Here is a 975,175-nt window from a genome sequence, read left to right as displayed (position 1 = left end):
CTTCACTTGCAACATTTATGCTCAATGTGTGGCTGAACTCAGTTTCATTGTGTTCTAAATAGACAAAATGTCTATTGAAAATCAGTAATTCAAAAAGCAAAAAAGATTCACACTTCAAAGAACTACTTATCATCCATTCCGACTCCTGTTTTTTTAGATGCAATGTTACAATCCATATTTGCAAGAACTAAAATGGAATGCTTTAAATCCCAAGATGGACATACCTAGAATATTCCTCAGTATCATTCAGGGAAGTAACATGTTAATTACCTGATTTCTTTGTAACTCCAGATCCATCAACACAGTTGACGTGACTAAGTGGCGTCACTCAGTTGGAAGGACAATAAAAGATGAAGCACATGTTTACTTCTAAAAAAAATGAAAGCTTAAGGACTTTCTTTCACCAGAATGTACAATAAAAGATTCCCCAGTCTAATTACTGAAGTTCCACTTTATTTTTGTTTTAATTGTGTCCTTTCTTTTGAAAATTGCATACAATTTATGTTTATGCTCTCCTTGTGAATGCTATTTGTCTAAGTTTTTCATTTGCACAGGTACTTGGTGCAACAAAGGCAGAATGACAATAAACGCTACTTTGACTAGTTGAAAGATGAAAGTAATAAATCTCCAGGATACCTTAAAATATTTTATTTTTAGTACCAAGGACAAAATGAAAGACAGTTAAAGCTCTGAAGACGACTATGGATCCGAACTTTATTGGATACATCAGGTAAAGAAAATATATGCTGCTGTAGAATTCTTTTAACATGCTTTGCTATTGCTTGAAATCTCAAAGGCTTTATTAGCTCTGGCTCATCAGAGAATGTTACATATGTTGGGTCTTTATTCCTCATGCTGCCTGTAACATTGCCAAGTTCAACAGAAAATTATATTTTTATGTAACTAGTAAAATATGGTGTATTAGAGGAACACCAAAATTTAAAAATCTGGTCTCAAAGTGCCAAGGATGTCTGATAAAGTCAAGAAAATCTAGATGCTTGAAATCCAAGCAACACACACAAAACGCTGGAGGAACTCAGCAGGCCAGGCAGCGTCTATGTAAAAGAGCAAAATGTCATATTGCTATGGAAAAGAGGATGTCAGTTTTACCCATATAGAACCTTGAAAGATGCCCAGGGAGGGAAATGCAATAAGGCACTAGCTGGACTTGACTAGATCTCAAGACATAGGTGCAGAATTATGCCATGTGGCCCATCGATTCTGCTCCACCACTTAATCATGGGTGATTCTTTTCCCCCCCTCCTCAGCCTTCTCCCCATAACCTTTGATGCCCTGTTCAATCAAGAACCTAACAAGTTATGTCTTAAATACGTCTAATGACCCGGCCTTCACAGCTGCCTGATATTATAAATTCCACAAATTCACCACCCTCTGGCTAAAGAAATTTCTCCATACTTGTTTTAAATGGATGTCCCTCTATCCTGAAGCTGTGCCCTATTGTCCTCGACTTCCCCACCATGGGACACATCCTTTCCACATCTAATCTGTCTAGGCCTTTCAATATTTGTAAAGTTTCAATGAAATCCCCTCGCATCCTTCTAAATTTCAGCAAGTACAGACCCAGAACTATCAAACTTTCCTCATATGATAACCCTTTCATTCCTGGAATCATCCTTGTGAACCTCCTCTGAACCCTCTCCAATGCCAGCACATCTTTTCTTAGATGAGGAGCCCAAAACTGTTCACAATATTCAAAGTGAGGACTTACCATTGCCTTTTAGTGCTTCAGCATCACAACCCTGCTGTTGTATTCTAGAACTCTTGAAATGAATGCTAACATTGCATTGGGATTCCTCACCACCAACCTACAAATAAACCATTAGGGTGTTCTGCACAAGGACTCTGAAATCCCTTTGGATCTCAGATTTTTGGATTTTCTCCCTGTTTAGAAAATAGTCTGCACATTTTTTTCTACTACCAAAGTGCATGACCATGCATTTTCCAACATTATATTTCATTTGCCACTCTCTTGCCCATTCTCCTAATTTGTCCAAATCCTTCTGCAAATTTGGCAACAAAGGCATCTATTCCATTATCTAAATCATTGATATACGACATAAAAAGTGGTCCCAACACTGAACCCTGTGGAACACCACTAGTTACTGGCAGCCATCCAGAACTGGAAAGGATCCTTTTATTCCCACTCACTGCCTCCTACCAACCAACCAATGCTCTATGCCAGTAACTTTCCTGTAATTCCATGGGCTCTTAACTTGTTAAGCAGCCTCACGTGTGGTATGTTGTCAAAGGCTTTCTTAAAGTCCAAATATACAACATCCATTGCATCCCCTTTATCTATTCTATGTGTAATCTCCTCAAATGATTGCAACAGGTTTGTCAGGCAAGATTTTCTCTTACGTAAACCGACTTTGTTCTATCTTGTCCTTTGTCACCAAGTACTCCATAACCTCATCCTTAGCAATTGACTCCAACATCTTTCCAAATACTGAGGTCAGGTTAACTGGTCATAAATTTCTTTTCTGCTGCCTTCCTCCATTCTTAGAGAGTGGAGTAACATTTGCAATTTTCCAGTCCTCTGACACCATGCCAGAGTCCTTTTTGAAAGATCATTACTAATGCCTCCACAATCTCTACTGTTACCACTTTCAGAACACAAGGGTACAGTTCATCTGGTCTGGGTGACTTATGTATCCTTAGGCTTTTCAGCTGTTTGAGCACCTTCTCCCTTGTAATAGGAACTGCATTCAATTCTCTTCCCTTGCACCCTTCAATATCTGGCACACCGACTAATGTAAAACACTCATTTAGCTCATCTGCCATTGTTGTTTCTCTGGCCTAATTTTCTAGCTTTCATATTTCATCTTTTCCCTAGTGATTCTTCTAGCTGCTCTTTGTAGGGTTTTAAAAGCTTTCCAATCCTGTCTTCCCACATTTTGCATTTGTTTTGCTTTGCTGTATGCCCTCTCTTTTGCTTTTACATTAGCTTTGATGTCCCTCGTCAGCTACGGTTGTACTATTTTGCCATTTGAGTATTTGTTTTTGGAATACATTTATCTTGTACCTTCCTTATTTTTCCTATAAATTCATAACATTGCTGCGCTGCTGTCATCCTTCCACTTTGCTTTGGCCAACTCCTCTCTCAATAACACTGTAATTTCCCTTACTCCACTGAAATATTGCTGCATCAGACTTCACTTTCCCCCATTAAATTTCAAGTTGAACTCAATCATATTGTGATTACTGCCTTTCTAAGGTTTCTTTTACTTTAAGCTCCCTAACCACCTCTGGTTTATTACATAACACCCAATCCAGAAAAGCTGATCTCCTAGTAGGCTGAATAACAAGCTACTTTTAAAAAAAGCCATCTTGTCGACATTCAACAAACTCAACCTTGGGATTCATTTCCAAATCGACCTGCATGGTGAAATCTCACGACAATCATAACATTACTACTTTGACATGCCTTTCCTATTTCCTGTTGCAATCTGTGGTCCACGCCCCAGCTACTGTTAGGTGACCTGTCTATAACTGCCATCAGGGTCCTTTTACCCTTGCAGTTTCTTAACTCACAATTCAACATCTTCTAATCCTATGCCACATCTTTCTACAAATTTATGCCATTCTTTACCAGCAGAGCCATGCCACTCCCTCAGTCGACCTTCCTTTCCCTCCTATACAACATGTAACTTTGGACATTTCCCTCTCAACTCCATCCATGAAGTGATGGCCACATCATCATAATGAACAATCTGTATAAGTGCAACAAGATCATCCACCTATTTCTTACTCTTTAATTCTGCATCCATAAATGCACTGATATTCACCCTGCTGGCTGCAGTTATGTTCTATCAACGGCCTACCCTTTCTGGCAGTCTGACTGCATGCTATCTTTGCTTTTTTTTACCATTTGTCCTATCCCGAGTCCTTTCACTCTGGTTCTTAACCCCCTGCCAAATTAGTTTAAAACCTCTCCAACAGCTCTAACGAATCTGCCTGCAAGAATATTGGTTCCCCTTGTGTTCAAAAGTGACACATTGCATCTAAACAGGTCATACCTCCCCCAGAAGAGATCCCAATGATCCAAAAACATGAAGCCCTGCCCCCTGCACCAGTTTCACTGCCATACATTAATTTGCCAAGTCATCTTGTGTCTACACTCACTGGCCTGTGACACCAGCAGCAATCCAGAAATTACTACCTGGAAGATCCTGATTCTCAGCTTCGTACTTAGCTCTCTAAATTCACTCTTCAAGTCCTCTTTGTTTTTCCTTCCCATGTCATTGTTATCAATATGCACCAAGACATCTTTGGCTGCTCTCCAAAATGACTTAATTATTCTAGTCACTCTGAATGGATCAAGTTCATCTTGACTGCACAAGTCTTAAGCACCTAAAAAAAAATTGACAGATTCCCCTACCTGCAAAGAGCTAAAATCTTCTTTACTCACAAAGGATTGCGTCAAAAAGATTATTATAGCTAGATCTTAACTTCAACTCCATGGTCAACTACCAAGTAGCAGTTAAGTGTGTTGAAAGTAGATGCAGGTGTTCCAATGTAATTGTTGCACACTGAAATAATTTTTTTTATTGAAAAGATAGAGATCAATTATGGTGCTGTAAATGCTTAGACCCATCATCCCCAAATATTAATGGATTTGTTGATTTAGAAAGTAACCTACACCATTTGTCAAGCAGTCATTTCCTTGAACTTTTCCAACATGTCTATTCTGTGAAAAATTTCCCCGGACTTTGACAAAATAGTTTACAAAATTCCCCGTGAACGCAGAGCTGCAGTATACTGGCCAGATGGGGCGCACAGTGGAAACTCTCAACAAGGAGCACAGGAGGTGTATCCGTTTGGGTTATCCAGAGAAATCAATGATAGCAGAACAATGTGTTCGCAAAGGCCTTAGGATTGACATCGACAGCATAAAATTACTGTGCCACACCAATGACTTTTGGGACTGCCTGGTGAAGGAAGCCAATGAAATAAAACTAGAGAATAAGAATTTTAACAAAGACGAGGGTCTTGCTCTAAGAACTGGATTAGATTATAAACAAGGTGGGACAGTGGTTGAAAGCTAATCAATCATGACGGACAAGAGGAGTTTATTTGTCATATATGCCTGGAAAGCACCAGATCCTTTTTGACAAAATAATTACTTCCTCAAAGATAGATATAGTATTAAACGAGCAGATAATTCTTCCAACATTATTTATAAAACATTCCGGAGGCACAAGCTGAGAGGTGAAAAAGCAAAATGACTGATCATTTAGTGAAAAGTGAATTTTCAGAACAATTAAATAATAGTTTACAAGTTCATGGTTTTAGACTGGTGTGCATTTTCAGCAGGTAGTAAGGCAGTTACTTAAATTGTACAGCCATGGGAATGCAAATATCTATTGTCAGTAACCTGTCAACAAATAACAACCAAGTTTAATGTCCAAACTTGCACAAAAAGGCTAACACACAGTTTGGGTGGATGCAAGGCTCAATTATTTGGCTCCACAGCAGTAAATATTTTTTGCTGTGCACAATTAATCTGTGCCTGCAACCATGAGAGTTGCAACTACACAGTAGTTTTAAGATCCTACTGAATACAGGCCAGATGGCATTTTCAATGCAGCTACACATCCTACATCTTATCAGTTATAAAACACCGTAAAACCGTAATATCATAAATTATGCTCATGTTTAGGTGCCCGTTTAGCATGCCAAAAAGAAAATGTTTGGGATATCACTCTAGGACACAGCAATGTTTGTCTATTTCTTGTAACCTTTATAATAATGAGGGTGCTGACCATTTTCTCAATTGGTAAGCTGCTACTGAATTCTTCTAACAGTAATTGCCTTGGATTCCTTGACAACTCAACTCTGGCTTTCAATGAAAGAAACTGGCTTTTTGAAAAGGCTGTTGGGCCCAGAAAATTACACAATTTAAAGTCTCTTGCCTTCCTCCTCCCGCAATGAAATTACACTCATAACCCAAGTATGCCATGATTAATAAATCATAACTTTGATAATCTTCCAAGATTTATAGTAATTGAATCAAAAACTCAAAGACAAAAAGACATTTATTGACTGTAAATCATTTCAATGTGTTCTTATTTTCCTAAACAATCACAGCAAGCCATTTAAACTTCATGTTTGCATTAACTAATACAGTTATTTTTATAGATCAATACAATCAATTGCTGTACAGACTCCTGAGATGGTTGTAGTGTAGACTGTAGATTCAGATGAGACATAATGGTTTGAAGAACTGTTCAATTATTTTAGAAAGAGGCAAGATGCCACGAAATTTTAGTTGGATGCTTTTTAAAGCACTCCCTGAAGGTTGCAATATTTTACAATCAAATAATATTTGTTAATCAGTGGTACTTTAAAGTATTTGAAAACTGGACAACAAACGCACCCACCTTTGTCTGCAATGTGCAGCTTCTTCAGCATCGCTGGGAGAAAAGGATAACAACCATTTAAAGAGCTCATGGTTCAAATATAAAATGCTGAATTGAGAAATATACACAATATTTTAATTTCTTTCTGTCTAAATAAAGTGAAGTCAAGATTTCGTATTATATTCAGAGTTTGGAGATTGGAGAAAATATTGTGGGGAGGGAAAAATTCCAAGTAACACAAAGAAAATTGAAATAACCTACCTGTTAAATTTTTGCAGTTAATTATGGGGTAGATAAAATTAAAGTTTGCTCAATTTTTCCCCTTTAAGGTAACTAATATACAGAAAAGATTCCCAGAGAAGTTGGTTGTCTTGGAATCAACAAACATATTAAAACACAAACTAAATTGATCAATACATGTCACAAAAGGAAAATTATTTAAATCAGAGTTATTAACTGCATTTACCTACAGCATCCAATTAAATGACTTTAAAGTGACAATTAGCAGGTAATTCAAGATAGAAGTCCATAACAGAGTAAAACATGCAAGTGCTTTGGAGGTAGAGCTCTTGATAGTTCAAATGGGCTGCAAATATTTTTAACTCTTATTCAGGCCTTGAACAAGGTTTTGTCAACTTTAACTTCTTTGAAGAGAAAATGCAAACAAAAATCACTTCACATTATTTCATAAAAGAACCAATTGCACCGGATAGATGATGTTTTATTAAATGTACATTTTCCAGTGTGAAGCAATATTGGATGATAACCTATTATAAATGGTATCAAGTGACAAAAAAAAATCATCAGAATTCCAATAAATTAGAAACTACAAAGCCAAACTCTCATAGATGGGAATGATAAAATACTACAGAAAACATTAAAGTGTTTCCACAGCTGTAAACTCATTGCAAAGCTAAAATGAGATTCTCAAATTGGAACAAATAAAAGTGCAATCAACCAAGGTGCCTTGAAGAAAAACTGTATTACGTGAATGGCTGTCACTTCAAAACGTTTCCAAAAAGGATTTCATGAAACAATTCATCTCCCTTAACAGGCAACTCTTCATTTTTAGGAAGTGATTTTTCTAAAAATTAGAATTTATAAACCAAGAGCAAACTAGGCCATATACACAATTCTGAAATAAAAAAAGTTTAAATTGCTCCTTACAACAATTGGTCTCTAGGGAGGACAAGTGAAAATCAGACTTGCTAATTGGAACAGTTGAAATCACCATTTATTTCTTCTCAATTATATTTTCAAATACAAACACTTCCAATTGCCAAAACCAAAGATTTTCAAAGGGGTTTCTATTTTTCTTTAAAAAAGGGAGCAGCTCAGCTACTTACTACTGCACGCTTTCCCCATTAGGAAAGTAAGAAAGAAAGATTTTCAGGATACATACAATTAAATAAAAACAATTATTTAAATTATGCTTTCCTTTTACAGTTAAATTCAACATTTAAATTTAGCATGCTTTTACTGTTAAGTTATCACAATAACAGATGGTATTGATGCAACTTCAAATATGTAGAACACAAAAATACATCAAGGTCTGTTGCATCAATTGCTTAAGTTTTTAAAGACCAGTTTGGATTATACGACCAAACTTGCAATGTTGTGTGCATTGTCCAACATCAGTCCCAACAGTCTACACCAAACCAACAGAATAAAGAAAATTTTACAATGTAATTAAGTATGAATATTCCAATAAAAATTAATCATCGAATAAACAAATATAATTTGTAGTACAGATTAAAACTGCACAGAAGTCTAATACACAAGTGTTCACATATGATGAACAAATTCATTAGGAAGTCATGAAAGAAATGAAAATGAATCCAGCTTTATCTTTAAAAATACACAATGGCCTTCTAGAGTTCATTTGCTACTTTACCAACACTTCCCCATTCAAGGTCTCAAGTTTCTATTTACTGCCAGGGTGAACACTGAAATAAACTGCTACACCTAGAAGGGAAATGTTTTCTTTAAAAAAAAATTGTCTAATTACCAATCAACCTAAAGTTTTAGGCTTCCCTATAAATACAGATAAGAGTTTTAACTCCAAGCACCGATCATGACCCTAGTTTCGGGCTAAATATAGTCAAAATGTATTCACATTTTCTAGAACTCATCATAGCTTCCACAGTGGGATTGGTTACCTGGCTATGGTGAATCAGCTATGCATCAGCCTTTACTGTACACATGTATCAGAGATTAGTTGGGCACTAAATTCCTTCTGATAATGTTAAGAAAATTAAGCAAATAGTGATCTGCAGTATTAAAAAGGTAAATACTTTACTCTTTCTGAACATGGATGTTAGTGTTGAAATTTAACCCCAAAACATTCTTTGTAATACTACTCCTAGCTACTGAAGCCTCAATTAAAGACACTTCTTGATCCAGATTAATCTGCACTATACAATGCAGCAGTCCGATGCAAGGCCAAAGAATGCGCAGGAACAACTTTGATGAAATCCCAAGATAATTGATACAAGTTCCAAGGGAGTGCTGTTAGTGAGGCACCTTCAGTAATGCAGAGTAGCTTTGTTGCCAGAGAAATTAGAACTCAGATGCAGTCACATATCTACAATACAACCATGTGCAAAAACCAGATTTGTCCCAATTAGTTTCCATAGATGAAGTTCTGAACGATTTCTGAATCACTCCATAATTGTACGGTACAGAGAGGGCTCAACATAATCCCCACGATACCTGGAGTTCAAAACTCGCTGTCGCTTTGACACATGAGCAACTTCCTCTTCTGTAAATATTCCAGTGAATCGCATGTCTGATGCTACAGACTGCAAGACAAGCAACAAATATTTTTAGTGCATTAAAAGCTTTTACAACCATATTCCACAGACTTATGACTATTTGACAAAAGCATCAAAAATCTCATTAAGTGGGAACCAAGATGATGAAAAGTTTCACATCTGGAAAATTTCCATTTAATTAGAATGATGAATAGCAGACATGATGACACAATGCATGGACAATAAATTTTGCCCATGTATTCAACCCAAATACTGAGTTTTGCAAATTTGCAGTTTTCCTGGGGAGGATCCTGCATAGCTGCAATTCTTCTGTTGTGATATGGGCAGCATCCAACATAACTCCACATCCATCACCCCTTACCTTTGCAGCCTTTCAAAACGTGGCTGATAACACTTTCAAACTAGAGATTCTGCTACTTATGAGGAAAAGCATTGAACACAATGCATCTGAGATCTGTTTAATTCCCATATCAGTTTTTTTTTTTGTTTATTCTCAAAAGTGCAGAGGGTAAGTTTTTAAGCCATTTTAACCACATCTCCCAAAAGATAAAAAACTATCAATATCAGCTAATGAAACCATTAGACAGGAGGACCCAAACCTTAAGATCAATAACAGCATCTTCCCCACTGCTTTAAATTATTGAACCAAACCAAAAAAAGCTAATATCACCTCAGACTATATTTCCTTTTATACTCTCCTATAATTTACATCATTATGTTTATTGGTTGTGCAAGTTACATATAAATTATGTTCATTTAGGTTTGTAAGTCTGTGCTATACTGTCCTGCTGCTAAAAGCTAACTTTCATGGCATTTGTATCCTGGGAGTACATGCTGATGACAATAAACTTGAATTTTGACATGAAATACATTAATGCATATCACAAATAGATCAATTTCATGACATTTTTAAAGAGTTAGCTTATGCGAGTGATTTGGATAATTTCAAGGATAATCCTATCAGGGGTGACATATCTACAAAAAGGTCAAAACTTTGTCTTGTAGCACTAAAGCTCTGTACAGCAAACTTCTAAATCTACAGAATGTACTTTGCTTCTCAAATCCTCCGCTCATACATGCAAAATGCACTACTTTTACTGACCACACAAATGTACGTGGGTGAACAAGGAAATGAAATAGAATGCGATAGAATCTGACAAAAAAGTACTTGCATTCATTAGCTACTTTTTAAAAATAAAGTTGCCTCTTTTGAAAAAGGTAAATCTAGAAATCAAGACCATAGTTTTGGGATAAGGTCTCACTCATTAAAGGTAGACAAAGGAATGATTTATTCCCTTAAAATATAATGTACATTTGGAATTATGCATCACCTAAAGCTGTAGAAACAGAGGCATCAAATGTATTTTCAAGGCAGAACAAGTTCAAGGGCTACATATCTTTCCCTTAATTCTATTTTCATTTTATCAGTGATTTTCAGAAGCAATACTTACATAATCAAACAGAAAAAACAAGAAGTTATAACAATCAACTATACAGATTGCCATTTCAAACAATCTGTAGATTAACTGGTAAAATACTGTTTTTTTTCTATCATTGTCAAAATAAACAGTATAAACCATTTCAGTGGCAGGCATTACAGCACCATAAACTATGAACCATTACTCTTCCAGGAAGTCAACACCCAAGTCTTAAAATAACACACTGTATCATACAGGAAATCGCTACATACTTACCAGTCTAGATTTGACTTTTTTGGGAAGTTCCTCATTTAGAGTGTACACATCCTCCCTTTTAACCATTAGTTGAGAAGCATCTTCAAACTCCACCTGAAGGGATAAATAAAGCAATAAAGAAAACTCAATTTGAAACTTACCATTTACAAAGACAAGATTGATAGAAGTAACTTATTGTGCTTCTGATAGATTTGTACATTCTGCACCTATATTGTTAATTTTCCACGGACCAAGGACCAATAAATCAATTACTGAAAATATTAGAGAAATCTGTGCAATATGGTTAAAATTCTGAAATAATTAATCCAAAGTTAACAAAGCACAAAACTTAAAATCTGCTGGATATACAAATGATGCAGTGTGGGAAGAAACTTTAAAAAATATAAATGCACTGATGTTAAAAAGGAATCAGGGGAGAAATGTTTACAGCTATCAGTACCTACATAATCACTTGCTTGCATATCAAATGAGTTTTGCCGTTCAACCAGATAGCTATATAGTGCCGAATATGTACTGCCTCCCCTCTGAAGTTTTCGCGTTTTATTGTTTTACAACACTGAATCACAGTGGATTTAAATAGTTCTTTTGACATTGATCAACAGAAAAAAATAGTCCTTTGTGTCAAAGTTAAAACAGATCTCTACAAATTAAGATCTGGATGAAGTAGTACAGGGATTGGTTGTAAATTTGCCAATGATACAAAGGTTGGGGGGTGTTGTGGATAGTGTGGAGGGCTGTCAGATCAGAGGTTACAACAGGACATTGATAGGATGCAAAACTGGGCTGAGAAGTGGCAGATGCAGTTCAACCCAGATAAGTGTGAGGTGGTTCATTTTGGTAGGTCAAATACGATAGCAGAATATAGTATTAATGGTAAGATTCTTGGCAGTGTGGAGGACCAGAGGGATCTTGGGGTCCGAATTCATAGGATGCTCAAAAGCTATTGTGCAGGTTGACTGCACGGTTTAAAAAGGCATATGTTGTATTGGCCTTCATCAACCATGGGATTGAGTTCAAGAGCCAAGAGGTAATGTTACACCTATATAGGATCCTGGTCAGACCCCACTTGAAGTACTGTGCTCAGTTCTGGTCACCTCACTACAGGAAGGATGTGGAAGCCATAGAAAGGGTGCAGAGCAGATTTACAAGGATGTTGCCTGGAATGGGGGGCATGCCCTATGAGGATAAGTTGAGTGAACTCAGCCTTTTCTCCTTGGAGCAATGGAGGATTAGAGGTGACCTGATAGAGGTGTATAAGATGACGAGAGGCATTGATCGTGTGGAGAGTCAAAGGCTTTTTCGCAGGGCTGAAATGGCTAGCACAAGAGGGCATAGTTTTAGGGTCTTAGAAGTAGGTACAGAGGAGATGTTAGGGGAAAGATTTTTTTTTATGTAGAGAGTGGTGAGTGTGTGGACGGTCGGTGACGGTGGAGGAGGTGGATACAATAGGGTCTTTTAGGAGACTCTTGGATAGCCATGGAGCTTAGAAAATCAGAGGGCTATGGGTAACCACTGGCAATTTCTGAAGAACATGCTCAGCACAGCATTGTGCGCTGAAGAACCTGTATTGTGCTGTAGGTTTTCTATGTTTCTACAACACCAGAACTCCTGGCAAAAGTACTTTGTTTCCTACCTGGTAGAGCTGTATAACGTGTGATGCTACAAATTGGGCTCCATATACTAGTCCATCAGTCCATCTGACTTGTACCACTTCTCCTTCTGCAGGGGGTCCCAATCGAAGACAATCACGACTCTAAAAATTAGCATTACTTAGAAAAGTCAAAGATTTTTACTCTTTTTACACAATGCAATGTTCATCTTTAGAAGAATGCAAACAGAGATCAGATTCTACTTTCAGTGTTATATTCAATGAGCATTTTAGCCATGAAGTTTAGAAAAGTTGAGGGCAATGGGTAACCCTAGGCAATCTCCAAAGTAAGTACATGTTCAGCTGAAGGGTCTGTATTGTACTGTAGGTTTTCTATGTTTCTATTAACATAATGAACACAAAACATCTCCTGGAAAAGCAAACTTCATTACTTTTTAAAAAAAATCCATTATCTTGAAAACAGACAAATTATTTTTGGCTCTTGGACTTTATCTTTCTGTATAATGTATCAGTGTGTGTAGTTTTGTTCATTTTGCTTATATTAAAATAGTTTTACGGCAAACAGAACTTGTGGACGTTGAACCAACTTTAAGAAAACATTTATGCTTTTCGCTCAGGCAGGTTTTCCTGCGAGACTATTTAACAAATGTCGTTATCTTGATTTTGGAATCAAGGGCACACAATTTCAGTCACAAGCTATTTTACAATGTAACAAAAATCACAACCTACCACAATGTCCTCTGGATACAAGTTGTCACTGAAGGAACCATCATCGAAATTCACTTCATAGAAGGTTTCTTTACTCAATCCAACTACCTCACATTGGTAAAAGCGCCCATTTTTGTGTTTTGAGATGACCTTCTGCCCAACTTCAATCTCATTCAAAGCTGATTTAGAACGCTATGGAAAAATTAAAGAAAATCTTTATTTTATTTAGAGATACAGTGTGGAGTAGGCCCTTCTGGCCCTTCGAAATGCACCACCCCTGATTTCACCCCAACCTGGTCATGAGACAATTTACAATGACCAATTAACCTATGTAGTACGTCTTTAGACTATGGGAGGAAATCAAAGCACCTGGGGAAAACCCATGCATTCCATAGGGAGGATGCACAGGGAGACTCCTTACAGATAATGCTGGAATTGAACTCTGACACCCTGAGCTGTAATAACACAGTGGTAACCACTATACTGTGGTGCCCATCTTTTAAAAGTTCCATTGATCTCAATTGTCCAGCAAAGGAAGATAACAAAAAATTCATTTTGCACATGTTAATTAATGAACAGATGGTGGGCCAGTACCAAGACACTTAATAGTAGCTGCTATAGGTTAGATCTTCCCGGGGGTGGAGTTTCAAGATGGCGACGTAAGCATCTGCCTTTTAGGCGCTCTTTATTTTTTTAACTATAATCACCCTTTAATTAGATCTTTTCGAACTTAATCATATGAGTTGCTACCTTTGATTGACCCTTTTTTCCTAAAATAATAGTTGATCTAATCTTGTCAAACCTAAAATGGCTACAAGTAAGAAATCGGCTAAGGATCCTGTATCCATCGACGCAATTTCTGGTCTTTTGGACATTAAACTGGATGTTAAATTTGCGGGTATGGAAGGTAAATTGGACAATAAACTGGATGCTAAATTTGCGGGTCTGGAAGGCAGACTAGAAGGTAAATTGGACAGTAAACTGTTAAGTTTGGAAAGGAGGATTACTACGAAAATATCCGATTTTGAAGGAGTTGTTAAATCGCTTGAAACTAAGTTTCAGTCGCAGGCGTTAGTGGTTCAGCAGCTTGGAAATAAGATCACGACTCTTGAACAATCAATTTGTGAAAAAGCACGTACAATTGAAGTGTTAGAGAAGAAGATAGAGTCAACTGCTAAAACTTTAGATCAGTATAAGTTTAAAATTACTGATCTTGAAAATCGTTCTCGCAGACAGAATTTGCGCATCATCGGAATTCCCGAAAAAGTTGAGTCCGGTGATTTAACTGAATTTTTCTCTAAATTACTGTGGGAAATTTTCGGTGGTGAAGGTTTGAAAAATGAACCTGTTATCGACCGCGCTCACAGAGTTGCGAGGCTTTCGTCTGTGTCTGATAAACCACGAGCGGTGATTGTTCGCCTTCATTATCCTCGTGAGAAAGAGCTTCTAATTCGGTTAGCTCGTAAAAAAGGTATGATCTCCTACAAAAATTACTCATTTCGAATTGTTGAGGACTATTCGTATGAAGTAATGAAAGCCAGGATCGCTTTTAAACCAGTGATGGCAGAGATTCATTCGATTGGATTTAAACAAGCTTTAATGTATCCAGCGAAGCTTAGAATTGTGCTGCCCGACAACAGTCTACACTTTTTTAACACTCCTGAAGAAGCGAAGAAATTTGTTGAAGAATATCGATCCTCTAGTGCAACTTGAACAATGAGTTACATTGAAGATTTTTTTTGGAGAGAGGATGCCATTTCATTTTAAGTTTTAACCCTGGAAGTTGGGTTATAACTTTTTATTTTGAACTACGGGTCTGGGTCTTTTTTTTTTTACTACTATTATTATTGCTTATAGATGCTGTTTTAATTTTTATAATATCCTTTTTTATACACGTTTGTATTTTGTAATAATGAATTATTTTTTCAAAATGTCGTTTCTTCTTCCCATAAGTCTTTACTTTTTATAAGCGTTTATTTGCTTGCCTGTATTTAGAAATGGAACAAAGGTTTTGAATTCTTTTTTTTTAGTCTTTTTTTTATATATGTTGTAGTGTCTATTAAATCTTTTTTTTTAAAAAAATTCTATTTTGATAACTTTTTTTTTACTAAATTTTCTTATTAGATTGCTGAATTTATATTCATATTTTGTAATATGGCTTTCTCAAAATGTCGTTTCTTCTTCCCATAAGTCTTGGCTTGTGAAACGTCATCTTTGTATCTGAATATGGAATTTCTTTTTTAAAGGTGTATCACATTTTTAAACTTTAATGTTCATTTTTTTTTATTAATGATTTTTCTGGTTTTACTATTTTAGTTTTTTTTGACTTGTCTGATATGTGTGTGTATGTGTATGTATATATATATATGTAGGTATATATATATATATTTTTTTTGCAACTCTATATTTTAATTAGGGTGTTATATAGTTTTTTCTTAAAAAAATTTTCTTATGGAGCTGCCATCTTGAAATGGGGGTAATATTAGTATTAGTTTATGCGCCTGCCGCTTGGCTTTCTTTCAAAGGGTGGGGGGAGGGGGGAGGGATCTTTTTTCATGCTTTTGCTTTTTATTTTTTTGCTTTTAGTTTATGGGCTGACTTTAAATTGTTAATATTGTTGAGGTGTCAGGATCTCCGGTTGCTCCTGAATCAATTTTCCTTCTTCCTAAATTGTGGGTTATGTGTCTTTTTAACCTTTTATGATACACACAATTAATATTGGTATGATGGATAAATCTATTAACTTTATCTCGTGGAATACTAATGGTTTAAATCATCCGATTAAACGTAAAAAAATATTTAAAGTATTCCATAGATTGAACGCTAATATTATTTTTGCACAGGAGACCCATATTAGGAGGGAGGATAATCAACGTTTTTTTAGGTTCTGGAAAGGGCAACAATTTCACTCAAATTGTACCGCTAAAATTAGGGGTGTGTCTATTTTTATAGACGCCTCAATTTCGTTTACACATTATGAAATTATTTCTGATCCACAGGGTAGATTTTTGTTGATAACTGGTTCACTTTTTAATCGGAAAGTTGTTTTAGTTAATATTTATGCTCCAAACTTTGATTGTCCTGAATTTTTTAAACGTTTATTTACTTCTCTTCCTAATTTGAATGAATATATGTTGATTATGGGTGGAGACTTTAATTGTTGTTTGAATCCTTCGATGGATAGATCTAAACCTATTCGAACTCTTCCGAATAGATCAGCTTTACTTATTAATTCTTTTATGGTTGATTCTGGAATTACTGAAATATGGCGGTTTTTGAACCCTAAAGATAAAGAATTTTCATTTTTTTCACATGTATATCATAGTTATTCTAGAATTGATTATTTCCTTATTGATCATCGTTTATTAACAGATGTTATTGATTGTAAATACGATTCTATTGCTATTTCGGATCATGCGCCTTTGAAGTTATCTATTAAGATTCCGGACTCTTCTATCAATACTAGATCTTGGAGACTTAATGCTACTTTGCTTCAAGATCCAGAATTTATTACCTTCATAAAACAACAAATTGACTTATTTTTTTCAACAAACTATAATGAAGAGATTGACAAAGGAATACTTTGGGACTCTTTCAAGGCTTTTATTCGTGGACAAATTATTTCATATTCCGCTGGTAAAAGAAAACAAAGATATTCAGATATAGCTTTATTGGTGGATAAAATTAAAGAAATTGATAAGATTTATTCCGTTACTCCTACCAAAGAACTTTATAAGAAGAGAGTTGAGCTTCAAATGGAACATAGTTTATTATTATCTTCTTCAATTGAGAATCAATTAATTAAGACTAGGGCTCAATTTTATATTCATAGTGATCGAACTGGTAAATTGTTAGCTAATCAATTAAAAGCTATTTCGACTAAGCGACAAATTATTAAAATTCGTAAACAAGACGGTAATTTAACTACTGATTATAAAGAAATCAATAACACTTTTCAAGATTTTTATAAATCTTTATATCAATCAGAATTTGACGGTGACCGGTTTACGATGGATAATTTTTTTAATAACTTGAATATTCCTAAACTGATAGATGAAGATTGTAGCTTGCTTGATGCTCCTATTTCTATGGATGAAATAAGAGAGGCTATCTCATCAATGAATTCAGGGAAAGCTCCTGGTCCTGATGGTTTTATTGTAGAATTTTTTAAAACTTTTTCTTTATTGCTTTCTCCTTGGCTATGTGAAATCTTTAATGATGCGTTTGTTAAGAAGAGATTACCTCAATCGTTTTATGAAGCTACTATCTCTCTAATTCTTAAAAAAGATAAAGATCCTACTTTATGTGCATCTTATCGCCCTATATCATTATTAAATGTAGACTCTAAGATTCTTACAAAAATTTTAGCCATTAGATTAGAAAAGGTATTACCACAGATTATTTCAGAAGATCAAACTGGTTTTATTAGGAATCGGTATTCCTTTTTTAATATTAGAAAATTGATTAACATAATTTATACTTCATCACCTACAACCCCAGAATGTGTTATCTCATTAGATGCTGAAAAAGCCTTTGATAGAGTTGAATGGACATATTTATTTAATGCATTGAGAAACTTTAATTTTAGTCCTAATTTTATATCATGGATTAAATTAATATATTATAAACCTGTTGCTTCTGTTCTTACAAATAATTATAGATCCTCTTTTTTTCAATTATCTCGTGGTACGAGACAAGGTTGTCCTTTAAGTCCTTTATTATTTAATATTGCATTAGAACCTTTAGCTATTGCTATTCGTGAGTCTCCTAATATTTTTGGTATTACCCGTAATGAGAAGTTATACAAATTATCGCTTTATGCTGATGATTTGTTGTTATATATTTCTAATCCTAGTAGGTCTATTCCTGCTATTTTATCCTTGTTGGCTCAATTTGGTAGCTTTTCTGGTTATAAGTTAAACTTAGATAAGAGTGAGTTATTCCCTTTAAACGCGCAAACTTTATTGAGTGATAGGATGCCATTTAAAGTTGTTACTGACAACTTTATCTATTTAGGTATAAAAATCACCAAGAAATATAAAGATTTATTTGGACTGAATTTTTTACCTATGCTTCATCAAATTCAGCAACTTACTACAAGATGGTCTCCCTTATTTTTATCATTAGTTGGTCGGATTAATGCTATTAAAATGATGATTTTACCGAAATTTTTATATTTATTCCAAGCTTGACCAATTTTTATTCCTAAATCTTTTTTTGATAATATTGATTCAAAAATTTCCTCATTTGTGTGGCAAAATAAAAATCCTAGGTTAAGCAAAAGGCAATTACAAAAGTCTAAAAAAGATGGTGGTCTAGCTTTACCTAACTTTAGATTTTATTATTGGGCGAATAATATTCGTAACCTAATGTACTGGAAACTAGATTTGGATTCACCTGTGTGCCCACAGTGGGTAAATTTGGAATGTAGTGAGGTTAAGGGATATTCTATATTTTCCGTTCTTGGTTCTTTTCTTCCTATTGATTTAGCCAAATTCAATAAACAGATATCTAACCCTGTTGTTAAACATACACTACGAATTTGGTTTCAATTTCGCAAATTCTTTAATCTGAAAAACTTTGCTCTGGACAGCCCTATTTTATATAATTTTTTTTTTAAACCTTCATTGACAGATCAAGCTTTTAGTATATGGAAAAGGAAAGGTATAAAATGTTTTCGTGATCTTTTTTTTGAAGGTACTTTGATGTCTTTTGATCAACTATCCAACAAATTTGAATTACCTAAATCTAATTTTTTTAAGATACTTACAAATTAGAAATTTCTTACATAAAATTCTTCCATCTTTTCCTAATTCAACTCCATCGGATTTTTCAGATTTGATTTTTACTTTTAATCCTTGTCAGAAGGGATTAGTAGCTTTTATTTATAACATGATTATGAAGATACAGCCAGAAATATCGGATAGAATTAGACAAGAATGGGAAAAAGAACTTCGATGTAATATATCAACAGATAAATGGGAAAAAATTTTACAAATGGTTAATTCCTCCTCTATTTGTGCTAAACATGCTTTAATACAATTTAAAATTGTACATAGAGCTTATATGTCTAAAGATAAGCTTGCCCGATTTTATTCGCATATTAATCCTCAATGTGACAGATGTCACTTAGAAGTGGCTTCATTGACTCACATGTTTTGGACATGTCCCACTTTACATAACTATTGGAAGGACATTTTTGATGTCATTTCCTCAGTATGGAATATCGATTTACAACCCCATTTTATTACTGCAATTTTCGGTATACCAAATGAAGATGGCAATCAGCTTTCCCCTTCAATCAGACGAATGATTGCCTTTGTAACATTAATGGCCAGAAGGTCTATATTACAAAACTGGAAAGAAGTAAATCCTCCTACTACATTTCAGTGGTTCTCCCAAACTATTTCTTATTTGAGTTTGGAAAAAATCAGAAGCACTATCTTTGATTCTTCAATTAAATTTGAAGAAACCTGGGGACCATTTATTCGACACTTTCATATGAATTAATTTGGCCTATTTCAGATCCTTTTCTCTACTTATCCTTGTTCAGGTATGGAGTTCCGGAGTTCTTTTCTTGACACCTTCATATATTTATAAAGTACTATTATTGCCCATGTTAGTTATAGTTTAGTATTTTTTTTTCAATATATATTTTTTCTCATATATAATCTCAATTTTTTTTTCTTTTTTTGATGATTATTTTTGTTTTTTTTTCATATATATTTATATAGACTTGATTGATTTATGTACCTTTTGTTGATGGATGTTTTAATAGGATATTATTATCCTATTACTAATGTAATCTCAAGTTTATTGAATCTGTAATCTATTCATTATTATGTGTTGTTTTTTTTATATATGAAATTTAATAAAAAGATTGAAAAAGAAAGAAAGAAAGATCTTCCCTTTATAACTTAAAACATAATTTACTCACAAAGCTGCAGCCATGGAACAGGGCTTTTGGATCCAACAGGCAAGATACAAACTAACAAGATGGGCAAAATAAACAATAGCTAGAAAACTAGTGCATTAAATGCCAGAATTACATATATAAATGTCATTTTTATTAAGTGCAGATGCAGCTTAGACCAGGCCCTTCTGGCTGAATGAGCAACCCATCTATTTAACCCTAGCCTAATCACAGTATAATTTAAAATGACCAATTAACCTACTAACTAGGAAAGTGGGAGGATACCTGAGCATCTAGAGGAAATTAACACATTCACAGGGAGGAAGCACAAACTTTTTACAGACAGCGTTGGAATGGAACACTAAACTCCAACAATCCGTTGCTCTAACTGCTACACTACTATATAAAAATGAACACCAGAATTTAAGTACCTATGTCTCAGATCTCAGTGGTAGAGCAAATTGGTAATACGATTGCCGAAGTATTTGGGATCTTTGTCTTCATATATAGGGGAAGACCACAAAAAGCGTGCTATAAAATAATGGTTAAGCCTCAGGTACAGCATCTTGTTCTATTTAGGATCAGACATTAGGAAGTATTTCACAACCCTGGCGAAGGTAAAGAGGAAATTTAGTAGAATGGTACAAAGACAGGGAAATATGGAAGAACAGATTATTCTCCTTGGAACACCTGTCTTTAAAAAGATCAACTGAAAGATTTTCATGAATATTTAAAATTTAGTAGTTAGAAAGAAACTGCTTTCAGCAGCAATAGAATTGTCAACAATAGGTCACAAAATTAAAGCAACTGACACAAGGACATTTAAAAAAATTGGAATGCGTGCCCAGAAAAGGATGATGAAAATGATTTCAATGAAGTTAAGAGCATTAGATAAGCATACTGAGGTGTGTTTGGTCAAGGAGGAGAACGACAGAAAGATTTTAATATCAAAAGGTTGGTACTTTATTGATGGTTGCATGACCATCCTTCAAGCCACAACATTGTACAGCTGCAGTCAATAGCTTAAGGAGATACCTTGAAATATACAACACTCAAGCCCATCACCTGAAGTGTGGCTGTAAAGCTGTAGTCTTTCCTTTCATTGGCTTCACTGCAGGGCAGCAATATCAAAATTTCAGGAATAGAAATGATTCAAAACTTCTCAGTAAAGACTAACGAGACCGAGATGAATGGCTTCATTCACTCTTTTAACACTTGTAGAGGCACTGAAAACAGGGTTCAATGGAACAAAACAGATTTCTGATCAGCAACCATCAATACCAATACATTTCCAAGGTACCAAGCTAAATACCAAGGTACCCTTGTCCATAATCCTACAATTCTCTTGTAACAGCAATTAGTAAAACTAATTTATTTGACAAGTATGGGAATTCTGCCCAGCAGCAATAACCTACTGCTGTTAAATTGCACTTACCTCTGCTTGACTGGGTGTCTTGTGCCTACAGCAGGTGATGAAGACTACATACGGCCAGTCATCAGGTTGCATGATGACTCCAGCAGCATAGGCACAGGTCACATGAAAAGAAGTGGGGCAACGACCATGGGAGCACTGCACACAGCAACCACCAGTCTTTTTCATTCTCTTTTTACAGTAGAAGCATTTCTGTAAACGGATCAAAATCGTAAAGGAAAGTTGGCAAGTCAATAGCTGTTACAGTTCTCGCTCAACAATTGCAACACAGCAACCAACAACTACCGCAGCCTGCATGAACTGAACTGAACTTTATATTTCCACCTGACAATTCATTATCCCCTAAACAATGATAGAGCTTGTTTCGTATTGATTATTATTATACCCACACTTTTAGGTTTAGCATTGCTGACATATATTATGTGTATATTGGCATTGATATTATTTTTGTATATTTTGTACTAATAAATACTGTTGAAAATAGTATCACCAGACTCCAAGAGACACTTCTATCTTTGCTGGTAAGACACCCAGTTACGGGGTTCGTAACAGTAGATAAATAGAGCTACCAGGAGATCATACTGGATAAAATGGTATAGAGCTATTTATTGTGTTTTCTGGTAGTTATCTTATTGTAAATATATGCAGTTTATTTTTGCTATTTTCACTAATTTTTCATAAGTTTGATTTTTGACGTACCTAATAACATCTATGCACTATAATGCTAAGTGACTCCAGCAAATTTTTCCTTGGTTATAACTCACATATTGTAACAACATGTAAACTGGGGAAAAAAATCCAATTGAGAACTTAATCATGTCAGGCCTAATGATGCAGATTATCATCCATTTCCTGCAAAATAGATTGTTTGCCATGGATCCATGTTCTGGGAAGAGTGCATGCTTTCCTCTATTTGTCAAGGATAGCTTTGAATATCTCCATGGTCAAAAATGAACTCCGGGATTGACAGTAGCAGGACAAAATAGAGACTATTTGATGTGGGTAAGTGATCTAAATAGTAACACATATCTGGGTTTATAACTTGTAGCATTTACCAGTGGCACTTGGTTTAAGACACTAAGCACAACTCATACCAGCTTCCAGCGAAGTGGTGGTATTGGGCTGACATCCACAGGACTGCGTTCTGCGACATTCACAAACCGAACCTCCTGCACTGCAACAGCACACATTAGGTGTACCCACCTGTACAAAAAAATGTATATTTAAATAGATAACCCAATGATTGAACTGTGTTTATTCAAATCCCTTCAATGTATTCCAAAGATACTTACAATGTATATTTAAAAAATTCAATAGTACTGCCATCTTGGCCATTTACTTGTGTAAATTGCAGCAAAGCAAGGGTTAAATGTGTGCTAACAGAACAGAACACACTTTGTACAGCCTTTCTATGTGAAACTTAAACTAAGTCAATAGTAAAGGTGATAAACTGACAGTTTATAAAGTGTAGTCACTCAGTGTCTATGAAAGCCAAACTCTCTATAGACTTTCTGTTCAAGCCTAGGAACCAAGATCACCAAGCAGACCAAGATAAAGATGCAAACAACACTTACGATTGGGACAGTTATTTTACTAATTCTCTTAAACATTAACCTTTTAACAAATAGACTTAATTGATTAATAACACCTGAAATATGCATTGATTGCTATTTCAATATGAAAATAATGGATTCAGAAGTATATAAAGTTTCTATTGGATCAGTATTTGTTTACAACTAGTCAATTTCCAGATCAAATGTAAATTCATTGTTCAGACTTCACAGCAGTGTGGTGTCAGGGACCATGCTGATCTCTTTATACACAGTTGCCAGAGTCCAGTTCATCGTTGACAACTGTTAGCGGAGGTTCCATCAAGGTGTCTAACCCTGAAGTCTGTTGTACAGGAGAACAGAATTGTGCCCAGCAGGCTGATAAGTCCCAAATGCCACACAACTCATTAGAGCAAAGGAACAAATCTGCTGCTGGAACGCAGATTTCCTGCTGTGTGGAATCGTCAAGGTACACCATCACAATAGTCACCAACATATAAAAGGGAGTTGGTGGAGGAAAGCAGTTAAAAAAAAGGGAGTGCATCTGGTCGGGTTCAAGCTCCACAAGTGCACACTGGGTTGTGTCCCACAAAGGGAAAGGGTAGGGAAAAAAAAACAGGGGTGCTATGGTAGCATAGTGATTAGCACAATGCTTCACAGTACCAGTGATCCAGGTTCAATTCTCGCCGCTGCCTGTATGTTCTTCCCGAGACCATGTGGATTTCCTCTAGGTGCTCAGGTTTCCTCCCACAGTCCAAAGATGTACCAGTTGTTAAGTTAACTGGTCATTGTAAATTGTCCCGTGATTAGGCTAGGATTAATTCCAGAGGAGAATTGTTGGGCAACACGGCTCAAAAAGCCAGAGGGTCGATTCCACACTGTATTTCAATTTAAAAAAAACACAGAAAAGGGAATGTAGGGAGAAGGATTGTAGAGGGCAAGAATGGTTTTTTCTCTCTCCTGTGTGTGATGCGAGTAAGAAAAGGAATTTCAAAGTGTGGATAACTGTAAAAGTGTGAATGGTAGTGTGAGAGTCCTGTCTTGGACCCCTAATGAGACTTCAGTAAAGTGTATGTTTTTGCATTATGGACTAGAAAGTATTAACTGTGTTCAGGAGTGAATCAAAACTGTACAGTAATTAGTGTTTAAGCACTGGAGAAACGAGATGCAGAAACAGTTGGAAGAGTCTGGCAGGAAAACTGAGCTTGCGAACGAGAGCAAAGGTAAAAGCAACAGGAGTAGTCAAGGATGATAGGATTACTTCAGTGTTTAAAAACTAGTACCAGAGGCTGAGGATGAATGCAAATGTACCCTGAACTTACCCAACAAAAACTTAATGAAAGTATTTCCCCTCACACTGTAGATTGGCATAAGATGCACAGTGTCACGAAAACAGGCAATGATGTTAATACTTAGAACACATGCGTACTGTATTTCAGAAATATTTCAGGTTAACCCTTGATGAAGGGACGTTTGCCTAAATGTTATTGTAAATGGTTGCAATCTAGCTTAAGGGAAATGTATACCGTTTCTTGTATAGGATGAGAAAAGTCAAACAGAATTCTGAGTGTTTTGCAACATTGTCAGAACTAGTTAAACAAAAAAACAATTTTACTCCCTTTATTAAAATATTATACATATCATTTAAAATATATTACGATAGCTATTGCATATTGTTTGAAAGTTATCTGAAATTATAGCTCTATTTTCCATTTAGCTAAAGTAATAGTAATGCCAAGTTTTGGCTTATCACTATTTTTACAATTTCACTGTAAACTTAGTTTTAACATTACCGGCTTTATATGCATTTGATTTAAACAGTGTTCTTTACTATTTAGATAATGCTATTCCAAAGGTACAACTTTATAGTTCTTTGATACATGTCAATAAATTTATGGATGGGGTAGTAGATATTCTCGGATGCAGTGTTTGGGCAGAAAACATGAAAGCTGGTCAATAGCTTTCAAATAACAAACAAAAATGCATCATACATCACAAAAGCAGCAATTAAATATTTCTAAAAAGGTAGTTAATCATTTAAAACAATATACAACTTGAAGATATCCTTGATTAATCATAAAATATAGCTTAAAAATAAAGTAAAAACGATAGACAAGCCTACCTGGTTTTACACAAGTACATGCAATTATTTACATGCTAAATACTAATTTTATATCAGGAAGCAAGAATTCACCTTTGAACGATTACGGTGACCAAACAGTGAAGGTCAGTGATGGTACCATCACTCAGACAGAGGGATATTTCAAATATAGAATGGTTTTCTAAAAATTTTTTTTAAGTAATTCTTAAAAAAATTCTCAGTACAATAAATCCATGACCAAACAGGAAATTCTGAGGTCAGCAGAGATCCAGATGCCTGGGATTTGCATTTTAGTAAGAAAAAACTGGAAGCAGACCATAAAAAGTCAAAGTAAGCTGTACAGCATAAACTTATCCTATTAACCTTTAATGCAAATACGTATTAGTTTTCTGGCATTTAAGACCATAAGACATAGGAGCAGAATTAGGCGATTCAGCCCATTGAGTTTGCTCTGCCATTCCATCATGCCAGATCCTGGATCCCACTCAACCCCATACACCTGCCTTCTTGCCATATCCGTTCATGCCCTGACCAGTCAGAGAACTATCAATTTTTGCTTTAAATATACCCACAGTCTTGGCCTCCACAGCTGCCTGTGGCAGAGAACTCCACGGATTCACTAACCCCGGCGAAAAAAAAAATCCTCCTTACCTCTGTTCTAAAGGATCACCCCTCACTTTTGTGAGTGTGCCCTCTAGTTCTGGACATCCCCACCATAGGAAACATCCTTTCCACATTCAACCTTATCTAGGCCTTTCAACGTTCTGTAGGTTTCAATGAGATCCTCCCCCTGCATTTTTCTAAAGGTGACATTGCATTCCCCTTCCTTACCAAAGACTCAACCTGTACATTAACTTTCTGAGAGTCTTGCATGAGGATCTAAGACCCTCTGCACCTCTGATGTTTGAATTTTCTCTCCATTTAGGTAACAGTCTGCACTTTCGTTCCTTCTACCAAAATGCACTATTATATATCTCCCAATACTGTATTCAATCTGCCGCTTCTTTGCCCATTCTTCCAATTTGTCCAAGTCCTTCTGCAAATCGTATTGCTTCCTCAGCTCAGCACTACCTACCTCTTCACTTACCTTCGTATCATCTGCAAACTTTGCCACAAAACTATCAAATCCATTCTCTAAATCACTGATAAACAATGTAAAAAGTAGCAGTCCCAATACTGACTCCTGAGGAATACCACTAATTACTGGCAGCCAACTAGAAAAAGGTTGAAGAGTTTAAACTAGAGGTCATAGAAAGTCATAGGTAGAAAGAGGAGAGATTTAAAGTTGACCTGTGAGGCAATGTTTTTCTACATAGAGTAGCGGATGTCTAAAACAAGCTGTCAGGGAAAGTGTTAGAGTTGGGTTAATAGCAACATTTAAAGACGTTTGGATGTATACGGGTAGAAAAGGATGTGGGCCAAATAAGACTAGTTCAGTTAGGCACCTTAGTTAGTATGGACGAAATGAGTCGAATGGTCTGTTTACATGCCATGTAATTCTGTGACCAAGACTAACAGAGAAATGGATGGGGTAGGAATCCGTAACATTGGGAGCAAGCAGGGAGAAGCATCTGATCAAAGAAGGCATAAATGCTAAATATAAAGAACACACAGTCTTGAAATCACTCAGCTAAAAAATAAAATTCTACAAGTCCAGTTCACTTTACACCCAGGGGTATTATTGCCAGTATAGTCGACGTGTTCAGCAGACCGAGACACAGCAGCCTTTCTTATTCCACCTCTTCCTCTGCATTCCAGGCATTGTGTCATTACTGTGCACATGGCAGAGATGCACAACAGCTGCCTTATCATGCAAACTACATGCTCCAGCAGCTTATCACTGGGAACATCCACCCAGTCAGTGATAATCGTCTACACAGTAGCTGTGCCCCAGGAGAACAGAGCATCAAAAGGTCATCCACCATCACACTTGGGTTTGTCCTGGATGGACCTTCCTTCATTTTAAAATGGGTAATTTAAGATGGAGATCTGTCGAGAACATTTCTTTGCATAATGTTCTAAAATTAACAACTGACCTGTTGTCGGTGGTTTTCTGAAGAGCTCCTCCCCGAAGGGTACAGAGACAGCAATCCTGTATAAATGCAAAAGACACAAGAATATACTAGCTTGTGGTGCAATAGTATTATTTTCTTAACATAGTAGTCTTCGAAAACTTAAAGCACTTTGATAATCTTCAAAATTTTAAACCAGTTCAAATCTATATATATCCTCAGCTTTACAATTCACAAACTTCAATTTTTTTTTGTGTCTGATCAGCAAGACTGATTTCAAGTTCATGGAACTTGCACTACTAGAAATTTGATCAAAAGTACAGAAGTTAATTACATGGTTTCTCACCCATGCAATAGAACCTCAAATTATAATTCATCTATACATAGCTGAGTTTGTCATAATATTCACGTTCCCACGTTATTTCCACATCCTCTTCTAGCCTTTATAATTAAAACTCCTAGACCCAGCTTTAATTTTCTCAATACTTCAGCATCTGCAGCTAGAATTCTAAAGACTTCTCCTAAAATAAATCTCACTTTACCTCTAAATGAATATCCGCCCCCACCCCCATCTTGACACCCTGTCCTTGCCCCTACACTCTCCAGCTAGAAGACACAGCCACTTGGCATCAACCTGATGAGTCCTTTTCAGAACATTAAGTCAATGAAATCACCTTGTTTCTTGCCAATGCTGCTCAAACAAATTACTCCTTGGAGAACAATTCTGTCATTCCAAGGATCAATCAAGCTATTCTAAGCCAATTACATTGTTAAATAAAGTTTTCAAATTACAGCAAGGTGTCTTTGGTTTATAATACAAACCCATCAACAAAGATTAATATATAATTTGAATTTTGTACTGTTTACTGTATTTACATACTTACCTCATGAACTACCATGCCCTTGTACAGCTTCGCAGTCACTTTGTTTATGACTTTGATCACCTTGTATAACCTCACATTCTGCTTCATGTGCCATTACCTGGTTCATCCATTTATTTTCCAAACCTGAAGCAAAGTTATGACCCAAAATGTTGATGATCCCTTTACTTTTACTCAGTTCCTCCAGCAGTTTGAATTTTGCTCCCTTTTACATCTGCCTGAGTACATTCTCCACAGCTCTGGTTTCTAGCTAACTGTAATCAAATTTGGTGTTGAACTTACATAGGATCAAGAATGGATCAAGTTTTATATAGCTACAACATGCCTTTCTGACTTCTATACTCAATATCCAGACTAATGAAGGTAAGTATGACATACGCCTTCATTACCACCTATTTATTGCCTTGTCACCACTTTAAGGAATTTGTGGACTTGTGCCCCAAGATTCTTCTACACATCAATACACTGAAGGGTCTTGCCAATTGCTGTATGCTTTCATCTTGTGTTTGACTTCGCAAAATACAACTTCTCACAGCTATTCAGATTAAATCCATCTTTTCCAACTGGTCTCTATCCAGCTAAATCCTTTGAGAACCTTCTTTATTTTCTATGACTCCTCCTGAGTTGTCTGCAAACTGAAATCAACTCACCTACACCTCTGCCTAGATCATCAAATTTCTTTCTTTTCAAAAAGGATTATATTGATCAACTACACACATGCCATGATACTTACTTCTGATAAAGCATTAGCAGAACATCTTGAACAGATCCAGTCATCGGTTATTTTTTCAGGAGCGACTCCATAACAGCCTTGAAAGCAAAGAACATTTTTTCTGTTTTAGAAGTTTATAATCAAAACAGCTTTTCAACTCATGCAATTTATTGGAAAATGCAAATAATTAAACTTTTAATGTGTATGAACCCATTAAGATTATTCCTCAAATCCATAACGGGCTTATATTAGGGCTGTTGTTAGGGTCGCCCATGATGTTGGTGGCCCAGAAATGAATATCCACTCATTACTTCATTAAAAAATTTCTGCTCTTTTTACACGGCATATTTTAACTTAACTATTTTATAGACATACAATGCTCATAAAAAGTATACACTCCCCTTGGAAGTTATCATGTTTTATTTTACAACACTGAAATATGGTGGATATAATTTGGGTTTTTATTACACTAATCAACAGAAAAAAGTTTCTGTGTTAAAGACAGATCTCTACAAAGTGATCTAAATTAGTTACAAATATAAAACACAAAACAATTGATTGTGTTAGTATTCATCCCTTTAATATGAAACACCAAGCCATCACTGGTGCAGCAAATTGGTTTCCAAAGTCACATAATTAGATAAATGGAGACAATCATGTGCAGTCAAGATGTTTAAATTGAGTGCAATAAAAAATACACCTGCCATCTGGAAAGTCCAGTTTGTGAAGGTAGAGGGCTAAATGAATACAGCAAAATACTGGGAAAACCTGGAGGAAAACATGATGCAGACTGCAAAAGAACTGAGCCTTGGGAGATCTGTTTTCCAGCAAGACAATGACCCCAAGCATAAAGCCAAAGGTACACAGGAATGGCTTCAAAACAACAAAGTTAATGTTCTGGAGTGGCCCAGTCAGAGTCCAGACCTCAATCCAATTGAGATTGTGTGACTGGACTTAGAAAGGGCTGTTCACTCACAATCCCCATGCAATCTGACAGAGCTTGAGCAGTTTTGTACAGAAGAATGGGGAAAAATTGCAGTGTCCAGATGTGCAAAGCTGATTGGACACATATCCACATAGATTCAAGGCTGTAATTGCTGCTAAAGGTGCATCTACTAAATACTGACTTGAAAGGGGTGAGTAATTATGCAACCAATTATTTTGTGCTTTATATTTAATTAATTTAGACCACTTTTTCAATCAACGTCAAAAAAATTAAATCCACTGTGATTCAATACTGTAAAACAATAAAGCATGAGAACTTTCAAAGGGGAGTGAATACGTGCGCGCGTGTCTGCGTAGTTATTTTCCTCTACTTATCACATTTCATTGTACTGCTGCCATAAAATTAACAAATTTCATGCCATATGTTGATGATATTAAATCTGATTCTGATGTTTAGTGAGAGCAGTAAAAGGGGAAAGATGGTGTTGTACCCAATCACTATGAAAAAAAAAAATCGGGATCAAATATAACAGTGGAGGAGGCAGCCATTTAGTCTTTTGAGTCCATATCAAATTTTTGAAAGTGCAACGTAGCTAGTCCCATTACCCTGCCATTTTTCCATAAATCTGCATATTATTTTCCTGTCAAGGATCAATATAGTTCCCTTTTCACAATCAACACACTATGGGACAATGAATGGCAGGTATCAACCTTTCTAAACAAATGTCCCTTTTTTGACAGTACCCTGTTTTCAACCCTTCCACTAACTGGAACTGTTCTGCATCAACTGTTTACTTGGGCACTTATACCCCATCTTCTTTTAGCGTTCTGTACAAGGAGAACAATTAGAGTTTGTGCAGACTTTTGCTTCTAAAATATCCAATGCTGAACCATTCCAATACAGGCAAAACTTAAGGCACTTCAAGGCTGTCACATCCTTCCTACTATTCCAGCTGACTAAATTGGAGATAATTTCTTATGAAGAAGTAACCTCAATATCAAAGCGCAAAAACTGTAATAAAAGCAGTTTGAAGTTAGATCGAGTAGCATATGTGGATTGTGAAGTACAGTTAACAGTTCAATAACTAGTCAATAAACTTTTATCAGAACTCTCAGCTTAGATCTTCAACCTGAAACAGTTAAAACCATAAGCTAAAGGAGCAGAATTAGGCCATTCAGCCACTGAGTCTATCCTGTCTCATTTATTATCACTGTCAACTCCATTTTCCTGCCTTCTCCCCATAACCTCTGACACCTGACTAACAAGAACCCATTAACTGCCACTTAAAATATAGTCAATGACTTGGCCACCACAGCTGTTTGTGGCAACAAATTCCAGATTCACTACCCTCTAGCTAAAGAAATCCCTCCTCGTCTCTGTTCTAAATGGATGTCCCTCTATTTTGAGGCTGTGCCCTCTGGTCCTCGACTTACCCACCATAGGAATCATCCTTTCCACATCAACTCTATCTGAACCTTTTAGTATTCAATAGGTTTTAATGAGATCTCCCCTCATTCTTCTAAACTCCAGATTAACCCTTTCCTTCCTGGAATTATTCTCCTGAACCTCCTCTGTATCTTCCCTAATGGCAGAAAATCTTTTCTTAGATATGGAGCCCAAAGCTGCTCACAATATTCCAAGTGCAGTCTGACCATTAAGCCTCAGCATTACAGTCTTGCTCTTATATTCTAGTCCTCTTTAAATGAGTGCTAACATTGCATTTGCCTTCCTTACCACCAACTCAACCTGCAAGTTAAACTTTAGAGAACCTTATACGAGGACTCCCAAGTCCCTTTACACCTTTAATTTTTCAATTTTCTGCCATTTAGAAAACAGACCACACCCTTCATTCCTTCTATCAGAATGCAAGACCATACACTTCCTTACACTATAATCCATCAGTCATTTCTTTCCCCTTCTTCTGATTTGTCTGCAACCTCCCTGCTTCTTCAACACCACCTGCCCTTCCACGTATCTTCACATCATCTTCAAACTTGTCCACAAAGCCATCTATTCCACCTTCCAAATCATTGGCATATAACGTAAAAAGAAGTGGTCCCAACAACAAACCCTGTGGAACACCACTAGTCACTGGCAGCCTACCAGAAAAGGTTCTCTTTATTCCCATAATTGGCCTTCTGCCAATTAGACAATGTTCTATCCAATACTAGTATCTTTCCTATAATATCACAGGCTCTTACCTTGTTAAGCAACCTCATGTGTGGCACCTTGTCAAAGGCCTTCTGCAAATCTAAGTACACAAAATCCACCAATTCACCTTTGTCTATGCAGCTTGCTCTTTCCTCAAAGTATTCCAAAAGATTAGTGAGGGTGACTGGGGCCTATTTTATCATGTGCCTCCAAGTACCCTGAAGGCTCATTCTTAATAATGAACTGCAACATCTTCCCAACCAGTGAGGTCAGGCCAGATGGCCTATAATTTCATTTCTTCTGCTTCCCTCCCTTTTTAAAAGAGTGGAGTGATAATTTGTAATTTTCCAGTCCTCCAAAACCATTCCAGCATCTAGTGATACTTGAAAGATCATTACTAATGCCTCCACAATCTCTTCAGCTACCTTCTTTAGAACCCTGCGATATAGTCCCTCTAGTCCGGGTGACTAATCAACGTTCAGCTTCCCAAGCACTTTCTCCTTAGTAATAGCATCTACACTCACTTCTGCCCAGACTGTCTCATATTTCTGGTGTACGGTTTCTGCCTTCCACAGTGAAGACTGACACAAAATACTTAAGTCACCTGCCTTTTCTTTGTCCACCATTATTGCCTCTCTAGTGTCATTTTCTAGTGGTCCAATATCAACTTTCACCTTTTCCACTAATTTGTGCTATATTATGTGTCCTCCCTTTTCCTTTTCTGCTGTCTTTTGACTTCCCTTTGTTAGCCATAGTTGCTTCATCCTCCCTTTAGAATACTTCACCTTTGGGATGTATCTAACCCGCGCTTTCTAAAATTGCCCCAGAATCTCCACTCTCTGCTGTTCTGTCATTGTCCCTGCTGGTGTCCCCTTCTGATCAACTTTGGCCAGCTCCTGTCTCATACCTCTGTAATTCCCTTTACTCCACTGTAATACTGACACATCTGACCTTACTGCACAGTCCTGATTAAGGGTCTCAGCCCAAAACATCAACTGTTTATTCTTTTCCATAGACTCTGCCTGACCTGCTGAGTTCCTCCAGCATTTTGTGTGTTACCCAATCATCTATCTTTCCTCAAAGTCTCACTACACTCTATCGCCCTATCCTCAGCCACATCACTCCAGGTATCTCTTTCACACCCATAGGTTAGTCTTGCTTTTTTTAGCTTTCTATCTATACCTAACTCCCTATATTACTAACCTGGATGTTCTGCTTTTCAGCTTTCTACTCAACTCCTCCCTTTTCCTACCAATGTCTTAAGTACCAATTTGTACCACAACTTCCAGCTGCTCACACTCCCCCCTTTAGAATGCTTGGACCCGATCTGAGACTTCCCTGAAACAGGCACTTGGGAAGCAACATACTATCCATGTGTCTCTTTCACACCCACAGAATCTTCTGTCTGTTCCACTAATTATGGAATCCCCCATCACTACTGAAAGTCTCTTCCCCCACCCCACTCCCTCTAGAGCCACAGTGCTGGAGACCTGGTTGCTGCAGTTTCCTCTAGTAGATTGCTCCACTACCTCCAAAAACCCAGCAGTACCCAAAATGATATTATTGACAGGAGCAGCCAGAGGAGTACTCTACACTGGCGGTCTATTCCCCTTCCCTCTCCTAACGGTTACCCAGCTACCCGACTCCTGTAACTTGCGGGTGGCTACCTTCCTGTAACTCCTATCTATCACCTAATTTTCATTGATCTTCAGCTCCAGCTCCTTAACATGGTCTCTAAAGGAGCTGCAGCTCGATGTTCTTCATGTAAATGTTCTTTTGAGAGAGACCGGAGGGCTCCCAGAGTTCCCACCTCCCTAACAAAATAATACATATCTCAGTGCACTAACTATGTACTAATATACAAAGAAAGAAAAAAAAACTTACTAGAAACTTACTTAGAATATCTGCCTTCTTTTTATTGGCTCAAATAAAACTCATTCCTGATGAGACTTGTTTTTTTTCAAATGGCTCCTGGCCTGCAACAATGTCTCTCTCTCTCTCTCACTTGCTAATTCAAATGAAAGTTAACTTTCTCACCACAGATGTTGCTCGACTTGCAGAAACACTTATTTCACATGGATATAATCTTCTTTCATTACAAGCGCATTATATTTTAACCAACTGCAACTACTTCCATTAATTTATTTTCCCGCTCAGACATAAAATTGCTCAGCTTTAGGCCAAATCAACTTTTAACCTCAGATTTTGTTGCAGCCAGATAATTAAGGAAAATAAACACAAAAAATCTATACTTAATCAGTAGTTGCCTCAGGTTACTATCTGGAACAATAGGGAAAAATTATCACATCAGAAGAGTATTTTTACAGCATGTTTCCTGGTGAATGTTAGACGACGTAAATGTCAAAAGTGCTTTAACATGTAAAATTTCTGTGTGGCATTTTACACATTAAAGATGGAATATTTGAACATTAGTTAAATCCTTAGTACTACAGTTCCTTACAGTGTTAATTACAAACTGACATTCGCCTAGTATGTCTCTAACCCACAAAGGAAAATGACAGTTGTACAGATAAACAGAGTCCAGGTTGTGGATTGTTCAAATACCTGCACAGCTTCTTACACAAGTGAAAACTATTTGGCTGAGCAAGAGATTCAGAAATCAGTTGCCCTTTTCATATGCCAAATTAAAAAATTCTTGATTAAATCTTAATGACATTTTCCATGCTTGTGGCCACTATATTCCCACCTCCCCAATGTACAAAACATAAAACTTCAATTTTTTTCCCATTATTATGCAGTCACATGTAAGAAAGGTTTCAATATTGTCCAATTCCCTACAGCTAGGTCATTTTGGCACAACAAATGCATAGTATTTCATGAGGTAAAAATTAAATCCCCAATCTCCAGGATGCCTCAACTGCAAATCACTGTTTTCACAGAGGGAATGTAAATCTTTGGGACCAGCTGTGGAAGAATCCTAGCTTTAGTTAAAAGCAATTATAAAAATATTCAATATGCAAAAATCTCAAGTTTAATGTGCAAAGTCATGATTCATCAACATCTATATAAAATCAAGCTAAAGCAGCTTCTGGGTACTTGCAATTCCTCCATAACTGATGAAATACTTGAAAGGTTTTTCCTGTGGCAATACTCAGGAATGAATAAAAAGAAATTTGATGGTCACAGAGATGTACATATTATTTGCAGTTTGCAGATAACTATCTGGTGCTCATACAAAGCTTCCTTTTTTTATGCCACAAAAAGAGCCAATCTAACACTTACTTGCGTGAACACATACACAGCACTTTGCACATGTAATTAGGGTGCTTGTTCCATCTTCCTCAATGTAAGATGTGGGAAGGCTGAGATCAACGTGGTCACTTCCAGATGTGAAGCACATCTCCGGAACCAAAGGCTTAGTTTTCGCTTTGCTTCTGAGTACACTTGCATCCAAATGTTGGGTTTTGTTTCTGAAAGTATGACTCTCCTGACAGTCCACCTATTGAAAGAAAATAGAAATGGTAGATAAGGGGGAAAATAGTTAATTGCATCAAAACATTTAAGCAGAATCCAAAGGATGTTTTTGCTGCCCATGGTCAACAAGAAAATAGCAGCTATCAATGTTTCAAGAGCAGATATTTGGCAATGTTACATTTAATCACTGAATTTGCTGGAATCAAAGCAAATGTTAAAAGATCATAAATGTAAACTGTTCTATCAGCAATTCTTAAAGGTAATAAAAAATTGCATTCATCAGTTAAAATAGCTTAAGCTATCAAATAGTATTATTTGCTAAAACAGCAAATTGTGAGTACATGATACTTTTTTTAAAACCATAAATGATGCATGCTTCATTATGCCACAACATAATTCTGAAATTTTATATCAACTCACAGAAAGTAAAGTTGATGGCAATTGCCTAAAAAGTTCATTAAACACAATTCAGGTGATCATGCAATTGTCTCAATGCAAGTTTCCACAAAATAGAAACATTCCAGCAAGCAAAAATGCAACTGACCCTGACCCCCAAAACATTATGTAGATAATGCTCCACATAACAAGATCTCTTTGCTATTTTCTATGGAATAGGACAGATATAATTGAAAACAATGGAGAAATCATTCCTGAGGGAATGTTCTTGTGGAGAGGCTGAGTAGCTGGGAAGGGTTTGGGAGGAAGAGCTGGGAGTAGAAATTACAGCTGAAACATGGGAAGACATCTGTGATAATGCAAAGATGATTTCAGTTTGCAACAGAACTAAAGCATTGCAACTCAAAATTCTGCATAGAGCCCATCTGACTCCAGACCGTCTCTTGAAACTTGGGGGTTTCTCCAATGTGTTCTAAATGAAAAGTAAATACTGGAACTTTCACCCATTGTTTTTGGACTTTTCCCAAACTTCAGGCATGCTGGAGTGATATTTTGTGTGAAATGGAAAGGATTCTGAAGATGAAGCTTGAACTGGACCCAGTGTCTTTTTTCTTAGGCTTATCCAGCAGTCGTATTATTAATGCACATCAGAAAAAACTTTCTAACATCCTGACTTTTTGTGCGAGGAAGAAAATTTACTTCGTTGGATATTCGATAAGGCCCCCGAACTTTTTGGTTGGTGTAAATAATGGAATATATTCCTTTGGACTTTTTGACATGTATGGTACACTCTAAAACAAATAGCTTTCATAAAACATGGCAACCTTTTCTGCAGTATATAGATGCAAACCTATCTGCTATACTAATAAAGGCTTTTGTATAGGATGTTGTGGTGATGTCTATATTTTGATGGAAGTGTTCTGATACCTGATATCTGTGAGGGGAAGAAATGTAAATGTATCTGGAAATTGCAAGTTTTGTTATGCTGAGCAAAAAAAAATTAAAAGACACTAGAGAACTGCTCTAGAAGAACTACTAAAAATAGAATACAATACTAAAAGCATTGTTCTTCAGTTACAGAGGGCTTTGGTAAAAGTACATCCAGTTAAAGGCCAAATATCAACGTGCAGCATTAAGCAACACACACAAAATTCTGGAGGAACTCAGCAGGCCAGGCAGCATCTATGGAAAAGAGTACAGTCGCTGTTTCAGTCTGAGACCATTCTGAGAGCCATATGAATAGAGGAGGCCATAGCTTCTTGAATCTGCTCTGGCATTTAATAAGACAAATACCATGGCTGATCTACTGGTAACCACACAACCTGCTCTTCCAATCTATAATTCTTCATCTTCATGTTTACCAAGAATCTATCTACGTTTGCCATTAAAATGCTCATATGTTGCTTCCACCATCTTTGAGAAGTTCCAGAGTCATGATCTCTCAAACTGCACCTCATGCCATAAATGGATTGCTTTAATAAAAACCAAGTAACCTTTCTAGATTCTGCTACACAAGAAAACATCTTTTCCACATCCAAGATCACCATACTATTTGAAAAGCCATTGATTACAAGTGTAGCCTGTCCAACTCTATCTGAAGACATCCATACATTCCAGCTATTAAGTCTCACTCAGTGAAGGTTTACTATTTCCAGCATTATTAAGATCCTTTCTCAAATAAGGACACCAGTAGGATAAAAGTATTCTAGATGAACCTTCTCTCTATAACAGAAGAATAACACCACCCACCCACCAACATGACATTAATAATTTCCTGTCAGTCACCCATGGATAGATCGTCTGGCACTCAATGTCACTTTATGTACAATCATTTTATGTGTATAAGCTACCCTTATGTGCTTGAATTTATTGGTTTTTTTTTTAAAAGTGTTCTCTATGGTTATTTTGTTTTTTTAAAAAAATGGTACCTCGGATTCACAGTAAGAATCAGTTTGCTCTTTTAGACTTGTGTACTGAAGAATGACAATCTTGAATCTTTCTTAATTTGCTTTACTTAGCCTTCTTCAAATAATACACTAGTACAAACTCCCACAAACTCAAAGCTTTGCAAACCATTTATATTGAGTGCTTTTTTATTTCTATTCCCAGACAAAAATCAACAACTACCCATCTTTTCCCCATTAAATTTCATCTGCCAGATCTCTGCCCACTCACTCAACCCACTGCCTATGAAACCTTCTTTGGTTACCACCCATCTGTATAACAAGTTTTGCTACCGTATTTTTATTCACATTATACAAAAGTTGAGGCGCAGCACTGAACCCTTACTACCTCCCCATTTCTTGTCAGCTTGCTTGCTACTACATACCTTTTCACCCCAATAATTTCTACACAGAAATTTAATTTTCTCAAAAATATTACTGGGATCTTTCACATCAACCACAATGGGCAAGTGAAGTTGCAGTCCAATTTTTCACCTGGAAAGATGTCACTACTGACACAGCCACACTCAGTAGCAGCTCATTCCTGCTATCAGTTGAGACTCAATGGGCAGGAAACATTTTTCCCCAAATACTTCACTGTTCCTGTCAATGCTTAATAACATTCAATAGATATACAAATATAAGAAACTTCATAAAAATAAGGATAGCCAAAATGAAAAGACAGACTATTATTAATGGAAAAAGTAGTTGGCAGTGACTGATTCTTTAAACCAAATTGCCAGCAGAGGGGGAAAACAGTCACACAGAAAATCCCCACATCTTATCAACCAAGAAATTATGGATTTGTACATTCAGTCAAGAGTATCTCACAAATTTATAGTAAATAGAAAATCAATCACTGCAATTACACTCTTTTCCGATGGTGATACAACAGTGGCCTTTATCTAAGAAAAATACTTTACGACTTGAAAATATCTCACAAATTTAGAACGATTACTTTTTGCATAATCCATGGTTGTTTTTCAAACTTGAATTTGAGGAACTCAATTTTCCAATAAAACTAGTTATAATCTTCTATTTTCCAGTGTTAAATCTTTATAATAAAAGGAATCTATAATCTAAATCAAACACTGGAGAGGAAATGAAAAAATATTCCAACCTGGTTTAACTGGAAGAGGGCACAAATGGAACAGTGTGGTACAAGCTGTGCCAACGTACTGTTGTACTCTCGTTCTGCGAGAAAATTCTGGGGACGATTTTGCCAAAGATGAGCAAGTGGTTTAGCCCACGGTTCTGACTCCATTGGGTCATCTTCTACTGCCAACAGGTCTGGCATTTCTGTTACAAAAGGTTAACATCAAGTTAAAATCCACTATACAGGTTCTGAATTTTAAAAAGTACAAATCAAATACTTTTTTTTTGACAATCTGATGTCCTGAAGGCTTTCCTTGCTATTATTTCTTCCAAATCCCATTCATTCTCCAATTAGTTCCTAGTTTGAAGACAGAATAAAATACTAATGGTAAGACTCTTGGCTGTGTGGAAGATCAGTGAGATCTTAGGGTCTGTATCCATAGGACACTCAAAGCTGCTGAGCAGGTTGACAGTGTTGTTAAGAAGGTGCCTGGTGTGTTGGCCTTTGTCAACTGTGGGACTGAGTTCAAGAGTCATGAAGTAATGTTACAACTATATAAGACCTCAGTTAGACCCCACTTGGAGTAATGTGTTTAGTTCTGGTCACCTCACTACTACAGAGTGATGTGGATACTATAGAGAAAATGCAGGGGAGACTTACAAGGACGTTGCCTGGGTTGGAGAGTGTACCTTATGACAATAGGTTGAGTGAACTTGGCCTTTCCTCCTTGGAGTGACAGAGGATGAGAGGTGACCTGATAGCGGTGTACAAGACAATGAGAGGCATTGATCAAGTGGATAGTTTTAAGGTGCTCGGAAGTAGATACAAAGATGTCAGAGGTAAGTGTTTCATACAATGAGTGGTGGATGCATGGAATTCACTGCCAGTGAAGGTGGTAGAGGCGGATACAATAGGATCTTTTAAGAGAGTCTTAGATAGGTACCTGGAGCTTAGAAGGATAGATGGCTTTGTGATAGGGTATTTCTTGGCAGTGTCAGGTGTAGGTTATGTGGTGGGTACAACATTGTGGCCCAAAGGACCTGTAATGTGCTATGGATTTCTATGCTTCTATCTCCTAACTTGCACGTTACAATCAGAACTCATGGAAAGTTTCACATAACCAATTTTCCAGGTTGTCCCATCATAAATAGCCAATCTGAGGAAAGGTCAACCTACAATGTTAATCCATTTCTCTCCACAGATGCTGGCCTGACCTGCTGAGTTTTAGGCCTAATTTACTGGGTATTTTAGAGGATCTCTCCTGGGTGCAGCCCGTATCTACCATTACAAAACAACTCTACTTTCTTTGAAGTTTACAAAGATACATCATGCCATCTAAAACTTTTACAAAGTTCTATAAATATGCAGTGGAGAATATAATGATTGGTTGCACCATGGCCTGGTATGGAAACACCAATGATATTGAAAGGAAAAGCAAGTACAAAGTAGTGGATACAGATCAGTCTATCACAGGTAAACCCTCCCCAGCACCGAGTTCATCTACAAGGAGTGCTGTTGGAAGAAAGTAGCATCCACCATCAAGGACCCCCATGATCCAAACTATGCTCCTTTCTTGTTGCTGCCATCAGGAAGGAGGAATAGGAGCCTCGGGACCCACACCACCAGGATCAGAAACAGTTATTACCCTCATCTCTCAGGCAGAGGGGAAAACTTCACTCAACACTGAGTTGTTCCCACCAACCATGGACTCACTTTCAAAGCCTTTATCTCATGTTCTTGCTAATGGTAGCTTATTTATGATTATTTTCTTTTTTTTTTTACTTTTTACATTTGCACATGTTGTCTTTTATACATTGGTTGTTGTGTGCAGATTTTCATTGATTCTATTGTGTTCCTATATATTTCCTGAGAATGCCCACAAGAAAACGAATCTCAGGGTAGTACAATATATGGTGACATACATGTACTTCAATAATAAATTTATTTTGAACTTTGAATTACCACCATTACTTGTTTTTAACTTTAAGAATCTGGAAACTACAAGCCTTATCTTAACAGTTCCAACATCACTTTTTCTCCCCTCTTTTATACTTGTATCTCCTCCAGATTATTCACCTGCAAATAAGACCAGGAGCAGAATTAGGCCATTTGCCCATTGTCTGCTCTGCCATTCCATTATGTCTGATTTATTATCCCTCTCAATCCCAAAAATTAGAACCTTTGATCGTCTCCTAGCTGGCACCACTATTCACATCACACCCCCATTTTCCACTCCATCATAGACATTCCCTTTTCCCCTATTTTCCAACTTCTAATTTGGATTTAAAAAAATTATCAATCCATAATGCTAAAGTTACATTTGTTTGTATAAAAAAAACTAAATTTACAGTTCATATTTTGGTACAAACAAGCATAAGGCAACATGAAAGATCAAATGATGGCAAGAAGTTAAAATTTTACATTTCTTGGTAACAATTGTTTCTGTTACTGAATCCTAGAGTACGAATTAGTCTAATGCAGAGCCTCCTCCCTCACCACCATTCAAGACCCCAAGCAGTCCATTCAGTAAGTCTGTTATGTTCCTCAATTGTATCTGGTGCTTCCAGCTTGGCCTTCTCTACATTGGTGAGACCCAACAGAGATCAGAGGAGCACTTTGTTCATTACCTTCCGAGGATCTCCCAGTGCTATCTATTTCAATTCAACTTTCCATTCCCTTTATGACATACTTATCCATGACATCCCCTACTGCCACAAGGAGGAGCAACACCTCATATTCTTTCTGAGTAAGTTGATGGAACAAACATCGATTTCTCCAACTTTTGGAAATTTAAACTAACCCCTCTCCTCCCTTTTTCCTTTATCCATTCTGGTTACCTTTTCTCCTCATTTTCTTCTCTCCACACCTCCCCCCCCCCCCCACAACCCCACAAACTCCCCCTGGCTCCCCTCCTCCTTCCCTATCTTCCACTGTTGTCTATAGATTCCTTCTTCAGCCCTTTATCTCTTCCACCTAACCTGTCCCAGCTTCTTATTTCACCCACCACCTCATCTGGCATTTACTAGATTGTACTTCTCCTCCACTACCTTATTCTGGCTTCTGTCCCCTTTCTTCCCTGTCACGATGAAGGGTTTGGCCTGAAGCATTGACTATTTATCCTCCTCCATAGATGCTGCCTGACTTAGGAGTTCCTCCAACATTTTGTGGGTGTTGCTCAAATTCCAAAGACATGTTTTCAAAGCAAAGCCATTTATTTGACTGAGACTGCTAACCCTTTTTACAGACCTTCATCACTGACACAGTCCTTTACAACAGAAAGGGGATGGTGCCGTGGTGGTTTACTGAGAGGTTGACGTCGACTTTTCGCCTTCTTCTTGGATTTCATTTCCTTCATATATTGCTCTGCCATCTAGGAAATGAAGAAATGTGGAATTGTAACATTCCCTCAATTCAGAAGGTTAAATCGCAGCTGGAAAACCAGAACAATTTTGGTAACAATTATAATAATTGTCTGTCAACATGTCCTTTTTTGCACGTTTTCAGTTGGCAAATGATTTAAACAAAATTCAAATGGAAAACCCATGCATTCTATGGGAATTGTGGAAATGAGGTCACAATCCGGCAAGAATCCTGGCATGCAATCCATCTTCAGAGATACACTGGTATCTTTCAGAAAGAATCCAACAAGTGCTGATGATTACATGCATTTTTAGAGAGAAGGGACAGAAAACATTCAGCGCAGCAGATCCAAGCTGACACTTTGCACCCCACAGAAGGCTCCTCCAAATACTCATCTAGCTTCTCCACATTTCTCCCCCATTCTTCAACCACTTGTTGAGGTGACAAGTAGGTACAATTTAATAGCTCCACATTAGCAAAAAAGGCTTGGTCTGAATTCCATACTGGATTTATCAGAGTATTTTTGTACCACTAACTGTTAACTCTGATTTCTATAAAGGGGGTTTCTTTGTTTTGTTAAAAGCAGGAATGTTTCTTTGTTGGGAGAGAGTGCTGGAAGCTGGATTGGGTTAAAATTTACTGATAACAAGAATGGTATTCCTTTGTAAACCAAATGGGGATTAATGTTCTTTCTTCTGAGTCTGTAAGCTTTTGTTGATGGGCTTTTGGGCAGATCAGCACGAGGGGGTCGAGAGAGAGGACGCAATGCTGTAAGCTGGGCGAGGAACGGACCCCAAGTGGGGGTCCGAGGCCTGGAGGTACTGCGAGGAGGGGGGATGAAGCTAGAAGTGCTTGGTTGACCACTTCGGAGGGTCCTGAGCTGCGAGTCGAAGAGTTCGGAGGGGATCGAATAGTGGCCAGAAGACTTCAGTAATTGAGCTCCAACGGTTGTGCACGAAGTGGTTTGGACTTTGATAAGTTTGGCGCCTTTTCTTTATTTTTTCTCTTCATATATACTGTATCGTTATTAATCACCTAGTTATAGTAACCTTTATAAATTGTACTCATTTAATCGCTTATGGTGTACTGTCTGTTTTTGGGCGAGGCGGGGACATCACACAGCATCCACACCAGCTGATTACCCAGTTTGGCGGGGCCGAAGGCTGCTCCCCCTAGACGAGAATAAGTTGAGCTAGCCTGAGGTGACCCAGGGGGTTACACATCTTTTCCAAATTATTCCCAAAATTCCCTAAATTTTCAAACCCTTCCACGATGTTTTCTTGGAAAAGTAGTTCATAAAGTAGTTCATGCAGTAGTTCATCCATCACAAAATAAGAAGATTGCTTTTCAGTTCCAGTATCACCTTAGTTACAGCTTTCTAAAAACTATCTAGGAAACTGATTTTCATACAAGGCCAGAAGCATGCACAAAATTTTGAGAACTTGGTACATTCAAGATCAACTGAACTTTTAAAAAAAAGTCAACCCTCCAAAAATAGACAATGATTTACTTACTATTTTTGTTGATATTTTTACCTTCAGCTCCATTGCTGTACTGATTTGATGGCATCTAGAGCAAGCATTCCAGCTGATATTAATACCCAAGATGATTTATTATTTGGACTCAGTTGTGCAATTAGGTTATACAAATATCACAAGTGATATTTGTGATACAAGTGATAAGTGATATTTGCATCACAAGTCCAAGTGATGTCCCAGAATTGATCCTTCCAGGCAACTATTTCTTATTCTTTCTGGCAAAAAAGTAACTACATATTTTCTTAATCTGTTCTTAAATCTAAATTCTAAACTTTATCATGAATATATTCTATATTTTAAAGGATTAGATTATAACCCTTTGAAAGAAGAATAAAAGGTTGAATGTACATATAACATTCCAGAAACATTACTGAATGAAAATAATGTCACCTGGAACAACATTCATAATTGGACTCACAGTTATTCTGTGGGTCTTTTGAAAAGTTAATCAATTTAAAAATAACTCTTTACACAGATTACTTCAACCTTACTTTGATTCACTCAATGCATTCTTGAGTAATTTACTCCCTCAAAAACCAAGTTCACAAAAATATGTGTCAGTTTGATGCACATAATTTTGGATTAATTGCTTGAGATTTAGAGCAAAAGTGAAGTGCAATCAAGCAGTGATGAAATTACTATGTCTATGATTACCTCTGCAAGGTCTTGTTCATTGAGACTAGTTCCAACATTGGTTTTAGCTGGTTCACCCCAATCTGGACTATTATCAGAGTCTTCAGCAGCACTCTCTTGACTTGAGCTCTGACTGCTTGTGGTTTCGGAGTCGGATGAGCTGGAGTCTGAGGATTTCACAGAAGTGGAAGTATTTTGAGAATGAGCCGCCACAGAGAAGTTTAACACAGTAACAGCATTGTCTGCTGAGGAGGACAAAGTTGGCTTCAGTCTCAACTTCTCTTCTTGTGCAGCATTTTCAAGCTTAACTGCGGCAAATTCAAATAAAATGTATTAATAGTAAAAATATGATAAAGATGAAAGGAACACAAAAATAAAAATGTGCTCAGGTTCTACAAATGTGATATGAAAACCAATGCTTCACAGGCCATGGAGATGTGATGGAATTTAAAATGGTGATGTGTGAAATAACAATGCATCATTAGGTATGATCATGTCAGGGCAAGGGAGTAAATCACAAGTCCCAATATTTACATTTCTCATTGTTGGAGGTCAAATTCACACCCTGGCCATTTACCAAGGAACATTAACAGTAAGAACACTTCAACCTTGCTAATGAAGGATATGTAGGAAAAGTTAGAGCAGGAATGGAGAGCTGAGACTTGGGGACGAACTAGATGAACAATAAAAGAGGACAGGACAAGTTGCTCTCAAGACCTAGGGGAAGCCGAACTACAAAAAGGATTGGAAAAGTTACCTGGGGTGAAAACCTCGAATGCTGGGAAGCCTGTGCATCAGTGTTAAAATTGGACTTCTATTTAAGAGCTGTTTATGTCTGCAGAGTTGGGAGTTTTGAACTCACACATCCCTTCCCATTTTAACACCCAACTAATTTTATCCTAGCACTAGAGTGTAATATTTAGAGATGCTTGTACAGCACATAAATGGGCTTTTTAGCCCACAATGCAAACTGCAACTCTATTTCTGCCTTTCTATTCTAATCACACTTACCCAACACTAGATCAGTATCCTTCTATGCATTGCCTATTTAATCTATCTCCAACATCTTTTCTGGCTGTGAGTTTCAGGGCTCAACCACCATTTAAAAAAAAACCCACACCCCTCAAAACCCCTTTAACACTTATTCTTCTCACACTGAACCTATGCCCACACATTTGTGATACCCTTACCATGGGAGAAAAATTGTTACTACCCTAAATTGCCCCTCATAATTCAAGAAAGAAAACAGGAAAACTACATATTTTTTCCCTTTAATAACACACACAGCAACAGAAAAGGACACCATGAATATTTTACCTGGAATATTAGGACTGGCATCACTAGTTTTAAGTTCACAGTATTCCTCTTCCTTCTGCAGCTTCCCTTTATACTCTTCACTATTACCATGTATTACAGGATTAATGGCATCATCATCTTTGAGGATCGTAGCATTGTTATTCATCTCTTCTGGCAACTCCAGACAAACCTTGTGTCTCTTTGTTCCTATTCGATGCTTTATTGGGCTGGCAATGAAAAAACTGTGTTTATTATGCAAAAAAAAACACAATTAACAAAAGCAAGAAGCATTCCTCACTTTTCCCACACTACCTGGCCCCTTCACACCACTTGAGATACATAATACAGGGGTTTTCTAACTGTATTTTATCCTGAAGAAAGCAAATTCCCCAAAATTCTGATATCACATTTTATGGTTATTACCAAATCTGTATTAACAATGGTGAGCAGAATTAATTAATAGACTTTGCCAACATTTGCTCAATCAAATAAAACAGGAAAGCATTTTAAGAAGACAGCTTTTGTATAGATAGCTTGGCTACCTATGGAAAAAAAACAAAATATGCACAAATTCTAAGTATTCAGAGATCTAAATGGAAGTGTCTCTTCTCATTGCCATTCCATTCTATAAAGTTTTTTTCCCCTCTATTGTTGAAATTGTAGTCTTGAAATGATTTCAAGCTGCAGTGTCTAATACCCTACCACTTCCTAAAAAGCACCAAAGGCACAATATGGTAAATATTTCGAAATTTGTATGGATAAATATATATATATTTAACCTTTGCTTCAAGGAAAGTAACTTTTCTCTTCAGTTACTGCCCAATATGCTAAATGTGCCCATTTAAAATGTAAGTAATTCCAGCTCAGAATAATTTCAAACAAGATGGTGCCACAAACAGCAGCCGTGCTGCGAGCTCCGTATCAACTTTACAATGTACTACAAATTTCTGCAATTTCCTTCGCATTTCTTGTTCAAGATGCTGATAATCACAGTAGATATGATTGGTTGACTTTTCTGAACACTGGGAAGACGGCACTTACCCGCAATGTGCCCCCTGTCTACACTGGGAATCTCTGTCCATGGGAGGCTTATTTATTACACCACCCCTACCTCATAAATGATGCCGGAGGCAAGGGAGAAGGGCCGGCATCCTGATGAGGTTGAGACGGTATGCTGGCTGGCTGCCGCTCCCTAACTCATTCCTGGCTAGCGCTCCGTTACTGGGCAACAAGCTGTGTGAACTGAGAGCCAGAATCTCCGATCAGCAGAAAACAAAAGAGTGTAACATTTTGCGCTTCGTGGAAACCTGGTTGACAGAGGAGATACTGGATCACACCATCAAGCCCTCTGGGTACTCCCTGTTCCAGGCGGATAGGTCTAAAAAATCTCTTGGGAAGAGTAAAGTTGGGGTATCCTTCACGGTCAATAATGCTTGGTGCGACCCCCAGAATGTTCACACCCTCAAATTGTTTTGTTCCCTAGACCTGGAGAACCTTGTGCTGCTGTGTAGACTTTTTTGGCTGCCTAGAGAGTCCACTGCTGTTATTATTGCAGCTGTGTATATTCCCCCACAGATTGATAATGACCTAGCTCTCAAGGAACTGTACTAAACCATCAGCACCCTCGAGACTGTACACTCAGAGGCTGCTTTCAGTGTCGCCAGAGACTTCAATTGAGCATCCCTGACTAAAGTCTCTCCAAAAATTTGCAAACACATCCAGGTGAGTAAACAGGGAGATAGTATACTGGACCACTGCTGCCTTCCCTTCCGCAATGCTTACAAAGTGCTCCTCCGTCCACCGCTTGGAAAGTCTGATCACTCCTCCATCCTGCCTCAAGAAGGAGTTGAAACAAGAGGCGGTCATAGTTAAAACCGTCCACTGTTGGACTGACCAATCAGTCTTCATGCTACAGGACTGCTTTGATGACGTCAACTGGAACATCTTCCATGATGAGGATATATCCAAGTTCATGGAAGGGGTCACAAGCTTCAACCAGAAGGACGGAGGATGTTGTCCACCTGCCCCCCCCCCCAAAAAAAAATCAGTCAGAGTCCATCCAAACCAGAAACCCTGGATCAACAGTTCCGTGCAAGCTGCACTTACAGCATGAGACAGAGCGTTCACTGCTGGTAACCACCAGGAACTCAAGAAATGCAGCTATGATCATCAAGGCAGCAAAACAACAATACAGGATCAAGTTCCAGACACAGCTCTCCACCAACAACACCCACAGTCTATGGCATGGTGCGCACACCATCGGGGACTTCAAAGCTAAATGCAGTGATGCCACTAACATCACTTCCTCTCTCCCAGACAAGCTAAATCTTTTTTACACTTGGTTCGACGTCACCAAAAATGAGCCCCCGAGGAGAGCTGCCGATGTGACCTGCACCGTGGTCATCTCTGTGGCAGAAGTACGCAGGTGCTTCCAACGAGCAGACAGCCACAAGGCTGCAGGACCGGACGGCATCTCAGAGCAGATACTCGGAAAGCGCAAGGCACAACTGGCTGGCATGTTTGCAGACATTTTAATCTCTCCCTCTCCCAGTGTAAAGTGCCCTCCTGCTTCAAAACATCCACCACTGTCCCTCTACCTAAAAAAACCCAAGGTAACATAACTGAACAACTGGTGTCCTGTTATACAACTCAAGAATAAGCAAATGCTTTGACAGGCTGGTCAAGGACTACATCTGCAGCATGCTACCTAAACTGGACTCCCTACAATTCGCCTACTGACACAACTGATCAACAGATGACACAACAGCCACAGCTCTTCACAACATTCTTACATACCCGGAGAAGAAGGATGCTTATGTGAGAATGCTGCTCTTGGACTACAGTTCAACATTCAACACCATAATTCCCTGCAGGCTTGACAAGAAGCTCAAAGACCTTGGCCTTCACCCTGCCTTGTGCAGTCGATCCTAGACTTCTTGTCAGATCGCCAGCAGATGGTAAGAGTGGGCTCCCTCACCTCTGCCCCTCAGGGCTGTGTCTTAAGCCCCCTCCTTTAATTTCTGTATAACCACGACTATGTTGCCACCCACAGCCCCAATCTGCTAATTAAATTTGCTGACGACACAACAGGGATTGGCCTAATCTCAAATAGTAACAAGGTAGCTTACAGAGGAGGTCATCACCCTGACATAGTGGTGTCAAGAAAACACTTCTCTCTCAATGTTGCAAAATCAAAGGAGCTGGTTGTGGATCACAGGAGGAACAAAGACCAGCTTTCCCCTATTGACATCAATGGATCTGGGGTTGAGAGGGTGAACAGCTCTAAGTCCACAGTATACACATTACTGACGACCTCACTTGGTCTGTATATACTGGCTGTGTGGTGAAAAAAGCACAACAGCGCCTCCTTTACCTCAGATGGAGGAAGAAGTTTGGAATGAGTCTCCAAATCCTTAGGACTTTCTACAGAGGCACAATTGAGAGCACCCTGATGGGCTGTATCACTGCCTGGTATGGGAACTGTACTTTCCCTCAATCGCAGGACTCTGCAGAGAGTGGTGCGGACAGCCCAGCACATCTGTGGATGTGAACTTCCCACTATTCTGGACATTTACAGTGACAGGTGCATAAAAAGGGCCTGGAGGATCACTGGGGTCACCCCAATGACAAACTACTCCAACCGCAACCATCCAGGAAACGGTACAACAGCATTAAAGCTAAGACCAACAGGCTCCAGGGACAGCTTCCTCCACCAGGCCAGACTGATTAATTTACGCACTTGTATTTCTAAGCTATATTGTCTGTTCTGTTGTATACCTTACTGCACATACTATTTATTACAAATTACTATAATTAGCACATTGCACATTCAGAGACGCAACAAAGATTATTCCTCATCTATGTAAATGATGCAAGAGAGTCAATTTAATTCAAATGAATCATTATCTACTAATGCCTACCTTTTTGTTTCAGCAGTGTCTTTTTGTGTGATGCACACTTTTCTTTCCGTTTTATTCGCTTCTACTTCAGCTGCATCAGCATCTTCGTCATTCAAGGTCTTTGTGGCTGCGTTCTTTAATCCCTCATAAAATTCAACTGCTTCTCGAGTGGCTTGTGTGTGGTCAATACAAGTTGTGTCTTTACCCACTTTCCACAACTTGTACCTTTCAGGCTGAAACTTGCGCACAAAAACATCCATCGAAATCTTTACCATATCCTTCCTGCATGAGCACTGGAGAAAACATTCATAATTAGAATCTTTCCTTTTAAAAGTTGTCCAGCACAAGATAATTTTTCAATTGAAGTAAAATTTAGAGTTGAAATACTTTGTATTACAAGCTCACTTTTAGAAATTTAATATTTGACACAGAATTACAGCAAATTAAAAATAAAATCTTAAGTCATTTTGTTCCATTAATACTGCTTATTGATACTGTTCCACCAAATATTTATTGAGCTTGAACAAGGGGCTCTGATCTGAAGCGTTCCAAGGGTGGATAAGCCCTGAAATTATTGAATGGTGGTGCAAGCTCAATGGGCCAGATGGTCCTGCTCCTATTTCTAATGTTCTTGTTAACTCCTTCTCTTAGTAAAGATGCTCTTTCCAGCATTTCTTTGCATTTCAGATTTCCAACAGTTCTAGACATACAGATTTTTTACTTTCTAGCTCTCATTTTCATAAATAATACTTACACATAAATAAGCTGGATACACTATTGGATCTCATCTTGAGCTTTTACAAAGAACTTCACAAAATGGTTGTATGTATTTTTCCCCAAAATAAAATCAAGACCAAGACAAATTTGGCAAGTGAACTTCACTGTTGTACTTCAAAGTGGGATTACAGAAGAGCAGTAACAGTGAGACAGTCTCCCCCACCCCCCAAATGCACTACACTATACATTCCTTCTAAAGCAGATGTTTAATGAAACTCTATTCCAGTTCAGTTACTATTTTCTAGCTCTTAAGATAATAAAAATAGTGGAAGACTGCAGATTAATAGTTACCCTAATATTAGGAGCTGCATAACAACATTTTAATTTGTTTTCTCTTCCTAACTCAAGCAAGAGCTTTAATAAAAATACTTTTATTTTAATTCTGCCCTCAAGAAACAGAAAAATACCAGCACGTACCAAGACAGCATGCTTCCCATAATCTATCCATCGAAGCGACGCAAAGTTTGTAGATTCAGCGCAGTTAAAACCATGATTAAATCCTGCGTGGTAACCATAGGGGAACGTGATCATGAAATCCCCTGCCTCCTGGGTCACCTATGAATTAATGAAGACTGGTTAAAACTAATACATTTTCCTGAAATGAATTCATTCTACCATATCACCAACAAGTTACCAGACAAATGAAATCAAAAACAAAGTAACTGCACAACCAAAGTGGCAAAATGAGTAGTTTATCAAATCATTTTTCCTTCCCTCTACACCATTAACAGACCCAATATCACAACTGAAAAGCAATGCGATAATTGAAGTTTGACCTGTCTGTAGCATCCAGTGAACACCATTAACAATACCGGTAAAAGAACAGATCAACAGACATGTTAAATTAAGCTTATAGTGCAGAGCTTATTCCTAACCATAAGTCCGCACTAGAATAAAACACTATAAATTTGGGTTTGCCAAATGGTATTTACAATGCAAGTAGAAATGTGAAATATGCTACTATACTCTACTTGTAAATGAGTGACAACATTCATTTCACTGCTCTGATAAAACCACCAAAAATATAATCATTTCAGGCAGAAAGAAATGTAATGAGTCAAAAGGACAGCATCATAAAAGTAATAAGTACTTAAAACATAAAAAAAAGACAAACAAACTTCCATTTTTTTTTGTTCCTAAATAGATGACAAATGTATTTAAGGATATTCCACTAATACAGAAATTGGTACAAGGTTCTCAGCCTGAAAATGTTTTAAAAATATATCAACATGTGAAGAGGTATTATTGTGGAACGAGTTGATCACATGTAAGAAAATAGAATTCTAACAAGTATATCCCATTCCCCTAATCTGTTGGCTAAACTCAGTTTGCTCCGTGTACAAAAATATGTTGTTTTTTTTTTGTAAGGAATTTGTAGTACCAGTCAAAAGTTTTATATTTCCTAAATCAACTTTTAAAAAATCAGATACACTGCTTATTCTCTGCTACGGTATTGTTTACAATAACCCAACATCATGCATGGAAAAACAAAAACAACATGCTGGATACACTCTGGTTAGATTGTATTCACAAAAACATATGCTTCAAGTCAGAGAGTCTCTCTCCCCCCCCCCCCCCCCCATTAGAATGTCTTTTTGCTTTAGATTTCAAATCATATAGTGATGCTGGCTTGAAGGGCCAAATTGTCTATATATACTTTAAAAAAAAATCAGTATCATGTACATGCCCTGTCAAAGGGAATTCCATATTTCTTGAGTATAGAAGGAGATATCAGAGTCATCTTATGACGCAGAAATGCTTCACAGCTTTGAGCGCTTCCTGGGAAAAAGCCTGTTTAAAAAAAAGGAAATTTTCAACAATCCATCTTAAAACAATCAGGCAAAGCATTTTTTTCTTAATCACATAATTTCTCCAGTATTTCCAAGGCTTGTTCCAATTAAAATATTAACTGATAAATTATGCAAGAAGCATTTTCTGACATTGGTCTTCACTAATGTTATTCTATTGTTCCTAGTTGAGAGATGTTAATACTGTTTTTAGCATGGTATTTCCAGCTAATGTTCACCTTCTGGTCACTTCAGGGAATAACTGCATTTAAACAAAGATGATGCAAATTGGTCCAATTAACATTTTAAATGCATCAGTAAATGTGCTCTGATGGTTAAAACTCCAATTACAGCAATAAAACAGGCAGCATATTCAAAAAAAGAATTTAAACCCATTATTTGCAATTTCAACCCTCTAGCCAATAGTTTATAGTAGCAGACAAAGCAAACTGAAAATGCAAGTATGATTATGTTATGTAACATGCTATTTGACATTGCCTTGGATATGCAATACTCCATTTGAGAAAAGCAGTATTCATTTTTATTTTGAAATGCAACTGTTTTCTGGCCATTTTATACTTGAAGGCCACTATAGAGACTGCGTGGTTAAGACATAACATCATTGAAAAATAGTAATAATCCATGAGACGTGAAAGATATTGGCCATGCTTCCTTTATTGGGCGTTCTATTCAAGATGATAATCTTGTGCAAGTTTTGTGAAAAGCTTGTCTTCATGGTGATAATAGTTAAAACAATGAAATTCATGGTGAATACAAATAATTTGGAAGTGTCTAAGGATGCACTTAACATGCACACTATACTATTACCAATTATTTTCTTCCATGCAATTATGCATACAAGTGTTCTACTATATAATATAAAAAGACTCAAGAGCATCAAAATTTAAAATTGTGATGCCTTTCACATTATTCAACATATACTTGTCAACCATGTTTTCTACTAGCTTGGAAATGGAAGGGACAAAATATGAATCTTTGCCACTAAAAAATGTAACACATTAGATTTAGAAGCTGAAATAGAAAGCCTGTACTGATCAGTGAGTTGCTTTGCTTCCCAAAACACTACAAAGTAAACTGAAGAATGAATTCTCAATGGCCTTCTTCAGAAAAAATTGCACATTTAGTATTTTAAACAGCTTTTCCTCCCCCTTTTGAGAATTGCCTAGTGTCTACTATCAGGAAAATGAGATGTCCAAAGCCTACATTTTAAAAAGGAACAAGACACGAAGGACTGCTCTAGGCCTAAGGCCTTAATTAGTTGACAGGCAGGCTGTGTACTATAACCACAAAACACCAGCTTAAGAATTTCAAAAAATATACCAACTCATACTGCTATTCCACTATGTGCTCTCATCACTTTTGCCACCAGAAATACCAGAAAGTTCAGAATTCCAAAATGTGTTCAAAAATGCTTGGTGGTTGAAGTGCAAAACACCTGTGGTTGTCTTGAAGGGAATAGGCGATTGCAAGAATTCAGATGAGAACAGCATTGGAGTGCAAGAATTGCCTTTTAGTTTTAACCATCCCCTATTTTACATGCAGAATTTGAGTTACAGTTCTAAAATCTGAATCCCTTTCCATGTTATTAAAAGCATTCAGCCTTTGGGATCAATTTTAGATAGAGATAAATGAGAGAGAAATCCACTCCAGAGCAATAATTAAATAAGTGTTGTTTTAACAAGTCAATCTACATCATTGGATCTCAGTTGTTGCAATCACCACCACTGATCCAACAGAGCTGCTAACAATCATAGGGTGACAAAGTAACAAAAATAAAGTTATCTTACAGCTATCTGCTACAGTGAAGACAACAGTTGCTTGGAAAGAAATTTAACAAAACCTGTACATTTCTAACTTACAACTAAAAAAAACTCTTTACAACTTATCGTAGTTGAGTTATTTTTCCATTCAGGGAGTTAAGAAAAAAATGACAAAATTTATACCTTTAGCCAAGCGCTCCAGTCGCTTTCCATGTTCTGGAGGAACAGTATACCTTCAAGAATAGAATTAAAGAAATTATTAAATATGCCAAAAATATTAAAGTCCCTTCTGTGAACTTCACTATCCTGAATGACACCAACACACTCACAACTGTACAAGTCTACCACCAATGGGAGCCTTAAGTTGTCGATTCCCATATCTATGCCATTATTGAATAGAACTTCTTATGCTGATCATCTTTGAAACAATAGACCACACAACTGTCTATAGCATAGATTGCATCAGATCATGCTGTCTCATTTCATCCAGAAAACCAATTAAGTTCAAAAGTTAATGAATAGCTTTTTCTTCGTTAATCATTTGTACAGCTAGTTTTTTCAATGAAAATTCAGTACAACATATACTCAGCAGCCACTTTATTTGGTACATATGCTCATTAATGCAAATATCTAATCAGCCAATCACTGATAGCAACTCAATGCATGAAAGCGTGCAGACACAATAGACTCTTCAGAGTTCTCCGAGAATGGTGCAAAAAACAAAAAGTCAATTCAGTGAATGGCAGCTCTGGGCAAAAATGCCTTGTTAATAAGAGGTCAAGAGGAGAATAGGCAGACTGGTTTAAGCCGACAGGAAAGCTGCAGTAAGTCAAATACTGTAAGTTACAACAGTGGTGTGCAGAAGAACATCCATGATGTGCATGTTAAACCTTGAAGTGGATGGGCTACAGCAGCAGACCATCACACCATGTTCCACTCCTGTAGCTAATTAAGTGGCCACTGAGTTTAAGCATTTGTCACTAGCATTGATAACACCCATCCCTGTTAAGCACAATACTTAGAAATAAAGATAATGAATGCAAGCTAAATCTGAGCTTTTTACCAGGACTTCGGTTCACCAAAGTGCAGGTAGTTAATGCTGTAGAGATCCATGTCCTCTGTGTGCCAAGCAAAGGTGGTTTTCCACATTCCAAAATAAAGGTAAGGAGTATTGACACCTTCAATGGTGATGCCACTTTCTTTTTCTACTACATCCAGGATGGTGTTTAAATGCCCAATATTCCATTCAATCACATCCTAAACAAAGAAGAAATCACATTTAAACAAAATACTGTTGAACAAAGTCAATTTGGAAAATGTATCTGTTAAAACTCTTTCAACTACAAACAAATACAAAGATGTGTATTAACACAGGAATCCTGAGTGAATATGGGATTCTAGACTAATCCACACAAGATTATACCACCCTATACCATTCCTCATCTTAACAACATGCACTGGAAAATTAGATGCAGTGTACACAGCAACTATGTTAAAAATGATTTATATAATCCTCAGAAAGCTCCACTATATTATTTGTGTAGCCTCCATGCCCCCAGTTGACCCCTGTTCGCCTAGGGTGAACCACCATCACCCTGCCAGTAGTGAAATACTTCGGTGTAAATACAGTGTAATGCCCCCCCGTACACACTCGCAATAAAAATACCAGACAATGCCCAAAAGCAAGTAAATAATTGCAACTTTATAGTTATCTCTTAGTGATGGGTTACTACAAACCCATCACTGTTACTGGTACTGAGAACCCTACATTTGTCTGTGTCATATTTGTAATTCTTTAATCAGCATTCACTGATTTCAATAAGGTGGCCCTTTCACTTTCCAGCAGATGGTTAACTATATCAATTAGACAGAACTAAAGCACAGAACAGTGAGGTACAGGGAACACCACTTGGAGTTAACTGTTATTATTTTACTGATTGAAATGAAATCCTACAAAGACCAACATCCTTCTTCCCTTGACTTGAAAGGCATTTTTTTTCTTTACAGTGAGAAAGAATTGCTCTCACCGGAGATATTACTGCCAAAGAAGCCTCAGAAATACGAGACACCAGGTCTCACCCAGCAAGGATTGAGAAATTAAAGAGTAGTGCTCAGATGCTGGAGGTGTGTGTGAGAAAATGCCTAGAAATAGCTACAAAATACCAGCAGTCTTCTTGAAGAAAGCAGGGGATCAAGAGCTGTATCAGGATGAAGATAATTTAACCATTCCCACATAATATATGGATAAAGTGCTTCCTAAAATCTCAACCCCTTTCTAAAAGGTCACAAAAAGCATTCAGCAGTTGAGATGTAGGACTGGCACCATCAATTTGCATCAACCTTCAAATTAAAGGTACGGTTGAATAATGTTAAAGAATAGCCTATGAAGAGCAATTATGCTCCTGCAGTCAGTAACACAGAGCTAAGTACAAAACACACTGGAGGTCACAAAGACACATCTCAGCATTAAGTTTAGGAGCAGTTCCATAGTATACTGAATCATGGAACCATTTATATTTTGAATCCTATCCCTCACTTATACCACAACTGATCAATCAATGACAAACCCATTAATTTCAATGGAGCTGGCAGACCACTAATCCAAGTGGTTTGTTGTGTTGTTTCTATTAAAGTAAATTCACACGAGGTCAAATGCAGATTTAAGAATCAATTTTAAGTTTTATCATTTATAAACATCAAAGATATTTAGTGAAATTGGAAAAGGATTCTAACAGCATAGTCAGTCAGAAAGCATACAAAGTTGCCAAGAGTAGTGATAAACTGGAAGACTGGGAAAACTTTAATAAGCTACAAAAAAAACACTAAGTGAGCAATAACCAAAAGATTACGAAAATAAATTAGTACAAAATACAAAATTGGATAGACTTGGATAACTAAGGAAATAAAAGATAGCAAACTATGAAAATGTCGAATGAACAGTCCCCAGGTTTCTTCAAATTTAATTGAAAAATCAAAAATAGTGCTTCTAATTTTTTCCAAACTCAGATAGGAAATAGTTTGAGAGAACCACTGAGATGTGGTAGGAGGATTTACTTCTTTCCAGTTTTGTAATATAGACCTTCTGGCAATTAATGTTACAAAAGCAATCATTCGTCTGATTGAAGGGGAAAACTGATTACCATCTTCATTTGGTATACCGAAAATTGCAGTAATAAAATGGGGTTGTAAATCGATATTCCATACTGAGGAAATGACATCAAAAATGTCCTTCCAATAGTTATGTAAAGTGGGACATGCCCAAAACATGTGGGTCAATGAAGCCACTTCTAAGTGACATCTGTCACATTGAGGATTGATATGCGAGTAGAATCAAGCAAGCTTATCTTTAGACATATAAGCTCTATGTACAATTTTAAATTGTATTAAAGCATGTTGTATTAAAGCATGTCATTCGACATTTTCATATGAATTAATTTGGCCTATTTCAGATCCTTTTCTCTACTTATTCTTGTTCAGGTATGGAGTTCCGGAGTTTTTTCTTGACACTATCACATACTTATAAACTGTTATTATTGCCCATGTTAGTTTAGTTTAGTATTTTTTTTCAATATATATTTTCTTCTATATATTTTCAATTTTTTTTTCTCTTTTGATGATTATTTTTGTTTTTTTTCATATATATTTATATAGACTTGATTGATTTATGTACCTTTTGTTGATTGATGTTTAATGGGATATTATTATCCTATTACTAATGTAATTTCAAGTTTATTGAATTTGTAATCTATTCATTATCATGCTTTGTTTTTTTTATATATATATATATGAAATTTAATAAAAAGATTGAAAAAGAAAGAAAAGATAGCAAACTAAAAGTTTGTGCATACAAAGACGCCTAAAGTAATGGGAAACTGGAATATTGGGAAATCTTTAAAAAGCAGCAAAGAACCATTAAGCGTGCAATAAAGAAGGGGGAAGACATTATGAAAATAAACTAGCACAAAATATAAAAACGGATAGTAAAAGTTTTTATAATTACATAAAGTGGAAAAGGGTGGCTAAAGTGAACGTAGGTCCCTTGGAGGACGAGAAGGTGGAATTCATATTGGGTAATGAGGAAATGCAGAAGCATTGAATGACTATTTTGAGTCAGACTTCACAGTGGAGGACACATCTAACATGCCCGAGAGAGATATTATGGATGCGATAGGAGTTAAGGACCTCGAAACAATAGCTATCACTAAAGAGGTAGTGCTGCAAACTTGTGGGCCTGAAGATAGACAAGTCCACTGGTCCTGATGGAATGCATCCCAGGGTACGGAAAGAAATGGCATAAGTTATAGCAGAGGCTTTGGTGATTATTTACCAAAATTCGCTGGACTCTGAGAAGGTCCCGGTGGATTGGAAGACAGCAAATGCCACACCACTGTTCAAAAAAATAGGCAAAAGGCAAGTAACTATAGACCAACACACACAAAATGCTGGTAGAATGCAGAAGGCCAGGCAGCATCTATAAGAAGAAGTAGAGTCAACGTATCAGGCCAAGACCCTTCATCAAGTTCATTGGTCCTGATAGTCTTGGCCTGAAACGTCGACTGTACTTCTTCCTGTAGATGCTGCCTGGCCTACTGCATTCCACCAGCATTTTGTGTGTGTTGCTTGAATTTCCAGTATTTGCAGATTTCCTCGTGTTTACATAACAATAGACCAGTTAGTTTAACATCTGTAGTCGGGAAAATGCTTGAAGACTTCATTAAAAAAGGAACAGCAAGACATCTGGAAAGAAATGGACCATCAGGCAGATGCAACATGGATTCAGCAAAGGCAGGTCCTTTTTAACAAACTTACCTGAACTCTCTGGGGATATAACGAGCATAGTAGATAGAAGGGAACTGATGGACGTTATTTACTTGGATTTCCAGAAGGCGTTCGATAAGGACATAAAAGACTTATCCATAAAGATGCATAGAGATGGGGGTGATGTATTAAACATTGATAGAGGATTGGTTAACTAATACAAAGCAGAGAGCTGGGATACATGGGTGTTACTCTGGTTGGCACTCAGTGGTGAGTGGAGTGCCACAGGGGTCAGCTTCAGGCGCACAACTGTTCAGGATATAGACTAACAATCTGGAAGAAGGGTCCGAGTGTAGAGTATCTAGGTTTGTTGATGATATTAAATTCAGTGGAAAAGCAAATTGTGCAGAAGGTATGGAGAGTTTGCAGAGAGATATAGATTAACTGAGTGGGCAAAAGTCTGGGAGATGGTGTACAATTTTGGGAAAGGCAAGGTCATCCACTTACTGAAGCAAAAATGAAAGAGCAGATTATTATTTAAATGGTAAAAACTTGCAGCATGCTGCTGTGCAGAGGGACTTGGGAGTGCTTGTGTATGAATCACAAAAGGTTGGTTTGAAGGTGGAACAAGCTATCAAGAAAGCAAATAGAATGTTGGCATTCATTGCTAGAGGAACTGAATTTAAGAGCAGAAAGGTTATGTTGCAACTGTACAGGGTACTGGTGAGATTACACATGCAGTACTGCGTGCAGTTCTGGTCTCCTTACTTGAACTATATACTGGCTTTGGAGGCGGTTCACCAGGTTGATTCCAGAGATGAGGGGTATTAGAATGTGAGGAGAGATTAAGTCACCTGGGACTGTACTTGCTGGAATTCAGATGAATGAAAAGAGATCATTTAAAACTATGACAAGGATAGATGAGATAGAGGCAGGAAAGTTATTTCCAGTGATAGTTGAGAGTGGAACTAGGGGACATACCTCAAGATTCGGGGAGAAGATTTAGGATGGAGATGAGAAGGAACTGCTTTTCCTAGAGAGTGGTGAATCTGTAGAATTCTCCGTGCAATGAAGCAGTGGAGACCACCTCAGTAAATATATTTAAGACAAGGTTGGATAGATTTTTGCATATAGGGAGAATTACGGGTTATGGGAAAAAGGCAGGTAGGTGGAGATGAGTCCATCGCCAGATGGAATTATTGAATGGTGGAACAGGCTCGATGGGCTTGCTCCTATTTCTTATGTTTTAAAGCAAGGGTGGGCAAACTTTTTGACTTGTGGGCCACAAAGGGTTCTAAAATTTGACAACAGGGGGTCCGGACCAGGAGCAGATGGACGGAGTGTTTTGGTAATACACCTCATAAGAGAAAATAAAATATCATGGGATATGTAGAAAACATGTGCTTTAATTTCAATTGAAAATGAACAAATGCATTACAACAAAATATCTGTCTTTGAAGTCCCATGGTATTTAGCTATTTATTGAAATGACTTTTAAAACACTGAAAATTAAATGAATAAAATACAGCTTTTTTTAATAGTAACAGTTATTATTTTAAAACACTGAAAATTTTGTTATCCTTCAAGATATTATCATCATCACTCTCCTCCTGACTGTCTTTATTTCAAAAACGGTAGGAGATGCAGGTCTACTTGTCCTGCTCCTTCTTATTCAATTGTCCCCTGTGCCAAAACTCAACAACGACCAGCACAAGGACAGAACAGTGACAGCGCGCCAGTATGCGGAGCGCGTTATTTGATCTGGAGCGCATTTTTTATTTTGAGAACGTACGTGCACCTGCGCACTACTCATGTCCATCACTTAACAGAAATGACATGTAACATGTAAGGCTTATTGAAAAAAATATTTTCAAATGCATTTTTAAACACAACAAAGAAACTTATTTTTAATTTCAGTGGGAACAGTGTTGTTGGTCTCCCTTTTTAGCCAGCGCATCAAAGTCTGGATTTAGTTTTGTTGTGACGATCCTCAGGATAGATCTGAGGTGTTGGTCAGTTAACTTGGATCTGTGGCTGGCTTTGTTGATGTTCATGACGCTGAACGTCTGTTCACACAAATAGGTCGAGCCGAACAAAGAGTAAAGTGCAAATGTGGAGTAATACGCTACACCTCAACAAAGGTCAATGTATATAGAGTGCGTCATCTATTGGGAAAACGCCAGAATTGCGGGGAAAAAACGTTAACAAGGTTTATTAATATAATTTCATCAAGTTCTGCGGGCCGGATTAAAAAGCTTAACGGGCCGCATATGGCCCCCGGGCCGTAGTTTGCCCATGCCTGTTTTAAAGCCATCAGGGCAGCTTGGGCGAAGAGCTATAGTTTTGTCCATGACTGCAGTAAGTCTTGTTCAATGGTATACGCTGCATGTCCATAAAATTCAGACAGCTACAATTGTAGGCATCATTGAAACAGTTAAATGCAAAATTGGAACTAGATCTGATTTGATCTGGCTCACTATTCAAAAAGAAAGGTTTTATCCTACAGTTCTTGAGAATTAATTCATTATTCACTTTTCTGACCATCTGACCAGTATATTGGCATGTCCCTGAACAACCAAATGTCTATTTAAAAAAAAAATCAAGTTCAAACTTTCTAATCAAGGTTCCTAAAAATAAATTGTAATATTAAGCATACTAAAATCACAAGCCAACAGCTTCTAATTAGCAAAACACTCCCCAACCATTACTCTTAACCTACTGATTGTTGGAGTCCCAGTTTTGCTCAATGCCTAAGGATACATCTCATCAGGATCTGGATGTTCTTATTAGCTCGAGTATGCAGACATCATAATACCGAGTACGTAGTACAAAATGGCACTCCAAACAAGACAAAACAACATACCCCAGAAAATACAATGTAATCAAAAATCTGTGATTTATGAATTCCTCACCTCATCATATAGTGTACCATTGACATCTGCACCATAAATTGGTGGGTTGAATGTGAGATTTTTCCAATACTTTCGCTCAAGATCATCAAAGTCCGTATATCGAGGAGTGCAGTATCTGAAAAAAAGATAAAACAACAAATAAGGGTACAATTCCAACCAGAAATTCTATTCTGTTTTAAAATGAACCAAACTATACTTTACCAACTACACTGCAGAACAGTACAGCACTATCTGAATATTTTTAAAACTTTGCTGTGCTGGCAGGTCTAAACAAATTCTCTCTGCTCTCATTTTTTAAACTTTCATTCCCATATTAAGAAACACCAGAAGCAATACAACCATAGAATATCAGCAAGGGATCTAATACTAGACGAGGCCCTGGATAGACAGATAAAGCAGGATCTCCCAGTGGCCATATATTTTAATTCCACATCCCATTCTGATATGTCTATCCATGGCCTCCTCTACTGTCAAGATGAAGCCACACTCGGGTTGGAGGACCACCACCTTATATTCTGTCTGGATAGCCTCCAACTTGATGGCATGAACATTGATTTCTCTAACTTCCGTTAATGCCCCTCCTCCCCTTCTTACCCCATCCCTTATTTATCTCTCCCCCCTTTCCTTCTCTCTCTGCCAGTCTCGACCCGAACCGTTGACTGTACTACTTCTTATAGATGCTGCCTGGCCTACTGCGTTCCACCAGCATTTTGTGTGTGTTGCTTGAATTTCCAGCATCTGCAGATTCCCTCATGCTAGCTTGCATAATGATGCAATTCAGGACCACTAAACCAGGACTCAAAATAAGCTAATTTGAAAATCAAAATTACAATATTTGAAGCCTGAAATTAACACAGAAAATGCTAGAAACAGTTGGCCAGGGAGTATCTTCAGGTTAATGCTTCATGCTGGAAAGAAAGGGTCTTTGGCCAAAAACAGCAACTGCTTCTCTTTCCATAGATTAGTTTGAACATGCCACAATAAAACAAAATCATGGGCCAAACTATCCTCACTGTGAAGAGATCTTCACTCATTCTTGTTGTGTTAAATCCACTGGCTTGACTCTCGGCATTTAATTTAACTAATGATATACCGTGGTGCTAGAAAATTTGTGAACCCTGTAGAACTTTTGATATTTCTGCATAAATATGACCAGAAATGTGATCAGATCTTCATTCAAGTCATAAAGCTAGATAAAAAGAACCCAATTAAACAAGTAACACAAAAACATTATAGTTTTCATTTATATTTATTTATTGAGAAAAATGACCTAATATTATACATATTAGTTGAAAAAGTATGTGAACCTTTGCTTTCAGTTACTGGCATGACCTGCATCTGTACAGCACCTTCCACCTTTCCGGTAACTGTTGATCAGTCCTGCACATCGGCTTGGAGGAATTCTAGGCCATTCCTTCTTACAAAACTGATCCAACTCTGGGATGTTTGTAGGCTTCCTTGCATGAACTGCTTGCCTCAGGTCCTTCCACAACAATTCTATAGGATTAAGGTCAGGTTTTTGACGCGACCATTCCAAAATGTGAAATTTCTTCTGCTTAACCATTCTTTGGTAGAATGACTTGTATGTTTAGGGTCACTATCTTGCTACATGACCCACTTTCTCTTGAGCTTCAGTTCACGGACAGATACCCTGACAATTCCCTGTAGAATTTGCTGGTAGAGTTCAGAATTCATAGTTCTATCAAAGAAGGCAAACCATTCTGTTCCTGAGGAAGTAAAGCAGGCCCAAACCATGACACTGCCACCACGTTTCACAGATGGGGTGAGGTTCATAGTCTAGAATGCAGTACTTGCTTTTCACCAAACAAAACACTTCTCATTTAGCCGGAAAGTTCTATCTTGGACTCATCTGTCCACAGAACATTCTTCCAATAGCTTTCTGGCTTATCCATGTAGTCTTTAGGCAGCAACTTTCTTCTTGGAGAGCAGTGATTTTCTCCTTGTAAACCTGTCATGCACACCATTGTTGTTCAGTCTTTGCCTGATAGTAGATTTATGAACATTGATATTAGCTAATGTGAGAGAGCCTGTAGCTTCTTAGATGTTACCCTCGGGTTCTTTGTGACCTCCTGGAGTACGACATGCCTTGCTCTTGGTGTAATTTTTGTTGGTCAACCACTCCCAGGAAGAGTTATAACAACGTTGAATTGCCTCCAGTTGTACACCATCTGACTGATTTTGGATTACTCTTTAGGAATGGTTTTGCATCCTTTTCCAGCCTGGTGAGCATCAACAAACCTTTCCCCCCCCCGAGGTCCTCCAAAATCTCATTTGATAGAGGCATGGTGCACTTCCAAAAACCTGAGTGGTGAAGAATATCATACTTTGAAAGGAAAGGCCCAGATTTATGCTCTTCAAACAGGGCAGGGACTCCCACACTCACACCTGATTGTCATTCTATTGATTGATACAGCTGACTAATTTCCCCTTTAAATGAACTGATAATCCTAGCGGTTCATGTATTTTATCCAACAAATGCATGCAATATTGGATCATTTTTCTCAATAAATAAATGAAGTATGTCTGTGTGTTATTTATTGAATTGGGTTCTCTTTGTCTAGATTTGGGACATGTAAAAATCTGATCACATTTTAGGTCACATTTATGTAGATACAGAAAAACATTCTGAAGTAGCGGTCACCAATCTTTTTAAGCCCAAGATCCCCTACCTCGGCCTTCGTGAAAGGCAAGATCGACTCCAAATTGATTAGTTACACGCATGCGCACTGGGGCAGAAAGACCGGAAGTAAAACCCCACAACCCAGAAGTAGAAATAATGTAATAATGTATAAACACCAGGGGTACCCACCCTTTTTTGCACTGCGGACCAGTTTAATATTGACAATATTCTTGTGGACCGGCCGAATGGGGGGGGGTGTTAAACACGACCAGAATACAGCGATACTCGAAGCAGGTTCTTTATGTCCATTCTATTCCGCAATTTAGTTTTCATGGCTCTCAGCACTTAGCTGCTGTCCGGCTTGCTCACATTTTTTCCACTGAAAAACTCAGTGGCTTCGTCTTTAAGTGCAGGGTGCTTGGACTCAGGGTACCAAAGCAGTTTTGAGGGCTTCATTGCCTCATTAAACAGCCTCCCGGCCCGAACTCCAACCTCTGCTCGCCCGCAGCCAGACGCCCTGGCCAGGTGTGGCTGGTCATGGATGGGGTGAGAGGACAAGGTCAGGGCTGGAGGTCCCCGTACCTAGGCCACGGTGGTCGCAGTCCAGAGAGCGAGCCAGGAGAGTGACAAACCCACCCCCGCCCCCCCCTTGGAGGATCTATCGGCCAAGAAAAGTTTGTTTTAGCAGATCGCAGCGAGGTAGCTGCTCTGATACTTACGAAACCCTGAGCCTGAATTAGGTCATCTGCGACTATTTTAGCACCGGGTTCTCCACGAACATTCAGTGTGCTAAACAGGTTTAGAGGCAGCACCCATCTGTCCACACTCCGGGCCAGTAGCACCTGCACTTCCCGCTGGCCGCGTGAGGCGAACACTGGTGCGAGAGTTTCACTGCGGTTAGGCGACTGATGGCCTCACATGGGTTCAAGTTCAACAGTGTGCTGACAGGGAATGAGGAGGAGAGGTGCAGCTGACTCATATTGTTACCCCGTGGCCCGGTGGTTGGGGACCACTGAAGTACACTGTGTAGCGTGGGGGAGCTATGCGCATGCGCACTGGGCAGAAAGAACGGAACTAAAACCCTGCAACCCTGAAACAATCTCAACAGTATTTGTGTATTTTTTTTTCTTTTCGGGATCTACTGGGAAAGTCTCAAATATCCACCAGTCGATCGCAATCGACTGGTTGGCAACCACTATTCTAAAGGGTTCGCAAACTTTCTAGCACACTGTAAGTGACTGTAAATGTTGGAAGAATTCAGCGGGAAGGAATTGATGCAGAATGAATACAAGAAAGATCAACCAAGCCTTTCCCTCCACAGATGGTGCTTGCGCTGCTGAGTTCCTCCAGCAGTTTACTTTTTCCACTTGATTCAACTGATGTTGCATCAGCTTTAATAAGGTATATGGTAGCAACTTCAAGAAGTTTGTGAATGGTGGGGGGGGAAGATCGAAAATATATTTATATACAACTACTACGTCTTTAAGCATAGCCACTTTTTCAAATATAATTATACCTTGAATTTCAATAAGTTTTTTGAAAAGGTGCTACTTAAATCTTTCTACTTTTGAATGCCCACAGCCTGTATGCAAAGATAATCTTATTCTGGTGTTAGGAAAGCGAATCTGATTTAGTTGTCAAATTATACCCCATGGTTCTGATTATTTAAGCTTTTCAAAAACCCAGATACCCATGATATACTTACAGACATGAATAGATATTTGTCCCTTGGGTTCAAATGGTACCACCAGACAGAAAGTTGCATTCACCCTCTCTGCTACATTAATAAGGATAGGGAGTGAATAGGGGCCTTTAAGATGATGAACCAGTTTCACAAGTGGATAAAGAACATGCTGCTTCTTGCAAAGCAGCTGAAAACCAAGGACCATAAACAAGATGCTCTTAAAATTCAGTCAAAATGTTACCCAGAATTTGGCAGAACATGGAATTCACTGCAATGAAAAGGTAATGCAAAGATGCATATTAAAAGGGAAATTGAATAAGTAATAGGTATTTTAAGCAAGAAAGCAACAGAAGAACTTTTTGATTAATGCTCCTTGCTGCAAGTTCTATGCAACTGATATCCATGTTAAATATCAAAGAACAAAAAGAAAATGGACGATGAGAAGCAAATACGGAAATGGAGCAAAATTTCAAAAACATTGCAAATGTTTTAGATCACAATTTCGATTTCCAGTTTTATCAGTCTATTGTGCTAAAGTATGATACAGAGAGGTTCTCTTACTTGTCACTGTTAGCTATTTTTCGGAATTCCCGCACAGTGATTGGCTTCTTCTGAATATTGTACTGTGTAAAGAGGCCTGACTGGCCTGTTACCACTTGTTGAATAGGTGATGGAATCACCAGATCGTCAATGTCATCATAGCTTCTACAAGGCTTCCATTCTTTTGGTGGGACAACCTGTTAGGAATATGAATAATCAGCAGAGTAAATTCACAGCTCCTAGCTTCAAGATGTTTGAAATATTAAAGTACATCCTGGTTTAGTGCAGTAAACTGGGTCATGAGCTACAAGATGCTGACTTTACCCAAGTGTTTAAAGTCATTACTATTTATATTTATATCCAAATAAATGCAGACATATCTTGTTGAAAGATCAGCTGCATGCTATAATTTGTTCAACAGAAATCAATACAGAGCTCTGAACCCAATTTCATTAAAGCACATTTACATGAAAATAGATCTTGTGAATGTCCTCACTTCTTTTTGGGACCTCTGCCTGTCAGAGTTGATCATGAATATTGTCTCCAAGCTCTCAAGCCAGGGCAGTATGATATAGTGAGCAAACTGATACCATGTAGCAAGCTCCCCCTCTCCATGCATCTCATGAATTTAAAGGAATGGCACAGATTGATACCATTTGGTACCAGCATCGTTGCCGGAGTTGCCAGTCAGCATTGAACTCAATGTAGGATTGCCTTATGGACTCCAGCCCCAGATTTTTCCCCCTCAGGATTTACTCCTGAAGCCTTCCTTATGTGTGGGTATTGCCTCAAGGCAGTGGAGGTTTAAGATCAGAATTTTCCTTCTCCTAGATGAACTACCAACTATGGCTAATAAGCCCTATCTGCCCGAGGTGACTGTCTTAAGGCACCAGTAACGTGCCTTTGTCCCTTCTGTCAGTAGGAAGGCAGCCAGGTTTAGTAGCTAAGCCACACATGAAGGCAAGGAGCTGAACTTGGCTGTCAGAGGATATTTGAGGCACACGCCATTGTGAGCATCTAATAGGTGGTGGCAGTTTGCTATAAAAACCAAGTCAAAATATACCATAAATGAAGCACAGTTAACTTTTAAGTATCCAGAAGTCTCAATAAGGTACAGTTATATTATTTTATCAATATCAATTCACTAACCTCCCAAAATCCACTTTTCACAATGCTACAAGGAATAAAATGCTATCATTTGGATCCCTCAAAAATTTAATATCACAAATTGCTTCTAACTCACTTCAAAGCTGATATGTTTAATTGTTGTCTGTGAGATTTGAATATCAGTTTTCATTAGCCAACAGCCTCTGAGACTTGTCATGCAAACCATGAAGGTTAAGAACTATCACGGCTAACTATATCACAATAGAACACTATTACTTTTTTTTAAAAAATAACATTTACTGAACTCACCACATTTTTCATCTGGGTCTCTGTAACACCCATTAAGGAAACAACAGCCTAGAAAAAAAAGCTCTAAGTTGCAATTGTAGTAAGTTACCGGTTCAGGTTAATTTGAATGAAACTAGAGCTCTCTATACATTTGTCAGTGATAACGCAGTGATACTGCAGGAGGCTCAACATTCCCAAGCTGCAGGGAGCAGGTGGAAGAGGAAGTGAAGAATCATTAGCATTAGTTTGTGACGAAAATCCAATAATGCTTGGTTCAAGTGCCTCGTGCAAACTCATGACTTAAAAGTTAATATTCCCTTCATTAGAAAGCTAACAAACCTCTTTTTGGTGCACCAAAAGGCCAATTAGATAATGACCAGATAAGATCACAATATTTCATAAGGCTGTTAACTGTCACAATTGCTCAAGATGGTGGAAGTCTATTTTCTCAATTTGTAGATTCTGAAGGTACTGTTGTGTTACAGTTTCAGGATTTTGTCCAGTAGACAAAGAGGTGATAATAAATTTCCAAGTCAGAATCTTGAAGGATCTTGAAGGAAACTTGCAATTCATGGCTTTCACATCCACTGCTATCCCATTCTTTGAGGTGGTACAGATCTCAGCTTAATGAGGAGAGATCTACAAAGCATCTCTCATGAGGTATGCCATACTCTTGCTGTAGCACTGGCAGTGAACCTTTAGGGTAGTGGACAAGACAACAATCAAACAAGCTGCTTTGTCTTGAGACATTCTTCTTGAGTACTGTAGATGGAGCCATGCAGGAGTGCATTTCAGTGACTTTCGACAATAAAATGCCTACAGCGTGATGTGCCAAAGATCCCATGCAAAATACGCAACCTCTGATTAGTTTCCTTAAAGACACAATATTGAAGTGATTGAGCCAATTAATCTCTCAGCTGTCATCAATCAGCAGATATCAGCATCTGCTGAAGGGAAAGAGGAAAACTTATGGTACTCAAAACTCACAGCAATGACCTAAAGCTCACAACAAAACATTTATGTCATGATAGGAAATGTGACTTTTTAAAAAATTAGCTGTGTTATTATTTTGACCACATTTTTAGTGACCAAGAACATCAGTGAATGAGAAGTTTTAGGCAGATTAGCTAAAGCCCCATAGTTTTGCTTATAAACAGTTATTGCATTATAGCATCCATTTCACTGTACAGTTTGCATAAGAGACTGTACATGTTGAAATCTTAAGCAACAAACAAAACGCTGGAGAACTCAGTGGGTCAGGTAGCATCTATGGAGAGAAATAGATAGTTTACGTTATGGTCAAGATTGCTCATCTGCAATACTCTTGTTTTTGTGTTGCTCACTGGATGGCTTGCCAGATCAAAAGCTTGACAAATTTCAAGATTTAGCAGTTTTGTTTTGCCTCTTTTATGAATCATAGAAAAGTATAAAACAGGAAGTCTGTATTGTGTCCACGCAAGCCACAAATACATTTTACATTAATCCTTCTTGTGAGTTTTCCATTAATAACCTTGTAGGTTATGGATCAAGTGCTTATCCAGACACTCGAGAAGTGCACAGAGAACTTCTGCCTCTACCCATTCAGACAGTGTGTGCCGGACCCCCAGCACAGAGACTTTATTTTCTCAACTTCTGTTTATTTACCTTGCATCTATGCACCAGCCTGCCTCTACCATTATCGAAATCTCTAATTAAAGAGAGGTCAGCTGTCCACTTAACCTGTCTAATAATTAATCTTGTATAGCTTAATTAAATCTCATTGGTCTCCTTTGATCCAACACCTCTTCGCTATCATAGATCTCCAACTCCGATAATCTCAGATCTCCTGTCATGTCTCTAATGCTATTACATTTTGTGTATGTGGTGTAGGCTTGAAAAAGGAAAAGAAAAAAAAATACTATAAGCAATACAAGTGTTCTAAAGGACAGCAAAGGTTAAGATGTGCTTTTGACAATCTGTACTTCAATCTACCAGCGTTTCTGAGCATGGAAAAATTTGAGCATTTATAACCCAAGGTGGTGAGGTCAGATGAACCTTGCATATTATTAGTGAATATCCCCTTTTAATGGAAAATAGTTTTTATGCCCAAGTTGCACTTTGAAACTTTTGTCCAAACTCAATATTACTTGCTGAATGAACCCAGAATATACAGTAATCTCACTGAAATCCCCAAAGCCGATAGATCTGAGCAATTTTAGTGAATACCCGAGCAATATTCCATATGAACTACTGCAGTCTGTATTTCCCCTGAAATATTACTCTATTCATTGAACCACATGATACAAGAGCAACCTCAAAGAGAATACTAGCATATTTCTACAATGAAATGGATATTTTGATTGCTGAGAAAGTAAAATTTTTTTAAAAATCGGTATACTCTAATAGAAAAAAATCATAATCAGATTTATTATCACCAGCATGTGACATGAAATACGTTAACTTAGCAGCAGCATAATGCAATACATAATCTAGCAGAGAAAAAAATAAAATAATAAACAAATCAGTTATATATATTGAATAGGTTAAAAAAACATGCAAAACAGAAATACTGTATATGTAAAAAAAAAAGTGAGATCGTCTCCAAAGATTCAATGACCCTTTAGGAACTGGATGGTGGAAGGGAAGAAACTGTTCCTGAATCACTGAATGTGTGCCTTCTAGCTTCTGTACCTCCTACCTGATGGTAACAGTGAGAAAAGGGCATGCCCTGGGTGCTAGAGGTCCTTAATAATAGATGCTGCCTTTCTGAGACACCGCTCCATGAAGGTGTCATGGGTACTTCCGTAGGCTAGTACCCAAGATATAGCCGACTAGATTTACAACCTTCTGCAACTTTTTTTGGTCCTGTGCAATAGCCCTTCCATACCAGACAGTGACGCAGCATGTCAGAATGCTCTCCATGGTATGACAGCAGTTTTTGAGTGTACTTGTTGACATACCAAATCTCTTCTAATAAAGTATAGCTACTACCTAGCTTCTTTATAACTACATTGATATGTTGGGACCAGGTTAGATCCTCAGAGATCTTGGCACCCAGGAACTTGAAACTGCTCACTCTCTCCACTTCTGAACCCTCTGTGAGGATTGTTATGTGTTCCTTTGTTTTACCCTTCCTGAAGTCCACAATCAGCTCTTCCATCTTACTGATATTGAGTGCTAGGTTGTTGCTGTGGCACCAACCCACTAATTGGCATATCTCACTCTTGTACACCCTCATCACCACCTAAGATTCTACCAACAATGGTTGTATCGTCAGCAAATTTATAGATGGTACTTGAGCTATGCCTAGCCACACAGACGCGTATATAGAGAATACAGCAATGGGCTAAGCACACACCCAAGGTGTGTCAATGTTGCTCGTCTGCAAGGAGGATATATTAACACCAATCCACACAGATTGTGGTCTTCTGGTTAGGAAGTCAAGGATCCAATTGCAGAGGGAGGTACAGAAGCCCAGGTTTTGCAACTTCTCAATCAGGATTGTGGGAATGATGCTAATAAATGCTGAGCTACAGTCGATGAACAGCATCCAGACATTGGTGTTTGTGTTGTCCAGGTGGTCTAAAGCTGTGTGGAGAGCCATTGAGATTGGGTCTGCCGTTGACCTATGTGGCAATAGGGAAATTGCAATGGGTCCAGAAACTTGCTGAGGCAGGAGTTCAGTCTAGTCATAACCAACCTCTCAAAGCACTTCATCACTTCGATGTGAGTGCTACTGGGCAATAGTCATTAAGGCAGCCAGCCCGCATTATTCTTCTTAGGCACTGGTATAACTGTTGCCTTTTTGAAGCAAGTGGGAACTTACACCCGTAGTAATGAGAGGTTGAAAATGTTCTTGAATACTCTCGCTAGTTGATTGGCACAGGTTTTCAGAGCCTTACCAGGTACTCCATTGGGACATTCAGCCTTGTGAGGGTTCACTCTCGATAAAGAGAGCTTATCATCGGCCTCTGAGATGGAGACCACAGGGTTGTCAGGTGCAGCAGGGATCTTCACAGCTGTAGATGTGTTCTCCCTTTCAAAGCATGCATTGAATGTGTTGAGTTCATCTGGCAGTGAAGCATCACTGCCATTCATGCTATCGGATTTCGCCTTGTAGGAAGTAATGTCTTGCAGACCCTGCCAGAGTTGCCATGCATCGATGTTGCCTCTGCAAATCATACCTGGTTTTCTGGTACAGGCCTGGATTGCCAGACTTGAATGCCACAGATCTAGCCTTCACCAGAAGATGTACCTCATGGTTCATTCACGGCTTTTGATTTGAAAGTACAGTAAGTCTTTGTAGGCACACACTCATCCACACAGGTTTTAATGAAGTTGGTAGCAACTGCAGCATACTCATTCAGGTTCGAAGATGAATCCCTGAATACAGTCCAGTCCACCAATTCAAAGCAGTCCCGTGGGCACTCTTGTACTTCCCTTATCCATACCTTCTTTTCCTAACTGCTGGTGCTGCAGTCTTCAGTCTCTGCCTATACTCAGAGAGTAGAAGTACAGCCAGGTGATCAGTCTTTCCAAAGTGAGGGAGTGGAATAGCACGGTAGGCATTCTTGATGATGGTTTAGCAATGGTCCAGTGTGTTGTTTCCTCTGGTATTGCAAGGACGACACTTTACTGCTAAATGTTCCAGTTCTGGTGAGCAGAATTAGGACAGCAGTAATATATTTGTGCATCAAAAGGAATGGATCATGAGTCATACTCCGGCACCTCTGCTTTTGAGACTTGAGATCTATCCTGACTGTGTATAGTAACCCATCGATCTGGATCGCTGCAACTGGTATGGAAGGGGTTAACCAGAATTCCGTGAAACACATGTGGTCTTAATATCTCTCTGATTCAGCACCCTGGCTCTAAGATCATTGATTTTATTCACCCGATTGTCTTGCTGCACATTCACCAGCAAGATAATCAGTAAAGAGAGTTTAAAACTCCGTTTCCTTAAATGTACTTGTAATCCCGATCTACACCCACACTTCCTCTGTGGGCTCTTCCAACCACAACTGGTGTTGTTTCCGTTAGTTTTAAGCAGTGAAAGTTCATTTAAATGCATCAAGACATCTTTGTTGACTGTACTAACCTTGGAAGCAGTTGTGCTTTTTAGCTGTATCAGACTGAAACAGGAATATTTAACCCTATCCACTGAGACTTCTGTTGCCCCGGAAATAAAAATTTGTTGAAATGTGAAAAAAAAAGATGCTTTGAAAACAAGATAAATTTAAGGCACCAACATTTTCATTTAGACCTGGTTCTGTTTACAATATTATATTTGTAGATTTGTTATTTTAAATTGAAAAAGGATCTTGTACTTTCTCGTCATATATAAATAAGACTTTTCTCAGGCTTCCAGCCAGGTACAAGCATCAATTTTAACCAACATTTTGATGACAAAGTCTACCATCTTGGTATATTTGGTGCTATAATTTGGTAGGAATAATCAAAATAGCACATACATGGTAAATGGTAGGGCACTGAAGAATGAAGCAGAACAGAGTGATCTAGGAATAATATTGCATAGTTTCCTGAATCTCATGTGGATAGGGTGGTGAAGAAAGCTTTTGGTATGCTGGCCTTTATAAATCAGAGCATTGAGTATAGAAGTTGGGATGTAATGTTAAAATTGTACAAGGCATTGGTAAGGCCAAATTTGGAGTATTGTGTACAGTTCTGGTCACTGAATTATAGGAAAGATGTGAACAAAATAGAGAGAGTACAGAGAAGATTTACTAGAATGTTACCTGGGTTTCAGCACCTAAGTTACAGAGAAAGGTTGAACAAGTTAGGTCTTCATTCTTTGGAGCGTAGAAGGTTGAGTAGGGACTTGATAGAGATATTTAAAATTATGAGGGGGATAGATAGAATTGACGTGAATAGGCTTTTTCCATTGAGAGTAAGGGAGATTCAAACAAGAGGACATGAGTAGAGAGTTAGGGGGCAAAAGTTTAAAGGTAACACGAGGGAGAATTTCTTTACTCAGAGAGTGGTAGCTGTGTGGAACAAGCTTCCAGTAGAAGTGGTAGAGGCAGGTTCAATTTTGTCATTTAAAGTAAAACTGGATAGGTATATGGACAGGAAAGGAATGGAGGGTTATGGACTGAGTGCAGGTTGGTGGGACTAGGTGAGAGTAAGCATTCCGCATGGACTAGAAGGGCTGAGTTGGCCTGTTTCCACGCTGTAATTGTTATATGGTTGTACCTTCATCAGGGATGTTGCCTAGGCATGTCTAGTCCAGTGATATGTACCGATGGGATATGGGAGGAGTGGGCATATATACCACTAGACTAGATATGCCTAGGTATCATCCCTGATGAAGATGGCAAAATTTGTCATTGAAACGTTGGTTAAAATTGATAGCTGTATACCCGGCTGGAAGCTCGAGAAGAGTTTATTTACAGTGGTATGCAAAAGTTTGGGCACCCCCTGGTCAAAATTTCTGTTATTGTGTTTTACTGTTAAGCAAGTAAAAGATGACCTGATTTCCAAAAGGCATGAAGTTAAAGATGACACATTTCTTTAATATTTTAAGCAAGATTACTTTTTGATTTCCATCTTTTAGAGTTTCAAAATAACAAAAAAAAGGGCCCGAAGCAGAAGTTTGGGCACTCTGCTTGGTCAGTACTTAGTAACACCCCGTTTGGCAAGTATCACAGCTTGTAAATGCTTTCTGTAACCAGCTAAGAGTCTTTCAATTCTCGTTTGGGAGATTTTCACCCATTCTTCCTTGCAAAAGGCTTCTAGTTCTGTGAGATTCTTGGGCCGTCTTGCATGCACTGCTCTGGAGGTCTATCTACAGATTCTCGATGATGTTTAGGTCGGGGACTGTGAGGGCCATGGCAAAACCTTCAGCTTGTGCCTCTAGTCCATTATGGATTTTGAGGTGTGTTTAGGATCATTATCCTGTTGTCGAAGCCATCCTCTTTTCAGTTTCAGCTTTTTTTTAAACAGACGGATTGCTTCCAGAATTTGCTGATATTTAAATAAATTTAATCTTCCCTCAACCAGTGAAATGTTCCCTGTGCCACTGGCTACAACACAAGATCGATCCACCCCCATGCTTAACAGTTGGAGAGATATTCTTTTCATGAAATTCTGCACCCCTTTTCCTCCAAACATACCTTTTGCTCATTGCGGCCAAAATGTTCTATTTTAACTTCATCAGTCCACAGGACTTGTTTCCAAAATGCATCAGGCTTGTTTAGATGTTCCTTTGCAAACTTCTGAAGCTGAATTTTGTGGTGAGGATGCAGGAAAGGTTTTCTTCTGATGACTCTTCCACGAAGGTCATATTTGTGCAGGTGTCGCTGCACAGTAGAACAGTGCACCAGCACTCCAAAGTCTGCTCCATCTTCCTGAAGGTCTTTTGCAGTTAAAAGGTAAAAGATTGCCTTTCTAGCAATCCTACGAGCAGTTCTCTCAGAAAGTTTTCTTGGTCTTCTAGACCTCAACTTGACCTCCACCGTTCCTGTTAACTGCCATTTCTTAATTACATTATGAACTGAGGAAACGGCTACCTGAAAATGCTTTTCTATCTTCTTATAGCCTTCTCCTGCTTTGTGGGCATCATTTATTTTAAATTTCAGAGTGCTAGGCAGCTGCTTAGAGGAGCCCATGGCTGCTGATTGTTGGGACAAGGTTTGAGGAGTCAGGGTATTTATAAAGCTTTGAAATTTGCATCACCTGGTCTTTCCAAATGATGATTGTGAACAAGCCTTAGCCCTAACAAGCTAATTAAGGTCTGAGACCTTGGTAAGTTATCTGCGAGCTCAAATCTCTCGGGGTACCCAAACTTTTGCATTGTGCTCCTTTCCTTTTTCTCACTCTGAAATTGTACAAAGCAAAAATAATACACAAATCTTGGTTAAAATTTTGAAAAAAATGTTTCATCTTTAACTTTATGACTTTTGGAGATCAGTTAATCATCTACTCATTTAACTATTCACAGTATCAGAAATTATGACCAGGGTGCCCAAACTTCTGCATGCCATTGTATTTTTAAAATTTATCAGCAAATTGGAGAATGTTGCCTGCAAGAAACAAATTGTTTGCAAAGAAATTTCAGATCAGCTGATTGCCTTATTCAAGAAACAATCTGTACCTAGTGCCACAAGCACTACTCCAATACAATCTATTCCAAGATTTGTGAATGTAGAATATTATTCACTTAAAAAGTAAAACAACCATAATTATGTATATTTCTCGGGTTACCTTTGCAAGTCCAGCGCGATGAGCACCTTGCGTTTCTATATACGCAATATAACGGCTGAAGTTTTGGAATTCTTCCATTGTGGGATAAAAAGTCATTATCCGAGAATTAGGATTGGGCATTCCTGATTCTGATGCCATGTTTGCCAACTTCAATGATCTACAAACAAAATTTCGGGAAAATGATATTTTGTAAGCAATGTACATAATATTCTTAATGACCAATAACAGATGATGCTAAAGCAGGTTCAAGCTACTGCAACCATTCCACCACTGCCACTTAGCGTTTCCAGAGAGGAGAATAGCACTTAAGATGCTGCACCTCCAAAACATACAATTTTTCTTAATTCCGATATCTAAATGGATAGCCAAACGTTAAGTATGATGCTCAATATTTTCAGCAGCACTGCAAAATTAATTAAATACTAGCGGTTGAATTATAGCTCGCTCCAGGTGGCAGCCATTAATGAGTCAACACACAATTGCAGAAGTTAAATTAACAATAATAGTGAATGAATAGACGTCAGAGACTGGGACACAAGTGCATTTATTATGCCGGCAATAGGACGGTCGGGCGATATTGTCAAAGCTTGAATTGACCTGTGCAGAGACAAGCGCGATAATAATCATAATAAAAGCTCTCTGCAGCAACATCGGCGGCCTTAGAGCGCCGGAGACTAGTTCCGAATCCGTGACTGGGTACATCCCGTGTCAGCAAAGAGCGAGAGCGGACCCCACACTCATCGCCCGGCGGGTGATCAACCTCACCTCACCCCCACCACCACCCCTCAGCAGCGGGTGACAATGAACACAGACAGAGAGATGGGGGCTCGGCCTGTCCTTTTGTTTGTTGCGGGGCGTCCTCCGGATCACGCCTTTCATTTTCACTTTCGGCCCGGCACCGCACGCCCACTCCCCTCGGGCCCGAGGCGGGCGAACGTACCGCGACTCCGGCGCCCGGGGCTCTTTAACCCGCTTTGTGGCCGCGGCACTGGGGGCGGGGTGGACGGAGCGGACGGGCCCGCTGAGGGGGGAGGGGCGAGGAGCAGGCCCGTACGCGGCCCTCCTCCTATTGTTAGAAGCTGTCACCTCCCGCCGCGGCGGCTCGAGCACGGGGCCGTGATCCCGATCGCAGCCGAGTCCCAGGCCTCTCCCGCGGGCCCCGCTCCACCGAGAAGCAGCAAGCGGCCCCCCGCTTTTTTTCCCCCTCTGCCGTCCCCGATGGCACTTGGCGTCAAACAAACCTCCACACCGCTGTCCTCCCACCCCTTCCTTCCGCAGCGTCGGCCCTGGTTGGGGCCCACCGACACCCTGACCAAAACACACCGACATCACAGCAAGGCGATTGGCTCACTCTCCTGTCAGTCATGCCATTGCTAAGCAAGTTGCGATGCCTCAAGTTACGACAACCGGAAATTATTATTTTTGGGTGAAATGGAAATCATCGAGGTTTAAAGTACAAGCAGAAAGTTCCTTGATGTGCGAGCCAAACAAACTTACGTCTGGGATACAGAGTGTCCGGACCACCGTGGTTTTTTCGTGTCTTTTTTGCTAAACCCCCTTTGACATTTCGACCATCCCTTTCCCCCAAACAAGATCGCACAATCAACCAATCAACACAAACGTTCCGATTACCAGCCAATCAACACCATAGATTAGAAAGTTCTCCAATCAGCTCCGTTAGCCAATGAGTACAGCGACTCCCAATGGAAACTAACCAACAGCGCAATTCTCTTAGCATTACGTCTGCCAGGATCTAACCAATCAACACAACTACTCCGCGGCTTCCAGCCAATTATAGCCAGTTATTGATACAACTGACATATAGTCAGACAATGCCTGTTTGAAACTGGGAAACCAGATGCTCCACGATTCCCTAAAGCCATCAAACTGTGCAATCTCAAAAAAGTGAACGCGTAGCTAACATCACTTTGTTTGCATCAACCGACCAATAGACATCGGAGCAGTTCGCAGTCGGCCAATCGGCAGCTGCACGTCCGGACCAACCAGGAGAGTAGTGATTCCGCGTCCGTCCAATCGCTATGCAGACGGCGGCTTCCATTGGTCGCGTGCGAGTCTGCACATCCACCGCCTCGTGACTGACCTTCCGGGAGAAGTGCGGGTAGGGCGCAGTCAGCAACTGCGGAGATGGGAGCGTTGTGCATCTGACAGTCCGGGCAAAAATCATCAGGCTAAGTGTATTTACCTTTTTGTTGTCCATTTGAATGCCCGTTATCCTCAATAGCATAAAGTCACAGAGACAGGTCTTTCGGACCATTTAATCGACCTGCACCGGGACCTTAACCCTCCATACCCCTATCATCCAAGTACCAATCTTCTTTTAAATGTTGAAATCCAGCTGGCATGTACTTCTTGTGCTGGCAGCTTGTTCCACACTCAAACGACCCCTTAAACTTTCACCCTTTATCGTTGACCTCAGTGGGAAAAGCCTGCTTGCATTTACTGTAACTACACCGCTCATAATTTTATATACCTATATGAAATCTACATTCCAAGGAATAAAGTAGTAACCTAGTCAACATTTTTACTTAACTCAGGTCCTCCAGACCTGGCAGCATCCTTGTAAATTTTTCAACTTTTTTTACTACTTGTGCATCTTGAACTTGCATTGCACCTTCAGCACCAATATGTTTTTAACAGCAATGACGTTTAAATCCTGATGTACCACTATCTGACCTTTTTGGAAGACCTCATAGTTGTGCATCTGGCTCACCAAACTGTTCACAGTTTCCACTCCGGGGCCCAATTCCAATGCCCCTTTTAAACTCACTGCTTTTGTAGAACCTGCAGCAGATAGTGAGGTCAGCTGAGAAGATCATCTGGGTCTCTCTTCCCGCTATTAGAGACATTTACATTGCACCAGCAAAGCTAACGGTATTGTGAAGGACCCCACGCACCCCTCATACAAACTCTTCTCCCCACTGCTATCTGGGAAAAGGCACTGAAGGAAGCATTCAGGCTCTCACGACCAGACTGTGCAACAGTTTCTTCCCCCAAGCCATCAGACTCCTCAATACTCAAGAGTCCAGACTAGTATCTACATCATTTATTATTGTAATTTGTCCTCTACTGTGCTTATTGTCTTGTTCATTAATTATTGTACTGCCCTGCACTGCTTTGTGCACCTTATGTAGTCCCGTGTAGATTTGTGGTCTAGTGCAGTTTTTATGTTTTATGTAGTCTAGTGTAGCCTTGTGCTGTCTCACATAGTCTAGTGTAGTTTTGTGTTGTTTCATGTAGCACCAGGGTCCTGGAGGAACATTGTTTTGTTTTTCCTGTGTACTGTACCAGCAGTTTATGGTCGAAATGACAATAAATGACCTGACTTGACTTGGCTGCCATTCCCTGACATCTTCCTGCTTGTTTACTTATTGTCTTTTAAACCTGCTGGATTCATTGGAGTTTTACTATGTAATATAAAGTGAATTACAAGCAAGTCAAAGTGCTTAATTGACAATCCAACACCATTAAAATCTCAGCCATGTTGAATTAACAGTTTTTATAAATTAACAACATACCAACATGTCTTTATTAATAGTCTCACACAAAGGTCAATGGAGGCTAGGTTCAGAAGCCCATTGAAGAGAATGGTGGAGGTCTTAGATAAAGTTTTTAAAAATCAGGTGGGAAGATTGGAGCCTGGTTCTTATCAGAAGAGAAATTCAATGGATGACGGCTGGTCAGCAAAAATCATTTATCAATGGACCAAAGCAGTCAAAGAATTGGATGATCTTAGTCACAGAACAATGCCTTTTGGCCAATTCCATCTGGTTTGGTGTGTTGATTATGATTGGTGGGCAGAGTGCTGAAACCCAAGCTGGTGGAGACTGCGCTTCAACATTCAGAATCAAATTGCATGTACATTGAAACATGGAGTGAAATGCGTTGTTTGTGTTAACAACCAACACACCTAGGGATGTGCAGGGAGCAGCCTGCGAATGCTGCCACACACTCCAGCTCCCAAATAGCGTACAAGGGAAAATCTGCAGATGCTGGAAATCTGAGCAACACACACAAAATGCCGGAGGAGCTCAGCAGGCCAGGGAGCATGCCCACAGTGCTTGACAGAATAACAGGACCAAGCAAGCCCCTTGCCTCTCTCCCAGCTACACGTGCGAAGAGCCTTCCAACTCCCACTATAGATACTGCCTGATCTGCTGTGTTGCTCCAGCATTCTGTGTGCCTTACTTGGGCCTCGACTCTCAGCACTGACCCACGGATGAGCTGATGGCAGGATCCCAAATATTTTTGCTTCTCCTCACATGGACATCCACTGACCTGGGACAGCTGTAGTGCAGGCGTGGGTGTCCATCAAATATCACAAAGTAGGCCTGATGTCTAGTCCCTGTTCCTAAACCTTATTCTGACTTCTAACTCCCCACATCATTGTCCCTAAACTTTAAACATCCCCACAATCCCCAAAACAAAAACTAAGTCTGAACCACTGAAATCTCAACCCAGAAACTACAGCCAAATCTATAGTAGTAGTGGTGATGAGATGGTGTGACATAGGCTGGGGAGTTACAGGGTGCCATGCAAGTCAAGAGCAATGATGGTTGCTTTGAAGCCATGTTCTTCATCCCTTTGTCAGCTTATCACAAGTTGCTCTGTCTCTGAATTAGTTATGTGTTTTTTATATTAAGGTATTTTACGAGGTGTAAACACACCTCGTCCAACTACTATGCATTTGAATGCCAAGTTTTTAAGTTATTAACGGGTGCTCACCTTAAAGATTTGTGTATTTACACTCCAAGTCTGCTTATGCTTACAATTTAAAATTAAAATTAGCACTTAATTTACCCTCGCAAATTTTTAGCAAAAAAGTTTCTAGTTCCTTGGGTTAAATTTCATTTGCTGCATCTTTCCACCTTTTCTCTGTCTTGTATCATCTCAAGAGAAAGATGGAAAGAGGAAAAGGTCAAACAGAGAAGATCAGAAAAGATTGAAGCAGAAGGTAACAGAAGCACATAGGGTCACCTGGTTAGTGAAACACAATTGATTGAAACAATTGCACAATGAAGTAAATTCCTGACCGCATTCCTACATTTTCATTCAGGCTTCTAATTTTTTATATATACCTCTGAGGTGTTGCTGCCTAAGATTATTTGCTAATGAACCCCTCAGGGAACTGTACAGCTGTACACCCTTCGGCCTGCAGTCTGCGTGAATAAATGAGCATGCAATCACAATATACCTAAATTCCCATAATCACCATCTCCTCCTAGGTTCTATCATTCATATGGGCTAATTAACAAAGACCAATTAATATACCAACCCATTTGGGATATGGGAAGCACTCAGTTGTAGGGAGAACGCGTGAACTCCACACAGACAACACTGGAGACAGGTTTTGAATACAGGTCCTAGAAATATGCATTATTATCTCTAGTCTTGACAATTCTTAAAGTACTGACTTGCATCATTCCAGAAAAATGTTATCCTAAAGTATGATCTACGTCTAACCTGCAATAAGCATCATTCTCCATCACCCCATAGTATACTAAGTACTGTACATTGACTCTTTAAAATTATAGTCTTACTTTGTTTCTCATACATGTTCATGGTTTTGCTCTGTCCCATACCATTTTCTCTTCCAATTCTAGCCTCTGGAATATCTGCTTTCTATTTTGGCTTCCCTAACATTAATCATTCCTTCACTTTTAGTTGTTTTCGGCCGACAAGGCCCTGAGTTAAAAAAATACTCCCCTAAACCTTATCTACTTTATCTTTTAACTTTTAAATATCTGTAGTATGTCCTCATGTCTCTTGGTTCCTTAAGATTATCATAGCTGGGGGGGGGGGGGTGGTGTTGATGGGGATAAGCTCCCACCAGCTATTAAATGGTTGTCTCAAATAGCCTTGACAACCATGTCCAGCTGCTAAGCCTTCATCTGTAGCTTAGCTATCAATCCCAGCAGAAATGTTTCTACTGACAGGAGAAGTGGCAAACACAGGTTACCGGCACCTTAAAACCAGATGGGGCTTGTTAGCCGTGGTTGGCAGCTCATCTAAGAGAAAGAGAACTCTGATCTCAATCCTCCGCTGCCTTGCGGTTTTACCCACTCATGGGAGACTTCAGGAGTAAACCCCAGGGAAATATCCAGAGCTGGTGTTCCTCAGGCAGTCCTACATTGAGTTCAATGCTGACTGGCAGCTCCTCTGAGGCTGCTTGGAGAGGGGAAGCCAATAGAGTAACAGCTTGCTCTCCATATCATACTGCCCTGGCTTTTGTATTGACTGAACTTAGAAACCTAGAATACAACATCCATGGTTGATCCCAACCAACAGACTCTGTATCAAATTTCATTTACAGTTATTCTGGAACATTATGCTACTTCAGTGAAAACGATGCAGTATTCATTGGGCAAAAAAACTGATAAAATCTCTTCAAGTCTTATGGAAAGCTAATGGGCAACCTTTCATAGGAAAGTGGAATTGTGGGTCCTAGATGGCCATGTACTGGATCTAATGTACAAGTATGCCTTTTTCCTCACTCTTGAAAGTTTTCCCGTCTTTTTGATCAGCCATCTCAAACAACGTTATGGAAGCATGCATATGAACATTGTTGTTAATAATAGGCTGATGTTTGTGCCTTCCCTTGTTTTTGGCATCAGCATAGTAATTATGGTGAGACTTAATGGGTGAAAATGTCACCACTGAAGAAACTAGGGAGGGCATTGTAAATATAGGATCTGGGGTGGGGTCTGTTTGAAAATAATCAGGCTGCAGTTTAGGTTTGAAATTTATTTAGTGAATGATAATCATATGGCCCTGTATTTTCAGGCCCATTCAAAAATGGTACATGATCGTGCATTCAAATTACAATCTTCATTTTCTTCCTTGGTGGTTTATGCTCATATTGATCCACAGATACAGCAATCAAGTAAAATAGGAGTCTTCCGGCAAACCTCTTAACGTTATCAATTTTTTTGGGGCATCACACTGGAAATTAATCTGACTTTGGTATAAATTCATATGTAATTTCACTTGCCATATTAATCAATGGGAAGAGAGTCTATTGCCAAAGTTTGCTCATTTTCTTAGCAGATTGGTAATCCAACTTTAGTTCTTCATTGGAAGGCTCTCGCGTGTGGTTGAACTTGACTTCATTTGCTTACTCCAGGTCAACAGTGTAGCAGTGGGAACGTGCATGGGTGTCAGGTCAGCAATACTTGTCAGTGAATACTGGTTCCTGTTCCAGTTCTACAGGGACCCACTCAGTTTCATGTCTGCACTGGTGCTGCTTCTGCATTCATACGCAAATTAACACATTTCACTCTGCTGCCAATCTCCACCTAGCCGACACTTTGACATAGTCCACAATCAATGCATGTTTGCAGTTAACCTGTCCAGTTTTAATTCCACCTTAGTGGATAGGTTGATTACAAACATGCATTACAAAAGAACTATTTTGACACCACCTCTCCCACTCTATTTCCTGCAAGGACCATTCCAGTCTCCCAATATCTTTATCTCCATCACATTTACTCTAATGTTGAGACTTTCCACACCAGTATCCTTAGATGTTTTCCTCTTTTCTTAACCATGTTTTGTAAATATTTTTGTAAGTTCTTTGTTCATCAGGAACAAGGACAGGCCTACCTTTCACCCCATCAGCCTCCATGTTGAGTTGATGCATCATCTTCAATAATTTGCACTACCTCCAATCTGATTCCATCACCAGGCAAACCTTTCCCTCCTTTTTGCTGTTAGTATTCAGAAATGACTATTCCCTTTGTAACTGCATAGTCTATACTTGAATCTCCACCAATCATTCCCACTACAGGCATGAAGAATGCACCACCTTCCCTTTTACCTCTTGCCTTCGCACCAGCCAGAGACTCAAACAGTCCTTCCAGTATAACAGAGATTTACTTGCACTTTTTCCATTTTAGTGTACTGCACTTAGTAATCATGATATGGTCAACTCGACACTAAAGAAATGCAAACTGAGTTATGATCTGACACAGCACCTCCACTCAATCAGCAAAGGTGATCTAAGCTTTCAGTCACTTAATACTTTCATTCTCCACTCCATCCCACTCTGGCCTCTCATGAGGAATGGCTCCTCAACTTTTCTCTGACTACTTTGAATCCCTGGGCAATTTTAATTCTTAGGTACTTCACACTGAATTTTAACAATTTCCATACTCAATCCATTTTCTTCCAGACCAGATTTTATGAGTAATTAATGCAGAAAATCAGATAATTGCAAAGGGCTCACAAACCTGTTCTTGCAACTGTAGCTTTACACCTTTCTAAATCATATTTTCTCTTCTCTGTTTCCAAGCTCTGACGCTGACCTCACCAGGCTGAGTGGGAGGCAGCTAACCAGCTCAGAGGAGGAGGCTTTTTGAGAAAATTGCAGGATGAACCCCACCTTTGTCAAATGGGTTCTCACATCAAGAATGTGTTTCAGAGTTCCCCTGTGAAGAAAGTGAACATCCCATGACCAGTGTTCTGTGGCCAGCAGTACATACACCACATCACTGGAGGGTATGGTTGAAGTTGAGAACTTCAACAACCAACTGGAAATATTTTGAACTAGTAGCCAGAAGAATACAAACTTAAGTTCCTTGTGGTAAAGTATGCTTTCTTCCTTCCTTTCCTTCTCTGATTGGCAAACGGTTCGGGGGAGGGTGGAAGAGGGAAAGCAAGAAAGATTACATCCAGTAGAGTTACCTTCCTGGCGAATATTTGCAAAATACATTTTTGTCAGGGACAAATACAAGTTCTTAATGGCATCAACGTCTCAACCCAGGTGCAGGTACAGCTACCAATTAGATTATGTCATTCTCTGAGCAAGAGAAAGCAATATAATGAACAATTTGCTGGAGGTACTCAGTAGGTCGACAGTTCAATCCTTGAGTTCCTTCAGCATATAGTTTGCTGTTCCAGATTACAGCATGTGTAGTCAGTTATGTCTCCATGAGAATGCAATGGATGCCTGACAGGAATAAACCATGCCATTAACTCCAATCACACTGGCCCCAAAGGCAACAGGCATATTGATGTCGTAGGTCTCATGAAGTATGCTTGAATAGCTCCTCTCAGACAACACTACATAGGCACTTCCTATACTGTATTGGCTTTACCAAGAACTTCGGAACACACAGAACTGTAGTGGAAACAACTTAGTTCTCTCTTGACTATATCCTGTGATCCTTTCCACACCCATTGTTAAAAACACTGCTAAAAAGTGTTGTTGCAACTTTATCCTAGTGCGTAGTATAAAGTACCAAACAAAGACCGGAATAATATCAGACAATACCCAGTTCTGCTGGAAAGCAGCAGAATAATCGGATCTCATTTATTGATAAATTGTGTTCTATCATGATCAACTGTGATCTGTGGACATATGTTCAATGGGGTGGATAACACTGCCTTGAGTCATAGGATATAACATTGAAAATAGAATGTGGACAGGTTGATTACAAGCAAAATATATTTTTCAAATAATAAACAATTGTGATCCTTTACATATTTCATCTTTGCTAAAAAGGCTGAAGTTTCTGTCTAAATCCAACAAAGAGGAGAGGCATGAAAAGCATGGATTCCTTAACTGTGGAACAAACTATAGTAGGTCTTACGGAGTTGCGGGTCACCAACAGATTGGTTTCACACCATCTGGTAAAATGTCAACAGATTGCTAAGCAGTACTTTGCCTGAAACCGAATAAGATAGGTTTTACATAGAAAACCTACAGCATAATACAGGCCCTTTGGCCCACAAGGTTGTGCTGAACATGTCCCTACCTTAGAAATTACTAGGCTTACCCATAGTCCTCCATTTCTCTAAGGTCCATGTACCTATCCAAAAGTCTCTTAAAAGACCCTATCGTATCCGTCATTACATTAAAAGTAGAAATGATATATTTAACTAAAGCTATACTACCTTGATAATCACATGTGTTTAAGCAAATTAGTCACTGTTTATAAATTCAACAGTCAAACCTATTTAATGGCTTAATGTTTTGCAGTACTGTCCATTGCTCTACTGAATGAAGTCCAGAAGGGTTGAGGTTTCATTCCCAGTCTTTGCTGTGTAAGGTTGCATCATTTAGGAGTTACGATTTAGGGGAAAATAACAGGCATTTCTCCACCTGTGACTCTTTGATTAATGATGGGCAAAATAGAATGGTCTTAGTTGTTAGGGGAAATGGCCTACATTTGTGCTGTACACACCACTTGTATTTCCCACCATCTTGAATGTATTTGCTTCAAATCTGGAAAGCTAATATCCCTGGTTGAGACAGTCCTTAAGTAAAGCAAAGGGACTTTGGACAGCAGCAAATTGACAACAATGTAATTGGATAACTTGATGAACCAGACCAAAGCATGGTCATAATTATTTTTTGAAAATTTTTGGACTGTGAAGTTCCACAGTTTAGAATTCATTTAAGTCTAACATCCAACCTGCAATGTGTGGGAGTAAAAGTCTTTTTGTTATGACTCTGTTGCAATGTATGGACATGGGAATTTAAAAGTCTAATGGGTTGTAGAACAAAGCTGTCCCATAGCCTGTTGGTCCTGGCTTTAACACTGCAGTAGAGTTTGCCAGGTGGAAACAACTTATGGTTGGGGTGACTGGTGTCCCCAGCGGTCTTCCCGGCCTCCTTTCAATTTTCAATAATTTCACTAATCAATGCTTCTGAATGTCCAGCAGTCAGAAACTTTTAAAGACTAATAATGTATTGAAAGATTTTAAAAAATACTATACTAAAATGATGAAAAAGCAGTATTGCCCCAAAAACAATTAAAACATTACACCTGTACACAAGTAACAAAAGAAACAACTTACCTTTCTTTACTGGAACAGTATAATTTCTATGAAAATAACTGTGCTGTTGGATCTTTTCCCAGATATCACAGGATCCAAAAATCAAATTCCACTGTGTAAATACTGGTGAAATTGGTAGTGGATCTTGGCCAGTACTTTTGGGAGTGCTGCATTCATGAGTATAGGCATGCAGTTAAATATGGAACTGTCAAGATTTATCAGGGTCATTGTGTCAAAATGCTACTCATTGTTTTGAGCAAGCAAATGTAAAAAATTGGGAATGAGGCTATGGTGTAAGTAATGCTGTCAAAACTTAGATCTGTATCACAGGGAGAACTTTTTTGGTCACTAGAATTAAATGATTGTGATTGTATTGGTGATACTTCTAATGACCAACAATTGCTTCCATTGACTTTAATGTGAACGATCTTTGGGGGAGTGAGGCAAAGAATAGTTAATACTTTTGCAGCAGTTCATTGCTTGCAATCTAAGCCAAATATCCCTCCTGTGATTTCCAGAGACACAGAAAGTAAAATGCAGAACTGGGTGTAATAAGACAATATGTTGTGAGGTGATAACTGAAATAAATTGGGAGGGGGTAAGTTGGGGTGTTCATGCATCTCCAGACACACCATTTCCTTTGAGAACTTTGCCCCTGACTTGAATGACATAGATTTTAGATCCACATGATGGGGTATAACAATATTTACTTTCAATTAAGTCAATAATCTGTACAAATTGTGTTAATATAATAATCCACATGGAAATCAACTTGCCTCCCCAACAAATTTTTCTTCATGAATGATTTAACTATGTCTTCAGTAGCAGTGGTCTTTTGTTCCACTCTAACTGTTCCTGATAGTTACGTATTTAAATCTGCATTAAACCAAAATATTGGATTAAAGATGATTTAATTTTAATTTCCAAGAAAGAAAAAAATAAGTAAAAAATCCCCAATGAAGCCACATTGTATAAAACCCGATTACTGAACTTTATTAACATCAAGACTCTTCCAATGATGATATCATTTATCAACAAATAGAAAACAGACTGTGTATACAACAGAGTAACCCCTACAGCACTATGCATACACAAGGTAAAAATGAGCTTGTTCCAAACAATTTAATCCCTTCAAATCAGGTTACTGTCTATATCATTCTGACTGATTATATTTGGCATTCATCTACCACCTTTCCCTATTCCACACGCAGTCTCCCTACTGCATCAGCTCCGTAGATTACAAAAGATTATACCATCACAGAACATTGACCCTCCATAATAGCTCACTAGAAAGTTCAAGCTATTTGTCAGCAGTCTTGACTCCCACAGAATAATCAATATGAAACAAAGACCAACTGATCTGCTTGGTGAGGAATAGGGTTGTTGTCCCCAGCTCTTCTCTGGGTAGGTGATCGGAGGTTTGTACCAAGGTGCGTTGCAGTGTTTACATCAAGTTGGTTGAGTTCCAGTTTAAATTCATCTCCAACAGATTGAACAGAATGTTAGGTATTGAGTATTTTTCTAACTTTTTTTATTTGTTTTTTAAAACAAGGAAAGGATCAAATTGGTCATTTTAAGAAACTGTACAAAACCAAAATGTATCCTTGTTTTTTTTTATTAAATTCATCTAACAGCACCAGGCTCCTGCTTTATTCAATATTAATAGTTTTGTATTGTACGATATCCGAAGAGAAGACACTTTCATATAAGAGATTAAACTTCTGGTTGATTTGTCTATCCCTAGTAGGAGATCAGAAGCTATAATCAGAACAGTGGTTAAGATTCCAGTCACCAGGATTAAATACAGAGCTGCACTAAAATGGGCAGCTCTGTTGCAAACATAAGGTACTTTTAAATCAGCAGAAAGAATATAAAAACTTAACTGATTACAAAATAAAAAGGCATTTACAACATAAGGGATTCAATTTTGCCAGAAAAAAATGACCAATTTTAATAAAAAGATTTATAAAATGGCACCCCAGTTAAAACCCGAAAGTAAATTGATCCATTGTACTTGCGCTAAAATTATAATCAAAAAAGGGAATCTCATGCAAAATAGAATGGATTTGAAATTTGAAAAGTATCCCATTCATTTGGAATTAACGCAAGTCACCTTAGTTTTTGATCAGTCCGAGAATCATGAGAGAGTTTCAGAGTTGCTGATATGATTACATCTTTGACAATTCACTGTACAGGATAACTGAACAATGATTTAATATGATATGGCTCAAAAAATCATTTCTGGGTCCTGAAAGTCACATGTTCTGATTGGGTGCTAGAAGTTACGTTGCATAGTGATCAAAGCTTCCAAGGTACTCCAGTGCGGCTCGGTAACATAACTGGTACTGGTCCTGTGGAAAGATACAGAATGATGTTCAGTACAATATCTCCATTTATTACACTGTGAAAACCAATAAAAATTTATTAGAAGAATTAAATATTTATGGAAGTCAAACAGAATTCTATAAATTACATGGGATATTACTAAATGTACCTTAATAAAATACAGTGAAGTTAAAATATCATGGTCACATTCACTTCCAAAGAGATAGGAAAACAAATTCTCATTATTCCTAGCAATAATGGACAGCTTTCTGACTGTAATATTAAACTAAGATTCAACAGTGATGTAGCCCAGGCCTGTTAGGTAAAGATCTATTTGATGACTACCCTCCAATACTCTCACCAAGCTTCTCAAAAAACTGTAAGATGATCACGTTCTACAGTTTTGAAGCACAGAATAAATCTAAAAAGCAGTATCATAGAAGACAAATGTCCCTTGAAGTCAATGTTAATGTTGATTTAAAGTACTTTTTTTAAAGAAGGTGTTTTGCTTAACTGTAAATATTTTAACACAATAAAGAAATTAGTTTGAGCAAAAATGTTAATTTCTGTGGAAACGTGACAGATTAGATACAGTAACAGCCTTTTATTACTCCTACTAAAACCATACTTTTCAGTATATGCAATGAGTAATTGCACATAGTATAACCATTTTCTCAGTGACTGAAGCTCTTTTAACATGCAAGAGAATATGAGGAATACAAGATGAAGTGGGCCATTTAGCCTGACTTGCCTGCTCCACCTTTCAATAGTATCAGTGTTGATCACTTACTTAAGCATCACTTTCCTGCACTAACCCTACATTTCTCGATCCCTCAATAAACATAAAAATATAGATCCTTGTTTATAATATATTCAGCAAAGGAGATTCCACGGCCCTTCTGGATACAGAATTCTGAAGATGTCCTGTCTTCTGGTTGAAGAAATTTCTTCTTAACTCCAGTCCTGACCTCTGTCAAGCCCTTAAGAATTTTGCTTTTTTTCAGTAACTTAATCTCATTTTTTTAGAGATAATATAACCAGTCTGCTTAAGCTCTTCAAACAGGATAACGCGGCATTTAGCTTGGTGCAAAAGAAATTTCCTTCCTTCTGGGGAGATGCCAGGTCCAAACCCATTCCTCCGAATGTTGCCTCACTGTGGCCCTACGAAATTCCATAAGATATCTCTACTCTTGTACTCAAATATGCCTGAAATAAAGGCTGTACCTGCACATTAATTTTCAGTTATCAGTAACACTCACATCACTTTCAACCTCACTCCATCCAAAGTGGATGACTATGTTACATTTCCACCTACCATGTTGTCACTCATTCTTTGAAGCCCATCTAAAAACATGTATTTTCTGACAAGCCACACAGACGCCTCATTTGGTATCATAAGTATACATGGATATATTGCACATGGTCCATTCATCCAAATCAAAATATATTGTGAACAGCCAAATCTCCAGAAATCCCATGCATTATAACCTCCCAAGCTGAAAACTACCTGTTTATTCTGTTTCCTGTCTATGTAGCCTCTTTATTGAGTCATCTTGCCATTGATTTGCACTTATGTCTACAGCTATTCTTATATACGGCGGTATAACCATATATTATTTCTTGTATACGGTTTCTACAGCTTTTATCTGTATATTCTGCCATCCAAAAAAATTGAAAAGGAAAAATATACAAAAATATTTTGTGATTGGAGGGGAAAGGTGTTACACGGAGACAAGCAGTGGGAAGCAAACAGGAATCAGGTGGCTTTCTTGTGTTCTATTGCTGTCATTCTATAGAAATAACTCTTAATAGTCGTAAAATCAATTTTCCTCCCAATTCTGATTCTTCCTTTTCAAGTTCCCCAGTCTACACCTGCTTATTCCCCTCCACAGATGCTACCTGACTTTCTGAATTGCTCCAGTATTTTGTGTGTGTTGGACTTCAGTAAGATGTTTAGTGAGATTGCACGTGGTGGCTTGTTTAGAAGGTCAAGCCACATGGGATCTAAGGCAGGCTTGCTAAGGCTTCGTTTGTTCATAATATCCTTCAATACTCCCTTTTCAAGCAACCAACTACTTTTGAACAAATTTACAGATTCTCTATTGGGGGGGGGGGGTATAACAAACTAAAATGAAATAAATTGCTATAAATTCTATCAGGTAAATTGTTATTTGTGAAGGGTACTTTTGAAGAATTGGTTGCATATAGACTGCACCAGACTGATTAAGTCACGCTGATACAATTGTATTTCTATGCTATATTGACTGTCCTGATTTTCATACTATTTATAAAAAATTACTATAATTTGCTCATTTAGATGGAGACGTAATGTAGTGTATGTGAAGGATGCAAGAAATAGTCAATTCAATAACGGAGATTCTTACCTGATTTTATAATAGTTATCTTTGAGAAACAAATGATTTTCTACAGAAATGGTGACAGTTTTGGGCTAGATTGCTGTTATATGCCTTTTGTAACTATGAGGAAATTTGGGACATCTGGGCAAATGGGGAAGCCCTGAACTTAAGTGTAACAGGTTAATGTGAAATTCCTGATTCCAATCTGACATTGGACCCTATGGAGTCCAGCAGTGTTACAAGCTCCGTTCCAACTTTACAATATACTTTTAATTTCTGCAATTTCCTTTGCAGTTCTTCTTGAAGAAGCTGATAGTCACATCAGATACGATAGACTGACTCTCCTGAACGTCGGGCAGACGGCAGTTACCAACTATGTGCCGCCTTTCCGACACTGACATCTCCTGTTCGCGCGATCAATGGGAGACTCACCTCCTACATAGCTGTGACCTCGGAAGTGGCATCAGAGGCGAGGGAGAAGGGCCGGTGCTCTGGTGAGGTTGAGACAGCGAGCTAGTCGGCCGCTGCTCCCTACCATACTCCTGGCTAACGTTCAGTCCCTGGATGATAAACTGTGTGAACTGAGAGCCAGAATCTCCTGCCAGTGGGAAACAAAGGAATGTAATGTTTTGTGCTTCATGGAAACCTCACTGACGGAGGAGATACTGGATCATGCCATCAAGCCCTCTGGGTTCTCCCTGTTCCAGGCAGACAGGTATAAAAACCTCTCTGGGAAGAGTAAAGGAGATGGGGTATGCTTCCTGGTTAATAATGTACTTTGTACTTTGAGGCTGTACCTTCTGGTCCTAGACTCGCCCATTATGAGAAACATTATCCCTATGTCCACTCTATTCAGGCCTTTCAATATTTTCAATAGGTTTCAGTAAGATCCCTCCTCATTCTTTTAAACTCCAGTGAGTACAGACCCAGAACCATCAAAACCATTCATTCCTGGGATCATTCTCGTGAACCACTTTTGGACCCTCTCCAATATCAGCACATTAGATAAAAGGCCCAAATCTGCCCACAATACTTGATATGCAGTGTGACCAATGCCTTATAAAGCCCTTTAATTGTAAGGTTTTTCTTGAGTTTGTGCTTTAAGATGAAAAGAATCTGTTATTACTACAAACTGTAACAGATCATCAATATTTTTTAATAACAGAGACAAAGTTATTTTGACAGCTGTTTTGGTTTGGGACACCTCAGCATTTAGGTGGCAATTGATGATCAAAGATTCTGCCAGGCTGTGGAGAACGGATGGGAGCTGATTTCCTAAAATTCACTGCATAGGACCCATTCAAGATAAGAGGAACTTATGGGTGGGAAAGCAGCAGACTTGAGTGGCTTGCTGTTCAATATAAGAGGAGATATAGTACATTGATACTGCACAAATTTGAAGGAACAGACATGATTCAATAATCAACGCAGCCTAAATATCAACTTGGCTCAATGTCAGTGATGAATTGAAGGATAAAACTGGTCTTGAGCAAGCAGAAAAGGGATGGTCATTACTGTACATTTCCTGTAAGTGATCTATGTATATCCCAGTCTCTTCTTCAGATAGATAGGACAGTAATCCTGACAAAAGTCTAGCAAATTTAGTTACCACAATTCAGGATCTCAATGACATTGTATTTTCTATTATCTAACAACTAGACAGTTTATGAAATAAAATGATGATCACAGCAAGTTACATTTGCAAATTTTTCCATTTAATTGGGGAAATGGGTTGAAGCCATAATTTAATTTCCCACTCCTAACTGCTCATGGGAAGGCGGTGATAAGCTGCTGTTTGAAGTGCTTTAAGGGCTGGCATATGTACAATGCTGGACCTTGACCCGTTGATGGTAAAGGAAAGGCAATATATTTTCAAGATTATGTGTGGCATGGAGGACATTTCTAGATGGTAATGTACTCATGACTTTGGTGCCCTCGTCCTTCTCGGCAGTAAAGGTTATGGGTTTTGATGGTGCTGTCTACGGAGTCTTGGCGAGTTGCTACAGTGTATTCTATAGATAGTACAAACTGTTGCTGCTCTCCCATTCACAGTGGGGAGAGTGAATAGTTGTGGATGGGATGCCATCAAGAAGACCACTATGTCATATATGGTGTTGAGCTTTTTGAGTTTTGTTGAAGCTGTGCTCATCCATCTCATACCTGACCTGAGCCTTGTAGTTGGTGAACAGGTTTTTGGGAGTCAGGAGGTGAGTTACTTACCACAGGTTTCTCAGCACCTGACTGCAGCTATTTCAATTCAGTTTCCAGTCAATGATTCAGTAATTGTCATGCCATTCAATTAGATAATAGCATGGTACGGTTGATACATTTGAAGCACCTGTTATTTTCAAAGCATTTATTTACACTATACTTTTACAAGCAATGATTAAATACTCCACCTCTGTCTGAACCATGGCAGGCCGCTGTGTTCGTAAGGTCTTCACAGTTTGAAACATGTCCACAACACCTTCGTATCTCATTCGCTCCAGAACAATGCTTAGTGTAATGAATACTCCAGTTCGTCCCACACCAGCGCTAGAATACAGAAGAAACTTATTTCAGACTTCAGAGTTTTATCGATTGAATGCATCTTACTTGGGAGGTAATTCTGTATGGTCTCAGTGGAAAAATAGAAACAATTATACTGGAAACAATAAAATTCAGATCTGTCCTAAAATTGGATAAAGACAACATCTAAGAGACAACTTGAACAGGTACATGGGTAGAAACAGAATAAAAATTATTGTTACTAATATATGAGATGAAATCTAGTGCTTAGCAGCAACAGTAGAGTGCAAAGATGTAAACATTTATAAGAAGTAAATAAATACTGCAAAAATAATGGAAGAATGAGTTTCATGGACCATTCAGAAATCTGATGACAGCGAGGAAGAAGTTGTTCCTGAATCATTGAGTGTGGCTCTTTAGGCTCCAAAATGTCCTCCCTGGTGATAGTAACAAGGGCATGTCCTGGATGGTGATGTTTCTTAATGACGGATGCTATCTTTTTAAGGCACCGTCTCTTAAAGATGTCTTTGATGTTAGAGATGGTTGTACCCATATGATGAAACTACCTGAGTCTATAACCCTTTGCAGCTTCTTGCAATCCCGTGCTGTATCAGATTATGATACAGCTGTCAGAATGCTCCCCACTGTACATCTGTAGAAATTCTTAAGTGTCTTTGGTGACCTACCAAATCAATTCAAACACCTCATGAAATTTAGAGATGGGATCAAACATGGGTAAATAACTCTAGCTTTTGGTCAGGCACTCTGGTCAGCATAGACAAGTTAAACAATGACTCTGTGACCTTGACTCTATGCTCCATATTCCACTTGAGTAAAGTATGTATAATAGGAATGAAAATTTGGTCATTTACAATAGACTTATTAAAGTTCATTACAGTAAGTTGTGCAATTAAATTGTTGATTTATCTAAATAAAAGCACGAATATGTTCATCCTTACCTGCAGTGCACTGTAATGGGTCCATCCTGTCCAAATTGTTCTTTTGTCTTGTGTACTTGTCCAATAAAGTCAATGAATCCTTCTCCGGTTTTTGGCACTCCTTGTTCAGGCCAGTCAATGAAATGGAACTGTCGGATTGTTCGAGACTGTCCATCCTATGTTCAAAACAACGGTGTATACTTACAAACAGTGCAACTGGAGGCTGAGCCACATTTGAATAGAAAATGTGTTTAAACATAAAGTGTAGATAATGTATTTTCCCTCTCTTCTTGAGTACCCTCTCAAGATAGAAAGGAAGACTTAAATACTGTAAATCAGTAGATTCAGTTACTATCTGTACACTCAGAACATTTTTGCAGGGCTGCTGCGAAAGAGAGAAAACATACTTGGTAAAGACAAAATTAATACAAACATTAACCTGCCACCACGTTGCATTTCCCTATGACAGTCAATAATATTGAAATAATGTGAGGAAATGGAAGGATATGGATATTGTGTAGCAGAAAATATTAGTTTAGTGGCCATTTGATTACTAATTTAATTGGTTTGGCATATTGTGGACCAAAGGGTCTGTTCTATATTCTATAAGCCCAAAGTAATACACTAGATTAAAAGTTTCCAATACAATTTTCTGCCAAGGTGAAAATGCTCAAAACAGTTCTTTTCTAATTAATTAATGGGGTGGAACCTCTTTGAGGTAGGCTTGCTTGCAGGGCAGCCTTAGGCTATTCAAATAGGTGTAATAAGTGATTGTGATACATGAAGTGAGATACTAACAATGACAGCTAACACTGCACATATCCTATGGCCTCCAAATAGATAAACGGCCACCTCCCAAGAGAACTTAACTCCAAACTCTTAAAAGAACTCTGTGTGTGAACGGTTTTGTCCATTTCGTTGAGTGATTGGATTTTAGAAACCTGATATTGTGTAGCACATAGAAATGTTATGAGATGCAAACAAATTTCTTGGCCAAAGGATGACAACAACAAAATAAAACACAAAATACTGTGCTCATAAAACACTGACTTTTTAAAATAAAGTATCAAGAAAACAAGTACTAATACTTCACTACTGTATGAAACTAACCAATTATATGCACCATCATGACTATTAATTTTGATTGCATTGCCATTTCCAAATGGAATACAAGTTTCCATGGTCACATGATACTGTCAAACTATTTCAGCAAAAAATTACATTTGTCATTTCCTTATGGGCTACATGCTGTAAAGTACTGATAGCTAAATTTCCAAGTTTCAAAAAGTACATTATCATCATAGTGATAGCACACTTTTAAATGCTGACTGCAGTAGGAAACTCTGCAAAAATTAAGTTTTCCAATACATGCAAAGATTCATAAGTTGAATGCATTGCTCTCAGCCAAAAAAGTGGAATATAATAAACTAAAAAAGTCTACTGTAGACTAGAAAATAAACCAGAAAAGATGACAAGGGTTTGAGCTGAGCTCACAGACGGACCTACTAAGTACATTTTCAGCCTGTCATGTCAAGAATAATACAAATCTAAAGTCATCAAGGCTCTCCAATGTGCATTCTATATGCCACCTACATATTTTGAACCTAACACTGGTGAGACAATTCAGGAACACTTTGAAGATTTTTGCCTCAAATTTGATGGTAATCAGATTTGCAGTACCTATATATAAAAAACAGCCATTCAAGTAAAAATGGGAAAGGAAAACTGATTTTGAATGTCAATGTTTTGATTACAGACTGCACTGCAGTAAAGTTGAGAGAATTAGTTCTCCATTAATTTTTGGCTGAGATTGGAAACTCTGAAGGGACAACATAGCACAATACAAATAAGTATAAACTGACAGAATAAGCCTCATTTCAACAAAAGAACATTGATATGACTACAGTGCATACCTACCCTGGCATCTGTTACTTTGAACTCTCGCAGGATATACTGTGGCATGCTATATTCTGCCATTGGATCTACCACAAAGTATTGATACCGGGCAGAACGTTCTGCTGGCCAGTACTGGTGGCACTTTTCCTGGTGACAACAAAGCAACACATCAGCAAAACTGAGCACTCCTTATGTACATAAACACAAGATCTTTGGGAGATGCTGGCATTTTGAACACAAAGCACTGGAGGAACTCAGCAAGTCAGGCAGCATCTATGCAGAGAAACACTGATGAAGGGCCTTGACCCAAACTGTCAACCATAGCTGCTGCCTGACTTGCTGAGTTCCTCTTGTATAGTGTTTGTGTTGCCTCTTATGCATATCACTTTTAAAATAAAATTGTTTTCAAACAAGTGGCATTCCACATTTCATTTACTGCTCTTAAAACTATATTTAACATTTCATATTTTGGTTGGCTTATGATGAGTTAAGATTCACTGAAGTATTCTACTATTTCTGAGATAAACAAAGGGTCTTTGCAAGTATTTTCTACAAGAACATAAGTAATTTTCATCTTTGTTTGGAATAAACTTTAAGAAAGTGATCATATTCACAGGTAGTGAGGTCACAATAACTAAAAACATTTTAGCTGCTAATACCATCGGAACTGACTCTGTGTAAAAATTGATTAATCTGGAGAAGAACCACTTCCAAACTTCTTCCATTAAGCAATACACAGATTCTTTAAAAACTATGAGGGGCAAATTAATCAGATTGTCAATCCTGGTGAATTTTAAATGTAGTACTCACAGCTATTAACTACCAAATAGACAGCTAATCATCTCCCTCAATGTTTTGTGCAGTTCAATACACTATAAATGAGTATTACTTACTCGACCCATTTCTCGTAATTTTGTGAGCATTACAACAATTGTGGAATTGTGCTCCCATAACATACGCCAGAAATCTTCCGTGGTCTCTGCCAGAGGTCCCTGTGTGGCAATGTAGGCCTTTTGCTGCCTGTTTATTAAGGAAACAGACCAGTTAGAAACACATGGCATAGCATTTTCATCCCATTGAACATAAGCTAAGAAGTTTGCTGCTACTCCCAGCAAATTATTCAAATGCTACTGCAGTATAGTTCCAGCTAAGTCTCAAAGTATCTTAGCTGCCTGTTTTTATTAACTCGTTGTTGTCACAACCTATGCAATCTTTTGCAGATATAATTTTAAATGTTCATAATGTAGCATTTTCTATACATTGCATGATTTTAAAAAATATCCCCATTAATGTAAAATATAAAACCGTTCAGAAATGTAGTAATCATTCTTGTGCTAAAGAAATTTATTTGACAATAGATTAAATTTTATTTCACTTTAATATAATGTTGTACGCTTCTTTGCTAATTTTTAAGTAATTTCCCACATTTAAACAAACCAAATTGTTTACCACTTAATGTTAGGTTATTTCTAATAAACCATCAGACAGTTATCTGTTTTCTTTATATTTCTCTACCTTGAGAACATGAATTTTTCACTATGTAGCCAAAACTGAATGCATTTTTATGACCTTATCTTCCAAAGCACAGTAAGCATTTGAACATGATTTCCTTTGATGAATATGCTAGCATTGGTTGTGAAAACCAAATGTCACTTCATTGAGGGGTGTACGTGTCTCTCTCTCTGTGTCTTGGCTCATCTGACTCGATTGCCCCTATTTACATGTTTTAACCAGGTAATACTGCCCCTGCTCCTTAAGCACTCTCTCTGAATCAACTCACTTTTCAAGTATAGTGTAAAATGTAAATTGGACCAATACACTGAGTTTGAAGCTATTGAAGTCAATTCAAAACAATGGAAGATTAAAAATTGACCATGATACATCACACACTTCACTCTAAATCCAAATGTGACAGAACTTTTGAGTTTTTGCCTTTTTATGATTTCATATCCATTTCGAAATTTTTATCCTCCAATCAACTTGAGCTACTAAATGGAACTTTGTGATTTTGCATTTATAAGTCAAAGTGCTAAATCATTGAACTTTACACTTTTCCCATTAAAAACTGCAGGAAGGTTAGAAAAGGACATGATGGTATGTAACAGGAAGTTTAACTGGTTGAACTTCATGCATTATTCCACCAGATGGAGGCAGAACTCTAATAGAAGCATTGGTATCTTCCCAGCCTCCAATGTAACAAAAATCCTTTTTTTATAAATCATCCATAATTATCTGCTTTATTAAGTACATACTTCAAATGAGCATAATGTGCCTTTATAAAATCTAAATAATTAAAAAAGCTGTGACACACCTAAAATCAGTTGCAGCAAAGGCTGAGACAACTAGTTTAGGAAAGAGATTAAAATTCACTATAGACTAATTTTGCATGTGGGATCTAAAGCTCCTGTACTGAATTGAAATATATATTGTGACCATTAGATGGTCTAAAGCACTCAGGGAAGGAAGAATCAAAATGTCAGAATATTAGTTTGTGGTAAATATAAACATATTGAGTAGCAAGACATCTACCATAAACCTCTTAGTTGTCATGTTTTCTTTGTCAAACTATTAGCCCATGAATAACACTCAGTTGAATGCTTCTCCTTATTACATTGTACACTCCTGTGGTTTTACAAATGCATAAATATTTCCAGTACAACAGTATTTCTCCAAAGAACTAGATTATACAAGTAAAAACAACATACAAAACTTCATACGGCAAAGTACTGTACAATATTCCAAACAATATTTGAGTTGGCTTTCTTCTGTTCATAGAGTTACACTGAAGTTAAGGTTATCAATGTACAGTGCCTTGAAAATGTTTTCAGCCCCTACAACTATTTTCACATTTTACTCTCATTTTCTAAATTTAAAGTATTTTGAAGTAGGATTTTTTGAGCTAATCTACAAAACATTCTGAATCATGTCAAATCAAAAGAAAAATTCCAACACCTATCAACAACTTACCAAAAAGTAAAAACCAAAATTGTAAGGGTGACAAAGTATTCATTCACTTTATAATTAATATGCTAATTTTCCTCAGGTACAATGGTGGAGTATACCGACTCACCCAATTTCACGATGTAGAAAATTGGAGGATCACCTGTTTTCAAAGAACTTAAGGATAAATTATCTGTAATATTTCTCTGTAAGGTCCAATAGTGTGGTAAAATTTCAACAGACCAAATCAAAATGAAGACAAAAGAGCATTCAAGACAAGTCTGGAAAATGATAATAGAGAAGCACAAATATGGGGAAAGGTACAAGACCATCTCAAAAGCAGTGAGATCTGCAGTCAGAGCTCAGTGCAGTCCACCAGAAAAAAAAAGAGGAAAAAACATTCAACCATTTAATACTAATGTTTTAAGACATTAAAACATTGCTTAGGTCAGTCCGCCTCAAAACTTAGTTGCCAGTAAAGAATGGCACTTGCAAAATAGGCTACTGTAATGCCAACAGTCACTTTGTGTGAGCTGGAAAACTCCGTCACTACAACTGAAGATACAGTTCATGGCTCCACATCTCTAAATGGGTATTTATGCAAGAGTGGCAAAACAACAGCCTTGTTAAAATTAAAAAAAAAACATACCCTTATCTGTAAAGACTTTTTAAAGTGTTTAGAAGCTTTAGAAGATACTATAATGATGTGGAATGTCATGTGGTCAGGTGAGACTACAGTGGAACTTTTTGGCATTGGCACAAAGCAAGACATGTGGTGAAAATCTATAATACTTCACATCAACCAGGTAACACCATTCAAACAATAATGTCTGATGGAGGTAACATCGCACTATGAGGATGCTTTTCAGCAGCAGAGATGGGAAATCTGGTCAGAACTGATGGGAAGATGAATGCTGCTAAATACAGAGAGATCCTAGATGAAAGACCTGCCAGAAATCTTAAACTAAGGAGGAAATTTGTCTTTCAGCAGGACACCAACCCAAAGCCCACAGCCAGAGCAAGTCTGGAGTGGCTTCAAATGAAGAAAATTGATGTCCTAAGTGGCCCTGTAGAATCCTGACCTTAACCCGAACAAATGTCCCCAGCAAGGTCTTAAGATTGCTGTCCACCGCTGCTCCCCATCTAACCACAGCAATTTTGCAAGGTGGAATGGGCTAATCTTGTCCACCACATTGTGCAAAGCTAATAGTGACTTATCCAAAAAGACGACAGGCTGTACTAGCTGCGAGAGGTGGATCAACTAAGTACTCAGCCAAGGGTGATGAGTACTTCTGAACTGCTGACATACCAATTTTTTAATTTTTCATGCTTTACAATTTTCCCTGTTTTTTGGGCTGTAACATGAAGAAATGGAACATGTGATTCACAATAAAAATTCTCAGTTAAATTGATCAAAATCTCTGGTTGTAATATTTACTTATGTGAGCAAAACTGTTGGGGGCTGAGTACTTTTACAAGGCACTGTAATCAGACATAGCTCTGTTGAGCCCTGGTATTCAAAATAGAGAGTATCATTTCTGTGGCAGGACTTGAACCCTTAACCTTCTGTCATAGAAGTGAGAATGCTATCAGCATAATCACATTATATTCAGTGAATCCTAGTTAATTGGGACACACCAAGACCAGTACATTTTGGCCCAATTCAAAGGCTGCACTAATTAGCCAAAGTTTCATGGAAATAGCTCAAAACACTCAAAAAAAGACAAACTATTATTTAACTAACAAATAAAATACAGAATGAATTAGAACACAACCAAAACTACTACAGTACTATAAAACTGTGTATTAGATCCTAAATAGGTGGAGGAATTCATTCAGTGAACATTGGCATATTCCTTAAATTGAATGTAAATGAACACAATCAGTGAAGACACCTAGTGCAGATTGTGAACTACCTTGGAACAGTGCTTTCAACAAATACATTCTCAAATCTTCATTTTAATTGTAACATTCAAAATGATTGACTTTACCTTCAAATTCTTTGTAGTTCCTAACTTGTTGAAGAAGTGAAATAGTTTCATTTTCACTCCCAGCCGTTTCTGACATCTCCAAGCCAGAATGCTTGAATGGCAGTGAGGAAAAGAGTTCTAAATTGTCTTAATGTTTATTACTTATTAGTACAAAAATCACAGCTGTTTGAACACAAATATGCAAGCGACACTAGTTAGAAAATGTTTGATAAGAGTGCCCTGCCCCAATTAAGTACAATGTCCCACATAAAACGAAGGGAATCCTGGCTATTTTCTCGATTCATTTTGGGTTTTTTTTTTAAAAGAGTTGTTCCAAATAAGCAACTGTCCCAAGTAACCAGAATCCACTTATAGCTATAATTTTAGCACAGTCAACATTTTTATGGCCTTGAAGTAGTGTTTTACCTATTCAAGGTAGTTAAGTATAAAATGAGGGATTTCAGGTACTGAATTAGATAGGAGAAATTGTGTTTGGTTTTCTAGGGGGAATAAAAGAAAGATCATGCTAAATCAAGACAATTCTAGATATTGTAAATAAAAGGCAATTGTTTCAATAACAGCTGGTTCAATTTAATATTGTGGGGAGAACATTTTTATATTAAAATTATATACAAGGTCAGAATTCTGGGCAAGTAACAGAGACAGTTAATCAGCTTCCAAAAAAAAGGAATTGGTGGCAGAGATAATTAATTTTCACATCAATGGGGAAGGTGTGGGAAATGGGACTGATAGCATTGTTCCTACAGTCATGGACTTGATGTACTGAATGGTCTCATTCTGTGCATAATGGCTCTTTGGCCGAGGTTCAGAGAAGGTTTATTGAATGGTGTTGTAAACCAAGGCCTGTATGGTCTACTGCTAATTTACCTACGTGCTTATGATGTGAACAATCACCTAGCATGAGGAAATAAGTTTTCCCAAACATCCTGATCAAAATCTATTCCTTAAGCAGAAACACCAAAACAGATCTTTATTCATTTATTTCCATTTGTGATGTTGGGTACAGTAATTCCTTACTGTGTAACAGGAAATGCACTTCAAAGTGGGATTCGCTTCATTTATTTGGGACACCATGCTGTTTAATTAGGATAGGATACTGTTACCGAACAATTTTTAACTAGTGCAGGTCACATGCATGTTCGAAACTAGACCGTGCTTAGCTTGAAGCGTTTTAAAAATAGTGCCAGTTGCATGTGTCATGCCAAAATGACACGAAAAGATTTGACACTCTCTGAAGATACTACCCTACCGGACCAAATTAAAAGCTATTTGCCTAACACCGGTCATCATGCGCAGGCAGAGATAACTGGAGTGCCAAAATCTACAATTGCATACTTGATACATCAGCAAGATAAACTGCAAGAAGAATAAGCATTACGTGAGAGACAAAACGGAACATTCCAAAAATGAAAGCATGAAGGTAAGGGTTCATATGTTGAAGGGGACCTCAGTCAATGGCTTTCCATTGTAACCGGAAGAAGTGTGCATGTCTGAATGTTCAAAAATACAAGTCAGAGGGGCTAGCTAAATAGCTGGTCATGAAGATTTTAACCCAATGGATGGTTGATGGAAATGGTGGCACCACATTAAGTTCAAGAAAGCACATGGCAAGACAGATAGTGCTGACACTGTAAGTGCAGAAACATGGAAATCAACAAAACTTCCTGACTTGCATCAAAATTTTTGTGTACAATGCCAATGAAATAGGCCTTTTCTATTGTGCCACACTTAAGGGTTTTCTCGGCTACAAAAATGCAACGCTATCAGGTTCAAAGAAAATAAGATTGCATAATGGATTGATTACCTACATTAGGTGTCTGCTCTGACTTTCTTCATTTACAGTCAAAAGAATATGGCAGCGTATATTGGATGAATTTCTGTGTCAATAAATTTTAGGTACCAATACACAGTTTTATAACACTGTAGTAGTATTACTAGTGTCCGTTTTTCCAGTACGTAATTTGTTTACTGAGTTAAACAGGAGTTTGTCTTTTTTATACCTTATTAACCACTTCCATGAAATTTTGGCTAATTGGGGCAGACACTTAATTGGCTGAAGTGTTTGGTCCTGATGTATTCCAATTAACTGGAATCCACTGTAAAGCATTTCAATATATGCTAAGGTGGGAAATGAACTTTTATTATTGTTTCTTTTTTTCCCTCCTTAGAGTAAAAACAACAGAAAACGATAAACCCCTGATTTAGTTACAATTTTACAAGTGGGAGCAGTACCTGTATCCATCAATGAAGCTGGCATTTATGTAATCAGAGCCCTCAACTCCTCGGATTGGTTGCAAGCAGACTCGAGTGGATTCGTATGGCATGATGTTCACAAGACGGTTTTTAAATTTGTTACAAGGGAGATTGGCACTGATAAATCGTGAGGTATGTGCTTTGGAGTTTGCCAGGCGCTGCAAACAAACAATAAAATGGGTTAATCCAATATCTGGAGATGAGTGTGCATAACATTTACAAAAGCAGCCTATTCAGTTGATGTCAGTGTTTATGTTCTGGTTGAGTCACCAAAGTATTTCTTGTTAAATACAGTATGTAATGCAAACTTTAAATGACAACAAAATTTAATTGCTCTTGCCACAGTCCAGTTGGTTGTCTATTCAAGACCTACTCCAGACAAAAATCAAACCCAATTCTTAAATTGCAACAGTAAGGTAGTACTATGTTGTTGGAGGTGACTTATTTTGGATGAGATGTTAAACTTGTTGAAGTTTAAACATAGGCTCTTTCAGAGGGGTATAAAAAATCCTATGTATCTTTAAAAATAGTAGGGCGTTACCTCTACCTATATTTATCCTTTAACTAACACTGATAATTAATGTTTTATTAATATTTGCTTTAAGTAAGTTGACTGGCTCCTTTCATACATTAAATTAGTGACTTCAAAAATTTAGGTGTAGTTCACTGGTTCCTAAGCCATAGAAAGTCCCATATAAATCAAGGTCTTTTTTTCATTTTAATAAATATGAGGAAGTATAATTAATCAGAATGATAGAGAATGACAGTCATTCCCACTTTTTGAAATACGGTATAAAGATTTAATTAGATAACAGCTCTAGAATTTTGAAGTTCATTTTCCCACAAACATATTTCATGAGGCAATTACGTCAAATGAAAAATATCACTGGTCTAGTCCTTTTTGAAGTTAACACAACAGCAAGTTCCAAGAGACTGGAATCATACAGCAATCTTAAACATACACCACACTTTGATAGCTCAGCTGAGGGACCAACAGTCATATAAATTTAAAAGCTTAAGCAATAGTTCCAAAGAAAGCAGAGAATTCAAAAGCAGTATTAAATTAGATTTCACACACGGAAGTATATGTAATCCCACTGAGATGTGTTTGGTTGTCATGAAGACATTACATAAATATGATTGTTTTCAATATTTGAGTTTGTTTTCAATTAGTCTCTTTAATTATTATTCAAGATTATCAAACAGTTTAAAAGAAAAAAGTATTTGACTATTACATTGATAAATAGATATTATAAGTCAGAAACTGAATATTCAATCTACCAGGCCTACAAATGGAGGGCCTTCTCCCACCCATTTCATATCTGGGTCTTTTTCTCTCATTAGTTTAACTAGTTTTTTTCATAAATGAATCTTTGCAGTACTCATCGTAGATAATGAAATTTCTCCAGAATTCCACTCTGGATTCATTAGTGACTATTTTGTATTTATGATCCTTTGAGCAATTACAAGTCACAAGTAAAAGCAGTCTCTCTTTTTCAAAATCTTGAAGATGGTTCCCTGATTCCTCCTCAAGTCTTTTCTATCTTAAAGATAACTGTGACAGCCTGTTAAATCTTTCTGGTTGGTATAACACTCATTTTGTGAATCATACTGCTTCATAAATAACAGTATAAGCTTTTTATAATATCGATGTAGTATTTTAATAATGTTTATAGTAAGTTTTTAAACGTAAGACCTTACACACTTTAAAGCAGTGTTTCTCTACTGGGGTTTCGCAAGAGACTGTGATGAAAAAAAGATTGTTTTTTGAACTTCATGCTACGTACAATGCCTGTGCTCACAGTAGTGGGCAGTGACTGAGCAGACCTGTTAGTAATCTCATTAGAGGTCTCTCAATCAAGCATATTTGTCGCAGTAAGACCGTGTTTATTTGTTTGAGTCCATTCTCAGTTTCTGATGTGAGATGGGGAGGCCGTTGATAATTGCTGAGTGCTGCATTACAGGGAGGGGAGGACAGTAGGCTGATAATTGGTGAGTGCTGTATTGCACAGAGGGGAGGATGGTAGCTGATGAGGAGTATAGAAAATGTAGAAAACTGGAGGGAAATTTTCAATCTAAAGGAATTTTTACATGCCGTGACTCAGCTGCTGGCCTGCTGCTTTGCTGCTGTTGTAAACATTGCAAAAGGTGGATTGTGTAGAAGTGAATTGTATTATGAAATTTTTGTACTTTGATGCAGTATGAGAGATGAAAAATGAAATGAAAAAATGAAAACTTTTCGCTCTCAAATGATATATTGATGATGTGCACAATGATGCTGAAGAGGTTTGTGTGATAAACTGAAAAACCGCTTCTCTATCCAGGTTGATGAGTTAACAGATTTCACCAATAAATATGATGTAGCATTTGTAAGATTTGCAAATGATGGTGAAATTCAAGAAAACTTTTTCTATTACAAAGAGCTGCCCAAAACAAGGCCAAGATATACTTAATATTTTAACCATATAACAATTACAGCTCGGAAACAGGCCATCTCGGCCCTTCTAGTCCGTGCTGAATGCTTACTCTCACCTAGTCACACCGGCCTGCACTCAGCTCATAACCCTCCATTCCTTTCCTGTCCATATACCTATCCAATTTTTTTTTTAAATGACAAAATCGAACCTGCCTCTGCCACATTTACTGGAAGCTCGTTCCACACAGCTATCACTCTCTGAGTAAAGAAATTCCCCCTCGTGTTACCCCTAAACTTTTGCTCCTTAACTCTCAATTCATGTCCTCTTGTTTGAATCTCCCCAATTCTCAATGGAAAAAGCCTATCCACATCAACTCTATCTATCCCCTCATAATTTTAAATACCTCTATCAAGACGCCCCCTCAGCCTTCTACACTCTAAAGAATAAAGACCTAATTTGTTCAACCTTTCTCTGTAACTTAGGTGCTGAAACCCAGGTAACATTCTAGTAAATCTCCTCTGTACTCTATTTTGTTGACATCTTTCCTATAATTTGGTGACCAGAACTGTACACAATACTCCAAATTTGGCCTCATGAAAGCCTTGCACAATTTTAACTTTACATGCCAACTCCTATACTCAATGATTTATAAAGGCCTGCAAACCAAAAGCTTTCTTCACCACCTCATCCACATGAGATTCCACCTTCAGGGAACTATGAACCATTATTCCTAGATCACTCTGTTCTACTGCATTCCTCAATGCCCTACCATTTACCATGCATGTCCTATTCTGATCAGTCCTACCAGAATGTAGCACCTCACACTTACCAGTATTAAGCTCCATCTGCCATCTTTCTAACTGGCTTAAATCTCCCTGCAAGCTTTGAAAACCTACTTCATTATCCACAATGCCACCTATCTTCATATCATCTGTATACTTACTTATCCAATTTAGCACCCCATCATCCAGATCATTAATGTATATGACAAACAACACTGGACCCAGTACAGATCCCTGAGGCACACCACTAGTCACCAGCCTCCAACCTGACAAACAGTTATCCACTACTACTCTTTGGCATCTCCGATCCAGCCACTGTTGAATCCATTTTACTACTTCAATATTAATACCCAACGATTGAACCTTCCTAACTAACCTTCCTTCCGAGCAGAACCTTGTCAAAGGCCTTACTGAAGTCCATATAGACAATATCCACTGCTTTACCCTCGTCAACTTTCCTAGTAACCTCTTCAAAAAATTCAATAAGATTTGTCAAACATGACCTTCCACGCACAAATCCATGTTGACTGTTCCTAATCAAACCCTGTCTATCCAGATTATTATATATATCATCTCTAAGAATACTTTCCATTAATTTACCCACCACTGATGTCAAACTGACAGGCCTATAATTGCTAGGTTTACTCTTAGAACCCTTTTTAAACAATGGAACCACATGAGCAATACGCCAATCCTCCGGCACCATCCCTATTTCTAACGACATTTGAAATATTTCCGTCAGAGCCCCTGCTATTTCCACACTAACCTCCCTCAAGGTCCTAGGGAATATCCTGTCAGGACCCAGAGACTTATCTACTTTTATATTCTTTAAAAGCGCCAGTACTTCCTCTTCTTTAATCATCATAGTTTCCATAACTACCCCACTTGTTTCCCTTACCTTACACAATTCAATATCCTTCTCCTTAGTGAATACCGAAGAAAAGAAATTGTTCAAAATCTGCCCCATCTCTTTTGGCTCCGCACACAGCTGTCCACTCTGATTCTCTAAGGGACCAATTTTATCCCTTACTATCCTTTTACTATTAATATAACTGTAGAAACCCTCTGGATTTATTTTCACCTTACTTGCCAAAGCAACCTGATATCTTCTTTTAGCTTTTCTAATTTCTTTCTTAAGATTCTTTTAAAAATTCTTTATATTTCTCGAGCACCTCATTTACTCCATGCTGCCTATATTTATTGTAGATCCCTCTCTTTTCCCGAACCAAGTTTCCAATATCCCTTGAAAACCATGGCTCTCTCAAACTTTTAACCTTTCCTTTCAACCTAATAGGAACATAAAGATTCTGTACCCTCAAAATTTCACCTTTAAATGACCTCCATTTACATCCTTCCCATAAAACAAATGGTCCTAATCCACTCCTCCTAAATCCTTTCGCACCTCCTCAAAGTTAGCCTTTCTCCAATCAAAAATCACAACCCTGGGTCCAGTCCAATCCTTCTCCATAATTATACTGAAACTAACGGCATTGTGATCACTGGACCCGAAGTGCTCCCCAACACATATCTCCGTCACTCGACCTATCTCATTCCCTAACAGGAGATCTAACACTGTCTTTTGTCTTCATATCTGGAAACAAAAGGTTTGTCTTGGAGGAACTGTATTGGCATCTGTATTGACGGTGTCCCTTAAGAGGTTTAATTTTTCTTGAAAAAAGAAGAAAATCCTGATGTTGCCACAACATACCACTTTCTTCACAGAGAGGTGCTAATGTCAAAAACTCCTGGGGATGAAATGAAAACAATTCAGGATGATGCTACAAAAATGCTTAAATTTATTAAATAAAGACCAGTTCACTTGAGATTAAAAAAAAACTGAAATCCTGGGCAAAGAACTCTTGCTATACACAGAAATCCAACAGCTAAGCAGAAGATGAGTTTCAACAGGGTGTCTGAGCTGAAAGGTGAATTGCAGGAGTACTTTCGAGAAAACAGTAGGCTAGATTTTGCTGAGTGCTTTGAAGATGACGAATGGCTGCAGAAACTAGCCAACTAAGCACAGATTTTTCATCATATGATCCAATTAAACAAGTCTATGCAAGGCGCTGGAGAAAATGTTTTGACTTCAAGCGACAAGATTCTTGGATTTAAAAGGAAACAATCTCTGGAAAAATCATGTTGCAAAAGGAAATCTTGAAATGTTTCCATGGCTGTTTGGGCTTGAGAGCGAGGAAGGATATCAGAAAGTCTTGAGTCTTACTGAAACAGAAATTTCTTATGTTTGTCCTATGAGTTTTAAAAATTTATGAAAGGGAAAGAGATCAACTTCAAGGAGGGTAAGCAAAGCTTAACTACCTGTTTTTATTCAAGAAAGGTTGGCTAGAAATGCACTGTCTACTCAATTAAGCATTGACAATTATTTTTGGATTATTAAATCTACTACTTACAGATCACGCTAACGTACCACGAGCTGTTGATATAATGATTTTTACACAGGGATTCCCTGAGACCTGAAAATTTCAAGGATTCCTCCAGGGCAAAAAGGTTAAGAAAGGCTGCTTTTAAGTGTGAAGTGATTTAGGTTCCATGCAAATTTCACTGCACTTTCCTGCTTTTCAATTCTATTCTTCAAGATATTAATACCAGCATTCTTTTACGTTATGCAACTATTATGAGTGATTTGCATATTTCTCTACCTAATATAGACATTTAATTACAAAGCAGCATATGGTATCTTTGTTCTTATCAAAATGTATTAATGCACTATAAATTTGTCATCACACAAACATTCTGCTAAGTTTATTTGAAGGGATACTTCAAACTTGAACATTAAAAACACATGAAATAATTATAAAAAACATTATTGTTTAAATAAAGCAGAGTAGGGGGCCCTTTGACCTTTGTACTTACTCTGTTATTCTATAAAATCATAACTAATCTTCTTATGCAGTACTACTTTTTTACATTAACTCCACATCTGATTTTCTAACTATCCAATAATCTATTGATCTCTATCTTGAACTATGTATGATGCTGCAATCATTATAGAAAATTGACTGTTAGAGAAGGCAGAACTGACAACTCAACAACCCAAGCTTCTGATGTATCAGACAAGACAGAATTCAAAGTTCATAGAACTTTGTACAAGACCTCCCTTTAGCCAGTGGGTGACAGAAGATCAAACATATAGTCTTATAATGGATAGGTGTAAAAAGAACAGGCTTCTTGTTGTGGGTGATTTTCACTTATCCAACACTGATGGTGGGTCAGCTTCCTAAACTCCACATATGCTTTAATGCCAGGGGCTTAAATGGGGCAGAATTTATTAGGCATCACCAGAAGGGTTCCTCGACCTACTACATAGATAGCCTAACTGGAGTTGAGTTTGGCAAGGTGATTGGAGTTTCAGAACAGTGGACGTTGTTCCATTATGGTTTAAGATGGCTCTGAATAAAGATCAGGTTGGCACACAGGTGAGCCTGCTATACTGGGTAAAGGCAAATTAACAACAGTATTAGGCAAAAATAGGGGAAAGTAGATTGAAAGTGGTTTCTTCAGGTTATCTGACATGTGAAAGTTTTTTTTATACACTAGCAGGAAAGAATTCCGGATTACTATGTTTCTGTGAGGATGAAAGATAAGGATACTTCAGTTCAGGGACCTCGAAAGACAAGAAATATTGAACATTTTGTTAGAAAGGAAATGGAAGCATATGTAAGCTTTCAGAAGCTGAAATTTACCAAGGCCCACGAGGAACATAAGGAAGCAGGAAAGAATTTAAACAAGTGTAATGCCCTGGTTAAGATTTTTACTGTTACACTGTGGATATTTCATTTTAGCAGTTCTGTAACAGCAGCTTGTTCTGCTTTTAGCATGTTTGGGTTTGAGCTAAAGATTAAGGGCTATGTTGTTCAACATAAAAATGTTGTGTCAGCCAATCAGGATGGTGGAATTGGGAGAAGGTTCTAGATAATGCTGGACGGGGAGGTTTATGTAATGGACACTGGTACGTGTCGAGGTCTTTTTGGTTGTAGCTGGGAGGAGACAAGTGGGAAGATGGCTGAGGATGCCATCTCTGTGCACAAAGTTATCTGTGCAGATGAATAGCTTCCAGGAAGAAGGACCAATACTCTTGAGGGGGAGCCCATTGTTCAAGATGGACTTAGTGACATTTGGAAGGTGGTGTGTGCTTTCATGCAGACCATGGGTCCAACTTATGCTGACCCACATTTATGTACTCCAATTTACGTGCACATTTGGATTGGATTAACTGTAATGGCCCGTTTTTATTAGTTTTCTTTTCTTTTTCCTACTGTTCAATAAAACTGAAATTTGTAATTATACCCTATCCTCATTATATGCATCCAAAACTCAGTTAAGCAAGGAGCACTGCTTTCCCACCAATTCAAGTCATGTCCACATGCCTCACAGTCTCACTGTTGGGACGAGAAGCACTGCTTTCCCACCAATGGAAGTCAGGTGCACACGCCTCACGATCTCACTCCCGCCAGTCTCACATCGGTTTTGGCAAGGTGTGAATGTGCAATCACGCACTCTTAATCTTCTGTTAGTTTTACCTACGGTGCAGTGATTCTGTGCTTGAAATATTTAACTATGCCTCCTAAGCTTCCGATGTCATGTCCTGGGCCATCAGCCGAGCGGCAGAGAACCGCTTTCACACTTGAAAAAAAGTTGGAAATTATAAACAGTGTGGCATCAGGTGACGGTAACACAGCTCTGGGACGCTACTACTGGGAACAGAATCTTGCCTTATAATTTTTTTGTTGCTTGACAATGCACCAGCCCATCCTAAACATTTGGACAGCATTCATCCTAATATAACAGTGCATTTCCTGCCACCTAACACAACATCACTGATTCAACCACTCGACCAAGGTGTGATCCACATTCAAGGCGTATTTTTTTTAAATTTTTTCTCTCAGATGCTGCAAGCAACAGACGATTTTGAAAATCCTGGGAGTTTACCAATGGTGAGGGAATGGTGGAAGTCGGAACACTTGGCATAAATGGCGATGGACATGGACCCAAGTTCAGAACAGGGTCAGCATTTCAGTCATTCCCTGCCATCAACCCTTCTTCCCTACAAGCAAATTTATGCTGAAAAACAAAAAGCTGCCAAGCAAACAACCCTCAGCACTTTCTTTAAACCGGTGTCATCTCCTGCTGCCAACAGTTCTAAGAGTTCTGTGAGTCTTCCTTCACCCCTCACTGTGCTTGCTATGATCCTGAAGACCACAGCCATCCACCTTATCCACATAAAGCTGCCCGACACCACAACAACCACTCATCTCCCGGAGCGAAAACACTTGCCACTGTTGGTGAGTACTGTACACCTTAGTATGTTAACTTCCTATGATTTATTACATTGAATATTACCTTAAATTGATGAAATATAATACAAATGTTGCCCTGTGGTACTGCTTTAGTGTCGTATTGGTATGAAAATGTGAATAAATTACAGATAAAACATATTTAGGAAGCCCTCTGGATCGCAGCCCTATTTTCTCCGTTTAAATAATTATTCACATTATGCGATTTCACATTATGCATCGACTGCAAGGAATGTATCCCTCGCATATAACGAGGATAGGGCGTATACTTTCTTTATCATTGTATGCAGTGTATAATCTGTTATTTCTTGCCGATGGCAAATTGCATGGAGGCAGTATTCACACATTATTCGCACGACCGGGGTTTGGATGGTCGAGACATCCCAACTTCTCGGTTTTGGTGGGACCCAAGTCATACCGATTCTAGACATACGGAATTTGGGAAAGGTGGTCTTCACAACTGAGTCCATTGGCAGTTAGCAAGGGGCTAATGTGCCTCGTCTCTAGAGACGCCCAGTGAAAAGGGGCTTCACAAGGAAATAAGAGGGCTAAAAGGCACCATGAAGAGTCCTTGGTGGATTAAGGCGAATTTCAAGGTTTTCTTTTTACATACAATAGGTGCATGATGGTAGATAGCCAAAGGTTAAAGACAAAGGAGCTAAAGGAAATGAGTGAGGTTCTAAATGAGTACTTCGCATTGGTATTCACCAAGGCAAAGGACATGTCTGATAGTGAGATCAGTGAAGGGGAATGTTGATATTCTAGCATATGCTGTAACTGGGTAGAGAAGTTGGGTGTTTTGAAAAGATTAAAGTTAGATAAGTCTGTAGGGCATGATGTAATCCATATCAGGATATTGAAAGAGGCAAGGAAGGAGATTGCTGTGGCTTTGATAAGAGTTCTTTGTATCCCCTAATCACATGTGAGGTCACAGATGACTGGAGCCAATATTATTCCTTTGTTTAAGAAGGGCAAGGGGGATAATCTAGCATACTAGAGACCTGTGAGCCTTACGTTAGTGGTAGGGAAATTATTGGAAAAGATTCCAAAGGATAAGATTTACTCACATTTGGAAAAGCATGGATAATCAGCATAGCTTTGTGTATGGGAGGACCTGTCTCACAAACTTTGAGTACTTTGAGGAGATGATGAGGGTTCAGCAATAGATGCAACACGCACAAAATACAGGAGGAACTCAGCATGTTGGGCAGCATTTCTGGAAATAAATAGAGTCAACATTTCAGGCCAAGACTCTTCTTCAGGACTAGAAAGGAAGGGGAAAGAAACCAGAATAAGAAGGTGGGGAAAGGGGAAGGAGGACTAGCTAGAAGGTGCTGGGTGAAGCCAGGTGGGTGGAAAAGGCACAGAGTTGAAGAAGGAGGAATATGATAGGGGAGAAAAGTGGAACATGGGAGAACGGGAAGAAGGAGCCACACCTGGGGCAGGTGAGAAGAGGCAGGAGGCCAGAGTGGGGTATAGAATGGGGAACAAGGTGGGAAAAAATATACCAGAAGGATAAATTGATGTTCATGCCATTCAGGTTGGAGGCTACCTAGATCGAATATGAGGTGTTGCTCCTCCAACCTGAGAGTGGCCTCATTAAGGCAAAAGAGGAGGCCATGGACCGACACATCATAATGACAATGGAGATAGGAATTAAAATGGTTGGTCACTGGGAAATCCCACTTTTGGCTGATGGAGTGGAGCTGCTCGACAAGGTGGACTCCCAATTTACATCAGGTCTCACCAATGTAAAGGAGGCCACACCTGGAGCACTGGATACAATAGACCCCCAATAGATTCACAGGTGAAAAGTGCTGCCTCACCTGGAAGGACTATTTGGGGCCCTGAGTGGAAGAAAGGGAGGAGGCAAGTGGGTAACTGTAGCATATCTGTCACTTGCAAAGATATGTGCCAAGAGGGAGATTAGCAGGTAAGAATAAATGGACAAAGGAATATTGGAGGGAGTGATTCCCGCAGAAAGCAGAGAGTGGGGGGTGGGGATAAAGGTGTGCTTAGTGGTTGAATCCCATTGAAGGTGGCAGAAGTTACGGAGAATGATGTGTTAGATGTGGAGGCTATTGGGGTGGTTGGTGAGGACAAGAGGAACTCTATTCCTGCTAAGGTGATGGGAGGATGGAGTGAGTGTGTTTGTCCAGGAAATGAAGGAGAGGCAGCATCAGTGGTAGAGGAATGGATACACTGTTCTTTGGAGGAGGATGATTATTTCTGATGTCCTAGAAGGGATGGCCATATCCTGGGAATAGATGTAGCAAAGACAAAGGAATTGAGAAAAGTGGATAGCATTTTCACAAGAGACAGGATGAGAAGAGATATAGTCAAAATGGTTATGGGAATTAGTACTTAAGTTATAGCCATTATAGCCATAGAGCAATAGATGTTGTCTTCATCTGACAAGCATCCCCCATGATAGGCTGAACCAGAAGATTAACTCACATAGAATCCATAGAGAGTTGGTAAGTTGGATACAAAATTGACTCTGTCAAAGACACAATAGTGCTGAAAGTCTATGACCTGTGTTGTTCCCAGGAATCAGTGCTGGGATCTCTTTTGATTGTAACATATACAAATGACTTAGAGCAAAATATTGATGGGTTGCCAAATAAATCTGCAAGTAACTTGAAAATTGGTGAAGTGAGGAAGGTTGTCAAAGGATTCAGCATATACAGATCAGTTGGAAATTTGTGCTGAAAAATAGCAGATGGAGTTTAATCCAAACAAGTGTGAGATAATGCATTTTGGGAGATTAATTGCAAGAGGAAATTATACAGTGAGTAGTAGGACTTTTCAGGGATTTGTTTGATAGAGGCATCTTGGGGTACAAGTGGATAGCTCTCTGAAAGTGGTCAGGGTGGTAAAATAGTTTACTTGCCCTCATCCATTAGGGCACTGAATATACCTGTGAAATTTGGCAAGACATTGCGGCTATATAAACGTGGCTAGGCAACACGAGGTAATGTGTGCAGTTTCAGTTGTCACACCATAAGAAGGCTGGAGGCTTTGCAGTGGTGCAAAAAGGGGTTGCCTGAATTGGAGCAAATCAGCTACAAGGAGGAACTACAGAAACTTGGACTGGTTTTGCTGGAGGGTCAGAGGCTACAGGTGACCTGATAGAAGAAAACAAAATTATAAGAGGCTCAAATAGGGTAGATAGTCAGAATGGTTTTCTAAAGATGGAGGTATCAAATACTAGTGGGCATAAGTTTAAGATGAGAAAGGGAAAAGTTTAAAGGAGATTTACGAGTCAAGATCTCTGTTTACAAAGAACCTGAAATGCGCTGCCAGGGAAGTTACAATAGATACAAAAACACTGTTCAAGAGCCTTTTAAACAGGCATATAAATAGACACAGCTCTTTGCTCAACACTTTGCAGAAGAAGCATTGCTCTGACTCTTCAACTTTGATCAAAGCCATCAATTCAGCACCATTAAAACATATTAGCATAGTTACTGTTTAAAAACGCTAACTCTTCCTAATTAGTCCTGCAAATATAACAAAATACCCTATTGAAATTCTACCTCTAACTTCTCCAAACTACCGGTATGATGATCCAAAATCTTAAGTGTTACTTTATACATGTAAAAACATGGTTTTAAAGGGGCTAAACATGAAAATACAATGTAGATAACATGTTATGAAAATAATGGTATCTTCACAACAAACATGCTCTACTGAAATATGAGAAGTATCCATGTTGCTAATTTTTTTTTGTTCCTGGAAGTTTTAGATTCAGCTTGGAAAATTCCAACTTTGGGAAGCAAAATTCATGTAATTACTTGATACCAAGGTAAAAGGACTTAGACTATCAAGATTCGAAAATGCTATAGTGAGTGGATTACAGACTTTTAAGGGGGAAGAGTATTTATCATGTTCAAAAAGTTTGAATGGGAATGAAATATGAAGTTGCAAGAGATCTGGTTTGTGAATTACCAAGGGACATCAATTCAATTTGTAACAAAAACTGGAAGGTGGAGATTGGGTATTCTTTTTGCAGTTTTAAAAATGGGACACATTACCAGAAACTGAATCAAATGATGCAAATGTAAGGAGATTTGTGAAAATAAAATAAAGGGTTATTTGAAAATGCATAAAATCTAGTTCCAAGTAAATCAGTACAAATTGTGGCATAAAGTAGCCAGAATTTGTACTGATATTTCTGTGACACTACAATTATTTTCTTTTTGGAACTCTTTGATATATAAAGAAGAATGACACATCCGATAACAACTCTAGCACAGGATTGACCTAATTTTGTTATGTTCTTGGTTCTTTGTCATTGTCTTACCTTTTTGGCCGGCTTTGCCATCATAGAGGTGGTGCAAGGAAAGTGGGGAAGGAACTAATCTCAGAATGAACAAGGCTTTTCTAGCTAAACCCCAATTAGATATAACGTAAGGTAAAGTAAGGTAAAGTAAGGTAAGGTAAAATTGGATAGGTATATGGACAGGAAAGGAGTGGAGGGTTATGGGCTGAGTGCGGGTAGGTGGGACTAGGTGAGATTAAGGGTTCGGCACGGACTAGGAGGGCCAAGATGGCCTGTTTCCGTGCTGTGATTGTTATATGGTAAAAGAATACAACTTAAAAAACAGCATGTACTTAACATTGCCAATTCACATGAAAAGGTTCTACCAAATACACCTGAAGATTAAGGTTCCATACATAGACTGATCTAAATAAAGTCTGAAGCCTTCATGGTAGCTGCAGCACTCACCTTGAATTCTAATTCCATGGCTGTAACTGTCTCTGCTGGTGGAACCTGACCGAGTTTCTGTATGTGGGCAAAGAGACTTCTTGCTGGAACTTCTGTATTTCCACATGTTGCTGCCTCAAGGAGGGCCTCATGAATGAAGATATACTGATCTTCTGTCTGAACCATGTAATTTCGCTGTGCTCTCATGCAGGTGACATGACCATAGATATCCACTGTCTTTTCGTGTTTAATTCGTTCTAGCATGGCATCAATCACGACAAAGCAGCCTGTTCGACCCACCCCAGCACTATGAAAAGGGAGAAAAGTCAACATGAAATGATAAACTGTCATTAGCAGTTTTCATTCATTGAAAGTAGTCCAACATCTGTAAATAGTTCTAAAGAATATTCAGGATGTCAGCCTTGGTTCTTACTAGTATTTAATCTCAAGTAATGTTTGTTTTTAATAGAACCTTTAACTTAGGAAAATGCCTAGAGGCAACTCCAAGAAATGTTAGCAAACAAAATTTGACATCAAGCCACACACGAAGTCACTGGGGCAGACATTCAAAGGCATAGTCAAAGGGATGATATTAATAAGTGTCATGAAGGAGAAAGGAGGGACAGAGAGGTGCAGAGATTAAGGTAGAGAATTCCAGAGCTTCAGGCCTCGTTAGCTAAAGGCACACACAGCCAGCAATGGTAAAATAATTAAATTTAGTGACGATCAAAGGAGCACAGACATCCGAGAGCTGTCACGATAAGATTACAAAATAACAGGGAGAGGTTCAGTGATATTTAAAAACACAGGATGTGAATTTAATTGATGTACTGCTTATTTGGAAACCAGTAATGGTCAAAATACACAGGAAAAGGATAAAAGCAGCAGTTTTGGATGGCTTTAAGTTTCATGAATTTTTGAGGGTAGCTAGTAATTTTTCTGCAATAATCATGTCTTGAGTTAGAAAGGCATTGGTAGAACTTTGAACAACAGGTAAGCGATGCAAAGTTGAATATCATCTCATATTTAAAATATCTGTAAAAGATAAACAGAAAATGCTATAAAATCTCAGCTATTCAGATGGTATCTGTTGATGGGTTGACGGAAGCAGTTAAAGAAAAACTGAGAAAAGGAAAATAGATGTTTTGTCCTTGGGAAAGTGAGGACACAAAGGAACACAAATGTCAAGAAATTAAGAGCTGAAGAACTTAATTGGGCAGGTCAGGGTGTACTAATTCAGAGATTAAAACTTAGCTAATATTGTGGAGAGACTGACCATTACTGATACAGACAGTGAATTCTACTACTTCAGGTAATCTTCAATGTTAAATATCCCCACCATCTCTACAACTTAACACTAGTTTGTTTTCTCTCTAACCAATCTGTGGTTTCACTTTCAACAGATTCTCCCTGCCTAGATGAATGTTTTAAAAACTTTGTGTTTTTATTTCACATTTCCAGCAGCTGTAGTTTTTTTTAAAGTTTCCATTATTGAAGAAAGGTGGGCATCTTCATCAGTTCAGTTATGACATTAGATTTATAAGGGCTCTGTGGTGCCAAGCTCAGTTGTGTGCTACTTTGATGTCAGGAGCAGATGCACAGGATGTTTCAAAACACTTCAGCAAGAAATCCAAGAATTCAAAATTCAAAGAAAATTTATTATCAAAGTACATATACATCTCCACATACAACCCTGAGATTTGTTTCTTGTGGGTACATAGTCAATCCAAGAAACACAACAGAATCAATAAAAGACCATACCCAAAAGGACAAACAACCAATTTGCAAAGGTCAACAAACTGCAAATACGAAAAGAAAAAACAATAAATATCAAGAAGATGAGATGAAGAGTACTTGAAAGTCAGTCCATAGGTTGTGCGAACAGTTCAGCAATGGGGTGAATGAAGTTATCACACCTGATTCAAGAGTCTGATGGTTCAGGGGTAGTAAATGTTCCTGAACCTGGTCCTGAGGTTCCAGTATCTTCCTCCTGATGGCATCAGTGAGAAGAGAGCGTGACTTTGGTGGTGGGGGTCCTTGATGATGGATGCTGCTTTCCTGTGACAATGTTTCATATAGATGTGCTTAATGGTTGGGTGTGCTTTATTACTGGGCTGTATCTACTTTTTTTTGTAGGATTTTCCATTTGAAGACAATGGCATTTCCAGACCAGGCAGTGATGTAACCCAACCAATAAGCTCTCCACCACACATCAAAAAAAGTTTCGCAAAGTCTTAGATGTTATACCAAATCTTCGCAAACTTCTAAGTAGAGGTGCTGCCATGCTTTCTTTGTAATTGCACTTATGTGCTGAGCACAGGATAGGTCCTCTGAAATGATAACGTTTCTTCATCCTGATCCCCCAATGAGGACTGACTCTTGGACCTCCAGTTTCCTCCCCCGAAGTCATTTATCGGCTCTTTGGTCTTGCTGACATTGAGTGAGAGGTTGTTGTTGTGGCACCACTCAGCCAGATTTTTAATCTCCCTCCTATATGCTGATTTGGCCTATGCCAGTGGTGTCATCAGCAAACTTGAAAATGGCATCGGAGCTGTGCTTAGCCTCACATCAGTGTAAAGCGAGTCGGGCAGGGGGCTGCTGGTTCGGCTGTGCTGATGGAGATAATGGAGGAGGTGTTTTTTGCCAACTGAAACTGACGGGGTCTGCAAGTGAAGAAACTTAGAATCCCATTGCACGAGAGGTTATTGATGTTAAGTCTTGAAGCTTATTGATTTGATTTGAGGGGATGATACTGTGTTGAATGCTGAGCTATAGTCAATAAAGAGCTATGAATCTGTTGTGCTGGTAGGCATATTAGAGCAGATCCAAGTTGCTTCTCAGGTAGGAGTTGATATGTTTCATTCACCAATCTCTCAAAGCACTTCATCACAGTGGTTGCAAGTCCTACTGGAATTGGTGGCAGAATGTACCAACTTTCCAAACTTGCATGTCAAAAGGACAAACGCAGAAATTGAAAGAAAACGACTTGAAGAACAATGTCATTCTTCATTGCTATTGAGGAAATATTCTTGAATCTTCAATTTAACTGCATTGTAGGAAAACTTGCACAAGCCCAGCACCTTAACAAGAGACACCAAAATGATTAACAAATGCTAGATTTGCAAGCAGTGTACATTTTCTCAGAGTAGCTGAAAATACATATGCAATCTCCTTTATTTTAACAAAGGATTTCTAGCTATACATTAGTAAGCAGGAAAATTAACATGGAATTCATTTTCAGATGGCTTCAGGATGGGAATTCTATTTGTTTGAATATTTGCAAACAAATGTTTGGCATTTTAATAATTCTCCATTCCACCATCAAGAAGAATGCTAATTTTGTGATGAAACAAACTCCCAAGGACAGGAGAGAACATTTTATTTGTTTCTTCTATTTCTTTTTTTTTAAACAGCATGGAACCATTTTACCTAACTAGCTCTTCTCAACTTTGTTTTGACTTCCTCAATGTGCTATAGACCACTTTTTGATTATAACTGAAGCACTCTTATTCTCGAGATCACCTTTACAATTGGGACTTGCAGATACAATCAGGACTAACAGATACCATAGCACAGCCCTGGGTAAGTTGACTTTGTTTTTGCTCCCCCTCTAGGCGAACACCTAATTTCAACTCAATTATCAAAACTATAATGGAAATAAGTGATTAATTATCCCATTGCAGCAACATAAGGTTTGCCAGCAATAAATTTAAAAATAAAATTGCAGTATAGTACAGCTGAGTTAATTACTGATTGAATTTAGCATGCTCAATACCCAAAGATTAAAAGTTAAATGAAGACCTGAGGCTCTAAATGTCAAGGCTGTGACATAATTCAAAAAAACACAGAAAAATGTATCAAACAGATTTGCAATGAATTAATTTCTTTAGTACTTATTCCAAGAAGACAACACATCAAACTGGAAAACCAGTGAAAAAGATGAGCCGCTAGATGCCAATTTATAGCATACTGTAAAAAAAAGATTGTGACTTAAGCCGTAAGGATATAAAATTTTATTTCTCTCGCATTGGAGGAAAAAGTGGAAGGAATGAGAAAATTAAATACTGTAATCACAAACTTCATGCTACACTACGCTGTATAATTTTATGTAAAATTGTGTTTTGCAATTGACAGTTTTTTTATGTTAAAATAACGCAAAGTTACATTTGTATTTCAAAACAATAAAAATAGATTGTAACCACTCTACACCAATTCGGAGAAAAAAGGTACTTTTCACCCTTTCACACAAACATCTACCCAATGTGATCACCACCAAACCTCCAAATACTAATCCCGTGATCCCACCAAAGTTAACTCTGTATCGCAAAACATTACAGAGCCACTTTCTCTTGGTGGATTTTAACTTTTAGAACTTCCATTACCATTCTTTATTTTCTCCCTTTACCGTCATTTATTTCCCTACATTGTGCTTCCCTTTACTTGCGCCACACACTTGTGCTAAAAGGTTGGCTCGACTCTAATCCAAAAGATGATAATTCATCTTTGTGACATTTCAAAACTTTGATGGCTGAGATTACAGCCTGAGTATAATGTGTACAAGAGCTTCTGTTTACATTTATAATGATAAAATTATTACTAATTAAAGATCCAAGGTGGCGGCATGACGCAGCTTGCAGCAGCCACTCCGGAGCTTTTTATCTGTTATTTGTGAAGCGGGGTGCCGTGCGCAATCATAATCGGATGAAAAACGGACATGGGAGCATGGAGGAACATCTGGAAATCTCCAGGAAGACCTTCTTTGTTGCTGCTGCGGCTGTGAGGTCCGGGTCTCTGCTGGGAAGAACAGGCCTCCAGTCGGGGTCGCATTGCCGATGGCCATTGGTGGGGGTGTCTTAATACACTAGGCAGAGGATGATGCTCAGAGAAGCTGTGCCGGAGGGGATGGTTGGAGACTTGGAGGTTCGACGGACTCGGAGTCTTGGAGTCCACTGCGGTTGGAGCGCTTTCACTGTGTGCTGTGTCTGCGAGGCTGTTTGACGGAGTTTCATTCTGTGCTGCGTCTGCGAGGCTGAGTCGGGCGGCGCCGTGGAAGTCCATAGCAGGGGTATTCCCTTCTGCCGCCTGCATGGGATGACGAGTCTATCGGGACCCTGAGGACTTGTGGAAACTGTGTGGTGGTTTCTTTTGAACTTAGTCTTTTAACATCTTTGGACTATTTTTACTGTGCTCATGGTCTGTTTCTTTAATCAATTATGCTATTTTTGCACTGTTGTAACCATATAGTTTTGTGCAGGTCTTGTAGCTTTAGTTTTTGGTCTAGTTTTGTCTGGTGGGATTGGAGCTCCTTTCCGGGGAACGCGTAAGATGGTAGCGCAATATTAATACGCAGCAATCTCTCCGGACTCTGGATTGGGGATTGCCAAACGTTATGTGGATTTTCTGGTGTAGTCTGTTTTGTCATGTGCTTTTGTGATATCATTCTGGAGGAACGCTGTCTCATTTTTTAACTGCATTGCATTTGTGGTTTCTAAATGACAATAAACTCAATCTGAATTAGTATCCCCCATTGTCAATGTCTACTATTAGAGCATGGAGTAAAACTACAGAAAAAAATCTGTTCTGAGTACAAGATTGAAGGGCTGATTATTCTCAGAAAATGCTAAATTCCAAATAATTTAAGGTTACCATGAAATTCAAATAGCTAGCAATCCCATCTAGTTAAATGCAAGTTCACAAACATTCAACATCCATAATGTTCTCCTCATTTTATAACATTAAGAAAATTCTGTAACAATTTCAGGTTTGTGCACCTGCAGTGAACCACCATAGGACCGGCATCCGGTGGATTGCACGCTTTGACTCTCCTCAAGAAGGCCAATATTGGAGTAGGGTATTCTGGAACACCATGGTCTGGCCAAGCCATGAACTGGAACTGTCGCACTTCTCGCTTCTCACTTGAACCATTCTGTTAAAGAAAGAGGATTTCTAAGCTGAATTGTGAACAAAAGCTAAAAAAAACCTTAGTGTATCTTATGTTCAGAGACCGTAACCACACCATTTAATATACCTTTCTACATATGCATTACTTGAAAGCAAAAAGAGTAAGCATATCTATTTGGCTGCTGAATTGGCTATAAGGATTAGTTTTTCCTTTAAATCCTCATTAATCCATAATTCAAGTTCAATGAAGAGCAGATTAGGGGAAATACCCCTTGCTGATCACATCTAGCTTTGAACACATATAAAATCAAGATTCACATGGACAACATAAAAAAAAGCTGTTATACCTTATAAAGTGCAAATGTTCTGACAGAATACGTGGCTAGCTCCACTATATCCAAAAGGGTGACTTGAATCATTCCATAAGTCTCTGTCCCTCGACAAGGCCAATACTGATCACATTTCACCTATGAAAAAATATAATGACTGGTTAAGAATGTTTAAAGCACAGGAATCTGGAAGAAGCAAATAGTTACTAGTCAATGCAGCTTTCTATACTTAAAGGCAAAATTGCAATAGTTATTTGCCCATTGACATTTCATATAACCTAATAGTTTCTGTATATGAAAGCGCATAAGTACAATAGAAACACAAATTTTTGAGTGTAATTCATTGTCACTTATCTATTATATAGCAAGGACTACAAGGCCAATAAAGATTTTTTTGAAGCACAATTTAGTGTTACTAAAATTACATAACATTAATCCTTCAATGGAGTCCTCCTGAACAACTGAAATACAAAAAGCTCAAATCAAATGTCAGTATTTAAAAAAAAATCAATATGTAGCACTTTTTATTACCAAAGAGCTTAGTGACTATTTCTGTACAAGGCCACTGCTTTATGTACCAAACCCAGTGCCCAAATACCCACATCTGGCAAATTTAAAATTGCACTCACATTCAAAATTCTATAAGGGAAATACAACATAATCTGATATAACCAGAATAGAAGAAATCCACATACTACAGTAACAGAATGCAAGACCATAATGAAATTAGCCTGCTTCAGTTGCATAGCAATGTCTAGTCTAAGGAAGGGAAGAGACTATTTAAATCAAACTATTCCCTTTAGACAAAAAAAATAGAAAAGGAAGATCCAGGCAAGGAGCTCACTTAACTGGCAGCATACCAAGAGACTTGTACTTTGTTAAATGAGCTACAATTAAGGATGAGAAACAATCTCATTTCCTTTCATGTTCAGTAATGTGTTAATTCCAACAGATTCTGGAGATTTGCGAAGTGGCAGTTTTTGACACAATTCAAGTATGAACAAGATCTATTTGTCACAAGATGTAAATAGAATTAAACAAACTCAGCATTGGCAAACTTGAGAGGAAGTAAACAAGACTTAACTTCAAAATAAACTTTGAAATGTTTCTGCTTCCTCAAAACCGTACAAATAGGAATTCAACAAAACTAAATGTGAATAAATAAGAGACAAATACACAGCATTTTGTCTGTCTTTGCATATTTAATACATAAGAATAATTATATCTGTTTTATTTTATGTATCGGACTCAAAGATTTGTGTCCCAATCAGTTGTTTAGAGAATATAGCAAAGGGGCAATATTTCATTTGGCTCCTTGGGTGGTAAAATGGGTCTTTCAGTATTTAAAAAAAATATGTTCAGGGTATGTGTGTGTCACAGACAAGGGCTAGCATTAAACCATCCAAAGATGTTTGTGGAATGTAGCTACAATGTAATTTTGGTTTGGTTTTCTGTTACACAGATTATATTTTTTGTAGTAAGATTCCAGTTTTGTGCTCAACAACTGGAAAAGAGCTCCAAATTATAAAAAGGTGGGGGGGGGGGGGGGCCTATTCTTTCCATTTTTAATAAATATGAAGTATAACTTTACCAATTGCATTTCTTAAAAGGCCTCATACTTCTGAGAACTTCGTTGAATTGTCTTAGAACCTATACCAATTATGATTAGAATAATTTTACTGGCACTTCAGTAAATTGCAATTTTATAGTTGAAGGAAGTTTTTTAAAGATGGGAAGTATTTCATAATTAGTATTTTACAGTTCCACACTACCACTAATGACACATAAATTGATTTAAATTTGCTAGAAAAGCAAAAATTACTTTCTCAGAGGAATGATAATAGCTTTAAAATTGATTATGCTAATCCTAAAAGCACTTTATACCCTTGTAGATCAGAAAAACATACAACTCTGAAGCTACTTATGAAACTCCCCCTTTCACTGTGCATCTCTGGAAATGCCACCCATTAGCGTCTCTAGCAGCCATTGGATTCCACGGCGAGAAACCCACCTTTCTCAGGCTTCTTACACCTTGGGTGTATATGACCTAGGTCCTGCCAAATTTGCGAGGATGTGATGTCTCACCCACCCAAACCCTGGCTTGTGTGGATGCTGTGTGATTACAGCCCCCGGCAATTGTCCAACATCAAGAAATAACAGATTGTACACTGCATACAATTAACAAGTATATTTAAAAATGTTAACCAAACAGTTATTAAAAGAAAAGAAAGAAAAAAAAACAAAAAAGGCCCATTATACTTAAACAGTCACATGTGCACAGTGGAGCTTATCTTGAACTTGTCTTGTCTTTTCCCAGCTTCTGTCAACAAAGACCTCTGCTCCCTCAGCATTCTCTGGGACCTTCTCCAAATTCTACCATCTGATTGGCTGACATCACATTCCTAAGGTGAACAACAACGCCTCTCTTAACAGTATCCCAAACAAGCTAAAAGCAGAATAGACTGCTCTTACAGAACTGCCAAACTGAAATATGGGCAGCATAGCAGTAAAAGTGTGAAGCAGGGCGTTACACTTACAATTCTACTCCAAGAATAACACAAGTGGAAAATATTGTCTCCTGGAGATTTACAAGATATGGATGTATATACAAAATAGGATACCGGAATCACTGATGATCCCTTCTTGAAAACTCGCCAATTATAAATAATTAAAAATAAATGAATTTGATCATTTTAAGGTGACACACACTGAGCATAATCTTTTAATTTTCGATTTCAGAGAAATTCTTGTCACTTTGTCAGCCACGTGTGAGGCAGTAGAAGACCGGAGGAGAGGTCATTTCGTACCTTTGTTTAGAAGGGCAGGAGTGGTGAGCCAGGCAACTAGACAGGTGAATCTTACTTCAATGGTGGGAAAATCTTAGAATTCTACAGCATGGAAACAGGCCAAATCCCTACCAAACTATTATTTTCCCCAGACCTTTTGACCTGCACCTGAATCATAAACTTCCAAACTCCTTCCTATCCATGTACCTATCCAAATTTCCTTTAAAGATTGAAATCAAACATGCATCCACCACTCCTGCTGAAAGCTCGCTTCACACTTTCACCACCCTTAGAGTGAAGAAGTTTCCTCTCATATTCCCCTTAAACATTTATTTAAGTTATTGGAAGGAATTCTGACAGACAGGATTTATTTGTATTTGGAACGGCCCGGACTGATTAGGGATAATCAGCATGGCTTTGCACATGGAGAATCATGTATTATAAATATGACTGAAACTTTTTGAAAAGGTAACTGAAAAGATAGACAAAGGCTGGGTGGCAGATACTGACTACATGAACTTCGGCAAGGCCTTTGACAAGGTGATGAAAGGTCTCTTTCTGAAATGTCAACTGTTTATTAATTTCTATAGAAGCTGCCTGACCTGCTGAGTTCCTCCAGCTTTTTGTGTGTGTTGCTTTGACAAGGCTTTGCTTGGAAGGTTGGTCATGAAGGTTAGAACAAATGAGAGCCAGCTGAAAGGATATAAAACAGGCTTGATGGTGCAAGGTACGGGAAGGAATGGAGGATTGTTAATCTGACTGGGGGTGCCTGTAACTAGTACTGTGCCACGGGGATTGGTGCTGGATCCCTGCGTTGTTTGTTATGTACTATATATTAATGATTTGGGTGAGAATGTACATGGCATAATTAGCAAATTTACACATGATACATAAAAATGTAGGCAGTGAAAGAGAGTCTAAAGTTACAACAGGATCTGGATCAACTCAAGAGTGGGTAATGTTTCAGCAAACAGAATTTAACTCTTAGGCAAGTGCAATTTGATGCATTTTGTGCAGTAAAACCAAGACAGCAAATATCAGGGCCCTGGGAAGTACTGTTGAACAGAGTGATGTAAAGGTAAAAGCAAATTGTTCTCTAAATGGGTCATAGCCTTAAGATTTAGGGATGGAGATGAGGCAAAACTGCTTTTCTCGGAGAGCGGTGAATCCGTGAAATTCTCTGCCCCATGAAGCAGTGGAATTTAAGACAAGGTTGGATAGGTTTTTACACAGTAGGGGAATTAAGGGTTATGGGGAAAAGGTCAGTAAGTGGAGATGAGTCCATGGTCAAATCAACCATGATCTTATTGAATGGTGGAGCAGGCTCGACAGGCCAAATGGCCTACTCATGCTCTTATTTCTTTTTTTTTGTAATTTTTTTTATTGAAGTTCATCAAACAAACATTTCCATAAGATGTATTTCAGACATCATATATATCAAAAATCTCCACAAAGTAATTATCTGGGGTATACACTTATAGAAAAGAGTGGAAAGAAAAAACAAGCAAAAGGAAAGAACTATGTACAAGTAGGGAGTGATTTTTTTTTACAACTGATTCATTGATTTATGAGAATAAAATCAGGCCTATGAGGCATTATGTAGTTAAACCATTTTTCCCAGTATGAATCAAATTGTTCCAGCTTATGATTAACAGATGCTGTTATCTTCTCCATTTTGTAGATGTCCATTGTAATTTCTATCCATGTATTTAAAGTTGGGCTCCCCTGTGATAACCATTTCCTAGTAAGAGTCTTTTTACCAGCCACCAACAGTATATTCATTAAATATTTATCTCTTTTTGGTATATATCCAAAATATATGGTCTTACTCTCCAAGGGTATTTCACATTTAAAGATGTCTTGTAGGGCATTGTGTATCCCCCTCCAATAGTTTTTGATAACAGGGCAGTCCCAAAAAAAATGATAATGATTTGCATTTTGATTTCCACAATTTCTCCAGCAAACAGGGAGGTTACTATCATAATGGGATTTCTGAGAGGGTGTATTAAAATATCTTATCAAGTTTTTCCATGCAAACTCCCTCCATTTCTGTGAATTGGTACACTTCCATTGATATCTCCATATTGTTGTCCATTCTTCCTCAGATATAATTATCCCTCCTTCCTTCTCCCATTTTGTTTTAATGTATGAAGTCAAATGTGTTTTAAGATTTGACAACCCCTTATACAAGCTTGAAATGATTCTACTACCATTATCTGAATTATATGCTTTTCTAAAGAGCTCTATCAAGCATAATTTTGCCTTGGTTACATTTTTAAGCGTCTTATTAACATATTGTCGCATCTGTAAATACTGATAAAAAACTTGTTTTTCTAATAAGTGTTTCTCTTTAAGCATTTCAAAACTGAACAGTGTTCCTTCTTTCATTATGTTGCAAAGAACTGTTATTCCTTTAGCTGTCCAGTCCTTAAATCCAGCATCCAATTTATTTGGTGTAAAATCAGAGTCATATGCACACCATTTAAGAATAGCAATATCTCCCTCTAGATTATATTCTTTTATAGTAGTTTTCCATATGTTAAGAGTCAATTTCACCCATGGGTTATCAATAGTATTTATGTACCTTTGCAGGCTGTTATCAGCCAAAATTGCTTGTATGGGGATGGGAAGTACCCGCTCCTCAATGTTTTTCCATTGAGCATCATATGATGGGTTGCACCAACATATCATAGCTCTCAACTGTGCAGCAAAATAATAATCTCTAAAAGAAGGCAAGCCCCATCCCCCCCCTTTGCTAACTGCAAAGTTTTGAGACAAACTCGAGGCCTTTTACCCTGCCAAATATACTTTGATAGCATCTTGTTCCATTCATTGAATTGATTTTGATTAATCTTTATTGTTAGGGTCTGAAAGAGATATAACAGTCTGGGCAGTATATTCATTTTAATAGACTCAATCCTTGAACTGAGACTGAAAAAAGGAATTGGGCTCCATCTTGCTACATCTTCCTTAATTTTTTTATATAAAGGCTGATAATTACATTCTGATAATTTTGCCAAATCTTTTGGCATAATGATGCCCAAATATTTGAAAGACTCTGTGTGCCATGCCCAGGGATATCGACTTTCAATTTCTCTTGGTGGGCTATAGTAATATGAAAGTAATTGGGTTTTATCTATGTTGATCTTGTATCCTGATAATTGACCATATTGTTCAAAGGATTGCATCAATTTAGGTAAAGAGTATGTTGGTTGCCCTAGATAGATCACAATATCATCCACATAATAAGCCAATTTATGCTGTCCCTTTAATAGTAATTCCCCTGATATCTTCATTTTGTCTGATGTATTGAGCTAATGGTTCTAGATATAACGCGAAGAGTGGTGTTGACCATGACCTTGTGCCCCTTTCTAGGGTAAGACTATTTGATAAATATCCAATGATGTTAATCCTAGCAGTAGGATTGTCATACAGTGTCTGTATAATTTTAATAATTGTGTCTTGGAAACCAAATCTATGTAAAACTCTGTAAAGAAAATTCCAATTAACCGAATCAAATGCTTTTTCAGCATCCACATTTATCATTATTGCTTTGATTTTATTTTTTTGTATATGATCCATAATGTGAAGTGTCCTTTGTATATTGTCTTGAGTCTGGCGTTGCTGTATAAAACCTGTCTGATCATTACGCATCAGTATGGGTAGAAACTCCTCTAATCGTTTGGCCATGATGGAGGTAAATAACCTATAATCTACATTAAGAACGAATATTGGTCTAAATGACCTGCATTCCATTTTATCCTTGCCTTCTTTCAGTATAGCTGAGATTATCCATTCCTTCCAACTGGGTGGCATTTGTGCCTTTTTTAGAGCCCAGTTCAGTGTGGGAAGTAAAACAGGAATTAACTCATTTTAAAATTCTTTTTACCACTCTGCAATATACCCATCTGATCCTGGTGACTTGCTTAATTTAAGCCTACTAATTGCAGCTTTTAATTCAACTTCAGTTATGTCAGCCATCATCCTTCTATTTCGTTCTTCGCTTAAAATGGGTAACTCTAGAGAATTCAAGATGTCAATTTGGGTTATGCTTTGCCCTGGAACTTTGGAATATAGCGTTTTGTAAAACACTTCAAAAGCTTCTTGAATTTCACTTAGCTTATTTTTTATCATTTTCATTCTTATTTTTTTTTTTATCATTTTTGTTCTTGGGTCCATAATTCTATGAATTGCATTTTCTGCTATTTTTTTTTTCAGTTTCCACGCCAGTACCTTAATAGATTTCGATCTACTTTCATAATGTCTGTTTCAGAAACATTAAGTTTTTCCTGATTTCTTACGTAGCCAAATTATTTATTTCATTCCTAATTCTTTTCATTTCCCCTAATGTATCCTGTGCCAAATTCAATTTGTGTTTTTTCTCTAGTCCCTTCAGCCTGTTTTGTAATTCCTCCAATGTTTTATTCCTTTTTTCTTATATGAAGATATCACTGTAATTTTCCCTCTTAAGACCGCCTTCAGAATATTCCATAAAATGGGAGGTGAAACCTCTCCATCATCATCAAATTCTAAGTAGACCAATTTCTTTTTTAATTTGTTCCTTAAAGTCAGGATCATTGAGTAGACTTGAATTTAGTTTCCAAATAGTATTCTTTGGCTGTAAGTCAAAATCAACAGATAAATATATAGGTGCATGGTCACTTACATCTATTGTCCCAATTCCACAGGTGTCTATTTTGTCTTTATCTTTTCCAAATGTTATGAAATAGTCTATTCTTGTATATACAGAATGTGGAGCAGAATAATGAGTGTAACCCCTTCTGTCAGGGAAAAAGTCCTTCCATATATCAAATAAACCAACATCCTCAAAAAGTGTATTAACTTCCTTATGTAAAGATTTTGTTTCATAGGTTTTTCTATCGGAAGAGTCTAAGTTTGGTTGTAATTGTAAATTTAAGTCTCCCCCACGTATCAGGAGACCTTCTGTTTCTGTTACCATAATATCAGTAATTTTCTGAAAGAAACCAATATCACCTTCCCAGGGGTGCGTATATATTCAATAGAGTAACTGAATTGCTGTCTATATTCCCCCTTACCAGAATATATCTGCCTTCTTTATCTCCCATTTCGAATATTTTTTCAAAATTTAGCTTACTTGAGATAAGAATAGTGTTACGTACTCGTGACATGACAGTGGTACCCTTGTCACATGACTGGGGTTGAAGCTATACTGGACTTGAGGTAATGGTCTTGTGATGGTGGAGTGATGTCATTTTCCCACCAGTAGAGATCATGTGACAGGATTTTTTTTAAGTTATAAAAGGAAGACCCCACCCTGTGAGGAGGGGCAGTTCGTGGCTGGATTTGCCAAGTTGACTTCATGCCACTGTGTGATTTAATGTGATGACGCAGTTTAGTTGAAAGATGAAGTTTTATCTAATGCCTAAAGTTTAAAAGGTCATTGCCAGCAGGTTCTTTACAATACTACTAGTTTGAGAATCAGTGGAGAGTGAAGATCGGAGTTCCGGAGTTAAAGATCGAGGAGAATCTATTTTGACGGTGAAACGGGTTCGACCTATTAATTAATCTATTCTATTAATCCAGTTCAGGTATGGGGGAGACAGTCAGAGCAGTGGTGTGCTCCGTATGCAGTATGTGGGAGGTCAGGGTCAACACAGTTGTCCCTGATGACCACACCTGCAAAAGGTGCGTCCAGCTGCAGCTCCTATCAGACCGAGTTAGGGAGTTGGAGCAGGAGCTGGATGAACTACAGATCATTCGGGAGGTGGAGGCAGAGATAGATAGGAGTTATCAGGAGGTAGTCACACCAAAAAACCAAGAAGTAGGCAGATGGGTGACGGTCCAGAGAGGCAGGGGGAGCAGGCAGAGAGAGCAGAGCACCCCTGCGGCCATTCCCATTAACAATAAGTATACCGTACTGGATACTGTTGATGGGGATGACCTACCAGGAATGAGTTGTAGTGGTCCTGCCTCTGGCACAGAGGTTGAACCCTCAACTAGGAAGGGGAGGAGGGAAGAGAAGAGAGCGATAGTTTTAGGGGATTCTATAGTCAGGGGGGCAGATAGGAGATTTTGTGGGGCAGATCGGGAGTCTTGGATGGTATGTTGCCTCCCTGGTGTCAGGGTCCGGGACATCTCAGATCGGGTGCAGGCTATTCTTGAGAACGAGGGCATGAACCCAGATGTAGTGGTCCATGTAGGGACCAACGATGTAGGTAAGGTGAGTGAGGGGGTCCTGCTTAGAGAGTTCAGGGAGTTAGGAGTGAAGCTGAAAGGCAGGACCTCCAGGGTGACAATCTCGGGATTGCTACCTGTGCCATGTGCGAGTGAGGCGAAGAATAGAATGATTATGCACATTAATACGAGGCTGAGAGCATGGTGCAGGAAGGAAGGGTTCAGGTTTTTGGATAATCGGTCTTTGTTCCAGGGACATTGGGATCTGTTTCGAAGGGATGGTCTACATCTGAACCAGAGGGGTACTAACATTCTTGCAGGAGTATTTGCCAGTGCTGCTCGGGGGGGGTTTAAACTAGATGTGCAGGGGGCAGGGATCCAGATCCAGAGGGTTGGTCAGAAGGTGCATGGGGTTAAATGTGTACAAGGTTTGGGTGATCTTGAGAAGGTCATCAAAATTCAGGGTGCAATTTGCCCGATGGAAGTTCAAGGAGCTGGGTTAGGTACAGTAGACAGTGTTTTAAGCAAAGAGAGGAGGAATGGGCTAAGAATTCTATACTTGAATGCGCGTAGTGTCAGAAATAAGACAGATGAGCTTGAAGCTCAGATGAAAATGGGGAACTACGATATTGTTGGGATAACGGAGACATGGCTGCAAGGGGATCAGGCCTGGGAATTGAGTGTACCAGGGTATACGTGCTATCGTAGAGACAGAAATATGGGAAGAGGGGGTGGGGTGGCCCTGTTGGTGAGGAATGAGATTCAGTCCTTAGCAAGAGGTGACTTGGGAACAGGGGAAGTAGAGTCTGTGTGGATTGAGCTGAGGAACAGTAAGGGTAAAAAGACCCTAATGGGTGTTGTGTACAGGCCCCCAAACAGTAGCGTGGATATTGGGTACAAGTTGATTAGGGAGTTAACATTGGCATGTGCTAAAGGTAATGCAGTCGTTATGGGAGATTTCAACATGCAGGTGGACTGGGAGAATCAGGTAGGTGCTGGACCTCAGGATAGGGAGTTTGTGGAGTGTCTAAGGGATGTATTTTTGGAACAGCTTGTGCTTGAGCCAACCAGGAACGAGGCTATTTTGGACTTGGTGATGTGTAATGAACAGGAATTGATAAGTGATCTTGAAGTAAAGGAGCCATTAGGAAGTAGTGATCATAACATGATAAGTTTTTATCTACAATTTGAGAGGGATAGGGGCAGATCAGAGGTGTCAGTGTTGCAATTAAATAAAGGAGACTACGGTGCCACGAGGGAAGAGCTGGCCAAAGTTAAATGGGCGGATGCCCTGGCAGGAAAGACAGTGGATCAGCAGTGGCAGATATTCTTGGGCATAATACAAAAGATGCAAATGCAGTTCATTCCAATGAGAAGGAAGGATTCAAAGAGGGGGAAGGGGCCACAGTGGTTGACAAAGGAAGTCAGAGATTGTATAGCATTAAAGAAAAAGAAGTATGACAGGGCTAAGATGAGTGGGAATACAGATGATTGGGAAAGTTTTAAGGAACAGCAGATCTTAACTAAAAAAGCAATACGGAGAGAAAAAATCAGGTATGAGCTCAGTCTAGCCAGGAATATAAAAGGGGATAGCAAAAGCTTTTTTAGCTATATGAAGAGAAAGAAGATAGTTAAGAACAATGTTGGCCCCTTGAAGAATGAATTGGGAGAAATTGTTATGGGAAACAGGGAAATGGCAACAGAATTTAATGCATACTTTAGATCTGTCTTCACCAGGGAGGACACAAGCAATCTCCCAGATGTATGGATGGGCCAAGGTCATAAGATATCAAAGGAATTGAGACAGATTGACATTAGGAAAGAAACTGTGATGAGTAGACTGGTAGGACTGAAGGCTAATAAATCCCCGGGTCCAGATGGTCTGCATCCGAGGGTTCTAAAAGAGGTGGCTCAGGAAATTGCGGATGCATTGGTAATCATTTTCCAATGTTCCTTAGATTCAGGATCAGTTCCTGAAGATTGGAGAGTGGCTAATGTTGTCCCACTTTTCAAGAAGGGAGGGAAGGAGAAAACGGAGAACTATCGCCCTGTTAGCCTAACGTCAGTCGTGGGGAAGATGCTTGAGTCCATTATTAAGGACGAAATAGTGGCACATCTAGATGGCAGAAATAGGATTAGGCCGAGCCAGCATGGATTTACCAAGGGCAAATCATGCTTGACTAATCTGTTGGAGTTTTTTGAGGGTGTAACAAGGATGTTAGACGAGGGTAAGCCAGTGGATGTTGTGTACCTAGATTTTCAGAAGGCATTCGATAAGGTGCCACATAGGAGATTGGTGAGTAAAATCAGAGCTCATGGCAATGGGGGCAGGGTTTCAACATGGATAGAAAACTGGTTGGCAGATAGAAAGCAAAGGGTAGCAGTGAATGGGTGTTTCTCAGACAGGCTGGAGGTGACTAGTGGGGTACCACAGGGCTATGTATTGGGACCACAGCTCTTTACGATTTATGTCAATGATTTAGATGAGGGCATTGAAAACTATATCAGCAAGTTTGCTGACGATACTAAACTGGGTGGCAGTGTGACATGCGAAGAGGACGTTAGGAGAATACAGGGAGACTTGGATAGGCTGAGTAAGTGGGCAGATACTTGGCAGATGTCATTCAATGTGAATAAATGTGAAGTTATCCACTTTGGAAGCTGGAACAAGAGGGCAGAGTATTGTCTGAACGGTGTCGAGTTAGGTAAGGGAGAAATGCAAAGAGACCTAGGAGTCCTAGTTCACCAGTCAATGAAGGTGAATGAGCAAGTGCAACAGGCAGTGAAGAGGGCAAATGGAATGTTGGCCTTTGTTACAAGGGGAATTGTATACAAGAGCAAGGATGTTCTTTTGCATTTGTACAGGGCCCTGGTGAGACCACACCTGGAATATTGTGTACAGTTTTGGTCTCCAGGTTTAAGGAAGGACATTCTGGCAACTAGGTTGATTCCTGGGATGGCAGGGCTGTCTTACGCAGAGAGATTGGAGAGATTGGGCTTGTACACGCTGGAATTGAGGAGATTGAGAGGGGATCTGATTGAAACGTTTAAGATAATTAAAGGATTTGATAGGATTGAGGCAGGTAATATGTTCCAGATGTTGGGAGAGTCCAGTACCAGAGGGCATGGATTGAGAATAAGAGGTCAGTTATTTAAAACAGAGTTGAGGAAGAGCTTCTTCTCCCAGAGAGTTGTGGAGGTGTGGAATGCACTGCCTCGGAAGACGGTGGAGGCCAATTCTCTGGATGCTTTCAAGAAGGAGCTGGATAGATATCTGATGGATAGGGGAATCAAGGGATATGGGGACAAGGCAGGGACTGGGTATTGATAGTGAATGATCAGCCATGATCTCAGAATGGCGGTGCAGACTCGAGGGGCCGAATGGTCTACTTCTGCACCTATTGTCTATTGACCTTATTTAATCCTTATTCGGAAGGAATTCTTCGACTGTTCTCGTGTTAATCTCTGCAGGATAGCAGAAAATTGAGGACAGTGTGATAAAGGAAAGGTCAGTGCATTTAAGCCGTTTCGTTTCGTAAATACTTTTTGGTAAAAGTTCGACGTCGGGGACTGAAGCAAAGCGACGTGAGAGAGAATTTAAATCGTCTTAAAAAGTCTCGCCTTTAAATGGACTGTGAGCATTTCGAACTTTTGGCAGTACTACTTAAAAGAACTGTTTGAGCTGCCGCACAGCAGCTGATTTCCGGTTACGTTAATGTTTGTTTACTTTTGGGGGGGTTTGTTTTCAGTGTTTAATAAACGTGTTGTTTGTTATAAAAACCCTTGCCTAACTCATATATTTATTGTTGCCTGAATACGTAACAAATAGCAACTCCTCTCCTATGTCCTGATTATATGTGGAGAAAAACAGATTGGTGAAGTCCATTCTCTTTAGTTTATTATGCTCATTATCACTTAAATGAGTTTCCTGTAAATATACTACATGGGCTTGTTCTTTTTTCATTTTGGATAAAATTCTCTTACGTTTGATTGGATTTAATAGCCCATTTACATTAAAAGAAATGAATTTTACCTTGTCCTTATCCATCTGTATTTATCTGTCAATGTATCTTTGAACTTAGAATAAAACTTAATCGATCTACTCCCTGAACAAATAAGAACCAAGAAACTCATATAATAACAAAAAGGGCAATGAACGTGTAATTCCAAGGCTGAGGTCTCTAGTAAATGACCCTGCGTTGAACTGGAGGAAATGTCTAGCTGTGGGGGATAACCCTTCCTACTTGTGAGTTGAGGGCCCCCATTGCAGCACTCATAAAAGTCAGTGAACATTACACAGAAAAGATTTCCCACACATACATACACACACATAGATATACACACACATTACACACATACACATATATGCACACATATATATTTTCTCATTTTGATGGGGGAAAAAGGAGTAAGTGAGCGAATAAAGAATAACAACTAAGTAATATAAAATCCACATTATAATAAGAATTTCTCGAGATAGGTATATCACCGTGTACTTTTGCTTCTGTTTAGCATCTCAACATTTTTAACGTTAGCCAAACCCTATGGCTCTTCTGAAGGCAGTGAGGATTGTCATTGGGATACTCCCGGTCTCTTCCTGATATGTTTCTCTCGGCTTCCTCCCGTCTCCTACCTTTTCGTTTCTCGCACTATTTCCCAAGCCGAGCGGGACAACTCATCAGCCAGGCTTTCTTTCGTTTTGGTCATGCTGACGGGCAACCCTCTGGCCTTCATGTCTGTAGCCGCCTCTTCGACTGTCTGGTACAACCGCGTCCCGTTGTCATAAAACACTCGAAGTTTAGCAGGGTACGGAGTTTGAAATCTAATCTTATTTTGCTTTACTTCGGAGTTTTCTTTGCATTTCTGGAGGACCGCGGGGGGTAATCTTGGTCGAAATATATTAATTTATTCTCTAAAAACACTCTCTTCTTACCCCAGGCCCTTCGTAGAATCTCTGCCTTGGTGCTGTACTGAAGGAATTTAATTATTATCGAGCGTGGCTTTCTATCCTGGGTAGGTTTCGACTTCCAGCTCCATAGCGGGATAAGATCCAGCACGTCCCGCAGTAACTTTCCACCAAACTCTGTCACTCCGCTCCTTCGGGAACGTTGTAGATTCTGATATTTTTCCACCATGATCTTCCGTCCAGGTCAAGCAGTTTACCTTCTTGGTGATGTATTACTTTTATTGTCTTGCTCAGTATCCGCTCCACGTTTTCAACGCGATCTTCCACCTTCTCAATGCGAGTTTCTGCCACCACTATTTTTTGATTGACGCTGGTGAGCTCTGCCTTAATATCACGGAGCTGCTGCTTTATATCTTTCTGGACCTCCATTATTTCTTTCAGGATTTCGAAGACATTCGCCGCTTCGACCGAACGAGGTCCAGCAGCCGCCTCACTAGCATGCAGTCGGGTCGGAGAGCCGTCCGCTGCACTCCTCTCGGACACAGGCTCCACAGTGTCGCTTTTTTAATTTCCATTTCTTCTCCCCATTCTTGCCCCTCTTTTCAGTTCAAATATTTTTCGAAAAATATTCTATTTGACGGGTTAACGGGGCTTAATACGCATTTTTCCGGAGGAACTAGTGACTTAAGCTGCCATTCTCGATGACGACGTCACCAGAAACCCTGCTCCTATTTCTTATGTGGCAACATCGATAGACATTGTGTGAAGAAGCTAAAAGGCCTGTTTGTCTTCTTTGGCCAAAGAATTGAACATAATACAGTTCTATAAAACATTTGTTAGGCTGCACTTCTTTGGCAGGTGAGAGGAAACCGTAACACCCAGAAGAAATCAATGTGTTCACTCCTTACAGATGGCACCAGAATTGGCACCCCAAGCTGTAACAGTGTTGCACTAAGATTTATTACCATTGTCTTATATGACATAAAATTTATTGTTTTGATGCAGTAGCATTAATGAAAAAATATGAAGTTACTATAAGTTGCAAAATAAATAGTGTTAAAGAAAAAGAATAATGAGATCACGTTTATGGTTCATTTAGAAATCTGAAGGCAGAGGGGAAAGGACCTGTTTCTGAATCTTTCAGTCTGGGTCTTCAGGCTCTTGTACCTCCTCTCTGTTAGTAGTATTAAGTAGAGTGCATGTGTCCTGTGATAGTGAGGGTCCTTAGTGGTGCATGCTGCCTTTTTGAAACAGCTCCGCTTGAAGGCTTCCTTAAAAGGTGGGAGGGCTGTGTTCATGACGGAGTTGCCTGGGTCTACAGTCCTAAGCACGCTTTGCAATAGAGAATAAAATTCCATCTATGCAAATCCCTGCAGCATCCTGTGAACCTGTGATCTCTGTCTCAGAGCCAATGTCAGAATATCTTTCAAGATGGTGAACCCTTGCAAGGCACAGGCTGTGATAATGTACCTGGAAGGGCTCTGAAATCCTGTGCCAACTAACGGGCAGGACCATTCAAGGACACCTTCAATCTCTCACTGCCGCAGTTAGAGATTCCCACTTGCTTCAAAAAGGTGACAGTGATACCAGTGCCCAAAAGTAAGGTGAGCTGCCTCAACAACTATCCGCCAGCCCATCTACTAAGTGGTTTGAGAGGTTGGTCATGATTCTTCTGCTCAAGCAAGGACTTGGACCTGCTGCAATTTGCCAATCACCATAGTAGGTCTACAGTGGATATAATCTCACTGGCTCTCCACTCAGCCTTGGATCACCTGGACAATACTAATACTTACATCATGCTGCTGTTAATTATTGACTACAGCTTAGCGTTCAACACAATCAGATCCTTAGTTCCAATCAACAAGCTCCAAAACCAGGGCCTCTACCACAACTGGATCCTTTACTTCCTTATTGGGAGACCACGGTCTGTGCAGATCAGAAATAACATCTCCTCCTCATTGACAATCAACACCAGTGGACCTCAGGGATGCATGCTTACCCCACTGCTCTGCTCACTTTACACAACAATTTTTGACAGAAATTCAGATGGTGATGAGGAGGTGTAGAGGAGCACGATAGATCAGTTGATTGAGTAGTGTCACAGCAACAATCTTGTACTCAATGTCAGTAAGATTAAGGAAATGATCATAGACGTCTGGAAGAGGAAGCCAAGGGAACATGCACCAGTCCTCACCAAGGGATCAGAAGCGGAAAGGGTGAGCAGTTACAAGTTCCTGGGTGTCAACATCTCTAACAATCTATCCTGGGCCCAACACATTGATATAATTATAAAGAAGGAATGACAGTAGCTATATTGTATTTAGAGTTTGAGGAAAATTGGTATGCCAACAAAGACACATGCAAATTTCCACAGATGTACTGAGGAGAGCATTCTAACTGGTTGTATCACTGTTTGGTATGGAGGGGCCACAGCACAGGATGAAATAAAGCTGCAGAAAGCTGTAAACTCAGCCAGCTCCACCATGAGAACTATCCTCCCCAGCATCTACTTCAAAAGATGATGCCCCAAGGCGGCATCGATCAGGGACAGCTGTCATGCAGGACATGCCCTCTTCTCATTGCTACCAATGAGGTGGTGGTACAGGAGCCTGCAGACACACACTATGTTTCAAGAACAGCTTCTACCCCTCAGCCAGCAGATTTCTGAATGGACAATAAACTCATGAGCACTCCCTCAACTTTTCTTCCCTCTCTCTTTTTGCACCAATTATTTATTGCTTAAAACATATATCATATTTCTTATTGTAATATTTTTATTATATACAATATACTGTTTCTGCAAAACAACAAATTTCATGACATATGCCAGTAATATTAGACCTGATTCTGATTCTATACAGTCTCTTGCAATTCTATGTATTGAAGTCCCCATACTAGGCTGTGATGCCTATTGGCGACACCAATGTCCAGTTGCATATTGCCTATCCTTTAATGAGCAGGGCCACCCATTGACTGCTGCTAATTGGCTGCCATCTGATTTCTGATCATCCTTTCCACACCTCTACCCACCGAGTCCCAGCAGGTCTGTCATTCAAAACCTGCAACCTAGCTCACATCCTCAGACCTCTTACAGAAAACTTGGGGAGAATCTTCAGCTGCCCAGTGTGGCAGGATATTGACAGACTGTGGTCTCCTGCATGTGGCACATTGGCTGATTCTCCAATGAAAGTTCAAGTACAGCACCTCACCCTATTGCTAACAACCCTCAGCATATCATAAGAACTTGATATGTATAGTGCTCTGTCCCACATATGGTTTTCCAATTCAAATTATTCAGTTTTCCATGCTTTTAATACTGTTTCCAAAACAGTCAGCATCTGAAGAATATTCAAACATGATCACATAAAATTCATTAGGTTTTGCATTTCACTTCAAGTACTGAACATAGAGCTAAATGCACAATCAATAAACCTCCATTTCCTAATGGAAATGTAGTCCTGCCACGGAATTGTTGCTTGACTGCAGAGACAGTGGAAGAGGACGGACCTTGCAGCAAGGCATATCGCATTCGACTTTCCTTTACAGTACCGCCTCTCTATTCCCGCTGCTTTTTGAAAAAAAAAGATATAACTTTCAAATACTTGTTCAACCTTGAGAGACCCTAATGATAAAATTTTGAAGTAATTTCACATCTTCTGACAGACAAAATTAAGAAGAACACATCTGTAATATTTTACAGCCGGAATCAAAGTGACAAGATATGAGATTATTTAAATGCTGGATATCTGTCTATTCTTGGCAACATTTGGCCTAGAAAAAATTCTAATGCATGAGAGCACATGCAAAGGCGACACTGCTTAGCATACATGGAAATGATGTCATTTGCAGAGAATTTTTGTTTGCAAAGCTTGGCAAAGATACTTACAAGTATTTAAGAGATCCTAAATACATTTTCCTTCATCTGCGAAACTAGATTCCTGATTTTTTTTTGTGAATAGTTGTCTAAAGAATTTGTGTTGGATTCTAGCAAAAGGCTTGACAAAACATACATGTCTTTTGGCGCTGCAACTTGGATGCATGGAAATTGGTCATCAGTTGCTCACCTATAGAAATGATTGGCCTGCACTAAGCTGTCATTTACCAATATCCAGCCGAAGATTTCAATTTCCGACATTCAGAAGTTTTCTCTTTGCAACTTCCAATAATTTTCTTATTAATTTCTTCCACTTACACCTCTTCCAGATCAATCTTTTACTTCTTTGCAAATCTCTTTACCACTCTATTTCACTTTGCACTACCAAAAATTTTGACATTTAATGTCTCCTTCATAGTAGGGGATATAATTGGTCCCCTTGAAGATCAGAGTGGTCGGCTATGTATGGAACCAAAACAAATGGGGGAAATCTTAAATGTTTTTTTTTGCATCTGTATTTACTAAGGAAACTGGCATGGAGTCAATGGAAATAAGGCAAACAAGCAGTGAGGTCATGGAACCTATACAGATTGAAGAGGAGGTGGTTGCTATCCTGAGGCAAATCAGAGTAGATAAATCCCCAGGACCTGACAGGGTATTCCCTCGGACCTTGATGGAGGCTGGTGTTGAAATTGCAGGGGCCCTAGCAGATATACTTAAAACATCGGTATCTACGGGTGAGTTGGCACAGGATTGGAGGATCGCTCATGTCGTTCCATTGTTTAAAAAAGGCTCTAAAAGTAATCTGGGAAATTACAGGCCGGTAAGTTTGACGTCAGTAGTAGGTAAATTATTGGAAGGAGATAGAGACTTATTAGTGAGAATCAAAACAGCTTTATGTGATGAAGGGAAGGCAGTGGATGTTGTTTACATGGACTTCAGTAAGGCCTCCGACAAGATCTCGTATGGGAGGTTAGTTAGGAAGATTCAGTCGCTCGGTATACATGGTGAGGTAGTAAATTGGATTAGACTTTGGCTCAATGGAAGAAGTCAGAGAGTGGTAGTGGAGGATTGCTTCTCTGAGTGGAGGCCTGTGACTAGTGGTGTGCCACAGGGATCAGTGCTGGGTCCATTGTTATTTGTCATCTACATCAATGATCTAGATGATAATGTGGTAAATTGGATCAGCAAATTTGCTGATGATATAAAGATTGGAGGTGTAGTGGACAGTGAAGAAGGTTTTCAAAGCTTGCAGAGGGATTTAGACCAACTAGAAATACAGACAAGTGTGACGTATTGCACTTTGAAAGGAAAAACCAATGTAGAACATACAAGGTAAATGGTAGGACACTGAGGAGTGCAGTAGAACAGTGGGATCTGGGAGTACAGATAAATAATTCCCTAAAAGTGGCGTCACAGGTAGATAGGGTAGTAAAGAGAGCTTTGGGTACATTAGACTTTATAAATCAAAGTATTGAGTATAAGAGTTGGAATGTTATAGTGAGGTTGTATAAGGCATTGGTGAGGCCGAATTTGGAGTATTGTGAGCAGTTTTGGTCACCTAATTACAGGAAGGATATTAATAAGGTTGAAAAAGTGCAGAGAAGGTTTACAAGGATGTTGCTGGAACTTGAGAAACTGAGCTACAGCGAAAGGTTGAATAGGTTAGGATTTTATTCCCTGGAGTGTAGAAGAATGAGGGAAGATTTGATAGAGGTATATAAAATTATGATGGGTATAGATAGAGTGAATGCAAGCAGGCACTGAGGTTAGGGGAGAAAGAGGACATGGGTTAAGGGTGAAAGGGGAAAAGTTTAAAAGGGAACATTAGGGGGGCTTCTTCACACAGAGAGTGGTGGGAGCTGCCAGATGAAGTGGTAAATGCGAGTTCACTTTTAACATTTAAGAAAAACTTGGGACAGGTACATGGATGAGAGGTGTATGGAGGGATATGGTCCAGGTGCAGGTCAGTGGGACTAGGCAGAAAAATGGTTCGGCACAGCCAAGAAGGGCCAAAAGGCCTGTTTCTGTACTGTAATGTTCTATTGTTCTATGGTTCATAGCCTGCATTCAGAGACCTTAGATTTTCTTCATCCTTTCCCCTTTCATAGTTTTGTCGTAGAACTCTATCTCATCACATATACTGCCTAGCAGTGCAGAGCACTTCCAGTATTCAAAGCTTTCATTCAAACTTCCAGAAATTGCAGTGCTTTACTCTTGCATTAATAAACTCTGAAGTTTCTGGTAAAGAAATACTTTGCCTGACCTTATCAATCAAATTATGACATTTTAAACTCAATTGCAGCTACACTATTAAACCAGTAACGCAATGTTCCTGCTCGTCATGATGATCCAACTATAGTTATAACTTGGGGCTTATTTTGAAACTTCATTATTTGTATGAACAGCTAACCTTGAGATACAGAAAAAAGTGAAGTTATTCGTTAATCCTTTTATATCTGACAAAGAAACAGCAGAATTGAACATCAAGCTTTAGTGCTCTGATACATTTTGCAGCCAACACTGTGAGGAAAATCTGATCAATTTCTACACCTTGATTTGGAAAAGTTTCCAAAACTAAGGTAGTTAGCCAAGTTTTTTTTTGGGCATTCATGTGCAAACATTCTATTTCAATGCTGAATATTAACAATATACAATTTGATCATAGGTAATAATCTTGAAGCAAAAATGTGTTTGGCAATGTTGAAAATAAATTCATATGTTGCCATGGTTGTCTCCTAGAAACAATGCTACATTTCACATTAAAACTCACAAAGTATTCACTGATAAATTTGTATTGTCTTAAGTACTTCTGGGGCGCCAAGGCGTGACTCGAGTAGCAACAGTACTTTCAATGGATATGATTAAATATTCCCATTTCAGCTTGATACAGCTAAAAAGCAGAACTGTTTCCAAGATCAGTACAGTCAAGAAAGATGTCTTAACGCCCTTAGACGAACTATTGCTGCTTAAAAACGACAGAAACAATACCGATTGTGGTTGGAAGTACAGGTGTAGATCAGGATTACAAGTGTGTTTGAGGAAAAGGGGTTTTAAACTCCCTATACTGACAATCTTGCTGGTGAACGTGTAGTCTGTGATGAATAAAACTGATTATCTCAGAGCCAGGGTGCTGAATCAGAGGGACATTAGGACCGCTTGTGTCCTTTGTTTCGCCGAATCCTAGTTAACCACTTCCATAACGGATACAGCGATCCAGATCAACGGGCTAACCTTCAGGCTAGATCTATAGTCTCTCAAAAGCAGAGGTGGAAGAGTATACCTCATGATCAACTCTTCTTGGTGCACAAATATATCATTACTTTCCTAATTCAGCTCACCGGACCTGGAATATCTAGCAGTAAAGTGCTGTCCTTTTCAACTACCATGGGAATTCTTCGGGGTCATTTTAGTAGTAGTTTAACATTCCACCTCAGGCCAACATCAATCAGGCTTTAGATCTGAGCATTGGGATCAACATGCACAAAACAGCACACCCTAATGTCTTCACCATCATTTTGGGAGATTTTAATCAGACCAGTCTGGAAAAAATCACTAAGCAATTACCATCAACAGATCACTTGCAAAACCAGAGGAAACAACTCACTGGAACCATTGCTACACCACCATCAAGAATGCTAACTGCGCGATTCCAAGCCCTCACTTCGGGAAGTCTGATCACCTAGCTATAGTACTTCTACTCCTTGAGTATATGCAGAGACTGAAGACTGCAGCACCAGCAGTGAGGAACGAGAAGGTATGGACAAAGGAAGCAAAACAGCACCCACAGGAATGCTTTGAATCGGTGAACGGGACTGTATTCAGGGTTCATCTTCGAACCTGGATGAGTATGATGCATTTGTTACTGACCTCATTAAAACATGTGTGGATAGTGTGGGCCCACAAAGACTTACTGTACAAGACTACCAAACAAAAAGCCATGGATGAACCAGGAGGTATGTCGTCTGCTGAAGCCATTCAAGTCTGGTGACCCTGGCCTGTACCAGAAAACCAGGTATGATTTGTGGAGGGCTATTTCAAAGGTGAAGAAACAATTTTGAATGAGGTTGGAGGTGACATCAGATGCATGGCAACTCTGGCAGGGTCTGCAAGACACTACTTCCTACAAAGTGAAACCCAATAGCATGAATGGGAACAATGCTTCACCACCAGATGATCTCAATGCCTCCTAAGCACGCTTTGAAAGGGAGAACACAATTACAGCTGTGAAGATCCCTGCTGCACCTGATGACCCTGTGATCTCTGTCTCAGAGACAGATGATAGGCTGTCTTTATAGAGAGTGAACCTCGCAAGGCAGAAGGTCCCGATGGAATACTCTAGTGGGAAGTATTCAAGGATATTGTCAACCTCTTACTGCTATGCGCAGAAGTTCCCAATTGATTCGAAAAGGCAACAATTATACCAGTGCCTAAGACAAATAATGTGGGCTGCGTTAATAAATATCACCCAGGAGCACTCACATCGAAATGATGAAATGCTTTGAGAGGTTGGTCATGGCTAGACTGAACTCCTGCCTCAGCAAGGATCTGGCTCCATTGCAATTTGCCAATCGCCAAAATTGGTGAGTGGCAGATGCAATCGCAATGGCTTTCCACACAGCTTTAGACTACCTGGACAACACAACACCTATGTCAGGATGCTGTTCATTGACTGTAGCTCAGCATTTAATACCATCATTCCCACAATCCTGATTGAGAAGTTGCAGAACCTGGGCCTCTGTATCTACCTCTGCAATTGGATCCTCGACTTCTTAACTGGAAGACCATATTCTGTGCCGATTGGTGATAACATATCCTCCTCGCTGATTATCAACATTGGTGTACCTCAGGGGTGTGTGCTTAGTCCACTACTTTACTTGCTATGACTGTGTGGCTAAGCATAGCTCAAATACCATCTATAAATTTGCTGACGATACAACCATTGTTGGTAGAATCTTAGGTGGTGATGAGGGTGTACAAGAGTGAGATATGCCAACTAGTGGAATGGTGCCACAGCAACTACCTGGCACTCAACATCAGTAAGACAAAAGAGCTGATTGTGGACTTCAGAAAGGGTAAGAGACAGGAACACATACCAATCCTCATAGAAGGATCAGAAGTGGAGAGAGTGAGCAGCTTCAAGTTCCTGGGTGTCAAGATCTCTAAGGATCTAACCTGGTCCCAAGTTATTGATGTAGTTATAAAGAAGGCAAGACAGCAGCTAAATTTTATTTCGGAGTTTGAAGAGATTTGGCATGTCAATAAATACTCAAAAACTTTTATAGCTGTACCGTGGAGAGCATTCTGACAGGTTGCATCACTGTCTGGTATGGAGAGGCTACTGCACAGGACTAAAAGAAGTTGCAGAAGATTGTAAATCTAGTCTACTCCATCTTGGGCACTAGCCTACAAAGTAACCCAGGTCATCTTCAGGGAGCAGAGTCTCAGTAAGGCAGCGTCCATTATCAAGGACCTCTAGCACCCTGGGCATGCCCTTTTCTCACTTTTACCATCAAGTAGGGGGTACAGAAGCCTGAAGGCACACACTCAGCGATTCAGGAACAGCTTCTTCCCCTCTGCCATCCTATTCCTACATTGAATCTTCGGACACCACCTCATTTTTTAAAAGTATACAGTATTTCTGTTCTTGCATGTTTTTTTCAATCTATTCAATATACATTATTGTTTTATTTGTTTATCATTATTATTTTTCCTCTCTGCTAGATTATGTATTGCATTGTACTGCTGCTGCTAAGTTAACAAATATCATGACACATGCTGGTGATAATAAAATTGATTCTGATTTATATTAATTTTATTTTTTTAAAAACCCTTTTAACTTGCAAAGTAATGAATATTTGCTAAGGGATGTAAAATTATTTCAAAAAAATTATCATGCAATCTCAGCATTGATTTCTCCAAAAAAATTGTGTAATTTCTTTGTAACAATCTAAATAGAAGCTACAGTGTTATTTACTTCTTGCAATTATGCCTTCATCTATATGACTTCAAATAACTTTATTTGGTTACACTTTATCAAAATTTGGGTTGTCAATCTGCACCTCTACTTCCCCAAAATAAATACTTAAAGGATATAATTCTGAGGGAGGTGTAGATCAAAGATGTCTTTAACACTGGCAGCTGTTTTTGCAAGTATCTGAATTTCCAATAGCAGGTGCAGAAACCATTTAGTAGGATGGTTCTGGGAATGATGCATTTAATTTACAGTGGTAAAGAGACAGTAGTCATTCTCTTTAAAGGAACAGCGCACAACTTCATTCAAGGGAGAGCCAGATAGGCCACCTGAATCATTTCGGAGGACTAAGCACATGAAAAGTTACATCGTTGTATATTCAAGTACTGATATTTTTAGTTATGTACACAAAGACACATATTGCACAGCTTATTAATAGTGTTATTTTGCTTCAGCTTGCTAACAAAACGATAATAGTAATGATTTTGCTTTAATTGCAGAAAACTGTGATTGGTACTTTTTTGTGTTTGACAGCATAATTTGCTTGAAAACATTTTTAATGTTTGTGACTGTCCTAGGCTTTTCTTAGCTATTCGGGATTTTGTTTCATTCAGCACTTCATTATTAATTTTAAAATATAAACTGCTTTAAATACCGATCATTTTTAGGCAGCGTTTATTAAGTTCATAATGCATATTTCCGTTCTATAAAAACTCTTTTTGCATTCTTTATGTTTAGTCTCTCTCCGAGTTGTATTTAGGCTCTTGCATTTTTTTTATTGAAAAATCATCTGTCTTCATTTGAATTAGGATTAATTTTCTTTCATGGAAATCCATTTTCACATATTTAGAACAAGGGGCTAGAAAAAGATACTGATATTTTTAATTATGTTAAAACTTTCTACAAAACACCTGCGTTTTATTGCTTACTCTCAGATACCATGTACAAGCTGTATTTCAATGAATTCCAGTTAAGTGTTATATCTTAATATCCAACTCAGTCAGTTGGATATTGTCGCATTGTCGCACTCAAAATAATCTATTTCAACGTGCGTGTCTATATAGAGTGATGCAGTTTCTGACTGGACAAGTTTACTCACTCTTCCCACTCCCACTAGCTGCCACAACATCTATCATTCGAAATTGATTAGATTTTAGATAATCATACTTCTGGTTCTATAAGGGAAATTCAAACTGTTAATCATACATGGAGAAGTAATTTAGAACTGCTACAGGACTGGAAATTATTTAATTTACAGCTTTCTGTTACCTGCACTTCAGAGGCAACCAGTACTTTGAATTTTGTTGCATGCACGCTATCTCAATTGAGAAACAACTTTTTCTTTGGGGAGGAAAGGGGCCCTGATATTGGAAAGGAGCCTTAAAATAAAACCTGTTCCTTCTTGCCATCAATTCCACTTGTCTTCCATTTCACACTGGTTCTGTGTGCCTGGTGTTATCATTATTAGTGGTATGCAGGTATTGCCTTGTGGGACTCCACTTTAACTGAACTGAAAGAATGCAATGGAAATCTGTACTTGCAAATCTAGGTCTACACATGTTGAGAAGGAGATCCTGAATGGCCTCAAAATTACAGTTAATTGGGCTATTGGTTAACTTAGGCTGCTGCTTATTTGCGACCAACTTTAAAGAATAAAAAGTAATTGGAAAAAAAAATAGCCAGGATTCCCTTTGTATATTTGGGACACAATGCTGCTTAATTGTTACAGGAGACTGTTGCAAACAGTTTCTCACTAGCTTCAGACACTTGCACATGTATGGCCATTAACCACTACACTGTGCTTAAAGCAAACTTTTGAAATAGTCTCAGTTGTGGGTGTTTGTGTTCAAAGAGCAGTGATTTTGGTCACTGATAGTTGGCTAGAAGTAAGCAGTAAGATCATTCAGAACTGTTCTACTTGCTGCAGTTTCATGCATTCAAGCTTGGAGATGCCAGAAAAAGCCAGGAGTACAAATGAAACTATTTCACTGTTTCAACAATTTAGGAATTATGGAGATTTGAAGGTACCAGCAATCATCTAGAATGTTCCAATGAAAATGAAGATTGGAGAATGCAATTGTCAAAAGCATTGTATGAAGGAAGTTCATTTATCAACATTAGATATCTGCGTTGATTTTGTTCATTTGTGGTCAATCAAAAGAACCTGCCAGTATACACGCGATGAATTTCTCTGTTGATAACTATTAGGAGCTAATACAGCTTTATAGTACTCGAGCAGTATTGATAGTATTCTAATGCATTCTGTGTTTCATTTAAATACATAATTTGTTACTCAGATAAGTCTTTTTTATACCTTTTTAATTTTTCCATGAAACTTCAGCTAATTGGGAAAACTGCTTAATTAGACCAAAATGTACTGGTTCCCATGTAACCAGAATCAACTGCATTGTATTTAGTATCAACATTAAAATTGTTAAGATCCTAGTGTATATATTTTTTCAGAAGTACCAGATGACCACCAACCAAATGAGCTTAAAAAGTGATCTTCCTTTTGCAAACAGGTTGAGGACAAAATTAGTGTTTTGCTTCTGTATTGGTGAAGAACACCTAAACAAGTTATGTCAAAATGTGTTTCTGTAAATGATAACATCTTCAACAAGTTTTTTTGGGGGAAGGTGGAGACCAGGAAGTGAATGGTTCTTTTATGCCAGAGATAACTTTGAGCCTCCTATTCTCTCATTATAGATGAACCCTCAAGTTCATGTCAGAGACTGCCAAGCAGGCCAGAAAGATCTGTCTCACTCCTGTACACTGCCTTGTCACCATCTGAGATTCGGCTGAAAACAGTTGTGTCATCAGAGAGTTTATAGATGTAGTTACATCTAACCCCAGGATTCTGAGGTTAGATGTAACTACACCTAGGCATGGTGTGAATGCCATCTATAAATTCGTTGTTGTCAGCAGAATCTCAGATGCTGACAAGGCAGTGTACAGGAGTGAGACAGATCTGCTGGTTGAGTGCTGTTGCAAGAACAACCTTGTACTCAATGTCAGTAAGACAAAAGAATTCTTTGTAGACTTTAGGAAGGGGAAGTCAAGAAAACACACACCATCCCTCACTGAAGGGTCAGCAGTTTCAATTTCCCGGGTGTTAATGTCTCCGAAGATCTCTTCTGGGGTTCAACATATGGCAGAAGGAATTCAGTTAACCAGTAATGCAGTAATGAATTCAGTAACCAGGTTTTTCCTGAGAGCTTATTTATGCCAAATATCACTTTGGTCTGAAGATGGTGAGACAAAGGTTGAATAACTAATCGTTTTAAACTTAAAAAGTAGAGGAAAAAAATTAAAGCAAAACCTAATTTGAGCCAGTGAGAAACAGTTAAAAATGACAAAAAGAATGAGATATATAGTACAGGACAATCGATAATAAAATTCCTTCTCAACAAAATTACACTCCCTCCTGAAAAATCAGCACAGATGCAGTCAATTTTAAAAATTGTAAATATGACCCAACCGTGACAATACCAAACCAGTTCTTATCTACTTGTGATAAACCACTGAACAGAATTATGGACTTAATATTGCAAGCAACAAGCCATGTTCATCACTGAAACAGCAAAGATCTTCAGAGTAGCAAGATCCTGCCGATCAAGTGGTTACAATAGAGCAATCCTTGCCCATGAAGTTGGCTGAGAATAAAGTCATGAAAGCTAACAAAGCATGTGCCTTTCTATACAAACCAGTAGTTCATCACTGCATTGCCAGATCAACTGTAGGATAAGCTTTGAGTATTTCCTCAGCAAATCTGTTGGGAATTACAACCACTATACCGCATGTCATTTATGTCCAAACACTAAAATTCCTGATACTTAAATAGTTTACACAGATTAGCATGGATTACTGACACTTCCCAGAAAATTCTGGCTCTGTGATTTAATTACTACACTACTGATTTAAAGCATTACATTTGAATTACATTCTTCTCTAGGGATTTTCAATCAACTTAATTAACTTGAAAGGAATATATTAAGAACCACAGAGATTGCATTACAGTCAAAAGGCGAGGTAGTGAAACCTCTGCCACAAGAGACAGAATGCTCATTTTACCCCCATGATTCCTTCATTAAAGCTTCAAACAGAATAGGTAACATTATAAACTATGGTTGGTCTTTTCAGCAGAAGATATTCAATGGCACTATTAATTGTGCTGGGATTTCATAAAATGAGGAAATACATAGTCCAAGATGCCTAGGACCTGAATCAATCACACTTACCAGAATGAAACCAAAAGCACACAATACAGTACTGGATAACTAGCTACTGGATGAAAAATTCAATCTTGGTCATGCTTTCAATCTAACAATTTAATTTTGTTAGATAAATCAATAAATGCAGTAGATTCTGGATGTCCTGAGAGGAAGTTACAGGGATTGTGATTAAAAATCTTGTAACATATACAACGGTACCTCATATCAATACATCATTTACTACAGAACATCTGCTCTTTATTTTCTGATCATTACTTTGGCAAACAGGTCACATTTGTTTCCTTATCTGTGAAGATCAGCTTTAAATTAAGACATTTATTTCCAGAATAATTTCATCACTAAGTGACACCAGTGAAACATCTTTGCTTCATTCTGCTGTTGTTAATAAAGTGGCTGCAGGGACAGGCTGTAATAGGTTCTGGCATATGTTGCTGTATGAACTGGCTTTAACCCATTGCAGCACTATTGATCATGTTTACCCTAAACATGATTTGATCTGTAAAAATTCAGTAATGTGTGTGGGCGGATTTTATGAAAACAGCTGTTTCTTCTTTTACATTCTGTTCTTATCCCTTATAATGAGAACAAGCCATTAAAGAGTTAATGAATGTTACTATATTAAAAGAAACGTAGTGTGCAGGAGGAAAGCAAGGCCAGTTTGAGAATTCAGCAGAACTAAATATTTAATGGCCTTAAAACTCTCTTTGGATTTAATGGGATGTACTTAAGTTTGTTTGTACCGAACAGAATCAGACTTTGGAATGAGATATTCAACAAATCTGTTCATTTTGTAACATAAATTATAAGAAATTAGACACAAATGTCAAAGCTGTCTTTTTTAGTTCAAATTTGATTGGGTGATTGTTGCTTCAGTAAAAGTATTTACTTGTTTTCAATTTTCAGAAATTGTGGAGAAGATTATAGTATGTGGTAGCATGTTTCTACAATGTAGACAGACATTAAATAAGAAAACGTGCTAAGGAGCACACACAAATCATTACTGGATTACACACTCTGGGATTGCCTTTTTATTTCTAAAATGTATATTTGTGAGGAAAATGCCGGCAGTACTATTAAGTTGCTAAGGTACCAGAGATTTAAATCTTCAGTCAATTACAAGCCAAAAGACAACCATTGTGAGATAACCCAACTAGTTCATACAAGTGAATACAATAGTTTTGAATGTTGGAGTGTTATGGGATAAGCCATGTTGCACTGTATCTATCACAATTATGGCAATGAATTTCTGTAAAAAGCATGAATCCACTGAGTATACAATTGCTTACCCTTGATTTTTCTTCCAGTCTTGTCATCATCACTATGGTGACGGTTCTTTGCTCCCATACCATTCGCCAAAAGTCACTTAGTGTTTCTGGAAGAGGCCCCTGAGTGGCAATATAGGCATTCTGTTTTCTGTATCCATCAATATAATTGGCATTGATATAATCACTTCCTGGCACACCTGTAAGCATAGACAAGGCTTACTAAAACAATTTAAGGAGATGAAAGAAAACCTTTTACTGCAATGGAAACCAAATGGGCATTTTCTTCATCAACAGCATGACTACTGTAATTCCCTGCAATTGACAAATTCCCAATGCAGTAGTGCATTTTGTTTGTTCCCATTTTCCTTCCCTCTACTTTGAAAAACAGTGACAGTGGGATGCACAGAAAATGCTAGAGGAACTCAGCAAGTCAGGCAGCTTCTATGGAGAGGAATAAACAATTGACCATTTTGGGCCAAGACCCTTCATGAGGACTTTACCTGGTCTTGTTGGTGGGCTGTTCAGCAAGGGCATCATTAAATTCTGTCCTCAACCCTGTCTAAAAAAAAAGTATATCTACAGGGTGGATATATCCACTCTTCAAAGCCTCTACATCCTTCCTGTGATGAGGTGACTAGAGCTGCAGACAATACTTCAAATTTGGCATAACTAAATATTTATGCAGCTGCAACATGACCTGCTGCGATGAAGGTAAGCATGCCATACGTTTCTTTACCACCATATTTATTGTGCTACTTTACAATATCTCTCACTTGACTGGCTTAGACTCCATCTGCCATTCCTCTCCCAACATTTCCAACAGGTCTATATTTTGCCGATTCCTATTTTTTTAAAAGCCTTCTTCACTTTGTGTTGTCTGTTGACTTTTTAACCACTATATTTGTTTACGAGTTATAAGTAATAGGAGAAATCTTAAAAATTACTGGGCTGGAGCTTCTGATGATTGGCAAGCTGTCCAAATTTGCCCACCTGCAGTTAATTCTATTTCTTGCCATTACAATGAGAGTCTAATTTTAAAGTGATAGAATTACTATTCTGTATGTAGGGCAGAATGTGTGTTTGGCAAGAACTACAAAGAGATGAGTTTCATTCTAAGCAGCTGGGACAGTTAGTGCCTTTACCAAGGAGTGGAGAGCGAGTGACATGTGCAGTGGTCTACGCTGAGGTTCGCTATGTGCTTTTTGGGCTGTCCCCAGGGATGCATGATGAGACAAACATCAATACATGTTGTTGGTGAAAGCTAGGTGCTCATTGGTCACTTAGTACAAGGGGGTATCTGCAAGAAAATGCTGCTGATGGGGACATTCCAAGGAGCAGCAATAAGGTGCACTGAAATCCAGTGCCCCTGCTTAGGTTCCCTGAGAAAGGACTACTGTGCTGCGTTCTCCTACCAATAGACACTGTGGGGACTGAGCTCTGTATGTCAAATGAAGGAGAAGTCATGAGTGGTGCTGATGCATTGTAGGACGATGCATTAAATTAATGAGAATGAGTGTAAATTTTCCTTATTGAATATATGATTAATACCGTTTTTTTGGGGGGGAAAATATGGCATACTTCAGCCCCGAATGGCTTTGACAACTGATGACATCCTGCTCTGAGCTCACCAACAATTAAAGCTGCTAATCAATATCATGAGTGCTCCTACTCCTTTGACACAGTGCTTGTACTATTTTATAACTGGACACGTACAGTTGATGAGTACAAAAATATCAGCTGTGACAATGCCACTGGCCAGGACGTCAGATTTTCAGCATCGGCTATCAATTCATGGATTTGAACTCTCCCAGAAACCCCACAGACAAGGATGCATTTGAACATAGAAACTAGTATCCCCAATTGTGCATATAGCTATAAATTCGAGTATGGAATCAGACATCAGAGTAAATTATAACAGAAGTGCAGGAAATATTCAGCAGGTCAGGCAGCATCAATGGGAAAAACAAAATTTTTAAGTTTAGGGACTACGTCCAAGTTTGGAAAGAGAACTGTTTTAGCCTAATATGACAGGGACAGGTGGAGCACAAATTATGACTATTGCATGGGAAACAGTAAAGCTATAGCTCTGAAAATAATAAATCAAAATCAACACCAGGCATATGCAACAAATCACTTGGCCAATTCTGACATTTCAGTTTGAAAAATGGAAAATCAAAGTTTTAGAGTCAGTGTTGCTAAACTGATGTATGAATGCCTCACAAATAAACAAAAATTCATGAGAAACATCACGTCTTAATATTGGCTGTTTGACAAGTCTTTGTGTGTAGCTTTTCATTGATTCCATTGTATTTCTTTGTTTTATTGTATATTCCAGTTAAAAAAAACTGAATGTCAAGCTATATGGTGAAATATACAGTATATACATTGATAATAAATTTACTTCAAATTTTTACAGTTTTATCAGTTTTCTAAATTAATGTAGGAAATAGAAGCTCAATGACTCTGATCACAGAACTATCAATTTTAACACGATCTACATCCCAGACCTGTACTATATTTAAATATAAACGAGCTTATCAGCAAAGAATGGATGCAAACATTGTAAAAGATAAATGCAAGCTTGCAAATCAAAAGCATACTTTAGCAAATTCAGACTACAGAGAATGATCTGCTCTAAATAGGTTAATAAATTATATACTAAAATATAATTGTGAAGTGAGCACTACAAAAGCTTTCTCTCATAATAGTAGGCTGAAAAATGGAAGAAAAATTTTGTAGAACCCAACTCTTTCATAATACAAAGTAGTGGACATCAATCTGAATGGATGCAATTACACCCTCAGCAGCCCAAGTTTACTAAATGGTACTGCTGGTCACAGTCAACCTGCAAGCATCAACCACATCTTATTAGTGAGTTATGCAGATAATAACTAAAATAATGAAGCTAATCTACTGCTGAGATTAAAAAGCTGAGGCTAAAAATGATGACTTCCCACTTAACATATCCATCAACAGTTACACAGGGTGTGGTTTAAGACAGAACAACAAAAAAATAATAATTCTTTTGTTGGTTATATTGTTTATCAGTTTTTAACTGTGCTAATAAGACTGAATGGATACTATATTTAATTGAGTTTGATTTTATTGCAATTTGTTCATGTACAATTATTTTAAGAAAATCCTTGTGTCTGTCCATCAGAGGTTTAGGTCTTAATCTAAAATTCGATCACTCTGCCTTAATGTTGTCTGTTGTGTACATATATAAGATCCTGAGATTGTATATTATTTATAAGATCCTGAGATGATATAAATCTTTTTGTTTTGATCAGTGATATTTTCAGTTACTGGTAATTTACTTTTGGAGGTACCCAAAATGAGTAAAATTGTACATGATTGAATCAGAATCAAGCTGTAATGTTACACCAGAGGAAGGACTGGGGATTCAGACTTCTGAGTGGAGTTCTACTCAGCTTATCCATTCAAATAAAGATACAGTAAAATATGATTTCCAGTCACAGCCAATCCTAATCAATCACAGGAATTGCTGAAGCTTTCCAGACCGTTGCAATTACTCACAATATCCAGGGCAGAAGAAAGAAAAAAAACACTGCATATATTCAGTTTATAAAGAGCTGACTTATTTCTAGCAGTAGCTACCTTGTATTGAAGTTAGACAATTTGTGCTTCAGCTGTTTTGATTTACAGTACACATCATATCAAACTGATTTTTAAAAAAATGAAATTCAGTTTCATTTAGACACCACAATCATTAAATTTCCTGATTGCCTTTCAGATTTGGACCACTGATCATTTGATGAAAATATTCAAGAAAATCTTTTAAAATATATTTCTAAAATAGTGTAATTTTGTTTTTGGCCTCTGGCTAGGAATTGAAATGAAGGTGGTGATAGAACTTGTTTGATGCTAACAAACTGGATAAAATAACCGGTGAAGATCGACTGACTTATTCTGTAAATTTTTGCATACATTCCTGAAAATAGCAACAAACCAATTCTCCATAAAGGGCAACCAAAATTCAGTGCTTGGTTCTAAAAGGGCATTTCTTCTTCTCTAGGATAAAGTGATCTTCAAAGAACAAGCTATTTCAACTGCTGAATGACATTGCTCCCACACAAGCTATTTAATGTGAAAAACCTACAATATCAACATAGTTCTTCTGTAAATTAACAGACAAAATGTACAAAGGCATCACACAGCATTGATATGAAGACATACATTTATGAATTACTTTAAAACTTATAATTTTTGATTATTTACTATCATGTTTTCTACTATTGGTCTTGGTTGGACCATGTTAATTAACTGCATCACTCTTCAAAAATACCACCAATCACTGGAGATGCTGCTCCAATATCAGTAATATTTTCTTGAAACCTTGATGTTTCGGAACTCTTGACAGAGGTTCTAGCTAGACTTGAATCTCTCAATCAGATGAGAAAAACTTGGCACAGAATTAGAGCAAAGTTTATATTGAGGATGTATTCGTATTGCCGATTCACTCCTCCCAACACCTCTGAAACCCCTTTCTTTCCCCAACTCTCCACGGTCCTAAACTTGACAGATCTAAATAGGTGGGAATCACTAACTGTCTAAGTATCAGTAATATACACTATTTGGTGCTATAGGAAAACTCTAATTATCTGCTGTCTACCTGTCTAGAAATCCTGATGGTAATTACCAACTGGCTCAATTGATGCTTATTCCCCTGATGCTTATTCCATTTAAAACACCGCAGCTCTGGTCTTTTTCCTTGTCCTGGCTCCTGCAACACCATTAACATACCAGACATACAGCTTCTGCACTCCCTTTACACTCTCTGGTTCCTGTGCCTACACTTACTGACATTAAAGATTCAGTATTCTTCTTAAACTTGCTGGGTTTTCAGAAAAAAGTATCATACTACTGTGCAACATCTAACAAAAAAGTGAATTAGAAGTGTATTAAAATATTAACTAGAATGACAGCCACTAGTGTGCAAAGTCTATCAACCTGACACAGCCAATATCACAAGCACGTTGGATTTACAGAACTTTACTGTACTTTTTACTTGCAGACATCAATTTTGGTGAAATTGTATAATAAAATGCATTATAAGTAATCTCATCCATGCTGTTATTACTATTACTGTTGTTACTCAATCTATACAATCAATACCATTAATATATTGATCAACTACATTCATCATCATTATTATGTGTCATGCCGTATGATGTGGATGATTATGATCTCCATAACCATGATTGCTCTTGCCAAATTCTTCTACACAAGTGGTTTGCCATTGCCTCCTTCTGGGCAGCGTCTTCACAAGATGGTGACCCCAGCTGTTATCAATACTCTTTAGAGATTGTCTGCCTGGTGCCAGTGGATGCAAAACCAGGACTCGTGATATGCACCAGCTGCTCAGATGACCATCCACTACTTGCTCCTGTGACCTTGATTGGAAGGGCTAAGCAGGTGCTGCACATTACCCAAGGGTGTCCTGCAGGCTAGCGGAGGGAAGGAGCATCTTGCATCTCTTTTGGTAGAGACGTATCTCCACCATGCTGTCCATCAACTAAATATCGCAATCAAATTCTAATGGATAGTTACAATGATTTAATGATTTGCAGATATACTTACCGTCAACAGAGGTGAGAATAACTCTTGAATGATCATAGGCAATAACGTTGGCATAGCGATTTTTTGGTTTATTTACTTCCATGTTGGAATTCTCCCATGTGAACTGCTGGCCAGGATCTATTGACTAAAACAGAATAGAGGAGAGAATGACCACTCAAGAAAAGTTTACAATGGAATAACCGAATATGAGATAATATTTCTAATGAATTCAGATGGTAGAAAACAATACGACTAAATCAAAATAGGGGAGTCTCAAGCCACATTACCCATGAACCTTTGCTTTTCTGTACTTACAACACAATTAAAATTATGCATCAATTAAACTGGGCTTTTCAAAAGTGAATGCTGCAATAGACAACAAATACACAACTGCTGAATTGTTTTTCCAATATCCTTCAAATAAATTCAATAGGATAAAAGTCCTTTTAACCACAAAATTGCACATTGAGGTGATGTCCTGCAAAGGACTTGTGCCAAATTCAAATTAAGTCATAACTAGCAGCATTTTAATGCACATCACAATAATACTCAAGCCCTCTGCCCGCAGTCAAGATTTGCACCATTTACACACTCTACAATTTTGCTTCAATGATAATGACTGCATTGTACATTGATTGACATGCTCAGAGGCCTCCATTTGCAAATGCTTCACATGAATGCATTTTCTCTAAGTGCAAGTTACACATAGGCGATCTGCAGCAAATGGTTTTCAGGTGAAATTCCATCACAAAACAGGAAAAAAATTGCACTGAGCAATAGAATTTCTGGCCCAACATATTTACTTAATTGACAGCATGAAAACTAGGCAAGATTAACTACATGTAGCTACAGCATCACTTTGTCCTAGAAGAAACACTGGTTTATTTTTTAATTTAAAATTTGTCCTTGTAAAGTTGAAGCAGTTTTCTTTAAGTCTAAATTCCCACGTCATAAAAGAAACAGCAATAGCTATAATTTGTAGAACAGAGTGATCGAGGAATAATATTTCATAGTTCCCTGAAGGTGGAATCTCAAGTGGATAGGGTGGTGAAGAAGGCTTTTGGTATGCTGGCCTTTATAAATCAGAGCACTGAGTACAGGAGTTAGCATGCAATGTTAAAATCGTACAAGGCATTGGTAAGGCCAAACTTGGGAGTATTGTGTACAGTTCTGGTCACCGAAATATAGGAAAGATATCAACAAAATAGAGAGAGTACAGAGAAGATTTACTAGAATGTTATCTGGGTTTCAGCACCTAAGTTATAGAGAAAAGTTGAACGTTAGGTCTTTATTCTTTGGAGCGTAGAAGGTTGAGGGGGGACTTGATAGAGGTATTTAAAATTATGAGGGGGATAGATAGAGTTGACGTGGATAGGCTTTTTTCCATTGAAAGTAGGGGAGATTCAAACAAGAGGACATGAGTTGAGAGTTAGGGGGCAAAAGTATAAGGGTAACATGAGGGGGAATTTCTTTACTCAGAGAGTGGTAGCCATGTGGAATGAGCTTCCAGAAGTGGTAGAGGCAGGTTTGGTATTCTCATTTAAAGTAAAATTGGATAGGTATATGGAGAGGAAAGGAATGGAGGGTTATGGGCCGAGTGCAGGCCAGTGGGACTAGGTGAGAGTAAGCGTTTGGTACAGACTAGAAGAGCCAAGATGGCCTGTTTCTGTGCTGTAATTGTTATATGGTTAATTTGTTTTGCTATGAAATTCATTTCCAGGTTCTAGGATAGCATGATTCTGTTCTAATAGGAATATTTCATTAAATCTGCTTCTACTATTTTAATTTTTAAACATGAAGAATTCTCTAAAGAGACTTGGGCTTCTCAAAAATTTTGACCCTTAACCTGTGAATAAGAAAGCTTTTCAAATCAGCAGTTAACTCACTTGCTCAGTCCACTGTGTGATATGAATGGTCAATATTATTTAGTAAGTGTCTGAGATTGCAGAACAGCATGGAAACTGGAGTTGACAGAGCACTTCTTGCCTTTTTAATTATATGGCAGCTATGAGAAAGCTTTAATGAAAGAATACATAATGCAAAAAATAATGTTGTTGTGAAGAATGTGAGATAGGAACATGTGATGAGTTATTCATTAGCACAGTAGTGCTTGAAAATGGTAATAGGCATTCAGTGGGCAACTGTGTGGATCGACTGCAACCATTCATCATTCAACATCTAAGTGCAATAGAGAAGAAACAATGATGGGATTCATTACAAGATATCAATATGTTTCATCTACTTGCAATACCAGTTTGATTTGTGGATATATTGAAGGCTTAACCTATTATGCTCCACTAACTTTGTTTCCTTGGAATTCAGTAAGATTTACTTTTATGAATGATATTGACGCTAGATCAACCACATGTCAAACTGATGAGTAGAAGCAGATTCAAAAAAATACCTGGGAAGCCCCAGAAAAACCTTCACCAGTCAGAAAAAAAGAGGCTTCATAATAAAGAAAGATAAACAAATGCTTATGTCAAAACCTTTTGTAGGACACATGCAGACCTTAACTTAAATAGCTTTAGATAATGGTTATTTCACGAGAAATAAAACTAAAACCTAGCCGAGTATAATTTATTTTCCAACAGCATAAAACCAAAAGGTTACTGAAGACTGGCCAAGCAATTGTACAAGTAATTACCTATAAATGAGATACATATCAAGGCAGCATAAACAGAACCATTTAAAAAAAATAAAGATGACTGACATATACTTCCATCATTTCAAACTTTTAGTTTAGATTAACACTCATAAAATGCTGGAAGAACTCAGAACGTCAGGCAGCATATATTGAGGAAAATGAACAGTCAATATTTTGCAATGAGACCTTTTATCAGGACGAGAAAGGAAGGGAGCAGAAGCCAAAATTAAAAAAGTAGGTGGGGAGATGGGAGTTTGAGTAGCAGTTGTGCGTAGATCCTGATTTCCAGCATCTGTAGTCTCGTGTGTTATAGTAGAAACTTTCTACATCTGTAGGTTTCCTTCTGTTTCACTTGACCACTCCTATGAACACAGTCGGGCCTTATTTTGATTATTTCAGACACAAATAAACCTTAACCACAAGTAAACTGAACACTGTTGGTCATTATTCATGAGGGATGGGGCACTGACTACTAACTGATAATAAAATTACAGAAGCACAAAGCCCACTGACAATAGCAATTATGCTGCAATGCCACACAACAGCCATTTTATCCATGGATGCAATTTCCACGTAATCTTCATCTTAAAAGCTTCAGATGAATCAAACAAGCTGAAACAAGTAAATTACCCAAACTTTGGCAATGGAACTCAACGTTACTGACATTTTTGTATCCCTGTGTTCCTGTACAGATTCTGGCCACCTGCTGATTATTCACCACTTCCTACCAATAAGATGTGAAATGCAATCCATTTCATGGCAAATAGCATCACTGGACACAATGAGAGGGGACACCGGAGTAAAATATTGCTGACTCTAGAGCATGCAAGTCTGCAAGAAAGCGGTCTATTGATTCTTAGTTGCTCATCCCTATTCAAGAACTTTCTCGGCCTGTAACATCGACTGTTTATTCCCCTCTATTGATGCTGCCTGACTTGTGCATCTTGCTCGAGATTTCAAGCATCCGTAGGATCTCTTGTGCTTTGAAGAAAAATCTTTAAAAAAAAACACCTGAACTTGTGCTTCCAACAAGAACAGCAAAAAAAGTGGATTTACTTCATAACTCAGTGTTCGTTACATGGTAACAGTTCACATTCAAGCACTGGTAGAAACCAGGGACCTTCCTCTAGCCTATTATTGTTTAATGTGCAAAAGGGACAATTCAAAAGGAGAATACCAAAATAATGAGATGGGAAGAAATATTCCATCCAGCTCTATTAATTTTGAGTCTTTCATTTTCTAATTTCTGAAGGCATACACCTATTTCTCTTGAAATGTCAAGCTACCTTCAAAACACTGGAGAAGAGTTTTTACTCAAAAGATTACCAAACAGCCAGATTCAAGATTAGATAAAGTTCAGACCTGAACAAAAAAAAATCTTGAATAACAGGCAAACTAGAAACCACTTTCATTTGAATTTAAACTGTTTCTTCAGAAAGCATATTAAAAAAATCTCATTTTAATGTTATCCCAGAAATACTGAATTAAAAAAAAATCCTGATATTGAACATAATAGAGGGATATATTCTTTAATACAAATACAACACAATGGGAAATTTGAACAAAAAAAAAGGGAAAATGTTGGAAACAGGCAGGTGAGGCAACATGTTAAAATAGCTTAATGTCTGAATCACTCATAATAAACAAATATAGATTTACATCTTGCAAATGTATGTGACTAAAATATTGCTCTTGTAAATTACAACATAAATTCATAAATTCTGTGAGAGCCAATTTTATTCCACATCTTACTTTTTTGTGTAGAGATTTGTGGATTTTGTAAGGGGGAATACCCATAAAACCTGAATGACCTTTAATTATATTTCTGTTGTGTAATAATAATGTGTCAATACTCACATTGCCTTATCCACTCAATAACATTGCTATGTCCACTGCCAAATGAAACCATTTTCATGCAGCTCAGAACATTTGATGAGTTTAATATTAACTTAATGGCAACACAACATATGAATAAATACATTATGCTGTTGTAAAACACTTAGATGATATCATGTTTATAATCACAGTCCAGACATACAGGGGCAGAATTATTAAATAACTGATATGTTAGTCAGTTATCATATTTAGAAATTCCCATGTGAAACATCTGTTGGATGAAAACATAATGTTTGTTACAAAGCAAAAACCACTGAACAATTACATATCTTCTGTTTCACATCTCTTGAAATGATCTTTCCCTCATGTTAGCTTTGGTTCTTTTGCCAATCACCTTTATTCTACGTTCCCTGGTTCTTGCCCTTCATAGTTTTAAATCATTGTTGGATTCCTTTGCAACTTCCTTTCCCCCCCCCCCCACCCCAAAGAGAACAATCTCAGTTTCTCCTGCCTATCCACGTAACAGTACAAAATCCCCAGGTTGACTTTTTAAAAACCTATCTGCAGTCTCCCAAAAATCTGCAAATCGTTTCTAAGTTTTGCTGCCAAGAATTAGACACAATAAATATTCCAATAGTACCTGAACCAGTTTATTAGTTTGTCATGACTTCATTTTTCTTGTACACTGTTTCAAACTAACCTGAAAATTTCACTTAACTACGTATATATAGCACCACCCTTTTCCAGTTCTTAAACCCCTTTTAAAATTGGGCACTCTGGTTTATTTTGGCTCTACCCACTAATTGTAACACTTATCAGCCCTCAATCCCTTACCTGCAGCCTACCAAGAGCACATAGGAGTTCATCTATCTGCTGAATAGAGCCTAATCCCAATTGGATAAGCAGGGCAGCACTGTGAGGATTATGTCTTTCGATTTCTCTAGTGCCTTCAATACCATACAGCCCTCATTGCTGGGGTAAAGGCGCCGTTCAATGCAGGTTGACATTTCCATTGTGTCCTGGATAAAGGACCATCCGAATGGCAGACCACAGTTTGAGTGGCTTCAGAGCTGTGTGTCAGATGTGGCTGTAAGCAGCACTGGTGCTCCACTGGAGCCTGTATTGCCTTCCTTCCTGTTTACCTTGTAAACCTCCAATAGGTGTTTGGAGTGGTATTTTAATTTGGCCACATGCTTGAAAATCTAGCATAGATACTGTTTATCTGATTTAGGAATCCTTGAGTTGAAAGATGAATGCAAAGAAAAGCGCCTATTGATAAATGATAGTTTACAGTACTTTTATGAACAGAAACATGTTCATTTTGCAGAAACAAAATATTGTCTGGATAATTCTATGTTTCATCATAGGTTCAACCTACCTCATACTCCTGTGAGAACTTCAAATTATCATTGGCCTTTAATCTTTCAATGTTGTCAGCAAGATCAGTGATCGGAATTGGTGGATGATCTCTCATGCCTAACCAAATGAAAGTCAAAAAGTTAGTAAGATGACATGACATTTTCAAACAAATAAAAATGGAGTAGGTATTAAAAACATGTATGCATTATGCATGTAAAAAGGTTATGTGTGATTTTACCAAAACTTTACAATATCACATGCGTCAAAATCTGTGGATTTTTTTTATATAAGTAAATTTGCATGGTTGAAACTGTTCTCTAGCGAACATGCTCAGATGCAACAGTCACTGATCACATGGCACAGTTTCGAAGCAGCCCATATGTGGTTACATACAGAAAGTGATGACAAAGGCAGATTTGAATGAGAAAGACAGCTAAGGCTGTTAAAATGCAGCAACCCCTTTTTCTCACCTACACAGGGTAAGTTCGTAACCAAATCCATATCGCATGTTTCTGTTTCAAGAGTCAGAGAGGATAATCAATCTTGCAGGAGTACTCAAACAAAAATTTTACTCCTGACTTTCTCATGTCTCAATGAAAGGGAGGGGGAATGGAAAAAGAGGCTTTTTTGTTTACATGTTTCTCAGTTATTATAGTAAGTATTAGACATTGGAATTCACAATCCTCCGCAAAACCCACATTCTGTTTAGTAACTTTCTCTTATGTTATCACTTATGATGAAGGTAATCTGCTTTAAAGTGGGAATGCATTCAATGGTACATATTTGATTTTCATCGGCTTTTAAGAAGGTAAAATAGGTAAAATAAGACAGCTCAAAACAATTTTCAAATTTAGAGTAATGAATGCAACTTTACTAAAGTGTTTAAAGAATCAGAAGCAACTTAGTTACTTTATTCTGTGTTTATTATAACTCTTGAAATCACAGACTTAACTATTGTTAGTAATGCTATCTACGTTTAAATAAGATAAAATTTGGAAAATATCCTTGAGGAGGCGCATCACTTTTCACATACCAATATGAATGAGGAAGGTTTTAACATATATACCATTTTCTATGAGGAAAAATTTTATTGCTTAACAGTACTACATTTTCAGATACAAGTTCAGAGTGCTGGGGAGACTCATTATTACTTATGCTAATATGCAAGTCACTACTTTGTAATAAAATATTACAAAGAGTAAAAAGAAAGCTTTAAACCTCATGTTTCCATTGTGCTCATAAAACACATCTCTCAGGTATGTCTTTTATAGCATCCCTTTATCTTTTTCAGAAATAAAACAAAGGCTGCTTTAAAGGAAACCTGGTACTTGGTTGGTGTTAAGAACTAGTCCCGAGAAATTAGTTCCTAATCGGATTCCTGCATTTACTTTACAGAACATCACAAAATTGTGGAAGATAAAATTTGTACACTGATCTTTCAAAGTACCAGTCCACAGATATTTAACAGTTCTTTTTATATAAACATGTCAAACTTCATCATAACTACATATTTAGATTATGATTTCATATTGTCTTGTTGTCATGTAAGCAGCTTATACAATAAAATTCCCGAAAAACATAATATAATAGATGCTAACGAAATAAGATATTTTGTGCTTGAGGAGGAGAAGCTAGGACTATCTAGCTCAAGTTATTTGAAGCCTGAATAGTGTGAGGATTGAATGCCTTTGAAACAAATAAAAAAGCTGCAAAAGAATCTTTAAGATTAGAGCTAAGTTACAATGTTAAATCAAATGAGACACTGTAGCAGAATATTAACACTACACTAATATATTAGCAAATAATTATTTTGAAAGAATTTAGTAACAATATCAGTTTTTCCAAACCATTGGCTATAACTCTCTTAGCAGCCATTTGTAGGTCAGCACATTGATTACCAGAAGTTATTTAAGTTGAGATTTAATTTTCTTAAGTAAATGAAGCTAAAATGTTCAATTTGTCAGATTGGAACTGAAATTAGCTTTGCTTGTGCAACAATGAAAAGATGCAGTTCTTCAATGGATGCTTTAATAAAAGGTATTTTGAACATGCCTTACACTTAATTATTTTAAAACAAACACTCAGCACTGGTTTTTAAATTTTTAGACTATGTGCCGCATTCATTCTGAACATGCTCTGAATTAATTTAACACTGATGTTGGTTGCTTCTCACTCCCAATTTCATTGTAACCACATCTGTGTGTAATTCCTTTGTCTCCAAAATTGTATTATTAACCATATTCTAGTTTAAATAACTTTAAGAATTTTATATATAAAACTATCAGTTGAACTTTTACATTCCCTAGCACATTAGATAAAGAATAATGGTTTTAAATATCACAATTCAAAAGGTGAATTGCTTGGTGCTGCAAAAACATTTTCATTGGGAATACATAAATTTATTTTTATATAAGGAATGTAATAGCTCTCTGTCAGTATTAGTACTATTCTTAGTGATATTCTTTACATGTTTAAGAAACTGCAACAACCCACTTGTTAAACAGTAGGACTTTTACATACTTTAAAAAATCAAGTTCATAATTTTGTTTAAAGTTGCCTTAAGAGTGAATTTTTAATATATTTTATTAAAGTTTATTTTCTAGACCATGGGCAAGCTTTCTACTTGTAATAAGATGAAGTGATTGTGCTTAAGAATAAATACAGGTGTGGGAAAGGGTAAAGACAAGGAACTTAAATATTTTATGACAGTTAAGAGGATAAAACCATTTGCACCATGTCTCACAGCAGAAACTCATTACAGAATATAAACATAATTTGAGATCTGACAATTGGTATGCTTGCCAATTTTTTCCTCCAAACATTTTTGCATAGGTTAGTATTCTGAATAGAATATATACTTGTTTTTTAATTTAAACAGAATGTGAATATAACTTTAACTGAGCCTGTGTAGATAACAAAGGGGATACTGCTCAATTAGTCTGCCTGAAGTTGAGATTAAGTTCTTTTGAGCAAAAATAACCTTCATGACACAGCAAGAGGAAATGTACAGAAAAAAGTGCAGAAGAGACACAGGATAATTAAACTAACTTGAGTTGTTTGGGCAACTGGGGGCACTTGGACCTGTGGGAAGAAAATGGCGTAGAAATTTTGTTTTATAAGAAAAGAAAATAGTGAAGATTTAAAAAAAATATATACAAGGGAAGATAACATTTTATCTTAAACTAGAAAAGAGATCAGGGTCAACTATAACAATTGGAAAAGTAAAGTTATATTCTCAGGGGGGGAGGTTCACATGCCATTTAAGTATTTCCTTCAGTGAGCAGCTAATTTTCTGATTTAAAATACTTCCATCATACGAAGCTTAAAAGCTCAAATAGTGCAGTATTTAAAACAGTATATTAGCTATTCAGTTCTTTTGACATTCTGTACAAATTTTGCTTCACTGAAGTTTGTCCCCTCACTTCAGGAACTGTGCCAATTTTCTAGTTAAACCCCTGAGAATACCAAGCATCCACAAAAAGGTATATAAAAACAAGTATGAAATAAACATATTACACAGTTCTGTGTTGATTTTTCCATTTCATTGTTGTGTAAAATAGGCCTGGTTTCAACATAAAAAATTCCATTTAATCCACAATGATCACATGGACTCTATAAGCCCATACAAACACATTGTTCTGTTGAGAAGTTGATGCAAGGACAAGGGGACAGCAGAGGTTTAAATACATGTATACTATGGCATATTACTGGCAGTTTTTTCCATCTAGCAAGCAAGCACTCATGTCACCCTGCATCAGTCATAAACAAGCTTTAGCATCGAAGAAAATCAGTACTTATCAACAATTATATTTGGACAAGTTATAAAATAATAATTGAGCCATTAGAGAGGTTAGTCAGTAAAATACAAGTCTCCAGCTAGCAGGTATGTTTTATGATACTCCTTTTTTAAGTAAGTGTTGATCTGTTTACCTGATACAGGTACATTCATTAGATTTTTGATGGTGATGTGTGTTCTGAGGCTCCTGTACCTTCTGGCTGAAGGCAGCATTAAGAAGAGAGCAAGAACTGGGCAGTGGGAGTCTCTGATGATGGATGCTGATTTCTTGCAACAGCACTCTGTGCAGATGTACTCAATAGCAGGGAGGGCTTTACTTTTGATGGATTGGGCCGCTTCCAATAAATTTTGTGCGATTTTCCATTCAAAGGCATTGGCGCATCCATAACAGGCTGTGGTACAACCTGTCAATATACCCCCTACCATGCATCAATAGAAGTTTGACAAAGTTTTAAATGTCATGCCATATCTACACAAACGTCTAAGAGTAGAAGCGCTGCCATGCTTTCTTCATAATTGTACTTCCATGCTGTGCCCAGGACAGGTCCACTAAAATGATAACACCAAAGAATCTAAAGTTGCTGACCCTCTCCACCTCTGATCCGCAATGAGGACTGGCCCAAGGACCTCTGCTTTTCTCTCCTGAAGTCAATATTTATCTCCTTGGTCTTGCTGCCATTGAGTGAGAGGTTGTAGATATAGCACCACTTAGCCAGATTTTCAATCTCACTCCTATATACTGATTTGTCACCACCTTCGATTTGGCCAGCGACAGTAGTATTGTCAGCAAACTTAAATATGGCATTGTATCTGTGCTTAGCCACAGTCCATAGCATAAAGCAAGTAGAGCAGGGGGCTACGCACACAGCCTTGTGGTGCATTGTGCTGATGGGAGATCCTGGAAGAAATGCTGCCAATCCAAACTGACTGGGGTCTGCATGTGAAGAAACTGAGGATTTAATCACACAAGGAGGAATTGAGGCTAAGGTCTTGGAGCTTTTTGACTAGTTTTGAGGGGGAGCGAGTATTGAATGCCAAGTTGTAGTTGATAAAGAACATATTGATATATGCATCTTTGTTGTCCAGACATTTCAGGGTTGAGTGAAGAACCAGTGAAATGGCATCTGCTGTGGCTGTGTTGTGGCAGTAGGCAAATTGGATTGAATCCAAGTTGCATCTCAGGCAGGAGCTGAAATGTTTCATCACAACCTATTCTTAAAAACATCTTCAGCTTGCTGCTCAAGGCATCCTGGTAGATCTTGTGACTCCTTCAGCACTGCAGTATCGTTTTCTACCATAAACTCCCTTACTATCCACTTACTTCCCTCAGTATTTATCATCTTTCATCACTCTCAGATGTCGAACTATCTCTTGCTTTAGTACGTAGTGATGTTCCTTTATAAATTCCTTTATTTCCAGAGTCTGCTGCTATTGATCAAGCTATCACACATTGAAACAGATGATTTGTGCACTGTTATAATTGTGAGCTGAGATAGCAGCGGTGATATTCAAATTTACTGTTTTATAACAGATTCTGCTGATGTCAACCAAATAATTTATTTATCAGCTGTTCACATGAGATCCTTGGAACAATTATATAGTGAAAGATCCAGGTTGGAGGTGAAGTACTACTGAAACTTTAATTTGAACAGGATAATTACATGGCACTATGCTAAATTTAACTGGTATCATACTTATTTGCTAATTTCACTGCACAATGTTAATTTCACCTGTTATTGCTCTCATTTGCAAGATGATTATCTCTGATTGGCAATTATGCAGTCTTTTAGACTGTTGAAATATTTCTTTTGATTACCATCCCATGGTTTCATGCTGTGGCAATTTTTTTAATACCTAGACCCATTCTTATCTTTTGGTTATATGTCATAATACATACATATTGATATAAAGGAAACAACTTTGCACCATTCAACTAATCTTGTTTAGTTGATTTGACCTTGGAACCAATTGCATCTTTTGAGGCAAGGTAGTTAAGTCTGTTGGAGTATTCTCTTTTTACCTTCAATATTTTAACAGAAATTATTTTACTTTTAAAATTATAGAAACATAGAAACACAGAAACCTTACAGCATAACACTTTAGGCTCACAAACATGTCCCAACTTTAGAAATTACTAGGCTTACCCATAGCCCTCTACTTTCCTAAGCTCACTGTACCTACCCAAAAGTCTCTTAAAAGACCCTGTCGTATCCACCTCAACCAGCGTTGTCGGCAGCCCATTCCACGCACTCACCATTCTCTGAGTAAAAAAACCTACCCCTGACTTCTCCTCTGTACCTACTCCCTAGCACCTTAAATCTGTGTCCTCTTGTGGCAACCATTTCAGACATGGGAAAAAGTCTCTGACTATCCACACGATCAATGCCTCTCATCATCTTATAACACCTCTATCAGGTCACCTCTCATCCTCCATCGCTCCAAGGAGAGAAGGCTGAGTTCACTCAACCTATACTCATAAGGTATGCTCTCATCTACACCCTGTACCCTTTCTATAGTTTCCACGTCCTTCCTGTAGTGAGGTGACCAGAACTGAGCACAGTACTCCAAGAAGGGTCTGACCAGGGTCCGATACAGCTGCAACATTAACTCTCGGCTCCTAAATTCAATTCGATTGACAAAAGTCAATACACCGTATGCCTTCTGAACCACAGAGTCAACCTGCACAGCTGTTTTGAGCATCCTATGGACTTGGACCCCAAGATTCCTCTGATCCTCCACACTGCCAAGAGTCTTACATTAATACTATATTCTGCCATCATATTTGACCTACCAAACTGAAGCAACTCACACTTAATTAAAAACACAAAATGCTGGCAGAACTCAGCAGGCCAGACAGCACCTATGGGAGGAGGTAGTGATGACGTTTCCAGCCGAAACCCTTCATCAGGAGGGTTCATCAGGATAACTTCACACTTATCTGGATTGAACTCCATCTGCCAGTTCTCAGCCCAGTTTTGCATCCTATCAATATCCCACTGTAACCTCTGACAGTCCTCCACACTATCCACAACACCCCCAATCTCTGTGTCATCAGCAAACTTACTAACCCATCCCTCCACTTCCTCATCCAGGTCATTTATAAAAATCACGAAGAGTAAGGGTCCCAGAACAGATCCCTGAGGCTCACCACTGGTCACCGACCGCCATGCAGAATATGACCTGTCTACAACCTCCCTTTGCCTTCTGTGGGCAAGTCAGTTCTGGGTCCACAAAGCAATGTCACCTTGGATCTCATGCCTCTTTACTTTCTCAATGAGCCTTGCATGGGATACCTTATCAAACTGTCTTGCTGAAATCCATATACACTACATCTACTGCTCTACCTTCATCAATGTGTTTAGTCACATCCACAAAAAATTCAATCAGGCTCGTAAGTAAGGCACGACTTGCCCTTGACAAAGTCATGGTGACTATTGAGTCCTGATGAAGGGTCTCTGCCTGAAATACTGACTGTACTTCTTCCTATAGATGCTGCCTGGCCTGCTGTGTTCCACCAGCATTTTGTGTGTGTTGCCTGACTATTCCTAATCATATTATACCTCTCCAAATGTTCATAAATCCTGCATCTCAGGATCTTCTCCATCAACCTACCAACCCCACTGAAGTAAGACTCACTGGTCTATAATTCCCTGGGCTATCTCTACTTACTTTCTTGAATAAACAAACAAAATCCGCAACTCTCCAATCGTCCAGAACCTCTCCCGTCTCCATTGATGATTCAAGGATTATTGCCAGAGGTTCAGTAATCTCCTCCCTCACCTCCCACAGTAGCCTGGGGTACATCTCATCCGGTCCTGGCGACTTATCCAACTTGTTGTTTTCCAGAAGCTCCAGCACATCCTCTTTCTTAATATCTACATGCTCAAGTTTTTCAGTCTGCTGTAAGTCATTACCACAATCACCAACATCCTTTTCCATAGTGAATACTTAAGTATTCATTAAGTACCTCTGTTATTTCTTCTGGTTCCATACACACTTTTCCATTGTCACGCTTGATAGGTCCTTTTCTTTCATGTCTTATCCTCTTGCTCTTCACATACTTGTAGAATGCCTTGAGGTTTTCCTTAATCCTACCTGCTAAGGTCTTCTCATGGCCCCTTTTGGCTCTCCTAATTTCCTTCTTAAGCTCCTTCCCGTTAGTCTTATAATCTTCTAGATCTCTGACATTACCTAGCTCTCTGAAACTTTTGTAAGCTTTTCTTTTCTTCTTGACTAGATTTATTATAGCTGTTGTACACCATGGTTCCTGTACTCTACCATAACTTCCCTGTCTCATTGGAACGTACCTATGCAGAACTCCACACAAATATTCCCTGATTTGCCACATTTCTTCCGTACTTTTCACTGAGAACATGTGTTCCCAATTTAAGCTTCCAATTTCCTGCCTGATAGCCTCATAATTACACTTACTCCAATTAAACACATTTCTAACTTGTTTGTTCCTATCTCTCTCCAATGCTATTATAAAGGAGATAGAATTATGATCACTATCTCCAAAATGCTCTCCCACTGTGACCTAACCAGGTTCATTTCCCAATACTAAATCAAGTACAGTCTCTCCTTTTGTAGGCTTATCTACATATTGTGACAAGAAACCTTCCTGAACACATCTAACAAACTCCACCCCATCTAAACCCCTTGCTCTAGGGAGATGCCAATCGATATTTGGGAAATTAAAATCTCCCATCACGACAACTCTGTTATTATTACACCTTTCCAGGATCTGTTTTCCTATCTGCTCCTCAATATCCCTGTTACTATTGGGCGGCCTATAAAAAACACCCAGTAAAGTTATTGACCCCTTCCTGTTCCTAACCTCCACCCACAGAGACTCCATAGACAATCTCTCCACGACATCCACCTTTTCTTCAGCCATGACACTATCTCCGATCAACAGTGCCATGCCCCCATCTCTTCTGCCTCCCTCCCTGTCCTTTCTGAAACATCTATGTATTGATTTGATTCCTGACAAAAAGAACAAAGCCTGCATCTCTGTAATGAGAGGATTTAATTTAAGTATATGCTATTCTTATAATGGTCCTCCTATTTTTATAAAATAATAAACATCAGTGCTCCTCCAGACAATGCTGTGGAGACATATAGAAATGATCTCACATTCCTGTTTCACCATCGTGGTCTGTAAAAATTCCATTCTAAAATTTGTCATATTTCGTTTAAAAAAAGGAACAAACAGACTTCCAATCACTACATGAAATGACTGGAATGACCTAGCTACTTTGAGTCCATGAAGCATCCATAGAGAAGAAAATTCCTGACTGAAACAAGTAGTATATTTGGAGGAGTCTTAAGCTTATTTTCCCACACATATTAGAGGTCAAACGCAGTCAAAATCAACAAGACTGAAAACTAATTTATACCTTACATATCGCCAAAATCTTGAATTGCACACAAATAGGTTTATGACGTTTATTCTGATCACATTAACCATAGCTTTAGTCTATTCAAATTATTTTCGGCACTTTTGACATGCATTTAATGTACACGAAGAGCAAATGTACAAGTGAAAACATAACCAAGTCAACTGCTTAACTTATTAGATCAATAAGCTCTTCAAAATATGAGGGAATGCAAAAACAGGAAAGAAAAAAATATAATTGCCTTAAATTCCTGACTACAAGAAAATAAGAAACAGGAGTAGTGTGGAACAAGCTACCAGCACAACTGGTGAATTTGAGTTTGATTTCAATGTTTAGGAGAAGTTTGGATAGGTACATGGATGGTAGGGGTATGGACAGCTATGGACGGTCTCAGTGCAGGTCAGTGGGAATAGGCAGTTTAAATGGGTTGGCAAGGACTAGATGGGCCAAAGGCCTGTTTCTGTTCTGTTCTTTTCAATTACTCTATGAAGAGGGCGTCAGGCCCTTCAAGGCTTCTCTGCCTTTTAAAATGATCATTGCTAATCTATGCTGGCATCAGCTCCTCTTCTATACCATTTCTCCATAACTCTCTGTTCAACAATCTTGCAAATATTTGCCTTCTGTTTAAACACTACTAATGATCCAACATCCACGATCCAGCAGGAAGAGGATTCCAGATACTCAGCACCCTCTGCAAGAAGAAATTTCTGTTAATTCCAGTCTTAAATGACTGCTCCTTTTCTTGCAGTTATGTCTCCTGATTTGAGACTTTCACAATTCAGTAGTTCCCTATCAAGAGCCCTTAGGATTTTACATGTTTTGAGTAAGGTCAACTCTCATTCCTTTAAACTATACAAGCCTGAACTATTTAGCCTCTCTTGGTCAGACAATCAACAGTACAAGTGATAAAAGGATGCCAGTATTCGGCGAAGCTTAGGAAGACAATGGCATCTAACGGTGACTCCTTTGCCTGCATTTTCGGAAACAACTCTATTTCTATCTTTAGTATCTCTTTTTCTCATCCTTTTCAGGGTTCTTTTGAAGACCCTGACCTGGAGTTGCACGCTAACATCAGTCCTTTGTGGAAATGGGACCTGCGATTGGGGTCTCATGGCTAACCACTTTTCGATATGCCAAGGACGTGGCTTAGAAGACGAGCGTGCCTTCAGGGTGGCAGATTTTCGTGGCTCTAGAGGTGGGCAGACTCGACAGCAGCAAGCTGGCTGCTGGCCGGGTGCCCAGAGACCCAAGTTATTTGGGCACAGAGCGCGGAAAAAGCGACGTAACAGACTTTTAATACTATAAATTAGCGAGTTGCTTTGTTATGTCTCCCCTCTTGCTGTGATACAGGAACACCTCCTTTTCCTTTATTAGGGAGACAAAGAGAGCCTGTGGTATGTTGAATTACTGAATGAATGAGTAGCCTTTGGGGCACTGTAAGTTTGTGTCTTTATTGATGCTTTGCTGCATGCTTGAGTGTTTGGGGGGGGGGGGGGTGGTGCTGATGCTTTTTTGCTGGTGGTGGAGGGGGGGGTCATTATTTTGCTGCTGCTTATGTGTGGGGGGAGCTGGGGGTGCTTTGGGGTTCTAACAGTTAACTGTCATTTATTCTTTGGGGCACTCCTCTGTTTTCATGGATGTTTGTGAAGAAAAAGAATTTCAGGATGTATATTGTATACATTTTTCTGACAGTAAATGTATCTATTGAAACCAGTATTTTTAAATGTAGTTGCAAGTTATAAATTTGGGGCCAATAACCTATTCAATTACGAAATCATTGTATTGTTAGATTCTTCTTAAAGGAAAATAAATTTGTATGCCCAAATATCAGTGTTGTAAATCTCTAGATTTACACAGCATATCAAAATAGCCCTTGTACCTTACAGACTGAAAGTTCAAATTTATTATCAAGGTGTGCATACCATATACAACCTTGAGATTTATATTCTTGAAGAACGCATAAGACAAAGAAACTCAAGAGAATTCATGAAGAATCATATACAACAAAGATTCCCACACGTCACAGCTGCAGTTTCTAAGTAATTCTCAAATACAATGCTCCTTTCATGACACCACCTTAGAAACCATATTGTTGTTCTCCACCCTATTCCAATGAAGTTGTCAAATTACTTAAGTGCATGTTGATAGAGGGGGGAAATAACTGATTTCTCATTAACTTCTCATTATATCAAAACATGACAGGTATCTTTGTATCTTGGCAAAATGCCTTACAATGGAAAAAATATAAATTAAATACCTTGAGCTCATCAAGAGTCAGGGGAAGAGGTGTCTATACTGGCCATTACCAAGGAGTAATTACCGTGGAATCAAAAGGTCTGAAGCTCAATAAATTATCTGAACCAGACAGAGTACACCTCAAGTTCTGAAAGACGTAGCTGAACATATTGTTTGAGAAGGGAGGGAGTCAAAAGGCAGGAAATTGCAGGCTGGTTAGCCTGACCTCAATGGTTGGCAAAATTTTTAGAGTCCATTATTGAAGGTGAAATTTCAGAGTACTTGGAAATACAGGATAAAATAGGATGAAATCAGTGCTGTTTCATTAAGGGGAGATGTTGCCTGATAAATCATTACAATTCTTTGAGAAGATAACAAGTAGGATAGAAAATGTAAAGTCAGTGGATGTTTCTCAGAAGGCCTTTGACAAGGTGCAGCCATATGAGGCTATTAAACAAAACTGAAACCCAAAGTATTGAGAGGCAAGGTACTGGCATGGATATAAGATTGCCTGACTTGCAGAAGTCAAGACAATAGGAGATAAACAGGTCCTTTTCAACATGGCTGCTACAGGTTAGTAGAGTTCTGCAGCTGCCCACATTGGGGCTGCAAGTTTCACTTTTTACATCCAGTTAAAGGAACTGATGGCATTATGGTCTAATTTGCAAATAATATCATGAAGGGACAGGTATTGTTATAGAAGCAGTGAGTCTGCGAATGGACTTGGACAGGGTGAGAGAGTGAACAAAGAAGTGTAAGATGTGATACAATGCAAGGAAGAAGCATGAGATTATGCACTTTAGTCAGAAATGCAGACTATTTTCTAAATGGGAAGAGAGTTCAGAAATCAGAAGTGCAAAGGGACTTTGTAGTCCTAGTTCAGCATTCCCTTAAGGTTAACTTGAAGGTTGAGTCAGTCGCGAAAAAGGTATATGCAATGTTGGCATTCACTTTGAGAGGAATAGAACATAAAAACAAGGATGTACTGCCGAAGCTTTAAGGCATTGGGCAGGCCACATTTAGAATATTGTGAGCAATTTTGGACTCCATATCTAGGGAAAGATGTGCTGCCCTTGGAAAGGGTCCAAAGGAGGTTTAGAAGAATGATCCCAGGAATGAGAGGCTTGAAGCATGAATTGTGTTTGATGTCTCTGGGTCTGCACTGAGTTCAGAAGGACAAGGGAAGATCTCACTGAAACCTACCAAATACTGAAATGAATGGGTACAGTAGACATAGAGAGGTTATTTCAATAGCAGTAGGGTTTAAGGCATGGGTCAGAACTGAAGAGGAATTTCTTCAGTGAATTTGTTGCCATAGAGGGCATGAAGGCTGTTGTTGAGTACAGTTAAGCAGGGACTGATAGGTTCTGATTGAAAGGGAAAATCAAAGGGAAAAAGTGACAGAAATCTGTTGAAAGAAATAAATCAGCCATGACTGAATGACAAAGATGACTTGACGAGTCAAATGGCATAATACTGCTCCTACATCTCATGGTCTAATTTATTTATACATATTAATGTTGCCAACTAAATATCAGAAATATTCCTGACTGAAAATAACAGATTATGACATTATATAGATGGAGGAGGGGAGGTGGAAACAGAGAATTAAATGTTCGTCAGTTAGCTTGACTTTTCTTTGGCAGAGAAATATATTCAGTTAATGAGCCCAAAAGCACAAACCATAAAAAACGTTCCACCAAATGAACATGGAAAATAAACTGCAGATAAGGAATAAGAAATTTTCTTGCCTCGAATATTTCCACACAGTAAATGTGGATCAGCATAGTTCCCTTGACCAATTTAGTGAACAAGTTATGAAGTCAAAACCAAATATGTATCACGTATCAGCAGATTTTGCTATTAAATCTAAAAGTCTGCAAAACACTCTTCCAATGCGGCTATTTGGAACACACAAACTATTGTTTAAAACTAAGCTGGCATGTGATTACAAAGAGAATTATTATAAATCATGAGCTTAGGAAAGCCAATAGAAAACATTATATTCTGAAGTATAGTTGTAGCCAAACTCAGTTTCATTAGAAATGCAGAAGTCAAAAGGAACCTCTTCATGAAGTCTTTTAATTGCTTTCATCACAACTGAGATGCACAAAGAAAATATTTGGAACTTGATAACTAAGTATTTGGTAAACAGAAATAAAGAAGCAGTTACTTGCCAAGTGATAGCTCAGGCAGCATAAACAAAAAACTATTGGATGCTTTGATTACAAAAACCTTTTGTCTGAAATCTATATTGCCTTTAGTTCTATTGCTCTGCAAGCAAAAGAAATAAAAAGTTTGACGTTCCAGTATTTTTGAGTGAACAACAACTTCATTGTTAACATGCATTTTAAGACACAGATGTCAACATGAAACAGTCTACAAGATTTATTAAATGAGGGTTTTGCAGGCTATGCAGTACTAAGAACTGAACTACCATGGATTATCCCCTGGACTGCCAATGTACCAGAGATTTATTCGTTGTTAACATAGTCAAGAACCAGTATTTCAACTTTTGAACACAACATTATTTCCATTGTGAAACAATATAACTATTGAACACAAGACCATGTTAAACAGTGTATCCTGTTCAATTTAAACTTCTGAAATATGAAGATAATGTGATCCATACCAAATGAACGACTTGTACCTACAGCCACCAATAAAGTGAATGTCAAACAGTACAGCATAGATATAGGCCCTTTGGCCCATGATATCTGTTCCGACAATATTATCAATTTAAGCTCATTCCTGCATATGGTCTTTGTCTCTCCATCCCCGGCAGGTTCATGTGCCTATTTAAATACTACTTATATTTTGCTATCATGTCTGCTTCCACCACTTATCCTGGCAGTGTGCTCCATGCACCTACCACATTCTCTCTGTAAAAGATTTGCCTCATAAATCTCCTTTAAATGTACCCCCTCTCACCTTAACTCTATGCCATCTACTATGTGAGATATCCACATGAGGGTAATGTCTCTACCTACCCTTTCTATGCCCTCAATATTTTATACACTACTATTAAGTTGCTTCTTAGTCTCTGACATTCCAGGAAATCATCCAAGAATGTCCAACCACATCTTATAGCTCATACTCTAATCCAACAGCATCCTGGTTAAACTCGCCTGCACCCTCTCCGTGACCTCCACATCTTTTCCTCATGTGATGACCAGAACTGCACACAATACCATAGATGTGGCCTAAACAAAGTTTTACAGAGCTACAGGATGACTTGCCAACTTCTATAATCATCCTGAATGATGAAGGCAAATATACTGTCCACCTTCTCTGTCAAGGTAGAAGAGAAGAGAATAATTTACCAGGAAATAAGTGAGAGAATAAGCTTTCTCTGAAAGCTGACATGGACTTGATATTCAATATTAATTTTTGCTAAATCAAAAAATAAGAAATATTAAAATATGTTTACAAAGTTTAAAATGAGGGAACTGCGTTTGACCACGATAGTGAGAAATACTTTTCGTAGTGTTTATTATTTTTAATACTAAATAATGTCTTACGATACTTTTTCTTCCTCCCAATACAATGTCACATTTACAATGATCACAGTGCTACCTTGTATGTAATTTTGCTTTTTAAATAATTAAAGGTTTTTTGATAATAGATCATCTAGTTTTACTTGAATTCATATATGAAAAATACTGAAATACCGAAATGTCTTATCTTCTTTTATAAAAACATAGATGGGCATCACCTAATATGATCTAAAGTATATACAGCATACACTTACCAATACCTACATTAGCTCATATTCTTAGTTTTAAATACATTTACATTTATAAAGAAATCAATTTATTAACAATTTATTGCAGGCTTCAAATTTGATTCTGGTAAATCCACTGTATTTTCTAGGTAAATTAACGACAACATGTCTAAGTATATAAAATAGTTTCAGGAACTAGATATTTGCTGCTCTAAGTTACAAGCTGCTATAAAAGAAGAACATTGAGACAATGGATAAGTGGTTAGAATTACAAATAGACACCTTTGGCATTTCTTTAGAAGAGCTTCTGAGAAAGGGGATTCAGCAAAAGAAACATCAATTGCTAAAAATAAAAAGAGAAAATGCTGGAAATACTCTAGCAGTCAGACAGCATTTGTGAAGGAAGAGAGACACGGCCAATGTTTCAGGTCACTGAATTTTCATCAGTCACTGAAGAGTATTCCCAGGAATTTCATTTCCGATTTCTGGCTGCTGCAGGTTTTAGTCAAATTTTGATTAATATTCCGATACTATTTGTTAAATTTGAAGTTTGTTGTACATATAATCTAATACAAATTCTATTCAAATTGACAGAAGTTACTCAGGATTTTGAGGGATAAAATGGTTGCACATGAAATGAGCAGTAAATAAGCTGAATCACTCCATCTGGTAACCTCTGTTATAATGAGGATAGCTGCTTATAAAAATAATTTTAAACCCCACTGTGTCCTTGCATAGTTTTTTCTTCCTTAGCTTAATGGTATGAAGACATATTGATCCCCACCTGAACAAATGCTTTGTTTGTAATCATATTTTCCCTGCATGGTTTAGTCCCAGCTTGTATTGAACATGAGGCCATTTATCCACAAGCCTTAGTAGAAAAAGCATTTTCAGATGAACATAAAATATAAATTCAACACTGCCAGCAGGAAGTAACAATTTCATTGAGAACAGAAATTGTAAGGGAAGTAAACAAATAAGACATTTTAATGATTGATTGGTTGTTTAATAATTTTACATGGTTTAGCTCACAAATACAAATAACAAAGAACTCTTCAATTGGGATTTTAACAGCATGTATGTAGACTTTTAAAAATTCAAGAATAGTTTTCTAACTTATGTTTACCTGGAGTTTGGTAGTTTAATCGTCTCATTTCCACAGGATCTGAAGAGTGTGCCAACAGTGGGTCTTTTCCACCAGGAACGTCATCTTTTGCAGATGGAGAACTTGCTCGTTTCCTGAACCAACCAAATGCTATTATTATCTAAAACTGCAGAGATTTCCAGAAACTACTGTTACCCCTAAAATTGTAATCTACTGGCAGACTTTGTTGCTCTGCCTTTGTCAACTAAGGTACTGTACATGAATAAATTACTTTGTAAAATTCCTTTTAAGTAATTTCTGGCCTGATCGCATGCATTCCATCTATGTCTGAAGACACAAAGACCTTTTACAAGGCTGCAATATATGTAAAAAGTGCTGATTTCATTTGTGACCATTAGACATTTTGATGAAACATTTTGACATGGGAGTTCCACTTCAACCATTTTCTTTCAATCATTCAGTAGCAGATATGGACCTTCAACAGTTACTAATAAAGTTACCTTTGCATTTAATTTAATTATGTAAACTGAACCAGCGATATTTGCAGACTTTACTGCCTTTTGATACAAAGATTAATGTTTAACTAACTTGTTTAAGAAACTTGTTTTTGCTATCTTTTGGTATTTGTCAGGTTTCTCATAGTACAAAATAGAACATATAAGGTGACTTTTTGGACTTTCTGGAAAATGCTAAATAGTTGCAGGGATTAAGTCAGTGGCTACAATGCAATCCAGTGTCTGCGCTGGACAAATATAAGTTTAATAGAATTTACAGTTGTTTTTCATGTTTGTTCACAGCTTATTAAACGATAAGCAGAATTTATGGATATTACAGATAAAATAAGTTTTATTTTACAACTTAAATTAATATATTTTATTACTGATGTAGGGGTAAAGCCGTTTGTAGTTTAAACACAAAGATTTTCTAAAACTCAGGAAAAGGGGAAAGGTGAAGATGGTGTGAAGATGTTAGTGTAACATTCGCAATGATTTTTACAGTATAGCATTTACAACTACAAAAATAAAAGGATTTCATAATTTTTTTTTACAAAAGTTTACCATTTTCTTGCAAAACATGCTGCCAGAGAATAAACATTAGCATTCTGCTGATACCAATTCCCCATACCAAACTTGCCATGCTCAGCAGAGAAACACAATTACCTTCAAGCCATCTTCAAAGAAAGATATAAAAACTTCAATGATAGTTGACCTACATTGCAAGAGGTTAAAGGGCAAATTTTCTGCTGGTCTTCTTTGGCAGGTATGTGAGAACGTATGTGAATATTGCAACCAATTTCATTTTAAGGCAACATTTTACTAGAAAGAGTCTTACCTTTCCTGTTTACTGTGTCCACAAGATGGCAATAAACGGAAAAAATATCAGTAAGTGATTACTCCTTATTTTACCTATAATATTCCTTCTGTCTTCCTCAGTCAGATGGACTCTCATGAAAGGGCCAGAATACATGCCCAGCTCCCAGAGGTGCTGCCACATTCTCAGTTCTAACTCTCTTGGTTATTCTGTTATTCTCACTTTAGCATTTCTTTGCACTACTATAGATTATATGATTGGCTTAACACCATTCAGCTGTTTAGTGCTTATCACTAAATTTATTGAAGTGTTTATTAATACCATGTACACTGTTTCCTCTGTGAACTTCATGGAATCGAGCAATTTCATTGCACCCTAATAATAAACTAATCTGAATCTGAACTTATTTGCCACGGGACATTACAGATATTGCAAAAATTAAAAAAAAATAGCTACAAACAAAAGAAAATCTGCAGATGCTGGAAATCAAAGCAACGCACACAAAATGCTGGAGGAACCCAGCAGGCCAGGCAGCCAAATATGGAAAAGAGTAAACAGTTGATGTTTCGGGCTGAAATTTCTGCATCAGAATAGAACTTCATCAGGTTCTGATGAAGGGTCTCAGCCCAAATCATCGACTGTTTACTCTTTTCCATAGATGCTGCCTGGCCTGCTGAGTTCCTCCAGCATTTAGTGTGTGTCAAAAACACTACAGCTTGCAGTTACATTCCCATGGCATCAAGTTTGAATCAAATCCTAACAATCAATACTGAAATAGCCATTCAGATAATTCAGAACTATCTTGGTAACTCAATTTTCAAACCGACCACCCTTTGCACTTCTTTGTTTCACTTCTTGTCCCGTTAACTAGATAAACCATATTTCATAAACATTGTGGCCTTCAAAAGGCTTCATTTCAAAGATCGATAAATAAAGACACGTGTGCATATAAGCAAGCCTAAGAACCAGAGAGATAATCATGTCTTCTGAGAAAGATTGTGAAGAATCAAAGAATCACATTTGTAAATTAAGAGAGAAATATTTCTAGCAGTTTCCAAGTTGGTGCTTTCACTTAATGTACAGTTTGATCTTATTTTCAAGTTACTGTCCATAAGAAATTGTACTATGAAGTTAAATAGCCTCAGCATCCACCCTGAAGCCACAAGTAATTGTGATATTATCTCACCTTTTGAACAGAAGAATGGCAATGACAATGATGATGATTAACACAACGGCAAGCACTGGTCCCATCACCCACAACATCTCAGGATCATCTGGAGTATTTGAAGGCTTCACCTCCACTAGAATTCTATCAGAGTAGGGACTGGCAGCGTACATCTGCCCAGCAAAAGAAAAAGATATTACTGCATTAATTCATGACTTGCCTATTAAAGCTGTTGGTTACTTATTCTCAGCTTCAAGAGTGAAAGGTGTACTAATAATTAAACTGAAATAAATGAGAAAAAAGTAACAGTATGTTTTTTTTATACATATATATTTTTAATCGCCCATTTTCAAGAGTAAATATTTTATAGCAGAGTACGAGTTCACAAGCTATTAAATTATTTCTGAAAATTCGATATACTGAATGCAAGTACACTCAGACTCTGCATTACATTGATTTGTTACAGATTAGTTATTCAATTCTTTATTGAAATTTTAAAAAATGACTAAAATTCATTCTCAACAACACTTAAGAGCAGTTGCCATTACAATAATCAATCAGCCAATGAGAGCACTTCAAATAGGCTATGAGCCACTCACAGCCAATCACATATTAGTTCATGATCTGCCTCCATGGCAAATGTAAACATTCTTGCTCCCTTGCCAATTTATTCCATTTTATTCACCCATAAAAAGTGGTAGAGGCAGGTTTGATATTGTCATTTAAAATTGGATAGGTATATGGACAGGAAAGGAATGGAGGGTTATGGGCTGAGTGCAGGTAGGTGAGAGCAGGCGTTTGGCACGGACTAGAAGGGCCGAGGTGGCCTGTTTCCGTGCTGTAATTGTTATAGGGTTATATAATGTCTGGAAAACTCTATCAACTTCCAGTGACATGGTGATCAGAAGCTGGTGAATGTCAAGTTGATGTTAGAGCTTCTTTGAAATTTGCAATGTTCATTCTGTTACGAACCCCGTAACTGGGACACTTACCAGCAAAGATAGAGAGGTCTACTGAAGTCTGATGGTACTATTTTTAACAGTATTTATTAGTAAAAATACACAAAAATAATATCAATGCAAACATATAGATAATATGCATTGTCAATACTAAATCTAAAAGTGCGGGTATAATAATAATCAAGAAATAGCTCTATTGTTGTCTAGGGGATAAATGTATTGTACGATGGAAATATAAAAGTCACTCAGTTCATTCAGGCTGCAGCCTTTAGTTGGAGTCAAGAGAGAGATTTTTAGAAACTTGCCAGCTTTTCCTTTTTTATGATTTCGATCCTTCGAGAGTTCCGTTGGTGTGGCCGGTCACTTGTGGCCTCTCCTTTAGCTAAGCTATTCTTCCGTGGTGAGGCCCCAATCCCAGGCAAAGGGAAAGGACGCACACAAGCCCCCCCCCACCGGCTGTCGTTATTAAACGCTGTCACGGGGTTTCTAGCGTTTCTCCTGGTGCGTCCAAAGGGGTTGTTCCCCAGACCCTCTTTTATCCTTAACTCACAGGATCTCAGATGTCAATCAGGTTGGGATGATGCAATCCCTGAACCAGCCCACTCTGGTCATCCCTTGAGGGGCTTCAATGAATAGTACAGTACTCAATACACAATTCTGTCTCCAAGAGACAATAGCCGTTATCAGTGGTTCCGTTTCACTGAGGTCAGGACACATTCCAAACCCTGTGTATTCTGGACATCTCTCTCATTTCCTGGGTCCCAGACCTGAATTAATAGCGATCTTGCGATTCTCAAAAAGGAGGGGGGGGCGACTCTGTACCCTTCAACCCCTCAGCGTTGCTGCACATTCGTAACAATTGATAATGATCTTGACTGGGAGCAAAGAACTTAAGGCAAAGAAAGGAGTTCGACATTGAGAAGTGCATCATGAGAGAAAACGTAAGAAAAGGCAGCCAAGTCTTGTGCCTACTTGAAGAAGCCAAAGTTAGAGAAAGACCTCCTCTGAGATGTGACCACGACCAGTTGACCTGCTGCAATGTGTTGCTGCTCCACTGGCTACTTGCGTGTTTGTTATTCCATGAATTACTGTGTGTACTTAAAATAGTATATCATACATCTTGGGCTTCTTTTTTAAATCAGGCACACATGTCCACTTACGTCATGTTATAATGACCCCGCATAGTGCTGATTTACATAGTGCTCCATCTCCAAGGAATGCATCCTCAACATGAAGCAGGGTCTGTCTTGTGTGTACATGGAAGGAGAAAAAGTCCTAACATAATTTCCCCAAGAGATCAGTGGGTGAAAGTCAACTCGAGGAGTCTGACAGATCATTGGCCTGAAAAGGCAATGTAGCCTCAATAGTAACTACACTAATGGATAGGTAATGTGCAGTGAAGTGAAAGGGTTCATAAAGTAGTATAGCAATTGGACATGATAATTGTTGACAAGGATAAGCAATCAGTCTGCTTAATTATTAAGGACATAGCTTGAAAGGTATTGTTCTTTGAAAGCATGTATTGTAAAGACCTTAAAAGCTACCAAGGGCAAAATCTTGCCAGGCTCTCCTGTGCTGATGTAGACCTACCAACCTCAAATTTAGATATATTAATATATTTCTCCCTGATTTACCTGCAAACTGTTAGAGGCTCTGAATAAATTGCAACCCATTCTGTTTCTCTTCTCTCCATACTACAGAACTTGATCCAGGCATTGTATAATCTTAGTTAACATTAGGATTCAAATCACAACTCTTTCTTAATTACGAAGAAAACAGAAATTCATGTATTAGACATACTCGAAAAGGCAAAATAACTCATTGGCAATACTAAAGTAATAACAATATTTCCCTTGATAACAGTCGCTACATCTAACGTGCAATCTCGGTAAATAATAGGTGATTTTGCCTAGATTCAACATCTCATGATAATCAACAAATTCTCACACTACCAAATTACTTCAATGTTTGTAGGAATTTCAAAACTCATCAACTGATTTAGCATTTCCCTTGTATATAAACCTCAAGAGCCTGGTATATCCATTTTTCTTGTCATTACTTCACACTACATAACTAATTGCCTATGCAAGATAGTCTCTCCTGAAATATGACTGCATTAAACTGTAATTTAAAACAGGAGGAATGTTTTTTTCTTGCTGTCAGATAAATTCATTGTCCATTTTTTCCCTCAGTGCTGTGTGACCCTACATTGAAAGCATTCTGAGCAGATGAATAATGAATAGTTTGACCAGTCCTAATGACCCATTACAGGAAAATGGTCTTAGAGCTGAATGTCGATCAGTAAGAAATTTTGTGGAAAATTACTACCCAGATGTCTACATAAATGCTTTGTGTGGGTACTTATCAGGCATTTTCAACTGCAACAGGTATAACTTTGTAACTGTTAATATAAATCAAAATACTATCATCTTATTGTAATAGCTGCATAAGTGATTACTCAACATCTTTGCTACATGTTTTAGTAAAGCTGATACTGTTTGCTGAGAACTCAACAATTTCTATTTTTCAATATTATAATCATAAGAAAAATATTACAAAATAGTTCAGGCAGTTCTGACCACATACAGAAAATGTGTACACAACCACCTTGTCCAAGAAAAAACAAATAGCTCAATGAAGCATGATCCTGAGAAGTAAAATATTGTACAGAGATTTATCAACATACTGTACATTAGGATGAAATAATCATGAGGCTCAGTACCATTTCCGACAGCTCCCTTCACTATCCCCATCTCTCTGCCTCGATCTCAGGAGACAGTTTATCTATTGATATCTTTTATAAACCCACTGATTCTCACAGCTACCTCTAATGAGATGCCCTCCTTTTCCAAAGAAAGGGACTTTCTTTCCTCCACCATCAATGCTGCCCTCACTTGTACCTCTTCCATTTTGTGCACACCTACCGGTATATCACACACCCGCCACTCCACCAGGGATATATTTCCTCTTGTCCTTACATATCAACCCATCAGCCTCTGAGTCCAGCCCTAACTTCTGCCATCTCGAATAGGATTCCTCCAACTAGTACATCTTTCCTCCCCCACAATTTTCATTTTACACAGGGATCCCTCTGCACTGATCTCCCTCCTGGTACTTATTCTTGCAAGCAGAGCAAGTGCCACACCTGCTCCTACACCTCCCCCATCACTACCATTCAGAGCCCCAAACAGCCCTTCCAAGGGAGCCTGTTGGGGGTTATCTACACTATCTGGTACTCCTGGTGTGTCCTCCTGCATATTGGTAAGACGTGCTGTAGACTGGCAGACCACTTTGCCGAGCACCTACACGCCATCAGCCAGAAAAAGTGGGATTGCCACCCATTTTAATTCTGCTTCCCATTCCGGCATATCAGTCCATGGCCTCTTCTATGCCATGCTGAGGCCACACTCAGGCTGGAGGAGCACCTTATTCCATCTGGGTAGCCTGATGGCGTGAACATCGTTTTCTCAAACTTCTGGTAATATCCCCTCCTCTCCTTCACCATTCCCCATTCCCATTTCGCTCTCTCACCTTATCTCCTTACCTGCCCATCACCTCTCTCTGATATTCCTCGTCCTTCCCTTTCTTCTATGGTCTTCTACTCTCTCCTATCAGATTTCCCCTTATCCAGCCCTTTATCTCTTTCACCAATCAACTTCCCAAGTCTTTACCTACACCCTCTCCCGGTTTCATTTATCACCCACCACCTTGTACTTATTCCTCCCCACCCCCTTGTACTTACTGCCTTGTGTTTCTTCTGCCCCTCCCCCCACCTTCCTACTCTGACTTTTTTTTCCCCCAGTCCCGATGAAGGGTCCCGGCCTGAAATATCAACTGTTTACATTTTTGTGTGGATGCTGCCTGGCCTGCTGTGTTCCTCCAGCATTATTTGTGTGTTTCTCGTGTTCAGTATCATTTGTCCAAGTACTAAACTTGCCTTTGAATTCACCTCTTGTGGCATACCCACAACTCCACTTTTATGCCCGTATCCTTCTCCAACACGCACACTTGAGCTAGTTACAGTCTATATAAAATCACTGTCTAAACTTCACTTTTGCAAATTGAATAATCCAGCTCAGGGATTTCATTTAAGCAGTACAGGGCAATGAAAATATAACAGAAACAAAAGCTATTCTGACCATTAAGTTATTCACTTAAGCTAAGGACTTACTTCACTCTTTAAAATTGTTCTAAGGCTGTGCAAAGATAATGCTCCTTGCAAAGGAGGTGGTGAATATGGGTCTAAATAATTATAGATTGAAGAACTCTTGTAAGGACAGCTAACAGATCAGTTTTTCTATGATTTTAATTAAGATTAAGAGTTGTTGGGAAATAGCTTGTTTACTTTTATTCCAAATAATTTTCGGAAGTCATCACACCGAGTACAAGGTACACATTTGGTCTTAAATAGGTCCATGTTAAGGCAAAGTCCAGATTTTAGGAAATTGAAGATGGATGGCATAATTTATTTTGTAACAGAAACACATTTAAAAGGACACAAAATTTGGAGTGAACTATTTAAGATGACTTTGTTAGGCAGCATTTCAAAATCCCCAAAAAAACCCTAGCAATATTAATATTTGGGGCAGCACTGTAGCATTGCAGTTAGTACAACACTATCATGGCTCGACCTGCCTGAGTTTGGAGTTCAATCCCAGTTTCTTCTGTAAGAAGTTGTACACCTTCCTCGTGGAATGTTTCCTCCACAATCCAACAAAATCCTAACGAATGGGTTAATCGGTCATTGTAACTTGTCCCGTGATTAGGAAAGTGTTAGATTTCGGGTTGCTGGCAGCATGGCGCGAAGGGCCTATTCTGTGCTGTACCTATAAACTTACAATTAAATAAATATACTTACTGCATCTTTTTCTTCAAGAGCTGCCAAAACAAAGCACAGGTAACTGTGGTTGGGAGGGAGTGGCTTGTTGTAAAATCCTCCATAACTCTGCTCATCACCAAGCGTGAATGTATCTGGTAGCTTCTTTAGCTGGGCAGCAATGTATGGCTTCAGCCTCTCAGACTGCCGTCGACGTCGAATGCTGTGTTGCTGGCTTATCCCGTCAAACAGCTAAACATACAAATGCAATTTAGAAATTTTTCGTTTATCCACTATTCTAGTTAGTCACAATCAAAGACTACCCAGATTACATCATTGTATGTTATATAAGTACAGAGCTACTTCCCAGGGCCCTAGAAACAGTGGAATTAATTTTCCAATACTATGGACTCCAGATCAGTTCTTGCACATTGATGTGTGACTAGTTTTGGAATAAATGGGTCTTTTACAAAGTGGCAGACAATAACAGCTGGAGCACCACCAGGGTTCAGTGCTTGGATCACAACTATTTGTATGTATGGTAATGATTTAGATGAAGAATTTAAATGTGTTATCTACAGACTTGCAAGCATCACAAAGCTAGCTGTAATGAGCTGTGAGGAGAATGCAGGGAGGCCCTGGTGTACATAGAATGCGAGCTGCAGTATGATGTAAATAAATATGGTTAATCATTTTGGTAGCAAAAAGAGGAAAGGTACATGTCTTCCTGCTACTGCTGAAGATCTTGTGAGATCTCAACTTCAGTAGTATGTGCAGTTTATTCTCTTTAAATGAGCAATAAAGGGAGTGCAGTGAAAGTTCACAAGACTAATTGTTGGGGCAGCAAAGTTTAGCGTAAGTTCATTATATAAGTACATATATGTCATCATTTACAACCCTGAGATTCATTTTCTTGCAGGCATTCACAGTAAACACAAGAAGCACAATAGAATCAATGAAAGACCACACCCAACAGGACAGACAAACAACCAGTGTGCAAAAGACAACAGACTGCAAAAACAAAAAGTAAGAAAAAAATTGTAATTAGCCAATAAATATTGAGAACATGAGATGAAGAGCCCTTGAAATTGAGTCCATAGGTTGAGGGAACAGTTCAGTGGTGGGGCAAGTGACATTGAGTGAAGTTATCCCCTCTGGTTCAAGAGTCTGATGGCTGAGAGGTAATAACTGTTCCTTAACCTGGTGATGTGGGTCCTGAGGTTTCTGTGCCTTTTGGCTATGTTGCAACCAGCCAACATACTTTCTTCCACACATCTGTCGAAGTCTGTCAAAGCTTTAGATGACATGCTGAATGTTTGTAAACTTCTAAGAAATTAGAGACGCCACCATGTTTTCTTCATAATGGCAATTAAGTGCTGGATCCAGGACAGATCCTCTGAAATGATAACACTTGGAACAAAGCTGCTGACCCTCTCCACCTCTGATGAGGACTGGCTCGTGGATCTCCAGTTTCCTCCTCCTAAAATCAATAACATCTCCTTGGTCTTGCTAACATTGAGTGAGAGGTGGTTGTTGTTGCTGTGGCACCACTCAGGCAGATTTTCAATTGTCCCCCTATATGCTGATTCGTCATCATCTGTGATTCGACAAGTGGCAGTGGTGTCATCAGCAATCTTAAATAAGGCATTGGACCGGTGCTTGTTCCCACAGTCACAAGGCTAAAGTAAGTAGAGCAAGGGACTAAGCACACAGCCTTGCGGTGCACATGTGCTGACAGAGCGACATTTTTGCCAATCAAAACTGACTGGGGTCTGCAAATAAAGAAATCAAGGATCGAGCTACACAAAAAGATACTGAAGCACAAGTTTTAATCAGTTTTGAGGGGATGATAGTATTGAATGCCAAGCTGCAGTCAATTAATAGCATCCTGATGTACTCACCTTCACTATACGGATGTTCCAGGGTTGAGTGAACAGCCAATGTAACAACATCTATGTGGACTTGTTGTGCTAGTAGGCAAACTGGAGCAGGTACAAGTCATTTCTTAGGCAGGATTCGATATGTTTCATCAATGACCTCTCCAGGCACTTCATCATAGTGGATGTAAGTGCTGCTGGACGACAGTCATTGAGACAGGTTATGATGTTCCTCTTTGGAACCTGCTTCAAGTAGGCGGGCTTCTCAAACAGCTAAAGTGAGAGGTTAAGGATATCAGTGAATACTCCAGCCAGCTGATCAGCTCGATCTTTAGTTCTTGGCCAGATACCCTGTCTGGGCTGGATGCTTTCTGTGAGTGTACCATCTTGAAGGATTTTCTCGCATCAGCCTCAGAGACTGAAATCACAGACTGGTGGAGTTCATGATATGCCTCCATGTTTGGACAGTCAAAGCGAGCATAAAAGGCATTGAGCACATCTGGGAGTGAAGCCTTGTTGACACCCATGTCACTTGGTTTCACTTTGTAGGAGGTGATAGCATTCAAGCATTGCCACAGATGATGAAGATCCTTCAATGATTGAAGCTTTGTCTAAAGTTGACACTCCGCACATAAAAAGGCTTTCTGGAGATCATACTTGGATCTCATGGTTCATCCAGAGCTTCTGGTTGGGGAAGACTATATATGATTTTGCGAGGACACACTCGTTGACAACTGTTTTTATTAAGTCCATGACAATTGTGTTGTATTTGTTCATATCCTCTGATGAGTCCTTGAATGTGGCTCAGTCCACCAACTTGAAGCTGTCCTGTAGCTGCTACCACCTCATTTCTAGAACCTTGCTCTTTAGCCTCTCTTGTATGCATATAGGATGAGGACAGCCAGTGACCAAACTTTAGGAGTTACGTGATGAAGAAAGCTGGGGTTTATTGGGTTTTTATTTCACTGGCGCTTAGAATGAGTGGGTACCTCATTAAAGCTTATAAAAATTGGATGGGACCAGCTGAACTAGATGCATTTCTAATGCTGAGGAGGTGTTGAGTCAGGGGTCACATCCCCCAAAGGGGTAAGCTCTTTCGGGCTGAGATGAGTCTTCATAGAAAGTGTTACGAAACTGAAATTTTCTACCACAGAAGGCAATTTAGACTAAACAATTAAATATATTTCAGGAAGAATTAGGCGTTCGTCACATAATTCTTACTGATGAAGAACAACATACAAATGAGCTCCCACAGAGGAAAAACACAGCAAGTTGGAAAGAAAGTCCACTCGTGGACGTGCTTCTATAAGTCTACTATTGTCAAATATTATCTACCATTCTGTCATCTATAGGGAGAAAATACAATGGCACTACATACTGACCATCCAACATTGTAGTTTTCGTAGACAGGGGCCAACTCATGATTTCTATTCGATCCTCAAAGACCATTTTCTTTATACGGCTTTGTCTTCCCACAACATACCATTCTAAAATATTCCATAACTAACCAGAATAGGTGGTTGATGATCAGCACGGAGTTGGTGGGCAAAAGGACTTGTCTCTGTATCATATTGCTGTATGATTCAATCTGATAAGCATGAATCTGTGATCAAAGTCTACCTAACCAGTACAGACCATAAACAGATTTGCAGGCACCAAAGCAACATTCCACAAAATACAAGAAATAAATGAAATACTTTCACTTCTATAAAATTTGGACTGGATCAGAAACTCTGCAAATGGAAGAATTTATCCACAAGCTAATTATGCTGAGCACTTGAGATCTTCTTCCAAACTTTAGCAGGACTGCATTATGTTTACGTATTCTCCATAATGTAGACAAATTTTCCCATTTTTCTCTGTTAATAATACTTTGAAGGTATGAAGTGGTAATGGTTGAGAGAAAGGGAAGTTGAGAGTAAAATGAAGCATTTTTCTATTTATTATAAAGCATATACCTTTGATCTTACTGTAAAAATAAAATAACTGTGCAACTATTAAGTAACAGAATGTCACACAATATGTGAGGTATAGTTAACATGGTTCTGAAAACAAAGTCTTACATCATCAAGATCCATCTCCTCAGGATTTTGCAGTTTCTCTGCAACTGAACGTGCAGTTTTATCTAGAGGTACCACTACAATAAAATACCACCTGAAAGAGAAATTAAATAGTTAAAATCTAAAAAACTGGGAAATAACAAAATCTTAAAATCAAATGCATAAGCTGATTTTTCAATTCACCACTATGAGGCAGGCAGCCCATTTTACCTGTAAGCATAGTGAAGGCCTACATTATCTCAAAGTTTACGACTCTGTTTTGAAAATCGCTTCAAACGACCAGTTTCAATGACATGCAATGCCTCTTGTAATATGTCTTATGATAAGAAATGAGATTGGATGTATAAAATTTACTGGGCAATTTCAAACCATAGTGTATACAAAGTTCAAATCGAGAGAAACATATATCCATAATTAAAATACTTAATAATAATAACACACATTTTTAATACAGAAGTCATATTGGTTCTGCAAGTTACAGTGATACCATATCACAAAGATCAGTGGCGCTAGAGAAGGAGAGATTGATGTTGGTCAGTTAAACTGGCCCATTCATTACATTTCAAACTATATTGCAAGGTTGCTCAGATTCCTTGGAAGACCTGTATGCAGACCATCACACAGGCTATGCCACATGAAAATCTGAATAACTTATTGCTGGCTACCCCAGCACATCCCTAGGTCATGTTGGCTTTGTACACAAAGAGTGCATTTCACTGTATGCTTCAATATACACTTGATAAATAAATGAATCTGAAATCTGAATCTGCAAAGGAAAATAAAATTTTTTGTTTTGCTAATTCTGTGTTGCAGTTATGCTTTTGTGAACTTTATTTTTTTTTCTTAATTCCATGAATTATTTAAGTGACCTATGTTCCTTGGGGTTGTTCCCAACCAACAAAGTGAGTGGAACAGTTGAACCTACACAGGGGCTGACCTGGCTTAAGAATGGTTGACACATTTGTTTATAAATCTTCTAGAAAACTGAACAGAGTTATGCTCTACCACATATTTAAATGCAACTGCAATGATAACCTTCAGGACCAACATTCACCAAAGCTGTCCCTCAAACTATCAACCCCCAAAAAGGAGTTGTGATGACTAATATGAATATGAATAAACAATATTATCATAAACCTAAATATGCAAATGAAGTGGATTCATATCTTACTTGATAATGGCAGTGGTCTGAACCTTGGGCAAGTTGATGGGTAACTTGCCATCCTGGATGTTCTTGGTGTACACAATTGGCTTCGTTTTCAGCAAGTTAGGAGCAGTACGGATCGATACCACCTGCTGTAGTCCACCAGCACTATTCCCACGGTTGGTTAATACAAAAGAGTACTCAGTATCAGGCTGAAGCTTTGTAATAAGTTTTCGCATGGATTGTCCATCCACTTCTACACTTTGGCCATTATACAGGATCTGAGAGAGGAATAACAGAAACAGCTGAAACCTGATATATTACAACATTGCATTTAACTTCTCTCCCGTTTGCTATCAAAGGAATAATCAACATCCAAGCATACTGGAAAAATACATATTACAGATCAAAAGCACATAACCGGAGTTAGTTAGTAGATCAGGCAGTATAAATGGTGATTAACTAAGTGAATAGATCAGGTCAGTGGTTTATTACCAGGACTTAGAAAAGTTAGAGATTCCTATAAATGGTTTAACATGCCTCAGTTGGTATCTTGACTTAAGAAATTGTATGTTCAAGCCCAAGGCACAGCGGTGTTGCTAGTAAAGCTGCTTCCTCACAGCCTACGATCCAGTGTTGATCCTGAACTTCTACAGTATCTGTGTGGAATTTACACATGATCTCTGTGAACCTGTGGTTTTCCCCTCGATACTCCTGCATTCACAAGATGTACAATTTGGTAGGTAACTGGCCATTGCGAAGTGCTCTTTTGTAAGGGTATCTGCTTTCACATCTAAAATGTTGAAATTCTTAAAGAGATTCTTTCTGGCTAGAATTAACTCCTGCCTTTGGAAGGGCCAGGACCTCCTGCAATTCACTAACCTCCACAACAGATCTCTAGCCGTTGCAATCTCAAGGGCTCTCCACTCTACTTTGGAGCATGTAGTCAACAACAGAACACATGGCTATCTGTTTTCTAAACTTGATTACAGCTTGGCATTAATACCATTATCCCCTCAATATTGACACCAACCTTATACACATGGATTTCCATACCTCTCTCTGCAACTGAATCCATAACTTTCTCTTCAGAATTCCACGTCAGCACGGATCAGTAATAACATCTCCTTTCACTAACAATTAACACATAAGGATGCGTGCTTAGCCCACTGCTCTATTCTCTCTACAGTCATGACTGAGCACAGATCAGACACTTTCTATAAAATTGCAGATGACATCAGTGATGTCGGTAAAATCTGAGAAGGTGATAAGGAACCATATACAAGATAGATCGAGTGGTTGAGGAAGGGCAAGTCAGGAGAACACACACCAGTCCCATTGAGGGGTCAGCAGTGAAAAGGGTGAGGAGTAGCATAACAAATAAATGAATAATGAATTGGGAAAATCACAACCAACTGTTTCCAAATCACCTAGTAAACTGACTTCAAAGTTATTCCTTAGATCACAGTAAACACTGTGGGTATTGTGTTTAAATATAGTAGTTAAGTATTGACAATCAATACTATTCTCAATAGCTGGATCAGAATTTCATAAGTTTTTAGGTTTTTTGCCCACTTTCTGAAGAGGAAGGTGAAACAAATGCTTGAAATTCATACCGAAAAATGACACCTATTCATTTTTGGAGAAACCATGAATATTCAAGTACATGTAATAATCAGGGGAGAGACAAGGTGCACGGTACACAAGAAAATAAATTTACTGTAGTTTATAAAGATTGGTAAAAATCTCCCAAAAATTAGAACAATGAATTACATTCCAGACCAGTTCAGTGGATTACAAGAAAATGCAAGATTTAAATGTTCTTTTAATTGGGTGCTGAACATTTCCTGCTAAGATGTAGTTACTCGATATACATCTAATGAAAACCTACACAGGAATGTAAAATGTTGTAAAACCTTATCTCATATAGGGGGAAATGTTCAAAGGCAGAAAGTAGTTGGTATTGCTGTTTCTTTATAAATAGATAACAATAGGTTACACCAGGCTACATCATAACCTGAGGTCTATGGACCCCTTGCTTAATAGCATTGGTCAATGACATAAAAAAGGTTGGGAACCCCTGGGCTACACTTCAATATACATTTCAATTTCTGAATAAAGTATTTTGCTCTGTTATTAGGGTAAGAGTAGGTGATGCATTTTCTTTGAAGTTGGTGGATGGGGCTGAAGTAAATTAATATGCTGTTATGCTGCACTAACCTTGAAAGACACTCCTGGCTTATATGTTTCTGGCACTTCCCAGCTCAGCAACACTGATGTCTTCATTACTGCCTTCACCCGAAAATTCTTGGCAAACACTACAAGAAAATGTCATAAAGGTCATAAATTGGATGTACCTCAACATGGTTCTGCATCAACAGTAACTGAACAAACTAATATCTCACCACTACCTTTGACAGTGCACGATACCAAATTGTATGGATTTTAAATCAGATAATACTGCATAAGGTGACAGTGGACTCATATTGAATATGTACCCAAATTCTGGTTCAAAAGTCATATTTGGCCTTCCAGACTGGTTTATGTGAGGGTGAATCTGAGGGCATGATTGTTGGTAGTGAGGGAGCAATGAAGGAATAGAAATTACACAACCACCTTTTTAAACATATTTATTTAATAGGATATGAGCATCACCAGCCAGATTAGAATTTATGGACCATTCCCAAATTATTTCAAGGAGGCTTTGGTGAGTTACCTATTTGAACCGTGGCAGTTCTGTTGATGTAGATACTCTCACAAAGCTATTGGGTAGAAAGGTTCCAAGGTTAAATAGTATGAGACTTGGAAGGGAATCTATCAGTGGCAGTGATTCCGTTTATCTGACGCTCCCAACTTTCTTGGAGGTTTAGGACGAGTTTGGAAGGTACTTTCAGAGTCTCCATAACATGCTCATGCAGGAGGGAATGAACATGAAAAAGGTTAGTGGGGTGCCAATCAGATGGGCTACTTTGTACATTTCCTAGGTGTTGCTGAAACTGCATAGGTACAAGTGAAAAATGTTCCATGAGCTCTTGACATGTTTCTTGAAAAGTTGAGGAGATCCTCTGGGCTGTCAAATTGAGTCCCTTGTCACTGGAAAACCAGCTATTAATATACCTATGTAGCCACAACATTTATGTGGCTGATCCAGTTGAAGGATCCAGGATTTTGACGGTGGAAGACATTGCAATGGTAATGTTTTTGACTGAAGAGTAGGCATTTATATGCTCTTTTAATGGAATTAGTCATTGCCTTTTGCTTTTAGACTTTTATGACACAGCTATCATTTGCCATTTATCAATCATTACCGAACATTGCTTAGGGCAAGCATAGATAATTTCTTTGCTTATTCCCTCTCCTCCCAGTCAGATTAACTCCCTCTTCCCCTCATCTTACTAACCTCCACATTTAACAGATCCACCACAATTTCCAACAATCTTCAATGAGCTTTCACCACCAGACACGTCTTCTTCCCCCTTCCCTTCACTAATTATGTCTCTCTCCCACCCTGAACTATGTCTTTGGACCTCTTACTTGGTCTATCAACACAAGCTCAAGAAACAGAACCTGGGAGAGTTGCAGTTCTCAGACTTGGCACTGAGTTTCAGGTAATCAATCTCTCTCTCTCTCTCTCTCTCTCTCTCTCTCTCTCTCTGAGATGGCTGCACCTTTCTGGTTCATTTTGTCTCCTTTCCCCCTCTATTTCCCGTTTTTTAAAAATTGCTTCTTTGACAATTTTGGCCTGCATTCTATCAGTCAATCCCATTATTCTTTTCAATCCATCTGCACATCCCCCATGGCCAATACAACTTAAAACATGTTTATTTACCTTTAGTTTTTCAGCTCTGATCAAAGAACCTTGCCTGATTCTTCAACTTTGTTTTTTTTCTTACTGATCTTGCCTGGTTGCTAGATGTGCTCATCATATTTTGTCTTTGTTTTTGGAGTGGACTGTCTGAAGTTTTTTGCTCAGAAATAATAGATTGCCTTTTTCTTTTCTGACTTTCAAGTCCTTCATGTATGGTATTCAATACCTACTGCACTGTGAGGCTTTGTTCTGGCTGCCAGTGTAGTATAACTCCAAACATCAGTGTGAACTGGGAGGAGTGCAGCAGTCAGATGTTGACTACTTTTCTAAAGAAGCAATAAATGTGAAATTTTGGACCTATTACTGACTATTACCACCATTCATTTAAGCCAAGGCCATTACTCAATGTATAATTGTCCTTACCTTGGTCAACTGGCATTGTACGGGACTGAATGCTGGGACTATATGGACCAGGTCCTTTGGAAGTGTGAGCTCTCACTCGAATGTCATAGGTAGTGTCTGGTTTCAGGTTACTCAGTGTTATTTGAGTTTCATTTGTAGTATTGGTGAGGTCCTGCATACTGTTAATATCATGGTACATCACTGTGTAGAGTATCATCTTCCCATTCCTCTGTGGCATAAATGGTGGGTCCCATGAAAGATCAGTGGTGGATGTTGTTAGTCCCACAACATGTAGCTTCTGTGGAAAGCCATTTGGCACACCTTCCTGTGTTATTATTCTCTTCACCATCTCCTCACCAAATCCAGCTTTGTTTTTGGCACACAACCGAAAAGTGTATGTGGTCCCCTTGTACAAGTTCGTAACTGTGTGATGGTCATCATTTTTACTCAAGTCAATTATGATTGGCTCGTCTTCGTCAGCATGGCTGTACTGCAGTCGGAAACCCAGCAGTTCACCCACCATCTCTTGTGGTGGCTGCCACTGAATAAGGGCAGTGTTCATATGAGTGACACTGATAACCATTGCTGGCTTTCCAGGGACTAAAAATTAAAAAAAAAAGCACAATTATAATAAATTTGTGAGTATATTCTTATTTAGCTCACACAAATACCTTTCAAAATCATTAGTCTCACAGGGGCCAAATATTCCTATAACATTGAAAAGTAATGCAAGTAACTCAAACACATTTTCTCAGGGCTTGGGTTTTCTTCCTCTCTTCCAAAAGTCCTTAATGCGCGCACACTCAAAACTCAATCTACAGTTGCTTCTTTCTATATTAGTCTCAATGTATTGAGTAAACAGAATTCATATATTTAAACCAGTAAGTTACTGGTCTAATATTAAACATGCCCATAAAAGCAGGAATCTCACGTTTTGATTACTTTTATCCAACTTTCGCCAACAATCAACTCTCTTCCTCTGTTATAGTCTATTTTAAAAAAGAATTCCTAAAGAGCAGGTGAAAAATTGCACCAATGCAAGGCTCAATTATGTGGTTTGTGGTGTTCATTAGGGTAGATTACAACATTTTGAGAATCTGTGACAATCACCGGCAATCTGAAAAATCGAAACAGTAGCTTATCAATCAACAATATTTTTATCATCTTACTTAGTTAAATGTGCAATACCTTCAGATCTAGATAGCCATTCCATCACCATTACAGATGAGTCCAACTATGTTCATTCCCTTCAATGTTATAGAACTTTGGGAGGACTTAACTTATGGTTTATTCCTGACATTAATCAAACGGGATCTAACTCAGTTTAACAATTAATGCTGTAAAATTCTGAATTAGTAATTTTCATCTACAACTCTGCATGCATAACATATATAATTTGTTTAATCTCTAAATATTTCCATTTAATGCCGATGTTTAAGATTAAGTCTATTTAAAGGTAATCACTAATAACTCATGTCAATACCAAGATGAATAAAAAGTTCTTCCTAGGAATTCTACTTGTCAAAAGAACTACTCTTAGTATAAAAGCACAAGCAGACAAGGGCTACAGTACTTGAGATACTACCTACCAGCCCCCGAAGTAGTAACCAGTTTGGGCTTGCTACGAGCTCCATCCCCTCGAATGGTATATGCCGCTACTGTAATGGAATATGTTGTTTCAGGCATCAGTCCCCCAATGGAAGCTTCCTATTATTAAATGCACCAGAAATATATTTGTTACACAGAAACCAACATAACATATACACTAATAAAGCTCAATCAGGATTTGGCGAGAATCAAAGGACAGAGGCCTCGCTGGCATAGAATCTCAGGTATAAATTTGATTACTGTATAGGCGGCCATCTAGCTGTACCAAGGAGGCTTATCCAGCAACTGGACAAAAGGGAAGAACCATCTGAGGGTGGAGTAAGAAGTTGTTTTTCTTTCAAAAATATATCTCCAGAGCACATAACATCTTAATTTAAATGAACATAAACAAAATATGTATACATATTCTGTTGACTGTTTAAAGAAATTAACAATTAGAAATTTGTCAGGCTTTATACTACACTTCGTAAAAAATCATCACTGTATCAACATTTGTATCGAGGTAATTAAAAAATATTATTTGTGTAAACAATCCAGGTGAATTGATCACATCTGTTAGCTGTTACAGTTATTTCAGAGGTGTCAAACTCAATAATCCACAGAAACATACGAACATATGAATGATATAATGCAATAGAATTATCAAAGAGAATCAACCAAGGAAATAATTTATAGAAATCAAAAAGCAACAGCAAGTGCACTGTAAACCCCAAACATGCATACCAGTATAGACACACTGTCACCTCATCCCAATGCTGCAATCAATTACTTTAGATAATAATACTTTGATTCTTTCAGGTCATCTGGTAAAATTGATCTTTTGTGAGCAAACAGAAAAAAGGATCTCTGTACAGAAGCATATTATGAGTATTTTTTTCATCTGTGTGTAATACAACTGCAACATACTGTTAAATCGGATATGCGTATGCAGATTGTGTACAGATAACACAATTTATCATTTTATTTCCTTGGTTATTTGGGCATTAATAAAATCTGTACTATATCCTTTTCTAAAATTAGTAAGGAAATGCTGCACTTTATGACAAGAAAAATAGCGATTCTGTGTAAACAATTAAGTTTGCCTCTTTCGATGAATTGTGTCATTGCCTTGAAATAAGAGTTGTCTCAATTTCAGGACAATCTCGTGAGCTTTAATAACTGGGAATGGAAATTAATAATGTAAATATGTAAAGATGTATTTCTCTTTTCCTGCTGGTTGATCTGATGTCTACCGGAACCCAGATTCCCAAATGAGTGAATCAATAAACATTCAAACTGACACTCCAATGCCTCGATCAGTAAGTGAGAGTTTGCTGCCAACCTTAAACTAAATATGAATGGAGCTTTACAGGCAAAAGGGAAGGGAATAATATTAAGAGACATGAAATAAAACATGATAACAAAGCCTTCAAAGGGTCACAATTTGGGAGGGAACCATGGCATATCATTGAAGAGGGGGCAGGTGAACGCCCCACAGAAAACATCTGGCCCAGACAGGGTACCAGGCCACTAGAGACCTGTGATCAACTGGCAGAAATATTCACCGATACCTTTAACCTCTCACTTCGGCAGTCTGAGGTATCAAGCAGGCATCAATTATATTGGTACTGAAGAAGAAGGTGGTAGGTAACCTGCCTCAATGACTATATATCACATTTACATCCACAAAGTTCTTTGAGAAGTGATGAAACATATCAATTCCTGCTTGAGAAGTGACTTGGATCCACTCCAAATTTCCTACCCATTCTACAGGTCAACAGCGGATACTATTTCATTGGCTCTTCACACAACCCTGGAATATCGGGAGAGCAAAGATGCAAACAATGACTACATCTCTGCATTCAATACTCAAAGAATCAATAAGCTTCAAGAACATGACCTCAATACCTCCTTGTGCAACTAGATCCTCGATTTCCTCACTTACAGACGCTAGTCAGTTCAGGTTTGCAATGACATCTCCTCCTCAAACTCCATCAGCACATGTGCATCACAAGGCTGTGTGCTTAGCATTCTGCTTTACTTGCTTTATCTTTATAACTGTGAGGCTAAACACAGCTCCAAAGCCATATTTAAGTTTGCTGACAACACCACAGTCTGCATATAATAGGGAGATTGAAAATCTGGCTGTGTGAATCCACAACAACCACCTCCCACTCAGAGTCAGAAAAACCAAGGGGATGATTGCGGAGTTCAGCAGAAGGAAGCCGGAGGTCCATGAGCCAGTCCTTTCTGGAGGATCAGAGGCGGAGAAGGTCAAGCAACTTCAAATTCCTCGGTGTTATCATTTCAGAGGATCTGTCCTATCTCTGGCATGTATCCATTATGAAGAAAGCACAGCAGTACCTGTGTTTCCTCTGAAGTTCACCAAGATTCACATGTTAACTCAAACTCTGACAAACTTCTATATGTGTGTGGTGGAGAGTATATTGACTGGTTGCATCATGGACAAGTAAGAAAACACTAATGTCCTTGAACAGAAAAGCCCACAAAAGTAATGGATACAATCCAGTCCATCATTAGTGAAGCCCTCCCCACCATTGAGCACATCGATTTGGAGCACTGTTGCAAGAAAGCAGCATCCATCATCAAGGTCTCTCACCATCCAAGCCATGCTCTCTTCTTGTTGTTGCCATTAGGAAGGTGGTACAGGGGCCTTAGGACCCGCTACCAGGCTTACACACAGTTAGTACCCCTCAACCATCAGGCTCTTAAACCAGAGGGGATAACTTCACTCATCTTACCTCGCCCCATCACTGAACTATTTCCAAAAACTATTAATTCACTTTCAATGACTCTGCATTTTATGTTCTCAATATTTAATGCTTATTTATTTAGGATTATTATTTTTATCTTTTTGTATTTGCACAGCTTGCTGTCTTCTGCAAATTGTTTGTTTACTCGTCCTTTTGGGGGTGATCTTTCATTGATTCTATTGTGTTTACTTTGAAATTTCATATCACCAAGTTATATATTATTTTACCTCTGGCAGTCCAGAGACAAGATCAATACATGAATGAGATTATGGTAATGAAATGAATGAGAAACCTCAATCTCCACATGCATATATACGTGTTTACTATGGGCAGCAATAGGCCCATGAAAGGCATGGTAAGGGAAATTCAAGTTTGAGCAGCAAAGTGGAGAAGTCTTGGCTATTCAGTTTGCTCAATTTTCTTTCACATTCGTGCTTGCTGAGTTTTATCAACTTGCAATTTGGTTAAACAAATAATCCAATTGATAAAGTCCAGAACATCTTTTCCTGAGAAAGGTACTTAAAAATATCCTCAGTAGCCAGAAAATGAATTACTCACATATTCTCTATCTAGAATGTCAATACTAAGTTGACTGTGGGTTTGTTCTTTCTCACTGATCCTTTCCATTGTTTATCCTAAATCTTTCATGCTATGCTGAAAACAAGCTGATCTTGATCATGTTTTGTTGTGAAGACTGGAGATTTACCCAGATGAATTGTTCCAGCACCACTGCTTTTCATGAAGTCAGTACCAATGAAACAAACCTCGATTTGCAACACATCACACGAAAAAGCATGCATTGTGCCAGCACCATTAAAACAGAACAGTAGAATGCCCATGAGATACTCCCAGCAGGTATACTTCTCATGCAAATGTGCAGTTTAATGAACAGAGGAAGATCAATGCAAAACAGCAAGTGAGGGATGTCAAAGAGATTAACAAAGGTGTACACTCTCTCTTTTTCTCTCAATTTGTTTCTCAAGATTCAACAAGTACCTCTATTGTTCCTTTCAGTTTACCCATAAATCTCTACATTCTCACTCTATGCCGATTCATGCAAGCATAGCAATTTTCACTGTACCATGTTAACATGTTGTAAATATATGGTACTTTTTTTGGGAAAATTTTATCTTAATTGGTTACTTGAGCAGCATGGAAGCACAATGGTTGCTCTGCTGCCTCAAAGCTCCAGGGATCCAAATTCTCTACTGAAGTTAGTGTATTTGTGAAGCTTGAACTCTTTCCTATGATCACGCAGGTTTCCTCTAGCTGCTCTGGTTTCCTCCTACATCCAAAGACAAATTAATTGGATACTGTAATTCCCTTGTTGACGATGAAGAAAAATCAAAGAGGAGTTGATGAATATGCCTGAGAGAGAACAAATCTTAAGGGCAGGCAAATGGGACAAATGGGACTGCTTGTCAGGGAACCCGCCTGGATCTGGACAGAGAATCTTATTCATGGGGAGGCAGATTTGTTCAAAGAGGCTTTGAGAGCACACAGCTCCAAGGAACTAGGCTCTGTCCTGACCTCTGTCGAGTTCAGATTCTCTCTGTGAAGGGAAATGTCGAGATGTTTTGGGATTTCCTTTGCAGATCAGAAACAGTTATTAGTGTTAGGAAGACTAACGTTTTTTTGGATTGCAACATTGCACTTATCTCTTTCCAGCACTGGATTGTAAATAATAGCTGCCAAAATCTTTTACAAATATTTGCAGACAGTTCAATTATTAATAGAAACGTCTAAATCTCTACTCTATTTGTATCTGTTTTATGCTTTTGGAAGTGGACAAAAACTGAGGAAACTGCAAAATCTTATTATTCATTTAATCCCAGAAGCATTGTTTAGAGTCAAATAGAACCAGAAAAAAGTTGAATTTGTAAGGTAGATTATGTAAAAATGCATTTGATAGTGATTTTTTTATCATTGACCTAGACCATGCTTGCCACAAGGCATGACAGGTGTGGTCAGTACCACTATACAGTGCAGAGTGATTGCTACATTGAGTCATGGAATGGAACGTAGGCTTCCATAAATATAGAAACTCTCAACAAAAAATTATGGAACTAATAGTTTTTGAGACCCTACCTGTTTCTTTCTTACTTAAACCTGCTTTGTAACATTCACCTTTGACATCCCTCTAATGATTTGTGATTGAAGGCTCATGCCCAGAATTGCATGTTTATTACTCACATAATCCTGGGTGTCCTCAGACTCCCACTAAATGGATGGTTTGGGGGAAAATAAAGACAATCAGAAAGAAGGGATTAGAGGAAAGACAATTCAGACTAGATTAGTAAGGATACATGCTAACTATGAACAAAAAAAAACTACAGAACATACTAAAATATAAACTTTACCCTGGTTTGAATGGCAGGTTCATCTTCCAAACTGGAACAAGATTCAGCCACTGTATTTATAGTGGCAGTGTTTGTGACATGCTCGTTCAGTAGCTGTTGCTTACCCTTTGTTTAACCTTTTGTAGAGCATAGCCCTTAGTTGTCATACCACACTTCAGGTCATCAGAGATGAGACATATATTCCAGAAATGTTACACAAACACAAAGTAATACTGAACTACAAAATCAAGAACAGCATATATTCACATTACAGTCACCCTCAATTATCTTATAACTCATTTCACATCTTTTTACAGATCATCAGCTATTATCTGTGCAGCATTCAAGTACTCTACAGATACAAAAATATGTGATTAAAAAATTTCAGCAATGAATATAGGCAACAATTAAATCAACTGATTAATTTCCATTCAAAAACAAGGATATCATTCATTCCTATACAATATTTTGAGCAGTTTTGAATCTCTTATCTAAGAAGGGATGTTCCATCATTGGTGAGGGTTCAAAGGAGGTTCATGAAAATGATTCCAGGATTGAAAAGCTTATCATAAGAGGAGCATTTGATGGCTCTGGGCCTGCATTCACTAGAATTCAGAAGAACAAAGGTGGGGTGGGGGAGGTGATTTTAATTGAAACCTATTGAATGTTGAAAGGTCTCAATAGAGTGGAGAGGATGTTTCCTATGGTGGCAGAGTCCAAGAGCAGAGGACATGGCCTCAGAATAGAGGGACATCCATTTAGAACGGAGATGAGCAAGAATTTCTTTTGTGAGAGAGTGGTGATTCTGTGGAATTTGTTGCCAAAGGTGGCTGTGGAGGCCAAGTCATTGGGTATAGTTAAGGCAAAGGTTGACAAGATTCTTGATTAGTCAAGGTGCGAAGGGATATGGGGAGGGCGGACAATTGGGGCTTAGAGAGCAGACTCGATGGGACAAGTAGCCTAAACCTGCACCATTATCTTATGATCTATGATCTAATATGCTTGTTAGAACAAAGTTTATCAGTATTGGGATTAATGCAAGGTGCAAAATTTATATTCAAAGTTAACATCTATCACTAGGACAAGCCATAGCAAGTCATCCGGCAGTCCATTGTCTGAAAGTCCATGACTAAATCTACCAAGGGGTTATTCTGCTTCTAAAAACATCAGACCAACCTAATAATCACAGATTATTTAACTAATGACTTTCTATATCTGTTTGCTATACACACACACTGTCGAATCATTTTATCTTATCAAACTAGCAAATGAATAACCCAGAAACATTCGGACAGCAATTCAGTGCCTACACAAAACCTAATAAGAAATTCTTTGGAAGTGTTGAGCTGCTAAATTAAACTACTAAAAAAAGCAGAATTGTTTGCCACTATCGTTTGAAGATATTTGATAAAATGCACTTAAAAGCCTTTTTCAGAAAAGTAGAAGAGACAGCTATTAACTGGAATATTTTAAAAATAATGAATAGGAGGACATAATATTAAACACCACATTTCCTCACACACTATTCATGTCTCAACACTGGAAAACAACATATATAACTATCACACAAGGAGGAAGGTAGAAACATGAGACTAAAATTTAGTTTGCCTGACATGAAGAAAATGCTAGAATCCACGATCGAGGGAATAGCAAAAGGAAAATCAATCAAGCAGACTCAACATGACACTTTGAAAGCAAAATCATCCTTTTTGAGGGTATAATAAGCTAGGTAATTAAAGGGGAACTGATAGATATAGTATATTTGCCTTTCTAGATGACATTCAATAAGATGCTATATAAAAGATTACTGCGCAAGGTTGGAGGTCAAGGCATTGGTGGTATTTACATGACAAACAGCTAGCATAAATGAGCAAGTTTCAGGTTGTTAAGCAACTTGAGTTGCTGCAGTAATCTGAGCTGTTGTCCCAATTGATGATTAATTTCCACTCATGCAGAGATGAAGGAATTGAATGTGGTGTAGCCAAATTTAATGATGGTTCAAAGGCTCATGAGAAATAAGTTCTAAATACTTCTGCTGTATTTTATGTTTATTGAGAGGCTACCAGGCATTAAAAATTTGGTTTTACATACTCTATAAAGAAAAATCTGGATTTGGTGACAGAGAATGCAATTTCCAAGCTTGAGAACAATGCAAACCCTTGCATGCTGTGTTGAAAACAAAGTTTCAATTAGATTTGATAAACAAGCAAGACAGGTTGAAAATTGCAAGAAATAAAGAATGAAAAAAGAATACTTAAAAGTAGTAGAAATAGTATGACACCTACCATTACAACCTACTAAACATTACTGAAACCTGGAAGAAGCTGCAGAAAAGTCACACAAAAAAAACCTTTGCAATGTTTGCTAACATTCCTACCCATGACCTTGGGTATCTAACCAAGTACTAAAAATCTCAAAATTGTCTTATAGTGCATTCATCAGCTTTACTTTGATTCCAACTGGTTTCACACGAAGTAAAGAAAATAAGGCAATGATAGCTGCAACGAGCAATCAAATAATTTACCAGTTACATTCTTCAACCCAGGCACAAAGTCGTCAAAAAAAATCAAAAAATATTGATACCTATTACACAAAATACTTTAATACTTCAGCAACAAGTCAACAACTTTAATTGTGTGCATATCTTCACATTTTGTTTTAGTTATTTTACAAAATAAGTTGTATTTCCTACTTTTTTTGGAGGTAGGGAGCAGATCTAAACAATTATAAGAGTTTCCAAACAGTTCATTTTTCAATTCCAGCTCATGGTAAACTTTTACTATAGACCAATACACACACTTTTTTGTGCATGGTTGTATTTTACTGCTGTCTTATATAGACTATGTGTGCCTTGTGCTGTAGATGACTATTGGAAGTGTGTTTTGCACCTTGGCACCAGAGTAATGCTGTTCATTTGGCTCTATTACTGGATATTCCTGTATGGATGAATGACAATTCAAACTTGAACTTGAAATTGTGGTGTATTTCAAACACCATTTAAGGACCAAAAAGAAAAAGAAACACAATATATTTTTCATTCTCAAACCGAACAAGAAACCAAACTGAATGAAACATTATTATGGTTTCTACTTTAAGAATCCATCTGAGAAAACTTAGTCACATATTCTGCTTCATTTTAGCACTTGGTAAATGTATCTTATAGTATAATTCCTTTCTTCATCTCATGATTCAGAATTTCATCTACTGACTCTCACCTGTTCCTCTGATAACATCACATCTTTAATTACAGGATGTCCTTGTGGTTCTCCTTTCTCCATTCGCACGTAAGTTATTTGATATCCACGGATATGTCCATGGTGCTTGTTAGTCATTGGTGGCTTCCAGGTGACTTTGATTGCAGTTGAGTTCACACACTCAGCTTCCACTTTTCTAGGAGGTGCACTAGGCACTACAGTAAAAAATGAAATTATAATTTTTTTCAGGAATCATTTCAGAAATCCTAATGCTCATTCATTCATAATTGACAGTTACCATTTTCTTCTGCTCTCCATCATAAAGACATAACCATTTATTATATTTAAGCGAGTCATCTTTTTTTGAAGAAAATACATTCATTAACTAGGTAATAAAACAAAGCAGCATTTCAGGTTAGGCTGGAGATTCTGTGCTATGTTTCAAAATTAATTTGATAAAAAAAAATTGACCAGATTTACTAATTGCCTTCAGAAAATAAAACCCAAAATTATACAATGTGGGGTTAATTCTACAAAATTTCCAGGAGAAAAATAGTGATCACCCAGTCCAAATTTTCTGCACTTGATGGCTCCATATGGAGAGAAAACAAGTAGGATAACAGAACCAACTGTGGGATTACTCCTAACATATTTTAAAACTGACGATGAATAGAAATGTTATAAAATAATAGATGAATGCATTAAAATGATAACCTGATCTTTATGTGTGTTTAACTGTGATCACAGTCCAGGGAAGGAAAGCAAGATTATTATTTTAATGTTGCAGTTAAGCAATTTCTCTGATTTATGTACACTTAATGCAGCTTCTGATGCTTTCTATGATGTACACTGAGGGTAGATTGGAAGATCATTTAACTAATGGCTATCATTCTGAATCTAATTGTTGTCCTCAATTGAAATTCACATAGGTCTCCTTTCACCACTTTTCACTGCTAAGTGATTTGTGGACTATTTTTTTTCTTCTGGAGCCTAAGAACATCTATAGCCAACTAGCACACCTGCATCATTGCAACACGAACAGGGAAGTTATGATTCAGCAACAATTAATTGAGATTGACATAGCATCTTACAGCAATTTTAAAACAATTCCTGTATATGACATAATTTCTGTATAAGACATAAACCAATTAACATTAACTTCCAAGCAATTCGTGGCTCAACAAGAAAAAGATCAGGAGCATTTTCTATTTAGCACAAGACCAATATATTCTGAAACATTCCACTTGTGCAAAGAGTCTTCTGTTCATCAGGTTTCACAAAGACCATCTCTCCTTAGAAGATTGCTTGCCCCATAGAAAATGCGACTGAGCGATTAATAATGAAAAACAAGCTAGCAGATGAATTGAACAAATACTTTCATAAGGCTATACAAGAGAATAGTAAAAACCCAGAAATAAGTTATAAATTGAGAATTGGAAAGGAGGGAGGAAGTCAGGAAAATGAAATCACAATTGAAGCACTACTGAACACATTGTTGAAAGTTGACATGTCTCTGGACTTCAGCTCAGTCTTTGAAAAGCATCTAGTGAAACAGTTGGTGCATTAGTTTTAATTTTCCAAAATTTCCTGAATTTGTGGAGATTAGAAAGAGGCAAATTTAAATCATTTATTCAAAAATGGGAGGGGAACAGAAATCAGAAAACATCTGTGATATAAAATATTGAAACAGACATTGTAACAGGGAAATTAAAACAAAATTTAGGTAAAATTAGTGTGGTTTTATACAAGAGAAATCATGCTTACCAACTTATTAAGAACTGTAGTATGTAATTTATATAAATGATGTAAGTGAGTGACAATATCGTTAAAAATTTTGCTAATAACAAAAAGAAAGCAGAGTTTTGAACTTTGAAGGACAATACAAAGCTACAAAGGGATAGATAGGTTAGATGAGTGAACACTTTCAACAAAGATCTGGCAAACAGCTTAATGGGTGGGAAAATGTGAAGTTGTCCATTTAGCAGGAAAAGTAAATAAAACAAAGCATTCCATCTGGAAAGAGACATCTTAGATGCAGAGTAAACTTGATATATTAGTGCATGAAATGTGTCAGTAGGTATCAAGTATTTTTAGAAACTAACGGAATGGCATTGTTTATTGTAAGGGGAACTGAATATAAAAACCAGGAGTTTATATTTCAGTTATTTCTGATTGATGAGACCACATTTGAAGTATCATGCACAGTAATGGTCTCCTAACATAAGGAAAGTCGTTAATATATTGGACACATTCAGAGATAGTTAACTAGACCCATACATAGAGTTGCTGCTTTGTCCTATGTGGAAAATTGAACAGTCAAACATATGAAAGACCTTGTAGAGTCTTGACAGAGTGGATATGGAGAGGATGTTTTTCTTATGGGAGAATCTAAAACCAAAGTCACTTTTTTTTAAAAAACAGGGATATCTATTTAATGAAGAAAAGAGGCAAAAGTTCTTCTTTTCTGGGCTTTGGAAGGGTGGTAGAATCATTGTCCTTGAATATTTTTATATTGGAGGATAGACTCATCAAGTAGGGAAGTGAAAGGTTATCATGAGTAAATGGGAAGGGAGAAAGTGAATTTGAGGTTACGTTCAGAACAGCCACTTTATTAAAATGATGGAGAAAGCTCGAAGGATCTAGCCACCTAATTCTACTGCTAATTCACATCCTCATATCTGGATCAACAATTGATTAGCCGATGCTTTCTAACTGGATGCATATGAATCACAATGACCAATATCAGCATAAATAACTGTGCCTACTGTGATTAAAAACCATCTGCTATACACTCAAAGAACCTCTTTCAAATGCCTCTCTCCCAGACATCCTCCTCCTTTCAATATGTGGATCTCACTAATTTAATTCTAAATACCAATTCTTTTTTCAAAATTATACTCTTGGGAAGAGAAAGAGAAGGGAACTTTTAATATATCTATCTATATTTACTCAGCTTACTAAAATGACATGATAATTAACAAATAGTTCCTAGGTTTATTCATGGAACTTAGAACATTGTTTTGAGGAAAAGGTTAAATTAATCTTGAGTAGATTAATAAGACAGTACAACATCACTGGCCGAAGGGTCTGTTCTGTGCTGTAGTGCTCTATGTCCAATAAAGCTGTTCTCTAATTGACTTTGAGCATTGAGTGTTTTCTAAATTATCATGTGGAAATCCCAGCAGGTTACTTTGAGAAATAGAATTCACTATAATTATAGATCAAAAAGTTATTCTTCAGGCAGCAACAATACTGACTATTGGGATTTAAACTGCCTATTCAATTCACAGAATTATTGAAAGTTGAAAATAGCAATAGAAAACAAAAATTAAGAAAATACAAAATACTCTCTTTTCCTTTTGATGTGAAACAAAAACAGATTTGAACTTAAAATGACCTACAGCCTTGTAAGTGGGTGTGTGACTGATGTGTACACAAGATTTGTTAATAGAAGCTAAGAAACTGATCATAAGAGGTAGGGTAGAAAAATTAAAGTTGAAAAAGTAGCAGCAAAAGAAATTTCAAACATTTGTAAGAATGCATTGAGAGATTTTGGTTAAAGTTTCAAGGGTTTTCCTGTTTATTTTCCATCCATTCCATTTCAGGTTCTCAGCCACTGATTGTATTTTAGTAAGCTGCTGATTTCTTAGCTTGAGTCTGCAGTTGAGAGTTCAGTACTGAAGACTATTTTTCCACCAACTCACAATGAGCTCAATATAGCTCCAGTTCTCTACAGGAGCTGTTACTTCTGTATTTCAGTTATCTGGACTCCTACTTGGTTCTTTGTGTGATGGTCTTCCATCAGGTTTATCATTCTTTGTTGAATCACTCTCTGCTTATTCCCATCCTGGTATTGATTTTGCACAACTGCTCTCAAGACCTTAGGCTTTTCACTCAGCCACTGCTTCCTGGTGTCTCTGATTTCACTCATCCTCAAATGGAAAACATCTGGAATTTCCATTTTCTACAGATATGTTACTTTAACTCCCTCAAAAAACTACTGGGCTCACTTGTCTGTCTGTAACTATCATAAACTCTGGACATCAGTTTATCAGTACACCAAGCCAATTTTCAAACAAGGTTCTTACTATTGACACCCAACCTAAAATACAGCTTATAACTTGAACCAGAGTACAAGTCGGTCCCCCACCCGGTCTTTTGGAATTTCAATTTTAGACCTGAACATTCCTTGGGTTGAAAATACATTTAGATTTCCCTATATAAACTTTGGGTTAATAGTGGAAAAAATTAATTTAACCTTTGAAGTTTTATTTTATTCTATAAACAGTGCATATTTTCACTCATCTGTACCAGCCCCTTCCAAAAATATTCCACATGTAGACTGAAACATCAGGTTTTACTGTAATTGCAAATGCCTGCATTGCAGTATTGATGGCATTATACCCTTAAAGTAAACTTGGCTTAATGATGACAACCCCATCCACACTCCCCAGCCCCCAGTCCACTCCACCCCAACCCTTCCAAAGCTTGCTGTTGAATCCTCAATACCTACTATGGTGGCATGAACCACTTTTCACACCATCCCATTTTGGCCTATCTTCCTATCATTCCTGCATTTGTATGCTGTTCCCTTCATCTCCTGTTATACACACTTGTTCCACTCCTCCCACATCAATGTTAAAAGTCTTCAGTCCGTCTCACCAACTCTACCAGTAGCATCTGCAGAAATTCTCTGATGACTCAGCAGAAATTGGGTACAATCTTCTATGCCGTGCTGTGCTGTGCTGGGGCAATGGCATCAACTTGGGTGATGCCAAAACCTCAATAAACTGATTAGAAGGGCTGACTCTGTTACAGGAGTCAAACTAAACACACTGGAGGCTGTGAGAGAACAAAGGATCCTATGGAAAACCCTGGTAATTCTGGACAATGCTTCTCACCCTCTGCATGCCACCTTGGCTGAACAGAGGAGCACTTTTAGTAATAAACAAAGACAACTGCGCTACTCCAACCAGTGCTATATGAGGTCATTCTTAGCCTTGGCCATGAGAATCTATAATGAGTCAACCTATAGCTGGGGATGTGATGACCCCCTCTTGTTAGACTATTAGAGGTAACTTACATTTTATTCTTTCTTTCTTCTCTTCTAATATTTGTGTATCGGTGCACTTGTAATGCTACTGTGACACTAATTTCCTTTGGGATAAGTAATCTATCTAAATACCCTTATTGCTGTTCATGCACTCTGCACCAAGTGATTTCTCATCACTGGAGATTTCAATCTTCCTCTCAACTCACTTCTCTCTCGTTCCTCTTTTGGTACTTTGCTTCTTTGTCACAATTTGCTATTCACAAAACCTTGCATGTCACAGGTTATTGGATATGTCTGAGGTGTGGAAATGCTGAAAACACACTGACAAAGAAACCAGAATAAAGACTGCAGCTGACTGCAGGATAAAGCTTTTAGTGCCACTTTTCAGATTCTTTATTTCCTGGTGCTCCACAAGTGCAAAAGACAGGTGTAGATACAAAATAATACAACTAATTCCACATGTAATAAATCAGGGAGGAGTAAACAAATCAACAGGTCTTTTGGGGGCAACCACATGGCCATAGAGAAATTGCAATCTCTATGAAGTCAGGATCGAACTTGGGTCACTGGAGCTGTGAAACAGCACACTTTGTGGGGTGAACTTCATTCAGACAAATAAAAGATAAAAGATACATTTAGTGATTCACTATTTTATGACAGACTGAAGATAATTGGGGCAATTCTCCTGTTATCAAAGCCTAATGATTAGACTGTTTATGAACTGAGATTGACTTTATGCACTATTCATGACTCTTTTTAAAAAAAAACAAGCTACCTTTATTAAAAGAAGCTACTTGTGTTTCTCCTAGTCTTTCAACAGATCATCTTTACTAATTGAAGTAATTATGCATAGGGCAATTGCTGTGAGCCTAGACATATGGTCTGCTCCACCTTAATGGATGTCACAGCGTCATTAATCGATAATTCATACACAAATATTTCTTGAATAATTGAACTCTACAATTTCTTCTGGAGTAGCTCTTTGCTAATAGATTTGTTAATATTTACAGAAAATAATTTGGAATAAATCTTGCATATCAACATTTATTGTGGACTGCTATTACTCTTGCTTTTAGCTTCATGAAAAAAGGCAAACCATCTTATTTCTCAAGAACAGCCTGAGTGCAACATCAACCCATCTTGACAGTGAAGTTTTATACATTGAAATTAAAATGCACAATTACAGAAATTATTCCAATTTCTATCTAAATTTCACTTTCTTCATTAAATGTTGTGTGGGCTTAACTATCTTCGGAAATTTGGTGGAAGATGTACCACAATGTTAAATATATTTAAATTTACTTTTGAACAACCTACCATCCTCCTCTGTGCGGATAATCACAGGTGTACTCTTCGGACCCGGACCAACGTTCGTATGAGCCATAACCCACACCTGATATTCGGTCCACTTCTCCAAACCCTCAACTAGCGAGCTGGTTGCGTCTGCCTCAATGTTGTCCAAAACATGCTTCTTGTTGTTCTCACTATCCACAGCCTGATATATAATGGAGTATTTGGTAATGACTCCATTACGACTGTTTGCTGGCGGTGGACGCCAACTTACCCGAATGCTGGAGGAGCTGATGGCAACACCATGAACATCTTGAGGTGGGGCAGAGGGGGCTAGTGAATAAATGGAGGGGGTGAAAAATAATAAATAAAATGATAAAAAGACTAAACAGAAAATGTATACTAAAATTAAAAATGCATGCAGAGAACATGCAAATTAACATCAAATCTCTTTTCAAACACTTAAGAATGTTTAAACTTAGTAAATTCTATTTGCATTCAATCATGCGCAAATATGGTAAAACAACAGTATGGTGGGGTAAATAATACAGAAAATAAATACTGGACAATCATGCAGGTACCTACCTCAAAGTGTACAAAATGTATTTTGAATTATATTGTTACAACTAAAATAGCAGCATTTGATACACTTACTGAAAAGATTCTGTGCTGCCTGCGTGTGTACAACACTAACAGATAAGCATCTCCAATTTGACATCCTGGCTAATGAATAATCAGACAACATTTTAACATGATCCATATAAGAGGCATCATGCTGCAGCTAAGCCTGCATATTCAGAGCTACCACATACTCATGTAGGAGTAGAGCATGTGAGAAATTCAAGTTATTCCACTGAAATGGTAAACTATTAATTCTTCAAAAGTGAAAAACAGTCACTAGAAATCCAACACAAGGAGGAAAACATTAATCAGGTAGCACCTATTAATTAGAAACTACTTTCAGGTTGATGACCTTTCATCAGAATAAATATAACACATGGTTTTTTTAGAGAAAGTGAGTAAACAAGAACAGAAGGTAAATCTGTGATAATATGGCAGAGAGGAATCAGAATCATTATCACCCACGTGTGATGTGAAATTTGTTAACTTAGCAGCAGCAGTTCAATGTAATACGTTATCTAACAGAGAGAAAGAAATAATAAAATAAATAAACAAGTAAATCAATTACATATATTGAATAGATTTTTTTAAATGAGCTAAAACAGAAATCCTGTATATTTTTAAAAAAGTGAGGTTAAAAAAAAATCACAAAAGCTGTGCCAAAGAAGATGAGAAAGGAGAAGTAAACTAACAAAAGGAGGGCAGAGAAATAAAGTATTCTGCTCATTAACTCTTAGAACATTATTTCTTTATATCTCAGTCTGCCAGCAGCTAGACCAAGGATTCTGTTTTATTTTCAAATGAGAGTAAACTAGTTCCCAACACAACTACATTCCTTCACCTTTGTAAACTCGTTCTCAAATGAACATCATTTCCTTTAACTTTCTGCAGATAAGGAGGTTAATATGGGGTCCCTATCAAACCCTCTCCCTTTCTATTGTCCAGGCCATAACCGTATTTGTTACTTGTGTATTCAAGTATTTGTATTTACAGGATTGTGCAAAAGACTGAGGCACATATATTTTTGCACACTACTGTCTATTATGTCTTTCCAGTTACCAAATAACACAATGCTACTGCACTAATATTATTGCAAATGCTCCTAGTTTTTTTAAACAGCAAATATACAGTAACTAAAGGAAAAGCAAATTTTTCCCATGAGAATCCAAAGCAGGAGACAGAAATCCAGAATTACCCAGTTTTGGCAAATTTGCTAGACTAACTGGAAAAAAGAAGAGGATGATGTAGCATCATACAGATGTCACTCCACTCTTCAAGAGGGAGAGAAGCAGAAGAAAGGAAATCATAGATAGGACAGTTAGTCTGACCTCCAGTTGGGAAGATGTTAAAGTCAATTGTTAAGGATGTCATTTTAGGGTACTTGGTGGCACATGATAAAATAGGCTGTAGTCAGCATGGTTTACTTAAGGAAAAATCTTGCCTGACAAATCTGTTGGAATTCTTTGAAGAAGTAACAAGCAGGATAGACAAAGGAGAATTGGCTGATATTGTGTACTTGGTTTTTAAGAAAGCCTTTGACAAGGTGCCACACGAGTCTGCAGAACAAGCTATGAGCCCATGGCATTACAGGAAGAATTCTAGCATGAATAAAGCAGTGGCTGTTTAGAAGGAGGCAAAGAGCAGAAATAAATGGAGTCATTTTTATGGTTGGCTGCTGGTGACTAGTAGTATTCCAGAGGGGGCTGCATTGGGACCAATTCTTTTGATGTTATATGCTAACATTTGGATGATTGACTTGATAGCTTTGTTGCAAAGTTTGCAGATGGTATGAAGGTAAGTGGAAGGGGTAGGTAGTTTTGAAGAAGTAGAGAGGCTACAGAAGAACGGAGACAGATTAGGAGAATGGGCAAAGAAGTGGCAGATGGAATACAGTACCAGGAAGAGTATGGTCATGGATTTAGGGAGAAAAATGAAAGGGCTGACCATTTTCCAAATGGAAAGAACATGCACAAAATCTGAAGCACAAAGGGATTTGGGAGTCTTTCTGTAAGATTCCCAAAAGGTTAATTTCCAGGTTGAGTCTGCAGTGAGGAAGGCAAATGTGATCTTAGCATTCATTTTTTGAGGACTAGAATATAAAAGCAATGATGTAACGGAAAGCACTGGTGAGGGCTCAATTGGAGTATTGTGTAAAGTTTTGGGCTCCTTATCTTAGAATGGATGTGCTGAAACTGGTGAGGGTTCAAAAGAGGTTCATAAAAATTAAACGGCTTGTCATGTGAAGAGCGTTTGATGGCTCTGGGCCTGTATTCACTGGAATTTGGAAGAATGATGGGTAACCTAATTGCACCTATTGAATGGTGAAAAACCTTAGTCGAGTGGATGTTTCCTATGATGGGAGTGTTTAAAAATGATAGATTCTTGATTGGTCAGGGCAAGAAGAAATACAGGGAGAAGGTAGGAAACTAGGGTTGAGGGGGAAAATGATTCAGCCATGATGAAATAGCTGGGTAGACTCTAAGGGTCAAGATGGCCTAATTCTGCTCTTATATCTTATGGTCTTATACTTTTATTTGACAATTCTATTAAACTCATGTTCACCTGTTATCATATCAAATCTTCAGGTCAGTTTAAGAAGTACAAAGTAAAAATTAATTTTGATATGATAACAGGTGAACATGAGTTTAATAGATTTGTAGAGTAAAAGCAGATATTGACTAATGTGATAATATCTGATTGATATTAAAAAATTTGTTTGAGATTAGCAAGAGGTGGAAGAGGTGTATAGGATGATGACAATATGGAATTGTGTAACAATCAGATCAGTCATGACTAAATGACTTCCTAATTTGCACATTTGTGTGTCCATTTCCAATCAAAAATCGAATGTAAATGCTGGAAAACTGAAATAATAAAAATACTGGAAATGCATTGCTGAGGAACGAGTCAACCTTTCAGATTACATATCTTACATCACCCTTTTTCATTTTTCACTGATGCTATCTGAATTGCTGTATGTTTCCCATAGAATCTGCTTTATTTCCTGCTAAAATCTATTTATTCAGCTTAGTACTATAACCTCTAGTTCCCTTACTTTACAAGAATTTGTCAATCTCAATTCTGAAATTGACCTGGGCTCATAACCCTTTTATGGAAAGTGAATTAGAGTTTTCCAATTATTCTTGTGTGAAATACCTGATATGAAACCTGAACAGCTGAGCTCCAATTTTAAGTTTTGGTCTTGCTTGTTGAGTATCACAGCAGCTACAACTTCTGTTTATATGCCTTTAGGAAGGCCACTCTTCAAAAGGGATATAATGGCATTCCTCTGTGTAATGCTAATTAGCAAACATGACACTATGTTCCAGTACTTCAGAGATTTCCTACTTGTATTTTTTAAACTCAAAATGATGAGATTGAATCAAATCAAAATCATGAGATTGAATAAAATCAAAATCATGAGATTATTTATGCATATTACAAAATAGTATCACTAGGCTGAACAAAATACCTCAGTTAATACTGACGATAGCTCAATTTGTAATTTCTAGAAAGTGTTTCAAAACTTTCGATGAGATCGTAGATTCTTATTCTGAACAAAAGCATCTGCCCAAAAGGAAGCAATCCCAGTCTAAATTACTTCCAAGTAAGACATTACACTTTACAACTTCACTTCAAAAAGTATTAACATTAAAAATGCTGTCCTTCTATTTTAGACACCCACATATCATATTACATACTCAAATCAACATACATAGAATTTGCCAGAATTGATGAGCACCTGTTTAAATACTTCCCTATTAGCAGGCTTATGCTGGATAATTAAAAATAATATAAATTCCATTTCAATACCTGCAGAAGATTCTTTATACAATGGCTTACACAATATAAAATATAACTTCCTATTAAGAGAAGCGGGAGCGTACAAGTGGCAGTGACGCAGCATTCCTAGAAGAACTCAATGCCTATTTATGAAGTATTTGATAGGGAGAACCATCATACACCCACAAACACACACACATGATCTGCCACATTTCCAGATGACCCTGTAAATCTCAGTCTCTAAGGCTAACATCCAGGCGTCCTTCAAATGGAGGGATTCATGAAAGATGCCTGGTGCAGATGGCATACCTGGCCAAACACTAAAGATCTGTGAGGCACAACTGGTTGGAGTATTTATGGACATATTCAACTTCTCGCTTCTGCGATTTGATGCTTCCATCTGCTCCACAATGGCAACTAACGTACTGAAGGCGAAGAAGATTGTGATGACTCCCTCAATTACTACCATCTGGCAGCACTTACATCAAGCCTAACGAAGTGCTTTGAGAGGTTGATTATGGTGTGAATCAGCTCCTGCCTCAGACGTGAGTCTGACCTCAGTATCAAAGGATATTCCTTGTATCAAAAGAACAGGCAGGAAGGCATACGCAATGGTGTGGCTCTGTTGGCAAGGGTTGGGATTACATTTTTAGAAAGAGATGACATAGGGTCAGAGAATATTGAATCGTTGTGGGCACAGTTAAGAAACTGCAAGGGTGAAAAAAAAACACATTATGGGAATCATATATAGGCCTCCAAATAGTAGCCAAGATGTGGGGTTGAGATTGTAAAGGGAGCTGGAAAAGGCATGTAATAAGGATAATAACACAATTGTAATGGGGGACTTCATTATGTAAGGGGATTGGGAAAATCAGGATGGTGTCAGATATCAAGAGAGTGAACTTACTGATGACTGCCTATGAGATGGTTTTTTAGAGCAGCTCGTACTTGAGCCTACTAGGGAAAAGGCCAACTTAGTTGTTAGTTCTTAGCTGGGTTGTGTAAAAACCCAGATCTTATCAGGAAGCTTAATTTAAAGGAACCCTTAGGAGGCAGTGATCATTATATGATTGAATTCATACTGCAATCTGAGAGGAAGAGGAAGAAGTCACATGTATCAGTATTGCAAAGGAATAAAGGGAATTACAGAGGCATGAGAGAGGAGCTTACCCAGGTGGATTGGAGGAGGATACTGGCAGGGATGATGGCAGAACAGAGATGGTTGAAGTTTCTGGGAATAGTTCACAAGGCGCAGGATAGATATGTCCCACAGAAGTAGTAGTTCTCAAATGGCAGGGGTAGGCAACTGTGGCTGACAAGGGAAATTAAGGACTGCATAAAAGCCAAGGAAAGGGCATATAAGGTAGTAAAAGGGATTGGCAAGTTGGATGATCAGGAAACTTTTAAAATCCAACAAAAGGCAACTAAAAAATGCTATAAGGGTAAAGATGAAATATGAAGGCAAACTAGCCAATAATATAAAGCAGGATACTAAAAGTGTTTTTAATAATACGAAGAGTAAAAGGGAAGAAATAGTTGATATTGGATCACTGGAAAATGATGCTGGTGAGGTAGTAATGAGGGACAAAGAAATGGCCGATGAACTTATTAAGGACTTTGCATCAGTCTTCACTGTGGAAGACACTAGCAGTGTGCCAGAAGTCTGTGAGTGTCAGGGAGTGTCATTGCTATTGCTATTACAAAGGAAAAAGTGCTAGGCAAACTTAAAGGTCTTAAGGTGGATAAGTCACCTGGACCAGATGGACTATATGCCAGAATCCTGAGAGGTTGCTGAAGAAATAACAGATGCATTGGTCATGATCTTTCAAGAATCACTTGACTCTGCAGTGGTCCCGGAGGATTGAAAGATTACAAATGTCACTCCACTCTAAGGAAGGAAGGAATGCAAAAGAAGAGATTATAGGCCAGTTAGCCTCACTTTATACGTTGGGAAAATGATAAGAGTCTATTATTAAGGATGAGGTTTCAGGGTAATCCGGGTACTTGGAGACTATTAATAAAATTAGTCAAGTCAGCATTGTTTCTGTAAAGGGAAATCTTGCCTGATGAATCTGTTACATTCTTCGAGGAAGTAACAAGCAGGGTGGACAAAGGAGAGGAAGTGGATGACACTTACTTGGGATTTTCAGGGGCGTTTGATAAGGTGCCATAGATGAGGCTGCTTAACAAGATAAAATCCTATGGCATCACAGAAAAGACACTGGCATAGATAAAGGAATGGCTGACGGGCAGGATTTAGATCATGGGTGGGCAAACTTTTTGACTTGTGGGCCACAAAGGGTTCTAAAATTTGAGAGGGGGGCTGGACCAGGAGCAGATGGATGGAGTGTTTTTGTAATACACCTCATAAGAGAAAATAAAATATCATGGGATATGTAGAAAACATGTGCTTTAATTTCAATTGAAAATGAACAAATGCATTACAACAAAATATCTGTCTTTGAAGTCCCATGGTATTTAGCTATTTATTGAAATGACTTTTAAAACACTGAAAATTAAATGAATAAAATACAGCTTTTTTAATAGTAACAGTTATTATTTTAAAGCATTGAAAATTCTGTTATCCTTCAAGATATTATCATCATCACTTTCCTCCTGACTGTCTTTATTTCAAAAACGGTAGGAGATGCAGGTCTACTTGTCCTGCTCCTTCTTATTCAATTGTCCCCTGTGCCAAAACTCAACAACGACCAGCACAAGGACAGAACAGTGGCAGTGCGCCAGTACGCGGAGCCCGTTATTTGATCTGGAGCGCATTTTTTATTTTGAGAACGTACGTGCACCTGCGCACTACTCATGTCCATCACTTAACAGAAATGACATGTAACATGTAAGGCTTATTGAAAAAAATATTTTCAAATGCATTTTTTACATAACGCAACGAAGAAACTTATTTTTAATTTCAGTGGGAACAGTGTTGTTGGTCTCCCTTTTTAGCCAGCGCATCAAAGTTTGGATTTAGTTTTGTTGTGGCGATTCTCAGGATGGATCTGAGGTGTTGGTCAGTTAACTTGGATCTGTGGCTGGCTTTGTTGATGTTCATTACGCAGAACACCTGTTCACACAAATAGGTAGAGCCAAACAAAGAGTAAAGCGCAAATGTGGAGTAATACGCTGCACCTCAACAAAGGTCAATGTATATAGAGTGTGTCATCTATTGGGAAAACGCCAGAATTGCGGGGAAAAAACGTTAACAAGGTTTATTAATATAACTTCATCAAGTTCTGCGGGCCGGATTAAAAAGCTTAATGGGCCGCATATGGCCCGCGGGCCGTAGTTTGCCCATGCCTGATTTAGATAATGAATTTGATGGCTTTGTGGTAAAGTTTGCACATGATACAAAGATAGGTGGAGGGGTAGGTGGTGCTAAGGAAGCAATGCAATTGCAGGAGGACTTGGACAAATTGGAAGAATGGGTGAAAAAGTGACAGATGGAATACAGTGTTGGGAAATGTATGATCATGTATTTTGGTAAAAGAAACAAAAGTGTAGACTATTATCTAAATGGGGAGAAAATTCACACATCAGAGGTGCAGAGGGACTTAGGAGTCCTCATGCTAGACTCCCAGAAGCTTAACTTACAAGTTGAACCTATGGTAAAGAAAGCAAATGCAATATAATTATTTATTTTAAGAGGCATAGAATGTAAAAGCAAGGAGATAATGCTGAACCTTTATAAGACACTAGTCAGGCCACACTTAGAATATTGTCAACAGTTTTGGGCCCCATATCTCAAAAAAGATGTGTTCTCATTGGACAGAGTCCAGAGGAGGTTCATGAGGATGATTCCAGGAATGAAGGATTAAAATACGAGGAGCATTCAGTCTGTACTCACTGGAATTTAGAAGACTGCGTGGGGATCACAATGAAATCCACCAAATGTTGAAAGAAGTAGATAACGTGGATGTGGAGAGGATGTTTCCCATGGTGGATGTACTTAAAACTAGAGGGTACAGCTTCAAAATTGAGGGGTTATTTTAGAACAGAGGTAAGGAAGAATTTTTTTTTAGCCAGAGTAGTGAACTTGTGGAATGCTCTGTCACAGATTGTGGTGGCGGCCAAGTCCATGGGTACATTTAAAGCAGACGTTAATAGTTTCCTGATTGGTCAGGGCATCAAAGGATATGGCGAGAAGGCAGGTGTATGGGGTTCAGTGGGATGTGGAGTCAGCCATGATGGAATGGTAGAGCAGAATCGATGGAGCTGAGTGGCCTAAATCTCTCCCTATGTCTTATGGAATCAGAATAAGGTTTAATATCACCGGCAATTGTCATGAAATTCATTAACTTTACTGCAGCAGTACAATGAAATACAGGATAAATAAATAGAGAAAAAACATAATTACAGTAAGCATATATACGTCTTTTAAACAGTTAAAATTAGTGCAAAAAAAAACTTTAAAAAGTAGTTCATGGATTCAATGTCCATTTAGAAGTTGGATGGCAGAGAAGCTACAACCTGTATCCACTCCATTTTGCCTACTGACAACAAGTCAACAGCAAATGCAGTTTCTCTGGTTCCTCACTCTGCTCCAAACCATATGGAACTTGTAACTCAGAATACTGCTCATTGACTATAGCTCAGCGTTCTGCACAATTATCCCATCAAACCTCATCAGGACCTGGGCCTCTGTATCTCCCCCTGTAACTGGATAGTCAACTACCTCTTTGTCAGACCTGGTCAGTGGGGATTGGTGAAAACATCTCCTCACTGAGCATAAACACTGGTGTACTTCACGGCTGCATGCTTAGCCCCTTGCCCTACTCTCTATGCACACGACTGTGGCTAACCAACTCCAATATCAACTTCAAATTCACCATCAACACTACTGTTGTCCAACGAATGACAGCTGGCAATAAATCACCTACCAGGGATAGACAGGTCATCAGGCTGAGTGATGCCACAAAAACAACCGTTTGCTCAACCTCAGTGAAACTAGAACTGATTGTTGACTTTTGTAAGGTGAAGAAAAACATGCACCAGTCTACAATGTGGGATCAGTGGTGGAGTCAGTGACTTTAAATTCCTGAATGTTAACGTATCAAGTAAAGGAGCTGAAGCTAGCACATAGGATGTAATCATAAGGAACGTTACCAGCATCTTCACTTTCTTTAGAGGTTCAGGTTATCATCGAACACTAACAAACTTCTACACAATACATGTTGAAAATATTGTGACTAGTTGTATTGTGGTCTGGTATGGCAGCTTCAAAGCACAGAAACGTATGAAGCTGCAGAGAGTGGTAGACCCTGCCCAATACATCACAGGAGGCATTGCTCAGAAAAGGCAATATCTATCGTGAAAGATCCCACCAGCTGGCCCATGCCATCTTTTTGCAGCTATCATCAAACAGGAGGTACAGAAGCCTGAAGACCTGTATCACAAGGTTCAATAAAAGTTATTTTCCTTTAAACATTTCGTTCTTGAACCACCTCGCAAAACCCTAATCCTGAGTCTATCAACACTATACTACTCCGACCACCTTGTTGGTGTTGTGTTTTCTTTTAAAATTGTGTATAATTTATGATTAATTTATGTTTTTCTTGTGAATGTTGCTTATATGATCCTACATGCCTGTGGTTGCTAAAAGTAACATTTTCATTGCACCTGTACATGCATATGACAATAAACTCAGCTTATGCATTTTCAGCTGTTCAACCTTCTTAAATGCTAGCTGTGGCTCAGATTTCTCTCTAAGTTGTGGGTTTAAGTCCGATTCCAGATACGTAAACAAAAAATTCTACATTAGTGCTCCAAAATTTGGAGGAGATGTTACACAAAGGCCTGGTCTGGTACATCAATTGAAAATTAAAAATTATAAAAGAGCAGAGTTCACCAGCAGTGTTTTGGCCAATATCCCTCAATCAACATAAGTTACATTGATGACTTGGACTTTATCATATTTTTGCTTTTGAAAACTTGTGCAGTAACTGGCTGTTGCATTTTTCATTTGTATTTCATCATTGGCTGTTAAGCAATTTGGAGCAACTTAAAATCATGAAAGGCACATTATAAACTCAAAAATATTTTGCAAACTACAAAATGCACTCATCTATGGAGAAGCAGCATTTTAATGAAGCTTATTATTCCTTGTTTTTGAACTGAGAAAGATAGTTGCTTATTCCTTAATACTAACGTGCAGCTAAGGCAATCATTTTTCATGTTCTTTGCTGTATTTCTTCTATACAAAAACATATTAACAAAAATCAAAAAGGAATTTCACATAAAAATGTACATAATCTGTAAATCCAAGCTATGTTTTGCAGAAATTACATGTTTCACTGTCTTCTATATCCATACTCCTAATGTTTATATTGTAGCTACAGCTTACTGTCAAGGCAGATAAGCTCTCCCAAAATTGTTAGATTACTTTGAAAGCCAAACTCACATGATAAAGCCTTATTGTACACAATAAAACCAGCTGGTTTGGAATGCATCTTACTTAACAAATGAGTTTTAGAATGAATAAACATGTTATACAAAGCACTGAACTTGTTTTCAAAGGGATATGTTTCTATTGCAATGAAGTAGTTATCTGCAATAAGATTTTTCATTAATTATTATGATAAAATTGATATACAGATTAATTATGTTCTATTCTATAGAACGAAAGGTGCAATTCAGTTGAATAAACAAACACAGCTATACCATCAGCTAAACTTGTCTACCATTTTGGCCATGTTGCCTAGATTTCTATTAGCAATAGGCACAGACAAAAACAGAGAATTTAAAACTTACTGGATTGCATAGTCTTTGCAGAAATTATTTGTGTGAATGCTCCTAAACCATGCTCTGAGCGAGCTGCTAAACGGAAGTAGTAGGTTTTATCTGGCTTCAGTCCTTCCACAGTGTATGAAGATTTAGGGTCAAAGATTACATGTTCCTGCAAGGAAAATTCAGTGAGTCTCGAAAACATTAACTGTTTCTCTCTGTATTTTTCTTTGAACACTACCTATGTTGCACACTGTAAAGTATACGGCACAAGTAACAATTTGAGCTACATTAGATGCAGAGAATGAGAAGAATTTACATAATACAACAATTTATATTATTATTTACATAAATTACACGGCACCAAATTTAAATTCCTTAATCTTGGAAAAGAAGTAAATAAATGCCAAATCTAATGCAAGAGAAGTATGTAGTTATAAGGATCTATAAAAGATTAAAAGACAAAAGATTAGTATCAAAACAAAGTGAATTGCGTCGTTTGTGTCAAATCAAATCAGTGAGGATGTGCTGGGTAGCCTGCAAATATTGTCGCGCTTTTTGCCCACAACCTACTACCCTTACTAGTACATTTTTAGAATGTCAAGGAAACCAGAGTACCCCAAGGAACCCCATGTGGTCATGTGGAGAATGTATATAATTCCTTACATTAGCACTGAGAATTGAATTCCAACTGGGAACTGCTAGCGCTGCAAAGCAATGCACTAACTTCTATGCTACCACACTGCCCTAATTTCATATAGTTATTTACACAGTACAGTACTTGACACCTGCTATTGTAATTTCTTTGTTCTGCACTGTTAACTCTAAAATGTAAAATCTACTAAAAACATTTTTGAAGTTCAAATGTACATCCATTAAACTTGCTTTGGTTGACACATCCAATACTCCACTTCCCAGTTATTTTAGTCTTTTAACTGTCCTCACTTCTAAACAGCCTTTTAAAAAAAACATTTAAAAGTTTCTTACTACCAATTTATAATTTCATGACTGAAGGACCTTTTAAGACAAAGAAATGCTTGTTGTTTTCCAGACATTTTTAAACTCAGTGATGTGAGCTTACAAAAAAAATATTTAAAACTATGTCATACTCCTGCCCATGCTTCATTTGCACTTACAAGTTCAAATCCCAGTCTCCACTGAAGTATATAATTGGGTAACAATGTGCAAGGTACAATTTGTTTTATCATGCACAGAGAAACACATAGTTCTAACACCAAACCAAAGCCCCCTATTATCTGGCATATATTGCTTTCATTAAACTTCCAACTCCAAATTACACTGGAATTGCTAGTAAAGCCATAATCATTAAAGCCTTTGCACTGACTAACTCTGAGAACACTGCATCTTCCTTTCTATTTTCAGCCCCAAGAGATGTGGACACCATCATACCTCTTTGCCATCAATCTCCTCAGAATACATCAGTTCATATTTGAGTATTTTCTCTTGTTGACGCAACACCCAAGAGAGCACAATGCTGGTATCAGACTCTGCCTCAGCTTGGAACTCAGCAGGCTGAGCAGGAACTGTAGAAGAATAATGTTCAAAGTAAAGAGAACAATTAACATTCAACCCAAGTATATTCCTTTCAGACATACAACTTTACACATTAATTTTCTTGAATTTACCATGCGTCAGCATAAACTTCAAACAAACAGTCCTTTATTAAACTATTTCAATTACCTTATTTTATTAACTATTATTTTCAATACAGGAACTTATGCTGTGTTGACTACTGTAATTATTTGAACATGGAAGAAAAATCTGCTGGCTCGGAGGCAATTAACTGGGCAGTTACTTGGGACAGTTGAGAACCAGTTGAAATCTTGTCTTCATCCACTAATTCCACTTTGGGACACTTGCACTGTGCTTTAGTACTCCTCATGAAATTCAACAAGCAGTGTAAACTAATCAAAATTTCCAGCTGTTAAGCTGAGAAATCTGCCCATTGAATCAGTGGCAGGATAGCCTGGAATAAGTAGTGGGGTCCAATTGAAATTCGTGGGAAGAAACAGCTGTCATACTTCAGTAAATAGACATACAGTACTCAATTATTTGCATGTTCTTCATTGATGTTCACATTCAGTGTCAGTGTCAGTTTTGACATCATGCTTTCTGACGGTCAAAGTCATTCAGGGAGTGCAAGGCCTTGTTGATCCAGTGAAAGTTGACCACCTGAACGACCACACCAATGCTGGAAGAAACAGACAACTACCTATTTTCTTCACTGACACTGTATGATCCAGGCAATGTTCTTTTATTAGGATATCTGAAGCTACATAGAAGCAATGAAAGCAGATATCACTTCTGGTAAATACAAAAATCACATTTTAACAAGTTTAGCCATGCAAATCTGCAGGCATACTGCTACTACACAGCACATTTTTTGTGCAATGCCAATGCTACTTCACCTTTAAACAAGATGTTCCATATTCTTTTTTTTTAAATCGAGCCATAAATGCTGGAACAAATGTTTGAGCATAGGCAGCAAACATTCGTAGACATTTTTGGTTTGGAAAATTCACAATGAAATTTAATCTTGTTCTCAGATAATAATTGAACATGATCTTTCAGTTGTCACTGGCTAGCTTTAAGTAATGGGAATGTCTCAAAGTACATTATACAGAAGCCAATGGACATACTGTACTAGGAAAAGTATTAACTTAATGACCATACATGAGATCACCTGCGTTACCTAGTCAGTAGCACTCTTCTTTCTGGGGAAAACACATGGCTGTGATTACAATATATGTATGATATAAAAAATAAAAACAATTTTGCCCAATATAAATCAGATGATCCCGGCTGGGTGGCAAAATGAAAGCAATAGTTGCACTCAATATTGTTTGATTGACAGCTGTTGTGAAATACAAGTTTTTAGTTCACTGGCTGTGGATATCACTTAGTGCCCAACATTAATTATTCGTGAATTAAGTGGTTTAGTAGCCATTTTAGCTGAAAAATAATCACCAACACTGTGGCTCTGGAGAGCAACAGATTTCCTAATGAGAGACGTTGATAAACTGGATGTTTTTAAAAAAAAAAATGACAATCTAGCAGTATCACAATAATTGATGTCAGGTTTTAATCTCCAAATTTATTTAATTACTTGAGTTTAAATTCTCCATCTGTTGTAATGGGATTCAAAGTCATGTCTTGAAATCAATAATCCAAAGTCAATTGATTCTGGTTCAGTAGCTTAACCGCAATGCAATTGCACCCTTGAAAATATATTGAAAATGAGTCACCATTCTTTACAAAGGAAACTGCTTATTCATTTAACTTTATGACAAGAATCTGAGTATTGCACAGTAAAATCTTTCATCCAATCTGATAGTTCTAACAGCAAAATACATTGGACAATTTGTAGTAATTCAGATGTATACTACTGGAGAGTTAAAATAGGTATTTAGATGATAGAAACCAGTTGGCTTCAACACAGCATATAGTGTGTATGTGTATGCGTGTGCGTGTGTGTAAATGTATAAATAAAACAGGTTACTATCTACTAATGCTACCAAAATATTGCGGTCATGGAGATTAATCGTCATATATGCATTTAGTTTAAAAGTGAAATTTTTAAATAGCCATTAGTGGAAAAATTATGTGACTTACCTCCTTGTTGGGTTTTAACTTGTATTATATCAGATAGTGGTCCATTCCCCATTGAGGTGAATGCCAGTACCTGGATGCTGTACGTGGTGCCTGTTGTTAAGCCACTGATGGTGGTTAGGTGACTATCATCCAAGTTATGCTTGTTCCACATATTCAGGGACAACTTGGGTTCAGTTGTATAGTAGACCCGATAACCCCGAATCTGCCCATTGGGTTCTTCCGGCTCCTTCCACTGGATTAACATAGTACTGGCACTGAGCATACGTGCCTGAACTTTCAAAGGTGGGCTTGATGGAGCCTGTTCACCTGTCCGGGTTTCAACTATTTCACTAGGAGGTCCTCTGCCAATATTGTTTACTGCAATAATTCGAAATTCATATTCTGAGTATGGGCTCAGACCCCCAATGCTATATCGTGTAGTGGCAACCCCATCCACCTCTTGGAAAGGTCCTGCAGAGGATTTTGGTTTATACTGAATCACATAGAATGGTATCATTTCCATATTTCCTGATTCCCATGTCAGTGTAACACTGGTAGCTGTTGTCTCTGTAACACTTGCCATAGTTGGTGGCTTTGGTAAAGCTAGAATGCACAAACAGTTATACTTAGAAGTTACTTGAAGGTGCAAAATAAACATTTAGATGAGTGAAATAAATAAATGTCACTTTACTAACTCAACATATGGCTAATTACATTTTAAAACTAAATCAGTATCACAATGTAAGAAATCAGAGAAAAAAAGTCTTGAATATGAACTATACCTTAAACTGTACTGAAATAATTGCCTGACAAATTACCACCAACTGTTATGCTTCATTATGTCCGTGATGCAGAGATACAGGCCTTTCAGCCCATTATCTTTTCTTTGAGGACCCATTTACACTCATCCTATTTTTACTTTCCTCTCATTCCCATTATCTCTTCCCAGATTCTGCCATTCCCTGCACACTAGGGGTAATTTACAGTGGCCATCTAAGGAAGTGCTTAGGACATAGGAGAAAAATGGAGCAGCCAAAGGAAACCTGTGGTTACAGGAAGAACATGCAAATTCTACAAAGATAGCAAAAAGAGGAGAAGATTGTTGCCAGAGCTTGAGAGGCAACAGCTCAACAAGGTGTGCTGCAAGTGCAAACTTACTAATTTTTCTTAGAGAGAAATCCATGCACTGTAAAATGGAACATAGAACCATACAGCACAGGAATAGGCGCTTCAACCCACAATATTGTGCCAAACCAGTTAGAAATCAAATAGCCAACAAAACTAATCTCTTCTGCCTTCACATTGCCCATATTCTTCCATTTTCTTCACATTCATGTGCCTATCTAGACATCTTTTAAAAGTCCTTAACATATCAGCCTTTACCACCACCTAAAGCAGTGAATTCTAGGCACCCACCACTTGCCTCATGTAAAAACTTGCCCCGCACATCTACTTTGAAATTACTTCCTCCCATCTTAAATGCTTGCCATCTGGTATTAGACAGTACAACCCCAGTAAAAAAGCACTGGCTATATACTCTATTCATACCTCTCATAATGTTATAAACCTCTATCAGATCTCCCCACATCTGCCACCACTCCAGAGAAAACATCGTATCAATTTGTTCAGCTACTTTCGGAGAGCTATGAACTTGGACTCCCCCACCCACCTGCATTTTCATCCAGGTCGTTTATGGTATTTACATCACAAACAGCAGAGGTCCCAGTACAGATCCCTGCAAAACATCACCATTCACAAACCTTCAGCTAGAGAAAGTCCCTTCGACCAGTACCCTCTGTCTTCTATGAAGAAACCAGCTCTGAATCTGAATGGAAAACTCACTATGGATCCCATGCGTCCTAATCTCCTGGATGAGCTTCCCATGAGGCACCTTGTCAAACACCTTACTAAAATTTATGTAGACAACATCGACAGCTCTACCACCCTCATCATCTCATCAAGAAACTGAATCAAGTTAGGAAGATACAACTTGGCCCACACAGAGCCACGCTGTCTCTCCCTAATTAGGCTATGGTTTCCAAATGCTCAGAAATCCTATCCCTAAGAATTCTCTCCAGTACTTCCCCACCACTGATGTGAGACTCACTGGCTGCAGTTCCCAGGATTATCCCTGGTTGCCTTCTTGAACTAATGCTAGCAGGGAAGTTATTTTATCAAGTAAGATTAAACAAACAGCTGCGGCACATTTCACTTTTAGGTGAAGAACAGCATAAACCAGAAAGGAAAAGTTAAGTAGCACAATTCATCAAATAAGATGTACATCTAATTAATGAAGATCCTCTTGTACAATAAAATGGGACTTTTGAGCTCACAGTCTACTGCACTGATCCTGCACATTATCATTTACCTGCACTGCATTTTTTCAATAGCTTTTACATTATATTATGCTCTGTTATTACTTTACCATATTCTAGTTTAATGCCCTGGATTAGGATTTGAACTGTATGAACAGCATGCAAGACAACTTTTTCACTGTATCTTGGTACATGTAACAATAATAAACCAATAGTAGTGTTGATACTATAGGCATATTTTTATTGATTTACCTTTAACAGTTATTTGTGCTGTTGCCTCAATGACACCCAATGAAGACATGGCAACACAAGTGTAGCTCCCGGATTCCTTGATATTAACCAGTTCCAGAACATTCCGCCCAACAGGCATATCTTCTTCTGGTGTCAGTTCCACTGCTCCATTCACCCATTTCACATAGGGCATGGGTGACCCCACAGCTACACAAGTGAGGTTGACGCTGCCTCCTGGCATCACTTCATGGCTAGTGGGTGGGATAGAGAACCGCGGGGGGACACGGCGCACTGAAAAGGAAGATATTTCTGGTAGTAACACAAAATACCAACTCAGAAATATTACCACGCACTGAACACAAGCTCCATCCACCCACCACACCAAAGTTTCTTGGTAAAGACTGGTTGCTCCATTAAGAACATGAACTGCAGTAATAAAAAAGCTTGGAGCTTTTTAATAATAATACAAGCACCAGGCAACAATGTTTATAGTATACTGCAAATTAATCCTTTATGAAGAACAGAAAACTTCTACTCCATTTGGCATTTCTAATCGAGCAAGGAAAATATGCACTCCACTTGAATCAAAGGCAGTATTTGTAAATGAAATAATTTGGCTTAGAATGTAAAATTGTTATCATTTATTTAAATATCTATTTTAATTAAAAAGCAGCACTTGATAATAGTTTTAGTAATTTAAGATGCAACAGATCGTTTGGAAATTTAGTTCAGATTTCTGTTTCGGCTGCCTGGGTAGCATGCAGAAATAGCAAATTAATTCATGAGGTATTTTGAATTTCTTTATTTTTCAGGTCACCCTGCAGTACATGAAGAGGGAATGAACTAGCAAACAGGAAATACCAGAGTGATCCAGTGATTTATACTCCAATTTAGCTTTTCTATAGGGATGTATTCTGCTACACTACGTTTTGTAACTCTCATATCAGCAGTAACAATGAGCCCTACCATGTCATAAGCACAGCAGTATGTTAACTCCTCCTATTAACTTCACCTATAAGTTCTCTAAATAAGCGAAACATTATTAACATGCAATCACAAATGCAATAAGGAATCATTTTTTCAGAATCCAGAACACCTTGGTCCCTGGAGACAGATATCTATACTTGCGCTCCTTCTGTATTGTTCTTACAATCAAAATATGTGTGAGGATCCATATACAGTAGAAACAAGAATAACTGCTTAAAATATTGCATGCATTTGTTTCTTTTCAGAACTTAAAATATGGAAAGCTTAAAACTAAAAGATGCATCATTCATTTTTTTAAAGGAAAGGTATAATTTCAAGTGTTATTACTGCAGTTTCCAACAAAATATGTTTGTAGTGGGCTAGTAAATTGTACAAAAATGGCAGACTGCAGAACACCACATTTTATTTTCAACTCTTGAAACAAAATTAAATCTGTAAGATATTTGTAAAGGTACAAGCTTGTGCATTACATCAAGTAAATAGTAGGGAAATATGGTGATTTAAAAAAAATAATAATTTTGCACCTGAAATATGTCTTTGCAGATTTTCCGATAGAATAAGAACACTATAATTTCATCTGGTAAGAAGTCATTTAAGAGTAATGTAGTGGGGTTGCTCTAACTGACCACCAATCACCCTGTAAATACCAGGCCAAGATAACTGCTTGCCACACTGCTGGACATACTTGGCTTGATTACAGAGATAATAATCACCTAAAATTGGCTTTGTGTGATTAAGTTTCATTCCTAAGTGGTTCTCTCCATGTCTTGGTATAGGGGAAAATAAGGAAAAGAACTGTATCATTGTTGCCTATTCAAAAAGCTGTAAGTTGGGAATTAATCACCCATACTAGATCATCTTTCACTACAAGCTGCAAAGGGAGAAAAATCTTCAAATGTGGTGCACTTGCAACTACCAAATTTGCAAATTGGAATACCTTTGATAACATACTTTCTAAAAATTACAAAACTTCAGGTAAACCATCCTTCATAACACCCAATGTAATAGCTAACATACTGCAAGAAAAAATTCATAGCCGGTGGCTTCAAAACATTAAAATATTATTTAAATATAGATTCTCCAAGAAAAGTGTTCTTTGGTACACATCAACATCATTTTGCTAGAGTTACAGTGTCATGACCTTGGTCAATAGTAGGGCATTATCAATACTATTTTATCTGCTTAACACTATAATGACTGGCTTATATTAGCTGCAGTGTTATAGAGCTTGTCTGTTCTTCTCCATACTGACGTTTTGCTCCTGTTACTATTTAATGTGCAAGTAGTTACGGAGAACATCCCCGCCATTATTCATGGGAATGGAAATGGTTTCACGTGATGGCGATTTATCAAACTGAACATCTCCAGACTATTAAATGTTGATCACTGCAGTCTTGTTTAACAAAAATGAAACCGCTTTTGGATAATAACTTTAGAACAGATATTGGAAATGGGGAGTTCATTTTCACTGCACCAAAAATTGCAGTGACCAATTTACAAAAGCTTGCCACATAAGCTAAAAATGCAATGTGCTTACATTCAATCATCATGCATCAAGCCAACAGCTCCCATGCAGTTTAATGCAAGAAGTTAAAGAATCAAAATAAAAGGGAACAAAGAGCTAATTCAATGTGGAAATAAATGGTTTGTACGAAATTTCACAGACATGACACATCATGCACTCAAGTATGTCAGAATTTCACAGGGGCATATCTACATTATCAGATGTTTGCAATGGAACCATAAAGCTATAAAGAATAGATGTTAACTATCAGAACTGGGATGGATTCCTGATATCACTGAACAATTTCTTATTTTATACTGCACATTTGCCTGCATTTAGAAAGTTCCAAAAGCGTAGACCAAATGACACTTCAATAAAGATACCATGCTTAATTGTGCTAGCTTTGTGTTAAAACCATGAACAAACAACATGTCCAAATTCTTATTTCATAATATTCTATTTGTGGAACCAATTGTAGCAACTGGCCTGCTGAGTTCCTCCAGCATTTTGTGTGTGTTAACTGGAAATAATTTGAGTTAATTATATGAATTTCCACCACCAGAACTGAGCAATCAGAACAACATTATTTAAATGCAGAGAGCCTGCCAATGCAGAATTTATAACGCCTAATTTTATGAACCAGACGGCCCTATGACAGCAACCAATCTTATCTCTGATCTCTACAAATGTGATTCTACAATTACAATTGGGATGTAGAGGACGATCTACTCATGTTCTACCCAAAATAAATTAAACCAATAGAAACGAAAATATTAACTATTCCTATCTAACAATTTTTAGATAGAATTGAAGCCTCCACTATAACAGAAGTTTCTTATAAAGGCGGCTGCTAAAAATGAGACCATGATACAAAAGATCTGCTGTTAATAAATAAAACTGCCAGTAATAACACAAAAAAAACATAGGCATGGAAAAATCGGCAGCACGAAACAGGCAAAAAATTGCATCAAATAAACTAGTTAACATTCAAAATATTTAATGGATGATGATATCATTACTCTGGACCTGACACAGAAGTGGAATCTAGTTTGGGCAAGATGTCCAACACAACTATAGTCTCGGTGTACTAGTTTAATCTGCTAACAAGCCAAATTTTGTTCAATTTACACAAACTGACAATTCAAATTCAGCCTTCTCAATAACATCCATCCCAGTTCCAGTTGAAACCAGGGTTCAACTGATACTGATGTCAGCACTGGCCAATGCTAGGACATTATCTCATCTTGGCATGCTGTGCATAAGAGTACAGGAGGTACACTATTTTGAAAGTTTTCTAAAATTGGGGGGGAAATTGCTTAAAATTGTTTGTAAGCATAAATATTTTTAAAACTTGGTTTACAAATGAGATACTTCCAACTATAATTGATAACTTCATCATCACTAAGCTGTTGAAGCCTTTTAATTTTAATCCTTCATGTTTGCACTTTCCAACTTCTATTTAACCTTGTCACCTAGCATTGGTAGCAAGAACATTTCTGAATGGAGACTGCAGCATGATGCTTTTATTTGTTAGATGTAACATTTGTTGTTACATAAAGAACAAAATGCAGGCAGAATGTTGGCAGGCAGAACTACAAATATTTCAAGCAAGAATCTATTATATTAAGCACAAATTCACAGAGGAAAAATAAAGAGGGAGAAAATAATAATTCAACATGCACTGACAGATTCACATAACATTAGCATTGAGCATATATTGATTACTCTGTCACTTTCAAGCTGGTAGCTGATATGTTTAATGGCTTTAAATTAGGCCATTATTGGTTCTATAGAGACCTCAAATGATGCTGTCAGCCAAGAGACAATAAAAAAAGTTATGCAAACACTCTTTTAAAAAAGATTGACATTGTCTACACTTGGAATTAGATTTTAAAGTGATGACCAGAAGGGTGGAAAGCACTGATGTAGCCAACAGTGATATGATCCAGTTACAAGTCCAGTTTTTCTCCTTCGTTTTCACTCTCCAATAAAAAGGAAATAAATAGAAAGGAAAAAGAAAATCTAAACTACTAAGTATATCTAAACACCTGAATAACTAGGAGAAATAGATGTGCAGAAAAGAACTAAGTTTGAATCTTAGCTAGGGCATATTTAAGATGCTCTGAAAATTTTGTTACAATGGGTATTTTCACAACTTTGCAGTCACAGTTTCGTTATTTACGAAGATATGAAATAAATGGTTAATGATGAAGCAACAGGGGTTGCCACTTATCTCAAAGGTTACTGCCCACAAAGATCAGTAATCACTGTGGTGAGAGGTTCCTCTAAAAAATGTGACTGGCTGAGGTCCTGTAAGCAACATGAAAGACACCACCTAAATTTAAATCTGTTTTCTTAATACAACAAACTTAGATATTCTGAATACTTATAGTGGTATTGGTTTATTAATCATTCAAAACTCGTATTACTTTGAGGGATTTTCTTTTAATTCTTTGTGAAAGGCTGCCTGCAAAGCAGTTTGGCAGATGCACAAGGAGATACAACAGTCCTACAAATGCTTACTTTTCTTCTGCATTCTTGGGACGGTTCATATTAAGAGACAGATAGATATGGAGAAAGGGCTCCTCAGATTATTGTTGAAACACAACGGTGACCAATAGGAATACTCGGATGTAGAAAAAGAGCCCATTATCATCATTGTGTGTTACAGAGTTATTACAGAGACAATAAAGAAATGGAAGAAATGGGCCAAAGGTGGGAAGAAAAAATTGCTAGAGATAACAAGATACAACTGGTGTAACTGAGTGGATTGCTATGCCAATTAGGAGACAATAAAGAGGCAAATAAGTGCAAAAGAACTTCCAAAAATACAATAAATCAACTTCAGACTTTAGAAAGAATTAATTTACATTATAGGCATGAGAAACTCCACAGAAGCTGGAAATTTACATCACAGAATGCACTTCATGGCATAAGTACTTTCTAGAGGTTATCAACACTAATCAAGAAAACCTCATTTTTATTGACCAATTCGATTTCCTACAGAAAACATTACGCAAATAAGCCAAGATCTTTAATACATATGTTTCGGATTTGATATTTTAAGGCTCAACACTTCACCAAAATTTAAATGATCAAACCATGGTTGCATAATTAAATCAATGAATATTACTTAGAAAGTATGAGTAAAACCACTTTAGGGGGCTTTGCATTTTAACCTAATTCTGAGGTCTTTCCAAGCATGTTAAATATCTGTTTGATAAAGAACCTTTTGAAACCAATTAAAATCATAACATTGCCCTGATGTGTATATGTCTGCATTACAAAACCTGAGATGATGGAAAAAAAGGAGTTAAACTCCATATGAATCTATAAATTTGCCCAATTGTATACTATTTTAATCTATTAGAATATTTCAATCAAATTGCCATAGTATTTCACATCAAGGGAGCTACACAGAAATGATTGACTATTGTTAAAAAAAATTCCGGTGGATAAATGAAATCAGATTCAGAAACTTGTTTATTTGTAAGAAACTACAACATATCTTAAATAAAATCTCAGAACTTTTTTTTTTAAAAGAAGCCCCAACTGCTTGGTTTAACAAGGATAACATTTCAAATAATAATACTAACCCCACCATTGTAGCTGCTAGAAAACAGCAGGTGGTGTACAAGTAAAATCCCCAAGCTAGATATAGTGTTATTAGATATTAATGGGAAAATACTGCAGATGTAGTTCCACAGTTTTTCTCCCCACAAGTATAGCCTGATCTGAATATACCAATACTTTTGTTTTCTAAATTTACCAAGGTATGATTATTTCTGCTAGCATCTATATTTACAATTCATATTAACTTTTAATGCTCCAGAATACTAATTTAGGAAGTAGATTTGTTTGTGCTAATAGCAGTTCAATTTTTGAGCAAGCTGATACATGTATGAAATAATAGGATTTGGTATGATGAGAACATGAAATCTGAGCAAAAATATAAGAGCATTTTTAAAAGCTGATTTTCAATCTGGGCTTTGAGGATGACTGCTTCAAAATAATGCTCATGCAGCTACCAACTGTGAAAGAAGCAGAGCGCAAGCAGTTGAGATTCTCCTCGTGGCACATTGCAAAGCCAGTGACTAAGAACAGAAATCAACATTATCATGCAGCACACTGACACTTCCATAAGGTTTTAAAGACACTTAAGCAGAAAGTCATTAGATTCCAACAGGTAGGGCTGGGCTGTGACTGGCAAGGAACCAGAAACCCCAGCTCTCCTCTGTCTCACTACAGGACAATCCGTTTGGCGTGGCGTAGATGGATAAGAAGTGAAAGAGACCAACCTTCTCGCTGATCTGAGAGATGAAGGGTTTGATGGTAGAGTGCAATGAGGATGAGGAGGGAATAAAAAGACAAGGAAAAACACAGAGAGTAAAAACAGGCCAGGCTTCATCAATCCTCTCAGCACTGAAAAAATAAGACAAGACAATAGCATGGTGGTTTTCAGCTTCACACACGCATGCACGCACTCACACAGACACACACGCACCCACACAAAAAGCACAAGATTAATTGTTTTTGAATAATGATATCGTGTGTCACACACCTGAAAAAATTACCTCTGTACATGAGGATATTTAACTTTACAATTACATTTGCTGGAAGGGAAAGTAGTTATGAAATACATAAATAACACACAAATTAATTAATTCTGGGCTGGGAAGTGCCATGTCGACCTCGACAGTTTAAAAAAAACATGAGGCAACTACTTCAGCAAATGGGATTTACTTACAGCATATCAGGCAGCACACACACAGATCTTCCCAACTTGTAATATTATCCCTTGCTTTAAAAAGTAATAAAAAGTGATCATAAATAAATTTGACCATTTTTGTCACTAAATGGCACTATACCTTACAGGCCTTTAATCATGATTGGAATTTCAATTGTACTTGGAAATTTATCAAGTTTTGGCATTTTGACATGTTTCAATTCTCTTCATTTATTCTGTTTTACTCTGTACTTCACTTCCCAACCTTTCTCTTATTTGCAATACTTTAAAAGGAAAAGAAAGGAACAAAATACAATAATGTTGTCAAGAGTGCCCACCAAATTGTCTTTGTGTTCTAGTCAAATAACATGGATCGGAATATTGATAAGTGCAAAGAAATTAGTGATAACATTCACACACAGATGCATACATGCACAAACACGCAGCTGAAGTATCCTGTTCTTTGAAACTGGGTTACCTTAATTGTAGTCAGATGAGTTATATTAAAACTGAAATTTCAAGATAAAGGTTATGACACAGGTCTGTAAGCTTGAAATGGGTGCGAAAACAGGAAAAAATGCAATAAAACAAATATTTCAGTGTTCATTTAACAAGGATGATTAATACTTCATTCAGGACTTGGTTTTAACACAAACAGAATGGCTGAAATAGCACAGCATCACGAGTTTAAGTATTCAGGCAATGTTTACAACTGATTTTATTTGCAGATTCGATTATTTCTAAGCATTTTCTCAAAAATAAGACATTACTTATGCCCCTTTCAAATTAATGGGAATGCTGCTGAATGTCAATTTTCAATTCTCCTGGCACCAATGGTATGCCCCATGATTTACAAATTGATCAATTTCAATGAAGATCTGAGAATATAGGTTTTGAAACCTCTTCAGAATGTATTCCCATTGAACTATAGGGTGTGCTTAACAAATCTGATGTAATCCAATAATAAATCAACCGTTCTTCATCATTAATTCCCAGGCTTAATGTGAAAGAATCAGAAATATATTAAATAGGAAATCAAATCATCCACAGTGGCTTAACCAGTCAAAAAGACCTAGCCAGTTTTAGTCCATTTCCAGCACTTGGTGTGCAACATTTTAGTTTAAAAGGTGAGTTAAATAATACAAAGATTTCTGCATCTATAACTTTTTCAGCCATTGTATTATGGAAACTATATATCATTGGGGTTAAAATATTTTCAGCTTCTGTTCATCACACTAAAACGCTTTGTACCTGGTATTGACTCGGTTACAGAAATCTTACTGAGTCTCAAGAGAAATCTACTTATCCACTGTTTTGGCAAAACTTCTCAGTTTCCACTGCTATAAAGAAAACCTATTCAACTTTTCATTAGATGTTCTGTTTCATCCGTCCTGCCAAAGTCAATCATTCTCTTCTTTCTCATGCAAAATACTCTTTCTATATTGTGGCAATCAGAGAGTAGCAGTACTCTAGCTGCTGTTTGATCTGCATATCATGCTATTTACTGTATTTACTTTCTACAATTAAATTCATAAATAAAAGTATTCTGTGTGCCTTCTTACCTGCATCAACCATGTTTCTTGCTGCCTTCAGGAATCTACGGGTATTTCTACATTTAACTTACCTTATTTTTGCCTTGTTTGCTCTTCTCAAATGCATTACCTCACATTTCCCTAGACTGAATCTTACTATTGTCCTGCACACCTCATCAGCCCACTGATTTCTAGTCCACAGCTTTCTTTCTTACTTAGTGTCAGATGACAGAGAAATTTGCAAATAAACCAATGTGTGTAGTTCTCACAATTTTAAATAAGGATACTTCAGAATTACAAGATGAAAGTCTAGTCTCTTGTTATTTACCAAAATCCCTGGTCAGGACTTCTGCATAATACCAACCCCACAGATCTGACAACCCAGTAGAAGCAAGAAACGGTGAAAATGAGACAGGGTTATTGTGCCCTTTGGATGAACAGGTGATGACGTGCTTTGCTAGTAGATTACCCCTGAAGCCAGGTTGGGTTCATGTGACACTTAAAGATCATTATTTTGAGAGGCTCTTGGGATGTGATGGTCTATACTTAAGTTGTCCTTACACATCAAATGCAGAGACAGAGCTATGAAAACAGATCAGAATCAGGTTTATCACTGGCATGTGACTTGAAATTTGCTGACATTTTTAAAAAAAGTAGTGTTCAAGTGGAAATTATAGATGAACAAAATTGGATTAGGAGCAGAATTCTAAAAAAAAAGACAAGAAAAAAAATGCATGAGGAAAATCTGTGTGTAACTGACCAAAAACACAGGAGACAAGAGGAAATCAGAGGATCAAGACAGAGGTAGTTAAGCATATCAACACGTACAACAAGCTGGATGAACTCAGCAGGTCGGGCAGTATCCGTTGAAATAAGCAGTCAATGTTTCGGGTCATGTCCTGACGAAGGGTCTCGGCCCGAAACGTTGACCGCTCATTTCAACTGATGCTGCCCGACCTGCTGAGTTCATCCAGCTTGTTGTATGTGTTGATTTGACCACAGCATCTGCAGTGTACTTTGTGTTAGTTAAGCAAATAGTTGGTGATTTGAAAGTTGCTTATTTGGGTACCACAGCAGGACAAGTGAGAAAAAAGGAATAGCTGAGCAGAACGCAAAGAATGTTGGTTCTGAAATGAGAACCTGTAAGGTAAATTGAAAGTTCCGAAGGAGTTAGTGGGCACATATGTACTGGGACAAGCTATATACAATACAGGGAACCAGACTATGGATCTGACGAGGTCCATTTATATTACACTAAAAGTTAAGCAAGATAGTCCACAATTTCCAATCAAGTCCAATAAAGAAGCAAGAGATATTGATCAGGGTAGCGTGGTCAAATGTTTCAATGGCTATAATCAGCATGGGGAGAAGAGATGAGGAGACAAAATCTCAATCCATGGGATGTGCAGGAGTTTATGCTTTTAATGACGTTCTTGTGATATGGAGAAAGCCAAAGATGAAATTCTGACACAATCGTGATAATCCTGGAAGTTGACTGCTTTGGAAAGCAACAAGATATTCGAAGACTACAGAAAGGACTGAGGGTTTTGAAGTGTGGCTAATGACTGTGATTTTGAAAGCAAGGGTGGACAGCATCTGGAATCAGGGAAGTTTATAAGCTCAACTGGCATGGGATCAGCATAGCACTGATGTTTATTGCCACTAGCAATGGAAATGTATCATAAACCACTTTTCGATGAGAGAAGCTTTGAAATAGCATGGAGAGGTGAGAGATCAGAAAAATAGACTTCTAGGAATTGGCAGATGTAAATAAAAAAAACACCAAAATGAAGCCACTAGGACCTAAATCATAGTGACAAAGTCTATGCATTCTTTTACAAGTCTTGTTAAAAGCAACACAAACGACAATTGATAAGGAAAGTTGGCAGTGAAGGGAACAGAACTCAGGTGTCATCTCTGATTTCTGGCATCACCTTGGAATACTGGGGAGATGACAGCAAAACCTAACAGCAACCAGCAGATCATGTAGAAACACAAAAGATGCCATTCGTACCCTCACAGATGCTGCTTGACCCATTGAGTTATTCTGGTAGATTACTTCTTGCAATGGATGAGAGAAACTGTTCAGAATGCAAATTATTTTTTCTATATTCACAACTACTTCAGAATCCACATATTGTTTTGAGAATAGCTGCAATTAGCCCTTTATTTTGCATGTCAGTTTAAAACTGAACTTTTTCCATATCATCTTTTTCGAATACCCATCTACTGGCTAGGCATTTTTCTCTTGGAACAATCATTGAGTGAAACAGAAATGCTAACCCCTTTTTCCTTACCAAATGCTGTTTGACTGGCCAGTAATTCAACCTCACTCTAAGGTCCAGTGATGAATTCTGATGCAAGGTTTCAAACAAAATGTCAACAATTCCTCCCCCCACACCCCACAGAGATGCTATCTGAGCCACTGAGTTCTTCCATTATATTATTTGCTGCTCCAGATTCCAACACCTGCAGTTCCTCCTGTCCACTGTAATCCACTGTTTGCCAGTACATCAGTACAAATAAAATATCCCAATTTCCACTTGATCTTCAGGGCCTCAATAGAGTGAGCAGGTTTTATTTGACTTGGGTTTATATGGTCAGCTCTTCTTGTCAAATCATGGGATTTGCCAGAACCATTTAAAATGTCACTCTGCTTTCTCTCACTCACCGTTTAGAAATTTGCATCTGCACAAAGATGAAAACTGAAAGTCTCTACCAGCAAAAAACATTTATCAAAAACACAGCTGCTTCTGGAATCTGAAAAAGGAGTTCTGTAAAACACTGGTAATACTGAGGAGGTCAGGCAGAATCTAAGAGAAAGTTGAAACGTTAGAAATGAAGCAAGCTTTAAGTTACAGTGAAAAAGAGAAGAATGAAGGGCAGAGAGAATAAAAGTGAAAATGTAAACAGGTGAAGATCTTGAGAAGGTTAATGATTCAATCGGTGATAGTGCTGGCTAAAATAGGGTGGTAAAGGCAAATCAGAGAAAATGAATGAAACCAAAAAAGGAAGGAAAAAATACTGACTACTGTTGAAACACAACTGGAAAGGTTGTTTATCTAAAATTGTTGAAATCAATATTGAGCACTGTTTTGCGCCAGGGTGGAAGGTGAGAAGTTATGACCAGTGAACACATATTTTCCTCTCCACTGTTCCAATGAGACCATTTGTGTTCCACCACCAACATCCCCCTTTCATTGTCTTTCTATGTAACCTTGGAAATTGTTGTACCTGTTTTTTTTGGTCACCTGCAATCCTATCTTCCAAGTGAAGCAGCAATTTACTGCATTTGATGATGTTTTGCTTAACATTGGGAAACCAATGCAGATATTACTTTTCAGACCATTTCTCTTTAGTCTGTAAGGGTGACCATGAGCGTAACATTTTAATCTTCATCCTCTTCTTACTGTGATCCACCATTGGTCTCAAACAGATCAATGTATACTCAAGGGTCAGCATCTCATCTTCAGTCCTGGCACTTATGACCCAACATTGAATTCAACAATTTCAGATAACTTTACATACCTTTACAACTCTTTTTCAACTGGTTCCACTACACTTGTGTCATTCAATCTCCTCTGGTCTTCACCCTATTACAAACCTTCTCTGTTATTCTTTTTGCCCTTCTTCAAAATAATATTTGTATAGTATTTGCAACATACTTGACATCTTTCTTTCCCTGCTCTGATGAAAAATTATTAACCTGAAACACAAGCTATTTTCCCTCTTCACAGAAGCTGGATAACTGACCTTCTGGGAATTCCTTGCAGTTTCTGCTTTTATTTTACATATTTAGCTCCAATGAGATACTGACAGCAAGATTCAGAAGAGAGCTCAAGAGGAATTATAAAGTACATTTAAAGTAAGCAATAATGAAATGCCAAGAGTGCTATCTTCAGGACATGCACACAAGAACAAAAAGAATGGTCTGCCAACAGCAGAATAATGGACTTCCTCGGCACATTCATTACCAGCTAGCAAGGGATTTTCACATTTGACATCAAAACCTGTTAACTCTCAAGGCTTAGTGAGAGTCTTGACTCACAGGAGGCACTGTTGTCTCTGTCAGAAGACAATGGAATCACTTCAGAACATAATTAGGCTGACAGTTTATGCCTGTACTTAGGATATTAACATTAGTACTCTGCTGGTAATGCATAAGATTCCATCCCATTGTATGAACTGGAGCAAGAATGTTGCTTAATGCTTTGGCACACATTTTCCTCTCAACAAATACAATTAAGTTAGATTAACTAATCATTTAACTTATAATATTTATGGGACAATATACACAATAAACCATCTCTTTCTCTCTGAGATAATAGAATAAAGCAACAGCTACTGGTTGAAATTTCTATGATAACTTGTTAAATACTCTATGAAACAAACAGCACACCAGAGGTGAAATATTAAATATGATAAGGAAGTGACAATCATTAATTGCTGTCAGAAATAATATGACACAACCAGAACTGGTATGATTAACATCTATTTCAAAAGAAGACTGGTCATTTAGAATGTGCCTTCTGCACCGGCCTAATCAAAGACAATAAGCAGAGTTCCAATGTAGCTGCAAACTTGACAGGTGTGCTCATGGGCTTTATTCGGTACACTAGTGCTGTATTTTCATTTTCAAGCATGGCTGTAAAGAGTCTAAAATCAATGCTAATTTCTTCATTGTTGTGTCGTCTCATATGCTTGAAGCTTAGTTTTCCGACTGTGCCCCAGGACTGTGTGTCACAATGTAGTGAGAATGATAAAGGAAATGCAATGATGGTCACTTGAAGTGAAACTTATATGGTTCTATCTATATCAATAAGATTAAGTAACATAACAAGCATATTGAGTTAGGAAATATCCCCCAAAATTTCTACATGCTGTAAATAAATATGTGACAAATGCACTCACTTTGGAAGATTTAAATTCTTTAGGTGGAATTTACTCATCATTTACATTACCAACAAAAGTTTGGAGATCTTAATATGCTGGTATCCTAACCAAGCGTCCATTCATATCTTCCTTGGTTAAAACAGAACCTCAGGAGACAAGACAAAGCACAAAAAAAGAAAAGCAGCAACACTGCACTCTTAATTTAGGTACTCAGTACTCTGGTTACTAAGAAAAGAGAAAGCAAACTTTCACAGATGTTTTAGTAGATATTTCTAGAGCACATTTATGATTTTAAAATGTTACTAGTTCTCACCCATAAAATACACAATTACAATCTTGAATGATATCTTCATTATTGAATGCAAATGCAGTCCAGCCCAGAAAATTTCTTACTAAGCTCTACATTTACAGCAGAATGCTAGAACTGTAGGACAAGTAGATGAAATGCGCTTCTTACCTCTGACGTACAAGTTGGCTGGTGCAGAGTAACGTGTTCCAGCACTGTTAGTTGTTACACATTCATATTTGCCCTGGTCAGACTCTTCACTGTTCTCAATTTGCAAGGCACCTGTATAACAACACAGACAATGCGGGTCACTTCTGATCCATCAACAGGCTATCCATATTTGAGGCATTAATATGGTGCAGCATAATGGTGTACAAATGAAAAAGTTCAGGACTCCTTTTTGAGCTTCTCCCAACTTGTGGAAGAATGAAATGAACACATATTATTCATATCTGATTACACCCTTGGGCTCTGTCTTCAGTTTTTTAACTGGTGTGTACCTACAAAGATTTCAGCATATGTAGTGAGGAGAAAGCTAGGTTTTAAGAATTGATTTTTTTCCAATGATCACACTCCTTTAAAAGGTACAAATCTCCATTCATGAAACTGAAATGACTTTGAAATAGGACTCTGTCTCCACTAACCCTCCACCAGCTTCAGAATTCCATATTGTTGTAGTTCTTACCTGACTGAACAAACATGAATCAGTTTTATTAATATACCTTGTGTTTCAACCTTATTCTACACAAACAGCACATGGTGGAGTTGGTACTTCAATCCATACATGACAAATAAGTTAATGAAACATATAACACACACAAAATGCTGGTGGAACACAGCAGGCCGGACAGCATCTATAGGGAGAAGCGCTGTCGACGTTTCGGGTCGAGACCCTTCGTCAGGACTAACTGAAAGGGAAATAATGGAATGAAACATATGATAGATATTCCACTCCTTACTCAGCTACTGAGAAAGCTTGTATGATTATTCTAATGCAACAATCAGCAGTGTAACGACCAGTTTGTGTTCAATAATTTAATTGGATGCTGATTTTTTAAAAAGTTACCTTAAGAAAAATTTGCCTAAAAATACCTTCATGTCATGATGTATAATTTTCTATATGCTGTCATGTTTAATGTAAAGAAAAATATATTGAATAAAACTAAATATTCACAGTTTAAATCATCACAATCGAAAACATTTTAACTGCATCTACGTGGTCACATTTTTGTTTTTTTTAGAAAACAAAATATCAGCAAAACAAAACAAGGATAACCAATTTATTTACAAGATGCAGGCTTGCTCTGCTGAATGGGATTATAGTTCCTTATAATAATTTTTTAAAGAAAATGTAGCCAATATAACAAGTAAAATACTGAGTTTACTCATTAGAAATTTGGCTGAGTCAGACCCTGGGGATTGTCCAGACTTAATCAGCAGAAAGCAGTCACCATTTTAGATAGTTTTATGAGTTCTTTTGCACAAAATATGAAGGAATTTCAACATCTTATGACAATTTAAATTGTTTGATAGCAGTAAAAGGAAATTCTAATAGCTCATGGAGTTCTACTTCATGTGGGAAGATAACTCTGTTCTGGGATATTTCCCCAGGAGTAACTGCAATTTCTTATTTTAAAAATATATTACTTTATTACAAAATGTTTTGTGTGAAACTTTCTGGCTATGTAAGATAATTAAACTGGTAAATCTCTCAAATCAGCAGGCTAATCTTAATTATAATATTTTTAAAAGATCATTATAAAAAGATAAATAAAATGATCATTATTCACACTCCCTAAGCTGTGGAATCTTTTTTGAAGTTGTATTGTATGCGCTGAAAATTCAATCCTATTGTAATTTCTATCTTAACTGCAAACAAAAGTTTTGGGGTGTTTTTGTTTGGTTATGCACTTTAACCAAAGATAGGGAAGAGAAGAATGTGTAAGAAAAGCAATAGCAATATTATTTGTTTGCAGGAGAGGGCTGTGAAACTAAAATCTAGCATACAACTTGGTTACTTCCCTCCTTTTTTGAAATTTAGAGGTAAGTAATTAATTCAGAATAGAGTATCTTGCACAAACTGAAAGATAGTTGTTCTTGTGCAGTATGCTATCAAATGTTTTATTAGCAATGCAGATTGTTTTGTAGATTTTATAAACTGATATCAATTATTAGTCTTATTTAGTTTTAAAATAGAACAAAAAGGAATCTGTAGCTTTAGGAGATAAAATATATTCCAAATATTGGATATGTGCAAAATTAGTATGAAAATATAAGAAAATCTTTGTGAATACAAATTATTATGCCACTTCGGTTTGGTTGGTCTTAAATGTTTTGGAAAATCTAACCTCACAATTTTATAAATTCAAAACAGATAGGCAAATTGAGAGACATTGTAGTAAAACATATTTTTCTAACTGAATAGTGAAGTATAAGATACTACAGGTCTAAACTGACAGATGTTGACCAACAGAATGCTGCTAAGAGCTCCCTTACTGAACAAAGCTTAAAATAAAATGCAAATATTTCAAACAGATACCAATTTAGTAGGTCAGAACTGAATTAAGTAACATCTAGGAATCATTACAGAAACATATCTAAACATATTTTGCCTCAGGTTCATTTTTGACATCCCAATTTGACTTACAACTCAAAATATTTGGGAACATGTTGCAGTATCCAAAGGTAGTAACCTACAGGGTGTATTTACATAAAAGAAATCAAACTCTTCTAGAAAAGAGTAAGAAAGACCAAATCTGGGAAACAAACTTGACGCATCAGCATAAATAGTCTATCCATAACCAGATACATTACTTTGGATTCTTTCTCTGAATGTGCATTTAAGATTTTCTTTTTTAGTTTATATAATCCACCAACACCTCTGTTGTGGTTACCTTGTTAAAATAATTAAAACGTTCATACATCATGCACCCTCGGATGCACATAGAAAGTGTCATTTGAGCAATATATGATACTCGTGAGTTCACAGTAAATTAAGTATTTGTGATCAATGGGCCATTTTAATGGCCATCAAGGAATATGAAGCAAAGAGCTCTTTCTGTCTGCAGACAGGTTCAAAAATCATGGTAAAACAAATGCTGTTGCTGTTTAAAACATCAAATAGCATCAATGAGACAATAGTTCCCTAATTAACCACCTTACATTCAAAAGTTGCCAGAGTTTTAACCAATCTGCAATTTTTTGAGAAATGAATGCATGTGGATCTCAAATAATTGTACAGAGGATTTCTTAGCCACCAGTGATGGGAAGCTGTCATTTACAGAACTCTGGCTGGTTTAAATTTTAATTTAAAAGAATAAGAAAACCTGGTAAGAAATGAACTACTTCATTATCCCTCAATCTTTTCCCACTAAAGTTTAACCATACCCACACTGGAAAACAAACAAGATGCTGACATTCATTATCTTCCTGTTTAAATATTCTGAGCTTTTTAATGGGTAAATGCATGTTCAGGTATTAACAAGGAGAAAGTGGTGACATCCAGGATTAGGATTATTATTCCAATAAATTGGAATTAGAAACTTCAGACACTGTTTAGGCCTCCAGTCTCTTTGATTGCTACCTCTATGAGAAATGAATCTGGGTGCAGCTCCTCCCAGGCCTTGTTAGGGAACTGGAATTGAAGCTGGTCGACCTTCAGCTCATTTGGAATAGATAGCAGCTTCTGGGAGGTAAGCAGGTAGCTGACTGACTGTCAGATGAATGAAAGGGAATGGGCAAATAGCGTGAAGTAGCTCTGTGACCATTCCCTTCAATAACAAAAATGCCACTTTCCATGCTGTTGGGGGGGGGGGGGGGGGGGGGGGGAGAGAGAGACACTGCAGCAACCAGGTCTCAGGCATTGTGTCTGGCTATGTGGCTCAAAAGGGAAAGGACAGAGAAGAGCAAAGTAGTGGTGATATGGGATTCAAGTTAATTTTGAGCTCTATAAAAATTCTAAGTTAAACCATGCTTGGGATACTGCATTTGGTTATGGTCACCTCTGGATGGAAAGTAAGGGAAAAAAGGTGCAGATATTTACCAAGATGCTTCCTGGATTGGAGAGCATGTCTTATGAGGATAGGTTGAGCAAGCTAAGGCTTTTTACTTTGGAGCGAAGGAAGATGAGAGGTGACTTTATAAAGGTGCATAAGATGATAAGAGGAATAAATAGAGAAGACCACCAGAGATTGTTTATCAAGGGCGGAAATGGATAATACAAGAGGGCATAATTTTAAGGTGATGTCAGAAGCAGCAGTTTTACAGAAAATGGTGGGTGCGTGGAATGCATCACCAGGGATTGGTGGTAGAGGCAAACACACTAGGGACATTTAAGAGACTCTTGGATGGGCAGATGGATGAAAGAAAAATGCAGGAACATGTGGGAGGCAGGGGTTCATGCGATCTTAGAATAGGTTAAACGTTTTGCATGATATTATGGATTGAAGGGTTTGTACTGCACTGTACTATATCAAACACTACATTATAAGCAGAAAATCTTTACTAGTGGTTTGTCACTGCAATTAACATGAAATATTTGCTCTTCATAGAAATATGCACAATTATTATTTCTGCCTAAATCCATGTTCAACAAGAAAATTGGCTTAGTATCTGTGAGGTTATATAAAGCCACAAATACACCATACACAGTGGATTCTTGTTATTTGGGGCAGCCATTTATTTGGGCCAACTCAATCAAAGAACATAAATTAATTAAAAATTACCCAGAATTCCCTTTACTTACACGGGACATCATGCTGCTTAATTAGGAACAGGGCCTGGTGCCAAACAGCTTTTAACTAGGGCCAGTCACGTACACTTAGACACAACTTGTTTAGAGTGTACAGTTTTTAAATAGTGGCAGTCGCACATGCTTATGCCCAAAATGCAGTGATTTCTTTCATTTATAGTTGGTGAGAAATAAGCAGTAAGACAATTCAGAGCTGTTTTACTCAGTGCAGTTTCAAGCATTCAGGCCTGGAGATGCCAGAAACAGCCAAGAGTGAAAATGAAATGATTTTACTACTTCAACAAGTTAGGAATTACGAAGAATTTGAAGGTATCAGCAATCATCTTCAATGTTGCAATAAAAATGAAGATTTAGAGGATGCAATCATCAAAAGGATTATATGAAGGCAGTCCATTATCTGCACTAGGTGTCTGTACCAATTTTGTTCATTTACAGTCAATCAAAAGAACACGGCAGCATACATTGGATTAATTCCTCCACTGATTACTATTAGGAACTAATACATAGCTTTGTAATACTGTAGTAGTTAGTATTGATAGTGTCCAAATTTGTTCTGCAGTATCTTGTTTTTTTTTAAAAAATATACCTTTTTAACCGTTTCCATTAAATTTTGGCTAATTGGGGCAGCTGCTTTAATTGGGTCAAAATGTACTGGTCCCAATGTGTCCCAATTAACCAGCATCCACTCTAATTAGGTGTGTGATATTTTTGATTTGTTTTAAAGAACAGAACTACTGTACAACTTCTGAGATGTTATCCACTTTTTCTTTGCAAGGTTACTACATAAAGATACTGCAAATTCTAAAACAATGAAAGCAACTTTTAGGCATGTTAAAAGCACTGTTAAAGTACCTGCAAATTCACAGGAGAGTATTTGTCACTCTTAATTTATTTACTGGTACCATTTAGTTTTACAATAACACACTGTATAGCACATTAACAGTCTAGATTATTACTATGACAGTTCTACCAATACATTTCTTTATACTGTAATATTTCTTAATTGAAACAGAGCTACTCTTTTAATTCATATAAAGTATATATCAATGTATTAATAATATAAATAGTTTGATTTAAATGAAATGAATGATTTATTGGCAATGCTATGCAAATGATGGTTAAATGGCTCCAATGCCTAGATACTTTAATGTCACCAGGAGGTGGAACACTATTTCTTGACCTCAAAACTGTAGAATATGTATGAAGTAGGTCCTCCTCAGATATGCAGTTTTGTCCAGATGCTGCCTGGGGGTTACTGGAGCTGTGATATTCACATTACAATTTGGTACATAAACTTGCTGGCTGTATTTTTGCTGATATATGACAAATATTAGATATATTTTGGATGGGCAATCTATTATGAAACCATGTTAGCACAAGAATTATTGTAAACCAGTTAAACTGTGCCTTAATGAAGGTAGCTAAAAGCAATGATTTACAAACTGTGCAATTATTCACATTTAATTATAGAATGTGCTGGAAGCAAGGCGTTCATAAACATCGAAATGGTTTTAAAGCAGGACTTTGGTGCAAGGTGTGTGTGCGTGGGGGGTGGGGGGGGATTTCAAAAATTATTTTAGAAACTTAGTCAGTTCAAATATCTGTCCCACATTGTTAGCACTTGGAATGGCTTGTCCTCTTTTATACTGTCCTTTCAAAATGCTTGATTTTCAATTACTGATTAACATGCTTGCAATTATTATTCACTGTTTACCTCTCTGTCATCAGTGAATATACCATTTTATCAAGCCACTGCTTAAGAAAAAAAATCAAATCTCTAGTTATTCCTCTGATTAAGTTTTCAAATTTATGTTATATGTAAATATTGTTTTACTCTATACTTTATTTAGTTACAATAATTTGATTAACCCTTATTTAACAATGAAAACATTTCACTTCCTAATCACTTATCTCTTTATAGCTCTTTGGTTTGGTACAAGCCCTTTGAAGAATTCTTGGCATTCCTTTTAATAGTTTTTATCTTAAATACAGAAAGGCTACAATATTTATTTTATGCGCATCTACTGAAGAAGATCCATTGAAGCAATTGAGGAACAGCTTCTTCCCCTCTGCCATCTGATTCCTAAACGGACACTGAACCCTTGAACACTCCCTCACTTTTTAAATATATGTTATTTCTTTTTTTGCAATTTTTAATCTTTTCAATATACATATACCGTAATTGATTTATTTATTATTATTTCTTCTATATTATGTATTGCATCAAACTGCTGCTAAGTTAACAAATTTCATAACACATGCTGGTGATAATAAACCTGATTCTCATTCTCATTCTAACGTAGACAAAGGAAACTTGGAGATTCTAGTGGATTGCAGAAGCCAAGTTGTGTATGCATCATGTTAAATAAATGTCCCACGGTGAGCAATATGTAAATGAGTACAATAATAAAAACTGGATTATTTTAACTAATGGTCTCATTTAGTGCACTAGACTTGTAAAATATTTGTTCTCACAGATGGTGTAAATTGTGGAGCCTGGAGAGCTGTTGTCGGATGAAACAGTCTAGGTAAGTAATTTAAGGTAAAACCAAACTTTAGTTATTTTGTGTATACTTCAAAAAGTGAGTATACTAGCAAAACAGGTGTGACTCTCTTTATGACACAGATCTTATAATGCATGAACTATTAAACCATCAAGCTCTTAATTTCACAGTTAACATTATTGTTGCCACATTTTCAAAACTGACCATGTTCTTGAGTCTACTATAAATTACAAAATACAAGTGAAAAGATAAGACAAGTACCAATCCAGAAGGTAAAACAAAAGCTTCACCATCACGGTGATACCAAGCAGCAGATCTACTGTCACTTTTTTTATTAAAAAAAAACTCCGAGTGGAAAGACAGGCTCTTTTCTCAGATCTCAAATTAATTTAGTTCTGACTTATCAGTACTTTGAAACTAACAAATGGACCAACTTTAAAATCTGATATTAACATATGTAAGTTTACCTGTACCACACTGTTTTTGCATTAATCACTAAGAATAAAAATAAAGTTGAATTGGTAACACAAATTATTATTGATGTGAATTAGACAATGACATAACAGTTAGCCAATCAGAATGCAAATGTCACAGAAAAATGTTTTAAAACTGGGCCACTTAAGGCATAAAATGTTGCAGTTATTTGTTGAATTGCTTTTATTTCATAATGGTCAGTCCTCCTGGAGACATTAAGTTCCTACATACAAGAACAGTATTTGGTATTGTACATCTTCAAAATTAAAAACACATGTTCATCAGATTTTATTTGAGTGATTAAGTGGTTCTGACAAATGATAACTTATGTCCATTTTGTGTAAAAAGTATTAAAACAATAGGAAACAAAAGCCACTGCACACTGGAGTATAAACAGATGGGGTCAGGGTTTAAGAATGAGATAAGGGGAAGAATAGGCAAAAAGTAAAGTGTCGGGGCCAAGAGAATGCAAGGAAATGAGAACATTGGGGTAAGAGGGGAAATGGGGTGTGAATGATGATTCTGAGCACGTTCAGCATTCTTACCTCTGATTGGTGTACCACCTGGTGAGGTAATTTGAATGCAAATAAGATTAAAGAGAAATGTTAGTACACAGAGGAGAAAACAAAAAAAATAAAGAAAACTGGAAGAAACTGGAAAGAATTAGATTTTTTGTTATATATAGTAAATATATATATTTATTTCTCAGCGACAGAAAGGGTTGATGCAAAATAACAAGTCAGAGCAATTTCTTAGGAAGGTTAGTAAAGCTGTTCTCAACAGTGCAGCATCCATGTAAGTGCCTGGACTTCTCCAAGTTCTGAATTAACAATCAGTCTTCTGCTAGTTAACTCATACAGAGAGCAGTGTGCTGCAGGTGGAATAACGGGGAAAAGGTTCATGTTCTTTCATAATTTTTTATTAAAACACTTCAACCATTGCATAATTTTTAAACCTTTTCTTGGGCAGCAAGAACAATGTATCATTTGGTCAGGGCTCATTAGATAATATTTTATGTTATTACAAGGAGCTTGTTATGAGACATGGTAGGTGAATGTGTATGCCTCAGTTAGTAGAAGAATGCCATGCACCACTGCTTTTATGCAAACTGCATTCTGAACACCAAGCACTTACCAAAGGATTCTGAGAAGTTCAACTGAGAGACAGAAAACAGAATTAAATAGGACACACAGTGCCTTGTGAGCCTTTAAAGCTACTGATAGATAAGGATTTAATACAGGTGGTTCATAACTTTATATTGAATGCTTGGATCTCAACTCAAGATATACTTGTACGAATTTATTTGGCACAATGGATAATCAAAGCCCCTTTTTCTCAATCAAGTGCTATAAAAGTTAATGATCACATGGCCTTTACCAAGAAAAATGGCATTTTGCAGAAGTCTGCATATCAGTTACCTGCAGAGATTCAGTAAACTTAAAAGGACACAGTACAACATTTAAGTGCAATTCACAAATCACCAATTTCTAACTTTTTCTCCTATTGTGCACAAAACAATTTGAAACAACTTTACATAGCTGAAATAAATTGTTAGCATTTACAACAATTCACAGTTGTTCATTTTCAGGTTTCATTTCTAAGAATACTAATATTTAGTGTACAGCTGGTCACAGATAGATAGGGACTCTTTCTGAATTCTACAGTTTCAGATTACTGTTTTTTTTTGTTTGTATTTTAACCATCTAGTCCTGCTGTAGGACTATCCATCTTCATTATTAACACATTTGACTCTGTCCTCATCCACTGTTTAATCTGTTGGGTATTCCAATATACTCTCCTTTCAATTTCAGTTCTCCAAAATAGTTCCAACCTGCTTTGCATGGCTTTGACCTGCCCCCTTCTGTTTTCTCTCTCTAATTGCTATAATTAATCTTATCATCCAGGTGACTTTGTAAACAGCTTACTAAAGTGGAAAGCCCTGCCTCAGCCCCTAAGAGATATTCCCATTATTCATTCCAACTCACTTTGCCCAGTCCTCTGCAACTTAAACCTAACTTGTTTTCTCACATTTCCAGTTCTAATGAAGGATATTCAACCTACAGCAATAATTCTGTCTCTCTTTCCAAAGATATCTACTGAGTGATTTTGGCCATTATTTTTTGTTTCCATTTCCAATACTGCAGCAGTGATATAGCAAATCTGAATTTGGAGCTTCTCCATAAATTTTGTAAGGTCAAGTATTTGCATTAAAAATGCAGGGTACAACTTCAAATTCAGACACGAAACTTAGAGGTGAAGAGACCGATTCCCGAGAGCTAGCAAATAAACTGAAGTGTACGCTCTGTTCTTAATTCAAATCTCAGAGACCTGTCATCAGGATCCTTCCAGGATGTTTCTGCTAAAACGTGACACACACACCTTACATTTCATAAGTCAAGAATAGCTCTACCAGCAGAATGGGGAAACATTGATCTTGATACAGGGTTTCCAGAAATGTTGGCATTCACAGAAGTCATTGTGTCCTTATAGATGTCTCTCTGGCAGCCTTTTTCCAATTTTGAACAGTTTATTATTCATTTTTCATCTGATAATTAATGTGCGACTTTTCTTCCTGTAGGATTTCCTCTGGCACTTCTAGTTACAAATTTTTGAGAAGCAATTTTCTTGAAATCATCCAGGTGTGGAGACTGAATCCCAGTTTAGATCAGTCAACTTACTCAACATGCTAGCTGATATTTAAAGAAATAATGCTCCATTTTCTTTAAAAAAAAATTACTTTGAGTGTAAGCAGTATAAAAACTCTTGTTTTTGTGAAAGATCAGCATCAGTAATTTCAGACAAACGTGATTGAAATCTTGGGATCACTATCACCCTCCTATTTTTGTCGGACTAACTACAATAATGCAATTAGTAGGATGGGATATACAAATGTGTCAAAGCAAAGCCCATCCTCATTTAACAATCAATGTCAACTTACACAAAAACATGAGCAAAATTTATCAACGCGTGTTTTATCCGTAAGCCAATTTCCAGTGTTGTGCAAATGAATTTCAAAGCCTTCTTCTCCAGCTAGTGAAAAACTAACCATTAACTGGATGTCCTTGGAACAGTGGAGGATGAGAGGTGACCTGATAGAGGTGTGTAAGATGATGAGAGGCATTGATAGTCAGAAGCTTTTTCCCAGGGCTGAAATGGCTAATACAACAAGGTACAGTTTTAAGGTGCTTGGAAGTAGGTACAAGAGGAGGTATTGGGGTAAGTTTTTTTTTTAAACGCAGAGAATGGTGGTGCCAGTCACGGTGGTGGAGGTGGATACAATAGGGTCTTATAGGAGATTCTTGGATAGGTACATGGAGCTTAGGAAAATAGACGGCTACGGGTAACTCTAGGTAATTTCTACGTAAGTACGTGTTCAGCATAGCATTGTGGGCCGAAGGGCCTGTACTGTGCTATAGGTTTTCTATGTTTCTACATCTGGTGTGCATACTCACTTGGGATAAGACAGGGCTTTCTGTGACACATTATTAAGGAGCTTGGAAAGCATTACTATTCTTACTTTACAATTATTATTATCCAATCCATCAACTTGTAATTTATTTAAAAGGCCTTAAGGATATACACAAGATCTTATGACAATTTATGATCTGGTTCTCAACACTAAGACAGATTAAACATTTTGCTATCAAGTAATTTCAAACAACAATACATCTGACCAATCTGAAGAGAACTTCGATTACTTTCTGCCCCTAACATGTTAAAACAAATTGTTTGTAATTATCAATAATAATTGATGGCTGGTTTAACACACAGATATGACATTGCTCTATTGATTAACTGAAAATTACAATAAAGCCTTTAAGCCTTTAAGATTAGTGCCCAATGTTACAATTGCAGTTAACTTGAATAAGTCGAATACTTTTCTATAAAGGCGAAAATTCATCCTCTGCCCTCTGGAAACAGAAGTCAATACATCATGTAATCACATGAGCACAATATGCAGGAAACTGGTGCTTAACTTTAACTGTCAGATGAATCTGTCCATTTCATTTTTGGAGCTAATAACTGACTGTGATTGCTCAGGTTTCTCCTGGTAGTCCAAAGGTACTGACTATTCAAACAGGGCAGAGTGCATTCTCTATGTCTCTACAATACCAGACACTCAGAATGAGTAGTTAATTTACTTCACAGTTTTCAAAAATATTAAATATATCTAAATATTACAAGTTACTCCCAAACAAACCAAGAGTGATATAATGTAGTAATATAACAGATAGTTTAAAAGTAAGGAACTATTACCATCAATCCCACTACTTACTTTGGTTCCAATCTTTGGCAGTAACAAGGATGCTCAAAGCCAGTTAATGCATCTGAATTGGGTAAGATTTTCTTCCTCTCAAGAAAGCAGCTGTAACTAATCTTGAAGCACATAAGCTTTCAAATTATCACCTCTTCAAGAACTTCCTTTGTAGAAAATTATTTCTGTTTTTCAGCAACTGATCTGTTCGGCTTCACTAAATAATCTCCCCTTTATCAGCAACTCAGGAACTATGAGCTAATCTTCAAACTTTTTATTTTCACTTCAAGTTCATAATTACGCATAATCAAAATTATGAATTTCTATTAACTTCCAATGCGGGCACCATTTTTGCTAGCAAAACTCAAAAATCACAGGTTGAAATATTAAAAATCTGGTGGTTGTCACATTGTCCCATTTGATAGGATAATGATAAGCAAATTTTAAAATGCAATCCATGCTATTTTACATGTTCAGAATCAGAATTATTATCACCGGCATGTATCGTGAAATTCTTCTACAATAAGCATTTTTTTCTTACTCATAGTGCATATAATTGTATGAAAAGTATACTACCTAAATGTGTTACTTGAACAAACCAGTTCCTACTGATTGGATTGAGGAATAGTATTAGTCTCAGATGCCGTTACTTCTATTTAACAGAATTTCTTCAATGGCAGCAGAGTGGGAAACTTCTAGGGCTGGATGTTGCTTTAGAGACTGAGTATCCTATTGACTTTCAAGTGTGCGTATAAGAAGGTTTTTCTAATTCAGGGGTCTAAATTTTATTAATATTGTCAATTTGTACCTTGCATTCACTGGAAACATTATGTTTTAATCTACTCCAACGAACTTCGATAATTTTAAAAGTTTGTATTGAATTCCATTTAATCACCTATTTTGCAAATAAAAAGCACCATTCTTTTTGGTTTTCAAGTTGATACTTATTCATATGAGGCAATTTTTTATTGCTTTATCAGAGGGAAAACATTGTCAGGGAAAATGCAATGAATGTCAAGGTAAAGGAACAAAGACATCTTGAGTTAGAAATAGGTGTCGACAGATCCTTGAAGGTAAAAGAAGGTGATCAAGAAGGCATAAGGTATTCTTGCTATTCCGAGTTTGGCCAAGAATCTGGAAATTATACTACAGTTATATAAAAAGTTAGACAGAGAGAGAAAATATGTATATCGTATCATTCGATATAACATAGGAATGAAGGAACAACATTTCAGAGGTTGTTCAGATCTATGAACGTGTGAGCTGAAGAACTGTAGTGAGCAAGAGGGACTATGTTGGATTGTTTTTACGGTAACAAAGGAGACCAAAGAGAGATTAACTAAAATATACAGAATAATAAGTGACGTAGACAAGGCAAAGGAGATTTTTTCCCCATGATATGGAGGTCAATAATTAGAAAGCATTTCAACTCAGTTAAAAGGGGAGAGCAGAAAAAAACTTGCTTCAAGAGTTGGTCAGGTGTTGAACTGATTGCTTTAGGAAAATGTAGAGGATAAAACGCTAACCACATTTATATGATACCTGGATAATCTCTTCAACAGCTATAATCATTACATTAGGAATTGGGAGTAATGCAAATCAATCTTCAAATATCTGAATACACTAACAACTTTGCAATCAAAATTATGTACATGTCCAGTGCATAGATAGAGGCCAAGAGCAGTATGCTAATAAAGTTTTCAGTTTCTAAGCAATCAGCCAAACTATTCTCAATGTCATTTTACAATATCCTCTTTCCAAAATGTTAATTCAATTTTCACCTTTGTTCTAAATTTCTAAATGTTATTTTCTACAATAAAACTTCTCTGTAACTTATTAAAGTCTCTGTTAACATCATATGCATTGTTTTACTCGTATCTGTCGTATCTATTGCTTCCACAGAGAATTTTATTAGATTTGTTAAGCACAATTTCCTATTCTGAAAGTGGAAGTGGCCATTTCTAATTTATTAAAAACCCCCACTTGCTCTTTATTATTTTCACCAAAGCTTAAAGATGCTACCACTTTGTCTCTCTTCTTGAAATCAGATAATACAGTGGCTGCTATCAGTCATCTGGGGCCTGAATTACAGGGAGAGGCTGGCCAGGCTAAGTACTTATTCTTTGGAACATGGGAGATTGAGGGATGAACTTGTAGAGTTTAAAAACAAAAGACCCAACGCATTTTGTTCCTATGATATCACCCCATATTTAGTACTCATATTTAGTATATTTAGCATGATCTTTTCCTGTTACTATTTAAAGTTTCTGAGTCTGTCTCATTATCTCTTTTTGGTATCCTTCTTTAATGTTTTTTATAGTCAGGGAGTAATACAGCATAGAAATGTGCCCTTTCACACAACTTCATCCATGCCAACCATGGTGCCAATCTAAGTTAGTCAAATCTCTCCCCCCCCCCCCAAACCACTTCTATCCGAATACTCTTATCCAAATATCTTTTAAATGTTATTATTGTACCTGTCTCAATCACATCTCCAGCAGCTCATTCCAAATACATACCATCCTCTGTGTGAAGAAGCTGCCCTCAGGTCACTGTTAAATCTTTTACTTCTCACCTTAAATGCCCGAGGAAAAAGACTACGTGCATTCCCCCAATCTCTGTCCTCATGATTTTATACACATCTATAAGGTCACCCCTCAATTTCCCCATATTCCAAGAAATAAAGTCTTAACCTCGTCAAGCTCTCCCTGTAACTCATATGCTCAAGTGCTGGCGGCATCCTCATATCTTCTTTACAATCTTTCCAGTTTAATGATAACTTTCCTATAACAGGATGACCAAAATTATCTGCTGAAGATTTTTAGTATTGTAATTTACTCCATTTCCTTTGAAATTGTATTTTTATTTCTAAACAATTTACAGATCTTCATAACTTTTTAAAACTGCATTCATGCATATGTTCTGAAATCTTTGGATATAGAACTGAACAGCAGAAATTGGGTAAAACTTCTGTGAAACCAAGAAAAATATAGTGCATAATTTCTAGCCTGTATTAATGGAAAGGATACAGCAGCATTGGAGAAGGTGCAAAAAAGATTCACAAGGTTGATACTGGAACTGAGTGGATATATCAGGAAAGGCTGAAGCTCTTTTCTCTGGAAAAGAGAAGGTTGAGGGGTTTATGTAATTGAGTTCTATCAAATGATGTCAGATTGTGATAGGGTTGTTGTAGAGGAATTGAAAGTAGAGGTCAAAAACTTAAGGATGGATTCTGACAATTCCAGTATAGGAACTCAAGAGATACTTCTTCACCTGAGCCAATAATGTGAATTGCTCAACCACAAGAAGTAACCAAGGCAAATAGGATAGGAGCATTTTGGGGAAAGCTAGTTAACATGAAAGAGGAAAGAACAGAAGGATATGCTAATAGAATTAAAAGTACTATGACCAAAGGAAAATAGTGTGGATCAAAAATACTGGCAAAAACTAGCTGGCCAGAATGGTCAGTTTCAGTTATGAGTGGTTTTTCTAGAGTTCCCTCTTCCAATGTGAACTCAGCCTACTCTTAGGTCTTTTCAAATCGTACATTATTCCATCTGGCTGGGCCTGTGGTATTTAAGCAGCCTCCAATTTATAGAATTCATTGGGATTCCTAATCCCTAGTGTAATGAGGCATGATTGTAAAATATGATTCTGAAAGGATATGCCTAGCAATTAAGATTTGGAAGCAAGTCAGTTCTCTGTATTATTACTATTATCAGCACTGTGAATAATTGCTGATGATTGCCTTGCTGTACTGGCTTGCTAAGGGGATCCTTTACTGATTTTGTCAAACAGGTCTCCGAATTCTAAACTCAAAATTCCAAGAGGAAGAATGTGTGATTTACCATAGCTGATGGTAAACTGCAGCTTTTACAGATTAAAATTAAATACTATCCTCATGCAGACTCAGTTATGTGGGATTGTGGTATCAGAAAGTCACATCAACTTACACACAAACACTTCCCAGTAGGAACATTTCTTTATTCCACTTGGTGAAGTGAGCAAGTAGAATGCAGGAATATTCCAACATGGTGAGAGCATGCACATTTACAATGGTCCATAGATTTCTTAGCATCTTGTATATGTATTCAAACATGGTGATAAGACTTCCCACTGATACCCAAAATTGAATAGAATATGACTTATCTGTTATCTACCATTTCCTGTTTATACAATATTGGTTTTTATATGCAAAGTACAATGTAAATACCAACTGATAAAACAAACAATTCCTGATATCCAGACTCAATTAAAACAGTACTGATTACTACCATTTATTAGCTGGACCAGAGATAAACATACTTTACTCTTTTTTGGACATTTTTTACAGCTCACTTTTACTGTACACAAAATCAAATGACAGCAACTCTGTGTAGACCCTAATAGACTGTCTAGTAAACCAGTCTAGTTCACAGGCCGTAACAATAGATACGTTTTTTTTAAAAAAATCACAATATACCAGTAAACTGATTAAATACAATTACAAAAATAATATACCAATTCAGATGTTGCTAAAGCATGAACCTCCAAATTACTATGTTGCCTAAAATAAAGCTGATATTAAAAGCATCCTACCTGATCTGAGCTGTTTAATTCGCCCATTGCTGTTACTTGTGTCCACTGGTAGGAAGTCCTTGAACCATGTTATTTCTGGATCTGGGTTCCCACTGGCAGCACAGAGCATTGTAGCTGTGCGGGTCCGTTCCACTACTTTCAGCTGAGGGCCCATGTCAATAGTGGGGAAACCATGAGGCAGCTGATCCTCTGTAAAAATACAAAAGATATTTTCTATTAATCAGAACAAATTGTAGGCAGATTTTTCAACATTACCCCCTTTTCCATTTCTGTACGTTGGTAGATGCAGAAAAGCCCCTCAATGTTATGACTGTACCTTCATATATTGTAATGAATGGCATCAAATACACATAAAATTGGTAAAAAAAAATGATTACTGAAAGTGGAGAAAGAGGAATGAACTTTGATACATAGGCAGACTTTTTAATTTAATTGCATTATGGGATCTTGTTCTTATATGGGGCATTAAGTCTGTAAAATCAGGAATTCTTGGCCCAGGGACTGCCAGTACTCTTTTGTGGAGTCACAGAACTTGCACAGCATGGAAGGCAGCCTTCCAGCCCATAAAATCTATACTCTCCATCATGCCCGTGTACAACCGATTCCAATTGCTTCCACGAATTTAATTAGTCTCCATGCCTCACTCATTCAAAGACGTGTCCAGGTGCCTCTTAAGTTTTACTGTTCCTGCCTCTGTCACCTCCTCAAGCTTTTCTCCTCTCTTTCTCTTCCCTTTTATCTGGCCTCTCTGTGCTTTCTCCTCCCCATTCATCAAATCAAACTCTACTGCCATCCTTGTATTTCAAGAATGAAGTCTTTAAATTAACCTACTGTTTTCCCCCCACACTTTACTGGGTGCTCTCCAAATTGTTACCTCACATCCTAAGAATCAATTCAAATAATCTTTCCTCTTATTAAGTGAACTTGCCCAAAGGGAGCCAACCACAGTATTCAGATCACTACAATCAGAAACAATGGCCCCCCCCATGGATTTGGTCAAGTAAACTCATTTTCCAATTCTATCCACAATTCACTTGCAAACAAGAGTTTTACCTCTAGGAAATCCTTTCTGCATTACCTCTTAATGCCCTTGCTTTGAATGAAATCTGGTAATTGGATGACAGCATTTGACTCTTTACTGAAATACCGACTACACCTTACTCTGTATTTTCTAACCTTAATTTGATAATAAATGTACCTAAAGCTACCAACTTTTTGGCTGTTACAGAATTTTTACTTGCCAAAATGCTCAACTATCCCATTTTCTTGAGGATTTGTACACACACACACACACACACACACACACACACACACACACACACACAAAACTTCCAATCATCTTTGGTTCTTCAAATATAGAGTGTACATATTAATACATTGTTTAATTACTTTCAAAGCCAAAAATCTAGAACACATATTCTAACAGCATGTATACAACAGAGACTATTTGAAATACAGGAGATCAAGAATCAAGGTTGAAAAAGTGACTCCATCTTGAAATATCTATATATTCACAGCATCATTAAATAGTTAATATCTTTAAGTCTGCATAAATAAGAGATTAATTTTGATTTAGGATTCTTATTGAGAAATAATTTCTTTTCACGTATGATTCCTGTAGATGCAGAGCAGCAACTTCTCATTTATTTCTTTCTGTACGAGTGAAAGTGCCCTGGGACCGCCTTCTTGAAAAGCTGCAATCTCCCTGCTGATAATATTCTCACACTGCCATTGCACAGGGAGGTTCATAATTCGTACCAAGCAATGATGAAGGAACAGTGAACGATATATTCCAGCTGGCTGTTTTCCTATGCCCTCGTTCTTCTTAGTGAATTGTCTTGTGGATTCAGAATTTACTTTTACTGTTCTGTTGTGATGTTGTGATAGGCCAATCAAAATACAGGTGCAGCATGATCTGCCCCAAATGATGGAGAAATTTCTTTTTCATTTTCCTCCTGCATTTTGTGTTGCTCTGGGTTTCCTGCATCAGCAGAATCTCTTGTGGTTTTTTGTTTTCCCACCTGTCTTTCATGTATCCGCCATGGTCTATGTGGATGCAGTTCACCTTTCCAGAACTTATGTGGAAGAATGCCAGGGTCATTCTCTATCAGACTTCTGTTTGAACATCTCTTGGGGGCTTCCAGGAAGCTTGGTTTTCCAAAATTTCACAGAGATATATTTGGATCTGGAGGGGTTTGCACAACTTTGGCAAAGCCCTCAATTCACAGTTTGATAAGGTAATAATATTCGCCAACAGGGGCTGACAGGGGAATTTGAGTATTCTATTGATGACTAACACTGTGACATTCAGCAGAAAGGTCGCTGACCTGAATTCAGTCTATCCTGCTGAATACTATCGGAATTTAGATTTATTTTGGATTTCCAGATTTTCATGCTCTTCTCTCCACTCCCCCCCCCCCCAACATTTTCAGTAATTGTAGAATTTTGTTTCTACAGCAATGTGGATATTGAGTTTGTGTATAAACAAGTCAGCTACAACTGGAGTTGGTCCATTTCAGCATTCAAACAGGTTACTGCACATTCAAGGACTCTCGCCCACAGCTTACGTTTACAAATTCTGCATCATATTGACCACCTTATTTCATGAACTTTGAATGTTAGTCTGCAGTCCAGCATCATTCTGAGATAGAACAGACGTAAGTGATTTCTCACACTGTTGCTGCTTTCAGAGTGTTTCTGGCATCCTCATCATCAAGATGGAAAAAAATGACTGGTGTTTTCTAAGTGGGTTTTATCAGTTTCCAGAAACACTCCACCATTGTGTTTAGACCCTTCTGTAGTATGGTCTTGATATTATTAGGATTGCCTGCTTCCATGACCAATAGTAGATCATTCTGTATGCAAACCTGCGCTACCATTAAGAGCCTTGTCTTTACGTAGACATTAAAGAGCACTGGTGGGTACAGGTGAGTCCCAGCCTGGATGTCCTGCTCACCCAAGGAAAGTGAAGGCTATTGTGCCCACAGCAAATCCTTCACGTGGCATCCCTGTTCTTAATGAGTTTGCTATGTCATGGAATGACCAAGTGTCCCAGCCGTATAACTGGACGGGGCAGCCTTGGCTGGTACTCAGCCCAGGAGAAAGACAACTCTGATTCCAAAGACAGGCAGATGGGACTCATTAGCTTTGCCAGGCAGCGTGTCTAAAAGGAAAACTCTGATACTGTACTTAACCCACAGACTTACCACAGCTGCAAACATCACATACAGCTCACGATGCCATTGTGGAACATCCCCTGGCCTAAAGAGTGAAATAGGTCCATGTGCACTGATCCTCACTATAAACCTATGCAGCACAGGCAGGACGAAAAGTCTTACAGCAATGAAGAAGAGGTGAAACTCTGCACGTAGGCGGCTCAGACCCATGGGTTGTCCATCTATTGACCTGAGGCAACAACAGCATTCGTCAGTCCTTTGAGTGACCAAGCAACCCCATTCGGAGATAGCTCTACTTGCTCCAGATGGAGACTGAGGTAGAAAAGGTAGTCCAAAAAGAAAGGGTTGTTCACCGTGGCCAATGGGCATCTCACTCAAGCAGTAAGATGAAGGAGATAAATCAAATAAGGCAATTTATCTCAAAATCACGTGCTGGAATATACGCACACTGCAGTATTCTACTGCCCCCAAAAAGACGCTCTGCACTTGTGGCAAAAGACCTAGCTCAGCTGGACATTGACATTGTTGCTATAAGCGAAGTATGTTTTGCAGATCAAGGGTCTTTGATAGAGCATGGTGCAGGCTACACTCTTTTCTGGTCGGGCATTAGCAGCAACAAAAACAGACTCTCAAGGATGGGCTTCATGATCAGAAACACCATAGTCAATAAGCTTCAAAGCCTAATGGTCAGACACTCAGATCGACTTATGTCCCTGTGACTCCCACTGCAAAACAAGCAACCTGTCATCCTTGTCTATGCTCCCACACTGCATGCAAACCCTGCTGTCAGAGGCGTTCTCTTGGGAGCTGAAGTCCCGCCTATTGGAAACATCAAGGCATACAAGGTCATTGTCCTGGGCAATTTCAAAGCCAGGACAGGTAGGAATCTCAAGGTATGGCCAGGAGTCTTAGCTCATCATGGTGTCAGAAACTGCAACAACAATGGGAAGATGCTCCTGGAGCTCTGCGTGAAACTAGACCTGTTCTTGCTTGAACAAAAAACGTGCAAGAGCCCCATTGCCAAACCACTATATGCAGACTCCTGTGCTCCTCTCTCTCTCTCTCTCTCTCTCTCTCTCTCTCTCTCTCTCTCTCTCTCTCTCTCACACACACACACACACACTCACTCTACAGGTTGCAGTCACTCAGTTCACCAAGCCTGCAAGGGCTTTCAGGTTAACAGTTATTCTGAAGAAAACAACAATCCTTCATCAGAAGCCCTTTTTGTGGCATTTACAAACCACCTCAGATCACCACTGACGACCATAGTTGACCAGTTCACCTACTTGGGCAGCATCATCTCCAAGGATGCTACAGTAAGGAAGGAACTTTGACAACCTAATCAGCAGAGTCTTCGGATGCCTCCAGAAATGTGATGTGGAAAAAAATCCAGGTGAACGGGGCTGCTGTGGTCACAACACTGAGCAGTATGGCTACAAAGCCTGGGTCTTGTAGCACAAGCAACGCTTCTATCAACACTGCCTTAACTCCATCATGGGTATCATCTGGCAGGATCGTGTTTCTGACAATGAGGTCCTGCAGAAGGCTCAACTTCCAAGCAATAAAAGCACTTTGCTGCTTGAGCAGCTCCACTGGTCAGGTCATACGTCTTGCATGGAAAACTCTGGGCTAGTGAAAGCAGTACTCTACAGAGAGCTCTCACAGGACAAAAGGGATAGCAGTGCCCCAAGCAAGAGGAACTTAAGCAGCAATTCTCCGAAGCAAATATCAAGGTCAACAAGTGGCAGCAGTTGACTTGTGACAAGGACTGCTGATCCATGGAACAGCCAAGAATTTTGCAGAATCCAGAAAAGTGAATGGTGAAGGAAAAAAAAGGTGCAGGAAGGATCCTACTACTCAAGCACCCGCATCCCAAGAGTTCCCATGAAGCGACTGCTCCGGAGTCTGCAGATCCAGTATTGGCCTTGACAGTCACCAACAATAGTGCCTTCACTCCTGAAGACTCTCCTCAGCTCCACAAGCGAAGAATCAGCCATCACCCTCAAAGAGCTTTGGTGTTAATATTGAACCTATAATTGTCCACTATTAAAAAGCCTGGGTAACTTGCTCAGCCAGACATGGAAGTTACTGGTTACACATTATCTTCCACATTAGGCTTTGTGTCTTGAGGTAGTAAATAATCTTCGTGAGACTCAGCATGAGGCCTTTACTGGATTATAATTGCACAAATCATGTACGACTGCTGGGATGGATATTGAAGTATGTGTGAGTACCAAAACTTGATAACATCAGCTGTGCTTAAGCCAGAATCCTACTTGATCTTAGGCAGTCTCTGGCTTTAAAAAAGACCTAATTTTCTGGAATGACGCATTCCAGCAGTTTGTAGGTTGTGCACAATCATGAAATTGGTCTACAGCATTCTGGTTCTTTGGTTTGTTCTGCTGAACTGATTTATGATTTTTAGCCATTAAGGATGTTGTGACAGAATATGGTTCAAAGAACAAAAAAAGCATGCATCTCTGATTACAGATCTCTGAATCAGATTTCTAAATGGTCCAGTAACCTCACTTTCGCACTATTTATTTATTTATTCATTCATTCATTTATTCATCTTTCATCATTGTTTCAGGAAAAAATGGTGGAACAGTATGTTTTACCCAGAAGTCTTACTGCTAATTATAGTTACTGACATCTATTCTATCGAATGTTACAAAGCCAATGATATTGAAACAATGCAAATGAGTTATTGAATATAGATGCAATTCAAACATAATTCAAGAATCAAGATAACAAATATTCAGCTCTATTACAACTAAATCCAATGTTCCCATTATATCAGAACCATTAAATGAGAAAACCGGGAAACTAAACAATATTCAGAAAAGAATTTCTATGATATATTACAGCAGACTATCATTTGAGTTACTGTGACTATCTTTGCACGTTTGATTATTTTATACCAGTGTGTGCATCTCAATGTTGATCAATAGATGAAACAATGTGGGATATACACACACACACACACACACACACACACACAGAATTCCAAGACACATACGAGTGATGATAAACCTGATTTTGATACTGGTCTCTGTTGTTAACTGAGAGTGGGAAGGGGGCAGGGAGAGCAGAATCATGGTTGGGAAAAGGGGAATGGGAAAGGGGAGGGGAGCAAGCAAGAAGCAATAAACCAATTCTTCAGAATCAAATTACCCCTTCACTGCCACTTGTCCCACACCCCTCCATTGGTGCTTGAACCTCACCATTCCCAACATCCTTCTCTCCCGCCAGATTTACAAACTCGCTCTCTGACACACACACACACACACGCACACACAATTGCATGACAGGTTGGAAATAAATTCCACCTGCAATTTGGTTTGGAAGGTGCTCAGTTATCTTTTAAACCAATTAATTCTGACTTATTTGTACTTTAGTCCGACCAGAAGAAGGTGCCTCATTTTTAGAAGTCCCTCTAGTGTTTCGATTATGAAGATATTCCGTTTCCATGCTCAAGTGGGCAGCAAAGCACAGAAATAAAGTAGAAAACACTATGTTCTGATATACATGTGCCAAATAAAGTTCATCTTTATTACTTTAATCTAGCACACTCTCTGAAATGGCAATAAAGAATTTAAGACACGGAAGGGGAGAATTAGTAGTCATCTCAAGTGAAGTGAGGTAGGAGGTAGAAATTGGCAAGAAGAGGAAACTGCAAAGATACAGCCACTGGTGGTTGAGTAAAAAGCCAAGAAATGGTATCCAAGCTGAACAGAAATAAGGAATATTCCCTGGATCACAGAGAAACAACCACGCTATATCTATTAGTCAGGAAGTCAAAGCAGAAGTAATTCAAAAAGAGAATTTGCTCAACCAATTGGGGAAGGGTGGCAGATGGAGGTTTTGCTGAAGAAGTAGTGAAAGGCTTTCAGGCATGGGATAGAGGTGTAGATGGTAAGACAGTTGCCATCAAAAAATTCAAAATGAGTACTGGAAAGCAACAAACATGTAAGACTGGAAACAGACAGCGAAAGGAGAGAATGAAAACAGGAAAGGTAGGAAAAACTGTTGTGAAGAGCAGAATATGCTGAAACATTGGATCAATCAGGTAGGTTTGCTTGTGGATCTTGGAGAGGAGGAACAGTTGCTTGTGATGTGTTGAATGAACTATGAGATTGTAGGCTATGGAGAGAAGAACCCCAAAAGAAATCAACTCATGGATTATCTGGGAAAGAAAAATATCCTGCATTAAGGTCATGGCCGATGAAGCTAAAAGATAGCAGTAAAATCTGAAAACAACAACAGCACTACCCTCCTCAGATTTAATAGCACTTCTGGGGCTGATGCTTAGTACAGTGAATGCTGTCCATTGAAAAATTAAGTGGTAAATTTAAAGTGTCAATGTCATGCTGTTTGCAATGAAGAGACCTAGAGAAGATAAGGGATGAGGGGTGGGCAGGTAAAGCAAGAATTTTGCAGATAGGGGGTGGTGTTATATTATATGAAGACTTCAGACCAAATGAACATGAATATGAAGGCGACATCTAGAGAGGTCAGGCTTGGAATTCATTGAGATGGGAAGTGGAGTGAACCTGACAGATCAAATACACAATTTGAGAAGCAGTTACTATCTTAAAGGTATTTATTTAACCAAAACTGGAATGTGAAGTGTAGAGTTCCAGTCAGAATCCATGCAGAATAAGAGAGACCCAGAGACATTCATCGAAAAAAGAACAGTTGCTGTGAAAACAAGCTTTGACCAAGAGGGCAAAAGAAACCAAAAGGAGGTAAGCCATTAAAACCTAATGTTTTGGCCAGTAGCTGAATTCAAAATGTAAAAACTCTTGTACATTACTATATGGTAGTTAAGTTTTCCTTTGATGGTTGGACAATAACAATTCATAACTTTCTTCAATATGTTAAAAAACTATTTCAAGACAATATCTAATTTATTGCTCAAACTCAAATAACATGACAACCATGAATCAATTCTTAAGGACTTAAGGGTAGAAAATCAGCCCTTGAGACTGGATTTCTAATTTGGTCATGAGTGTTAAAGTGGAATACAAATACAAGACTTCCCGTTTATGAACAACTGACTGGACCTGACTGTATAAATAAACAGATGTGCAAAATTTTGACTTTATGAAAAACTTCCTAATGAATTTTTAAACACGTTTTTGAACAAGTTAAACTTCCATAACTTTATAACAGCTTCATAGGTGAAGGTGAATCAAGTGATCTGGCATTAGCCAGTATTGTTAGAGGCCAACTGTGCAGCTGTATGCTGCTGAGGCAAAGACTAGATGTGCAGTGGTTTTAGTGGTTTGAGCCACTGAGAGATCTACAAGGGAATAGATTTCCCAATTGCTGTGGAGTTACAGGCTGTTGTTTTTGAGATAGAGCTGGATGATTCCGTGGGTATTTTGAGAGACCAGTAAAATGTATCAGAATGTACTTGTTGGCTGTTGCGGGCATATTCTGCCAGGTGGAAATGGGGACTTTCCATGTGACTTCTCTCTTCAGCCACCCCCACTACCCCAACCCCGTTTGCCCTTCAACCAAGCCAAGCAGAGCTGACACCACTGAGTAGACACATTTTACATTTTGCATCACATTTCAAATAACTGCCAGTCAATCATACATGAATACCTATGAGCACAGCCAAACAAAATAGTGTTATTCTGAGGCCAAGGTGGAAAACACTGTACAACAGTCACACGTAACACAAGGGACATATAGCAAGATATCAGTAAAATCAAGTACACAAAAAAAACCCAAGACTCAGTGTCCATGAATTTTGCAGAAATCTGCCATTAGCCACAATATAGGTTGTCTTCTGCTAAGCAGCCACTGGGGGCAGTACAGACACTAGCTTGGATGCCATGCAACACTGCCTCCAGTGGAGCACACCAACTCCGCTAACTCTCTCGTTGGCGGCTGTAAAAAAAACAGGGCTTGAGGCTTAGTCCTTGCTGCGACCGAGATCAAACAGCTCCCCCGTCGTCCGCCAATAAGATTGGTGAATCGGACTTGTGGCATTCCACAACAACAACGTCCAACAGGGTCTTGCAATCACAAGTGACTAAGATGGTCACTCACTGTTAAAGACTACACAACTCCTTCGCACACCGACTCCCGATGCTTCTCTGATACAGGTAACAACATGATCCGCACAAGGTCCAGATCCTTCACTTTATCTGCCAATGATCAACTCAGAGATAGGGTAGACCCACAGTACTTTAAGTTATTTATCCAGCAAGGTCTTGCGATTGGTGAAAAAAATAAGTTTATAAAGGTTGATCCCATAGAAGTCGCTGTGATCGAACATGCCACCATCTTACCAGATACATTGCTGAATTACTGACAGTTAGTGATGCTGGCCGATGACCATTCTTCCTGCTCCTTTTGCTACCCCATCACACCCATTTCTGTGATCTTATGCCACTACTTCAGTTTATTTCTGACTTCAGGTAATTAATAGTTCTCAGGAAAGAAACCTTTCAGAACCCAAGGACTGCCTGTAAGGGAATATTTACACTTGTTTAAGGTGGAAACTGTATCTATCAGGCTCAGTACTGAATTGCACAGCTTCAGGTAACATGCTTTATGTTTCTGCTTTTCTGTTTGTTTTTTCCTTTCCATTAGTACAGATGTTACTGACAGGTATTTGACATCTTTTCATATTCCTCTGTTAGATTCTCATTCATTAAATGCCCTCCGATCACTACTCTTACTCTATCTTTCTTCTCTCCATTCAGCTATCGATTTGATTGTACTTACAACTTGTCCCCATAGGAAAGTTGGCCTTATTTATTAAGAGACAGGGATCTGTCGGGTTACAAATTACCTAACCTGGGAAACCCAACTTTACATAACTGTCCCACACATTTTTAAAAGTGTTTTTCAAGCTAGTAATAAAAAGTGTTTCTGGGTGCTCATTAATGATTTGGTACAGTATATATTCCAAATTCTCCCCAATAAATTAATTTGGCAGTAAATAATGGGCAAATACTTATAGCACTTAGTAATTTTTGTTCATTCAGTTATTGCTCTGCTTAGGAATACTAGTACAAGCAGAATCATCCCAGATTGAGGTAAGAGGGAAATAGTCAATCTGGGATTGATTATGTATAACATTCTGACTATTTAATAATGACTGCACTCTGGATCCACAACACGGTACCAATTTACTTCACTACCAGAGTATATACCAAATTATTTTTCAGTTTCCCCCTTGTTACATATTTCGAGATCTTCAAATGCATTTTTTTAAAACCTGTGTCTCTGGGCACCTTTCCCAATTCCACTCTTCTTGGGTCTGGCCTGTTAAAATGCAATTCTATGTAAAAAGATGTCTGGTTTTAGCACAAACCAAAGCCAAGTCTATAAATCTTACCCAGCCAGAAAAATCGCTAAAAGGTATTTTTTTAAAATAATCTATTTAGCCTTACCCAATTACCTCAGATCACATCCCAAAGCTATTGCTGTCATCAACTATAAAGACAGTCTCCACTCACTATTTCAACAATAATGAGGAAAGGTAAGATTTTATTAGCCCATTTCCCTCATTTCCTATCTCCATCTTTTTTTTTCTCCCTGAATAGCAACCTGTTAAACTGCTTGAACTCAAAATAATTAAGTAATGCCAATAGTAAATTGGCACTGTTTTGGTTGAGCATATATCACAACTGCTGCTTGGAATTCTGGACTTCCTGACCCTAAGACAAAAGGAATTATAACTAGCTCACTTTGTTTCAAGTAGATAATGAATATAGCTAATAATGAGCATTCAGCCAAACTTTAGATGGAGATACCACAACTTATCTCTTAACTAGAAAAGAGTTGGAAAAAAGCAAACATTCATGCTAATAACAAATTTTATAGAAGATATGTGAATAGCATTTCTTCCTCTATGCCCCTTATATGAAAATACATCAACTAAAAATCTGTAGACTGAAGCAATACTGCCATCCTCCGCTGCAAAGGGTAGTAACTCAAAGACTTCTATTTAATCGGTACATTTCCTCCCAGCCTAACACCTGGTTAGATAAGTAGATTTCAAAATGAAGAACAGAAAAGAACACAAATGAAAAAGGGCATTTTCCTTCTCCATATCAAAAATTATCCATGTCTTTCCAGTACCAGGAAATCTTACTCTCCAGATTTTAAATCTGTGGCAACACTGTCCAATGGAAATGTCCCAAGAAACAATAAGTTTTAAAGGGATGAGGAGGAAGAGCAGGTGGTGGACAGACAAATACATGACAGATGTGAAAAAAAAAGGTAATCCAGTTTGGGAGATAAAATTTTTAAAAAGCATGATTTTTTATTTCTAAATGATGAGCAGTTTAAAAGTTTTACATTTAGGAAGACTTAGTTGTCCTTGTCACTGAAAGTTAACATGAAGGTGCAGCAAGCAATTAAGAAAAAAAATCTGTCGTCTTTGATTGCAACTTGTTTTATCAGACCCCTACGCACTGACTGGAATATACAATCGCAAAAAGTTTCAATGTACTTAGAATGCATTAATGTCTTTTTTGTAGGTGGTCATCTGCAGCTTTTCCCATTAATTAAATGTGTTTTTCTGTGTTTCAACTCAGAATAGCTTTGGTCACTAAAATGCTGAAAGTTTAAAGTGATAATGGCAGAGCAAGAAAAGAAAATAGCATCTGGGACCAAAGGGACCTGAACAACTAACAGGAATTCTCTTTGATCAATAAGATTTAACATTGGGAATAAACACAGGAAGGATCATGGTGAAGAAAATGAGAGTAGGTGAATTCAATATAAATCAACTACAGAGTTCCGACAAGAAGAGAAAAACAGATAATAATAAACACGGTATCTCCAAAAGCAGTTGTAAAATACAAAGTTTGAAGAAATAAGGATTCAAAGTTATTAATTTTTAATGTCAGAGGGGTTGATTGCCAGACATTAGCACTTATGAAGTTAAAATATGTATGCTTGAAATGACTTATTGCAGTACAGTGAGTTTAATGGGCAATGGTCAATAAAGCACTGAGCTCTTTGAAAGCTGAAAGCTAAGATGCATTGGATTTATTCAACCAGCACTTCCCAAATCTACAAGCTCTACCAGCAAGAAGGACAAAGAGAGTGCATACATGGGAACATCACTGACTACAGATTTCCCTCCAAGTCACGCAGCATCATGACTTGGAAATAGATCATCCACACATCAATATCACAGGGTTTAAATCATGAAACATTTTTCACAACAGCCCTGTTTGAAAATCTCCAGAGGACTGCAGTGGTTCAAGAGAAAGTTTAAATGTTAATGGGAATGGGGAATAAATGCTGTTCTTTTGAGCTCCTTAAAATGAATGAACTAAAGTCCCACTCTGTTGCACTCTTGCTCACAATTAACAAATAAGGATCGAGTATTCTGGATACATCTGTTTGAACTGCAAAGCATTAACTAATTATTTTTGTGCTCAGGTCTGTAATTCATTTTATGCAAATAAATCTTAAGGTATGAATATATGTTTTTCATCTAGGACAGGTAATAATCACTGAGGTCCATAAGTGAACAGCACTAACAAACTATTACCTTTTTCTATAAGTGGGATCGACATGCTGATATACATAGTAAATTATCAATCTAATGAACAGTGTGATTGAAAATAACCACAAGCTGGCAGCAGAATTCTCTCAATCTCTGTACATCATTAAAAAGACCAGGAAGCCTCTAAAAGGGATGAGGATTGATGCGTGAATGAGAAGAGATGCAACCATGCCAACCTCTTGAATAAAAACAAATTGAAATACAAAGCAGCATTGCTGCACCAGTGACCATTGAAGAAAGAGACAGTGTTCAGTCCTTCAAAGAAAATGAAAGGGGCAACTGACACAGCAGAATCAGAATCAGGTTTACTATCACTGGCATTTAATCAGTGACCACTTTATTAGGTAAGGAGTGGAACCCAGAGTAGCCTTTTGCTGCTGTAGCTCAACCAATTCGACGTGTTGTCCATTCTAAGATGTGCTTCTGCACACCCCTGTTGTAATGTGCGGCTATTTAAGTTACCATCACCTTCCAGTCAGCTCAAATCAGTCTGGCCATTCTCCTCTGACATTTTTGCCCATAGAACTGCACTCACTCACTAGATGGTGTTTTTGCATCATTTTCTTTAAAAATTAGAGACTGGAAATAACACGGAAAATGTGTAGCTTGGGTAGTTGAAGGTTGGATTGAGTTGATCTCTGATCTTGGCAATTTATTTGCAAACGCTTTGTTACCTTACGAGGAGACTGATTGCATGTATGGCAAATTTTTTCTGCAGACAACTCTGTTACAATCGTGTTGACCTCCATCCCATTTATAAGCCAATGTGGACAAAATTCCAGACAACAAGAGTTCATCATGCAACCAATCAGCAGCGAGACCCCCCCTCCCTACATCACAATTAACTTTCCGAAATGACGACCAATCAACTGGTTGATATGTATATTAAAGCCTGGCATTTGGAGAACACACTACAAATGCAAAGCACAATGATCATGTTGAACCACTTGCAAATGGATTGCCAAGTTTGGAGAACAACTCAACCCAACCACTTCAGAGACAGTTGTACATGAAAATCCCAGAGGATCAGCATATTCTGAAATACTAAAAGCAGTCCTCTGGCACCAACAATCATTCAATAGTCAGCTACTTAAATTTTTTCCGCATTCTGATGTTTTTTCTAAATAATAGTCGGCCCTCCTTATTCGCCGGGGATTGGTTCTGAGACCCCCCCCCCCCGCAGATTGCAAAAAACGCGGATGCTCAATTCCCTTATTTAACCTGTCTCAGTGCAGTGGACTTTAGGACCCGGCAGTGCAGCTCTGAATCTGCAGTGTTTCTGTTCATGAAAATAATCACCATCACGATTGAAAATAAGGTGGAAGTAATAAGTAATAAAGTGATCGGAAAGAGGTAAAACGCCATCATTCATTGGAAAAGTGTTAGGCTGCATCGGTCAATGATTGGAACAATTTTAAAGTAGATGTGAAAGGCCCTGCCCCAATGAAAGCTACAATTATTACTAAGCAATGAATTACTGAAATACGTATGTTTCTTAAGGGTTTTATATGCATAGAAAGGTAAAATATGTACTATATACTAAGAAAAACCTCTGACTAACTGACTCTAAATAATACTGGATGTACCTGTTCCGACTTCAAATCCGCCTTAAAGACGGATTCAGGAACGGAACTCATTCATAACCCAGGGACTGCCTGTACATTTAAGTCATTTCTATATTACTTATAATACCTAATACAATGTACATGCTATGTAAATAGTTGTTATACTGTATTGTTTAGGGAATAATGGCAAGAAAAAGTAGTCTGTACATGCTCAAACAATGAGTGCAGGAGAGAGAACTTCCAGGTTTTCCTGATCTGCGGTTGGTTGAATCTGCACATGCGGAACCCGCGGATAAGGAGGGCCAACTGTAACTGAATCTCTTGTCTATGTCTGCATGCTTTTGTGCATCAAGAAGCTGCCACATGATTGGCTGATTAGTTATTTGCACTAATGAACAAGTGTACAGGTGCACCTAAAAAGAGAGGCCACTGATTGAATAGCTGCTGGTGTGCCTTCTTCGTAATTGCATCAAAATGCTGGGCCCACCTAGACATTGACGCCCAGTAACTTGTAGAGCCCACGCTTTCCACTACTGGTCCCTTGATGAGGACTGCTGCATGTTTCCTCTACTTTCTCTTCCTGTTCTTACAAATGTAGCATCAATGGTACTGAGAGCCCTCCACTAACTTTTTTGTTCTTACTAGTGTTGACTGCAAAGTTGTTGTTGCAACACCACTTTACCAGCTGATCCATATATCTCACCCCTCTATGCCTCCTTGTCACCATCTAAGATTCCGCTGACAAGAGTTGTACAATTCACAAATTTATAAATGGCATTTGTGCTGTGGCTAGCCACGCTGTCATGGGTATAGAGAAATTAGCAGACTCGGCATGGATCCTTGAGGTGCACTTGTGTTGACTGTCAGCAAGGAGATGATGTTGTTTCAGATCCTACTGACTGTGGTACCCCAATGAGAGAGTCAAAAATCCATTTGCAGAGTGACTACAGAGGCCCTGGTTTTGAAGCTTATTGATGAGTGCTGAGGATGATGGTGTTGAATGCTGAGCTGTAATCAATAAACAGCAGCCTGACATAGGCATTGCTATTGTCCAAGTGATTCAAAGCTGAGTGGAGAGCCAGTGAGATTGTACCTGCTGTAGACCTATTGTGGTGATAGGAAAACAGCAATGGGACCAGGTCCTTATTTAGGCAGGAGTTAATTTCTAACCACAATCAACCTCTCAAAGCGTTTCATCACAGTAGAAATGAGTGCAACTGGACAACAGTCACTGAGATAGCTAATCCTGCTCTTCTTGGACACTTCTGTGATTATCACCCTTTTGAAATGGGTGGGAACCTCTGACTGTAGCAGTGAGAGACTGAAGATGCCCTTGAATTGAACACTCAGCCAACTGGCTGGCACAGGTTTTCAGTGCCCTACCATGTATACCATCAGGGCCTGATGCCCTGCAATGGGTTGCATATCATCTCCCTCATACAAAAGCTAACTGATCACAGACGACATCATCAACACCACTGCAGCTCAAGTGACAAAATACAGTGGTTTTACTATTTTGAGGTCAGCTAGCTCCATGAATGATCAAAGGTAAAATCCTATTGCCTACAAAACAGAAAAACCTTTCCTCAAAGGTGCACAGTTGGACTCAATAGTCATTATGAATGCATGACTCACAACTGCGATAAGCTTTAGCACAATGGATGCATTTTGCAGCCATGATTCTCTTAAGTTTATCCCTAATGTTTTATCAAATTGTTCCAGAACCACTGGCTGTCACATTACTGAGACCCATTACATAATCACAGCTGTGTTTTACTCTTCTTAGATTACTTGTGTTTTCTGATTACAGCCATTCAGTGTGTACTTTAGTTCCCACTCACAATCAATCGCAAGCAAAAAAGAAAAGCAACAGAAGACTGAAGATTCATTCAAAGGCCCGATCATCTGGAATTCTTCTTAGCCATCTTGGGTTCATTCCAAGTTTTAATGAAGGGTATCCTAATTTCCAGATGCAGCCAGACCTGCTAAACATTTCATCATCAAAGACACCCACCATCCAGGCAACGCTCGTTTCTCTTCACCTACCATCAGGCAGGAGGCACAGAAGCCTTAGGTCCCATACTACAAGGCTCAAGAACAGCATTATCCTACAGTTGTAAGTCTTCTGAACACACTACAACTCTGAACTGATTCTATGATCTACAGACTCACTTTCAAGGATTTTTTTTTACAACTAATGTTCTCAGTATTACTTTTTTTATTTGTACAATTTGTCAGTCTTTGTTATGTATGATTTTTCATAGATTCTATTAGGTTTCTTTATTTTTCCAGTAAATGCCTGCTAGAAAATGAATCTCAAGATAAGTGTATGGTAACATATGTACTTTGGCAATAAATTTACTTCGAAATTTGAATTCAAACACTACTCTCTGCCTCCTAAAGTCAATTTACAATCCAGTTTACCGCTGCTCTTCTAGCTTTACCAATCTGCCTTAACCAATTCTTAGCATTAAAAAAATTCAAATCCTGCTGACTCCTCCCAATCTGAGTGTTTTCCTGCAGAGTATTGCTTGAATTGCAGGGTCTTCATCCAAAATGCTCACCACTTCTCTGCCTCCCCCAGATGCTGCTTTACCACCCAAGTTTCTCTGCGAGCACCTACATTTCCTTGAGTCTTGGTTGAAAGAAATTTGTTTAATTGCTGTTGTAGATCATACACAACAGGATTAACTGCAAAATATACTGCTAAAAAAGATAAACAGGCTTCTTTAGAAGGAATGGCAGCTGGGAACTGGAAACAGGGTATAGGGATGCTTTTGATAGAGGCAGAATTTTAAACAGAGTTTGAAACACAGCATAAACCCAATTAAATTTTTTGTCACAGTTTATCATATAGATGTAACTTTCTGCAATGTCATAAACAATATTGGTGGTGACACTTGCACGCCAACTAAGAATGGGTGACATATTTGTGGTCTCACATTATACCACCAAACTACATTGCATGACTAGTTACACAGTAAGTGCATGAATAAGCAGATTTCCTGATCTGCATGCAAAACTGATTATCCACCTGCCTGGACAGATAACTTGTATTACCTCATTTTAAATGAGCAAGTCTTGCACAGCAGCCCACAGGTAACCTTCAAATACGTAATTCAGACAATGTAAGATAAGAAACTTTGATACTCGATGTGTAGGAGTGAGCTTATACAATGGATTGATAATGTACTTGAATGATGAAAAATTGTTATCACCTTGTTCGTCATTTGCATCTAGTATAAATTAAAGATCATACTTTGTAATCCATCCAGCTTCATGTGTTTGATACCAAACTGTAAGAACAAAAAAGGCAGGTAGCGGAAGAGTAGGGTGTGCGCATGATGCAGCTTCAACTCCACTACACAACAATTCACTTAGTGATCAAAATAGTTAGTGGATATAAAACTGTACGGCTGTTAAAATGAACATAAACAATCTTTAAACATTCAGTGCTCTGAGTCATAAAATTGTGGTTCCAAGCTCTGTTAGTTGATCCTGACCAAATACTAACTGGTGGGAATTAATTACCCTGGACTTGTAGCAAAGAGTCCAAAATTCCACAACACCCTACTCCATAACTGCATAAACACGTCCACCACATCTATTTAGTTTGCAACACTTGTTACCTGGACCTTAAGCATGCAAGTATCAATCACTCAGCAGATACAGACATCATTTGTCTGTACAGGCAGTCCCCGGTTTACGTACGAGTTCCATTCCTGAGTCTGTCTTTTAAGTCGAATTTGTACGCAAGTTGGAACAAGTACATCCGGTATTATTTAGTGTCAGTTAGTCAAACGTTTGTCTTAGGATATAATATATATTTCTATGCATATAAAACACAAGAAATGTATGTATTCCAATAATTAAACCACTGTGATGCTTAGTAATAATTGTAGCTTTCATCAGGGCAGGGCTTTTCAAATGTTCTACTATTCTCACTTTATCCGTTATCCTTTAAAATTGTTCCAATTGTTGACCAACTGTAGCCTAATGCTTTTCCAATGACCTATGGTGTTTCACCTCTTTCCAAACACCATTATTTCCACTTTATTTTCAATCACGATCGCTTCCTGTCAATGGAACAGAAACACTGCGGGCAGTGGGTCCCAAGCTCTGCTGGCTCCTGAGGTCTGCTGGGTCCTAAGGACAACCGCACCCCATCAACGGAACAAAAACACTGCGGGTGGCGGGTCCCAAACTCTGCCGGCTCCTCAGGTCCGCTGGGTCCTAAGGACCACCACACTGAGACTGGCTAAATGGGACAAGTGGGGGTTGTGCTGGGTTTGAGTATTTGATCCTCCACAATATTCCGCCTGGGAATTTAAACTGGAGGCAGCAGTGTTTTTTTACGAGTTCAAGTTGCGAGCTCGACATCAACCCGGCACGGGAGAGGTCTGTCACTGGATTGAACTCAGAAATCTCTGTTCTCCAGCCCAGCGCTGATCTCACTGCACCATCAGCCGACTGGAACGGGGGAGGGGGCAGGGTCAGGGTGAATCTTACTAAGAAAATTTTAAGCCAAATAAAAAGTTAAACACAGTGTCAATGGCAATGACTTAAAATGGCGGGCGGTGTCGCGATCCAACTTAAAATGGCGGACGGTGTTCTCCTTCCTCGGTTCATAAGTACAAGTGTTCCGTAAGTCGGATGTTCGTAACTCGGGGACAACCTGTATACAATAGCTATATACTATAGTTGGAGGTTCCTGGTTTCAATGTACAGGCTTCCCCCACTGGCAAAAGGTAGAGCGCTCCTATGAAATGGTTCGTAAGCTAGAATGTCGTAAAGTGAAGAAGCAATTACCATTTATTTATATGGGGTAAATTAGTGAGCGTTCCCAGACCCAAAAAGTAACCTACCAAATCATGCCAAATAACACATAAAACCCAAAAGAACAATAACATATAGTAAAAGCAGGAAAATTATGATAAATACACAGCCTATATAAAGTAGAAATACTTTTCTTGAATCATTGCAGCACAGTACTGTCCACTGTAGCAAAAATCTCACTCAAGCGCTCTCGGCAGAAACATTCGGCGCAAGTGCACTTGGCAGCACTCTCGGCCGAAGCACTCTCCAGCAACCTTTAATCTATGAAGCTGCCAAATGAAACCAAATAAGAAATCAAACTTAAATAACACATAATATGCACAGCCTATGTAAAGAAGAAATAATACATGTACAGTGTAGTTTTACTTACTGGAATTGGGAAGACAGTGAGGACACTGATGATGGTGTATTAGGCTGAGTCGTTGGAGACTGGGGTGTCATCTCATCGTCATCTGTTTCCATCAGGGCAGGCAGGTCACCCTCTTCTATGTCTGCGTGCCTCGATGTCGAAGATCAAGTTTCAATGTCTGCTGTGGCTGATGTGGAAGGCTTGAAAAACGACAGTATGCTTGTCTGCTTAGCCTCGCGCATTTTTCTCTCGTACACTTCTTTGTAAGCACTCAAACCATCCTGCAAACATGCCCTAAACCTACATACCCTTTCAAAATTAAAGTCATACTTTTCTGCAATCATTGCAGCGTTGTCAATCGCAGCAAAAATCTCACACAATTGCTTCACGTTCATTTCCTGGGCGACTTCACTTTGGGGCCATTCGCTACTGCATTTGGTTTCGATTGTTATCCTTTCTCCTTGCAATTGATCAGCTCTTCATCTGTCAGTTCTTGGTCATGGGATGCCAAAACCTCTTTAACATCATCAACTTCCACAAACCCAGCCTCCTCAGCCAAACTCACAATTGCCGTATTTATTGTTGATGGTTCAAAGCCTTTAAAATTGTACACTGCTTCAGGACATAGTTTCCTCCAAATGCCATTTCTCACCGAGACTGTTCGTCTATTGAGAGCATCTCCAATGTTGGCAATTACCAGTTTTATATTGTACTCTTTCCAGATCTCTCGCAAAGATGTTTCGGAGTTGCCCTCTCTGTCAATGGCACTTACAATAAAATGCATCACATTTTGCGTATAGTAAGCCTTAATTGTGGCTATTAGGCCTTGGTCACAGGGCTCAGCAATAATGTCGTATTCGGCGGTAAGAACGCAACATGTTACCGCCAGACTCGGTAATGCCAGGTGGATGAGCAGCACAATTATCGACAATCACAAGACTCTTATTATTGAGGTTATTTTCTCTACAAGTCAGTATTTTTCAACAAAAAGACTAACGTATCCACTCATGTACTCAAAAAAAGCACTTGGGTATTCCAACCACTTGAATGTGAACAGAACACAACAGGAAGTTTTTTCTTATCAACACCATTAAGTGCCCTCCAATTTTCTGAATGGTACACCAGAAGAGGCTTAAGGACAGCATCACCAGTGGTGTTAATAACAGGCATTAGGGTAAACCTGTCCTTCGATGCCTTGTGTCTTGCTTTTCTTCTATTGAAATAAATGTCTTGCTCGGCAATTTTTTCCAATATATTGCAGGTTCGTCACAGTTAAACACTTGCTTATATGAATAACCACCTTCTGTAATTATTTTCTTCAGTTTTTCTGGGAACTTTTTGGCAGCTTCAGTATCAGCTGAAGCACTCTCTCCAGTAAACGTTAAACTATGAAGCTGCCCTTGCCTCAGAAACCGATCAAACCACCCATGACTGCCTTTAAATTCCACTTTCACAACACTTTCATCACCATCGTCCAGTGCTTTCTGTTTCAGCTTATTAAAAAGACTAACTGAGTTCTCCTTAAATATAAGATAACTTAACAGAACACCATGCTTTGTACACCCATCAATCCACTCAAGCAATAGACTTTCCATTTTATCCATTATTGAATGCCGACTAAGAAAGACCACTTTGCTACGGGCAGAACCAACAGTAACATCGGCAGCTTTCAAAATTCTTTCTCTCTGCATTTAAATAGTGCAAATGGTGGACACAGGCAAATTCAATGGGCAGACAATGTCCTTACTTCTTTCAACACGATCGAAACACTTAATTATGTCTAGTTTTATGTTAAGTGTAACACCCTTACGAGCTTTTTTAGGCTTTTCGAATACAGGTACCTTAGAACTCATCTTGCTAACAGATGCACAAAATAAATCGACATACGGTAAAGCTCAGATGTTCACAGGCACGTGTTTAAGCAATGGCGGCTAAATGCAGTTCTGGGGGAGGAGCTTGGCAGCTTTTTCCGCACGCTGCCTTTCCTCCTAACAGTGAAAACACCTTCTGTTAGCGAAAACAGGTAACTAATGTTGGTCTTTCGTAACAGCCAGTTGATGTAAAGTGAACGTTCGAAAAACGGGGGACACCTGTAACTGTATTCCAGCATGAAAGCAAAAACTTCACAACGGGAGTAAATGTAGGAATTGTACAAAGAGGCTGGCAGGATGTGGAAAACAAAAAGGATACCTATTTTATGAATCATGCAAAATGTTCTTAGCTTTTGCAATCACTACTGCAGTAAACATTGCATAATTCACAGATGTACAGCATCCTGTATATTGTTAACATGAGTTAAGGTGACAGGTACGTACATTTCATTAAAGTCATAAACACGAGAGATTCTGCAGATACTTAAAATCCAGAGCAACACATACAAAATGGCGAGGAACTCAACATGTCAGGCAGCATCTATGAAAGGGAATAAAGAGTCAACGATTCAGGCTGAGACTCTTCATCAGGACTGGGAAGGAAGGGGAAAAGACACCAGAATAAGACAGTGCAGAAGGGGTAGGTTCAATCGGGTGATGTGTAAAGCCAAGTGAGAAGGAAAGTGGAAGGTAGGTGGGTTGGGGAGGGGGATTTTCATTAAAGTCACCGGCGTGTAATGCACTTTTTTTGAAGCATCTACTGAGAGGCATCCATCCATCTCTCAATAAAACTAAAACACAGATTTTGGATAGAAATGTATTAAAAGATGGGAAAGTTTCTGCTGTCATGAAACAAGGATGTCTGCAGAAATATCAACTCACGTAACATTCCTGTATTTAATACTCAAAGCATAGTTGTCCAAACAGTAGATGGTCCAGCAATCTTAGATAACGGCATCACTATGCTTTACAATACCTTAATGACAACCTCAAATATTTAGTTTCTATAGGTTAGTAACCACAGATTACAATTAATTTATTTGTGGTACATTTCACTAAATGGTTCAGAAACACAGACGGAGATTTAAATGCTCCTGCACTAACATTTTAGAGTGCTTTCTGCATGCTATTAAGGGAGCAAATCTGTGCACTGTCCTCCAGGTATATCCTCACCAGTACTCCGTACAATTGTAACAATGTTTTCCATATTTTTAAACTCCAACCCTTTTCCAATAAAAGCCAATATTCCCACAGTCAATGACTGAGCCTGACGGGCCCTGAATGTGAAACACCCTCCCCCCACCAGCTCATGAAGCCCCGGGATCAGAGGTCCATGAGAGTCTGAATGTCAGGGCCCAAAAAGGTAAAAGTTCTGTGATCACTGAGTTCTGGGTTGAATACCTAGAGTCAACATCAAGAAGTCAGGGACCAAAGTCAGTGAATCTAGAGTTTGAGGCCCAAAGGTTGAACTTCCTGAATCAACTCATCAAGATCAGAGGTTTGCAAGTCTGGCCAGTGACTGGAGGTTAGACATCTGCAAGTCTGAGAGTTCAGGGCAGAGGACTGGCAGTCAGAGGCCCAAAAGTGGCCTACCCTGGGTGGGGTTAAGAATAGGATGGCATGGCTGAGGACCTGCTGCAGGGTGCAGGGTTTCAGATTTCTTTATCATCGGGATCTCCTCTCGGGGAAGGTATGACTGTACAAAACAAACATATTATATCTGAACCCAAGCAGGACCAATATCTAGGTTTGCTGGAGCTGTTGGGGAGGATATAAACTAATTTGGCAAGAGGATGAGAATCAGAGTTATAAAGCTGAGGATGGAGCAGTTGGTATCCAACTAAATGCAGTGTGCAGTAAGACAGACAGGATGGACAAGCAGGCAATAGGGCACATTTGCAGTCAGTGGGACGAGTTGCAAAAATCAAAAAGGGTGACAAATAAAAGACTGAAGGTGTTATATTAGAACACAGTATAGGGAACAAGGAAGGTGATCTTGTAGTGCAGTTAGATTGGTAGGTATGATGTTGTGAGCATCACTGAGTTGTGGCTGAAAGAAGATCATAATACGGAGCTTAACATCCAAGGATACACATTGTTATCAAAAGGACAGACAGGTAGGCAAGAGGGTGTGTGTGGCTCTGTTAGTAAAGAAATGAAATCAAATCCTAGAAAATGTTGACATAGATTGGGAAGATGCAGCATCCTTGTGGATAGAGTTTAGAAACTGCAGGATTAAAAAAAACCCTGAATGGAGTTAAATACAGGCCTCTGAACAGTAATGATGATATAGGCAACAAATTATAATGGAAGATAGAAAATGCATGTCAAAATCAAGTTAGTGTTGGATACAAAGAGAATAAATTTGTAAAATGCCAATGAGATGGGATCTTAAGAGTAACTTGTGGTTGGGCCCACTAGGGGAAAGGTTATTCTGGTGTAATGAACTGGATTTGATTAAGGAGCTTAAGGTAAAGAGATCCAACAGAGACAGTGATCATAATATGAAAGACTTCACCCTGCAATCTGTGAGGAAGAAGCTAAAGTCAGATATATCAGAATTACAGTAGAGTAAAGAGAATTAAAGAGGCTTGAGAGAGGAGCAGGTTAAAGTTGATTGGAAGGGGACACTAGCAGGGATGTTGGCAGAACAGCAATGGCTAGAGATTCTGGGAGCAATTTGGAAAGTGGAGAATAGATAAACCCCAAAGTAGTAGTATTCTAAAGGCTGGATAACACAACCATGATTGACAAAGGAAGTCAAAAACAATGTAAAAGCAAAAGAGAGAGCATACAATAGAGGAAAAAATTGTGGAAAGTTAGAGGAAAGGGAAGTTTCTAAAGACAGGCAACTAAAAAGCCACAAGGAGAGAAAAGATTAAACATGAAAGCAAACTTGCCAACAATATGAAAGAGGATACAAAGATGTTTTAGATCTATTAACAGTAAAAAGGAGAGAGTAGATATAAATCTGCCGGAAGATGATACTGGAGAGGTAGTAATGGAGGACACAGAAATGGTGGATGAACAGAATAAGTACATTGAATTGGACTTCCCTGTAAAGACACTAGCAATACGCCAGAAGTTTGAGAGTGTAAAGGGGCAGAAGTGAGTGTAAATTGTCATTATTAGGGAGAAGGTGCTTGGGAAGCTGAAAGGTCTGAAGGTAGATAAGTCACCTGGACCAGGTGGACTACATACCAGGTTGAGAAAGAGATAGCTGAGAGATTGTGGAGACATTAAGTAATGATCTTTCAAGAATCAACATATTCTGGCAAGGTTCTTGAGGACTGGAAAATTGCAAATCTGACACCACTCTTCAAGAAAGGAGGGAGGCAGAAGAAAGAAAATTTTAGGCCAGTTAGCCTCAGTGGTTGGGAAGATGTTAGAATCAATTGTTACTGAAAGCACATGATAAAATAGACTAAAGACAGCATGCTTTCCTTAAGGGAAATCTTGCCTAACTAATCTGCTGGAAATTCTTTAACGAAATAACAAGCAGGATAGTCAGACAAAGGAGGATCAGTGGACGTTGTGTACTTGAATTTTCAGGCAGCCTTTGACATGGTGCCACAAATTAAGAGTCCATGGTATTAAAGATACTAGCATGGATAGAGGATTGGCTGCCAGTAACTAGTGGTGTTCCAAAGAGGTTGGTGTTGGTACCGCTTCTGTTTACGATATATGTCAATTAAATGGATATCTGGAATATAAAAGCAAGGATGTAACATTGAGGCTTTATAAGGCATCAGTGAGGCATCACTTGGACTACTGTGAGTAGTTTTAGCCACTTATCTAAGAAAGGAGGTGATGACTTTGGAGAGAGTTCAGAGGTGGTTCACAAAAATGATTCAGGAATGAAAAGGTTATCGTTGAAGAGCATTGATGGTTCTCAGCCTGTGCTCGCTGGAATTTAGAATAAGGTGGTTGTCTCATTGAAACCTATTGAATGTTGAAAGGCCTAGATACAGTGGATGTGGACAATATGTTTCCAATAGTGTGGGAGGCTAGGGCCAGAAAGCACAGCCTCAGAATAGAGCTATGTCAACTTAAAAGAGAGTTTAAAAGGTATTTCCTTAGTAAGAGAGTGGTGAATTTGTGGAATTCATTGAACAGGTGGCTGTAGAGGCCAGGTCACTGGGTGAATGTGAGGTGCAGGTTGACATCTTTTTGATTAGTCAGAGCTTGAAAGGTTATGGGGAGAAGGTGTTGCCATGATGAAATGGGTCAGTCTTGATGAAATGGTGGAGCAGACTCAATGGGCCGAATGGCCCAATTCTGTTCCTATCTCTTATTTTATGTGTGTGTGCCTCCAGCACATTCTTAGATTGCATTGGTTTCTAATGCAGATGATTTATTTCACTGTATGTTCCGACGTACATGTGATAAATAAATGACTGTTTGCTATCTCAAGATGAAAATGTTAATTTAGTTGGTTAATCTGATGAAGCAGACGCTCTTGCTTTCTACAGACAATTGACAGAAGTGACCTGAACTACTCAAGATAATTATTTATAATCACACGCACACTGTCCCTAACCTTAGCTACACAGATTCATGGTGGTTTACTTAATGAACAAAATGTGGATAGATCTATAAAAACTAGTCATTTAAATGCATGAGAATTCAGCAATTCTTAAAACAATAGTATGCTTTCACTGCATTACAATTGTAATTAGTAACTACTTGCATCAATAATTTTGTCTGCTCTCATAGCACATTTGTTGTAGCTTCCTACAGTCTAGCTATCCTGCATTGTTTGCTGTTTTCAAAGTGACTTAAGAGAGGGCAGACAGCTCTCCTACCTAAATGAAGTTCATTCCCACATCCCAGTCTACTGAAGGACTGCAATCTAACGGGAAAATTTCATAAAGGAGTAACAAAATCTTTAAAAATGTACACTGGGATTTAAACATTTTCTCTCAGTCAAGTGTACGTTTTTAATGACTGGGCTTAGCATTTCACACCCACTGTCGTTTGGAACAAATCAGTTCAAAGGTAGAGTTATCCACATCGCCATGGGTCGGGAGTCAATTTTAAGCAAGATCAAGAAATAAGAGTCAATAACCTTCCCTGAAAGACATTAGCAAATTAGATGGGTTTTGTAACAATCACCATTAATAATACTAAGCTTTTCTAATGTCAGTTTATTTAACGAGCTGAAATACTCGCCATATGCTGCTTGGGATTTTCATTCATATCCAAAAAAATCATAAATTCAGCCCTCCAGATTATTAACTAAGTAATACAAACACTGCACTACAGTTCTCTGTGTACATTGGGCAAGTGTATATCACAATGGCTTTAAATCACGAATATTCCGTGCCCAAATGTTATGAGAATAAAATCCTATTATGAGAATAAAATCCATAGAGTATCAATTCTACTCTTCATTGAGCTAGAGTGTATTATAACTGAAGTAGGTTAGATCTACTGGAATCTGATTGACTTGACTGCTTTTCAATGTTTTATGTGAAACATTAATCTCAATATGAAGTCTGGAATTAATATAGAAAAATTGACTTGGATGTTACTCAACAAGATCTAGCAACAGTAGAATGAAAGTGATTAATGAATGGAAAGGACTGATATAGTTGCCACTCTGAAATTATTTTCTGCCACAAATGCTGTGAAGAACCATGTCCGTGATGCTGCATTAACCTCGCATAAGAGCTGCTTGTTTCTGCAGTTGCAACTTCAGGAGATAAATTTGAAGCTTCTGAACTGATATGCACATACAAACCCATATTAAGTCTTGTTGGCAACTAGTACTTTGTTGGAATTTATTACTTCATTCTAGCAGACAGTTCCTGCAGTACATAGATGCATTTCATATTGACTTTTCCATGCTAGGCCTTGTCCCTGACTTGCAATAAGTACTTCCCCTTTTCATTATTTATCACTGAAAACACCTTAGACTTTACTGATAATATACAGGAAGCACATAAAATTAACACAATCCAAATAGCTACAATCCCCAGATGTAGAAACATTCATATTCTGAATTTTGTTCAGCCAATGAATTTCATGTTGCAATAGTCGATTCAAGGTCAGAGACTTTCACCCTCAAACCTGCTGGTTTCTGAAATCTGTACAGATTTAATCTGCACCTTTGCGAAAACATTTTATCGGAATGATCTCTTTCAAAATTTATGCAACAGCAGGTGCATTGTGTAAACTTGCAAATATTATTCATAAGCAACAGTGCACACCTTTAATAGAATAAATATTGCCCAACACGAAAGGTAAACCGGTCACATGGAATTAATTGCATTCAATAGTCTAACTGATAATTATTTCAATGTCATGAGCGTGATGGTATATTGGGTGGTAACACGCAATATTTTTGAGTGCTATGCCTGCACAGACATGAATATGGGTGTATTTTTTTCTTGTAGTGGTATATTTTTTTTTCAAAACATCTGAGTCACATCTGTTTTATGTATGACACACAAGTTTTTACATAAAACGTTTGTATCTGAAAATGTGTTTTGCCTACCTGGTTTCAGAGAAACAAATCTTTCTAAGTGACTAAAAGGGAACCTGGAAACAAGAACCCATAGCAGCACCAACAACAAATAGAACAAGCCTAATAAAAAAAAACAGGAACTTCAGAGTATTAACGTCAGAATTAATATCCATATTGACACTGGGATAAACAATGAAGAACGCGAGTACCAGCAGAAGCATTAGTTTGAAAACTGAATCCATTTCAATTTCTGAAATACCAGAACCCAAACGCACACAGGTATTTATTATGCTGCAACCAAAAACTTCAATGAATCAAAAAACAGGAGAAAGGACTTAAATTGATTTGGTGAAACGGTATCATAGTAAAAGCTGGAGGAACTCAAATCAGGCAGTATTCTTGGAGGGAAATGGACCACTGACATGTTGGGTTGAGACCCATCATTGGGATCTGAAAGAAAGAAAGATGTAAAATCATGGGGAAAGGGTGGAGCATGGGCTTGCGGGCAAACCATGACACACTGGAAGACTTCTAAAAAATAATTTTAAACCAGGAGATCATTAGATTTCTGAATGAACAATACCTCAGTAGTTTTCCTCTTTTTGCACTGCTTATTTTTTAAAACTTCAAATTGTGATTTACTGTTTTTGTTAATATATATTGCAATGCACTGCTGCTGCTAAACAACAAACACTACGGCATATGCAGTGACATTAAACTTCATTCTGATTCTATGAGAAATTTTGCATTTGTAAGAGTTCTAAAGTTACCTTAAGCTTATTTACTTTTTTCAACCATGTAAACGCAAAGGTGCCAAAACATATACAAGAAAATCAATGAAGGATAAAAGAAGTAAATCCCCTGCAGTGGCTAGAAGGTGCGGATTAACCAAAGAGAATTAGAAACATCAATTACTGATGAATACAAGAGATCTTTATTTAAAGATTGATGACAACAAAAGATACTTGCCTCTTTTAATGTAACAAACAATAGTGAAATACTGACAGTGGAATTCTATTTGAGCAGCATGAGTAGTTATTTCTATCTCCCAGGCAGTCTACAGATTTTTTTGGATGCCATAGCAACAAAAGAAAAGCAAGGCAAGCTGAAACACTCATACACAACTGAAGAGGCAGTGGTAGGACGGACCTTCAGAAAACAAAACCAGCAGTGGTGGGGTTGGGGGGGGGGAGAGAATAGTGATAACTTTAATTCAGGAAGAAACACTTGAATTTCCATAGTATCTTCACGTTCTCAAGGTGCCCTAAAGTGCACCACAGCCACTAAATTACTTTGAACCAACAGTCACTTTGGAGAATAGATAAAGGCGAATATAGAAAGTTCAACACATAGCAAATGATATAAATGTCCAGGCTATTGTCAGTGTTGGTCCATTCAAGGGTGTCAACAAAAGTATTCAATAAAATAACTGCTCATGTTCTTTTTATTGACTGAAAAAGGCAAGGGACATTTCAACTGGAAGAGGGTGCAGTCAAAAATGTATTATTCATAGCAACAATATACAACCACACAGATATAGTTCTGAAGAATGTCAATTGCATTCAGTCTCTCCCCAAGAAATGAATAAACTCAATCCTACAGTGCTCCACTATTTAAGTTCCAACACCTGTAGCTACCTAATGCAATGACATGCAACATCTGCTTCCATTTTCATGTTATAAACCAATTTTCAGAATGGAGTCCAGATCCTGGTGTTGAAATTTAACATTTCAAGTTTGGGATTACATTTGTTTTTATTGAATCGGGGTATGAAATATATGAAGGCAATTGCTGGTGAAATTAAGTTATACTTAATGAATGGCCTGCTCCTATAATACCAAAACCTTTAGTAGAGCAAGCTTTAATTGCAACTTGACAAATTTGAAAGGTTTTAGTTAGGTACCTAAATAAAAGGTTGAAAAGGAAACAGGAATGATATATTTTTCACATGAATGGTAATTATAAAGCAAAATCCAGGGTTAGCAATGGGTTTTGCCTTTAATATGTTTTAGTCCACAGCATTCAGCCAAGTACACATCAAGGAGAAAATACTGGAAGGATTAAAAACTAACGTCAAAAGATCTTCATTTCTTCATTTTTGCTTGCTGTCTAACACTGTGTCCTCTGGTCCTAGACTCTCTGCCATAGGAAACATCCTCTCCAAATCCACTCTACCAAGGTCTATCATGTATCAGAAGTAATTTGTAGATCAGACAGCAATAGTAGAGTAGAGACTCATCCTTTTCTCATTGGGCGGAAGATAACAAAGGCCTGAAAGCATGTACCACCAGGCTCAAGGATGAAATGATAAAATGATAAAATGGTCTTTTGACTTCACAACCCATCTTGTTATAATCTTGCATCTTGCTGCCTATCTGCGCTGCACTTTCTCTATAGGTGTTTTATTTTATTCTGTATTCTGTTATTGTTTCATCTTATACTACCTCAATGCACTGCGTAATGAATTGATCTTTATGATCAATATGACCATAAGATATAGGAGCAGAATTAGGCCACTTTGCCCACTGAGTCTGCTCTGCCATTCCCTCATCTCTGATCCATTTTTCCTCTAAGCCCCAATCTTTTGCCTCCCCCCACACCCTCCACCCTGTGTCCCTTCATACCCTGACCAATCAAGAATCTATATATACATAAACACTTGGCATGTAGGAACATATCAGATTCAGATTCACCATTCTCTGGCTCAAAAAAAAGTCCCCCTTGCCTCCTTTCTAAAAGGATGCCCTCTATTCTGAGGCTGTGCCCTCTGATCCGAGACTCACCCACCATAGGAAACATCCTCTCCATATCCACTCTATCAAGGTCTTACAACATTCCATCAGGTCACTCCCCAATCTTCATATGACAAGCTGTTTAATCTGGGAATCATTTTTGTGAACCTTCTTTGAACCCTGTCAAGTGTCAGCACATCCTTTCACTGTACATGGATAAATGTGACAATAATAACAATTTTTCTGAAAAATTAATGCTGCATTATAGTACGTGCTGAGAATTTCTCCCCCCACTCCGGGTGTGGTCTGACATGCCTTCTTTCCCTCTCCAGACATAAAGGACAGAATTTCAATTGCCCTTTTAATTATTCTCTGTGCCACCCCAGGGATTTTTATGACTTATGCACATAAATTTTTTTAGGAACTTCACTGCTTCAAATTTTCATCCACTATGTTCTACTTTTATGGTTAAAAACTCAACACTAAAATGGAAGAACATAAGAAAACACCAGCAGGAGTAAGCACAGTGAGAAAATGTGCAGCTCTCAAGTTGTACAGAAGGCGGAAGGGAGGAGAAGACAAAGGCTATGTCTGTAATGCAGTCAAGACCAAGAGACTGAAGCAAGTGTCAACTTTTACAGCTACAACAGGGTGGTGAAGGCTCGTCGACTGCACCAAATCCAGTTGAAAGTTATGCAGATAGGAGATGAATGAAAGAGAAAAATGGATGGAGAGAAAAAAAATGGCTAGAACAGTGAGATACAGTGTACAGGATCCAGTGGAATTTTAAAATAAAGGAGAATACTGGAAGTAAATTCAACTAGCATGTGTGAACAGTAAAATAAACTGAGTTAACGTTATAGGTCAATATCAACAGACATGAATTGCTTTAATGATACTTCCTGTGATTAGTATTCATCCATACCAACTTCCCTAAAATGATGAAATTGAGAAAAAAGAATAATCTGTGTCACCTGTTACAGCCACGTTTCTAATATTTGTCTTATTTTTTCATTAAACCATAATTCTCCTATTCATTTAGATGACTTCACAGAGAGCCTTATGTCCAAATCTGAAGATGCATCGAATGGAATAAACAAGCATGGAAGCACCAAATTAGTAAGGTTTATTACTAATTTAAGAAAACACTCGAATCGTGCTGAAGCTCTGGAATTCTCTACTCAGAGGTGGGCCGGGGGAGTGCGGTGAATGGTATAGAGGCTAAATTTCTGAAAATGAGATACAGAAGTAGATCAGCTATGATCGTAATGACAAGCTAAGTGGATTATTCTTTCTTGTGTTCCTGGAATTCAATATTTGTTTTAAACTTTAACCCAAAAACAAGGATGGAATGGAGTTGATGAAAATCTAGAGACAATGAAGCCCAAAATTACTTTGGAATTTATGAACATATATCATTAAAATGCTTAAGATAGTACAACAATTAACATTACTATTGAAATACTTAGCTGTACAGTGCCTTGAAAATGTATCCAGTACCCACAACGATTTTCACAATTCACTGTCTCATTTTCTAAATTCAGAAATATTTTGAAGTCGGATTTTTTGAGCTAATTCACAAAATATTGTACATCATGTCAAGTCAAAAGAAAAATATCCAACACCTATCAACAAATTACTAAAAATTAAAAACAAAAATTGTGAGGCTTAGAAAGTACTCATCCTCTTTGTAATTTGCTTAGCTACAACACACTGGTATACTTTTACTAACTCAACAAATTTGTTGATGTAGAAACTTGGGAGGACCACCTTCTTTCAATGAGTTTGTAAGAATAAATCACCCTCTCTCTGTGAGTTCCAACAGTATGGTAGATTTTCAACAGAGCAAACCAAAATGAGGACAAAAGAGCATTCAAGACCAGTCAGGGAAATGATAATAGAGAAGTACAAATCTGGGGAAGGGTACAAGACTATCTCAAAGGCATTGAACATACCTCAGAGTTCAGAACAGTTCATTGAGGAAAATATGGAAAATATATGAAATCACAGCCGCACTGTCTAAGTTGGGCCATCTCTCTATACTTAATCTCCATTGAAGAATGGCACTTTTAAGAGTCGCCACTGTGATGCCAACAGTCATTCTTAAGAGCTGCAGAAGTCAGTCGCTGCAACTGGCGATGAAGTTCATGTCTCCAAGGCCTTGCACAAAGTGTATTTATGGAAGAGTGGCAAGGAAGAAGCCCTGGCTGAAAAAAATACACCCTTGCCTGTAAAGATTTCGCAAAGCATCACTTAGAAGATACTCTAAAGATGTGGATGGAGGTCTAGAGGTCGGAGGAAAGTAAAGTGTAAATTTTTGGCCTGAACACAAAGCGCTGTGTGGTGTAAATACAATACTATGCATCAATCAGGTAACATCATCCCTGCTGTAAAGTATGGTGAAGGTAGCATCAAGCTATACAGATGCTTTTCAGTGGCAGGAACTGGTTATCTGGTCAAGATTGATGGGAAGGTGAATGCTGTTAAATCCAGAGAGAGATTCTGGAGAAAAATTTGCTAGCCTCCCCCAGAAACCTTAAATGGGGAGAAAGTTTTCTTTCAGTAGGACAACTGCCCAAAATACACTGCTACAGCAATCATGGATTGGTTTCAAATGAAGAAAACTGATGTCCTTGAGTGGCCAGTAAGAGTCCTGACCATAACCCAATTGAACAGCTCTGGCAGGATTGCTGCCCACCACCACTCACCAACTAGCCTGGCACAGCTTGAGCAATTTTGCAAGGAAGAATGGGCAAAACTTGCTTCTTCAAACTGTGCAAAGCTAATAGGGATTTATCCAAAAGGACTACTGGCTATAATAGCTGTGAGAGGTGGTTTAATCAAGTACTCAGCAAAGGGAGATGAAAACACTGATATTACAGTTTTTTGAATGTTAGTTTTTCACACTTTACAACTTTCCCTTTTTTGGGGGCTCTACTGTGGGGGGAAAAGGAGCATGTGATACATAAAAAAAAATTTCCAGTTGTAATTTTCATTTATAGTGCCTATAAAAAGTATTTACCCTCTTCCCTTGAAAGTGTTCATGTTTTATTGTTTTACAACATTGAATGACACTGCATTTAATTTTTTTTACACACACTAATCAACAGAAAGACTCTTGTGTCAAAGTGAAAACAAATCTCTACAAAGTGATCTAAATTAATTACAAATATATAAAAAGAAACCAAATAAATGCTTCAAACAACACACACAAAATGCTGGTGGAACACAGCAGGCCAGGCAACATCTATAAGGAGAAGTACTGTCGACGTTTCAGGCCGAGACCCTTCGTCAGGACTAACTGAAAGGAAAGATAGTAAGAGATTTGAAAGTAGGAGGCGGAGGGGGAAATGCAAAATGATAGGAGAAGACCGGAGGGGGTGGGATGAAGCTAAGAGCTGGAAAGGTGATAGGCAAAAGGGATACAGAGCTGGAGAAGGGAAAGGATCATGGGACGGGAGGCCTATGGAGAAAGGGGGAGGGGAGCACCAGAGAGAGATGGAGAACAGGCAGAGTGATGGGCAGAAAGAGAGAAAAATAAATAAATAAATGGGGGGGGGGGCCTAAATATATCAGGGATGGGGTAAGAAGGGGAGGGGGGGCATTAACGGAAGTTAGAGAAGTCAATGTTCATGCCATCAGGTTGGAGGCTACCCAGCCGGTATATAAGGTGTTGTTCCTCCAACCTGAGTGTGGCTTCATCTTGACAGTAGAGGAGGCCATGGATAGACATATCAGAATGGGAATGGGACGTGGAATTAAAATGTGTGGCCACTGGGAGATCCTGCTTTCTCTGGCGGACAGAGCGTAGGTGTTCAGCGAGACGGTCCCCCAGTCTGTGTCGGGTCTCACCGATATATAAAAGGCCACACTGGGAGCACCGGATGCAGTATACCACACCAGCCGACTCACAGGTGAAGTGTCACCTCACCTGGAAGGACTGTCTGGGGCCCTGAAAGGTGGTGAGGGAGGAAGTGTAAGAACAGGTGTAGCACTTGTTCCGCTTACAAGGGTAAGTGCCAGGAGGGAGATTGGTGGGAAGGGATTGTGTGTGTGTGTGTGGGGGGGGGGGGGGGGGAGAGAGAACAAATGGACAAAGGAGTCAGGTAGGGAGCAATCCCTGCAGAAAGCAGAAAGGGGTGGGGGAGGGAAAGATGTGCTTGGTAGTGGGATCCCATTGGAGGTGCAACAGTGCTTCTCCTTATAGATGCTGCCTGGTCTGCTGTGTTCCACCAGCATTTTGCGTGTGTTGCTTGAATTTCCAGCATCTGCAGATTTCCTTGTGTTTGCTTTTCAAATAATTATTTGCATAGGTATTCACTCACTTCAAGTCTGTATTTGGTAGATACACCTTTGGTAGCAATTACAGCCTTCAGTCTGTTTGGATAGTTGTCTGTCAGTTTTGCTCATCTGGACACTGCAATTTTTCCCCATTCTTTACAATATTGCTCAAGCTCAGTCTGATTGCATGGGGATCATGAAGGAACACCCATTTTCAAGTCTAGCCACAAATTCTCAATTGGACTGAGGTCTGGACTCTGACTTGGCCACTCCAGGACATTAATTTTGTTGTTTTTAAGCCATTCCTGTGTAGTTTTAGCTTCATGCTTGGGGTCATTGTCTTGCTGGAAAACAAATCTTCTCCTAAGTCACAGTTCTCTTGCAAACATCTCCAGGTTTGCCGCCAGGATTTCCCTGTATTTTGCTGCATTCATTTTACCCTCTGCCTTGCAGGGCCTGCTGCAGTGAAGCATCCCCACAGCATGATGCACACACCACCATGGTTCACAGTAGGGATGATGTGTTATTAATGTTGTGCAAGTGTTTGTCTTACAGAAAACATAGCGCTTAGTTTGATCGCCAAAAAGCTCAATTTTGGTTTCATCAGACCACAGAAACTTCTTCTAGCCGACTTCAGAGTCTCCCACATGCCTTCTGGCAAACTCTAGCCTTGATTTCATGTGAGTTTTTCTTCTCCACAGTGGGCTTTCTCTTTGTCCCTGTCCCATAAAGCTGTGACTGGTAAAGCACCCAAGCAACAGTTTTTGTATGCGCAGTCTCTCCCATCTCAGCCACTGAAGCTTGTAGCTCCTCCAGAGATGTCATAGGTCTCTCGGTGGCCTCCCTCACTAGTCTCCTTCTTGTGAAGTCACTCAGTTTTTGGGGATAGGCTGTTCTAGGCAGATTTACAGCTGTACCATATTCTTTCTATTTCTTGATGATCGACTTAACTGTACTCCAAGGGATAATCAGTGACTTGGAAATTTCCTTATATCCATCTCCTGACTTGTGCTTTTCAATAACCTTTTCACAAAGTTGCCTGGGGTGTTCTTTTGTCTCCATGGTGTAGTTTTTGCCAGGATATTGACTCAGTAATTGTTGGACCTTCCAGATACAGATGTATTTTTTCTATAATCAATTGAAACACCTTGATTGCTCACAGGTGATCTCCATTTATCGAATTATGTGACTTCTAAAACCAATTGGCTGCACCAGTGATGATTTAGTGTGCCACATTAAAGGGAGTGAACACTTATGCAATCAATTATTTTGTTTTTAGTTTTTGTAAATAATTTAGGTCAGTTTGAAGAGATCCGTTTTCACTTTGACACAAAGGAGTCTTTTTCTGTTGATCAGTATCCAAAAAAAGCCAAAACCCACTGTGATTCAATGTTGTTAAATAATAAAATATGAAAACTGCCAAGTTTTCATGTTTTTTATAGGCACTGTACGTGAACAAAGGAGAGATCGTGAACAAAAATAAGCAATGACCTTGCCAGACCACACAGAATACAAGCAACTCAATGGACTGCAACATTGCTTTACCAGAATGATACCCAAATTCAAGGAGATTCATTATGAATCAAGATTACAAAGAATCTCTGGACTGTTGAAAGTTAGTTGTTAATTTGTTTGAACCTTTCAAGCTATAATTAAAAAAAGAGTGCAAAGAAAGAGAAACCCCATTGTTTACAGAATGTGCAATTAGAGAATTATGGTCAAAATTGGACAAGGAAAAAAAAGATGAATTTCTTTAAACATTAGGTTGTAAATACTTGGAATTCTCTAATGTGAAGGGTTATGGAAGCTTGAGTATATTTATTAATTTACCAATAGATTCTTGGATTGCAAGTGAGTTTAGGGAATAGGTCAAAATGGATGAGGAAGATTAAAGTCATTATCTCACTGATTTGCAGAGGAAATTTGCAGTTTCAGTACCAATTCCTCCTACTTTTCTTATGCTAAGTTCCAAGAAAAAAAATGTACTTCATAGATTTGTGATAGTCAGAAACTTTCCAGCAGAAATATTAATTGATGATTGCTCATCCCTCAATTTTAAATCTGAAAATGACAGATTATTTTCAAATAAAGGTATTAGGAATTTAACAAGTACAGCTATATGCAATTGGGTCTCAGTGATAAAATATATAAATATAAATTCAAGGTGAAAGAGGTACAAAATCCTACTTCATTTATTCTGTTTTCTCTCCTCTGATTTCGTGGACTCTTAATTATATTGACATCATCTTGAGCACCTTTGCAGTGTGTTCCTTAAGCTAAAATTGCAAGTAATTTTCCAAACTGCTGTTTTTTCCTCATCTTCCACCCCTGTAGCTTCATATTCAATGAAGCAACATACTCCTTTACTAGCAGAGTCAAACATCTTTCTTGTCCAATTCATTTTAGCATTCCAAAGGTATCACTGCTTTGCAACTACCCTTTATACCATTGTCCTTTCTTCAATCACCTCAATACCTAGTCTTACCTTTCTTAAGAACCAGCATGTTCACTGCACAAGTCTTTTCCTGTCCTATCTTCCCACTATTCCAAATTCTCAGATATAATTGCTCATATTTTTCAACATAAGTTTATGAAGAACAACAAATGAAGGTTATTTGTACTATTCAGCACAGAAATTAGAGCATATAAATCTTTCTTGTTACTTTCCATTGTTTTCATTATAATTCCTGTTCTTAAAAGCTCATGTATTTTCCTTATAACACAGAATTTTTTTATATCATTAAATGTGCACATCCCTTTATAGGTTGACAACTATACTCAAAATAAGATTTGATATTGCATCTATTAACAAAGTGCTACAATAAAAAGAGAGAAAAAAAAGATGACTACCTGATAGCACTGTTAACTTGGCACTTGTTGTTATCTCTCCAATACTATTTGTAGCTGTACATTCATAAATTGCTTCATCTCGTGGCGCCCTTAATGGTTGAATTCTTAACACTGACCCAGTGCCATCATCGAATTCTATAACCTGAAAAATCAATTAAAGAAGATATAATTGAATGCTGAAGTCGTGGAAGAGGTAAAGAATGAGAGTCCTAAAGATTTTTCTCCACTATTAATAATTCTTCACAACATCAGCAAGTAATCAGCAAAAACTAGCTTATTGGTTTTGTATGAGGAGCTACTCAGCAGATGTTTCTCTCACTCGTTACACAAATCTATAAAAGTTAGTTTCTCCCATTACTGGATATACAGATCTATAAAGGACAATTGGGAAAGGTGGTGTACAGTATAATAGTTTGCCATAAGGAACTGAGAGTGTCTGACTTTAGCAGCAGCATCTACAACCCCAGTATCAATCAGATACAAAACTTAGAAGTATTAATTAGATAAAAGGCAGTTTTGAAATTAATTGCTCTACACGCAGTCCCAAGTTGAGTAGTTTCTCAATAAATCAGAACATGCATTTTCTATAATGATCATTCTCGTATCACTTCATATACTCTTCCCATAATTCATTCACTTCATTGAATAATCAGCCTAACATCATCCACTAGACTACATACTGTACCCAGTCATTAATAAACAGTAAAAAAAACATTACTATTATTATTATAAACTTGAAAATGCTTTACAGTGTATGGGAGAATTTGTATAAAATTAGATTTCTGGAAGTCAGGTCATTCATAACTCAGGGAATCTCTGTTCTTGAATTGTAAACTTTTTACCTCAAAGCGCTGAGAACTGACTTTCTTCCCTTTCTTCATCCAGGTGATACGTGGTTTAGGCTCCGCCGCAGCTTGGCACACAAATGAAGCCACTCCTCCAGATATTCCAATCTGATCCACAGGGATTCGGGTAAAAGTTGGCAAAGCTGCAAAATGTCAAGGTGTTGCAGATTAGTTCAACAGCCTAAATTTCACTTTCAAACATGCGAAGTTCAAAAGCAATTAAATTTTGCAGAATTAAAATTATTATCATGGATAGAGTATTGGGTGATGGGCAGGAGGCAAAGAGTAGAAATAAAGGGCACCTTCCTAACTGGCTGACGGTGACTTGATCGGTGTTCCACAAGGGTTGGTGTTGGGACCACTTCTTTTTAGATTGTATGTCAATGACTTGGATGTCAGAATTGATGACTTTGTGACCAGGTTTGCAGATGATACGAAGATAGGTGGACAGGTTGAGAAACCAGGGGGGGCTGCAGAAGTACTTAAACGGATTAGGAGAATGGGCAAAGAAATGGTAGATGAAATCCCGTGTCAGGAAGCATCCGGTCATACACTTTGATAGAAGAAATAAAAGAACAGAACATTTTCTAAATGGGAGAAAATTCAAAACTCTGAGGTGCAAAAGGACTTGGGAGTCCTTGCATAGGGTTCCTTAGGATTTAATTTGCCAGTTGAGTTGATGGTGGACGACAAATGCAATGCTTTCATTTTGAGAACAGTAGAATATATACAGCAATGCTGAGACTTTATGAGGCACTGGTGAGGCCTCATTGTATTGGGAGTATTGTGAGCAGTGTTGGGCCCCTTTTTTATGAAAGGATGTGCTGACATTTTAGAGGGAATAGAGGAGGTTCATGAGAATGATTCTGCAAATAAAATGCTGATTGTATGAGGTGCACTTGATGTCTCTGGGCCTTTACTTGCTGGAATCTAGGAGAGTGAAGGGTGGAGGATCTCATTGAAAGCTATCAAATCTTGAAAGGGTGTTGGATGTGGAGAGGATGTTTCTTATGGTGAGTGAGTCTAGGACCGAGGGCACAGCTTCAAAATAGAGAAAATCCATTTAGAATCGAGGTGAGGAGGAATTTCTTTAACCAGAGGGTGGTGAATCTGTGGAATTCTTTGCCATATGTGGTTGTGAAGGCCAGGTTATTGGGTGTGTATAAGACAATTTGATAGGTTCTTGATTAGTCAGGGTATGAAAGGTTACAGGGACAAGACAGGAGAATGGGTCTGAGAAGGAAATAGATCAGCCATGATGAAATGACAGAGCAGGCTTGATGGGCCAAATGGCCTAATTCTGCTCCTATGTTTTAGGCTCTATTTTATGATATTTAAGATAGAATGAGCACCTTCAAAATAACACAATAAAAGATGTGTATACTCGGATTGTGAAATATAAATTGCAAAAGGTTAGGGCATAGCTTTTTCTGTTTGGTGTAAGTGGTACTATCCTTGCCTTGTCAGGGCTGATTGCAGGGATCAAGTTCAACATAGCTAATGTGGTAAACTCTGTTACAAAGTGATTGTACCATCCTTGCAGGTTAGATTAGAAAATTGTGGGTTCTGGAATTTTACCTCATAATCTATCATCAAAATTCAATTCAACAATGCTCCTTTTCCACGTTCTACCTTTTGGACGAGACATCAAATTAGCGGCTTATCTATTCTCTCAGAGGAGCTCATGAAAAGATTTGATGACATTAATCCAAAAAGCAAGGTCAATACAATTCAAGTATATAAAATTAAGCAAACACAGTTTCTTTAACTTCATACTAAACTGCTAAAATGCAGACACTAACTTCAAGAATTACCCCAAAGTCAATTTTAAATTTCAAAGTACATTAAACACACATATTCTTGGGCTTCTGAGATTTGTCATGCCCATAGCGCTTTCAGCAGCTCTTTAGAGTAGCTTCTACTATTTTTTTGACAAAAATTTAGTATAAATCTAACTGTTCACAATTTCAGGGTTAATTATATGTTGATTATTATGTTGAAAGCTCTGATGCACTGACTCAGTGTCAATTTTACCAAATACCAGTTGATTCATGCAAGGTTTTCATGATGAAATAAAAATATACATCTCATAAGTATGTAATTTAATCCCAACTGCAAAATTTGTTAATTACATAGCAATTTACACTACACTGCTTTCAGGATATACAAGAAAATAAGAGAAAAGTCTCCTTTCAAGTTCCACCATTTGGATGAGACATTAAATTGAGGCCCTGTTTATTCTCTTACAAGATTTAATGAAAAAAGCCCTAATCCAAAAAGCAAAACAATAATTTTGGAAACTGTTACTGTTAATAGGACTTTCTAATACCTTGTGGTCCTGCAAATCATTTAAAAAGTTTCTTCATGAACGCAGTATACAGTATATTGTTCTCCTGTCTTGTCCAATCATCTTTTCTCACTAAAAAATTGATATGCTTTGAAGTTACAATCTGGAAGACACCAGATTGTGTTAACCTTTCAACCTGTATCCAAGCAAGTACCTCTTGTGATTTTTTAATCTATATTTTTCTAGATCATTTTAGCCTCTTACCCAATGCAATATACTCTACATCCGAGTCCAGGTTCATAGGGCAATACAATAGCTACAAGGAAAAGGTTAGCTGGAGTAACCTTCCTGTTTAATATCTGAGCTTCTTAGCAATTTGAGAAACTGGCATTGTTTCTTGCTCAAAATTATTAACCCCAGGAAATGAATTTAACAGCCTTACAGTTCTACACTGTATCTCTGAACTCCTAAGTCTTGATCCAACCAACAATAGAAACACCTGGTCCTCTCTATTCAGTTCATGGCTAAATTGTTGAAAATATCTTACATTTTTAATTTCTGTATTTGCATGTAATATCTAATGCAAAATTTCCAATGTTTTCATGTCTTTCCCTGCACCTATAGTTCCTCATACCACTTGACTGTAGCTGTAATTCCACAATTAATGGTTACAGGTCTCTCTTCACTTATGAAGGAAAACATTTTAGTCTGTGAAAACTCATAAATTAATGTTAATTTATGTGTTTCCCACTAGCTTCACCATAAAAACTGTTTGTTTGCATTCCAGAGCTGTTTTGCTAAAGTCCCTTAAAGTACACAAGTGTCTTAAATTACCATAATTTTAAGGAAATATTATCGCCTCATCAGCTGAGACACATTGTCGCTCTCTCCTCTTCCCTTTCCCCATTTACAAGAGCATGTCAGACACACTCCAAACACTTGCTTTCTCTGTCAGCCCTCATCTACCCTTTCAAATAGGCCTTCGACCCCCAACCCCACCACATCCCCAGCTCTTCCAAACTCTTTCAGCTTCTTCCATTCCACAATTCCCACAAAATTAATTATTTTGGGCACTGCTGAGACCATACTGTTGCTGCATAACAAATTTCAAGTTGTACAAGACAGTGATAATAAATCCGATTCTGATTCTACACTTGGAATACTGTGTACAATATAGGTTTCCTTGTTTAAGAAAGGAAGGATATTAATGTTTTGGAAACTGTTCAGAAAGGTTTACCAACGGACATCTGAAACAGATAACTTTATCTCAAGAGAAAAGGTAGAGTGAGTGAGCTTTTGCTGGGATTTAGAAAAGTAGTAACAATTTGATTGAAACTTCCAAGATCTTGACAGTATGGATGACAGTGGAAGATTCAGGATGGCACTGGAAATATTCTGCTGACTGCTCACAGAACTGCCAGCTTTTCCACTAAATATACTTTTTCTGCACTACAATCACTGCAATCCACAGTCTGTAATTTAGCCTGTAAGAGGTGCGCTTTTGAACCATCTAAATAATCTAGTGATTTTGCTATCTCCTAAGGGACTCAGCTAACTGAACTATCGAGAATGCTGCTGCTACCTCCACTGCTGGAGTGGACTTAGGGCTGGATTGAAGTGGAGTGAAGCAGTGGGGCCTAGCCCCAAGAGCAAAAACGGAACTGATGCTTCGCCGATTTAAACCATAAGCCAGGTGAAAGAGGGCAGAGGACTAAATGGTGCTCAGCTCACTTCTATGTGTCAGCCAACACCCCCCCCCCCCCCCCCCAGCTAAGCCTGTCCCATCTGCCTGGGTCTGACCTGTCTCAGTCTCTTCTCGCTGCTGCCGTGGGACAGGTGGTGTAGGAATCTTGGGTTCCACAGAGCTAGGTTTGAGAGCAGTTGTTATCCTATAGCTGTCAGGCTACTGGACAGGCTTCACACACCTCTGCGTTGAACTGACTCTGCAGCTGTGGCCTGCACCGTCAGGTCCGGCGTCACCCGCAGCTCGTTTCCAGGAGGAAAACTACTATGACCTTTGGTTACCATGAAGCCAAGAAATGTTTTTTTGTGCCTCAAGATTAATATGCTTGAAGGAATTCTATTTTGAAAGAGGATGTTGTTTAGGGGGACAGACAATGATTCATCAATGATTCATATCAGCTTCTTTGGAAAACTTTATGCCGCCATGGTACTTGGACCTGCTGTCTCGCCTGCTTGATGGATTTTACGCAGGTTTGCATACTTCTTGACATGTTCGAACTGGCTCTGGACAACCTTCAACTTATCAATGTTTCCAGAAAACCATCACTCACCAAAATAATCGCACTTTCCCCTGAATCATTATTTAAGGCAGGGTCACGTGTCTCTGATCTCAACATATACTTAATCTCCATTCTATGATCATATCATTGTCCTTTGTTGCACATGATAAATTTCCACTAATACATCACTACAATCAATAGTTTTTCTTCCATTTTACAACAGTTTCCACAGCCAAGTACTGAACATCAATTAGCTGCTATTTCTTATATAAACAGCAAACATTTCAGAGCAAGTGTTAGAAAGGAATAGACGACAATCTGTATTGACAAAGATTTTCATACCTGGTTGAACTGCTGCTTATTGGTATATTAAGGGATATTCATTGTAATGCAAAAACATTTTGTAAATCAGGTAACATGTACCATAGAACACTACAACACAGTACAGGCCCTTCAGCCCTCTGTGTTGTGCCAACCCATATAATCCTTAAAAAAAGTACTAAACCCACACTACCCCATAACCCTCCATTTTTCTTTCATCCATGTGCCTGTCGAAGAGGCTCTTAAATACCCCTAATGTTTTAGCCTCCACCACTATCCCTGGCAAGTCACTCTAGACACTCACAATCCTCTGAGTAAAAAACTTACTCCTGATGTCTCCCCTAAACTTCCCTCCCTTAATTTTGTACATATGCCCTCTGGTGTTTGCTTTTGGTCCCCTGGGAAACAGGTACTGACTATCCACCCTATCTATGCCTCTCATAACCTTTGTAGACCTCTATCAAGTCCCCTCTCATTCTTCTACGCTCCAAAGAGAAAAGTCCCAGCTCTGCTAACCTTGCTTCGTATGACTTGTTCTCCAAACTAGGCAACATCCTGGTAAATCTCCTCTGTACCCTCTCCATAGCTTCCACATCCTTCCTATAATGAGGTGACCAGAATTGAACACAATACTCTAAGTAGCTTAAGTCTAAGTCACAATAGCCTAATGTAGTTTAAAGATTCCAAAGCAACACAGCAGAAGTATGTCTGATCTTAAATTGCTAATTTGAAGAACATTTGCATTTAAACAAATGGTCACCTGCAACTAATGAATATCGAAAGTGAATGTGGAGAACATGTTCCCTTTGGTGCCTAGGACTACAGGGTACAACTTCAGAATGCAAGTATATCCCTTTAAAAAGAGATAAGGAGGAATTTCTTTAGCCATAGGGTAATGAATCTGTGGAATTCAGTGCCACAGACAGCTGTGGAGGCCAGGTCATTGGGTGTATTTAAAGCAGAAGCTGGCAGGTTCTTGATTAATCAAGACATCAAAGGTTACAGGAAGAAGGCAGCAGAATGGGGTAAAGGGGGATAATAAATTATCTGTGATGGAATGGTGGAGCAGACTCAGTGGGCCAAATGGCCTAATTCTGCTCCTACGTCTTTTGTTCTTATACCCTGCCCCAATAATGCCACAAATCCATTCACAGCAAGAAATAGCACTGAGCGTCAGGAACTCTGGCTGATGTCACCAAGGACCTCACAGGGCATACTGCAGCATCTCTACTGTTCCTCTGCCTGAAATGAGCCACTCACGTCTTGGATCAACACACAAAAGTGCTGGAGAACCTTAGCAGTTCAGACAACATCAATAGAGGGTAATAAACAGCCCATGTATCAGGCAAAGATCAGAACTATCCATTTTGTGAGTGCATTGCTCGAGATTTACAGCATCAACTGAATCACTGATCAAGTGTGTGCTGGATTACATTAAATTTGACTGTTCTTTAAATTTCTGCAAATGGAAGTGATCAATTCAGCATCCCTGCTAGAAATTATCCAGAAAAGAAATATGGTAATTCAACATCTCTTGCTAGCTTGAAAAAGGCATTCAGCCAGTGCCTTTTGGCATAGATGGATTGCCAGCATGTTTCTCCCCAGGGTGGCAAAAGGCCAATACCAGAAAACATCCATTTAAGTTAAGACAAGTATAGGGAAGACATCAGAGGAATTTGTTTTAAACAGAGTTTTAAGTGCCCAGAATGTGCTGCCAGGGATGGTGGTAGAGGCAGATACATTAGGGGCATTTCAGAGACTTTTAGATAGACAAGTGGATGTACAGAAAATGGAGGGTTGTGGGCTGTGGGGGAAGGAAGGGTTAAGATTGACTGTTGAGTAGGTTATACAGGCCAGCACAACATTGTGGGCTAAAGGGCCTGTACTGTGCTGTACTGTTCTACTTAACCAGTTGCGTGCACAGAAGAATAGAATATATTAATGCATGTTCAACACAGCATAAGTTCTAAATACAAAATTATGGCAATGCTTTGCAAGTCAGCATATGTTCTGAACAAGGTCTTCAATCTTAAATATTCGCACCATTTCTCTTTCCATTGATGCTGCTATATTATAGCTATATCAAGAGCAAAGGGGTGGCTAGGAAGAGAGTACTTCTCCTCAGAGATCAGCAGAGCTGCCTGGGTCTCAAATCACACAAGAGTTGGTGGGAATTTTCATGAGCATTTCGTTGAGGTATATGAAGCATTTCACTGTATGTTTCGATATTTCAATGTATGAGTGACAAATAAAGCTAATCTTTATCTTTAAATTTAAACATTATTCTGGAGGATATCTGTATTACCGGGGAAGGTAGTTGAAGCCTTACTTTAATCCCCAGGGCTGACCAAATGCAGCCCTGGATTGTGTGGGGTACCAGAGAAGAAATTGCAGAGGCTCTTGAGAAAATTAATTGCTTCATCATTAGCCATAGGTGAGGTTTCCGAAGATGGGAAGGTAACTAATGTTGTTCCATTGTTTAAAGGTAGCAATAACAAGCCAGGGTACTACAGCGCTGTCAGCCTGACATCACTACTGAGGAGGTCATTTGGAGGCAATTCTGACAGAAATGATCTGCCAGCATTTGGATAGTCGAGTATGATTGGGGAGGGCGGGGGGAGACAGTGGATGTTGTCTATTTGGACTTTAACAAGGCCTTAGATGGGCTAGGCTGGTCTGGAAGGTGAGGTCCCATGGAAACCAAGGAGGTGAATTCAAAATCAGCTTGGAGAAAGGAAGCAGAAGGTTGTGGTTTAAAGTTTCTTTTTGAATAGAGGGCATTGACTAATGATCAGTTGTAAGGGTTGGTATTGGGACCCTTGAAATTTGTTATTCACACAAGACTAGATCAGTAAGTTTGCAGATGACGGGGATATTGATCAATTATCGGAAGTAGGCCAAGGAGTGGCAAATGGATTCCAATTTAGACAAATGTGAAGTGATGCAATTTGATAAGTCACCAGTGTAGGGTATACACAAGGAATGGTAGGGCAGTAGGGAGTGTAATGGGATATGGGGAGCTAGGAGTACAAGTACAGAGCTGGTTGAAAGCAGAGTTACAAAAGACAGGCGTTATGTACAACTATCTTAAATCCGTTCTAATGTAACTCAAGTCACTACTTGCTAAACAGCAAAACACCTCAAACATGAACCTTTGTTTTATAATTAATACAAGAACAGATTTAATTATCAGATGGTAAACGTTAAAGCATGTATAGCCCCTTTTAAGAAACCCTTAACACATCAAAGAAATCACTTGTTCCAAACTCTACATTCAAAAACATTAAAAGGTTTTGAAACATGAGAACCACACCAATAAATACAAATAAGTAAATTAAAAGTTTCCTAAAATATTACAATTGATTCTGGAAAAGTTGTGCAATGATTGGATAACATTGAATACCTACGGGACTACATAAAATAATTAAAGCAATGTACAGTCTCATTTTAACATGTCCATTCTGCCTGAAACCAGATAATTCTAAAAGTCTTTGTTTCTCACATATTGTGCACACTCTTAGTAACACTGAAAAAATATCTTCTCTGAAGTAACACTAGAACTTGAAGACTTTGATGATAGTTTATAAAACTTTGCATATTCATCGTTAGTTTTGAAAATCAATCTGCCCTGAAGAATAGAAAATGAAAGGCCTAATACCTCTCTCTGGGAATTGCTGCCCATGATATCTCCCTGACAAAAAAACATCTAGGACACTCATATTTCCTTACAACATATAAGGACAACCATTTTAGGCCACTGACTCCATGCCAGTCCACAGAATAATTCCAAGGATATTTGCAGTTAACTAACCAATCCATATTTCTTTGGAATGTGTGGAGGAGAAGCTGGGAGAAATTCATGTAGTCAAGGAAAGAATGTGCAACCGTCACCAAACAGCTGTGGAGTCCAGGTTGCTGAAGCTGTGATGCTTACTAGAGGTAATGGTCTGAATGATGACAGTGACTTTAGCAATGAGGAAGCTTTGACATTCAGTAAAGCATCAGTCCCAGCTTTGTCCTCCGTGCAATTTATTGGCAATGGTCTCTGACATTTATGAATAATTAAAATGTAAATAAATTGAAAATTTACAATATCATTAAAATTTTAAAAAGTAAATTGTTCTGTTCCTCATCTTGCGCTTTTGAAAACAAGTAGATAAATTTGAAATAAAATACATTAGGGATAGAATAACAACTGGAATACCTGCCACAGCAATAATTTCAGTCAATGTTTGAATTGGATAGGCATTTATTATGTGGGTAAAACTGCTTTATTTAACTCAAACTGCAATTATAGGACAAAAAGAACACAAGTGTAAAGCTAAAGCAAGATTACAAAGAAATACTCTCCATGCAATGCTGACATTACCACTATTCTTCTTAAAGATATTCAGATGCATGCTCACACTGAAATCATTGGAGATGGATAAAAAAAATCGTAGTTGAAAAGCCACTGATGTAATGCCTGAGTCAATAAGAACATAATGATAATATAATAGCAGGTGAAGACCATTAACTGCCTCATACTTCCTCTGCTATTCAATAGCATTATGGCTTATCTTCCACCTCAGTGCCACCATCCTGCATTAACCCCATATCTTTTTATTCATTTAATATCTAAAATTGTATTGATCTCTTCCTTGGTTTGAACCTAAGGTTTCATCAAATCCAGTATTTCAAATGTGCCCTTCAGTGGATTTCCTTTCATGCCTGGGGGGGAGGGGGGGGGGTGAAAGAGATAAGAACATTAACTGTTTATACAATATCTAGTAATGAAGGATCCAGAATTATCTTTAATTAAGCAATCGTAATGCTAAAGCCATTAATCTCAGCCATGTCACAAATTGCTGCAGAATCCATCTCCCTCCTTTGCCACTTTTTAAAACCTTAGTACCTTAATTTACCAAGCTGAATAACTGATTTCAAATCTCTGTGCGACAAAAAAACTGCCTGCCTATTTCCATCTTATCATCTGTCTCAGCCATCTGCTGCTGAAACCCTCATTCATAGATCTGTCACTGTATCAAAGTGCAGTAGTCCTCTGGCAGGCTTTCTATTTTCCTCTTTCAGCAATTTTTTATTCAAGTAATTTTTATTCAAGATTGTTTAATGCCACTTCCAGTACACAAGGGTAAAGGAGAACAAAATTGTTACTCCAGATCGTATGCAGCTCAAAAAAAAGATATAGAACACTTTAATAATTAATAAAAACACAATAGTTACAAATACATAGGATAGCTTCTATAGACTAATTGTATGTCCATAAAGTGAAGCGAGACGGATAAGTGTCTGTAGATGCAGCGTGTAGTGAGATTATAAGGAGGACGGTCAGATGAAGGACAAAATTGCACTTTATTAGGAATTTCAGAAGACCACTGACAAGTTGACGCACATGAGGCTGCTTAACAAGACAACCCATAGTACGACACGAAAGATGGATAGACAATTTGCTGACTAGCAAGGGGCAAAGAGAGGGAACACAGGGGTCCTTTTCGAGTTGGCTCTACTAGTCACTAGTCCAGTGACTAGCGGTGTTTCGCAGAGATCGGTGCTGGGACTGTTTTTTTTCATGTTATATGTCAACGATTTGCATAACAGATTTGATGGCTTTGTGGTCAAGTTTGTGGACGACATGAAGATGGGGGAGAGGAAGGTAGAGTTGAGGAAGCAAGGAGTCTGCAGATGTATTTAGACATATTGGAAGAATGGGCAAAGAAGTGGCAGATGGAATAAAGTGTAGGGAAGTGTATGGTCATGCGTTTTTATACACTATTTTCTAAACAGGAAGAAAATTCAAAAATCAGAGGTGCAAAGGTACTTGAGAGCCCTTGTGCAGGATTCACTAAAGGTTAACTTGCAAGTTGAGTTTGTGGTAAGGAAGGCAACTGAAATGTTAGCATTCAGTTCGAGAGTACTAGAATATGAACAAGGATGTAATGCAGAGGGTTTATAGGCAATGGTCGACCATGCTTGGAAGTATTGTGAGCAGTTTTGAAGAGGGCCAGAGGTGGTTTACGAGAATGATTCTGGGAATGAAAGGGTTAACTTATTAGGAGCATTTGCTGGTTCTGGGTCTGTACTCGCTGGAGTTTAGAAGAACTGGAGGGGGTTGGTGGGGGGGATATCTCATTGAAACCTAATGAATACTGAAAGGCATAGATACAGTGGATGTGGAGACGATGTTTCTTATAGTGGGTGAGTTTAAGTTCCTGATGAGTCGTGGTGTCAAAGGTTACAGGGAAAAGCCTGGAGAATGGATCAAGAAGGATAATAATTCAGCTAAGATGAATAGGCTTCATTGTCCAAAATGAATAATTCTGCACCTGTGTCTTACAGTCTTGCCAATGGTGACTGACAGGAAATGATATAGTAGTGTTGGGTGGGGGTGTGGAAGGGTGGGAGGTGGTTTTGATCAACCTTATTCCTTGAGGAATGTAGCTGTTTTGGAGTCTGGTGGTCCTAGTGTGGATGCTACGTGACTCCTCCCTGATGGGAGTGGGACAAACAATCTATGAGCAGGGTAAATGGGATCTTTCATGATGCTACTGGCCCTTTTCCAGCACCCTTAAGTATACATTTTCTTGATGGTGTGTAGGCTGGTGCCAGTTATGCATTAGACAGCTTTGACTGTCCATTGTAAAGCCTTCCTGCCTGCTACACTGCAGCTTTTGTACTATGCAGTGATGTACCTTGTGCTCTCTACTGCACATCATGAGCTGAGTATACATGTGCATAGAAGAGCTGCCTATAGCCTCCTCAGAAAGCAGAGCGTTGGTGAGCTGTCCTGATTGTGTAGAATATGTTCTGGGACTATTAGAGGTTGTGCACTCCCAGGAGTTTGAAACTCATTATGCCACCGATGAAAAGAAGAGCATGAGTGATGCCAGCTCTCCTGAAGTCAACAATCATCATATTTGTCTTGCCGACATCAAGGAAGAAGTTATATGCCTGGCACCAGGCCATCTAAAACATCTCAAATTCTACAGTTACATGTCCTAAAAAGCTGACCATCACTTCAATGTTCTCCAGGCCAATACTTAGTTGCTAAAATTTTCATCTAATGGTCCCTTTTCCCAGCAAATATTTCCTCAATTCATCTGCCCAATAGTGTATACTTATACATGGCTACAAACATCCCAAGAACTCTATTCTTCCAGCTTTAACCACTCATGCATTCCCCACTTCTTTTGCTCCTCTATTTACAGTCATGCCATAGCCTGGAATTCTCAATATCCCCATCTCCACTGTATAAAATAGACCAGGGAGCTACTAGGCAAGTGTGAAACCCCTGCAGGATGACACAGAGGAACTGTTAACAGGAACAAGGAAATGGCAGATGAATTAAACCAATACACAGCATGAATATTCACAGTGAAAAGCAAACCACCCCAAGATAATAGATGTGGTCATTAAAAAAAAGATCACATCTATTGAGTTATTTTCAAAACTTTTGATTTGTTGTAAAAGTACAGATGGTGGCTAATAATATATTTTATTATATACCGTTCCCTCCCCCCCCCCCATTTTTCTTGCTTTTCCTAACAGCTCTGACTTTGGTATTGTGTTTAGATTTTTTTCCTGTATAACAAAATTATTATATTTCAATATTATGATTTAATTTTTATGAATACAGGATATTGTGATTGTAACTGTAGTTTTAATACAATGTATTTGGTATTATTTTATTTTTTTCTTTTGACTTATAATATATACCTTCTTGTACTCTGTATTCCTTTATGCAGAAACTAATAGAAATATTGAAAGAGAAAAAATGAAGAAAGAACTTGTAACAATCTCTATCATGAAAAACAAGATATCAGAAAAACTAATGTGACTAAAGGCAAACCAGTTACCAGGAGCTAATGGCCTGCACCCAAAGGCTGCAGCAATAAACTATGGTGAAAAGTTTTCAAAACTTACCAAGTTCAAGGAGGGCAACATCAGAATGAGACTCACTTTTTCAAGAAGGCTTAAAGTTAAACAGTATGAAACTATTTGTCTGTTAGCTTAATGGCTATTTTTAGTAATATGCTGGAATCAATAATCAAGGAAGAAAAAGCTAGTCATTAAGAAAAACCTTAAAGTGATCAAACCAAGTCAAAATGGTGTTATCACACTGGACAAATTTAAAGAATTCTTCAAAGAGATAACAAATAGAACCAACAGAAGGCATTTGATGGGTGCTACATGTAAGGCCGATACATAGAGATGTTGGCACAGACTGAATGGGCAGAAGGGCATGTTTCTGTGCCGTAGTGTTCTATACAGTAAGAAGTCAAGAAATGTGTTAGCATGGTCTGAAAACTAGCTATTGCATCACACCAGGTCATGAATATAAATAGCAAAATAATTGAAAGCCAAGAGCCATTACTTGAGAGACTCCACAGGTCAGATCCTTTCTTCCTGCAAATGACCCCTTTACATAGTGGCTATTTTATTAGGTACACCTGCTTGTTAATACAAATATTTAATCAGCCAATCATGGGTCTGATTCTGATATTGCCCTCTGACCACATTCATTTTTAAGGCACTTTCACTCACAGAACTGCTGCTCATTGGATTTTTTTTTTGCTGTTTCTCTGTAAGCCCTAGAGTGCTGTGCATGAAAATCCCAGAGATCAGCCGTTTCTGCGAGACTCAATAGTCCCCATCTGACACCAACAGTCATTCTACAGTCAACAAACAAGAGAAAATCTGCAGATGCAGGAAATCCAAGCAACACACACAAAGTGCTACAAGAGCTCAGCAGTCAGGCCAGCATCTATGGAAAAGAGTACAGTTGACATTTCAGGCCAAGACCTTTCATGAATCCTAATGAAGGGTCTCGTCCTGAAATGTCAACTGTTTACTCGTTTCCGTAGATGCTGCCTGGCCTGCTGAGTTTCTTCAGCATTTTGTGTGTGTTGATTCTATGGTCAAAGTCACTTGGACCACATTTCTTCCCCATCCTGATGTTTGGTCTGAACAACTGAACCTCTTGACTGTATCTTCATATCTGTATGCATTGAATTGCTACCATGATTTGCAGATTAGATACAGTTGGCCCTCCTTATCCGCAAGGGATTGGTTCCGGGATCCCTCACGGATACCAAAAAACGCGGATGCTCAAGTCCCTTATTCAACCTGACTCAATGCGGTGGATCTTAAGACCCACAGAAACGCCAGACCTTATTTAACCTGTCTCAGTGCAGTGGACATTAGGATCCGGCGGCAAACTCTGAATCCACAGTGTTTCTGTTCATGAAAATAATCACGATTACGATTGAAAGTAAGGTGGAAATAATAAAGCGATCGGAAAGAGGTGAAATGCCATCGGTCATTGGAAAAGCGTTAGGCTACATTGGTCAACGATCGGAACAATTTTAAAGGATAAAGTGAGAAAGGCTCTGCCCCAATGAAAACTACAATTATTACTAAGCAATGCAGTGGTTTAATTATTGGGTTTTGGGTTTTTGATCCTCCACATCAACCCAGCACGGTGGAGAGCACACTCGGGAGCGGTCTGTCACTGGATCGAACTCGGGAGCTTCTGTTCCTGAGCCCGACGCTGAAACATATGTTTTTAAATGTTTTATATGCATAGAAAGGTAAAATATATACTATATACTAAGACAAAAGTTTGACTAACTGATGCTAAATAATACAGGAGGTACCTGTTCCAACTTACTTAGTAAGAGAACTGGGGATATTTTTCGATCCTGATCCACCATAACCCACGCATATCCTCCCGTATACTTTAAATCATCTCTAAATTACTTATAATACCCAATACAATGTAAATGCTATGTAAAATAGTTGTTATACCGCATTGTTTGGGGAATAATGACAAGAAAAAAAAGTCTGTACATGCTCGAACAACAAGTGCTGGAAGAGCTCTTCCGGGTTTTCGTGATTTGCAGTTGGTTGAATTCGCGCATGCAGAATTTGCAGATAAGGAGGGCCGACTGTATTACATTACAAACAAGAGAAAAATCTGCAGATGCTGGACATCAAAGTAATACACACAAAATACTGGAGGAAACCAGCAGGACAGGCAGCACAGATGGAAAAGAGCAAGCAGCTGACATTTCAGGCTCAGACCCTTGATCAAGACTCGATATTTGCATAACAAGCAGGTGTAAAGGTGTACCTGATAAAATGGCCACCGAGTGTATACAGCACGGGATTCTGGTCACGTTAATAGTGGAGAAGGTAATCATGGGTAATGGCAGAAGGAACCTTCGTATGTGTGGGTGATGCATTTTGAGAAGACTAAAATTGGTGGAATATATGCAGGCAATGAAAGGACATAAAAATACCATAGAGACCTTGGTGTACTAATTCAAGGATCTTTGAAGATGGCAGTTTTGGTAAATAAGGTGATTTGCCTTCCAACTTGTTGTACTTAACTTGTGAGTCATGCACAAGAACATGACGATCCAACTGTACTGTTCTGATTTGCAACTTCTCCGCATTTAAATAATCTCCGTTTAGATTCCTTGTGCTGCAGAGCATGACCTCACACTTTCTCACATTGAACTCTGCTTGCCAAGTTTTCACCCACTCGCTCATTCTATCCATATCCTGTTGCAGAGTTCAAATATGCTCATTGTAATATGCCCTCCCAATTATTTGTGTGACATAGGCAGATTTGGATAACTTATACTCTGTACCTACATCCAGGTCATGAATATAAATAGCAAAATAATTGAAAGCCAAGAGCCATTACTTGAGAGACTCCACAGGTCAGATCCTTTCTTCCTGCAAATGACCCCTTTACATAGTGGCTATGTTATTAGGTACACCTGCTTGTTAATACAAATATTTAATCAGCCAATCATGTGGCAGCAACTCAATGCATAAAAATATGTAGACATGGTCAAGAGGTTCAGTTGTTGCTCAGACCAAAAATCAGATTGGGGAAGAAATATGATCTAAATGAATTTGACCATGGAATTATTGATGATGCCAGATGGGGTGGCTTTGAGTATCTGAGAAACTAATGATCTCTGGCAATTTTAACTCACTACGGTCTGTAGTTTATAGAAAATGGCATGGAAAAACAAAAAATAATCCAGTGAGCAGTAATTCTATGGCTTTGTTAATGAGTGAGGTCAGAGGAGAATGGACAGGCTGAGAAATGCCACATTTGGACCATAGTTCACTTACAATACTGACCAAGGCCTGGATTTGATTATAATGAAAAAATGTAATTATGCAATCAAACATCTTGAATGAATATGCTTTGCAGATATGAAATGTAGTCTATCCCTGATAATTTGCAGCCTCTGATAATCTTATTAACATACCTCAAAATGAGAGCCTGAGTATGAATTGTTCAGCATTCACTTACCTGATAAATTCACTTCATTATAAATGAACAATAAGAATGGGGATTAGGTCTTATGTGACCCAGGTTTCTGGCTAGAAAGATCACAAGTGAACAGCCTGAAATTTTCTTCTTTGCAGCTTGAGTTTTAGCCAAACATATGTTTTTCCAAGGGAAAATCAAAAAATTCCCTAGAAAAATCTGTTTCCCATACACCAAGTTACTCTAAGAAATAGGAGCAGAATTAGGCCAGCTTTTTGTGTGTGTTGTTAGCAGAATTAGTCCATTAGGCCCATCAAATCTTCTTCAACATTCCATCATGGCAGATGTATTGTTCCCCTCAAACCCATTCTCATGCCTTCTCCCTGTACTCTTTAACAGCCTAGTTCACCAGGAACCTATCAAACTCTGAAACATGCACAATGACTTGCCCTGCACAGCTGTCAGTGGCAAGAAATGCCACAGATTCACCACCCTCTGGCTAAACAATGTTTTCCTCATCCCTGTTCTAAATGGACATCCCTCTATTCTGAGGCTCTGCTCTCTGCTCCTCGACTCCCCCTTCACAGGAAACATCCTCTCCACATCCACTCTAGTTAGGCTTTCAATATTCAATAGATTTCAATGAGATTACTTCTCATTCTTCCAAACCCTAGCAAGTACAGGCCCAGAGTCAAATGCTCCCCGTATGTTAGCCGTTTCATTTCCCAAATCGTTCTTGTGAACCTTCTCTGGACCCTCTCCAATGCCAACACATCTCCTCTGAGATAAGGTGACCAAAACTGATCAGAATACTCCAAGTGCAGCCTGGCTAATTCCTTATAAATCTGCAGTATGACATCCATGCTTTTGTACTATAGTCTTCTCAAAATGAGCGCTAACGTTACATTTGCCTTCCTCACCACAGACTCAAGCTCCAAGTCAACCTTTAGGGAATCTTACATTATGATTCCCAAATCCCTTTGGACATCAGCACAGGTGCACCACAAGGCTATGTTCTATGAAGGGGATAACTTCACTTGCCCCATTATCATAAAGATCCCACAACCTATGGATTCACTTTCAAGGACTCTTCATCTCATGTTCATTTTTTTTTGTTTGCTTGTTTGTTTGTTGTTTATTTATTTATTATTTCTTTCTTTTTGTATTTGTCATTTGTTGTCTTTTGTACACTGGATGAATAAAAGACAAATCGTCTTTTATTATGGTTATTACACTATTATGGATTTATTGAGTATGCCTGCAAGAAAATGAATCTCAAGAGTTGTGTATGGTGACATATATGTACTTCGATAATAAATTTACTTTGAACATCTGTATTTTGAATATTTTCTCGCCATTTAGAAAATAGTCCATGTCTTTATTCCTTCTACCTAAGTGCATGACCCTGCACTTTCCTGCACGGCATTCCATCTGCCACTTCTTTGCCCATTCTCCCAATCTGGCTAAGTCCTTCTGCAAACAACCACCCTGGAGCTCCTGCTTTTCAGCTTTCTAACCTAATTCCCTATTTTCTCTCTTTAGGATATTCTCCCTCTTCCTACCAATATCATTTGTATCAATATGTACCATGACTTCTGGTTGCTCACCGACCTAATCTGAGACATCCCTGACCTCGGCACCTGGGAGACATCATACTATCTGGGCAGTTCTGTCACATCCACAGAATCTCCTGTCTGCTGCTCTAACCATGGAACCTCCTATCACTACTGCATTCCTTTTCTCCCCACTTCCTTTCTGAGCCACAGGGCCAGACCTGGTGCCAGAAAGCTGGTCGCTGTGGCTTTCCCTGCTAGGTTGTTCTCCAGCCCACTTCACAGCATACAAAACGGTATACATATTGAAGGGAATGGCCAGAGGGGTATTCTTCATTAGCTACCTACCCCCATTCTCGATCCTGACTATCACACAAGTACCTGCCTCCTGCAACTGAGGGGTGACTATCTCTCTGTAGCTTCCATCACCTTCTCATTTTTCCGTATGAGCCAAAGGTCATCCAGCTGCAGCTCCCGTTCCTTAAGATGGTCTCTAAGGAGTTGCAATTCAGTGCACTTCATACAGATGAAGTTATCAGGGAGACTGGGGTCTCCCAAAGTTCCCACATCTCACACAAGGAATATAACACAAATTCTGAACTCATTCTCAGCACACTAGCAACGTACTAACAGAAAACAAGAGCTTACTAGAAACGTACTTAGAATCTTCACCCTGCTTGCCCAAGCCTGTTGAGCCATAGCTTGGCCAGTCTAACATAAGTCTATTCCACAATGGCTGCTCTTCTTACACCTCACTTCTTTTCATTGGCCCCTGCCATATGCCTAACTAGGTAGTTATCCTGCTCTTATAACTAACTTCAATCTATTAAGACTTAGAGTGGTGCTTAATCAATATTATAGAATTATCTGGAACACCTCAACTGCAAATCAGATTCATACAGTGAACAATCAAATCATGCAGATCAGGTGAACCTCAGATTCAATTCCTCGCCTGATACAATGCAGCAGAGGGTACTCTAGATGTCACCCTTCACTCAGGGCAACCTTTATTCTTTGTGAGGAAATCTGGTTTTCTTGGTAGATGTACAATTTCAAATGAGGGCTGGGGATTTCATCTAATGTCATATCCAGCATTTTCTATAGTTATACACAAAGTATATTACCAGATTAAATAGCCACTGCTTCTTTGCCACACCCACAACTGAGCAAGTAGTTGAAATTTATTTTGAGATTATCTAACTAATCGAAGAAACCAGTCAGATTGCTACAGGAGTAAGTAAATAAACAGCAAGGGGTCACCACTGTAATTCTAACCCAGACCCCACAATAGGTGTATTTATACTGAGCTAAAATAGAAATGGAAGTTTATCCATCGTGTCACCTTGGATCCAAAGGCAGCTCATGCGCGACATAGGATTGAAACTTCTACCACAAATTCATGTTTTGTATTGCCACTGGTTCAAGTTAATCAGGGTTAATTATTTTGTTAAACCGTATTTTCTTAGACCTCTCCTGGGCTGATCTTATTTTTGTTTCCCCACAATGTTTCCACTTTCTACCTTTCTTACCTAAAAGCCAGGCTTTTTCCAATACTCTATGTGACATACAGAAATAAACCAGAGCCTATAGAGAAAGGAAAAGAGGGAAGCAAGAGAGAGGAGGGTGAAGCAGGAATGAGCCCAAGGAAAATGAAAAGACCAGAGAACAGAACGATGAAAGAATAGAGAACAGTTAGAGGAGGGTACCCAGACAAAATAACATGTAAAGAAGACTACATAAAATGCAGTACCAGAAAACAAAATCCAGAGAAGAGTTAACTTGAACCAGAGATGTGCATCCACGTACATTTAAATGTACACCTATGATTATACTGGAGATTGGGTGGGGGTGGGGGAGAAGTAAACCATGAATCATCTATAGAAGAAAATAAAATGGAAGAATGACAGATCACAAGGAGTTATAGATAACAAAGGCAAGAAGCCAAGAGAAACACACTGTCATATGCTAGGGGAAAATAAAAGGATGCAAAGCTGAGCTGGAGACACAGAAGTGGGAGTAAACAAATGCATATTTTTGGAAGGAAACATTTGTAATGGAACAGCAGAAAGTCAGAACAAATACAAGAACATAAGAAATATGAAATGCAAGAGGCCGGGTGGCCTTTCATGCTTACTCTGCTATTCAGTAATGCAAAAGCTCAACAATGAACTTAAAGCCAGTAACCTGTACTGCCCCACACATCACAACCCCCTTTAATACCTAAATCAGTTACTGAGTTTCACAACTAGGTTCCGAAACTTCATTTCTGTTAGAAATGCCTGGCAGGAGGCAAAGAGTCAGAATAAAAGGGGCCTGTACTAGTTGGCTGCCAATGACAAATGGGGTTCCGAAGGGGTCAATATCAGAACTGCTTTTCACATTATACATCAACGATTTGGTTGGCTTTGTGGCCAAATTTTCATGTGGTACAAAAATAGGTGGAGGGCAGGCTGTGTTGAAAAAGCAGGGAGTCGACTTGGACATTGGGAGAATGGGGAAAGAAGCGGCAGATGGAATATAGTGTAGGGAATTGTATGGCCATGCACTTTGGTAGAAGGAATTAAGGCAATGAATATTTTCTAAATAGGGAGAAAATTCAAAACTCAGAGGTGCAGAGGGTCTTGGGAATCCTCGTGCAGGATACTCTGAAGGTTAACTTGCAGGTTGAGTCAGTGATAAAAGGAAGGCAAATGCTATGTTAGCATATATTTTGAGAAGACAAGAACGCAAGAGCAAGGATGTAATGCTGAAGCTTTTTAAGGCATCAGTCAGACTGCAAAGGGTATTGTGAGCAGTTTTGGGCCCCTTATGTGAGAAAAAATATGCTGGCATTGGAAAAGATCCAGAGGCTGTTCATGAGAATGATTCTGGGAATGAAAGGTTTAATATGTCTTTGATAGCTCTAGCCCTGTATTCACTAGTTTATAAGAATGGTGGGGAGGGGGGGAATCTCATTGAAACCCACCAAATACTGAAAGGCCTAGAGCAGGGGTCAGCAACCTTTACCACTGAAAGAGCCACTTGGACCCGTTTCCCACAGAAAAGAAAACACTGGGAGCCGCAAAACCCGTTTGACATTTAAAATGAAATAACACTGCATACAACGTTTTGTTTTGCCTTTATGCTATGTATAAACAAACTATAATGTGTTGCATTTATGAAATTGATGAACTCCTGCAGAGAAAACGAAATTACATTTCTGCATGCAACAAAAACATTTTGAACTCCGAAAAAAAGACGTTGGGTTGAAGGTTACTTTTAAGTAAAATACTCAACGTCTATTTGAGTCCTTCTTGTATTTATGAAAAACGCCAAACTTAAATGCCAGCAGCAAACCAAAAATAACGTCAGCCAGCTGTCAACCTGAAAAATAAAAGGACTATTTCACTGAACAATGAAAACATATGAATATACGTAAAATAATAGGCAATTAAAATATTTATCATACTTGGTCAGGTTGACTCACACCTGACAATGCAGTCGTATTCAGTAGGGATGGATCGATGCTTAGGGGAGTGACCGGGAAGGATAATGTGTTTTTTTCCTCTCTGAACTCACAGAAGCGTTTCCCAAACGATGTTTGCATTGCGATGATTGCAGAATGTAAATACTCCGAATTTATCATGTCGTGACCTTGTTTGAACTCTCTCAAATTGGGGAAGTGAGACAATGTGCCTTTCTGTAAATCTCTGGCAAGCAACGTCAACTTGTGCTCGAATGCCAAAACATCCTCCAACATGTGCAGGGCTGTACGTCCTTACCCCTGAAGAGCTGTGTTCAGCGTGTTCAGGTGCGCTGTCATGTCTACCATGAAGTGTAGCTTTTCCAGCCACTCTGGCTGTTCCAGCTCAGGAAAGGTGAGCCCTTTGCTGCCCAGGAAAGTTTTCACTTCTTCCAGACACGCGACAAAGCGTTTCAGCACCTCCCCTCTGGACAGCCAGCGATAAAAACACGTTGTAGCGGTGTGCTACACGCAGTCAGTAAACTGCAGTCAAAGATAGCTTTATTCGAACTAAACAGCCTTGCTTTTAAGCCTCCCTCAACCCGCCCCCCATGGGCGCGGATGCTCCAAAAGACACGTACTCACAAACCCCCGTAGGCTATCTCCCTTAGCCTGAACGCTGGCTAATTGTGAGCCGGTTCGGATGTGTCAGGAAATGGGTCGCCACAACGTCTTATTTAGATTGTACAAGATCACCATAATCTTCAAATTTAGATTTACATTTCAAAAACTAACAAACTAACATAAAATACATTTTAATTAAATACTGACCATGTAGCGGTGTGCTACACGCAGCGCTAAAATTACGACACGGAGTCGGTAACTGCAGTCGAAGGAAAAAACTTTATTCGAAATCTTCAGCCTCACTTTTAAGCCTCCCTCAACCTGCCCCCCATGGCGCAGAGGCTCCAAAGCTCTGTGCTCGCAAACCCCCGTAGGCTATCTAATTGTGAGTCGGTTCGGATGTGCCAGGAAAAGGGTCACCACAACCAATTATTTCCAAAAGCAACAGGGAGCCGCAGCACAGATGTAAAAGAGCCACATGTGGCTCCGGAGCCGTGGGTTGCCGACCCCCGGCCTAGACAGAGTGAATATGGAGAGAGTATTTGCTAGTGGGTGAATCTCGAAACAGAGGGCACAACCTCAGAATAGAGGTCTATTTAGAACTGTGATGAGGAGGAATTTCTTTAGCCAAAGGGTGTTAAATCTGTGGAATTCGCTGCCACAGACAGCTGTGGAGGCCAAGTCATTGATGCCGTGACTAACCAAGAAAGAATCAAACTCTGTTTTAAATATACTCAAAGGTTATAGGCAGAAGGCAGGAGAATAGGGCTGAGATAGTAGAAAATTACCCATGACAGAATGCCACAGCAAACTCAATGGGCTGAGTGGCCTAATTCTGCTCCTATGCCTCACTCTGTAAATTGAATACACAAGTAAAGATTGTAAATGACATTCTAACACTTCACTGGAGCATTTTGAGGAATGATGGGTTTGTCTTATGAGGAAATTTAGAATAGAGCAGGCCTCTATTCTCTAGAATTAAAAGAACCTCTCTATTAAGCTTTAATAAATCTGACAGAGTGATATTGAGAAGCTCTGGACCAGGGGGTACAGTCTCAGAATAGGGGTTGAATAGAAAGAAATTCCTTCATGGAATAGTCTTGAACCTCTGGATTTCTGTGTCTCCAGATACTATGGAGGCTCAATCACTGAGTTCATTCAAAAGAGATTAACAGATTGCTGGATATTGAAGAAATTTTGGGATATAGACTTTATAATAGCTTTATTGAGTCATAGAGAGGGGAAATAGGCATATTAACTTTCAGTGATGTGTGTGTAAGGATTCCCTCACCAATCAACGATATAATCTCTCACCATTTAAAAAAGTGGAGACACAAGTGATTGCAGCTGTCGGACTACAGTGAAAGAAATTGATTAAAAAAAAACTTTCTACTTCTTGTGATCAAAATGTACAACATTACTAAAGGGCCAGGCAGAATAATTATCTTCCCTGACCACAACCCCCCCCCCCCCTTCCGCTCACATTTTTAAAACATTGCTGAAAGATGATGGAAAACTAACATTCACAAAAGGAAGGTATGAGTTTAAGGACTGGACTAAATTAGTGGATAATTACCCTATTACAAAAGGCTTGAAAGTGCAATTTAGTTTGTCCCTTCCCTATGTCAGGAAATGCAGGTGTGTGACCTTTACCAAGGATGCATTAAAACAAAACACAATAAGCATCTATGTAAATAGGCAGAAACATGCAGATATTCTTACAACACAGCAAGGCCTGTATGCAAAAATACCAAGAACAGTTAAAAATGTTTCTTTCATATTCACATTTGGAAAGTTAATATTTGGGATGTCCTTCCCTTTCTATGGATCATAATGCAGGTGAATCATACATTCATAATGATTTTCAAATTTGAACTGAGATTCTCCAAGTCTTGACATACTTTCAAGGTTTTCAATTCTGAAATATTTTCATCTGAACAAAAAGATAAAATGTTAATTATGGTGAATCTTTATTTTGCTTTAATATTCAACAAGTCAACATTCACAGAAAATGATAAACATGTTGAGATTGCCCATGGCCAAAAATAACAAAGTAATTTGAATATTAAGAGCTGATTGTTGACTTCAGGAAGGGTAAGACAAAGGAACACATACCAATCCTCATTGAGGGATCAGAAGTGGAGAGAGTAAGCAGCTTCAAGCTCCTGGGTGTCAGGATCTCTGAGGATCTAACTTGGTCCCAACATATCAACGTAGTTGTAAAGAAGGCAAGACAGCAGCTAATACTTCACTAGGAGTTTGAAGAGATTTGGCATGTGAACAAATACACTCAAAAACTTCTATAGTTGTACCATGGAAAGCATTCCGACAGGCTGCATCACTGTCTGGTATGGGCGGGCTACTGCACAGGACCAAAAGCGTCTGAAGAAGGTTGTAGCCTACAAAGTACCCAAGACATTTTTTTTAGGGAGCCCATTATTAAGAACCACCAGCACCCAGGGCATGCCCTTTTCTCACTGTTACAAACAGGTAAGAAGTACAGAAGCTTGAAGGAACATGGTCAGCAATTCAGTAACAGCTTCTTCCCCTCTGCCATCCGATTCCTAAATGAACATTGAATCTTTGGACACTACCTCACTTTTTAAAAAATATACAGTATTTCCGTTTTTGCATTTTTTTAAAATCTATTCAATATACGTAACTGATTTACTTACTTTTTTTCCCCTGCTAGATTATGTATTGCATTGAACTGCTGCTACTAAGTTAACAAATTTCACATCACATGCTGGTGATAATAAACCTGATTCTGATTCCTGTCGGTATCTTGAAGCTTCAGTACAAATGGTAGAGACAATGATTGCAACTGAAAACTTTTGCAGCTTCAACCAATCAGTTTTCTGTGCAAAAGGAGCTTCAGTTGTGAGGCAAGACTAAAGAAGTGGGAAGCACTGCTATTAGTATAAGCTTACTGTTGTCACATATACAATGAAAAGCTTGCCTTGCCTATGTGTAATTTGCATATCCTTCAGCAGACTCATGGGGCAGCACAGCAGCATAGCGGTTAGCACACTTTATAGTAGCGACGACCCTGAGTCATTTCCCGTTGCTGCCGGTAATGAGTTTGTACGTTCTCCCTGTGACCATGTGGGTTTCCTCCGGGTGCTCTGGTTTCTCTTGACGTACCAACTGATAGGATAGTTGGTCATTGTAAATTGTCCAGTGATTAGGCTAGAGCTAAATCAGGGGATTGCTGGGGAGCATGGCTTCAAGGGTCAGGAGGCTTGTTCTGCAATAAGTAAATAGATCAAAGATATTTCACAAGTTAAATATCAAAACCTTATTTTTCTCTTGATGGATGTTGTTAATACTGGAATTTTGAATTGTATGAACAAGAAAAATATTTAGCTTCTTAATTATAATTGTGTTTGAATTGTCAAACTCACTAATAACAAGAGTTGTCTTGACAGATTCACATATTATGGCGCCAGACAACCTTATTTTATGTTTTAAAAGGGCTTAAATTCTTCAATGGACAGTATTTTTGAGTTGTAACCAGAGCACTGGCATCTTCTGTACGAAAGTGAAAATGAATACGCCTGCTTTCCAATGCAAGCAATTTTCAGAAAGTGAAGCTATAGAACAAAAGGAGCGATATAGTATTTAAAATTCAGCTGTAGAAGATTCTGACCATCCTGATAATCAATTACTTCTAATGGGATTAGGACATATGCCACCAAAGTGTGGATAATGGTTTGAAATCCAAGTGATCAGAGTCTCTGAGGAAATTTGAATCCTCTGAAGATAGCAACATTTACAATCTGATTATTTTGAGTGCTGAAGATTAGCATAACAAAGAAAAATTGTCCAGCAATTGAAAATATAATTTCTTTGAGCAAATAACACAGTTGGCCAGTGAACTAGGCAACAGCTGGATCTGATCACATTTAATGTTTTTAAGGAAATTGCGCATTTAGCTGCAAACAGAGGAGAAAATTGTGCTGAACTATTTTAGCAAACAGATTTACATTGTAACCTACATCTTTGCCATTTTTAGTCAATTTATGCTCAGTAACTCTGGAGTAAAAATTCACTACCTTTTGGGTGAAATGTTTTCTCACCTCCATTCTGAAGGGCTGGCCCACTAACTAAACTTGCTTCTTTAGATTTCATCCCCTCATCTACCCCATCACAACCCATTCGAATGTTTGTGAGATCACCTCAAATTCACCTGAACGCTTTGAGAAAATAAACTCAGTTTGCTTAACAGGATTTACTCTCTGATTCCATGAATCATTACTGTGAACTTCTGTTGCATTCCGCCTACTGCAATAACCAGTGCAGACTCAACAGGTACGATATGGCCTTCTTATTTCTTATAGAATAGCCTTTTACTACCACTCCAAAGATTGCAAGAGATTTTCTAATGCTTTCTTTCTCGCAGTACCATGATACAGCTAACCTGAAAATATAAATTATAAGGCTTCCACTCAACATCTAAGACTGATTTGGTGAAAGAGTGAATGGAATAAGTACTGCATTAGTCAAAACACTACAACAGGGGTCACCAACCTTTTTTGCACTGTGGACCAGTTTAATACTGACAACATTCTTGCAGACTGGCCGACGGGGGGGGGGGACGGGGGGGGGGGGGTACGATGCGATACTCAAAAGGGCTTCCTTATGTCCAGTCTATTCCACAATTTAGTTTTCTTGGCTATCAGCACTTGCTTCTGCCCTGCTTGCTCACATTCTGCTCAAAAAAGTCAACAGGTTTGTCTTTAAGTGCAGGGTGCTTGGACTCAAGGTACTGAAGCAGTTTTGAGAGCTTCATTGCCTCATTAGACAGCCTCCTGCCTGCCCAAGCCCGCCACCAGACACCTTGGCCAGGTGTGGGGTGAGAGGACAAGGTAAGGGGGTAAGGGCCGGAGATCCCCATGCCAGGGTCGTGGTGGTCGCAGTCCGGAGAGACCGACCGAGCGAGGAGTGCAACAGGGCCCCCCCCCCCCCCCACCGTAGATAGCTAGGATCTATTGGCAGACAAAAGTTTGGCTTCAGGGATGACTTTCAGTAGATCGCAGCAAGGTAGCTACTTACAAAACCCTGAGCCTGAATAAGGTTGTCTGTGAATATTTTAGCACTGAGTTTCCCCACGAACATTCGGTGTGTTAAACAGGTTTAGTAGCATCGCCCATCTGTCCACGTTCCAGGCCAGTATCACGGCCTGCTGGCCGGCTGGTTACCTGAGGCCAACCCGTGATCCCTGGCGCTAGGGTATCATTGCGTTTAGGTGACTGATGGCCTCGCGTGCGTTCAAGTTCAACGGTGGGCGTGACAGGGAATGAGGAAAGGTGCAGCTGACTCATATCGTCTCATATCACCAAATCATATCGTTTACTCAAGGCCCGGTAGCACATGCTGGGGACCACTGCACTACAGCATAGAAAGAGGCTCTTCAGCCTATCTAGTCTATGCTAGTCTGGCAAGACCCATCTACATGAACCAGGAACATAGCCCTCCATACCTCTCTCATCCACATACCTATCCGAATTTCTCTTTAATGTTACAATTGAACCTGCATCTACCACTTCAATTGGATCTCATTCCACACTCATATCACCCTCTCAGTGCGGTTTCCACTCAGATTCTCCTTAAATATGTCAGCTTTCACACTAAACCAATGACCTCTACTTCTAGTCTCACCCACCCTGAGAGGGAAAAAAACCTACATGCATTCACCCTGTCTACCCTTTTGTATATGTCTATAAACATCTCCCTCATTCTCTGCACTCAAGGGAAAAAAATCCTAACCCTTTTCAACCCATGCCTAAACTCAGGGTTTTTTTTAAATGCCAAGACCACAGTCCAATAAAAACAAAAAACAAACAAAATAAAATGCTGAAGGGTCTGAGAGGCAGAGAACTCAATGTTGCAAAATGACATTGAAATTTGAATCTTCACCTGCTTATTGTGATTTCTAGATTGAAAAGATGGTAGCAATCATGTTTCACAGACGTATATTCAACCCAAAACAAAACATTCAATCATGGTCATCATAATTTAACAATATTTAGGAAAACAAAAAAAAATCTGATGAGGCTTTGCCTATGCTCTGTTTTAATTACTGAGTTTATTTATTTTTGGTTCCTATTACTTCATCTCCTTATCCTGAAAACTCAACTGCTGAAATTTCTCACAATTAGGTCCTAGCAAAGGCATTGCTATTGTCTACCAAATCAACTTGAATATTGTGGCAATATCATGGGACCCTTTATCAAGTTGGAGTAGCTGGGTAAAAAAAAAAATCACTATAAGAAATTGCTTCTTCCTTACATGCTTACAATGGAGATTTTACCCACCGCGGTTGGGGATAGGGAGGTGGTGCAGTGAACTGACCTCCATGACCCATTTATCCCCTGTAGCCTGAATAACTCCTAATCTAGGTTTTCAGACAGTACATTACTGAGGGAGTACTATAGTGCTGGAAATATCCTTTTACAGATAACAATCCCAGGGCATCATTCAACAAGGGCTAATCCAGTACTATTTTGTACAACACATCCATCAAAATAGTCTAATTATTTAATTGCTCTTCTGCTAAGACTCACATTCCACAACCTTGCTGGAGGGATCACTTGAACAGAGTAAATTTAACAGTGTCAGCTCTGGCAGGTGTCAAGCATTCTCGCCTCTAAATAAGAATGCCCCTGGTTTATTCCGTAGCTCAGACACATGCACAAAAATCTAAACTGGCACTCCAGTGCAACATTGCACTGTCAGTGGTGATGGCCTCAGTCTCTTTATGGCATATTAAAAGGACATAAGGTTGTATGCAATATCATGCATTAAAAAAGAACTTGTTCCCAAACAGAAAACAGAAAGGGCTACAGTTTTTCATAATGTTGTACCTCAAATTTGAACGAGGGAACCTAATGTAATGTTTGCTGACAACAACAAAAACAGGAGAGATTGCAAGTTGTAAGAAGTATACAAAGAGACTTGACGGTAATATGGACAAACTGAGCGAAGGAATACAAGGCCAATGCAGTAAAATATGGATAGGTATAGTATTACATTATTGACAAGCTGAGAAATGCTGATGCACAGAGGGCGTTTTTTTTTCAGAAGCAATAAGCAATTAATAAGTCAGGCAATGCATTAGCCTTCACTGCAAGATGTGCCATTAGAAACACGGTATCTTTCTACAGGTTTACAGGTTCTTTGTGAGATCAATCCTGGAGAACTCAAACTACTCAGACAAAATGCTGAAGGAACTCAGCAGGCCAGACAGCATCTATGGAAAAAAGTATAGTCAACATTTCGGGCCGAGACCGAAAAGCTGACTGTTGACTTCAGAAAGGGTAAGATAAGGGAAGACAAGCCATTCCTCATAGAGGGGACTCGGCCTGAAACGACAACTGTACTTGTATGTCTTGCTAGAGAACTCAGTTTTGGTCTATAAAAGAGGATAAACCTGTTGCAAAACCAGTGCAATGAAATTTCTCCAATGGATTCCTAGAATTCATTCATATCAACTCCTGCCTGAGAAACGACTTAGATGCACTCCATTGTGCAACAAGTCCACTACTGGATCCTTGACCCCTAACAGGCAGACCACAATCTGTGCAGATTGGAAATAACATCTCCACCTCAATGACAATCAACACTGGCGCACCACAAGTATGTGCGCTGAGACCTCAGGTCTATTCTCTCTACACCCATGTCTGTGTAGCTAGGCACGGCTCAAATACCATCTATAAATTTGCTGATGACACAACTATTATTGGCAGAATTTCAGATGGTTACGAAAGGGCGTACAGGAGTGAGATTTACTTGTTGGCTGAGTTGTGTCACAACAACCACCTTGCACTCAACGTCAGCAAAAAGCTGATTGTGGATTTCAGAGAGGGTAGGATGAGGGAAGACAAACCAATCCTCATACAGGGATCAGAAGTGGAGAGAGTGAGCAATTTCAAGTTCCTGGGTGTCAATATCTCTGAGGAACTAACCTGGATTCAACATATTGATGCAGCTATATTTCATTGGGAGATGGCAGAGGGGAAGAAGCTGTTCCTAAATCCCTGAGAATGTGGCTTCAGGCTTCTGTAACTCCTTCCCAACAATAACAATAAGAAGAAGGCATGTCCTGGGTGGTGAGGGTTCTTAATAATGGATGCTCCTTGGAGCTGTCTTTTGCACAGTGATTGAAGGCAGTCTTTCATTGAGTCTACTATAGTTATTATTCCATGGATTCACTGAGTATGCCCACAAGAAAATGAAACATTGTTGAATTTGGTCACACACACACACACAATGATAATAAATTTACTTTGAACTTTGAACAGCAAGACTATTCAATGTGGAAAGATTGACAAGAATAAAGTTAAGAAGAGAAGAGGTGTCATTGAAATACAAGCTTCATATCAGCTCAGGCAAGTGGGTTGCAGGGAGGACATTTCCCCTTGCTGAGATTCTAGAACAAAGGTCACAGACTTGGAATACGGGGTAATACATTATTTTTCACTAGAGGCTGGTGGTGAAATTCTCTACAAAAAAAAACTGCAGAGTCAGAGTAGCTAAAAATGTTGAAGAGGAAGAAAGATAAATTATTAAATAAAAACAAAGTGAATGAGCAGGGTAGGTATACTGTAAAGAATCAGCCATGATCAGATTGCACAGTGGAGCAGGCTCAAAGGGCTGAAAAGTCTATTACCACCCAATATATTATATTTCATATTTTAGTCAAGATATTAATCTACTTATTCTCTGCATGGACCCAGAAGACCGCTTGGCAGTATTCTGAAGAGTATCTATGGAATTATGCCTGATCTTCTGAATAATATACATTTTCAAGGAAACACAGTTATATAACATGGATTATCTAATCATGGAAACGTTTCTTTTGGAGAAAATATACTATGAAACTAGCTGCAATGTTGCCTATATTTCATGAGCACTTCACTGAACACAGAACAATGCAGCATAGTGCTGGCCCTTTTGCCCACAGATGTTGTACCAACCCTTCCTTGCCTCAAAGCCCTCCATTTTCCTTTCAACCATGTGGCCATTTGAAGAACCTTGCATCTCCTAAAAGAGGTACAAGAAACTCAATACAAACGTAACCAGTTCCTTTCCTTTGACTTTGAAGAGGTTGATTATACTCTGAAATTGCTATCTAGGAACATTCTGCTAATTACAAGATTTTATGTAAATGTGTGCTGTTGTGAAAGGCATAATATCTGGGTCCAGACTACTGAGCAGGTAACTCAAAGCAATGGAACAAACCATTAACAGTATCTCAGGATAAGGAAACAAAGTCAGTATGCTCTACTAGGCAAACATCTCCAATATTGAAATTCTAGTTACACTCAATCAGCCACATCAGCATCATTCAATACTTGATGACAGATTCCAGAAGCAAACGCTACACTCTGTAACTTCTGCCATCTCTAACAGGATACCACCACCAAGCACCTTTCCCACCCCAACTCCAACTTTTTGCTTTCCGCTAGGACTGCTCCCTACGTGACTCCTGTCCATTCATCCCTCCCCACTGACCTCCTCCCTCACTACCATTCAGGGCCCCAAACAGTCCTTCCAAGTGAGGCAGCACTTCACCTGTGAATCTCCTGAGGTCATACTCTGTGCCTGGTACTCCTGCTGCATCCTGCTGTATATTGGTGAGATCCGATGTAGATTAGGAGACTCCTTGGCTGACCACCTCGGCTCTAACCACCTGAAGAAGTGGGATATCCCAATAGCCACTCATTTTAATTCTACTTCCCATTCCTATACAGATATGTCAATCCATGGTCTCCTCTACCGTCGAGATGATGCCATGCTCAGGTTGGAGGAACAAAACTTACATTCCGTCTGGGTTGTCTCCAACCTGATTACCATGAAGATAGATTTCTCGATTCCTCCCCTCCCACACCCCCTTTCACCACTCCCCATCCCCTTTTTCCCTCTCTCACCTTATCTCCTTGCCTGCACATCACCTCCCTCTGGTGCGTCTGGGTGCATCACCCCTTCTCTTTCTTCCATCCCCTTGTCTTCTCTTATTAGATTCCCCCTTATCCACCCCTGTATCTCTTTCACCAATCAACTTCCCAGTTCTTTACTTCAGCCCTTCCCCACCCGATTTCATTTATCACCTCGTGTTTCTCTTCCTTCCCCACACCTTTTAGCTATTCCTCAACTTTTTTTTCCTCCAGTCCTGCTGAAGGGTCTCAGCCCAAAATATCAGCGGTACTCTTTTCCCATAGATGATGCCTGGCCTACTGAGTTCCTACAGCATTTTTTGTTTGTGTGTAGCTTGGATTTCCAGCATCTGCAGATTTTGTCTTGTTTGTGATTGGACTACTCCACTCCAAGGTCTGATATTATTACCATGCAGTCACAGAGAAAGAGAAAAAAAATCAAAGGCTCGATCAAAGCCTCCTTAAAGCTATGCAAAAGCCCCATTTACCGCTGGGAATATCTGGACAATGCAGGGAACAGCAAATGTGGATATCCAGTATACCGAGAAAGCAACCGATAATACTGCTCTTCTCTCAATGTATCAAGAGAATTAAAGGCAACAACTTTAAGTGAGGGCCAGTTCAGTCACAGTCATATGACTTTAGTGACACGTCACTATCTTTTGACACAGTCACAAGACATTAGAGGCCTAATTTAGAGTATTGTGTGCAGATCTGGTCATCTATATATTTTCTGCACTTTTTCAAACTCACATATACAAGGATGCTACCAGGACTGGAGTACATAAATTGAATAGGGGAAAGGTTGAATAGGTTAGGACTTTATTCCCTAGAGCAGGGGTCAGCAACCTTTACCACTGAAAGAGCCACTTGGACCCGTTTCCCACAGAAAAGAAAACACTGGGAGCCGCAAAACCCGTTTGACATTTAAAATGAAATAACACTTCATACAACGTTTTGTTTTGCCTTTATGCTATGTATAAACAAACTATAATGTGTTGCATTTATGAAATTGATGAACTCCTGCAGAGAAAACGAAATTACATTTCTGCATGCAACAAAAACATTTTGAACTCCGAAAAAAAGACGTTGGGTTGAAGGTTACTTTTAAGTAAAATACTCAACGTCTATTTGAGTCCTTCTTGTATTTATGAAAAACGCCAAACTTAAATTTGCCGCCAGCAGCAAACCAAAAACAATGTCAGCAAGCTGTCAACCTGAAAAATAAAAGGACTATTTCACTGAACAATGAAAACATATGAATATACGTAAAATAATAGGCAATTAAAATATTTATCATACTTGGTCAGGTTGACTCACACCTGACAATGCAGTCGTATTCAGTAGAGATGGATCGATGCTTAGGGGAGTGACCGGGAAGGATAATGTGTTTTTTTCCTCTCTGAACTCACAGAAGCGTTTCCCAAACAATGTTTGCATTGCGATGATTGCAGAATGTAAATACTCCGAATTTATCATGTCGTGACCTTGTTTGAACTCTCTCAAATTGGGGAAGTGAGACAATGTGCCTTTCTGTAAATCTCTGGCAAGCACTGTCAACTTGCGCTCGAATGCCAAAACATCCTCCAACATGTGCAGGGCTGTACGTCCTTACCCCTGAAGAGCTGTGTTCAGCCTGTTCAGATGCGCTATCATGTCTACCATGAAGTGTAGCTTTTCCAGCCACTCTGGCTGTTCCAGCTCAGGAAAGGTGAGCCCTTTGCTGCCCAGGAAAGTTTTCACTTCTTCCAGACACGCGACAAAGCGTTTCAGCACCTCCCCTCTGGACAGCCAGCGATAAAAACACGTTGTAGCGGTGTGCTACACGCAGTCAGTAAACTGCAGTCAAAGATAGCTTTATTCGAACTAAACAGCCTTGCTTTTAAGCCTCCCTCAACCCGCCCCTCATGGGCGCGGATGCTGCAAAAGACACGTACTCACAAACCCCCGTAGGCTATCACCCTTAGCCTGAACACTGGCTAATTGTGAGCCGGTTCGGATGAGTCAGGAAATGGGTCGCCACAACGTCTTATTTAGATTGTACAAGATCACCATAATCTTCAAATTTAGAATTACATTTCAAAAACTAACAAACTAACATAAAATACATTTTAATTAAATACTGACCAATTATTTCCCAAAGCAACAGGGAGCCGCAGCACAGACGTAAAAGAGCCACATGTGGCTCCGGAGCCGTGGGTTGCCGACCCCCCCGCCCTAGAGCATGGGAGAACGACATGAGATTTGATAGAGGTATACCAAATTCTAAGAGGCACAGATAGGGTAAATGCAAGCAGGCTTTTTCCCCACTGACATGGGGCGAGGCTAGAACTACAGGTCATGGGTTAAGGGTGAGAGGTGAAACGTTTTAAGGGAACCTGAGGGAGAACTTCTTCACTCCGAGAGTGGTGGAAGAGTGGAACGAGTTGCCAGCAGAAGAGATGGCTGCAGGATTGATTTCAATATTTTAGATAAATTTGAATAGTTACATTGACAGAAGGGTGTGGAGAGGTATGGTCCGTCCAAGTGCAAGTTGATGGGACTAGGCAGAATAGTTTGCCATGAACCAGATGAGCCAAATAGCTTGTATCTATAGTGTCCTATAATTCTATGACTATTTGGAATGACAAGGCAGGCTGTAGGGTCCATTTAACCTACTTGTTTCTCTTATTTTCTCTTAAAGCAATGCATAGCACTGTTTTCTAGCTACTTTTTTTTGGCAAAGATATTGTGTGTGGGGGGGGGGGGAGAGAGATGATATGTCAAATGGCTCACAGTGTAATATATTTGGCTGCAATTTCAGATGAGGCTATATAATGAAACAATGACAATTTGCAATTGTTATCCAAGTGAGATTCTCAAGGGCTTGTAAATAGTAAGAGCTGCTGGTCATGAAGTTATTCATCTTTTGAAATTAATTCAATCTGCAGCAATGTTAAACTTGAACGGTGAACATAGTCTAGGGCAGGGGTGAGCAAACTTTTTGACTTGAGGGCCACAAAGGGTTCTAAGATTTGACAGGGGGGCCAGACCAGGAGCAGATGGACGGAGTGTTTTGGTAATACACCTCATAAAAGGAAATAAAATATCATGGGATATGTAGAAAACATGTGCTTTAATTTCAATTGAAAATGAACACATGCATTACAACAAAATATCTGTCTTTGAAGTCCCATGGTATTTAGCTACTTATTGAAATGACTTTTAAAACACTAAAAATTAAATGAATAAAATACAGCTTTTTTTAATAGTAACAGTTATTATTTTAAAGCACTGAAAATTCTGATATCCTTCAAGATATTATCATCATCACTCTCCTCCTGACTGTCTTTATTTCAAAAACGGTAGGAGATGCAGGTCTACTTGTCCTGCCCCTTCTTATTCAATTGTCCCCTGTGCCAAAACTCAACAACGACCCGCACAACGACAGAACAGTGAGAGCGCGCCAGTATGCTGAGCGTGTTATTTGATCTGGAGCGCATTTTTTATTTTGAGAACGTACGTGCACCTGCGCACTACTCATGTCCATCACTTAACAGAAATGACATGTAACATGTAAGGCTTATTGAAAAAAATATTTTCAAATGCATTTTTAAACACAACAAAGAAACTTATTTTTAATTTCAGTGGGAACAGTGTTGTTGGTCTCCCTTTTTAGCCAGCGCATCAAAGTCTGGATTTAGTTTTGTTGTGGCGATTCTCAGGATGGATCTGAGGTGTTGGTCAGTTAACTTGGATCTGTGGCTGGCTTTGTTGATGTTCATGACGCTGAATGCCTTTTCACACAAATAGGTCGAGCCGAACAAAGAGTAAAGCGGAAATGTGGAGTAATACGCTGCACCTCAACAAAGGTCAATGTGCAGCGGTGTGCTACATGCAGCGCTAAAATTACGACACGGAGTCGGTAACTGCAGTCGAAGAAAAAAACTTTATTCGAAATCCCCAGCCTCACTTTAAGCCTCCCTCAACCTGCCCCCCTGCGCAGAGGCTCCAAAGCTCTGTGCTCGCAAATCCCCGCAGGCTACCTCCCTTAGCCGGAACGCTGGCTAATTGTGAGCTGGTTCGGATGTGCCAGGAAATGGGTCGCCACAAATGTATATAGAGTGCATCATCTGTTGGGAAAACGCCAGAATTGCGGGGAAAAAACGTTAACAAGGTTTATTAATATAATTTCATCAAGTTCTGCGGGCCGGATTAAAAAGCTTAACGGGCCGCATATGGCCCGTTGGCTGTAGTTTGCCCATGCCTGGTCTAGGGACAACGAAGCTCTTCCATTTTAAAGACTGCTTTGAAGTAGTACAAGATTAGACTGGAAATGCAGAGCCTGAATTCAGGAAGACTGACTTCAATATAGGATCCTCAGTCTTATCCAAATATCTTGCAGCAACATCCATTCACACTGTACTTCCAAAAGTTGCAGAGAGTGTGGGGTAAGGATGGTAAGACAAAAATATCTCCAATAGGATGCAGCCAGGATTGCTGAAGACATTAATTCTCCATCACCTTTGCTGCCACTTGTTTTTGTATGAATGTTACCACTTGTTCTTGCCACAGATGCTGACTGATCTACTGAGAATTTGCAGAGTTTACTTTAGAATTATTGGAACAAATATTCCAATATTTTTTGTCAGCAGCATTCCATCAGAACTGAAATCATATTTTGTTCTTCTGTCTCCACAGATGCTGGTTGATTTGCTATCCAGCATCTACTTCTATTTTCCAATTAACAGCTTTCCTTGATATTACGAACATTTGAATCAAATGAGCACGTATTTCCAGAGAATAGAATCTTAACTTGTGTTATCTCATTATCTTAACACACCGATAAAAGAATTGAACTGATAAATCAAATGTCCACTCCAAGGTCAATATATGATCATAAAAATTTACATGCAGTCAGAATTTAAGTTCTATTCCCTTATCACTGCCTTCTAAATATAAAGATAAGTGTTCCAATATCGTGCCTGACTTTTTTTTCATGAAGTGGTGGCCCAGTGAGAGCTCCAAGTACACACTTTGGTTTTCACCATTTAAAGAAAAGACTATCATTTTGGACAGGCACCTTTCAAACCTTTTTGAAAGCAATTTGTAGCCAATGATATACTCTTCAAGTACAATTACTGATGTTAGGAATAAAACTTGGCAGTCTTCTGAACACAGTATCATTGCAGGAAAAAAATCAGAGCAAATGGAGAGAGAATGAGATAGAAGTGGCCTGAATATGCCAATGATTGCTCATGATATCCAAAAAGAAACCCATGTTCTTATTTTGTGGGATTAGCAGTGAGTGTAATAAAATTATCTGATAATGGTCAATGTGAGGAAAGTAAAAATTGGAGATGTGGGAAAAAGCTAAAAATGGAGGAACACTAAAGTTTCAGGGTTATAGAACTGAACTCTGTTACAGAGGTAAGGCAGACTCATGCATTTGAGTATGATGAGCATTTTCAGTCTACTGATTAAGTTATTAATGAAAAAATTTTATATATCTTCATAAAATTAGTTTTCCCTCTGACCATTCAAAAATATGGCCATTATATACAGTGTTATTAGAAGCATGATTGACTCAATATTTTTTTTTAAAAGTCATCTAATTGGTTTTAAACAACTGAACAACTCTTGCTCATATTCCGCAGCAGCTCTTCTAGCTACCTTTACATTAATTCATGTTTCCACACTGATTTCATTTGGTTTCAGGCATTGGTTCACAATGTAGATCCTACAATTAACCATTTCTCATTTCCTCTATTTTAAACCTATTTACTTACATTTTACTTCCATTTCATTAAAAGTGAATGCTCTATTTCTGAAATTATAACAATGTATTCAGGAAAATACAAATAAATTCATAGTTATGGTTGCAGTTTAAAAATAAGTGGTGCTATCTCATAAACCGTCTTAATCAAGGCTTGATGAATTATGATAATTTTATCGACCCAAGTTCTTTTGTATGAACATTCCAGTTCACTGTTAGTTATTAGTACATATTCAGATTTTTTTCCATATTTCATATTAACTGGAAATTTCAGTTTTGTATGGTAGCTTATTTCCTAGTAGAACTATTATTTCTGCCTGCTCTTGTTCCACAGAACTTCTCTTCATTTCGTGACTCCATCCTCTCGTCCCTAGTCCTTTCCATTTAATGGCTACATTATTTCAGCCTATTGTAGACATACCTTTTTTTTAAACCACTGTCTCTTCCCCCCATTACATACCCTCAGCTTCTCTCCTCCTCAGACTAATTTGTTTCCTCTCTTTCTCAACTGAAGGGACTCAGATGCTGCCTTAGCTGCTGAGTTTTACCAGTATTTCCAGTTCTTTAATATGCAAATTTTTGTTTAGGATGATACTTGTGTTGCAATGAGAATTAATATGAAATCTGTCACCTTTCAAAAATCAAAGTTCAAAGTAAATTTATTATCAAAATCCGTATAAGTCAACTACTATCCTGAGATTCATTTCCTTGCAGGCAATCACAGTAAAACAAAGACATACAATAGAATCAATGAAAAATGACAAAAAACTGAAATTGTGCAAAATAAACATGTAATACTAATAATATTAATAAGTAAAAAAAATTGAGAGCATAGGTTTTAGATTCTTCAAAAGTAAGTCCAGAGGTTGTGTTCAATGATGAATTCAGTGCTGTGGTGAGTGATGATCAGGAACCTGATGGTTAAAGGAGATACACAGAAGGCAAGAGGTTGCAGCTGCTCTTTGAGTTCCTGAGAGAGCTGCTGCTGTGGTTCTGGCTGCACTTTAGCCCCACACTCCTTATCCATGGGCCTCTAGTTCGGAAGGGGGCGGGGAGAGAGGAGGATCTCCTGGTGGGCTTGGTTTGGACTAGACAAAGATGACCAACCATAGGCCTAGGCTGTGGAAGGTGAAGGGCACTGCCTGGGCCGACACCCTGCCCCTTTTCCATGCCAGGCTGTCCTTGGAGGAGCAGCACGCAGTCACAGTGGGCACACTGAGGGATTTGTGTAAACAGTGGTTCCCCTGAAGTATGGACTGTTTTATAGACAGTAGTGACTATACAATAATTTCAGTGCAACTACTGTCTTGTAAATATTGATTGTCTTGTGAACAAACTTTTATCATTTTGATAAAAAGGATAATAACTGTTTCTGAAGACCCAAGGCTCCTGTACCTTCTTCCTAATGGTAACAAGAATAACTTAAGTTTATTTTTTCATATTTCAAATGGCTTTAAATTTTTACAATGTATTATTGCTGTAAGATTTGAGGGAATTTTAACTGTCATGCCAATAAGAAATGACCCTTTTTGCAGTTTCTACAGGCTTTCTGTCACCTTAGTTGACTCAAATAAGTAGCCGTGTATGTGCTTATATAACATTATTGTGTCACAATGGAGTCATGGTGACATGTCCCTTGTGATGTTAAATATCCATTTATACGTGGTATTCAAGTGTAGATTAACATTTCATTTATGTGAGCAAAATAATCTTCAATAAATTTCAGAGAACAATATTTACTTTGTGAGTGGTTGTACTGTGTAGCAGATCTGGCCAGTTGCCAAATTAAATTAAAATATAAAGTCACTTGAATTTCGCACTGCATTTTTCCACCTTCTAGGACAATGCACTGAAACATCAATCAGTCTGGAAGGAAAAACAGATGTCTCCAATTCATTGCTGACACTAATTCTACATTGGAGCTACATGAATGAAATGTTTTTACTGTGACATGATACTAAAACCATACAATTTTACAAGATATTACTGAAAGAAACAACAGCCAGCAAGAGACTGAGGTGCAAACTACATAATGACCTAATGATTTAACACACTTAAATCAATTTATCAGACAAAATATACGAAGTAATAAGGGATCGTTTTCCTTAAACTGATACTGTTGTCTCCATTCTTGGCTCCAACCCATGACACTGAGAAAAGACAGTTGGAAATGCTGACTGAACCAATAAATAACACAAGTAATGCAAACTACGGAGAATTGAGGAATAACCTTTGACATTTTCATCAGTATTGCTTCCAGTTTTAGAGAAAAAAATAATTTTGCAGAATAATCAACAATTCTATTTTTTTAAAAAGCCTCCAATGCAGCCTGTATTTTCTTTTAAACAAATTGCAAATATAAAATTGCACCTAAATGAGCCCTCCGGTTTTTTTGAACTATAAACTCTGACAGTAAAAGATCTAATTTAGTAAAGTGAAATCAATACATCTACAGTCCATGCTAATAAAAAGGTAGCTTAAGTTTCAGATTAATAATTTTGCTGCATTCCACAAAAACAAAAATCTATCAAAACAAACAAATCACCACTTTCGTAACATTGTTAGATACAGAGAAAATAAACTTTGACTTTGGTTCAATGATACCTCATTTATTGCAAAGACATCACAACCTTTAAGTGGACTTTGTACTTGTACTATATTTTAATATTTGACTCTCCCTATTTTCATTCCCAAATTTCAGAATCACTTTGTTAGTTTTTGAAATATTTTAGAATTTATTGAGATTGGTTGCCAAGCATAAAAACAAGTCGATGCCATAGCAGACAACACAATAGCAACCAATAATTTACAAGATAATAGTGCAAATAGCCACGAGCAATCAACAATTAGCAGAATGGTCACATGTGCATAGGTCAATAATCAAATCTAAGCAAACGTGAACATATGAACAGACACAACAAAACAAAGAGAGCAGGAAAGACCATCTAACTGATGTTGTATGGAAACAGTTCGGGTATTACACCTGAGTGAGTTTTCTTGAGAAGTTGGATAGCTACAGGAAAGAAGCTTCAGGGATAACGTGCAGTCCTGCTGGTGATGGACTCGAGGTATCTCACTGATGGCAGTTTGGAGAACAGGTGACTGCCTGGGCAGGTGGAGTCAGTAGTAAACTTTTTCCAGTTTTCTTCTTCACACTAGCAATGAATAAGTGATGACTTTCCGCCTTGATTCCCAAACCTGTGCTAAACAAGAAAGTTTGTTCCATCCTTTTCAAAGACAACTAGCTCCAATTCTCCACAAACCAAAAACATTTCCTCCTGAATTAATTCTGTATTCAATCATTAAGATAGTTACTCTCAATGTTGTAGCACAAGGCATCAACAGCAATTTAGGAAATACCATGTCTGAGATACTGAATTATAGAAGTGGCAATTCCTCCACCACTGTCTTCTGTTTCATTTCAGTTAACTCCTCTCCTTCTATAGCACTCTTGCCTTTGTGCAAAGCAATACCCAACCCTGTTACACCAAAAGACTGCATTCATGTGAAGGGGGATCCATTTGAACTGCATTCCAAACATAAGTAAACAACTGTGGTAGAATTTGCTTAGACTTCTTTTGTTCTGTGAAATATCAACATGAGAACATTTATCCCACTTTAGCAAAATATTTTCAGGCCGATATCATCTTCTTAGTGACTCACCTGTAAACTGGTTATATTAGTGTTTCTGATGTTAATAGCTCCAAGTGTATATATGTCATAAATAATTAAGCAGCTCCTTGACTCATTACTGCAAGTTGCACTCAGTTAAAATCAATACAGGGTGCCCCAATTTCCTTTTCTGCTCTAGTTAGTAGTAAGGCATGAAGTTACTTAAAATTGGCCTTTAGTCTTATGAACCAGATCTTAATGGTTAATTGCATTAAGACTTGTAGTGCCTCAAGATCTTCAGTTTCCAATTTAGCCTGTTCTTCACATTTGCTGACATCAGCTGGCATTGTTCACTTTATTTTATGTCATAAGACCGTAAGACATAGGAGCAGAATTAGGCCAGTCAGCCCATCAAGTCTGCTCCGCATTCCAACATGACTGATCTTAAATCCCATTCAATCACATTAGCCTGCCTTCTCACCATATCCTTTGATACCCTGAACAATCAGTAAAGATCAACTTCCACCTTAAATATATCCACAAACTTGGCCTCCACTGCAGTCTGTGGCATAGCATTCCAGACTTACTGAGCTCAAGCTTAAAAATGTCCCCCTCATCACCTCTCAATTTTGCACTCTGCCCTCTATTTCTGGATACCTCCACCATACCCTATCTAGTTCTTTCAATTTTCGGGAGGTTTCAATGAGATTCCCCCACATTCTTCTAAATTCCAGTGACTACAGATGCAAAGCTGCCAAATGCTCCATAATATACTGGTTAGGCACAGGAGTACATTCAGCCAGAGACTCATTCCGAGATGTAACACTGAGTGTCACAGGAAGACATTCCTACCTGTGGCCATCAAACTTTACAACTCCTCCCTCGGAGTGTCAGACACTCTGAGGCAATAGGCTAGTCCTGGACTTATTTCCACTTGGCATAATATACTTATTACCTTTTAATTATTTCTGGTTTTAGTTTGCTATATTTCTACTCTATTCTTGGTTGGTGCAACTGTAACAAAACCCAATTTCCCACGGGATTAATAAAGTATGTCCGTCTGTCTGTCATATGTTAACCCCGTCATACCCAGAATCATCCTCATGAACCTCTTCCAGACTCTCTCCAATGACAACACATCCTTTCGGAGATATGGGCCCCCAAACCGTTGACAGTACTCCAAGTGTGGCCTGACTAGTGTCTTATAAGGCTCAGCATTATTGCCTTGCTTTTATATTCTATTCCCTTAAAATAGAGAAGAACACTACATTTGCCTTCTTTACCACTGACTCAACCTGTAAATTAATCTCCTGGGAGTCTTGCACGAGGACTCCTAAATCTCTCTGCACCTCTGATGTTTGAATCTCTCCCCATTTAGATTACACAGGTGGACCCGGTTTTTGAACGTTCGCTTTATGGAAGACCTACATTGGTACCTGACTTCATTAATCAAAGAGGATTTTCGCTTTTATGAAAAAAGAATGCCTGCTTTATACGTGTGTTTACCCTGAGAAAGACTACCATGACCGTGAAGCCTTGTGCGGGCAGCTGTGTACGCATGCGTGCCGAATTTTTTTTTCTCCAAATCAATCTTGGTTCACTGTCTTCCCAATTTTGATATGTGAAACTACACTGTACATACAATTTTTCTACTTTATATAAGCTGTATATTTATCATATCATTACTGCTTTTACCATATGTTTATGTTATTTTAGGTTTTATGTATTATTTGGTAGGTTATTTTTTGGGTCTGGGAACGCTCAAAAATTTTTCCCACATAAATAAATGGGAATTGCTTCTTTGCTTTATGACATTTCAGCTTACAAATGGTTTCTTAGGAACGCTCTACCTTTGGATAGCGGGGGGAAACTGTACTCTGCACTATTGTTCCTTTTACCAAAATGCATTATCAAATATTTCCCAACATTGTATTCCATCTGCCACTTTCTTGCCCATTCTTCCAATCTGACTAAGTCCTGCTGCAATCACATTGCTTCCTCAGCACCATCTATGGCTCCACCTATCTTCATGTCATCCGTAAACTTTGCCACAAAGCCATCAATTCCATTATCTAAATCATTGCCAAACAATGTGAAAAGCAGCAGTCCTAATACTGATCCCTGAGGAACACCACTAGTCATTGGCAGCCAACCAGCAAAGGCTCCTTTTATTCCCACTCACTGCCTTCTGCCTGTCAGCCATTCCACTATCCATGCCAGTATCTTTCTTGTAACGCCATAGGATTTTATCTTGTTAAGCAAACTCATGTGTGGTACCTTATCATCTGCGTTCTGAAAATCCAAGTAAATGACATCTGCCTCTCTATTGACCACCCTGGGTGTTACTTCCTCGAAGAACTCTTAAACAGCTTTGTCAGACAAAATTTTGTTGTTGTTAGACAAATAACTACTCAAAAACTTTTTGGACCAAACATGAATTTTAAAACCTTCTGAAATACAGATTAAGCAAATCCACCATCTGAGAAATGAGTGGCACAATAGCACAGATGGTACAGCTGCTGCTTCAAAGCTCAAGCGATCCAGGATCAATCCTGATTTTTGGTACTGTGCGGAAAGCGCCTCTTCTCCCTATGACTACGAGACATTTCTGGATGCTCCAAGTTTCCTCCCACGTTTTAAAACATACAGGTTGTTAGATAAATTGGTCTTGGTGTGTGCTTAAGTGGTAGAATTTGATGGGTGTGGGAGATGAAATGATATTGTGCATGATTACTGTAAGTGGGTGCTTGATGGTCAGCATGCACTTGGTGGATCACAGGATGTTTCTGTGCTATATGTATATGATGCCATGATTTGTTGCAATATATTATTTAAAATAGCAGCTTTGCACAGGTTGCTTAAATCAATGAATCAGAAATAAATATCTATTGATCTTTTATAAGACGGTTCCACAAACTTCAATGTTATTATTCACACTAATTATCCTTTCTCTACACCTCTAAAATAAATCAAACTTAGCATTCAAATTTCACATTCTATCTGCCTTTGGCATTAGCCACAGAATAATTCTGAAGATGAAACTCAGACTATCTACTTGCAATCTAATACCACTGATGTGAAAGCTATGATGTGTTACTATTCTCTATTAATATTATTTTAGTCACACCAATACGTTTTGCATGCAGTATAGTCACACTTACTCTTATTTTCATACAACAGCTTGTTTATTAGTAGATGATAAAATAAATGGATTTTTAAAGTTAGGAATGGTGTCGCTTGACTCTACAATATTTAACACTGAAAATATTCAAAGTGATTTCCAAGTGGCCAAGATCTCCAGCCATGCTTATTCCATATGCATTATAATCCAGCTGAGGAAAACAAAAATCGTGAAGGAAAATTTAAAAATGTTGATACTTTTCTGCATTGGCGACTGAAAAATTGAAAATGAATGAAATATGCAATATGACAAAGTATTTTAAAGGTTTTGTAACATACAAAAACAAATAGATGCTGGATTTTCTCTTTTTACTAATGTTTAACCAATTTTAAAAAAAACTTCTCGTTTATTTGCCGTCTTTAACCTAATAAAAAACATACCAGACTTTCTCAGAAACAAGAACAAACAAAAGCTGTGGCAAGCCCTGAAGAGATAAAAGGACCATATGCTTTATTAAAGTTCAATGATTTTAAGGAGCACCTGAAAGAAGAGGAGGAGTGGAATTAAAGGAATAATTTCGAATCTTTATTGACACAGCAAACCAGTGGGGAAACAATTTAACCGGGGGTGGTCAAGAATCCAGAAATGTGGATATAAAACAGGCAACATAATAGAGATGATCACTAAAATAAATGTAGGTTTATTTAATTCAGGAACACTGTAGGTCAGGAAGCAAATGAGGTGACAGGTCAAAGAGATCTAAATGTGAGATAAGATGGTTTATAGCTTTCAGAATAAAAGGAAGGATGACAAAAGCTGTGCTGGAATACTGAATAACTGAGTTCAGAGATGATCGCCTTAGTAACAGATGATCAGAGGAGAGGCTTGAATCAAGTTGGGTTGTGGAAATGGAAGACTTTAAAGCCAGGGCTCCCAGGGGTCCATGGAAGCCTCAATTAATGGTAGGGGTCCAAGACATAATAAAAGTTGAGAACTCCTGTTTTAAAGAGAGTACAGAACTCAGGGTAAAAAGTGACACCAAAACTGGGAACAGTACAGTTTGGTGCCATGTTTATTCATTTCCTTAGATGCTGTTTGACCTGCTATTTTTTCCTTCAGATAATTTTGAAGAATAGCCTGTTGAAAAGAAAAAGACACAGGTTTGCAAACACCATTGCTAACAGAAAATACATTCTGAAAAATATTGAGAACCATCATCTTACCTAACCATCTTTAAAAGAGTTCTTGCGTAAACAACGTGTACACTGGGAACATTCTACTTTATGCATTTATTTTCAGATCCAGCCCATCACTTTTGAATGATATTTCATATACATCTTCACAGCCAAAATCCAAAATTCATCTAATGTTTGGAGGAGGATTGCCTCCTCCAGTCATTAATTTCTAAGAGTTGGCTTTTCTAATATTATGTGCTTTTCCATCTGTTCACTGTTCTTTCCCCAAGAGTAATGTACCTTTCCTTATCAAATATTCAGAGTTAAATCTTGAATATTACTGCCTTAACAACAAAGTTATGTCTTAATAACTCATTTTTAAATTTGGTACAACATCCTTTACACTAACTTGATTTTGTAGTCTTTCACACTTACTTTTCACTGATGGTAATGAATGATTTGTGGCAAAACTGGCTGGATGGTGAAATTATAGTGTTTAAGCTTTTCTAATTTTCTTCCTCTCTGTTTGAGTTTGAAATCCTGTTCAGATTGTAACTATAATGTGAAAAGTACTCAACACAATTTTGCGGTTTCATGATTTGTAACCAATATCCATGTTTTTTGCATACTGCACCTTTTCAAACTATCCTCTGCATTCAAATATATTCACAAATATCCAGGCAACAAAGAAAAAAATTTGTTTCAACATTAAAATGATTTTACTTACTGTCTGCTTGAATGCACTGTGCCAGGTGGCTCAGGATCACCATGATTGGTAGCGCAGTCGAACGAGTAAGTACCATATTCCAGGCTGAAGTTAGTACTTTCATTCGAGTCCAGATACCAATCTGTCCAGTGGTTGCTTGTCAGATGCTCATACCTTAACAATAAGAATATTATACGTCAGTTATACATTATCATTACTGATCACCAAATAGTTAATGATTAATTCTTTAAACCTTACAACTTACAAGCCAAATTGAAACTACAATATGCCTTTCTAGCCAGCACAGATTCCACTGGCTATAACAGCTGTTACAACATACAAAGACCTAACAATTTAAACAGAATCTCAAAACAACACAAGACCATGAGATATAGGAGCAGTATTAGCAGAATCCACTCTACCGTTCAATCATGGCTGATTTATTTCCATTCCCCCCCCCCCAACCCCTTCATCTCTCCACCTACCTTTGTATCACCCACAAACTTGACCACAGAGTAATCAATTCTGTCTTCCAGATTACTGACATATAACATGAAAAATAATAGACCCAACAGCTGCAAAGCACTGGCAACCAGAAAAGCCTCCTCCCTACCCCCCTTATTCCTATACTGTCTTCTGCCAACTAGTCGATCTTCTATCCACACTACTAATTTCCATGTAATAGGATAGGCTCCTATTTTGTTTAGCAACCTGTGTGCCACCATGTCAAACGCCTCAGCTGACTCTTGAGTATCCTGTTGGTTACTTCCTCAAATCATCACACAGATTTGTCTGGCAAAATCTCCCCTTAAGAAAAAAATGATGTCTTCAGCCCATTTTCTCATGCACTTTCAAGTACCTCAAAGCCCCATCCTTAATAATGGACTCCAAATCTTACCAACCACATGCATCATGCAAGCCAGTTTATAATATCTTGGGTTTTTTGGTCTCCTCCCCTTTTTAAAGAGTTGAATGGCTTCTATGATTTCCCAGTACTCTGGAACCATTCCGAACAATAGTGATTCTTGAAAGATCACTCCTGATACCTTCACAATGTCTTCAGATACCTCTTTCAGAACCCTGAGGTGCAATTCACCTGATTCAGATGACTTATCCATCTTCAGACCTTTCAGCCTTCAAAGCACCTTCTTCTTGCTAACAATGACCACTCACTTCTGTCCCTTGACTCTTTCAAATGTCTGGTATGTTGCTGATGTTTTCCACAGTGCAAAATACTTATTCAGGTAATCTTTCTTTGTCTCCTATTACTACCTTTTCCAGTGGTCCAATGTGCACTTTCTCCTTTCTTTATATATCTAAAAAATGCTTTTGGTATCCTCTTTTATATCATTTACATTTATTATTTCATTTTTTTCTTTCCTTATAGCTTTTTTAGTTGCCTTATGTTGGTTTTTAAAATATTCTTGACTCATCTAACTTTCTACTAATTTTTACAATATTGCATGTCCCATCTTTTACTTTTATGCTGTATTTTTTTTACTTTTATGTCTATGGTTGCTTCATCCTCCCTTTAGAATGCTGCTTCTTTGGGATTTAATAATCCTGTAGCAGTGTGCTACACGCAGCGCTGAAATAACGACACGGAGTCGGTAAACTGCAGTTAAAGAAGATTTTATTTGAACTTCGCGGCTTCGCTTTAAAGCCTCCCTGATCCTGCCCTCCCCGGGCGTGGATGCTGTAGGAGGCAGGTATTCACAGTCCCGCGCGAGCTTTTCCCTTTGTTAGTGAAGCAGACCTGGCACCCTTTTGGGACTGGCCTTTATGCTGGTGCGCTGGCTATTTCTGAGCCGGTTCGAGTGCGCTAGGAAGTGGGTCGCCACATAACCCCCCTCCCCCCTTCCCAGAACCAGCGATACACCCCCCCCCCAGTGTCCAGTCTGGGCTGGACCCTGTTTGGGAGGTCGGCCCCTGCGCCGTGGTGCCAGGAAGTCGACTCGTTGTGCGATGTCCACATGGGCCGGTTTGAGTCGGTCCACCGTGAAAACCTCCTCTCTCCCCCCAAAGTCCAGCATGAACGTGGACGTGTTGTTCCTGAGCACTGTAAACGGCCCCTCGTAGGGCCGTTGCAGAGGTGGCCGATGCCCGCCCGTTTGCACAAACACAAATTTACAGTTCTGCAGGTCTTTGGGTACGTAGGTCGGGTTCTGCCCATGCTGCGATGTGGTGGGGGCCAGGTCACCAAGCCTCACGCGTAGTCTGCCCAGGACTGCTGCGGGTTCTTCCTCTTGCCCCCGTGGAGCCGGTATGAACTCCCCGGGGACAACTAGGGGCGTGCCATACACCAACTCAGCCGACGAGGCATGCAGATCGTCTTTGGGCGCCGTGCGGATGCCGAGTAGGACCCAGGGAAGCTCATCCACCCAGTTAACTCCTCTCAGGCAGGCCATGAGAGCTGACTTGAGGTGACAGTGGAAACACTCCACCAGGCTGTTCGACTGTGGGTGGTAGGCAGTGGTGTGGTGCAGCTGTGTCCCCAAAAGGCTGGCCATAGCTGACCACAGGCTGGAGGTGAACTGGGCGCCTCTGTCGGAGGTAATGTGGGCCAGTACACCAAAGCAGGACACCCAAGTGGCGATCAGTGCCCAGGCGCAAGATTCAGAGGTGGTGTCGGTGAGCGGGATCGCCTCTGGCCATCTTGTGAACCGGTCCATGATAGTGAGGTGGTGCCGCGCTCCGTGCGACACTGGCAGGGGGCCCACGATATCCACATGAATGTGGTCGAAACGCTGGTGGGTGGGGTGGAACTGCTGCAACAGAGCTTTGGTGTGCCGCTGCACCTTGGCCGTCTGGCAGTGCATGCACATTCTGGCCCATTCACTGACTTGCTTGCGGAGTCCGTGCCAAACGAACCTGCTGGAGACCATCCAGACGGTTGTCCTGATAGAGGGGTGCGCTCAGTTATGAATGGAGTCAAAAACGCACCGCCGCCAAGATGCCGGGACGAGGCTGGCCGGTGGCGACGTCATAGAGTAGGGTCCTCTCACCTGGGCCTACAGGGAGGTCCTGGAGCTGCAAACCGGAGACTGCGGTTCTGTAACTCGGGATCTCCTCGTCTGCCTGCTGCGCCTCTACCAGCACCTCAAAGTCTACCCCTTGGGAAAGGGCATGAATGTAAGGGCAAGAGAGCGCGTCTGCCATGACATTGTCATTACCCGAGACGTGCCGGACATCCGTCGGGTATTCAGAGATGTAGGACAGATGGCGTTGCTGGCTGGACGACCAGGGATCGGACACCTTCGTGAACGTAAAGGTAAGCGGTTTGTGGTCCATGAACACGGTGAAGGGCCTACCTTCTAAGAAGTACCTGAAATGCCGGATTGCCAGGTATAGCACCAACAGTTCCCGGTCGAAAGCACTGTATTTGAGCTTGGATGGCCGCAGGTGTTTGCTGAAAAAGGCCAGGGGATGCCAGCGACCCGCGATGAGTTGCTCCAGAACCCCACCGACTGCCGTGTTAGATGCGTCCACTGTGAGGGCGGTAGGGACGTCCATTCTGGGGTGCACTAGCATCGCGGCGTTTGCCAAGGCTTCTTTCATTTTAATGAAAGCGGCTGCTGACTCCTTGTCCCAGGTAATGTCCTTGCTCAGACCAGACATCAGGGTGAACAGGGGGTGCATGATTCGGGCAGCTGAAGGGAGGAAGCAGTGGTAGAAATTTACCATACCTACGAATTCCTGAAGGCCTTTGACTGTGGTGGGTTGGGGGAAATGGTGGACCGCATCTATCTTAGCGGGCAGAGGGGTTGCCCCATCTTTAGTAATCTTTAGTGGCCCAGGAAGTCGATGGTGTCGAGCCCGAACTGGCATTTGGCCGGGTTGATTGTTAGATCGTACTCACTCAGTCGGGCGTAGAGTTGACGGAGGTGGGACAGATGCTCCTGACGACTGCTGCTGGCTATGAGGATGTCGTCCAAATAGATGAATGTGAAGTCCAGGTCGTGTCCCACCGCATCCATTAACCACTGGAATGTCTGTGTGGTATTCTTCAGACCGAACAGCATGCGGAGGAACTCGAAAAGGCCGAACGGGGTGATGAGTGCCGTTTTGGGGACGTCGTCCGGATGCATCGGGATTTGATGGTATCCCCGGACGAGGTCTACCTTGGAGAAGATCCGTGCGCCGTGCAGGTTTGCTGCAAAGTCCTGAATGTGCGGCACAGGGTAGCGGTTTGGTGTGGTAGCCTCGTTCAGCCTGTGGTAGTCGCCGCATGGTCTCCAGCCCCCTGTCGCTTTGGGCACCATGTGCAGGGGGGAGGCCCATGGGCTGTCGATCCGCCGGATGATCCCCAATTGCTCCATCCTCTTGAACTCCTCTTTCGCCATTCGGAGCTTGTCCGGGGGAAGCCGCCGAGCATGAGCATGGAGGGGTGGTCCCTGGGTCGGGATGTGGTGCTGTAAGCCATGTTGGGGCATGGCTGCTGTGAACTGCGGTGCCAGAACCGATGGGAAATCCGCCAGGACTCTGGTGAAGTCGTTGTCGGACAGCGTGATGGAGCTGTGGGGCTGGCAACTGGGCTTCTCCCAGGGAGAATGTCCGAAAGGTCTCGGCGTGGACCAGTCTCTGCCTCGGCAGGTCGACCAGCAGGCTGTGAGCCCGCAAAAAATCTGCACCCAGAAGCGGTTGGGCTACGGCGGCCAGTGTGAAGTCCCATGCAAACCGGCTGGAGCCGAACTGTAGCTGCACCATACAGGTGCCATAGGTCCTTACTGTGCTGCCATTCACGGCCCTCAAGGGGGGACCCGGTGCCCTGCTGCGGGTGTCGTAACTCGTCGGAGGTGAGACGCTGATCTCGGCACCGGTGTCGACCAAAAAACGGCGTCCCAACCTCTCGTCCCACACATACAGGAGGCTATCCCAATGGCCAGCCGCCATAGCCATCAGCTGTGGCTGGCCCTGGCATTTCCCGGGAATTTGCAGGGTGGGCTACAGCGGTGGGCTTCTGCACCCCACCGCTGGTTGTAGAAGCACCATTGTTCGTTGAGCTCCTCACCCCTGCCTCTGGGGTTAGCAGGCTCTGTGGCCGGGCCAGGTCTGGTTTGCTGCTGGGAGTGCGGCCTGGTGATCTGTGCGACAGACGCCCCACTCACCTTCTTGGCGTTCCACAGCACGTCCGCCCGGGCTGCCACCTTCCGGGGGTCGCTGAAATCCGCGTCGGACAGCAGCAGGCTTATGTCCTCAGGCATCTGCTCCAGGAATGCCTGCTCAAACATGAGGGAGGGCTTGTGTCCTCCGGCCAGAGAAACATCTCATTCATTAAAGCCGATGGAGGTCTGTCCCCCAAACCATCCAGGTGCAGTAAACGGGCAGCCCGCTCGTGCCAAGAGTTTGAAAGTCCTTATGAGCAGGGCTTTGAATTCCATGTACTTGCCGTCCACTGTGGGAGACTGTACGAACTCCTCAACCTGGGCCGCTGTGTCCTGGTCGAGGGAGCTCACCATGTAGTAGTAACGTGTGTCCTCTGAGGTTATCTGCCGAACGTGGAATTGGGCTTCTGCTTGCTGGAACCATAGGTGAGGTCGCAGCGTCCAGAAGCTTGGCAGTTTCAACGAAACTGCATGAACAGATGCTGCGTTGTTCATCTCCGGTCCAAATATCGTTTGGACCGTCAGGGTCACCAATTGTAGCGGTGTACTACACGCAGCGCTGAAATAACGACACAGAGTCGGTAAACTGCAGTTAAAAAAGGTTTTATTCAAACTTCGTGGCTTCGCTTTAAAGCCTCCCTGATCCCACCCTCGCCGGGCGCGGATGCTGTAGGAGACACGTATTCACAGTCCCGCGAGAGCTTTTCCGTTTGTTAGTGAAGCAGACCTAGCGCCCTTTTGGGACTGGCCTTTATGCCGGCACGCTGGCTATTTGTGAGCCGGTTTGAGTACGCTAGGAAGTGGGTCGCCACAATCCTGTAATTCTAAATTACTCCCAGAAGTTCCTGCCATTGTTCATCTATCATCCTTGCTCGGGTCCCCTTCCAATCAGCTTTGGCCAGCATCTCCCTCATGCCTCTTCAGTTACCTTCACTCAACTCTAATCTCAATAGATTCGATTTTAGCTTCTCTTTCTCTCTCTCGAACTGCAGGCTGAATTCTATCTTGTTATGATTACTACCTCCGAATGTTACTATGCGTTACACGGTTACTAAACTGAACAAATTAACGTCTCAACAGCAGACTTGAGGAGATTCAATGTAAACCTTAACTAAGATGCAATAATACCCTACATATAAAATGAATTTGGTCAGTCAGATAAATAGCTCAATAACCTCCAGAAGCTGAACTTGCAGTATCATCCAATGTTAATTTGAAACTACATTTTTAATAATATTTTGATAAATAGTAGTCATTTTCCAATTTCTTGCTTGAGGAGTCATCAAAATATACATAAAACCAGAAAGAGTGTTTTCTCATCTTGTGTGTCAAGTACTCTGCTTATCCTTAGATACTGCCTAATGTTATGACTTAAGGGCAGTGTAGTTTTTACCTCAACTCTGATATAGTCCTTGTTTTCATTATTTTCTATATGCTAAGTTGACCTTCTCAGGTTGGTGCAGATGGTATTACAAACATCATACAAGAACAAATTGAACTAATTTTCCAAAATTTCTCTCCTTGACCTTTAAGATTGAAGGAATTGAGGAATTGACTTAAGGACAGGGAAGTCAAGGAAAAACACAGTTGTCCACATTGATGGATCTGCAGTGGAGAGGATGAGTAGTTTCATGACCCTGGCTATCAACATCTCTAAAGATCTATTCTGAATCTGATATATTGATGTACGTAATTTGAGGAGGCATGGTATGTCACCAAAGGCACTCACAAACTTCTAAATAGCATAGACAATATTCCAACTGGTTGCATCACCATCTGAAGGAGCCACTACAAAGGAGTGGAAAAAGCTGCAGGAAGTTGTAAACTCAGCCAGCTCCATTATGGATACTGGCCTCTGCAGCATGCAGAACATTTTCAAACACAAAAAAGGCAGCAAGCATTAAGCAAGACCCCCATCACTCAGGTCATGCTCACTTCTCATTGCCATCATCAAGGTGGTGGTACACGAACCCAAAGACACACACTCAACATTTCAGGAACACCTTCTTCTCCTCTGCCATCAGATTTCTGTATGGACAGTAAACCCATAAACATACTTCACTATTAATTTTCCTCTGTTCATAGCTTTTTTTTTAAATTATATATTGCAACGTACTGCTGCTACAAAACAGCAAATCTCACAGTATGCTAAAGTTATTAAACCTGATTCTGACTCCATTGCTTCCCTGGGCAGAGAATTCCACAGATTCACTACTCTCTGGAAAAGCAATTTCTCATCTCCATCTTGAATTTATTCCCCTGTATCTTGAGGCTTTACTCCCTAATCTTCTCATATGCTAACCCAGTCATCTCCAGAATCAACCTGGTGAACTTCCTCTACACTGCCTCCAAAGCCAGTATAGCTTTTTTCCAAGGAGTCCAGAAAAGCACACACTACTTGAAGTGTGGTCTCACCAATACCAAGTACAGTTGCAGTTTATCTTCCCTATTCTGAAATTCATTCCCGTTAGCAATGAAGGCCAATGTTCCATCTGCTTTCCTGATAACCCATTACATCTGCAAATCCATATTGTGCAATTCATCGTCAAGCAGTTCTAAGACCCTCTGCGCCACAGCATACTGCAATTTTTCACTATTTAATTCATAATCTGATCTTTTATTTTACTTTCCAAAGTGACCTCACCTTCACCACATTGTATTCTATCTGCCAGATCCTATCTTAACCTAACTTTATCTCTTTTATCTCCCCATACCCTTGGACAATTTGCTTTGCCGCGCAATTTTAGAGTAATCAGCAAATTCAGGTAAGATATACTGGGTCCCTCCTTCCAAATCATTATATCACAAACAGTTGTGGGCCCAGTACAGACTCCTGTAGCATTCTGCTTATGACTCACTGCCAGAGAAACAGCCATTCATCCCAACTCTGCCTTTTATTTGTTAGCCAATCCTCTATCTATACTGATATATCACCCCGAACTCCAAACATCCTCATTTTATAGAAGTCTTTCATGTGGCGATCAAACACCTTCTGGAAATCTTAATATACACCATCCACCTGTTCCCATCTATCCAATGCACTCATCAAATTCTCAAAGAACTCAAGTAAGTTTGTCAATCAGGATCTGCTCTTCATGAATCTATGCTGTGTCTGTCTGATGGAACCATTTCTATCCAGATGCCTCTCTATTTCTTCCTTAAAGGTAGCTTCAAGCTTTTCACCGACTACAGACATTTAGCTAACTGGCCTACAGTTACCCTTTTTTTGTCCGCATCCTCTTTTAAACAGAGCTGTGACATTCGCCGTCTTCCAATTTGCTGGGAATCCATCCAGAGTCCAGACAATTTTGGTGAACTATCACAAATGCATATATTACTACTTCCATAATTTCTTTAAGTACACTAGGACTAGGGTTTCTTTACCTTTAGGCCTACTAACTTGCTCATCACTACTTCTTTCATGACAGCAATGGTCCTCAACTCCCTTCGCATCCATAACATCTCTTTGGCATGTTAAACATATGAAGACAAGAAGACAGACAAAAAATAGTTGCTCATAGCATTAGCCCATTACCACATCGCCAAATATTAATTCCTCCTTCTCATCTTCCAAGGGACCTTTTAACCTATACTGTCTGGCTTTATTTTTTGTGCTTGTTTACATTCATAACCCATTTTCCCTTTCTTTATTGTTTGCTTCATGGTTCTTTGTTGCTTTTCAAAGGTTTGCCAATCTTCTGGTTCCCCACTACTCATGCAACTTTGTAGGCATGAGCTTTCTTTAGTTCATGAAGGCATGATGCCTTCTTTAGTTATTCACGGCTGGCTTTTGGCACCCTTACTAGCAATGCTTGTATCTGGAATATACTTTTGTTGCAGCACACACAAAATGCTGGAGGAACTCAGGAGGCCAGGCAGCATCAATGGAAGAGAGTATAGTCAATGTTTTAGGCCCTGACCCTTTATCAGGACTGGGGAAAAGAGATGCACAGTGGTGTGGTAGTTAGTACAATGCAAGTGACCTGGGTTCAATTCCCACTGCTGCCTGTAAGAAATTTGTGCTTCTGCATATTTTCTCTTGTATGTACTCCTGTTAAGCACCTTGAAAAATCTCTCTAAAAGTCTTTCACTGTCCTACCAAAAACAATACATTCTCATTCTACACTAGTCAGCTCCTCCCTCATCCTGCAGTCTCCTTTATTTAGGCATAATACACTGGTTTTAGATTGAAATATTGCACCCTCTGTTTGTATGATAAATTCAATCCAGCTGATCACTCTTCCAAAGAAAATCACTAGCTACAAGATTGTTAATTTTACCTCTCTCATTGCACATGACCAGATCTAAGATAGCATTTTCCCTTACAGATTCACAAAATGCTCTTCAAGAACACCATCATGAATGCATTTCATGAAGACCCCCTCAAGAATGCCTTAACCAAATTCAGTCGCCCTATGTGAAAATTAAAGTCCACCATGACAACTGCTGTTACATTCTGATGTGCATCAGATATTTCTTTGTTTATTGCCCGTACCACTGTGACATTATTATTCAGTGGCCTATAAACAACTCTCGCCAGCGAATTTCACCCTTTTACTATTGCTAATCTCTACTCAGTTGGACTGAACATTTTGCTCCTTAAACTGTCTCTTACTATCACCCTGATCTTATACTATCTCTCAGAAGCACCCTGATTTCATTTCTATTTGAATGTGCTATCCCATCTTCCTTACCTTCCCCTTGGGTATTTAATTCCCACCAATCTCTACTCTACAACCACAGTTCAGTAACAGCCACAACATTATACCCCTTTGTACCCATTTATACCACAAGTTCATTAAATATTTCAAACACTATGGGTATTCCGAGAAGTGCCCTTACACATATTGTCCTTTTAGAATCTAGTAACCTCCATTTTCTGTACTCCACTCTGACTTTTTGATAACTTTCGTTTTGGTCTCTGCATTGCTTCCATCATCCTGCCACATTAGTTTAAACCTTCCTCAACAGCATTAGCAAACATTTCCACACAAGACATTGATCCCAGTACTGCCCAGGTGTAAACTCTTCAGTTTGTATTGGAGGACAGAGGCTTTAAAACATTCCATCCCACTTAATCTAGAGAGAAAATAAATGTTTACTGGCTTTACTCTAAACAAAAAAATGACTGCAAATAAAAATTCACAGCCATTTCCAAAGTTCAACTAGGATTCTTCATCCCCTTTTGGAATATAGGTGACTCATGTGAAGAAAAGTTTGGAATATAGTGGCAAAAATTGTTGAGCACCAGAAAATGGGAAGACTCCCATTTAAAAATTGTATTATTGTCTTGGTATATAAGATCCCTGGATTCAGTTGTGTTCAAAATTGTGTGAAGTAGCATACAATAAATTGCTTTCACAGAAAATATATACAGGCCATGCCCTGGTTATGAACAGATTTAGCTTTTACAGGTGCCTTTAGTTGGAAAATACACAAAAATCACTTGATATGGTGACCATCCTTCCAAAAAACTGTGATGAATGGCATCAAAACACACAAGAGTTGCCAAACAGAAGTGTGGAATGAATGTATGTATGTACATATATGTCATATTTTTCAATTTTATATTATGGTATACTGCTTGTACAAAAAGGCGTTCGTAAATTGGGCATTTGGAACCTTTGGTTGATCCATAGTGGATTTTTGGAAACAGTTCTTTCATTCAAAAGATATAAATCATACCAATTAACAATCCAAAAAATGTTAAAGGTCTTGCAAAGAATGAGTCAAAGCTATGCCTTTTAAAATAGAAATACAGCTATACAGAATTTGGAAAAAATATTCATCAGATGCTTCTGGTCGTGTATCAAATTGAAAATCCAAAAGCTTGGAAACATTTTGTGAAGTCCAAAAAGGAAATTACTGCACAGATGGCAATTTGAAACCCCTCAGGGGCAAGCTATTAAACAGAATTGTGAAAATCTTTTCATTAGCTAAGAAATTTCTTGTTGAATGATCCAATGTCCTTGCTATAGTCTGGTTAATTATACTCATGTAATTCACTATAAAATAAATTCTTGTTCTTCATTTCTTATTGTTCAAAGTTTGCAGAAAGAATAAAGATACTTATTCTTACATTTTCAAATGTATGTTCAGTGACCACAATTCCTGTGTTTTTAAAAACACTGTGCTTTTAAATACTTCCACATAACTTTTCTTTAATAAAATATAGTACTATCAATGAAAAATTCAAAATCGATGTTTCAAGCATCACGTGGGGTGGAAAGAATAGCTATACCAGTTTGGGAGTGGTTTATCAACACACTTATGATATTCTTAATCACCTTTCAATTTCTCAAGCGAAATACTAATAATCCATCCAATAGCCATGAGAAGTCCCAAAGCAATTCCATCATCTTCCAATCTGTATGCCTGTGTCAAGATGCCAATGTTCAAGACTTGCTACATAATACTTTTCCTATATGAAAAGATTGAAGTGCTCAACTTGTCAATAATAAATAAAAGCTTCTAATGTATTGATTTCATTTCGGCCCTATATTGAAATTAATCCTTTTCAAGATTTTTATAAATCGTTATATCAATCAGAATTTGATGGTGACCTGTCCATGTTGGATAATTTTTTTTAACAACTTGAATATTCCTAAACTGATAGATGAAGATTGTAGCTTGCTTGATGCTCCTATCTCTATGGCTGAAATAAGAGAGGCTATCTCATCAATGAATTCAGGGAAAGCTCCTGGTCCTGATGGTTTTATTGTAGAATTTTTAAAAACTTTTTCTTTATTGCTTTCTCCTTGGCTATGTGAAATCTTTAATGATGCGTTTGTTAAGAAGAGATTACCTCAATCTTTTTATGAAGCTACTATTTCTCTAATTCTTAAAAAAGATAAAGATCCTACTTTATGTGCATCTTATCGCCCTATATCATTATTAAATGTAGACTCTAAGATTCTTACAAAAATTTTAGCCATTAGATTAGAAAAGGTACTATCACAGATTATTTCAGAAGATCAAACTGGTTTTATTAGGAATCGGTATTCCTTTTTTAATATTAGAAAATTGATTAACATAATTTATACTTCATCACCTACAACCCCAGAATGTGTTATCTCATTAGATGCTGAAAAAGCTTTTGATAGAGTTGAATGGACATACTTATTTAATGCATTGAGAAACTTTAATTTTAGTCCTAATTTTATATCATGGATTAAATTAATATATTATAAACCTGTTGCTTCTGTTCTTACAAATAATTATAGATCCTCTTTTTTTCAATTATCTCGTGGTACGAGACAAGGTTGTCCTTTAAGTCCTTTATTATTTAATATTGCATTAGAACCTTTAGCCATTGCTATTCGTGAGTCTCCTAATATTTTTGGTATCATCCGTAATGAGAAGTTATACAAATTATCACTTTATGCTGATGATTTGCTGCTATATATTTCTGATCCTAATAGGTCTATTCCTGCTATTTTATCCTTGTTGGCTCAATTTGGTAGTTTTTCTGGTTATAAATTAAACTTAGATAAGAGTGAATTATTCCCCTTAAACGCGCAAACCTTATTGAGTGACAGGATGCCATTTAAAGTTGTTACTGATAACTTTATCTATTTAGGTATAAAAATCACCAAGAAATATAAAGATTTATTTGGACTGAATTTTTTACCTATGCTTCATCAAATTCAACAACTTACTACAAGATGGTCTCCCTTATTTTTATCATTAGTTGGTCGGATTAATGCTATTAAAATGATGATTTTACCGAAATTTTTATATTTATTTCAAGCCTTACCAATTTTTATTCCTAAATCTTTTTTTGATAACATTGATTCAAAAATTTCCTCATTTGTGTGGCAAAATAAAAACCCTAGGTTAAGCAAAAGGCAATTACAAAAATCTAAAAAAGATGGTGGTCTAGCTTTACCTAACTTTAGATTTTATTATTGGGCGAATAATATTCGTAACCTAATGTATTGGAAACTAGATTTGGACTCACCATTGTGTCCACAGTGGGTAAATTTGGAATGTAGTGAGGTAAAGGGATATTCTATATTCACCGTTCTTGGTTCTTTTCTTCCTGTTGATTTAGTTAAATTCAATAAACAGATATCTAACCCTGTTGTCAAACATACACTACGAATTTGGTTTCAATTTCGTAAATTTTTTTAATCTGAAAAACTTTGTTCTGGACAGCCCTATTTTATTTAATTTTTTTTTTCAAACCTTCATTGACAGATCAAGCTTTTAGCATATGGAAAAGGAAAGGTATAAAATGTTTTCGTGATCTTTTTTTTGAAGGTACTTTGATGTCTTTTGATCAACTTTCTAACAAATTTAAATTACCTAAATCTAATTTTTTTTAGATACTTACAAATTAGAAATTTCTTACATAAAATTCTCCCATCTTTTCCCAATTCAACTCCATTGGATTTTTCAGATTTGATTTTTACCTTTAATCCCTGTCAGAAGGGATTAGTAGCTTTTATTTATAACATGATTATGAAGATACAACCAGAAATATCGGATAGAATTAAACAAGAATGGGAAAAAGAACATCGATATAATATATCAACAGATAAATGGGAAAAAATTTTACAAATGGTTAATTCCTCTTCTATTTGTGCTAAACATGCTTTAATACAATTTAAAATTGTACATAGAGCTTATATGTCTAAAGATAAGCTTGCTCGATTCTACTCGCATATCAATCCTCAATGTGACAGATGTCACTTAGAAGTGGCTTCATTGACCCACATGTTTTGGTCATGTCCCACTTTACATAACTATTGGAAGGACATTTTTGATGTCATTTCCTCAGTATGGAATATCGATTTACAACCTCATTTTATTACTGCAATTTTCGGTATGCCAAATGAAGATGGTAATCAGTTTTCCCCTTCAACCAGACGAATGATTGCTTTTGTAACATTAATTGCCAGAAGGTCTATATTACAAAACTGGAAAGAAGTAAATCCTCCTACCACATCTCAGTGGTTCTCTCAAACTATTTCCTATCTGAGTTTGGAAAAAATTAGAAGCACTATTTTTGACTCCAATTAAATTTGAAGAAACCTGGGGACCGTTCATTCGACATTTTCATATGAATTAATTTGGCCTATTTCAGATCCTTTTCTCTACTTATTCTTGTTCAGGTATGGAGTTCCGGAGTTTTTTCTTGACACTATCACATACTTATAAACTGTTATTATTGCCCATGTTAGTTTATTTTAGTTTTTTTTTTCAATATATATTTTCTTCTATATATTTTCAATTTTTTTTTCTTTTGATGATTATTTTTGTTTTTTTTTCATATATATTTATATAGACTTGATTGATTAATGTACCTTTTGTTGATTGATGTTTAATAGGATATTATTATCCTATTACTAATGTAATTTCAAGTTTATTGAATTTGTAATCTATTCATTATCATGCTATGTTTTTTTAATATATATATGAAATTTAATAAAAAGATTGAAAATGAAAGAAAGAAAGAAGAAATTAATTAAACCCAAAAAAGAAATTTACACCTGAAACGATTATCCCAGAGTATGCACTTAAAAGACCAAGATTATGAAAGAATACCTTTGGATTCTTCAACATTTAGTTTTGTAGCCAAGATAATATGGAATTGAATTGCTTTTCCTTATTTGATAATTCAAAATATAGTGGGGAAGAATTATTTTCTAAATAGATGTACAATGGTGACAAAGCTAGAGTAAAGCAAAATAAAAAAGTTTTGGCAATTCTCCTGTTAATCAAACTTCCTAACACACAGCTGTAAGTGAGAGAAACTGGCTTTGTGTGTACATACTGTATATATGCTATTCTCCATTTCATGTTGCACATTTCTGGAGTAATTATTGTACTGCAATATTAGGGTATTGCAGGGAGGTGCAGTGTACGGACAGAATAGGGAGGGTGATTTCATTAAGCTAATCAAGCTAATAATCACAATCAAATTTATTATCAATGTCCAATATGACATGAAATTTGATTGTTCAGTGGCAGCAATACAGTGTAAAGCATATCACTATAAATTACAAAATAAATTGCGCAAAATAAAAAGAATAATGAGACTGAGTTCATGAGTTATTCAGAAATCTAATGGGAGATGAGGAAAAGCAGTTTTTGAATTATTAGGTGTAGGTCTTCAGGTTCCTGTCCCTCCTCCCTGATGGCAGTAATGAAAAGGAAGCATATCCTTTTCCTACTAAGATGGCGCCGCTTACGGTGGCCGTGTTGCAAGCTTCGTTCCAACTTTACAGTATACTTTTGATTTCTGCAATTGTTCAAGTAGCTGATAGTCACATCAGATACGACAAACTGACTCTTCTGAACATTGGGAACACGCCATTTTCTACATCCCCATGGAAGGATAGAGGTTCCCCTAATAACCATTCCGCTGAACAGCAGTGAACAATGGTCAGTCTGTGCCTTTTCTAATGACACTCAGACTAGTGAGGCCCAAAATTTCACCAGTGATGTGATTGGAGATTGTGGGTGCCACTGCTCTGATGGTTGGTACATTTGTTCCCCCCCCCCCTCCCTGGAAAAAGCCATCCATGGAGAGGTCAGACATCATGGCTCTCCACCGTTATCAGATCTGACCAACAAGCAAATTCTATCTGCTACTGTAATTTCAAGGGTAAGGGGACTTAACTTTCTGGGCAATAGCACCTGTGCCATTTATACAATGGCCAAACCACCACGCCCCCCGAACAGAACTCAATGGGTTTGTGGGGAAAGGGCCGATTTGTGGCTCCCAGCTAGCTGATGGGACACCCAACAAGAGAGCAGAAATTGGACCTTGTACCCCACATACGAATGCTGAAAACTTTTCCCTCCTAGGGCAAAAGCGAGGAATCTCGCAACAGGAGTCTTCTGGATGATAGCTTTCCCCTTCACGCAACTCAAGGGAAATCATCAACCTGGCTGCAGTTTTGGAGGAGGTGGCCAATAGAAGCACTAAGGCAATGGATGGCATCCAGGATCAAATGAGGGCCGTCACTACTGAAATGATGGCGCTATGACAGACGGTTTTGCAGAACCGAATAGACCTCGATTTTGTTCTGGCTGAAAAAGGAGGTGCATGTGCCATTACAGGACAAGAACGCTGCACCTCCATCCCAGATGAATCAGAGAACATTACCTCGTTCTTAGTTTACATTCAAAAGGAGGTAAATAAAATGCAGAAAATCGGGGCCAACTTGCATGGCTTTAGCTCAAAAGGGGGATTGTGGCCCTTCAGTGATATCTCTGCAGGATGCAGCAACTGTTACATTAAGCTACCATCGCAGGAGTACTCATTGCACTTTTTCAATGTTTATGGCCCCTTGTCGGCCAGTGCTTTTGCCCTATGCCCACAGGGATATTTAAACAAAGAGTCTCCTAGAAGAAAAGGGACCTGAGAGAGACAGAGGTACAAATGATGAGGTTGGAGACTACGACGACGCAGAAAGCCCTTCGGCCTATCCCATGGGTTACTATCTAACATTCTTACACGAATATGAAAATTAAAGTGTACAACAACCCCAACATTGATAATTGTAGTTGTCATGGAATGACAGAATGAGAAATTATATGCAGAATTAAAAGGGCTAGAACCTAACTGACTTATTGGCAGCTTGACAAGTCATGCTGTGAGAAGAATGTATGAACAAAGAATTGTTTGTTCCATGAGAAGCTTCTCAGTCTACCCTTATCAAAATATGTGATCACAATGTGTATCTGCAGCTCCAAACAGCATTCTGGGCTCACTTGGCTGCAGATTTTCTCAAGCTCACTGAGCAGACTCTTGTGTAGCCAACTGAGAACACAAACTTGCTGAGAAACAGTATGTACTTTTAAGTAAACTGTGTTTGACAGTTATTCCCTGGGTCTGAACCCAAAGGCCTCTGGTCAAGAGGCTGATCAACAGCATCACTGCCTGGTACGGGCACTGTACTTTGCTTAATCGCAGGACTTTGCGGAGACATTTACAAAGACAGGTGTGTAAAAAGGGCCTGAAGGATCATTGGGGACCCGAGTCACCCCAACCACAAACTGTTCCAGCTGTTATCATCTGGGAAACAGTACCGTAGCATAAAAGCCAGGACCAACAGGCTTCAGGACAGCTTCTTCCACCAGACTGCTTAATTCATGCTGACTCTACTGTATTTCTATGTTATATTGACTGTTCTGTTGCACGTAATATTTATTATAAGTTACTATAATTGCACATTTGAACAGAGACATAAAGATTTTTACTCCTCATGTATTTTAAGTAAGTAATAATGTCAATATCCTGGTGCTGAGAAACCTTAATGATAAACATCACCTTCTTCAGGCACTGTCCCTTGAAGATGTTCTTGCTGGTGGGGTGTATTGTGACAGTGATGGAGCTGGCTGAGACTAAAGATCTCTGCAGTCTCTTGCGATCCTATGTATCGTTATTTCCATACCAGGCTACAATGCAATCAGTCCAAAATCTCTTCACCACACATCCAGAGAAATTTACAAAAGCCTTGGGTGACATACCACAGCACCTCAAACACCTAACAAAGTACAGCTGCAGGCATTCCTTCTTCAGGATGGCATCAATTTGTTGGGCCCAGGATAGATCTTCTGAGATGCTGACATCCAGGAACTTAAAAGCTGTTTGCCCTTTCCACTGCTGTTCCTTCAATGCACTTCACTGCACTTCTCCCGGCTTCCACTTTTTGAACTTGGCAATCAATTCCTTGGCCTTACTGATGATGAGTATGAAGTTATTATTATGACAGCATTCCATTAGCCAATCTATCTCAATCCTGTATGACACCTTGTTGCCATCTGAGATTTTATCATTGGGGATCATTTTAAGAAAGATTAATCATGAACATTTTTTGGAAGCATGCATTTGGACAGGGCAACAATGCAATTAATCATGCAACAAAGTCAGCCCAATAGCAAATGTGTTTGGAAATAAATCTGAATGTGCTAAATATATGTTGAAAAATGGGATTATTGCACTCCATTGTTGAACAATGCAGAGAGGAACTCAAGATGCATTTTCTATTTTATACATTCAACATGTTCCTTTCAAGAACCACAGGAAATAATACCATCCAAAAGTCTTCAATTAAACTATAGTTCTGGTTCTCCTTGCCTTGTAACACATCATGATAGAAAATTAACATCTGGAGAACAGTAGCATCTCATCAGAAATGCAAGTCAGCTATTCTCCACTGAAAGGTGATTACTCTCGGAGGATATTAGTTTAACAAAACTGTTATTAAAATTATTATGTCAAAGTCTTGTAGCACAACTAGAGCAATATAACTTCCCAAAGGGTAAATAATTCAGCGTTGTGAAAAGTGACTACCTTTATGCATCTTGTACCCTACCATCATTAATAAAAAACTTGTGAAAGTCCCCAACACAAAATGAAGCACTTAGTAAATAAATTTACTCCTTTCTGAGAGTCAATTCATCATGTGACAGCAGCTAAAAGAAAAAGTTATGAAAACATCCTAGCAGTGAGTCACAGCCCCATGCTCTCCTGAACCTACCTACAGCTCCTACCAGGACCACTTGAATAATGGTATAAAAACAAGTGAACAATATGGACTTTAAGTTCGTTGGAATTATATGAAGATTTACTGGTAACCAAATGATTGGTGTATGGTGCACCAATTAGAAATATAATACCTAAACTTCACATTTAAACACCATATGCCAAAGTAAGCCATTGAAATAAAAGTATACCCACCAGTGCACAATAATGAGTCTTCAGATCCTGACAAGAAAAATATCATTTAATGTTCATTTAACTATCAAGATTTAGGTCCATTTTCAGTTCATTAACATTTCATTACCCTTGCCAACTTTCTGTATCATAAGTAGAATCATAGGAAACACAGGAAATGATCATACCACCAATTGCACAATGTCACATCTTTAGACAAGCTAACCAACTGGCCTTGTACCCATTCTCAAGTAGTGTACACTGAATATATTTTGGAGAATTAGCACAAGAATTCTAGCATTCTAATTATTATATAGTCAATCATATCTTGCTGATTAAAAAAAATCACCAATTCTTTCGCAAAATATCCTAAATCTGATTCCTCAGATTGTAGACCCTCCTGGCAGTACGAACAGTTTCTCCACATCTATGTCTAAATGTTTCACAATTTTCAACATCTTTTGGAAACCTCCTTTAACCTTCCATGCTTCAATATGTGGTCACTCATTTAAACAGTATTACATTCCTGGCAAAATTTGCAAACGTTTCTTCCAGAAAATCATACTTATCACACACTACAACGTGTATGTTTAATATTCCAAAATAACAAATGAGAATAAGAACCAATAACATTTAAAACATGACATTGTGCCCTTTCAGTGAAAAGAAACCCTTTAAGACTCTATACTCCCTAAAATACAGCTAATCACTACTAACAATAGCAAGGTGTGCAGAGATGGGTCTATGTAAGTGGAGGAGGCAAGTGTGAAAGCAAGCACCAGTCTGATTGATCTAAGCACCATGCTGAATTGAAAAGGTGGGGTCCAGACCCCAGAGCTTTCTGAGAGCAAGGAATGACCCGATGTTTGGACGATTTAAGCGCCCGGGTGTCATGACTGGAGGCAAGGAACAGAATGGTTCTGCTCGGTGCTCCGCGACGTAAACTTGGCTCCGTGCTGAATTGAGGCTGTGTCCTGCTCCAGCTGTAGTGATGTTTGACTTTGTGCCTTACATAAAACGTCAGTTCTGAATGCTATTTGCTTACTTTTATTGTTAGCACGATTTTTCTTTCTGTCTGCAAACTGGATGTTTGATGGTCTTTTTTAAATGGGTTCTTTTGGGGGTTTCTTTGTTCTGTTGCTGCCTCTGAGGAGATGAATCACAAGGTTGTATAATGTAAGCACACTTTGATAATAACTGTACTTTTTCTGAATATTGAAGTAATTCTTGCTTGGATTAGGCAGGTCCAGTACCAGTCAAATCTCAACAGTATCAAGGATGAAGTACACCATTTGACTGCATTTCCCTTCAAAACCTTTATTTTAAACATTGCCTCCAGCACCAAAGTCAAAGTCTTCTGCTCTAACCATCAAGATTGTGGGAGAATATTAATCAGACCGAACACAAATGAACACAAACACATGTGTGCACACTTCCTCTGAACTGACCAAATGTGTTGATGGTGTCTTGATGCCAGAACTTGGTGAAATGCTGCCTTCATATCAATGGCATTCACTCTCAACTTAGAGGCAAGGTAATTTTCTTATTGTTTGGACCAAGGCTATAACGATGTCAAGAATGACTCCAATGAGACTCAGACTGAGAATCCACAAGCAATGTGGCATCATTGTTGCCACAGATTCCAGAGCTTTGCTGACAATTCAAGGTTGAAGAGTGGGGTAGCAATGAACATGTTATCTGCTCTCTGGATTTACCTGCTTTTCGTGGATAGATCTTGAAAAGTGTTCCATTTTACTGGATGGATCTACTATAGCAGCTGTACTGGGATAGCCTGGGTTGAGGCAATGGTTGGTTCATCAGCAGAAGTCTTCATCACAATAGCCAATTTGTTACCTAGACTCTTAGCGATGTCCAATGTACTTGGTATCATAAACTAAAACAAAGTGGGTGAAGGGAGCCCTTGGATGAAGAATTGGGAGCCCTTGTATGAAGAATTTTCAACTGTTCTGATGCTTGAAAGCTTTTCGTTCAGATGCCTGGAAGATTTCAGTTAGGTATGCATTTTTTTGTCATGAAATGCCCTCTCATGGAAGGCAGGAACTTTTTATTTGTGCAAAGTTTGCAGAGAGAAGAGAAGAATACAAAGTTAGAAATTCAGCAAAACTCTACTCTTTACTTCAATGAGTTGTCACCACTTATCAAATGCCATTCAGAAACCGAACATGAACCACATCTGCTTGTTGTCTTACAGATTCTAACATTTTTATTCAGGCACCTTCCTTCTAGTCCTGATGAAGAGCCTCTGCCTGAAATGTTGACTGTTTATTCATTTCCACAGATACTGCCTGACCTGCTGAGTTCCTCCAGCATTTTGGGTGTGTTTTCCATTCACGCCCACTTCTCATCATTGCCATCCTGAGTTTTTATCCTAAGAACTCTACATTTTGTTTCCTATTTTATAGCCAGTGTATTTCTCCCCACTCCAATGAGTCCTTCAGTTGGAATTGAAAACAATTTGACATAGTGTGTTTATCCATCAATGCCTGACTTATCACCTACAGTCAAAATTGAAAAAGTAACCCTCTTTCTGTGCTGATTGTGTTAATCCTATGTTCACAGATTATTGGTTTGTAATAATATAAATGAACAAAGAATCATAATCAAGAGAAAATCTGTTGATGTTGGAAATCCTTTGTTTTTGCATACCATCGCTGGTCTGTATTTCACTGGTTCTCCAAATGCATTCAATGCCTTACTTCTTCTCGCTCAGTTGCAAGACAAACACAGAGGTCAGTCCAAATACCTTGCAATGTGGAGAAAACATGACTTAAAATTTACCCACCCTCACTGTACTCCATTTGCTTTACAACTTTTCTCGCACTCTTTAAGATGCCTACCCACTATATAACGACCTGAACTATAATCCTAAAACCAAGACAATAAATTATATACAAGTGCTCGTAAGGGTGCTCATTAAGAATCCAGATAATAAATTCATGAATTATGCTGCAGGCATGATTCAAATAGCAAAGTGAATAGCAAGCTGGGCAAAAACAGAAACAGCATATAGGATTTGTAGGATGAGAATTCAAGGCTGGCAAATATGAAAAGTTATAATTGTGCAGAGTTTACATTGACTTACATGAGGGAATCAGTACTAAAGGGGCTGAATAAACTGAACTAGGTGAGCAGTTGATACAAAAGGAATAAATGACATTATTTAAGTTGCAATAAGCATATAAGTGGTGTATTTTGGTAGAGAACATGATAATGACAAAAAGTTTTAACAACCTTGGACAATGAATTTCTGGGATAAAGGGCAAAAGAAATAGACAATAGACAATAGGTGCAGAAGTAGACCATTCGGCCCCTCGAGTCTGCACCGCCATTCTGAGATCATGGCTGATCATTCACTATCAATACCCAGTCCCTGCCTTGTCCCCATATCCCTTGATTCCCCTATCCATCAGATATCTATCCAGCTCCTTCTCGAAAGCATCCAGAGAATTGGCCTCCACCGTCTTCCGAGGCAGTGCATTCCACACCTCCACAACTCTCTGGGAGAAGAAGCTCTTCCTCAACTCTGTTTTAAATAACTGACCTCTTATTCTCAATCCATGCCCTCTGGTACTGGACTCTCCCAACATCTGGAACATATTTCCTGCCTCAATCCTATCAAATCCTTTAATTATCTTAAACGTTTCAATCAGATCCCCTCTCAATCTCCTCAATTCCAGCGTGTACAAGCCCAATCTCTCCAATCTCTCTGCGTAAGACAGCCCTGCCATCCCAGGAATAAACCTAGTGAATCTACGCTGCACTTCCTCAATTGCCAGAATGTCCTTCCTTAAACCTGGAGACCAAAACTGTACACAATATTCCAGGTATGGTCTCACCAGGGCCCTGTACAAATGCAAAAGGACATCCTTGCTCTTGTATTCAATTCCCCTTGTAACAAAGGCCAACATTCCATTTGCCCTCTTCACTGCCTGTTGCACTTGCTCATTCACCTTCATTGACTGGTGAACTAGGACTCCTAGGTCTCTTTGCATTTCTCCCTTACCTAACTCTACACCATTCAGACAATACTCTGCCCTCTTGTTCCTGCTTCCAAAGTGGATAACTTCACATTTATTCACATTGAATGACATCTGCCAAGTATCTGCCCACTCACCCAGCCTATCCAAGTCTCCCTGTATTCTACTAACGTCCTCTTCGCATGTCACACTGCCACCCAGTTTAGTATCGTCAGCAAACTTGCTGATATAGTTTTCAATGCCCTCATCTAAATCATTGACATAAATCATAAAGAGCTGTGGTCCCAATACAGAGCCCTGTGGTACCCCACTAGTCACCTCCAGCCAGTCCGAGAAACTCCCATTCACTGCTACCCTTTGCTTTCTATCTGTCAACCAGTTTTCTATCCATGTTGAAACCCTGCCCCCAATGCCATGAGCTCTGATTTTACTCACCAATCTCCTATGTGGCACCTTATCGAATGCCTTCTGAAAATCTAGGTATACAACATCCACTGGCTTACCCTCATCTAACATCCTTGTTACACCCTCAAAAAACTCCAACAGATTAGTCAAGCATGATTTACCCTTGGTAAATCCATGCTGGCTTGGCCTAATCCTATTTCTGCCATCTAGATGTGCCACTATTTTGTCCTTAATAATGGACTCAAGCATCTTCCCCATGACTGACGTTAGGCTAACAGGGCGATAGTTCTCCGTTTTCTCCTTCCCTCCCTTCTTGAAAAGTGGGATCACATTAGCCACTCTCCAATCATCAGGAACTGATCCTGAATCTAAGGAACATTGGAAAATGATTGGAAAAAAAAAGCAGAATTACAGGTTAACCTATGAAAATACAAATGAAGCACATTTCAGGTGGAATAAAATTGGAGATAATGGCAAATGGTAGGCTCTTATAGAACATTACTAGATCACTTTTGAGAAGAATATTAGGCAGATCTGATCTGTAGGTTATAGAAACTGATATAGAAGCACTGGAGATGTTGCAAAGTCCACAAGAGCAAATAAGGGGTTATAATAAATATCAAAGATATTTGACCTATTTGTTCGCCAAGACCAGGGGTTTCAATTCTTAAGATGTTGGAGTTTGACAAATTTGGGGAAAGTGTATTTACCTGTGCAGCAATCAACATTATTGACCATAAAAATAAGAGAATCGATTTTTCAAAGAGTGAGGAGAATGTGTAACTCATTTCCATAATTAGTCAAGGAGAATAACACAGATTTTATAAAGCAGAGCCGGATAAAAAGTTGTAGGAAAGAAAACCTGAAATGGTATTTTGATAGGGATAGGTTAAGAGGAAGACTCAGAGACCAGCAAGGACGAATGACCTGCTTTTGAACTGCAGATTCAATATGAAAAAAATAAATCAAAGGATTAACATTATAGAATCATGTTAGGTTTTTCATAAATGAGTATGTTTTTAATGTACTTCCTTTCTAATTCTGAGTCTCTGGCCTTCTGCCAGATTTAAATATATTAAGCAGATACTCCAGAATGAAAAATGTGTTCTACACACCACCCTTAGCATTGCAAAACTAAGAAAAGAAAATCATAGATTATGTTACAGACATATGAAAATCTGAAGATGCTGGAAATCCAAAGAAACATACACAAAATGGTGGAGCAACTCAGCAGGCCAGGCAGCATCTATGGGAAAAAAGTTACAGTTGACATTTCGGGCCAAGACACTCCTTTAGGTCCTGATGAAAGGTCTTGGCATGAAACATTAACTGTTTACTCTTCCATAGATGCTGTCTGATCTGCTGAGTTCCCCTAGCATTTTGTGTGTGTTGTTAATTTTACTGCTGTATTTATCATCTAACATTTAAAGAAACCTATGTTGCTAATTAAGAAAGGGTTATTCTCTCAAATAAAGCCATTAGGAAATGTAAAGACTGCAAATATTTTCCTTTCATTTCAACATCAACTCCTTTGTCATCTTTGGCAAGTGAAAGAAAAGTGAAGGCAGAGAGAAGGGACTGATGTATAATCTCAAATTAACTTTCAGTCATATCCCTTCCTCTTTCCTTGGGTCAAAACAGCATCAAGTACCTGCGGAATACAACAGTGAAAGAGAATGCTTCAATCCAATACAACTCAGTACATATGCTCACGGGGCAGGGAAATAAATACCTCAATTTCTCACTACCAACTATATTCCGATAAGTGGAACCAGTAAACACACCCTGATTTATATTTTTAAATATCAAGTCCTAATATTTAGGCTAACTAAGGTCCCAGGATGCAGGCAAGTTGAGTAGATCCAAAGTCAACATCTCATTTAATAAAGCATTCAGTTCATTTTCACTCGGAGTTGAGAACAAATGACTGCAAGCGCAGATTACTCTCTTAATAGTTAAAATTCAAACTTTGTTCCAATAAGACTGTGAATAATCTTGCTCCCCTTTTATCATCCCTTTCTTTTCCTGGAGATGTTTTCCTTGCATATGTGTAGTTCTGGATACAATCATTATACTGAATGGTTTGTCTTACAAAGGAAGATTATTTCAAACTGAGCCCTTCTGTCAGTCTAAAAAAGTCTTTTCAACTCTGACATGTAGTAAAGCGTCGCAAATTACAGTAAAATTTACATAATCCATCACATTTGAGACATTGTCGGTGCCAGACTGACAGATTTTCTGGATTAGTGGATACTAAGCTCCTACTAATACCTGAACACACTTTTACTTCAGAATGAAACAGAAAATGCTAGAAACACTCAATAGGTCAGGTCTCAGCTGTGGGAAGAGAAACAGATCAAACATTTCAGGTTAAAGATCCTTTCAAAAGTAGTTATCACTTTTAATTCACCTTTTAGATGCTGCAGAGTGGTTTAATTAACGTCCCAATGAACCCAGCTCAGTTTAAAGTGAGGGCTAGCAACGGGGCTTCTGAGTTTAAAGAAGTTTGACAGCCAGGGCCCCCAGAGAATTTAAATAAAGTGCAGGAAAGAGGGCTTTGTTGAATCCAAAGACAGCATAAGAAATGGGATGCTGGTGAGCCATACACTGAAACTGAGATTCCTAAACAATCAGGTCACCAACTTTCAAAATTTTAGAGTAATTGATACCATAGGCGCAGGCAGAGTTAGGATGGCAGTAAATTGCAACTCTTTCTCGTTCATCTATGAAAAGAGCTTAATTCCAACACTTGAGGTCTCTCCTCATCAAGGTGAATAGGATACCGTTGAAGACCCTCACCTGGAATTACACTCAGACTTCAGTTCTTTGTGACCCACACCCTGGGACTCATATCCGGCTCCTTTTTGATTTCCCAAGGACATGACGTAGAAGTATGGCTTCGGGTTCTGTTTTTGCAGCCTTGTAGACAGGCTGATTCTAAGTGGTGTCACTGACTGAAGCATTGCGGGAGAGAACAGAACATCGGGAACAACGGATCAGCTGTCAGACGTTCTATATACTCAGCGAACTTCTCTCTCTCCCTCTCCCTCTCTCTCATAGGTGGGCGAGATTGTTGCTGATTCTCAGGTCACAGCACTCGGGGGAATAAAAGTGACATGACAAACTTTTAAACTGTAAATCAGTAAGCTGTTACGTCTCCCAATTTGCTGTGAAAGTTCTATCTTCTTTTTCCCTTTATTGGGGAGAGACAGAGCCTGTGACATGTCAAATGATCGGGTAAACAATTAGTTTGTGTTGTACTGCAGATCATGGTCTTTATTGGGGTCTTTGCTATTGCTTGCTTGGTGGATGAAGGATACTGACGCTTTTTTGTGGAAGTGGGTGGGGGAGATTTGGTTTGCTGCTGTTTGTGAATGGGAGGGGAGAGTGGGGAGACGGGGTTCTAACATTTTAACTCACTCATTCTTCGGGGCACTCTTTTGATTTTGAGGATGTCTATGGAGAAAAACTATTTCAGAAAGTATACTGCACCCATTTCTCTGATATTAAATTGAACTATTGAACTAATTACTTCAGAGAGGAAAACAATTGAATGACAGTGGTAGCATCTTGCCTATTGATATCTAAGATACAGCATTTGGGTGACTGTGTGAATACAAATCACATGTCCTGCAAAAGAGAGAAGTCTTTGATGATCTATTCTACTATATGACTTCTGATGCTGCTGTCACTACTAAGATTTGATTTTATTATCCATCAATGTAAAAGATGGTTACTTCAGTTAATAGCAACGGTTTAAACCAGTTTGACATGGGGATGGTTAAAAAAACTGATAGGTTAGAGAATGGTGAATTTGATGTAAAGGTAGATGTAACGTAGATTCTGAAGCAATTTAATTTTATACAGGCGACGATAACACTGCAGTTTTGTAGACATTCTAAGGAACTGAAATTCTCTACCAGAATAGTGTAAGGGCACCTATTGAAATCAATGTCTGTTATTTCAAGATACATTCAAAACAAAATTTGAACACAAGTTTGCATTTATAGCTTCGTTAGCATCATATGTGAGCTTCCATGTTGAAAGTGAATTTAAAATATTCATTAAGGCACATAAATAAGTGCGTGGCAAAGCCCATTTGATACCATTTTTACACACATAATCCACTGTCAAGAAAGATGGATTTGAATTCTTTAAAAAAGTAAGCAATCTTCAATGCTGAGAAAAATTAAATCGTAAATTATGAAAATTTAATTGAGCAAATAGATCAACCATTAATTATAAGTACAACAGAAAGCAATTGATTTCTTGTGTAAACTATACCTTGTGCTTCAAAGAAAGATCTTTTCAATTTCAGGCCATGCTCCTTTCTAGAGTATAAATTTATTTCTTCAAATATTGTTGTGAAAAATAAAAGCTCTTATGTAGGAAGCAACAGGTTACCATGGATAGAAAACTGGCTGATGAACAGGAAACAGGGAGTAGGCATAAAAAGATCAGTTTCTGGGGTTGGCATAATGCAATGACCAGTATATCACTGGGAATGTTGCACAATGGTGGGTGTGGAGAGAGAGGGTGGTTCCTCTTATAGAAGAATCTAGAGTTCAGTGCCAGCATTTAAAAGGTAGGAGCTCACCTATTTAATATAAGCAGGAAGAGTTTCACAAGTCTTTGGAAGAGAGTTCCAAAGGTCAGTGGGAGCTAAATCTTTGGGTACGTAAAGGCAGAGATAGATAAATACTTGATAATGTATGAAAGTTAAATAAGAATGCAAATTAAGGCTGCAACCACAGCAGGCACATTCTTATCAAATGGTGGAGCAGGTTTGAGAAAATGAATGGCTCACTCCAGCTCCTACTTTGTTATGTTCATATAACAATCAAATCAGAGAACACAAGGGGGAAAAGAAATTCAGGTACAAATTGAAGGAAAACAACACAAGGAGTGAATGAGAATAAGGAGGATGAGAGATTCAGGGTAAATTTAGAAAGGGAAAAGGAAGATAAATAAGAAAGAGGTCTTTATCAATCTCAAAAATTGTGAGGGAGAGGGGTTAGAGAGAAACAAAAAGGAACAGACTAGATGGGAAAGAAAGGATTTAGCAGCTACTCTTTATTGCATTGCTTGGGAAGGAGCACAAGGTTCCTCCATTCAGTGTTTCAGCAAACAAATAGACTTCCGAGAACTACAGAGTGACAAGTCTTAAGACAGTATGATAGGAAGTTGGCTCATTTTCTTTCTCAAAGGGAAATTTGACTGCTGTATCTTAAAATCCTGCCTTACCTAAAGGCCCGTTTTCAAAGGAATCGGTTTAGGGTGGTGGTCCCCAACCACCGGGCCGCAAAGCATGTGCTACCAGGCCACAAGGAAACAATATGATTTAGCGGTATGAAACGATGCAAGTCAGCTGCACCTTTCCTCATTCCCCGTCATGCCCACTGTTGAACTTGAACGCACGCGAGGTCATTACCCACGCGAGGTCATCAGTCGGTCATTAACCTACAACTACTCGATGACTAAAAAACAAATGTTGCTTGAGAGTTTCTTTGGAAGAGGTGGTAGGGGACATAAAAGGCCTAATGATGATGATAACGCAGAGATAGCCGAGGTCGAGAATGCAAAAAATAAAGCTTCCTTCAACAGAAGATACGATGAGTCATACATAAAATATGGCTTTAATGTGACCAGTGACTCATATGCTCCAAGCCCCTTTTGTGTGATATGTGGAGACAAGCTGTCTAATGAGGTGATGAAGCCCTCAAAACTGCTTCAGTACCTTGAGTCCAAGCACCCTGCACTTAAAGACAAAGCCATTGAGTTTCTGGAGTGGAAAAAACGTGAGCAAGCGGGACAGAAGCAAGTGCTGAGAGCCACCACCTCCACAAATGCTGCTGCTCTGAGACTGTCGTCCTTAGTGGCTAGCCGTATTGCTAAGCTAAGAAGCCTTTCACTGTTGGTGAAGAATTGATTCTGCCTGCTGCCAAGGACATGTGCTGTGAACTGTTGGGAGAAGCTGCAGCTAACAAGATGGCACAGGTTTCTCTTTCAGCTACCACAGTTCCAAGGAGAATCGATGACATAGCAGAGGGCATTGAAACACAGCTGTTGGAACGGCTTAACGAGTTACCATGGTAGGCTATCCAGGTCGACGAATCTACCGATGTCGACAACAAGGCAATACTGCTGGTTCATGTGTGATATATATTTCAAGACGATGCACACAAGGATATGTTGTGTGCACTGCCGCTGCCAACAAACACAACTGGGGCAGAACTATTCCAGTCTTGAATGACTCCATGTCAGGCAAACTGGACTGGTCATTCTGTGATGGAATATGCAGACGGGGCTGCAGCTATGACTGGACGGCTGTCTGGTTTCACTACCCAAATCACTACCCAAATCATACACAGGAAAATGCTAGCTAGCCAAAAAAATGTCACCTGATCTTAACAGCATATTGAGTGAGATTGTTGAAGTTATCATTCACATCAAAGCAAAAGCCCTTAACTCACGTCTGTTTGAGCAGCTTTGCGAGGAAATGGATGCAGAGCACAAACACCTTCTTTTATACACTGAAGTCAGGTGGCTATCAAGGGGGAGAGCCCTGGCCAGGGTTTTTGAGAGTACTACAGAGATTTCTTGCAGGAAAAAAGTTACCACTGGCAGCACACTTCAGTGACGAGAAGAGAATAGCAAAACTTGCTTATCTGTGTGACATATTCAACCTTCTTAATTAACTGAATTTGTCACTTCAGGGGAGAATGACAACTGTCTTCAAGTTGGCAAATAAAGCATCTGCTTTCAAAGCCAAACTGGAACTGTGGAGCCGGTAAGTGGACGGGGGCATATTTGACATGTTCCCAACGTTAGCTGGGATTTGGGAGAGACTGAGGCTGCACTGCCCTTCTCACAACTGGTGTGCGATCACCTATCTTCGCTGTCGACAGAACTCGAGCGTTACTTCCCAACCGCAAATGACCCAAGACGTGCAAAGGAATGGGTTCGTGACTCATTTGTGAATGTCCCCGGTGAATCATCCATGTCAGCGCGGAAAGAAGATCAACTCCTCGAGCTTGCAAATGGCAGTGGGCTGAAAAGTATGTTTGACATAACATCTCTGCTGGCATTCTGGATCAAAGTCAAGGCTGAATATCCTGAGATAGCCACAAAAACACTGAAAACGTTGCTTCCATTTCCAATATCATATCTCTGCGAAGCGGGGTTTTCTGCAATGAATGCAATGAAAACTAAATTGCGGAATAGACTGGACATAATGACCCCCCTTTGAGTATCACTGTCTCACATCACCCCTCGATAGGACCGTCTTGTTGCAGGGAAACAAGCCCAGGGCTCCCACTGATTCAGCGATATTGGTGTGTTGCAATGATTTTATATGTTCATATGAGGAAAATATGCACTGTGTGTTTAATATCCAAAGGTTACTTAAAATGTTACATGCAATTGACTTATCACTATAATCATGCGAAGAAAATATGCGTTGTGCTTAATATTAAATTTGTTAGATAAACCCCTCTTTAGCAACAAAACTGAATGTATTAGCCACTTACAAGTGACTTATAGTTGACTTATCACCTATATTCCGGTCATGATTAACACCCCCACCCCTCCACAAGAATATTGTCAATATTAAACCGGTCTGAGGTGCAAAAAAAGGTTGGTGACCCCTGGTTTAGGAATTGCAATGAAAAGGTGCAGTGAGAATGGGTAATGGATTCACTTTGATGATTAGGTAAAATAGAAGAACTTGGGAAGCACAGTGGTTGCGATTCTTGGTTTTAATTGTGATTTGCTATGTTTTTCAAGCAAGGTACACCATTGCAAGTCACTGGGTTGATACTGTTAAAAGCCATCATGTTTAGATTATTCAGATCACATAAAGCTTAAAAGCAGGGCCTTTGCTTGCTTCACTGAGAAAAGAGCTGGTCAGTTTTGGGTTCCAGAGATCAACTGTGCAGGTTTTTAAAGTCATCCAGAAAACATTATAGGAGTCAGGCAGTAGTGGTAATGCAGGGCTTAGAATAAATCAGAAAACATGACAAGGGTAATACAATAATAATGAAGGACGACCTGACAACCAAATTCGTGTAATGATTAGAATATGACGTTTTTAAGATCAAAATTTTGAGGAACCAACCAGGAAAATGGTTGTTATAGAAAGGGTTAACTGATGGATTGATGATTAATGGGCTTTGAGGGAATAGTGACCATAATGCAACAGAATTATTTAAAGCTGGAAGTGATTTAGTTTAATCTGAATCCAACATGCAAAATCTCAATTAAGCAAATGGTAGATAAAGGCATAAATCAGCTACGATAGATTGGGAACCTACATTAAAAGAAATGGCAATTAACAAGCTCTGGTTATCATTGAAAAAACTGGGAATCTTACTAGCCAGTCCATCAGGATGAACACTTGCACTCCAAGTCTGCAGATGTTAAGGAAAGCCTTGGGGCCATCATAAAGCAGTGGTGTCTGGCAGAAGACAGGTGGATAATACACAAAGAAATACTCTTCTTCCAGGAAAGCATTTAGGAATACTCTCCTATGAGGTAGGTTAGTACATCTGTAGATTTCAGCTGTAGCTACAGGCAAGGAAAAGCCTAGTGTGAGGTGTTGCACTTCTAGAGATCAAATGCAAAGGTAAAGTACAGAGTTAATGGCAGGACCTTTAACAACATTGATGTACTGAGGAACCATGGTGTCCAAGTCAAACACTCCCTGAGAAGGGCCAAACAAGTTGACAAAGTGGTAATGAAGCACATAGCATGCTTGTTTTTTTAGTTGAAGCATTGAGTTCAAGTGTCAGGAAGTTATGTTGCATGTAGTTTTATAAAATTATGATTAAGACACATCCGGAACACTGCTTTCCATTTTTGTTGCCCCCTTTATAGGAAGGATGTCCAGACTTTGGAGAGGGAGCAGAAGTTTACCAGGATACTGTCTGGATTAGAATCATGTGTGACAAGGAGAGGTTAGAAAAACTTGGGTTATTTTCTCTCCAATGGCAAACACTGAAGGGAGACCTGACCGAGACCTACTTTGTGGATCCAGAATTGGCTTCCCACAGAAGACAAAGAGTGGTTGTAGACGGGTTATATTCTGCACAGAGGTTGGTTACCAGTGGAGTGGCTCAGGGATCTGTTCTGGAACCCCTACTCTTCGTGATTTTTATAAATGACCTGGATGAGGAAGTGGAGGAATGGGTTTCTAAGTTTGCTGATGACACAAAGGTTGGAAGTGTTGTGGATAGTGTCAGAGGTTACAGCGGGACATTGATAGGATGTAAAACTGGGCTGAGAACTGGCAGATGGAGTTCAACCCAGATAAGTGTGAAATGGTTCATTTTGGTAGGTCAAGTATGATGGCAGAATAGAGTATTAATGCTAAGACTCTTGGCGGTGGTGTGGAGGATCAGAAGGATCTTGGGGTCCGAGTCCACAGGATGCTCAAAGCAGCTGCGCAGGTTGACTCGGTGGTTAAGGTGGCATATGGTGTAATGGCCTTCATCGATTGTGGAATTGAATTTAGGAGCCGAGAGCTATATAGGACCCTGGTCAGACCCCACTTGGAGTACAGTGCTCAGTTCTGGTCGCCTCACTGCAGGAAGGATGTAGAAGCCATAGAAAGGGTGCAGAGGAGATTTACAAGGATGTTGCCTGGATTGGGGAGCATGCCTTATGAAAACAGGTTGAGTGACTCAGCTTTTTCTCCTTGGAGCAACAGAGGATGAGAGGTGACCTGATAGAGGTGTATAAGATGAGGGGCATTGATCATGTGGATAGTCAGAGGCTTTTTCCCTCGGGCTAAAATGGCTGCCACGTGGGCACAGGTTTAAGGTGTTGGGGAGTAGGTACAGAGGAGATGTCAGGGGTAAGTAGTAGTAGTTGTTGTTGTTGGGTTTTTTTTAAACACAGAGTGGTGAATGTGTGGAATGGGCTGCCGGCAACGGTGGTGGAAGCAGATACGATAGGGTCTTTTAAGAGACTTTTGGATAGGTACATGGAGCTTAGAAAAATAGAGGGCAATGGGTAACCCTAGTAATATCTAAGGTAGGGACATATTCGGCACAACATTGTGGGCCGAAGGGCCTGTATTGTGCTGTAGGTTTTCTATGTTTCTATGAAATTTATAGGATTATAAGAGAAGTAGGGTAGAAAGCTGGCATCCTTTTCTCAGGGTCTGAATGCCTAAAACTAAAAGGCATTCACTTAAGGTGAGAGAGGGATACATTCAAAGGAGATGTGTGGAGCATTTTGTTTGTAAAAACACAAAGAGGGGTTGGAGTCTAGAATGTTGTCAGAGGTGGTGGCTGATACGAGAGATGGATTCGAGGGGCTCTTAGATGGGCATGTGAATATGCAGATTAGGAATATGTACATTGTGCAAACAGAAGGGATTTGTTTAATTAGGTGTCATTAGCTTGATTGTTCAGCACATCTTAGGCAACAGACCGTGCTCCTGTGCTTTACTGTTCTAAGTCTACGATTTATGTTGAGTTTGTATAGAAACCTTCAGGATTATGCATACTTCATGTGACCTCAATATTCCTGTTCCATTTTGTGCCAGTTAAAAATAAGGCTGAACCCAAACAGAAAACTATTGAGCATGTTTTGGTGAATGTGTTGCAGTAATAATAGTCCAATGAAAGGATTTTTAAAAATCCTAGTGCTATGCAGTGCGGGAAAATAATTGTTTAGTGATGACAGAGAGAAAGTGCCATGATTAGTTATCATTTCGATTTGATTTGCTGCATTTAATAGAAACCCTCTTATTTTTTTAAATGCGAATTAGTATAACACATTAAAATAGTTGACATAAATCACAGAGCATAGTACAGAGCAAAATAGTATAACACAATTCTCAATGAACAACATGGTGACTCCAAAGCAGATTATCTCAAGGAGTGCAAAGTATTTAATTCAAACAGAAGGTTGGGGAAAGGCTGTTAAGTACAACAAAGTTGCAAGGACACAAAAATACTCAATTCATTAGCTCCATGCTCCATAGTTGCATTTCCATTTGAAAAGTGAGTACTGCTTAATAGCTTTCATCTTCTTCATTGCATGATGATAATTTTAATGTTGGTAATTTTTAGAAATTCAATTCCAACTAGGAGGATAATATAACAACATGATTAAGTTGGTGAACTTTAAAGTCCATTATAGAGAATATGTCAGAAAGGCAAAACAATAATTACAACCTTAAATAAAAAATTCAATGCTGAAAATGAAATAATTTTTATTTACATCATTTGGTCTTGATGTCAAGAGTTCCCATCCAATGTTTATTCCAACTTTTTTTGCACTACTCTTTAGTCAAATCTCTATGGTAATGCAAAAGGCTGTCACCAAAGATAATGGGTAATACATTTACCTTTGGTGATAACTGTAAATATTTTAAATTTCTGCCAACTATAAAATATGCTGAAAGAATATCTGACTTTACTTTCAATGTATTGTAAATCTAAACCAATGCGCAAAAAATGCTCCAATGCATGTGGCAAAGTAAAATCTTTGGTCTATTTTTATTTTTAAAAGCATAATTCTTCACAATGCATCCAAAAACAAAGACTGTTTCTGGATCTCTACGTTGCCAGTATTAGCATCGCCTTATGTTCATTTTCACCAAACTGTGCAGCACAGAAGGCAACCATTTGGTTCAACATGCAGGTGCCAGATCTTTGAAAGAGCTATCTAATTAGTCCCTTTGTCCTACTCTTGCACCATAACCCCCCAGTCAGGTATTTATCCGATTACATTTTTGAAACAACACTGAATTCTTCAAGAATTGTATGTGGGCAGCCAATGAGGTAGACTTTGATTTCTTTGATCTACAAAATGAAACTGAAGAATTCAACATACAGCTGCTCTGTTACTGCTTTTCAGCATGTGCACTTGAGTATAAATTTCCACCCAAAATCACAATACAAATTGGACCATTAAAAAGAATCTTAGATTACAATTCTGAAACTGACCTTGGGTCTGATTTCTCTTCTACATTCAACAACTGGCTTATTTTTTCTGTTCCAGCTCATGGCAAATAATTCCTTGTATTATCAACCCTTTAATCAATTATTCATCCTGGATTCCATCCTGCTACCAATCCTCTCCTATCCCTAGAAAATGTGTTCAACATACCTACTATTAACCAGTTCAACTGATAAGCCAAATATCAGAAATGATAACTGTTGTATGTTCCTATTAACGTGGTACCTAATTTGTTGAGATTTCCCTTTATCTTAATTTACTTTGTACTGTTCAGTTTCAACATAAAATAGGCCAACTGAATCTGAAATTTTCCAAAGATGAAGCTGTCCAAAGCAACAGTAACAGAACTACATACATGCAAATGTTTCAAGCAATGTTCATATAATTGAAATTTGTCCTCGCAGAATTTCTCAAAATCATAGATCTCAAAACAAACAAAATCAACCAATCTTGGATCATCAACAGTGCTGAGAAATCCAGGTAAACTAGAAATGTAAAGCAAAGGAATAATGACAGACCATTCACAATGACCAGCAGATATGACACGTTGGCGCAACAATTAGGTTTCCATGCTGCCTGTTCAGTGAAAGTATGTTCTCCCAGTAACCACATGGGTTTCCTCTCTATGTTCTGTATTCTACCCCCACCCGCATCCCAAAGACCTGTTTCTAGGTTAATTAGCTCATGTAAATTGCTCCTAGTATAGACATGCAGGGGAATGAGGGAAGAGTTATTAATATGTGACAGATTAGGTTATATCAAGTGGGGGAATAGGACAGATGAGAACTCTCTTAAGAGCCAACATAGACTCAAAGGATCAAATGGACCTCTTTCTATAAAAGATGACATATTCTAAACAAAAATATTTTCTGGACGGTGGCCTCTGGCTAAAAATTCTGTCACCAGTAGCCACACAAAATTTTGCCAAATGGTGATGCTTACACTTTAATGTTTCTTGCCATCCCAGCCTATTGCTGAGAGAATGAAGCCATTTTGCAAATTGATGGTTATCTCTTTTGAATTCTGGCACCTCATCTCATTTTTATCTCTCTTTACTAGTTCTGATGAAAGGTCTTCAGTCTGAGAAGCTAATTCATTTTCTCTCTCAATAGTGCCTGACCTGCTGAGTATTTCCACATTTTTATTATTTCAGATAGACGGCATCTCCAATTGTGTTTTTTTTAAATTTCCAACTCATTTTCATTTCAGATTTACGTCAAAGTGCTACAACAATAACTTGTGTTTTTCTTCTAATACATAGCCTGTTCTGCACTGTGACACAAACTGGTTGCTAGCCTACATAAATGAAGTCATATCACCCTGCAATCTACTAGCATTCTTTTGCGAAGATATCTCTTGAAACTGGAAAGTTGAGTACAACTCCAATAAATCTTCAACTAATATTGTGGAAATCCTCATGATCCAGCATCTGGTTCACTTAATCAAATGGAATGCAGGGTAATTGTCCAGAACGTCCTGAAGTGGGGTTTGTGGCCAGGGCTGAGGTTCAGAGTTCAAGACTGCTGACCACTTGTATGACTGCAGCCAGAGTTAGAGCAGGAACATAGATAAGTTTATGGCAGATGCCAGGATCTGGAGTACCTGCACAATTAACACTCCATTTAAATTCACAGGGTTCACTGCAACACTTATTACACTATGAAAAACAAAAACTGAATTGTGTTTTGCCTCATAGTATGTCAGATTTTCAAAGTTCTACTGTGTATATTAAAGACAACTTCAACCATACTGGACTAAAAACATTTAATTACTTGCTGTGTGTTTAAAAAACACAAATAAAACATGATGCTGGATAAACTTCCATCACAGTGGTCAAATGAATCACTGGAATAATGAGCAACACACACAAAATGCTGGTGGAACACAGCAGGCCAGGCAGCATCTATAGGAGAAGCACTGTCGACGTTTCGGGCTGAGACCCTTCGTCAGGACTAACGTTAGTCTCGGCCCGAAATGTCAACAGTGCTTCTCCCTATAGATGCTGCTTGGCCTGCTGTGTTCCACCAGCAGTTTGTGTGTGTTGCCTGAATTTCCAGCATCTGCAGATTTCCTTGTGTTTGCACGGGAACATTGAGAATTGGTTGGGAAGAATTTTGTCAGTCAATTGTAAAAATTTCTTGGCAGACTCAACAATATACAATTTTTCCCTTCACAAATTGCCAGCATGTCTGTTTTACACATAATTTATCACAAGGCTAATTGCCTGGGATCAAAGGGAGGTAATCTAAAATGTTTGGCAAAGTCTTTGAAGTTTTGAATATTAATTTCCGATTTCAGACTTCTTTTCACCCCTCAAATGTGGAGAATCAGAATCAGGTTTAATATCACTGGCATACGTTATGAATCTTTTTTGCTTTGCGACAGTAATACATTGCAATACATAATAACTATAAATTACAGCAAGAATATATAAAAAATTAAATTAAATAAATAGTGTAAAAAGAGAGGAAAAATATTAAGGTAGTGCTTATGGATACATTGTCCATTCAGAAATCTATTGGCAGAGAGAAAGAAGCTGTTCCGGAAACTTTGAATATTCCAGCTTCAGGTTTCAGTACCTCCTCCTTGATGATAGCAATAAGAGGGCATGTCTTAGATGCTAGGGAGGCTAGTGGCCATGATGATAGCAGAGCTTACAACTTTCTACTGCTCCACACTACAGCATTAGCAGACTTTTGAAATGATATATTGCTCAAGTCTCGATGGAAATCAAGTGAATTACTTGTTCAGTAACAAGCTGGGATATAGAATACCTGCTGACAAGATTATAAGATATATCACCTTGCTACATACAGAAATAAATGCTGGATATTCACATCTTAACAAATGAGCTTCATTTTTATGCTCTACCATCTTCCTAAATATTGATCGCTCATATCAAAAACAATAATTAAATGTTTTAGAGTTTGTGTGTCAGGTCCAGTAGAATTACTCACATCATTCAAGATTGCTTGATGTCATTTCCAATACACAAGTGTAAAGGAGAACAAGATAATTGTTACTCCAGATCCAATTCAACACAAAAAGAAACACAATAAATATAAGTACGTAAGATACCTTACATACATATTGATTGTATGTATGTCCATAAGGAGAAGCTAGGCAAAGGAGTGCCTAGTACACAAGGTGACTGACAGGACACGATAAAGTAGTATTAGTGGGGGCGGGGGGGTGGCGAGCAGGGGCAGGGAAAGAAGAGGAGGAATATGGAGGTGTGGGTTAGCCCTGCTTGGGGAAAGTAATTGTTTTTGAGCCTAGTGCTCCTGCCTTGGATGCTATGTAGCATCCCCTCTGATGGAAGTAGGACAAACTGTCCATGAGCAGTGAGGGTGAGGCTCCTGCATGATGTTCGATCTTACTGACCTTGTTCTGACACCATTCTGTATATACGTCCTTGATGGTGGGTAGATTGGTTACAGTGATGGGTTGGACAGTTTTACTACACAGTTTAGTGCCTTCCTGTCCACTGCAGTGCAGTTTCCATTCCATGCAGTGATGCAGCATATTAGGATGATCTTTATTGCGCATCTGTAGAAGGATACAAGTATAGGCATATAGTACAGCTCTCTTCGGCCTCCCCAGAAAGTAGAGGCATAGATGAGTTTTCCTGATCGGGTCAGGAATCAGGAAAGCTCACTTTACTTTGAGGAGACTGAACAGAGCTGAACTAAGCAAAGCCAGGGATCCAACCATACAAATACCACCAACTTCAGGCCATCTTCACAAATGTGTAAGTTGTGATTTTACAGCTCTGGAAATTTCCAAGTTCTTCGCTACTGCTGGCCTCTGCAGTGAGGCCAGTAGAGGAGCAGGAGTTTGCTGAGATTCTCTAGCACTTAAGCCAATTTCATCCCAGCAAAAGATTCATTTCACTGGAGACCATAGGGCTTAAAGAAAAACTATTACTGCAAAAATACATTTCTATTAATATGTGGTGCTTACTGATTTTAGTTATTTAAGTGTATTCATTGATTAAAAAAACATGCAAGCTTTTACTTGCTTATTTCTTTTTAATAACTCTTAAATGTTTAATTGTTAGACATTCAGAAGCATCAAAAAACCTTAGCAGCTTTTACAAATAGCAAAGCTGAAGGCACGACCTTGCCATCTGTCAAAATGTTTCCTGGGGTTCTACAAGTAGAGCTTGGTTAGCCCATCTGATTACATGAATAAGGCCCTCCAATGTAACACTCCAAGACCACTTTGGCTATCAAACCATCCTGCTAGGTCCAGGGCAAGCAAGTCTGAGGGTATGGGGAATGTGAAAAATGAATGCAGGCAGTCAGCCCCAATCAGATTGATCTCTATTTGAATACAGTAACTCTTGATACTTTCTAATGAATGATAAAACTCATATTCATAAGAGGAAACAATAGTTCTTTGAGAAACCTGTAAAACCTGATAAATGAAGTCAAATTTATCTTCTGTAAAGTGTGATTTGCACATGACTCTCCAAATCATACATGCAAATGTGACAGAAAATTGGGTTTCTGATATCAATACTTTTTGGTTAAGTACAGTCAAACTATTCTAAACTTTCCCTTTCACATCAGTGAGATGCAATTCACCTGTTAGTAGAATTCACTTTAAGGCTATACGAAATGCAGCAGATGGTGTATTTATTTCCTCGTCTCCAGAGAACAAAACTGAATTCAAAGCACCAGGTAGAAAACAAAGTCAGTAGATAGATTGAAGCAGTCACAACAAAACTGATTAAGACAGACCAGGATCTTTGCGCAGAACATCAAGTGCTAGAGACACCACAACTGTAATGAAAACAGGGTAAGATGAGCTTTCCTGCCTGAACAGCAAACATAACAGAATTACAGGTTTTTAATTAAAGTGCATGGTGTAAAAGATCTATTTTGAGCAAATTGAAAATATTTTATGAAGCATTACAACATTCCAACATTAGAATTGATTCTTGGTTAGTTTTGGATCTACACATGTTGAAAGGTTTCTAGTTTCATCAATTGACTGTCAATTACATGTACTTTCAATTTGGTGGTGGGGTTGGGTATGCAGTCTTTACACTAATTAAACACACACACTCTCTCTCTCTCTCCCCCCCCCCCCCGAACATTTACATGGAGATATGGAGATGCTTCAGAACCTGAAGAAGGGTCTCAGCCTAAAATATCAACTGCTTACGCTCCCCCCTCCCCCCCCCCAGTAGATCCTTCCTGGTCTGCTGACTTTCTCCAGTATTTTGAGCGTGTTGCTTTGGATTTCCAGTTTCATCAGATTTTCTCATGTTTGAGACACAATTTTTTTTATATATTTAAACTCACAAATCAATGTGGGAGATCAAGATATGCAGAAATGTTGGTGAGCAAAGAATACAGATTGAAGGTGATTATTGTTACAGTGAGCCAAAGCAACCAATACCTAATGGTCAGCTGACAACCAATCCCAGGCCAACTCACTGATTGGTCATTGTTCCTATCAACATCTGGAAGGTTCTTGGGTAAATAAACAGACACATTTTGGGATGTACTGTTTTGAGTCTTTTGTAGTTGCAGGGTTTTACTTCATGTTCTGGTTTTATTCTTCCTCCTGGTTTCAGGTCTCATCAGTTGTTATAGGCAAGTGAACACTTCAATTATTGAGAGGTCCAGTCCCCATTGAGGGGTCGGTCAGCAGTGGAAAAGGTGAGCAGCTTCAAGTTCCTGAGTGTCAACATCTCAGAAAATCTATCCTGCATCCAACATACATATGCAATCACCAAGGCACACCAGTGACACTTTACGTGGAGTTTGAGGAGATTTAGTACGTCATCAAAGGCTTTAGCAAATTTATACAGATGTTGGTGTTCAGCATTTTCCATTATATTTTGAAGTAAGTGAGGCCATAATATGTTATGATCCCAGCCCCCTCCTTTGTGAGAATCGCAAGAGCACCCGTCGAAAGGGGGGGGGGGGGTCAGTAGACCCAGTAGGAGAGAGAGAGAGAGAGAGAGAGAGAAATGTGCCAAATTGCACGTCCCACCCGGGATACAGAATAAGACGACAGCGACTACTGTCTCATGGAGACCACGTGAAAAGCCCTCGGGCAAGGTGGGCTGGTTGAGAGAGAGATTGCATCATCCCAACCTGATTGACACCTGCGACTCCGTGAGGAAGTATAAAGGGGAGTCTCAGGGGGACAGCCCCCTCAGACGCACCAAGAAGACACGAGCGAGTGATCCCGCAGCAGCGGGAAGCCATTCTGAAGGAAGCCACGTGCGTTAGATTCCGGGATTGGAATTTGTGGCTGGAATCACAGAAAACCACTTTTAACTAACATCGGGGAGAGGAAACCAACGCTCCCCCCCCCCCCCCGATTTCACGGAAGCCTCATCAAGACTCGGCAAGTTCTTTCTCTTCTCCCCCAATCTCTCTCTCTCTCGGTCGCCCCACGTGAAACCCAGCGATTCTCAAAGGGCTGAGGCCTGCAGACTTTCTGAGTGACTTTTATATTTCCAACAGACAATCTATTAACCCCAAGACAACAGCAGAGCTCACTTCTTAATGATGATTATTACTATACCCACGCTTTAGATTGAGTGTTGACGATGTGCACTATCTGAATGTATGTATTAACCTTACTTTTGTGTCCCATTATAAATAAAAATGTTTGAAAATAGTGACATCAGACTTCAACTGACCTCCCTATCTTTGCTGGTAAGTTCTCCAGTTACAGGATTCGTAACAAATAAAATAAACACAATTTTGTAGGGGAAAGAAATTCACCCAGTGGCTCTCAAAAGCTATGCTCAATATTACACCAAAGATCAAATATGATCATAATTCCCCATTGCAATTATGTATATACACATTTCTAAAACTATGGAAAACAATTCATATTTTATTTCAAGTCTGAACCCAGTTGGGGAAGAAAAAAATATTTCCCTAGAGCAGGGCTCCCAACCTAGCGTCCACAGACCCCTTGCTTAATGACATTGGGCCACAGCATAAAAGATTGGGAACCCTTGCCCTAGAGCAGGGGTTGGCAACATTTACCACTGAAAGAGCCAATATGGACCCATTTCCCACAGAAAAGAAAACACTGGGAGACACAAAACCCGTTTGACATTTAAAATGAAATAACACTGCATACAACGGTCTTTTTTTGCCTTTATGTTATGTATAAACAAACTATATTGTGTTGCATTTATGAAATTGATGAAATCCTGCAGAGAAAATGAAATTACATTTCTGCATGCAACAAAAACATTTTGAACTCCAAAAAAAAAGACGTTGGGTTGAAGGTTACTCCATAGTTAGCCTACCTTGGATCGAAGAATTAAACGAAAGCGCGCACTGGCGGGTGTCAGGCATTGGCAGTGGTGATGTATATTAATAGCGATAAAAAACACGTTGTAGCGGTGTGCTACACGCAGCGCTAAAATAAAGACACTGCAGTCAAAGGTAACTTTATTCGAACTAAACAGCCTGGCTTTAAAGCTTCCCTCAACCCGTCCCCATGGGCGCGGATGCTCCAAAAGACACGTACTCACAAACCCCCGTAGGCTATCTCCCTTAGCGGGAACGGTGGCTAATTGTGAGCCGGTTCAGATGTGCCAGGAAATGGGGTCTCCACAACGTTTTTAGATTGTACAAGATCACCATAATCTTCAAATTTCGAATTACGTTTCAAAAACTAACAAACCACGGAGAGCCACAGCACAGAGATGAAAGAGGCGCATGCGGCTCCGGAGCCGCGGGTTGCCGACCCCTGCCCTAGAGCTTCTCATATGGGTTTTGACATTCTCAGTGCAAAAGGGGACTATGATCAGATTTGGTCTTTGTTGGAATATTGATTATGGCCTTAGAGAGCCATAGGGTGAAATATTTTTTCCTACAGAATTCTTCCACAGATTATATCCTTCACCATTTACCTAATTTTAGTCTTTTCTGTCTATTACTTTATGACCTCTCTTACTTTAGAATACCACGGAGAGTGCTGTAAGCATAGCAAGCCAGGTAGCATCTCAGGAGAAGGAAGCATTGAGCTGACATTTTAGAACATTGATGTCAATGGCATAGACCGAAACTTTGATTCTAATATGTTTTCTTTATAACGTTTTCCTAACCTGTTTTTCAAAATTTGTCCCTCCCAATGTTTAACCTTTTAGCTTTCTGTTCCTCCTTTAACTCTGCTTTGTTAATAAGCACATAGCAAATATGAACAAGGATGCCTAGCTCATGGGAGCAGGAATATTCTTCTAGCAGCCAACTAGTCAAAAGCCCTAATTTATTTACATTCCAATGAGCTACTTCTAAGGGGTAAATGGCTGTGTCTGTCTGATATTTTCTCGTACAGCTTTCTATTCAACCCATTGCTCTCAACTAATCCCAGAAATACTTAGTGATTCAGGGAGTCTCCCTAGGGAATAGATGATAGATCATTTTTGCAGTTCCAAAACTATTTTGGATGAGAGGTCAAAATTGTTTACCAACTTTACTTTCTCTGGAGTTAATGTCTGACTTGCAGAGGATTTTCACTTTCAGTTTTATTGTACGAGCTAAATAGCAGATTCAGAATTACACAATAGTAGGGAGAAGAAGTCCAGAAGTCAATCTTGTACTGCAGTCCTACCAAATGTTTTTTCCTTTGATGGTTAAGCAGACAAAATATGTGCACTCACCAAGACCCTAACATTTCAGTAAAGCCTCTTTGCTCTTGCACTAGTTTTCCTGTAAGATGTCGTAAAAAGACAAGGCTAAACAAAAATCGTGTTTCCTTTTGTGCATCGCCATTATTATCTCAAAATCATTGCTGGACTTGAGTCATGTACAGTCAGCACTCCTTCTCCGCGGGTTCTGCATGCGCGGATTCAACCAACCGCGGATCGGGAAAACCCAGAAGTTCTCTCTCCAGCACTCATTGTTTGAGCTTGTACAGACTTTTTTTCTTGTCATTATTCCATAATCAATACAGTATAACAAATACTTACATAGCATTTACATTGTATTAGGTATTGTAAGTAATCTGGTGAGGATCTAAAGTAGTGGTCACCAACCTTTTGAAGCCCGTTCCGCTACCTTGCCCTCAGTGAAAGGCAAGATCGACTCTAAATCAATTAGTTACACGCATGCGCACCAGGGCAGAAAAGACCGGAAGTAGAAATAATATATGAACACCAGGGGTTACCATCCTTTTCTCGTACCGCGGACCGGTTTAATATTGACAATATTCTTGCGGACCGGCCGACGGAGGGGGGGGGGGGGGGTGGGTGTTAAACACGACTGGAATACAGCGAGACTCGAAGCAGGTTCCTTATCTCCAGTCTATTCCGCAATTTAGTTTTTGCGGCTCTCTGCACTTAGCTGCTCTCCCGCTTGCTCACGTTTTTTCTGCTGGGAAAAAACTCAGCAGGTTTGTCTTTAAGTGCAGGGTGCTTGGACTCAGGGTCCCGAAGCAGTTTTGAGGGCTTCATTGCCTCATTCGACAGCCTCTGGGCCTGAACTCCAGCCCCCGCCCACCCACCACCTTGGCCAGGTGCGTCTGTTCCTGTACTGGGGCCGCGGCGGTCGCAGTCCGGAGTGAGGATCTATCAGCCGACAAAAGTTTGTTTCAGTAGATTGCAGCGCAGTGGCTGCTCTGCTACTTATGGAACCCTGAGCCTGAATTAGGTCATCTGCAAATATTTTAGCACCAGGTTCCCCACGAACATTCAGTGTGCTAAACAGGTTCAGAGACGGCACCCATCTGTCCACACTCCAGGCTGGTAGTAACTGCACTTCTCGCCGGCCGCACGAAACGGCCGGTTACCCGAGGCCAACCAGTGATCCCTGACGTGCTTAGGTAATGACTTCGCATGCGTTCAATTTCAACAGTGGGTGTGACAGGGAATGAAGAAAGGTGCAGCTGACTCATATTGTTTCCTTGTGGCCCAGTGGTTGGGGACAAGCACGTGGCGGGACAGCTACATGCATGTGCACTGGGCAGAAAGAACTGAACTAAAATCCCGCAACCTGGAAACAATCTCTCAACAGTATTTGTGTATTTATTTATCTTTTTTTTGGGATCTACTGGAAAAGTCTCAAAGATCGACCAGTCGATCACAATCAATGGGTTGGTGACCACTAATCTAAAGAATACGGGAGGATGTGCATAGGTTACCTCAGATCAGGAATCAAAGAAAAATACTACGTTCTCTAAGTCGGAACAGGTACACCCAGTATTATTTAGCGTCGGTTAGTCAAACGTTTGTCTTAGTATATAGTATATATTTTACTTTTCTATGCATATAAAACACTTAGGAAACATATGTATTTCAATAATTAAACCACTGCGTTGCTTAGTAATAATTGCAGCTTTCATCGGGGGCAGGGCCTTCACATGTTCCATTATTCTCGCTTTATCCTTTAAAATTATTCCGATCATTGACTGACTGTAGCCTAATACTTTTCCAATGACCGATGGCGTTTCACCTCCTTTCGACTGCTTTATCATTTCCAATTTTCAATCATGATCGTTTTCCGGAAGAGAAACACTGTGGGCAGCAGGTCCTCAGACCCACCAGGTCCTAAAGTCCACCGCACTGAGACAGGTTAAATAAGGGACTTGAGCATTTGCGATTTTTGGTATCTGTGGGGGTCCCAGAAACAATCCCCCGTGGATAAGGAGGGCCGACTGTAATTTAAACACAATATAAACATATAAACAATTGATTTGGGGGCAATTGCTAAATGAGCTTAAATTGAAGCTGGAGCATAAGAAACAAGATTGTGACTCTAAAATCATGAGCAACTTGGGCAACAAATCAGGGATTTTTATCAAAGTTGAGCTGGTTTAACCAAACCTGCTGACGTGTGACTAATTTGCAGTGAATGGCTGAGTTCATTGTTGCAATAAATGATGAAGTGAAGGAGCTATTAGACAAAAATTCGTGTTAGAAAAACGACTTGAAAAACAGGCCAACTTGAAAACTGAAAACTCCCAGAACCTGATAATTGACATTCCAGAGCTTTGATGGAAATTGTTTCAATATAACCATATAACAATTACGCATGGAAGCAGGCCATCTCGGTCCTTCTAGTTCATGCCGAACGCTTACTCTCACATAGTCCAACCGACCTGCTCTCAAGCCCATAATCCTCCACTCTTTTCCTATCCATATACCCATCCAATTTTTTTTTTAATGACAACATCGAACCTGCCTCTACCACTTCTATTGGAAGCTCGTTCCACACAGCTACCACGCTCTGAGTAAAGAAGTTCCCCTTTGTGTTACCCCTAAACTTTTGCTCCTTAATTCTCAACTCATGTCCTCTTGTTTGAATTTCCCCTACTCTCAATGGAAAAAGCCTATCCACGTCAACTCTATCTATCCCCTTCATAATTTTAAATACCTCTATCAAGTCCTCCCTCAACCTTCTACGCTCCAAAGAATAAAGACCTAACTTGTTTGACCTATTTCTGTAACTTAGGTGCTGAAACCCAGGTAACATTCTAGTAAATTTCCTCTGTACTCTATTTTGTTGACATTCAAAGATGGTCAGTCTCAAGATGGCGCTTATGGAGTGAAGCAGTTTTGGGCTTTGCTCCAATCCTTTTACTTTTTTTAAACCTACAAACACCCCCTAAGTGATCTTTTTATACCTATTCTAAAGGGGTTTAAACATGTGAAATTTTTTTTCAACTGTTTGAATCATTTTCAACTCGCTGAAATGTCTAGACCAAAGGAATCGAAACAGACGAAAGAACCGTTAACTTTAGAAGTAATTGCAAATCTTATGGACGACAGACTTGGAAAACTGGAGAGTAAATTAACCGCAAAGCTTTCTACGTTCAATGAAATTTTAAAGACATTTGACGTAAAACTTCAAGCACTTACACTGGAGTCACAAAAACAACAAGTATTTTAGTTCTTGAAGAAGCCGCTCACCAGAGAGATCATATAATTGAAACTTTGCAACAACAGCAAGCTTCGACTTCTCAACAGATGGATCATTATAAATCTAAAATCACTGATCTTGAAAACTGCTCTCGAAGACAAAATCTTCGGTTAATTGGGATTCCGGAAAAATTTGAGAATGGCGATCTCACTGTTTTTTTTTCCTTCAAATTTTTAATGGATGTCTTTGGCTCAGAAGTACTGGATTCCCCTCTAATAATCGACCGTGCACATCACATTTCTCGTTTTCATTCAGATTCAAGTTTGAAACCACGACAAGTAATTCTCCGGATCCATTATCCTCATACCAAAGAGCGTTTGATTCGGGCTGCACGGGAAAAGGGTATGATCAGCTTTCAAGATTTTAAATTCCGTATTCTGGAAGACTACAGTGCCGAAGTTTTAAGGGTAAGAATGGCTTTTAAATCGGTTATGTCGGAAATTCATCAGGAAGGCTACAAGCAAGTGCTGTTATTTCCAGCACACTTGAGAGTTACTCTCAAAGACAGAACTTATCCGCTGTTCAAATCTCCAGTGGATGCTCAAAGATTTCTTGAAGAATAACATTTTATCAGGTTGACTAATGTAATAATTAGTTCATAGATTTGGATCTTTTATAATTATGTATGGCTTACATGTATTTTTTATACATGGTAAAAGTCCGTTTTTGGTTTATTCTGAGTTTGTTATTCTTTAATATTATTAATCTGTTAGTTTTGAAAGTAATTCATTAGGGTTTTCTTTTAAGTTCATATACACTTTTTTATATTTTTAACGTTTAAATATTAAGATTTTTAAAAAATAAAATGTCGTTTCTTCTTCCCAAAAGACCTTAGTGCTTGGAACATCACATCCGTTTTGATGCGTTTGAATAAGTTTCAAACTTTCTTTTAAAACACTAATACAATATTTATGGGTTTTATAGTTTTAATTTTTTTAATCCTTTTGATATAATACTAATTTTATATTTTAATTTTTGTTATACCAACCCTTTCTTATAATATGGGTGGTTTGTATCTTTTATTCAACTTTTTTTTTTGTTTGAGTTGCCGTCTTGAGACATGGGGGTAATTTTAGTGTTAAGATTGCTTGCTTGCCTCTTTTTGGCTTTTTTCCTGGGGTTTCGAGGGTGGAGGGAGGGAGATTTTTCTTCTTTCTTTTGTTTTTGCTTGCTTTATGCTTAGTTTTACTTCATGGGCTCATATGAAACTACAAAAATGGTTGCAGTGCCGTGACTTCCGGTTCCTCCTTGAACTTCCTTCCCTCTTCCGGATTCATGAGTTCATCTTTTTTTTTAACCTTGTGTTAATTGTAATAAATATTGTCAATGTGGATAAGGTTATTAATTTTGTTTCTTGGAATACTAATGGTTTAAATCATCCGATCAAACGGAAAAAAAATATTCAAAATATTCCATAGAATGAATGCTAATGTTATCTTTGTAAGAGACTCGTGTAAGGAAGGTGGATAGTCAACGCTTTTTTAGGTTTTGGAAAGGCCAACAATATCACTCGAATTCTCAAGCCAAAGTAAGAGGCGTTTCTATTTTTATAGATTCTTCAACCTCCTTTATACACCATGAAACAATTTCAGACCCACAAGGTAGATTTTTGCTTATTACTGGTCTACTTTTTAATCAAAAAGTTGTTTTAGTTAATGTTTATGCTCCAAACACTGATTGTCCTGAATTTTTTAAGTGTCTATTTACATCCTTTCCCAATTTGAATCAGTACAGGCTGATAATGGGTGGGGATTTTAACTGTTGTTTAAACCCTTCGATGGATAGATCTAAGCCCACCCAAGGTCTTCCGAATAAAACGGCCTTTCTTATTAATTCCTTTATGACTGATTCAGCAATTTTCGAAATCTGGCGTTTTTTTTTACACCCCAATGACAGTTTTCATACTTTTCTCATGTTTATCATAATTATTCAAGAATTGATTACTTTTTCATTGATCACAGTTTACTTACAGGTGTTATCGATTGTAAATATAACTCTATTACCATTTCTGATCATGCACCTTTGAAGCTATCTATTAAGTTAATGGATTCATCTATTAATGCTAAATCTTGGGAGGTTCAACTCTATTTTATTGCAGGACTTAGACTTTGTTAATTTTATTAAACAACAAATTGATTTGTTTTTCTCAAAAAATTCTACAGCAGAGATCTCTAGTGAAATTTTATGGGACACTTAAAGCATTTATTCGTGGACAGATTACTTCATACTCTGCTGGAGTTAGGAAACAAACATTGTAAAATATTAACATTGGTTGATAAAATCAAAGCAAATGATAAGATTTATTCAGTGACCCGCAGCAAAGAACTTTATAAAGAAAGAGTGGAACTTCAAATGGAGCATAGTTTGTTATTATCCTCTTCGATTGAAAATCAGTTAATTAAATCTAGAACCCAGTTTTATGTACATGGAGATAAGTCTGGCAAATTATTGGCTAATCAATTGAAAACTGCTACGGTTAAACGACAGATTACTAGGATTCGTAAACAAGATGGCACTCTGACGATCGACCATAAAGAGATAAATAAAGCCTTTCAAGATTTTTATTAATTCCTTATATCAATCAGAATTTGCTGAGGATGCTTCTATAATAGATGAATTTTTAAGGAAATTGAATATTCCAAAATTAACAGTAGAGGATAGTGTATTCTTAGATACACCTATTACGGAAACTGAAATTAAAAAGGCTATTTTTTCAATGAATTCCGGTAAAGCTTCTGTTCCAGATGGTTATACTGCAGAATTTTTAAAATCCTTTTCCTCTATACTTTCTCCTTGGCTTTGTAAATTTTTTTAAAGATGTGTTAATTATAGGCAAATTGCCACAATCTTTTTTACGAAGCCTCTATTTCTTTAATTCTTAAAAAAGATAAAGACCCTATTGAATGTGCATCCTATCGGCCTATATCCTTGCTGAATACGGATTTTAAGATTTTTAGTAAAATTTTGGCTACTAGATTAGAAAATATATTACCCCGAATCATTTCTGAAGATCAGACTGGATTTATTAAAAATCACTATTCATCTTTTAACATTAGAAAATTAATGAATATTATTTATACTCCTTCACCCAAAATACCAGAATGTGTCATTTCTTTAGATGCTGAAAAAGCATTGATAGAGTTGAATGGCCATATTTATTTAATACGTTGCAGCATTTTAATTTTAGTTCAAAATTTATATCATGGATTAAACTAATATACTATAAACCCTTGGCTCCGTTTTTTTACCAATAATCAAAGATCTCCTTTTTTTCAGTTATTCCGTGGTACAAGGCAAGGTTGTCCTTTAAGTCCTTTACTATTTGACATTGCCTTGAAACCTTTGGCTATAGCCATTCGTGAATCACCTAATATTTTGGGTATTTTGGGGAGGGGACGTACAAGTTATCATTATATGCTGATGATTTGTTACTATACATATCTGACCCTGAGAGATCTATTCCTGCTATTTCATCCTTGCTTGCTCAGTTTAGTAACTTTTCTGGTTATAAATTGAATTTTAATAAGAGCGAATTATTTTCATTAAATATGCAAGTTCCAATTTATAAACATTTACCATTTAAAGTTGTTACAGATTATTTTACTTATTTGGGTATTAAAATTACTAAAAAAACAGATTTATTTAAAGCTAATTTTTTACCCTTAATTGACCAAATTAAGCAACTTGCTACAAGGTAGTCTCCATTATCTTTGTCATTGGTTGGTCGAATTAATGCTATTAAGATGATGATATTACCCAAATTCTTATATTTATTTCAAGCATTTCCAATTTTTATTCCTAAATCTTTTTTTGATATTATTGACTCCAAAATATCTTATCTGTGGCAGAATAAAAATCCTAGACTAGACAAAAAATATTTACAGAAGCCTAAGAAGGAGGGCGGTTTGGCTTTGCCAAACTTGAGATTTTACTATTGGGCAGTTAATATACGATATTTAATATTTTGGACACAAAAATCGACTATAGCTGCTTGCCCACAATGGGTAAATTTGAAATGTAAATCTGTACAAGACTTTTCATTGTTTTCAATTTTAGGATTTTCACTTCCTTTTTCTTTATCTAAATTGAATAAACAAATAACTAATCCTATAGTCAAATATACATTGCGAATTTGGTTTCAATTTCGTAAATTTTTTGGTTTGAATAAGTTTATTTTTATCATGCCCTATAATATCTAACTATTTTTTTCGGCCCTCTTCTATGGATCAAGCTTTTCTTTTATGGAAAACAAAAGGTATAACATGTTTTCGTGATTTGTTTTTGGATGATAGCTTTATGTCCTTTGAACAGCTATCTAATAAATATAATTTACCTAAAACCCATTTTTTTTTTAGATATTTGCAAGTTAGGAACTTTTTGTATAATGAGTTACAGTCTTTTCCGAAACTATGTTCATTGGACATTACGGAAAGAATTTTAGCTCTGAATCCTTGTCAAAAGGGTTTAGTAGCTGTCATTTATAATATGATCGTGAAAATACAGCCAGAAGTATCAGAAAAAATTAAGAAGGAATGGGAAGAAGAACTTCATTGTCTTATATCCACTGAGCAGTGGGAGAAAATTTTACTATTAGTCAATTCATCCTCTATTTGTGCTAAACATGCCCTAATACAATTTAAGGTTGTACATAGAGCTCATATGTCTAAGGATAAACTTGCTCGATTTTATTCTCATGTTAATCCAACCTGTGACAGATGTCATTCTGATGTTGCATCATTGACCCATACGTTTTGGTCTTGCCCTTGTTTGCAAAATTACTGGAAAGATATTTTCAGTATTATTTCAAGAGTTCTGAATATCAATTTCCAACCGCGTCCTATTACCGCAATTTTTGGTTTACCAATGGTGGATAATAGTCGTTTATCCTCTTCATCTTGATGAATGATTGCATTTGTTACATTAATGGCTAGAAAATCTATTTTATTGAATTGGAAAGAAATTAATCCTCCAACTATATTTCAGTGGTTTTCTCAAACTATCTCGTGTTTAAGCTTAGAAAAAATTACAAGTGTTGTTTTTGATCCTTCAGTTAAATTTGAAGAAACTTGGAGACCATTTATTCAACATTTTCATATGAGTTAAACTGTCTTTTCCTAAATCTCACTTTTATTATCCTTAATTATTTGGATGGAGGCTCGGCGTTATTGGCACTACTGTATATATCTAACATTATGCAATGGCCCATGTTAGTTAGTGTTTTTTTTTCTTTTTATTTCTTTTGTTCATAAATGCTATGAGTTTGGGAGGCTATATAATTTGATTATTATATATTTGAATGTCTATTTAAACTATTAAGTATGTACTCTCAAACACTTTGTATTCATGTTTCATTTATGTTTGCTTAAAAATTAATAAAAGATTTAAAAAGAAAGACATTCAAAGATGGTAGATACTCCTGTTTTCTTCTTGCAAAGTGTTATATATTCTGAAATATTCCAGTGGATTTCAGCGCAACTCACAATTGAAGAAAAAAAATAGAGAAAAAATATAAATTCCTAAGATTTATGATAAGATATCTAATACAAGAACAACTTGAATAAAACATATTAAGATTGAGTAAAATTTTTTGAGAATATGACTCGAAGTAAATAAGGGGGAACCACGGCATGGAGTACATTTGGATTTCCAGAAGGCCACACATAGGAGATTGATAAATCAGTGCACAAGGAATTGTGAATAATATGGATTGGTAATTAGTTACTGAACAGAAAGCAGAGTTCATTTTTTAAAAAAAGTATCATTCTCAGCTTAACAAGTTGTGACTATTGAGCTGCCACAGAAATCAGAGCTTGGGCCCCAGCAATTTGCTGTTATATTAAGTTGGAGACCAAATGTCAAATTTCCAAGTTTGTTGATGATACCAAGTAATTGGGGTTCCAAGTACAGAGTAAAAAGGCTTCAAGGAGATACACAAAAGCTCAGACAATAAATAGGTGGGAACACAGCATCTTGAATATAATGGGGAAAAATAGAAAGTTATTCGCTTTGATGCAAATAATGGAAGTGCAGAATTTTTGTCAATGGTGAACAAAATTCCCTAGTGCCTTCACATCACCTCCAAAAGCAAAATCTTTTGATTAATGTTGCTGCTTTTTATAGATGGTACACATTGCACTGGTGAAAACAATAAAATTTTAGGGTATGAGGGGGTTCTAATTAAGCAGTCTGCTTTTTTACCCCTGGATGATGTCAAGCCTCATGAGTGTCAGAGCTGGGCTCATCCAAAAAAACTGCAAGTATATTATCACACTATATACTTGCTCTTCAAAATGGCAGGAAAGCTTTTCAGTATCAGAAGATGAGTCACTAGCTGCACATTAAGCAGCCTAGCCTCTGATACTATTGTAGCTACAGTATTTACGTGAGCTTCTGGTCAATGGTGAAGCCAAGAAGGCTGACAGTGGGAGATTCACTGATGGTATGCCATTAAATGTACCATGTAGGTGGTTGAATCCCTTCTTCTGTTGGATAGATTTGTTTCTTGTTATGCTTGTGGCTTAGATATAACGTCACATAAACTCATCAATATATTATGTAGTTATTGCAACATGCAGACATGAACTGCACCATTTTCTAACTGAGTTGTGAATTTTTTAAAAAAAGCATTAAGTAATCAGTAATGAAAATCTCCACATGTGCTTTATGACGAATCAAAGCCCTGGTATAGTTATAAAGAAGGGTCTTGTGTCTAAAATGCTCTTTCAGTTTCTCATTTCACATATGCTGACTGGTTTGCCAAATGCTTCCAGTATTTTCTACTTTTAGTCACAGCCATCTTTCTTTATGCAAGTACAAATGCAGTGATAACCTCAATCTCCATTGGGATGCTAATGCTACAATCGGCCAAATATTTGATTAATTTCAAGGGCACCTTTAGTTTACATCTGGAATTCAACTCTTAGGACACAAAAGAGTGAAATCTGTTGTCAAGGGCCTCAATATCTCCCTGCGCAACTGGATCCTTAATTTCCTCTCTTGCAGACCCAATCAGTTTGAATTGGCAACAACATCTCCTTCACAATCTCCATCAGCACAGGTGCACCACAAGGCTGTGTGCTTAGCCCCAAGTTCTACATGCTTTACACATATGACTGTATGGCTAGGCACAGCTCCAATGAATTATTCAAGTTTGCTGATGACACCACTGCTGTGGGCCAAATTTAAAGTGGTGACAAATCAGCATATAGGAGAGATATTGAAAATCTGATTTGAGTGGTGCCTGAACAACAAACCCTCGCCAAATGTCAGCAAGACCAAGAAACCAATGTTGACTTCAGGATGAGAAAACTAGAGGTGCATGAGCTGGTCCGCGCAAGAGAATCGGAGGTCAGCAACTTTAAATTCCTCAGTGTTACGATTTTGTGGGACCTGTCCTGGGCCAAACAAGCAAGTACATTTACCAGGGAAGCAGAGGAGCACCTCTACTTCCTCAGGAGTTTGTGAGATTCAGCACGAGATCTAAAACTGTGACAAACCTCTAGATACGTGTGGTGAGAGTATATCAACTGGCTGCATCACAGTCTGGCATGGAAACTCCAATGCCCTTAAACAGAAAATCCTACAAATAAAGTAGTGAATATAGCCCAGTCCATCCCGGGTAAAACCTTCCCCACCATTGAGCACATCTACGTGGAGATTTATCATAGAAAAGTAGCATCCATCATCAGGGAACCACAACTCCCATCCCCCCACCCACCAGATCATGCTTTCTCACTGCTGCCGTCAGAAAGAAGGTACAGGATCTTAAGGACATTAACCACAAGGTTCAGGAACAATCATTACCCTTCAACCACCAGGCTCCTGAACCAGACGGGATAACTTCACTCAACTTCATCTGCCCCATCACTGAATGTTCCCACAACCTATGGACTCTCTTTCAAGGGCCCGTCACCTTATGTTCTCGATATTTATTGTTTACTTATTTGTTTTTTTTTGTATTTGCAGTTTGTCTTTTGCACTCTGGTTCAATGAGGTCTTGCATTGATTCTGTTACGGTTATTATTCTCTGGATTTATTGAGCACATCGGCAAGGTAATGAATCTCCAGGTTATAGATGGTGACGTGTGTACTTTGATAATAAATTTACTTTGAACTTTGAAAGATAGGTTTTAATTATTTTCTGGATAGTGAAACAAAAAAAACATATGCAATGATTCCTGTGGCATTGCTTCATGAGAGCTTAATTCATGCTATGCAAAGTACAAAATTCTAACAGAATTAATGGTTTATAGTTAATAGTCTAAATTTAATTTTCCTAGAGCATGGCTTATAATCAAATTAGCCTCAAATTTTGCTCCTATATGAATATTTGGTATAAAGACCATACATCATGGGCTTTGGTTACTTAGACTTAATAAATTAGCTAAGCATTAGCTAATTTATCCAAAATGAAGAAATTTATGTTACCTGATATTCAGCCTTGAAAGTTCACAGTACTTTAGCGATTAGCCGCTTCATTTTGGCTTCCTCTTATTTCCTTTTCTCCAGATTGTTAAGAGTAAGAATACAAAATTTTATTAAACACATTGTCCAGCCAATGCTGACTGAAGTGTTTGCACTACCAAAACAAGACTACGTGAAAAATGAAAAGGGCATTCAATTGTTTCCAGGCTATTTAATAAAGTACCCTACCCAGAAATTGCCAGCAAGAATCACATACTGAATCAAACTGATGGTGGGTTATGGTAGGTTAATACCCAATTTAAAAGCTATTATCCATTCACTAGTTAAAAATTAAACCCGACCACCTATGAGCAGTGACCCAAGATTACTCTGCAGAACCAAAGGAAATTAATGCAAATTGCAAGTGACATTGTTGTCACAATTTATTGAAGTTCAATCAAAATCATGGTAAACAGAATAAAATTAATTCATCTTCAAACTTGCTGCTGCAAAGTCTTACAGATGAAAATTTGATTTTGTTTTTCTTTGTAAACTAACTGGTGAAAATCATATAGTAGACAGTGCATTTTTTTTTAAACTTCTCAATGAGTAAATTGTTGTATTAAGGCTAGCCCTGATTTTCACTTCGGCGTTGCTCTACACCATAGCGAGCATGTGTTTATGTGTGCCAAAACACTAGTTGGCAGGTGGGGTTTCTATGTCATTGTGTTGAATTTCTTTGTGAGAGACATGGATGAGGAAATGCATTTCTAACATTTTCGCCTGTCGGCAGGTAGATTTATTGATTTGGTTCATCTATTTCGTATCGCTGTACGCACAGCCTACAAACATGGTGGAGAAGCAGCAACCGGAAATGCGTAGGAAGAAATGCAATGCTACCATACGACGCGTGAGTAACTTTTCTGGAGAGGTGCATGTCACCCTACTGCATAGGGTACAGCATAGGTACGGCGTAGGGTACGCAACATCTGCAGCGTAGATGCAACGCAGTATAAATCAGCCTTTACTTGCCTCAATTCTTGCACAAAAGAGAGAGCAAAGAAAAAATGTCATAAAATTCACATAATTTTGATCCTCCAGAAGCATCCTCAATGATTCAGTTTCCATAAAATTTATGTGGGGGAAAAAAGTTGCAGCTATTTGGACCTTTGAACCCATTCTCTCATTCATCATGAAAATGGCTGATATATATTGCTTTTATCATTTTTCTGCATCATCCCATTTCTCAATTCCCTTACTATCCAGAAATCCATCCATCTCTATTTGAATTAACTCAGCGACCGAGCCTGCACAAACCTCTATCATTGAACTTCAGTCATTGTGAAGAAATTTCCTAGTGCTAAATTACCTGTCCCATATTCCGAGACGGAACTCTGATTGTACGTTTCTCGTCTAGGTGAAACATTTATGAATCCAGACTGTTGAGCCCTGTATGAAATTTATGTCCCAATGAGATCAAACACAGTACAGCACTGAATGAACCTTTCAGCCCATGATGTTGTGCTGATATGTCACCAACTTATACTAAACATCCTTCTCCATTCCCTTCAGGTTCACATGTCGATCTAAAACCCTCTTACGCTCCACGTTACCACCTGTTTCCACAGTTTACCCTTAGTAACCTATTCAATACACAAGTCAACTCTTTCTTCCAAATTCTAGAGGAAACAGGCCTAGTTTACTTAATTTCTCTTCATAAAACCCATCTCATGAATTTGTGTATCCACACAAGTATGTCCCTTCTTATATATGGAGTCCAAACCTGTACACAATATTCCAAAGGAGTAGCGGCAAAGAGGAGGAACTATTCAATGACACCTTGGTAGGATAAAGTTACACAACTGAAATAGTATAGAGAAGTATTCAGGTCACAGCAACAAAACTAAACATGCACTTTGTCTTGTTGCCAATGGCAACTTTGCCTAGAGTCACCATAAACTATTTTGCAAAACAAAGAATGTTTTCAAACGAACAATGTGACACTAATTAAAAACAACTTTTACTGTACTCCGAAGCTTTTGCATTTGTAAAATACAAAATTATGGCTCATATTTAATAGTATTTTAAACTCTGACAATCTCTAAACAGTTCCCACTGAGATGGAATTAAAGTTCTCAAATTAAACATTATTGCCAAAGCTGCCAGGCATGGCTGAGGTTTGAACGCTCACATAAAATTAGATCACAGTACCGTGGAAATTTACACAGATGGAAAAAGTAAGACTAATGATGTGTTACTCCAAGCAAACAATTAATAAAGCATTACCTTTTCATTTGTACTATAAAATGTGAAGAACAAAAATAAACAAACTAAAAGTGGAGCTTGTGAATTGAAAGCCTGAAGGGGTACAGTATTGTGATCAAAATTGCACATCACCACTACAATATGCTAAGTGCTATTATGAGTTTGGCTAAAAGAGGCTTCCAAAAGTGCTGGCCAAAGGTCTTCTGGTGATGGCCAGAATGACAGAAGGGCCATCACAAACTGATGATTTTTTTTAAACTGTATTATCTAGAAATCTGAAATAAAATAGAAAATGTTGACTAAATTTACAGTGTTCAGGTGCCTCCAATCTTCAAACTGATCACACATTGAACATAGAACTGAATACCAAAATTTTAAAAATAGTTAAAGAATAAAACACTTTTATAAGCTTTATGAATGCAAGTATCATTTACTGTTCCCTTCCATCTATACAGACATAGCAACAGCTAAAGCACCTCAGGCCAATTACTGTAAACAACAGTCACAGATGGGGGGACTTGTATCAATTAGAGTGTCTGTGAAATAAATTTGCATCTTTTCATGAAATGATTGAGTACTTTGTATTCAACTAAATGGAAAGAGGAAACTCTACAATTCTGACATCAGCAATTAGATAGTAGAGAGGTGATAAGGATTCTCTTATCTAACTACCAGTTCCTTTTCTTCTCATTCCACCACAGATTAAACATGCACGCACGCACACACACATACACACACACAGAATCTCCCCCCACCACCTACCTGGAGGAACTCAGCAGGCCAAGCAGCATCTACAGAAAAGAGTAAACAGTTCATGTTTTGGGCTAAGAAATGTCGACCGCTTACTCTCGTTCACTGGCAGGCCTGCTGAGTTTTTCCAGCATTCTGTGCGTTGCTTTAAAAGGTACTCCAATAGTTACAATCTGAGTTGCAATTATTTACCTTCAACAACTAGCAGCTTTCACTTTTGATTCAAACACGACAGGCTCCTTAGCTCCATTCTCAGACAAATGACACTGATATTGTTCATAGTACCTTTCATCATTCCGCCAGCATTAACTTCTGTATTTATTACTAAATTATCGAATTAATGAGGTCTGCAAAGAAGCAGTTTTGTCAGAATTCAAACAAGGGCCAGTGAACACATCCTTAGTGAGCCAGAGTAACAAAATGGCACTACTGGTGTCTCCCTTCACCAGGTTAGCAAAGATTTTAAAGAGAATTGGCCCAGTTAGATCTGTAAGATCTATAATTCTTAAAATGATATGCATTCCAAATAATCTTCCATACTATTGGCCCATAAAACCTACAAATCCATACAGAGATTGCATACCAACATGTTCCAACTGAAGATGGAATTGGATTGGCCTCCAAAGGTTCTAGTTACTAGAGAAAACCCATTCATCAGACTTTCAAAATGCTGATAAACTCAAAAAACTTTATCCATCAAAATATTATCAAATAGGATGACATTCTTTTGAGAATGCAGCATGACAATTCACTGACATGGGATTAAGTATTTCACAAATACAGCAAACAGAATTAGAATACAGACAATACAATGAAAATGTGCCAATCAAACTTCCACAGATGTAAAATCCTGGGCTATGCAAGAGAAAGCTTCTAGGCAAACTTTGGCAACACCCAAACTTTAGAAGACAGGGAGAATCACTTTTATGAAAGGGGACTGATTTATTAAAGTGATTGCAAATGCAAGGGCTGTTTGAAATCAACTGAGGTTAAAGAGAATTGTACATGTAATATTTCCCCCTTTTACAGTGGGGATACAAATATGTCTGTGAATTCTACTCATAGATCATACAGAAAGATGCACAAATGATAGTACCAAACAGCAAATAAAGGGTAAATTCTATTTATTGGAAATGAATAATAGAGCAATATCAGAAAACTTCACAGTACATAGGCTGTTTTTGTTACAAATTGCCTGAAGGAACATTCACAGGAAAACAGAGTTAATGAAGGTCATACAAACTCAAGACCGCAAATGCAGCAAACCAAGTATTTTGTTATCATCAATGGCGCTTAAGATCAACTGAAAGTGTACAATTACAACACTATAAACAATCAAATTTAAGCCTTTAAATGCAGAATAAGTGGACAAATACCCAACTAATTTTGCCAACAAAAAATTAACAGAAGGTACTATTTTTCCAAAGTAGGAGAGATCATGAAATAAACAGCTGCACTACATCATTTTGGCATAGGAAAGAGCTCAATTACCCGCTTTTTCCACAAGTGTAGTAGTGATGACTTATATACAGAATTAAAATGGCTAAAACCTTACCAACTTGTTTTGCAGCTTGGCTAGTCATGCTGTGAGAATAATGTCGCAAGATAACTTAGAACAAAGGAGTGCTTGTTGCAAGAGAAAGCTGCCTTGTGTAACCACTAATCAAGGATGCCTGACAATAATTGGAGGTACGCATGTGATAATGAATGTTTAACAAGCAGCCCCAGATAGTGCTTGGGGCTCACCTGATCACTGATTTTCAAGGCTCTGAACGGAGGCTCTGTAGTATCAACTGAGGTGCAAACTTGCTAATAAACAGTATGTAATCTTAAGTAAACTGTGTTTGACAATTGTTCCCTTAGTTTGAACCTAAAGTCCTCTGGTAGAGAGGCAGATCGGCAGAAGAATATTCCAGCAGAAACATCTCAAACACGAGGAAATCTGCAGATGCTGGAAATTCAAGCAACACACACAAGATGCTGGTGGAATGCAGCAGGCCAGGCAGCATCTATAGGAAGAAGTACAGTTGAGGTTTCAGGCCAAGACCCTTCGTCAGGACTAACTGAAAGAAAAGATATAGTAAGAGATATGAAAGTGGGGAGGGGGAAATCCAAAATGATAGAAGACAGGAGGGGGAGGGATGAAGCTAAGAGCTGGAAACTTGATTGGCAAAAGGGACACAGAGCTGGAGAAGGGGAAGATCATGGAAAGGGAGGCCTAGGGAGAAAGAAAGGGGAAGGGGAGCACCAGAGGAAGATGGAGAACAGGCAAGGAGTGATTGTGAAAGTGGCAGAGAGAGAGAAAAAGAGAGAGAGAGAAAGGGGGGAATAAATAAATAGGGGATAGGGTAAGAAAGGGAGGAGGGGCATTAACAGAAGTTAGAGAAATCAATGCTCATGCCATCAGGTTGGAGGCTACCCAGACGGAATATCAGGTGTCGTTCCTCCAACCTGAGCGTGGCTTCATCTTGACAGTAGAAGCATCTCAAAGTATCTTACGCAAGCAGTATCACACCATAGAAAAATTAGATTGAAACACATATGGAGATAATTGAATAAATAACCAAACATTAAACTATCCTCCTGGAACATTTAAGTACTTTAAAAATGTGCAAAGAAACGAAGGGAAGTTGAAAAGTTCTGAATAGAAATCCAGAGCTCACAGCAACTGTATTATTCGCAATAGTGAGACAATAAAATTCTGGGTTAAGGAGTCCAGACTTGGAACAGGACAGAACTTTTGTGCATGAGTGATTTTCAATCTATAGCCATGTGCCAGTGAAAAGAAACTGCATATGTTGGAATTCGAAAATAAAAACAGAAAACCCTGGAAATTCTCAGGACACCCTGCAGCATCGATGGAAAAGAAACAGTCAATGGTTCAGAAACTCATCATCAGAACTGTTTAAATCAATATAGTAGCGTTCAGGAAAAAAAAGCAATCCAAATAATAAAAAATCCTATGAGCTTTTGTCTATGGCAGTAACCTCCATGATTAGGATTTCATTGTTCAGAAGGAAGATAGAGATCAAGATGAGAGGGTTTTGTTATGAATGTACCACAGCTCTGAGGGGCCGAAGGAGCAGGAGCAGCCCCCTCCTTCCGGAGAATCGCAAGATCACTATTAATTCGGGTCTCGGACCCAGGAAATGATAGACAATGCAACGGTTTTGGCCATTGTTCTTGGAGACACCTGTGTGAAGTGCATGTCCCTGCTACGTGACAGCTACCATGGATATGGACACCCTCAGGCAATGTGGGGGTGGGGATTGCATCACCCTACTTTGATGGACATCTACAACTCTGCAAGTCAAGATAAAAGGGGACTGCAGGAGGCGGTACCCCAGCGATGCATCAGAAGGACACCATCGCTCAGCACTCCTGTGCTAGCGGGAAGCCATACAAAGCCACGTGCGTTCCGCCGCTCCTTTGCCTGGGGAGCGGGTGGCTGATAACACCGAAAAGGACTTCGAACTAACAACGGGGAACCAACGCTCCCCCGATTCAACGGAGTTGCTTCATAAAGACCCGGGCAAGTTTTTTCCTTTCCTCACCAATCTCTCTAAAACACGTGAAACCCAGCAATTCCCCAAAAGGCTGAAGCCTGGAGACTTCTGAGTGACTTTTATATCTCCAACGGACAATATATTATCCCCTAGACAACAGTCGAGATTATTTCTTAAGGATGCTTATTACTATACCCGCGCTTTAGATTGAGTATTGACGATGTGCATTATCTGAATGTTTGTATTAACCTTACTTTTGTGCCCCTTTATAAATAAAAACGTTTGAAAGCCATCAGACTTCAACGGACCTCTCTATCTTTGCTGGTAAGTTATCCAGTTACGGGATACGTAACAGTTTTTTAAAAATATATTGGAATCAATAGATAATTTTACACAAGGGCAATGTGGGTTCAGATTTGTCTACAGTCTTCTATTAGAATTGTGTGATTCTTTGCACAGAATCTGCCTTGTTCAAAAAAAAACAATCCGAATTCTAAGTAGAACAATAAAATGAAACTGTCTGCTTGTGTCATCTGCCCTGCATGGTTGATAGACAAACATAAAAAAGTAATTGCTTTACTCAGTAATTCTAATACTTGACATCAACCTTTCAGCAGCCAACAGCACAATTCCTGTGGGCTTATTGGAAATGTTGGTATTGCATAGATTTTGTCGCTTCCCATTGTTAAGCATAAAACATAATTTTACCTTGGATAGCAACCAAATTTTGTTGCACGTATTCAATATCCATTGCAAACTAAAACTTCAGAAGGTGCATATTAAGAACAGAGAATGTTGGAAACACCATGCAGTTCAAGCAAAATCTGTGAATAAAGATGCATACTACAAAATGCATCCCTGTAAAAAAGTAAAATTATTGCTTTTACAGATTGCTATTTATAAGTAAATGACATTATAATTCAGTTGATTAACTTAGGTTTAGTCCTGCCATGGCAAAAAAACGAAGTGATATCCATTAGTTTTTCTTCAAGCTATAATTACTGATTGTTGATGCTGGCATGCTCATTTGTCAAATAAATTGTTTGCTAAATGATCTGCCAATGTATATGAAAATTGTACAATAATTTAGCTGTGAATATTTTTAACTTTGTGTATGTAAATTGATGATTCCAATACTATATAGACTTCCTCTCCAGAGCCCACTGAACCTCCGGCCATGTCCATCAGGAAAGCTACAACACTCGCATCTACTTGACAAATGTGGAAAATTGCCCAGGTATCTTATTACCTATATATGCAGGGCAAATCCAGTTCAGCAATAAAGACACTCCTATGTTAAATACTTGCATTATAGATTTTCATTCACTAAACTTTGTCTATGATATAGTTTTCTTATTCACCTTATCCATCTGTGCTATTATCTCCAGAGACCCTTGCATATGTACAAAGTCTGTTCCTCACTACTCCCCTGGTCCCGACCTTTCACTGTGTAGCCTTATTTTTCTTCCAAAATGTATCACCTTGGATCTATCAAGATTAAATTCCATCTGCGATTGCTCAGACCATTTTACCAGTACATCGAGATTGCACTGGCTTAGACTCCAATCACTTCCAATTTTCAACTCAACTGCAAGCTAATTACTCATAACTCCTATATTCACATCCAGATTGTTAATGATATGGTACACAATAGTGGTCAGAGCACTTATCCAATTACAAAAACAATGCTCCATCAGCCTCTGCCTCCTATTTATGTGTCAATTTTGTCAACTGGATCCTGTGGGTTCTAACCTTTTGGATCAGTCTCCCATGTGGGACCTTGGAGACCTTATTGAAGTCTCTGTGGGTTACATGATACGCATTGTCAATATTAATACACCAGTAACTCTTTGAAAATTCAATCAAATTGATCAAAATCTCCTCCTCACAAAGCCATGATTAATCCTTACCTTTCCAAATGTAGATTAATATTGTCCATCAGATTTTTTTCCAATAACTTTATCATCACTAATATTAAAATCACAATCTGTTATTCAATCTAACCTGGAATATTTGTGTTGTCAACATTAAAATATTCCCTTAGGTTGTCCAACTTACCCATAGATAATTTAAATTTTAAGCATAAAAGAATTATTTTCATATCACTCCTGTAAACTATTAAGCACAAGTAGAAATCCCTCAAATTCAGAATAACTACTCAATCTGACCTTCATACAGATAGTATATATATACACATGCACACACACTTTGAACTTTGACATACTTTAGCAAGAATCCTCAAAATATTCTGATCTTTGATCTCAGATATTAAGGTTGTAAAAGTTTTTGGTGACAATGGTAGTGGAAGAATATCATTGTACAAAGTTCCCTCAAATGTTTTCTCTACTTATATCTTCCTTCACTGTTTGTGGGGCACTGCTATTTACTAATTACCTGCCATTTCCTTTATTACACAGCAACTTTATTGTCGCCAAACAATTGATACTTGAGCATACAATCATCACAGAGATATTTGATTCTGCGCTTCACGCTCCCTGGAGTACAAATCATTAGTAAATATAATAAAAAATTTAAATATAAATCATAAATAAAAAATAGAAAAGGGAAAGTAACGTAGAGCAAAAAGAAACCAAGAGACAGATCCGGATATTTGGAAGGTACGGCCCAGATCCGGGTCAGGATCTGTTCAGCAGTTTTAATCACAGTTGGAAAGAAGCTGTTCCCAAATCCGGCCACACGATTCTTCAAGCTTCTGAACCTTCTCTTGGAGGAAGAAGGACAAAAAGTGTGTTGGTTGGGTGGGTCGTGTCTTTGATTATCCTGGCAGCAGTGCTCCAACAGCGTGCGGTGTAAAGTGAGCCCAAGGATGGAAGATTGGTTTGTTTCACTATAATGCCATTTAGGCATTAAAACTAGTTCCCCTCAACTATTACCCTCCTCCATCTGGCAAAACTGGTTCTCAAGCTCAACAATTTTTCCTTCAGCTCCTCCCACTTTCTCCAGACTGGAAGGGTAGTCATGGCTTGGGCCCCAGCTTTTTTTTGCTGGCTACACAGAACAGCCCATGTTCAAAGCCTTCCTCAGCAATGCTCCCAACCCTCAAAGTGGAGGAGCAACATCTGTATTCCACCTCCAAACTGATGACATGAATATTGATTTTTCCTTCACTTAAAATAAAATTCCCTCCCTTTTTTTCTATTCCCCACTCTCACCTCTTCTCGCCTGCCTGTCACCTCCACTTGGGTCCCCTTCTCCATTCTCTTATGGTCCCCTCTCCTCTCCGAGTCCTCCTCCAACTCTTTACACTTCCCACATACATGGCTTCACCCATCACCTTCTAGGTAGCCTCCTTTTCCCTCCCCCAACCTTTCAATTCTGGCATCTTCCCCCTTCATTTCCAGTCCCGAAGAAGAGTCTCGGCCCAAAAGGTTGACTGTTTAATCATTTTCAAAGATGCTGCCTGATCTGCTGTGCTCCTCCGGGGGGGAAGGGGGGGAAGGGGGGGAAGGGGGGGAAGGGGGGGAAGGGGGGGAAGGGGGGGAAGGGGGGGAAGGGGGGGAAGGGGGGGAAGGGGGGGAAGGGGGGGAAGGGGGGGAAGGGGGGGAAGGGGGGAGAGGGAGAGGGAGAGGGAGAGGGAGAGGGAGAGGGAGAGGGAGAGGGAGAGGGAGAGGGAGAGGGAGAGGGAGAGGGAGAGGGAGAGGGAGAGGGAGAGGGAGAGGGAGAGGGAGAGGGAGAGGGAGAGGGAGAGGGAGAGGGAGAGGGAGAGGGAGAGGGAGAGGGAGAGGGAGAGGGAGAGGGAGAGGGAGAGGGAGAGGGAGAGGGAGAGGGAGAGGGAGAGGGAGAGGGAGAGGGAGAGGGAGAGGGAGAGAGAGAGAGAGAGAGAGTGTGTTGCTTTTGATTTCCAGCATCTGCAGAATTTCTTGTGTTTATTAAAATCTATTATTTATTCCAAGAATCAAGATAGAACCAAAACTCATAGCCATATAAATGGGGTATGATCAGTCCTTTCATGTATCTTAACAAATCTAATAAAATCTGGCCACATGAGAACGAAACCTCCTTACAAATTAAAATTAGTATCCTGGAGATTTTGAGCAAGTTCTATTGTTTAAACAAAATAATGGTAATAAACATTACAAAATGAAACATCAAATAAAGTAAACAATACAACAGAGGAATGATTGCAAGGCTGACAAAGAATTTTTTGCTCAAGGAATTCATGTGAATTATTAATCTTTGCTTTCACTCATGGAATCAGATATTACAAGTGTTCTATGATCTAGTGGTTCACAGTCCAAAATCTGAAGTTTATTGAAACAAATTAATGTTTTATATAGATGAATGATTACTTCTTAAAACTTGTCTTCCATGGGAAGTCTGGCTGAAAACTCAGTAACTTAACCATTACACTGCCTTTCCCAAATGCTATTGCAACTGGACAGGATGGTAACAAAGCAAGCAGACCATAAGAAACAAAAGCAGATTTAGGCCATTCAGCCCATCTAGTCTTCTTCACCATTCCATCATGCGATTTATTATTCCTTTCTACCCCATTCCACCCTTAACTTTTAAATAAGAACCAAGCACAAGAATCTATAAACATTATGCAAAAAAACCCCAACCAAGATTACCATCATCAATTTGACTTAAAGGATATGATGTGTTGGTGATTCTGGATGCCCTCCACAAAACAAGCATGATTAAGAATCAAACACTTCAGGTTGCTGGATCTTCAGAACGGTCAGAAAAGAGTAGTAATATGGATTAAACACTTAAAACAATAGAAAGTACTTGTGCTGAACAAAAGGAAGAGTAAGACATGGAATAAAGACAGAAAATGCTGGCCAGGCAACAAATGAAGAAAGTTAAAGAGATCAGAATCAGATTTATCACTTACATACATGACATGAAATTTGTTGCTGTGTGGTAGCAATAAGTGTAGAGACATAAAATTACTATAAAGTACAAAAATACTGAAAATTCAGATCAATGATCTTTCATCAGAACAGAAAATAATGAGATCTCTTCAGAGTGGATGGATCAGTGGTGGATTCACTGGTGGATCAAAAGCAGTAACCATTACCATCAACAACAATAACTTGAATGAAGGCAACACACACAAAATGCTGGTGGAACACATCAGGCCAGGCAGCATCTATAAGGAGAAGCACTGTCGACGTTTCGAGCCGAGACCCTTTGTCAGGACTAACTGAAGAGAAAGATACTAAGAGATTTGAAAGTAGTGGGGGAAGGTGGAAATGAGAAATAATAGAAGACCGGAGGGGGTGGGATGAAGCTAAGAGCTGGAAAGGTGATTGGCGAAAGTGATACAGAGCTGGAGAAGGAAAAAAGGATCATGGGACGAGAGGCCTCAGGAGAAGGGGGGGGGGGAGAGCAACAGAGGGAGATGGAGAACAGGCAGAGTGATGGGCAGAGAAGGAGAAAAAAACAAACCACTAAATATGTCAGGGATGGGGTAAGAAGGGGAGGAGGGGCATTAACAGAAGTTAGAGAAGTCAATATTCATGCCATCAGGTTGGAGGCTACCCAGCCGGTATATAAGGTGTTGTTCCTCCAACCTGAGTGTGGCTTCATTTTGACAGTACAGGATGAAGGCAATCCATTTTGGATACAAGAAAATCCAATATTTTCTTCATAATGAAAGAACATAAGCCCTGGTATGAGCAACACACAAAATGCTGGAGGAACTCAGTAGGCCAGACAGCATCTAAGGAATAAACAGTCCACGATTCTGGCCGAGACCATTCATTAGGACTGGAAAGGAAGGGGGAAAGAAGCCAGAATAAGGTGGTGCAGGGAGGGGAAGTAGTACAAGCTAGGAGATGATAAGTGAAGCCAAGTGGGTGAGGGAGGGAGGAATGAAGTGAGAAGTTGGGAGGTGATAGCTGAAAAGGGTAAAAGGGTGGAGAAGGAGGAATCTGATAGGCGAGGAAAATGGACCTTGCATTCTCTTAATTGCCCCACACACATTCACAGAATGGGCAAAATCAAGTACATTGTCATAACTTTAACCCCTGAGTTCAGGAGATGGAATTCTATATGACTTTAAAATTTCATAGATAGTAGACTATTTCCCCTAGTAGGGAAGCCCAGAACAAGGAAATCCAACATTAAAATTATAACCATGCCACTGAAGGCACAGGAGCGTAAGAAATTTTAAAAACACACAGAAAGACCTGGAATACTTTCCTTAGAGGGTTGTGAAAATCTAATCAAATGGAATATTCACAACTGTCTGATTATTTGATACCAGTGATCTTCAATTGTGGAATGAACGTTTTATCCCCAGAAGCAGGAAAACTAGTAAGAATTTTTCAAAGCGAGTGTAACACCCTGGGAAACGTTTCACTGCTAGTGAAATAGTCTTTCTGTAGAAGCACTACTAATGTAAAGGAATTTCTGTAGAAGCAGTGATTGGGTTTTGGGTAGACATTACAGGGACTTTGGAATGTGCACCGTCCAATGAAGCGGGTGTTTTTTTCCTGTTGTATGCCTGAGATTGAAGTGATCTGGGTCTTTTGTTCATTGGAAGATGGGGAGAAAAGGTGCCAGAAAGGAGAGGTTGGTCATAGACACCAGAAAGGAGTGAACTCGGAGTGGGGCCAGCAGTCAATGAAGCCCAGGGAAATCGATGGAGGATCAGTGGAAGGGTAACAGTGAGCTCCAACTTGCGCACATTAGACTGTCCATTAAAATTGGCCCTTTTTGTTTTGTTTTACTTTACTAACCCTTTAGTCAAATTAAGAATTATAAAACTAAACCATTTAATTGCATATGGTATTCTGTCCGCCATTTTGTGGTACTGATTTGTAATAGAGTGACACATCATGTAGCATTCACACAAAGAGGAGGTTTTGCATCACAATCTCATACATTTGCTGGGACCAGAAATTGTCTTCCCTAGACTTAGGCAGTCGACAGAACCAGAGGGTTACACGAGAAAGACAGGCAGAAGGAGAGAGAATAAAAACAGAAAATGCCGTTCAAACAGCTTCAGAAGAGAGAAAAGGACTGATAACTTTCATTAGAACTCTTAAGGTAATAGGCTTCGAGTAGGGATTCAATTGGATGGGGAAGTCCAAAACAGAGAAAGGGCCCCATTATCTGCAAAGGCGACTTTGAGCTAAAGAAGTGATATAAAAAAGGGTTCAACATTATATCAGGTTCACAATTTTTTTTAAGGTTGCTTTGTTGAGGGATAAAGTTGAGGCCACTGTTAAAGGCAGATTCAGATGGGGAGGGGAGATCAGAAAGGAAAAATGAAATTGTAGCAAGAGAAATAGATTCAGAGATAAGTGAAGAGAAAGGTAGGAAAGATTCAAATGAGAATAAGAGCTATTAAAATTTGTAATCCTTAAAACCTGAAAAGGTGGGGAGTATTTTGTTAAAGATTTGTATGCAATAAAGGATGAATTGGAAAATGTGGATCGGGGCAGCTTTGAGAGAGTCACATGTCACTGGTGGGAAGGGTCAAGTAAATGCATTTGCTGCATAACATATTGGACTTCAGTATACATCAAGAACAATGACTGAAGAAACACTGAATATCTTGAAGGAATCTCTAACTGTGTGTGGATCCAAAATGTGAACAAGAAAATGCTTGGAATAAGAGGAAGATACCCAAAAAGACAGGAATGTGAATGCAATCCTGTTATTAAACACACATTACGAATTTGGTTTCAATTTCGGAAATTTTTTACTTTGAAAAACTTTGTGCTTGATAGCCCTATTTTATTTAATTTTTTCTTTAAACCTTCCTTGACAGATCAAGCCTTTAGCATATGGAAAAGGAAAGGTATAAAATGTTTTCGTGACCTTTTTTTTGAAGGTACTTTGATGTCTTTTGACCAACTTTCCAATAAATTTAAATTACCTAAATCTAATTTCTTCAGATATTTACAAATCAGAAATTTTTTACATAAAGTTTTACCATCTTTTCCCAACTCAACTTCAACAGATTTCTCAGATTTGATTTTTACCTTAAATCCTTGTCAGAAGGGATTAGTTGCTTTTATTTATAACATGATTATGAAGATACAACCAGAGATGTCTGATAGAATTAAACAACAATGGGAAAAAGAACTTCGATACAATATACCAACAGATAAATGGGAGAAAATTTTACAAATGGTTAATTCTTCTTCTGTATGTGCTAAGCATGCTTTAATACAATTTAAAATTGTACATAGAGCTTATATGTCTAAAGATAAACTTGCTCGATTCTATTCTCATATTAACCCTCAATGTGACAGATGTCATTCAGAAGTGGTTTCATTGACCCATATGTTTTGGTCATGTCCCACTTTACATAACTATTGGAAGGACATATTTGCTACCATTTCCTCAATTTGGAATATCGATTTACAACCTCATTTTATTACTGCAATCTTTGGTATACCAAATGAGGATGGTAATCAGTTTTCTCCTTCAATCAGACGAATGATTGCTTTTGTAACATTAATGGCCAGAAGGTCTATATTACAAAATTGGAAAGAAGTAAACCCTCCTACCACGTCTCAGTGGCTTTTTCAAACTATTTCTTATCTGAGTTTGGAAAAAATTAGCACTATTTTTGATTCGTCAATTAAATTTGAAGAAACTTGGGGACCGTTCATCCGACATTTTCATATGAATTAATTTGGCCTTTCCCAGACCTTCTCTCTGTTTATTCTTGTTCAGGTATGGAGTTCCGGAGTTCTTTGACACTATCATATACTTATAAACTGTTATTATTGCCCATGTTAGTTTTAATTTAGTGTTTGTTTCATATATATATTTTCTTTTACACATCTTTAATTTTTTTTTCTTTTTCTTTTGATGATTAGTTTTGTTTTTTTTCATATATAATTATATAGACTTGATTGATTAATGTACTTTTTTGTTGTTGATGTTTAATAGGATATCATTATCCTATTATTAATGTAATCTTAAGTCTATTGTATTCATAACCTATTCATTATTATGTTATGTTTTTTTTATATTTATATGAAACTCAATAAAAAGATTGAAAAAGAAAGAAAGGAATGTGAATGCAGGTTTTAGTAATTACCCTGAGCAAATCAATAAAGATAAAAGAACAGAATTAAGGTCAACAAGGGCAATGAACCAGAACAGAATTCCTGGACAGAAGAATTCTGTTTTTAGATATTCCGATAAGAGAATTGGTAGTAATGCAAAAGCAAAGTATTGCAGATGGAAATCTAAGAACAAAACAGAAATATGTAGGTCAGATAATATTTTAGAAGGAAGAGAATTACAGGTGCCCCCCCCCTTTACAAAGGTAGAACGTTCCTATGAAAGCCGAAATGGCGTAAAGAGAACATTCGTAAAATGGGGGGCACCTGTACTTTAATTCACTCTCAACAACTAACAATAACAAAATCCTCCAAAGTTATTGACTGTTTAGAATTAAAAGATAGTGCAGTGCAAATTTCATATGCAAGTTCGCTTTCTTGCCTGAGAGCAGAACATCAAATCAATAAGTTGTATCTTCAAGTATATATCATGGCTACTGGTGGCAGCTAAATGTCTGTTAATTTTTTGAAGAGGTCCCACTAAAAATGCATATTTACAAAATACAATGTGAATAGAGTAAAATTCTCGTTATCAACCCTGATTTTCCATTTAAGTTTGAGAAAAGTAATATCAGTCATAAATTATAATCTGCAACTGAAACATTGATTCTGCTTTTCTTTCTATAGATGGTTTCTGGTCTATTAGGTGTTTACAACATTTTGTTTTATTTTATACAAATTAAGAGTTGCATTCACACAAGTTAGCTTAGGTTGTCATTCAAGTGGCACTAAATTTCTCAACATACAAGCCTGACTGTATTTATTATATCATGAAGCTTAAATAGGAAAAAATGTTCATAGTTGTAAAATAACCTATATTTATAGTATATAGCATCTTCCAATAAATAACAATGTACCTGCCTTCATTTATACTAAGACTCCTAAATAAAGGTCAGATGCTCCCACTGATATCCGGAATTTAGCTGTTTTAGAACAGAAGAACTAGGAGCAGGAGGCGGCAAACCCAGCTACCCGCTTCTTCCCTAAAACCCTGTTATGCAGTACACAATTTGAATGTACTTGCAGTAGAAAGATCCAGATTTTGTGAACAGATTATGTAGCTTACATATTGTCAGGAATTTCCTTTAACAATTGCTTTAATATTCTATTCCATTAACGAACAAGTCTGTAGCAGCTTATGGCAAAACATGAAAAAGAATTTTTCTATGTTTCTATCTTGGATTCTGTAATGCTAATATAAGCAGGTGAGGGATGAATATTATTTTTTATATTGTTATGAAGTGCAATTATGTATTCACCATGGTAATGCTAAAATAGCTGCCTGTGCCTTTAAAAGAAAACAGTGACATCAGTATGCTTATGTGGAGTAGAAAGAAGTTATAATATTCTAGAAAGATGAACATTGATGAAAGATGAAATATACACATACACAAAATGCTGGAGGAACTCAGCAGGCCAGGCAGCATCTGGGGGGGGGGGGGGGAGAATACAGTTGAGTGAGCTGCTCTCCCACCACGTACTGATTGATGAAAGGTCAATATGCAGTTTGTGTTGTTTTCTTAAGAATCACCACTACTGCAATGGTTTTGTATATTTCTTGTATTTATTTTCATACTGCATATGTAACTAGTTGAGACACAAGCGTGTACCAAAATTAAGCTGAGATTGTAACAGCCAAAACTTATTTTAATTCATTTTGTTGTTTTTATTTTGATACCCTCTTTCTACATTAAAACATCTGAAACAGATCAAGGATTTAAAGACCTGAAAAAATATTTGTTGTCCTGAGTGTATTTTCTTCTTGTGCCCTTAACTCTTGGTGGAGTCATCGAGGCGCCATCATTACAAGTTTTCCACCAGTTTGGTGTGCTCATCATGCAGCTTGTCTTGGGCACCTGAAACCTGGTGGAGCCCATCCCTTTCCAGGTTTGACCACAGCCGATTTCCTCCAACTAGGTGGCTCACCTTGATCGTAAACACGTGGCCGTTATAGTTCATCTCAGAACCTTTCTGCCCTGGCCGGTGACTTCATCATGGAAGTCTTTCGCCCAGTGGTGCCGTGTTACCACCACCCCCTCACATGGGTTAGCCCACTAGCTAAAGCGGTTTACTGAGGTATGGTGCTTGCAGCCAACACGTGAGAGATTCAGGGGATGGATGAGGACGATTGATGCCTGTCCACTCTGTCTGTTAGGGAACAGGCATGCCAGACATCAAAGGTACTACCTCTATCCAGAGCCCCTATTTGGGGTATAGGGTGCTCTGGATAGAGTTTGTTTTGCCAAGCTACAAAACTAATTAAATGAATGCATTGTGCAGACAATTCATGGTGATTAAAGGGTTGAAACAGCATTTTACAAATATTTGACGTGGCTACCTTGTCCTTGTTTGGTGAGACTACATATGGAGGTACTGTGTGCAATTCTGGTCTCCTTACTTGAGGAAGGATTTCTCACCACCTTTGGAGGTGGTGCAGAGGAGGTTCACCAGCTTGATGGTCTTATGGTCTTGATTCCAGAGGGGTTAGACTATGAGGAGAGGTAGAATTGCTTGGGACTATACTTGCTGGAATTCAGAAGAATGAGAGGGGATCTTATCGAAACATATAAAATTATGAAAGGGATAGGTGAGATAGAAGCAGCAGAGTTGTTTCCAACTGGCAGGTGAGACCAAAACTAGGGCGCATAGCCTCAAGAGTCGGGAGAGTCGATTTAGGACAGAGACAAGGTGGAACTACTTTTCCCAGAAAGTGGTGAATCTATGGAATTCTCTACCTAATGATGCACTGGAGACTACCTCAGTAGATATATTTAAGACAAGGGTGGATAGATTTTTGCATAGTAGGGGAATTAAGGGTTATGGGGAAAAGTCAGATAGGTGGAGATGAGTCCATGGCCAGACCAGCCATGATCTTATTGAATGGCAGAGCAGACTCGACAGGCCAGATGGCCGACTCCTACTCCTTATGTTCAGACCAAGAGATCCCAGCAACTGTAAATTGTATATTAGTGATCAGATTATTAGTTAGTGACTACTACCATCTACAATAAGGTATCTGTCGAGGCCAGAAGACTGCATTAAAACATGGTCAGGATGAAAATCTAGACATAAATCTTTACCAGTGCTCTCAGGGAGGTTTTGAACTAACTTGTTTAGTAGTTCCTGGTAACTGGGTTTTAACATGAGATAAAGAGGGAGATAAAAGAAGGGTGTTGGTAATGTATTTTAAAGAAACAATTCATCTGCGAGATGGGATATTCAAATATCAGCGTTCAAACAAAGAACAATAAGGTTGCAGTAAAGCAAATCTGTAGGCAAATTGCTAGCAACCACAAAACACTCGAGTCACAGCAGACATCAATTACATTAATATCAATTTGGGATACAGATTGTCTGAAAACTAGAGGCACAGAGCTTCTGAGTGGCATTCAGAAAATTATTTGAGCCAAAATGGAACAACCCTTTCAGGCAGAGATGCAATTCCAGATGTTAGGAAATGAAGGAAAATTGGGGAGAATTTTTGTCATGAGGATAATATACAAAGATTTAGCATAGTTGTGGAAAAAGACGAAGATGGATTAGGAGTATCAATTATAAACTGGAAGCCAACTTTAATCCAATGACAAGTGATTTAAAAAAATAAATAGAAACAATTACTGTAAAATGTATCATTCTCAGAGCAAGGTTGAGTAAGCAGAAAGATTTTAGATGTTCAGGTCTAAAGGACGAGATTACCAAATCTATTGTCCTTCGGACGAGAAGGTACAAAGTAGATAAAATAAGGCAAAAATGAGAGGCATATATTAGACACTAGGTCCTTATTACAGAAGGAAGAGAAGTGGAAGAAATTCAAAGCTGTTTTATAGATATGTAACAGCAAGAAGATAATCACAGAAAGATGAGAAACAATAACCTGCCCATGGATACAGAGGATTTGTGTTAGGTTTTTAATGAATAACCAGAGGAGGAGAACCATGTCAATATTGTGATTAAGCGGTGAGAATGGGAAATATTGGATGAAACAATCATGGTAAAAGTATTAGATTCAGAGTCACACAGCCTGGAAACAGGCCTTGAAAGGACTCAGAATCTCTAAATCTCTTTGAAGGAAGAGAAAACTCTGGTAGTCTGACCAGCAATTTTTTTAATCTTCTCTGGTTATATCAGTGGTGTTAGTGGACTGGGGTATTACTGCTGTTGTAATATTGTTCAAAGAGGAATAATGCAAGTAATAATAGGCCAGTTATTAATTAATAGTTAATAATAGATGACAGGCTGAATCAAAAGTGATGTAGCCGATCAAAGGGGTTGACAAATCAACATGTAGGAAGGACACTGAAAATCTGACCGAATGGTGCCATCCATAACAACAACCTCTCACTTAGTGTCAGCAAAACCAAAGAGCTGATTATTTACTGTCGCGGGAAGAAATCGGGAGTCCATGAACCAGTCCTCATTAGAGGATCAGGTGGAGGGTGACTATCTTTAAATTCCTTGGCAATATCCTATCACAGAATCTGACCTGGGACCAGCACGCAAGTGTCACTACAAAGAAGGTATGGCAGTGCCTCTACTTTCTCAGAAGTTTGTGCAGATTTGGAATGTCATCCAAAGCTTTGACAAGCTGCTAAAGATGCAGTCTAGAGTATCCTGGTCTAGAATGGGAATGCCAGTGCCCAAGAGTGGTAAAGCCTACAAAAAGTGATGAATAGAGCCCATCGAGCATATCTACAAGGAGAGCTGCCACAAGAAAACAGCATTATCAAGAACACCCACCATCCAGGCCATCAGGAAGGAGCTGCAGGAGCCTAATGCCCCAAACCACAAGGTTAAGGAACAATTATTAGCCTATAACTATCAGTCTCCTGAACCAGTGTGGATAACTTCACTCACGTCAACACTGAACTGATTCCAGAACATATGGACTCACTTTCAAGGACTCTTCAACTCATGCTCTCAGTATTATTTATTCACTTATTAGCTTTTTTTTTGTATTTGCAATTTATCTTCTTTTGCACATTGGTTGTTTGACAGTCTTTGTGTGTGGTTTTTCATTGATTCTATTGTATTTCTCCATTCTCCTGTGAAAGTCCAAAAAAAAACAAATCACAAGGCACAAGGTGGCGTATACGTAGTTTGCTTTAAATTTGAGTTAGTTTAATGTCAGTGACAGCAAATTGATGGAATGAATTCTGAGGGTCAATCAAAACTTTGATTTTGAAAGACACGGATCAATCAAGAACAGATGTTAAGAGCAGGTTGTGTCCGACTAACTTGGTTCATATTTTTGAGGAGGCAATCAAAGAGGATCAATCACGTGGAGTTTAATTGTATTATCAACTGATAAAAGTTGGAACACGATTCTAGGATTTTTCAAAGTTGTGGTCTACATAGCTTTTGAACAAAAACCTACACGGCTGGTTGTTCAGAAAAGAAAAAGCACATGGAATCCAAGGCAGAGCAGCAAACTGAAGCTTGATATCATTGGTACCTTGCTATTGCAATATACTACTTGCTATTTGTAGTATATGTTAATGTAGACTTAAATGTGGGATACATAAGTTATTTACAACAGATACTAAATTGGTCATGAAACTTAGGAGGATCATTAAACCGGTTAGTCTGGCAAAAAAGTAGCGAACAGAATTGGACTGAGTGAAATAGAAGGTATAACCTTGAGATACTAAAAAGCTAGGACACACATACAGAACAGAGGTATGAAGAACAGGAGAATCTTGGAACGTATGTCAACAAAAAAATCAGAAGTATAGGTAAAAAAATATGCTCTCAAGTATAAAGAGCTTTTTAAAAAATTGCTTTCTTAGTTAAGGCACAAAAGTAAAACCTCGAGGGTTTGATAAAACTATACATGACACCAACTGAGTTCAATATATAGTTCAGGCAGCGGAATTACAGGAAAGATGTGGATATACTTACGCTGTCAGGACTAGAAAATTTTGGCTGTAAGGAAAGATTGGATAAACTGGGATTGTTTATTTTGGAAAGTAGGTGGCAGAGGGGAGCTTTAATTTAGATGCATAAAATTACAAGCAGTCTAGATAATAACGATTTCCTTTCATAGAATAATGAAACCCAAAGAGTGCGGGGTATAAAGTTATTGGAAGAAAAACTGCAAAGAAGCTAAGGAATGCAGTTTTGACCTTCGTAGCAGCAAGGGCCAGGAACTCACTGAATGCTAGCCAAAAACACTGATCAAATCTAAAAGGCACTTAGATGTCTAAGCGCGTTGTGAACTCCTGTAAGGTGGAATTAACCGAATTGCTTTTTTTTCAAACCAGCTTGGACGCAACCTAAATAAGGTTGAAAGGAAAATATTGTTCAGTGTTTAAGTCAACATTTTCTAACTCCTCCGAAACATGTTCCAACTTTCATCATTTACAATATTTAAAAGAAATGAAGTTAATTCTGATCCATGACCACACCAGATACGTTCACTATTTTCTCCAAAACCCACTGCTTCAGCTAACAGAATATAAATTACTGTGATGCAACTGCTTAGAGTATACGTGACATCAGGCAGTATTAAATTCCAAGTGACATGGTTAAACCTTCCAAACTCCTTGGAAGCACTCTCCATTTTCCTTCCACAACTGATACTGTATATCCTTTTATTAAGTCAACACTCCTAGATGGCTGGAAGAGTGCTGTTTCATTGTGATATATCCCTTTAAAGAGCTGTCTGGGAACACAGCTGTTTGGCGAAATGCAAATAAATACAAAAGTAGTAGATCAAAAGCAGCACTGCAATGAAACTGACAGAGCAGGATGTTCAAAGGGAAAACTAGCAATGTTTTTCGGTAAAACTTATAACTGAAGATCCTGCTTTTTAAAGAACTTCCTAAAACAGCAATACACAAAAATACAACTGCAGATGCTTTTGTCTACCTATCCTGGAGAACGACCACATCAACTCTGCCTCTCATTCCCATCTAGATATGTCCATACATGGCCTCCTCTACTGCCATGATGAGGCCAAACACAGGTTGGAGGAGCAACACCTCATCTACCATCTGGGTAGCCTCCAGCCTGTTGAATGAACATTGAATTCTCCAATTTCTGGTAATTCCTTCCCCACCCCCCTATCCCAGGTCCCTCCCTGTCTCTCTCCCCTTTCAACTTTCTGCTTCTTTATCTCTACAGTTCTTTCACGCTTATCCCCTCCCCCCTTTATCTTTCCTCTGATTGATTTTCCACCTGGCACCTCTAGGCCCCTACCCCCTCCCCTATCTCTATTACTGGGCTTCGGCCCTCTCTTCCCCCCCCCCCACCATTCCTGATGAAGGGTCTCAGCCTGACAAGTTGGCTACTCTTTTCTCACGGATGCTGCCTGACCTGCTGAGTTCTTCCAGCGTTGTGTACATATTCCTAAAACAGCATTTGGATCAGCACCAAATGCTGATTTGATGCCATAAAAAGGTAGTAAAACAATTTCTGGGTTATTGCTTACTTTGGGTGTGTGCTACGTGACCATAGAACCAATAATCTGAATGTCACTATCAGATTGCACAAGCAAACAGCTGAGAGAGCAGACGAATTTTTCATCCCACTTAAATACAGTTTATGTTGCTAATAAATGCAATAAATATCAGAACTTACCAGACAAAAATCTGTACCATTTTTAAGACATAAAAGATTTGGGCATACAAATAAAAAACTTAAAAATAACGACTAAAATGACAAGACATCAGGATTCCTGCAAAGGATATCTGCTCGCTCTAAGAACATTCTTTCAACGCCCTTTGATACCATTGCTTTCATTGACTGAGATTAGATTCTGTGAAATAATACTTGACTATATTATGTGACTATATTTAGAAGTAATGTTCTAATGCAATGTTTGTCTTACCTGCTCCATCAGTTGATAAACATCTTTACGATTCTTCGTAGAAGAATGAGGGGAGATTTGATAGAGGTATATAAAATTAAGATGGGTATAGATAGAGTGAATGCAAGCAGGTTTTTCCCACTGAGGCTAGTGGAGAAAAAAGACCAGAGGACATGGGTTAAGGGTGAAGGGGGAAAAGTTTAAAGGGAACATTGGGGGGAGGCTCCTTCACACAGAGTGGAGGGAGTGTGGAATAAGCTGCCAGATGAAATGGTAAATGCAGGCTCACTTGTAACATTTAAGACAAACTTAGGATAGGTACATGGATGAGAGGGGTATGGAGGGATATGGTCCAGGTGCAGGTCAGTGGAACGAGGCAGAAAAATGGTTTGGCACGGCCAAGAAGGGCCAAAGGGCCTGTACTGTTCTATGATTCTACGATTCTTTGATAAAGAAAAACAAAACCTACATTGGCACTACTAAACTTTTTAGTTAAATCTGTGCAAATTCATAGAGACAAAGACATTTTTTTCAGGGCCAGAATTACAAGTTTATAGCACCAGAGGTGGTTCCTGGAGACCTCTATGGACCACGGAATAAAAGAGATAAGGTAAGAGCTGGAAGCAATCCACATGAATGTTAATGGAAACGGAGCCTACAGTGTTTGTTTTGCTCTGTTATACTCATGATAATGGATACTGGAACCATATGGGTTTGAAAAGCTACTGAAATAGGACTATAGAAAAATTCAAGGGAATATTGATCAAGTTTTGGAATGGGCAAAGCAATAAAGAAAATGGCAAAACACCACATGATTAGAGAAGAATTTTAGAATGAATGAAATACAAGCTAAAAACAAATAGTTTGTACAGAAACATCATAATAAACAGGTCCTTCCTTGAAACTGTTTTTCCATTCAGTAATATAATGGCTAAACTGATCTTGCCTCCCTGCTTGTCTTAACCATCAATAACCAATAGTCCAAAAAAATTATTTCAAATGAATATATTAAGTCTCCACTGCTCTCATGAGTGTAGAATTCCAAAGAAACAAAGTTTTACAAAAAAATCCTCATCTATGCCATAAATAAGCAGGGTCTTTATTCCTGATTTTTTTATCACTACAAATGTCTCTGAAGTTTATACAGTAATTATTAAAATCACAAATAATCCTTGAATTAATGGTGCATGTCAAACAGCATACACCAGGCATTTTTGTCATCCTTTATTCAAGATAGCTCTGCTCTCCAAACCGAGTTAGTTCAAAACTACAGGGCATCAATCGTTCCTCTGTAAGTTCAGGTTACTGGTGACTTTATTCACCAAAGAGAGAACAGGTAAAGTTGTGGACATGTCAGGAGATGATAGGATGAATTAGAGTCAAATTAGGTACAGAAACAGAAATTAAAGTAAGGAAGTCTGGAATGATGTAAGAAATGACTCCAAGTTAAAAAAAACCAACAACAATTGCAACTCCAATTTCCATTCTGGGCCAGAGTTTTGGAGTCTAAATAGGTAACAGGTAAAGTTCTTTGGAAAAGATGACATTTGATCTGATGCATCTTCATACAAACTGAAAAAGGAATCATCGCAAACTAGTAAAGGGGGCAGACGGTCTGCAGCATCTCGGGCATTACAACTTTCCCTCACCTTCAATCAAGAATATGTTCTTAATCTCTGGAATTTATCCACAAATTTCAGGTTTAGACCCGAGAATAGTACATTGCAACAGGATTGGGAAACAAGGGATTGGAAAGAAAAGGCAACAAAGATTGTTCTCCACAATGAGGAAAGATAATAGACTTGAGAACAAAACAAAATGTGGGTGGGTGTGCAGAAAGTGACTATTGTTCAAAGTCAGTAGTAGTAGTATGTTTGTTTATCGACAAAGATAAATGAATCCACATGTAGCAGTATCTTAAACTGTAATGGAGCAGAATTTACGTAGGCTTTAAGTTGGACAAGGGAGTAAGGAATGTAAGAAAATATTTCACACTGTTGATATTTAGCACTTTCTATATCCAACTATTAAATGGCCACATTCAGACATGCCCTCTTCATTCAATAATTAGTCATAACAGTACAAATTCTATCTGCTAGTTACATGTGTGCTTCAGTGATTGATGTAACAAATACAATCTTTCAGATGTTTCTAATAAAGATTGGAAAAATTAAGGAAAGTGAAAACAGAGCAAGAAAGGCAAAGAAATCTAGATTCAAAACAGTCATGAATATATACAAAATCAGTGATGTTGCAAACCTAAGTTTAACTTTACAATGTACATTACTTGTGAAAAGGTGAATATGACTTTTTCAATATAAAATTTATGAACTACCTTTCCCAACATAATTTGATTTGTTTAGAAACATAATGACAGTCAGGGTTTTTAAACAGTACAGTACATGAATAGGTAATCTCCCTTATGTTAGAAGTCATCCAAAACTTCGATAAACATCTATACATGCACAATATACTAGCTGGTTGCATCACAGCCTGGTACGAAGCAGAACAGAAAAAAAACCCTACAAAATAATAGTGGATACAGCCCAGTCCATCACGGATAAAGCCCCTCCCATCACAAGGAGTGCACATACAATTTTCAGATTTGATGCAAAATGGTGTATTTCACTGTATGGTTCGATGTAAACGTGACAGATAAAGCTAATCTTTAAATTTAGGTTAGGAGTAACAACTTCCCAAACCAATATACGTGCAGTCACAAACACTGAGCTGGATTATCTAACCTGCTCTCCTGTTCAAACATTTTGCTAGTTCAGTATCTTGACAAACATTTCAACATCCACATGAATGCTCTGCAGAACTTAAAACATACTAAATAAACCTACCAAAAAATATTAAAGCTTTGCTATTTAAATGTAAGGTTTTAAAAGGCTTGCTAAATTTCACTTACATACTGCCAGGCACTGAATTTTTTCTTTTAAAAGTAGTCTTCTCTATCTGATTTTTACAGCTGGAATTTTAACTTCATCTTTCTATCTCACATCTGCGCCTTAATCCTAATTTTCCCTTTGCATACATAACTGCATGCACTATTTACTACTGAATCAAATATTGTAATTCATATTTCACAGCTTTAACTGTGTAACTTTAAGGATTCTATTTAGGAAATTATACCTCAGCTTGCCTTTTTCAAAAAATGTCTCGATAACCTGTAGAGGGCGCCATGCCGTTTTACTGATCTTGTTAAGGAGATGTTATGAATATGTCAAACTGATCATTTTCACTTGAAGAATTTGGGTGGTCCTAAGTCAAGGCATGCATGCATCTGGTCCAGGTGCATTTTCACAAACATTAGTATGATTTGTCAGAGTTGGTGGGCTTAATTTCAAATGACATCACTTGTAAAAAATTATATTCACTACATAATTTTTAATTACTAATTTTATAATTACACAGCTGTTCATGAAAATATATACGAGGGGATGGGGAAGAGATGTGAAGAGGAGGAAAGACAAAAAGGCAGATGAAAATCAGTGTTATAGACCATGAATAACCTTAATGAGTAAAGAGAATCATTAAAAATGAACTTCCCAGTATAATTTTGAAAGGGTGAATGAATTGGGTTAAGTAATATGCCACACAAAACTACTAAAAATAAAGATTTTTCCCAGTTTTCCCAATGGCCAACAGACATCGACAATTGCCTCCTCTTGGGTGTTTAAAATCCCAGTTAAACATGATTCTTACAAGATCAAAAAAGAGGATCAGTATTAACTTAGTCAGTTTTGTGTGTGTATTACATGTTAAAGTATACACTACCACAAACTTTTACTTAAATAATTTAATCACCACATAATAGGTTTAAGTGCAATAACACTCTCAAGACATTACATGCTCTCAAACACATCATCTAGGTCCAAACAGAGGTGCAATTTTTATCTTTGTCTTTTTTAAACAATTGCAAGATACTGCGAGTTATTAAGAACATTAAGTACTGCAGGTCTACCCCACTAGCAGTGGTGCAGGAATTGTTAGGCAGCTTGTTGCAGCCTCTTTCAGCTACCTAGGAAAGGGAACGACACAGGTGGTGCATGACTTCATATGGCTGTATCCATGGGTATTCACACATGGTTGAATTGACAATTAAACTTGAACTTAAAAATTAGTACAGGACAATCTACGAAAGAAATCAAGAATGATCTCTTTACACAAATGATAGCAAAAATCTATCACTCTCGTGAAAGGCTATGGGATCAATTAAGGTTGACGATTTTATGTTGGATAAGGACTTCAAACTACAAGTACGTAAAAGGTAAAAATCTATTACAAATCTAAATTAATATCAAAATAAGACTGAACAGCAAGTGTTCCATATCCCAGGCGTGTGATGGAAGACAGGTATCAACAATGCCAATAGCAACCTACTTATACCAATTGGATTCCCACTCTAAGCATGAATATGGCCTCCCAGATGATACAAACATTGGTAAATCTAACCAACATTCTTCCAGCATCTGGAGAAGACCTGCAATTATTAAACTCAAAGTGGTGACTTAGTAGAAAGGCTAAAGTGTTGATCCTTCAGCTTACATCAAATTTCATCATATTGTATCAAAGGACAAGAACAGAAATGTCAGAGAGGAAAGAGTTATAACATTAAGGTGGCAAAAGGCAAGGATATCTGAAAAGTAACTGCCCAATTTGGGCAAGGCACTGAATACTACCAATGTACTGAGTTTGAAGGAGTAGAACAAACTCACTGGCTTTTTAATAATGCTCAAGACTTCTTTTGGCAATAGGTTTCCAGAATGACTTGGTTTCATGCCTTTAGAATGAAAATAAAGTTAGGGATGAGGGAGAAATACATACAGGTTCAAAATCTGCCATCCATGCATGTTTCATTCTAGAACAGACAAGGCAATATCATTGCTGTCTTATTCATGTACCCAATTTTAAGAGAAAATATTTTTAATCAGAACCTAATTCACTGAAAGATTCCAAATGCCAATTACACAGAAATTTCAATTCACAAAGTTTAGAAAACAAACCAATGAGTCATCCTTACGTCAATGTGATAAAAGCAAAGCACATGAAAACTATAAATGGCATTCTCCAGAAATAATTTATTATGTTTCAAATTAAAAACTGAGCAATTATTAAAAGCAAAGTGCTGCAACAATAATAAAGATTATATTTCATTTAATTTTTTGCATAGCTGACTTTTAAAGTATATTAAAATAAGCCATTGCAGGTTACAGTTGGCATACAAAGAATACAATAATAATGCAAAAATCTTCATTGCTTCCAAAAACATTTACAAATTCAGATTTTTTTCTTGGCAATAGAAAAGACATAATTGAGTTGTATGAAGCAGAAGTGATTTTGTATTCCTGCACAATTTAAGACTAGTTAACTCAAAAGTGAAAATCACAGTGGAGCAGAGTGATGGCACTAAACAGCGACTCCTTTGCTTGTATCTTTGGAAACAGCTCAACTTCCGTCTTTAATATCTTTATTTTTCCCTTCCAGGAGGTACACACTGATTGTGGTTCTTTGCAGGAACGGAACCCGTTCTCGGGGTTTCACAACCGGCCATTGTTGTTCAAGGACTCGGCCTAAGAGTCCGGCTTTGATTTGGAAGCCTAGGGTCCTGGGACTCTGGAGATGGGTGGATCGAGGGTTGGTGTCACAACAGGAGACCCGTGTGTCGCTAAAGGAGTTGGAATATCTGCAGATGTGTGCCCAGAGTTTTGGGTACAGAGCTTGAAAAAAAAAGCCACGTGGTGGACTTATAACATCGTAAACCAGGGAGTTGTTTGTTATGTCTCCCCGCTCGCTGGGAAAATGAAGACAACTCTTTCTCCATTATTAGGGACAGAGAGAACCTGTGGTATGTCGAATACCAGGTGAAACGCAAAGTCTTCGGGGTAACTGGAAGTCTGTGTCTTTGCTATTGCCTTGCACCCGTTTTGAGTGCTCAGTGGTGGGTGCTGATGCTTTTTTTTTGCTGGTGGAGGGAGCAGGGATTGTTGCTCGCTGCCACTTACATGCGGGAGGGGGGAGCTTGGGGGGGGGATTTGGGGTTCTAACATGTGACTGTCGTTCATTCTTTGGGGCACTCCTCTGTTTTTGTGGATGATTTCAAAGAAATAAAGCATTTCAGGATGTATATTGTATATATTTCTCTGACATAAAATTGTACCTTTGAAACATTCACTATGAAATCCCATAACAAATTTAAGAGAAGTCTTTACTCAAAAAGAGTTGTAAGAATACAAAAATCATCAAACGGATTGGCTGTGATGAATTGTATGAAATTATTTATGGAAAGTCTTTGCAAGTACATGAGCAAGAAAGGAATAAGATTTGGAAATGAATTCAAATATTGTGGCATCAAGTATGTGTGGGGCAAAGATCAGTTTAACCAGCATACATGCAGCATAATTGAATGGCAGTGATATAATCAGAAGGAAAGCACACCAGCAACTTTACCTTCTTAAAAGGTTCAGAAGGTTCAGCATGTTATCAAAAACCTAACAGACTTCTACAGATGTACTGTTGAAATATTCTGACTGGTTGCACCATGATCTAGTACAGCAATTCAAATACAAGAAGCTGTAGAGTAGTGAACTTGGCCCATCACAGCACAAGCACATCCCTCCCCACCACTGGAAGTATCTATGGAAGGTGATGCCTCAAGAAGGCTACGTCTATTGTCAAAGATGCCCACTGTCCAGGCCATACCATCTTCTCACAGCTACCATCGGATAGGAAGTACAGAAACCTAATGTCCCACATAACCAGGTTCAAGAACTTACCTTCGACAATTCAGTTCTTGAACCAAACAGTACAATCCTAATCACTACCCCAAGATACCAACACAATGACCACTTTGCAATTTTGGCTTTTCTTGTTTTTTGGTCTAATTATGTGCTTTCATGTATAAATTGTGTATAATTCAGATGTAAGTTTTACATCTGAATGCTGCTTATACAATACAATGTGCACCATGGTAGCGTAGCAGCTAGCGCAACGTTATGACAGCTCAGGGTGTTGGAGTTTAGAAATCAAATCTGTAAAGGGTCTCTGTCTTCCCCACGGAATGAGTGGGTTTTCTCTGAGTGACCCGGTTTCCCCCCCACAGTCCAAAGATATACCAGGTAGGTTAACCGGTTATTGTGAATTGTCCCGATTCGGTAAAGGTTACATCAGGGTCGTCGAGGGGTGCTGGGCAGTCCGGAAGAACCTATTCCCGTGCTCTATCTCTAAATAAAATGTGCTTGTGATGCTGCTGCATCATCTTTCCATTGCACCTGTGTATAAATGTACTTGTGTCTATGGCAATAAACTTGAATACGAGATAGAGATGTTATTTCTTTAAAGGAATATTCATTCTTACTTGATAACTTTGGTTATGGTATTAAAGGGAAGCAGAACCTAAATAAATGGTTAACTCCAAGTGACAATTCACTGACCCTCAATTTGAAAATGAATACGACACAGCATTGCAGGAGATTGACATAAAATCCATTGTACAAAAGTTTTTTTCGTTCAAAATGCTTTGCAGAATGACCAGATTTGAACCAAAATATACATATGCTCAAAACTATTTCATGAAAGAATATCATAAAGTTAAATCATCACAATATGAAAAACACAAATGCCTGCATTTTTGCCATAACAAGGTAACAATTCAGCTTCCTACAGAATATGTAGGCTTTTGAGAAATTAATTAATGTCAATAGGCCCTTGAAAAGATTATGGGTCAAAAGATGCTAACAGCGCTCTTCATCAACCAAACTGAACATGAGAACACAATTGAAACGGGGGAAGGCCATTCAGTCCTCCAAGCCAGTTTTGTGATTCAGTAAGATTACAGCTGATAATGCCTCAGTGCTACTTTCCTATACTTATTCCTTATCCTTGATTCATAGAAACATAGAAAACCTACACCACAATGTAAGACCTTTGGCCCACGAAGTTGTGCCGAACATGTCCCTACCTTAGAAATTAATAGGGTTACCCATAGCTCTCTATTTTTCTAAGCTCCATGTACCTATCCAAAAATCTCTTTAAAGACCCTATTGTATCCGCCTCCACCACCGTTGCTGGCAGCCCATTCCACGCACTCACCTCTCTCTGAGTAAAAACCTTACCCCTGAAATCTCCTCTGTACCTACTCCCCAGCACCTTTAACCTGTGCCCTCCTGTGGCAGCCATTTCAGCCCTGGGGAAAAGCCTCTGACTATCCACACGATCAATGTCTCTCATCATCTTATACACCTCTTATCAGGTCACCGCTCATTCCCCGTCTCTCCAAGGAGAAAAGGCCAAGTTCACTCAACCTGTTTTCATAAGGCATGCCCCCCAATACAGGCAACATCCCTGTAAATCTCCTCTGCACCCTTTCTATGGTTTCCACATCCTTCCTGTAGTGAGGCGACCAGATCTGAGCACAGTACTCCAAATGGAGTCCAACCAGAGTCCTATATAGCTGCAACATTACCTCTCGGCTCACTAGAACACTACAGCACAAAGCAGGCCATTCAGCCCTTGATGTTGTGCTGACCCATATATTCCTTAAAAATGTACTAAACCCACACTACCCCAAAACCCTCTATTCTTCTTTCATCCATGTGCCTGTCCAAGAGGGTCTAAAGTACCCCTAATGTTTTAGCCTCCACCACCATCCCTGGTAAGTCATTCCAGGCACCCACAAACCACCTGTGCAAAAAAAAACTTACAAATAACGTCTCCCCTAAACTTCCCTCCCTTAAATTTGTACACAAGCCCTCTGGTGTTTGCTATTTGTGCCCTGGGAAACAGGTACTAGATATTCACCCTATCTATGCTTCTCATAATCTTGTAGGCCTCGATCAAGTCCCCTCTCATCCTTCTACACTCCAAAGAGAAAAGTCTCAGCTCTGCTAACCTTGCCTCATAAAACTTGTTTTCCAGTCCAGGCAACATCCTGGTAGATCTCCTCTGCACCCTCTCCATAGCTTCCACATCCTTCCTAAAACGAGGTGCCAGAACTGAACACAATACTCCAAGTGCGGCCTCACCAGAGATTTGTAGGGAATTGCAACATGACCTCTCTACTCTTGAACTCAATCCCCCTGTTAATGAAGCCTAGCATCCCATAGGCCTTCTTAACTACCCTATCAACCTGTCCAGCGACCTTAAGGGATGGATGGATTTGAACCCCCCAGATCCCTCTGTTCATCCACACTCTTACATAACCGACCATTAACCCTGTACTCAGCCTTCTGGTCTATCCTTCCAAAACGCATCACCTCACATTTATCCAACTCCTAAATTCAATTCCACAATTGATGAAGGCCAATACACCATATGCCTTCTTGTGGAAGAAAATTACTAAAGACCTTGTGATAGACATTAAGGGGTTAATGATTTTTTAAAAAGTGTGAATTTAAAAGCTATAACCATTTATCTGTGACGAGTGTACACTGTATGACTGAAATGCGCGCTATAGATGGGATGTGGTGCTTCTTTGTTCTGAGAATTATATGTCTGTGGCTGAGCAAGTCTGACATACCTTTCTGGGAACCAACACTTAAGTAAAATGTATAACCGTTCAAGGACATATTGTGCTACTTCGCTGTTCTGTAGAATTGTAATCTAAATTCCTCCTTACAGCTTTAAATGCTTCTTGTCACGTACGCTTGGGGTATAAATAAGAGTGTACTCTATTGTTAAGCAGAATTCCGGGACTCCATTTTAGAGTTCTTGGGCTCTCCATGACATCATGCATCAATAAATATTTTCTGAAGTAACTTCCCTCCGGGTCCCAGTACTCTTTTCCGCTACACTTCTTAACCACAGTCAACCGGTGCAGCTGCTTTGAGCGTCCTATGGACTCAGACAAGATCCCTCTGATCCTTCACACTGTCAGGAGTCTTATCATTAATACTATATTCTGTCATCATATTTGACCTACCAAAATGAACCACTTCACACTTATCTCGGTTGAACTCAATCTGCCACTTCTCAGCAAAAGCAAGGATATGATGCTGAGGCTTTAAGGCATGGGTCAGACCACACTGGGAGTACTGTGAGCAGTTTTGGACACTTATCTAAGAAAGGACGTACTGACATCGGAGAGGGTCCAGAGGGGTTTCACGAGAATGAAAGCTTGATTGTATGAGGGGTGTTTGATGGCTCTGGGACTGTACTCCCTGGAGTTTAGAAGCAATGGTGGGGGGGGGGGGGGGGGGGGGGGGGGAGGTGGAGTGTGGAATCTTATTGAAAACTCTCGAATATTGAAATGTCTAGAGAGTGGACATGGAGAGGATGCTTCCTATAGCGGTGGCGTCTAGGACCAGTGGACACAGCAGCAAAATAGATGAACGTCAATTTAGAACAGAGATGAGGAGGAATTTCTTTAGCCAAAGTGTGGTAAATGTGTGGAAATCCCCTCAGATCACAAAATTAATCTCCCTTGAACATACTCACCAAATCTGCTTCCACAGCTCTCATGTAGAGATTTTTGCAACCCTCCAATTGAAGAAAATGTTTCAGATGTCCAAGCACTTATTTTGAGACTGCCAACTCTCAATCAATATCCAAGGAAGAACTCTCAGGGACACACATAAATGACAGCCATGCACATGCTTATATTTCAGCATCAGTTTAAAATACACTGCAGATCTGATCAATTCTAGAATTGACTGCACAACAAAAGTTGTACAGATATTGGCTCTCCAGCTACCTTACAACCTGCAACTGCAAAGGGAACAGTCTTGGGAGTTAATCAGTACAACAAATGAACATCTAGAAGTTACAAGAAGCTTGGAGTTTCAGTGTCGAACTGAATTCCCCGTTGCAAAGAAGTTGGGGGCCAAATGCAATATGGAATGAAACAGAGACATACAATGATAATTACAGTAACTTCTTCTCCAGTAAAATATACTATGTTTAGTGAATAGGTGCATAAAATGTTGGTGCATAAAATCATTTTGGTCACTTAAAGAAACACAATGAGGGTTGATTGTTAATGACAACAGTTAATTAATGTCATTCAGTGCAGGAATAACTTTGCCACTTTACAGCTCTATCCTAACTTCCATAAAACATAGGAGCAGAATTAGGCCATTTGTCCCATCAAGCCTGCCCTGTCACTCCATTATGGTTGATTTACTATTCTTTCAACCCCATTCTCCTGCCTTCTCCCTGTAACCTTAGATACCCTTACTAATCAAGAACCCATCTACCTCCACTTTAAATAGACACAATGACTTTGCCTCCACAGTTGGCTCTGAAAGAACTAAGTGGAAAAGTGATTAGGTACATAATGATACTAGAATATTTGTTTTTATTTTTGGATTAATTCACAATTTATTATTTCATCATTCCTTGTAGACTTTCAATAAAATGAAAACAACTCAAGCTCTTTCGAAAAGCGTTCTGCACAGACAAGAAGGGCCGAGATGTGCTGTAATTGTTATATGGTTATAAATGCAACAAATGTCTTTAAACAACTGCTGCCTGCTAACAACAAGGCAATGTTTGCATTCTACTGGACATGAACTTTCCAAAACTGAAACCCCTTGTACAATACTCAAAATAGTTTATCATCTTCAGTGAATTATAGTAAAGGTGCTAAATTAGTGCATCAACTTCAGTAATAAATTCTTGCTGTCAACAATTTGCTATTAATTGCAGTTACTTAAAGTTACATAATCAACTGCTACAGATTTGTACCAAGCAATTAAGCAATGAACAAATATAGTGTCCAGTATAATGCAATTCATATTTAAGTGCAAAATTGACTTTCTTCCCAAATCCTCCTGAATATTATAAACTGCACTGGCAGCAAAAGGCCAGTAAGCAGCACTCCAGGCACACATATTGACATACACATGGAAGAGAATTTTCCTTCAATTCAGCTGAAGAATACATACTGTAAAAATCCATCTTTTCATTTTTGTTGCTATGAAAATTCAGCCAATAGCAAATTTTTCAGCATTACCAGAGTGATTTTTCCCTCTACTGAGGGAGTGAAGTCCTCCATTGGTCACAGTTAACCATGGATATTGCGCCCCAGCTGTATAGATACACAAGCCTGGGCAGATAGCAAGATAGCAAGATAACAGATAGCAAGCTTCCGCTCTCCATGCATCTGAATGACCCAGAGGAATGACAGTTTGGTACAAGCAGAGTCGCAGGAGTTGCCAGTCAGCATTGAACTCAACGTAGGACTGCCTTAGAGCCTCCAGCTCCGGATTTTCCCCTAGGGGTTTACTCCCTAAGCCTTCCCCATGAGAGGCTACAGCCGCAAAGCAGCTGATGTTTGAGATCAGGGTTTTCCTTCTCCACAGCTGTCGAGCCCTATCTGCCCCTCCTCTATTACTTGTAAGCTATAGAGCAATGAATTCATTTCGTTAAAATAATATATGTGCTAATGTTGTGACATAGGAAACACAATCACCGATTTATAGGCAAGCTCTCACAACCTGCATTTGAGAACTTGGTTATGGGAAAAAGTTGAAAAGGTGAGGACCTTATTCCCTGAAGCATAGGAAAATGAGGTGAGATTTGATAGAGATATAGAATAGGGTAAATGCAAGCAGGTCTGTTCCATCAAGACTGAGTGAGAACAGAACTAGTGGTCATGGGCTGAACATGAAAGGTGAAATATTTAAGGGAAACACAAATAAGAACTTCTTCACTCAGACTGTGGAATGAACTGCCAGTGAAAATGGTGGATGCTGGTTCAATTTCAACATTTAAGTCAAGTGGATAAGTAAATAGATGGGAGGGATAGAGAGTGCTATGGTCCCGATGTAGGACGAAGGGATTAGGCAGAATAATATCCAGGCATGAAAAGATGAGCCGAGGGGCTTATTTCTGCACTGTGGTGCTATATGACTCTATGATACAACCAGTATTTATTCCTCAAAAATAAAGAAGAAATTTGTCTGAGTCACCGAAATTAACTGCACTGGCCTTCACTGAGAGGTCCAGCAGTCCCTCAGTAATACCCAGATTTTGCACTCCTGTCTCTCGCATTACATAATATGTCAACTTTCTGACTCAGAGGTGAGAGTGCCAACAATTGCATCAATTGACCATGGCAGACAGTACCACAGCTAAATAAGGTCTGTAAGTGGCATTACTGGAAGCCAAAAGAACAACTGGCTCAAGATAATACTATCAAAAATATCTTTACTTCACTATGATCATGACAGTGATTCAAGAGATGGGGTATCAAGTGGTCAGACTGGATTCCTGTTATCTATACAGATTTGGAAATATCTGGACATTTATTTACTCATCCCCAACTTTTGTATTCACTTACACATCTATATATCATTGTGAGCAAGGAGCCTCCCCCATCTACATGTTGTTTAGTTTTCCAGCAACATTCACAACTGGAGTGTAAGTAGTTCTGGGGGTGCACAAGATCAATTAAGCAAGACCTCATTTCCTTTTTAAGTAATTGGTAAAAGGATTAAGGAGTCAAATAAAACCATTTGCACCCTTCCCCCATACCCCACAGAAGTATTTGATGGCCTAAACTTATTCTCCGAAGCAAAAACTCCCATTACGTTTAAAACTAAAGTTCTTTGAAATGCCAAGATCTCCAGACGAAGAGCTGAAAAGCAACACGAGATTGGGCACCTCCATTTTTTGGCCAGCACAGACATGGGCCAAATTTTCCCTCTTCAATGCCACACATTTATAAGATTTGCTGATTGAAAAGTTGTAGTACCAGAGAGATTTGCCCAAAAACCCAACAAACTATTTTCAGCAGAAAATGCTGAAAAAAAATCAGCAGTTCAGACTGTATCTGAAGACCGAGGGAAAGAAATAATATTTCAAGTCACTAGCATTTCATTAGCTCCAAAATATTCTATACAGATTCTAATTGAAATTCCATGCTTAAATATAGGTATGTTCACCATAAGCAAGTTCTCACCAATAACACTACCTCATCATTGCAGAGCAGTCCTGATCCTTTTCGGTATGAGGTCTTTAAACAATAAATCTTTCCTTCCCAATGATCTTAACAATTCCTGAATTCTGATTTTCCTCTAGTCATTTTCTTCTTTCACTTTCCATGAACCCATCTTTCTCAAAATCTTATCTTGTGCCGGATTATCACTATCCTATCATATCTTGATCTCTGTGATTGCAAAACTGCAAAGGCTTCTAATTCAACTCCTGATAATCCCATTTCAATGGATTGAACCCCAAATTTCTTTCTGCTGCCTTTCCTTTATATCCAATTATTAAGCCACTTCATATTGCGGACTCTTTCTCCAATCTTTTGAATTTCCAATCCTCCTAGCCTTTTTATCTTCTCTAATAAAAGTTAACCTGAAACTCTGTTCATTTTTCCATTGTTGTCTGGCCTGCGGAACATTGAAAACATATTCTGTTTTTGCTTCAAAATCTTAATCATATGTTCCACTTAGAGATAACAAGCTTCTTCCTTTGTTTTACCTCCACATAATTTGTAGCTTTCCCTATCAGTACCTTTCAAAGATACCTGCAGCTGCCGTCTTATTATTCACCATGTGGCTTGACAAAAGTAGCCCAATGAAAGATACACTAGGCCGTGATGTTAAATATTGTGGTAAAGGACAATTTGGTTGCTCCACAAACGCACAGATTTGTGCTGAGTTTTCTATTTTTAATCAATCCAATTCACCAAAGTAGTGGACACAACATGGAAAGTGGCATCAGGAACATTAAATATTTCCAAGCATTTCTAAATTAAAATATAAAAATGGATTCTAGTTTTAAAAAACCACAATTGTACAACCTAACAAAAGTCCATCAGAACAGGAACAACGCTGCTAAGGGAATTTACAAGGAAGCGTCAATAGCTGAAAAGACAGTCTCAACACTTTATAGGGCATCACTTAGCTCAGAGATTTGAAGGTAGAATTTTTAAAAATTCTGCCTCAAAACTTCGACAAGTTTTCTCTTATCCTATTCTGTTCCTGTTTTAAATATCCTTATCCTAGGACTTCAGTCCTAAAGACATGCCTGACTAAAACTTTCCAATTACAATTGATAATAGTTGCAAGAAACTTAAAGTTGTGCTTACCAAATACTAGCAATACCTTGAAGCTTAAAGACATGCTACTCAGGAGAGGTGATGCTCATTTAAAATCTGCTCAACTATGAAAACATCAATAAATCAGACCTGTAGAAAATAAACTAATACTGCTGCGTCCCTTACCTTTCCTGAAAATCGACTGGGCTTCATTCTAAGTGATCTGGAAACTGGACTAAGTAATGACTATTTATGCATATGCTTGGAAAGCAAATATTTGCAGGCTAATCAGCACTACAGCCAAAACTAATGTTGTACCCACAAGAATTTGCAAATGTGCCCTCTCCAGCAGGATCATAATTAGTAAAGCAATCAGTATCACACTAGGCAGAACTATTAACAACTTTTTCATCTGTGTGTGGGGATGGAAGAGAAAATAATTTATTCTGGATTCAAAACCAGGTGGGGGAGGTAAAGGGTGGACTAATACTTTTACTACATTAGTGGACACAAGTTATTACTGGTTTGCATTAATGGATTAACGTACACACAGGAAGATCAGAATTTTCATTGAATGAAAGATTTGGCTGACTTGAACTTTTAACAATTAAAAGATTATTTTTTGCTGGTGCTGGGTATCAGGGTTGGAATTTTTATTTCAAAGATTTCTGCCTAACACAAGAATACATCCATTCTACACTTTTTCAAAACAACAGCAAATCCCAAAGTGAAGTTTTGGTTTGATTCATTCTTGAATCAATCTTGATTGATTCCTTTGTACTCATGATAATCTTGCACTATTAAGCTTAAATACGAGTGCCAACTTAAGAAATCTGATGGTAGGCATGCAATGGCATGGCCCATCTCCTGAAGAAAACTAATTGTAATTTGTGTCTTAAGTGCTAGAAATGCTGATGTGAAAGAGGATGTTGGTTTGCTTTGCTTAACAGTTAATTAGGATGATTTAATAGAGACAGATTTGGCAGTACATCTGTGCAAAGTAGAACTCTATGAATAAGAGCATATTAGGGTAGAGATCACAATGCTGCTTAACATACTTCAAAGTTTCTACTTGGGCAGCCAAAGGGTGCACTGCATGCTGAAGGCAAGAGATCTGAAGAGGTCTAACCTCTCCAGGCTCATCTGTAGTTGAGGTGTAATGTTATGAAATTGAAGCAGGTTGGGAGAGGACTTTGTTTTAGCAAATGTTAATTGTAAAGGTCATTATTGCCATATGCTTCAGTGAAAATAAAAATGATGATGATTTGGAGCTCAACCTCCCATTTCATCCAGCTCCATAACAGAGGTCAGATGCATTGTATGGTGAACAGTTCGAGATTAGCTGCTCTCCAGCAAGAAAACACTTGAAAGAAAGTTGCAGCACTGTGATTGGAATTATTGAGAAAATGTTGGGGCAATGATTTAGCTTGGCTTAACACCAGTCTACATTGAGACCCCCATCTTCAAAATAAGATCAGAACGCTATGATGTAGTAAAATCAATAATGGGAACTAATTTAGTAAAACTGCCAGATCTGAGGAGGGTTCTCCACAGTTGTTTTCGATTAATGGAGTCGAAGCTTTTTAGTCAATGCAGTATCTTGAATTTGAATGTTGACATGCAAGGAAAATCATGTCCATATGAAAAGCAAGTTGCCATGATACTTAGTGTCTTCCTGATGAACCAGATATTGGTGATGACAAAACCATACTCTAAATAATTTTGTCAGATCAAGGACTTACTGCAATGCTCTTTCCAGAGGATTATGTTCTTTCTGATCCTGGAATTGCCCAGGAAAATTAGTTCTATTCCCTTGAGATCGCAGACCTATATTTTTCAACATTGAAAAAATCTTCATCAGACTCTTCCAAAGCCTCCAGAATTAGGGATTTATGCACTAATGACTACAGCATGCTGGTCCCCAATTACAGGGACATGAGATATCCAATTACCACAGAGTTTCTAACTCAAACTAACTCATTGCTTACAGCAGCAGAATGCATCCTATGAAGCCTTGTTTCTTGAGCTGGTCATCCTCTGTCCATCATATATCACCCAGACATGTCCACAGCCATAGTCTGGCTTTGACAATGAATAATGTTTAAATCTATAGCAGTTAGGGCTATCCTAATGTGTCAAGCCCCAAATTTCTTATTGAGTAGTAGAAGCTACCTGGTGAATAATATTCTTTAAGCTATTTCCCAGCAGGTGCCACTTGAGCTTATCAGAAAAAAACCCAGTGACAAAGGAGTCCAGTACAACTGAGCCATACCTTGAAATAACTCCAATAGTTTCCAAATTTGTTTCACTAGATCTTTTAGGTTTACATGGAAAACTGAAGTTTAAGATCTCACTTGAAAGGTAACAGCTCCAACAAGGCAGTACTCCCTCTATATCACAGAAGGGTGTTAGGCTGGATTGCATGCTCAATTCTCTGGAATGGGACAAACTCCCAAATGTAATATCATGCAAGCATAATAAAGACTGAGCTGTTTTCCCCCACTTTATATTGCAAGTAGAGGGTGGTGAATCTGTGGAATTCATTGCCACAGACTGCTGTGAAGGCCAATTCATTGAATATTTTTAAAGTGGAAGTTGGTAGGTTTTTGATTAGTCAGGGTGTTAAAGGTTACGGGAAGGTGACAGAAGAATGGGGTCGAGAAGGAATAATGAATCAGTAATGATGGAATGGCAGAGCCAAATGCCCCAATTCTTTTCTTGTGTCTTATACCATCTTAATACCATAAGGTTATATCAGAAAAGGAAAAATGCACATGGTTCAAAACAAAGAAATCAGAATAAGAATCAGTTTTATCATCGACTTAAATATCATAAGATCTGCTTTTTCCAGTAGTGCAGTACCATAAAATAATAAATTATAAAATTAATAGTGCACAAGAAATGGAATAGTGATCATAGACATTCAGATGTCAGAGGGGAAGAAGATGCTCCTAAAATGTTGAGTGTGGGTCTTCAGGTTCCTGAATCTCCTCCCTAATGGAGAAGAGGGCATGTCTAGAAAATCCAGAATGTAGCTGGGACAAACGCCTAGGAATCCATACTAATTATCTACTTACCCACCAAACAGCTTTCATGAATAAACTTTTGGACTTCCAAAGGAACAAACTGCTAACCTTCTTGCATTTATAAGATAAGACACTTGCTATGTTCCATGTCAGACAATGCAGTAGACCTAATATATTTAACTGTAAAGGTAAATCACACAAGTCGCCATCTTAATTACTCACAATTGCTAAATTAACACATAATTAAGCACAAATATTGTTTACAGATGAGGTGGAGGCAAATATAGAAAGTATCAAACATTTCACTTACCACCCAGGAAGTAGACTCACTATGGGATCCACCTCCGAGACACAATACTGACAGGTTTGATCTCAATTGCAATTGGTGCCTTTCAATATGAGAAATAAAATCTGACCAGTCAGGTGGACTAAAATTCCCAAACTAATCCAAGGATAAAAAATCCTGACTAATAGTTATCCTTGAACAAACGTTTTGTAATTCAATCAATACCTTGCTATTTACAAAAATAACTTCTGCATTTCCTATGTGACAACAATATAAATGCTGGCAAAAAAATTTCACTGGCTTTTGACAACTGTAGCATATCCTACTATATGGAAGTGCTACAGTATAAGAAACACTCAATTTTCTCTATGAATTGCAATTCACTTTCATATTATTGGACTTCAACATTCCAAACTAGTTTTATACAACTGCCAATTATATGATTAGACTTTTCTTAAAATATAAAATTAGTTTCACTTTGAAACTGAACATTTTGATCAAGAAAAGTAGTTGAATTCACCCAATAACTGAATAAGCTACCTGGTTGCTACCTGGTTATGTGTACACAAAAGCCAACACTTACTTCTAAAATAAGTGAGGCTAACAACTCCCACCATTATTTATGAATAAATTGCACAGCACCAGTAAGATCAACCATGCAAAATGTCAAAAGCTGCAAGTGGAGCTGTGCCCCCCTATTAGATTTTCAAAAGACATCTTGTTTTCTGGCTCAAAAGACATTGAGCACAGTGGTGTGTCCTGTTGTAGTGAATGCAAACTAAACTCACCACACAAGTTTCAGTCTGCATACCTCTTAAAAAAAAGTGTGATACATGTTAATTACTACTATACAAATCCTTCTGACATGGATAACTAACTACTTACTGCATGTGGGTAGCACATTCCATCAGCTTGTAATTGCTTTTCCAAAATCTTCAATAACATTTAATTTAAATTTACTTCGTCTCCCTTTGTCCCTTTCCCAAGCTCTCTTAATCTAACATTTGTTTCCCTCTCTATTTTGTTCTCTGTATGTGATTCCTTGATGAATTCATTATTCTAATATTTTGCCTTCCTCTTGACCGCCTCAGTTAAGGAGCTACAAAATTGCCAGCATGTGCACACAAATCCCAGAAACACTGTTGAAGGACACCATATTTACTTGATCTACAACTTACTTGCAAAGTAAACATGCACGTGCAAACCTAAGAAAAACAGGCCTGTTCATCTGCTAGTTCCTGCATATGGCCCAATAAATCCACAACATTCATATCATATTTTCAGTCTGTACTTTAACCCATCACTATCTTGAATAATCACCTGTTTTCATCAGCAACAGACACTTTGACCCTACAACCCAAATATTGATCAGACTTCCGTAGGCAACAGTTAATTCGAAAGGCGTAATTAGCATCCAGACACTAATTGCTGTCCAGACACTCATTATTCAAGTGGTCTCTATGAAACTTCTGCAGGTTTTAAAAACTGATATTCGCACTGACTCCATTAAAACACAGCTAAATAGGACATGTAACATGATGAGCTTTAGGGGCCATATGAAAGTTCGGAACTTGTCCCTAAATCCCAGATAACCAGTTTCGGAATGACCCAATGGGTATGTATATTTGACCTGATAGAAAAAGTCTTTATTTAGAGGCTAACATTTTCCTAGAGAAAGAAAGATGCTACATTAATTGGCCAGTAATTTCTTGCTTTATCTCCATTTCTTTTGAATAAAGGAGTTAGTCACTATTTTCCAATCTAATAGAACCTTCCTTAAATGTGGAGCAGTTGAAAAATTTAAACCAACATAAACTATCTTATCAGCCAGTTGTTTTGAGATCATAGAAATAAGGCCATTTGCTCCTTGTTGGAAAGCACTCGTCATTCATCACACTATGCCTGGACTATTTTCCAAGTTCATTCTGAGAAACAGAGAATGGAAAATAAATAATGGCAATGAACAACAAACATCCTCAGTTCTTACAGATGAATAAAAGGATTATTATTACTGAAACAAAAGACTGGCTCAAAAACACTGCCCTGTAAAAAAATTCTTGTAACAATGCCTAGAGGCTAGCTTGAAATGCATTCAACAACCATCATCTTTTGCACAATGTAAAACCTCAACCATTGGGGTGCTTTTCCCTGATGCCATTTTATTCCAGTTGTACCAAGGTTTTTTTGATGTCACAGTCAAATGTTACCTTAAAATTATTTCTTTGCTGTATGTTTAGACCAATGCTACAATGAGACCTGGAACAGAGTAATCCTGGCAAAGCCAAGGCTTCCATCTTTTCACCAATAAATAACAATGGACAGATTAGGGAGCTAAATTGCATTAGTCCTTTCCTGGACAGGACATATCTGAACATCTCCCACATTGCAGATGGTAGATCAGAATACGATGGAAGTATATTCAAGATCAACACTTTTCTGCATCCCTGTCTGCATCTCTCCAATAAAAGAATGGATTGTCCAGGTTACCACTTCCTAGACTGGAATCATACACAAGGAATAGGAACCAGATGTGAAAAAAAATTAAAGTAACTGTTTACTGACAAGCACTTTCTGATTACTCTGTCCATCTCAAGGCAAAGTTTCCATACCTTAGCCAACAAAGAGTAAAACAAGAGGTCAGGAAGGACAACAAGCTGCCCCAGATTTGAACAAGATATTGGATTACACTGAGTAATCTACGGTAGCTTTCATCGAGTAACAATGATTCAATAGGTGTCAGATGTTTGAAACTAATCCATACAAAGAACCCATACATGAACAATAGAACAAACCTGCCTCCTGAAAGAAATAGATCTAAAATATGGCAACCTTAAAAATAAAAGTTTATCAGCATCTTAATAGGGTGGAAAACTTTACACTGAAGACCTTTTAGCAGCATGCTAATTAGTTTCTCTTTCCACAGATGCTGCTTGACTGAGTTCTTCAAGCATTTCTGATTCCAACAACTGTAATTTTATTGGTTTCCAAGCTGTGAGTGAGCTGGGCTTTATAGAGAATGGAATGCCAGTAGAGAAAGTACTGAAACGATTAAATCAGGAGATTGCACTAGTAATGAAGGATACAGTGGGTCTTGGCAGAAGATGAGCTAAAGTAGCAGCAGAGACAAAAGATGATTTATAAATGGAAGCAATCAATCAATGATAGGAGATAAACAAGATACCAGGGTCACAAACTCAACCAGTGGTTAACTAACTCGAACTGAGGCCTAACAATTTTATTGAACTACAGGCCAGGGCTAAGAGAGATAGAATAAAGGGAAGGATATGATCTCAAATTTCCCAGTATTATATTGACAATAAATATTAACAGTACCCATAAGACAGGGGAGAAATTAGTCCTAGGCAACCTTTTGGCTGATACATTATGCAACAAATCCATAAAGATCACAAAACACAAATCAGATCCACAGGAAAACACCAAAATACATAATAAAGGAGTTGAGGTGTATGGATAAAGACTCAATTGTAAGAAAGCAGTTGGCTTTTCAGCTGATCAAGTCTAGAATAGTTTGCTGTAATCAAGTTTGAGTCCAAAACTCACAGCATGTAATATTAAAATACACCACTACTGATGTTCACCCAGCTTCCAGAAAGCATGAGTAACACCAAGGAAATATTGAACGAACTAAAAAATTTGACTTCTGTGGAACTTAAGAACTAACATCTGCAAAATTCAAATTGTTTTAGTGCTGTTCACATGATTAATAATTATAATCAGTGAGTACTAAACTCTTGTTAAGAAATTCACAAATGACTTGAAGTATTTTAAGATCATAGATCATCAGGCTTTAACCAAGAAGCATCTCAGACAGGTGGGGGAAGTAAGATTTGGGGGTGAAAGGTGAAGGGGAGTGGGAGGAAGAGCATGAAACCTACATCAGAACAAATGAGACATCATCTGCTCCTCCAGCAAACAAAACCACTCGAATCACAATATCAAAGTTGAGAACACAGTAATCTGTATGGCTAACTGTATGTTACCTTTCACCAGGTCATTTGGTGGGGGGGGTGGTCAGGTAGACATTATCAACAGGACAGGTTAGAAAAGGACTGGAAAATTTGAAAAATAATATTCAAGAAAATGGAAATCCTGAGATATCATCCCTCTTTCAAGCAACTTTATTGAAGAACTGATCAACTGCTGTACTTGGCAACCTTGATAAAAGTCAAACATAATTGCAATGAGTTGAGAACAAGATGGCTCCTACTGTAAAAGGTCCACTGCAGAAAATCAGCTTCAAAAATCAATACTTAATGCTCCAAAATGTTTAATTGATAGATAAAAAGTAATTCAAGAAAATTTTCATACAGCTTTCAATACAATTATGGAGCCTTAACGTACGACATAAGTACGATGTTGATCCATCTTTACGCAGCATATATTTGACAAGTATATTCAAATACAGACATACTGTTTTTATTTGTAAGTACTCAAAATGAAATTTAACTGCAGAATGAGAGTGGCTGCATATTCAGCAAATATTCTTATATACTAGTTGTTCATTCTCATAAAGAGTTATGTCAGAATTCATAACCAAAGTAGAATAGTATTGCATATCATAACCAGGCTGCTCAGTGTTGATGGACAGAACACTAAATGCTTTCGTGTTAACCATTCTCGATTACCTTAAACACTTGAATAAACGTGACGGGACCAAAGTCTTAAACGCATTAATTAATCGCTGCCTTAATTACTTTCCTAAAAGTAACCGGAAGTCGTCTTAATCTAAAAACACAAATCATTTACCAAAACCAAAGTGCATTCTCAAAACAAACCAACCCGTCTTCAGACACTCTTCGCGACTGTTTTTAAATAGGCTTAGTTTTAACCTTTGGAAGACGGGGTAAATGTACACTGTTCATCTTTGGTAAAGGCTCAAGTCTCCGAAAAAGGAGCGTCTCCAAACGATCAGATACATTGATTCAGGATTGCACAACCTCGCGGATCAAGTTCACTCGCTCTCTAAGGTCTCTACGGAGAAACCGACGCCACCATTTGAAACAGACTCACAATTCAACAGGGAAAGAGAAAAACAACAAGAACATCAAGCTCTGAACAAATCTAAAAATGAAATCAGAATAGGGAAACCACCGTCCGCATTTTACAAGGGAAAGGGGGCAAGATACGTTTAAATGCTCACTTAGCTTCAAAATCTTGAATCAATTCCAATTTTAATACAAAATTTAAAAGCCCTCACCCCAAAAAGTCTTCACACTTCATAAATATAAATAAGGCGAAACGTCTTTTAAATTATATTTTAAAGCCCAAGAAGCTCGCTTTTCAAATCTTTGCCTATGTTATTTAAAAATAACATGAGATTCTACAATCCTCATCATCCAGAGCTCCAAAAGAAGAATAGGTATTGCCAGTCGGTGGAAGAAAATTATACTCGCTGCAGTTTTTCTCGATTCCAAATGCTGTTAGTTTTATTTCAACATTCTTTTCAAATATATCTTTCCTCGAAGCCACTTAATTACTACAGAACAGAAAGCCAGCCAGGTCCTTCTGTTTTTTAAAAAACATCAATGGCATACTTTTCATCCCGATAAACAATCCAGAGTCCCGAGAAACGATGTTGTACTACTTTGGCATCTGAAGCCAGTGCTTCAACAATAAAAATCAAAAATGGTCCGATCGCTCTTAGCAAACGCGATTACAAGAGCGGAAAAAAAAATGCCAAAACCATGCATACCCACTTGCTTAACATGACAATAGAGTTAAAGACAAAAAAAATTCAAAAGATCGTCTCCAGTTTCGATCTTCATTCTAATACAATCCAAATCAAGGAAGCCAAAAGACCCTCAGTCTCAACACACCCGCAGGTAAAATTCGTTATTTTGAAACAGTACCGATTGCTGGGACTCCCTTTGTTTTTCCAATTTAAGTTTATACTACCAAATTTTCCATCGCCGTCTCGATTCTCTCGCTTTCAACAGGCGGCGGAGTTTTGGCAATTTCTTCATTGTTGAAAGAAAGAAAGATAAAACAAACCAAGGCCAAATCTACTTGGTGCCCATTCTACGATGGATATTACACATCTAAAGTAAAATAAATCAGTTTCACACAATAGATTGTTTATATTTTTGAAAAAAGGGATCAAAGCTCCCATTTCAACAGGCTGCAGTAATCGAGCAGAGGACAAAAACGAAAGCCCGGCTTCACCTGAGGGTTTGCGGATTCAACAACAAAAAAAATTCACGAAACTCAAGTCAAACTCCAGCATTTTATTTTAGAAATTGCCCCTCTTCGGGTTTCCGCGTTTGTATACTCACCGTGCACGGCCGCCTCAAGTCTCCCCCAGCTCGGCTCATAATGTCCAGCTGCCCGGCTCACGATGCCCGTAACTCCGAGCCCGGGCACACGGGCACCGGCTCCCTCTCACCTCTCGAACCGCGCCCAAAAAATTAAAACTCTCCTTGGCTCACAAGTTTATTTGTTTTATTCTCTACGTGTCCGTGTGTGTGTGTGCGTTTTCTCCCCTTCGTTCACCAGCACACACAATTCGCACGAACGCAATCTCACCAGCCGCGTCTCTTTTACTCCGGAGCGCTACTTAACACACTTTCCACGGACACCAAGCCAAACCGTCGCCTGCCGCTCGCCGACTCCCTCCGAGTACCTTCGGCAAACTTCGGCAATGCCCGCTCTATGGCGTCATCGGAACCGAACGCGCTCGCAGGTTGACGATCGGGAGGGCGTGGGGGGGGGGGGGGGAGTGGTGCGAAGAAGCGGAGAGAGGTTTCCAGCCAAAGTACAGAAAGGGAATGTCGTGCTCTCATCAACAATGCAGCCACTGTGACAGATCCCGCCAGCGAGACCTCGAGAACACGCGTAGACAGAAGATTTTGAAAGCGCATTCGATGGAAGTGGAAGCCTCCCCTGTTGGATTTGTGCAAGCTTTAAATAGTCTATGAACCGACGAGTGCAGAAAGCACCCAGACGTGGAAGCATTGTAAATTGTGCTGCAGTTTTAACCGGTGATTGCGGGTTTATAAAACGTTTTTACGCAGTTCAGTTGTTCTTTTTTTCAATACTTGTAATCTGAAAACATGTTATCACGGATAAAAGGTTGTAAAGAGTAAAATATGAAGTTAAACTGGAAAATCAAGCAAACGAGAATGATTTTTTTTCGCTACATGCACACTCGGGGGGAAAAACTAAAGTGGTTAAATTACAGGTGGTATCTGCGGAAATTACTAAAATATTCTAATAAACTTTCTGCCAATGTAGCTAGAGTAAAAGCTCGGAGGATTAGAGGGAAAGTAATAGAGGCAAAGGGTAAAGTTGATCAATGTTTTATTTTAGAGGCTATTACCAATGGGTTCCATAGACCTCAGTAATCGTTCCCTTTGATAGTTTTTGACTCAAAGGTAGGGACATGATATAGAAGTTTGCAGCTGATATTAAAAGCGACTTTGAGTTCAGCGGTGAAAAGGAAAGCTTTAGACTTCAGAAAAGTAGGTCTGGTCAGTTGGGCAGAAGAGTGGGAAATGGAATTTAATTCTTAGAAATGTGAGGTAATTCCTGTGGGGAGATAGAACTTCTGAAGGGAATACACAGTGGACAATGAACTGGAGTGTACGCCAGAGATCTTTAAATGTAGTAGGGTAAGTCAATCCAGTAATTTGAAAGGGCGTTGGTATATTGCCTGAGGCATAAAATATAAGAAAAAGATTGGGCTAAAACTGCACCCCACACTATTTGGCCCACTGTAGTGCAAAGTATTGTGGTCTCCAAGTATCCAGCAAGATAAGATTATGCCAAAAATGGTGCAGTGGAAGTAAATGAAGAAGTTGCTAAGTCTGGAAATCTTGGCTGTCAGAAGAAAGGATAGGATGCTGCAGGTGCACTCTGTGGAACATAGAAGCTGAGAAATGAAGGAACTAAGGCAGAATGAGTAGGGAGGGACTTTTATTCTTAGCAGAGAAATCAACAACCATAATTGGAAGAAACCTGAGACAGGAGACAAGGTTTTTTTTCATCCAGAGGATGGAGTAAAACTCAAGAGAAAACCTCTTTACAGATTTAAAAAGTACCCCAAGAGCAGTGAATTGCAGGAGGATGGACCTATTGCTGGGAGACTCTGTAGATCTTTTTAACCAGTACAAACATAAGACCATAAGATATAGGAGCAGAAGTGGACCATTCAGCCCATCGAGTCTGTTCCGCCATTCAACTATGGGTTGATCCAATTCTTCCAGTCATCCCCACTCCCCTGCCTTCACCCCATACCCTTAGATGCCCTGGCTAATCAAGAAACTATCTATCTCTGCCTTAAATACACCCAATGATTTGGCCTCCACAGCAATTTGTGGCAAAACAATTTCACAGATCTACCACCCTCTAACTAAAGTAATTTTTCCGCATCTCAGTTCTAAATGGACGACCTTCAATCCTGAAGTCATGCCCTCTTGTCCTAGAATCCCCTACCATGGGAAATAACTTTGCCATATCAAATCTGTTCAGGCATTATAACATTTGGAATGTTTCTATGAGATCCCGCCTCATTCTCCTGAACTCCAGGGAATACAGCCCAGGAGCTGCCAGACATTCCTCATACAGTAACCCTTTAATTCCTGGAATCATTCATGTGAATCTTCTCTGAACCCTCTCCAATGTCAGTATATCCTTTCTAAAATAAAGAGACCAAAACTGCACACAATACTCCATTGTGGTCTCACAAGTGCCTGAGAGACTCAATATCACACCGCTGCTCTTATTTTCTATACGTCTAGAAATGAATACCAACATTGCATTCACTTTCTTCACAACTGACTCAACCTGGAGGTTAACCTTTAGCGTATCCTGCACAAGGGCTCCCAAATCCCTTTGCATCTCTGCATTTTGAATTCACTGCCAATCTAAATAATAGTCTGCTTGTTTATTTCTTCCACCAAAGTGCATGACCATACACTTTCCAACATTGTATTTCATTTGCCACTTCTTTGCTTATTCCCCTAAACTATCTAAGTCTCTCTGCAGGCTCTCTGTTTCCTCAACACCACCCACTCCACCACCATCTTTGTATCATCGGCAAATTTAGCCACAAATCCATTAAACCCATTGTCCAAATCATTAACATACATTGTAAAAAGCAGCAGTCCCAACACTGACCCCTGTGGAACTCCACTAGTAACCGGCAGCCAGCCAGAATAGGATCCCTTTATTCCCACTCTCTGTTTTCTGCCGACCATTCAATGCTCCACCCATGCTAATAACTTCCCTGTAATACCATGGGCTCTCATCTTGATAAGCAGCCTCATGTGCGGCACCTTGTCAAAGGCCTTCTGAAGATCCAAGTACACCACATCTACTGCATCTCCTTTGTCTACCTTGTTTGTAATTTCCTCAAAGAATTGCGGAAGGTTTGTCAGCAGTATTTTCCTTTTAGGAAACCATTCTGGCTTTGGCTTATTTTGTCATGTTCCTCCAGATACTCCATAATCTCATCCCTAACACTCGATTCCAACAACTTCCTAACCATTGATGTCAGGCTAACAGGTCTATAATTTCCTTTCTGCTGCCTCCCACACATCTTAAATAGCGGGGTAACATTTGCAATTTTCCAGTCATCCGGTACAATGGCCAGAATCTATCGATTCTTGAAAGATCATCATTAATGCCTCCACAATCTCTCCAGCTACTTCCTTCAGAACCCGAGGGCACATTCCATCAGGTCCAGGAGATTTATCCACCCTCAGACCATTAAGCTTCCTAAGCACCATCTCAGTTCTAATTTTCACTCACGTACTTCACTTCCCTGATGATGTTGAATGTATGGTATACTGCAGACGTCTTCTACTGTGAAGACTGATGTGAAATATAATTTAGTTCCTCTGCCATCTCTGCGTCTCTCATTACAATATCTCCAGCATTATTTTGTATTGGTCCTGTATCTACCCCCGACTTTCTTTTACCCTTTATATACTTAAAAACGTTTTTCGTATCTTCTTGGATATTAGTCACCATCTTTTCCTTCCTAATGACCTTCTTAGTTTCCTTCTGCAAGTTTTTAAAAGCTGCCCAATTCTCTATCTTCCCACTAGCTCTGGCTTCCTTGTATGCCTTCTCCTTTGCTTTCACTTTGGCTCTGACTTCACTTGTCAGCCACGGTAGTGTCCTTCTTCCCTTTGAAATTTTTTTCTTATCTGGAATATATCTGTCTTGCACTGCCCTCATTTTTTGCAAAAACTCCAGCCATTGCTGCTCTGCTGTCCTTCCTGCAAATATCCCTTTCCAGTCAACTTCGGCCAGATCCCCTCATGCCATTGTAATTTCCTTTATTGCACAGAAATACTGACACATTGAATTTTGTATTTTTCCCTCTCTAGTTTCAATGTGAACTCGATCATATTGTGATCACTGTTCCCTCAGGGTTCCTTAACCTCAAGCTCTCATATCACCTCCGAATCATTGCATAACACCCAATCCAGCACAGCCAATCCCCTAGTGGGGTCAACAACAATTTGTTCTAAAAAGCCATCCCTTGAAGACATTCTACAAATTCTCTCTCTTGAGGTCCAGTACTGACCTGGTTTTCCCAATCCACTTAATATTAAAATCCCCAACGACATCATGACATTGCCTTTCTGACACGCCTTTTCTATCTCCTGCTGTAATTGATAATCCACATCCCGGCTGCTGTTTGGAGGCCTGTATACAACTCCCTTTAGGGTGCTTTCACCCTTCCCATTTCGTAACTCAACCAATAGAGACTCTATACCTTCCAATCCCATGTCATCTCTTTCTAATGATTTAATATTATTTCTTATACACAGAGCCACACCACCCCCTCTGCCTACTAACCTATCTTTCTGATACACCATATATCCTTGGATGTTCAGCTCCCAATGGCAGCCATCCTTTAGCCAAGTTTCAGAGATGGCCACTACATCATATTTGCCAATCTGTTACTAAATTTCAAGATCATCCATTTTATTCCTTATGCTGCGTGCTTTCAAATATAACACTTTCATTCCGGTATTTGTTGCTTTCTGTTTTAAGTGCACCATGCCTCTATTGCCCTGTAACTAACTTATCCCACTGGCTTGATTATGCCTCATCACCTAACTGTTCTTTCCATTATCTCTGTTGCATGCTATCTTTGATTTCTTTCTGTTTACCCCTTCCTCAGCCCTATCACTGCGGTTCCCATCCCCCTGCTAAATTTGTTCAAATCCTCCCTAACAGCTCTATTAAACGTGCCTGCTAGGATATTGGACCCCTTTGGGTTCAGGTGTAACCTGTCCTTTTTGTACAGATCATACCTCCTCCAGAAGAAGCCCTGATGATCCAGAAATCTGAAGCCTGCCCCCTACACCGGTCTCTCAGCCACACATTAATGTGCCTGATCATGCTATTCTTGCATGATGGACCAAGTGTTCTGTGCTAAATCGTTCACTGATTCTCTACTCTGCTCTTTCACCTTTCAGTTTCATCTTTTTTCTGTCATTTCCAGTAATTTCTTGTCCATCCACTCTTTCTCAGACACAACATATAAGAAGGGAGTGACAAGAAATGATTCCCTACTTCAGAGTTCTTTTTATGTTGGTCGCCTCACTACCCCGCTCTCAGTTCTGATGCAGGGCTTCAACCTGAAATATTGCCAATTTCTTCCTACTGGTGCACCTTCTTGGGTGTTCGCTTTTGTTCTCTTCGACCACCTACATCAAAAGACTTTTACCACTTCTGGTGAAAGGTTGCCAGCCTTCTAGAGTATCGCAAGTTTCTTTCACCACAGATGCTGCTGAGTATTTCCAATGTTTTCTTTGAATATTTCATTAGCTCTGAATCCATCCTGGTTAAATGTCACAAGTATTATTGCATTAGTCCATTGTATCCATTTGGACAAGGAGATCATTGTATTTCTTTCACTTTCTGAGCTATTTTGTTCATAAATATGCCACTTAGCAACAAAATGTACACACAGTGGCCACTTTATTAGGTATCTCCTGTCCCTAATAAAGTAGACACTGAGTATATGTTTGTGGTCTTCTGCACTTCAAGGTTCAACGTGCTATGCATTTAGGGGTGCTCTTTGCTCTACCACTGTTGTAACTCATGGTTATTTGAGTTACTGTCACATTCCTGTCAGCTTGAATCAGTCTGGCTATTCTTCTCTGACCTCTCTCATTAACAAGGCTTTTTCGCCCTCAGAACTAATGCTCACTGGATGATATTTCTGTTTTCCACCTCATTCTCTGTAAACTCTAGAGACTGTTGTGTTGTGTGTGAAAATCCCAGGAGACCAGCAGTTTCTGAGATACAAAAACCACCTCATCTTCCCTATTCCAATGTTTAGCCTGAATAGCAAATTAATCTCTTGACAATGTCTGCAAGCTTTTATGCATTGAATTGCCATCACATGATTGGCTGATGAAATAGTTGCATTAATTAGCAGGTGTATCTATTAAAGTGGCCACTGAGTGTATTTTTTATTGTTGTACAATATTTTAAAACTCTCCACAGGTAAGAATAAGCATATACCAAACAAAAGAATACTGTAATCAAATAAGTCGATTTTGATGGGATTACAGAAGTAATGAGTGCTACATCACTGTCTGGTATGGAGCGGCTACTGCACAGAACTGAAAGAAGCTGCAGAGGATTGTAAATTCAGTCGGCTCTATCTTGGGTACTAGTCTACAAAGTACCCAGGACATCAAGGAGCAGTGTCTCAGAAAGGCAGCTTCCATTATTAAGGACCTCCAGCACCCAGAGCATGCCCTTTTCTCAGTGTTACCGTTGGGTAGGAGGTACAGAAGCCAGAAAGCACACACTCAGCAATTCAGGAACAGCTTCTTCCCCACTGCCATCCAATTCCTAAATGGATATTGAACCCTTGGACACTATCTCACTTTTAAAATATATATTATTTCTGTTTTTTGCACAATTTTTAATCTATTCGATATACATATACTATAATTGATTGATTTATTATTATTTTATTTTTTTCTTCTATATTATGTATTCCGTTGTACTGCTGCTGCGAAGTTAACAAATTTCATCTCATGTGCTGGTGATAATAAACCTGATTCTGATTCTGATATCCAAGAGGAGGCATTTTTGGAGAAAATTAGACTGTGCAGCTGAAATAGCTTTAGGATCTGCCACTGAGAAAGCAGCAGATGGAATGAAGGAATTGAGGAAGCAGCAAAGTTGGAACGGCAAGGGACTTGTGCAGGAAGGTAAGGCCAAGGATACTTATAGAGGTAAGGATTGATGAAGCCATGGAAACATTTGACAATGAGAATAATTATTTTGAAATTATTGCATTGAAGATGAAATAGCTAGTAAATGTAAGCGAGTGCAGGGAGTATTGAAAGTTAAACATTGTCTGGTTAGAATGTTTTGGTGCAACTGTGAGATCTTGGGAGAAAATTTGCCAGTTGATTTGGAAGAGTGGGAGACAAGGTTAACATGTAATGTTGAAAACAAATAAAAGATGTCAAAAGCATGGAAACTGTGATAAACTGAAAGGGAACAGGCCTGTATCACTTCAAGATCAAGATTGTTTAATGTCATATTCAGTGTAAAGGAGAACAGTGTAATTGTTACTCCAAATTTGATGCAGCATATAAAACACCATAAGAATAAAGAACGCAAAAGACAAAATAATTATGAATATAAAAGCAATCCTATAAGGCTTGGTTGACTGAAATCCTTGACTAGAAGCTTTGAAGCACTGTCCAAGAACTTAGGTCTGATAATGGGGGAATCTGGCATCAGAATGAGAGTGGCACTGTCAAGGTCGGGAGAATTCAATTGTCAGACAAGATGCTGATAGAATTATCTGACAGGTACAGATATCAAAGGACAATTGCAATTTGCAAATAGGAAAATTTGAATTTGGCAAATATTTTCAAATGCACAGCAAGATTTACAAGTAGTGGATAATCCAGGTAGATGTCCAGAAAAGATTTAGTGTATATTTACACTTTAATATCTGAAATATATTATAAAATGCACAAGATCTTGGTATCCTCTGTCAACGTGTATCAGCATAGAAACAAAAGGTCTTGATGTTGTAAATGGTAGAAAGGATTTGGGGAGTCCGAAGTTAAGTACTCCCTGCCTCTGACGTTCTGTTGTTGCTGCAGTATTTTTGTGGCAAGCCAGTAATTTTGGTCAAAGTTGATCCCCTGGATATCGATGACATATGTTAAGGGTAGCTGTTTTAATCTCCGACAAGAGAGAATTGTGTGGCACTTTTGTGACCCAAATGTTACTTGCCACTTAACACCCCATGACTCAATATTGTATGAGTCTTAAACAAGCTGGATGAACTCAGCAGGTCGGGCAGCATCCATTGAAAGGAGCAGCAACGTTTCAGGCCGAGACTCGTTGACTGCTCCTTTCAACGGTTGCTGCCCGACCTGCTGAGTTCATCCAGCTTGTTTGTACGTGTTTATTTGACCACAACATCTGCAGTATACTTTGTGTTTTCTATGAGCCTTGCTGCAAGCAGGAATGGATTGCTTCATTGGTTGTAAAATTGTGAATAGAATCAAACTTGTTCAATAAGTAAATCTCCACTTCTGACCTTATGATGCCAAAAGCTTAGCAATGCCACTGGTAAAGATGGTTGCCACCAAGGATACTGGCTGGAGAAATTTCTGCCACTGAGATGCATGATTCCCAGCAACCACCAGCTTCCTCCTATGTGTGAAATATGGCTCTAACCAATGGAATTGATTGCCTTTTACTAGAGCTCCTTGATGCTACACTTAGTCAAATATGACCTAGATATTAAGGATGGCCAGCCTCGGTTCAGCTCTAGAAGGCGATTCTTCGATCTATATTTGGATGAAAACCATGTTGTGGCTCAAATCCCCAAATAAGCAGTATCTCCAAACTGAGCGCTGGTGAGCAGGTGCATTGTTGTTGACGTCTTCTGTCACAACATTGACGATTGAGAGCAGACCAACTGAATAGTAATTAACCAGACTACAATTTGTTTTCCTTTGGCTGAACCTGGGCAATTTTCCATATTGTAGGAAGTGCAGGTAGTTGCCAAAAGCATCTTCAGTCAAGATATTGTCTGCCCCATAGTTATTTACTTCGTATTCTGATAACCGAGGGAAGTACCATCTGGAGACTAACTATGGTTGGAAAGCGATTCAAACAAGACAAAAAGACCAAAGGAACAGAAAAGAAAGTGGAGAAGGCAGAATGGGTGTATGGGATTGGAAAGTGGATTAGCAGTAATAAACAAAGTTCTGCTGGAAGAATTAATTGGTTGGCAGTGATTGGAATAGAAATATCTCCATGAGTTAAGTACAGACTATGTTTACAAGGAACTGTTTGTAAAAAAAAATGGATTGGAGTTTGGGCAATTCAGGCTGATAAAGGGTCTCATCATGAAGGTTGGACAATTACTTCCATGAAGTCAGACCACAGACCATAAGACTCAAGTGCAGTATCAGGCCAGTCTGCTGCACCGTTTTATCATGGTTGATTTATTATCTTTCTCAACCCCATTCCCCGAGCTTCTCCCCGTAATCTTTGATGCCCTGACTAATTAAAAACCTATCAAACTCTGCTTTAAATATATCCAATGACTTGGCCTTCATGGTTGTCTTTGGCAATGAATTCCACAGATTCACCACCGTCTAGTTAAAGAAATTCCTCTGTTCTAAAGGGACGTCTTTCTATTCCGATGCTGTACCCTTTGGTCCTAGACTCCCCTGCTAAACAAAACATCCTCTGCACACCCACTCTATTTAGGCCTTTCAATATTTGATAGGTTTCAATAAGACCCCCTCTCATTCTTCTAAGCTCCAGCAAGTACACGCCCAGAATCATCAAACGCTCCTCAGACAACAATCCTTTCACTCCTGGATCTTTTCCATGAACAGTACCTGGACCCTCTCCAATGCCAGCACATCATTTCTCAGATAAGATGCCCAAAACTGTGCGCAATACTAAGTTGTGAAATTGCTACTGCAATAGAAAAGTTGATAGATACTTAAGTATGAGAAGGAGAAATATCAAGGGGAAGTCATGAGGGAACTACCTAAATTAGCGGTGTTAGAAAAGTACACCAGTTGGATATACATAGAATAAAAATATTTTTAAATGGCAAAGAATTCTTCAATGGATTTTGAAATGGAATATTATTACCTACTGATAATTTTAATATATAATTGATGTTCTCTTTATGCAACATTTAGCAAAACATTAAAATGTAAAATATGTAGAAATTTAAAAGCAGTCATTCTTTTTGAACATAGATCTGAAGCTTATTAGTATTCTAAACATGCATTTACAAAAAAAAGTTAGTCACTGATTTTTTTCAACAAATCTTAACCTTACTAAAGTCATTATTGATGATTGCACGTAGCTTTTGGAGCTGCAAAATGAAAACAAAATTATGTATTTTACTCCAGATCAGATGTGAAGTTAATGGGCTTAATAAACGGGAAGATCTCAAGCTATCATTAGAGCAGTGATAAATGTGAATACTATGTTTTAAAAGAGAGCACCCCTGTAATGGACATTGCAAGCGTATCTCAGAGGAGGAAAGAGAATGTGATGCCTGGAATTACAACGGGGAAAGGTACAGTATAACTTGCAGTAGCTTTATCTGAGGCAGCAGGTTATTACTTCATATAATAGCCATCTGGGTAAGTGAAAGGCTGTCTGTATAACGGAGATCAAACCTTTGAAAGAAGCAGTGAATGAAATGTGCTACCAAGTCCATGAAAACCTGCAAGGACATTCCTTTTGAAAAGCAGGTCATTGCTGGCCTTCCAGGCATCCATGGGTCATCTGAGAGATCAAATTTTTTAAATCATTTGTCTGACTGTTCTTTTGCACAAAACTTAGAATCACAAATTGATAGAGATAATACCGATATGCAATGGTAATGATCCATCAGAGAAATATGATTTTCTTGTCAGAACCATCTCCATGCTGGTTTTCAATATGCCTAATTGCTTATATTGACGTCAAAAACTAAGGTGAATTGTTCCAAAGGTAACTGACAATCGTGAAAATGCATGTCTTACTGTTTAAATATATGGCATATTTAGATATTCTGATATTCAGTTACAACAGATACTGTATTTTTCATTAGAGTTTCCACAACACATTTATTTATGCCACCCAACATTTCCCCTTTCAAATCAAGATTTATGAAAAGACTCAGAACAGCATAGATCACTTGCCTTATCTTAACAACAACCTCTACGAGAGGGCAGATATTGTGATAAAGTGTGTCTCTTCTGCTAATGCCCAAGAAAAGTCTTCAACACCCAACAAAAAAAGGAGTGTCTGAAAATCACGTCTTCAAATCCAGCACAAGCTCATGGTCTGTTGAGCAGGTGTGATCTCTATCCCCTTTGTGTTCTACAATGATACGAACAATCTACAACTGAGACGCTGTGAAGTACCGAAAAAAGACAACAATCTACAAAATTCTTCAAACTGTTAGGATGGGCAAGCCAGTGTTAGTGTCCTCAGCCAGGCTAGCATTCACAGTGTTGAAGCTCTTTTATGCCCAACCAACTTTGATGGCTGTCCACTCATCCAAATGTTTAAAAGTACTGGAAACACTCAGCAGGTCAGGCCGCATCAGTGGGGGAGAAATAAAGTTAATGTTTGAGATTGAAGATACTTCTTTACAACTCGGGAGGAGGCTGAAGAAACCTGTAAAGCTACAAGCAGACTCGGAGAAGAAGGGATCTACCTGATAAGGTAAAACTAGGGTGACCATGGGCACAAGCTGTAAACAAGGTTATGTGATCAATGAGTGAATGGGATCAATTATACAATGAGAATATATTCAATAGACAGAGGCAAAAGAATGTGGAGCAAGTAGGCATGCCCCCAGCTGCCATGACAGGCCAAATCAGGTGGGTACGTCCTCCATTTCCAGAGAAATAAAAACAACAAAAAAGCTGCGGCCAATATCACAGTAGGATATTGAATACCCAACAGAAAACAAGTAACCAGAAGCTGTACAATTCAATATTGCATTCTAAAGGCTGAAACATGCCCAGATGGAAAGTGACTTGTGTTGAATATCATTGTGGCCTCCTCAGTACAATTCAATAGGTCAAAGCAGGAGAATTAAAGTGGCAGGAGACAGGAAGCTCAGGGACAACCGTGAGGATTCGATGCAGGTGTTCCACAAACCCGTCACCCAAATCCAAACATCTGACATCAGCCTCTTGAAACAATTACTCAGAGCTTCTCAGCAACGTACAGAAAACTCTGATCTAAGACTACCGTATAAAATAAAAGAAAAATCTGGAAATGCATTGAGCACAGAAGGATGTGAAAGTTAACTGGAAGTAGTACACAGTAATCAAAACAATATACTCATTCATGCCATTAAGCTCTGGAAGAATCTATGCATGCCAAATAGGTCTCATTAGTCACCTCAGAATCCACAGAACTGTAATGGAAGCAAGTCATTTTTGACCTCAAGGGAAGATGAATTACAATGGTTATAGTTACAAAAGGTATCCTTCATTACAGTTGATATTGACTGCTGTCAGAAGAAAGCAACCTGCAGCTTGCAAAGGGCTAACTACCCTTGTCTAACCCACCCAACTCTATCTACCACTTTGCTTTTCATTTTCCTTCTCTGCTTCTGCCTGTCACTTACTTGCCTCTAACTTCCAACTCCTCCATTTTCCCTCTCCCACCTTTCTGCCCATCATCCTTCACACCTCCACACTCCACTTATTACCTATTGGCCCCTGTCACATCTATCTCCCTCTCCTCTTTATACTACGTTCCCTCTCCACTCTGAGTCGCTCTGCAGGTTTCAACACAGAACAATGACCACACGGATGCTGTTCAACCCACTGCCTTCTTCTAATGGGTTGTTTTTCCTTCCCCCAGATTCCAGCATCTGCAGTCTCTTGTGCCCCAGTTACTTCATGTGAGCTGCTGTTTGATATAGCCAGCTCATAGCTGTTAATAGTGATACTGTTGAAACCAAATACTTTGCATTTTTAACTTTGAATCTCGTGACCTTAGTTATAACAATGGGAACATTCATTACAAATTGTCGTTTTTAAAAAAAATCTTGTTCATCTTGTATTAGTTTTGTCTACATGTGATTCTGGAATATAAATAATATGGATTGACTCTTAAATGACTTCTGGAATACCCTAACTTTCCAACATTGTTGTTGTGAAGCACAAGTGGAATAAAACTAGGTGGAGAATTATATTTTGACATGACAATCAACCTTCCAAGTCCTTTTCATAAATGTCTTAAAAATGTGTCAAAATTGGGAGAACTGATTCACAAAACAATTAATTAGCAACTTGATATATGAAAAGTCAATACTATTCAGGCAGCATTCAAGGCCCATCCTTTCCAATAGCAAGACAGATCTAGCAGAAGTAGTGGGCCTATGCCATACTGACAGGGCAGAGTGATCTCTGAAGTCTTCAATGTTGACTGTTCATCAGTTTTATGGAGCCAGGTCAAGCATAAGCAAGGAAACTTCCCAGTGATGAGCACTCACTTTGCCCCCTCAGGTGAGGAATTGTTGCTTTGCTATGTGGAATGTCATTCAGAAAAAGCCCTGAAGGTAGTGAGATGAGATACTTTAATGCCTATGGTTTAGTGGCTTTATTGACTGAGGTGACTAAGTCCTGGAGGAAAATTCCCAAACTGGTTCTCTTAATACCTCTTTGACCATATCCTCATCAACTTACGTTTAACGGGTTCACTTCTTTATGTTAGTAATGACAGACGTGACTGCAATATAGTCTTTTTGAATAAGGAGTCTAGACTTCAGTGAAAACACCCTGCATCAAGATGAACAGTACTGCCAAATGAGATGGATTCAGAAAAGACACAGCAGATCAAAAATGACAATCACAAACCATAATGGGCCATCAGCAGGATTTGACTTCTATTTCACCACCAACTGTAGCCATGTGGCAGATTTACTATATGGGATTGCAAAAAATAGTGGAATGCATTGAAGGTCATACAACTCCAAAACTAGCCAATCTCCTTACCAAGCTATTTCAATACTGCACAACACACAGAAAATGCTGGAGAAACTCAGCAGGTCAGGTAACATCTATATAGAGGAATAAAGAGCCATCTTTTTGGGTCGAGACCCTTTATTGGGTCCTGAAATGTTGACTATTTATTCCCCTCTATAGATGCTGCCTGCATTTCTGAGTTCCTCCAGCATTTTGTATGTTTTGCTCAAGATTTCAAGCATCTGCAGATCTCCTGTGTTTATCATCTACTTCCCTACTCCTGTTAGCTTCACTGGAAAACATTGCTTAGTTACCTTCCACGCTAGGGGAAGGAATAAAAGTGCCCATTTTTCATCTCATACATTTCAATGGGAGTGTGCCACGAGAGGGAGAATGATTGTTGGAGATGGAAAAGAGGACTGGGGGTGGGAGGGAATAGTCCCTCTGTGCAAAAAGGAGAGGTAGATGATAAACACAAGAGTTTCTGCAGAGGCTGGAAATTTTGAGTAACATATACAAAATGCTGTTGAACTCAGGAGGTCAGGTAGCCTCTGTGGAGTGCAGTAAACAGCCAACATTTCAGGACCTGATGAAGGGTCTTGACCTGAAACATCGACTCATTATTCCTCCCTATAGATACTGCCTGACCGACTGAGTTCCTCCAGCAAGCCACAGTCAGTATGGATTAGCAACAACATCTCCTCCCCAATCACCATCAGCCCAATTGTGCCACATGTCTGTGTGCTCTTTTTGCTTTATACTTATGACTGTGGCTATGACTATGACTATGTCCAATACCATATTTAAGTTTGCTGATGACATCACTGTTGTTGGGCAGATCAAAGGTGGTTACAAATCAGAACATAGGAAGGGAATTGAAAATCTGGTGTTACAACAGCAACCTCTCATTCAACGTCAGCAAAACCAAAGAGCTGATTATTGACTACAGGAGGAAGAAATTGGATGTCTACAAAGACCATTTAGCATCAATGAGCCCCCACTCATCCAGGCCATATTCTTTTCTTGCTGTTACTGTTGCGACAGAGGTACAGAATCTGTAGCTCCCATACCACCAGGTTTAGCAATAGCTATCACACAACCGTTAGGCTCCTGAACCAACATGAACAACTTCAGTCACCACAACACTGAACTGATCACTGAGCACAACCTATGGATTCACTTTCAAAGACTCTGCAACTCATGTTGTCAGTACTATCTATCTATCTATTTATTTATTTTGTATTTCCACAGTATGCCTTCTTTTGCATGTTGGTTGTCAATCTTTGTGTGCAGTTTTTCATTGATTCTATTGTATAGCTTTGTTCTGCAGTGAACGCCTGCAAGAAAATGAGTCTCAGGGTATTATTTGGTGACATATACTGCTAATAAATTCACTTTGAACTTTGAATTTTGAAACTCCACACTTCCCTTTGCAAGTGAATGCTTGACTTCCTGACCGACAGATCACAATCAGTAAGGTCGGGTGTCAATATCTTTGCTGCATTTATCCTTGTCATAGATGTCCCACAAGGCTGCATCCTCAGCGTCCTCATGACTGAGTGGCCAGATTCTGCCCTAATTCTATCTACGTTTGCAAATGACATCTCCACAATGGGCCAAATCTCAAATAATAACCAGCTGGAAGGAGCTAGAGGGCCGAGCTGCACAGTGTCATGACAACAGCTTTTATAGATACAACCATGGAAGGCATTCTATCCAGATGCATCACAGCTTGGTTGGAAACTGCTCTCCCAAATATCGCAAGAAACCGTAGAGAGTTGTGGACCCAGCTCAGCACATCACAGAAACGGAAACCTTCATGGACTCCGTCTACACTTGCAGCCAATATAAATAAATATGTCTATCGACCCCAGATGTTCTCTCTACTTCTTCTTCTCAATGGCATAAATGAGATGAAATGATCTGTGTGGATGCCTGCAAAACCAAGTTTTTCACTGTATCTTGGTACATGTGACAACAATAAACCAATTTCCCTGGAAGTCGAGTTACAAGTTGATAGGGTGGTGAAGAATTTTTTTTGGCATGCTGTCATTAGTCAGGGTATTGAGTTTGAAAGTTGGGAGGTCTTGGTCCACTTATACAAGACTCTGGTGAGGCTTCATTTGGAGTACTTTGGTCAGTTTGGGTCACACTGCTATAAGGAAGACGTTATTAAAACTGGAAAGCTTACAAGGATGTTGGCAGGACATGAGAAAATAAGTTATAGCAAGAGGTTGGACAGGCTGGTACTTATTTCCTTGGAGCATAGAAGACTGAAGGGATCTTACAGCGTTGATTACAATAATGAGGGGCATAGACAGGTTGAACATGCTCAGCATTTTGCCCAAAGTTAGGGAATGAAGAACAAGAGGATACAGATTTAAGGAGCAAATAGAAAAATTTAATAGCAACTTAAGAGACACTTTTTTTACACAAGGGTGGTATTGACTGGTAGAGGAAGTGGTTGAGGCAAGCACAACAACTTTTAAAAGGCAACTGGATAGGTACAAGGATATGAAAGGTTTAGAAGGTTATGGACCAAATGTTGGAACGATTGACTTGCTTGAATGGTCATCTTGAATAGCATGGACCAGTTGGGCTGAAGGGCCTGATTCTGTAGTGACCAGGAAGCCTGAGTAAACCTGATATCAATATAGATCTCTGGAAAGACATTGTCAACACAAAGAAAAATAGTTTTAATTATCTCAGCTTCAGGATATGTAGCAGCTGTCACTCAGGGCAGTGTTCTGCACCAAACTGCTACATCAGTGACACACCTTCCACTGTACCATTGGAAAGGGAAATGTTTTCTAATTATTATACTACTGTACAATGTCCTGGGTATGTTACTCAAAATGGCCTCTTTGGTTTGTTACAAGTAGGAATGTTTCTTTGTCGGATAAGTGTTTCTCTAGCCGTTGTTTCACTTTAGAATGGCTAATATGGTAATTGTATTCATTTGTTAATCAATGGGGAATGTCATTGTGTCTTGTGATGCTGGGAACTTGGGGGAGGGGTTTTCGCGGGTTTTTCGGGGAGAGGCCGAGGAAGAGACGAAGAAGGTGGACGTGTGCTGGACTGCTCGTAAGACCACCGGGGTGGTCCCAGGTGCGACGGCCGGATGGGTCGATTGGTTCGTTGATTGAGCTCCAACGAGTGCACTAAACAGACTGAACTTTGATAAGTGGCGCCTTTTGTTTTTTTTCCTTGTGTATATATATTGTATTGCTTACTACTCTTTTTAATTTTAGTAAACTCTTTAAAGTGTATGTCATAACGGTATTTGTTGCGGGTTTGATACTGTTGGCGGGCTCGAGGCATAAACTTGATTCTCACAGCACCTGCGTGTACGGGAGGTGGGTTGGAGAGTGGCTGGATCTCTTTTTTCCCCTAGACATATACCAGCCTGTGGGTAAGGGTTACATTTGTGGGTGCTCATCCCGGATTGGATTGTCAGGGGCTGTGGAATCGCGCAGGCAGCAGAGCGGAGATGGACAGAGACAAGTTTGTTTGTTGGTGCCGGTTTGAAGGTGTACCGGTACAGTACGCATGCGTAGTGAGCGAAGTGGATTTTCGAGTTTCGGGAGACGCGATAGTGCGGGGTTTAAGTTCGGTGAAGGGTATTGGGCAGGTAGAATTGGTAGCTAGACGGTGTGGTAAAGAGGTAGAGTCTAGCTGGGTGTTGGTTCGTACGAGTGCTGAAGTCAGGACGGTGGGACTGCCGGCGACGGTCAGCGTACCGGGGGAGGAGGGGCCGTGGGGGCTCCACTCCTACCAGGATGAGGCTGAGGAGACATCGGGGGAAGAGTTAGAGCTAGAGGTGGACCCCAGAGAGGTGCCCGGCACTAGTAAAGGGAGGTGGGAGGAGGGAGTCGTGACTAAGCCCCGCTCCCCAGGTAGGGTGGAAGTCTCGGAGCTGGCAGCCGCACTTAACTCCCTGGTGGGGGTGGCCGAGAGGCCACGGCTGAAGCTGGGGGTGTTCTCCGGAGCCAAGCCTACTCCGGACGGGGAGGTGGACTATGAGACCTGGATCGAGCAAACGTCTTTGATGTTAGAGGAGTGGCCAGGCTCGGAGGAGGAGAAGAGGCAGCGATTGCTGGGAAGTTTGAGGGGTTTAGCAGCCAAAACCATCCGGGAGTTAAAAGCTGAGAAGCCTGGGGCCTCAGTGGAGGACTGCCTAGAAGTTTTGGAGGGAGCGTTTGGGTTGTCAGGGGAACCCTGGCTGCTTTTAGCAGAGTTTCAACGCCTGGAACAATGGAGAGGGGAAAAGCTCTCCGAGTACATATTTAGGATGGAGGGGATGCTCTCGGGGCTGCAGCGCCGGGGGGTAGTGAAGGCGACTGACGTGGCTAGCGTGAGGATGAGTCAGCTATTCAGTGGCTCTCTGGAGGAGGACAAGGTGGCATGGACTATCCGGCAGGCTTATAGGAAAGGTCCCCCTCCATCCTTCGGGCAACTGATTAGAGAGGTGCGAGAGGAAGAGAGAGCATTGGGGCGGAAAAGGGGCACGGGCCTACGGGAGCGATCCTCAGCGATACAGGAAGTGGTGGCTGAGTGGAGGAATGACAAACCCCCGGGGAGTAGGGAACCCCCTTTGGAGGGGAGGGACAGGGGAGGTACCTACTCTCAGGGGCGATCAGTGCAGTGGATTGGGAGCAGGAGCCGTCCTGGGAGAGGAGGGGCGGCCGGCAGTGTGTGCTTTAACTGTGGGAAAGAGGGGCATTTCAGGCGGGACTGTGGAAGGCCAAGGGTGTGCTATAGCTGTGGAGAGGAGGGTCACTTTAGGTGTGATTGTGAGAGACAAGGAGTCCCGCGGAGGACAAGCCCCCCTGCGACTAAGAAGGGAGAGGTGTCGGGGAAACTTAGGAGAGGCTCAGTGAGGGAATGGACTGGAGCCTCTGGAGGAACACGTTCCCAGAGATCAGCCGGAAGACCACCGGGTGCCCACGCCTCTGTTCCGGATGGGCTGGTAGGACCCCGTGCCAGTGTGGGTCTACGGATAGAGGGAGTTTACGCAAAAGCCGTTCTTGATACTGGATCGCAGGTGACCTTATTGTACCGGTCTTTCTACAATCAACATCTAAAGCATTTGCCCGTAACACCATTTGACGCCCTGCAGATTTGGGGTGTGAGCGAGGGTGACTACCCGTACGATGGGTACCTATCGGTGAGATTGGAGTTCTCGGAGGGCGATGTGGGAGTGTCGGAAGCTATTGAGACGTTGGTGTTGGTGTGTCCTGACCCGGTGGAAACCGGTGGTGCTGCCCTCCTGGTGGGGACTAACTCCCCAGTTGTGCGACGGCTTGTAAGGAGAAAGGGGGGGAAGACTTTCTGGAGACCCCCTCGGTGCATCCAGTGTTTCGAGCAGTGTTCGCAGAAGGGGTTGCCTCCCAAGGGCTGGATCTGGAGTGTAAACGAGGGACGGTGTGGTGTACGCAGGCGAGGCCCAAGGTGATCCGACCCGGGGAGGTAGCCCTAGTGATGGGGACCCCCAGATTCCCAGGAGTGCCGACGGGAGAAGCCCTGTTAGTAGACGCCCCAGACAATCTTGAAGGGGAGACACGATTTCCGGCGGGGGTGCTGGCTAGGCCCGAAGTGCAGAGACCAGGGGTGGTACATGCGAGGCGTATAGCTATAAGTGTTAGGAACACCACGGCAAGAGAAATCACCTTTAAGAGGGGAATGCCGCTGGCACATCTGTTCCCGGTGACGGTAATGTCCAGCGCACCAGTGCGGACCCCTAACGGGGAGGGATCGGAGCATCGAAGGGAGCTGACCGCTGAAGCCTTTAACTTCGGGGATTCCCCAGTGTCGCCGGAGTGGAAACGCAGGCTAGTGGAGAAGATGCTGAAGATGGAAGCTGTTTTTTCTCGGGGCGAGTTTGATGTTGGCTGCTCCAAAAGCACTCGCCACACCATCCGGGTGACGGAGGACACCCCGTTCCGAGAGAGATCCCGGCGGCTGGCTCCGGCAGATGTTGAGGACGTGCGACAGCACTTGTGCAAGTTGAAGGAGGCCGGAATCATAGCTGAGTCTCGAAGTCCTTATGCGTCCCCAATAGTGGTGGCACGGAAGAAGAATGGGCGAGTGCGCATGTGTGTTGACTACAGGACGTTGAATTGGCGAACTGTCCCTGATCAATATACTGTCCCAAGAGTCGAGGATGCGTTGGCCTGCCTGAGCGGTGCGAAGTGGTTCAGTGTGCTGGATTTAAGAAGTGGGTATTACCAGATCCCGATGAGTGCGGCCGATAAAGAGAAGACCGCTTTTATCTGCCCGCTGGGGTTCTTTCAGTTCGAACGAATGCCCCAAGGCATATCCGGAGCCCCAGCCACCTTCCAGAGGCTCATGGAGAGAACTGTGGGGGATATGAATCTGTTGGAGGTGCTGGTGTACCTGGACAATTTGATAGTGTTTGGATCGACTTTGGAGGAACATGAGGAGAGACTGTTGAAGGTGTTGGGCCGGCTTAATGAAGAAGGGTTGAAGCTTTCCCTGGACAAATGCCAGTTCTGCAAGTCGTCGGTTAACTACATTGGCCATATCATTTCGCGAGAGGGAGTGGCTACTGATCCAACCAAGATAGAGGCCGTGACCACCTGGCTGAGACCCCAGAAAGTGGGTGCTCTGCGCTCATTTTTGGGGTTCTGTGGGTATTACCGGCGATTTGTGAAAGGATACGCCAAAGTGTGTCACCCGTTGACTCAGCTGTTGTGTGGCTATCCCCCGGTGGGGAAGAAGAGGACGGGGAACCAGAGGCAGGATGCTGGAGGATACTGGAACCCGGCGGAACCTTTTGGCTCGAGATGGGATGATCAATGTGAAGAGGCATTCCGATCTTTGAAAAGGGCACTGACCCAGGCCCCGGTGTTGGCTTTTGCCGATCCCCAGAAGCCATATGTGCTGCACACGGATGCCAGCCGAGAGGGTCTCGGGGCTGTTCTGTACCAGGAGCATGGCAAAGCATTGAGGCCGGTAGCCTTTGTCAGCCGAAGCTTGTCGCCATCGGAGAGAAACTATCCCACTCACAAGTTGGAGTTCCTGGCGCTGAAGTGGGCGGTGGTGGACAAGCTGAGCGATTACCTTTACGGAGCCAAGTTTGAGGTGAGAACGGATAACAATCCTCTCACTTATATTTTGACTTCGGCGAAGCTGGATGCCACAGGACATCGGTGGCTGGCGGCATTGTCGGTATATGATTTCAGCCTGAGGTACCGCCCCGGAAGCAAGAATATTGATGCAGATGCATTGTCTCGTCGGGAGCCGGGGGAGGAGGAGAGGGACGAGGAGTGGGAGAGTGTCCCTGCCCCTGGAGTGAAGGCGATGTGTCAGTTTGTTATCACCGTGAAGGCCGAGGGAAGAGGGAGGCTGGAACGAGCCGTGGACCATTTGGGGGTTTTTGACGACGCCATACCCCTAGTTTACTGTGACCTGACCGCTCTGGGGACTAAACAATTGCCGGAACTGAGTCCGGGGGAAGTGGCAACTGCTCAGCAAAATGACCCGGGCATTGGCACAGTGTGGAGAGCGGTCGAGAAGGGGGATGGGGCGTTGGCTGAGAAGGCGAAACACCCATACGTGCCTCTGTTGTTGAAGGAGTGGTCTCGGTTGAAGTTAAAGAACAAAATCTTGTACCGGGTAACGACGCCTCCGGACCAACCCCGCTGTTGGCAACTGGTCCTGCCGGAGGAGTATCGCCAGACTGTACTCCAGGCCTTACATGATAATTCTGGACATTTGGGGGTGGAAAAGACAAATGGATTACTCAAAGACCGGCTCTACTGGCCCCGGATGAGGGGGGACGTCGAAGAATACTGTAGGGGATGCCGTCGTTGCATCCAGAGGAAGACCCTGCCAGCATTGGCAGCTCCACTGTCGCACTTGCAGAGTGCGGGACCTCTGGACCTGGTATGTATGGATTTCCTGTCGATTGAGCCTGACACCAGCAACACCGCGAATGTATTAGTCATCACCGATCATTACACTCGCTATGCTCAGGCATTTCCCACCAATGATCAGAAGGCGACGACAGTGGCGAAGGTGTTATGGGAGAAGTACTTTGTGCATTACGGCCTTCCCAGGCGAATCCATAGTGATCAGGGGCGGGACTTTGAGAGCCGCCTTATCCAGGAATTACTGACTATGCTTGGGGTTGAGAAATCCAGGACTACCCCTTACCACCCACAGGGAGATCCTCAGCCAGAGAGATTCAACAGGACCCTGTTGGATATGCTCGGGACGCTGGAGATTGGGCAGAAAAGCAGGTGGAGTCGTCATATTGGACAATTGGTTCACTGTTACAATTGTACTCGCAATGAGGCTACAGGGTATTCACCCTATTATCTGATGTTTGGGCGGGAAGCGAGGTTGCCCATTGACGTGTGTTTTGGAGGTGGAGTGGGTGAATTTCCCGGGAAGTCCCATCTAAAGTACGTGTCCGACATGAAGAGGGAGTTACAGCGGGCGTACGAGTTGGCCGAGGCGGCGGCTACCAAACAAAATCAGCGGAATAAGATGCGGTATGATCGAAAGGTGAAGTTTGTACAATTATTACCGGGCGACCGGGTCCTTTTACGGAATTTGGGACTCCCTGGTAAGCACAAGTTGGCAGATCGATGGGCGGCCAGCCCCTATGTAATAGAGAGCCAGATGCCGAACCTGCCAGTTTACCGGGTGAAACCCGAGGATGGAAAAGGGCCTATCAAGGTACTCCATAGGAATCACCTGCTGCCGCTGGGGCGATCGGTGCAGGTGGATAAGGAGCCCGAGTGGGAGGTTACGCCCAGTACAAGGACTCTGCGAGGGAGCGCAGAACGGGAAGAGCCCGCTGCTGAAGAGCGGGGACAGGTCCCTCACTCGGGAATGGCTACCGATTCAGAGGAGGACGACTCAGATGAGTGGGTCCCGTTCCCATTCGCTGGTGCTCCAGTACCAGGAGAGGAGGCTCCTGGCCCTTCCCATACTGAATTGGGTGAGAGGAGGGAAGGTCTTGAGGGTCAGATGGAGAGGCAGCTTACATTGGTGGGAGAGAGGGTGGAACCTGAGCGTGAGCCGCAGAGATCTCGGGTGAGGGAGGACCCCTGTGAGGAAGGGGGTGCGGGTCTGTCAGGTAGACCTGGGGTGTCCGAGACAGTGGGTTCGCAGGTGACGAGGGAGCCCAGTGGGGCAGAAGGGGTATGGAGATCTCAGAGGATTAGGCGCCCCCCGGAGCGGTTGACCTATGTGGTACCGGGAGAACCGAGTGTGATTTCTACTGCTCTGGGTAGTTATGTCATTGCCTTCTGCACCTGGGTTGGGTTTTGTGTGTTGCAAGAAGCTTTGGGGACCTCTAGTAATGCCATGAGGGCATGACATTTGCTGGTGGGGAGAGAATGTACAATGTCCTGGGTATGTTACTCAAAATGGCCTCTTTGGTTTGTTACAAGTAGGAATGTTTCTTTGTCGGATAAGTGTTTCTCCAGCCGTTGTTTCACTTTAGAATGGCTAATATGGTAATTGTATTCATTTGTTAATCAATGGGGAATGTCATTGTGTCTTGTGATGCTGGGAACTTGGGGGAGGGGTTTTTGCGGGTTTTTGGGGGAGAGGCCGAGGAAGAGACGAAGAAGGTGGACGTGTGCTGGACTGCTCGTAAGACCACCGGGGTGGTCCCAGGTGCGACGGCCGGGGGGGTCGATTGGTTCGTTGATTGAGCTCCAACGAGTGCACTAAACAGACTGAACTTTGATAAGTGGCGCCTTTTGTTTTTTTTCCTTGTGTATATATATTGTATTGCTTACTACTCTTTTTAATTTTAGTAAACTCTTTAAAGTGTATGTCATAACGGTATTTGTTGCGGGTTTGATACTGTTGGCGGGCTCGAGGCATAAACTTGATTCTCACAGCACCTGCGTGTACGGGAGGTGGGTTGGAGAGTGGCTGGATCCCTTTTTTCCCCTAGACATATACCAGCCTGTGGGTAAGGGTTACATTTGTGGGTGCTCGTCCCGGATTGGATTGTCAGGGGCTGTGGAATCGCGCAGGCAGCAGAGCGGAGATGGACAGAGACAAGTTTGTTTGTTGGTGCCGGTTTGAAGGTGTACCGGTACAGTACGCATGCGTAGTGAGCGAAGTGGATTTTCGAGTTTCAGGAGACGCGATAGTGCGGGGTTTAAGTTCGGTGAAGGGTATTGGGCAGGTAGAATTGGTAGCTAGACGGTGTGGTAAAGAGGTAGAGTCTAGCTGGGTGTTGGTTCGTACGAGTGCTGAAGTCAGGACGGTGGGACTGCCGGCGACGGTCAGCGTACCGGGGGAGGAGGGGCCGTGGGGGCTCCACTCCTACCAGGATGAGGCTGAGGAGACATCGGGGGAAGAGTTAGAGCTAGAGGTGGACCCCAGAGAGGTGCCCGGCACTAGTAAAGGGAGGTGGGAGGAGGGAGTCGTGACTAAGCCCCGCTCCCCAGGTAGGGTGGAAGTCTCGGAGCTGGCAGCCGCACTTAACTCCCTGGTGGGGGTGGCCGAGAGGCCACGGCTGAAGCTGGGGGTGTTCTCCGGAGCCAAGCCTACTCCGGACGGGGAGGTGGACTATGAGACCTGGATCGAGCAAACGTCTTTGATGTTAGAGGAGTGGCCAGGCTCGGAGGAGGAGAAGAGGCAGCGATTGCTGGGAAGTTTGAGGGGTTTAGCAGCCAAAACCATCCGGGAGTTAAAAGCTGAGAAGCCTGGGGCCTCAGTGGAGGACTGCCTAGAAGTTTTGGAGGGAGCGTTTGGGTTGTCAGGGGAACCCTGGCTGCTTTTAGCAGAGTTTCAACGCCTGGAACAATGGAGAGGGGAAAAGCTCTCCGAGTACATATTTAGGATGGAGGGGATGCTCTCGGGGCTGCGGCGCCGGGGGGTAGTGAAGGCGACTGACGTGGCTAGCGTGAGGATGAGTCAGCTATTCAGTGGCTCTCTGGAGGAGGACAAGGTGGCATGGACTATCCGGCAGGCTTATAGGAAAGGTCCCCCTCCATCCTTCGGGCAACTGATTAGAGAGGTGCGAGAGGAAGAGAGAGCATTGGGGCGGAAAAGGGGCACGGGCCTACGGGAGCGATCCTCAGCGATACAGGAAGTGGTGGCTGAGTGGAGGAATGACAAACCCCCGGGGAGTAGGGAACCCCCTTTGGAGGGGAGGGACAGGGGAGGTACCTACTCTCAGGGGCGATCAGTGCAGTGGATTGGGAGCAGGAGCCGTCCTGGGAGAGGAGGGGCGGCCGGCAGTGTGTGCTTTAACTGTGGGAAAGAGGGGCATTTCAGGCGGGACTGTGGAAGGCCAAGGGTGTGCTATAGCTGTGGAGAGGAGGGTCACTTTAGGTGTGATTGTGAGAGACAAGGAGTCCCGCGGAGGACAAGCCCCCCTGCGACTAAGAAGGGAGAGGTGTCGGGGAAACTTAGGAGAGGCTCAGTGAGGGAATGGACTGGAGCCTCTGGAGGAACACGTTCCCAGAGATCAGCCGGAAGACCACCGGGTGCCCACGCCTCTGTTCCGGATGGGCTGGTAGGACCCCGTGCCAGTGTGGGTCTACGGATAGAGGGAGTTTACGCAAAAGCCGTTCTTGATACTGGATCGCAGGTGACCTTATTGTACCGGTCTTTCTACAATCAACATCTAAAGCATTTGCCCGTAACACCATTTGACGCCCTGCAGATTTGGGGTGTGAGCGAGGGTGACTACCCGTACGATGGGTACCTATCGGTGAGATTGGAGTTCTCGGAGGGCGATGTGGGAGTGTCGGAAGCTATTGAGACGTTGGTGTTGGTGTGTCCTGACCCGGTGGAAACCGGTGGTGCTGCCCTCCTGGTGGGGACTAACTCCCCAGTTGTGCGACGGCTTGTAAGGAGAAAGGGGGGGAAGACTTTCTGGAGACCCCCTCGGTGCATCCAGTGTTTCGAGCAGTGTTCGCAGAAGGGGTTGCCTCCCAAGGGCTGGATCTGGAGTGTAAACGAGGGACGGTGTGGTGTACGCAGGCGAGGCCCAAGGTGATCCGACCCGGGGAGGTAGCCCTAGTGATGGGGACCCCCAGATTCCCAGGAGTGCCGACGGGAGAAGCCCTGTTAGTAGACGCCCCAGACGATCTTGAAGGGGAGACACGATTTCCGGCGGGGGTGCTGGCTAGGCCCGAAGTGCAGAGACCAGGGGTGGTACATGCGAGGCGTATAGCTATAAGTGTTAGGAACACCACGGCAAGAGAAATCACCTTTAAGAGGGGAATGCCGCTGGCACATCTGTTCCCGGTGACGGTAATGTCCAGCGCACCAGTGCGGACCCCTAACGGGGAGGGATCGGAGCATCGAAGGGAGCTGACCGCTGAAGCCTTTAACTTCGGGGATTCCCCAGTGTCGCCGGAGTGGAAACGCAGGCTAGTGGAGAAGATGCTGAAGATGGAAGCTGTTTTTTCTCGGGGCGAGTTTGATGTTGGCTGCTCCAAAAGCACTCGCCACACCATCCGGGTGACGGAGGACACCCCGTTCCGAGAGAGATCCCGGCGGCTGGCTCCGGCAGATGTTGAGGACGTGCGACAGCACTTGTGCAAGTTGAAGGAGGCCGGAATCATAGCTGAGTCTCGAAGTCCTTATGCGTCCCCAATAGTGGTGGCACGGAAGAAGAATGGGCGAGTGCGCATGTGTGTTGACTACAGGACGTTGAATTGGCGAACTGTCCCTGATCAATATACTGTCCCAAGAGTCGAGGATGCGTTGGCCTGCCTGAGCGGTGCGAAGTGGTTCAGTGTGCTGGATTTAAGAAGTGGGTATTACCAGATCCCGATGAGTGCGGCCGATAAAGAGAAGACCGCTTTTATCTGCCCGCTGGGGTTCTTTCAGTTCGAACGAATGCCCCAAGGCATATCCGGAGCCCCAGCCACCTTCCAGAGGCTCATGGAGAGAACTGTGGGGGATATGAATCTGTTGGAGGTGCTGGTGTACCTGGACAATTTGATAGTGTTTGGATCGACTTTGGAGGAACATGAGGAGAGACTGTTGAAGGTGTTGGGCCGGCTTAATGAAGAAGGGTTGAAGCTTTCCCTGGACAAATGCCAGTTCTGCAAGTCGTCGGTTAACTACATTGGCCATATCATTTCGCGAGAGGGAGTGGCTACTGATCCAACCAAGATAGAGGCCGTGACCACCTGGCTGAGACCCCAGAAAGTGGGTGCTCTGCGCTCATTTTTGGGGTTCTGTGGGTATTACCGGCGATTTGTGAAAGGATACGCCAAAGTGTGTCACCCGTTGACTCAGCTGTTGTGTGGCTATCCCCCGGTGGGGAAGAAGAGGACGGGGAACCAGAGGCAGGATGCTGGAGGATACTGGAACCTGGTGGAACCTTTTGGCTCGAGATGGGATGATCAATGTGAAGAGGCGTTCCGATCTTTGAAAAGGGCACTGACCCAGGCCCCGGTGTTGGCTTTTGCCGATCCCCAGAAGCCATATGTGCTGCACACGGATGCCAGCCGAGAGGGTCTCGGGGCTGTTCTGTACCAGGAGCATGGCAAAGCATTGAGGCCGGTAGCCTTTGTCAGCCGAAGCTTGTCGCCATCGGAGAGAAACTATCCCACTCACAAGTTGGAGTTCCTGGCGCTGAAGTGGGCGGTGGTGGACAAGCTGAGCGATTACCTTTACGGAGCCAAGTTTGAGGTGAGAACGGATAACAATCCTCTCACTTATATTTTGACTTCGGCGAAGCTGGATGCCACAGGACATCGGTGGCTGGCGGCATTGTCGGTATATGATTTCAGCCTGAGGTACCGCCCCGGAAGCAAGAATATCGATGCAGATGCATTGTCTCGTCGGGAGCCGGGGGAGGAGGAGAGGGACGAGGAGTGGGAGAGTGTCCCTGCCCCTGGAGTGAAGGCGATGTGTCAGTTTGTTATCACCGTGAAGGCCGAGGGAAGAGGGAGGCTGGAACGAGCCGTGGACCATTTGGGGGTTTTTGACGACGCCATACCCCTAGTTTACTGTGACCTGACCGCTCTGGGGACTAAACAGTTGCCGGAACTGAGTCCGGGGGAAGTGGCAACTGCTCAGCAAAATGACCCGGGCATTGGCACAGTGTGGAGAGCGGTCGAGAAGGGGGATGGGGCGTTGGCTGAGAAGGCGAAACACCCATACGTGCCTCTGTTGTTGAAGGAGTGGTCTCGGTTGAAGTTAAAGAACAAAATCTTGTACCGGGTAACAACGCCTCCGGACCAACCCCGCTGTTGGCAACTGGTCCTGCCGGAGGAGTATCGCCAGACTGTACTCCAGGCCTTACATGATACTTCTGGACATTTGGGGGTGGAAAAGACATATGGATTACTCAAAGACCGGTTCTACTGGCCCCCGATGAGGGGGGACGTCGAAGAATACTGTAGGGGATGCCGTCGTTGCATCCAGAGGAAGACCCTGCCAGCATTGGCAGCTCCACTGTCGCACTTGCAGAGTGCGGGACCTCTGGACCTGGTATGTATGGATTTCCTGTCGATTGAGCCTGACACCAGCAACACCGCGAATGTATTAGTCATCACCGATCATTGCACTCGCTATGCTCAGGCATTTCCCACCAATGATCAGAAGGCGACGACAGTGGCGAAGGTGTTATGGGAGAAGTACTTTGTGCATTACGGCCTTCCCAGGCGAATCCATAGTGATCAGGGGCGGGACTTTGAGAGCCGCCTTATCCAGGAATTACTGACTATGCTTGGGGTTGAGAAATCCAGGACTACCCCTTACCACCCACAGGGAGATCCTCAGCCAGAGAGATTCAACAGGACCCTGTTGGATATGCTCGGGACGCTGGAGATTGGGCAGAAAAGCAGGTGGAGTCGTCATATTGGACAATTGGTTCACTGTTACAATTGTACTCGCAATGAGGCTACAGGGTATTCACCCTATTATCTGATGTTTGGGCGGGAAGCGAGGTTGCCCATTGACGTGTGTTTTGGAGGTGGAGTGGGTGAATTTCCCGGGAAGTCCCATCTAAAGTACGTGTCCGACATGAAGAGGGAGTTACAGCGGGCGTACGAGTTGGCCGAGGCGGCGGCTACCAAACAAAATCAGCGGAATAAGATGCGGTATGATCGAAAGGTGAAGTTTGTACAATTATTACCGGGCGACCGGGTCCTTTTACGGAATTTGGGACTCCCTGGTAAGCACAAGTTGGCAGATCGATGGGCGGCCAGCCCCTATGTAATAGAGAGCCAGATGCCGAACCTGCCAGTTTACCGGGTGAAACCCGAGGATGGAAAAGGGCCTATCAAGGTACTCCATAGGAATCACCTGCTGCCGCTGGGGCGATCGGTGCAGGTGGATAAGGAGCCCGAGTGGGAGGTTACGCCCAGTACAAGGACTCTGCGAGGGAGCGCAGAACGGGAAGAGCCCGCTGCTGAAGAGCGGGGACAGGTCCCTCACTCCGGAATGGCTACCGATTCAGAGGAGGACGACTCAGATGAGTGGGTCCCGTTCCCATTCGCTGGTGCTCCAGTACCAGGAGAGGAGGCTCCTGGCCCTTCCCATACTGAATTGGGTGAGAGGAGGGAAGGTCTTGAGGGTCAGATGGAGAGGCAGCTTACATTGGTGGGAGAGAGGGTGGAACCTGAGCATGAGCCGCAGAGATCTCGGGTGAGGGAGGACCCCTGTGAGGAAGGGGGTGCGGGTCTGTCAGGTAGACCTGGGGTGTCCGAGACAGTGGGTTCGCAGGTGACGAGGGAGCCCAGTGGGGCAGAAGGGGTATGGAGATCTCAGAGGATTAGGCGCCCCCCGGAGCGGTTGACCTATGTGGTACCGGGAGAACCGAGTGTGATTTCTACTGCTCTGGGTAGTTATGTCATTGCCTTCTGCACCTGGGTTGGGTTTTGTGTGTTGCAAGAAGCTTTGGGGACCTCTAGTAATGCCATGAGGGCATGACATTTGCTGGTGGGGAGAGAATGTACAATGTCCTGGGTATGTTACTCAAAATGGCCTCTTTGGTTTGTTACAAGTAGGAATGTTTCTTTGTCGGATAAGTGTTTCTCCAGCCGTTGTTTCACTTTAGAATGGCTAATATGGTAATTGTATTCATTTGTTAATCAATGGGGAATGTCATTGTGTCTTGTGATGCTGGGAACTTGGGGGAGGGGTTTTCGCGGGTTTTTCGGGGAGAGGCCGAGGAAGAGACGAAGAAGGTGGACGTGTGCTGGACTGCTCGTAAGACCACCGGGGTGGTCCCAGGTGCGACGGCCGGATGGGTCGATTGGTTCGTTGATTGAGCTCCAACGAGTGCACTAAACAGACTGAACTTTGATAAGTGGCGCCTTTTGTTTTTTTTCCTTGTGTATATATATTGTATTGCTTACTACTCTTTTTAATTTTAGTAAACTCTTTAAAGTGTATTTCATAACGGTATTTGTTGTGGATTTGATACTGTTGGCGGGCTCGAGGCGTAAACTCGATTCTCACAGCTCCTGCGTGTACGGGAGGTGGGTTGGAGAGTGGCTGGATCCCCTTTTTCCCCTAGACATATACCAGCCTGTGGGTAAGGGTTACACTACGTTTAATTCAGACAGAACTCTAGGATAATGTAGAGAAGCAAGCCCTTTGTGGTATTTGTCATGGATGCAATTTGCTTTGAAAGTTACCACTTCAACCGAGCTTTTCGATAAGACTTTTTTTCTCAGTGGTTAAATGTCACACAGATGACTGTAACACTTTTCTGTAATCTCATTAAATCTAGTGTTTTCCAAACTCCTTTTTTGATCAACAATTGATTGGTCACAGCTGTTTTATACTGCAGGATCCATGAAGTATTTTTCATGATCTTTATTCATGCATGAACAGAGCCCTTTTAGCCTATAGAGTCTATGCTAGCTCTCAGAGTAATCGCATGTTCCTCCAGTTATTTCTCTGCAAGGAATTCTCTATCAGATACCAATTAATTTCTGTCTGATTCACCTACCACCCACCCATAGTAGGGGCAATTTATAGTAGCCAATAACTAATTGAACCTGCCAATCAACCAACATGGGAGAAAACTAGATTGTGGGGATAACTCAGACAATCACAGGGAGAATTTGCAGACTCTGCACAGGAAGTCAGGATTGAACTCTAATCACTGGAGCTGTGATAAGACTGGCTTTTTAAAATCACACTTACATGAAAACAAATCAGTGACGATTGTGCTGGGGGCAGCCCACACGTGTCGTCACATTTCCAGCGCAATATAGCATGCCCATAGCTGACCCATCCTAGTCTTTGGAATGTGGGAGGAAATGCACAGGGTCACCAGGAGAACATACAAACTCCTTACAGACAGTAGCAGGAATTGAACATTGATCGGTGATCGCGGGCTCTGTAAAAGTGACTGTGCTAACCGCTATGCCTGTGTGCCATTCCACCTGCTACCTGCTGTACTACTTGCTGTGTTTCTGCATTGGTAACACACATCAAGCCTCTGGAAACTTAATTTAGGCACAAGATAGGTAGTGACTGAGACAGGATGATTTGACATAAGAAGGGAAAGAGAGGGGCAGAGAGAGCAACCTGTAATATAGTGTTAATGCTCTTACACCTCCATTGCAACAGTGAGTGGGACAGATGGTGACAATGTGTCAATCAAGACTAATATGTTGCCAACCTTGTGTCAACACTGTCTTTAGTAGGAAAGGAGTCCGTTGATAATGCTACTCTACATTAGGCAGCAATAAGTGCCTTTATACGTCCATTTGAGAATGTGAAGAGAACTGTAAATAATGGGAGTGGGATTATCCAAGGAGGACTCAGATCTGGGATGGTGGCTTCAGGCACTGAAGAGCAGCTTAATGGTGATAAATAAAAGGTAGCAAAATGAGAGAGTATGGCTTTTGATTGTGGTGAGGATATGAGAGATTGTCCCAGGAAGGAACAAGGGAAAAAAATTGGAGAAACATTTCAGGATGTTGGGTCCACAGTGGCAATGAAAATGCCTGTGAGAATAATTCAATACATCCACAGAACAATATTTAGTTTCATTCCAAATGCTGCTGATGCCATTCAGCACAGGTTCATCTCTATGAGGGGTGATTGATAAGTTCATGGCCTAAGGTAGAAGGAGTCAATTTTAGAAAACCTGGCACATTTATTTTTCAATATAGTCCCCTCCTACGTGTACACACTTAGTCCAACGGTCGTGGAGCATACGGATCCCTTCTTTGTAGAAGTGGTCCACAGCAGGGGTGATTGATAAGCTTGTGGCCTAAGGTAGAAGGAGATGAGTTATTAACTTCAAACTTTCTGCATTATCACTTAAAGAGTTGTCCTGCACGTGCATGTAATGAGAGTGTCTTGGACCCCAGGTGGTCCACAGCAGGGGTGATTAATAAGTTTGTGGCCTAAGGTGGAAGGAGTAGAGTTATACAGCTCTCGATACATGCATGTGCAGTTCAACTCTTTGAGTGAAAATGCAGGAAGTTTGAAGTTAATAACTCATCTCCTTTTACCTTAGGCCACAAACATATCAATCACCCCTGCTGTGGACCATTTCTGGAGGTGCAAGATGTCAACTTCTACGAAGAAGGGATCCGTATGCTCCACAATCGCTGGACTAAGTGTGAAAATGTAGGAAAAATAGATGTGCTAGGTTTTCTAAAATTGACGCCGTCGACCCTAGGCCAAGAACTTACCAATCACCCCTCATATCTTTCCCAACCTTTTTACTGCCACTGATGTGATTATACTACACCACAGAGGATTCTCAAAAATATTCTCCAATGGAATGATGGAAATACTGAAGTATCACTTTCAGTCCCTGCTGCAAACTCCTGTACAATTGTGAATGGAGGACTGGAGAGAGTGAGCAGTTTCAAGTTCCTGGGTGTCAAGATCTCTGAGGATCAAACCTGGTCCCAACACAAACTTGTAGTCCTTTAACATCTTTGGACTATTTTTACCGTGTCCATAGTCTGTTTTTTTTATCAATTATGCTATTGTTTGCACTGTTGTAACTATATGTTGTAACTATGTGGTTTTGCGCAGGTCTTGTAGCTTTAGTTTTTGGTCTTGTTTGTCTGGTGGGTTTGGAGCTCCTTTCTGGGGAACGCGCTAAGACGGTAGCGTGATATTAAAACACAGCAGCCTCTCCGGACTCTGGATTGGGGATTGCCAAACGTTATGTGGATTTTCTAGTGTACTCTGTTTTGTCATATGCTTTTGTGATATCATTTTGGAGGAATGTTGTCTCATTTTTTAACTGCATTGCATTTGTGGTTTCTAAACGACAATAAACTGAATCTGAATCTGAACATATCGATGCAGCTATAACGAAAGCAATACAGTGCCTGTATTTCATTAGGAGTTTGAGGAGATTTTGTTTGCCACTTAAAATACTCAAAAACTTCTGCAGATGTACTGTGGAGAGCATTCAGACAGGTTGTATTACTGTCTGGTATGGGGGAGGGGGCAGGGTGACGCTACTGCACAGGATCAGACGAAGCTACAGATAATGGTTAAAATTAAGCAGCTCCATCTTGGGTACTAGCGTCTGTAGTATCCAAGACATCTTCACAGAGCTGTGCTTCAGAGAGGTGGCTTCGAATATTAAGAACCCCCATCACCCAGGACATGCCCTCTTCTCATTGTTACTGTTGGGAAAGAGATACAGAAGCCTGACAGCACACACTCAGTGATTCAGGAAAAGCTTCTCCCCCTCTGTCATATAGACTCCTAAATGGACATTAAACCAATAAACACCACCTCACTCTTTAAATTTTATTTGTTTTGCACTACTTTAATTTAACTGTTTAATATACAGATATTTATGGTAATTGACTTATTTTTTTCTATATTATCATGTATTGCATTGCACTGCTGCCACTAAGTTAACAAATTTCCCGGCATATGCCCGTGATAAAATACCTAATTCTGATTTGAGAAACCTAGGATACACATTTCAAGGGAGTCCTGGAAACTATAGCACAAGATCTGTACTATTGCATATGGATCCTTACCCTAATTGAGTTTGTTTCAATCATATTGGAATAGCCTGGGATGTCATTGTAAACACAATATTAAACTGCTCCATTTGAATTCAGATTTTTACTTGCTCTTAAAATGCCATCAGTTTTGATCCTGTGGAACTGCCATAGCACAAGCTTGAACTGTTTCTATGGTAACTAAAACATTCCTGAATAGTTTTCTGTTAAGAGTTGATTTCTTCAGAAAATACAATTGAGAAAAGAACTGTGAAGCTTTTGGTGGTGAAGATAAAGTGTTTCCCTTAAAATAATAAAAGAAAATGACAAAAAAAAACAAAAACACTCCAAGCTAAGAAACTGAGGAAAAGTGCATTGAAGTCTTTCCTTTAGAAACCACACAGCATTAGATTCTGCACATTAGGCAATTATGTGCTAAACAATACCACTTGAGAAGTATTGGCAGTTTTCTGAAAGTTAACAGAACAACAATAATGATGCCGGGGATGTCGGTGGAATATCCCTGATGTTCATTTGTGAATGTTCAAAACATATTTTGGTGAAATTATCATGACTTTATCTTCATTACATATTACTCATTTTTATGTTGAAACCATAAATTGCCTTATGAAAAATGAATTTGCAAAAGAGATCCTACTTAATGTATGATAATGCATTTACTACATAGTTGCAAGAATTTAAAGATTATGCATGAATCTTAAATTCTGCTGGATAAATTGCCAAGTCCTTAATAACTTTTAAAATGTTTTTGTGAGACTGGGAGAAGGAGGAGTTATCCCTTATATATACAAAACTAATCTGTTCCACCATGATTAAATAGAAGTGGGATTGTTCGAGGATTGGTCTATGTCCATCATTCCCAGGAGGAATGAAGTTTGCGGAAGTTTAAAAATCAAACTAATTGGGTTGATGTTGTGCTCTTCTAAACTCATTGTATTTTATCTTTGTGAACATCAAATTTGTGTCATCCAATTAATTGACTAACCTGATAGAGTTTTTTTCTGATAAACAGGGAGGATTGAAATGGGAAGTGTGATTGATGTGACATACACGTGTTACCAATAGGCACATAATAAGCTGACAATATAGTTTGTCACCAGTCGAAGGCCAAGGATTAAAGGCTAGGGATAGAAAAAAAACAACCTGGCAGCTGGATAAAAGTGAAAGACTTTTTGAACTGGAGGGAAGTGTCCAGTGGAGTTTCCTAGGGGTCAAGAATAGGCTTCTGATTTTTTTCATACATATATTAATTATTTGGATTTGGGTAAACAGGGTACCATTTCCAAATTTGCAAATGGCACAAACTTGGAGATGCAGTGAACTCTGAGAATGATCATTGCAGATGACTTGGAGAAGTAAAGCTGATGGAATGGGCAAAGAGCATCAGATGAAATTTAATGAGAAATTGATTCTTGTCTTTCCTAAAATGTGATTTGTCAGACCTGGACCTGAAATACCGATGTCCAAGAACAGAAAGTCTACAGAAGTGGTGGATACAGCCCAGTCCATCACAGAAAAAGCCTTCCATGCCATTGAGCCCATCTACAAGAGCACTGCCTCAAAAAAATAACATCCATCATCAAGAACTCCCAAACATCAAGATGTTTTGGGCCAAGACCAGGAGTAATGTGTATTGCTCAAAGAGAGATATGAGGTTGTACATTTTTGGTAGGAAGCAATGGAAACATAAAAGCACAGTACCAATGAGCATACAAGAATGGACGGAGATACATGTAAAGTGTGCAGATAGGATCCTGGACTTTATGAATAGCGGCATAGAATATAAGAACAATAAAGTACTAACTTCCTTTGTAAAATTTTGATTTGCTCACAAATGGAGTATCAAGTTCTAACTTCAAAGTTCAAAATAAATTTATTATCAAAGTACATATATGTCACCATATACTACCCTAAGATCCATTTTATTGCCAGCATTCACAGTGGAACAGAGAAATACAACAGAGTCAAAGAAAGAATACACACAAACAAAGGCTAACAGTCAATGTGCAAAAGAAGACAAACTGTGCAATTAATTAATTAATGCTAAGAACTTGAGTTTTGGAGTCTTTAAAAGTGGAGACATAGGTTGTGGAGACAGTTCCGTGTTGAGATGAGTGAAGTTATTCGTGCTGGTTCAGGACCCTGATGTTTGAAGGATAATAACTGTTCTTGAACCTGGTGGTGTGGGACCTGAGGATTCTGAAGCTCTTTCCCAATGTCAGTAGCGAGAAAAGAGCATGACCTAGATCGGGGGTCGGCAACCTGCGGCTCCCGAGCCATTTGTGGCTCTTTCACCTCTGTGCTGCGGCTCCCTGTGGCTTTGGGAAATAATTGGTCAGTATTTAATTAAAATGTATTTTATGTTAGTTTGTTAGCTTTTGAAATGTAATTCTAAATTTGAAGATTATGGTGATCTTGTACAATCTAAGTGTGGCGACATCCGAAACGGCTCACAATTAGCCAGCATTCCGGCTAAGGGAGATAGCCTACGGGGGTTTGTGAGTACGCGTCTTTTGCAGCATCTGCGTCCATGAGGGCTGGGTTGAGAGAGGCTTAAAAGCAAGGCTGTTTAGTTCGAATAAAGCTATCTTTGACTGCAGTTTACTGACACCGCTACAACGTGTTTTTATCGCTGGCTGTCCAGACGGAAGGTGCTGAAACGCTTTGTCGCGTGTCTGGAATAAGTGAAAACTTTCCTGGGCAGCAAAGGGCTCACCTTTCCTGAGCTGGAACAGCCAGAGTGGCTGGAAAAGCTACACTTCATGGTAGACATGACAGCGCACCTGAACACGCTGAACACAGCTCTTCAGGGGTAAGGACGTACAGCCCTGCACATGTTGGAGGATGTTTTGGCATTCGAGCGCAAGTTGACAGTGCTTGCCAGAGATTTACAGAAAGGCACTTTGTCTCACTTCCCCAATTTGAGAGAGTTCAAACAAGGTCACGACATGATAATTTCGGAGTATTTACATTCTGCAATCATCGCAATGCAAACATCGTTTGGGAAACGCTTCTGTGAGTTCAGAGAGGAAAAAAACACATTATCCTTCCCGGTCACTCCCTTAAGCATCGATCCTTCCCTACTGAATACAACTGCATTGGCAGGTGTGAGTCAACCTGATCTTGAGATGGAACTGGCCGACATAGCCGACAAAGACATATGGGTGTCCAAGTTTAGACGCTTGACAGCAGACCTTGAAGATGTTGCCCGTTCTTGCTCAGAAACACAAATGGAGTGATATTGAAAACCTTCCAAAACCGGACAAACTTGTGTTCGAAACATTTATGTAAACATTAAAAAGTATGCGCTTTGAGTCCTGTCGATCTTTGGATCCACATATGTAAGTGAGCAGGTGTTCTCCAACATGAACTTTATTAAAAACAAACATCGCGCATGCCTCACAGATGACAGCTTGCGATCCTGTGTAAAGATGAAGGTGACGTCATACAGCCCTGATGTGCAGACGCTGTGCGCTGAGGTCCAGGAGCAGAAATCCCATTAACCAAGTATGATAAATATTTTAATTGCCTATTATTTTATGTGTATTCATATTTTTTCATTGTTCAGTGAAATAGTCCTTTTATTTTTCAGGCTGACAGCTGGCTGATGTTATTTTTGGTTTGCTGCTGGCGGAAAATTTAAGTTCGGCGTTTTTCATAAATACAAGAAGGACTCAAATAGACATTGAGTATTTTACTTAAAAGTAACTTTCAACCCAACGTCTTTTTTTCGGAGTTCAAAATGTTTTTGTTGCATGCAGAAATGTAATTTCGTTTTCTCTGCAGGAGTTCATCAATTTCATAAATGCAACACATTATAGTTTGTTTATACATAGCATAAAGGCAAAAAAAACGTTGTATGCAGTGTTATTTCATTTTAAATGTCAAACGGGTTTTGCGGCTCCCAGTGTTTTCTTTTCTGTGGGAAACGGGTCCAAGTGGCTCTTTCAGTGGTAAAGGTTGCTGACCCCTGACCTAGATGATGGATGCTGCTTTGTTGAGGCAGCACTTATTGTACTTGTGCTCAATAGTGGGGAGGAGTTCTCCTGCGATGGACTGGGCTGTACCCACTACATTTGTAGGCTTTTCCACGCTTGGGCATTGGTCTTTCATATCCAGATCTGACAAATCACATTTTAGGAAAAGCGTAAGAACAAGAGTTATGCCAAAATTAAAACAAATAGTTGAATTGTGGATTAATTGGAGAATGGGGATGTTCTCGAGAAACAGAGCTAGTATTACTAATTAGTATTTTACCAATTAATCAATATCTATTTATTGCCAAACAACCATATTCCTTAATACTTCATTACCAAATTTTGTGCCATCTGGAATATTACTAAGCATTTTATATACTTTAAGGATAACTGACTATCAATATTGGTTCTAACAATTTTTCTGTACATAAGTTAAAATGGAAAGAAAAATATTGGTAATTTCAGTTAGTGCTTCCCCTTGCCAATATTCTCTGCAGCCAGTCAAACAACCAGAAACAGATATCGTCTTAACTTGTACTTGACATCTTCAAGACTAAAATATAATCTTTTTTTATTTTACTGCAAAACTCATATTCTATCATATTTCACTTTACCAAGTATCAGTATACTGCCTTTTGACCAAATATTTATTTCTTTATGTAATTGATGCAATAAAAAGGATAGGTGCTTTAAAGTGTTTTAAACCTTGCACCATCTAATAAAATCAGACTATGCGGACCAATAAAATAATAACACAGCGTTTCATTGCTTTATAGTATTCTAACTTGAAAAATAAATAGGTTGCACTGTGAATTGGTAAATTGGCATTGCTAAAATTGCATTGCAATGAGGGCAAACTTGTCCATAAACGCAATTTTCATTTTATGGAAAGTGTACACATTACCTTTGAATTTGGTGCTAAAGGAATTCAGCCTAAGAATGAAAATCAATTGGGTTCCATGCAATGATACCTTCAATTATACCTTACAAATGCCAACAAGCAATGATCAATCAGGATTCAATAAAACAGCACAGAGAATGAGCCCTACAACTTGGAATGCTGACATGTAACAGAATACCTGAATATATAATCAGTTTTATTGTTGTTGAGATGAATTGTGTTGTTTCACAATGACGCAATTGGTATGCAATTAGCAAAAGTTTTTGCTTGATAGGTGGTAGGAAATGTATGCCACACTCCATTGTCCTGGGGAGTCTGGTTAGCTGTTGTCATGAATAACTGTTGTCATGCATGGCTAGAGAGATTGCTGCCACGGGAACTGAATACTAAGAATCTGATGGATGCATTAGGTTTTTGTAGTGAGAAATGGAGCTGAGGTCACTTTAGTCTAATGAAATATAATTTGCAGAATCTGATGCTGTGTGGCCTTTGCCTGATGAAAGAGATACTCTGATAAAGGAAATATTTTAGTTAAATTTACCCTATCTCTCCCTTTTTCTTTTTGCCTCTGTAAATTCAAGTACAATTTTAATGAAATCTAAAGATATAGTGTTGTGACTGTTTATGTAACAGCAGTAGTTCAGACATTTGTTGTACTTGACAGAATATATTATTAACAGATACGTGCTTTACTGTAAGTAAGCTGTTTTGATTTTGTGATTGTATTTAAACATCAATGAAATGTTTTGTAGATAATGAATTCTGAATGTGTAAGGCAGCTAACTTGATGGACTCAACTGAACTAACTAAAAACCACTCAAATTTCCACACTGCAGGTGTACAATGTGATTATTAACATTTTTTCTCTCCAGCATAGACAGATGCTTTTAAAAAATTATGCTCATCACAAAGACAATTGTACTTGAATGGCATAGTAGCTGAGCTGGTAGAGCTGCTGGCTCAAAGTGGCAGAAACCCAGGTTCGGTCCTGATTTCTGGTGCTGGCTGCTTGGAGTTTGCACGTTCTCCATGCAATGAAGTGTGTCCCCTTCTGTGTCCTGGTTTCATCCCACATCTGCTAGACTTGCAAACTGAAAGGCTCATGATTCACTACTAGTTATTCCTAGTGTGCAGCTGTGCAGTTGAATCTGGGAGCAGTTAATGCCAATGAGGAGAGAATAAAATTAGGGATTAATGTAGGATAGGTGTAAAACTCTGGTTGATGATCAGTGTAGAATTGGGCTGCTAAAGTGCCTGCATCCATGCTTTATCCATTATTATGCTGCATATTACACTTGTTGAATTTCTATTGCTTAGTTGTTCATTTGGTGGAATTGATTGCCTCTGAGATGGAAGTTTCAAACTCCATTTCAGTACATAAACACCCTTAAGAATAAAATTAGCAATATTGTCAAGTTTACAGTAAAAGGACAGATAGTACCACTGCTTTAAATTGCACCTATTTTAGTGCAGGTAAGGTGGACAATCTGAGGGCATGGTCTGCCCCCAGGGACAAGGATATTGTGACTGTAACAGGAATGTGGTTGAGAGAAGAGCAGGACTGGCAGCTCAATGTTCCAGGACACTGATGCTTTAGACATGACAAAGAGAAAGGTAGGAATTGGGGCTGGAAGGTGGGGGTGTGGGGGGGGGGAGATATTTCCTTTTTAATAAGAGAGGACATAACAACAGTGCTTAGAGAGGATATTTATAAGGGATCATCACAAGATGGTTTCCCATTTAGGGCTTTATTATAGAATCCCTAGTTTTCTGCAGGAACTTGAGGATTGGATGCATTGATAAATTGCATACACTTGTGAAAATAGTAGGGTGGTGCTAATGGGAGATTTGAAGAATCTGGCCCACCCTGAACACAAAAGACTTGGATGGGTTGGAATTTTTGTGGTGCATCCAGAAAGGTTTCCTTGCACAATTTTCAGAGGATCCTATTTGGAAAGTTGCAATACTGGACCTCCTCTTAGGAAACAAGGTGAGGCAAGAAACTGAAATGCCATATGGGAGTGCTTTAGGTCCAGTGACCTCCATTATATTAATGTTAAAACAGTTATGAAAAAAGATAGAACAGGTAGCTTGGATGAAGTGACAAAATGGAGAAGGCCCAACTTTGAGGGTTTTGGGTAGGAATTAGCTGGGGTCAACTAAGTGACTTTATTTAGAGGGAACAGAATAATTGGAAAGTGGAAGGTTTTTATATGGGTTGTATTAAGTCTCCCAGGCAGCATGTAGGGTGAAGGGTAGATATACTCTAGATGACAATAAATATTGAGGCTCTGGTGAGGATAAAACAAAGGAAGCATGTGCTTAATTTAGGCAACTGGAAATAAAAGTTTAAGTCTAGGCTGGAGAGAGAAATAGGGGGTGGGGGGAAATAAGCATATGAGAATGATTAGCAGGCAGGGTGAAAGATAACTAGATTTTTTAAAGATATATTAACAGTTAAAAGTGACATGGAAATGACTATGTCTTCCTAAAGGCCATTAGGGCTTCTGATATGTGGAGCTACAAGAGATGGCTGAGATTTTTAATGTATATTGCTCCTTGGTAGAGTAGGCCAACATCATGAATGCTATTGAAATGAGGGTAACAAATAGTGAGGCATTGGATCATATGTTTATTATGAGGAAGGAGCTACTAGCAGCCTTGAAGTACATTTAGGTAGCAAATCCCCAGGGCTTCATCAAGTACATTTTCAGACCTTAGAGGAGACTGGCAAAGAAATTACAAAGGCCCTTGTGGAGATACTTGCTTTGTTGTTAGCCACTGGTGAAGTCCCAAAAGACTGGAGGGTGGCTAACGTTGTTCCATTGTTCAAGAAGGGTAGTAAGCATAGGCCAGGGAATTACAGACTGATGAGCCCGACTTCCATTGTAGGGAAATTGCTGGAGGTAATTCTGAGGGACAGAATCTGCCATCACTTGGATAGTCAAGGGCTGATCAGGAATGATTAACATAGTTTTGTGTATGGACAGTCATGTCTGATGAATCTTGAGTTTTTCAAAAGGGTATCTATAGGGATAGATGAAGGTAGGGCACTGTTGTATCTGAATGTGCAAAGTATAAGAATTAAGGTTGTTGTACTATCACAGATTGCCAGGTATGATGTGGCCATCACTGAATCGTGGCTAAAGGATGGCTGTAGCTGGGAGCTGAATGTTCAAGGTTACACATTGTATTGGAGGGATAGGAAGGTAGGCAGAGGGAGTAGCAAGGCTCTACTGGTAAAAAATGGCATCAAATCAGTAGAAAGATGTGACATAGGATCAGAAGATGTTGAATCCTTGTGGGCTGAGTTGAAAAACTACAAGGGTAAAAGGACCCTGATGCCAGTATAAACAGGCCTCCCAGCAGTGGCTGGGAGGCGGACCACAGATTACAACAGGAAATTGAAAAGGTATGTCAAAAGGGCAATGTTATGATAGTCATGGGAGATTTTAAAATGCAGGTTGATTGGGAAAATCAGGCTGGTAATGGATCTCAAGAGAGTGAGTTTGTTGAATGCCTAAGAGATGACTTTTTAGAGCAGTTTGTCGTTGAGCCTACTAGGGGATCAGCTATACTGGATTGGGTGTTATGTAATGAACCGGAGGTGATTAGGGAGCTAAAGGTAAAAGAACCCTTAGGAACCAGTGATTACAATATGATTGAGTTTAACTTGAAATTTGATAGGGAGAAAGTAAAGTCTGACATAGCAGTATTTCGGTGGAGTAGGGGAAATTACAGCGGCATGAGAGGGGAATTGGCCAAAGTAAATTGGAAGGTGCTGCTGGCAGGGATGTCAGCAAAGCAGCAATGGCGGGCATTTCTGAGGAAAATGAGGAAGGTGCAGGACATATGTATTCCAAAAATGAAGAAATACTCAAATGGTAAAACAGTGGCTAACAAGGGAAGTCAAAGCTATTGCAAAAACAGAAGAGAGAACATACAACAAAGCAAAAATTAGTGGGAAGATAGAGGATTGGGAAGTTTTTAAAAATCTACAGACAGCAACTAAAAAAATCATTAGAAGGGAAAAGATGAAGTATAAAAGCAAACTAGCAAATACTATTAAAGTGTAAAAGCTTTTTCAAATACATAAAAAATAAAAGAGAGATGAGAGTGGACATAGGACCGCTAGAAAATGAGATAGGAGAAATTATAATGGGGACAAGGAGATGGCAGATGAACTAAATGAGTACTTTGCATCAATCTTCACTGTGGAAGACACTAGCAGTGTGCCAGATTTTGTAGTATGTGAAGGAAGATAAGTGGGTGCAGATACTATTACAAAGGAGAAGGTGCTCAAAAAGTTGAAAGACCTAAAGGTACATAAGTCACCCGTACCAGAGGAACTGCACCCAAAGGTTCTGAAAGAGGTAGTGTTAGAGATTGTGGAGGATTAGAAATTATCTTTCAAAAATCATTGGACTCTGGTGTGGTGCCAGAGGACTAGAAAATTGCAAATGTCACTCCACTCTTTAAGAAAGAAGGAAAGCAGCAGAAAGGAAATTATAGACCAGTTAGCCTGGCCTCAGTGGTTGGGAAGGTGTTAGAGTCAATTGCTAAGGATAAGGTGAAGGAGTATTTGGTGACATGACAAGATAGGATGAAGTCAGCATGGTTTCCTTCAGGGGAAAATCTTATCTGATGAACCTGTTGGAATTTTTTGAGGAGATTACAAGTAGGATAGATAAAGGGGATGTCATGTATTTGGACTTTCAGAAGGCCTTTGACAAGGTGCCACATGAGGCTGCTCACCAAGTTAAGAGCCCTTGGTATTACAGGAAAGTTACTAAGGTGGTTAGAGCTTTGGAAAAAGGCAGCGAAAGGACATAAAAGGAATCTTGTCTGGCTGGCTGCCAGTGACTAGTGGTGTTCCATAGGAGTCAGTGTTGGGACCACTTCTTATGCTGTATATAAATTATTTAGATGATGAAATAGATGGCTTTGTTGCCAAGTTTGCAGATGATACAAAGATTGGCAAAGGGACAGGTAGTGTTGAGGAAATAGGCAGGATGCAGAAGGACTTAAATTCGGAGAATGGTCAAGAAAGTGGCAATGAAATATAATGCTGGAAAATGTATGGTTATGCACTTTGATGGTAGAAATAAATGTGCAGACTATTTTCTAAATGGGGAGAAAATCCAAAAATCTGAGATGTAAAGTTTCTTGGGAGCCCTTGTGCAGAAAACCCTAAAGGTTAACTGCAGATTGAGTCGATGGTAAGGAAGGCAAATGCAATGTAAGGTTTCATTTCAAGTGGTCTAGAATACAAGAACAGGGATGTGATGCTGAGGCTTTATAAGGCACTGGTGAGGCCTCACCTTGAGTATTGTGAACAGTTTTGGGGTCCTTATCTTAGAAGAGATGTGCTGACATTGGAGGGGGTCCAGAGGAGGTTCACAAGGATGATTCCAGGAATGAAAGGGTTATCATACAAGGAACATTTGATATCTCTGGGTCTGTACTTGCTGGAATTTAGAAGGATGAGGGAGGTTCTCATTGAAACCTCTCGAACGTTGAAAGGACTAGACAGAGTAGATGTGGAAGGATGCTTCCCATGGTGGGAGAGTCCTGGACAAGATGGCACAGCCCTAGGATAGAGGGACGTCCTTTCAAAACAGAGATGCAGAGAAATTTCTTTAGCCAAAGGGTGGTGAATTTGTGAAATTTGTTGCCACATGCAGCTATGGAGGCCAGGTCGTTGGGTGTACTTAAGGCAGAGATTGATAAGTTCTTGATTGGTCATGGTATCAAAGGTAATGGGGAGAAGACTGGGAAATGGAGTTGAGGAGGAGAAAAAAAGGATCAGCTTGAATTAAATGGTGGAGCAAACTCAATGGGCCAAATGGCGTAATTCTGCTCCTATGTTTTTTGGTCTTATGATATTGTCTACTTGACTTTAGTAAGGTCTTTGACATGACAGACTGATCTGGTTAGGTTACATGGGATTCAGGGGGAGCCAGCAAAGTGGATTCAGAATTGGTTTGCTGATAGGAAAGAGAGGGTAATGGTTAAAGGTCAATTTTCTGACTGGAGGCCTGTGGCTAGTGGGATATCCCAGAGGTCAATGCTGGGAGCTCTGCATATGAATGCTTTGGATGTGAAAGTACACAGAGCTATTTTCAAATTTGCTGGTGATTCTAAATTAATGAGTCTTGTTAAAATGAATCAGGTTGCAATGAATTAAAAAAGATCTCTTGATCAGTTATGTCGAAGGGCTGAGCAATGGGAAATGGATTTCAACTTTGATCAGTGTGAGGTGACACCTTTTCGATAGTCAAACCAGGGTAGGAATTAAACAGTAAATGGCAAGACACTGTTGTGGAACAGAGGGACCTGGGATTACAAGCACACATTTCACTAAAAGTGGTTGTGAAAGTAGACAGGATGTTGAAGGAAGTATTTAGCATATTGTCCATTGTCAGTCAAGGCATCGAGTTTATGAAAAGGGACACATTTCAGATATAAAAGTCATTGGTGAGATCACACTTGGAGTATTGTGTTGTGATTTGGTCAACCTGTTCCAGGAATGACATTGTCAAGTTGGCAAGGCTGTCGAAGATATTTACAAGGATGGTGCCCAGTCTAGATTAAATGAGTTAAAAGGAGAGGTTGGCCATGGTAGATTGTTATTCCTTGGAGTATAAGAGAAGTAGTGGTGATGTCACAGAAAATTACATAATCATGAGGGATATGGATGAGATTGACGGTCAAACTCTTTTACCCATTGTTGGTGAGTCCAAAATTGGTGAGGCACAAATACAAGATAAATGGGAAATGATTTAAAAGAAACCAGAGAATTAACTTCTTTACACAAAGGCTAGTAAATACCTGGAATAAAGAGCCAAAGGAAGTGGTTGATTGCAACCTTTAGAAGGCACTTAGATAGGTATATGGAGGGGAGGGGCTTCTAAGGACATGGGCTGAATTTAGCCAGCTGGAACTAACAGAGAGGATGCTATAGTTGACGTGGTCCAGTTGGGCTGAAGGACCTGTTGCTATGCTCTATGACTCTAATTCTTCCTTCTGTGATTGCTACCATATTGTTTGGTTATCTGTTAGAAATCAAGTCTGGGGTTAATTTAACCCATAAAGAATGGAAGAGTTCAAAAACTGTTTCTATGGACACTAAGCTCAGCCTGAAAACAGTTAATTGTCCTTTTCTCTACTGAGCAAATTGCTGAGCCCAAGTCCAATGTGCATATTATATGCTTAATTCACATTTCCATAATGATCATCCAATCATTTATTCCATCAAGGCTTTTCTCCAATGGCTAACATCAATGTCTGTGTTACATGATGAAGGTACAAAAGCCTCAGGACTTGCATCACCATGTTCAGGAGTAGTTGCTACCCTTCAGCCATTGGGCTCTTGAAGCAAAAGGGAAACTTCACTCAACTTCATTTGCCTCATTATTGAAATGCTCCCATAACCAATTGACTCACTTTCAAGGAGACCTCATCTCATATTTCCAATATTTATTGCTTATTTATTTATTATTATTATTTCTTATTTTTGTTGTCTTCTGCAGTCTTGTTGAATATCTCAGTTGGGCATTCTTTCATTAGTTCTGTTATGGTTATTCTGTATATTTATAGAGAATGCCCATAAGAACATGAATCTCAAGGTTATATACTGAGACATATATGTACTTTGATAATAAAATTTACCGACAGGCAGACGGACATACTTTATTGATCCCGAGGAAAATTGGGTTTTGTTACAGCCATACCAACCAAGAATAGTTTAGAGATATAGCAATATAAAACAACAAATAATTAAATAATAATAAGTTAATCATGCCAAGTGGAAATAAGTCCAGGACCAGCCTATTGGCTCAGGGTGTCTGACACTTCGAGGGAGGAGTTGTAAACTTTGATGGCCACAGGTAGGAATGACTTCCTGTGACGTTCAGTGTTACATCTCGATGGAATGAGTCTCTGGCTGAATGTACTCCTGTGCCTAACCAGTACATTATGGAGTGGATGGGAGTCATTGTCAAAAACGACATGCAACTTGGACAGCATCCTCTTTTCAGACACCACCAGCAGAGAATCCAGTTCCACCCCAACAACATCACTGGCCTTTCGAAAGAGTTTGTTGATACTGTTGGTGTCTGGAGTGGATGGGAGTCATTGTCAAAAACGACATGCAACTTGGACAGCATCCTCTTTTCAGACACCACCAGCAGAGAATCCAGTTCCACCCCAACAACATCACTGGCCTTTCGAAAGAGTTTGTTGATACTGTTGGTGTCTGCTACCCTCAGCCTGCTGCCCCAGCACACAACAGCAAACATGATAGCACAGGCCACCACAGACTCGTAGAACCTCCTCAGCATCATCCGGCAGATGTTAAAGGACCTCAGTCTCCTCAGGAAATAGAGACGGCTCTGACCCTTCTTGTAGACAGCCTCAGTGTTCTTTGACCAGTCCACTTTATTGTCCATTCGTATCCCCAAGTATTTGTAATCCTCCACCATGTCCACACAGACCCCTTGGATGGAAACAGGGGTCACCAGTGCCTTAGCCCTCCTCAGGTCCACCACTGCTCCTTAGCCTTTTCACATTAAGCTGCAGATGATTCTGTTCACACCATGTGACAAAGTTACCCACCGTAGCCCTGTACTCCACCTTATCTCCCTTACTGATGCATCCAACTATGGCAGAGTCATCAGAAAACTTCTGAAGATGGCAAGACTCTGTGTAGTAGTTGAAGTCCGAGGTGTAGATGGTGAAGAGAAAGGGAGACAGGACAGTCCCCTGTGGAGCCCCAGTGCTGCTGACTGCTCTGTCTGACACACAGTGTTGCAAGTGCACGTACTGTGGTCTGCCAGTCAGGTAATCAATAATCCATGACACCAGGGAAGCATCCACCTGCATCACTGTCAGCTTCTCACCCAGCAGAGCAGGGCGGATGGTTTTGAACGCACTGGAGAAGTCAAAAAACATGACCTTCACAGTGCTCGCTGGCTTGTCCAGGTGGGCTTAGACACAGTTCAGCAGGTAGATGATGGCATCCTCAACTCCTAGTCGGGGCTGATAGGCGAACTGGAGGGGTTTTAAGTGTGGCCTAACCATAGGCCGGAGCTGCTCTAGAACAAGTCTCTCCATGGTCTTCAAGATGTGGGACTTTGAACATTAATGGCCATTCATCCAAAATTAACAGAGCTACTCATGACCCTGGCAAGCCTAGCACTTATTGTTGTAGTCAATGCCGAGTTTATTGTCATATTCAAGTACAAACAGTATACGAACAGCTGCAATGAAAAGTTTACTTGCAGCAGGATCATGGATGCATAGCATCAGGTAATCAGAATTCATAAGAAGACATGAATTAAATTGTACACAATGTTACAAGAAAGAATACAACTAGAACAAAAAACAGCAAAACTCTACGAGGCATTTATCATGCAGAAGTAAAAAAGCATATTCTTGTTAACGAGGTGCATTAAATTTCTTCCCTTTATCAGAAACCAGTTTATTTTCACTGACATTTGTTGTGAAACTTATTGTTGTCCTGAAGCAGTACTGTGTAAGATATAAAAATAACTATAAATAACAAAAGTAAGTAAACCGTACAAAAGAGGAATAATGAGAACAATGCATTCATACACTTTCCAGTGCTTTTCCTATTAAACCTATGGATTTGTTCTTACTTCAACATATTACTCTTCACACCAATTTACCTTTTAAGTACAGACCAAAAGACATAGAAGCAGAATTAGGCCCATTGAGTCTGATTCGCCATTCCATTTTATTATTCCTTTCAAACCCATTCTCCTGCCTTCTCCCTGTAACCTTTGAAGTCCTGTAATCAAGAACCTATCAACCTCTGCTTTAAATATACGGTACCCAATGACTTGGCCTCCACAGCCACTTGTGGCAATAAATTCCACAGATGCACCAGCCTTTGGGTAAAGAAATTTCTCCTCTTCAGTTCTAAAATTTGGGGAGGACATTAAATCACCTTGCAACTAGCAGCTGTATAGGAGGAGGCACAGGAGATCAATGGAATCTCTGTATACTTGGTCTTTGGAGATGAGGGTCTCCCAGGCCACTAAGTTAAACTGAAATATTAAACCACCATATGGCACACAATGTTCTCTCATGTCGACAGAGCCGCCAGGGAGTGAAACATCATCATGTGCATAATGACAAGTTCAAACATCCTTAACTTGAGATTTCTTGCGTTATCTCCCACAGGACTTTCAATTGTCCTCCAGAATACTGCTACCACCAGCAACAACTCACACAGAAGGAAGAAGACAATAGACAATAGGTACAGAACTAGACCATTCGGCCCTTCGAGCCTGCACCGCCATTTTGAGATCATGGCTGATCAACTACTATCAATACCCGGTTCCTGCTTTGTCCCCATATCCCTTGATTAAGATATCCATCTAGCTCCTTCTTGAAAGCATCCAGAGAATTGGCCTCCACTACCTTCTGAGGCAGTGCATTCCAGACCCCCACAACTCTCTGGGAGAAGAAGTTTTTCCTTAACTCTGTCCTAAATGACCTACCCCTTATTCTCAAACCATGCCCTCTGGTACTGGACTCTCTCAGCATTTGGAACATATTTCCTGCCTCTATCTTGTCCAATCCCTTAATAATCTTATATGTTTCAATCAGATCCCCTCTCAGTCTCCTTAATTCCAGCATATACAAGCCCAGTCTCTCTAACCTCTCTGTGTAAGACAGTCCAGACATCCTAGGAATTAACCTCGTGAATCTACGCTGCACTTCCTCTACAGCCAGGATGTCCTTCCTTAACCCTGGAGACCAAAACTGTACACAATACTCCAGGTGTAGTCTCACCAGGGCCCTGTACAAACAGAAAAGGATTTCCTTGCTCTTGTACTCAATTCCATTTGTAATAAAGGCTAACATTCCATTAGCCTTCTTCACTGCCTGCTGCACTTGCTCATTCACCTTCAGTGACTGATGAACAAGGACTCCTAGATCTCTTTGTATTTCTCCCTTACCTAACTCTACACCATTCAGATAATAATCTGCCTTCCTGTTCTTACTCCCAAAGTGGATAACCTCACACTTATTCACATTAAACGTCATCTGCCAAGTACCTGCCCACTCACTCAGCCTAGCCAAGTCACCCTGAATTCTCCTAACATCCTCATCACATGTTACACTGCCACCCAGCTTAGTATCATCAGCAAATTTGCTGATGTTATTTTCAATGCCTTCATCCAAATCGTTGGCGTAAATTGTAAACAGCTGTGGTCCCAATATCGAGCCCTGTGGCACCCCACTAGTCACCACCTGCCATTCCGAGAAACACCCATTCACCACTACCCTTTGCTTTCTATCTGCCAACCAGTTTTCTATCCATGTCAATGTCTTCCCCCCGATGCCCTGAGCTTTGATTTTACCCACCAATCTCCTATGTGGGACCTTATCAAATGCCTTCTGAAAATCGAGGTACACTACATTCACTGGATCTCCCCCGTCTAACTTCCTGGTTACATCCTCGAAAAACTCCAACAGATTAGTCAAGCATGATTTACCCTTGGTAAATCCATGCTGGCTCGGCCCAATCCTATCACTGCTATCTAGATATGCCACTATTTCATCCTTAATAATGGATTCTAGCATCTTCCCCACTACTGATGTTAGGCTGACAGGACGATAGTTCTCTGTTTTTTCCCTCCCTCCTTTCTTAAAAAGTGGGATAACATTAGCCATTCTCCAATCCTCAGGAACTGATCCTGAATCTAAGGAACATTGGAAAATGATTACCAATGCATCCGCAATTTTCAGAGCCACCTCCTTTAGTACCCTAGGATGCAGACCATCTGGACCTGGGGATTTGTCAGCCTTCAGTCCCATCAGTCTTCTCATCACCGTTTCCTTCCTAATGTCAATCTGTTTCATTTCCTCCGTTACCCTATGTCCTTGGCCCATCCAAACATCTGGAAGATTGCTTGTGTCTTCCTTAGTGAAAACAGATCTAAAGTACTCATTAAATTCTTCGGCCATTTCTCTGTTTCCCATAACAATTTCACCCAATTCATTCTTCAAGGGCCCAACATTGTCCTTAACTATCTTCTTTCTCTTCACATACCTAAAAAAGCTTTTGCTATCTTCCTTTATATTCCTGGCTAGCTTGCGTTCGTACCTCATTTTTTCTCCCCGCATTGTCTTTTTAGTTAAGTTCTGTTGTTCCTTAAAAACTTCCCAATCATCTGTCCTCCCACTCACCTTAGCTCTGTCATACTTCCTTTTTTTTAATGCTATGCAATCTCTGACTTCCTCTGTCAACCACTGTGGCCCTTTTCCCCCCTTTGAATCCTTCCTTCTCTGGGGGATGAACTGATTTTGCATCTTTTGCATTATTCCCAAGAATACCTGCCATTGCTGTTCCACTGTCTTTTCTGCTAGGGCTAACCGTCCAGTCAACTTTGACCAGCAACTCCCTCATGGCTCCATAGTTTCCCATGTTCAACTGCAACACTGACACCTCCGAGATGCCCTTATCCTTCTCAAATTGCAGATAAAAACTTATCATATAATGATCACTACCTCCTAATGGCTCCTTTACTGCAAGATCGCTTATCAAATCCTGTTCATTACATAAAACTAAATCCAGAATAGTCTTGTCCCTGGTCGGCTCTTGTACAAGCTGTTCCAAGAATGCATCCCGTAGGCACTCTACAAATTCCCTATCCTGTGGTCCAGCACCAACCTGATTCTCCCAGTTCACCTGCATGTTGAAATCCCCCATAACTACTGCGATATTACTTTTGCCACATGCCAATGTTAACTCCCTATTCAACTTGCACCCAATATCCATGCTGCTGTTTGGTGGCCTGTAGACAACACCTATTTGGGTCCTTTTGCCCTTACTGTTCCTCAGTTCTATCCACACAGACTCTACTTCTCCTGACCCTATGTCCCCCCTCGCAAAGGACTAAATCTCATTTCTCACCAACAGGGCCACCCCACCCCCTCTGCCCACATTTTTGTCCCTACGATAGCACGTATAACCTTGTACATTCATTTCCCAGGTCTGATCTCCCTGCAGCCATGTCTCCATTATCCCAACAACATCATAGTTACCCATTCTCACCTGGCTTCAAGCTGACACTTTGTGCATTCAGATATAGAAGTTTTAGCCCATTTCTCCTCTCTCTGTTTGAATCGCTGCCTATTGTGCTTAACCCAGCTCCCTGAACTCCCATTGGGCTATACACCCCTAGAATTTTGTTGTCCTTCCTAAATTTACTTATCCTTTCAACACATTTAACTCCATGTTCCGTCAGACCATCCCTCTGTACGTGTCCTCCTTATCACTCGTTCTGCCTCATCTTTCTCTACTACACTCTTAATATTCCAGAACTGTGCAGTCCCCATCTGTCCTTTATTCTTCCTCTCTCTATCCTCTCTCACATTCTGGATCCCCGCCCCCTGCAAATTTAGTTTAAACCCTCCCAAGAAGCACTAGCAAACTTCCCTGCAAGAATGTTAGTTCTGCTCCAGTTCAGGTGTAAACCGTCCCTTTTGAACAGATCCCACCTTCCCTGGAACAGAGCTCAATTATCTACAAACCTGAAGCCCTCCCTCCTGCACCATCCGCTCAGCCACGTATTAATCTTTATAATCTTTCTGTTCCTTGCCTCACTTGCACATGGCACAGGTAGCAATGCTGAGATTGTTACCCTGGAGGTCCTGCTCTTCAGCTTTGCACCTAACTCCCTGAACTCCCTACGCAGGACCCCCTCACTCATCCTACCCACGTCATTGGTCCCTACATGGACCACAACATCTGGATTCTTGCCCTCCCTCTCGAGAATAACCTGCACCCGATCTGAGATGTCTTGGACGCCGGCATTTATGTAGTGTCTTTCGTAACCTCTGCCATCTGAAAGTGAACTGAAATAATTTAGAAATGTGCTTCTGCTGCTTTAAAACATACCAGTGAAACTGCACACAGCTCATAATCAAAATCAAAATCATAAAAGTGACCAGATAATTTATTTCAATGACGTTGGTTGAAAGATTAACAGAATCCTGGAAGGCCATTCAAGTTAATTCCAGCTCTCTGTAAAATCAATTTGCATGACTTTGCAATTTTTTTTATCTTTCGCAAATTGCATATTTTCTCTCCTTTCAAATTCTGATAAAGGGTCTTTCATTTGAAACATTCACTTTGTTTCTCCTTCCACAGACGCTGTCTGACCTTTTGAGCGTTCGCAGTATTTTCAGTTTTTTTTTCAGATTTCCATCATTTAAGGCTTCTTGGAGACTTGCCCATTTCAAAGCCATTCAATGATCTTAATTGCCATCAGACAATGTATTCAAAAACCAAAGACTAAGACATAAAATAAACACTTCCTTCCATTATTTTGAATTGTTTTGTTGATCACTTCAGAAGTAGGTCCTCTTCATCTCAATTCTTCCACTAATGGGAATAGTTTATCTTTATTCTATCAATTTTTAAACACCTTTCAAATCTCTCTGCTTTTGGGACAAAATCCTACCTTTACCAGTCATTCCCCATAATGCAAGGTTTTCATTCTTGTAAACTTTTTTGCACCTTCTCCAGGACACCAGGATAATTTCCCAACTTTTCTTCAAAATGATGTATTACATTACTGATCGGCTCTTGTTTAGAAAGATTGTCAAAGGTTATAGAAAGAAGGCAAGAGAATATGTTGAGGGGGATAATAAATCAGTTATGATTGAATAGTGCTGCAAACTTGGTGGGTTAAGTGACCTAATTATACTCCAAAGTCTTATGGTATTCTGCTCTTAATAGAATGAAAAGTGGTCTTATTGTGACACACAGGATTCTGAAAAGAAGTGAAGTTAGATGTTGAGTGAATATTTCCTTTGTGGTCAGTTTGAGAATTAGGAAACATTGTCTTAGGGTAAATATCACAAACGAGAAAATTTGCAATCCACCACCTAACACATTGTGTTTCTCTCTCCCTCCCCCCACCTTTTAAATCTACTCTTCAGAGCTTTTTTTAGTTCAAGTGTGTTGAAGGGTTTTGGCCTGAAATGTTGACAGTACTTCTTTCCATAGGCGTTGCCTGGCCTGCTGAGTTCCTCCAGCATTTTGTGTGTGATGCTCTGGGGGAATAGTAAGTCGTTTATAACTGGGAAGTGGAATCAGAATCAGGTTTAATATCACTGGTATATGTCATGAAATTTGTTGTTATGTGCCAGCAGTACCTTGCAATATATAATAATAAAAACTGCAAATCATGGTAAGAAACATATAGATAAAAGTTAAATTAAGTAAGTTGTGCAAAAAGAGAAAAAAATAGTGAGGTGGTGTTCCTGGGTTCATTATCCATTCAGAAATCTGATGGCAAAGGGGAAGAAGCTGTTTCTGAATTGCCTTCAGGCTCCTGTACCGCTTCTCTGATGGTAGCAATGAGAAGAGGGCATGTCCTGGGTGATGGGGGTCCTCAGTGATGGATGCCACCTTTTTGAGGTGTCACTGTTTGCAGATGCCCTGAACACTGGGGAGGCTACTGTCCTTGATGGAGCTACAACTCTGAGCAGCTTACTTTGATCCTGTACAGTGTCCCACCCCACATACCAGACAGTGATGCAGCCATTTAGAATGCACTCACGGTACACCTGTAGAAGTTTGCAAGGGCCTTTGGTGACATACCGAATGTCCTCAAACTCCTAATGAAACACACCTACTGTCACCCCTCCTTTGTAACTGCATTGATATTTTGGACCCAGGATAAATCCCCAGAGATGATAACATGCAGGGACATGAAATTGCTCACTCTTCCCGTTTCTAATCCCTCTATTAGGACGGGTGTGTGTTCCCTTTCTGAAGTCCACAATCAATTCTTTGCTGTTTCTGACACTGAGTGCAAGATCAGCACCACTCAACTATCTGATATACCTTACTCCTGTACACCTTCTCATCACCATCAGAAATACTGCCGACTATAGTTGTGTTGTCAGCAAGTTTATAGGATAGCATTTGAGCTGTGCCTAGCCATACAGTCATGGGTATAGAGGGAGTAGAGTAGTGGGCTAAGCATGCATTCTTGAGGTGCATCCGTGTTGATTATCACAAAGTGGAGATGTTATTTCCAGTCTGCACAGTCTGTGGTTTTCTGGGAGGAAGTCCAGGATTCATTTGCAGGGGGAGGTACAGAAACCCAGGTTTTGGAGTTTTTTGATCAGACCTGTCGGAATGATTGCATTAAACACTGAGCTGTAGTCAATAAACAGCAGGAAAATGTCAAAGTCAAAGTGGAGTTTATTGTCACAGACACGAGTACAATGAAATACAGTGCCTATAAAAGTATTCACCCCCTTGAACGTTTTCATGTTTTACAACATTGAATCACAGTGGATTTAATTTGGCGTTTTTTGACACTGATCAACAGAAAAAGACTCTTGTGTCAAAGTGAAAACAGATCTCTGCAAGGTGATTTAAATTAATTACAAATATAAAACACAAAATAATTGTACTGTAATACTGTAAGTATTCATGCTCTTCAAGTCAGTAATTAGTAAATGTACCTTTGGATGCAATTACATCTGTGTGAATAGGTCTCTATCAACTTTCCGCATTCTTCATTACAAAACTGCTCAAGCTCTGTCAGATTGCATGGGAATTTCAAGGTCAGCCACAAATTCTCAATTGGATTGAGATCTGAACTCTGACTTGGCCACTCTAGGATTTTGACCTTGTTGTTTTTAAACCATTCCTGTGTAGCTTTGGCTTTATGCTTGGAGTCATTGTCTTGCTGGAAAATAAATCTCCCAAGTCACAGTTCTCTTGAAGGCTGCATCAGGTTTTCCTCCAGGATTTCCCTGTATTTTGCTGCATTCATTTTACCCTCTACCTTCACAAGCCTTCTAGGGTCTGCTAGAGTGAAGCATCCCCACAGCATGATGCAACCACTACCATGCTTCATGGAAGTGATGGTTTATTTTTGATGGTGTGCAGTGTTTGGCTTACACCAAACATAGTGTTTAGCCTGATGGCCAAAAACATCAACTTTGGTTTCATTGGACCATAGAACCTTTTCCAGCTGACTTCAGCGTCTCCCACATGCCTTCTGGCAAATTCTAGCTGATATTTCATGTGATTTTTTTGCAAAAGTGGTTTTCTGTTTGCTAGTGCCCCATAAAGCTGCGACTGATAAAGCACCCAAGTAACAGTTGTTGTATGTGCAGTCTTTCCCATCTCAGCCAGTGAAGTTTGTAACTCCTCCCTCAGTGGTCCCCTTCTTGCATGGTCTCTCAGTTTTTGAGGAGAGTCTGCTCTAGACAGATTTACAGCTGTGCCAAATTCTTTCCATTTCTTAATTACTGACTTAACTGTACTCCAAGGGATATTCAGTGACTTGGAAATTTTCTTGTATCCGTCTCCAGACTTGTGCTTTTCAATAACCTTTTTGTGGAGTTGCCTGGAGTGTTTTTTTGTCTTCATAGCATAGTTTTTGCCAGGATATTGACTCACCAGCAGTTGGACCTTCCAGATATATGCGTAGTTTTACTACAATCATTTGATACACCTTGACTACAGCCAGTGATCTCCATTTAACTAATTATGTGACTTCTAATACCAATCAGCTGCATCAGTGATGATTTGGTATGTCATAATACTTATGCAATCAATTATTTTGTGTTTTATATTTTCATTTAATTTAGATCACTTTGTGGAGATTTGTTTCTCACTTTGACATGAGAGAGTCTTTTTCTGTTGATCAGAGTCAAAAAAAGCCAAATTAAATACACTGTGATTCAGTGTTGTAAAACAATAAACCATAAAAGCTTCCGGGGGGGGGGGGGTGAATACTTTTTATTGGCACTGTACCTTCAGCAGCATTATGGAATTCACAAGAAAAACATAAATTTAACACAGCTTTCACAAGCTAGAACATAATAAGAAAAAAATCAAAGTCTATTGTAGTGCAAGGCGGTCAAAGTGGTCATAGTATTGCTAAAGTGTAGTGATTAGGGTTTTGCTGATGGTTCAAGAACTGAATGTTCTAAGGAAAGTAATGGTTCTTGCTCTTTAACCTAGCAGTGCAGGACTTCTGCCTTCTATAAGTCCTGCTCTGTGGCAGCTATGAAAAGATGGCATGGTCCGGATTGTGGAGATCTTTGATGATAGATATTGGCTTCTTGAGCTAGCACCTCATTTAGATACTAACATTGGTGGAGTTGATGTGCCTATGACCTATTGGATTAAGTTACTACTCTCTGCAGCTCCTTACATTCGTGTGCACTTGAATTACCGTACCAGATTATTATGCAAGCAGTCAAGATACTTTTAATGCTAGATCTAAAAAGGTTGTTAATGTGTTTGATGACAAGCCAAACTTCCTTAACCTCCCAAAAAAGTAATGATGCTGTTGCACCTGTCTTGTGATTGCATCTGTGTGCTGGGCACAGAACAGGTTGTCTGATATGTTAACACCCAGGAATTTAAAGCTCCAATTCCCCAATGCAGACTATTGTACATGTTCACTATCCTTCCATTCTTGAAGTCAATAATCTGATCTTTAGTTTTTCTGGCATTGAGCGCGAGGTTGCTGTTACAGCACCACTCAACCAGGTGTCCTATCCGCACTGGTAAGCTGACTCACTGCCACCTGAGATTCATGCAACAACAGTTGTGTTGGCGTAGTCTGACGATGGCATTGTAATAGTGTTTAGCCACACACAAAGTCATGCCTGTGGAGTGAATAGAGTGGGGCTAAGCACTTGGCACTGACGTGCACCATTGTTGATGATCAGAGAGTAGGAGACGTTGTTACCAATCCTCACTGATTGAGGCCTGCTGACGGGGCAGTCAAGCATCCTGTTGTAGAGTTGAATACTGCTGTGAGCTATTGTTTAAAGTTCACCTACGTGTTCAGATATAGGTTTTACTTAAAACATGATGCAAAAGATGACAATTCCGAGAGTTTGATACTTCAAGACTACAATAAAGTTTTGGTTTAGACTTTGTGTTTGTGTCTAACATAGGACTTAATTGACATTACTTGACTTGGGTTATAGTGCCACTAACTGAGGCAGGATTAAATTTTAAAGAAATAATTAGTTGGTGAAATTACATCATGATATTATTGCCCCAAATTTATTTCTTTGAAAACATATAACAGTTGCATTTGGAGGGAGCAAACACATTCTATTTGCTCACAATTATGCCAGCAGAATAACAACATGAACAGTTTTTAATTGTTCGTGTTACATATTAGTTCAATTATAATTTATAACTGCAAGAGAATCAAGGAAAGCACCAATTCCAACCAGTCAGTCCACGGCCTCCTCTACTGCAGTGATGAGGCCACTCTCAGGTTGGAGGAGCAACACTTTATATTCTGTCTGGGTAGCATGACATCAAATATGTGAATAATTACACCCCTTGACTCTCTTTTACCATTCATTATTCCCATTTCCGTTCCTCATCTTATCTGATCAGCACCTCCCTCTGGTGCTCCTCCTTCCCTTTCTTCCATGCCTTCTGTCCTCTCCTATCGAACTCCCCCCTTCTCCAGCCCTTCATTTCTTTCACGAATCAACTTCCCAGCTCTTTACTTCACACCGTCCCCCTCATGATTTCTCCTTCATCTGCTACCGTGCACTTCTTCCTCCCCCCATCCCTGCCCTCTTACTCTGACTTCTCATCCTTTTTTGCAGTCCTGATGAAGGTCTTGGCACGAAACTTAAACTCTTTATTCTTTTCCATAGATGTTGCCTGGCCTGCTGAATTCCTCCAGCATTTTAAGTGTACTGCTTAGCTAACCCTTCTTTTCTGACCCACAGGTCAACAATAAAATGTTTCACATTCAAATTGTTCATAGTTGTGTCCTACCTGGAGTTGCAATCAGGGAAGAATATTATAAAATACAAAAGACAGTTTTGCAACATGCTGAATTGCTAGTTTATTGCCATCACTTATAAGTGGAAAGCAGCCGAATGTGAGTTTCTTGTTATTCCAACGTATTTGAAATTGATATATTAAACTTTCTATGGTTTACAGCCATACCCAGCATGAAAACTACTGATTGAGCAGTAAGCATCTCTAGGAGTGATTAAAAAAAATGTTCTAACAGCATGTAGCCACATTCATGTGGACTGTGGGAAGTGATCACATTCAATATTTTTGGAATGATTGATGTAACTTTCAAACAAAGCAAAATGTATAAAATTAACCTGTTTGACACATAAGCTGGACCAAACTGTTGTTTGTGATCACTGATGTTCAATAGATTCTAAGATGGGACTTTTTTTTAATATATCATGAATCAGTCATGATAAAACTGGATATGGTTGCAGGGTCAAATCCTGGAAGAACATGAGTTCCTTGAGAATCCAGCACCATTCCTCTAACACCTATGCAAATCAGCTTTGGGTAGTGGTTTTGAATCTGAGGTGAGGATTAACATGATGAGCCTCAAAAGCACCTTTGCTACAAGGAGGCAGAGTAAGAGGAGCTTGCTATTCTACATCACCACAGGAGAGAGATACAGCTTATGAGAGGACACAACTGACATGCAAGTGGAGGATAATCTTCTTGCCACATTGTGTAACATGAGATATAGCATGTAACATCAGCTAGTGCTATATATTGGCTGACTGCAGGATATAACAGCAAGGAGGTAATGACGATGCTTTACTGAATTGGTCAGACCACACTTGTCAAGTCAAGTCAAGTCAACTTTTATTGTCATTTTGCCCATAACTGCTGGTACAGTACATAGTAAAAATTAGACAACGTTTTTCAGGACCATGGGGTTACATGACACAGTACAAAAACTAGACTGAACTATGTAAAAAACAACACAGTGAAAGCTACACTAGACTACAGACCTACACTGGGCTGCATAAAGTGCACAAAAACAGTGCAGGCATTTCAATAAATAATAAACAGGACAATAGGGCAAGGTGTCAGTCCAGGCTTTGGGTACTGAGGAGTCTGATAGCTTGGGGGAAGAAACTGTTACATAGTCTGGTCATGAGGGCCTGAATGCTTTGGAGCCTTTTCCCAGATGGCAAGAGGGAGAAGAGATTGTATGAGGGGTGCATGGGGGTCCTTCATAATGCTGATTCCTTTGCAGATGCAGCGTGTAGTGTAAATATCCGTGATGGCAGGAAGAGAGACCCCGATGATTTGGAGTATTATAAGCAGTTTTGGGTCCCATTTCTAAGAAAGGAGTGTCCAGAGGAGGTTTATGAGAATGATCCTGGGAAAGAAAGGGTTAACTTATGAGGACTGTTTGATGCTCTGGGCCTGTACTCACTGGAGTTTAGAAGAATGAAAGGGGATCTCATTGAAATATTGAAAGGCCTAGATAGAAAGGATGTGGAGAGGATGATTCAAATAGTTGGAGAGCCTAGGTTCAGAGGGCACAGCCTCAGAATAAAAGGACATCTCTTTAGAACAGAAATGAGGAGAAGCTTCTTTAGCAAGAGGGTGCTGAATATGTGGAATTTATTGCCACAGGTGGCTGTGGAGGCCAATTCATTGGGTATATTTAAAGCAGAGGTTGATAGGTTCTTGATTAGTAAGGACATCAAAGATTACAGCGAGAAGGCAGGAGAATGGAGACCAAAGGGAAAGTAAAATAGAATGGTGGAGCAGAGCAGACTCGATGGGCCAAATGGTCTAATTCTGCTCCTATGACTTATGGTCTTATGATCTCACTTTATGGAGAACAATAATGCAGGTCATTCACCTCTGATCCTGGCAGAGCTATGGAATTATTAGTGGGTTCTTGAGGTTGACAGCTCATAGATCAATAAAACATGTAATGATTGACTTATTTCTAGTTATGTGGTTGTGCCAATCAGAATGAGTGGAAACTTGGGCATGTGGCCCAAGGAGTTTCCACAGATATTTGGCAGCATGACTACGTGAAAGTTGTAAGGCAGACAGACCTGAATCAGCCAGGAACAAAAAAAACAAACCACTGGAGGAACTTAGTGAGTGAAGCAGCGGCTATGGAGGCAAAATAGGTGACATTTTGAGTTGAGACTCTCAATCAGGACTGAGTGTGCATAGGGGAGATAAGAGATGAGGGGACAGCTGAGGCAGGGATTAGCAAGTGATAAGTGGAGCCAAGTGAGGGTGGAGATAATGGACTGATAGATCTTGGAGGGGGAGCAATGGAGATGGGAGACAGAGAGCAAATGGAGCTAGTTTCGGTGAGGGTGGATTAGAGCCTGTGAGGTGATAAATTGAAAGTGCAGATGCCGGAATCTGGTAAGTACTGTATAGTAGGTGATAAATGGAACCAAATAAAGGAGAGAAGTTGGGCAGATGGAGAACCTGGGGGTTAGGAGAACCAGAAGCTGTCTGGGTGAAAGGCAGATGGAACCAAGTGAGTGAGTGATATGAAAATGTATGAAGGTGAGGAGAAAGGAAATCACAGGGAGAGAAAAAAGGAGCACATGGAATATGAATGACCCAAAGCTGGAAAATTCAGTCTTCATACCATATTCTTCTGACTCCACCTGGCTGAATCTGCCCATCTTCTCCCACGAGACCTTGTTCTACCTATCTCTGCCAGCTCATTGCCCCCCACTTCCTCTCACTTTTTTATACCAGCTACCTTCCAGCAGTATGCTTTTGGGGTGTGGGAGGAAATATGAGCTCTTGGGAGGAGCCATAGGATCATACTCAGAACATGCAAACTCCACACAGGTAGACCGAAGGTCAGGACCGTACCTGGGTTGCTGGAACTGTGATGATCACTGGATAATCCACTGTGCCACCCTACCTCTGCTACCGAAATATATAGGCTGAGCAAGAGTGAGGCTGGAACCTAAAGGCACAAGACACAGAGCAGAGAGACTTTTGAGCCAATTTCAAAGAAGGAAGAGGATGGGGAATGTGTAAATGCCACAAATGCAAAGCAATAGTATAAGTACTCAGGTTATGCTTCACAGAGTCCCCTGATTGCTGAATATAGACTCAGGTACCTTTCACATCATAGGCCAGATAAGAGAACTCTCATTTCTCCTATAAGAATAGTTCACAAATTATTTCTTTGACTAAATTATTGTTCATCTGTCCTGAGCAACTTGGAGCATTTTATTATGCTGGAGTTGTGATAAAAGTGCAAGGCTTTGTTATCGCTGGAACCCTAAAGAGAGATTAAAGTGATTAGCTTTATCTGTACATTGAAACATACAGTGAAATGCGTCCTTTGTGTGAACGAACAACCCAGTATGGAGGATGTGCTGAGGGCAGCTGCAAGTGTTGCCATGCTCATATAGGGGCGTCTCGGTAACGTAGTGGTTAGCACAACACTTTACAGTACCAGTGACCTGGGTTCGATTCCCACCGCTGCCTGTAAGGAGTTTGTACGTTCTCCCTGTGAGTTTCCTCGGGATGCTTCAGCTTCCTCCCACAGTCCCAAAGACGTACTGTTTGGTAGGTTAATTGCTCATTGTAATTTGACCTGTGATTAGGCTGAGGAATTGGTGGGCAGTTTGAAGGACTGGAAGGGCCTACTTCACACCGTATCTCAATGGAATGGAATAGAATAGCATGTCCACATCTTACTAACCCGTACTCTTGGAATGTGGGAGGAAACTGGAGCATCCAGAAGAAACCTACGCTGTCACAAATAGGACGCACAAACTCCTTACAGACAGCGGCAAGAATTGAACCGTGGTTGCTGGCAATATGAAGCATTATGCTAGCCAATATGCCACAAAGGAGGTGCTCAGAAACCTCACTTGTGTAATGCCTTTGAAGTCATGAACATATTGATAGCAGCCTGATTCTGTAACTGAGAATTAATTAATAAAGAAATAAATTTACACTTTAATTTTTTGCTCCTGCCAAGATAACAATGTTACTAATAACCACGGACTATATCGCAAACTATACATCACTTTAAGTAGGATTATTCATATAATTTGCATATGATACAATCTCCTGCTTGTTAAATTACAGTACTGTGAACAAGCCTACACCAGTGATGATGTCCTAATTTTTCTGAATTTACAGCCCAAACATGGATATAACAAATTCAAATTAAATAAAGAGTAAATGGGGCAAATCAAATTAGCATGGAAACTGAAATGCTTTTCACAGCTTGACATAAAGCACTGCAACTGAATATATAGCATTCATACATGAATATGCAATATTCTTATGTGAATGCATAGTAAATAGATTTAATACTGTGTTACAATCTTCGTACTCATTGTTCAAATTGAATAAAGTACAAATCACAAGTGTCTGATCGCAGTATTTTACACTGAAGTATAAAACTTTGTTTCTGACTGTTCAGGCATGCAAATCAGAAAGAAATGGGGAAGGCACTAAACAGTAATTACAATCTATTCTGGCATATTCATATCTTTCTTTTGTGCCCCTACTCATCTTTCTGCTTCTCATTTTCAATTGTAACATCATACTGTTCAAGTACTGATTCTTGCTCTGCCACTTAACAACATTACCTCAGCACTCCGCATTGCCTGCTCTTCCAGATGCTCTTGATCCGGTGTACCATTATTAACATTCTCCAACTGCACGGTGTTCATTGCTTGAAGCAGCCATATCTCATTCACTTGTGTACTTCCAGGCTGCTTCCGCATAGAAAGTGCTGTCAGAAAACTCTAAAAAGATATAATTATCTTAATGTCTTCAAATAGACTTCAGCATCACGCAACCTGAGATTACGAGCATGAAATACAACATGATTCATTGGTTTGTGAATAAAACATCAACATTTATCCATCAGTTAAACATCCAATATAATTTAGCTTACACCTTTGTAATCACATTTTCACAGATGCGCAAGTTTCTGCACATGCATTCATATTTATTCACTTATCAGGTCAGAAGTAACAGTTATTCATTGTTAATTTTCCACATTTACTTTTAGAGTATTCTGAGATTAAGACAAAACAATGTCTGCAGGTTCAATTTTGTAAGTCAAAAATGTCCCAGAAGTAGTTTTATATCCAGCAAAGGGGGACATGTGTTAAGATGGATAAATTATCCTCTTTAAGACAAAGTATGAGCAATCAATGCCACACTAGATTTAAAATCAGTGCATAGGCCAGTGGATGTATAGTTAGTTACTAGCCATTTCCGCACACTCATACAATGAACAAAATTTTCATGGAAACTCTGTTTAAAATGGGAGAAAGCATGAAATTAAGTAAAGGCTATTTGTTTTTGTCAAGTCGATTCTATTCACAACCCAAATACAACTCACTCTAGCATGGGCCTTATTCAAGCATTTAATTTCCTGAGGGAAGGTTCTGCACAGAATCTCAAAATGTAAATCAAATTTCAGAGTATCTATTAAATCTTATATCCTACATTATACATCCTGATTCGTTACTTTTCTTTGTGTGGCATTTCTGTGCTTCAAGCAACTAAATAACCTTAATATTGCACAAATTATTTGATCATCCCATTATGTGCTTATCCTTGGAATCTTCAGTTGCATTTGTAACAAGAAATTCATCCAACCTATTTTATGTTTGGTGCTTGACACACCATTACATGCTGAAGTGAAAAGTTTATGCCACATATCCACAATTCCTAGGAATAATAGGACAGATAAGTAAGAAGAGCGATATTATTTAAAAAGAAACAGAGCGCAGAGACTAATGAAATAAATTGCAGTAAAATGATGAAAAACAACAATTAAAACAAAACATGATACTATAAGCAATGACCAGATACAGGATGCAGAAAGAGATGTTTGATAAGTAAATGTTATTGAGTGTGATGAATTTAGAAAGGACTAAGAGAAAATAGGGAGAGAAGAGGAGTCTTGGCATTTTGTTTAATTAGATGATGCAGCGGCAGTAAAGACTGGGCATAATGATGACAGAAGCAGAAACTCTTTGAATGAAGAGAGGAACGGAAGAACAGGGTAGGTTGTTCAGTTGTTTTTTTTTAGCTTGTTCTACCACTCAACAAATTCAGTATGTATGGGGGGTGGGGGTGTGCGGATCAGAAAGTAAGGGTAAGTGGCTAGGGCCTGGACAGAGCATAAGGTCTCAGATTTCCCGTGAGGTGTGGAGGTTGTCAGAACTATTATGTGATTTGTGGATCAGGGAAGTCATAGTGTGGGCTACAAAAGAAGATTGATCTTCGGGTTGCTTTGGCCTTTGGGCAGGGTGCAGAGTGGGCGGTTGCTTGGCTGAATGGGAGATGAATGGGATATGGCCCTTGTGGCTAAAGGGATCAGGGGGTATGGAGAGAAAGCAGGTAGAGGGTTCTGAATTCGATGATCAGCCGTGATCATACTGAATGGCGGTGCAGACTTGAAGGGCCGAATGGCCTACTCCTGCACCTATTTTCTATGTTTCTATGAAGGGTTTAGTGTCTGGGCCAATGGACTATGAGAACCTTAAGAACAAAATAACAGGACCAGGAGCAGACCATTTGTTCCTTAAACCAAAGTTTAAAGTAAATGTATTATCAAAGTACATATATGTCACCATTTGCAACCCTGAGATTCATTTTCTTGTGGACATACTCAATAAATTCATAATAGAATAATAACCATAATATAATCAATGAACAAGCAAACCAACTTGGGCATTCAACCTGTGTACAAAAGACAACAAACTGCAAATATGAAAAGAAAGAAATAATAATAACAATAATAATAAATATTGAGAGTATATAACATATAACAATTACAGCACGGAAACAGGCCATCTCGACCCTTCTAGTCCGTGCCGAACACTTACTCTCACCTAGTCCCACTGACCCACACTCAGCCCATAATCCTCCATTCCTTTCCTGTCCATATACCTATCCAATTTTACTTTAAATGACAATACCGAACCTGCCTCTACCACTTCTACTGGAAGCTTATTCCACACAGCTACCACTCTGAGTAAAGAAGCTCCCCATCATGTTACCCTTAAACTTTGGCCCCCTAACTCTCAACTCTTCCTCGTTTGAATCTCCCCTACTCTCAATGGAAAAAGCCTGACAACGTCAACTCTATCTATCCCACTCATAATTTTAAACCTCTATCAAGTCCACCCTCAACCTTCTATGCTCCAAAGAATAAAGACCTAACTTGTTCAATCTTTCTCTGTAACTTAGGTGCTGAAACCCAGGTAACATTCTAGTAAATCTTCTCTGTAATCTCTCTATTTTGTTGACATCTTTCCTATAATTCAGTGACCAGAACTGTATATAATATTCCAAATTCAGCCTTACCAATGCCTTGTACAATTTTAACATTACATTCCAACTCCTATACTCAATGCTCTGATTTATAAAAGCCAATATACCAAAAGCTTTCTTCACCACCCTATCCACATGAGATTCCACCTTGAGGGAACTATGCACCATTATTCCTAGATCAATCTATTCTACTGCATTCTTCAATGCCCTACCATTTACCATCTATATCCTATTTGGATTATTCCTACTAAAATGTAGCACCTCACACTTATCAGCATTAAACTCCATCTGCCATCATTCAGCCCACTCTGCTAACTGGCCTAAATCTTTCTGCAAGCTTTGAAACCCTACTTCATTATCCACAACGCCACCTACCTTAGGTATAGTATCTGCATACTTACTAATCCAATTTACCACCCCATCATCCAGATCATTAATATATATGACAAACAACAATGGACCCAGTACAGATCCCTGAGGCACACCACTAGTCACCAGCCTCCAACCTGACAAACAGTTATCCACCACTACTCTCTGACATCTCCCATCCAGCCACTATTGAATCCATTTTACTACTTCAATATTAGTACCTAACGATTGAACCTTCCTAACTAACCTTCCGTGCAGAACCTTGTCAAAAGCCTTACTGAAATCCATATGGACAACATCCACTGCTTTACCCTCATCAACTTTCCTAGTAACCTCTTCAAAAAATTCAATAAGATTTGGCAAACATGACCTTCCACACACAAATCCATGTTGACTGTTCCTAATCAGACCCTGTCTTTCCAGATAATTATATATACAATCTCTAAGAATACTTTCCATTAATTTACCCACCACTGACATCAAACTGACAGGCCTATAATTGCTAGGTTTACTCTTAGACCCCTTTTTAAACAATGGAACCACATGAGCAACACGCCAATCCTCCGGCACCATCCCTGTTTCTAACGACATTTGAAATATTTCTGTCAGAGCTCCTGCTATTTCCACACTAATTTCCCTCAAGGTCCCAGAGAATATCCTGTCAGGACACAAAGATTTATCCACTTTTATATTCCTTAAAAGCGCCAGTACTTTCTCCTCTTTAATCATCACAGTTTCCATAACTTCCCTACTTGCTTCCCTTACCTTACACAATTCATTATCCTTCTCCTTAGTGAATACCGAAGAAAAGCAAATGTTCAAAATCTCCCCCATCTCTTTCAGCTCCACACATAGCAGTCCACTCTGATTCTGTAAGGGACCAATTTTATCCCTCACTATCCTTTCGCTATTAATATAACTGTAGAAGCCTTTTGGATTTATTTTCACCTTACTTGCCAAAGCAACCCCGTATCTTCTTTTAGCTTTTCTAGTCTCTTTCTTAAGATCCTTCTTACATTCTTTATATTCCTCGAGCACCTCATTTACTCCATGCTGCCTATATCTATTGCAGATATCTCTCTTTTTCCTAACCAAGTTTCCAATATCCCTTGAAAACCATGACTCTCTCAAACTTTAAACCTTTCCTTTCAACCTAACAGGAACATAAAGCTTCTGTACCCTTAAAATTTCACCTTTAAATGACCTCCATTTCTCTATTACATCCTTCCCATAAAATAAATTGTCCCAATCCACTCCTTCCAAATCCTTTCGCATCTCCTCAGTTAGCCTTTCTCCAATCAAAAATCTCAACGCTGGGTCCAGACCTACCCCTCTCCATAATTACATTGAAACTAATGGCATTGTGATCACTGCACCCGAAGTGCTCCCGAACACATACCTCCATCACCTGACCTACTTCATTCCCTAACAAAAGATCCAACACTGCCCCTTCTCTAGTCGGTACCTCTAAGTACTGCTGCAAAAAATCATCCTGCACACATTTTACAAACTCCAAACCATCCATTTCTTTTACAGTATGGGCTTCCCAATCTGTGTGTGGAAAATTAAAATCTCCCACAATCACAACCCTGTGCTTACTACAAATATCTGTTATCTCCTTGCAAATTTGCTCCTCCAATTCTTGCTCCCCATTGGATGGTCTATAATACACCCCTATAAGTGTTAGTACACCTTTCCCGTTCCTCAATTCCACCCAAATAGTCTCCCTAGACGACCCCTCTAATCTATCCTGCCAGAGCACCGCTGTAATATTTTCTCTGACAAGCAATGCAGCACCTCCCCCTCTTGTCCCTCCAATTCTATCACACCTGAAGCAATGAAATCCAGGAATAGTTAGTTGCCAATCACATCCCTCCTGCAACCATGTTTCACTAATAGCTACAACATCATATTTCCAGGTATCAATCCATGCTCTAAGCTCATCCACCTTTCTTACAATGCTCCTAGCATTAAAATAAATGCATTTAAGAAATTCTCCACATTTTCCTCTCTGATTATCTCGAACAGTACAAAGAACTTTACTATCTTCTTTTTCTTCCTTCTCCAATACATCTGTTCCTACACTCTGGTTCCCCTCCCCCCGCCCCCCCCGCCCCCCCCCCCCCCGTATCTAGTTTAAATCCACTGGAGCCTCTCTAGCAAACCTACCTGCAAGAATATTTGCCCCCCTCCAGTTCAGATGTAAATCGTTCCGCCGGAACAAGTCCCACCTTCCCTGGAAAACTGCCCAATTATGTATAAATCTGAAGCCCTCCCTCCTGGGAGGGCCACGTGTTCTTGAACAAGTGAACAACATTTGCAACCTTGCAATCCGCTGGTACTTCTCCCATCCCCATTGATGATGCAAAGATCATTACCAGAGGCTCAGCAGTATCCTCCCTTGCCTCCCACAGTAGCCTGGGGTATATCTCATCCAACAACTTATCCAACTGATCTAAAAGCTCCAGCACATCCTCTTGTTTAATGTCTATATGCTCAAGTGTTTCAGTCTACTTTAAGTCATCTCCACAACTGCCAAGGTCTTTTCACTGGTGAATACTGAAGGTAAGTACCTCTGCTGATTGGTCCTATTTCCACACAGCTGATCCTCTTGCTCTTCACATATTTGTAGAATGTTTTGGGAGTTTCCTTAATTTTGCTCGGCAAGGCCTTTCCGTAATTTCATAAACACAAAGCACACTGCAGATGTTGTGGTCAAATCAACACGTACAAACAAGCTGGATGAACTCAGCAGGTCAGGCAGCATCCATTGAAATTAGCAGTCAATGTTTCGGGCCGAGACCCTTCGTCAGGACTGAAGAGGGAGGGGGCAGGGGCCCTATAAAGGTGGGGGGAGAGTGGAAGGTGCCAGGTGAAAAACTAATCAGATGAAAGATCAAGGGGTGGGGGAGGGGAAGCAGGGAGGGGATAGGTGAAGGAGGAATGTAAGGCAAAAACACTATGGGTAGTAGTAGAAGGCAGAATCATGAGATGAAGAGTCCTTGAAAGTGACTTCCTAGATTGTGGGAACATTCCAATGATGGAGCAAGTGAAGTTGAGTGATGTTATCCCCCTTGGTTCAAGAGCCTGATTAGTTATAAATAATAACTAATAATCAGCTTTGCCATTCATTTGCCATCCCCACATCTCTTGATTTCAATAATCTATTGATATCCAGAAATCTATTGATCTCAGTTTGAATGAAATCAATGCCCTCTGGAGTAGAGCTTTCTAAAGATTCATCTCCCTTTGAGTGAGAAGCTTACAGTCCTGTGTCGTCTATGCCTTGAATTGAGTGTGACACCATAATTCCATACTCCTAAGCTGGGGAAATCTTTTCTTCTACCCTGTGGTGTATTGTCTCAGCGATGTGACCTGTCATTCTTCTAGTATCCACAGATTAAATATATGGCCTTGGCATATGGCAGTCCCAATATACTAAGCTGACAAAAAGAGGTGGATAGAGCCCAGTTCATCACAAGAAAAAATCCTCCCCACTATTGAGTACATAAGAAACCAGCATCCATCATTGAGGATCCCTGCTGTCCAGACCATGCTCTCTTCTCACTGCTGAGCTACGGGAGCCTTATGTCCCACATCACCGGGTTTAAGAACTGTTATTGCCCTTCAACCATCAGGCTTCAGAACCAGCATGGCTAACTTCACTCACCTCAACACTAAACTCATGTCCTTCATTACTATTTGCTTGTTTGTTTGTTGGTTTGGTTATTTACTGATTTATTTTTGCATTTACACAGTTTGCACATTGGTCACTTGTCAGCCTTCAAAGTTCAAAGTAAGTTTGTTATCAAAGTACATATATGCCACCATATACAACCCTGAGATTCATTTTCTTGTGGGCATTCACAGTAAATGCAAAGAGACACAATAGAATCAATGAAAAAATGAATAAATAACCAATATGTAAAAGAAAACAAACTATTTAAATACAAAACAAAATAAAGCAATAAATATCAAGAATATAAGTCGAAGAGTCCTTGGAAGTGAGTCCACAGGTTGTTGGAATAGTTCAGTGTTGGGGTGAGTGAAGCTGAGTGAAATTATCCCCCCTGGTTCAAGAGCCTGATGGTTGAGGGATATTAACTCATCCTGAGCCTGCATTTCCTTTCTGATGGCACCAACAAGAAGCGAGTGTGGAGGTCCTTGACTATGGATGCTGCTTTCCCGTGATGTGCTCATTGGTGGAAGGATTTTTACCCATGATGGATTGGAACTGAGAAATTGGAATGGTATGACCACATTACAGATCCCCCAAGAGTCCTAGGGATTAACGGATAAGTTTGCAGGGGGATTGCAGACTGTTGCAAGAAACACAGGGTTGTTACAGTAGGTGATATTAACTTTCCACGTATTGACTAGGAATTCCATACTGCAAAATGTGTTCAGGAAAGTTTCCTTTATCAGTATGTAGAAGTCCCAACGAGAGAGTGTGCAATACTAGATCTACTATACAGAATGAGACAGGGCAGGTGTCAGATTTTTGGGTTGGGGAATGCTTTGCACCTAGTGAACACAATGCCATTAGTTTCAAAGTAAATATGCAAAAAGATAGATCTGGTCTGTGGGTCTAGATTCTAAATTGGAAAAAAGTCACTTTTGATGGCATAGTAATGATCTGGAAAGTATGGGTTGAGACAGAATGTTTTCTGGCAAAGGAATACTTGGTAAGCAAGATCGTCCTCTGGAAGATCAGAAATGTAATCCATGTGTGGAACCAAAGCAGATGGGGGAGATCTTATATACATTGTTTGCATCTGTATTTTCTTGGGGGATGGACACAGAGTCCATAGAAGTAAGGCAAAGCAGCATCGACCCTGTAAAGTTTACGAAAGAGGAGGCATTGGCTACCCTGAGGTAAATCAAGGTAATTAAATCCCTAGGGCCTGGTAAGACGTTCCCTAGGATCCTATGGGAGGCAAGTGCAGAAACTGCCAGGGCCCTTAGTGACAGGAGACGTAACAGAGGATTGGAGGATAGGCAATGTTATTTCACTGTTTAAGAAGGCTCTAAACATAAAACAGGAAATTATAGGCAGGTGAGCCTGACATCAGTTGTGGGAAAGTTATTGTAAGGTATTCTAAGAGATGGGATATGTAAGTATTTGGATTGATTAAGAATAGTCAGTGTGGCTTCGTGTGTGAAAGGTCATGTCTAACCAATCTTATACAGTTTTTCGAGGGAGTTACCAGGAAAGTGAATGCATGGATGGCTTTAGCAAGGCAATTTGACAAGATCCTGCATGGGAGGTTGGTCAAGAATGTTCAGTCACCTGGCATTCAAGATGAGGAAGCAAATTGGATTACACATTGACTTCGTGGGAGTAGATGGTTGCTTCTCTGACTGGAGGTCTGTGACTAGTGGCTGCCACAGAGATTGGTGCCGGGTCCTTTGTTGTTTGTCATCTATATCATTGATCTGGATGATAATGTGGTTAACTGGATCAGCAAATTTGCAGATGACAGCAGGATTGACAGTGCAGTGGACAGCAAGAAGGCTATCTTGGCTTGCAGAGGGATCTGCATCAACTGGAAAAATGGGCTGAAAAATGGCAGATGAAATTTAAGGCAGACAAGTGCAAGGTACAGGTAGATAGGGTCATAAAGAAAGCTCTTGGCACATTGGGCTTCATAAATAAATCTATTGAGTACAGGAGATGGGATATTATGTTGAAGTTGTATAAGACGTTGGTGAGGTCTAATTTGGAGTATTGTGTGCAGCTTTGGTCACCTACCTACAGGAAAGATGCAAACAAGGTTGAAAGAGTACAGAGAAAATTTACAAGGATGTTGTTAGGTCTGGAGGACCTGAGTTATAAGGAAAGATTGTATAGGTTAGAACTGTATTCCTTAGAACATAAAAGATTGAGAGGAGATTTAATAGAGGTATACAAAATTATGAGTGGTATAGATAGGATAAATGCAAACAGCTCTTTCCACTGAGGTTGGGTGAGACAGCAATAAGAGGTCATGAGTGAAGGGTGAAAGTTGAAGTGTTTAAGAGGAACATGAGGGGAATCATCTTCACTCAGAGGGTCATGAGAGTGTGTAATGATTTGCCAGCACAAGTGGTGCATACAAGATTGATTTCAACTTTTAAGGGAAGTTTGGATAGGTACATGGATGGTAGGGGTAAGGAGGCCTATGGTCTCGGTGCAGGTCAATGGGAGTAGGCAATTTAAATGGTTTTAGCATGGACTAGATGGGCTGAAGGGTCTGTTCCTGTGCTGTATTTCTTTATGCCCCTATGACTCTGCATGCTGAATCTTCGCAAACTCCTAAGAAAGCAGAAGTGCTACCGTGCTTTCTTTGTAATGGCACTTACCTGCTGGGCCCAGGACAGATCTCAGAAATGATAACACCTCAGAGGACTGGCTCATGGACCTCTGGTTTCCTTCTCCTCAAGTCAATAGTTATCCCCTTGGTCTTGCTGACATTGAGTGAAAGGTTATGGCTGGAGCACCACTCAGTCAGACTTTTATTAACTCTCCTATTTGCTGATTGTCACTACCTTTGATTCAGCCAATGGCAGTGGTATCATTAGCAAACTTAAATACGGCATTGGAGCTGTGCTCAGCCTTAGAGTCATAAGTATAAAACTTAGTCCCCAGTGAGGCTAGAGACTCAGTGTTTGTATGCAGCTTCTTTTAATTGATTCTATGTTTTTTTTCATTCTATTGTGAATGCCTGCAAGAAAATGAATCTCAGGATAGTATATGGTGATGTATGCGTAAATATTTTGATAATAAATTTACTTTGAGCTTAGAAGAGCTGGTCTGGTGAGCCTTCATATCAATCCTTCTATAGCAAGTACATTCCTCTTTATGCAAGTAGATCAAAACTGTATACAGTTTTCCAAGTTCATTCTCTCTTCTACTCATGTTACTCCCTTGCACTAAAGGCCAGTATATTATTTTACTTCTCATAACTTGTTATAGCTGCCAATTAGTTTTCAATAACTTGTGTACAAGATAATTTAGATCCCTGTGAACACAAGTATTTCTTGTTCTCTCCCAATTTATAATAAAATTACTTTTTATTTTGGATTAGTTTTCTCTAATGGGAAACAGCACATTTTTGGACATTATACTCCATTTGCCATGTTCTTGCCTATTGACTCACCTTCTCCATATCCCCTTGAAACCTCGGTGCATCCTCATAATTTTTCACATTGGAAACATTGGAAAATTTACAATTGGTCTGTCTGGTGCGTACATCATCATTATTAGACTGTTAATTACTGGGGCCCAAGCATTAATCGATTTGTAATGGCAGTTACATGCTGGACCCAGGACAGATCTCGGAAATGATAACACCTCATGGACCTCTGGTTTCCATGAGTTATTGAATGCCAAATCCTGTTTTTTTGTTTGTTAACTGGCTTTCAATCCACTTCCCAGTTCCACATGCTGGAACTTCATAAGCTTTCTGTATGAAAAACAACCTGAAAATCCATTGCGTCCTCTCAAAGATCTTCAATTGATTAATCAAACATGATTTCCCTTTTATGAGTCTATGTTAACTCTTCCTAATCATACAATTATTTATTCAGCACCTGGATATTACTTTCTTTGTTATATGCTTCAGGATACTGATGTCAGGCTAATAAATCAGTAGCTCCCGGTTTTCTCCCTCTTTACTTTAACAGTGGAGTCACATTTGCTATCCTTCAATCTGCAGGATGAAAACCAGAGTTTCTGCTCTTTACATCTTGTTCAAAATACTGGGTTGAAGATCATCAGTTTCTTTGGATTGGATTGTCAGGAAGCGTTTAGAAAGTTGAGGTGAAGAAGGATCCTGGGTTGATTTGCAGGCTTCAGTTCCACTTAAGGGAGCTTTGGTTTTGCTGAATTAAAGCAGATCAGCAGTTGGAGGAGATACTGGGATGCATGGAGATCAGGCCTTGGACTAAATGAGGAAATGGAGTGGGGGAGAGTGATCTTTAGGGATGTCATTTTTGGGGGTGGAGGAAAGGATGGGTTATTGGTCAAGGGCTGGAAAATGTCAGTCCTATATCCTCTGACCATCAAAAGACTGAAATTGAATTATTTTTAAAGAAGTCTCACAAAATGATTTTTGGAAGGACCAAAGTAGTAGGTGCTGCTTCTATTTATAAAAACACCTGATTATAAATCATTGGTGGATATGGGTAAACTAAATATAAGTGACTGAAAGTAATATCAGAATTGCATATCCTAGACTTCCATATGAAGAAAGCTATATAACAAACTAGCTCTCAAATGTTCCTGATATTGAGACACTCCCTTTAAACTAATTTCATGCTTTAGGGATCATGTAAAAAAATAATGTTTCAAAAGTTTCTCTAAAATCACGACACTGAAATAAATCTCATCCTTCAGAAATCATTTCAATTAGTCTTACCATTTAAAAAATCCTCTAAATTATTCTCACAGTTTATAAATCTTGTGAAAGCTCCTCATGCTTTAAGAAGCCTGTAAATTAATCTCACTATTTAAAATGCTGAGTATCAGGCAACATCTCCTGGTATAATGGGTTCAATCTCAGTCCCATAACACTTTTCATTGCGTTATATTACATTGCATAGACATTGTGCATTTAACAGTCTTCTGCTGCATCACTGATTCCTGGAGCCACTGACAAAAGTTAACGCTCAGACTGTCATTAATCACTCCCTTTGATTTTATAAAATTGGCTTCCCAGGTTTCATCCAGGGATTGAAGATTTACAGAAGCCCAGACTGTACTGCAGCTGATCGATTAGCCAACCATCCTACATAATTGATCCAGCTGGTGAGGAATATGAGTATATCAAGTCAAATAAATGAAACATCCAAACACAAGAGCATTCATGTTAAAATACTCTGATTTGCTTCCTTCTTGATAGAGCATGAGAGAAAATTAATGTGAACAGCTGCCCTGTGGAATTCCATATTACACAAAATCTATTGTGCTTCTATACAAGAATCAGCCATTTGTTACTGAACATCTGGATTTGGATCATAAACAGTGAAAGACAGATATTGGATTCTTGTTTGTTTTTACATGATTTTCCTTCTATTGGCAATTTGTGCCTTATAATATACTTAATTCTTGGATTTTATTAATTATGTCCTCTGTGTACTAAATTAACATGTTTTAATTATCCCAAGATTGCTATTTTGGCTATTTAACTATGTTGTCTAGATAATTCTCCATAATCATTTCATTCAAGTTATATGAAATTTTAACATATAACTTTTGAAAAAATGTTTGTATTTGTCAGCATTAAGCATGTTACTGCTGAGTAATGTCCATCTATTTTCAGCACCAAGTCAGATGTAACGTTGGGTAAGTGTTCAGTTAGTCCTTTCTACATGTTTCCAGCAGGGTCCAATTGCTCCATTCATGTTTTTTTTTAAATGCCAAAACACACAAAATGCTGGAGGAACTCAGCAGGACAGGCAGTATCTATGGACTCTCCCCATTCTTTCCAGTCCTGAAGAATGGTCTCAGCCCACAACGTCAATTGCTTTCTCTTTTCTATAGATGCTGCCTGACCTGCTGAGTTCCTCCAGCATTTTGAGTGTGTTGCTTTGGATTTCCAGCATCTACAGATTTTCTTAAGTTTGTAGATTTTATATACACATTCCATCTCTGTATAACTTAGTTTCTTTGTACACCTGTCTAATTCATACAATGGAGTTTATCATCACAGTTACAAGGTAGAGATTGTCCTAAATGCAAACTGATTAAACTTCTTAAAAATTCTAGAGGGAAACAAGTTTTAGAGGAGTCAGGTAAATCCAAACCTAGATTCCCAATTTGAAAAGAGTCCCGATCCTTTCAAAACATCCTGATGAAGGGTCTCAGCCCAAAACGGCAACTGTTCTTAATTTCCATTGATGCTGCCTGACCTGCCGAGTTACTCCAGCATTCTGTGTGTGTTGCTCTGGATTTCCAGCACCTGCAGAATCTCTTGTGGTTTTGAATGGATTCTGTTCAGTTCAGTTTCCATATTCACATTTCATTCAGATGAAGCCCTGCAAGCAAGCAATTCTATTAATACTGATGCCCTTTTCACATGCAGAATTTCTGTTGTCATCTGTTTGCTATATGAATATATCTCAGCTTAGATGAATTCACCCACAGTTATCTGACATGCAATCAGAATTCTTGATAAACAATTCTTGCTGGGACTTATTTAAATTCCAGATTATTTGATTTTCAAGCATGTACACTTTGAAATACTCCATTGGGTGGAATTCAAAATATTAACACCTACAGTCTGTTTAAAATATTGGCTTCAACTGCCTGTATTGTATTCAATCAAATAGTATTCCTCTAGTACCACAAACATGGGAAAATCTGCAGATGCTAGAAATCTAAAGAAACATACACAAGACCTTGGAAAAGGGTCTCGGCCCAAAATGTCGACTGCTTACCCTTTTCCATAGATGCTGCTGGCCTGCAGAGTTCCTCCAGCATTTTGTGTGCATTGCTTTGTATTTCCCTAGCGTTATTTGTAGATCCCCAATTCCAGGATTGCAAAACCACTGTCATTTTAACTGATATTACACTGCATTGTCTAATTAAGATTCCATTTGAATATTAAACAATATGCTGTTGGAGACTTTATTATGATATGCGAAGTGAATGTCAGATCAGATCCACGTAGTGGATTCAGCTTTGGTCAGCTTTCATAGACTCTCAGTGTTCTTCAGTTTGAAAAACTCTGCATGGGGTCTGAAGCATTGTGTTAGCTTAAACAAATTCATTGTTGTGGCTGAAGAAATGGTTGAAAAATTGGAGAAGTAAAATGATTGATCTTAATGGGTTTAGCAATTTCAGCAAACAGAAGCAGCTTCCTTGAGGAAAGAAATTGTTGATCACCACAGATGTTTGGACCTTAACAAAAAGTCAGATTTTTCTCCCATCTCTCTTGCTCAACACCTCAGTGTAAGTCAGTGGAAAAACAAATATACTAGAAAACATTTGGATGGCAAACTCTACTTAATGGCCTCTTTATTAGGTACACCATCACACCTATTCGTCAGCCAGTCATCTGAAAGCATGCAGACATTGTCAAGAGGTTCAGCTGTTGTTCAGACCAAACATAAGAGTGGGGGAAGAAATGTGATCTGTGACTTTTCCAGCATTAAATCTTTTTCACGGAGCAGGCTTTCTCTAAGTCTACTATCTGAGATTCTGCAGACTATTCTATCTTTACCTAATGAGTCTCTCAAAATCTCTAAATTCACAGGACTCATTCAATGTGTGAAACTCAGCTAAGTATTGGTCAAAGCTAATACCTTGTTTCTGTTCATAGGAAAATAACGTATCTCTCAAATGTGACATTTTCACTTGGGACAAAATATTCCTCACATTTTGTCATCAAAGTGACCAATGTAAAGTCTGTTTCATTAATTTGAAAGCTATTGTAGATGCCCAAAGTATTTTCACCAATTACATAGGCACTTTCAATTTATCCTCCATGCCTCCGGCTCTACTTACTGCTAAATATATATTGAATTGCTGTTTGAAGTGTTCCAGTTATTGGGTAGATTGCCAGTAAACTACATAGATGCAGGAAGACATAGGCTATCCATTTCAGGTGCTTACCTGAATCTCTCTTGGTGAATTTGGTGAACAATGGCAGCTTCAGGACACAACATGCTCTCTGGCTGGCAGCTTCTCTCTGTTGGAACCTAGCATCTCTTTCTTAATCGATTACAGTATATTTACTCTCTATGTTTAATCCTCATCCAATTTCTGATTCCATGTTATGTTTGTTCTTACTAAAGTAGAGCAGTGTGGGTAAAACTAACATGTATTTATGCACAGGATACTTCAGCCCAACATGAGTGCGTGCCACCAGCTCACCAATGTCACTTCTGGGTGAACCTCCCACATTGCACACTGGGAACAGAAGTTCTTTATTATGTACACACTTAATAACACAGCATCTGTCCTGCAGTTCCATATTAATCTATGTTTGCTCTGCAGGTGGTCTGCAAGTGGACAATGAAATACTAGAATAAAATATATAAATGAATTAGGGACAGGTTTTTGTCACATGATTATATTCACTTTTTAGCTGTATTTCATGTGTATTTCACAATTTACTCAGCCTGCCTTTGAATCTTCTGGCAACTAACCTATGTTAACATTATGGAATTCTTGTGTTTCACCATGGCATAGAACATAGAACATTGTAGCAGAGTGCAATGTTCTTTATTACAGAGTACAAATTCTTTATTGAGTTATCGAACTTCTGGGATGAAATATTGTCCTATCATGAATAGTTAAAAGAAAACTTAGGTAGATACTCTTTGGATTTTAGAAGAATGAGGAAAGAATTTGTTGAAACATTTGTGAATGGACAATCATTTGAATTCAGTACACTGTTCCTCCTTTCTCCACATATCCTTTGATCCTCCCTAATTAAAAAAAACTGCTTCATAAATATATTTAACGAATTCCACTAGTTCATCATTTTCTGGGAGAAGAAAATTTTTCTCATCTCAGATTTAAATGGCTATGCCTTATCTTTATATTGTAAACACTGGTCTTAGTCACAGACATCCTCACCATTGAGAATATCTTTCCTGCATCTAATCAGCAGACTTGGGAGAATTTTCAAGGCATCCTAACTTGGGTATGCTTTAGAATCAATTAAATATAAATGTGTGATTTTTAATTTTCACTTAAAGTGGTATCTTACTGAGAGGTTACACTGAACATCAGTCAGGACAATGAAGTATAAGGAGAAAAACAATTGAAAGCCTTGATTGCTTTTGTATTAAAATGTTGAATAAAACATTGCTTTCCATTCCACCAGGAAAGGATTTTTGGAGAAACAAACACAGTGCAGATTCTTTCTGCATATTCCTATTGTGTCTGCAGGAGAGGCTGTCCCAATTCATTGAAAATCACTCTCTCATTTCCATTTTAAGAAATAATAAATTAATATTTGCATTTCTTATTTAACTTATATCTTAATATAATTAGTTAATTTGCTAAAAGAGGATTTTAAATATTGGAGGCAACAAAGTTAGGCCAACATCAGCTTTCCAGTGTGGACTCCCTCCCACACACCAATTGCTGTCATATTTCAATGTTGATTTATTCTGTTGGAGATTGTTAATTATTAAATTAAAAATGGTTCTCTCTGGTTAACTTTTAATTCTTAATAGAATTATGATTGGTGGAACTTTCATATAAAATTATACTTTGGTCATCAATAAATCCATTAAAAAGAAATTACTTTATTAATAATGACAAGGGTCATAGAACAATATTGATGAATTAGTAGATTGTGCAGAGAAGTGGCAGACAAATTTAAGTCTTGAGAAACATAAGGCAATGTACTTTAGTAGGACTAAATAGAATATGAAATAGACAATGACTAGAGGTACCCTTGGAAATTCTGAAAAATAGTGAGGCTTTGGTAACATGTCCAAGTCTTTAAGACTGCAGCACAGGTACTGTACAACTGGTAGATAAGAAAGTGTGCAGGATTCATTAGGTAATGCCCAGAAAATGAGACTAAGGAAGTTATGGTACAACTACATAAATTATTGCTTAGGTCTCAGGTAGGGTCAGGCTGGTGGTTCTGAGAGGATTTAAGGAATTTTTTTTTCACTGAGCAGATGATTGAAATCTAAAACTGACTGAGTGGGTACTCTCACACTTAAGGTTATTGAGATGAGTGATTGAAGCCCCAAGGTACAGAAGACGGCAGGCTGAGTGCTAGAAAATGGGATTAGAAGATAGATACATGATGACTGCCGTGGCAGAGTGAACTGAAGGGTCTGCTTTCTTACTATAAAACCAATTGAACCAGACAGAGCTTCCTTAGTGGCTATCGAATATTCATTTGCTCCTTCCTCAACAGGTCTTTCAGTCAGAGGTGACAGTAAGCAGGTAAGAGCTGGAATGGTTTACCAGAAAGAAAGTGTCTGAGACCATGTTTATGAAATGACTATCTTGATAAGAAATTTAGGTTACTATTCAGAGGTTACAGTGGGATATTGATGGGATGCAAAACTGGGCTGGGAAGTGGCAGATGGAGTTCAACCACTTCTGAGGTGGTTCATTTTGGTAGGTCAAATATGATGGCAGAATATAGTATTAATGGTAAGACTCTTGGCAGTGTGGAGGATCAGAGGGATCTTGGGGTCTGAGTCCATAGGACGCTCAAGGCTGTTGCGCAGGTTTCAAGGTTGACTCTGTGGTTAAGAAGGCATATGGTGCATTGGCCTTCATCAATCATGAGATTCAGTTTAGGAGCAAAGAGGTAATGTTGCAGCTATGTAGTACCCTGGTCAGACCCCACTTGGAATACTGTGATCAGTTCTGGTCGCCTCACTATGGGAAGGATGTGGAAACCATAGAAAGGGTGCAGAGGAGATTTACAAGGATGTTGCCTGGATTGGGGAGCATGCCTTATGAGAACAGATTGAGTGAACTTGGCCTTTTTTCTTTGGAGCAATGGAGGATGAGAGGTGACCTGATAGAGGTGTACAATGTCCTGGGTATGTTACTCAAAATGGCCTCTTTGGTTTGTTACAAGTAGGAATGTTTCTTTGTCGGATAAGTGTTTCTCTAGCCGTTGTTTCACTTTAGAATGGCTGATATGGTAATTGTATTCATTTGTTAATCAATGGGGAATGTCATTGTGTCTTGTGATGCTGGGAACTTGGGGAAGGGGTTTTCGCGGGTTTTTTGGGAGAGGCCGAGGAAGACACTGAAGAAGGTGGACGTGTGCTGGACTGCTCGTAAGACCACCGGGGTGGTCCCGGGTGCGACGGCCGGATGGGTCGATTGGTTCGTTGATTGAGCTCCAACGAGTGCACTAAACAGACTGAACTTTGATAAGTGGCGCCTTTTGTTTTTTTCCTTGTGTATATATATTGTATTGCTTACTACTCTTTTTAATTTTAGTAAACTCTTTAAAGTGTATTTCATAACGGTATTTGTTGTGGATTTGATACTGTTGGCGGGCGCGAGGCATAAACTTGATTCTCACAGCACCTGCGTGTACGGGAGGTGGGTTGGTGAGTGGCTGGACCTCCTTTTTCCCCTAGACATATACCAGCCTGTGGGTAAGGGTTACATTTGTGGGGTGCTCGTCCCGGATTGGATTGTCAGGGGCTGTGGAATCGCGCAGGCAGCAGAGCGGAGATGGACAGAGACAAGTTTGTTTGTTGGTGCCGGTTTGAAGGTGTACCGGTACAGTACGCATGCGTAGTGAGCGAAGTGGATTTTCGAGTTTCGGGAGACGCGATAGTGCGGGGTTTAAGTTCGGTGAAGGGTATTGGGCAGGTAGAATTGGTAGCTAGACGGTGTGGTAAAGAGGTGGAGTCTAGTTGGGGGTTGGTTCGTACGAGTGCTGAAGTCAGGACGGTGGAACTGCCGGCGACGGTCAGTGTACCGGGGGAGGAGGGCCCATGGGGGCTCCACACCTACCAGGATGAGGCTGAGGAGACATCGGAGGAGGAGTTAGAGCTAGAGGTGGACCCCAGAGAGATGGCTGGCACTAGTAAAGGGAGGTGGGAGGAGGGAGTCGTGACTAAGCCCCACTCCCCAGGTAGGGTGGAAGTCTCGGAGCTGGCAGCCGCACTTAATTCCCTGGTGGGGGTGGCCGAGAGGCCACGGCTGAAGCTGGGGGTGTTCTCCGGAGCCAAGCCTACTCCGGACGGGGAGGTGGACTATGAGACCTGGATCGAGCAAACGTCTTTGATGTTAGAGGAGTGGCCAGGCTCGGAGGAGGAGAAGAGGCAGCGATTGCTGGGAAGTTTGAGGGGTTTAGCAGCCAAAACCGTCCGGGAGTTGAAAGCTGAGAAGCCTGGGGCCTCAGTGGAGGACTGCCTAGAAGTTTTGGAGGGAGCGTTTGGGTTGTCAGGGGAACCCTGGCTGCTTTTAGCTGAGTTTCAACGCCTGGAACAATGGAGAGGGGAAAAGCTCTCCGAGTACATATTTAGGATGGAGGGGATGCTCTCGGGGCTGCGGCGCCGGGGGGTAGTGAAGGCGATTGACGTGGCTAGCGTGAGGATGAGTCAGCTATTCAGTGGGTCTCTGGAGGAGGACAAGGTGGCATGGACTATCTGGCAAGCTTATAGGAAAGGTCCCCCTCCATCCTTCGGGCAACTGATTAGAGAGGTGCGAGAGGAAGAGAGAGCGTTGGGGCGGAAAAGGGGCACGGGCCTACGGGAGCAATCCTCAGCGATACAGGAAGTGGTGGCTGAGTGGAGGAATGACAATCCCCCGGGGAGTAGGGAACCACCTTTGGAGGGGAGGGACAGGGGAGGTACCTACTCTCAGGGGCGATCAGTGCAGTGGATTGGGAGCAGGAGCCGTCCTGGGAGAGGAGGGGCGGCCGGCAGTGTGTGCTTTAACTGTGGGAAAGAGGGGCATTTCAGGCGGGACTGTGGAAGGCCGAGGGTGTGCTATAGCTGTGGAGAGGAGGGTCACTTTAGGTGGGATTGTGAGAGACAAGGACTCCCGCGGAGGACAAGCCCCCCTATGACTAAAAAGGGAGAGGTGTCGGGAAACTTAGGAGAGGCTCAGTGAGGGAACGGACTGGAGCCTCTGGAAGAACACGTTCCCAGAGATCAGCCGGAAGACCACCGGGTGCCCACGCCTCTGTTCCGGATGGGCTGGTAGGACCCCGTGCCAGTGTGGGTCTACGGATAGAGGGAATTTACGCAAAAGCCGTTCTTGATACGGGATCGCAGGTGACCTTATTGTACCGGTCTTTCTACAATCAACATCTAAAGCATTTGCCCGTAACACCATTTGACGCCCTGCAGATTTGGGGTGTGAGCGAGGGTGACTACCCGTACGATGGGTACCTATCGGTGAGATTGGAGTTCTCGGAGGGCGACGTGGGAGTGTCGGAAGCTATTGAGACGTTGGTGTTGGTGTGTCCTGACCCGGTGGAAACCGGTGGTGCTGCCCTCCTGGTGGGGACTAACTCCCCAGTTGTGCGATGGCTCCTGGGAGCTTGTAAGGAGAAAGGGGGGGAAGACTTTCTGGAGACCCTCTCGGTGCATCCAGTGTTTCGAGCAGTGTTCGCAGAAGGGGTTGCCTCCCAAGGGCTGGACCCGGAGTGTAAACGAGGGACGGTGTGGTGTACGCAGGCGAGGCCCAAGGTGATCCGACCCGGGGAGGTAGCCCTAGTGATGGGGACCCCCAGATTCCCAGGAGTGCCGACGGGAGAAGCCCTGTTAGTAGACACCCCAGACAATCTTGAAGGGGAGACACGATTTCCGGCGGGGGCGCTGGTGAGGCCCGAAGTGCAGAGACCAGGGGTGGTACATGCGAGGCGTATAGCTATAAGTGTCAGGAACACTACGGCAAGAGAAATCACCTTTAAGAGGGGAATGCCGCTGGCACATCTGTTCCCGGTGACGGTAATGTCCAGCGCACCAGTGCGGACCCCTAACGGGGAGGGATCGGAGCATCGAAGGGAGCTGACCGCTGAAGCCTTTAACTTCGGGGATTCCCCAGTGTCGCCGGAGTGGAAACGCAGGCTAGTGGAGAAGATGCTGAAGATGGAAGCTGTTTTTTCTCGGGGCGAGTTTGATGTTGGCTGCTCCAAAAGCACTCGCCACACCATCCGGGTGACGGAGGACACCCCGTTCCGAGAGAGATCCCGGCGGCTGGCTCCGGCAGATGTTGAGGACGTGCGACAGCACTTGTGCAAGTTGAAGGAGGCCGGAATCATAGCTGAGTCTCGAAGTCCTTATGCGTCCCCAATAGTGGTGGCACGGAAGAAGAATGGGCGAGTGCGCATGTGTGTTGACTACAGGACGTTGAATCGGCGAACTGTCCCTGATCAATATACTGTCCCAAGAGTCGAGGATGCGTTGGCCTGCCTGAGCGGTGCGAAGTGGTTCAGTGTGCTGGATTTAAGAAGTGGGTATTACCAGATCCCGATGAGTGCGGCCGATAAAGAGAAGACCGCTTTTATCTGCCCGCTGGGGTTCTTTCAGTTCGAACGAATGCCCCAAGGCATATCTGGAGCCCCAGCCACCTTCCAGAGGCTCATGGAGAGAACTGTGGGGGATATGAATCTGTTGGAGGTGCTGGTGTACCTGGACAATTTGATAGTGTTTGGATCGACTTTGGAGGAACATGAGGAGAGGCTGTTGAAGGTGTTGGGCCGGCTTAATGAAGAAGGGTTGAAGCTTTCCCTGGACAAATGCCAGTTCTGCAAGTCGTCGGTTAACTACATTGGCCATATCATTTCGCGAGAGGGAGTGGCTACTGATCCAACCAAGATAGAGGCTGTGACCACCTGGCCGAGACCCCAGAAAGTGCGTGCTCTGCGCTCATTTTTGGGGTTCTGTGGGTATTACCGGCGATTTGTGAAAGGATACGCCAAAGTGTGTCACCCGTTAACTCAGCTGTTGTGTGGCTATCCCCCGGTGGGGAAGAAGAGGACGGGGAACCAGAGGCAGGATGCTGGAGGATACTGGAACCCGGCGGAACCTTTTGGCTCGAGATGGGATGATCAATGTGAAGAGGCATTCCGATCTTTGAAAAGGGCACTGACCCAGGCCCCGGTGTTGGCTTTTGCTGATCCCCAGAAGCCATATGTGCTGCACACGGATGCCAGCCGAGAGGGTCTCGGGGCTGTTCTGTACCAGGAGCATGGCAAAGCATTGAGGCCGGTAGCCTTTGTCAGCCGAAGCTTGTCGCCATCGGAGAGAAACTATCCCACTCACAAGTTGGAGTTCCTGGCGCTGAAGTGGGCGGTGGTGGACAAGCTGGGTGATTACCTTTAAGGAGCCAAGTTTGAGGTGAGAACGGATAACAATCCTCTCACTTATATTTTGACTTCGGCGAAGCTGGATGCCACAGGACATCGGTGGCTGGCGGCATTGTCGGTATATGATTTCAGCCTGAGGTACCGCCCCGGAAGCAAGAATATCGATGCAGATGCATTGTCTCGTCGGGAGCCGGGGGAGGAGGAGAGGGACGAGGAGTGGGAGAGTGTCCCTGCCCCTGGAGTGAAGGCGATGTGTCAGTTTGTTATCACCGTGAAGGCCGAGGGAAGAGGGAGGCTGGAACGAGCCGTGGACCATTTGGGGGTTTTTGACGACGCCATACCCCTAGTTTACTGTGACCTGACCGCTCTGGGGACTAAACAGTTGCCGGAACTGAGTCCGGGGGAAGTGGCAACTGCTCAGCAAAATGACCCGGGCATTGGCACAGTGTGGAGAGCGGTCGAGAAGGGGGATGGGGCGTTGGCTGAGAAGGCGAAACACCCGTACGTGCCTCTGTTGTTGAAGGAGTGGTCTCGGTTGAAGTTAAAGAACAAAATCTTGTACCGGGTAACGACGCCTCCGGACCAACCCCGCTGTTGGCAACTGGTCCTGCCGGAGGAGTATCGCCAGACTGTACTCCAGGCCTTACATGATGATTCTGGACATTTGGGGGTGGAAAAGACATATGGATTACTCAAAGACCGGTTCTACTGGCCCCGGATGAGGGGGGACGTCGAAGAATACTGTAGGGGATGCCGTCGTTGCATCCAGAGGAAGACCCTGCCAGCGTTGGCGGCTCCATTGTCGCACTTGCAGAGTGCGGAACCTCTGGACCTGGTATGTATGGATTTCCTGTCGATTGAGCCTGACACCAACAACACCGCGAATGTATTAGTCATCACCGATCATTACACTCGCTATGCTCAGGCATTTCCCACCAAGGATCAGAAGGCGACGACAGTGGCGAAGGTGTTATGGGAGAAGTACTTTGTGCATTACGGCCTTCCCAGGCGAATCCATAGTGATCAGGGGCGGGACTTTGAGAGCCGCCTTATCCAGGAATTACTGACTATGCTTGGGGTTGAGAAATCCAGGACCACCCCTTACCACCCACAGGGAGATCCTCAGCCAGAGAGATTCAACAGGACCCTGTTGGATATGCTTGGGACGCTGGAGATTGGGCAGAAAAGCAGGTGGAGTCGTCATATTGGACAATTGGTTCACTGTTACAATTGTACTCGCAATGAGGCTACAGGGTATTCACCCTATTATCTGATGTTTGGGCGGGAAGCGAGGTTGCCCATTGACGTGTGTTTTGGAGGTGGAGTGGGTGAATTTCCCGGGAAGTCCCATCTAAAGTACGTGTCCGACATGAAGAGGGAGTTACAGCGGGCGTACGAGTTGGCCGAGGCGGCGGCTACCAAACAAAATCAGCGGAATAAGATGCGGTATGATCGAAAGGTGAAGTTTGTACAATTATTACCGGGCGACCGGGTCCTTTTACGGAATTTGGGACTCCCTGGTAAGCACAAGTTGGCAGATCGATGGGCGGCCAGCCCCTATGTAATAGAGAGCCAGATGCCGAACCTGCCAGTTTACCGGGTGAAACCCGAGGATGGAAAAGGGCCTATCAAGGTACTCCATAGGAATCACCTGCTGCCACTGGGTCAAGCGGTGCAGGTGGATAAGGAGCCCGAGTGGGAGGTTACGCCCAGTACAAGGACTCTGCGAGGGAGCGGAGAACGGGAAGAGCCCGCTGCTGAAGAGCGGGGACGGGTCCCTCACTCGGGAATGGCTACCGATTCAGAGGAGGACGACTCAGATGAGTGGGTCCTGTTCCCATTCGCTGGTGCTCCAGTACCAGGAGAGGAGGCTCCTGGCCCTTCCCATACTGAATTGGGTGAGAGGAGGGAATGTCTTGAGGGTCAGATGGAGAGGCAGCCTACATTGGTGGGAGAGAGGGTGGAATCTGAGCGTGAGCCGGAGAGATCTCGGGTGAGGGAGGACCCCTGTGAGGAAGGGGGTGCGGGTCTGTCAGGTAGACCTGGGGTGTCCGAGACAGTGGGTTCGCAGGTGACGAGGGAGCCCAGTGGGGCAGAAGGGGTATGGAGATCTCAGAGGATTAGGCGCCCCCCGGAGCGGTTGACATATGTGGTACCGGGAGAACCGAGTGTGATTTCTACTGCTCTGGGTAGTTATGTCATTGCCTTCTGCACCTGGGTTGGGTTTTGTGTGTTGCAAGAAGCTTTGGGGACCTCTAGTAATGCCATGAGGGCATGACATTTGCTGGTGGGGAGAGAATGTACAATGTCCTGGGTATGTTACTCAAAATGGCCTCTTTGGTTTGTTACAAGTAGGAATGTTTCTTTGTCGGATAAGTGTTTCTCTCGCCGTTGTTTCACTTTAGAATGGCTGATATGGTAATTGTATTCATTTGTTAATCAATGGGGAATGTCATTGTGTCTTGTGATGCTGGGAACTTGGGGGAGGGGTTTTCGCGGGTTTTTCGGGGAGAGGCCGAGGAAGAGACGAAGAAGGTGGACGTGTGCTGGACTGCTCGTAAGACCACCGGGGTGGTCCCAGGTGCGACGGCCGGATGGGTCGATTGGTTCGTTGGTTGAGCTCCAACGAGTGCACTAAACAGACTGAACTTTGATAAGTGGCGCCTTTTGTTTTTTTCCTTGTGTATATATATTGTATTGCTTACTACTCTTTTTAATTTTAGTAAACTCTTTAAAGTGTATTTCATAACGGTATTTGTTGTGGATTTGATACTGTTGGCGGGCTCGAGGCGTAAACTCGATTCTCACAGCACCTGCGTGTACGGGAGGTGGGTTGGAGAGTGGCTGGATCTCCTTTTTCCCCTAGACATATACCAGCCTCTTGGGTAAGGGTTACAGAGGTGTACTATATAAGTTGATGAGAGACATTGATCGTGTGGATCATCAGAGGCTTTTTCCCAGGGCTGGAGTGGCTAGCACAAGAGGGCACAGGTTTAAGGTGCTTGGAATTAGGTACAGAGGAGATGTCAGGAGACAGAGTGGTGAGTGCGTGGAATGAGCTGCCAGGCCGATTTTAGGAGACTCCTGGATAGATACATGGAGCTCAGAAAAATAGAGGGCTATGGGTAACCCTAGGTAATTTCTAAGATAAGGACATGTTCGGCACAGCTTTGTGAGCTGAAGGGCCTGTATCGTGTTGTAGGTTTTCTAAGTTTCTATGTTATATTTTGTAACTCCAAAACATAAAAACTAATTGAAAGGAAAACAAGGAAGCCTGGAACGTGAATCTAACTTTGTTGTTACTTTAACTAAGGCGTGCAAATATGACATGGTAATTGATTATATATGACATTTACATTCTTTTACATATATCTTGCCATGCATTATGTAAACAACAAAGAATGCTTAATCAAACAATACATCTACAATATTACTCAAGTGTCACTAAAATATTGAATACACAATTCCTCCTTGCTTACCTATGAATTCCAACTCAATACACAGTGCATCCCAGTTTATATACATATACTATATATATACATTCACAGCATAGTAAATTTTAAATCGTCCTATTCAGGCCTAAAGATTTATTCACTGTGGAAAATTTCTTACTCTGGTAGGATAATGTCTCTTCGGACAAGGCAGGCCACTCTGCTTGGCTGCTGAGATGTATGGCTGTGAAAGCAATCTCAGGTTCTAGGCCTCCTCCCTGGTGATTGTAAGAGTTGACTTTGAGACTGCAGGAAGTAGTTTTGGCACCTCTGGGCACTTTATTCTCCTTTTCTTGGTTTTTCACTTTGGAACTACTTTGATTCTTGCTTCTCTCCTAATCCCAGCTTCTTTCTCTTTGTTTATCCCACTCTTTTTCCATCTCTCTTTCATGCTTTCTTCTTCTTGCTCATGTTCTTTCTATCTCTGCTCTCCTTTTCAATTCATCTTTCTTTTTCTTTCTCTCCTCTTCCTTCTTTCTGAGTATCTCTGAATTAGTAATTCTCTTGAGAAATTAGGTCTTATTTATCTTCCATTTCCATAGCACTTACAGTATGTCATCCTCTTCTTCCTTTTCCATGTTATTCTTTCTAGGATGTGCATCTTGATTTTGGGATGGTGCATTTAGTTCACAGACGGATTCTCTAATTATTCCTTCTATTGTTCCTTTTATGATCTGATCTCTACTTTTGATTTCCTTATCCACAAAATCATCCGATAAATCTGCAATTTTTGTATCTCCATTGACTCCTTTCTTTTTGGCCTTCCATTCATCCAGTTGGACTTTGGTCTTTGATCTACTTTTATAAATAGCTTTTTGCTTCCCACTTGAATGTTATGCAATAATCTTAATTCATGCAGAGTACATTGTGGTTCTTCATACTCACAAAAGCCAAATGCTTGCAACTTTCATGAAGCTCATTGAACTCTGTTCCAGTTTAAAACCAAACCACAATTCACAAGCAACTGCCTGATTAACATATCAAAAGCTTTCTCTGATGTGCTGCATACAAAAACTATTGTAGTTGGACCTCTGCTTTTGTCACTTTTACAATCTCTCTGAGCCGCATGGTCCTTCCTTGGTCCAATATGCTTTCCAACCAGAGCCACAGGGGTTGGCAACAACACCTGTGTGCCCTTTGTTCAATGTTTCATGGCGTACAGCATGATGATAGTTGTGGCATCATCTTATACCTTTCTTAAATCGCTTTCAGTTGACTACATTACAGGGAATGTGGCATGCAAATAGTGGATGAATCTTAGCCACTCATGTTCACAAACTGCTGCCCTCCGGTTTTTACTACATGCAAGCCCAATGTGGCTTGTTGTTCGTTGTATTTCACGGTTACAAATGCCATTTCCACAGGAGTTAACTTTTCTCTATTATAAGTTCTTATTTGGATATCTGCAGGCTTCAGTTCAGTATCTTAGAAATGCCATTCAAACTGATTTCCTGGATTGACTGACACAGCCAAACCGGAGTCCATTTTAATTAATTTGCCATTCACTTCTGGTGTAAACCATATTGCTTGTCTATTGTTAGTTTTCATATTTTAAATCTTAAAGCTACTCAGTCCTGTGTCACTTCCATCATTATTAGAATTTTCCTCAATAGCTTACAGATTCATGCTCTTTTAAACTGCAACTTGTTTTTTTTTATCTTTATCTCTTCCCTCTGCAGTCCTTTTTTTTTGTCTGCCTGACATGCTCTTTGTATGTGTCCTTCTTTGTTGCATTGTCTGGTCTGGTGTATGTGAGCCACTTCAACAACAATAACACAATTTGGCCAGACATGCTTCTATTTAGAAGTTGCAGTTTTGTTCAGGCTCTCTTTCATTCCTCACTGCAGCTCAGTTGTGCCTCTGTTTGTTGCTTCCATTGATACAGCTATTTCAACTGCTCTTTCAAACGTAAGTTGTGCTTCAGTTAGGAAGCATTTTTTAATGCTTTCTTGTAAGGTTCCACAAACTAAACTATCTCTCAATGCATCATTAAGCCCATCACTGAACTGACAATGCTCCAACAATCTCCTCCATTCAGCCATGTAACGTGAAATGGACCCCTTTTTCCTTAGCCACAAGATTATTCCATGCTGTGGTGGCTGCTCAGTGTTACATTTTATAGTTTACAGCATACTACAGCACTACAGAGACTTTGTTGATGTTCCCTAAGCCAGGAAAGGGATTCCCTTTTCCTTTATGGAGCTGAAAAGACTTGGATAGATTTGGGAACTCACTTTGCATTGGTGTCATTTGCCGATTATCAGATGTTGACGCCAGCAGTGAGTTGATATGGTATGTTTAACTACATACTGTAACATGGTCTTGTGCCTTAAGTTAGGGTACTGCTTACTGCTCTCCCCCAAGAATCTTGAATGACCCTGACCTATTTCTCCTAACTCCCCCTTAGGATACATAACTGCCCCCGTCTGGAATCACTGCCCTGAAGTTATCATCCAGAGGATGGCTAAAGTCTGAGATGTGGCTCCTGAGAAGATAGAGGAGGCAGAGATTCTCACCACATTTAAGGAGCATCTGGATGAACACTTGAATCAGCAAGGTATAACAGGCTATGGAATGAGAGCTAGTGAATGGGATCAGGATAGATGGGTCCTTGATGATTGGCATGGTCATGGTGGGGCAAAGGGCATCTTTCTGTGCTGTATAACTCTACATCTGCATTGAAAACCATGTGACTGGTAGGCATCTGGTGGTTATTCCCATCAGTCTTCTCAGCTTGCAGTTCCAGCATCTGCAATACTCAGTGCAAGTTGGGTGGGGTGGGGGAGTGGTTGGCACTCTACAGCACTCACCTGGCAAAGTTTTGGAAATAGTTGCTGTGTGCTGGTCTCTGTATAACCGTACAAACACAAAACTAAGCTCTTGCCCAAGAACGTACAGTGAAAAGGAGGAGGGTGAGCTGGAGGAGCAGGAAGATTAACATTTTGCATGAGAGAATAAAGATGATGGGAGGTTCTTCAAAATGGTGGCTTTCTATGGATAAACTGGCAGGACCTATTTAATAAAAGATTATCCTGAACACCCACTTCATGGGTTCTACCCACAGTCATGCACCTCATAGACTTGCACATAAAACAGAACCATTTACTAACATTTGCAAACACCTTGTCTGCAGAGGAAAGTCCACGAAGAGTCCACTAGGCTGATTGATGTTACATCACTGTGCTGCAGTGCAAAGGAAGAAGGAAAACTATGAATGGATGCAGACTTTTGTCACCCTCTAATGCATACAGTGCTTCAACTAGCAGATTCACCACATTTTTTGTGCACAAGACTCCCTCAGTGAAGAACAATCATTATTTAGGACAGGGGTGGTGAACACTTTTGAAAACATGGTGCAAATCCAGAAAATTATCTTAAATGGCAAATATGAGAAGAGATTATCATTGATCAATGAATCAGTAACAACAATTGAGGATTTTTTTTTAAATGGAGAAAGGATGAGTCTTGTAGTCTACTTATGTGCATTCATTGTTTTACTATTAATAAAAGTATAAGTTTACTATTAAAAAAAGAGCAGATTGAATGAACTGAAACATTTTTGAAAACCCATTCAAAAAGGATATATACTAATCTTTTAAAAAGACAAATGAAAATAACAGCATTTCTAAATAGTATTGTTTTTGCAACTCATATATAACATAAGAAATGAGAACGTGAAGTTATAAGCTTTTTCAAATAGAGATGTGTACACCAGGTCAGATCAAAACATATTATCCAATATCACATATTCTCAGAACCATCTAGCTGCCGCCATCATGTGATGTTTCCTTTGAAAACATCTCATTGTTCCTGAGTTTTGAAAAATCACAACTTAATCGCTGCTTAATGGGGCCATAAAATTATCATTATGTGTCTTTTTATTATGGGTGGGGTTTAAAGAATTGAGGGGCAACACTGTGTGCTATATGCCACCAGGGTTTTGTATCCGCTATCTTGGGCACCTGTGTCCTGTGATCACCACTCCTAAAGCTTAGAACATACAGAATAGAATAGTATGGCATATGAACAGGTCTTTTTGTCTATAATAATGTAAATTAAACTTGTAAATGCCCAACTAAACTAATCCCTTCCATCTGCAAAATGTCCATATCCCATTCACTGTACATTCACCTGTCTATCTAAGAGTATTTATTGGTAGCCCCAATGACTTGGCCTCTTCAGCAGTCTACAGCAATGAATTCAACAATTTCACCACCCTCTGGCTAAACAAATTCCTCCTCATCTGTTTTAATCTTCCCCACTATTCAGATCTTTCAATATTCAGTAGATTTCAGTGAGATTTCCTCTCATTCTCCTACACTCCAGTGAATACAGATCTAGAGCCATCAAATGCTTTTGATAATAAAACCTATCATTCCCTGGATCATTTTTGTAAACCTTCTCTGGACCCTTTCCAATGCCAGCACAACTTTTCTTCAATAAAATGTCCAAAACTGCTATTTCCCCAAAGAATTTCAATGGGTTTGTTAGGGAAGACTTTCCTTTAAGGAAACTATGCCGACTTAGCCTATTTTATCATGCACCTCCAAGTACCCCAAAACCTCATTTTTAATCATCGACTCCCTTTCCAACCATTGGAATCATGCTAATTGAGCCTATAATTTCCAAACTTTTGCCATTTTCTTTTCTTACAGAATGAAATGACATTTGCAAATTTCCACTTCTCCTGAATTATTATCTTATTGACTAGCTTACCTTCATATTTCATCTTTTCTCTCATTACTTTTTTGGCTACCTTCTGTTGGTTTGTAAAAGCTTCACAATCCTCTAGCTTCCCACTAATTTTTGCAATATTATATACCCTCTCTTTTGCTTTTATGCTGTCTTTGACTTCCTTGTTAGTCCTGGTTTCCACATCTGCCCTTTGGAAAACTTCTTTGGAATCAATCTATCCTGCCCCTTCAGAATTGCTCTCAGAAACTTCTTCCAATCAACTTTGGCCACCTCCTCTCTCATGCCTCTGAAATTTCCTTTGCTCCACTGTAATGCTGGTACTCTGATTTTCCCTTCTCCCTCTCAAATTTAAGGGTGAATTTATCATATGATGATCACTGTGTTGCCTTTATGGCAGTTATTTAGTTTATAATATTTTTGCTTAGTAATTCGTTTGTTAGCATTTTAGTTAAAGTTAGGATTGTTTAAAGTAAATTCGTTGTCTGTGATATATCATGGCATGCGATGACGTCAGATCCGGTTTCGCCATGTCCTGTGGGAAAATACCGGTTTGGAGAAACGGAAAGGAGGGGGCCACACATGTGCGATTCCAGCGCAAGAAAGGTTGTCTTTCTACGCACTAGGAACATAGTGGAAGCAACGCTCTAAGTCATGAGATAATCGATATGTTGAATTAAAATGCTAACGCCGATTCCGTTAAAAGTAACGACGGTCAATAAGGTTTATGTTTTCGTTAGTTAAAGAGTTGCAGATAGTTTGCGTTGAAGTGTATTTAAAGCAGTCAATGGCGTAGGTAGATTCTGACTGTATGCTGCACTTTAATGTAATGTAGTTGTTGTAGTTTTACCTTTGCAAGTATTTACGATGTAAATGTAATATCAAGAAGGAAACAAACCCTGTACAAATCTTGTATTGTTTTATCAACAGTTTTCACCATACGTTAATGTGGAAGAGTGAACAGTAAACGGTTAATCTTACTGTGATCCTGTCTTCATTGACAACGGTTTACCTCGGTGTTTAGTTCAGCGTTACCTTATACGCCGAGCGAGAACACTACAATCACTGTCTCCTTAAGGTTCCTTAATCTTATAAGGTTAATCAAATCAGGTTAATCATATAACACCCAATACAGAATTGCCTTTTCCCTTGTGGGCTCAACCACAAGCTGCTGTAAAAAGCCATCAGGAAAGCATTCTTCAAATTCTTTCTCTTATGATCTTGGATTTTGACCATTATAATGGTCAATAGTCAAATAATCAGGTAATATCTACTTTAATGCAGTCATGTAAGGAAAAACTGAACTGATAACTTGCTGGACAAAACATTCGCAATTCTAAAGTAGTACTTGTTTTTGAGATCACTTGTATGCCTGACACAAAGCTATATCTTTTTGTTAAGCAAGGTTCCTTGAAAAACCCAACCAATTTTGCAGTCTCTATTGTCAATGTAGGACAAATACTGATACTAGATTTTGGTTGAAGAAGGAGACAACATGACAGTTGACCATTCAACTGAACTTGGTTGCAAAATGACTGAATGTACCCCATGCCCCACCTGATCAGAGCATGCCTGTTTGTAAACAAAGCAATAGGGTTCTCACATACTTCATTAAGAAATCCAGACTCTGCAGTGATCTCAACTTCATTTGAGCACGATCATGCAGTGACTGACAACTTGTGACTTCATGTTGATTAACAAGTATTATTTAGGACTCGGTTGAGGGATGATAAACAAGTCAGTGGTATGAGGGAATTGATTCTAAATCTATGAGAGGCAAATGTGCATCTTCCTAACAAATGACATCTCCCATAGATGGACAAATGGCATTGTTACTATCTTTCATTGATCTTTGAGGTTCAACATATTTTCTATGCTTTCTTTAACCTGAACACTAAGCGAAGGACAGCCGTGCGGCATTGCCATGTTCATTTATACATCATTCATGAGGCTACAAAGCTGTTCCATTTGCACCATAAAGAGGAATACTTAATTGTCTAGCTTGGTGAACCTCTGAGAGCGGAAGGGTACTCCTCTTTGATGTACAAAAACCTTGTTACAGACAGCTTGAGATTGGCGGACAAAGCGGAACATTATAGAAAATAACTAAAATTGCAGATTTTATTGCAATTCAGATGCTGGAAACTGAAATAAAAATAGAAAATGCTGTAGGAACTCAGACAGTTAAGCAGCATTAGTAGAAAGAGAAACCAGCTAATGTCAGTGATCCTTCCTCAGAAATGGGGGAAGAGTGGAAGGATGGCAGTTTTCAAACAGTTGGTGGAAGGAGAGTGAGGTAAGACAAAGGACTGTACAGAGATTGGTTTAGGTAGATTGAGAGGTAATGTTGCAGCTGTATAGGACCCAGGTCAGACCCCACTTGGAGTACTGTGCTCAGTTCTGGTCGCCTCACTACAGGAAGGATGTGGAAACCATAGAAAGGTTGCAGAGGAGATTTACAAGGATGTTGCCTGGATTGGGGGGGCATGCCTTTTGAGAATAAGTTGAGTGAACACAGCTTTTTCTCCTTGGAGTGACGGAGGATGAGAGATGACCTGATAGAGGTGTATAAGATGATGAGAGGCATTGATTGTGTGGATAGTCAGAGGCTTTTTCCCAGGGCTGAAATGGTTGCCACAAGAGGACATAGGTTTAAGATTACTTGGGAGCAGGTACAGAGGAGATGTCAGAGGTAAGTTTTTACTCAGAGAGTGGTGAGTGTGTGGAATGGGCTGCCAGCAGCAGTGGTGAAGGCGGATACGATAGGGTCTTTTAAGAGGCTTTTAGATAGGCGCATAGAGCTTAGTAAAATAGAGGGCTATAGGTAAGCCGAGCAATTTCTAAGGTAGATACATGTTCAGCACAACTTTGTGGGCTGAAGGGCCTGTCTTGTGCTGTTGGTTTTCTATGTTTCTAGGTGATTGAAGATTGAGCACTGAGTGATAAGAAGGCATTATACAGAAATGATGAAGGGGTATTAACATGGCACATTGGAAACCCTTGGGTGTGCAGCTGACTTGAAAAAGGGAACTTTAATGTTCATTCCAGAAGAGGTGGCAAATGCCCCAATAGATGATAATGTGTTTTTCCTCCAGTTTACATTAGACTTCTATACGAAATTGGAGGATGCCACCAACAGATAGCACAATAGCGGTGGAGTTAATTTCGAAGTCCTGTAATGACACACATATTCATATTGATTCACTCTGTGTTTGTGAAAGAGCATATATAGTTTTGTGTTGATATCTGCACAAAAGGAATGGTGTGTGTGTGTGTGTGTGTGTTTGTTTGTACATGTGTACGTGCTTGTGCTTATGTGTTAATGTCTGATGGATTGTGGAATTTCAACTGCCACACTGCCCTGATTTTATTCAGGATGATAACTGTAGAATCCACAGACACCTTGGTTAATGATAAGGCCACATGTCATAAAAGTTTGGGAACCCCAGCTCTAGAACTATCTGATTCTCTTTCCAGTTCTTCCCTGGATCCCCTCTTGGACACCATGTTGTGGAAGACAAGACTCATTCACTTCAGTGCCTGTGCGCAGACATTACAGGCCCTGCCACAGTCTGGTGAAGAACATCCTTCAAATATTGGAGTCCTGACATCAATTAACAAGTGAATAGACCAATCAGTGCTAATATTAGAACATGCACACATTGTTATTTAAGGCATTGAAGGGCACTCCAAATGCTCTTAGATATTTGCATGAAGGTTGCAATTGAATCTTGTACCCCAGTTGCACAGGATATCCCCAGCTTAACCACACAGTGCAGGATTTGTACTCTTGTTTCAGAGTAATCAATATATCAGGGGTGTATTTGATTTTGTACATGTCTGCAGTCACTGTTTGCTACTCAATCTAACTTGGAGTATTACCTGACCAAGTTACAATCAGTAACTGCAATCAATGAACAGGGCAGAGCAGTAGTTTGATTACAGACCATTTGGAAGTTTCAGCTTCTTTATCTCTTCTTGTCACAACTGGTTGAATGCAGGACTTAAATTGCTTGGCAGCGTATGCATAAATATGGAGCTATTGCTGTTGCGACAACTGGGATATCTGAATACTTGACTCTGAAATAATTTCCATTCAAAGACATGGGTGGGGTGCACACTAGCTGCAAACACATGTACCGGTAAACAGCCTGGCACTGAAATTATATGTGTGGTCACCAACCATCAATTTCTCTTAATACCCATGGCAGAGAAAATAAAGTAACATTTCAGAGTTTCAACTGTACCAACCTTTCTGCAGACGTTTGTCCTGAAGGTTACCAATCAAGACTGCACCCCGAGAAATAACTTCTTTCAGCTTCTTTGAGTTTCATTTCCCTGGTGATGATGGAGGTTGTCATGAGAAGCAGAACTCATTGGCACCTAGCGAGTATCAGAATAATAATCCTAAATGGCATTACCTGTTAGCTGAAACTTATATTTCAGACTGTGTTATAAATGGTTTAGAAAAGTAATTTTGAATTAAGTTCTACAAAACTTTAAAATATGCAATTTCTCAAATCCATAAAATTTACTTTTTTTAAGTGGCAACACCACCTCTGAGAATTCTTGGGATGTTATATAAATAGATTAAGAACCCTTCAAATGCATCAGTAAACATAATATACTGTTTGCTCCTGGGGTTTATTCAATTCATATCATGTTGATCCAATTCAATCACATTCTGTTATAGTATATGCATTACACTCAATTAAATTGCAGTCTCCTTTGCAGAAAAACAGTGATGGAAACAGAGATGTTCAAAGGTGATTCAATTTAATATGATTACTCTTAAACTGTTTTGAACATTTAGTGTTGCAACAAAGCAATGAAATGCTCAGGGTGTGTTTTGACGTAAAGCTTTTAGTTTTGGGTCAGTGAGCAGCATTCTTACCTCTAAGAAGAGTAATAGTGAGTTCAATTTGCAGGCCGGAGTGTGGAGCAGATACTCAAGGCTGACGCTGCAGTGCACCAAGATGTGACTGCTGCACCACATGAGGTGCTGCCCTACAAAGAAACATTAACCAAAGCAACTCTCTATTGGGCGTGGGCAAAAGTTTCACGGTATTCAAAATTAAATGGCCAATCAGAGTTAATAAAAGGTATTCTGTTAAAAATTCATCAATCTGAAAAGTTAACACTGCTCCTCTTTTTGCAGATGTCGTCTGCTATCCATGGTTTATCTTCACATTTCCAGCTTCTGCTGTTGCTATATCGCCAAGACAGATTATTTGATTTTGAAGTCTTGATGTGTTCAAGATTGGTTATCACATTTCCTTATATTACAACAATGACAATGCATCAAAAAAAACTTCAAAGTAAGGTGTGATGGGAGATGCTGAAATCCTGTGAAAGCTGCAATATAAATCCAAGCCTTTTCCTCTTTTTTAATTCAGAACAGTCGATAACGTGGAGCAGACAGGCATTTCCAGTTATTGCTTTCAATTTATTGGGTTTCCTCATCATTTTTGACTTTTTTATTACTTATAGTAACTGTTTTGCAGGACTTATTGAATCAAATACAGTTGGTTTTTTAAAAAAAATTGACTCACTTCCTGTCCTTTTTGTGATTGTGGCAACTCTTGTGGACCCATCAGCTTTCACATTATTCACTCACCTCAACACTAAACCAATTCTAAACCCTATGGACTTACTTTAAAAGACTCTATAACTCATATTCTATATTATTAATTATTATTTGTTTTTCTCTGTATTTGCACAGTTTGTACATTGGTTGGTTGTCAGTCATTGAGTGTAATTTCTAATTGATTCAATTGAATTTCTGTGATCCTGATGAATACCTGCAAGAAAACGAATCTCTGAGCAGTATGTGGTGAAGGTATGTTCTTTGATAATAAATTTACTTTGAACTTAAAACATTGAACTTAGTCAGCAGCATCACTGACAAGTCTTCTTGTCTTGTTCATCATCCAGATATGGAATTGTTATAGAACATGTACATATAAGATAAAGAAGATGGGGTGTTTTCATTCAATTATCCCTTTCCTGGACGAAAAGTATCATGCCCACTATCTGGAAGAGATCACTCAACCTGATATGCAATAAGGATTGAAGTTAGAACTTAGTAGGTCTCGGCTTTTTCAGATAAGATGCCAATGCCAGTAAATTTTTTCTAAATTTTTTCTAAAATTCTCAGTCTTAGCTTATATAGGGCTAAGGAATGAAATTTGCTGATAAAATACAACTTATGAACAGGTTCAACAGCTTGTATTATAGATTCAATTCGTGTTACTCATTCATTTTTTATCTGCAAGGTTGTCGCAGGCACATACCTTCATTAAATTGTCAGTTGTCAAGCTTTAAAGCTTCATATCTATGTAATTAAAAGGCTTCTTCCTAGCATGTATCTTAAAAATATTTGTAATTTATTTAACTCAGCAATATCAGAGAAATTGTAATGAAACAGAAGGAGAGAGCAGCATGACAGAAAATCATAATCCACTGTGAAACATGGCTACCCCTTGCAACCCCTGAGCAAATGGTCAGTTAAAATGAGAAGGGAGATAAGTGGGCTAAAACACAAAGGAAAGATCTGAGGTAAATTTGGGAGATGGAGGGAATAATGAGAGTTGAGTACAGGCTGGAACAAATAGCTGTGTTAAATTGAAGCATGCATTTCTCAAACAAATAAGTAACAGCACGTCATATTCCACCTGGGTATCCTCTAGTCTGCCAACTCCTGGTAATTTATCTCCGTTCCCTCTTTTCTTTTTACAGTTCCCCGTTCTGGTTCCTGTTTTACCCCTTCTCTTCTCCCTAACTGCTCTGTAATCTTTCTCTGGTGCCTCTCCTCCTTCCTTTTCTCCGATAGACTGCTCTGCTATCCTATCAGGTTCCGTCTTCTTCATCTCTGTTCATTTTCCATTTATTACCTCCCAGCTTCTCACTTCATCCTCCCTCCCCAACCCTATCACCTTCACCCTCATTTAGCTTCTCCTATCACCTCTCAGCTTGTACACCTTTCCGTACCCCCCCCCCCCCACCTTTTCATTCTGGCTTCTTCACCTTCCTTTTCCAATCCAAAACATTGACTGTTTATTCCTCTCCATAGATGCCACCTGACCTGCTGAGTTCCTCTAGCATAATTCACACTATCTCATTCACCCATTGCCTTTGATCTCTCTGTGTTTCTAGCTGAAGCAAATTTTTGCTTAAGCAATCTCTTGGTTCTAAACTTACTCTTGATTTGAATCTACTCTAAGTCTTTCTCCTCCCTTAGTCCCTACCAGGTATAAACTTTTAAGATTTTTAGAAATCCGAATATAATTATTCCACAAGTGACTCCATTTTCAAATCGCTAAGCTCTGGAACTCCCACACTTCCCCACTACAAATCTCTTCATCTCTCATTTTTCCTTTAAAATATTCTTTAAAACCTATCTCCCTGCCACAGCTTTTGGCATCTCACTCAATACCTCTTTTAGCTTGCAAACTCCTTCGGTTTCGCAGGGATGGTTCTGGGGGCAGTGCGGACAATGAGGGGACAGGTTAGGATCTAGGGACAGGGATGAGAGGAGTGAGAGGTCAGGGGTAATAAATGAAGAGTCAGAGGCAGGAGCCAGAGTCCAGGTAGAAGGCCAGTGACCCTGTGGATGGAGATTAGATCAGCTGGCCTCGTGGACCAGGACCCTCAGGTTGTCTAGTCTCAGGATCCGAGATCCATGTGAAGAGGAGGGTTGGGGGTTGGTGAAACCCCTCCCCATATCGGTGAATCTTAGGATTGGAAGTTCATGCAACACCTGGATTTCAAAGTACTATGATCGGTGAGGCCTGTGTTACGAATGTGCCACAACTCTGAGGGGCCGAAGGGTACAGAGTTGCCCCCTCCTTTTTGAGAATTGCAAGATCGCTATTAATTCGGGTCTGGGACCCAGGAAATGAGGGAGAATCCACAAGGTTTGGAATGTGTCCTGGCCTCAGTGAAACAAAAACCCCTGATAACGGCCATTGTCTCTTGGAGACGGAATTGTGTATTGAGTACTGTACTATTCATTGAAGCCCTCAGGGGACGACCAGAGTGGGCTGGTTGAGGGATTGCATCATCCCAACCTGATTGACATCTGAGACCCCATGAGTAAGGATAAAAGAGGGTCTGGGGAACAACCCCTTTAGACGCACCAGGAGAAACGCTAGAAATCCCGTGACAGCGTTTAATAGCGACAGCTGGTGGGGGCTTGTGTGAGTCCTTCCCTTGCCTGGGATTGGCGGGCTCGCCACGGAAGAACAGTTTAGCTAAAAGAGAGGCCACAAGTGAACCGCCACACCAACGGGACTCCCGACGGATCGAAATCATTAAAGGAAAAGCTGGCAAGTTTTTCTCCCAAAAATCTCTCTCTCTCTCCAACCATTGAAAACCCAACAGTCCCCAAAGGCTGCAGCCTGCATGAACTGAGTGACTTTTATATTTCCATCAGAAAATATATTTATCCCCTAGACAACGATAGAGCTCATTTCTTATTGATTATTATTATACCCACACTTTTAGATTTAGTATTGACGACGTATATTATCTGTATATTTGCATTGACATTATTTTTGCGTATTTTTACTAATAAATACTGTTAAAAATAGTACCATCAGACTTCAACGGACCTCTCTATCTTTGCTGGTAAGTGACCCAGTTACGGGGTTCGTAACACCTGAAGGTCGAAAACTGAAGTCAGCAAGTCCAGAAGTCATGGCCTGCTGGTTAAACCCTGAGTTGGCATGCCCAGAAATTGGTGGCCTGATGTCTGCTGGTTTGTGAGTCTGGGCTAGGGACGACACCCCACGATGGTGAGTTCCAGGGCTGGAGGTCTGTGTGAGTCCGGAGTTCAATATCTTGTGGTCCGTGAGTCCTGGGATGGAAGCCTGAAGCCTGAAGGCCTGGGTTGGCAAGACAGATGCTAAAGGTCTGATATCTATGAGTCTGTGCCAGATTGGAAGTTGCTGTTGAATTCAATCAAACCAATCAGCAGTTTTGTTTATTTGCCAAATTCAACCTTCCTGCTAGACCTAAGTGATATTCTATCCCAATATCCCTTTTCACCCTTTTGTTTCAATGAGCTTCATCTATTCTTAAGTATTGAGAACCTCTCTATTTTTATCATTTATTCTGATCAGACACTTCAATTCTTTCAACATATTTATGTTTTCTTATAGCCAGCAGCATTGTAATAAATAAGCATTGACCCCACAACATTGCATCAATATCACCCCTTTAATACTATCACTGCTCTTAAACTGTGGATATATTAAGTTTTATATTGATTCACAGCAAACCCATAGGTTATTTTATCCTATGTCCTTTGAAATCAAATCTAGCATGCTATTAGCTTTTCCCAGCTGTAATCACATGTTAATTACTTTCCTTCCAGCTCATTTCAGCATGTATGGCTGAACAGCCATACTAAGTGAAAAAAAATACAGTTCTGAAGACTCAATATCTAGAAAAGTTAGCTTCATGTGTGCTGAAAATACTTGTGAATTTTCCCATGTGCTTCATTCCATTAACTGATTTCAGGTCCTCTTGAGAAAACATTCTTGTGAAATTATGTGTGTGAGAGAGAGAGAGAGTAAAGGTAAGCTGATCTCATCTGTCCCTATGTGCTTCACGTGAGTTGTACTTTTCATTCTCTCTTGTATAACTACTCTGGACAATGACCGTTGCAACCACAAATTTTGGTTGACAGCTTGGCTGAAGATTTGTGAAGTGCAAGCACTGAAAATTTGATTATTGCTGTGCACTAGTTTCTCAAAGTCTCACTCAAGACACAAGCCTCTTAGTTAAGTATTATAATGAGGGTAGCTTTCATCTCTGGCTGCTTAAGTGCTTGAACAAAAAAATGAACTATGAGGCAATTCTATGTTCAATTATGAGGAAGATTGATGCTGTATTCCCGACATTTGATTAAGGTAGTAATAAGACCGTAAGACACAGGAGCAGAATTAGGCCATTTGGCCCATTGAGGCTGTTCTGCCATTTCATGGAATCTCCCTCAATTCCATTCTCCTGTCTTCTCCCTGTAATCTATAATAACTACTGATTACTAATCAGTAATCTATCAATGCTTTAAATATATCCAATGAATTGGCCTCCACAGCCATCTGTGGCAATGAATTCCACAGATAAAGGGATGTCCTTGTATTCTGAGTCTGTGCCCTTTGATCCCAGATTCTCACACTTGAGGAAACATTCTCTCCATATCTACTCTACCTAGCCCTTTCAATGAGATTCCAACCCCTCATTTTTCTAAACTCCATTGAGTAGAAGCCCAGAACCATCAAACACTTCTTCTATGTTAACATTTCATTCCTGGGATATTATTGTCAGGAACGGGGGCAGGATTGGACCCAAATGCAGGATGCAGACACTGAAGTACTAGGGGTAGGACAGGATAGGGATGCCATGGCATGAAAGGGGTAAGGCAGGTGGGGCTGGATCCTGGAGGTCGGACGAGGCAGACAGGAGGATCCCGGAGTTCGTGGCAGACTGGAGGATCCCTCACGGCGGGCTGCATGGATCCCGGGCAGGGCTGCCTCCCAGGCGGAAACACAGAGGCCTGGTCCAGTTGCAGACACCTGGGCAGGTGCAGGTCACAACCCTTAGGGAGCAAAAGGTGGAAAGGGCAGAAACCCCCGCTGGCCAGCGGCAATCCGGCCGGATGGACATGCCCGACGGAGGCAATGGGTAGAAAGGGGTAGAACCCCCACCAGGCAGCAGCAGTCCAGCTGGACCTGCCCGACAGAGGCAATGGATTAGAAGGAAGCTGGGTCCAGGGTGAGCAGCAGGACTACCGTGATACACCGGGTACATTGGTAAAGGCAACCGACAGTGCAAGCAAGGTGATTAAGATGGAACAGTGGTACCAGCGCACAGGAGAGAAGCTGGGGAACAAGTCCAACCGGATAGAGCATATCCAGAACAGGCTGGCAACCAGGACAGAACAGAATTCCGAGCAGGGCGGCAACCAGGGCAGAACAGGATACAGACAGGATTCAGAGTCGGCAGTCCAGGTACAGAGCGGGTTAAACCAACTTTGGAGCAGGACAACCCCACAACTAGGCTCAGTCCCAAGCCCCTTATAAACACCTGCCCCCTAATAGGCAACAGATGTACCCCCTTAAGCCAAGATGATCCAATGGCTCTGGGTGACAGGAGGGCTGGCTGCAAGGCCCGGAGTCCGCGGACCGGAGCAAGACCCGGAAGGCGGGCTCCAGACTGGACCCCAACAATTATTGAATATTGTAAATTTATTGTTGATTAAGCATTTTTTGTCAATATACATAATTAATTACGGGCCACATGTAAAAGCCATTATGCCACCATGTCATAAGTGCGTGTCTTGCTAAAAGTCAAAACAAAGTTTATATGCATCTCTTGTTTTCCTTTGTTTCTCTTTCAATTAGTTTTATGTTTTGGAGTTACAAAACATAATAGGTATGACAGGAAAGTGTGAACCAAACCCAAAATGACTACCTACCTATTGAAATGCAGTGAGGTGTTTGGGTTAAAAAAAAAATCACTTTCAAGTTAAAAGAAAAGTACAAGCACCTGATTCTTCAAGAAGAGATAGAGATGTTTGGATTAAAAAAAAGTCATAAAATGGACAAATTCACCAGTTCATTAGCAGTGAGTAACTGGTGATAATAATCATAAATAAAAAAAAAAGCAGAAATGGCTGGCTACATTGGAAAGATAGAGGTGGTCGATTGCACAAGAGATAATTCAATATTGTATACTGAGTGAATTGAGCAGTATTTTAAAGTAAATAAAGTAGCCAATGTAAAATGAGTGCTGGTTTTGCTGAGTGCATTAGACTCCAATCAAACCAGCCAAAATGAGCTTTGCTGATATCGTGAAAGTAAAGCAGGAATATTTAGAACTAAATCCATTAGTGATTGCAGAATGCTTTAGTTTTCATAAGCAGAATCAAAAACTAGGGAAATCCATTTTAGCGTATGTGGCTGAATTGAAAGACTGAGCATTGTCAGTTCAGTAACAAGCTTAATGATGCACTGAGAGATCATTTAGTTTGTGGAATCATCCAAGAAAACATTCGAAAAAGGCACCTAACTGAAGCACGTCACATTTAAAAAAGCAGTTGAAATCACTGTTTCAATGGAAACAGCAGATAAAAAACACAATTGAGTGGCAGTCAGGAATGAAAGTGAGTGTGAACAAAATTGAAGTGTAAAAATAGAAATCTGCTTGGCTAATAAAATTGTATTACTGTTGGGGCAGAGGCTCACATATACCAGATCAATGCAGGTTAAATGTGTAAGTTGCAGAAAATGCAACAAAGTAGGACATAAAGTATGCCAGGCAGGCAAAAATAAATAGACTACACAGAGAAGAGAAAAAGAAAAAAGTCAAGTTGCAAGTTCAAAAAGTGTGTTAATTTGCATGCTGTCAAGGTAAAACCTCATAATGATGAAAGTGTCACAGGACATGACAGTGTTGAGATTTAAAGTGTGAAAATTAACAATAGACAAGCAATGTAGCTTACACTGGAAGTGAACAGCAAATTAATTACAATGGAATTGGACACTGGCTTGGCTGTGTCAGTCATTCCACAAAATGAGTTTGAATGGCATTTCAAAGATACTGAACTGAAGCCTGCAGATATCTAACTAAGAACCTATACTGGCGAACAGATAACTTCCATGGGAATGACATTCACAATTGTGAAATACAACCAAAAAACCACATGGGGCTTGAATGTTGCAAAAACAGAAAGGCTAGCATCGTGAGGATGTGTTTGGCTGAAACAATTAGAACTTGATTTGAGATCCTTCCACCATTTGTGTGCCACATCTCCTGCAATAGAGTCAACTGAAAGCAAATTAAGAATGGTACTGGATGATGCCACAGCAATGTTCAAGAATGGCATTGGAAGACTTGAACATATCAAATGAAAATGCCACACCCAAATTTTGCAGAGCTAGATCGCATGGAGGCTGAAAGAATTCCTTCCCAGTTTGACTGGAGCCTATGGGCAATGACATTGGTCTTAGTAGACTAAGAAGAGTGGGTCTGACAAGATCTGTGGTAATTTTGAGGTCACCATCAATCTAGTACAGAAAGTTGATCAATACCCTCTACCCAGGATAGCGAATATTTTCGCAAACTTTCTGGAGGAAAACAGTTCAGCAAAGCGGACTTGACAGAGTCCTACCTACAGATGGAGATGGAAGAAGAGTCCAAAGTACTTCTTACTGTAAACAGTCAGAATGGGAATGGGATGTAGAATTAAAATTAAAATTAAATTGCAGACTGGGAGACCGTTTCGCTGAACACCTACACTCTGTCTGCAAGAGAAAGCAGGATCTCCCAGTGGCCACACATTTTAATTCCATGTCCCATTCCCATTCTGATATGTCTATCCATGGTCTCCTCTACTGTCAAGATGAAGCCACACTCAGTTTGGAGGAACAACACCTTATATACCAGCTGGGTAGCCTCCAACCTGATGGCATGAACATTGACTTCTCTAACTTCGTTAATGCCCCTCTTCCCCTCCTTACCCCATCCCTGATATATTTAGTTTTTTCACCCCCCCCCCTTTTCTTTTCCTCTCTCTCTTCCCATCACTCTGCCTGTTCTTCATCTCCCTCTGGTGCTTCCCCTTTCTTTCTCCCTAGGCCTCCCGTCCCATGATCCTTTCCCTTCTCCAGCTCTGTATCCCTTTTCCCAATCACCTTTCTGGCTCTCAGCTCCACCCCACCTCCTCCGGTCTTCTCCTATCATTTCGCATTTTCCCCTCCTCCTCCTACTTTCAAATCTCTTACCATCTTTCCTTTGTTACTCCTTACGAAGGGTCTTGGCCCAAAACGTCGACAGTGCTTCTCCCTATAGATGCTGCCTGCCCTGCTGCATTCCACCAGCATTTTGAGTGTGTTGCTTGAATTTCCAGCATCTGCAGATTTCCTCGTAAATCCTTTTCTAGGTAAGGGATACAAAACTGCTCACAAGTCATAGTATTGTCCTGATCTCTGTCAATTTAATATATGACTGCAAGTAGTACTGTCTATTGTGCAATTTGCACATATACAAATTTACTCTCTGCTGCAGTAGGTGATTGAAAAGAGTGACTGTATTACTGCAACAGTGGTAGTCTTAATTAGAAAGAACTGAGATTTCACTTAGGCAGCACTTTTTCACGTCCCAGAGGACACCCCAAAGCATTTTACATAAATTACTTTTAAAATTTGCCTGTAGACAATATTTTGTTCATGCTGAACTAAACTGGAGGTTAATTGTACTGTTTTTATGCACTACGCATTGTTTTTTTAACCATACATTATTAGCCACAGCAATTCCACCCATTCAGAGCTTGTTATGAAAATTATGTCTTGGTCCTCCTTGTGTACAATGCACTTGAACACGAACATTGTTAGATGCACAGATGTGAGGCCTGCGAAGAATGAATTCTTTAGAAGTACTGCTAGGATTGCAGATTTGGGAGAGAGCCATTTCCATTTTAGGATTTTTAAAAATCTATTGTCGTCTTCCTTAGCCTGCAGTCATAAAAACAGAATTCACTTATCCTGTCTGACTTCTGTTGGAAGGGCATCACTGTTCTGAAGAGACTACACTACATTCATTAGCAACGAAGCCCAGCCCAAACTTCAGCTTGCAGAACATACTGCTGCTCATTTCCAAAATTAACATATCTCCTTGCTCGCACCTCCTGCAACCTCAACTCCGGCTTTAATGCTGTAGGAGAGCATTTATGTCTCCTCTGAGATTACGCAGGCCCTACACAGGTTCAGAAAAAGCTGCAGAGCGTTGCAGTCTCAGCCCGCTCTATCATAGGCATTAGCTTCTCCAGCATTGAGGACATCTTATAAAGGCGATGCCTCAAAGAGGCAGCATCCATCATTAAGGACCTCCATCACCCAGAATGTGCCCTCTTCTTATTTCTACCATCAGAGGAGGTAGAGGAGACTGAAGACACAGACACTCAATGTTTTAGCACCAATTTCTTCCCTTCTGCCATCAGATTTCTGAACAATGAACTAACCCATGAATACTATCTCACTATTTTTGCTCTCTTTTGCACTAATTTAATTTTTTATAGAAATCTCTTATGTAATTCATAGAGTTTTTTTGCACAGTTCTGATTCTGCGAAACAAATTTCACGATATATAGAATGACTGTGATATTATTCTGATTATGATAATTTTCCAAATGCAAACCAAAGCCTAAGCTCTGGAATACTTTCTCCTGGAACAGCACATGTAAATGCAGCTACTCCTGCTGTTTTAAAACCCTGCCAAGGAAATCCCACTTGCCACCGTAGATTGATTACAGAAGCACTGCAAGCCAGGGTGGTCCTGTCTATTTATTGGTATTTCAACTTACACTGCGCTAATTTCCCAGAATAACAACATATAGGATCTCATCACTCTGGAAGTTTATGAACACAAGGGATGCTGCAGATGCTGGATGCTGGAAATCCAGAGCAACGGGCACAAAATGACAGAGGAACTCAGCAGGTCAGGCATCATCAATGGAAAGAAATAAAGAGTCAACATATTGGGCCAGGCCAATCAGGACTGGAAAGGAAGTTGAAAAAAACAGAATAAGGAGGTAGGGGAAGAGGAAGGTGATAGGTGAAGCCAGGTGAGGGTGAAACTAGGTGAGGTTGTCTGTGAGGAGTTTATACATTCTCCCCTTGACCTCATGGGTTTCCTCTGGGTAATCTGGTTTTATCCCACAGTCCAAAGATGCACCGGTTAGTAGGTTAATTGGTCATTGTAAATTGCCCTCATGTTAAATAAATGGGTTGCTGGGTGGCACAACTGTTCAGCCTGGAAGTGCCTGCTCCACATGGTATTCACTGAATAAGAAGTGAGAGGGGAGGCGACAGGTGGAAAAGGTAAAGGGATGAAGGAGGAATATGATAGGAGGAGAGGCACCAGAGGCAGGTGAGGAATGGGACAGGAGAGAATGGGGAGGGGGAGGAAATTACCGGAGAAATGGACGTTCATGCAATCAGGTTGGAGAGTACCCAAAAGGAATAGGAGGTGTTGCTCCTCCAACCTGAGAGTAGCTTCAGCATGGCAGTAGAAGAGACAATGTTGGAATAGGAATGGGGACTGAAATTAAAATGCTTTGTTTCTGTTGTTTAAGGACGTAAATGGACATCACTGCAAAAGAAGCTTGTTGACAATGGCAACAATCACAATGCTAAAGGCAAATTGTGGAAAATGGCAACAGCAGACATGTTGGCATGCTGAACATGCATTTTATTTAACTTATTTATGAGCAGTCATCTCTGAATACAAAGCATCATGATTCATTGGTGCCTTAAAGTAATCTATATGGAAGACTTCAGAATTAAAACTTAGAATGCTCAGACTTAGGCTATTTTGGTTATGGATTATGCTGACAATTAAACATAATATCAGACAAAATGCTGGAGGAACTCAACAGGTTAGGCAGCATCCGTAGAAATGATTAACCAGTCAATGTTTTGAGCTGAGATCCTTCTCAGTAGTGTAGTGGTTAGCACAAACCCTTACAGTTCCATTCACCCTGCTGCCTGTATGAAGTTCCTACGTTCTCCCTGTGACCGTGTGGGTTCCCTGCGGGTGCTTCAGTTTCCTCCCACAGTCCCAAAAACGTACTGGCTGGTAGGTCAATTTGTCACTGTAAAAATTTTGCTTGTGATTAAACTAGGGTTAAATTGGGGGTTGCTCTGCAGCATGGTTCAAAGGGCCAGGAGAGATTACTGTGTGCTGTATCTCAATAAATAAAAATAATAAACAGAACTGGAAAGGGGTGGAAGGCAGAACAAAATGGTGGGGGAAGGGAAAGAGGATAGCAAGAAGGTGACAGGTGAATCCAGGTGGGTAGGAAAGATAAACAGCTGGAGAGAAAGTAATCTGATAGAAGAGTAGAGTGGACCATAGGAGAAAGGAAAAGAGGAGGAGACCCAGGGGAAAATGATAGGCAGGTGAGAAGAGGTAAGAGGCCAGAATAGGGTTTTGAAGAAGAGGGGAGGGGGAGGGACTGTTTTTAAACTGGAATTATACATAACGGTTGGATCTGGAAGTAAACTTTGAAGATCAAAAGAAGTGAAAGTGCTTTCAATAAATGAGTCTCTATCCCATCCTCAAAGAATTCTTGACTGGTGTAGCATTTCATAAACTGTCCACGTGATCTGCCTACTGCAGATGTCAATATATACTGAACATGGGGGCAGTTTACGTATTTGCATTCCAATGGGAACGGCTGAATTTTGTTTAGCCTGACCTCAGGAAGAATACACGTCAATTCTTTAGTATACATAAACATTAGATATGCACTAGGTTCTAAATAGTAGGAAATCAATGGTCTAGAACAGGATGCCTTAAGCTTCTCCTGTCGCAGAGTGCTACATTTGTGGATGCCCAGTCAGGTCTTTAAAGACTCCAATGTAATATGCAGACATTCACCACTTAACCATATATATATATATATATATATATATATATATATTTGTTTTTGAAGATATATCAAACTCAGTTTAGCCCATTGGTTCTATGTTGGCTCTCAGAGTAATCCCATTAGCCTCGTTCCTCCACATTTTCCTGTAAATTGTTCTCTCTCATATGCCAAGCAACATCTCCTAATTCTTCTACCATCCATCTTCACCTTGAGTATAGTATCCGTCTTCCCCATGGGAAATGTGCAGTAGCTAATTAATCTATCAATCTTTGGGACGTAGAAAGCAATTTGAACAACTTGAGGACATACATGCAATCACAACTGGATGTTAGAACTGAACCTAGTATTGGAGCTCCACGGAATACTGATAGATTCTGCACATTTCTAAATGGATCAAGAGCTGGTAATGAAACACACAACACAACATGGTCACGTCATTGTGTTTGCTGCCTCAGAGTTATCACTGGGCCTTTCATTCTGCTACATACATGGGAATGACTCTGGAGCCTATGGACTCTGACAAAGGTCAAAGGATATTATACAGATTCTTAAAGGGGAATATTATTTGTTCAAGAGGGCAATTTGTATGTAAAAGTTGATGGCCTTCTCCCCTTATGATACACACCCAAATCCGACCATAAACAGGAAATGTCACCTTCAATGTCCCTAGAATTACTCCTTCTTGTTCTATAATGTTCTGAAGCGTCAGCCAATTTCCTAGTTTGATGTATTGATTACCTGTCAACAGTCAAAGCACAATTTGTCTTTACATCCATTCATCTGATTTGAGCTTTTCAAAAGACTGCTTGGTCAATTTGATGTAAAGCCATGTTTTCTTTGCCAAAGACTTATATTCTTAAACAATGTAGAAGGGCTTCTATTAAATTATCTTTTAATATTTGGTTATGCTATTCATCATGGCTTTGTAATTCCTCCCCTATATATTATCTTTATCTTTTATTTCCATCAATAGTTCTTTTTAACCAGCATGCTGAATTTTCTGTAATGTTTCATACTTAATTCATTATGCAGCTGACACAAAAGGAAAATTGATGAAAAATTATTTATTAAACTGCATTATGTTCTGGACCTCCTAGGGAAAATACTGCAATTGTTTTTCAGTGAAGTGGCTTTGCCACTTTTTCTTCTCACATTACCTGTTTCAATCCAAAATGAGTTCCCAAGTGTCCGTTTATTCTCACCTTTGCCTCAAAATATGGAATAAAATGATTTAGTAAACATGCCCTGGACCATTACTGACCCAGCTAACCAGTTCTCGTCCATCTCCATCTGTCTGGTAGAATTGGTCCTCATTCTCAACAATTTCTCTTTTGTTTCCTTCCACTTTCTCTGAGACAAAGGTGTGTATAGCAAAGGGCACTCGTATTGACCCCTGCCAAGCCTACCTTTTTGTTGGCTCTGTGGAACAGTCCATGTTCAGAATCAGAATCAGGTTTATTATCACCGGCATGTGTCGTGAAATTTGTTAACTTAGCAGCAGCAGTTCAATGCAACATATAATCTAGAAGAAGAGAAAAAAGTAAGTAAATCAATTGCAGTATACGGTAGCGATGTGCTACACTCAGCACTGAAATAATGACATGCAGTTGGTAAACTGTTTTGAGACTAGTTTTTTCAAACTTCATGGCGCTGGCATTTAATCCCTGGCGCCCGTCCTCTCTGGGTGGAAATGACATCAGAGGTGCATTACCAAAGTCTCCCCCCACGCACTGGCTATTTGAGAGCCGGTTCACATGCGCAGAAAGTGGGTCGCCACATAACCGCCCCCCCAGAACTGGCGATACACCCCCCAATGTCCTCAGTCTGGATAAGCCTCTGTTTGGGAGGTCTACCTCTGCGCCACGATGCCTGAACCTCAACCGGCTGCGCCAAGTCCACATGGGCTGGTTTGAGTCGGTCCACTGTGAAAACCTCCTCTCTCCCCCCTGATGTCCAGAACATACGTGGACCCGTTATTGCTGAACGGCCCCTCGTATGGCTGCTGTAGTGGTGCCCAGTCTCCGCCCCTTTGTACAAACACAAACTTACAGTTCTGCAGGTCTTTGGGTACATGGGTCTGGGTCCGTCCGTGCTGTGAACTTGGTACGGGGACCAGGTTGCTAAGCCTTTCGCGTAGCCTGTCCAGGACTGCTGCAGGTTCTTCCTCTTGCCCCCTTGGGGCTGGTATGAACTCTCCCGGGACGGCCAGGGGTGCGCCGTACACAAACTCGGCCAATGAGGCGTGCAGATCCTCTTTGGGCGCCGTACGAATTCCAAGCAGGACCCAGGGAAGCTCGTCCACCCAGTTAGGTCCTCTCAGGTGGGCCATGAGAGCCGATTTCAAGTGACGGTGGAAGCGTTCCACCAGTCCATTCGACTGTGGGTGGTGCAGCTGCGTTCCCAACTGGCTGGCCACAGCTGACCACAGGCTGGAGGTGTACTGGGCGCCTCTGTCGGAGGTAATGTGGGCCGGTACCCCGAAGCATTCTACCCAGGTTGCGATCAGTGCACGGGCGCAGGAATCAGCAGGTGTGTTGGTGAGCGGGACCACCTCTGGCCACCTCATGAACCGGTCTACCATCGTTAGGAGGTACCGCGCTCCTCGCGACACTGGTAGGGGGCCCATGATATCCACATGAATGTGGTCGAACCTCCGATGGGTGGGTTCGAACTGCTGCAGCGGGGCTTCAGTGTGCCACTACACCTTGGCTGTTTGGCACTGCGCGCACGTTCTGGCCCATTCACTGACCTGCTTGCGAAGTTCGTGCCACACAAACTTGCTGAAGACCAGCCGGACGGTTGTCCTGATAGATGGGTGCGCCAAACCTTGTATGGAGTCGAAAACTCGCCGCCTCCAGGCTGCCGGGACGATGGGGCGAGGTTGGCCGGTAGCCACGTCGCACAGGAGGGTCCTCTCACCTGGGCCTACGAGAAAGTCTTGCAGCTGCAAACCCGAGACTGTGGTCCTGTAGCTGGGCATCTCGTCGTCTACCTGCTGCGCCTCCGCTGGACAGCTGGTCTGGAGAGTGAGTCCACCACGTTGACGTCCTTTCCCGAGACATGCTGGATGTCCGTCGTGTACTCCGAGATGTAGGACAGATGTCGCTGCTGGTGAGCCGACCAGGGATCGGACACCTTCGTGAACGTGAAGGTCAGCGGTTTGTGGTCCGTGAACGGCCTGCTTTCTAAGTACCTGAAATGCCGGATTGCCAGATACAGTGCCAACAGCTCCCAGTCGAAAGCACTGTACTTGAGTTCGTGTGGTCGTAGGTGCTTGCTGAAGAACGCCAGGGGTTGCCAGCGCCCCTCGATGAGCTGCTCCAGCACCCCACCGACTGCTGTGTTGGATGCGTCCACCGTGAGGGCGGTGCATCCATTCTGGGGTGCACCAGCATCGCGGCATCGGCCAAGGCTTCCTTGGCTTTAACGAAAGCGGCCGCGGCCTCCTCATCCTAAGTAATCTCCTTGCCTTTACCCGACATCAGGGTGTACAAAGGGCGCATGATACGGGCTGCTGAGGGGAGGAAACAGTGGTAGAAGTTCACCATACCAACAAACTCCTGCAGGCCTTTGACTGTGTTGGGCCGGGCAAAGTGGCGGATCACATCTACCTTGGCAGGCAGAGGTGTTGCCCCATCTTTGGTAATCCTGTGGCCTAGGAAGTCAATGGTAACAAGACCAAACTGGCATTTGGCTGGGTTGATCATGAGGCCGAAATCACTCAGGCGGGAGTAGAGCTGGCGGAGGTGGGACAGATGCTCCTGACGACTACTGCTGGCTATAAGGATGTCGTCCAAATAGATGAACGCAAAGTCCAGGTCACGTTGCACTGCATCCATTAGCTGCTGGAACGTCTGTTCGGCATTCTTCAGGCCGAACGGCATTCAGAGGAACTCGAACAGGCTGAACGGGGTGATGAGTGCTGTTTTGGGGATGTCTTCAGGGTGCACCGGGATTTGATGGTATCCCCGGATGAGGTCTACTTTGGAAAAGATTCTTGCCCCATGCAGGTTTGCTGCAAAGTCCTGTATGTGCGGCACTGGGTAGCGGTCTGGAGTGGTAGCCTCGTTCAGTCTGCGGTAGTCACCGCATGGTCTCCAACCCCCGGCTGCTTTGGGCACCATGTGCAGGGGGGAGGCCCATGGGCTGTCAGACCTCCGTACGATCCCCAATTCCTCCATCCTCTTGAACTCCTCCTTCGCCAGTAGGAGCTTTTCCAGGGTGGTCCCTGGGTCGGGACTTGGTGCTGTACCCTGTGTCTGAGCATGGCTATCGTGAACTGCGGTGCCAGAATCGATGGAAAGTCTGCCAGGATTCTGGTGAATTTGTTGTCGGACAGCCTGATGGAGTCCAGGTGTGGGGCTGGCAACTTGGCTTCGCCCAGGGAGAACGTCTGGAAAGTCTCGGCATGTACCAGTCTTTTCCCTTGCAAGTTGACCAGCAGGTTGTGAGCTCGCAAGAAGTCCACCCCCAGGAGCGGTTGGGCCACCGCGGCCAGTGTGAAGTCCCACGTGAACCGGCTGGCGCCGAACTGCAGCTGCACTGTGCGGGTGCCGTAGGTCAGTATCATGCTGCCGTTTGCGTCCCTCAGGGTGGGTCCTGGCTTCCTTTTGCGGGTGTCGTACCCTGTCGGGGGCAAGACGCTGATCTCCGCTCTGGTGTCGACCAAGAAGCTGTTTGTCCCAGACATACAAGAGGCTGTCCTGGCCAGCCGCCATAGTCATTAGTGGCAGCTGGCCCTGGCCCTTGCAGGGCAGGCGACAACAGTGGGTTTTTGTGCCCCATCGCTGGTGGTAGAAACACCACTGTTCACTGTCCTCCTCACTTCTACCTCTGTGTTGTGTGCGCCCCCCTGCCGGGCCTGGTCTGGTCCGCTGTTGGGCTCATGGCCTGGTAATCTGACCGACGGACGCCACGCTCTCCCTCTTGGCTTTCCACCGCATGTCTGCCCGGGCTGCCACCTTCCAGGGGTCGCTGAAATCTGCGTCGGCCAGCAGCAGATGTATGTCCTCGGGCAGTTACTCCAGGAACGCTTGCTGGAACATGCAGGGCTTGTGTCTGTCAGCCAGGGCCAGCATCTCGTTCATCAATGCTGACGGCAGTCTGCCTCCCAAACCATCCAGGTGAAGCAGGCGGGCACTCTGCTTACGCCGTGAGAGGCCAAAGGTCCCAATGAGCAGCGCTTTGAATGCTTCATATTTGCCTTCTTCCGGGGGCGACTGTATGAAATCCGCAACCTGGGCGGCCGTCTCCTGGTCAAGGGCGCTCACCATGTGATAGTAACGCGTGGAATCAGAGGATATCTGCCGAATCTGGAACTGGGCTTCTGCTTGGCTAAACCACACGCGTGGTCGCAGCGTCCAGAAAGTCGGCACTTGTAGCGAAACTGCATGAACAGATGAACAGTCGGTCATCTTTGGTCCAAATACCGTTTGGACCGTCGGGGTCACCAATGTAGCGATGTGCTACACACAGCGCTGAAATAACGACACGCAGTCGGTAAGTCGTTTCGAGACTAGTTTATTCAAACTTCGCGGCGCTGGCATTTAATCCCGAGCGCCCGCCCTCTCCGGGCAGAAATGACATCAGAGGTGCATTACCAAAGTCTCTCCCAGGCGACTTTGTGAGCTGGTTCGCCTGGCAGAAAGTGGGTCGCCACAATACCTATATTGAATAGGTTAAAAATCATGCGAAAACAGAAATAACATATATTAAAAAAGTGAGGTGGTGTTCAAGGTTCAATGTCCATTTATAGAAGTTTTTGAGTGTATTTGTTGACATACCAAATCTCTTCAAACTCCTAATAAAGTATAGCCACTATTTTGCCTTCTTTATAACTGCATCGATATATTGGGTCCAGGTTAGATCCTCAGAGATCTTGACACCCAGGAACTTGAAACTGCTCACTCTCTCCACTCCTGATCCCTCTGTGAGGATTGGTATGTGTTCCTTCATCTTACCCTTCCTGAAGTACACAATCAGCTCTTTTGTCTTTCTGATGTTGAATGCCAGATTGTTGTTGCATCTCCACTCGATTAGTGTACACCCTCCTGTACACCTTCTCATCTCCATCTGTCACATGGGTGCAACGGAGGAGAACCCAAGTGCAGGACACTGGCACGTCGACTCAGTTGGGGAGACTGGTGTAGACCTGAACGTAGAGCAGGAAACCAGAGGGATCTTGACAAGGAGACGGGATTCACAGGGACTCTCTAGAAACTAGAGCAGAACAGAACTAACAGTTCTAATCAGAACAGTGAACAAAGTATCACACAAGAATTGACCAACAAACTGGCAACCTGTGATAGAGTCATCCTTGTATTTATTTCCCAGTCTCTGATGAAAGCCAGGTGTACGATTATTGGGTAACTAGCAGCAATTGACTGAAATTGGGGCATGATCAGGCAGAAAGAAGTGTTAAAGGGGAACGGCCAACTGGAACCATGACACCATCTGAGATGCTACCAACAATGGTTGTATCATCAGCAAATTTATAGATGGTATTTGAGCTATACTTAGCCACACAGTCATTGGTATAGAGAGAGTAGAGCAGTGGATTAAGCGCACTCCCCTGAGGTGCACCAGTGTTGATCATCAGTGAGGAGGGGATATTCTCACCAATGTGCACAGATTGTGGTCTTCCAGTAAGGAAGTCAAGGATCCAATCACAGAGGAAGGGACAGAGGCCCAAGTTCTGTAACTTCTCAATCAGGATTGTGGGAATGATGGTATTAAATGCTGAGCTATAGTTAATGAGCAGCATTCTGACACAGGTGTTTGTGTTGTCCAGGTTGTCTAAAGCCGTGTGGAGAGCCATTGAGATTGCATCTGCTGTTGACCTATTGTGGTGATATGTAAATTGCAATGGATCCAGATCCTTGCTGAGGCAGGAGCTCCGTCTAGTCATGACCAACCTCTCAAAACTTACACTGGTGATGCTCCCCAATTTTTACTCTGTTACATTGATGACTGCATTGGTGCTTCTGGCACCCATGCTGAGCTTTTTAACTTTACCAACTTCCACTCTACCCTTAGGTCCATTTCTGACACCTCTCTCCCCTATCTTGATCTCGCTGTCTCCATTTCTGGAGATAGACTACCTACCAACATTTTTTACAAGCCTACTGACTCACAGTCATCTTGACTATACCTTTTCCCACCCTGTCACTTGTAAAAATGCTGTTCCATTCTCTCAGTTCTCCCAGCTCCGCTGCGTCTGCTCTCAGGATGAGACTTTCTATTTCAGAACATTTGAGATATTTCTTCATGGGTTTACTCCAGGTGCTTGGTTTCAACAGCAGAGTTTCCCTTCCACTATCAACACTGCCATACTCACCTGCACATCCTCCATTCCCTGCATATCTGCCCTCATCCCATCCTCCCACCATCATAACAGGGATAGTGTTTCCCTTATTCTTATCTACCACTCAATGCCTTCATATCCAGTACATCGTTCTCCATAACTTTTGCCATCTCCAATGGGATTCTAGTTCTAAACACATCTCCCCCTCTCCTGTCTCTGCTTTCTGTAGGGATCACTCTATGTGACTCCCTTGTCCACTCATCCCTCCCCACTGATCTCCTTCCAGGCACTTAGAAAATGGCACAAAATACACTCCCCCCTCATCACCATCCTGGTCCCCAAAAAAATCCTTCCACATGAGGTGACACTTCACCTGCAGGTCAGTCTGGGTTGTTCTCTGTTTCCAGTGCTCCCGGTGCGGCCTCCTCCCCTTCGGTGAGCCCAGATGCAAATTGGGGCAGCACTTTATCAAGCACCTCCACTCTGTCCGTTGCAAAAGTTAGGATCTGCTTGTGGCTACTATTCTCACTTGACTTTCTATTCCTATCCTGACACGTCTATCCACGGCCTCCTCTAATGTCTTGATGAGATCAAACTCAGGTTGGAGGAGCAACATCTCATATAATATCTGAGAAACCTCCATCCTTATGGCATAAACATTGATTTCTCGAACTTCCAATAATTTATCCCCTCCGTCTTATTCTTTTTTACCATTCCTCTTTCTAGTTACCCTCTCACCACTTCATTTCTCCTCATCTGCCATCGCCTCCTCTTTCCATTTTGTCATGGTCCACTGTATTCTCTTATTTGATTCCTTCGCCTCTTCCACATATCCCCTCCCAGCTTCTTACTTCATGTCCACTCCCCAACCACCCGCCTTCCTCCTCAGCTGGTCTCACCTATCACCTACCAGATTGTAATTTTCCCCTCCCTCCACTTTCTTATTCTTGTTTCTTCTCCCTTCGTTTCTCATCCTGATGGATGGTCTCCTCTCCGCCCAAAGCACCATCTCTTTATTCCCCTCTATGGACTTGCTGAGTTACTCCAGCATTTTGTGTGTGTTGCTCACGTTTTCTAGCATCTGTAGAATCTCTTGTATTTAAATTATTATATTTGTTTTTTCTGCTTTCAACACTAGCATATTGTGCTAGTATCAGTGTTTGTATTTTATAAATTGTTCTTCTGGCTTTTATGATTGTAAATGTGCTTTTGTAATTGCAATATCATGTAAATAAATCTTTTTATGTGTTTGGAGAAATGCATAACATCATTTAAAATAAATCTCATGGTATTAATATTTTGTTAAACTCTAAAGTGAAGAAATTAAAAATCCTAGGTGGAATATGTAAACACAGGGTCTCTGCAGATGCTGGAAATCCAGAGTAACACAGATAAAATGCTGGAGGAACTTGGCAGGTCAGGCAGCATCTATGGAAAGGAATGACCAGTAAAGGACTGGGTAATATATATTTGATTTCTGGACTTTTTATCTTGTGAGATTCAGTATCAATTCAGACAGAGATCTCAGGTGAGAAAGATGCAACTGCAGAGGGAGTGAAAGAATAAGAGGAAGGTATGTAACCTTGTGCCTCTGTCATTGCCCATGCATTCCTTCAGAAGGCTTCCTTGAGTTCTAGCTTATGATTTATGCAGCAAACATAATGCACAATGGTAATATGAATGCTGGTTTTAATTTTCTGACACAAATTAAAAATGCCTGTAACTTGTTACAATCTTTGAACCAATATTGCTAATGAAATCTGTAACTGGATGCTTAAGCTGTTCCCTGACTATGACAGAACAACAAACAGAAAGCAACTTGACATCTGTCTTTGAAAGATACCTTGTCACTGGAATAAAATTAGGAAATGCTGCAAACTCTCAGCAGGTCAGGCAGCAACGGTGAAAAGGAAAATAAAGTTAGTGTTTCCTGTCTGAGACCCTTCAGCTCTCTATCATTGATTTGACTTCTACTCTGCCTGACATTTTGCAGCACTCAACTTAGTAAACAAAAGTAAGGCCACTTAACAGGAGCACTGGCATTTATTAGCACAAAATAATTATTAAAACAATGTCCCACAGATATCTTCCACTATTTTGTACACTGCTCAGCTTGTTGTTCCTTTCCATATCTTGTGGCACATCAGGCAGGCCAAGTTCCATGCACAGATGGAAAGCACGCAAGGAGCTGGCTGGATTTGAACTCAGGACCACTTGCTTCAAAGACTGGTGTGCATGCCACTACATCACCATCCAGCTATAACTTGGCTTAGCAAACCAACAGTTTCCCCCCCTCTATTAATATAAACTTGGTCATAGATTGTGAGATTGTGAGATGGGACTAAACTTCTTGGATTTCTTGTTTTGCTTATTTTTAACCAAATGTTTTCAACAGCTTTGAAAAATTTGCACAACATTTATACATTAATTTGTAATATGTAAATATGATTGTTAAGGCCAGCATTTATTCCCTTTCATAGCACACTAGGAGTTTGCGATGAGCTTGCTTCTTAAGCTACTGTAGAATCTCCGGTGAAGGTATTCCTATAGAGCAATTAAGTATGGGATTGAGGAATTAGATTCTGTGACATTTAAGCAACCTTGATATACAGTATGTATTTCCAGGTCAAGATGGTGGATGTGTGATTGAAGACAGAATCTTTCAAATGGTGATGTTCCTTTAAATTTGTTGAACCTGTTCTGTGAGGGAGGCTTCTGGTAAAGTTGCCATGGATTGAAGTTCTGCATTTTGTAGATGGCACATACTACACCCATGATGCCCTAAGTAGCAGATGTGGTGAATATTCATTTTTAGTTCACTTTCTAGCTAATAAGTAGGCTGCTTTGTCCTGAATGATGTTCTGGCTGCAGCTCCTGGAGTGGATTCCATTGCATGGATGACTGATTTTTTTTGGTGGAAGTGTTTGGAGTCAGGAGGTAAGTTACTTTCTGCAGAATACCCATTGTTTCTTGTGTTGTAGGTTAAGTATATTCGTAGCAGGTCCACCTAAGTCTCTGTTCAGTCATGTTGATGAGGGGAGGTGGCGATGGAAGGCTGTTGAAAAGCTGATGTCGGAGGGAGGAGCTTAGGATGATGGATCTAAAGGCGACTCCTTTGCTTGCATTGTTGGAAACAAGCTCTATTTCAGAATAAGAATCTTGTCTATTATCACCGGCATGTGTCATGAAACTTGTTAACTTAGCAGCAGCAGTTCAATGCAATACATAATGTAGAAGAAAAATAATAATAGTAAGTCAGTAAATCAATCACAATATACCTATATTGAATAGATTAAAAATTGTGCAAAAAAACAGAAATAATATATATTAAAAAAGTAAGGTAGTGTCCAAGGGTTCAATGTCCATTTAGGAATTGGATGGCAGAGAGGGAGAAGCTGTTCCTGAATTGCTGAGTGTGTGCCTTCAGGCTTCTGCACCTCCTACCTGATGGTAACAATGAGAAAAGGGCATGCCCTGGGTACTGGAGGTCCTTATTGATGGAAGCTGCCTTTCTCCTTGAAGATGTCCTGGGTATTATGTAAGCTGGTATCCAAGATGGAGCCGAATAAATTTACAACCCTGTGCAGCTTCTTTCTGTCCTGTGCAGTAGCCCCATCCCCATGGAAGACAGTGGTGCAGCCTATCAGAATGATCCATAGAAGTTTTTGAGTATATTTGTTGACATACCAAATCTCTTCAAACTCCATATGAAGTATAGTCGCTGTCTTGCCTTCTTTATAACTGCATCGATATGTTGGGACCAGGTTAGATCCTCAGAGATCTTGACACCAAGGAACTTGAAACTGCTCACTCTCTCCAATTCTGATCCCTCTCTGAGGATTGGTATGTGTTCCTTCATCTTACCCTTCTTGAAGTTCACAACCAGCTCTTTCGTCTTACTGACGTTGAGTGCCAGGTTGCTGCTGCAGCACCACTCCACTAGTTGACATATCTCGCTACTGTACGCCCTCTTGTCACCATCTGAGATTCTACCAACAACGGTTGTATCATCAGCAAATTTATAGATGGTATTTGAGCTGTGCCTGGACCACAAAACTGGCCATTTCTCGATATGCTGAGGACGTGGCCTGGAAGACTAGTGCGCCTTCAGTGTGCCGGACTTTTGTGGCTCTTTAGGCGGGTGAATTCAAGGTCGGTGCTCCCACTGGTGTGTCGTGGGAGTACACGGAAGATGGAAGATGGCTCCTGGCTGTGTTCCCAGAGATCCAGGATCTTTGGGCACAGAGCTCGGCAAAAGTGACGCAGTAGACTCTTAACGCCATAAGTTGGCGAGTTGTTTTGTTATGTCTCCCCTCTCACAGTGAAATGGGGACATCTCTTTTTCCCTAATTAGGGAAAGAAAGAGCCTGTGGTATGTTGAATTACTGGGTGAACAAGTAGTCTTTGGGGTACTGCAAGTCTGTGTCTTTATTGATGCTTTGCTGAACACTCAAGTGCTCGGTTGTCACTTTGCTGCTTATGCGTGGGAGGGGGGAGCTGGGGGGGCTTTGGGTTCTAACATTTAACTGTCAATCATTCTTTGGGGCGCTCCTCTGCTTTTCGTGGATGCTTGCAAAGAAAAAGAATTTCAATATGTATATTGTATACATTTCTCTGACATTAAATGTACCTATGAACCTAAGAAAATCATCGTGAGGAGAATGGTTCAAATCTTTCTTTTGATTATTGTAGTTGCCTGTCACTCATTTGCATCTTCCTTGGTTGATTCTTTGCAGAAGACATGATTTTTCTCAGCACTATTTTCCTGTGGAATGAGCAATTAATTTAATGTTGATGTTAACTAATGCTGCTTGAGTTAACTGAAGGGAATTAATCTGTGAAAGACTTGAAAGCTAAACATTCAGTTAATACTTAAGGCTAACAATGCCTCTGACCTCACCTTTGGAGCCGGTGATCACACAGCTGAATTGCATGCGTCAATAGCTGTGTTTTTACACCCTCCCACCACTGCTGTGCCTGTATCAAAAGGCAGCCTTAATAATTGGAAGCTGTTTTCTGTAGGTGCAATGCATTAAGTTTCATGTCTCAGCATCCTTTCAGATCATTCAGTTTCATTCCATTGGTTTAAATGGAATGAAAATCTGGGAGGTTTTACAATGGGCAGATATCCATTACATCAGATTACTGCCCAGAAGCTGAAGGAGAAACCGTACACCCCTGTATACCAGAGTCCAGGGTCAAGTGTGAGGATAATACAGGTGCTTTATTTTGCAAGGGTTTTTTTTTCATCCATTTTCAGGTATTGACCTTCATCTAGTGTGTATAAGCAATGAATTTTAGGAAATTAGATATTTGTCCTAGAAATTACGGAGAGAAAAGTGTTGAATTTTCCGTCATGAATGCCATCATTCAGTGTTTCCTTACACATGCGAGAGTATACTAAAGTCTATTGGTAGGTTACCGATTAAGCTTATTTGTCAAATGCACATCGAGACGTATAGTGAAATGTGTCATTTTGCGTCAAATTAAATCAGTGAGTATTGTATTGGGCAGCCCGCAAGTGCTTCTCACACCCTCACAACTCACTAACCCTAATCATACCTCTTTGGAATTTGGAAGAAAACTTGCATTTCCATGCCGCCAATTGAACCCCATTATTGCAGCTGGTGCTGAATAAAGTTACACTAAACTCTATGCTACCCTGCTGCATCATGCATATCCTGAAAGTTTTTGACAAGCTTTGATAATGATAATTCTGTGGAGCACACCAGATGATCACTAAGTTGCTATGTTTTTCAATTGCTTACACTGGGGGATTTGAATGGAAAAGAGCAATGAGGAACAAATGTAAGTTTGATTAATATATATTAATTTTCTGGATCATTTAAATATCCTTACTTATTTATCCACATATAAATGATTGATATTCAAAGTTCTGCTAAAGCAATATAATAAATTTAAACTTCTTAATATTTTTAATAGTTGCTGAAAGTTTTGACTGTTTAAGGAAGTCAGAAATATTTAGAAACATATAATCTTTTCAAGTTGTGAGAGTCTGCATAGTGTGTATGTGTGGATTATTATCATCAACTTGTGGGTGGGATTTTTTGATTTTTTTAAATAATTGCTGAAAGGTGTAAAGATATTGATTGTTTATGGAGTTAAGAAATAATTGGATACTTAAAATTTTCAAGTTCTGGCAGCCTGCATAAGTGTGTGTGTGTATAGATTACTCTCGTTAACTTGTGTGTGGGAAATATTTTGCATTCCTTCCACCAAACCCTTCACCATTTATTGGAATTAATGCTTGGATGTTCTTACACTGCACCAGCCTCCATTACTGAGGTTCCAGTCTTCTTTGGTGAGTGAGTTGTACTCCGGCAAATTGTGTAAAGGTGAAGATCATCCTTTTCAATGAAAGCAAACACTTTAAAACTGTTTTTTAAAAACTTTGTCATTGTGCACGCTGGCAACACCAGTTCCCAAACATGCCTCAAAGAAACAGATTGTCAGACTCAGTAAAGCTGGTGGCTAATAAGACATTTTTTTTCCACTGGGTTTTAACAGCCAACAATCTCAATATATCTGCCAAATTTACTTTGTTTTTGCCTTCAGCAGTACAGCACAAGGAAAGCATTATCCCAAAGCAAAAACAACTTAAATCTTATTTAGTTACTTATGTGTACTTGTCTTCTAGTCCACACCTGTCAGTGAACTTCTGATTTATATCCTGATATACTGTGAAATATGGTCAATTGCCTTATTATTTTCATATTTATCTGTCGGGGAAAGGTTCACTTTCAATGTTGAAATTGTTCCTTTCCTTGCTGAAAAATTGTAGATGATGAAATTCACTTTTGAACTGATACGCTCTGACTTTCTATCCAAAGTGATGTTGGATTAGCAATGTTTATATTGTATGGCTAACTATCTGATCCTCAAAAGGGGATGAGAATGTTAATTTACTGCTTGTTAAAGTACTGAACCAGATTTCTCAACCTGTATTGGAGTCAAGCAAGTTATTTAATGAACAGGTAGATTACTCCAATGATAGAATTGCAGGTTACTTTTGAATGACGACATACAATGTCAGTTGTAATCGGCCTGCAACTTGGCTGCTAACTTTCTGCTAACCAGAAATCATGTTACTGTTGATAGGAAAACGTTATGTTCTGAAACTAGCCACACTTGAATGCTCTGTTCTAAACACAGTTCTATAAATGGTCTGGCATGCTTGTCGCCCAAAAAAAATTATTCAACGAAAGTAAAAATCGAACTTTCACTTTGTTCCAAGGGATAGGATAGATAGATCTGTCTCCAAATCAATCAGAAATAAATAAATCTGTTCCTGCATCAATCAAAAATAAATTAATCTGTAGCCCTGAAAACAAAAAGAGGCAAGCATGTCTATCCCAAACAATTATGTAAAAGGAATGAATCAGTTTCACATAACCATGTCAAATAAATATTTCTTTCTGTCATACTCTTTGTTCTTAAGATTCAGACTATCTGATTTCAGACAGCCTCTGTTTTTCCTTATCTTTCCTAGCCCACTGAACCAGGTGGGTGAAAATATTCTTCCTTATATCCCTTTAAACTTCTTTCTTCTCATCTTAAACCCATGGCCACTTGTAGATATCTCTACCACAGGGAAATGTTTAGTACTGCCTACTCTATCTGTATTGGCTTAATTTTGTGCACCTCCCTCTCCTCTGCACCTCAGCCTTCTTCACTCCAAGCGGATAAAAGCCCGACTTTCCACTCTCCCAAAACTGAGACACTCCAACCCTGGTAGCATCCTGGTGGACTTCCTCTGCAACCTCTTCAAAACAATCACGTCCTTCCCTTACGATAGTGATCAAAACTGCACTCAATATCCCAGATGCGGCCTTACCAGTGTTTTATAAAATTATACCAAAACTTCCACATTCTTATGTACTGTGCTCAGCTAATGAAGGCAAGCATCCCAGAGGCATTTTCTATCAAACTGTGCTGCTATCTTCCTGGACTTTCGTACATCTCGCTGTTCCTCCGTGCTCACTTTGGCTCTATGATTTATTGTGTCTAATGAATCTTACCCTTCTTTGACCTTCCAAACTGTAAAATTCACACTTATTAGGATTAAATTTCCTTTGCCATTGCTCTGCATAATTTACCAGTGGATCAATAGCTTTCTGTAGTTTGAGATTATCATCCTCACTCGCACCACCAATTTTTATGTCATCTGCGAATTATTAAGCATATCTCCAACATGAACATATGAATTATTAACATAAATAAAAAATCTAGGGATCTCAGTACTGATTCCATTGATCAGAGGCTTCTCTTCATAAAAGCAGCTTTCCACTATCACTGCCCATCTCATTTTACCAAACCAATTTTGGATCCAGTTTGCCAATTTACTTTGGATTTCTGTGCTTCAAATCTCGGACCAGCTTTCCATGTCAGATTGCATTAACTCCATTACTAAAGGCCATATAGACTACATTCCTCATCCATATACTTCATTATATCTTCATAAATTCAATCAGACAGGATTTCCCACTCACTGACTATTCTGATTATGTTGAATATATTGACATCCTATGCTGACTATGCCTGATCAAACACTGTCTTTGTAAGCAACACACACAAAATTCTGGAGGAATTCAGCAGACCAGGCAGCATCTGTGGAAAAGAGTGCAGTTGACATTTTGGGCCGAAACCCTTTGGCAGGACTGGAGAAATAAAGGTGAGGGGGGAGGGGAGGGAGAAACACAAGGTGTCTTTGTAAGTGTATATTCATCCTGTCCTTCATAATTTTTCCCCGATTATTTCCCTACCACCAATTTGAGATTCGTTGGTCTATATTCAACTAGTTCATCCCTCTTACCTTTTGTGAACAAGGGAAACACATTTGCCGTCATTCAGTCTTCCAGTATATCATTCATCAGGGTCCCAGTTATTACCACCCTTCTCATTCAATAGTATGCTATAAAATATCACCACGTCATTTCCCAAATATGTTACAATGTCTTTCAGAATTATTTCAGAAAAGAAGTATTCTTTTAAGATAGCACCCATTTCCATGTTTCAACATATAGATTGCACCTTCAATATTTCAAAGTTCAAAATAAATTTATCTATATATATGTATATATTACCATATACAGCCCTGAGATTTATTGTCTTGCAGATATTTACAGCAAAATAGAAATACCATACAGTTATGAAAGATCAGACAAAGACTACCAACAACTAATATATGACAGAAGATAAAACATGCAAATAAAAATATTACTGAGAATGCGAGTTAGAAAGAGTCCTTGAAAGTGAGGCGGTGGGCCATAGAACCAGTTCAGAATAAAGGTGAGTGAAGTTATCCATGCTGGTATAGGAGCCTGATGATTGTAGGATAATAAATGTTCCTGAATCTAGTAGTGTGGAACTTATGGCATCTGCACACCCTGCCTATCGGTAGAAGCAAGAAGAGTGTGTAGTGAGATAATGGAGGTCTTTGATGATGGATGGTGCTTTCTTTTGGGTGTGTTTTATGTAACTGTACTCAATGGTGGGGAGGGCTTTGCGTGAGATGGACTGGGATGTACCCACCACTTACTGTTGCTTTTTTCTGTTCCTGGGCATTGGTGTCTCCATACCTGGCTACTGTGCAACTAGTCTTTAACTGGTTCCATTCTTTTGGACTCTCCTCTTCATCTTAATATAAAATTGTGTTACTTTAATCTTACCTGCCAGTGACATTTTGTGTCTCCTCTTTGCCTTGGAAATCTGACTGAGTGGTGCCACAACAACAACCTTTTACTCAATGACAGCAAGACCAAGGAGTTGATTATTGACTTCAGAATGAGGAAACCTGAGGTCCATGAGCAAATCCTCATCAGAGGTAGAAGTGGTCAGCAACTTTAAATTCCTCAATGTTATTTCAGAGGACTTGTCCTGGCCCAGCACACAAGTGTAATTGTGAAGAAATCATGGGGGCACCTCTACTTCCCCAGAAGTTTGCGAAGATTTAGCATAACTTCTAAAACTTTGACAAGCTTCTATAGATGTATGGTGGAGTGTATATTGACAGACTGTATCACAAACTCGTATGGAAACACCAATGCCCTTGAACAGAAAGTCCTACAAAAAACAATGGATATGGCCCAGTCCAACTTGGCTAAAGCCCTTCCTACCACTGAGCACATCTACACGGAGTCATTATCACAAGAAAGCAACATCCATCATCAGGACGCCCACCACCCAGGCCATGCACCCTTCTTGCTGCTGCCATCAGGCAGAAAGCACAAGACCCGTAGGACTCACACTACCAGGTTGAGGAACAGTTATTACCCCTCAACTATTAGGGGACAGCTTCACTCAACTTCACTTGCCCCAACATTGAAATGTTCCCACAACCTATGGACTCACTTTCAAGGACTTTTCGTCTCATGTTCTCAATATTTGCTGCTTATTTATTTATTTATTTATTTATTTATTTATTATTTCTTTCTTTTTCTACTTGCTCAGCTTGTTGTCTTTTGTACACTAGTTGAACGTCCAAGTTGGTGTGGTCTTTCATTGATTCTAGAATGATTATTATTCTATAATGTGTTTATGAGACCATAAAATATAGGAGCAGAATTAGGCCATTCAGCCTATCATGAATGCACTGCCATCCCATCATAGTTGATCCCAGATTCCACTCAACCTCATAAAACTGCCATATCCTTTGATGTCCTGACCAATCAGGAAAGTATCAATTTTCACTTTAAATACACCCACAGCATCTACCACAGACTGTGGTAGAGCATTCCACAGATTCACCACTCTCTGGCTAAAAAAAATTCTCCTTACATTTGGTCTGAAGGGTCGCTCCTCAATTTTGAAGCTGTACCCTCTAGTTCTGGACACTCCCACCAGAGGAAACATCCTCTTTACATCTACTTTATCTCATCCTTTCAACATTCAGTAGGCTTCAAATGAGTTCCCTCCCTCCCCCACATTCTTCTAAATTCCAGTGAGTACAGGCCCAAAGCTGCCAAATGCCCATCATATGTTAACCAGTTCATTCCCGGAATCATCATCATGAACCTTCTCTGGGCTCTCTCCAATGACAACACATCCTTTCTGAGATATGGGGCCCAAAACCATTGACAACACTTCAAGTGTGATCTGATTAGTGTCTTATAAAGTCTCAGCACTATCTCCTTGATTTTATATTCTATACACCTTGAAATAAATGCCAACATTGCATTTGCCTTCTTTACCATAGACTCAACCTGTAAATTAACCTTCTGGGAGTCTTGCATGAGGTCTCCTAAGTCCCTTTGCACCTCTGATGTTTGAATTTTCTCCCCATTTAGACAATAGTCTGCACTTTTGTTACTTTTACCAAAGTGTATTATCATATGTTTCCCAACACTGTATTCCATCTGCAATTTTTTTTGCCCATTCTTCCAATTTCTCTAAGTCCTTCTGCTTCCTCAGCACTACCTACTTCTCCCCCACCTATCTTTGTATCAGCTACAAACTTTGCCACAAAACCATCAATTCCTTTACCTAAATAATTGACAAACAATGTGAAAAGTAGTGGTCAAAAATACTGACCCCTGAGGAACAGCACGAGTCACTAGCTGCCAACCAGAAAAAGTCCCCTTTATTCCCACTTGCTGCCTCCTGCCTGTCAGCCATTCCTCTATACGTGCCAGCATCTTTCTTGCAACGCCATCGGGTTTTATGTTGTTAAGCAGCCAATGTGTGGTAGCTTGTCAAATGCCTTTTGAAAACCCGAGCAAATAACACCCACTACCTCTCCTTTGTTGCTGCTGCTTGTTACTTCCTCAAGGTTTCTAACAGATTCGTCAAGCAAGATTTCCCTTTACAGAAACTATGCTGACTGACTTACTTCATCATTAGTCTCCAAGTACCTGAAAGCCTCATCCTTGATAATATACTCCAACAATTTCCTAACCACTGAGGTCAGGCTAACTGGCTTTTCTTGCTTCTTAAAGAGTGGAGTGACATTTGCAATTTTCCAGTGCTCCAGAACCATGACAAATACAAATGATTTTTGAAGAGTCATAACCAATGCATCTGCTATCTCTTCAGCAACCTCTCTCAGAACTCTGGGATGTAGTCCATCTGGTGCAGGTGACATCCACCTTACGGCCTTTCAGTTTGCCTAGCACCTTTCCCTTTGTTATAGTAATGGCACTCACTTCTGCTCCCTGATACTCACAGACCTCTGGCACATTGCTAGTGTCTTCTACAGTGAAGACTGATGCAAAGTACCCATAAAGTTCATCTGCCATTTCGTTGTTCTCCCATTACTATTTAACCAGCGTAATTTTCCAGTGATCCAATATCAACTCTCACATCCCCCTTATTCTTTATATAACTGAAAAAATGTTTAACATCCTGCTTTATATTATTGGCTAATCTACCCTCATATTGCATCTTTTCCCTTCTTATGGCTTTTTAGTTGCCTGTTTCTGGATTTAAAAAGCTTCCCAATCATCCAACTTCCCACTCATTTTTGCTACCTTAAATGACCTTTCCTTGGCTTCCATACAGTCCTTAATTTCCCTTGTCAGCAATAGTTGCCTACCCCTGCCATTTGAGAACAACTTCTTCTGTGGGACATATCTATCCTGTGTCTTGTGAACTATTCCCAGAAATTTCAGCCACCTCTTCTCTGCTGACATCCCCACCAGTAATCCCTTCCAACACACTTGGACGAGCTCCTGTCTCATGCCTCTGTCCTGCCCTTTATTCCATTGTGATACTGATACATGTGACTTATGCTTCCCCCTCTCAAATTGCAGTATGACCTCAATCATATTATGATCACTGTCTCCAAAAGGTTCATTTACGTTAAGCTCTAATAAGATTATCACACAACACCCAGTCAAAGATAGCCTTTCCCTGAATAGTCTCAAGCACAAACTGCTCTAAAAAGCTATCTCATAGTCATTCAACAAATTCCCTCCCTTGTGGTCTGACACCAACTCTGATTTTCCTAATCTGATGCATATTGAAGCCCCCCCATTACACTTGTGACATTACCTTTATTATATGCCCTTTCCCACGCCCTTTGCAATCTCAACCTCACATCTTTTCTACTATTTGGAGGCCTACTGTATATATGATTTCCATAATGTTTTTTTTCACCTTGCAGTTTTGACATTCTCTGACCCTATGTCACCTCTTTCTAAAGACTGAATGTGCCCAAGAGAAAATGAATTTCAGGGTTGTATATGGTAACATATATAGAAACGTAGAAAACCTACTGCACAATACAGGCCCTTCGGCCCACAAATCTGTACCAAACATGTCCTTACCTTAGAAATTACCTAGGGTTACCCATAGCCCTCTGTTTTTCTAAGCTGCATGTACCCATCCAAGAGTGGCTTAAAAGAACCTATCGGATCATATATGCACTTTGATTTTAAAAAATTACCTTAAACGTTGACATTTGAACCAATTTCTTTCGAGGCTAATCCCCTACAGCCTCTCTACTCCTGAAGGGCCTCCCCTATTTTCAGTACCATAAAACCTTAATCAAATGTTAGTGTTCCTGGTTGCCCTGAACTCTCACAATTTCACTTTTGAAAAGATTCCTACATTGGATGTAGATACAAGTTGCTACTCTCTAAACTATGAATGCCCCTTTGTTTATTTCTAATCTTTATCCACAAGATCAGACTTGAAGAGTTTGGCCTGGATCCACCATTGAGGACATTCAAAAGGTGATGCCTCAAAAGGTGGCAAGGGCCTCCACCACCCAGGATTTGCCCTCTTCTCATTACTACCATCAAAGATGAGGTATAGGCGTGGAAAGCATAAAAGAGTAGGGTAGTTAGATAGTGCTCTTTTATTGCACTTTTTTTAGTAATTCTTATTGTAACATATAGTTTTATTTTATTGCACTGTGCTGCTACCACAAATTACACGACATATGTCAGCTGATTCTCATATCCATGCACACATCTGTATTGAGGAAGTCAATCATCCTTAATCTCCTACTTTTCATCTGGTCTGTGACTCCATGACTTGTATTTGTGTTGACAGAAAATGACAGAACTACTCAGTCTGTGTGACTGTGAAGAGAGGAACAAAGTCAAGCTTTCAGGTCAATGGCCTTTAGTCAAAAATAATCCTCTCTCTATCACGTGAAAGATCATGAAGTTGAAACATTAGGCTGGATCATGCAAACATCTAGCCAACAGTTCCATAGAGATTCACTTGCTATCTGCAGTGCACGCATCAACACATTTCAGATTTCTGTGACTGCTCACTTCAGCAGAGAAACAGAGAATTTACTAAGGGTCAGAAGTCGATGCATTCTGTCATTGAGTCCAGAGATGTTCCAAAACTTACTGTGCTGAGAGGCCACAGTGTATGATGTATAGAGGAGAATGGGAACAATGGCGTTCATTCAAATAATAATTTACTAATGCATAAAAAAATAAATGACACAGTTTATGTTGGCGCTATTGCCTAGGTCTAAACCAGGTAGGAGGAATTCAGACAAGTGACTACAGAATATGAGAAGAAGGAGCCCATAGACTCAACATGGAGGTCAAGAAAGGAACTTAATGGAATGAATTCATTGAAGTGTGAGTTTCACAGTTCGGAAGGTCAAAGAAGGGCAGCATTCATTATACGTAATGAATAATATGGCCAAAGGGAGCATGGAGGAACAGAAGGACCTTGGTATACGTATGAAAGTCCTGGAAGATGGCAGGCAGGTTCATTACAAAAAGGCATATGGGATGCTCATCTTCATTAGACAGGACATAGAATATTACAGAAAGGGAAGATTTGGTATAGTTTGAGGTAACAGTGGAAAGGTGTGATTGCTTGGTAGAAGATGGCCTTTTCACTGAGTTTTCAAGTGTTTCTGGTGAAACGTTTCAAATTTCACAGGGCCATCTCAGGTGCTTCTCCTCCATTTTGATCAGTGATGAGCCAAGGGTTACCCCTGGATGGTAGGGATGTTACCTTTATGACAAATTTGAAGCACTTTCCTCACTACCTTGGCATTGTTCTGTCATGATGGAGCTCAGAGTACCATGTATGATTTGGGAATTTGGATGTCAAACATACAATTGCCGTGATATACCCTTCTGAACTGATTATTGAATGTAATTAAGGTCTCACTGCTGGGGTGTTAGCCTGAGTAATTGATGTTGATTTGTTTTTCCTGTTAATGGATTTGAAGTATTTTGGGGAGACTTTTGTTTTCCTAGTGATTTATACTCAGCTCCTGCCTTTCTAAAATCACAGTGAAATATCTGCACAGGTTGTGATGCTGTCAAAATATATTGTCCATCTTACAAACTGGAAAAGGCATGGATTGGCGCTTTTATTTCAGAAAACTCTCCCATCTTCCTTTGCAGTTACTGTTTTCACCTGAGCAAAGCCAATAATGCAGTGTTGTCAGCCGCAGCAGCAACAATTAATTAATTTTAATTAAACAACATACTTGCATCCAACAAACTTTTCATACGCACATTTCATCCTGCATTTCGTTGAATGAATCAAGAATGACTTGGAAGTCTGTCTTAGAACTTTTTCTCTTGTTCATTCTATGTTTGTGTACTATGGTATAATTACAGAGATTGGAGATATGTAATTGTACTATAGACTTGGTTCGGCATGCATGAATTCATTTATTATATGCATATAAAAGAAGATAATCAACAAAAATGCACACAGTTATGAAACTGGTTAATGATCTATTCCTCCAGAAAAAGCAGGATCTCCCAGTGGCCACCCATTTTAATTCCACTTCCTATTCCCATTCTGACATGTCCAGCCACGACCTCCTCTACCATGCAATAAGGCCACACTCAGGTTGAAGGAGGAACACCGCATATTCCGTCTGGGTAGCCTCCAACCTGATGGCATGAACATCGATTTCTCAAACTTCCGGTAATGACCCCTCCCCCTTCACTATTTTCCATCCTCTTTTCCCTCTCTCACCTCATCTGCTTGCTTGCCCGTTGCCTTCCTCTGGTGCTCCTCCCCCTTTTTCTTTCTTCAATGGCCTTCTGTCCTTCTCCAGCCCTGTATCTCTTTCACCATACAGTTTCACAGCTCTTTCCTTCACCCCTCCCCTCTCCCAGTTTCACCTATCACCTTGTGTTTCTTCCTCCCCTTCCCCCACCTTCTAGCTCTGACTCCTCCTCTAATTTTCTCCGGTCCTGCTGAAGGGGCTCGGCACAAAACGTCAACTGTTAACTCTTTCCCATGGATGCTGCCTGGCCTGCTGAGATCCTCCAGCATTTTGTGAGTGTTGCAATGATCTAGTCTTGTCTGTAACATACGTGGTTTATGAACTACAGTGTGTGCAATCTTTTAAGAATTCTTCCAAGTGATTCTTTGCTCTCTATGTTTATATTTGCACATAATGATTGCCTGAGTTGGAGAACAGAAAAATGCCCTGCCTGTTACAGTAAGCTATTTTCATTTAAAAAAAGCATTTTGTTAACATGTTACCAGGATTTTTACAATATGTTAAAGAGATATACTGATATACTTCTTTCAATCAAAAGCATCAGCTCTTTACACATCTGTTGCATGTGTAAAGAATTTTTTTAATGGAAATACTCTGTGTTTGTTACAAGCTGATTAAATAATCTGTCTCTGTATCTCTGTCTGCCAGTGTCTTCCCCTTATTTCCCTATCTGTTTCTCTCTCTTCCTCCCTCATGGTGGTGGCATTCTTCGGTTTCAGTCAGTGGTCGCTGAGGCCCTTTGGGAGACCTAGGAATGCGCTATCTCAGCTGAGATACTGTTTGATGGAACATTAAATCTGTTACTTGCTTAGGTTGATGTGGAAATCATGTCAGACTATTTCAGCAAAAGGAGGGTGTTACATTTGTGAATATTTATTCCTCAATATTTATCAACAACATTAACTAAGGTGAAATTGTTCAGACTTGTATAATAAAGTAGACAGAATTGTGATAGCCAATCACTGCTCATCTTGAAAATTCAATAATGATGAATTATAGGAAGTGGAATGGGAAATTCACGTAACTGTTTTGACTCCTTTCATTTGCAGTTTTGTTCTGTGTATGTAAGCATACTTTAAATGTAGTTATTAAATTGTTTTGGATATTCTGACAAGTGAAATGTACTGTACGTTCATATGCAGGTTGTTTCATTCATATGTACTGTGGATTCTGGTTAATCGGGACACATCAGGATCAGTACATTTTGGCTCAATTAAGTGGCTGTCCCATTTAGCCAAAGTTTCATGGTTATTTATTCATTTATTGAGATACAGCACGGAGTAAGCCCTACCGGCCCTTCGAGCCATGCTGCCTAGCAATCCTCAATTTAGCTGTAGCCTAATCATGGGACAATTTATAAAGACCAATGAACTTACTAACCGGTAAGTCTTTGGGCTGTGGGAGGAAACTGAAGCACACAAAGGAAACCCACGTGGTCACGGGGAGAACGTACGAACTCCTTACAGCAGTGGTGGGAATAGAACCTGGGTTGCTGGTACTATAAGGCATTGTGCTAACCACCCTGGGCAGCTTCCAACCTCATGGCATGGACGTCGATTTCTCAAACTTCTGGTAATTACCTCCCCATTCCCGTTTCCCTCTCTCACTTTATCTCCTTACCTCCCTCTGGTGCTCCTCCCCCTTCCATGCTCTTCTGTCCTCTCCTATCAGATTCCCCTTCTGCAGCCCTTTCTCTTTTGCCAACCAACTTCCTGCCTCTTTACTTCACTCCTCCCATTTCCACCTGGTATTTCCTGCCCTCCTCACACCTTCTTCTTCTTCCTTTCCATCCCAGTCCTGATGAAGGGTCACAGCCCAAAATGTGGACTGTTTACTCTTTTCCTTAGTTGCTGCCTGGCCTGCTGAGTTCCTCCAGCATTTTATGTGTGTTGCTTTGGATTTCCAGCATCTGCAGTTTTTCTTGTGTTTGTTCATCCTACCAGCCTTGCCCTTCACTCTAACATGAACATGCAAATCTTGAGATCTCACAATCTCACCTTTAAAGGCCTCCCGCTTGGCCTGCAAACAACCTATTCCAACCAATCCGTGCGAGCTCCTGTCTCATACGGTCAAAGTTTGCGCCACCTCACTTTAGAATTTGAACCTGTGGACCTTCTCTGTCACTATCCAAAACCAGCTTAAAACAAATATAACTATGGTCACTGGATTTGTGAAGACGTTACCAGGTCTGAGTTATAGGGAGAGATCAGTCAGGCTAACTCTTTATTCCTGGGAATGGAGGAGAATGAGTGGCAGTCCTCTAGCAATGTTTAAAATGATGAGAGGTATTGATAAGTTATATGGTAACAATACGTTCCCAGGGCAGGCGAGTCCAGAACTGCGGGGCATAGATTTAAGGTGAGAGGGGAAACAGTCATAAGAGTCCTGAGGGGCACTGCGATCAGCAGAGACTGGTTGGGCTGAAGGGTCTGTATCCATTCTAAATTGCTCTATCTTTATTTTGGGGTGCAGGCCCTGCAGAATGAACAGGAAAAAGTACTCTGAAGAACTGGCAGTCCAGTGATTACCACAATTTACTGGGGGTTAATTTGAGTTTTATTTAATAAATTTAATATCTCATCCCAAACGTAAAAACAGCAAGAGGTTTTCAGCTCTAAGTTCAGGTTTGTCCTCTCATCCTTAAGCACTGCTCTTCAAACTTTCATCTAGGCTCCATTAACATGCGTTGAGACAAATCATTAGGAATAAAATTTAACTGGAAACAAGTGGAAAGCTTAAAAGCAGAAAGCAAATCATGCTCTAAATTACATTACTAACTCTCTGAAGTTTCCCTTTAAGAATACATTATTATTAAAAGCATATAAAGTAAGATTTTGCAATGCATGTATTCTAGCTGTTGTTTCGCTAGGTAGCATTTAGTTGCTCTGGGAAACAGCATCAGACCTTTAAAGCCAGAATAGTAATTACAAAATTGTCAGCATTAAAAAGCAGTTATCTGGATTTTTCCCCCAGATTTTTGCCAATGAGTTTCACAACATGGATTTGCAGGTAATGTTTTCCAAAATAATTGATTAACTTGTCTAGTTGGATCTACATCACTTTCATGAAGGCAGAATGTTTCCCTTAGACCAGCCTGAATTGGTCTTTTTCAAACTTTCATTTACTTCAGATAGAACTGAGCTGAGCATTGCCTTCAGTCCCTACCAGGTTCTTTCAGCCCTGTTTCCAGTATTGGTTGGGCTTTGTTTGAACCACTTATGAAATGTTCTTTCATCATTTTTTTTTTCTTTTCTCAATGACTAATATTATTGATATCAAATTTAAAATAACTGAAGGTTGTCTGCTGATTCACCGGAAAGTTGATTCTAACACTAGAACTTTCAAGGATTTAACAACACAACAAGGATTACAAACACTGAATATTAGAGAAATTAATTCCCACTATGCCAACTTTCACAGAGCTCAAGGAACGCAAAGTAGAACATAGGACACAGAACAGAAGAACAGTACAGCACACGATTTGGCCATTTGGCCCACAGTTTTCTGACAAACTAATCACATTGGTATTCAATGCTTAATGTAACTAATCACTCCTCCCTACACAATATCCATATCCTTCTATTTCCTGCTTGTTCATGTGCTTATCTAAGTGCCTCTTGAACACCTCTATCTTATTTGCCTCCACCACCGTCCCAGGCAGCACAGTCCAGGCACCCATCATTCACTGTATTTAAAAAAAAAAGCTTGCCCCACAAATCTCCTTTGAAGTATCCCCTCTCACCTTAAGTACATGCCCTCTGATATTAAACATATTAACCCTAGGAAAATGACACTAGCTTTCTACCTTATCTCACAATCTTGTAGACCTCAATCAGATCTCCAATCAGCCTTGCTGCTCCTGAGAAAACAGTCCAAGTTTGTCCCATCTCTCCTTCTCACACATGCCCAGTACTCTAAGCAGCAGCCTGGTAATTCTCTTCTGCATCTTCTCCAAAGCCTCTTCCTATAATGGGGTGACCAGAATTGAATGCAGTACTCCAGATGTGGCATAACTAGAGCTTTATTAAACTGCAACATATGTCTGCATTCTTGAAATCAGTTCCTCAACTCCTAAAGGCAAATATTCCACATGCCTTCTTTACCACCCTTTCTTTCTATACTTTCAAGGTACTATGGATCTGGACCCAAAAATCCTCTGTACACCACTGTTAAGGTTCTTTCCATTAATAGTGTAATATCTCTTCACATTTGATCTCCTAAAGTGCAATGCTTCACATTTGGCAGGGTTGAATGCCATCTGCTATTTCTCCGCCAATAGCAACAACTGATATATATCCCACTGTATTCACTGCCAGTCTTTCATGCTATACAAAACACCATCAACTCACCCATCTATGTTTTCATCTAGGTCAAGACCCATTGCCCTCTCTTCTATGGGCAGGCCAATTCTGAATCTAAAAGACCAATTTACTGTAGATTTCATGTATCTCAGTCCTCTGTTTGAGCCTCCCATGAGGGACCTTATCAAAGTCCTCACTAAAATCCATGTAGACAACATCCACAGCTCTACTTTTGTTGACTCCTCAAAAAACTCAAACAAGTTGTTGAGACACAGCTTGCTCCACAAAAAGCCATGATGACATGATAATTAGGCCATAATTTTTCAATGCTCATAAATCCTATCTTTAAGAATCCTCCTCAGTAATTTCCCTACCAGTAATGTGAGACTCACTTATGAATAGTCTTCCATCATGTCCTGGTACCTAACCACCTTAATATTTTTTAAGACACCCTAAACTACCTGCTTTTTTTAAATCTTGAAATGCCCTAGCTTGTGAGCACATTCCACACTAATCTCCCTATACTCTCAACTTCTTTTTGGTTAATACAGATGCAAAGTACTTATTTAGGACCTTGCTCACATCCTCCGCCTCCAAACAAGTCATTCAACCATACCCATGTATACAGCTAAATGAAACAACGTTCCTCTGGGGCCAAGATGCAAAACTCTGTACATACACGCACACATAGCACACAATTCAAGACGTAAGATTCAAGATTGTTCGTCACAAGTGTAAAGGAGAACAAAATAAGTGTTATTCTGTATCCATTGCAACACAAATAAATACAATAAGATAAAGAATACAAGGATAAAAATACAATAAATATACCTTAAATGCATGACTTAGCTTATATATATACAAGGATTGATTATATGTCCATAAAGTGACGCTAGGCTTAGGAGTGTCTGTACATAACGAGGCTGAAAGGAAGTAATAAAGTAGTGGTGGAGGGGTGGGTTAGTAGGTGGAGGTGTTGATCAGCCTTACTGCATGGGGAAAGTAACTGTTTTTGAGCCTGGTGGTCCTGGCATGGATATTACATAACCGCCTCCCTGAAGGGAGTGGGATAAACAGTTTTTGAGCTGGGAGGGTGGAATCTTACGTGATGTTGCTGGTCTGTTCCTGGCACCTTTCTGTATACATGTCGGTGATGGTGGGTAGTTTGGTGCTGGTGATGCGTTGGGCAGTTTTGACTACCCACTGTAGAGCCTTCCTGTCAGCCACAGTGCAGTTTCCATGCTGTGCAGTGACGTAGCATTTTAGGATACTCTCTGCCGTCCATCTGTAGAAGGACATGCGTATCGATGTTCAAAGCTCAGCTCTCTTCAGCCTTCTTAGATTGTAGGGGTGCTGTTGAGCTCTCCTGACTGTGCGGACTGTGCTCTGGGCCCGTGAGAGGTTGTGCGAGATGAGTACACCAGGAGTTTGAACTGCTCGCCATCTCTACTGCTGAGGTAAAGGCTGGTCTGAGTGGTACCACTTCTCTTGAAGTCAATAGCCTTCTCCTTTGTCTTGTTGACATTGAGGAAGCGGTTATTTGCCTGGCACCAGGCCTTGAGCTCTTCCACTTCCTCTCTGCAGGCTGACTCATCTCTGTTGGTGATGAGCCCTGCCACTATCATATCATCGGCGAACTTGACAATGTGATTACTCAGGTGTTTGGCTTTGCTGTTGTGAGTGCAGAATGTACAGCAATGCTCTCAGCACACAGCCACTGGGGGTGGGGGTGTCTTCTGTGTTGAGGATTTTGGGGAGGGAGGAGTGGCTGTGCGTCCTGACTACCTGAGGTCTGTTTGCTATTGCACAGTGGTGTATTTAGACTGATAATTAGGAAGTTGTTCACCAGGGCCTGTGAATTGAATGCCGAATTGAAATCCAGAAACAGCATTCTGACGTGTGTCCTTGTTTTCCAGGTGTGTCAGGGCCAGGTGCATTACAGACGGCATTTGTCATGGAGCAGTCCTGCTGGCAAGTGTCCAATCTGGCAATGCTTTGCTATGTGGCATTACCAGCTGTTCAAAGCACTTCATGATGATTGAGTTCAATACTAGAGGGCAGTAGTCATTTCATTCTGAAGCTGTAAAGTTCTTTGGTACAGGGATGATGGTAGATTTGAAGCATGTAGGTGCACATCACATGTAGTTATGATAGCACATAAGTCTCAAAAATAATATTAGCACATTCCCTGAGTAGTATGGCATGAAGATTGATAGTGTATGGGATGTTGTCCTGTAGCCATGTTTCTGCAAGAACAAGTACACAGCACTATGTAGCTTTAATCACATGTTCCCTCCTTCAATCTCGCCTGGTCATACCTGCTCCCTAGTTATTCTCTTGTGTAGAATGCCTTAGGATTCTCTCGCATACTGCATGTCAAGGACTTTTCATAGCCCCTCCTGTCTTTCTTAACTGTGGAGGTTATGTTGTTGGGTACATTTGAGGTGGAGATTGATAGGTTCCTGATTGGACACGGCATCAAAGGTTGTGGGGAGAAGGTCAGGGAGTGGGGCTGAGGAGGGGAAAAAAGGATCAGCTATGGTTGAACGGTGGAGCAGACTCAATGGGCCAATTCTGCTGCTGTGTCTTATGGTCTTATGGTCTTTCTTGATCTTTTTTTCTCTGGCAACTTTATAATCCTCAAGAGCTCTGTTTAATTTTAACTTTACGTACTTTTACTTTCTTTTCTTGACTGAATTCACTACCTTTCTCAACATCTAAGTTGCCCTTAGTTTGTCATTCTTCTCCCTTTTTACTGGAGTATACCTGCCCTGTACTCTGTGCAGTTGGTTTTCAAACACTGTCCACATGTCAGATGTAGATTCACCCAAAAACAGCTGTTTCTAAGCAACCCTCCCTAGTTCTTGCCTGATACTCTTGTAATTTGCCCTGTTCCTATGTTATACTCCCCTTTAAGGTCCACACTTAAGCTTATCTATAACTATATTAAAACACAAGTAGTTGTGATCACTGTTCTCTCACTGGAAGATTAATCATCTGGACAGATTTGGTATCTAACACCAGACACAGTATAGCCCCTCCTCTTGTTGGATTATTTACATATTGATTTAAGAAACTCTTCTGGAGGCACCTAATAAATTCTGTCCCATTTAAACTTCTTGAATCAAGGAGGTCTCAGTCTATGTTAGGGAAGTTGAAGGTACCGACTACAACAATCTTGTTATTTTTGCATCTTTCTCTGACCTGCCTGCATTTCTGTTCTTCAATGTTCCAGTGAGTATTGGCAAGTCTGTAATATAAACCCTTCTTATTTTTGAGTTATAGATTCAGTGGATGTGCCCTCCATTTTGTCCCCCATGAGTGCAGCTGTGATATTGTACCTGATGAATAGCACAAATCTCCCTGCCCTCTGCCCCTCTTTTACCTCCTTCTCTATCTTTTGTCAAACATCAAAAGTCTGGACCATTGAGCATCCATTTCTGTCTTCCTTTTAAGTATGTTCATCACACTTAAACATAATACTCCTTGTATTAAAATACACACACTTCAGCCTGTGTTTATTACACAGGGGCAGAGGACTGGAGGAGCTGCGCTATTAATCAGGGACAATTTCACAGCTGCACTCAGAGGGGACAAAACGGAAAACTTCCTCTCAAACCTCCATTTTCTGACTTGTTGCTTTGTTTCCCATCTCCCTGCCAAGCTAGTTAAAACCTCTTGAGTAACATCAGCAAATCCCCAGCCAGGATGCTGCTTCCCCTTCAGTCAAGGTGCAATCTGCCCCTCTTTTACAGGTCATCTTGCCGACGGAGAGGATTCAGTCACCCAAGAACCTGAAACTCTGTCCTCTGTTTCAGTTTCTCAGGTTCTCATTCATCAGTTCTGCTTTTCAGTTTCTTTCCTAACTCCCTGAGTTAACTCACTGAGCAGGACCATTTTCTCCTTCTACCAATGTCATGGGGCCAATGTGCACAAAGACTTCTGTGATGATCAACTGGCTGGAGTTTTCACCGAGATCTTTAACCTCTAGCTTTGGCAGTCTGAGGTGTCCACCTGCTTCAAGCAGACTTCAATTATACTGGTGTCTAAGAAGAAAGTGGTAATCTGCCTCAATGATTATAATCCTGAAGTGTTTTGAGAGGATCATGATGAAACATATCAACTCCTGCCTGATAAACAACTTGGATTTGCTCCAGTTTGCCTACTGAAGCAACAAGTCCACAGCAGGTGCTATCTTATTGGCTCTTCACTCAACCCTGGGACATCTGGACAGCAAAGGTGCATAGATCAGGATGCTCTTTATTGATTACAGCTCAGTATTCAATACCATCATCCCCTCAAAATGAATCGATAAGCTCCAAGACCTTGCTCTCATTACCTCCTTGTGCAACTGGATCCTTGATTTCCTCACTTGCAAACCCCAGTCATTTCAGATTGGCAACAACATCTCCTCCACAATCTCCATCAGCAAAGGTGCACCACAAAGCTGTGTGCTCAGCCCCCTGCTCTACTCGCTTTACACTTATGACTGCATGGCTAAGCACAGTTCCAATGCTATATTCAAGTTTGCTGATGACACTTGTCACTGGCCAAGTCAAAGTTGGTGATGAATCAGCATATAGGAGGGAGATTAAAGTCAGGCTAAGTGGTGCCCCAACAATAACCTCTCACTCAATGCCAGTAAGACCACGGAACTGATGATCGACTTCACGAGAATGAAACCAACGGTCAATGAGCCAGTCCTCATTGGAGTGTCAGAGGTAGAGAGGGTCTGCAACTGTAAATTCCCCAGTGTTATTATTTCGGAGGACCTGTCTTGGGCTCAGCTGCAAAGTGCAATTATGAAGAAAGCCCAGCAGCATCTATACTTCCATAGGAATTAGTGAAGATTCTACATGACATCTAAAACTTTGACAAACTACTATTGATGTGTAGTGGAGAGTGTATTGACTGGCTGCATCACTGCCTGGTATGGAAAGACCAATACCCTTGAAGGGAAATTCTACAAAAACTACCCAATCCATCGTAGGTAAAGCCCTCCCCACCATTGAGCACATCTACACGAAACGCTGTTCAAGGAAAGCAGCATCCATCATCGGGACCCCCACCACCTGGGACGTGCACACTTTTTGCTGCTGCCTTCTTCAGGCAGAAGTTTCAGAGCCTCAGAACTCACCCCTCCAGGTTCAGGAACAATTATTACCCCTCAGCTATCAGGCTCTTGAACCAAAGGGGATAACTTCATGTGTCCCATCATTGTGATGTTCCCACAACCTATGGACTCACTTTCAAGGACTCTTCACCTCATGTTCTCAATATTTATTGCTTACTTATTATTATTATTTCTATATTTTTATATTTGCACAGTTTGTTGTATTGGTGGTATGGTCTTTCATTGATTCTGTTATGGTTATTATTTTATTATGGATTTATTGGGTATGTCAGAAAGATAATGAATCTCAGGATTGTAACAGTGACATACATGCATTTTGATAATAAATTCCAGATTTGCTGAGTATTCTTAGCACTTTCTGATCTTTCACCAAAATGAACATTAGATATGGAGAAGGGGACAGCTACTTACTAAGAAGGACTGGGGGATGCCCAGTTTTATAGCACCTTTTATGACTACGGATATCCAAAATGCCTCATGATTGATGAATTACTTTTGAAAATGAAGGAACTATTGCAATGTAAGAAGGCAGCACTTGGTTTAAGTGTAGCAATTTCCACAACTAGCACTAAAATATTTAGCAGACAATTAGTTTTATCATGGTGTTGGTGGAAGGATAAGTGCTGCCAGGTATGGAGGAGAAAACTCAGCTACACTTTGAGTTACGAGATCTTTTACTTCCGTCCTGTTAGCTCAGCAAGTTTTGGACATTTACAGAGGAAGAAAAAGCTAACAAAAAGATGGTAAGCGAAGAGCACTGTTCAAGGTCGCTACATTTTTCTTTTCTCTGGTGACCAGAATTGCACATGTTACTCCGAATGTGGCCTAAACAAGGTTTTATACAGCTGCAACATGACTTTTATTTGAGTTGGCACGGTAGTGTAGTGATTAGTACAATGCTTTACACTACCAGTGGCCCGGGTGTAATTCCCACCGCTGCCTGTAAGGAGCTTGTATGTTCTCCATGTGACCTCATGGCTTTTCTCCAGATGCTCCCGATTCTTCCCACAGCCCGAAGACACACTGGTTTGTAGATTAGTTGGTCATTGTAAATTGTCCCATGATTAGGCCAGGATTAAATCAGGGGATTGCTGGGCAGCGTGGTTTGAAGGGATGGAAGGGCATATTATGTCTATAGCTCAATAAATAAATTAATAAATACTCTATGTCCTGACCAATGAAGGCAAGGATGCCATATGCTTCTTTACAAACCTATCCTGTTATATTGATACCTCAGGGAGCTATGGACTTGCACTCCAAGATCCCCCAATGCATCTAATGGTTCTGCCATTTACTTTGTAATTTGACTTGTGTATGGTTTCATTGGCTTCATGGGTTGCTGATTGGTACATGTATTCTTTATCGTCTATCTAATAACAGTTGAAGGTTTTAAGTATTACCTATATCACTAGTTACATTATGGATGGCAGAATCAAAGATCATCCCATTGTGAATCCCTATCCTGTTCTTGGTTTCCTTAATAAACATTAAGCTGCTGGACGATCTCAGGAAGTGAAGGGAAATGGATCATTGAGGATTTGGATAGAGAAGAGATTATACTTCTTTACAGATGCTGTCTGAGCTACTTTGTTCCTCCAGGATATTTTCTTTCACATCTGCATTCTCTTGTGCTTCTCCCGGTTCCCTTTCCTTTCCTTTACAGTTGGAGATTCTAGCACGACGCACTGGAATGGAACCGTCAGTGAAAATATGTAACAGAAAAGGGCCTGCCCCAGATGAGATAAGGTAAAACATTGCAGAGGCCATGCAAGCAAACCTCCTGGAAAATCTCTGACCAGAGATTTCAACTCTAAACATACAAGGAAGGGCCACATCTTGTTATCAAAACTGGAAACGGTTTACACTAAACACAGCAAGTGCTGAACCTGCTTGGTTCAGAATTATTGGGCTGCCATGAAGCTTCATTGGTAGTTTATATTGGAACATGCTCACAAAAGAATAATTCTTCAAACATACTTTGCTAAGTGTGAGATGGTGACAGTTGTGAGGAGATAATGCGAATGATGTGTGGATAAGTTCCACAGAGTACAGAAAACAGACACACATCTACCAGGATGTACCTTTTCTTCTTTCAATATTCCCCACCACCATTGCATTTCATCACACTGGACCCAACTTACTTCCTCAACTAGTATTACAGCTAAGTAAGTTTTAATCTTCCTAGCAACTGCCAAAACATCTCTTGTGCCACAATTAGAGCATAGAACATGGAACACTACTGCAGAGCACAGGCTCTGCAGCCCATGATGTTGTGCCAGTTTTATAAGTGTAAGATCAATCAAACACTTCTTTCCTAAATAGCCCTCCATTTTCCTATCATCCATGTGCCTATGTAAGAGTTCTTAAATGTCCCTAATGTATCTGCCTCTACCACTCTGTGCACAAAAGCTGACCTCTGACATCACCCCCCCCCCACGAAACTTTTCTCTGATAACCTGAAAATTATATCCCCTTGTTTCACCCATTTCTGCCCTAGGAAAATGTCCCTGGCTATCCACTTGATCTATGTCTTTTATCATGTCACGCACCTATTGGTGACCTTAGCTGACTGGTGATAAAAAATAATCAGCCCGGAAGATACATTCCTGTTGTTTGGCTCTACAGGCACATAGACCACACACTTTCCTTTCTGGATTCAATTCTGTTCTTAATTCACCTGTAATTAATTTTGATAGTTGGCTGCTAATTCAAAAGCTCATATAAAATCTAAGAATTTAAATGAAGTCAAACCGTGATGTGAAAGGAGTAAATATCACCAGTGAACCTGGGAACACTGTTTAGATGCCGGATTATATTACTGTAGTCATGCACCACAGCTGGAAATGACTGATCCCTTTCACACTGTGTGGAAGTACAGCACTCAATTAAAAGCAGCAGGGACATTTTGTTCTTTTGAGCTCAATCAGTAATTATGGATCAGTTATCATGATAGACCCTGCTCAAATTTCCTTCCTGGCCTCTTCATTTTGAGGTCAATGTTTTAATTTTGTTTATAGTTATCTAGGAAAGTTTGGTTCATCCCTTTGTAAAGGTGTTGCCTCCTAATTTCAGTTGCTGGAGCTGGATTCATGCTGTCAGGGAGGTTCAGATCACCTTGCCCTTTCGGACGGGGAGCAGGCGTGGCATTGCTGAAACAGAGCCCAGATTTTGACACCCAACCTTTTTATCTGAACTCTCACTTAAATTTGCAATTGAACTTTCTTGGCCATGAACTTGAATGAACTAGCTTGAAGGTTGGAAAACAAATTGTACAGCAAAGTTGGCAGTGGTGTCAGAGATGGTTGGTGCAGATTGCTGGGCAGTGCGAGTGCTGCAGTTGGGAGCAGGAAGATGGAGGCCTCTGTGCCTTAGTTAGATGATGTTGAATAGTGAGAGTCAAACTGTAATAGTTGTGATGGGAGAAACATTAAAGGAAGCATAAATTGTAAAAATGCATTAAAAGAAACACTTTTGCTTTTGACTTTTGATATTCTCCTTTGAATTCCAGTGAGGTTAAGCATTCACACTGACCTTTGTGTTTACTGAACACATATTTCTTTAAAGTCCGAATAATGTTTCTTTACAGTTTACTTTTGCTGTATATTCAAGGATTAAAGCAGTATTAAACTATAAAAATCTACCATAGATACAATATGTCATGGACCCATCACCATGACAACAGGCACCTCACATGACGTAGAAACTGGCCTCTCAGTAGTAATTTCTTGCAGTTAACCAAGGCGATTGGAGCAGGTCTGTGCATGTACTGCTGTAAAACTGGCTCCGATTACATTTGCCCAGACATAAATTAGTACTTTATAAATCCAACACCTCAATACGCGCTTCTCTGTTTTATCGATGGTCCTGTGCTGTTAAAGGTTGGAGGATATTTACCATACACTAATGATTCTTAGCATCTTCAAAAATAAATTAATACTGAAGTAACATGTCTATTTATTGGCCAGAAGTCCTTTAGAAACGTCAGAAGAAATGTGCATTTATATTTGTTTTAAACCTTTCCACATAGATCATTCTAACTCATCAAGCTATGTAGTGTTTCAGCCACTTTGCTTGCTTATCTTATATAATTTGTATGGGACTGATAATGCAGTTCTGTTACTGAGGCAGGAATGACTGCCGTTTAAGTGCTCCACGTCCTTGTGATATAATGTGAGGTCAGCTTTTTCATAGATTATTCAAGCACTCACCGTGTACAGTGCATGACATGATGCAAGTGCACAGCTTCAGAAACAGACTATTTGGTACTGGCAGCTGTTAAAGTGCTGTTACTGACTTTTAAAGCTGTCCTGCATTTAGAATGTGTGGGAACTGGCCGAAGCAGTTTCAAACACAACAACTTTTCCATTCTAAGTAGGTGCGCAGACATAGAAATGTATCCTTTTTGGATGGGGGAGACAAACTTTATCATCATCTTGGCCTGAATAGACAGAAAATAATACATTTCTTTCATTCTTGATGTGAAGGTTTGCCATTGTCCAGGAATTCAGCAATCAACTGGACCAATACCATAAGAACATAAGACATAGGAGCAGAATGATGCCATTTGGCCTATCGAGTCCTTTCCACCTTCATGGTTGATCAATCCCATTCTCCAACCTTCTCCTCGTACCGCTTCACACCATTGCTAGTCCTGAATCCATGAGCCTCCAATTTAAGTATGTCCACTGGCTTCATTTCCACAGCCATCTGTGGCAATGCATCCAACAAATTCACCGCCATTTGGCTAAAGAAATTCCTTCTCCTGTCTATTCTAAAGCAATATCCTTCTATTCTGAGGCTGGGCCCTCTGGTCCTAGAGTCCTCCACTAAAGGAAATGTACTCTCCACCGCTTTATTTAGGCTTTACAATATTTGATAAATTTCAAAAAGATCCCCCTTCGTTCTTCTATACATCAGCAAGTACAGGCCCAGAGTATTCAAATACTCCTCATACATTAACCCTCTCACTCCCATGATCATTCTCATGAATCTCTTCTGGACCCTCTCCAATGCCAGCACATCTTTCTTAGATAAATGGTCCAAAACAACACTCCAAATGCAGTCTGACAAATGCCTTATAAAGCCTCAGAATCCTTACTTTTATAATCTAATCCTCTCAAAATGAATGTTAACATGGCATTTTCCACCTTTACCACCAACTCAACCTGAAAATTAGTGAATCACGCACAAGTCCCTTTGCACTTCTGATTTCTGAAATTCCTCCCTGTAAGAAAATAGTCTGTGCCTTTATTCCTTCTACCAAGTACATGACCATACACTTCTCCACACTGTATTCCATCTGCTACTTCTTTGCCCATTCTCCTAATCTGTCCTATTGCAGACTTCCTGTTTCCTCAACACTGCCAACACTATCTGACAGTCTTGTAACTAAGCAAATACTGTAACCTGGCTACAAGAGCACATCAGGAGATGGATAACTCTGCATCAAGTGACTCACTCCCTCATTCCTCAGACCTTTCAACTTTTGAAAAGGCACAAGTCAGGAGATGGAGTCTGCTCCAGCTACTCAAGGAATTCAGCTACTCAATTAACACTGAAGAAATTGAACAATTCTGAACACAGCATCTTTTTAAATTTGCATCTCATCTGCCACTTAACTGTATACTTGTATAAATGTATACTTCCTACATTTATGGGGCTTTAGGATCGGAATATATATACATTCCAGAAAATACACCATTGTTGTTCACCAAGCCTTCTTCGACAATTCAAAACCTATGACTTTGGAAGCTGAGAAGGATGCATGGGAACTTATTAATCTGCAAGTTTCCCTCCAAGTTACCTTTCATCCTGATTTGAGAATATATCAATTCTGTTTCATCCTGGATTTCCCTGCTCAAATGCACTGTGGAAGACAGACATCAGATCGATTACAAGAGTCAATGAAGTTGGTTCCCCACAACCTTTACAAAAACGGCTAACCTGGACATTTATGTTGACTTGTCAACAAAACCCACACCCTATAACTGAATGCATAAACATTTTGAAGCAGGAATGGAAGTAATTTAATTGCTTATGGGAAAACTTTCAATGTAACAATCCTCAAAATTTGTTTTATTTTAACATAATCTTTTAATGCTTGATATATGAGTTTTATGCTATGCATATAAAAATGCTTGAGGAACTCAGTGGTTTAGGAAACATCTGTGCAGGGAAATGAACTGTGGATGTTGTGGGGTGAGACCCATAATCTGGACTGGAGTTTCAGACATCAACATTGACTTTGCCTGCTTACCTTAAACTTTACTAATTGGTCAGCTACAATGATTTTAATAATAGCTTCAAATATTTTACCTATGGCAAACTCCCCCAAAGTTCCCTTCTTTATGTCCTCCCCCTTTCTGAATAAAGGAATTACACTTGCTCTTTTCCCATCAAATGGAACTGTCTCTGAATCCAGTGATCGCTAGAAAATTAAAATCAATGCAACAACTAATGCACTGGCCACTTCTCTTATGTACACAGGCTGAATCCCATCAGGATCTGAAAATTTGTCAGCATGCTGTTCCTACAGTTTGCATGGTACCATTTTCATGAGTCCCTCTTCCCTTCTAATTCCCCATTGACAGCTATTTCTGGGATGTCACACATTCTCTATTGTAATGACTGATGTAAAATGCCAGTTTAACTCTTCAGCCTTGTTTTCCATTATTAATTTCCCAGACTCATTTCTAGAAGGCCGGCCCCTCATTTTGTTAACTCTTTGCTTTATGAATTATCGATAAAAGCTCTTAATGTATGCTTTCAAATTTCTCACTGGCCTTATCTTGTACTCTATTTTTGTCATTCATTGTTTCTTATTATATTCTGTTTAATTTTCTGACCTTTCTCCTGTCCTTGCAAATTTACATGCTGGTTCTTTCACTCAGAGACTACCTTTAACATTTTAGTTAACCATAGATGGGGGTCCAGCTGTTGGAAGATTTTTTCCTCCTTGTAGGTATTTCTTCTGTGTATTCTGAAAGACCTTTTTAAACGTCTGCCACTGTATCTTGATGGACTAATTTGCCAGAGGGAGACAGTTGCGGACAGTGGAACCTTCTTGGCCATCTGTGTAATTTACTGCGTCCCCGAAAACGTATCTGGAAAACATCATGAGCAAATAATGTCAACTAGCAGGAAACCAGTATTAATATTAGAATGCATTGGGAATTGTTAACAATGACAAGGAGAATGACAGAAAGACAGGACAACAGAAAGAAGAGCCAGAATTCATTTGTCAGCCTCCAGTTTCTCTGACAGATGACTCTTTCCTCTGCAACTCGTTGGCATATTCTTTTACTTCATAAGGATTGTACCAGTGTTATAGCTGGGTGGGGTAGTGGGGATAAGCTTCAACTACCTATTAAATGGTTTGCATCCCCATCCTGGCCTTCACATATGGCTACTAAGCCCAACGGAACCATTTCTACTGACAGGAGAAAGTGCAAGGACGGATTGCTGGTGCCTTAAAACCAGTTGCTTTGGGCAGATGGGGCTTGTCAGCCATGGTTGGCAGCTGATCTAGGAGAAAGAAAACTCTGATCTCAAACCTCTGCTGCCTTGCGGCTATGCCCACTCATGGGGATGGCTTTAGGAATAAACCCCGAGGAAATATCCGGAGCTGGAGTCCCTAAGTCAGTTCTACGTTGAGTTCACCACTGACTGGCAACTCTTGCAACACTGCTAGTGCCAAACTGTATCGGTCTCTACCGTTCCTCTGGATTCATCAGCTGCATTGAGAGGGGAAGCCTACTGCACTGACAACAACTTGCTCTCTATATTGTACTGTTGTGGCTTGCTTACCGGCTAGTGCATCATGTGGACAGCTGAGATGCAACATCCATGGCTGACCCCAACCCATGGAAGGCCACAAAAGCTCTTCAGATATTTTCTTTAGGTATGTCTGTATTCCTTTCAGGAATTTTGAATTGTAGTTGCTTTATAGCTATGTGAAGGTGCAAAAGCAGCAGACTGAAGATATAACAAATGTCAGGGTGCAATAGTGTAGCAGTTAGCAAGATCGCTTCACAGTGTCAGCGATCACTGACTGGGGTCCGAGTCCCATTGCTGTCTTTAAGGAGTTTGTATGTTCTCTGGCTGCATGGTTTTCCTCTGGGTGCTCCAGTTTCCTCCCACTTTCCAAAGATGAACGATCAAAGTTATGGCCATAAGTGTGGTGACATTTGAGGGTTATCCCCAACGCCAGCCTTGAACTGTGTTGATCATTGTGGTAAAAATTCGGCATTTCACTGTATGTTTCAATGTTTCAAAGTACTTATGACAAATAAAGCCTGTAAGGTATTGATCTATTTCTTTTAGAGCAATGACGCACCCCCCCCCCCCCTTAGCACTATGTATTGATCTGTTGTCTGATGCGCTGTTGTCTATGCATGTATATTGTTCTCTCTCTCTCTCATTGCAACGTGAATACACCAGTTAAAGCCATTTCTCGCTTGTGTGCTTTTATTTAATTGATATGAAGTTGTGCACAGACACAACAAATTGGCAACGAGTGCGAACCTGACTGTCAGAAAATATTATGAACTGGACTGACAGTTATGGGATAAAACAGCAAGAGTTAAACTGTACGAGTAAGCTGTCATGGACACTAATAAAGGGAGGTGTGACAGTGAAAGACGCACCGAATTTAAAGTGAAAAAAACATGGTACCGGTTTCAGTCGGGGAAGTTGATGAATTTGATGGCACTCATGAAGGCTGGGAGTCGTATATTGAGAGAGTTGAACTGTATTGTAAAGCAAACAACGTGGAGGAGCGAAAGAGAGCCCCTACATTACTTAGTTCAATGGGCCCAAGAATGTACAGTCTCTTACAAAACTTAATAATGCCTGCAAGGTCAGTAAGCAAGATGTTCGTCAAAATGTTATAATTTTACAAAATCACTTGAGGCCTAAACTGCTGGTAATAGCTGAGATTTTTAGATTTTACATAAGGATCCAGTCAAAAGATAAGAGCATTTCTGAATACATTGCAGAGCTGTGCAAACTTTACTAATACTGTGACCTTAGAGATGGGTTTTCTCATGCATTAAGGGACAGGCTTGTATGTGGCATGCACAGTCAAAGAACTCAATTGAGGCTACTATCCAAAAGAGCCCTAACCTTAGAACAGGCATTGACCATTGTAATATTATTAGAAACTGCAGCAAAGGATGCAGCAGAACTACAGAAAAGGAGGCTAGAATGTGAAATGCGCAAAATGACCCTGAAAATGGTGCAGAAAGCCAAAGATGTTATCGATGTGGCAATCTTCCCATGATGCAACTGACTGTTCAAAGAAGTCTGCAGAAAGTGTCACAGACAAAGTCACATAGAGAGAGTGTGCAAGGCCGACAAAAAGCACAACCCAGTGAAAAGTCTCTGTAAGAGGGTTTCTTATTGGTGTAACAGGGTGTCTGCTTTTTCTTTGTTACTGTGTATGTTAATCGAAATGGCTTCTTTGTTTTGTTAAAAGTGGGAATGCTTCTTTGTTATGATAAGTGCTTTCTCTCACAGCTTGTTTGGGTTTACAGTTGCTGATAATGTGGATTGTATTCTTTTATTAACCAATTGGGATTAATGTTATTCTCTTTTCTGGGTCTGTAAACTATTTATGGCGGGCATTTGGGGAGTCGGCACAAGGGGGTGAGAGAAAGAGGACGCGATGCTGTAAGCTGGGCGATGGAATGGATTTTCCCAAGCCAGGACTTTCGGTGAGGAGAGGAGACGAAGACAGACGTGCCGGGGATGCTTGGTTGATCACTTCGGGTAGTCCTGAGCTACGAGTCGAGGAGGTCTGAGGGGATCAACTGGTGGCCAGAAGACTTCGGTAAATGAGCTCCAATGGTTGTGCACGAAGTGGTTTGGACTTTGATAAGTTTTGGCGCCTTTTCTTTATTTTCTTTTCCTTCATATATACTGTATTGTTATTAATCATTTAGTTCTAGTAATATCTATAAAGTGAACCCATTTAATCGCATATGGTGTACTGTCTGTTATTTGGCGTGGTGGGGACATCACACAACATCCACACCAGCTGATTATCCAGTTTGGCGGGGCCGAAGGCTGCTCCCCCTAGACGGAAGTGAGCTGAGCGAGCCGGAGGCGACCCAGGGGGCTACATCTCAAACACAAAACTACACAAAGGCATAGTTACTGAATGCAGAACAGAATCAGACAACACAGCATCTGTCAAAGGTGAACTGTCATGCTTAGAACTGCATAGTATCACTGAAGCAGATGGCAGTATATAGATCACAATAGATATGTGTGGTGTAAAGCTGAAAATGGACCTGGATGCATTATCAGCTATGTCTATAATTCCAGAGGCTGACTACAATAGACTGTTTTCTAAGATACCATTAGAGAAGACCTCAGTGATGCTAAAGACTTACAAAGGTGTAGAAGTGTCTCCCAGAGGCAAAATGAAAGTGAAGGTGATGTATGGAGGCCGAACACAGCAGTTAGAACTTTATGTATTGTAAAGTGGAGGGCCAGCACTTTTCAGATGTGAATGGTTGAGAAAAATCCAAGCACTCAATGAAAGCTCTGTGTGTGACATCAACAGGGAGTGGTAATGCTAATGAGAAGGTGTTGGAGAAGAGGATTGGTAAACTCAAAGATATGAAGGCAAGAATTGAACTAGAGGAAACAACAACACCAAGATTCTACAAAGTGCATCCGGTGCCTTCTGCAGTACATCCTGAAGTGGATACTAAACGGCAAAGCTTGGAGGCATCTGGAACTTCCTCCAAGGTTGATTGGAGATATTTGGGCCACACCCATTGTCCTGGTGATCAGGAATGGGAAGGCTAGAACTGCTCGCATATGTGGGGATTTCAAGGTGAGCATAGCTGTGCAGTAACCCCTGTCACAAATAGAAGACATTTTTGTATCTTTGGTAGGTGGGGGGAGGTTGTCAAAGATTGATTTGTCACAAGTGAATCTGCAAATGGAGATCGAAGAGTCAAGCAGGAAGTTCCTCACAATAAACACTCACAAGGGACTGTACCAGTATAATCGTCTCGTCTTTGGCATTCCATCAGCCCCAGCAATTAGACAAAGAGCAATGGATAAGTGCTCCAAGATATCCCAAGAACACAATGACATCATTTTGTGACTGGCAAAAATGATAGAGAGCATCTCCAGAATGTTGGTAAAATGCTCACTCGGTTGAGTGAGTATAGTCTGCATGCAAAGAGAGAAATGTGAGTTTTTCAAGCATGAATTCTCATATCGTGGACATATCTTTAACAAGCTTGGCTTACACAAGTCGCAAGAGAAGACTGAAGCAGGTATACAGGCACCCAAAATGGAAAATGTGTCACAACTCAGGTCATACCTGTGCCTTGTAAACTTCTATCACTGGTTTCTCTCAAACATTGCTACAGTGCTGCATCCATTGAATGCACTGTTACAGACAGGAGCAGGGAATGGTTAGGAAGATGTGGAATAGCATTCAAGAAAACAAAGAGACTAATAACATCTGATGACCAGCTCACTCCCTTATGGCATTGGAGCCATTTTGTCACACATTATGAAAGATGGGTCTGGAAGTGACTTGTGTTTGCTTCAAGATCACTGATGAGCACAAGTAGCTGCCATGCACATATAGGCAGAGAGGCCCTTAGTCTAGTGTGGGGAATAAAGAAGTTCCACCACTACCTCTATAATGTATGGATCTTATAGAGCAATGACACCCCCCTTAGCACTACGCATTGATCTGTTATCTGTGCATGTGCTGTTGTCTCCACATGGACATTGCTCTCTCTCTCTCATTACAATGTGAATACACCAGTTAAAGCCATCTCTCGCATGCATGCCTTTATTTAATTGATATGTAGCTGTGTACAGACACAACAATGCTATCTTTCTTCTTTTAATAAATAGAATCAGATGGTGCTGTTAATTCACCAGGTCAGGCAATCTATAGAAAGAGAAGCAGACTTACTTCAGATTGACTGACCTTTTGTTAGACCCCTCTTCCGACAAAGGGCCTTCAATCTGAAATGTTAACTTGCTTGTTACTATCTCCAGTGTCAGCAATCTTTAAAAAAATTTTTTTACCAGCTGATTGCATGCCAGACGTTTACAGACCAGTTAACCTGGTTAGTTGGTTCTCAGGGATTTTTTCTTATTCCTTATTGCTTCATGTTCCTCTCTCCCGTCTAATGACAGGAGAGAACTCATTACAAGTGCGAACATGTGCAGAGTGGGCGAGGCAGTTACCAATCCACGTACCATGGCTTCTCACAAGAGGAAGATCCTGGAAGCATTAAGTTTGAGACAATAAAAGGAATGATTGAATATGAACCCTAAGGCTTCCCCAGGCTTATGATTTTCAGCAGTATGTCACAGCTCAATTTCTTGTGATGTATATTTGTTTCAAGTAAAATGTTTTATTTAAAATCTAAACTTTATGAATCACAGTATATACGAAATATAAAAGACTGTGCATAGCTTGCTATATCTTCATAGTGTCCAGCCTATACATTCATAGTGTTGAGTATTTATATTTAATATGTTCTGTGTACAAAGCACCAAAGCCACTGCAGTGGCCTTAGTGTTTGTGGGGTTGTTGTACAGGATCCAACCAATCATTGGCAGTAATCCTTTAGCTTGGAATATGCCAGGAGATTCAGAATCAGGTTTAATATCACCGGCGTATGTCACAAAATTTATTGTTTTGTGACAGCAATACATTGCAATACCTAATAATAAGAACTAAATATATAGAAAATTAAATGAAATAAGTAGTTCAAAAATAGAGGAAAAATATTGATGTAGTGTTCATGGGTTCATTGTCTATTCAGAAATCTGGTGGCAGAGGGAATGAAGGTATACCTGAAACATTGAGTGTGTGGCTTCAGGCTTCTGTACCTCCTCCTTGATGGTAGCAATGAAAAGAGGACATGTCCTGGGTGATGGGGGTCCTTAATAAAGTATTGGAGACATCACCTCTTGAATGTGCCCTGGATACTGGGTAAGCTAGTACACATGACGGAGCTGGCAAGTTTACAGCCTTCTGCAGCTTTTTCGGATTCTATGCAGTGGCCCCTCCATACCAGACGATGATGCATCCAGTCTCTCCAGGGTACATGTGTAGAAATTTGCAAGGATCTTTGGTGACATACCAATTCTCCTCAAATTCCTAATGAAATACAGCCTTCTTTGTAATTGCATCAATCTGATGGGGTCAGGATAGAGTCTCAGAGATGTTGACAGTCCAGAAATTGAAACTTTTCACCCTTTCCACTTCAGATCCCTCGATGAGGGAAGACAGCATTCCCAATATCTCATTGCAGTAGAAAACCAACATGTTTCAGACAGACCAAAGTATGTCTTTCACCATGATGATGACTTTGAACCAGCACTTGATGTCTGTGTCTTGAACAGCGTAATGACCAAATGCTCTCAATTACGCAGCTGCTCAGGATGAATTTGGACAAGGACTCTTCCAAAGCCATCTTTATAAATGCACAGTCCATACAGAGGTGGATGATTGTGCCATCCACATCACAGCCATCATATGGTAAATGTGGACTGGGATCGAGTTACTGACTGTGCAGGAAGGATCTGACAGTGAAGTTCCCTCTCACTCCGACCAGACACGGTCTTGGTACATGTTCATGAGTTCTGGCAAAGCAAACTTCTAAAAAATGGTTGTTGTCAGTCTGCTCTGGAAACCACCTCGCAGAATCCATCCTGTCGTACTCCCACAGCATCGGCAGGGTATTCGATGGCTGGAGTTGTGGTAAAAACATCTTTTTCTGAAAGGACTTTTCATGAAGGACAGGTAGTGCAGCAAAATACAACAAGTGAACACTACGTGACAATGAGGGCAGATCCAACATTAGGGACATTAGGGACAGATCCAACATTAGGGACAGATAGAACCTCAGGACTTAATGACATTTGGCATTTGTGTACTTCAAATCATATTGTACCAACAGGATTCCAAAATGCTGGAGCTGAGTGCTTGGTCTCATTTGAATATCTGCATCACTCACACATACAGTAACAAGGACAGGTTTTTTTCATCTTGGGGAGGCCAGCTGCTTGAGGGATTTGGTGAAGCGCAAAGCACAAATGAAGTTTCCAATCAAGGGATTCTTTAACACTAACATTCCTTCCATTATAGAAATGTCTTATAGGCTATTCATCTTCAATGTTCAAGCAATTACCACCAGAGGATTTATTTCTTGCTTAAGGGCACCACTACATGGTGTGGATGTGACTGAAGTTTTTTATCGCCTGCATCAATGATCTTGTTGACATTAAATCGCATTCATTATATAAATCCCATTATCCATCTCTTACTACTTACTAGTACAACTAAATTACTAATCTGCAGTTACTAACAAAGTACCAGTGACTGAATTCCTAGAGACTACTTCTTCAGTTAAAGAAGAATCTTGTCTACCTAAAACAAATGAAAGTGCAAGCTCGCTCCTCATTATATGGTAAATCAAGGAAAAATTTAAGGCCTGATTTTAACTTGATATGCAATTCTTGGAAGTGGGGCTTGGGGTGGGTGGAAGCCATTGCCAAGTTTCCATGAAGTTAGTTCAAAGTCTGTGCTACTTTGCTTTCAGAACTATAGCATGTCCCCAGCCCCATCCCAAAAACAAGAACCTTTGGATTCCAGACTTTACAGGTGCTTCTGGAGGTTGTTACCATGGCTTCTGCTACCCCTTTTAAGTCTTATTCCTTCTCAAAGGAGAAACAGAAATATTTCTAATAATGCAACATAAGAGAATTTCTGTAAGGCCAATTTGCAAGTCATCATGAGGTTGTGGGATCTATGGCTGGGAGCTAATCCTGGTTTCTTGGGAGCAGTTTTCCTGATGGAGGGTCTCAGCCTAAAGTGTTGACTGTTTAGTCCCTTCCATAGATGCAGCCTGCCTTGCTGAGTTCTACCAGCACATTGCGTGAGTTGTTTAAGATTACCAGCATCTGCAGAATCTCTTGTGTTTGAGAATGGTTGTAGCATTTGGAGTTAAAATATGGTGGTGTCATATTTATGATGCATTGGAGATGATAGAAGAGCCACAAGCTTTTAGCTGGTATATAGCCTGGTTAAAATCAGGTTTTAAAAAATGTAAACAACTGAGTTAGATTAATGATAACATCATAAAAACGACATGTTAGAGCGAGTTTGCTTCATCATCTTCAGAAAAGGTGACAAGTCACAGTTTCCTATTTTTGAAAGTTTGTTTGTAGCTATTTATATTTCTCATTTGGAAAATGTTGTGTCAGCTGACTGACTGGCTGGTCATTTATTTTTATTAGTTATAGAGTCATACAGCACAGATAAAAGGTGGCCCTTTGGCGCATCAAGACTGCACTGACCATTAAACACCCAGCTGAAGGGAGAAGTGCTGTCGACATTTTGGGCCAAGATCCTTTGTCAGTCCTGACGAAGGGTCTCGGCCCGAAATATCAACTGCGCTTCTCCCTATAGATGCTGCCTGGCCTGCTGTGTTCCACCAGCATTTTGTGTGTGTTGCTTGAATTTCCAGCATCTGCAGATTTCCTCGTGTTTGCTTGTCTAATAATCCCTTTTCTTTATGCCCACCACATTTCCATCAGCTGCTCACCTACCCCACTGGTGTCAAATTACTCGAGCCATTTAACCTACCAACCTGCAAACCTTCGGGATGCAGGAGAAATCAGGTACTCTGTGAGCTTTTTGGGCTGGGCAGACATGTGGTCAAGCAGGATTTGCAGACTGCCACACAGGTAAAACCAGATGTCAGGGCTGAAATGGGCCATCGCCATAGAGAGCTAACAGGTCACCTCGCTGCCCATTACTCTTCTGATCTTAAGGTCATGGTATTTGGTATTGGTGAGGCTCCATGTGCCACGTAGGCACTAAGGGTTCAGAGAGAGAGATTTGGTATTGGAAACTCCATCAGACCCATACTCTGCCTGCCATTTGTAATCACTGCTCTTCTATGCTGGGAAATGACTATAGTTGATAATCCTTACTATGCCAATGTTCATGACCAGATAATGGGTTCTCACAAATGGGCATGTGGAGGTGCCTTAATATTTTTTGAAATAGGTATGTCTCTCTCTCTCTCTCTCTCACACACACACACACACACTCACCCACTCACTCACTCCTGGCTAATTCCATCAATGGGCTAGAGAGTAAGGAAGTTAGTTGTGAAGTAAGTTGCAGAAGATTGTAAAATTAGTCAGTTCCATTATAGGTATGATCCTTTATAGTATCCAAACCATTTTCAAGGAGTGGTGCCTCAGGAAGGAGTCCATTATTAAGGACTCACATCTCCCAGGCCATGTCCTCTACTCATTTTCACCATTGGCAAGCAGATACAGAAGCCTGAAGGCAAACACTCAGTGATTCAGGAACAGCTTCTTTCTCTCTGCCATAAGATTCCTAAGTGGATATTGAATCCATGAACACTACCTCACTACTTATTTATTTCTGTTATTGCGCTACTTATTTTAACTTAACCATTTAACACACACACACACACACACATACACATTAGTTTAATTCAGTTTTAAAAATATTTTTACCATGTATTGCATTGTAATGTTGCTGCAAAGTTAACACATTTCATGATATATTCAGGTAATATTAAACCTGATTCTGATTCTGAATTAACGAATAATAGATGAGAACTGCAAACAATATTCCTCTGTTTGCTGGGATTCAGTACTCTTTGCATGAATAATTTAAATGGTGAGTTTTACTTCAGAAGAATCAGATTAATGCTTAATGTAAATTTCCAATCATTTTCATATTGTCAACGGTTCAGAAATTTAAAGCTACTACTAATTTGTAAAGTCCGTGTGATATGGTTTGCAAAGTAGATGCATTGTTTGCTTGTACTGCTTCGTGTACTCAACACTGGAAGTGTTTGATTTAGAGTTGTGTCACTCAGGAAGTTATTTTGTAACTTGTCCTTTCATCTGGTGGAAATCCTCTTATAACACTGGAGTCTGCGGTTTTCTTGTACCAGTTTCAAAGGCCCAGGGAACAATTATTTCCATAAATCTGATTTATTGTGCCAGCTGATGCTAAGATGTTCCTGATTATTAGATAAAAAATGGTCAATTATTTCCTCTGAATGGCTGTCCTAAGTCTCTGTGACCTTGCACTAATTCACAAGCTGCAGTTGAAGCTGTTTTCCCTCTCCAGCAAATCAATTCATTTTCCCCTTTTTTCGTTTGCTTTGCTATTTTATGTTCCTGGGAATGACTTACTGATCTAATGAGTGAGATGAAATAAAGAGAAAAACATTACTCACCGGAAATGTTTGGTTCTGGTGATCAGGATGCTTGGAATTGTTTGACCAAAAATAGAGAACCAACACAAGTATCAGTGTTTCTGGAAATATCTCCAACTGCTAGATATTGTAGTTAATTCAAACTGCTCGGGGAAGCCTGTAACTGTTTAGTCTATTTAAGTGAAGAAATTTGAGTGACATCTTCTGGGATTTAATCTTAACAGGGCATTTTTGCAGATGTACAACTTACTGTTAAAACAGATAGAGAAAGATTGTCCCAACAGTCATGGGCCTCTTTAAGCAAAGACATGCACGACATTAAGGATGCTCTCCAGTCTTCTAGGTTTGTTTAGGGTGCTGGTGATGAGAGTCTAGCTTGTATTATATGGGGATGCAGAGACCCAGCCAGGAAACAAAGCAAGAAAATAATCATGTACAGCAATGGTGTGGTTCATAGAACCCTGGAGGTAAGAAGAAGGGAGCTACAGTGAGGGCAGGATGTGGGTTCTGACTGCAGAAAATGCAGCGACCTTTAGCAATAGTCTCAACTTCCATGCCCTCTTTTTGAGCACTAAGATCTACTGTACATTGTGAGTTGGTAGAAGACTTGCCTCCTGCTGCATTGTTTGGCCTGAGATATACCAAATGCAACAAAGTCAACCACGGCATCCATCATTTGTTCCACTGGGTCCTCCAAAGGCACTGCTGTGCTGGTGATGCGTCCATTTTGCTGCACATAAAGGTCTCAGAAGTATTTGTGGCTAGGATCAATCTTAATGCCAATCTTGCCGGCAATGATACCAGTGAAAAAGGGTACATAACCTACTCTGCATCTGGACTAACTGCCCAAGATTCAAGGTGCCACTGACTGCACTCTCTTGCAGCTGTCTATACAGGTATATCGATGGATTTGTTCATTATGTGCTGTGTCATAGGATGGAGTTCAACCCGGATAAGTGTGAGGTGGTCCATTTTGGTAGGTCAAATATGATGGCAGAATATAACATTTATGGTAAGACTCTTGGCAGTGTGGAGGATCAGAGGGATCCTGGGGTCTGAATCCATAGGACCCTCAAAGCTGTTGCGCAGGTTGACTCAGTGGTTAAGAAGGCGGATGGTGTATTTGTCTTCATCAATCATGGAAACGAATTTAGGAGCTGAGAGGTAATGTTGCAGCTATTTAGGACCCTGGTCAGACCCCACCTGGAGTACTGGGCTCAGTTCTGGTCCCCTCACTAAAGGATGTGGAAGCCATAGAAAGTTTGCAGAGGAGATTTACAAGGATGTTGCCTGGATTAGGGAACATGCCTTATGAGAATAGATTGAGTGAACAGATGCCTTTTCTCCTTGGAGCTATGGAGGATGAGAGGTGGCCTGATAGAGGTGTATAAGATGATGAGAGGCGTTGATTGTGTGGACAGTCAGAGGCTTTTACCCAGGGCTGAAATGGTTGCCACAAGAGGACATAGGGTTAAGGTGCTAGGGAGTAGGTACAGAGTAGATGTCAGGAGTAAGTTTTTTACTCAGAGAGTGGTGAATGCATGGAATGAGCTGCTGGCAATGGTGTTGGAGGTAGATACGATAGGGTCATTTAAGAGACTTCTAGATAGGTGCATGGACCTTGGTAAAATAGAGGGCTATAGGCAAGCCTAGTAATTTCTAAGGTAGGGACATGTTCGGCACAACTTTGTGGGCTGAAGGGCCTGTATTGTGCTGTAGGTTTTCTATGTTTCTATGATTCTATGTGGATGATCATGGTCTTTCCATGACCATGATTGTTCTTTGAAAAAGTTTCCACAGAGGTGGTTTACCTCTGTGAGTAATTAATTAGTAAATTAAATTACAGATATAAAACACAGCTTTGCAGTCTCTATCAGCTTTGCTCCTCTGGACTCTGCAAATATTCCCCATTCTTCTTTACAAAACTGTTCAAACTCTGTCAGATTGCACAGAGATCATGAGTAAACAGCCCTTTTCAAATCTAGGCACAAAGTGCCAATTGAATGGAGGTCTGGACTCTGACTTGGCTGCTCCAAAACATTAACTTTGTTGTTTTTAAGCCATTCCTGTGTAACTTTGGCTTTATGCTTGGGGTCATTGTCTTGCTGGAAAACAAATCTTCTCTGAAGTCACAGTTCTCGTGCAGACTGCATCAGGTTTTCCTCCAGGATTTCCTTGTATTTTGCTGCATTCATTTTACCCTCTACCTTCACAAGCCTTCTAGGGCCTGGTGCAGTGATGCATCCCCATAGTATGATGCAGACACCACCATGTTTCATGGTAGGGATGGTGTGTTTTTGATGATGCATGGTGTTTGGCTTATGCCAGAGTTAGTGTTTAGTCTGATAGCCAGAAAGCTCAATTTTGGTTTGATCAGACGTTCGAACATTCTTCCAGCTGACTTCAGATTCTCCCACATGCCTTCTGGTAAACTTTAGCATTTCATGTGAGTTTTTTTCCAACAGTGTCTTTTTTTTTTGCCACTCTCCCATAAAGCTGTGACCGGTGAAGCACCTGGACAACAGTTGATGTTTGCACAGTCTCTTCCACCTCAGCCACTGAAGCTTGTAACTCCTGCAGAGTTGTCATAGGTCTCTTGGTGGCCTCCCTCACTCATCCCCTTCTGGCACGGTTACTCAGTTTTTGAGTATGGTCTGCTCTAGGCAGATTTATAGTTTCGCCATATTCTTTCCATTTCTTGATGATTGACTTAACTTTACTCCAAGGAATATTCGGTGAATTGGAATTTTTTTTTGTATCCATCTCCTGACTCATGTATTTTTACTGCAATCAATTGAAACACCTTGACTGCACCTGGTGATCTCAATTTAACTAATTGTGTGACTTCTAAAACCAATTGACTGCACCAATAGTTATCTGGTGTGTCATATTAAAGGAAGTGAATACTTTGGCAATCAATTATTTTGTGTTTTATATTTGTAATTAATTTAGATCACTTTGTACAGATCTGTTTTCAGTTTGACACAAGTCTTTTTTTCTGTTAACCAGTCTCACAAAAAAGCCAAATTAAATCCACTGTGATTTAAGGTTGTAAAACAATAAAAGATGAAAAATTCCAAGGGGGGGGGGAAATAATTTTTATAGGGACTGTAATTAAATGACAATAAACTTGACTTGACCAGGACTTGTGATCTGCACCAGCTGCTCACATGAACATCTACCACCTGCTCCCATGGCTTCACAAGACTCTGATCGGGGGAGGGTGGGGTTAAACAGGCGCTACACCTTGTCCAAGGTTGACCTGCAGGCTAGCGGAGGGAAGGAGTGCCTTATACTTCCTTTTGGTAGAGACGTATCTCCACTCTGCCACTATTCTATAGATTAGTGAGCTCTATTCAACAGATTTGATTTCATTGATGTTTCACTGATATGCATCCATTTGAAAATATTTATGGAAACATATTCCATATTCCTAGAGAATTATGATAATTCTTTCATCCCACATCAGTCCATGCAGATCCAACCTCTTTAGACCTGCTACCAGGCACGAAAGGTGGCTTTTAGAATACAAATTCCAAGGAGTTGGCCAATCTAAACATGAAGTAGGCATTCTTTAATCTGCTGAAGCACCAGTACTTGAGGCTGAATTTTCTCCGTTCTCTTAACAACAGAGCCGCTGATCTGACTGCCATTGTTGCTTTCCCTGAGCGGCCATTCTCCCAAAAGCATCTAAAATGGTAGACTTGTCAGAGTGGGGAAAAGCCATAGGCAACTCCTGCACAACCTCTTCGGGCTGTCTCCCATCTATCCGGCTGAACTTGTGGTGTGACTACCTCCCTGATTTCAGCTCAACAACACATGTGATGCGAAGTGGTTTTAAAAAAGTTTGAGCAGGTAAGAACATTGTTAATTTCAGGACTGCAGTTTTTGGAAGAATGGAAATGATTGGCATAAAAAGTCTGTAAACTATAGGGGAGTGGCCAGTTCGAAGCAGCTACTTTGAGTTTAAAGTGCAGAGGCTTTGATGAGTGAGGCTTTGAAGAGGGGACTGAGCAGTAGCTCAGGTTAAGGTCTGTCCTTTAACTAAGTCACCTCTCATCTTCCTTCGCTCCTAAGAGAAAAGCCCTACCTCGCTCCACTTTTCATCATAAGACACTGTCTCTAATCCAGTCAATGTCCTGGTAAATTTCCTTTGTAACCCCTCTAAAACTTCCACATTCTTCAGATAATGACGCAGCCAGAGCTGAACACAATATTCCAAATTCGTTCTGATTTTTTAGAACTGTAACATTACCCTGTGGCTCTTGAACTTAGCCTCCCTGAGAAATGAAGGCTAAGGCACCATATGCCTTCTCAACAACTTGTGCGGCCACTTTGAGAAACTGTGGATGTGGACTCCAAAGTTCTGTTGTTCCTTCACTTTGCTAAGAATCCTGCCATTACCCCGATATTCTGCCTTCAAATTTGACCTTCTAAAATGAATCACTTCCCGCTTTTCCAGGTTGAACTCCATCTGCCACTTCTCAGCCCCACTCTTGACAATGTCCTGTTGTAACCCACAACAGCCTTCTATCCTACACAATTCACCAACCCCAGTGTCATCTGAGAGCATACAAACCTACTCTTCCACTTCCAAGCCATTTATAAAAATCACAAAGAGCAGAGGTCCCACTGGTCACCAACATACAGGCAGAAACTGCTCCATCTATGGGCAAGTCAACTCTAAATATGTACAGCCAAGTTTCCCTGAATCCATGTGCCCTAACTTTCTGAATGAGTCTAGTATGGGGGACCTTATCAAGCAGCTTACTAAAACCCATATGTACTACATCCACTGCCCTACCTTCGTCAATGTGGTTTGTTACATCCTCAAAGAATTTACTCAGGCTTGATACACACAACCTACCTGTCCAATCAACATCAGGGACCTCCAGTGACCATGACATGCTCTCTTCTCACTGCTGTCATTCGGAAGAAGGTACAGGAGCTGTAGGATTAGGTCTTGGAGTAGTTATTACCCCTTAACATCAGGTGTTTGAACCATAGGGGATTACTTCACTCAACTTCACTTGCCCCATCATTGAAATCTTCCCACAACCTATGCATTCATTTTCTGGGATTCTTTATCTCGTGTTCTTGTTATTATTTGCTTATTTATTTATTATTATTATTATTATTTCTTTCTTTTTGCATTTGCGCAGTCTTTTGTCTTTTTCACACTGGTTGAAAACCTGAGTTGGTGTGGTTTTTCATTGCTTCTATTATGGTTATTATTCAATTTATAGAGTATTGAGTATGCTTGCAAGGAAATGAATCTCAGGGTTGTATATGGTGGCATGGATGTACTATGATGATAAACTTACTTTGAACAAAGCTGACTATCAGACTCTGTTTTTCCAAATGCTCATAAATCCTTTTCCTAAGGATTTTTTCCAATCATGTGCCCTCCACTGAATAATTCCCATTTGCTTATAATTCCCTACTCCTTTTCTTGAACAAAAGAATAACATCAGCTTTCCTCCTGTAGATGTGCTAGTTCCTCCTTTTATCACTGTTAATACTTCACCACATAAGGTTGCCTTGCGTGAAAATGATTAGCTTTTCATTATACATGGCCATCTGCAGCTCAGCATATTGGCCCCTTTGAGGGGGATCATGCACCTCGTGTTTGTAGAGGTTCAAAGTTCACACTTCTTCCAATATTCCTTTCTTTCTGCAAGTTTTCAGTGTCCCAACCATCTGCCATTGTTAAACTGTATAGACATACCCTACATAAGTTCTGGTGCTGAAAAACAGATGTATTCTCAGTCTTCCAAGCTATCATACCTTTTACAGCAAACAATCCCCATTGTGCAATGCAGTTACAGTCTAGGCCTCAACAAGGCAATTGATAACACCAATTACTAAAATAATATTAAATAACATATTTTAATCTAAACATTCTTGAACAGGTCCCTGAGATGAGCTGCATATCAAGCGAGGCTTGCATCGTTTTGAAATCATGTTATTTAGTTGCTGCCTCAATGTAAAATTTCCTGGTTCCTCCAAGTCTCATATCTGAATTGATCTGCGATGTCACCATGTGGGTGCACATCTTGCCTGCTGTCATACGTTGGAGTTGGAGAACCCTGAAGTAAATTGATTATTATGAAGCCACATAGAAATCGTACATTCCATGCATCAGTAGTTTTTTTTCTTCTGTGACTGGCTTCACTTTTGTTTTTGAATTTATTTTGACCCATTTCCAGGCATTTATCAGGTCCAAGGGTTCTTTTGTAGGGGCAACAGTCTGAAGAGAAAAGATGATGCCCATTAGATTTTAAAATATTGAATCCATCTGGTCTACATGTCAAGTAAATTTGATTCTTTTTGTGTTATACTCATTTCTCAAACTACAAAATCATTCCATGCATGTCAAATTAATCAAAGTGTGTGGGGGAAGATTTCCTTTATTCAGGATTGAAATAAAATCTGCTTGAATGTAAAAAAACCATACAGTATCACAACAACTGTAATTAGAGTAATTCTGTGGATATAATATTTGATGCTCCTTTGCCATCTCCTGAATTTTCTGAAATTTCTTTGCTAAACTAATTTGTTGTAACTCTCCTGGCCTACATTGCCTTACTGTGCAGATCTGGAGGATGAATGAAATGGTCAGGTATAGATTTTCCACTCATGTGATTTTGTTTTTGTCTAGGCTGCAGACTATATTTTGAAGATTGTTGTGTAAAAAAAAGCAGAAGCTGAACATTCTCGCTGTTCGAAATGCTTCTAGACAAAATGGAACAGCATTGTTCAATATGCTGTCATAAACAACAATTTTCTGTAGGTCTACACCAGGGCTTCAAACTCACTTAAGGTAGGAATGAGCGTGTGCCTGTATGGAAGCAAGAACAGATGGGTTCAGCAGTGTTAACGTACAGGCTTCAGTTGTATGTCACTTGCTCACTTCCTGACAGAGTCATTCAGGAAGTTAGTGGGATGCAGCTCACTGCCCATTAAATGTATGTCAGCTGGAATGGTTCCAGGAAACAAATGTCGGGATAAAAATTCCTTCCCCTAATGGCGGAGGGGAGTATCCAAGAGGAAGGAAGGGCTCTGGTTTTGCAGAGAACCTCTGAGATTGTCCCCTGGGGTTGGGATGATTTATTTCCACCCCATTTCCGTCACACGGCATTCTGTGTCCATGTTGTTCAGATTTAATTCGTGGTATAGACGCCAAAGTGTGAACTTGTTTGAAATGGGTAGCTGTTGTACACCAGGAGCTTTACTGCTCTGAATCTTCAAATCTCAGGATCCGTAATAAGCTCTGGTCTGTCTGTGTGGAGTTTGCTGTTCTTCCTTTGCCCACACGAGTTTGATTTTGGTGTTCGCATTTCTCTGAGATCCTAAAAATATGTGGGTTGCTAAGTTAATTGTTCACTGTACATGGCCTTTCTCAATAGATACATGGTAACATCTGGTGAGAGGGTGGCCAGTAAATGGGATACGTGGGGATTAGTGTAAACAATGTGTGTTTGATGGTTGGGTCAGACTTGGTGGCCAGAAGACCTTAATTTCCATGTTTTACCTCTCTATCATTTTATGAGACGTGCACAGTTCCAATGACCGAGTGAGCTATGTTGGTTGGATTCAGGGCTTTATACTTTGGCTCTTGGTAAGGTCACCCATGCCAAGCAGATCAAAGGGTAGAGGCCAGGCTAAGGGTGGTCCACCAGCCCTCTAGGTTCAGAGTTTTATTTTAGGGCTCACTGCTAAAACAAAACTGTAACAGAAACAGCAATGAAGAACCCTTCTATATCTGAGTGTGACGGTATTCCTAAATCTCCACCTGGAACTCGCATGACTGGCAGTAGTGAAAACCGACATGATGAAGGAAGCCCTGAACACCGCCAGAGATGGAAGACCTTCATTGCTGCCCTAAACGCCAGTGGCGTAACAGGCCAAGAGACACAGGACAAAGAGACCAAGGACACAGGACACAGGATGATTAGAAACTGGACTCAGTTACACTGATTTAGCTGAGATGAGGGTGTGAGGAGGGGAAAAATTTGAGTGGTTGGGAGTGAATGGAAGGGTGGGAGTTCAAGGGGTGGGGAGGGAGAGTCGGTGAAGGAGAACATGCTGAGAGGGAGGGTCTGAGTGCATTTTGGAGGCTCCGCTTTCTCTTAAGGTTTACCAGGCCCATGAAGAGTGAAAACAAACTCCTTTATTATTGAATTTGTGGCAGATTAGAAATAACAGGAACACCTCCTCTCTATTATTCATGCAATCACCTATTCTCCACTTCCCTCTTGAAACTCTTTTCTTCCCTCACTCCTCAGCATCTTCCCCTTAACTCACACTGCTCCTCAGCTCCGACCCATTCACACCCCATCCCCTGCCCATCTCCTTCTCCCACCACTCATCACCTTACTCTTCAGACCCTACTTCTCAGCTCCCTCACCTCACTTATCACCCTCCCCTCTCCTTCTCCAACTCTACTTTACTCACCCTCAGGGCCCCCTCCTCATCTCCCTTGCTTTTGTATCCCCTCTCACTACACACTGTTACCCTCCCCACCTCAGCACCCTCACCTTCAACCCCCTTGGTCTCCTCCCCTTCTCTTCCCCAATTCTCAGGTTTCTTTCCTTCACTCATCCTCCAATCTCAACAACTCTACTTCACTGCACGCCCCCAATCGCAGCTCCCTCCCATCCTTCCCTCAATGCTAGCGACATAGAAACATAGAAAACCTACTGCACAATACAGGCCCTTTGACCCACAATGCTGTGCCAAACATGTACTTCAGAATTACTTAGGGTTACCCATAGCCCTCTATTTCTCTAATCTCCATGTACCTATCCAGGAATCTCTTAAAACATCCTATCATATCCGCCTCCACCACTGTCTCCAGCAGCCTATTTCATGCACTTAACGCTCTCTGCATAAATAACTTAACCCCGACATCTCCTCTTTACCTACTTCCAAGCACCTTAAAACTGTGTCCTCTCGTGGTAGCTATTTCATGGAAGCATAGTGGTGAGCACAATCGCTTCACAGTGCTAGTGATCATCAGCTGGGGTTTGATTCCCAGTCTGGTACACTGCAGACATCTTCCACTGTGAAGACTGATGCAAAATACGCTTTAAGTTCCTTTGCTATCTCTGTATCTCTCATTACAATATCTTCAGCGTCATTTTCTATTGGTCCTATATCTACCCTCAACCCTCTTTTACCCTTTATATACTTAAAAAAGCTTTCAGTATCTTCTTTGATATCAGTTGCCAGCTTCCTTTCATAATTCAGCTTTACCTTTCTAATGACTTTCTTAGTTTTCTTCTGCAAGTTTTCAAAAGCTTTCCAATCCTGTATCTTCACACTAGCTTTGGCTTCCTTGTATGACTTCTCTTTTGCTCTGACTTCGCCTGTCAGCCAAGGTAGTGTCCGTTTTCTGTTTGAAAATTTCTCTTATTTGGAATATATCTGTCTCGGACTTCCCTCAGTTTTTGTAGAAACTCCAGCCATTGCTGCTCTGCTGTCCTTCCTGCTAGTGTTCCTTTCCAGTCAACTTTGGTCAGTTCCCCTCTCATGCCATTGTCATTTCTTTTATTCCACAGACATACTGACACATTGGAATTTAGTTTCCCCTACTCAAATTTCAAAGTGAACTTGATCATATTGTGATCACTGTTCCCTAAGGGTTCCTTAACCTTAAGCTCTCGTATCACCTCTGGATCATTGCACAACACCCAATCCAGAACAACCAATCCCCTAGTGGGCTCAACAACAATCTGTTCTAAAAAGCCATCCCTTAGACTTTCTACAAATTCTCTCTCTTGAGGGTCAGTACTGACCTGGTATTCCCAATCTATTTTCATGTTAAAATCCCCAACGATTATCATGACATTGACTTTCTGACATGCCTTTTCTATCTCCTGCTGTAATTTGTAATCCACATTCCGGCTGCTGTTTGGAGGCCTGTATACAACTGCTATTAGGGTCCTTTTAACCTTGCCATTTCTTAACTCAACCCATACACCTCTACACCTTCTGATCCTATATGATCCCTTTCTAATGATTTAATATTATTTCTTATACACAGGGCCACACCGCCTACTAACCTATCTTTCTGATACACCATCGATCCTTGGACATTCAACTCCCAATGGCGGCCAACCTTTAGTCAAGTTTCAGAGATGGCCACAATGTCATACTTGCCAATCTGTAGTTGAATTTCAAGATTGTCTATTTTATTTCTTATGCTGCGTGCATTCAAATACAACACTTTCAGTCCAGTATTTGTTGCTTTCTGTTTTAATCGCACAATGCCTCTATTGCTCTGTAACTCACCCGACCTGCTGTGATTATGCTTCATTTCATGCCTGTTCTTTATATCATCTCTGTTGCACGCTATCTTTGATTTATTTCTTTTTGCCACTTCCTCAGCCCTATCACTCCAGTTCCCATCCCCCTGGCAAATTGGTTTAAACCCTCCCTAACAGCTCTATTAAACCTGCCTGGTAGGATATTGGATCCCTTTGGTTCAAGTGTAACCCGTGCATTTTTTACAGGTCATACCTCCCCCAGAAGATGCCCCAGTGATCCAGGAACCCGAAGCCCTGCCCCCTACACCAGTCTCTCAGCCACGCATTAACATGCCTGATCATGCTATTCTTGTGCTCATTAGCACGTGGCACAGGCAGCAATCCTGAGATTACTACCCTGCTTTTCAGTTTCCTACCCAAATCCCTGAATTCTCTTTTCAGGAAATCCTCCCTTTTTCTACCTATGTCATTGGCACCAACGTGTACCAATGTGTACCAAGACTTCTGGCTGTTCACTCTCTCCCTTCAGAATACACTGCACCCAATCTGAGACATGCTGTACCCTGGCATCTGGGAGGCAACACACCATGTGGGTATATCTATCAGGCTGACAGCACCTCCTGCCTGTTCCTCTCACTATGGAATCCCATATGACTACCACATTCCTCATCTTCTTCTCTCCCTTCTGCACCACGGAACGGGCTAGAGATCTGATCACCGTGGTTGCCATCTGTCAGTTCACCCCCTCCTCTTCAACAGAGTCCAAAACGAATTAATGATTACTGAGAAGGAAGGCCACAGAGGTGCTCTCTGCTACCTGAGCTCTTCCTATCCCTTTCCTGACAGCCACACACTTAACTAAGTCCTGCAGCCTCGGGGTGACTAACTCCCTGTAGCTCCTATCTATCTCCTGCTCACTTTCCCTAATAAGCTGTCGGTCCTCAAGCCGCAGCTCCAGATCCCTAACACGGTCTCTCGGGAGCTGCATCTTGGTGCAGATGTGGCCATCTGGGAGTCTGGAAGATTCCCAGGGTTCCCACATCTGACACCCAGAGCAAAGTACTAACCCGTTTGAAGCACGTGTGACAGATAAAGCTAATCTTTAAAAAACTCTTTACTCTTTCCCTCACAGTTCACATCAGCGTCCTCCCCTTCACTCACCACTCTGTTGATGCCCTCCCCTTCACTCACCACAGACCCCATCACAATCCATCCTCACGCACAGACACATTTCAGCTTTCTTCATTTCACTTCAGCCTCATTCAAGATTCAGGTTAATTTCACAGATATCAGAGCTAGATCAGCCTTTTCTAGGAGAATCCACTACCTTGGCTTGAATTTCCTTGCCACCCGAGATTTTAGATTGCATCTTGTCAGATCAGGGATGGAAAGGGGTCAGTAAGTCCTACTTTCCATTTTAACTGCCTGCATTAAAATCAATGCTCTGCTTCTATCATGAAAAGGAGCTCAAAAAAACCCAGCTTACATTGTGCCCCATTGTATACATAGCACACAAACAGAATTTCCATTAATAATATTATAAATGTGCTCCATGCTTTAAAACTGAAATTAATTGGTAATTCAATATTTGTGTATGGAATTCATTTCCAGTTATTACAACCAAATTAATTGAATGCAGTGGAAAGAGTAAGAACAGTTTCAAATCTTAATCTAAAAATTCATTAGCACGTAAAATACTAAAAGAAAATACAATTCTGTACCAGAGAATGATGAAATTACAGGTAACTGTTCTGCCATTTCATTTGAAACCCTTTATTAGATACATGTATTCAATCAGGGTCTGATTCTGATTCTCTTGAGGGACGTGAGGAGTTCAGCTGGAATTCTGAACAGATAGAACTATATTGACTACATAGGGCAAAACCAGGTCATTTGGCTCCACTGGTATACTTAGGTGTTTCTACTCCACACAAGCCTCTTCTCACCTAGCTTGTCGATGTGCACTTAGTGACCATTTTATTAGGAGTGGAACCAGGTGTGGATTTCCGCTGCTCGAGCCCGTTCCCTTCAAGAATCGATGTGTTGTAAGTTCAGAAATGTTTTTCTGCACAACACTGGTGATTTGAGTTACTGTCACCTTCCTGTCATCTTGAAACAGTCGGGCCATTCTCCCCTGACCTCTCTTATTAACAAGGTATTTTTTACCCGTAGAACTGCCACTCACTGAATGTTTCTTTTTTGCAATGTTCTCTGTAAACTCCAGAGACTGTTCTGCGTGAAAAGCCGAGGAGATCAGCAGTATACGATATACCCCAACCACCCTGATGGGCACCAACAGATCATAAGACATAGGAGCAGAATTATGCCTTTCGGCCCATCAAGTCTGCTCCGCTACTCCTTAATGCTAATTTATTATCCCTCTTAATGCCTTTCTTCTGCCTTCTCCCTTTGACACTCTGACTGAATAACAACCTATCAAATCTACAGTTTAAATATACCCAGTGGCTTGTCCTCTACAATTGTCTGTGGCAGTAAATTTTACATATTCACTACCCTCTGGTAAAGAAATTCCTCCTCATATCTGTTGTAAATGGATGTCCCTATATTCTGAGGCTGTGCCCTCTGGCCCAAGTTTCCCCACTGTAGGTATACTGTCTCCACATCCACTGTCTAAGCCCTTCAATTTGATAGGTTTTAATGAGCTCCCCACCTCATTTTTCTAATCTCGAGTGAGTGCAGGCCCTGTGCCATTAAATGCTCCTCATCTGTTCAAAGTTCGAAGTAAATTTATTATCAAACTACATATATGTCACCATATACAACCCTAGATTCATTTCTTGCACATATACTCAATAAATCCAATAACCATAGTCGAATCAATGAAAGACTGCACCAATTGGGTGTACAGCTAATCTGTGAAAGAAAACAATTGTGTATATATAGAAAAAGAAAGAAATAATAATAATAATAATAATAATAAGAAGAAGAAGAAGAAGAAATAAGTAAGCAGTAAATATCAAGAACATAAGATCAAGTATCCTTGAAAGTATTTCTGCAGGTTGTGGGGACACTTCAGTGATGGGACAAGTGAAGTTATCCCCTTTGGTTCAACAGCCTGATGGTTGAGGGATAATTATTGTCCCTGCACCTGGTGGTGTGGGTCCTGCTGCTTCTGTGCCTCAACACTATCATTCCTGGAATTATTCTTGTGAGCCTCCTCTGGACCCTCTCCAAAAACCAGCACATCTTTTCTCAGATAAGGGGCCCAAAACTATTCACAATAATCCAAGTGCCGTCTTCGTAAATGCCTTTGTAAAGATTCAGTATTACATCCGTGCACCCAACTATGATCCACTTTCAGCCACAATTCAGTGTTGCCCATAGTATCATACCTGCCAATCACTAACTGCGCTACCAGATCATCTAAATTATTCCATATACTGTGTGTGCTCAAATATAATTTTGTCCCCATGTTACACCAATTCGTCTGACTAACTGTAGTTTTTCCTTATCATCTGTCCTTCCACACAAGATCATTAAACACTGCATCTGCCTCCCATCTGCCCCATCCTCAGCTCTGTCACTCTGGTTCCCAGCCCCCTGTCAAATAAATTTAAACCTCCCTGGAAAACCAGTCCATGAGGATATGGGCCCCCCTTGGGTTCAGATGTAGCCTGTCTGTTTTATACGTACGTTTCGTACCTTCCCCAGATGGGATCCTAATGGTCCAGAAATCTGAACCCCTGCCTCCACACCACTTCCTCAGCCATGCATCCTATTCTTTCCCTCATTGGCACATGGCCCAGGCAGCAATACAGAGATTACTATCCTGGAGGTCCTGCTTTTCAGTTTTCTACCTAATCCTCTACATTGTCTCTTCAGGACCTCCTCCCTTTTCCTACCTACGTCATTGGTACCGATATGTATCACAAATTCCTGTGGCTCATCTCCCCCTTTAGAATGACGTGGATCCAATCTGAGACATCCCAAACCTTGGCACCTGGTTGGCAGCATACCATCTGGGTGTCTCTTACATATTCATAGAATTCCACAGTCAAGATCACTTAAATCACATTTCTTCTCCATTCTGATGTTTGGTCTGAACAACTGAACCTCTTGACCATGTCTGCATCATGCTTTTATGCATTGATTTGCCGCCAGATGATTGGCTGATTTGATATTTGCATTAATAAGCAGGTGTTCAGGTGTACCTAGTAATGTGGCCACAGGGTGAGTCTTTCCATTCTTCTGCTCTTGTGTACCCATTCAACTTCTTCTTCAATCCTTCCATGCTATTTGCCCGAAATATTTTTAGCTGCAAATGTGTGTGCATTAATGTCACATAACACAATGAAACTCACCAATGTATTACAATTCCATGCACCATGCTGTTTCACCACCTTGTCAATGGAACATCTTTTGAATGTAGTGTGATGCTTAAAAAGGCAACTGCAGTTTTTTTTAATCTGGGGGGATATTTGGAAGCAGGAATAGTGAAATGAGTGATATTTTCTTGGGAAGGACAGTGACAAATTACTAACCCATTAAAAGAAAAAAAAATAAATGGAGCTGAGGTTGTTTATTTTTAGACCAAAAACATTTCAGATGGAAGTCAAGTGCATCGAGTCAAATGGTTTGAAACTATATTCAAAATGCTAGTACTGCTACTGGATAGCTCTTCGAGTGCAGTACTATTCACGGAATAATTCTTGGAAGTGTTTCTTCAACAATATTTTTATTAATTTATTAAGTTTGATAGGTTCTGCACTGTGACTGCTGGGGTACAATTGGAAGTGGGTGGAGTGAAATTGCATATGAACACCCTTGTTTACTTTAATATAAAGATGCCCTTGCATATCTTTCAATTAGACTGCTTCAATCAACTCGATTGGCATTAAACATAAAGTCAGTGCTAAAGGGACTTTAAAAGACATGTTGTGATGCTTTAAGGGACACGTGAAATGCAGTGAAAATTACATAAAATTTTGAGGTGCTTACTTTGAGTTGCTGATTCAGCATTTTGCTGGTTGATCTGTGTGTTGGTGTGAGTCTGCGTACTGAAAATATTGGGGCTGAGCTTGTTTCTGCTGGCAAACTGTTGGCATTTGCCCTGACCAAACACAATCTCTATATACTTATCCTTCTTGTGTCAACTTATCCACTATGTCAACATCCTGCAAAGCTTGTCACCAAAACAACTGAAAGAACCTTTGACCAACGTAGGTGACAGGGAATGTTGAGACCATGCTTAATAGAGCATTCACAATTCTTGGCTTTATCAGTGGAGTATAAAAGCAGGGAAGTTACGTTGAATCCATTTGCTGGTCTGGCCTCAACTAGAATATTATGTTCAATTCTGATTGCCACATTGTAGGAAGGCTGTTGAGGTTCTGGAGAGGATTTTGTTCCCGGGTCAAGGGACTATAGTTGCCAAGGTAGATCAGAGAGTTTGAAGAGAAGGCTGAAGGAGGTTTGACAGAAGAACATAAAATGAAGGGAGTTAGGGCAGAATGGACAGTTGGAACCTGTTCCATTGGATGGAGGGGTTAAGCACTAGATGTCTCAGATAAAGACAAAAGTGAAAGAGAACTAAAATGAAAAGTCTTCAGGGTTGGAATCTGGAATTGTTATGGTGGAGGCTGGTTTCACTATGACTTTCAAATGGGAACTGAAGTGATATATGATGGAAGGTCACAAGGTTTCAGCAAAATGGAACGTGTGCAGAACTAGAAAATTGACGATAGAGATGCAACATGGACAGGATGGGTTTGTTCTCTGCTGTGAGCATGCTCTGACTGGATGCATGAGCAATCTAGCAGAAGTCACTGCATCATCAGCCAACTTCAAAGTTCGGAGTTCAAAGTAAATTTATTATCAAAGTATGTACATGTCACCATATACAGTATAGGGATTTATTTTCTTTCAGGCATTCACAGTAGAACAAAGAAATAAAAAATAATCAATTAAAAACTAGTCACAAAGACTCAGAAGCAAACAATGTGAAAAAGATAAATTGTGCAAAGCAGAAAAAGTAATGATAATAATAAATACATACTGTAAGTATTTAAAGACCATGAATAGTAGAGTCCTTGAAAGTGAGTGCTTAGGTTATAGAATCAGTTCAGTGTTGAGGTGAGTGAAGTTATCCACACTCATTGGGAGCCTGATGCTTGAATAAGAATGGCCAAGCCTTTTGAACAGGATCAGACCTCAGCCCCTTCTTGGCTTAAGTATGGACTAAAGAATTAAACTCCCAATGCAAGGTGAAAAGAGTGGCCCTTGAAATCAAGGTTGGTGATGATTGAATACAGCATTAAGGAGTCTTGGTAAAGTTGAAGTTAATCAAGGGATTGGAATCATACTCAGCACAGAGGAAGACGGACATTGTTGCTGGGGGAGGGTCAATCATTCATCTCTGGGGCATTGCTGCAGGAGATGCTCAGGACAGTGTCCTCGCCTCAACATTAATCAGTGATCTTTCTTGCATCATAAAGACTACTTAAATGCAACAGAGGCAAATGCAACAGCACTGACATTAACTGGAAAGATGCATGCCACATATTTGCAATCTGACTACAACAATCTGGTGTAGATTCACATTAATTTTATTCTCCTATGAGCTTTTTCAGTGATGTCATTTACCAGCAGTTTTGCATTAATAGCTTATTTTAAGATCAAGCTACATATTTTTAGACAGCTAATGCTTTCTCAGAGGTCTTTCTAACATCCATTTGTTGAAATGTTATTGACTGTTCCTTTTCACTGTCCTCTTTTGGAGGTGTATTTCTTTTGTGTCAGTTTTTCCAACATGCATTTGGCAGAATATACAGCTCTGCCTTGCTGAAATATGGTTGACATTACATTTGTGCATTGTCTGCTATTTATTCCCTCGGTGCAATAAGCTAAAAACATTGCCCGGTCAAGTAGCACAGTTGTGGTTTGTTTCAGCAGGCTTCTCATTTATTTGCATGGATGTGTGTGATAATATTTCAGTGATAACTAGGCCTGGTTAATGACAAGTTGCCAATACTAGACTTATCTGGAAATAAAGTTCACAGTCACTACACCGCGCACAAAATTGTCTGTAACGTTTCGCCCATTTGCTTCATGGATACATTTTCACAAATTGCAGCAGCTTTTTGTTGAAATTGAATCTCCAGTGAGTCATACAACTGTGAAATAATGATGCCATGGCCAATGTAATGTAGGCAGCCTAAGCAATGTATGACTGTTTAAAACCTCCAACTCTGATTATATTGTGTAATACATTTAAGTAGCTCAAAACATTAGCACAGTAAAATAACATAATTACCATTTAAAAACCATTGCCTAGTGATAGGTCATTCTTTGCATCTCATATTGGAAAAGGAGAAAGTTATGGACAGGACTTCCCCTAATGTGTCTTACGATTTTGCCAGTAAAGGCATCAGGTGCCTGCAGTAAATAGGATCTCCTCTTTTTGGGATGACTAACACCCAGTGGCCACTGTATTACATACCTCCTAAGAGGTTCTCTTCTACACACCACTAATAATTTGAGTTATTGTTCCCTTCCCGTCAGCTTGAATTATTCTGGCCATTCTCCTCTGTCCTCTGTCATTAACAAGACATTTTTGCCCACAGAACTGACACTCACTGGATGTTAATTTACTTTTTGCACCGCTTTTTGTAAACTTCAGATTTTGCTTGTGAAAATCCCAGGATATCAGCAGTTTCTGAGACACTCGTCACCCCATCTGGCACCAAGATTCATTCCATGGTCAAGGTCAAGGCCACTTTCTTCTCCATTCTGATGTTTGACCAAGAACAATAGAACCTCTTGATGATATAAGTAGGCTTTTATGCATTGAGTTGCTGTCACATGATTGGCTGATTAGATATTAGCATTAATGAGTGGTGTACAGTATACCTAATAAAGTGGCCACTGAGTGCGAGTTCACTCCACCACTTTCTGTAAGGGGTTTATACATTTTCCCCATGCCCATGTGGGTTTCCTCTGGGTCCTCTGGTTTCCTTCACATTCTAAAGATATACAGGTTAGTAGATTAATTGGTCATATGGGTGTAGGTGGGTGGAGTGGGCTTGTTGGGCTGGAATACTGCGCTTTTTTTCTAAATAAAAAAAAACACATTTGAATTGCTTAGACATAAAGGGCTATGGACCAAATTCTGGGCAAAGAGGTTGATACAGAAATGTTCCCACTGGTCAGCATAGGTGAGTCAGGTTGAATGGCCTGTTCCCATATGCTGTATGATTTTATGAGCCAACAGTGTGGGAAATAACACAACCTGGCCATTGCGCACTGGTTACTGAACAGACTTGACAGAGGGAGGTCTTTGGTCCAAAGATGTGACTAGGTCAAAGAGGGTCAGACTCTTTTGCCTGAACTAAGGGGGTTCAGGTGCAAATATAGACACCAATGTAAATGTAGATGCAAACGTAGGTGTCTCTACTCAGAGGCTCCGCAAATTGCATCCATCCAGTGGCAGCTGGTTTTCCCAGTGTAGACTTCAAGTGTAATACAGGACGCAGCCCAAGAAACAATCTGCTGTAAGAATTGAGCAGGTCAAACAGTATCTGTGGAGCCAATGGGATGGTTGGGTTTCAGTGCACAAAGTTATCACGTAGCCAAATGAAATGTTGGCCTTTATTTTTTGAGGGATTGAATTTAAGTGCAGGGAACATATGCTGCAGCTGTGTATGTTACTGGAAGGGCCACACTAGTCTGAGGGGGAGATCTCACTGAAACCTACCAAATATTGAAAGGCTTAGATAGACTGGCTTTGGAGAGGAAGTATAAAGTAGTGGGTAAATCTAGGTCCAGTCGGCACATCCTCAGAACCCATTAGAACAGAGAAGAAGAGGTATTTTTTTAGCCTGAAAGTGGTGAATATGTGAAATTCATTGCCACAGATAGCTGTGGAGGCCAGGTCATTGGGTCTGTTTAAAGTGGAGGTTGATAGGTTCTAGATTAGCGAGGGTGTCAATGGTTATGATGAGAAGGCAGGAGAATGGTGTTGAGAGGGAAAATAAACCATAGCTGACAGAGCAGACTTGAAGGGTTGAATAGCCTAATTTTGCTCCTGTGTCTTATGGTCTATTTCTAATATTGTTCTGAGGCTTCAGTGTGAGACCCTGCCTCAAAATGATTTTTGTAGCAACTAATAGTTCCATCAAACCTCTTCTATTTATTTGGCATGCATTCATGCCAGCAGCCATATTGCATTTCACCATATGTAGAGCAGGGATTTCCACTCTGGGTCCATGGACAATGGTAGGGGACAATAGCATAAAAAAGTCAGGAAACCCTGGTGTAGAGCAAAGAGAGCCAGTATATAGACATGAGAGGGGGCCACTGCTCCTCAAAATGGTCGCCCAACTTACGCTTGGTCTTGCTGATGTTTAGGAGGTCATATTGTCAGCACCATTCACCATCCATTCTTAACTTCACTTGGTGCCTATCAGTTATTCTCCACATTCCACTACTCACAGCAACTTACATTTGTTTTACGACAGCACACAACCCATGGTCTTTACCAAAATATCTACCACAGATCTGATATCAATGCACATTTGTGACAAGCAAAGTTGCACCATTTCCCTGGCACATTTTCAATCTTTCACACATTCAATGTTGGAGGGCATTGAATTTTCAGAACTAATGGGAAAATATTCAACTTATGTCAATGCACCAAGGTCACTCTGTTTAGCTGCAGTATCCATCGTGTACTTGTGTGATATTCTCTCAAAGGCCTTTTCTTGATCCAAGCTGATGAGGTAACTTTCTGTCCTTTCTGTACTGCACCTCAGTTATTGTAACTCTGAGTAATCAGCTCTGTCAGAGATCTTTCTACCAGGTTTGCTTTGAGTGAGTCACCTACCCATTGCAGGTCACTCGATCAGGATTGGCCTTGAACAGGATAATGTAACTTATGTTTAACAATGAGTCATTAATCTCTGACCTCTTCCCTCTTCTCCTGCTTGGAGGTGAGGGTGTTGATATTTTTTCTCATGGATTATGACATATTGCCGGCTCAATTGCTGGCACAGTAAACTTGCACAGAAAATGCAGCAAGCTCATGCTTACAACAGAGCCTTGTATTTGCATGGCACATTTAACAAAGGGCCTGAGAAATAATCTCCCAAACATTTTTTTTTTCAGTTGAAGGCTGATGTGATGAAATGAAGACTGAAACATCTTTGCTATTTTCGATTACCTGATTTTTTTTCCACCATTCCCTGTCAATAGTTGCAACCATTGTTACCTAAGTGGCATATTTAGCAGACAAAAATATCATAGGAACATTTGAATCTAAAAATGGAGATAAAGATAAAGATTAACGTTGTTTGTCACGTGCATGTTGAGACATTGAATCATACTGTGAAAACTCATTTGATTCAATGACCAAAACAATCTGAGTATGTGCTGAAGCCAGCCCACAAATGTCACCATGCTTCTGGCACCAACATTGCGTGCCCTCAATTCACTAACCCTAACCCATGCATTTAGGAATGTGGGAGGAAACTAGGGCACCTGGAGGAAACCCATGCGGTCATAGGAAGAACTTACAGTTGGCAATGGGAATTGAACACTAATTAATGGTGCTGTAAAGTGTGAAGCTGACCTCTGCATGACATTGCTGCCTAGAAAATTCCTGTTCCCAGTATTTTTTTTTTGTTTTAGTTTCGCAGGAGCATTTACAAGCAAAGAATGACTTCAAGCCACAAAAAGATATCAGGTCAGATGATTCAAAGTTTGGTTTTCAAGAGCACCTCAAAGGAGGGAAGTGAAGAAGAGGAAGAGGGGGATTGCTTGAATTCAGTGTCTTGATAACTGAAGGAATGGTAGTCATTGATGGTGTGATTAAAATCAGGCGTGCTGGAATTAAAGGGTTAGGAACATCTCAGAGGTTACAGGGTTGGAGCAGAGTGGTGAAACCATGGATTTGACAGATGTTTACCAAATATATTTTTTCTTACATTGGGATGGTTTAGGAAGCTGTTAAAATAGCTCCGACTTTTAACAAAGGCTTTGTCATTCGTAAAATCATTGAGATCAGTAGAGAAATCTTGCAGAATTTTAGAAATAAATTGATTTACTTATCTAACAAGTATCATAATATTTCAAGAGATTATAATTCTCTGAAAGCGCTTGAACAGAAGCTACATGCTGTTTGTGATGAAGAAAATGACTCCATTTCATTTGGCTATTGCCCTTGTGATATCAGAATTTGTAACTATTCATTATGTCAATAATGAGACACAAATGCCAGTTAAAAGAAGCCGCTGTTCTTTGAGCAGGAGAACTTGGATTTTGTCACTTGACCATGAAGTTCACCAGGAAACGCACCCCTGCACCCTCACCACTCTCTTTTTCTTCCAGTTCCTTCATTTTTGGCACATGTATCATGGGCACCAAAACTTTCCTTATCAATTGAGTATCATAATACTGCTTTCATTCAGAAGGACTTGACTTTCGCATAAATACTGTAGATTAAAGATAATAAAGATCCTGTTTTAAATAGCTTATCGTGGACTGAGGTTTTCCACTTATTAAAACAAAGCTTTCTGCATTTTGATGTATTTGAACTAACTCAATTTTTCTCTCCTTGCTTTTGCCTCTTTCCTAGTTCTGGCATAGGATCTGTGACATGAAATATTGCTTCTGTTTCTCTTTCCATTGATGTGGTTTGACCTTCTGAGTGATGAGAGCATTTCCTCATCCAATAGTCATTCCCTCAAATGCAGGACATACAAGTAATTGTTTACAAATTTTGTCACATCTGCTCTGAATGATGTGCAATGTTGTTTTCTTTTCCTTCAGATACTTGTGTCTCCTTTATGTAAATATCAAACGAACAAAGCACTTTGTTGGTAATGGGCCCTTGACCACAATTTTATGGGAGTGTTTTCAATAAATTCAATAATGTGGTGAGAATGGGTATTACCCTGATTCCCAGAAGTAGTAAAATGTGGCCAGTGTTTCCAACATAAGGCCATAAGACATAGGAGCAGAATTAGGCCTCCATTCCATCATGACTGAGTTAGTATCCCTCTCAGTTTTATTCCCCTGCTTACTCCCTGTAATTTTCAAGCCCTGATTTATCAAAAACCTATCAACCTCTGCCTTAAATGGACCCAATGACTTGGCCTGCACAGCCCTCTATGGCAATGAATTCCACAGATTCACCACCATCTGGTTAAAGAAATGTTTTCTCCTTCTGTTCTACTTTGATGTCCTTCTACTTTCTGCCTTTGTTTTGGATTTCCAGTGTCTGTGCTTTTTTTTCTGATTTTCACCTATGGAGAATATGATTATGTTGGAATGTTGAAAATGGTCGCAGGTCAAGGTGTCGATGTCACTCCAGAAATGGTGAAATTCAATCCTTCCCAGACATTTAAAGATATATAGGGATAACCAATTCAGAATCAGAGTCCTGTTTAATATCATGGGTTTGTACTGTAAAATTTGTTGACTTTGTAGCAGCTGTGCAATGGTATATATAATAATAGAGAAAAAACTGAATTACAGCAAGTATTAAACTTTAAAATAATTAAGTACTGCAAAAATAGAAATATAAAAAGTAGTGAGGTAGTATTCATGGGTTCAATATCCATTCAGACCTCAGATGGCACAGGGGAAGAAGCTGTTCCTAAATCATTGAGTGTGTAGCTTCACACTTCTGTTCTTCCTTCCTGATGGCAGCATGACCTGGGTGATGGGAGCCTTTAATGATGGATGCCAGCTTTTTGAGATGTCACTCCTTGAAGCTGTCCTGGATATTACGGAAGCTAGTGCTCACAATAGAGCTGACTAAATTTACATCCCTCTGCAACTTACTTCGATCCTGTGCAGTAGCTACCTCACTTCCACAACCCCACACCAAACAGCGATGCAGCCCACCAGAATAATCTCCATGGTATATTCGTAGAAATTTTCAAGTGCTTTTGGTGACATACCAAATCTTCTCCAACTTTTAAGGAAATATATCAGCTGTTGTGCCTTCCTTGTAGGTGCATCGGTATGTTGGGTCCAGGTTAGAGCCTCAGGAATTTGAAATTGGTCGCTGTTTCCACTTCTGAACCCTCTATGAGGACTGGTGTCTGTTCTCTTGTCTTGCTCTTTCTAAAGTCCACAATCTGGTCTTACTGACAATGAGTGCAAGGTTGTTGCTGCGACACCACACAACTAGCTGATATATTTCACTCATGTACACTTCCTCATCCTCATCTAAAATTATGCCACCAATGCTTGTGTCATCAGCAAATTTATTGATGGCATTTAAGCTGTGCCTAGCTTCACAGAGAGTAGAGAGTGAGCAGAGCAGTGGGCTAAGCACACATCCTTGAAATCTGTCAGTATAGATTGTCGGCAAGGATCCAGTTGCAGAGGGAGATCCAGGTTCTGGAGCTTTTTGATCAGAACTGTAGGAATGAAGGTGTTAAATGCTGAGCTCTAGTCAATAAACAGCATCCTGACATTGATATTGTCCAGGTGATCCAAGGCAGCGTAAAGAGCCAATGGGATAGACCTAAGTAGCAATAGACAAATTACAGTGGGTTCAGGTCCTTGTTGAGACAGGAGTCAATTCTATCCATAAATAACCTCTCAAAGCACTTTATTACCGTAGACATAAGAGCCACTGGACAATAGTCATTAAGGCAGCTTATCCTGCTCTTCTTGGGTACTTCCACTGAAGTTTTTGCTTCAACTAGGTCTGGAATACCAACCAGCTCCAACACTCAGGAACTGGGCATGCCAGTACAGGTAGTCCCCGAGTTATGAATGTCCGACTCACGGACAACTCGTACTTACGGACCGAGGAAGGAGAACGCCGTCCGCCATTTTAAGTCATTGCAGTTGACACGGTGTTGTGTTTAACGTTGTATATGGCTTAAAATTTTCTTAGTAAGATTCACCCAGACCCTGTCCTACCACCGCCCACCCCCCCACCCCCCTCCCCATTCCGGTTGGCTGGTGGCGCAGTGAGATCAGCGCCGGGAGGTTCCCAAGTTCGATTTAGTGACAGACCGCTCCTGTGCTGGGTTGATGTCCATCCAGTGACTCCTGTACCATCTGTGCCGGGTTGATGTTGAGCTCCAACTCCACCTCGTAAAAAAAACACTGCTGCCTCCAGTTTAAATTCCCATGCGGTATATTGTGGAGGATCAAATACCCAAACCCAGCACAGCCCCCATTTGTCCCTTTTAACCTGTCTCAGTGCAGTGCAGTTTAGGACCCGGGGTCCTTAGGATCCAGTGGACCTTGGTAGCCGGTGCAGCTCGGGACCTGCTGCCCGCAGTGTTTCTGTTCCATTGACAGGAAGTGATCGTGATTGAAAATAAAGTGGAAATAATAAAGTGTTTGGAAAGAGGTGAAATGCCATCGGTCATTGGAAAAGCGCTAGGCTACAATCGGTCAACGATCGGAACAATTTTAAAGGATAACGGATAAAGTAAGAATAATGGAGCATGTGAAAAGCCCTGCCCCGATGAAAGCTACAATTATTACTAAGCAACACAGTGGTTTAATTATCGGAATACATATGTTTCTTAAGTGTTTTATATGCATAGAAAGGTAAAATATATACTATATTCTAAGACAAATGTTTGACTAACTGACACTAAGTAATACTGGATGTACTTGTTCCGACTTATGTACAAATCTGACTTAAAGACGGACTCAGGAACGGAACTTGTACATAACCCGGGGACTGCCTGTAAATGTGCCATATCCCAGGCCTCCATCTTGGGAAATCATCTGCCTTATTTGCTTCTTGCTCATTATTTTGTCATTTTTGATGTCCTTAAATTTGCAGTCGTGCAGTCATCTTTCGTCAAGTAGCTAGCTGTACACAGGCTGTATCTTTCTGACTAGCTCACTTTTCAAATGGACGATAATAATAAAGGCAAATCTGAGAAAGTTGTAGAGAAAATTTCAAATATAATTACCCTTTTAATCATTTGGTACAGTATACGTTAATTACTGCATGTTCGACTCCCTGCTGCTCTGAACTAACTACTAAACATCTGAAATCTTGTTTCTTCAGGTTTTGATTCCTGGAGGTTTAAAGATATTGGTATTTCTCCTTTCTGTCAATTACTGGGTTGGAGCATGTCCGAAATGAGAATTGGAATCAGGTTTATCACTACTGGCATAAGTTTTGTTTTGAAGTAGCAGTAGATTGCAAGACATGCCCACCACTCTCCGGAAGGAATTACTATGTTTTTCCTGTGACTGTGTGGGTTTTCTCCAGATTCTCCAGTTTCCTCCCACATTCCAAAGATGTAAGGTTGGGTTTAGTAAGTTGTGAGCATGTTATGTTGGTGCTGGAAGCATGGCGAGGTTTTCAGGCTTCTCCCAGTACAATTCTCACAACTTGATTTGATGCAGATGGTCCATTTCACTGCATGTTTTTATGTGATTTTGAAAAATAAGTAACAGTTAAATCTTTTTAAAATCTTTAATTCCAATTATCTTTCCCTTTCATTTTATCTGTTTCTGATTTGGTACTGACTTCACCATTCAAATTTAAATTTCATTGTTTGGAGTTCCTGCTGTTAATTTCACAATCCTTCCATATAATTGGTTAAAGAGAATTCTTGACCTGCTCACTTTGATCCTTGGTACCTTTATAGAGACCTTGATGTTGTTTTCATCTCCCGGTTCCACCAATTTTCAGTGCAAAATATCTTTAGTTGCGGTTGCCCTTTCAAATGGAAGCAGGTAATCTTAACAAATGGCAGATAGGTTGCAGGAACTTTAATTTTGTCTTTCTCAGATGATCTCCTGTTGCTGCCAATCAGTTCCTGCTGATAAGCTGTTCCTGTCTACTATTTTATACATTATTTAGGCTGGAAACATTTTCAATACTTTATTTGGATTTGAAAATAAAAAGTTACAAGATATCAAAGCCTGAAGGGTCAAAACAGCCAGTATGGGCAGAGCAACAATTAGGGACATTGAGCACCATTTGACAAAAAACTGGGGCTCTTCCGGTCAGGATGGTGCTTGTGTACTTCGGGAGAGATCCTGAAACCATATATTTCACTTCTTTTATGTCTTTCATGTTTGTCCTCCGTCTTAAATCTGACTCTGGGACTCTTGGGGCCTGTGATATGCAGTTTGGAGATTGCTTGTGCGTTACAGCACTCTGCAGTCTCCGAGGGGATTCCAGGAGGCAGAGGCAGTGTGTGGGAGCCTCGTGGCGAGAAGGCTGCGAGCCAATGTTTGACTTCATTTCCCCAATTAAAGCTTCCATTGTTCGCTGATTAAAGTTACAAGGGAGGTGGAAAAGCCAGCTGCCTGCTTCTTTATCACTGGGGGATCACTCTGCTGCCGGAGAGGAGACACTGCTGGTGAGATTGCTCTGCAATCTGTTGTCCAGCTTTTCTGCACTTCGGATGTGGACTTGGACTGTGGACTTTTTTCAGACATCCTGTTTTTCTTTGCATTCTGTGTTTTTTGCCTGATCTTTCTCATTTTTTTATGTACGGGGGAAGCAATTTTGGAGGTCAATGTGCCTGTCCCATTTTTGTTAATTTTGTTTGTGTAGAGAGGGGGTATTTGGGGGTTAATGATTGTGCTGCTGTTCTTTTTTTTTCTTGGTTTCGTGGCTATCAGGAGAAGAAAAATTTCAGAATTGTATACTTTGATAATAAATGAACCTTTGACCCTTTTGAACCTTTGAATGGGCAGGAGCTGAAATATTTCCCTGGCTGTGAATACCTTGTACAACTGACAGACCTCTTCATTGGTTTAAACTATTTTAATTTTATGTCATAAATTTCCAGTTTAAGATGGTGCTGGTGAAGCACAGTGACGATTTGCTGACAGCAAACAGAACTATTAACTACTTTATTACTCACACTTTTTCTCAAAAAAGATCACTGCAATCAATAGCGTATAACTTCCCTTTCGGAGTTGAACTTTTGAACCAACTGTATGACCTGGCATTTTTGTGGTGCGTACTGAAGTCTTGAAGCTGCAGGATGGTTACGGCATTTGTTTATGGGCCAAACTGGGGTGGTGGTGCCCAGGCCTAGGCCTGAGAGCAGGATGTGAGCCAATATGTGGCCATTGCTGGAGTGGACCTGGAGACGATTTGAAGCAGCAGAACTAAAGCGTTGGTGGCGGGGCCTGGGCCAGAGAGTGTATCAAAGTGGCCAGGCCCAGGTCTGAGAGCAAGGAGTGACTTGAGGTTTGGCTGATTTAAGCGCCAGGCCAGATTGAAAAGTTCAGAGTGTCAGGGATGGAGGTGAGGGAGCAGCCAGTGTTCAGCTCACCGCTCCACAAGGTTTACTCATCCCTGTATTGAACTGAGGCTGTGGCCTGCAGCTAACGGGCCCCTGGATTGGCTGTGACTGACTTCATAGCTATTGACTCAATTTTGCCTGGTAGCACTGACATCTACTGTGATTACATACTCTGAGTGTTGTTTATAGCTAAAGTTAACTCCTGCCTGATCAAGGACCTGGTTCCACTGCAATTTGCCTCCCACCACAATATGTCTGCAGTGATGCTACCTCATTTGCTCTCCACTTGGCTTTGGAGCATCTAGACAACAGCAATACATAAATAGGCTGATGCTTTTTGGTTACAGCTAGCGTTCAATACCATTATCCTCTTGATACTAATCATCACGCTTCTGAACCTAGGACTCTGTACCTCCCTCAGCAACTGGATTCTTGACTCCTTTATTGGGAGACCACAATCAATGTGGATCGGAAAAAAACATATCCTCGCCGACAATCAACACAGGCACATCTCAATGATGCGTGCCTAGCCACTGCTCTGCTTTCTGTACACTCAGTATCACATGGGTAGGCAAAGCTGAAATGCCATCTATAAATTTGCTGATGACACCACTGTTCTTGCAGAAACTCAGATGGCGTTGAGGAGGTGTACAGGAGTGACACAGATTGGTTGGTTAAGTGGACTCACTTTCAAACTCTCTGATGAGTCACTTGGCCCAGATTGACTATGCACCAGGTTTCCAAAACAGGTAGCTGAAGTGATTGTGGAGGCATTAGTAATGGTCTTTCAAGAATCTCTAGATACTGGAATGGTTCTGGAGGACTGAAAAATTTCAAATGTCACTACACTCTCCAAGAAGGGTGGGAGGCTGAAGGAAAGAAGTTGTATGCCAGTTAGCCTGACTTTGGTGATGAGGAAGATGTTGGAGTCGATTAAGAGTGGTTAAGAGTGTGTTTTCGGGCTACTTGGGTGCACATAAAATAGACCAAAGTTAACGTGGTTTGCTCAAGGGAAAATCAAGGGAAAATTGTTATATTTTGCAACTTCAAAACATTAAATACAGGTCTAGTTTGAGTACACTTTACGCGAGGCAAGCACGTATCATGATGATGTGCACAGTTAATGTATTTTTACATATAACTCTTAATTAGTTTTTAAATGATCAAGTATATAGGACTACTGTATATGGACATCCACAGCGTCCCACTTCAGACCTAAAGATTTAATTGCTGTGGAGGATTTCTTACTTTTGTGGGATAATGCCTTTTCTGACAAGGGGTATCACTTCGCACAGATCACTCTGTGGCTGTGAAGCATTCTCAGGTTCTGGGGCCTTCTTCAGATTGGTTGTAGGAGTTGATTGTGAGACTGTAGGAAGTGGTTGCCAACTTGCTTCTCTGTCAATTGACTCTGCTCTCCTCAACTGGGCCACATATCAATCCAGATGATCTCAGATTCAATCTCCAATGTGTAGGACTGTGATCCAGTTTTGTCCTTAATCTTTCTGAGTACCCACTTTTGATCAACTCTATAGTTCCTTGCCAGGACCATTTGCCCAGGAGTGAAACATTGAAGCTCTTTGTTTGAAGAGCCTTCAATTTGTCTCAGCTGTTTGTCCTGCATGCTTCTGAGATTGGGTTTGAGGAGATCAAAGTGTAAACACAAGGGACAACCTGGGAACAGCATAGCTGGAGAGATGTTAGTCATGGAGTGTGTTGCATGATGATATGCAAGGAGGAAATTGGCTAATTTCTGGTTTAGTGTTGGTGTAGTGTATTCTGCTGACATTGCTCTCAATGTGTTCTTTAGACTGAGGGCAAACCTTTCCGCCAAGCCATTTGTTGGGTGGTATGATGCAGATGTAATTTGTCTTATTTCATTCATTTTCAGCAATGACTGAAACTGTTCCACAACAAACTGTGGTCCGTTGTCATGGACCAAGTGTTCTGGAACACCAGTCCTTACGAAGAGGCTTCTCAACACATCAACAGTGTGCAAGGCTGCAGTGAAGGCTATTGGGAACACTTCTGGCCATTTTGTAGCTGCATCCATTACCAGCAAGAAATATATGCTAATAAATGGTCTGGCAAAACCCACACGAATTATCTGCCAGAGGGCAATGCAGGCCATTCCCAGAGATGGAAGGGTGCTGCTCTTGGCATCTTCTGGACATGTTGGCATCCCGTACAGTGCGTGGCAAGTTGCTCGATCTGCTGATCTATCCCAGGCCACCAGACAAAGCTTTGAGCCGATGCTTTCATTTTTCAGCACACCTAGATGACTGGAATGTTGCTCCTCCAACATTTAGCTCTCAGCTAGGGTGGTACAATAATCCCCACATAGGGGCAAACCCTGTCAAGGACAGGTTCATTCTGGTAGTGGTAAAAATGGGAGAAGTGGGACTTATGTTGCACATTTCAGGCATTTTGGGTGGCCATGCGGACCTGAGAAAGTGTAATCTCTGCTGCAAGAGGGAAGCTTATGATTTGCTTTAGGGAGAATATGTCAATAGGTGTCTCATTTTCAGTAAATTTTTCTGGTATTTCATTTCCAAAGGTAAGCAGGACAAACCATCAGCATTCCCATGATCAGATGTCCTCTTGGACTGAATCAAATGGTGTGAGACCATATTGTACTCCAAACACTGAACACAAGGAGTTGCACAAATGCTTTACGTAATTATGTCATCACATCAGAGCCGCCTCTCGAAGTGAACACCAATTCAATGTTGCTGGTGGTGAATTACTGAGTGTATGTTTCCACCAATTACATTACCTTACGTTCTAATGGTGTCCTCCAAGAATCAGAGCCCATCTCTGTGTTTGTGCTGCTGCTCTCTGTGGAACACCCTTCTGTGGATTGAAAATGGACTCTCGTGGTTGATGATCAGTAATGAGAGTAAACTCTCTCCCATACAAGTACTGGTTGAAATGTTTTACTCCCCAAACCAGACTCAAGGCCTCTTTGTCAACCTGTGTGGAGTTTTTTGCTGTAGCGGTAAGGGAGCATGAAGCAAAAGCTTTGGGGTGTTCACTTCCATCATTCATCACATATGATGTGATTGTGTAATGCCAGGCATTACCGGCAAGCTTCACTGGGTGATGTGGATCATAATCGGTCAGTACAGTGTCTGACGTCATCTTTTCTTTGACCTTTTTTGAAAGCCACCTCACACTGCTTTGTGGATTGCTATTTCTTTCTGATCTGCGGTAATGAGTTCAAAAGGTGGAGCTCAATGGCTAGGTTTGGCAGGAACCTGTTATAGTAGTTGACAAATATTTAAAAGGACAGCAACTGTGACACTGTAGCGGTGTGCTACACGCAGCGCTAAAATTACGACACGGAGTCGGTAACTGCAGTCGAAGGAAAAAACTTCATTCGAAAACTTCAGCCTCACTTTTAAGCCTCTGTCAACCGGCCCCCCATGGCGCAGAGGCTCCAAAGCTCTGTGCTCGCAAACCCCCGTAGGCTATCTAATTGTGAGTCGGTTCGGATACGCCAGGAAATGGGTCGCCACATAACCTCCCCCCCAGAACCGGCGATACACCCCCCAATGTCCACAGTCTGGGCCAGAACCTGCTTGGGAGGTCGGCCTCTGTGCCGAGGCGCCGGAAACTCGGCCGGTTGCGCCAGGTCCACATGGGCCGGCTTGAGGCGGTCCACCGTGAAAACCTCCTCCTTCCCCCCAACGTCCAGCACGAACGTGGACCCGTTGTTCCGGAGCACCATAAACGGCCCCTCGTACGGCCGCTGCAGCGGTGGCCGATGCCCGCCCCTTCGTACAAACACAAACTTACAGTTCTGTAGGTCTTTGGGTACGCAGGTCGGGTGCCGCCCATGCTGTGAAGTGGGTATGGGGGCCAGGTTACCGAGCTTCTCGCGAAGTCTGCCCAGGACTGCTGCGGGTTCTTCCTCTTGCCCCCTTGGGGCTGGTAGGAACTCCCCGGGGACGACCAGGGGCGCGCCGTATACCAACTCGGCCGACGAGGCGTGCAGGTCGTCCTTGGGCGCTGTGCGGATGCCGAGTAGGACCCAGGGAAGCTCGTCCGCCCAGTTGGCTCCTCGCAGGCGGGCCATGAGGGCCGACTTCAGGTGACGGTGGAAACGCTCCACTAGCCCGTTCGACTGTGGGTGGTAGGCAGTTGTGTGGTGCAGCTGAGTCCCCAAAAGGCTGGCCATAGCTGACCACAGGCTGGAGGTGAACTGGGCGCTTCTGTCGGAGGTAATGTGGGCCGGGACACCAAAGCGAGATATCCAGGTGGCGATCAGGGCTCGGGCGCAAGATTCGGAGGTGGTGTCGGTGAGCGGGACCGCCTCTGGCCATCTTGTGAACCGGTCCATGATAGTCAGGAGGTAACGCACTCCGCGCGACACTGGCAGGGGGCCCACGATATCCACATGAATGTGGTCGAAACGCCGGTGGGCGGGATGGAACTGCTGCGGTGGGGCTTTGGCGTGCCGCTGCACCTTGGCCGTCTGGCAGTGCATGCACGTTCTGGCCCATTCACTGACCTGTTTGCGGAGTCCGTGCCAAACGAACCTGCTGGAAACCATCCGGACAGTTGTCCGGATGGAGGGATGCGCCAAGTTATGAATGGAGTCGAAAACGCGGCGCCGCCATGCTGTCGGGACGACCGGACGGGGCTGGCCGGTGGCGACGTCACAGAGTAGGGTCCTCTCACCTGGGCCCACGGGGAGGTCCTGGAGCTGCAGACCGGAGACTGCGGTCCTGTAACTCGGAATCTCCTCATCCGCCTGCTGTGTCTCTGCCAGCGCCTCAAAGTCTACCCCTTGGGAAAGGGCATGAACGGTAGGGCGAGAGAGCGCATCCGCCACGACATTGTCCTTACCCGAGACGTGCCGGACATCCGTCGTGTATTCAGAGATGTAGGACAGGTGGCATTGCTGGCGGGATGACCAGGGGTCGGATGCTTTCGTAAACGCAAAGGTAAGCGGTTTGTGGTCCGTGAACGCGGTGAAGGGCCGACCTTCTAGGAAGTACCTGAAATGCCGGATTGCCAGGTAGAGCGCCAACAGTTCCCGGTCGAAAGCACTGTACTTAAGCTCGGGTGGTCGCAGGTGTTTGCTGAAAAACGCCAGGGGTTGCCAGCGACCTGCGATGAGCTGCTCCAGCACCCCACCGACTGCCGTGTTTGATGCGTCCACTGTGAGGGCGGTAGGGGCGTCCATTCTGGGATGTACTAGCATTGCAGCGTCCGCCAAAGCTTCCTTCGTTTGAACGAAAGCGGCGGCGGACTCCTCGTCCCAGGTAATGTTCTTGCTCGGACCCGACATCAGGGCGAACAGGGGGCGCATGATCCGGGCAGCTGAAGGGAGGAAGCGGCGGTAGAAATTGACCATACCTACGAATTCCTGAAGGCCTTTGATCGTGGTGGGTCGGGGGAAGTGGCGGACCGCATCTACCTTAGCGGGCAGAGGGGTTGCCCCGTCTTTAGTAATTCTGTGGCCCAGGAAGTCAATGGTATCAAGTCCGAACTGGCATTTGGCAGGGTTGATTGTAAGACCGTACTCACTCAGTCGGGCGCAGAGTTGACGGAGGTGGGACAGATGCTCCTGACGACTGCTGCTGGCTATGAGGATGTCGTCCAAATAGATGAACGCGAAGTCCAGGTCCCGTCCCACCGCGTCCATTAACCGCTGGAACGTCTGTGCGGCATTCTTCAGGCCGAACGGCATGCGGAGGAACTCGAAAAGGCTGAATGGGGTGATGAGAGCCGTTTTGGGGACGTCGTCAGGATGCATCGGGATTTGATGGTATCCCCGGACGAGATCTACCTTGGAGAAGATCCGTGCGCCGTGCAGGTTTGCCGCAAAGTCTTGAATGTGCGGCACAGGGTAGCGGTCCGGTGTGGTAGCTTCGTTCAGCCTGCGGTAGTCGCCGCACGGTCTCCAGCCCCCCGTCGCTTTGGGCACCATGTGCAGGGGGGAAGCCCATGGGCTGTCGGACCGCCGGATGATCCCCAATTCCTCCATCCTCTGGAACTCCTCCTTCGCCAGTCGGAGCTTGTCCGGGGGAAGCCGCCGAGCACGGGCATGGAGGGGTGGTCCCTGGGTCGGGATGTGGTGCTGTACGCCGTGCCTGGGCATGGCCGCTGTGAACTGCGGTGCCAGAACCGATGGGAACTCCGCCAGGACCCTGGTGAAGTCGTTGTCGGACAGCGTGATGGAGCCGAGGTGAGGGGCTGGCAACTGGGCTGCACCCAGGGAGAACGTCTGAAAGGTCTCGGCGTGTACCAGTCTCTTCCTGGGCAGGTCGACCAGCAGGCTGTGAGCCCGCAAAAAATCCGCACCCAGAAGCGGTTGGGCTATGGCGGCCAGTGTGAAGTCCCACGTGAACTGGCTGGAGCCGAACTGTAGCTGCACCTGACGGGTGCCATAGGTCCTTACGGTGCTGCCATTCACGGCCCTCAGGGGGGGACCCGGTGCCCTGCTGCGGGTGTCGTAACTCGTCGGAGGTAAAACGCTGATCTCAGCCCCAGTATCGACCAAAAACCGGCGTCCCGACCTTCTATCCCACACATACAGGAGGCTATCCCGATGGCCAGCCGCCGTAGCCATCAGCGGCGGCTGGCCCTGGCGTTTCCCGGGAACTCGCAGGGCGGGCGACAACGGCGGGCTTCTGCACCCCACCGCTGGTGGTAGAAGCACCAGTGTTCATTGGGCCGGGGGTTGGCGGGCTCTGTGGCCGGGCCTGGACTGGTTTGCTGCCGGGAGCGGGGCTGGGAGATCCGTGCGATGGACGCCCCGCTCACCTTTTTGGCGTTGCACAGCAAGTCCGCCCGGGCTGCCACCTTCCGGGGGTCACTGAAATCCGCGTCGGACAGCAGCAGGCGGATGTCCTCGGGCAGGGTGTGTGTTCGTCGGCCAGAGACAACATCTCATTCATTAAAGCCGATGGAGGTCTGTCGCCCAAGCCATTCAGGTGCAGTAAACGGGCAGCCCGCTCGCGCCGTGAGAGTCCGAAAGTCCTGAGGAGCAGGGCTTTGAATTCCGTGTACTTGCCGTCTGCCGGGGGCGACTGTACGAACTCCGCGACCTGGGCCGCTGTGTCCTGCTCGAGGGAGCTCACCACGTAGTAGTAGCGGGTGTCTTCTGAGGTGATCCGGCGAACGTGGAATTGGGCTTCGGCTTGCTGGAACCAGAGGTCCGGGCGCTGTGTCCAGAAACCTGGCAGTTTCAACGAAACCGCATGAACAGAGGCGGCGTCGGTCATTTCTGGTCCAAAAATTGTTTGGACCGTCGGGGTCACCAATTGTAGCAGTGTGCTACACGCAGCGCTAAAATTACGACACGGAGTCGGTAACTGCAGTCGAAGGAAAAAACTTTATTCAAAAACTTCAGCCTCACTTTTAAGCCTCTGTCAACCGGCCCCCCATGGCGCAGAGGCTCCAAAGCTCTGTGCTCGCAAACCCCCGTAGGCTATCTAATTGTGAGTTGGTTCGGATACGCTAGGAAATGGGTCGCCACAACACATCCTTAGGCCTTGGGGCATCACCACTGCTTGACTTTTCTCAGCACACCTGTGTAATGCTTGATCACAGGATGTGATGCTCATTTTAAAGAATTCACACTTCTTGTGTCGTGCTCTGAGCCCATAACCTAATCTTTTTAACACTGTCTTGAGGTTATGGAGATGCTCCTTGTCATCCTTACAATGATATAATTCAGGTAACACTGGGTGCCTGTGCACTCTTACAGCACCTGGACCATAGCTTTCTACCAGGGTGCAGGAGCAGATGCTACTCCTAAAGTAAGCCTATGGTAGTGACAACTAAGAAGCCTATTGTAGCCCTATGTAAGTGCGTATGCTGAGAAACACTTTGGACTCTTCGTGCATCCCAATCTGTAAGTAGTTGTCCACTAAATCTACTTTGCTGAACTGTTTTCCTCCAGAAAAGATATCCTTTATCCAGGGCAGAGGGTATCAATCAACTACTTTCAGTGTTGGATTGATGGTAACCTTGAAATCACCACAGATTTTTACAAACCTTTTCTTCTCAGAAACTGGAACCACTGGTGTTGCCCACAGGCTCCACTTGACCTGTTAAAGAATTCCTTCAGCTTCCATATACTCTAGCTCACTGCCTACTTTATCACGGATGGTATAAGGAACCGGATGAGCTTTGCAAAACTTGGGTGTGACATTTTCAGTTAACACTATTTTACCCTTGATATGTTTGAGTTTTCCAATGCCTTCCCTGAACATCGCTGTGGCATCATCTGGTAATTCACTTTCATATGGCTTCATTGCACTGTATGTGGCATACAAATTGTGGTTAGGTCTCCAATAAAATTGTAGCTGTTTCAGTCAATCACACCCCACAATGCAAGTCCTCTGTTTTTACCACATACAAGCTCAATGTAGCTTGTTGGTTGTTGTGTTTCACTGTTGCAGATGGCATTCCCACAGGAGTTATCTTTTCACCAGTATAATTTCTTAGTTGGATGCCTGTGGACATATCTTTGAAATGCCTCTCAAACTCATTTTGCAGAACGTATAAAACAGCTGAATCAGTGTCCAATTCTATTTTAATTAATTTGCCGTTCACTTCTGGTGTCAGGGCATATTGCTTGTCTATTGCTAATTTTCACACTGTAAGTCTCATGGCTACATAATTCTGTGTCATTCTCATCATTATCAGATTTTTTTTATCAACAGCGTGCAGATTAGTGCTCTTTTTGAAACTGCATCTTGACTTCTTAACTTTTTCTCTTCCCTGAGCAATCCATTTATTTTTTGTGCTCAACATGCTGTTTATGTTTTGTATATGACCATTTATTTGGTGGACGTGACCCCTGCCACAATGGTAACACAGTTTATTTGACCAGGCTGGTTTCTGTTTTGCTGATGCAATTTTATTCATTTACTCACTTTTGTTCCTGTGCAACTCAAGTGCATCGTTGTCTGCGGTTTCCACTGAATGTAAGCTGTGCTTCAGTTGGTAGCCATTTTTGAATGTATTCTTTTAAGGTTTCACAAACTAACCGCCCTTTTAGTGTATCTTTAAGCCATTACTGAGATTTTGCACAGCAGCCATGCTAATATCTGATGATTTGGTTGGAGCAGTCAAACTTTGAAGCAAACTGTATGCCTTTAAACCTAATGAACTCAGAAAAACTGGCTCTCACTTCTCATTGGCTATTTCATTTACTTCAAAATACTGTTCCAATAGTTCAGTATGCATTGCCTATTACCCATTGTGCAGTCGAACTCGGCAATCTTTCCAATGCAGCCAGACATTTCTGATTTTATTTTAATGATTATTATCACCTGGTACTCACTCTTCATGAACCCTAAGTTCTTCCATTTATGGCCTTTTAAAAAAAAATCTTGATCCTATCTTCCCTTCTGAAGACTAACTCTCCACACTCCGAGATGTTTCTTATAAATTTGACCGTTTCTCTACATTTTGTTTAGTTCGAACATCTTGCTGCTCCCTAACAGGTTGGAAGCCATGTCAGATTCGTTTTAAAAATGCCTCATTGCCAATGATATGTTTTGTAACTTCAAAACATTAAATTAATTTTAATGAAAATGGAAGCATGGGAATACAGGTCCAATTTGAGTTTGCTTTAAAGATCACATGATAGTGTGTTGACATGTGCAATAAGTGTATTTTTACATATGACCCATAAAGAATTATTTAAACAAACAAGAATAATTAATCGTATCAAATTAATATAAAATTACTCAATATTTTTGAAATATTAAATACATAACATCCATTAGAACGGTTTGTGGAAATAATAAGCAGGATAGACAAAGGAGAATCAGTGGATGTTGTGTACTTGGATTTTCAGAAGGCCTTTGACGAAGCGACACAAAAGAGGCCACATAACAAGAAAAGAGCTCATGGTATTACAGGAAAGATATTTGCATGGAGACAGCATTGTCTGATTGCCGGGAGGCAAAGACTGAGAATAAAGGGAACTTTTTCTGATTGGCTGCTAGTGACTAAAGTGTTCCACAGTGCCTGGTGTTGGAACTGGTTCTTTATACGTTGTATGTCAATGATTTGGATGACAGAATTGATAGCTTGTGGCCGAGTTTGCAGATGATACGAAGATAGGTGGAGAGGCAGGTAGTATTGAGGAAGCAGAGAGGCTGTAGAAGGACTTAGACAGATTAGGAGAATGGGCAAAGAAATGGCAAATGGAATACAGTGACAGGAAGTGTATGGTCATGCACTGTGGTAGAAGGAATAAAAGCATAGAATATTTTCTAAACAGGGAGACAATTCTAAAATCGAAGGAACTGTACGAAAAGACTAGCGAGGCCTTGTGCAGGACTCCTTAAATAAAGGTTAACTTATATGTTGAGTCAGTGGTGAGGAAGGCAAATGCAATGTTTGCATTTATTTTGAGAGGACTAGAATATAGAAGTAAACATGTAACACTAAATCATTGTAAGGCACTGGTGAGGCCTCACTTGGAGTTTTAGGCCCCTTGTCTAGGAAAGAATGTGCTGACATTGGAGAGGGTTCAGTGGAGGTTTACGATAATGATTCCAGGAATGAAAGGCTTATTGTTTGAGGAGCGATTGATGACTCTGGGCTTTTACACACTAGAATTTAGAAGAATGAGGGGGGATTTCATTGAAAGCTATCAAAAGTTGAAAGGTCTAGATGGAGTGGATGTGGAGAGGATGTTTCCTATGGTGCAGGAGTCTAACACAAGAGTGCACAGCCTCAGAATAGAGGGACATCTATGCAGAATGAAAATGAAGAGGAATTCCTTTAGCAAGAGGGAGGTTAATCTGTGGATTTCGTTGCCAGGTCTGTGGAGGCCAGGTTATTGGCCAGGTTATTTAAGGCGCAGGTTGATAGATTCTTGATTAGTCAGGGTGTGAAAGGTTACAGGAGAAGGCAGGTGAATGGGATTGAGAGGAAAATGGATCAGCCATGATGAAATAGCAGAACAGACTGGATGGGCCAGGTGGCCTAATTCTTCTCCTTTGTCTTCTGGTCTTATGGGCTCTACAATTCATGTTCTCAGTATTTATTTATTTGTAATTACTTTTTTCTTCTTGTATTTGTCAGACCTTGTATGTAGTTTTTCATTGATTTTATTGTACTTCTTTATTCTACTGTGAATGCCTGTAAGAAAATGAATCTCGGGGTAGTATTCACTGGCATATACAGTACGTATTTTGATAATAAATTTATTTTGAACTTTGGTTACTCTGCTGTTAGCTGCTTCAGAGCTAACCCCTCATTACCAGATGTGGATGGTGAGAGAAGTCAGAAGCTAGTCAATCTCTTCCCTGTAAGGGTGCAGTAAATAAAATAAAAAAGAAAAGGCTTGTTGCGATAAGCTGAGACATACATAGAGATTATTATATCCATGGAGAGTTGACCACTCTATGTCACTACAGCCTTAGAATCATTGCCTGAGGCCTTAGAGATATCTGTACTCTTTGTAATGCACTGAAAGTCTGTGTCTACATCCCCACAGAAAACAAGAAATGATGTAGAATTGAAGCTGCTCTGTTTAGAAGAGGCTTTTGGAGAAGCTTTGCTTAATCGACAACCAAAGAACAAGGGAATGTAAACATGTGAAGGCCAGGATCAGGAGTTATGTGTGACCCCAATATACTGCCACCATTGTCAGACCCAAGTTGGTCTATATGTCAACTACAGCTACCAACTGATGATTTATATTCCTTGACATTCCTAACCAATAGCATTATTATGTTATAGAACCAAAGAGCCACTGACCACTACCACACAGAAACAGGCGCTTCAGCCCATCTGGTCTATGCCAAATTATTATTCTGCTATATTCCCATCTACCTGCACCTGGATCGTAGCATTCCATACTACTTTCTTCCATGTACTCATACAAACTTTTTTTAAATGTTAGAATTGAACCTGCTTCCACCACTCCTGCTAGATGCTAGTTGTTCCACACTCTCACTGCCCTCTGACTGAAGAAATTCCCCCTCAAGTTAGCCTTAAACACTTCACCTTTCACCCTTAGTCCATGAGCTCTAGTTCTAGTCTCACCCAACGTTAATGGAAAAAGACTGCTTGCATTTACTGTATTTATACCTTTCATAATTTTGTATGTCTATCAAATTTCCCCCCATTCTCTTATGAGGACAGCAAAGCTTCACTCCCAGATGAGCTCAATGCCTCTCATGCTTACTTTGACCATCAAAACATGGAGGACCTTTCATAAACTCCCACAGCTCTGATGATCCTATGACTTCAGTGTCTGAGGCTGAAATGAGAGCATCCTTCAGGATTTTGAACCCACAATAAGCACCTGGCCCAGATGCAGTTCTTAGCCAAGTACTAAAGACCTGTGCTGATCAACGGGCTGGAGTGTTCACCGATGTTTTCAGCAGTCTGAGGTACCCACCTGCTTCAAGTAGGCTTCAATTATACTGGTGTTGAAGAAGACCATAGTAACCTGCCTTAATGACTATCATCTAGTAGCACTTACATCCACAGTGATGAAGAGCTTTGTGGGTTGCTGATGAAACATATCAACTCCAGCCTGAGCAGTGACTGGATCTGCTCCAATTTGCCTCCTGGAGCAAGAGGTTGCCATTTTATTGGCTCTTCACTCAACCCTGGAACATCTGGACAGCAAAAACACATACATCCGAATGCTCTTTCTCGACGACAGCTTGCCATTCAATACCATCATCCTTCAAAACCAATGAATAATCTTCAAGAACATGACCTCAATACCTCCTTGTGCCACTGGATCCATGATTTTCTCACTTGCAGACCCTAGTCAGTTTGGATTGGCATCAACATCTCCCCCACAATCTCCCTCAGCACAGATGCACCACAATGTTGTGTGCTTAGCCCCCACCTCTACTCATTTTATACTTATGACTGTGAGGTTAAGCACAGCTCCAATGCCATATTTAAACATGCTGAATACACCATTGTCATTGACCAAATCAAAGGAGGTGACAAATCAGTATATAGGAGGATGATTGAAAGTCTGGCTGAGTGGTGCAACAACGAAAACCTCTGACTCAATATCCGCAAGACCAAGGAGCTGATTATTGACCTCAGGTGTAGAAACTGGTGGTACATGAGCCAGTCCTCCTTGGAGGATTAGAGGTGGAGAGGGTCAGCAACTTTGAATTGATTTCTGAGCATCTGTCCTGGGTTCAGCACATAAGTGCAATTGTGACTGAATTCTTTAGAAGTGTGGTGGAGAGTATATTGACTAGTTGGATACAGCCTGGTATAGAAACACAAATGCCCTTGAATGGAAAATCCTATAAAGAGCAGTGGATATGGCCTAGTTTATCATGGGTAAATTGAGCATATCTACACGGAATGCTGTTGCAGGAAAGCAGCATCCATCATGAAGGACTCCCACCACCCAGGCCATGCTCTCTTCTCTCTGCTGCCATCAGGGAGAAGATACTGGAGCCTCAGGAAACCACTCCATCAAGTTCAGGAACAGTTTCACCTCAAGCATCAGGCTCCTGGTTTAAGATGGTGCTGGTGAAACACAGTAGTGTCTTATGGCAGCAAACAGAACTACTAACTACTTTATTGATCATACTTTTTCTGGAAGATGATCATTGCAATCAACAGCCTGTAACTTCCCTCTCAGAGCTGAGCTTTTGAAAGTCTACCTTCAGTTTGGCGCTCATCATTTTAAAAAGTAATCTCTTGTATGGAAATATGGTGAGTACCTTGTGAAGATCCATTTTGATAATGTCTATTGAAAGTCCTTTTCTTACATTACTAGTTCTTACTTTTGAAAATCAAAGTAGACTATTATATCTGACTTCACTGTAAACTGATCTCTCTTACATTACAACTTTGACGATACTTCAAATGCCTTTCTTGTGTGTAAACAGTACGGGGTCATGCTGAGTTCGTGAAGCAGACTATTAAATTGCAAACTTTCTTTCTTTATTCTTCTCTCTCTTCCTCCCCCCTCTTCCTCTTTCTCTCTCCATTTCATTTTCTTTCATTCTCATTTCACTCACTAGCTTGCTCATGTGGTCCTACTGACAGACTACATTAGCTTAACAGCAACTGATGCTGAACCAGCATCACCACCTCAAGGCAATCCTCATGTTTCTCTCTCTTTCTCAACTTTCACAAAACAAAGGAATCATATTAACAAATTTCTAACCGGATATTACCGTTCTCAAGTGAAGAGAACTATTCTAAATGAATAATAAAATAAGAGTTGATTTAATAGAAAGAAAAGCAAAGAAACAAGAATGGTTTTGCATCTGGTAATTTGATGGTTATAATTGTAGGGTGGGAATTCCAATTGCAGCAGGCAAGGTTAGGAAATCAAATTATAAGAATGCAGTTCCCATTTCACACACACATTCTGATCCCTGGTGTGACTTGAAAAGTCTTTTCCTATCATGTATCATTCATAAGAACATAGTAAGGTGTGAATTAGGATCAGGAGTAGATCACCTGACCTCGGGGGAACATACTGAAAAAGTGCAGTACAGGAAAACGGTAAAGTGAAAGGTCAGTATGAGGTAGATGGTGAAGACAAAAGCCCATCTTATCGTAAAAGAGGTCCGTTTTATAACAGTGAGTTAAATTTGTCCTTGAGCTTTAAGGTCTTTGTATCTTCTGCCTAGTGGTAGAGAGGAGAAGAAGAAATGTTTGGGGAGGGCGAGGTTTTGATTACGTTGGCTGCTTCACTGGGGCAGCGAGAAACATAGGCAGAGTTGTGGGGGGGGGGGTTGGTTTCTATGATGTGCTGAGCTGTGTCCACAGCTTCCTGCAGTTTCCTTTGGTCATGTGAAGAGCAGTTGCCAGACCTGGGATGCATCCCATCAGGACCAGGGGACTTATCTACCTTCAGGCCCTCTAGTTTGCTCATCACTATCTCTTTAGTGTCAGAGATTTTATCAAAGTCCTCACCTCCCATTTTGTCCACAACATCATTCTTTAGCATATTAGACGTGTCCTCCACCGTGAAGACTGACACAAAATAGTCGTTCAATGCCTCCGCCATTTCCTTATCACCCAATATCAATTTCCCCTTCTTGTCTTCCAAGGGACCTACGTTGACTTTAGCCACCCTCTTCCACTTTATATATTTATAAGAACTTTTGCTATCTGTTTTTATATTTTGTGCTAAATTACTTTCATACTCTATCTTCCCTTTCCTTATTTCTTGCTTAGTTGTTCTTTGTTGCTTTTTAAAGTTTTCCCAATCCTCTAGTCTCCCACTACTCTACACATCAGCTTTTAATTGGATACTATCTTTTATTTCCTTAGTTATCCAAGGCTGTCTCTTCCCACACTTACTCTCCTTACTTCTGACTGAAATATACTTTGTTGAGCACTGTGAAAAATCTCTTTGAAAGTATTCCACTGTTCCTCAACTGTCCTACCAAATAGGCTGTGCTCGCAATCCATATTGGCCAACTCCTTCCTCATCCTGTTGTAGTCTCCCTTGCTCAAGCATAATACACTGGTTTTGGATCTATTTCATCCTCCATCTGTATGCTAAATCCAAATGTACTATGATCACTCTTTCCAAGAGGATCCCTGATTACAAGATCGTTAATCCTACCTGTCTCATTGCACAGGACTAGATCTAAGATAGTATTTTCCCTTGTGGGTTCACTAACATGCTGCTCAAGAAAGCATCATGGATGCATTCTATAAAGTCCTCCTCAAGACTTCCTTGACCAACCTGATTCACCCAGTCTATATTGCATCAGTCTTCATTGTGGAATACACCAACAATATGCCAGAAAGTTGAGAGTGTCAGGGAACAGAAGTGAGTGTGGTTGCTATTACTAAGGAGAAGGTGCTTGGGAAGCTGATTGATCTGAAGGTAGATAAGTCACCTGGACCAGATCAACTACATCCCAAAGTTCTGAAAGAGGTGGCTAAAGAGACTGTGGAGGCAATTAATAATGATCTTTCGAGGAACACTACATTCTGGAATTGAACCAGAGGACTGGAAAATTGCAAATTTCACTCCTCTCTTTAAAAAGAAGAAAGGAAATTATAGGCCAGTTAGCCTGACTTTAGTGGTTGGGAAGATGTTAAGGAGAGGCTTCGGGGAAATCTCACCTGACATATCTGTTGGAATTAGTTGAGGAAATAGCAGGCAGGATAGGCAAAGAAGAATCAGTGGATGTTGTTTACTTGGATTTTCAGAAGGCCTTTGACAAGTTGTTGCACATGAGACTGCTTAACAAGATAAGAGCTTATGTTATTACAGGAAAGATACAGGCGTGGATAGAAGATTGGCTGACTGGCAGGAAGCAAGAAGTGGGAATAAAAGGGACCTATTGTGGTTGGTTGCTCGTGACTAGAGGTGTTCTGCAGGGGTTGGTATTGGGACTGCTACTTTTCACATATTATGTCAGTGGTTTGGATAATGGAATTGATAATTTTGTGACCAAGTTTGGAGACAGTGCAAAGATGGGTAAAGGGGCAAGTATTGTTGAGGAAGTAATGAGTCTGAAAAAGGAATCAGATGGGGAGAATGGACAAAAATGGTGTAGATGGATTATAGGGTAGGGAAGTGTATCTTCTAAAAAGGGAGAACATTCAAAAATCAGAGATGCAAAGGGAATTGGGAGTCCTTGTGCAGGATTCCCTAAAGGTTAACTTGCAGGTTGAGTCAATCATAAGGAAGGCAAATGCTATGTTGGCATTCATTTCTAGGGGATTAGAAAATAAGAGCAAGATTGAGACTTTATAAGACATTGGTCAGACCGCACTTGGAGTATTGTGAGAAGTTTTGGATCCCTTATTTGAGAAAGGATGTGCAGGCATTGGAGAGGGCCCAGTGGAATTTCATAAAGATGATTCTGAGAATGAAAGGATTAATGCATGACGAGCATTTGATGGCTCTGGGTCTGCACTCACTAGATTTTAGAAGAATGAGGGGAATATCACTGAAAGCTATCCAAATTTGAAAGGCCTAGGTAGAATGAATGTTGAGTGAATGTTTCCTATAGTGGGTGACTCTAGGACCAGAGGGTAAAGGCTCAGAATACAAAGATATCCCTTTAGAATAGAGATGAAGAGGAATTTCTTTAGCCAGAGTGTGGTGAATATATGGAGATTATTTACACCGATGGGTGTGGAGGCCAAGTCATTGGGTATATTTAAAGTGGAGGCTGATAGGTTCTTGATGAGTCAGGGCCTCTAAGTTGCTGGAAGAAGGCAGGAGATTGTGGGTGAGAAGGATAATAAATCAGTCGTAATAGAATGATGGAGAAGGCTCAATGGACCAAATGGCCTAATTCTGCTCCTATGATCTATTATGTCTTATGATCTTAACTAGCACATCTCAACAATGTCTTGGAAAATCCTGTATAGCTTCTTGCCTCAGGAGACATATTAAACCGATTGATTACAGGTGGGCAACACACACAAAATGCTGGAGGATCTCAGCAGGCCAGGCAGCGTTCATAGCATCTATGGTCCTGCCGAAGGGCTTTGACCTGAAATGTCAATTGTACTTTATTTCAATAGATGCTGCCTGACCTGCTGAGTTCCTCCAGCATTTTGTGTGTGTTGCTCAGATTTCCAGTATCTTCAGATTTTCTCTTGTTTGTGATTACTGATGGGCAAGGCAGGATGAGAGTAGATTATTGCATGTTTCATATATGTACTCACACTGCAACATGGTACTGGGCATTACACACAATGAAGTCAGCCACCCACGGAAAATCTGTAATAAGACTATATGAGGGAGGACTGCAGGATCCATTCCAGATATATGTGGTAGCATCAAGCTGTGAGCAAAAATAAATTTCACATTACTCATTATAGCTTTTGTGTTGTGGATTGTGGGGAAATGGTACTGGGCTGCAGTTCACCAGTATCCATGGGTCCATCATATCCATGTGATACATTGGACTGGATGGGCCACATTCAGTTGTGTCGGGGAAGTGTCATCAGGTTCAACTGGGATGGAGCTAGTGGTCACGATCAACTTTATAATGGCATTCTGCTGTAGTTGGTGCAGTGGCTGTGGAGGACAAGTCATTGTGTATATTTAAGGTAGAGGCTGATAGTTTCTTGATTAGTCAGGGCATGAGGGAAGTGGGGTGAAAGTAGGAGATTGGGGCTGAGAGGGGAAATGGATCAGGCATGATGAAATGGCAGAGCAGACTCCATGGGCCAAATGGCATATTCTGCTCCTATAACCCATGGTCTTATGGACTGAAGGGGACTGCCAGCACTAGGAAGTGGTGTAGAGTCAGAAGTGGAGAGCTGAAAGTCAACCTACCTGTCGGAGGTTCCAAAAGCTGGAGATCCAGCCAAAGAACCAGCTTTGTCTGGCCTCCTTTAACTTGTTCCAAATCTAGCCTTAGTTGCCATATGAAGACTGCTTCTACATTAACAGATGCAGTTTGTGGACTAAGCTTGCACAACTAAATCTTACATGGGCAATATCAAAATTGCTGTTGCTCATAGTTTGAAGCTGCAGCACATATCTTGAATTTGATCTATTCGTGCAATTGTGTTTAAGGCATAGAAGACAGAGAACAGATATGATGTTCTATGACAGCCATGCAGTTATGATTTTGATTCAACTAGCATCATATAGAGCACAAGAATATTGTGCAATACAAAATAATTTCTAGCCCTTTTTAAAAAATTTGGCTTTGAGATTTTTTTGCCTTGTTTATTTCAAAGTGGTGTATTGGTAGAAGTTTTAAAACAGCTGAAATGATGTTGCAGAAATAGTAGAATTTCTAATTAGTCTCAATACATCACCTCTGAGCAGCCCAATTTAAAATAACTGAATTTACTTATACAAATTATTGTTATGTTGGGGTACCTGGCTTCTTAGAAAAATGAAATGATGAATTCCATGAAGGAGAACATAAAAATTCAGTGGTTTATGAAACTTTCGAGATGCAGTGATTAAAAATATCAATTTAATTGTTGGAACCTTATTGAGTTCAAGCATAATCACTCTTTATCTTGGCCAATTCACTCTAAGGGCTCAGCCAGTTTTATTGGATATATTTTTAAACTAGCAAAAAGATCACTGGATACAAACTTTGTTTCTCTGTTCTCCTTTTTCTCTTCCCGTTTAGAACAGCTGGTATCATCAAGCCTTTTTCACCCTCCCTCAGCAAGCACAACTACTTCCTATGTCATTCACTTTCCTTTGTCTTCCACACTGTCACAGAAATTCTTTATGTGCTCACCATCTTTTCCTTTCTCTTTGATGTCAACATGTTCAATGTCCAACTTTTCAAAGTTCTAATAGGTAATAGGTTAACACTTTAGGTTGATAGGTAATCAGCCTGAAATGTTAACTCTTGATCTTTCTCTACAGATGCTGCCTGATCTGCTGATTATTTCCAACATTTCCTGATTTTGTTACACCAGATCTTGAGTTAATGCTGTTTCCAAATTTCTTTTAATATTCTGCATTCTTTTGTGCCAGTTGTGCCAATATTCATTCAAAGGAAGCAAACAGGAAATTCAGAGAATAGTTTGGTAATTTGTAAATGTTGTAGAAACCCAACTGGCTCCCACAGGGAAGACAGTTCAAAGAACCTGCCAACTCTAATTGGTCTGGCTGACATGTTTCATAACTACGTGGTTGACTCTTAATGCCCTCAGGGCAATCACAGATGTTGTTTTCCCAATATTAGCCATGCTCAAAAACAGATAAGTTCAATTCTGACAATGATTAAAATGCTACACTCTATTCAAAACTGTATATATGTTTTAGGCAGAATGCATTAGAGAGAAATTGCAATGTTTTTCTTCAGTTATGATACACAAAATAACTATATAATCTCTTCACCTGCTAATGTTTATTATTCTTTTTGCATTTATTTTGGAGAGAGCTTTCACAATAAACCTTGGAACATTGTCCAACAGCCCGTAAGAGGAAGCTCCTTCGATGACTCATGAAATTTCAATCATACGAGCTTCACGCTGAATGTTACATGACAAAATGTAATCAGAAAACCACATATGTAGTCACAAATCTCTGAAGCTGTTCTATATTTAAAAAAAGAAATGGGAATGTGTTTTAGATATGGATTGCCACAATTTACAAGCATCTGTGCAGGCTGCTTAAATCTAAAGTTCATTCCCTGCTACCCAGAGGTTCTATCACACAGTGATTTGCTAGGAAGTGAAAACATCTTGGAAACCACATTAATATAAATGGACAGAAAGTCATGCTCACAGTTTATACCCCTAGTAGCTCAGGCTTCAGTTTGGGAAGGTGATCTTGAAACGAGTATTCAGAAGGTAGTAATACATCATTCCAGTGATCTTATCTTCACAGGTGATTCATCAATATCCTAAACAACAGTTAGCATTTCAAAGACCCTCTCATCATTTGTGAGGGGGAGGAGGAACATGACTCAGAGGAAAAATGGGTAGAATTGGCAAGCCTGAGAAATTCAGCATCCAAATGGTGTATGGAAAAATGGATTTATAGTTTGTTTTTAATGTGGATAATGTATTAACTTAGCTTAGAGAGTGGTAATCATATTTCAGTATTATTAAATTTACTTCATGCAAAACCCCATGTGGTATTACCAATGCTGAAATGTTGCCCTGTTGGTCATGTGCATGTGTCAAATGCCATGGTAACAGTACTGAGGATGGATTCCACTCACTTTCCTAAACCTAAAATGGCTGCTTAAAGATATTTTGCCTGCCTCAGAGCGATTTAACCTTTTGACCAAAATATAAGTCAGTAATGTGTATTTTAGATTATTGTCAGTTGGAATAAGACGTGGTTTTCAAAATAGTTAGTTCAAAATTGAAGCTGTCTTTCCTCATCAAAATTTAATGTGGATGGCTACTGACTCTGTTTAAGGGAAAATAGCCTGTACCATTACTGTGGTCTCAGTTGATTGAAAGACATTTTGGTGTCTGGAACCTCTTATATAAAATGTTAATACAAATAGAATGATACATCGTGGAATAGACTAATTTGACTGCTAAGTTCCAGGCCGCAGTTTCAATTATTGCTGTCAAGTGACAGAAATAAACAGACTATTAGAATTCCAGAAAACAAAATCACAAATAAAATTTGACTGTCATCATGTCCTTTTGTTCCAATTTTGGGGCATTTCTCAATTTAGGAAACAGAACTCTCACCAGTATACAGATAGGGTCCTCATTAATAAATGAAAATTGGAGTCAGATGGGGCAGTTGTGAACTGGATGACTTCTTTGTTTCTAATTACCTTCTGATGGCCACTGACTAATAACCCTGGATGATTGGTATCGAAAGAGTGGAAGAGATTTCTTGTGATATTTAAAGGACTCCTCAGCTCCTATGAAGTGAAATACTGGAGGATTTTGAAACTAACACAGTTTATTTGCTTGTGTTTCATGGTGCTCTCTTGTTATAAGAGTTCAAGGTGCTTATCCTGCTGGAGTGCATTTTGAAGCAGAAAAGGGCTCCTGATGATCTAAGTTTTATCATGTAATTAATCTCTGTTTGCAGGAGGAGGAGAAAGTATACCAAGAGGAAGGATGATGGCAGCACATAACTCCGGCTAGAGGAAGGCATGTTTTATGTGTATTGTACTGGGAAGCTGCGCAGTTGTGAATAAAACACAAAGGGACGGAGAGATGTGGATCAAGTGTGCAGCTGTTTATTTTGCTTGTAATTCATCTACCCAGAAGGCCGTCACATATTACCTTCAGTATGTAACACACAGGGAAGCTTGACAGCAACTCGTAAGGGTCAAAATATACATGAATACGCAACAATTCCCTTCCCCTTTATTTTAAAGGTTTCTTCCCCTTCCCATACACAGACCAGCTGCAGAACTATTAATATTCAATGCAATAATCAAGTTCAACCAACAACAAAAAACATTTTTTTCTGAATTAGCAAAAGAAGGCAGACTGTCTCTATTCCCAGACATAACCTTGTGGATGTTTCGGCTCCACATGCTGAGGGTTAGCCACTAAACTAGAGATTGGAGGCTGCTTGTTGCTGTGAGGGCATTGATGACCTGAGGATGATGTCAAGCTCATTTCATTTCTTGGTGGTGTATATACGTGTAGATTTTAGCTTGAGTGCTACACTGACAGGAGGGACCACTTTAGAAAGCACAGGTGATGGTGGAAGCACTGGCTGTGTTATTTGATCTTAGTAGAGGTTCTGCAGTCATTGTTTCAGAATCAGTTTGCATTAGTTTTCAGTAGCTTCAGAAATAGGCAACGGCTGATCAACATGCCTTCTCCAGATGTTTTGGCTACTAGTTTCCACTGCTTACAACACAGGACCAGTTTCTGCCACCACTGTCACAGGTACCCGCCTTGTTCCGGAGATGTAGTTCTGAGCAAGTACTCTATCTTCTGCTGTGAAACCTCTGTATTTCGCTTTGGCACATCTCCCTTGCCTTTTCTGTTCAAGCAGTATGGTGGAGAAAAATTAGGCCATTTGGCCCATCCAGTCTGCTCTGCTGTTCAATCATGGCTGATCCTTTTATTTCTCCTCCTCAACCCCATTTCCTAGCCTTTCCCCGTAACTTTTGGTGCCATGTCCAATCAAGAACCTATCAATCTCTGCCTTAAATACAGTCACAGCTGCATGTGGCAATAAATTCCACAAATTCACCACCCTCTGGCTAAAGAAATTTCTCTGCATCTCTGTTTTGAATAGACTCTCCTCTATCCTGAGGGTGTGCCCTCTTGTCTTAGACTCTCCCTCCATGAGAAACGTCCTTTCCACATCTACTCTGCCTAGGCCTTCCAGCAAGTACATATTCAGAGCCATCAAATGTTCCTTGTGTGATAATCCTTTCATTCCTGGAATCATGCTTGTGAACCTCCTCTGGACCCTCTCCAATGCCAGCACATCTCTTCAGTAGACAATAGACAGTAAGTGCAGGAGTAGGCCATTTGGCCCTTCGAGCCAGCACTGCCATTCAATGTAATCATGGCTTATCATCCACAATTGGTACCCCGTTCCTGCCTTCTCCCCCATTCTAAGATGAGGAGCCCAGAACTGTACACAATACTCAAGGTGAGGCCTCACCAGTGCCTTATAAAGCCTCAGCATCACATCCCTGCTCTTGAAATGAATCCTAACATTGCATTTGCCTTCCTCACCACCAACTCAATCTGCAAGATAACCTTTAGGGTATTCTGCACAAGGATTCTCAAGTCCCTTTGCATCTTAGATTTTTGTATTTTCTCCCCATTTAGAACATAGTCTGCACATTTATTTCTACTACCAAAGTACATGACCATGCATTTTCCAACATTGTATTTCACTTATCACTTTCTTGCCTATTCTCCTAATCTGTCTAAGTCCTTTTGCATCCTACCTGTTTCCCTAACACTGCCTGCTCTTCCACCAATCTTCATATCATCTGCAAACTTGGTAAAAAAGCCATCTACTTCATCATCTAAATCATTGATATAACAGCTTAAAAGAAGTGGGCCCAACACCGACCCCTGTGGAACACACTTGTCACTGGCAGCCAACCAGACAAGGATCCTTTTATTCCCACTCGCTGCTTCCTACCAATCAGCCAATGATCTAACCATGTTAGTAACTTTCCTGTAATACCATGGAATCTTAACTTGGTAAGTAGCCTCATGTGTGGCTCTTTGTCAAAGGTCTTCTGAAAGTCCAAATATGCTATATCCACTACATCCCCTTTATCTATCCTACTTGGAATCTCCTCAAAGAACTCTGACAGGTATGTCAGGCAGGATTTTTCCTGAAGGAAACCATGCTGAGTTTGTCCTATCTTGTCCTGTGTCATCAAATACTCCATTACCTCATCCTTAACAATTGACTCTAACATCTTCCCAACACTGAGGTCAGGCTAACTGTTCTATAATTTCCTTTCTGCCGCCTTCCTCCTTTCTTAAAGAGTGGAGTGACATTTGCAGTTTTCTAGTCCTCTGGCATCATGCCAGAGTCCAATGATTTTTTTGAAAGATCATTTCTAATGCCAGCACAATCTCTAACACTACCTCTTTCAGAATCCTAGGCTGCAGTTCATCTGGTCTGGGTGATTTATGCGCCTTTAGGTCTTTCAGCTTTTTGAGCACTTTCTCCCTTGCACCCATTTCTGCACCCATTTCTCTTCCTTCACACACTGCAACATCTGGCACACTGCTAGTGTCTTCCACAGTGAAGACTGATGCAAAATATTAATTTAGTTCATCTGCCATCTCCTTGTCTCCCATTATTAGTTCTCCTGCCTCATTTTCTAGCACTCCTATAGCCACTCACATTTCTCTTTTATTTTTTACATATTTGAGAAAGCTTTTACTGTCCACTTTGATAATATCTGCTAGTTTGCTTTCATATTTCATCTTTTCTCTTCTAATGATTCTTTTAGTCGTTCTCTGTAGGTTTTTAAAAACTTCTCAATCCTCTATCTTTTGACTTCCCTTGTCAGCTACGGTTGTTTTCCCTTTGAACATTTCTTCACTTTTGGAATACACATATCCTGCATCTTCCTCATTTTCCCAGAAACGCATGCCATTGCTACTCTGCCCATGCCAGCAGTGCCTTCCAATTTACTTTGGCCAATTCCTCTCTCATACCACTGTAATTTCCCTTACTCCACTGAAACATTAGAAACATAGAAAACCTACTGCACAGTACAGGCCCTTCGGCCCACAATGCTGTGCTGAACATGTACTTAATTTAGAAATTACCTAGGGTTACCCATAGCCCTCTATTTTTTTAAGCATGTACCTATTCAGGAGTCTCTTAAAATACCCCATCATATCTGCCTCCACCACCGTTGCAGGCAGCTTATTCCATGCACTCACCGTACTCTGCGTAAAACAAAACTTACCCCTGACATCTCCTCTGTACCTACTTCCAATCTGTGCCCTCTTGTGTTAGCCAACTACTGTTACATCAGACTTTACTTGCTCGCTATCAAATTTCAAGTTGAACTTGATCATGTTGTGATCACTGGTTCCTAAGGGTTCTTTTACCCATTTACTTTTTCTTTTATGATTAGGCTCCCTAATTGCCTCCAGTTCATTACATAACACCCAATCCAGGATGTCAGCAAGAAGGTGCGAGGACACTAGTTGAGGGATCCACTTCCCACTAAAGTCTTGACGGCTTGTTTCATTGTTTGTACGAATCATTCAGGAAGACTATTTGTGGCTGGATGATGCAGTGCTGAGTAGCATCTGCTTGCATTAGTGCCTCGAACTCTTCAGACAGCAATTCGGGCCATTGTCTTTTACAAGTTGTTGAGGAAGCCCAAAACCGCTAAATATAGAATGTAGCTCCTCAGTGCACTTTTTAGATGTTGTGCTCTCTGAGGGCAACCCCGGCCATTTGCTTCCACTACAACCAAGAACACATAGGTCCTACAAAACCTATGCCAATCCCCTGCTATGGCTTTTTAGGCCATTCCCATGGATGTAAAGGAGCAAATGGAAGAACATTTCTCATTCACTGACAATGTGGGCATGGTTTGGCTTTTTCTGCAATGGTCACAACCAGTCCTGGCTACCAGAAGTAGCTGTGTGAGATTTCTTTCGTGTGTACTCTGCCGCAGTGTCCTACATGCAGCTTGTCAAGTGCTTGCTTTCTTAATGGCGGAAGAATGACAACATGGCAGCCCCACAGTAAACATCCTGTATGCTCCTCCCATCGAGCCTGGTAAGGTTTCAAATCTGTGCTTGCCTCTCCTTTCCATTCATGAGTTACCATGTCCACCACTTCAGATAGAACAGGCTCAGTATCTGTGTGCTTCCAGACTTGCACCTCAGTTATTGGAGCTGTTGGCACTTCCTTGAAGTAAAATGTTTGTTTTGGGGATGGCTCTGAAGATGTAACAGGTAAAGGAAGTCTGGATAGTCCATCGGCATTTGAATGGTGCTCGGACTTCCTGTGCTTTATATTGTACTGATGTGCAGATTTAACAAAGCCCAACATTGCATTTGACTAGCAGCTAGAGAATTAATGCCAACATGTGGATCAAAAACTGATGATTTGTTCAGCAGAGTAAATCGTCAACCAAAGAGGAATTGCTGGAATTTCTGAACTCCAAAGACAATTGTGAGTGCTTCGCACTCAATCTAGGCACAGTGGCTTTCTGTCTTGCCTGATGACGAGATGGGAAAGCGATTGGGCACATTTCACCCATTGGTCATATTTGAGAGGTAACTTCCCCCACACTATAGGGTGATGCATCGCAGGCTAAATGTATGGACATTGATGGGTTCAAGTGTGTGAGTGCTTTAGTCAGTGACAAAACCGTTTTGGCTTTTTTAAAGGCCTCTTCACATTGATCTGTCCACTGCCAGTGTGTTGACTTATTTCATAGCTCATGAGGAGGTTTAAGCATGCTAGCTAGGTTAGAATCAAACTCTGTGTAGTACGTTAGTAATCCTAAGAAAGATCTTAATTGACTTACATTCTGTGGTGATAGAGCCTCCACGACTGCCTTTACCTCTTGTTGGTGCCTTGTGAAGCCCTGAGTTATCAATCACATGGCCCAAATATTTAACCGAATGTTGGTAGAATTCACATTTGTCCTTTTGGACCTTTAGCCTGTCTTCTTTGAGTCTTTGTAGTGTAGAACCCAAGTTTTGCAGGTGCTCACACTCTATTTTACTAGTGATGAGTAAGTTATCCAAATAGCATTGCACACCTGCCAACTTGCTTAGAATCTGGTCCATCGCCCATTGAAAAAGTGCGGGAGCCTAGGTGATGCCAATGGAAATCTTCAATACCTGAATAATCCTTTGTGAGTCACTCTGGTCAACAGTTCCTGTGACTGTGGCTCCACGTGCATCTGCAATAATCTCGACACAACTCATCTTGCTAAATGTCTGTTTTTCGGCCAATCCTGCAAAAACATCATCAATGAGGGGAAGAGGATGTTGTCCAGCTGTAACAGCTGGATTAATAGTTAACTTGAAGACTCCACAACGGCTTAAAGACCCATTGCTTTTTAGGACAGGAACCACTGGAGTTGCCCATTCACTTAGACACGTGGGTTCCAATACCTTACTCTAGACCTGTCCTTCCACCTTTGGTTTGTACGGAACAGGCCTTCTCTTCAGACATTTGGGTGTTATGTCAAGTTTAACAGCCAACTTAACAGTGATTCCTTTCATACTGCGCATTCTCTGTTAAATACTTCTGTATGTTTCAAAACCTTTTGTAGACCAATGCTCCCAGCAATCAAGTGTACTTCGTACCAGTTGAGTTTGAGCTGGAAGTGCTGGATAACTACCTTTAACAATGTACATTGGGAAGTTTCCTTCTCAGTTCATGTACCATTACTACTCCCCTCACTGGAGCAACATAGTCTGTGTAATCTTTTAAGTTCAACCTTGCCCCTTCTGGGATGAAATACTGCAATTACTCCTTGTAAACTGTCTCCGACACTAGTTTTCCTGCAGCATCTGTGTCCACCTGCTTCCTCGCTGTGGCCCCATCCAACCCTGGGATCATCTAATAGCCGTTTTGTGTCCTGAAAAAGGTAAAAACATGCAAAACTCCTTTAACCACCGAGTGAGTCACTTGGTCCATCCTTAGTCTGCTCCATCTGGTTCATATGATTCCTTGTGTTTTCCAAAAGCAATTTTTCTTCATTACAGTGTTTTTGATTGATAATGTCTTTCTACATTTATAGGCACATTCTATATATCCCTTTTTGCCATAGCTTAGGCAAAAAGAATCCTTATGCCAGCATTCTTTTGCTGAATGCCCAGTTTTGCCACAACAGTAACAATGATTGCCAATAGGTATCTTATCCTTAAAGTCAGCAGAAACTTTATTAACCTGGGAAAGTGTGCTTAATAGCTGCGCTCCTTAGCTGCCATCTCCATAAATGTACCAATTTCCATTATCTTCTGTAAGGCCAGTCTATCTTCTGTAAGCAAACGTTTCTGAATTGCCTCACTACACAGACCATATACGAGTCTATTACATAACATGTCATTCAACAACTGCCCAAAATCATATTGCTCAGGCAATTGCTTCAGCACTGCCACAAATTCTGAAACAAATTTGACTTCCTCTTGATTCCTTTCATGAAGACTATACCTCTCAGCAATAATCAAAGGTTTAGGTGACTAATGGTCCTTTAAGACTTTAATTATGTTCTTGTAAGGCTTATTGCCAGGCTTAGTAGGTTGTACTAGACTGTAATAAATTAAACATATCTGCACCCTTTACAGTCAGAAACGGAACATGAATGTCATCTGAAGTTTGATTTGACAGTGCAAAATTTAAGGACTCTGTTATATTGTTATTTCATGCTCGTTATTTATTGCTGTTTATTTATATCTGCAGTTGCACAGTTTGATTACAGTTAACAGTTCCTGATGTTTAGAATTTACAGTTACCATTCCATAGATTTGCAAAGCATGCCTGCAGTAAAAAAATCTCAGGGTTGTATGTGGCGACATATATGTCTGATAAGATATTTAACTCTGATAAGATATTTAACTTTGAACTTTGAAAATATTCAAATCTTCACAGTTTAATCAACTCCAATGTTCTGTTGTTTTGTCATATGGCTCCATATTTCCACACATTGTCGCCATTTTCAGACGCAATCTTATTCCAGAAAAGTTAAGTAGTCTAACACTTCGCTCTCGATCTCTCTTACTTGTTTTAATTAACCATCCCATTCTCATTCTCTCCCCTTGGATTCTTCACTCACCATGCTTCCTGCAGCTGCTTTCTTTTTGCTTACCCACATCACACAGCGATACACCACCAGCGTTGCACATGGACTTTCCTTGGCGGAAGGAACAAATCAATAAATATCACATGAGGACTTGTCACCAGGTCGCCAGTTGTTACATTTGTGCTACTGGGAAGCCGGGTGGCCATGAATAACACGCAAGAGAGACGGACAGGTGAGGAACAAACATGCAGCTGTTTATTTTGTTTGTATGGCATCTACTTAGGATGCCCTCCTGCATTATGTTCAGTATGTAACACACAGGGAAGCTTGGCAGCAACCCGTGTGGGTCAAAATATACATGAACACATAACAACATGAATATTGCAATATGCCCTGTACTTAGAGCAAGGTGTAGAGACTAGGGGAATATGACTGCTGTATACATCCAGGCTCTGCATCTCCTGAGAACCCCAAATAAATTATGCCATTTCTTGCAACAGGACTGCAAGCAGCTTCCACATCATGTTCAGCATTTCACATTGTGGTTGAAATCATCTCTGTTTCTTTTGCCCTCGGCTTTTCCAAAGGTTCATGAGGCCATCAGTATAACTAGGCAGTCTGCAGCCTCTGTTTGCATTGAGAGGATAAATGACCTTTCCTTTGCTACAGCAAGCACTTTCATCAAGCTCCCCGTGGCCAACCAGACATAATAGTTAGGACTCTTGAGAGTTTTCACAGACTAAAGAGGTCTCTCGGATGAAGTGTCTCAGACCGCACCTATGCCATACCAAATGTGGTACACATCACGGTACCTAACGTTTTTTGAAATCACATGAGATTTTACTCCTGGAATCTGTAGCTGTTACATAAGAGTTGATGCTCTCGCAGGTATCCTCTAACTTTATTGTATGGTCTTAATTTATGTTTCGAAATATACCCTATTTTCTGGTGACACTGAAGCAGGTCATTGAATCTATGCAGGCTCACAGAGCCACCCAATTCCCCAAGAATGTTCCCTGTATCTTACTCTTCCCAAGCCCCATCAGCCATGCCAAGACGTTACTGCTTACCTAAGCAAGGGGGAATTTCACAATGCCCAATGATCCTTCCAACCTTAACAACTAAGGGATCTGTGATGGAACTGGAGTACCCAAGGAAACCAATGTGGTCATAGACAGATTGTGGTTTGTACTTAGCACAGGTCAATGGAGCTGTGAGACATTAATTTTTGCCACTATTTGATCCTACGAAACTCTTTCCTCTTTCTATTCTGTTTTAATGTTTTACTATGTTTACTTATTCTGTAAGCAATAGCGTACAATAAATCCTATTGGTCCAGTTTTGTTCTACGTCTAGATGGACTCTAGCTCCCTTTTCTCTTATGGAAGTATTAGCCTTTTAAAAGAAAGATCTATTAGCTTTACAATGCCTATTCTGTTGAGTGTTCCACTTAAAATTGTCTTTATGCTAAATTAGTGAACATAGAGGATATTGTATTTTTACTTTTTTTTCCAGAAGACTGTGCGTTCATTATTACTTAAAAATAGAACAACAAATAGTGAAATGAGACTTGACCTTGTATCCGGGATGGCAGACAGCAATGGAAACAATGAGCCTTTTTTTCTGGCTTCAGCAATGCATTACATGGGTGGCTACACTTAAAAAATAAGCCGATGTCTTGTGATCATGAATTACACTAACTATTTCTTCCCTCTAACTTGATGGAGTGACATGTTCTCCTCTTCTCCCCAAAACAGCAAAAGGTCAGCTTTTACTTCAATAGCAAATTATAGCTCTGTGTGTGTGCATACTCTTGTTTCTGCTACTATATTGGGTGATTAACAGAAGTTCAGAACAAATATACCCAAATAATTGATATGTCACTTTGCCTTAGTTATCTGTAATTTATTCTGCATATGTGGTAGAACTACTTGGTTCCTTGCTTTCTGTGATACGTATTACTTTGTACCTAAATGTATGGATCAGGTTGAAAGAAATTTAGTGATTAAGCATATAGTGATTGTTTGATTTTCAATGACAAACCCAGATTTTGTGCGGTCAACTGGGTAGGAAAATGGCAAATAAAATCAGGTTAAGTGTGAGGAAATGCATTGGGGAGGAATGAGAAGGAAAGGAAATGTTTATAGAGGGCAACACTGAGTTGTAAGGAGAAGAGAAATCTTGCAGTTGTGTCAGCGGATCCTAACAGCCAGCAGGACAGGTCAAAGAGATGGTTATATGTTTTTCCTTATTTACTAAGATCTGAGAGGTTATGAGAGGACTGTGCAATAGAGGATGTAATAAAGGATGTAATAGAGAAATGGAAGTCATTTAAAGGTGAAATTTTGAGGGTACAGAATCTTTTTTTCCTGTTAGGTTGAAAGTTTGTGAGAGCCATGGTTTTCAAGGGATATTGGAAACTTGGTTCGGAAAGAAGACCCCTCACACCCTCTCCATGAACTGTTTGTTCTTCTGCCACCAGGTAAACGTTACGGGAGCATCAAAACTAAAACCACAAGGCTACTAAACAGCTTCCTCCCACGGGCAGTCAGACTGCTAAATAGCTGCTCTACCTGACTCTGCATTGGACACTTATAACTTGCACTGGACACTTATAACTTGTTTTTAACTGACATGTGACTGTTGTGTTTTACTATTTATTGTTATGTTTATTATTTAGTGTTACGTTTGTTATGTTATGATTGCATTGCTCCTGGGAAACGCTGTCTCATTCTGCCCTGCAGAGCTGATGTATGGTTAGAATGACAATAAAGTTTTTTTGAATCTTGAAAAAGAGAGAGATCTACAATAAATAAAAGCAGCATGGAGTAAATGAGGTGCTCGAGGAATATAAAGAATGTAAAAAGAATCTTAAGAAAGAAATTAGAAAAGCTAAAAGAAGATAAGAGGTTGCTTTGGCAAGTAAGGTGAAAATAAATCCAAAGAGTTTCTACAGTTATATTAATAGCAAAAGGATAGTGAGGGATAAAATTGGTCCCTTAGAGAATCAGAGTGGTCAGCTATGTGTGGAGCCAAAAGAGATGGGGGAGATTTTGAACGATTTCTTTTCTTCACTATTCACTAAGGAGAAGGATATTGAATTGTGTAAGGTAAGGGAAACAAGTAGGGTAGTTATGGAAACTATGATGATTAAAGAAGAGAAAGTACTGGCACTTTAAAAGAATATAAAAGTAGATAAGTCTCCAGATCCTGACAGGATATTCCCTAGGACCTTGAGGGAAGTTAGTGTAAGAAATAGCAGTGGCTCTGACAGAAATATCTCAAATGTCATTAGAAGCAGGGATGGTGCTGGAGGATTGGCGTATTGCTCATGTGGTTCCATTGTTTAAAAAGGGTTCTAAGAGTAAATCTAGCGATTATCAGTTTGTAATTTTGACGTCAGTGTGGGTAAATTAATGGAAAGTATTCTTAGAGATGGTACATATAATTATCTGAACAGACAGGGTCTGATTCGGAACAGTCAACATGGATTTGTGCGTGGAAGGTCATGTTTGACAAAACTTATTGAATTTTTTGAAGTGGTTACTAGGAAAGTTGATGAGGGTGAAACAGTGGATGTTGCCTATATGGACTTCAGTAAGGCCTTTAACAAGGTTCCATATGGAAGTTTAGTTAGGAAGGTTCAATCGTTAGGTATTAATATTGAAATAGTAAAATGGATTCAACAGTGGCTGGATGGGAGATGCCAGAGAGAAGTGGTGGATAACTGTTTGTCAGGTTGGAGGCCGGTGACTAGTGGTGTGCCTCAGGGATCTGTACTGGGTCCAATGTTGCTTGTCATATACATTAATGACCTGAATGATGGGGTGGTAAATTGGATTAGTAAGTATGCAAATGATACTAAGATAGGTGGCGTTGTGGATAATGAGGTAAGTTTTCAAAGCTTGCAGAGAGATCGAGGTCAGTCAGAAGAGTGGGCTGAAAGATGGAGTTTAATGCTGATAAGTGTGAGGTGCTACATTTTGGTAGGACTAATCGAAATAGGACATACATGCTAAATGGTAGGGCATTGAGGAATGCAGTAGAACAGAGTGATCTGGGAATAATAGTGCATAGTTCCCTGAAGGTGGAATCTCATGTGGATAGGGTGGTGAAGAAAGCTTTTGGTATGCTGGCCTTTATAGATCAGAGCATTGAGTTTAGGAGTTGGGATGTAATGTTAAAATTATACATGGCATTAGTGAGGCCAAATTTGGAGTATTGTGTACAGTTTTGGTCACTGAATTATAAGAAAAATGTCACCAAAATAGTGAGAGTACAGAGGAGATTTACTAGAATGTTACCTGGGTTTCAGCACCTAAGTTACAGAGAAAGGTTGAACAAGTTAGGTCTTTATTCTTTGGAGCGTAGAAGGTTGAGGGGGGACTTGATAGAAGTATTTAAAATTATGAGCGGAATAGATGGAGTTGACGTGGATAGACTTTTTCCATTGAGAGTAGGGGAGATTCAAACAAGAGGACATGAGTTGAGAGTTAGGCAGGAAAAGTTTAGGGGTAACACGAGGGGGAACTTGTTTACTCAGAGAGTGGTAGCTGTGTGGAACAAGCTTCCAGTAGAAGTGGTAGAGGCAGGTTCGATATTGTCATTAAAAAAAAATTGGATAGGTATATGGACAGGAAAGGAATGGAGGGTTATGGGCTGAGTGCAGGTCGGTGGGACTAGGTGAAAGTAAGCATTCAGTACAGACTAGAAGGGCTGAGATGGCCTGTTTCTGTGCTGTAATTGTTATATGGTTATATGTGTATAACTCAAGTTAGATCATTTTCAACCTCTTACAGCTATGGACGGAAATTCCCACATGCTTCAGAAAGGCAACAATTATACCAGTGCCTAAGAAGAATAAAGTAAGCTGCCTTAATAACCATCACCCGGTAGCACTCACATCTACATTGATGAAATGCTTTGAGAGGTTGGTCATGACTAGACTAAACTCGTGCCTCAGTAATGACCTGGACTCATTGCAATTTGCCTATCGCCACAATTGGTCAATGGCAGATGCAATATCAGTGGCTCTTCACATGGCTTTACATCACCTTGACAACACAAACCCGTGTCAGGATGCTGTTCTTCAACTATAGCTCAGCATTTAATATCATCATTCCCGCAATCCTGATTAAGAAGTTGCAGAACCTGGGCCTCTGTACCTCCCTCTGCAATTTGATCCTCGACTTCTTAGCTGGAAGACCACATTCTGTTCAGACTGGCGATAACATCTCCTCCTCGCTGACGATCAGCTCTGGTGTGTACTTAGCCCACTGCGCTACGCTCTCTATACCCATGACTGTGTGACTAGGCATAGCTAAAATACTATCTGTAAATTTGCTGATGATACAGCCATTGTTGGTAGAATCTCAGATGACGAGAGTGCATACAGGAGTGAGATATTCCAACTAGTGGAGTGGTACCGCAGCAAAAACCTGGCACTCAGTGTCAGTCAGATGAAAGAGCTGATTGTGGATTTCAGGAAGGGCAAGATGAAGGAACACATACTAATTTTCATCGAGGGATCAGAAGTGGAGAGAGTGAGCAGTTTCATGTTCCTGGGTGTCAAGAACTCTGAGTATCTAACCTGGTCCCAACATATTGATGCACTTATAAAGAAGGTAAGACAGCAACTATGCTTCATTAGGAGCTTGAAGGGATTTGGTATGTCCACAAGTACACTCAAAAATTTCTATAGATGTAGCATGGAGAAGCATTCTGACTACCTTACTTTTTAAATATATATTACTTCTGTTTTTTGCATGATTTTTAATCCATTCAATATATGTATACTGTAATTTATTTATTAATTATTATTATTATTATGTTTTTTTCCCTCCATATTATGTATTGTATTGAACTGCTGCTAAGTTAACAAATTTCATGACACATGCCGGTGATAATAAACCTGATTCTGATCACAAGTTGAATACTATTTTCTTTTCAGGTTTTTGAGTTACAATTCTGCTGGACAGGATGCAACAGATGTTTATGAAGATGTAACCAAGACCTAAAAATTGTAACAAGGAGGAAAGATTGGAAGCAACACACAGAAAATGCTGGAGGAACTTAGAAGGTCAGGTAGGATCCATGGAAATAAATAAGCAGTCGAAATTTCAGGCCGAGGCCTGTTTTCAGGACTGAGAAGGAAGCGGGAAGACACTAGAATAAAAAGGTGGGGGGAGGGGAAGGAGGCCAGCTTGAATTTGATAGATGATGCCAAGTGGGAGAGAAATGTCAAGCATTGGAGAAGAAGGAGTCTAATAGAAGAGGAGAGTGGACTGCAGGAGACAGGGAAGGAGGTGGAGACCTAGAGGGGTGTTATAGGCAGGTGAGAAGAGGTAAAACGTCAGAGTGGAGGAATGTCGAGGAAGGGGGACTATTTTTTTTACCAGTGGGAGAGATCAATATTCAAGCCACCAGGTTGGAGTTTGCCTAGATGGAATATAAGGTACTGCTCCTTGACCCTGAGGGTGGCCTCATCTTGGCAGAAGAAGAAGCCATGGACTCACATGTCGGAATGGGAAAGGGAATCGGAATTAGCGTTTGAGGAGTCTCTAACTTGAAGTGCATTAAATTAAGAAGGATCTACACAGAGTAAATAGGGTGGACCTATTTCTTATTGCAAAGCCATTGAATGCTACAGCACAGAACGAGGCCATTGGCCCTTCTGGTCCATGCTGACCTAATCTCCTGGTTGGTCCCATCTACCTGCATCTGAGTCATAACCTTCCAAAAGCGTCTCATCCAGACAGCTATCTGAACCTCTCTTAAATGTTACACCACTTCTGCTGACAGCTCGTTCCACGTTCACACCACCCTCTGAGTGCCGAAGTTTCTTCTCAGATTCACATTAAATGTTTCACCTGTAGGATAAACACCAAATTGTGTGGATTATAAGTAACTGATTCGTGGATTAGAAGGAAGTAGAGTAAGTACATTTTCACTTGGGAAAAGGTAGGTATGTGGGGCTGCCATTGCCTTAAAGGGTTAGAGTAGCAAAAAAAAACTCTTATATTTATCCAGAACTTGGATCAGTACTTGGAGAGCTGTGAGTGGCAGGTTTACAGACATAGTACTCAAAGGGGGATGAAGTGGTGACCTCTTTTTTGACAAGCACAATCTCCTCTGTCAAATATTTTCTATACTTTTCAAAGCACCTCAAATATTATGGGGAAAAATATGGAAGTATTTAAAAAATATTTCATGTTAAGTTGGATCATTTGAAACTTCTTACATAAATAGGCTAAGTAGCACATTCATCCAAGATGTTTTCTTCATTTATTCTCTTGACCAATTAAAAATTAAGAATTGCATCTTTCCAAAACCAAAGAAGTAGGATGAAAATAATAAAATGCATAGAATGCACTGTAAGCATTTGAAGGCCACTATATTTCCCTGAACTTCATTTTAATGTCCATTTGTTTAAATCAATTCAAAATGAGTTTGAAGTTAGCGAGTCAAGTAATATTTTAATACACAATTAATTAATCCTAATTAGGATCTGTGTAAAATATGCAAGGGTTGTTCTGCACAAATTGCTTTTTTTCTAAGGCAGCATTCCAGTGTTGTGAATGAACTGTTTCCACTCCAGGTGTTTAGATTCAGAGATAGTTGATGAGGTCCTTATGGGACTTGCAGACATTAGAACAGGTAAGGCGGGGGAAATGAACAGTTTGCAAGATTGTGCTCTCCTTCCACTAGTCGCCCTCAACTACCTTATAATTGTGATAAGTAGAAGTTATCAGTCCCACTCAGAAATGCTCTTTCTCCATTTGGAGTGGTCTTAGACTAGAGATTCCACCAGCTGGTAATGATAACACATGTTTTAATGGAGGCTTTGGACACGTCCTTCAATAACTTCCTCTGTTCACCTGAGGATCTCTTTCCATTGCTGACATCAGATGAAGCCTTCCCATTGGGGCCAACCTACTTTAATTTTTTTGCAATAGTGGAATGATGTTCTGGGAGAGTGTACTTACAATGTCAATGGATTAGAGGGATTCAGTAGGAAAAAAATTGTTGGTGGTTCTTCTGCTTTGAGGTGCAAGTGAATGTGTGTTGACCCTATATCAGAGAGGTACATAGGGGCAAGGATCACTGTTTTCAGGTAGACAAAGAACTTTCTGCTAGATATGATCTTTTGATCTTCAAATACCTCTTACTTCAGATGGCACAGCAGAGTCATTGATAGTGGTTCTTGAGATGTGGGAAGTGGTCCATGTTTTCAAGGGTCATCCTGTTAATCTATGTTGCCCAGTGACAATGGAGGGTAGAGGAAGCAGTTTGGCAGAAGACCTTGGAATACAGATGTTCAGTTTATGTTCCATTCCCTTATATACTTCAGTGAACAGGTCAACAATGATTTAGGCATTCAGACAATATTAAGAATGGGTCTGCTCTTGTACCTTCATATCTCCATTCCCCATCTGCATCTCAGGTTGCTTCCTTTTCCTCCAATTGTATGCATCCCAGAGAGTAACTTCTGGGCACATTTTCATTTAAGTGGCTGATGCTGGTATATGAGGGGGCATCACAGGGAGCCTACTTTGACCTCCCTGGATGCCTGAGAATGGGAGTAGTTTCAGTGTTTCAATGTGTTATGGTCTGTTTGCTGAAGCCCAATTCATCTCTTAAAGGGCTATGAGCGATTGGCATTCTCTTCTTCAAAGAGCAATGGAAGCAGAGTTCTTGATGATCTTTAAGCAAACGTGAAAAGATACTTGATAAATGTGGAGGTGAACAGTTACTGCAGGAATGTAGAGCTGAGGTTACAATCTTGCAAAATGGCTGCAGAAACTTCAGGATCCAGGTGGGCTACTTCTGCTTCATATCCCTAGTTTTGTGGTTCATCTATCACTACAAGTTGACACAAATGGGTTACAAAAGCCTGAAGCACATACCAGGCACAATGGCAGCTTCCATCCCACTGCTGTAAAATCATTGGACAGTCCTCTGTACAACAAGATGGACTCTTGACCTCACAATCTATCTCGTCTTGCATTATTGTCTGCTTGCTTTGCACTTGTCTGTAGCTATAACATTATATTCTGCTCTCTGTTATTGCTTTTCCCTTATACTATCTTGGTGTACTGACGTGGTGAAAGGGTCCTTATGGATGGCATGCAAAATAAAGTTTCTCAAATGACAATAATAAAGCAGTAAATAATATTACCATTGGGAAGACACCAGGGCTCTGTTATCTCCTTCCACACACACTCACCTGTCCTCTTAGTATGCTTTCTCCCTTTGTTCACCCATCCCATCCCCACAACTTTCTGCCACAATCTGGTTCAATCTACTCATCTTTTTCTCCCAATTTCATTCCTCTACCCCAAACACTTTTTGTAAAATTATATATTGGCAATCTTTCATGTTGTCTCTCAATTCCCCATTCTGGCTCCCTTCTTACTCCTTTTTCTCTCCACACCTGCCAATCATCTCTCTCTGGTGCCGTCCCTCCTTCCCTTTCTCCCAGGGACTTCTCTCCTCTCCTAGCAGGTTCCGTCTTCTTCAGCCTTTAATTTCTTCTACCTAACACCTCCCAGCTTCTAACTTAATCTTCTCCCCATCCACCCACTTTTCCCTCACCTGGGTTCACCTATCTCCTGCCAGCTTGTACTCCTTCCTCTCCTCACCCCTCCCATTTCTTATTCTGGGTTCTTTCCCCTTCCTTTGCTGTCCTGATGAAAGGTCTTGGCCTGCAATGTCAACTGTTTATTCCCCCTCTATAGTGCTGGCTGATGAGCTGAAACTCCCCCAGCATTTTGTGCATTGCTCTGGATTTCCAGCATCTGCAGTATCTCTTGTGTTAATGTTGCCTCTCAGTTCTAATGCAGGGTCTTCACCTGAAATATCAACGTTCACCTTTTCCCTCCACAGGACCAACTGAGTTCTTTGAGTTTTTTTATTCATGTGTAAGAAGTGAACTGATTTGAAGAATAGACCTGAGATTTATTTGCTGACTTCTCAGCTTCATTTGCATATTCTTGCTGATCAAATAAGGAAAATGTCAGAATGTTGCCATTGTCATCATTTGATAAATGTTTATGAGTTTTTCGTCTGCTTGACAATGGTGCATTTGTCATTAGAAATGCTTTGTTGTCCTTGTATGAAGGGAAGGTTGAGGAAGACACAAACACAAATGTCTAGGTTCCAGTTTCAATCAGTTATAGCAACTGTTTGGATGCATCCTTTTGCTGGTGAAATATGACTTACGTAATTTTCATACAATGATTTTGAAATGTTTCTTCCATTTAAGGATCTCCCATTAAGCAAATTCGCATTGACAAAGAGAATTTGTCTTCAACTATTTCAAATTCAAGTTTGTTTTTCATGGCATACCTACACAGGGTATAAATGCCATGACAATTAGCTGTTTTCAGCAGCAGCACAGAACATTACAAACATGACAAACGTTAGTTAACAAATTTAAATGAACATAAATTATACATATCTTACAAGACAGAATAAATATCACACGAGTACAAGATGACAGAGCAGAAAAGAAATATAGCTTGAGAGCATTTGAGAAATGAAGTGGGAAATTCTGTGGCATTTTACTTTTCAACCCATTCAAAATTGGATAAGATTTTCCTGGAATTGACAATTTGTCCTGGAATTAGACCATACTGTTATCTCCTTTTGCTAACTCAAATTTTTCTGACTTTACCATTTGTTCAGTTAGTTTCTGCTGTTCCCCTGAAACATCGCATGCAATTATTCCTGTTGTTGCAATAATGGAGGTTGGAATACCGTGGATTCTGGTTAATTGGGACACATGGGGACCAGGACCTCTTGGCCCATTTAACCAGCTGTGATAATTAGCCAAAGTTTCATGGAAATATAGGTATAAAAAAGGAAAGAGAAAATCTACAGACGTTGGAAATCCGAGCAAAACACACAAAATGCTGGAGGAACTCAGCAGACCAGGCAGCATCTATGAAAAAAAGTATAGTCAGCAATTCGGGCTGAGATCTTTCGGCAGGACTGCAGAAAAAATAAGATGAGGGGAAGATTTAAAAGATGGTGGGGGAGAGGAGAGAGAAAAACACTAGGTGATAGATGAAGCTGTGAGGGGGAGGGATGAAGTAAAGAGCTGGGAAGTTGATTGGAGAAAGTAATACAGGGCTGGAGAAGGGAGAGTCTGATAGGTGAGGACTAAAGGCCATGGAAGAAAGAGAATTATGGGAGGAGCACCAGAGGGAGGTGATGGGCAGGCAAGGAGATAAGCTGAGAGAGGGAAAAGGGGATGGGGAATGGTGAAGGGGGGCATTACTGGAAGTCTGAAAAATCGATGTTCAACACCTTCTATTCCATCTGGGTAGCCTCCAACCTGATGGCCTGAACAATGATTTCTCAAACTTCCTGTAATATTCCCCCCTTCACTATTCCCCATCCCCTTTTTCCTCTCTTAACTTATCTCCATGCATGGCCATCACCTCCCTCTGGTGCTCCTCCTTCCCCTTTCTTTCTTCCATGGCTTTCGGTCCTCTCCTGTCAAATCGCCCTTCTCCAGCCCTGTATCTCTTTCACCAATCAACTTCCCAGCTCTTAACTTCATCCCTCCCCCTCCCCCCACCGGTTTCACCTATCACCTTGTGTTTCTCCTTCCCCTCCCGCCACCTTTCAAATCTACTCGTCATCTTTTTCTCTTCAGTCCTGTCGAAGGGTCTCGGCCCAAAACCTTGACTGTTCTCTTTTCTATTGTTGCTGCCTGGCCTGCTGAGTTCCTCCAGCATTTTGTGTGTGTGTGTGTGTGTGTGTGTGCATAAAAAGACAAACTACTATTCAACTGAGTAACAACTTACGAATTTAAATGAAAAACAGAACAATTTGGAATGTTACTAATACTACTACAGTACTTTAAAATTGTGCATTAGTTCCTAATAGTTACTGATGAGGAATTCATCCTGCGTACGCTGTTGTGTTCTGCTGATTAAGTGTAAATGAACAAAATAAGGGCAGACTCCTAGGGCAGATAATGACATTCTCCAAATCTTCATTTTCATTGTAACATTCAAGATGATTTGTTGATACCTTCAAATTCTTTTGTAATTTCTAACTTTTTGAAGTAGTAAAATAATTTTATTTTCACTCTCAGCCCTTACTGGCATCTCCAAGCCCAAATGCTTAAAACCACAGTGAGCAAAACAATTCTGAATTGTCTTCCTGCTTATTTCTTGTCAACCATCGGTGACAAAAATCACAAACAAGAGAAAATCCAAACAACGCACACAAAATGCTGGAGGAACTCAGCAGACTCAGCACCTGTGGAAAAAGCTGAAGTTTCGGGCTGAGATCCTTTGGCAGGATTGGAGAAAAAATGCTGAGGAGTAGATTTAAAAGGTGAGGGGAGTGGGGAGAGAAACACAAGGGGATAGGTGAAACCTGAAGTGGGAGGGATGAAGTGAAGTGTTGGAAGTTGATTGGTGAAAGAGATACAGAACCGGAGAAGGGGGAGAATGATAGGTGAGCACAGAAGGCCATGGAAAAAAGGAAAAGGGGGAGGCATATCAGAGGGAAATGATGGGTGGCAAGGAGATAAGATGAGAAGATGGAAAAGGAGATGGGAGTGGTGAGGGAGAGGGTCGAGAGGGGATCATTACTGGAAGTTTGAGAAATTGATGTTCATGCCATCTGTTTGGAGGCTACCCAAATGGAATATGAGGTGTTGTTCCTCCATACTAAAATCATTGCTAGTTGAACACAAACCCATGCAACTGATGCTATTGAAAAACTGTCCTCTCTCAGCACGGTGTAGTGTCTAACAGCCACACAGCACAGATACAACTGAAGCAAGTTAAAAACTGTTCTGCAACAGTCTCCTGTCTCAGTAAAGTGGCATAGTTCCCCAAATAAATGAAGGGAATCCTGGCTACTTTCTTGATTAGTTTTTTTTTCTTTAAGATTTGTCCCAAATAAGCAGTTGTCCCGATTAACTGATTGCTAAATTAAATGGAATCCACTTTATTGGACAAAGTTTTTCGAAAAGATTTCAGTAATAATGGAACTCTCTCCGTAACAGCACCGTGGGTGTACCTATACCTCGCGGACTGCAACAGTTCAAGAAGGCAGCTCTTCACCACCTTCTCAAGGGTAACTAGGGAAGGTCAATAAATGCTGGCTTAGCTGGTGACGCCCGCATCCCTAAATGAATAAATAATAAATAAAATTATACCCTATGGCAGACCAAAAAAAGTCAGATAAAGTTTTTTGTAGAGCTAGCACAGGAGGGATTGCTTGCTGACTTTAGGGCTGACAACAGAGAGCGGGAGTCAAGGGTAATTTTTCAATTTTAAAGAGGGTGGAAGTGTTCATTGAGTTTTGTTACCAGGATTATTGCTGATTTACTTTAATGACTCCAGACTTGGAATTGAGATCAAAATTTCTGCACTTGAATCTAATGACAAATTTTGGGGGGAATGTTGCTGCTTGTAGAATGAAGCAAACTTCAGGAGGGCACTAATAAACCAGCAGAACTGAAAAATGATTGTAAAATAAAATTGACAGGAAGAGCAGCAAGATGAGTCCTTGCTTGAAACATGTAAAATTAGGTGGGGTAGATGAACAAAGGTATTTTAAAGTACAAGTGCATTCAGCTCTAGATATTCAGCCTCAGGCTAACAATGCAAGCATGAGGGTTTACATCTATAGAGACAGAAATGAAAATAAATGAATTCAAGTAATGCTAAACCTGTATAAAACCTTTGTTATATCATGCTTGGAATACTGCATGCACAGTTCTGCTTGCCACATTGTAAAAAGATACGGTGGTGTTGGAGAGGGTGCAGAGATGATTTAGAAAGGTGACTCTGTTCACATGAGAATATATGTATTTAAAATGATGAATATCATGGATCTCTTTTCTCCAGAGGAGGGAAAGTTGAGGGGTGACCTAACAGAGGTCTTTCAAACAATGGAAAGTTTGAATAGAAAGGTTACAGATAGAATATTTTTATTTGTGGAGAAGAGGCCTCAGTGTGATTCACTAAGGAATTATTACAGGAATACAGAAAATATTTCTTCCCTCAAAGAGTCTGAGGGGTTGGAACCACTACTACAGAGAGTGCTGAAGGAAATATCACAGATGCATTTAAGAAAGACTGGAGATTGGTTAGGAGCTTGACTGAGTTAAGAGATCTGCTGGGCTTCAGATAGGCTGGAGATCTGGCCTATTCAAAGAAAAATGCAAATGGGGTTTAAAAAAAAAACTTTACCATGACACAGCAACCCCTGCCCAGAAAAGGCCCAACTATAGCATGTCCCTCATTTTTTGAAAAAAAAATTGGTAGCTGTCTTCCAGATACTGTAAATATTGGCTCCATCATTTGAACATTTCCACGTCTGAAGCTTCACATATCAAACAAATTTTATTCTCTCTAGACCTGCTTCTTTTAAAGATATCCAAAATCTGAGCTAATGCAAAACTCCCTTTTCTGTATTGCATTGTGTCTTGCTTATTATCTTCATGAAATTCTATTTGGTTTTGGACCAGCTGCATATGCATTTAAAAAGTGCCATCCTTCTCAAGTTCCTCTTTGGCCTCACCCCACTAAGCATGGTGTAGTCTCTGAACACTACAGTCTCCTTTTACACAATATGGATGCCAACATTTAATACCTACCTCCAATCTGAGAATTGGTCACATGCTACTTTCTTGACTTGTAGTCCGTTTCGTGAAAGTACTCCCAATATACGGTCAGTTAGAGAGCTTCAGGGTTGAGAGGGAAGGTGGCATATTTCCAAGAAAGTTTAGAATGTAACTTGGAGAAAAAAAATGTGGCTGGAAGTATTTCCAGATATCTTCTTTGTTTTGGACGTGGAGCATTTCTGAAATGCTGTCAAAATGATTGCTGGATAGAACTGTCATAATTCTGTAGCGATTACATGCTGAAGTCATAGAAAAGTGTTTGTTGATGGTGTCCCCATTCATAAAAGTGTATTGGATGCCAATCAAACTGGCTGCATCGCCCTGGACTGATATGAGTATCTTGAATATTATCAATGATGCACATAATCAAAATATAGTGGAAAAGCCTTTGAGGTTGTGCACTGGAAATAATAGTTTCATGTCTCTCAGGATTTTGGTGGGATTTAAGAGTCCAAATATTGTAATAATGGTAGATTACAATTATATGAAGCAGGCTGATGTACCTCATTGTTATTGTTTTAAAACTGGTCTCCTTACATGAAGAAAAAAAATTTGCGTTAGCCAAAGGTTCGAGTGATGTAAAATGTTGTAATAAGCCTACTTCTAAAAGAAGCGAGGTTGCAAGTAAAGGTCTGTTGAATTGAAAGAGAGTATTTGAATAGATGGAGTTAATTGAAAGACAAAATGGTCCTTTGACACAGAATCGTATGGAGAAGAATCACATGAATAGAATGTGATTTACTTGCACTGAAGGAGATGTATGATAAGAAAATGCTGTAAAGATGAGAAGAGGAGAAAGATTTAATTTTTAGCATGGAAGTGCTCTGTGGAGCGGACCAGAGCTGTGTGTGGGAAAGTTTTGTGAAGGTCACAGAAATGAGCTTGCATGGATTAATTTGCAGTAGACATAGCAGATGGAAATAGATAATATCTGAAATGTATAAATATCACAGTGTCCAATTGGGATATTTGAATTAAATCAATGTATGACTCCTGAAAAGTCAAATTCAACATTATTTAAAATCAGAATGTCACAACAGATTCTTTAAAGCACCATCTCATTAAAGAGCCTTGCAGTTTTGGAATTATCGGTAAGAATTTATTAGAAATTCAGAACTAGCTGAGTTCTGTTATGTTGCTGTCATTTGGTTTGACTGATTACATGAAAAATGGCTTAAACTCTGGAATATTGCCTTCAGGTGTATGAAAAACACCTATTTAACCAGTATAAAAATTCAGCCACCAGTTTAAAGAAAGGCCCAAGACTCCTTCAATTTCAATGATAAGCACAATTTTTATCAATAAGATAATGATAAAAGAAGGAAGAGGGAGTAAATTTTAAAAAAGTAGCATTGATTCAGTGTCTATTTTCCTCATGTCATTGTCGTTTTCTTTGATGCTGTTTGGATAATTCTCTAGAGGATTTCAGATGAGGTTGATTTATGTGAGGAACATTCTATTTTGTATGCAATTTTACAGTTTTTACATACAGTCCATACGCCTATCAGTAGGCCTTTTTAATCCTGTTTTATGAAGGAACTGTAAAAGCGCTGACCTTGTGCGATGCAATGATGCGGTTCTGAAAGGCCTTCTACGGACTCTAGAGAGTAAATAGTTACGTGAAAACTGACAAATTATCATGTCAGCGCATTCATCCCATCTCAGTTGTACTTTGCCATTTCCCGTAAGAACAGCAATCTTGAAATACATAAAACCTTTTGAATAATGGTGAGCTTCTAGCTACTCAACTGCCTCAGTACAGACCAGAAAGGACACATTTAAACCATCCCATCTCCCAGGAGATTCCACAGAAACTGATCGGATCAACTTCATGAGGTTACTTTAGGAATTGTGTAGCATCTCATAGGTAAAGGCAGAATTGGACATAATGATGATACTAAAAGTTTAGAATGGCAAAAACGATCATCTAGAGATGCAACTCAAGTGATAAAACTGAAAGGAAAAGGAATATACCTGCAGCAAAATTTCAATCATTTGTTCATTTCAAGATCAGATTGTGTATAAATTAGTTATGAGCTCCCCGTTTTCCAGTTCCGCAATGCACAAAGCAGTATACAAGGCAGGCTGAAAGTGCGTATTTCCGTCTTTTATTCCTCTCAACTCTGAATCTTTGTGGCCTCCACCTTCTTTCCTCACATGACCTATTGTCCATCCACTTCTTGGAACACTCTATTCTCCCTGCCCTCTGGTTCTCTTGTATCTGCTCCAACGAGGAGTCTTTTCACACAGGTGCCTCTGAGATTACTTCCTTTTCTTCTGAACTGTGGCGTCACCCTACCATAATTAAGAGAGCTCTTGCTTGCGTCTCACTTTCTTCCTGCACTTTTGTTCTCAGCCCCTTGCCTCTCAGATAGAGAAAGTATAAATTTTCCTGGTCCTCAATTTCTGCCCCTCTAGTCATCACTCTCTTCACAGCACACTGGTGTACTCCCCCACCTCTCATTTTCATGGGACATCAATCAAAATCATAATCAGGTTGATTATCAGTAATATAAGTTGTAAAAATTCTTGTTTTGCAGCATTACTAGGCAAATTAATATAAGCTACAAAAATAATTAGTGCAAAATAGGAATAATGAGGTAGTGATCATGTATGATAGTAAAGGGAAATGAGCTATTTTGAAAGAAGTGAGTATGGGTCTTCAGGCTCCTGTAACACCTCTTTGATTGTAGTAATGAAAAGAGGGCACAGTTTGGATGGTGAGGCTCGTTATTGATGGATGCCATCTTTTTGAGGCACCACCCATTGAAGATGACCTTGATGGTGGGGATTGTTGTGCTTATGGTGGAAATAGCTAAATCTGCAACCCTCTGCATACTCTTGTGATCCTGCTCGTTGCATCCTGCATACCAGGGGGTAATGAAACCCGTCAGAATGCACCCAGCACAAAATTTTCAACTCCTCAAACTCCTGACAAATTAGAGCCACGCTTGCCTTCTCAATGTCTTGGGCCTAGAATAGATCCTCTGAGATGTTGGTGCCCAGGAAATGCAACACCCAGTCATTTTACCTTCTTCCTTCTCACTGTCCAGCAATTCAAGCAATATTTCCAAGTTACTTTATTTTCTTTTAATCGGGCGTCTCATGCTTGGTGCAACACACACAAAATGCTGCAGGAACTCAGCAGGTCAGGCAACATCTCTGGAGAGAGATAAACAGTCAACATTTTGGGCTGAGACACTTCATCAGGACTCTTTATTCCACTCCATAGATGCTGCCTGACCTGATGAGTTCCTCCAGCATTTTTGTGTGTGCTGCTCTGGATTTTCAGCATCTGCAGAATCTTTTTTGTCTGATGTTTAGTATTCACACCAGGGTCTCTTTTACTTCAGGGAAACCAAATGCTGATTGGCTGATCTCATTGTTAACCTCCTATGTTCAGTCCACAAGGCTGTTCCAAGCCTACTGGTATCCATCACTTACTGTATGTTCTCCAAACCCATCCCACTCTAAGCTACCTGGCTGTTGGTTCCTGCTCTATGGTAATGATACCCAAAGTCAGCTTCAGGGTCAGTATCTTGTCTTACATCTGGGCATGTTACAGTTGGAATCACAGTATTGAATTTAACAGCTTCAATTAACTCACATTGTTTGTTAGTGGTCAGTTTGACCATAGAGCATTCACCTGTAACATTGCCTCAATTTGTTTGGTCTCCACTATATAGCCTGACTTGCTTAGCAAGTCTGAAAGCTCTTCATTAGTGTATTCTATTGTTTGTGTCTTTTTTCACCCACTGCCTTCATTTACTTCTAATTGTTTTTTTGGATTATTTGTCACCAACTACGCTCATTAATCATCAACCAGACTTCTTCATCAGCAACATATCCCACAGACATCCTGACCTTGTGCTGTCAGAAATATTTCCTTTGTTCTATTCAGCCACCACCCACACCCTCCCCCAACACCCGCAAGTTAAAACTAACTTCATCATTTTGACAAAGTCTTTGAACTGCAAGATTGACAGAATACCTGTTCGCCGATGCAGCCTGACCAGTTGATTGCTTTTACCATTTTTGTTTTTATTTCACAGTTCTTGCTTATGAAGTTTTTAAATGTTAATTTGCTGCCATGCTTTCTATATTTCAGCAATATCTATCTTTCAAAACCATTCATTGGTTGAAAAATGATGTGGAACAAGCTGAGTTCATAGAAGGTTAACACCATTTTCTCTAGTCAACGGATGCTGTAGGCAGTTGGTACTTGGTTGTGCATTGCAGGAATACAGGCTGTGATGTATGCAATGAGATGCAGATAGTTGTTTCAGAACTGCTGATTATGTTGTTCTACTATTAATTTTATTAACAATTTTTCTATGTACCTTCTATCTACACTCAGTGACAAGTTTATTAGTTACAGAAGTGGAACCCATTGTGGTCTTCTGCTGCTGTAACCCATCCACTTCAAGGTTCGATGTTCAGAGATGCTCTTCCATACATAAGGCATGGCTATGTGAGTTACAGTCACCTTCCTGTCAGCTTGAACTAGTCGGCCCATTCTCCTCTGATCTCTCTCATTTATAAGGTGCTTTCACCCACGGAACTTCTGTTAACTGTATGTTTTTTGTTTTTCGCACCATTCTCTGTAAGCTAGGGAGTATTTCGCATGAAAATCACAGGAGATCAGCAGTTTCTGAAATACCCAAATCACACCATCTGGCACAAATAATGATTCCACAGTCAAAGTCACTTAGGTCACACTACTTCCCCATTCTGATGTTTGGTCCGAACAACAACTGAACCTCTTGATGATGTCTACGTGCTTTTATGCATTGAATTGCTGCCAAAGCTGACTAGATATTTGCATTGGTGATCAGGTGTACATGTATATATAATAAAGTGGCCACTGAGTGTATGTTTATCAGAATGTCTATAGAAGTACTTGTTTAACACAGGAGAATTAATGCTAGAGAAATTTTAATGTTAACGGTAGGCAGGTTTCAAATAACTGTTCTGAAGTGCAGAATTCAACATGATTTCATTAGGGAGGATCCTGTCTGACCAATCTAATTGGTCAGTGTTGGTCAAGTTTCAGAGTTTCCTGATGAAAGCAGTGCAATTGAATATAGTTTATATGGAACTTAGAAATATTTTTGATAAGATCCTGCTTGGGAGTCTGGTTCAAAGGTTTTACACCCATAGGATTCAAGGCAAGTTGGCAAATTGAATCCAAAATAGACTTGGTAGTAAGAGTCGAGTTTTGTCTTCATGATTGAAAGTCCATGACCACTGGTGAATCAGTGATAATTGTTGTGTCCCTTCTTGTCTGTTGTACATTACACTCTGTGAACACTTTGTTCAAAGTTCAAAGTAAGTTTTGTTATCAAACTACATATATGTCACCATGTACTTTCAGATTCATTTTCTTGTGGGCAATCACAGTATCTGTAAGAAACAGAACTAATGAAAGACCATCCCCAAAAGGATGGACAACAGCTAAATTGCAAAAACCCAACAAACTGAGCAAATACAAAAAGAAATAGAAATAAACGAAATGATAATAATAAATAAATAAATAAGTAATAAATATTGGGAACATGAGATGTTAAGTCCTTGAAAGTGAGTCCGTAGATTGTGAGAACAATTCAGTGATGAAGTTGAGTAAAGTTATCACCTCTGGTTCAAGAACGTGATCCAGAATTGGCTTACCCACAAAAGGCAAAGAGTGGTTGTATGGAGGTTGAGGACAGGTGGCGTGCTTTAGGGATCTGTTCTGAGACCTCTTCTCTTGATTTTTATAAATGACCTGGATGAGGAAGTGGAGGGATGGGTTACTAAATTTGCTGATGATACAAAGGTTGGGGGTGTTGTGAGTAGTGTGGAGGGCTGTCAGAGATCACAAAGGGACATCGATAGGATGCAAAACTGGGCTGAGAAATGGCAGATGGAGTTCAACCCAGATAAGTGTGAGGAGGTTCAGTTTGGTAGGTCAAATATGCTGGCAGAATATAGAATGGTAAGACTCTTGGCAATGTGGAGGATCAGAGGGATCTTGGGGTCCAAGTCCATAGGACACTCTAAGCTGCTGTGCAGGTTGACTCTGTGATTAAGAAGACGTATGGTGCATTGGCCTTCACCAACCATGGGATTGAGTTCAAGAGCCAAAAGCTGATGTTACAGCTATACAGGACCCTGGTCAGACCCCACTTGGAGTACTGTGCTCAGTTCTGGTCACCTCACTACAGGAAGGATGTGGAAACTATAGAAAGGGTGCAGAGGAGATTTACAAGGATGTTGCCTGGATTGGGGAGCATGCCTTATGAGAATAGATTGAGTGAACGCGGCCTTTTCTCCTTGGAGTGGCGGAGGATGAGAAGTGACCTGATAGAGGTGTATAAGATGATGAGAAGCATTGATCATGTGGATAGTCAGAAGCTTTTTCCCAGGGCTGAAATAGGTAAAGTGAGAGGTGCTTGGAATTTTAAGGTGCTTGGAAGTAGGTACAAAGGAGAGGTCAGGGGTAAGATTTTTACGCAGAGCATGGTGAGTGTATGGAATAGGCTGCCGTTGATGGTGGTGGAAACAGATGTGATAGGGACTTTTAAGAGATTCCTGGATAGGTACATGGAGCTTAGAAAAATAGATAGCTATGGGTTAACCCTAGGTAATTTCTAAAGTAAGTGCATGTTTGGCGCAGCATTGTGGGCCAAAGGGTCTTTATTGTGCTGTTGGTTTTCTATGCTCTATGTTCTGTGGTTGAGGAGTAATAACACTTCCTGAACATTGTGGTGTGAGTCTTCAGGCTTGTCTACTTTCTTCCTGATGGCACCAGTGAGAAGAGAGCATGACCTGGGTGGTGGGGGTCTCTGATGATGGATACTATTTTCCTCCGATAATGCTTCATGTAGATGTTCTTAGTGGTGGAGAAGGCTTTACCCATGATGCACTGGGCCATATCCACTAGCTTTTGGAGGCTGATGCAACCAGTCAATATACCCTCTACTGTACATCTACAGATGTTTGTCAAAGTTTTAGACATCATACCCAATCTTCACAAACTTCTAAGGAAGTATAGATGCTGCCATGCTTTCTTTGTAATTTTGCTTACATGCTGTACTCACAGCAAGTCCTCAGAAATGATAACATGAAGGAATTTAAAGCTGATGACCCTCTCCACCCCTGATGCTTTGGTGAGAACTGGCTCATGGGCCTCTGGTTTCCTCCTACTGAAGTCAGTAATCAGTTCCTTTGTCCTGCTGGTTGTTACTATGGCACTCCTCACCCAGATGTTCAATCTCCCTCCTGGTTGCTGATTTGTCACCACCTTTGATTCAGCCTGTGGCAGTGGTGTCGTCAGCAAACTTGAATATGGATTTGGAGCTGTGCTGAGCCTCACAGTTATAAGTGTGAAGTGAGCAGAGCAGGGGACTAAGCACACAGCCTTGTGGTGCACCTGAACCGAGGGAGATTGTGGAAGAGATGTTGCTGCCAGTCTGAAATGACTGGGGTCTGCAAGTGAGGAAATCAAGGATCCAATTGCACAAGTGGGTAGTGAGACCATGGTCTTGAAGCTTATTAATTAGTTTTGAGAGGATGATAGTATTGAACGTTGAGCTATAGTTGATAAAGGGAATGCTGATGTACGCATCTTTGATGTCCAGATGTTCCAGGGTTGAGAGAAAAGCCCATGAGATGTTACCTACTGAGGACCTGTTGTGCCAGTAGGCAAATTGGAGTGGATCCAAGTCGCTTCTGAAGCAGGAACGCTTTGGGAGTTTGTGATGGTTCCTCTATGTTTTAACTGTCAAGGTGAGCATAGAAGGCATTGAGCTCATCTGGAAGTGAAGCCCTGTTAGTTATGTCGCTTGATTTTACTTAGTAAGAGTTGGCAGAGTTCAAGCCCTGCCACAACTGTTGAGCGCTTTTTGTTGATTCAAGCTTATTTCAGAATTGCCGCTTCACCCATGATATGGCTTTCCGGAGACCAAACCTGAAGCTCTTGTAATTTTCTTGGTCACCAGACTTGAATGTCTCTGATCTGGCCTTAGCAGATTGTGGATCTCATGGTTCAAAGAAACATAGAAAACCTACAGCACAATACAGGCCCTTCAGCCCACAAAGTTGTGCCGAACATGTCCTTACCTTAGAAATTACTCAGGTTACCTATAGCCCTCTGTTTTTCTAAGCTCCATGTACCAATCCAAAAGTCTCTTAAAGACCCTATCTTATCCGTCTCCACCACCGTTGCTGGCAGCCTACTCCACACACTCACAACTCTCTGCTTAAAAAATTACCCCTGACATCTCCTCTGTACCTACTCCCAAGCACCTTAAACCTGTGCCCTCTTGTGGCAGCCATTTCAGCCCTGGGAAAAAGCCTCTGATGATCCACACGATCAATGTCTCTCATCAACTTATACAGTACACCTCTATCAGGTTACCTCTCATCCTCCGTTGCTCCAAAGAAAAAAGGCCAAGTTCACTCAATCTGTTCTCATAAGACATGCTCCCCAATCCAGGCAACATCTCTGTAAATCCCCTCTGCACCCTTTCTATGGTTTCCACATCCTTCCTGTAGTGAGGTGACCAGAACTGAGCACAGTACTCCAAGTGGAGTCTGACTAGGGTCCTATATAGCTGCAACATTACCTCTTGGCCTTAAATTCCATCCCACGATTTTAACCACAGAGTCAACCTGTGTAGCTACTTAGAGTGTCCTATGGACTCAGACCTCAAGATCCCTCTGATCCTCCACACTGCCAAGAGTCTTACCATTAGTACTATATTCTGCCATCATATGTGACTTACCAGAATGAACCACTTCGCACTTATCTCAGTTGAACTCCATCTGCCACTTCTGAGCCCAGTTTTGCATCCTATCAATGTCCCACTGTAACCTCTGACAGCCCTCCACACTATCCACAACACCCCCTACCTTTGTGTCATCAGTAAACTTACTAACCCATCCCTCCATCTAGGACTTCTGGTTGAGGAAGGTGATGCACCATCAATGTGGGGACACTCTTGTCTACAACAGTTTTTACACAGTCGGTGACAACAATGATTCAAAGATGATTCCTTGAACATGTCTCAGTCCACCAACTTGAAGCAATCCTGTAGCCACTCCTTTACCTCCCGTGACAACTCTTTGATACCATTAACTCTGGAGCCTTGCTCTTTAGCCTCTGCCTGTATGCAGGTTGGAGAAGGACAGTCAAGTGATGAGATTTCCTGAAATGCAATCTGGGCATGGAATGGTGGGCATTCCTTATCTTAGTATAGTAGTGGCCTTGTGTGTTGTGACCCCCTTGGTGGTACAGGTGTTGTATCCTGATGGTAATTGGACAGTGATTTCTTTAAACAAGCCTGGTTGAAGTCTCCAATCATGATTTGAACTTTGTCGGGATGGACCGTTTCTTGTTTGGTGACGGCATCATGCAGCACCTCAAACGTTTGATTAAAGTCAGCTATTGGTGGTATGTAAACTCCGGTGAGGACCACGGATGAGAACTCTCTAAATAAATAGAATGGATGGCGTTTGATCGTTAGGTGTTCAAGGTGAGGGCACACAATAATGTTTGAGGGAAGATAACCTTGCAGGAGAGAATGAGAAGAGGTTGAATTTATGATGATCTGAGAACTTTGTTCGTAATCTAACAGCAACTTTAGAATGCAATCAAAAGTGGGCCACATGATGTATGATTGATTCATTGCTAATATGCTAATACATGAGTGTTTTTAAATTTAAAGTATGCTAACCGTTGCACTCCAAGTTACCATGCATCTCAGAGCCAATTGAGGTACAGTTCATTAGTTTGAGGTACAATAATTGAAATATATATCATGTCTGGACACACAAGAGACTACAGATAATGGAAACAGTAACAAAATAAACCCAAACTGCTGGAGGATCTCATTAGACCAAATTGAAATTGTGGAGGAAATGGAATGGTCAATGTTTCAGGTCTCGACCCTGTATTGGGACTTCTAAATGTACCGTCTAATTTTCAGAAAGCATGACCCCACAATCAGCAAGAAAAATGACCAGATAATCTGCTTTTGTTTTAATTTAAGGGTACCATAAGTGGTCCTTCCCATAAGGTCTTTGACACTAAACAAAGTTGTCTTAAGAATCGGGGGGCAAAGGGTGATGGTCAAGGGTTAATTTTGTGATTAGAAACCTGTGATCAGTGACCTATATATCTGGAGCCAAACTTTTAGTTATGTACATTGATGATTTGGATTGAGAGTGGAGGAGGAGTGCAGAGGATGAAGATCAAACTTTAGATTAACATCTCATTTTAAAGACAAATCAGCATACTCTGCAGAACATTCTTGTAGATTTTGTGCACTCATAACTTGGAGCAACAGTTAGATTCACTTTATCCTGCTTCAGGGAAACATTGTGAGTGACAATGTCAAATTGATAAAATAAACAAAATAACTAAAACCACTGACATCAAACTTGACAAGGGTCCCAGAAGGAACAGAGGAGTGTAGTATCTTCGAAATAAACTCAAGAAGTTGTTCTCCTGAGAGACGGATTCTGCTGAATTTAGTGACATTTTAGCATTTTCTTCCGTTTCCTAAGGAACACTGGGCAAAGTGACATGACAGGTCATGGAACAGGTCATGACAGTCTCTTCAGCCCACGATGTTGTACTGAGCCTTTAACCAAGATCAATCTAACCCTTCTGTTTTACATAGCCCTCCATTTTTCCTTTATTCATGTGTCTAAGAGTCTTTTAAATGCCCCTAATGTATCTGCCTCTACCAACAAACCTTGCACATATTTTGCACTCCCTGTGTAAAGGATCTATCTCTAACAACCCCCTATACTTCACTCCACCTTCCAGTTATGCCTTCGTTTTATTAGCCACTGGGACAATGTCTCTGGCTGTCCCCTCTATCTAAGCCTCTTATCATTTTGTACATCCCTTTCAAGTCACTTCTTACCCTTCTTCCCTCCAAAGGAAAAAGTCCCAGCTTGCTTAGCCTGCTCTCTAATGCAGACGGCGTCCTGGTAAATTTCTCCTGCACCCTGTCTTAAGCTTCTGTGTCCTTCCTGTAATGAGGTAGCCAGGATTGAATATTAAACCCCATAAGGCCCAACCAGAAGTTTGAACATAGTACTCCAAGAGTGGTCTAAGCCAAATATCTGGCATCAAAATGAGTGACAGGAGGCCATGGGTGAGGACCCTTGAGGGATAGTTCCATGGATGGTGGTGTGGGGTCAGGACCAGGGCTTTGGAGTGTGAATTTGTTGATCATTAAAGCAGGATGAAGGTTGGAGCTTAGAACAATTGTGGGGTCGAGGATTATCATGAATGCTGGCAAAATGCCACCTTTAAAGCAGACTCCTGATTGCAATTTGGGAGCTTGAGTTAAATGTCAATAAGTTAATCTGCCTTTTGTGAGTGGGTACAAGTAGGATTGAGATATAGAGTTATATCGTACAGAAATGGGCGCTTCAGCCCATCATCTTTATGCTGTATTTTTGCCATTGACAATAATCCTATCTGATTTTAAAACTGCTGCTGTAAGAATAGAAGTTGGCATGCATTCTCCATGTTGAGGGCATGCCCTGCAATGTACTGCCATCAGGGAGGAGGTACAGGAGCCTGAAGACGCACACTTAATGTTTTAGGAAGAACTTCTTCCCCTCCACCATCTGATTTCTGAACAGTCCATGAACCTATGAACTCAACCCTATTATTTTGGTCTCTTTCAATCACTTATTTATCTATTTTAATATTTCTTCTTGTAATTGTATTGCCCTATACTGCTTCCACAAAACAACAAATTTCGCAACCTGCTGACAGACAGCGATTGTAAATAAACTGATTGTAAAGTTTTTTTTTATCAGCCTTTCTTCAAGCCTTCTTTTGAATCTGTTTCTCTATTTTACGTAATCATGATATAGGTGGAGGAGGATAGAAGAGGAAGGCAGGCCTCTGCTAATACCAGGAACTCAGCAGGACAGGCAGTATCTATCGAAGTGAATAAACAGTTGACATTTCAGCCGTGGAAAGGAAGAGGGAAGATGCCAGAATAAGTAGGTTGGGAGAGCTAAGAAGAACAAGCTAGAAGGTGATAAGAGAAGCCTGGCGGGTGGGGGATGGGGATAATGCAAGAAGCTGAGAGGTGTTAGGTGGAGAAAGCAACGGGTTGGAGAAGTTGGAATTTGATAGGAGAGAAGTGTGGACCATGGGAGGAAGGGAAAGACGAGGGGCAGCAGCGTGAGGTGAAGGGTAGGTGAGCTGAAGAAGATGGAACGTGGAGGGGGAAAACAACAGAAGTTGGAAAAATTGATGTTCATCTTATCATGTTGGAGGCTACTTAGATGGAATATGAGGTGTTGTTCATCCTACCTGAGAGTGGCCTTATTGTGACAGAAGAGGGGGCATGGATTGGCGTGTCAGAATAGGAATTGTGATGGGTGTAGTTACCTGTGTTATAAAGGAAAAGACTTCTTTCTTTTAGCAAATGGATAACTGCAAGTGGGCGATTGATCCTTGGATGTGATCCCCTGCAGGTGAACAAAATGAAGGAGAAAGCATTCCTAAGGGGTACCCTGCTACAACTATAGAAAACAGTGCGATCCCCAATCCCACCTCCAACTGCAAGAGTGAATCGGTTATTAACTGACCTGTTGAAATAATTTAAACAAAGATTACTGCCTTGTAATGATCATAAAACATTGACTATCAAGTTCCCTGCATGCCTGCATCTTTATTGGTCTAATCAGCTATTCAATTACAAATTCACACAGACTTTGAGATACTGGATCCTTTTCTTCATTTCTCAATTCAAGATATTCTAAAGCCAACCAAGCATGGCTGAGCCTGCTCCAGAAGCCAATAAAAAATATCACCATGACAAAGTTTTAATAACATTTATCTGTTTTCTTGCTACCTTCCTCTTTTGTCTCTGTAATAAGCACACGCCTACGACGGGGAAATCAGTGTGATGATTGACAGCCCAGGGCTGCCCAGGTATCCAATGAGATAATTTTTCTTCTAAATTATCTCCAGGCCCTGTCTGTTGGCTCTTGATTCCAAAAATATGCTTTATTTAGAAAAAAATGCAAATATAATATTTAGTCGTGTTTCTATTCTAAGTACAAGAAATATTGTTCCTGAGAAGATTTGCATTTTATCAGCACGAGCACCACTTTCTTTTACGTATATTTCATGGGCAATACATCTGAGAGCTGTTAAAAAGGTTCCAAACTCTCTTGTGCAGTGTTTGGATGGCTCATGACTATTGCCCCATTACGCAGATAAAAGGGGCTGAATTGCTCTTTAATTGCCATATTATTTCACCCCATCAGAGAAATTCCTATTGTTTCCCTCATTACCATAACCCTCCTCATGTTCTCTTTTTATCCAAAACGATTTGTTTCTCAAATAAAAAGAGATTCCACAAATGGTGGAAAATGGAGGAACTCAGAAAGTTGGGCAACGTTCAGGGATGGGAAGAAACAGTTGATGTTTCGACTGAGACCCTTCATCAGCTCTGGAAAGGAAATGGGAAGAAGCCAGAATATGAAGGCGGGGGAGGGGAAGGAATACAAGTGAAGAAGTGATAGATGAAACCAGGTGATGGGGGAACTGGGTGGATGAAGTGAGGACTGGGAGGTGGTAGGTGGAAGAGGTGAAGGGCTGCAGAAGAAGTAACCTAATGGGTGAGGACAGTGGACCATGGAAGAAAAGGAAGGGAGAGGGGAAGCAAAGGGAGGTGATTGGCAGATGAGGGGAAGAGAAGGAGTAAGAGGGGAGCCAGAATGGGGAATAGAAGGGAGAAAGGGAATGAGGGAGAAATTACTGGAAGTTAGAGATATTGATGTTTAAGCCATTAGGTTGAAGGAATATGAAGTGCTGCTCTTCAACCTGAGTGTGGTCTCACTGTAATTGTTTCTCTCCTTGTTCAGTTCTGATGAACTGATGATGAACCAGACCCAAAACGTTCCTCTTTCCACAGATGCTGCCTAATCTACTAAATATTTTCTGGCATTTTCTGTTTTTATTTCAGATCTCCAGCACTGTAGTTTTTTTTTAATCTTTCCTTCCCCATAGAATCTTGGTGAGCGCTGCACCAAACTGTCTGCCAGTCAGCATGTATTCCTGTACCTTGGAAAGCACCTGCAATATTCTGTCAGTCACTGGTCCATAAACTGAAAGATATCAGGTTTTGGGCAGACTAGCTTGTGTTTGTCCACAATAATCTTCCAGTACCAGAGGATGATTGCCTCAGGGTACGTCTGTGGCAACAGGTCATAAAGTTTTGTGTTCTACACCAGAATGGATGTACCTACACAAATACCACTGCAACTATTTCAGGAACGTCTTGAATTTTCAAGTAGATATTGACAATGGTAGCCACTGGTCATGTTTGAAATAGGAACCCACTTTATTGGGATTTGGAGGCAGTTGAAGTCTTCTGTGCTTAAAAAAAAATACACAACACAGTCCCAGTTAAAGAGGACATTGAATGGCTGAACTCATGTTCTGTAAAGGATTGAGGCAGATTTCTCTGGAAGTGTTCTGTTAAGTATTTTTTCCCTGCTCATTGACAATGGATCAATGGTACCACCCACTTCTCTCCCCTGACTCCACACCTGCTCACTCTCTATTTGGAGGGCCATTGTGCTCCAACTTGGCACCCTCCAATGGAGTCTCCCCTCCGCTCCCCTCCACTCCCCATTTGGTTCCATCTGCCTTATTTTTCCTTGCTTACTTTCACTTATCAGCCACCTAATTCTGTCTCCCAACTTCCTCACCCAGCTTCATGTGGCCCTCGTTCCTCAACCACTCCTTGATCCACCTATTAGCCACTGGCCCCTGTCTCATTCCTCTCCCTCCCCTCTATACAAAAGCTATCTTCCCTTTTTACACTCAGTCTCAATGCAGGGTTCTGACCCAAATTATCGACACTCCCACCCCTAGAGCTGTAGTTTGGTCCTGCAAACTTCCTCTAGCAGTTCGTATGTCACTCAACACTTTGCGACTACTTTCTCCTGCCTTCCCTCTTTAGCCAACATCTTCCATCTGAGATCCCAAGAAGCTGGAGCTGTTGCTTTAGTGGCATCACTCCATTGGTGGGAGGTGGCAATGTCACCAGTTTTATTTGAATAAAGCCTGAATATTTCAATAATTTCAGACATTGTGGAGCTCCACTCATAGGCCAACTAATGAATCATGCAAAATAGAATTAGCTTCCAAAGCTTTTATATTAAATAGGCTTCATTTTCTTCTGTCTTCAATAACTGAATACATTGGATTCCAGTTAACTGGGACACATTGGGACCTGTACATTTTGGCCCAATTAAGCGGCTGCCCCAATTATCCGATGTTTCATGGTAATAGTTAAAAGGTATGTAAAAGACAAACTATCATTTATCTAAGTAATAATTTATATATTTAAATGAATACAGAACAAATTAGAATACTATCAATGCTTCTACAGTACTATAAAACCGTGTACTAATTCCTAACAGTTATTGATGGAGGAATCTGCTATGTCTTTATAACTGATATTTCTGAATAAACAAATTCAGTGCAGGTACCTTACGAGGATAATGCACCACCTTACTAGAATGCTTTAGATGGTTGATCCTCCAAATCTTTATTTTCATTGTAACATCCAATGTGATTGTTGATACCTTCGAATCTTTTATAATTCCAACTTGTCGAAGTAGTATTTTCACTCCTGGCCATTTCCGGCATTTCCAAGCCTGATTGCTTGAAACCACAGTGAGCAAAACGGTTCCGAACTGTCTTACTGCTTATTTATCACTAAATATCAGTAACAAAAATCACTACTTTTTGAACACAAACACAAGCAACTAAAAAAGTGAATGTTCTAAGCATGGTGTAGTGTCTAACGGCATGCAAATACATGCGACTGACTCTCGTTCGAAACTGTTCAGCAATGGTCTCCTGCCCCAATTCAGTGGCGTGTTGTCCCAAGGAAATGGGTACTCTGATTAACTGATAGCCCAATTAACTGGAATCCACCGTATTTGATAACAAACATCTATTAATGTGAGGCTGTAATGCCAAAGTCAATTAATATTATTTTTAATTTTAATTTATATTCAGTAATACTAAAATCAAGGTTTACATATTTTATCACAGTATTTTATAATATTTTACATATTAGGAGAAAAATTCCAAATAAAGGATACAGCAAGACTGACAACATCAATTACCTTTCCTCTTGACAGCTGTATAAACTATATCAGAATGTCACATAACAGTTTGAGATGTAGAATGGAAAAGTGCAATGTTTATGTGAGCGCTTGTTGAAAGTGATTTTGCATGAAGGTTGTTTTGTTTCTGTCAAATATGACCAATACAAAGTCTCATATGCAAGGAGAAAAGTGGCGTATAATTCATATTTTAATAGCTTTCTTGTTCTGTCATGTATATTGAATCTATTGTCCAAGCTGTAATTGTCAATGTTTTTTCTTTGGAGGCTGTTTCCTGCTTTTTTTTCATTCACCCAGTTTGTGACTCAAAGCCTTTCTGCTCATCTTCAGTCTATTTGATTGACAGATATGCTGCCAGTATAATTTCAACACTTCATGGTAAATGCCCATTTTCATGGTTGTAAAAACATTTGATTCTGTATCTAGCTTTAGTCCACTACAAATACAACAACAGCTTCATAACCGTGTCACAAATTAGAAGCAATAATTTCCTTGAGCCATATTGTTGGACCGCAGACCATAAAACATAGGAGTTACATTAGGCCATTTGGCACATCCAATCTTCTCCGCCATCCAATCATGGCTGCTTTATTTTTCCTCTTAATCACATTCACCTGCCTTTTGACATCCTTATCCACCCTACCTTTCCTTTCTTATTCCATTCCTCATTCTGGTGCCCCTCTTACCCCTTTTTAATCAACTTCCCTTTTAAATATAACCGATGACTTGGCCTCCACAGCCGTCTGTGGCAACAAATTCCACAGATTCACCCCCTCTGGCTAGAGAAAAATAACTTCTCATCTCTGTTCTAAAGGGATGTTCTTCTATTCTGAGGCTGTCCCCTCTAGTCCTAGACTCCCGCACTGTTAGTAACATCCTCTGCATCTATCTAAGCCTTTTAATATTTGATTAGTTTCAGTAAGATCTGCTCTCATTCTTCTAAACTCCAGTGGATACAGGCCAAGAGCCATCAAGCACTCTGGCAGAGTTCCAGTGGGTGGTGTGATTGTAATGTAATCTATAGAAATGACTACAGCTATGTACAGTACATAGAGCTTTTGCCACTGAAGAAGAAGGTCCTGCTCAAAAGACCTAAAGACCAACATTTTTGCTGATATTGTGGTGTCGTTCTGTTGGAGTGCTGTACTGTCAGGTAATCTGTCTTTCAGATGAAATTTAAATTAAGGCCCTATTTGTTTTCTCCAATGAATGTGAAAGATCCCACATAGCTCTTTTGGAAGTTTTTCAGCAGCACTAATCTCTCCACAACAACCTTAAATTAACCAGGTTGCCTGGTTTTGTGGAATTGCTTGGTACATATTGGCTGCTGTGTTTCTTACATTGCAAACCCTCCTCGATGGAGGGCGAAGTGCTTTGAGGTGTTTTATCTTTAGCACTCTAATCAGGAATCCCTCAAGATCAAGCAAAATAGTGCCCGATATTATTTACGTTGACATCAAAGAAGCATAAAACCAGGCAGGGTTTAAAATCCCATTAGTGTCCTGGAGAACTGGGGCAAAGTAACATGAAATCCTTTACGTACATGCAAATATACTTTGACAAACCACCACCAAAGATAACCCTTGCAGAACAGGAGAGACCCTGATGAAATACCTTGCCTGGGCATTTTTTCTTTAAAAAAATTAACTAGAGATCCAGGTTTAAAACAAGGACTGTAACTCATCACATAACACAGTCAGTTTGAAGAGAAAATATATCAGCTGAAACATTTTGCTTTGACAGGTGAAGCTGAGGCATAGAACCATAGAACATTAGAGCACAGAAACAGGCCTTTCTGCCTAGATCCACTGACCTGTACATGGGCCATATCCCTCCAAACCCCTCTTATCCATATACCTGTCCAAGTTTTTCTGAAATGTCAAAAGTGAGCCTGCATTCACCACTTCATCTGGTAGCTCATTCCACACTCCTACACTCTCTGTGTGAAGAAGTCCCCCCCAATGTTCCCTTTAAACTATTCCCCCTTCACCCTTAACCCATGACCTCTGTTTTTTTTCCTCCCCTAGCCTCAGTGGAAAAAGCCTGCTTGCATTCACTCTATCTATATCCAATATAATTTTATACACCTCTATCAAATCGCCCCTCATTCTCCTACGCTCCAGGGAATAAACCCCTAACCTATTCAATCTTTCTCTGTAACTCAGTTTCTCAAGTCCCAGTAACATCCTTGTAAACCTTCTCTGCACTCTTTCAACCTTATTAATATCCTTCCTGTAATTAGGTGACCAAAACTGCACACAATACTCCAAATTCAGTCTCACTAATGCCTTATACAACCTCACCATTACATTCCAACTCTTATACTCAATACTTTGATTTATAAAGGCCAATGTACCAAAACCTCTCTTTACTACCCTATCTACCTGTGATGCCACTTTTAGGGAATTATGTATCTGTACTCCCAGGCAATTGAATTGAAGCTTCTATCATGAAGTTGTGAGATGCAATGTTGGGATCAACAGACAAATGACCCTGCTGCCCCCCTCATTGGACCCCCTGCAGTTCGTGTATCATCCTAACCGCTCAACAGATGACGCCATTGCCACCATCCTCCACCTGGACAAAAAAGACGTTCGAATGCTATTCATAGACTTCAGTTCAGCATTCAACACAATCATCCCTCAGAAGCTGATTGGAAAGCTGAGCCTACTGGGCCTGAACACTTCCCTCTGCAACTGGATCCTAGAGTTCCTGACTGGGAGACCTCAGTCAGTCCGGATCGGAGGCAGCATCTCCAACACCATCACACTGAGCACGGGGGCCCCCCAGGGTTGCATGCTCAGTCCACTGCTGTTCACTCTGCTGACCCACAACTGTGCTGCAACACACAGCTCGAATCACATCATCTAGTTCTCCAATGACACAACCGTGGTGGGTCTCATCAGCAAGAACGATGAGTCAGCTTACAGAGAAGAGGGGCAGTGCCAACAACCTGTATCTGAATGTGAACAAAACAAAAGAGATGGTTGTTGACTTCAGGAGGGCATGGAGCGACCACTCTCCGCTGAACATTGTCGGCTCCTCTGTAGAGATCATTAACAGCACCAAATTTCTCGGTGTTCACCTGGTAGAGAATCTCACCTGGTCCATCAACACCAGTTCCATAGCCAAGAAAGTCCAGAAGCATCTCTACTTTCTGTGAAGGCTGAGAAAAGTCCATCTCCCACCCCCCATCCTCAACACATTCTACAGAAGATGTATCAAGAGCATCCTGAGCAGCTGCATTACTGCCTGGTTTGGAAACGGCATTGTCTTGGATTGTAAGATACTGTAGCAGATAATGAAGTCAGCTGAAGGGATCATCGGGGTCTCTCTTCCTGCCATTACAGACGTTTACACCACATGCTGCATCCGCAAAGCTAACAGCATTGTGAAGGACCCCATGCACCCCTCATACAAACTCTTCTCCCTCCTGCCATCTGGCAAAAGGTACCGATGCATTCGGGCTCTCATGACCAGACTGTGTAACAGTTTCTTCCCCCAAGCCATCAGACTCCTCAATTCTCAGAGTCTAGTCTGACACGCGCACACACACACACACACACACACACACACACACACACAAACCACCACTTCCTTTTACAATTTTTGCTAATTTCTTTCTCAATTCCTGCTAAAACATTGTTTGCATTTACACTTATATCATTTATTATTATATATTATAATTTGCCCTTTACTGTGCCTATTGTCTTGATTATTAATTATTGTACTGTCTTGTACTGTTTCGTGCACTTTATGTAGTCCTGTGCAGGTCTGAAGTCTAAAGTAGTTTTGTGTTGTTTCAGGTAGTACCATGGTCCTGAAAAACGTTGTCTCGTTTTTACTGTGTACTGTACCAGCAGTTCTGGTTGAAATGACAATAAAAGCAACTTGACTTAACTTGAGTTGACAAATGAAGAGCAAGTTGTAGCCGGATAAGTCCAGAAAAAGGAACTTGGCTTGAAACGTCATTAGTTATTCCTCTCCATAGATGCCTGCGAAATGTATTTCCAGCATCTGCAGTCTCTCTTGTGTTAGCAATTTCTAGCCATCATCGTCTTTTCATGTAGGAATTAAAGATTGTTTACATTTCTGCTTGCCAGTCTAATGTCAAGCTAAAGGAGCCCCAGAATATGCTGGGTTATGATCATCCCTAGTGATTGCACTGATAGCATCCTCTGGTAATGTTCCCACTAGAGTTTCTGGGGACAGAGCAGGGTTTCTGAAGATTACTAGCTGGACAGTTGAGATGATTTCCTTTCATAGTTTTCAAATGTTCTGATTAATTGCCCACAAGCCGCCTTGAGGAGGAAATTGACCTTCACCAGTTCTTTGGAACAGGTGCGCATAAACCAAAATCCAATTAAATCAAGATTCATAACTCCTAGTTTATTTGGTTCTGCCCAATCCAATTCTTGGATTATTATAGCGGACTGATGCTCTGATCTTTAAAAAGAATGTAGAAACTCCTAAAAATGCCAGCGAACCTGCATAATATTCTCTGGTATTTGATCATGGATTTTGCAGGCTTTGTTGCTGGAATTATGTTGGGAGACTGGTGGAGTTCCTATTGAATTTAAGGGTAGTGACTATATGATTTAAAGCTAATATTCTGACTGGTGGTTTACAAATTTTTCTGCAGGAGTAGAGATTTAGTTGTCATGAAGATTATGAGGAAACAAGGCGGAACATTCTGTCAGAAGCCTGTCATCTTTTCTGACAGCAAAGGAGGTCAGTCAGCCTCCGAAGTTCATATCAGCTCTTAGAGCTTCAGAGCATTCGAACTGGACAGATGGGAATGCTCTGGGAACCAGTATATATATAATAGGAAGAATGATCTCCTTCCAGTAGGAAAATATGAGCAATATTAAGATCAAACACTTTCCCCCCTGCTTAATGTTCCCTTTTGCTCAGTTTTGCAAATTAAATCCTCAGGGGATATTTTACCTTTGTTAGACGGTGCTAAGGAGATTCAAGACTAACCTTAGGCATTCTGGATGCAGTGCTGATTCTAAGCCAACAGAAGGACCAAAATAAATGTCTACTCATATTACTTTCTGACTTACTGCAGTGATTTCACCTCAATCCCCTCTCCACTTCTCTGATAATTACCTATCTAAGGCATAATTTGCAGAGGTTAATCAACCCTCCAGCACATGATTCGAATGTGGGAGAAGACCTGATAACTAGGGGAAGCCTGGACATTCACAGAGGGTGATGCACCATCAATAACTCTAGGACGTGGGTTAAGGTAGGCTTTTATTGGCTGGAAGAAAGCACAAACAGCAAGTGACCATCACACAACATCCTGGAGACTGAGGAAGGGTCTGTGGCACCAATCGCCTTTATACCGGGGTCTGTGGGAGGAGCCACAGGAGCAGTCAGGAGGGGGGGGGGGGCATGTCCAGACAGGTATATGTAGTTCACCACAGAGGGCATGTGCAAACTACACATAGTCAGCCCCTGAGACCAGGAGAGACCTGGTCAATGGAGCTGTGAGACAGCACCTCTAACTCATTGAAATCTATTGAATATTAAAAGGCTAGATAGACATGGAAAGGGTGTTTCCAATAGTGGGGGAGTCTAGGACCAGAAGGCATGTACTCAGAATAGAAGGATGTCCTTTAGAATAGAGATGAGTAGGAATTTCTTTAACCAAAGGGTGGCAAATCTGTGCAATTCTGTGCCACCAAGTCAATGGTTGTCTTTAAAGCGGAGTTTGAAAGGTTCTTGATTGGTAAGGGTGTCAAAGGTTATGCAGAGAAAGCAGGAAAATATGGTTCAGGGGTATAATAAATCAGCTAAAATTGGATAGTGAAGCAGACTCAATGGGCCGAATGGCCTAATTTGTCTCCAGTGTATTCTGGTCTTTTGGTCTAACTACTGTCCATTCTGCTATCTCTGCTGCTTGTCAGAGAACTGGAAGTTACCCTCTGAAAAGTGTTAGAATAATGATAGTGCAGTTTTCAAATACCATCTCTGGTTCATTTTCATATATATGGAATTATGTATTATATATAACATATAATTTCACCAAGTAGTTTTAGTCTGTGAATATTAGTGTGGCAATATGCTCAATAAATGATAGGAGCACATAGCACACTTTTATTCACCCTTACATAGAGCAAGCATTTACTTTAAAGATTCTGTAAGGAGAAATATTATATGTGCAGAATAAAGTTCATGGTAGATTTAATCATTGAAAATGTTGCCGAACGTCTGCCAGAGAATCTGGTGAGTGAAAACTGCACGTTGTGACATTTGGCTGCTGATGCAATTCAATGGGTTATGCTGACACAATGAACGTTGCAAGCTAAGACTTCGGAGGATACCTGATCTCTGTAGTACACTGGTAGGAAGGTCAAAGGTTAGCTTTTGCCATCCCAGCTGCAGTGCTGCATATGAGCCAATCAAAAAAAAACTAATTCCTACTCATAGTATCTCCAGACTTAAAGCAATTTCATCCTTTCAGGCAGTTTCTTTTTAATTGCCATGTACTACACTGATACATGAAGCTTCAATACAACATTGCAAGCAGGGCCTCTTCAACAGACTTTTGGAAATCTGGGTATTAATATCTTCCATTGGATTTATTAGCACTGACATAGGATGTAAAATTTGTTGTTTTGGGCTATACATTTATAAAAATCTATAAATTAACCAAATAAATAGTAAATATAGTATCTATAGCCAGAGCTGGTAATGGGGACAAGCTCCCACTACCTGTTACTGCCCCCAATGTCATGTGCCTCAAATAGCCTCTGACAACCAAGCCCAGTTCCTGAACTTCACGTGTGGCTTAGCTACTAAGCCCAGCGAAACCGTTTCTACTGACAGGTGAAAGGGCAAAGGCGGGTTACTGGCACCTTAAAACCAGTCACTTCAGGCAGATGGGGCTCATCAGCTGTGCTTGGCAGCTCATTTAGGAGAAGAAAATATCTGTTCTCAAGCCTCCACAGCCTTGTGGTTATACCCACTCATGAGGAAGTCTTCGGGAGTAAACCCCGAGGGAAAAATCCAGAGCTGGAGTCCCTAAGGCAGTCCTACATTGAGTTCAACGCTGACTGGCAACTCCTGCAATGCTGTTGGTACCAAATTGTATCCGTCTCTGCCATTCCTTTGGGTTCATCAGATACATGGAGAGGGGAAGCTTGCTACCTTGGCAACAGCTTGCTCTCCATATCGTACTGCCCTGGATTGAGTATCTAGACAGCTGGGATGCAATGTCCATGGTCAACTCTGACCGATGGAGGTCTCACACTCAGACAGTAAATAATGTGGTAGCTCTTGTGGATTTATGGGCAGTTCAGAACTTTGATAGCAGTGGAGAACCAATTCCTAAATTGTTGTTTCAAATATTCACATTTTCAAGACTAAAAGTGCATTTATTAATCAAAGTATGTATGCAACCCTATGATTCATCTTCCTCACAGATGCTACAGAACAAAGATCATTGAACCAGTTCAAAGAAAAACATTGACCCCCCCACTCCCCATAAAAAAAATTGCGAAAACAGCAACAAAAAATAGCAAGTCAAAAACACTGAATATAAAACACAAAATTGAAAGAGCCCAGGCATATTCAAATAAGCTATGTTATCTGCGGGGGTGGGGGAGGAGGAGGGAGAGAGGGGGAGAGAGAGAGAGAGAGAGAGAGATCGAGAGAGAGAATCAGAATCACATGCAGACACCTTCCTTTGGCAGCAGCGAGCGAGAGATTTGTAGACAAAACCGAACAACCCCTCGCCTTCTTGATGATTTCAATCTTCTGCAGCACTTTACGTGGTGAAATCAGTGAAGAATGGCATCAGTCATGGACTCAGGCTTCTTGGCCTTGAGGCCGCATGCCTCATGGAGACAGCAAATCACCAGATTGCATAATCAGCTGAAAAACACACCATGAAAATGTAGATCATGGCCTCCCGCAGTAGCAGAACCACATTTGAAAGAAAAAGAAGACAAGAAAGAAGTAGCTTTGTGAACTGCCTGGAGGATATTGCCCTTGGTTGCGTTATTTGCTGGCATCATCTTCTTTAGGCTTCAGGCTGCTGTACCTCCTCCCTGATGGTAGCAATGAGAGAGGGGCACATTCCAGATGTTCTCAGTGGTGGGAAAGGTTGTACCCATGAAGGACTGGCTGAGTCTATAACCCTCTTGCACTATGCACATTGGAGCCTCCATACCAGGCTATGATTCATTCACAGCTTGGCACACCAGACAGCCAGCTGCTCTAGTGTTGTTTGGTTGATGTCGAGCAGGTCAGTGTCAGCTAAATCAGGTGAGAGTGGGCAGTTGCGCAGAACATGTTCAATGATCTGCACCCTTTCACCACACTCACAGGATTCACTGGTCTTTAAACCCCACTTCACCATGTTGTCTCCCGTCCTACAAACTCCTGCTCTCGCTCTGTTGAGAGTGCACCACTTCCGTCTGTCGAGCAGTGCCTCGTCTGGCAATGTTTCTGTGGGGTCTTGCATTGTATTGTTTGGTGGGGTTCTGGCTTCTGTTCGTTGCTAGAGGTTAATCCTGTATGTCTGGGGGGATGTTCTGTGTGGTAGTTCCTCCACTGTAGCAAAGCTTTTCCTTGATTTTTGGCCGCTGGAAACTGGCATATGATGATGTACTGGGTGCCATGGATCTGAGTTCTGTTTACCTTTTTCAGGTTCTGTTGTAGTGTGACTTCGGATGTGGCTGTGATGCTACCAGTAGAAAGCTCTCCACTGTATATCTATAAAAATCTTTAAGAATCTTTGATTAATTTCTAAATCTCTTCAAACTCCGAATGAAGCTGATGTACCTTGTTCAGGATTGCATAATGGAGTGTGTCATTATTGAAGTTGATCATGACTTCCTTTGTCATTAAGGTTCAAACAAAAAAATTTGTTATTGAAATATGGTGGACTTGCTAAAAGTCCTCCAATGTACAGATAACTAAAGTAAAGTTTGCATCTGATTGAAAGAAAGTTGCTCTGTTTCAAGGCATCAGATATAGTGAGCACTATCTAATTAGTCCACTCCTAATTTGAATGGCTGCCTATGCCACTGATCATTTGCCAATATCAACGAACTTGATAACAGTCTTGAAAGTATCGAGCCATAGAGCACTAAAGCACAGACACAGTCCCTTCAACTCAACTAGTCCACGTTAAAATATTATTCTGCCTAGTCCCATCGACCTGCACCTGGACCACAGCCTTCCATACCCCTCCTGTCCATGTACCTATCTAAATTTCTCTTAAATATTGAACCTGAACCGGCATCCTGCTAGCAGCACGTTCCATACTCTCACCACCCTCTGAATGAAGTTCCCACTTATGTTCCCCTTAAGCATTTCACCTTTCACTCTTAACCCACGTTCTTTAGTTCTAGCTTCACCCAACTTCAGTGAAAAAGCCTGCTTTCATTTATCCCATCTATACCCTCATAATTGTTTTCCCTCTATCAAACTTCCCTTCATTCTCTTACACTCTAGGGAATAAAGTCCTGACCTATTCAACCTTTCCCTGTAACTCAGGTCCTCAAGCCCTTGTAAATTTTCTCCGTACTCTTTCAATTTTATTGACAACTTTCCTGTAGGTAGGTGACCAAAATTGCACAAAATACTCCAATTTAGGCCTCACCAATGTTTTATACAACTTCAACATAGCATTCCAATCCTGTATTCAATACTTTGAATTATGAAGGCTAAAAGCTCTCTTTATGACTCCATCTACCAGTGACACCACTCTCAAGCACTTATGGATCTGTATTCCCAGACCCCTCTGCTCAACTGCATTCCTCAGTGCTCCACTTGTTCACTGTGTAAGTCCTATACTGGTTTGTCCTTCCAAAGTGCAACACGTCACCCTTGTCTGCATTAAATTCCATCTATTGTTTTCCTAGGTGGTCCACATCCTGCTCCAAATTTTGATAGGGTTCCTCACTGACCACTATGCTCCTAATTTTGGTGTCATCCACAAATTTGCTGATCGAGTTTACCACATTATCATTCAACCTGTAACTCTGAAAATCTGAAATAAAAACAGAAATTGATGGAAATGTTCAGCAGGGCAGGCAGAGTTCTTACATTATTCACTTTTTTTTCTCAAGATGTTGCCTGAATTTCCAAGTGTTTTCAGGACTTTTGATAACTGTGTTGTTGCTTGAGATTCGCTGAACATGCCAGGTATTTCTGGGAACTCAGTAAATTTTTGCACCTCGTTAGTTCCCTGTACTTAACTGATTTAAAAAGCTCCACTGATTTCAGGGAAAGATGGCTCTCCAAGCAGTTTCAATCATTTATTCACACTTTGCTGAAGTGTGATTAGCTTCATGATGAGATCCTTAAAGTACTGAGTTGAATACAATGGTTAACAATTATGAGATACAGTCGGAAGGTGAAGACTTCTGCAAGTATTCTGCAAGGACGGAATTAAAAATAAAGTGGCATTTTAATCTTTACCAATGCACATAGAACGATATTCTGATAGGTAGGTAAGATCTTCGATGCAGATGTCTTCCTGATTTTGTTGAAAAAATACGTACTGTTTTATTGCTGAAAACCTTGCAAACTATTTACCAGTTCATCCACAAAACAGGTGGATTGTGCCTGTCAAAGGTGGTGGTGGCTGTGATTCCAAATTAAATTTGCTATTTTGTTTTCTGCCTCAGAGGGAAGCATTTAACGATCATTGCAGAAATACGTCACACAAAGCAGTGGGAAAATATGAATGAAATGTGATTGCTGAATGGATACAGGAGTGACCAGGTTGCATTTCCATAGCAGTTTTATAATTCACAGGCTGTAATGCTGAAAGGAACACCGTGTGAATGAGCCCAGTATTGTACATGGGCTCCAGTACTGAAGCTGACCATCAGAGAACAACTTTAAGAAGTGTGTTGCCAACATGTACTATAATGACCAGAAGTTAATTTCAGCAATACTGTAAAATCACTAATTGCATCACATGGAGTAATTGAACCATAGAACCATAGAACACTACAGCACAGTACAGGCCCTTCAGCCCTCTGTGTTGTGCCAACCCATATAATCCTTAAAAAAAAGTACTAAACCCATAACCCTCTATTTTTCTTTCATCCATGTGCCTGTCCAAGAGGCTCTTAAATACCCCTAATGTTTTAGCCTCTACCACCATCGCTGGCAAGTCATTCCAGGCACTCACAACCCTCTGTGTAAAAAAAACTCACCCCTGATGTCTCCCCTAAACTTCCCTCCCTTAATTTTGTACCTATGCCCTCTGGTGTTTGCTATTGTTGCCCTGGGAAACAGGTATTGACTATCCACCCTATCTACGCCTCTCATAATCTTGTAGACCTCTATCAAGTCCCCTATCATTCTTCTACGCTCCAAAGAGAAAAGTCCCAGCTCTGCTAACCTAGCTTCATATTACTTGTTCTCCAAACCAGGCAACATCCTAGTAAATCTCCTCTGCACCCCCTCCATAGCTTCCACATCCTTCCTATAATGAGGTGAACACAATACTCTAAGTGCGGTCTCACCATTGATTTGTAGAGTTGCAACATAACCTCTCTATTCTTGAACTCAATCCCCCTGTTAATGAAGCCTAGCATCCCATAGGTCTTCTTAACTACCCTATCAACCTGCGCAGCGACCTTGAGGGATGTGTGGATTGGAACCCCAAGGTCCCTTTGTTCATCCACACTCTTAAGTAACTGACCATTAATCCTGTAGTCAGTCTTCTGGTTTGTCCTTCCAAAATGCATCACCTCACACTTGTCCGGATTGAATTCCATCTGCCATTTTTCTGCCCAACTCTGCAGCCTGTCTATATCCTCTTGTAACCTTCGACAACTCCATCCACAACTCCTCCAATCTTCGTGTCAACTGCAAACTTACTCGCCCATCCTTCCGCCTCTACATCCAGGTCATTTATAAAAATCACAAATAGCAGGGGTCCCAGGACAGATCCCTGCAGCACTCCACAAGTCACCGACCTCCAGGCAGAATACCTTCCTTCCACAACTACCCTTTGCTTTCTTCCTTTAAGCCAATTTTTTATCCAAACAGCCAAGGTTCCACTTATCCCATGCCTCATGACTTTCTGGATGAGTCTCTCGTGAGGGACCTTGTCAAATGCCTACTGTTATAATTTTATCTGTTATCAAATGATAACAGATGAGAAGACTGAAGTTATTTACAGAACAATGTTGATTAATGCATAGTTATTGACTACTTAATGCAGGGCACGAAATTGCTAGACAAGTGTTGTGAACGTAGAATCATAAAATTTAACAACATGGAAACAGACCCGTTGGTAAAATTCATTCGCACTGACTAATTTATCTGCTCAAATCTATCCCACTTGCTATTGTTTGGCCTATATGTCCTAAACCTTTCCTATCATTGTACTTGGTCTAAACATCTTTTGAGCATAATTGTACCAGCGTCTCCAGCCTCCTTTGGCAGCTCATTTCATATGCCCTCCACTTCTTTGTGTGAAAATGTTGCCACTTTGGTTCATTTTAGATCTTTCCCCTCTCATCTAGAGCATTAAACAGAGCAAAGCACAAGAACGTGTCTTTCAGCCCACAATGTCTATGTAGAACACGATACTGAATTAAATTAAATCTCCTTTTTCCTTACCTGACCCGCATTCCTCCAACCCCTACGTATTCATGTATCTAACAGCCCCTTAAGCACCTGTCATATCTATGTCAACCACTCCACCTGGCAGCTTGTTCCAAACACATACTTACTCCGCATATCTCCTTTAAGATTTCCCTCTCTTTCCTTGATTGCATGCCCTCTAGTATTAGAGACTGCAATAGTAGGAAAATTATACCACCTTTGGGGGAGTGGCGGTTAGTGTAATGGTATTACGGCACCAGTGACCTGGGTTCGATTCTGCCACCGTCCGTGACCGCGTGTGATACTTCTGGGTGCTCTGGGTTTCTTCCCACATTGTAAAGGTATACAGGTGAGTAGGTTAATTGGTCACATTGGTGTATTTCGCTGGCATGGGCTTGTTGGGCCAGAAGGTGCTATTACCATGTTGTAAGTGTCTAAATATCTATGCCTTTCATAATTTTATAAATGTTTGTCAGGTCTCCATTCAGACATATGCTCCACAGAAAACAGCCCTTGTCTGTCTAAGCTCTCCTTGTAGCTCTAATCCAGGCAAGATCTTGTTGAGCCTCTGTGCACCCTTTTCAAAGCTTCCACATTCTTCCTTTAATGGGGCAACCAGAGTTACACACAATACTGCAAGTACAGCTTAAACAGAGTTTCCTATGGCTGCAGCATTAAATCCAGCCTAACTAAAATTTATACAGCTGAACCTGTGCAAGGTAATCCTGAATAGCTTGGTCAGAAAATCAGTATTGATAGTTAAGAACTCAATGCACAAGCTCTTTGCAATCTCTTCACATGTGACACGTGCACAAAGCAAGTGGGAACTTCCAAGCATCTGAATTCAAAAGGATCATCAATTACTTACTGGTGAATGGCTCATTGATTTCTTCTTGCATTTGCTTTGGTTCTGCATATGTTTGATGTTTTCTGTTGTTTTAAGTTGCACATGTTTTCAGGGAGTTGTACAGCAGGTGCCTTTTGATGTCTTCCAGTTTGGGATTAATGAGCAATGTGCTTGAAATACTTTGTGACTAATAGAATGAGTGTAAGGGTAAAGTGTCAGGTCAGTAAAAGTCCTTATTCATTCAGGATAGCTAGTCCTCTATCACAAGACTTATCAAGAAGCTTTCCCTGTAGCAGCTTGGCACCTGTGCTATGCTAGTCTGCTTCCTTGGTCACAGGCTGCCCTATCCTCTCAGTCAGGTGCAGTACAAGTATCTGAACTGGAGGCTCCAGTCCAGAATTGAGTGATGGTGTCTTAAGTTGCAGATGACCCAAAGGTTGCTGGAGCTGTGGATAGTGTGGAGCGTTGTTGCACCGTTGTAACGGGTCTTTGACAAGATGCAGAAATGGGCTGAGAAATGGCAGGTGGAGTTCAGGTAGAAAAGTGTGAAGTGATTCATTTTGGAGGGTTTAACATGAAGGCTGAGTACAGCGTTTATGGCAGGATTCTTGGCCGTGTGGAGGAACAGAAGGATTTTGGGGTACACATTGCCATGCAAGTTGATAGGGTTGTTAAGAACGTCTATGGTGTGTTGACCTTCATTAGTCAAGGGCCACAAGGTAACACTGCATCTCTATAAAACCCAGGTTATACCACCCTTGGAATATTGTGTTCAGTTCTGATTGCCTCATTATAGGAAGGCTATAAAAGCTTTAGAGAGGGCGCAGAGGAGATGTACCAAAATGCTGGCTGGACTAGAGGGAATGTGTTATGAGGACTGGTAGAGTAAGCAAGGGCTTTTCTCTTTGGAGTGAAGGACAATGAGAGGTGACTTGACAGAGGTGTACAAGATAATAAGAGGCATAGACAGTAGATTGGACAGCCAGAGACTTTTACCCAGGGCAGAAATAATTAACGCAACAGAAATAATTAATGCAAATAGGCATAAAATTAAGGTGATTGGAGGTAGGTATGGGGGGGGGGGGGGTTGTCAGACGTAAGGTCTTTACACAGATAGTGGTGGAGAATGGAACACCCTGCCTGGCCTAGTTGTAGGTGCAGTAACATGAGGGAATTTAAGAAACTCTTAGATGGGCACATGGATATTAGAAAAATGGGACGCTATTCAGAAGGGAAGGGTTCAGTGGTGAGCTGAATGCAACAGGGGTTGGTGCTGGGCCTGCAACTGTTCACAATATGCATTAACAATCTGGAAGAGGGGACCGAGTGTCGGGTATCTAAGTTTGCTGATGGTACTAAGTTGAGTGGAAAAGCAAATTGTGCAGAAGATACAGAGAGTTTGTAGAGAGATATAGATAGGTTCACTGAGTGGGCAAGGGTCTGACAGATGGAGTACAATGTGGCAAATGCGAGGTCACCTACCTTAGAAGGAAAAATGGAAGAGCAGGTTATTATTTAAATGGTGAAAATTTCCAGCAGGCTGCTGTGCAGAGGGACTTGGGAGTGTTTGTGCATGAATCACAAAGTTGGTTTGCAGGTGCAGCAGGTTGTCAAGAAGGCAAGTGGGATGTTGCCCTTGATTGCTAGAGGGATTGAATTTAAGAGCAGGGAGGTCATGCTGCAACTGTACAGGGTACTGGTGAGGCTGCACCTGGAGTACTGAGTGCAGCTCTGTCTCCTTACTTGAGGAATGATATACTGGCTTTGGAGGCAGTGCAGAGGAGGTTCACCAGGTTGATTCTAGAGATGAGGAGGTTAGACTATGAGGGGAGATTGACTCGCCTAGGACTGTACTCATTGGAATTCAGAAGATGGAGAGGAGATCTTATAGAAACATATAACATTATGAAAGGGATAAATAAGATAGAGGCAGGAAAGTTGTTTCCACTGATAGATAAGACTAGAACTAGGAGACATAGCCTCAAGATTCAGGGCAGTAGATTTTGGACAGAGATGAGGAAGAACTGCTTTTCCCAGGGGGTGGTGAGTCTGTGGAATTCTCTGCCCAATGAAGCAGTGAAGGCTACCTCAGTAAATATGTTTAATACAAGGTTAGATAGATTTTTTCGTAGTAGGGGATTTAAGGATTATTGGGAAAAGTCAGGTAGGTGGGAGATGAGTCATGGCCAGATCAGCCAGTATCTTATTGAATGGTGGAGCAGGCTCAAAGGGCTAGATGGCCTCCTGCTGCTCCCATTTCTTATATTCTTATGTAAGGTTAGATTGATCTTAGAATAGGTTAAAGGGTGGCACAACACCATGCACCAAAGGGCCTATACTGTGCTGTAATGTTCTGTATTCTATCTCCAATGTCACTTTGGTGTTCTTCTACTGCTAATCTAAGTTTCTGTAGTTGACCATCTGAAAGGAGAAAAGCATACAGATGAGGTTATCATCTGGGGGATGAAGAAGTTGAGATGAGGTGTGGGGTAAGAGGGTGGTGTGCAGTGGTGCTGGTAGCAGTGCGAAGGTTGGCTAGTTATAGGATTACAACTTTCAAGATTTAAGTTTTATGAAGTTAGCCACAAACTTTGCACTAACTCTTCAAATAATAATGGGCAGATATACTTACTTTAAAGGGGTGAGAAAATAAAGACCATTTTTACGTCCTTCAGTTTGCTCCAGTCACGTTCCATTTTATCTTGCAAGAGAATGAAGAAATTATGAATGACTTTTCTAGCTTCCTTAGCTGAATAACTGGCAGTGTATTCCAGTTGTGAAAAGTTTATAGCATTATTGCATGTGCTAGGATAGATCGGTACATTTGAAATTCAGCAATGAGTCCCATATGATAGCGAATGCAGGCAGGTGAGCGTTGACTGAGGTTAACTTGATACCGCATTTGAAGAGTTAATTACTGAACTTGTCCACCTGTGAGACGTTTTTGAGCATTTTATTTTTATTTATTTTATTTTATTTAATTTAGAGATACAGTGTGGAACAGATCCTTCTGGACCAGTGAGCTGCAACGCCCAGCAACCCACTTACTTAACACTAGGCTCATCATAGCACAATTTACAATGGGCAATTAACCAACTTAAGTATGTCTTTCAACTGTGAGAAGAAATTGCAGCACCCAGAAGAAACCCAGGTGGTTCACAGGGAGAATGTATGCCTTAAAGACAGCGCTGGAATTGATCTCCGGACTCTGGAACACCCTGAGCTGTAATCACGTCACTCCTGTTCATCGGAATACAATCAGAGGTTTGATCTGTGATTTCTGATTTTGGCCAAAATGGCTGTCTGGCATCTGGACCTCACTGACTTTTCACCTTCTCAGTACAATGAAAATTGAATAGACCCCAGTCTCTATTTATTCACCACTTAATAGATTAGATTTGATTCTGAGCATGTTCTTATGTTCTTTTTCACTTACTGTGCACTTCTGCTTTAAGATGTGTGAAAAGGTTTTAAGTATTACTGCCTAGCTTAGAATGGTGCTAGCCAGTAACAATATTATCCTCTTGCTGGTGTGTCTAGACAATCAGTGATCCAGTTCACACTGGCTGGACATTGAAATCATTATGATATTCATGGCCCTCCAATTAGTCTGCTGTCTGTATTATAATCAATGAACACAGGTTAATATCCATTGCAGTTCCTGTCCCCTTTTCTGGGTGTCTCTAATTGGTCCTCTTAAATTCGTGGTAATAGAACATAGAAATTTGATCTTAAACTTTAATGTCAGCCAATTCCAAAGTGTAGGTCATGTTCATATATTTGGTTCTAATTTTTATTTGACTTCCTGGCAATGTTGTATCAGAAGCAGACGTGTATGCTCATAACATTACATTAACATCCACCAGAAAGACATTTTCTAATCTTACTGAGTGCTTCCAATCTTATTAAAATTTTACAAACTTTTAAACGCTGATCATCAGTACAAAAGTTGTCATGAATTATAGATAGTTTATGCATGTTGAATGAGAAGATACAGAGATTTCTCTATATAAGAAAAAAATAAGGATTATACAGTAAATGAATCAATGATGCAGGAAACAGAGAATTACTTCCAATTTTTGACCCAGTTAGAGTTTGATTTGGAAACCCAGCATTTAAATGACCATAGAGTTTTAATCAAGGGGCCCACAATCACTCTAATTTTGCTTGTTAGCTTCCTAATGGTGCAATCTGTAACATTTTTTTAAAAGCCGGGAATGTTCAGCGATATTAATGGAGGGAATTAAAATACTGAGGTGAAGGCCAGTTGGTGCTGCTAAATAGGTGCTGGAGTAAAGGCCATCACTTGGACTTGTCAACCAAGATTCAATTCCATCAATTTTCCAGGAGACTCTGCTGCAAAGATCTATTGTCTGATTTTCAAGTTACCTGTGGTGGGGCGTTCATTTTCTTAAATTAGTTTTTTTCACTGAAGAAACTGGATTTAATACATTCATTGCCTGAGAATACATTCCAGGTCAGCAACATGATACACGCTTTAAGGCGGTGTCAGCGCTTTCTTTCTTTTCCTTTGAAATTCATTTAATTAATGTCAATAAACTGAGTTTTTAGAGTTGGAGTATAATGCATTGATGGATGTTGTGCTATAGAATAAGGAAGTGTTATTGACGTGTGATTTTTTTAAGATACACAGGAAATTATTTTGCTATTGAAAATATAATGCTAGATTTATGAGTTGATACATTTTAACAGCCAATTTCTGATAATAATTAATTATGATATATTGACTTACATAGAAAAAAGTTATGATTTTGCACCGATAATCATCTCACGGCAATTATATTTCTGCATTATTAAGAGGAACAATTTTTGAACATTTGCATATAATTATTAAAGTGTGTGTGAAACACGACATTAGTGATATGGTTCAATCCATACTCAATCCCATGCCCTCTATTTTAAAACTCCCCTACCCTGGGGAAAAGTCTGTGATCATCTACCTTATTCATTTCCCTCATCTTTCATATAACTCTAAAAGGTCACCCCGCAACCTCCTGTGCCCCAGGGAAAGTGTCTGAGGCTATCTAGCCTCTCCTTATAATTCAAAATTCTGATTCTGATTCCATGCTTTATATTATTCTCAATGCATAAATTTAACTAAGACCAAAATAAGCAGGTATACTGGATTAGAACATTATCTTTCTTCAACGTTGAATTTGAAAGCAGTCCAGACTTAAGTAAGCTCTATCCATTGTTGGGTGTCTATGCAGCAACAGTGTGTTCAACACCGATCATCCCAAACCATGTCACCTAGTACACTCAACAGTATCTTTCGTAAATCATGACCCCTATCACCATTAGCAACAAGGGAAGGGGGTTACAAAAATGCCACCAGGTCCCCTCCAAGTTGTACATTATCTTGACTGGGAAATAGCTTGCCATCCTGTCAAGGGCACTGGATCTACAACCTGCAACAACCTGCACAACAACGCTGTGCAGTACTTTCACCAGAAATTCTACACTTGTTCAAGGAAGCAATTCAGAACCAGGGATAGTTAGGAACAAGCATTGCATGCTGGTCATGCAGGTGATACTCAAGTTCTCGAAGGGAAGACAAAGCTCCAGGTCCTCACTGCACAAAATTTCAGGTTCTGATTTTGTTAGGTGATGGTATAGAGCCTGAGTAGTTGGACTGGAATATGCAAAAAAAAAACTTGTGATATTTTTAGTCTGAGTTTGGGTTGATATGTACTGCAACAACATGTCAGGAATTCTGCAGTAGTACTTGCCAACCTTGGGGCCTCTACCAGCTGGAAAAAACAATAACAGGAGGTGCAAACACGAGAAGATCTGCAGATGTTGGAAATTCAAACAACACACACAAAATGCTGGTAGAATACAGCAGGCGAGGCAGCATCTATATCTATAGGGATATATCTGCCTGGCCTGCTGTATTCTACCAGCATTTTGTGTGTGTTGTTAACAGGAGGTGCTTTGGGCTTATCTAATTCTAAGTTCTCCCCCAAATCACAAAGGTTTTACTGGGACTGGAGGTCTTGAGTTACAAGGAGAGGCTAGATCAGCTGGGACCTGTTCCCTGCAGCACGGGAGGTTGAAAGATAACTTTATAGAGGTACTGTATATAAAATATGATGGGTATGAATAAGGAAGATGGTCACAGGGTAGGACAGTTTAAAAATAGAGGGATCAGATTTAATGCGAGGAGGGAAAGATTTAATAGGGACCTGAGGACAACATTTTTCACACAGAAAGTAGTAAATATATGGAACAAATGAACAGAGATGAGTGCAATTACCATTTACGTGGATAGAAAAGGCCTTAGGTATAGACAAAATGGAGGCTAGAGGAACTAGCTCATATAGACATGTTGGTCAGCAAAGATGAGTTGAGCTGAGGGTCTCTTTCTGAGCTGTATAGCTCTGATTGTACGAAGTCCTTAAGATGGCACAGTGGCACGTCAGTAGAATTGCTGCTTCATATCTCCAGTGACTTGGGCTCAATTTTGATTTCCAATGCTGTCTGTGTGGAGTTTGCACTCTTTCCCTGTGACTATAGTGGTTTTCCCCAGGTTCTCTGGTATCCTTTCATGTCAAGGACGGTTAATTGGTCATTGTAAATTGCCCTGAATCAAATAAGTGGTAGAAGCTGGGGGAAGTCATAACAATATAAGAGAATAAAATGCTATTTGTGTAGGATTAGCATAAATAGATGCTGGATGGTTTATACTTACAAATCAATCACTGATTCTATCTCTTTATTTAAGTCCTACACCATTCTGTCTTTGACATACATTCCTGTATTCCCACCATCTCTGGATTTAACTAATGGAATTACCTAATTAAAGACTTCATTGTGCATACCTTCATCATATGTAGCACCTCAAGAAAGTGGTTCATCACATCTTCTATGGGCCATTTACAGATGAACAATTAATATTGGCCTTGCCAGTTCTCCCAGTATCATATGAGTCAGTATAACAACATTATGATTCTCTGTACCAATAACATTCAAAATGCAAATTGTCCTTCTGATAGTTAGCATAGATACTGAAACTTGGAAGGAACTTGACAAAAAACATTCAGTGTGTCTGCAGGCGGTATCACTAGGAAAGAGGAACAGAGTTCTTACTAACAAGAGTATGGCAGTGCGTGGGGCCCTTTATGCTGAAGATGACAATGATAGTAATTTTGAAAATCAGATCAAGCAGGCATTTTAAATCATAAACTGCAGAATGAGTATTGTCAAGTCTCTGTAATACCATAGCTTCTCATTTAGTATTAACAATATTCTGTCTACCTGGGCCAGAGGCAGAACAACACAAATGCCTATCATGAAGTTTACTTATTGGATCTGTTACGTACCCGTGACACGTGACAGTGGTACCCTTGTCACATGACTGGGGTTGAAGCTATACTGGACTTGAGGTAATGGTCTTGTGATGGTGGAGTGACGTCATTTTCCCGCCAGTAGAGGTCATGTGACAGTTTTTTTTTACAGGGTATAAAAGGAGGACCCCTCCCTGTGAGGAGGGGCAGTTCGTGGCTGGATTTGCCATGTTGACTTCATGCCACTGCGTGATTTAATGTTATGATGCAGTTTAGTTGAAAGATGAAGTTTTATCTAATGCCTAAAGTTAAAAGGTCATTGCCAGCAGTTTCTTTATAACACTGCTAGTTGAGAATCAGTGGAGAGTGAAGATCGGAGTTCGGGAGATAGAAGATAGAGGAGAATCGATTTCGACGGTGAAACAGGTTCAACCTTGTTTGATCCTTATTCGGAAGGAATTCGTTGACTGTTCTCGTGTTAATCCCTGTGAAATAGCAGAAAGGATTGAGTACAGTGTTGTAAAGGAAAGGTCAGTGCCTTTAAGCTGTTTCGTTACGTAAATTCTTCATGGGAAAAGTTCCATTTGGGAACCGAAGCAACACGACGTGAAAGAGAAATTAAATCGTCTTAAAAAGTCTCTCCCTTAAATGGACTGTGAGCATTTTGAACTTTTGCAAAATTACTTTGAAGAACTGCTTTGGCAACATCGCTTTAAGAACTGTTTAAGCTTCATTGCTTTAAGAACTGTTTAAGCTGCTGCACAGCAGCTGATTTCCGGTTACGTTAGTGATTTGTTTACTTTTGGGGGGGTTGTTTTCAGTGTTTAATAAACATGTTGTTTGTTATAAAAAAACCCTTGCCTAACTCATATATTTATTGTTGCTTGAATCCGTAACAGATCCCCTTAAGTGACTCCAGCAGGTCAATTGGACTCGTAGCAGCTGGGGTGTAGCAGGATGGGGCTGTGTCCTTGTCGGTGCAAACTCCCAGAATGCACTTGCTTGGGGATCTCAGTGGTCTATTCTGTTGATGTTACTGCAGGAAGTCTTCATTATAATTTGTGTAATCATGAGTCAAAAGTATGGTGTGCTGATTATCTGAAGACAAGTGGATGGAAGACATTTGTTGTACCTTAAGATGAATTTCTTTATGGCCTTCGTGGTTGGGTTTGGAGAAGGATTTTCTAAAATGGTTAAAAAGTAATTGATATGAAAGTTGATGGGATGTTTTTAATGCTTATTGAGGATGGGAGTGGGGGAGAAAATGACAAGTACTATTATGTAGGAGAAGTTTTGTTTAGGTTCTTGGCTCGAGGGAGTGAGAAGCTAAATGGAGCCATTGAACCATGAGCTAATCATTCACAATTCTGTCTGTAAGATATTGCCTTTCATATAGAAACAAAGTTTATAGCATTAAAGGCCAATTGGTCTGTTTTGAAAAACCAGCAGTTGTTAATTCTGCTTTTGTTAGTTCTTCTGAAAAAAATTCAGTTTATTATTATTATTATTATTATTATTTATGGAATAAAATTTTTTCAGACTGAGTAGTCTGCATTCTAGCTACTCTGAGAGTGAAAATATTTCCTCTAATCTTTGCTTCAGATTTTTCAAAGGTTTCAAAGATACATTGAATGTATACAATATACACCCTGAAATGCTTTTTCTTCACAACCATCCACGAAAACAGAGAAGTGCCCCGAAGAATAAACGACAGTTAAATGTTAGAACCCAAAGTCCCCCCAGCTTCCCTCCCTCCTGTGCGTAAGCGTTAGCGAGCGACAATCCCCTCCTCCTCTCACCGGCAAAAAACCATCGGCACCCACCACCAAGCACTCAAGCATGAACAAAGCAACAGCAAAGACACAGACTTGCAGTTATCCCAGGCTTTGCATTTCACCCAGTATTCAACATACCACAGACTCTCTCCCTCCCCCTAATAAGGGAGAAAGAGATGGCTCCATTTTCACAGCGAGCGGGGAGACATATCAAACAACTCGCTGGTTTACGATGTTAAAAGTCCATTACGTTGCTTTCTTTCGAGCTCTGTGCCCAAAGATCTGGGCACACAGCCGTAAATATTCCGACTCCCCCCGACAACACACGGGTCTCCAGCTGTGACACCGACCTTTGATCTGCCCGTCTCCAGACCCCCAAGATCCTAGGTCTCCAAAGCCAAGCCAGACTCTTAAGCTAAGCCGTCGGCATGCCGAACAACAACGGCCAATTATTGAAACATTGAGAGTGGGTCCCATTTCTGCAAAGAACCGTAGTCAGCTTGTAACTCCAGGTCAGTGTCTTCAAAAGAACCCTGAAAGGGAAAAATAAAGACATTAAAGGTGGAAATAGAGCTGTTTCTGAAGATGCCAGCAAAGGAGTCACCTTTTAGCTCCATCATCACTCCGCTGCACCTCTGAATTTTTTTACCAAACATCCATAACTTCTAACATTTCCGTATTGATGAGTCGCCAAAGACGGAAAAATTGAGAGGGGAGGTTTGCATTTAGATGTATGGAAACTCAAGTGGACTCCTCAGATTCCACAAACACAAGAACATTTGCAGGTATTGGAAATCCAAAGCAACACACACAGAATGCTGGAGGAACTCAGCAGGTCAGGCATCATCTATGGAAAAGAGTAAATACTCAGCATTTTGGGCTGACACCCTTCATCGGGACTCATAATGCTGCCTGGCCTGTTGAATTTCTCCAGCATTTTGTGTGTGCTCCTCAGCTTCCGTTTGGTACTCCCACTCTTAATAATTTTTGTTGATTGTATTAAGTGATCCAATGCAACGAAGCATGGGAACTAGAACTTCTTCCCTTCTTCCCCTCTGCCATCCGATTCCTAACTGGACTGAACCCATGACCACTAACTCACTTTAAAAAATATATTATTTCTGTTTTTACACCACTTTTAATTTAACTTTTCAATATACATATCGAAACTTACTGTATTTGATTTACTTTTTAAACTTTTTTTTCTGTATTATCATGTATTACATTGTACTGCTGTTGCTAAGTTAACAAATTTAATGACATAGGCCAGTGATATTAAATCTAATTCTGGAAAATCCATTCTACATGGAGTGTGATTATACCCTATAAAAAAAGACATGTCATTATGGAAAGCAAGTGTCTTTCTGATGTTGAGGTTAACCAAATTTAACCCTGGTCCTAACTTCTCCTAATTTAACAGGCTGGATGTTATATCCTGAAGATTATTGTTCTTCAGGTTTGATATGCCTTTCTAAAAGTCATATCAAATGCATTAAGAAAACAAAAATGATTGCATCACAACAAAATTTTGATGCTTTCATCAGCCAATATTTTAAGGGGTGTTGTTTCAGCAGGACATTGTTCAGTCAAAACATGTTGCATTGAATCTATATATTCTTTGGCACTGTAGTATAAGGTTGATTTATGGCTCCATGGTTATATCGTTAATGGGTTTCTTTCAACTAAAGTAAAGTTCTAAGTGTGTCATTATGTCTAAAATGGATTTATTGAATAATTTATGCAGAGTTTATGCTGTTCTAAGGTCAGAGCAGGATACCCAGATAAGATGATGCATTTAAAAACTGAAGCTTGGTTTTTGCTTTATAAATATTACTGCCTTGATTTTAACTTGGAGCAGTATTAGCTAATAACTCAAAATCTTCCTATTGGTTTTAACATTCCAACTCCACAAGGAAATTACAGCTCCTATGGTGCCCTGTAAGAAGACCAAAGTCTGAGTTGGCTATTTAAAGATGGGCTGTTCTATCTTCAGAAGGTCATTCAATATAGAAGCTGATTAAGAGCAGAGTCAATGGGCCAAATGCCCTATGGTCTTATGGTCTAAACTGCAGATGATGGGATTGGTATGGGATAACGCTTGATACATCTCCTGGTTAATTGCTGAGTGGGGATGACTAAATTCTAGGTAAGCTTCATGTGGTGACACAGGGCAAAAAATTGATAGACCAAAGATGAAAAGAAGAAATTGTCAATGTAAAGCCATTGAACAAGTTAACATATAGAGAATGTTTTCTTTGTAATTGACCTTAAATTAGTGGCTATGCATGCAGTCGAGGAAGATTATTGTCTTGCTTATTTCACTCATCAGTTTTTTTTTGAAAAGATAAATGATTAGCATGTCTGAGCAGTAAAAGTGAATGATACATGACACTGTGGAACCTGGAGTCATCTCTTTGCACTGTATGGGTGCCAAGAGCTTACCTTACACACCAGTGTGCATCAACTTTTCCAGTATCTCTTCTTGTGCAGACATTACCAATTAGAAGAGGGTGCGTTGTGACTGTTGGTTCGCTGGGTCAGAGTACTATCCTGTAGCTCTTTAAGTAAAGCTTGAGTATGACACCAGCATGACATGTTTTGGACAAAGTTGTTGCAGAGTCAGAAGAGGGATGTCAGTTGAAGCATGTTGACCGGTGAGATGGTAACAGAAGAATAGTGAAATTGTTTTGGAGATTGGTTATTTGTTGCTATCTATGCTCCTTCATTCCAGGGAGCCATGCCACAGGAACAAGATGTTGTGCACCATGTGGTAATGCATCCTTTTGAGAGGGGTGATAGTGAGCACATTGTCATTTGCTACCAAGGTCCGTGCACAACGAGGCTGACTGATCAGCAGGATGTTTTGGTAAAAAAACTAATGAAATAATGACATTTAAATCCAAAGAAGAGGGTTCCCAGAGGTGAAGTTATTTGCCTCCAGGAGATGTGCCAACCAGAAGCACACGTGGCAGGTTCCCTGAGACGCTCAGGAAAGACTTCCTGAAATAGCAACATTGTCTTGGTCTGGATCCAAGTAATGCATAAGGTTAAATACTGTGCCTTTCTAGTTCCCCTGAGAAACAACTGCTCTTTGAATTTAAGCATGCTATTGGAAATCTTGCAATGAATTACTGTAATGGCCTCTTTGGCTTTTGCAAATTAATAGGTCTCAAAACAAAACAGGAAGAAACAAATTTTGAAGTAAGACTTAGACAATGACAAAGCTAATAAAATGGACCAAATAAAATTCCACAACAAGAAAAAGTTCAGCAAATAAAAAGAAGCACTGCTCACTTTTGAAGGACAAATCCATCTGATCAGCTCTGTGTATTGCTGAATACTTTACTGAAAGTACATTAAATCCTATGTCCAATGAAGTTAAATATTTCTGAGGATTTCCCTGTTACCGCCTGTAAAGTTACTTTTAATAAAATTTGAAAGTCAGGTGTGATAGACAGCAAGCCCTATTTCTTTTCACAATTTTGTCCCTAGTGAAATCCTAACAAGCACCAGAATCCTGTAAAATTGAAACTTAAAAGAACATCTCTTGCCTTAAATCCAAGAGGCAATACTTCCCTTGCAATTATTATTTTTTTGTTATAAATCAACACACATGGCTGAGTGCATTGTGCTGCTAAAATAATTCTCTTGCTCTGCGGGAACTTTTCCAATATCTGTACTTTCTAAAGTGAGTGGTGCCATGCTGTGCCTGATTTGGCCTTCTTCCACCTGCTTCCTTGTTCTTATGGGAGTTTCAAACTTTGTGTGCCAATTAGTCACATCTCTTTACATTATAAGCCAGCTGTCGCCCTGTAAAGCCCTCCTGTTCTCAGGAAGTGGATGCATCTAAATCATTTTTTGTATAATTTCAAGGAAAACTTCTTGTTTTTTGCTACTACAGTAACTGTGTCTCAAAAAATGAGTTTTTCTTCAATGAACCTTGCTCTAGTAATCCATCCATCCTAGATCCAAATTCACCATTGAAAGAAATGAGCATCCAGCCCGGAGTTGTGATTTCTGGTTGTTCTTCCTGAGGGAATGAGATGAACGAGTGGTTGAAGAACTTGTGTAGGGGATAGGATTTCAGATTTCTGGAATGCTGGGGAAGGTATGATCTGTACAAAAAGGATGGGTTACAATTGAGCCCGAGCAGGACAAAATATCCTTGTGGGCAAGTTTACTAGAGTTGTTGGAGAGGATTTTAACTATTTTAGCCGGGGGATGTCAACTGGTGTGATCGGGCTGAGGATGGGGCAATTGGTAAACAGGACAACTCATTATGTAGTGTGAGGAAAGACAGGCAGATGATAGGGCAAAATTAAAGGTAATGGGATGAGTTGAAGTGTAACATGGGGCAAAATCAAAAAGGGTGATGAATACAGGACAGAAGTTGTTATATTTGAATGCATGCTATATATGGAATAAGGTAGATGATCTTGTAGCACAGCTGGAGATTGGCAGGTATGATGCTGTGGGCATTGCTGAGTTATAGCTGTAAGAAGATCATATTTGGGAGCTTAACATCCATGGGTACATTTTGTTTAAAAAGGACAGGCAGGTAGGTAGAAGGGCTGTGGTGGCTCAGATGGAAAAAAGTAAAATGAAATCATGAGAAAGAAGTGACATAGAATCAGAAAGTGTAGAATCCTTGTGTGTAGAGTTAAAGGGTAGTGCAAGGGTAAATAGACCCTGATGGGAGTTATATACAGACCTTCAAACAACCAAGGATGTGGGATATAAATTACAATGGGAGCTAGAAAAGGCATGTAAAAAGGGCAATGTTATAATACTCATGGAGATTTCAATATGCAGGTAGATTGGGAAAATTAGGTTGGTGCTGGATCCCAAAAGAGGGAATTTGTAGAAAGTCTGTAAGATGGATTTCTAGAGCACTTTGTGGTTGAGCTCACTACGGGGATCACCAATTCTAGCTTGAGTATTGTGTAATGAACAAGATTTGATTAGGGAGATTAAGGTAAAGGAACTTTCAGGAGGCAGTGATCATAATATAATAGAATTAACTCTGCAGGTTGAGAAAGAGAATCTAAAGTCAGTAGTGTAAAAGGATTACAGAGACATGCGAGAAGAGCAGGCTGAAGTTGATTTGAAGGGAACACTATCAAGAATGACAATAAAATAGTAATGGATAGAGTTTCTAAGGGCAATTCAGAAGATGCAGGATAGATAAATCCCAAAGATGAAGAAGTATCCTAAAGGGAGGATGAGACATCCGTGGCTGACAAAGGAAAGCATAGAAGAAAAAGAGAGGCCATTGCAAAAATTAATTGAAAATTAGAGGGTTGAGAATTTTTTTGAAAAACAATGGAAGGCAGTCAAAAAAGCAAAAAGGAGAGAAAAGATAGTCAATAATTTAGCAAAGGCTAATTTAATCAAGTGCCAGAAATTGAAGAGTCTCAAGGGGCCGAAGTAAGTGTAATTGCAATTGCTAAGGAGAAGGTGCTTGGGAAGCTGAAAGGACTGAAGGTAGATAAATCACCTGAACCAGATTGACTACACCCAAACATTCTTAAACAGGTAATAGAAGAGATTGTGGAGACATTAGTAATGATTTTGGAATGGTTCTGGAGGACTAGAAATTTGCAACTGTCTTTCCATTCCTCAAGAGAGAAGGGAGGCAGAAGAAAGGAAATTACAACCCGATTAGCCCGACTTCAGTCATTGGGAAGACACTGGAATCCAATTTTAAGGATGAGATTTTGGTGTCCTTGAAGGTGCATGATAAAGAAGGCCAAAGTCAGCATGGTTTCTTTAGGGAAAACTTGCCTGATGAATCTGTTAGAACTCTTAGAGGAAATAACAGGCTTGATAGATGAAGGAGTGCCAGTGAATGTTGTCTATTGAGATTTTCAGAAGGCTGCACATGAGGCTGCTTACAAGATAAGAGCCCATGGTATTACAGGAAAGATACAAGCGTGGATAGAAGGTTGGCTAATTGGCAGGAAACAAAGAGTGGGAATAAAGGAGGCATATTCTGGTTGGTTGTTAGTGACTAGTGGTGTTCCACAAGGGTAAGTATTGGGCCCATTTTGTTTCAAGTTGTACATCAATGATTAGATGATTGAAACTATGACTTTGTGGCCAAGTTTGCAGATGATACAAAGATGGATGTAGAGGCAGGTAGTGTTGAGTAAACAGGAAATCTGCAGAAGGACTTAGACAGATTGGGAGAATGGGCAAAAAGTGACAGATGGAATATAGTGTAGGGAGGTATATGTCATGCACATTGGTAGAAGGAATAAAGGTGTAAACAATTATCTAAACAGGGAGAAAATGCAAATATCAGAGGTTCAAAGGAATTTGAGAGTCTTTGTGCAGGATTCCCTAAATGTTAACTTGCAGGTTGAGCAGGTGGTAAGAAAGGCAAATGGAATGTTAATATTCGTTCTAAGAGGACTCGAATATAAGAGCAAGGATGTGATGCTAAGGCTTTATAAGGAATTGGCCAGGTTGCGCTTGGTGCATTGTGAGCAATTTCTGGCCCCTTATCTAAGAAAAGATGTGCTGGCGTTGGAGAAGTTCCAGAGAAGGCTCATGAGAGTAATTTTGTGAAAGAAGAAATTAATGTATGAGGAGCATTTGATTGGCTTATACTCACTGGCGTTTAGAAGAATAAGGGGCGATCTCATTGAAACCTATTGCATATTGAAAGGACTAGAGAGAGTGGATGTGAAGAGCATGTTTCCATTAGTGGGTGAGTCTAGAACCAGAGGCACAGCCTCAGAATAGAAGGGTGTCCATTTAGAACAGAGATGAGGAGGAATTCATTTGGCCAGATGGTAGTGAATCTGTGGAATTCACACAGAGGCCAAGTTGTTGAGGCCAAGAGATTGAGTGTTTTTTAAATGGAAATTGATAGGTTCTTGATTAGTCAAGACATTGAAGGTTACAGAGCGAAGGCAAGAGAATAGGGTTGAGAGGGATAATAAATCAGCCATTATGGAATAGCAGAAGGGACTTGATGGGTTGAGTAGTCTAATTCTGTTTCTATCTCTTATGGTATTATAGGATATTTCAGTGGTATCTTCTTTGGATATACAATAACTCAGAGGACATAAGCAGCTACCATATTTCGAAAAAGACCTTGGGTGGCTATATAGAATATCAAGTTAGTACATAATCTTTCTTCTCTGGGATTATAAATGATCATTCAAAACTCTAGGGAATTCAATGCTTTTGAGCTTTATGTCCTTATTATCCTCCTGGATTTCCATGTCGAGGTTCTGATTCTTTTCCTACCCCGTGGTGAAATGCCTGAAGCAATACAATGCAGAATACAAATACATTTTCCTATCCTCCCTTTTGGACATAATATCTCAAATTTATATTGTACTTCAGATATTTGCTTATTAAATGGTATGCTGTTGTACATTGATTGAAAAGACATTTTTCTTCAGCAAAGGTTATTTTGAGAGAAGGTTGCCCTTGGCTTTCCATGTACTCTGAAAACCTGTAATGTATTTGAGAATAATATTTGAATTGAGGCTGTAAAATAGAAACATTATTCCACAGTGAGCAAGTATCAAAACATCATTTGTTCATCTAAAATTACCATCTAAGGTGATGGTGGGCCATTTTTTTTAAAGCACTGCATTTGTTTTGGGAGGGAGTTCCATGATTTGGGCTCTGTGACATGGAATGAAAAACAATTTAACAGGTATTTACTTCAAGATAGTATGTTATGGAGGGAGAGGCATGCAGCTGCTGGTTTTCTTTTGTCCTTTTGTTAAGTTGGTTGCCAGTGACTAGTGGTGTTCCACAGGGTTCGGTGTAGGGACTACTTCTTTTTATGCTGTATACTGATGATTTAGATGATGGAATAGATGGCTTTTTTGCAAAGATTGGTGGAGGGGCAGGGAGTGTTGAGGAAACAGGTAGGATGCAGAAAGATTTAGATGGATTAGGAGAATAGGCAAGAAAGTGGCAAATGAAATACAATGTTGGAAAATGCATGTTCATGTACTTTGGTAGTAGAAATAAATGAGTGGACTATTTTCTAAAGAGGAAGAAAATCCAAAAATCTGAGATGCAAAGGGACTTGGCAGTCCTTGTATAGAACACCCTACAGATTAATTTGCAGGTTGAGTTGGAGGTGAGGAAGACAAATGCCATTTTAGCATTCATTTCAAGAGGTGTAGAATACAAGGGCAGGGATGTGATGCTGAGGCTTTATAAGGCATTGGTGAGGCCTCACCTTGAGTATTGTGAACAGTTTTGGGCCCTGTGGTGAACCACATATACCTGTCTGGACACGCCCCCTGCTGACTGCTCCTGTAGCTCCTCCTACAGACCCCAGTATAAAGGCAATTGAAGCCTGAGCCCTGCCTCTCAGTCTCCAGGATGTAGCATGGTGGTCAATTGCTGCTTGTTCTTTCTTCCAGTCAATAAAAGCCGATATCTCGCCTCATGTCTCAGAGAGTTATTGATGGTGCATCAGGCCCTGCATCTTAGAAAAGATGTGTTGGCATTGGAGAGGTTCCAGAGGAGGTTCGCAAGGATAATTCCAGGAATGAAAGGGTTATCATACGAGGAACATTTGATGGCTCTGGGTCTGTACTCGCTGGAATTCAGAAGGATGAGGGGGGATATCATTGAAACCTTTCGAATGTTGAAAGAATCGACAGAGTAGATGTGTAAAGGATATTTCCCATGGTGGGAGAGTCTAGGACAAGAGGGCACAGCCTCAGGTTAGAGGGGTGCCCTTTCAAAACAGAGATGTGGAGAAATTTCTTTAGCCAAATGGTGGTGAATTTGTGGAGGTTGTTGTCACATACAGCTGTGAAGGCCAGTTTGTTGGGTGTATTTAAGGCAGAGACTGATAGGTTCTTGATTGGACATGGCATCAAAGGTTTCGGGAAGAAGGTGGGGAACTGGGGTTGAGAAGAAGATAAAAAAATGTGTTCAGCCATGATTGAATGGAGAAGCAGACTCAACGGGCCAGATGCCCTAATTCTGCTCCCATGTCTGATGGTCTTTTGTTGCTTGTGGTGTGGGTCATGTGTGTTTCATGGATCTGGACCTGTACTCACTGGAATTTAAAAGAATTGGGGGGGGTGGTGGTTGTGGGGAGAAGTTCATTGAAACCTATTGAATGCTGAAAGGCCTAGATAGACTGGCCGTGGAGAGACAATTTTCCTTGGACCAGAGGGCTCTGCCTCAGAATGAAAGAATGTCCCTTTAGAACAGAGATAAAGAGAAATTTCTTTAGCCAGAGGGTGGTGAATCTGTGGAATTCATTGACCAAGGCAGCTATGGGGGCTAAGTCATTGAGTATATTTAAAGCGGAGGTTGATAGGTTCTTGATTAGTAAGGGTGTCCAAGGTTACAGGAGAAGGGATTGAGAGGGATAATAAATCAACCATGATGGAATGGTGGAGAAGACTTGATGGACTGAATGGCCTAATTCTACTCCAATGTCTTCTGGTCTTATGGTTTCGAAGATGCTGTTGCAGAGACCTAATTGTGGAAATGCTGAACATTTCATAAATAGTAAACATTCCAGTTCTAATGTGCTGGTGAAAACGCACATGAATGTGGAGGGTGTTGGAGGTGTATCTATCTAGTTTGTTGCTTTGTCCGTGATGTGGCTAGTATAGAACTGCTGAAGTAAGAACGAAGCTTGCTCCAGGTCATGCAGCAATTTATAAGGGTTAGCAACCTGAAATTTTCAAGGAGTTTCTTTGTCCATGCAAGCAAATTGAACTGATCAGGACACTTCCCATGTCTCCTGATCACCTGCATCATGAGTGTTATTGGAGCTGCTCTCATTCAAACAAGTAAAGAGCATTCTCTAATGCTGTTGGCGTTGTGCCTTAATAATGATAGAAATACTTCGGGATGTTAGGAGGTAAGTGACTTCTTACAGACTGCCCAGCTCCTGAAATTCTCGTCTAGCTGAAGTATTTGGTGTGATCAGTTAGTCTATGGTGATCCCTGGGATATTGGTGATGGAGGACTCATCACAGACGATTCAACATTCAAGATTTCAGTTTATTTATCACATATATATTATACATCAAAACGTACAAGTGAAATGCGCTATTTGCATTTACAACCAAAACATCCAAAACTGGGGCAGCTTGCAATTGTTGCCCCACATTCTGGCCCCAACATAGCATGGTCACAATACTTAGAAGAACAACACAGAACTCAACAAAACAGAATGCAGAAAGCAACAGTACAAAAGCATCAAAACAAGCCCCATTCTTCCTCTCTCTACATGCACACACACAGCCCCCTAACCCCAAGACAGTCCGCATCATTTGGCCTCCAGTGGATTTAGATTTGGATATGGACACGGAAACATTGGGCTTCCAACTGCCCCGGCTGACAGGTAGAAATCTGTAGACCCAAGACTCTTGGTAATGGGCCTTGACATCTGATTTCCAACTTGACCTTTGGGCCCCAGTCCTTGGCATTGCTCACAAGTCATGCTGATCACCTAAATGTCAAGCAACGGTCTCACTGATTCACGAACCTAGGGGGTCAGCAGGCATTGTTGCTCCTGGCCTTATGGAATGCTGACTCCAGAACCCGCCAACAACTTGCTGACCCTGGGGGAGCCACCAGCCTTCATTCACACTGGTTAGTATGAGTGTTAATGGTAGCCAGCTGGATTCTTTATTGATAAAGGGGGTTACTTCCTGCTTTTGAGAAGCACAGATGTTATTTGCTACTTACTTCCATCCAGAAGGAATAATCAGAAAATAAGTATGCTCTTTGTGAAGATCCACCCTTGAAAGAAGTGTCGGTTGGAGAATTATGTCACACTGGATTGTTAATTTGTGCTTCAACTCTTCCCTATGTGGATCTGGGGTATGATGGCTGAAGGGCACTGAAATACGAACATACTGTCAATCATATCCACTACCATCTTCCTGTCCCAGCAGCTGAACTGATGGCATACGCCTGATTTCAGCTCAGAGAAAATCTTGTCTAACTGAGACTGTCACAACCACGGATTCAGCAGCACAGCAGATTCAGTAATTACGCTCATGAATATGCACAAGTCAGCTAATTATTATTTCATTGTGATGGTATTTAACTCCATTCATTCTGTTGTAGAATTTGTTGAGACTTGGACACAGCAATGCTTTGCTGCCTGCTTGCATTCTGCCTTTGCCTGAGAAATTGGACTGTCGAGTCAACTGACTCTGAAGACTAACGGCATTCATTTTATTCTTAGTTGTGCTTCTCAGCTGCAGTGTAGGTATCGTTTTCCATTTTGACAGCTTTGGTTAATGGCCCTGTTTGGCCTAGCGTTTATTGTTTTCCTTTTCCTTTTAACACTGTTCACATTAATGTCTATGATCCATCAGCCTGCTTCAGTGTCTCTCACTCCGCACTCGGGCCATGTCTGAACCCCAGTGACAGAGACACAGGAGAAGTAAACAGTCGACGCTTCAGGCAAGTGTCTCAACCCAAAATGTTGACTGCTTATTTCCGTCCATTGATGCTGCCTGACTTGCTGTATTCCTTCAGCATTTTGTGGGTGTTGTATCCTGTTTAACTGCTTGACAACTCAGGGATAGGTCTGTCCCCATTAGTTAGTTTCTTTTCTAAATGTAATATATGACCGGTATTTACAAGTTTCTCCTCTTTTATTAATTCCTCAAAATATGAGACAAAGAGTAAAGTCACCATCATAGAGTTTGCCTCTTGCCCAACCCTATAAACTTGGCTGTTCAGGTTTGAACTTGCTGATACCTGTACTTTTGACTTTAAGGTATTAACTACATTGTTATCATAAAAATTGCTAAAGAAATTAAAGGGCTGCCTGCCCTACACATTGATGGATTCAGGTTGCATCTTAATTCTTATGTTACAGCCACTCCTCTCCCATTTGGCAAGGGGTCACAAATTTGATCTCAGCTAATGCACCATACTGTCATTATTTGACTCTAGATACGATATGAATCTTTAATTGCATATTGCACAAACTGAACTTCATCCAGGGTGCCAGAGCTCACAATGTAATGTTGGCCTCCTTAGGTGATAGCTGCTATAATTGGCTCTGCAGTCATTGTTATAAACGGGTTAAGTAGCTGTTTGCTTTCAAGGATAAGCACACATTCCGGTGTGTTATGATTATTTAATTGTTCTTATTTCCTTCATTTTCACTGAGTCAACTTTGTTGTGTATTTACTATTTCAGTAACACTTAAGTAATATTGCAAATATATAGTTTGATTAAACATTCTTTGCTTACATAATTTATTATGGGTTATACTGTATGTAAAAGCGCATCATTAACCACCATGTCAAAAGTGCTTGTCTCTCTAAAGTAGTAGAGTACATGTTTATCGCAGTTTCCTGTGTTTTTTTTCAGTTAGTTTATGAAGTTGCAAAGCATACCATTGGTGATAAGTAAGTTTTAAAAGGAGCCCGAGATAACTACTCACCTATTGAAGCACAGAACGTTTTCTTATTTGGAAATGGAGAGAGACGTTCGAATTTAAGAACATCACAGCACCTGCATCTTTGGAAGAGGAGTATGAAAGTCAAATTTAAAAAAAAGGCAAAAAATTGACAAAATTCACAGGTTCATAGTAGATGTGTAGAATTAAAAAATCCGGAAATGGCTGGCTACATTAGAAAAATAGATGCATTTGATTGCACAAAGATAACTGGGTGATGTATACTGAGCAATATTTTAAAGGAAATGGAATAGCTGATGAGAAATGAGTGCCTGTTTTGTTGGGTGCCATTGTTGGAAGGCCATACAATTTCCTTAGAAGTTTGACAGCTCCAACCAAATCAGCCGAAATGAGCTTTGATGATATTGTGAACATAATTCAAGAAAACATTTAGAACTGAAACCATTGTGATTTGCAGAACGCTTTAGGGATAAGTGGAATCAAAAGGAAGGGGAGTCCATTTCAGCGTATATGGCTGAATTGAAGAATTTTTCTGAGCAGAGTCAGTTCAGTGATGGGCTTGTCGAACCTTACAAAAAAATAATTTGAAAATGTCTCCTAATAGGATGCAAGACTGGGCTGAGAAGTGGCAGATGGACTTCAACCCAGCTAAGTGTGAGGTGGTTCAATTTGGTAGGTTAAATATGACAGCACAATACAGTATTAATGGTAAGACTCTTGGCAGTGTGGAGGATCAGAGGGATCTTGGGGTCTGTGTCCATAGGACACTCAGAGCTGCTGTGCTGGTTTCAAGGTTGACTGTGTGGTTAAGAAGGCATACGGTGCATTGGTCTTCATCAACCATGGGATTGAGTTCAAAAGCTGAGAGGTAATGTTACAGCTGTATAGGACCCTGGTCAGACACCACTTGGGGTACTGTGCTCAGTTCTGGTCACCTCACTACAGGAAGGATGTGGAATCTATAGAAAGGGTGCAGAGGAGATTTACAAGGATGTTGCCTGGATTCAGGAGCGTGCCTTACAAGAATAGGTTGAGTGATGGAGGATGAGAGGTGACATGATAGAGGTGTATTAGATGCTGAGAGGCAATTGATTGTGTAGATAGTCTGAGGCTTTTTCCCAGGCTGAAATGGCTGACACGAGAGGGCACATTTTTAAGGTGCTTGGAAATAGGTACAGAGGGGATGTCAGGGGTAAGTTCTTTTACACAGAGAGTGCTGAGTGCGTGGGATGGGCTGCTGGTGAAGGTGGTGTGGAGGTGGATATGGTAGGGTCTTTTAAGTGACTCCTGGATAAGTACATGGAGCTTAAAAAAATAGAAGGCTATGTGTAACCCTAGTTAATTTCTAAAGTAAGTACATGTTCGGCACAGCATTGTTGGCCAAAAGGCCTGTATTGTGCTGTAGGTTTTCTATGTCTCTATGTAACTGAAGCACAATTTACTTTTAAAAGAGCAGCAGGAATTGCTGTATCAATGGAAATGGCAGAGAGAGATGCAATGAGATTTTTTTTAGATTAGATTATGAGGGCACTCAGTCCTCGTTTATTGTCATTTAGTAACGCATGCATTAAGAAATGATACAATGTTCCTCCAGTATGATATCACATAAACACAAGACAGACCAAGACTAACTGACAAAAACCACATAATTATAACACACAGTTACAACAGTGCAAAGCAATACCGTAATTTGATAAAAGCAGACCATGGGCATGGTAAAAAAAAGTCTCAAAATCCCCGATAGCCCATCATTGCACGCAGACGGCGGAAGGAAGAAAAACTCTTCCTGCCATGAACCTCCAATGCGGCAAAACTTCCCGATGCAGCATCTGGAAGCATCCGACCACAGCCAACTCTGAGTCCGTCCGAAAACTTCCAGCCTCCGACCAGCCCTCCGACACCGAGCACCATCGCTGCCGAGCGCTTCGACCCTGGCCCCGGCCGCCAAGCAACAGGCAAAGCCGAGGATTCCGGGTCTTCCTCTCCGGCGATTTTTCGATCGCACAGTAGCAGCAGCAGTGAAACGGGCATGTCAGAAGTTTCACCAGATGTTCCTCCGTGCTTCTCACGTCTGTCCCCATCAAATCAGGATTGTGCATGGCCCCTACTTACAGATAACAGATATTCATTCCTGGAGTGGCCGCTGCGCCCTGCCGTCGCGCCGCCATCTAATTACAAGTAGTCCCTGAGTTACGAATGTCCGACTTACAACTTTTTCTTATGAACCAAGGGAGGAGCACGCTGTCCGCCATTTTAAGTCGGATCGTGATGCCGTCTGCCATTTTAAATTGGATTGCGACGCCATCCGCCATTTTAAGTCATTGCCATTGACACTGTGTTGAGTGTGTAACTTTGTATTTGGCTTAAGTTTTTCTTAGCAAGATTCACCCTGAGCCTGTTCCCCCCCCCCCCCCATTCCGGTCAGCTGGTAGCACGGTGAGATCAGTGCCAGGCTGGAGAACAGAGGTTCCCGAGTTTGATCCAGTGACAGACTGCTCCTGTGCCGGGTTGATGTCGAGTTTGCAACTCGACATCGTAAAAAAACTCACTGCCACCTCCAGTTTATGGAATATTGTGGAGGATCAAATACCCAAACCCAGCACAGCCCCCACTTGTCCCATTTAACCTGTCTCAGTGCGATGGGCTTTCAGACCGGGGGAATTCAGTGCGGTGGTCCTTAGGACCCAGCGGACCTCGGGAGCCAGCGGAGGTTGGGCCCCGCTGCCCGCAGTGTTTCTGTTCCGTTGATGGGAAGCGATAGCAATTGAAAATAAAGTGGAAATAATAAAGCAATTGGAAAGATGTGAAACACCATCAGTCATTAGAAAAGCATTAGGCTACAGTCGGTCAATGATCGGAACAATTTTAAAGGATAAAGTGAGAATAATAAAACATGTGAAAGGCCCTGCCCCGATGAAAGCTACAACTATTACTAAGCAACGCAGTGGTTTTCTTATTGGAATACATACGTTTCTTAAGTGTTTTATATGCATAGAAAGGTAAAATATATACTATATATTAAGACAAATGTTTGGCTAACTGACGCTAAATAATACCGGATGTACTTGTACCGACTTACGTACAAATCCGACTTAAAGACGGACTCAGGAACGGAACTCGCTCGTAGCCTGGGGACTTCCTATATATTGCATTCAGGAATGAAAGTGAGCACAAACAAAATTGCAACATCTAAAGAGGATCCAGCCTGGCCAACTAAGTTGTGTTACCACTGTGGCAGGGGCTCACTTACACCAGACCAATGCAGATTGAAAGATGAAACTTGCAGAAAATGCAATAAAGTGGGACACATACAAAGAGCATATTGGGCAGACACAAATAAATGGACTGCACAGGGAGGAGAAAAAGATGCAATATCAAATTGAGGTTTCAAAAAGAGCACTAATCTGCATGCTGTTGAAAAATCTGATAATGATGAGACTGACACAGGACTGAGTAGACTTAAGACTTACAACTTGTAAACTACCAAGAGACAAGCAATATAGGTTACACAGAAGTGAATGGTAAATTAATTAAAATGCAATTGGACACTGACTTGTCTGTTTCAGTCATTCTACAAAAAGAGTTTGCACTGTATTTCAAAGATACTGAATTGAAGCCTGCTAAGAACTAAGATATCCAACTAAGAACTAAAAATTGGAGAATTGATAACTCCTGTAGGAATGATATTTGTAATAGTGAAATACAGCAACTAACAGTCCACATTGAACTTGCATGTGTTAAAAGCAGGAGGGCCAGCACTGTGGGGCTGTGATTAGCTGAGACAACTTTATTGGAGATCCATCCACCATTTGCATGCCACATCCCCTGCAATCGAGTCAACTGAAAGCAAATTAAGAAAGGTACTGGATGATGCCACTGCAATGTTCAAGGATGGCAATGAAAAACTCAAACTTATCAAGGGGAAAATGGTTTAAAATGATAATGCCATCACCAAGCTTTACAAAGCTTGTCCAGTTCCTTATACCGTCCATGATAAAGTAGCCAGTGAAACTGATCACATGGAGGCTGAAGGAATTGTTTCCAAGATTGAGTGGTGCTGATTGATAACACCGATGATCCCAGTAGCCAAGAGCAATGGGTCTATCAGGATCGGTGATGACTTTATCAACCCAGTACAGAATGTAGATCAATATCCTCTTCCCAGGATAGAGGATACCTTTGTTTACCTTTCTGGAGGGAAACGCTTCAGTAAAGTGGACTTAGCTGAAGTCTACCAACTAAGATGGAGATGGAAGAAGAATCCAAAGTGTTTTTCAACATAACCACTTACATAGGGCATTATTGCTATAAAGGGTTATTTTTGGAGTAGTACAGGGTTTCCCAACCTAGGGACCATGGACCTCTCACTTAATAGTATTGGTGCATGGCAATAAAAAGGTTGGGAACCCCTGGAGCAGCATCTGCACCCTGACATAAAGCTATGGACCAGGTGATGCAAGGCTGCCCCGGCACTCAGTGTTACCTGGGTGACATCATTGTTACCAGTAAGGATGACAAGGAACATCTCCAAAATCTGAAGGCAGTGTTAAAGAGATTAGAAGATTATGGGCTCAGAGCACGATGCAACAAGTGTGACTTCTTTAAAACAAGCATCACTTCCTGTGATCACGTGATTGACGCACTAGCATTACACAAGTGTACTGAGAAAATTCAAGCAGTAGTGGATGCCCCAGAGCCAAAGGATGGTTCACAGTTGAGATCCATTTTAGGATTTGTCAATTTTTATAATAAGTTCCTGCCAAACCTGGATAGGGTGCTCCGCCCCTTCAACTCATCACAACAGAGTGGGAATAAATGGCAATGGACAAAGCAGTGTGAGGTGCCTTTTAAAAAGGTAAAGGAATTGGAGGTCAGACATGTACTCATCTAATAAAATCCACATTATCCAGTGAAGTTTGCCTGTGATGCCTCGCCTCTGGTATAGGTGCAGTCATGTCAGACACTTCCGGGGTGCGTTGGCACGACTTGAGTAGCAGCAATACTCTCAAGGAATACAATTAAATATCCCTGTTTCAGTCTGATACAGCTAAAAAGCACAACTGCTTCCGAGGTCGGTACAGTCAACAAAAATGTCTTAAAGTGTTTAAATGAACTATTGCTGCTTAAAACGGACGGAAGCAACAGCGATTGTGGTTGGTAGCAACCACCAAGGACACCTCAGAGGAAGTGCTTGTGTAGTTCAGGGTTACAAGTGCATTTAAGGAAACGGAGTTTTAAACTCTCTATACCGATTATCTTGCTGGCGAACGTGCAGTCTCTGGTGAATAAAATCAATGATTTCAGAGCCAGGGTGCTGAATCAGAGGGACATTAGGACCACATGTGTCCTTTGTTTCACCGAATCCTGGTCAACCCCTTCCATACTGGATGCAGCGATCCAGATTGATGGGTTTAGTATACACCCGCAGGATAGAAGTATAGAGTCTCTCAAAAGCAGAGGTGGAGGAGTATGCCTCATGATCAACTCTTCTTGGTGCACAAATATATCAGTGCTGTCCCAATTCTGCTCACCAGAACTGGAATATCTGGAACTGGAATATCTAGCAGTAAAGTGCCATCCTTTTTACCTACAGCGGGAGTTCTCTGGGAACATTTTGGTAGCAGTTTACATTCCAACTCAGGCCAGTCTGAAAAAGATCACAAAGCAAATACCATCAACAGATCACTTGCAATACCAGAGGAAACAACACACTGGACCATTGCTACACCACCATCAAGAATGACTACTGTGCTATTCCACGCTCTCACTTGGGGAAGTCTGATCACCTGGCTGTACTTCTACTCCCTGAGTATAGGCAGAGACTGAAGATTGCAGCACCAGCAATAAAACCAAGAAGGCATGGACAAGGGAAGCACAGGAGCTGCTTTGAATTGGTGTTCATCTTCGAACCTGGATGAGTATGCTGCAGTTGCTACTGACTTCATTAAAACCTGTGTAGATGAGTGTGTGCTCACAAAGACTTACTGTACATTCCCAAACCAAAAGTCATGGATGAACCAGGAGATACGTTGCCTGCTGAAGATTTATGGTATTCAAGTCTGGCAAACTAGGCCTGTACCAGAAAACCAGGTATGATTTGGGGAGAGCTATTTCAAGGGTGAAGAGATAATTTCGAACGAGGTTGGAGGTGACATCGAATGCACGTCAACTCTGGCAGGGTCTGCAGAACATTATTTTCTACAAAGCGAAATGCAATAGCATGAATGGCAGCAATGTTTCACTACCAGATGAACACAACACCTTCTAAGCACGCTTTGGAAGGGAGAACACAACTACAGCTGTGACGATCCCTGCTGCACCTGATGACCCTGTGATCTCTGTCTCAGAGGCCGGTGTTAGGCTGTCTTTACAGAGAGTGAACCATCACAAGGTCCCGATGGAGTACCTGGTAAGGCTCTGAAAACCTGTGCCAACCAGCTAGTGGGAGTATTCAAGGACATTTTCAACCTCTCACTGCTACGGGCAGAAGTTCCCACTTGTTTCAAAAAGGCAACAATTATACCAGTGCTTAAGAAGACTGTCGCCCGGTAGCACTCACATCTACAGTGATGAAATGCTTTGAGGAGGTTGGTCATGACTAGACTGAACTCCTGCCTCAGCAAGGACCTGGACCCATTGCAATTTGCCTATTGCCACATTAGTTCAACGGCAGATGCAATCTCAATGGCTCGCCACATGGCTTTAGACCACCTGGACAACACAATACCTACATCAGGATGCTGTTCATCGACTATAGCTCAGCATTTAATACCATCATTCCCACAATCCTGATTGAGAGGTTACAGAACCTGGGCCGCTGTAATTGGATCCTTGACTTTTTAACCAGTAGACCACAATCTGTGTGGATTGGTGATAAAATATCCTCCTTGTTGATGGTCAACTCTGGTGCACCTCAGGGGTGTGTGCTTAGCCCACTGTTTTACTCTCCATATACACATGACTGTGTGACTAGGCGTAGCTAAAATACCATCTATAAATTTGCTGATGATACAACCATTGTTGGTAGAATCTCAGGTGGTGACAAGAGGGAGTACAGGAGTGAGATATGCCAACTAGTGGAGTGGTACTGCAGCAACAACCTGGCACTCAACATCAGTAAGATGAAAGAGCTGATTGTGGACTTCAGGAAGGGTAAGATGAAGGAACAAATACCAATCCTCATAGAGGGATCAGGAGTGGAGAGAGTTAGCAGCTTCAAGTTCCTGAGTGTCAAGATCTCTGAGGATCTAACCTGGTCCCAACATATTGATGCAGTTATAAAGAAGGCAAAACAGCGGCCATACTTTATTAAGAGTTTGAAGAGATTTGGCATGTCAACAAATACACTCAAAAACTTCTCTTATTGTATTGTGGAGAGCATTCTGACAGGTGGCATCACTGTCTGGTATGGAGGGGCTACTGTACAGGACTGGAAGAAGCTGCAGAAGGTTGTAAATCTAGTCAACTCCATCTTGGGCACTAGGGTACAAAGTACCCAGGACATCTTGAGGGAGCGGTGTCTCAGAAAGGCAGCGTCCATTATTAAGGACCTCCAGCTCCCAGGATTTGCCCTCTTCTCACTGTCACCATCAAGTAGGAGGTACCTAAGCCTGAAGGCACACACTCAGCGATTCAGGAATAGCTTCTTCCTCTCTGCCATCCGATTCCTAAATGGACATTGAATCTTCGGACACTACCTCACTTTTTTGTAATATGCAATATTTCTGTTTTTGCACTTGTACAGTAATCTATTTAATATTGATTTACTTGTTTAGTTATTATTATTTATTTCTGATTCTGATGTTCTGAGTGATGGAAATTACGGTAGGCTTTGCAGCATGCTCCGTCACCACTGCAGAGAAAAATTATGCACAGGTTGACAGGGATGCCTTGAGTCTGGTTTGGAGTGTAAAATATTTCAATCAGTCCTTGTAAAGGAAAGATTTTACCCTCATTACAGATCATCGACCGCAAGTGCCCATTTTCAGTCCACAGAAGGGTAACAACCCTAACAGCAGCAGCATAAACACAGAGATGGGCTCTGTTTCTTGGAGGGCACAATTACAAAATCATATTCAAGAGCACAGCTAATTATAGAACTGCTGATGGATTGTCCATTTACCCTTGGAAAAGGAAGAACCTGAAATATTTACAAAAGAGGACATTCCTCCTGATGTATTCTCCATAATGCAAATCTAAAGTGTCCCTTTTATGCAGAGAAAATACAAAGGGAAAACAGAAAAGACTCCACACTGTCTCAGGTTTACACGGCGGTACAAAATGGCAGGAATATGCAGCAGAAGCTCCACTCGCCCCATTTTTATCTGCGCTGGGATGAACGTTTGCTTGACAGGTTGCCTTATGTCAGGATTGAGAGCTGTTGTACCATCCAAGCTGAGTGTTGGAGGAGCTACATGCAAGTCATCCTGCTGTGGTCGAGACAAAAGCATTGGCTTAAATCTTTGTCTGGTGGCCTGAGCTAGATCAGTAGATCGACCAGTTTGTCATGCACTGTTCAGGATGCCAACATGTCCAGAAGATGTCAAGAGTAGTGTCCCCCCACCTCTGGGAATGGTCTGCATTTCCCTGGCAGAGGATTCACGTGCATTTTGCCAGACCGTTCATGGATGCAAATGTCTGGAAGTAGTGGATGCAGCTACAAAGTGGCCAGAAGTGTTCCCAATATCTTCTACTACAAACTGCCACGTTGCTGAAGTTGAACTAGAGGGCACAGCCTCAAAAGTGAGGGGAGACCCTTTAGAACAGAAGTAGGGAATTTTTTTTTTGCCAGTGAGTAGTGTATCTGTGGAATGCTCTGCCACAGACTGCGGTGGAGGCCAAGTCCATGGGTGTACTTAAAGCAGAAGTTGATCGATTTCTGATTGGTCAGGGCTTCAAGGGATATGGTGAGAGGGCAGATGTATGGGGTTAAATGGGATCTGGGATCAGCCATGATGAAATGGCGGAACAGACTCAATGGGTTGAATGGTCTAATTCTGCTCCTATGCTTTATGGTCTTATGATGTGTTGAGAACAGTTTATTGCAGAACAGTTTCAGCCATTCTTAAAAGTGAATGGAGTAAGACATATTACATCTGTATACTACCACCCAGCTATAAATGGCTTGTTGGAAAGACTTGTACAGAGTCGAAAGAACATACTGCAAACAATGTCAGCAGAACACACAGCACTAACACTGAATCATAAGCTTGCTATTTTCTGTCTTACATATTGCAATGCAGCACATTCCACAACCAACCATTCACCAACTATGCTGTGGTGTCATCAGCAAACTTGTATATCGTGTTGAATCTGTACTTACCACACAGTCATGGGTATAAGGGAAGTAGACCAGGGGGCTATGTACACATCCCTGCGGTGCTCCTGTGCTGTTAGAAATTTTGGAGGAGATGCTTTTGCCAATCTGAACTGACTGGGGTCTACAAGTGACGAAATCCGAGATCCAATTGCACAAGAAGGGAATTGAAGACCAGGTCTTTTAGTTGAGCTCAATGCCTTTGATCACCAGAACAAGAAGGAAACATCACACAGATCCATATCTCCCGCTGGTCCTTTGATCTCAGTATCTGAAGACGATGTGCAAGTTTCCTTCAAGAGAGTGAATCCAAGGAAAGCATTCTATTCGGATGGAGTATCTGGCAGAAGACCTGTGCTGACTAGCTGTCCGGTGTAACTTCAAGCTCTTGTTCCAGCAGTGTGCGATACCTACCCGCTTGAAGTAGACTTCTTGCAGTCCCAGAGGCAACTCCTACAACCACCATGGAGGAGGCCTCAGAACCTGAGATTGTTTCATAGTCACAAGTCTCTCCTGCCAAGCAGATTGACTGCTCTTGTCAGGAAAGGCATTATTCTACCAGGGTAAGAAATCTTCCACAGCAATTAAATCTTTAGGCCTGAAAGGATCTACTTAAAATTAGCAATGCTGTAGAAGTCCTTATAGTAGTTCTATTAGATAGTGTGTGTGTGTATATATATAAATTAAGATGCATTCTATATTGTTGGAGTTTATAGCTAAGCAGGGAGGACTGCTGTGTATTTGATATTTCAGTGATATTTGAGCAATATTGTATATATTTTGTTTGATTAAGCATTTTGTTCTTTACATAATGTATTGTGGGTCATATCGTATATAAAAGTATGTAATTGCACCACCATTTAATAAGTGCGTGCTTCTCTGAAGTTAAAATGTAGAGTGCACGTTTATCCCGATCTCCTCTGTTTTTCTTTCAGATAGTTTCTAGAATTACAAAACACAACAATCTTCACTGGTGATTACATGCAGACAACCTCCAGGGAACAGTCTAGCCCTGTGGAATGTCAAATAATCCCAGACGGTGAATTCTGTTGGTCAATGTAATGTCCATTAAGTTATGTGCTCTGTTTAAGTTTTAAAGTTAAATTATTGACACATGGGGCAGCATCTTTAATGCACAGTGCTGGAATATCGGGGCAGCTGCTGGGTGATATTGTGATTTCCACCTCAAGAGCTCTCACACTTGATTTGCTCAAGTTATATAGAGACTGTGGATAGATAGATAGATAGAGAGGGTGAGACAGACAGATAAATGGATCAATAGATTTAGAGAGAAGTGTCAATCCAAAATTATGGGTACAGATGTACTGGAGGTTGATGACATTACAATCCATCTCTGTTCAACACATACAGTACATACACCTGCTTTAAGATCACTATTATCCCAGTATTTAAGAGAAACAAGGCAACGTGCCTTCGTGACTACCATCCAGTGACGCTAACATCCACCATCATGAAATGTTTCAAGAAGCTGGTTAGAGCACGCATTAAGTTTACCTTCCCAGGCAATCTTGACCCAATGCAAATCAATTACAGCTCAAACAGGTCCACAGCAGACACTATATTCATCTCTGGATCATCTGTATTGGAATGGCATCTACATTAGACTATTGTTTCCTGACTATAGCTCAGTCTTCAGTTGTATAATTACAAGCATACTCATCTACAAACACCTAGACCTGGGACTCAACATCTTCCTTTGCAAGTGGATTCTTAATTTCCTGTCCAACAGTAAGAATAGCTAGCAACACATTCACCAAGATTATTCTCAACACTGTACCCCTCAAAGTTACACCCTCAGCTGCCTACACTAATCCTTATACACTCAGAGGGACCCACACAAAATGCTGGAGGAACTCAGCAGGCCAGGCTGCATCCATGGAAAAAGAGTAAACAGTCAACTTTTTGGGCCAAGACCTTTCATCGGGACTGGACGGAAGAGGAGAAGTCAGAGTAAGAAGGTGGGGGTAGGGGAGGAAGGAGTACAAGGTGGAAAGTTATTGGTGAAACTGGGAGAGAGGGATGGGTTAAGGTAAAGAGCTGGGAAGTTGATTGATGGAAGAGATAACGGTCTGGAGAAGGAGGAATCTGAAAGGAGATGACAGAAGACCATGGAGAAAAAGGAAGGGGAATCCTCCTGTTTCTATCTCACACCTAAGAACCATAAGTCTGCCGGTCTGGGTAGACCCATTGTTTCTGCCTGTTCCTGCCCCACCTACCTTGTGTCTGCATACCTCAATGCTGTTTTATTCACCTTGGTTCAGCCCCTTCCTACCTATATCCATAACACTTCACATGCTTTTGGTCTTTTCAATGACTTTAAGTTCCCTGGACCCGATTGTCTTATTTTCACTATGGAAGTTCAGATACTATACACCTCCATTCCCATCTAGAGGGCCTTAAAGCTCTCCGCTTCTTTCTGGAGAACAGATCCAACTGGTTTCTCTCCAACACTATTCTCCTCCATCTGGTGGACCTGGTCCTCACTCTCAATAATCTCCACCCACTTCTTTCAGACCAAGGTCCTATTTATGCCAGTCTTTTTGTTGGCTACATGGAGCAGTCCAAGTTCCAAGCCGACAGTGCCATTGCTCCCCAACTCTTCCTCTGCTACACTGATGACTGCATTGGTGCTGCTTCCTGAACCCAGGCTGATCTCATTGGTTTCATCAACTTTGCCTTCAACTTCCACCCTGCCCACAATTTTACTCGGTCCATTCCAACACCCTCCCCTTTCTCAATCTGTTTCCACCTCCAGAAAGTCTATCTACGGATATATTTTATAAACCCACTGACACTCATAGCTATCTGTACTATACCTCTTCCTACCTTAACACTTGTGAAAATGCTACCTCCTTCTCTCAGTTCCTCTGTCCCTGCTGCATCTGCTCTTAGGATTAGGCTTTTCATTCCAGAATTACTGAGATATCTTCCTGCTTCAAAAAAAGGGGCTACCCTTCCTCCACTATCAACATTGCTGATGCACCATCAATAACTCTTGGAGACATGAGTTAAGGTAGGCTTTTATTGGCTGGAAGAAAGCACCGTCAGCTGCAAGCGACCACCACTCAACATCCTGGAGACTGAGTGAGGAGCAGTGCCTCCAATCGCCTTTATACAGGGGTCTGTGGGAGGAGCCACAGGAGCAGTCAATGGGCGGGGGGGGGCGTGTCCAGACAGGTATATGTAGTTCACCACAGTTGCCCACACCTGCATCTTTTCCATTTTGTGCACATCTGCCCTCACCCCATCCTCCCACTCCCACATTAGGGATAGGGTTTCTCTCTTGTCCTGACCTACCACCCCACTAGCCTCCATGTCCAGCTCAAATTTCTCTGTAACTTCTGCCATCTCCAACAGGATCTCACCACTTAACACATCTTTGCTCCCCCCCCCCTTCCACTTTCCACTTCCCACAGGGATTGTTTCCTGTACAACTCCCCTATCCACTCGCCCCTCCACACTGATCTCCCTCCTGGTACTTACCCTTGCAAGTAGAACAAGTACCACACCTGCCCCTCCACCTCCTCTCCCACTACCATTCTAAACCCCAGACAGTCCTTCCAGGTGAGGCGATACTTCAACTGCGAATCTTTTGAGGTCAACTACTGTATTGGGTGCGTCTTGTGTGGCTTCCTGTCTGTCGTTGAGACCCAACATAGATCAGAAGACTGCTAACACTTTTAACAATCAACTTTACAGCTATTTACTTCACCTCCTTCCCTTTCCCAGTTTCACCTACCACCTTGTATTTCTACTTCCCCTCCACCCCACCTTCTTATTCTGACTTCCCCTTTCTCTTTCCAGTTCTGCTGAAGGGTCTCGGCCTGAAATGTTGGCTGTTTTTTCCTAGGATGCTGCCTGGCCTGCTGAGTTCCTCCGGCATTTTGTGTGTGTTGCTTTGGATTTCCAGCAGCTTCAGCTTTCATTGTGAATTTTATTTATTACTGTCTAGAAGTTTGCAGATGACACCACTGCAGTGAGCTGTATCCCAAGCAACAAAGAATACAGGAAGTGAGATAGGAAGCCTAGTGACATGGTGTTATGGCAATAATCTTTCTTTCAATATCAGTTAAACCAAAATCTGGTCATTGACTTTAGGAAGGAGGATGGTGCACATCCTCAGGTTTACAACAATAGTGCTGAGGTTGAGAGCTTCATGTTCATAAGAACATAAGAAATAGGAGCAGGAGTAGGCCATCCAGCCCATCGAGCCCACTCTGCCATTCAATAAGATCATGGCTGATCTGTCCATAAACTCAGCTCCATCTACCTGCCTTTTCCCCATAACCCTTAATTCCCCTACTATGTAAAAACATATCTAACTCTACAAATATATTTAGTGAAGAAGCCTCAACTGCTTCCCTGGGCAGAGAATTCCACAGATTCACCACTCTCTGGGAAAAATAGTTTCTCCTCATCTCCATCCTAAATCTTGTCCCCTGAATCTTGAGGCAATGTCCCCTAGTTCTAGTCTCACCTCCCAATGGAAACAACTTTCCTACTTCTAATCTTACCTATCCCTTTTAAAATTTTGTATGTTTTTATGAGATCCTTTCTCATTCTTCTGAACTCCGGAGAGTATAGTCCCAGGTGACTCAATCTCTCCTCACAGGTTAACCTCTTCATCTCTGGAATCAACCTGGTGAACCTCCTCTGCACTGCCTCCAAAACCAGTATATCCTTCCTCAAGCATGGAGACCAGAACTGCACACAGTACTCCAAGTGCAGCCTTACCAGTACCCTGTGTAACCTGTTGTACCTGTAAGCCAACTTTTTGTGATTCATGCACAAGCACTCCAAGTCCCTCTGCACGACAGCATTCTTCAATCTTTAACCATTTAAATAATAATCTGCTCTTCTATTATTCCTTCCAAAGTGGATAATCTCGCATTTACCAACGTTGTATTCCATCTTCCAGACCTTGGCCCACTCACTTAACCTATCCATATCCCTCTGCAGACTTTCCACATCATCTGCACAATTTGCTTTTCCACTTAGTTTAGTGTCATCAGCAAATTTTGCCATGCTACACTCAGTCCCCTCTTCCAAATCATCAATGTAAATGGTAAACAGCTGTGGACTCAGCACCGACTCCTGCGGCACCCCACTCACCACTGACTACCAACTGGAGAAACACCCATTTATACCAACTCTCTGCCTTCTATTGGTTAACCAATCCACTATCCATGCCAATACACTTCCTCTGACTCCATGTATCCATATCTTATTTATAAGTCTCTTGCACGGCACCTTATCAAACCCCTTCTGGAAATCCAAATATATGACATCCACCTGTTCCCCTCTATCCACTGCACTCATTATGTCTTCAAAGAGCTCCAGTAATTTTGTCAAACAGGACCTGCCCTTTCTGAATCCATGCTGCGTCTGTCTAATGGAACCCTTCCTTTCTAAATGCTTTGCCATTTCTTCCTTAATGACAGTTTCAAGCATTTTCCTGATTACAGATGTTAAGCTAACTAGTCTATTTATTTCCCGTCTTTTGCCTACATCCTTTTTCAAAAAGTGGCGTGACATTTGCTGTCTTCCAATCCACCGGGACCTGCCCAGAGTCTAGAGATTTTTGGTAAATGGTTGCCAATACATCTATTATAACCTCCGCCGATTCCCTCAGCACCCTGGGATGCATCCCATCAGGACCTGGGGACTTATCTACTTTCAGGCCCTCTAGCTTGCTCATCACTATCTCTTTAGTGACAGTGATTTTATCGAGGTCCTCACCTCCCATATTGTCCATAACCTCCTTCTTTGGCATATTAGACATGTCCTCCACCGCGAAGACCGACACAAAATGGTCATTCAATGCCTCAGCCATTTCCTTATCACCCAATATCAATTTCCCCTTCTTGTCTTCCAATGGACCTATGACTAATGTTCCTACGACTGAACATTACCTGTACTGATCCAAAGATGTAGATGGCACGGCTAAGAAAGCTGACCAGAGCCTCTAGTCCCTCAGGAGACTAAACAAATTTGGCATTTCCTCTTCAACCTATGCCAATGTTTAATGAATCACCATTATGGATGCTTGGTTTGGCAATTGCTTTGCCCAAAATCTGAGGAAACCACAGTATTGAGGATTCAGCTCAGTCCACACAGAAAACAATCCCCATTCCCTTCATTCTGTGCACACTCCTTAATGCCTGATAAAAACAGCCAGCATAATCAAAGACCTCACCCATTCTGGATATACCTTCTTCTTACCCCGTCCCACAGGTAGCAGATACAAAAGCCCAAAAGCACGTACTACCAGGCTTAAGGGCAACTTCTATCTCATTGTTATAAGATAGTTGAATGGCTTTCTAGTGCAATAAGATAGACTTTGACCTTACAATCTGTCTTGTTATGACCTTTTACCTTATTATCCATTTGCAGTGCACTTTCTCTGTAACGGTAACAGTTTATTCTGCACTCTGCTATTGTTTTACATGGTACTACTCTGATGCAATGTTGTAATGAATCCATCTGTATGAATGGTGTGCAAGACACTGTACTCAATACATACTACAATAATAAACCAATTTACCATAGCCTTTCCAGATACACTTTCAAGTGCAGTTTAAATGTGATGAGAATTTCTATCATTGCAACCATTTATGACAGAGAGTTGCAGACTTCTGTCACTCCTAGTTGAAAACAATTTTTCTTAACTTTCCTCTAATCCTTCGAGGAATTACAGTAGAAACTAAGAGATCACTGTCTGTGATAAATGAAATTAGGGGAATATTCAGTCTCCACTTGATTGTAATTAACAAGTAATGGGTTATTTTCTGTAGGCTCTGTAATTAGAAACTAAAGGGTCACTAACATCTCCATTAAGTAAAAGGTCAATTCTCAATATACATTTATTATACAATTATGTTCACATCACGCACCTGGCCTTTCTTCTTGCTTTTCTCCAGTCCTCTGCTGGTATATCTTGACCTATTCACTGCAAAAGTTCAAAGACATTGGCCAAAAACAATCTCCATTTCTCAGAGACTCAGAGAAAGGCAAACAAATGACCAGATGGAATGGGATAGATTCACAGACAAACAACAGCTTCAGTTTTCTAGTATTCATTTTTAGCACCAATTGCTAAACAAGACCATCATGCGCACAAACTGTTCACAGATAATGATGAGGCAATAAGAATTCATGCATGTAATGGTATCATTATCATTTTTGGAGATGAAAGGATAATGGAGATAGACTACACTTTCAAAACCCAGGTCAGGTACTCGCAATAGCTGATGCCAATGGAATATTGAGTTGGACATGAAACAAATGGTTGTGAATCCTGGTATGTAGTGATCTTTCAGCCTTGCCATTATCATTGCTAAAGAAAAAGGATTTTAGTACTGTTTTGCTCCTTCCATCTGAATGCATCAAGTATAAAGCAGATCAAAGATAATTATTGTAGCAGATTTAGCAGAAGTTAGATCAGACAACGGGCACTTGTGCAATTTACTCTCTTTCTGCTTGCTCATTGTACAGAAAATTGGATTTTTGTGCTTCTCACCTACAGTGAATGTACTCAAGTTATATTCCATCCATAATATATTTACGACGAATTGCTATGGGCGCAGACTTTAAAGGAAAATGGTCAAAATGTGACCTCAGTTGTTAGTGCTGAGCACACAATATAGCAATGATCATGCACTGTTTTCTGCTTTATTGAAATCTATGTCTAGAATCATTCTGGGACTAACTTCATGACAACAACTGTTGTGGCTTCCCGTCTCCCCACTTTCTCAAGGACAATTAGTAGTAATAAGCCAGCAAAGCAGGTCTTCCCACAGATACATATATTTATCAAAGAAATTGTTCCTTATACTCCATGAGTCTGCATTGAGAATATTCATTTGAGCCTCACAACCAGACCTGTCTTATTTTAAGAAGTTTGTGTAAATGTGATCAACATTTGATCAAATATGATCAACTAACGGGAGACTTTTTGAAGAAATTTGTCAATTCTTTTATTACTGTCTTTTTCTCGTGACTTCATAGAATGAAAATAGCATGGAGCAAAGAACGATGACTTTCTACTGAGTGCCTGAGCTGGCTCTTTGAAAGAACTATACAATTGATTCCCATCTGCTGTTCTTTCTGAGAATCCCATAAATTTTCCTTTTCAAGAGATCACCAAATTTACATTTCAAGGTTGTTATTGAATTTGCTTCCAACGACATTCAGGCAGTGCATTCCAGATTGCACAGTAACTGCAAATGTTTGTACATGATATGCAAAGAACACTACCACATCTATCTTGCCCTACAGTTTGCACATCACCTGATTTGGATCTGTATTGCCATTCATTCCTTGTTACTGGGTCTAAATCCTACAAGTCACCACCCAACAGTACCATTGGAGTGTTTCACCTGAAAGACTGCAATGGTTCATGAAGAAGACTATTCTTTACCCGGAACAAAAGCAAGATGTTGGCAGAACACAACAGTCAATGTGTCTGGACTGATGAAGGTTCTCAGCTTGAAAGACTGACAGACCATTTCCCTTCACAGGTGCTGCCCAACCATTTGAGTTCCTCCAGTATTTGTTTTCTGCTCCAGATTCCAGCATTTGCAGGGTCGTGTGTCTCTGACCGATCTTCACTTTCTTAAGGGTACTGGGAATTGAGTAATAAGTTCAGATCTTAATGATAAAGAGATGAGCTTTATTTGTCACATGTGCATTGAAACACCTAAACATATAGTGAAACATATCAGAAATATACTGGGGCAGTCTGTAAATGTCACCATGCTTCTAGCTTCGACATAGCACATCTGCAACTATTAACTCTAACCCATACGTTTTTGGAATCTGGAAGGAAACTGGAGCACTTGGAAGAAACCCACGTGGTCATGGGCAGAACATACAAACTACTACAGCAGTAGGAAATGAACCCAATCTTTACATCTTGTGCTGTAAAGCATTTTGATCGTCAATAGGCTACTGTGCCGCCCAAAGGAGAACATGTAAACTCCACTCAGATAGTACCTGAGGTCAGAATTCAACCCAGGTTTCTCGTTCTCTGAAATAGTGGCTCTGCCCACTATACCCCTGTGCTGGCCAATTCTCAATGACTCCCAATTTCCCAAAAACAGGTAATAAAATTCTCTTATTCTCCTTCCTCATTACTTTGAATTTATCCTAATTTCAGTAGGAAGATCCAGTCTGGTTGGATTCCATTTGCTGCTACTCAGCTCGCACAATTGAAGATAAGCCCCACTGAAAGAGAGTTCATTTAAATGATCTTTTTCTCACACTTGCTATTCAGGAAGGAGACACAAGCTCTCCAAAGTTATGGCTCCCATTAATGTAGAGCAAATTCAGTCCTCTTCACATGTAATCATGTTCCCTGGATTTTTTTTCTGTATTCAGCAAATTTTATTTATCCACTCTTTTGATTTACTTCAGTTACAAATGCCCAGACGATATCCCACCTTGATCTTTCTACTTGTGAGAAAAAAATTGATTTTCTTTGAATTCTTTCATAGTTCACAGTCCAGATATCACAGAACAGGATTATCCTACTTGCCTTTAATTAAACTTTTCAAAACTGATATGATTTTTATAAGTCAAAACCATCCACGTGAAACACCCTGGTTTCCTTGGCTGCGTAAGTCTAGGGAAGACACTCTGTCAATCCCTGTCAAATTTATGAGATTGAGACAGCTCATCCCACCCCAAACTCTGGTTTGTGTGGATGTTGTGTAATTTGCTACCTGGTTACAAGTAAGTGCCACGAAATAACAGACAGTACACTGCATACCATTAAAGGAATTGTATTTATGAATGTTAACTAAAGTGTTATTAAAGAATAACATAAAGAAAAGGGCCCATTTTAATTAAACAGTCAAATGTGCACAAGTTGGAGCTCACCTTGAACTTCTCTGTCACTCATGCACTGGGCCTTCGGTCAGTGTGAAAGCCCACACCATCTTTCACACGTCTCTCGCAATCAATCTCGAACAAACGGGTCTCCCACTAGATCGAATGACCAGTTCTCAGCACCTTCTGTCTTCATTCCCTGCCGAGCAAAAGCCCCAAGCCCAGCTTTAGTGTCCCTCACCAGAGAAACCTCCCCTTAATTCAACCATCCTAATTGGAATGCACATTTCTCCTCATCTCTTATCTTCAACATTAACCCAAACAAGCTGAAAACAGAACAGACTGCTCTTACAATACATACAGTATAACAGTAAAAATATGAACAGGCCATTACACACAAAATATGGAATCAATAGTACATTGCTTAGTACAGGCCAGATTTGATCGCATTGACCCTGGGGTTATCTATCTCCTCCACTAGTGTATGGAAGTTTAAATGTAAAGACTGATCAGCTTGATCCTAATTTGTGATTTTAGTGTAGGAAGTCAGGGAAGAAAGGAGGATGAATAATCCACACTTAAGATTGTTTATATTGTCACTGTTATTTTTAGTGCCTGCACTTTGTGCTTCCTACTCCCCCACTCCTGAAATCAATGCCCAGCTCTTATATCGAGGGAAAGTTGTTGACATGGCACTATGTTACTAAGCTCTCTATCTCCTGGCTATATGACAACTCATAATTTTTTGTGATACAGCCCACTATGGTGGTATCATCTGAAAGCTTGTGGATGGAGTTAGAGCAGGTTCTGGCCATGCAGTCTTGAATGAACAGGCTAGTAAATAGCTTCCTCGGACAATCAGATTATCTTTTGACTTCACAATCCAACTCTCTGTGATCTTGCAGTTTATTGTTTACCTGCACTGTAGTTTCTCTGTAGCTGTTATATTTAATTCTGCATTATTGTTTTACCTTGTTCTATCTCAATGTATTATATAATGATTCAAACTATAAACAGTATAAACAATATGCAAGACAAGCTTTTCATTGATTCTCAGTACATGTGACAATGATAATAAACCAATTCCAATTCTAATTCCATGGAAACTCAATAATTGAAAGGAGACGTAGTGGTGCAGCTGCAAGAAATATGTCCCTTTAAACACTGCCTGTGTTTCACGAGCAACGGGATTGACTTTCCCATGGCCCATAAAGCAACCAGCAATTTGTCTGATCACCAGACTTCCAACTGCTGTCTTCCTTCAAAATCCAAATCCCACACCTAAGATCTTAGAAACATAGTAATAAAACATAGAAAACCTACAGCATAATACAGGCCCTTCAGCCCACAATGCTGTGCTGAACATACACTTACTTTAGAAATTACTTGGGGTTACCCATAGCCCTCTATTTTTCTAAGCTCCATGTGTACCTGTCCAGGAATCTCATAAAAGACCCTATCGTATCCACCTCCACCACTGTTGCTGGCAACTCATTCCATGCACTCACCACTCTGTGTAAAAACTTACCCCTGACATCTTCTCTGTACCTGCTTCCAAACACCTTAAACCTGTGCCCTCCCATGTTATCCATTTCAGCCTGTTGTAAAAAAAATATTAGTTATAACGATGATTAGTGAGGCACAGAGAGATCTGTCTTTACCAACAAGTACCTTTGTTGTTTAAACTAACTAACATTTCAGTTAGAGGCTTTTTCCCAGGGCTGAAATGGTTGTTCACAAAATGGAGAATAGAGAGTCTTCACAAAATGGCAGCCTCCTTTCCCAAGCAAGCGACAAGAACAAAGACAATTAGTCTGTCTGCTTCCACTGATCTTAATTTATTTGAATTCACTGATTTGTAGATTGTCACTCTTATTGGCCAGCAAGCCCTAGGAAAATGCCTCTGACTATCCACGTGTTCAATGCCTCTCATCATCTTACACATCTCATTCAGGTCACCTCTCATCCTCCAACACTCCAAGGAGAAAAGGCCAAGTTCACTCAACATATTCTCATAAGGCATGCTCCACAATCCAGGCAACATTATTGTAAATCTCCTCTGCACCCTTTCTATGGTTTCCACATCCTTCCTGTAATGAGGTGACCAGAACTGAGCACAGTACTCCAAGTGGGTTCTGACAAGGGTCCTATATAGCTGCTACATTATCTCTTGCTCTTGAACTCAATCCTACTGTTGATGAAGGCCAATACACCGTATGCCTTCTTAACCAACTAAGGGTTTCTGTGGCAAGGTATGGAACACCACCTGCCAGTTCTTTATCTTGATTATCTTGTTGATAATGTAACAAACTTTAATTATCTGGCTAATCCCTTCACTTGCATACTAACTGTACTCTTTTGGAATTGGAATTGGAGTTCATTTTTGTACCAGTTGCACAGGCAGGTGCAGAGGCCCAGATTTTGGAGCTTGTTGATTAGTACCGAGGGTATGATGGTGTTGAACGCTGAGCTGTAATCAGCCACCCCCCACCTTCTTGCTCTAACTTCTCATCTTCTTTTCCAGTCCTGAAGAAGTGTCTTGGCCCGATACATCGACTGTTTACTCTTTTCCATAAATTCTGCCTGGCCTGCTGAGTTGTGTGTTGCTTGGATTTCCAGCATCTGTAGATTTTCTTGTCTTAGCCTGACATAGGTATTGCTATTGTGTTTAGAATTACAGAGCTAATCTCAGAAGTTCCTAAACCTAGGTTTTTACAAATGGGTGAACTCATGACACATCATCTCAACGCATCCTATCTACCCACCCACCACTCACTGCTTCCCTCCCCCCTTCCTGCCAGCCACCACTGCCTGCATATGAATAGTTCTTTTGAACCAAGGGCTTAAACACTCTGTTATGGCAACATTGACAGGATATGAGAAAGCTTCTTAAACACAGGCAGTCACAATACTGTTTTTATTAAGTAAACTGAGAGATTTTTCTTTGCTACCTGAGGGCTACACAATTATGATATAGTTAAAATATTTTGTTTTGATGTATTTTCTTGTCTTTCTCAGCAAGATATGTGAGTCACTGTCTATATCCTGTGACCTGAGAGGCTGATTTTGGGGTGGAGACTTTTCCAAATATAGTTAATGATTTTCCCTGGGGGATTAATTTGCCTTTTGTTTCTGTGATGGGAACTTGGTACATGCTAAGAGCAGCCACTTAAAAGATTGACACTTTAACTTCCTTTGCCGGCTACATCTGGTGGTGTATGGGGTGCAAGTCTGTTTATATACAAAGCTGTGTTAGAAAAATGTAAATGGCATGTATTGAGTCACTCTTAAGGACTCTATCACTTGTTTTCAATATTATTATTCTTATTATTTTTTATTTTTTGTTCGTCTTCTTTTGCACTTTGGTTGTTTATCTGTCTTTGCTTACGTGCAGTTATTCATTGATTCTGTTGTGCTTCTTTGCATCTACTGTGAATGCGCACAAGAAACTGAATCTCAGGATAGTATCTGGTAATGTATACATACATTGATGATAAGCAACGCACAACAGAACGTTAGAGGAACTAAGCAGGCCAGGCAGCATCTATGGAAAAGAGTAAACGATTGACATTTTGGGCTGAGACCCTTCATTAGGACTCGTGAAGGGTGTCAGCCTGAAACGTCAACTGTTTACACATTTCCATAGATGCTTCCTGGTTTGCTGAGTTTCTCCAGCATTTTGTGTGTGTTACTTTGGATTTCCAGCACCTGCAGATTTTCTCATGTTTGTACTTTGATAACAAATTTACTTTGAACTTTGAACTCTGAATTACCACTCTGCTTCTCCATCTTCCACGGAATGTGCCATCCGTGAGGGGGAGATTTCAAGTGTCCACATATAGAGGGAGCAACACAGAAAAAAGTGCTGGAGGAACTCTGCAGAGAGACTGCAGTAGAAAATGAATAGTTGATTCTTTGGGTGGCTGTTTGTTTCCTTCCAGAGGTGCCGCCTGACCTTGTGACTTCTTCCAGCCTTTTTGGTGAGCTGCTGAGGATTTCCAACACCTGCAGTCTTCCTTGCGTCTCCATATCTAGAGGGAGTTGGATTCAAGGAGGCAGTGTTTCAGAAAGGAAAGAGCAACATGACTGCGGATTAGGGTTAATTCAGCACAGTGCAGGGGCTGAGGGAGGAATGAAGGAAAAACGTTGGAGATAATATTGAGTGGGGCCCTGTTAAAGTGAGAAATGTAAGACAGACAGACAAAGTAAAGGAAAGGCTGCAGATGGTCAGAGGGAGAAACCAAGGTATGACTTGTCTAACAACACAGCATGTATGATGAAACCAGAAGGTGCATGGCAGGAAGGGAGATATTAGCAAGGAGGCAGGTGTCAGCAGCTTTGAAACAAGTTTTAGCCAAAGGTGCAAAGGCACTGATAAAGTTGTTCAAGGGAACCATAGGGAGACAATGACTGACTTCAGATCTCGCTCTAGAAAAACACTCTGGGGTGGTGTCAATTTAAACAGAAAGGTTAGAATTAATCCCCAGAAGGTGCAGTGGTGGAGAGAGCAGTGTGTTTGAGCTGTCGCTTGCCAGATGGTTGTGACAGGTTCCATGAACTATTTTTCAGAGAGTGCTTAGCAGGGCACCAATGGTGGCATTTTGAGGGAGATATCTAATATATATGTGTTTGGACTGGATCAATTATGATCCATTTTGTTAAGTATCTACAGTAGTGAAGAAGATAAATGTTTTATTAATGAAGTTATACTAATGGCAAAGGAAGGCTTGTGATCCTGTGTATTTCCATATTCTCTTGGGGACAGTTAAATGGAACTGTGAAGGATACATACTTTAGACAAGCCCTTTTAACAATCAAATCTTGCGCTCCCATCAGCATTTCACTGCACCTGCTGTTTTCATTTCTACTCATATCTACATAGGTCAACACATTTAAAACACTGCTTTTCCTTTCTTTCCTTCCCCCACAACACATTCTTTGTACAAAATTCTCTGAGGCTCCTTTGATCTTGTTCAAGATAATGTTTTCTGGCCCCTTGCCAAATCGTTCTTGCAGCTTAATCAAACTGCACTGGAGTGTTTCCTTTCCTTTTTTTGTGCTTTACTTTCCCTCTGGACGGAATCATGCTGGTGAAGGAATTAGTTGTAGCGGACTGTTCCAGGTTGAATCCAATTGGCCAAACATTTGGCAGAGTTGCCTTGGCGTCACAGTACTACAGGTGTCAACTGGGGTCAATTTGCAATCTCTTGCAAGCATCCAGGTATGCAGCTGGTCAAGCGTAGAGCAGGGATTTCAATCAGCTACAACCCACATCAACATAATCAAGTACTTTTGGAGGATATATTTGGGCACTGGACTCCGGCAATAATATTTCCTCTCTTGCTGAATGCTTGGCACAGTTTTGTACATTTTCATTACATTGAAAATGCAGAGCAAAATTTTGAGTTTGAAAGGGAGAAAAATTGAAGGGAGGCATAGCAGAGCAGGTCATATCAATTTAAAGTGAACAGATTCAAGTTTCGAGATTATTTATTGTCATTCATCAGTACGTGAGTGAAAAGGAAAATAGAATGATTGTTAGGCTGAATCTGTTGCAGCATAGAAACCACAATGAGCACAAAGAACACAATTTAAAAAACAAAAAATACATGACAAATATAAAAAAAAATCCTAGACAACATAATGTACAAGTAACTGTTTGGGTGTGGCTGTGTATACATAGAATATAAATATATAAATTGATTGTATATGTATAAAGTGATGCTAGGTGCAGGTGTGGATTTGGATTTAATGGATTTAATGGTGGTAGGAGCTGGTGAGGTGGATTAATGGATAGAGGTGTTGATCAGCCTGATAGCTTGGAGAAATAAATGTCTTTGAGTCTAGTAGCCCTGGTGTGGATGTTGTGTAAATTCTTCCATGATGGGGGTGGGCTAAACAGTCCACGAGCTGGGCGGGTGGGATCCTCCTTGACATCTTCCATGGCCTTTCTCCAGGACCCTTCTGTATATATGTCCTCGATGGTGGGTAGGCTGTTACCGGTGATTTGCATGCTTGTTGTACACTCGTCCTCTCTGCCACAGTGCAGTTTTGGTACTGTGCAGTGATGCAGGATATTTGGCCTGCATGCAGTAGTGTTACATTGTCTACACCGAGTTTCAACTGCTCTCACGTCTGCCAATAAACATTTTAGTGCACCACATGATTCAGTTCTGAAAGAAAAAAGTGGTGTAACACTGACATGGACAAAATCTGCAAATTGTCCTTATGCAGGGTTCTGACCGGCAACAGGTTCTGCTTGACTTGTTAAGTTTCTCCAGCAGATTGTTTGTTGCTCCTTTTCCCAGTATCTGCAGTCTTCTTGTATCTTGCAATTTTCATCTGGGTCTGCCGAGAATCTGATGAACTAATACCGCAAGGAGCCCGCAGTGAGGAGTGCGTAAGTGGAAGCCACATCTGGGATCATTCTTTACTTTTGCATGACCCCATGGCCGCAATGCCCCAGGTTACCCACAGTTTCAGCTAGTGCTGGGAATGCCTCGAGGTAAATAAGGTACTAACCTTTATACCAGACACCTTCAGATTCAGAATCAGGTTCAATATAACTGGCATACGTTGATATGTATATACAATTATTAATAGTTAAATTAAAAGTAATGCAAAAACAGAAATAATATATATTTAAAAAGTGAGGTAGCGCTCATGGGTGCAATGTCCATTAAGGATTCGATGGCAGAGGGGAAGAAGCTGTTCCTGAATTGCTGAGTGTGTGCCTTCAAACTTCTGTACCTCCTTCCTGATGGTAACAATGAGAAGAGGGCATGTCCTGGGTGCTGGAGATCCTTATAACTGACGCCGCCTTTCTGAGGCAGCACTTCTAGAAGATGTCTTGGATACTACGGAGGCTAGTACCCAAGATGGAGCTGACTGATTTTAAAACTTTCTGTAGCTTCTTTCGATCCTGTGCAGTAGCCCCATCCATCCCTCCAAACTAGAGTGATGCAGCCTGTCAGGATGCTCTCCATGACAACCTGTAGTAGTTTTTGAGTATCTTAGGTGACAAACCAAATCTCCTTAAACTCCTAATGAAACATAGCTGCTGTCTTGCCTTCTCTATAGCTGCATCAATATTTTGGGACCAGGTTAGATCTTCGGACACCCAGGAATTTGAAATTACTCACTCCCTCCGCTTCTGAGCCCTTTAATGGGATTGGTTCATGACCACTCTTCACATCATTGAATAACTTCCTTGCCCCACCCATCATTGTCTCCACACTTCTCCATGGACATATGTCATGACTGCTCCATCACCCCCAACCGATGAGCTGTTAGTTCAATATTTCCATCCCTGACTGATGATCCACTCCCAGCAGCTTCTCAACCCGCTATCTTTCTCATTCTGGTCTGGAAGTCCATGATCCGAGTTCTAACATGGTTATTCCTGTCTGTGACCTTTTCCTACCCTCTCTGGACCGCTTTCACCCAGAGTTTCAACCCAACACCACCCCAGTCCTTTAGAAACCAGCCCGGTTTTAACTGGTTTCATTTACACAATGTGAATTGTGTGAAGGAGAAGCCTTTCATCTGTATGGGCCTGTTCAATTGTACGCAAAGGCTTACACCCTGGTGGGCACTTGAGCAAAATGTTTATTTGCCCATTACACCCCAAGATGCCATTCCATACCTTGTAAATACTTTTAACACTTCAAACACTGAGTCTATTGATTTTCAGACTCCAGGGAGAAATATTCACTTTCCTTGCATCGTCTTAACAGGGGAAGCGAAAGTCTCTGACCTAACATCAGGACTCTCGGCCCACAAACACTTCCACTAATATCAGCAATTCGGCCAGCTCCACTGTTAAACTTATTTGTCGTTGGTTGTTCAGAATAGCTCTTGTTTTCATGCAAAGAACTTCTGATAGAATGTTCAAAAGAATATGAATAATCTCCAATAACCCTTGGACCTGCTGCCTTGGCAGTGAGATCACCATACCCTCAGCTTGCTCTGGGTTCCATTCTGGCTTAATTCTGAGGCTGCAATCTGTTAATGTATATTTGTTGTTTCCTGTTTTTATCCAACAGTTATAAGTAAGATCATAACTTCAGAATTACATAGTCTCCTTCTCCAGTTGACATGCTCCACTGATCAGTCATGGCAAATTCACAGTGGATCTGGGGTTGTGTTTACATCAGTCCTACCATATATCTGAGTCTCTGTGCTTTAGACACATGGCTGGAACAGGCACAGTTTGCATTTCTGTTACTTTTGATTTCTAGAAATAGCATCTCTCAGTTCTGTTACATATCATGCAAACTAGGACACATTGGATTTCTTTTCTTTCAAAAGGCAAAGATTGTGTTAGTCTGCTAGGAACACTTAATGTTATGAAGATTTTAAGATCTGTTAAGAAGATTTCCCCACTTGCAAGAAAGCTGAAAACTCTTGACTCCATAACTGTAGAAAAGCCCTGACAAGATATCTCTCCAGAAGGGTGTTGAGAATATGAAACATGTGTAGTGTAGCTGAGGTAATTAAATATGTATAATTTTTAATCTTAGCTTTATTTTTCGCAACTCAGTAACCCTAACCCTAAACATATGACTTTGGCATGTGGGAGGAAACCAGAGCACTTGGAGGAAACCCATGCAGTTACGGGGAGAAGGTACAAACTGCTTACGGACAGCAGCATGAAATGAAACACGATTGGTTTTGTAAAGCGTTGTGATAACTGCTGTGCTATTGTACTACCATGAGTCAATTAGCAGTGTTTTTCCTGTGGACTAGCTTGCTGAGTGCACTATAATTATAGATATATTAATGCACTGTTAATAAAGAAAGATAAAGAAAGGATCACTTGGAACGATTTTAATGCAATGTAATTTTATGTAATTCCACATCGGTGAATAATATATGCATCTGTTGGTCTGCACTTTCAAGAGGATTCCTACTTTGGAAAATAGAAACATAGAGAAAATTGAAGAAAAGGTTGGAAATCTCATATGTTTACTGTTTTCAAGCTCTCAGTTTGTTACTTTTTTCCATGAAACTGAACACCAGGATTTGGGAGCTTGAGGGCATCTTGCATATCTAGCAATCTCCAGTCAGTCTTTGGCTCTCTTTATGACTTTTGTGACTCTAGATTAAAATTACCATGATATCTAGATTTTTATTTGTGGAGCAAATATGAAGCATTTTTAACTGTCACTTATCTTCTTCTCTTTTTCAGCTGCCCATCGATTTCGATGTTGACTGTGCTGAGAGTTTAGTCTCCGCAGGCACGTTTATGGGCCACAAGACCAGCACTGGATCAGCTTTGTCTCCCACATTGGTTGCATACTGATACACCATCAATAACTCTCGGAGGCGAGAGATAGGCTTTTATTAGCTGGAAGAGAGCACCATCAGCAGCAAGAGACCATCACACAACATCCTGGATGCAGTGCCTCCAATCACCTTTATACAGGGGTCTATGGGAGGAGCCACAGGAGCAGTCAGCAGAGGGGCGTGTCCAGACAGGTATATGTAGTTCACCACACATACACCACCCAGAAACTCTACTCCAACACGCCTTGCCCAATAATAAGACAGACAGTGTTGAACCCCCACCATATAGTCTCTCTGGGCTTCCAAATCTGATGCTAAGTGGTACACAGGAGTGTAACAGACTTAGTGGATAAGGAAGCTGCCCCACAGTGACAACTAACTAGTCTAGTGATGCCATCCGTTGACCAGCACTCTGGTTCCTCCGCATGCCACCAAGGTGGCTGTACCATTGATGCTTTTGGATTCATCTGCCACAGACACCATCAGATGCTCTGCTGCAGGCATCCTCGTTGGGTGCAGCCTTTGCCTGATGAGGCATAACCTACAAAGTAGCAAAGAAATGCTTAACTCCTTGACTTAGCTAGCCATGATCCTACTACTAGATCCAGTTTAGTACCAATGGAACATCACCTTCACTGCTAGGTTAGACCTGCCAGAGAATGAATCTCTGCCGTACTTTGCTGATGTTCGGCCAGCATCACTACTACACCACGGTGAGGCACCAAGGTAGAATGTTATAAAAAGTGAAGAAAATGGTAAAGTGGGTCTTGGTGAAGCTCTGGAATTCAATAGGCATTCACACAGCTACATGGATAGGAAAGGTTTAGACCAAACACAGAAAAGTGGGTCTACTTCAGGTAGACAACTTAAGTGGCTTGGTCGATTTGAGCTGAAGTGCCTGTTTGCATTCTACCTAACTCAATGAATTTACGACGGGTAAGTAGCATTCTCCAGGCAAATATTTATTGCCAACTTCTGCTGAGTAATACACCACAATAAACAAAAGTAATAATTAAATGGCTACTCTGTTATGGTAATCTTAAGAATTATCTTAATAATAGCCGGGGATTGTCTACAAATTAATTGCATGTGTGGACAAATAGCATCTGTTGTAGAACTTCTGGGACAATGTAGCTCTCCTCATGGAAGCAGTACTGTACGTTATGAACCTTATATTTTCCAGTTCCGAGGTGAGAGCTTTGCTTGTGATGAAAGCCATCATTCATTGCTTGTTCTAATTATGGAATCCAAGAAAGAGATTAATTTTAATCCTACAAAATAGTAGGAATCAATTGAGCAGACAAAAAGACAACGAACAACTGATCTGCTGTTGGTATGACTGGATTGACCTAATCTCACTCTTAATCTGCTCTCTTGAGAATGGGAGGAAAGGAAGTCATTTCCTTGAATTTGGAGACTGACATCTGAACATTAAAAGGCTTCAAATAGAACTTCACCTTTGACATGAGCTTTACTGCCCAGTGAGTGTGGATCTAAAAGCATTGGAGGGAGGGGTGGGGGGAGGTCGGGTGTGGCAATTCCAGATCTGCTTTTATTACTTTTTCTTTCCAGCAGTCAGCCTGTGCCTTAGATCCAAAGACACACCTTGTTTATTGCTTTCTTCATGGGTTCATCTGCACTGTAGAGCCCTCCGCCGCAAATATCAGGCCAAACGAGCTGTTGCTACCATTAAACTTAACCTTGTTGCCCTTTAAAAACCTAATCATCTTTTTCATTCTCCTTTTGCCATTTTTGTGTTTGGAGTATACATTCCTTTACATTCATTTTTTATTTTTATGTCCAGTATTATCTTTTTATATCTTCTCATTACATTCCTTATACTGTACTCTTTTTAATCAGTTTCCTGTCTTCCTCTTTCTATTCACCTGTATTACTCTTTGGAGAGTTCGGCAAATTTATTTCTTCAAACACACTATTTGCCTATCTTGATTCCATTCTTGAATAATCTTTTCCTAATATTATAGTGAAATGTATTTCTTCTGACTCTTGAAATATTGTTCCTTTCCCTAAAGTTTTTTCCTTGGATCCATCCTCATTTATCCACACTTCACATCTTTCTAATTTTAATTTTGTGTTCTCCTTATTACATTCATTCATTTAAAACATTCCATATTGTGATCCCAACGTTTCTTCGCCATCTATTCAGGCATGATTCCCATTATTAAACAAAGCATTTCTGATGTCTAGATATTTCACCCTTTCTTTTCTTCTCTGAACAATGGCATTATGATAACAATGGAGGATTTCTATATGCACGTAGATTGGGAAAATCAGGTTGGTGCTGGATCCCAAGCCGGGGAATTCCTAGAATGGCAACAAGATGGCTTTTTAGAGTAACTTGTGGTTGAGCGCACCAGGAAGTCAACTATTCTGGATTGGGTGTTGTGCAAGGAACCAGAATTTATTAGAGATATTTAGATAAAGGAACTCTTTGTGGCCAGTGATCATAATATGATAGAATTCACCCTGTAATTTGAGAAGGAGAAGCTCAAGTCAGGTGCATTAGCATTACAGTGGAGTGAAGGGAATTACAGAGGCATAAGAGAGGAGCTGGCCAAAATTGATTGGAAAATAACCCTGGCAGGGATGACACTAGAGCAGCAATAGCTGGGAGTTCTCAGAGCAATTTGGAAGGTGCAGGTTATACATATCCTGAAGAGAAAGAAATATTCTAAAGGCAGATAACGCAACCGTGGCTGACAAAAGAAGTCAAAGCCAAAGAGAGGGTATAAAGTAGAGCAAAATTAAATGGAAAATTAAAGGATTGGGAAGCTTTTGAAAACCAACAGAACTAAAAAGTCATAAAGAAGAAAAGATCACAATGAAGGTAGACTAGCCAATAATATTAAAGAGGATACCAAAAGTTTCTTCAGATACATAAAGGGTAAAAGAGAGGTGAAAGTAAATATTGCACTGCTGGAAAATGATGCTGGAGAGGTAGTAATGGGGGACAAGGAAATAGAGAGCAAACTTAATAAATATTTTGCATCAGTCTTCACTGTGGAAGACACTAGCAGTACAGCAGAAATTCGAGAGTGTTAGGGGTCAGAAGTTTGTCTTTTTACAAAACACAAAATACACTGCAGATGTTGGGGTCAAAGCAACACATACAACACGCTGGGGAAACTCAGCTGCCCGACCTGCTGAGTTCCTCCAGCGTGGTGTATGTGTGTCATTTTACAAAGTTTGCAGATGGTATGAAGATAGGTGGAGTGGCAGGTAGTGTTGTGGACTAGAGTTGCTATGAAAGGACTCATAGATACAGATTCAGAGAATCGGCAAAGAAATTACAAATGAAGGCAGTGTTGGGAAATGTGTGGTCCTACAATTCAAAACTCTGAGGTGCAAACAGACTTGGGAGTCCTTGTGCATGATTCCCTCAAGGTTAATTTGCAGGTGGAGTCAGTGGTGAGGAAGGCAAATGCAATGTTAGCATTCATTTCTAGAGGACTAGAAAATAAAGGCAAGGATGTAATGTTGAGGCTTTCTAAAGCATTGGAGTATTGTGAGCCCCTTACCTAAGAAAGGATGTGCTGACATTGGAGAGGGTTCAAATGAGGTTCACAAAATGATTCTGGGATTGCAAAGCTTGTCATATGAGGAGCGTCTGATGGCTCTGGGTCTCTCCTCAATGGAATTCAGAAGAATGATGGGTGACCTCATTGAAACCTAACAAATGTTGAAGGGCCTTGATTAGATAGGTGTGGAGAGGATTTTTCCAATGGTGGGGGAATCCAAGACCAGAGAACAGAGCCTCAGAAAAGAAGGGCTTCCTTTTAGAATGGAGATGAGAAGGAATTTCTTTTGGCAGAGTGGTAAATCTGTGAAGTTGTTGCCACAGGCTGCTGTGCAGACCGTTGTTGTGTATACTTAAGGCAAAGGTTGATATATTCTTGATTGGTTAAGGCATGACAGGATACGGGGAGAAGGCTGAGAGGGAAAATGAATTGGTTATGATGAAATGGCAGAGCGGACTCTGTGGGCCTAACGGCCTAATTCTACTCCAACATCTTATGGTCTGTGGTCTTATGGCTCTGTACAGCTCTTAATAGCCACTCTGATCATTCCCATCAAATTTGAAAAACTCGATTTTTCAATAGTTCCGTTTAATATCAGAGAAATTTATGCAATAGACAACCTGAAATTCTTTTTCTTTGCAGACATGCATGAAAACGGAATAGTGCCGCAAAGATTGAGTGACAATTAAAACGTTAGAAGCCCAAAGTCCTGCCTATTCCTCCTCCCAAACACAGGCAACAACAAAGCAACAACCCTCCCCTACCCCACCACCTTCCGCAAATAAGCATCAGCACCTCCACCCCGCAAGCAAGCAATAGCAAAGCCCCCATGATCTGCAGTACAACAAAAACTAATCGTTCTCCTGACAATTCGACATTTCACAGGCTCTCTCTCCCCCGATAAAGGGAAAAAAGAGGTGAACCTTTCACAGCGAGATGGGAGGCATAACAATACAATTTGCTGATTTATGGTGTTAAAAAATACCGTTGCACCGCTTTTTCCCCCGAGTTTTCTGCCTTGAGAATCAGTACCAATCTCTCGCCCACCAATGACACAGAAAGAGAGTGAGAGAGAGGGAGAGGGAGAACGCAATTCACCGAGTACAGAGCCTCTGACAGTTGATCTGCTGTTCCCAATGTTCTGTTTTCTCCTACAACCTTTCATTCAGCAGCTCTGACTTAGTGTCAGCCGTCCACAGGGCTGTGAAACCTCAGAACCCGAAAAGTGCCCTTATCTTCTAGGCCATGACCTTGGAATATCAAAAAGTGTCTGTCCTGAGCCCCTGGGAGTGATTCCCACCACTGTAATGAACCGAGGTCTGAGTTTAACTCCGGGTCAGAGTCTTCAACACAACCCCCTCCACTTTGAAAAGGCAAAAAGAGAGATATCAAAGGTAGAAATTAAACTGCTTTCGTAGATGAACAACAAGGAGTTGTCACGCAGTGCCATCGTAACTCCGCCTCTACCTCTGAGAACTGGCCAAAAATATCCCATAAACAGCAGAATTATGTTTTTTTTTGCATAGGAACATACGCCGAAAGGGACCTCTTCAATTATCATTGCAAGCTAAGTAAAAAACTTGCAGCTGAAGTGTCTTTGCTGCACTGACTATTAGGAAGAGTGTTCGGCCATAAAGGAATTCTCCCCATGACAACTGGTGAGCAGTTGCATTAATGATTACTATGGAGATAAAGGAAATCGTAGGAGAGGAGAGAGTGGTGATCTCCTCTGTAAGCAAGCATCTACCACAGATGTCTGCTCTGATTGTCCTATGCTGTCACTGGTCGTCTGCCACTACAAAATGCAAGTTGATCAAACGGACAGAGATTCCAATTTAAACCTCCAAAGTGCATTTTATAAAAACACCACCGTCAGTGATGGGAAAATCACTGGTGGTTTGTCCACTATCTTGAGATCTGAAAACGGAGCTGGGGGAAGATGTGAAACTCTTAAATTGACACCTCTTTGCTGATCTTTTTGCAGTGCTTTTCTAAATTTTGTACCTATTCAACAAATGTTGTAGCTTGCACTCAAATGCTCAATTTAAGTCAGTAACAGAAGAAATGTATATTATGTTACTGGTGGTGAGTTAGGAGCCTGATATATTCAGGATACCAGCAGCTGTATTAAGATGAATTGTATGAAATAGCCAGGCCATTTCCTGAAGTGTACAGTTTCATGCAGAATTGATTGCTCCCATAATCTCACCTTTATGTATGATTTGCACAAGTGAGAAGGGCACTATGGATGCAATTATTTGACATATTTTTCTTTCACATCAAGAAAACTGCAAATAACTTTGGCTCTGCTCTTTGAGGATAGATAATATTTCACTGGAGCTAATTTAGAATAGGATCACTTGGACTATCTTGGGTATGGAGGGATTAATTTATGCGTTTGAGATGCTACTGGAGTTTAGGAGAATGAGGTGTGAATTTTCAAGTTCTTGCGGAACTAGAGGAGTTAAATGCTGAGTTATTTCTTCTCATGAGAGAATCCAGACCCGGAGAGCATAATCTCAGAATGTGCGAGCACTCACTTAGGAGAGAGAAACATAGAAACATAGAAAATAGGTGCAGGAGTAGGCCATTTGGCCCTTCGAGCCTGCACTGCCATTCAGTATAATCATGGCTGATCAGCCAACTCAGAACCCTGTACCTGCTTTCTCTCCATACCCCCTGATCCCTTTAGCCACAAGGGACATATCTAACCCCCTCTTAAATATAGCCAATGAACCGGCCTCAACTGTTTCCTGTGGCAGAGAATTCCACAGATTCACCACTCTCTGTGTGTTGAAGTTTTTCCTCATCTCGGTCCTAAAAGGCTTCCCCTTTATCCTTAAACTGTGACCCCTCGTTCTGGACTTCCCCAACATCAGAAACAATCTTCCTGCATCTAGCCTGTCCAATCCCTTTAGAATTTTATACGTTTTAATAAGATCCCCCCTCAACCTTCTAAATTCCAGTGAGTATAAGCCTAGTCGATCCAGTCTTTCTTCATATGAAAGTCCTGCCATCCCAGGAATCAATCTGGTGAAACTTCTCTGTACTCCCTCTATGGGAAGAATGTCTTTCCTCAGATTAGGGGACCAAAACTGCACACAATACTCTAGGTGCGGTCTCACCAAGGCCTTGTCCAACTGCAGTAGAACCTCCCTGCTCCTGTACTCAAATCCTTTTGCTATGAATGCCAACATACCATTTGCCTTTTTCACCGCCTGCTGTACCTGCATGCCCACCTTCAATGACTGGTGTACAATGACACCCAGGTCTCGTTGCACCTCCCCTTTTCCTAATTGGCCACTGTTCAGATGAAAAAGAACACTTTTTTTTCTGAAGGAGTTGTGAGTCTTTTGAACTCCTTGCCTCTTAAAGCTGTATTCATGGCTTAGATAAATACATTTCTGATTAGTAAGGGAATCAAAGGGTATGAACAGAATCACGGACTTGAGGATTTTTGGATCACCCGTAATCTGATTGAATGGCAGAGGAGGCTCGAGTGGCGAGATGGCCTTCTTATAATCCTTCTTCTTATAATCTTCATCTTAAGGTTTTGATCTGTATTTATCAAGTGCCGTGTATACCAGTAAAATGATAACCACCCTTTCACTTCCAGGACAATTTATTTGGGAATAGATGCAGTCTTACTACATTAAGAGTTCTTTCCCACTGATATTGACTACATATTTATGACCTTCCCTTCCACCATTTCAAGACTGCATTACACACAAAATGCCACATTTAAAACCCAAAATACTTTGGCTTCATAACTGGAAAATGGTCATAACCTTCCTTCACATAGCAGCACCTGTCAACACAATGGCCCAAGTTGGCTACAAAACTGAGCCTTGGGAGAGTTTTCAAATGTGCGCAGAATGTTTCCAGAATAAATTTTGAATAGGTTGTTTGGCTATAGTGGCCCAAAGGTAAAACCCGTGAGTGGCTACAATAGATGGTGGGAACACATTGAGACACTGTGGAGCACCCCTTCTCCTCCTGCGTTGGGGAGAGGAAATAACCTCTTGGTCATGGAGGTTGCTTAAGTCGCAGTTGTAGATTAAATCACAGCTCTGCAGTGTTCAATTTCCCAATGGAGGACGTAAGCAAATACCAGGCTTCCTAGTTATATGAAACAAAGGCCTAATTCCTTCTTTTAAGCTGCTGCCAGGGATACCAAAAAGGTTCCCAACCTAATAACACATCAGATATCTTGCTGGCACATTTAGTCATGGGATGGTGTTCTTCAGAACTGGCCCTCTTTGTTTTAGACATCTTATCATCATCCTGTTTGCCTATTAGCACTTCTGTATTAAATTAAATCTCAAATTCTTCAAATTGCCTCCTAAAGTTCATTGCTTGGAAATTGAATTATGTATCACCACATTTTTATGTGAAATGCAAATGCAAAATTACAATGAAAAATCAAACAGGAACGAAAATGAGGACTTAACATGAATTGCAACAAGGTCCGTGAGTTTCCTTCTGGATCCTCCACGCAGCTAATGTCATGTTCGGATATGCACCATGTCGTCCACTGATGTGCAGCAGTTGCTTCTTCTGCGATGTTGACTCACAAATGTAAGGCCTGTGGAAATGTGGGCCAGTCATATGGAAGCAGACCTTCACTGAAGAACCTGCTTCTGGTTAATTTCCTTGAGGTAATTTATACCATCTGAGCCTTCTTCATACAACATAACTGCCCTAGCTAAAGATCACCCCAGCTTTACTTCTCTTATCCACCCATCTACCAATCTTTCAATCCTGCTCCCAAGACTAATAATCTGCCAACGTTCCCGCCTGCTGACTCCATACCTGTCTGCATTCTGCCCTGCTAGCGATCCCCACCCCCCACTATTCTCCTTCAGAGACCCGGCATTTGCACTGTTTTGATGTTCTTTTGATCTGTACCTGTCGGCACACCTTTTTATTCTTTGCCCATTGCTCCCAGACCCTCCCTTCACCACCCCCAGGCCTATCCATTTTCCCCACACCCTCTGTGATTTGAATAGGGCTCGACCAAATGATTCCCTTTGTGTAATGCAACGTTTTCAAAGGAAAGCTCTTGCAGTGTATGAGGCCCATTTAGACTTCGGTGTCATGTGTTAATGAAACCCTCGAACAAAGTATTTATTGGCTGCAATTCATTGACCATTTAATGTTCCTATTACATTTTTAGACACATATTTTCTTTATAAAATATACAATCTCATATTTCTCTGTATTACCTTTCATTTGCCACCTGCTTGCCTCCTCCATTTGCTATTGCTTCTTGCTGTTTACCAAACTCCCTTCCTTTGCATGATAGTAAACTTTTAAGATCAAACAAATTAAATATCAGTGAACTGTACCATTCAGCAATGATACACACTATAGTGTAACACCATGCATCAATTCTGGGCATGGTGGAACATTTCATTTTGTTGTTAAGCTGGGGATACATCAACAACTTTAAATTATATAAAATCGGATAACCTGCTTTTTGCTATCTCATGAATAGTTTCGAATTATCTCATGAGTGGAGACACTTCCATGTCATGGATGACCTTAACCGGTTCTATTTATGGTCAAAATTCAATTTGATTTTAATTTAAGTGTTTTATATTACATAGATGAATAATATGATTTGAAGTAGCTTTAGGATATTACAGTCTATTATTGCAGATGTAATTTTGATTCTGTTTTTACTTCCTCATAGATTGTTGTAAAAAGAACAGTGTTTTAAAGCATGCAATAGAAGTAAAAGGGTATGCCACAGCTCATGGTAAGGTATGATAAATATCAGCACTGGAGAGTTTGACCATAAATCACTTCCAACTTTGTCACTCATGAATTATCCGGTTGGTCTCATTTGTGAAGGTATTTATCACATCAAACGTCTGGCTGTGACATATCCTCTATATATGGTAATTAGATGAATGGTTTTAAGGGTCAGTAAAGGAAACTATGACTGTGAGGTATCTAAATAATTTATATTCCAGGACAAGATCCATTACAAATTATGCTCATTGGGAAACGTAAGTATGGATTTTGATGCTTCCCATTTGTGTGGCATTGTCTTTAGCTGCTTCGCCTTAAATTCTGGGAACCTCAATTTAAATCCATCCATTTTTCTTCTATCTTCAGCTTTAAGTCTTTTCCTTAAAACTTGCTAAAACTTTAGGTTGGACCCTCCAATCTCTCTTTTGCTGGCTTGGTATGAAATTCTGTTTGGTGATGCATCTGTGAGGTACCTTGGAAATTTTATGATGCATCAGCAGCTGCATAAATTAATTGTTGTTGTTAAAGACTAGCTGCTATCTAAAAATATATCTTCTTCATTAAAGCACTATCCTCCTTCATGCTGATTATTCATCACCATTATGGCTAGAATGAACTCCTGCCTGGGCAAGGACCTGGACCCACTGCAATTCTTCTGCTGCTCTAACAGGTCTACAGTGGATACAATTTCATAGGCCCTCAGCTGCTTTGGAGCACGTAGATAACACTAAATCATTCACCAAGCTGCTGCTTATCAATTAAAGCTTGACGTTCAATAACATTATCACCTCAGTCTTAATCACCAAGCTTCTAAATCTTGGTCTTTGTATCTCTCTCTGCAACTTGGAACCTGGACTTCCTTTTTGGGATACCACCGTCAGTACGGATCAGTGATAACTTTGCCTCCTCACTGACAATCAACAGCGGTGCTCTTCAAGGCTGTGTGCTTAGCCCACTGCTCTAGTCTCTACATGCATGATGTGAGTAGGGCAGCTCTAACACCATCTATAAATTTGCAGATGACATCACTGTTGTTTGTAGAACCACAAATAGGAATAAGTATGTGGATTGGAATGAAATAGATTGGCTGGTTGAGTGATGTTGCAAGAACAACCTCAGTAACACTGAGTACTGGATCCCCACAAGGCTGTGTGCTTAGCCCATTGCTGTTTACACTGCTAACACATGACAGTGCAGCCAGATTCAAGGAGAACCTGATCACTAAATTTGCTGATGATATCACAGTGGTGGGGCTCATCAGCAAAAATGATGAAACAATGTACAGGGAGGAGGTCAAACACCTAGAGAGCTGGTGCAGTGACAACAACTTGATGCTTAATGTCACCAAAACCAAGGAGATGATCGTTGATTTCAGACGGTCTCAGCCTGAGCACACACCCCTCAGCATCAGCGGCTCCACAGTGGAGAGAGTGGAAAACATCAAGTTCCTTGGGGTGCAGATCTCGGACAATCTCACCTGGTCCAGGAACACCACTGGGATTGTGAAATGGGCCCAGCAGAGATTGCACTTTCTGAGGAAGCTTAAACAAGCATCACTCCCCACTAACATCTTAACTACATTCTACAGAGGCATGGTTGTGAGTGTGCTGACCTTTTGCCTCACAACCTGGTACTCCAACTGCAGTGCTGCCAACGAAAAAGCCTTGCAGAGGGTGGTTAGGGGAGCAGAGAAGGTTATTGGGGCCTCCCTACCTTCTGTCCAAGACCTCTTTCAGAGTCGATGCCTCCAGAAGACATGGTACATCATTAAAGACCCCTCACACCCTCTCCGTGAACTGTTTGTTCTTCTGCCATCAGGCAAACGTTACAGGAGCATCAAAACTAAAACCACAAGGCTACTAAACAGCTTCCTCCCACAGGCAGTCAGACTGCTAAATAGCTGCTCTACCTGACTCTGCTTTGGACACTTTTAACTTGCACTGGACACTTATAACTTGCTTTTAACTGACATGTGGCTGTTGTGTTTTACTATGTATTGTTATGTTTATTATTTAGTGTTGCGTTTGTTATGTTATGATTGCACTGCTCCTGGGAAACGCTGTCTCATTCTGCCCTGCAGAGCTGATGTACGGTTAGAATGACAATAAGGTTTTTGAATCTTTGAATCTTGAATAATGAACATCATTATGACCAAGGATTTATTGTAGACTTCAGGAAGAGAAAGTTGGGTGTAGATACATTCAACTTAGTCCTCATTGAAGGGTCAGTGGTGGAAAGGGTGAGCAGGTTTAAGTAGCTGGCTGTCAACATCTCGGAGGATCAGTCCTAGGTTCAACAATTTAATGATTATCTTAGACTAGATTAGAATTTTATCTCCTACATCCATCTCAGAACATGAGGGAATAAAACCTTTATGCTACATCTCCATCGCTGTGTACAAGCAAAAAGGAAAGGAAATGCGGGAGGATATTGAATTGAATTGAACCGACTTTATTTCTTACATCCTTCACATACACGAGGAGTAAAAATCTTTACGTTATGTCTCCATCTAAATGTGCAGTATGCAATCATATTAATTTATAATAATTTATAATAAACAGAACAGACAATGTAATACAGAGAACACTCAAGTCAGCGTGAGTTCCTCAGTCTGATGGCCTGGTGGAAGAAGCTGTCCCGGAGCCTGTTGGTCCTGGCTTTTATGCTGCGGTACCGCTTCCCGGATGGTAGCACCTGGAATACAGTAAATCGTGGTTGGGATGATCCTTCGGGCCATTTTCTCAACCTGTCCTTGTAAATGTCCTGAATCATGGGTAGTTCACAACTACAGATGCACTGGGCTGTCCGCACCACTCTCTGCAGAGTCCTGTGATTAAGGGAGGTACAGTTCCCATACCAGGCAGTGACGCAGCCAGTCAGGATGCTCTCAATTGTGCAACTGTAGGAAGTTTTTAGGATATGGGGGCCCATACCAAACTTCCTCAACCGTCTGAGGTGAAAGAGGTGCTGTTGTGCCTTTTTCACCACACATCTGCTGTGCACAGACCATGTGAGGTCCTCGGTGATGTGGATGCCAAGCTGTTACCCTCTCAACCCCAAATGAATTGATGTCAGTAGGGGTTAGCCTGTCTCCATTCCTCCTGTTATCCATATCCAGCTCCTTTGCTTTGGCGACATTGAGGGAGAGGCTGTTTTCTTGACACCACTGTGTCAGAGAGATGACTTCTGTCTAAGATTGTATAAGTGTGCGTACAGTCAGGTACAATGTACAATCAGCTATGCAATCATTTCAATGTGTATTGATAAATCTGATGGCCTGGTGAAAGAAGCTGTCTCAGAGCCTGTCGCTTCTGGCCTTAATGCTGTGGTACCGCTTGTCAGACAGAAGCAGCTGAAACAGTTTGTGGTCGGGGTGGCTGGAGTCTTTGATGATCCTCTGGGTCCTTTTTACGCTCCTGTTGCTGTAAATGTCCTGAAAAGAGGAAAATTCACGTCCATAGATGCGCTGGAATGTCCGCACCACTCCCTGTAGTGCCCTGTAATTGAGGATAGTGCATTTCCCGTACCTGGTGGTGACACAGCCAGTTAGAGCGCTCTTGATGGTGCTCCTGTAGAAAGTACTGAGGATCAGGAGACTCATGCCAAACTTCTTCAGCCATCTGAGGTGAGAGGTGCTGTTGTGCTTAGTTTCACTACACAGCCGGTATGATGCAATTATAAAGGCGGCACACCAGTGGCTATACTTTGTCATGAGTTTGAGGAGCTTTGGTATTTCTGTAGATATATGGTGGAGTACATTCTGTCTGTTCCATCAGCGCCTGGTATGGAGACTTCAAAGAGGCTGCAAAGAGTTGTAGACTGAGCCAGCTCCATCTCAGACTGAACCGTCCCCACCATTGAGGTCATCTTCAAGAGATGGTGCCTGATAAAGGAGGGACCCCTCATTAAAGACCCTCACCATCCCAGACCTACTCTCTTTTAGTTACTGCTGTTAAGGGGGAGATACAGGAGCCTGAAGACCCTTACTCCATGAACTATGAACAGCAACTTCCCCTCCACAATCCAATTTCTGAACAGTCCATGAACCCACTATCTCATTATTCATGTTGTTGCTTTATTATTTTATTTTGTAATTTATAGTAATGTTGTGTTTGCACTGCACTGCTTCTGCAAAACAACAATTTATACATCACAAACAAGAGAAAATCTGCAGATGCTGGAAGTACAAGTGACACACACAATGCTGGAGGATCTCAGCAGGTCAGGCAGCATCTGTGGAAAAAAGTACAGTGGATGTTTCTGGCCAACACCCTTTGGCAGGACTAATTCATCATATAAGACAGTGATAATAAACCTGACACTGATCTTGGCTTCTTTAAATTCTGGTATTGTAGATTTCTATGGATATGAGGGACATCTGTCTTAGTCATTTACTGCCAGATGTAGTTAGACAACAAAAAGCTATATCCCTGCTTTCATCTGGCAAATCTTCTCATTATTCCAGGATTATCCTGGAATGCCAAAATAAGTAGCAGCTTCAATCCCCTATTATAAAACTTCATCTTCAGCGTCTCTCCCCTCAGCCCACTACACAGGTCTCCATCACCAAGCAGAGAAGCTTATGATGTTTTTTGTGTTCAAGACTGTGTTTTATCAGTCTCCTGGCCTACAAAGCCAATTTCCAGTTGAGTGTGTCCATTACCCTTGCCTGAATGCATTCCTACCTTGGTTTATGTCCTGTTGGGATCAGGTTTAATATCACTGTCACATGTCGTGAATTGTTTTGTTTTATAGCAGCAGTATATTACACTATATAATAATAAAAATTATAAATCACAATAAGTATACTGTATATAAAAAAGAAAATTAAATTAAACGAGTTTGTAAAAAGAGAGGGGGAATTACTGACGAAGTGATCATGGGCTCATTGTCCATTCAGAAATCTGATGGCGCAGGGGAAGAAGCTGTTCCTGAAACACTTCAGGTTCCTGTACCTCCTCCTTGATGGTAGCAATGAGAGGCCATGCCCTGGGTGATGAAGTTCCTTAATGAGGGAGGGTGCCTTTTTGAGGCATTGCATTTTGAAGGTGCCCTGGATGGTGGGGAGCCGAGTGATCATGATGGAGGTGGCAGAGTTTACAACTTTCTGCAGCTTTTTCCAATCCTGTGCAGTGGTCGTTCTGCACCAGATGGAGATGCGACTAGTTAGATTGCTCTCCACAGTGTATCTTTTATGTATCTATGATACAAACAACCAAGAACAGTCTGGATGAGAAACAGATTCTTTCCCCAGGCAATTAGGCTTCTGAAGTCCCAGCTGTATTGTATTTGAAGTGTCACTGGTTAATCTGTTCTGCACCTTACAGTATTTCATATTAAAGCATTTTAGTTTGTTATTTATGTGTGAGTCATCTGTAGATTTTATCCTTAACTTCATAAGTTATTGTGTGTTACATGTGTTATGTGCTATACTCCCTGCTTCGAAGAAACGTTGTCTCCTTTTGATATACATTATATGCATGAATGTAGTTAAATGACAATAATCTTCACTTAAACTTGACTTGATCTTCAGAAATTTGCAAGTGTCTTTGATGATATATCAATTCTAGTCAAACTCCTAATGAAATATAGTCACTTCTGTGCCTTTTTTTTTGTAATTGTATCAATACATTGGGTCGAGGATAGATCCCTCGGAGATGTTGACACCCAGGAACTCGAAACTGGAATGTTGTGTATAGTTCACATTACAGCAAGGGTATCATAACATTAGAAAGAGTGCAGAAGTGATTCATAAGGATGTTTCATAGAATGGAGGGCTTTATTTATAATTGGATAAGCTGAATTTATTCTCACTGGAATGTAGAAGGCTGAGGAATGACTTCATAGATGATTATATTATGAAAGGCATAGATAGTGTAGATAATCAGTATACTGCTTTCTAAGGTGGAGGATTCTAAAACAAGAGGGAAAGGTTTAAAATGAGAGAGGATACTATTAAATGAGATCTGAGAGGCAAAATTTCCATACAGCAGCTAGTGATTATATGGAATGAGCTGCCAGTGGAAATGAACAAATAGATAGAATTACAGAATTTAAAAGCCATTTATGTTGTGTTTTTAATGTTTTAGTAATATTAGAGTAATATTGTAAATACATTGTTTGATTAAACATTCTTTGTTTATTTAAATAATTAATTATGGGTTATATGTAAACATACGTGAATGGCATCCACCATGTCATCACTAAAATAAAAGCAAAGTAAATGCATTTTCTTGGGCTACCAAGTTTTTTCTTATGGTTAGTTTTTGGAGTTACAAAATATAACGGTGGTGATGAGTAAGTTTTAAAATGAATCTGAGATGACTACCTACCTGTTGAAGCACAGCGAGACTTTTGAGTTTAGAAAAAAACAGAGCATGTTTTTTCCCTTCTGAAGGTAAGAAAGAGATGGCCGAGTTAAAAAAACGGCAGAAAATGGATGAAATTCCTGGGTTCATAAACAGTGAGCACTGAGAGATATTAATAAATAAGAAAAAAAGCAGAAGTGGCTGGATACATTGGAAAGACCGACATGTTTAACAGCATAACAGACAACTAGGTCATGAATACTGAATAACTTGAGAAGTACTTTAAAGCAAACAGAATAGCCAATGAGAAACCAGTGCCAGTTTTGCTGAGTGCAACTGATGGAAACGTATAATTGGCTGAGACATTGGACTGCTCTACCCTAACCAGCTGAAATTAGCTTTGCTGATAACATGAACATAAATGCAGGAACATTTAGAACCGAGGCTATTGTTGATTTGCAGAATGCTTCAGGTTTCATAAATGGAATCAAAAGGCAGCAGAGTCTGTATTAGTTTTCGTGGCTGAATTGAAAAAAAATTTCAGAACATTGCCAGTTCAGTGAAGGGCTTAATGATGCACCGAAAGATAATTTAGTTTGTGGAATATCACAAGAAAGCATTCAAAAACAGCTCCCAACTGAAGCACAACCCACATTTAATACAGCAGTTGAAATTGCTGTATCAATGGAAACAACAGACAGAGACATAATTGTGTTGTAGTCAGGAATGAAAGTGATTGTGAGCAAAATTGCAACATCTAAACAGAAACCTGCCTGGCTGAACAAATTGTGCTATCGTTGTGTCAGGGACTCACACCAGATCAATGCAGGTTTAAAGATGAAACTTGCAACAAAGTAGGGCACATACAAAGAATATGTTGCTCAGAGAAATGTAAAGGGGCTGCACAGGGAAGAGAAATAGATTAAAAAGTCAAGTTGAAGTTTCAAAAAGAACACTAATCTACACACTAATCTAGAAAAATCTGATCATGATGAGGACTGTGTAGCCTTAAGATTTACAATGTGAAAACTAGAAGGAGGCTTACACCAGAAGTCAATGTCAAATTAATTAGAATGGAATTGGACAGGAGCTTGGCTGTTTCAGTCATTCTGCAAAATGAGCTTGAATGGCTTTTCAAAGACATTGAACTGAACTAAAACCTTATACTGGAGCATTGATAACTCCTGTGGAAATAACATTCGTAACAGTGAAATATAACAACAAATAAGCCATACTGGGTTTCTATGCGGTAAAAATACGAGGGCCAGCATAGTGGGACCATGACTGGCTGCAACAATTACAACTTGATTGATGATCCATCCACCACTTGAATGTCACATCCCCTGCAGTAGAGTTGACTGAAACTGAAATAAGAAACGTACTGGATGATGCCACAGCAGTGCTCAAGGATGGCATTGGAAAAAGCAAGCATATCGAGGGTAAAATAGTGCTAAATAAAAATGCCACACCCAAGTTTTTCAAAGTCTTTCTAGTTCCTTGTACCATCCATGATAAAGTAGCCAGTGAGTTAGATCACACGGAGGTTGAAGTAATTTTTTTCCAAGGTTGAGTGGAGCCAATGGACAATGCAGTGGTCTCAGAGCCAAGAAAAATATGTCTATAAGTATCTGTGGTGATTTTAAAGTCACCATCTACCCAGTACTGAAATACCCTCTGCCCAGGATAGAGGATATCTTTGAAAACCTTTCTGGAGGGTTTTACGGATTCAGCAACAATAAATATATAAGTGAGGCAGGGTTTTTTATAACAAATAAAACATTTATTAAACACTGAAAAACAAACCCCCAAAAGTAAACAAACCACTAACGTAACCGGAAATCAGCTGCTGTACGGCAGCTTAAACAGTTCTTAAAGCGATGTTGCCAAAACAGTTCTTCAAAGTAGTACTGCAAAAGTTCAATATGCTTACAGTCCATTAAAGGAGAGACTTTTTAGACGATTTAAATTCTCTTTCATGTCGTGTTCCTACGGTTCCCAGCAAACTATGCTTTTCCCCTGAGAATTTACGAAGATGAAAATGAAATGGCTTAAAGGCACTGAGCTTTCCTTGACAAAACTGTACCCAAACCCTTTCCGCTATTCACAAGTTTTACCACGGGGACAGCCAACGAATTCCTTCCGAATGAGGATCAGACAAGGTCGAACCTGTTTCACCGTTGAAATCGACTTTCCTTGATCTTTTAGCTCCCGAACTCCGATCTTCACTCTCCACTGATTTTTAACTGGCAGTATTGTAAAGAAACTGGCGGCAATGACCTTTTAAACTTTAGGCATTAAATAAAACTCCATCTTTCAACCAAACTGCGTCATAATATTGGACCACGCATGGAGTCAAAATGGAAAATCCAGCCACGAACTGCCCCTCCTCACAGGGAGGGGTCCTCCTTTTATACCCCTGTAAAAAAAACTGTCACATGACCTCTACTGGCAGGAAGATGACGTCACTCCACCATCACAAGACCACTACCTTAAGTCCAGTATAGCTTCAACACCACTGTCACGTGACAAGTACAAGATACCCATGGGTACGTAACAAGGGAAACACTTTAGCAAAGTGGATTTAGCTTAGGCCTACCTAAAGATGAACTTGCCCTTGACAAGGGTTGCCTTATGTGGGGATTGAGATTTGTTGGACCATCCAAGGTGAGAGCTGATATATTAGAGGAGCCACTATACATGCTTTGTCCGGTGGCCTAGGCTAGATATGCAGATCGAGCAGCTTGGAATGCGAACACATCCAGAAGATATCATGCTGTGGTGTTCCTAAACATCCAGAAGATGCCAAGAGTAGCACCCCTCCATCCCGGGGAATGCCCTGCATTGCCCAAACAGAATGTCCACCCCACTTGACCGCCTCAAGAGTAAGAAATCCTCCACAGAATTTGAATCTACAGGCTTGAATGAGACAATTAAAAATTTATGATGATGTGGATGTCTGTATAGTGGTTGTACTATGATATTTCTGTAATATTTGAGTAATATTGTAAATATATTGTTTGATCAAGCATTCTTTGTATTAATAATACATTACATGTTACATGCAAAAGTAGGTGAATGGCACACGTCATTACATCATCACATCATAAATGACTCACTAAAGTATAAACCAAGTAGGCATATTTTCTTGGGCTCATGTGCTTGTTTTTGTTTTCGGAGTTACAAACCATAACAATTTGGACAAATGTGTGAACTGGAAAGGTTTAGAGGCATATGAGTGTGAGTGAACAAACGGTATTAGTGTGGATGGATGTCATAGTTGATGAGGATGGTTTGGGCCGAAGGGCCTGTTTCTGTGCTGTATTCTGTGTTCTACGACGCTGTGACCCTTACCTTCTTAATTCAACTTTAGCTTGGGATCCACTTTTGCTCTCTCAGAACAAGATCTATTAAACTGACCTGCATCTTCTCAGGATCCTTGAACTTAATGCATCTCCTGTACTTTTGGCTCCTGCGCTGTTACCCAGCTATTCACAGAGGATCTATTTTGTATCTCTCTTGTTTCTTATCTGCATCCTGGCCATCAATGATATCATCTGAAAGCTCAGTAATGGGTTCTACATAACAACAACTACTGCATTGGTTGCCATGTAGAACCTATTAACAATCTTTACCTCTTCCATTATCTCCGCATTGTCAGACTACTTGACACACATCTCTTTCTGGATGGCCGTAAATTTTCTCCAGCTATGTATTGTGAAGGCTGAATCCATTGTCTGTGATCCCTGCCACAAACTACATTCCCCATCCACTGACTTTACTCCTTTCCTTAGCAACTGTCTGAGTAATTGTGGTGGCATTTCTTACCCCGAGACAAACTATAAAACTATTTAACTGTGCCCTCATCATGACCTCTTATTCCATTGTCTCCTAACTTTGACCTGCCTCAGCCTGGCAGCTATTGAAAACACTTTTCACCCTTTTGTTTCATATATTCTTGACTCTTCCAGTGGCTTTGTCAACTTCCATTCTTCTACGGTCATTCAGAACTTCTCTCTCTGCTCCCTATCTCAAACCATCTGACTATCACTTCTTACTGACTCACTGACTCCTCAGGAAGCAACTCCTCTGTTTTAAAATTGTTCACCTTATTTTCTATTCCCTCAGTTACTTCACATTTCCTTTCCTTTAAAAGTTCATTCAGACACACAAACCTCAGAGACCTTTAGAGATAAATGTGCTCCTTCAAATCTGATCTGCAGCTCAGCATCCTATTTAATGACTTCTACCATCATACACTGTGCCTTTGGAAGCTGAAACTTAAATCTTTGCACGTTTCAGATTTTTTTTTTTGCTTCTTTTAGGACATCTCTTACAACCTAACTCCTTGGATAAGTTAAAGTCAGAACAGAAAATGCTGGAAACACTCAATGAGTTAGGCAGCTTCTGTGGATTGAGATGCAGTTAATGTTTCATGGGCTGAGACCCTTTAACATTGATGTGATGAAGTATTCTGGACCTGGTATGTTAACTGCACTTCTTCCCACTGGTACTGCCTGTTAGGCTGAGCATTTTAAACTATTTGTTTTATTTCCTACTATTTCTTTTTTTGAATTTCTTTGACCAAGCAAATGGTCAAGCATCCTAAACAAACAAGAGGAAAGCAGCAGATGCTGGAAATTCGAGCAATACACACAAAATGCTGGAGAAACTCAGCAGGCCAGGCAGCATCTATGGGAAAGGGTAAACAGTCGACATTTTGGGCTGAGACCCTTCATCCAGAATGGATAAAAAACATTGAGGAGGTGGAGGGAGAGAAGGGTGAAACACAAAGGGATAGGTGAAACCAGGGGTTGGAGGGGACGAGGGAGGGATGAAGTAAAGAGCTGGGAAGTTGATTGGTGAAAGAGGTACAGGGCTGGATAATGGGGAATCAGATAAGAGAGGACAGAAGGCCATGGATGAAAAAAAGGTGGAGGAGCACCAGAGGGAAGTGATAGGCAGGTAAGACGAATAAGCGAGAGAGGGAAATGGGAAGGGGGGAACATAACTGGAAAGTTAGAGAAATCAATGTTCATGCCATCAGGTTGGAAGCTACCCAGATGGAATATCAGGCATTGCTCCTCCAGCCTGAGTGTGGCCTTATTGCAACAGTAGAGGAGGTCATGGGTTGACATGTCAGAATGGGAATGGGAAGTGGAATTAGAATGGATGGCCACTTACGGATGGAGTATAGGTGCACAGTGAAACGGGATCTCATAGTGCCACCCATTTTAATTCCTCTTCCCATTCTCATTTCTACGTGTCAGTCCATGGCCTCCTCTACTGTTGCCATGAGCCCACACTCAGGTTGGAGGAGCAACACCCTATGTTCCTTCTGGGTAGCCTCCAAATTGATGGTAAAAACATCGATTTCTCAAACCTCTGGTAATGTCCCCCCCCCCCCCCCCTTCACCATTCCCCATTCCCATTTCCCTCTCTTGCCTTATCTGCTTACCTGCCCATCATCTCCTTCTGCTTCTTCTCCCCCCTTTTCTTTCCTCCATGGCCTTCTGTCCTCTCCTATCAGATTCCCTCTACTCCAGCCCTGTGTCTCTTTCACCAATCAACTTCCCAGCTTCTTACTTCATCACTCCCAGTTTCACCTATCACCTTGTGTTTCTTACTCCCCTCCCCCACCTTCTTTCTCCAGTCCAGATGAAGGGTTCACGGCCCGAAATGTCGACTGTACTCTTTTTTGTAGTTGCTGCCTGGCATGCTGAGATCCTCCAGCATTTTGTGTGTGTTGTTTGGTCAAGCATTCCATTGTCTCACATTCCTCTGTTTGAAAATGTGTTTGAAAGTGCTCTTGTGGGATGCCTTAGGGCTTTTATTCCTGTATTAAAAGTACCACATGAAGAGGAGATTTCTTGATATACAACCATATGACACTGTTCATATTTTCAAAATGATAATGGTTCTGAAGCACAACATTAATTTACAATTATGAGTCTTGATGAAAGATTTTGGTTTGAATTGTCAACTGTTTATTCCTCTCCATAGGTGCAGCTTAACCTGCTGGGTTTATCCAGTGTTTTGTGTAGAAGATGGAAAGTCGCTCTGTATTCCCAGAACCTACAAAATCTCTTGCGTTTATTCATTTACAATTACAACCTTCCCTAAACAGAATATGTCAAGGAAAGATACCAGGTTTGATGCGGATCATTTTGGAGGAGATAACTGCTAATTAGTTAATGCTCAGGCACATTACTCTATCACTTAACACATTTTTTCTGAATAAACTTATTTTGTTGGACTACTTACTTGAAAATCACCTTCCCATCTTCCACAGAAGTAAAACACTGTGGAGGCTGAAAATCTAAAGTTAAGATAAAATAATTAAAATAGAATAAAGCATTGTGGTTAGTGCAATGCTCTTTCTAAACCAGTAATCTAGGTTCAGCTTTGCTGCTGTCTGTAAGGAGCTTGTACCTGCTCCCCGTTTCCACGGGTGTTTCCCCTGGGTGCTTCAGTTTCCTCCCATGTCCCAAGGACGCTCAGGTTAGCAGGTTAATTGATCATATGGGTGTAATTTGGCGGCACGGGTTCATTGGGCCTTTTACCATGTTGTATCTCGGCATAAAAATAAAAATAATAAAATACTCACCTTTTTTCCTTAACCTGTGGTGCATCAACATCATTTTCCAAGTCTTTAATTTGAAGCATTAATTCTGTTGTCCCCTCTGCAGCTCTATCTTTCAGAGTCCCTTCTGTCTTTTTATCCAGTTTTGTTATTGCTCTCTTTATCATTCTCACCTCCAAAAACTTTCGGCTTCTTTATGAGAAGCAATTCAGCAACCGGTCTTTGTGGATTTCCTACTTGGTAAAAGTAATGTAAAAAAAAGACAAATATTTGAAAAAAATATATGTATTATGAAACACTTAAATGTGAGGAAGTAATTTAGAATAATAAGTAGAACGGAAAAATACTTAGCCTGTCAATCATCATCTCTAACTCCATGGGTCAAGGTACTTTAACTGGTCATCGGTATGTTTGTCTTGTGTTGCTGGGCTCGGGTCTGGGTCTACTGGTGGAATACTGGTTCCACGTTTCTGCTCTGCCATGTGGAGGCGCTGAATTCAGGATTGTGCTGAGCCACCCACATGTGGTTCTCTGAGATCAGCCTGATAGGTTAGAAAGACACTCTGGCAGTCCCATGGTTAACACTTAGTTTGATTAAATTAACTGCATTTAAATTCCTCATTTGCTCTTGTGGGAATTGAGTTCATATCTCTGAACCACTATCAATGAAAGGCTACTAAGTGCAGGTATAGTAATATTGTTCTACCTCAATGAAAACTGCATACAAACTCATCTGCTTTCACCAACCAGCAGTCCCGAGTATATGTACTTCTTCACTGCAGTTTGAAATCTGATATATGCTTGTAAAATAATTAACTGAAAAAGTGAATGCACTTCTCTCAGAGATCTTGGCCTTCACCTTGCCTTGTGCAGCTGGATCCTGGACTTGCTGTGAGATCGCCGGCAGGTGGTAAGAGTGGTCTCCCTCACCTCCACCCCTCTGACCCTCAATACAGGAGCTCCTCAGGGGTGTGTACTAAGTCCCCTCCTTTACTCCCTGTACATCCATGACTGTGTCACCACCCACAGCTCTAATCTGCAAATTAAATTTGCCGATGACACTACATTAATTGGCCTTATCTCACGCCATAATGAGATGGCCTACAGGGAAGAAGTCATCTCTCTGACACAGTGGTGTCAAGAAAACAACTTCTCTCGCAATGTCGCAAAAACAAAGGAGCTGGTTGCGAATTACAGGAGGATGGAGACAGGCTAACCCTTATTGACATAAATGGATTTGGGGTTGAGAGGGTGAACAGCTTTAAGTTCACCGACATCCAAGTCACCGAGGACCTCACGTGGTCTGTACACACCAGCTGTGTGGTGGAAGAGGCACAACAATGCCTCTTTCACCTCAGTCTTTGAGCAAGTTTGGTATGGGCCCCTAAATCCTTTCTGCGGGGGCACAATTGAGAGCATTCTGACTGGCTGCATCGCTGCCTGGTATGGGAACTGTACTTCCCTTAATTGCAGGACTCCGCAGGGAGTGGTGTGGACAGCCCAGTGCATCTGAAGTTGTGAACTTCCCATGATTCAAGACATTTACAAAGACAGGTGTGTAAGAAGGGCCTGTAGGATCACTGGGGACCCGAGTCACCCCAACCACAATCTATTCCAGCTGCTACCATCAGGGAAATGGTACTGCAGGATAAAAGCCAGGATCAAGAGGCTCTGGGACAGCTTCTTCCACCAGGCCATCAGACTGATGAACTCACACTGATTTGAGTGTATTCTATGTTACATTGACTGTTCTATTTTTTATAAATTATTATAAATTACTATGATTGCACATTGCAGATTTAGACGGAGACATAATGTAAAGATTTTTACTCTTCATGTATGTGAAGGATGTAAGAAATAAAGTCAATTCATTTCAATTCAATTCAATTTTGATAGCCTTTACTGAATTTCACAGTAAATATGACAGTTTGGACAGTTTGATTTGATTAAACTGGTCTCCATGTTTTTAAGAATTCCACAGATATTTATTGTCACTCAACAGAGAACAGTTTAGCTGGCTACAGAAACACATCATAATGTTGATTTCCAGATTCAAGATTGTTTAATGTTATTTCTGATACACAATTGCAAGGAGAATGAAATAATTGTTACTCCAGATCCAATGCAGCACAAAAAAATACACAGTATGGTAAAGAATGCATTAAGTAAAAAACATGATAAATACTATATAAATACATAAGATAGCTTACAGATATTGATTGTGTGCATGTAGAGTGATTCCAGGTAAAGGAGTGTCACAAACATGAGGAAATCTGCAGATGCTGGAAATCTAAAGCAACACACCAAAATGCTGCAGGAACTCAGCAGTCAGGCAGCATCTGTGGAAAAAAGTAAACAAGTAACGTTTTGGGCCGAGACCCTTCATCAGGACCGGAAGGAAAGTGGAGAAGCCTGAGTAAGAAGGTGGGGCGAGGGGAGGAAGAAGGTGAGGGGGTTATCAAGAGAAAACAGGAGAGGGGGAGAGGGTGAAGCAAGGAGCTGGGAAGTCGATTTGTGAAAGCAATAAAGGGCTGGAGAAGGAGGAATCTGATAGAGGATAGAAGATCATGGAAAAAAGGGAAGGGAGAGTGATGCACCATCAATAATTCACACTGAGACGTAAGGCGAGATATCGGCTTTTATTGACTGGAAGAAGGAACCAGGAGTAAGTGTCCATCATACTATGTCCTGGAGACTGAGGCCGAGCGTCAGGCCTCAGATCGCCTTTATACAGGGGCCTGTGGGAGGAGCCACAGGAGCAGTCAGCAGGGGGTGTGTCCAGACAGGCACACGTAGTTCACCACATTCACCCCCCCTTTGTTTGAAAGAGTCCCCATGTGGCGAAGTTTCTTACAAGTCAAGTCTATCAGGTGGTCGAATCTGTCGCTGCGATCTACGTAGCACCGGCTGTGATCGCATGGATGCCGACGACATTGGTGATTGCACAGGGGACGGAGGTTGCGCTTGTTCCTGCCCACTAGGCGCCGGTGATCCCTCACGCATGTGCGAGGCGCCTGGTATAAATGCGTACGAAACGCCCGGTATACAAGTATCGTGAGGAGTCTGTGTAGGGCCTGGTGAGCACGGTGTCACCTCTGGTGCAGGGTTCATAGTTACCGGAGAGCCTTCAGGGTAGTGGTCTGCTGCACCTGCGCGTGCCAGGTCGCGGATGGAGACCGTGTCCTCCTGCCCATCAGGTAAGACCACGTAAGCATACTGGGGGTTCGCATGTAGAAGGTGAACCCTCTCTACCAGCGGGGAGTATTTATTGCTCCTCACATGTTTCCGGAGCAGCACTGGCCCCGGGGACGTCAGCCAAACTGGTAGGGTGGTCCCAGTGACAGACTTCCTGGGAAAAGAGAATAGGCGTTCGTGAGGGGTGGCATTGGTGGACGTACATAACAGAGAGCGGATAGAGTGCAGTGCCTCAGGGAGGACCTCCTGCCATCGAGAGACCGGCAACCTTTTTGACTTAAGGGCTAAAAGTGTGGCCTTCCACACTGTGGCATTCTCCCGCTCCACCTGGCCATTACCCCGGGGATTATAACTCGTGGTCCGACTGGTAGCAATGCCCCTAGCTAGCAAGTACTGGCGCAGCTCCTCACTCATAAAGGAGGACCCTCTATTGCTGTGGATATAGCAGGGATACCCAAACAGAGTGAAGAGCTGGCGCAGGGCTTTTATGACGGACGTGGCAGTGGTGTCGGGGCAGGGGATGGCAAAGGGGAACCGTGAGTACTCGTCGATAACACTGAGAAAATAGACATTGCGGTCAGTGGAGGGAAGGGGGCCCTTAAAGTCAACACTCAGTCGTTCAAAAGGGCGGGTGGCCTTGACAAGTTGTGCCGTGTCAGGACAGTAGAAGTGCGGTTTGCACTCAGCGCAAATTTGGCAGTCCCTGGTCATCGTCCTGATGTCCTCCAGGGAGTATGGCAGGTTCTGAGCTTTCACAAAATGGTAAAATCGGGTGACCCCCGGATGGCAAAGTTGTGCATGAAGGGTGTACAGCTGGTCGAGCTGTGTGCTAGCACATGTTCCCTGGGATAGGGCATCAGGGGGCTCATTGAGTCTGCCAGGCCGGTACAGGATATCATAGGTGTAGGTGGAGAGTTCTATTCTCCACCGCAAAACTTTATCATTTTTGATTTTGCCCCGCTGTTGGTTGCTGAACAGGAACGCAACCGAGCGCTGGTCGGTCAGCACGGTGAACCTTTTGCCAGCAAGATAGTGCCTCCAGTGCCTAACAGCCTCCATTATGGCCTGGGCTTCTTTCTCCACCGCGGAGTGCCGAATTTCGGAGCCTTGGAGGGTGCGAGAAAAGAATGCTACTGGTCTGCCTTCCTGATTGAGGGTAGCAGCCAGAGCAAAATCGGAGGCGTCACACTCCACTTGGAAGGGAGCGGTCTCATCCACCGCATGCATCATAGCTTTGGCAATGTCCTCTTTAATGCAGCTGAAGGCCGCGCGGGCCTCAGCAGGGAGGGGAAACGAGGTAGACTTGACCAGGGGGTGGGCCTTGTCTGCGTAATGGGGGACCCATTGGGCGTAATAGGAAAAAAACCCAGGCACCGTCTGAGGGCCTTGAGAGTGGTGGGAAGAGGGAGTTCTAACAGGGGGTGCATACGTTCGGGATCAGGGCCAATAACCCCGTTTTCCACGACATACCCAAGTATAGCAAGGCGGGTGGTTCCAAACACACACTTGTCCCTGTTACAAGTAAGGTTCAGAGCTGCGGCCACTTGGAGAAATCGTTGGAGGTTGGCGTCGTGATCTGGCCTGTCGTGACCACAGATGGTGATGTTATCCAGATAGGGAAATGTGGCCTGCAGTTGATACTGGTCCACCATCCGGTCCATTTCCCTCTGGAAGACAGAGACACCATTCGTGACACCGAAAGGGACGCGCAAGAAGTGATAGAGCCTGCCGCCCGCCTCGAAGGCGGTGTAGGGGCGGTCCTCTGGGCAGATGGGGAGCTGGTGATAAGCAGATTTCAGATCTATTGTCGAGTACACCTTGTACTGAGCAATCTGGTTGACCATATCCGCGATGCGGGGTAGGGGGTATGCGTCAAGCTGTGTGAACCTATTGATGGTTTGACTATAGTCCACCACCATCCTATTTTTCTGCCCAGTCCGAACAACAACCACCTGGGCCCTCCAAGGGCTTGTGCTTGGCTCAATGATCCCCTCCCTGAGCAGCCGCTGCACCTCCGACTGAATGAAGGCCCTGTCCCCCGCGCTGTACCGCCTGCTTTTAGTTGCCACAGACTTACAGTCAGGGGTCAGGTTGGCGAACAGCGGTGGGGGAGGGACCTTGAGAGTGGAGAGGCTGCAAGTGGTGTCGGTAGCGCAGCTGTCGGCATGGTTCTGGATGGGATGTGTGTGCCCGTGTGTGTGTGTGGTCAGTAGCGGGGTGTGAAGAAGTCCCACAAAACTGAGGATTCCTGACAGAGAGTGGTGGGAGGGGCCCGTCATACACCATAGTCACACTTTCGAGATGGCTCTGGAAGTCCAGCCCCAATAGCACAGGTGCGCACAGATTAGGCATGACCAGCAGCTCAAAGTTCCGATATTCTGTGCCTTGCACCACCCAAGTCGCTACACAACCCGCCTGGATGTCTGCGGACTGCGACCCAGAAGCCAAATGGAACCTCCGACTTACCGGCCGCGTTGCAAGTCCACAGCGTTGCACTGTGTCCGGGTGAATAAAACTCCCAGTGCTGCCCGTGTCAAACAGGCATCTAGTCCTGTGCCCCTCCACCCGGATGTCCATCATGGACCTTGAAAGCTGGTGTGGGGTGCTTTGGTCGAGAGTTACAGCCAGAGTTGAATCGCCGTCTTGGTGCCCGGTAAGCATTGGAGGGCCGGGGGCGGGGCATGCTGACGCCGACAAAGATGGCCGCCCACATCCGGGCATGCAAGATGGCGGCCCCCACGTTTCACCCGCAGCACTGCACTCCGCTCGAGGTTGAGACTTACAGACCTTGGCGAAATGGCCCCGCTTTCTGCAGCTGGAGCAGGTCGCTTGTCGCGCTGGACAGCGTTGTCGAGGGTGTTTTTTATGGCCACAGAAAGAACAAAGCACAGGCTTCTGACGGGCCACAGCCGTGGTCTGGGTCGGGGAGCTCGTGGAATCGCGACTGGCAGCGGCGTTGGCGAATTCGCTCCCGGGAGCCGGTGGTGGCGGGGTCTGAGGAGTCCACGGAACTGGCGGGGAATCGCGCGACTGGACAGCGTCGGCGTAGTGCAGCGCAGCTTCCAGAGCGTTGGCCGTCTCCATCGCCGAGCTTAAGGTAAGGTCGGCATTTTCCAGCAGCCGCTGGCGCATGTACACTGTCCTCAGTCCCGTCACAAAGGCGTCTCGCACCAGCAGCTCCGCATGCTGTTCTGCCGTGAGCGTCTTGCAGTCGCAAGGTTGGACGAGTGTCTGTAGTGCTCGGAGAAACTCAGCGCACGATTCGCCAGGCCGCTGTTGTCAGGTAGCTAAACGATGTCTTGCGTAGATGGTGTTCACCGGCCGCAGGTACTGTCTTTTGAGGGCGTCCAGTGCCCCTTCGTAGGTCGGCAGGTCCCGGATAATGGAGTAAACTTTGGGGGTGACCCTCGAGAGTAGAATTCTGTGCATAACGGCGGGTTCAGTTGCACGAACCTCCTCCAAGTACGATTGGAAGCATGCAAGCCAGTGTTCAAAAGCGAGAGCTGCGTCAGGGTCTTGAGTGTCCAAATCCAACCGGTCCGGACGCAAAACGGTTTCCATGTTTTAAAACTTCCAGTCAATAAAATTGATGCACCATCAATAACTCACACTGAGACGTAAGGCGAGATATCGGCTTTTATTGACTGGAAGAAGGAACCAGGAGTGAGTGTCCATCATACTATGTCCTGGAGACTGAGGCCGAGCGTCAGGCCTCAGATCGCCTTTATACAGGGGCCTGTGGGAGGAGCCACAGGAGCATTCAGCAGGGGGCATGTCCAGACAGGCACATAGTTCACCACAGAGAGGGGCATCAATAGGAAGGAATGGGCATCAATGGAGATAAGGTGAGAGAGGGAAACAGGAATGGGGAATGGCGAAGAAGCTTCCGTTCCTTTACCATTAATGCTGCTCTCACCCACACCTCTTCCATTTCGCACACATCTGCCTTCATCCCATCCTCCTGCTGTCATACCAGGGATAAGGTTCCTCTTGTCCTCACTTAACACCCCACCAGCCTCCGCATCTTCTAAATAATTCTCTGTAACTTCCACTACCTCCAACAAGATGCCGCCACCAAGCACATCTTTCCCTTCCCCCTCCACTTTCTGCTTTGCCCACAGACTTCTTCCTAAGTGTTTCCTTTGCCCACTTGCCCCTCCCTGCTGATCTCCCTCCTGGCACTTATACCGGCCCCTACACCTCCTCCCTCACTACCATTCAGGGCCCAAACAGTCCTTCCAGGTGTGGTGATACTTCACCTGTGAGGCTGTTGGGGTCATCTACTGTATATGGTGCTTCTGGTGTGGCCTCCTGTATATCGGTGAGACCCAACACAGATTGGGAGACTGCTTCGCACTGCCCAAAAAAGCGAGATCTCCTGGTAGCCACCCATTTCAATTCTACTTTCCCTCCCCATTCTGACATGTCCATGGCCTTCTCTACTGCTGCAATGAGACCACACTCAGGTTGGAGGAACAACACTTTATATTCCCTCTGGGTAGCCTCCAACCTGATGGCATGAACATCGATTTCTTGAACTTCTGGTAATTACCACCGCCCATCTCCCCCCTCCCCCCCCCCAGCATTCCCCATTCCTGCTTCCCTCTATTACCTTATCTCCTTACCACCTTCTAACTTGCCCATCATCCCTCTGGTGCATCTCTTCCCCTTTCTTCCATGGTATTCTATCCTCTCCTATCAGATTACCCCTTCTCCAGCCATTTATTTCTTTCACCAATCAACTTGCCAGCTCTTTACTTCATCCCCTCCCCCCTCCTGGTTTCACCTATCACCTGCCATCTTGTACTACCTCCTCCCCTCCCCCCACCTTCTTAATCTGGCTCCTCCTCTTCCTTTCCAGTCCTGCTGAAGGGTCTTGGCCTGTAATGTCGACTGCACCCAACCCGGCCTGCTGAGTTCCTCCAGCATTTTGTGTGTGTTGCCGAGGTAAAGGAGTGCCTTTACATAAGGTGACTCTGACAGGAAATGATAAAGTAGTCTCTGTCTTGCTTAGCTTGCCTCTCCACTCTCTGTCCTGCTGTGGGGTTTTGACTCGACACATTGACGGCCGCTTTCCTCCCACAGATGTTATGTGATCCATTGAGTTCCTCCAGTGTGTCTTTTCTGTTGTTGCTCCATATTCTTAGCGGTGGAGGGATGGAAGGGACAACGTCATTGCACTATGATGTGAGAACAAACATAGCAGCTATAGCGTTAAGCAGCACAATCTTCCTGTAGAGTCAGTCTAACGGAAGTAGAAAGCAACTGGCAGACAGCTGCAGGGTAAATATACACTGCTGTACTGTTAGTATTATCCAAGTCAAGACAACAAACTAATGGATGAGAAAGAGGAGGCAGTAGCGCAGTGACTGATATCACCAGGAAGGTGGGCAAAAGAACAAAGGACTTGTGAGCAAAATGTTTCAGACTACTTCAGAGCATCGGAAGAGTTTTCTGCCACCCTGCTCAGACTGTTCTCTCAGAAGGAACCAAGTAGCAGCCGCCTCGGAAGATCAGAAAAGACTTCAAAATGGAACGCAGTATCATTACAATTAACAGCACAGAGAGTACTTGCCAAGAGCCAGACAGAAGAAGGAAATAAGTCAGTTTATGCCACTCTCCAGTTCTTACTCAAGAACCTAGCACGTTATTATCAAACGCTCATCCAGGTACTGCTTAAATGAGATGAGAGTTTCTGCCTCAACCAGCTCTTCCAGCTGTGAGTTCCAAATCACAATATCTCTCTCAGTGTCTTTTTCCCTTTCAATTCCCTTCTAAACCTACATTTATGCTCTTTAGTTAATGAGGTACTTACCCTAGGGAATAGGTAGAAAAAAATTATTGGAATTTTCAGTCATCTCTGGCATAGTTTCTGTTTGCTTGCATTATAAAATTTGGTTTAACTGTTTATATTTCCTCCTTTCTCGATATTTCTGTCTCTTGTTGACATGAGTATCGATTTCTCCTTCCAGTAGCAAATTTCGCTCCCCTTCACCTTCCTATATTCCCCACTCTGACCGTTTACCTCTTCTCACCTGCCTATTACTTTCCCCTGGGTCTCCTCCTCCTCCTTGTTCTCCTTTGGTCTACTCTCTCCTCTCCTCTCAGATTCTAGCTTCTCCAGCTTTTGTCCTTACCCACCCACCTGGCGTCACCTTATCACCTTCTAGCTACCCTCCTTCCCTTCTCCCCAGCTTTTTATTCTGGCATCTTCCCCCTTCCTTTTCAGTCCTGAAGAAGGATCTCAGCCCGAAACGTTGACTGTCTATTCATTTCCATTGATGTTGCTGAGTTCCTCCAGCATTTTGTGTGTGTTGCTTTGCTCTTTTATTGTTTGTTACTCTTGTTGTTTGTTGTTTGTAGAAAATGCTGCTAAGTTAATTGTATGTATGATGGCAGCTTTTAATGTCTGTTCTGATAAAGGGTTAAAACTGAAATGTAAATGGCATTACTCCTTCGGTTCTGACTTGTGTGTCTTAGAACAGATCCACAATTAACAGGGCCTAAGGTGGATATGGACTGCAGTTAATCATTCTAACATCTCCAAGCCAGTGTAAGCATTCCAGATGTAGGTGACATAACTCTTCTTTGGGATAAAGGATGACTTATTTCCATTCCAGTTTTCAATCAGGTGGGACTGTGAAAACACCCTCTTCACATTCAGCTGCCTACAGAAATTTATTTCCATTTCTTACTCCTTCATGACACAACTCATTCTGTCAACACAAGTAAACAGTGAGTGTATGATTGCTTAGTGTATGAAATGGCTATTATATTGATAAAGTGTGATGAGGGAAGATGGGAAGAGCGATGTGTAGAGTGTGAGACCCGGCCTGGACCAGCTGGACCGCATGTCTGGTTTTGTGCTGTAAATTCCATGTAATTCCTTGCGACAAAGCTTGATGCAGCCTGGGAGCACTCACTTCTGCATCTCTTCTATGAGTTGGCTTTCTGTCTCCTTTGAATAGGTAATTGACAAAGCATCTCTGAGTTTCCCGGATAGGACTTCTGCTCCACCCAATGCATCTGCTCAAGATGGGCATGAGCAGGTCCTGAAGCACTAAGGGTGGAGATCCTTCACTCCTGGTCCCATTTGAGAAATATTCTTTTTGCCTTACTGCTCACAGCATTAGCCCACCAACTGGTCTTAAGCTGACTCTGCATTCCACCTGGGGGTACAGTTTCTGAGGAGCATCTGTGGTAGCTCCTGAGAGAAACCATTTTCATGATTCTCTGGCTGTTGTTTGGTGCTCAAAATTACAGGAGGTGGTGGTTGGTAATGCCTTGGGGAGCTTGAGTCCTCAGCTCATGTCTGTTTGTTCCCCCAAACACAAATATAATTCTAGGAGCAGTTTTCCTGAAGGCCTGGCTTGTCCTGCTCACCTGATTGACAATGCAGGCATGCAGTTGGAGACATCATGAGGTTCTCATCATCTCCCTCACTGTCCTCACCAGCATCATTTTCCTTGTTGTCTTCATGTGTTGAATATTGCTCTGGTGGTGACAATGAAAAGAAGGAAAAGCTAAAAGAGGTAGGGCACGATTCCTCTTCACTACCCAGGATTGACATAGACAGAAAAGAGGTGCAGACTTGTGAGTGACCAGAGATTCATTACTACTTTCACAGTAACAGGGATGGGATTCACCTAGTGTCAGCCAGATTCCACCATTTTAACCATCTATTACAGCAAACACCGAGACACTTCCTGTGTGCCTTGTGGGATTCCCATTGAAAGGGAAAAGGGGATGGGGGTAAAATTTGAAAACAAGTGTGAAACATCAAAATAGCATTTTTGTCAGTGATGAGTGGAAGCAACACACAGAAAATGTTGGAGGAATCCAGTAAGTCGACAGCATTTGTGGAGGGGAGTTAACAGTCAATGATTATTCTCCTCCACAGACATTAGCTAACTTTCTGGTGTTACTCAATATTTCCAGCACCTGTAAAATAACTTGTTTTACTGATGAATGGAATATATGTGATGCTGCTCAGCAAAATGAGAAGTTCCTTAAGATAAAGCAAAAATAAAGCTTCATTTTTGGGGCCAAGGGAAGCAGATATGATTTGTTGGTTTCCTTGAAGAAAGTGTGAGCCTTGGTTTCCCAAGATTCCTCACAATGTTTTCTCATGAGACGTGGATATCATTTTGCATTTATCGTCCACTCTGAATTTCCCCCGAGCCGAGGAGGAAAAATCAAGTTGAAATGTTTGTGCATCAGCAGTCACACATAGATGGCATTCAGAAGGAAGAACAGATCAGTGAATCCACCCACAGCTGCCAAAGGCTTAAAGTCTGAACTGGTGGCTGGTTATTTCTCACCAGCTGGTTGGGCAACTAGGGTCTGGCTGTGAAAGTTAGCCCAATGTCATGTGTTTGTTCAAATGGCTTCTTCCACAGAAATATGGAATTTTAGATACCTCTGGAGTATTGTTTCAGGATGTGTTAACCAAATAAGGCTGAAGATGTTAGCAACAAACACACAGATTTTCTTGTGCTTCTGAAGATATTAGGAAGTTAAAGAGTGCAGTGAGGAAATTGGAAAATTCTGGAATTGAGGTAATTTCAATGAAGAAGTAAATACTTTTAGAGGCGAATAAGCTCTTCTCGGGCTTCCAGCTGGGAACACATATCAATTTTAACTGACGTTTCGATGACAGACTCTTCTCTCTTCACCAGGGATGATGCCAGGCCATGTCTAGTCTGATGGTACTTATACCTCTGTCATCCATCCCTCCTGATTGGTTAGTACTCATTCAATCAGATTTCTGGTGTCCCACCTTGTTTATAATCAAATTCCATTTCTTACTGAAAGTGAGACCTTCATCTTTTAAAAATTATTTTCCTATAGTTTTATTTCAATGGCATCTTTCACCAGGCAGTCCCAAAAGCCATTGGCGTGACACATTAGTTTTGTGTTGTCGAAGTCAATCCTATGGCCATTGTAAATGCAATGTTGTGCTACCGCCGATTTCTCTGCGTAAACCCAAACGGATACACCTCCTGTGCTCCTTGATGCGCTGATTTACGCAGCTCCACATTCACAGGGAATCCTGTAACTACCAGCTAACCTGAGTCCCTGGTCACCTTTGACCCCCATAAGCCATGACTTGAGCTTCCTTAAGGGTTTGTGGATGGTATTAATCCAGAATTCCTTCAGGATCCTGGTGATCCTTCCAGAAACCATGAAAATATTGGGAAGACAGGCGGTAGCAACGGGTTCCTCTTCATTGTTATGTTTCCTGGTTTTTCTGTTGGCCATTTTAAGGGCCTAATTGATTTACTTCAGCTTGTAGCCATTCTGCAGGAAGGCATGCGTAATTGGCTTATTTCCTCCTGGAAAAGTGCTATATTCTTTTTCACTAATAGAGATGTTGTTCTTCAGAAATGAAGTGTTTAGAGAGATTCCAATTTGAAGCTAATTTGGAATAGGAGTCATTTCTATACAATCCTTAAACTAAGCGTGAAGTTTCTTGCCTTGAGATTGTTCTTTCTGCAGTGAGTCATGATCACATGGAACAAAGTGCTGATACTTTGTGTAGGACTGTGTAGTCTTTTCACTGGAAATTTAATGAGAACAAAAAAAAAGAAAGACATGCACTTATATAATGCTTTTCATAACCTCAGAATATTGGAATGAAGTACTTTGAAAGGTAGTCATTGTTGTAATTTGGAGAGCATGTTGATGGGAAGTGAGATCTTTTCTATTCTTCTGGAATAAATTGCCATTGTACCGGGACTGTGAAGAGTAAGCCACCACCCAACCATCCACCAAGACCCTACTTCAGCTGAAGAATGTTCCTCAAAATTAGTGTCTCCTCCTCTGGGAGAGTGCATTAACGGGAAGGTCCAAATATTGTTGCATTGTTGACTGTGAAATGATACTCAGCCTTTTATGCAAGAAGTTTTGCTAATATAATTGTATTATCTAAAAAGTGCCCAGGGATGTGTTTAGAAACAGCAGACTAGTATATTTAACTAGTTGTAAAGCAAATCTTTGAAATGCTTTAGTAAGTTCAAATAGGTGAAGACTTAGAAATGTATAACTTAATAAAAGACAATTTACATGGATTCAGGCAAGGGTTGACATTAAACTAATCTACTGAAGTTTTTTTTGAAGGTTACTGACATGATAGACAAGGGATTCATAAGTGATATCCCTTACTTTGTTTCAAAATGCTCTTGGCAAAGTTCCACATTGGCAATTAGCAGTCACGGTTAGCAGTCACGGAATAAAAGGGAAGGTACAACTCTGGATCGACAGTTACATTAAACAAAGGAACTTAGATGATCTTAAATGAGAACTGTTCAGGTTGTAAAGTATAAACTAGGAATCAGATTTATTTTTACAAATTCTTGACTCAAACAAGGGCATTATAAACAAAATCTTCCTGTTTGCAAGTGACACAAATAGCAGACTTCATAAACATGAAGGATTTCCATTTCTTTGGCAACTTTATTGATAACAACTGGAATTGAAATATGAAACACAAATGATTGATCTGAAACATTAACTCCCACTTTTCAAAGATGATGCCTGTCCTTACCAACATTTTGTTTTTATTTATTATTTTTTTGTGATATTCCTTATGAAAATCTTAAGAGTTATATAATCACAATTTGTTCTAAATGTTTACTGAATAGCTAATACTCATAAAGATCATTAAATTATATTATTGATAAGGTAATTGGACAAACAACATCTCATTGGTTGATTTGACTAATTCCAATAATTTCTTTCGTACTTGGCTTTGTTTAGCTCCCATCATCCTCCATCTAATGAGTGGTTCTATCAATTCTTCATTCAGAATCAGAATCAGGTCTAATATCACCGACATATGTTGTGAAATTTTGTCCATCAAAATCTACCTGAATTCTCCGCCAGGGCAATGTAGGCCATTCCCAGGGATAAAAAAGTGCTTTTGGCATTTTCTTGACGTGTTGGCATCCCATACAGTCAACGGCAAGCTGCTTGATCTGCTGATCGAGCCCACCAAAGGCCATCCAGGCAACCAGACAAAACTTTTTTGAGCCAATGCTTTCATTTTGATGATGCCTTACCTTGATGACCAGCATGTAGACCCTCCAATACTTTAGCTTTCAGCATGGATGGTACAACAACTCTCAATCCCGGTCCAGGGTAAGTTCATCTTGACACTGCTAAAAATGTAGGAACTAGGATTTCTGCAGCCATTTTGGGTGGTCATGTAGACCTGAGACAGTGTGCGGTCTTTTCTGCTTTCCCTTTGGATCATCTCTGCTGTAATAAGGAGACTTTTGATTTTCATTGGGAGGAATATGTGAAAGTGAGTGTCCTCTTGTAAATTTTTCAGGTATTTCCTTTTCCAAGGGTAAATGGGACAATTCATCAGATTTCCATGATTAGTTGTCCTCTTGAATTCAATCTTGTAATTGTGTCTTCCAAGAAACAGAGCCCATCTTTGCACTCATGCTGCTGCTGTTAGTGGAATACTCTTCTGTCGATTGAAAATGGACACTAGTGGTTGGTGATCAGTAATGAGGGTAAACTCTCTCTCATACAAGTACTAGTTTAAATGTTTTACACCCCAAAGCAGATGTAAGACCTCTCTCTCAATTTGAGTGCAATTTTTCTCTGCAGCGATAAGGGAATGTGATGCAAAGGCTATGGGGCGTACATTTCCATCACTCATAACATCTGACATGACTGCACGTATCCCAGAAGGCAATGTGTCACAGTCAGGCTTCACTGGATGATGTGGATCATCATGTGAGAGCTCAAAGTCTGATGTCACAATTTGTTTACCTTTTTGAAAGCCATCTCACCCTGCTGTGTCCACTGCCAGTTCCTCTTGATCTGTAGTAATGAGTTCAAGGGGTGGGGCAAAGCAGCCAGCATTGGCAGGAACTTGTTATAGTAATTGACAAATCCTAAGAAGAACTGCAACTGTAACATGTTCTTTCACCTTGGGGCATCCACAACTGTTTGAATTTTCTTATCACACTTCTGTAATCCTCGTGCATCAATAACGTGACCATAGTAAGTGATGCTTGGCTGAAAGGATTCACATTAGTTGAATCGTGCTCTGAGCTCATAATCTTCCAATCTTTTTAACACTGTCTTAAGATATTGGAGATGTTCCTTGTCATCCTCACTGGTAACAATGATGTCATCCAAATAACACTGAGTGCCTAAACAACCTTGCAGTACCTGATCCATAGCTTTCTGCCAAAGTGCAAGTACAGATGCTACTCCAAAAATATGCCTATTATAGTGATAAAGCCTTTGTGGGTGTTTATGGTGAGAAACACTTTGTGCTGTTTCTCCATCTCCATCTGTAGGTAGACTTTGGATAAGTCTGCTTTGCTGAAGTGTTTCCCTCCAGAAAGGCTTACAAAGATATTGTCTTTCCTGGGCAGAGGATGTTGATCTACTTTCAGCACTGGGCTGATCGTGACTTTAATATCACCACAGATCCTGATAGACCCATTGCTTTTGGCTACTAGGACCACTGGCCATACCCATGGGCTCCACCCAACCTCGGAAAGAATTCCTTCAGCCTCTTTGTGATCTAGATCACTGGCTACGTTATTCTGGATGGTACAAGGAACCTGACAGACGTTGCATCAAAACATGGGTGTGGCAGTTTTATTTAAGTCTTTTAATATTGGTATGCTTAAGTTTTCCAATGCGATCATTGAACACTGCGGTGGCATCATCCATTACATTTCTTAATTCATTTTGAGTTTATTACAGGGGATGTGGCATGCAAATGGTAGATGGATCTCTAATCAAGTCGTAGTTGTCTCAGCCACTCGTGTCCCCACAATGCTGGTCCTCCTGTTTTCACGACATACAAGCCCAATGTGGCTTGTTAGGTGTTATTTTTCACTGTTACGTGTCATCCCCACAGGAGTTATCCTTGCTCCAGTAAGTTTTTAGTTGGATATCTGCAGGCTTCAGTCGAGTATCTTTGAAATGATGCTCTAACTCGTGTTGTGAATGATTGAAACAGCTGAGCCAGTATCTAATTCCATTCTAATTAATTTGCTGTTCACTTCTGGTGTAAGCCATATAGCTAGCCTCCTGTTAGTGTTCATGATGTAAATTTCAAGGCTACCCAGTCCTGTGTCATTCTCATCGTTATTAGGTTTTTCATCAACAGCGTGCAGATTGGTGCTCTTTTTGAAGCTGCAACTTGACTTTTTATCTTTTTCTCTTCCCTGTGTTGTCCACTAATACTTGTCTGCCTGACATGCTCATTGTATGTCTCCTACTTTGTTGCACTTTCTGCAAGTTAAACCTACATTGGTCTGGTGTGTGTGAGCCTCTGCCACAACGGTAATACAATTTGTTTGCCCAGGCCGGTTTCTGCTTAGACATTGCAATTTTGTTCAACATCTCCTCTTTTTTTCCAGTCCTGTTGAAGGGTCTTGGCCTGAAACGCCGACTGTTTACTCTTTTCCATAGATGTTGCCTGGCCTTCTGAGTTCCTCCACCTGCATTTTGTGTGTGTTGCTTGGATTTCTAACATCTGCAGATTTTCTTGCGTTTGCAATTTTGTTCATGCTCACTTTCATTCAGAGTGCGACTCTGTTGTTTCAATAGAAATGGTTATTTCAACTGCTCTTTTAACTGTAGCTTATGCTTCTGTGAGGAGACATTTTTTATTGCTTTCTTGTAACATTCCACAAAATAAATGATTTCTCATTGCATCATTTAAACTCATTAACCAAATAACAATGCTCAGCCCATTTGTTAAATTCAGCCACATTTGCTGAAATAGGTTCCCTTTCCGTTTGATTTTGATCGTGAAATGTAAAGCATTTTGCAATCATCAATGCCTTCAGTTCAAAATGCTCCTGCATTTTTGTCATTTCTGCAAACCTCATTTTGGCTGGTTTGGTTGGAACAGTCAAACTTCAAGGCAAACTGTACCCAAGGCACTTGGCTCAGGTTCAATGAAACCTTCCTCACTGCTACTGTTAAATTTTGTAACTCCAAAACAAAAAACTAATTTAAAGAAAACCATGGGGCTGGGATAACTCATGCATGTTAGTCTTGTTTTTTTTTATTTTAAGCAAAACAAGCACATATGATATGGTGGTATGATGACATATGGCATTTATGTACATTTACATATAACCCACGGTATGGCATGGTATCGTATTGGTTACACAACACCTTACACTGAGAATGACCCAGATTCAATACCTGCAGCTGCCTGTAAGGAGTTTGTGCATTCTCCCCATTACCGAGTGGGTTCCCTGCGAGTACTTTGGTCTCCTCCCACTGTCTGAAGACATACCGGTTGGTAGGTCATTGCAAATTGTTCCATGAGTAGGCTAGGATTAAATCGGGGATTAGCTGGCGTAACTCAAATGGTCTATTCCTTGATGGGTCTCAATAAATCAATAAGAATAATTAGTTAATTATTTAAACAAAGAATGCTTAATCAAACAATATATTACAGTATTACTCAAATATTACTGAAATATTAAACACACAACAAACTTCCTACAGAACCTAAACCTCTGTACCTCCCTCTGCAACTGGATCCTTGACTTCCTAATCGGAAGAGCACAATTTGTGTGGATTGGAAATAACATCTCCAAGTTGCTGAAGTCAACACTGGTGCACCACAGGGATGTGTTCTTAGCCATCTGTTCTACTCTCTCTACACTCATGACTCTGCGGCCGGGCATAGCCCAAATGCCACCTATAAATTTGCTGATGATACAACCATGGGTAGTATTTCAGATGGTGATGAAAGGACGTACAGGGGTAAGATATACCAGCTGGTTGAGTGGTGTTGCAGCAACAACCTTGCACTCAACGTTAGCAGGATTAAAGAGCTGATTTTGGACTTTAGAAGGGGTAAGATGAGGGAATACAAACTAGTCCTTATAGTGGTGAGAGGGAGCAATGTCAAGTTTTTAGGTGTCCATATCTCTGAGGACCTAAACTGGAGACAACATATTGACGGAGCTATAAAGAAAGCAGGACAGCAGTACATTTCATTAAGAGTTTGAGGAGATTTGGTTTGTCAACTAAAACACTTGAAAACTTCTACAAGTGTATGGTGGAGAGCATTCTGACTGGCTTCATCGCCGTCTAGAATGGGGGGGGGGAACTACTACACAAGATTGAAGTAAGTTACAGAAACTTGTAACATTAGTCAGCTCCATCATGGACACTAGCCATCTTCAAGGAGCAGTGCCTTAGGAAGGTGGCATCCATCATTAAGGATCCCCACCACCCAGGACATGTTCTCTTCACGCTGTTACCATTGGGTAGGAGGTACAGAAGCTGGAAGGCACACACTCAGTGAATTAGGAATAGTTTCTTCACCTCTGCCATTCAATTTCTAAATAGATATGGAACCCATGAACACTACCTCACTACTTCTTTATTTCTGTTTTTTTGCATTACTTATTTTAACTTAACTATTTAATAAAGATATATATATATTTAATGTAACTCAGAATTTTTTCTCTATATTTAATATCACATATTTCATTGTACTGCTGCCATAAAGTTATCAAATTTCATAACATATGCCTGTGATCATCACTGCTGGTGTTCCCTACCAATCCACTTTGGTGAGGTCTTCTCTCATACCTCCATAATTTCCTTCACTGTTCTATAATACTGATAAATCTGTCTTTAGTTTCTCCTTTGCAAACTGCAGGATGAATTCTATCATATTATGATCACTGCCTTCTAAATGTTCCTTTATCTTAAGATCCCTAATCAAACCTGGTTCATTACACAACACCCACTCCAGAATTGTCTTTCCCATATTGGCTCAACCACAAGATTCTCTGAAAAGGCATCTTAGAGGCATTCTTCAAGTTTCAGCACCAACCTGGTTTTCAAATCTACCTGCATATTTAAATATCCCATGTCTATTGTAAAATTGCCCTTTTTATATGCATTTTCTATCTCCCTTTCATCTTGGCTGCTGTTTTGAGGCCTGTATATAGCATCCAACAGGGTCTTTCTTCCCTTGCAATTTCTTAACTCTACCCGCAAGGATTCTACATCTATTGATCCTATGTCAGCTCTTTCTAGGGATTTGATTTCATTTTTTGCTAACAGAGCCACCTCATCCCCTCTGATTTCTTGCTTGTTCTTTTGATACCATGTGTATCCTTAGATATTAAGCCCCAATTATGACTGTCTTTCAGCCATGACTCAGTGATGCCCACAACGTAATACTACCAATTGCCAATTGTCCTACAAGATCATCTACCTTATTTTGTATACTGCATGCATTCAAATAAAACACCTGTACTTATCACGCTGTTTGATTTTGCCCCATGTTAAACTTCAACTCATCCCACTGACTGCAATTTTGCCCTATCATCTGCCTGTCCCTCCTCACAGCCTGGCTATACACTGCCTCTGTGTATGTTATCTGCCCCATTCTCAAACCTATTGCTCCGATTCCCATCCCCTTGCCAAATTAGTTTAAAGCCTGTCCAACAGCTCTAGCAAACCTGCCTGCAAGAATATTGGTTCCCCTTGGGTTCAAGTGTAATCCATCCTTTTCGTACAGGTCATGGTCTTGTCCACAGAATCTCCTGTCTCCTCCTCCAACCATGGAATTCCCGATCAATGCTGAAATCCTCTTCTCCTCATCTCCTTTCAGAGCCACCGAGCCAGACTCAGTAGCAGAGTCCCAGTCGTTGCTGCTTCCTCCTGGTAGGTCATTGCACCCCTCCCCACAACGGGAGTATCCAAACTTATTATTGAGGAGAACAACCACAGGGGCATTCTGCACTGGCTGCCTATCTGCTTCAACTCCCCTGACAGCAACCTTGGTATCTGCCTCCTGCAACTTAGGGGTGACTACCTCTCTGTAGCTCCTATCTATCACCTATTCAAGTACCAATTTTCTGTCATCATAAACCTTAGTGCTCTCGGAGTCCCCGAAGCCCCATTTGCCTTTAGGAAAATGTGTTCTCTGGGACTGTTTAAGTCTGAAAGTGTGGTAGTTGGAAGCATTGTCAAATCTTGGTCAGAGACTGGGGAATGGGGCAGCAGGGACCTGGGCTGTATGGGACAGGTGGATGATTGGAAGGTGAGTAAATGACTTTTTTTCATTAGTTTCCAATTTGGCACTGGGCATTAAAAACATTACTCTTCCGGGAATGTAGAAGAAACGGTTGCTCCCTGGTGTTTACAACCACTCACAACAGGGAGTGCAGAGGCAGCTGAAATCCCTACATTAGTATTGTTTATTCGTGAAAGCAGGGATTCCTGTAATGCTGTGGAATTCTGAATAATAACGTCGTCTAAAAATAGGTTCAGCAAAACTCCATCCAAGGGAAATGTTTTTCTGCAGGCTGCTGTTCACAATATTCCACTCTCAACTTTATAATTTTGAAAAACAGAAAACCATGAATTATTCCATATTTAAACAATCAGATTTCAATCGCTGAATTTATTTGTGTATCTTGCAGGAGTTGGGTACTCTAGAAGTTGCTTTATGCATACAAAACTCTGAGTGGAAGATATTTGGAGTTAGTATCTGGAAATGTTAGTCTTACTAGAAGATTGAAAGTATTTTTTTTGCAGTATGTTACTCCATTACATCTTCTGATAGGACAAAAAGAATGGAAAGTAAGCACTTTACTTTATAGTTATAGTTGCTATTTACAGTGGTATTCTCTGCAGGTTTTAGGCTTGCATACTGCAGAGCTGCGCATTTTTATCTAGTCTTGGCTAAAGGCTGCATGTCGAAGGGATTAACTTTCACTTATCTCAGTAGGTGCTACCTCTGTATTTAAGGCACATTTTAGTTTTTTTGATCGATGAGGTACATTAAAGTTCTGAACATACATCACCCTGCCTTCCCGTTCACTTTCTCAATGATTTTGACAATGTCTTCTCTATTGGATCAGTCCTCTTCATTGGTGAACACTGACCTGATTTGCTGAGATTATATCTCTCAGATGTGAGTGAACACTGGTGAGCAACTTGCCCTCTAGTTTTCCTTACAGCTACGCAGACCAATCATTGCCCTGAGCAGGAATTTTTACACGGCCTAGAAACTGCATGGAACTTTAAGTATTTTTTGTAATATGCATACTATAAATAATTAGAATGAAAATTGAAAGAGCACATTCTTTTGATAATATTTATTAACTGAAGGGTATAATGAAATGCAGTAAAATAAAGACCATCTTTTATGTTGCGTAAACTTTTTCTCGGCTGCCTTCGTTACCAATCCATTGTCTATAAACACTGTACCTTTTAATTTTGTATCCAGATGAAAGATACGTCTTAATCCTCATTTTTCACCCAAATGTTCTACTTCTAGTCTGCTTCTGGATTTACATTTGATTGAGTTCAAATGACTGAATCCACGCTCACTGTCAGTACTAAAAACTTGAAATATTCCAACAATATCAACAAGAATTGACAGCTTTTCAAATTCTTCAAGCCCATAGTTCAACATAATAGTGAACATTTTCATTGACCTGGTCTTAACTTCCTCAGAAATGACAAATTTGAAATCACAGTATTGCTGTGATATTTTTGAGACAACACTCTCTTTGTAGTTTGTAATAGTAGTTGATTATTTTTTGCCAGTTGTACGACATTCTTTTCTCCAAATTCAAAAATGGTTGCATTTACCATAGCAACAGGGTCAAAAGCTTGTCATACTCTTAGCTAATCTTTGGGAAATCTATTATACAAGTGATTACACACATGTTGAATGAATCAAATAATAGGAGCAGTATCGACATCAAAACCTACAGAACTTCTAGATGCAAGTAGATCTTTTCATTCTGTGTTTATTGTTACAATTTGTAACTTGAAACACTGACAATGAAAATATGTTGAAGTTCTAAAATTTTTCAAAGTAAAGGCTGTGGTATGTTTATTGAGAAAATTTAGAGATTATATTCATTAACACATTATACTTTGGAGGGCAGAGCTTTGTCATGATGGTGCTAAATGGTGACTCCTTTGCTTGCGTCTTCGGAAACAGCTCTGTTTCTATCTTTAATATCTCTATTTTTCCTTTTCAGGGTGCTTTTGAGGATCTTGACCTGGAGTTACATGCTGACGTTGGTTCTTTGAGGGAATGGGACCCGCTCTCGGGGCTTCATGATTGGCTGTTAATCGACACACCAAGGATGCGGCCTAAGAACTTCGCTTGCCTTTGGGGATCCAAGATCTCATGACTCTGGAGATGGGCGGATCAAAGGTCAGTGTCCCGGCACAAGATCGGTGTGTCATGGGAGTCGGAAGATCTATGGTTGTGTGCCCAGAGACCTGAGAGCTCGGAAAAAGCGACGCAATGGACTTCTAACATTGTAAACCAGTGAGTTGTTTGTTATGGCTCCCCTCTCCCTGTGAAACGGAGACACCCCTTTTTCCCTTATTAGGGGGTGAGAGAGAGCCTGTGGTATGTCAAATACTGGGTGAACGAGTTGTCTTCAGGTTACTGCAAGTCTGTGTCTTTGCTATTCCTTTGCTTGCATGCTTGAGTGCTCAGTGGTGGGTGCTGATGTTTTTTGTTGGTGGGGGAGGGGGATATTGTTGCTTGCTGCCGCTTACATGCGGGAGGAGGAAGCTGGGGGGGGGGGACTTCAGTGTTGAAACGTAGCAACATAGAAAAAATACAGCACAATACAGGCCTTTTGGCCCACAAAGCTGTGCTGAACACGTCCTTACCTTAGAATTTAACTAGGGTTACCCATAGCCCTCTATTTTTCTAAGCTCCTTCCAGGAGTCTCTTAAAAGACCCTATCGTTTTCGCCTCCACCACTGGCAGCCCATTCCACGCACTCACCACTCTCCGCATAAAAAAATTACCCCTGACGTCCCCTCTGTATCTTCTTCCAAACACCTTAAAACTGTGCCCTCTCGTGCTAGCCATTTCAGCCCCGGGAAAAAAGCCTCTGACTATCCACACGATTCTAACATTTAACTGTCATTCACACTTTGGGGGCGCTCCTCTGCTTTTGTGGGCGTTTGCGAAGGAAATGCATTTCAGGATGTGTGCTGTATACATTTCTCCGACATTAAATGCACCTTTGAAACACAGAATTAATTTCAGGGTATTTCACAATTACATTAACACAGATTTCAAAATGATATCAACGTTTTGTAAAAGAAAATGCCAGCTGAGCGACACTGAAGGCAATATGTGCAGGAGAATTTCAGTTACTGTGTAGCCGCACTCCCATGCAGCTTATAGAGAAGAATGTTGGTGTCTCTGTCTGAAACATCTGAATCAGGTCAGTGTAAATGCATGGGAAAGAATGGAGAATTGCTTCCTGCCTTCAATCTGCCCCCATTCCCTCAGAGTACCATGATGATTGTCCTCTCCAATCCGCCATTCAGTAAAGCTCACTCACTCACAAACACAATGTATTATTTTAAACATTCAACACCACCTTAGAATTGACTGCAAGGCCTATTCCAATCAAAGAGTCTCCCGCTACAGACTGTCAACACAGGTGCAAATACTGATTGTAGAGCCTATTCCAATCAATGAATCATCAACTGCAGGCTGTCAGCGTTATATCCGATACTGATTACAGGAGTTATACCAATCAAGTATTACCCAATATATGCTGTCAGAAACACTCAGCATGGACTTTAGGGGCTATTCCACCAGTAACCAACTCAAGTCTTGACCAGAGGGTTCTATTCCATTTATGAAGTTAGCTACAATAGATTGTCACTGCCACTCAAAGAAGTGACCATAGGGTTGCTTCATGTAATTTGCCTCAAACATATTTAACAGATTGTCCTGTCGTCGCTGTGGCTTGCTAATGTGCTTCAGTATTTCTCTGTGCTATTGCCTGAATGTTCTTTTGTTCTCTGTTCTTTCTTGTTCTCTGTGATATTGAATTAAAAAAAAGAAATTGAAAAATATAAGGAGAGAAATTTGAAATTCAATTAAGCCGTAAGCCACATTTACTTGAAAGCTTAGATCCTGTTTATCTCCTCAGACTCAGCTAATATTTGTAACAGAAGCTGACTGAGATCTGCAGTCAGATTCTGAGTAATTTAATCATTTCATTTATTACCATTTTCATTTAGCTCTTCACTTAACATTATTTTCAAGCGTTGGGGTTGAATAAATATGGCAAGAAGTCAGGAAAAAGCAATTGGTGACAATATTATTGTGAGTTAAAGTTATCATTTGCCATCATATCTGAACACTTTCTCTTATCATTTTTACATGAAACAAATATACAAGCAGGCACAGCTCAATCAGAAACAATGTTATGTATTTCATATTAGACTATGTACAAGATCTACAAGACAGTCACTGCCATGTTCTGCATAAAATTTTTGTAACACAAATAGCTGCATTGTTTAGTCAAAAGGCAATACTCTTGAAGCAAAATCTTCCCGTTACAAGTGGGCAAACTGAACTTCACTGCTAAGCTAAACTTTAATGTATGTTTCTCAAGCAGTTGCACATTACAGAAAATTGCATGCTTCAGAACAACCATTGTCATGACAACCTCAGTAATATCATTACGTGCTGCGCCATATTAATTTGCTGGCTGTATTTTTTTTAAAAAATGTTTTAAAAATTGCGAAAACCCATGGGACCTGTTGGATTACCTCTTGTACTATAAACATAAAGATGTCATGGTGCCATAAAATACAGCCATTTTTCTAAAGGGTTAAACCCATACTTTGACAAGCCCGAATTTTGTTTGAATAGGTTACCCAACTGCATTCACTGTTCCTGCACTATTCAACTGAAAGTCTTTTTGTCCTGGAACCTACTAGAAATGGGAATTAATGCTAATGAGGTGAGTGTTTCTGGAGGCTTGGCGAATAGAAGTGTATCCTCCCAAACCTTTAAGTATTGATAAAGCAACAAGGAATAACGGGGAAAGAATGTAAGTGCAAATCAGACCTGATGTACAAAATGAAATAGAAAGATTCAAAATAAAAGAAAATGAAAGTAAAAAAAAAATCTGACTTATTACTTTGAATTTGAAAACACAATTTGGGGAATTTCTTTGGGGCTTCGTCCACACCGATGTGATAACTTTGCTAAAAATGTAACAGATACTCTTTCGATAGTGATGTTTGTGACTCACTTTCCATAATCCTTTCCACTGACTAAAAGACAAGAGCATAATGGAATATTTATCACTTGCCTGGATGTGTGCAGCTCCAGCAACAGTCAAGTAGCTTGACATCATCCAGCAAAAAAGCAATCCGGTTGATTGACCACCTTAATCATCCACTCTCTCAACTGCTACTGTGCTGCTGCAATGTGTATTATCTGCAGAATTCGTGGCAGCAAGTCACAATAGACATTTTTTTTATCACCTTCCAAACCTGGGATCTTTACTGCCTTGAGAAACAAGTGTAGCAAATGTGTGGGGAGATCAGTCACCCTACTCTCCACGATGCAGTTTGCCTTGACTTGGAAATTTATTGTTATTCTTGCATTGTTCTTTGGTGAAAGTGCAGGAAATTCTCAAAAGTACCTCTTACCATATGGACAAAGGGTGATTGAAGGAGAAGACTACCCACCACGTCCTCAAGGGCATGCAGTAAACGACAGTAAATGACTGTCTTGCCAGTAACCTCCACTTCTGAAAATACATTTTAAAATGTCACAGCAGTGTTGTGGAAGAAAACAGCTCCAAGGAAAGCTTCAGTCATTAATGGGCATGTCAGAATGTATTTACAATTATATTTGCAGGCTTTTCATCATTTTGTTCATTGGAAGAGTTAGGCAGAAGATGATGTCTGTAATAACTATTTCTTATCTGCCTGTTCATCTTCTGCAAAATAAAATTGCTTGACGGTGAAATCTTACAGGAAGTGTTTTTATGATACTCCATTACTTTTGAAGACTAGAATGAGTCTTCTTAAACATCCAGGGTAAGTTCAATAGCTAGCTCCAATGACCAGATGCATTTTGCCATTATTTCCTGACTTATTATCAAGAATCAAGATCTTTGCTAGATCACAAGGAAATAATATTCACTCATGAAGTTAGAGTGCTGTAGATCAATCCAAAGAGTGATCTAAAATATGAGACCCAAGCTTAGGAAAAATCCAAACAATTAGCAGACTGTCATTGAGTGGGAAAGAAGGTGAAAGCTTTGGCTTTACTGAACATTGCGGAAATAATTTATCTGTTTATCTGCTGATATAAGCTCATGTCAGAATCAGAATCAAGTTTATTATCACCAGCATGTGTCGTGAAATTTGTTAATTTAGCAGCAGCGGTTCAATGCAATACATAATATAGAAGAAAAAAATAAATGAATAAGTAAATCAGTTACAGTGTATGTATATTGAATAGATTAAAAATAGTGCAAAAACAGAAATAATGCATATTAAAAAAGTGAGGTAGTGTTTATGAGTTCAATGTCCATTTAGGAATAGGATGGCAGAGCGGAAGAAGCTGTTCCTGAATTACTGTGTGTGTACCTTCAGACTTCTGTACCTCCTGCCTGGGTAACAGTGAGAAAAGGGCATGCCCTGGGTGCTGGTGGTCCTTAATAATGGACACTGCCTTTCTGAGACACTGCTCTTTGAAGATATCCTGGGTACTTTGTAGCCTAGTACCCAGGATGGAGCTAACTAAATTTAAGACCCTCTGTAGCTTCTTCAGTCCTGTGCAGTAGCCCCTCCACACCAGACAGTGATGCAGCTTGTCAGAATGCTCTCCACTGTACATCTATGGAAGAGTCCTTGTGGACTCTTCTGGGGTGCCTTGAGTGGTGACTTGTGTGGCAGCAGAACTCTCAATGTGTACAATTAATTAAATATTCTTGTTTCGGCTCATGTGTTGGCTAATCCAGATTGAGATGGGCGTACATGCAAAGTACGAAGGGAAGAGTGGATCTTGAATATCTCTGACTAAGCAGCATCAATCATAAGGACTCCCACAACTCAGGACATAGAACACAGGCATTTACAGCATCTTTCAGGCCCTTCAGCCCACAATGTTCTGACGAACATGTAACCATGGAGACATGCTCTCTCTTTGCTGCTGTTATCAGGAAGGAGGTCATGCAGACTCAGGCCTCATAAAACTAGGTTCAAGATCAGTTATTACCCCTCAACCATCAGGCTTTTGAACCGAAGGGGATAACTTAACTCTAGTTCACTTCCCCATCGTTGAAAGGTTCCCTCAACTAATGGTCTCACTTTCAAGTACCCTTCATCTCTTGTTCTCAATATTTATTGCTTATTTATTTATTTTCTTTTCTATCTGTATAGTTTATGGTCTTTTGCACACTAGTTGAACGCCCAAGTTGGTATGGTCCTTTATTGATTCCATTATTGTTATTATTCTATATAGTTTTCTCTGAGTATGCCCACAAGAAAATTAACCTCAGGGTTGTATATGGTGGCATATGTGTACTTTGATAATACATTTACTTTGAACTTTTGAACCAAAGCCATTATCAAGACAGGGATTAGCAGCAATCTTCAGGGAGCTGGAAGCACTGCTTTCCTAGAGAGCCTCCAACTCGAAAGGCAGTTCTTCTCTCTGTTAGAACTTAAATATGTGCCTAAATATGAGAACTTTGACCTGCTGCGTTCCTTCAGTATTGTTTCTGTGTTCATTTGCATTCTCTTGCCTCTCCGGGTTCATGGTTTAGTTTATGGATGCTCATGTGGATGATGCATTGATGGATAGACATCCTGGTTATATTGAAAGTCCAAAGATATTCAGCAAAGATCTAGCTGTCATTTTCTCAGTGAACATTCCCATGTGGGTGGTCTGCTCACATGGGCTGCTCATCCAGAAGTAGATTTCACCCCAAGCCTTACCTGACAAATCCAGGCCAATGACAGGAACTCTGAATGTTGATGCTAAGAGACATTGCCAGTCCAAAACAGAGTACCAGACAGGCTATCAGTTGTAGCTATAACGGGCTACGAAACAAAGCCAGGCTGCTTTGCATCCCTCTCTGATGAGCTCAACACATTCTATGTATGCTTTGAACAGGAGGGGATTGGAATATCACCTCCCACTCTGATAGCCACCAATGAGCCAGAATCCCTAGTCATCCTTGTGGATGCGAGGATGCAAGATCAGTGGAATATAAGTGAAGACGTGGAAAGCTCTCTGGCCTGATGGTGTTCCTGGCCATGTCCTTTGAACCTGCGCTCACTAGCTAGTAGAGTATTTGCAGACATTTTTAGCCTCTTGCAGTTTCAACCTGAAGTTCTCATCTGCTTTATAAAGACCACTATCATCCCAGTACCAAAGATAGACAAGGTAACATGTCTTAATGACTACTCCCTGGTGGCTCTGATATCCATCATCATGAAGTGCTTTGGTAAGTTGCACATGTTGCTCTAAGCTCCCAAACAACCTCAACTCACTGCAGTTTGCCTATCACTAAAACAGTTCAATAGTGGACACGATCTCCCTGGCTCTACACTCATTTCTGGATCATGCAGACTCGAGGGGCCGAATGGTCTACTTCTGCACCTATTGTCTATTGTCTATTTGGACATTCTTAATCAATTTTGGCTTTGCCTTCAATACTTTCAGCCAAACTCGTCTCCAGATGGTGGGTTTTGCTGGAAATATCGACTCTTTATTCCTTTCCATAGATGCTGCCTGACCCGTTGATTTCTCCACCACATTGTGTGTGTTACTCCAAACTTACTGAACTGGGACTCAACACTTAATTTTGCAACTGGATTCTTGATTTCTAGACCAACAGAACACATTCAATAAGAATGGGCAGCAACATCTGTGCCATGATTGTTTTTAACACTTGCATCCTACTGGGCTGTGTACTTATCCCCCTACTCTACCCCCCATATGGTCGTGACTGATGGCCAGATTCTGCTTTAACTCCATCTACAAATTTGCAAATTATTTCACCATGGTGGACCACATTTCAAATAATAATGAGTCGGAGTCCAGGAAGGAGATAGAGAGCTTAGTGGCATGTTGTCATGACAACAACATTTCCCTCAATGTCAGCAAAACAAAATAGCAGGAATAACTTTAGGAAGGGGCGGTGTACATGCTCCTGTTTACACAGTGGTACTGAGATCAAGAAGGTTGAGAGCTTAAAGTTCCTAGGCTCAAACATCATTAATAGCCAAACCTCGCCCAACCACGTGGCCAAGAAAGCTCATTAGTGCCTCTACTTCCTTAGGAGGCATAAAAAATTGGCATATCCCCTTTGATCCACATCAGTTTTCATCAGGAAGGATGCACTGTTACCGGCAGATGCAGGCTGATCTTGTTTTATCCAGATGTATAACAGCAACAGCTCTGCCTGTGACCTCAAGAAACTGCAGAGTTGTGAAAGCAGCTCATGTGTCATAGAAACCAATGACCCCTCCGTGACGTTTGTCTATATTTCTCACTGTCACAGTAAAGAAGCTGGCACAATCAAAGATCTCACCCACCCGGTACATTCTCTCCTCTCCCTCTTCCCACTGGGCAGAAGATACGAAAATCTGTAAGCATGTACCACTAGGATCAACTTGTATCCTGCTGTTGTAAAGCTAATGAAGGGTTCTTTAGTTAGATAAAATTGACTCTTTACCTCACAATCTACCTCGTAAAAACCTCGTACTTATTGTCTACCTGCACTGCACTTTCTCTTGTAACTGTACCACTTTATCTTGCATTCTATTATTGTTTTATCTTTGTACTGTCTCAATGCACTATTGTAATGAGCTCATGTGCATGAACAGTATGCAAGGTAAGTTTTTCATGTGAGACAATAGTAAACTAATTTACCAATTAACTTTCGAGTCTTTGGGCTCCCATGGGTTACATCTCTCCTCACCCCCAATCCATTTGGCCCTTTGACTGTCCCGTCATCAAATCACAACTCCCTCACCCTGGAGCGGCGAACTGAACAAACCTTAAGGTTTAATTATTACCCTGTGGTTGACTCTCTTGACCCACTCAACAGATTTCTCTCCATCCCGAAGATTGAAAGCAGTGATAAGTAAGGTAATTGTTTTTACCAGCTCTCCATTACCAGTGTTGGTTGTCCAATGTATCTGGTGATGACCAAAACCTGCATGGGAAGAGTTTTATGATGAAAAGCCAATACACTGGGACAAATCCTCTTTCTTGGCCTCACAAATCTTGGCCCAACAGTACGAGAAATCGTCATGACAGGAAACTTCCTTGGCTGCACCTTCTGTTCTTGTTATGCCCCTCACTCTCCATGAAGTGTTGCAGCACCACCTTCTTTGCTGTTGTATCTTGTACCTGATCTTATCTGCCCAGTCCTCCGGAACTGGTTTCATATGCTGAGGTACGCAGATCCCTACCTCATCTGGGTTGGAGGTTCCTGGCTACCCTCACCTGGTTTAGCCTGCCCGTCGAAGCGGTGTACCTAGGTATGGCCACTGTTGCATACAAACGGTTACTTGGAGCCACAGGTGAGAGAGCTGGGTGGCAGGTGGAGACCAAAGTTGGATGAGCTGCCCCTGGGTGGAGTGCGACAAGCCCACCACCATGCAGAACTGGACTGAGAAGAGGCAGATGGAGTTCAACCCAGATAACTGTAAAGTGGTTCATTTTGGGAGGTCAAATTTGAAGACAGAAGATAGTATTAATGCTAAGACTCTTGGCAGTCTGGAGGATCAGTGAGATCTTGGGATCCATGTCTATAGGACACTCAAAGCTGCTGTGCAGGTTGACAGTGTTGTTAAGAAGGCATATGGTGTGTTGGCCATCAACCATGGGATTGAGTTCATCAGTCTTGAGATTGATATAATGTTACAGCTATATTGGAAGTTGGTCAGACCTCACTTGGAGTACTGGGTTCAGTTCGGGTCACTTCATTACATGAAGGATGTGAATACTATAGAAAGAATGCAGAGGAGACTTACGAGGATATTCCTTGGATTGGAGAGCGTGCCCAATGAGAATAGGTTGAGTAAACTTGTCTTTTTCTCCTTGAAGCGATGGAGGATGAGAGGTGGCCTGAGAGAGGTGTCTAAGGTGATGAGAGGCATTGATCGTGCGGATAGTCAGAGGCCTTTTCCCAGGGCTGAGATGGCTAAAAGAAGGGGGCATAGTTTTAAGGTGCCTGGAAGTAGGTACAAGGGGGATGTCAGAGGTAAGTTTTCACACAGAGTGGTGGGTGCATGGAATACACTGCCAGCGACAGTGGTGGAGGTGGATACAATAGGGTCTTTTAAGAGTCTCTTAGATAGATACATGGAGCTTAGAAAAACTAGAGGGCTATGTGATAGGGAAATTCTCTGCAGTTTCTAGAGTAGGTCGGCACAACATTGTGGGCCGAAGGGTCTGTAATGTGCTGTAGATTTCTGTGTTCTAAAAGCTTTCCAAGACATATTCGTAATAATGTCATTTGCTGTCACTCAGGTTTATTACGGTGCAGCCTGGGAAAGAGGGAGCTGTATGATTCAGTTTCATCAGTAATTTGCTACAGCATCTATAGTGTTTTAAGCATCAGCAGGAAGCTATGCAGAAAGAGCTGTTAATTCAATGAAGTTGGGGAAGTAGATGATAAATTTGTTTACTTGCTATTTGTAGTGTCTATTTCCAATTCAAGCAGCTGAATTTTATTTTTACCCCATACTTTATCCAAAAACTGCCACTGTGTTATTTGTAAGATGAAACAGAAGTCTTGCATTATTGAAGATGCTCTTTTGAGGATGGGATTCCAGACAGCATTGAGGGTGCTTTACAATATATACAAATATTGTCTTTCCTCATACAGTTTGTTACTGACTCTAGACTCAAAAGAATTCTTCAATGTCATTTTATTAAGTACAAAGTTTTGAAATTTAACAAAAAAATCACAATCCTGCAAATGTGTGACCTTTCACTATCTCCAGCTGGATAATATTTTCAGTTTTACTGTACAGTACATATTACACTGATGAAATTGAAGCTGCTTTAAATATCTGCTGTAATGTATTGTCTTTAGATATTGACGCTTAACACTTGGCAGTACACCGAGAACTAGTTCAGTATCAATATGCGGCCAATATCACAAACCAATTGATAAATGATCAAATTATTCCTGCATTAGTGTTTCATCTAGTAAACAGAAATAAATGTTAATTAAATGTCTGCCAAATGTTTGCAGTCTTGTTCACCTCAGTGCACTCGCCTGAATAAACTGCAGATAAAAAAAAGAGCTTTCAGTGTAAGGTCTGCATTCGACTAAAAAAGCAATAGCTTAAAATAATATAATGTGCTAGATAAGTAACTAGAATTCACAGAATATTTTAAAATTCATTGCTTGTTCTTTTGAGATTCAGCAGCAAGAGGTATCCACACATGAAGGAGGCATTGCACAATGTGTTAAAGGTTTTAAGAAATTATTTCATCATATAGATATTAAAAAAAACAGACCAGTCCTCATAGAGGAATCAGAAGTGAAAAGAGTGAGCAGTTTCAAGTTCCTGGGTGTCAATATCTCAGAAGATCTAACCTGGATCCAACATATTAATGAAGTTACCAGTTAGTGGCTATATTTCATTGAGTTTGAGGAGATTTGGTATGTCACCAAAGACAATCGCAATTTTCAACAGATGAACCGTTGAGAGCATTCTAACTGGCTGCTTCACCATCTAGTATGGAGATGGGGGGCGGGGGGGGGTGGGTGTCTACTGCACAGGATTGAAGTAAGTTGCAGGGTGTTGTAAACTCAGTTAGCTCCATTATGGGCACTAACCTCTGTAGTATCCAGAACATCTTCAAGAGCGATACCTCAAAAAGGCAGTGTCCATCATTAAAGAGCCTCATCACCCAGGTCGCAAGCAGAAGAAAATCTGCAGATGCTGGAAATCTGAGCAACACACGGAGTGCCGGAGGAACTCAGCAGGCCAGGCAGCATCTAGGAAAAGAGTACAGTTGACGTTTTGGGCTGAAACCCTTCGGCATCACCCAGTTGATGCCTTGTCCTCATTGCTACCATCAGGAAGAAAGTACAGAAACCTAAAGGCACACACTCAACAATTTAGGAACGGCTTCTTTCCCTGTCATCTGATTTCTGACTGGACATTGAACCCAGGAAAACTACCTCACTACATTTTTATTTCTATTATTACACCACTTATTTAATTTAACTAGTTAATGTACATGCATATATACTGATTGCAATTCAGTTTTTTTCTATTATTATGTATTGCATTGTAATGCTGCCACAAAGGCAAATAAATTTCATGACATATATCGGTGATATTAATCTGATACATATTCTGAAAGAACGAAAAATTAATCTCTTAAGTAGTAAAAGAGACAAGATAATGCTTATAAATTAAGCACTAAGCCATTCCACACAACGTGTGGCTGGAGGGAACCGCAGATGCCCAACTACTTGCTGAACCTCGAGCAACTCTTTGAATTAGTGCAGTAGACTTAATATTCTTTGGACCTTCAAGAAACTTTCATTAAACCACAACAGAGTGGATTTATGTTTGGCATATTGAGAAAGGAGACCAGAAGCAGGAGAATTAGAAAACGGGTTGCAAATAGGAAAGAGAAAGTTATGATTAAGGGTACAGATCCTCCCAATTTACAGATCATAGGTAATGAGTGAGTGTTTGGGAGGTTGGCGTCATGAACTTTCCAGCTACTGTGGGCTGCAAGCATCTTCTGCCAGCTGGGAACTCAGCAGAAGATTCTTGCAACCAACAACTACTCTCTCAAATACTGGTTAGAAACAGCTTCCAAGAACAGGGTCCTGCTACAAACTGTGGACGACCTTAGACTGGTAAAAGGTGAAAGTAACATTCTTATATTAAAGTGAACACACTTCACCTTTCTCAAAGGTCTCAAAGCTCTCCGCTTCTTTTTGGATTCCAGACCTAACCAATTCCCGTCTACCACCACTCTCCTCCGTCTAGCCGAATTAGTTCTTACTCTCAATAATTTCTCCTTTGGCTCCTCCCACTTCCTCCAAACCAAAGGTGTAGCCATGGGCACCTGCATGGGTCCCAGTTATACCTGCCTTTTTGGAACAGTCCATGTTCCAAGCCTATACGGGTAACCGTACACCTCTTTTCCTTCGCTACATCGATGACTGCATTGGCGCTGTCTCCTGCACACATGCTGAGCTCGTCAACTTCATTAACTTTGCCTCCAACTTTCACCCTGCCCTCAAATTTACCTGGTCCATTTCCGACACCTCCCTCCCCTTTCTTGATCTTTCTGTCTCCATCTCTGGAGACGGCTTATCTACTGATATCTACTAAAAGCCTACAGACTCTCACAGCTACCTGGACTATTCCTCTTCCCACCCTGTCTCCTGCAAGAATGCTATCCCCTTCTCACAATTCCTCCATCTCTGCTGCATCTGCTCTCGGGATGAGGCTTTTCATTCCACAACGAAGGAGATGTCTTCCTTTTTTAAACAAAGGAGCTTCCCTTCGTCCACCATCAACTCTGCTCTCAAACGCATCTCTCCCATTTCCCGCACATCTGCCCTCACCCCATCCACCCATCACCCCACTCGGGATAGGGTTCCTCTTGTCCTCACCTACCACCCCACCAACCTCCGGATCCAACATATAATTCTCCGTAACTTCTGCCACCTCCAATGGGATCCCACTACCAAGCACATTTTTCTCTCCCCCACTCTTTCTGATTTCCGCTGGCATCGCTCCCTACGCGATACCCTTGTCCATTCACCCCCCCCATCCCTTCCCACCGTTCTCCCTTCTGCACTTAACCTTGTAAATGGAACAAGTGCTACACCTGCCCTTACACTTCCTCCCTCACCACCATTCTGGGCCCCAGGCAGTCCTTCCAGGTGAGGCGACACTTCACCTGTGAGTTGGCTGGTGTGGTATACTGCGTCCGGTGCTCCCGGTGTGACCTTTTATATATTGGTGAGACCCGATATGTTTCGCTGAACACCTACGCTCTGTCCGCCAGAGAAAGCAGGATCTCCCAATGGCCACACATTTTAATTCCACGTCCCATTCCCATTCTGATATGTCTATCCATGGCCTCCTCTACTGTCAAGATGAAGCCACACTCAGGTTGGAGGAACAACACCTTATATACCGTCTGGGTAGCCTCCAACCTGATGGCATGAACATTGACTTCTCTAACTTCCGTTAATGACCCTCCCCTTCTTACCCCATCCCTGATATATTTAGTTTTTTTTCTCTGTCTGCCCATCACTCTGCCTGTTTTCCATCTCCCTCTGGTGCTCCCCTCCCCCTTTCTTTCTCCCTAGGCCTCCCGTCCCATGATCCTTTCTCTTCTCTAGCTCTGTCTCCCTTTTGCCAATCACCTGTCTGGCTCTCAGCTCCACCCCACCTCCTCCGGTCTTCTCCTATCATTTCGCATTTTCCCCTCCCCCACCTACTTTCAAATCTCTTACTATCTTTCCTTTCGGTTAGTCCTGACAAAGGGCCTCAGCTCGAAACGTCAACAGCGCTTCTCCCTATAGATGCTGCCTGGCCTGCTGTGTTCCACCAGCATTTTGTGTGTGTTGTTTGAATTTCCAGCATCTGCAGATTTCCTTGTGTTCACCTTTCTTTTTCCAGATTTTCTGTTGTGCCAAACAGTTGATCGCCATTTATATTTATGAATTGAATTTGTAAGCTAAAGTTTACAGGTGACACTGAAGTGTAATAATGCAGCCGAGAACAGACAAAATACAAGACGACATTATTAAGCCACAGAATAAATTGGCATTTGCTAAATTAATTTCCACTGAGACAGGAGTATTGAAAGCTTAAGGCCTCAGAAATAAAAGTTCAAATTGAGTACAGGATTAAAAGAAATCCAGGTGTATGAATACAAATAAACTGTATTGATAGAGGTTAATTAAATTACTTATTTTGATTCAACTTCTGGAGAGCAGCAAATGAAAATCCAAGAAGTTGGTTCAACTTGTGTAAAAGCCTGGTTGGCCTTTGAATGGCTCTAGTTTTCACTTTGGAAAACAGTAGACACGTTAGAGTCTGATTACCTGTCAGTATCCTCGAGCAATGGCAGCTAAGCCTCAAGCTTAGCAATGAGTTTCCAAAACCACTGAGGCATCTCCTTGGACCATTCCTGAACTAGAGATTCTCTCTCTTTAGTTCCTATGGGCAGTCCATAACCGGCTTGTCTGCCCTTGAGGACAGGACTAGGTCTCTGGAAGGGCTTACGTTCCCTTGCACTGACAGTTGTCCACTTATTGGTCATTGTTCACAGGAGAATCTGGGTGTTGGAACACCATGCCACAAACAAACTCTCTTACGATGACTGGACAAAGCAATGATTCTCTCCTCCCTCCAGTCCATGAATGGGTTGTGCTGGGACAGTCCAGACACCTGAGGATCAGGGGCGAGAGAGGACAGTCGATAATGTAGATAACGTGATCCTCTATCCTCACCTGCAAAACCCCGGTCTGTTGCTGGACCTGCCTGGAGCCCAACAGGTGGCCATCCAGGACAGTTGCAGACATGGGCTGGCTCAACTATCGCAGCGATTCTATTGAACTGGCGGGCAGTTCTTAATTCCTGAAAATTACTCGCTGCCCCCTGATCCACAGAAGCCTCTACCTGCCCCAAGTTCTTACCCCAGCTGAGTTCCAGTGCCACTGACCTGCATGGGTTCGAATGAATCTTGAGAAGGTGACGGCTGGTCGTGGTCTTAGGTTGGCGAATGGAATCTCAATGTGTAGGCACCGTGCTTGGACTGGCTCTTTTCAAGCCACTTTTGCTCTTCCAGACGATTATTGAGACAGATGGACTGGTCGATGAGAACTTCTGCTGGCTTTCCCAAAGCGAGAGCATCCTTCAGTTCCTCTCAGAGTCCGTGGCAGTATCGTGTGGCCAGGACATCCCCCTGCCAACCACTCTCCTGGGCCAAGGTCCAGAATTCGATTATGTAGTTGGCTGCTGACCACCCCTGCACCCCACTCCTGCCTAATCAAGGATGGTTTGGACTCAAATGCTGGGGTATCTAAAGCAAGGTTTGAGACACGGTATCAAATCGGATCTGAGCACAAAACAGACACCGGACGATATCACGAGTAGGCTTACGATTGAACACCAAACCACAGTTCAGGTGTACCTTAAATACTCAGTTCCTGGCACTCAAAACATGATTACCAGTTAGCGGGACCATCCTGAACCCTTAAAAGGGCCGCTTCAGCCAACTGTACTCTGGGAAGCTGGCACAGTTGGGCGTGCCTGATAACACCTGCCCTGGTTCCACTCATAACCATCCTTTGTTTTCATCAGGTAACATAACCTGCAGTACTTTCTTGTCTCCACATCTCCTGTCAGCCCTCAGCCTCTGTCACTATCTTCTCCCTTTCTTCCATGCCCACCCCCCCCCCACACATCATCTTCCTATCAACCCCTCTTCAACTACATCCCATTTTTCTTGCCAGTCCCTGCCTCACCTCCCACTCACCTCTTAATACTTGCTACCTCCATTGTATGCTCTGTCTTGATACAGGGTCTTGACCCAAAATGTTGGCAATCTATTTGCCTTTTCAGATGCAGTCTGACTGCTGAATTCTTCCAGCAGTTTGTTTTCTTGCTCCAGAGTCCCTGGGAAATGTGCAAACAAATATTCAAACAGAAGAGAGAGGTTAATTATCAGGACACTTAAACAGCTGGCAATCTTTTCTTTCCTAAGGAGGAGGCTGTTTGGGTTAAGGAACAAAGGGGTGAGTGTGTCACCTGATAGAGAACTTCGATTAAAAATGGACATGCTGGAGTTGACATTGAAGGAACAACTGTATGTGCGTAAACAGAGAGATGACGTCAATATGTGAGGGAAAAAAGAGTAGAATATCTTGATGGTTGTATTGTATGTAGCCTAAACCTTTTATATAGAATGACTCATTGCTATAATTTTGACCACACCACAAATCCTTTAATTTTTTAAAATACATCAGTTTAGACTAACCCCAAATCCTTTGTGCTTGAAGGAATATATTCTAGTCTCAATAAATGCTTACCTTTATTTATTGTCTCTATAAGAAGGTCTTAGACAGATTAGGAGAATGGGCAAGAAAATGGCAAATGAAATACAATGTTGGAAAATCATGGTCATGTACTTTGGTAATAGGAGTAACTGTGCAGAGTATTTTCTAAATGGGGAGAAAATCCAAAAATCTGAAATGCAAAGGGACTTGGGAGTCCTTGTGCAGTCCACCCTAAAGATTAACTTGCAGGCTGAGTCAGTGGTGAGGAAGGCAAGTGCAATGTTAGCATTCGTTTCAAGAGGTTTAGAATGCAAGAACAGAGAAGTGATACTGAGGCTTTAAAGGGCATTGGTGAGGCCTCATCTTAAGTATTGTGAACAGTCTTGGGTTCCTTATCTGAGAAAAGATGTAGTGGCCTTGGAGAGGGTCCTGCGGAGGTTCACAAGATGTTTCCAGGAATGAAAGGGTTATCATATGAGGAGTGTTTGATAGCTCTGGGTCTGTACTCACTGAAATTTAGGATGAGCGGGGATCTCATTGAAACCTTTTGAATGTTGAAAGGCCTGAACAGAGTAGACGTGGAAAGGATGTTTCCTATGGTGGAGGAGTCTAGGACAAGGGGGTACATCCTCTGGATAGAGGGGCATCTATTTAAAAAAGATATGGAGAAATTCCTTTAGCCAGTGATTGGTGAATTTGTGGAATTTATTACTACAGGCAGCTGTGGAGGTCAGGTCTTAGGGTATATTTAAAGCAGAGGTTGATAGGTTCATGATTGGCCATGGCATCAAAGGTTATGGGGAGAAGGCCAGGGAGTGGGGCTGAGGAGGGAAAAAAGGATCAGCCATGATATTATGGCGGAGCAGAAATGGCCTATTTCTGCTTCTGTGTCTTATGATCTCATACCAGCATAGTTATTCTGTGTTTTAATTGAGAACAGATCTTCCTGAGGAACAGTCCAGCTGGTGACTTGTACAATTGTTGCATAACTTCCACTGCTTTAGCCTACTTGCAATACTGCATTAGCTTTTTAATTGCTTTGGCATCTTACCATTAGTTTTTAATAACTTCAGAACAATAGCTGCTGCACTTTCTGTTCCATCATGTTTTTAAGTTCCTACCATTATGACTAATCTTTCTTAATCCAATGTGATGAACTATTTTTTCATAATGTACTTCTCTGCAGTGTTTCTTTCCAATTACATTTATTATTTCCGACATGTCAGTCCATGGCCTCCTCTTGTGTCATGATGAGGCCAACCTCAGGGTGGGGGAGAAACATCTTATATTCCATCTGGTTAGCCTCCAAACTGATGGCATGAATACAAATTTCTCCTTCTGTTAAAAAACATTTTCCCCTCCCTCTGCTCTCTTCTTCTGTTCCCAACTCTGGCTTCTTACCTCTTCTCACCTATCACTTCCCCTGGGTCCCTTCCTCCCTCCCTTTCTCCTGTGGTTCACTCTCCTGTCATGTCAGATTCTTGCTTGTTCAGCGCTTTACCTTTCCTACCCTCCTGGCTTCATCCATCACCTCTAGCTCTCCTCCTTTCCTCCCCCCCAAAATTTTTATTCTAGTATCTTCCTCCATTCCTTTCCAGTCCTGAAGAAGGGCCTTGGCCCAAAACATCAATTGTTTATTCATTTCCATGGATGCTGCCTGATCTGCTGAGTTTCTCCAGCATTTTGCTTTGGATTTCCAGCATCTGCAGAATTTCTCACATAGATCCTATCTAGTATGTTGTGCGTTTCATGCTACAGAATGGAATTGGATTTTGAGGTACCCATTCCTTCATTTAAATCATTGGAAAGTAGAGTGAAAACCTCAGGCCTTGCTACAGTTCTCTGATAAATGTCATTAATAGCATTCTGTTAATTGGAATACATAGCCATTATCCTCCTACCTCCTAATGCCCTAACCCTTCTAGTAAATTGAATAAAAAATCCATGCAACTATCAAAATAAAAACCTGGCATTTATCCAACACCTCTTATGCAGTAAAATGTTAGAGGACAGTCCCCATGAAGATTATCAAATGAAACTTGATAAGTAGGAACTATTTTTCTCCCCCCAAAAGCATGGGTAAAGAAAGAGGTTTTAGAGAGCATCTTAACGGGAAGGTTGAGACAGACTGGGAGGCAAAGTGATTTGGGGAAGAAATCCTAGAGCACAGGGTCTAGTGAGTAAAGGAATGATTGTCAGCTGTGGAGAGAAACAAAGACAGGGGCGCACAAGAGGTCAGAGATAGAGGAGCGTCAATAAGGGAAGGGAGATGTGAGGATATAGAAGCAAGCCCACACCCAAAATAACATTCCCCCCCCAAAACAAAGCTTTAGAATATGCTTTAGTTGCATTTGCTTAGTAATATTCTCTCAGCTATTGAACTGGTACACATCCCCAGCTCCTCCAAGAGATTCAATGGACTTTGCAAGTTTCCCCACAACAGATCTATTTCTCTTTCTCTCTCTTGCCCCTGTAGAATAATGTAGTGATGGGGCAATTTTCTAACATAAAATTTTCTGACAATTCTGGAAGTAGGAGAATCTAGGCAGATTGCAGTTTCCTCATCCGGTGCCTTGAGATGGAAACCATGATGGTCTTCATTTTCATTCTTTTCTCCAAAATCACTTAAGTACTCAAATTTATTGAATTTCTCATCTTCAGTTATTTTTAGTTTCCCCCTTTTAATTCATCCAAAAGGTTGCGGCAGTTCTTGAGAGATGCACATCAGTGTCAGGCCAAATTATGCGCTTAAGGTTCTGGAGAGCAACTTGAAACTGAAAGCCTTTAAGTGTAGAAATCGGAGTGCTGCCACTGAGCCAAGGTTGCTTGGTGTTGCTTTGAAAGGTGGAGGAAGGTCAGGCTGTTACTTTGCAGAGCAGCCAAGTATTGGAGGGGATGGTGATCATTAAGTTTGTTGGTGGATACCCATATCAGAGATTCTGGATCTTCTCCGATCCTGGGTACTACCTCTCAAGGTTCAAAGTTCAAACTAAATTTATTAGCAAAGTACCTTGAGAGTCATTTTATTGCAGGCATTTACGGGAAAATAAAGAAATACAATAGAATCTATGAACAGGTATAAGTAACAAACTATAAAAAAAAGTAAATAAATATTGAGCTTGAGTTGTCGAGTTTGAAAGTGAGTCTATAGGCTCAGAGTTGAGGTAAGCGAAGTTATTCCACTCAGGTTTGGGAGCCTGATGGTAACAGGATAAGAACTGTACCTGAACCTGGTGTCCTGACCTGTGTCAGGGGCAGTGAATGTAAAACAGAAATACCTGCTCATTGCAAGTGATCTGAATCTGGAAATATTAGCAAAATCATTAGAGGTAATGTGGTCTAAGTGATTACCTTAACATCATGAAATGGAAGTTGTAACCTAAAAATGGATAAATTTGATACTAAACAGGAATTAACTCCACTTAGTTGGTCTGAAAGGCTTACTGTAGATAAATATGTGGATAATTTTAACAAATTAAGGAGGATGTTAGTATACTGATTAGATTACTGGGCAAGCCTTGTGATCTATAATCTCCTGTATGCTTCTAGCATTTCTATAGATGGCACAAAATGCTAACCAGTGTCAGCTTCCCCAGCACCTTGACCCAAAGTATTTTCTCTGGGCATGCCATTCATTTGGCTGAAACCAGATCCTTGAAACAGACACTATATTCCAGACTCTGTCATGGGAGTAGCTTATAAGGTAGACAGAGGAAAGGATTCCGGGTATGCTCAAAGGCTCATTGAAGAAATGATTCCGAGGAATATCTGGCTTACAGCTTTCTCAAAGTGGAGAAAGAGAAGTTAGAATGATAATGAGAACTTCATAGCCACTGATAGAGTGCACAATGAAGTTCTGCATAAACAATGGAAAGAATGCATCACTTCTAAAATGAAGCAGTCATCTCCTGCCCAATCAGGCACTCACTACAAACAAGAGAAAATCTACAGATGCCGGAAATCCGAACAACAAACATAAAATGCTGGAAGAACTCAGCAGGCCAGGCTCCATCTAGGAAAAGAGTACAGTCGACAGTTTGGGCTGAAATGTCCTGCCGAAGGATTTCGGCCCGAAAAATCGACTGTACCAGATGCTACCTGGTGTGCTGAGTTCCTCCAGCATTCTGTGGTTTTTGCACAAATTCTTTACCCTAGCTGTGGAAGAATGAGCAGTTCCCACGCTGGTTACATCTCAGAACCCGCAGAACTGGAAACTCAGCCTTGTTCTCAAGGAAATGCTCGAGTAGAAGAAATGCAATTCAGATACTTGGATGTACCATCTAGAGGCATGAGTTTAAATTTCCTTCACAGATGGAGCATTTAAACTCGAAAGATATATTAAGAATATTTAATCTCACTAATGGTGACCGAGAGGCTACAGATTGCCATAAGAACTCCCTGGTTCATTAATATATTTTAGGGAATGGAGACTTCTTGTCTTACATGGACTCCACAGCTCATATTCTCAATTTTCATTTATCTATCCTTCCATATATATATATATATATAAATGAAAAGCTACACTGAAACAAAGCCCAGCAAACAGCCAATGGTCAAAGGAGACAAACTGAGCAAATTCTTCTTTGTATTTGCATTCTATTGTATTTCTTTGTTCTACTGTGAATATCTATAAGGAAATGACTATCAGGGTAGTAGATGATGACATATACAGTACTGTGCAAAAGTCCCTGGCACATATATAGAGCTAGGGTGCCAAATACTTTAGTACAGTACTGTAGTAATTGTATTTATTACATTGTAAAGCTACTGCGGCAAACAAAACAAACTTCATGACATATGTGAGTGAAGATAAACCTGATTCTAATCCAGGCTTCTATTGTGGACTGAGTGTGGGAAGTATGCAGGGAGAGGGGAACCATGGTTGAAAAAAGGAGAAGGGAGCGGGAAGCACCAGAGAGACATTCTGTATTGATCAACAAACCAATTGCTTGGAATCAAATGATCTTGCCTGGTGTTTCAGGGCTGAGTGTGTCTATACCCCTGCCACCCCCTGATCCTGGCACTCCTTCTCTACCCCTCTACGACATTCGAACTTCACCATTCCTTTGCTCCCGCTAGATTTAGAAACTCTCTCTCCCCTTCATGTAGACAAATACAATACTGTGCAAAAGTCTTGGGTACCCTATCTGTATAATATGTGCCTAAAACTTAGAAAACTTAAAAATATGTGCACAGTACTGTACCTACTTTGATAATAAATTTATGTTGAGCTTTGTTGTGACTCCACACCAAGAATAATGTGGTTAGATCTTAACTGTCACCTCAATTCAGGGGCCATTGGAAATATCACCCTTGCTAGTGAATTGTGTATCATGTGACAGTATGAAAGTGAAAGCAGATCAGAAATATCACAATATGACAGTCTAGTGGAGGAAAATTGGAACATAAAAGAATAATTCAAAATGTAAGACATATATTACTGAAGAATAAGTGAAAACTAAGTGATTTTCACACTGAGTTAAATGAATGGAAAGAAAACAAGCTGTGCACAATTTGAAGCAAAAAGTAACTCTTTAAGAGTTCAATAGTTATTATATCACTGTAAAGGGATATTAAATGCATAGCGGCCTTAGGAGGTGAGAATAATTAAAGGTACTAGACACAGTGCATTGTAAAACTGGCCTGGTATCGCAACAGCAAACAAGCAATTGAAGAGGAAGTTCTCACTGTAAAAGATAAAAGTAGCTGTGAAGTTCAGTGATAAAGTAGTTCAAATATGACATGAATATTTTGTACAAGTATTCACTGGAGAGGATAAAATAAACTTCCTGGCCAGTTACTGTAGTACACAATGTACCACAGAGGATATTGAAGCCAGTGCAGTTGATGAGTTGGGGACACTTCTTACTAGCACGTCTCCAAGGGTTATTGGTGTGTATCTTTAGATGCTGAGGAAGCTCAGGAAGGAAATTTATGGTGCAGTCACTCAAAGAATTGGTGAGCACTGGTGCGGATATACAGAGAAAGCTAACAGATTTTAGAAGAGTGACAAAAATAACTGACGTATGTGCATGGCCATTAATCTAAGAGATTCTGTTGTATGGGATGGGATGGAAGATCACCTGCACAGTAGTAACTTAATAAGCAGGTGACAACAAGGATTTAGATGTCTGTCGCACCAATTTCATTTACTTTTTTGGATAGTTGTAGAAACGGTATATCATGTTATTCCCAAGGTATATTATTTCTAAAGTTCTGGAAAGCTTGTGATAAAGTTTTATTCATAACTCTTCAAATTAAGGGCCACAGAGACCAGAGGTAATGCAATATCTTTGCACGACTGCACATGGAATATCTTATCAGTTTTGTCCACCACAGCATAAAAAGATAGACTTGTATTAGCAGGAATATCAAAAGCACCAAGATGAATTCAAGTGTAAAGTTAGGTAATTGATAAAGAAGAATCAAAGAAAATAGTAATTCAACGGACTTTAATTGATGTTTACGCAATGGTTTGGACTTTACTGTAAAATGCTAGCAGCCTCTAAGTTAAAACAACAAGAAGCATTCATTTCATGATATCAATGCCATAAGTTTTAGCTTCTGCACATTGCAGACATGTGAAAATACATAAAACCTTTGGAAAAAACTTGATAGTTGGGAAATCTGGAACTACAAATCAGACAAATCTCAAATGTTGAATTGTGGATGCGCTTAATCTGGCATCCCAAAATGAAGACTTAATGGCTGTCAGGTCCCTGCTTCTCCCCCTGGTCTGGCCTTTTCTGATTAAAACAGCACTTACAACATGGTGAGCCAACTGGAACTGTAAAATCTAACTATGAAAACTAAAAGGGCCAATGGCTAGTCTGGGCCGCAAATATAGGTGGTATAGAATGGGTAAAGAAGATGAGTAAGATTATATAAGCAATGTGGGAAAACATTACTTATAAAGATTTATTCTTATAAAAACTCATGCTAGGAAAAGGATCCAGTGCTTTCCCGGCCGGCATATATTACAACAAACTGTTCTTGGGCTTCCAGCTGGGTACAGGTTCTGATTCTAAACGACCTTTTGAAGACAAACTCAGCCATTTTCATCAGGGATGACACCTGGGTATGTCTAGTCCAACAGTATTTATACCCCCATAGTCTGTCCCTCCTGATTGGATGAGGACTAACCAATAGGGTTTCTGTTCTCCCACTTTGTTTGCAATTGAATTCCACTTCTTCCATAGAGCAAGATCTTTGTCTTCATTAAAATTCTTTTCCTTGATTTGTTTCAATGGCTTCCTTTGCCAGGAGGTTCCAAGAGCCGTTGGCACGGCACAGTAGTTTGGTGGCATTGAAGGCAACCTTATGGTCATTGTGAATATAATGTTCTGATACCACCAATTTCTCCGGGTAACCCAAACGGATACACTTCCTGCGCTGCTTGATGCTGGTTTTCACTGTGCGTCCTGTCTGGCCGATATACTCTGCTCCACATTCACAGGAAATCCTGTAAACACCAGCCAACCTAAGTCCCAGGTCATATTTGATCCCCATAAGCTGCAACTTGAGCTTCCTTATGGGTTTGTGGATGGTATAATCCACTATTTCTTCAGGATCCTGGCGACCTTTCCAGAAACCGTAAAGATGTAGGGAAGACAGTTGTTGGTGGTGGGTTCCTCCTCGTTGTTAGTTTTCCTGATTTTTCCATTGACCCTTTTAAGGGCCTCACACACAAAATGCCTGAGGAGCTCAGCAGGCCAGGCAGTATCTATGGCAAAAAGTACAGTCGCTGTTTTGGGCCGAGACCCAAAGGCAGGGCCTGATTACTTTCCTTGTAAACATTCTGCAGGAGAAAATAATAAATAAAAAAAATAACAATTATGTATGACTTTCCGACAGAATGGCTACAAGGTGAAGGAAATCAATTAGGCCTCTGAGAGAGCCAATGAAAAAATCAGGAAACCTAACAACAAGGAGGAACCCGTCGCTGCTCTCTGTCTTCCCTGTCTTCTGGAAGTATCGCCAGAATCCTGAAGAAATAGTGGATCAATACCACCCACAAACCCATAAGAAAGCTCAAGTCCCAAATTACGCAGGTCAAAGGTGATCTGAATCTCAGGATGGATGGCGTTTACAGGATGCAGAGCAGTGTATATTTGGGTTTACCTGGAGAAATCAGCAGAAGCAGAACATTGCATTGGCAACGGCCATAGGATTGACTTTGCTAGCACAAAACTACTATGCTGCACCATTGGCTTTTGGGACCGCCTGTTGAAGGAAGCCATTTACACAAAACTAGAGGAAAAGAATTTTAATGAAGATGAAAGTCTTACTCTAGGCAAGAACTGGAATTTGATTCCAAACAAGGTGGAAGAGCGGAAACCGACTGGATGAGGATTAACCAATCATGAGTGACAGACTACGGTGGTATAAATACTACTGGACTAGACTTGCCCAGGCATCATCCTTGATGAAGATGGCAGAGTTTGTCATCGAAACATTGGTTATAATCAATACCTATACCCGGCTGGAAACCTGAGGAGTTTATTCGAAAACTCATTCCTTGTGTATATTTAACCTCTCACAATGGCACTAACAAGGACATTGAAATTTACTTCAACTCACCTCCTCCAATTCTTTGAAGGAATTATGAATGAAAGCCCATGGGGAGTTAATGGCTGTTTTCTTCTAAGGCAACAGCTTGAGGTTGAGGTACATTTGGTTCTCCGTGGTCTGAGGTGACTGACAAACCGGGGGTGTACAGGTGGGTAAGTTGTTTGGAATGTTGTTAGTGCTTTGCCTCCACATACTTCTGTCAGAAGCACTTAGAGTTCCTTCCTGGGTGCTTCTCCGCCAATTTTACTGACCGTGGCCTGTGAGGTAGTGAGGATGATGCACTTTTTTGTCAAGGAAGCTTTGAGGAACTTCGTTGAAATGGTTTTTTCCCTACTGCCTTCCTGGAATATGTTCATCATGACACAGCTCAAACTAAAGTACTTGCTTCCAGAGTCTAAGGCCTACAGATGAAATGGATCCTTCATCAGAGTGGCCTGAGAGTGATAGAGTCTTGATGGAGGGGATGCGTCCAGAAAAAAAGATAAAGACTTTGGTTTGCTATCCTACCAGTAAGTTTGTGCCATTTTGCAGTGGAACATGTTTTCCATGTCTTGAAGTCCCTGCTGTAAGCTTTCTATACCTCAGATGTATAATGGTATCACTGCTACTCAGAAGACAATGAGCTTGGTGTTGAGTTTAAGGCCTTGAACACTCTTAATATCTGATACACTGGAGAAATGGTGGATTTCATCAACAATATTTACTTTGCTAAGAACTGGCTCCAGAGAGACAGATGAACTCTTTGAGGCACATCCCTTTGTACTCTCAAATAATCTCTTTATTCATGTAAAGCTAAATGCTAAAAATAATGTCACATTCTGTAGATGCACCAAATTTGTTTAGGTTATAGCGCTTTCTTCTCAGTCAGACAGGAAGTTATTTTTCAAACACTTTCTCAGGATATGAGAAAACATGGTAGGCTGGCACTACAATTTAATATTGAATATTTGCTAAATATTTTTGAATTGTCACTCTCTCCATGACTTCATGTCATGTTCAGCAAATTCCTGCTCATTCAGGTGGACGGTAAATTCCTGCCACAATTACTTGATAAAATTCTGTGTATGATTAACACTGCCTGCAAGAGATTTAGAGAACAAGACATTTATCACTTTTTTATGAACATTTGTATTTATCCTCCCAATAACAAGAACTGCACTCAATGTAAACCATTGCAGATTAATGTCCTTAAGTGTTCTGGAAAAACATACAAGTCTTTCTTACTTCTGCAGAAATGCAAGGTGTACCAGGATATAGTGCATGATAGAATGCTGCCTGGCACCTAAAAGCAACCCCTGGACAGAAAATATTTGCTTTTGTAATTATAAGGGGCAAATGGTAAAGCAGAATCAGGGCAATATGGATGGAAGAGCAACCATTATGCCGATGCTTTGTGTGTCTACTATGTTTGTAGAAGCAGGCTTTGCTCTGGATTTCCAGCACCTGCCGACCTGAATTTGTTTATGATTTGTGGTTCCACCATGAAGTCTCTTCGTGATACGCCTAGCCTGAAGAAGTTTAAATCTTCTCTTTGGGAGTTCAGTGAGAGCCTTTCTCACTGCTGCCCCTCTTTGGGCTCTGCTGCTCTCTGGTTGTTCAACAATGTGCTACCTTAGAATTGCTACTACAGCCGCCAGTCCATTCTCAGAACTTGCCCACCACCATCTTGCGCCTTCTTCTTCAGCCTTTACCTCTTCCACCCATCACCTCCCAACTTTGTACTTCATACCCCCTCTCCCACTCATCTTCCCCCTTCACCTGATCTCACATATCACCTACCAGCTTGTACTCCTACCCCTCCCTCCACCTTGTTACTCTGTCTTTTGCCCCTTTCCTTTCCAGTCCTGGCAAAGTCTAGGCCCAAATGTCAACTGTTTATTGTAGATGCTGTCAGACATGATGAGTTCCTCCAGTATTTTGTGTCTTTTGCTCAGACTTCTCAGTTGGCAGTGAGGACAGCAGGATAGGTACTGGATCCTTGGATATCAATGCTGATATTTTGGGCACATTGCCTGTGATCAAAACTGTATGATCACTTGAGTTGCAAATTATTAGACAACACTTTGGTATATTTCCTCAGTTTGTTTCATACTCAGCTGCTTTTATGACTTATGAATGCCCTTAGCAAGTACTATTGAATCCGGGGTGCCCTACTCTCACTCCAGAATGCTGCAGCAGTTGGCGTAGGAAATGCTTGTGGGTGGATGGAATGGGATGAGTGATGCACTCACTCTGCTAATCTCTTTTGACTTTGCCTTGTTCAAAATAAGGAGAAAAGGTTCTCAGTGCCTTCATGAAAGCTCAGTTTGAGCGGTCATGGGCCAGGGATTCCCAGTAATTAGTGTTACACTTTGATGAAGGTTTTGGGAACGTTCTTGTGATGGAGTAGTGTGTTTGCGACTGTTGTGGAAACTGGCAATGAATTGCTTAGCCTACCAGTGGAATTTGATGATTTGCATCGACTGCATCACTGGTGTTTGGTATCGCTACTGAGAGAGGTCAATGACGCTGTAGGATACAGGAGTACAGGGGTCAAAAATGCCTCAGAAGCCACGAGCCTTGAGTCGGATTTGAGGTCTTGATTCTCAGATAGTGTTTTCCTCTGACACCAAATGCTGTGCTGGCTCACTAGAGTCTGTGGTGAATTTCATTATTAATATCTACTTCCCTGAGAAGTTGCTTATGAAATAAAAGATATGATCTGCACATTTCAGCATCTTCCCTTCAATCTTTCTTTTCAGAGGATGCTTTTGAGGAGTGGGGCCAAGTTCGTAGAGGGGATTTGTTTTGCTGTTGTTTTATTTAACGGCTTTAGTAAATGGCGATTTTTTTTCTGTCTTGATGATGATTTAGGCCATAAGACATAGGAACAGAATTAGACCACTCAGCCCATTGAGTCTGCTCCACTACTCCATCATGGATGATTTAATATCCTTCTCAACCCCCTTCTACCTCCTCCCTTAAATCTTTGATGCTCTTTGTAATCAAGAACTTAGTAATCTCCACTTTAAATATACTCAATGACTTAGCATCTACGGCCATCTGTGGCAATAAATTTCAAAATTCACCACCTTCTGGGTAAAGAAATTCCTTTTCATCTCTGCTCTAAATGGATATTCTTCTATTCTGAGGCTGTGCTCTCTGGTACTAGACTCCCCCACTATAGAAAACAACTTCTCCACATCCACTCTATCCACGCCTTCAAATTTTTGATAGGTTTCAATGTGAATTACCCCCCCCCCCCCAATTCTTCTAAGCTCCAGCGAGTAAAGTCTCAGAACCATCCAATTCTCTTCATATGTTAACCCTTTCATTTCTGGAATCATTCTTGTGAACCTCCTCTTGACTCTCACCAATGTCCGCACATTATTTCTTAAATAAGGGGTGCAAAACTGCTCATGATACTCTCGTTGTGATTTGAGCAATACTCCATAAAGCCACTTAGAAAATAGTCTATTCCTTTATTCCTTCTGGAGTTCAACCTCTGAATGTTCAGGAACACAAGCGTCATCTATGTTGTGAGGCAGCTTGATGATTTAGGTTGGAGCAACAATGGTCCAGCAGTAATAGTGATGTAGCTTGAATGTGTTTTGGGAGCCTGGTATTGGGCATATGAACGATGTGGCCTATCCAAAGTTCTGTCCTTTCAATAGCATGTTGTCCACCAGCCATAACTGTGAGACCTGGGAAAATGCTGATCACTTCCCATATCTTCATAGTCATTTTTGCAGTAGCAGGAACAGATATTTATTATGACCTTCAACACCCCCTTCAATGTTCTAGCATTGTCAATGGTTGAAGAAATGATATCTCCATATTAATACCTCAGACTTAGCACAAAAGTCTGCCAGGCAGTAGTCATACCAGCAGGTTCTCTCTGACTCTGAGACCTAAATATTCTACTGCAGACATCTCAAGGTACTGGAACAGTATCACCAGTGTTGTCCAAAATTCTCTACAGGAAGGACAAGTGTAGCAATGGGCAACTTGCACAGTACTGAAACTTTGGTTGTGATCTGTTGGCTCTAGTTGGGAAGGCTACATTGTTTGCATGTCCGATACTAATCTTCCAAAAGAAATGTACCATTGGAATTCCATCATATATGTTCCAACTGTATTTATGTCAGGGCGGCTGACTGACAAAATGAAGAGCACCCTCAGAAAAATAAAGCAGACATCTAGGAGGTACTGAACTCTGTATTCCTCCTCCACCATCAAACCACAATGAGTTAATGAAAACACAAAGGAACTAAATATATTAATTAGCCCTTCAGCAATCTGCCAGGTTAGCCCTCAAATTGATATGTACTCATCCACTGCAATCACAAGGTGGTTTTCTCTTAAAGCTTTTACTGTTCTTTTCTAACCATGACCTTACTATCATGTGGAAATCGTATGCAATGAATTTTGTTAACACAGAACAAAGAATAGCAAAGTACAGGAAGAGACTTTTGGCCCATGATGTATTGCTGAACTAATAAAATTAGTAATCAAATGTCCAGTAAAGCTAGTTCCTTCTGCCTACTCAATGTCCATATCCTTCTGTTCCCTGTGCTGATGTAAAAGCCTCTCGGGCTCCGCTATTTTATTTGCCTCCATTACCACCCCCAATAACCAGCCAGTGGTGTAGTGGCATCCACACCGGACTTCAAGGCTAGTGATTAAGAGTTTGAACCTGGCTGGCTCCTTGCATGCTTTCCATCTGTGCAGGATTGAGCATTGAGCTAGCAACTCGGCCTCGTAAAAGACAAATGCTAAAGAAACTGCCAGATTGCCGGCCAAAGAGTCACAAGGCACAGAGAACAACTATATATATAATGTTTATACATATTATATTTTATATATACACCACTATGCGTCTGTGTAAAAAAGAACTTGCCCTGTACAACTCCTTTGAATTATATCCCCTCTCACCTTGAAAGCATGCCTTCTGGTATTAGACATTTCACTCCTGGGGAAAAGATAGTGGGCACTTCGTTATTTTCTATTTCATTCTCTAAACAAAAATATGGCTAGTTTTGTGGTATGGAGTTTGGCTGAGTAAAAACTGGTTTGACAAAGCTTAGGTTCTAAGTAAAACCTATATGTCAAACCTGTAGATATCCTGTAATACAAGAAACTTAGAGAGTTGGATAGGGACATAAAATGGTAACATAATGCGGCAATTTACGAATCTTAGTTATAGAATAAAATATGAATGTCCAAGTTTATCAACAATGAGTCTGATTAACTTACTGAAAAAGGTAAAATAGCTTTATTTTAAAGTTATTCTTGTCTAAATTCCCCAAAAAAAAGCTCCCACAGATATAAAGCACTGTATTAAGGAATGTTATTTGTGGAAAGAGATCAAAGGACTTCAGGTACAAAATCATGATTTTATTAGTTGTGAAATTAAAAAAATTGTATCATACTTAGAAAAATTACAGTGTTTCTCATTCCTGCAAAACTATGTTCATTATCCAAATGCAAACTTAGGTAAAGATAGATCGATGGGAAAATTCTGAAATTCAGGCTGCTGTTGTTCAGCCTAACTGATTACAGGTGAGTGATTCTTGTCAGTGTTGTTTTAAGGTCACAAAGAAAATCTTTCAGCATCTTGGCATTCCAATTCTTTTATCCTTAGCCATTAGGACTTCCAGACTTCATTGTGTCTCATTGTGCTTCTGCAGGTCTTTTGTACGACAGTTCACTCACTTTGTGCTGTCAGTCGGATTTTCCTGCCTTTATATGTCACTCACACCTCCACTTACTTGCAGCCCTTTTTTCTCCTTATTTTAATTGGATCGCTTTGTTTCCCACACCATTTAGATTCTCTCATCTCGTCGTGTCACTCCTGTTCTTTGCCTCAGGTGGGATTCTTAGTTCTCAGCCAGGTGAACTGTTGTGTGAAAAAAACTGATCTGCCTCAGAAGAGAATAAAAATGACAGACTGAGTCATACTTGGGTTGGAATGTGTTTCCTGGGGAAAAAAAACATGCAAAACTGAAGGATATGTGTGGAAGAAGGAGCTAGAAGAAGACTTTAGTGATGATCGAATGGTGGAAGGAACCCAGTTCAGCCTATTGAGTCATCATGACTGATTTATTTTCCCTCTCAACCCCATTCTCCCGCTTTCGCCACGTTACGTTTGATGTCCTTACTAATCAAGACCTATCAACTTCTGCTTTAAATATACCCAATGACTTGGCCTCCCCAGCCGTCTGTGGCAATGAATTCCACAGATTCACCACCCTCTGGCAAAGAAATATGATCAGCTTAGATGAGGAGCAGGGACGCAAGTTTGGATAGCAGGGTTTAAAAATGTAAAGAAAACAGATTAAGGGAGGGGCAGCAAGACTAATAATAGAGGATCAGACAGTTATCAAAAGTGATGATTATCCTCAGATGAAAGGACTGAGTCCATTTAGTTGGAAACCTGTGAGAAAGATTTATAATTAGAAATCTTTGAATACCTTTAGAACAAAAACATGACATAGAACTACTTAGCAAACAAGTTTAGCTTAGGAGAGGAGAGAGTGCCAATTCCTGGGAAAATTTAATTGCTAAGAAAGAAGAGTAGAATAATTCTATGTTTTAAAAAGGGAAAAGTTGGAGCCATTGCAGGATTTCTCAAAACAGTCACATTGAAATGGGTATCCAGGTAAAAAAAACTTTGATCTGACAGTTCAAGAGTTAATCTGAGAAGCAGGTCTATCTGGAGACTGGAATGCAATTGAATGCAAGCTATCACATGCAATCAAATTCACTTTTGTGGCTGATACCCAGAATGTTTAGCACTTTGCTGTCACGCTGGGCAAATCCTGCTTTGTCTGGGTGGTATCTTTCAGGATAACATGATCAAACAGCCTCACTTCTCTTCCTGGGTGGATGCAAATGATCAGAGGTAACTTCGATTGTAGAGATGGAGATTTCATATAAGTGTCCTGGGTTGATCTACCTCAGAATGAACATTGCTTAAGTGGAGTATCTGGCTGTTAATATCTTACTGTCTTGGGAGCTAGTTTTGCACAATTTGCCTGCCAATTTTACTGATGACAATCAGCCAATAATGTTTGGGTAGGAGAAACTGAGAAGTACAAACTAAACCCAGGGAACGTCGAAAGGAAGGGCTGGAGGATTATTTGGTCTAGCTTTGGAAGAGCGAGGAAATAGAGAAACTACAGCCTCATACGATTCCTGGTCATTGACCAAAACAGACCTTATGGCTGCACTTGCTTAACTGGCTGTGAAGCATTTTGAGAGACCCTGAGGTTGTCAACAGCCTTATAAAAATCCATGTCATTTTTTTTTGTTCTGTACTGCTCTCAGCTTTAAGTGAAGATGGATCACCCAAATTTAAGCTGGTTGCTTTCACTGTGCTAAAGTCAAATCAGCAGGCAAGATATAGAAATTACTATTTCAAAAATAAACCCTTACACTGGAGAAAATACGGAAAGAAATAGGATATATTAAGTGGTTGAATAGAGAAGCAGAGGGGATTTACAAAAGGAACAATATATGAAATTATTTAAAGAAATAGGATAAAAAATTGAAAATAGACAATGGCAAAGTAATGGATAATGTAATGATAGCTGAAAACAAATGAAATTGCAAGGGATTTTGGATTAAATTAAAGAAGTTTTAACCACATTCTCAAAGTGGGCTATTGCTACTGAAATTTTACTGTTAAATCCAGTTCTTGCCAGTGCAGCACTTACAGTAATTACCACCTCTCCATGTTTTCTATGTAATAGTAAACCTAACTTTAATTGGATAGGCTTTGGTAAGTGAAACCAAATGAGATGATCTTTGGATGGAGAATGATACTTGACTAAATTATTCTAGCATTTTACAATTGGTTTTCCAGAGAGCCAAATTGAATTTAAAAATTGGATTATCCTTTATCGTATATTAATATTTCCTTACCCATTACTTATTCCATTCTCTTAATTATGAATCACCTGTATTTGTGCAAAAATATTGTTTTGTTAGTTTTCACTCCGAAATCATTATCTGATCTGCTGCGTGCTCCAAAATCAATGGTCATTCATTATAAAAAGTACAAGGGACAAATTGCTGGCATGACTTGGTACGTTGTGATTGTCCTGTGGAAATACCTTGTACATTGCTTTTCCTTGCATGGTATAAATCGAGCATTCATGACTTAGTTAAAGTACAGCACCAAGTTTTCAATATCTGTATTTATTCATTAATAAGCTAATAATTCTTGATGTATACATAAAATGAATCAAGATGACGCATTCTATTAAATTCAATTGCAAATCAGTGGCATAAAGTTACACTTTTTATAGAAGTGGTAGAACTGCAAGGAGGTGTCTTTATTGATTTTAAGTTGGTGGTTTTCCCCATCAGTCAATTACTGCCATTCTCTTATACAAATCTGATTTCCTCCAGTGAATTTTTCCCTTTTCAATATCACCTTCACAATCTTTTGCCATTTCCAATTTCCATGGCAATACTGTTCTCCCACTTTTCAAGCCAGCTCTGTTTCTCTTCTTCCTGTCACATCCTGCCACTCTTCTTCCATCACAAACTTCATTAGAAGTTTGAGGAGATTTGGTATGTCACCAAATAATCTCACCAATTTCTGTACGTATATGGTAGAGAGCATTCTGACAGGTTGCATATCAGCCTGGTATGGAGTGTCCAATGTACAAGATCGCAAGAGGCTGCAGAGAGTTATAGACTCAGCCAGCTCTATCATGGGAAAATGGTCAAGGCCATTTTCAAGAGGTACTGCCTCAAGGAGGCAAAATCCATCTGTAGTATCCGTGCCCCCAATTTACCCCCATTCGCCTAGGGTGAAATGCCGTCGCCCTGCCAATGGTGCAATACTTCGGTGTAAATACGGTGAAATGCTCCCCCCAGTACACGCCCACAACACAAATATCAGACAATACACCAAAGGTGAGTAAATAATTACAACTTTATAGTTATTTCTTAGTGATGTGTTAGTAGAAACAGATAACCTAAAGGCGCCAGATCAGTAGGTTTATCAGTTTGTGCACATAATATTTTAATATGTTGGAGCTCACACCTCCAGTTCCATCCACAACGACCTTCTGAGCCTTCGGTCACCATCTGAACTGTCGAATTCCAGTATCGGCCGCACTGGAACCGTTGTCCGCTCCTCACACTTCCGTCCTCCTCGCTCACCTCCTGAGAAAGACCGCGAACTGCCGCTCAGCTCACACATACAAGGTAGCATAACAATTCTCATTTGGTTAGCTCCCCCCTTATCTGCAGTTATAACCCAAACATTCCAGCTACAGAAACCCATTACAGCATTAAGTAACATTACAGAGAAGCCATTTTGTTAGCTTGAACAGTTAACACCACAGTTACTGGTACTGAGAGCCCTACACATCATTAAGGACCTTCACCATCCGAGACATTCCCTCTTCTCATTATTACCATTGGGAAGGAGCCTAAGGATGTACACTCAGTGATTCAAGAACAGCTTCTTTGCCACTACCATCAGATTTCTTAAACACTACCCTTTTATTTTGCACTATTTATCTACGTTGTATTTTTTTTAGTAATTTTATGTCTTTGTGCAGTAGTACTACAGCAAAACAACAAATTTCACCGAATATAAGAAACTGATAACAAACCTGCTTCTGAGTCTAGTTCTCTTCCGAAAGTAAGGCTTTTTTTTGAGTTGCCCCTCCCTCCCTACTCATGTTGATACTCCATGTTCATTCCTGCAATTGCCTTACCCGGTAACTAAACACCACTGCTGGTAATTGTCATGAGATCAAGCATTTCTATCCAGAAGCAGAAAGTTTCCATGAGCCACGTTGAAGGGACATACCTCCTGAATAGCAATTAACCTTTGAATGAACTGAAGCATGGTTTAATTAACATCAATTAGATTTTGTAATCCAAACATCAACAATTTAACAGCAGAATTATAAATTAGCCTAGAACATTCACTGCCGCTTCAAAAAGAAGAAAGGGCCAGTGAGCCTCAACCTTTAAAATTTCTCTCTTTTTTATGCCGATATGCAATTTCCTGTTGTTGGCCACAGGAAGCAGTGGAATGGACACAACTGAGAATTTAACTGTTTATTAAAGAAGCTATGTTCCATTTTATATTGTTTCATAGAACATGGAACAGTACAGCACAATACAGGCCCTTCAGCCCACAATGTTGTGCTAACCTTTTAACCTACTCCAGAATTAACTCTAACCCTTCCCTCTCACAGCCCTCCATTTTTCTTTCATCCATGTGCCTAACTAAATGATCCCTAATGTATCTGTCTCTACCACTGTACCTGACAGTGCATTCCATGCACTCACCACTCTCAGTGACACCCCCTCAATACTTTCCTCCAATCACCATAAAATGCTGTCCCCTGGCATTAGCTATTTCTGCCCTGGGAAAAGGAATTGACTGTCCTCTCCATCAATGCCTCTTATCATCCTGTAAGACATGCCCTTGAATTGAGATAGCATCCACTCTGCCCTCTTTAAAGCTTCCACATCTGACCACAAGTGAACACAGTACTCCAAGTTTGGTTTAACCTGAGTTTTTCTAGAGGGGCACTATTACCTCATGGCTCTTGAACTTAATCCTTAATGAAGGCCATCACACTGTAAGCTTTCTTAACCACCTTATCAACTTGTGCTGCAATTTTCAGGAGCCTTTCAATATGAACCCCAATACCCCCCTGTTCTCCACACTGTTGAGAATCTTGCCATTCACCTTGTACTCTGCCTTTAAGTCCAACCTTCCAAAGTGAAACTCTTCACACTTCTCTGGACTGAATTACATCTGCAACTTTTGAGGTCAGCTCTGTACCGTATGAATACCCTGTTGTAACCTATGATAAACCTCTACGCATTGCATAACACCACTGACCTTAGTGTCTTCTGCAAACATACTAATCAGCCCTCCCTCTTCCTTATCTAGCTCGTTGAAAAAAATCACAAAGGACAGGGGTCCCTGTGAAAAGCCACTGGTTACTGACCTCCAGGCAGAATGCAGTCCATCTGATACCTCCGTGGGCAAGTCAGTTCTGAATTCACAGAGCCAGTTTCCCTGGATCTCATGCTTCCTGACTTTCTGAGTGAGCCTACTATAGGGAAGCTTATCAAATGCCTTACTAAAATCCATATAGACGATGTGCTTCTCCAAATTCTCATAAAACCTCCCTCTAAGAGTCTCACTGGTCTCTAATTCCCAGAGCTATTCCTAGTGCCATTATTGAACAAAGACATAGCATTTTCCATCCTCCAATCTTCTGGTATTACCCTAGTGAGGACACAAAGATCAATGTCAACAGTGCAACAATCTTTGCTTTGTTTCCCATAGTAATCTGGGGTGTATTCTTTGTGGCTCTGGGGATTTATCAATCCAAATGTTTTTCAAAAGTTCCAGTACATCCTCTTTCTTAACCTTGACATGTTCCATCACATCAGTTTGTTCTACACTGGTTTCACGTTTGTCCAGGTCCCTCTCACTGGTGAATATTGAAGTGAAGTGCTCATTAAGGACCTTTCCTACCACTTTCGACTCCAGGCATATATTTTCTCTTTTATCCCTGATCTCTCTTACCTCACTGCAGTCATCCTCCTATTCTACATGTATGTGCAAAATGCCTTGGAATTTCCTTAATTCTACCCACCTAGGCTTGTCATGTCCCCTTCTAACTCTCCTAATCTGTTTTTAAGTTCCATTCTGACTTCCTAACAACTCTCAAGAACCCTGTCTTTTCTTTGCATCCTAGATATTAATTATGCTTCCTTAAGGGGCTGCCAGATAGCGTAGTGGTTAAGGTAGCACTTTACAGCACCAACTGTAAGATTGGGATTCAATTCCTTCTGCCGTCTATAAGGAGTTTGTATGTTTTCCATGCGACTGTGTAGGTTTCCTCTGGGTGCTCTGGTTTCCTCCCACATTCCAAGTGTGTACAAGTTAGGGCATGCAGCGTAGGTGCTGGTATCGTAACAATACTGTGGGCTGCCTCCGGCACATCCTGGACTATGTCGGTTGTTGATGCAAACAATACATTTCACTGTAGGTTTTGATGTATGCGTATAAATAAAGCTAATACTTCCATTACAGTATTTTGGCGTGCATGCATATTCATGATTCAAGTTACTCAATGTGTAGTATTGGTTAAGGAGTTATAGAAATTACTTAATCTAATTCTGAATTCACAGCCTAATTCTGAATTCTAATTCTATGAACATAGAAAGCAGGCTCACACCACTCAACTGCAAAATTACTTTCTCTAATTCTGAAGCACAATACTCAAGCCATGTTGCCCGTTCCTAACCTTGCGCGGATGAATACTCATTTATTTGCTGCAAGGAAACTGATGCAATGCCACTTAAAGGAATCAGGAGCTGTTCAGCTGCTGCTTAATTTCTGTGGCTTTTGGTGTCATTCTATAACAATTTGGTTCTTTCTAAACTTGCCTCAAGTGATATGTCGTCATTGACTATTGTACTGCCGCTTCCCGGTCATGGGGACGTAGCCCTTGTGACCAGAATTACAGATATGGGGGAGTTGCTTCACACATCTGTACTCACTAAGCTTAAAAAGGATAGCCACCCACACCTTGCTGCAAGATAAATCCAAATCATAAAAGATTCAATTGGCTTCAACTACATATCAAACTATGAGGTACTAAAGATTTGATGGAACAGTCTTTTAGAATCAAAATTTAATTTTGTTTAATGGGTTTCTCTTACATTATATAGCCTACAAAAGGATCACAGAAGTGTTTTGGCACAGAGGTAAGCCATCTGGCGCAATCTGGTCTGTGCTGAGTCTTCCAGTCCATCCTATTCCTTCTTTCCTCAGATTGTTTTCCCTAAAGTTCCTTTTCAATTCCCTTTGGACTCTGTATTTACGACACCTACAGGCACTGAGTTCCATCTAGTTCATAACCACTTGATATAAAGTAGTTTTCTATAGCATTTCTCTGCAGCCTGTATCTTTACACACTTTCCAAGCAACACTTGCTCCAAGGAGAACTTCTCCAATCCCACAGCTGAAATCTCTCCCCTCTGGATCCTTTGTCCTCGGGTACTCTCTCTACTTCCTAAGCAGTGGTGAGAGAATTGCTACACTTGTGGCTAAACCAGATTTCGATCAACATTGCAACTACTTATTTCTTTAATTACAAAACCGATGTAGTCACTGGACCCAGGCTCTTTGCCCTATTGAGTCATACCAGATACCTACACTAAACCTAGTTCCCATCGTTCACTGAATAGCTTCTATCTTTGGCATTTCAAGTACTCATCTAAAATCCATCCATCAATCCCTCGGGCTGTGAGTTCAGATTTCAAACACCCGCTGCATGAAAACGATCTTCCCCAAATCTCCTTTAAATATCCTACCTTCTAATCCTATTCTCTCTGCTCAAGGGAAAACTATCCAGTTCATCTGTGCCCCTCATAATTTTGTGGACAATGTATCTCTAATTTTGCAAGTCATCCTTCAGCCTTTTCTGTTCAAAAGAGAACAAACACAGCATGTCCAGTTCTTTTTGATGTATACTATTAACCCATCACTGTTAATTGTATCGAAAATATTTCCAGTTCAAGAAGTTTTCCTATCCTATTATTATCATTGCTTTTAGATTAAGCTTGTATTGACTTACTTTAAAATATTGAAACTATTTTGTCTGTTTGTGTACAACATAAACAGTAAAATAGATGGTGTAGGGTAATGTAATGGGTGGCAGGTGACAGATTTTGTTCATAATCGAAACTGTTCTACATAATCCACAAACACCATCCTTGTTGTGTTCACTTTAAGAGACAGGGTCTGACATAACAATGTCAGTGTAAGGCGACTGCTTTTGATTTGTAAAGGGCTGCAGATTTTGTTAAACACATAAAGTGACTCGCATGTTTTATTCACAAAACCCTACACTGGTGACCCTGGAGTTTTAGGAGCAGCATTCTACTGGATAGTTTGCACAGGCAGAAACCCAGTTTTCTCTGTGAGAAGTAATTGTGCACCATACCATATTTTACTATGTTGAAGCATCACTAAGTAGTTCTGCTGCAGCTAGAGTGGTCAGTCTACCAGAAGACCCGCCTGCAAATGATAAATATGTTCTCTCAAAGCTCAGCTATTTCTGAATTTTAGACTGAATGAGTCTGAGCACACCAAGCAGTCGCTCTCCTTGCCCAGCCTGGGTGATGCTGGGCTTTCATAACTAATGGACTATGTCCTATCTCTTCTGGGCAATCAGAATCCTTGTTTCATTTTTAAAGAACTCTTTATGCAACAAATGTCTGATCAAGTTCACACAACCCTCGCTAATTCACTGGTGAAGGACCATAGGGAGCTTGCTAAAATGTCTGATAGTCTACACTCAGTCAGGCAGGGGTGCATTGTTCCTCAGCTTTTCCCTGTCTCATCAGGCCCTCTTAGCAGACTCAAGCCTGCAGCTTTGAACCAGACAACACAAGGTTTATGTTTTTACCAATAACAATTTGGCACGAATGCCATGCAGCTTCAACAGTGCCAGTACATGGGGACATCGGAAGTCTCCGAACACCAAGGATTCCAGCTGCCAGGGATGTCTATTGTTCATTACAGACACTCTTTAAGGGCAACACTTCCAGTGTGACACATGTGCTCAAGTGAGAGTGTTCTCTGTATCGCCCATTGATTATATGGCAGAGCGTGAAGAATCCTCACTGGGACATGACACATGAACCTCTGCTTCAGAAGATGATGCTACACATGGGACTTGCTCTTGGCTAAAGTTGCTAGACCTCTGCTCGCTGCAAATTTCTTGTGTGCTAAGGGAGTGTTAGTAGATCTTAAGAACTGCCAGCTTGTGGACACAAAGGGCTTTAGATCATTGTCTTATACCCCCAGTAAATTCCCCAAGATGACTATCAAGGACATGCACCACCATGTGAATTCACTCACAAGCTGATTTTGCTCACTTGCAAATTCCCAAACCTCACCAAGCCTACATTATCCATCACAGAAACAAAGCATGGTGTCAAGCACCGCATTTCCACAACTGGCTCACCAGCTCATGCCCATGTGCGTAGACTACACGCAGAAGAGCTGGCCAGCATGAGGGCTGAGCTTGCTAACATGGAAATGTTTTGCATTGTATGCAGGTCGAACAGCCCTTGAGCTTCACCCGTCTCCAAGCCTGATAATGGATGCCATCCATGTGGCCATTACCCAGTCCCACATATTCAACACTTTGCAGCACGTTCAGCTGGAAAGATAACTTTTTCTAAAGTGGAATTAGTCATGAGCTATCATCAGGTGCCTGTGTGCTTTGAGGATGTTCCCAAAACTGCAGTTCTAACCTCATTTGGCCCATTTGAGTTTCTGCACGTGCCCTTGGGCTGCAAAATGCAGCGCACTTTCCCGTGGCAAATGGACTCAGTGTTAAAGGACTTAGATTTTCTTTTTGTTTACCTGGACAACATACTCGTTGTCAGTGTATCCAAAACTGAGCTCTTATCACATCTCCGCAACATCTTTCAAGCGCTTAAGACAACATGGGCTGATTATTAATCCTGCTAACTGCCAGTTCAGGTTGTCTTCAATTGATTTTCTTGGTTACCACATCTTTGTAGAAGGTGTGACGCCCCTGCCATCCAAAGTTGGTGCTATTATTGCCTTTCCACTTCCCTGCACGTTCAAAGCACTGCAGAAGGTTTTAGATGAAGTGAATTTCTTTCACAGTTTCATTCTGTCAGCTGCTAAACAGATAAATGCATGGCTGAGAAGCTGATATAGGGGGAAGGGCTTAAGGTTCTTGGATAATTGGGATCTCTTCTGTGGGAGATATGACCTGTTCAAAGGTGATGAGTTGCAGCTGAACCCGAAGGGGACCAATATTTTCACGGGCAGGTTTGTTTGAGCTGTTGGGGAGGGTTTAAACTAAATTGGCGGAGGGATGGTGAGACCAGAGTGAAGTGATTCACGATAGGACAGATAGTAAAAAAGTAAAGATGGAGTACAGTCAGATTGTTAGGAAGGGCAGGCAGGTGATGGGACTTAGTTGCGGCCAACAGGTTGAGTATCAAAACATTAGGGATGCAGAATCAGAAATGATAGCACGGTAATCAAGGTGCTGTATCTAAATGTGTGTGCTATAAGGAATCTAGTGGATGATCTTGTTGCAATATTACAGATTGCCATGTATGATGTTGTGGCCATCACTGGATCGTGGCTGAAGGATGGTTGTTATTGGGAACTGAATGCCCAGGGTTACACGTTATATCAGAGGGGAAGGAAGGTAGGCAGAGGGGGTGGTGTGGCTCTACTGGTAAAGAATGGCATCAAATCAATAGAGAGATATGACATAGGATCAGAAGATGTTGAGTTAAGAAATTGCAAGGGTAAAAGGACGTTGATGGCAGTTATATCCAGGCCTCCCAACAGTGGTTGAGAGATGGACCACAGGTTACAACAAGAAATAGAAAAGCTGAGTTAAAAGGGCAATGTTATGGTAGTCATGGGAGATTTTAACATGCAGATTGATTGGGAAAATCAGGTTGGTAATGGATCTCAAGAGAGTGAGTTTGTTGAATGCCTATGAGATGGCTTTTTAGAGCAGTTTGTTGTTGAGCCTACTAGGGGATCAGCTATACTGGATTGGGTGTTATGTAATGAACGAGAGCTGCTTAGGGAGCTTTAGGTAAATGAATGCTGAGAACCAGTGATCACAATATGATTGTGTTCAACTTGAAATTTGATAGGGAGAAAGTAAAGCCTGGTGTAGCAGTATTTCGGTGGAGTAAGGGGAATTATAGTGGTATGAGGGAGGAATTGGCCAAAGTAAATTGGAAGGAGCTGCTGGCAGGGATGTCAGCAGAGCAGTAATAAAAGAGAAATGAGTGGATATAGGACTGCTAGAAAATGGGGCAGGAGTAATAATAATGGGGTTCAAGGAGATGGCTGATGAACTAAATGAGTATTTTGCATCAGTCTTCACTGTGGAAGACACTAGCAGTATGCCTGATGTTATAGTGTTTGAAGGAAAAGAGAAGTGGGTGCAGTTACTGTTTCAAGAGAGAAGCTGAAAGACCTAAAGGTACATAAGTCACCTAGACCGGAGGATCTGCACCCTCGGGTTCTGAAAGAGGTAGCATTAGAGATTGTGGTAGCATTAGAAATGATTGGACTCTGTCATGGTGTCAAAGGACTAGAAAATTGCAAACATTACTTCAATCTTTAAGAAGGAAGGAAGGCAGCAGAAAGGAAGTTATAGACCAGTTAGCTTGACCTCAGTGGTTGTGAAGATGTTAGAACCAATCGTTAAGGATGACATGATGGAATACTTGGTGGCACCGGACAAGATAGTACAAAGTCAGCATGGTTTCCTTCAGGGAAAATCCTGCCTGACAAACCTGTTAGAATTCTTCAAGGAGATTACAAGTAGGATAGATAAAGGGGATGTACTGGATGTTGTATATTTGGATTTTCAGAAGGCCTTTGACAAGGTGCCACACATGACGCTACTTACCAAGTTAAGAACCCATGTATTACATTACAGGGAAGTTACTAACATGGTTAGAGCATTGGCTGATTAGTAGGAGGCAGCAAGTGGGAATAAAAGGATCCTTTTCTGGTTGGCTGCCAGTGACTAGTGGTGTTCTGCAGGGGTCGGTGTTGGGACCAATTCTTTCTATGTGGTATATAAATGATTTAGATGATGGAATAGATGGCTTTGTTAGAAAGATTGGTGGAGGGGCAGGTAGTGTTGAGGAAACAGGTAGGAATCAGAAGGACTTAGACAGATTAGGAGAATGGACAAGAAAGTGGCAAATGCAATACAATGTTGATAAATTCATGGTCTTGCACTTTGGTAGTAGAAATAAATGTGCGTACTATTTTCTAAATGGGGAGAAAATGAGATGCAGAGGGACTTGAGAGTCCTTGTGCAGGACACCCTGAAGGCTAACTTGCAGTTTGAGTCGGTGGTGAGGAAGGCAAATGCCATGCTACCATTCATTTCAAGAGGTCTAGAATACAAGAGCAGGGATGTGATGCTGAGGCTTCATAAGGCCCTGGTGAGGCCTCACCTTGAGTATTGTGAACAGTTTTGGGTCCCTCATCTTAGAAAAGATGTGCTGGCATTGGAGAGGGTCCAGAGGAGGTTCACAAGGATGATTCCAGGAATGAAAGGGTTATCATACAAGGTATGTTTGATGGCTCTAGATTTGTACTAGCTGGAATTCAGAAGGATGAAGGGTGATCTTACCGAAACCTTTTGAATGTTGAAAGGCATAGACAGAGTAGATGTGGAAAGGATGTTTCCCATGGTGGGAGAGTCCAGGACAGGAGAGAACAGCCTCAGGACAGAGGGGCACCCTTTCAAAACAGAGGTGCGGAGAAATTTCTTTACCCAAAGGGCAGTAGATTTGTGGAAATCTTTGTCACATCCAGCTGTGGAGGCCAGGCTACTGGGTGCATTTAACACAGAGATTGAGAGGCTCTTGATTGGACATGGCATCAAAGATTAATTGGAGGCCAGGAACTGGGGTTGAGGAGATTAAAAAAAAGGATCAGCCATGATTGAATGGCGGAGCAGAGTCAATGGGCCAGATGGCTTATTTTTGCTCCTATATCTTATGGTCTTATTGTCTAAACTTACGTTCCCCTTGTAGATAGCCCTTAAAGGCTGTGCCCCCCCAACTGCATGCTTGAGTGGTCAGCAGACAAGACAAAAGTATATAATGACATCAAACAAGCTCCTTCGAGTGCAACCCAGCTTGTGTACCTGCTTCCCGATACGCTTATAGCCATTATTACTAATGCCCCAGACAATGCTGTGGTTGCTGTGCATGAACAGATGGTTGGAGGCCTGTTGCAAGCCGCTCACCTTCTTCAGCCAGCAGCTTGAACCCTACCCCCGAGAGCAAGCACAGCATGTTGACTGCAATATTTTTGGTCCCTATCTGGCCATCTACCATTTTTGTTTTCTACTTGAGGGTCAGCATTTCACAGCGTTCTTTGACACAAAACCCTTGTGCACGTGATGGCCAAAATGTTTGATCCTTGTCTGCATGGCAGCATCGTATTCTGGTCTGCATTTCAGAATTCATGCCTGGCACACAACACATTGAAGGGAAAAATTATGCTGTGGCTAATTGCATCCCATGGCTTGCTGTCGATACCATACACATTGGGGTTGACTATGCCGGCATGGAAGTTAGCAATGCTATTGACCCAGAGGCCTAGGCTTACAGGACACCAGTCACGGGCCTGTGGTTGACTGATGTTAAGTTCGGGGACACCGGAGTTTCTCTTCAGTGTGATGTCTTAACTGATTGCTCTAACCTTCATATTGCCTGCTTACTGATGTTCATTCCATTCACAGCCTCTCGCATCCAGGCGGGAAGGCTTTTGAGAAACTGGTTGTTTTAAAATTTATGTGGCATGGCCTTAGGAAGAAATTGTGAGACTGGAACACAGACTGCTTTCTGTGTCAGCAGGTGAAAATTAACCGTTATGTTCAGGTATCATCGGCACTTTCGAGGTTCTTGAGCGATGGTTTGACTAGATCCTCTTCTTCTCGCCCGCAATTTCATGCATCTCCTTACCATGGGGGACTGTACTACCAGATGGCTAGAGGTTTCCCTGCTTGATGAGGGCTGCTGACGGTGGCTCAGGCATACATCAACATCTTGGTTCTGCACCCCACTTAATAGTTCTTCCGACCGCAGTAACCAGTTCACGTTAGACTATAGTGGCCAGGAACCTGAGTGTTAAATTGCATCACATCATGGCGTATCACCTGCAGTCCAATGACCTGTGTGAGTGGCTTCACCATTTCTTACAGGCTGCTCTGAGGGCCTCCCTGACGGATGAGTGGTGGCGTGGTTATATCCCATGGGTCCTGCTCAGAATGGCTCCAAATGAGGACCTGCAGCTGAACTGGTGTTTGATCAGCCACTACGGGTGCCAGGTAATTTTATTCCTGATGCCACAACTGCCTGGTTGGAGTCTCGGCAGTGCTCTGCTCTCCTCAGTAAACTTAATTCTTTTACACCTATTCCAACCTCCCATTATGGTGTAGGTCACTCTTGGGTTCCAGTTCACATACGTTCTACCTCATTCCCTTTTGTCTGCCATGATGCACATCAACACCCCCTTAAGCTCCCTTATGATAGCCCGCTCGGTCTTTTGGAATGAGGCATAAAGACTTTTATTGTAGATAACAAGGGTAAACCTGAATGTATTTCTGTAGATCACCAAGACCTGGCAGTTTCCACTACAGTACCCACTGCATCAGAACATATCAACATACCCCTGGATGAGCCAGAGGCACTGCCTGTTACTCCGACCGAGGCACATAGGACCTGAGCTGAACCGATCGTATGAGCTCCAGACAGACTCACAAAGTTGGTTTTTGTGAATTCTGAGGGGGACCGCTGTCGGATAATGTAATGGGTGACAGATGACACATATTATTCAGAATAGAAACTGTTCTACATATTTCACAAACACTGTCACTGAGTTGTGTTCACTTTCAAAGATGGTGTCTGACATAATGACGCCAGTCTAAGGCAACTGCTGTTGGTGTGTTTGTAATGGAAGTAAAGGGCTGTGGCTTTTGTTAAGCACATAAAACAACTCTCACATGTTTTATTTACATAATCCTACAATGGATTCATTTTTTATTGTGATCAGACAATAAAAGATTCAATTAGTTTCAGACATGTATCAACCCTTAAAAGACTACAGAGTCTGATGAAATAGTCTTTCCTAATTCAAGGTTAAAATTTTATACATGGAAACACAGATTAATTGAACTCTGAAAACATCGTTCACAGAAGGATGGGGGTTCTATCAAATGCATATCTGCAAACATCTTGATCATTGACAGGAGAGACAGTTTGAAATATTCAGGAGTTGATCAGAAGACAATAAATTCAAAGTGCTCGGCTCAGGTCAGCCAGCTATAGGAAAGACGTGATTAAATTACATAGGGTACAGAACGATGAGGGCCCAGCAATACTGAAAGAAGAAGTGGAACATTCTATGAAGAAAATGTGAAAGGAGAAATCATCAGGACCAAATAACATTCCGGTTGAAGTGTATGAAGCGCTAGAAGATTTTGGTGCGGAAAAATTAACAATCTTATTGAATAGATTATACAACAGTAGCAAAGCACCAGAAGCTCTTTTAAAGACAGTATTCATTGCACTGCCAAAGAAACCAGGTGCAACAGAGTGTGGACAACACAGAACAATTAGCTTAATGAGCCACCTCACAAAAATTCTACTTAGAATCATCATGCTCAGAATAAGAAACAAAATTAAACCAGAGATCAGTGAAGAACAGAGAGGCTTTGTTGAAGGCAAGGGAACATCAAACGTCACTTACATGCTCAGGAATATTATTGAAAGGTCAATAGAAGTACAACAATACCTATACTTCTGTGTCATTGACTACACAAAAGCTTTTGACACAGTGAAACACCAAGTCATCATGAAAATGCTTAAAGATATTAATATTGACGGAAAAGGTCTAAGAATAATCAGGAATCTCTACTGGCAACAAAGTACAGCCATACAGATAGACAATGAGATTGGTGAATATCAGCCAATAAAGCGAGGAGTCAGACAGGGCTGAGTTCCATCACCAGAACTGTTCTCCCTGTACAGTGAAAACATCATGAGAACCATACAAAAACTACCTGGAATAAGTACAGGAGGATACAATATCAACAACCTCCGCTATGCGGATGATACAGTACTGATAGCAAACAGTGAAGTAAATTTACGGAAGCTAGTGTAAAGGGTTTCTTACGTTACTGCATATGTTAATCAAAATGGCTTCTTTGTTAAGTAAAAGTAGGGATGCTTTGTTATGGTAACTGGTGAGAGAGTGCTTTCTCTCGCAGCTTGTTTGGGTTATAATTACTGATAATGAGAATTATATACATTTGTTAACCAATTGGGATAGATGTTATTCTTTCTTGTGGGTCTGTGAGCTGTTATTGCATGAACTTTTGGGGAGTTGGTGGGGGGTATATCGCGAGGAAGGAGGACGGTGCTGGAGTCACGCTGGTTGTCCACTGAGGTTGGTCCCTCGAGGGACTAACACTAGTACTCGAGGTGTGCAAGTTTGTACTAGTGTGCATTTCATAGCATCCACGTATAAGGGAGGCACGGTTTGGTGGGTGGGCGGATATTCCCCTAGACATACACCAGTCGATCGCGTGAGCGTTACACTAGTATCTACCATCAACGCAGAGACAGAAAGACTTGACCTAACCTTAAACAAAAAGAAAACTGTAGTAATGGTAATATCAAAGAAGCCTGATATCCCAAACTGTAGGATCGTATTGGGAAATGAAATCCTGAAACAAGTTCACAACTTCAAGTACCTTGGATCATGGGTAACATCTGATGGCAAATGCGAAACAGACATAAAGCAAGAATATCAATGACAAGAACAACATTTACAGAAACGAGAAACAAGAACTAACTAACAAGAAAATAGCAATTGACATCTGCCTTAGAACTCTCAGCTGCTACATTCTTCCTATATTGATGTATGGCTGGGAGTCATGGACCATCACAAATGCAATGGAAAAATGAATCAATGCAGGAGAGATGTGGTTCCTCAGGAGAATGCTATGCATATCATATACGGACAGGATAACCAACAAAGAAGTTCTACAGAGAATGAAAACAAAATGTTCATTATTTAAAAAAATCAGAAAACAGCAATCAAAATTCTTTGGACACATCATGTGAAGAGAGACTTTAGAACATTTAGTTACAACTGGAAAGCTGGAAGGAAAAAGAAACAGAGGCCAACAGAGGATGAGAATGATAGATGGATTAATATCATGGTTAGAAACATGGGAGACAACAACTACAATTCGGAGGGTCAGGGACTGTGATGGATGGAGAGACATGATCGCCCATGCTGAATGGCAAGGCACCTGAACGAAGGGTACAGAAAAGACTGACATGGACTTTACTGGAAGTGGAGAGCTTGGGTTATAAGGAGAGGCTGGATAGGCTGGTATATTTTTCTTGAGTGAAGGCGGCCGCTTCAATTGAGTTGCTGCCATGTGAATGACTGATTTGATGAGCAGGTGTACAGGTGCACCTAACCATGTGGCCACTGAGTGTAAATTAAGGCATCCATTGGTCCCATCATGCTTAGGTCTCTCCTTTTATTCTAACCTTTACCAGGACCATTCAGTTGTACTAAAGTACCGCACTCAAACTCAACTGAACTCTAAGGCCAACACAACTCCAAGTCACTACAGTTTAAAACAATGATATATTTTGTGAGCGGTTAGTTGGGTTTATTTCCTTTTTAAATAAGTAGTAGTGTAATGGCACCTTTACGAATAGAGAGTGCTCTGTGGTTTAACTCTAGAACTTGGTACAGTAGCGCAGTCACTGCCTCAATGCCAGAAACCTAGGCTCAGTACTGACCTGATTTGCTCACTGTGTGGAGTGTGTAAATTCTCCCTGTTATCACAGATTCTCTGCTTTGTCTTAGATCTCCAGATGTTAAGCTTGACTCTGGATCATCATTGCTGACAGCACCAGTTTAATTCAATAAAGTCATCGAGTCACAGGCAAGTACAGCACAGAAACAAGTACGGCACATTGAGACCAGCCCAACCCATTTAAGAGCTTAGTCCCATCGACCTGCACTGGGACCATAGCCATCCATACCCCTATTATCCATGTACCTATCCAAATGTCTCTTGAACATTGAACTAGAGCTCACATGCACCATTTGTTCCATACTCTCACAACCTACTGAGTGAAGAAGTTTTCCCTCATATTCCCCTTAAACCTTTCACCATTCACTCTTAACTCATGATCTCTAATTGTAGTCCCACCCATCCTCAGTGGAAGAACCGTGCTTGCAATTACTCTATCTATACTCCTCATAATTTTGTATACCTCCATCAAATCGCCTCTTAAACTTCTATGTTCCAAAGAATAAAGTCCTAACCTATTTAATTTATCATTTTAACTTTTTCACCTAATTTACATTCTTTCCTGTAGGTAGGTGACCAAAACTGTACACAATACTCAAACTAGGCCTCACCAACGTCTTATACAACTTCAACATAACAGCCCATCTCCTGTACTCAATATTTTGATTTATGAAGGTCCATGTGCCAAAACCTTTCTTATCAACCCTAAATTCCTGTTCACGACTTTCAATGAATTATCGATCTGTATTCCCAGATCCCTTTGTTCTACCACACTCCTCAGTGCCCTAACATTCACTCTGTAAGACCTACCCTGATTGGTCCTGCCAAAATACAACACCGTGCACTTGTCTGCTTTAAATTCTACCTGCTATTTTTTCAGCACATTTTTCCAGATCCTACTGCAAGCTCTGATAGTCTTACTCACTGTCCACGACACCCTCAATCTTGGGGTCATCTGCAAATTTGCTGATCCAGCTAACTGCATTATTATCCATATTGTTGATATAGATAACAAGCCGCAATGGACTCAGCACTGATCCTTGCGGCACTCCACTAGTCACAGGCCTCCAGTCAGAGGGGCAACCATCTACTACCACTCTCTGACTTCTCCCACAAAGCCCATGCCTAATCCAATTTAATACCTCATCTTGCATGCCAAGCAACTGAACGCTCTTGACCAACCTCCCATATGGAATCTAGTCAACACATTAAAAAATTACCAGAAGTTATGACAAGAAATGTAAAAAATGAATAAGTAGTGCAAAAAGAGAGTATAATAGTAAGGTGGCAGTCATAGTTTATGAACCTTTCATAAATCTGATATCAGAGGTGAAGCAGCTGTTGCTGATACATTGAGTAGGTGTCTTCAGGTTCAATGAGAAGAGGGCATGTCCTGGGTGGTGGGGGTCCTGAATGAGGTGTCAGCCTTTGAAGATGTCCTTGATGGTGGGGGGCAGGTGCCCATGATGGAACTGGGTGAGTTTGCAACCCTCTGCAGCTTTTTTTCTGATCCTGAGCATACCAGTGAGTGATGCATCCTGTCAGAATTCTTCCCACGATACATCTGCAGAAATTTGATACAGCATTCGAGGACAGACCAATTCTCTTCAAATTCCTAATGAAGCATAGCTGCTACTCTACCTTCTTCATAATTGTATCAATACCTTGCACCTGGGATGGATGTTCAGAGATGTTGGCCCCAGGAACTTGAATCTACTCACCGTTTCTTGGTAGGATAATTGGCCACTATAAGATGCTCTCATTCAGTAGGTGTATGGTGAAATCTGATGGAAATTTAGAAAGAATATAGATGATACTTCTGTAGGACGAGTGCAACTGGGTGCTTGTTGGTCAGTGTGGACCCATGAGCTTAACCGCCTTTTACCATGCTGTATCTCTCTGTGAATCCATTGTGTCAACCACTGCCATTTAGCTGAGGGGTTATTGCCTTCAGTAAAGATAGATAGATAGGTAGATACATTATTGCTCCCAAAGAAAAGTAAAGTATGTTCTGACAGCTTTACTTCTGCATTGCCTTTGTAAACAGCAATATTAAAGATCAAAATTACACAAGTTGATTTACCATCCATGAACCTTTGAAATTCTTGATGAAAAACAAAAACACCCCAGATGTTGGAAATCTGAAGGAAAATCTGAAAATGCTGGAAAATATTTCTGGTCAGAGCTGGTGAAATGTCTTTGACATGAAACTTTAACTCTGTCTTTCTAGAGATGCTGCCTGATGTGTTGAGTATTTTCAGTATTTTCTGTTTTTACCTCATGATGACTAAATCCTGATGAGATTTTATGTTATTTGAAAGTGTAAATGTAGCAGCAAATTTGTTTGCAAATAACAGGCCTGGAGTAGATATTTTTTCCCTGTGTTCCTTGTATGTGGAACTTCGCTCTGCCGAAGTCTATGACATTAAATTTCAGAAGTGGTCAATGCGCATGTCCTTGGATCCTCTTAATACCAAGTAATGATTCATCCCAGTCTTTGACAGAATCAGCAACTTTGGCTCCAGAACTCCCTTGTGTACCGACTTTCAAACATCTGCCTATCTCTTGAATTTTTTCTCATCTCAGTCCTGAATGTCCAAACCGCTTACTTAGAGAATGACTCCTCATTATAGATGCCCCAGCCAGAAATGTCATCTCTACCTCTTTCCTTTCAAACCCTGTAAGAATTCTCTATTTTTCAAAGAGATGAGCTCTCATTCTTCTAAACTAAAGGGAATTTTGGACCAGCCTTCTTAATTATTTCTTACTAAGAAAGCTTCCCGATCTCATGAATCAATCTGGTGAACCTGTACTTGGTTCCATTTTAAATATATTCTTCTAAAGCATTTTGCACCAGACATGTACACAATGTTCCAGATGTAGTCTATAAATAGTAAGCCTTTATTTTTATACTCAAATCTTCTTGCAACAAAGGTCAACATACCGTTTGCTTTCATACAGGAAAGGTAACCTGTGTGTTTCCTTTCAGTGGTTCAAGTTTAATGAATGGTCTGTCCAGAGCTCAGTGTTCTATGTAAGGTCATTGAGGACCCTGTGAACTCACATTTCAATCAATGTTTCACTGTTCAAAAATTACTCTGCCTTTCTCATTTTTCTATTAAAGTGGATGACTTCATAATTTTTTTTCACTTTATATGCTGCCTCTGTCCATTAGCAGCCAGTATCCCTATAAAACTTCTCTGCAGCCTCACAAGCCACACTGCCACTTCCATTAGGAAGTTCACTCTCTTTATCCAGATCACTAATTTGCATTGTGAATAGCTGAGGTCCTGTGGCATCCCACTTGTCATAACCTCCTAACACGAAAATTGTGTATTTATTACCATCCAAAGCTCCCTGTCCATTCACCAATCCCAAATCTATGACAGAATATTAATCCCAATCCCATGTGCTCTCATTTTGCTTAATGGTCTTTCGTGTGTCACCATATTGTGCAGGAATCCCTAAAGGTTAACTTGCAGGATGAGTCTGTGGTGAGGAAGGCAACGTTAGCTTTCATTTCAAGAAGACTGGAATATAAAAGCAAGGATGTGGGGTTGAGATCTTATAAAGCACTGGTGAGGCCTCACTTGGAGCGTTGTGAGCAGTTTGTGTCCCTTATCTTAGAAAGGATATGCTGGAACTGGAGAAGGTTCAATGGAGGTTTATGAAAATGATTCCAGGATTGAATGGCTTGTCATATAAAGAGCATTTGACAGCTCTGGGCTTTTATTCATTGGAATTCAGAAGAACGAAGGATGAAAGGCCTTGATAGAGTGGGTGTGGCGAGGAGGATTCCTATGGTGGGAGAGTCCAGGATCAGAGGACACAGCCTCAAATTAGAGGAGTGTCCTTTTAGAGCAGAGAGGAGGAGGAATTTCTTCAGCAAGGGAGTGGTGAATCTGTGGAATTCATTGCCACAGGCAGCTGTGGGAGCCAAGTCTTCATGTATATTTAAGGCAGAGGTTGATAGATTATTGATTGGACAGAGCATGAAGGGATATGGGGGAAAGGCAGGAAAGTGAGGCTGGGAGGAAAATTGGATCAGCCACAATGGAATGGTGGAGCAGTTTCAGTGGGCCAAATGGCCCAATTCTGCTCCAATATCTTATGGTCATATGGTCTTACATCCAGAGCTTTTTAAAAGTACATATGTAACATATTTTCTGATTCTACCTTATCTATTCTACTTGCTCTATACTCACAAAGTCCTCTTAGATTTGGCAAGCATGATCCATGTTGACTTTCAAAAATTCAAGTTGATTCTAGTATTTTCTATGTTTCCATAATCATAGGGTTACAGAAATATACAGCATGAAACAATTCCTTTCCTCCTACCTCACCCACGCTGATTATCTATGGTAATCTCAATTTCCTCTAATGGTTCAGTACCCCTCTATGCCTTTTCTACTCTGTTACCTGTCCAGCTGCCATTTCAACATTGCAATTGTATCTGCATCCACTGCTTTCTCTGGTAGATTGCTCCAGGTATTCACCATCCTCTGTGTGGAAAAACCTACCTCTCTGATACCCTTCAAATTTCTTTTCTCCCCTTGAACTTGCACCCTCTAGTTTTGGTTTGCCACTCCCTGGGAAAAGGATTTTGACTATCGTATCATTTCTGCTCATAAGATGGTAAACCTCTATACAGACACCATCCTGCCCCCTATGCTCCAAAGTGATTAAGCCCAACCTAACTTAAGACTACCACCTTTAGTCCAGACAACACGGAATTGATAGCTTTGTGGCAAAGTTTGCAGTTGATACAAAGACAGGTGGAGGGTAGGTAGTGCTGAGGAAGCAATGTGATTGCAGCAGGATTTAGACAAATTGGTAGAATAGGCAAAAATGTGGCAAATCGAATGCAGTGTTGGGAAATGTATGATAATGCATTTTGGTAAAAGGAACAATAGTGGAGACTATTATCTAAATGGGAAGAAGGTTCAAATATCAGAGGTGCAGAGGGACTTAGGAGTCCTTGTGTAAGACTCCCAGAAGGTTAATTTGTAGATTGAGTCTGTGGTGAAAAAAAAGGCAAATGCAATGTTGGCGTTTATTTCAAGTGGAATAGAATATACAAGCAAGGTCAGGCTGCATTTGGAATATGGTCAACTGTTTTAGGCCCCATATCTCAGAAGGGATGTGTTGTCATTGGACAGAGTCCAGGGATGATTCTGGGAATGAAGGGGTTAACATATGAGGAGTGTTTGGCAGCTTTAGGCCTGTACTCACTGGAATTTAGAAGAATACAGGGGAATCTCATTGAAACCTACTAAATGTTGAAAGGTGAATGTTAGGAGGATTTTTCCTATGGTGGGGGTATCCAGAACTAGGGTGAACAGCCTCAAAATCGAGGGGCGACCCTTTAGAACAGAGGTAAGGAGGAATTTTTTTAGCCGAAGAGTAGTGAATTTGTGGAAAGTTCTGACACAGGCTGTGGTGGAGGCCATATCCGTGATATATTTAAGGTGGAAGTTGATCATTTCCTGATTGGTTAGGGCATCAAAGGATATGGCGAGAAGGCAGGTAGGTGTATGGGGTTGAGTGGGATTTGTGATCAGCCATGATGGAATGGCAGAACAGAGTTGATGGGCTGAATGGCCTAATTCTGCTCCTATGTCTTATGAACACACTGGTAAATCTTTACTGCACTCTCTCTCTCTATTTCTAGCATATCATTTGTGTAGTGTGGCAACCAGAACTGTATGCAGTACTCTATGTGCAGTCTAACCAGTGTTTTGTACAATTACAACATGGTGTCCCTGTTTCTCAGATTATGAAGGCAAGTATGGCAAATGCATTTTTACCACTTACAGTGATCCCAATGTTCCACTGTACATCAATACTTCCAAATATCCAATCAAAATTTGGCCTCCTATAGCACACTACTTCACACGTCTGGATTAAATTCCACCTGCTACTGCACTGACCAAAGTTCCTGTCAACCTATATCCTGATGTATCCTTAGATAATTGTCTTTGTTCTCTGTGATTTTACCAATTTTTGTGTTGTCTGCAGAATTAGTAATCATACCACCTACATTCTTACTAAATCATTTATATATTTCACAAATAGTGAAGATCCCAGCACCAATGGTTTTGAACACACCTTGTTGCGGTTTTCCAATGAGAAAAGCATACATCCACCATTATCTTTGATCTCCTATTACTCAGACAATTTAGGAGCAAGTTTGGCAATATTCCTCCAATTCCCTTCAGCATTATCTTTCTGGACCAGTCTGGCAGTCGGGACTTTGTCAAAATTCTTACTGAAATCCATGTAAACCATGTTATATCTTCAGGTTTGTGGGACATGATCTTCCTTGCACAAAACCATGCTGACTCCTCCATCAATCCTGGCCTTTCTGTGTGAAGATAAATTCTGTCCCTCACACTTCTCTGCAACTTCTTTCCGACTGATGTCACCCTCAGTGTCCTGTAGATTCCAGGTTTAGATTCCAGTCCTTTATGAAAAAGAAGACATTAACTATCCACTTTACATTATGTATTTCTTCTTTAATAGTAGACTCCAGCATTTTTATGATGTCAGGCTAACTGGTCTAGAGTTTTCTATCTTCTCTCTTCCTCCTTTCTTATGTGATAGGGTTTCATCTGTTACCTTTCAATCTCCATGAACCATTCTCGGCTCTAAAGAAATTGGAATGATGGCAATCAGTGCATTCAATGTGTCCAAAGACACCCTGTTCATGCAGAGCAACATAACTGAAGAAGTTATTGGCTTTCAGTCCCATTAACTTGTCCATTATCTTTTGCTTGATTTCTTTTTCTCAGCTTCTCATTCACTATGTATCTATTATATTTAATTATAGACCTGTAATAATTATAATTATTCCCTATTACTTCTGGAAGGAGCTCTGTTTCTTCTTCCATGAAGACACACACAAAATATTACTTAATTTCTCTGCTATTTTCTTATTCCCTCATATAATTTATGAATGTAAAAGACCTGAAGGAGACATCTCTGCCTCTGGAGCTGGCATGTAATGTCTTCTTGAAAGTGGTGATGAGCAAAAATCTACTCTCTTTACCGCTGCTGCCCTAAGGTCTACAATGGTTCTGTAAAATGTTTTTGAGCAAACATTCAGATCTCTTTGGGGGAAGTTCCAGATATTTGCTATCTTTTGCCACAATGTTGAAGCTTTTTCTTTTTTTTTGCAAAATCCTGCTCTCATTACAAAACTTACTGTTTTTCCTAACTTGAGGTGATATATAAATCTGGATCTATTGCTCTCAGTTTCCTCATCTGTTATATGCAAAATATGGGTCTTGGAAGAGAGCCTCAGGGAACACCACTTCTCACATTCTGCATGTTGGAACATCAGCCCTCTATCCCCATTTTCCCACCTTCTGACCAACTGCCAGACCTAATGAAGGGATTGTCCACAATTGGCAACTCTTCCCATTTTTCCTAGCATTTGGAATTTTATTGAATGCCTTTGGAATGCTCATTTTGATCATGTCCACAGACACCACTTATTGATCTTACTCAACTTGTTATGTCAAGCATATTTCATCCAAGCAAAGCCACTTGAGTCTGCTATTGACTAATATTGGGATCCAATAGCCCCTTCACCACTGATTTTACACAGAGAAGTAGGAGTTGTCAACACTTTCTTGGCTGCTTCCGTCTTAAACAATGGAATGACTCTTAAACACTTCCACTCTGATGGTACAATTCCTTAATTACAAGAGCTTTTGAAAATTATGACTAACACCTCTGCAGTTTGTTCGCCTACCTATTACATTATTCTGGCATTGAAAGCAATTAGGCCTTGACCATTTATCTATCCATCCCGAGTTCCAATGTTTTAATTTGTCTTTATCATCCAAAATCCAACAAGGTCATCCCCCTTAACACATTTTTAAATGCCCCTCTAAGCCTTTGGGTATAGTTTTTTACAAAGAAAATTATGATAGACTATTGTTCAATAAATCTATCATCGAGTTATGTATCATAGTCTCAACTGCATCTTACTGTGCTAGGCCAATATCTCTCACTTTTACTCCTCAGATTTAGAACATAGAATAGTACAGCACAGTACAGGCCCTTCAGCCCACAATGTTGTGCTGACCCTTAAACCCTGCCTCCCATATAACCTGCCACCTTAAGTTCCTCCACATACCTGTCTAGTAGTCTTAAATTTCACTAGTGTATCTGCCTCCACCACTGACTCAGGCAGTGCATTCCACGCACCAACCACTCTCTGAGTAAAAAACCTTACTCTAATATCCCCCTTGAACTTCCCACCCCTTACCTTAAAGCCATGTCTTCTTGTATTGAGCAGTGGTGCCCTGGGGAAGAAGTGCTGGCTGTCCACTCTATCTATCCCTCTTAATATCTTGTATATCTCTATCATGTCTCCTCTCATCCTCCTTCTCTCCAGAGAGTAAAGCCCTCGTTCCCTTAACCTCTGATCATAATCCATCCTCTCTAAACCAGGCAGCATCCTCGTGAATCGCCCCGTACCCTTTCCAATGCTTCCATATCCTTCCTATGGTGAGGTGTAAAAGCTTTTTAGTCATAACCTACATTACCTACAGATCTTCTTTCACCTTAGCTATTTTTGATGCTCATTATTTTCTTTTTGTACTTTTGCCACTTGCACTATATCGGGCTATTGGCAGGGGAGAGAACAGAAATAATGGGAAGATGCTTATGTGTCATCTGGATATGTATTACTAATTCAAATATTTACTAATGACTTAATTTACAATTCAAGAGAGGAAAGCCGTGTGTTAGTTTTCCAAAGGTGCAGAGAATAGTGGCATTATAAACAAAGCATTTAGCGTTTTAAAATTATAAGATTATTTAGAGTCATAGTATCATGGTGTTCTTTGCTTGCCATATCTACGTGTAATATCTATATTACAGCTAACTACAGAAATGCCATTTACCCACTTTGTTCCTGCTTTTCTTGCTTCATATTGCTGGTTACACATTCCTTGGTGATATGTCCCTTTGCTCTGACCATTCCACATTCACTCTACATGGTCTGCAATTGCTACACTCTGCCTCCATCCTTATACGTCCACATGAGCCATATGCTACCTTCTCCCTTTCTGGTCCATATGCTGCACCCCCCCCCCCCACCTCGGTCCGTGTTCTCTGCAGCTTGCTATCCCAGAACCCAGTGGTTTTGCCTGGTTTGGCTCTGCCTTATCAGCTTCTTCATGCTTCACCTAACCTGGCATAAATGCACAATTTGCTGAAAATGGCTGCAGAATTCGACTGGGTGGTGAAGGAGATGTTCAGCATGTTGACCTTTATCCGAGAGATAATTGGATTTAGTGGTAAGGATATTATATTGCAGTTGTATAAGTTGCTAGTGAATTTGCATTTGGAGTATTGTATCAATTTTGGTCACCCTGTTTTAGGAAAGACATTAAAAAGTTGGAGGGGGTGCAGAAGAGATTAATGAAGATGCTGCCTGGACTAGAGGGTCTGAGTTATAGAGAGGGGTTGGCCATGCTTGATTTATAAGGGGAATGGATAAGGTGGCTCGTCCTGATGATGAGTCTCAGCCCAAAACGTTGACTGTTTACTCTTTTCCATAGATGCTGCCTGGCCTGCTGAGCTCCTCCAGCATTTTGTCTCTGGTGCTTGGATTTCCAGCATCTGTAGATTTTCTCTTGTTTGTGGGAGGTGCTTAGTCTTATTTTATTTCCCAGTATTTGGGAGTCCAAAACCAGAGGGCTCAGATACAAGAAAAGAAGGTAGTGATTTAACAAAGATGCGAGAAGTAACTTCTTTACACAGAGGGTAGTAAATACAAGATGAGCTGCCAGAGGAATTGGTCAAGGTGGGTATAATTGCAATATTTAAGAAATATTTGGATAGGTACATGGAGGGTAGGGGCTTGGAGGGTTACCAGGTCAACCTGGGCAATAAGATCTATTAGGAAGGATACAGTGATCAGCGTGGACCTGTTGCATCAAAGAACCTGTTTCCACACTGTCTATGACTTTATACCTTTAAGAAAAAAGATGGTCCAAGGAAACATTAGAATTAGAAAACCAGGCGGCAGAAAGCCAGATTTTTACTGCAGCAAAGCAAGGCCATAATTAAACTAAACCTGGAGCATCGTGTTCATTCCTGACCTCCATACTTTGCAGAGGACATATTGGTTTTAAAAGGTGTGCAGAGCAGATTTTCTAAGCTGAGCACACTAGGCTTATATTCCCTGGAATTTAGAAGTTGCTGTGAGAAATTTAATAGAGGGTGAACTATGATGATTCACCATCTGCAAATGATGGGTGAGCCTCGTTCAATTATTAGTTTTAATCATGACATTGGTAGATTTTGTTTACCAGAGTTATTGAGGGATACAAGGAAAAAATGAGCATCAAAGTCATTAAGTCGTGGAGCAGGCGTGATGGATGAAACAGTCCCTCATTGCTATATTTCTCTCTGTGCAGTGGATAAGTACTTTTTCTGATGTCTTTGTAAGTTATATCCATTGGTTTTATATTCTGAGCTTATGATGACCACCATTGGTTTGCTGGGGTGCCCTATTCATGCAAGTATCTTCCTTGGAATACCAGGGGTGCTTAACTTGTTAAGCAGAACTGGAGGGGTATGCCTCATGATTAACTCTTCTTGGTGCACAAATATATCAGTGCTGTCCCAATTCTGATTACCCGACCTGGAATATCTAGCAGTTACATGCCGTTTTTTTTACCTATTGCGGGAGATCTCTGGGATCATTTTGGTAGCAGTTTACATTCCACAAGCTAATGTCAAGCAGGCTGTAGATGATCTAAGCAATGGGATCAACATGCACAAAACAACGCACCCTAACGCCTTCACCATCGTTCTGGGGGATTTTAACCTGGCCAGTCTGAAAAAAATCACTGAGCAATTACCATAAACAGATGGCTTGTAATACGAGAGGAAACAACACATTGGACCATTGTTACCTACCATGACATTCCACACCTTCACATCGGGAAACCTGATCACCTGGCTGTACTTCTACTCCCTGAGTATAGGTAGAGACTGAAGACTGCAGCACCAGTAATGAGGACCAAGAAGGTATGACAGCTCTGGCAGGGTTTCCATGACATTACTTCCTACAAAGTGAAACCCAGTACCAGAATGGCAGTGATGTTTCTCTAGCAGTTGAACTCAATGCCTTCTATCCCCGCTTTGAAAGGGAGAATATAACTACAGCTTTGAAGATCCCTGCTGCACCTGATGACCCTGTGATCTCTGTCTCAGAGGCTGATGTTGGGCTTTCTTTAAAGAGAGTGAACTCTCGCAAGGCAGAAGATCCTGATGGAGATCCTGGTAAGGCTCTGAAAACCTGTGCCAACCAACTGCGGGAATGTTAAAGGACATTTTCAACCTCTCACCACTAAGGGCAGAAGTTCCCACTTGCTTCAAAAAGGCAACAATTATACCAGTACCTAAGAGGAATTGTGAGCTGCCTTAATGACTATTATCCAGTAGCATTCACATCCACAGTGATGAAATGCTTTGAGAGGTTGGTCATGACTAGACTGAACTCCTGCCTCAGCAGGGACCTGGATCCATTGCAATTTTCCTATCGCCACAATGGCAGATATAATCTCAATGGCTCTCTACATGGCTTTAGATCACTTGAACAACACAAACACCTATGTAAGGATGATATTCATTGACTATAGCTCAGCATTTAATACCATCATTCCCACAATCCTGATTGAGCAGTTGCAGAGCCTGGGCTTCTGTACCTCCCTCTGCAATTGGATCCTTGACTTTCTAACCGGAAGACGACATTCTGTGTGGATTGGTGATAACATCTCCTCCTCGCTGATGATCAACACTGGTGCACCTCAGGGGTGTGTGCTTAGCTCACTGCTCTACTCTCTTTACAACCATGACCGTGTGGTGAGGCATAGCTCAAATACCATCTATAAATTTGCTGATGATACAACCATTGTTGGTAGAAGCTTATGTGGTGACGAGATGGCGTACAGAGGCGAGATATGACACTAGTGGAGAGGTGTCACAGCAAGAACCTGGCACTCAACTTCATTAAGACAGAAGAGCTGATTGTGGACTTCAGGAAGGGTAATACGAAGGAACACATACCAATCCTCACAGAGGGATCAGAAGTGGAGAGAGTGATCAGTTTCAAGTTCCTGGGTGTCAAGATCTCTGAGGATCTAACCTGTTGGCAACATATTGATGTAGTTATAAAGGCAGTAAGTCAGCAAGTTAGGAGTTTGAAGAGATTTGGTATGTCAACAAATGCACTCAAAAACTTCTCTAGATGTAGTGTGGAGTGCATTCTGACAGACTGCATCACTGTCTGGTATGGGGGTTGGTGGTGGGGGAAGGCTACTGCAAAGGACTGAAAGAAGCTGCAGAGAGTTGTAAATCTAGTCAGCTCCATCTTGGGTACTAGCCTACAAAGTACCCGGACATCTCAAGGAGTGGTGCCTGAGAAAGGCAGTGTCCATCATTAAGGACTTCCAGTTCTCAGGTCATGCCATTTTTTCACTGTTGCATCAGGTAGGAGGTACAGAAGCCTGAAGGCACACACTCAGTGTTTCAGGAACGGCTTCTTCCCCTCTGCCATCAGATTCCTAAAAGGACATTGAACCCTTGAACACTACCTCATTTTTCTAATATATATTATTTCTGTTTTTTGCATGATTTTTAATCTATTCAATATACATATACTACAATTGATTGATTTATTATTTTTTATTATGTTTTGCATTTAACTGCTGCTGCTTTGTTAACAAGTTGCATAAAACTTACTGGTGATATGAGTCCTGACGAAGGGTCTCAGCCCAAAACGTCGACAGCGCTTCTCCCTATAGATGCTGCCTGGCCTGCTGTGTTCTACCAGCATTTTGTGTGTGTTGTTCGGTGATATTAAACCTAGTTCTGATTCTGAGTTACTGATGAATTTCCAAAAGCTTAGAGGATAGCTAATGTTGCTCCATTGATCACGAAGAGTAGCAAGGACAGGCCAGGAACTACTATATACAGTTTGTGAAAGTGTATAAAGTACACCACAAAACAAGAGGACATCAAGGAGACATGGATGAGGTGCACTGAATGGTCTGTTTCTCTGCTGTAATGTTCTGTGACTCTAAGTACAATGTGGAGGCAAACAGAGAGCCACCAGGAGAGAGATCTTGGAAGAAAAGATGAGAAGCAGTTTGTTCTGCTGCCTCAGAGACTGAGCGACATAGGTTTGTTCCTGAACTCGCATCCTGTCTGTGTAGAGTTTCCATATTCTCCATTGGCTATGTGGGTTTCCTTTGAGATTTTCCCATTCTGTCCAATATCTCAAGCATATGCTGGAAGGTTAAGTGAATATTGTAAAATTGGTGGAACATAACAAAACAATCAAAGGGGACTGTGGAAAGAATAATGAGCATTGTATGCAAATAACATGGTGGAGAGTTGGGATTGATGGCGTTGCCCTACTGGAAGCTGACAAGGGGTAGATGGGGACCTTCTGTGCTGCAGTTATGAAGGAAATAAAATGTGTCGGCCCTGAGCTATTGGATATCATAGTTATTAAACAAATAGAGAAACTTGAAGGTTTATAGGGCATGGATGGAGGATAAAAATAGTAGAACTTCTCTAAAGCAATGTAGAACCAAGGCTCTTGTGGGCTAAACTTTGCAAAACTTATAGAGGGTTGTCAGAGTGAATTGCTTCTGTGTCTCTAATCTTTAAAGAGCTCAGGGTCACATAGCTGGGAATTATAGGCCTGTTAGTGTGGCATCCATTGTAAGACAAATCCTAAAGTTCCTTGTAAAATAAACAATTCCAGAACATTTTGGAATGGCAGACTAATATAGTTAAGCAAATTTGGTTTTGCAAGTGACAGCTCCTAGCTAGAAACTCATTAGAATTTATTTTCAGGACAGCAATGGGTGGGTAAAGGTGCAGTTGATTTTCAGAAGTATTTGCTAACATCCCACAAGATTTGTGGCAAAAGTGACAACTCAAGGGACCTGATTTGAAGTAGTAACTTGTCTTATTAATTAGCTAGGTAATAGGAAACAGAAGGTAGTTATTAATGGCAATAATATTAATTGACTGCTTGAGACCAGCAGAGCTCTCAACGAAGAATCCCAGAAAACTCCATCGTCAACAAGTGTGCTGTAAAGGTTTTCTGAGGAGACAGATTATTAGATATGCCTCTAACATGAGAACAGATGAATTATAAATAGCACTTATCCTATTAGTCAATGTGCCTAAACTGTGCTAAAATAATGACTATGAAACAATTGGGAGGTTAATGCTGCGCAAATTGCATTTTAGAAAAAATATGTGTGTTATCGTGACAGACCTCAGGATCTATCCTGAGTCAGGTCATAAATATTTTTAATTAAACTTTAAACTGGGCCAATGCCCTGGAATTCTTTGCAAATGGAGTTGAGCCAGCAGTTTTTTTTAGACCGAGTTATTGTTTGTGTGGCTGGGATTACAATGCTGGATTGTTCTCTATGATGCTGTGCAATGCTTTGAAATCTGCCAATGAGCTCCACATCCTTAGCAGAGTAATGGAGACTTCAATTTAGCAAGGAAATGTAATAAAAACAGGGGGAACTATCAGTTGCATGTGGTTTGATGGTGATTGCCTTGTCTTTGTGATATGGTTATCTCTAAAGGTTGGAGGAACAAAGGAGCTTGTTTTCCAAGATAAAGTCAGGTGCACGTTGAATCAGCGTCTTTTGATGACACTGTTAATTCATTCGCAGAATATGGGTGTCAATGGGAATTCAGCCTATTTATACCTATCTCTATTTCCACTTGAACTGTCAGTCAATATGGAATGTGAAGCATCTCCTGTTACTGTTTCATTGTCTTATTAGTGATGGACGGATCTACCTTCAGAGGAAGTGACAGCTGCTTTAGTTCATACAAAACAACCATGACGTGACAGAACATTATGACCTTGCAACTTAAGTGTACCTTATAACTGGTCTCAATACCAGCCCATGTCTCATGCTTATCCTCCCACTTGCCCTGCAGCCGCACCTATGTTTTGTGGACACAGTGCTCACAGCAATCTTGAGGAATTGCCTCCATTGCTGCTGTACAAAGTGCAGCTGACAATGGCTGGCAACTAAGCATCAGGCAGCACTAGGCCTTAGGTCCCACACCGCTAAATTCAGGAACAATTATTACCATTCGACCATCGGGCTCCTGAACCAGTGCGGATAATCACACTCACTTCCACACTGAACTGATTCCACAACCTATGGACAAATGAGAAAATCTTCAGTTGCTGGAAATCCAAGCAACACACACAAAATGCTGGAGGATCACAGCAGGCCCGAAATGTCAACTGAACTCTTTACTATAGTTGCTGCCTGGCCTGTTGATTTCCTCCAGCATTTTGTGTGTATTGCCACAACCTATAGACTTACTTTCAAGGGTTCTACAAACCATACTCAGTATTATTTATTTACTTATTATTGCTGTTTCTGTAATGATATTTTTTTGACCAGTCAGGGTTGTTAGCCGTGAGCTGAACCACCAAACCCAGAGGACCTCCCTTATTCTGGCCTCTAACCTTTGACCTGTTGGCATGGAGTCAAAGCACAAGGCTCTGACTCCAGCCAGCATAGCTCTCTAGGTCATTAGGTCACACAAGCCTCCAAACTCTACAACAAGATTGTAGTCCTCTTGGAGGTCAGAATTAAATGGCCTACCATCTGAGGCTGTGACATCTGTTTCTCTACAGTACTTCATTGGACCCCTGAAGGTAAGAGATTAAAAACAATTTGGTGCCGTACTGTAGAGACAGAAATGAGGACCCTAAACCACACCTGGGGCACAGTAGAGATGATGGCAAAGGACAGAGAGAGATGGAGGATCTTCATTGCTACCCTAAACCCCAGTGGTGTAGCAGGCAGTAACTATAACTACTTGTATTTATTTTTGTTTGCACAGTTTTTCTTATTTTGCATATTGGTTGTTTGTTAGTCATTGTTTGTATGTAGTTTTTAATTAATTCCATTATAATTCTTTGTTCTACTGTGAATGCCTGCAAGAAAATCTCAAGGTAGTATATGGTGACATATTCATATGTTGATAATAAATTTGCTTTGAACTTTGAACTGGTCAGAGTAGGCCTTGGCTGCTGCTTTAATCTAAAACCTGATCATTAAGTGAGATACAAAAAATGTCGGAGGAACTCAGCTGGTCAGGCAACATCTATGTAAGGCAGGGGTCGGCAACCCGCGGCTCCGGAGCCGCATGCGTCTCTTTGATCTCTGTGCTGCGGCTCCCCGTGGTTTGTTAGTTTTTGAAATGTAATTCGAAATTTGAAGATTATGGTGATCTTGTACAATCTAAAAACGTTGTAGAGACCCCATTTCCTGGCACATCCGAACCGGCTCACAATTAGCCACCGTTCCGGCTAAGGGAGATAGCCTACGGGGGTTTGTGAGTACGTGTCTTCTGGAGCATCCGCGCCCACGGGGACGGGTTGAGGGAGGCTTTAAATCAAGGCTGTTTAGTTCGAATAAAGTTACCTTTGACTGCAGTGTCTTTATTTTAGCGCTGCGTGTAGTGCTACACTGCTACAACATGTTTTTTATCGCTATTAATATACATCACCACTGCCAATGCCTGACACCCGCCAGTGCGCGCTTTCTTTTAATTCTTCGATCCAAGGTAGGCTACCTATGGAGTAACCTTCAACCCAACGTCTTTTTCTCGGAGTTCAAAATGTTTTTGTTGCCTGCAGAAATGTAATTTTGTTTTCTCTGCAGGAGTTCATCAATTTCATAAATGCAACACATTATAGTTTGTTTAAACATAGCATAAAGGCAAAAAAAAACGTTGTATGTAGTGTTATTTCATTTTAAATGTCAAACGGGTTTTGTGACTCCCAGTGTTTTCTTTTCTGTGGGAAATGGGTCCATATTGGCTCTTTCAGTGGTAAACGTTGCCGACCCCTGATGTAAGGGAATAAACAGTCAACATTTCAATCCAAGGCCCTTAATCAGGACATCTTGGCCCAAAACACAGACTGTTTATTTCCCTCCATAGGTTTTGCCTGGCCTGCTGAGTTTCTCCAGCATTTTGTGTGTTGCTCTGGAGTTTTTCTTTCTTGCGTTTAGCAGGAAGTGTGATGTCATTTTTGTGTTTTGTTGCACAGCTTTAAGCATCTGTTTTGTTTTTCATTGACATGGTGATTATACATAAGGAGACTACATGACATGTGGATTTAATACCTACCTCTCATTCCCCTTGAACTAACAATCTAATTTTTCCAAGCCATTGCCTTTTACTGTTTCATTGTCTTAGTACTGATTGACAGCTCGATCGCCAGACCTGGTGGATGATGGGAATAAAAGTGACAGTTATTTCAGCTCATATGAATCAACCATTTCGCTCCTGGTGATATTAGTGAAATGGGAAAATCATGATCTTGCAGACTAAATGATTCTTCTAAAAGGTAATAGACATCTTGTTGATGCTAGTGCCATGGTAGTGTAGTGGCTAGTGCAAGGCTATTACAGTTCAGGATGTCAGAGTTCGGAGTTCAATCCCAGCATCCTCTGTAAGGAGTTTGCACACCCTCCCTGTGCAATGTGTGGGGTTTCCTCTGGGTGCTTTGATTTCCTCCCACAGTCCAAAGATGCAGCAGTTAGTAGGTTAATTGGTCATTGTAAATTGTCCCGCGATTAGGCTAGAGATAAATAGGTGTGTTGCAGTTGGGTGCAGCTTGAAGGGCTGGATGCAGTGGCATAACTGTGGCTGATGAATGGCACACACTGCCCTCACAGAGGAATGTCCTAACTGGAGAAGCCTGCCTCACCTAGTCCTTTGCTATTGAGTCTGAGTCATTGATCTTATCGCAGAGTGATCAAAAAATAAACTGCTGGAGGAACTCAGCACATCAAAGAGCATCTTAGGAGACAGAGGGATAGTTGATGTTTTGGTTCGAGACCCTGAATCAGAAGTGAGAGCTATACACCATAGAAACAGACCCTCCAGCCCAAACTTGTCCATACTGACCAAAGTGCCTTCTTGACCTGATCCCATTTGCCTGCATTTGGTTCATATCCAAGTAAGTTTCCCATCCATGAATCGCTCCAAATATCTTTTAGATGTTGTAATTGTATCTGACTCTACTACTTTCTCTGGCAGCTCATCCCATATATCGCTGAGGGACATCATCTCCCTCTGTGTGAAAAAACTGCCTCTTAAATCCTCTTCAAGTTTTTCACCTCTCCACTTGGAATCTTTAGTTTTAGCCTCACCCACCACCCCCCAGGAAAAAGACTGATCTATGAACTTTCCACCTTATCTACGAACTTCATGATTTTATAAACCTTATTAAAGGTCGTCCCTTGGCATTTTCTGCTCCCGAGAAACCAATCCCGGTCTATACAGTCTCCCATTATAAGTGGAGCCCTCAAGAGAATATCCTTGAGAATCTTTCCTACACCCTCTCTAGCTTAATCACATCCCTCCTGTAGTATGTCCAGAATTGTACACAAAATTACTGGTACAGTACTGTATAGCTGTTACATGATGACTCAACTCCTGCATTCAATGCCCCATCCAAAGATGGCAGAGATTGCAACTTGCCCTCTATACCACTTTGCCTGCACTGCGAGTGGAGATAGCTGTTGTAAAGGCGGGGGGAGGGGGCGTGAGGATTGAACTGGAAGGAGAAAGGTGAAATCGAAAGTGAATGCTGGTCCTGCAGAGCCAGGTAGGGAGAAGTAGAATCTGATAGACACAGCAGATTCTGGAAACTGACAGGTAAGGAAGGTAATAACAGGAACCAGATGAGGGAGGAATGATGGGCAGATTGAACCACTGGGAGAACAGATAGGGGGACTACTGGATTAAGTGTGTGGATGATAAGCAGATGGAACCAGGTAGCATATGAAAATTACTTTGAACTTTGATTATTGTTCAAACTCCTAACCCATTGCAAGTGATCCTTCCCCCCACTACACCCACCAATCCTTCCTCAGATGTTAGCCTTTCTCAAATATCTGCAAAACTCCATTTCTGTTCCTTGTTCCAGACCTCTCTGATCCATCATCCTTCTCTGCCTGTGATCATAGCCTATTGATGTCCTCTGCACACGTCTTTGGCCTTGTTCATGGGAGATTATTGCTGTTAAGTGTATAGACAAATTTGGAATGGGAATCAATGCAGTACAGTAAGACATGCCTTTTCATGTTAAAGAATTTCGAGAGCCAAGATGTTGGCCTAGATTTTATTGAGCGGGGCCCACTTCCTGCACTTGATATTCCGATTCTCTATTCCTAAGCATTTAACCAGTTTGGATCTGTACAATTAAGCTTCTTCACAAGATTTACAAGACAAAGGAGCAGAATTAGGCCATTTGGCCTATCGAGTCTGCTCCGCCACTCCACCATGAGCTAAACTATTCTCCAATCTAGTTCCAATTTCTGGCTTTTTCCTCATATCCCTTGATACCCTGACTAATTAGATATCTACCAATCTCCTCCTTAAACACCCTCAATGATCGGGCCTCCACAGCTGTATGTGGCAACAAATTCCATAAATCCATTAACCTCTGGCTAAAAAAATTTCTCCTCATCTCTGTTTTAAATGGGTACCCTCTAATTCTAAGACTGTGGCCTCTTGTCCTGGACTCACCCACCGAGGGAAACAGCCTTTCCACATCTACTCTGTCCAACCCTTTCAACATTCGAAATGTTTCTATGAGATCCCTTCTCATTCTTCTATACTCTAATGAATACAGTCCAAGAGCCGACAAATGCTCCTCTTATATTAGCCCCTACATTCCAGAAATCATCCTCGTAACTCTCTGAACTCTCTCCAACATCAGTACATCCCTTCTAAGATAGGGGGCCCAAAACTGCACACAGTATTCCAAATGAGGTCTCACCAGTGCCCCATAGAGCCTCATCAACACCTCCTTACTCTTATACACTATTCCTCTTGAAATGAATGCCAACATTGCATTTGCTTTCTTTACTACCGATCCAACCTGATGGTTAACCTTTAGGGTATGATTTTTGAATTTTTTTCCCCATCAAAATAATAATCTGCCTGATTATTTCTTCTTCCAAAATGTACAACCGTACATTCTCAACATTGTATCTCATCTGCCATTTCTTTGCCCACTCTCCTAAACTGACCAAGTCTCTCTGCAACCTTTCCGTTTCTTCAACACTTCCTGCTCCTCCACCTATCTTGGTGTCATCTGCATACTTAGCCACAAAACCATTTAATCCATAATCTAAATCATCGATATACAAGATAACTTGTTTGAAAACCTACTGTGAGGTCATGATTTGTGATTTGGCCACATGGGTGGACAGAACAAGCCTCATCTACTAAAATGTCCATCAAAGGCAACAAGTTTACAATACATCTGAACATCTCCAACATTCAGAAATATTGTGCCAAAAGATTGAGTAAAAGAGTTTTATTTCAAAGTAATTTTTTTTATCATAATATGTATATGTCACCATACACCAGCCTGAGACTGAATTTCCTGCAGGCATTCACAGTAGAGACAACAAAACACAACAGAATCAAACCTTGTGGGCAGGTTTGCTAGAGTTGTTTGGGAGGGTTTAAATTATTTTGGAAGGGGAGTGGGAACCAGAGTGATAGTGCTGAGGATGAGGTGGCTGCTTTACAAACAAAGGTGATGTGTAGTGAGGCTCCTAGAATGAAGAGGCTGATGACAGGGCAAAAATGCAGCCAACAGGATGAGTTGAAATGTAAAAGGTGGGCAAAATCGAAAAGGGTGAATACAGGACTGTATGTGTTGTATTTGAATGCACGCAGTATACGGAATAAGGCAGATGAACTTGTAGCACAATTACAGGATACCTAGATTCTTCAGACACATAAAGTGTAAAAGTGGACCATTGGGAAATGATGCTGGAGAGGTAGTAATTGGGGACAAGTAAATGGTGGACAAACTATATAAGTATTTTTCACTATAAGATCATAAGACATAGGAGCAGGATTAGGCCATTTGGTCTATTAGGCCTGCTGCACCATTCAATCATTGGCTGATCATTTTATTCCCCTCCTTAGTCCTACTTCTTGCCCTTCTCCCTGCAACCTTTGATGATAGGGCCAATCAAGAACCTATCAATCTCGGCCTTAAATACACCCAATGACTTGGCCTCCACAATTGCCTGTGGTAACATATTCCACAAATTCATAACGCCCCTGGCTAAATTAATTTCTCCTCATCTCTGTTTTAAATGGATGCCCCTCCATCCTGAGCCTGTACCCTCTTGTCCTAGACTCCCCCACCAAGGGAAACACGTTTTCCACATCTACTCTGTATCGGCCTTCCAACATTCTAAAGGTCTCAATGAGACTCCCCCCCCCCCATCCCATCCTTCTAAATTTCAGTGAGCTCAGGCCCAGAGCCATCTAAGTTCCTCATGTGATAACCTTTTCATTCCCAGAATCATCCTTGTGAACCTCTTCTGAACCCTCTCCAGCACATCTTTTCTTAGATAAGGAGCCTAAAACTGTTCACGATACTCAAGGTGAGGACTTACCATTCCTTACAAAGCCTCAGCAACGTATCACTGCTCTTGTATTCTAGACCTCTTGAAATGAATGCTAACATTGCATTTACTTTCTTCACCACCGACTCAACCTTTAGGGTGTTCTGCACAAGGACTCTCAAGTCCCTTTGAATCTCAGATTTTTGGATTTTCTCCCCATTTAGAAGATAGTTTGCACATTTATTTTTACTACCAAAGTGCATGACCATGCATTTTCCAACATAATATTTAATTTGCCACTTTCTTGCTCATTCTTCTAATCTATCTAAGTCCTTCTGCATCTTACCTGCTTCCTCAAGACTACCTGCCCCTCCACCAATCTTCATATCATCTGCAAACTTGGCAACAAAGCCGACTATTCCATTTTGCATCAGTCTTCACTGTTGTCAACACTAGCAATATGATGTAAGTTCCATCGTGTTGGGTATCAGCAGTATGTGAAATTGCCATTACCAGGGAGAAGGTTCTTGGGACACTGAAAGGGTTGATGGTAGATAAGTCACCTGGCCCAGATGGTGTACACCCCAGGGTTCTGAAAGAGGTGACTGAAGAGATTGTGGAGACATTAGTAATGATCTTTCAAGAATTACTAGATTCTGAAATGGGTTTGGAAGATTGGAAAATTATAAATGCAACTTCACTCTCCAAAATGGGAGGGAGGCAGAAAAAAGGAAATTATAGGCCAATTATTCTGACCTCAGTGGTTGGGAAAATGTTGGAGGTGATTGTTCATGGTACATAGAGGCTCATGATAAAATAGGCTATAGTCAGCATGGTTTTCTCAAGGGAAAATCTTGCCTGACAAATCTGCTGGAGATAACAAGCAGGATAGACAAAGGAGAATCGGTTGATGTTGTGTACCTGGATATTCAGAAGGCCTTTGACAAGGTATCACACATGAGGCTGTTTAACCAGATATGAGCCCATGGTATTACAGGGAAGATTCTAGCATGGATAAAGCAGTAGCTGATTACTAGGAGGCAAAGAGTGGGAATGAAGAGGGCCTTTCCTGGTTGGCTGCCAATGACTAGTGGTGTTCCACATGTGTCTGTTTTGGGACTGCTTCTTTTTATGTTATATGTCAATGACTTAGATGATGGAATTCATGGCTTTGTTGCAAAATTTTCAAATGATATGAAAGTAGGTGGAGGGGCAGGTAGTTTTGAGGAAGTAGAGGCTACAGAAGGATTTAGACATATTAGGAGAATGGACAAAGAAGTGGCAGATGGAATACAGTGTCAGGAAATGTAGTTTCATTCACTTCGGTGGAAGAAATAATAGGGTAGACTATTTTCTAATTGGAGTGAAAATTCAAAAATCTGAGGCACTAAGGGACTTGGGAGTACTTGTGTAGGATTCTCTAAAGGTTAATTTACAGGTTTATTCTGTGGTGAGGAAGGCAACTGCAATGCTAGCAATCATTTCAAGAGAACTAAAATATAAAAGCTAGTACGTAATGTTGAGGCTTTGTAAAACACAGGCCTTACTTGGAGTATTATGAGCAACTTTGGGCTCCTTATCTTAGAAAGGATGTGCTAACACTGGAGAGGGTTTAAAGGAGGTTCATGAAAATGATTCCAGGATTGAACAGCTTGTCACATGAAGAGTGTTTGATTGATCTGGTCCTGTACTCATTAGAATTCAGATGAATGAGAGGTGACCTAATTGAAACCTATCAAATGGTGAAAGGCCTCGATGGAGTGGATGTGGGGGAGAATATTTCCTATGGACCAGATGACACAGTCTCTGAACAGAGAGGTGTCCTTTTGGAATGGAAATGAAGAGGAATTTCTTGAGCCAGAGAGTGGTGAATCTGTAGAATTCTTAACCACAGGCAGCTGTGAAGGCAAAGTCTTTATGTACTGTATATTTAATGCAGAGATTGATAGATCTTCTATTAGTCGGGGCATAAAGGGATACGGGGGAGAAGGCAGGAGATTAGGGCTGAGAGGAAAAGTGGATCAACTATGATGAAATGACGTAGCAGAATTGATGGATAAAAGATGAAACTCTGCTCTCATATCTTATGGTCTAAAAACTATACACAAAACGAGGTAGACAAGCTGAGTAATTACAAAAAAAGCAAATACTACTACTAATAATAATTAATAATATTGAGAACATGAGCAGTGGAGCCCTTGAAAGTGCAGCCATAAGTGGTGTTGACGTGAGTGAAGTTATCCACAATAGTTCAGGATCCTGATGTTTGAAGCATAAAAACAGTTCCTGCATCTGGTGGTGTGGAATCTAAGTCTTCTGTGGCTCCTCCCAGATGGCAGCAGTGAGAAGGGAACGTGGCCTGGATGGTAAGGGTTCTTGATGATGAAAGCTGCTTTGTTGTGGTAGCACTCTATGTCGATGTGCTCAATGGTGTGGAGGACCTTTTCCTGTGAAGGATTGGCGTGTATTCACTACTTTTTGTAGATTTTTCTGTTCTCACCATTGGTATTTCCATACAAGGTTGTGATGCAAACAGCCAGGACACTCCCCACTGTGCAACTATAGAAGATGCCTCCTTTGCATTTACTGTCAGGATTTGCAAAAGCATTGCACTCATATATTTCAGCATGACAATTCACTAGTCTGTGAAAAATACATTTAGTAAATCCAGAATTTATTAATACGCACTTTCATAGATGAGTTGCGTTGAATTGGTGAGTGGATGCCTCGTCATATGGAAACCAGACTGCCTCCGATTTTGTCACCAGATGAACTAAAAGTAAAATTCTGTCTCAACAGCACAGGAGTAAATTGGATTGATGTTATTTGGCAACATGCCCAAAACCAAACAAAACAAAACTCAGTGTAAATATTTTTCTGATTTACAAACATTGTGTATATCTTTGACTTTGGTACAATTCACCTCAAAGGTTACATGAGGAAATGTAATTTTAATTTTTAAGTCTGTTGAATAGATTTGGAGTCGGAATCATAAAACACAGAAACAGGCTGCTTGAGCTACCGAAACCCACTAACCATCAAGCTCCAATTCCCAACAAATTCATTTGATTTTCCACTAAACCCATTTGATTTTATTCTTATCAACGTCCCTCTGCACAGCCCCCCCCCCCGCAATATTTTACCACCAAGCTACAGGTTGAAATCAGAGTCAGAGTTGGAATCAAGTTTACACTAGGTTGGGGTAGGTCATGAAATTTATTGTTCTCTTGAAAAAATACAGAGCAATACATTAAAAAATTACTGTAGGTTACAATAAATAAATAAATAGTGCTAAAAGAGCACAAAGTAGTGAGGTAGTGTTTATGGGTTGATGGACTGTTTAGAAATCTGATGGTGGAGGGGAAGAAGCCGTTCCTAAAACATTGAGTGTGCATCTTCAGGCTCCTGTATCTCCTCCCTGATGATAGTAATAAGAAGAGGGCATGTGAGGGTCTTTAATGATGAATGCCACCTTTTGAAGATGTCCTTGATGGTGTGGAGGCTAATATCCATGATGGAGCTAGTTGAGTCCACAACCATCTGCAGCTGTTTTTCTAATCTGTGAATTGGAGCCTCCTTACCAGACAGTGATGCAACCAGTCCACGATATACCTGTAGAAATACACTCCAGACTTTGGACACATGCCAAATCTCCTCAAACCCCTAATGAAATATAGCTGCTTGTTTGCTTCCTTCATGATTGCATCAACATGTTGGGTGCAGGATAGACAAATCTTCTGAGAGATGTTGACCCTCTGACATGTGAGGGGCAATTTACAGTGACCAATCAACCCACACACCTTTAAGACATTGTATGAAACTTGTGCAACTCGTAGAAACCTATGTGATCACATGCAGAATGTGCAAACTCCACACAGACAGCTCCGGAGGTGTTTGGAGCTGAAACCCGACAGCTCTAGTCCATTGTGCAGCCCTTAGGGCAGCCAGTGTTCACGTTCCATCCTATTAAAATTCATATATGCAATAGTAATGTTTCCTCAAAAATCTAATATGTATGGACTGAAGTATAATGGCAACAATCTCTGAAATGCTTGAAAGATAAACTAGATTTCATTGTCATCACTACGTGCCATGTCATATGATGTGGACAATCATTGTCTTTTGACCATGATTGTTCTTGACAAATTTTTCTACAGAAGTAGTTTGCCATTGCCTTCTTCTGAGCAGTATCTTTACCAGATGGGTGAGCACAGGCATTATTAATCCTCTTCAGAGATTGTCTGTCTGGTGTCAATGGTCACATAACCCGGACTTGTGATATGCACCACCTGCTCTTATGGCTTCACGTGACCCTGATCAGGGGAGGGCTAAAAAGGTACTACACCTTACCCAAGGGTGACCTGCAGGCTAATGAAGGAAGGAGCGCTTTATGCTTCCTTTGATAGATATATATCGCCACCTCACCATCCAAAAATGGATTTAAATGAGCTATTAACTTAATTGGAACAAATTGTCACAATAAAATTTTATACAGGCATTCTCCAGTTTAAGGAGGTGCTACTGTATATATACATATATGTACTTATATATATATATATATATATATATAAATAACCATATAACAATTACAGCTCAGAAACAGGCCATCTTGGCCCTTCTCGTCCGTGCTGATGCTTACTCTCACCTAGTCCCACCGACCTGCACTCAGCCCATAACCCTCCATTCCTTTCCTGTCCATATACCTATCCAATTTTACTTTAAATGACAATACCAAACCTGCCTCTACCATTTCTACTGGAAGCTTGTTCCACACAGCTATCACTCTCTGAGTAAAGAAATTCCCCCTCGTGTTACCCTTAAACTTTTGCCCCCTAACTCTCAACTCATGTCCTCTTGTTTGAATCTCACCTACTCTCAATGGAAAAAGCCTATCCATGTCAACTCTATCTATCCCCCTCATAATTTTAAATACCTCTATCAAGTCCCCCCTCAACCTTCTACACTCCAAAGAATGAAGACCTAACTTGTTCAATCTTTCCTTGTAACTTAGGTGCTGAAACCCAGCTAACATTGTTTGAAACTCAGACAATTTAATTGTGGTTTTAAAAGCAAGAAATACAACTACATATTTCATTAATAACACTTTTTCTGTAAAGATTATGATAAATGATCACTGCAAACAATGAAGAGGTGAGCAAAGGCAAGGCTGAGCCAAGAGTTGAAGCGTGCAGGTGCGAGGCAAAGTCAGAGCGAGATTGAGGCATATTCAAGATGGAGTCGGGACGTGTGGAACAGAGGAGATTTGGGGCCTGTCCACCCAAACCATGAGTGAGGTTTGTGTGATCTAAGTGTCAGGATATTTACTCTGCAAAACACTGCACTGCTCTGGTTGTTCTGGGCTTCATGCCTGAGGACTGACTTTCATTCTAAATGCTATTTGCTTACATTTATTGTTTGCACAATTTGCATTTTGTTCTCTCTGCACATTTGGTGTTTGTTGGTATTTCTTTAATGGGTTCTTTTGGGCTTCTTGTTTTGTGTCTGCCTGTAAGGAGGTTGTACAATGCATACATACTTTGACAATAAATGTACTTTGAACTTTGAAATTTAATGTTTATTATTGTCTTCAAAATTACATTAATTGGGTAAAAGGGATGGATAATTCTAGTTACAGAAGAGCAAACAATAAATGAGCCCCTTATAAATGTGGACAATTACCAAAATGCATGGTTAACAAAAAAATATATAGAGCATTGAACAGTACTGTGCATCAATAGGCCATAGTGTTGTGCTCAATTAGTGAAGCTAATGATGCCTAAGCCCTTCTGCCTGCACAAGGTCCACGCCCCTCTGTTTTTTTCATATTCATGAGCCAATCTAAGTGCCTCTTGAACACCTTTACTACATCTGCCTCCACAGCCATCCCTGGCAGTGCAATCCGGCCACCCACCACTCTTAGCAAAAGCAACCTTGCCCCACACATATTCTTTGAACTTTCCCACCCTCACCTTAAATGCACAATCCTCTGGAATTAGACATTTCAATCCTAGGGAAGAGGAATCTCCAATCTACACCTTCCTCATTTTTATAAACTTCTGTTAAGTCCCCCTTCAGCCTTTGCTGCTCCAGTGAAAGCAGCCCGCATTTGCCCAACCTCTGTTTATATCTCCTATCCTCTAACTCAGCCAGCATCCTGGTAAACCTCTTTTGAACCTTCTTCGTAGCCGCCACAGGGTTCTTAAAATTGGGCTGACCAGGCCTGAATGCAAAGCTCTAGATGTGGCTTAAACAGTGGTTAAGCTACACCATGGCATCCATACTCTTGAACTCAATGCCTCAAGTAATAAAGGCAAGCATGTCCTTCACCTTTACTCCCCTGTGGACTTGTGAAGAGCTAGGACTTTGGATCCGAAGAACGCTTTGTACATCAACGTTGCTAAGGTTCCTGCCATTTAACTGTGTACTGTCCCTTTATATACGACCTCCTAAACTGCAAAACCTCACACTTCCCTGGATGAAAGTCCACCTGCCATTTCTCCATCTATATCTGCAATTGATTGATATCCTGCTGCATCCTTTAGCAATCTTCTGCACTATCCACATTGCTACCAATGCTTGTCTCCTTGGTTAACATATTAAACCACACATCCATGTTTTCATCCAGGTTATTTATTTAGTTATTTTTCAAACAGCAGAGATTCGAAGGTCAATGAGTCTTATTTTGACTGGAGTCCAATGACTAGTCGTGTCTGCAGAACACCATTATTTATGGAACTCCACCCAAAAATAAGACTCATTGACCCCTATCTTCGGTCTTCTATGGTCAAGCCAATTATGAATCTAAACAGTCAAGCCACCAAGGATCCCAGTGCACCTTAACAGGTTCATTTCAAGGTTCTGACTGCTTGAACTGTTGAATACAAATATTAATGCCAGCTTTTTCACTGTATAGAAAAATTATTGGCCAAAGAATTTTGCTGATAGGTTTGAAATTTACTAATGTCATTCTATTATTTAAGAAGGCTGGAAGAGAGAACCCAGGTAATTACAGGCTTGTCAATTTTGTGTCAGCTTTCAGGAAGCTATTGGAACTTGTCACTATGTATATAAAGACAGAACATTGGAAAATATGAACCGATCAAAGAGAATCAACATGGTTTAGTTAATGGGAAGTCATGTCAGCATAATCAAATTTTCTTTAAGGTCATCAATAGTAGACATAGTGGAACTGATGTACATCTTACCTATCAGAGCATCAATTGACAACGCTGTGCTTATCAACCGGTTGTAATTATGGTGGAAGATATGATTGTGTTCACAGAAAACAATTGATTTGATATCAAACAAATTACTAAGAAAACAGAATTAAGTTGAAGAGCCGAAGAAACCAAGTAAATGATAAAACCTACAGTATCTCCTCTCAATAATGGTGGGGAAATTGTCCAAAGAAGTGTAGTAGGTGAAGAAATTTACATATAAGTAACATGTTTAAAATAAATCTCAAATTTTCATCAATGTGGTCATCAGGTTTGATTGACAAGACTGGGAGCAGTGATATCACTAATTTGGACTTCTAGAAGAAATGGATGAGACAAGTGTGTCCCAAAACATCATTCAGAGTCTTCCTCAACCAGAATCCTTGGATGAACCATGAGATCTTCAATATGCTGAGGGCTAGATCAGATGCATTCAAGTCTGGTGACCAAGGAAGTTACGAGAGGTCCAGGTACAATCTCTGGAAAGCCACCTCATGAGTCAAGTGACAATTTTGGAGTAAACTTGAAGGATGCTCAACAGTTGTGGCAGCACTTGAATGCTATCACCTCTTATAAAGCAAAATCAAATGACATAGGAATTAACAGGGCTTCACTTCCAGATAAGCTGAATGCCTTCAATGAGCTCTATGCTCACTTTGATTGAAAAAACATAGAGAAACCATCACAAATTCCCACAGCCCTCACTGACCCTGTGATTTCAGTCTCTGAGGCTGACATGAGAGCATCCGGCCCAGATGGGGTATCTGGCCGAGTACTAAAGACCTGTGCTGATCAACCGGCTGGAGTAACCTCTCACTGCGGCAGTCTGAGGTACCCACCTGCTATAAGCAGGCTTCATTTATGCCGGTCCCAAAGAAGAATGTGATAACTATCATCTAGTAGCACTTAAATCCACAATGTTGAAGTGTTTTGAGAGATTGGTGACATGCAAGCAACTTTCAGGGGGGCGAACCCACAGGAACATTTGGCCCAGACAGGTAACCAGAATTCCATGAGCCAATTCTCATTGTAGGATCAGAGGTGGAGAGGATCAGCAAGTTTGTTGGTGTTATTATTTCAGAGGACCTGTCCTGGGCCCAGTATGCAAGTGCAATTACGAAGAAAGCACAGCAGCACCTCTACTTCCTTATGAGTTTGAAAAGATTCGGCATGATTTTTAAAACTTTGACAAACTTTTAAAGATGTGTGGTGCTGAGTATATTGACTGGCTGCTTCACAGACTGGTATGGAAACAGGTATGGTCTGCTCTTGAACAGAAAATCCTACAAGAAGTAGTGGATACTGCCCAGTCTGTCATGAGTAAAGCCCTCCCCACCATTGAGCACATCTACGTGGATTGTTGTCTCAGGATAGCAGCATTAATCAGCAAGGGTTCCCACTGCCAAGGTCATGCTCTCTGGGCTTCTGCCATCAGAAAGAAGGGACAGAAGCCTCAGGACTCACACCACCAGGTTCAGGAACTGTTATTACCCCTCAACCATCAGGCCCTTGAATCAAAGGGGATAACTTCAGTCTATTTCACTCGCCCTATCACTGAAATGTTCCCACAAGCTATGGACTTATTTCCAGGGACTCTTCATCTCGTGTTGTCAATATTTATTGCTTATTTATTATTATTGTTATTATGTCTTTTTTTTTGTATTTGCACAGTTTGTTGCCTTTTACACACTGGTTGTACGGCCAGTTGGTGCGGTCTTTCATTGATTCTATTATAGTTATTGGATTTATTGAGTATGCCCACAAGAAAATGAATCTCAGGTTTGTATGTGGTGGCATATATGTGCTTTGATAATATATTTATTTCAAACTTTGAAATTTGAATTTGACGCTGTTTCACAGTGGAAATCATGGGCTAAAATGAGTATTATCACTACCAGTACTTTTGACTTAGGTGGAAAGTAGATGGAAAAATGTAGGGTTATGGCGTAGGCACAGCATGGTAGCAGAATGTAATAGTTAGCACAATGATTTACAGAGCCAAATCGATTGGTTCAATTCTCACTGTTGTCTGAAAGGAATTTATACGTTCTCCCTGTGACTGCATGGATTTTCCCTGGGTGCTCTAGTTTCATCTCATATTCCAGAGATGTATGGATTAGGGTTAGTGAGTAGTGGGCATGCTATGCTGGTGCTGGTAGAGACACTTTGTGGGCTGCCCAGCACAGTCCTCGTTGATTTGATTTGATGCAAATGATGCTAACAAATAAAGCTTATCTTCACCTTTAGATGATCTGTTTGATAGGATGTCCTAAGGGTTTTATTAGAAATCTTAGCCCTTCACCAAATTTAATATTAAGTTTGGGTCAGGAGCAGAGATATAATTTAAATTGAGGGAGTGGGCAAAACTATAACGAGTGAATTTCACTGTGGGGAATTGAAGGTCATTCAATCAGGAACCAAGGAGAATAAACTTAAGAGCCTTCTATCTGGTGGGAAGCTGGCAACCTCAGAACAGCAAAGTCCTGAGTAATTTAATAAATAAAATCATTAAAATTGAGTAGGTGCAGGAACAATCAAAAATGATAATTGAATGTTAGTTTTCATCCCTGGAGACAAATGGAAGTGGAAAGAAGAAATGTTTAGGCAGCTCAGACTCTTTATGAGACAGTATCTGCTTTCATTTTTAAGTACCATAACTCAGGAATTGATCTTGGAAGTGTATCGTTCAAATTCACGATGAAGATATTGTGGTTTAGCAGACTAGGCATAGTGACTTAAACTTGATCTTTGTACTCTTTGGGCATCTTTATTGTGACTTCAATCCACCTTCCCATATGCTGTGCTTCTAACATTTTGGGGTTAGTATGACTGAATCGTGTCAAGTGCTTTGTGATGTATTCTGGGAAATTATTCACTGTTGCCTGCCTGATATGCACAACTGATTCAGTGATAACATTGCATTTCTTGAGAATCTCAGTTTGTTCAGGCTCCACTGTGTACATCAGTTATAATTGGCCTCAATTGCACCCTGACTATTGAGTTTACATCAGAGATGTCCTCCTTCTTTAAACAACTGGGTTTCCCTCTCTTTAACTGATGCCCATTCCAGAATATTGAAGATGTTCTCCTTCCTTAAAGAATGGGGTTTCCCTCAGGCTACTATTGATGCTGCCCTCACCTGCATCTTCTCCATTTCCCATACTTCCGTGATCACCCCATCTTCCCGCTGCTGTAATATTGATTGAGTCCCTCTTGTCCTTACCTACCACCTCATCAGCCTCCATATCCAACAGATATGCAGCTTCCTCCATCTCCAAAGGGACCCTACCACTAGACATGCCTTTACCTCTCCACTATTCTGTTTACCACAGGGATCACTCACTCTGTGATTCCCTTGTCCATTTGTCCCTCCCCAATGTCCCCCCTCCCGGCACTTGTCCCTGCAAGTGGCCTAAGTGCTACACCTGCCCATTCACCTCCATTCAGGGCTCCAAACAGTCCTTCTAGGTGAGGCAGCACTTCACCTGTGTATCTGCTGGTGTCGTCTATCGTGTCTGGTGCTCCTGATATGTCCTCCTCTACACTGGAGCAACCCATCGTAAATTGGGGGACCGCTTTGTCGAGCACCATCTGCCACAAGCGGGACTTCCCAGTGACCAAACGTTTTAATTCCAATTCCCATTCTCATTCTGACACATCAATCCGTGGCCTCCTCTTGTGTCAAGACGACACCACCCCACAGGGTAAAGGAGCAACACCTCATATTCCATATGCTACAAACTTGATGGTGTGAATATTGATTTCTCCTGCTGATCAAATGTTCCCACCCGGCCTGTCACTTCTTCTCATCTGCCTATTACTTACTCCTGAGTCCTCTCCTCCTTCCCTTTTTCCTCTGGAGCACTGTCTTCTCCTATCAGATTCCCTTTTCTCACTATTTGAGGATGACACAGCAGTGGCTGGCCTTATCAAGAACAATAACGAGAAGGTGCAGACAAACCTTCCCCCTCTGTGAATACTTGGCTCCTCTGCAGAGAGAGAGTTAAGTGCACCAAGTTCCTGGGAGTTCACATCCAGATAACTCCACATTGTCCTTTAATATCACCTCCCTGAACAAGCAGACAAAGTAGTGCCTCCAATTCCCAAGAAGATTGAGGCAAGCAAGGTCCCTACCCCCCACCCCTTTACAGGAGCACCATTGAGAGCGACCTGACAAGTTGCATTTCTACCAGGTATGGGAGCAGTCAAACATTGGACCTGAAGTCCTAACAAAGGACTGTGAGAACAGCTGAGAGGATCATAGGTGCCTTCCTACCATCCATCGGGGACATTGATCAGGATTGCTACATATGCAGGGCCTTTGGTATTATCCAGGATCCCACCCACCCAGCATCCTCTTTGACTTTCTACCATCAGGCAGGAGACTCCGATGCATAAAAACAAGAACGGTCAGGATTGGAAACAGTTTCTTCCCTCAGGCCATTAGGCTTCTGAACTCTTGACCACATTATATTCGAAGTGTCTCTGGTTAATCTGTTCTGTACCCACAGTAGTTAATATTAATGCACTTTAGTTTGTTATTTATGTGTGATTCATGTGTAGATTTTATCCCTGCCTTCATTAGTTATTGTGTGTTATGTGCTTTACATCCTGATTTGAAGAAACTTTCACAAGCAAGAGAAAATCTGCAGATGCTAGAAATCCAAGCAACACACACAAAATGCTGGAGGAACTCAGCAGGTCAGGCAGAATCAATGGAAAGGAGTACAGTCAACATTTTGGGCTGAAGAGTCTTGGCCTGAAACATTGACTGTAATTTTTTTCCATAGGTGCTGTCTGGCCTGCTGAACTCCTCCAGCATTTTGCGTGTGTTGTTTTGAAGAAACTTTGTCTCATTTCTATATACATTATATATGTTATATGCGTGTATGTAGTTAAAAGACAATAACCTGTCACTTGTTATAACTGATCAAATAGAAATTATTTTCTCTGGTGGAAAAAGCAATGAATGAGACAAAATATTAAGGCATGAGGTAAACTATTCACAGATCAGTTCTGTTTCATCATTTCTATTTCCTCATACACTGGCTGACCTGCTGAGTGTTTCTAGCATTTTCTGTTTTATGTCAAATCCTGAGAGCACTTGGAACCTGCCTCCTGAAGGGTGGGAAAATGGAGATATCAAGGACTGATAAATTTATAAATCCTGCATGTCATCATGTTCAAGATGAAGCAGGCAGATGTAACGGGGACTCAGTTAAGATTAAAGGGAATATTCATGCATAAAGATAAATATAATTTTCATAAGGGGGAAATTTAAGAAAATTATTATGATAAATCAAGGTTCGAGGTTTGTTTGCTCAAAGAATATTTTATAGCCCTTTGAATTTTTTTTAATAAACTTGACAAATTGCTTGAGTACTAAATGTCACAACCATTTGGATTCCAAGCATGGCTAAAAAGCTAGCAAAGAAATTATAATGCTGCTTAGTTTATGTACCATGGCCTCCAAGGAAGTTGTACCCTGCAGAATTAGATGTTCATCATCTCATGTAGCATTTTTTAAAGGTTTGTGGGTTGGGGAGAGACAATGTTATTGCTAAGTGGCTCAGGAATGCTAAAGGCTATTGTAAAGAGATTTCTAAACTTGAAATTAATTATCATTTGTCCAATTCATAGTAGTAGTTGTTAGCTCAAAAATGATGTAATTTGCTGCTCCTTTAGAGATTTAACAATTTTGTTTTCATTAATTAAATAAATCACTTAAAATAATATAAGGTGATTATTTCCAAAATTGATTTCCGTTTAATTTCAAATATTAGTGTCTTACAATATGCTGTATCATGAATGCTTAGGGTAATTCTGCACAATTTCAATTAGGCAAGTTTTTTGTACGTCCTTCCATAGTTTATTTACGGTAGTTCTATGGTAAAATTCCCTGCAAATACACATTAGCAAAATAAATAGATAGGAAAGGGCAAACTAAATTGATGATAGGAACTTCCAAGCCATCATTCTGAAAGAACCTCAGCTCTACCAATTGAGATTTTTAATTTTCATTATGGGCTTGATATCAAGTTTTGTGATATTACTAAACCCAGATACCTTTACCCGCATTTTCTTTGTTGCAGTGGTATTTCTATCTGAGGGAAAGGGGATTTGAAATCAAATTGCTCCTTGGATAATAAGAGAAGAAGCCAAAAGAAATGCATTGAGACAAGTGAAAATCAGGCTGAAAACTCAGAGGGGAAGTGATAAAGGAAAATCTAGGAGGAACCAGAGAACATGAGAATGGATTGAAAGTCACTGAAATTAAAACCCAGAAGGTTCATAGATAGGAAGCAAATAGTAAGAGTAATGGAGGGGGTGATAATGAATGAAAAAAAAAGTCGATGAATGCACGGACAAAGCAGACATACCTGAAATACTTAAGGGATGAGGAGCCTGCCAAGATTTCAGTAATACAGGGGGTAGTTGAGATATTTGATGAGATAAATCTGATAAGGAGCAGGTACTGAAAGAGTGGTTATTTGAGGTATGTAAGTTACCCAGCATTAAAGGGATAAGCCCAATGTTACTTGGAGAGATTAAGGGAAATTAAATGGAATGACATTGTTCTCTTTCAAACTTACTTTGGGAAAGAAGTGGTTCAGGGTTTCCCAAACTTTTATGCCATTTTCCAATACCATAAAGCAAGGGGTCCATATAACTAGAGGATTCAAAAAAAGGGAAATATTGTTACCTCCCCAGCAGCTATGGACTAATCAGTTTAAACTTAGTGGAAATAATGGCTAGAAATTCTCCCCCTCCCCTATAGGCCTGCAAGTATATTACATTTCAATAGGTTTCAATAGGTACAATTAATGTCAGGGAAATGTATACAATATACATTCTGAAATTCTTTTTCTTTGCAAAAATCCATGAGAATAGTGAAGTACCCCAAAGAATGAATGACAGTTAAACATTAGAATCCCAAAGCACCCCCCCCAGCTCCCCCTCCCACACATAAGCAGCAGCAAGGCAATGATACTCCCCTCCCCCACCAGCAAAAAAGCATCAGTACCCTCCACTGAACACTCCAGTGTGCTGCAATGCATCAATAAAGGCACAGTCTTGCAGTACCCCAAATTCACCAGGTAATTTGACATACCACAGGCTCTCTCTCTCCCTCCCCCTAACAAGGGGAAAAGAGGTGTCCCCATTTTACAGCGAGAGGGGAGACATAACAAGCAACTCGCTGATTTATGATGTTAAAAGTCTGTTGTATTGCTTTTTCCAAGCTCTGCACTCAGAGAATCGGCTCTGGATACACAGCTTCTGATGTTTCACGTTCTCCCACAATGCCTCAGTCGGGGGCACCGGCCTTGAATCAGTCCGTCTCCAGAGCCACGAAAATCCGGCACCATGAAGGTGCACTGGTCTTCCAGGCTGTGTCCTTGGCATATCAAATAGCAGCCAGTCGTGAGGCCCTCAGAGCGGGTCACATTCCCGCAAAGAACTGAAGTCAACGTGTAACTCCAGGTCGGGGTCTTCAAAAGAACCTTGAAAAGGGAAAAAAAGAGAGATCAAAGATAGAGATAGAGCTGTTTCTGAAGATCCAAGCAAAGGAGTCACCGTTTAGTGCCACTGATTATGTGACGCCATCAACAGAGTTGGAGTGGAGGCAAGTAATCCTGGATCCTGAGGCACTGTGTAAGAAGAATAAATTCGACAACAATTGTCTTCTGATTCCGAATCCTGCTGAGACTTTCAGAAAACAACACTCAATACTCCAGATGCGGTCTCAAGAACAACCTGCATGCTTGTAAAAAGGCACCTTTTCTGGTTTTCACAAAACCTCTTGCAACAAAAGGCTAATATGTCGTTTGTGATCTGCACTTGCATGCTTGTTTTCAGTAGCTAGAGAGTATATTGACCAACACCAATGCCTTTGAACGGGAGATCCTTCAAAAAGTAGTGGACATGACCCAGTCCATCATGGGTAAAGCCCCCAAACCATTGAGCGCACTTACATGAAATGCCGTTAAAGGAAAGCAGCAGCCAGCTTCAGGGACCCTCACCACCCAGGGCATGTCCCTTTTTTGCTGCTACCTTCAGGAAGAAGTTACAGGAGCATCAGGAATCATACCATCATGTTCATGAACAGTTACTACCCCTCATCAATCAGGCTCTCGAACCAAAGGGGATAACTTCACTCAACTTCACTTGCCCCATCACTGTAATGTTCCCACCACCGATGGACTCACTTTCAAAGAGTCTTCATCTCACATTCTTGATATTTATTGCTTATTTATTTACTATTATTGTTTCTTCTTTTTGAACTTGCATGGTTTGTTGTCTTCCATACTCTAGTTTTACACCCTGTTTGGCTGGTCTTTCATTAATTCTGTTACTGTCATTATTCTGTAGATTCATTTGATGTGCCCACAAGAAAATGAACCTCAGGGTTATACATGTTGACATATATATATACTTTGATAATAAAATTTACTTTGAACTTTGGTATACCAGGGCATCAATTACTGCTCAGCATTTAGCACCATCATCCCCTCAAAACTAACCAATATACTCCAAGACCCAGGCTTCACTACCCCCTTGTGCAATTGGATCCTGGATTTCCTCACTTGTAGACACCTGTCAGTTTGGATTGACAAAAATATCTCCTCCACAACCGGCATCAGCACTGGAACACCGCAGGGCTGTGTGCTTAGCCCCCTGCTCTACTCGCTTTACACCTATGACTGTGTGGCTAGGTACAGCTCCAACACCATATACAAGTTTGCTGATGTCACCACTCTGGCAGGCTTTATCAATGGTGGTCACAATTCAGTATATAGGACGGAGGTTGAAAAATTGGCTGGCTGAGTGGTGTAATAACAACAACCTCTCAGTCAATGTCATTAAGACCAAGGAATTGATTATGGTCTTCAGGAGAGGGAAACCAGAAGTCCATGAACTAGAAATCATCAGAGGATCAGATGTGGAGAGGTAGGGTAACTTTAAATTCTTGGGTGTCACTATCTCAGAGGACCTATCCTGAACACATCATATAAATATAATTGTAAAGAAAGTACAACTGCGTCTCTACTTCCTCAGGAGTCTACAGAGATGTGGCATGTCCTCAAAAGCCTTGGTAAACTCTGGTGGATGGCGTATTGACTGGTTGCATTACAGTCTGGTATGGGAAAACCAATGCCTACGAAAAGCTCTTGGATTTGGCCAAGTATATTCCCAGCCATTGAGCACATCGACATGAAATGTTGCTGTAGAAAAGTAGCATCCATCATCAAAGCTTCTCACCAGCCAGGCCATGCTCTTTTCTTACTGCTGCCATTAAGTAGAAGGCACAGGAGCTTCAGGACTCGCACCACCAGGTTCAAGAACAATTACTACCCCACAACCATCAGACTTTTGAACAAAAGAGGATAACTTGCTCTCATTTAAGGACTCTTTTGTCTTCTAATTTCATGTTTGTTATTTATTGCTATTCATTTATATCTGCATTTGCACAGTTGTCCATTGAACCTGTTTACAGTTACTGTTCAATAAATTTGCTAAGTATGCTGCAGAGAAAGAATTCCAGAATCATGTATGTACTCTGATAATAAACTTTACTTTGACTTTGGCATCCACATCCCTTTATATATCAATATTTTCAAATTGTTCACCTTTATTTACTTTGCTGTCCTTCTCTTTCTGCCTCTGAAATGGATTTTTACCCACATTACAAGGCATCTATTATGTATGTATTTACCCACTCATTTAACTTGTCCAAATTGCCTTGAAGTTACTTTGCATCTTCCTAAGGAGGAGGTGAAAATAGTGATGTCTTACCTTAGCAAGGCACAATACTTCATTAAGGGGCTGCAAACAATTTGTTCCCCTTTTTAAAGGAAAATACAGTCAATGGCCACATTATTAGGTACACCTGCACACCAGTTCATTAATACAAATATGTGATTAGCCAATCAAGTGGCAACAAGTTAATGCATAAAAGCATGCAGACATGGCCATGAAGAAATTCAGTTGATATTCAGACCAAACATCAGATTGGGGAAGAAAGGTGACCTAAGTGACTTTGACTGTGGAATGATTGTTGGTGCCAGACAGGGTGGTTTGAGTATCTCAGAAACTGCAGATCTGAGACTTTCATGCACACCAGTCTCTAGAGTTTACAGAAAATTGGTGTGAAAAGCAAAAAAAAAAATCCAGTGAGTGGAATCTCATGTGGATAGGGTGGTGAAGAAAACTTTTGGTATGTTGGCCTTTATAAATCAGAACATTGAGTATAGGAGTTGGGATGTAATGTTAAAATTGTACAAGGCATTGGTGAAGCCAAATTTGGAGTATTGTGTACAGTTCTAGTCACCAAATTATAGGAAAGATGTCAACAAAATAGAGAGTGTACAGAGGAAATTTATTAGAATGTTACCTGAGTTTCAGCACCTAAGTTACAGAGAAAGGTTGAGCAAGTTAGGTTTTTATACTTCGGAGCGCAGAAGGTTGAAGGGGGACTTGATAGAGACATTTAAACTTATGAGGGGGATAGAGTTGATGTGGATATGTTTTTTCCATTGAGAGTAGGGGAGATTCAAACAAGAGGGCATGAGTTGAGAGTTAAGGGGCAAAAGTTTAGGGGTAACACGAGGGGGAACTTTTTTACTCAGAGAGTGGCAGCTATGTGGAACGAGCTTCCAGTAGAAGTGGTAGAGGCAGGTTCGATATTGCCATTTAAAAAAAAAATTGGATAGGTATATGGACAGGAAAGGAATGGAGGGTTATGGGCTGAGTGCAGGTCAGTGGGACTAGGTGAGAGTAAGCATTCGGCACGGACTAAAAGGGCCGAGATGGCCTGTTTCCGAGCTGTAATTGTTATATGGTTAACAACACCAGCAATCAATAAATTGCCAGTAATCTCCGGATCCGGACAGAGAAGCAAACACTTTCAATGGACCTCCCTCGAAACTAGCCAATCAGAATCTTCTACTGCTAAACTCTTCACAGTGTTTTGAACCAGCCAACCAGAGCATGACATCTAATCGATATCCATTCAGACCCCGGAGGAGTATAGAAGCCAGGTTTCTGAGGAAACAACACCCTCCACTACGCACTGATGATGGCTTCTTGATTGGAGCCGAAATATCTGCAAGCATTTTGCCAAGCTCTGCGAAATAGCTTCCAAATAGCCAATGTCAGGTACCGATATTCTGCAATATTTCAAATACATGCCTATCTCCACCAACTTTACCACTCAGTGGCTGCCCAGTCTCCTGAGTGACATTTCAAAAGGGCATTTGTGATCTGTCTTGCTTCTTTGTGCCGCTCACAATGCTGTCTTCAGTCCTACATGTTCGATAATGAGATTTGTAGCTTATTTTTCAGAATTCACCTTAATCCCTTTTCAGTGTCCTCAGCATCTTTGCACTCATTGTGTGCAATGACTATTTGCTTCATCAAAGGATACCTCTAAAAAGAATTACACCTAGTTTCATTATATTGCACCTTGTGTTCCTGTCTCCTGCTCCTTATCTAGGCAACCGGTTGATACAGACTTGTATTTTTCATATTTTATAAGACCTCAATTAAATCTCACAGATACTCAGATTTATTTTCTTGTAAAAGTACTGACTCTTTAAACCTACTATAGTATTCCAAAGCTTTTAGGCTATGAGTCATTTCCTTATTGTCCTCTGCACTTTGACCACAGTTTTATTTCACCCATTATGCAAAAGCCACAACTTTTACACAGTATTCTAGACATAAAGCTTGGTCAGAGGCAGAATTACTTGTTTAGCACTTGAACTCTCTGCCTGAGCTTATTTACTTTTAAGACAATTGTGTGGCAGTGGCCATGGGAACTCAGTGACTCCTGTACTCAGATGGCCAGGTCCTGCTCCTGGTTAGCAGCCTTGAACATATAAATCTGCCTGGTGTTCAGATGATTGACCTTGTCTCTGGTCAGGTGTGGATCACTGCACTGATCTATATTAAAAGGCATTTGAGTGGCGTGGGTCAGCTTCCCTCACTCTGGTTCTGTTTGCAGACTATTTCTTCTGATTCAACACACACATTCACCTTTGTAATTATCCATGAATATTCCTGAACTTTCATCTTGATCCTTAATAATAAATGAGGAAGACCCAATATCAATCTCTGCGTGATTCATACTGAACCGCTAAGTAAGTAGTAACCTTTCATTGTTCATTAATCTTTTTGTGAGTAACTTGCCTTCATGTTCTATTATCCAAAGTAATATCTAAACAATCAATCATAAATTACTTTAATCCACATAATCGTAACATCTGCTGAATAGAAAATAACCGACTTGAGGGACTTGGAAGATACGAGCTGCCAATAAAAGGAAGGGTAACTTTAAAGAAAATATGGACAACAACAGCAAGGTCAAACATTGTTTTTCATCACAGTTAGCTGTAAAACATTCCCCATAATGTTTTCCCAACTCTTTTAAACAGACTGTATTCTGCAATGTGGAGTACCTGTGGGATCCTTAACCTTTTTGGTAATGCTGCTTAGTCAGGCAATAACAGAAGTGAAACTTCTAACAAAATATTCTTTATTGAAAATTGTCAGTTGCCTGCAAACCACCTGCTTTAGTTCAACACTGAGTCAATACATACCATATTTATATAGAGTACTTAAAGGAACAGTCACTCTCAGAGTTGTATAAGACATTGTTAAGGTCTAATTTGGAGTGTTGTGTGCTGTTTTGGTCACCTACCTGCAGGAAAGAGGTAGATAAGGTTGAAAGACTATAGAGAAAATTTACAAGGATGTTGTAGGTTCTGGAGGACCTGAGTTATGTGGAAAGATTTGAAAGGTTAGCGCTTTATTCCTCAGAATGTAGAAGGTTGAGAGGAGATTTGCTAGAGCTATACAAAATTATGAAGGGTATAGATTTTATATAAACCCTGGGTAAATGCAAGCAGGCTTTTCCACTGAGGTTGGGCAGAACTACAACTAGAGGTCATGGGTTAAGGGTGAAAAGTGAAAATTTAAGGGAAGAAAAGGGTGCGGGTGTGGAATGAGCTGCCAGTGCAAGTGGTGCATGCGAGCTCAATTTCAACATTTAATGGACGTTTGGATAGGTACATGGATGATAAGGGTATGGAGGGCTATGGTTCCAGAGCAGGTCAATGGCAGTAGGCAATTTAAAGGTTTTGGCATAGACTAGATGGGCTGAAGGGCCTGTTTCTGAGCTGTACTTTCCTATGGCTCTATGACTATAGTTATACTCCACTGCCTTTAAAGGCAACAAACTCCATGAAATTCATCAGCTATCACATGAAATTATATCAACAGTTTGCTGTTTACGAATTCATTATTAAGATCCATATATGTACTGTTGTGAATGTAATTAAACACAATTGTACTCTTTTTATTTTTCCTTTTGACTACAAATTCTACACTATAAGATGAACTTAACATCTCTGCAGTAAACACATCAGATACTAATAATGAATAATTTCTCTCAACCGGCTTCATATGTAACTAATCTCACAATCCATGCTTAATGATTAGCATATAAAAATTTCCCTTAGCTACGCATGCATTGAATTGATTACTTTCTAAACATTAGCAGTATGCCAGACACAACACAGCTGATAACACTTAATTATGATGACTTCGCACACTGATACTTTATGTTTCCCGTATTGCGAACCCATAAACTTTGTCAAGTGCCTCTACTACTCCATCCACTAAAAACAGAATTTCCCGGATGCCAATCATTTGCATTCCTATCCCCACTCCCACTCTGACATCAGTCCATGTCCTCAGTGAGGCCACTCTCAAGGTGGAAGAGCAACACCTCATACTCCTTCCAGGTAGTCTATATTCCCTTGTCCTCTATTCCCTACTCTGGCCTCTTACCTTACCTCCTCACCTGCTTATTTCCTCCCCCTGGTGTCCCTCCATCTTCCCTTCTCTCATGGTCCACTGTCCTCTCTGATCAGATTCCTGCTTCTCTAGCCCTTTACCTTTCTCACTCACCTGGCTTCACCTATCACCTTCTGGTTAGTCCTTCTTCCCCTTCCCTCCACCTTTTTTATTCTGGCAATTTTCCCCTTACTTTACAGTCCTGAAATGTTGTCTGTTTATTCATTTCCATAGATGCGGCCTGACCTGCTGAGATCCCCCAGCATTTTGTGTGTGTTGCTCTGGATTTCCAGCATCTGCAGAATTCTTGTGTGTACAACTTTCAGCTTGGAATCCTTTTTAAATCACCTCATCTTGGTACCTCCGCTCTCATTCTTTTGCATGTAGACATCCTGTCGACACTGGACCTTTATGTTTTCCCATCATCCTTTTGAGTCACCAGTTTGGACCTTCTCTCTCTGGATTGACTGATGTACCCAGTTTATTTATGAATGATTGCAAACATTACGCTTGATTTTGTTTTTCTGTTGGCTGTTGAAGTATCAGTTCAACATTGGCAAATGCAGCCCACCAGCAGCCATTGATAATACATTCATTGAATCTTGGCTTTGTCTCTTTCAGTATAGACTTACTAATCAATAGAAATAAAACTGAGCCTTGACATTGATGATTGAAGATGTCTATTTTTACAATTGTGATTTTCTATGGATATACTGTTATTGAAAGAACAGGAACTTCCCTTATTAGCCCATTTAACTATTGACTTAATGCTTAGGGATTTATGTCTTTAATGCAGGTGTCATTATCAGGCAATGACTAAGATGTGCAGTGACCAAGTTGCCATTGGGTTAATCTGCCAACTTCAGCAAGAAGTAAAGCAGGCTTAGTGGGCAACTGCCAGACAGTTGCATTGTGACTGCAACAATGTAGTCTGACCCGTAAACACCACATCATAAATACCAGTTGTGGCAGCCCTTATACTTCAATATTATCACAAGCTGATACATTTAATTGGTTAACAATACTTTGTCTTTCAAAATAGGATAATTAAAAGTTGAATGTCCTTTTTAATTGAAATATAATAGAGCTCATTTCCAAGTTGCTTTTGTGTCACTTCAACAAACTTACTGTTTCCTCTTGCCCTGAGACAGTCATGTGACCTCAACAGTGTGACACCTTTCCCCATGTGATGCACCTTTTGGAGTTTTGCAGGAGACCTGGACCACCCTAGGGATTCCTTTGTTGGGCCCTTTTCAGACTAAATTATCTTAACCTCACAGAGTCAACCTGATCTGCATTTTTCATGAATCCCAATGCAGCACTAGAATTTCTAAGCATTGTTCCTTCAAGTAGAATTTCTTCCTGAACTATCTTTTCAGCCAACATAGGTTCATTGGAAAGACAATGGAAACCCAAATTGACTGAGTTTATTGGTGTAGGGGGTTCTTCCAAAGTTACAATGACTGATTTGCCATCCCTTCAGCACTCCCACCATAACCAGCCTTGAGAAAATTCTAACGTCTGTGCTTAACAAAATTCAATCAGAAGATTCTACTAAGCCGTTATATTGATTAATATGAGAGCAATCATAGTGTCAGGTTGTAAAATGGAAGCAGGATACAATCTAACACTGTCCTAGTAAACTGCAGAATGTCATTTAATCCTGTGTTCAATTGCCAGCTCATCTACAGGAGGATGAGTAAAGGTGAGATCAGCTGGAGGTGAAAAAAGATGGTCAACAACAATCAGTCAGAGAGATTCAGCCAAATATGTAGAATTAGCTGTGGGGAAAGAGGTGACATTTGCGGGCTGTGGAAGCGTAAGCATGAATCTAATAATCAAATTAGCCAATGATACACTTAAATGCCAGTGATATCAAATTGAAAAATTTAATTGAAGATAATAACAATAAGAAATGAGGATGGAAAGCCAATAATTTACAAAAGAAGTATTTTTTTTCGTCTGGACATAACTTATTCGTATTTTCCAAAGCAACACACACATATACACAAAATGCTGGAGGAACTCAGCAGGCCAAGCAGCATGTATAGAAAAGAGTAAACAGTCCATGTTTCAAACTGAGACCCATCATCAAGACTGACGAAGGCCCAAAATGCCAGTTGTGTACTCTTCTCCATAGAGGCTGCCTGCCCTGCTGAGTTCCTCCAGCATTTTGTGTGCATTACTTTGGATTTCCAGCATCTGCAGGTTTTCTTGTGTTTTTGATACTTGTATTTTCTAATTGTATTTTGGTTCAGTCATGTAGTCTGTGAACAGGTTTGAGGCCGTGCATACTTTATTGTGTATATCACGCTGATCAAAATGTGCTCACTAGGGCAGACCACTGGAATTAGCACTCAATGCTCTCTCTATACACTGACCTAGCTGTCAACCAGAGGATGTGCGGATGTCAGCATTTGTGATTTGACTTTTCTTGTAGTGGCAGATTTTATTACTCATTGCTTGCTAACTGGTCAGGCTTTGTGGATATGGTTTAGTGGGTTGCTGATTTCTTTCTCAAGTAAACCAAATCAAATCCACAACACTCGAGTTGCATCACTTCAAAAGAAAATTCATTTCATAAAGAAGGATTCAAATATTTTTTCATAAAGGGTTTAATTTAAAAAAACTGTAAAATGTTAAATGGAGAAAGAAATTCAGAAGGTGCTCTAATCCTGCTCCTTTTCTTATTTGACATGGAGAACCCCTTACATCTGCTCCAAAAGGCATTACAGAAAAATCAAAACAAATCCCATTGAATTACACTCAGTAATGAAAGCTCAACAGTTTGCAAAAACCGAGCAGGTCAAGGGTCATTGTTAGAGGAGAAAACAGAGTCTCCAGTCTGTGGCCTATCATCAGAATATATGAATTACGCTCAGTATGCACTTCATCAGGTACAGCAGGTACATATGATGTGGCCATTGAGCGTATGTTGTAGCCCATTCACTTCAAGGTTTGACGTGTTGTGCATCTTGACCATGTCTGCATGCTTTGATGCAATGAGCTGCTGCAACGTAATTGGCTAATTAAGGCCGAATCGAGGAGGCAGGGTCCAGGCCCAGAGCATACCGAAGTGACAGAACCTGAAGTCTGGATGACAACTTCGATGCTGGGCCAGATCCGAAAGGTCAGGTACAGACCATATTGAGGCAGCAGGGTCCAGGCTCCTGAGCATATCAAAACAACTGAACCCAATGTTTGGACGATGACTTGAGCGCCGGGCCAGATTGAAAAGGTCAGGGTTTTGGGATCCAGTCCGAGGGATGGGCCGACTTGGCTCGCTGAACCAAGAGCTCATGGACAGACTCACTCTGTGGACTATAGTTCGGAACACTATTTGCTTGCATTTGTTGCTGGCACAATTTGCTTTTTCTCTCTGCACATTGGGTGCTTGATGGCCTTTTTAAATGAGTTCTTTTGGGTTTCTCTGATTTGTGGCTGCCTGTAAGGAGATCAATCTCAAGTTTGCATAATGTATGCACGCTTTGATAATAAATGTACTTTGAACTGATTAGATATACAAGGAGCTCTACTTAATAAAGTGGCCACTGAGTGTATACTAGATAATTTTTATTTGGCTTGAACTCTGTGTCGTTAGTGGACGAGATGGGTGTAAGCATCGGCTTGTTCTGCACTCAGCCAGCTGCAGAATTGAAACCCGTCGAGTTCTGTGTGCACTGACTGCATTCCCTATACAAAAATTAACTTGCATTCTCATTATGGCCTCTCTCCTGGCACGCTAACCTGTCCTGCTGTTTGTTTATAGCAGCGAAGTGCATCACTCTTAATCTTATCGTGGAATGATTAAGAAATGATGTAAGCCTGGGACACAGGCGTGAAAGTGATATCACAGAAGGTCGACGTGGAACATCATAAAATTGCTGAACATTGATTCTAGTTGCTGACTGTTAACGGGATGTTCTCCTTCAATAAATCCATGCACTGACCCTATGCTCTATCTTCTCCTTATCTGCTTTAACTAACTCTGGGAAGCTGTGAAATATTGTAGTTTAGTGATACTCATCTTTTCATTCCAAAACATGACATGCACTGATAAATTCAAGGGCAATGCGCTTTCATAATTATTCCATTATGTTCTCAGAGCCTGACATGGATTGTCCATGTATTCTGCTCTTTCTGCTTCAAGAAACTATGATAAACGGATCGCCCTCTCTGGCTGACAGCCATTGCCTTGCACCTAAAACAAGAACAGATTACAGCTCGCTTTCTCTGGTATGTTCTGCTGTTTATTCACTTTCTTTAACTGTTCCTCAGGAGGGCTTGGAATGCAGAATAATGACCTAATCAGGAACAAAGGGTCATTATGTCCTCTCACCATGAAAACAAAGGCAGAGAAGAATTGGAATAATGTTATCTGTTGCCATATTACAGCCACTAAAAAGAAATTTGAATCACAGGTCATTTTCTAGTAATGTCTCAGAGTGTGATATTTTAGTTTCAGTGCTAGATTCAATAAGGAGCCCCAAACAGTACAAGATGTTCAGCACCCCTATGTTTCAAACACAGTGTCTCTTTAGGGAGGGAGAGGTGCATTTAGGATTCATTTTAAATGTCCATCATCTTGCACAATAGAAGAATTCAATAACAATGTTTAATTCTAACTTGAACTGGGAATTAGATATTGTAACAGACACAAATGGTGAAGGAACTTAGCAGGTCAGGCATCATCTTTGGAAGGGATAAAGAGTCAGCATTTTGGGGATTTGTGTATGTTATTCTGGATTACTAGCATCTACAGAATCTCTTGTGTTCAGAATCAGTTATAGGTGTTTGTGAATTGTGAACAGACCTCACTCTGAAACTGAAAAATGCTATTTACTTCCTACCGCTCAAATCTCTATAAAATACAGCTTGCATGGTTTAAAGGTTGAAAACTTGACATAAATATTGCTGATCGTGTACCTTATCTTGTACCTTTACAAAGTTGCACTCACCATTGTATAAGACTGAAAAGTTATTTTACCCCGTTATTGTGCAGAGGAAGAATTGCAAGATTTCATCATCAGTCAGTTTCCACAGGCAATTTTTATTTCAGTTTTATGATAATAAGTAAGCCCAAAGTCTGATAACCACATTGAAAACGTTGCAATCTTTTTTGAACCATCTAGTTTGGCAGTTCAACAACATGAATGTGGATAGAGAATTGGTTGTCAAACAGGAAGCAAAGAATAGGAATAAATGACATTAATGATTTAGACAAGGGAACTAAATGCAGCATCTCCAAGTTTGCGGATGACACAAAGCTGGGCCGCGGTGTTAGCTGTGAGGAGGATGCTAAGAGGATGTAGGGTGGCTCGGATAGGTTAGGCGAGTGGGAAAATTCATGGCAGATGCAATTTAACGTGGATAAACGTGAGGTTATCCACTTTGGTTGCAAGAACAGGAAAACAGATTATTATCTGAATGGTGGCCGATTAGGAAAAGGGGAGGTGCAATGAGACCTGGGTGTTATTGTACACCAGTCATTGAAGGTGGGCATGCAGGTACAGCAGGCGGTGGAAAAGGCAAATGGTATGTTGGCATTCAGAGCAAGAGGGTTCAAGTACAGGAGCAGGGAGGTTCTACTGCAGTTGTACAGGGCCTTGGTGAGACCACAGCTGGAGTATTGTGTGCAGTTTTGGTCCCCTAATCTGAAGAAAGACATTCTTGCCATAGAGGGAGTACAGAGAAGGTTCACCAGATTGATTCCTGGAATGGCAGGACTTCCATATGAAGAAAGACTGGATCGACTAGGCTTATACTCACTGGAATTTAGAAGATTGAGGGGGGATCTTATTGAAAAGTATAAAATTCTAAAGGGATTGGACAGGCTAGATGCAGGAAGATTGATTCTGACGTTGGGGGAGTCCAGAATGAGGGGGGTCACAGTTTAAGGATAAAGGGGAAGTCTTTTAGGACTGAGATGAGGAAAAACTTCTTCACACAGAGAATGGTGAATCTGTGGAATTCTCTGCCACAGGAACCAGTTGAGGTCGGTTCATTGGCTATATTTAAGAGGAATTTAGATATGGCCCTTGTGGCTAAAGGGATCGGGGGTATGGAGAGAAAGCAGGTACAGGGTTCTGAGTTGGATGATCAGCCATGATCATACTGAATGGTGGTGCAGGCTTGAAGGGCCGAATGGCCTACTCCTGCACCTATTTTCTACGTTTCTATGTTTCTATGAAGCCCAGAGTGAATGAATAAACGTCTGAATGCCTTGATATTGACCTTTAATGGATTACCTCCAAATTAACTGACAATATATTATTTATTAATTGAAGCAAAACTGGAGCATGGGTGTGGCATAACAGATCGATTGGAGTCAGGAGAGTGTCTGAAGAAAGATCAAAGCTGAGAGGGGTTGTCAGTGATTTTTGGGAAGAACCTTTTTCGCTTGGCAGACGATTCAAAATCTGGGGACAAGAATTAAAATAATTGCTAGAAAGGAACAGAGATGAGATGAGGAAAATATTCCCAACCAGGGAATGGTAGCGGTCTATAAGTTGGTGGGTGGAGGTTGGAACTTAGATAGATAGATCCTTTATTAGTCCCAAAAGAAATTACGGTGTCATAGTAGCATTATAAGTGCACAGATTACAAATATTAGAAGAGAACTTCATATTTAAGCAGTACTTTGATGTACACATGAAGATCCAGGGATCTAGTATAAAAAAATAAGATAAGGGTGGGTAGTTCTGTCCAACAGAGACATGATAGGCTGAGTGGCCTCCTACTCTGTTGCAAATTTTATACAATTGTGTGATTTATATAACAGGGCTTGGGGTGTCAGAAGATGGATCTTAATCAACTAGGAAGGACTGACTGTTTTGCTGCTGGCATCCTGGGCCGCAGTAATGGTCCTCTGTCTTTATCTATCCTTGGCCATCATACCGACGGACACAGATATATAAGGATTCTTCATTGCTATTTCTGGAACGATTATTTTGTTTTGACCAGAAAGGGTTGTTAGCCCCAAGATGAACCTCCAAAACTGAATGATTGGTGGACCGTTCTTAGTCTGGTATCTACCCTTTGACCTATTAGGCATGGGAGACACTACCTGGAGTCAAAGCACAAGGCCCTGACTCTAGCCAACATAGCTCCCTGGATCATTGAGGCATGCAGGCTTCCAAACCCTACAACAATGTTATGGTCCTCTTGGAGGCTGAATCAATGATAACTGTTTTAATTTTGATAGCCAGTGCTGTTACCTCACACATGTTTGAAACAGTCCTTTTCATTGAGTCACGTGTAATGCCCTGGTAAAGGTTTCACTGCTCACATAATGGTCTTTCTGTAGAAGCAGAGCTTGAGTTATGATGAAGATAATGGATGCTTCAGAATGCAAGCCATCCGATTGGGGGAGTGGAGTTTTTTCTGTGTGCTGACACTGGTGTGAACTGGGGTCTTTATTCGGCTGGAGATGAAGAGAGAAGATGCTGGAGAGAACCGGTCATAGGATTTGACCCAGTGGGCACCGTGATTCGATGGAGCAAGTGAATATGACTTTTGGAAGATTTGAGCTCCAACCTGTGCACATTTGATTGGGTAATTATAATGGGCCTTTTCTGGCTTTTTCCGCTTTCTTTTGCTTACTAACCCTTTAGTTAAGTCAATATTCATAAATATAATGTGTATGCAGTGTGCTATCTGTTATTTCCTGGCTGTAGGAGGGTAACAAATAACACAGCACTCACACAAACTGGGGATTAGGTGGAAGAGACGTCCCAATATCATGGATGTGGTGGGACCGGTATGTGTATTCCCTAGATTTATGCAGCCCCAGAATTGTGAGTCTTCCGGCGCAGAGTGGGAAGGCTGCCAGCCGGGGGTCATGAGCCATTTCCAGAGAAGCCTGAGAAACAAGGGTTTCACATGGAATTATAGTATCATACAGCAAAGAAACCAGCCCTTCCAACATTCCCCACCCACCAGATTCTACCAATCATCTATTTGTGACAATTTTCAATGGTCAATTAACCTACCAATTCACACCTTTTTGGGATATGGAGCACTTTGGATTTCCTCATTAACAGATTGCATCTTTCTCAAAAGTAATCCTTCCCCTTATCTAGAAACTTAATTCAATCTTGCAGCCAAATGCTGCAATGTATATTACCGTACTGTGATTGTTATTAGATACAGTAGCTATTCACAGGCCATTAGGCTGTTAACTAAATTTGGTTCATTACTCTGTTATTAATCTTTAGAGCCTAGTTGCCTATTCGTTCAAAATTGCACTATTTTTCAGTAATGGACAGGCTATGTGTTTCATATATACATTTGGCAAGGTGGCAGGTTGGATAAGAGGTACTTAAGAAGGCATGTGAATACAAGAAGATAAACAAATAGGAACAGGAATAGGCCACCTGGCCTTTAAGCCTGCCCAGCTGTGCAATATGATCATGGCCAATGTATGTTAGCCTCAGATCCTCTTCTGCATCAGTTCCCAAAACACTCATTCCTCAATCTTTCAAAAACTCATCTATCTCCACCTACAATATTTAGCCTCCACCATCCTCTGGGGCCGAGAATTCCAAGGATACTTAGGTGTGTACACAATGGCACTGATAAAAGGTCATGGTAAATGTTTTCAAATTGAATGATACAAAATGAATATTATTAACGACTTTGAGCCAGGCATTTTAAAAAGGAAGCCAATGACTTGTGCGTGGTAGAGCAGATTTAGACCATAAGACCATAAGACAAAGGAGCAGAAGTCGGCCATTTGGCCCATCAAGTCTGCCCCGTCATTTCATCATGAGCTGATGCAATCTCCCCTTTAGTCCCATTCCCCCACCTTCTCACCATAACCTTTGTTGCCCTGACCACTCAGATACCTATCAGTCTCTGCCTTAAATACACCCAATGAGTTGGCCTCCACTGCTGCCTGTGGCAACAAATTCCATAGATTCACCACACTCTGGCTAAAATTTTTTTTTCGCATCTCTGTTCTGAATGGGCGCTCTGCAATCCTCAAGTACTAGACTCCCCCACCATGGGAAACAACTTTGCCACATCCACTCTGTCCATGCCTTTCAACATTCAAAATGTTTCTATGAGGTCCCCCCTCATTCTTCTAAACTCCAAGGAGTAGAGTCCAAGAGCGGTCAAATGTTCCTCATATGTTAACCCTCTCATTCCCAGAATCATTCTAGTGAATCTTCTCTGAACCCTCTCCAATGTCAGCACATCCTTTCTTAAATAAGGAGCCCAAAACTGCACACAGTATTCCAAGTGAGGTCTCACCAGTGCCTTATCAACATCACACCCCTGCTCCTATACTCTATTCCTCTAGAATTGAATGCCAACATTGCATTCGCCTTCTTCACCACCGACTCAACTTGGAGGTTAACCTTAAGGGTATCCTGCACGAGGACTCCCAAGTCCCATTGCATCTCAGAACTTGAATTCTCTCCCCATTTAAGTAATTGTCTGCCCGTTCATTTCTTCTACCAAAGTGCATGACCATACACTTTCCAAAATTGTAATTCATTTGCCACTTCTTTGCCCGTTCCCCCAATCTATCCAAGTCTCTCTACAGACTCTCTGTTTCCTCAGCACTACCGGCCCCTCCACCTATCTTTGTATCATCAGCAAACTTAGCCACAAAGCCATCTATTTCATAATCCAAATTGTTGATATACAACGTAAAAGGAAACGGCCCCTACACGGACCCCTGTGGAACACCACTGGTCACTGGCAGCCAACCAGAATGGGATCCCTTTATTCCCACTCTCTGCTTCCTGCCAATCAACCAAAGCTCTATCCATGTTTGTAACTTTCCCGTAATTCCATGGGCTCTTATCTTGTTTAGCAGCCTCATGTGCGGCCTTCTGAAAATCCAAGTACACAACTTCCACTGCATTTCCCTTGTCTAGCCTACTTGTAATTTCCTCAAGAAATGTCACTAGGTTTGTTAGGCAGGATTTTCCTTTAAGGAAACCATGCTGAGTTCTGCCTATCCTGTCATATGCCTCCAGGTACTCCGTAACCTTTTCCTTGACAATCGACTCCAACAACTTCCCAACCACCAATGTCAAGCTAACAGGTCTATAATTTCTTTTTTGCTTCCTTTCCCCCTTCTTAAATAGCGGAGTGGCATTTGCAATCTTCCAGTCCTCTGGAACCAGGCCAGAATCTATTGACTTTTGAAAGATCATTGCTAATGCCTCTGCAATCTCCACAGCTACTTTCTTCAGAACACGAGGGTGCATTCCATCTGGTCCAGGAGATTTATCTACCCTTAGACTATTCAGCTTCCTGAGTATTTTCTCTATCGTAATTGTGACTGTGCATATTTCTCTTTCCTGATACCCTTGAATGTCTGGTATATTGCTGATGTCTTCCTCAGTGAAGACTGATGCAAAATACTCGTTCAGTTCCTCCACCATCTCCTTATCTCCCATTACCATTTCTCCAGCATCATTTTCTTTCAGTCCTACATCTACTGTCACCTGTCTTTTACTCTTTATATACTTGAAAAAGTTTTTAGTATCCTCTTTGATATTATTTGCCAGCTTCCTTTCATAGTTCATCTTTTCCCTCTTAATGACCTTCTTAGTTTCCTTTTGTAAGCTTTTAAAAACTTCCCAATCCTCTGTCTTCCTGCTAATTTTTGCTTCCTTGTATGCCCTCTGCTTTGCTTTTACTTTGGCTTTGACTTCTCTTGTCAGCCACGGTTGCATACTTTTTCCATTCAAAAATTTCTTCTTCTTTGGAATGTATCTGTCTTACACCTTCCTCACTTCTCGCATAAACTCCAGCCACTGCTGCTCTGCTGTCCTCCCGCTAGTGTCCCTTTCCAGTCAACCTTGGCCAGTTCCTGTCTCATGCCACTGTAATCTCCTTTACTCCACTGAAATACCGAAACGTCGGATTTCGGCTTCTCTTTCTCAAATTTCACAGTGAACTCAATCGTGTTCTGATCACTGTCTCCTAAAATTTCCTTTACTTCCATCTCTCTAATCACCTCTGGTTCATTACACAATACCCAATCTAGTACAGCTGATCCCCTAGTGGGCTCAACAACAAGCTGTTCTAAAAAGCCATCTCGTAGACACTCTACAAATTTTCTCTCTTGAGACCCAGTGCTGACCTGATTTTCCCAATCCACTTGTATGTTAAAATCCCCTACAACTATCATAACACTGCCCTTCTGGCAAGCCTTTTCTATTTCCTGTTGTAATTTGTCATCCACATCACTGCAGCTGTTTGGAGGCCTGTAGATAACTGCCATCAGGGTCCTTTTACCCCTGCGATTTCTTAGCTCAACCCATAAAGGTCTTGTACCTTCCAATCCTATGTCAACTCTTTCTAATGATTTAATATAATTTCTTACCATTAAAGCCATGAAACCCCCTCTATCTACCTGCCTATCCTTCCAATACACTGTGTATCCTTGGACATTCAGCTCCCAGAGACATGCATCCTTTAGCCACGTCTCAGTGATGGCCACAATATCATACCTGCCAATCTCTGGACAACAAGATCATCTACCTTATTCCTTAAGCTGTGTGCATTTAAGTATAACACATTAAGTCCAGTATTTGGTACTTTTTGCATTGATTGCACTGCAACTCATCTCAATGACTGCAAATTTGCTCCATCACCTGCCTGTCCTTCCTGACATCCTTACTGCTCACTACCTTAGATCTAGTTCTGTTTTTCCTCTCCTCCGCTCCATCATTCCGGTTCTCATCCCCCTGCCAAATTAGTTTAAACCCTCCCTAACAGCTCTATTAAACCTTCCCTCCAGGATATTGGTCCCCCTAGGATTCCAGTGTAACCTGTCCTTTTTGTACAGGTCACACCTGCCCCAAAAGAGATCCCAATGATCCAGAAACTTATCCCTGCCCCCTGCTCCAATCCCTTGCCACACATTTATCCTTCACCTCATCCCATTCCTAATCTCACTGTCGCGTGGCACAGACAGTAATCTCCAGATTACTACCTTTGCGGTCCTTCTTCTCAACTGCCTTCCTAACTCCCTATATTGTCCTTTCAGGACCTCTTCCCTTTTCCTACCTATGTCATTAGTACCTACATGTACCACGACCTCTGGCTCCTCACCCTCCCACTTCAGAATATCTTGGATGTGATCAGAAACATCCCTGACCCTGGCACCAGGGAGGCAAACTACCATCTGGGTCTTCTGATTACGTCCACAGACTCGCCTATCTGACCCTCTAACTATCGAGTCCCCTAATAATACAGCCTTCCTCTTCCTTTCCCTACCCTTCTGAGCTGCAGGGTTGGACTCTGTGCCGGTTGCTTCCGGTTGCAACAGTCACTGTTGCTTCCCCCATGTAGTCTGTCCCTCCCCCCAACAGTACTCAAACAGGAGTACTTATTGTCAACAGGTACAGCCATTGGGGTACTCTCTAGTACCTGATTCTTCCCCTTCCCGCTCCTAACCTGTCTGCCTCCCGTGGCCCCAGTGTGACCACCAGCCTGTAACTCCTCTCTATCAACTCCTCACTCTCCCTGACCAGACGAAGGTCATCGAGCTGCAGCTCCAGTTCCCTAACACAGTCCCATAGGAGCTGCAGCTCGGCGCACCTGGCGCAGATGTGGACGTCCAGGAGGCTAGGAGACTCCGGGACCTCCCACATCCGGCACTGAGAATAACAAGCTGCCCTCACACTCATACTTCCCCTTTCCTCAAACAACAGGAAAAACTGAAACCTAAACCTACTTTGCCTCTCCCACTTCCGCCTAAGCCCGTTGAGCCAAGGGCCTTAAGCCTTCACTCTGCTCCCGGCTCACTCTGCTGCCCGCAAATGATGCTGCCCGCTGTTTAAGGCTGTGTCCTTTTTAAGTCTTCCCAGCTTCACCGCCCGACATCACACGCCTGCGCAGTCCCACCTCTCGTAACTCCGATGAGAATAAGAAAAAGTCGAAATGGCTCCTGCCGCACTCCCGTTCTGCTCCTCCGACTTCCTTCTCCAACCTTGCTGGAGACCAACAATGAGGAATTACTCTTAGATTAGAAAAGCTGTCCTTGTGGTCATTAGAGAAAAGGAGATTGAAGGGATATGTAAGTTCAAAGTTCAAAGTTCGAAGTTCAAAGGGCAAAGTTCAAGGTAAATTTATTATTAAAGTACATATATGTCACCATTAACAACCCTGAGATTCATTTTCTTGTGGGCATACTCAATAAATCCAATAACCATAACAGAATTAATAAAAGATTGCCCCAGCAGAAATTACATCCAATGTGCAAAAGACAACAAACTGGAAAAGAAAAATAGTACAATTAATAATAACAATAATAATAATAATAATAATAATAATAAATATAGAGAACATGAGACGAGGAGTCCTTGAAAGTGAGTCCATAGGATGTGGTATAGTTCAGTGTGGGGCAAGTGAAGTTGAGTGAAGTTATCTCATCTGGTTCAGGAGCCTGATGGTTGAGGGGTAATAATGGTTCTTGAACCTGGTGCTGTGAGTTCTGTGATTCCTATACTTTCTTCCTGATGGCAGCAGTGAGAAGAAAACACGACCTGGGTGGTGGGGTCCCTGATGATGGAGACTGCTTTCCTGTGACAACGCTCTGAATAGCTGTGCTCAATAGTGGGAAGGACTACCTGTGATTACCTGTGATGGACTGGGCTGTATCCACTGCCTTTTGCAAGATTTTCCATTCAATGGCTTTGGTGTTTCTATACCAGGCTGTGAGGCAGCCAGTCAATATAATCTCCACCACACATCTATAGAATTAGTCAAAGTTACAGATGTCACGCCGAATCTTTGCAAACTCCTAGGGAAGTAGAGGCACTGTTGTGCTTTCTTCCTAATTGCACCTATGTACTGGGTCCAGGACAGATCCCTTGACATGATAACACTGATAAATTTATAATCACTGATCCTCCGATGAGGACTGGCTCATGGACCTCCAGTTTCCCCCTCCTGAAGTCAATAATCAGCTCCTTGGTCTTGCTGACATTGAGTAAGAGGTTGTTGTTGTGGCACCACTCAGTCAGAGATTCATTTTCCCTCCTATATGCTGATTTGTCACCACCTTAGATTCGGCCTATGTCATGGGTGTTGTGAGAAAACTTAAATATGACTTTGGAGTTGTGCCTAGCCTCACAATTATAAGTGTAAAGCAAGTTGCGAATGAGGCTAAGCTCATAGCCTTGTGGTGCAACTGTGCTCATGGGGATTGTGGAGGAGATGTTGTTGCCATTCTGAACAGACTGGGGTATGCAAGTGAGTACATTGAGGATCCAATTGCACAAGTGTGTGTTGAGGCCAAGGACTTATAGTTTATTGATTAGTTTATTGCTTGGCTGAATGCCAAGCAGTAGTCAATAAAGAGCATCCTGAGGTTCAAGTCTTTGTTGTCCAGATGTTCCAGGATTGATTGAAGAGCCAATGAAATGGTATCTGCTGTGGACCTGTTGTGCCGGTAGACAAATTGGAGTGAATTCATGTTATTTCTTGGGGAGGAATAGATATGTTCTATCACCAACCTCTAAAAACTTTTCACTGTGGACGTGAGTGCAAAAGGGCAATAGTTATTGAGGCAGGTTACCATGTTGTTCTTAGGCATTGTTATAGTTGAAACCTGCTTAAAGCATATGGGTACCTCAGACCGCCAAAGCGAGAGGTTAAAGATATCAGTGAACACTCCAACCAGTTGATGGACACAGGTCTTTATTACTCCGCCAGGTACCCCAACTTTCAAAGAATTGACATAAGCTTGATGAAATCTCCTTCTCTGTTTCATAATTTCATAAATGCACAGAAGTTTGAGTTGGAAGCATGTACCAAAAATTGTGTTGAAGATGTTGTCTACAATATTCTAAGAAATAGCAACATTTCCCTTTGTCTTCATTGAGTAGATTATATTTCCTGTGCAGACAGCAGTGAACATGGAAAATATGATTTTCCATGTTATAACTTGTGATTTCCCAATGATGCTTTGGACCTTTTAAACAGTTATTATACTCCAAGTTCCCAGTAATTATTCTGGGATAGTTACCTGTTGGGCCCTGTGCCAGGTATAAAAAGACTCTTTTTGCTTTAATGAACAAATTACTGAAAGGATGGTAACTTCAATTTACTTTTGTTAATTGAATTAACAAGCATATTCATTTATTTCTTGTGTTAATTAGTAGTGTAATAGTTTGAATATACATGAAATTTGGGGTGTGGCTGAGCCAGCTGTCAAAGCATTACTGTGAGTGGAGCTTTCCAGATTCAGCCACAGGATTCTGTGTTGCTGCCCAAAAGGAGCAGTGGTCCAGGAGGTTCGTGGTCCTTGTAGTAATCTCAGTAGATACCAATCTACAATTGGCATCGCTTGTGCAAAATGATACCACTGTTAGGTAGTTCATGAATAGCAGAAGCAAGCTGTGACAGGTGTGTCGTCCTGCTCCGAGGTGAGGGTTATTTCACCTATGAGTGGAAGTCTGAGAGGCCTGAAAAAAAGGTCTTCTTCTCGACCCCTGAACTCCTCTCTGACCCCATCCACAAATAATTTCATAATTATTTTCCTTCTCTGCTTTAGTAGATATCACTGCTGCTGTGAGGATATTGGGTTTGCTGACCATGAAGTGCTAAACTCAAACAAAGACTTTAAGCACTTAGGATATAAATAGCCACAATTACTCCCAGTAAAGGGAGAGTGTACTGTAACTACCCAATCTTCAGAGACTAGTCCACTTCCCTGTTTATTCTCTATGGCGAGTTCAGCTGCCAATATCACTATTTGAGTGGTGGGTCTCCCCCATCCCCCACCACTAAGGCAAAGGTACTTCCAGGTAACAAAATAGTTTAAAACACAGTTCATTTATTTTCAGTGATACATACTTAAATCCAAACAACACTCTTAAAACACATTTAAAACTCACAGAGGATTTCTATTTTAAATGCTTTCAAATTATGAACCACTTCTAAAACACATAGCATTTCAAAAACATAGGTACACTTCCTATAAACTAAAAAGACATACTAGTGATGCAGGCTAATGAATCACCTGTCACAGAAAATGAAGTCAGAGGAATAGATACTAGTTCACCCGGTGTTTCTTTCTTGTTTCTTGATGTTCCTAATAAGCCTGAACTTCTCTCTACATTTATACAGTTTCTTTGCTCCTTGGGTGACTTCACGTGCATAGGTTATAATATTTCTTCAGTTACCCTTTTTACTCAAATGGTCTAATAGCTTTTTGGAGACATAAGTTCCAGCTACCACAATTGATGCTGCAAATTCTAACTTTGTTAAGTACATAAAACTTCCAACTTATTAATAGATCAGTTATTGATATGCTAAGTGGTTTATCTCCATTGACTCTTTGATCTAAGCAACTTAACCAGTTTTGTCTATTCTGAAACAAGCCAAATTTAATAAAGCAGTGTTTTACACTGCACCTCCCAACAAACAATAAGCCAGGTGCTGTGACCAACTTTCTACTTTCTACAGGCAATGCTTCTGCTCTATATAGAGCTTGTTTGCAAAACTGTGTCTTCAAACTTCAAACCGGTTATAGCTTGCTACTTACATTTTAAGAACTGAAATCCGGCTCCCGTTTACAACCAGAAAGCTAACCAAAGAATATAGTTGAAAGCTTGCCTTACACTGTGTTTAGAAATCTGAGCTTGGCAAAAACATGAGGCCCTGCAGCCCAGGAAGTGAATATCCATCACACTGCTACACAGCTTCAAGAATGTGCGTTTGGTCCTAACCTTAGGCATTGTCTAAGTGTTCTCCCTCTGATGTGGGTTTCCCCTTGGTGCTTTGGTTTCCTTCTAAGTATGTGCTGGAAGATAATTGTCAACTCTAAAATGCTCCTAGCGTGCAGGCGACTGTCAGGAGAATTGCTGGGAGGGGGTAAAGGGGTAATGAAACTAATGTGTGCTCAGAAAGTCAGCAAAGACTGGATGAGTGAATGGTATTTTCTGACTCAATTTCAGGTAAGCTTATTGTCATAAACACAACAGAATATACAGATGATGGAAATCCAGAGCAACACATGCAAAATGTTGGAGGGATTCAGCAGGTCACGCAGCACCCAGTGAAATACATACACAGTTGGCATTTCAGTATGAGACCCTTCATCACATCTGGAAAGGAAGGGGGAAGAAGCCAGAATAAGAAGGCTGGGGGAAGGGGAGGAGTACAAGCTGGAAGGTGATAGGTGACGCAGGTGGGCGGGGGATTTGGGGACTGAAGTAAGAATATGGGAGGTGATAGGTGGAAAATGTAATGTGAAGGAAAAGTAGGAATCTGATGGGAGAGGAGAGGGACAATGGGAGAAAAGGAAGGAAGAGGGGCACCAGGTGGAGGTGATGGGCAGGAGGGGAGAAGAAAAGAGGTAAGAGGACACCAGCAGGGAAATTGAAGGGGGAGGGGGTGAAAATGACCGGAAGTTGAAGGAATTGATGTTCGTGGCATCAGGTTGGAGGCTGCCAAGATGGAATATGAGACACGTTCCTCCGACGATAGAGTGGCCTCATGGTGGCAGTAGAGGAGGCCAAGGACTGATACATTAGAACAGGAATGGGGATGGAAATTAAAATGGTTGGCCATTGGAAAATCCTGCAATTTGCAGATGAAATGAAGGTGCTTGGCAAAGCAGATCTCCCAATCTACATCAGGTCTCACTAATGTAGAGAAGGCTGCATCAGAAACACAGGATATAGTAGATGCCCCAACAGACTGGCAGGTGAAATGTTGCCTCACATTAAAGGAGCCATGAATAAAGGTGAGGGAGGAGATGAATAGGCAGATTTAGCATTTCTTCCGCTGCAGAGGTAAGTGCCATGAGGGAGATTAGTGGGAAGGGACGAATGGACAAGGAAATTATGGAAGAGATGATCACTGAGGAAAGTGGAGATTTAGGGAGGGGAGGTAAAGATGTATTTGGTGGTAGGGTCCCATTGAAGATGGCAGAAGCTGTGGAGAATGATATGCTGGATCTGGAGGCTCATTGGGTGGTAAGTAAGGACAAGAGGAACTCTATCACTGTTAGGGCAGTGGGAAGATGGAGTGAGGGTGGATGTGTGGGAAATGGAGGAAGTGCAGGTGAGCACAGCATGAATGGTGGAGGAAGCAAATTTTGTTTTTTGAGGAAGGATGACATTTCTGATGTCCTGGAAAGGAAAGCCTCATCCTGGGAGCAGATGTGGGGGAGTCAAAAGAACTGAGGAAAGGGAAACAAGAGAAAATCTGCGGACGCTGGAAATCTGAGCAACACACACAAAATGCTGGAGGAACTCAGCAGGCCAGGCAACATCCAGGAAAAGAGTACAGCCGTCGTTCTGGGCCCAAATGTCGACAGTACTCTTTTCCTTGATGCTGCCTGGCCTGCGGAGCTCCTCCAGCATTTTGTGTGAGGAAAGGGAATGGCATTTTTACAGGAGTGAGGGTGTAAGCGGGTAAGCTTATGAAAGATATCAGTATTTTGGTTTATCGTCATGTACAGCAGGGTGCCTAGAAATTCCTTGCTTCCATGAAGCTTACAGAGTAAATAGAATGAATGATAATAAATATAACCATAAATAAAGCTCAGAATGGTGGAAAGATAGTGATGTATCTTGAGCTAGTGTTAAAAGAAGTGCTGAAGTCACAATAATTGAACAACAGAGAGAGGTAGAATTAAGAGTCTGAGACTTGCAGCTCCACCATGAAGGAGACGTGAAAAAGGTGACTCGTCCAGTTGTCATCAACTGATGATGACTCTAAGTCCAAGTCCACGGGTCCACTGGGGAAATTGAAGCCCAATGTCTACAAACCAGGGAGCCCACTGGAAGTTGGAGGCAGGAGAGATGCTGTTGTGGCGTTTGATTTCTGTAATGTGCATGCGTAGTGGGGTGAGAGGCAGGGACAAGGCTGGAGTTGTTGCTGCTGCTTTGTTGTTTGTTGTGTTCTGTGTTGTTCTGCTGAGTATTTTGGGCAAGCTCTGCTGGTGTCAAACTGTGTGGGCTGTTGCCAACACATCCTTGGGTATGTTGATTGTGAATGCAAATGACACATTTCACTGTATGTTTGAATATGCTTGTTATAAATATAAATGACTCTGAATCTAACAGCTGTGGGGATTAAACTGATGTTGAGTCTGCTTATCCGGGCTTTCAAGCTTCTGTATCTTCATCTAGAAGACAAAAGGGAATGGCCAGAGTGCCAGTATTTACCTTCCTCAATCAACACACAATGAAAATGGACAGGATGGAAGGAAGTTTGATAGGAGTAGGCAGTTTAAATGGCTTTGGCATGGGTTAGAAGGTCCTGTTTCTATGCTGTATTTCTCTGTGACTCTATGACTCTAATCGATAAGCCTATGATAGACTGGAATGGATTTCAGCAAGACAATGGATTCCAGTAACAATTTTCTCTGTATCTCTGTAGCTCCCCAGTATCTCCTCAGACTAATACTCCACTACCACCCATCCCTTCACACCACCCCTGACACTGTTGCACTCTGGACATTATTGCAACAAATTGAATTTATTGACCTACTCTCAGGAAACATAAGGAGGCTTGATCCAAACACAGAGCAGTGGAGACAACTTAGTGGTGAGGTTTACTTTAATAATAAACTGCAAAATAACAAACCACGTGAGTCCACAAAACAAGAGAGAATAGATACTTGACATAAGTAACCAGGTAACTGAAGGCTAGGAGAAACTGGATGAGGTTGGCTCACTCATATGAGTGAACACGGATTGTGGATGAAAGATGGGTTTAAATAGGCTGTAGGTGATGAATTGGAAATGAGTGGCAGATGATTCCTGTTAGCCAAGTAGAGACTGGGAGAAGCCTGCCTCTACAAGTCTGATAGGAATTCCCTCCTATAGCCAGCATCCAATGATCTAGATGAGCCCAGTGGAACTCCTTAATGAGCAATGTATCCAAGGTGAAATTGGATAGCACCCAAGACCTCTCCTCCGGATCGTACCCTTCCCATGGCAATGTGAATCCATTAACCGGTGAACCATGTACACTAGACCACTTTCCAACATCGTAAGTTCTGAAGGTGCAGGCTCAGGGTGGATGAATGGTCCACAGACAATGGGCTGGAAGCAGGACATATGAGAGGTAGGTGTGGTCCTGAGGGAAGGTGGCAGCTGGAGACAGTAAGTGACTGGATTGATGTGGTGGGTAATCTTGAAGCAGAACAAGAGCTTGTTGGAGTTGATATGCAGGGGCATATTTCAGGTGGGCACCCAGACATAACGGGTGGAGATGTCTGGCTGGATACCATCGACAGTTGGCCTGGCAACAAAAGGCACGATTAGCAGTGAGGGTGGTCCTCTGTGCCTCTTCCAAGCATTCCAGCTGCAGCAAACCAGGGCTCTGGCGGACGGGAGATCCACTGGTGGCTTCTCTATGGGGAATGTTGGGGATTGGCAGCCAAGAATCACCTAAAGGATGACAGACTGTAGCAGAGGAGGTGTGTGATTATGGGACAGTTTTGCCTAGAGCAGATAGTTCTGTATGGAAGGGTTAGAGACGGCGAAGCATCGCAGAAACTTTTCCACTTGCTGATTGGCTCTTTCTGACTGTCCATTGATCTGCGGATGATAGCCAGAGGACAAATGTACTGAGGTCTGGAGGAGGGAGCAGATGGCTTGCCAGGCGCAGGAGAAAACTTGTAAGCCCGGTTCAACACAATCCCTGAGGGAAACTGTGGAGGTGAACTACATGCTGAAGAACCAGGTCCACCATCTCAGCAGCTGACAGAAGTTTGGGGAGGGCAAGAAAGTGGGCCACCTTGGAGAACAGGTCTATTACTGTCATGATTGCTGTGGCCCCATCGGGAAGTTGCAGATCCAGAATGAAATCCATGGTAACACACACAAAATGCTGGAGGAACTCAGCAGCTGGGCAGCATCTATGGAAACGAGTACAGTTGACATTTTGGGCCAAGATCCTTCAGCAGGACTGGAGAAAAAAAGATAAAAAGGCAGAGTAAGAAAGTTGGGGGGAGGGGAGAGAGAAAAACAAGTTGTTAAGTGAATTCAGGAGGGGAAGGGGTGAAGTAAAGAGCTGGGAAGTTGATTGGTGAAAGAGACACAGGGCTGGAGATGGAGGAGTCTGATAGGAGAGGACAGGAGGCCTTGGAAGAAAGAAAAGGGGTGAGGAGCACCAGAGGGAGATGAGGGGTAGGCAAAGAGATAAGATGGGAGAAGGAAACGGGGATGGAGACTGGTGAGGGGGGGAGGAGAGATTACCAGAAGATTAAGAAATCGATATTCATGCCATCAGCTTGGACGCTACCCAAGCAGAATATAAGGTGTTGTTCCTTCAACCTGAGTGTGGCCTCATTGCGACAGTAGAGTAGACAGTAGAGAAGTAGAGATTAAATTTACCTGGTCCATTTTGGACACCACCTTCCTCTTTCTTAATCTCTCTGTCTCTGTTTCTAGAGACAGCTTATCTACTGATGTCTATTATATACCCACGGACTCTCACAGCTACCTGGGCTATACCTCATCCCCTTCTCTCAATTGTTCTATCTCTGCTGTATCTGCTCTCAGGATAGTGCTTTTCATTCCAGACGAAGAAGGTGTCCTCCTTCGTCAAAGTAAGGGGCTTCCCTTCCTCCACCATCAACACTGCCCTCAACCACATTCCATGCATTTCATGTACATCTGCTCTCACCCCATCCTCCTGCCACCATGCTAGGGTTAGGGTTCCTCTTGTCCTCACCTATCACCCCACTAGCCTCCGCATCCATCACATAATGCTCCGTAACTTCCACCATCTCCAACAGGATCCCACCATCAAGCACATCTTACTCTCCCCCAGTTTCTGCCTTCCACAGTGATCACTCCCTATGTGACTCCCTCGACTATTTGTCCCTCCCCACTGATATCCCTCATGGCACTTATCCTTGCAAGCAGAACAAGTGTTACACTTCCCCTACACTTTCTCCGTCACTACCATTCAGGGCCCTAAACAGTCCTTCCAGGTGAGGCGACACTTCACTTGTGAGTCTGTAGGGCTTATCGACTGTATCTGGTGCTCCTCGTGTGGCCTCCTGTGTATTGGTGAGACACAACACGGATTGGGAGACCACTTTGCCGAGAACCTATGCTCCATCCGCCAGAAAGTGCAAGCCACCCATTTTAATTCCGCTTCTCATTCTCTTTCCATTATGTCGATCCTTGGCCTCCTCTACTGTCACGATGAGGCCACAATCAGGTTGAAGGAACAACACATATTCCATCTGGGTAGCCTCCAACCTGACGGCATGAACATCGATTCCTCAAACTTCTGGTCATGGGCCTCCCCCTCCTTCACCAGTCCCCATCCTCTTTTCTCTCTATCACCTTATCTGCTTGCATATCCATCTCCTCCCTTTGGTACCCCTCCTCCCCGCTTTTCTTTCTTCCATGGCCTTCTGTCCTCTCCTGTCAGACTCCCCCTTCTCCAGCCCTGTGTCTCTTTCACCAATCAACCTCCCGGCTCTTTACTCCACCTCTCCTCCTCCTGGTTTCACCTGTCACCTTGCGATTCTTCCGCCCCTCCACCTACTTTCTTGCTCTGAATTCATTTTTTTTTCCAGTCCTGACAAAGGGTCTTGGCTCGAAACATCAACTGTACCCTTTTCCATAGATGCTGCCAGGCCTGCTGCATTCCTCCAGCTTTTTGCATGTGTTGCTTGGACTTGCAGCAATCTGCAGATTTCCTTTTGTTCATGTTGAGCTCCTTGGTGGTGTGCGACGATAGGTGTCGAAGGCCAGTAGGGGCTGCAGGAGCTTAGAGGGCTGCGAATTGAACTGGGAACATTGAGGACAGGAAATGAGAAACTGACATACGATACATCTACAGTCATGGTAGGCCACCAGAACCGGCATTGTAGAAAATGCATGGTCCATTGTGTGCCTGAATGGCCAGGAGTGGTGAGGTTTGGGCCCACTGGAATGACTTGGAGCACAGGGCCGCTGGCATGTACCTGCAGTTGTCTGGAGCGTTGGCCGGAGGAGGTTCTTGATGTATAAGACCATAAGCTATAGGAGCAGAAGTAGGCCATTCGGCTCATCAAGTTTGCTCCACCGTTCAATCGTGATCTGATTCAATTCTTCAGGTCATCCCTGCTCCCTTGCTTTCACGCCGTACCCTTTGATGCCCTGGCTAATCAAGAACCTATCTATCTCTGCCTTAAGTGCACCAAATGACTTGGCCTCCATAGCCGCTCATGGTAACAAATTCCACAGATTTACCACTCTCTGACTAAAGTAATTTCTCCGCATCTCAGTTCTAAACAGACATCTTTCAATCCTGAAGTTGTGGCCTCTTGTCCTAGAATCCCCTACCATGGGAAATAGCCTTGCCATATTTAATCCGTTCAGGCCTTTTAACATTTGGAATGTTTCTATGAGATTCCCCCTCATTCTCCTGAACTCCAGGGAATACAGCCCAAGAGTTGCCAGACACTCCTCATACGGAAACCCTTTCATTCCTGGAATCATTCTCATGAATCTTCTCTGAACCCTGTCCAATGTCAGTATGTTCTTTCTAAAATAAGGAGCCCAAAGCTGCGCACAATACTCCAAGCGTGATCTCACGAGCACCTTATAGAGCCTCAAATTGGTAAGGGTGCTGAGGAAGAAGATTACTTAGAATGTATGTGGGATGGTTTTCTGAACCAACATGTTGAGAAACCAACTAGAGAGCAGGCAATTCTAGATTGGGTATTGAGCAATGAGGAAGGGTTAGTTAGCAATCTTGTCGTGCGAGGGCCCTTGGGTAAGAGTGACCATAATATGGTGGAATTCTTCATTAAGATGGAGAGTGACATAGTTAATTCAGAAACAAAGGTTCTGAACTTAAAGAAGGGTAACTTTGAAGGTATGAGACGTGAATTAGCTAAGACAGACGGGCAAATGATACTTAAAGGGTTGACGGTAAATATGCAATGGCAAGCATTTAAAGATTGCATGGATGAACTACAACAATTGTTCATCCCAGTTTGGCAAAAGAATAAACCAGGGAAGGTAGTGCACCCGTGGCTGACAAGGGAAATTAGGGATAGTATCAAGTCCAAAGAAGAAACATATAAATTAGCAAAAAAAAAGCGGCACACCTGAGGACTGGGAGAAATTCAGAGACCAGCAGAGGAGGACAAAGGGCTTAATTAGGAAAGGGGAAAAAGATTATGAGAGAAAGATGGCAGGGAACATAAAAACTGACTGTAAAAGCTTTTATAGATACGTGAAAAGAAAAAGATTGGTCAAGACAATAATCTAAATCATATTCCTTTACAGTCAGAGACAGGTGAATTGATCATAGGGAACAAAGACATGGCAGACCAATTGAATAACTACTTTGGTTCTGTCTTCACTAAGGAGGACATAAATAATCTTCGGGAAATAGTAAGGGACCGAGGGTCTAGTGAGATGGAGGAACTGAGGGAAATACAAGTTAGTAGGGAAGTGGTGTTAGGTAAATTGAAGGGATTAAAGGCAGATAAATCCCCAGGGCCAGATGGTCTGCATCCTAGGGTGCTTAAGGAAGTAGCCCAAGAAATAGTGGATGCATTAGTGATAATTTTTCAAAACTCCTTAGATTCTGGATTAGTTCCTGAGGATTGGAGGGTGCCTAATGTAACCTCACTTTTTAAAAAAGGAGGGAGAGAGAAACCGGGGAATTATAGACCGGTTAGTCTGACATCGGTGTTGGGGAAAATGCTAGAGTCGTTTATCAAAGATGTGATAACAGGACATTTGGAAAGAGGTGAAATTATCGGACAAAGTCAGCATGGATTTGCGAAAGGAAAATCATGTCTGACGAATCTTATAGAATTTTTTGAAGATGTAACTAGTAGAGTGGATAGGGGAGAGCCAGTGGATGTGGTATATTTAGATTTTCAAAAGACTTTTGACAAGGTCTCACACAGGAGATTAGTGTGCAAACTTAAAGCACATGGTATTGGGGGTATGGTATTGATGTGGATAGAGAATTGGTTGGCAGACAGGAAGCAAAGAGTGGGAGTAAATGGGACCTTTTCAGAATGGCAGGCAGTGACTAGTGGGGTATCGCAAGGCTCAGTGCTGGGACCCCAGTTGTTTACAATATATATTAATGATTTAGACCAGGGAATTAAATGCAGCATCTCCAAGTTTGCGAATGACATGAAGCTGGGCGGCGGTGTTAGCTGTGAGGAGGATGCTAAGAGGATGCAGGGTGACTTAGGTAGGTTAGGTGAGTGGCAGATGCAATTTACTGTGGATAAATGTGAGGTTATCCACTCTGGTTGCAAGAACAGGAAAACAGATTATTATCTGAATGCTGGCCGATTAGGAAAAGGGGAGATGCAACGAGACCTGGGTGTCATTGTACACCAGTCATTGAAGGTGGGCATGTAGGTACAGCAGGCGGTGAAAAAGGCAAATGGTATGTTGGCATTCATAGCAAAAGGATTTGAGTACAGGAGCAGGGAGGTTCTACTGCAGTTGTACAAGGCCTTGGTGAGACCGCACCTAGAATATTGTGTGCAGTTTTGGTCCCCTAATCTGAGGAAAGACATTCTTGCCATAGAGGGAGTACAAAGAAGGTTCACCAGATTGACTCCTGGGATCGCAGGACTTTCATATGAAGAAAGACTGGATCGACTAGGCTTATACTCACTGGAATTTAGAAGATTGAGGGGGGATCTTATTGAAACGTATAAAATTCTAAAGGGATTGGACAGGCTAGATGCAGGAAGATTGTTTCCAATGTTGGGGAAGTCCAGAACGAGGGGGTCACAGTTTAAGGATAAAGGGGAAGTCTTTTAGGACCGAGATGTGGAAAAACTTCTTCACACAGAGAGTGGTGAATCTGTGGAATTCTCTGCCACAGGAAACAGTCGAGGTCGGTTCATTGGCTATATTTAAGAGGAATTTAGATATGGCCCTTGTGGCTAAAGGGATCGGGGGTATGGAGAGAAAGCAGGTACAGGGTTCTGAGTTGGATGATCAGCCATGATCATACTGAATGGCGGTGCAGGCTCAAAGGGCCAAATGGCCTACTCCTGCACCTATTTTCTATATAACATCACATCCCTGCTCTTATATTCTATACCTCTAAAAATGAATGTCAACATTACATTTGCCTTCTTTACAACCGACTCAACCTGGAGGTTAATATTTAGGGTATCTTGCACAAGGACTCCCAAGTCCCTTTGCATCTCTGCATTTTGAATTCCCTCCCAATCTAAATAATAGTCTGCCCATTTATCTTCCACCAAAGTGCATGACCGTACACTTTCCAACCTGTAGGGCCTGGCAGATCTGGTTCTCAAGAACCCAGATGATTGGGATGAGGATCTGCAAAGAAGGGATGATAGGTTGTGGGTCAATCTCCATTTCAGCTGGGTTGCATTGACTTGAGCTAGGTTGGTAGCAGATGGTGGGGTTGTATTGTTTGAAACAAAGGGCCCCGTCAACCTGACATGGGTTGAGTTGATGTGTCTTCTGAATGGATATAAGGTTCTGGTGGTCAGTCCAGATCAGGAAGGGCTCAGTGCTCCCCATCTGTCAATGCCTCCTTGCGTCCAAGACCCACTTAGTGGTGAGTAGCTCGCTGTCTCCTACTCTACAATGGCACTGTGCAGAGTTGAACTTGCACTTGGGCCTTCTGCTTGCACCCATCTTCCATCTGGTCCTCAATGAGAGAGAATGGCTTTGGTGCCCGTGTCAGCTTTGTCCACAAAAGGTCCAGAGGAGTTCAGATGGCAGAGAATGAAAGAAGTGGTGAAGCATCTAGAGCTCCTTGAAAGCATGCTCCACGGTAGCAAATCATACCTGATGTGTGGTAAGCAATTTGTTGAGGCAGGTGAAAGGAGCGGCGATTTGGCTGCACTGTAGTTCCTGATGATATGGTGGTAGAACTTGGAGAAGCCCTAGAAGTACTATAGCTGTTTGAGGGAGGGCAGTTGGGGCTATTCAATGACTGCACTCATGGTTCCATGGCTATGCCTTGGGGTGAAAGGACGTAACCCTGGAAGGAATTGACTGGGGTGTTGGAACTGGCATTTTTCTAACTTGCAGTGAGGTTGGTTTTTGTCAAGACACTGAAGGACTGAACAGATGACCCAGTCGTGGTCTTAGGGGTCCTTGGAGAAGATGAAGATATCATCGAAGTAGATGAACACATGTGTAACCATGTCGTGGAGGATCTTGTGAATGAAGTCTTGGAAAACGGCTGGACTGCTGAAAAGTCAAAAGGCACCACCAAATACTTGTAGGGGCCAGCAGTGTTATGAACGTTGTCTTCCACTCATCTCGCTGGTGGACGTGGATCAGGTTGTACGCACTCTGTAGGGACAGCTTGGTGAAGATCTCAGCCTCGTGGAGTGTTTTGAATGTGTTATCCATTAAGGGCAGAGAGTAATGGATCTTAACGGTAATTTTCTTGAGTGCCTGGTGTTGATGCAGGGATGGAGACACCATTTTTCTTTTTGACAAGAAGAATCCTGTATCAGCTGGCAACTGGGAGGGTCAAATGAAGCTGTTGCTGTAGCACATTCATGGCTTGAGGCTTAGTGGAGGAAAGGGAAAACAGATGACCTCAGGGAGGGGGGGTACCGGGGGGAGGTTGATCGCACAGCGTATGGGCTGTGAGGTGGTAGGGTGCTGCCTTTTCTTTCACTGAAGGCAACAGCTATCATGATATTCGTGAGGGAGATTGGTGAGCTCAAGGGTGACTCAGCTGAGGTTGCAGGCTGATGGTTCCCCAACTCAGCAGTGTTCTGGATGACCAGGTGAAGTAAGGGTCGTAAGTAGAGATCCAAAGCTAACCCAAAATGAGAGCAGTGTCAGAGTCGATAATGAAGAATTGGATGGACTTGCAATGCTCTCTGCTGCTGTGTGTGCTTTGACAATCCCAGACCCCAAGGGATGTCTGTCAATGGTTAGCAGGCCTGTTAGGGAGTCCAAGCTGCACACACACAATACGGTCCAGAAAGCTGCCTGCTGTGCTGGAATCCACCAGGGCCTGGTATTGGGGGTAGCGTACTGGAATGGATAGAGAATTTGTTGGCAGACAGGAAACAAAGAATAGGGATTAACGGGTCCCTTTTAGAATGGCAGGCAGTGACTAGTGGGTTACTGCAAGGCTCAGTGCTGGGACCGCAGCTATTTACAATATACATTAATGATTTAGTTGAAGGGATTAAAAGTAACATTGGCAAATTTACAGATGACACAAAGCTGGGTGGCAGTGTGAAATGTGAGGAGGATGTTATGAGATTGCAGCGTGACTTGGACAGGCTAGGTGAGTGGGCGGATGCATGGCAGATGCAGTTTAATGTGGATAAATGTGAGGCTATCCACTTTGGTGGCAAGAACAGGAGGGCAGATTACTATCTGAATAGTGTCAAGTTAGGAGAAGGGGAAGTACAATGAGATCTAGGTGTCCTTGTTCATCAATCACTGAAAGTAAGAATGCAGGTGCAGCAGGCAGTGAAGAAAGCTAATGGCATGTTGACCTTCATAACAAGGGGAATTGAGTATAGGAGCAAAGAGGTCCTTCTGCAGTTGTACAGGGCCCTGGTGAGACCACACCTGGAGTATCATGTGCAGTTTTGGTCTCTAAATTTGAGGAAGGACATTCTTGCTATTGAGGGAATGTAGCATAGGTTCGCGAGGTTAATTCCCGGGATGGTGGGACTGTCCAAAGATTGGAGCGACTGGGCTTGTATACACTGGAATTTAGAAGGATGAGAGGGGATCTGATTGAAGCATAAAAGATTATTAAGGGATTGGACACAATAGAGGCAGGAAACATGTTCCCGATGTTGGGGGAGTCCAGAACCAGAGGACACAGTTTAAGTATAAGAGGTAGGCCATTTTGAACGGAGTTGAGGAAAAACTTTTTCACCCAGAGAGTTATGGATCTGTGGAATGCACTGCCTCAGAAGGCAGTGGAGGCCAATTCTCCGGATGCTTTCAAGAAAGAATTAGATAAAGCTCTTAAAGATAACAGAGTCAAGGGATATGGGGAGAAGGCAGGAACGGGGTACTGATTGTGGATGATCAGCCATGATCACAGCGAATGGCTGTGTTGGCTCAAAGAGCCAAATGGCCTACTCCTGCACCTATTGGCTATTGGCCTCATATATGCATTGAGTCGTCAGGAAGTGGAGGAGGACAGAGAGCAAGCGAGTCATGTAATGATGCTGGAATGAGCGGTTGAGGGGATATCACCAGATACTTTGTTTGAGGACATTTGATGTGGCTGCTCGGCTGCTCTGTAGTAAGTGCACAAATTGTTTCTCCACTGATGCTCAAGCTCTTGGGAGGGGAGGGGATTACAGGAGCTCTTCCTAACAGCATGGACTCTGCAGGTGCTGCTGATGAAGGTCCTGCAGCCTGGAATTGTTCTGGGAATGGAACTGGGGTTCTGGCTGGTGGTATGGAGGGTCATTTCACAAGATACTTGCCAACATGGAAGGCAAGTGTGATGAGGCTTTTGAGGACAGTGGGCATCTCCTGGGTAAACAGCTCATCTTTCAAGCACTTCAAGATGCATATTTGTAAAGGGCAATCTGGGCATCAGCATTCCAGACACACACCACCACGAGGTTCTTGAATTGCCCGGTGTAATTTAGCACTGAGCATTAGCCTTGTTGCAGGCCTAGTCAGAGATCACCCAGTCAAGGGAGAAACGACAAGACCATAAGACTATAAGATATAGTAGCAGAATTAGGCCATTTGGTTCATTGAGTCTGTTCTGCCATTTCATCATGGCTGAACCAATTTACCTCTCAGTTCCAGTATTGTGCCTTCTCCCTGATCCATTCATGCTTTGTCCAATTAAGAATCTATCAACCTCTGCCTTAAATAAACATAAGGACTTTCTCAAGACTACTGGTCCCTCCACCTATCTTCATATTATGTGCAAACATTGCAACAAAACTATCAATTCCATCATCCAAATCATTGACATGTGATGTAAAAAGAATTGGTCCCAACACAGACCACTGTGGAATACTACTAGTCACTGGCAGCCAGTCAGAAAAGGTTCCCTTTATTCCCACTCTTTGCTTCCTGCCAATCAGCCACTGCTTTATTCATGCTAGAATCTTTCCTGTGATACCATGGGCTCATAGCTTGTTAAGCAGCCTCATGTGTGACAACTTGTCAAAGGCCTTCTGAAAATCCAAGTACATATCTTCAACCAATTCTCCTTTGTCTATCCTGCTTGTTATTTCTTCAAAGAATTTCAACAGATTTGTTAGACAAGATTTTCCCTCAAGGAAACCATGCTGACTACAGCCTATTTTATCATTATCAGGTGATAGAGAAGGGTGCGCTCAGACTGATGGTTTGAGATGTGTCTATTTTAACGCAAGGAGTGTTGTGAACAAAGCAGATAAGCTTAGAGCATGGATCATTACTTGGAGATATGATGTGGTGGCCATTACAGAGACTTGGATGGCTCGGGGACAGGAATGGTTACTTCAAGTGCTGGGTTTTAAATGTTTCAGAAAGGACAGTGAGGGAGGCAAAAGAGGTGAGACTGTTGATCAGAGATAGTGTCATAGCTGCAGAAAAGGTGGACATCATGGAGGGATTGTCTACAGAGTCTCTGTGGATGGATGTTAGGAACAGGAAGGGGTCAATAACTTTACTGGGTGTTTTTTATAGGCTGCCCAATAGTAACAGGGATATCGAGGAGCAGATAGGGAAACAGATCCTGGAAAGGTGTAATAACATCAGAGTTGTCGTGATGGGAAATTTTAATTTTCCAAATATCGATTGGCATTTCCCTAGAGCAAAGGGTTTAGATGGGGTGTGTTCAGGAAGGTTTCTTGACACAGTATGTAGATAAGCCTACAAGAGGAAAGGCTGTACTTGATTTAGTATTGGGAAATGAACCTAGTCAGGTGTCAGATCTCTCAGTGGGAGAGCATTTTGGAGATAGTGATCATAATTCTATCCACTTTACAATGGCATTGGAGAGAGATAGGAACAGACAAGTTAGAAAAGCGTTTAATTGGAGTAAGGGGAATTACAAGGCTATCAGGCAGGAGTTTGGAGGCTTAAATTGGAAACAGATGTTCTCATGGAAAACTATGAAAGAAATGTGGAAAATATTCAGGGGATATTTGTGTGGAGTTCTGTGTAGGTACGTTCCAATGAGACAGGGAAGTTATGGTAGGGTACAGGAACCGTGGTGTACAAAGGCTGTAATAAATCTAGTCAAGAAGAAAAGAAAAGCTTACAAAAGGTTCAGAGAGCTAGGTAATGTTAGAGATCTAGATTATAAGGCTGATAGGAAGGAGCTTAAGAAGGAAATTAGGAGAGCCAGAATGAGAAAGCCTTGGTGGACAGGATTAAGGAAAACCCCAAGGCATTCTACAAGTATGTGAAGAGCAAGAGGATAAGACATGAAAGAATAGGACTTATCAAGTGTGACAATGGGGAATATGTATGGAACAGGAGACTTCCGTTAATGCCTGAACATTGACTTCTCTAACTTCCATTAATGCCCCTCCACCCCTTCCTACCCCATCCCTGATATATTTAGTTTTTTCCTCCCCTCCTTTATTTTCTCTCTCTTTCTGCCCATCACTCTGCCTGTTCTCCATCTTCCTCTGGTGCTCCCCTCACTCTTTCTTTCTCCCCAGGCCTCCCGTCCCATGATCCTTTCCCTTCTCCAGCTCTGTATCCCTTTTGCCGATCACCTTTCCCACTCTCAGCTTCACCCCACCCCCTCCGGTCTTCTATCATTTCGTATTTTCCCCTCCCCCTCCTACTTTCAAATCTCTTACTATCTTTCCTTTCAGTTAGTCCTGACGAAGGGTCTCGGCTCAAAACATCGACAGTGTTTCTCCCAATAGATGCTGCTTGGCCTGCTGCGTTCCATGAGCATTTGGTGTGTGTTGATATAATTTCCTTTCTTCTGTTTCTTTCCTGTCTTGAAGAGTGGAGAGACATTTGCAATTGCAATTTAGTGATTCTTGAAAGATCATTACTAATGCTTCCACAATTGCTTCAGCCACCTCTTTCAGAACCCTGCGATGTACACCATCTGGTCCAGGTGACTTATCCACCTTCAGATTTTTCAGTGTCCCAAGAATCTTCTCCCTAGTAATGGCAACTTCGCACACCTCTGGCCCTTGACACTCAGGAGCTTCCACTATACTGTTGTGTCTTCCACATTGACGACTGATACAAAATACTTATTCAGTTCATCTGCCATTTCCTTTTTGCCATTTACTAGCTCTCCAGCAACGTTTTCCAGTGATCCAATATCCACTCTCACCCCTCTTTAACACTTTTTGTTTCTGAAGAATATTTTTGGTATTTTCTTTCATATTATTGACTAGCTCACTTTCATATTCCATCTTTTCCTCCTTAATGGCTTTTCTAGTTGCCTTCTGTTGGTTTTTAAATCTTCCAATCCTCAAACTTCCCACTAATTTTTGCTCTATTATATACCTTTAATGTTAGTTTTGTCTTCAATTGTTAACCACAGTTATGTATACATTCCTCTTTGGGATGTATATATCCTGTGCCTTCTAAATTGCTTCCAGAAATTCCAGCCATTGCTGCTTTGCCATCATCCCTGCCAGTGTTCTTTTCCAATCAATTCTGGCCAACTACTCTCTCATGTCTCTAATTCCCTTTACTCCACTGTAATACTGATGCATCTGATTTTAGCTTCTCCTTCTCTAATTGCAGAGTGAATTTGATTATATTATGTTCACTTGCCCCAAAGGGTTCTTTTACCTTAAGGTCTCTAATTAATTCTGGTTCATCACGCAACACCTAATCCAGAATATCTGATCCTCTGTTGGGCTCTGCCATGAGCCGCTCAAAAATGCCATCTGATAGGCATTCTAGCAATTCCCCTTCCTGTAATCCAGCACCAACCTGATTTTCCCAATCTACTTGCATGTTGAAATCCCCATGACTATTGTAACATTGTCCTTTTGGCATGCATTGTCTATCTCCTGTTGTGAATTTTAGACTATGTCCTTACCATTGTTTGGGGGTCTGTATATAACTTCCATCAGGGTCTTTTTACCCTTGCAACTCCTTAGCTGTATCCACAATGATTCAACAACTTCCGACCCTTTGTCACCTCGTTCTAATGAAATGATTTCATTTTTCACCAACAGAGCAACAGTATCTCCTTTACCTTCCTGCCTGCTCTTTCGATACAATGTGTATCCTTGGACCTTAAGCTCCCAGCTAAAGTCTTTCATCCATGATTCAGTAATGTCAACAACTTCAGACCTGCCCATCAGCAACCGTGCTGCAAATTCAAAAACTACACCTTCAGTCCTGTATTTACTCTTTTTGGATTTTGTCCACCTTTACATTGCAACTCATCCTATTGGCTGCAATTTTGCCCTTTTAACGGCCTCTCCTCACTACACTACGGCCTCTGTGTGTAAACCAGCTACCACATCTTCAGCGCTATTATCCACCTTTCCTACAATACTTCTTGAATTGAAATATAGGCAGCTTGGACACCAATCTTTTGATTCCTAACTTTTGTCTGAGGTCTTAACAACATCTGCATCCACAACCTCTCCACTAAGTGTTCTGGCACTCTGGTCCCCATCCCGCTACAACTCTAGTTTAAACCCCACCATGTAGCGTTAACAAACCTTCTCTCTATGATATTCATCCCTCTCCAGGTCAGGTGTAAGCCGTCCCTTTTGTATAGGTCTCACCATCCCTAAAGAGAGTCCAATGATCCAAAAATCATATGCTCTCCCTGCTACACCAACTCCTTAGCCAAATATTAAGCTATATAATCTTCCTAGTTCTATCCTCACTAGCACGTGGCAGGGGTAGAAATCCTGAGATCACAACCCTGGAAGTCCTGCCCTTTAACTTAGCACCTGAATCCCTGAATTCCCTATGCAGAACCTCATCACTTGTCCTACTCATGTCATTGGTACGTACATAGACCACAACTTCTGGCTGTTCACCCTTCCACTTAAGAATGCTGAGGATTTGACCCACAATATCCCAGACCCTGGAACCTGAGAGGCAACATGCCATCCGGGAATCTCGTTCTCACCTACAGATCCTAACTATTGCTATTCCCCTAACGAACAAATCCCCTATCATCATAGTCTCCTCCCTTCCCTTCTGAGTCACAGAGGTATACTGTTGGTGGGGGGACGGTGGAATAACCTGGCAGAGGAAATCACAGACCCAACCACTGTGATTTCCTCTGCTCGGTCATTCCCCATCCCCCCACCAACAGTATCCAAAGGTCACAAGAGTTCTCTGCACTGGCTCCTTAACCCCTTTCCCCTTCCTGACTGTCATCCAGTTTCCTATATCTAACTACCTCTCTACATCCTGTCTATCACCCCTTTTGCCTCCCTAATGATCCAGAGTTCATCCAGTTCCAGCTCCAACTCCTTAACATGGAGGTCTCCCTGGCTTCCTGCATTCTGCAAAAGGAGCATTTCACTATCCTGCCTGGCATTTCTACTAGTTCACCCGTTCTGTCAGGATACATAGAGGTTGCTTGACCCAAATGCAGTGTAGTGGGGACAGTTTAGTGGTAAGTGATCATTTTAACAATAAACTGCAAAAGGGGCCAGAAACTAAGAGATAATGGATACTTAACATGACAGGGCAGGCAGCAAGGTAACTGAAGATTAGGAGCATCTGGATGAAGCTGGTTGGTGTGTATGAGTAAACAGGGATTGTGGATGAGAGCTGTGTTTAAATAGGCTACAGGTGATGAATTAGAAACAAGTGGCAGGTAATTCCTAAGAGATGGGTGGAGACTAAGAGGTGTCTGCCTGTGCAGGCTTGATACCTACACCATCTACTATGTTCAGCCACTGTTAAAAATCTCCCTGTGAATGCCAGGAACCAACTTACTGTGTACTTTATCTGATATTCTTGCTTGTTTTGACTTAATTTTTGGTCTATCGTGTCTGAACGTCTCTGGGGCATTCAGATATATTTTAGAAACCTGCTAAAATCTTACTCATTTGCAGAAGGAATTTATCAAAATGAAAATGGAGATTAGCTCAGTTGGTGTGGATAGGTGGTGTCCTCGAAAATCTTGTCATACTTGCCATGTTCTCATGAACATTGGCCTAAACTGATCAACCTTCCTTTGTCCCATGAACCAACCTTGTGATGCTTCTCTGACATCTATTCGTATTCCCATTTGCCCAAATACTGGTGCAATAACAATTATTTATTTTACTGAGGATGCGTGTAACCATATTAATTGGTTCTATTATTAACTTAGAAGGGGAACTTCTGCGCTTATGTAGAATAGAACTGCATTGCTTGCAATGGATGGTTTTGCTATTGACTGGAAGGCTTCCTGTTGCTAATGTATTCTTAGAAAATGGAGTATGTGCCACAGTTTTATTTAAATAGTAGCCAAATCATTTTACAATGCAATATGGGGAATAGAAAGTTAAATTTGAAATGTAAAAAACAGTTAATAGCAGTATTTTCATCTTTTGTTCCTCTACAATTCGTTATTTAGGAGCTAGAAGAAAACACTTTATGTTACATTTTATGGATCTGATTGAATGTGCACAGCACAGAAGGTTCAGGATAAATACAATTACTCTTCTGGTTGATTTGACCTTTCTTCTGTGGGTGTCTGATGCTGCACCGAGTTGTTGCATGGCACAGTGAAGAACCTGCAAACCTCTCCCTTTAGGGAGAAGTGAATATCCAGCTGCCGGTATGAGAGGAAACCCAAACTTAATGTTATGTTGTGGTGCTCTGTCATTAGTATTTAATGATTTATTGAGATTCAGAGTGGAGTAGGCCTTTTCGGCCCTTTCAGCTGCATCTGCCTGCAACCCCTGATTTAACCATAGCCTAATCGTGGAACAAATTACAATGACCAAGTCACCTATAAACCAGCACGTCTTTGGACTGTGGGAGGAAAGCAGAACACCTGGAGGAAACCAACATGGTTCTCAGGAGAATGTACAAAACCCTTACAGACAACGGTGGGAATAGAACCTGCATCGCTGGTACTGTAAAGTGTTATACCACCCCAATATATTTTATTGCTCTTGAGAAATTACCAAAGTAGTTTGCCAAAATATATTGTATATTTAGGTTGGTCTGGAATGACTAAAACAGCTATTGCCTTGTTTTAGAACATAGCACATAGAACACAGACCAGGATATTGTGATGATCTTTTAACCCTATTCCAAGATCAACTTAACCCTTCCCTCCAACATAGCCCTCCACTTGTTCTTTCATCCATTTACCTATCTTAAGTGTCTCTTAAATCCTCATGTATTTCAAGTTAAGTCAAGTCAAGTCGAGTCAAGTTTTATTGTCATTTCGACCATAACTGCTGGTACAGTGCATAGTGAAAATGACACAACATTTTTCAGGACCATGGTGTTACATGACACAGTATAAAAACTAGTCTGAACTACGTAATAAAAAAACAACACAGAGAAAGCTACACTAGACTACAGACCTACACTGGACTGCATAAGGTGCACACAAATAGTACCGGCATTACAATAAATAATAAACAGGACAATAGGGCAAGGTGTCAGTCCAGGCTTCGGGTATTGAGGAGTCTGATAGCTTGGGGGAAGAAACTGTTATATAGTCTGGTCATAAGAGCTCGAATGCTTCAGAGCCTTTTCCCAGACGGCAGGAGGCAGAAGAGATTGTATGACGGGTGCATGGGGTCCTTCATAATGCTGTTTCCTTTGCAGATGCAGCGTGTAGTGTAAACGTCTGTGATGGCGGGAAGAGAGACCCCGATGATCTTCTCAGCTGACCTCACTATCTGCTGCAGGGTGCTACGATCCAAGATGGTACAATTTCCGAAGCAGGCAGTGATGCAGTTGCTCAGGACGCTCTCAATACAACCCCTGTAGAATGTGATGAGGATGTGGGGTGGGTGATGGACTTTCCTCAGCCTTCGCTAAAAGTAGAGACGCTGCTGGGCTTTCTTTGCTATGGAGCTGGTGTTGAGGGACCAGGTGAGATTCTCCGCCAGGTGAGCATCAAGAAATTTGGTGCTCTTAACGATCTCTACCAAGGAGCCGTCGATATTTAGTGGGGAGTGGTCGCTCCATGCCCTCCTGAAGTGAACTATTTGCCTCTAGTACCACCTCTGCCAGTGTGTTTCACACACTTGCACATTCTCTGCGTAAATAAAACTTACATCTGACATCCCCCATATGCTTTTCTCCAATCACCTCAAAATTATGTGCTCTCTTATTAACCTGGGAAAAAGGTGCTGGCTGTTCACTTTATCTATGCCTGTTATCATTACCTTCACCTCTGATCCTCCTTTGCTCCAAAGTGAAGAGACCCAGCTCACTCAACTGCTCCTCATAAGACATGCTCTGTAGTCCAGGCAGCATCCTGGAAAATCTCCTTTGCACCCCCCCCCCCCCCCCCCAAGGCTTCCACATTTTTCCTGTAATGAGGTGAACAGAGGTCTCATTTGTTGAAAAGGAAACAGGGAGAAGTTCAAGGCAATACAAAAACCAAGACTCTCAAGTTACCAGAATAATGGCGTTGGCAGGGTTTTGAAAAACCACCTCGTGCCAATGGCCTTAACAAGTGAGCTGCTTGCAAAATTTAGTGGTGGCAGGAATACCCTGTGAAAGTGGAAGAGTGACTAGTTTATTTCAGAAGTCAGAAGTAAAAGCAATGGGCTCCTGAATTACTGGCAAAACTCTGAGGTAGTCTAGCAGGCTGAACTCCTTTATTAATCTGTAGCAATTTAGACGAAACAGAGAATGCTGTTATCACTGAATAACTCAGGGTGAATTCCTTGCAGAGCTTCCCAGTAAGTTCTTCAGATTCACCACAGCATTGAACACAACTTATGAACTTGCTTTCAAAGACTCCACAACTCATGTTCTCAGCATTATATGCATCTTTTTAGCAATGTGTTTCTTCTTTTGCAAATTGGTTGCTTGTCTGTATTTGTATGTAGTTTTTCATTGGTTGTACCTTACTTTGTTCTGCTATGATTGCCAGCACGAAAATGAATTTCAGGATTGTGTTTGCTGTCTACTTTGATAATAAATTTGCTTTGAACTTTGAACCTCATTGATGGCAGGCAGAATGGAACCCTTCACAGGTTTTCCACCTTCTGATTCTGGATTTTGTACGAATCATGTCACAATGGCGACAGTGGCATATCAACGCACAGGCAGCGCCTGTGATGTCATGATTGGTTATTTGTATATCACAGCTTCAAAGACCTGATTCAGCTGTCCTCAGAATTCTTTTTTGAGTTGAATCAGGCTTGTAGCTTGATTAAAATATCATTAAGCAAAGAAAGCAAAAGTATTTTTTTGCAAAAACCGCAATTGTGTGCTATGAACTATTATACAGTAAAAGTCAAAATAATTTGTTCTAATTTTAACATGATTATAAGTAACTGGAGGAAAGGTTCCTTCCATTTCATGTCTTTTCCATCGGGAACAGTCAACGAGGAGTGCCTGTATCCCTCAATAAAACATCAAAAGCTATAAAATTAGATCAAAGTAATGTGGTCTGGTTTAAATCTGAGGTTGTGGGAACAGCAGTTAACACTTTATTCTTTACCTGTTCCCAGATATCACCAGAGAGGAGAAAATCAATAATGGTAGAAAAACACCCTTGAGAAAATAAACTGTCCATTCATCTGGTACATTGGCCTCGAATTGAATTGTAGTGTAATATTTTACTAGCAAGTGGGTATTCTTTATATGGCTGGAGACCCTTTTGTCTAGAATGAGACATTGTGGATTTCAATCCCTATGTGAGAACAACAAAACATGCTGGAAATGTGCAACATACTAGAGAACGTCTAAAGTAGTAAATGGATTAATATCCTATATTAGTCTTTGAATTTCCAACAGATCTTTTAGTCAAGTTAATCAATTAAAAGATATATAATGAGATATTGACATCGAGACGTATACTAAATCAGGCAGTAAAAAGATCATAATTGAGTGAGATGGGCCGGAAGTCACATAATACAGATACTGAATTTTTAAAAATGGAACAGGAAGTATCAACAGGTTAGGCAGTCTGTCTGCAGAGAGAAATGTTAAAATTCCTGCTGAAATTTTGAAAATGTCTCATTGACACTTCATCAGAACTGGAGAAACAAATGAGTGAAAAATAGATTTCAAGATCCAGAGAAACAGGGAATGGGATGAGGGAACAAAAGGGAAATTACGGAAAAGTGGAAAGCAGAATCAATTAATTGCAAAAAGAGATGACTACACAAGGCAAAAGAAGGTGTTAAAGGAACAACTAAAGAACTTGGAAAAAAAGTACAATTCCCTGAACTAACACTAAGGTTCCCTTATAAAGAGGAGATGTAATACAGATAGGGTGAGTCTCTTACAGAATTCCTCTTTTCAGTCTGCAAGCATGTCTCCAAGCTTCTGTCCACGTGTTGCATTAATTTTTCAACTGAATTATCACTTTAATGATTTAAAAGGGAGGAAGACAGAAAACTCAGACCAGCTAGTTAACTTCACATCTGTCATTAGAAAAATGTTAGAAATTGTTTCTGAAAAATTGTAGCAGAGCAGGAAGACATTTTTAAGGGAATCATGCGAAGTCAAAGTGGCTTAATGAAAGGGAAATCATGTTTGATCAATTAACTGGAGTTCTTTGAAGAAGTTACATGTGTTGTGGATAAGGGGGAGCTGGTGCCTGTATTGTGCAGATTTTTGGATAGGGTTCTCTATGCAAAATTATTGTGGAAAAGAAAACTTCATGGTGCATGAGGTAACATTGGCATGGGATAGTAGACTAGCCGGCTAAAAAAAAACAGTGAAAAGGCATAATAAGACCTTTTCTGGTTAACAAGATTTAATGATTAGTGTGCTGGAGGAATCAGTGCTTGGCACTCAGCTTCTTACAACATAATGACCTGAATGAAAGCATTGAAAGCATAGTTACTGGCATTCCACACAGCATAAAGATAGGTAAGAAAGTATTATAATGACAAATTAAGGAACCTACTAATAGATATAGATAAGTTTATTGCATTACCAATGATCTGGCAAATGAAATATAATGTGGAAAAAGAGGAAAATGTCCATTTTGGCAGGAAAAATATGGTGAGAGATTATAGAACCTAGACAGGCAGAGGGATCTGAATGCCCTAGTGAATAATTACAAAAGCTAGTAGGAAGGTGCATCAAATTATCAGGAAAACTGAGCAGTTATCACTGAAGAATTAAACACAAAAATAAGAAGGTTGTGATCTGGTTATACAGAATGTTGGTGAAACCAAATCTGGAGAACTTTCTGTGTCTACACTTTCTGTGCTCTCAATTGAGGAAAGATATTAATACATTAGAAGGATTTACTAAGTTAATACCCAGATGAGCAGACTGTCTTATTGTGATGGAATGGATAGGATAGACTTGAATCCACTGGAGTTTAGGAGAATAAGAGATGGTTTGGTAGAAACATGTATAGGATACTGAGGTGGACGTAGAGAGAATGTTTTCTATTATGGAATCTAGAATAAGGCTTCACTGATTTTAAAAATAAGGGTTTAATCATTGGGGCTTTCTTCGAAGTGTAGTGGAAGCAGAGATAAATTTAAGGCAGAGGTAGATAAATTTCAGATAATCAATGGGGTTAAGAATTATTATGGGTAAATGGAATATGGAAATGAGGTTGCAGTCAGATCATGAATGGTGGAGTCAGCTCACAGGACTGAGTGGCCTACTCCTTATCCTCCTCTACTGCTATGAGGCCACACTCAGGTTGGAGGAGAAACACAGCATATTCTGTCTGTATATGATGGGATAAACATCAATTTCTCTAACTTGCAGTAATATCTTCCCCACCCCTTCTCTCTTGATCCATTTTCTCTTCCTACCCCTTATCCCTTGTTTTCTCCTCACCTGCCCTCCCCTTTCCCTTTCTCCCATGGTTCACATTCCCCTCCTATTGGATTCCTTCTTCTTCAGCCCTTCACCTCTTCCACCACTCACCTTCCAGCTCCTGACTTCACTCTCCCTCCTGCACCCACCCATTTTCCCACTCACCAGGTTTCACCTATCACCTGCCATCTTGTTCCCTATCATCTTTCCCATCTTCTTATTTTGGTTTCTTCCCCCTTCCTCTCAGTTCCAGATGAAGGGTCCTGGCTGGAAACCTTGAGTGTGTATTCCTCTCCATAGATGCTGCCTGATCTACTGAGTTCCTCCAGCATTTTGTGTGTGTTTCTCAAGATTTCCAGCGTTTGCAGAGTCTCTTGTGTTCCGATCTTAACATATACATTCCTTCATAATTCTCACTTCCACATATAGTGTTCAAGAGACTGAGACAGCAGTGTATAAATGGTGACAGTTTCAGTACATTCTACTTTAAACTGATCTCTATTGCTCCTAATGAGCTCAAAGAGAAAACAGAGACTAAGCTAGAACTGCTAATAGTAGAAAATACTTAAGCAGTAGATAGTATGAGAAATTATTATTAAGAAGCCAGCTGAAATTTATTCAGGGGTTGTATTGTATCTGAAACAACCATTGAAATTTAATTCAAATGTGTGTTGAAAATTCTTCAGAAGTCAGATACAGTGGAACCTGCAATTTCAGCAGAGAAAGAACCTTTTCCATTTAGGTTATACATTTATTTTTTGACAAATGTGAGAAGTGTGCATCAGCTTGAGGATTCTGATCTGATTCAGTTTAGTGAGACATAAACCACCACTCAGTATTCTGCTGGTGATGAATAAATAAAATGAAGTAAATTTATCCATAATATGAAAACTTTATCATTGTTAACTAGAAAATGTGATATATGTTCTGAGGTAGTTGTTCAGGGGAGCCTCTGTTTTGACCTGCTTGAGGAGTAACATCACCAGCTGGAAAACTCTTAAGTGATAAGAAAATGGAGTACAAGAGATTAGATGAATCCTAAGTTTTCATAATGGCAGGCAGATGTACGACATGATTAAAAAAAACTAAGTATTTCCAACATTCATATCAAGAGTCTCTAATGTTCCAAGGAAGAAAACTCAAAGTTGAAACAAATGTTTTGGAGGAAAGCATTGAAAGCTGGTTCAGAAATAGGTTCCTGTTGGGGTAATTATGATGTTGGTTGGATCACTATTTTAATGTAGTAAAATATACTGGGGTGGTGTGGTAGCATAGTGATTGGCACAATTATTTTAGAGCACCTCCAATCACTGATCGTGTTTTGCCTCCTGTTGCTGTCTCTAAGGAGCTTGTTCGTTCTCTCAATGATCATAGGGGTTTCCTCTATGTGGCTCTGGTTTTCCCCAATTTCAAAGATGTATGGTTCTGTTAGTTAATTGCGGGCATTCTATTTTGGAGAAATATGACGACAGTTGCAGGCTGCCCCCAGCACAATCCTCACACTGTGCTGGTCATTGATGCAAAACGACGCATTTCATTGCATGTTTTGTTGTACATGTGCCAAAAAAAGCTTATCTTTACCTTATCCAGTCTTCTGGGTCTCTCATCTAAACTCATGATCTCCCTGTGTCAACAACATCAACACATTTATCAATAATTCTTTTCCCTAAGTATTAGATGAAAACAAAGGCCTAGCATTTATTTAGCACTTTTATAGATCTACAAACATCTTGGAGAAGTTTACCGATAAAGAAGCACTTCTGAACTACATTTGCCTTAATGATGAAAAGTATGTGGTTTGTGCACATTAAGTTCCCACAAAGAGTAGTGTGGTGTTAAATATATAATTATTCCTACACTTAATTTGGTTACTAGCAATACTGGTTGAGAGTGAAAGTACTCTGTGTGTCTTTGAAATAATCCCTTGAGATCATTTCCACAGAATTGAGAAGACAGACAAGGGATTGGTTTAGTTCTCCTCGAAGAGATTATAGTTCTGACTGCTCAGCATACCCACAATACAGTACCTGAATGGGGAGATTTTTTGATGAGGACTCTGGAGCCAGAATTGAACTCACAAATTTGTAACTCTGAAGGGGTGTTGCTCCCAGATGAACCACTGCTGCTTTAATATCTGCAGAATTTGTAGATCCTCAGGTTTGAATTAAACATGATTTAGAAACCCTTCTCCCTTTGACAGCAGAAACAAAATACTCTTGCGGGACCAGGAATTCAGTGGCTCAATAGTTTTCAATTGCATTATGTAATGTTGTTTATGCATTGTGACAAACAGGAAGGGCACTATTTCAAAGCATCAACAAGGATCATGTTTAGGGTGGTAAATTCTGTGATTCACTGGAGCATTTGGGTGACTGGAATACATATCATCTGTGAAGATCAATGTTCAATTCATGGCCTGTACCATTTCTTGTCCATTAATTTTAAAAGATGGAATATTGTGTGGCCCACAAAATGGTCCTAATGCCCATGCCTACAATCTTATGTGTAACTTTATTACTTACAAATTATTCAGATATAATGTAATCGAATAAGGGAATGGCACTGTTGGATAATTTGGATATATTTTATAGAAATGTCAGCATATAACCAAATGAATTTAATGGCAATATTTCATTTAGCATGCAGTGGAGGGTTTATATGCCTGATGCATGGTAAGGGTTCTTTATGATTTGAAGACAAGGTATAAGTGAATCAATTTTACCAGTGTGTCACACTAATGATAAAATACAGTGATAATGATTTAACCAAATGTGATAGAATTTCAAAACATTACGAAAGTATTAGTTTTATGCTAGAAATGCTCAGGAAGTGAAAATTATGCACTGTGATTTTTAACTTTATTCTGAATTCACAATAAATTATTAGCATAATGCCCTGCTGAATAACTTCCAACATATTTCCAATAATAATAACAGATTTGCTAAAATGTGAACAGATTTAAGATTATATTATTTTAATTTACTGAAGTTTGGAAAAAACAACCAAAGCCATAAATTAGGTTATATAAAATGCTGTTTGTCTTTAAAATAGGGACTATTAATAATCAGAATAAAACAGAAGCATGTATTCAATAGCACCCTTGGAGCTTACATGTCTAGAAAGAGAAATAATATTATGCTTTTATTTTCTACTTTTAGATACAACAATTCAAGGTATTTTCCTTCTTTAAATAAATATATCAAGTAGTTTTGCTGTAATGAATATTGATAATGTTTCCCTCTGTTTCTTAATGAATTCCCAGCATATTATCTTAAAGATTTTAACAATTGACTCCTCATAAATTTTCTGACTATTCAGAAGCACATTTATTCTTCAAACAATGTCTTTTTTTTAAAGGGTGTGGAGATGCAGTTAAACAGTTCTTCTTGTTGTATGTGATTTGATTGAATATGTAGTAATGTTATGACCTCCAGTTGTTTTGGTCCCCCTTGCCTTTGAAGTTCACATGGTACCTGGTGTGCAAAGGCTCACCTGTGTCCAAACAATCCTCACTACCGATACTTTCCGCTCCAGAATAAGAAGTCCAGCAGCAGGAATGTTAAGACCTTCATGGTCAATCCAAGCAGAGACAAATCTTGAATACTGTTCTGCCATCATAACTCAGGAAGTCACAACCTTGATGCTGGTGGGACTGCACTGAGTTAGACACAATGGGTAGGAGAAGTCCGGTTTAAAAATCCTATCAGGCACCTCCTACCCCAATATAAAAGAGGCTACAGTTCTCATGTTGTTAACTACATAAGACCATAAAATATAGGAGCAGAATTAGACCATTTGGCCCATTGAGTCTGTTCCACCATTTCATTATGGCTGATCCAATTTTCCAGCCTCAATCACCTGTCTTCTCCCCATATCCCTTCATGCTCTGAGCAAGAATCTACATCACATTTAACTACAGCCACAAAGCTATTGGAAACAAATCATACTCAGTCAAATAGTTTGTCTAAGTAAGCTGAATGTAAAGTATGTAGATTTTAAATAATTTCAATGTGTTTAAATTCATCTCCAGATTTTTAGGTATGTGGATTGCTTATTCCTAATGAGTAATATGCTTAATTTGTTCTCACTGATTAAAATGGACCAACTACAAATGCAATGGTGTTTTTTTAATTATTGAAGTTGTTCCTGGCTGGATTAAAGCAAACATAGACTAAAACAGTGCAGTTACCTTTTTAAGATCTACATTTAAGAAAGCAAGTTTAAGTGATCATGTCAACCAATGCCTTTCTGCACGTGAACCAAAGCACAAAAAACTCAGTAAAATAGGTAGCTATGAAGAACAAATATCTCTGGAAATTTGTCCTGAAGGTCAAGATCAAGATTCAAGTTTATTTGCCATGTGTACATTGAAACATACAGTGAAGTGTGTCATTTGCGTTAACAGTCAACAAACTCAGGGTGTGCTAGGGGCAATCGCATGTGTCACCGCACATCCAGAACCAACAAAGCATACCCACAATCTCTTTCCTCCAGTAGAAAATCCTGTTTAAAAAAACAATGCATTCACAGCATTTACTATATCATGGTATTGATAGTACTCATCTCAATTCAAGATATTCATGGAAAATTAATTAATGTGAATTTAGAAGTGGTGACAAATAAATGATCAATAAATTGTGAACAAATGTAGAAGCTGTTGTAAACACTCATTGGTCAAACTGAGTTAATATTTTGGTTCATTAACTTACTAGTCATCGCTGTTGATTGTTTGGTTAATAACAGTGTTAAACTGTGCAGTATGGAAGACAGTTGATGTTTCAGTTGTGATTCTGCATCAGAGCCAGTCTGATGGAGGGGTCATAACCTAAAATGCCTACCATCTCTTTGCCTCCACAGATGTGTTTAACCCAGCTCTTTGCTTGTGCTCTCCATCAAGTATATGTAGTCCTTTGTGTCTCTATCTTGGTAGTGCAGGTCATGCAGTCTCCAGTGAATGTGAAAACTACCACTTAGAAACATAGAAAGCCTACAGCACAATACAGGCCATTTGGCCCACAATGCTGTGCCAAACATAGAAATTACCTAGGGTTACCCAAAGCCCTCTATTTTTCTAAGCTCCATGTACCTATCCGGGAGTCTCTTAAAAGACCACTGTGGCCAGCAGCCCACTCTCTGCATTAAAAAACTTACCCTGACATCTCCTCTGTTCCTACTTCCAAGCACCTTAAAACTGTGCGCTCTCGTGTTAGCCATTTCAGCCCTGGGAACAAGCCTCTGACTATTCACATGATCAATGCCTCTCATCATCTTATACACCTCTATCAGGTCAGCTGTCATCCTCCATCACTTCAAGAAGAAAAGGCCAAGTTCACTCAACCTATTCTTATAAGGCATGCTCCCGAATCCAGGCAACATCCTTGTAAGTCTCTTCTGCACCCTTTCTATAGTTTCCACATCCTTCCTGTAGTGAGGCGACCAGAACTGAGCACAGTACTCCAAGTGGGGTCTGACCAGGGTCCTACATACCTGTAACATTACCTCTCCGCTCTTGAACTCAGTCCCATGGTTGAGGAAGGCCAATGCACCGTATGCCTTCTTAACCACAGAGTCAACCTGTGTAGCTGCTTTGAGTGTCCTATGGACTCAGACCTCAAGATCCCTCTGATCCTCCACACTGCCAAGTGTCTTACCATTAATATTACCATTATATTCTGCCATCATATTTGACCTACCAAAGTGAACCACCTCACACTTATCTGGGTTGAACTCTATCTGCCACTTCTCAGTCCAGTTTTGCATCCTATCGATGTCTGGCTATAACCTCTGACAGCCGTCCAAGCTACCCACAACACCCCCAAACTTTCTGTCATCCGCAAACTTACTAACCCATCCCATCACTTACTTATGCAGGTCATTTATAAAAATCACAAAGAGACAGAGTCCCAGAACAGATCCCCGAGGCACACCACTGGTCAACCTCCATGCAAAATATGACCCATCTACAACCACTCTTTGTTTTCTTGGGCAAGCCAGTTCTGGATCCACAGAGCAATGTCCCCTTGGATCCCATACCTCCTTACTTTCTCAATAAGTTTTGCATGGGGTACCTTGCCAAATGCCTTGCTGAAGTCCATATATACTACATCTACTGCACTTCCTTCATCAATATGTTTAGTCACATCCTCAAAAAATCCAGTCAGACTCATAAGGCACAACCTTTGACAAAGCCAGGCTGACTATTCCGAATCATATTATGCCTCTCCAAATGTTCATAAATCCTGCCCCTCAGGATCTGCTCCATCAGCTTACCAACCACTGAAATAAGATTCACTGGTCTATAATTTCCTGGGCTATCACCACCCCCTTTCTTGAACAAAAGAACACTTCTTCCCTAGTTTGTAAATTTTACAATGGGTTCAAAGTTAAAATTAATCTGAAGCCTATATAATGTTTGTGCACTCAGCAGCCACTCTATTAGGGACACCAATCAGGATACATGCAAGCAGGCTTTTCCACTGAAATTGGGCGAGACTACAACTAGAGTTCATGGGTTAAGGGTGAAAGGTGAAATGTTTAAGGGCAAAACAATGGGAAACTTCCTCACCCAGAGCATGGTGAGAGTGTGGAACGATTTTCTAGCATAAGTGGTAGATTCAATTTTGATTTGAACGTTAAAGAGAAGTATGGATAGGTACATGGATGGGAGGGGTAGGGAGGGCCATGATCCATACCCGTCGATGGGACTAGGCAGTTTAAATGATTTAGCACAGACTAGGTTGGCTGCTGTGCTCTATGCCTGTATGAATCTGACCTGTACACCTGCTCGGTAATGCAAATATCTAATCAGCCAATCATGTGGCAGCAACTCTAATACATAAAAGCATGCAGACGTAGTCAGGAGATTCATTTGTTATTAGAAAAAACATTAGAATGGGGAAGAAATGTGATCTAAGTGATTTCAACTGTAGAATAATTGTTGGTACCAGATGGAATGGTTTCAGGATCTCGGAAGTTCCTGACCTCCTGGGATTTTCTCACACTACAGTCTCTAGAGTTTAAATAGAAAGGTGCAAAAAGCAAACAACATCCAGTGGGCACTACGTCTGTGAACAAAAACACCTTGTTATTGAGGGAGGTCAGAGGTGAATGGCCAGACTGGTTCAAGCTGACAGGAAGGTGACATTATCTCAAATAACCACACATTACAACAGTGATGTGCAAAGGAGCTTTCTGAATTCACATCAGATGGACTACAGCAGCAGAAGACCATGAATGTGCACTTAGTCGCCACTTATTAGGTAACTAGTAAAGTTGCCACTGAGTGTATATGCTAATATAATTGGCTCCCAACTACAGTTCCACTATTATGTTTGAGGGCAGATTGCAGAGGAATTGCCTTTGGTAAAAAGCAGGAAGTCTGCCTGTTCAAGGGACCTTCTGATAATTGGGGTACCTACTCTGATACTTGTACCAACCCTTTCTTATAACATGAGCCTTTCAGACATCACATGAAAAAGCTCTGCTGGTGGCTATCGATCGATAGCACTCTTGAATGTCTTTGCTACCAGAATGATCATAATCGCATTTGGTGTTTCTTGCCAAAGAGGTCAGACTTCTTGTGTACCGATACATTAAGTAGATGAGAAAAACATTGTTTACCTTTCATCAGTTTTCCCTATGGGAAAACAGCAGTCTGAACAACACAGAAGCATTGTACTTTTATGCAGTGATAGTGACAGTTTTATGAACATGAAGGGCAGCATTGATATAAACATTTGGACTCCTATCACCAGCTCACTGCTGTTCATGGACAGAGAGACGGTTTCATTCAATTAATCTGTTGATTCATTGTGATAATAGGCACCAAGTGATGTAAATCAAAGTCTAATTTCTTGGCAGCAGCCATTATTCCTTCACTTTATATCTATTTGCTGTTCTACCATTATTTGGGAGACGCTGGGCAGCTGCTGATCTGAGATCAGGGACATAGAGCATGTTTGGTGGTCCACTTAAAGTAGCCATGGGGTGAAATATGCTTTACCAGAATTCCTGTGGGAAGTCTGGAAGGTGTCTTAGCTAGAAGTTTAGCTATTTGGATAAATAGGTGGATGTGTTTACACCCAAGGCATCCAAAATAATATTTAGATTGGCAGAGAACAACTTAGCATTGGCTAAGAGAATCCGATTTATAAAATTCATACAGAGTCCAGGATCTAGTTCCTTGTAATTTAATTTGAAATTAAAACAACAATTGCACAATGTTTTGCTACATTTAATTTTGGTGGCTTTATCTATTCCAAGATTTCCTCTATTTCTATTGAAGATTCTCTATGCCATTAATCTTATGATAATAAACTTCTGGCATTTACAGTTGCTGATCTGAAGACATTAAAACAACTATATAATATCTACATCACTGGGCCTGATCAGTTTGATTTGATTGGAAGATTTATGTTACATTTTCCAATTAACTGGGTTACATTTAAAAGTGTGCATTCTCATCACTCGCAGCATTCAAAGACACAAAACAATATACTGTTGAAGGCCATTCTGCCCACTGTTCCTGTACTAATTACGTAATAATTTTATTCTTGTCAATAGAAGTAACTTAATTATCAACTCAAGCTTTCAAATTACTACTTTGCAATGATCTTTTTCATTCTACTTAGATTAAACTCCTGTTTAACAAACCTTAAAATCATTTCAGAAGTAGTTTCAATATCATAGAAAGTTGCATACTTGGGAGGCTGAGTATAAACGGAAAGGCGGATTTTTAAAAAAAATAATGAAACATTAAAAGGTACAATAATACGATAGGGTCTTTTAAGAGTCTCCTGCACAGGTACATGGAGCTCAGAAAAACAGAGGGCTATGTGTAACCCTAGGTAATTTCTAAGGTAAGGACATGTTCATCGCAGCTTTGTGGGCTGAAGGGCCTGTATTATGCTGTAGGTTTTCTATGTTTTTATGTTTCTATAACGCAAGCAGAGTAAACAGCGAGGGAAGTAAATTGAGAATTTTCTGGGTAGAGGACTTGAGTACAAATGTAATGTGATTTTGCTCCAATTATTTAGGGACCTGATGAGAGTTCATTTGGAATATTGAGTACAGGCTGGGTTTTTCTGCTAAGGAAAGGTGTTTTAAGCTGGAACGAGTTCAAAGAAGATTTACAAGGATGCTGCTAAGACTTGAGGAGAGAAGTTGGGCAGGCTAGAAATGTATTCTTTGTAGAATAGGAGATTAAGCCATGAACTTATAGAGGTGTATAAAATCATGAGAGTCACAGCTAGGGTGAATATACACTGTCATTTTTCCAGGGAAAGGGAACAAAAAACTAAAAGGCTTGGGTTTAAGTGAGAAAGGAAAGTTCGAAAGGGATCTGAGGGGTAACTTTATGCAGAGGGTGGTGTGCATATGGAACAAGCTGTCAGAGAGAGTAATTCAGGCACGTACAATAACAAAACTTGAAAGACATTTGGCCAGGTATATGGACAGGAGAGATTTATAGAGATATGAGCCAAATGTAGGCAAATGGGATCAGCTTAAATGGGCATTTTGGTGTGTATTGATGAATTGAGCAGAAGGACCTGTTTCCATGCTTTAAGTTCTATGACTCTACATTCATGCAATAGAGGAAGTACAGTGAAAAGCTGCGCAAGTATTTCCCAGGATAGTCAGCTTGTCATGTCAGGAGGAATGAAGTAGAAAAAACATACAAAATAGCACGTCAGGCAGCATCTATGGAAATGAATAAAGAGTTGATGATTCAGGCTAAGACCCTTCAGCATGACTGGAAAAGAAAGGGGAATAAGCCAGAATAAGCCTCCTCCCTCACATGGCTTCACCTATGATCTTCTAGCTTGCATTTTTTCCCCTTCCAGCACCTTCTTCCCACTTTCTTTCCAGCCTTGATGAAGGGCCTTGGCCTGAAGCCTCACCTCTTTTTCCCTTTCCATAGATGCTGCCTAACCTGTTGAGATCTTCCTGAATTCTGCGTGCGTGTGGTGCTTTGGATTTCCAGCATCTGCAGAATCTCTTAGGTTTATTAAGTAGAGAATTCTTGGAAATTGAAAGACTGAAAGATGATTTCATTGAATTCTTTCAGGACTTGACAGAATGGATACTCTGGTTGGTGTATCTAGTACTGTGGGTCACGGTTTCAGTAAATTCACCACTGAGATGAGAAGAAATTTCTTCAGCCAGAGATTGGTGAAATTTCGAATTTGTAAGTCTAAGGAAGATCATTTGATAAATATATTCAATAAAGCGATCAGCAGATTTTTTTTGGTATGAGTAGAATAAAGAGTCATGTGGTTAACACAGAAAAGTTGTTCCAGTATTACAGTCCAGCTCTGAGGTTACTGAATGCTAGATCAAGGGGCCAAATGGCATATGACTGCTTTTAATTCTAATGTTCGTATTAAGTCCAAAAGGTACAAATTACAAGAACTTGTAAGTAATTTGCAGTGTGAACTTATTAGGTAAAATGTTGTCAACTTCACAACTGATTGAATTAGCCACGTAATTTGTACTCAATGACTTGTACCTGATTGGGAATCATCTGAAGAGTTTTAAGAGTGTTTTGGGAAGTGCACAGTGATTATCCAGTCATCATTCAGTTGTAAGTTCTGAGCCTCTTAAATCTGACTTCAGAAAAATTATTGCATCTGTTGTGAAAATAGATGATTTATTAGCTCAGTTTCTCTTTAAATTTATTTTTTTATATATATTTAATATAGGGCACTTCCGTTTTTATGTTTCCTTTTCTTCTGCATTCTATTGGCAAAACTTTTTTAAAGGCTTAATTGGTTGAAAATATGGTTCAGTTTTCTTCCTAGCCAATTAGAAAACTATATAATTCAGGAACAAGTCAGTTAATTTATAAATTGTGTACTAATACTGTCTTTGATGAGTTAGTTTCACAGTCCTGCCAGCAGTAACATTTTCTCTGCAGTACTTAAGGGGTTAATTCATGCCTTTATAATTATAGTTGTACAGATGTAGGAATCAATTAGATACTCAAAAATCATCAAGAAACCTCGAGCATTAAGGATCAGCTGGTAGGTATGCCCAGTTACCTAGTTAACCTGGCACTTTAGGCAGTATGCTTGTACTTCAATATCGTATTTTCTGGTGTGGATTCAAGAACTGTAAGTGCCAATTTAGCCAATTACTGGGAAAACATTTTACCTTAATTTAGCTAGCTTACTTACTATTTTCCACTCTTTTAAACTCCATGCCATTAGCTGAAGTTGTAATTTGACCATATTTTATTTTCATTGACAGACTTAAGGCCGTGGGTTTTCACCACTTTGTCAGTTTAATGGAATTTGCAATACAATATGACTGTTCAAATATTTAGAATGCAGAATAAGTAATCACAGAGCAATACAAATTATATTTTCCATTATAGTGGTGAACAATTAGCATGAGGTTATAGGTTTGCACTGTTTTCAACTGGCACTGTAAGAAGTTTGCAATTATGGCATTTTTAAGCAGATCAATCGGAGCACCTTGAAACAGATGACATTCCAGTCAAAAAGGATCAATTTTGCAAGTAACTATGGACTTGATTGGAGGCTGTGCTGCTACTTCTTTGCTTATACAGATCTTTGGCAAATTGCAAGGGTAAGAAATCCAGGTTCTTTTCTCATGGGGAGAACATTTTGCAGCAGTGTCTTATACAACATTTTGTGGACAGCACTAAATATTGGGTTAAAATACCTTCTAATTGCATTTTACAGTTCAAAATGAATAGAATTTGGAATTTATAAATCCTTGATGCTGGAGTGGAAAGGATTTAGGCTACCAAGGCTCTTCCATAACAATTTTATAAGCTTTATGAATATTCAGGGTTTAGAGTTCAATCTAATCAAGTCTTCGTCTCATGGAGCCATCATGAGAAGAAGACTAGGGCAAATGTAAAGCTTGTTGTGGGAAAGTGGATCTCTTGTCAGTTTAGAGAAGAAAGTCATAAAAGAAAACAGGATTGCAAACATCAGGCCATGAGTCAGGAAGTATCCTCTCAACATCAATTTTTATCGTACAACTTCTCAGCATGGTTTGCTAAGGCGAAGCAAGATGAAACAATTATGAAAATATTTCAGATTCAAAGCATTGTCTTGGAGATGCTGGTATTTTCATTTCAAAGTTCAAAATATATCAATTTTGTATATGTTATTCTATACTACCTTGAGATTTCTGCTGGCTATTTGGAAGCCTTATGTAAAACCTTAGCAAAGTGTTTGTACCTTTCTTATTCCCACAGTTTTTCTTTGTCCGACTTTGTTGAGCAATCTCTCCAGAGTATCCCCTCTGAGTACTGATCTTATGATCTCCCTATCCGAGGTATGGCTTGCCCTCCTCCTTTACAACCCCTCTGCTGAATCTGACTCTTCAATATCGTGGAGTATAAAGCTGCCACTCCTGCTATTCCTTTATCTGCACTTCCATGGTTTCAGTAAATTGTGATTCCAAATCCTGATACATTTTCTAAGCTGATAGGAATTAACCTGTAAGACTCTTTGCATTAAAGTAAATGCAGTTGAGCTTGCCAGCTCTCCTGTGCTTCTTAACTTGCCTCTGTCTGTTCTACCCAATGGACTTGCTTGATTTGTCCTTCACATTTTTCTCCCTACCTGCTGTACTGCTGCTGCGCTTTAAGTTCCCCTGCCAGATTAGCCTAAACCAGGGGTCAGCAACCTTTACCACTGAAAGAGCCACTTGGACCTGTTTCCCACAGAAAAGAAAACACTGGGAGCCGCAAAACCTGTTTGACATTTAAAATGAAATAACACTGCATACAACGTTTTGTTTTGCCTTTATGCTATGTATAAACAAACTATAATGTGTTGCATTTATGAAATTGATGAACTCCTGCAGAGAAAACGAAATTACATTTCTGCATGCAACAAAAACATTTTGAACTCCGAAAAAAAGACGTTGGGTTGAAGGTTACTTTTAAGTAAAATACTCAACGTCTATTTGAGTCCTTCTTGTATTTATGAAAAACGCCAAACTTAAATTTGCCGCCAGCAGCAAACCTGAAAAATAAAAGGACTATTTCACTGAACAATGAAAACATATGAATATACAAAATAATAGGCAATTAAAATATTTATCATACTTGTTCAGGTTGACTCACACCTGACAATGCAGTCATATTCAGTAGGGATGGATCGATGCTTAGGGGAGTGACCGGGAAGGATAATGTGTTTTTTTCCTCTCTGAACTCAGAGAAGCGTTTCCCAAACGATGTTTGCATTGCGATGATTGCAGAATGTAAATACTCCGAATTTATCATGTCGTGACCTTGTTTGAACTCTCTCAAATTGGGGAAGTGAGACAATGTGCCTTTCTGTAAATCTCTGGCAAGCAACGTCAACTTGCGCTCGAATGCCAAAACATCCTCCAACATGTGCAGGGCTGTACGTCCTTTCCCCTGAAGAGCTGTGTTCAGCGTGTTCAGGTGCGCTGTCATGTCTACCATGAAGTGTAGCTTTTCCAGCCACTCTGGCTGTTCCAGCTCAGGAAAGGTGAGCCCTTTGCTGCCCAGGAAAGTTTTCACTTCTTCCAGACACGCGACAAAGCGTTTCAGCACCTCCCCTCTGGACAGCCAGCGATAAAAACACGTTGTAGCGGTTGCTACACGCAGTCAGTAAACTGCAGTCAAAGATAGCTTTATTCGAACTAAACAGCCTTGCTTTTAAGCCTCCCTCAACCCGCCCCCCATGGGCGCGGATGCTGCAAAAGACACGTACTCACAAACCCCCGTAGGCTATCTCCCTTAGCCTGAACGCTGGCTAATTGTGAGTCGGTTTGGATGTGTCAGGAAATGGGTCGCCACAACGTCTTATTTAGATTGTACAAGATCACCATAATCTTCAAATTTAGATTTACATTTCAAAAACTAACAAACTAACATAAAATACATTTTAATTAAATACTGACCATGTAGCGGTGTGCTACACGCAGCGCTAAAATTATGACACGGAGTCGGTAACTGCAGTCGAAGGAAAAAACTTTATTCGAAATCTTCAGCCTCACTTTTAAGCCTCCCTCAACCTGCCCCCCATGGCGCAGAGGCTCCAAAGCTCTGTGCTCGCAAACCCCCGTAGGCTATCTAATTGTGAGTCGGTTCAGATGTGCCAGGAAAAGGGTCGCCACAACCAATTATTTCCCAAAGCAACAGGGAGCCGCAGCACAGACGTAAAAGAGCCACATGTGGCTCCGGAGCCGCAGGTTGCCGACCCCCGGCCTAAACTCTCCTGATTAATTGAAGCAAGCTACTCTGCAAGGATATAGGTCCTCCTTCAATTTGGGCGCACTCCCTTGTAAGTGTCTCCCCAGGCCCACAATGATCCCAATAATCCAGGCACCTAAAGCCCTCCCTCTGCAGACACATTTCACCGATTTTTACCCTCACTGACCCATGACACCAGCAATAATCCTGAGATTACAAACTCAGAGGGCCTGCTTGTTGATTTCTGCCTAGCTTTCTAAACTCACTTTGCAGGACCTCATCTCCCCTACTATCTATGACAATACGATGAATGTATTGGAATTGGTTTAGTAAAAAGCCTGTTTTTGATACTTAACTTGCAGATCAAACCATTGCACAGTGCATTGAGGTAGTACAAGTTAAAACAATACCAGAAGGCAGAATCAAGTGAACAACAACAGTGAAAGTGAACAACAACAGCAGAAATGCAGTGCAAGTAGATAATCAGGTGCAAGATCATAACAAAAGCGATTGTGAGGTCAAAATCAATTTCCTTGTACAAAATTTCAAGTACTTTTTTTTAATCAAAATATGTATATCATATAGAACCTTGAGATTCATCTCCTTATAGGCTGCCACAAAACAAAGAAACTCAACAGACCCAATAGAAACGTTCAATGTGCAAGAAAAAAAGCAAATCAGGGAAAAAAAAATAAAAGCAAGCAAATAACATTCAGAATTGAAGTTCATGAAAGTGAGTCCACAGCCGCGAAGCCGGTCATCACTGTAGCCAGTCTTTGTGGCCATTAGTAGCAGGCCACAGCCTCAGTTCATTATAGAGATGAGTAAGCCTTGTGGAACAGTGAGCTGAAAACCATCCCCTCCTTCACCTCAGGTGACAGCCTGACCTTTTCAATCAGACACAGAGCTTAAATTGGCCAAACTACAGGTAGTACTTTGCACTCGGACCTGGGCCTTGCCACTTTGATACGCTCTTGGGCCAGGGCCCCGCTGCTCAGATTTGGTCTGTGTCCGACCTTTCCAATCTGGCCTGGAGCTAAAAGCAGTTAAACCCCGGGTTGTTCCTTACTCTTGGACCCGGGCCTTGCCGCATCGACTCTGCCTTGCCTCGGCACTGCTGCTTTGAATCGAACTCCAAGTCCACTCCAGCAATGGGCAAAGTTCGGCTTGTTTCCCGCTCTTGGGCCTGGATTCGGCCTGTAGGTACCACTCTTCAACCGTCCTGCACTTTCAAGGCTTTAGTCCACACCACAAAAGTAGTATGCCGTACAGGTGGCTCAAAAGCTCAACTCCAAAAGGGAAGTTACAGGCTATTGGTTGCAGTAATCATTTTTGAGAAAAAGTGTGAGTAATAAAGTAGTTAATATTTGTGTTTGCTGTCAGCAAGTTGTCCCTGTGCTTCACCAGCAATATTGTAAACCAGATTCATTCAAAGGTCTTACAACAGTTGTGTAGAAGCTGTTTTTGACCCTAGTGGTATGTGCTTTTAGGCTTTTGAAAACAATGACCTCTGGCTGTTCTCTCTCCCACCTCAGAATTTTAGCTACCCATCAGTGACATCCCTCACCCTGGCATGAAAAAAAGCAATATATCCTTCTGGCATCTTGCATTCAGCTACATCTGTCTGTAGCTCATGCTAAGCAATCTCCCTCCACCACTGTTTGCTTACATTTTTCACTTTCTTGATGTGCATCAGAGTTACCTATCATACCACAAGTTAAGTTGTTGTTGGAGAGGTAATGGCAATACATTTTGCCTGCAGAGTGAGCTATTTCAAATTTCTGGGTGTCAATATCACTGAGGATCTAACCTGGACCCAACATATTGATGCAGCTACAGAGAAGGCAGGACAATGGCTATATTTCATTAGGAGTTTGAGGTGATTTGATACCAAAAACTTGCAAATTTCTACAGATGCACTGTGGAGAACTTTCTAACTAGCTGTACACTGTCTGGCATCATGAGGTGGGGCTACTACACAGGATCGAAGTAAGCTGCAGAGAGTTGTAAAGTTAGTCAGCTCCATCATGGGTATACGCATTTAGAGTATTGTGTTCAATTCTGGTCACCTCATTATAGGAAGGATGTGGAAGCTATGGACAGGGTGCAGAGGAGATTTACCAGGATGTTGCCTGGTTTGGAGAACAAGTCATATGAAGCAAGGTTAGCAGAGCTGGGACTTTTCTCTTTGGAGGGTAGAAGAATGAGAAGGGACTTGATAGAGGTCTACAAGATTATGAGAGGCATAGATAGGGTGGATAGTCAGTACCTGTTTCCCAGGGCACCAATAGCAAACACCAGAGGGCATATGTACAAAATTAAGGGGGAGGGTGGAGTTTAGGGGAGACATCAGGGGTAAGTTTTTTACACAGAGGGTTGTGAGTGCCTGGAATGACTTGCCAGGGGTGGTGGTGGAGGCTAAGACATTAGGGGTATTTAAGAACAGCTTGGACAGGCACATGGATGAAAGAAAAATGGAGGGTTATGGGGTAGTGTGGGTTTAGTACTTTTTTTAAGGATTATATGGTTCGACACAACATGGAGGGCTGAAGGGCCTGTACTGTGCTGTAGTGATCTATGGTTTTATGTCTCTGTAGTATGCTACCGTCAGGAAGGAAGTAGGCAGACATCAGTCCCAGGGGCCATGAGTTTGCACCTCTGGTGGACTGTGTTCTCTGCAGGGTGCAAGTCTGGGTGGGAAGACTGAAGAACTGGCTGTTGTCAATGCAGTGGGTTCCCCTCTCCACGTCACTGATGAAGTCCAAGGGAAGGACAAGTGCTGATACACCTTGGCACCAGTGTCATTGTCATTGTAGACACTGCCAGAGTGAAGCTGTAAACAACATCAAGCTGCCTTTGGGACCCCAGCTCCAGGTTTCTTCCTCGGGGTTTACACCTGAAGCCTTTCCCGTGGGTGGGTATGGCCGCAAGACAGCAGAGGTTTAAAACCACAGTTTTCCTTATCAAAGTGGCAAGGCCCAGGTCCGAGTGCAAAGTACTACTTGTAGTTTGGCCAATTTAAGCTCTGTGTCTGATTGAAAAGGTCAGGCTGTCACCTGAGGTGAAGGAGGGGATGGTTTTCAGCTCACTGTTCCACAAGGCTTACTCATCTCTATAATGAACTGAGGCTGTGGCCTGCTACTAATGGCCACAAAGACTGGCTACAGTGATGACCGGCTTCGCGGCTGTGGACTCACTTTCATGAACTTCAATTCTGAATGTTATTTGCTTGCTTTTATTTTTTTTTCCCTGATTTGCTTTTTTTCTTGCACATTGAACGTTTCTATTGGGTCTGTTGAGTTTCTTTGTTTTGTGGCAGCCTATAAGGAGATGAATCTCAAGGTTCTATATGATATACATATTTTGATTAAAAAAAAGTACTTGAAATTTTGTACAAGGAAATTGATTTTGACCTCACAATCGCTTTTGTTATGATCTTGCACCTGATTATCTACTTGCACTGCATTTCTGCTGTTGTTGTTCACTTTCACTGTTGTTGTTCACTTGATTCTGCCTTCTGGTATTGTTTTAACTTGTACTACCTCAATGCACTGTGCAATGGTTTGATCTGCAAGAACAGTATCAAAAACAGGCTGACTGGATCAAGGCTGACTCAAAACATCTGGTTTTGAGGTAGCAGTTGTTCACCTTTGCCCCTTCTCTTGTCAGTAGAAACAGTTCCGCTGGGCCTAGTAGCTAAGCCGCACTTGGAGGCCAGGAGTTGGACTTGGGTGTCAGAGGCTGTTAAAGTTGCACACCATTTGGAGCACTTTATAGGTAGTGGGAGCTTATTCCCACTACCACCCCCGGCTATGACAACCTTACGAACCTCAGGAAGGAAGTACACAGTGTCCTGCTGCTTATGGCATAGGTCCTGAACTGGGTTGCCTGCTTAAAATGTATCACCTCACACTTGTCAAAGTTGAAATCCATTTATCATTCCTCAGCTCATTTTGCTAATGGATAAAGATCTCTTTGTAACCTGCTTCACTATCAACGAGAACCCCTAATTTAGTAACCTCAGCAAACTTGCCACCTACATTCATATCCAAGTCATTTGAATCAATAATGAATAGCAAAGGACCCAGCATTGACCCCTGTGGCAACCCACTTGTCTCATGCCAACAGTTGAAGAATTGTCCTTCAACTATCACCTTCTGCTTCCTGTCATGAAGCCAATTCTGAATCCTCCTCGTTAGCTCCCTCTGAACCCCTTGTGACACTGGATTTCAGATCACCTTATCAGAGACCTTCCTTAAGTCCATATAGACAATGTCCACTGCCCTGCCTTCATTGAAGAAGTAAATTTCAGTTACCTCATCAAAAATCTCCAAGAGATTCATCAGATATGATTTTCTATGCACAAAAACTATGTTGCCTATTCCTGATCAGGCCTTGACTATCCAAGTGTCAGGAGATCTTGCCTTAGAATTATGTCCAGTTATTTCCTTATAGCTAAAGCCAGGCTCACAGGCTTGTAGTTCCCTGGCCTGTCCTTGCTACCTGTTATATTTTGTATCTCTAAAACATAAAATTAATGAAAGAAACACAATGGAGCTGAGAATTGCGCATGGACCTTTGTTTTTACTTTTACAAATATGAAGTGGTGGTGTGATTATGTATACCATTCACGTATGTTTACATATAACCTGTAATGAATTATTTAAACAAAGAATACTTAATCAGATATATTTACAAAATTACTCAAACATTACTGAAATATTAAATACACCACACTCCTCCCTGCTGAGCTATACCCTCCAACTCAATACAGAATGTATATAATACAGCTACTATACAGACATCCACAGCATAGTAAGTTTTAAATTGTCCCATTCAGGCCTAAAGATTTAATCGCTGTGAGAGATTTCTTATTTTTGTGGGATAATGTCTTTCCTGATGGAGGTCAGGTGAAATTTATGGCTGTGAAACAATCTCAGATTCTAGGATCTCCTTCATGGTAGTTGTAGGAGTTGACTCTGGGACTGTAGGAAGTGGCTCTAATAGCTCAGGCCACCTTTCTTCTCCAACAATTGACTCTGTTCTCCTCAAATGATCGATGTGTCATCCCCTGATGACGGCAGACGCATTCTCCACTGTGCAGGAGGTTTGTCCGTAATCTTTCCAAGTACTCACTTTTGAACACCTCTGTTGTCCTTTGCCAGGACTGCTTGTCGAGGATTTAAACATTAAACCTCCTTATTCGAGGAACCCTGTTCCTGCACAGTCCTTCTTAAATTGGGTTTGAGGAGATCCAAGAGTGAATGCAAGGACAGCATTGGAACAGCATAGCTGGCAAGCTGTTGATTGTAGAATGCGCTGCATTGTGATAGCAAGGAGCAAATTGATGAGCTATTGATTCAATGTTACTGTAGTGTGTTCTGTTGACATTGCTTGCAATGCTTTCTTTAGATTTTGAAGAAACTTTTCTGCTAAGCCATTTGTAACTGGGTGGTAGAGTGCAGATGTGATGTCTTATTCTATTCATTTTCAGGAATGGATGAAATGTTCCGCAACAAAGTGTGGACCATTGTCTCTGACTAAATGTTCTGGAACACCAGTCCTTGAGAAGAAGCTTCTCAACACATCAGCTGTGTGCGAGGCTGTAGTGGAGGCCATTGGGAACATTTCTTGCCACTTTCCAGCTGCTTTAACTGCTAACAAGAAACTTGTGCCCAAGAATGGTCCTGGAAAATCGACGTGCATCCTCTGTCAGGGCAATGCAGGCCATTCCCAGGGATGGAGAGGCACTGCCCTTGGCATCTTCTGGACATGTTGTTACAAAGTGCATGGCAAGCTGCTTGATCTATTGATATATCCTAGGTTAACATTCACACTTGTTGCATTATGATCTCAGCACATAATCTTCTAATCTTTTCTGTCTTCAGTAAGGAAAATAGTCCTGGTATATAGATTTCTGCCAGAGTGTAGGTGCAAATTATACAAAAAGATTATAGTGATAAAACCTTTGTGAGTGTTTATGATGGTGAGAAACATTTTGGACTCCTCTTCCATCTCCATCTGCAGGAAGGCCTCAGCTAATTCCACTTTGTTGAAGTGTTTCCTCCAGAAACGTTTGCAAAAATATCCTCTGTCCTGGGCAGAAGGTATTGATCTACTTTCAGTACTGGGATGATGGTGACCTTAAAATCACCACAGATCCTGACAAACCTATTCTTCTTGGCTGTTGGGACAACTGGAGATTCCCATGTGCTCCACTCAACCTTGGAAATAATTCCTTCAGTCTGCATGCGATCTAGCTCACTGGCCACTTTATCGCAGGTGGTTTTAGGAATCGGACGGGATTTGTAAAACTTGGGTGTGACATTTTCATGTAATATTCTTGATATGTTTAAGTTTTCCAACTCCATCCTTGAACACTGCTGTGACATCATCCAACACCTTTCTTAATTTGCTTTCTGTTGGCTCTTTTGCAGGGGGTGTGGCATGCAAAGGGCGGACCCCCAATCATGTTTTAATTGTCTCAGCCAACCACAGTCCCACAATGCTGTCCCTCCAGTTTTTTTTTACTACATACAAATCCAACGTGGTTTGTCAGTTGTTGTATATCACTGTATGTCCTGTATGACATTGCCACAGGAATGATCTTTTCTTCAGCATATCCAGTTATCTACTGTGCAGTCAAACACATCTATTATTCTGTTGTAGCCAGGTATTTCTGTTTTATTTTAACCTTTGATTATTATCACCTGGTACTCACTATGTATGTATATGTGAATTCATCTGTCTTCTGTTCCTCCTGAAGAAGCACATGCTGTGCCATCTTTTCACTTGACCATTTCTCGCTGTGCCTTTCAACTCAAACATCTTGCTGTGCTTCAATAGTTAGGTTGTTGTCTCAGGTTCATTTAAATCATCCTCTTTGCCACTGTTATGTTTTGCATCACCAAAACATAAAACTAATGAAAGAAAATCAAGGAAGCCTGAGAGATGCATGTAAATTTCATTATTACTTTAACTGAGGTGCGCATGTATGATCTGGTGATGTGATGACATATGTCATTCAGAAACTTTTACATGTAATCTGTAAACAATTATTTAAACAAAGAATACTTGATCAAACAATACATTTACTACATTACTCAAATATTATTGAAATATTAAATAAACAACACTACCCTTCATGAACAATGGAACAACATCAGTCACCTTTCACTCTCCTGGAATTTCACCAGTGGCTAATGATGAAGCAGATAAGGCTTTCCCCAACTTCTTCCCTAGTCTCCGATAAGATGTCAGTTTTCAACTGGGAAGTAGAGGACCTAATGAAAATCTTGCAGTATTTACTTTCAGCTAAAAAATTATCTATGTGGGATTTTTTATCATGTATTTAGAGATGCACTATAGAGACCCTTCTGGCCCACAATGACACCATGTGTCCAATTGACTTACTAACCGATGTGTCATTGGAATTTGGGAGGAAACCAGAGCACCTGGAGGAAACTTGCATGGCCAGTGGAAGAACATACTGACTCCTTACAAACAGCGTTGGGAATTGAACCCAGGTCATCGGCTCTGTAAAGCGCCGATGTTGTTATGTTACCATATAGCTTGCGGGAGTGAATACCATCAAAGGCAGCAAGTCTCTTGGATTTCAAGGCCTACATGCTTGGATTTTGAAAGGGATACCACAGAGCTGTTAGCCAGGTGACTATGCTAGTGAAGAGGAAGAATCTTTTGTAGGAATGTAGGCAATAGAAAATCATACTATATTAACCAAAATTACACACACTACTGAAACAGGAATGGTATTTGTTAATGTTTTTGGCAGTTGGAACTAGCTGACTAGTTATCAGCAAGTACAGTGTACTTGAAGTTTTAGAAATCATGAAATAAACTACAACATAAACTCATGAGACAAATTTAGTACTCATTGGATTTGGGGGCAATGGATTAGTGTAGATGAGGAAGCAGATTATTTTCAGGGTGGCAGGTTTTTAATTAATGGAGCCACAATGCTAAAGCCTCAGCAGTTTACAATTATATAAATGCCTGATGAAGGCACTGAGTGCCCTGGTGGGAGAGTTAACTGTGAGGAGGATGTAATAGGTCTCTACAGTTATTTAGATCTGTTAAGTTCGTGCCCATGACTGTTCTAGATGGAACAGAATGCAGATGAATCTCAGGTTACAGCTTTTGTACAGAAAACTAGGAAAGATGACAAATTGACCGGGTCTTGGATGTCTCCATATATCAATCATAGGACACAGAACAGTACCGCATTAGCCAGGCCATTCAGCCCATGATGCTCTGCAGATCTTGATGCCAATTTATACAGTGTCCTCCACCTGTGTAAAATCTATATCCCTCCAGCCCATTCGTGTGTCTATTTAAAAGCCTCTTACCGTCTGCCTCCATTACTGCACATGGTAACATATTCCAGGCATCTTCCACTCAGCATAAAACAAAAACTTGCCCTTCAAGTTGACTAAACTTTTTCCCTCTAACCTTAAATGTATGTTCTCTGAAGAGGTTAATATGCAAGAACCACAAATAATTAAGAAGGCCAAGAACATTTTAGCTTTTAAAAAATAAATGACTTAGAGCATTAGAATGAAATATCTCATAAAGTAACACAAGACTTGATGAGGCCATATCCAAAATTCAGGGTACAGTTTTGTTTTCTTTCAGTTAAAGGAACTACAAGATTAGAGGCAGGGAGGCAGTGATTGAGACCTGACAATATTTCCTAGTTTGAAAGGACAGGAAATAATCTTACCGAAATGTCTAAATTCCTAAACAAACCGACACGGTATTGTGCAAAAGTTATCTCTGGCAACAGAGCTTAGCACAGAATATGCAGGAAAAGCCCGCCCCACCTCTGAGCCCATCTACAAGGAGCATTACCCCAAGAAAGCAATATCCGTCATCTAGGACCCATCATCCGGGCCATGCTGCAGTCGGGAAGGAGCTACAACAACCTCAGGTCCAACACCACCAGGTTCAGGAGCAATTATTATCCTTCAGCCTCCTGAAGCCGATTGGATAACTTCACTCACCGGAACACCGAACTGATTCCAGAATCTATAGATTTGTATGTGGTGACATATACATAATTGATAATGAATTTACTTTGAACTGAAGATTAGAAGTTGGTATTTTAGGAATACAATGAAGAGAAATTTTTTGTTAATTTTTGGAATTCCCTACCTCAGAGCTTTGAAATACACAGTCATTGACTGTACTCAAGATATATTTTTGGATGAAAGGAAATCATGATTCAAGGTAGATGCTATGAGGTGAGGTTGAGGTAAGAATTGATTTACTTAACAGTGAATTGGACTCAAAGGTCTGAATGGCTTATGTCCTTCTTCTATTTCCTTTCTTTTTATTTCCTTGTGACATATTTGGCACGTAGTTTTATCAGACAGCTATGACAGACAGACAGATGGTTTGAAAAGATCAAAGATCAAGATCAAAAATATTTCATGACTTCTGTCTAACAGCTGTGTCTAGAGTACCTTATACTGAAAGAGAAGGAGTCGAGGTGTGGGATTTGTGGGGTGGGAGAAGATGGGACTGATGATATTCATTTAAAACAAAGAAACAACAGATTCTCCTCAACTACACATGCTTTGGACTTTAATGCAAGGCAACTGCAACTCAATTCTAGAAGGAACTAGTGAGGTAAAGCTCAAACTTGGCTTAATATTTTTCAACTTTGTATATGTGTAGGTCTCCTATCTCCCCTGCCGCTGTTATTTACACTCTGTGATAACTATTAATGTCACAGCTCACTGCTGACCCACCTTCCCATCACACCCCCAGCTACTTATATGCTCCTATAATTGGCACCTTGTTTAATGACCCAATTTTGCACCCTTTTAGGCAAAGCTATTACTCATTTTCTGGTGTTTCTGTGAAGTGGAAGATATAAATATCTTCATTGTGTATGCATGACTAATATCCATTGTTTATCTTTAATGCTTCTTCCATTAGTGATGCTGTGTATTTGTAATTTATATGACTGAAAAAGTAATGAAAGTTACATTTATATCAGGATTAACAGGTTGAGGCTAGTTTGAGACAGCTATCATTTCTTTCAGTAGGTGCCTCACAGGAGATTATCATGAACTATTAGAGATGAGGAAATCCAGCAGGATGGATACTTTGATTGATGGGTAGAAAAGAAGATGCATGACATTCAGATTGGACAGGGAGGGGATTCATAAACTCCAGTGGTCAGGGTTGGATTTGCTTTTATTCTTTTTGTTCACACATGGATGATTTGAACTGGGGTTTAGGGAGGATACTATTGAAATTATTGAACATTATTTTAGTCCAGCATTTGGTAAACAACGAAGACATCTGTTAAAGAATACCGAGGGGTTATCAGAATAAGCAAAAATGTTGAGGACATGATGGGATGTAAACAAATACGGTATAATTCACTTAAAACAAGAAAAGACAAACAGAAGTGTAGTTGTAGAGAGATTGCCTAAAAAAGTCATGTGTGCATTAAGACGTGAGAATCTACTGGTAGCATTAGAATGTAATATGGAAACACAGAAAATGTTTCAGTGCCACCCATTGCTCAAGCCAGGGTACTTAGTATAGGTCTGGACTCCTCGCACTAGAACGAAGCAATGAATTCAAATGAAGTACGAATCTCATTTATTTTACAAGGATTGCAAGTGAAAGAAAACAAAGAGATTGTAGTTGGTGTCTTCAAGGCCAGCTTTATTTCTAATGCATAATTGCCCTGAAGATGATGGATTTCTTCTGAACTATTGCAGTCCTTGTGGTGAAGATTCTCTAAATCTACTGTTTAGCAGGGAATCCCAGGATGCAAATCCAGCGATGAGGAAAACAATACTTTTAGACCAGAATGGATTGTGACTTGAGGTCCCACAACACTAAGTTCAGGAACAGTGATTACACTTAAACCACTTGGCTCCTGAACCAGCGTGGATATCTTCACTCACCTCAACACTGAACTGATGCTACATCCTATAAGCTCACTTTCAAGAAATCTGCAACTCATGTTCTCAATATAATTTATTTATTTATTTGTTTATTATTCCTGTATTTTTATTTTTCCTACAGCTCAAGCTGGTAAAACCTATGGTATGGGATAGACAAGCACACTCATTTTGCAAAGGGTAGGAAATTTCGGACTATTGTAGTGACATTTAGTATTATAGCTTTCTGAAAACTCACATAAATATTGCTGTGCAGGATTAGCTGTTTAATGCTATTGTGTAGTGACTTTGAGATGATGCCAGTTGTAGATATTACTACTGGGACAATGTATGCTCGGTTCATGTTCCATAGTCTTTCAATTTCCTTTTTTAACTGGCTGCTATGCTGTTGGTGTTTAGGGCAGCAATGAAGTTCCTCTATCTCTGTCTGTTCTTGGCCATCTTTTCTATTGTACCTCAGGTGGGGTTCAGGATCTACAGTCATACACAGATATGGAAAGGTTCTTCATCGTTGTTTCCATAACCATTTGTTTTGATCAGTCAGGGTTCTTAACCCTGAGCTGAACCCTAAAACCTGGAGGACCAGTGGACCACTCTTAGCCTGCCTCAACTCTTTGACTTGTTTAGCATAGGTGACCCTACCAGCAGCCGAAGCACAAGGCTCTGACTCCATCCAACATAGCTCTCCAGGTCATTGAAGCACACAATCCTCCAAACCCTACAACAAGGTTGTGGTCCTCTTGGAGGAATTTCCTCCGTTAATTCAGCATGTTTCTGGTGTTTGTTACCTATTGATTTCTGTACGTTACATACGTTTGGAATGGCTATATCTATTAAGTAATTTGTTCTTGCCTGTTTATCCTGTAATATAGCTGGATGGTTATTATCGATTGTAATATAATTTGTCAGACTCTGAGTCTAAAACTGGGTCAGGATCCTATTTGTAGGAAGGTATGGTGTCTTTTATGAGTTTGTATTTTAAACTAAGATTTTGCTGAATGATGTTTGCAACTTGATTGTGCCTGTGTAAGTAATCAGATTGAGTTAAACTGCTGCAGGATCCTGTAATGTGTTGGATTGTTTCTGGTTTCTCTTGGCATTTTCTGCATTTATCATCTTGAATTTGTTGGTATTTTTTGTGTATTTTTGATAATTCTTCTGTGTTAACCATCTGGTCCTGTATTGCCACAAGGAATGCCTCTGTTTCTGGGAAGAGCTCGCCAAATCTGAACCAGATTTGGTGCTTCCTTGTCAACAACTAGTTTGCTGAGATCATAGGGGTATCTTCCATGGAAGGCCATGCTCTTTCACTGGTTTACTTTTTCTTCTCTAGTGATAATTTCTTTTTTCTGTGTTGTGCTTTCATTTAAATTCAGTCGTGCCTGCTTCTGATCAGAATTGCATATGCTCACATGGAGTGCAGAATTCTGTTTTTGCTGATGAAAAAATATCCTTAGAAGTTTTAGCTGACGTATAAATTTTTCATATCTGTTACTCCTCTTCCTCCTGTCCTAAGCAGTGTTAATCTGAGAGGCACTTCAGTATACATAGTGTTTTCTGAAGTTTGTCACTTCAGTTCTTATTTTTCTTTGTAAATTTTCCAGATCAGTTTTGGAGCAAGATATAATCCCAAAAGAATACATTAATATGAAAGTATTTATTGCCTTTGTTATATTTTTTACTATTGAACTCTGGCAGATTTTCTTAAACCTTAAAGTAAATTCTGTTGAAAGTTTTCTATTTATCACACTATGATCTATTTTCATTGCTTGTTAATATCCCTGATACTTAGATTTCATATTCATCCATCGGTTGTATTGTATCCTGCTGCTCTGTTTTGTATTCCATTAGCTCTATTGCACCGTTCATTATGTTTAATGTTCGGCACTTATCCAGTCCAAAGTTCAAGTTTATAACTTAAGAAATTTTCTACTATTTGAATAATTGTTTTAGCTTTACTGATGAAGAAGCATATAATTTCAAATCGTCCATGTATAGAAGGTGTGTAAAGGTATAATTTGTTTGGTTGTCATCTGATTCTGTAAATTAGAGAGCAGTTTTAAAGCTAGACAAAACCATAGTGGGCTGAGTGAGTTGCTGTGAAAAATGCCTCTGTTTATTTTGATAATGGTGGTTGTTCTTTTTTGGTTGTTAATAGTTATGGTAATTATAGTACGCCAATGTTTCAACTGATGTAGGAATTTCTTAAGTATTGGGTGTAGTTTATATATATTAAGAACTTCTATTAACTATGGGTGTGGGACAGAATCAAATGCTTTTTGCTAGTCAATATAAAAACATGAAAGAGGTTTGCTTTCCCTCTGGCCTTCATTTAAAATGACTGAATCTATTATCAGTTGTGCTTTACATGCTTTCATTCCCGTATGGCATTCTTTCTGAATGTGAGGGTCAGAATGACTCCAATGCCATATTCAAACTGGCTGGTAACATGGCTGTTGTATGCCAAATACCAGCCAGTAATGAATCAGCATGTTGGAGGGAGATTGATAATATGACAAAATGGTGACATAACAACCTCTTGCTCAATGTCAGCAAGGCCAAGGAGCTGATTATTGATATCAGGATGAGGAAACTGGAGGTCTGTGAGCCAGTCCCCATCAGAGAATCAGAGGTGGAGCGGGCCAGCAACTTTCAATTCCTTGCTGTTATCACTTCAGAGGACCTGCTCTGGGTCCAGCACGTAGCTGCAATTACAAAAAAAAGCACCTCTACTTCCTTATGAGTTTGTGAAGATTTGGCATGACATCAAAAACTTTGCCAAACTACAATAGTTGTGTAATGACTGGTTGCATCACAGTCTGGTATGGAAATACTAATGGCCTTGAACAGACATTCTACAAAGAGTGTGGATACGGCTCAGTCCTTACCAGGTAAAGCCCTTCCCATCATTGAGCACATCTATATGAATCGTTGTTGCAGGAAATTAGCATCCACCATCAGAGACCTAGCCACCCAGGCCATGCTCTCTTCTCACTGCTGCCATCAGGAGGAAGGTACAGGAGCCTCAGGACTCACACCACCCGGTTCAGGAACAGTTAATACCCCTGAACCATCAGACTCTTGAACTAACGGGCATAACTTCACTCAAATTCACTTGCTCCTTCATTAAAATGTTTGCTAAACCTATAGACTCTCTTTCAAGGGTTCTTAGTCTCATGTTCTCAATATTTATTGCTTATTTATTAATTATTATTATTTTTCTCTTTCCTATTTGCACAGTTTTTTGTCTTTTACACACTGGTTGAAACCCAAGTTGATACTGTTTTTCAGTGTAACATGTTAAAGAACTCTATCTGTACTCATGGTTTACTTTATTACAAGAGTTAATTTATAAAATCAGAGTAAATGATTAATACGAGGGAAAGAGGGATTGAGAGACAAGCTTTGATTTTCTCCCTTTCTCCACATATTTTTTTATTCATCGTTATATTCACTTTTCAGGTCATCAAAAGTTCTGGAAAGGTCAACATTATTGACAATCCTTGCACCATCTTCTTGAATTGCTGAAGTCATTCTGGTGAAGACATTGCCATAATACTGTTAGGGAGAGAGTTCAGCATTTAGATTCAGAAACTTAGTTCATGATTGATAAGTCAGAATGGAAGATAATATAGAGTGGAAGCTGTAAGTAGTGGCATTCCTGTCTATGCTCCTACTGCAGTTGTTCTTGGTGGTTGAAGTCGCAGGTTTGGAAAGTGTTCTTGGAGTAAACTTGGTGATTAATTGCAGTTTATTTTATAGACTGCACATGCAACAGCTACACTTGTGCTGAATACCTATGAAAAGCAGTCAAAGTGAAATTATTTCCTACTGGAAACTTCACTATATTTATCAGTATGGATTTTCACCCGTAGAGCCTTGCAGACAGTATTAGAGTTAGGGTTAGTGGAGATTCTCACCTGGCCCAGAAACAGTCCTTGAGAATTTATATATGTATATAGATTAATAAGATTCCACAAGCCTACAAGGACATACGACATAGGAGCAGAATTTGGCCATTTGACCCATCCAATCTACTGTGCCATTCAATCATGGCTGATTTGTTTTCCCTTTCAACTCCGTTCTACTGCCTTATCCCCATAACATTTGACATCCTTTCTAATTAAAGACATATCAACCTCCATTTAAAAAATACCCAATGACTTGGCCTCCACAGTTGTCTGAGGCAATGAATTCCACAGATTCACCACCGTGTTCTGCCTGTATGAGCAAATTTCTAGGTTATACTTAGGAAAGGTGAGGAGATGGAAATACGTAGAATATGAATGAATTCTTTGATGGAAATACGTCTGCTCTGCACCACTCTGCCATAAAACTAAATATCTGCCTGCCTTAAATTCCACGCTAGGTTAAAATCAAAATGACATGGAAATTGAAAACATGGTTTACTGAAGGGGCATGTTGAAAGGTACTATATAGTTACATAGAAGGGAAGAGAGATTGTACATTGCAGTTTCCCATTATCTAACCAACACCAAGTCCAATATCATGATTCTTGTGTCCAGCATCAGGAGTATAGACAGTACTTTTTACTGAATTGTCTTTCAAGAGTTACTCAGTTTCCTCATCTACCTGTGCCACCATGCATGGCATTTTATTTATTTATTTATTTATTTATTTTGTGATACAGTGCAGAGTAGGCCCTTCTGGCCTTTTGAGCCTTACCACCCATCAATCCCCAACAAACCCAATTAACCCTAACCTAATCATGGAACAACCTACAATGACCACTTAACTCACTTGAAATGCCTTTGGACTGTGCAAAGATACAAGAGACACAGAAAAACTGTAAAGAGACTACTGAATTGTGCCAGAACTGAACTCCAAACTCCAGAATGGCCCAAGCTGTAATAGCATCGCACTAACCACTATGCTACCGTAGCAGCCTAATAAGATCCTTTTCTACATAGGTGAGTTTCCTGAAAGTCAATTCCCAGTTGAGATGTGGTAATTCCAATATTTCTTATTGGCAGCAGTCTTCACAGACAAACTTATTCTTCTTAATACACCATTAACAAATTTTTAAATGTTCCACTCAAAATCAATAGTTCAAATGAAGATTATCAGATCAGTCCCATGGCAAACGATGTAGACAAAGAACTTCCTTTTCTACTAGAATAAGGTTGGTGAACTTATGGAATAGCCGTTTTCCCCTGAAGAGAAGTCATTTTGTACCTACATTAATTGTAACTCTAGCATCAATTACTTTTACCTCCATTTTGTATGCACTTTGAGACTTGGTGTAAAATCTCACTTCAGCCACAAATCAAATTCAGGTCATATTTGTCTTATAAAGAATCCTGGAATTTCTATTCTTACTGGTCTTATATATTATTAACTTTTTATTCCCCTTTACTGTAATCTTGGTGCTTGCAACATATTGTGCCTTATTTTCAATCAAATTATTTTTGAGCAGAAGATTCCATTGACCACCAATTTGTTTCTAAGAACTGCTGTGAAAAGTTGCCCACATTTGCAATTCTCTAAATTGTTCCATTATTTGATGGGGGAAATCAATCTTTCCTTCCTTCTGATGATGGAATTCAAGTGCTTGGTTAGATATGGGCCATTTTGATGAAGTCGGTTTACAATATTTTAAAGTCATCAGAACGGTCTGTTCCTTTTCCAAGAACTCCTTGATTTCTTATCAGATCTGCTGTGTATTTCCTGGAGCCATTTTGCAAGATATAATTGATTTTCAAGGCATCTTCAATCTGTCTTGTTGTAAATCGCTCCTTTTATTTGTATGCTCCATTCTGAAACCCGAATCCTTGACATTCACTTTGAGGCTGAACTTTATTCTAAGTTTCCTGGCTTGCCTCTCAGTGGAAAATCTCTGTGCACATTCCCATTGGGCTTATTGAGAGCACTGGATCTTGTTATGCTGCCTGTGAGTCCCCTGCTAGATATGCTCAGTGTTGATCAACACATGAAATGGCGATCACTTGGGAATAGCAGGTGCAGTTGGCTTTCTGGCTGTGGAAACAAATGATCTGAGGAACGCAGTTCCATGAAATCACATTACACATTCCAAGAAGTCACCCCTTTCCCCTCCATAATGTACAAGTAAGTTTGAGTTGAAAATGCAATGCTTGCTTGTAAACCATGGCTTCTTTTCACCTTACTTTCAATAATGACCTCCTCCTCCCTACAATGGTTTGACAAGATGTATGCATCTGTATTGGCAGCAGAGTTCTGCATGCCAGAATTAGAATAGAAAAAGCTGATTATTTCCTGCTTGCTTGCCTAATAAAGTATACATTTTAAACCACTTTCTATAATGCTGTTTACACCATAAATACATGCTGGTATTTGGGTGTTTAAGTGCATCTTATTCCATATCTGTATTTTAACTAACTTTTAAATGTATTTTTTATTCTTAATAATTGTTGCAATTTACAGAGTTATTGAAAAGCACAGCACAGAAGCAGGCTCTTTGGCCCATTTGGTCTGTGGCAAACTATTTAAACTGCCTATTCTATTGACCTGCACCGGGACCATAGCCCTTTATATTCCTACCATCCATGTACCTATCCAAACTTCTCTTAAACATTGAAATTGAGCTCGCATACAACACTTGCACTGGCAGCTTGTTCCACACTCTCAGAATCCCCTGAGTGAAGAAGTTTCCCCTTATGTTCCCATTACACTTTTTGCTTTTCACCTTGAACCCACAACCTCCAATTGTAGTCCCACCCAACCTCAGTGGAGAAAGCCTGCTTGCATTTACCTTGTCTATACCCCTCATAATGTTGTTTTCGTTGCATGTCACACCCACACACAACAGTAAATCCCTAATACATGTAAATGTATATGGCAAATAAAGTTGATCTTTTATCCTTCACCTTTGATATTTGGGAACTGTTTTTACTACATATTGAAAATCTACAGAACGGCAAAAGCTTTTACATTATCACTTATTAGCTTCCCTTGTACACCTGCTTGTTAATGCAAATATCTAATCAGCCAATCATGTGGCAACAGGTCAATGCATAAAAACATGCAGGTATTGTCAAGTTCAGTCTAGTTTTTTGTACTGTGTCATGTAACACCATGGTCCTGAAAAAAGTTGTCTTATTTTTACTATGTACTGTACCGGCAGTTATGGTCGAAACGACAATAAAAGTGACTTGACTTGACTTGAAGAAGTTTAATTATTCAGACCAAACATTAGACTGGGGAAGGAAATATGATTTAAGTGACCTTGTGGTTGGAATGATTGTTGGTGCCAGATTGAGTGGTTTGAGTATCTCAGAAACTGCTGCTCTCCTGGGATTTTAACATACAACAGTCTGTAAAGTTAACAGAGAATGGTGTGAAAAACAAAAAAAGTCTTCCAGTGAACAGCATTTCTATGGGTGAAAACACATTGCTAATAATGATGGAGGTTAGAGGAGAATGGCCAGACTGACTCAAACAGGTATAACTGTAAATGAATTTTTTGTGTGTGGGAGAAGGGTTGATGCTCTTGTTGCTGTTCGCACAATTTTTTTTGTGCGGGGGGGTGATGCTTTTCTTTGAATGGGTTCCATGGTTTTCTGTGCTCCATGGCTCTCTGTAGAGAAAACAAATCTCAGGGTTCTGTACTGCTACATACTTTGATTATAAATGTACTTTGAATTCTTTGAATAAATGGACTGGGAATAAACCTATTTACTCTAATAAGTTATAAGGTTATTAGCACTAGGAAAGGTAACATACATTTTGTTGGGTTAGCTGAATAATATAGTGCTATACAAAATATGGTGTTTTTCTCCTTGCTAAACAGAGAATTATTTTCTGGTGTCGTTGTTCACAATGAGTAACGTTACTATTAAATTGTAAGAGTCAAGACAAGGATGGCAAGATGCCAACCCATATTTATGTAAATAAGCAGAGTTACTTTGTGAGATATATTTACAGCTGCTTTTTTGTTAAAGAATGCTCTAACAATAAGCCGGCGTAACGTCACATAACCATTGAGCATGAGTAGGAGGAAGAAAATCTTTCCATTTAAACAAAAGCATCCTCCTAGCTATAAGAGAGCTAAGGGCCAAAATATGTAAATCAGATGCCTTCAACTTAATATCTTCTCCTGCAACAATACCAAAAAGGGCCATCAGAGGGTTAGGCTTAAAATTGACTTTAAAAAGTAAGGGAAAAGTTTGGAAAAACTTTCTTGCAATATTTTTCAAGATTTGGACAGGACCAAAACATAATAATTAATGAGGCTTCTCCATTATTACATCTGTCACAGTGGGGAGATATATCTGAATAAAAACGAGATAGCTTATCTTAGTCATCTGAGCTCTATGTACCACCTTAAATTGTATGAGGGAATGACGAGCACATAGAGATGAAGTATTAACCAGTTTAAAAATTTAATTCCAAGTTTCCTCAGATATCGATGTCTGTAAATCGTGTTGCCAAAGATTCTTAATTTTGTCTAAAGGAACATTCCTCGTCTCCAGTAACATACCATAAATCTTAGATATTGAACCATTATGAAAAGGTGTCACACTAAAAATTACGTCTTGTAAGTTCTTATCTGAGCTTATAGGGAATGTACATTTCAAACATTGTGGGGACCTTTTCTGAATTATTTTCAAAACCTTCAATTCATTAGTTAAACTCAGATGTTGGCTATTATTAATTTTTATTATATAAGAAGGTATTTACCTTCTTTTCTCCTCAATGGACAGCTTCAGTCTTGGTAGGGGTTAGATTTTTTTTCTTTTGTAATAAATTAGTATAGTTTTATACAACTATTGATTAACTTATATGAATATGGGGTAATGAAATTGTTATTATGAACAGATATAAAGTAACTGGTGGTTTTTAAAATCTTTTCTGACCTCTTATATACACTTTCTTGTACTCTGTATTTCTTCATGTAGAAACTAATAAAAATATTGGAAAAACAATAAGTTGGGAACTAATAGGCCATGAGTTTGACATCAGTAGCTGGTAAGTTATTGGAAGGTATTCTAAGGGACTAGATATATATGTAACATCCTGGGAAAAGTTTCACTGCCAACGTAATGGTCTTTCTGTAGAAGCAGTTTTTGGGTTATGGTTAGAGATAACGGGTGCTTTGGGATGTGAGCCGTCCAATGATGGGAGTGTGTTTTTTGTGCTGTGTGCCTGACATTGGTGTGTGAGCCGGGTCTTTGTGCAGCGAGGAATGAAGGGAGAAGACGCTGGAGAGAAGAGGTCATAGGACTCGACCTGGAGCAGGGCCATGATCTGACAAAGGCTGGGGAGATTGAAGGAGGATCGGTGAAGGGGGAAGCAGTGGGCTTCAACTTGTGCACACTAGAATGTTTCATTAAAATGGGCCCCTTTCTTTTCTTTTGCTTTTCTTTACTAACCCTGTAGTCAAATTAAGAATTATAAAGCTAAATCATTTAATTGTATGCGGTGTATTGTTTGTTATTTCATGGTACTGATTTGTAACAGGGTAACAAATCATGAAGAATCCACACAAACAGGGGGTTTGAGGGTGGGTTTACACCTCAATCTCACACATATGGCGGGGCTAGAGGTTGTCTTCCCTCAACATACGCATCCGACAGAACCAGGGTGTTTGCATTTGGATAGACAGGGATTGATCAGAGATGGCCAATATGGTTTTGTGCACAACAGCTCACATCTAACCATTCTTATAGAGTTTTTCCAGAGTTACCAGAAGAATTGATGAAGACAAACAGTGGTTGTTGTCTACATGGACTTCAACAAGGCCTTAGACAATGTCCCACGTAGGATGTTGGTCAAGAAAATTCAGTTGCTTCACATTCAGGGTGATGTAGTAAATTGGATTAGACATGGGCTTTGTGGCAGAAGCCAGAGATTGGTAGTAGATAATGGCCTCTCAGACTGGAGGCTTGAAACTAGAGACGTGTTGCAGGATTGGTGCTGGGTCTGATGTTGTTTGTCATCTCTGGCAATGATCTGGATGATAATGTAGCAAATTTCAAAGTTCAAAGTAAATTTATTATCAAAATACGTTATATACCCTGAAACCACATCCTTAACATTTGACTCCAACATCTTCCTAACCATGGAGTTCAAACTAATTAGCCTATAGTTTCTTTTCATCTGCCTCTCCCTTCTTGAAGTTTTTTTCAATTTTTGTCTTCTGGAATAAAGTGGAGTAAAATGCGTTTAAATGCGGTACAATCGTTCAACTAAGCTAAAAATGGAGTTGTTGACGATTTTTGTTTGCACTCAGCATCTGAGGCCTCTCACTTAGGTGTCCAACTATAATCAGCCTGCGTTGACAGATTCCAGTTGCTGTGATGCTGTTTCTCCATGATCATAGAATGTCCTGGTGAAACCTTTCATTGTGCTTGCCACTGACAGCGCCAAGATATGCAACGGAGAAATCTAAATGGGAATGCAGAAAATTGATCTTTAGTGACATGTTGCACTTTATGGTTTCAGCTTACATTGTGGGCAACATTTTAATTGACTGGAATTTTGAATTGAAATAACAAATTCAGGTGATTTAAAAAATTGGTGGATGACCGGGAAATATCATGGTATATTTCATGATCAGCAGCCCAAAATCCATAAAATACGCTCAAAAGTATTCAAGAAGCAAAATCTTTGTTGTCCATTGTGATAACACTCTAGTCCTGCCACAGCTAAAGCACCCTTTGGAGTTTCAAGTTTGATATAGATTTGCAATTTTGCCCATGAGATGGCTTTCTGGAGCTCTTATTTGAGCCTGTTACTTGGTCACCACAGCTAAGTGCTACTGATCCAGCCCTCAGCAGATTTCGGAGCTCACAGTTTACTCAGGGCTTCAGGTTTTTGCAGATGACACCAAGATTGGAGGTGTAGTGGACAGTGAGGAAGGCCATCAAAGCTCATAGCAGGATCTGGACCATCTGGGAAAATGGACTGGAAATTGGCAGCTGGAACATAGTGCAGACAAGTGTGAGCTGTTGCACTTTGGGAAGATAAATCAGGATAGGACATACTGTACATGGTGATTGGTAGGGCACTGAGGAATGTGGTAGAACAGCAGGATCCTTGAAAGAGGCGTCACAGGTAGATAGGGCCATAAAGAGAGCTTTTGGCACATTGGCATTCAGAAATTGAAGTATTGAGTACAGGAGTACTCATGTTATGTTGAAGTCTTATGAGGTGTGACTGAAGCCTAATTTGGAGTATTACGTGCAGTTTTGGTCACCTACTTGCTAGAAAGAGTACAGAGAAAATTTATAAGGGCGTTGACAGGACTTGAGGACCTAAGTTATCCGGAAACAGACAATACACAATAGACAGTAGGTGCAGGAGTAGGCCATTTGGCCCTTCTAGCCAGCACCGCCATTTACTGTGATCATGGCTGATCATACACAATCAGTACCCCGTTCCTGCCCTCTCCCCATAGCTCTTATAGCTATCTATAAGAAAGATTGAATAGGTTAGGACTTTATTCCCTATAGCATAAGAGGATGAGGGGAGATTTGACAGAAGTATATGAAATTTTGAGGGGTGAGTGCAAGCAGGTCATTTTCCACTAATGTTGTGTGAGACTAAAACTAGAGGTCATGAGTTAAGGGTGAAAGGTGAACTGCTTAAGAGAAACATGAGGGGGAAATTTTTCACTCAGAGGGTGTTGAGTGTGTGAAATAAGCTGCGAGTGGAAGTGAAGGATCAATATCAACATTTAAAAGAAATTTGGATAGGAACGTGGATAGGAGGCAAATGGAGGGCTATGGTGCAGGTGTTGGTTGATGGGAGTGGGTACATTAATTGCTTGGCATGACCTAGATGGGCTGAAGGGCCTGTTCTGTGCTTCTGTGTTCTATGACTCTGTGGTCAAATGTCTCTCTCCATGAAGGTCGAGTGGAAGATTTCTTCATCATAACATATAATTCATTCAACACTAGATCAACTGAATCCAAGTATGCCTATTAATCCCTTCATTCTCCGACTGCATGTTCTTTTCACTCTTTTTTTGTGCTTCACACCTTTCACAGTAGCTTTCCCATTTGAAAAAAATGTTGTTAGCAGTTGTTTCTTTAATCATACATATTTTTGTACAACATGTACAACTGCTCATCAGATCTTCCATTGTACTCTGATCGGAAACCAGGTTTATATCCAGTTGTTCAGTAGGTGGAGACTACCCTTGATAGTAACACAAAAACAATACTAAAGCAATGAGACATCTTGGCCATTTAACCAGAGTAGACCTCTTGAGGTAAATGATTTTCATCGATTTGTAAGATTTAAATTTTCTTGTGCACACACAGCAATCACAGTTTGCATTTATTTCCAATTGCCCCGATAACTGAGAATGAGGACATTCAGCAAATCAAGTCTATGCTATTCCACTTTGCCAGGAAACTTGCCAGAAAGTTGTTCCACCACAGTTCACATTCTCATCAATATCCTCTCGGATTTTACTGCTCAGCTATGCAGAAAGATCATTTATATTAGCCAGTTAACTTAACAACCTGCACATTTTAGGAATGTGGGAGTAAGCTGGAGCACCCACAGGCAATGCTTGCTCTCAGAGGGTGAATATGCAAGTAGAACACAGACAGCACTGGGTCTGTAAGGCATCATGTCCATAAGACCATAAACCATATGAGCAGAGTTAGGCCATTCAGCCCATCGAATCTGCTCCGCCATTCCATCATGGCTGATATCGGATCCCACTCAACCCTGTACACTTGCCTTCTCTCCATATCCTTTGACACCCTGACCGATCAGGAAACTACCAACTTCAGCTTTAAATATAACCGTGGACTTGGTCTCCACCGCAGTCCATGGCAGAGCAGTCCACTGATTCACTACTCTCTGGCTAAAAAAAAAATCCTCTTTTCTTTTCCCAAACTAAGATAGCCTTTCCCCTAGTAGGCTCGAGCACAAGCTGCTCTAAAATGCCATCACATAGGTATTCAACAAACTCCCTCTCTTGCAATCTGACACCAATCTGACTTTCCCAATCCCCTTGCACATTGAAGTCCCCGTGACAAATGTTCATGCCACAGTTAATGTAGTGAAATTACAGGTGCCTAGTTACACGTCTGCAGCATCTCCCACTCTCGCCTTCCCTACACTCAATTCACTGTCCACCTCCGCAATTTCTTCATACCCTCTCTGTCAACATGAAGTAGTCTGAAACTGCTACTTGCGACCTAGCCTACAACAAATCCCAACACACATCACCCTATTGCCAACAAGCACAAGAAAATCTGCAGATGCTCAATATCCATAACAACACACACAAAGTGCTGGAGGAACTCAGCAGGCCAGGCATCATCTATAGAAACGAGTGAACAGTCGATGTTTTGGGCCGAGACCCAACTTCAACACTGGAAAAGAAGGAAAGATGTCAGAGTAAGAAGGTGGGGGAGGGGAGGAAGAAGTACAAGGTGGCAGGCGATAGGTGAACAACCCCTTCCTTTCTTCCATGGTTTTCTATCCTCTCCTATCAGATTCCACCTCCTCCATCCTTTTATCTCTTACACCAATCACCTTCCCAGCTCTTTACTTCACCCTTCCCCCACTCCTAGTTTCACCTATCACCTGCCACTTTGTACTTCTTCCTCCACTTTCTAACTCTGATGTCTTCACTTCCTTTTCCAGTCCTGAAGAAGAGTCTCAGCCCAAAACATCAACTGTTTACCCTTTTCTATAGATGCTGCCTGGCCAGCTGAGTTCCTCCAGCATTTTGCCTCTCTATTGCAGCTGGACTAACACATTGGCTTCCAAAATGTAACAGTTCTCTTTGTTGTCATATTCCTCCGTGGTCTCGTCCTTCTATATTTTTCTATTCTGTTCCAACCCTGGCTCATCACAGTTCAAAGTAAAATTTATTCATGGAGTGCGTACATGTCACCATATACAACCCTGAGATTCCTTTTTTGTGGGCATGCTTAGCAAATCTATAGAACAGTAACTGCAAACAGGATCAATAGACAACAAACTATGCAAATGCAGATGTAAGTAAATAGGAAAACAT

The 975,175-nt window shown here is 40.4% G+C and overlaps 3 protein-coding genes and 4 long non-coding RNA genes across 14 annotated transcripts; 5 read left to right on the top strand and 2 right to left on the bottom strand.

Annotated features, from left to right (window-relative positions):
• Positions 1 to 6,038: 6,038 nt before the first annotated feature.
• On the bottom strand, positions 6,039 to 77,539 carry LOC132401808 (lysine-specific demethylase 4A-like). 4 transcript variants are annotated; one of them, XM_059984028.1, is made up of 22 exons: positions 77,434 to 77,539; positions 75,937 to 76,093; positions 66,361 to 66,536; positions 61,475 to 61,589; positions 54,868 to 55,061; positions 53,988 to 54,037; positions 51,924 to 52,027; positions 50,654 to 50,791; positions 49,481 to 49,752; positions 45,582 to 45,787; positions 44,286 to 44,572; positions 41,980 to 42,103; positions 38,758 to 38,936; positions 35,107 to 35,323; positions 28,788 to 28,864; positions 27,198 to 27,253; positions 22,605 to 22,713; positions 21,514 to 21,702; positions 13,187 to 13,357; positions 12,482 to 12,601; positions 10,849 to 10,941; positions 6,039 to 9,181 (listed from the first exon to the last, which is right to left on the bottom strand). In XM_059984028.1, exons 2-22 carry the CDS (start codon positions 76,072 to 76,074, stop codon positions 9,041 to 9,043), a joined length of 3,156 nt encoding a protein of 1,051 aa, XP_059840011.1. In that variant the 5' UTR covers positions 76,075 to 76,093; positions 77,434 to 77,539; the 3' UTR covers positions 6,039 to 9,040. The 4 variants fall into 4 exon arrangements, with proteins under 4 accessions (XP_059840011.1, XP_059840013.1, XP_059840010.1 ...); XM_059984030.1 differs by lacking the exon at positions 77,434 to 77,539 and adding an exon at positions 77,178 to 77,251; XM_059984027.1 differs by lacking the exon at positions 77,434 to 77,539 and adding an exon at positions 76,877 to 77,171.
• A 431-nt stretch (positions 77,540 to 77,970) lies between these two features.
• Positions 77,971 to 103,984, top strand: LOC132401804 (uncharacterized). The gene is made up of 3 exons (XR_009514712.1): positions 77,971 to 78,131; positions 91,710 to 92,130; positions 103,857 to 103,984. It is a non-coding gene; the product is annotated as an uncharacterized LOC132401804 (long non-coding RNA).
• Positions 87,701 to 450,188, bottom strand: LOC132401802 (receptor-type tyrosine-protein phosphatase F-like). Of its 4 annotated transcripts, XM_059984023.1 has the most exons (34): positions 449,855 to 450,187; positions 346,439 to 346,591; positions 300,348 to 300,493; positions 299,506 to 299,647; positions 261,830 to 262,018; positions 245,440 to 245,550; positions 231,362 to 231,631; positions 228,816 to 229,397; positions 226,593 to 226,726; positions 225,210 to 225,354; positions 214,074 to 214,379; positions 207,725 to 207,918; positions 204,364 to 204,390; positions 199,399 to 199,516; positions 197,831 to 198,409; positions 195,820 to 195,917; positions 193,627 to 193,880; positions 192,459 to 192,549; positions 188,561 to 188,770; positions 182,765 to 182,916; positions 180,289 to 180,401; positions 167,057 to 167,089; positions 164,028 to 164,125; positions 158,188 to 158,311; positions 152,608 to 152,783; positions 123,412 to 123,531; positions 122,935 to 123,089; positions 117,185 to 117,470; positions 103,921 to 104,099; positions 97,651 to 97,777; positions 96,779 to 96,904; positions 94,883 to 95,037; positions 93,815 to 93,950; positions 87,701 to 89,084 (listed from the first exon to the last, which is right to left on the bottom strand). In XM_059984023.1, exons 2-34 carry the CDS (start codon positions 346,539 to 346,541, stop codon positions 89,016 to 89,018), a joined length of 5,748 nt encoding a protein of 1,915 aa, XP_059840006.1. In that variant the 5' UTR covers positions 346,542 to 346,591; positions 449,855 to 450,187; the 3' UTR covers positions 87,701 to 89,015. The 4 variants fall into 4 exon arrangements, with proteins under 4 accessions (XP_059840006.1, XP_059840007.1, XP_059840008.1 ...); XM_059984024.1 differs by lacking the exon at positions 204,364 to 204,390 and having other exon boundaries at positions 449,855 to 450,188; XM_059984025.1 differs by lacking the exon at positions 167,057 to 167,089.
• On the top strand, positions 109,246 to 157,613 carry LOC132401805 (uncharacterized). 2 transcript variants are annotated; one of them, XR_009514714.1, is made up of 3 exons: positions 109,246 to 109,437; positions 112,045 to 112,440; positions 156,623 to 157,613. It is a non-coding gene; the product is annotated as an uncharacterized LOC132401805 (long non-coding RNA). The 2 variants fall into 2 exon arrangements; XR_009514713.1 differs by lacking the exon at positions 156,623 to 157,613 and adding an exon at positions 125,711 to 125,914.
• Positions 251,513 to 257,892, top strand: LOC132401806 (uncharacterized). The gene is made up of 4 exons (XR_009514715.1): positions 251,513 to 251,552; positions 252,322 to 252,397; positions 252,496 to 252,546; positions 255,575 to 257,892. It is a non-coding gene; the product is annotated as an uncharacterized LOC132401806 (long non-coding RNA).
• On the top strand, positions 401,293 to 406,679 carry LOC132401807 (uncharacterized). The gene is made up of 3 exons (XR_009514717.1): positions 401,293 to 401,525; positions 402,670 to 402,786; positions 406,462 to 406,679. It is a non-coding gene; the product is annotated as an uncharacterized LOC132401807 (long non-coding RNA).
• A 25,562-nt stretch (positions 450,189 to 475,750) lies between the features above and the next one.
• LOC132402354 (uncharacterized) lies at positions 475,751 to 540,578 on the top strand. Its single transcript, XM_059985233.1, is given in 3 exon segments — positions 475,751 to 477,754; positions 533,228 to 535,397; positions 540,511 to 540,578. Coding segments are annotated over 3 exon segments (4,224 nt in total). The 5' UTR covers positions 475,751 to 475,768.
• The last annotated feature ends 434,597 nt before the right edge of the window (positions 540,579 to 975,175 follow it).

This window comes from Hypanus sabinus, chromosome 11, assembly GCF_030144855.1.
Source record: "Hypanus sabinus isolate sHypSab1 chromosome 11, sHypSab1.hap1, whole genome shotgun sequence".
Classification (NCBI taxonomy): Eukaryota; Metazoa; Chordata; class Chondrichthyes; order Myliobatiformes; family Dasyatidae; genus Hypanus; species Hypanus sabinus.
This window is presented reverse-complemented; position numbering and strand designations above follow the sequence as displayed.

What these genes read in the sequence shown, in the direction of transcription:
- LOC132401808 (XM_059984028.1), bottom strand. Translation starts at nt 76,074, where the DNA reads ATGGCATCAGAATCAGGAATGCCCAATCCTAATTCTCGGATAATGACT. An exon ending in ATGGAATTCCCTTTGACAGG is followed by an intron (nt 50,792 to 51,923) that starts GCATGTACATGA and finishes ATTAATTCATAG; the next exon opens with GTGACCCAGGAGGCAGGGGA. An exon ending in ACGTTATACAGCTCTACCAG is followed by an intron (nt 10,942 to 12,481) that starts GTAGGAAACAAA and finishes TTATCCCTTCAG; the next exon opens with GTGGAGTTTGAAGATGCTTC.
- LOC132401802 (XM_059984023.1), bottom strand. Translation starts at nt 346,541, where the DNA reads ATGAAAGTACTAACTTCAGCCTGGAATATGGTACTTACTCGTTCGACT. An exon ending in AGGAGATGGATCTTGATGAT is followed by an intron (nt 188,771 to 192,458) that starts GTAAGACTTTGT and finishes TTGTATGTTTAG; the next exon opens with CTGTTTGACGGGATAAGCCA. An exon ending in CCATGGAATTAGAATTCAAG is followed by an intron (nt 104,100 to 117,184) that starts GTGAGTGCTGCA and finishes GTTTGTTTGCAG; the next exon opens with CGCCTGGCAAACTCCAAAGC.